This window comes from Emydura macquarii, unplaced genomic scaffold (assembly GCF_026122565.2).
Source record: "Emydura macquarii macquarii isolate MOO-44397 ecotype Brisbane River unplaced genomic scaffold, CSIRO-AGI_Emac_v2 contig_587, whole genome shotgun sequence".
Taxonomy (NCBI): domain Eukaryota; kingdom Metazoa; phylum Chordata; order Testudines; family Chelidae; genus Emydura; species Emydura macquarii.
The window spans coordinates 14,509,303-15,533,141 of record NW_027130724.1 but is presented as its reverse complement, the minus strand read 5'-3'; the positions used below and the strand labels follow the sequence as shown (position 1 = coordinate 15,533,141).

The 1,023,839-nt window shown below is 41.0% G+C and overlaps 9 protein-coding genes and 1 non-coding gene across 26 annotated transcripts; 3 read left to right on the top strand and 7 right to left on the bottom strand.

Annotated features, from left to right (window-relative positions):
* The first annotated feature begins 2,726 nt into the window (after positions 1 to 2,726).
* On the top strand, positions 2,727 to 15,636 carry LYVE1 (lymphatic vessel endothelial hyaluronan receptor 1). Its single transcript, XM_067540412.1, has 6 exons — positions 2,727 to 3,088; positions 6,213 to 6,375; positions 6,488 to 6,627; positions 12,824 to 13,093; positions 14,315 to 14,393; positions 14,507 to 15,636. The coding sequence occupies exons 1-6, from the start codon at positions 2,998 to 3,000 to the stop codon at positions 14,691 to 14,693; spliced, it is 930 nt and encodes a 309-aa protein (XP_067396513.1). The 5' UTR covers positions 2,727 to 2,997; the 3' UTR covers positions 14,694 to 15,636.
* A 9,300-nt stretch (positions 15,637 to 24,936) lies between these two features.
* Positions 24,937 to 46,668, top strand: RNF141 (ring finger protein 141). 7 transcript variants are annotated; one of them, XM_067540789.1, is made up of 6 exons: positions 24,937 to 24,955; positions 28,632 to 28,837; positions 29,410 to 29,518; positions 36,500 to 36,681; positions 42,591 to 42,698; positions 43,702 to 46,668. In XM_067540789.1, the coding sequence occupies exons 2-6, from the start codon at positions 28,650 to 28,652 to the stop codon at positions 43,850 to 43,852; spliced, it is 738 nt and encodes a 245-aa protein (XP_067396890.1). In that variant the 5' UTR covers positions 24,937 to 24,955; positions 28,632 to 28,649; the 3' UTR covers positions 43,853 to 46,668. The 7 variants fall into 7 exon arrangements, with proteins under 7 accessions (XP_067396890.1, XP_067396885.1, XP_067396888.1 ...); XM_067540784.1 differs by lacking the exon at positions 24,937 to 24,955 and adding an exon at positions 24,977 to 25,281 and having other exon boundaries at positions 28,635 to 28,837; XM_067540787.1 differs by lacking the exon at positions 24,937 to 24,955 and adding an exon at positions 24,977 to 25,281.
* A 9,089-nt stretch (positions 46,669 to 55,757) lies between these two features.
* Positions 55,758 to 102,467, bottom strand: AMPD3 (adenosine monophosphate deaminase 3). Of its 2 annotated transcripts, none has more exons than XM_067540782.1 (15): positions 102,450 to 102,467; positions 96,788 to 97,013; positions 94,098 to 94,293; positions 92,506 to 92,671; positions 90,302 to 90,521; positions 88,209 to 88,338; positions 72,112 to 72,306; positions 71,659 to 71,790; positions 70,425 to 70,588; positions 68,530 to 68,656; positions 67,470 to 67,633; positions 63,057 to 63,177; positions 61,008 to 61,181; positions 59,832 to 59,942; positions 55,758 to 57,927 (listed from the first exon to the last, which is right to left on the bottom strand). In XM_067540782.1, exons 2-15 carry the CDS (start codon positions 97,006 to 97,008, stop codon positions 57,745 to 57,747), a joined length of 2,304 nt encoding a protein of 767 aa, XP_067396883.1. In that variant the 5' UTR covers positions 97,009 to 97,013; positions 102,450 to 102,467; the 3' UTR covers positions 55,758 to 57,744. The 2 variants fall into 2 exon arrangements, with proteins under 2 accessions (XP_067396883.1, XP_067396882.1); XM_067540781.1 differs by lacking the exon at positions 102,450 to 102,467 and adding an exon at positions 101,574 to 101,595.
* A 45,089-nt stretch (positions 102,468 to 147,556) lies between these two features.
* ADM (adrenomedullin) lies at positions 147,557 to 150,473 on the bottom strand. 2 transcript variants are annotated; one of them, XM_067540779.1, is made up of 4 exons: positions 150,337 to 150,473; positions 149,669 to 149,782; positions 149,275 to 149,415; positions 147,557 to 148,794 (listed from the first exon to the last, which is right to left on the bottom strand). In XM_067540779.1, exons 2-4 carry the CDS (start codon positions 149,764 to 149,766, stop codon positions 148,446 to 148,448), a joined length of 588 nt encoding a protein of 195 aa, XP_067396880.1. In that variant the 5' UTR covers positions 149,767 to 149,782; positions 150,337 to 150,473; the 3' UTR covers positions 147,557 to 148,445. The 2 variants fall into 2 exon arrangements, with proteins under 2 accessions (XP_067396880.1, XP_067396881.1); XM_067540780.1 differs by having other exon boundaries at positions 149,669 to 149,779; positions 150,337 to 150,468.
* Positions 150,474 to 156,633: 6,160 nt separating this feature from the next.
* On the top strand, positions 156,634 to 703,675 carry SBF2 (SET binding factor 2). 7 transcript variants are annotated; one of them, XR_010918455.1, is made up of 42 exons: positions 156,634 to 156,915; positions 253,966 to 254,051; positions 382,855 to 382,992; positions 410,052 to 410,168; positions 411,699 to 411,809; positions 426,072 to 426,177; positions 465,201 to 465,333; positions 466,914 to 467,022; positions 467,781 to 467,894; positions 469,865 to 469,942; positions 472,484 to 472,597; positions 473,281 to 473,409; positions 474,321 to 474,419; positions 487,441 to 487,645; positions 489,799 to 489,908; positions 491,519 to 491,668; positions 531,048 to 531,116; positions 566,872 to 567,042; positions 569,142 to 569,404; positions 570,155 to 570,327; positions 570,611 to 570,684; positions 571,093 to 571,288; positions 572,703 to 572,830; positions 575,145 to 575,320; positions 580,497 to 580,642; positions 588,096 to 588,294; positions 590,359 to 590,555; positions 598,221 to 598,358; positions 599,629 to 599,724; positions 606,606 to 606,790; positions 614,265 to 614,441; positions 620,908 to 621,009; positions 622,273 to 622,458; positions 634,217 to 634,343; positions 635,727 to 635,854; positions 641,292 to 641,525; positions 647,813 to 647,917; positions 650,315 to 650,508; positions 651,445 to 651,532; positions 654,213 to 654,344; positions 661,503 to 661,637; positions 703,666 to 703,675. XR_010918455.1 is itself a non-coding variant. In XM_067540778.1 (42 exons), exons 1-42 carry the CDS (start codon positions 156,861 to 156,863, stop codon positions 654,747 to 654,749), a joined length of 5,709 nt encoding a protein of 1,902 aa, XP_067396879.1. In that variant the 5' UTR covers positions 156,634 to 156,860; the 3' UTR covers positions 654,750 to 655,401. The 7 variants fall into 7 exon arrangements, 6 of the variants coding, with proteins under 6 accessions (XP_067396879.1, XP_067396873.1, XP_067396874.1 ...); XM_067540778.1 differs by lacking the exons at positions 661,503 to 661,637; positions 703,666 to 703,675 and adding exons at positions 604,013 to 604,084; positions 654,651 to 655,401; XM_067540772.1 differs by lacking the exons at positions 661,503 to 661,637; positions 703,666 to 703,675 and adding an exon at positions 654,651 to 655,401.
* A 36,214-nt stretch (positions 703,676 to 739,889) lies between these two features.
* On the bottom strand, positions 739,890 to 795,599 carry SWAP70 (switching B cell complex subunit SWAP70). The gene is made up of 13 exons (XM_067540771.1): positions 794,922 to 795,599; positions 785,258 to 785,398; positions 777,394 to 777,567; positions 763,148 to 763,375; positions 758,508 to 758,654; positions 757,944 to 758,052; positions 756,105 to 756,286; positions 750,477 to 750,584; positions 748,262 to 748,428; positions 747,099 to 747,297; positions 744,084 to 744,180; positions 742,154 to 742,259; positions 739,890 to 741,054 (listed from the first exon to the last, which is right to left on the bottom strand). The coding sequence occupies exons 1-13, from the start codon at positions 795,270 to 795,272 to the stop codon at positions 740,982 to 740,984; spliced, it is 2,082 nt and encodes a 693-aa protein (XP_067396872.1). The 5' UTR covers positions 795,273 to 795,599; the 3' UTR covers positions 739,890 to 740,981.
* A 63,860-nt stretch (positions 795,600 to 859,459) lies between these two features.
* WEE1 (WEE1 G2 checkpoint kinase) lies at positions 859,460 to 881,140 on the bottom strand. The gene is made up of 11 exons (XM_067540411.1): positions 879,684 to 881,140; positions 876,283 to 876,491; positions 875,627 to 875,693; positions 875,371 to 875,543; positions 874,044 to 874,165; positions 871,996 to 872,142; positions 870,942 to 871,037; positions 870,767 to 870,852; positions 864,483 to 864,653; positions 864,251 to 864,396; positions 859,460 to 860,831 (listed from the first exon to the last, which is right to left on the bottom strand). The coding sequence occupies exons 1-11, from the start codon at positions 880,224 to 880,226 to the stop codon at positions 860,681 to 860,683; spliced, it is 1,911 nt and encodes a 636-aa protein (XP_067396512.1). The 5' UTR covers positions 880,227 to 881,140; the 3' UTR covers positions 859,460 to 860,680.
* Positions 881,141 to 894,837: 13,697 nt separating this feature from the next.
* On the bottom strand, positions 894,838 to 963,163 carry ZNF143 (zinc finger protein 143). 2 transcript variants are annotated; one of them, XM_067540769.1, is made up of 16 exons: positions 963,117 to 963,163; positions 948,069 to 948,183; positions 947,197 to 947,289; positions 946,636 to 946,719; positions 946,303 to 946,383; positions 942,648 to 942,844; positions 940,056 to 940,130; positions 924,348 to 924,467; positions 923,002 to 923,077; positions 920,611 to 920,736; positions 910,141 to 910,320; positions 908,651 to 908,878; positions 905,300 to 905,448; positions 901,924 to 902,085; positions 900,660 to 900,803; positions 894,838 to 896,112 (listed from the first exon to the last, which is right to left on the bottom strand). In XM_067540769.1, the coding sequence occupies exons 2-16, from the start codon at positions 948,178 to 948,180 to the stop codon at positions 896,029 to 896,031; spliced, it is 1,911 nt and encodes a 636-aa protein (XP_067396870.1). In that variant the 5' UTR covers positions 948,181 to 948,183; positions 963,117 to 963,163; the 3' UTR covers positions 894,838 to 896,028. The 2 variants fall into 2 exon arrangements, with proteins under 2 accessions (XP_067396870.1, XP_067396871.1); XM_067540770.1 differs by lacking the exon at positions 894,838 to 896,112 and having other exon boundaries at positions 900,694 to 900,829.
* A 9,694-nt stretch (positions 963,164 to 972,857) lies between these two features.
* On the bottom strand, positions 972,858 to 1,022,699 carry IPO7 (importin 7). 2 transcript variants are annotated; one of them, XM_067540767.1, is made up of 25 exons: positions 1,022,523 to 1,022,699; positions 1,010,208 to 1,010,289; positions 1,005,333 to 1,005,486; positions 1,004,713 to 1,004,871; positions 1,000,768 to 1,000,924; positions 999,805 to 999,894; positions 999,232 to 999,326; positions 999,045 to 999,129; positions 992,632 to 992,766; positions 991,653 to 991,752; positions 990,649 to 990,725; positions 990,107 to 990,223; positions 989,049 to 989,138; positions 988,359 to 988,524; positions 987,582 to 987,742; positions 986,439 to 986,567; positions 985,094 to 985,160; positions 984,891 to 985,016; positions 984,500 to 984,597; positions 982,873 to 982,968; positions 981,753 to 981,973; positions 981,440 to 981,645; positions 978,840 to 979,046; positions 978,324 to 978,440; positions 972,858 to 975,112 (listed from the first exon to the last, which is right to left on the bottom strand). In XM_067540767.1, the coding sequence occupies exons 1-25, from the start codon at positions 1,022,682 to 1,022,684 to the stop codon at positions 975,015 to 975,017; spliced, it is 3,195 nt and encodes a 1,064-aa protein (XP_067396868.1). In that variant the 5' UTR covers positions 1,022,685 to 1,022,699; the 3' UTR covers positions 972,858 to 975,014. The 2 variants fall into 2 exon arrangements, with proteins under 2 accessions (XP_067396868.1, XP_067396869.1); XM_067540768.1 differs by lacking the exons at positions 1,010,208 to 1,010,289; positions 1,022,523 to 1,022,699 and adding an exon at positions 1,008,368 to 1,008,650.
* LOC137148195 (small nucleolar RNA SNORA23) lies at positions 988,674 to 988,855 on the bottom strand. The gene has a single exon (XR_010918473.1). It is a non-coding gene; the product is annotated as a small nucleolar RNA SNORA23 (small nucleolar RNA).
* Positions 1,022,700 to 1,023,839: the final 1,140 nt, after the last annotated feature.

Sequence of the window (1,023,839 nt, the reverse complement as noted above, 5' to 3'; positions counted from 1 at the left end):
GAAACTGCTTGTTTCCATGTTCAGGACAGAATGAGTGGAATTCTAGGAGATTTACTTCCCAAGACTGATGAGAGATGTATGCTTTGCATCAATGCATGATGTGAAAGGGGGCATGGATATAAAGCACTCCCTTTTCCTCTGGGAAAGAAAGACCAGGGAAGGAGCAAGACCTGCTGTGGGTCTCCCTGCAGAGAGGGGGAGAGAAAGAGAGAGAAGGAAGGGGACAGGAAATCAGGGTCTCTAGTTCAAGGGCTTGGAAAACCTGGGTTGGACATTTTGAAGAAGCCAGTGAAAATTTACATGAAGTACCAAGGAAGCCCGGCATTTGTGGCAAAACAAAGGAAGTAGCTTTGAGAGGGAAGAGAAACAGATGTCGATTGGGGGTCAGACCTGATGAGAAGTTGGGGGGTGAGACCTGGGTGCCTCCTTCATTGTTGGAGGCCCAAGGCTGGTACTTGTTGAACAGGGGAGGCACAAACTCCCCTTTGACTCTGAGGGACTAGTGGGAGGGGTTGCTGTTGTACCCTAGAGAGGGGAGAAGAATGAAGATTTGTATATTTTAGGTGAGAGTTGAACTTGGAATCTCCAAGAGAGTGATGGGTGAAGGGCCACAGAGACGCAGGAGAGCTGTGATACAGAGAGAGGGGCTGGGTGAAGGGTTTGGACTTTTTATTTTACTGGGCTGGCCTTTTGTTACTCTAGAAACACCAATCTCTCCGGCAGGTGGTGTTGGCACCAGGAAACAAGGTCCTGAGATTTGTAAACAGATCGTATTGAGTTGAGAATCTCTACTGCGCCTCGCCCATGTGCATCCCATGTGGTCCCTTTACCAATCACCACAGAGCCCAGTTTGGAGTCATCTGACACGGCCCAATGACTTTTGTGAGAGTAACAGAATCCGAACAATCACAAACTCACTGAAATTAACAACGTTCATCAGCACTTCTAAATAGTTTTGTGAACATTAGCACTTCTAAAACTCTGGCACCAGATGCTGACAATCTTCCTGACCACATATTCTAATAAATTGTGTTTATTGTCCATTAATAAACATACATCTGTCATAACACTGATCCTAATGTCAGGCAAGTTACAATGAAGAACAAACTCTTATTTTGCTTCCCTGTCTGAAGGGCAGCTTCTTCCTCTCTAATTTCCATTTTAGCTGTTCCAAAAGCCTGTGAAAAATCACAGTTTAACTGCCCACTGTTACAAAGGTTCTTAAGCCTTCGGCAACTAAAAGGTCTTTGTTTAAAACCCTTTTGATCTCTCTGTTTGTTTAGGCAAAACTCTCTTTGAAGTCAACAAGTCCGGACAGAATTTGGCTAATCTAATTTGCCTAAGTGAAGACTGCAGGGTTTGGCACATAGTATTAGAGGTGAGAGTGGTAGTGACCATTCAGCTTTGAAACAAGCCTCTCCTCGGAAACCTACCTGAGTAACTTTGCTAACTCACATGGCAGTGGGAATTATTGCATATTAGCAGGTCCACCTAATCCAAATTAGAGACAGTGGGTCTTATTGACCATGGAATAACTTCAGTGGGAGTTAAGGGCACTCAGCCCCTCACAGGAGATCCTCAGCACCTTATTAAATCAGGCTTTTTATTTGCAGAACTAGCTGCTCAGGCCTATAGCCAGTGGGTGTGTTTGTGGCTCATTACTGTGAGAGCAAGATCATGCCTTTATGTTGCAAATGGCATAACTCTGCAGTAATCTGTAAGCACAAAAGAACACAACAACAGAAGACAAGATAGAGACCTGAGCAATGAAGCCCTCTTTAATTAGTCTTTCCACTTATCTAACAACTTCCCTAGAAAGCTCTCAAAGTGCATTACCAAGAGTCAGAATAAGGTCATACCCAAATGCACCCAATCTCTGCTCCCTCACATGTAACAGGGAGTCAGCTGTTTCAGCAGCAGCAGCTCCCATTCCCAGACCCCATGGCGGCCTTTCCCCATTATAAAAGGGGCTGGCTATGGGATGGGCCTGTGCTGGGGAGGATGGGTTGGGGAGATACCCTTGCTGCACAGAAAAACAGACAAAAATAGTAAGTCTTTCTGTAGGACCTTTCTGCAGTGGCAGCCCATCTCCAAAGGGCAGCTACCACTAGAGAGCAAGACAAGGTTATGGCAGGGATCTAGATTCAGCAGTGGAAGGCTGTGTAAGAAGGCTCTTGTCTGCTGTGACTCCTTTGAGCTCTTCAGGGTTTGGCAGCAGGACCCCCCTCTTTTCATGAGCCAGTTGATTTATTGGGACTTTTCATTTGAGAGCCAAAGGTCTTATCCATTAAAGTGTTCGACCTCCCTCAGCATCTCAGATGGAACGATCCGGGGAAATTCCCACAGAAATTCCTCTTATTCCCTTCACAAGGCAGGCCATCCCAAAATCCATCTCTTACTTAACTAAGCCTAAATCAATCTCTGCATTATTATACCCATTTTATATATTGGGCATGTTAGGCATGGAGAGGATAAGTGACTTGCCCAAGAGTCACATATCAAGTCAATACTAGCATAGCTGACATTGTAACCCAAGAATTCTGATTGCCAATATTCTGTACTAATGGCTAGAGATGCAAAATGAATGCACTACATGGGTGATGAGCTGACACTCGTTAAACAGGAACTGTTACAAAATGAATAGCAAGAAAAAAATAATTTTCAAACTGTTTATAAGACTGACAGACTAAAACTGCATCCTCTCCCTTCCTCAGCTGTATGTTGTCTTAGTCAGCATTTGCTGAATTTTCCAGGCAGCCAGCCGTGACATGTTTTGGGGACGTCATGTATTTCCAGCTAATGCCCTTGACCAGCAGATGCCTTTTGAGTTCAGCAACAAATATGTACTGGCATTCTTTCTGTGAATCAGTACGGTGGCATCTAAGTAGCTTTTAAGAAAGTCATCACAACGTCCACAACAGGGGGACTGGCAATACACCACTCTCTTTAACACAGGGAACAACGCAGCCTGAATTTTTAATTTGTTTATTGGTGTTAATGAGCATGGGAACTTATTCTGGTGTTTTCCTGGTTTTGTTTTCAATCTGGATTATGAAGTTCATAGCTCAAGGAGCTTTCGATGTGAAAGGTATGTTTTCTTACAATTTTTCTGTGTGTGCAACTTTTTCCCAATGTCCAAAAATATCTTCAAGGTAGATGGTTTACTTTATCTTTTTCCAGAAAAGATATTTGGCAAATCAGTGTGTTTGCAAATGAAATATGCAGGGGCAGTGTAATTACTTCTGAGAGTACATATAACTCTGTATGTGTATATATTTTAAAGTAGCCTATCATTTGTAGGCATATGAAACCATAGATTTCTCAGAAATTAGTTTAAAAGAGAATATTTCAGTAATAGTCTTGCTTATGAATATATTTAATTGAATATTTAAGTCCAGTTTAATTATTTGACTCATTTTTTAATGATGTCCAAATGTGTCACAAGACTTTGTTTAATTTTTCATGATTATTTTTTAGGAGTAAATGAAAATCTGGCCAGATGTCAAATTTTTGGAAGATGCCACAGCAAAAGCTTTTGAGTGGCTATCTAATAGCAAAATATGCATGAAACTGGTCTTTGGGTGCTTTAGAAAAAAATGTCATTTTAAAATGTGAACTGTTTGTTTTGATTTTGAAATATCATAACAGTGGATATGATTCTCCATAAAGTTCTCAGAGATACAGGCACGGTTCTTAGATGCTCAACTCCTGTTGAAATTCAATGGGATTTGTGCACCTACCACTCTTAGTTGCCTTTGAAAATCCCAGCTGGTAAAGATCCTTCTCACCATGGCCTAAGAATGTCCCTCTCTGCTACCAGCAGACAGAGGAACCCACCCAGCACCTCATGGACTGGACATTACAACTATGAACTAAGGATCTGGGGAAAAACGAAGCGGAGGCAGCATCAGTTTCCCAAAACAGCGAAGAAAATAGATCACATTAAAGCAGAGGCATCTCCCAAACTCAAGTCCCTTTATCCAATTCTGCAGCCACCAACTTTGTCATTTTCTGATACTGAAGCTTCCTTCTTCCCATTCATCAGGGTGAACATCTAGTTAACTGCTTTTCTCATATGAAAATGTTTCTTTTGTTGAGTATATTATCCATCAGTCATTCGTTTACAAGGATCCAGCCATCTTTTCACGTGTCAGGAAGTTCTATTCAATCAACAACTCAACTTTATTTGAAAAGCTGCATTGTATTTCATGATGTCCTTTTGAGGATTGGAAAATTAAGGCTGGTCATTAATATGACTGGTCATTAAGAAGCTTTCACGATTACTATTGCACTTAAAAAGGTCTATTTAGCCAGATTTTAACAGTAGCTGAGCAAATCCATTGACTGGACTGGGGACAGAAGAGACTGTGCCTGGACGTAGAAAGGGTGGGAAAGAATCGTGTAAATGGTATGAAAGGAGAAAGGTGTGGAGCAGGTCCTGGAGACAGGAAACGTGGGGATGGATTAGTCCTGAGAAGAAGAGAGGATAGTGAGATCTGCATTGATGCAGCTGGAACACGGAGACGCTCTGGAAGACACGATTGGGTCCGACCAGGAGGGAAAAAAAGAGACAGAACAGTCTAGAATAGGCTTGGTGTGACTTAGGTCTGGAGGCATTGACTGAAGTAGGAGGAGTCTGATCAAATGGAGGATGTATTGGCCACCAAGAAGGCACTGTAACGTAAATTGAGGTTCTCTTCACAATCAGATGGCGCTCATTGTCTGAGCTGAGCACCATGGTAGTTAGGCACACCTTCCCTCTGCCCAGTAGCACCACACTGGCCCCTGCCGAGCATGCCATTGGCTGGCATTGTATTCCAATAACTGCAATATTTCTTATTTCTGCTCTGCAAAGCATCATTTCTAGCATGGATAGAGAAGAAAAATATGTCCATGGATACCTCATTTCCCCCCCCGCCCCCCCCCCCCCCCAAGAATATATGGACAACCTGGTTATTGCATGATTTTTATGGACTATCCATGCATGGTGATGGATAGCACAGTCTGAAGGGACTAGCTGAGATGCAAGTATTGGATTATTTATTGGTTTTTTATGTTGCCATTCTATATTCATTCTGTTTGGTCTCTACGATGTTTCTTGTTGGTCCTACAGTGTATTGTTCCTTGTTCATTTAACATGGCTGCTCCTGTACCTAAAAACTTAGATTTTTGTTTCATGTGGCCCTGGGGGAATGTTACATGGAAATAAAGGGCCAGATCCTGCCCATCTCCCAGTCCATCCCTTTCAAGTTGCTCTGGGCACTAAAGCCAGCCCTGGAGAATCCCCATCTAGTGTAGGGCGGATATAACCAGCCCTAGGCCACCCCTTCCCAGCCCTGATGTAGAACGTGTGGCCAAAAAGCCACTGTGCTCCAGCAATTGTTGAGTGCCCATTGGGGGCTGCTGCAACTTGGTGCAATTTAATGCAGCTGGTGGGCCCCAGCATTGAGAGAGCACAAAAGGTGGGGTAAAGCCACCTTTGCCCGTCCCCCTCATCTGTGCCAAGCACTACCCCAGCACAGCTGGGTTTCTAGCCCAAAGTGTGTAAAAGATAGTAAGTAACTTAATTTGGCCCATGTTGAACCTTGTTACGTTTTAAACATGATATAAAAGATATCCATGAGCTCCCCACTGCCCTAAAAAGAGGAGTGGAGGTGACATCATTAATAATTACCAAATTCCTCTAACGAGCATCTTTTTGTGGGTGAACTGCGCATGTTTCCAAACATGTTTGACATTTGTGGCAGCCCTTTTAACCAGCTTGGGTCACTGTGTGAAGATCACTATGCTGAGGGCATTAGGGTTTTACCATAAGCATCAGTTTTGTTATTTTAAGACACTATCAATTAGGTGGGAAAACTGGTTTCCATCCCACCCATGGGCCTCTCATGCACTGTGTTACATATGACATTGTCGTTAGCAAGCTGGCTGCCCCCATACAAAGTCAAATTTGCCATCTCTAATTAAATACATTTTCACAGTCTAGCCATGGTGACAAATTCCTCTTACCCTCTGAGATATTAGACTGTTGGGTTGAGCAAAACAGATGATTTTCATATAAAAGGCCAAATTAACTCCCAGTGGAAGCTAACTCTATGCCCTAAAACCCATAACACTTAAAAAGGGAACGACACATGCACCACAGGTATTTGCTTAGAATAAAAGAATACATTCTACGGTAATAACCTTGAATATTTATGTTTAATTTACAGATCTCACTGCTCAGGACTGCAGGACCGCAGGCATAACCCTAATTTCTCATCCGAGCAAACTGAATTTCTCAGAAGCAGCAAGTGCATGTAGCCAGCTGGGGTTACAGCTGGCAAACAAAACCCAGGTTATGAAGGCCTGGTCTCATGGCTTTGAAACATGCAGGTACGTGAAATCTGTAAGTAGCTAGCAGCTTTTAACAGCACCATTTCCTTACATACACCAATCGGCTTGTGAACGCATCCAGCATTAAAGAGATTCATACTTTTTATTCTAGCTTCGGATGGGTGGCAGATAAATGGCTGGTCATTTCTCGGGTAAACCCAAATCCAAAATGTGGTCGGAACAAAACTGGAGTAGCCGATTGGAAAGTCTCTCTCCAGCACAAACATCATGGTTACTGCTTCAATTCTTCAGGTAAGCAGGCATGAGACTTTGAGTCTTTACATTTAGTTTTGTTATTTCAGATCTTTATAGAAAAATTGTACTTGTTTTTTTTTTTTAATTTATTTTTTTCTAATCTTAGATGTCAGATTATATCTTTCTCCCCTCTAGGAGAAAAAAGAGCTATTGCTAAATGCAGGATGTCAGATGGACAGAAGTTCCCTTTAGTTAACCTAAATTAATTAGGTGATGCTGTAATTAAAGTTCTTGAATAAGGGTTTCATCATTGCATTCAGTTATGTGGATTCAGCTATGTGAAGACCTTAGGTATGCTCAGCCATGCTTGTGCCAGTGAAAATGTTTGAAAGACATGCAAACACATAGCTGGTTTATACTCTATCAATAACAACAATGTAGTTTCATGATATATATTATTTTATTTGGGGGGAAAAAGGCAAAAACTGCTCCAACAAACTAAATTAAATATAAAAATATCTAAATTAAATTTGTTCTGACTAAAGTCCATAAAAGCTAGTAAACTCCAAAGCCACCACTGTCACACGTTCCCAGAATCCCCATTTATATAGCTTTGTATTTTACTTCATATTGTCCTATAACAAGGGGAGAAACTAGAGAGTCATGTTAGTGCAGCATTTCTCAAATGCGGCCATCGTGGGGGTTTTCCTGCGGCCACAGCAGCCTCCTGAGCAGAGATGGGGGAGGGGACAAAGCAGTGGCCCCTCCCTGCAGTCCAGGGCTCCAGGAAAAGGCTTCAGCCTTCCTCCTCTTCAGCCAGAGGCTCTGGGGGTGGGCTTCAGGCCTTCCCCTTCACCCCCCACCTCCAGCCGTGAGGCTCTGGCTCTGGGCTTCAGCCCAGGGCATCAGGGCTTCAGCAAGGCTGGCCTTACCAGGTGCTGGGGTCAAGAGGCAAGGAGTGGGGTGAGCCTGGCATGAAAGGCCACAGAAGGGGCTTGGGGCAATGGGGGGGGGAAGGATTGGGGCCTGAGGGGGCAATGGAGAACTGGGGATATGGTGGGGAACCAGGGAAGGCAGAGGGGGCCAGGGCGATCCATGCGGAGATGCAGTGGGAGCCAGAAGTGATGGATGGGATCCAGGGGAGGCAATGGGGACCAGGGGTACCAAAAAAAACCTGTACATTGTTTTTATTATTAAGTCTGCAAAAGAAACCTTACATAAATAAATTACAATGATTTGGACATGTACGTATTTATTTGTTTTTCCTAAAGTTAATTAAGTATTTTAGAAAAATTTGTCAGAGAAGCCACCAGCAAGAGTTGGTGGCCGCACTCTGAGGCCACCAAAAAAATTGTTGTGAGAACCCCTGCATTAGTGACTCCACCTAAGCTAAAGAAAAAGATCAGAGGGGACCTGATAAATCTTCAAATATAGTAAGGGCTGTTATGCAGAGATCAGTGATTGATGGCTCTACGTGTCCACTGAAGACAGGACAAGAAGTAATGGGCTTAATCTGCAGTAAGAGAGATTTACATTAGATATTAGGAAAAGATTTCTAACTGTAAAGGTAGTTAAACTCTGGAATAGGCTTCCAAGGAGGGTTGTGGAATCCCTATCATTGGAGAATTTTAAGAACAGGCTGGACAAACACCTGTCAGGGATGGTCAATGTTTACTTGGCCTTGCCCCATTGCAGGGGCTGGACTTGATTTATTTCTTGAGGTACCTTCCAACCCTACATTTCTATGATTCTGTGTCATACTGAATTATATGCTCTAGTTCAACCACAAGTTATTGGGCTTCATACAGGAATTACTGATGAAATTCTATGGCCTGTGTTATGTAGATCAGATTAGATGATCACAGTTGTTCCCTTTTGGCTTTAAAATGTATGTGTCTATGAAAACTAGACCTGGAAAAACTACTAGTGAATGGTGTATCCAGTGAATTTAGTCCCCTTTTGTATCACAAAGTATTACTTCTTTTTTTAAGTCAAAGTTAGAGGTGGATGGAAAACAACTTTCCTGTTCTGAGAAAAATTTTGAGATTTGGACAAATTTTGTCATCCCAAATTGGGGTGAAAAGTCGAAATCTTGAAAATTTTTCATAAACTAAAAATTAAAAAAATAATTTTGTTCAGGTCAACCAAAGCATCTCACTTTGAGTTTAACCTTTTTCAATTTATTTTTTACTACAGTTATCTTAAATGAAGACTTATTTCAAACCAGAAAATTGTACTTTTTTTTTTTTTTTTCCAAACATTTTTGGAGTCTAGAAATTTTTCAAATTGACCGTATCCTGTGAAAAGTATTGGTTTCAATTAATTGGTGTTTTCAGATGAAAAAGCCTTTTGTCAAAAAATTCCTGATGGGTCTAGGCAGTTATTTGATAGAGAATGTCTATGAATACATTTCGGCCTAGTGGTTGCTCATAAATAAGTTTACAATTTTTGCCACAGAAAATTTTAATAAATTTCATGGCAGAGGTGGGAGGGAAGGTCATAGAAAGGGGAGGGAGCCAGTGGGAGGAAGGAGGTTGGAGAGTGAGCCCACCATGCACTCATCCTGCTGCAGTGGCTCCAGTTCCGCAGGGCTGGGCCTGGCTCCTCACTTCAGAAGTTGTGACCTTGTGCACATGATCACAATGCCTTCAGGTTTGGTGCATCTGCCCCTCCATATGGAGGGCTGGAAGCCCAGATTTGATTAGCATTGAAACCTAGCGCAATGGGCCAGACCCCTAAATCGAATTGAGTTGCACTCAGCAGAGCACCCCAGGGTGGAATAGGGAAAGGTTGTTCTAAGCCACCTTTCAGCTCTGATTCTAGAGCCAAATGGGGGCCAACCCAGCCCTTGGCAATATTTAGAGTAGCCTAAGAGCTCTGGCTGAACCACTTTGAGCCCCTCCCACCTTAGCTTAATGCTTCATGTAAATTGTACCATTTTAACTATACTGTGTAATTAAGCGGAACAACCCCCGAGTGTGGACAACATAATAATGGTTAAATCAACATATTCATGCAGTAGACATTCCAATGATCCAATATAGCAATACAATAACTATACCAGTAACCAGATCATACACAGTATTCATGAATTATTACAGACCAGCCCCACATCCTTCACAATGTGTGTAGGGTGAGAAGACCAGAGGACCATGTATGGAACTCTGAAGGATTTCAGTGGAGAAAAGGAGACTAAATATGTGAAAGAGATGCTGAAAGAGTGGCTGAAAAGCCAGGGGGAAGCTAGGAGAGTAGCAAGCCATGGAAACCTAGGAAGGAGAGGCTATTATAACGGACAGAGAGATCATTCACATCAGAGATGGCAGAGAGACTGAAGTCATTAGAGAGAATGTTATTAGTCGTGGCCAGATGGAATTTGTTAATGACCTTCATGAGTGGCCTTTTTGGAGTAGAGTGATTGAAAAATCCAGAATGGAGGTGCCCATTGGCCATATCCATAGGAACAGCAGTGTCAGAAATGGATTAGCCATTTAAACAATCAAGTTAAAAAAACCACCACCATTGGGATAAACTTGATCCTTCTCTATAGTTCAGAACACCCGTGTAGGTTTGTGAACCTGTGTGGGAGGTTGCTAAGACTGTGTCTTGTTTAAACAGCTAACCTTTTCTAATATATCTGATTTTGTAAGTGCTGTATGATTGAACTATTCTTTTACAAGGTGGCTTTTTTAATCTATATAGTATTTTGAATTGTACTACACCTATAAATAATAGGATGAGCTGTGTAAAGATAAAGTAGCGATCTTAATTATGAATTCCTTACTTTTGCAGGTTTAATACAGAGAATTGTCACTTTTATATTGTTGTCATATTATTTAGTAGAACAAATTAAGTCTGTTAAATGGTATTAGGAAGCAATTAATATTTAACCTAGGGAACAAAAAATCACCATTTATCTTAATGGCCAAATTGCCACTGGCTGGAACTCTGACAACAAAAGTATTTGGCAAGAGCTCATTTCGCTGCACTTTGTCCTTCCAGCTGCAGTGTGTACAGTCGTTTAAAGACCATAATGAAAAACGTACAACATCATCTGTCATCTATCCTCTTACTTTGTAAATGAAAATGTGTCATCAGATTTCCTACCAGGGATTTATATTAAAAACTCTACATAAGTCATTTTCCCCCATTATTTTTTGAAATGTGTTCAGCTAGTTTCGATAGTGATAACTTTATAGTTTTCAGATGATGTAAGAGTACCAGCAACCATGAATGACCAATTCCTCCTTAGAGCCACATTTTCACTCCAGCTTTACCCAGAACTCCAGTTTTCCACTTACAATTTTAAAGATGCCGTTTTTAGAGGCATCACTTATGCAATTTGAATGTCTAAATTACTGGTTGTGCCTTCAGATCAGGTGCTTCTATAACCCACCCCCCATTATAATAACATAGGTCTTTGTCATTTCCCACCCCCTCAGCGGTTGGTTCACAGGCAACTTTTTGACTGCTTCTGCTTCTAACTCATGGATGTAGTCTTTAGCTCTCAAGCAATAGATGCTCATGGTTTTCTCTCTCACTCACTCATGTTTGCTAAAGGAACATTAAGGTCACAAAATCAAGCATCAAAAGTCAGGAAATGCCAATGTTAAGGTTGCCTGTCCAACTATTGTTCAGTCCCCTAGTCTATATGCATTATGATACAGTCTTTAAATATAGGATTACACAGTATACTTTTTTCCACAAGAACCCTGGCTCTCCTCCCACCCACAGGCTCCCAGGCCCCCTCCCTTCTTTTCCTCCCTGGTTCCCAGTCTACTCACCCAACCAGTCCCAATCTCCCCTTATCCCAGCTCTCAGTCCCAGTTTCCCTCTCACCCTCACCACCACAAGCCTCCAATTCCAATCTTTCCCCGCATTTCAGGTTTGGCTGTCGTCGTCGTCGTTCCCCCTCCTCCCCCCCATATTCAATTCAGGCAGCTTCCTCTTCTATGGTGCCTGCATGTCAACAGGGAGCTCACTCAGAACACAGGGGAGACAGTCTCCCTCCTCTCAGTTCTGATACCCAGACACAGCCTTGGTTCGCAGCAGCCCAGAGCTGCAATTGCTGGGAATATGCCTTCTCATCCCCCTGCATCCGTGGGCTGGAGCATGCCCAGTTTAGATGGAATCTTTAGGGAATTTAGCTGCAAAACTCTAGCAAGTCTCTACTGAGCATGTGTGCATGGCAGTTTTTCAAAGGTGTGTAACTTGGCCAAATTTTTACAGAAAAGACATATTCCTGACACAACTTAAAGTCCCTGTTCCAAAGCATGTGGGCACTAGAACATCTCAAAAAGAAGGTTGCCAGAATGTTTTGATGTGGACAAAATAACATATTTTCCCCTGATTTTGTTCTTGGAAAGAGCTAAACTGCTTTGGCTGGAAAAAAAAATCAACCTGAGGCAGATGCCAAGCATATAAAATTTAAGTTCAAATGGTTACAGTCTGGCAAAGTTATAAGCAGGTGAAATCAGGGTTTTATAATGGGAAGTGTTGGATAATCTTAATAATAGGCAAGGCTCAGCACCACTTGTAATGATGTAAATGAACCTCAAGATGCTGGGTAACCACATGACAATGTAACCTATGTACTGACTCAGCGCTTTCCTCCATTTTGTTTTGTTTCCTTGTTGTGTGTCACATAGGAAATTATATTGTAAGCTCTTTCTGGCAAGGAACTTGTTTTTTGTATGCCATCATAAAATGAGTGTTGTCAGACTTGTGGGCTTTATCGTCAGTACAGCGAGGTACTTAAGTATGTGCCTAATTTTAAGCAGGTGAGAAATCTGGAACTACTCACATGCTTAAAATTAGACACATGCTAAATCTAAGCCTTTGTGAATAAATAAATAATAATAAATAGTATCAATAGTTATCTGCAGTGTTGTTGTAGCCATGTTGGTCCCAAATATTAGATAGACAAGGCAATAACTTTTATTGGACCAACTTCTGTTGGTGCAAGAGACAAGCTTTCAAGCTTACGCAAAGACCTGAAGAAGAGCTCTGTGTAAGCATGACATTTTGTCTCTCACCACCAGAAGTTGGTCCAATAAAAGATATTACCACACCTACCTTGTCTCTCCAGGATCAATAGGTATTATCAGTGGTCATCTGATTACCACATTGTATACCCTCAGAAAGACTTCTGAAAATATCCACCATAGATCAATGTGTGTTTGGCCTCAGGTATGTGCAAAATTTTGCAATAGCATCCAGTACAACTCATTACACTTCCTTTTCACCTTTGCAGATATTTGGATTGATTCATGCATACCAGAAACAAATTCAACTCTGTTACCTGCAACAGTTACAGAAATAAACTCATCTTCAACAGCTTCATCTCAGGGCATCACAGAGATGCCTAAAGCTACTGAGTCACCAAAACCCCAAAATCCTCACATGATATGTGTAATGAAAACCATTTTAACAACAGTACAGACTACTGCGGAAGGTCAAGAGGAGATGGCTGTGCCTACAGGAAACAGATCTGCCTTTAGGAATGATGGTGTTGTATTTGGAGGTAAAGACTATATGTCTTTTGTTATATGTGCCTTAGTTATTTAATAGTGTTTTATAGTGGTTGGGTGTGCACAACTCCAACCAAAATCAAGGATGGTTACATATGAGTGTATGAGGGCAAAATAAGAACATAAGGGTTTACAAAACCAAAATTAGTAACATACATTCTTTTGAAGCTCCTTTCTTTTGAAAATTAATTGGTATATTTCCGGAGGATTAAGTGTAATCTCACTGCTTTTTAGTAGGAATTAGTGGAATTTATCACATAAATTCTCTTCCTAATTCTGAGGAAATCGATAGGAATTTTTACAATATAAACTACATGCTTGGTGCAACTGAAAAACCTAATTCTAACACCTGAAAAGATAGAGCAATCAAAAACCTAGTGTTAAACAAGGAAAGTAAAACTGCGACATTTTCTTACTTACCAGTAATCGCTACACTTTTCTGATCCTCAACTTTTACTGTACTATTTGGAAGATAAGATGCAAAATAATGTATGCATGTAAGAGACTGTGCAGATATATGGCTAACAGAGCAGTCGATACAAATCCTTGGTCCTTCACAGTAAACGTGTTTTCATGGGTAATGACTCTGAAATTTTCATCCAGCATTCATTATATGTCTGGAAAGTACAACAGCTCATGCCTTGTTTTCTATTTTATAATTCTGATGGCAATCCTTAACTGAAGTTAAAAGAAAAGGTTTTCTTTGACTATTTTGAATGCAATCACATAAAATATGTGTGGGATGTTTTCCTAAAGAACAAAAGAACATATATACCTGAACAAAATCATTGTAGTGATGCATTTCTATAAATTGCACTGCTTTAATAAACAGTAGAGATTATTTTGAGATAATAATTCAAATTCAACAGAGATAAAAATGATAGTGTAAATAACAAAACAGGCCTGAAATTGCTCCCTTTGAACTCAATGGCAAAACTACCATTGACTTTAATGAATGTAGTATTGGATGTAAATGGCAAAATAATGTAACTTGCACTCAGTGTGCAAAATGAGTATAATTGATGCCACTGTTTAGGTCAATGTAAATTTGAAATAGAGATTTCCATGTGGGCTGGACCCACTTACTCCAGGCTGCCTTTAGCATAATCTGACTTTAGGCACATGAATTTTCAGAAAGGCTGATTTAAGAACTAAGAATATATTTTAAAAAATCAAGATAAATACGTAAATTATCTATTTCCTTTTATCTTTAGATGTACCTACTGCACTCCTTGTACTGGCACTCATCTTCTTTATAGCATCCATTGTTCTTGCAGTCTGCTATGTCAAAAAGTAAGTTTTTTCTTTCATAATGTACTTACTCTTAGATTATGGTTGGTGCTCATAATATGTGTACTACATGGTAGTGTTTCCATTTTAATTTGCTTTCATATTTCTATTTAAAGGTACAAGGAAACCTTTCCATTTTCAAACACGAAGCAGCAAAAAGAAATGATTGAAACCAAAGTCATCAAAGAAGCTAACTCAAGTGACAAAGCTCCTGAGAAGGAACCAAAGAATAATGAAAAAAAAGCAGAAGAGCCTCAAACCAAGCCCGAGGCCACAGTAAACTGTATGGAAGCAGAAGTTTGAAAGGATAAATATGACAGAAAGTTTGACAGATTTAAAATGAAGAATGCATTATTAGCAAATCATTTATAAATTGTTTCAGTTTCCCCATCTGTAAAAAGGGGATAATGATACCTACCTCTCGTGTAAAGTGCTTTGAGATCAACTGATGCAAAAGCACTATGTAAGAGTTATGTATTATTATATTACTGTAAATGCTGGCAAGGTGAATGCATATTTCTTATTTCAAATGATTGTACAATCAGCATTCTATGACTATTAATTACACTTTGGTATAAAATGTTCTTTTGCGGAAATATGGTATCTTATTCGTATTAATATTAACAAAAAAATAAAACAACTATCTCACAACTCAACATTTTCCATTTAACAAGAAGTAACGAAGTCTAAGAATGCCTTGTTGAATGATACAGTGTATAATTGTTTGCATAAAATTCAGATCAACACATCTAAAATAAAATGTATGTTTCTTTCTATCCTGGAGGTTGGCTGCTAATGTAATAGTATTCACAATTAATACTGAATCCTGAAACCCTTACTCATGCAGACAATTCTTATTCGGGCAAATAGTCCCATTGAGTTCAAAAGGACTGCTGGCAAAAATGGGGATTACTCAGGTAAAGATTGCAGGATCAGCCCCCTAAACTGTAAGTTCCCAAACAAGGGTACTTTTAAAGATTTATTATAAAGATAAGTAAGGTATTTATACTGAGTATAATGTAATCAATCATGAGGTATTTTCTTGGGTATATCACTGTATCATAATTTACAATTTTATTTATTAAAAACAAGACTGCATCATTCTTCTTCAGGTATCTGACAGAAAAAACACCTTCAAAACTGTATCACAATCTGTACCATAAAGGTCTCTGATGTCTATTTCAATGTACTTTCAAAAGAAAAGGCTATCCAGTGGTATGGGAAGTTTTAATAAAAAAATAAAGTTCAGTAGATATATTCTTTGTTACATCTGTTTTATCTATTGTTCTCATGAAAACTACCATCCAGAAAAACCCAAACAGTACACATTGTCTCGATATTACACTTGTAAAAGTGACAGAAACATATGGCTGGTGTTACACTAATTTCATGAGTTGCATAATCTAAACAAGAATTTGCAGTAACAATAGCAATATACCATATCTGTATTAATAAACACTTTGGATAACATTTGCGTAGATGTTAAAAATGCCCTTCAGTAGGCAGATTAGTTTGAAAGACTTATCCCAAAATATCTTCTGCTATAGCAGTCATTTTAGCATAGGGTAGTTATAACCAGTTCCCAGATAAGTGCCATGTTGTCTGAAAGGAAATAATATGAGCCCTCTTAGTATTCCAAGTTGTTAACAGAATGAAAGATAGGAAATGAAATTAATTTTAAAAGTAGAGCAGCATTTAAAGTATGAGCTAATGTAACCCACTGGTGAGTGTTAAATGTCTCCCCTCTGTGCCCAATCCACAGAAGATATGAATCTGTTACAGCTTTAACGCATGTTTTCAGCTTTTGACATCTCCCAGTTCAATCCCCAGTGAGTTGGCCAAGCTGGCAACTGTCAAAATAAAAGACATGAGAATACATCTCTGTGAAAGCAGCAGGATATGACTTATTTAGTTCTGTAATGGAGTGATAATTCCTAAAAACACTGCTGCCATTCAGGATATCCTCTTCATTTTTTTAAGGATTTGCGTTCATCACATGGGGCTTTATCCTGTGAGGTGCTGAGTGAACACAACTGCCACTGGGGACTCAAATCACTCAGCGCTTAGCAAGTTCAGGCCCATTTCATTTGAGATTCTGGGCAGGCTCACCCCCCTTCCTGAGCTCACTCACTTTATATCTAAATGTGCCTAGATAAGCATCTAGACTGTTACATAAACTTTTAAAACAATAATATCATTATTCACTCAGAGCTGAAATTTACCCACATGGTGGTGCCAGCACAAGGACTATACACCACTTAAATTCCACTTAAGTCATTTGTGTTTAAGTGGCACATACGCTTTATGTCCTAAGCATGAATTTCACCCACATCTAATTACATTTATTTCTAATTTCCATCCCAGGTGGGTGATGACTTATTCCATGATTTTAATGAGGGAAGAGTTTCATGAAACGGAACCAAATTATGTGGCAGGTATTCTTTATTTTGCAGCAGGGAACACTCAAGTCCATGAGAGTGTTAATTAGGTTAATTTTTTAGAATATATTTCTGGGCTGCAGCATCATGCCCTCAACTTTTGGGGATATGTGATTACATCAGACTCTCCGCTTTCATTTTAAGAACATTGTGTTTCTAGCTCTCATGGTTGTGAAGAAAAGTTTGACACTGTGACCCAAGTGAAAACAGTAAAGCAATATTGGCCTGAGGCTGCAGAGAGTTTGAAGCAAAATATCTGAGAGGGGTGGAACACTCCATTTCCAGGCGGTGTTAACTCCAAAACCTACTGATCTGGGAAGTCCATCAACACAGAGGACAATGTGTGTATGGCAGGAACATAAGAATGCAGCCGAGCTGACCACCCAAGCAGACACAGCTTGACTTCTGGGGTAAGTACTGAGGGGAACCCTAGGCCATTGTCCCTACCTGTAAGGGGTGGTGGGGCTTTAACACCAGCACTCCGAATGTTCATATTTTCCCAGGCCATTAGCAGAGCTCAGTGCTCTGCAGAATTGGAGAAGCAGAGGGGAGGAGGGACAAGGCCCATCCTCCTCAGCTCAGAACAGCCCTCTCCATGAACAAATTCCAGAGAACACTCCATAGGATCCAGGTAAGGGAGAACAGTGTAGATTTGGCGGCAGAGTGGCACACATGGATATTGGGCTGACGATCAGGACTCAAATAACAAAAGACTTTCTTTGTTCATCATATGAAATACATCTAGAAATGTGAGGCCTGATTTCTCAGATGCAGCCGAAACACACAGAGCATGAGTCAAAGAGATGAGTGCAAAGATGGTTTAAAACACTCCTTTCCATTCCCCTAATCCTAGTTTTGCTCTCTGCATGGCTCTTTTGCCCTCGGCTTTATTAGAATAGCTAAAGAGTTGCTTTTAATAGAGCTGTAAAACCATTTGTGGTCATTGCAAACAGATTATGCCCAAATTGTGAAACAAAGTGGCCACATTGTATAGAAGCATCTGGCTCATTGCTTTCTGTGCTGTGAGTGTTCTACTTGTAAAAGAAAAGACTAGCATGATTTTATTCAGGGGGACAAGGCAATATGCCACATTTATTGTACATATAAGAATATCAAAAAGCACATTCACACACACATTCATGAAGTTCTGCAAGCTGGTGTGATATAATTACCAGTCCTTTGATGCGTTGCTCGAGCCAGTCTATTGACCAACTAGACTGAGCACGAGGAGGGAGCCAGGTCTCTGTCAGATGTGAATCCGATGCTCCAAGATGACAATTACAAAATGAGACCCAAAGTTTCCATGTTTTTACTTTTTACCCATCCACCTTTTGTACTTGTTGGCTCTCATGTAAGTCTATGGGCCTTGCTGTGGCATGCTGCCTCTGGGTTCAGTATATTGTTAATCGCCATCTAATTGAAAGCATGACTATTCTCTTATTTCTATACTTTGTTTGTTCCCAGGGTGGATCCTTCTGTACGTTAGGGTCCTTGATAGGTAGTCTTCAACCTTCAGGGTTAGGATGGCAGTTGATGTCTTTACTCCCCTTTCTGTTGTTAGAGCAGTTGAGGTTGCTGTCTTTTTATGCCCTACACATACATTCCTCACTCACACACAGGGAATTTATCAAGATATTTTTAAGTTCAATAGTACAAGTTGCAGGAAAGAGCTTACTTCAAGAAACTAACAAGATGGAGTCCACTTATGCCACACTAAACAGTACCATATCATTATCATAACAGTAAAGGAAAAATTTCTCTCTACATCTATCTCACTTATACAATAAAACAAGGAGTCTACATCTGATTTCTTTGCACAGCTCCTGGGGAGCGCTCACATCCCCCTTTTGATCCTTCAATTCAAATGTGTTGAATGGGTCACACCTTATATAATTGTATCAGCGACATAATGAGAGGCATTTTGAGCTTGTGGTTTCAATTTAAGATACATTTTTCTCATCCAACAGCACATACAGCACATTATTACAAGGCATAAACAGTTTAATAGTAAAACAATCAACAATGGGTGGAACATTATGGATAATATTCCTCTGGCTGTGGTTGACCATCCCATGAGGGCATTCATAAATAAGCTTATTGTTCTTTAAAAAAAAAACAACAACAAAAAAAACAAAAAACCCACAGATCACATCACGTCCACCAGAGCATCAGGGAAGGGTGCAGAGTCAGGCAAAGTTGAGCAAGTGGCTCCCCTCCCTTCCTGGCTTAATAATACCATAGGTGCACGGGCCTGCAGAAAGGCCTACTGATTTTGGCTGCTGTTAGTAACAACTATGATAATTAAGATTTCCCTATACAGTTCCTCTCCTTAAAAGGTCACTTTTTATAGGATGGGGCCTTATGTACCTGCCGTAACATTTATTCTGGATGCACCAGAGCTGTGATCCAACAAAAGCTCAAGGCTCTCACCTGAGACCAGGCGAATGATCTTCTTGTTGGCATCCCATACTCCGCACACAAGACCAGCAACTGACAAGCAGTCATCTCCCCTAACTCCCATTTGGGAGAGAGGGGTGACAAATTCAACATATTCCCATCCAGGACAGAGCAAGGGTGGCAGTAGCCACTGGCTCCTCTGTCAGGGAATATTGCCAAATTTTGCATCAGATCCCTCATACCATTATCTAGTAAAGAGGATCACTATTATTTGGAATCCCAAAAAACACTACAATAGGGCGCAAGGCCAAATTCAAGATTCCCATGCCAGTGGGGAGCCATTGCAACAATACCTCCCACCACTCATGTTTTAGATCCTGGCCAATTCTTACAAATACCCACTTTCACATTATAAGGCACTATAACCATGACTCTGTGCCCTTCCTGTTTGGCAGTGCAGCTGGTTCTACAAATTAGGATGTACAAGCAACATTTGTAAAACAGTCAAATTCATTCCAAGTGGTACAGGTTTCACAGCAGAATAAAAAGTATACATCACTTTTAACTGATTATATCTAAGTTCAGGCACTTACATCCCCTAATTGCTACAATACTACAAAAATATCTATTTTCATGAGGACTATAATCTATTTGATGTATACAGTTAACAAGCAGCCTAGAACACCAGATTCTGAGACACACACAGTGATCATCTACATACACAACCAGAGTTATTAGTGGAAAAAGGGTTAATAGCATAGTGGCGTTTGTCTAGGTGCTTCAAGATCTTCCAGCATTCACAGCTTGTTAATCTGAAACACAAAGCAGAACAACCGTCCCCCTCCCTATCTGGGAAGTATCACTAAAACATTTAAGCTAATTTAATTAACTTTTACTCTCAGACCCAGCCAGGCCTCAGTCCCTTTTCCTCTGGGAGGCGGGGGTGCTCTTGAGCTTTTAACTGTGCTTTGAGCAGCCGTGCCCCACCCACATGGGGCTCAGCAAATTCATCACAAGCCCTGGCTGATTTGCTTAGAGCTTACTGAAATTTTCAGAGGCTTCCAAGTTCCAGAATGTCACAGGAGGCATTTTTCATAGGACTCTGTTAGCAAAATTAACCAGCACTTTTACTTCTGCCAAGATATCTACTTTTAAAACTCCTTTTCCTTCCAAATTCATTGGACTTGATTGTCCTTTATTTCTCCCCTTTTCTACCTGATAGAGGATGTCTTTGTAAATACAGTTACAGTGCTCATTGATTCTTTTCTGCTTCATGCAGTACCATGCCTTTTTTTTTTAAACCCTATACCATACATAACAATGTTAGTAACAAGACAAACAACACAAAACACAATCTTTGTTTCAACAATAGATCCATGGTTTTGTTCTTTAGCTGTTTTGCTGGCACCAGCTTTTCCTAAAATTCTGAAAGATAAAAAGAACATTTTTCTACCTCCTTGGGGGGCGGTGGGGGTAGCAGATTATTGCTTAAAATAACCCTTTGTTTTACAAATTTCCTTTCTGATTACAGGCAAAACAGAGGAATTACCCTCATATTTTCCTGTGTTTTTGTTCTATAGGCAGGCCAGGTTTGTAATGGCTTCTACCTTTTAAGGTTTTATGGTGAATCTTTTTTTTTTTAAATTCATTAAATTCATGAGGTGGTGTACACTAAACAGTACTCTACCATTATCATAACAGTAAAGGAAAAATTTCTCTTTAACTCTATCTGACATACAATAAAACAAGGAGTCTACATCTGATTTGTTTGCACAGCTCCTGGGGAGGACACACATGAGAGCCTAGCTCTGCAATGATAACAGAGATTGAAACATTAATCAGCAAATGCCATATCCTAACAGTAAATGTGATAGTAATATAAAAATATAGTAGAACATGCAAATGTCCTTGGTCATTGTTTAATTGAATTCAACTAGGATTTCCACTAAAAAGCAAACACGAAAAGAAGCATTAAGATCAGGATATGAAGCTAATCTCAGCAACCAAACCCTCAACAAATTATTTCACTAAAAAAAAAAGAAAAAAAAATCGAATATAAACTATATTACTGTGTCCACCACTTTTTTAACGTTCTTTTTATTCTTTCTCTTACATTCTTATTTTCTATTAATGAGAAATTATTACTGAATTATTACTGAAACAAGTTTGAAAAAATCCACATGTTCTTATGTAACAACTTATTGCAATTAGCTGTTACCCCCAAGTAATTACCACAAGCTGAATTCAAAACTAAACACTTACTGAGCTGTATGTAGTTTTTTTCTTAAAAATATTTGCTTAACAAAATCATTACAGTACTGTTGTAACATTTGCATAATTTATTTATTGTAAAATTATTGTACAGCTCCCTAAAGGCTAGAATGTGAAAGCCTTACATTAAGTGGTATCTTACTCCACGTGTAGCCCCATTTGCTTCAACAAGACTACTCAGCGTAAGGTGCTATTCAACATCAGTGAAGCTATCACAATCTAACCTTAAGAGACTTCATGTGGAGAAGGGAGGGAACACTTTATCAATATTATTATTATATCAAGTATATTATATAATTATATATGTTATATTAGCTATAGTACCCCGTAAGAAAAAGCCCACCTGTTTTTGGAGGCATTTGCCTGATCCTGAAAACTTTTATTAATGTGAATAACAATTACTCAGGTGAACAGAACTAACTACTTCAGTGGGACTACTAGGATGAATTGAATCAGGTCCTAGGATTGCAGTCTGAAAGTTAACAAAGACTGGCTGTGTTACCGCCACTGATGTCATAATTCCAGCATCATCATGAGCTATTATATAACTGTCTAGAAATCAAAGTGTAAATGTTAAAAGCATATCTTTCCTGTTATATCAATTTCTAAAAACAGTATCTGACAAGAATAACCAAAAATACAAGATACAGAATGTTTTACGTGCAATTTTAATAAAATCATGTTCATCTTATAAAATGATCTATCAATGTCTTATACATGTGGTATCTCAAACATATATATATATAGAAAGCAACACAGGAGATCTATGAATAGGGCTACACCCACATAAGATCACAAATGTGAAAATGTATCCTTCCAATAACAATGCATGCATTCTGTATATATACTGACTAAATAGGTATGCATGTTAGAACACCTGCCAGCCAGTGGAGTTTTAAAAGCTATTTATTCTGGTAGGACTTGGTATGAGAATTATGAAAAAGAATGAAATCCTTACTATGCTCACAGCACTCTTCCCTTTAACCACCGTTGATTAGTATTGCTAGTCCTGGAGTTCTAAGAACAACTACAGGATAGAATCCATGGGCCAAATCCTAAGCTACTGTCTCAGGACCAGAATCTGCCAGCTGTTACACAGATGTGCTATGGTAGGATAGGCAAAAAGAGACTTTCACCACCCTTCTGCATCCCATATAAGGGCCAAGCAGAACTGCAGTTCTTAAACTCCCCTGACAGAAGTGACTTGCTCCCTTCCTATTCCTGTTGGAGTGCTCCCTGAATAGTGGAAAGCAGTTAGAAGGGAAGTGAGGATCTGGTCCACAGTTTCTGCTGCAAGGAACAGATGGTTTTACATCCACTGTAGGTTTATTAAGGTTTTACATCCACTGTAGGTTTCTAACCCACTGCAGAGCTTTTTGAACCCAATCAAAGGATCAAAATTTTATTCTCTGTTGAAGATAGTCAGGCTCAGTCACTGCATACTACGCCTTATTAATCATCACCTCCAGGAAGTCTCAGAAATGAGAGTGAGCTTGAGCTTCCTATAAGAACGATTGGTTCCATCTAAACAAATAATAATTTGTATTATTCACTCAAAAGTAACATGAGCTGGATTCTCACACTTAAGCGCCAGATGTTTGCTGACCTTACAGAAAGAGAGAGGTAGGTCTATGTACTGACTGCAGGAAATACGTAAAAGCTTCACACGTTCAAGCCAAGTCTTATTTGGAATACAGGGTTTTCTTTTCTTTAACAGAACATATTGTAGTGTGGCAGCAACTCCTTCTTTCTTTTCTTTAAGACAAAAACACTAGATGTGAAAGCTTTCTGGGCTATGATGTGGAAGATCTAGGATACTCTATAATTTCTAAATACCTGGAATTTCCTGTTGTAATTGTTGTTTTTCCCATAGTAAAAAGTAAATCTTAGTGTCTACTGGCATTTTCCACACGTCTAACATTCAGACCCAGACCTTTTGGTATAGCTGAAGAGGGCACATTTAGCTCAGCAGTGGTGCAGATGTGGCTTCTAATCTTCCCTGAAGCTGGACTGATTCTTTGCCCTGAACTTTGTTCTAGAATACACTGGCAGACAATGGTTCTAAGGAACCAGTACAGCACCTAGAGACTGTAGGGATTAGGGAAGTCCCACCCATGCTTCTTGCTCCAGCCACACTCCCTACGTCAGCACCAAGAATATTTTAAGAACAGGCCTGCCTGGCCTCTCTACTAAAGGATCTCCCTTCATTTTGGCTAGGCTCACACTGCCTGCTACAATAGCTTTATGGCCAAAATTCATCAGTGGTATGGCACTAAATAGCCATAACAGTGTAGATTCTAGGCCTTAGAAATGGATACAATGAAAGGTATGTTTTGGAAAGTAATGTCCCTTTTATTTTACTTTTTCAAATGATCATAGGCCTGGAATTCAGATTAAAAGGAAATAGAGCCCTGAGTGGATACAAAAATTTGGATCTGCATCCCTGAGAATCAATTTGTGGCTAACCCACAAACTGCACTCCATCTTTTATGTGTATCCACATCCCAGGGCACTGGTAGCAGCAGCCCTGAGGCCACCAATCAGCTGTTTGGTGACCAGTCCTTGCCACTAAACATCTGAGGCCAGTCGTCCTCACCCAGCCGTCTCTGACCAGTTTATCAGTAGCCAGCCTTCCCCTCTTACCCGGCGGAATAGCTGGCAGCCCCATGTCTGACAGGTGCTCAAGCCGTGCCCCAGAAGTCACAGAATCTGTAACTTCTGTGACCAAACGGTATCCTTAGCTATGAGCTTCAGACAACTACTTCTCCACCTTTGAGATCCACAATCTGCAACATATGGTCTGTGGATGTAAAACGGATCCCCACAGATTTGCAGAGCTCTAGAAGTTCTGCAGTATGTTGCCTCATGAAATCCTGACTCCCATAACCATTTGGGCAGGGATGAACAAATGGAGCCATTCCAACCAGTAACTTTTCTTAATCCTTTCTCGGATGCCAACCATGCCACTCTCTGGAGAGCGGCAATGTGCCAGCATTGCTTGAAGTGGCTGGATCCCACTGTAACGTCAGCATGGTGAAGGCGATGTATGCACCAGGCACGACGTGGTAGGTGACAAGGCCCCGGCAGCACAGGAGTGGTTCGGTGCGACTCGGAGCCACAGGCTGGAGGGACAAGCAGCTTTTCCATTGCTTCGTCCGGCCACCCCGTGCTTTGATGCAAACGTCTCCCAACAACAGACCAGCTCCCACGCTGACACCCCCGCCCGCCCCATCATGTAGGGTCACAGAGCCGAGCTGGGGCATCCTGGCCAGGCCTTCCCTGGGGCGCGGCCCTGGCCAAACGCGGGGGTAACGCCTCCGAGGAGGAGGTTCCCCTGCCAGCGGGCTTTTCACCCTCCCTCCACCCCCTTCTCCGAGTGTCTCCCCTGGCGACAGCCGGCCCGCTACGAGACAACCCCCCACAGGCCCCTGGGCCTGCGCCTCGGGACACCGCGAGGCGGTGAGCGGGCGGGACCGGCGCAGTGGCAGGCACAGGCAGGCCGGGCAGCGGCCCGAGTCGGTCCCGCGCGGTGGGCGTGGCCAGAAGCGGGCTGAGCAGAGGCACCAGGCCGCGGCCGGGGCCTGCAGGCGGCGGCGGCGGGCGCACGTGGAGCCGGAGCCCCACCCGGCCTGGCGGGAGCTTTCCTCCAGCGGCCCCTTCACCACGGCCAGGCGAGGAGGAGGAGGGGGGCGGGGCGGCTTCCTCGGTCTCCTAGCAGCGGCTGCGGGCTGCTCCGGAGAGCGCGCGCGCGCGCGCACGTGAACGACGAGGCGCGCCGGCGGCGGGTGCGTCCCTCCCCCTCCCATTCCTCGCGCGGGGGGGCGCGCGCGCGCGCGCGCGGTGGGGGTGGGGCCCCCCTGCCCGATCCCGTTACCCGCGCGTGGCGGGCGCGGCCGGCTGTCTGGGGATCGGGGTGAGGCTGCTGGGCCGGGCCGGGCCGGGGATGGGAGATCGGAGCCCGGCCCCTCTCCCGTAAACACGCTCCGACCCAGGGGCCAGCGCCGCTGCGGGGCGGGCGGGGAGCGGGCGCTGGGTCACCCTCCCCTCCCCTCCCCTCCCCCCACGGCGGTATTACCGAGCTGCCGCCTCTGTGACTTGGGCACGGGGCGTTAGTCGCGGGCAGCGTGTGCCCGGCTCCCCTCCCCCCCCCCCCATCCCCGGCCTAGCCGCGGGGCCGGCTGTGGTGGCGTCCAGGTAGCGAGCAGTGCGGGCCCGCCAGGTGTCGAGGGGAGGCGCCTTCCCTGAACCTCTTTAACCTTGGGGGGGGGAAAACCCAGGCAGACTTGGGCCGTGCCTGAGCGTTCAGCCCCGTGCCCGGCCCGCGCCGGGCTCCTTGGCTGTGGTGTTGGGACGAGGTCCCTGCGGGATGCACCTTATGTAACGGCACGAGTTATTGTATAGGCCGGGCCGTGAGTTGTGCCTCCGAGGTTCACTGGCGAGGCCTCAGCAGCCCCAGTCGGAAGCCCAGCCCCGTTATTTGAAGTGTGGAAATGCGGTGGAGGTCGGGGAGTTGTGCACAGCGGTGTGAATGACAGCTGTGAATGACGCGGCGGCTTTGCCCCTGCTTGCCATCTGCTGCGCTGGGTGGGCCCAGGGTGAAGCACAGGAGTAGTTCATGGTTACATTTCCGTTCATAACAACAGAGTGGAATAGAGATGCGTGCTTGTTTGTAAACGAAAGACTTTTGTGCATTGACAGTGTGGTGTTAAGGGCTAGGTTGCATAGCGGCTCTGAACCCGGGAACCTGTTCCTTCAGCTCTGGAGTTCTGAGGTCATACAGAAATAAATACTTAAATTAAGGGTGTTTAAAACAGGAATGGAAAACCAGTGATTCAGGTTTAGTTGCAGACTTGATTATAGTGGTTCTTGTTGTAACAGCTATATAATTTCAGAGTAACTGAAGAGGGAAAACACCTATTAGGTAACCTACTCTCTCCCCATAATGTTAGTCTTTCAGCTATTACATTATAAACCCTTATTTTCTGCCTGGTTTAACTTGGCTGTAAAATTGACTAGACTGGAAATTATTGACAATTTTAGCCTGGCTTTTAAATTAAGAGTACAAAACAATCCAAGCTGTGGCTTTGAAAGCAGTTCACCATTTGATAAATCAATGTTAATTTCTTTACTGAAATTTTTCTAACTAAATGTGGATTATGGTCTTTGATCTTTATGGAGAAAATATAAAAGCAAACAGTTGTTTGAGAAAGCAGTTTTTTGCACGAGTGACAGCTCTTTCTCTTCCAAACTTTATTTTGTTGTGATATTAGGTACTAATAAACCGATATATTTTTGTCATTTATGTAACCCCCTTAAAATGCATGGGCTCCAAGAAGTTCATAGTTTAAACTGGACACCATTTTACAAGGAAACAAATACACAGACGATGCAGGGGAAGATTGTTTGTGAGGGATAAAGGTTTTGTTGGTGAAAGATCCTGGGATGCTTACTGTGTTTACCAGTGGGTCTCAGTGTCTGTCTTTTCTCTTTGTTTTATTTTAAAAACTGAATTTCAGGGCAAGCCAGGGGGGAGTGGTGCTGGAGGTCAGTGGTAGAGTGATTTCAGTGAGAGTTCAGCATACGTACCTGAGGACAGAAGTTGGACTGAATTTGACAACTAAGTTTGAAATTTTTGTTAACTTGATGTATAGCATATTCTTGGATATTCCAAAGAAGTACACTCTAAGTGTTCTATTCACAACTGTAGCATACATTTTGTCTCTTCTTGTCCAAAATTTTAAGTGGTTGCAGTCAGCTGTTAACAGCTATAGGCCTTGTTCCTGTGAATGTTTATGCACAGATGTTTGCTGGATCAACGTCTTGTACAGTGTTGCTATAAATCTGTTTTTAATGTGCCTAGCACCAAACCTAGAGCACAATTGCAGATACAGAGTAAGACCTAGATCCTTCAGTTGGGTCTGCGAGCATGGACCTTGTTGCTTGTAGTGCCCCATTAAAATCTCTGGAGCTCTGTACTAGTGGTGCTGATTGGAGGATCTGAGCCTATGTCCCTACAGATTTAGTTTGTCTTCCTCTTGCCTGTTCCTCTTAAATAAATAAAAATAGCCAAATGTCTGTTTCTCTTTACTAACTTGAAATGAAGTTGAGATAAGGTGAGTGTATGATGGTTTTTCTGGACATTGGGATCAGAATGATCTTGCACCACCAGAGGGGAAAAAGTGTGGACGAATGTAGATGAAGCCTGTGCTGGATGAATGGAGGAAATGAGGAGAGGAGAAATTGGAACAAGTCTATACAGGGTTGTATAAATGAAGACAACTATGACTTGAAGCAAACAAATGGGTAGCCAGAGAGGTGTCTGAGGATGTTTGGGTAGTAAGGATAATGTGGCGGTGCTTAGTTTTTAATCCTTAATGTAATCATGAATTTTAACTTCTTGCTGTTCTGTAATATCATCTATGGCTTGTATTTTCTCTGGCTTGTGTTTAATATTCAAAAGCCTTGTGTGCATACAGAAATTTGACCAATTTAACTAAATGGTTCTAAGTTGACTCAGTGCAGCCCCATGGGGTGGATGCTTTGAAATCAATTTAAGGCTGCTTACCAATTTAAGACTGTCCACCCCGGAGAAATGCACTGATAAAACTAAGTCCACTTAGAAACCAGTTTAGATCTGTGTAACTTCTGTGTGGAGACAAGCATAGGGAAAAACACTTTTGTTCTGTAAAATCTGTTTAATTATACAGTTAAATATACAATTAGTTCATAGAGTTTCTGACTTGCAAAGAATGATCCTTTCTTAAATTGCCATATGTTAGCCTCACTTAATAATTTTCTCCCTCTTGTTGCATTCCTGTGCTTGAAAGCAGTGCATTGTGGAGCTTTTGCAACAGTACATTCTGTATATAATGGGAATAATTCTTTGTAAACTTATGAACAAAAGAATGCCTTTTCACAAGTTGCTAGTTTAAAACTTAACACCACAAGAAGTGCTTTGCTTTGTTCCTGGGTTATGTTATGGATGTGTGGGTTATCCAGGATTGTTTCTATAGTAATCAATGGGTGCTTCTTCCAAACTCCTCAGTGAGTAGGTTGCTATGCTTATAAGGGGAGGGAGAAAAGAAAGCAGTGACTCTCACATTTTTTTTAATATACCTTTTTAAAATGTATTTAGCAGAAGCTTCACAAAGGAATGAAACCTCCATTCTGCCTGGATGTTGAACTGAAGAATTTCATCATGGGTCAACAGATTTCAGACCAGACACATACTGTTATTAACAGGTTGCCAGAAAAAGTAGTAAAACATGCATCTTTGGTTCGAGAAAGTGGCGTTCTGACTTACGAAGAGTTTCTGGGGAGAGTAGCTGAACTTAATGATGTGTAAGGCTGCATGTTTTTTATTCCTTTCCTGTTGTCATGTTGTACAGAGACTGTAGAGAATAATATCTTGGATAGGCTAATTCATAATCTACCATCAAGTTTTCAGATATGTGCTTAAATTCTCAGTCCATATAGAGATTGCAATTATTTAGACTGGATCAACTAAATCTATTAATATTTCACAAAAATATCAGTGTATATTTTTATTATAACATGTTGGTCCTCATTTGTCCATTTAAAGTATTTGTGTATTAAAATTTTTTTTTAAAATGTGCATATAAGGTCTAAAATTGGAGGTTTATCTATTGATGTTTCATTTATTTGTGCTTGTGTGTGTATATATAATACTTAGCGATTACATAGCTATAGTCCTGATTCTGCAAGTATGCACATTAGTAATTTTAGGCACAGAAGCAGCCCCATTGATTTCTATGGCATTGATATAACTGCTGCTCCAGTTTAAAAGCACATGGGTAAATGATGCCAGTGTCCAAGTTTCCTTTCAAGGGTGACTTCACCAAGCATTGCCTGTTTAATATATAATGTTGGATTGATGCGACTGTTTGTTGCAGCACTGCAAAGTTGGCTTCTGGCCAGGACAAACATCTGTTGTTTGAAGTACTACCAGGTTCTGATTCCTCTGCTCTTTGGAAGGTTGTGGTTCGGATAGTCTGTACTAAGGTAAGATTGTTAAAACCTTCAACTCAGGGTTTTAATCTGCAGGTTACTGAGGACTAAATGGGACTTCAGTTGAAAAATCTAACTGTTGTTCAATACAATGCGTTTGGAAAAAATATTTTGATGTATTCCAATATTAAGTGCAGTTAGAGCTAAAATCTAGGTCTTCCTAAAAAGTCAGTATCAACAGTAATGTTTCCATGACTGATTTTTTAAAGGATTTGCAATTGAGTCATTGGAACATCTTTCTTATGTATAAGAAACAGAAAATGAAACAAACTGGAAACTAAATTAGTTTAGTTTTATAGTCCAAGCTTGACAGAGGTTGCATTTTAATAAAGGACATTCAGAATCAACCTGACTGGAAGATGAGATTCCTACACTCTTAAAAACAATTCGAGTTAATCTTCCTTTAATTTCAAACTTTGACCTTTAATGGTAATAGTTTAGGCCTAATTTTGCAAGCTGAACCATGTAGGTAAATCATTTTATCAGGTCTCCACATGGGTGTAGCAGTTCAAGTATGTAGATCATCTTGCAGGACTTCATTGTAACACTTCAGCTAGCAGTTAATTTTAGGAGCAAGATAGATGTTCCCTAGACACTGTTCAAAGTATATAATTGATAGCTGTATTAACGTGCAGCAATAAATGTGTGTGACTTCTTCATCTTGTCTTTCTGCCATACTGAAACTTATAATAAACACGCTTGTTCAATGATGCTTCATCCTAAGAAAGCAAATAGTGCTTCTTTAGAATATTGAATTATTAGTTTTGCAGTTGATAGTCATCCCATGAAACCAGAACTTAACACTGAAATTCAAAAAGTAACAGTATACAAAATCAATGTAGCAACTATTAAATGCATTAAAAACTGGATAACTGTTCTCAGTGTTAATGAGGAATCACAAATAAAGGTGGTTTCTAGTGAGGGTCCCACCGAGATCTGTTCTTGGCCTAATGATCTGGCAAGAAAAATAGTGATTACTGTTGAAGTTTGCAAATGACCAGAAAAATTGGTGGAGTGATAAATAAATGACAGGTCAGTTATACAGAGCGATCTTTGATCCCTTAGTCAAAGCTGGGCACAATCAAAAAATGCAATTTTAATAGTCAAATGCAAGGTTGTGCATTTAGGAACAAAAAATGTAGATAACACTTCCAGTCCCCTATCATTTATCCTGGATAGAGGTGACTTGGAAAAAGATTAAAAGGTATTGGTGAATAACTAACTTGGTGGTGTAATTCTGAGGCTGAGAGCGCTAACCTACTCCAGGGTAATGTTAAGTAGGATTAGGGAATGGTATTACCATTGTATATGGCATTGGTGAGACTATTACTTGTGTATCGTGTCCAGTTCTGGTGTCAATGGTTCAAGAAGAATAGTGGAAAAAATTGATCAGGGTCTAAAAAAGAGCTACAAGAATAATTTGAATTCTGAAAAATCTGCTTTACAGTGAGAGACTTAAGAATCTAATCCATTTATTTTATCATAGTTAAGAGGTGACTTTATTATGGTTTGTAAATACCTACAGGGGGAAGAGATTCCTGATATTAGAAGGCAGTTTAATTTGGCAAACAAAAGCTTAACTAATTCAAGGACTAGAAACTGAAGCTACACAAATTCAAATAATGCACTTTTTAAAATTACTTTTTCAAATCAAAATTGCATGTCTTTCTAAGGGAATGTCTGCACTGTGGAGTGAAATTGATTTAATTTAAATCGACCTTAACCCGCTGAACTGCAGAATTCAGAGCATGATCACACCATGCTCATTGCATCAGATTGCTTCCCCACCATCCGCACTTACGTTGACCATCAAAGCAGTGCGCAGTGGGTAGCTATCCCACAATGCAACCATTTGGGAAGGCTGTCGTCCTCCCATGATGCAGCGTATTCCCTCCCCCTCCCTCTCTTCTTGTCTCAGTCCAAACAACAGACAATCGCCTTTTCGCACCTTTTTTCAAACCATTCACTCTCTGCTGTGCGCACGCAATTGCCCGAGAGGAAGAGAGCCCACTCAGTTCTGCACTATTATTGTGAGCATCACAAACACCTCACAACTTATTCTGCAGTATTTTCAAATGCAAGACAGGAGCTGCAGTGCTGAAAATTTGGATGTTACAAAGGCCGCCTTGCTACAAGCCATAGAACAAAACAATTCCTGTTTGCTGCAGGCTGTCATGCACCATCTGCAGTTGGTGGAGTGTCACTTTTGGTCCCAGGAAACAAGCAGTGACTGGTGGGATCACATCATTCTGAAAGTGTGGGATGATGAGCAGTGGCTGCAGAACTTTCAAATGCGAAAGGCCACTTTTTTTTTTAACTTTGCGGAGAGCTCTCTCCAGCCCTGAAACACATGAATATTCACTTGAGACCAGCCCTGACTGTGGAGAAGAGAGTGGCCATCGCTCTGTGGAAGCTAGCAACACTAGACCGCTACTCGTCAGTTGGGAATCAATTTGGAGTTGGTAAATCCATCAGCTGTGATACAAGTGTGCTGGACCATTAATAAACTTCTGCTAAGAAGGGTAGTGACTTTGGGAAACGTGGAGGACATAGTGGAAGGCTTTTCTGCAATGGGGTTTCCAAACTGGGGAGGGGGGGCCATAGATGGCACGCACATCCCTATCTTAGCCCCGGACCACCTTGCCACAGAGTACATAAATCAAAAGGGATACTTCTCAGTGGTGTTGCAGGCGCTTGTGGATCACGGGACGCTTCACTGACATCAGTGTGGGGTGGTCTGGAAAGGTGCATGACGTGTATCTTTTAAGAACTCAGGTCTGTTAAAAAAGACACAGGTGGGCACTTTCTTCCCTGACCAAAAAATAAATATTGGCGATGTTGAAATGTCAATAGTGATCCTGGAGGATCCTGCCTATCCCTTGCTCCCCTGGCTAATGAAGTCGTACACCGGACACCTGGACAGTGACAAGAAGCATTTTAATAATAGGCTCAGCATATGCAGAAAGGTGGTGGAATGTGCATTTGGACGTTTAAAGGTGCAGTCTGCTCACTAGGTTAGACCTCAGTGGAAAAAAACATCCCAGTAGTTATCTCTGCCTGCTGTGTGCTCCATAATGTCTTTGACACAAAGGGGGAGAAGTTCCCATTGGATTGTGTTGTGGAGGCCGATAGGCTGGCTGCAAATTTTAAGCAGCCAGATGCCACTGCAACACTGAGAGCCAATCATGGAGTGCTGCGCCTCAGGGAAGCATTGAAAAAACGCTTTTGCAATGAGACACAACAGTAATGTGTGTTGCTTATCTGTGCATCCCCTACCCATTCCCCACTGATCCAGTTCCCCCCTCTTTCCCCTCCCTTTATTCCCTTCTTAACAATAAACAGTAATGAATTGTGAAGCAATATATTCCCCCTCAACCTTCCACCTTCCCCACTGATCCAGTTCCCCCCAACATTCCCTCTCCCCCACCAATACATTCCCCCCAACTTCCCCCTCCCTTTATTCCCTTGTTATCAGTAAATAATCAATAATGAATTGTAAATCAGTACTTTTTTTATTGGTGATCCTTAGCAGAGGGGGGAAAGAAGATAATTGAGTGTTCTGCATGCATTGTGTGGGGCCTGAGAAGGGATATACAGCCCATTTTGTCTGTGCACACACAAAATAATCACATATTCCTACTCCTTTAAAGGGACTGTTGCCTCTTTCTGCTCCCCTCAGTTGGTGAGGAGTGCAGCAAGTACTGCACCCTGTTCAGCCTCCTCCTAGACCGCTTGGTGTGGGGGCTAGGAAAGAGTATGTTAGCTCAGAGTTTTGCAGGGGCTGCAGAGGGAGTCTCTTTTGCTGCTGAGCTTCCTGAAGCTCAACCAGATGCCTCAACAGATCTGACTGATCACGTGTTATACGCAGCATCTTGTGTTGAACGCTCATACTTCTGCGCTGCCTTTTTGTTGTCCATATCCATGTTCAGCTTGTCAGATAATGCAATCCTCCACACTCTAAGCTCTGTGTCCGCAGCCACGGAGGCATTCATTATCTCTTTAAACATGTCATACCAAGTTGTTTGTTTTTTGCCTTCTTACCTGTGACAGGCGCTCTGCAGGAGTATGAGATGATATGTTGAAGGCCATGTTGTCCACTATAAAGGAAGCAAAACACCAGGTACCCATTGTTAACTCGTCCCATGGACGAAAAGTAATGTTACAATTTATAAATAATTCCCCTTAGCCTTCCCTTGAGAAGGCTAGCATCGCATACCATTGCCTAACTATTGCAGGGGTTGGAGTGCTGTTCCAACCATGGTAAGTAAGGGGCTAGTGCATCTAAGTTAGGGAAATCATCGGTGTTAATGCTGCACAAGTCCATGCTCCATAGAGCAACATGGATGTCGGGTTCCCATTGATCAAGCTTTTAACAGGTGGTAGAAAGGGTGGGGGTGTGTACGGGTTAATCATCTCTGGAGGGGAAAAAATGGGGAACCCATTTGCGGATGCTCAAGGCCCATAGCAACAACATCTTGCTTAGGGACTTGAGATGTGCTGAACCAAGAAACCATCCCCGGCTGTAGAATAACACACCCTTTTAAAACATTTTCTTGGGCGGGTAGTGTAAATGTGCGCCATCTTCCCTAGGTAACCATGAGTGATGTCAACCTGCTAAGGGTCACACAGGTGGAAAAGAGCATTTGCTGCAAACATCTGGCTACAGTACTGGCCCTTATGCTGCTATGCTGTGTTCTGTGATGATGCCTGCACAATTAATAACAGAGTGGCAGGGGAAAGTGTCCTATCGCGGTGGAAGAAATAAGGCTGCCCTCCCAAGAAACTTTCCGCAAAGGATTGCAGAGTAACTGAATAAAAGCTTCCTGGAGATATACTTGGAGGATTCTCAGAACATCCCTGTGCACATAAATAATCTTTTCTGGGGTGAACCCAATGCTTAAGCACACCAAGTACGATGAAGCACAGCCTCAACGCTACACACACCACTTTTTCCCACGGGTACAAGATTCTGGACTGGGGATATAATCAAAGACATGCAATTTGCAGTACATCCTGGTCAGTCACGGTTTCATGCATCCGGGTGGGCTGCTCCTGTGTTGCAAACAGCTCCTGGCTTTCAGGGAGAAGGGATACCCCACTCGCCTGCCCCTTGTTCTCTTCATCATCCTCATCCACACTCATCCTCATTCATCCTGGCCTTGGATTCACTCGAGGTGTTAAGGCTACGTGGTGGTAGAGTGGTGGGGTCTCCACCATATGCAACTCCTTGTAAAAGCGGTATATTTTGGGTGAGGAGCCAGAATGGCTGTTAGCTTCCCTAGTTTTCTGATAAGCCTGCCTCAGCTCTGATCTTAATGCAGCACTGCTGCGTATCTCTGTTGTGCCCCTTCTCCAACATGCCACGAGATATCTTTTCGTAGATATCTAAATTTCTTTTACTTGCTCGACGCTGAGCCAGAACAGACCCTTCACCTCACAGACCGATGAGATCCAAGACCGCAGATCAACTCCAGGCTGGAGCGCGTTTGGGGCATGCAATCGCCATTATCATTTGTGCTGGCAAAGCTCTCTCCACTCTGACCAAACAGGAAATGGGAATTCAAAATTTCCCATGGTTTGAGGGGAGGAGCTATTTCCTGTTTACGTGGCCACTGTGCAGCAGACTGCAAATGTGCAGAGCGGTCACAACAGAACATTATGGGATACCTCCTGGAGGCCAATGACGTTGATTTACGTTGCACTCTGCCGACACTGATGCTCATTCGACCCCAGAATTCGACTTCAGTGCTATGCCACTTTCAGAGATGGTTTTATTAAGTCAAATTTTACCACGATTTAGGTTGGCAGAACTGACATGTCAGTGGAGGTCGACGGAAACCGCATTCCGTTGACCTACATTATCAATGGAGATGAGGCCTAAAAGAGCTGCTCTAATTCAGTGATACTCAGACCTCAGTGGTTTAGGAGACAAAAATTAGCAATCAACATTACCCAAAAGAACCACAGTAGTGTGAATTCATTGTTTCATATGCTATTTATATATATAATTCTCACAGCAAAATGACTGACCAAGTATTCTACAATTGGTTAATAACATAGTAAAAGCATTTTGATTGGTTAATAATGAAATCAGTGTTTTAATATCATGTGTGGCAAAGAGCCACAGGAGACTCATTAAAGAGCCACTTGCAGTTCCCAAGCCTCAGTCAGAGGATCATTGTTCTAGTTCATCCAGGAGCTATTTGGCTTAAGATGGGACTCATTGGTTGAAATTCTGTGGCTTGTGTAGTGCAGGAGGTCAGACTAAATGATTATGGTCCCATCTGGCCATAAAATCTATTACTTTGTACCTTTAAATAAAGCATGTATTGCATTTTTAAATAGCTCGATTGATAATGTGTTTTTCATAATACTTTATATTTGTCCTTCTTAGTTTTTCTTAATTCTGTTTTTTCTTTAGCTTGTCAAATGACATCCAGATCCTTTCTAAAGCTCTTGAATTCCTTAATCTAGAGTTCAAATCCTGCATAGTTCACAAATCCACCATAGCTCATAAGACTATTCTGCTGGAGCTAGCAATTTTTAATATAGCTTTATTTTTTACTTTTAGCCTGTATTTAAAAGATTGGGGGGGAGGGAATACTTCGAAGAACAAGATTTTCATGATGATTTTCATCAAGACAGCCATCGTTGTAGTCTTGATAGTTGATACTATATAATGTAAATGCTGACTAGGCTACATTGAGCCCTAAAAAAATGAAATAATTGATTTCTGTCTAAGGTTTTGTTTATGCTTCAAGTTTCTAGACATAAACCCTTCTACTTAATTATAGCTTAATATAATTGAATACCATGATGATGGTCTAGTGTGGTGCAAATATCACACTTAATCTTGTATTTTCCAATGTATTTGATCATGATATTTACCTACCTACCTATGTTCAGAAATGATGGCAGATAAAGTTAGATTTTTATTATATAAGAAATATTATTTATAAACTTTTGTATCTTTAGATAAACAAAACAAGTGGCATTGTAGAAGCTTCAAGAATTATGAACTTATATCAGTTTATTCAACTTTATAAAGACATCACAAGTCAAGCAGCAGGAGTTCTTGCACAGAGTAGTGCCTCTGAAGGGACTGCTGCAAGTCTGTCATCTGTGTCATCTTGCCAGGCCAGCTTATGGATGGGAAGGTAGTTCAATATATTATAGGTTCTGTGTGTATGTTTGTTTTTAATGTAAATATACGCCCCCCCCCCCCCAAAAATCATATTAAATTTGAACTGTTACCATCTAATGCTCTGAAACATTTTACTAATAAATGTGGGTAGAGCAGTTTTTGTCTTCCAAACAGTGAGCATTTTACCAAAAATGGTGTGGTGTAAGTCCTTGTAATCATGTAATGGACTCTGTCAGTGTTTCTCAACCTTTTAGGAAGTACCCCCAACTTCTGAAAATTTTAATAAGTACCCCAACACTCAATTTTCCACAGGATTTTATATTTACAGACTAATGTGAGCCATATGTTGGAAGAAGGGCTGAGTATATAAGGCTGTGATATGGCAGATCTAGTGTGGGTAGGGTTACCACCTTTACACCAGAGGTGCACAACTCAAGTATGTACCTGGGCTAGAGGTGATGGCCAAAGCTAGGAGGCTTTGAGCAGCATGCCAATGCTGGGGAATATATATGCCAAATTTTTTGCCATAGATTTGAGAGGAGGAAGGGGTGAGAAAGAGACAGGGAAGGAGGGCGAGAGAGAGAGACAGGAAAAGAGGGTAACTGGTAAAATCTGGAGCTGTCATAAAGCAGTGAAATTGACAAGTTTTCTAGGAACTGAGCTTTGAGCCAGGGAGGGGAGCTGCCACCTGGACAAGTTGCAGGCGGCTGCCGCCTGGCTGCCAACCTGGGAAGTGGGTGACTGCCACCCAATCTGAGCTGGGGCAGAGGAGGCTTCCGCACTGGCTGGGACCCAGGGATGTGGGCAGGCAACTGCTGCCTGTCTTCAAGCTGGGGTGCGGAAGGCTGTCCCTTGGCTCGGACCCAGGACGTGGGTAGCTGCCACCCAGCTGCGAGCCCAGCTCATGAGACACAGGAGGCTGCCACCGGGCTCCCACCTGGGAGCTGGGAAGTGGGGGACTGCTGCCCGCCTCCCCCAGAAGCCAGTGGCTGCCGCCTGCCTCGGAGCTGGGACTAGGCAGGAAGCAGGGGGCTGCTGCGTGCCTTCCCCAAAAGCCGGCGGCTGCCACCTACCTCCCCGCTGGGACTGGGCGGGAAATTGGCGGCTGCAACCCGGCTTCCCGGGACTGTGGCAGCTGCCGCCTGCCTCCCAGCTGGGAAGCGGGAGGCTGCTGCCCGGCTCCCCCAGAAGCTGGTGCTACCGCCTGCCACCCAGCTGGGAGCTGTGACACGGTGGGAAGTGGGCGGCTGCTGCACGGCTTCCCCAGAAGTTGGCGGCTGCTGCCCGCCTCCCCTTCACTCTGTTTTTCCCCAGGTACCCCCTGCTTGTGTCTCGTGTACCCCCAGGGGTACGCGTACCACAGATTGAGAAACTATGCTCTAAGTTACTATTAGCACCAGTACACAATAGCTTTGGAACAGCCTTTTTAGTGATTGTACTCTAATATAAACCTAGTATATGTTGCCTCTTTTGAATGAGGAAACAGAAGGAAATGAAATCAGCGGTGGCTACAAAACTGTTTTCAGTGATGTTTAATGACTTTAATGTTATTGTTTCACTTAAACTTTCTTTTCCTCTTCCTACATTTTGGCATCTGAAAATTCCCATCTGTTGTCATTTGAAAGTCATCAATTCTAACCATAATTTAACCTGTAAGACTGGAAAAAATATGTTTTGACATCCTGCTTTGTTAGCTAGGAGGAAAAGCAATAGACTGAGATCAGCACATGCAGTACTTTTCAGCTTAAAATTTATAAGATGGTTAGTATATATGTGAATGTAATGGCAAGAATCTTTGAACCCTATCCTCGTGTTGAAACATTGCTATTGATAACTCTTTAAATGTAAAGCCTGTATTACCTTGAAAATTAAATGTGAAAGCTGAAGTAAGATAAGATGTTTTAAACAATGATTCATAAATGGAATCATTCATTATAAAACAATGCTATGTTTCTGAGTAATGGGCAAGGAGATAAAAACTATAGCAAAGCTGGCAATCAGGAACTTTGCAAATCATAAGCAAGTTACTAAATCAGTTAACTATCTTTAAAGATAGCAAGCTCTGATTGTTTGAGGGAGTGAGAAAGGGGGAGATTATTCACAATAAAGGTAGTACAGTGTCTTTAAACTAACATACAAATGGTGTCTTAGCAACTTAGAAGAGCTGTGCACTGAACTTGTGCCAAAAAAATGTGCCAAAAAAATCCCAAAACACTCTTGCACTTTCAAAACAAGTAATTGTTCTGGTCTTTTAAAGAAGGTAGAACACCTATTGCCTAGACATGGCTTCCTTAACAGAGATGCTGGAACTTTGGCTATGAACAGGGAAAATTTCCAAAGCAGACAGTGGAGTGGCTACCCTGATGAAACTCCTAATGTAGCTGGGAAGCACTCTGTGTTAGTGAAGTTTAACCTGATTTCAGGAAGAACTAAGCTACTATTGGGTAAATAGTGGCTTTGCCTGTCTACACTAGAGCATACACCAATGCAGCTATACCAATGCTTGGAAAAGGCCATCTTATTCTCTTGATAGCTGAGCATGGGGATATTTTGATCCTATCTCTTTGAGCTGTTAGTGTTATGTGGTTCCTTTAGTGTAGTTTGTATACTTTAAATTTAATATATTCTTTCTTAAACATGTGGCTTTTTCTTTGGGATTCTGTGGTTGTTACTTGTTCTGGCTACCAAAAATGGAGTGTCTGAAGTCTTATCCTGTTGGTTTGCTGTTCATTTCAATCTTTTAAATAGTTTTTGTAGAGGAAAATTTCTAGTGGTTTTTGGTATGGCTAGTACTAGTAGAAAAAATGACTTTTTTCAATTGACCTGTAATATAAAGTCATGACTATGAGGGTTCATTATACACTGCACCATGTTTTTAAAAAAGATAGCATTTAGCAACACTGAAGCTCTCAGATAAGTGCAGCATCCAAACATTGAGCCATGCAACATTGGATTTGTATGGATGTAACTGTGGGCAATATCTGCCAATCTGACCCAGGGGAAAATTCCTTCCCAACCCCAAATATGTCCCCTGTTTAAGATAGGTTTACAATGGTTGCTCCTCTTAATTTCCCTCAAAATTGAAGAAACTATCTAGTCCAGCAGTATTTCACATCTTAAATGTAAGGAATACTTTTGCAATGCTAAAATCTTTCAAAATGGAAAAATTCAAGAGTGACTACTGTATAGTAAATCTTTGTTTTGGTAACTTTTTCCATCTCTGATGATAGCTTATCCCCAAAAGCTTTCACTATCACTTTGGTACTCTTTATGAATTTTCTTAAATAGCAATGCTGAAAACAAAGATTAAGCCAAAATTTCAAGAGCAACTTCGTAGCTTAGGAGCAAAACTCCTATGATAATTCAATGGAACTTGAGGAAATCTCACCAGTTATGTTATTGTGCTATAAGCTGGAGCACAAAAAGAATTAAAAATAGCAGTATGCAGGGGAGGAGATGGGGGGTATTAGAACTGCATATGAAATTCCTGCTGATACTGCTTACCCAGTGTGAGGAGAGAGACTGCAACCTCATCTTACAAAGAATGATAAACTAAACTGGGATGGGACAGTTTTGCAAGCCATACTCTTCTGATTTAATTTCCTGTTTGTCTTGCATAGGAACACTCTCATGTTTTTGGCTGTACTGATTTATTGAAGTACTGTCTAACAAATATATTGTAGGCATATTTGGGAAAGAGGTATTTTCCTGCTTTTTAGTCACACTCAGACAGATGGACACTAATGCGTTCCAATTTGCGTAATTGCTGTAAGAGGCTTTTTTGGAAGCTTGATATACTGGGTACTAGAGTTCAAATATGCGAGGTGACAAGGATGGGGTATATGAAGAATCAGAGAATTTATTTTTTAAGCTTTTTTGGAAGGGAGAGATCAAGACTGAGGTCCTCTCTATTTAAATGAGCTGTTTGATGTAAATCAGATCACTTGTGACAATATACCTGCCAAATGGAAGTAAAGATTTTTGAAATGCTATTTGTAATGAGCTTGAGTCAACTTAGCTATCATCTTCTAATTTTTCATGTCCCTCTATATATTTAATGACCCTTAAAAACAAAGAGTGAAACCCCTTCAAGTATTGTTCTACCCAGTTAATCTGTTTTTCTTGTGTGAAATGTTCACTTGGCTAAACTCTGCTTCCTTTCAGATGTTTATTAGCTCTGCAAGAGCTTCAGTCACTGAGCAAACATAGCGAATATTATCTACTTAATTTTTCCTCTCATCTTAAATCCTTCCAGTTAAACAGTGTGGTGTCCCACTCTTATGTAACATCCACTTTTCTATCCAAAGTATATGAAAGTATCTTTAGCTACTTCTGCTACCTTTATTATCTAATATTGGTGAAAAATAAGTGCATGCTTATATCACCCTTATAATTTAACACTTTATCCAATACTCTACTCTCTGGCTCACTTATAGATTTTCTGCATGTATTTCAAGGGCTTGGGCCTAAGACTCTAAATACCAGCCCCTTGAATCTTGATGAAAATGTCAAGCAGATACATTAGTTTGCATGCATCAGCAATTCTCTCATACTTTGAAGTAGATCATAGGAAAGCACAGCTCTTATTAGAGAATGGAGTCCCATAATTTATATAGCAGTATATATGTTTTCAACCCTTTTGCCCCATCGTGGTGGAGGGGAGACTTTTTTCAAAGTTCCTTGGGTAGCAAACTAAAAAGGCAATCCTGGGCCCAACACGGTTTGTTTTTTTTGTTTTGTTTTGTTTTTTTTGGATGGAGGGAAGGTTTTTAGAATATCTAGGGTCAGTAACCATTTCCGCTTTTTTAATTAATTCAGATGCATTCTTTGGTTATCAATATATTTGGCAACAGGCCTTGCTATATCCTAACCACCACCTATATGTGTAAAGAATGTCTTCTCTATTGCCATCAGCATGAAATAAATTATAAAAATAAGAGAATCAGTAATTTGGAAAGGAAATCCCATATGCCTGGTCCTGACAGAAATGTTGAGGACCAGAACAAAAACACTTGAACTAGTAGCCATTACATTAGCTGGCATTCATTCTGTATTAAAATAATTCACAAAACATCTAATGAAATGACCATCCAAATTAGTCTGACCTTTGCCAAACAGTCACAAATCTGGACAGTCGCTCTAGAAATATAATGCCACTAATTAAACCCTCTCTGCAATGCTACCCCTAGTGTTCAGCACCACAGTCCAGTATTTTGAAGAGAGACTGCAACCTAGCTCCTAGGAGATCTTTAAACTGATGGTCTCTGATATCAGCATCAACTGCAATTTTATGGAAAAGGTATCCTGGCAGTGATCCTGGCAGTTGGCAAGGTTTTTTTTAAATATCAGCTGTTGATGGTGCCAGCCTAAAGTCAAAGTTTGTTTAATATTAAACTGTATCTGCTTTAGGGTGGCATTTTGGCTATTGAAGGCAGATTCTGTCCCTGCCCCTGTTGTAAAACTTAATGTCAGTTGCTTGGTCAAAAGATGCAATTTGCAGTAATTCAGAATAAGAACTTTGCAGACTTCACTTGTCAATATGGAAAGTGATGAGTATAACCCTTTGTGAGACAAAAAGAGGTTATTGTGATACAAAAGTAGACTGCATAATATTACTGAAGCCCCAGTTCCCTTGCAGTTTTTTTTTGATGACTGCGGGCCACAGTTGTTGCCACAGATAAGATCCATTATGCAATCTATGGATCCATTATGATCTTATCACCTCATCCACTAAATAGAAAAAGATACTCATTGGAAATATGTTCATAAGCTCTCTTCTGCTTTATCACTAATTAATCTAAATGTTTATATCTATAAACAAAATAACTAGTCTGCATGTGCACAGAAGGAATATTTTGAAATAGAAGAATAATAGTGTTAAATTTATGGTTTGACTGAATAATACTGTTTTGTATACTGCAGGGTAAAACAGCTGACTGATGAGGAGGAATGTTGCATCTGCATGGATGGACGTGCTGATTTGATCCTGCCATGTGCTCACAGCTTTTGTCAGAAATGCATTGATAAATGGTAAAATGTTTAACAAGGGTGCTCATTACTTTATATTATGAATTAGGCCTTTGACATGTTTGGTTTTGGTATGAAGGACTCTTCTATGCCAATATGCTCTAATGTACAAAGGTGTATTTTGAGTAATGTACATGGGATGGATAGGAACTTTGAACAAATACCAGGATTGCCGCAGAGCAATGAAGGGCCACTTCAAAATTTGAAAGCCTTTGTTTAACAACTTGTTTAAAAAAAAGCGATAATGTTTAATGATAACTAGCTGAGAATGCTTTCTTTGGTTATCAATGTATTTTGCAACGGGTCTTGCTATATCCTAACCACCACCTATATTTGTAAAGAATGTCTTCTCTATTGCCTGAAATAAACTATAAAAATAAGAGAATCAGTAATTTGGAAAGCAAATTGCAGGCGTATGCCTGGTCCTAAAAGAAGTATTGAGGACCAGAACAGTGAAAGTAAGTGATAAATGCATAACTAGATGGATAGCAAGTTAATTAAAAATTACAGGGAAACTGATTTATTAACTTTGAATTGATGAAGATTCAGAAATAGATTAAACTATTTTTTGTAGTTTGCTGCCCCTGTTATTCTTAATTCCTGTAAAACATTGTAGATATGTATATGAAGTGTTCAAGAGGAAAAGGGGAAATTTGATGTACGAGTCAAAACCTGAGAAATTATTCTGAATCAGTAAGAGACAATCTTTATACCATTTCTGTCACTTAAGAATATTGCTGCACTCCGAAATTGTTGACTATTGATTGCAAAGATTGAATACAAAGGCACAATTAATGTAATTGGGTTTTCAGTTGTTATGCTTGCAGTCACCTAATCTCATCCAGTTAATTTTCCCAGACTATTTTGATATACAGAGCATGCAAAGTCTAACACTGGAAGCAGGAGTTGTGAAATACTTGCATCTCAGAATTGTGTATGGTTTTTTTGTTTTTAACCAAGAAAAGATTGCAAATGAAAATTACTATTTCTTTGGCTTCCTAAACAGGAGTGATCGCCACAGGAACTGTCCTATCTGCCGTCTACAAGTGACTGGGGCAAATGATTCTTGGGTGGTATCAGATGCACCTACAGAAGATGATGTTGCTAGCTATATACTCAACATTGTAGATGAGGCAGGCCAGCCTCACAGACCATGATATTGGTGACTACTGATAAGTGCTTGAAGGTTTCACTGTTATGAACATCCGTTTTTCCTTCTTGCTCCCAGTCTTCCATACTTCATTTCATTTAGGTGTCCTTTTGGTTACTATAAGCTAAATCTATGCTATCCTTTTAAAACACAGGATATATGAGCCAATACATCTGGGTGCATTCTTAACTTTTAATATATTGCTTCATTAAATGCTGTAAACTGTTAGATCACTAACACTTGTGAAGGTTACATTAACAATTTTCTGACAAGATTAAGAGCCACTGGAATTGTTTTATTAGTATTTGAATTATAACAATAGCATTGCTGCCCCAGCTTTTTAAACACCACAAATTAACTTTATTATGGAAGATGCAGTGTTTTATTACTAAAGGGCCTGCCCTGCAGCCTTTTTCCTCATAAGTAGTCCTTACTCTCACAGCTAGTCCCACTGACTTCAGTGGGCTGACTCACAGGAATAAAGATTGTTAACCTGAGTTAGGATTACACAATTGTATCTAAACTGAAGTTTTATTGCTGAAATTTGAGAAGCATCTATTGTCCCTTCCCTCCCCAGCGGTCATTTATTGCTGTTTTTAGTATTTATATGTATTGAGTTAAAGCATTAGTGATTTTTAGCATAGAAAACTGTTTAAAATCTATTCATGGAGATACACAAACCAACAGTGTCAACATAGTGTGCACTTTCCTTTTTTCCTAGCAGAGTAATCCTTCTAGAAGATTCTTATCTGATATTCTAAAATTTCATAGCTAATGAAGCTATACTAAACCACTTCACACACTATCCCTAAGGGTAAAACAAATATATTTCCATACCTTTTGATGAGTGACAGCCAAAATTGTCTTACGCACTAAGCATATCTGAAAAGAACTCACTTTACTGAAAGGCATTGTACAGTAGTTGTCATGGTTTTGTTTAGGCCTGATACTTTTGGCTTTCTCCATTTTTCTTGAGTTTTCAAAGCCACAACACTTTGTATACTTAAAAAAAGGAGAGATTATAAACTAATAACTGGTGCTGTATTTTATTTCTACAAGTGCAATATGCATTTCTGTAGCAGGAAGAAACTTCTGCTTTATAACCATAGCTTCATTTTGCTTCCAATGGAATGTTCAATTCTGAAAATCTGTGAAAAAGGAAGGACAGGAATTCACCAGCATACTTCTGTTGTGTTTTTGCAGTGAAATTTATGTTTTGAATTTAATGTTTTTGAATGAATTTAATTATATTAAAATAGTTTGCCAGTGCATAGGGAACAAACTTTGAATTCTGCCATACATAAGACACATCTTGGTATCTACTAACATTCTGAAGATTGAGTTAATGAATATAGTTGTTCTTTTTTGCAATTAACAAATTGAACTGTTTTAACTTAATGCTTGGATTCACACAGATAATTACATGCAGCTTCTCCATTGAATAAAAATGGCTACAAATTCTTGAATATTAAATGGCAGGTTCATTTGCCATACCTGCTAAAACACAGTGATGTTTCTGGATAAAACTATCATGGATGGGTTCTGCACTTACCCAGTTTTACCAAAAAATGTGCATATATATATAGAAGAATAAATAATAAAAAATACCCAGGGGACCAAATGTTGGGAGTCTTACCTGTGTACCTGTCAAACTTTTATTACTTGGAAATTTGTACAGAATGACAAACATTTGTTTGATTTATGCAGAGGTGTCAGACTGAAAGCTAAGCTGAGCCAAGTAAGACTGACATCCTGTGCAAGTCACCCTCATAGCCATTATGGCTTATTGGGTAAATCTGTATTTAGGCAACTTTTAAAAATCTTTGAGTGTATCGATCTAAAACAACTAACTGGTTCCTCCTCTTAATCCTATCATGTCAGTGAGTCCTTGCAGACTCTTCAGAAAAACTGTGGATTACTCATTTGCATTAAATAGGGTGGAGATTTGGCTGCACTAAATATTAACAACACCTGTACTGAAAATGCAGTTTTTTTCCACTAAAATACTTAGTAACACATTTCTAAACACAATATGCCATTTTAATTCCCTTATTCCTTTCTACCCAGCATTAGTCCACATTCAAGAGGTTGAAATAACCATTAATTTTTTTAAGCTATTTTTATATTGGACCATAAACAAGCATCTGAAATCACCAAATCCTCAAATTGATTTAATTTTTTGTCAAACATTAAAAGAAATGAACTCCTGGAGTGAGCTTTTCATATGCTGATTCCCTGCTGAGGATTTATATATACTTATTAAAGTGTGACTTCTTAATGAATTAAGACAAGTTAACTACAACATAGTGACACAAAATTACAGCACTAACTAAAACAAAAACTGTAAATTTGTTTAAAAAGTGAAAATGTAAACTTTTATTCTGTACAGCTTTTTAAATTAAGCTCCTCTAATGCACACTGCTGTGATGTAAGTACTGTAATGTGTGCCTTGTAAAATGTATGTAGTGTATGTTATAAAAAGATAAGTATGTTACCACTGAAATAGTTCAGTAGTGGCAATATTTCATAGTCTGAAATACTATATTTAGATGAATACTAGAAAAGGAAGAAACTATAGTTAATTTGAAGACGGTAGAGGGTTTCAGAAGTCTGATGTTTGAATGTAAATTAGTGAAAATAACTGCTGGTGGCAGGCATATGAAATTGCAGTTTTATGCTCTGTAGTTTAGCATTGAAGTGAAGATTTCTTAAAGCTGTGCTATGATGATAGAACCCACACAATATTAATTGTATTGATAGCTAAAGGCATTCCACTGTATTTAACTTGTGTGAATTGTGCAATAAATACATTCTGGAAGAAAATGCTAAAGGAATTCCAAATTTGAGATTTCAAAGCTTCTCTGTGGTATGGGAAAAATAAAGCTTTAATTTCAATTAAATTCCCTCATACAGATGGTATGCTTAACAAGAACATATGCTATTCATGAGTAGGATGTGGTTTAAACTTTAAAAGTGTGATGTGAATAAGCAAATTACTGCCATGTCTGGGGAAGTTGTTGCTTATCCCATCTCTACTCCCCCCATAAAAGCAGCAGAGCAGTTCAAGTCTCTTGCACCAAAGTATGATTTGAAAAGCTCTTTGTTATAGGGACATGGTCAATTTAAAATTATGCTTTTCATAAAGCTTAGCCACTGGTGTTATAAAGTAATACCTGAAACTACTATACAGGAAAGATTAGAATGTTTTTCTTTCTTGTTCAGTTATGTCTGGTGTGTTTAACAAGATTTGCATTTATCAGTAGTGTCACTGTTTCCCTCTCTAATCACTTGGTTTGGGTTGATGAGGGTCTTTTGCACAGCAAGCAGCATGAGGGGGTGGAGGGAGAGGAGAGCAATATTAAGAGGAAAATGAGTGCACAGACACAGTGGCAGAGATGCTGAGGCAGCTGTAATATATGAACTTACATCTAATAACTTGCTACCTTGAAAGCGTCCCTGTAACGGTGCCAGCTCTCAGACTATGTGACTGCTTTTCATTATAGTGGGTGTTTGTATATTGATGCATCTGCCTCAGATTTCTCTAGATAATGATCCAGTTCCCCCCCCCCCCCCCCATACACAGCAATCAATAACATCCCTGATTGGTGTATAAGAGGCATGAACATCAGTGCTTCCCTCTGACAGGGGGCATTTTTAGGGAAATGGCGACATAGTTGGGGCCTCTCTCTGTTCTGACTGTCCCTGGCTGCTGGAACAATTGCTGGGGGCAGATGTGCCTAATTTGGAGAAGTGTGTTAAGGAGCCATAATGTTAACCTTACCTTTGACACATTTATCTACATTGCATATATATAATTAATAGGCTATTAAATATATAGAGTCTTTGCACTGAGGGCAAGTTAATATATTTGGACCCTTTTGTATTTCAGTGTATACTTTTATCCCTGCAGTAGTAGTTTTTCATTTTAACAAGGTGGTTGGGTTTTCAAGTTCCTAAATTCTTAAATTCACTACAAGCTTTTAGCTTGAACTGCTAGTTTGTAAGTGGAGGGGCTTTGGGAAGAAGATTATTTTCACACCTCTTATAAATTAGTAAAGAGGCAAGTTTAGAATTGTAATTCAGCTTTCCTTCCAGATATATTTTAATGTATGGAATTTAGCATGATGAGATAGGCTTTGTAGATTGAATACCATCTTTCCTATTACTATCTATAGCAGAGATTAATATTCCCAGTACTGTATCTTTCACCAGTTCAAATATTGTGGGCCACTTCCTCAACTGCTGTAAATCAGCATAGGTCCACAGAGGTCTCTTGGTGCCAAGTCTACTTCTATCAGTCAAGAATGTGGTCTTAGTTAATGTCTCTGCAGTCATATTGTATGGTACATCTACATGCACAAAAAAATCTCAGAACTGACTTGGGCTCAAGCTATGGGGCTAAAAATAGCAGTGAAGATGTTCAGCCTAGGGCTCAAGCCCAGGTTCTAAGACCCTCACCCTTCACCAGCTTTCAGAGATTGCTCCAGCCCCAGTGTCTACAGTGGTTAGGCTGAGCCTTGCAAGCCCACATCAGTTGACCCAGGCTCTGAGACTCACTGCATACTCCACGTGCACTTCATTTGCATGTTGTATGCACTTAAGGGCTTACTACTAAATTCTAATAGGTAATATATTGAACTGCCAGTTCTGCAGGGATGGAAGTATAAGTTGCCAGGTGAGGCCCTTAGATGGAGCTTTACCTTTTATTCTCCTGTGAGATATTACTGGCACTATAAGAAAACTGACTTACAGATATATAAGTACTTAGTGTTTGCCTCAAGTACCCATTATGAAATGTGAAATAAGACTTACCTGAAGGTTTATTTAATCTCTTAAGGGCCAATATGTTGCCTCATGGAGTTCTGTTGCACATGGCCCATTCCTGAGAAATAGGCAGGTACTTTGGGCCCAAAACCTGTATTTCCTGGTGCTTTACCACACCTTCCTGTCAACATGGCTCCAACCCACACTGCTGGAACTTGCACTTCCAACAAACCCTTGGACTCCCTCTCGGAGAGAGGGAAGTTGAAATCCATCTGTAGGAGTCTTCTTCATATTCAGATCACTAGGGAACTTGGAAAGGAGTGTTACATGGTGGTATGCCCTCCTTCCCCCCCAAGTACACTAGTATGTAGTGGGTAATTTTTGGGGAAGTTAGTATAGTGATGGGTATTGGCCAAATCCATACTAAAACCTCTCTCCACAACAAGCAAACATGAGGTAAGTAAAGGAACATTAAGATGTAAACAAAAGCTTCCCTACAGAACTTTTTATTGTTGTAATGTGTTCTATAAACCCTTGCCATGTTCCTACTGAAGTAAACAAAAGCCTTTTAAGCTAAAAAGTGTTCTTTACGTCAGGTAGAATGAGTTGTAGAAAGTAATTAGTTTGATAGTCACCTTAATTCGTTATTTTTCAACTTTTGTATGATTATCCAAGTTTGGGTCTTGAACAATCCTTTGAAAGATGTTTTAAATAGTAAGGCTAGATTGTCAGGTGGGGTAAATCAGCATATATGACTTCAGGGGCACCCAACCGAGAGAAGGTAGCCCTGGGCTAAGGCAACCTCTTCTGTCAAACAAAGCTTAGTACAGCCTGGAAAAGCTTTGCTAGAGATGTATGCTGTGGGTCTTAGGTACTCACCAAGCTTAGGTGAGAACCATCTTACAATTGATTTGAGTGTGATGTAGGAAGACCTCTTTTGATGTTACAATAGGATCATCAGCAACATGAGGGAAATAAGAAGTGGGAGGGGAAATATGCTTAGCATTGTAAGAGGACTACACAAATGCAAGGAGTATGGGGAACAAACAGGAAGAACTCAAAGAATTAGTACCTGAGCTAAATTGTGACACATGGTAGCAAACTTGGTGGGATAAGTTTCATGAGAGGAATATTAGACAAGAGGGATATATAGCTTGTTCAGAAATGACAGGCACCATAAGACAGGATGTGGTACATTATACATTTGTTCTGAGGTCCAGAAGGAGGGGGGAAGTAGACCAGTTGAGAGGCTCTGGCTAACAATAAAAGGGGTGAAAAATAGGGGTAACATCATGGTAGGGGTCTACTATGGACTACCAAATGAGGCAGAGGTGGCATTTCTAGAACAACCAACAAATATCCAAACTACACCACCTGGTAGTAATGGGGGACTAACTACCCACACATCTGTTAGAAAAATATGGCAAAACTTTTCTATTAAGTTGGACTGTATTGGGGACAACTTTTTGTTCCAGAAAGTGGAGGAAGTAGTCAGGTTTACAGCCATTTTAGACTTGATACTGACCAACAGGGAGGAATTGGTAATAAACTGAAGGTGGAAGGCAATTTGGGTGAAAATGATCATGAAGTGATGATTTCACTCCTTCCTTTTGATCGTGAAATGATGATTTCATTATCCTAAGAAACGGAAGGCATAAAAGCAGAAACAGCATAATGGACTTCAATAAAGCAGATGCAGAACGGGTAAGTGAAGTCTCATAGGAAGAAAAGCTAAGGGGAAAAAGATGTTCAGGAGAACTGACAGTTTCTCAGGGAGACAATGTTAAAGACAACTAAACAATCCTGATTTGAAGGAAAGCTAGGAAGACTAGTAAGAGGCCAATATGACTCCATCAGGAGCTCTTTAATCACCTGAAAGTCAAAAAGGGTTCCTACAAAAAGTGGAAACATGGATAAATTGCTAAAGAGGAGCACAAAGGAATAGCATAAGCATGAAGGAACAAATCAGAAAGGCTTTAGCACAAAATGAGTTATACAGGTATGGGACATAACAGGAAATAAGAGGTCTTTAAATACATTAGGAGACAGATGAAGAAAAGCATAAATCTACTCTGAGAAAGGCAAGCTAGTAACTGATGACAATAAGAGGATTGAGGTATTTAATGCCTATTTTGCTTCAATTGTTACTGAAGGTTAAGGGTGATAGATACGCAGTACAATATTAACAAGGGAGAAGAAATGCAAGCCAAAATAGGAAAAAACAGGTTCAAGAATATTTAAGGTTGATGTATTCAAGTCAGTAGGTCCTGATGAAGTTCAGCCTGGGTACTGTCTCACTGTGAGCAGCACCTGTTACCTGCACATTAGGGCACACCACTTTTACCCAATCCATAGGGCTCAAGGCATAGCCCTGTTAAGACATACCCACCCTTTCCCAATCACTAGGGTTCCAGGGAAAGGCACCTACCCGTACCCAATTCACACACACGGGCTCAGGGCCACCCATTCCCAGGCCATAGTGCTCCAGGAATAACCTGGTTAATTGAAGTACCCATGCTTCCAATTCATAGGGCTCCGGGCATAATTCTCTGCAGGCTTGTGGGATCTTTTACCAGTGAAGGAGCCTTACACAGTAATATCCTTATTTGCTATTTATTAGATACCAAAACAGATACATACGCTAAGCATACAATGCTCACCACTCCAATAAGGCAGACAGACAATCATCTCCTGATAGCCAATCAGGATTAAATCTGGGGACTCCAGCTTCTGCACAATACAGTTAGCAGGGTGTTGAGGTCTGGCAGCTCTGATTTTGTACTGTGTCCTGGAGTTAGGTTCCAAAGAATTTTCTTTTGGGCCTCAGTGTACATAGTTAAAACTTGGGTCCTGCTTAGCTATACTTTAACCAATCATTTTAAATTAAAGTACTATAAAATCTTACCTGACGTACTACCAATCTTAGCCCATTACAAAATAGTTCTTTAATCAATCATATCCCACCACCTTATTTGGTTTAAATTATGCAACAGAAACAATCAAATAACCAGACAGAAATAATTCCAATAAACAATAGAGAAGTGGGTATCACAGACAAAATAAGTAGATTTTAAAACCACCACTGTTGATAAGTGATTCCTTACCAGACAGAATGCTAACAAAGTTTTCTTTAAACATCTTATGGTTTGTTTCATTGTCTGGTGGTAGTAGGTACTATTAGGACAGTAGCACCCTCTTAACAGCCCAATAATACAGCATCGCTGTAATTTCAGGACTGTGAAAATGTAACTGCTTCTTACCTTAGGGCTCCTACTACTTAGCCAAAAACATGAAGCCTCAGACATTACAGTTAGATATATTCACATCAGTAGGGCCTGACGAAATTCATCCTGGGGTATTGTTACAGAGTCTGCACACTGAACAACGCCTGCTGCTGGCCATCCTGAGGATTAGCTCTGCCCGCTTACACTCTCCCGCCAGTGTTTTCTCTAGTCTTGTCTCACTTTGTTGCCCCACTCACTTCCAGGTAGGCGGACCAGATGTTCGGTTTTTGTAGGGGCAGTTCTAATATTTGGGATTGTGTTTTATATAGGCAGCTGTTTTCCCCATCCTAATTTTTCACTCACTGTCTGGTCACCTTACTCCTAGGTCAGCATCCTCTCTGTGTTTGGTCCTCCAGTCAGGTCACTAGAGTCCTCCCTTTTCAGGGAATTCACACTCTTTCCAAACCCGTTGTCTGTCTGGCACCTCCAACACCCTTGCTACTCCCCAGGAACTCAGGCCTGCTCTCTACACTGGGTTGTAGCCCAGAGACCCTATAACAAACAACTACAATGCCTGTGTACTCCTAGCGCTTACTACTATTTCTCTGGGCTTATTCCTCGATATCTGACACAGTCACATTCTAACATTCTCTACTCACAAAATGACTAGAGCCTTCCCCCAAAGTCACCTTTTTTTGTGGGTAGGGGGAACCCAGCTACCTGGCTTTATACAGGCCCTGACTGTTCCTGCACAGGTGAGCCTCTCCTTAATTAGCTGCCTCCAATATAAAGCTCCCCTGCTTAAAACCTAATTAGCTGTGGGCCCCCCTAGTTTAATTCAGCTTTTATAGAGTATGTGTGTGGCGTCCACCCCCTCACAGGTACTTAAAGACCTAACTGAAGCATTAGTAGAACTGTTAGGAATTATTTTTGAAAACTGAAGAGTAAGTGAGGGTCTAGACCACTGGAGAAGGGCAAATCTAGTACTTATCTTTAAAAAAGGAACAAGGAGGACCCAGGGAGTTATAAATCAGTCAGCCTAACTTTAATACATGGAAAGTTACTAGAACAAATTATTACACAATAAATTTGTAAGTACCCAGCGGTTAATAAGATTATAAGGAATAGCCAGCCTGGATTTGTCAAAAACAAATCATGCCAAACCAACCTAATTGCCTTCATTGAAAGAGTTACTAGCCTAAAGGCTTGGGGGGGGTGTAATAGATGTGAGATCCCTTGATTTTCAGTAAGGCTTTTAGTATAGTCCTACATGACATTCTCATAAACAAACTAGGGAAATGTGTCTAACTAAAATTACCAAATTGCTTGGACGATCACAATCAAAGAGTAGACATCAATCGTTTGCTGTTAAATTGGCAGGGTGTATCTAGTGCAGTCCCGCAGGGATCAATCCTGACTCTAGTGCTGTTCAATATTTTCATTAACAACTTGGAGAAATGCCTATAAAATTTGTGGGTGACACGAAACTTGGAGAGGTTGCAAGCACTTGGGAGGACAGGATTCAATGCAACATTGACAAATTGGAGAGAAATCAACATGATGACATTGAATAAAGACAAGTGCAAAGTACTTCATTTAGGAAGGAAAAAATCAAACGCACAACTACAAATAGAAATAACTGGTGATGTGGTAGTACTGCTAAAATAGTTCTAGGGGTTACAGTGGATCACAGAGTGAATAGGAGTCAACAATTCAATCAGCTGCAAAAATGGCTAACCTAATTCTGGGGTGTATTAATGGGGGGGGGGGGGAGGATAATTATCCCATTCTATGTGGCTCTGGTGAGGCCTCAACTATAGTACTGTGTCCAATTCTGGGTGATGCACTTTAGGAAATATGTGGACAAATTGAAGAAAAGTTCAGCTGAAAAAAAAGTCTTAAAGTTTAGAAAAGCAGACCTATGAGGAAACGTTAAAAAATGGGGCATGTTTGGTCTTGAGAAAAGACTGAGCAAAGACCTGATAACCGCTTTCAAATATGTTAAGGACTGCTATGAAGAGGATGATCAATTGTCCTCCATCTCCACTGAAGGTAGGACAAGACGTAACGGGCTTAATCTGCGGCAAAGGAAATTTCGATTAGATATTAGGAAAACCTTTCTAACTATAAGAGTAGTTAAGTGCTAGGATAGGCTTCCAAGGTAGGTTTTGAAATCCCTATCATTGGAGATTTTTAAGAACAGGATGGACAAACACCTGTCAGGGATGGTCTAGGTTTACTTTGTTCTTCCTCACTGCAGGGGCCTTGACCTGATGACTTCTCAAAGTCACTTCCAGCCCTACATGTCTACAATTCTATGACCTGTTTTGAGATTTATCAGTCAGTTGATAAAATAAATTACTTCTCTTAATTATTTTATTAAAAATAGCATTTGTAAGATGTAACCAGGCAAGATCTGCCCCCACTAACATCTGAATGAAATGCTAAGCAAAGATAAATTATATAGTCATGCAGATGAGTGGAGTGTGTCAACTTCTGCTCTGTCTCATATCAGGTATATACTAAAAGGGTCCTTTGAAACAAGGGAGATTCAGATTAGATATTAGGATGGACTTTCTACCTATAAGGTAAGCACTGGAACAGGTTAACAAAGGTGACTGTGGAATCCTCATCATTTGATGTTACTAAGAACAGGTTAGTCAAACATCTCTCAGGGATGGGCTAGGTATATTTAGTACTGTCTCGAGCTGGAGGGGATGGCCTAGATAACCTTGTGAGGTCCCTTTCAGCTCTATTTCTATTATTCTAAAATGGGAGGAGGTTCTTGTGAGGAACTGTAGTTCCATTTATGATAAAACCCAAGTCAGTACCTGCAGAAAAAGCACCCTTTCAGAACTGAACCTGAGAACCAACAGCCTCCAGGCACTTAAATAAGGGAGAGAGACAAAGACCATTAGTGGAAGTCTGAAAGGATGTGGATTTGATTTGTGGTGTAACACTTTGTATTAAATCAACTTGTCAGTCATTTATAGTAGAACCTATACAGGCACTGGAAGCAAAATTGGGTCTAAAATAAAGGATGTCCATTGCAATAACAAACAGTTAATGTATTATTACTGTCCAATAATAAGAGGAAAGCCATAATGAACCATTGAAATCAATTCTTATTAAGTGCCACATTTTGGTGCTATAGATCAGAACCTCACTGACGTGTTCAAAAGGAGAGGAGCTGAGAAGGTATTAGCCACTAATAGCGTTGACTAATTATAAAATGTTAGTTATTATTCAAATGATTTAGAAGACAGCAATAACAGCAACCTTTAAGAGAAAGGTAGATTTATTGCTTTTCTCAGATTCTATCATAGATAAATACATGAAGTGACAGGTTAGGTTCTCCAAAACAAGCATTTTGGTTGTTCAGCTCAGACAAATGATTACTTTTTTTTCAAAGTGTTTATACTTTTAACAAAACTCTTGCAGTAATCCTGTATTTGTAAACCAGGCTTCTTCACTTTGTGCAGTTAAAATGCTGCACAATTGCATGGATGATAGTGCAGAAATACACAGTTCTAACCATTTGTTCTATGTAAAGAACTAACTACATTGCACCCAAAGGCTTGGACACTCCAGACTCCTCGCAATGTGAATGAGAGTGTGTGAATCTTGGAGCAGAGCCTTTGTGCAATTTTCTTACCACACTTTCAAACACAGTATCAAGTCTCTATGTTGTTAGCTTAATAATATTGCCTTCAATGGGAGTTTTAAGAGTGCAAGATCTGGCCCAAAATGGGAGACTGTGAACTGTCTTTTTTTTTTTTTTTTTTTTTTTTTTTTGGGGGGGGGGGGGGGTATGAAACCACATACATTTTTTACACAGTGGTTGATCAGGTGCTACTGGTAGGTTTAATCATCTCAGTTTGATTGTCTGTGTTATGCCATAAAGAAGACAAAGCAGAAAAGAGGTGGAATCACAAATATTACAGTACCTACATTTTATTAATCCCCTTCTTTCATAAATAAAAGTTGTTTGCATAAAATGAAAAATTACCTATCGCAAAGTGAGATAATTTCTATATAAATGTACACAGTTGGCATTAACACCTCCCTCGTTAACTGATAAAAAAAATTAACAAAAATGTGTAAGAGGTGGTTAGAGATGAGACTTGAACTTCATAAGAACATAAGAATGGCCATACTGGGTCAGACCAATGGTCCATATAGCTCAGTATCCTGTCTCAAGGTAGTTAAGTCCAAAGCAGACTGCAAAGGGATCTTACAAAACTGGTGACTGGGCACAAAATGATAGATGAAATTCAATGTTGATAAATGCTCTTGGAACACATAATCCCAACTATACATATAAAATGATAGGAGTCTAAATTAGCTAGCTGTTACCACTCAAGAAAGAGATCTTGGAGTCATTGTGGATAGTTCTCTGAAAACATCCACTCAATGTGAAGCGCAGTCAAAAAGCTAACAATGTTCAGAATAATTAGAAAAGGCATAGATAATAAGACAGAAAATATCATATTGCCTTTTTATAAATCCATCGTATGCCCATATCTTGAATACTGCATGCAGATCTGGTCGCCCCATCTCAAAAAATATATATTGGAATTGGAAAAGGTACAGAAAAGGGCAACAAAAATTATTAGGGGAATGGAAAAGCTTCCATATGAGGAGAGATTAATAAAACTGGGACTTTTCAGCCTTGAAAAAAGACAACTAAGGGGGGATATGATAGAGGTTTTTAAAATCAAGACTGGTATGGAGAAAGTAAATAAGGAAGTGTTTTATTTACTCCTTCTTATAACACAAGAACTAGGGGTCACCAAATGAAATTAATAGACAGCAGGTTTAAAATGACCAAAAGGAAGTATTTCTTCACACAATGCACAGTAAACCCATGGAACTCCTTAGCAGAGGATGTTGTGATGGCCAAGACTATAACTAACTTCTACCGCTAATGATTAGGCACATTTTCTTTGTTCAGGTCAATTGCTTCTCCTTTACATTTGACCACAGTTGCTCACATGAATTTCCAAATAATTTAGTCTGGGCATATCCACCTACTCTCGCTAGTTATAAAGTAATCACAATCTGTTCTCCATTTTTAAGGCAGTGCTTTCATAATGAAGCTAAACCTTTTGAAAAAAGTCATTTAATGTATGTTTAAGATGTACAGTATTCATTTTCACATAATTATCTGTTTTCATTAGCAAGAAGATGTAAGCTTCTGTTTTTCACACTCACCCCCAGATACTGAGTGATAAGACTGACATGGTGGAAGTGTTTTAACCAATTCATAATCATGAAAAAGATATGCAATAATTATCTGGTAATGTAGGAGTTTGTTACTTCAGATCATTGCTGAATGTTTTATGTACAGGTTGGAAAGTGTCTCCAAATATTTTCCAGAATGAAAATGGGCTCTACTAAATTGTGTGCATCATGCAATCTGCTAAATAACCAAGGGCTAAATTTAAAAATGCTGTTTGCTATGACTGCCACTGACACCTGACATGATAAAGAACAGGTGCATGTGTACTACCAGCATCTGCTGTCTTTCTGCATCTTGTGTTTGCAGTAGAATACTATAGATCGCTGATGCAAGCATTATTAATACTATGACTGGTTTTAAAACTACAATGCAAAGCACAGTTAAAACACAACATACCGCATAAATGATGCAGTTCTGAGCTGACATCTGATGTTTGCTGCAGTCTTACATAGCCTAATGTATGTACAAACTGACATTACATTAAAGAGTGTAGTGCAACAGAAGATAACTTCATACACTGTTTAACTCCATCTCCCATAGATACTTTAGTTTTTCTCCATAATGTTCAAACAGTTGTATCTTGTCAGCTGTCAGTCACAGAAGATTCATTATTAAAAAGCAGATGGTAAATGCTCATTGTCAAGAGGAAGATTGGCTTGTTTCTAGGTGTTATGACTCTTTAGATAGAGCTGTAATCTCTTCTGATTTCATTGCATCAGACAGGAAGCTGAGCTCATTGCATAGTGTCTCATACCTGAAAGCCATTCGGATCTGTGCCACATTTGTCTTTCGAATTTCATTTCCTTCAGGCCCTTCTTTATAATAATTTACCCCTAAGAATTTTCGTTTTTCCTGTGGATAAAATAAAGTTTAAAACATTATGGAAAAGTCAGTTTTAAATTACTTTGATTTTTATTGCAAGTAAAAGCATCTTTTTTAAGTGAATGGCACTGGGGACAAATGAAAAGAAACCACAACAAGCTGGCCATGTAGTTAATGATGTTTAGCCATTCATCCTGTTTTTCTGTAGGTAGCTTGCCTTTATTAAGTTGCTTTGCCAATGTAGTTCAATGCTGGTTGGTTTAACCAAAATATGCTTTTTTCCTATCTGTTTTTCTATTTCTCCTGAATTACCTTTTACTTAAAGTTAGAATCATTTAAAAAGTTAATGCTAGTAGCCTGAGCAGAGTTCTTCTGTCTTACATGAGCTGGTTTGCAGGATAGCTTTCTATTGGAATGGAATGCATGGCATGCTCATGTGTGACTTTCTTTCTTCTACTGGCTGTGATAGTAAAGCTGTTCTTTTACAGCCTGACTCAAAACCCACTGAACCATTGATTTTGTTGGGCTTTGCATTACCACCTCTGGAGCTTAAGTCAGAGAGAGAGATTCCCTGGGCAAGTTGCCATTTCTTTATTTTTTGAGGAAAAATGGATGACACATCAGACCACCAGGAGAAGCAAGCCAGAATGGCAATGGAATATGCACCACAGAGACATGCCTGTGCCAGCTTCTCAAACGGATGATCCACAGAGATAGCAATACCTACTTAGAAAAGATGAAGTATCTTCTCTAAAATAGCTTTTATGTAGAAAAATTCATAGATTTTAAGGCTTGAAGGGACCATTAGATCATCTAGTCTGACTTCCTATATAATAAAGGACATAGAATTTCACACACTTACACCTGCTATTAACCCAATAGCTTTTGTTGATTATAGCAAGTCTTCCAGAGAGGAATCCAGTCTTGATTTACAGGGACAATTCCCACCTGATTCAACTACTTAGTTCATTTAGGATAGGCAACAGTAAAAAGAAAGGTTTAAGGGAGAAAAGTAAATGACTGAATATATATGGACATAATGTCTTTCTGTTTGCTTTGATAATCACAATATAAGACTGGTAAGCAAAAGATGCCAATTTAATATTTTTCTAGGATAATGACTGCATAGCAGATAACAAGTAAATAGTATCTGAGCCTATGCCTGGAAGTGGGGAGGATTTTAAGGTATGTCCTTTGCCCTTCAGATAATATGAACAGCTAAATGGCTATTGTCTGCACCTGGCAGTAGATAATCATCGGTTCTCCAAATGACCTGCTATTTATTGCTTTTGTCAATAGAACAGAAAATAATTATTAAGCTCAACATTCCACCAACCTCAATGTCCATGTCATATTCTAATAAGATTGCTCCATGGTCATCATATAGCTGGTTACGTACAATGATGGGTATTCACGTTTGAAATGGCTGGGTTTGTCTCTTCCAAACACTTTAAACTGGAACCATGATAAAACCCTGCTATCTTTTTGCAACATACAGTCTATTTCAAGAACAAACTGATGAATTTGTCATCTCCACAAAGTTAAGTCAATGGTCCACACGCTACTGTTTATTCTATTTAAATTTAGACAGCAGATTGACTTTTTATAGGATGTTTTATATCCCTGCTAATTTTTTTTAAAGAATGAAACAGGTCCTATGTAGGATTATTTTAAATTTAGCACCAAATTTTCAAGGGCCCAGCACACATAACTGGCATCAGGTTTTCTGAAGAGCTTAGTTCCCATATAGTCATCAAATTACCAACAAGGTTGCAAATTTCAGCAGTGATTTCTGCAGTGTGATGTTCACCTGTCTTATGAGGAATTGGACTGAGACCACAAATGTATTTCACATACACTACTAGACAATTCAGACTATAATGAGCTCAGCACAGGTTAGTAGGGCCAAAAGTCAAATCAGTGACCAAGTTTACCTTATCAGATAATCCACTTTGTATTACACTGTTTCTTGCTATTTCACATGAGTCACATGTGCTCAGTTTCCACACTTGAGCTGCTATGGCATATTCCTCCATAAGGGCTTCCTGTACAATCAAAAATATAATGTATTAGTCTATATCCTATTTAGTAATTGTTTCATATGTAATCATTTCCAGTTAAGGAAATTGTCATACTTATTAAACAATTTTGTTACTTGGATTTTCACAATTTTCAAGTTTTTAGGCTTTAAACTCAATTACTGGAGACTGAATCTATTTGTCTATTTCATGATACCTGAAAAGATTAACTAATTCAAATGAATAGGAATTGGGCATCCGAATCCCTTAGCCTGCTTTGCAAATTGCAGTCTAAATGCTTCATGAATAAACCCAGAAAGTTTCTCCCTTTTAATCTGGCATCTTTGCATGCAATAAGGAGACAGATACTGATCATCTGAGGATTCCTCCAGCAGTGGGTAGGTCTCAACTGGTGTGACGCCTATGCAGCAAGCTCCTGCACAAACTGCTCCCTACTGTAGGCAGGGAGATGGAGAGGGGAAGGGCAGAGTGGAGCAGACTAGAACACTGCTGATCCTCAGATGGCAAAAGCTTGAACTGCCCATAGGCTACTCTAATTCACACTGGGACTGAGGTAAGTGCAGACCAGCCTACAGAATCAGGGAGCTGTAACCAGTTTCCAGTCACTCCCTCCTCTTCTGCACTGAATGGAACTTAGAGGCAGAAGAGAATCACGCCCAATACATTGAATGAACAGTTTGTAATTTATCTTCAGAGACCTCAAATGACATTTTTTACGTATACTTCACCCACATTCATTAGAAAGGAAACAGGTCTTCCCTGGCACCCCACCTCTAAAACATTGCTTATCAAGGCATTACCATGGGAGCTCCCCATCCTCTTCCTCCCCTGTACCTGAGGAGCCAATGGCTGAAAGAGGCAGGAGTACAAACAAAATGTAATTTGGCAATTAGTCATTCTCCCATGAAATCTAACAATTTTCAGAGGAGCGGGAACTAGGGAGGACATTGAATGAGAGGTGTGTAAAGACATGAGGTGTCTTATACTATGCAATGAGAAAAATGTGTTTCAGGCCATTTTGGCACTGTTACCAAATTCACCTTAAAGACAAAAGTTCTCCCTTATGCTTACCTTTGTATAATGGAATTGCATAGGATCGTCTGTAGAAAGAGAAATGTGAAGTCCCTTATGTAGAAATTCCCGTAGTGGACTTTTTGAATACTCAAGGAATAGGCTGTTGTTGCTAAGTGGAGACATGGCAATGGGAATTTGTGCAAGATAATAAAGATACTGAAGAACTGGACTCTGTACAAAAACAATACAGATATTCATTATTTAATGGCTCTGTGAGATAACAGGAAAGGAGGTTTTTCAATGAGAGGAAATGGAAACAGCTTCATTGAACATGATTGTGGAAGGATCATGACCAGAAAAACTGAAGTCTGCACTGAACTGCCTTTTGTGGAGTGACTTTTTGCACAGCTTTTTTTTTTCAATATTTTCCAAACCAACTTTAAATGCCATTATTTCTTTTTTTTTTAAAGTAACAAACATTCACATTTTGGATACACTGAGGCCATATGCTTATTAAAACGCTACACAAGTATTAATTATTAACATAGCCTAGTGAATGCACATGATTCTGCAGGAGAGCTATGTTCCACATTAACAGAGTCCCTACCCAAAAGAGCTTACATTCAGATGCACTTCAGGGACATGAGAGAACATTGATTATATCCAAAACACTTCACAGAATAGGTCAGTTTCATGATGATAGTGAGAATGGGAGGCTGTTAAGAACAGAAGGAGCCTTCATTTATCTGAGGGCATAAATATGGGCGCACATGTAATGTATTCAGGCTCTAGCTGATGCATTCTCATCTGTATTCATGACTGTTTTTGACCTGTAATCCCACTAGGGCACATGACATGAGCCTGCACCACACTTATCAGCTCTGCCAGGTTTATTCCCCTCTTGGTTGTACAAGAACAGAGCTGACAGGATAAAGAGAAGAACAGCATAATGTTGTGGGTATGTACAAACCACAGCACACTGCCTGAGTCTAATTTTAGGATTATCAGTCTTAGAGATTTAAAGACATGACTTCAGGACAAAATTTTCAGTTTTGAGTGCCTAATATTAGACACCCAAATCCATATTTAGGCATCTAAGTTAGTGGGCTGATTTTCACGGGACCAAAGCACTGATTTCAACTGCGTTCTGAATTTTTTTTAAATAACTTGTTTCAGATGCTAAACTACAAGAGAACTAGACTGGGGAGAGGAGCCGCTTCCCATGAAAAGTGTCAATATTCAGCAGAAGTTCTAAAACAAAACTTTTGGCCAAAACTAAAAATTTTGTTTCAAATATTCCACCCTGGTGCCTCATGCCTACATTTTTCAATATGGTCCAGGCTCCTTGGCTGGACTATATCTCCCATGATGCATCACAGCTCCCATCTTGCTGAGCCATTACAGGGCATCACTGAAATCTCCAGCAGCCATGCATCATGGGAGATGTAGTTTTGGCTCAGGAACTCATATCAGAAGACAATGGGGGCCCGAGGCACCCAAAACACAACTCCCATGAAGCATTACGGTGGCATTTCCAAGTCAAAAGTTTTCAGCTTGGGGTTTTTCAACAAAAAGTTGAAATATCCATGGAAAGCATACACTTTTCACAAAAAAAGTGTGTTTTGTCAAAAATCCAATTTTCCATCAAAAAAGCCATTTCAATTGAAAATTTTCAGCCAGCCCTAAGGGAGATCAAAGCAGTTCTGCCTAATCTTAGAATAATCATAAGGGATTAATTTTTAATTCAAAGAATTTACACACAAACTATGGAGAGATTCTTATTTCAGTCTTCCTAAGTAAATCACCATTTATAAAGGAAGATGTATTTTTACTAGAATGACTATTGACCTGATACAAATCTGCCATCCAGTGGCCAATTATTTTCATGAAGATTTTCTTAACTGATGAAAGCCTGTCCCCTATTGAAGTCAGCTGGAATTTTTCTATTTACTTCAATGTAGCCAGAATTTCACCTTCTATATTTGCCTAGATTCTTCAGGAGGATGAGGGATCGTGTGGAGGTGTTTTTATTAATTGATAAATCTGATGTGTTTGAGTTCTTTTCAATAAACTAAGACTATGATAGGTGAACAACAAAAGCAATACCTTCTTCAGGAGTAATCCATGAGAAATGTTGTCAGCTGTTAGAAAGGCTGACACCAGGTGAGTGATAGACCCAGCTTCTCCACAATGAGGGCGAAATAGGAAGGTACTCATGCCTCTTTCCCTAAAGAAATTAAAAATAAATCCTACCACAAGAATAATTGATGTCTTTTCACCCATTTTGCATGTAAATTCCATTAATATCAATTGAAAAATATCCTGGAAAAAAATCATACACATCAATGGGAAAATAGATCCAAGAGTTGTTATTTATTTCACTAGACTCAGATGTGCTCAAATTACAATGACTTGTATCTTTACCTGGTACCATTTCTAATATTCCATAAACCATAACAAACCCTGCACAGACTGAAATTACCTGCTAATCTTTGTAGATGCTCAAAACAGGGAGAGGATTAAAAACGTACTCTTTTGAATTGCCTGAGTATAACGAGGTTCTGGGATGGAATCTTAATTACAATTCATGCAGATAGAATCATTTGAGGGTGTATTCCATCTTTGCTGATTTTGCATTTGCTACCAGATTACTCAAAAACATGAAATGGTTCTGCAATGGGGTGCCAATGTTTGCTTCAAACACCCCACCCATTTAACAGATATTGATCTTGCTGAGACAAGGTTAACAGCGTTCCACTGACTCATTGATGCAGGGTGGATCATTACCCCCACCAAGATACAAGGGAGATTAGCATGGCTCTCTAAAGGGAAAGACTCTAGGATGGTAACTAAGCAGAACTGTTAGATACAGGCAAGTTTGAGTTGAACTTTATTGTATTTTTGTTAATTACCGTGGTCATGGTAATAAAAGGAAACCGCAGTGAGAGGGCTATTTTGGAATCTACATCATATATGAATTGTGTTTCAGAGTGGGTTGGGAAATATACCTAGTCACTTGGGTGACCAGATAACAAGCATGCAAAATTGGGATGGGAGCGGGGGTTATAGGCTCCTATATAAGAAAAAACCCTGAATATCGGGACTGTCCCTATAAAACCAAGACATCCGGTCACCCTACTAGTCACAATCTTCCTAAACATCATAAATCCAAAAGATTATTCTCAATTATTAGAGGGTGTACACACACACATGCACACACCACTGGAGAGACACTATTTGTAATTTCTGAAGAGAAGCATTTCTAAATTCATAGTGGGAGGAAAGACTGGATTCAGGGCCCCCACATGGGGGTTTGGGGGGAGGTAAAGGTACACTCAGCTCCAGGAGGCAGGCAAGTGGGGAAAAGCATCCAATCAGAGCTGCTGTAGGAAGGGTTCCTCCCCAACAATGTGAAGCCATTCTCACAGAAGGGGAAGGAAAGTGCTCAGCAGCTCAGGGTGGCTGTGCTCCTTCCTCCCCATCCCCTTCTGTGAGCAATGGAGGTAGGCAGCTCCTCTGTGCTCCCTGCACCCCCACTCCCACATACTCACCCCAACAGCAGGGCTGTGAAGGTAGCAAGGAGGGTGGTAAGCCCATGGAGCCCCTTCAACCTGGAAAGGGGAGAAGGGACCCTGCTGCAGCCCACCCAGGCATCATAGGAGAAGGGGGTGAAGAAGAGCAAAGGTGAGGCTGGCTGGTGGCCGATCCAATGGGGATGTGTGGGGGACAGGATTGATATGGAGGCTGGGGGACAGAATTAACTGCTGGATAGGGAACAAGCAGATGTGGGGGTGAGAGTTACTGCAGCGGAGGCTGAAATCAGCTTTCCCAATAAATTAGGGAGAGTGGGCTACATGAATTGTCACACACCCTGTGGGAATAGGCAGGAGGAGTCCAAAAGTCAAAAGATAGACCAAAACCGCAATATAATATTTTACAAAAATAATTACTTTTGGGGGTTTGACCTGATTGATTTTTTAAGGTTGACAATATTGTTAACATCCAACTCCCTTTTGTGCCTTAAACTCCCCCTTAACATACAATTTAAAAAAATAAACAGGGTGGGGTGCGAGGGAAAGAGAGAAAATGGGATAGATATTCTGAATAGGGGCAGACAATTTAAAACTGAAAATATTTTCAAAAAGTATTTTCAATGTTTTCTAAAAGATTGGAGGGAGAAACTGGGAAAGCTGTGTGTGGTGATCAAACTCTACTCTGTAGGAGGCGGCATGCTAATGAACATCTAAAACAGTGGTTCCCAACCTTTGCAGACTACTGTACCCCTTTCAGGAGTCTGATTTGTCTTCAGTACCCCAAGTTTCACCTCACTTAAACTACTTGCTTACAAAATCAGACACAAAAATACAAAATGTTGCAGCAAACTATTATGGAAAAATTGCTTACTGTCTCATTTTGTCTGTATGAAATTTTAGTTTGTACTGACTTCGCTAGTGCTTTTTATGTCGCCTGTTGTAAAACTTGGCAAATATCTAGATGAGTTCATGTACCTGAAAGACCTCTTACCTACATGTGCCTTCTGACCAACATGTGTCTGTTGCAATGAGTGGCCCAAACAAGGATAACTTTAATAAAAACCTTTAAAATTAATTATAAACTGACTTCTAAAAATCAAGCCTAAACAGAGTTAAATTCTGACTTTTAGATCTGTGGCACAGTGGCAGATTGTTAGCCAATACATACATATTAAGTGTAGCATACACCACATTAATAGAGATGCACACAGTATAATATACATTATGTATATGGGTGCTGGGAAGCTGTTAACTGAATGGATTATGCTTTTCCCACAATTCTGTTCACCCATGTCACGTATTCCACTATCCTCTGCAAAGCTGAAGTCAGCTTTGGCATTAGAAAATAGAAAACCTGTCAAAGCCAAAGTACATGAATGGCAATTCCTACCACAGGTTGGGATGCACCTCTATGCCCAACTGATTTGGAATGTGGTATCCAAAACAGAGATAAGGAAAGGTATAGAATAACAAGTTAAGAAACTGGAGGGTTGGATCTTAGGTCATGTATAAAGTGTTTGTTTATTAACTGTTAAACAGCTATAATACACAAAGACGTAGTTTTGGGGTGTATCTTCAAAGTACACCTTCTGTGTAAGGTGAACACGCTGTGTGATAAGAATTGCTTCCTGGAAGGAGGGTATGTATGGCTCATTGTACTGTTTTGTCTTTAGACAATAAATTTGGCTAGGTTTGGCTAGTTTGGCTAATGTGGTTCATTAAGAATATTTTATAAATTGGCTACATATTAATTAACTATTAGGATTTCCTGTGTCTTTGATAAAGGGCTGTTGTTGAGTCAAGATTTCAATGTTTTTATTTTAATACTATACAGTATCTCTGAAATAATTGGTGGTAATAATTGACAATACTGGTAGAGTGTAAAATACATAGAGAACCATACTATAGAACAAGAAAGTGCTGACAAACTTGAATTACTGCTCCCAGAGGACGGAGCTGTCTGGAACACCCTAAACTCAGAAATACATCCTGACTAGAGGCAAGGTGAGCCACAGAGAGGCAGCTGTGTTTTAAAAACACATTTTTGGTTGAAAAAAATACTTACTTTTTTTTTGTTGGTCGAGGTAAATAAGTGTGTGTGTGTGTGTGATGGAGGTGACTACCCCACACTGGCAGAGAAGGGGAGGCAACACTGGAAGCAGCCAATAGGAGAGGGGCTGCAAGGAACAACCAATCGGGACCCAACAGATCCATACAAAAGGGAGATGCAGGGCAGAGTACATCAGTTGCTGCTGGGAGCCCAGGAAATAAGGAATGTGTTCCTGGAGGCCTGAGAGAACTGTAAGTACCTTGGACAGAGCAGCTGAGTGCCCGGAGGTGAGGGTGAAGAAGGTGCTGAGGCCATGTGGAAATGGCCCAGGGAAATAAAGCAGCCTTGACAGAGCTTACGGAGGAGCAGCAGGAGGTTGCTAATTACAGGGTCCCTGGGTTAGGGCCTGGACTAGTGGGGGGGCCAAGGTCTTCCCCAATGGTGAGTGGGACTGGACAACTGGACTGGGAAAGAGACACCTCCACCCCGATGGGGGAAACACAGATGATGATGCAGCCAGTGGGCTGAGTCAAGAAAAGGATGCTTCCTTTCTGGGAGCCGAGAAAGGAGCCGTAGGTGGGAATAGAGACAGAGTGCTGGTGTGCAGACCATGGGCGTTGGCCTTGAGCTAATCCCCGGCATGACCAGAAGGAAACATCAGTCTGGCAATGAGGATTGCACCCGTGACAGTGTGTCATAATTTAAATTTTGTAGTATTTATCTGTCACCTAAGCAATCCCAGTCACAATCCTGAATATTTCATTTGACTTCAAAACTGGACCTAAAAATGTTCTTAGTTTTAAAATAACAAAATCAAAACTGGGTATAAATTTAGACTGGGTCCAAGATGATCATTTTAATCCTCTCTACCACATCTTTCCACCAAAGATAAACACCTACAAACACAGAACTGTATGGAGGAAAATTACTACTTACTTTCTAAGATTGTTGAGTACCATGATGTTGGCGTACATGTAATACAAATAATAACTATATGGAGGATTCTTTTTACTGGTCCAGATGTCAGGATTTGGACTCCTGTTAGAGAACATGTGGTCTGTATGTTTGGACTCATCATCAACACTGTCAAAGCCAGTCACCTGGTAAGAGGGATTCACAGGAACCTTTTTTTTTTTTTTTAAATAAGCAAGTTTCAGAACTATCAGCTCTACTTTTAGGCTATGCTGCTATTAAATTATCCACCTCCACCTGTAAGTACTTGCCCTCCTTAAGTCAGCATTCCTGCCACTCCACTGTTCTAGAGTATCATTACAAAATGCACAGGATGCAGAAGGTAGTTTTTCCATGATCCGTGTCATAGCAACTGAATCAGCAAGACTACTCGGTGGCTAGAATTTTGGAATTGATCAGCTGAAGCTTTCAAAATTAAACTAACGTAATTATGTAGCTTTACATAATCCAAATTGGTGTTAACATTTCATGCATACTTTATTAAAGCTGAATCACCAATTTAATAGTCCTTTCTCTACATGAAGGCAACTGGCTCGATGATGTACGTCCATATCACCTCATGCTCTTAAATTAACAAACACAATTAATATTTTTCTTTGATTTTTTTGAAGGACCACTGTGGAGGTCCTTATTGTTTAAGGAACTGAGGTTTTTTTTCAAATAACACTTTATTCTACAGGGGGGCCAGCAAAAGGGACCTTTGTGGTGCTTATCAGGATTTGTTCTTGCTCTCTACACAAGCATGAATGTAGACTCACTGGTCACCTCTACAGGAAGGGCTATTGGGAGGAGCCCTATGCTGCTCTCAGGGTAAATAAAATATTGGTTGCTTGTCAACATGGTCTTGCCCATATTTTTACTGAGGCATATGAGTGTTAAAAAATACATTAATATCTATCTTTACAGGAGGGTTTTTAATAATATCTATGGCTTTCACCATCTCCCCCAATGCAGAAAACTAAAAATGTAATTGTGAAGAGAGGATCCATTTGGAGTAAGGCAAAAGAGAGCCATACATACTTACATATTTGAGGAAGAGGTGCAGCTCTCTGTGATCTTTGGGATTGATGGTTGCCTCAAACAGAGGTAAGAAGACATTCTCTAACATTTTCCCAAAATTGGGTAGAAGATTTTTTGACCTAAATATGTCACTGAAAGAAGCAGATATATAACTGTAACCACATTTCATTAGTCAGCCAACCTTTTTTCCTCCCTGACATCCTCAGAAACCACTTTAGGGTTGTGTTCTGTCTGGCTTCAGAAATCCAAAGCATCTATCACATGGTTCATGCCACACAAATATATATTTTGGGACAAGGACTGCGGTTTTTCTCTTTTTTTCTTTTTCTTTTTTGGTTCTGTTTTGTTCTGTATCTTTACAGCATCTAACACAATTGGGTCTTAGATGCTACTGCAATATAAATAAAAGTGTTGATAATACTAATAATTAATAATGTTAGTGCCATGTACCAATCCTGAGAAATGTACCAATCCTGAGAACAGTGACCCATTTCCTTAAAGCAGTGGTTCTCAAACTTATTTGCTCGTGCCCTCCCGCCACCCCATATATAAATCCATATACCGCCACTCAGGCAGAGCGGAGAACTGCGGCTGCTGGCCGGGCACCCAGCACCAAAGGCAGCACCTCCGCAGCAGCAGCGCGGATGTAAGGGTGGCAATGTGAAAAGTGATATTTGTCAATAACACTTTTCACAGCAGATGTAGTACCCCATTACCACCCTAACTTCTGCACGACTGGTGGCACCCAGGGGCTGACAACTGGAGCTCTGCTGCCACCTCCCAGTAAGGGATTAAGGGAAGAAGGAGAGCTTGGGGGACAGGGCTCCAGCTGTCAGCCCCAGGCAGGGGGCTCAGAAAAAGCACACAGCTCGCACCTCCCTTGACACATTCCCATGCCTCCCTTGGGAGGTCTGTCCCATAGTTTGAGAACCACTGCCTTAAAGTAATCCAAGCACTGCAGGTAGAGAGGAGAGATAATGGATTGTGTGATTCAGTTTTTCAAATGAAGCTATTCCAAATGAAAGCAAAATGTTCTGTTACTTGGTAATACTGAAGTTTCTCTCTTGATAATCTCAGTTTGCACGACTAATGCAATGGTCACCCCCTGGTTGATAATTCTGTGTGGGGAAGTTAAAGGAGAAGAACCCTCTCCTCAATGAGCAATATGCCCTACGGGTAGATGCACTATCCTGGCAACCCCTCATACTAATTTTCCAGCTGCTCAAATTCAAAACATGCAATTCAGCCACCATCTACTATGACAAACATCCATGGCAGACCACATTAGTTACAACACACTGCATTTAGTATAGTATTCTTCATCCCTGAGGTGCTAAAGGATTGGGTGAAAACTGATATTGATTTAACTTTGCAATTTATAGTTTGTTTTGGTTGAAGTACCATGTTAATTGAATCAATTAGTCATGATCCTGCAGAATATCCTCTGACACTAAAAGTTTGGAAAACATTTCCCCCTCCTTATGCAGCATTTCTGGAATCAGATTCTGATTCTGACTGTTTCAGTGATCAAAACTATAAATGGTATTTTGGCCTACTTTTTATGGTGTTCTTCTCCCCTCCCCTGCCCTAACATTTTAAAAAATAAAGTCATTTGAATTAGATGCTTGTAAATATTTTTGGATAAAGTCACTAGTTTAGAAAGGCTTGAAGGAGAACAAACTTTAGTTCCACAAAGGAAGCCTGCAGCATTGATGCAGTCATGCAATTCGCCACAAGGAAAACTCCCAGACTCTTTTTTCTTTTTAATTTTAAAAACAAACAAACAAACAAAACCTACAGGGCAGTTAGTAAAGCAGCTAAGGAGACAGCAGAAGAGAAAATAGATCCTTTTCCAAGATTTTAATCTGTTCTCATTATTAATAGCTCCTGTTTACTTACTAAATTCTGGGAACCTGAATTATCCAGCGCATGTTGGGTGAATAAACTTTGTGTTTAATGAACCATACTGCCAAGTTCTGCCATTCATCTGGAGACCGCCCATAAATGGATAGTCGAGGTTCCATATACTGGTATTTATTTTCTTCTAGTTCGCGGGCTACTTCCTATTAGAGAATAACTCATTTAATGTTTGCTTATGTAAGGATACAACAGATCATGCACAGTTAGTGTTGTTTTTGTCTACCACACTTCCCCCCCCCACACACCCCCCCAGTCCCGATGTACAATGGAATGCAGCTGAACTGTGTCTGGCAACTGTTAAACATAAAAAGAATCTCTTGTCCGTCCCACTAAACTATCACACTTAGCATACAACGAGGGCCTGAGTCTCCACTGCCTGCGTTTCGTGGAGCCACTTACACCAGTACAAACTGCATGTAAATGCTACTGAATTAGAATGATAGCATTTTGCACTCCTATCTACAGTGTGCAGGGCAATGGAGAATCAGGATCAGAATCTGTCAATTGCTTCCTGAAAAAATTGTTATTAGTTTTAGTCAAATACCTGTGTCAGTGTAGAAAGAAACTGAGTAATGCATAGGGCAGGAGGCCACTCCTTCACACTATTTTGTGCAAGAGGACTGCAGCAATTGTGTATGTATACAGTTCCTAGCTCCTCAGTCTTTCATGATTAGTGCTGAGAGCTCCCCATCATTTCCTAAATGCTAAGCCTGTGTTCTGAACCATGATGTTCTACCACTGGCTGCTTTCCATTAATTTGTAACTGCACAAGACTGAGGTTTGGAACAGCCCAAGCTCTCCTGTAGGTTAGGGCATGTACAATTAATTATACAGGAAACAGCAGGCAGTAACTAGCTCAGCAGAGGTCTCAGTCTGGTGACTTGGTACAGGAGCCTGAAGCCTCTGGGAATCTCTGAACCATTTTACATACTGTAAACATACTTGACACGACCGATTAATTACTTCTACAAAATACTGTGTCATTACAGTTGGAGAGACAAGGTAGGTAGTCTCTGTCCTCTTCCTCCCCCCACCCGCCCCGCCAACTTTTAATAAATATATGCTTTATTATGTCTTCCACCTCACTCACCCACACCCACACTCTCTGACTTTGCAGGATATATAATCACCCCTTATGTTTCTATATACTTACACAACTTTCCCTCCTCCAGAATTTTTCTGAAATGATATCCCTGGTACAAATCTTATTTACCTTGACCATACGAGCAAAGTATTCACCACCAAGGTAGTTCTCAGTCTTCAGGTACAAGTCTCTTAGCTCACTGGCACCAACTGGATTGTACTTGGAGTTAAATTTATCAAACCGATGAAATGTTTGACGACCCTGGAGGAAAAAACTATCTCAGTAGAGGTCACCAAATAGCAGTGATCAAGAACTACCTAATCATGTCACAAATCATATTCATATATTTGTTTTCTACTAAAATTATGTTCTAGCCACAAAACTGCTAGGAAAGAAACAGCCTAAGAAAATCCTGGTTCATAACATACTGACATAAACCCAAAAACCAGTGCTTGAATTATTTTTTTATTAGATATCATTCAACAGATGCAGCAAAAACCTTTCCTCCCCTCCCCCCCAAGCAGTTTGCACTAACTGAGTGCTGATTTTTCTCTATTTTATTTGTTGAGGAAATAGACTTACTGCATGAACATCTAAAGAGTCCACTGTGAGGTCATAAGGCTCCATATGAAGGTTCTCAAACACCTGCTTTAAAGTCATCTTCTTGCCTTTTTTCTCTGCAACAATCCTATTTGATTCTGTGTGGTAAGTGTGCTTAATAAACTTCAGCAAATGTTTCTGATTCATGCAGGCAGCAGCATGGATATGAGTATCAACCTGAAATAAAACAAATTATTGTTGTTTAACAGATGTCCTTTATCCAAGTACCTCTGTGTCAGAATAATTACAAAAATGTAACACAATAACTGTCTTTAGGAATCAGGATTTTAAGTCCCTCAAAATGTTTCCACTCCTGGGCCCCAAGGGGTAAGGGAAAGGGGGAAGGATTACATTAAATTAACATAGTGTTCAGTGAATATTTTTCCACAGTTTTAAACTAGAACATAAAAACCATTGATAGAAAACTAAAGAGCGCTAATAAAAAACCTGGAACTCTTAGGACAACATCCTGTCCCCAAGGGTTGAGAGAGGTTGAGTAACAGGGCTGTACATGGATGATCTCTTTCCAGGGCTAAATAGACTCCTTCCCCTCAGACTGCAAAGCGGAAGCATTGCTGCTCCACAGCCACTCCATTCAGTCTAGTGGCATAGCTATGGCTGGGCCTGAGTGGGCCACGGCCCACCCAGTTTGAAAGTAGGCCCACCCAATCGGTTTAAGAAGTTCTGCTGCTGATGATCCGCTTAAGCTATCTTGGCAACTGGAGTGTTGAGCAGCTTAATGATTCTTGGCTGGTCGCTTCCCGAACTTCTGACTTCTGGTCACATGGCCAGAAGCCCTAAATACAGGGAGTGCTTGTTTTTTGGCTGGTTGAACTTACGCCCACTCATGTCAACCACAGGCCCTGCCAAAAAATCAGTTCTGGCTATGCCCCTGGTTCAGTCTCAGCTGCCAGTAAAGTGCTGTATTCCTTCACTGTGGTGTAGAATAGCTGCTGGATCTGGGTAGTTGCGCACATCCTCCTTCCTCATCTGTTCCTCTCCTGCACAATCCCAGACTCTCTTGTGTGCTACGCTTGTGGGATCCCTTCCCTCCATGCGGTGGAATGATAGCTCTACTGTTGTCGGATCTTCCTAGTCATAGGAGAACTTGGTATGAGATGGAATTTGACCCGTAACTGATATTAAGAAATATTTCTTCATCTTCTGAGGACCCATTTTATAGTTATCTACTACAGTGTTATTGGATCCATTTAAGAATCACTGATGTCTTTGAGCAGACTGCTAGGGTGTTGTGGATTCTTTCTGACTTGAAGAGATTTATGGTCCTTAGCTGTTTGCTATTATGTGGCAAACAAATAGTAGCTCTGATAGGCCTCTTAGACACACAAATAGCTGAGACCATTTGAGTGAAAACACACAAGCCAAGCACCTTATTCAGAACTACTCAGTAGTTTTTTCAAGTTTCACTATAATGTAGTGATGCTGGCCTAACTGAAGGGGTTGGGGTTTAAAGCTTCTTTAACCTCCTCATACATGGAGAGAAAATACAGAGAGCTAGAGAGCTTGCTTCAAGGAGTGCTCCTTCCAGTTTGCGACCCTAACTCTGCCTAGGACTTTGTCAAAATGTCTTAATTTTGATTGCAGAAACAAATACACTCAAAGGGTTTGCTTTCCAGAGATGTTGAGCAGCCACAACTCCCTTTCACTTTGATGGGAACATCAGCTGCTCAGCCTCTCTGAAAATCAGACCCAAGGGCTTGACCCATGGCCATAAGAAGCCTGTAAAAATAATCTATGTGGGATTATTCTGTTGAGATGGAAAATAAATCAGCACTAAAATTAGCTCAGAAGTAAAATTGCAGGAAGGCCATCTATTTTACTCTTCATCATACATTCTAGGCAAAATGACAGTCCATTCAAAAATTGTGCAAATGAGGATGCACTAGTACTAGTGATTGCTGTGACAGACGGAGTGACTCCCAGTTAATGTTAGTGCCATTTATACCTTTCACACAATATGAATTATTCAGTAGGAGGTGGAACATAGGGGCATCTGGAAGCATTCTGATTTCCTAAGCTGTCTGACAAGCCCATCCTTTAGGAATCATAGGGACCTGATGTTCCTCTGTCCATAAGATCATAGTAGTACTGTACCTTCTATGAGGGTTACTTTGCAACATGTAATGTGACCTATTCAAAGTAACAACTGCATGTGCAATATGTGTGGGTGTATCGAAATTGTACACACAATGCTAGTGCTGATATAAGTGCCAAGAACTTGAAAGGGGTGGTGTAAGTGTGGGGTCATTGCTCTATTGAACCTGCCAGCAGAGCTGCATACCATTAATGGAGCAGCACAGTTGCTGTTCCAGAGTGCACTTGGGTGTGTGAACCTACATGAGAAGTTCTGGCTGATTCACTCCAAATTTCCCCTGAGGGCTTGTGATGAGGTGTCAACCCCACACCAGCCCTGATAGGATGAAGGTGGCTTGGAAGGTGCCAATTAACCCTACAGGCTGCAGCTCGGAGAGAGTCAGGTTTGCATGATAAGCACTAACTGAAGATGAAGCCCAGCTGGCCAGGAGCAGGCTGGGCTTGTATAAAGCCATGAGATTGAGAGAAGAAGGGGGTTGCAGGGAGAGAGTTTCCAGTTGTTCTCTGAGCACATGGCGGTGGAAAGGAAGAACCCAAGAAGACAGCAAAAGCCGTAGGATCCTGTCTCTGGCAGGAGGAGTTTACCCAGAGGAGTTGTAGGAATGAAAGCCTGTGGAAAGCAAACATACCTAGCTACCACCTCTTGGAGAGATGGATTACCTACAGCAGTGTGAGAACCCTCCTGTCAGTGTAGGCAATGTCTGCACTGAAGCACTATAGTGTCTTAACTGCAGCTGTGCCATGGTAGCATTTTAAGTGTACCCATGCCCTAAGTTACACTAGAGTTGTTGAGTGTCCATGCATATATTCTGGCAAGCATGATTATGTGATCAACAAAGCTATTTTTACTACTTTAAATACAGAGGTGTTTGTTGTGTGTTTAACCATGTATTCTAGACCTCTCAGCATAGGACCCATCTTTCTTGTCTTTAATTCTGCTGCATCACCTCAATTAGCCACATGAAGTAACCAACTAGTTAGTTGCATATTGATCTGTATGTTGGACACTTAGGGCCAATTTCCATCTAGCTTCTTTCGTTGCTCTATTAATATTTCCTGGCATATCCATTTGCAAGTAAAAACACTCACCTCTTCATGCACAAACTGAGCATTTACTTATGCAACTGCAACATCTGCATTTGCAGACTGCCTGCAGGAAGGCCAATCTGGTGTGTGTGCCACTACTCACGCTGGAGGGATTGCAGAAGAAATGTATTGCAATGGGAGCCCTGCCAGGGGGTTCACTCGCCCCATAGGACACCCCCTTGTGGCTGGGTCTGGGGATCAGTTCTCATGCCAGAGAGTGACCCTTTCTGTTGCTCACTTGCCCTGCAGCCCCTCTCATTCTCCAGGACTCAGGGTGCTCTCTCTTGGTGATTCAGCCTTTCGAGTAGGCCACTATATAGTTCCCCCCCTTCTGGGTATCAAAGTCCCTCTAGACCAAATGTCTGGCAGGTGTCTCCAACAAACCTATGATACTTCTCCCCCACCCCAGTACTCCAGGTTCCAGCCAGGGACCCTATAATCAGCAGCCAAGGTCTACATAGTCTCAACCCTCACTGCTCTTTCTGGGAGAAGTATTATCTATGGCAAGGGTTAGGTCAGCATAGCTATGTCTCTTAGGCTACATTTACACTGACGGCAGCAAAACCGCCGCTGCCACATTGATCTTTCAGGATCGATTGAGCGGTCAGTGAGACCCGCTCAATCGATCAGGAAGTTAACTGAGTAAGTCCACCCCCTCAAGTAGCGTAGCGCTGAGTCGACGGGAATGGCTCAGCGCAGTGTGAACAGCGCGCAGAAAGGAAGCTGAGCAGTTGACGTCAGTTACGCAAACTACTCTGCGTAGTTTGCATAACTCCCGTTGACTGCCGCCGAATTGCACCATCAGTGTGAACCAGCTCTCAGAGATATACATTCCTAGTGTAGATTAGCCCTTTACATATGCTCCGGGTGTTGAAAGCTTTTGATCCTGGACATAGGCACCATGTTCACGGTCAATATTCTGTTGACCAATGAAATACTAGAAACTGGTTGATTTGGCTAATTCTCTGAGAGCCTCAGGTACGGTCAATAGATACAGTATGTCACCTAACTTCCAAGAAAAACAGTTAATAAACATAAAATCCCAGCTTTAGGAAACCTGAGTAGAATACAACTCAGAAACTCCCAGATGCTATGGCGCTAGAGGGGACTCTTGTAATTCATAAACCTTGTGGATAACCAGTTCCTCCTTTTTAAGCCAAAATGAACATACCTTTGTTGAAGGAAAAGATTGCAAGCTTATTTACCTGCTGTCAAAGATCAAGTGACTGATCTGCAATTCTAGCTTCTTTAAAATCATCCTACATATAAAATAATTCTTTCTCTCAACAATAAATGATTCAAGAGGATCATGTAAACCCTCTAAGATATTTTCACTGCTCTGCCACAGATGCCACCATATCTGATCCAAGACCAGGAAGCTTATTCCCAGGGAAACATGATTCCACTAATTTTCTAAATCTATTAATTGCCCAATAGTATGATCATTTTCCTGGCACCTCTCTCACTGCTTTTGCCAGATTACTCCAGATTTTCTGGCTACCTCCCTGAATGTACCCAATAAATTTTGACTTCCATGAGCATGGCAAATTTACAACAACATTTATTTGAAGAGTATACTGCAGTCCTGCGCTTCTGAAATGTACTTGGAAAAGTGATCAGTGTATTTTCATACGTAATTGATTAGCACATATTTATGCACACTCATAATTCAAAGCCTGACAATGAAAATCTGCTTGAATAAACTAGCTAAACACAGTGTGGTTTTGAATGGAGTTATGCAAGAGTTTGTTTTGGTTTTTTGACTGCAGAACAAAAAATTGTTTTGTAGGGCTGAGTGATTATTAACCCATCCTTCCCACCTCCACAAATCTGGCTTTACTTGAAATTTCATCACAATGGCTATTTTAACATCATAAACCTATAAAAATGTGTGTGCATCACTTTTCCATTATGAAAGGCATCTTTGCTCAAAAACAGGAGCCCATTTTCATTCAGATAGTGTGTGTGTGTGTTACAAAAAATTGCAAAGCTAGGCCCCTTTTTGAGTTGTTCTTGATACAGTGCCCGAAGCGTGCTAAGGGTTTTATAGACAGATCTAGCAAGTCCCTGCCCTAAAGACCTTATTCGTTCTACCTTAATTAGATCAATTAGACTGTAGAGAGAGGGAGGGATAAAACCACAAGATTGAGGCTTTTTCTTCCTATGTTTTCCAGCCTTTCCTATTTGATCTTTTTTGGATCTGTTTCTTGTTATTTGCTCTTTGCGTCTCCAAACCTTTTTTCATGTCTCCTTTGTTATATCCTAAATGTTTTCCTTTTGGTGAAGAGAGTCAGAAAACTCTGCTATATGCCCATTTCAGAATTTCCTGATGATTTGTTCCGTGAGAGGGAGCATGTAGCCCATGGTATTTTTAATCTCTCACTGCTTTATTTAAAGAAACCAAACACGTCATGTGAACTAAATGTCTCACCCACTAAAACCCCACTGCCAACCCAAATATTTCCTCTAACCTTTCAATTCTTGTGTGCCGCTGATCAAAGAACTGCAGCACTCCTATTGCCCTACAGCCCTTCCTGTCACAGAGCCAGCTCTCCTGAACTTGACCTGAAGCTTCTCCTCACAGGCCTTCTCTCCTCCTCTTGTCACAGGCCTACCTCTAAACCCCTTTGACCACCCTCTGCCAGCCAGCACGGGTGAATGAAATAGCATTTCTTCCCACCAACCAGACAGACAGCTGCAGTTGTATATAGCCTGCAGCCTGCATGGGTCCCCATGCATACCATATCTTCCTGCTCCTCTGACACCTAAACTCCCATGTCCACTTCCCTCATTCCATTTCCCATTGCTCTTCTTCCCTTCCATCCTTACCCCTCTCGCAGCAAAGCATCTTCCTCAGCTGGCACACTATGCACCTCATGAGCCCTCCACCGTCCACTGATTTCTGTCCTACTCTCCCCATTCCTAATTTTTAAAAAGTTAGAAAGGAAAGGATTAACTGTTTCTCTTCATAATAAGCTTTTTCCCACACACTCTTCAACGTGAATCTGTCTCAACACCTTCTAAGTCATTAATAAAAGCAGAGCGTGATGGGGCAGTCTGCCCCCTTAAGGGTAGTGTGGCCTAGTGGTCAGCCCACCCCATCATTGCTCCTTAAGGTTTTGAAAGAAATTATATATATACCCTAGGACACAGAAGATAAGGATGGAGAGGAAGCAATGCTGGGAATAAGTGTGCTTGGGAGGAAATCCTATCACTGGGTCTTTAAGGGCCCAGGGCCAGGAGCCTGGCAGGGAGGGTGAGGCAAGGCTCCCCTCTCACCCAACCAAATGGGAATGAGCTAGGAGAACAGGACCAACATAAATGTTGCCTCATGCTCATAGTTGGGCAGACACCAGTAGGAGAGGCCTGTGTCAGTCAGTAAAATCCTCTGAGCCTGAGGATTAACTGGGGGCATTGAGCCACCTAAGAAGAAACTGGCTAAGGCCCTGCTGCTGGCTAAATTACAACCCTCCTCCAAGGAGGAGAGCTGGGCACACCTGGCTTAAGGAGAGAGTTAATGACTGCCTGAATTATCAGCTCTAGGAGGAGGGCTGGGCTGGGCTGCTGCCTTAAGGAAAGATGGTGACTGTTCAACTGAAATATACCCCATTCCGGGAGGTGAGCTGGGAACTCCTGTTTTGAGAGAGAGCTGCCCACGACTCTGACATGGACCCAGAGTGGGGTGACCTGGGGCAACTAACACAGTGATTTACACTTGGTAGAAAGACTTTAAAGAAGAAAACAACCCAGACCCCACACAGGGGTACATGTCTTAAACCAATTTAGTCTGGGTAACTGAGTGAAAGAACTTGAGGGGGCCAGGAGTGCAATGATCCTACAGGGCCATGAGGGGCTATGTTGAAGGGCAGTATCCCATACACAGATAGTCTTATGTGCACATGCCATATAAAAACTTTGTCACTGAGTTAAGTAGATGCTGTGCATTTAGAACAGTTAATGATAAATATAGTAACACAAGTGTCTTGAGCAGCCTGTTGACAGTGATATGTCTTTCCAATACTTAAGCAAGTGATATCCTCAGATGTAAACTACTTGGCTTTCTGGGTACATACATTTTCTCTTGTAAATGCTACTACCCTTACCAGTAAGGGCTTCAAACTATTTCCTGTGAAGCCAATGAGACATCTAACATTAACTTCAATTAAAGCAGCTGCAGGATGTTAGGGTAGGATCCCACAAGGTGCTTAGCATCTGCAACTCCCATTGAGGCCAGTGAAAGATGAGGATGGTGAGTACCTTATTCACCAATTGTCTTACACAACAGGAAATGTGGAGTTTAAATATATTAACAGAAGAATGCCACCCGATGCTCAAAAAACATAGTATTTGGAATGTATTTGGAATGTGAAAGAATGTGAAAGTATTTGGAATGTGAAACCCACAGTGGGTTATAGAATTAAATAAAACCTGGTTTACATGGCTCAGTCCACTAACCCTCTTAAGTGTGCTACAGCCTTATAACTGCTAAATAAGAAACTGGCAGCGGTGGAGACTTGAGAACTCAAGCAGAAGTAGCAGTGCAAGCTTCCTCCCTTCACCTCCCCAAACCCACTGCTGTGCACCAGCTCTAATTCGGAAAGACTTCTTCTATGAGTAGTTTCAGCTTCTGGGTTGACTCCTTCCTTGTATTTTCTGCTGAAATGGCCAAAAGAGGAACCCCCAATGAACAATAAATAGCACTCGTGTTGGCTGTCTTAGCTTTTGAGATGTGTACACTGATAAGCTAGAGGAGCAACAACAAACCTACCAACTTCTGGTCACTGCTAACCTCTAACACAATCAAACTAGCAATCCAGATATGAATGTCTCCACATCCCTTTAGTCATTCCCATAACCATTCACTTTGTCTTCCCTGCACATCTATGCCTTCTTTCAGAGGGTGCAGCAGGTTGAAGAATCATCTCTAGAGTCTTGCATTCAAATAGTTTTCATTACAGCCACATAATGTAAAAAGTTCTGCTTAAATGAGGCCAGTGCTACAATATGAGGTTTCTGGCAAGTAAGGTCAGTGTTATGTAAGCAAAGTTCTTAATAGGATTTGTATAACATTTTTAACACTATGCTTTTTTTCCTAGCCACTAGTATTAGTGTCTCCCTCCAGGAGTATCAAGTTGATATGCAAACTGTAAAATGAAAAAAAATGTTATTTAAGATTAGTAACTAATAGCAATATTGTTCATAATTAACAACTTGGTTGAATTTGCTTACATTCTGTAACCCCAGGGCCAGAATACTTAGGGATGAAGCATTCCCTCTATTGGTGAAAAGGGGGAAAAGCTAGCTGTGGCTAGCTTCATTAACACAAGTTACAATGTTGTTTACCCTTAATTCCACCTACTAAGTTTTGCTGCTTTGGTTGGGATTTCTTTTCATGAGTAAATGTGAGACTAGTGGATAGGGCGGAAGCTGTGGATGTGATATACCTTGATTTTAGTAAGGCTTTTGACACAATCCCACGTGACATTCTCGTAGGCAAACTAGGGAAATGTGGTGTAGATGAAACTGCTATAAGGTGGGTGCATTCTTACTTGAAAGATTATACTCAAAGAGGAGTTACCAATGGTTCACTGTCTAACTGGAAGGATGTATCTAGCGGTGTCCTGCATGACTATGTCTTAGATCTGTTACTATTCAATATTTTCATTGATGATTTAGATAATGGAATGGAGAGTCTGCTTATAAAATTTTCAAAGGACACCAATTTGAGAGGGGTTGCAAGCACTTTGGAGACAGGATTAGAATGAAAACAACCTTGGCAAATTGTTGATTTCAGACCAATTCTCCAAGATGAAATTCAACAAAGATAAGAGCAAAGTACTATGCTTACAAAGGACAAGTCAAATGCACAAATACAAAATGAGAAATAACTGGATAGGCAGTTACTGAAAAGTATCTGGGGGTTATAGTGGATAACACATTGAAAATAAGTCACCAATGTGGTGCAGTTGTGAAAAATGCTCATACTCTGGAATGTATTAACAGGAGAGTTGTATGTAAGACACAAGAGGTAATTGTCCCACTTACTCAATGCTGGTGAGGCCTCAGCAGGAGTACTGTGGCTAGTTTTTAAGAAAGATGTGGACAAATTGGAAAGAGTCCAGAGGAGAGCAACAAAAATGACAAAAGGTTGAGGAACTCTGACCTATGAGGAAAGGTTAAAAAAATATTGGATGTTAAGTCTTGAGAAAAAACTGAGCGGGGACCTGGTAACAGTCTTCAAATATGTTAAAGGCTTTTATAAAGAGGATGGTGATCAGTTGTTTTCCCTGTCCACTGAAGGTAGGATAAGAAGTAATAGGCTTAATCTGCAGCAAGGGAGATTTAGGTTCAATATCAGAAAAAGCTTTCTAACTATAAGTGTAATTAAATTCTGCAATATGTCCAAGGTAGACTGTGGAATCCTCATCAATGAAGATTTTTAAGAATAGGTTGGACAAACACTTGCCAAGGATTGGCTAGGTTTATTTGGTCCTGCCTCAGAGCAGGGGGGCTGGACTTGCTGACGTCTCCAGGTCCTTTCCAGCTCTACCCTTCTATAATTCTATTCTTCTAAGATTACTGTACTTATTAAAAGTCATAGGATTAGTAGGATATACCCAGGATGAGGGATGACCCTGAGTCTGAGTAATGGACTTGGATGGGATAACAAAGCTCAGACCCAGCAAAGAAAAAAGGGAAAAGGTTTTGTCTTGGAGGCAAGGTTCTCAGTCCTAGGAAGCAGAAACTCTCTTCAAGGGTCCTGTTCTATTACACCTGGAGCTTCTGCAGGTTTGGAGAAGCAGATGCAGACTTCTCAGCAAAACCTGAGTGGACTGGTGGTGGCAGTGCTGACCTAAACCCAGAGTGAGACTGGACTAGTAATAGTGGCAGTGCTGAGCTGAATTCATAGCACCCTGGGGCCCCCTGAGCTGGTGTATGGAGAGCTGAAATCATTGAACTTGTATGTGCCAGATAGCTGCACATTGGAGAAGAACCTGCCAGAACTCTTGTTTCAGGACTGCAGCAGACCAGTCATGGAGAGCCATGCCGAGCCTCCCCTTGGGTACCGCTGTGACTAACTCAACCTGTGTGTGGTGTTTTTTGGTGGGTGGTTTGCAGCGAGATATTGTTCTGGACACTTGTTATCTGGGACGGGGGTTGACCACACTCCTACTGCAGTGTTTGGGTTGTTCAGTTATTTACATACAAGTATATGTGCTGGGTTTTTCATTTTTTCTTTGCCTGTTTTCCCCCATATAAAAAGATACTTGTGCTCTATGTTTCTAAAAGACTGCTGAGTACTTGTGAGAGGGGGGAAAAACTGTCTGCAAAGGTGTTTTATTTTAATTTCTGGAGCCAGAAACAAAAGCAGAGCTCTGAGTGGTGGCTTGAGCCACAGTTCTATTTATTTTGGAAAGGACCCATAGGTGGATTGACCATGTTTATGCCAGTGGCACCTAACAGAAGGGTTATGTTTGCACGAATGCTAAGGGAATCTAAAGAGTTTACTAGACACTGGGACCATATTTTCAATTGCTTTTAAGTTCCACTGAGATGTATTTAAGTATGGGGGGAGTAGTCAGGGAGCTAGTTTTGTATCTTAAACAGCCAGTGCCCACGCCCAGTGGATCACCAGTGTGCCAGACGGCCAGTAACACTTTGCCCCAGGGTGCTATTGCTCTATATTAGCAGTCACTATATTGAACTTTACAGACATCTTGTTCTTCCTGAGAACCAGAAGTCTGGTCAATCACAGTGCTCTGGCTGGAGATGAAAAATGAAGTAGGCAGGCACCCTGGGCGGAAAGTGCTATGTGTAAAGTGACACACACACAATAATTTTGTAGAAATATACATGCATTTTCTCCAAAGACATTTTATTTAAGACAGGGTTATAAGCCCTGAAAGTTAGGGTTCATAATGGATGTGTAGACAAGTTTAATATGTATACTAATGTCACAGGAAAACACAGTCATCCTAACAGCTTAACTGGTGATGAATATTTATTAGTGTCCATGTACACTGCTCCTCTTCTGCTGTTGAATGTATCACCACAGTAGGTGCAGTGGACAGTCTGCAGTGAAACCCTTCAAAATAAAATGTTTGCCACATGCGCTCCCTTTGCACCCCAGTATCAGTTACAGTAACAGACTGACTTTTTAAAGGAATGTCTCTTCGGTTTGTTGCACAAAAGCTCACACACAAATCCCTCATGAACATATCTGTTAGGAGTATGAACAGGTGTAAAGATGATCGAGGGCCCTGGACTGGAGACGGGGGTTCAATTTCTGGCTTGGCCACAGACTTCATGTGATCTTGAGCAAATTATTTCATCTGCTCTGTGCCTTAGTTCCCCCTATGTAAAATGAGGATAATACATCCCTAGTGGATGACAAGGGGGGCAGCAGGCTGTGGCTCAAGAGTCTCAGGATGGCCTTACCAGGCAATCTGAAGACTTAGCAGCCAAGTTACGGCCCACCATCCCCTGGTGCTCCCCAGGTTCCCCTGCTTGGGTAGAGGAGCAGGGAATGGGTAGGGGGACCCGGGCCTCCCTCTCCACCAGGTCCAGGGCCGAAGGGGGACAGGGTGAGGAGAGTCTCAATCCTCTCTAGCTGGTACAATAGACCAACCTGCCCTTTGCCACTTCCTACCTCCCCCTGTTCTCTCCTCAGTTTGGGGTGTAGCCTTGGCACTTGGCTTCCCTCTCAGCAGAGGATTGGTCCCACAATCTCAACAGTTCAGTCAGTCAGTTGGGTCTTCCTTGCATACTTTCCAGCATCCTCTTACTCCCTCTTGTCGGAGAGAAGGGATGGGGGGGAGAAAAAGCCTCCCGCTGAATCTTATGCACAGTCCAGATTCTTCCCCTGTAGATCCCTCAGTCCCAGAAGCTGCAGCCAGTTTCCCTTGCACTCTTCCCCTGCTTGCCTGTCAGCATCTCCTTTTAAAAAGGCCCTCCATTTGGAGGAAGGCCTGCAGTTGCTGAGGGGCAGGGTCTTCTTGGCCCAATACTGCTCCATTACTCCTTTAGTCTTAGTGAGGGGTCTATGAACCCCATCACATTGACATAGAAATTGTGAGGATAAAATCCATTATGATTGTGAGGTGTTCAGATACTACAGTAATGGGGGCTAGATAAGTACCTACAGAGTATATCTGAGTACTGAGCTTGTACTTAACAGGACTCTGGAATTCTGAGGTCTTAACATGAAAGATGTTACTCTATTGCTTAGTACAAATCCATAACACTTCCTTACTACTCTACAGTAAACAGGCTATTCTGTAAATACATCCACGCTGTCTAAAAATACAACTGGCAATCTTTTAATTTAAAGGATGGGATTGATTTCCTTGCCTCTGAGAGAGATCATCCCCATTTTTGGTTACTGCTGATCCCTTATTCAAAGAGACTTCTGAATATCACATTTATCTTTGAAATGCACCCGATTATACAAAGTGGCTGAAATGCTTCTCTATAGGCAGAGTTCCCCAATAACAGTTCATTTAAGTGAATTCACCTGTAAATCCCAAACCACATCTCTGCATTTCAATGTGCTTTCCTTTCTCTTATGCCTTGCCAAGGCTAGCAACATTTGCTCTTCAGTTCACTAGGAGTGTTGTTCCATCAGTGGCATAGTATGAAACGTACATATTATGAAACTGAGCAATGTTACTAGTGTCTGTTCTTTTCAGGCTGGCTCATTTTCTTCTGCCTTTTGCAGTCCTACACAATTGTGGGGTGGGTGTGATCTGTCAATGGGGAAGATAAGAACTAGGACTGGATGTGCAAAGGAAGGTATTGGTGAAGTGATCTGTTCCAACCAAATAATAATTTCAGTTTATTCCAAGCCTTAAATTTGTTCCTAAACTACCAGAATTTTTCCGACTATCTATAATAACCCAGCCCTGTCCTATGGCAGAACCAAAGGAAGACCTGGGGGAATATGCTAAAACTAAACTGTTATGAAACTAGTGGCTTAACATGCGAGTAGAATAGTAAACAGAAGTCACAGAATTTAGAAAACCATAATGAAAAAATAACAAGTATTGTTAGCTGGTATGACAATGAAACCTGTTTAATACCTTGCAGTTTAAGTGTATATTCAATGGCTGCACTGAAATAACCTCTCATGGTGTTTTTAGGGCCAAAGCTCGTACATACATGTATGTGCCCACAAAGCACCCATTTAATTCATTAGATAAAACCCTCCAGTTCCTATTATGACAAGACTCCCATTAAAATCAGTGAGATCAATATCCTCATCTGAGGGCACAGGGCTTAATCCTTGGTCCTTATTCTACCTCCTTTGCATTGCTGAGGTTGTATCAAGCAACTGGAAAGCTGTCCTGAAGGAGCAGCCAAGGATTCCCTCTGACACAGGGGAATCCTCAGGACAGCAAAGCCAGCATAGTTAATTCAATGCCCCAGCCCCTCCTGTCCACAAAGGGCCATGTTAGGGGCAGAGAGTACTAGAGAGGAAGTGTGTCATGAGCAGAAGGAAATGGGGCAGAATGCACATGACTATCAGATTATTAGCGGACATAACTAAGAGTAGCCCTGAGGCTGCTCTAAGTTATACCAAGAGCTGTTTCAACTCTTGGCTGGCCCAGGATCAGGAGCTTAGAAAGATGGCATAGAACTCACTGCACCAAGTGGAAATTCAATGAAGTTGAGAACTGAGCCCAGAGAGTGGCCTTCAGAGAACACAGGGTTGAGATTTAAGAATTCTTTTGCCACATATTGAAAAAAACCTTCGGTAATGGGAAGAGAATGCTTCTGAATGATATTTTACTCTAATAGTATATATGTTTGTTAAACATGGGAGGCATTTCCTGCACTTTGCTGAATTTTTAGCTGTGAACAGGAAAGAGTTGTTCCTCTTTTTAAAATGAAAGGTCAAGACTTATTTTAACAGAACACACATATCCTGCATTTGCGAAGTATTTCTAGCCTTTGCCATAAATGTGGCTCACTGTAAACAGTGTTGCAGTGTTTAATGATTAGATAATAAATACAATAGGCATGGCACTGTCTTCCTGGCACTCTGTTTTTCCTAAATTTTTCATACTAAAAACAAAGGAGAGACTGTTTCCTTATTCTTTCTGTTTAGCTGTCTTTTCCCTTTATCTATTGTAGCAATTCATGTCTTAGTCACTTTCAGTAAATGCGGTTAGAGAGGGCTTATATTTCTTTCTAAGCACCAAAATGTGAATGAAATGAATATTTCAAAGATGGTTTGTTAGCCAGTTGCAGTCAATGAGAGTGTCAATGAGCCTGTTGACTTCACTGAGGATTGGATCAGACCCAAACTGCAGTTGTAGTCAGAACTTGTTTATGTAAAAGTAAAAAGTACCCCCATCTTCCTCAGATCTCCTTTCTGTGCATAATCACTCATGTCTAATGAATTCAGTGACTAAATACGCTTATTAAGTAAAGTACTTACTTTTTATTCCTGTAATTCTGCAGAACCAACCTAGTTATGAGAAACTGAGCTGGATTCTGTTGTAACTGTGCAACAGAGGGCAGAATTTGGCTTGCAAAATCTTTACTAATGGTGATGATACACTAGCCAAAAACAAACCAGTTTGACTTTCAAAGGTTAGGTCAAATTTGCAGGGCTGAAAATTAGAAAACTTTTTTTCTTACCACCCTACTACAAATACCCATGAAATATTGCTTCACAAAACACAATTTCAACATGTGAACCAGAAATTTATATTGCAGAGGGAAGGCCTACAGATTTAGGTCCTCTTCAATAGATAGTGCATTTAACAAGGCCGCCTGCTCTACTGTTACACTTCAGTTCGTTAGCATTGGTTATTATGGACCCTTTGTTATTAATACTTAGCATTTGTGTAGTATTTTACATGTTCAAAGCACTACACAGACATTAACTAATTAAATCATTGCAACACTCTTGTGAAAGAGGGATGGGAGATATTATTGTCCCCATTTTACAAGTAGGAAGTTTGAAACAAAGATGTTCTGACTACCTGAAAGCCACACAGCAAGACAGTGGCAGAGCCAAGATTAGAACTCCGAGCCTTCTGATTTCAGGCCATTTTGGGAACAAACTTCTGAGGCACATAATGTAATAGAGGATGATATACTGCAGTTTTATTTAAATTGCAATATGTATCATGAAAGTTATTTGTTTCTGTCCTCTGTATTAACTAAGAAGGGATGGGGGAAAGAATCCTACATTTCTAAACATACATATTGTTGTTTTCACATTATTTCAATGAAAACAATATAGGCCCTGACTATACTGCATTTCTCAGGAGGCACAGCCAAGCAGGTGAGTAATATCATCTTTGTAACTCCTGGATTCTGGACTGTTTCTAGGTCAAGTTTGGGTCTCAGCATAAGTTAGAGCACCCCCAGAGAATTCTCCTTGGCCCTGAAGGCCAACCCAGGCTGCCTGTAGGTTGCCCCATGCCTAGAAATGCCAGAATACTCTGCATCTCTTGCCCCCAGCACACCCCAACACCAGGGGCTACAAGGAAGGACACAGCCTCATGCCACTCCTACACTTGAGATATTCCCAGGGGCCATTCCATCCTCCTTGTAAAGCTAGGGCAACGCAAAGGGGTCAGAGTAAGGATCTGGAACCTGGCCTACAGAGTGGAATATATTCAGATATACAGATCTATTCAATGAAGAGTCACATTTATAAACATGTGTTCAGCTTTTTAAAAAAAATGCTCTATTGGAATATTAGCTTGTAATCTAAATGTTTAGTGTGTGGTATATATACAGCATCCCATTCATTCCATCTATATTGCACACAGAGGTTTTAGTGAATGATATAGACTAAAAGAAGACAGCTGAAAATTCCATCACAAAGACAGCAGCATGCTAATAAACCCTTTCATACTTACCTTTCTCACATTATAAAAGTCTCGATGGGGATTACTCTTCAGTTCTTTAAATTCAGACATTTCATTTAGCATCTCGTGCAAACTGAATTTAGATTCTAAAAAGTTAAGTCGTCTGTGGCAATATGTTTTTCTGCAGAAGAGAGATGCTTTAATTATGATCAAACTACTCAGATTTTAAGCTTTAAGATTGTAAATTACTTTCAGAGTGAAACAGTCATTAGATATATCCATATTTTAATAAGGCTCAGACATGTGATTTATCAGATCTATGGATGAAAAGGGCTAGGTATCATTATAAATTTTGATTTGGTGGTTACCAAATATTAGGCCCTAAATTTCATTTGATACCAAATATGAATCCAATTAATAAAACACTAATATAATGTGCCGGGACGTTCTTATTTATAGAGCAGAGAGAACTACAAGGACACTGAAGGAACGTATCTGGCCATGATTTACTCCCTTTTTGCATGTTATATTTTTCATTTTTAATATTTTATCTCAGCACTGTACTTCTGTGGAATTTCCAGTTTCAGTTTTGGCACATGATTGGAAAAAAGTACAAAAAATATGTAAAATGGCAGAGGAGCTAGAACTAGGGGTGCTGCTGAACCCCGTGGCTTGAAGTGGTTTCCATTATATACAGGGTTTACAGTTTGGTTCAATGGCTTTCAGCACCCACACTGTAAAAACTGTTGCAGCATCCCTGCAAAATGGGAGATGTATAAGCTAACAAATACTACCACTCAGATGCTAAATATCACCATCAAACAGAACAAACCATATTCTTACACAATAGACGCAATCTGTAAACAAGACTATTAGTACAATATGGAAACATAGGTTATTTTCAACTAGAATAGTTACTCCTCAGGATATGATCTACTGTAAATGTGACTTTAGATTTTGGTGCCTTATAAACGGTACATGAATTTGCCAGTATTTTATCACTACGTCTTTTGCTCCTTTTTGAGTCTTGTTCTTCTGTTTTTCACTCTCTCAAATTGTTTCACTTTCACCCTTTTTATTCTATGTTTACCACTGATTTTTTTTTCTCTGGAATGGATATAAGCGACAGCAAGGCAGGTGCTGGGAATACAGAGATAGTTTGGTGTGGTTAGGCTAAGGGAAAGTTTATGCTGACAAAGTTACTGAAAAGACTTTCTTGTGATTGGTTTCTGTTCATTCGGAGGTGGGTGGCAGTGTGGTAAAGACTAGTCTGAAGAAGTGAAAAAGCTCTGGAGAGCTTGTTCCTGTTTTCAGTCTCGCAAATGGGGTTTCAACATAATCTACAGAGAGGGTTTAGACTGTTTCTCTCTTTGGTTTGCTTAAAGTGACAACAGGTACCCTGCCAGAAGGAAGGGTTTAGAACTGGGTTTATTTCAATTTTTGCTACTCCATGAATATCTTACACTCTCTCTTAAAGAGAAAGTAGGCTAGCTTATCAGCTTGTGAATGATTTGGCCACCCTTAAAGGGAGAGGATCTAGGGCATGCGGTGGTTGTGAGGAAAACAAATGGCTTGATAGGATAACCCAGACTACTGCTTTTTTTTAGGATCCAAGACTGAGACTCCAAGGAGCAGGTCTCACTGGCATGCTCTTCTTCTTGATATTGGGGTACTGTGAGGCTAATGTGAGGAACTAACGTGCTGTTTTCCTGCCTCCTGACTGAAGATTTTTAAGTGCTGCATTCATTTCTTTTACATCAAATGCACAAATCTTCATTATTCAACAAAAACACTGACATTCGAATTATATAGTAGTGGTGACATGCAAAGTTCAGGTCCCACACTTCACAAGGTTCAGTCAGATTTGACTTGAAATGTGTTTTATATAAAACTAGTTCACGCTTCACCATGCATAGTATCAAGAGGCTAAATATGCACTTTTAAAATATATTGCAATATATCTTTAAGGTTTTTCTGTTCATTGTAAGGCATTAACATTTCACTGTATCTCCCACCCCTGGAGGGTTAGATACACAATGGATGTAATGCAAATTCTTTGGGCATGAGCAGTCTCATAAAAGAGATTGCTGCTGAACTGAAAAGTTATCAACTTTTTGGAAAAGCATGGTAGTAAACATACGTACGTTGGACCATCTGCAATGAGAGTAAGAACATGGCTGAGGTCAAGTGTGTAAGTCTCCAGGTCAGGATATGGCAGACTACGGGGCTCATTGAGTTCCATCATTTCTTTGTTGTCATAAACAAAGAGAATGCCTCCTTGCATTTTGACAATATAATCCAAATTGCCTGGAGCATCATCAAGGTTGTAAGGATCCTCTAGTTCTGTTGGGGGTGGATGGAAATCTGTGAAACAAGCTTGATGTCAGAACTATGTCAGAGAAGTAACCTATTTGAAAGGCAAAATAGTTACAGAAAGAAATAATATTTTTAGTTTCTGCTCTAGAAAGAAAAGATTTAACAAACTGATTTGAAATCGATCTATTAAAAGCATGTGGGTAGTTACTCTAAAGGACCTACAGTCACAGCACAGTTGGCATTATTTTGACCAGCTTCATTATATTTAACTGCAGTTCTGTTTTTTTATAAGCTATTAAACTTTATATTTTAATTCTAATACACTATTTTAAGTCTTCTGATCAGATGGACTTCAAATGCTACACATCACCCCCACCATAATATAGTTCAAGGTATACCTATGTCTCAATACAACTTCAGAAACTATTTCAAAAAAAGATTGGGGATGAAAGTACAGTTGGGATCTTTGAGTAATAATGTGCTTACTGACTGCCTTTCCATGACTAATAGTCCCCTTTCACTTTCTTGTTACGGTGCTTTGGACGTGTTCAAGCACTAGTGAATCAGCAGTTCCAATACTGATACATTGGTCAGAAAGAAATAAGATACACTCTCCTCCCTCCATGTCATGCAGTGAGATAAGTAAGTATGTACAATAAACTTTCACCCAATGATGAATATGCTCCATACTTGGCAAAAATAGGAAATAACCAAGACCCAAAGTGTTTCCTAAACTTTACAGCATAGACCAAACCTCTTCTGCATAGTCAAATAAATCTGCTTGTATTTTTATAAAACATTCCTTATTTTCATGCTCCTCTGCTTTTGGTCAGAACCAGGAAATGCAGAAGCCAAAGTGACAACAGTTTTCCCTGTAGTTATTCCAGTATAACTAAAATCAGGAATTACCAGAAAGGTAGTGAAAGGACCTGTTTTAATGAGATTTTTAGTCTTTAGAATTTACAATTCCTTAAGGTTTGAATAATTTGGATTCAAATCATCTAAGCAAACTTTTGGGTGCTTATCTAAACTGAATCTCCAAAGCCTTTGCCCATCACTAATTAGTGATTAGATCATATCCTCTCTTAGTGTGTCTCACTAGCGTAACTAGCATAAAGTGTATTGCAACCGCAGTTATAGCTGATCTAAGTCAATTAAACCGTGCCTGGACTTAATACTAAGTAGTCTGAATGATAACCAGATCATGCATTGAATCTTAGCTTAATAGACTAGGAAGGACAGGGAAGTTACACATACTTGCCATTCCTTTTTGAAGCTACAGCACCTGAAGATGTGTGTTGTGAATTGATACCAGAAGTGTCGCAATGGTAATTAAGTATTCAAATTCACAACCACCTGGATACAACTTACACAAACAAAAACTTTATTTTAAAGAGACATTGACAACTTAAATCACAACCTTAAAAACATCTTTTTACTTAATAATTACTAATACCTTAGAAATAGCCACTATAAGAGAGGACAACCATTTAAAGAATGTCTCTTTCCAGCCAGATTCATGGCAAGGATGTGGCTAGGTCCAACAAAGACTAAGCCTGTAATATGTTTGTGGCTGTTTAACAATATACTCTCTCATATTTCCAGGGATGCAAAATAAATGTGGTCCCTAAAATCAGGTCTGGCAGGTCCAAAGGACTGACCTGCTTCTTTACACCCCAACACAAATGGGGTCTTTCCCTCATTAATGTAAATTACATTTTAACTACTTTGTTTTCTGTTTGCTGCAAATATTAATGTCAAGAAATTTCAGTGTGTCTTCAGGTATTTCTTTAACTAGAGGTGCTCCAAATCAAAACCCCACATCCAAACCTGCCTAAACTTCAGGGAAGTTTAAATTCAGAATGCACTTTGCAGCTTGAGTCCCTAATCTAATGTTTGTTTATTCAGACTGGAAAATAAATTACAGAATGTAGCCTTTTTATTTTAAATAGAAACAATTACAGAAATCAAATTACACTATCTACAGTGTGATAGTGTGTTTTCTTTATTAAAAAAGGGAAACCTATTGTACCTGGACATACTTCATCTTCCATCTTCCATTTTTCATCTTGCATAGTGCATAAATACTGTGCTGTTGTTCTTGGAAAGCGATGGTAAGCAAGGCGCGAATACTTCTCTCGAATTAGCAGAGCTTTCACCAGGCCCTTCGCAGCCTGTTCGTAATCATCAACAGTAACCTGAAAAGAGAAGGTGTATAAATACTGATGGAAGAAAAACAGGAGAAGCTATAAAAAGTCATTTTTAGTCACTCATTTGAACATACTTGGGCAATAACAAGATTTTTATTTCCAGAAGTGTAAGCATTTGTAGGATTTGGATCTAAGGCCTGCATCCACAAAGTGACTTAGACATTGCAATGCTCAGCCTACTTCTAAGTGTCTAGAAAATCACAGGAACAACACTGTGATACATAAAGCCAAGTTAGGTGCCCAAACAATGAATGGAGAGTGATAGGAGTCTCAGAATGTGATTCACAAAAGGCAGTGGGAAGCTGCCTAAGCTAGCCGGTGGGAGATACCTATGAGAGGAATTCCAGAGGGGTAGCCGTGTTAGTCTGTATACAGCAAAAACAACGAGAGTCCTGTAGCACTTTAAAGACTAACAAATGTGGAATGTGTCCTAAGCCCTGCTACCCTACAGCGATAGGTGCCTAAACCCAATGCTGCAGAAAGGCACCTAGCTCTGCTAGCAATCCATGAATGGGAACTCACCACCTAGAGTCATGTGGCTAAGTCATTTCTTGTGGCAATGAATTAGGCACCTGCCCTTGTTCTATACAAAATGCTGCCATCCAGCTAGTAACTATTAGTCCAATGGTTAGAGCATTCATTTGGGATATGGGAGACCCAGGTCCAATTTTCCTTGCTCTGGCAGAGATAGAGAAAGAATTTGAATAAGAAAATTTCTCACCTCTCTGGAGAGTGTTCTAATCACTAGGTTTTGGGATATTCTGATATGAGGCTCCCTAAATCTCTCCTCCTGAAACTCTTCCACTGTGTATAAATAAGGAGTGAGTGGAGGAGGGTGACTGGACCCTGAGTCTCCCATCTCTGCAGTGGATGCCTTAACCACTGGACTACAGTCATTTTCTCTCTCTCCTGCCAAATGACTATGCAAATATTTATCCACAGGGAACAGTGGAGCCTAAACCCCAGACTTAGTTCCCAATCCACAAAGGTACTTAGGTGCCTAAGTGACTTCCCCAAGGTCACAAAAAAAATTGGTGAAAGAGCCAGAAGTTAAAACCAAGTGTTGTTAGTCCAAATCCAGTGCTTTAACCACAAGGGTATTCTTCCTTCCATGGACTTTCCTTCCTCCCATCTTGATATGCTAAAGCACATATTCAATGCCTTGTTACATGCTATATCTTTTTCTTACCAATTAATATACACAGCAATAAATAATCTGGGGCAAATTCTGCCTCATCACACCTATACAACCCTATTGACTTCAATGTGAGTTGTCAAAGTGTAACAAGAGGGCCATAACAGACAATCATTCCACACTGCATGAGTCATCTCTCTCTCTCTCTCTCTTCTCCTGTCCCCCCCCTCGCTTTCCCTCTCAGAATACTAAAGGGAAAAAAATGGATAGATTTCTTACCCCAGCACAGTAATCCCCACTGATTGTAACTCTCTGAAACTCCGGAACTGTATATGGCACTTGGACTGGCTGAACAACACCTGGAAGAATTGGAGTTGCGGGAGAGGAAACTGGACTGACTGATGGTGCTGTCCAATCTTGGGTTGGAATTTGTAATGACAAGGACTGGGACCGAATCATCTTGAAACTTTTCTTCCTAGGAATTCACGGTATAAATAGTTACATATCAGAAACCAGTCTATATAGCAAAGAAGTATTTCATTCTAGAAGGCTTTCTGTAGCATGACAAAGATTTCAAATGATTTGAAAATGTTGGTTTATTAAAAATAAGTTTTGAAATGTTTAGTCCGATGATATTTCTGACACTTGTAGTATGCTACATACAATTATATATACCCCTCTGCCTCCTTCCCCTCCACACACACACAATATGCCCAGATTATTCAGAAAATAGGTAATTGAAAGCTGATGTGCAGATTTTATTTTGTGTTGCAGCAACATCACTTCTCACAAGTGAGAGATCAATGTCATTGTAATCAGTGAAAATATATTCACTATACCTGTGCTTACTATAGCAGGAGTTCAGAAATTTCTGACTTTCTTAAAACACCGTTTTAACACCAGAATTTAATAACGTGGCAGATAGAAATGTGAGTTGGTGTGTACTGGGTAAGGCAAGTGGTTATGTACCATCAAAAGTTATCACATGGGCTTCTGATTCACAGTAAAAGCTGCAGGGTTTTAAAAAATATCTAGTTGACAGGGATGGTTTCATTTAAAAGAACAGGTGTTTCTTAGATGATGTATTGTAAATAGCAGTGGCATGTTCTGTCCATATGAGGAAAATTGCTTTAGTTTGCTGAATGTAAAGCATCCAATCCTGTTGAAATCATTGGGAATTTGGCCTTTTACTTCATTGAAAGCAGGAGTGATATAAGAAAAACAAATCCCTATTTTAAATTATTGTTTTAGTATATCACATGAGGTGTCCAATACAAAATTAAAGACCACCTCAACAGGCAAACTTTTTCCTGATCCCTTGCTAAAGACAAGTTTAATTGAATAATGGCTATACATAATATCCTGTGTGTGTTGTGCGTGCGCATCAACTGCTGAAATCCACTAATTAAACGCTTATGATTTACCTTCAAAATATCTCAGCCAATATCATCAGCATGTTGATAGTGGAATTAAATTGCTTTTCTGCCTTCCTTCCCTACTACATTATGGTAAAAAACACAGTCTATATTTAAGTAATTGTAGTAATTTTTTTCTTATAGATTAATAAAATGAATGTGTATTTTTAGAACATCATGTTTGTTGAATACATGGCAATCTAATATATTATTAAATCTAATATGGCATTTTTCTCTGAGTTAAGGGATCCCTAATAAAAACCCACTTGAGCCCTTGACACTTTTCAGTCTCTCCTTCAATGATAAATGTCAAGCATTTGTTGTCATCTATTTTTATAGGGCAAAAACAAAAACATTTAACACTGCTGTAAATTTCTAGATATGTTAAAATGCAACATTGTGAGACTGAAAATCATGTTTTCAAAAAACAAACACAACTTCCTTAAGTGTATTGTTGATTATTTATACTGAAAAAATCTTAAAGTTTATATTTGCCTCTCGCTAGCGATGCTGTTTGTTAAACTTGTGTATTAGAAATTCCTATGCTATTACTGGGAGTACATGTCATGGGATGATCTCACCAACCCAGGATCCTTCCACAACTCAGTAAAAGGCCACTCCCCAGGTCATCTGCAACAGGAGCCACAAAGGGTCCTTACAAGGGGATGTAAACCACATGTTAATGTGCGTACATTCCATGACCTTGAAATGGTCTCTATATAATCAATCCTGGGGCAGATTATTCCCTTGTTAATGGACCAGAACAAGCAGGTGCTACGTACCTGCAATTTCCCATTGATTTATTTTAAAGAGTATTGCAAGTGAAGAACAACTCTCAGGAGTTGATCTAATAACAATATATTTGTGAGGGGGGGTGATGTGTGTTGTGCTTGTCACAATCTGAATACAAGCAAACTCTAAAACTTGCAACTTTTCAAGGCAGTTTGTTGCAAGCCATGTGCCAGAGTTTGACCCTTTGTCTATATTAGTAATGCTACTTCTTTCTGTTCTGTAATATATATTTGTACAATAAAGAATCTTTTAAATCAGTGGTTCTTAACCTTTCCAAACTACTGTACCCCTGAAGCCTGAGTCCCACCCCCACGGGGCTGAGGCATGTAACTTAGGCAATTGCCTGGAGCCACAGGGGCACCATGAAACTTTCTTGCCACCCCCAATACCAGCTCTGCACTTGCGACCCCTCTAAACCCCCAGGTTGAGAAACACTGTTTTAAATGGTCATTGCTAGCACTACCATAATTACAGTGTCACCTTAACAACCTGACACCACTAGAGCCTGCAGAGGGCTTCAGAGCAACATATAATTTAAGAGCAGATGGAAAATAATATGGAGGAAATAAATATTCAGTATTACAACTTCAAGGAACAGATGTGTAGTAAAGCAGCACATTCTAAATCATACAGCACAGGTTGCTGACCTCTGCATTCAAGTATCATGGATGAGTATCACGCCATTTGTCATGTATTCCTGTATATAATTCTAAAATCCATTTTAAACAAATTTTCCATGAAAACAGTGGCTACTGAACAAACCTCTTAACTGTCTCCAGAGAATGCTGTTCTGCCAACTCCTTCTGCAGTTCCCTCTCTTTAGCCTCTTTCTGCCCAATAGGACAGTCTTCAGGCACAGTGAATAATGACAAGGCATCTTTGCTGTCTTCTTCTTGCAGAACTTTAGCAAATACCTTTTCTGCTAAAAGCCGCACCTGCTCATCAACCTCAGAAATGTTCAGCTTTGGAAATTGCCTAGGCATCTCGGCTAATAAGAAAAAACAAACCAGTTCACAGAATTGTAACTAAAAGTTTAATAAAACAATGTAATTATTTTTCATAGCATTTCTACTGAAACTAAGATAAGAGTTTAGAGAGTGAGAAAAAAGTGTGCATGCATATAATTTACAGCACACCGGCTATGAAGGGACTTAACAGCAGTCAATAGGACATAAAGCAACAATTAATCTTTCATAAGAATAAAGGGAATTCATTGAGCACATTTGTTTTGGAGAACAGGTTAATTTGTGAATTAGGATAAAAAAATTTTTTTTTTAAATTCAAGCAGAAGGTAAGTTGTTACTTTCTGATGGAAGTAACATTTCTAAGGTTCAAATTAATTTAGATATAAACACAACTGCCTTAAGGCTGGTTGACGAGAATGAGACTGAATGAAATGCCTGATTGAATGAATGCCATTTCTGTGGCAGCTGATCATGTGGAAGAGGTTAAGATGAGATTTCCACTGCTGAGAATAGTAGACCCTCGCTATGACGCCCTTCACAATAGCGAACCTTGGGCTATTGGGAATGTGGTGCCTGACCTCCAGCCCCACCTGCTGTGGTGGGAGGCAGAGTGCTCCTCCAGCCCTGGGGCCATGGTGGGGGCGGAGGGGCAGACTGCTCCTCTGGCACCAGGACTGCAGGCGGAGGGTCGGAGGAGCACTGTCAGCTCCTGCTGGGGGCAGAGGAGCATTCTGCCCCTCCCCACTGTGGCCCCAGGGCAGGAGGAGCGCTCTCTCCCACCATGCCCCTGGGGCCGGAAGAGCACTGTCAGCACCAGCTGTGGCCCAGGGCCAGAGGAGCTGTCCCCTCCCACCCCATAATGAACCCCTGAGTATACCGAACAAGTGGGTTGGATCCCCAGGGGTTTGTTATAGTGAGTGTGTACTGCAATGCTGCCTGGGCTGAAGGATTTATCCTTGTATTTATCTTCTGGATTGTTCGTAGGATATAGAGAAAGCAAGTATTATGATTGATAAGGATGTTCACTTGCACTAATCCTTTCATGTGATCCACTATCTTGTGTCACAATTCAGGGCAACTGCACCTGTATTTTCCCTCAGTGGTCCAGCAAAGGCACCCACTCTCAGGCTTCCAGCTTCCCAGCCATTGCCTTTCTTGGGCTGATACCCTGGTCAGAAGGGAGATATGGGTATTTCCAGGCTGCCCAGTCCCTAACTATACTGTGTTACTCCCAGCAGAGACAGGCTGTGAAGCACACCTGCTTGCTTTCACTTCAGAGACTGATGACAGAATGATTGTTAACAGGTATAAGTGACCACACCATTATTTTTATGCAAACCTATTTTATTTTTAAGGTAAAAGCATTACAAAGAAAACTTATTAAAACAGTAAAAGAACCTACACATATGCTAAGAAGCCTTCCAGACACCAACCCAGTTCTGACATGGGCTCTATCAGGAGCAGTCCTACCCCACCCTAGGGGTTTTCTTGTCACTACAAGTTCATCACAGCTTCAGCTCAGAACAAGCACACGGTCTTATGGAGCGTCAATAGATCCCATCCTTCCAGCCTTTCCCTAAGAATTAGGGCCTGCCGGGACTTGGAGGAGGGGGAAATGGGGAGGCAGAAAGAGTGAGCTCAGTGGGGGGGAGGCCAGAACATGCCCCTCCAAAAAGGGTCACATATAAATTTCTGTGCATGCCCCTGCTTGCCAGAATTTGTGCTTCTAAGGATTTGACTTACAGTTTTTAAAAGGATGACTTTTTGTCTCTAACTACCTCTTTTATTCTGTTTAACCATTTTGGTAGGGTTTTTTTGGTCCTTTTACTGATTTTTGTTTTTAATTTAGAGTATACATAGTTTGCACATCTATTTTGGAGTTTTTTAAAAGTTTCCATGGCTTGCAGCATTTTATGCTTGTGACTTGTAATTTCCATTGAATGAGCCACCTCATTTGTGTATTGTTCCCCTTTTTGAAATTAAATGCGGCTCTGGTGGGTTTCTTTGGTACTTTCCCCCATACAAAGATGTTAAATGGTCATTATTACCAAGTGGTTCAGCTATATTCATCTCTTGGGCCAGGTCCTGTGCACCATTTAGGATTAAATCAAGAACTGCCTCACTTTTTGTGGGTTCCAGGACTAGCTGTTCCAAGAAGCAGTCATTAAAGGTGGTCTACTGGATATCTTTATTCATATTTTGCACTCGATCCAAAGCCCAATGAAATCAATGGAAAGACTCCCATTGATTTCAGTTCTGGCCCTTATTAAACTTTTCTGTTTAGCAGCAATATGATAACACCTAATATTAAACTTTCACAAAATCAAGTATAATCATAAAACAACTTCTATATATATGGTTGGCCTAGTGATGCAGTGACAATGCAATATGTTTCATCAGAGATATCCAAATTAAGCTTCTAATTTCAGTTTCTCACTCTCAAGTTTCATTAAAGGCCTAGGAGTCTCTCTATTGACCTCAGTAGACATAGTTGTCAACAATAGTTACATTCATTGTTGTTGCAGCTGTGTCAGTCCCAGGATATTAGAGAGACAAAGTGGGTGAGGTAACATCTTTTATTGGACCAACTTCTGTTGGAGAGAGAAACAAGCTTTTGAGCCACACAGAACTTGTCTCTTGCACCAACAGAAGTTGGGTCAATAAAAAATGTTCTCACCTATCTTTTCTCTCTAGCAACAGTTACAAACACAAAAATAACTGCTGACAATAGTAACAGTAACAAGGACTTCCTAGGCTGCCTAAGTGAGCATTGGAAATAGTTCACAGCTAGTGAACATGGGACCAAATCAGCTCCATTAAAGACACTAGTCCTAGTCGAACATGGAGCTGAAAATGGTTTTGTCTCATCTATATTAGCAGTGACACTGTTTTCATCAATGGTTGAGCAGGGATCCACTGCGGAACAATCCTTGGATATGTATACTGACGCCATCAGATCGATCTATCTGGATTGATTGAGCGGAAGTGAAGACCCGCTCAATCGATCCATAAGTCGATTCAAATTAAACCACCTCCTCAAAAGGCGTAGCGCTGAGTCGATGGGAATGCATTTCCCGTTGGCGCAGCACAGTGGAGACAGTGCGCTAAAGGGAAGTTACGAAGGTGACACGAGTTATGCAAACTACAATGGCCTAGTCTACACTTACCCAGAAATTTGGCAACAGTCGACGGGAGTTACACAAGCTACGCAGAGTAGCTTGCATAACTCCTGTCGACTTCATAACTCCCCTTTATCATGCCATCTCCGCTGCACTGACGGGAAATGAGTTCCCTTCAACGCAGTGCTACACCTTTTGAGGAGGTGGTTTAATTGAATCGACTTCTGGATAGATTCAGTGGGTCTTCGCTTCCACTCAATCGTTCCAGATAGATCAATCTGAGGGTGGCAAATTTGAGAATACCCTCTGCGTAGCTTGTGTAACTCCAGTCAACTGCTGCAGAATTACAGGGGTAAGTGTAAACTAGGCCGTTGTCAGTGACTGATCGCTTTCCTAGCATAAAAATGGCCTTTGTTATAGAACTGTTAGAAACTGAAGTACAGTAGGAAACCTCTTGCATGATAAACTCTTGCTATACTTCAATATTTAGACCATTCTGATTAACAAAGTGAATTTTAAGACATTACAAAAAACAGTCAACTTTCCACTTTATGTGAATACATATATAAAATGAACTCCTATTTGCCTCTGACACTAAAATACTTTTCTTCATGCAGCACTTGATCCTGCACTCCCTGTTCAGGCAAATGAGAGATGCAGGCACTGTGTTTTTGAAGTAGGCTGCATTCTGTTTTACATTAATAGTTCAGTTCACATCACTGAAGAAAACTTAGTAAATCTAAAAATAGAGAAGTGACACTTCACACACTATTCATGCACATTCTAATCTCCCTGAACTGGGTTGGGGAGTGGATACATTTCAATATTTACTGCACCCTTAAAAATAAATAAATAAAATTGCTAGGTGGAGGATTCAATTTCCCATCGTGAAAGTGACTCACCCCCTAGTGATTTGGGAAAGAGGGAATGATGAAACATTTTATCCACCTTGGAAGGTGCGGCTGAACAGAAAACCCTGTGTCCTTTCCTGACACCTTTTTCTGTTAGCCCAAGATTTGCTGTTGTTGCCTTCATTAACTTGTTAGGGAGTGTTACTTCTCAAACGTGTAGAGTGATAGAGGGCTGCTCTAGACGCTGCCTGACGGGATGATTATTTAAAAGATAATTACTGATCAAGAGGCGAGAGGGCTTGAATATACACTGGACTCATAAGATGGTCAGAAAATCAGATCTGCACCAGCCAGCATGAGGACGCCCATTCTGCTCCTCCAAGCAGGGACCCAAGGAGCACGGAGGTGAGGGGCCGAGAGGGGGCAATTCGGCCCTGGCCAGCTCCCTGATAGACCAGACTTGAACCGGGACCCTGCCGCCGCTTTCTGCCGGGCGATGACAGCGCGGGGCGGATGCGGCTACTGTGTTGCAATGTGCTCTGCAGCGGCTCCAAGGTCACCGTCTCCCTGGGCCAGAAGCCTCCCGCCGCCCCGGGGAAGGAGTCGGACTCACCTAGCGCCCCGGGGAAAGCCATGCTGGAGGCAGCGCCGGGCACCGGCAGGACGCAAGCGGGGCTGGGAAGAAGCCTTCGACGCAGGGGAGGAGGAAGCGCCCCGGCCCGGCTGGGGCCTTAGTCAGCCCGCTCCCGCAGCCCGGGGCTCTGCCTGGCCGGGGACTCGCCCTGCCCCTCGCCCTACAAGGGGCGCCGCAGCCTCCAGCTCGGCGCCCGGGGGTTATATTTAGCCGCCGGGCGGGCAGCGCGCCCCACCGTCCCCTGCCCGCGGGCAGCGCGCCAGCCCCGCGGGGAGCAGGGAGGGAGGGAGCCGGGCCGCCCCCAGCGGCTTCTTCCGCAGGGCACCAGCGGGGCTCAGCCCTTGAGGGGAAGCAGCGCCCCGCTGGGGAGGGAGCCCGGCTGCAAATGGGCCGAGGCGGCGGAGCCACCGTCTGGCCTCTTCCCCGGGGCCGCCAGGTGCCACTAGAGCGGCGGGGGAGGGAGCGGAGACAGCCGCCGGGCTGCCCCGCTGCAGCGGCAGGGGGCGAGCCTTGCTCCTACCTCCTGGGGTGGGGGGCGCGGGGCTCCCGGCAGCCGAGTCACCGGAGGGCGGTCGGCGCGCGACGGGCAGCCTGGTGCTGCGCTCAGCCGCGGGGAACTTCTTACAAGACAACGAGGCGAGGGCTCGGGGACTCTGGGGGTGGGGAGGGAGAAGGGTAGTAACCGGAGCTGGCTCCACTTCAGTGCCCCGAGCAGAAAAGCACCGCCCTGAGCTCTGCCAATAGGCAGCGGCGGCTGTGGCAGGGCTGAAACCGAGCCGGCCTCATAAACAGCATCCTCCCCCTCCCCTATCCCTTCACTGCAGCCGGTGTGGCGCGGGCTATTTCTTTACATACCAAGGCTTCAGGGTTTCCTCTCCCGTCAAATGCCTCTTCGCCTCCCAGACTCTTGGGGGTGGGTCGGGGGGTGACATCTCCTGGACACCTCCCAGCCCAGTGCGTCACTAAACGCTGCCATCTCTCAGATCAACGCCCTGGGCGCCACGCCTTTTCAGGGCACTTGAAAGCGGAAAATGTAGGGCCTGATCCAAAGCCTACGGAGGTCACTGGCAAGATTTCCTTTGACATCCACGGCTTCTGCCTCAGGCCCCCCCAAGCTTTCACAGCTTTCACTGACGCCCGTGGGAAGTTCGTTCCCAACACGTGTGAATGGTCATATGTAAATGCCTCTGGTTTAGCCATGCCTGGGCTCCTCGCTGTGTGTAAAGCAGCAGTCTAAGTCATTGTTTAATCAGGGTGTAAACTTGTTAAAACTTTGAGTCAACAATTATAAAAATTACCCAGATACATTTATAGAAAGACGCCAGTGCAAACATCTGCATTGTCTCTAATATCATTGTGCTCATGGTCATGAGAGCGGAACACACAACTCCACATTTATGGAAAACAAGATTTTTTTTTAACGTATAGTCCAATACATATAATTCTTCTCTCTTGTGTTTCCTGCTAAGGGGGGAAACTAGCCTTGTTGATACAGCACATTGAAAGCTCAAATAACCATGGATCACCATTTATAAGCCCCCTAATATCTAAAATAATTCAGCATTATCTTTTGAGTTCAGACTTTATGGCTGAGCAAAATGGATAAAGTTTTCCTACACCAGATTGGCCCACATTATCATGTGCCCAATCCTGCAGCTACTGAACACACAGAACTTCCAATGAGAGCAAACAAGGGGGGAAATCTTTCCCAAAATGTAAGAGGGATTGGATATTTTAATGGCAAGCATTTTGTTATGCAGTAGCAATGAATAGCTTGGTAATAATGAGGCATTTCATTTATAAATCTCAAATCACTTGAAACAGAGGCAAAGAGAAGCTAGGTGACTTGTCCGATAGCACATCGAAGGTAGAGTTGGAAAGAGAACCCAAGTATCCTGACTTATAGAAAAGTGCTCTTTCAAACAACTACACTATTTCCCTAATGTATCATGGAAGGTATACCCTTTTGTAAAGTATTTTGAGGTCAATGGATGAAAAGTGCCAAGAATATTTGTTAAACTATTCTCCCTGCTAGCTTGTTCTTTGCCTCAATTGAAAAATGCATGTGTGAGACAGTATTGCAGCCCCAGGCATTCAAAAACTGTGATTCCTCCCTCAAAAAAATAAGAGATGGACATTAAAATCATGATATTTTTAAAATAATACATGGGGAGGGGGGTATTTTCCTTCTGGTTTGTGAACCTTTAGTGTTCAAGATTTTCTTTGCAACCATAAGGACTAGAAACGTACTGAAAGAAAGCTGAGATTCTCTCCTAACAACGACTCCTGGAGATGAGGCTTTAAGAAAATACCAAATATTACAAGACTCATGATAAAGTCATGAGAATTTGCACAGTGGGGAAAGGACAACATACTTACCAAAAATATTCCATTTTGGAAAAGTAACTATCACATTCAGAAGCAGGTCAGATCAGGTCAGTCCATCCAGTTCCATTTCCTGGCTCTGACACTTGCCAGTCCCAAATACATCAGAGGAAGGTGCAAGAAACCCAAAAACCAACAGTTATGGAATAACCTGTTTGTAGCCTCCTGCTGGCCATCCTGGGGATTAGCTATGACAGATGGTACACCCTCTTCCAGGGTCCTCTCCTCTAATCCTCTCACCCTGGGGACCCCCCTCACTCCAGGAACCCCAATGTCCTCTTCATGACTCAGCCCTCACCATCCATGTTTCCCCCTTCTGGCGTTACCCAAAGTCTTTCTATGCAAACAGTCCCAGGAAGTCTTCTCCTGTGCTGCCCTGATGGTGCCACTTCTCCAGTAGCCAGTAGGGGAACCTGGGTCTGACCTCTATTCCAGGTTCAAGTCCAGGGACCCTCAGCTCAGCTCAGCTCAGCGCAGCCCTCACTGCTCCTTTCCTGAACTGCTTCTTATCTTCCTAGTTTCCCCCCTCTCAGGGGGGTACCACCTTCAAACCAACTCCCTCTTTCCGGGGAGTGACTACCCTCTTCCCCAGCAGCCTTGTCTAGTCTCAGCTCCTGGGCTTTATAGGCCCCACTTATTCCTGCCCAGCTGAGCCTCCTTTTATCAGCTCCCAGCTCCCTGGCTACTCCTCCAGGTGCAGCTTGGGCAGTTGGCCTACCTGGCCACCTTAACCCTTTCTAATCCTGTGTGGATTTAACACCCCATCTCAGATACTAAGTATTCATCAGAGAAGGGACTGGAACCTGGGTCTCCCAGGTGAATGGACTAACCACCAGACTATACACAGTCATTCTCACTTTCTTTCTGGGCCAATGACTTTTTACGTATTCTACAAATTGGAACAGCTTCAACAGGAAAGACTGAGATCCCCATGCCAAAATACCCCACAACCATGTAGTTAGGGCACTCACCTTGTACATGTAAGATTAGGGTTCAAATGACAGCTCCAAATCAGGCAGCGAGGGGATTTGAACCTGCGTCTCCCACACCCTGGGTGAGTGCACCAACCACTAGACCCTTAGATTTAAGAGACATAGGTTCCTCCTCTACATTTTTTTATAAAGAAAGGGCTGACCTGGCTTAGGTGCTTACCTCCAGGAGAAGGTTCACAGCTGTGATCTCGAGTGCAGATAGGTGTCTCCCTCTGGCCTAGAATTAGGCACCTAGCCCCTTTGGGTACATCTACACTGCAGTTAAACACCTGCAGCTGGCTGGGTCAGCAGACTCAGGCTGACGGCGCTGGTGTACCAACTCTGTAAAATTGCTGTGTAGGCATTTGGACTTGGGCTGGATCCCAAGCTCTGGGATCCCGAGGGTGAGAGGGTAGTCCCAGAGCCCAGGCTCCAGCTCAAGCCCCAACATCTACCCTGCAATCTTTAGCCCTGCATCCCAAGCCCCAACATCTACCCTGCAATCTTTAGCCCTGCATCCCAAGCCCCACAAGCCTTAGTCAGTTGACCTGGGCCAGTCGTGTCCAGGTCGTGGGTCTTTTATTCCAATGGAGATGTTCTCTGTGAGGGGCGGGGCCTGAGCTCCACCCCTCTCCACAGCATTTCCTAGTGGCTAGTTCAGGTGGCTCCCTGACAGGTGTTTAACCAGAATTTTCCTAAGTAAGAGGTCCAGGTTACTTGCCAAATAGCAGAGGTCACACCATGCACTACATTCCCAATTTCCTCATAGGCAGGATCCTGGTTTATGCATGCATTGCATTCAGAAAAGCATGCGTGTGTGGGTATTCATATTGCTGCACATGTCCTCACCAAACCCCCATTTCCTCTTCCAGAGCAGGCCCAGAAGCAGAAGAGATGGAAAAGGCAGTGTTTGGAGATGGTGACCCAGAAAGCCAGGTCTGGGACCTTACCTCCTCCCCTCCACCCAGAGACACCTGGACCAGCTGGGAGCTCCCCGTCCATCATCTCCAGAGAGACTGGGTCTGGTCTGCCCCCCATCTTTGTTGCACCCCTGCTCCCTGTGCTAGTTTCTGTGAATCCTTTTTTCAAGTATCTGTCTCTCCCCATACATTGTATAGGGAGCCTGTGCATCTAAATCATGGCTGTGAATTCCACTGGGTGTCAGATCACCTAAATATTAGGCATTGCAATGCTGAGCCCAAGTCCCTTTTGTGGATCTAGCCCCTAGGCTCCTAAATCCCACTGACTTTCAATTAAACTTAGGTTGCTAAGTGCTTGAGTCACTTTTGAAAATGGGATTCAGGCTCTGAAGTCACTTAGGCACGTCTACAAAATTTATCCTAAATCTTCTAATAGCAATGTTGCAATAATTCAGTAACTTTCAGTGCAAGTAAAATTGTTATTCCATCATGAATGTGTTTCATGTTTTATATTTTTCACTTTATATCCATTTCCCATTTCAGAAACTTTCATTCCTAACCTATTTTTTAAAACCATCCTGATGGTGATGGAGGACAAATGAGGACTCAGAAAACTGGAGAAGGGCAAACATAGTGCTTATCTTTAAAAAGGAGAACAAAGAGGACCAGGTCAATTATAAAGTAGTCAGCCTAACTTCAATACCTAGAAATATACTGGAACACATTATTAAGCAATCAGTTTGTAAACACCTAGAAGATAATAGGATTGTTAGGAATAGCCAGCATGAATTTGTCAAGAACAAATCATGTCAAACCAACCTAATTTCCTTCTTTGACAGGAAATTGGTCTAGTGAATGGGGGAAGCAGTAGACTTGATATATCTTGATTTTAGTGTGACTTTTGACACAGTTCCACAGGACAGTCTCATAAGCAAACTAGGGGAATGCAGTCTAGATGAAAGTACTATAAAGTGTGTTGACAATTGGTTGAAAGACCATATTCAGAGTAGTTATAAAAGGTCAAACTGGGAGGATGTATCTAATGGGATCAGTCCAGGGTCTGGTATTAATCAACACTTTCATTAATGATGTGGATAATGGAGTGGAAAGTATGCTTATAAAATTTGAATTACAACACCAAGTTGGGAGGGGTTGCAAGCACTGTGGAGGACAGGATTAGAATTCAAAATGACCATGACAAATTAGAGACTTCGTCTGAAATTAACAAGATGAAATTAAATGAAGACAGGAGAAAAGGACTACACTCTAGGAAGGAAAAATCAAATGCACAACTACAAAACGGGGAATAATTGGCAATGTAGTTGTACTGCTAAAAAGATCTGAGAGGTTATAGTGGATCACAAATTGAGTATGAGCCAGTTGGAAAAAGACTAATATCACTCTCGGGTGTATTAACAAGAGCATTGTATGTAAGACATGGGACAGAATTGTCTATTCAGCCCTGGTGAGGCCTGAGCTAGAATCCAGTTTTGGGCTCCACTTTTTAGGAAAGATGTGGACAAATTGGAAAAAGTCCAGAGGAAAGCAACAGAAATTATAAAAGGTTTAGAAAACCTGACCTACAAGGAAAGGTTAAAAAAACTGGGCATGTTTACTATTGAGAAAAGAAGACTGAGGGGGGATCTGAAAACAGTCTTCAAATATGTTAAGGACTTTCATAAAGAAGGTGGTGATTGATTGTTTTCCATGTCCACTGAAATAATGGTCTTAATGTGTTGCAAGGTAAACTTAGGTTAGATATTAAGAAAAGCTTTCTAATTGTAAGGGTAGTTAAGCTCTGGAATAGGCTTCCAAAGGTGGTTGTGAAATCCCCATCAACTGGAGGTTTTTAAGAATTGATTGGACAAACAAATGTTGAGGATGATCTAGGTTTACTTGGTTCTTCCTCATCGCAGGGGGCTGGCCTTGATGACCTCTTGAGGTCCCTTCCAACCCTTCATTTCTATGATTCTATGAAATAGAGTTTAGGAAAACATGTCTTCTTGCTAATTAGATCTGAGACTTCAGTAAATTTTATAACAATAGACCCCATTTCTGCTCTCACATATGTCTGTGTAATTCTCAGTGACTGCACTGACAGTGGCACTGATTCAAGTGAAAATGAAAGTTAGCCCATAGTCATATGTTGCGAATGCTTTCAGGTGGTTCCCACCTAATATTTGAATTCATGCTCTTTTTAGTCAGATTGCCTTTGGTGAGACTGCCACCAAACAACACCCACAACACTGACAGGAAAATTTGACACAGAATCCTTGGATCAGAGTCTTCCTTGCATTAAAATTAGAACTGTTAGTAGGCTTGGTTCTCATTTATTTTGATCCTTTGGGTCTAGCCTTTCCAGAAAAGTCTCTACCAGGATATTTTCCCTGCAGTACATTACATAGTAAGTACATAGTATAAATTTAAATCTGATAAGTATTGTATGTGGAAAATTAAAATGGAAGTGAGAACACAGAAACCACATCAAGGGGCTGAGTGTTGAGTCACTCCTTAAAAACTAAAACCCAAAAGAATGTATTAATAATAATCTCAATCTCAGATTACTATAGCAATAACTCACTTTCAGTTTATAAATGGAAAAACCTGTAACACTTTAATGCACCAGGAAGCCTTTAAAGCCATGTGAAAGACTTTGGAGCTTTTAGTTTTGAAAGATATCAGTTAGATATTTGGAAAGCATTCTCTCCTAGCCACCTGGCAGTTTTCCAGATAGAATCTACCCATTGGCTTTGTTAGTGAAATTGCATTTGTAACAGCAGCTCTTGTGAAATATCATTTCGAAATCAGTTTATTTTAAATCTGTTTAGTTTGAACTTTACAAGCATTTACTCTCAATGGAAGATTATCTCTTTGAAGTTATAAATTATATATCTGAAATGCTGAATCTTTCCTAAACAGGAAAGATCTGGTCACGTTATTATACAAACCAATGGATACTCATGTTTAGAACTGAATCATCTTTTAATCTGATCAAACAGAGCAGGATTTCCAGAAAATTAAGTTTCACATCTGTTGTAGTAAAATCTCAAATCCATTTATAATCTTTTTAACCCACGCCTCCCAAATGTTGATGTATTATAACTCAATAGTCAGCATCATTTTATCAGTTATTCTGTTCACCCAGCATACACAATAGGCTGGAGTCTTTATAGACCCCAAAAGATCCTGCTGTCATTAGATGCATGACCTGGCCAGAGCACTGAACCACAAAAGGGACAGACTACCACAGGGCAGGAGTGGTTGTCAACGGGGCCAAGACAAAAGACAGCCCACAAACCTGGAGTCAGAGATCTCTGTCAGACCAATTTAGAACTTAGACAGTACGGCTGGGTTGAGTTCAGCTATAGAGGCATTTGACCTATCAATTTGTTATAGATATCAGCCCCAATTCTCTAATAGGACCAGAAAGGGCTCAGTGGAAGTCTGGCTTAGAGGCAAAGATGTGTCTGGTGTGATGTGTTGTACTTACCTTACCTGCTGAAAGTGCAAAAAGGAGTGTTTTGCTGCTGTTCCTGTTTGGGTGTATTGTATCATGAAAGAGGCCATATAGTGTTTCTTGATGAGAGGGCAAATGTCCTCAGTTGAAAGTGATGGAATGGTATTATCTAGCTGCCTTAAGTGTGTGTCTCGTCCCACTGACATCACTTCAACTTTCTTGGATTTAGCTTCAACCAGCTATTTCTCATCCAAAGGTCAGAGCTCTGCTTAAAGAGGTGAAGTTGCCCATGGTAACACTCTGACCAAGGTCTATGCAGAATGAGCAGAACCATCTAAGTGTGCTGCCACTATTAGTTCTCTTGGGAGAACCAGCAGCATCTCGATCCATAGTGTCAAACACCAGGTAGTGATCCATGAGCAGAATGAATGTTTTACCATTGTCCATGGCCAGGAGGAGATCATCCAGCAATGCAACCAATGCAGTTCCCATATTTAAAACCTGTTTGAGAAGAATCTAGGATAATGGAAGACATCAGGTAATGTTGGAGACATCTTGTGGTCATAATTACCTTCCTCAGGAAAGGGAGGCTGGACACTGGCAAGTAGTTTGCGAGATTAGTGGCACCTTGAGTACTGATTGGACAATTGTGTGTTTTAAGGTAGGTAGTTAGTAGAGGGTCTAGGTGTTCACTGCAGTCTTTCACCAGCCAGCAGTACCTATTAACTTTCTGGATACGCTGCTCCTTCTCATTACATCTGGACCCTTGAACAAAGCAATATGAACAAACATGAAGATGCAGCTGATATACATCTACTCATTCCAAGAATAAGTCTAAAGCTAAGAAAATGCAAAAATCTCCCCATCAACTGAACTCAAAGGGACAGATTCTCAACTACACCTGAGCAGAGCTCTGGCACAGAAAGTAAGGGGACCATCAGACAGCTACTCATGGCTCACTGATCCTACCCCACCCAGCCCCACAGTAAACTGGAAATACTAAATTAAGTGACAGCTACAATTTATGACACTAGCATAAGGTCTCTCAATAACCTATGGCAACTAAAGATTATCCGTAGCAAAGCTCTATTCCTCCTCACCACCAGAATGCTCCAATCTACTCTTCCCCCACCTCTCCCTCTTGCCAAGCTAGAGGTGTGGGGAGTGGCTAGTGCAGGAAGTGGCTCTGTCGTCTCCAATAGCAGAGAGTTCCACTACACAAGGGGATGCTAAGCATCTACTCACATGCAGAATAAGGAAGTAAGGTTCTGTCTTACTTCCTCAAAGCTTCCCTAAAATATTTGGAATGGGATCTGTATCCTGTCAATTCTCTCCGTATTATTTCCCATTATGTTAATAATGGAAATAAAGAAAAAACTGTTTTATACACTGTGAACACTCTTTGCCAGGAGGGAAAACTGAGTCTAATATTATTAAATATGCATGTGCTACCCACCTACATGCCAGGGACTGCTTCCGTTTTGCCAGATGTTCAATTTATTTTGTCAACAGGCTCCTTTTGTCACGACTAAAAGTTCTGTTGCACCATTTACTGTCCATACTGCACATAATTGTTTTAGTATCCCCTTATGTGCTGTGACCTTGTTGATATTATGTAAATAGTGGTTATGCAAGGTATGAAAGCTGATCAGTGCTTTGCAGATTTTAGATTATATAACACAGTTGATTGCTATTGGAGCTTTCTTTATTCCTACCAACACTCCACATAAATTAAAAAGGGAGAAAAGCACTCTTCACTTTATTAGAAGTATGTATCGCGGCTTCAAGACTGCCTGTAAGAGCTTTTTGCCATCACAGTATTTTTTACTTTTGAAATTTCATGGAACCCTATTCTCCCCCACAGAATGAATGAAATTCATTCCTGTGCAGAGGGCCAGCATGATGCCTACACACCACTTAAGCCCTCTTTTGAAGGAGTAAGTGAGACTTAAGTAAAACGTAGTTGTACTGACTTTCTGCACAGGGGTGAATTAATCCAATATGAGCAAATCCTGTTGAAGTCAATGGGACTATCCTGTGGCAGAGAATATAGGCCTTGATGTTTAAATATCTTCTATCTCAAGAGGGACTGACTGGCTCAGAGGGTTGGTACTAGCTTAGGATGTAGATTTTTATCTCTAGCTTGCCAGCTCAAATCCCTCCCAGGTCAGTTTAGGCTCCAAAAGTTTCTGTTGGTTGTTGGGGGTGGTATGTGAAATGAATTGTTGGCCTCAGTCCCTCATGTAGTAGCGGGCAAGTGTTCATTCTCGTTGACATCGTTTTTATTGGTCCCAGAAGACAGGCCAATATTGGATGGAGATAGAAAATGATTTACATGCGGTGCTGCAGAAGTGGTCTCTCCAAATCAAGGTTGAGGCATGCTATTGGGGAAGCTTGCATCACTGTTGCCTGTGCTGAAGTCATTCTGTAGACAAAGAGAAGGTCTGATTAAAATCCAACATCTTTCATGAACATTAGAATTCAAGGATATGTAAATTCTATGTACAATTGAGTGTGTATATGTACACAGTAGCTTCACATGGAACAATTCTGGTGATATCTATCAATTTTGTCTGACAGTTATAATGCAAAGATCTTTTTATTTCAAACGTGCCCATGCTTGTTCTCTCTCACAACCCCTTGTTTTTCATAACAACCATTGATGTTATCTGTAATGGTGGCACATATCTAGAAGAAGGGATTGTTATTTATGTTCCCTCTACTGGCTAGTTCTGCAGCAGCAGGTGAAAGTATTAAATTGTTATTCATGCTCTACCATCCCTCCCGCCCCCTCCATTCTTCTGACAGCAACTTCTGCACCAGTGTCAACCTCAAAGATCCATGAGATCCACACTGCAGGCTTTCCCTCTGTGACTTACGTAGGGCCCCTGCTCAGCCTCCATGGACCCAAAAAGCCTCCACCAGCACTAAGGCCTCTGTAAATCCCATTCTGATCAGCTGTCTGCCTGCAACTGTGCTCTGTGTATCTCCCCGACTCTAGTACCAATGCAGCTTCTATCCACAGAGGGCACAGTGGCTGTGCAAAGGAGCCCACAGCTGCAACCAGCCAGATGGTTCACCGTGGCAGCTGGGCTCCAAGATTCTGTGTTGCTGCCAGTGGTCCCAAACATCCCCTTACCACTCCCAGGAGCCAGTATCCCCTTGAGTGTGGCATATCAGAGGAGGCAATACTGAGATGAGAAGTCATCTCCCTCCCCCTCAGTGGAGTAGCCGAAGAGATGGAAGCCCAAAAGTTGCCCTTCTCTCCCTTGTTCCCAGTGTGCAAGTCAGCTGGGCAATGAGGGAGGATGAGCATAAATAAGAGGGGAAGAGAGAATGTCACAGTATTATTTGGGATGAGGGGCTTCCAAAGGCTACTTCAACTGGAAACCTCCAAAATCTGACTGCCCGCACTGAGGATGGAGCAGTGGGGGGGGGACGACACGACACGCCAAAGAACCGACACATAGGCCCTCCCCAAAATCCAGAAGATGCATAAAATTTTGACTTGGCTGCTATGTTCACCTGAATAAAGGGTGGTTCTCCAGATCACTTGGGTTTGTGACAGTGAAGCCAACTCTCTGAATTTTATCACAAGTAATGGGATTCTAGCGGCTGCTGCTGCTGCAGGCAGTCTATGATGACATGAAGAGCTCCAGCCTTCCTGCAATATTTAGATTTGCCCTGATTGGCTATCTCTCTCTCTCTCACACACACACACATACACACTTTCCTGCCTCCTGGAGAACAGCACCCAATCACAACTGCTGCAGGAGGCAGGCAGCACTCTTCCAATTCCTCCAACTCCGCCAGGAGCTGACAAGTTTTTGGATGGGGGAGGGGAGAGACCCCATGCAATTTTCACTGGAGAGGAGGGGGAAGTAGAAAGAGCCCAGCAGCTCAGGAAGGCTCTGCTCCCTCCTTCCTTCCCTCCTCCTCTTCCCCCCCCCCCATGCTTCTCCCTCTTTCCCCCACCCCTCACATTCTCTTTATCCCTGCAGGACCAGACCTAGGCATGGGGAATGGAGGATTTTCTTGCTGGAGATGTCCCTGCCCTGGCAAAGGGTGCAAAAAGCCACTAGAACTTCTGCTCCCCAACACACATTACTGCTATGGTAATGAAGATCCTCCATGGTTACAGGAAAAGTAGAGGTGTGCTGCTGGGAGTCAAGGGTCTGATATGGGCAGAGTTGATGTGGGTCTGGGGTAGACATGGGATCTGGGGGGCACAAAATTAATTGATATAGGGCTGGAGGGTGTGCATAATTAACTGATGTACAAACGAGTGTGTGACTGACTGATCCGAAAAAAGGTGGGATACCATTCCAAGATGCATTGTACCACTAGGAAAACATAAATGGAGGCCTGGGGGAAGAAGAATTTTGTGAATAATGTAGTTCCTTTACTGTTTGCAGGGGGTTAGAGAGGAGCAGCTTCCACAGACAGCCAGAAGCACAGAGGCAGTGCCTGGGAAAATAAAACTGAAATGGCCTGCTGAATCTGTTTGTTTGGGACCTTCACAGCCAGAGAAGGGTGAGGCAAAGGAGTTACTGGGACAGATGTCTTGCTGACCTGGCTGCACAAGCAACCCCATGCCCAGAATGAATTGCCCATGGCTGGCATCGCTCAAATATTCATCCTGCCCAAACATGGGTGTTGTTATTATGGAGACCTCTTCTCCCAGCAGAAGTTACTCTCTGCAGAACAGGACAGAGCTCCATTTTGTTTCTTGGCCAAAAGAACGCAGGCCACAGAAGCACTCAGCGTCTCTGGGGGTTCTCCCTCTGCTAGCTGCCTCTAAAACATCTCAGTTGCTAACAGCATTGGGCAGGGGGAGGAGCCAGCTCCTTCACCTAAGCAATCAACACGTTCTAGCCAGAACCATCAGGGAGAGAGGACAGGCAGCCTGGTCTGGACAAAGATGGGAGGAGAGAAGGAGCTGTCAGATGCCACTGTCCAGGGGAGGACCAGCCGCCATTCTCACCCGTTAGGCCTCCCTTGCACCAGAAGTCCAGGGAAGGCCAGGCCTTGAGCAAGCTAGAGAGTGATCTCTGTTACCTGGCATTGGGACACCTTAACAGTGTCCCAGATGCTTCACTTAGGTTATCAGGAATGGGCTCCTACATTAAAGTCCGTGCGTGTATTCGTAGGGTTGTAAGGGTCTGTCAGCACCACACCATGCACAAGTGATGGCCAGACCTGATACAGTAATTTAACATTAAAAAATTAGCCTTTCTAAAAGCTGCAGTGCAAGATACAATGTGTACATTCTTACCATTTAGAACCTGTGGATATGCTCTGGATTTGCAGACGTTTGCTTTTATGTTCAGTTTATGAAGGGGCTGGCTGTTCAGTATTTAATCATTTTGGGAGGCAGGATATTTAATTGTTGTTGTAAGATTGATTAATCATTCATTCATCAATTTTTACCTGTAATTCTCCTGCCTTTTTCTGTTGTGCCTGGTTCCTACCCTTATCCCTTCTTTTAATTTAAACCTATTCTTTACCCTATTAAAGTAGTCGTTTCTTCTGACAAGCAATTGGTACTTGAGACTCTAGGAACATATATCAATGTCATAAAGCTCAGAGGGGCTGTGTTCATTTATTCCTCTAGCCGCTAAGTGTTAGCACTGCCCATTCAGAAGACTGGTAAACTAAGTCCTGCCATCATTTTAGGAGCACAAAAAACCCAGAGTCCATTGGCCCTAACATGGTCCACAGTCACTGAGAGAGGAGCATGTGGACACTACTGGGGCTCTGTGTTGCTCTAGGAGGGGAAGACCTTGAAATAATGCATTGGCACTCAGGAGTTGTCCAGGTATGTATAATGCTTTTTATTTCCCCCACTGTATCATGTAAATCACAGATCCAAACAGACGGAATTAAATCCTCAGGATCATTCTGTGGACTTGTGACTCGTCCTGGGGACTGGAGGTTTATAATATAGCAAATGAACTATATGGAGATGTAACTATTGGATTTTTTTCTCTGTGGCAGTGTTCTTTTCCTGGGTTGTCTTCGTGTCAGCACTGGGTGTGTTTTAAACAATATCTTGATATAGCTGTTCTAATAATTAGTTCTTGTGAACGTTTTGTTCGCAAAACTAACTGAGGACTTTGGATTTATGGAGGTGGCAGTGGCAAATAAATTACAAGGAGGTTATTGTGTAGATAATATTTCTTTAACAATAATATTTTGTATCAATTTTGTCTCCCTTCATAACCAATATTATGTTGCACATTAATGAAACTTCATTTTGAAAAACTGAACAGATATATAGTATCCTATCAAACAAATAGGGAAAGAGCATATGCATGTGCACAAACACTCATTTACCAGTCCTGAACTGTATGTTCACCATTAGGCATATCCTTTTATCAAAGCAACAGTAACATTTGGCAAACATTCCATCTCTTTCTACATCCAGATATGCTTTAATAATTTATAAATTACTGAAAATGCTCATACAAAATGTAACGGTTACTGGAACAATCATCTGCAAGTAATATTCCAGTGATGCTTTCATAACTAAAAATGAGTCTCTTCTGGGGTGTACAAATCCCACACTGGGCAATAAGGGGTTAGGGATGATTTTGGCCCAGGCAGCCCTGCCCTGCCACAGCTGCAGCAAATGCTCCATCAGGTGAAGGAATTAAAAGATGAAAACAACTCATTTGAGGGGCAGAGCTGAAAGAGAACAGACCTGCAGCCCATAGCTCCAGCAGTGCAGCATGAAGCCTGGAGTCTGACACAGCTTCCCAAAAAGGCCCTCCCTGAGGAAAGAGAGGACCCACTCCAGAAATAATCAGAGAAGGGAAGTACCCCCTTTCCTCCCCCTGTGGACCCTGGACATTGGTAACCACCTCTTACTTATTTGATTTGGACTTCCTCAGCAGGGGAAATCCCTGGATTAAGCTGATGATGGGGGATAGGGGTGAGAGTGATGAGAGGAACTGGCCCAGGGGGGACAGCCTCAAGCAGCCTTGGTTGTCAAACCCCTAATAGCTCAAAGGGCCCTGGGTCAGAGCCTGGTGGAGTGAGAGGGCCTGTACTCCTATGCCCACAACCCCCCTGCTGGTCACGGGTTGTGGTCTTGACCACTAGGCCACGCTTCCCTACCAATCCCCAAGTGAGGACCATTACAGTGCCCCAAAGAAGCCTCTTATAAAGAAAGGTTTAAAGATCTAACATGTCAGCTCCTGGTGCCAATGAGTGGCTGTGGAGAGATCCACATCCAATCATCTTCCACCGGGATGAGGGTTGCTGCAGTGTAGAATCTTCTAGGGTTATTACGGGAGAAGTAGATAAAGGATCAGGGGAGAGAGGATCCTACATGCCTGACAGCATCAAAAAAAATCTAAACTATTTCTACAGTCCCAGATAGTTGCAGGGTAGTTAATTTTGCTGCTAGACAACATAGATCAGATTCTCTCCTACATTTCAGTTTTGTTGTGCCCATCAACCAGCACAAAGCTATCTCAAAGCCAGTTTAGCCAGCTCTGGGGGAATTGCCAGGGTAAGAAATCCTGCAGAGCCACCTACTGTTTAAACTGACAGGGCACTGTTTTATTTATTTATTTTTAAATGCATGGACAAGTTCATGATGGAATCATAGAAGTTAGAAAATAAAAAGGTCTATTCAGTCCTCTGGTCCAAATGCCTGACAATGCAAGATAGCTCCAGATTGTATATTTATAAGAGTTTTTGATAACTTTCAATTTTAAATGTTTCATTTGATGGGGTTTCTACCATTTCTCTTGGGACACAGTTCCAGAATCTGTCAAGAAGTTTTCTCTGATATTCAGCTTTTTTTATTGCATCCTATTGCACTTAATCATACCCCCTGCTCAAAACAAATTATCCTCTCCTCTCCAAGCTTGGTATTTAGACCCTTCAGATTGTACAGTACATTGATCGTTCCTTCCTTGCTTGATCATAGAATCATAGATTGGAAGGGACCTCAGGAGGTCATCTAGTCCAACCCCCTGCTCAAAGCAGGACTAACCTCAGCTAAATAATCCCAGCGAGGGTTTTGTCAAGCTGCATCTTAAAAACCCCTACAATGGAGATTCCACCACCTCCCTAGGTAACCCATTCCAGTGCTTCACCACCCTCCTAGTGAAAAAACTTTTTTTCCTAATGTCCAACCTAGACCTCCCCCACTGCAATTTGAGACCATTGCTTCTTGTTCTGTCATCTGCCACCACTGAGAACAGCCTAGCTCCATCTTCCCTGGAACCCCCTTTCAGCTAGTTAAAGGCTGCTATCAAATCCCCCCTCATTCTTCTCTTCTGCAAACTAAACAAGCCTAGTTCCCTCAACCTTTCCTCATAAGTCTTGTGCTCCAGCCCCCTAATAATTTTTGTTGCCCTCCGCTGGACTCTCTCCCACTTCTGCACATCCTTTTTGTAGTGGGGGGCCCAAAACTGGACACAATACTCCAAATGTGGCCTCACCAATGCCGAATAGAGGGGAATAATCACTTCCCGCAATCTGCTGGCAATGCTCCTACTAATGCATCCCAATATGCTCTTAGCCTTCTTGGCAACCAGGGCACACTGCTGACTCATATCCAGCTTCTTATCCACTGTAACCCGCAGGTCCTTTTCTGCAGAACTGCTGCCTAGCTCATCAGTCCCCAGTCTGTAGCTGTGCATGGGATTCTTCCATCCTAAGTGCAGGACTCTGCACTTGTCCTTGTTGAACCACATCCGATTTCTTTTGGCCCAATCCTCCAGTTTGTTTAGGGCCTTCTGTATCCTATCCCTACCTTCCAGGATATCTACCACTCCCCCTAGCCTAGTATCATCTGCAAACTTGCTGAGGGTGCAATCTACCCCGTCCTCCAGATCATTAATGAAGATGTTGAACAAAACCAATGTTTAACCAAGCTATACATATTTAGTTCTTCACTCAAAAAATAAGTTCCAACAACCCACAACCAATTTTGCAGCTATTCTGTGAACTTCCTCCAGTTTGTCACTATCTTTTTGGTAGTCTGGTACACTGAATTCAGTATTCTAGGTCTAATCACACCAGAGCTGTAGAGAAAATGACTAGTGGAGCTGGTCGGAATATAGGAAACATTTTAATAAAAAATGTGTCCCTATATTTTCTATTAAAAATACTTCAAAACTCAAAATTTCTCCACCACTTCAATAGCTATTATCTCCCTGCTCTGTGATATGGTGCCCACACATGTGCAACACAAAATTATATGGGCCTTCCCCATCCCCCCCCCTCTCTCCTGCGGTCACATTGCAAACTTCTCTAATTTCTTGGCAATTGTCACCAGTTTATTTCAGCATTACTGCTTTTGAGTATCTGTTCAGGATTGTTTTTGTAGAACAAGTTTTTCCAAGTTAAATATTTTCTTTCCATACTGATAGCCTCCAAAGGGAAGAAAAGATGATCTTGTAGTTAAAACACAGGTCAAGTAGCTAAGTTGCCTGTGCTCTATTCCTATCTCTGCCATAGTTCTTTCCTATGTGATCTTAGGCCAGTCACTTAACTTCTGTCTCAGTTTTCTTCTCAATAAAATTGAGTTGATGGTATTTTCTGCTTTACAGGAATGTTGTGAAGCTAAACTAATGTTTACAAAATGTACGGAAATCTTCTGATGGAAGGCACTAAAGAGGTGCAAAAGATTATTATTATTTCTTGATCTCACTCAGCAACTCCAAGTTTAGCATCCTCTGCAAATGTCTTTAACGTTGTTTACTACTCCCTCTTACAGTTCACTAACAAAGATGTTAAATAATGCCCTGGGTAGAAAAACATACTCTACTTTTAACACAAGTTTTTTTTTGTTTGTTTGTTTGTTTTTGAAATCGGGGGCTATTCATGTGCTTAAAGCTAAGCATGTGTGCAAATGTTTGCAGCATTAGAGCCTTAAGATATAGTACATGTTACCAATCCCTGCAGCAACACCTCCTAAGGCTTAATATGTCACTGTTTATAATCATCCTTCATTTATAGTCCTCTAATTTCTATCTAAACCAATCTGAATTAAATTTTAGAGTAAGACTTTTGTGACTCTGTATAAAGTGATTAAAATGGCGTGTATTAGGAATTTAGTCATACAGGATGTATATGTTCCAAATGCAATTTAGGCTTTATGTAACCACTTGGGACCAGTAAAAATCAGTTGCTTAGTAGAGGTAGCATCTAATAGGGGTGAAACAGAACTATATTTGCTACTTCTGAGGCTACTTTTGGATGATCCTTTAAGATAGGAGGTTGTTTAGTAAGATTGTCCTTTTGTAAAGGATTCACTGTTTTGCTTATAAGTCATTGTTCCACTGCCCCCTAGGTGTTCAATGGCTTTAAAGATGTTTAGTGATTTATACAGTTATGATTGTACTGCCAAAATTCTACATGAAGATTCTCATAATGTCATAACACATTGCAGTTTTAATGTAGCTGTTAATTAAATCCCTTCAAAGGGATTATAATTTTATCACTATAACCTAAAAAAAAATTGGTCTAGTTTTAGTGATTAGAGCAAAGGGCTGGAAGCCAAAAGGCTCATAGTACAGTAGTGAGAGATGAATAAGAGCCAGCAATGTAGTTCATAGAAGATAGAGATGGGGAAAAATCTATTTAAGTTGGTGGTGTCAACCATTTCCCCTTCCACCCCTCCCCCTACATCTGTGTATTTATGATGTATCCAGATTCTGCAGAATTTAAGCTTCTATTACCAAGGTCAGGTTCCTAGCCCTTATAGTTGCAAAGACCTTTTCTCCATGGGAAAATTGACTATCACCCTTATTCTGGAAGAGAGTGTCAACATGAAGAACTATTCCGTATGAGCATTTACAGAATCATTCATTCTGCAATACCTATGCCAGTCAACTTCCCAATGTAGACAAGGCCAGTGAAAACCTTCCAAATCTGTACTGCCTATAAATAGAGGTTATATTGTCTCACTGAGTTTGCTGACAGGCACCCTGATACAACAACTCCAAATAGTGATAATTGTCCTGACTTAATTCATGTCATTGGGGAATTGTCTAAAACCTAATGCTATCCCTTTAAAATTAATTGCTGATTATTTAATCAGATGGGCTGGAGGAATGGGGTTGGAATGAAACCCATGAGAAGCAGTGGGAGTTGCTGAAAGGAGGGATATGCCAAGGGAATAGAGGGTAGAGGGAGAAGAACAGCAAAAGTAGGATAGCGAAGGAATAAAAATAAAGGGCATAAATAACAGTTGGCACTAAAGATGGGAATATTATCCCACTTAAGAAATAACTATATTAACCCAGAGGTCAGTTACCATTGGGCAGAGGACCAGATTGTACCCTTGATCTTTGTGCCAACATCCCACTGACATCAGCAAGTAGCCAATTGTAGATTAAGGGTATCGTTTAGTCCTAAATTTAGATAGACAGTCATTAAAAATGAAATTTGGCCTTCACTGCAGAATGACTTTGCACATCCCTAGCATGTCAGATAGTTCATATCTCTGCCAGGGAAGTATTCTCCCCAGTGCATACAAATGTGTGATCAGTCAAAATTTTAACTTGCTGTTTCAATTATTCAAAGTAGGTGAAAATAAAATACTATGACTTCATTCTGAGTGGCTTTTGAAAGGGCTGTAATGTTCTTTTTGCCTTGATTGGGCAGCTTGAGGCCAGGTGCTGCTTGTTTCAGTCACAAATGGCAGACAACTGAACATTTTAACGTCCCTTAGGATTAAGTACTACTGGCAATGACAGGCTGAAGAAAAAGTATTTTATTTCTACCTTTGCATACATTGCACGGTGCAGAGAAGATGAAATGGGGAGTGCAAATAACAACAAAATCTAACCAATAAGCACAGAAGAAGGGAGCAGAGCCTACAGTATACCTGTCCCTACCCCAAGATGGTGGCTGGAGTGCTCTGACTCCAATCCTGCAAGCTGTGCCAATACAAGGCCCTGGTGAAGTCATGGGTGGTGCTTGCACATGCTTGTAGGATAGTGGTCTAAATGATTTCATGGAGTGAATTATGACGGAGGAGCTGGGGCTAGGAGGAAGTCGCAATAGAGTATGTGGCATTGCAATAGAGTATGTAAATCGGTGAATTTTCCATCAAGTTACTGCTGCACAGAATCACATCAGCTCCTGCACTACAACTCTGTAGAGGTAAATGCACAGGTCCAGCTAGTCCACTGCTGGCAGCATGATTGGTGAGTAAGTTACTCTGCTGATGTTGGGGCCACAGGAGCAGGGCAGGGGCTGGGTTTTTGAGTGGATTCATTGGGCTGGAGACATGTTGCTACTCAATGCAATGGAAGCATTTTTTTAATAACAAAGAAGCTCATGGACTGGACCAAAGCATAGTTCGTAAGAGAGAGGCTTGTTAAACATTTGTGTGTTGAGAAAAGCAGCAGCTCTGATAATAAATGGGTTCCTTGATGAAGGCGTCTCACCACTAATCTTATCCCTGGCAAAGTTCCAGAAAAACTCTTCATTAGAGTTTCTAAAAATTATACATGATTTTTCTAACACAAAAGGTGTTCACGCAACATGAGGTAATTATTCTGGCCCTCATTTTGATGGATAATGATGAATTAATCACTAGTTTGAAAGTTGGTAGTCGCTTAGGGACCAGTGATCATGATCCAATTACATTCACTATGGACAAACAGAAGACAGTCCCAACTAGTAATATATATAGTTGGCATTGCAAAAGTGCTAATTTCTTAAAGCTGTGGAAAATTAGAAGCAAAATTGCTTGGGAGGAAAAATTTAGATATAAAAATGTGAATGAAAATTGGGATTTCTGTAAGAAGAGTTTATATTAGATGGCCACAAATCAACAATTCCACAATCAAGGAAGAGGACAATTTGGGATAAAAGCTCATCTTGGTTCAGTGGCAAAGTTAAAGCAGCAATTAGAAATAAATAAATAATGAAAAAAGGGAAAATAGCTAGCAATTGATATAAATTAGTTATGACGTGCAGAAAATGTGTAAGAGAAGCTAAAGACATAAGGAGAAAATCCATAGTTGGCAAGGCTAAGGACAACAAGAAGGAACTTAGTTATATTAGGAGCAAAAGAACATCTAGTAATGCTATAGCCTTTTACTAGATGTAGATGGTAAAATTGTTAATGATGGAAAAGCACTGTTAATAAATATTCCTGTTCTGTCTTTGGAAAGAATAAGGTTGCACATGAGGATACTGAAGTACTTTCTAGTCCATTAGTAACTGGGAGGATGTTTAACATCTACTAGAGATAAATATTTTTAAATCAGCAGGCCTAGATAACTTGAGTGGGCTGAGGAGATCTCGAGCCCACTGATATTAACCTTTAAAAAATCTTGGAACACCAGGGAAATTCCAGAAGACTGGAAGAGTGCTAATGTTGTTCTAAAATTCAAAAAAGATAAGTGGCTATTCCTGGGAAACTATAGCCTGGGTAAACTAACAGTCCCAAGCAAAATAATGGAAAAGTTGATATAGGATTCAATTGATAAAGAAAGGATAGGAATATAATTAATGCCAACTCCCAGGGGAAATAGTGGATTCTCCATGTCTTGATGCCTTTATAGCAAGACTGGATGCCTTTTTGAAAGGTATGCTTTAGTCAACAACAAGTTGTTGGCCTGAATATAGAGGCAACTGGGTGAAATATAATGACCTATGATAGATAGGACCAGGATGATCTAATGGTCCTTTCTGTTTTATACTCTATGAATTCCCTTAGACGGCTTTGAAATTCTTAATCTAGATTCCAAACTTCTTTTTATTTCTGCATTTGTTTTTCTTCTGTTTTTAATTGCATGCCCAGAGGGAAGAATTTTTTTAAGCATTAACTACAGTCTGAAAACATTTGTTTGTCAAACTGTGGGAGGAAACAAAGTAGAACTATGTTTCCAAAAGAGGGGAAGGAATACTGTGTACACTACAAAACAGGGACAAGAATGTAAATATGTTACAAATTATTTTTATATCCAAAACTCTAATTAGTCTAAAAATGATGATTGATGGGCTGAAAATGAGTAAACCTTTATTTAAACACAAATACCTTCTGTAAATCATTAATAAGTGAAAAATTATGGAAAAAATTTATTTGGTTTAAATCTGGAAGCTTTCCCCTAGCATGAAAGTCTCTCTTCACTAGTAAAGAAGAATGTGCCATAGGGAATTCCTAGAAAAATGAACTTTATTAAGTGTTCATGAACTACCCACCCATCCAGTATAAATGTGTTCTGGCAAAATGAGTGTTTGTGTTACCATGGCCTGTCTCATGATGTTATTTTCTTAAGCAAAGGCATTTTTTTAACTGCAATCTGAACAAGGACATAGGCACGGTGCAATGATTTAGTCCTTGAAGGGGAAAATAATTGTTTGGAAGGAATGGTAAGAGGAAGATCCTCTGAGGAGGTCGGAAAACAGAGTTTGTCACATTGGCTCAATTCATCTGACCAATGGAAGTAGGGCAGAAGGTCCCCTCCACTTGGATTTTCCCTTCCCACATGAAGGGAGTCAGTCACTTCTGTAGCACCATCCCCAGCTTGGACTCTGTGGAGGCCTCTCCCTTGAGGTTAGTGATCTGTACAATGAGGGAGGGGCCAAGGATGGGGTTCAGTGGGAGATGTGCAGGCTCTCCAATTCCTGCAGCAAAGCTAGCACAGATTTAGTACACTTGGGGAACTTCCTGCAGTCCCTTCAGTGCTGGGGAAATTCCCATTAAAGGAGGGCCTAAAGCAGCAGGTGTAGACATCCCTAGCACCATAGCTGTATTGACAGAGAGAATCTAGAGCCAGTGCAGAAGAGGACTCTGATCTCTCTCTCCCCCAAGTTCCTCATGGTTCCCTGGGCATCTGCATGTGAGGAGAGTGGAATTGCTGCCCATACGGCCCTCCAATTAAATTAGTCAGGGAAACTTATATCAGAGCATCTTGCATAATTTTCCATTCTCAGATGGGTATCTCTGGAGGAAGGGATGATCTAGGTCTCAGTGTTGAAATTGATATTATTTCACTGATTTATATTGTACTTTCCAGAAGTATTGTATCAAAATGTTTTATAATAAAAATAGCCAGTCCAATGACATGTATAAACAATAATCCACACTACTAAACAGAAGGTGCATTACAGCAATTAAAACAAATTTAAAGCACATGGAAAATTGTTAGAAATCAATTTAAAACCACAAAGGGCTAAACTTAGATTTAACAAATTAGAGAGCCGGCTGTATAGAGTTTTCAAGGAGGAAACAATCCAATCACATCAGAGCAAAGGCAAAGCAGTTCTGTGAAATAACAGAAGACAGAACAGGAGGGTTAAAGGCTGGGACCTAACTCTCAGTGAATTTCAACAAGATTTGGGCATCTTACTTCCTTAGGTTCCTTCAAAAATCCCAGCCTAAAGTCCTATAGCCTGATTCTCCTTTCCCTTAAACTGCCCTCCTGATTTATGCCAGTGTAAGTGAGAAGAGAATTAGGCCTATTGATGTTAAAATATGGGTTCAAGTCTAGTGTAATAACTACTTGGAGGGAAGATGTGGCTACAGTAATCGAATCATAGAAATAAAAATAGAATAGGCCTTTTGAGTCACGTAATCCAGAAATCCTCAAGCTTTTTTATAATGTGAACCATATTTTAATGGGGGGCTCAGAAACCGCTTCCCCTTCTATTCATGATTGTGCAGTCTCCGTCTCCTCTGATTTGTCATCACATAACACCTCTGCAGCCACTACAACAATTGCTTTCATTGAACAGCAAATTAGGAAAGTATGTACTTTTTTTAAACCAGTGTTAACAAAATTAAGCATTTTTTAAACCTATCTTTTAACTAAATGAGAACCAAGGGAGGAGTGTCAACAGCCTGTGTGACAGGCCATCAGCAAATATTTCTGGGACCAGCGGTTGGGAATACTTTGGTCCCTATGATCAGAACTGTTCTCTATACTACACTATCTAGTGTCCTGTCCAGTCTACTTTTAAGTGTCTCTGGCGAAGCTTCGACCCATTCCCCTGGGAAATGATTCCACAGCCAAACCAATTTCATAGTAAGAAGTTTTTCCTGACATGCAGCCTAAAATTTCCCCTCTATAGTTTCATCCCATTGTTCTTTACACCTCTCTCATACTTCTATAATTTATAAGGTTCACATATTTTTAAAAATGATAATAGAGACTCAAACACAAGAAAGACATTTTGAGCTAAATCCAGCATGCCTTACTTATGCAACTAGTCCCAGTGAAAACAGGATTATTCATGAAAGGAAGGCTAACAGGATTTATACCTCTTACTATAGGAAAAAATAACTCCAATAACTCATATATTGCACTTCAAAAATGTAGAAAATTAGATTATAAAAAGAATGGTGAACTAAAATGGAATCAACTAAACCACTTCACTCCTGCACTTCCTTTAACATATGCCAGATACCATGAGGGAACACTGGAGCTGCATTATGTTCTGGAACTTTAGACCATGAAAAGACTTAGGTCTAGAGCCATAGAGGGGTTTAGGATTGCAATGCTTAACTCCTAGGCCCCTTGCTACCTGGTGAAATCCTCAGCTCTGATTTAGGTGCCCAGGCTCCCCATACAATACAAGGGAGAGTTAAGCACCTAAGAATGGGATCCTTAGAAGCCAGCAAACTAAGCAGCAAGTTACCTAAGCTAGCCAGGAGCCAAATGCAGAGGAAAGGGTTAGAGCTCAGATTCATAAAGGTACTTAGGCACCAACTCTCATTCATCTGAGACTTAGGCATCTGACTGATAAGATGGAGGGAGGTACCTCCTTCTGCTCTGGATTCTCAGCCGTAAACCCTCTACCAGAGTTAGGCACTTAAACCAGGTCATCCTTTTCTCACAAAGAGCAAGAGAACACATTCTAGCCAATACCCCAGGGTTAAGGCTCTCACTTGAGATGTAGAAGACCCAGATTCAGATCCCTGCTCTGTCTGATCTAGAGCAGGGACTTGAAACCAGATCTTCTACCTCAAAGAAGAGTGTTTTATCCACCAGGCTTTTGAGTATTGGGGCCTGGGGCTCTCAATCTCTCCTTCAGGAGCTGTTCCACATCTACAGGGTTAGGCTGCAACTGAGAAGTGGTTTTGAGGAGGCCTTTGGTGCCTGAATGTTAGACTTGTGCTACTAAAGAGGCAGTGAGACCCATAAGTACCTTTGTGGATCTAGCCCTTATTCACATGACTTCGGTAGGATTACTCATATGCTTAATTTTAAGCATATGCATAAGTTTTTGCACAATGGGGAGCTTAAAAAACACTGAGTTTTAAGCTACAGTTGGTGTTGGTCCTGCTTTGAGCAGGGGGTTGGACTAGATGACCTCTTGAGGTCCCTTCCAACCCTAATCTTCTATGATTCTACTATAGGAACACTAGAGACCTACAAAATTAATCATGAATAGTCAGTTAAGGAAAATGGGGTGAATGTAACCCATCCCTCAAGCATGGCTGCAGCCTTCTCCCTTTTCTCTTCAGGAACCTGGGTCCTTGGCTCACCTTTAAGGATGCCTGGTGCCTCCACCCAAGGAAACCCTCCTAGTGCAGAAAACACAGAAGGCCTGTTCTTTAGGAAAACATTAAACACCCAAACTCAATATCTCATACAGAGGAGTCTCAGTCAGAACACACAGAAATAAAATGGTTATTGCACCTCCCAGAGTAATAAAACAGTAGCTGGGGATTTTATTAGGTATGGGGAACTCAGAATAAGGGGCGATGGAAAAATGGAACAGGATAATAAAAGACAAAACAACAATACATAAACTCTATCCCTCCAGACACTTACAGCAAATAACGTACTACCCTGCGCTCTCTCCCAGCACCTGCCTAAGCAAATAATGAGTTTAGGCTCAGTCTTTGATGGGTGGTGCAGCACTGAAATCGGTGGCTGACTTAAAACGTAATATCAAAATAAATAAAAAGGGGTATTCTTTAAACGTATTCACACTAAGGAGGGTAAGATCATCTTGTGGTTCTCTGGTCTGGATTCAAATGGTCAGTTAGGCTGGATCTTGGTAGTTTGACCATGACTCTCTCCTTAGCCTCCAGGGTTTGTGGTCTCTGCTGAGATGACACTGTTCAATGCCCCAGAAACCCCAATTTTCCATTGGGTAGGAATGTGGAGAGTAGAAAGGTGCTCCGTGGCTTCTCTCTCTGCTCTGCTCCAAATGTAGCCAAAACTGAAAGTAAAACCAAACCCTTTTTATTTAAGTTCTGGTTTATGACTGATTCTGGAAGTGTTGCTAGATAGTTCTGTCTCTGCCCTGGACCCTAGGCAGTCTGGGAAATGGAATCCTGAGCCTCTGTAACCATTGCTGCTGTAGTGTAGGGTGAGTCTCAGCGGCTCAGTATGGTAATTAAGGAGCATCCCCTCTAAAGGAGTCACAGGAGCAAGTTTAATTAATTCATAGATAATATGACTTGCCAATTTATATTTAAAGTTGTTGGTTGCGTTCTTAACAATACAGTTAATGCACACTGAATTGCAGATTACACTGTTCTATTTCAATAAAGAATTAAGAATTTCTTGTATATTACAAAGATTCTTATTTCACAATTCTTATGTTAAAATATTTTCAGCTGGCTTATATATAAATTAATTTAAATTGTCCCAGTTTCTTTGATGAAATGTTATTTCTTACATGAAATGATTAAAAAATATTAAATGACTCGTGGCGTTTTGCTCTTTTTGATATTTTAGAATGCTGAATGACTATACAGACTTGACTAGAATTAAAACTAAGGGGAATTATTAACTTTTATCTACTATTTAATTTTATATTTGCTAGTTCTTAATATTTCTGTGAACAGTCAGGTCCCAGTTCTCTACAGCCTGTCAACTTTTACTCACTTTGCAAAGCTCTGAGATTCTACCACTCTGATTCAATAGTGTCTCAGATCCTTACATTTTAATTAACTGATGAATAGCTAGGGTAATTTTCTGCTTAAACTTCAGGAATAAATATTGGGTGACCTAGATCTTGCTATTCCAAGCTCTGCAACAGACTTCCTATATGATCTTAGGAAAGTCACCTTAGGACTACTCAGTGTTACAATGACTTGTCTGTTGATGAGGTAGCCATCCTTTAAGGACTAGACCATGGGTGGGCAAAATACAGCCCATGGGCCGGATCCAGCCCATCTAACTATTCTGTCCAGCCTACCATGCAAGAGTGCTATGCTGAAGTGTCAGGCAGCTTTCGGCCAGTCGCTACCCGAACTTCCTGCTTCTGGTCATGTGGCTGGAAGCAGGTGGTTTGGGTAGTGACTGGCCAAGAGTAACTAAGCTGCCTGATGCTCCAGTTGCTCATGTGACTAGAAGTGGCCCAGGCCTATGAGACTTCTCAGAGTTCATGGAGTGGCCCCTCTGCAAAAATTATTGCCCACCCCTGGACTAGACCATAACAAGCCCTACATAGCCATAGCAGTAAGGGAGCATAAAGTGCCCCCTACTTCCTTGAACAGATTACCCCTACCACAGTGTGCAGCTTGAGAAGGAAGCAGGCTCTGCAGAGCAATTACTTACCCCTCCCTCAGACAGGTGAGCAGGATGAGACCTTGGTTCTGCCCCCCACAATGCGTCAACCTGCGTAGCTGTGCTGACATACCAAGTGATTTAATTGAACCAAATATTGCACTAGTACAGATTGCTTCCTCCCTGGGTGGGGGGAGACCAAGAAGTAACTAACATTATGATCTACCCTTAACAAGAGACAAGTGGTGATCTAGCACTAAATGAGCACCTCCAGTCATTTCTGTAATATCCATTTAGGCCTTGTCTATCACAAAAGTTGCACTGGTTTAACTAGAATTGTTTTTGTTTATTTAAACTAGAGCAAAACCTACATTAATACATTGATTTAGAATTGGTTTATATTTAATTTGTTCAGATACTGAATTAAACAAAACCATTCACAGCAGCATGGGGCCCTAATCCCAGATGGGGCCTTTGGGTTCTGCCAGAATATAAATAATCATTGGGATTAGGGCCCCATGTGGCTAGACATGATATTAGCATAGTAAAGAGAGTCCCTGTCATGGTGCATTTAGAAGGAAAAACTTTCCGAGGAGACTTCTTTGGCCCAGTTTTGTGAGAGGGCTCACTGTTCTTGCAGTGATGTGTGAGATGAAAGGAGGGAGAAGGTGTTTAAGAGATTGATGTGCCATCATTTTGTGGATTTTGAAATATGTCCATGTTGGGCAATTACTAGCCCCAAACCTCCTCTTTACATAGCAAGGGTCAGGAATACACAACACTGTAAGAATACCAACTTGCAGCTGAAACTAAAGCAAAGCAAGCTGTTTGTAAAAGAGCCAACTTGCATCAGTCAACCGAGGGAGGGAGGACTTTTGGATTTAGTGGAAAATCTAGGGTATAAAGATATAATATCATAAAAGGAAAAGGAAAAACCAGCCTGAGATGGGTACTGCTGTCAACAGTTATCAGCTGGCTTATCTGATAAATTGGAAAAGAAGGTATTGAGGCTATGACCTTAAAACTGAACTGAGTGTTTTAGGATTATGAAAACCTTAGCCAGCATGGGTCATTGCCTATAAAACATCTTTAAAATTGCTGTTGGTTGAAATCTGGTACACTATGCAGGTTCCACACAAAAACATAACAAAAGATGGTTTACACAATCCATAAAGCAGGATTTATAATATACAAACTTTAGATTCAGACCAAATCTTTCCCAAATTTTGATATTCTTAGCATTAAGGTTTTGATTTGGTTCCGTCTCTAGTTAATGGGAACATAGGATGTGATGTGCTGGAATATAATAATGAATAAGCTATCTAGCCCAATATTCTGTCTCTGGTAATGTCTTAGTACCAGATGTTTGACGAATGGAAAAAAAGTTGGCCAGTTGTCTGTATTTATTTATGGTGAGGACAACGAATTCTTTCCTAACTCCTGTTGCCATCTACTCTGTGATCTGAGGCATGATGATCACTTTCCTCTATCATCAATTTATAACATGTAACAAAGCAAATGCTTGTCTGTTGCAATACATTTGGGGCTGCTGTAACTACTATGTTGATATTTGCTTTTGGTAACTTTAAAGTAACATTAATTAGAAACGACTTTTTTCACAGTATGTTGGCGAGAAAAGTGTTGTAGCATCCGGAGTTTCTGTGCAAATGAGGCAAGATCTTTGTCAAAAATCAAGCAAAAATTTGGATGGAGCCAGAGCCTTCATATGCCAGTGACTGAATATCCTTAGAGCCAAAAACAGAGGACTTCAGTTCCCAAAACACTTTCCATCTCCTCATCCTCTCAAACACACACCAGCAACCCAGCTATTAAAGGAAGAGAATCTTATTCAACTAGATAACAGTAATATACATCACAACCAACAATATTGACACCCAAAGCCATTTACCATCTCTATATAGAAAGGGATCACTTCCTACACCACTGAAATGCACCAGCTCTTTAACACTGCACAGCAACACCAAGAAGTGAGAGACAGGAAGTGAGGAATGCCATCCTACTGAAATAACAGTACAAATTAAGGTAGGTAGAATGCAGTTATCCAAGTTGGAGTTTGACAAGGACTGTACTTGTGCAAAAAGTTCTATGGTCTCTTTCATGAAGGCTGTAAGAAAGCTGTGAGGTTTTGGGTCCAGAAGTTGTGGCCACAGCTTGTTAAAGTAGTGGAAAGCTGCAGGCACAGTTTAAGTTGCAGTCAGTTCAGGTAACATAAAAAAACAAACAGGAGGAATAAAGACCCCTCTGCAAACGCCCACAAGGAGTACTCGCCTTGAATGCACACCCACACATAAGATCCAGCCAAACTTGAGTCAGTGGCCTTGCGACCTGTTACACAGGGTTGCAACACCATTCAAATTTGACCCAGCCTCCCTTCAGTCATGATGGTCAGGTGCAGAGTTGGTATAAAGGCACCCTCAAGACTGAGGTATGGTGGGATGGAAGAGTAAGGGGGCCTTCAGGACAGAGTTGGAAGCAGGGTTCTTTACCCTCCAACAAGATTTGGATTACTACACATACACAATTTCTCCAGTCCCCAGGAGAGACTTGTCAGACAGGGTTTAATTCACAGTTAGATCTGTAGAAACATTCAGTTGTCCTCTGGTACAAGTTAATCTTTGCTGAATTCAGCAGCTAATTTTCAGCCACTCCAATTAAAGGAACCTACGATAAAGTCATGGTGTGCCATGCAGTACTCCATTGTGTGCTGCTGTCATGGGACAAGATCTGCTTTTTTTGTGAACAACTCAGTTTCTCTTCTCCCATCCCTCCCCCACCATTCACCAATTCCCAGGGCTGGGAGTGGGGAGGTGAACCCTGCACCCTAGAGCCAGCCCCAGCTCAGAGACTCTTGAAGGCCTCTCTGTCCCAACCCTACAGGAAGCATATGCCCTAGCCCCTGACCAGCTCCACTCACTGGGGCCTTCCTGAGCCCATCCCCTGGCCCAGCCAGGCAGCCACGGAAGGTGAAGTCCTGAAGGTTATCCTCCTCGTCTGCCTCTACTATGACCCCCATCATATGTGCCAGATCACACCGCTCACTCAAATTTGGCTCAGCCACCCCTCCATCATGCCAGGGGATGGCTGGGCCAAATGTGGGTGAATGGCATTGCAAAAAAGTTGCCGTGTGTGTTTGAAAGTTGTATCAAAAGTTGTGATTTCTAGAACAAAATTTTGGTCCACAATTGTCTTACAGCCTTATTAATGACAAGTGGCAAAGACAGAACCTCCAGCGGCACATTGCCACCACCACCATATTGGGTAATATGGAATCGGAGGTAACTATTGAAACATTAGCACTGCTTCATAAAACATACCCAACCCCTTCTAGCCCTAAGTACTTCCCCAGACCTAAAGATCTCTGTGTAGCTTGAAATCTTGTCTCTGTCTCTTCCACCAACAGAAGCTTGTGCAATAAAAAATATCTCAACTAATTTACCCGCTGATTACCTTCTAACATTTGACAAGGCAATAGCACAAGGTTATACAGTCATACGCTCCAAAACAATGTCACACCCTTATTTTGTAATCTGTTTGTCAGCACAATGAGAAGGTTCATAAAGATTTTATTATCTTGACGTAAACTACAACAAAACAGTCTTTTAAGAGGACATCTTGCAGTTCTAAGACATTGTGGTTTCACTTACATAAAACTGAAGTTTTACACATATGTTTGCCAGCAAAACTAAGAGGGAAAACTTCAAAATCTCATTTAAACTGATGCCAAGGAATATTTCAGGACTCGGTCATGCTGTACTTCCCTGGCATTTTGATGTAAATACTTCTGCAATAAGGAGACTGACACCGATAAGAGAATAATGTTGTGATATTTGTGGCTTCTTGAGGTTTCAACTATGTCAGGTTATAACACTTAATTTAATAAAATAAACTAAGCCTGATAAAATAAAATTTCTATTTACCATACAGCATCCTTCTGAGAAAGAGCCACACTAATCTTGAACACAGGACAAGTTCCTATAGTAAAAAATAACTATAGATCAGTTGGCTGAGGTGTATTATTTAGCAGTATTATAGTAATGTATCTTTTATCATCTCTACCATCTAGTTTTAATGATGTTGTTTTTCCTTTTTCTGGCAAACATGGCATTTGTCAACTCTGATGTAAGTGAGAACTATAAAATCTTAGGTTTTAAAAAAACTGCAAGATGTCTTGGTTAACAATTTACATTTCTACCATAACTCATCATCATGGATTTAAGGATTTTTTTTTTTTTTTTGGTCATTGTACTACAATAAAGCAGTGCAAATAGAGAATATGCTCATTAAGTCGGTGTGTGAAGTTCTAACACTTTACCAGGATCAATGAGTTTCTGCTTTCCTCTATGCTGCATGGCATCATTGCCTACTGTACCATTTTAGCTTTTACGTAATTGTTCTCACTCTTCAGCATCCAAACAATAAGGTCAACTGGACCCATGTCAAGTAAATAGAGCAATTTCTACCTTAAACGGCTTCATATGTGTCAAGTTATATGATCATCAGATATTACTTTGTATGTGGATTTTCTGGAACCTACCAGAAGTGTGTTAGAATGTACAAAAAGCAACAGAGTTCAGTGGCTGGACAGACATCTTGGCTGTTATGAGCAACTGGTGAGCAGCTTGATCCAAATATTTTAGTCTGGTGCAGACAAAATTGGGGGAAATTACATAACTGTCAGTGACCCATTATATGGCCTCTTTAAACTCAGCTTTACAAGGTGAAAGCCTATTTGTTCCAGGAGAAAAATATTATACGAGTGAAAGTCTAATTTTATATTGCTTTTGAAAATTGGCTTTAATACCATTATATTCAGCAATGTTACATTGTGAAACCTTTTAGTTATCAAACATAACATCTGGGATATGGCATTCAACTGCTTGTTTTATCCAAACTGAGCACAGATACCAGCAAGTGTTGTTCTGCATTTATTAACTGGAACATATAGTAAAAGTCCACCAATTTTCCTTTTTCTCCTTCATGTTCTGGGAAATAGGAGGGAAAGAAGGAAAGCAGTAAAAACCACTATAAAAATCCTTAAATCAATAAGAATCCTGTAAATATATAAAATATGTGGGATACATAAAAATAAAGCATAAGCTTCTCATCACTTGCAATGGAGGTCAGCAAAAGAAAGAAAACAATAGTCATAAGCAGGGCAAATTAAAGCAAACCAGGGCCTGGGCCCACCAAAATTTTGGGGCCCCCTCAAAGACATTATCTCCAGACTGATCCTACATATCCCCTCCAAGAGACTCTTCCTCCCATTCCAACCATCTCTTCCTCCACAGTCTTGAATCACCTTCTTCTTCCTCATTACCCTCCCTTGTCTTCTCAGCCCTTTTCCTCAGCTCCTTCTTTGGCCTCACCCGAAGTAGTCCCTCTCAGCCCCATCATTGTTAGGCCCACTCTCCTGAGCCTTGAAGCACTCTTCTCTTTCTCCACCTCCTCAAGACTCCTACATGGTTTCTTCCTCTCACTCACAAGGTTTCCCAACCATATTTCTCAGTTGCTTTTCATTTGGAGGGATGGCCTTCTATTTAGCAGAAAGCTTTCCTGTCTTACACTGAACTTATGGCGTCTCATTTCTCATTGTGAATTCTACACAGATAATGTTACTTTTGCTAACAGTTAATCTTACAGCATTTAAACTTCTTGCACTATAATTTTTGGGTTCCTCATTTGAGTCTGTCTTTCATTGTCTCCTGCATTTGGGCATCAGTCGGTTGAGAGTGTTTTGTATTGTCTTCCCTCCCCCTTCAACCCTGAGGCCCTATTCATGATCTTAAAGGTCTCCTTCTCAACATCTCTTATGAGCCCTAAAACACCCCTTCTCTTAAAACACAAGGCTCATCTTGTTTTTGATAATCCCTTTCTCCATCACAGCTCTGAGGCTTCTATTTTCCCAGTCATACTAGATTATAATATATTGTGAGTTGCCAGAGCTAAAATTAAGCTACTCTCCAGCAGAATACAGTAAGTATTTCTAGGCTTCATGGTTCACAAGTTGTTGGACTTTAAACCTATCACAGATGCAGGACTGAACATTGTATGTAGGCAATTGAGAATTAAGTAATATTTTGGAGAAAGAAGGAAACACTTTTGAGGTGTTCATAAGTTTAGAAAGGCAGAACTAATTGCCAAAATCTAAACTACTTTTCCAGCACTTTTTACACTCCTTGACTTAAGGTGAGTCATGTTTTATATTATTGAAGTACTCCCTTTTCCAAGTAGGTGAAGCTAAGAACAGCTTTCCCCTCTGACTGGTACATCTGGTTCCATTTTGCAAAGTAGAACTCTGAGATAAGAGATCCAGGACCTCAAAGCTGCACTGCAATAACTAAAAACCTTTATTTGCTGATAAATAAGGTGGAGAGTTCATCTACAAGTATAACAGCAATAGACACTCTTCAGCTTTTAGGACTAATGTAGCTCTCTGTAATAAAGATGTAAGCTAAGAATCAAAGCCACCCTAAGAACCCTTACTGTCTGCCTGGCAAATGCTTTGGCTGTACAGCCTAAGCATGTGCCTCTAAGACCAGCATCTGCAAACAGCCTGTCATGCAGAAAGGCTGAACAAATCAAACATTTTAATAATGTTTAATGTGGAATACAGTCAAGTTATCTGGACAAAAGAGAGATTACTCAAGAGTATAGGATATCCTCTGAATATATTTAAGCACTTTCTAAAAAGAAAAAGCAGGTTTCTGAGCCTCAGCCATTTCTGTCAAGTGTTCTTATTTTATACTTTCCTGAGATTCTGATTTAGCTGATGAAAACTGGTGTCACCCCTTTGAAGTCAATGAAGCTATGCTGCTTTGCAACATGGGAAGATCCAACTATATTTTTGGTATAAAGAGCAATCATCTACACTAGTACAAAAATAGAGCCTCAGAACTATGCTTTTAGAAATAGTATATTACATTATTGCTTGACCTACTGTAAGTATTGCATCTCATGCTACATATGCACACACACCCTTTAAATATGAAGGGTCTGTTAAATGGTATAGGCCCCGATCATACCACCTCATGGTATGGCACTGTAATCACCCTGCCTCAGCTCCTCCCTCTTGGTTCTCCAGTCAACTCAGAAAATAAAACACTTCCTTTTGTTACTTCTAGCCTCAAACTCTTCCTTCCTCTGAGCAAGGGAGCTCTACCAGTTACACTCTGCACCCTAGGCCTCTCAAGGGATATCCACACATATTTCCCACAAGTCTCTTCCTTGCACTGGTCAGTAGTCTCAAATTCCTTCTTCCCTTGGGGCAGGGTCTCCTCAGCCTTCCTTGTGGCTGTGCTTCAGACCAGGCAGCGGTGGCAGCAGCAGCAACATACCACTTTATAGATTAATTTACACTTATCCTACCTGACTGAGCTAAGTATTCTCCTTTATGAGCCCCAGCAGGTAGTCACCTGATTTAAACACCTGACCTCCATTCCCAACATAGTCTGGTATCTTTCCTCAGAACAACCTGTTCTTAAAGGTGCCATGCCTTGGAACAGGGTTGGCTAGCCCCAGGTGCCACTACCCTAAAAGGCCAGTCCACTCTATTGCAAGGTCCTATCCAGCATTCCTTGTGGACCAAAAAGTTTCACTTACATCAATAGAAGTTTTAAATGTACTATTTATGTGAGACAGTGGAGATGTATAAAGAATTAGATGGGTAATTACAAGTACCTGAGTAAGTAGGAAAAGATAGACCAGAGATGTCTTCAAGTCACCGGGGCCTGATGCATTCTAGAATACTCAAGGAGCTGACTGAGGCGATATCTGAGCCATTCGCAATTATCTTTGAAAAGTCATGGAAGATGGGAGAGATTCCAGAGGACTGGAAAAGGGAAAATATCAACCAATTTATAAAAAGGGGAATAAGGACAACCCAGGGAATTACAGACCAGTCAGTTTATCTGCATTATCCTGAAAGATAATGGAGCAAATAATTAAGCAATGAATTTGCAAACACCTAGAAGATAATAAGATGATAAGTAACAATCAGCACGGATTTGTCAAGAAAAAATTGTGTCAAATCAACCTACTAGCTTTCTTTGACAGGGTAACAAGCCTTGTGGATGGGGGAAAGCAGTAGATGTGGTACATCTTGACTTTAGTAAGGCTTTTGATACTGTCTGACATGACCTTCTCATAAAAAAACTAGGGAAATATAACCTAGATGGAGCTACTATAAGGTGGGTGCATAACTACTCTCTGAGAACAGTTTTCCAACCAGTTATTAGTTGTTCACAGTCAAGCTGGAAGGGCATATCGAGTGGGTTCCTGCAGGGATATGTTCTGGGTCTGGTTCTGTTCAATATCTTCATCAATGATTTAGATAATGGCATAGAGAATACACTTATAAAATTTGCAGATGATATCAAGCTGGGAGGGATTGCGAGTTCTTTGGAGGATAAGATTAAAATTCAAAATGATCTTGACAAACTGGAGAAATGGTTTGAAATAAATAGGATGAAATTCAATAAGGACGAATGCAAAGTACTCCACTTAGGAAGGAACAATAAGTTGCACACATACAAAATGGGAAATGAATGCCTAGGAAGGAGTACTGCCGAAAGGAATCTGGGGGTCATAGTGGATCTCAAGTTAAATATGAGTCAACTGTGTAACACTGTTGCAATAAAAGCAAACATCATTCTGGGATGTATTAGCAGGAGTGTTGTAAGCAAGACACAAGAAGTAATTCTTCCGCTCTACTCCTCACTGATTAGGCCTCAACTGGAGCATTGTGTCCAGTTCTGGAGTGCCACATTTCAGGAAAGAGGTGGACAAATCAGAGAAAGTCCAGAGATCAGCAACAAAAATGATTAAAGGTCTAGAAAACATGACCTACAAGGGAAGACTGAAAAAATTAGGTTTGTTTAGTCTGGAGAAGAAAATATTGACGGGGGGCATGATAACAGTTTTCAAGTACATAAAAGATTGTTACAAGGAAGTGGGAGAAAAATTATTCTTGTTAACCTCTGAGACTAGGACAAGAAGCAATGGGCTTAAATTGTAGCAAGGGCAGTTTAGATTGGACATTAGGAAAAATGTATTTACTGTCAGAGTAGTTAAGTACTGGAATAAATTGCCTAGGGAGGTTGCGGAATACCCATCACTGGATATTTTTAAGAGCAGGTTAGACAAACACCTGTCAGGAATAGTCTAGGTAATGCTTGGTTCTGCCTTGAGTGGAGAGGACTGGACTAGAAGGCCCCTCAAGGTCCCTTCCAGTCCTATGATTCTATGATGTCTGTGGTTTAGAAATATAGCATCTAAAAATGAAAAAAAGGAATCCTACAAAAAGTAGAAACATGGATACATTACTTTTGAGTGCAAAAAAATAGCGCAAGTTGTATGGACAAAATCAGAAAGGCTAAGGCACAAAATTAGTTACACCTAGCAAGGGATATAAAAGGCAATAAGAAGAGATTCTATAAATACACTAGGAGCAAGAGAAAGATGAAGGAAAATGTAGTCCCTCTACTTGGCGAGGAAGGAGAGCTAGTAACAGATGATGTCAAGAAGGCTGAGATGCGTAATGTCTATTTTGCTAAAAAGGCTAAAAGTGACCAGATGCTTAACACAATTAATACTAACAGCAAGGGATCACTTGATGAATACCTGTTTTATTCATTCCCTCTGAAGCATCTAGCATTGGCCACTGTCGGAAGACAAAACACTGGGCTGACCATTGGTCTGACCCAGTATGGTCCTTCTTATATTCTGATGTTCTAAGGGGGAAGGAACTCAAGCCAAAACAGGGAAAGGCCTGGTTAAAAAATATATAGCTAAGTTAGATGTATTCAACTTGGCAGGTTTTTTAAAGAACTAGCTGAATTAATCTCAGAACTGTTAGTGATTATCTTGAAGAACTCATGGAGGACAGATTACTGGCCTAATGAATAGGAGGGAAGCAGTAGGTGTGATACAGGCATACCTTGATTTTAGTTACTGGCCTAATGAATATGATGGAAGCAATAGATGTGATATATCATGATTTTAGTGACGCAGTCCCACATGACATTCTCATAAGCAAACTAGGGAAATGTAGTCTAGATAAAATTACTTTAAATTAGATTGGGGGCAAAACTGGTTGCAAGACTGTACTCACAGAGGGTTATCAGTGGTTCACCTTCAAACTGGGAGGGCATCTGCCCTGTCCAGTACTACTCAATATTTTCATTATTGACTTGGATAATGGAATGGAGAGTATGCTTATAAAATTTGCAGTTGACACCAAATTGGGAACGGTTGCAAGCATTTTGAAAGACTGGATTAGGACTCAAAATGACCTTGACAAATTGGAGAATTGGTCTGAAATCAACAAGATAAAATTCCATAATGATAATGCAAAGTACTCCACTTAGGAAGGAAAAATCAAAGAGAGAGACTACAAAATGAGGAATAGCCAGCTAGGTGGTAGTACTGCTGAAAATGATCTGGGTTTTATAGTGGATTACAAATTGAATATGAGTCACCATTAGGATGCACTTGTGAAAAAGGCTAATATCATTCTGAGATGTATCAACAGGAGTGTCATGTATAAGACATGAGAGGTAATAGTTCCACCCTACTTGAAATTGGTGAGGCCTCAGATGGAGTGCTATGTCCAGTTCTGGACTCCATATTTTAAGAAAGAAGTGAACAAACTGTAGGAAGTCCAGAGGAAAGCAATAAAATCATCAATGGTTTAGAAAATCTGACCTGTGAGGAAAGGTTAAAAAAAAATAGATCTGTTTAATTTTGAGAAGAGAAGACTGAGGGGAGACCTGATAGCTCTAAAATATGTTAAGGACTGCTATAAAGAGGAAAGGGTGATCAATTGTTGTCCATGTCCATTAAAGGTAGACAAGAAGTAATCATCTTATTTTCTGCAGCAAAGGGGATTTAGGTTAGATTTTAGGAAAAGCTTTCTAACTATAAGGATAGTTAAACTCTGGAATAGGTTTCCAAAGGAGATTCTGGAATCCCCAGCATTGGAGATTTTTAAGAACAGGGAGACAAACACTCGTCTCAGATGATCTAAGTTTACTTGGTCCTGCCTTAGTGCAGGAGGCTGGACTAGACAACTTCCCATCCTTTCATATCTATGATTCTATTGCATTTAGTTATTGTTGGATTCTGAGTTGGAAGAGTAAAAATATATTTGAATAATTATGTTAAAAAAAGAATAACCTTTAATGACGATTTCAACCCAATAAAGTATTAAATTATAAAACATACTTCCCTTCACCCTTTCCAGATACTAGAAAACCTCACCCTGATATTATGGAGGCTGCTAACAGGCACCTAGATTCTACTTCAATAGCACATACATACTAGTCCATTGGCAATGCCTTAGATAGACAGAAAGATAGCTAATTCTACCCCCATTATATTGTTCTGATTTCTGCTTTTGTGTAATCTGTCATCCATCTGAAAAGGCAGAACATGCAAACTCTCCTTCTGGCTGCCATTAATGTTATTCCATTCATAGATGTGAGATAAGGGGACACATGGAGTGGCAGTCATGGCCATCCATAGTCCAGCCTCTTCCCTCATCAACCAAGTGTATCACTCCCATAATAAACGTAGGAGCCAGATTCTTCATTCCAACTCTTTTATGTCATATAGCAACTGAAACCGAATTTTGTGAGTACCCCTGGTGTGAAGGGGCACTCTGGGTAGCCTCAGAGTTCTGTGCTGCCTTTCTTGTAGCCCCAAGTACAGGGTGTGGGCCAGGAGAAGGAGGTGAGTGTGACCTGAGAGCTCTTTGGAGCTGTTGCAGCCAAATGTAAGCTGTGAGGTTGCTGTAATCTTCACAAAGGGCAGGGTCGTTCTCCCCCATCCCACCCCACATGGCCCCAGAATACAGAACGATATTGTAAAGCCCCTTCTGCTCCTCTACTTCGTAGAGCTCAGGAGGAATGGAGAATTGGATTCCCTGCCTTAAACAGCTGTGTGCGTAATCAGCCCAGTCCTGATTCAGAATTCTCTTCTAAATTCAGGTATCCCTGGGGGCAGGAGCAGCACTGCACTGTAGCCAGGAATAATTTTAAATTCAGAGTTAATGTTTTCTTCAATAGACAGCAGGTGGCAGCAAGGTTTTAAAGATGTACCATGTTGTTAGAAGAAGAAAAATCCTTTAATTTGTGAGTTCTAATAACATTCTATGGAAAAGCTATATAATTTGTTTCTAACAGTCTTGCAGTGCAGTGAACATAAGTCATTCTTAATGGCCATTATGCACTGGTAATATGAGTTATTTCCTGCATTGCCAGAAGATAGTCCAATCAGATTGGGGCGAGATGATGTGACTTGTTGCTCCCAAATGCCATTGTTTCTGTAGGATTTAGTCTATTGTGCAAATATACTTTAGTCACTTTAATAAACACTTGATTTTTTTATTATTAAATAGATAATAATTACCTTTATAAAAATATTACTTGGAATACTAGCATGTGTGTGCATGTGCACAGATTGATTCTAAGAGTTCTGACTCCTAGCATAGGTGCTGGAACTAGAGGTACTGGGGGTGCTGTTGCACCCCAGACTTGAAGTAGTTCCATTAAATACAGGGTTTACAGTTCAGTTCAATGGCTCTCAGCACTCCCACTACACAAATCGTTCCAGCACTCCTGACTCTCAGGCCCTGCTTGAATCACTAGAAAGCCCTCTTTCCTCCTTATTTGAGTTGTTTGCCTGGATACATCCTTGTGTCTAGGGCCTCAAAGTGGGTGCTGAGATTAAAAAAAAGAGAAGGGGCAGTATGCCTAAAACAAATGCCATAAAAAAAGTCAAAAACTCACTTCATGAAATACATAATAATGTGCTGGTTATGGACAGCACCACTGGAAGGTGAAGGGATTTGGTGCCTTCTGTTCAAAAGCCACTGAACTCTTTTAACATTTCACTTCACACACAGGTGTTTCTTACACTAGGGTTGCCAGCAGTAGTGCCTCTACTTAACCCTCTTGCACTATAACTACAGAGCAGGACAGCAGTAATCACACATTAAGGACCCCTGCTTGGATTCAATCCCACGGTTTGGATTAGCGTCACCTCCTTTTGGTAGAGTTAATGTCCATCATTTCCAGTTATTAGCAAACCTTTTAGTTTAGAAAACAGATGAAGTAGCAGGACTAATGCTGCTGTGGGATACCATGGTCAAGAGCAAAATCTTTTCCACTGTAAAGATATTTTTATAAATAATTTTCAAGAAGCCAGGGGTCTCACATTTTCTCCATTGAAGTCAATGGAAGTTTTCTCATTAACAAGTAGGAACAGGCTCAGACCCCAGATTTGGTAGGGAGATTCATATTCAGTTCATCCTATCACCATTATCATTTTTTGTAAACTCTGCTACCCATACATAGGTAATAAGGGGGACATAATGATCGTATCCTGTTACACGTTTTTTATTTTATCAAAAGGGCAGCCTATGAATTTACATCTCATCCTATATAAGGAGCAGTGCATAGTTGCACTGCCCCAGGAGCAGCCTAGGAAAAGGAATGATGACTCAGAAAGCCACGGTTCCTTCATTGGCTCCTGGAGAATAATTGGCTTTACAGGGTACAGATTTCTTCCTCCCCTACCATGCTGGTTCAGCTCTGCTCCACCCAGTCCCTGGCCCTCTGCAGCCATAGGTGCAGTGGGGAGAGGGGATAGTGGCCCCTCAGAGCCTACTGTCTGCTTTCCCCCAGCACAAAGCAGCAACACAACTAGGCTATTTAAGAGGATAGTGAGAGAGCTCTGACAACCCCTTGTCCACCTGCATAGTAGTGTTAGGGAAGTTCCAAACGGATCTCAACTTAGTCTTAAATTGTCTAGGCACCATGGTAATTTCAGTTACAGTAAAACTATTATTAAAAAGATAATAACATTTATTTTATTAGCCTCTGAGCCAGCATATAAACTAACAGATAAAGTCCCTCTTGTTTGTTCTCTTCTTCCCTGTTATACTATCAGTCGTCAAAAACTAAGCCACCTGTTGTTTGCCATCTTGGGAAAACACTAAAGAAAAAACTCCCACTTTTTAAATACAATTGCTAAACAATGATACACATATTGCAAACTGGCAGATGTGGGAAGCAATAATGAATTTGCAAAATGCAGTGAAAATGGGGGAGAAGTATTCACATTTCAAACATAGTTGGTGACGTTTCTGGAGCTTTGTTGTGAAACGTGTGAAAAAAAAGCCAAGCAGTTCTGCCAGTATCAAATCATGAGCATTATCTTGTTTTACACTAGCAGCATTTCTTTATAAACTGTTCAAAACTCTTGACACTCTCATAGTGTTATCGGATGAAGCAGAGTGTATTAAAAGGTCCTTTACATAACAAAGGTCTTCACCTCATGAACAAACTATGTTATTTTCCCTCACTGCAGGATATATGACCCTGTTCCAAGGAGCTAAGTGCTTAAAAGTTTAAAACTTCAAAGCTGAAACAAATTATTTGGTGAAATAAATAGTTCTTGAAACATATTTGAGTAATAAAAGCAACCTGTAAACCCTTTGAACACAGTAAACAAAGTCCATTTAGACTTAATTGTTTTTTGTTATTAGGTGCACTCATCCTGGTTGGAATTTATTTTTCTCTTGGTGCATGTATGCTCTGCACTACTTAACTATGATGTTAGATAATACAAAATGGTGTATTGACCACACAAGGAAAATATTTGGATAGTTGTCTGGAGTTGCCATTATAGGCTTTAATTATGATCTTTGGTCTCTTGGGTACTGAATGAGCCAGAAAATTCTACATATGTGCCAAAATATTCATTAGTATTCCCTTCTCTGTCATTGTGCTTGAAGAAAAAGTTATTTCTGGCATCATGTTACAGTTCTTATTAGTAGAGACTTAGATGCTTCACAGATTTTTGTGATCATCAGTTTGAGAATACACTGCTGGATATAACTTACATATACAGGTGCTTTAATAATCATCTGGTAAAAGTAAAAACACTTGTTTGATTTCCTTCTATTATATGTGAACTATAAATACCTTTTAGCCCTCCAGGTGATGTAGCTGCTAGAACTACATTTATATGCTACCCTACTAGAGAGAGAAATATAACTGCTAGCTTCTCTGGCAGGGTAGAAGTGATGCTCTGAGTTTTTATGGGGAAGGCACTGGGATATTGTCATTTTGCAGGTCCATAAAGCAGTAATAATGCAGTCTCAAATTTTTTCTTTGGTGAAATAAATGTATTTAGGTAATAAAAACAAGCTAGAACAATTTGATTTTCTTTGTCTTTGGCATATTACCCTGTCTAGGGTAGCCAGAGAGCATACTGAATGTAATAGCTCTGAAAGGAGATCCCATGAATGAAAGCAGAAATCTCCTGACACATCACCGCTCAAACTTTGTTCAGAAAGGTGATCACTTTTTGGGCATACATTCTTGGACTGGCTGGTGGACAGGATGAGCTCATATTCCAATACACCATTCTATCACAAAAATCATTTTGAACTTCAACCCTGGTCTATATGGAACTTGTAACAGTGTTTTAAGCTGCCTCTGCAGTGCTGGCCTACCAGGCTCCAAACTGTCCCTTGACATTGATACTTTAATTTTAATTGAGGCCCCATGTAAACAGCTGCTGCTGATTTTGGAGACGTGATGACAGTTTCACTTGTCACCTTTCACGCTGGACCACATGCTACCCTTGATATGCGCACACAACTCTTATTCAGTTTCTAGCACCTTAGGTACCATCTCACCTTCTTGGGGCAGATGGTTTGGGAGCAAATCAGAGCCTGTGACTTGTACCGGAAGATCTGGGTTGTGTGTTTGCCTCTGCAGTCTACGGATTTATAATACTCTCATTACTGATCTGTAGGAAGGTTACAGAATTGGTTTCCTAGACAGAGCTTTAAAGACTTTGTATTTCTCTGAGCTTTTGGCCTAGCCTGTGGATCAGGTTAAGTTTATCTGCTTGGTTTTAATTTTATTTGTACTTGATATTTTAATGTATAGCCTGTAATTATGCCTAGAATGTCCATAGTGAAGAGGTGACTTGACAGTAAGCAGCCAGTCATGCTCTCTGCATCAACAGGCAGAAGGGACCCTAATTGGGTTGATCTCGCCAAGGGAGGGATGCAAAAAAATAGGGAATGGAGGAATGCTACCTTCACAGCTTCATCCCCTGAAAAACCACTCCATGTGATATTTTGGAAGATGGATCCTGGGGCAGAAGGAAAATAAATTGCTACTGCCCCTGACATTTTCATCCACCCTTGCCCCAAAAGCAACAGAGAGCTGCACCATCCTCTCGAGTTCTTTGCATGCAACTTTGTCTCACCACTTCCCCTAACCCTCAGAGGGGGTTAGTATGTTGAGGATCTAACTAGGGCTGCAGCTCCCCTTCCTTGCAAATCTCTAAAATCTGTGGAGTTAGAAAGCTGCACTCTGCCCCTTCCACACATGCACCCCACATCCTTCCCACCTGAGAGGATAATCAATTGGGAACTCTAGAACGTGATTGTTATGGATGACAGGCCCCTCCATCCCATCCCATAAAATGAAATATTCTAATCCATGATTAATATATATGGCAGACATCAGCTGCCCTTAACATGACATTTCCTTCCCTCTGTCCCCTAAAATTAATTCCATGGCCTCAAGGAGGTTTACAGAAGAGATCTATTCACTTCAGGAGCCCAAACTACACTGGCTGGAGATGGGGAGCCAATCTTACTACTCAGTTTTAATATTTATATGATAGTACTGCCTACATGCTTCAATCAGTTCATGGACCCTGATGCTAGGGACTGAACAAAGTCATGTAGTAATCTCTAGCAAAGGCCCTTCCCAACATCTTCTGGCATGTAGGGCTCAGCGATGTTTCTCTTTATACATAATAGACCCCCTTCTTTTAAAAAACTAATAGGGAGGAAAAACAGATTTTTTTACTTTTCTTTAATTCCTGTTCAACCTTTATTGAACACAGACTGCAGTACTGTCCTGCTACTCAGAGCGGGGTTTGCTGCTCCCTCCATCTGCAGCAGATGGCACTCTTGATCCTTTTAACTTGAAACCTATTTATTAAACTCCTAGGAGATCAAGAAAGCGCCACCCAGCACCAGTTTGATGGCTTCGGTCATGCCCAAGTCGGCTATAGATCTTGCAGGCCTCATCTTTAGTATTTCCCTACAGAAAAAAAAAGTATGCTCTTTTAAACAAGGGACTGGTTTTTGGCAACAGATACAGGGGGGGGAAACACAGTAAAGAAGGTAGCTGGAATGTGCATGCTGTAGATTATTATCCATTAAAGCAAACATCAAACCTGCAACCTGCTATAGCCTAACCTTACAAGTTTGGGGTCACCCAGGGTGCACAGTTGTGTAACTGCAGAGAGTGTCTTCCATAAATTATTGCTCCCACAGAAAGAGAATATGAGCAATATCCTAGCCCTTCTGAAGTTAGTATGAATTATTCAGTTGACGTGAGTGCGCCAGGATTTCATCCTTTGTATTTTCTTTCTTTAAAACAAACAAACAAGTAAGGCATTATAGACTGCAGAAGCCAGCCTTATTTCAAGATCTTGATATCTGTAATTGTTTTTTACAGCAGCTACTTGTAGTTGGCAGCCACCAGCTGAAATTTGCATGTGAGACAACTCATTTCTGTGGAAAATGGAAGCCTGATAAGCATTTAAGGGACAATGTTTTAAGTATGTGCTTGAAAATCTTATTTTCACCCATCCTATCTCCATTTTCCACACAATCTGGATCAGAAAGGCCAACAGCAGGAACGGGAAAACTCTCTCTTGTAAGTTTTACTTGCCACCTGTTGCTAAATATATGTAAGTGCCACTTTGTAAAAATCAAAACCTCAGCCAAAAACTAACAGTATAAAACCCACACAGCACTAGACTATGGGAGTCTTAACACTAAAGGCATCTATGAAATATGCCTACAAAACTTGTGGGTGTACAAATCAACCCTGGCACATGCAGCTGATGGACACAACTGCAAGTTTTGTTTAAACAACTGGAGACCCCTTGTAGAGGTAGCTCTGGTAAAGGAGGCACTAATTGTTTCAATTTATTTTTCCTTTAAAAATGATTCCTCATTTCAAGTCTATAAGCAAGGATATGGTTCAAGTAGTGGGGTTCCACCTTCTTGGTGGTTGAATATTCAATCCGTGTCTGAGTTGATCTTTAGAGCATGGGTAATGGACACCGTTAGATGGTGCTGTAGCTCCATTAATAAACTCCATAGTCTCTCGAATTTATTTTCTGGTCCGTGGTTTTTGGAAGTTTTAAGTAACATTAAGCTGTCCTGCCCACATTGATCCGGACAGCATCTAATTTTAACCTGAACTGTGGCCCAGGAAATCCTTCACCATAAGTAACCTTGTAAACTTCCATGACCAGTTTTTGGAACAAGTTCCCTCAATAAATCTATTACTTTGTTGTGCAATGTTGGAAGTTTGCAGTTGTTTCTCTGATTAATTATGGCAAAAATAAACTTGCACGATCAATCCAGCCCCTGACACATTTCAGCCCGAGTTGAAACATGTGCTTAGGAAAGGCCTTGGAGCCTTCTAAATAGCCCTGCTCCGCGATTTGAAAGCGGGGGTTGTGCTTTTATAATGTTTACTTGCTAAAGGCTTTTGGTCCCTGCGTTGGCTGTTAACAAATTGCCTGTGATTAATGGCTTGATAGCCCTGTTATTGCACTGCCGTGCCAAGTTAGTTACGATAGGAGAGAATAGGGTCAGAAATTACTAATTTTGATCTTGTCCACCCTCTCCAGAGACACCATAACAGCACTGTTTTATGTAATAGTGTTTATTTTATTTCACACGTTACCCATGGAGAATAGCGGATAAATTCTCTACATCTGTCACCAGTCCGGAATGTAGGATAAAAGAGACTCAGAGAAAGTTAAACACCAAGATTTTACATTCACGCGATGAAAAATAGAGGGGATACACTGCTTTTAAAATGCCCTTATGCAAAATATATAACGTATAAAAATAACTCTTTTCCAAGATGCAAAAAGGACGGGAAACAGTAACAACTTAAATATTGATATTTATCTTATTATACACACACAGCACTTATAATTAAACCACATACAATTGCACTTTTCCTCTCGATTACATTCAAGTATAAGGCAGTCCCCGCAGGGACTAGTGAGTGTCCGATTCCCTGCCGGGTGCAGACAATGCAGAGGGTGCTTCGCTTCCCCCCCATCCCACCCCACCTCAGTGGCCGGGGGCAGGCAGGAAGAATAAGTCCCCGTATGTCCGAGATCCAGGGTTCACAACTTCACTTGTTGGCAGCCTCGTGTGATGGGACACCAGAGGGAAGGGGGGCCAGATTCGACACTGAGGGAGGCCAGCTGTGAGCTCTCCCCTTGTGCGCTCCAGCCCCTCGCCGCCCCACACAGCCCCTTCCTACCGGCGCTGAGCAGCTGGCGGGCCCGGCCCGGCCGGTGCCTCTGGGGGGCCGGCAGCTGCCGGAGCCCCAAGTCTCTGGGTTCAGGCCAAGCGGGTGCGCGTCCTGCTCCCCCGCCCCGGAGCGATTCTCTCCGCTGCTCGCAGCTTTTGCTCGGTCTCCGCGGCTGCTCGGCCCCACGAGCTCCCTGATGCTGCAGCGCCGGGGGAAGCCGCCCTCCGAGGCGGCGCCAGCGCGGTGCTTGCCTGCTCAGCGGCAGCTCTAAGTCCTGAGCGAGCGGGCGCGGAGCTGCGCCTGCAGCCGCCCGGGCTGGCCTGGGACTGCGGCGCTCCTGCTGTCCGAGGGGCTGGAGCGCAGGGCGAGCCGCTGGGAGCGCGTCCGGCGAGGGTCTGGCACCGAGCGCCGCCTGCGGCCGTATCCCTGGGGGCTGATCTTGCTTATGGGGGCGGCGTCGTCCTTGTCCTTGTCCGTCAGCTGGTAGATCTGGTGGGCCAGCTGCTGGATCGTGCAGGTCCCGAACCTGCAGCCCAGCCGCCGGGCCTGGAGGTGGGGGAAGCTGTTAATGCTCTGGCGGTAGCGCTTCACGCGGATGCGGGCATCCTCCGGGTGGCTGCAAGACACAGGGGAGAGGAAGCGGACGTGAGAGAGGAGCAATGGTGCTGCAGAGCAACGGGACCTTCCTGGAGGAGGAAGAGGGCTGGGGAACGCCAGGACTTAGCAGTGCGGGCCGGGAAAGGGGAGAGTACCCAGGATAAACACCGGCCATGGAGGAAAGGCTATAGCCCAAAGCTACCAGGCTGTCGGAGGAGGTGAGGGTGACCTCGCCATCTGACGGGGGCTGTTACTATTTCTGTGTATCCGGGGCTCAAGTTCCATTTGGAAAGCCAAATATAAATGGGAACTGGCTGGTTGGTCTCCCGCCAGCTAAAATGTGGGAGGCCGGAGACAGTTCCCAAGAGCTTTTACAGTCCACAGAGGACCTGTCCCCGGCTGGGGAAATCGAGGGTTCAAGCAGCCCAAACAAGGGAGACGGAAATCTTCCCACCGGCTTGCGCAAGTGCCGGCGCTACGTGTGTGACCGTGAAGTTACCTGGGATGCGAGACTCGGGGATCCTCCTTCACGTCCTGGGACCGTATGAGAGGCTGCACGTCCGCAGCCGCCACTTGCCCGCTGAACGTGCTGGGAGGTTTCGCGTCCCGCCTGACCCGGCTCTCGGCCCATTTGGTCCATCTGCAAGGCGCAGCAAAGGGAGGGAAGAAGGAAGGGGCTGTTAGCGCGAGCCCACAGTGCAGGAGCCAAACCAAACACAGGCGAGGGGCTGTAGCCAGCTTTCCCAAAGGGATGCTGTAGGGTTCAGGCACCCGGCTATCCCCCAGGTTGTTAAGAGCGTCTGGTCTAGGACGGAGTCCGGGCTCGGGCTTTTAAGCCCTTTCTAAGAGTTCATCATCTCAACCTCGGCAGAGAAGCCCATTTGGATACTCACTTTCTTTTGAATTCTGAAGTTGCGTCCAGCCTGGCAGCGTCCACCCCAAGGACGGTCAGGGACCCGAGACAGAGGAGGGCTAGGTGAACCAGTTTCATTCTGGCTGAAACCCTGCTGGAGGAAGGCGAGAAGAAATGTCACCGTGGGCATGTTTAACATAGATGTTGTATTCGGTTACAGTGAACTCTGCGCCTCGGGATGGTCCCCAGCCACTGGGGACTTTGTGTGTGTGCTAAGCGAAGCGCTAATATTGACTTAACAATTTATCGCAGAGTAAATAAGAGAGCCTCCAAAGTTTGCTTTTGCCAAACATGTTACTTGCTTGCATGGCTGAAGGCTACAATTGTTGTCAAAACACCCCCAGTGGGTTGAATGAGGATTTAATTAACTCGCGCGATTAGAAAAAAGCTTGCTACTGAGCTCGGGTTTTAAAAGCATGCAATGGATTCCCTTACCAGCCTACAGACTGCATTTGCTTTTAACCCTTGACAGCGCAGCTCTCTGACCTCGCATAGAAAAAACTACTCTGGGTTTACACTGTGAGCTGCAACGGATACCAAGAGCCAGTGCAAACTCAGCGGCATAACTTCATGCGTTTAAAAAAAACCAAACCAGATTTGGTAACGACTCCCCCCACCACCTGACTGCTCTCTTTAAAAGGTCCGTACCTGGTAATGATGATAATCCACTGAGAAAAATCTTTTTAGAATACCGATCCCAAGTAGCAGTTTCCGTCGGAGTCGCTCTGCCACGAGAAACCCTTCTCCGTGTCACTGAGGTAACAACCACTGGCTGTCCTGCCTTCCACTTCACACTTTTATAGAGCAGCGCCGCAGGGAAGGGGGAGGAGCTTCGTAGACTGGTCTGACATTGTCTGCCCTCCAGCCCCGCCTGCCCGGTGCATGTCTAGCATTAATCATACCGCTGTAAGGAGCGTGAATTGGGGGCAACCAATACTAGGGCAAAAGTAAGAAGATTAGCGAAAAATATCCCGTACAAGGCTCGCTGGCGTTGTGCTAATTATAAATTGGAATTTTTAAGTGTGGGTTCTTAGTCACTGCATGCTGCAACGTTCATTACAACTTCCAATATCTGCTGAATTGATAATTCTCTACTATACTCGGAGCACTCAATACCTCTGACCTATATAGATACAGTATACAATATATAGTTCCCATCATAGATATAAACAGTATAGATAGACATTAATAGATGTATTGTAGCTAGACCTGATGATCACTTTCAAAATCCATACAAGTGCAGCAAGGCAAAACTTTTACAAGCATTTATATTTGGAAAAGATGAAGTACAATGGATAATTTTAATAAAGAACAGGCTCTGTTACATAAGTAAAGAGACATTCCTATTTATTATACACTCTAGAGCGTTTTTGTCTGTTGTTGATCGTTTTAAAGTAAGCTGACGTTTAGATATTGTTAAAGTGTAGAAACTGGATTCAGACTCCCGAGACATTTAATTCACAGTCCTGCTAAGAGAAAAATTATTTAGGAAATCAGGTGTGTGATGCTGTCTTTTTTGGTAACTAGTGGCGTGTATCACTCTTGGAAAGGTATGTAGATGAACATGATAGAGACTTTCCTTTGGCTGCACAGCTGACTCATTCTAACGTGATCCCTCCCTCGCCAGCAGCATCCAGAAGCATTCATGTCTCATGGCAACCGCAGCGTACACACCTCCTTTTGGGATAGATAGATTACTAGGTTGCTAGATGACAGTAAGGTGATTAGGGTGTGTTGGGGGCGTTGTAGGTGAATTACAGAGACATTTTCCCGTTTAACTATTTTCCATCAAATTGCTGCTGTCGGGGAGGCAGACAGGGCGCTCACTTCGAAACACACTTTAGGTTTCTCCAGAAAAAGTAGGAAGTTTCCAAATTGGGATTTTAATACAACTTCAGGTCTTAATTCTACAAATCCTTAGGAATCTGGTGAGCTTTATTCAGTAGTTCCATTTCCTTTCATACAAACTGTTTCCCAAAACAAAGTTAATAATAATGCAGTGACTGTTAAAGGATCAGCAGAGGGAGGGAACAATTAAGAAGTAGATGAGGGAGAAAAGGAATTAAATCAACATATCACTAATATATAATTTTTTAAAATCACTCTTTCAAGAGTTTTATTTTATAGACAAAATCAATAATAAACAGCTAACAAATTAACATACTTTCAAATGGTCTTTTATGTAACTAAAACTCAAGTGACTCCTAGCCATCTGTTTAAAACCTTCCTTAACCAGCAAAAATGCATGATATTGACCCTACTTTTTCTCAGAAGGCAGGATTTAATGTAATGGGTATTGCTTTCCTTTCATATTATTATTTTATAATCTTCTGCATTTCCAGTAAGATGACACATTTCCTCAAATGTGGAAAATCCCCAATTAAAATCCCTAATTAAAAATTATTGGCCAAAGGAGAAATTGCATTCTTTATACTTTTAGAAAATATGATACAGGAAGAGTCCTACACTGACTTAAGATTTGTAATAAACCACTCACTACTTTTTGTCATTCAGCAGTGTCATGCTTAAAAGTTTGTTCATTACAAATACCATTTCAATTATTCAATCATTTTAACCTAACATGGGATTGAAATTTGGCACTGAAGGTATCAACTAGTGTTGATTTTGTGAAAAGGGCTGTGACAGGGAAAGCTGATTTTAGGTCTAACATGAAAACATTGCTTTCTGAATTCAGATGCTTGTTGTTCTAGCTAAGCATATACACACAGAGAGTTTAAAAATGAGGTCTAAGCACTGAGTTTGTACATAGCGGTAATAGTGCCTCTTTTATTTTGAAAATTATATCTTAAACAGACAAGTTATTTACACTTAAAAAAACAAACACAGAAATTTCCTTGTTAAGTATTATTCATAATATATTTTGATGCAATATAATTAAATATAATGGAAAATATTTCTCCTATGAGATGTCCATTCTCCCATAGATACTAACTCTCATTAATTGGGAAACTTGGTGGTCTGGAGGAAGGAGTGCTAGGCTAAATGTTATGAAGTATGTAGTTTTAATCTGTTACTGACTTGCTGTTGACCTTGGGCAAGTAACTTCAACCTCTCTGTATCTCAGTTTTCCCATATGTAAAATTGGATTAACAATATGTAACTTCTTTGCAGGAAGATAGTGAGGATTAGTTAGTGTTTGTACAGCACTTTGAATAGGTAAAGTGCTAAGTATTATTACTCTCATAAGAGTTTCTCTGAAATCTCTATGCATCAATGGGAAAATAGGCTTTGGGCCAAATTCCATATGACTTATGCAAGAAAATCTTTTCTTAAAGTCAGTGGGAAATTTTCTTGTGCAAGAAGTACAGAATTTAGCCCTTAAGTATGAACTGGTATTAATTTAATGAAATTTATATGCAATTTACTTTGTAATACTGAAGTTGGACTTAAAGATATGATTGTAAGCATTCTACAAGATGTAGTGTGTAAAATCCCAGTCAAAGTCGAAGTGTAGAACTCTTGCTTTTAGTTTTATTGCTTTTCAGTTAATCTGGGCCAACATATTCAAAAGTGACTAGTGAGACTAGGTGCCTTGATTTTTTGGGTGCCCAAAAAGAGAGGCTTTAAAGGTGTCTGATTTTGAGAAAGAGGTGAGCACCTACAAAATGAGGCACCCAAAAATCCCTAGAAACATTTGAAAATCTAGGCTATGGGACCAGTCAAATCCAATTTTGAATTTTCCATCTACAACATATAAGTTCACCCAATGTTCTGAGAGCCCTTTTTAATAGCCAGGCAGAACAGGATGAGTTCCTTTCCCTCCCAGGTAGGAAATATGATCTTGTTGAGGTATTGGACAGGGATTCAGGAAATTTAGTTTCATTTCTCCAGTTTACCATATACTTTCTCTTTGACCTTAGGCAAGTCACTGATCTATCTGTGCCCCTGTCCTCATTTGTAAAATGGGGGATATTATTACTAGATGATCCATTAATGTACAGAGAATAACTCCATAAATATTTAGGAGATGGTCAGATACTATGATGATGGTTCAAAGTGAGTTAAAGTTAAGAAGTGCTTTTTCTTTTGCATGACTGTTTTTAATCCATGCCACCCTGTTCTGTGATCTCAGTAGATTTTACAAACTAATTAAGGGTTAGCTATGTCTGTTTGGATGGAAGAGGCAGGAATGGTGAAGTATTGTTGGTAGCAGTGCTGGTGATACAGCAGGTGTATTTTTTCTCCTAAGTGCATACTGAATTAATACTCCAGCAACATCCTGTATAACATTGCCCTACTAAAGATGCTCTCTCAAATAAGATGCAAAAGTAGAGGTCCTGAGATTTGTTATGATAAAATAATTCCACATGGTACCTTTTGTAGAGTAGAGATGTTAATCTTAAACTTCAGGTCAAATTCCAAATGAGGTAATTACCTTCTGCCTATATGAACTCCCCCTGAAGATTCAGTTGTACACAACATTATTCAGTCCCTGCTGAAAACTTCTCTGTACTCTTGCTGTGTACGGTCAAACAGTTGGTGTGTTTCACCCTACTGGTGACTTCATAGAACCCTATCTGTAATCCACCTCACAGAGATGCTGTGTGGTTTAATTAATAAATGCATACCTTTTTGCTATTTCAGAAATGCTTTTCATCCAATGATCTCAAAGTAGTAAAATTATAGTGTTTTAAAGACTTTTTACCTCTACATTTTCAAAGCAACGCTCTTGGTTTCAGTCATTAAGGTTCATGAGAACCATGCTACTAAAATCCTGCACATCACTTTAAAAATGTAGCCCTTAAATTATTCTAGCTATTCTGTGGCTCAGGAGGAACCAAAATAATCTAAACAAAACCCCATACAGCTCCTCTTTTTCTCTAAAAAGATATGCAATGTTTTAGATGTATGTTATGCTCTTGTCTTTTCTACTTCTTACACTGAATTTTAGTAAGCCTAAATTTTGCTACTTTATAGGAAAGTTTGATTCCCTTAAAGGATTTGGTGGAGCTAATATAAGATGCTACCCTCTACTGGAAAATAACAAGCAAGAGGATTTAGTTATCCATATAATTTGTGTTCCACCCCATCTATACCGGGAAGGTATTGCTTCTAATTTCACATCTTCTGAATATAGGATGTAGTTACTCAGTATCTGAGCTAGGGACAGTAATGTTCCTATATAAAACATGTTTATTACTGTTTTCCATATCTAAAATTATGGCAGAGTAATTAGAAATACATTCAGTGGCAACTTAACATTAGAACTAAACAGTGATTCATATCACTGCTGGAGTTCTTACTATTGTGCTGTAGAACATGGCTGGGATATAAATGGCAGTTTTATCTTATTATACTATTTTTGGCATAGGCTCAACCAGAGTCTTGTCAGACACACTACATATCAGCATGATCTTTACAGCGGCTAGTAGGCCAATTAGGCTTTCAGGGGTAGGAGCAAAAGGTGTCAGTCCTATTTACACACTATAAATAGCAACTCAAAATCTTCCACTTAATTCTAAATGTGCTCTGCAGGCTCTTGAATAATAGCATTTTTCCTAGGTTGTCACACAAATGGGTAAGTAGAAAACCAAAAAAAAAAAATAAATGAAAGAGATACTTGCAGGTGAGTCACAATCCTCTTCTCAATGAGGATTTAAAGTGACACCGCCTGTGATTTTTTCCTCCTTGAGTGCCAGTGCCAAAGCTGTAGTTCACATGGAAAGTGACACCTAAATGTGCGAGAGAGGGAAGCACAGTTGGAAAACCTGTTAGTAAATATGTATGGGAAACCATTTCTGGGCACATCAAGATTTCAACTATTATGGTTTCCATGTCTCATTTTAGTACAGTATTTTAATCACAATTTGGACCAGAGGCATCCTGCCTCTCTCTCTCTCACACACACTCCTCCTCCCCCTCCCCCCCGATTTTCCTGATGACTTTATCTCCAGAGAAACTCAGTGCAAGCATAAAAACAGCCATTAGGTTATTACTTATGGGACTTGGTGAATGAAAAGCCTTCTACTTTATTACTGCTTTTTTTCAGGCTGTGCTTACGAACCAGTGACAACAGTTTATGGCAAGTTGCATGTGAACAATACATGCTGTGCCATGATAACTGCACTCAGTTTACGGAAGCCTGTTTCCCTCAGCACTATGGCATGTTCCTAACATCCACAAGAAAATGTAAACAGGAAACTTCCTGGAAATTCCTGGCCATGTGAATTCCATTCTTGAGAACCAAGTCAGGGAGGTTATTTTTAAGGCAATGTCCTGATTTATATCAAGGCATTTATTTTGCATGTATTGAACTATAAATGCACGAGCAAAATATTACATAAAACAAGAGGCTGATGTGTTTTACTGCAAATTTTGCAATAGAAAAAGTCCTAATCCCATATTCAGGCGCTAAATGAAGGCAAGGAGGATATTTTAGAAAGAGCCTTTTAGATACCGATGTCTTTTGTAGTTTCTATGCGTTCAATCTCAAAGTGCGTTCATAAACTATAAATGCAAGGAAAGAACAACGTATGTCTTATTGCAACCTTTGCAAGAGCAAAATGACCCCAAGTTGAATTTAAACAGAGCAAGGCTTTTGGGTGGGTATTTTCGTGACAGTATTTTTTTTAAAATCTCTTTTGCATACATTAAAAAGGCATGGATGCTGCCACCCTTGTAGCCAGAAGGGAAGCCCCAAGCTCAAGTCCAAGCGGAGAGTGAGAACAGGCACATTTATTTTGAAAGAAATCTTTGGATATTTATTTGTTTGGCCGTGCACTCACTGTGCATTGGCGAAAGGCAGATAAAGCGGAAGGACGCTGCCCTTCGCCGCAGCCCTTACACCTAAATGGAAGCCACTCCCGAACGTCGCGTGCCGCGCCGCGCCGTGCCGCTGGGCAAGGCTAGCCTGCGCGCGCAAGAGGGACAATAGCAACGTCTGCATCCAGCCGCCGCTCCGCGTGCCATCTGTAAAGCCCGCCGCAGCCCACGCCCAGCCCCGGCGGGGTCACAGCACCGCGGAGGCAGGGGGTGCGCAGGCGCAGAGCGTGCCTGGGTGTCCAACATGGCTGAGGTGCTACTGCTGCTGGTGCTGCTTCTGTGGCTGGAGCAGAGGGCAGGATGCTGAGTTCCCCAGCAGCAGCAGCCGCAGCCGCCGCCGCCTCAGCAGTGGCAGGGGTGGTGGGGACTGAGGCAGGCTCTTCTCAGCCATGGCTAGGCTGGCTGACTATTTCATTGTGGTGGGCTATGACCATGAGAAGCCAGGTAGGTGTGGCTGTTTGCAATGCTGCTGTGTGCTGTCTGGCCTCTCTCCCTGCCGCAGCCCCCTGGTGTCAGTCACACTCAGGCCTCCAGGAGCAGAGGCTGGGAACAGCGTGTGGCAGAGGCTGCTGGCTTGGTTGGGGGAGAGGGGAGAACTCAGCACCGGATGGGTTGGTGGGGGGGATGGGCTCACTGCCTCTCTCCAGTTTGAGCAGGTTGGAAGGAGAATCAGGGGTGGCTTTCATGAAGGGGACCAGTTCAGCGGGGTTCATTTCCTCCCCATGACGGTGGATAGGCTGGAAGGGGAAGTAGAGGATTCTCTTCCTCCGTTGAAGGCGGGCAGGTTGGCTGCAGGACCCTCTCAGAGCACGGGTATATGTGGAGTGGCTTTCAAAATCTGTCAGTGAACATAGAAAAACACTGGTAAAGGTCCCCCTCCCTCCCCCCAGCACCAAAGCCCTGTCACATCCTGAGCGAGTAAGGAATGACGCAGAGGGGAGGGGGCTGGGATGGTCATTCTCAGCAGAGGAAGAGGTGATATTCTGATCCTGTCACTGATAATTGGTGATTTCGCTTAGTGGCTTCAGGCTTTTGTGTTGCCCGGAGCCATTTTGGTCATTTGAAGGAGGGAAAATATGAAAACAAATGAGATTTTTAAATGTCTTGTAATTTACACTATAAAAATCCCTTCAGTGTACTTACTATAGCTTAAAATGAATCCCCAGGTGGGGATTCTTGTTTGTTATTTTATTAGGTGTTTTCTCTGTACGGAATAATATTTTTGTTATTCCTTTCTTCTACCTCTTTGTGTGAGTGTTTTTTTTCAAAATATTTTGTTGAGCAGAATAGTAAACTTGATCTACCTTTCTTTTAATATTAAGTAGGATCTCGCTGGAAACCAGTTGGGGTTATTGTCCTTTTTGTTTGGGGACAAACAATTGTTAAAGCACCGCCTGCGGTGGTGCCATTGATGATATAGTGTAGGTAGCAATATGGCATTTTGTAGGCTCTGTTAAGGTTGGCTCTGTTATGGAATTGACACAGTAAAGATGTTTTTGCTCCTTCTAGTTAGATGAAAGGTGGAGGCATTATTTATGTCTGTTGTGCCAGCTTGCAGGCAAAGAAAAACCCTCTTTCACTGTTTGATTTAAATATATCTTTTTTCCCCTCAAACAGCAATATTTGTCATCACTTGTTTATTGACATCATTTGTTTATGGATGTTGCTGAAGAAACTTTCAACCCACATACTGCTTTATTTTAATTTTAAATTGATTTGTTGTCAACTGGTACATAAATAAACACAGTTGCTTTTCAGTGGATATTTTAGGATGAGTGTTGTCACGTATTATCATTAAGCAAGATTTTAAATAATTAAATGCTTTTTATACCTGTAACAAACTATATTTAACTCTTGTACTTGAGTCTGTATTCCTGGACTCTCTGAATAGTTACGTCTTAGCTTCCTTTACACATTGTTAAAATATAGATAGTAAAGGATTAGTTTGTCATCTTTCTCTCTCTTTTTTTTTTTTTTTTAACAGAAAAATAAAATCTATTAAGTCTAAGTATTGTGTTTATAAGATTTGCATTGCTTGCAGAAAAATCTATCCATAAAAGATTTGGTGCCTCTTCTAGAATTCACACCATTATTTTGTCTATGCATTATAATATGCATTGTCTTTTCCAATTTTAGTGGCAAAATTATAGGAATTGTGAAGCACTGTGAAGTGGAAGTAGAGTGCAAGAAGCCAAGGTGCATTGAGCGGAAGATACAAGGCGTAGATTGCTATTTTTAAGGGTGTGCAGTCAGCTTTGACATCTTCACTATATGAAATAAATTGACAGATCAGAATTGGACAAATGTCTGTATTTGTAACGCTGATCCTGCAAGCACTGAAGTATGTGCTTGGCTTTATGCACATCTCATTGACTTCTGGACTACTCCCATGTGTGAAGTTACACACATGCATAAGAGCTTCCAGGATTGGGACCTTAATCTGAAGAGTCTCATGTCCGGAAATAGTTAGTTGAAACCTGACAGAATAATCAGAAGTTATTATTTAATTGGTTTACTGCTTCTTTAACACCTAGTGTTCAAAATGTTTGAGAGAAAACAACATTCTCCAGAAGACTAGGCACACACTGTATTCCAAATTCCTTCACCCCCACGTGCAATTCCATAATACACAGAGCACTGACCTTTTTTGTTTTGTAAAATTCCAGTTTCTTTGGTGTCTTTATTATACTTCCTCCCATATGAAATAGATGGGCCCAAAATATTTCTGTAAGATAAACTTATAATTATCCTTGATGGTTTTAAATAAATCTTTGTGTATAGATATTTTCTCTGCACTTTTTCTTTTTTAAAAAAAGGTACTTGCATTGGTATCTTAAATAAGATCAGTTTAACTTTTAACTGAAATAAAAATGTTTGTATTTAAGTTTATATGCAAAAAAACTTGTTACACTACCTTGTCTAAATGATTTCAGATTGACTCAGTATAAAACTTTAGAAATCATTTGTTAAACTACATGAAATATATTTCAAGATTTTAAAGTTCCTATTGGGAGAAAATACTCTCAACATCAGTGTTACAATTCCTGCTGCAATCGGTGTTTTTAAATGCTTTTGAAAAAGGGAGAAAGATGCTATTTATTATTGTCTGTCTATTTTTATATGGCCCTCATCAGTTTAATGTCTTGAGTGTCTCACAGACACTAACAAATTTATCCTCACAGCACTCTTATGAGGTGGGGAAGGATTATCCTCACTCCACAGATGAAGAACTCAGGCAAGGAGAGAGGAATGGATTTACTCACGGCTGAGAATTCAACCCAAATTTCCTCAGTCACAGTGCAGTGTTCTAATGACAAGACCATCCTTCTTATTACAAAGGCAAATCTCTTTCACCTGGCATTTTATCCATAGCAAACATGCTCACAATCTTCCCATTTAATTGATTATTTATATTTGATGTTTCAAAATTATGAATTTGAATATGTAATATTTAGGCACTGTCTCTGGCAAATTATAGTGAGCAGTTTACTGGTGTATTGATTCTTACCTCCTCATTGGATTTAGTTTAATTGTAATCCCAACATAAGAAGGAACGTAGAGTTTAACGTTAGTGCATCCTCTATTAATATTTTCATCTTTTAAAAGTATTTTAAACTTATAATGAAATGAATTTAGTTCTGGTGAAAGGTGCTGTGTTGACAATCCTGTTGGCTTAAATCCTATGCTTATACATGAAACAGATATAGCTGTGGCATTATAAGATTCCATATGCCATTCTTTTAGTGTGATCAGCTTTGTCTTGGAGCCACTATCATTGTTTCAGTCACACACAGTTGATGGATTAAGCTAACTCCTTTGGAGATTTGAATTTTCATCTTTTGTTAGTTGGAAGTATAGCAGACGTTCATTGACACAAATTGGCAGGTAGCATGTTCTAATATCTACATATCAGTTATATTCATATCTTGTCTGGCATCAGTTTTACAAATCCATTGCAAGTATTGAAGGATTTGGGTCTTGATCCTGCATTTGACTGTCTGTAGGTACACTCTTGGAATTTACACAGACACCCGCTGAAGTCAGTGGGACAATGTATCTTTGCAAGATCATAGGGAATTGGGGCTGTGGCTTTCATTTGGAGAGGGTGTCTGTACAGCTGCATATTATCCTGCTTTTTGTGGTTTGTGATGTTATACAATTTAGCAACCTTAAAAACTAACAATGTATTTTCTGTAGGCATTGTATACAACCCCATGCAAATTTTTCTGCTAACAAACTTGAGGTTTTTTTTGTGTGCATACTTACTAACTGTTGGAAATTTAAAGAAGGAAAATTATCTTTGTGGACTTGCTCCATGATTTGTATAACCATCAATAGACATACATGTGAACGATGCATGCACTGTTGAACCTCAGTCCTGCAATTAGGTTCACACATACAAACCCTTGCACCATGAAAAATCCCCATTTATCTTGGAGGGACTCTGTGTGGATATAAGAGCCCACATACACAGATTGGAGTCCTAATTACAATGGACTTGAGCCTACATTCCTGGTGCACTCAAAACTACTTTTGAAGTCACTGATAATTTGGGGTGTATTAGGGATGTAGCAGCAGCCCTCGTGGAAAGTGAAGTAAGCAAACATTTAATTTGACAAAAGTGAAGTAGCTTGATTTAATACATGTAAGCTCTATAATTGTTAGTGATTTCTCTCACTTTTTATTCTGAACTAACAGTGTATTAAATCTGACTTCTTCACTTTTGTCTAATTAAATGCTTGCTTACTTCACTTCCTATGAGGGCTGGTGCTACTGAATCCCTAATACACCCAAAATTATCAGTGATTTCAAAAGAAGTTTTGAGTGCACAAAGAATGCAAGCTCAGGTCCATTGTAACTAGGACTCCAATCTGCATATGTGGACTCTTACTGGGATGGAGAAAATGTTTATCTAACCCATCAGCCTAATGGAGAGTTGCCACAGAAATGGTCCAGAGGCCACGGATTGAGATTTCTTTGCAAAGAATGTAGCAGTTGGAAGATGTAGGCCCCTTGAATAAAAAAAAATACCATTGCATGTGCATTCTATGACTTTTTTTTTCCGTGGGTTTTGAAGTGTGTTTGATGTGCATTACAACAAGAATTCCCATATAATGTGTTTGCATAATGGAATGTAGATGGGATTTGGGGAAGTGCACAGATGTTTGCAAAGATCACATAAGGGCATGAGAACTCTCTTCTTGTTTTGTTTTTTTGTTTTTGCTGGTATAAGCCCTAATCATGAATTCATCATTGGAATTTACATGTGGTGTTACTCAAAAAGGTATGAAAGAGAGAGCCAAGATTTTGTTGCTTTCCGAAAGTAGAAACAAAATGGTAGTGTCAAAGTAAGAAACTAAATATTGGGCATATTTAATCTACCCATATATCCACCCTGGCTTTTCTTTAATAAAAACAGTAGAAAAAGAACTTAAGTGTAATTGAGATGCAGTAATGTATACAACAAAGTAAACTACTGCCAAAAGAGAAATTTTTTGTAAATATTTTTCTAAAACAAAGCAACAATTAATCTGTATTACTCTTGCTACTTAGATTCAATGGTACTGTGTATAATAAAGAGAACGGGAATTTGTATTGACTATTACAAATATTAGTAAAATCTAATGTGACTAGTGGTAGTTCATACTATAACTGCCTGTATCTGCACTTACCAAATTATCTAACCTTGCTTATTTTAAAGAAACCACTTTCTTTTACCTACTATCACATCTTACTAGATTGTGAAGCTAAATAAGAGAGCGTGCAATGAAGTGGGCAGAAGAAATTCCTAAGATGTGGTATTTTTATTTTGATTCGGTTAACTTTTCTGTGGTCAGAGCTTGCCTGTAAACAGAAGGATGATACTGTATCCTATTCAGTTAAAACCAAATAAACTGAGGATAGAATGATTTTTTTATAAGAAGTTTTTTTTGGAGATGATGCATCTGGTGTGTAACTTCAAAATACTAAATGCTAAGTAGTCTTTTTTATATATATATTTAAAGTAGTGTCACATATATTATCCAGGATAGACATTCTAACATATCAGGGGAAATCACTTTCTTCCTCTTTTAAATAATCCTCCCTCCTCCCCAAAGATTCTGAAGTAGGAGGAGTGTAGAAAATCAGGTTGTTACTTGACTCCATTTTTGCCACAACCCCATGATGGCTAGTTGCAGTCTAGTCCTAAAAGTACAATATCTAAAATAAAGAAAAAGACAAAACAAAACAAAAAAAACCCTATCCCTTTAGTGCTTCATCCAAACACACAATCTGCTCTCTTAGCTAAATCAGAATACAGCCACTCAATATTGTACATTGGAAAAGACATCAGTAATCACACGATTGACATCAGTCACTTGGTGTATAGGAAAAAATGAAGTTGTAACAGAAAGTTGTCACGAGTAGTGTAATCTTTGTCAAAGGATAATCCTCTACATTAAGGCAAAGCAGAAAAATGTTTTTAATGTTCTCTTCATTGATATTGTCTCTGGTCTCTGAAAACTAAGATTCAGAGATTTGTTACCAAAATAAGCATATTTATTTATTTAAGCAGTTCATTGTAATTGAAAGCGGTTACTCTGAATCACTAATTCATAATTTAAGAAAATGCTGCAACTCTGAATGTGAAGTTCTACCTTCTTTCAAAGTTCTGGTTCTGACACTTTTTCTTCAAAACTTGGATTATGAACTTTGTCCGCTGGGTTTCCCATTCATAGTGATAATGGCAAGAAAAATGTATTAATTTAACAGGGAAACATTTCATACAGCTATTTCAGTTTAAACTGTAATGTTTAGAAGGCACACATGTTTATTGTGCACGCATGTCCAAAAACTAGTTTAACTTTTTCTGGTGTGAGACAACAGTGAAACACTTCAGTATAGGGAAGATAATGAACATTTTATATCTTGAGGGATATTGTAAGACTAAATTGCAATAGAGAAATAATTGCTCTCTTATTCTGTGAAAGTCTTGAAATAATATATTGCAGTTTTATATCTAACCAAAGGACATTTCTGCTTGACCCATTCTTCTCTTCTTGGCTAGCACGTTATGTTGTGCCAAGTTTTGAACACCGCTAAGGCACTTTTATAACCACAAACATATTTTTCAATAGGAAACAGTAGTGGCTGGCATTTTAACTCCTACAACATCACAAACACAATAGCCTTATCTTATAACTCTAGGGAAGATAATTATACTGCTCTGGGTACTTCACTGACATGAATTTGAAATACCAGTATGATACCAACCCTCTCCCCAAACAGCTGCTGCTCATGAAGTGGGGAACTCAAATTGTGGCATAATTTTCTAGCAGGAAACAGTAAAGTTTTGAGAAATGCTGCTAAAAACTTTACTATGTAAACTGATAAATTGTGGGAAAGACTTGCTGATGATCTCCTTCTACTCCATCTTTGTAGAGTAAAGCAAGCTTTGCAAGGTGTTATTGCTAACCCAATGATATTTAGTCCTAACAATGATAACTGCCATTGATGACTAGATTAACGTGATTGTGGTGAAAGTATTTGTCTTCTGTTGTTTAGGGTTTTGGAACAACTTACTTCAATTTCTGTACTACTTGCTCTCTCTCTTTTTTTTTTTTTTTTTTTTAAAGAACAAATTGCACCTCTAGTGTTAGTCATATTCTGAAATCATGGACAATCTCTTTATTGTTAATTGGTATTTAAGTGCTAAATCCCTACACACTGGGCAGAGAGTCTGACCATTATTTATCTATTAATCAGTGACTTGGGGTACAGTGATTTTATTTGGTTTTTAAAATTGTTTCTAAGTTGACTTTCTATATCTTGTTCCTACAGTTTCAGTATGGTCAAACAATGGAGCCAATTTGTACAATAAACTATAATATTGTTTATAACATAATTTTCTTGGGAACATAGCAAATACAGTGAAGCATAAAAATACAAAATGTACCAAATGCTTTCTGAAGATGATCATAATCACAGGTATTAATTTAAGATGATTTTGCAAAACTATTTGGGACATTTGGTGATCTTAATGAATAATTACACACACAAATTACATTAAAAGAATATTATTAGGGTTCCAAAGTCAAGCACTCCGCATCAGGAAATGCTAGAATTAAAGTTGCCTATGCAGCCTTAATTAGACCTCCTGGGCAGATGCATTAAGATAGTCTTTAATTCCATGGTTATGTATTATTTTTTCTACAGGACTCTTGTCTCATTCAGTGCACCCAATGAACTCAATTAACGAGCAGCTATCAATATTTTGTTTTATACTCATGGTGCGATGTGTGGCCCAATGACCTATTTTCTGCACACTATTCATATCCTGCTCTGAAAATAGAATGATTAATTTCCTTGTGGGCTTTTTCTATGGTGTTCATCACCATAGTATCTGAGTGCTTTATAAAACATCAATTAATTTTTTCACAAGACCCCTGTAAGGAGAAGGGATGTTATAATCCCCATTTTACAGATGGGGAGCTGCGGCACAGCGAGCTTAAGATCAAAGGTATCCACCAACTTTGTGTGCCCAGTTTTAGATTGGTCTGACCTGATTTTATTTTTAAGAGCACTCAGCAGTATATAGAACTCTGTATATCCAAACATAGCTCCCATTGACGTCAGTTGCAGCTGAGAGTTCTTGAGACCCTGAGACCTGATTTGCAGAAGTGCTAGGCCCACAGAAAACAAGAAAAGTGATATTAGTGGCCACTTGCGAAAACTTTGGTTTCATTGTCTTCTCTAGCATCACGTAGGAACTCTGAGATAGACGAAGGGATAGAATCCACTTCCTTCAGAGCAGCATTCAACTGATTTAACCATGAGACCATCCTTTATCTTCCTGTAGTCCCGTCTCCTTCGTCCTGATACATCCCGGAACAGATCCATCCTATCTACTGAATGAGGCAAGGGCCCTGTGGAAAAAATAGTGAATAATCATGTAATTAAACACTATTACAATTCATACACCCAAAGAGGCTGAATTATAGTTTCACTGGCAACCTTGGTTCTGGTATTTCCTAGCTTGAATGCTTGACTTTGCAATCTTAATAATCGTTCAATTATTTCCTAGCTTTTGAAAAAAGCAAACTGAAATAAACAAATTTCATTATGTGGAATCATATTGACATCCACATCGGTCATCAGCAGGGTTAGAACCTTTAAATCTACTTTGCAGACCTTAGCCACTTGAGCCGCATGTGTTGGCAGGGAGCTGCAGGGTCCTGGCTCAGAGCTCCGGGCTCCCCCTGCCATGGCTTGGAGCTCAGGGCTCTTGCTGCTGCCAGCGGCAGGGAGCTGTGTGGTCACCCCACTGCCCCTGGTGGCTCGGAGCTCCAGGCTCTCCCAACCCCCAAGGTCCACCAGGGGCTGTTCAGAGCTACAGGGCTATGCTGCCCATGGTAGCTTGGAGCTCTAGGCTTCCTCCACCCACAGTGGTGGCAGGGAGCTGCGGGAGGCCCCTGCTGCCTAGGGCCACCCAGAGCTGGGCGTGGGGGAGCAGTCCGGGACCGCCTGGAGCTTGTGGGGGGCCTTGCCGCAGCTTGGAGCTCTGGGTCCCTGCTGCTCACAGTGGCTGACAGCTCCAGCCCCCCCTGTCAACTGCCCCCTCCCCTAAGGCGGAGGGTAAAATGTCACAGAGGTCTCTGAAAATCATGGAATCCGTGACTTTCATGACCTCCATGACAGACTTGCAGCCTTACTCATAAGAGCCTGGAATAGATGCATTTTTAATATATTTACTGATTGAATTAAAATATATAAAATAGAGAGAGCTAAATTTATGCTTTGAGGTAGCAGAGCAACAGATTTGTAGTTCCAATATGTTCATAACTTCTCATTGGTTTTAAAACACAACGAAAACCCTGCAGAACAATTATTTTTCAGTTATTAGATATAGTAGAAATATATTGATATATGTGGACTTATTGTAGACACAGTTGTTTATTTCAGAGGTAAGCTTCAGTGTTATGTAGCTATAGTATGTTTTATTACAGTTCACTGTGTCAGCCAAAATAAGAGTCATGTGTTTTCCAATTCTGTCGAATTGAAAAAGCAAACAAAATCATGTGGAACCATGTATTTGCTATTCTGAATTCAGCACTCTACAAGATGATGTTTCCTGTTGACTGTAATCTGGATAAATAATGATACTAACTCTGCTACTGAGTAAACAATGTTGATTCTAGTTATGGTACTTTGAAAAACTGGTATTTTGTTACCATGTTTACAAATACACTGTTGTGTTTTGTGAGGCTATAGACCACATTAATTCTACAAAATTAATGTTTTCTATACACCTGGCATTGGCCACTGCCAGAAGACAGGATATTGGTCTGACTCAGTATGGCCATTCTTATGTTCTTATAGGTCATTTATATAATATATGTATTCATCTTCTCTTTGTTTTTGGTGCTTGTGCCCCATAACAGCTATTTATGATAGGCAATATGATCACTGCTGAGTTTTTATTGTATGAGAGGAGTATTGTGTGTGAGTATTGTGTGTACTTCACCAGAAAACAGAATTACACCTTTCAGATTTTAATGCTTTTGAGATAATGATGTGGCTAAATCAAAAACTTGCCAATTGCTTCAGGAGTAATATTTTTCTAACAATAGAGGAGTAAAATTTTGCTGACCACGAGTCCAGAAATGAGCATTCTTAGTTGAATAAGAAATAGAATTATGTTTGACAGAAAGCGGAGGGCAGGAAGGCTTTTTTTATAAACTAAATTTCCATTTACATTCATGTTCAGTTGAAGCAAAACCAAAAAAACCCCCAGGATTTTTTAATGTCATGTGCTACTATGTCTTAGTTTTTGTCTGGGAGGCCTTTAAAACCATATTCCTTGTTGTCTCTCTTCAGTATCTGTTATCCTCTTTTTATTTTGACATCTCTGCTTATTTATGACTGTTAGGTACAAAAACTGAAAGAGGAGTGATTATTGATTTATGTTTAAAGGTCCCAGTGAAGAGTGCACGGTGAAGGGGGGGGTGTGATTTCACTAGGTCCTGTACAAATATATATTTAGACACTCCCTACCCTAAGAACTTACAATGTCTTGTGGCGAAAGGAGAGGGTTGGAAATCAGAAGATCTGTATTCTAGTTCTCTCTGCCACAGATTTGGAGTTCCTTTGGTCAAGTGACTTACTGTTGCTGTGACTTAGCTTCTTCATCTATAAAATCAGGATGGTAATACATCCCTGTCCCAAGGATGGTTGTGAGGCCTAATTCATTAATGTTAACAAAAATTTTTGGAGTCCTTCAATATATAAAAATGACCTGTGTCTGGGGTGTTTGATTTCAAAAGGGATAACTTTTTAAAAAATTATGGGAATGAGTTAGGGAAGTAGATCATGCCAGACCAATCTGATCTCCTTCTTTGAGAAGCTAACGGATTTTTTAGACAAAGGGAATGCAGTTTTGCACATGACACAAAGTTGGGAAGTATTGCTAATAATGAGAAGGGCCGGGATATCATACAAGAAGATCTTGATGACTTTGTAAATTGAAGTAATAGAAATAGGAATAGAAATAGGATGAAATTTAACAGTGGAATTTAACAGTGCAAAGTGCAAGTTCAGCACCAATGTGGATACAAGAACAAAGGCTATAAACTGGCCATCAGGAAGTTTAGACTTGAAATTAGACAAAGATTTCTAATCATCAGAGGAGTGAAGTTCTCAAACAGCCTTCCAAGGGGAATGGGGGAGGAGGGGCAAAAAACCTAGCTGGCTTCAAGACTGAGCTTGGTAAATTATGGAGAGGATGGTATGATGGGACAGCCTAATTTGGCAATTAATTGATCTTTGATTACTAGCAGTCAATATGCCCAGTGGCCTGTGATTGGATGTTAGATGTGGTAGTTCTGAGTTACTACAGAGAATTTTTTCCAGGTGTCTGGCTGGTGAATCTTGCCCACATGATCAGGGTTTAGCAGATTGCCACATTTGAGGTTGGGAAGGAATTTTCCTGCAGTGCAAATTGGCAGAGGCCCTGAGTGGTTTTCGCCTTCCTCTGCAGTGTGGGGCATGGGTCACTTGCCGGTGGATTCTCTGTACCTTGAAGTCTTTCAACCATGATATGAGGTCTTCAGTGACTCAGTCATAGGTTAGGGGTCTATTACCGGAGTGGGTGGGTGAGATTTATGGCCTGTGTTGTTCAGGAGGTCAGACTAGGTGATCATAATTGTCCCTTCTGATTTAGTCTACGAGTCTGAGTCTATGATGGAAGGATATCTCAAATAGCAAAATATTATGCTAAGTTGCAACTTGCTTCTCTTTTAACAACATATTTTAATCACCTAATATTTCTGGGTTGGAAAAATGGCGTGGTCTGAATATTGTCATATTTGTTCTGAAGGCAAAAAGTAAATGTTTCTGCAGTGTTGGGGAAAAAAAATTGGTTAGATGCACATTAATGAGTTTCAGATAAAAATCCTCATACTTACTTGTGTAACTTACCATCCATCAGCACCATTATATAATTTTCCTATTAAACTATATACTCATAATGCTAAGTAAGAATTATTTTTAAGCAGAAAACCCCACAAATCACCTAAATAAAAACACTTAGTTGTAAAGAGCAAAGGCTGAAAATGTGTCACTGTCTCCTCCAAAGAATATTTTCTTTAAATTTATTTTTTTTAACTTCAAAAATCTCCAAACGTTAAGTCTCTAGAAATGAATAGTTAAAGGACATAGCATATTCCTATTCCCATATAATCCCTATTTATTTATTGTCGTTGCGTGCAATACGCATTGCCAAAATTAACTTTTTAAGTGGAGAAAAGTATTTGAGGCTGTCTTCATATATCATAAAAGAGAGATTGGCATAAACCCATTTTTGCTCTGCACTGCACCTTTCACCATGTCTCTGAAGTCTTAATTTTTAATCTGTTGACCTTGTTCTTGATGGGATTTGCTCTATGAGATCTGAGGAGTGAACTTTATAAATGATTCAGAATCTTGCATTTGGGATATTTGGTTAATGACCCAACCTAGAGGTGAATTTTATTTCTCCAACAGTCTGCAACTATGACTCATTAACAGTTTTCCAAGACAAGCATAAGATTTTTTTATTTGTTAGATTAATACTACAATAACAAAGTTTAAAAGAGGCAGTTAAAGGAACTATTCACCTATGAAAATTGTTTGCTACTATGTGGAAAGCTCCTGGCAATTGTGACTTGTGGGACTGAAGTATTTTTAAAAATGTTGACAAACTATTTACATTATTTCACTCTATCCTTTGGTTAAGGGAAATGCAACTGAATTTTTGTGGTAAGATTGTTGAGGTGGAACAAATCTATTTATGCTAAATACCTCTCTTCTAGTGCCAGATCCGCTTGCTTTTGGTCTGTCTAATGTTTCTTGTCCCCCTTAGTACCACTCAAAATAACAAAAGCCTCGTAGCATTTGGTGCAAGAGGTTGACTGTTGGACAAAATAAAAATGCAAAAAAATCACTGTATCAAAAGTTTAACATTTTTCTTTGATTAACAATTAGTGAAGGTAACAACTTTCTTCATAAAGAAGAGGGAAACAACTTGTACATAAAATTATCCCCCTTTCTGCAGGACTTCCTGAAAGTTATTTTCTTTGAATACACTATACCAAGTTTAATATAGCATTTTCCACACAAATTGTTTCTCAAAGTGATCTAGGATTAAATTGCTGCAGTGTCAGCTGGTGCCAATCAGTGTAGTTCCATTAATTTAAATGGAGCTGTGATAACTTAAAGCAACTCAGTCTCACAGAATTAACAAGAGAAGACGAGAGAAATTAAGACATAAGTAAGGGAGGAAATAGGGTGTTGGATGAGATTTGGAAAGCGATGAAAATCCTGATTCATCATCATGTTACTCCTCATTTTTTTTACACAAGTGTAACTTTATTGAACCCCATTGAAGAGAAGAGTGCAGAGAGTTAGCTTTTGTGACACTCCAAAGAGAGTGGATCTTAGCCCATATTAGGAACCATCAAGGAGAGAGAGTGATTTGATGCAAAATGATTGAAAAGGATGTGCTTAATGTGTTAAGTTACAATAAGGAGTTCATCTTCTAGATACAGTACAAGAGGCATACATTCTTGTGGGATGATAGTTCAAGGCTACCTATGCATATCGTGTGTGTGTGTGTGTGTGTGTGTGTGTATATATATATATGCGTTTATATATATATATATAATATAGAGGTACTCAGTAATGTATATTTCTGTGGATGTGTATTAGTCTTTGAAGTGTCATCCTTCTCTGAAATAGAAATGACCAGCTAGATTTTTATATATTAATGTGTCTTGTTCAGCAAAAGGGTAAAAGTTTTTACTGACTACATGTGGACCATAAGAAATACTCAGACTTAGTGGAAAAGTTTGTTATACTGTTATGTGTTATTTTGCTGTTCTGTGTAATCAGTCCAGACAAAATATTTGTCCTAGCAAGACATGTGAATCATTCTTCTTTGTAAAATTTAGTTTATTATCTCTATACCCTGAAAATATTTTGTGTGTGTGTGTGTGTGTGTAAGAAATGGTGAATACCCAATGTAGGTTTACTGTTAATGTACGTTTTTACAGCTGTTCTGTAAAAATCTGATTTTTTTTGTAAGATCAAAATATTATTGAAATATTTTATCTTATTGGTACTGCAGGAAGGACACAGGGTGGGAAAACTCCCAGGTGGCCCTCCGCTCATCATCAGACCTGGGCTATCATTGGTATATTTATAACAATTCTTCTCAGCAGTTTAGTTCTGGGAAAACAGGAAAATTTTGTTATTTTATTGTGCACACTCTGCTGATCCTGAAATTGTGAAGAAAGAAGAAAATATTTAGTGTTATCCTTCATTATATCAGCATTTGTCATCCATCAGGCAAAAGATGACCCATCTATAACACTTGTAAATGAGATTAAAGGTTAAGTGAGTCAAGCACTTGACAGTACTTACCAGGTCTGTCTTGGATCTAAAGGTATGGGTTTTTTATTGAGGAGTACATAGATAAAAGTGTGGGGGGCAGGCATCAAATGTGCACCACCCGATGAGTGAATGAAGCAGCTACTACTACTAAGCAGAGAGGGAAATTGATGACCTCATATTGGCCAGTTGTGACTTACTTTATGAAGAGTGTAGTGACTGCTTTTTAGCTGTATGGTAAATATCTAAAAGGATTAAGATTGCAAGCATTTAACTTGAGTGTGTCATCAAAAAGCTTGATACTATGTTTCCTCAGTGAGATGATATGGCTTTTATGTTTGTGTAACAGTGTGTGTCTCACCATGAGCTTGAACAAAGCCATATTTCAATTCCTGTCACTAGAAAGTGTGACTCAAATGTTTACAGCCTGTAAAACATCATAGAGGTGGCATTTTAAAAGGGATGGGGAGTCAGCAAGACAGTAGGAAGAGTGTAGTTAGCTGATGCTGCAACAAGAAAGGATGCTCCTTCACCAGAGATGAGGGAAACTGGGGGATTCAGAGAACATAGGCAACACCTAAGAAGAAAATGAAAGTGTGTAGAGATGAAATCCCTCATAGATGGGGGTGTTGCTATAGAGGACTTGAAGATGGAGAGAGGTTTTTGCAGAGGATATGAAAATAGATGTGGCGGCACTAGAATTTTAATGCATTTTCAAAAAATCTTATGGAAACAGTATCCATTAAATTATGGATGTACAATATTTTCCTTAATGTTCTGTGGACAACCATGTTGGCTGGAGTATTCCTTTTAGAAATACCTATGCTTTCTCTGCTAGATATATCTGAATACGATCTATATCAGTGGTTCTCAACCTTTCCAGACTACTGTACCCCTTTCAGGAGTCTGATTTGTCTTGCGTACCCCAAGTTTCCCCTCATTTAAAAACTACTTGCTTACAAAATCAGACATAAAAATACAAAAGTGTCACAGCACACTATTACTGAAAAATTGCTTGCTTTTTCATTTTTACCATATAATTATAAAATAAATTGATTGGAATATAAATATTGTACTTACGTTTCAGTGTGATACTTGAGCCTGTTTTTCACTTGTGAGCCTTGCCTGATGCCCAGGTCCCCTGTGGCATAGCAGAAGCATGTAATTTAGCTTTATGGGGCCCTCTTGTGGTGTGGGTCTCTGGGCAGTTCCCCTGCTTACCACACCCTAATCCCATCCCTGCACTTGCGATCCCCCAAAACCTGTCCTGTAACCCCTTCACCTGGGATCTGCAACCCCTATCTTGAGAAACACTGATCTAGATGAGTTGTGTACCCCCCAGAAGACCCCATGCCCCTGGGTGAGAACCATTGATCTATATTACCGAGTTGTTGCAGCATCTAGTGATTAGTCATACTACACCATTAATATCGAACCAAACCTGTTTTTGTTATGGTGTGATTTTTTAAAAAAAATCTTTCACTGCTATATTTTGCTTAGAGCCAAGTCAAACAGAACCTTGTAAAAATTATCCATTAATCAGTTCCACTTAGATTCTTATAGTGTGCTCATGACTTCGGTATTGAAGTTTCTTTCAAAGTTAAAAATAAAAATGTGACCTATACCATTCAAGTAAAGTTTACACCATATGTTATGTGGGAAATCAAGGTCCAAGTACTAAGACTTAAATTTGGATGGGAAAGTGGTTAAATGTATAGTCATACTACCTTTACTTGGTAATCCTTGCAGAGGAGGTAATGTAAGCCTGCTTCCTGCCCCACCCCTTCCCAGTTCTGCCTAGCACACTTTCTGCCTCCTTGCACAAATCTTAGTTACCCTACATGGGATCCAGGAATGAGAGCAGAGCTGGTGAGATAATGGAAAACTCCTTTTCCACTGGGCAGAGCAGATCTACCTGCTTTTCTCATTGGAATGATCTGTCTCCAGATACAGAAATCCTCTTTAGATGAGCTGATAGAACTCAGTGCATAATTAAGAATAACAATTTTATGACCATACCCATAAGAAAGCATGGTCTAAAGGCAGGACCAGGTCTTGGGGTCTGACTACCAGCGTTTCCCTATGTGACCTTGGGCAACACATTTGAGCTTTCTGCCTCTGTTTCTTCATCTTTTACATCAGCGATATTTACCTACTTGCGTGAAGATCTTTGTGGTGTTTTTAATTAATATGTCAAGTGTCAAATTTTATGCAGTAGTTGTTTAAGAAGCTGGAGTTTCCATACATGAACATAGCTTTGACTTAAAGCTGTGTATACCAGAACAAGTAAGGACTAAATAAACCATAGGAAATGTTAGTGAACCAAAACCACTTCCTGTGGCTAACCAGCTACACTGTTGGGAACAGATACTAATGTGGTAATTAAATCTTAGCGACTATTCATCAGAGCCATAGTTGAGACCATTTCATTGAATATGTGCAATCCATCTTGAATTTCCAAATCATGAGCCAGTGATCTCTTGATGTGTGTATGGACAACTGTTGTTGAGGACATGCCTGCTGGGTTAGATTAATTTATTTCACAGCATTGGAGATAGTTTAGATTGAGTTTTATTGTTTTTCAGAGCTCCCTTGCAGAATTGCTGCAGCACTGTGCTCTGGCAGCAATATAATGACTCTGACTCTGTCTGAGAGAACATCTTTAGACTCGCTGCTCTCTGCCACAGAGAGCTTGGAAATGTGAGAATTTCTCTTTTCAAACTGCTGGGAACTCAAAATAAATGGGATTTTTAGTTTTTGGAATATATTGACTTTTATTCTATGCCCACCTTGGGATCCTGAATGCTGAATCAGCATTTCTTCCAACTCCCTCTGAGTATGAACACATAAGAGCTTAACCTGTCATTTTTACCGTACATATAACTAGTTTCCTTTAGCATAAAAACAGAAGTCTTCCTCAAACTGTAATGTCAGCAGACCGTCCAGATCGCTGGAATAGGACAAGAAAAAATTAAGCCTGAGAACTCTATGGTCTATCTTTTCATTCCAAGTACACATTAGAGTGGGCTAGGCTAGCCTCCACTTTAGTGTTTGGAAACTGTTCTTTATGCAGCAATGTAACAGTGTGTTCTATCAGGTCATAACACTCTCCTGCCAATATCAGTGGACCACCAAATGGTTGTAATCTTCAGGGAAAGGATAGCACTAAAGGAGAAAAGTGCTAAAAATGATGATGTAGCTCTAAAGTTACTGCAGCATGGCCTGTCTGTGCCCAGTGAATTTTTAAGTAAGAGAAGATTCCCAAACACCACTACTCCTACCCATGTCTCCTACTCTCCCACAAATTCAATCTGTTTTAGCAAAGGACATCCATCCCTGATTTTTCAAGATGGTCATTGAATGGGTTAGTAGACAATAACTATAGAGGCAAGTGAGTTCAAAACTCTGGTTCCAAGACCTGAGGTGGTACTTTGGTACCAGATAGAAAGACTAACTTCTTGTCCTTTTACGTTAGGACAACTAGGATTTTCTCTCAAGCTTCTCACGTCTCTCCAAGTAGAGGCCAGAAATTATATTAGTGTACTGAAAATCTCATCCAGAGCTGTCTTTATCATAGTCCAAATCATCTTCCTAATTTAGAAGGAGAAAGGTGTGAAGGAAATCTGAGGAAAAAATGGAGAAGTCCTGGTTTGAGGTACTATGTCCAGATACCACCATGAGTTCAGTATAATTACCTAAACAGGTCCTGCATTCAAACCCTTTTCCTTAGGATTAAATTATTTGGAGAATCTCTTAGATAAAGGAACCATCTTCCTCAGTCCAGCTCTTTAATAGGGGACAAAAGACTTTTCAACAGGAAATGCAGACATTCTCTCTCAGAACTTGTTGTGCCAGATCTAGCAGGCATTCCTTATGACCATCTAGTTTATTTGGGGATAGGAGGAAGCTTCCAACTTCTCAGAAAATAAATCACAAATCTTCTTTAAACAACTCGGTGTAAGAAAAGGTAATGTAAATATGCTGGTTCATGCACTCTTAAAATTAAGGAAAAATTAAATATTTTGCTTCTGTTTTGGACTGGTTCCACTTCAGATAGATGGGATTTATGAAAGGAGGAGTACCTCATGGAATTTAAAGAGATCTCAATCTTCTTCTTTCATTCAAGCCAGTGAGTTTTTTGTTTTAAAAACTGGGACAAAGAGACTTAGTCCATGTTGGGGAGTACCTCCCTATCCTTCCTCTGGGTGGTAGTAATCCCCTGGGGTTCTGCCTGCTACCCTCTTGGTTTATCTTGGTACTGACTACTTGGAACTCAGGTGAGTATTTAACAAATTCTTTATTAAAGGTGTGAGGCTACAGACACCGGAGCTCTGCTTCAAGCAGAGTCATGATGGGGTACACTGACAAGCAGATTGTTACCACCAGTTCTTTGGAGCTTATAGCAGTGGTTTTCAACCTTTCCAGATGACTGTACCTCTGAAGCCCAAGCTCTGCTGCCTAGGGCTGAAGCATGTAACTTAGCTTTGTGGGGCCCCCTGTGGTGTGGGGCCCCAGGCAATTGCCCCAGCCTTGCACCCTCTAATGCTGGTCCTGCCCCCATCCCCACCCCCAAGCTTGTCTCACAGCCCCCAGGTTGAGAAACACTGATCTAGATGAGTTGATGTACCCCGGAGGGGAAAAGAAATCTCTTGATCCTGCTCTTGAACAAGAATTGTTTTGGGTTTTTTTTCCAGTCAGTGATTTTGTTGTAAAGTTTCTCGCCCTTTTTTTCTGTTTAGGATACATGGATGGCGTGGTTTATATAACCATGCAGGATGTTGTGTTAATAATATAGTAAAGAGAGATATTCAACATTTTTTTTGTTGTAGATCATCGTCGATCAATGTTAGTTCATTATAAAATCCAGAAGTCCTGATTCTAGCCACAGTGCCTCTTTATAATAAGGTTAAATGAACTAGTTAATTTTGTCATGTTGCATTCATTCTGAGGTGGCCACTGAGGAATAGTCATCTGATTGAGCATTCTAATAAGCTAAAGCAGATGGATCTTGAATCCTGAATGTCTTAAGTTCTATGTTCTGTTCAGTCAAAGTACTTACATTGTCCTCATTAACATAGTATGTGAACATCTCATAATCACTAATGGGTTTTGTCCTCATATCACCCTTACGAGGTAGGGAACTCCATTTTACAGAGAGGAAACAAATACTATAGTAAGTTCACTACATAGCCGTGCTGTTCTTGCTTTCTTATTTCTTGTGTATTCTGTGGTATATTTATCATCCTAAAATTAAATTTCTCCTCTGTCATATTACACTAATAACACAGTTCTAGTTCCCTATTAAGTTACAAAAAATTAGGTTGCTGGATACAGAGAGCCCATTTTTTAGAATTTGTAATGCCATAAGCAGATTTTTAAAGATTAGATTACAAAACAGCAAACATTATTTTACATAACTCAAAACATAAGAATTCTTTTTGTAAACTAAGATATTATATACATTTATAAAAATTTGAAACAGACATTTTTACAAAAATTATGTGGATCTTCTTTAAATGGTGTTTGAATTGTATAAATGTTTGTTATGCTACTGGTAACAATTATTTTGAAAAGAGCTCCTTTCTCAGAGTGAAAAGAATGTCAATTCAGTGTAATGCTTACAATTGCAAACTGCAGTTGCAAAGAATGAGCAAATATCTTATAAAAGGGGAAAACTGGATTGCTCATCTTCATTGGCAGTAGAATGTAGAGTCTTTTGCTCTTGTGTTCAAATCTGATCCAGAGCAGTAGGGAGTGGAAGTTCCTATTGTGAACAGTGCTGTGCAGTGGCCTATAGAAAATGATTTGGTGGTTTCATTTTACTTCATTAGGGTTGCATGAGCCTGGAGATTTTGGTAAATAAGTAGAGACAGTAGGACAGCTTATTAAGAGCAGAGTTAGACTTTAATTAAATATAAATTCTTAGAACTTAATCCCTTATTCTTTATGCACTCAGAACTCTCATTTTGAAGTAATATTTGTATGTTTAATTTTTTTGTTAGTTTACGGCATTATTTTCTTATTATAGTATTTAAAATACTTAAGCTATATTTTATTTGACGCTTTATTATGTATATTTTTTTCATTTTCAACGCATAAACACAACAATCTAACACCATATTATGAGAGGAATTATAAAAGCCGTTCAGTTATTTTGTGGTTCAATAAATATGGAAAATGCCAAAATATTGAGGTATTTTGTGTAGGCTTTTTGTTTCTGTTTCAGATAAGTCACCAGGAAACATTCTGAATGAGAGAGAGCTCCACAGTATTATTAAAAGAAGGCAGGTTATTTTATTTTTCCTTCCTTCCAAGAGGAGGCTGTGCTAACATGTATGCCTCTGCTTCTCTGTGTCTGCTTGCTCTAAGTGAAATAGGGGTAGTACTTTACAAACAATCATTCTTAAAATATCTCTGAGGTAGGCAAAATATTTTGAAAATGTAAAGCACTATATAAGTGCTTGGTATTACTATTTTATTAGTGAATTAATTTATCCTTGTTACCAGGAGGAGCACTGGTAAATCCATTGCCAATTTCTGTCCTTTAGTCTTTTCAATTTGACTGTATATACATCTGCTGAAAATCATTGGATGACTGTGCATTTTCACCAAAATAGATGGGAATGTGTCCTCTTGCAAATTCCATTCTTGTCATTCCAGTTTTATGAATTTATTTTTGTTTTACTGATCTCTAATTTCATGGGTACAGCCCTTTATAAAGCAGTTCTTCTCCCACGGTAGTCAAATGGAACAGTTAGATACTTTTACAAGTTGAGTTATTTGATCTTGTAAAAACCATCATAAATTTTAAATTTGAAGGGAGTTAGTTGACAGTTTTGTTGAGACTGACTTGTAAAAAATAAAAATTTGTTTTTCTGGTACTTTGCAATGGGCCAAACAAGATGTTATTAAACAATAGATGTGCAGATCTTTTCTCTTCTTGTGAGAGAGTTTCTTTGTCTTAACCTGCTTTAACTTAGTAATTTTTTTTATAATGAACCATATAAGAAGTTGTCAACTCTTTATTTAAAATATTATGTCCTGTTATTAAAAACTGGGTACAGTATTAATACTGGAGTACAAAAGCTGGCTTACTTGTATGCCATCTAAAAAAAATTAAGTGCCAGATTTTGTGATACAGTGGAACTGTTGTCAGCACAGGACCTAGGAGAAGGGATAGGAGCAAAGTTGGCTTCATACTATCCTTACATCTCCCAAATTTTAGGGCCAGCTGGGCCCCGCTTTGGACCTTGGAATCAGATGAAGCATTTTAGGGGGTGTTCTAATCTATGCCCAGCTGCCCATGGCTCCAACAGTCTTTTTTGGCAGCTAGGAGCAGTTGGTGTGCAGAGACACTCTGGCCGCAAGCCCTCTGCTGTGTGATGCAAGCATGGTATAGATCTGCTGTGCCAGCTCTGTGTTGTCCTGCCCTTCACCTTATGCAGGGGGAGATGAAATTAGCTTCCAGGACTACAAATGTGGGTTGGATCACTTGATGATTACCTGTTCTATTCATTCTGTCTGAAGCACCTGGCATTGCCACTGTCAGAAAACAGGACATTGGGCTAGATGGACCATTGGTCTGACCCAGTATGCCCGTTTTTATGTTCTTGTATGCATGTGTATTAGCATGAACAAATTCCCCAGAGTTTGGTCAGCCCTATTTGTAAACTATTGTCATTTTATCCATTTTAGTTTCACAAATTTGTGAAATTCGCTTTGTCTTCTCTGGAAATAATCTTAGACATGTCTTGTCTTATAGCTACCTGCCTATGAATGGAGTATAGATGGATTTAAAATATTTGAGGCAACCGTTCTACAAGACACTTCATATAAAATAGCCAGCTGATGATATATTACCCCATATCCCCATCCTAGATGTGTTGCTGGATCTGTGCTCTTGTATTTACAATGCAAACAGAGGAGTCCTGCCTGGGTGGAACGGTTCACGGATTAATGCCTTTTGCCTCTTTATGCAGTCAGAAAATGTATTTAACTATTTGGATGCAGACTAGTACTCATTTCTCTCTGAAGAGCTGCATTACTAAATCTCATGGAACTGAAATGATGCTGTGCTCTTAGAGGAAAGTGGTGATTTTTGAGGCATGGTGGCCATATCTGAATTCTTTCTGTAGTTGTTACATATGGGCTAATGTTGCCAGACTTGTGCAGGAGCTCTCCTATAATTTATTTGAAATATAGTTGTGGGAGTTAGTAGATTTAATACAGAGAAACAGGTTGTTTATGGATGTGCAGAGAAGTGGATATATGTAGCGGTGGGATTTTTGTTTTGGGGCGGGAGGGCGGTGGGACTGAAAAAAAGTCAGGACTCAAACACTTGTTGTTGGGCTACAAGCTCTTAAGTTTTGTTTGTTGTTAATAGGATCTTTTACACATCTGGTATAACTCTTGCTATGGTTGTGCACCAGTAAAATTACTTTAAAAAATTGCGGTGCGTGATGAAGCCAGCAAAAGCTTCTCTTTAGACCCATAGGCAGCTACTTTCCAGGCTATATTTGTTCTGTAAATTCCACTCTTAAAGTGACCTCTCAACTCAATAGATGTGCAACATCTGCATTTCTATCTCCTAAAACATGGTATCTTTCTTTCCTTTCCTTCAAATTAAGGTAGCTGTTGGACTTTACAAATCTCATTATATTGAGTTTGTAGCTATCTTACAATTTCTAGTAATTTTACATATCCAAAAGTCAAATATTTTCCTATTACAGTACTTTTGTAACCAAATTCTTAGAGAAATATTTTCTAAACTGCTTGAGAAGTCATCTGCCACTACCATTGTTGTGAAGTCTTAGATCTTTTAACTCTTAAGCACAATATAAGTATATCAGTTTTGAAGTCTGAGTATTGTGCCTCATAAATTCTTCATCCACATCTGTCCCCTCAGAAGTAAAGTTAGTGGGCTAAATTATTCTACTCGGAACAATAGGTTTAAAAACCATGATCAGTCCAGGAATGTGGCAAGGATTGTGACAACTGACAATGTCCTGAAATGTCCTGAACAAACCTTGTGGAATTAAGATAATTTAATGTATTTAATTAAGTTAAACCTTATTGAATTAGAGTTAATACCTTTTGGGTACATTGTATTAAAAATGCAATTGTGTATGTGTTGTTGTGGCATTGTATGAACCCTCTGTATTAGGGAAGGGAGATGGTATTGTATTATAAGGGAAAGAGACATAGGTCTCCATCTGGAAGGGCAGTGGCTGGGGAACTGGAAGCCTGAGAATGGGTGCCCTTGCTGGACCACTGAGGGGATATACAGGTGCAGTTGCCCTGAATCGTGACAATGATGATACAATGTTAACTTGCTAACCAAATGGTACCCACAGATTTGTGTAAGCAGCTCCCTCAGTTGTCAGTGAAAACCCCTCACATGCACAAAAGGACTGATTTTAGTGCTAACAAAGCAGAAGAGCCACAAAAACCAAATGGCAAACGAGGAGAAACAGGTAACATTTGAAAATTGTAGCCAATCCCACAGAGTAGTGCAAATTCCTGGAAATGGTTATTCTTCTTCCACTGTGGCAAGATACAGATAGTGAGATTAGTCCTTGAGTACTGAGAGTCGTCCAGCTGTTGCTTTTGTCAGTTGCTTTCTGAAAGTAGCCTTTGACCAAAGGCTTGGAATAGTCACTGGGTCAAGGACTCTGTTGTTGTTTCATAGCCACCTGGCTAAGATAAGATAAATTGCTAACATTAGGCAGTAGGAAATCTGTATCCTCCTCCATCTCTTCACCTGCTCTTATTTAATTGTCTTAGGTTTTATTTTTCTTGGAAAGCATCAGGTCACTTGCAGAACATCCTGCTTCAATCAATGTATTTTTGTTATTTCCTGTTTTTTTCTTTTAAAAAAAGAGGATGGGAAAAACAGAAATTCCTCTATATGGAATCATTAGGAAGCAATCTCTCATGGGTTGTTAAAAAGTTTTTGAATACAGGACTTTCACATTTGTACCACAGACTTCTATCATATGAATTATTAGGGTAACTGGTAGAAGTAGTAGTCTGTTGTTCTGTATGTGGAACACATTTTGCCAGTGGGTTACGCAACTATTGCTGGACAGTAGTAAACTGTTGGGAAATCCTGATTCCCAGGTTCTATTCATAGGCCGGAGAGAGGAATATTGTTTACTGGTGCGAGCAGTGAAAACAAAGTGAGAAGCCAATTAAATGGCTTTTGTGCATTCATTATTAAAGGCACCATTCTGAAATGGATAAGACTTATTTCTGCCATATCAGAGACATGACAGAAATTCCTAGCTCAATTAAAAGTGAGCTTGTGCAATCTATCTACTGAATCATATGTAAAAGAGAAGGTTTTATTCTTGCATGCCTTGTGGATCAGGGGCTGAGGTCTTGTTGAATCATAGTTTTGAAATGTAGAAAATTACTAGCACTAGTCAGTGGAAGAGATGTGACCTGATCTAGTGGGCTCTTGGTTCCCAAACTCAGTGCACCTTTTCTTGGAATAAGGTGCATACACACGTGCTTGCTCTGTCTGCTTGTCTGTTTTCTCTGCTTCTGAGGAGCATTGCCTGAGCTGTGCAGCAGGAAAGGACGGATACAGCTTGAAACATACTGTTATACTCACTACTTTTGAGAGCTCTAGTCAGATGGTGGTAGAAGCTTACGGAACCTTCTCTAGTCTTAAGGAGAGTAGCCATGAATTCAAGCAGCTTCTTCCCTTCTCTAATTTCCATCTGCGCTGATGAATCCTCAAGCAAGTGCTTATTCACAAAAAGGTTTGTCTCTACAGTAACCGTTGGAAGAGTAGTCTGTTTTGTCATCGTTACTCATCATTAATTAATGTAATACTATTGCTGAGTTTCCTTTTCATGATGCTTCTTTTCTTAGGAAAGATTCTTGAAATCACAACTAAGGTCTGGTCTGCACTACAGAGTTAGGTTGACGTTAGGCAGCTTATGTCAACCTATGTCTCAAAGTATTTGCACTAAAATGTAGCTTCCACTGATGTAACTCGCCCACTACACTGACTTAACTCCACCTCCGTGAGAGGTGTAGCGCTTAGGTCGATGTAGTTAGGCTGATGTAGTGTCAATACTGCATTGCTTATATTGACTGTTGCTGCCTTTCAGAAGTGGTTCAACAATGCCCCACGCTGACAGTTAAATCAGTGCAAGTATTCCTGGTCAGGACGTGCACTGCTGACATAAGAAGCATAGTGTGGACTTGCAAAAGCGATTTAATTACTGTGGTGGCTTATGTTGACATAACTTGGGTCAACTTAATTTTGTAGGATAGACTTGTCCTTAGAAGGCTTCTGCAAGATAGATACCGTAGCACAACATGCTTCATCATGCAAGCTGGCTTATTGTAATGTAAGATAAGCTTATGGTTTACTTGGACTGCACCAGGAGGACTCAAAATTGTTCAGACAAACATTTGATTTAATAGAGAGACTTATCTGTGGCACATAAGTGTAGGGAGCAGAAGTGAATGGTGGCTTAATATCATAAATGTAATTGCATCTTACCATCTGACAATTCACATGTCAGACTGTCAAGGAGATGCTTTCACCAGACAAGGTCATGATCTTGGAGTTTGAACCTCTCACACTAACCATTGTGGGGAGGCCATTTGGAACCAACATCCATTATAATGCAGTAACCCAAATCCCTCTAACTCTGACTGAAAAATTACTCTGCCATGCCATATTCCAGATGTCTCTGCTTTGGTAGCTTACTCCTGTGTACTCTTTATTCCTGTTGCCTAACTATAAATACAGTTCTTCTGCTCTGTACCATTTTCTAAAGGTTGTCTCTTTGAGAGAATCTAAGCAAAAACCCAAGTTTGGGTGCTCGAGGAGCACAGACACTGCCAAAGCGTTAAAATGTAAATTTGGTATGTGGGTGGTAGAATCTCACCCCATAAGATTAGGCAGTTGAAGAAATTGATCTAGATCACTTCATACTTATGAGATTGCCATTAGAATGTTGCTAATCCATTCATTTGGTTTGCAATAGCCAAAGGTACTTGGGAGAGGACTTAACTTTTTCACTAAATGTGTGGTTGTGGTATTCATAAAAAGGTATGATGGTTTCTTACCTTCTCCAAAAGCTATAGGAGATGAGGCATGGGAAGCCATACTGGGTGACATCAGGTTCAAGGAAATTGTTGAAATAGTCAGGTGGTAAAGCTACATCCTTTTTCCTCCTGCCCCTTGTGGATATGCCAGCCTGGCCACTCCTGCCACTCCTAATTCTTTCCTGGCTGACGTTTGATTTGCTGCCTAGAGGGACTTGATACATATTCCCTGAATAGCCTCAGTATAGATAGATAAACTTGTTTTCACTGAACCCGGTCACTTGGCTAGTGACACTTGGTTTTCAAAAGGAATTGTAAAGGAGTTAAATGTGTTTGATGTACATGCTACATTAGTTACATAGAAAGGGACTTTCAATGCCATAATAATAATAATTTGAAATATTATCTGCCTTGTTTAGTTTTGTGTAATGAGAACTAAAGTTCAAGAATTTAAAGCATTTCTTGTCATTTCTTGAAACATAATTATTCAATAGGAGACATTGTCCTGATTGTGTCTCTTGGGATGGTTTTAAATATCCGGATGTGTTTCTGTTTTGTTTTATACTGATTCTACCTTTCTTAGCTTGATTAACCTGTCTATTGATTTAAGATAAAATGTATTATGACTGTGTTTGGTATAACATAAGATTAAATCAGTTACAATATGTGGACAACTAGTTCAGTTTGAGGGCAGATAGCCAGTCTTTCAAAGTACAATATTAGATTCTTGTTTGTCATAATAACTGTTATAGTATGATATATTCATTCTGTAGAGAACAGACTCAATAATGACCTATTATATTTTCTTAATTAAAAACAAGCTTGCATAATAAATCACTGATGGGTCTTTCCCTGTTTTCTTTCCTTTTGTCTGTTTCTATATATTTTATTTTTGAATAACTAATAGGTATGCAGATGGATTTAGAAACCATTCAGGCCAATTTCATGTCCATTCCGTGCTAGGTGTGTGTACGCCATGCACTGTTGCTAGAGACTTTTACCTCAATGGTGTCTGTTGGACCGGCTCTAGTACCCTCTGGAGCCACGCGCTTATGTGCCAGTATAAGGGATGTTGCTGCCCCCGCACCTTCTCAGTTCCTTCCTACTGCCCGTGACGCTTGCTGGAATGATCCTTCTTGCTGCAGCAAAGCTTTCTTCCCAGTGGTTTGGACTCTTCTTCATTTGTAGCTCTTGTAGTTTAGTGTGTATAATTCTTATAATTAGTCTTAGTGTATATAGTTGTGTGAATATTTAGTCCCTGTCACTGAGGGACTTCTTCACCCCAGAGGCTGGGCATGCCCCCGGTCCCTGGGCTTCAAGTTGTGTGCCAGTTGCGGCAAATCTGCCTGTCAGTGACCCACATTCCAGTTGCTTAAAGTGTTTGGGGGAATCTCATGTGAAGGACAAGTGCCATGTCTGCCGGAACTTCAGACCCCGCACTATAAAGAACAGGGACGTTTGGTTGAAGGCTATCCTCATGGAGGCTGCCCTCAGATCAGTCTTGAAATCGAGCTGCTCCGATTCGGTGCTAAACACGTTGATGGTGTGAAGCGCTCCCCTAGAAATAAGAGACGGCCCTTTGGCTCATGGACATTAGTTTTCTGCCATACTCTTCTATCAGTTTCACAAGTTTTCCCATTATAATCAATGTCAGCTAGCTTAATGACTGGGTCACTGTTCATTCCTTTAGAAAGCAGCACTTACACATAGTGCAGAATTTATTTTCACGTTATGGCTCTCTAACAGAAATAGGACATCAGTTAAGTAGTTTACAAAACTCATTATGGTTGTTCTAGTCATAAAATGCTGGTAAAGTAAAATCTTTGTTTCTTTGCTCTATAGTTTGTTCAGCAAAGTTCAAAGATTTTCAATTTAAAGAAAAGCTAAAGTTTAGTTGGCAGTGATTTATTCTAGCATGCTGTGATCTAAATGTTGAAAGTAGAAAAACATTTACCCTTTATAGAAGTTCTGTAAGATTTTTTTTTTTTTCAAGAATTTAAGAGATTGTACATATATGTTTCCAGTTACCACGAAAAAAAGCCTTAAAAACATAGTGAATTTTTTTATACTGGAGCACACCAATGGTTCATAGTCTGATAGCTTGTTTCTGAAGGGTGCCCATTCCAGATGCTCCAAAGGAGGAGACACACTGCCAGTAATTTAGTCTGTGTTATGGAGGGAGATTTTTTTTTCCTGGCCCCCAACTGATGATCCACTTACGTTTGGAAGGGAATTATGATGTTTTTTACCATCTGAAGTGTAGCAATAGAAATCTATGACAAGTTTTCTTCATTGTTTAGCTTATTAGTTCCTTTCTTAATGGGAAAACTAGATTTATAATGGTATCTCACAGGGCTGTTTGAGTTAAAGGTCTATTGGTACTTTTGGGGGTGTGTGTGTGTGTGTGTGTGTGTGTGTGTGTGAGAGTGGATGAGTGACAGGGGGACTCAATCTTTTATTTTACATCAGACTAAAACATGGCATAGAAAACATCATTTTCAATACTTCTGTTACTTTTTTCGTGAGAGACGGCAATCTTTCCATCATCCCCCCCAAAAATCTCTAACTTTAACTTTAAAAGGAAAATTTGCAAGCTGTTTGTTAACAATAATACAGGTTGGACCTCTTTGTTGTTTGGTAGCCATTACCAAGTAATGAGGTATAATACTTACTTTAGTTTTGCAGTGTGTAAAATACATAGGGCTGGATCCTGGCCCTTGCTTCAGTAGTTTTGTGCTGTTCTGGTGGTACAGTGCAGTCATAAAGCTGTTGAATCTTGCCTTGTGCAGATTTCCCCCTTTGTAAGGGGAATCTTTGCACGCTTTAGAGCTGTCATGGTGGAGTGGCCAGGGCGTTCCCATACCTTGGTGAACCTCAGCTGCTAGAACTGCCTCTTGCAGATCGCATTAGCTCTTTTGGCCACCATGTTGTACTGGGAGCTCACGTTCAGCTGATTATCCACTGTGATCTCCAAGTCTTTTTCAGAGTCCCCTATCCTGAAAGTATGGCATGCATTCTTTGTTCCTAGATGTATAACTTTACATTTAGTTGTGCTGTATTAAAATGCATATTGGTTGCTTGTGCCCAGCTGATCAAGCAATCCAGATCGTTCTGTATCAGTGACCTGTTCTCCATTATTTATCACTCCCACAATTTTTGTTTCCACTTCAAAAATTTTCAGTGATGACTTTTTTTTCCAGGGCATTGATAAGAATGTTAGATAGCAGAGCACCAAGAACCAGTCCCTGCAATACCCCACTTGAAACACATCTGCTTGAGGAGAATTCCCCATTTACAGTTACATGTAGAGTTCTGTTAGCCAGTTACTAATCCATTTAATGAGTGTATATTAAATTTTGTATCTTTCTAGTTTTTAATCAAAATGTCATGTGGTACCAAGTCAAATGTCTTACAGAAAGAAGTCTGTTACATCAACACCATTGCATTTTTGTAATCACACTTTGATTATTAACATGCATCATTTGGACTCTCACTGTTTTTAAAAAACATTCTGCTTTTAGTGCTTTGGGCAAATGCCTGAACTCCTCTCCAGAATATAATGAAACTTTGAAGTAATAACTTCTACATATAAGAGGAATGTATACTTTATCCATACATCCATAAAATAAATCACTAATATAAATCAAGCCAAATAAGACTTTTTTAAATATCAGTTCTTTTTCCCACTAAAAGATTCTCTCCATATTGTACAGTTTAGGACAAAAGGCTAAAATGAAGCCTTTATCATAGGTAAAGTTAAGATTCTGTCATGGGTATTTTTAGTAAAAGTCCGGGACAGGTTGTGGGTAATAAGCAAGAATTTATGGAAGCCAGAATCTGTCCCGGACTTTTACTAAAAATACCCTGTGGGAGGGGGAAAACAGAGTTGCTGGGGCTTACAGCTGGTCCAGTTTACTACTCCAGTGGGCTGGCCGCTGTCTGGTCAGCTGATCCATGGCGGCCCCCAGGGCTGGCTGCCTGTTGGTCAGCTTCTCCGCAGCGGTTCCCAGGGCTGGCTGGTCAGCTGGTCCACGGTGGCCCCTGGGCTGGCAGCTGCTCCAGTGCTGCCCCAGAACTCATGGAGGTCCCAGAAAGTCACAGAATCCTTGGCCAAATCGCATCCTTAATCACAGACCAAGTAGTATGCATAAAGGCATTCAGCAAGCTATTTTGCGTTGATGTGTGTCAGTTCTTCTTTTCAAGCCAGTTTACAATTAAAGCCTCTTTTCCATTGATGGTAGTACCAAATCTTACTATGTTAGATTGTTTTGAGATGGATATTGAAAGGGAATGATTGTCAGTCCAATCTACATATTTTAGACTTACTTTGGCTTGCTTTGGTGGTGGAATCTATCGGAGGGCAAACAAAAATAAGAAGTTCCATAAATAAAGAATTCTCACAGTTATTCTCATGCAGATCAAGTCATTTGAGTGATCTGATGGTGGGTACAGCACTTGCAGAACAAGATGACTTTCTGACACAGATAGTCAGTTGCACTATGTCATTGTAGTGATGTCTATTATAATTTGGGCAGGTATGGTAGAAATTCTTGAAGGGTAGATAAATAACTCCTAGCATCAACATTTAAATGTGGAGCCTCATACCCTGCAGAATCCACAAACCCAAGAACAGGTTGGAGACCCAGGTGCGGTATTTTTTAATTAAAAAATATTCGAAGTATTCAAAAATAATTGGTCTTGCCAAGTCCTTGGCACTGAACTTGGCCAACCAGATGAAGCCAGAGACCTAAATGCTATGTGCGCTCAGCATACTCAAACTAAGTAGCTTTTCACAGTAGTGCTGAATCTTTGACCCCAGACTTGGCAGAACTGAGTCCAAGGTCCTCAGTGTCTCCTATGCCAGTCATAGAGCCATGTTGGTAAGCACTCATCTGCAGATGATGGGGCTGATTCCTCAACCACGGGCTCAGTTGGCCTTGACTAGTCGCCGATATCAGGGTTGCTTATGCCAGGTACAAAATCATTTCATCAAGCAGCTCTTTGGTTTCTAGTTGGTGGTGGCAAATCCTTAACACTGGGCATGGTCAATCAAATGAGGCCAAGGATCCTGAATGCTATTAAGATGTGTATAGAACCACCCTGCTCGGTGGAGCTCCAAAGTCAATGCAGAACAAGTGGTACCAGCCTTGGATGAAAGGACCTGAATTGTCATTCTTCAGGAGGCAGCCTCTATCCCCAATGCATTTTTTCGGGTTTAGACAATGTCTGTAGTGCAGAAGCATAAATACCCTTTTCTTTCTTTTTGTTCAAAGAAAAAGCTATCCACCTGACTGCATAAACAAAAATAGCCCATAAATGGTAGGAAAAAAGGTAAAAACAAAGGGAAGCATCAAGGTCACAGAGTGTGTTTCAATCTTGCTGTAGCATCAGTTGTCTGGGCACTCCACTTTTTAAATGCTTGCAGCTCTGCAAGCAGGAGGGGTGAGTGGCTTCAAGGGACATTGCTTGTGTATTCATGAAATGCTTATCTTCAAAGGATGTGCAAAAGGCTTATTCAAAGAAGAATATTTCTTCTTCTCCCCCATACCATTCATCATTCACCATTATTCTGTCCTTGTGTCACCCCAAAAAAGTGGATTAGAGAAGAAGAGCTATTTTGTCCCTAGAAGTGACTTTTTGTAGGCCTGCTAAGTAGCTTCCACGGTGTACAAGATAATCTATATACTGGCTTCTTTGTGCCATTTTGAAGCTTCTTTTTAACTGTGTTGCTGATTTAGTTAGTTGTTGGTCCTCAGAACTACCACTTGTCACATGTTCACCTCTTGTAGGAATGGCATCAGCATAATATGTAAACTAAACATTTGTGCACCTGGCAAGATCGGTCTTGTTCTCAAGCAAAGAAATGAACTGGTTGTGGCAAAAATGTAACCTTATCAGTTATGATCTTATGAGTTGGTCTATCTTTATTTCAGCTCTTTTGGAATGTGTTTTGCAGCATCTGGTTTGTAGCAAATATATCTGTTCACTCCTTTCCTGCTCTAAGACCATAACCACTTCCCCAAGTATTATTTTCTGTGTTTATTGTTGATTTGGGGCTTTAACACACACAGTTCAGTCACACAAGATGGTATTTAATTTCTAAGATTCTTTGTCAGATTGAACACATCTGCCTTGATGCATTTTTTTCTTCTCTTTTATGCTCTTACTCGCAAAACTTTTTCGTGGTAGATCATGACACATCAACTTAGTAACTATTTTCAGGCATTTAACTACTTTTCCTCATCTGTGGGGTTTTTTTTTGTTTTGTTTTGTTTTTTTTATTTTGTTTTTTGTGTTATCTTCATGTTTGTAATGCACTTGTTGCTGAAACTTTCAGTCCTCTGGTTGCCTGAAATGACGTGGGGATTACAACTTTTTCTTGGAAATTGTACCACAATATTCTGAGGGTGGTGATGTCCTAATATTGTCATTTTGGAGGTATAAAGAGGATTCTGCATGTCATTTGAGGGTGACTCTTCAAGAACAACATTGAGCAGGTCATACTTGTAATAAGAGTGTAGTTTAGAATGAGGGAACTTTATCATGATATAAATGTCTCAAGGTTTCTCTTTTCAACTTTCTTCCCAAAAGTTGTGGGAAAAACTATTCAAAAGTGAAAAAGAACCTAATCAGATGTCTTAGAAAATGAATTATTTTGTATCTTTTAAAAATATCAGTTGTATATGTCTCCAGGCTTATTCGAGGAGTATGAAAATTCGCCATGCTGGATTGGGAAGTTCTTCTGGCATGTTTTCTCCCATTCGCCCATGCTTAAGGTGCTTGGAGGAAATAGGAGCCCCAATGATGACACTTTAAGTTAGTGTTTGTAACCAACTTCAACTAGTTTGACTCTTAGGGTATGGGGAACTTCCTTCCTATGGGAGGATCTAAGCTGATGTACCCATTCATGTAGGTGAGTACAGCTGCTCATTAGAAAATTACTAAGGAAAATCTGTATAATTTTTTTATTTTTGTGAGATTTAGAGGAAAATGATTTTAAGAGTGACTTGTAGTATGATGGCATTCATGCTCACATATTTACATGCTTAACCGATCTGTTTATGTGTAGACATGTTTATAAAGGTGGGATTTTTCTTTGGCTGTTGGGTAATTGGGATGGATGGCACTTCAAAAATGCAAAGTTATAGTAGTAGTGAGATTTTGCACTTAAGTAGAAATTTACATTAGCTAAACACTGTACAAAAGAGAGCCCAGGAATGGGAGTCAAGGAAACAGTTCTATTCCTGGCTTTGCCACAGACTTTCTGTGTGATCTTGGGTAAGTCATTTAACTTCCTGTGTGCAAACAGAAAATATTTCGTTCTCCTTCAAGTGATTGCTCATGTCCATTCCAATATAGGTGACTGCATGCCAGCGTGCACGGTTCCCGGAACTTTTTTCCCCTTAGCAGATCCCGTAGGGTAGGCTCTAGTGCCCCCTGGAGCCCCGCGCACGTGCCACGTTATATGAGGCACTGCCGACCCTACAGCCCCTCAGTCCCTTCTTTCCTCCTGTGACGGTTGCATGGAACTAGCCGTGCTCTCTGCAAGTGCCATTCCCCTTTGTTTTAACTCTTTGTTATTCAAAGGTAGTTAGTTTTATAGTTGTAAGTAGTTGTTAAGTTTAGTTACATAAGAAGTCCCTGAGGGACTTGGAGTGGCTGGGCCATGCCCGGGTCGCCTAGCTCACCCCCCCCCCCCACATGATCGGTGCTTTAAGTGCATGGGGGAAGGGCACAGGAAAAGACAACTGTAAGATCTGCAGGGCTTTTAAACTGTGGACTCAGAAGGACTGAGAGATCAGGTTAAAAGCCCTGCTCTTGGAAACAGTGCTCCGCCTGGCGTCTGAGCATCCCGCTCTGCCTCGACACCGAGTATCTCCTCAGTGCAGAGTGTGCCGCCAGCACCGGGCTCGACTTGGCACAGAGCAACATCCCCGGTGCCGAAGAAGAAGAGAGCGCGCAGAGCGCGGACACTCCCCTGCGCCGTCGGTATAGGCAGGGTGAGTGCGGAGATGCACCAGCCACAGTCTGTCGAGTCTTCTCTGGTGCCTGCATCTCCGAGCAGGGAGCCTCCTCTGACTCCTGGGAGTGGGAGAGTGCCCCTGCCGACGCTGTTGACACCGGAGGCTTTCTGATGGCAAGAGCCTTGCTGGCCTGCCTATGCTGCCTCCACGCACGCACGCACACACACACACACACACCCGGCCGAGGGAGACGGGGCCGGTGTCCCAGGGCAAGCCCGCATTGGGCCCCCCTGAAGGGCGGTGGAGATCCCCGGTACAGGGAGGAAGATCTCCCGCTGGACGGCCGAAATGGGTAGAGCTAGGGCGCTCCGCCAGCAGTCACTCTGGGTCCGGCCTGCTTCAACTCGGGATGCGGAGTCTCCCTCTTGGTGCCGACGTCGGTATCTGGCACCGGAGGCAGCGCAGACCAAGAGGTGGCACCGGTCAAGGTCCGCCAGGTGGCGCTTGGACAGCTCCTATCCTAGATCCCTGTTGCCGAGGAGTTCGCCCGCACCGAGGAGGCGCAGAGCCCAGTCACCGTCAGAGACCTTGGCACCGAGGGGCTCGCCCCACAGTGAGGCGGCGCGGAACCCAGTCGCCATTCGAGTACCCCGCACCGCGCAGTGCCTGACACGGAACCCGGTTGCCGGAGTGGAGTTTGGAGTGGCACTGGTCCCGAGCACCAAGGGGTAAGCGGCGCTGCTAGTCCTCGGTACCGAGGCTCCGGTACCAAGAGCTCTTCGGAGCGTTCCTCCGTCCATCAGCGCCGCTTGCAGCAATGGGGGTGGTCCTCCTCATCCTCCACGTCGGAGGTGGTGGGAAGACGGTCCCCGGCACGGCACCCGGGACCAAGGGCGGCTACAGCACTGCCGGTCTAGTGGTTCAGGGTCCCACAGGGGTGACAGTCATTGGGACAGCCGACGCCCCCACTAGGCGTTACAGCAGGTGGCACAGTCAGCCCCGGTTTGGCCCCAGATGATGGCATCCAGATGGGACCAAGGCCCCAATCCACCCTGTCATCAGGGGTGCAGTCCATGCCCCCGGCACAGGAGAAGACCCATTGTCACCGCTCCTCGGACGAGGAGTCAGACCCCATGGAGGGCCCCTCTACAGGTATATCCCTTCGGCAGGCAGGGGAGCACCCACATGACATACCTCGGCAGTCCTCTTCCCTCTCCCGGGACCATGTGGTGCCACTGGAGGGTTTCAGGACGCACCAGGAGCTGCTCAAGTGGGTGGCTTCTAACTCAGGACTGGAGGTCGAGGAGTTAGTGGAGGCTGCTGATACCTTCTTCAATGTGCTGGTGGCGGCTGCCCCAGCAAGAGTGGCCCTACCAGTCCACGATAAGGTCCTCAAAATTGTTAAGGCCCTGTGGCAAACCCCTTCCTTGGTCACCCCTACGTTGAGGTGGCCGAGAATAAGTGTTATGTCCGGTCGAAGGGTTCGAGTATCTGTTCACTCATCCAGCCCCAGGAACCCTGGGGGTGGATGCAGCCAATCGGTGGGACAGGCAAGGTCAGCCTGGTCCCATTCCCAAGAACAAAGACAACAAAAAAAGTTGTGGTTTTGTTTGGGAGAAAAATTTATTCCACGGCAGCCCTGCAACCATCAGGCCCTCCGGGGGACATATAATTTTAAAGTGTGAGACTCCCTCAGGTGATTTGCTGAGGCCCTGCCCCAAGACCAGGCCGCAGATTTCACCACCATCCTGGATGACGGAAGCACGGCGGCTAGGGCAGTGCTCCAAACATTCAGTGACGCTGCTGACTCGACGGGTAGGGCTGTGGCCTCCGCCATTTCCACGAGGAGGTGCTCGTGTCTGCAACCCCCAGGCCTGTCCCAGGAGGTGCAGCAATCAAGCTAGGACCTCCCCCTCATTGGGTTGGCCCTCTTCTCCAGTCAGACCGATGCGAAGCTGCCCAGTTGGAAGGACTCCCAGGCCACGTTCGCCCTGGGCCAGTACACGTCCCAGGCCAAAGCCTCCGCTTAAGCTCTTTCAACCCTACAGAAATAGGGACAGAAATAGGGAGTTTAGAAGATGGAATCAGCCCCCCAGCTCATCCTCAGCCCCCTAGCAGGGGCCCCCCAAGGGGTCAGGCAATCATAGGAGACAGTTTTGATGGTGCGCCCGAGGGTGGCGCCCTACTGCTCTCTTGGACCCGCCCCGCCCTGTCCTGAACAGGTTAAGGCCCTTCTATCCCGAATGGGCAAAGATTATGCCAGACGGTTGGGTCCTCAGAATAGTCTCTGAGGGCTACACCATACAGTTTATCTCTACCCTGCCCCCCGCAAACGGGCAACTCCTCTTGCAGGAGGTGGGCACCCTCCTCAATATAGGAGCGGTGGTTATGGTTCACCAAGGCAAAGGGGGGGTCTGAGACCCATACTATGCCTGCGTCGTCTAAACAAGTATGTCAAACGACTTGGGTCCATAATCCCTTCCCTAGCCTCCATAATCCCTTCCTGGGATCCAGGAGACTGGTATGCAGCCCTCAACCTCGAGGACACATACTTTCATGGGTCCATCCTCCACAGCCACAGGAGCTTCCTCTAATTCACAGTGGCTGGCTCCCACTACCAATTTACAGCGCTGCCCTTTGGCCTATCTTCAGCTTCAAGGGTATTCACATGCATGACGGTAGTGGCAGCCCACCAGAGGCGAGAGGGTGTGCAAATCTTCCCTTACCTGGACGATTGGCTGATCAGGGGCAGGTCCAGGTTCCAAGTGCAGGAGAGCGTGACCCTCACTCTCTCCATGTGCAGCAGGCTGGGACTGCTCATGAACAAGCAGAGGTCCACATTAACCCCTGTGCAACGCATAGAATCGCTTGTGGGCACCCTGGACGTTTCCCAGACCACAGCCTTCCTGCCTCAGCCAAATTTTGAGGCAATGGGCTCTATCATCTCCCAGCTACACCGATGCATCACGATAACAGCCAGGCGCTGTCTAGAGCTGGTAGGCCACATGGTGGCCTGCATGTAGTGGTTGGCCTCGGTGTACGTGCTGAGCAGACACCCACTGAATTGGGTGGTCACAGTTCCCCTGCCCATTCTAGCCTCCCGAGACTGGGGGAGATCTCCCAGGGCAATGTTGAGGGGCATCCCGTTCAGGGAGCTGGTCCCGTTGGTCACCCTAATCTCCGACGCCTCGGATGTGGGATGGGGAGCCCACATCAGCCAATCTGAGCACACAAGGGCTCTGGTCGGGAGAGGACAGATGCCTGCACATCAACGTGAAGGAGCTGAAGGCTATTCGCCTAGCGTGCAGGGTGTTCCTTCGATTCCTGACAGGCAGGGTGGTGCAGGTGCTGACGGACAATGCCACAGCTATGCTTATATAAACAGGCAGGGAAGGATGTGCCCCTCGGCTCTCTGCAAGCAAGCTACCCGTCTGTGGGACTTTGCCTTGAGGCACGACATCCACTTGACGGCCTCTTACCTCCCAGGAGTGAGGACCGATGAGGCGACTCGCCTCAGCAGGTCGTTTCTACCCCGCCACGACTGGTTGCGGCACCCGGAGGTAGTGACTATGATCCTCCAAAAGTGGGGTGTTTCCCAATGGGACCTATTCGCGTCAGCCTGGAACGTGAAGTGCCTGAGGTTCTGCTCGCTCCGGGGTCGTGAGACTGGGTCGATTTTTGACGCGTTGCTCACCAACTGGGCGGGGACCCTCATGTACACCTTCCCGCCCATTCCGCCCCTGCCCAAAGTCCTACTGGAAATGAAGCGGGACAGGGCGGAAGACACACTCATCGCTCCGGGCTGGCCGAGACAGCACTGGTTCAGCATACTGCTGGACCTTTCGATTGCCCCGCCCATGGAACTCCCTGGGTGGCACAACCTTCTCTCCCAGGACCATGGTTGCCTGATGCACCCAGACCTGGACTCCCTGCACCTCAAGGCCCAGAAGCCCGGTGGCTGACGGAGGGAGAGAGAGCCTGCTTGGTGTAGATTCAGCAACTCCTGCTGGACATCAGGAAACCTTCTACGCAGGTCGGGTATCGGCTTAAGTGGAGACGGTTTACCTCTTGAGCGGAGTCCTGGGGCATTCCGCCCAGCCTCTCGCCTCTGCAGGTGATCCTGGAGTATTTGCTCCAGTTAAGGCTTCAGGGTCTGGTGCTGACCTCATTGAAGGTTCACTTGGCGGCTATTTCGGCCTTCCATCTGCCGCTAGAGGGGAACTCCCTGTTCTCCCATTCCATGTCGGTCAGGTTCCTCAAGGGGGTGGAAAGGCTTTATCTGCAGGTCCATGACCCGGTGCCTTCCTGGGATCTCAATCTGGTCCTCTCGAGACTCGCGGGGCCCCCTTTGAACCCATGGCTTCATGTCTTCTGCTCATGCTTTCATGGAAGATAGCCTTCCTGGTGGACTCTTCCTCAGCCGGCAGGGTCTCTGAAATTGAGGCCCTGACCTCGGAGTCCCCTTATACAGTATTCTGTTAAGCTAAGGTGCAGTTGAGGTCGCACCCAGCCTTCCTGCCCAAGGTGGTTTCCCAATTTCATTGTAACCAAAATAATTTTCTCCTCATGTTTTTCCCAAACCACACAGTTTGGAGGAGGAGAGGAGATGGCATTGGCTGGACGTGAGACAAGCCCTGGCCTTCTACATTGAGCGTACAAAGCCGCTCTGGAAATCGATGCAGCTCTTCGTTGCAGTGGCGGACCAGATGAAAGGAGCACCTGTCTCCGCCCAGTGCATCTCCCCATGGATGACATCCTGCATCAAATGCTGCTATGAGCAAATGTGCCACTTCCAGGTGTCATCACAGCGCACTCAACCAGAGCTCAGGCTTCCTTGGCGGCCTTCTGGGACAGAGTGCCCCTGCAGGACATATGCAACACCGCCACCTGGTCGTCGGTGCACACCTTCACGTCCCACTGTGCCATTGTTCAGCAGGTGAGAGAGGATGCGAGTTTCGGCAGAGCCATGCCGAGGGCAGCTTACCGGTAACTCCTACCCACCTCCGAGGTATTGCTTTTTAATCACCTATATTGGAATGGACATAAGCAATCACTCAAAGGAGAAAACTTGGTTACTTACCAGTAACTGTTCGACGAGATGTGTTGCTCATATCCATTCCACGCACACCCTCCGTCCCGGCTGTCGGAGTTGGCAGAAAGAAGGGACTGAGGGGCCGTAGGGTCGGCAGTGCCTCATATACCGTGGCACGTGCGTGGGGCTCCAGGGGGCACCAGAGCCGACCCTACGGGATCTGCTAAGGGGAAAAAGGTTCCGGGAACCGTGCACGCTGGCATGCACTCACCTATATTGGAATGGACATGAGCAACACATCTCGAAGAACAACAGTTACTGGGAAGTAATCATGGTTTTTTTTGCACTTTAAATATCGTTTTTTCTTCTGCGAAATGGGTTATAGTCCTGGAACAAGATTGTTTTGTGAATAAACATTTCACAGTCTGTTAAACTCTTGGCGATCCTCTGATGGTGGGCTTTGTAGAAGTGCAAAATACTACTTAATATATATTAATCCTATGAAAGGTAGGTACACTTTATTATTTTACAGTCAAGGGGCAGGAACACAGACATGCAGAGGTTAACTGACTCTCCCCAGGCCACAGTCTGTTAATGGCAAAGCACACTTGCCTGGACCTCAGGAGTTTGTCTTCCAGATCTGTGCCCTCACCCATTTAAAAGGCAGCTTAAAAGGCTGACCAGGATCAACATCAAAGTTTGATCCAAGTGGAAAAGGCTCAGGAGAAGGTGAGCTACCAAACCTCTCTGAAGTTTTCTTTACAGTCAAAATGGATCCATTTTCTTTACTTTTGAAGTATTGATTCATGGAAGGGGTTTTGTGAAAAAGCTCTATCAACATAGACCTAATAATATATATATTATGTGTGTATGCACACGTTCTCTGACTTTGTATATCCATTTAAGCTCTATGACTGACCATTTGCCCTATGTCTTCCTTTTTAGACAAAATCTTGCAGGCAGTCAAAAAAAAACAAAAACTACAGTGTTTCCCTCAAAGTAAAATGAAAAGCAATCTGTACACCCATGTTAAAAATACCTTCTTTAATGAGACCTATTACTTATTCTAGCAATTTAAAATATTACTTTTATGCTAATTAAATTGCAATATTATACCTCTGAAATACACTCCAGGGTGTAAGAGGATATTGTAAAATCTTAATTTTAATCTGGTTTATTTAATACAAAGATTATCAAGTGTGTCATTGTGAGGGACTTTTTTTCCTGTTTTGGTGAGCTGAACTGAAAAATGACCTGACTTTTGTTGTTGTAGGACATGAAGACCTTTTTAAAAATAAATGTTACTGCTAGCCCTCTGGCAGCATTCCTCTAGGTTGTTAATTAACAGATTTACAAGAATGCAGAATTGTCTGCACTAGTGTTGGAGGCACATGATTCACCTGTTTAACCATGCTACCTGGAACTAATTGCTAATTTTTGAAGAGACACATTGAGGCATATTTAATTGTATCTAATTTGCGCATCAATGTAGTATAGTCACACATGCATCTGTCCAAATGCTACATCATAGCAATCTGTATTCACTTTATTAAGGATGTATATTTTTAAGCAAATTAGTAATTGAATTTTGTTTTTGAAGTGCTGTGAAAGAAAACACTGAGTGATAAATATATGAAGTGATAAGGATGTCTCTTGATTTTTCAACAGGTTACGTAGATTTTAGATACTGAGATTTAGAAATGTTAACTGATATCGATGGAATAGTTGTAATTGCATCAGTGCTTAATTTTTGCCTGGGCTTGGCAAGGCTGAGCCCTGCCACTTCTGGGCTTGCTGCATCAGTTATGAGAGTAAAAAAAAAATTGCTTCAGCCCCAGCACTTCTTTCGTTACAAATTAAGCACTGTAGTGCGTGCTGTGTCTTTAGGCCATGTGACCACCTGCGGCCACAACAGCGTTGCTCCTGGACGTGCCTCCTTGGTGTTGGTGGCTGAGGCTGCCAGCAGGAATTGGTGCCCTGCATGGCCTCTAGGGATACACAATGCTGCAGGAGCAAGGTGAGTTCCTCCCACCTTCCTGGGAGCTGTGGGGCTTGAGCTTTGTGCTTCTGCTGTGAAGTGGTGGAATTGCAGGCGGTGGGACTTTGGGCTTCAGGCTCCGGCCACCAGGATTTGGGCACCAGCTCTGGCTCCCCCATTACCCTTGGCCCTGCCTCCCCTGCCCTCCCATGCATGCCGCCATTGTCCTTGCCCCCCGCCCGCTGTCTTCCCTCCCCCCCCCTTCATTCAGGGCTTAATTTGCCCCGGAGCTTGCAGTGAAAAGTGATGATAATAAACATACAAGTATCACTTTTCTCAGAAGCAGACTTTAGCTAGCAAGTCTGCTGTGGTGAAAAGTGATACTTGTATGTTTGTTAATATCACTTTTCACAACAGACTTGCCAGCTAGCTGGGAGACTGTGAAAAGTGATAGTAACAAATATCACTTTTCACAGCAGCAGACTTACTAGCTAGAAAGTCTAAACAAAAAAAGCAACCTAAAAAGCAAAGAAACAGCAACAAGAAAGACAAAAATGTGCAAAGCACCTTATTTGTGTTTCTATTCTGTTTAGGTCCAGTAAAGAATAGAAACAATTATACATTTTTTTTTATTGTCTACAAAAAATCCCTCAACTCCTATATAAATAAATTACAATGATTTGGATATTTATGTGTGCATGTTTATTTGTTGTTTCTAAAGCTAATTAAGTATTTTATGAAAAAGTGTCAGTGCAACCACCAGCAAGAGTTGGTGGCTGCACTCTGAGGCCACTAAAAAAGTTGTGAGAACCCCTGCTTTAGGCAGCCTCTGATGTCCTCTCCTACTACTTGCCCTGGCTTCCATTAATGGAAGAATAAGCAACTCCCAGCATAGGGCTAGAGCTTTGCCTAGTAAATAGTAATTGATTCTTAGAGCCTTAAAAAAAAAACCAACAGAAACCCAAACCAAAATCAAGTTTGGTGTTTTCTGCGCCATAACGCTCTGTCCTCTAAAGAATGAGGTGATTCTAAATAATCTTTAATATAAATGATCATATCTGATGTTATTCATAGAAGAAGAAACAGGAGTAAATATTACTCAGATGATTAAAGAAAGAAGATATGGGTATTTTCATTTTAAGTGTGATAGCATCATAAAATGATTATTTTATGTTGTCACCTTGACTTAATAAAGCTGAAGATTTGTCTTGCATCTTCAAGAAGTTCTAGAACCTCTATTCACATTAGGGATCTCATTCAGCAGAAGTAAAATTTTCCTGATATTTATTTAGGCTACAACAATAATAGATATTGACACATGGAAAGTAATACTTGGTGTGTGACTTGGAAAAGTGATAATACAGGCATTGTTTGAATAAGATTAAAAAAAAACAAGTGCAGCATAGATTTTGGTACATAACTTTCTGGAAGTGTTTGGACAATAGCTAGATTAATCTTAAATTCAACAGGCTGCTAGGATATAAAATAAAAAAAGACTAAGTTAGACTTTGAAATTCTGTGTAAAGATCCTGCATCAAAAACTATATTCAGATTTTTTTGTAATTCAGCTGTAAGGAAGAATCAAGAAATTAATGACTATGAAAGTCGTCAGTAAAATATACATAGGGAGAGATTACACGACTACTGTGGAAAAGTAATTGTGATTGTAATGATTTTGTGTGTATCTTTTAAATGGTATACTAGTATCATCCCCAGCACTTGTTTTGGAGAACAAATTAAAAAAAACAATTTAGAACAAATCTTTGGAAATATGTTTCACTCTGACTAGTACAAATCTGTAAGGGAAACAAGTAGGAATTAGATTACATTGTACAGGACATGGAGTACTTAAGGCACAGACCACAGTGGAAAAAGTGATATTTACTCATCTCCAGAAAAGGTCTAATTTATCAGTTTGACCAAAAAAAGCATCACTGGCATGCAAATCTGTTGTAAAAATCTCTGCACAAAAAACCTTTATATTATAATACCTCTTACATAAAGTAAGATTGTGTAATTAAATCTTTTAAAATGTATTAACCTGAAATAATGAGGATTTATTCTTTAGTCAATAAATGTATTCTTTACTGCAAAATATATTTTATCTATTCGTCACAAATAGCCGTATTAAATTATTTCCTATCTGTTTGCTCCTTAACTCCCCGTTGCACAGAAGTCCATAATACTTAACTCATTTGCTGAGGTGATACATGGTGACTAAGTTATGACCAAACCAAAAATGTAAAAATAGTTTGTAAGGAGGTATTTTTCCTACTTTTTCTGGGATTGTCAGTAAAGTTATGTATTTACATTTGTAGGGTGTCATTATTATTCATTGCTAAATTAGTATTTTATAATTTTCAGCATGCATGGAACTGTGTACTTGTACAAAAAACTAAAGTTTTTTTAAATCTAGAAGATACATGCATAAGGAATATTATAATAGAATATAAACTCATCTTTTTATTCAGCTTCATATATATTGCTGGTAAAAGTTACTCTGCAGGATGTGGATACCATATAATTTGTAGTCAGATAGTACATCTTAAAAATGATTGTTTATCACCATTCCTATGTGCCTTTATGTTAGCTGTTGGACAAATTAGCCGTTTGTACAAAGTCAGGTTGTAATAAGATTAAACTGTATAGTAGATTTCTGATATGAGCAAGTCTTCATTAGGCATTCAGTTTTGGCAGTAAATACTGAGATTGGCCTCATTGGTATTCAGGACAATAATCCCTTGTGATCAGCTGACTAACATACTGCTGCTGTTTTGATTATATAAGAGTCAGGGAACATAGTTTAAAAATCAAATGTAGTATGTAGAAGATAACGTCCCTGTGGGGGCTTTTGTACAAAAGTGAAAGCTTTTGTAACTTTTGTGATTCTATATTAAGACAAAGTACTGTGTTAGAAAAATCTAATTACTTTGTGTCAGCACACTAGGAAAGTCTAGACAAGATAAGAATAAGCAAAATTTTTTGAGCTAGTCTATAAAGCACAAAGTTATTAGAACAGTACTTCCCCTCCCAAAAAGACTTAATGGTTTCCAGTAGGCTTAGGATATGTCTTCACTGACAGCGGCAAACTCGCCACCATCAGATCAACTTATCTGGATCAACTGAGTGGTCAGTGAAGACCTGCTCAGTCAATCCAGAAATCGACATATTAAGACTACCTTCTCAAGTGGCGCAGTGCAGTGAAGACGGCGCGCAGAACAGAAGCACAGAAGTCGATGGGAGTTGCGCAAGTTTTTTGCGTAGTTTGCATAACTCCAGTCGACTGCCGCCGAATCTCCGAGGCAAGTGTAGACAAGCCCTTAGTGTTAGATACTTATGCCTAATTACAAAAAAACCATGTTACTTAACTGAGTTATTTTAATTCAGAAGAAAAAAACCCCACAATTAAATGAAGTACTAAAATAAATTATTTGTATTCTCTTTCTTTTGTTAGGTGTTGCTTTCATTTAGATGGAAAGTATGGGCTGCAACTTTCCTCTTTTATGTTCTGGGGAGAGATTGAAGGACTGTGAACACTCTTTTGCCTCTCCCACTCACATCTGTATGTTTTATCCAGTCAGTTTAGATTGTAAGTTCTTCAGGGCAGGGAATCATGTCTTTTAACTTGTTTAATGTGCTTTGTAAACTGCCATGTATATTGAAGTCTGGTATACAAATAAAATTACACATACATACTTAATGTTTGTTCTGGAAGATTCCAGTCAATAGGATACTCAACTTTTGATTAGTTCATCTTTTCCCTAACAGGTGTCATTAGCCTATAAAAAAGTGAGTGATCAAGACATGTAAGTAGGCTTGTGGACAGATGGCACCATGGTGCAATCAATAAGGTAGACCAATGCCTACAGCAGGGCATTCTTGCTGTGTGTGTGTGTGTGTGTGTGTGTGTGTGTGTGTGTGTGTGTGTGTGTGTGTGTGTGTGTGTGTGTGTGTAAAATAGGAGGTCAGTTGACCAGTTTGCCAAGGCTAGGTCATAGTTGGTAGGGATAATATTGATGAATGTGATGTATGCTGCTACTTTTTGCTGCTAAATAGCATCAGATTTGGTCAAATGTTTGACTAGCTCGCTCTCTAATGGCTATTTTACAGAAGCTTGGTAAGTCCTTCTGACAGCTAATATAATATGATATAATAGGGGCGTGTATTTTTCAGAGTACAGGTTCCCGAGTCCCCCTCATTTGTTTTTGCACAACAGCAGGGAGGCCAGCATCTCCAGGCTCAGGTTTCTTTTGCATAGTTTCTTTTTTGGAAACAGCCCAGTTTAAAGTTTTCACTTTAAACCACGGTATCTTGTATGATTTGGGTACAACGGGAACATTCTGTGTGAAGAAAATGTCAATTTTCACTTCAGTACATTCACCTGTGTACAACAAACATGTCTAAAGCATGTATAAATACAGTAATAAAAACCTTGGAATTTAAGTTGGTACTACTTGCATTCAAAAGCATCAACAGAGAAGCCCTTCTGTTCCATTTGACATATAAAATCTTTTTTAGTGCCTCACTGAATTGTTCCACTATTAAAAATCCCATCAGAGTGTAGTACTTCGTATTGTATACAGTGAATGCTGAGTTTGGAAAAGGAACTTTGGTTTGACAGCTTTATGTAGGACTTACTTCAGTATTTTCATAGGCAAGTTACGTTTGCACAATGGAGTCTGTAACCTTGTACGGTCTGAGAGAGAGAAGAGGTCATTACTTGCTCTCTGAGCTAGCGTTAGCTGGGAGTGTTGTGCATGTGACAGTCCAGTGAAGTTTGGATGTTACAGGGTGGTACTCTGTTGCCAAAAAGAAGTGACTAGCTAGAAACGCAACAGTGCAAAACTCTTTCAGGATTTACACTGCTGTTTTAGTCAACTAAAATTGTATTGTCTAGTACTATGTTTTATTTTAGATATGTTCACCAAACTAGAGCAAAGTTTTAATTGATACTTTTTAAAGCTTTTCTCAGGGGAGTGGTGGCTGAGTTTGATTTGTTTTGCTAATAGCTTGTCTAACTTTTTAAGGTGTATTATTTCTTTACATGTTTGAGCAGAGAGCCCTCTGTGAGTGTTGTGTCATGTTTTCAGTGCTTGAATTAAATCCTGTAAGATTAGCTTACTTAGAACAATTTTTTGGCAGTGTAGTCTCTTCAAGGCTAATATAGTAATTAGCTCATTGGAAGAACCATACAAGTCTTCAGAAAGGCACAAATGCAGCTCTTCTGGTTCACTGAGACTCCACATGAGTAAAGAGTTTTCTGTCAGTAGTTCTGCCCAAATATCATGCTCCTTTCTCCAATAGCAACCAAATAGTGACATTTAAAGAATCTTGGATAAAGGACTGAGAATTGATGTCTCTTGTGGTAATGAGTTGCCAATATTAGCAGCAATAACAACAACTGATTCTTTGTTTGGTTATATGTTTTTGAGATGTTGGATTGGATTTTCAAAGGCACCTAAACGATTTAGGACTACAAATTCCTTTAGCAATTAAGGTTAAAATTAGAATCCCAGGTCCACCTCAATAATTAACTTGATTTTCAAAAAGAGCACAGCTGCTTCCATGGAAGTCTTTGGGAGCTGCTGGGTTCTCAGCTCCCTTCAGGCAATCAAGCTACTTATTTAGGTGCTTAATTTGAGTCAACTCTTCTTGAGCTATTCTTTATGTTAGGCATAAAGTTTTAACTTATCTTAAAAGTTTGATGTAAAACATTCTCCAAAATGTATAAACTGTTTAATTAAAGGCAATTAATATTTGGATACTTTTGAGGCTTAATATTTTTGTACAGAATGTCATATAAGTAACTGTAGACTATAATGGTGAGCAGTGAAATTCATTCATTCAAATTACTGTTGAAAAACAATCCAGGAAAAGACATGAGGCCATTCAGTTCTAGTGCAGAACTTGGAACTGGAATAATAATATAATAATTAATGACATTTTTAGGACAAGAAAATTCATGGATATAAAAGTTTTATTTAGTGCTTTTTTTGCTGGTGTAAACAGCATGGGTTTAGGGAAAAAAACTGACTGCAGGCTTGATGTTTGGTGTCTTCCTTTAGACATCTTGTGTAACTCTTTTGAAACATGTATGCTGATATCCTGTACACAAAAGCCTAGCAGTTTTTCTAGTCATTAATCATTATATATAAATTCTGTGACTTTATCTAGGCATCTTATATGTGCTTAAGCTAAGACTCTGGAATTTGGTTTTAATAAAAAGAGGATTCTAGCGCAAACAAACAGGTGGTATTCGTTCCCCGAAATATTTCACAGTGCAAATCTTTAATGGCTGATTTCCTTTTGACCTTAGATTATAGTCTGTAAATTCTGAGATGGCAAACAATTCTGATTCCTTTTCTTTTGGGACAACAGAGTGGAGAGTTGGCTGAGTTTCTTTCTTGTACTGTTTATTTAAAAGCTATTAAAAACTGTTCTGTCTGTTTAGTGATTACAGAATGTCACTGGCAGATGGGCAGTTCTCCTGACTTAAATGCTTTGGCCTCTCTGTTTAGTTGTGCATGGCAGATTTTGCCAGAATGTGTCTATCAGAAGCAGAAAAAAAGATAATAAACACTTAATATCTGAGCAGGTATCTCCTTCATTTACTTTGATGCCATCTGATTCTAGTTCATTATTAAGATTCTTGGAGGCATCCAGAATAAGAGCATGATCATGCAGGCAAAGGAGGACTCCAGCACAGTACAGAAAAATGCTCCCTGGAGCAAAAGGCAGACGGGCACAACCAGAGGTGTGAGAATCCTCCTGGGATCACTAGCAAGAAAGAATTTGCACAGAGCCTCAATGCTATGAGATATGGTACACTGCCATGTCCATGGACAGGAGAAGTTCTGCCTCATCCCCTCTGATACACTCCAGTGGGTGGAGGGTCACAGTGCTCTCTTCAGTACATTATTTATTGTTTTATTATAATAGCTGTTTAATGCACTGAGTATCTTTCTATGACACTTTTGGTTACAGTACTGCAAAATTCCTGTAGTTGATTATTTTACATTTTAATAAAATCTGGTAGTTGTCTTCCTTGTATTATTGGAGATGGAATATCTGTATAATAGCTATACCGCAATGCCAGAGAGAATTAGCCCCTCTTCTTTCTCTCAAGTTATTGAATTGTAGGGGTTTTTGTGAATTAGAACATGTTAGTTCATCCAGTTAAGTCCCTGACTGACTTGATAAGAACAAAGAATGTGTCTCTTTGGCTATATGATACAATTAATGTTTTCTCCAAAGCTATTGTATAGCCCCAAATCACCCTTGGAGAATAATTTTTTGGTTGTTTCATTAAACTGTTGATTCACTTTTCCACTGTTAATGGTGCAAGAAACTCCTCAACAAGAGTATGCAGAAGAAAAGGGAACAGTGCAGATGAGGACAAAGATGTCTCTTCTCGCAGTGGTGTGGTAGCATAATGAATGCTAAGAACCGTTTTTTAACTGGACAGTAGTGTTTTATAAAAATAGAATTGTCTGTATAAGGGTTTTTCTACAGAGGGACACTTAGGAAAGTTAAGACAATTAAAGGTGTGAAATTAAAATCCATTAAAACCTTGCGTGAATGATCTTATTTAAACTAAAGTGAAATATTTCTGAATGAGAATGTCGACACAGAGAATTAATGCATTGTATCTTTACACCTTTCGTTAATCTGAATTAACCTTCTGGAGTATACCCATGTAGACAAGTCCTCAGTCTTCAGCAAACTTAGAACAACCATGAACATAAGATGCACAAAGGAATAATTTCAGAAGTCCTTGAAGGTAGAAGAAAATAGACATGATTGCATGAGGACAATTCACTTCCAGTATGAATCTTTGTAGCCAAAGAGCAAAAATGCTTGTCAATAATTAACCCTTTAGCTATAATAAGTACTTACAGTTGAAGCTGCTTGAGATGTTCTGGGATTTGAAATTTCTAGCAATACATTTGCTGCTTCTGTGAAATCTGCAGCTTTATTTATTGCTCACCAACTAAGTGCCAGAATCCAGATTTTGACTTGATGTTCAAAGATGACTTACTGAATTACTGTTAAATTTCAGTCAATTTTTATAAAAATGTCAAATTTGCAAACCAAGTTAGTTACTCTCCTAACATAGATGAGAAGCAGTGTGATGTAATGGATGGGGCACTGGATGTCAGGAATGTTGGGTTTTATTTCTGGTTTTATCGCTGACTTCCTGTGGATTTAATCTCTGCTCTTCAGTTTTTCCATGTGTAAAATGGAAATTATCTATCTTTTAATAAGCTCCTCCATCACCATGTTATCTGAGCATCATATTCCCCCTTTGTAGAAGGTTTTAAGGTCTTGTGGTGAAAAGGATCTTAAGTGTTAAGTATTGATTATTTTTATTATGACATCTGTTGTAATAAAAATAAGCAAAACAGCCTTTCTAGTTTTAACAGTTCTGTACTTGTGCATAAATGAGTGGGCTTCAGTTTTTTATATGAACCTTTGAAAGCTAAAAACAAACAAACAAACAAAACCCCTCTGTTAAATGTAATAGCCCAGAATACTTACTTTATACTGTATCAGCAAAATGACTCAGCCAAAGTATTAGTCCCTACAGATTTATCTTCAAGTCACATTGATTAATGTTTGCACTGTTACCAGGGTGATGGAATCCATAGATGTACCTAGATAGACATTCTTCTTTTATATTGTAATTGTACACTTAGCTCATGAGAGATTGTGTAGCAAATTCAAATGATCAGTTTTAAATAAGGGTGTGTATGTCCCTTTCCTTTTGACTCGTGCACTTACTTGACTTTGACTCTGCCTGTTAAGTTCAATGAGCTCAGGTAGCTGCTTGGGAAAACTGCTTCTTTTATAGCACCTTCATCAGCCAGGAGGATGGAGGAACTTGGTGCTTTAGTTATAGTTCCTCCTTATTTGAGAATGTCTTAGGATGTATTTTATACTAAATCTGTCCTTTTTATTTTTAGAGAGAAAGGATGGGGGAGGTAATATCTTTTATTACATCCACTTCTGTTGATGAGAGAGACAAGTTTTCATGCTTACACAGAGCTTTTCTTCAGGTCTAGGAAATGTACAGTATGAGCTACAACAACACTGAATACCTTTTATTTTTACTTAATACTCTTTCTGTTCCCTGACAACTTTAAAACAAGACTTTTGTGGCTCCCTGTCCTGCAATAGTTTAGAATTCTGCACAGGCATTGTGATTATCATCCCCTTTGTGGGAAGGAAGGGAGTGTAATTTGTCTTTCAGCTGTGTTGATGGACTCTGAAGGGAATTCTGTGCAGTCCTCCATGTCCCAAGAGATAATGACTGTGACAGGTGCTGCAAGGATGATAGTTGAAGGGAGTATCCTCAGGTATGTGATAAGGATACAAAGGAATTTGGTCATGTTACTTCTGCTATTGTAGTAACCCCACTTGACTTTCTCAATTGTATTTTAAATTAACCTCATGCAAATAGAGATATTAGAAACTTCAGCTTGTCAAGGTCAATTTTATCAGCAGGGTGATCTACAGTTAAAATTTATCTCCAAGTAATTTCTTAGCTCCAATGAGGAAGTGGAGGAAATAAAGGGCACTTTGTTCCTGATACACCTGGAATACCTGTATACTGCAGAATGTTCAGTTAGCATACATTAAAATAAAGAGACCAATATAAGACAAAGTTCTTGGCTTAAAAATAGATACACATGCTCAGTTGATTTAAGAAAAAATGTGATCAGTAAGAAGAAACTTCTCTCATCACAAACTGCCTTTGATTTTAAAGATTAGATAGCTGTAAAAATGTTGACAACCAAACATTAAGTACTCAGAAGAACAATTTATCATGGTACACAATTTTTCTCTGCATAAATTTTTTTTTTGTTTGGGTCAAGGACACTAAAACATTAACAGTTACAATTTTGTGTCACTCAGTCTTGTCACAGCCAACCTTTTTATGCATGTCAGAATTTTCTATAAAGGGTACATACAGAATTTTTGCCTGGGAGAGATGGAAAATATATAATGTCAGAAAGCTAGAGAACATAAGTCTTACTAAAAACAGACACCAAACCATGTACTTTATCTGAATATTCTTAAGTTTGGTGTAGAAGAGCCTTGTTCCACTGAAGCATTTTTTCTCCTCCTGGTGGCATGACAAACTTGTGAGAATCCTGTAAGATTCATGCTATATCTAGTGCAAAAATGTACTTTTGCTCATTTATGATGTATCTGTTATATGTTGTTGATGAGCCCTGTGCTGAACTTATCAACAAACTGTGGGAAGATTTTTGCTTATTCTTGTGCAATACTGCATTCCCTGCTAATTAGATACATCCGACTCACTGGTGCCTTTGAAACCTCCCACAGCCTAAAAAAACACATTTGGTTTTACACTGGTTTTACAAACTGTCAGTTTTCACCAATAGTAGAATTCTCAGGTGATAGCTAGTTTTGTCAGTGTGAATTGCCTTACTTGAGGGTAGAATAAGGGGCCCAGATTCCCATACACTCCGTGCATTTTTACTCAACATCTCACAGTAGGGTCTTAAAGCATATTCTATGAAGCTTTGTACTTTTATTAACAAAAACAAATGATTGTATAATAAATGAGGAGAGAAAACAATATATTTTTAATCTGTGTGTTTATCATGGAAGCATTTTAATACAAAAATTGTGTTTATTATGGAGCTTCACAATATTCTTTGAGTGATTGTCCACATCGATTCTATTCTAGATGGCTCTCTCTCATCCCATAAGGCCAGGGCTGCCACTGGTGCTCCACCAGCACTACATTGCCAGCACTCCAGACACCCTACCATTTTGCTCAGCACCAACCCTCACTCTGGCACTGAAATCCCAGCACCAAAGCCCTTCATGGTGCCCCTCCCCCCACCCCCAAGAAGACTTACTCCTTCTCGTTGTCCTTACTGGAACACACAAAAGGCTCTCCTCCCTCCTGCTTTCAGTCTCCACCTTGGGTGGCCCAGTGGGAGCCCAGAGAAGAATACAAAAGAGAACACAGAAGGAGACTGGGAGACTTCAAAGGGCATCCATTGTGATGTCCACCATCCCTGTTTGCTTCCCAATCTTGGCTATACTGGTCTCCCTAGTCCTTGAATCTCTACTCCAGTGGACCCACCTCCACTGTCTCCTGCTCAAGATATTCTTCACTGAGGAAGCAACTACATTCTTCTCCAACCATTCAACTTCCTTAACCCCAGTGTGTAGAGAACAAGGAGTACGTCAGTGGGGAAGACCAACAACCCCCCTCCCCCCCCCAGCTCAGGAACCTTCAGCCCTCAGGGGACTTCCTCATTGTTTCCCGATAATCCACCTTCTTTGGTGTCTCAAAATGAGTTCAAAACCTTCCAGAACTGCCTTAAAGAGGATCACAGTGACCTTTGACATTCCTCCTAAGATTGTACAGGAGTAACCACACAGACTGTTGGGAATTTACTGCATTGCAATGCTGGGCAGAATCACAGTGCCCATTAATGAGGTTCTTCATGAGCCTACCAGGGTGATCTGACATACGCCCACCTCCCTTCTAAACACCTCAAAGAGAGGAGACAGAAAATACTGGTTCCCTGCAAAGGAATTAAAATATTTTTTCCAGCACCCAACCCCATCTTTCTAGCTGTCCAAGTATCTCAGGAAAAAAACGAACAGCAGGGAGCCCCTAGAAGAACCCCGATGCAAAGGATCAGAAAAGATCTTTGTCTGCAAGGTCTGTTCCTCTGTTAGTCTCAAAATAAGGGTGGCAAATTATCAAGCTTTGTTTTCAAAGTGTGATTTTTCTGCTTTGGGTGAGGCTCTCCAACATTATGGACAAATTGCCACAAGAGGAACTGAAGATCCTGATGGCAGAGAGTCAGCTGACTTCTAGGATCTCCTTCGCTATCTACTATTGACATCTAAACGGTGGTCAGGATCATGGAATCTGCTATCACCATGAGATCTGCTTCCTGGCTCCAGGCATATGCGATCCTGTAGGAGGTAGTGACTGCCATAGATGCCTCCTGCTTGAGGGGAATGACATATTTAATAATACATTCTGTTTACACACTCCACAGTGTCAAGGATGCTAAGGAAACGTTTTGGTCTTTTGGTCTATAGTCACCACATTGCAGAGAAGATAGCAGCCATACTAAAAGTGCAGACCTCAGCTGCAGTACTTCCTATGGCAGTGCTCCTTTGAGCTCCCATATAAGATGCAGAAGTTCCACAGACATGAAGTATCTGCTCCTTTCTCCTCCACACCATGCATTTTGTCCAAAGAACAGCTTTGACGTAAGTATCAAGAGCCTGACAGAACCTTCTATGGATCCTTCCTCATTCATCCACCCTTCTGTGAACAGCCTTCCTTTCTTTGTGGCAAATTGAATGAGGATAACCTCAGGCTGGTGGGTTCTAAATGGTTATCCAATTAAATTTCAGTTGGTGCCTGCTTTCCCTCTTCCCCATCTCTCTTCAAGAACCACTCTTATGAGAGCCTCTTAGAACAGGAAGTAAACTCCCTTATATAGTTTGGACTACTCTCTACCATTAGAGTTTACTTATTACCTTTTGGTCTCTCCATGCCCCCCTGGTTAGTCACCAGTGTCTTAACAGTAGTAGCTATCCAGGTACACAGAATGGGAATGCAGGTGTATCCCTATCTGGACGGTTGATTGGTTCAGGAGTGATCCCCACAGCAAGTTAATGACTCGATACACAAACCTTTGTCTCCATTTCCTTGGGCCTTAAGGTCAACAGGAACAAATCTTCTCTGACCCCAGTTCAGCCCATAGAGTTTATCGTGTCCCTGTTAGACACCAAATCAGTAAGAGCGTACCTGCCCCCAGTGCTTTCAGACCATGACAGACGTCACCAGTGAGTTCTGCAAGTGTCCAGATACCAGTGAAGGTATGTCTCAAACTCCTGGGGTACATGGCAGCATGCAAGACTTCAATTCCAGCTATTACAAGGCTGGTTCAAATCAGTATCTAACCAACAGACACAACATGAACTGTCTGGAAACTGTTCCTATGGAAGTCTTGTTCTCCAAGCCAGTGGTTAGATCTGCTTCAAGTGTTCAGTAGAGCCCCATTCTCTGTATTTCTTCCCATTAAGATGCTGGTAACAGTTGCCATTGCTCTAGGATGGGAAGCTCATTTTGACAACCTCAGAATTCAAGGATGATGGTCACTGGTGGGAGGCCCTTTTGTATGTAAACATATCGAAGCTCCGGGTGATAGCCTTTCATGTTAATTATATCCTACCTCTCTTTCAAGCCTTCTTGTGCATGAGCACTTGAACAACACCACTGTGGTGCACATGTCAACCGATAGGGGGAGGCAAGATCATCAGGATATGGTCTCCGGCAAAAGGAATACATTTGTCTCCGTGAAGGTTGGAATATATTTCCTTGTCATGCCTTCCTAACTTTGACTTCAGAAGTTCACACAAGCATAAACAGCACTGAGACTAAATATAAAATTAAACTATGAGTGAAATTTAAAATATGTGTTACTAACTAATATGCTGTTCGATGTTTGGGTTAAAGTAGTTTTGTTTTCAGTGTTTACGCACCCTAGACCACATTCATCTGTGGTGTAAATTAGTTTGGACTCAAATTCATTAATTTCAGTGGGATTTGAACACACTTTTTGCCAGGCCAGAATTTTGTTCAGGGTTACCATCTGCATGGTTGTATCATCCATAGATAAACTTACACATTTTCTTGCTTTGATCAGTCTTGGACTAAGTTTGAATAGGTACTTTTTTTTTTTTAATTTACATTTTTTTTTGCAAGTTAGAATTAAGGCATAGGCACAGTAGCCCCTTAATAAATAAACTCAGGAGCAGCCTTTCCCATTTAACTGCTCCCTTACACCCCCCAAAAGAGAGAGAATTTCAAAGCATTGCTCTGTTTGACTTCCAGAATCCTAAATTTTCAGTTTTAAAGCTGCAGTTTTAAAGTGGTTTGAATTTTCATTTAAAACCAAACAAACCCAGAAACAAAATATCATTGTTCCAAAATGCACACTTACAGAAGAAGGATTATTATAGAAACCTGGAGTTTTCCTCAGATATAATACTCCTACAAAGGTTTTCAGCCAAAACCTTATTTTCAGTTATATGAACAGACTTCTTTCTTTAAATGTATGAAAGCCTTTTGTAAAACTGTTTCCTACACTACTTTTCAGAGTATGAATAGTTTTTCTTCTGGCTCTGCAAAATTAGATCGTATAATTACAACTGCTAACAGCATTGGACTCTAAATAGCTGAATACTTATTGTAACCCCATAAAACATGTTTGTTTTTATAAAAACAAAACATGAACAAGGAGGTACAAGCTTATATTTATGGAACAGTTTATTTTATTGCGGTCTTCTTTGACTGTAGTGTACATTTTTATCCATGTGAATGCTGAAGTGATTTTTCAGCACTGATGGATTTGAAATAGATTGTTTTAGAATAATATAAACTTATAATTTCCTATTATGTCAAAGAGAATTTGTAAACAGCTTTGAATTGTAATTATTGGATTGGGCAGTTAGAATTGGGGTATCTTTTTAAATGGTGGTTTTGCTCCTGGTCAGGAAAAAAAAAACACTCAAAAAAACCTGAAGGTCAGGGCAAGTTAATGGCAAAACTTGGTTCTAAGCAAAAAGTTCCTACACTGCGTGAGCGAGTGGAAGTTGGAGGAATTTTCTGAGTAGGTGAGCTGGCTGATTCTTGGGCCAAGAAATCTGAGGAAGCGCACAAGGCACTCTAGTTTTCAGAGGACAGCTCTGACATCTTGGGCTTGTTCACACTTATCCGGAAATGCGACGGGAGTTATGCAAACCACGCAGAGTAGTTTGCGTAACTCCTATCGACTGCTTCTGCGCGCAGTTCCCGTCGGCTCAGCGCTATGCTAGTTGAGGGAGTGGACTTATTCAGTCGACTCCCTCTTCGATTGAGCGGGTGTATACTGACCACTCAATTGATCATGAAAGATTGATCTGGCGGCAGCGAATTTGCCGCTGCCGGTGTAAACGTAGCCCTTGATTTTGTTTTTACAAAGGAAACAAATCTAAAGAGCCCATGAAACGGTCAAAGAAGCACTGTTCAGTTCCATGTAAAAAGATGTCTGTGTTAATGACTTCCACCTGCTGTTTGGCAAAGGGTGAGTAGCATCCAATCCATTATTTCCTCTTAAGATTTCTGCAAACCACCTGACAGTCCACCTAGCAAAAATGGAAGAAGATACCTTTTTGGGGAAAAAAAAATGTTCCAAACTTCTGTTTGGAGGGAATAAGGCTTTGTTGGTCCAACCTGATATCTCAACTACTTTCACTATATCTGTAGTTTACCAAGATACAACCTTTTAGAATTTGGAATTTTGGCTATTGAAAGGTGAAGGATGGAATTGAACGGTTCCTTTCCAGCAATGGTTGACGCTACCATAGCCTCAAGGAAAGGATACGTTCAAAGAACATTCAGGCATATGGAACAATCTCTGACACTTGTTTTTGCTTACTGTCTCAAAATGCAAGAACAAGGACCATTCAATGAAATTAAGAAGGTGGCAAATTCAAAACTGATAAAAGGAAATCCTTTTTCATGTAACGTTTAATTAAAACATGGAACTGATTTGCCACAGGGTTTCACTGATGCCAAAAGCTTAGCAAGATAAAAAATGGGTTAGACATTTTTACCGATAGCGAATATCCTGTTAGTTATAAATGTAACACACATTGGGACCTCATCTTTCTGGGCTAAATACCATCTCTAACTGAAGTCATCATCGGGGGTCCTTTTGTGGGCTCATGTTGTCCCACATCTCCTTAATGTGGGATTTCTTGCACTTAATACATGCAACTGTTGGAGACAAAGTTTTGGACTAGTTGGACCATGGGTCTGATTCCTATGTCCCTACTTTTCCTGTTGTGCCTTTCATTGTGCACACACTTCCTTGCTTCTTACTTCTCTTTGTATCCTTCTCCCTCTGTCACCCTTGTATCTTCTTTTAGGTTGCCCTTTGTCTGTAGGGGTATCTATATTCCCTTCTCTATTGTGGTATTTGTTTTTACTTACTCCTTAATACTACTTCTCCATGCTTTTGATTTAATTTAGAGTGTAAGCTCCTTAGGACAACGATCATGTCTTTTTCTGTATCTGTAATGCTCCATACTCAGCTTTACACAATAAAAATAATGATCTTCAGATAAAGGACAGCTATCCAGGAAAACTGAAAATCATAGCTGACTTGCACAGTGGAATTTCTATAGCCATAGGAGAGGAAGGATGGTCTGGTGGGGTTAGGGCACTAGCCTAAGACCAGGGAGGTGTGGACCAAATCCCTGCTCCATCACAGATTTCCTTTGTGACCTCAGGCCAGTCATTTAGCCTCTCTCTGCCTCTGTTTCCCATCTGTAAAATGAGGGAAATAGCACTTCCCTACCTTACAGGGGTATTATGAGGCTAAATCTAGTTAAAGTTGTGTGGCAGTCAAGTATCATGTTAATTTGTGCTGTGTAAATACCTAATATAGATAGCCCTAACCAACACATCAACACATTTAGTGAAGATTAGCATGTATGTTTATTTGGGAAAAGGAAATAATGAATAAACCAAATGCTCCCTTTTTACAAAGAAAAGTGCCTAAGGATCTTCCTTATTTTCTGTTATTTGTTATATTTTTGATCATGTGAGTAGCCACCAGAAAGTTTGTAGTTTAAATTTCTATGATTGTTATATGCATGTCTTTGACTCCATTAAAATGAACCGAGCTTGAGACTTACCAGTTATATAAATGACTCTTAAAGCGAAATCACCATGGGAAGTGTTCAGACTGCCTTAATCCTTTGTGAAATTCTTATAAAGATGCTAAAAATACACCATTTTAAACACTTCTGCTTTTGGAATAGTTGATTATATAGTTTTTTCCACATGAAGACAACATAATAATAGAATTAAAATACTCTTAGGTATATAATCTAAAACCTGTTGTACAGCAGATGGAAAGTCCATAGTACAGGAAAGCCTGTACTGTGCTATAATGTGATGAAACAGACTGTAAGACCTTTTCTGCTCTGCATCTTTTAAACCCTATTAAGGAAAGTTAGTTTTAGGTGTCTAACATAGGTTGCATCCATGATGCAACTTTTAAAGACAATTTCAAACAATTTAAATCCATTAATAGTATCTGTTGAACACAGTTTAACAAAAAGTGGCATAACCAATTTTAACCTTGTCTAACTTTTTTCAGCAATATATACAATTGCAATATCCCCAGTGGCAATGAGGGTGTATACAATGCTCAGGTGTTTTTACTGCCGTGTCTTAGATTTTTCCTGAACAATACTGGATGACATAGTGGTAAAAACATGTAAGCACTCTGTATGCAACCATTTTCATCATTGCTTTGCATTGGTGATAGTGAGACAGAAGGAGACTAGCTGGAGATTGCTGGTATAAGCATTGCTTCACAAAGAACAATGTTAGTAGGACTATTCATTGCACTTTTCCTTGGTCTATCACTGGAAACTACATCTGACCTGCTTTTCAGGTGTAGCGTTGCATGCTATCAGACAGTGTATTAACATGGTTCAGTGTAACATGGTTTATGTAGTTTGAACTATGGTTAATTAAACCATTTCAACAAGCTCTTTATCTTTAGCTGGTGTAGACAAGGCTTTAAGTCTTCATCAAATCTTCTAACTTTCCTGCAGACAAAGTAATTCACAAAGAGCAGTTTTTAATGAGTGAACATGTTGAGCTGTTGCTTGTGGAGATAATAGTTGATGTGTGTTAGGATCTATTGAAAAGAAGCCTGCAGAAGAGTTAGTGATGCTTCTTCTATTATACTGTGTCACAAGCAATGAAGTAGGAACTAAAGCAATACATGTAGGAGGTTCCAAAATTCAAAAGTGATAAAACAAAATCCTGAGAAAATAGGATTTAAAAAATTGTTAACTGATGGCCAACTTTTCTCACAGCAAGTGTGCAAATGCCTGAAAGTGTTTTGTTTTTTGTTTTTTTCTTAGTTTCTGCAAAGTCTGTTAGTTGTTAACATAAGAGAGGTCTAGAAATATGCCATTTTATTACCTCAGATACTTACTGAATGTACTGTATGCAATTTCTCTCATTAAAATAATTTTCTATACCTAAGATAAGAAGATAACAAATGTGTAAATCTGTAATGGGGTCAGGCGCCTCCTGAGAACCCCTCTGTGGCTGGGGTGGCTCTGCAATACCCTGTGTCAGTTTCCATTCTTCAGAGCCCCTGAAGAGCACTACACAGCTTTGTGAACACCACCCCTGCCTGAATTCTCAAGCTTCCAAAATAGTTGATCATCACAACACAAAAGTTCATACTCAGCTTTGATACCTTCTACTGCACCCAGAGCTCTTCTTCAGTCCCAGTCTGCTCTTCTTAAATCCACCATTCCCAGTTTTTCATAGCTGGAGCTCTGCTTTCTGGATCTGGCTTCCAGGTCCTCCACCAACATTCCCCAGGCCACAATCCACATAAACAGGGAGGTTCTGGAGTACGTGGAGCACTTCCCGTATCTCGGCAGCCACCTCTCCCAACCAGCTACCATTGATGAAGTCTAGCACTGGGTTAACTGTGCCAGTGCCGCCGCCTTCAAGCTGCGACAATGTGTCTTTGAAAACAGAGACCTTCAGAAGTCGATGAAGGTCCTGGCTTATAAGGCTGTTGTGCTGACCACCCTCCTCTATTGCAGTGAAACCTGGAGCGTCTAACAATGTCACATTAAGACCCTTGAGAGCTTCCACTAGTTGTGCGTGCGTTGAATCCTGGGTATCAAATGGAAAGACCGCCAGACCAGTGTGAGCGTCCTCCATGAAGCTATATCCAGCAGCATCGAAGCCTTGCTCCTGAGAAATCAACTCCGATGGACAGGCCACTGTGTCCGGATGCCCGAGAACCGCCTCCCTCGCCAGGTTCTCTTCTTCCAGCTCTTTATTGGCCAAAGCTCAAAGGGCAGCCAAAGGAAGCCAAAGGTACAAGGACATGCTTAAGGTTGCCTTTAAGTATGGAAGCATCAACACCAATGAATGGGAGGAGCAAGCTGCTGACCACTCAGCATGGCACCACCTGGTCCATCAAGGTGTGTGCTACTTTGAGGCCCAACGGCTTGACACCGAGGCAGAATGGCGGAGGCGGAGGAAGGAGAAGGAGGCCAACCCAGGGCTGCGACTCCCACTTCCCCGTGTAACAGCATGCCCCCACTGCTGAAGAATGTGTGCATCCAGAATCGGGCTCCTCAGTCATGTGAAGACCCTCCAAGCCTGATGGATGTCATCCTCAGTACTGAGGGGCCGCTGCTGCCACCGCCAGCTCCATTCTGCCACAGCTTCCTCCTCTTATTTCTTGTTCCCCTCGGGCTCTTTATTGAAGCACCTGTCCTCTGTCAGGTCCCATTAAGGCTGTTAATATGGCACAGATGAGCTGGAGCAATTAATTCTTAAAGGGCCCAGGTCCCTCTCTGATACTAACCTTTAAGGATGATCATGAAAGGCACGTTAATCTGCAATTTTCTTCATTACCAGGAAAACTGGATGAAATGGTAATTAACAATAGAAGTATAAAAGCCCATAGATTAATGTGATATGAAAGGTAATATGAGCTCTATAAAGGAAAGTTCTCCCTTACAATAGAATTCTTTGAGTGCATCAACAGAATATTGGATAAAAGAGAGCCAATTAACAATTTATTGGGACTTTCAAAAAGCCTCTGACAGTCTCTTACAAGAGGCTGTTATGCAAACTCAGAGCTTTTCTCCTGTAGGAGGATTTTGTCAGTATTGTTATACCGGTATAGCTATACAAGCAAAACCTTCCAGTGTAGAAACAGTTACCAGTATAAGCACTTATACACATGTATAATTTATGCCAGTTCCCCCAGGCAGCATAAGCAAAGTTATACCAGTATAATTCTGTTTGCGCTAGGGCTTTTACTGGCATAACTATGTCCTGGTCTATCTTACAAAGTTTCCTTGCATTGACCTATTTATGCATGTGGCTAGACTCAAATTTGTCTCCAGCTGACATAAGCGCCCCATTATGTCAGTGCAGGAAAACCATCTGCTCGAATGGCATGGAGCCATGGTTGGCCTACTGAGTTTGACACAGTGTGAGTGTAGACACTGCATGACCTGTGACACAGTCCTCCAGCAGCTGTACCATAATACATCATTCCCTAGGACAGTGACTGCTCTGGTCACAGTTATAAACTCTGTAGCCCCTCCAACACTCTGGCGTATTTTTGAAATGCCTTTTTTTGATTGCCCACCTTGGCAAACACACGCAAAAGCTGTCCCTTGTTGTGTGCAACTGCCTAACAGACCATGCAGGCTCCATTCTGCCCATGCTCCTGTCTGGAATAGACAGGCAGTATTGGAACTCCTTGGCATGTGAGGAGCACAGCAATGGACCAGCTGTAAAAATGGGAACATCTATGGAAAGATTACACGGGAGTGCAGGCAAAGGGATATGGCAGGGATCAGCAGCAGTGCCGTGTGAAAGCAAAGGAACTACATCAGGCATAGTACAAGGCCAGGGAGGCCAAGGCTAACAATTGATCTGCTGCTGGGTTGCGAACCTGCTGCTTTTACAGTGAGCCCGATGAAGGGGAAGGGAATTCAGTTGGGTAAGTGTGTCCACATGTTTCCTTTCAGTGTTTAAAGGTAAAGATGGTGCCTGTCCCATCCCCAACTTAACTTTTTGTTGTTTTACTCATATCAGAAGAGGTAGAGGTACATCAAACAAAGGTAGAGTTGGCATATGCTTTTCATTCACCTGTTGGGTTAGCTGGCGGGAAATGGGGCCAAGGAACATGAGAAGCACTTTTTTTATGTAAGTAAGTATGTCCCTTTTATCCTTCTTGGCAATCTCGATGAAACTTCCATGGATATACTCTGCAATTGTCTCCTGAAAATTTCTAGAGATGGCTGCCTTATTTTCTCATGCTCTGTTTTCTCTTGCCATTCCACAATGAGTTTGGCTGGGACCATTGCAGTAAACAGGCCAGTAGCATATAGGCTTGGTTGGCTTTGGGATGCCAGTAGCAAAATATCCTAGACTCCTCACCCTTTACAGTCCTTGAAAAACACCATGGTAACAACTCCCTATGCCTCCCAGCATAACATATGGCATCATGTGCTGCATTCTTACCCCTACCACTCCATGCCAGAGGACAGCAAAGAACATCACAGCTTTGCATACCTGTGAGAATTAAAGTTGGTGTATGTGTAGCCACAATGGATTATATTGTGCATTGAAATGGACAGACGTGTTTGCTGCTGTTCCAATTTAAAAATTCAGTTCTGTTAATTTATGTTCAAAGTTTGTGTTGCATTGTGTGTTGTTTTTTAGGCATTGTCTTTCTGCACTGTTTCTGCCACTCAATACATTTCTACTCTGGAGAATAAAATTTTCTTAATTAATTCATAACACATATTGCAGAATACATAGTGATGGTTAAAGTGCTCTTTCAAAGCTCCCTCAACCACAAGAGCCCATCATGGAGCTTTGTAATGGCCCTTATGTCTGGCTGTTCATAGTCAGCAGACAGCCACTCCACCACCACCTTGGCTGCAGTTTTTCCCCACTTTGACACACAGGTGTTATGTGGGACACAACAGGCAAGCTATAACCATTGGGATATTCCAGTTTAGTGAGTAAACTTTGCCAACATCCCATCAATCTACCCAATGATCATTCAGTAGTCAGTCTTCATCTGCTGAGCTGGTAGCTGAATCTTTCCTTAGTGCGGCTGTGGTGGACAGTGTATGGTTTCATGGCTATATCACCAGTGGTAATCTGCTAGTTGGGAAAGAATGTCCCTGCTTGCAGCTTTCTGAACAGTTAAAGATGAAAGCATCATGCACTTTCACTTAGTAGCAACGCTGATACTCGTCCCTATTGATCCACCAGTGCTTGCATAACAATAGAAAAGTAGACCTTTCTGTTGATTTACTCTGTAGCAAGATGGGCTGCTGTCAAAATAGGAATGTCAGTGTTGTCTGTCACCCAAGCATAGTTTGGGAATCCCATTGCTGCAGATTCATTCACTATGTCCTGCACATTGTCGAGAGTCACAGTTCTGGGTTGGAGGACACAATGAATGGCCCTATGCTGTGTGTTTTCCAACTCCAAAATGATTTTCCACTCACTGGTAGCAATCCAGCATTGTAAGCTTTCAGAGTGCGATTGCAATTCGCTTCTGCACTGTCAGTGCAACTCTCATTCTTGTGTTCCTGTGCTGGAAGGCTGGGGTGAGCTCAACGCACAGATCCAGGAATGTGGCCTTTCACATCTGAAAGTTCTGCAGTCATTGCTTGTTGTTCCGAACATGCATTACGATGCAATCCCACCATTTAGTGCTTGTTTCTCGGGCCCAAAAGCAGCTCTCTGCTGTCTGCTGCTGCTCTGTGAATGCTGCCAGCACCCTTAAATTGTGTTTTGTGATGATCCTCAGCAAACTGTCCTAGAAGAAATAGTCATGCTCCCTGTTTTTGGGGTCTTTAGTGTGGATCTGCAAAGACAGGTGGAATCATGCCTCCTGTATTTGCAACAGTGATGAGAATAGTACAGAGTTCTGCAAGCTCCATGCTTTTGTCAGAGATGATGGACAGTGAAAAGTGCTGTGTGGTATTTTTAAAAAAGGCACAATAATTGAGATATGGATGATGTTATGGGATGCAGAAATTTGCATGTTGGGAGCTTGAGGCTAGCTCCTAAAGTTCCTGGGCAAGTTGTTTCTATCCCACAACACATTGTGAAAAATTCCGCAAAGGCATTGCAATAGATGGTGGTTCTTGGCACATGGTGATACCCATCCATGGTGCACCCCACTTTGCATTGACATAAGCTCTCCTGGTGAGTACTCACAGCACTGAGGCAAGCAGCCCAGTATGAATGTATCGAAACAATATACACACTTGAATGGCTGTATACCAACGTAACTTGCATCAACCCAAGTTTGTATTATAGACATGGCCTATGATGTTGTTGGTAATAATAATAATTAATCACACTTGTAACCAATTTAGTTATGCTAGTAAAACTTTTAAGTGTAGATCAGGCTTAAGTATTCTTGGAAGTGGTAAAGCACTGTCGTGGTTAAGCCTTGTCTACACACTTGTTCTACCACTTTTAAATATACCAGTATAACTGCATCCATATTAGGAGTTGTATAGTATAACTATTTCAGTTAAGGGGGTGATTTTGCATCAAAGTAGTTATACTGGTAAAAATCTGTGTTTAGACAAGGGCTTAGAGATAGGAACTAGCAAAAAGACAGAAAACAAAGGCCATGTCTACATTACAATTTTTGCTGGCATAGCTAGGTTTGTCTGGGATACAAAGAGGTGTGATCCCTGACCAACATACCTGTGTCAGCAAAAGTCCATAGAGTAGATGAAGTTGTTATACCAAGACAACTGCACTTTTGCTTTTATAGTTTATTTTGCTGGGGGTGAAGAGCGTTGGTATTAGCAGTGCTGGCAAAAGCATAGTTTTACCAGTATAAACTGCACCCATAATAGGAGCACTTTGTTGGTATAGTATGCATATACTGGCGAAGTACAGCTAGCATAGATATGGCCAAATAGTAAGAGTGGTGAATTTTTGATATGATAAAGGGTAACAAGTGAGATACCCAAGGCTCTGTTTTAAGTCAGATTAATGATCTGGAAAACCAAGTAGCAGTGAGATGTCAAAATCTATGGTTCATACAGTTGTTTAGGTTAGTCAAGATTGAATAGGTCTATGAGAAACGGATGTAAGTTACTTGAATGGGCAGCACAATGGCAGATGAGTCCATGTGCAAATACAAAGTAATGCACATTGGGAGGAGTAATTTTTAACACTTCATGTACATTACTAGGTTCTAAATTAAATATAATCACTGAAGAAAAACACATAATGAAACACATGTTCAATGTGCAGCAGCAGTCAAAAAAGCCAACACAATGTTATGATGTATAGAGAAAAAGTTGGAAATACAATGCCATTATATATAGCAAAGATTTACCCTTACGTTGAATACTGTATTAAATTATGGTCACTTTACCTTGTAAACATTATAGCAAGTAAGCAAAAGTAAATAGAAACATTGAGAGACTTATATATGAGGAGATTTGAAAGACTGGGATCATTAAGAGAACAGATGATTTAGACTTGGAAGGAACATGAGAGAGCAAGAGAGAAACTTTTAAATCTATAGACATGAAATGAAGCTTGATTTTAATTGAACCTGCACTGAGATCAGCTGTAACATTTATAATGTTGTTACCCAATTTAGTAGATAGATTGATATAAACTCTTCTAATCCAATGGTCTGCTACACAACACTAATGCATGCATGTACTCTGAAAACTTGAGTTCCAGTGGCCAAGTGGGCACTCAACTACATATGTGTGTATGGAAATTATATAGATTGATAAGTGGCTTCTTTGTTGGTTTTAAAAGGGGATAGGCGTTAGAAAAAATATTTTTTCTCAGTCCTTTAGTTTGTAATATTAAGAACTTTGTATCATTTTCTTTTTTCTCCCTCATTCAGGTATGGCCAAAGATGATAAAGCCCCAGGTCCATTCTTGTATTTTTTCCTCACAAGGTCAAAGTTCTTCTTTAACTGCAATTTTATTTTTCTAAAATGGTTGTAACATCTTAAGCCAAAAAGAGATTCTCTGTTGAAGCTGCTTAAAGTGTAATTTTTGTTGTGTTGCTACAGCAGTTCCTTGCTATTCAGTGATTTTCACTGTGAATTCTTTAAATGCACACCACCATTTATACAATCTTTCAGTGTGTTGCTTTAAAAATAGTCAAACAACTTGTACCCAAAGTGCAGCAGACAGAGTTAACAATACATTTGAAATGAGCTTATTGTTATTGGTGGTTTTCAAGTAAAAGACAAGAGTTTATCGCATGTCTCATTAATTTGGAATGTAAGTTGTATTAACAGCTCGCTTCTGGAATCTAAAGGGCAAGCAAGAGATGGCATGTGACCTTTAATGGGGAAAGATTTATACAAGAAGGGAGTTGACAGGACTAGGGTTCAGAAACTAGCACATTCTGCCAGGATTTTAATGTGGTGTGTGTTTGTTGTCTCAAGAAGAAGAGGGGTTTGTGAGACTGTTTAGGGGAGGTGAATTCTTCATTTTAAATTGCTTAAAATGTAAATTGTTGATTCCAAAATTCTTCTAATATGCTATCATTGTTAACTCTCAAGCAGCAACAAATATGCATATATATTGTAGAGGCACAAAAGTCTATTGGCGTTTCTTTACAAAATCAACAATAATTGTGGAGGAACAATCTACCTTATATATGTGTTTTGAAGACTTGAGAAGAAAGTGATATAGAAGGCAAATATGCTATTACAGTATTTCAGAACTGCTTGTTGTTTTAATTGAATTAAATAGTAATTCTCCAATGTAGATGTGCAATAATTGTTTTTCGAATGACTAGGATTTTTATAAGTAGGGTAAGAAAATTGTTTTTATTAAAAGTACTATATTCATCAAAGTAGGTATTTTCAGAAAAATAAGAGTGAGGTAAGAGCTTTTAGACTTTAAATATATAGTATAGGAACAGTCTTGAATTGGTGGATAATCTGTCTAATTTTACAGACACAGAAACAAATATGCAAATGTTAATAATACTAGAGACCATTGTTTCTGGCAATAATCGATTGTTTGAATTCTCACCATGTCCCAGCATGTTGTTGGATATGTTAGAAATGATAAATCTAACAGTGGTTTTAAGTAGAACACTTTCTGACCACTTAATGATTCACAGATTCCCTGTTTTATAAAGAAAAGGTGACTTGTAGAAAGAATGCTGTATACTGTGTGACTATTTGAGTTCTACCTGCTTGAAAGCTTCTAGTGATTCTAAAGGAATTCCCCATTTTAAAATTAGAAGGATTTGATTGAATCTTTCATACCCACAGAACTTTTGTTCTCTGTACCTACTGCTGTTATTCTAAGATATTAAAGTGATGGTTGCTTAGAAGTGTATAAGTTGCAATAGTTCAGTTTGATCTATTTGTTCAATGGTCGACTCTACAATGACAAACCATACAGATAAGTGTTTGCAAGATTTACACAATGCATGTGTGTATGAGATGGGTGCCTGTATTCACAGCAGATTACTGTTCTCCCTCTGGCATGTTAATTTTATTTAGATTTACTGAAAATGTGCCTATCCACAACACTGTAGACGTGTGCAGTCTTTTCTTTTTCTTTTTTTTAAATATATGTATATGTGATGTTGGCCTCCAGGGGAGCTATGCTGAGATAGTTAAAACGGCAAACTGCAAAGAATGGAGCAGGCAAAGCCCTAAAATACTGTGGTTTTTCTTCCATAAAATATGCCAACCGAGCAACAACCAGCTTCTGATCACCTAACTGGTCATTCAAAAGACAAAACACAGTTTCCTTAAAACTATCTAGCCCTTTGGCTAACACCCAGACAGCCAAGTCTAATATGATGGGGATTACTGAAAATCTTTATCCATCGTATGTAAAAAATAGTTCCACCAGTCTCAAATGGTTTGGTAGAAATGTCAGACACATTACCAAACAGGTCAATGAGTAGTTCAGATCTTACCCAAATACATGCTTAAAGGCAATGCTTATTAACTAAACTAATATTTATTTTAAAAAAGGAAAGAGAGTAATGGTTAAAACCTCAGTATATATACACAGAGGAAAATAAAATTATAAGTCAGTTTCTTAGTAGAGATAACTGAATTGCAAAGTTCTTAAATTGCAAAGTCTCTGAAATTACCCAAAGAGCTTGGGGGTCATCAGTCCTTGTTTAAAGCTTCTGTGTTAGAAATCCAGTCCAGAGAAATGAAGACTAGATAATCCATTTACAGGGTTTATTCATATTCTCCCATGAGAATTAGTAGGGCGATTCCAAGCTGGTGCTGGGATCCCAATCTTGCAATCCAGGCTTTCCCTGAAAAGCTTGGACAGATTTGAGATAAAAAGATCAGGCCTGAAGCTTCCTTTATAGTTGAAGCAAGGTGGGCGCTTGAAGGTCTGTGGGCTTTGATGAAAGCTTGCTGACAATTTGATTTTACTCAATGGGTCCTTCCTCAGACAATACAGTCAGCAATAGCCATTTAAACTATCAAGACAGTTCACAGATATTTTCTTGAGTGGAGAATAGTAATGTATATTGTCCTTTGAAGTAAAACCTTCATTTCCTAGAGGGGTAGCCGTGTTAGTCTGTATACAGCAAAAACAACGAGAGTTCTGTGGCACTTTAAAGACTGACAAATTTAATATTTGTAAACAAGCTTTCGAGAGACTTCAGCTCTCTTCTTCAGATGCAGTAATACAGAAAATAGGTAACACAGAGGCATTTTATAGATATCCAAGTACATTGAGAACAATGGGGAAGGTGAAGTCTGGTACTTAAGACCTAATGACGACCGTTGAGTAGGCACACATCGGTAATTAGCTTCATTAGCACAGTTAACAGACAGTTTACTTACATCTCAGAGAGTAATACAGGAAAATGATGTTATTACACAAAAGATCCATTTAGAAGTTAATATTCCCTTTTGACCTATCAATCAGTAGAACAATAGTAATAGAGAGGAAAGCAGTTCATTATTGTTAATCTCTAACTACCAACAAATACACAAAGAACTACCAACAAAGAACTACCAACAATACACTTGCATATCAAAGCTACTACCATTTGTATTTTCCTTTAATATGTCTTTAAAGGTCGGATTTGGCCATGCAACTTGCTTAGCCCTTTCTGGCCCAGTGTCACAGCATGTAACAGAAACATTATCCAAAAATTAGAACATCCAGAGCTAAAAATATTCTGCCACCTATTCTTCCTCCTTTCTGTCACCCACTTCTTAGGAAAAAGCCGGGGAAAGCAGGCCTTGCAGGATCAATAAATGAATGTGTTGGTGAATCAACTGAAGAAGCAAATTACACTGAAAATGCACTGCTTCTGTCCCCCTAGCAATTAAATTCAGGGACTGTGAGATTCAGTGCCTTAAGTAATTTCAGAAACCTCAGCTTCATATGAGAAGTGAGTTCTGGGGTAACCAGGATCCAACCCTGAAACTTCAGATCTCAGTGCACATCCTTTGGAAATGGGGTGAGTGGACAAATGCATAGCCTGCTCTAACCAGAACTCCTGTCCTATTTGACTTATAACTTTATTTTCCTGTGCGTGCGTGTGCGTACACTGAGTTTTTAACCATTACTCTCTCCTTTTAGTTGATGGGTAGGGGAAACTCCTCACATGTCTCTTGTCATTAGTGCTCAAATATTTTTGTGCTCCACATCTGAAGTTCTTAGGGTGAGGAGTAAATGTCCTGGGACCACCCTAAGGTTATGGCTACATGCCAAATTAAGGTGTAATTGTAGTGCAAGTAGGCATACCTGTGCTAGTTTTAATCTAGTTAGCACAGTTAAAAATAGTAATGAAGGTGTAGTGGTATGGGCTAGTCATCCCGGTACAAGCCTGCCAGGGACCCTGGGTATGTACTGGACAGTCTGTGGGTGCCAGGTTTACACTGCTGCTGTTACCCGTGCTAGCTAGATAAAACCTAGCGAAAGTATGCCTACTCATGGCCACAATCACAGCTTAATTTGCAGTATAGCCATATACTGAAACAATCTGTACTTGTTAATATTTTTGGACTCCCTAAATTATTTAAGCATGGAGGAGATTACTCCAAGAAGCCAGGTAGGGCAGCACCCATATCTGTGTCTTCTTGGTGCTGTGGTAATACAGTAATAATAATAGTAATAATCATAATATAGGGAAGCTGCTTACAATATATAATACATCAGGACAAACAGATCTAAAATACAGAACCACAACATCAAATTTGTTTACAGGTTCAATTTAAGGTGTTGGTTTTGGCTTATAAAGCTAATGGGTTAAGTCATAATTACTTGAGACACCACCTTTCTCTTTGGGCTTGTCTGCACAGTGCCATGGTGCGCTCTACAGGGGTGTGAATTGTAGCTCTCTAATGTGTTGCACTGTAACTGCCTCATTTCAAACAGGACTATATTAACATACACTAGGTATATTTTAGTTCATGCAAGCAGGGTCTACACAGGGCAGTTAGAGCGCAGCACATTAGCGTGCTCTACAATCCACACCCCTGTAGAGTGCACTGCGGTGATGTGTAGACAAGCTCATTGTGTATAACCACAGAGATAGAAATCAGCTGTGATGTTCAAGCCAAAAGTTTAAATGGGTGAAGGTTGCTTGCTGAATATTTGCAGTGGCTGAGCACTTTTTTCCCTCTTGGTCTTGAATTTAGCAAAGCAAAGATTATTGATTATTGTGCACAATGCAATGTCTGTTTGTTCCCTTAGGTTTCCAAGAAGAAATGTTGGAGTCTTAAGTCAAATGGATGAGGACCGATCTGTGATTTAATATTGGTTTATTTTGTTAAGATTTATGTGTGTTTATTTTGTATTTATCTGGAATTAAAACAATAAAACAATTGTAATTAAAATGTCTTTGGTCAGATATAAAAAAGGGACAGAATAGTTAGGGTTTTACACTAAAAGTATCCTGAGAAGTTCTCTTTGCTTATATAAATCTTAAAGCCTGTCATTGCCATCTTCTTGCATCTGAAGATTGCCCACATGACCACCTTTTCTTAATTGGTGCAAGGGAGAACTGTTGAGAAGCTTGATATGCTCCTTTTCCCACAGAGCTAAGCACACAATCTCCACAGTGTTCCCTGTCTTGTTTGCATTGAACTCTCAAAGCGAATGTCAGAATTTTCTATGTTGAAATGGTGCTTAACTTTCAGGACAATATAAATGGAAATATTTATTTTACTATAAATCTCTTATTACTGCTAACACTTGTCTCACTATTGAATTATAATCTGCACCAAAGAAATTTGAGTTTTTGAAGAAAAAACACTCAAGCAGACTGGAAAAAGTCATAATCGTAGAGTTTAAGGCCAGAAGGGCCACCAGATCATTTAGTCTGAGACTCTGACATCTTCTATATCACAGGCCACCAACACCACCCACCACCTGCATATTAAACCCAACAACCAAAATTAGATAAAAGTATTACCTCCCACAGGAGACTAAACTGCTGTGTGTCACAGACAGAGAATAAAAGGGACCAAGGTGCATCCAGGCCTGAGGCCCCTGCAATGGCATGGAATTGATTGTGAGATATATCCAGTTAATCCTGGCAAGTCACCCACATTCCATGTCTCATAGGAAATGAAAAACCTTCAAGATGACTGCCAGTCTGACCTGGGGGAAAATTCCTTCCCAATCTCTCATATGGCAATCAATTAGACCCTGAGCATGTGGCAAGAACCAGTCAGCTAAGCATGTGAGAGAGAGAATGGTCAGTGCTTCCTCAGGGTACTGGCCCAATCCATCCAGTGTTCCATATTCATGGCTGATGCTGCAGGAGGAGGACCAACCCCGCCCCCAGCCCCAAATACATTGGGGGAAGATCCCTTCCTGACCCCTGGAAGTGACTGAAGCCCTGAAGCATGAGTTTTAGGAACATAAGATATAAACTGTAAGGAATCCCCAAGGCTGCCGAGCATTTCTGCCCCGCCATCACAAGCAATCTCATCATACAGTCTGACTCATATATTGCCATACATTGCTCTCAAAATTAAGTTATTTTCCCTCACAACTTGTGTTGGGAGACTGCTCTAGAACTTCACTCCTCTGATGATTAGAAACCTTTTCTAGTCTTCAGCCTGAATTTGTTCATGCCCAGTTTATACCCATTTGTTCTTGTTCCAATACTGTGCTTAAGCCTGAAACAGATTTTCACCCTCCCTGATGTTTATCTCCCTGATGTATTTCTACAGAGTAATTATGTCCCCGCTCAGCCTCCTTTTTGGTAGGCTAAACAAGCCCAGCTCTTCCAGTCTCCTCTCATAAGAAAGGCCTTCCATTCCCCAGATCATTCTAGCAGCTCTTTTCTGCAGTCGTTCAAGCTGAATTCAATATTTTTTGAATATGGGTGAACAGAACTGTACATGGTATTGTAGATGAGGTCTTACCAGTGCCTTACACAATGACATTAATACTTCTCTATCTTGACTTGAAATTCCGTGCCTGATACATCTGATGATCGCATTTGCCTTTTTAATAGCCACATCACATCATTATCATTCTGTGATCAGCCAGCAAGTCCTAGTCTCTCTTCCTTTGTTGCTTCCAACTGACAAGCCTCCTGATTATAGCAGAAATTTTTATTGTTAGACCCTAAGTGTATGTGTGCTATTGAATTTAATTGTGTTTGTTACGCCATTTTTCAAGGTCATCCAGCTCTTCCTGTATAACATTCCAATTCTCCTCTGTATTGACAATGCCTCCCAACTTTGTAAATCAGCAAGTTTCATTAGCACACTCCTAGCTTTTGTGCCATGGTCCCTAATAAAAATATTGAATGGGGTTGGTCCCAAGAAAGACTGAAACTTGAGGATCTAATAATCTCCTTCCAGACCCAGTTCACCTTTCAGCACAACCTGTTGCCTTCTCCCCGTTAGCCACTTCCTTATCCACCTTCCAATTCCTGTACTAATCCCCATTTTCACTAATTTAACTAATAAATTTCTCATGTGGTACTGAGTCAAATGCTTTACTAAAGCCTAAGTATATTAAATCTACTTCATTTCCCTTATCTTCAAAATCAGTTATTTTCTCAAGGAAAGACATCAGGTTAGTAGGGCACATTATAATTTTGATAAACCCATGTTGTATTACATCTCCTTTTCTGTTTTCCTCCATGAATTTAATTATTCATTCCTTCACTGTTTTGTTCCAAAATCTTGCACGTTACTGAGATTAGACTAACAGGTCTAAAATTACCCGGATGACTTTTTTCCCCTTTCTTTTTTATAGGTATAACATTAGCTATTTTTCAGTCATTTGGTGCTATCCCAGGATAAATAGATTTATTAAAAATCCTTGTTACCAGACTAGCAATCTCATGTGCCAATTTTCAGTATTCTGGAATGGAAATTATCTGGTCCCCCTGATATGAGTGTATTAAGCTCTTTAGTGTTTTTTCTTTCTTCTCAGAGGTGTTAATTTCCATTTATCTACACTTATTTCTAACAGCCATCCTGCCTTCATGCGCATGTTGCATATTCTCAACCTTGTTGAAAACCAAGGCAAAGGATTCATTTAGTTTTTGGGCCATACTTAGATTAACTTTAATTTCTTCCCCATCAATGCTCTACAACAACCAAACATCATCCTTTCTTGTTTTCTTCTCATTTATATAACTAAAAAACCCTCTTATTTATTTTAATTTCTTTGGCAAGAACTAATCCAGTTTGACTTTTAGCAATTCTCACTTTATTCTTACATTTTCTAATCTCCAAAATGTAGCTTTCTTTGATGATCAATCCCTTTTTCCATTCCTTATAGGCTTTGTGCTTACTCCTAATAATCCTTGTGAGGTGGTTATTCATCCAGCTGGGTCTGGAGCCTTTTGCTACAAGTCTTTTCCCTTTGCTTGGGAAGCAAAGTGCAGCTAGTTTTTGTATAACTGATTTATAGAAATTCCAAGGCTCCTCCCTATTTAAGTCCTTGGACTCTTTGGTTCAGTTGACTTCTTTAAGACTCTGCTTTTTAAGTGAATTCTTATTAAAGTAAACAATTTATATTGACTGTTTGAACTAGGATGAGTTTTTAATGAAGGGCGCCTAAGGTCCTCAGGAAAATTCTGAATTATCTATACATTTATATATTATGTAAGCTGATTTTTTAATAAAAGTAGTTTTTAGAACATCTTAGCATATCTTTTCAAATTTTAATACAAATATAAAATTAGAAATAGTACAAAATGTTCTATTCAGAACAAAACAAGGTTCCACAATTCTTATGCTAGCATTTAAAGTTACACTTTCTAAAAGTTTGTTGTAGTAGTAGTTAAAGCTTAAAAGTTTACTTCAAAATATAATTTTGTTGTTTGGTGTTCATGTACTTTTTAACATATTCTACCAGTACAGAAACATTGCCATTCAATTTCCACATTTTTAGAGAGAAGGTGCAAACTTTATAAGAAACATTTTATTTTTGCTTTATGGTAAAGCCAAGATTTCCAGGGTTCCCCTTTGTTCTCTTTTTTTGTCACAAAAAACTGTTTTTGAGCAGAATTTTGTAACTAAATTTTAGAATCTTCAATTGGTTTTCGTAAACTTGTTTTGCTTATACAATTTTTTATAACTAAAATATCCAAGTTCTTAAAACCACATTAAAATATGCCATTTAATCTAGGGACAAATAAGTCTGTGAGTGCAAACTGATTTGACAGTGAATTACTGTTTGGAATGTGGCCTCTTGATAGTTTAGGAATGTTGTCATGAGTTGCCATCAGCATCTATTGAAACCAATTTTGCTTATCTTTTACATATTTTCATATGCTTTTAATAAAAGTTTTCTGCTAACACCTTTAGAGCTGCCATGTTTAGGAATGTGAAATCACATAGGTGTTTACAAAGCTTCTACCACTTTGTAAAGATGAATAATCTGATATTTCTAAATACAAGAGATCTGCAGATAATTGAAGGACTTCATAAAAGTCAGTTGAAGCCAGTTAGAGTCAATGACCCAATAAACTATGGGAAGTAGGGTTATTACAGTTTTAATGTTATTGGGCCAGATGGATCTGAAAAATAGAGTAATCAAGGGTCATCAGAAATTATACTGAAGAATTTGGCAAGTACACTGCATTCACGTTTTTTTTATTTAATGTGTATTCCAGTTTTTGATGGAAACACAGATATCGGGTCTGATTCTCCTCTCTCTTAAACAGTTTATACTCCTGTCTTGCTGCATAGTTTTAGTGGAGTTACTCCATGTTTACACACACAAATGAATGAGTCCAATTAGTTTGTGTTTGGAGAATTAAAAATAATTGTTTTCTTTCTGTTGGAAGAATGTGATTTCATGTGTAAAAGTCTAGATGAGAGCCACTATATAGATAGCAGGAGTCTTTTGTTGTTGTTGTTGTTGTGTATGGGCTACGCACAGTTCCCTATAGCATCAGCTTCTGCTTAGGATCCAAACCAAGTAATGTGCATATTCGTAGATGAGGGTGACAGTGAACATTATGTTGATGTCTAGTACTATAGCATCTGACAAAACTAAGATCTGATAGTTTTGAAAGATTTTGAGACTTGCGAGATTGTCAAAAAACAGGATTAATTTTTTGTGAAAATTTGCACAAAAAATTGTCCTTGTTCTTAAAAAAAAAATTTTTCAAGTTTTTTGCCCTGCTCTGAAGACTTATATGTAAACTGTGAAACTGGAAATTAGATAAAATTGACACTTTTAAACTGGATACATTTTTAAAAATATTGAGTACAAAACACATTTTAAAAAGTGAAATTTAAATTAAAAACTTTGAATATTCTGAGAGATAATTTGATGTAGATTTTTTCATTTTAAAGTATAAGATCCTCCTTTATGCAACTCAAAAATATGATTTACATTTTGAAACTGTTCATTTCTCATTTTATTATTTTGCTTTGCACACAACATTGTGGTAATCCTGCGTAGTATTTTACATGAAGTAGGCAAATCAGTTATGCTGATGTAAAATTATTAGGATAGTACATTTTTGCCTCTTTATAAGAGCTCTACACTAAAGCTTGTTGGGAGTTTTTCTAAAATTATTTTTATGCTAATTTGTCAAATCTGAAATGATTCATGTGAAAAGGTCAGTTTTAACTAATTTCCCATTTCAAAAAAATTTGAAATATTTTTTGAAATTGTCACATTTTTGACTCTTTTACATTTGTTTTTCTGGTTGAAACAACTTTCTGTTTAGAAATTTAAATTTATTATAAGTTAGTTTTTAAAAAAGGGTTGAAATGTTTAAAAAATATCAAAACAAAATATTTTGTTTGACCCCATCTGAATTTTTTTTTAATGTTGGTTCATGAAAAATTTTGAGATTTTGACTTTTCATTCCAATTTGAGAGGGGAAAAATATTCAAAAACTCAAATTCTCTTGGGATTGGAAAACTCTTTACCGATCAACTCTAGTCTACATTCTGTGAGTAGATATGCACATTTTGTATAGGGTATGTAGGCTTGTAAAACTTTCTCATGACCCATTTCTGTTGAAGAATTAACCATATTAAATCAGCTTATGTTGCATCTTCATCTGGTGGAAGAATATTTTCCAGTGCTCACATCTCCTAGATATCCTATAGGTCTGCTTTTTCTTTCCTTATAATTTAACAAACAGTATGTTTCTGCAAAAAAGGTACACTAATGTGAGGTATTTCCTTTGCCTCTGATCTTAATATACAGAAAGATTAATCTTCAAAAACTTTGAGTGTCAGTCATTGTAGGCCTTATGTTCCCAACTTTTACATTTGGAACATTCTTGAGAGTTCCCTGTCTTTTTGGATATTTTCTTGAAAGAGTTTTTAATGGATCTGCTGGACTCAAATCCTATATCACTCAAATCCTATGCACTTGAAATAAAGGCAGGTTGAATAGCTCTTCTTTTTCAAGACTGTATTTCAAAGAGGGACCTCTCTTAAGACAGAAAATGCTTTCACATGGAATTAGACATGGAAGAACAAATTGTTAATAAAGGGACCTTTACCTATGACCATGTGTTGTGCTGAGCCTAATAATAATGATTGAGGAAAATTATAAGATGAATCACTACTGAGGAGTATCTGGTAGTGTATAAGACCTCAAGGGGCTAGCAGTAAAATCTACTAGAAAAAAACAAGTTTCATTACATTATTTTAGAGAGAGATGAATTTCTGTTACCTAAATTCCCTGAGTATTTAGGAAAATCTGACACAGAAAGATACTTAATATTACATTGATACTTTATAATCTAATAGCTCTGATTTACCAGGGAGCTGACCTGATCTATGTTTTCAGTTATTCTGTGAACTTCTTTGTTTTGTGTAAGGCTCCCAGCAGCTAAAATTTGGTGTCCAGTTCCTCTCTCTCAATTCTATTGAGTGATCATGCAGTTGCTAAAGATCAATTTCTACTACTACTAAAGAAGGTGATAATGAAACAGTCATGAAATAAGAGCAACATATTACCTCAACAATGTAGGGATTTTTTTTTTGTGATGGCAAAGTTTATATTAACTCTCCTAATCCAGTTGGTCATTAGCTTGAAGATTTATCCCACATGCCTTTAGTGCTCACTACAAATCGAAGTCTGGGTAGTTGACTACAGCCCTGCTGTTCCCTGACCTGATTACAAAGCAGTTATATTCTGCAGTATGGACAGAAACAAAATATGTTTTTAGGATTGTTCTGTATCTTAGGGTATATCTACACTAAGAAGACTGTGCTGAAGTAGCTATGTCTTTTTTCCACATAGCTTTGTCTAACGGGGGTTAGGCTGGCATAGCTATGTCAGTTAGTGTGTTTTGTTCACACCCATGACTGACATAGCTATATTGACCAATCTTTTAAGTGTAGACCAGGTCTGGGACAAGCCCATGGATCTATCACAAATGCTGTTAGGCTTCATCCACACTGTAGTTGTCACTGTAATGTAACAGGGTCAAGGGACAATGATGTTGTAACCTTGGCAATTAATAACCAAATTGGTTATGTAGTTTTGACTGGCCCAGCAAGGACACATTGTTAGCATCTTGTTGATATGAATGGAAGTAGTTTCCTGCTCCAAAGGAAGAAATCCTTCGCTTTCCTCCATAGCTGTGTTAGGCAGGAGTTGGGAAGCATGGTTAGGGGATCTATACTATGGAGCCCAGCTCTGCAGTGCTTCCCTTTGTCCAGCTGCACAGCAGAGTTTGGGGTGTGGACCTGGTGAAATTGCAGATCCACTTGCCATCTTTCCCTTAGTGGAGTAGGCACAGTTGACCATTGAGTGTCATTTGGGGAAAGATTGCTACTCTAGCACACAGCCAAGCTACTTTGGGGCATATCTTTCTCACTTTAGGCTGTCTGTCTGAAGATCCAGGAAGATGACACAGCCTTGATTTTACCCAGGTCATATTCAGAAGTTCCCACATCTATTTATGACTGTTCCAAGGGCCAGGCTTATTTCATTGCAAATACTATCAAACTGGGTAATACATTGTGTATCTCACTGTGCTACCAAGCTGACTGATGTACCTCTTCCACCAATTATTATGGCTTTCTCCACTCGAGCCCAAGCAGCATCCTTGACTTGTTACTGAAACATGCTGATAACCAAAAACTGTCAGGCTGTTATGTGGAGCAATGTTTCTAGAGCACTATGCACTGGACTTAGCTGTTGGATCAGATGCCAGAGCTGAGAGAGCAATATTTCAGTCTGTTCAAGTGATGCAGCTGATACTCCTCATTCCTGCCATCCTGAAGTGCATGCTGCTTGCTGGTCACCTCCAGTGGGATCCACACTGACAAATACACTCAGAAAGAACGGTTACTTACCCTGTAGTAACTGTGATTCTTTGAGATATTGTAGTTAGTGTGGCTCCCACAGCCCATGCTCCATCACATCTTTTGGAGTCCTTAGCTAACGGAGGGTTTGAATTGCGAGAGAATTGAGGGATGGTCATGGTGGCTCTGCTCTTTATGCTCTTGCATAGGAACTTGAGAAGGAACAGGTGTGGTGCTGATGGATATGGTTATTCAGCAAATTCTGATCTTGCACACATGAGGTACATGTGCACCTACAGTGGGACCCACACTGACTATAACATCTTAAAGAACCACATTTACTGTATGGTAAGTAACGATTCTTTTCCTTGGAAACTGATATCTAGCCTCCCATTCACATGAGAAAGTTGCCTTTCTGCCACTGATGAATTGATGAATCAATTTGTCATCTCTGGCTTCAGGTTTTCCTAAGTGTCTGTTATCTTGAAAAGCACTGTACTGGTGGGATTTAAGAACTGTATGTTTTTACCCTGACTTAAGAGTTAAGTCTTTATCATAGTTTCTTGAAACATTTCAATTGAACTTTTTCTGTTTGCCTTAAAATTCAAAGTATTGAAGAATGCTGTTGTATTTTCCCATTTTCCCATTTGGTTGTCCTTTTGCTCCCTTTGTTTCCTTCTTCTAGATTGATTTAGGCATGTCTTTTACCAGGATGGAGAAGAACATTTATGTAGCAATTTGTTGTAGATTTGCTGATTTCTAAATCATTTTATTCTAGTGAATTGGGTAGTCTTTCCTGTAAATGATTCTATTTTCTTTTGGGAGTGGGTTGTGAAAGTATAACATACTTTGTTCTTTGAGTGCTTGCTCATGTCCATTCCATGCTAGGTGTGTGCGAACTGCATGCACAGTTGCTAGAGATTTTTCCCTCGGTGGTATCAGTTGGTCCGGCTCTTGTGCCCTCTGAAGTCACGCGCATATGTGCCAGTGTAAGGGGTGCCGCTATCCCCATACCCTCTCAATTCCTTCTTACTGCCTGTGACGGTTGCTGGAATGACCCTTCTTTCTGTGGCAACGCTTCTTTCCCAGTGGTTTGGACTTTTCTCTAGTAATATTTGTGTAGTTTTTGTAGTTAGTGTATATAGTTCTTAGTCTGAGTGTATATGGTAGTGTTAATAGTTGTCCTCCTCATTGAGGGACAATTCATCCCAGGGGCTGAGCATGCCCTGGTCCCTGGGCTTCAAGCTGTGTGCCTCTTGCGGCAAACCCCTGCCAGTGAGTGACCTGTACTCTAGCTGTTAGTGTCTGCGGGAAACTCATGTTAAAGATAAGTGCCAGATCTGCAGGGACTTCAGACCTTGCTCTAAGAAGGACTGGGACATTTGGCTGAAGGCAGTTCTCATGGATGTGGCCTTCAGACCAGTCTTGAGCTGAGCTACTTCAAATCAGCATCAAGCACCTTGGCGTCTGTGACTGTGCTCCTCTGGCATCGGGCTCTTCCCAGCACTGCTTACCATTTCTGGTGCCGAGGAAGAAACACAAAAAGCAGCACACTGAGAGAGGGTGCTTGCTGAGACAGAAGAGGGACAAGTGGGGAGAGGCCAGTATACTGAGACCTGTGTTAGGTCACTCCTCCTCCCCCAAGCCAGCGATGACACTGTTGATGCCAACTAGGGCATTGAGTGGTGTGGGACCCTCTGCCAACTCCTGGAAGCAGCCGTGGTGCCAGCGGTCTGGTGGACATCCCAGAGGCCTTCCAAGCAGCAAAGGACCTTTTCTCCCTTCTGGTGCCGCTGATGCTGAGAGGGCAGCCAGCCCAAACAATAGAATCTAGAAGGGAACAGGGAGTGAAGGGCCCCTTCACGGCATTGGCATCCATGGCTCTCTCTAGGGGCAAATCGGCCATGGTCCTGGCAGTCACTGACTCATCACTGGCCCCCAGATCTCCAGCACTGCGTGAAGGCAGAAGTCGGGATAGCTCCGCTGTGGTCCATGAGGGATGACTCCTATTTGGAGTCTGAGGGAGAAGTTGTTGCTCTGCCCAGGACACATCTCTGCTACCCAACCTACGTGCCACCAGACTTTGGCACTCAGTCCCTGGCCAGCAGGCTACTAGCTGATGCATTGGACGTACTGCAACCCTCTTCTAGGGCAAGCCTCCTCATCCCCAGATGAGGCTGTTTCAAGACCCAGTAACCTACTTCTGCAGGACGATTCAGGGCCCATCAGGATGTTCTGAAGCAGATCACAGCAAATCTGGGGCTGGAAATTGAGGAGCTCAAGGAGTCAATACACAGCCTAATAGACATCCTGGCTGCAGCAGCTCCCTCCAGTGTGGCCTTACTCATCAATGAGGCAGTGATGAGACCTGCCTGGGCCTATGGCAAATGCCTTCTTCTCTCTTCAAGTGATTGCTCATATGCATTCCAATTTAGGTGTGTGCGCGCCCCGTGCACAGATTCCCGGAACCTTTTTCCCTTAGCCTGCCCGCAGTGCCAGCTCAGGCGCCCCCTGGAGTGCCGCGCTCATGTCGCGGTATAAAGGGCACTGCTGGCCATGCGGGTCCCCAGTTCCTTCTTTCCGCCTCTGACGGTTGCTGGAACTTCTGCCCTTGCTAGTGCAAGCAGCAGTCCTTAGCCTTTATCTACTTTAGCTTCGAGCTTCAGTATTGTTATTTAGATTTAGTTAATTCGTCGACACTCCAATTTGAAGTTGCTTGCCCTTAGGGGCTTGCAAGTCGGAAACCATGCCGGGCTCGGCTGGTTTCAAGAGCTGTTCCATCTGCTCCAAGCAATTTGCGGTGAGTGACCCTCATGACCGCTGCCTCCGGTGCCTCGGAGAGCAGCACCGCAAAGAAAAGTGCAAGATTTGCAAGTCCTTCAAGCCCCGCACCCAAAAAGAAAGGGAAGCCAGGCTGAAGGTCTTGCTCATGGAGTCGGCGCTCCGTCCGGCTTCAGAGCCATCAAGATCACCGACACCAGCAGAGTGCACCGCCGGCACCCACAGCGGCACCGAAGGCCTCGGTGCCGAAGAAAGCCAAGCGGTCTGGCACCGCCTCCATGGACTCCTCCCTGCGACCACGCACGCAAGGAGAGCCTCAGGAGACACCCCAGCCACGTGCCATAGAGGTTCCTCCGGCACCGGTGTCTCCCCGCAGGGAGCCTCCCCCGACTCCTGGAAGTGGGGGAGCGCCCCTGCAAGGGCCGTCGTCGCCGGAGGCGTTCGTCGCGGCAAAGGCTCTCTTAGCTTTGCCAACGCCTCCGTCCCCCCTCGGCCGAGGGGTGCGGGACTAGCGTCCCGGGGCAAACCCGCGCTGGGTAGCCCCGGTGGGTGGAGGAAACATCGCTCCCCATCCTCACCCAGACGGCCACGGAGGGTGGAGAGTGCATCCCCTCTGGGCTCCGACTCTAAGTCGTCGAGCGCCTCGGCACCGCGGCACCGGGGGCGGTCAGGAGGCACCAAGAGCCAGCGCAGGAGCGCTAGTGAGGACTCAGACGCCTCCTACAGCTCGGGCTCGAGCTCTTCGGTACGGGGCAGGTCGAGGCACCGATCACTGAGTGGTGCCCATCCTGAGGCCCTCTTAACCCAGACAGCAGCGGCACCGTCTCCGCCGGCACCGTCTGCGGCGCAGACCAGGCCGGCACCGGTGGCGATGCCAGCTTCATCGACGGCGTCTTACGTCTCCGTTCCGTGGTCTACTTTAATGGGCCAGGCCATGGTACCTCCGGGGCTGCCGGCACCGGGGGGAGCGGTACCGTCGATACCACCGTACCCACCGGCACAGATGTATGCGGCCTACGCGGCACCGCTGACTTCGGCACCGTGTAAACCGGTGCGTTCCCGTTCGACTTCACCAGCACGCAGCAAGTCAAGCCGCCGCTCTCAGCCCCATAGTGGGAAGCGCCGCTTCAAACGGTCGGGTCGCTGGCGCAGGAGGTCCACTAGCTCCTCCAGCCGTTCCTCTTCGAGGGGTCATCGTAGACGTCGGCACCGATCCTACTATTCGTCCCAGAGCCGTTCCCCGCCGAGAGGTCGCAAGAGACGATCGGGGGGTTCCTCTCATAAGAGACAGTACGGGGACACCTAGCAGCCACCTGTGCCAGGGTGGCCGCAGAGACCGTGGCAATGGCCATATTGGGGACCTTGGTCTGCTCAGCCGGGTCAGGCCGCTGAGTCACTCCACTCTGGGGTGGCACAGCCCCCGCCTCCTCCTTCACAGCTGGCTCCTCAACTCCCCTCTGATAGGGAGTCAGACCCAGAGGAAGGTCCCTCTACAGGCCCTGTTCCCTTGTCCTCCTCTTCATCGCCTGACGAAGGGACGTCCAGGGATCATAGGGCGCCCCCGTTCGATTTCCGGGCGCATCAAGACCTCCTTAAGCGGGTAGCCTCCAATTTGGGGATACCGCTTAAGGAAATGTCAGAGGAGGAGGACCCCCTCTTCGGGCCTTCGGGCTCCTCAGGCCCCTCCCGGGTGGCCCTTCCGGTACACGAGAGGGTCATGAAAATTGTGAAGGCACTTTGGCAAACGCCCTCCTCTGTTCCCCCAACATCGAAGGGAACAGAGAGAAAATATTATGTGCCTAAGGAAAAATTTGAGTTCCTGTACAATCATCCCCTCCCAGGAACCCTAGTGGTGGATGTGGCGAACCAAAGAGACCGCCAGGGGGGTCAAGGCAGTACCCCCAAGGATAAGGAGGGGAGGAAATTAGATCTCTTTGGCCGCAAAGTTTATTCCACGGCGGCTCTACAATTAAGAGTGGCAAACCATCAGGCCCTCTTAGGAAGATATAATCAGAACCTATGGGGTTCGATGCAGCGCCTGATTTCAGCGCTTCCGGCTGATCAGGCGGCTGACCTGGCCACACTGGCTCAGGAAGGGGAGACGGTGGCCCGAGCAGCACTGCAATTTGCCAGCGATGCGGCAGATACCGCGGGCAGGGAAATGGCCTCCGCCATAGTAATGCGCCGATGTTCCTGGCTGCAGGCTTCAGGGTTGTCGGTTGAGGTCCAGCAGGCTATCCAAGACCTCCCATTTGAAGGTTCCGCACTCTTCTCTGAGAGGACAGACGAAAAATTACATGCCCTGAAAGATTCAAGGGCCACCCTGAGGTCGCTAGGGTTATACACCCCTCAGGCATCGAGACGCCAGTCTCGCCCACAGCCGCAAAGGCAGCCACCTCCCCCGCCAAGACAGGCCCCCAGGGCTACTCAGCAGAGACGGGGAAGGGAGCGCTTCAGGGGCCCCAACCGCCGTGGTCGGCAGGGCTCCTCTGCGCGGGCGCAGCATGGCGCAAAAACTGGGAGTGGAAACGGTAATAAACGTTTTTGACGGTGGCTGCGAGGGTGGCGCTCTTCCTTTTCCCCGGGAGCTTGACCCACCCTTTCGAAATAGGCTTCGGCCTTATTATCAGGCTTGGGAGTCCATTACTTCGGACCGTTGGGTCCTAGGGGTGGTCCTTAAGGGTTACGCCCTTCAGCTTACAGCTCGTCCCCCGGACTCCCCGCCCATTACAGCCCCTTTGAGAGATCCTGTGCATAAACAGCTTCTCATTCAAGAGGCACGTTCACTCCTGAACCTAGGTGCCATTGAGGAGGTCCCGGAGTCAGAGAAAGGAAAGGGGTTCTATTCCAGATATTTCTTGATCCCCAAGGCCAAGGGCGGCCTAAGACCGATCCTGGACCTCCGCCGTCTGAATAGATATATCAGACGTATCAAGTTCCATATGGTGTCCCTAGCCTCCATAATTCCGGCACTAGACCCAGGGGATTGGTATGCGGCCCTGGACCTAAAGGACGCCTACTTTCATATCTCCATTTTGCCAAGGCATAGGAGATTCTTGAGATTCATGATTGAAGGAGGCCACTATCAATTTACGGCCCTCCCGTTTGGTCTATCGTCAGCCCCGAGAGTCTTTACAAAGTGCATGGCTGTAGTGGCGGCCTACTTACGCCGTAAGGGAGTACAGCTCTTCCCATACCTGGATGACTGGCTCATTAAAGGCAGATCCAGGTCTCAGGTGCAAGACGGCCTGGAGTTGGTCTGCGCCACATGCACCAGACTGGGGCTTGTCGTCAATGAACTGAAATCCACGCTTACCCCAGTACAGCGCATTGACTTTATCGGAGCCATGCTTGATGCGCTTCAGGCTAGAGCTTTCCTGCCTCGATCGCGCTTCGAGACAATGGGTTCCATCATTGCAGAGTTGCATAGGTCCCCCATGACGACAGCTAGGCGCTGCCTACAGCTGTTGGGACATATGGCAGCCTCCACCTATGTAGTAAGGCTAGCTCGCCTCAAGCTAAGACCCTTACAGGCCTGGTTAGCTTCAGTCTATGTTCCCTCCACACATGTACTGACAAAGGTGGTCACGATTCCCCCACAGGTACTGTCCTCCCTTCGTTGGTGGATGATCCCGAGGGAGGTGCTAAAAGGAGTCCCATTCAGAGATCTGGCTCCGTCAGTAACCCTTATCACAGATGCCTCGGATGTGGGGTGGGGAGCTCACATCAGCGGCAATCTGGGTACCCAAGGGATATGGTCACCGATGGAGAAAGTCCTACACATCAACGTCCGAGAGCTAAGGGCGGTCCGTTTGGCCTGCAAAACCTTCCTCAGATTCCTGAAGGGCAGGGCAGTACGGATCCTCACAGACAATACAGCGGCCATGTTCTATATGAACAGGCAAGGGGGAGTGCGTTCTTCGGCCCTATGCCGGGAAGCCCCGCGTCTTTGGGAGTTTGCAGTGAGACACGATTTTCATTTGTTTGCCTATCACCTCCCGGGGAGCAGGAACGACGAGGCGGACCGCCTCAGTCGGTCGTTCTCCCCCAGGCACGAGTGGTCGCTGCACCAGGAGGTGGCAGCTTTAATCTTCCAAAGGTGGGGTGTTCCCCCACTGGACCTGTTCGCGTCGTCGCTGAACAGGAAATGTCCCAATTACTGCTCACTCCGAGGTTGAGAGCCAGACTCCCTTTCCGACGCGTTCCTACTGGAGTGGGGAGGGGCCCTGATGTATGCGTTTCCTCCCATTCCGCTCATCCCTCAGGTCCTCCTCAAAGTCAAGAGGGACAAAGCGAATGTCATATTGATTGCCCCAGCGTGGCCGAGGCAGTACTGGTACAGTACACTGCTTTACCTATCTATCGCCACTACGATTACACTCCCCAGGCGATACGACCTGCTCTCCCAGGACCAGGGGCGCCTGTTGCACCCGGACCTGGATTCCCTCCATCTAACAGCCTGGAGGCTCTCTGGTTGACGGAAAGTGAAAAAGTTTGTTCATTGCAGGTCCAGCAGATTCCGCTCGGTAGCAGAAAACCCTCCACTCAGGTTACATACCGGGCTAAGTGGAGGCGTTTTACGGGGTGGGCAGAGGCTAAAGGTATCGCACCAGCCTGCTCACCTATACAAGTAATCCTGGAGTATCTCCTATATCTAAAATCTCAGGGATTAGCCCTGGCATCCCTAAAGGTTCACCTGGCAGCCATTTCGGCTTTTCACCAGCCGCTGCATGGGAGGTCACTATTCTCCCACCCCATGTCGGTTAGATTCTTGAAAGGGGTGGAGAGGATGTTTCCTCAGGTGCGAGACCCTACCCCCCCCCCCCGGGACTTGAACCTGGTCCTCACCATGCTCACAGGACCTCCCTTTGAGCCCATGGCCACATGCTCCCTGTTACTCCTCTCCTGGAAGGTAGCGTTCTTGGTGGCCATCACTTCAGCTAGAAGGGTCTCGGAGATAAGAGCTCTTACTTCGGAGCCCCCCTATATGGTCTTTTACAAAGATAAGGTTAGGTTAAGGCCTCACCCAGCCTTCCTCCCTAAGGTGGTATCCCAATTCCACTGTAACCAAGACATTTTCCTCCCTGTGTTCTTCCCAAAACCCCATGGGTCGGAAGAGGAGCGGAGATGGCATTCGCTGGATGTCAGGAGGGCACTGGCTCACTACCTGGAGAGGACCAGACCCTTTCGTAAATCGTCACAGCTGTTCGTGGCTGTGGCGGACAGAATGAAGGGCTCTCCCGTCTCCGCCCAGCGAATCTCTTCTTGGATCACGTCTTGCATTAAGGCGTGTTATGAGCAAGCGAAAGTGCCTTTACCAGGAATGGTGACAGCACATTCGACTAGGGCTCAGGCCTCTTCTGCAGCCTTTCTAGAGAACGTGCCACTGCAGGACATCTGCAGGGCTGCCACCTGGTCATCGGTTCATACCTTTACAACCCATTATGCCATTGTCCAACAGGCTAGAGACGAGGCAGCTGTTGGCAGAGCCGTATTGAGTAGAGCTGCTCGTCAGTGACTCCTACCCGCCTCCATGGGTATGGCTACTCAATCACCTAAATTGGAATGCATATGAGCAATCACTCGAAGAGAGAAAACAAGGTTACTTACCAGTAACTGTTGTTCTTCGAGATGTGTTGCTCATATCCATTCCAAATCCACCCCCCGTCCCCGCTGTCGGAGTTGGCAGAAAGAAGGGACTGGGGACCCGCGTGGCCAGCAGTGCCCTTTATACCGCGACATGAGCGTGGCACTCCAGGGGGCGCCTGAGCTGGCCCTGCGGGCAGGCTAAGGGAAAAAGGTTCCGGGAATCTGTGCACGGGGCGCGCACACACCTAAATTGGAATGGATATGAGCAACACATCTCGAAGAACAACAGTTACTGGTAAGTAACCTTGTTTTCTCTGTCCTCCACCAAATTAGGCAGAGAAAAAGTCCTATGTACCAGCGAGTGGGTTTGAATACCTGTACTCGCATCTTCCCCCTCCCTGCTCCTATCCCTGGAGGTCCCTGGTGGTCACTGCAGCAAATGAGTGAGATAGACAGGGCCAGTCGAGCACTACCCTGAAGAATAAGGAAGCAAAGAGACTAGATCTTTTTGGGTGGAAAAAGTTTATTTTACAGGTAGCCTCCAGCTACACATCTCCAACCGGCAAGCATTGCTTGGGAGATATGATTTTAATCTTTGGGATTCCTTGTCTAAATTTAAGGAGGCTCTGCCATAAGAGGCGAGACAGGAGTTCGTGGCCTTCTTAGATAAGGATAAGAATGTGGTCAGGAGCTCTCTCCAGGGAGATCTGGAGGCCGTCAATTTGGCAGCCAGAGCAATGGCTTCGGCAGTCACCGTGAGGTGTTCTTGGCTCCAGCCCTCCGGCCTCCCTGAGGAGGTCCCGCAGTCTGTCCAGGCCCTCCCTTTTGAAGGCTCCTTTCTTTTTCTGAAGCAGACAGACATGCGGCTGCACGGCCTGAAGGATTTGAAGGCCACCTTGCATTCTTTGGGCCTTTACACCCCGTCAGCTGGCAGGAAGCACTTCAGGGCCCAGGAGCCTCCTTGCTTCTTTATGCCTCCTAGACAGGAGCCTTTCAAGAGAAAGGGGAGAAGTTATAAATGGTGCCAGCCTTTCCTGTCCACTTCAGCCTCCCGGTCGGGGTCTCAGAGATACTCCGGTGGGCCCAAGCAGGCCTTTCGAATGTGTGCCTGAGGGCATTGAACTGGTCACCATCTCAGATCCACCCCAATTTTTATTTTTTAATCTTTTCATAGAATCATAGAATATTAGAGTTGGAAGGGACCTCAGGAGGTCATCTAGTCCAACCCCCTGCTCAAAGCAGGACTAACCTCAGCTATATCATCCCAACCAGGGCTTTGTCAAGCCTCAGCTTAAAAACCTGTAAGGATTTTGTTGCTGTTCAGCCTGGCATGGGCATCCATAACGTCAGACCATTGGATATACCCTCCAGTTTCTATCCACCCCTCCCTCCCATTCCCATCCCTCTACAGGGACACTTCTCATGAGCAACTCCTCATCCAGGAGGTGCCATCCCTCCTATGTATGGGAGCAGTGGAGGACGTTCCTCAAGACTTGAGAGGGAAGGGGTTTTATTCTTGGTATTTCCTAATCCCAAAGGCCAAAGGGGGGTCTCTGGCCCATCTGGAACTGCGTCACCTCAACAGATATCTCAAGAATTTGAGGTTCTGCATGGTCTCCCTGGCCTCCATCATTCCCTCCTTGGATCCAGGAGACTGGTATGTTACCCTTGACGTAAAGGATGCATACTTTCCCATTTCTATTTTCTGTGGCCACAGAAGATTTCTCAGGTTTGTGGTGGGTCATTGCCACTTCCAATTCACTGCCCTTCCTTTCGTCCTATCGGCAGCCCCCCAGGTTTTCATGAAGTGCATGGCAGTTATAGAAGCCTTTCTCAGATGCTGAGGCATGCAAGTCTACCTGTACCTCAATGATTGGCCGATCAAAGATCAGTCACAGGCTCAGGTATGGTACAGCATTAGTACAGTTCACTATACCTTCGAGGTGCTGGGTCTGCTGATAAACGAGCAAAAGTCAACTGTGCTCCCAGTTCAGAGAATAGAGTTCATTGGGGCAATGTTTGACCCAAATCAGAGCCTTCCTGCCAAAGGCCCGATTCCAGACTATTGTCAGTCCTGATATCCAAGGTCATGGTCCACCCAATGATGACTGCTTAGATCTGCCTCAGGCTATTGGGTCAAAGGGTGGCATGTACTTTGGTGGTGCAGTATACAAGGCTGCGCCTCAGGCTCCTCCAGATGCACTGGCGTCAGTCTACTCCCCAAGCAGTACTCTAGACTCATTACTCACAGTTCCACCTCCAGTCCTTGCTTTCCTGACCCGATGGAAAGACCCAGGATTGGTAAACCAGAGGGTACCCTTTGCTGCTCCTCAACAATCAGTAGACTTAGTCTCAGACACATGAGACCTCGGGTGGGGAGCCTACTTGGTAATCTCAGGACCCAGGGCTTCTGGTCCCAAGAAGAACTTTCCCTACATATAAATGTCAGGGAACTCAGGGCAGTTTGCTTAGTTTGCCAAGTGTTCCTTCCCCAGACTCTGGCAAAAAGGTGCAGATCCTGACAGACAACATCGCATCCATGTTTTACATCAACGAGCAGGGAGGGGCTTGGTCTTTGACCTTGTACCAAGACCTCTGTGTGAGGCATGCCATTCACCTTGAGAGGACACACCTCCCAGGAGCCCGAAACATACTGACAGATCACCTCAGCAGAACTTTTTCCTCTCACCATGAGTGATCTCTTCTCCTAGATGTCATCAGTGTCTTTCTGGAGATAGAAGCCTCCTCAGGTGGAGCTCTTTGCCACCAGGTAGAACAGGAAGTGCCTTCAGTTCTGTTCACTGCGTGCACATAGTGAGGGTTCCCTCTCTGATGCCTTCCTGCTCTCATGGGTAGACCATCTATTGTATGCCTTTTCCCCCAATCCCCTTGGTTCACAAGGTCCTCCTAAAAATCAAACAGGACAAGGCAAAAGTTATCCTGATAGCACCAGCATGGGCATGCCAGCATTGGTTCAGCACGCTTCTGGACCTCGATGGCAGCGCCTCTCACTCTTCCACTCCACCTGGACTTGATCTCACAAGACCACAGCAGGTTGCTTCACCCGAATCTCGTCTCCCTGCACCTTACTGCAGGTTGCTGCATGGCTAAACTCTGATGAGCAGGCCAGCTTGGATCAGGTTTGAGGTGTCTTGCTAGGTAATAGAAAGCCTTCTACTAGGGCTACCTACCTGGCTAAGTGGAAATTTTTCACTTGTTGGGCTTCCGAACGGATTCTCCATCCCAGTCTTCTGTGCAGTCCATCTCCACCTAAAACATCAAGGTCTGGTGCTCTCATCTATTAAGGTTCAGTTGTCAGCCATCTCAGTCTTCCATCCTCCAGTAAATAGCAGATCAGTGTTCTCACACAAGATGATGGTCCGGTTTCTCAAGGGTCTGGAAAGACTCTACCCTCAGGTTTGTGAACTTATCCCCCCATGGGACTTGAACATGGTCCTGTTGACGGGTCAAGGGACCCCCCCTTCAAGTCATTGCATCATGCTCCCTGCTGATTCTCTCTTGGAAGGTCCCCTTCCTGGTGGTAATCAGCTTGGCTAGAAGGGTCTCTGAGATCAAAGCCCTTATGTTGGAACCCCCTTAAATGGACAAGGACAAGGTCCAGCTGCATCCCCATCTGACCTTCCTACCAAAGGTGGTGTCAAAATTCCTCAACAACCAGGATATCTTTCTACTGGTCTTCTTCCCAAAGCTGCACAAGACTGCTGAGGAACGTCTGCTCCAGACATTGGCTTTTAGGTGGGCCCTCGCCTTTTATTTTGAAAAAATTAAGCCCTTCCGTAAGTCCACGCAGCTCTTTGTAGTAGTAGCAGAAAGGATGAGAGGACTACCTCTGTCATCCTAAAGAATCTCGTCCTGGATAACTGCCTGTATCCAAACTTGCTATGACGAGGTGAAGGTTCTGCCTCCGGCCATCATGACTGCTCATTCCACAAGAGTCCAGGCTTTGTCAGCAGCGTTCCTCGTGCTGGTACCAATCCAGGACATCTGCAGAGCTGCAACATGGTCAGTTCATACCTTCGTGTCCCACTACGCCATTACCCAACAGGCCCGTGACGATGCTAGTTTTGGAAGAACAGTGTTGCAATCAGCACGTCCATGAATTCCAAGCCCATCTCTGGGGGTACTGCTTGTGAGTCAGCTAGCATGGAATGGACACGAGTAAGCATTCGAAGAAGAAAAATCAGTTGCTAACCTTCCGTAACTCTTGTTCTTCGAGATGTGTTGCTCATGTCCATTCCATGACCCACCCTGCTATCGCTCTGTCAGAGTTACTGGCAAGAAGGAACTGAGAGGGTGTGGGGCTGGTGGCTCCCCTTATACTGGCACATATGTGCACAGCTCCAGAGGGCACTAGAGCTGGCCTGATGGATCCCACTGAGGGGAAAAATCTCCGGAAAATGTGTTGCTCATATCCATTCCATGCTAGGTGTGCATGCTTCACGTGCACAGTTTCTCCAGTGCCCTCTGGAGTTGTGCACATATGTGCCAGTATAAGGGGCACCAACAGCCCCACACCCTCTCAGTTCCTTCTTGTCAGTAACTCTGACAGAGGGATGGATAGGAGCATGGGTCATGGAATGGACATGAGCAACACATCTCGAAGAACAATAGTTATGGAAGGTTAGTAACTGTTTTATTTGTAGGGAAGGCTGCTGATTGAATTGGAAGGTGTACACAACTTTAGATTCTTACCAGTTACATCTGTTCGTTAAATAGGAGGAGAAACAGTAGTTCAGATTTTAGCCTGGAGTATTATTTGTTGTTGTTCTAAATGTAATCCTTTTGTCTGGCAAAGATATTATGCTATTACTGTGGGAATGGGCATCAGAAGCAATGTTTATAAAATGTGCTAAATTGTTAAATGTTAGACTAAAATGGAGAACAAGAAACAAGTAGTCAGGAATCTTATCTGGTTACCCTTTTGTTCATTTTGTGGTCAGAGTTTAAAAATTTCTGGAAACACTGCATGGCTATTGCAACAAAAATGTTGAAATCTTTGAAGGCAAGTCAGTCTGCCAGATTTAATCCCTCTCTGCCAATTTTTTTTGAGATCATGGTGGTCTTAATTTTTGCCTTGTGAGATAGACTCCCCTTTTCAATCTGAGCTTTCCATAGTTATGAAAGAGTAGCTTTATTTGAGTAAGCTCTTCCAAACTGATCTTTCAATAGGAAATTAAATTTAGTTCTCTGAGGAACTTTTGACTTGCTCCGCTTTATTTGAGATACAAGCAAGTAGTAGTTGTGCAGATAAAAAGAAATACAAATTATTTTATTCTAAATACTAATATTTAAAATAAAAAAGTTACCACAGGATAAAATCAGATCTTCAGGTTGGGAACTTTTCATTTAGCTATAAGCTGCTTCTTTATTAGTACCTTTGAGCCCAGATTTGGATGAGAACATGAGGTTGTTTAAAGGTTCTATTAATTTCTCAACAAATGTGAAGGGTTGCCCAAAGGCCTTTTCCATGTGAGTTCCTATTTGGGTTCCTAATGATTTTCTATCTTATAGTTGCATGAATAAACTGTATTCAGTGCTCTTTGACTATGGCTAGAGGTTGTGCCAGGAAGATGACAGAAAAGGAGCTGTAATTTTTCAACACCAAGAATGTTGTAAACAAAAGTACATATCACAAGTCTTCACAAAAATAGCCTCAAATCCTACTTACACTTGAACTAAATGAGTCCATATACTGGAGAATACAAGAATATCTCTCTCTAGGAGCAGAATGAAAAGAGAGCCAGCGGGTGCTGGTAAACCTTAAAATGCATAAAGAAAGAGGGCAAGAAGTGTTCTGTTTGATGTGATTTTCTGGATTTCATTATTGCAGGACCAGTCTGTCTATATTGTGTGTTTATTGTCTGTCTATCTATCCTGTCCCAGTCTTCCCACAGATCTGTCTTTGAGAACTACAGTGGATCTGAGGGGCCATGAAGTTGGCAAATGCTATTTTGGGTCCTGAATGGTAGTATAAACAAAGGAGTGCTGCAATGTTTTGATCTGATAACTCCTTCCCAGTTGGTCTGAGTATCTGCTCCTCTGTCTTCATCTCAATCCTTTTGACCTCCTTTCCTATTCCTGTCTCATTAGAGGGCTTTATTCCATACCTGTGGTACCCAACAGGGCAGAGTCCTCACTGCTTTGCTTTATCTTTACAGTTCTCCCTCTTTCTGCTAGTAGTAAGAATCACATCTGAGGGATGGGGTGGGGCTTGAAGAAAAGGTAACTTGTAGGGCTTGTCCTGCATTCTACAAAGGGAGAGGCCCTGTTGTTTGTTTCATAGATGAGATTCTTACCAACCCCTTATGAGATACAGGGAGAAAATGTTGGAGGCTTGCAGCTAGCCCACTGTGTATGGAGATGAGAGGAGAAAGCAGACCTTCATCTCTCTCTCTCGCTCTGATGGGTGAAGAAGTGGAAAAAGAGAGCCCAACTAGTCTCCACTGGGAAGAGGGGAGGCTAGGCTCCTTATTCTTTAGTAGTTATAGATGGATGCCAGTTACTGCAATATGAAGAGGTAGCTATGCTGTGTGTGTATTTAGGTGGGAGAGGCAGTGAGAGCAGGGGTGGAAGTCACTTGAGAGACAGTGCTTCCACCAAGGAGAAGTGGAACAGAGACCACCTGCTAGATCTGAGGTAAGTTGAAAGGGTGATGGAAGCACCTCAATCACCTGCTCTCTTATCCAAGAAGGATGAGACAACAGGAGAGGAAAGGAGAGGCAGAGATAGAAAGAATCCTTTTTGAGAGTCAGGATATGTCTGCACTGCAATCCGGGAGGTGTGGTTGCAGCATGTGTAGACTAGCTAGAGATCAAATTTAGCTCACATAACACCAGCAATGAAGCTGTAGCAGTGCAGATGGTGGCACAGGCTTGCTGCTTAAGTATGTACTCAGGGTCCCAGACAGTCAGAGCTACTGTCACTCAAACTAGCTTTGATCTAGCTAGATCAAAACTACATTGGGTATGTCTACATGTGTTGCAGTTGTACTTCTTGATGGCAATGTAAACATAACCTCAGACAGAAGTTTCTGCCTTAAGAAGAGCTGATTCAGGCAACATCTGACTTAAGAAAGGGAAATTAATTAAATGAAATGTAAAAAGGACCTCCTCTTAACTCTTATTGACTTTAAGTAGTGGGTCTAGAGCTGTGTTTTTTACTAAATTACAATTATGCCACTGCCTCTACCTGCTTCTTGGTTTCTGCTACTTATCATCCTCTGGCCTAGTATACAGTTTTTTTCCTATACAGACAGATGCAGTTATAGCTTCTCACTAAACTTTGTGTTTCCTCAAGCCTGTAACTTGCCTTTATGGCTGCCACATCTTATCCCATTCCTCCTTCCTGGTTCTGCCCCAATCTGATTGCAGTTATCCAACATGCTGTCCTGTTTATGTGAATATTAATTAAAGTTGTGGGCTGAGAATAATAATCCATGTGCACTATTTTGGGGTGAGGCTGCTTTCTGTAGGCTCTGGATTCTCTGTAGGAAATTTATATAATTGCTGTACTAGAACATATTTTTTACCATGCAATTTTCAACAATTATTATAGATCACAGAAGGCCAGTGGTAGAACTAATTTTGTAAGTAAATATATTTAAATAGAACAAAGTAAACTGCCATACTGATTGCTTCAAAACAACTTTTAGCTGCTTTTATTATGGATTTCAAAGAACTAAAGCAAATTCAAACTATAAATTAGTCATTGGTGGTTTACCGGGCACATCTGCTTAGATTGCACAATAAAAGGTGAAACAATATTATTGTGAATTGATATATGCTAGTAGACATCTGCTGTATCAAATATTGTTTTTGTAGGAGTATAAACAAGTCAATCATTTATTCTGTGTTGCTGTTTGAGTATCTGCAGTCAATCAGACACAAAGAATATCACTCAACTCTCTCCAATGTTAAAACCTTTCTTATTATTTCTTAATGTTTAAATGTATTCTCTGAAAATTCTACAAGGAAATACTTTGATCTTCTCTCACTAGCATGATTTTAACAGTGTAAGTGGGTGTTAATTGTCTGGAGTATATTTTGGAAGTATAACTGAGCTAGCTAGTTAGTTTTAGATCCATAAAGATTTTAAATAGTTTTCAGTATTGGACCCCGTTGAATAAAGGATTCAAATGGTTATGCAGTTTGTCTCCCGTTGTAAAGCAAATATGTTAGGAATATTGGAAAGGTCTTCTGTGTGCATATGAAATACTTCGCAGTCGTACAGCATTTTCCTTCTGAAAATACAATACACTTCATAGAAATTAAAAAATTAATCCCCTTAATACCTTGCAAGATGTAAAATAGGGATAATATTTTCCTAAGTAAGGAAACAGAAGCACAGATGAGATAGGTTGGGGTTTTCAAAGGGACCTAAAAGAGGTTGGTGCTCGGTATTCATGGAAATTCAGTTCTCCTTCTTTTAGGTTCCTTTGAAAATTGCAGCCTTAATCTAAGTGACTTGTACAAAGAAGTAAGAGAGCCAGGAAAATCTTTTTAATCTGAGTCCTATGAATAAACTGCAGATGATTCTTTTTCTAACTGCAAAGTGATGGCACTGCTGTCTTCAAGTGTGAAGAGGTGTTAACTGGAGCAACTGACTGCACACTTAAAACTATAGTAGCTAACTCCAGAATAGTCCTAGCTGTTGTCAAGTAAGCATCCTAAACAGTAGAGATTTTATGTATGAATCATTTATTTAAAAAAAAAAAAAAAAAGGAGCCAGGTTTCGCTATATTATTTTCTGGTATATAGAGTTTCAGCAGAGAAGAGGCTTTGGTAATAGAGTTCTACATTACAGTAACAAATTATATTCTTAACTTTAAGGTTTAGCCATGTTGAATCAGCTGCTCCAAGACAAATGGGGGTGGGGGGGAGTGAGAGTGTGTTCGTGTGTGCATTTGTGTGTGGTGGGAGGGCACATGTGTATGCAAGAAAATGGGATAATACAGTCAATAGGTTCCATAGCTTGTGGTAGCTGAGGAGATTGAATCACATTTCTAAAGGGTCCCGTGAAGAATCCTAATAAAAAAGGTGATGGGATAAGGGTTACTAACACAATTAAATTAGCAGAATTAATTAAAAATTAAGTTATGTTTACCAATTGTGAACATTAATTCTTCTCTCCCGCCAGTCCCAAGCTAAGGCTCCACTGACACTGGTAAAGAAAAAAAAAATTGATTCTCCAGTTGAGAACTTTTTTCATTTGTACAGAATGCTTGGGGAATGGAATGTCTCTGGTGGCTAAGATGCTTCTGGAGTGTAGTAATGTGACCAGGCAAAAATAATTTTTAGGATTGAGAATAAGACATGGACATAACTATAATATTAACCTCCTCCTATTTCATTTTCATTATTCTTAAATCTAAGTAATACATATTCTGCTTCCTAAGGAGTCCCTAATCTCACTTGGTATACAAGGAAATGAAGTAAAGAGTTCTGGCAAGGAAGACTGGAGTACATTAGTAATTTATGCCCTTGATAAAGCAAAATGCCATTTTAACTCAAATCCAGTAAACTTTTGATCTACAAAGTTTAAAAAAGAATTTTATAATCCATAACATTTTAATGTCTATGACAAACATGGGGTCTCTATTGTATTTTGTTTAAATAAAAATAGAAAGCCACTTACAAGTCTCATTCAGACCATTGTAGGATTTCTCTGTCCTGATGTGTAAATGTAATAGTTTACACTATGATGTTTATCACTGCATAAGCTACAGAATTGATACTAGTAAATTTGTTGAATGGGGGAAAGTTTCATGCTTTGATTTTTGTGTCTTTCTACAGGCTCAGGAGAAGGTTTGGGGAAAATAATTCAGAGATTTCCTCAGAAGGATTGGGATGATACTCCTTTTCCACAGGGAATAGAGTTGGTAAGTTCATATTAACCTTATGTATTTTATAACCTCATGGAGATGAGCATGAAAATGTAGTTCTCTGGGTGCATTCATCTAGCCTGACATGGTGTTAGTGGGAAGTAGGTAATATCTTTGAAGATCATTTTGGCTAATAGAAGATACAGAAAAGAATATCCTCTATATTCAGAGAAGTAACTGAAATACAAGTAGAAAAATAATTTCTGAATATGGTTGCTAGAGAGTTAAAAACATTATTTTAAAAAATAGTTTGAAAGACGTAATAAGAAGTATCAGTCTTTTTTTGCAAAATGAATGTGTTTTTAATATATAGAAGAAAAATGAATACTTTTAGATTTCGTTATTTTCATCTTTAACCACTGCAGGACATTGTTTTTATGTATGAAAAAAAAGTTATGAAAAGACGTTCTTGAATAATGAAAATTCAAATTTAGGATGTACAATATAACTGTGCAGGGAGATCTTCTTAGCAAATTATTGCTAAAATGTAACATACGTAATAAAAATATATTAAGAAATTTACATGACGGTATTTCTATGGTGGTTAAACAAACACAGCATGCAGGTCTCCAGTATAACTGTATGAGTTGTCTTGTGATAGTGCTTATCTCTACAGACTTTTTTTACATTTTAATATCGTTGATATAAATTATTTGTTAATGTAAAATTCAGTACATACATGCAGTTGAAATGCAACATTAAACTATATTGTGTTGCTTTAGGAGTACAGATGGACAATTACACAAGTCTTTGTGTGGGTTTATTGGGGCTGGAAAAAAGGGGAGATGGAGAGTTAGATTACTTGCTAAATGCATCTTGATTTTATTGGAGCTAGAGCATACACTGAAGCAAGTTATCCATGGAATTCTATTGTGGAAGAAAAAAAATAATTTTTTGCAGTCATGATGGTATGAAACGTTATTTGTTAAATAAACTGCACCAGTCTTAAATGTTAACAGATCAACTATAGCTTGAGATAATATAATGGATATATTTGTCCAGCAAACAGTTTCTCTCTTCTTTCCTCCCCTCCCCAGCCTTTCACCAGAATAAAAAGTATACTATATCATGAGAAATTTTAGGAGAGTAAATTATAGGTTGAAGTATGAGCTTTCTAATAAATTTGAAATAGATATGAAAATGCTCAGTCATAGAAAAGCAAGACTGTAATGTTTCCATGTGTACAAAAGTTTAAAATTAATGGGTTTATGCTATTTTCATTGTTTTGAAAATTTCTCTGAAAAGCAATCCAAATAACATTCTGTGAATTGATTGTTAGAGAAGTAATATAATTGCTGTCTCTACTCTGATTCTTGGACTACAATCTCTGTTCTATTATTAGCATCATAGGTCCCCCAAATCATTCTCTCTTGGTCTCTCTGTGTATCTCCTGGAATATCAATAGCCTTTCCTTTCAACTCTGCATTAGTTATAAAATATCAATGAAGTAGTAATATGTCTGCTTAGAATTTGAACTTCTACCTTTATTAACATTGTTATAAGTCTGTTCTAGCCATTCACATGTTAAAAAAGTTTTAAGATTTTTTTCCCCATCAATTGGTTTGTTTAAATTATAACTTGAATGTGTTTCTTAAATAAAGTAACTGTATCCTGAATGAAAAAACTCTGAGACTGAAGGCCAAGGAAAGTTAATGGGAAGCATTCTCAGTTGTGGTTATAATGAAAATGTTAATTAAATACATCTAAATTTTAAATGAAAAAGAAAAACTACAAAAAATAAAATGAATGGTCAAAAGACTAAATTTTTTAATACAAGAAAGTTAAGTTTTAGATAGACATCAAGTCTTGATTTAAAGACTTCAAGTGATAGAAAATCCACCACATTCAAAGGTAAGTTGTTCCAATAGGTAATTATCCCTATGGGTTAAAAATGTGTGCCTTATTTTCATTCTGAATTTGTTTAGCTTCAGCTTCCAGTCATTGGATCTTGTTATGCCTTTGTTCATTAAAGATCACTCTGTAATCAGAAATCTTCTTCCCATGCAGGTACTTATAGACTGTGATCTACTCACCACCTAACTTTCTGTTTGATAAGGTATATAGGTTGAGCTTCTTAAATCTGTCTACCAGACCTCAAATCATTCTTGAATCCTTTTTAATTTTTTAACATTCTTTCAGAAATGTAGGTGCTGGAGTTAGATTCAGTAGTCCAATAATAGTTTCCCCAATGCTCCATACAGATGTTTTGCCACCTCCCTACTCTTGCTTGATACTTCCCAGATTATACATCCAAAGATTGTGTTCGCCCTGTGTGTGTTAACCATAGCATTGCACTGAGAGCTCATGTTTAGCTGGTTATCCACCATGATTACTAGATCCTTTTCAGAGCCACTGCTTTTCGCATATAGTCCTCAATCCTGAATGACCTGCTGTATAATCTTGCAGTTGGCTATATTAAAAAAATATGTTTAAATTTTCTTCCTCTTATTTTTCCATGTTACACTTTCTCTTTTCCAATGTGAGAGAAACTTTTTGCCTTTCTCCTCCTCCCCTTTCTCCTGTTCTGCCTCATATAAATTTAGGAGTTGACCTGCTTCAGCTGAAGAGAATGGAGAATTGTCTTTACTGATCTAGAACTTGAAATGTATGAATACAAATGGCAGAGGAGTGGGACTGTAGTCAATCCAAGCAGAGAGATTTGCATAATCACTTTACAGTTACTGAGAAATAACAGTACAGTGATTATGCAAGTAAGAGACTCATAGCTGAGTCTTACTTATCAGGGAGCTTAGCAGGGGACTTGCGAAGCTAAGAGAGCTGAACATATATATCCCTGAATTCTGGTTATTCGTTTAATTCCATTTCAGTATAATTCTCCATTGTCAGACACGGTGGCCCTCACACTTGTCAGTTTTACCTATGATAAAGAGAGAGGGTTACCTCGTTGTCTGCAATATTGCCGTGTACTTCACTATAGGAAATAGCTTCAATTCTGTAAATATTTATGTAATTTTCTAAGACAATTCACAAGTTTTTAAGAACCACCATTGAATATATCTTATTTTACCAATATAGCTACATCAGGCACCATTGTAAGATGATATTTTTGAGATCATGTTAATACAACTGAAAATGTTTTCCTTGGTTCATTGGTGATAGTCAAGAGCACTTAGCTTCTATGGTCTGTTTCTGCATTGTGTCAAATTTAAGTATCTTTCAGTGGTGTAACTATAACTCACTGATTTTGAATATAGTAGAGCATATTCTGAGAACATGTTTTCTGTGTCTTGTAAAAGTCACACAGTCAGAAAAATATTTTCATAGATGTGATCCAAGAATCTAGTCTAATGATTACTTGGCTTGAACATAAGGTGTATTAAATTCATGAGAATACAATACAGTAAAAACATAGTACATGTGAAAAAAGACTCCTTATGTAAATCAGATTTTCATAGTTGTCAACATCTGAAAATTTTCTAGGGACAATTCTGCAATCTGTCTTGGCCATTATTTAAATAGATAGCTGCTGGAGAGTCATGAGTGCTGCTGCTGATTTTGGGTTATTTTAATATTTATTCAGGACCTCAAAAGATATTTTGAGTTTAGATAAATGTCCAGAAGTTTGAAAACGTCTCCAAACCTTTGGGAGCTCTTTATGAGGCTCCGCATTCTTCTATCCTCCACAAAATGCCTTTTTTCAACTCTCTCTTTCTACCTGTAGTTGTCTTCTTGGGGTGAGGACTTCATTAGTGTATTCAGGGAGAAAAAACGAAGTCTGTTCCCCTTCACCAAGGTAACTTTTGAAAAGAATAGAGCACCTTCCCTTTTATCTGACTCATGAAGCGGGAAATGGTGTAGGGCTTTTCTCCTCTCCCTTTGTGGTGGGAATGTCCACTTTTTTCTTCCCTCTGTAGACTCCTTACTGTTTATCTGTTTCTGCTTTTTAATACTGTTCAGTCATTTTCATGCTCAGAGAATGTTGAGGCCTATGATGTGGCTGTGCTGACTCTGCTCCCCTCCTTCCTTCCCTACCTTGCTCCACTAATGTCTGGGTGTGGAGAATGGCTGAGGCAGGGAGGAATATGCATTCAACTATAGACTTTCTACTTGCTCTGCATAGTGACTTCTGGGTGCTGGGAGATCCAACTTTTTCCTTTTCTTATCTTTTTTTCCCCTTAAATAAATCCTTAGTCAATCTGAGATTCATGGGAATGAAACACCTAGGACTGAAAATATAATTTCAGGGAAGCCTTGGCCAATAGAGGTTAGATAGCAACTGTGGAATAGTGACAAAAATACATTTTCCTTTGCATTTATTACTGACTTAACTGTGACAGATGTGAGAAGTGTGGAAACTTCAGAAGTCTATTATTTTGAGATGTGCAGATGATATGGGCAAAGGGTTTATTCATAAGCATGTGTGTCTTTTAAATGTTGTGTGTATCGTTGTGAGCTAGAGATTGTATTCTAGCTCCGTAGATGGGAAGATTACCAAACTTCCCCCAACAGCTAAAATCATTGAGGGTAATTGCTGCTAATCCCTGGACAGGTAAACATTCCATAGAAGTACCATCCCTGGGAAGAATTGCATATAAGAGTTCAGACCGGGATCAAAAGGCTAAGAGACAAATAAAGGGTTTTTGGTATAAAGGGTCATCAAGAATTGACTCAGAGTCCCTCATCTTGATCCAGAAACTGACATGACATTGTACCTCAAGAAGCCAAAAATCCTGCTGGAAGGGAGGATCTCTGTGGAAGATGGGTTACACGTGGTAAGCTTAGTATACAGGTAGAATATAATAAAACAATAAGCACGTTTTCTTTGTAATGCTTTTGTATAAATAAATGTACTGTGCTTTGTGAAAGCTGGTAACTTTTGTCATAGCCCCTGGGAGAAAACAGAATAGTAGATTCTAGATGGAGGTTAAATGAAGCCTGTTGGGATAGTCACACTGAATTGCAGGGAGACTACAAGCCTAAATCTCTGCTCACAGAGAGGTGGATGGAGGGCTGAGACCTCTAAACAGACTATGGAAGGGGTCAGAGGTACATTTAGCTCTGGAACTATGGCAATAACTAGGAAAAAGTATAGGCTGGATGAATTAGGTAAATAGTTATGGTTTAGGAATGTTGTGTTTAGAGTAGAATGAAAAGTGTTTTGCCAGTAGGTACAAGACATAATAGCTTAATCTGTAATTTGAGAATTAGAATGTAGACTGATTTTACAGCAGTAAAACTCTTGAAAATGTCTTCTTGGGTTTGTCGCTTTTATAAATTTGTCTAATAGGGAAAATTTATGTCTCACAATGTGATATAATGTGGGTTCTGAAAGTTTAAGGATTTGTTGATATAACTATGATGGATGACAACTCTAATCTTTTCTAAGTGAGTATGCTTGAAACTAATTTTTTTGTATCTTTGGAAAAAAACTAAAAGAAAAGCTGTTATAAAATTATTTTTGTGAAATAATATAGTCCCCTCTTCACTAGCCTATTTAAATGAAGTAATGAAAAAAAGAGTGAGTAGAACATTGAGCATTGGTATAGAGGCTTGAGCAAAAAAGGCTACAAATCAGGGGAATTGAGTTCTTTTCCTAACTGTCCCATTAATTTGCTGTGTGATCTTTGGCAAGTTATTTAATCTTTTTGTGCATAAGTTTCCCCCATCAGAAAATTGTTTGCTGGCTTTTGTAAAGAATTTAAACATCTGTGTATGAAAAGTGCTGTATAAGCACAAAAAATTATATAAAGAAAACAAAAGTCAGACATATGACAATGACATATGAGAAGAACTAAACTGGAAAAAGATTACCTGTTCAGAAGGTTAAGGTAAATGAGAAGTATTTGGCTTTTTACTTGTACACCTGTTGCACAACCATTCTCAGGAGTCTTTTGAAAAAGAGAGGCAAGTTAACTCATATCTTGATTGTAACAGCCCTCTTCAGGCTTCTATCTTTTCATCTTATAAGTTGGCATATTTATGTTTTTATTATTTATTATTGCTGTAGCACCCAGAGGCCACAATCAGGATTGGGATACTTTGTGGTCAATACTAGACAAACTCATATAAAGAAACAGTTTCTACTCCAAAAAGCTTATACATTATGAGTTGTCATGGTATTTATTTTTTTTATGGAGGAAAATTAGTGAGACCTGTCAGGCTTTCAGAATAAAAAGACAAGTATTGCTAAAACACTTTAAAACACAGACACACATACAACCATAGAGACAGACACATCCAAAGCCCTACATACAGGGGAGAGAGAGAAGGCTGCATTTGTTACTCCTCTTCATATCTTAATAGAGGCTATGATTCAGGTGTATAAGTGCTCCTGTTTCTATTTGTGTGTTGGAGGAAGGGAAGGTTCCTTTCTTTCTCTTTTTTGTAGTGGGCTAGCCACTCCCAGTCTCTATTCAGACCTAGTCTGATAGTGTCAAGTTTGCATGAGAGTTCCAGTTCTGCAATTTCATGCTGGAGTTTTTAAGGTGCCACTGGACTCTCATTGTTTTGCTAAAAACAGACTAAGATGGCTACCCCTCTGTAACTCATAGTTATTTTTATCAGTTTTTTTTTAACATAATAGGCCAATGAGACCCACAGACAGCCACACAAATGAATCAGTGTTAATTTTAGTGACAGATGCACAAAGTACAAGAATAATATTGCAAAATCATTCTGTGGCTTTCTTTAATATTAAATGATGATAAACCTGGAGATGCATAAATACAGTACGTATAACTTTTTGTTTTCGTTACTCCATTGCTTTGATTTATATTTTATTATTTCCAGTTGTCACCTACTCGTTGAAAGGGAGAAAATATATGTGTTGCTTCTGGAAAAAATACATTTTGTTTGTGAGAAGTGACCAAGACTCTGCATTTTGTGAAATGATATGATATAGGTATGTTTTGTAGTGACATGTGGTTTTGAAAAATATATAGGTTTTAGTTTTTATTGTTTTTCAATACTGCCTTTCTCCTATGGCTATTCTTTAAGCGGTTGCTTTGAGTAACTTCTAATCCCAAATCACTGAAATGCAGTCCAGTTTCCTAACCAGTACTGTATGATACACTGAAATACAAGTGTAGACATTTAAGTTGAGTTTATTATAGTATAATATAAAGTTAGGGTACTGAAGAAAACGGGATATTTTTATTAGTTCTTTAAAGACTGTAAATAAATTTTAGGTTGAGTGGTACTAAAATATTTTGTTCTCCCAAAACCATTAATTGCTTGGAAATTTAAAGGCTTTGGGTTTTTGTTTTTGAATTGTAGTCTAAAGAAAAAATATCTTCTCTACCTGGACAGCAGTGACCATCTGAAAGCTAAGTTAAGAAGAAAAATTAAAGTAATCAGCCAATTTTCTTAAACATATTTACAAATAAATATTTTAGTATCAGTGTCTCTCCTGACCTTTATCTTGAATGCTGAACACATTGATGGATGATGGCTTTGATCCAAAAACACGTCAGAAATTTTGCACAAGGGATTCTACAGAGGCACTAAATTCACAAAAGCAATTGAAGGAGGAGGTTTCAAGGAAATTGCTAGATTACAGGCTGATAACTCTACTAATGCAGCATCAGAAGTTAAACATATAAACATATAAGTTAAAACAGTTTATCATAGTGTAATATAATGTTAAGGTACTGAAGAAAATGGGGGATATTAACAATAAAAAACTAGAACCATAAAGCCATCCTTCTGTTCAATACAAATTTGGGATAATTATGGTAGTCGATTGAAAATGTAGAGACAACGTTCTTGCGTCTTCAGTCAAGTATCTTTGAGGTTGATAATGGTTACGGAAGAATTATGAATTTCTACAATGCTCTTTCTACAATGCTACAATGTGATTGCTGTTTTGTCTTCCTTAACAAGGTTTAACTAGTATGCTGAACATCCATGCATCAATTTAGAATGATTGCACTGGAGGAGGGCTCATCTTCTTTTTCATTTTATTTTTTTTGTCTGAATAAATAGTAATGACTTTGTCATACTTTCATTTGCACTGGATATACCTTAATTATTCCAAAACCAATCCTGTCTTAAGTCACTCTCTTGCTTCAGTACAAGGAGAGGAAATAGACAACCTTTCCAGCTCAAATTATTCCATTACTGATTCCGAACTGTAGGGCTGTATCTAATCTTGTCTCAGGAAATGGAAATTGTAACACTTGGGTATTATTTATCATATCAAGTTTCCTTACTTTTTGGTAAATAAATATTTCAGACACAACAATGTAGCTATCTGATTTCTAATGATGATTTGAATTTTAGTTAAACCATTACAGTCAATGAGCCGATTTAAAGGCACGCTAGAATTCTCTACAAAATACATAGATTTCAGTTAAAATACACAATAATAATGGAGATATTTTCATATATTCATGCTACAAATGTTATTTTTCTGGAGGAAAGCCTGTTTTCTGGTTGAACAAAATGTTCTTTTTTTTTCAAATGATCCATTAAGCCAAACCATTTAAAGTTTGAACTTCCAAAATAAACTATGAAACCCAGCTATACAAAGGTTGAATTAAGGACAATTGTTTAAACAGTTTTAAAGATCAGCTGAGTTCTGATTGCCATCCAGACTTGGTAAATTAAAAATGTGAAACCCATTAGGATTGAAAAGTTAGAGCTATCATGTAGGTGACGTCTTTGGTTCATCATCCAGGAAACTCAGGTTTGGAAACAATATTGTTTTTCCAGTTCTTGGGCTAGTGTAACATGTCAGCAGTGAAGAAGCAACACTGACAGTTCTTTGAAAGGAAAGGATAAGATTGCACTGTTTGTTAACATCTTCTGGTAGCTATCTTGGGGGCAGCATTGATCTTGGAAGAAACTGTCAGTAACTACACAGCATAACATTCTATCACAATGCCAGCTTCTGTGATGAGAGAATTGATAAATGGATAAGACTATAGACAGGAAAACAGATAACTTAGTTTTATGTGTATTTTTTCCTTAGTACATAGTATAGATTAGACTGTTTGGTCAGAGGAGAGAGGATTATACCCATATTTCCCCTCTTGTCCATAATGTTTTCCTTACCGTAGTACTTCATTTTGTACATAAACTAAAGAGTAACTTCTTTCTTGGCTATATTAGAGCATTGTAATACACATGGACAATGTAAATAGGGACCCTGGCCACAGTGGTTATGTATGTTGTTTTTCATATTCTGATGATCGAAACTGATTGAACTGCATAATTGTGCTGCTTCTTTGAGTGCTTGCTCATGTCCATTCCACTATAGGTGTGTGCATGCCTCCGTGCACGGTTACCTGGAACTTTTTCCCCCTTAGCAGATCCTGTAGGGCCGGCTCCGGTGCCCCCTGGAGCCCTGTGCACATGCCGCGGTATATGAGGCGCTGCCGGCCCTACACCCCCTCAGTTCCTTCTTTCCGCCTGTGACGGTTGCTGGAACTACCCTTGCTCTCAGCAAGTACTATTCCCCTTGTTTGGACTTGTTTGATATTCTAAGTTAGTTTTAGTTAGGTAAGTAGTTGTTAAGTGTTGTTAAGAGTAGTTAGAGATAAGGCAAGTCCCTGTGGGGACTTAGAGCGGTCAGGCCATGCCCTGATCGCCGGGATTCAAGCCATGTTCCTCCTGCGGGAAGGTCTTCCCACTCAGCAACCCCCAGGACTGCTGCCTTAAGTGCTTGGGGGAAGCCCACAGAAAAGAGAAGTGCAAGATCTGCAGGGCTTTCAAACTGAGGACTCAAAAGGACCGAGAAATCCGGTTGAAAGCCCTGGTGATGGAGGCAGCACTCCGCCGGCGTCCGAGTACTAAGCGTGACCTAGGTACAGAGCGCACCGTTGGCACCGCCCTTGACTCAGCACCGTGAAACATCGCTGGCACCGAAGAAGAAAAAACAGTGTGCGGAGTGCAGACGCTCCCCTGCGCCATCGGTATGGGCAGGGTCAAGTATGGAGATGCACCAGAGCCGGCCCGTCGAGACTTCTCCGGTGCCTGCATCTCCAGTCAGGGAGCCTCCCCTGACTCCTGGGAGTAGGAGAGTGCCCCTACTGATGCTGTTGACACCGGAGGCTTTTCAGGCGGCAAGAGCCTTGTTGGCCTTGTCTACGCTACCTTCATCCCCCCCTCCGCCGAGGGAGAAGGGGCTGGTGTCACGGGGGAAACATGCATTGGGTGCCCCTGAATGGCGATGGAGATCCCCGGTATGGGGAGGAAGATTTCATGCCGGACGGTCTCCGAGGGTAGAGCAGAGCTGTTCCCCAAGTAGTCGCTCCAGGTTGGCATTGTCGAGCCGACCTACTCCGGCACAGGACGTGGAGTCTCCCTCTTGGCGCTGACATCGATCCCCGGCACCGGAGGCAGCTCATGCCAGGAGGCGGCACCAGTCGAGGTCTGCCAGGCGGCGCTCGGACAGCTCCTGTTCCAAATCCCCGGCATCGAGGAGTTCGCCCATACCTAGACAGTGCAGAGCCTGGTCACCAGAGGAACACCCAGCACCGCGCAGTCCGTGATGCGGAACCAGGTCAGCACCGAGGAGTTCGGAGCAGCGCCAACCTCAGGCACCGAAGGCGTCTGCAGGGCTGCAAGACAAGCGGCACCGGAAATCATCGGTACCGAGATGATGCTCCGGTACCTCTGTTCATCAGCACCGCTCGCAGCGATGGAGGCAGTCCTTATCATCCTCCAGGTTGGAGGCGTCAAGAGAGTAGTCCCCAGCATGGAAGGGTGCCCGGGACCGAGGACGTACACGGCACCGCCGGTCCAGGGCCTCTGAGTGTGAGGATGAGAATTGTGTGTAATAGGTTTACGCTTGACTGACCAAAAGGAACTACTACTAAAGATCATTTGGAGAGCCATTCACTTAGGAAAGTTGGTGACCCTAATTCATCTCTCATTTTCAGCTATTGCTGCAATCATAATTTTACTAATTGGCTCAAATCTGTTTGTTTACCATTGTATCTTCATTTGCAACCATTCATCATCCATGTCCTCGTCCACCAATATTGAAGCTTTATCACCACCTTGAGTGTGTTCCTTGTTTAAAGTATTTTACCAGTCTGTGCTAGAAAAGAGTTTGGACATTATACAATGTAATTATGGCTTTGAACTAGATATACATGTGATTGGAAAGTTTATTTAAATGTTTCTAATTTTATGTATACTTTGGTTTTGTTTAATATACATTTAGTACATTTATACAGCAGATATATTGGACCAAATTCAACCAGGATTTACACTTTGTGGAAACCTGTTGAAGTCAAAAGGGTTTGAGTTGAGCAGAATTTATTTCTCTCTTTACAGTAAACATTATATGCTTTCTGGGCCTGAAGAACACATGAAAAAGTCTATGAAGTTTCTGAGGAATGAACTTTACGGACATCTGCTAAAATGTCCTGTGAAATTAATATTTTTATATAGTAGATATACTGGACCAAATTCTACCCAAATTATGCATCTGAAAGTTCTCATGTTACTTATAAGGGAAATGAAGAAATTTCCCCTTCTTATTTACTTCCCCCCACACATCCACCTTAAGTGGTGCATGGAATTTAACCTCACACACAATTTGTAATTGAATACAGAAACTATAAAATGTGAGCCCCTGGCAAATGATTGGGAAATTATTTTAAAACCTCCTTCCTCCTTGCCTGAATAATATGTTTTGTGTACTTATTAAGAACGTTACTCACTACTGCTAGCATGATGGTTTCTCCATTTGGCAAACTATTTGTTTTGGCTTAACTGAAAACAAAGTATAGAATAAAAATCACCAATATTATACATCTGAGTTGACTTTCTTCATTATTTCAAAGAAGTTCAGAGTTCAGAAGTTCAAATTTTGCAGAGTTCATTTCAGGTTTGCCAAACCCTCGTTTGGACTGCTCATTAGGTAAAGTTGGAAATGTTTTTTATTTTAACAACTCAGCATCAGCAGATCATCAATGCATTGCCTAGCAAAATTGCAAAGTGCTTTGGCTTTGGCTCTGACTGTGACAAATGCATGTTTGTTGTCTGTGCTAAGAAACTTTATACCTTTTGAAGTAAAATGTAATACATAGAGACACTGTGCTAATCTTAAAAATACCACAAAATAGGAAATTTACATTGGTCCAGTAAAGACTCCAGTTCAGCAAATCACTTAAGCATGTGCTTAAGCTTCATGGACATGCAGCTGCTTTGTTGAATAGGGATGGATTTAAGCACATACTTAAGTGCTATGCAGAATCCAGGTCTCCAGTTTTGAAAAGGAGGATGAAGTCTGCACCCATGTAAACCGAAGTCAAAGAGAGCTTCATGCCATTGCAAAGGAATATATTGGGTTTTTACACTTCAAAATTTCTTTAAACTAAAATTACATTTTAATTTTTCTATGACAGAAGAATAATCTAAGAAGTAGAGAGTATTAGGAAATCTCATTCAACTCTCTCTGCTGATTTATTTTTTTAATTCTGGGTGATGAGGCATGTGTCCATATGTCTGTGTAACTTGTATTCAATTTCTTTCTTTAAAAAAAAAATTGACCACATGACTATCTTGCAGTGTAAAAAACAAAAATCTTAATTACATTTGTATTGGGGTACCTTTGACCAATTCTGCTGTTACACTAGCATAAACCTGTTATTAGCTTCAATAGAGTTACTCCCACAGGAGTGACTTGAATTAAAATTTGACTGTAAATCTGTGGGACTGGTATCTGTTATGTAAATAAATAAATAAATACTGAAGCAATATAAAGGAGTCTAATGTTAGAAAAGCTTCAAGACAACCCAACTGCCTGTTCTTGCTTGTAGAAAGAACTTTTAAAAGGAGAGTATGTAGGTAGGACAAGTTAGCTTTACACATCTCTGCAAATCTGTTTAATTTATAAGCAGATTTTAACTCTGCTGCACATTCTCCCAGACAGTGTTACTCGTTAGGGATCAGAGAAGGAGGCTTTGATGCCTAATGTTATGTTGGGTACTCATTTTTGTCGTTGGGCTAAATCAGCTGAATTGCATGGCATCTTCATGACTAATATTTGAGAAATGAATGAGAATTCACTTAATGAGACGGTCATGTAGAAATAGATGCTTATGTTAAATTTAATCTGGGTGCAGGTGTACATGTGCACTGTAGGAAAAATGAGTGGGTGTAACTAATATAGTCATGGACTTGTAATTTGCAGTTAGATCAAGTGTGTACAAGTACAAAAATGCACGTGTTTCTAGACAAGTTCAATAATTTAGGTGGTACGATTGTTTAATAAAAGCCTTAAAAGGCAACGCATAAATGTATTACGACACTAGGAAAAATGCTGCTGTGATTTTGTAGACAGAAGAAAGACGATTTAGTAGCATTTAACTTTCTAACTGGATTTATTTGAGCTAGGCCTTTATGAACAAATTTTTAAAGGTAGCTCTATGACAGACAAGTTTGTTTGACCTCTGAGAAAACACTTCAATTTTTATTCAGTTGTAAAAAATGGATATAATATATAGTTAAAACAGTTTTAAATAAATACTTTGGAGGAAAGACACAAACATTTAAGTCTTTTCTATATTTAAGTTGAAACCATATGAAAACAGTCATGTATCTTAAACATGCTTTAATACATTTGCTGCTACATAGTTTCTACTGGAGTGTGGAAAGAGCTTTTGGAAATAGAGGTTAAAATGGCACCTTTTTCATGAGGACAGTTCTTGTTTTATTTTTGTAGTTTATTTATCCTTGTATGTTTGTGTGTGTATATAATAAACATATAATCACATATGTGGAGGTGATTATCCATGAGATACATTTCAGAAACAACTGTTAAATCACAGAGCCATGTGGTAAATTCTTTATTGTGCACTTTTTAACTGCCTCACATGCTCCCTTTTTACTAATCCATCTCCCACACCAAGCCAGATTAAGGCAGTCCTGGGCTGTAGGCACACCACGACTCCCCCTCCACTCCCAGAGAAGCAGGGGAAGCAACATTGTGCTCTCTTTTCCTCTTCAGGTATAGCAGCAGTGGTCTCCCTCCATTTGAGAGCTGCAGAATTCCGTTATCCCTCTGAGATACCAGGGGTGGCGTCTGATGTGCCTCCCTCTACCTCTCATACATACCAAGCAATTGGAATGTATCTGCTTGGGTCAGTGTTGGCAGGAGTTTTACAGAGGAGAATTCTTGAAGTTAACATCTCATGAGATGTTAGGGCAGTTCACACCCTGAAAGCTATTGTTGTAGGTATTCTGTAGACCTAAGGCCATGTCTACAAAGTTGTTTATTTAAGTTGATATGCAGCCACCTCAGTAATTATTGCAGTTTTTCATGTCCGCTCTACTCTCCTTTTGTGGGTGGTACGTGTCCTCATCAGGGGCACTTGCACCAACTAAGAGGGCAGTAATTGGGGGGGAGTGGAGAGGTCAGGGCTGAGAGCCAGGGCTCTCAACTCAGCATAGAGGTGCATGCTCCCGACTCCCTGGGAGCCAGGCTCTATGTTAGCTGGTTACCTCCATGGGGAGTGGGGAAGTGAGAGCCCAGAGGGTAGCTGGGCTCACAGTTGGAGCCCCCATCTGCCTCGGGTTGACAGCCCGACCTGTGAGTCTGGCAATGGTGTTCACAGCATTGAGCCTACCAGCTTTTCTTGTCAATTTCATGGCAGCTCAGAGCAGCAGGGTGGCTCACATCTGAAGCTGTGAAATTGACAAGAAAGGCTGGTTGGCTCCCTGCTTTGAAATTGAGCCTACACCAGGCTCACAGCTGGGGCTGTCACCCAGGGTGGGGGTTCCAGCTGGGAGCCTGGCACCCAGCTGATGGCTAGTGGGGTGGGAAGGCAGCTGTGAGCCTGGTGCTAGCTCAGTTTCAAAGCAGGGAGCCTACCAGGCTTTCTTGTCAATTTCACAGCTTCTGATCTGAGCCCCCACTGCAGGGGGGAGCTGGGAAATTGACAATGGCAGCCAACAGCCAATGTAAGTAAGGCAGTGTCTACACAGACATTGCATCGCCCTAACTACACTGACCCAACCCCTATATCTCTTGTGCTGGTGGAGTTATGATGTTGGTGTAGGAGGGCACTTACGTTGGCTGGAGCAAGGCTGTAGTGTGTACGCTGATGTAATTAGGTCCATGTAAGTTGTTTTACGTTGATCCAACTCTGTAGTGCAGACCAGCCCTCAGACATCACGGTATCAGTTACTCAGCTCACAGTTATCTAGCTTTTCTTCTCAACTGTGAAGGTTAGAGTCTTTCTTACTTACATCAGCTACTGCCCCTCTGTACTTCATGCTCCTTACAGAGCTAAGCAGCTGGAGCCTGGCTGCTGGGGGGTCGAGAGCTGAAAGCCTGGACAGCAGCCAGGCTCCCAGTGGGAAGCTGAGAACTCAGGCGACATCCCTTCACACTGCCACTTTAAAGTCAGTGCAAGCAATCCTGGTAAGGACGTGCACCAGTGACAAAAGGAGGTAGTGTGGACACGAAAAACAGCGGTAATTACTGCGGTGGCTCTATGTCGATTTAAGTCAACTTAACTTTGTAGTGTAGACATGCCCTTACAAGCTTTTTAAAATGAAAGCTTGATATTGTAATTTAATTATATCACTCCTGCATTTGCAGCCCTTGACATGGGCCTGGAGTACCCATTGCCTTAATCCAGCTCTGTCCTCAGAATTTATTATAGCATTATGCACCTTCCGAGCAGGTTCAAACATCATTTTAAAAAATCAAATTTACGTGAAAAATGTTTCCTTCTCCACTACATATGGAATTCAGCCCCCAAATTGCACCTGCCGAAGACTTGGGCATACAAAATTAAGTCCAGCACTAGACAGCTTTTAAATAGCTAAATGTCTCAGTGTTAAAAACTAACATAACCCAGTTCTGCACACTAGAAACAGGAGATTTATGGCATTGGAAAGAGGAGATTCAAAGTTTATTAGAGATGACCTGCATAACTGCTGAGTTTATGCTTGTGGTGATAAAAACCTTTCTTTATTTCTGCCAATCCACACAGTGGACTCTGTGCTTTAACTGTGTGCACATTGCTATCAGTACTTCACAGTAGTGGGAGAAATGCTGTAAGAAATAAATGACTAATGCTAGTCAATTTGCATTGAGAATCAAAGTTGCTGTATACCAACTGGACAAATCTTAAAGGAGTCAGATTTTCAGAGGATGAGGTGTTCAACACCTTTTTGAATAACAGGTCCCTTTGTGGTGTCTCGAATTGAATCACCCTCCCTTTTTCCCCCCAAAAGAAAAGTTACCAAGGTTGTTCCACGGGCTAAAATAACACTTAGATAAACTGCATAAGAACAGCAATTATTTTAAAACATGAAAACAATTGTTGTAGTTCTAAATATTTTGTTACCATTATAGGTCTGCATCTTGCAAACCCTTGTGCACATACATAACTTCATGTACACAAGTAGTCCACTTGAGCTCAGTAGCACTACTTGTGTGTGTGTGTGTGTGTGTGTGTGTGTGTGTGTGTGTTAGTTAGTGTTTGCAGGATTAGGGCCAAAATTTGTACCTTTGGTTAATGTTACTGATATGTAAAATTCTCTCTCTTCTCCCCCCTCCCCCCACTTCTTCCCCTCTCTGACTCATAAATATATTTACAGACGCTTTCAATGAGTTCATCATTTATACATCTCTTAACTTCACGTTAAGTTGTCAGGAATGTATATATGAAAGACTTCATAATATGACTTGTGTACACACTATCATGTTGCTCAGAACCAAAAGAAACAATTTAATATGCTCAAAGTGTTCAGTTCATAAAGAACCCACCTGCAAAGTATAAAAACATATGAGCTACTTTAATTTATAATGGCAAAGTTTAATGGAAAGAAAAAGATGATGTGATTCATGTATCGTGCAAAAACAAACAGGCCTTGATCTTGCTAACACTTAGGCATATCTCCAAGTTTAGATAGGTTGGTACTGCCATTGGAGTCAATAGGACCACTCACCTGAGTAGATTTATGGATATATCTTTTTGCAGAATTGAAGCCTGTATATCTTTTTTCGTAAGATGGGATTTTCAGAAGCACGTAAGGTATTTAGGTCTCTAACTCTTGTTGAAAGTTAATAGGAGTTGGACATCTAACTCCCTTAGATGTTTTCAAAAACTGCTCCCTTAGTATAATAGTTTACCACTGTTCATCAGCTAGCTAGTTTCTCTCGGTGGTTCTGTCTATATTTAAATTTAATAATTACTTGTATTGTTTTTCTGTTCACAGTATATAAAATTCAAAGAGTGAGTCATTGGAAAATGTTGTTGTTATGCAGGAAATCAAAGAAATCCGCTATGCAATGTACTATTTCCTACAAAGAAGAACTACTTCTTAGTCATGTTATTGCAGTCAGAAGTGATACTGTAGCAATGATTAGTATGATCTCAGGTTGATTCAAAATGGATTATTGCCACTCAAAATGCAGAATTCATTGACTGTCAGTTTGCTTTCAAGATAAACTAATTTTCTAGCCTGATGATAGTTTATTCCTGTATTATAAGTGGATGAAAGCTCCTGTTAATGTATTTAATTTCTGAACATTTCTATGCTTTTTCTTTGAGTGTACCACTGTCAATGGAAGAAAAGGGGGAAAGCTTAGGAAAGCACTTGAAAATGTATATTTAATACTGTGGGATGGATTCAGGAAGATCTTGAAGTAAGGACTCTCCTGAGTCACCTAACTGTGGACATAATTGCTTTTTTTAAAAAACCCTCATTTTAGAGAGAACTACTTAAAAAAAAAAAAAAAAAAAAAAAAGTGAAAGAATGAATCAATTAGCAAGATAAGGCTTCTTATTCAACACTCTCACGTTCTTTGATGTAAAGTAGGTGCTTTAAAACTGATATAACATAGGTAGTAGCAAAGTTACATTAACCTCATATCAGAGTCACTAACAGTCTTTCACTTTATATTAATTTTATTTTACTTTAATATGGGAATTGTTTGTAAATTTATGTAACCACTATTGTGGTTTTTGCCAAATCATCTTTCTAATTCCTTCTGTGAAGTTTTTGCCATAGGAGAAACATCTTTTTACCCTCAGAGCTATTTTCTTTTGGGTAAAAAGTATGCAAGACCTTGCAAATCAAAGCCTAGAAAATATACAAAACAAAAACAAATGTTCTGATTGGCTCCGTGCTTACCTGAGTAGTGATCCATAACAACTTGTTGGCTGTGTACACATCAGACTCATTACTGGGCTTCTGGGGTGTCCTCCAGTATCCTTCCAGCAAGAAGACTGGACAGAATTGTAGAGTATAGTGCTCTGGTTTTTACTTGAAGTGGTTGTTTTTTTTTTTTTCTGTCAGAGCTGTAAATTTGGGAGTCTCTCTCTTACAGTCTGTTATTTATAAGAAATCTTGATGTATTGTGATTGTTAGTATAAATGCACCTAGAGTCTTAAGCAATGGCTGCATTTTAAAATAAAGATAAATAAAAATATGAAATGTGGATGTCACATAGCTTAATTTCATTTTGAAAGTTCTTTATTATTTTAGGGAGCTGTAGGGCACCCAGCAATAGAGAAGAAATGGATAGGGTTGGCACATCAACTAGTTCAGCTGGCTTATGTCAGTTGAATTTCCCCCCTGTTCTGGGGGAACTCTCAGCTTGTATTTTATGATCAAATTCCAGCTTCTCTGTACTGCCTGAGTGACACAAATGTTTGTGGTTTTCTTGAAATGTTCCTATTAACAAAAATTTTAGAATGCAAAGCAAAACCAGTGTCATGCCCAGCTCTATCTATTATTTTTGACTGTAGTTTATAAAACAAAATATACAAGTGGGAAATGTAATATATCTTTGGAAAAACAATCTGTTTGCTAGTGCTTTTGTTATTCTAGTCTACAGCTATATTAATATTTTTATTTATTACTTACTTGTTTGTAAGGTGTCTATCTTAACCCTAGACACTATTCTACAGCCTCATAAATGTGCATGTTATTTTACTCACAAACAAAATGTAAAGTCCCTGCCAGAAGGAGTTCATAATCTGGTTTTAGAACCTCACTGATTCACACTGAATGGGAGACCATTGTAAATTACTGAATTTTGTCAATTAGTGAGGGCAAATCCAAAGAGGCACTGAACACGTTCCATTTCCAAGGAAGTCAATAGGAGTTGCATGTGCTTAGCACTTCTCAAGACTTGGTCCTAAGTGACTAAACCATAAATAAAAATGTAATGCTCCATAACATGTACTTTGTTCCCTTATTTTGTCAATTGTGATTTAGTTTTAATTATTTAAGACACTTCATAATATACTATTAAATATAGTAAATAAATATATTGAAGTGTTTATAAAAACTCACTACAACATCTTTTAGACCTCTCCTGAGAGATGAGTGAGGAAAAAGCAGCTATGTTTTTGTACAGATTATATAAAGTGTGCATTTAAGCAAAGTACAGATCAAGAAGATTTTAGAGTGTAATTAAGTGGTATTTCCTATTGCATTCCTTTTTTCTTTTTGGTTCAATTTTGAAATATGAATAGACAATCCAAATTAGAAAAAGTCCCTTCACATCTTAATGGTTTGCTTGCTACTTATGGCATGTGTTCACCAGAAACAAGGTACCAAAAGCAGCCAGGATATTTGTTTTTAAAATGATGTAAAGGATTATAGTACTGTAAGAAACCAACATGATATTCTAAATGATGCAGTAGCTTTACGGTTGTTTTCTGATGCTGATATTCAATCTTTTGCTTTAATGGCAGGGATCCTGTGCTTCAAATCAGGCAATGAAATAAACAAGTCTTATAAACCATATTGAACTGTTAGGACCATATTTTCAGTATTATGCACTACATATTGGAAGACAATGTTAATCTCTCTCTTATGTACCATTATAGTAGTTTATATCTCAGACTATGAGAATTCAAATTTAAAGTGTATTAAGGATCTTAATACAACTGTTGCTACAGGTAACACCTAGCATTAAACCAACTTAAAGAAAATGACTTTCACCTCTGTAGATACCATAACGAATTGAATTGTTTCTCCTGAGTCTCTTTCCCTGCACAGAACAGGCTGGAACTTCCCTAGTTATCAAAGATTTTTGGCCATTTGAAATGTAGGCAGGCTAGCCCCCTTTGGCCCAGGTTCAGGAGATACCAACTCAAGTAGTATCTCCTAGAGCCTCCAATGAGACTCATATTAGTTTGCCCTGTATACTGGTCAGTAGTTGCTTTGAAGCAGACGCTTGATCCAGTATCTTAAGTGCAGCTTTGCATCTCTACCTTTAATGTCTTGAGGGCTTTAAAGAGAGAAACTCATTGAAGAAGGAACTTCAAAGTCTTGATGGCATTTTTAAAAAACAATATATTGCCTGTTCTACACTGTTTTGTGTCTAACAACTGCAGTGACTCACTACACATCTTTTTTTGGCTGCAGCAAATGGGAACAGTTTAATAGAGTATAATGTACATCCTCTGCATAGCCTTGTAGATTGACCTTGATTTTCTCACTTTATGGGAAAGTCATCTATCCCTGGACAAGTCCTCAAGATATTCTGTCCATTACGGATCACCAAGACCTGAAACTTTGAATCTTCGGTTTTGCTCAGTGAGTCTCATCTGAAAGCAAAGTAATCCATACATATTGGCAGAAATACTGGAAGTACATAGTGATTATATGATAGTAATTCATTTTAGTAATATTCTGATGCATGAAATCAGATTGGAATCAACAATTGACACACATCTACTGACGTCTTTCTGCATATCTGGGAGGAATGTTCTATATCCTTATCCCTCCGGACACATTTCCCTTTTGGCTCTTGACAGCTGCTCCAATATTTCTCCCAACTTTACATCTTCCTGTTGTCGGTAGGCACATCCCTGTTAAATAAAATTGCCTTGTTCAGTGTATGGTGTTATAGTTGTGACTGTTGAAAAAATCATACTATAGACCATGAATTTCTTCTTTTGAGATTAATTATCTTGCTACTTAAAATTAAATTGGTCTGAACTTTCATGTGTATTTGTCAGACTTGATGCAGATTTGTGTTTGATACAGAGTTCCCTGAAATGGCTTATGTCAATTAAACTTTAAATTGTACATTGACAAAAATATAAAATTCCTGTGGGTCTAAATCATGTTTTCTTCCAGGTAAAAGAATACACTTTATAATATGTTACACATAGGTAGTCCATAATTATGGTGAAAGATATACAATGTTATAGCTTACTTTGAAAATCAGTGCCTCGATGAGTTTCAATTCTGTGCACTTGCAGTATTGACATACAGTATTTATATACCATAATTAATAATTAACCTTGCTATAAAATTAGTATGAGGTAGACCAACAAAAGGCAGGAATTAAGTATAATTGGGAGCTTTTGGGCACATTCTTTGGTGTGTCCAGGTTGTCAAGCTTCTTGATTCTGTATCCTAGTCAAAGAACAGGTTTGAGCAGTATTGTATTCTGGCCCTTTCTCACCTCTGACATGTCCCTTGCAAGAATTTTACCTCCCTCTGTGCCACCTGAACAGTCCATTTACTGATTTCTTTTTGAATCAAAAGTAGATCTTAGTTATTGTACTACTTGTAAATACCAGGATTTGTGAATTTTTAATAAGGGCTTCTTTATCAGATATGAAAACTGTGAAGCAGCTACCTCTGATTGGAATAGCTATTGCCAAGCAGCAAAACTCTTGTCAGACCTGCTGAGTTTGTATTAAGCAGCCTTTGCCAAATCTTTTTCCTTGTCAGCTATCTCCTTATAAGAAGTTCTTACAGCATATTCTTGTTTTTTTATACAGAAGCCTCTACATACAGATGGAAAAGGAACTCTATGGGCTGGTCTAAACTAGAAGTGCACTACATTGGCGCACCTGCACTGCGTCTGGTGAAGATGCTGTATGCCAACGGGAGAGCACTCTCCTGTCAGCATAATTACTCCACCTGCACGAGAGGCAGGGGTGAGACACTCTCCTGCCGACATAGTGCTGTCCACGCTGGTGCTTAGGTCGCAGTAACTTGCATCGCTCAGGGTGGTAGCTTATTCATACCCTTGAGCAACATAACTTATACTGACATAAGCTGTAGTGTGTACACAACCTTATATGTAGATGTTATAAATGCCTGCAAGAGTGTAGTTTTTGTTTCAGAGACTCCATGGTAGGTGACACTAAAGGCTTGTCTGTGTGTTTTTTTTAAACCAGATCAAATCAAATTAATCTGGTTTGAAAATGTTGTGTACACATACTGCACAGTGATGGACTGTGGCATCTCCTCATTTATCATGAACTCTGAAATCTTCTTGCAAAGTAAAGAAAATTTGCTTCTAACTTAATTAGTTTGCTCTATTTGTGAGGATGCAGTTGCTGAGCACCACTTTTTGCATGTTTCCAATGGCTATCCCACAGTGTTTTGCAGCTTGACCATTTCTGATCTGTCTGTTGACTTGTGTGCCCTGCCATGCTGTGATGTCAAGTTCCTAGGATGCTGCCTCCCCCCTTTAAAAACAGTCACAGAGCCAGACTTTTTCTATTTGCTCCTGGATCACACTGTATCAGTATTCTTAAGATACAACCACAATAACATTCCAGAAACCCCACAACATGTCTCACGCAGGTGCTTGGGGCTGTACTGTGACCTTCCATTTTGTTTCCATCTGGAGAGAAGTATCGTTCAGGAAGCTTTTGTGGACAGCCACTGGAATAATGACCTTTTTTGAACATTGCTAAGCAGATGTCCATGAAGGATTATGACTGGGACGCTAAGTAGTACCAGATAAAAAGCAAGCAGCTGAGGAGAAAGTGCATTGACAAAAGGAGACAGTCTGGCAAGGGACATGTGACCAGTCCATTTTACGATGAACTGACAGGTTATGGCACAATAGCATAGCACAACCAATGCCAGACACCATTTGGAGCCTGCCACTCGCACTCTCCACTTCACCGAAGATGACTGGCAAGACCCATCGGAGGATTGGTGGAGAGGAGCAGTCCCCTGGGAACCAGGAGAAGTCAGGACTCTGCCTCCAGACAGCTGCAAAACCAACCCCAGCCTTGCCCTGCTGCAATCGACCCCAATTCCTGCCCTGCATCAGATGAAACTCAATGCCAGGACTGAATAGTCAGATCTCCTCGAGGGAACTTAGGTGTCTATGTACCTATCTTTACAATTCATCATCATCATGCTATACTGACATTCTGGCTTTCTGTGGCCAAAGCTGTTGTAGTCGGATGTGAGCTAGGAGCCCTTCCAAGTATCCAGCTCCCCACCTCTCTCCTTTCCTCGCTTGGTCCATGCTGTTGGTTGGCCCCTTGTATATTTGTTTTAAAAATGGCAGCTGCTCTACTTGGCCAGTTGGCCTCTCTAGCATGCTAAAGACATGATTGCTGGTTTTCAAAACTGTGGCATGGAGGGCATTTGCCCATCTGCATATTCCCCCCTCCTTCTCATATCGTCTTGACCAGGAAACCCCTCTTTCCCCTCTTTTTGCCATCTCAAAATAGCAGCCTCCAGCATAGTGCAGCTGGTGTCTCTACCTTGCGTTTTCTCCCGATGCAGTTTTGTATAACAATAGCATTTATTTCTGTGAAATTCTACAGTTTGAGACGGTGGTTATGGGAAAGGAAGTTGGATTGTATGGATATAAATGGTAAAGGTACAAACAATACTGCAAAACCAAAATGGGAACATAATTCCAGCCCAGTCCCCCACCCACCCCTGTAACCTTCCGAACAACACATACTGCAGACAGAAATCCCAATGCACTTAGCACTGTTCTCACACTCGGACCACTTAGCTTGGGTTCCCCTCAAGACTGGGAAAAGTCTCAGGGAGGTAAAGTCACATAATTTTTTTTATATGCATATATTTGCCTGTCTGGAATATGAACAATAAGTGACTTTTCCCCCATACTCCCATTGCTCATGCATCAACCAGCCCATCAGGGATGGGGCCTATGTGTGCTAGCCAACCATAGGGAGTGAAAAAGGAAGACCCGAGATGAAATGTTTGCAGAACTCATGGCAGAGTCCCAGAGAAAAATCAGACTGGGCTAAGAAGTAAAGGCAATATATGAAGATCCAGAGGGAGGAAGAAATGCGGTTCTCAAAGGAGATTGTGGCAATAGCCAAGGACAGTGTCTTAGTGGTCAGGGATAGCATGGCAGTGGCCAATGACTTTATCACTATGGCCAAGAAGAGCATGGAAAAAGAGAGAGAGATGCAGAGGCAATTTATGGACATTATCCTGAGCCAGACTGCTGTGTTCCAAAACATGCTTCTGCTAGGTCAGCAGACCCTGCACTCCTGTAATTTGGGACTTAGCCATATCCTTTTAGCCCCTGGACAATACTGGCTACTGGGACCAGTAGCAACTCCTCCAGCAGTACTACCAGTGACCATTCGCTCTCAGAAGCAACCTCCCTGGGAGCCCAGCACTGCAACAATTTTGAGCTGTGGAACTTAACTCCAGGGCCCACTCAGACCAGGAGACAGAGTGTACAGTTGCCTGGGACAATACGCCCCTTTCTTACAACCCCCCTGTCTTGTTCTGTTTGCACCTTTTGTACTCCACTGTTGCTTTATTAAAGGTTTGTTTATAGTTGATTAGGTAGTAAATTGTTCAGTTTAAATGTATTTTCAGATACAGAAACATTATTTTTCCATTGGTTCAATAAAACTTTTTTGGGTTTGTTCTTTCATAATAAAAACTGTTTATAATTCCTCTATTATGAATCATTATTGTAGTTAACTCAGAAAATCATTTAAACAAAGTTGAAATAATTCCTAGGGTTTTACAGAAGTATATAAGGAACTCTCCACTTCCACCACACATTACAAGCCCTGGGGTACTATGTATGGATCTATCCCAGCATACTCCTCCATAGGCTAACAGCTGCACATATTCAGGCATGAGACTCAAAATATGAACAATAGGCATCCTTGACAATATTTTTGTAGGTGTTAGCATTTTCAATGGGTGCCTTGCTGGCTGCTCGAATTGTCAAGCAAGTCTCTGAATCTCAACCTCCCACCCATTGTTAATGCTTTTCTTCCTTGTTCTGACAAGTTTTGTGTATATGGCCTATATATGGCTTCATTAACCAGGGCATCAGAGGATAAGTGGAGTCTCCCAGAATAACTGGACCAACCTCCACACCATTAATGTCCGCAATGGTCCTGGGGACAAACAGTCCTTTCTCCATTCATTTAAATAGAACTGAATTCCGAAAGATCCTTGCATCGTGGACCTTTGCAGATCATCCTGAATTTGTTTGTAAACCTGTCATGGGATTAAACACTACATGGACATATACCTCTTTCTATTGATAAATTCTGCATCCGGGCAGAAGTATGGAGTGGAGTCAGCAGAAACATGGGATTTAAAAAAAAATTGAACCCACCTGGTTTCCCACAATTCACAGCTAAAACAATCCCATGATGCATATTGCTCCTCCATGAAGAAAAGGACCATGAATTCCCCCTGAGAACACTTTGCCCTCAGTTAGCAGTAAACTGTTGTCATGTGTTCACATAATGTAAATTTAAAACAGAACAGGCATTCCATGTGAATGCTGTTGGTATGACATGACTCACATACTGCTAGTTACCTGACACACATCAAAAAGCTTTGGATTAACCCCCTGTATAGACTTATCCTAAACTAGATTTTAGAGGGAGTCTGTTTCTTGGCCCACTGAAATTCTTCACTTTTCAGATTTTGAATAAAAAACTAATTGTTTTAAACAATTCAGCTTTAAGCTCTTCACGGTCTCAGTGTTTCTGTATTGATGTTCCATGGTAGGTCTTTAGTTCCTCCTCTGTCAGAACTGCAATGGATCTTAATTTTGGAATGAAACTAAATAAACGCATTGAAAGGTTGATTCACAGCCAAGGTTCATTTAATACTACTTTACTGGAACTCCAGGCTCTAAATCACTTCCTATAATAGAATATGTCAAGCCTTTTTTCATGTGATGTAAATTGAACAAGAAGGATATTGATAAGATAGAACCTTGAGATTCATTTCATTTTCTCTTTGCAGATTAAAATGGCCTGAGCCCCAAACTTCCTTTCTGTTTTATTACCACATCTTTCACCCACATGTGGCCCTTTGTTTGTCTCATTGACCTGTTAAGTCTGCTCTCTTATACTGTAAACTCTTTGGGGCGGGGACTGTCACTTTTTATATGTTTGTACAGGCCTTGCACAATAAGGTCCAACCTGGTTGAGGCCCCTATGTTGCTACCACAGTATAAATGCTAAATAATTACTGTTGTATTTCAACAAAACTGGGGTGACCTCAGTGTTTGGCCTGCTCATCTCCCTCAACATTAAGAAACTCTTTCTGACTTGCTGAATGAAACCCATGAATCCATTGCTTCCAGAAGGAGACATAGCAGCTCATTTCAGTTATTGAAGACAGGTATATCACTAAGGGTAATAATCCAGAAAAACTCCAATGGCAGCACTGATATTAACTCAGAGAACTCGCAAGGTAGGTCCCCTGTATAATCTGATAGTCTATAGACAAGAATCATAATCCTACAAGTACAAAAATAACCTTCAGATATTTTAAAAAGGTCACGGCACCCTTTATATATTGCAAGCAACATGAAAATGTTCTCCCCTCACTTCATTTCTCATGAGGTTAAGCGATCAGAAACCCTGCAGAAAAAATTAATGTTAAAACAGGGCATGTATTGTCATTCAACTAAGTCTCAGTGATGTATGTCAAAATCAGATTTTGTGCAGCACTCATGAAAAGTCTAAGCCTTATTCACAACAAATCCGGAATCACCCAACCAAAAAACCTGAGCAGAAGGAATACGACAGACTTATTCTACCTTTTTGGATTTGCCAAATGAACCTAAGGGAAATGTGCCATCTGCCATCTCTGAAGCTAGTTTCCCCTGCAGAGTTCTTAAGGGTGTCTTCAAACCCATTTACCCATCTCACTCCATCATCCAATTCACCTGTCCCATAATCTTTCAGGCAAAGCCATCTTCCATTCATACCAGCAAAAGAAAATATGAAAAAGTGTGTTGTGTAATTGGTGTCAGTTCTGAGAGTAAGTGTTTTAGGATTAAAATGAGTACCAGAGCCATACATTTTTGCTCATGTGTCCATAGTTTGCTTGCAGATCAGGAATATGTACCCTAATGTGAAACATGCTCTGCCATAAATCTGTGTTAAAGGTGTGCGTAAAGTGAAATTTATGTTTCTCAGAGGCAGAACACCTGTTTCTATAAAACTACTCCAAAGGTTGTACGATGGCTACCTTTTAAAAAAAAAAAAAAAAAAACAACAAAAAACCCCACCAAATCAACAAACCTTTCCTTCAATTGTTTTTGCAATGTTGTCATCTTTGACACCTGCGTCATAATATATAGAAAAGGGAACCAGACACTCTCTAAGATGATGGAATGGAAGCTTAAGAATGGACAGTGAATTAAAGAACATATTCTTGCTATCAGAATAGTGGGTCAAGAAGTGGGTACTAGAGTTAAAAAGCATGTTTGTGGCTTCCGGTGTTTGTTTTAACATTCCTCAAATACGAGATTCGTCTAGTTCTCAGCATCACTTCATGAGTATTTGCTATAACTACATACCAGAAAAGCTTATTTCACAATGATTTTCCTTCATTTTGGCTGTAGTAATGTACTTGCAGGGACTTGCTGACATTTGTATGTTTCTAAGATCTGTGGTTGAGACCTTTTCATATCTGTTTCATGACCCTTGTATTAAATTTGACTTCCTCATCCCAAATAATAGTAAAATTGGCAAGCCATCTCAGGAGGTGGAGTGGGAGGTACATATTTTTTCCATATTTAGACCTCTTCCTTATGAGGGCAGTATTCTAACAGCAACAATTTCTATAGAAGAAGCTGTTGAATATCTCCAGTGTGATGTCATATTTGTAGTGAGTAACAAGGCCTGTTTGAAAATCATTTGTTTGGCTGCAGTTAAACCATTAGCAATAAATAATTCTTTGAAATTCAAGATATTTTTCTGTTTTTCTTGTAGCATTTCACTTTGAACAGTGGAACATTTTAAAATGACTGGTTTTCATTATTTCATGGTTATCTGAGTTGGGGGTAAACATCAGTTAAAAATGGTCAGCTGCACTTAAGTTTCAGTATAAACAGGAAACTTTTCTGGAACATATTGTAATAAAAATAGTTAATAAAATCTAGAATTTTCTATTTTCTTGGGCAATCTAATTGTGAAAACTAACATGAACTGGGAAACGACTTCCAGTTCCAAGTGACAACCACCTCTACCAAACACCCCCTCCCTCCCCCATAATCTAAATGAAGGTATTTCTGTATTTAATTTTTTGGTCTTGGCTACTACTAAAATACTTTCATTTTAGTTCCATGTGGTGAAGGATAGATGATTGGTTTGCATGCCAATTCTCAGCACTGAAGTCAATTATCCTCTCTACTTTTCCAAATGCTTCAATTATTCCCAAGGTGAACCATAATACAATTAAGGCAAATATAACATAAAACTCTTGTTTTTGTCAAGAGCCCGTTAGATATGGTACAGATTTGGCCTTAAGTAGTGCTCATATCTAAGAGTTTAACTAAAATAATTTAACTCTTGAGTCCCTGGTTAAATGGATTAAAAGGTTAGAGGCAATGGTGGAAGATGGTTGATTTTACAAATTCACATTATTGTTGTCCTGATAAGTAATAAAATGGGCACGGGAGAACGATCAAGCTGATGAACTGATTGACTGTTCTGCTTGTTCATTATTGGGCACACGTGAGAGTTTTTTAGCTATATCATCTTTGCCAAAAGCCACCTTTAAACTCACAAGTGTTTATAAATAATAATGAAAAAGAGATGATTTTCCCCCAATTTTTAAGTTAAATGTGAATAAGTGTTTGAAGTATTTGCAGGATCAGAGCCCAATTCTTAAACTTTTTTAGACTGTTTTCTCTAGACAAAACTTTTGCTTAATTAGGGAAGTTATTTCTTCATTTTAGAAGTATTGTTTCCTTTGTGAATTATACATTTTTCTAATCCCAGGAAGAATACCCTAAAGTATGTGTTCCAAACTGATAAAGATATGCCTCGTGGATTAGTAATGGCTGAGGTGTGTCTTTGTTAGAACATATACGTATATTAGAAGTATTTTTCTCATACTTTATGCCTTTTTAATTAATATTTTATATCCTGATAAGACACTCCACAGTGTGTTTATTATGGGCTAATAATGACACGCCTTGTGGATTATTAGCCACCAAGGTGTGTCATTATAATACCATATAATACCACACCTTATGTCTTATTGCTTAAATATGATGTATTTTTTAAAATAATTCCTTAAAAGGAAAGATTATTGTATGGTGACTTTGGTAACATAGCAGTCATAGCGTATGCATGATTTATAATTTATATTATCTGTTATGGACTATATTTTCCTAGACTGATAGTTACAAAAGGAACACTGCTGTTGCAGCCTTAATTAGATTTTAGGGATGACAGAGTACAGTTGTGGGTTCTCAAATCTATATACAAAAATATCTCTTTCCAAAAGCAAATAACATAATCTCCTCAATTTTAACAACGAGATTTCTGTGGCACTTTAAAGACTAACAAACTTAATTTTCATAGGCATAAGCTTTCGTGAGACTCTGCTCACTTCGTCAGATGCAGAGGTAGAATGATACAGTAAATAGGAAACATATATATACAAGTGCATAGAGAACAATGGGGGAGGTGGATGAAAGCTGGGTACTTGAGGGCTAATGACAGTCATTGATTAGGAGGTGAAAATGGGTGAGCAAAGCCATTTACCTCTTGTAATGAGAGAGCCATTCCAAATCGCTGTTTAAACCCAGTTTGAATGTGTCTAGTTTGCAGATCATTTATAACTCAGTTACCTAAAATTTGGATTTGATGCATTGAAAGTAGTGTGAATTAACTGTGCTGAATTGACTTGTAATCATCCAATATTTTGATTTCTTAAAGATAAGAAACCTGATATTTTCTCTCTCTCATTTGGGCCAGTTCTCCTGTGCAACCAGGGTAACTCCATTGACTTTAGGGGAATTTTTCTTGATTTACTCCACTGTGAGTGAGTGGATAATGAAACCCAGTGTTTTCCTTAAAGCCAATGTTCATCCCACTAGAACAAAGTATTTTGTATTAAATCAAGATATCTTCCCATTCTTAAGATTTCAGCAAAATGCAGGTGACCTGATTAAGGGCTGTGTAAGTACAACTTTAAAAAAAAAATTGGACTAACTTAGACATTTTAGGCATCTGCGGGATATGGACAGCAGAGAAGTCCATTTCGCTGTCCTAAAAAAATTAATATGATTTATTGTTTTAAATTAAGCTTTTTTTAGTATACAGTTTGTGCAAAGCAGAATTGTATTCTAATTTGAAATCATATTTGACCTTCTGTTGGTGCAACTTATTTACATTACTCTTTCAAATACTTCATAAACTGGAGGGGAAGAGAGGGGGGGAGTGTCACGGTCTCTAGTGCACTGAACACAAACTGTGAAATTCTATTCTTACATCTTTTCATAAACAATATAAAGGAATATGGTAGAAATCCAACACAAACTTGAAGTTCATAAGAACGTTATGCATGAGGCTGTTAATGTAAGAGGAAAAGGCTAAAGGTTATCAGCATCTTAGTCTGAAAATAAGCACAAATTGTTTCTGAGATAACACCTTTGTGTAGACCTCCAGAATAGCATGGGAGTAAACATAAAATAAGATTGTATCGCTACTTTTTTTGTAGGCCAGGATATAAAATTGAATTTTTCATATTAAATTTTTTGTAAAAGGAAAACTATATTAAGACTACACATGAAAAGTTTTAGCCTTTTCACTATTAAAATACTGCTGGCTCACAAGTGAGAAATATGTCAGATTTTGGGGTTATGAAACAAATTGACTACAAACTAATTCTCTTCATGTTTTGGAAAGCATAAATTAAACTCTTAAACAGTCTAATTTGGATTTTTTCCCCCAACTAGAATTATAGTTAGCAATTTACATTTTTCAAGTGCTGTATAGCTGTTAATTCTAATAACATGGGTGAGATAGTGAGGTCTAAGTATTAGTCTCCTATTACAAATGGGAAAACTGAAGTTAGGTGGCTTTCTCAAAGCCACCCAAGGATTCAGGGGAAGAGCTGGGAATAGAACTGTCTAAATTTCTGACTCTGTCCCATGCTCATTCCACAATATCATGTTCTAGTTTTTTGTATGTTAGTAAGTTTGTCATTGTCAGCTGTTTTCTTGTTATTTTTGCACCTAATAGTTGGAGCAAAGTTATTTAAAAAATTGTACAAACATTCAAAAGTATCTTGTCCTTGCTTCATATGTGCTGTGAGAGTGGGACTTTCAAAAGTGGTCATTATTGACCCAAATCTATTCCCATTGATCTATTCCCCCAGTAAAGTGGGGTTGTTGATACTGGACGCTTAGTGATCAGTGTGAATACTAGTGAGACATGGTATGCCCGATTTGCAGATCAATAAGGTTTAATGTGCAAGGTTTTCTATAGATATACTAGTTGAATACAAAGCCTAAAATTAACTATAATATATCATACTCACTAAACCTGGAGAGCTAAGCAGGCTGCATACAGAAGGCTGTATACAGGAAAGACTTACTTCAGGGACCCCGCCAGGTGTCAGTGTCCTCTGCTCCGACTGGCAGCACCTCCTGCAGAGTCAGGTGTTGATGGAGCATGCTCCTTTGTCCAAGTGATAACTTCTTATACCCTTCCATAAATAACTTTTATCTAATTACCTCTTTACTCATTATCTTATGTACTAATTACCTACATTGGGTTTTCACCCTTGACTACATTCCATTCTCACCATGATAAGTGGGTTTGTCAAAAAAACATCTGGGGATAGGAGGGGCGGTGTAAAATTATACCCCATGGCAATGAAAAAGTGTACCCTCAGACATTCAAGGATAACTTGTGGTTCCCATCACCATTCTATGTGCATTCCCATCACCCATCTATGTGCAGCTGCAAGCATACATGTTGTGTATTTTGTCTTATGTGCCGTGGTATGCAGAAACTGAGACATCTGCAAGGTTACTCAGTAGTCCTATTCATCTCTGCCAACTGGAAGTTGTCATGCTACAGGGGTCAGAATAGCCAAGCAGGCAACTGAAGCTATGCTAGGACAGTGGTCAGGCAACTCAGATTGCACTGGGCCTCCAACAGGGGTGTGATAACAGTAAGACCCATGATTTGAGGAAATTTTCCCCCAAAATGACATTTTCATCTTTAGTGAATAGGAAAGCAGTGGAGGGGCAGAAGAGCCAGTCAGTCAGCTGTGCTACAAATCTTTTTGTGGTTTTCAGACTGAATTCCTTAATGACATTCTCATTAAAAGTTGTTGCTGTCAAATGCTGTTTGCTTTCGCCTTCAGAACTATCTGCATGAACAATATAAACTACCTTTGGAAGTTATTGGAATAATGTATTGTTCTCATGTTACTGCTACAGATAGCAGCTCAATTCTAGGTGAGAGGGAGCACCGTGCAAATTTAAGTCATGTAGCAGCCCTGTTTAATGCACTGCTAAGAAACATGGGATATCACGGCATATGGATTAATACAGCACCATTGTGGAAATAGTTAAATGTGTCTGGCATAAGGAATGCCTCTTTGCCCCACTTTGCATTGGGAATGCTCCAGCAGTGTTTTGCTAGCCAGGGCTAACTGCAGTGAAGATGAACTCTAAAAAATTTAAAAAAGCTTGTAGTAGATTAGGTTTCTGATGCTACCCATTGTCTCTATACCACCAATGCCTTGATTTACTGGCCAGCATTGGGAATCATTTCATAGGAAAAGATTGTCCAGTTTTTTGCAGACTGTCATACACAAGTGCATCTATACTGGGAAAATGTGTAAGCATTTATCTAAACCGATGCACTTCCACCACTGCTACCAAAGGCGGAAGCTATAATGTAAACAGTGCAAGATGTTTTTTTAGCACTGCATCATTTAACCCTGCGTAGACAAGGTATTTTAAGGCTGTGTGGTCAGGAGGAATGAACACAGGATTGGAACTCAGGATGTCCTGAATCCTATCTTTGCTATTGTATGGCATAGGGCAGGTCCCTTCACCTTTTTGGCTCATCTGTAACTAATCAGTAGAGGGATCTATTATTCCTTTGATTTGCATGTGTGTGTGACTTTAGATTTTTGTTAGTGGGAAATCAAACGTATGCATCAAAGAGAACAGGGACCCCAATGTGTTATGTAGTCTGCCTGGGTACCTTATTTAAACTGCCTCACTAGATACTTGTTATGTTCTGTGCTGGGCCGTTTCTTGGGAAACAGTGTTTTTACAATAATATTTAAAAAAATACAGTAGTTTGTGCAAAGTTGTTGATTGATCATTAAAAGAGGTGGCTGATAAACTATCCTATTATAATCTACATAGTAAGAGATGATGAGATTCTACATTATTATAAGCTGTAACAATATTGCATCAAATGTCGGTTCATAATGAACACTAATGTGTGTACAACTCCGTTTGAAAGTACTGACACTCACATTCTACTTCATTCCTAAACCCTGTAGATTCTGCGGAATATGATCACTTACATGGAAGGTTTTCTGTTTCAGTAGGCAATGCTAATATTTAGTCTGCTCTGGAAAAAATCCAAATACTTTAGGGCATGAACCTGGTCCGAATGAAGTCTTTGGAAGTCAGTGGGAGTATGATGGGCCCCTATTTACTGAGTCAAATTCAGCTGATAACATATATGTATTAAATTGAAATCTAATATGGTCCCTGACTTGACCTGAATGTTTTAGGACTTTTGGACCGTGAAGGTGTGAGACTGATTTTTGGACAGCCCTATTGCTTCCTCAGAGTTATCCCCATTTAAAGCATATATAAACTAATGTTTGAATATTTTATTATAGTGATGATGGTTAGAGATGCACACTGAGATGCTTGCTATCTCTAGAGACTACTTCTTGTGCCAAACTTCTTGAGTTTCATTGAAGAGAAATAGTGAAGTTGACCTTTTATATAGATTTATGTAGTTTATTTTAAACATCTTGTCAATCAGTGTCTTATGTACAGACACACACCGTGATGGTGTGCATTGGTAAATAATTTGATATTTAGTTTGGGGATAAAAGATGGAAAATAAAAAGAAACTTATAATTTAAAAAAAATCTTTAACAGGCATCCAGGAATTCTCTTAGTTTTTTGATTTGAAGAAGTTCCTATTGTTTGTATGTTAACTAAATCAGTGATAACCTAAGGGAAAATTATACCATCAGCAGCACTTTATACATAGCTTCATGGATGTTTTCGACAATACCTGTTGCACAGAAACTAAGAAAATATTTTTGTTCCTAAGATTTTATTAATTACTTGAGATTATAGTCATTTGTTCATTTTTTGCTTTTATTTTGCCAATTCTCATTTCCAAAGTCTTTTTGTCAGTTTTTCCTTTTTCATAGTGAAAATATTTTGTCTCTGGAATTAATTATTTAAAGGTTAAAAAGTGCAAAACAGGACAGTAGAACCATGTAGAAATTTCAAAACTTAAAAAAATCATTAAACCCTCACACTTAACAAATATATAATTTCTTTTTTTGATGTACTATACAAAATTATTTCAGCAAAATATTAAACAGGATACTCTTGAGACTGGTAGGCCAAGGAGAGAATCAGTCATGGCTTTTAGTTGCACACTTGTACAGCATGTAATGAAAGCACACATGCAGGCAATAATAGAAATGTAGGGCTGGAAGGGACCCAAGAAGACATCAAGTCCAACCCCCTGCACTGAGGCAGGACCAAGTAAGCCTAGACTATCTCTGACAGGTGTTTGTCCAGGTGGTTTTAAAAACCTCCTATGATGGGAATTTCTCAACCTCTCTTGGAAGTCTATTCCAGAGTTTAACTACCTTTATAGTTAAGAAGTTTTTCCTTAGATCTAATCTCTAAATATCCCTTGCTTCAGATTAAAGCCATTGTGTTACCTCCATTGAACATGGAGACTATTTGATCACAGTCTTCCTTATAACAGCCCTTAGCATATCTGAAGACTGTTATCAGGTCCCCCCTCTGTCTTCATTTCTTAAGACTAAACATACCCAATTTTTTTACTTGGCCTCATTGGTCAAATTCGCCAAAACCTTTTATTATTTTTGTTGCTTTCCTTTGGACTCTTTCCAGTTTGCCCACATCTTTTTCAAATTGTGACACCCAGAAGTGGATACAGTATTCCAGCTGAGACCTCACCAATGCCAAGCAGAACAGGACAATTACCTCCCGCTTATTACGCACGACACTCCTGGTAATACACCTCAGAGTATTAGCCTTTTTCGCAACTGCATTACATTGTTGGAATTTATTCAATTTATGATCCACTGTAACCCCCAGATCCTTATCAGCAGTACCATCACCTAGCCAGTTATTCCTCATTTTGTAGCTGTACATTTGATTTTTCCTATGTGAAGTACTTTGCACTTGTCTTTACTAAATTTCATCTTGTTGACTTCAGACCAATTCTCCAATTTGTCAAGATGGTTTTGAATTCTAATCCTCTCCTCCAAGAGCTTGCAACTGCTCCCAGCTTGGTGTCATCCACAGATTTTACAAGCATATTCCATTATGTACTCCATTATCCAAGTCATTGACTGACCCCTGCGGGACTCCACTAGTTATGCCCTCCCAGTTTGACAGCAAACCATTTATAATGACTCTTGGAGTATGGTCTTTTAATCAGTTGTGCACCCACCTTCTAGACCACATTTTCCTAGATTGCTTATGGGAATGTCATTTGGGACTGTGTCAAAAGCCTTACTATAATAAAAATATCACGTCTATTGTTTTTTCCCTATCCACTTGGTCAATGACCCTGTCAAAGAACGACATTATATTGGTTTGGCATGATTTGTTCTTGACAAATCCATGCTGGCTATTCCTTATAACCCTGTTATGCTCTGGGTGCTTACAAATTGATTGATTAATAATAATCTTTCCAAGTATTGACATTTTTTCCCTGCTGTACTTGGCTGTTCTTACACCATCAGAATAGTGACATTTTAAAAGAATCCTGCTTACTGAGCTGCATTTTATGCTAAACTTCCTTGAAGTGAATTGATAGAAAAGAAAATCTCTGTACTATTGGGTAGATAACCAGTTAAAGTCATTTAGGTTAAGTTTTCTATTCTGTTCCAATATCCTTAGGTACAGGCCTGTGCCCAGCTAAGCCTGGACATTGCATAAGGAGTTTGATGCTGTAAAAATTTGCAAGAGAACCTTTTTCATAATGTCACAATGACAGTTTTCAAATCATTGGACAAATCTGTACTTAACTGAAAAAATATATGTATGGTTTATAAACTCAGGCGAGATCTCATCTTTAAAATGGGATGGTAATATTGACTTTGTCATAACTATCTTTAGTATGTGTAAGAGAGCACATTCCTCCAAAATTAATCTTATTTTAGAAAACAATCCCATCTATTTAACCCCCATACCACAAATTGGTATTTCTACAAAAATTGCAGGTCAAGAGTGGGTAAGTTAAGCTTTTTCTTATACTTTATTTTGAATTACACTGGTAATTATGGTGCTATTGTATATAGATACATTTTCTTACTAGCATCCATAGAAAGAAATCTTTTTATGCTCGCCTTCAAAACAAAGCACATCTAATATGCATGTTCTGATTGGACCTGCATACAAGATTATTTGCAGTGAATTCTGCTTAAAACTCACTAAAAATAACAGAATTGCTTTATTTCACATTACTGTCCTGTATATACATTTTTATAAAAACCCATTTATGAGCTCCTGTTCAGATATGCTGACTTACAGGTTTTAAAAAAAAAAAAAGAAAAACAAGTGGTTTAGGTTTTGTTTTTACAACTGAACTTTGCTGATATGGATAATGTTAAGATGTTTGTAATGAGTTCTATTCCCTCTGGGTCTTGCAGAAAACATAGCATCTGTCTATGTGACTTAAAAGGCTAGGATTTATGACAGAATTGTGCAAACATGTTTGATTAGATACAGATCTAGAACATTGTTTCAGAACCACAAAAATACCAGTGTGGCGGTATTGTAGATAACTTATTTTGTCAGGTGGATTACCCTTCAAAAACTAATTTTAAAAGATAGCATTCAGAAATCAGAGCCATTGTTAGTGGCAGATGCATTATTTTTAGCAAATTATATATTGTATTACATTTTGTGCAACTATATAATAACCTCTAATGTTTATAGAATCATTTAGATTCTCTATAATTTTAAAATAAATAATTTTCAAAAAAGTACATGCTGTATTAGAAGAGCATATTTGCAGGGTAACCAATTTAAATTAGTGAACTCAAAATGACTAGTTCCTTTTCCTTTTATTTTCTGAAATAAATTGTGCGCTGTTGTAAATTAAAAATACCTCACAGATTCTGAACCATGTAAGCAAACCCAGCACAACAGTAGGTAAAAATCTGTTCAGGAGAACAGTTGGCCTGCTGTAATGCGTACTCCCATGCTCTATATCCTTGGCCAGCTAGCTCTCCTCATACCTTCACTTCCAAAAAAAAAAAAAAAAAAAAAGGGAAATCACTTCCCTTGCTACAAATGACAGCCACTGGAAAGTGAGGAAGGCATGCATGTCCTATTAAATAATCTTACTTGTTAGTGCTTTTCATCTCTAAACATCCCAAGGGCTCAACAAATTACAGTATATACATACAGCACCACTAAAAATGCAGCCGCACCTCAACAAAGAAGCCAAAAGTAGAATAGACGTGTAAAATGAGCTACCCTCTCACTATTAGAGTCAAAGTGAAGGTACATCACTGGAAAGATAGAAGCTTGGCTTATTCATATTTGTTTTACTTTCAGCTCCCCCTTCTGGAATGGTTCAGTAATGTCACTGGGTGTCCAGTTTACTGTCTATCAGTGAAAGAGCATCTGTTTCCCATCTCTCTCTGAGATGAGCTTTTTAAAATTCTTCTCTCTCTCTCCCCTTTCCACTCTGTCTTCCAACTGTGTGAAATCAGAATCCTTCCTAATATTTGGCCTGGGAACTTCTTTAGTCCCAATTCACTCATTGCAGAATTGATTTTATCCATTGATCTATTTGGGTCTCTTTATGAGCGCAAGCATCTGACCATGTGGATCCCATTGCAGAATTAGAAATCTCATGTTTCAGTGTAATTTCCTTCAAGCAACTTAAGGAACGTAGCCTGTACCTGCACGTTCTGTTGATAAAAACACTTCTGGTCACCCACATTGCTAATCCAAAGGCTTCTTCCCACCTCAAAAAAATCCAGTGTACAAAGGATTAAATTTTTGTAACAGAAAATGCTAACTGTTTAAGGTTAATTTTACAGTGTCTTATAAGTTATAATGTATCTTTATTTTTCGAGATGCATCCAGTGGGAAAGTGCTCAACAGTGAGAACATTTATTCACCTACAGCCCCTAGCTAAAATCTCTCCAACACATCATTAAGGATCTACAGCCTATCATAGAAGATGGTCCCTCACTCGCTCAAGCCGTGGGAGGCAGGCCTATCCTTGCTTACAGACAGCCCCCCAACCTGAAGCAAATATTCACAGCAACTGTACACCATACAAGATCACTAACCCAGGAACATACCCCTGCAACAAACCCCGTTGCCAGTTCTGTCCACACATCGACTCTAGTGACACCATCACAGGTCCTAACCACATCAACCACACCATCAGGAGCTCATTCACCTGCACATCTACTAATGTAATATATGCCATCATGTGCCAGCAATGCCCCTCTGCCATGTACATTGGCCAAACCAGACTGTCACTATGCAAAAGAATAAATGGACACAAATCAGACATAAAAAATGGTAACATCCATAAGCCAGTTGGAGAGCACTTCAGTCTCCCAGGACACTCTGTAGCTGACTTGAAAGTTACCATACTTCAACAAAAAAACTTCAAAAACAGACTTCAGCGAGAAACTGCAGAGCTGGAACTCATATGCAAACTTGACACAATCAAACTGGGTCTAAATAGGGACTTGGAATGGTTATCTCATTACAAGAAGTAATTGTCACTGTTCACACATTCTCACCTTTTTAATTCAACGGTTGTGGATTGGCCTCATCTACCCTAACTGAATTGACTTAGTTAGCACTTGCCCTCTCGGAGACATTGTTATGTTTCTCACCCTTGGATGTATATATATACCTCGTATCTGTGGTTTCCACTTCTTGCATCTGATGAAGTGGATTGCAGCCCACAGAAATTTGTTAGTCTTTAAGGTGCTACAGGACTCTCATTGTTTTTGCTGTATACAGACTAACACGGCTACACCTCTGGAATGTTTATTCTGTAATTTATGTTCTTCTTTGTTTAGCTTTAAGGACAAAATTGCTGTGTGATTTTAGGCAAGTTACTTAAGTTTTCTGTCCCTCAATTTACTAGTCTGTAAAATGGTGGATAATCTCCGCCACACACATCAGGATAAATTATGTAAATATAACAATTCAAGATCTTGCAGAAAGTAGAAAACAATCACAGCTCTCCCATACCAAACTTTAGCCAGTCTCACAAAATGTAATTTTGCTGTGGATTTCTTAATGTCTAAAACAAAATGCTTGATCAAAATATAAGATATGTTGCAGCAGGTACTGCAAGTAGAGAAGATGGGAGGCTGCAGTTACTACAGAGATTGAATTAAAAGTAGTTTGGATTCCTTCAACAGTAAATTTATTTGCATTCAAGTGTTTGGATTTCCTTTAAATTAACTTTAATTATGAATTCAATTGGCTTTCTACTGGTCATTTGGGTAACCAAAATATTTCTGTATCTTTTTTCCATTGTACTGTGCGCGTTCTCAGTGTGCCATCTTAACATTTTTTGTTTTGTTTTTTGGTCTGGAAGATCAACATCTTCACCTCAGCAGATACAGCAATTGCTAAATTGTTGTTATAGAACATCTTGCCTAGTTCTTCTTCGAGAGATTATACACAAGTATTACACTTTTGATGCGTATGTGCCTCATGCATGCAAGATCAGAATTATTTTGAGTAGCAGTACCCAATGGGGCTATGCCTGTGCATTGCATGCTCTCTGATGCTCAGTAGCCAAGTGCATAAAAGACAGGGTGGGTGCAACCGCTTTCCAGTTTCTTCTTAACACCTTGTGGCTGAGAGACGGTACCCTGATAATATTGATAGCTCCAGCATGGCCCAGGCAGTACTGACCTCATGAACCTCGAATCATGTTTCTTACCTTCCCGGACATGATCACACAATCAGAAGGACAAGTCCTGCAACTGGACCCTGCTTCCCTCCATCTCACTGCATGGATGTTGGTTGGCTAACAACTGTTGATAGATCTTGCTCATTAGTAGTTCAGAACATTCTAGTTTCCAGCAGAAAGGACTCCACTAGACTCACCTATGCTACTAAATGGATTCTCTGTTTGAGGTTTTGAAGACCAGTTATTCTCTTTGACCACTCTACTTGCTGCCATCTTCGATAGGGTTGCCTAATCCTCCAGTGTGGCCTCCAGTGGAAGGTCACATAGTCTTCTTTCATCCAACCATGACTAGGTTATGCTTGTTCTTGCCTTTCCACCAGTCACAGGCCCATCTCCCTGGGGAACTCAGTGTTGTTTTTGCAGGTTTGATGGGTACTCCCTTCGAGACACTGGTATCCTGTTCTTTGTACTGCCTGTCTATAGTGGCCGCCTTTTTTAGCTGCCATTACCTTGGCCAGAACAATAAAGGAAATTCAAAACTTATGGCAGGACCTCCCTACACAGTATTCCATAAGGACAAAGTGACCCTGCGGCCTCACCTGAACTTCTTATCTAAAGGGGTTTCTGATTTTCATCTTAATCAGATGATTCAACTACCTGTCTTGTTCCCCAAGCCTTGAGAGAAGCCAAACTTCATACCTTGGATATTGTCAGGTGCCTATCTTACTATTTAGACTGAAGAAAATCATTCAGGAAATATCCTAGACTGGATTAGTGAAGAACCTGGAGAATGATTATGGCTGACTTGCCCTTTATGCACTCAGTTACAGAGTGCCAGAGGGTGTGTAGGGTGCAGACCACAGCCCCAATGGATGATGCTACTCCAAAAGATAATTCCTAGGGCATATTTCTTAGAAAAACATCCAAGGTTGATTTAAAAATTGTGAGTGTTGGAGAATTCACCATGACTCTTGGTAAGTTGTGCCAATTGTTAATTACTCACTATTAAAAATGTACACCTTATATCCAGTCTGAATTAGTCTAGCTTCAGTTTCCATCCACTGGATCATGATATAGCTTTCTCTTCTAGAATGACGAGCCCATTATTAAATATTTGTTCCCCACGTAAGTATGTAAAAATTGTTATCAGGAGAAGGTTAAGGGGTGAGCTTTAACTTTCTCTTTGTTAGGCTCATGGAGCTCAATCTATTTAGCTCATCACTAGAAGTCATGTTTTCTACTTCTTTACTCATTCTTGTGGCTCTTCTCTAAATACTCTCTAATTTATCAACATCCTTCTTGAATTGTGAATTCCAGAACCGGACTCAGTATTCCAGCAGCGGTTGCACTAGTGTTAAATAGAGAGGTAAAATGACCTTTCTACCCCTACTGGAGATTCCCCTGTTTGTGCATCCAAAGATTGCATTATCCCTTTTGTCCACAGCATCATACTGGGAGTGCATGTTCAGTTGATTATCCACCATGATCCCCAAGTCTTTTTCAGAGACACTGCTTCCCAGGTTGGAGTCACCTATCCTCTGATTATCGTCTACATTCTTTGTTCCTACACGTATACATTGACATTTACCTGTGTTAAAAAGCATATTGTTTACTTTGGCCCCACTTCCCAAGTGATCCAGAGATCTCTGTATCAGTGGCCTGTCCACTTCTTTATTTACCATCTCTGTTTTTGTGTCATCTGCAAACTTTGAGTGATCATGTTATGTGTTTTCCAGCTCATTGATAAGAATGTTAGAGTAGGGCCAAGAACTGATCCCTGCAGGATCTCACTAGAAATTATTATTCCCCATTTACAATTATGTTTTGAGATGAATAAATTAGCTAATTTTTAATCCATTTAACATGAGCCAAGTTGATTTTATATCATTCCAGTTTTTTAATCAAAATGTCTTGTGGTACCAAGTAAAATGCTTTAGAGAAGTTTAAGCATATTATATCAATACTATTATTTTTATCAACCAAACTTGTAATCTTATCAAAAAAAGATATCAATATAGTCTGACAGGCTCTATTTTTCATAAAGTCATATTGACTGGCATTAATTTTATTACCTTCCTTTAATGCTGTATTAATTGAGTCCGGTATCAGTCACTCCATTATGTTGCTCATGATCAATGTCAGACTGACAGGCCTATAATTATCCAGGTCATCCCATTTACCCTTTTAAAATATTATCACAATCTTAGCTTTCTCCCAGTCTTCTGGACTTTCCCCAGTGTTCCAAGACTTATTGAAAGTCAACTTAATGATCCAGCGAGCCATAGAACAGAAGTATTTATTGAATACTTCTGCCCTTTCTGCATAATTGTTGATAATCCTACCATTTCCATCTAGTAATGGACCAATGCCATTATTAGGATTCTTTTTGTTTCTAATATCTTTAAAAAACTCCTTATTGTCCTTAACTCTGCTGGCCATAGATTTTGCCTTGTGTCCCTTTCCTTCCCTTATCAATTTTCCTAGCCTCTGATTTATATTCATTACTGTCAACTTCCCTTTTCTTCCATGTATTACATGTTGTTCTATTTTTTTTATAGCTACCTTCACATCCCCTGTTTCGGTTGGTTTTTTAACCAATATAGCTTTCTTCCTCAATTGTGGATAATATTGTTTTTGGGGCATCCAGTAAATTATTCTTCAACAACTGCCAATTATCATTCTTATTTTTAAAAACATAAGAATGGGCATACTGGCTTAGATCAGTGGTCCATCTAACCCAGCATCCTGTCTTTCAACAAACAGTTGCCAGACTCAGATGCTTCAGAAGGAATGAACAGAACTGGGCAATTATGAAGCGATCCGTCCCTTGTCATCCAGTCCCAGCTTCTGGCAGTCAGGGATTTAAGGACACCCATAGCATGAGGTTGTATCCCTGACCATATTGGCTAATAACCATTGATGGTCCTATCCTCCATTAACTTATCTAATTATTTTTTGAACCCAGTAATACTCTTGGCCTTCACAACACTCCCTGGCAATGAGTTCCACAGGTTGACACTGTGTTGCATGAAGAAATATTTCCTGTTGTTTGTTTTAAATTTGTTTAATTTCATTGGGTGACCCCTACTTCTTGTGTTGTTTGAAGGGGTAAGTAACACTTCCTCCACATCGTTCATGATTTTATAGTCCTCTATCATATCTCTCTTTAGTCATCTCCTTTCTATGCTGAACATTCCAGTCTTTCTTACCTCTCCTCATATGGAAGCTATTCCATATCCCTAATCATTTTTGCCGTCCTTCTCGTTAGTTTTTCCAATCTAATACTGTCTTTTTTAAACTAGGGCAACCAGAATTGCAAACAATATTCAAGATATGGATGTACCATGGATTTAAATAGAACCATTGTGATAATTTTCCTGTCTTATTATCTATCCCTTTCTTAATGGTTCAGGTAGCTAACATTCAGTTATCTGCTCAGTGTGCAGCGGCAGACAAAAAACCCGTTTTCAGAGAACTAACCAGAATTTTCTGATTAAATTCTTCCTCCCATCTGATTTCTCATAATTGTTTTCAGCTTAGTGAAATTAGTCCTTTTAAAACACCAAGCATATATATCACTGGTCTGGCTTTAATTCTTTTTGCACATTATAAATCTGAACAAGTCATGGTCACTTGTATCTAAGTTACCATTAATTTTTAGTTCTGTGATTAGTGCCTCTTTATTTGTCAAGATGAGGTCTAATATAGACTTCCCCCATGTTGGATGCAACACTTCCTGAGTTAGGAAATTGTCATTTATAATATTTAGGAATTCTAAGAATGTTTTAATCCTGGAAGCATGAGACCTGTAGCATATGTCACTCAAATTGAAGTCCTCTATGATCTCACAATTTTTTCTATACTCATTATGGATAAGTGCATAAGGAGCTGGTCATTTGATTCCGTAGTGTGATTCAGTGGTCTGTAGAAGACACCAACTAATGATACCCCATCTTGTGCTTTATCTGTTATGACATAAGTATTCAAAATCATTTTCTTCTGAGTTATCGGTGGCTTGGAAATAGGTAATGCCATATGTGACATAGAGTGCCATTTCCCCTTTCCTTTTCTTTTGCCCACTTGATATTTCCTAGAGTGATTATAACCCCTGATTTTAACATTCCAATCAGGAAAATCGTCCCACCAGGTTTCAGTAATACCAACTAGATCAAATTTATGCTCATAAATATTCAATTCCAATTCCTCTTGTTAGTTACTCAGATTCCTAGCACTGAGGTGTAGGCAATTAAAGAATTTCTTCTCTTCATGTGCTTTGGCTCCTTGATTAATTTTGTTCTCAACATCCCTATTTCAGAGAAATACTTGAATTTCTTTTCAAGTCTCTGTTGCTAATATTTTGAATTAAAGAATACTTATTAACATTTATATAGTTAGATTACAAAGCTTAATGATACTATCATTTTGCAGAGGTCTTCCTCAGGGGTGCTCCTGAACCTAGACTTAGTGCCAAGATCTGGTCTACCTTCAGTTGCTAAGGTGAAAGGAATTTCTCCATCATTAGAGAATCTTTGACACAGAATTCTAAAAAAGGAAATTCACAGATAGATGAGAAGATATTTACTGCATATGTAACTATCAACAGTTAAGCCTTATGCTAGAAGTATATCAATAGGCAAGTAGCAGAATAAGTGAATGAGGTCCTAATCCTGGAAAAGCATCCTAGTAGTTGGACTTTTACACCAGTATCAACATGGAAGTCAGAGAGATTCAGTATGACTTTAAGTGTCCACCTGCTTATTGCACTGGCATCTTAGTTATGTTATTTATGTGGAAAAGATTCTAATACTAGCATAATTTATATTCTATACCGCTCCATGCAAACAAGCATATATTATTTTGAAAAGATTTAACGGTTAAAAATGAATGATGATCTATATTATACTTTGAGTTCTGGGTTTTCAGAGAAATAGCCAATGTTATGAATGGAATAAGATCACTAATTTGTGAGAATGTACTTTTTGGCACAAATGGAAAGTAAACACATTTAATTTTCTAAAACTTCCCTTCCCTTCCATCTCCTAAAAATGATCATTTTTGAAGAGAACACTGCTTTCCTGTTAAGGGCCTTATTCAACTTGCCTAACTCATAAGTGAGACAAGAAGAGCTATAACAGAGCATTTGCACTGGATCAGCTGACTCCCTAAAGTATTTTGGTTAGAAGTCCAAAATACCAACCTTGATTTTATACAGTTTAGCAATAGTCTGGATGGCTTTACATTGTATTCATTCAAAAACTATATAATCAAACTTAGACATGCTACCTTTTTACTTTTTTCCTGTATGTCTGCTTCTTCTAGCCCCTGATACTTTTTTATGCTTTTCTCTGAAGTCCCTCCAGTATGTGTTCCTATTTGATAATGAGATATCCAGAATTATGTGAAGTATTCCAGATTTGTATGTAAATATAAAGAGACTACTATCTGCATACTTTATGGCATATTTCTGAGTAGGAACAGCTTCAATTGGTGAGAGAGGCAAGCTTTCAAGTTCTCTCACTAACAGAAGTTGGTCCAATAAAAGATATTACCTCAGCCACCTTGTCTCTCTCTAATATCCTGGGACTGATATGGCTACAAAAACACTGCACAATTCTGAGTATACAGTGTCCCAAAATTGGCCTTTTTTAATGACAACTCCTATTTGATTTGCTGTCTGTAAGCATCAGTGGTCTTTTTCAAAAATCATTATTATCCAGATTTCTCCTCTTTACTGCATTATTTTTCCCTACGTTGGGCTTAATTTTTAGAAGTATTGTGTACCCAAAACAAAAATAGTGGAAAAAGAGCTGCAGGTGATCAGTACCTCTGAAAATAAGGCCCACTTATTTTCATTTCTTCTTTGAGTGATTGCCCCTGTATAGTGCACTTCAAATTGCACATATGACTAGGACTGGAGATTTTTTCCTAGCAGTGTCTTTCTGGTCTGCTCATGTGCCTGTAAAAATGTGCATGTGGCCATAAAAAATTGCATGAATTGACATAAACATTTCCCAGTCCAGGACCATAATGACTGTTTGGAGTTCCTGGGGGAAACCCACATCCCTTCCAGGTTCAGTAGCTGGAGGTCTTTTCTGAGCAGAAATAAGTAATCTAGTGAGTTTCAGTTCTAAAGGTTCCTCATAGAGGAAACCATGATGGCAGGAAGAACATCACACTGGGAAATACCCCATGTATGTCCATCTGAAGAAGTTAAGAGTAGCACTTCTTTTGGTCCCAGGTGGTTCCAAGATTTCCGTCCCTCCTCCAGCTCTGAGAGATTCAGGAAAGCAGAGTCAGGGAAGACAAGGACAAGAAGAGAGGTTCCTTGACTCAGCCCTCTAAAAAGAGACAGAAGTACATATCCTGTTTCAAGTCATCGAGGGCTTTGTGTTCCCAAGAGGGACTGTTTAGTACCAGGCAGGACCAGACCAGGACTTTCTTGAAGGACAAGGCTGCAGCACCATCTGGTATGGGACTGGTACTTTGGCACCAAAATCTACTACATTGGTACCACATATTTCTGAGTAGGAACAGCTTCTAGTGGTGCTCCCTAGCTCAGTGACTCAGGTTACATAAACACCTCTGTTGGCTCCAGTTTGTTTCTCAGCTTTGGGTGACCTCTTGATACTGCCAGTACTGGAGTCACCATTGCTTTCCAAACCCCAGCGCCCAGTACTGATCTCCCTGTAGTACCCTTCTCAGTCCCTGTCCTCCAGCAGAAGTTGAGCCAGACTGTTGCCAATACTGTCAATTAGTAGTAGAGGTAGATTACTGATGTCTCTTCTAGTATGGAGAACTCCATCTTTGGATCTGGGCTCTGAATTTTTAGTCAGGAGGAGGACTATGGCCAGCACCCATCCCTGGACTATAGATTCTGCCAAACAGAACATTGTGGGATAGTACCCTCAAACCATATGGCCCTGCCCTGGGGGGTTATGATATCCACAATAGCAATATTGTGGCCTGGAAGACCTCTGTGACTACTACCCTACCTACTCAGCTTATGAGAGAAGAGACCAAGGAGATCCAGGGCTCCCAGAGAAGAGGAAGACCATCCTCAGCCTCCTCCAGATATGCAACTACAGTAGCATGAGGCAGAGGAACAACAGGAACAGAGGATACTGTACTAGTGATCTTGTCATCCTCTTTCCCAGATGTGGTAGTGATCTCAGCTTTCCCTCCATGCCCTGATGATCCTAAGGCTTACTTAAAAATATCAGTCATTACAAACCTCCCTGGAAGAGGTCCACAGACTGCTGGACATCCTACATAGCTCAAGTCTGAGTAGGGTAGCACTCCCAATTAACAAAGCCATCCTTTAACTCTGCAAGATACTTTTGCAGCCACTTGCCAATTTTCCACCACTGCCTGAGAGGGTGAAAAGAGGTATTTCATATTTGCTAAAAGTTCAGAGTACATATTCTGTCATCCACCTCCCAACTCGCTGGTAATGTTGACGACCACAAAATGTATCAGACAGAGATAGGCCAGGTTGGTGCGACCGGAGAAAGAAGTGAAGAGTCTTGACCTCTTTGGGAGAAAGGTGTTGTCTTCTGCCTTACTCCACTTTTGCATTTCAGACCCCCCAAGCTTTGATGGCCAACTATGGTATACCATCTATGATAAGTTAGCTGACTTTTGCCAATATAGTGCCCCACGGCGTTAAAGACCAGTTTCAGGCCTTGATTGACAAGTACTTGTGAGCCCTTCTCAAGGCTTCATCTCAGATATCTACAAGTCCAGTTGTCTGCACTCTGGGCAGGTACAATCTCGATTTGCTACTCATGGCTCCTCAAAGGGTCTTAGCCTTGCTTGCTTGGTGGGAAGACAGGAAAGATATTTGAGGGAGTACAGTTCAACTCCCTGCTTTCAGCAAAGACTAACCACAGGCGCATCCCTCATAGTTTGGGGAGCACACATGGAAGGACTGGTCAACCAATGGACACGGTATCCTCAGTAGTCTATGCTTCACATCAGTGTGTTGGAGCTAAGAGTAGTCAGATGAGTCTGTAACAATTCCTTCCTCACATATGCAGCCAGTCAATCCAGATATTATCAGAAACATGTTGGCGGTCTATTATATCAACAAACAGAGAGGAACATTGTTCCTGACAGCTCTGCATGGAGGTCATTACCTTCTAGAACTGGTGCATTCCTGTACAGATTACTCTGACTTCTATCCATCTGCCAGGGATTCACAACACCCTGGCGAATTCTCTGAGCAGTCATGTTTCCACAGAATGCAAGTGGGAGCTACATGACCTGACTCTCTGGGAGGTGTTTCTGTTGTAGGGTCTCCCATTCATGGGTCTCTTTATGTTCCATGTGAATTAACAAGTCCAGGCCCTGTGGACGATGTGTTTCTCATATGATGATTGGGAGCTCTGTGATGCATGTACATCCTGATTCCCCTCTCACCTTGGGTGGTGAAGAAAATCAGACAAGACCAGGTGCAAGTCATCTTCACAGCGCCAGCTTGGGCCAGTCAGCTCTGGTACCCTACACTTCTACAATTATCCACCTGACCTCCTCTCCATCTTCCCCTGATACATCAGCTATTAACCCAGGACAAAGGATGGACTTGCCACCGAACCTAGCTATGCCTCACATGAGGGCAAGGTATCTGGGTGGATGTCAGAGTTAGAAAAGGCTTGTTTGGCTGATGCCCAAGCATCCTGAGTTGCAGTGGAAAGGACTTTACCAGGAAATGTTATGAAGCAAAGTGGAAATGGTTTATGTTTTGGTGTAACCGACATGGAATTCCCCCTTTATAGGCAAAGATTCCAGATATACTGGGCTACCTTTTTGTCCTTAACATCTTCAGGGCTGTTTGTTAGCTCTTTCAAGATACACCTTGTAGCTATCAGCATGTTTCATCCACTAGTAGACACCTATTCTGTTGTTCTCCACATAATAATTATTTGCTTCCTGCAGGCTATGATTCAAGTCTTCCCTCTGGTGGGAAAACCTTTACCAGCCTGATAAACTTGAACTTTGTTTTAACCCATATTAAGTCACCATGTGAGCCCCTGGCATCCTGTTCTGTACTACATCTTTCTTTGAAGGTAGCATTTTGGTAACTATCACATTGGCAAGAATTGACGAGGAGCTAAGGGTGTTTATGGCTGATCCCCTTCCCACGTAGAGTACTCCAGAAAGACAAAGTATCTAAGAGACTATACCTTAAGATCATCCCTAAGATGGTATTAGACTTCCACATCATTTCAAGCATTCATGTTGCCAGTGTTTTATCCTAAACCTCATGCTAGCAGGAAAGACATAGTGTGGCATGCATTGGACATGTGTAGGTCTCTTGCCTTTTACTGCAGGGACCAGAATCATTTAAATAATCCTCTACATTCTTTCTCATTTGTGGAACATGCACAAGGGTTGTCTGTCTCTTCTCAGAGGCCTGAAATGGATCTTAGGGTGCTTTCTACTTGGCTACACAGTGAACAATATTTCCCTTGAGGGCAGCATGAACACGCTCTCAAAATAGAGCTCAGGCATTATCAGTAGCTTCCCTTATCAATGTCTCTATTCCTGACATCTGTAGAGCAGCAACTTAGAGTTCTGTACACAACTTTGTTAGACACTATGCACTGAGCATGTGGGCAAGACTCATCAGCCAGACACCTGGAAAGAATTCTCTGTAGTACTTCAGAACCCACTGCATCTAACGTCCCATCACAGGCCACTAGGCATATTTACAGCTAGTAGTCAAAGATCAGTCAATTGCCAAATTAGGCTATCCCATCATACCATCCCCTCCATAAAATTAAGCTCAGTCTTGAAGCCAGTTAGGTTTCTTGCCCCCACTGCCTCTTCTCCCAACAAGCCCTTATACCATAATTGTCAGACATTTCTCATTCCAGCTTATCAAAGTCCAGGGCTTCCCCCCAAATAGCATGCCCCCAACCCGTTGCCTAATTCTCCATCCTTTTTCCCCACATCAATCCCTCCCTAAACAGGCTCCCAAATCCCTCTCCTAAACCTTCTTGATCCCTTGTACGACACAACCAGAACCTTTCATGTCCTAGGATAAAATGCCCTGAACGTTCTCCTCTCTAATTCCTAGACAACCATCATATACTCTAAGCTGTGTGCGTGGTGTATTTCTTTGTGTGTCTATGTATGTAATATATTTTTATTGTGCCTGTGGAGCTGGTGGCAATACTTAAAGCTAAGGTTGCCTGATGTTTTTCATTATAAGCAGCTAGTTTCCGTTGTTATAGAACTTTGCTAAGCTCTAACCATTTGGTTTGAAATTTTCCATGCTAGGTCTGTGTCTCTGGTTGAAATTTTTGGAAGTTTTTATCAAAAGTGATTTAGCCACTTCTGAGAACAAGGTTAAGGAGAAATAGGTTGTTTTACCAATGTTAAATAGTTCTTCAGGCCACTTCTTTGAAAAGTTCTGTTGCCTTTATCCTTTGAAGCAGGAACTTGAAATGTGGGAACAAGAATGTGACTTTTGCCTAGGGTTGGCACGTTTCTAATGGCTGGTAATGGACTGCCAAAGCCCCGCCCCGCCCCCTTACCTGCCTCTTCCCCGAGGCCCTGCCCCTGCCCCACCTCTTCACTCCAAAGCCCACTCCTGCTCCAGCTCTTCCTTGAGACCCTGTCCCTTCCCTGGCTCTTCCCTGAGGCAGTGCCCCCTACTCCACCTCTTCCTCCTAAGGCCCCGCTCCTGCACACAATGCACAGCCGTGAACTGCATGAACATCCTGTCTGTGGCTGCGGCTGCTATTGTGCTCCCTTCTTCCTTCCGCTTAGGGTTGCCAAAGATTTAAAAAAAAAAAAAGAAAGAAAGAAAGGACATCAGAGCTTGTCAAATGGCACCCTGTCACACAAGCCGAAAGCTGGACTGTCCAGGTGAAAACCAGACGGGTGGCAACTGTACTTTTGCTGTCTCTGTGAAAATCTATCCAGATTTGTTAATGTCTGTATAGTGCTTTGAATATATAAAGCTCTGTATAAATGCTTAGTGATTAAGCTCATAATAGCAACATTTAAGATTAAAATTTATGAATTGATGTGGGAAGTGCAAACACTTACTGAGCCTAGTTAGGGAAAACTCATGGTTGTAAATGCTATACTTGATAGTAAGTATTGAAAATAGATTTCTGAAGTTGAATTTGAAAATAGTGGATTTTCTGATTTTGTTTTGAACAAAACTGGGCTATGTACATATCTGTTCTATTAGCATATTTTAGGCATGAGATAACAAAGTAATTTAGCTAAGTGAAAAAGTATAAGCTTGCTCAGGAACTTGTAATTAATACTGTCTTATGCATGGCAAGTTTTCTAAATTGAACTCTTGCAATTTCCCCATAGTCTATAATAGAAGGATTCCTAAAATCAAATAAGTGTGAAAATGGATTTATTTTAACATTTGCTTGTTGGTTTTTATCTTAGAGTTTCCTACAGAACTACTAAAATATATTTCCTTTCTTATTAAATCATAGAAGTTAGTCAGTGAGGAACATGAAATTTTGACACATAACCATGTCAAGGTCTTAGACTGCCTGTGACTGTACATATGTTCCTATTCCAACCACAGGAGGGGACTTAATGGATGATGTCTACAATTTTCTTTAGTGAACTGAATTAATTAATCATACTAATCTCTATTAAATATATTAAGGTCTGTCAAATTCTATATTTTAATTTTACCCATTGTGTATATCAAACTGTGCGTTATCCAGAGCAATGAAAAAGACAACTGGCAGGATGTTAACTTGGAACTATAGGCTGTTCTATTTTTTTAGTAGCTTTTTTCTGCAAATGCTACTGTTAGAGAAAGGAGGATGCTGTTTTTTGCTTGTTTTTGTCACAATAGGTAACTCAGAGCTGAAAGGAAAATGCATCATTTAGCAAATGGTTCTTAATTATTCTTTTTTGGCAGTCTGGCTGTTCTCCAGTCTCCACCCAGGTTTGTAGTGTCTTTTCTCAACCCTGTAGCACCCTTTTTTTTTTCAGTGGGGTAGAGGGTGGAGAAAGATATTGACACCTCCCCCCTTGCAAAATGAATATCTTATGAAGTGAAACACGTAGCATATGTTACATGATTCACTTTATAAGCTTATTTATGTCTCGCACATAGAAAAGCACACATTTTCCAAAATAATAAGCTTGATATTCTGTCATATGAAATACAACAGAAATGGAGTCCTCAGTTTATTAACAAGTGATGCCTGACATTCTTTTGTATCTGCCATTAGTTAACAATACACTTTTCCCAGTTTTGTAGTATTTGCTTTTTCAGCACCTGGCCTTCACTCAATTTCAACAAGACCAACCAAGATATGATGAAAGCACACTTTGTTGATACAGGTACTTGCTGGAATGGAGTACATATCTTTTAAACATTAACAGAATTCTGAATTAAACTGTTCTGTCTTTGATGATTTCATTTCTATATTTTTCCAGCACATTGCTGCGACAAACTATAACATCCTGCTTCACAGACATACTTTGGATAGAAATCTGATTATTTAATTTTAAATGCTAGAAGACAAAGAAGGAGCTCAGGATTTCATTCCACTAGACACATTTTAGCCATTTCTTCCAGTTCTGGATTCATCCTATAACCTTTGTATTTGGGGTCAGTCGTGTTTGCTAAATAATGGAAAGAGTTCCTTAAGTACTCTAAATCATTCTTTAGTTTTGTTTAGTTTTGTCCATGTGTGGTTCTGGTTCCTTGTTTATTAGATCAAACAGCCTAATCTGAGCTGCAGTAATCTGCCAAGTTCCTTGCAAGCCTTCTATAATCGCTTTTGTAGTGTTAGTGTCCTCTAGATTTTCCTGTTTTAATCAGCTGTCCTCAGTGTTCAGTGCAGTTCAACATACTAATGGTAAATTGGATGCCAGTGTGGAGGTTCAGCCTTCCTGAAACTTCTGTACAAGTGTCAGTGAGGCTGTCGCAGAAGAATTTTTCAACATCAGCAATGTTCTTTAAGTGAATGTTAGGTGTTATTACTTTCTCAACAAGATTTAAATAGTGTGTTGTGAACACCCAGAGGTACATTTAGGATGACTGCATCTCATATGTTCTGTAATTGTTTGGTTTTTATTTTATTTTCATTGACTGAGCATATGGAAAAACCTCTTTGTCATATTTTCCTCTGCAGTCTAGGATATCATCCCCAACAATTTGGGCATGGTGTTCTGTAGCTTTCTTTTCAGATACCAAATCATTAGCACTAAGTAGGAATGTATTTTCCCCAGCATGAATGCTTGCAGCTATTATCAGGTCTTTTCTTCTGTTTGGTTAACCATCTTGTACTAATGTCATGAATCGTTCTTTTGGATATTCCTTTCATTTTTCCTTTGTTCTTCATTTACAACCTCTGGTAATAAATTTGAGTTTAAATTTGTTTGAGGTATGTCCAGTGTGAAATGCTTCAATTGTTTCTTTGTATTGTTCATTTTTTTGCTATACTGTGGATAATGTTAGTATAAATAAGAATGCAACTTGCTTGTCAAGCTCAAGTTTTTGCCTTTCATTAGTTTCTATGCCATGATCATTGATTCTTTGCCATTTTGGTTTGTTAAAGATGAGACTGCTTATCAGTGAAATTGATATTGAACAGCTGCTGGGAGACCGGAAACAAGAACTTAAATTATTATCTTGGCTACATTTCAGTAACAAAGATGTCCCTGAAAATGTCTCACTTTCAGAATAATTAAACTCGCTAGTGTTCTGCTCTTCCATTCTAGACAAAATTTCATTCATTGTAATGTTTGGTATTGAATGATATTAAGAGAAAGTAATTCTGCACTTTTAAAAAATAAGCATAAGTCCTTTCTATCCTCCTATTAATAACTAGTAAACCGTGTCTTTACATTGTATTTTAGAAGAACTATCTGTTTTCATTACTCCACTCCATTCAGTCCTACCACTTCTTTCAAGTTAAGAGAAGTGGCATCCAACACAGTGTTTTAGCAATTACTAGGAATCCAGTTGTAGTACTGATCAACAGTGTATGTTTTTATATTGATTTTAAGCACGTCTGTCCCCCAGACTGTGGTGTTAAGAGTGCATGGTTAATGAGTTTGCATAGTTTGGAAGCATAATTAGTGCTGAGGGCCAACTCCAAAAGGGGGTGGAAGCAAGAAGCAGGAAGGCAAGTGGGAAGCCAAAGATATACCATTGTGATACCCACATTGGTACCTGCTTCTGAAACTTGGCAACTGCTGGAAACCCACAACAGGAAATTTAATCCATTCCATCAGAGATGCATGTGAAGAATACTTGGTGTCCACTGCTGGAATAAAAGTAACTGATGCTGATGTGTTGCAAGCCACTGGCCAACAGACTGTAGAGACAATGATTCAAGAAGGAAGGCTGTAGTGGTTTGGATATACTGTATGAATGTCAAAAACCTGTATTTCCAGACAAGCCCTGATTGGATACCACTTGATGAAAATGGAGAAAAGGAGGACAACAGATGACATATAGGAAAACCATTGAGAAAGTTGTTGGTGTCATGGAAACAGATCATAACGAAGGAAGACTATGTCCTTAGACATATGGAGGTAGAAAGACTAGGTTGCCTTGTGTCACAAGGCACAAAAGCATTTAATTTAAAAAAAAATGTTTTAGTACTTCTTTAGTATATAAATTAGAAATGATAGCAATACTTCTGTCTTCCTTCTGTGATTGTAGAAGAAATAGTCTGATTAGTCTTTAGTCTGATTAGTCTGATGTTCTTGTAGAAGAAATAGTCTGATTAGTCTTTAGGTTACAAATATGTTTGTTTTCTTTGTATGTGTGAGTGCATTTATTTCTCGTCTCTTGGACATTGATATTCTATCTTTTTTTGTATGTTTACAAACAGGTTACAGAGGATCCAGGTGAATTATTGTAGTGAAGATTAAAATAATCAAGATGATAGAAAAAATTCAGAGGCATTTTAAGTATGAGGCTAATCTGCATTTTGTTTTCTCACACTTTTTGGTAATTTTGAATGGAAACAAGATACAAAACAATCTTTTCTATTACACAGAAAAAAATTGTTAGAAGCACTAAACAAAATCTAGACATTTCAGACACACACTCTGCATGTCAATGCTGATGTTTGCTCTTTCAGCCAAAGAAAAGGGAATGATTGAAGAAAACAGTTGTTTTGAAGTGGATATTTGAAAGGAATTGTTTTGGAGGACAGGAGCAGGGGTATAAAAGTTGTAAATGTGATGTAGACAAAAGTAAGGTATTAGAGGGTTAATTTGGAATCTATATAAAATATTTTTCAAAATTTATCAGATTGTGGTTTCCTTGTTTTGTGTGCGGATTGCTGAGGGCAAATGTGACCTCGGCTCATTTATAGATAGTTATGCATGGAGCTTTTGGCCTGTCGGACTGCTTGACTTTTTAAACTTTTCTCTTTGTTATATTGCAGTCCCAGTTGTAATGTGGAATGCAGTATGACCTTCCGGGAAGTGTTTAAATGTTAATTTAAAAAAATGCCTAAATAGGAAGAGTCATCACTCAGTGACTAAGGATAACTGAACTCAGCTTAGCAATTCTTTAATTTTCTTGTTTTCCTGTCTTGTGATGAGACAAGTTCTTGGCACTCAGTGGTGAGAATAGAGGAAAAGAAAGGTGAATGCTAATAATGAACCAAAGCAGGAACTACGAGCAGCTCTGTTTGTTTCTTTTAGTTGTTTTGTAATGAAATCTGTTGTTTCAGTGAATAAGCGAGCAGCAGTGACATGCAGAATTGCACGTTGCTAGTGAGGTGCTGACTGCCAAGATTCCTTTCATTTACAACATAATCCAGAAAGAGCTTTTTCACTAGAAGCAGCATATTACCTTTTAGTAAACTGTTCTAAGAGATTCCATCATTTCTGAAGCTGCAATTTGGCAGTCTAGTGGCTCAGTGTGACTGTAGACAGAAAAGTAACTCTGGAAAGGTAGTGATGTTGTAGGATTCAGTATATTACAGATTCTTTATCTTTTTTCCGTATGTAGCTGTTCAGATTATAACTCAGATAATTTTTCTAATTGTCAATCCTGCAAACTCCTCTTGAGTCTTTCACAGCTGTATTAACCCCTTAGTGTTAATGGAAGTAAGAATATTTTTTCAAGGTAAGGGGCTATGACTTGAAAACACAGGAACAAATATTTTTGACATGCATACTGAAAGCTGTCATCGTGGCAATTGAGAATAAAAAATTTTGTGGGGCATCTGTCATTAAAGAATAAAACTCTAGTAGGAAACCCATTTCATACATGAAAAAACAACGAGAGTTCTGTAGCACTTTAAAGACTAACAAATTTAATTTCTGCATGCATAAGCTTTCGTGGGCTGAAACCCACTTCATCAGATGTAAGGAATAAAAATCAGATTGGGGGTATACACATCTAAGGTTAAGAAACAACGATGGGGAAGTTAGGTATAAGCAAAGTCCATTCAGTTAGAGTAGTTAAGGCCTATTCATAACCATTGATTAGGAGGTGAGAATGTGTGAACAGTGACAATTACTTCTTGTAATGAGATAACCATTCCAAGTCCATATTTAGACCCAATTTGATTGTTTCAAATTTGCAGATGATTTCCAATTCTGCAGTTTCTCTTTGAAGTCTGTTTTTGAAGTTTTTTTGTAGAAGTATAGCACATGGGATGCCCGCATGGCCTAGTGGGGATACTGGGGCCTACTTTCACAGGAATGAAAAACTTTTCTCCACCGAAGATCAAAGTGCAGTGGGTAAGAGTTAGTGTGCATTAGCAGGATCCACATGGACATTAATTTGCGGCAGGAGCAGATTGCAGTGCAGCAGACTTTACTGGCACAGGTCAGTGTCAGTCCCAGTTTCAGGGGACTGAACAATGTCCATTCCTGAGATTATCTTCGGTACCAAAAGCAACTTAATTGTCTGCATTGCCCCTAGAGGAGATTTATTCTTCCTCACCATCTCCATGGCTAACCTTTTCTCCATCTTTCAGCAGCTTCCCAAGTGGTGCTAGACCATTAATGGTAGACTACAAATCCCTATGCACATGGGATGCCCGCATGGCCTAGTGGGGATACTGGGGCCTACTTTCACAGGAATGAAAAACTTTTCTCCACCGTCAATTAAAAGAGGGCCTCCTTTCCAGCAGCTTCCCTTGCTAGACCATTAATGGTAGACTACAAAGAGGATACGATTTAGGGGCACAATGGCACTGTCTCTCTTTTCTTAAGGATCTTTCCTCCTTGTTGTTGGATGAAGCAGTATCCTTGGCAGTGTACCAGCACCAGTCGAATTTAAGGCATTCCAGGAGCTCTGTGTCAATTGCTGATACTCTGGGAGTTGGGTCATCTCTGTAAAATCCCGCAAACTGTTTACCTTGTTGTCAGGTCCTGGGCCTACCAGGATCACCTTCCCCATTAATGCCAAATCTTCAGGAATCCCTAAGGAGGTACAAATTACAATTAAGGATCTTCCATATGAGGATGCTAACTTGTTAATGTAAACACTGATGAGGCTATCCTTTTTCTCTAAAAGGACTCTTGAGTGACATTGGGGATCGTAGGAGTCTATATTTCTGCACCAGTGAGAAGCCTTTAAACCCTACTGTATCAGATGCAGCCATACTGTATCTGTTATAGACAGTTTGAATCACCCAGGAAAAGCCAGAGATTTCAGAGGAGAAAACCACCAGGCACGACCGTGTCTTATCAATAGTCCTTATCGTCATCAAGGCAGTAGATTTGATTCCTTGGTCAGGAGCAGGGTATAACTTCTGTTGGATCTCCCTCTCATGTCCTCTCTATTTGGGAACAATTTATTCTACTTCGGAGTGATTGCTCATATCCATTCCCATATAGGTGAGTGCGCACCCCGTGCACTGGTTCCCGGAACTTTTTTGCCCTTAGCAAGCCCCGGAGGGCTGGCACAGGCGCCCCTTGGAGTGCCGTGCTCATGCTGCGGTGTATCAGGCGCTGCCGGCCCTGAGAGCCCTCAGTTTCTTCTTTCCGCCCATGGCGGTTGTTGGAATGTTTGCCTCTTGCTAACAGCAAGTAGCTTCCCCGTTCTTCATTGTTCATTGTTAATTAGTGTATAGTAGTTAAGTATAGCAGTTAAGTTTGAATAGTTAAGTGTTAGTTTTAGGCAATAGATAGATAGCCCTCAGGGGCTTAAGGTTGGGCCATGCCTGGCTTAACCGGTTTTAAGGCCTGTGCCGCTTGCGGCAAGGCTTTTCCAGTGAGCAACCCTCACGGCTGCTGCCTCCGTTGTCTCGGGGAGCAGCACCGAAAGGACAAATGTAAAATTTGCAAGGCCTTCAAGCCGCGGACTCAGAAGCAGAGAGACGCCTGCTTGAAGGACATCCTGATGGAGTCTGCGCTCAGGCCGGACTCCGAACCAGCGCGATCCCCTGCGGCACTGAGCGTCTCCTCGGTGCGGAGAGCCCCACCGGCACCGGAGCCGTCTTGTCAGCAACCTTCGGTGCCGAGGAAGAAGAAGCGGCAGAAAGCTGCCCACAAGGACTCCCCCGTGCCACCTGTCGGGCCGGGGGCCAGTCAGGAGATGCCCCAGCCACGTGCCGTGGAGAGTATTCCGGCACTGGCATCTCCCCGCAGGGAGCCTCCCCCGACTCCTGGGGGTGGGGGAGTGCCCCGGAAAGGGCCATCGACACCGGAGGTGTTCACTGCAGCATGCGCCCTGTTGGGCATGCCCACGTCTCCTTCACCCCCTCGGCCGAGGGCACCGAGGCAGGCCTCCCCCCAGACAGTCGCGGAGAGTAGAGAATGCGGGCTCCCCTACCAGCTCTGACTCATCGAGCTCCTCGACACTGCGGGTGGTTGAGAGGCTCACGCGCGAGGCGACGTTGCTACAGTTCCATCTTGTGCGGGGATCGCATTTTGGGATCTTGCACCCCGGCACTGAGTCCAGTACACCGCCAGTCTCGATCCCCAGCACGCAGCCTGGAGCGGCTTCCGGTGCCCGAAGACACCCAACACGCTTGGCACCGGTCCATATCCCTGGCAAGCAGCCCGGCATGGGTCCCGGTGCCTGACCAGACCCGACACGCTCGGCACCGGTCTCGATCCCCGGCACGCAGCCTGTCACGGATCCTGGTGCCTCACCTGACCCGACACGCTCAGCACCGGTCTCGATCCCCGGCACGCAGCCCGGCGTGGATCCCGGTGCCAGACGAAACCTGGCACCGGTCTCGATTCCCGGCACACAGCCCGGCGTGGATCCTGGCACCTGACTAAACCCGGCACCAGTCTCGATCCCTGGCATGCAGCCGAGCGTGGATCCCGGCACCTGACCTGACCCAATACGCTCTGCACCGGTCTCGATCCCCGGCACACAACCCGGCGCGGATCTCGGTGCCAGATTAAACCCAGCACTGATCACGATCCCGTGCCCGCAGCCCAGTGTGGATCCTGTCGCTTATGGAGACCAAACGTGCTCGGCACCAGTCCAGATCCCCGGCTCGCAGCCCGGCGCTGATCCTGGTGCCTGGCGACACTGGTCCAGATCCCCAGCGCATCTACTGGCACCGGCGGAGACTCAATGGCACTGGTCCCAATCCCCAGGCCGTAGCCCGGCGAGGATCCTGGTACCGAAGGACTCGGCACCGCGCCACTGGTCAAGATCCTCGGAGCCGGGGCGGAGATGTCACGGCTGGCACCGCTCCTGATCTCCTGGGTCAAGCGCCAGCGTAAGATCTTGGCGCTAAGGTGGAGATCCCATTCCAGCTCCTCCAGCCGCTCGCCCCCCGCCGGCATTGCAGGCATCGGCACTGACGTTCCTCCTCGTCGTCTCAGAGCAGGTCATCGTTGAGGGCTCGCTGGGGCCACAAGTATTGTTGGCACCGCTCCAGTGGCTCGGGGTCCCGCGCCCATCAGGATGCTTCCCAGGCGACACCATTGCTGGCACTGGCGCAGCCTCAAGGACCATGGCAGTGGCCCTACTGGGAGCCCTGGGGTACCCAGATGGGCCAGGGTACGGTTTCGGTCCAGTCCTTAGTGGCCCAACCAGCACCACCCCCTCCGAGCCAGCCGGACAAGGACCATTCCTTGGGGAAGGAATTGGACCCTCAGGAGGGTCCCCCCACGGGACCCTTCCCACAATCCTCCTCCTCTTCCCCTGACGATGCGGCTGCCAGGGACATAGGGCACCCCTGTCTGACTTCAAGGCATACCAGGAACTGCTTAAGAGGGTGGCCAGCAACTTGAACCTGGAGCTCAAGGAGCTTTCTGAGGAGAAGGACCCCCTCTTTGGTGTGCAGGGTCAGCGGGGCCATCCAGAGTCACCCTGCTGGTGCATGAGAAGGTTTTGAAGCTGGCCAAGGCCCTATGGCAAACCCCTGCCTCGGTTGCCTCTACGTCCAAGGGCACTGAGAGGAAATATTATGTTCCCGCGGAGGGGTTTAATTTCCTATACAACCACCCTGCTCCGGGAACTCTCATGGTTGATGCTACCAACCAATGAGATAGGCCAGGTGCCCAAGGCAATACCCCCCAAAACAAGGATAACAGAAAGCTAGACCTTTTCGGCCACAAGGTCTATTCCATGGGGGCCCTGCAGCTGAGGATTGCCAACCACCAGGCGCTCCTCGGCCATTACAATCTGAACCTCTGGTCCTCCTTGCAGAGGTTCATGCAGGGATTGCCACAGGACCAGGCAGCGGACTTCGCCACGGTCATTGAAGAAGGTGCTGCAGTGGCAGGGGTGGCCCTACAAACAGCCAGCGACGTGGCAGACGCTGCTAGCAGAGCCATGGCTTCGGGCATTGTGATGCGGCGGTGTTCCTGGCTACAATCATCGGGACTTTCACAAGAGGTTCAGTAGTCCATCCAGGACCTGCCTTTTGATGGCGCTGGCCTCTTCTCTGAAAAGGCCGATGACAAACTGCACGCCCTGAAAGACTCCAGGGCCACATTGAAATGGTTAGGGCTATACACCCCTCAGGCCTCGAGGCGTCAGTCTCGGCCGCAAGCCTGATGCCAGCCCCAGCCTGCCCCTAGGCCGCCTCCCAGGCCCGCCCAACCCCTGAAGGGTCGGGACAGACACAGGCCGCCTAACGGCCGCGACAGCCAGGGGCCCTCGACGGGCCCCCAGCAAGCCCCAGCCAATGGGAATAATAACAAGCGGCAGTTTTGATGGTGTGCCCGAGGGTGGCAGTTTCTCTGTCCCACTGGATCTGACCCTACCGTTCGCCCACAGACTCAGGCTGTACTACACCGAGTGGCAAAACATCACCTCAGTCTGCTGGGTCCTCGGTGTAGTTGTACACCCTTCAACTTACGGCCTTCCCCCCGGACCCTCCCCCCACCCTGTCCTTCTTCAGGGACCAGTCTCATGAGCAACTCCTCATACAGGAGGTGAACTCTCTTCTCCTCCTCAGAGCTGTGGAAGAGGTTCCTCCACAGGAAAGGGGAAAGGAGTTTTACTCACGATATTTCCTGAGGCCCATATTAGATTTCCACCGTCTGAACAAATTAATCAGACACCTTCGGTTCCGTATGGTTTCCTTAGCCTCCCTCATTCCCGCTCTAGATCCACGGGACTGGTTCACTGCCCTCGACATAAAGGATGCTTATTTTCATATTACTGTCCTTCCTGGCCACAGACGGTTCCTCCAGTTTGTGGTAGCTGGCTGCCACTACCAGTTCTTGGCCCTCCCCTTCAGCCTCTTGTCCGCCCCCAGGGTATTCACGAAGTGCATGGCAGTGGTGGCGGCACACCTGCGCCGCAGAGGGGTTCAGCTCTTCCCCTACCTGGATGACTGGCTGATCTGGGGCAAGTCCAGGGCCCACGTGAGGAACACCCTGGAACTTACCTGTGCGACATGCACCAGACTGAGGCTGCTCATCAATGAGCAGAAGTCTACTCTCACCCCAGTGCAGCGCATAGACTTCATCAGAGCCACCCTGGATGCCAACCGGGCCAGAGCCTTCCTCCCACAGCCTTGCTTCGAGGCGATGGCTGCTATAATAGACAATCTCCACAGGTTCCACATGACAACAGCCAGGCATTGCCTTCAGCTGTTGGGACACATGGCAGCCTATACGTATGTGGTAAGGCTGGCTCGCCTCAAACTCAGGTCTCCCAGGCATGGCTGGCCTCGGTATGTGCACCAGCCAGGCACTCGTTGAACAGAGTGTCACGGTTCCCACTCAGGTACTGACCTCCCTGGATTGGTGGAGGGACCCAGGGGAGGTACTGAAAGGTGTTCCTTTCAGGGACTTGGCACCATCAATAATCTTATCACAGATGCCTCGGATGCGGGCTGGGGGGCCCACATCAGCAGCGACCTCAGCACCCAGGGGCTCTGGTTGGCGCAGGAGAGGTGTCTCCATGTCAAAGTGCGGGAGCTCAGGGCGGTCCGTCCAGCCTGCAAGGTGTTCTGCAGATTCCTGAGGGGCAGGATGGTGCAGGTCCTCACAGACAACACAGCAGCCACAGCAGCCAGGAGGCGATTCGACTTTGGGACTTGGCGGTGAGGCACAACTTCCACATATCTGCTTTTCACCTCCCGGGGGGTCAGGAACGACGAGGCGGACCGCTTCAGCAGGTCGTTTCTATTCTGCCACAACTGGTCACTGCACCCGGAGATGGTGACTTCCATTTTCCATAAGTGGGGTGTTCCCCAACTGGACCGGTTCGCGTCGTCCTGGGACAGGAAGTGCCCGAGATTCCGCTCGCTCGCATTTCCCCCCATTCCGTTACTGCCCAAAGTCCTCTTGAAAATCAAGAGGGACAAAGCAGACATGATACTGATTGCCCGAGCCTGGCCGAGACAGCATTGGTTCAGTATACTGCTGGACCTGTCAATCGCCACGCCGATGCCGCTCCCAAGGCGTTACGACCTGCTCTCCCAGGACCAGGGTCGCCTGCTGCACCCGGACCTGGACTCCCTCCACTTGATAGCATGGAGACTCTGTTGCTGACGGAGGGAGAGAGAGCCTGCTCAGTGCAGGTCCTGCAGGTTCTGCTGGGTAACAGAAAACCTTCTACTCAGGTGGTGTACCGGGCCAAGTGGCAGCACTTTACCTGTTGGGCAGTGTTCCGGGGCATCCCACCGAGTTGTTTGCCTATACAGGCAATTTTGGAGTATCTGCTCCATCTGAAGCTGCAGGGTTTAGCTCTGGCCTCTCTGAAAGTGCACCTGGTGGCCATCTCGGCCTTCCACCAGCCGATGGAAGGGAGGTCATTATTTTCCCACCCCATGTCGGTCAGGTTCCTTAAAAGGGTGGAGAGGCTGTATCCGCAGGTCCGTGACCCGGTGCCTCCCTGGGATTTGAACCTGATCCTCGCCGCTCTGACGGGACCCCCCCCTTCGAGCCCATGGCTATATTCCGCTGCTCGTCCTCTCGTGGAAGGTGGCCTTGCTGGTGGCCATTATATTGGCTAGGAGGATCTCCAAGTTAAGAGCTTTGACCTTGGAGCCCCCTTTTATAAAGACAAGGTGCAGCTGAGACCCCACCCAGCCTTCCTGCCTAAGGTGGTGACCCAGTTTCATTATAACCAGGATATCTTCCTCCCTATGTTTTTTCGTTAACCTCATGGTTCGGAGGAGGAGCGGAGATGGCACTCGCTGCACGTAAGATGAGCCCTCGCCTACTACATCGAGTGGACGGGGCCGTTCCGGAAGTCAACGCAGCTGTTCATGTCAGTGATGGACTGGATGAAAGGATCACCTGTCTCCACCCAGCACATCTCCGCCTTCAGCAGGCGAAAGTGCCGCTTCCAGGAGCTCTGTCAGCGCACTCCACCAGAGCCGAGGCCTCGTCTGCGGCCTTCCTGGAAAGAGTGCCCCTGCAGGACATCTGCAAGGCAGCAACCTGGTCGTCGGTCCACACCTTCATGTCCCACTATGCCATCGTGCAGCAGGCGAGAGAGGGCGCAGGATTCGGCAGGGCCGTGCTGATGAGAGTAACTCGATGCTGACTCCTATCTACCTCCGAGGTCTGGCTATTTAATCACCTATATGGGAATGGATATGAGCAATCACTCGAAGTAGAAAACAGGGTTACTTACCAGTAACTGTTGTTCTTCGAGATGTGTTGCTCATATCCATTCCACACCCACCCTCCGTCCCCGCTGTTGGAGTCGGCAGAAAGAAGGGACTGAGGGCCCTCAGGGCCGGCGGTGCCTGATACACCGCGATAAGAGCGTGGCACTCCAGGGGGTGCCTGATCTGGCCCTACGGGGCTTGCTAAGGGCAAAAAAGTTCCGGGAACCAGTGCACGGGGCGCGCACTCACCTATATTGGAATAGATATGAGCAACACATCTCGAAGAACAATAGTTATGGGTAAGTAACCCTGTTTTTTATATTCATGGGGTCTAGATCATGATCACTACAGACAGTTGTGTCCCTGTACTGTACAGGTAAACTACTCCATCCAATTTCAGATCCTCCCCGACCCTCGCCCATTTTCCCTGTCCCTTTTCAGAGACCTTTCTTACAACACCTTCTTATCAATGACTTGAAAGGAAACATACAGTCATCACTAATAAAGTTTGCAGATGACCCAAAAATTGAGCAATGGTAAATAAAGGGAAGGACAGGTCACAAATAGAACATGATCTGGATTGATTGGTAAGCTGGGCAAAAGCAAACCAAAATATGTTTTAATATGTCTAAAGGTAATGTTATAAGTCTAGGGCAAAAGAATTTAGGGGATACTTACAGGATGGGGAGCCTCTATGCTGGGAAACAGTGACTCTGAAAAAAAGTGGAGGTCATGGTAGATGGTGAGCTGAGCATGAGCTCCCAATGTGGCCAAGAGGGCTAATATGATGCTTCGATGCATAAACAAGGGGGAGGCATAAACAAAAGTAGTAGGAGAGAGAGGTTATATTTCCTGTGTATTTGGCACTGGTGCAACTGCTGCTGGAATACCACATTCAGTTTTGGTCTCCATAGTTCAGGAAGGATGTTGATAAGAAAAAAGGCATGGAAAAGATTGAAGGATTGGAAAACCTGCCTTTTAGTGAAAGCATCAAAAAGCTCCATCTGTTTAGCTGATCAAGCAAAGGTTAAGAGGTGACTTGATCAGTCGGTCTATAAGTAGCTAGATGAGGAACAGATATTTGATAATTAGAGGGTTCTGCAGTGTAGCAGACAAAGGTATAACAAGATGCAGTGGCTGGAAGTTAAAGCTAAACAAATTCAGAAACAAGGCATGAATTTTAACAGTAAAGGTATTACTTCACATGTACTGTACACAGTAACCATTGGATCGACTTACCAAGTGGACTATTCATGAGTAGCAATTTTTAAATCAAGATTGGATATTTTTCTAAAAGATAAGCTGAATTATTTCTGGGAAGTTCTATGGCCTGTGTTATGCAGCATGTCAGACTAAATGATCACATTGGTCCCTTCTGGCCTTAGAATCTATGAAATCATGCTACTTCAGGAGGTGAAGTCGCTTCCAAATCTCAACAGGGGAAGAAGTGCCTCAAGAATACAGGGGAAAGGAGTTTTATTTCCATTACTTTTTTATACTTGAGAAAAAGGGGGCTGGTGCCCTTTTCTGGGCTTGAGACGGTTGAATGCCTTCAAGCACAAACTCAAGTTCTATATATTAACTTCTGGTTTTCATAATTTCAACCCTAGACCCAAGCAACTGAAACACAGTTTTCAACCTCCAGGCCACTTATTTTCATATAACAATTCATTTTGCCTATATAAAATATATAAGATTCCAGATAGGCAGTTCCCACTACCAGGACATGGTCCTGCCATTTGGTCTGTCAACAGTGTTGAGGGTAATCACACTATGCTTAGTGGTAGTGGCAGCTTAATGCTGGAGACAAGGTATGTCTACACTCCAGCAGGGGGGAAAGCTTTTGGTGGGGGGAGGCAATATAGAGAGGCTCTGACAGCTCCCTCCTGTGAAGCCTTTCCCGCTGCAGGGAGCTGCCCAAGCCTTCTGTCATTGCCTCCCTTCCCACCAGAACCTTTCACTGATATGTGTAGCTACACACCATAGTTTGGATGCTGCTTGCTTTTTGCTGCGGAGCATAACTATACATACTGTACATGCTGCCACCAATGTAATCTGCAGTGTAATCATACCCTTGGAGGACTGGATCATTCACAAGAAATCTCAGTTACAGTTGACAGATTCCATACAACAGACCCTGCAATGTTTTGCCTCTGTAGGGCAAAAGGGAGGTAAGTTACAGGGGCAATTCTGGACTCTATGATGGCAGTGGCCTATCTGCCCCAAGAAGGATTCCAAGCCATAGTAGATATGGCCAGCCACTTACAGATTCATCCCAAGACAGCTGTTACAACTTGTATGACTCTTATGGCACATGGCTTTCTATATGTGTATTTGTAACTGAGTATGCCAGATTTCACCTTCATTACATGCAAAGGTAGTTGAAGTGTGTATATCACCAGCGCTCACTTGGATATGAGAGTTCAGGGCCCCTCAGAAGTCCTGTTGTCATTAGAGTGGTGGAAGCATTCTCTAAAAGTATGCAAGGGAGCCCTTCTCTCCACCATTGCCATTGAAAAGATTGGTGACAGATGCCTCCACTGGGAAGCGCAGAGCCCATTTAGACAATCTTCAAACACAGGGGCTATGGACTCCTCAAAAAGCCCAGCAACACATAAATGTCGAGGAACTGAGGGCCATTTGTCAAGCATGCACAGTTTTCCTCTCAGTTCTGAAAGGTCTGACAATTCAGAGCGTCATTAACAACATTACAGCCATGTTTCATATCAACAAATAAGGAGGAGCAAGATCCTTGCCTATATGTCAGGAATCTCTAAGTCTGTGGAGCTACTGTATCCACCACAAGATTACTCCGATATCTGTACACCTACCAGGGTTGCAAAGTATTCTGTCAGATCATCTCAGCAAACAGTTTGCAAGTGACCCTTAGTGGTCAGTAAAGGATACTGTTATCCAAGACATATTCATCAAATAAGGTCATCCAATCATAGACCTCATTGCCACCAGAGAAAACAAATAGTGCCACAAGCTTTTGTTCAGAGAAGAGCAAAGCAAGTGGTTTCTGTCAGATGCATTCCTGATCCCTTATTCCTTGGGCCTTATGTATGCTCACCCTCCAATTCCGTTGAACCCAAGAGTTCTCAGGAAACTCAGGTAAGACTTAGCCAGGATGATCATAACAACACCAGCATGGCCAAGACTATTTTGGTTCTCAGACCTAATGAATCTCTCCAATGCAGTTGCCTCTTCAGCCAGATGTGGTATGCCAAAATTGAGGATAGATTCTCCATCCAGATCCATCTGCACTGTACCTCATAACATGGATGTTGCCTATTTAGCATCAGTAGAGAGTAGCTGACGTACAGAACATTCTAATCCACAGTAGAAAAGACTATGGGTTTGTCTACGCTGCAGTTAAACGCCTGCGGCTGGCCCATCCTAGCTGACTCAGGCTCATGTAGCTTGAGGCAAAAGGGCTGTTTAATTGTAGTGTAGATATTCAGATTTGGCCTGCAGCCCAAGCTCTGGAACCTCCAACCTCTTAGTGTCCTAGAGCCCGGGCTCCACCCCGAGCCCGAACATCTACATCGCAATTAAGCAGCCCCTTAGCCTGAACCTGAGTCCACTGGCACGGGCCAGCTACAGGTTTTTAATCGTAGTGTAGACATACCCTGTGAGGCTTACTTTACAAAATGAAAAGATTCACTGTCAGGACACAACTTTACTAGTTGTCTCTCTTTAAAACTAAGATACCAGATTTAGTTCATAATCTTCTATCATTAAAGAACTTTGGACTATTTATGAGCTCCCTGAGTGTCCACTTAGCAGCCATCTCAGCTTTCTGCCTTCCAGTTCAGGGGTATTCCACTTATTCACACCCTATGGTAGTTAGATTCCTGAACAGCTTTATGCTGGTTGTCATGACATTTCCCTTCCTCAGTGCACACCTTATTCACCACTGGTGTTTATGCAGTCTCTTTTAACCCTCTGCTTGTCTAGGCAGAGTGGCCTAGTGGCTAGAGTACTGAATTGGGAGTCAGGGGATCGGAGTTTTGTTCCTGGCTCAGCCACAAGGCTGCAGGGTGACCAGCTTGAGTAAGTCACTTCATCTCTGTGCTCACAGAAGCCAGCTGATGATACTTCACTCCCTCTAACCAGGAATCAACTGCCAATGCTTCAAATTCAAACCCCCAAATTCCAAACAAGCAGTCTGTATGGCACTTCCATCCAGGAGTCCAAGCCATTGTACCTTTATGCACCCAGAGGCATGTATTGTTTTTGGTCTTCATCCCATAATATACTCCATCATACAGTCTCGCTTAACATTTGTCCTATGACAACATCTCCTATCAAACTATTTTCAAATCAACATAGTTTCTTCTCCACACAAGTATGTTCCTCCAGCCAGAGTGTCTTCCCATCTTTGAAATCTCTATATTGCATTGATGAGTTTAATGGGTTCTCCCTTGAGCCCCTAGCTGCATGTTCCTTCTCCATTTATTCATCAAAACAGCCTTTTTAGTAGCAGTAATGTCTGCTAGAAGGATTGGGGAAATAGGAACTGTTATGGCACAACCTCCTTAGAGGTTTTTCATGAAGTCAAAGTAACTTTGAGACCTCACTCAAACTTCTTGCCTGAAGGTACTGACTGACTTTCATCTCAGCCAAGTAATGTATTTGCCTGTTTTCTTTCTGAAGTCACATTCCAGGCAAAGGGGAGGCTAAATTTTACATAGTAGATGTTCTATCTTCAAGTGATTGCTCATATGCATTCCAATTTAGATGTGTGCGCGCCCCGTGCACAGATTCCCGGAACTTTTTCCCTTAGCACACCTGCAGGGCCTGGTGCGGCGCCCCCTGGAGTGCCGCACTCATATCGCAGTATATAGGGCGCTCCTGGCCCCGCGGGTCCCCAGTTCCTTCTTACTGCCTTTGACAGTTGCTGAAACTTCTGCCCCTTGCTATTGCAAGCAGCGCTCCTTAGCTTTATCGCTCTTGTTAGAGCACCAAATTAGTTGTTAAGTTAGTTTTTGTCAGTTAGTTTTGTTTAGATTGTTAAGTGCCCTTAAGGGCTTCAGCGGAGCCATGCCTGGCTCCACTGGCTTTAAGAACTGTGCTCTCTGCACCAAGCAATTTCCCGTGAGTGACCCTCACGATCGCTGCCTTCGTTGCCTCAGAGAGCAGCACTGAAAAGATAAGTGCCGGATTTGTAAGTCATTCAAGCCCCGTGCCCAAAAAGAACGGGACGCGAGGCTGAAGGCCTTACTTATGGAGTCCGCGCTGCGCCCGGCCTCCGAGCCATCGAGATCTCCAGCACCGAGCGTATCCTCAATGCAGAGTGCACCTCTGGTACCAGCAGCGGCACCGAAGTCGTCGGTGCCATCTAAAAAGAAAAAGCAGTCTGAGACCAGCTCTGTGGACTCCTCCCTGGGACCGGCTAAGCAGGAGATGTTCAGGAGACATCCCAGCCACGTGCTGTGGAGGTTCCTCCGGCACCAGTGTCTCCTTGTAAGGAGCCTCCCCCCGACTCCTGGGGGTGGGGGAAGCGCCCCTACAAGGGCCATCGACGCCGGAGGCGTTTGCCGCGGCAAGGGCCCTCATGGCCTTGCCTATGCCTCCGTCCCCCCCTCGGCTGAGGGATCCGGGATTTGCGTCTCAGGGCAAACCTGCGCTGGGTGGCCCCGGTGGGTGGAGGAAGCATCGCTCCTGATCCTCACCCAGACGGTTGCAGAGGGTGGAGAGCCCATCCCCTCTGAGCTCTGACTCTCAGTCGTCGAGTGCCTCGGCACTGCGGCACCGGGGGCGGTCAAGAGGCCCCAAGAGCTGGCGCAGGAGTGTCAGTGCCGACTCTGGCACCAACCACAGCTCAGGCTCGAGCACTCCGGTGCGGGAAGCATCGTGGCACCGTACCGGCTTGCCTACTGGTATCCCGGGTCACCACCGTAGAGTGGCAACAGGCCAGGAGGTCCTGCTGGTCCCCTTCGACGCGGCACCGACCACAGCGGCATCGGCACCGCCACCTGCTACGGCACCGTCAGCTTCCCTGACAGGGAAAGCACCGATGCCCCCGGCTCTCCTGGGGACCCAGGCACCATCGGGCCAAATGACTATGCCTTCGGCGCATCCGGCACCGCCGTACCCAACACTGCATTACCCGACACCAGCGCACTCAGCACTGACACCGGCACTGGGATGACACCGGCACTGGCGCACTCGGCACTGATGACACCGGCACCGACACAGCCGGTACCAATGATGCCGGAGCACACTACGCTCGACCCTATCACGGCACCCGAGTGGCGTGGCGACGGCGGGAAAGGCATGCTCCCGCTCGGAGTCACCGGCACATAGCCACAGAAACTGCCGTTCCCGTTCCTGAGTTGGCAAGCGGCGCTATAAGAGGTCATGCCATAGACATAGGAGGTCGACCAGCTCCTCTAGCTGGTCTTCCTCCAGAAGGCACTGCAGGCGTTGACATTATTCGACCTCTTCTTCATCAAGCCGCTCCCTGCCTAAAAGCCGTAAGAAGCGGTCAACGGGATCGGGCCACCGGGGTCGGCATGTGGAGGGCCCGCAATTTCTTATGCCGGGTTGGCCTCAAAGGCCTTGGCAAGGGCCATACTGGGGTCCATGGAGTGCCCACCCAGCACAAGGGGTTGAGTCGCTCCATTCGGGGGTGGTTCAGCCTCCACTCCCCACAATTCAGCCATCTCCACATGTTCCCTCCGAAGCAGAGTCTGACCAGGAGGAGGGTCCCTCCACAGAGCCCACTCCATTATCCTCCTCTTCATCTCCAGATGAAGGGATCTCAAGAGATCACAAGTCGCCCCTTTTCGATTTTTGGGCACACCAAGACCTACTTAAGCGGGTGGCCAATAATTTGGGTCTGCCACTTAAGGAAATGTCTGAGGAGGACGACCCCCTGTTTGGGCCTTCAGGGTCCTCTGGGCTCTACCAGTTCATGAAAGGGTCATGAAAATAGTCAAGGCGGTTTGGCAGACACCTTCTTCTGTTCCCCCAACATCTAAGGGAACAGAGAGGAAATATTATGTGCCAAAGGAAAACTTTTGAGTTCCTTTATAATCACCCTGCCCCAGGAACTCTAGTGGTGGACGCGGCTAATCAAAGGGATCGCCAGGGGGGTCAGGGAAGCACCCCCAAGGACAAGGAAGGGAAAAAATTAGACCTCTTTGGCCGCAAGGTGTATTCCACCGCCGCATTACAATTGAGGGTAGCGAACCACCAGGTCCTCCTGGGGAAGTATAATCAAAACTTGTGGGCCTCCTTGCACCGTCTAGTTGCAGCGCTTCCCCCAGATCAAGCTGCAGACCTGGCCACGGTGGCACAGGAGGGAGAGGCTGTGGCCCAGGCAGCCTTACAGTCAGCGAGTGATGCGGCAGACACCACAGGCAGGGCAATGGCTTCTGCCATCGTCATGCGCCGCTGTTCATGGTTGCAAGCGTCTGGTTTATCTCCAGAGGTCCAGCAAACGATTCAGGACCTCCCATTTGAGGGTTCCGGCCTCTTTTCAGAGAGGACGGATGACAGGTTGCATGCCCTAAAAGACTCAAGGGCTACCCTGAGGTCCCTGGGGCTATCCCTTCAGACATCGAGACATCAGTCTCGCCCCCAGTCTCAATGACGCCCGCCTCCCCCGCCAAGGCCAACCCTAGGGCCCCTCAGCCAAGGAGGGGTCGGGAGCGGTTTAGAGGGCCCAGTCGCCGTGACAGGCAGGGTTCTTCGGCACGAGCACAGCAAGGTGGCAAGGCTGGATCAGGAAACAGTAATAAACGCTTTTGACAGCGACTTTGAGGGTGGCGCTCTTCCTTTCCCCCTGGATCTTAACCGACCCTTTGAAAACAGGCTTCGGCCATACTATCAGCCTTGGGAGACAATTACTATGGACCACTGGGTCCTGAGTATGGTCCTCAATGGATATGCCCTTCAGCTCACGGCCTTTCCCCCGAATTCTCCTCCTACCCCGTCCCCCTTCGGGGACCCGACCCAGGAGCAGCTTCTCATCCAGGAGGTTCATTCTCTTCTGAGGCTCGGCGTGGTAGAGGAGGTTCCGCATGTGGAAAGGGGAAGGGGATTTTACTCCAGGTATTTCCTGATCCCCTGAGCCCTATCCTGGACCTCCGTCGTCTGAATAGGTTTATCAGACGAATTAGATTTCGTATGGTCTCCCTAGCTTCTATAATTCCTTCCCTAGATCCAGGGGATTGGTACGCCGCTCTCAATTTAAAGGATGCGTATTTTCACATCTCCATTTTGCCAGGACACAGGAGGTTCCTGAGATTTATGATAAAAGGAGGCCACTACCAATTCACGGCCCTCCCGTTTGGCCTGTCCTCGGCCCCAAGGGTTTTTACTAAGTGTATGGCGGTAGTCGCGGCCCACTTGCGCCGCAACGGGGTACAAATCTTCCCCTACCTGGATGACTGGCTCATCAAGGGCAGATCCAGGATTCATGTACAGAACAGCCTGGAGCTGACTTGCGCCACATGCACCAGACTGGGATTGCTCATTAATGAGCAGAAGTCCACACTCACCCCGGTGCAGCGCATAGACTTCATAGGGGCCACCCTGGATGCCATTCAGGCAAAAGCCTTCCTGCCACAGCCCCGATTCCAGGCGATGGGTGCCATTATTGCAGAGCTTTACAGGTCCCCCACGACGACAGCCAGGCATTGCCTGCAGCTGTTGGGACATATGGCAGCCTCTACGTACATGGTTAGGCTGGCATGTCTCAAGCTAAGGCCTCTACAGGCTTGGTTAGCTTCAGTTTATGTACCTTCCAGACATTTACTGACCAAGGTGGTCACGGTTCCCCCACAGGGGCTGTCCTCCCTCGATTGGTGGGGGAACCCGAGGGAGGTGCTCAAGGGAGTCCTGTTCAGAGACCTGACTCCGTCAGTGGTTCTTATCACAGATGCCTCGGATGTGGGATGGGGAGCCCACATCAGCAGAGACCTAGGCACCCAAGGGTTATGGTCTCCGGAGGAGAGAGCCCTACATATCAACGTTCGCGAGCTCAAAGCAGTCCGGTTGGCCTGCAAGACCTTCCTCAGATTCCTAAGGGGCAGGGTGGTGCGGGTCCTCACGGACAATACCGCAGCCATGTTCTACATGAACAGGCAGGGGGGAGCACGTTCCTCGGCCCTGTGCCAGGAGGCTACATGTCTGTGGGAATTTGCAGTGAGGCACGACTTTCATTTATTTGCCTCTCACCTCCTGGGAAGCAGGAATGACGAGGTGGACCGCCTCAGCAGGTCGTTCTCACTCCGACACGAGTGGTCGCTACACCAGGAGGTAGCGCCTTCAATCTTCCGAGAGTGGGGTGTTCTCCAACTGGACCTGTTCGTGTCATTTTGGAACAGGAAATGCCCGAAATATTGCTCGCTCCGAGGTCGAGAGCCGGGCTCCCTGTCCGACGCATTCTTAATAGAATGGGTGGGGGGCCTGATGTATGCTTTTCCTCCCATTCCGCTCCTCCCTCAAGTCCATCTCAAGATCAAGAGGGACAGGGCGGATATCATACTGATTGCCCCAGCGTGGCCGAGACAGTACTGGTACAGTACGCTGCTCGACCTCTCCATTGCCACACCGATCACGCTCCCCAGGTGATACGACCTTCTCTCCCAGGAACAGGGGCGCCTGCTGCACCCAGACCTGGACTCCCTCCACTTGACAGCTTGGAGACTCTCTGGCTGACAGAGGGAGAAAGAGCCTGCTCCTTACAGGTCCAACAGGTTCTGTTGGGTAGCAGAAAACCCTCCACGCAAGTTACGTACCGGGCTAAGTGGCGGCGCTTTACTGGTTGGGCGGAGGCCAGGGGTATCACGCCAGGCTGCTCGCCCATACAGGTGATTCTGGAATACCTTCTACACCTTAATATCCAAGGCCTAGCTTTGGCCTCCCCGTGGCCATCTCCGCCTTCCACCAGCCGATGGAGGGGCGTTATCTGTTTTCCCAACCCATGTCGGTCAGATTCCTCAAGGAGGTGGAGAGGGTGTTTCCACAGGTTCGGGACCCAATCCCTCCCTGGGATTTAAACCTGGTCCTCACCATGCTGACAGGGCCTCCCTTCGAGCCCATGGCCACATGTTCCCTACTGGTCCTCTCTTGGAAAGTATCCTTCCTGGTGGCTATTACATCGGCCAGGAGGGTCTCCAAAATAAGAGCATTGACATTGGAGCCCCCATATACTGTTTTCTATAAAGACAAGGTCAGGCTGCAGCCCCACCCGCCCTTCCTGCCCAAGGTAGTGTCCCAGTTCCACTATAATCAAGACATCTTCCTCCCTGTGTTTTTCCCTAAACCTCATGGGTAGGAGGATGAATGAAGATGGCATTCACTGGATGTCAGATGGGCCCTGGCATACTACGTGGAGAGAACCAGGCCCTTCCGGAAATCGACGCAATTGTTCGTGGCAGTGGCAGACCGGATGAAGGACTTTCCTGTCTCCACCCAGCGAATCTCATCCTGGATCATAACCTGTATTAAGACCTGTTATGAGTGGGCGAAAGTGCCCCTGCCAGGACCGGTGAAGGCACATTCGACCAGAGCCCAGGCCTCATCCGCGGCCTTCCTAGAGAACGTGCCTCTGCAAGACATCTGCAGAGCAGCGACCTGGTCGTCGGTGCACACCTTTACGACCCACTATGCCATTGTGGAACAGGTGAGGGATGATGCAGCAGTCGGCAGAGCCGTGCTGAATAGAGCTGCTCGCCAGTGACTCCTACCTGCCACCAAAGGTATGGCTACTTAATCACCTAAATTGGAATGCATATGAGCAATCACTCGAAGATAGAAAACAAGGTTACTTACAAGTAACTGTTGTTCTTCAAGATGTGTTGCTCATATCCATTCCAAACCCACCTTCCGTCCCCGCTGCCGGAGTCAGCAGAAAGAAGGGACTGGGGACCTGTGGGGCCAGGAGCGCCCTATATACCGCGATATGAGCGCAGCACTCCAGGGGGCGCCACACCCGGCCCTGTGGGTGTGCTAAGGGGAAAAGTTCCGGGAATCTGTGCCCGGGGCGCGCACACACCTAAATTGGAATGGATATGAGCAACACATCTCAAAGAACAACAGTTACTGGTAAGTAACCTTGTTTTCTTAGATGCTTCATATACTTGATACTCTCCTTGTACTTGAATAAAACAAAACTATTTAGGGTATCCTGTAATGTATGGGTATAGGATGAAAGGTCAGGCCATATAAATGGAGAGACTTTCTAACTGGATTCTACATGAATTAAGTTGTGTTATGAAATTTAGCCAAAGTATACCAATCATTCAGAGTGATTGCCTACTCTGCAAGAACTCAAGCAGCTTCTGTGAGAAACATTCCAGTACTAGAGATATGTAGGACAGCTACTTGGGTAAGTTTATGCAGCATTACTATAGTAGAGGCATCAAGATCTGATGTCCATGTCAGGAAGGCTGTCTGGCAATTATCATTTTAGATAGACTACTAGAACCCACCTCCTGTGATCGAGATCACTGCTTGTGAGTTATTAGCAGTGGAATTTATATGGACAAGCACTTGAAGAAGAATAAACAGTTACTTACCTTCCACTAATTGTAGTTCTTCAAGATGTGTTACCAATATATATTCCATGACCTCCCCTCCTTGTCCACTGCTGCAGAATCTGATAATACGTGGAATCTGTGTTGACAAAGGAACTGGTGGCCAGTTGGTTTGTCCTTCTCTGTAAATGCTCGTTGGAGACCCAAGGACATGGGCCCAGGCCTGAACAGACACTGCTGGCTAAAAGAATCCAAATTTAAGTGCACAGGGCACATGTACACCAATGGTGGAATATATATATCAAGAACACATCTTGAAGAACTACATTAGATATAAGATAAGTAGGTTTTTTGTTTTTGTTTTCAAATTGAGCAATTAAAAAAATTGTTAAGTTTATAGCCAGAAGATGAATTGTGCCCGCTGGCTGCATGCAAGCACACTTTGACTTCAGTGGCAGTTACTTGTATGCAGCAAAAACAGACATTGTTTCCATGTTTTGAAAAGACTTCTGTATAAAAGTCAGACTTCAGCCATAAATACTTGCATACAGTTTAAGCCGTGCAGAGTATGTCAGCCTCTCTGTAGTCAGGGAATCCAAAATCCCTTAAGTTCCTTGTGTATTTTCAGATCACATTTTCCCTGGCAGAACTACACTGATGAGATTCATGTTTTTCTGACATAAGAATACTGATATTGTTGCACACTACAAAGGGTGAACCATTGTGTGCCTTCCTTTGAACACCTCTGGTATTTGTGTGTGTGTATGCAGAATTTGGTTGTAAGTCTTTGTAAAAGCTTGCAGTATTCCAGACTTCTAGAAAACCAAATTTTCTGTTCTGCATAACTAATTATATTAATATTGCTTGTCTGTAACACAGGAAATAAAGCAGTCTTCAGAAAGATAGTGTGATCTAGAAAATGAACATAGTTTAACAAAAACAGCCAAGCAAATTGGTAGAAAATCTTCCCTTACTAAATTTAAACTCATTTAAGGAAAAAAATTGTTCATATAAGGAAAACAGTTTGGCAATGTATTAGGAAATGGGAGGACTTCATCATTTATAAGAAATTGTAACCCCACCCTCCATTACTGATCCAAGTATGTTAACATTTGTTTAACTCCAATGTTTAACTGTTCATTAAAGATTGCAGTTAAATAAATGTTAACAAAAATAAAGTTTAAATCCTGATTAAAAATCTCCTCCCTTTCAGTGATTCAACTTGAAGTCTCTTGTCTTTTGTGACATTATCTTGTCTACATTACACTATAGATTCTTCCCACTTCTAGCCTAACTCTTCTGGTGCAAATCCCTGGTGTAGACATTTAAAGCTATTATTTGTGTGTGTGGCACTTATTCCATGGCTTATAGTGGTTTATCCTGCCTACACTAGCGGTTAGCACTGGTGCAGCTACATCAGTGTTTTTAAGTCAACGGCACTGCTTATGCTTATAATTTAAGTTTGAGCTTTAGTGCTTTGGTGAATTGGTTGCAGAATGATCAACATTTAGCAGAATTGCTAATCTTATTCATATGCTTCATTCATTAGAATTCGACAAAGTTCACCTTGCAGTTAGTACAGAACAACCCTTGTCATACAGTTCTAAATTTTAAAGTTAAAATTGTGAGTGCAACCTATTGTGCCCAGCTAAGTACTAGATTTAACACTGGTTAAATGTTTTAAATTGGTAGTGAAGAGACAGCTTCTGTAGTAAAGCAGTTAATTTTACTTTTTGTTTTTAATTTATTTTGTTTTTTAAGTATAACCACAGTTATTTCCCCACTGGAAGAGAAGAAACCTCAAGGGGAAAGCTAAAGATATGCTGGCAGAACATTAGAGCTGTACACTTTAAGATGTGTGGGTAAAAGATATACTGTACTATTGTACATGTTGGAATTCAGATAAGAACATTATTTTGTGAATTAAAAGATTGTGTACAGCATTTTTGTTTTTGCTGAAACTTGATCCATATATTTCTAAATACTTAGAGCTTCAAGCTTTGAAGATTTTCCACTGTAATTTAGAGGAAACTTTTGGATATTGTAGTACATCATTGCTAATGACAAGGTGTCAGGGAATCAGTGTCAGGTTTATGCCCCAGCCTGTAACTTGTTTTGTAGGTGTGACTCCTGTAGTGTGTTGAGTGCCAAGGACCCCACAGAGGTTGGCTCATGGTCTCCAGGACTCTGAGACTCACCTTTCCGCACCAACAATCCCTGTCTCTCTCTCTGGCTCCTTGCAGCAAATCCAGCCAAGCCAGAGTCTCACCAACCTCCTTTAGGGCACAGTGCTCTCCATGAGTATTTACAACACAGGTAGCCTTTTCAAAACAAGATAACCATTATTAGTCACCTGGCATATCAGTCATTTTATAGTCCTTAGGTTAGTGCAGATAGGCAGAAGTTAAATCATAGTCCATCTTGGTCAAACAAGTGCCATGATGAGCCACCCAAGCTATGATGGACTTTAACTATGGCTCCCTCTCTTTTCCCCCTGTTGTCTTTCCTGGTCTAGGTTCCTGAGTCCCTCAGAAAAGCCCCCTTCCTCCAATCACCTGACACTTTGTTTTCACATCAGTTATTCACAAGTCCTACTTTCTGGTGTTTATTGCTGTTAGGTGTTGATTGTTCAGTCCCTGGAGCATATCTTTGTCTTGCTGGACCCTCTGTTGATTTGAGTTGGTTTGAACCTGTTCTTTAATGACTGTATTCATTTCCCTCTCAGATAGCAAGATAACACACACTCCTCCTGCCTCATTTGCTGTTCCAGAAGCAGTATTTTGCACCCACTGGGTCGCTGTGCAATGTAGAGGGGGAAACTGAGGCATGCCTAGGGGTCATAAAAATGATTTGCCTTTTTTTAAACAGAGAAATCAATTTAAATTTTGAATGATCTGTTCCAGAAAGTATGGGAATATTTTCATAGAAGGAAAAAATATATATTAAATGCATTTTTGAATGATCTAACATATTATTTGCAGAGTTGTAGCCATGTTGATTCCTGGATATTAGCGAGACCAGGTGGATAAGCTTAAAGTCTCTTATTGGACCAACTTCAGTTGGTGAGAGAGACAAGCTATTGAGCTACACATCTTGTCTGTTTCACCAACAGAAATTGATCCAATAAAAGATATTACCTCACTCACCTTGTCTCTCTTATATCCTGTGATAGATATTGCTACAACTACACTGCATACAACAGTGGTGATGCCATTAGTGTTACTAATTCTGCTAAAACCTTAGCAGTGCATCAAATGTAATCAGAAGTGAGTTTTCAGTTGCTTTTATTATTCACTCATTTTTTATAATCTTAGCAAAGCATACACTGCATGTTGAGGCTTCTTTAGAGACCAAATTTGAAGCTTTAGATTTAGCCGCTTGAGTTATCTGCAGGAAGCAAAAACCTGTCCTAATTTTTTGCATTGGAAAAATGCTCAAAAGTAGTGATTTTGTTCATGCCTATATATATATTTATGATCTCTGTCCAATAACAATTATAAAATAATAATTTATTTATAATTGGGCAGACACCAAGCCTGGAAAATTTCACCACTGAAGTGAATGTTTCAAAATCCAAGTGTGAGAGGACAAGATATCAAAATGGAAACCGTCTTTCAGTTTTAAGAGGAAAAGAAGGATTGTCCAGTGGTTAGGGCACTGGCCTAGAGCTTTGGAGACCTGGGTTCAATTTTGTGATCTGCAACAGACTTCCCATGTTGTCTTGGGCCAAGTGTGACCTTGAGCCTCTATGTGTCTCAGTTCCCTATATATCGAATGGAGGTATCCCTATATATCACGGGGTGTGGTGATAGATGATAAATGCATTAAAGATTCAGGTGCTCAGATACTTTGTTTTTGGGCACTATAACTACCAAAAATAGAACTCTAATGGACTCTGGATCTTTTATTACACTTTTTATTAGAGGGAATGTGCAAAGCTGGATGTATTAATAATGAAAGGAGAACCATATTTTAATAATTTCCTGATTTCTGTTTTCAATTCTGCAGCTTTAATATTGTACTAGCTGGGTTTGGTTTTTTTTTTTTTTTTGTATTTAATAAGGCTGCCCAATAAAATCAGGAAACGATGAAGTTCCAAAAGAAACTTTAATTTGGCCATGTTGCACTTACATAATATTTTCTATTCCTGTTTTCTGGTTAAATGTGCAGCTTAGTATATTTACTTTTTAAATCAGCTGAGCTATTTGTGTTTGATGTTTTCATCAGTTTGAAGAGTTACATGTGTGAGGTAGCAATATAAAACTGGTAATATAGCATTAGAAATAGATTATTTTTAGCTTTCTTAAAGTTCTTCCTAAATTTCTGTATGCCCTGTACAATGGGTCAGGAATAGCTAGTGTATTGAGTCTTATCTGTCCGTTTGCTTGTTTGTAAGCATGAATATAAGCAGAATGAAGAGGATTTCTTTTTGTAGTCTGTTTTAGTGCATTTACAAGTGAAGAAAAAATCATTTTGTTCCCCTAAAACACACAAAATAAATCTGCTAGAATGAATCACATCTGGTTGGTGGATTTCCTTCATGGAAAAACTCCAGATTCAGTGTCAATACTAGTGTAAGCATTATGGGTTTTCAGGATTTTAATTGGAATTCAAAGTATTGTGTTTTGGAGCAGTGGAGAAATCTGTTGTCTCAAAGGTATTTTGTTCATGTCCTAATTTTGGAAGTTTTTTTTGTCTGTATTCTAATTTTAAAATATGTTTTATACTTCATTTTGTACCTTGGGATTTCAAAATGCACTCACTTAAACAGCGGAAGTACACACAAAACATCCTTTGGAGTGCCTCATGACAGAAGGTTCTCATCTGAAAGAGGTTGCCAAGTTAGTTGAGATCATCTCATCTATCAAAATGTTACTTATTAAGAATGGAATTTCAAAATTTGACTAGTATATTTCCAGTACTTAGTATATATCAACTATTTTTTTTGTTTGTACATATCTTGTATACTATTACCTCTTTCTTTATTTTATAATAATGGTTAACAAAAGCATTTGTATCTGAAAGAGGTATCTTGGGTAAGGTAAAGAAAAAAAATTGTGTGCCCAATAAAAGACATTTGCAAGCTCAAAATTGCTTATCTATCAAACTTTTATGAATCCCTTGTTTTTCACTTACACTAAATGCTAAATCACAAACTGCAACTAGCGCGACTTAAATGTGGCTTGCTGATGTAAAGTGATGCGGATTTATGAAAATCCAACATTGCAGAACATTCAAATCTCTACAGGTTTAGCAATATATTCTTGTCTCATTTTTTAGAGTCTTTTGTTCCTCTTTCTCTCTCTCCTCATGCAAATCTGTTTTAAAAACCTGCTTCTTTCAGGAAGCCTCTAACCCCCATTAAACTTAATTTTCATCCCTTAATTTTAAATAGGAAATACTTTTTTCCACTTGTTTAATTAATCCAAACTATGCCTATCCTAGATTTTCCAGTGCTTCTTGCTTTGTCGATCTGTTTTAAACTGTAATATCTTACTACAGTCCTTGCTTCATTTTCTGTGTCTTTTACAGTGCTGGGCACAAATATTTAATAAGTCTTGGCTATCATGTAGTGATATCACAGTCAAATTGACACAGTAAAAATCTTGGCTGAATTTATTTGTAGTTAGATTACAATAATTTAAGCCCTGTGGGTTTATAAACACAGCACAGACTTTCTTTGGAGGATTTCCTGTGGAAATTTCCTTCAGTATAAATAAAAAAGCATTACCGTATATGTTAAGAAATAACTAATAACAATTGGATACAGATTTTGTTAAAATACTTAATTATTTAGTTTACCAACAGTTTGTAATGTGAATGGTTACACCATAAGGTGGATCTCTAGAGTCAGATTCTATAAATGAATTAGTCATTTCAAAGAGATGTTGTTTATTTTTGGCTCAAGTAAAGGTTAAAACTGTAGATTTAACTTTGGTGTTCTAAATTCTCCTAGTTAAATGGCAACTATGCAGTGTTGTTGTAGCTCTGTTGGTCCCAGGATATTTGAGAGACAAGGTGGGTGAGGTAATACCTTTTGTTCGACCAAGTTCTGTAGGTGGAAGAGACAAGTTTATGAGCTTACATAGAGCTCGTCATAACGTCTGGGAAATGTACTCAGTGACACAGATGAATACAAGGTGGAACAATTGTTTAACATAAATAGTTCAGACATTTCAATGGACGATTCAAAATCAAGTGGTCCATTAATACTCTTCAGTCATGGGAGGGGCTAGTGGGTTATAGATTGTTGTAATAAGCCATATTGCAGTGTCTATGTTCAGTCCATGATTTTTAGTGTCTAGCAAAGTTATGAATTTAAGCTCCTAGGCTCATCTGTTGAAGATGTTGTGCAGGTTACCTTTGAGGATGAGGTTTGAACAGCCAGATATAAAGTGATTTCTTTGTGAAAATGGTGTTCTTGTTTTTTTTATCATTTTTATGTGAGGTCATTTGAGAGTGTAGAGATTGTCTTGTTTCACCCAATATCTGTGGGTAAATGCTTCTGACAAAAGAGAAAAGTGAGAGAGTGGAGAGTTTGCTACATACTAATAAAAAGAAAATAAATATACTTTTGTAACTGCTTAACAGCTCTATTTCTGGAGTTTCATATTTCTGCAATTCATTGTCCAGGTTACTTGGCTAGTTTTGTGACTGATATAACTGTAATGAATATAAATCAGAAACTAAGAATTGTAGAAAATTGATAAGAAAAGTGAAGGGATACAAGGTGAAATCTATGGCCAGCAAAGTTAAGGACATTAAGAAGGAGCTTTTAAAATACACTTGGAACAAAAATAATCCCAGCAATGGTATTGTTCCATTACTGGATTGAAATGATAGAATTACCAATAATAATGTAGAAAAAGCAGAAATGATGAATGACTATTTCTGTTTTATATTTGAGAAAAAGCAGATGATGTTGTCAATCATATGAGGACAATAACACTTTTCCCATTCCACTAGTATCTAGTATGAGGGTGTTAAACAGCAGCTACTAAAATTAGATATTTTTTTAAATCAGTAGTTCTAGATAACTTGATTAAGGTCATTCAGAGTACTAGCCGTAGCCTACAAGGGATCCCGATGGCTCAGTCCCTCCTTGGAGCCATCTTGTCGTCTTCTAGGGGGCTCACCACCACACCTCACTGGACTGGCTGGACCTCCATGCTCTCCAGGACATTACTCATTGTCTTTGACTGTGTGGGGAGAGGTACCAATACCATACGAACAGAGCCATGCTGGGATAGTAACAGAGTCTAACTGAATGGTATAAAGTCCTCTTCATTGGTGTTGTTGGTGGGCTCCCTCAGAACAGTGATTACATTAATAAATTTAATAATAAATTAATAATTAATTGAGATTGAGATGGTTCACATCTCTTAGAGTTTGTTTCAGGTTGTGTGCAGGCTCAGGAAGGTATCAGTGCATCTGTTACACTTGGCTCTTATTTTCAAAGTTTTCTGAGTTAGAAACACTTTTGTTTAAATGAAAGATGTTATTTTGATGTTGCTGTCATTATTGTTCTAGCTGGGGACCTAAGCACATGTCTATGCCTTAATCTGGTCCTGGAAATAATTGCTGTCACATCATAATAACTCTGTTTTAAGGACATTTTTCTGAAAAGGTGCATCAGTGAAATTCTGATTCTCTATTAATTACAAATTAATTTTCTCCTTAAACTGTGCTAGAGCATAAATACAGGAGCTAGAGGCCCAGTGGTGGTGCTAAGGGCTACAAAATACAGTTAAAAGTAATAGATTATTGAGCAAAGCTGATGCCTTTTCTTTATTACTTCCACTCCACCTTTGTTATAGGTAGGACTGATTGTACTTCCCATTAATTAAGGTTTCCAGACACTTGCCATTTTAATACCCTGTTTTCATTTGTTAATGGCTTTGCCAAATTGTAACTATTAGAGCTGAAATTTCCCATACTGGGTGTTTGCCACAGGCTGAATTTATCTGGAAACTTTCAACCAAAATGGGTGAGCCATTTCCAAGGATGAGAATAGGGTAAAATGCATATTTTGGCTGGGTTAAAAATATTTTCTGGTGACCTTTTTCTGAGACGTTCTAATGCTCCCATATTTTGGAGAAACAACTTGAAATTTGACATGGGTGTAACCTTTGTGTAAGGGATGAGCATTGTGCTTTCACTATGAAAATCTGCCCAAATTTAGCCAAGTTATAAATCTTTAAAAATTTAAAATTTGCACTTGTTCAGTAAAAACTTGCTAGAGCTTTGAGCTTAATTCACCAAAGATACTGTCCGCGCTGAGTATACTACATCTTAGGGATGAGTAAAATAAGCCTTTCAGTGCAATCGCAGTTCCCATTTGCTCCTGGGGATTGGAACTGAGAGCAGTAAAACTGTTTTTTCTGTGCTCTCAGTGCCCTCTCTGGTGTGCCCAGGCAGTGAAGAGGGGGAAGCCACCTGAACTGAATCCAGAGGGAAGGGACAAGAGCTGGATTGGGGTGGGAGGAGTAGATTGCAACAAGGAGCTGGGGTCTATGGGAGGGAAACTGGGACTGGTAGTTGGGATAACTGGGTACGGGGACTGGTTAAGCAAGGGGACTGGACCCAGATAAGGAGGACTGTGATGGAGGACTGGGAGCAAGGGAGTGACAGTTTGGGTGTCTGAGGAGGCAGGGGTGGGAGATGAGAAGCCAGTGGAGACAGGGAATGTGGGCCAGTGGGGGATTCATATCAGACAGGAGGTAGGAATTGGGACTGGTTGGCAAAGAGATTGAGGACAAGGAGTTTTTTTGGCGGGGGACGTGGGGGGAAACTGAGACTAGGCAAGGAGACAGTGACTGGGAGCTGGAGAAAGACTGGGAACGGGGCAGATTAAGACTGGGACATGGAGTCTGGAGGGGAAGACTAGAACTGGCTGGGCAAGGGGACTGTGACTGGGATAAGAAGCTTGAAAAGTGGAGAGTGGGACTAGGATGAGGAGCCAGGGATGGGGAAAAGCAAGGATAAGGACAGATTGGAGGGAAGGGAAAGAAGGAGGTAAGCTTAGAAGAAATGAGCAGAAGAGTCTGTGCATATTAGAGAACACTCCCTTCAGGAGACTGTAACGGAACCCAAGATTCCTAATACTCACCATTCCTCTGCTGTCAGCAAATATCTGTGAAACCCTATGGCAGAGTGTCTCATCCACCTCTCAAGTTGGTTCACAGAGGATAACAGCCTACTTCTGCGATCAGTTATTCCATTAGCTCAAATGGCAGGGGTCTTTGCAGTGATTCTAAAGATTGCAACTCTGCTAATGACTCATATGGTTATCATATGGCTACATTATGCGTTTTACTTTTTCGGTTTGCTCTTTTAAAAATATAGGAAATTATACAGCCCCCTCCCTTATGTTAAAGGAACATTATTAAGATTGCAAAAGTCAAACACAGAAAAGTTAGGAGGTGGCCATGCAACCTTAATTCAACTCTTTTGTGCTTATGCTTTTTGGGATACAGTCATTCATTATATGGTCACATACTATTTTTCCACAAGACTCCTGTCTCATTCAGTGCCTAGAAAGGACAGTACTTACTTAACAAGCAGCTGTTTAATATTTTGTTTTCTCATTGTGCAATATGTAACCCCATGGCTTATTTACTGCACACTATTCAAACCTTGTTCTGAATACAGAATTATTAATTTCCGCATTGGCTTTTCTATGGTGCTTATCACTGTAATACCAGAGTGCTTCTAAAACAAATTAATTTATCATCACCACACTCCTGTGAAATGTACAGGTGATAGTATCCCCATTTTACAGATTGGGAACTGAAGCACAGAGCAAATAATGTCAGAAGTTTTCATTAACTTTGGGTGCCGTTTTGAGATATCTAGGACCTGATTTTTCAGAGTACTTAGCATTATATAGCACCTCATATATTCAAAGCTCCCATTGATTTCAGTTGCTGAACTGAAATACTTAAAGGGTGAGTGCTCAGCATTTTTGCATCAGGCCCCAAGTCTCAAGTTGGGCACACAGAAAACGAGGAATACATGATTAGTGACCAGCTGTGAAAAGTTTGATTAAGTGACTGACTTGCCTAGCATCATATATGAACTCTGTGGCAGAAGCAGGGATAGAATCCTATTCTCCAGGCAGCATTAGACTTCCTGAACATGAGATCATCTTTTCTTTTCCTGAAATCCTGTGCCTCGTTCACTACACACGTATCAACTTCTGCAACAAATGAGTCACCGGTCCTACAAACAGCCTCCTTTACTACATAACCATGGTTCCTCAACAGAGTAGATCCATGATGTGTGCGGAGTGAGGCATGAGTCCTGTAGAATAGTATGTGATCATTAAATTAAAGACTATATTATAATGCATATGCACAAGGAGGCAAATGAAGGTTGTGCCGGCAACCTGAATTCTGGCATTTCCTAACTTTTGAGAGCTTGACTTTGCAACCTTAATGATGTTCTTTCAAGATTGATTGTGTGTAATTGTATTCATTTTGAGGAGATGGTTTTAATGTTCATGTGATCTATATTAAGATTCTAGCCCAAAGATTCTGGCAACAAAGGTATTGTCATAATTGTGAACATGTTCTTTAGTTGCCCTTCTGCTTAGAATCATCTTCCTCTTCAACTAGACCAAACCGTCTACCTATCTTTCAAATCCTGAATCTTCTTCAAAGCCTTTAAATAATGAAAACTAGAATGTAGAAGACATGACGACGACACCAAATGTAAGTTGTGTGTTTATCATCTCTGTTTTACAATTAGATCATAAATTCCTTAGCACAGAAATTGTTAGTGTGTCTTTGGGTTGTTGAAGGGGTGTGTGTGTGTGTGTGTGTGTGGGTGGGTGGGTGTTTTGCAGTACCAAACATACTTGTATTCCGTAAATAATAATATGGCCATTAATCTGTTCACTATCATGATAAGTTTAGCTGCATAATCTGAACCTATATTCTTAATGTGGCTCAGATCCTCCAATGGGCTATAGTGCTGCTTTACACAATTCTATGAGAGCAAAGCTGCCCAGAAGTCAGATCAGCTGGCCCACAGGAGGATCTGTCAAGCATAGGAAAACCTTTGGGTGTTCTCCAGAGCTTCCATAGCAGGTTGTACACCTGATTTTTAACATATAACAAGATCTAATGATTATAAATTGAAGGAAGATAAATTCATACTGCAAATAAGGTACGATTATTTTACAATGAGAGTAGTTAATAATTTATCAAGGGTTGTGGTGGATTCTCCATCACTGGCAATTTTTATATCAAGATTGGATGTTTTTCTGAAAAATATGCTGTAGTTCAAACAAATTATTTTGTTTCTGTGGCCTGTTACACGAAAGGTCAGACTAGAGGATCACAGTGGTCCCTTCTTATCTCAGAATCTGTGAATTTCCCTAGCTTGTCCCTGCTGCTCAAAAGTCCTTGGCTACCATACAGTTCCTTGGTTTAATAGGCATCTGGTACAAATTAGCAGAGCTTCATGTGGTACCAAGGGACAGGGTTGGCATGCAGGAGCTCCAGGACTGAGTTGCGCTGAACACTCCTTTAATGGCCTCCATGTAGTGTATGTGGAAAAGATCTGTGCAGATGTGTAGTCAAATCAGTTATTCAGAGAGATCCCAGTTTCCTCTCTTCGGATCCTGTTTCCTGTGTGAATTATGGAAAGCCGTCCCAATTTACATTGCTGCCTGTAACTGGGTTTTATTTTCTGAAATGTATTTCCAAATTAATTAAATTAATTTGGAAATATGGTTAGCTTTGTGATTATTCTTTGAAGGGTCTTTTGAAGTGTTGTAAAGATCATCTTGTACAATCCACACTTTGAGTGCTAGCAAAACACAATAGTAATAAAAGCATATTTTAGTGTTTTGCAGTTTTAAAAATAAGTTGGTGGAGATCTTAAGCAACATTTTGTTTTTCTAATAGTTTGGAATCCCCAATTTAAAAAGGCAGGATACTATTAAAAAACAACTTTAACCCCGCCCTCCCAAAACCCTCTGTCTTAATGGAATAGTATAATAGGTCCATGATGTTTTATATACAAAGTTCATTAGTGAAACAGTTATATTAAGGTGCAAATATTATGGCATACTTTCCTTCCTTCAACTCTTAACTCTCTATTTGGGAGTATCTTCACGTTATTAAAATTGTAGCTGTTACCTTTGTGATGACTAGACATTTTTCAGGGATAATGGCTAATTTGTTTATGAATTCTCTGCAAAGAACAATTCTAGAATTGCATTTGAAGACTTTTTTATACTGAGAACATTGGCACTGAATCACAGACAGCACATTATTAGATCTGCATTTCATTAATGTTCTCTATGTAGCAGGCCCTATAATTATAGATGTCTGATGTAAATGTTAACAGGTCATGCACTTAATAGAATCATAAGGATGTGATCCAGGATTTGTGCCTGCGGGATTTATTTGACATCTAGCAAGATGTATTGCAAAATGGAACTTGAGTTGCAAACTGTAGATTAATGTTGGTCATTTAATTGTCGTGGGCGTATCAAATACTCAGTATTAAACTGTGTAAATTTAAAATCAAACTGTGTATTTAAATTCTAAATAATTATCCTTTCTCCCAGTACATGACTTTTTCCTTACTGGAGGGCAATATACTAAACTACCTTTCCAAGTTCACATAAATATTAATTCCACATATGGGCTGCTATAGTCTATTATGTTATCATCTTCTATCTCTGGAAAATCAAAGGAGTCACTTCTGTGATTTGCTATTCTTCGCTAAACCAGAGAACAAGAATCTTCAGATAATTCCTGTTTCTTGCTTTTCACTGTACTTTCAGCTGTTCTTAAGCAAAGCTGTATTTTGTTGCATGCATTGTGTATGCTGCATTTGTGACTGTAATGAAGTGGATGAGGAGAGAGAGCCTAGGAATTTGTTGTATCTCACAAATTATGCAGGATCAGGTCCTCATCAGTATGTGGAAAGGAAACATCCAAAAAAACCTCAGGATGTTACAGGGGAAGTGTTGATGATTCTGTAGATGAATGAGTCAGAACTGAACCATTGCCTCAGTGTAGTTTTAGGTGTGCGCTGTATTTTAAGACGGCATCTTCCGATGAGACACAAAACCATGGCCTGACCATCTGTGATTATTAAAGCTCCTGCAGCACAGGAGTAGCAGTGTTAGCCGCCAGTGTTTTTGGAAATTCTAATTTTGAGTAATTCCATTCTGACATAAGCTTAAATAAGGTGACTTGGCCTAGTTTATGTAGGACTTTCAAAACTTTCTGGATGAAAAACACTTCACATTTAAAAAAAAAAAAAAAATAGGAACGTTATTCTTTACTAGTAGGAGAACCTAACTTATGGGTACTCTTCAGCACTGATTTCTTCGGTTACCATAATTAACATGTGTCTGTCAGAAAAAATTATTATATTTTGACAGAAATATGCTCAGTCATTTATTAGGAAAAATGCCATTAAATTTGTGAATCCTGAATGAGTTTTGTTGCCCTTGGAGATGCTTATAGTGCTGGACTTGGACAAGAGTTTCATGAGCTTGGACAAGAGTTTCATGAGCTTTTATTTTGAGGTAATGAGCAGTGATCAGAAGTAGGGAGGGATAAGAAAAACATGGTGAGATGGGAAAGACACTCTCCCATCCCCTCAGAGTTAATTGCCCAAAATGACACTATTACTGGTCCACCACACATTTTTGCCAAAGGGATGCCTCTGTGGAAGACAGAAAGTCCAATTTATAGTATCTAATAAAGGTGTTAACCGATGACTACATTGCTGCCTGGCAGATCTCTGTAGTGGAAGCACAAGCTCTTTCCACCCACACAGTCACCATAGATCTTGTGGAATGTGCTTTGATGATATCTGAACCAAGAGCAGCTGACACCTTGTATGACTCTATAATGCATAGCTTGAGCTATCTAGCTAGTGATAGTTCAGATATCCTGAGCCCTTGGCACTTCAGATGAAAGGAGGTAAACAAGGAACCTAATATTTTTGTTGATTCAGTATGCTTGATAATGATCTTTAGTGCTCTTTGAACGTCTAAAGTGTCCACAGCTTTTCTGTCAGGTTCAGTGTCTTTGGACAACCAAAAGGAGGTTGATCTTCTGTGAGGCATGGAAAGATGAATTCACCTTAACCTGGAATGATTCTGGGTTTTTTAGCACCACCTTGTCATCATGAAACACTCAGGGGAGTTTCTGCATGAATAAAGCTGCCAGTTCAGGAACATGTCTTGCTAACATGATGGCAATCAGAAAATAAGTTTTAATGGATAGGTGAAATTGAGAAATTGCTGTCAGTGTTTCAAAAAGGTGTGTGGTTAAGGATTTTACTTAAGTGGTTGGTTCCACTTAGGAGAGATTTGTCTAACCACAGGTTTAATCAATCTGATTCCTTTGCGAAATCTAGATACCTGATGGTTCTGTGTCAAGGATAGAGGATCTTGTGAATAGGATGCTACTTTTGCTGATACATGGTGCACTACAGTGCTGGGTTGAAGTTTCTTTTCTATGCCTTCCTGAAGTCCAGGATAACTGAAATACCAGGATCCTTGGGATTTTTGTTGTATTCTGGATGACAAGAGCTAAACCTAGTCCAAATGGAAGAGTAGAACTTTAGTGTTTGAAACTCAGCTGAAGGAGATTACAGTTCCAGTCACTTTGGGGGATAGTCCTAGTGCAGTTAATTCTTCTCTGTCAATAGCCAGGCTGTCAGTTGTAGATGGTCTGAGTCTGAATGAAGAAATGGGTCTTGGTAAAGGATGTCTGGCCTCGCTGGAAGCTGCAATGGTGATTCCAGTTTCAGTTCTATCATGTCAGAGAACTATGGTCTCCTTAGCCAATACAGAGCTAGCACTGTCACCTTTGCTGCTGCTTGTGCTGTCTTCTGGATCACCTTTCCTAGAAGTGGAAAGGGTCAGAATTCATATAGCAGGCCTTGTGTCCATCTGTGCAAAAGAACATCTGTGCCTCAGGATTTGGAGTCTGCTTTTCTGGTGAAGTACTTCAGCCATTCTTGTTCTTGTGACTGGTGATCTGGTCAACTGCCAGAAGGCCAAACTTCTGTGAAATCAGAGTGAAGACTTCCTGAGTTAGGCTGAGTTGTTGACTGTGCACCTGCTTGAGCCAGTCTGCTTTTTGATTCAGCTCTCCTTTTGTCTGTATTGCTCTTATGGATGGGAGAGTCCTCCTTGCCCATTCCATTATCTCCTTTGCTTCTGCTTGTAGAGTTATGTTCCTGCTTGATTATTGATATACACCACAGTGGTCGAGTTTACCTACTGGTCAAGAACATGTTTGCCCTTCAGATAGTTCTGGAACCTTTGTATGGCTAATTTGTCTGCCCTGAACTCCAACAGGTTGATGCTCTGATCCCTTCCCGTGAGGTTTCAGGCACTTTGCACTGTTCTGCGCCCCAAATGTACAGCCCATCAGGCTGGTATTGGTTGCAAGTGCCTAGGGGTCTGTAAGGCATGTGGGAAGTCTCTAGTGGACATTATGTGAGATTGTCCACAGTCTGAGAAAGCTCAGTGCCTGGTACAGAACTCAGTACCTGATCTTGCATGTGTTCAGATCAATGTGCTCCACTTTCAGGAGAAAGCTCCGGTAGAAGTACCTGATATGGGATGATTCTTACACACGAAACCAGTAACTGTAGGCATTGAGCTATGATTGGCCTTGCACACTTTACCAACATAAATATCAATTCTCTCTTTGAGTGATTGCTCATATCCATTCCACTATAGGTGTGTGCGCGCTCTGTGCACAGATTCCCGGAACTTTTTTCCCTTAGCAGCCCCGCAGGGTCGGCTCAGGTGCCCCCTGGAGTGCTGCGCTCATGGCGTGGTATATAGGACGCTGCCGACCCCGCGGGCCCTCAGTTCTTTCTTTCCGCCTGTGACAGTTGCTGGAACGTCTGCTCCTTGCATATCGCAAGTAGCCTCCTTTAGCGTTTAGTGTTTTTCTTTGCTTGTTGATTGTGGTATTTACAACTCGTTAGCAGTTAGTAGATAGTAAGCAAGTGCCCTTCGAGGCTACATTAGAGCCATGCCTGGCTCCACTGGCTTCAAAGCCTGCACCATGTGTGCTAAAGTTTTTCCCGTGAGGTCATTCTTACCCCGCCACAATTGGTCACTACAGCTGGAGGTGGTATCTTCAATCTTCCGAAAGTGGGAGGTTCCCCAACTGGACCTGTTCGCGTCGTCCTGGAACAGGAAGTGCCCAAAGTTCTGCTCACTCTGAGGTCGCGAGCCGGGCTCCCTCTCCGACGCATTCCTCCTGGACTGGACGTGGTCCCTCCTGTATGCGTTTCCCCCCATTCTGCTCCTGCCCAAAGTCCTTTTGAAAATAAAGAGGGACGGAGCGGACATGATACTGATTGCACCAACCTGGCCGTGGCAGCACTGGTACAGTATGCTGCTCGACCTCTCCATCGACACACCGATCTCGCTCCCGAGGAGTTACGACCTGCTGTCCCAGGACCAGGGTCGCCTGCTGCACCCGGACCTGGACTCCCTCCACCTGACGGCATGGAGGCTCCGTGGTTGACTGAGGGAGAGAGAGCCTGCTCCTTGCAGGTCCAGCAGGTTCTGCTCGGCAGCAGGAAACCTTCCACTCAGGTGGTGTACAGGGCCAGGTGGAAGCGTTTTACCTATTGGGATGAATCCCGGGGTATCCCGCCAAGCGGTTCACCCATACAGGCGATTTTGGAATACCTGCTCCATATAAAGCTCCAGGGCCTCACACTGGCCTCCCTGAAGGTGCACCTGGCGGCTCTTTCGGCCTTCCACCAGCCTATGGAAGGACGATCCCTGTTCTCTCACCCTATGTCAGTTAGGTTCCTCAAAGGGGTGGAGAGGCTGTACCCGCAGGTCCGTGACCCGGTGCCTCTTGGGATCTGAACCTGGTCCTCGCTATGTTAACAGGACCCCCTTTGAGCCCATGGCTACATGCCCGCTGCTCGTCCTCTCTTGGAAGGTAGCCTTCCTGGTGGCCATTACATCGGCTAGGAGGGTTTCCGAGATAAAAGCTTTGACCTTGGAGCACCCGTACACGGTCTTCTACAGAGATAAGGTCCAATTAAGATCCCACCCGGCCTTCCTGCCTAAGGTGGTGTCTCAGTTTCATTATAACCAGGATATCTTTCTCCCCGTGTTTTTTCCTAAACCGCACAGTTCGGAGGGGGAGCGGAGATGGCACTCCCTGGATGTCAGATGAGCCCTGGCCTACTACATCGAGCGGACCAGGCTGTTCCGGAAGTCAACACAGCTGTTCGTGGCAGTGGTGGACCGGATGAAAGGCTCACTTGTCTCCACCCAGTGCATCTCTACCTGGATCACTGCCTGTATCAGGACCTGCTACGAGCGGGCGAAGGTGCCACTTCCAGGAGCTGTGACAGCACACCCAACCAGAGCCCAGGCCTCATCTGCAGCCTTCCTGGGAAGAGTGCCTTTGCAGGACATCTGCAGAGCAGCGACCTGGTCGTCGGTCCACACCTTCACGTCCCACTACGCCATTGTACAACAGGCGAGAGAGGACGTGGGCTTTGGCAGAGCTGTACTGGTGAGGGTAGCTCAATGCTGACTCCTACCCACCTCCAAGGTATGGCTATTTAATCACCTATAATGGAATGGATATGAGCAATCACTCGAAGAGAGAAAACAGGGTTACTTACCAGTAACTGTTGTTCTTCGAGATGTGTTGCTCATATCCATTCCAAACCCACCCTCCGTCCCCACTGTTGGAGTCGGCAGAAAGAAGGGACTGAGGGCCCGCGGGGTTGGCAGCATCCTATATACTGCGCCATGAGCGCGGCACTCCAGGGGGCGCCTGAGCCGACTCTGCAGGGCTGCTAAGGGAAAAAAGTTCCGGGAATCTGTGCACAGAGCGCGCACACACCTATAATGGAATGGATATGAACAACACATCTTGAAGAACAACAGTTACTGGTAAGTAACCCTGTTGTTCTGATCTTGTATAATCTGTCCAGTGATTGATAGACCTTTGCTATAGAAGTGTCTGTTTCCACTCCCTGTCTTTGTGGAGTGAAGGAACTGCTCTTGGTGTTGTATCAAAAATCTCTGTGCTTGAAGCAGCTCTACCATCCTAGATATAGTTTGACTTCTATGGGGCGGGCAGCTCCAGTCAGGCCAATGAGACTGGAAGTGGCAAATTCCGCACCTGCCCGAGGCTTGCAGTTTGGGGGGAAGGGCAATGCTTCTCCTGCCCCCCTAAAACTAGGCTTATGTCTAACATCCAGATTGTGGCACTCGGTCAGAGTGGTTGGCTTGGAATTCTGATCAAAATGTTATTTAGGAAGGGGTACAGGTGAGTTCCCTGAGACCTGGGTCTGGCTATTAATACCCTCAGCATCTTAGTAAAGTCCCTGGGGGCTAATGAAAGGCCAAAAGGGAGTGTTTGGTACTGGTAGTGGGCCATGCTGTATGCAAATCTCAGCAGTCTGTTGTGGCACAGTCATGTGGGAATATGGAAATGTGTATCTGCTGGATCCACAGCAGGGAAGAAGTCCCCAGATAGGCATGCTACTATTGACACTAGTGTCTCCATCTGCGATCTTGTTTTCATCATCCATTTGTTGAGTCACTTGAGATCCGGGATGGCTCTGACATCAGAGACATTGGCTGTGAACATTACTGTGACAGAAGCAGAAGTCAGCTGTTGTAGGCAAGGATCCTTTCCTGGGTTGTGGTGAAAAGATAATAAACTGCATTTTAGACTTGAACTCTATTGTTAATGATTCAATTTCTGGTCTGCCAATCACTGTACATACATGGTTTATGTATCACCCTCTGGCGTATCTTTATATATTGTTAGTTTATTTTTTGAGTTAGCTCATATGAACTGAATTAGGTTGAAGTTGGAAAAAAAGTGTAATTAATGCATGACTGGTTTTGCAGCATAAAAATGCACGGTTTATATGGTGAATTGGTAATAATGGGACTTCACATTTTCTATTACTGTCAGGCATGCATATCACCTATCTGAAACAGTGATGGTGCCTGTTTGAAAACTCTCATTGTACATTTGGCTCATTATACAAAAAATACATTTGAGAGTGGTTGCTGTAACATGGAACCATTGTGGCTTGCAAAGTTAGTGCTCTAAGACAATGAGCACTTACGAAATTATGATATGAGAGGATTTATACATCAACATATCAGAACTGCTATTGCTAATTGGATGTGGTTCTGAATTGGGTATCAAAGTATATTCTCCTTCCTAGTGCATTTTGAGGATTTGCTTCAGTCCCTCTGCTCTCATGCTGGCTTGTTAAAGGGGAAGGCATATGAGACAGAGTGATATTACCACAAAGGGTGTAGTTTCACTAAGGAAAAAAAAAGGTGATTTTTACCATGTGTTGGTTATCACATGGTAACTTACAAATTAAAGTCCTAGTGAGGACAAGCAGTTTATAGTTTTCACATGTTCATGGGGTAAAATAAACAGTAGTGGGGAGCCAGTAAAACTGCCTTGTCTTCATTAGGATTTTACCTGGTTAGTTACCAAGTATTAGACAGTATGTGGTAGTGGTCATTTTCCTAATGAAGACAAGGCCATTGTGTCTTGGGGTATGTCTACACTACTGGGGCTGCACGGTTTGGTGCAGCGGGATTGACTGAGCAGGCTGTGGAGACCTGGTCAATCGATTCTGGAAGTGCTCTCCGGTCGATGCAATAATTCCACCACGTACCTGCCACGCTCCCCCCCGCCTTCCCTGAAAAGAGTAAGTCTGCGCCGACCCATCAACACAGTGCAGTGGAGATGTGTAAGTAAATCGATGAGAGACGCATAAGCTGCATCATGTAGCTTGCATATTTTCCGTTGACGGCTGGCGGCAGTGTAGACCAGGCCTAAGTATAACCTGTTCTGGGTCTGTTGTTGTTTTCCCTGGACTCATCTGTCCTCTACGCTCTATGTCATCAGAGCAGAGTCTGATGAAAAATAAAACAAAACAAACTTGTGAAATAAAGGACTAGTTATCATGTTAGAGGTTTAATAATAATACACTACTTAACGTTTATATAAATACTTTACATTTCTAAAGCATTTAATATGCAAAGCAGCATGTTATCTTGAAAGTTTAAACCTTTGCTTATTAAATAAATTTTAAGATACAATGATTTGTTAATGATGCTTAATTCAAAATATATTAGAAGCATATTATCCCTTATTTGATCTGTAATGCATAAGTAGTCTACTCTCTACTTTGGAAAAGCTTGAACAAATAGAACAAATTGTAGGAACCCTTCCTTCCTCCTTCCTTAAAAACTTGGAGGTCTCCTGATATGTTTCAGAATTTGTATAACTATTTATGTACAGAGGAAGTTCTGTGAAGTTAAACCAGTTTTGCTTTACAATAATTGAATACTTAGAAAAAGACAAGTGGCAACCAATAATAAAATTACCTTTAATTTCATTGTTTAATGAGTTCTTCACTTTCTGTAAAGAAAGTTCTGTGAATGTTTTTTATAAAGCAGCTTTTTCAGGACATTTTGTTTAAACATATATGACTGCTTTTTAAGTTTAGTAGCAAATAATACTAATGTAAAAAAATCATTGTGGTCTTCGCTTTGTTCTGTCTGACAAGATAATATGTCTGCTTCTCATCCCATGTAACTTTCCTCTAACTCTGATAATTGCCAAGCAAACAGGCTTATATATAAACTTATTACTTACATATTATTTGACTTTTTAAATCTTTTTTCTTATAACAAAGTACATCTATATGGTGCCACCTAAAATGTAATATATACAAAAATATTATACGTGAGAAATGAGAAAAGATCAAGATACGTACATAATGCTTGAATTCCCACATATTAACCATCATATTTCCAGCATATGGATTTTTATGAAATATCAGAACAAACAAAAAATTAAGGAAAACAAAGTTAAGTGGGGAAATGAGTGGGAGAGGAGACAGATAGAGGGGACAGGGAGGGATAATGTGGATTTTTCTCCTGCCTTTCATCCAAGCCTTCTGCAAGAAACTCAGTTGATCAGTTCTAGGAAAATGGACTCACATTTTTCCAGAGTTTGCTATTTATTGTATGTGATCATTTCTTTTGAAGCCAGGTCCACCAGTCCATTATACTAGCCTTCGTGTCTTAGAAGGATTTAATTTTCCACTGGAACAAAATTTAACATTGTAAAGCTGCATGTAGCCATCCCCTTTGGTATGGGCATAGCCTCCATTTGCTGGCTATATGATCCGGTATGCTGGTATCTGCTTTAAGGTCAAGTGACGTCTCTAGGATCATGTTAAATACCATCCCAGAAGTTTGAAAAAATAGGATCTGTACCAAAATACATGGATGGCTTCTTCACTTGCACACCTCCAACATTGATCACTGGCATCAGCTTTAATTTTGTAAAGTTTTTGGCTTGACCAGTGTATCCTAAAGATGACTTTTTTGTTGACTGCATCATGATCAAAGGTCCAAAGGTTGCTTCCTTAATCTTGCAAATTGCTCAGTTCCATGGGGGGTGAGATATTTATTGCCACTTCTTTGTTTAATTTTTGTCTCATTACAGTTGTATTAACTCTTTGGTGAGTCATTGGGTGCTCATATAGTCTAGGTACTGGTTTGGGGACGTAGTATAAATCTCTCTGAAATTTGAATAGTTCTGGAGCTTTGAACTGTACAGATGCTTCTGGATCGAATTCTGAGATGAGATTTGACTGTGTTGCCATATTGCAGTATTTTGTAGGTGGTATTGTACTTGGAGTGAAGTAAATGGTGTGATCTGGTCCTTGGTTGTTAATTGGGATATGTATAGTAGGTATAGTATGGCACATTCCATCAAGTATTTCTGTATTATCTTCCACCCCCAATTGTTAGCATGGGATTCTCCCAGAATGGGGCCTCCAAATGAGATGAAAGTTGGAATCTGGACAAGTTCCTGAATTTATTAATGAGTTCTAATAATCTGGGTATCAGCCTTTGTGGGTTAGAGAGTAGAATCGGTGCATATATAGTTTTTTGTTCTATATGACTAATCTTAATACCCATTATATCTGCACAGCCCTGGATTGTGCATGCCAGCAGTTCCAGAGCTCTGTCGAAGAGCTGAAGGTATAGCAAAACGTGTTGGTCTATTGAGTCCCATGATAAGAATTTGTTAATGTAGAACATGCCTTCTGCACCCTGTACTGTTTTGATTTGCCTGTGTCATACCATCCACATGACATTCCATAGTTGTGGGGTTAAAAGATCATTATTTGAAATCATGGCCTTTAAAAAAATTATTCTGAAACATTGGTAAATTGTTTCCATTAGAATATCTTTTAAAAAATGGTTTACCAGTGAGTGTTATATATAAAGATTAACTGGGTTTGACTAATGAAACTGTGATGACTAGTAGCATTATCTATTTGATAAGATGAATGTAGACGTACTCTAGGTGGTAACTTTAGTCTGAACCATCTCTGAATATAGTCTTCAGTCTTGCAGTACATTGATGCCAATCTTTAGTTTTCTTTCCCTGCTTAATTAACATCATTTAAGGTAAAATAAGAAACAGCCAATAGCTTGTCTGATGTATTTATTTGTTGGCTTTGCACTAGCTCATACAAACACTGAAGCAAATAGGACTTTAGATACTCATGAGTTCAGGTACAGGCCCTTGATTTGTATGAAGTGCTGGAAATGGGTAATATGTGCAAGTCTCAGGCTAAATTAAAAGAAAAGGCTGCTTCATGTGGAGACGATTCAGAAAGAGATGTGGTTTTATGAAGTATAATCCAATAATTTATTGACTAATAGAGTTTTCAACAATAACAGAAGTTTGCGTACTAAATTAGAAACCAGTTTAGTCAGGCGTGTAGAGCAGAAACCTACTTACGTTTACAATAGCAGTGCAGGATCTATTGCTATCATTGCCCCAGATTCAGGAAAGCACTCCTTTTCAGACAGCCCTCAATACATACCAAAATCCTGTTGAAGTCAGTGGTATTTAAGCACATGCTTAGGTGCTTTCCTGAACTGAGGCTATTATTTTTATTTATTTAGTACCATAAGTTCACTTTATAAAATACATAGTTAAAGAAGGAATTGACCAATTAAATTGGACAGATAGAGTAAAAATTAAAGGTGAGTTGGAGAGAGGAAGTTAAGAGATACAAGTAGGGATTGGCAAATTGGAAAACAGAGACTGATATGAAGGGAGCTGAGAACATCTGAAAGATCTTGAGATCGGGGAGAGAGTGTGGAAAACTGAGAAAAAAGGAGGAAAAAAACAGCCTGAAGCACTTCCGGGGATTGGAGGGAGAAATACAGTGCAATCTGGAAGGGGAAGATAATTTCAGAAATACTAATGGACCAGAGGGACTCAGAAATTCAGAGGATGGAGAAAAGTGGCGAGGAGTAGCAAAGAGATCTGCCTGAAGTGATTGAGGAAGGTGTGCAAATTAGAGCTGAATTAGTAGCTGAGGGAGGATTTTCTTGGCTAGAGAACAGCCTGTAATAGGAGGAGTAGAAAATGACAGTGTAAATACTTGTGAGCTGTTGAGAAAACAGTGTATGGGTAGTTAGGCTAGCTGAGGGAGAGTAATCTGGAAACAATATGATAGTTGAGTGGGAAAAATAGCCATTACCAAACAAGTATATGAGTATTGATATGATTCACTATAATAGTTTCTTCAATCAATTATTGTATGTTGTGGAAATAGAAAATGTATATAAATGTGTATAATTGATGTATATGATTTTACAATGTTTTGGGAGCTCATATAGGAAAACCTGTATGCCTGCTAAGAACTGTAGGCATTTTGTACAGTCTGTTGCACAAAACTTCAGAAAAAACTAATAAAATTGCATGTTGTCATTGGAAATGTTCTAGTTTCTGCATATTTACTAATGTGTTTAACATTTTTTCCAAATGCACTGCAAAAGCTGCTGCTCTTCCTTTGTGCTGTTGCGGATAGAGCTTGTAACGGTATTGTTAGTTTTTCAAATGTCATGGGTCAACACGTTTCCTGGTTTTTGACTTGAATGTTCCTTAAATGTAACCCCACACATGGTTTGTCAAAGCCTTTGTATTATTCTTTTCATGTTTTTCCAGTGTTACATGATTACTTTCAAATTTTCATTTAATTTGTTTTGGTTTTGTAGAGGATATCTTTCATTTGATTTTTGTCCAGCTTGATCTGTTTTATATTTAATTCCTAAAATCAGACATATTTAGACTGTTATCTTCTGAAAAATTTAAGAATCTGGGGAACATTGTTGCATCACAAATTGCTATATGCAGGAGAGTGTTTCATCTTGCACCATTATTCTGGAGACAGAATACCAAAGTGCTGGAATATTTTTGTAAGCAGCTTTGCAACCCTTGATACCTGGATTTGCTCAGACAAAACTGTTATGTCTGAATTTCAAAATAATGCATGACAAGTTATTCACGTTACATAGCTGGTGTTTTATGTATGCACATTTGATGAATTCAGGCAATGCTTTTTAAATTTAGCTCTTGTAAGTTTGTCCTAGGTTTACTGTCAGTTTGTACATAGATGGTATATTGTCATCTGCCTGAGAATATGTTTCCTGGCGAAGCTTTTACTGTCCAGAGGTTGCTTGTGGCATAGTATCAGTAAAAATTATGTAATATCTTTGTTTGTTAATTAAAACATTTAACTTTGGTTACTTTAGATATGAGCATTTTAAAACTTTGTTATAGAAAACAGGGTTTCCAGGTGATTTTCTGTTGTTTCATGGCAGAGGGGTAAGTAGTTATTTTAGTTAGAACATGTTGTCCCATTGGAGAGCTGTACTGAATAAATAACATGCAACACAAAAGATTTTCCTTTTCTCTTGACTTCTCACTTTTCCTGCAGATGGCTTCCTCTTGGGTATAATTTGGAAGATTTTTCAAGAGAACTTAGTGCTGTGTCTGCTTTATCATATTCAAAGTATGTAAGATGTTACAAATGTCCTGAAGTATTTCTATTTCCTCTGTATACTTAGGGGACAAAAGAAGAGAGCATCTCACTCCCCCCCCTCCATGGTGATTAATGTTGCTACTTTTTACAATTAGGCACTTCTCTAACATTTGAGACATTTTGAGACGGAATATGTTAATTATTTTCATTACTTTTAAACCAGAAAACAATGTGGAGTTATTATTTAAAATATACATGAATTAGTTGCTTTTTCATTAGTTGCTTCCATTCATTAGTAATTTGTATGGGAATATTATTATTATTTATCGTGTTTATATCACCATCAGCATACATTGTGCTTTATAAGACATAGAATACAATTTACAATCCAACTATCCTGTACGATAGACAAGGTGGGTAAGGAAATATCTTTTATTGGACCAACTTCTGTTAGTGAGACACACAAGTTTTCAGACTTACACAGCTTGTCTTCAGGTCTGAGAAATGTACTTAATGTCACAACTAATACAAGGTGGAACAGATTGTTTGGCATAAGTAATTCAGACATATTTCAAAGAACCATTCAAAGTGAAGTGGCCAGTTAAAGACCAAAGTATGCATTTTCTCCCGTGCTCTTCTCCTTCAATATACATACATAGCATTTATTATTTATAGCTTCTTAAGCACCCTGAAGATGAAAAGTACCATAAGTGCTATGTATTACTAATTTTATTTATTAATATATTAGGTCTTTGCGGATTATTCTGATACCTGAAAACCAGGTGAAAAACACTTGCTCTGCCATGCCTCCTTTCAGCAACTATGCTCCTGCAATATGAAGCATTAAAACACTTGCGATACTGTCTACTAGTAACACAGTCATTCAACTTTCATTTTAATACATTTTTAAAAAAAAATCTTTATTTTGTTGTCTTGATTGTTAAGACTTCCTGGCTTCATTCCACTTTTTTCTGTTTTCTTTCCCATCATAGTTCGTAGTTTTCTTCCTGATGTCTGTTTGTTCTCTATTTATTCTCATTCTCTCCATTCTTTTGTCTTTTTCGTACATTGTGTTCTCTACATGCTTCTCTGTTTTGGCCTTTCTGTCTTCTCTCGTTTCTCAGCATTCCCTAACTATCTCTTTTCCCATGATTTCCTCTGGTCTCTTTTTTGACTATCTACTCTTTCATTCAGGAACCTACATACTCTTACCCACATCACCTTATCGACAGGGTTTGAAAAATTCGCTAGACCTTTAGTAGTTAGATTGATATGCGATGAGGGTAAATCCATTCAGAGCTATCCCCAGATGTCAAGCCAATGCACTTCTGCTATTGGGAAAGGGGAAAATGCTGAAATTCCTACCCTGGTGTCATCCTGGGAACTCTATTTGGAGACTCCCATCCTTTATATTGGGCCTGGGCTAGTAAGAGGCCAGATACATGTAGTTCACTCTGGTTTCTGGATGAGAGCAGCATTCTCATTTGTCTTTTGTTTTCCTGTTCCTAATTGTGAACCTCTTGGCTGCTGCTATCACTACTGTTCCCCAGCCTCTGGCTTTTCCTTCTGCAGTGAACAGCTCCAGTGCCTGTCTCTGTTGCTGCTCATGCCTTTTCCAAGTAGCAGTATCAGACTGAAATTGACATGATTCCTGTCAGGTTCATGGCTGTCCGCTGGGTTCTGAATAATAGCAGTGAAAAATGTCTAGACTTCATTTAGCTTTCACTATGCTTAAGCATTTCATTGATTACTCCCGGGGCTTGTCTACACGGGAAGTTGGTGCGCAGCAAGCTAGGATATGAATTTACAGCATTCTAGCTCCTCTGCACTCCCTGTATGCACTCTTACTGAGCACTAAAAGTGTGCACTTTAAAATGTACTAAGTCGAACCACCTGAGGGCACTTTTGTTGCTCAGTAAGAATTTCTTCACAGGGAGTTGGTACGGAGCAGTTAGTGTGCTGTAAATTGACACCCTATTTGCTGTGCCCTAACTTTCCCATTTAGACAAGCCCTCTGTTCACATCAGACGATTTTCTTCATAGTAACTATAAAGACTTAATATTTGTTTTGGATGAAACCTTTGATTCTGCAGAATTTGATGATAGTCGCATACAGGATGCTTAATGACTAGGAATTAGCAATTTTAAAATGTTTTATTATAACGTATTTCCACATAATATGGTAGCAAATGGAGACTGTACAAGTTGCAGATCCTGGGAAATTATGCAGCGGTCTATTTTTAGAAGCTCTCCAAGTCCTCCTCTTCTCCTCTCTACCACCACACACACACAACAGAAGATTGGGGCACCAGGATGCATGGAAACTCAAAGGTTTAAACTCTCTCATTGCCGACTCTGTCTGCAATCTTAATCTTGATGGAGGTATCAGAAACTTAAAGGCCTTGTCTACACTATCAGCAGAGATACAACTTACACTAGTTCCTCAAATGAAGCAAGTTATACTGGCAAAAAGAACTTTTTGACAGTAGAACTGTCTACATATGATGACTTTTGCTGGCATAGCTATGTCAGTGAAGTGGTTTTTTCACACTCCCAACTGATATAGCTATGCTGACAAAACTTTTAAGTGTAGACCAGACCTAACACTCACCGTAGTCTGTAATGAAGAGCTCATAAAGTTTAGCGATAGAGGATAAGTGTGTCCTACAATGTTTCCTGCGGTTTTTTTGCCTGGAAGCTATAGAGCTTGGTGAAAAGCACTGTACTTTTCTGCTGTCTTTACAACATACGTTGTTTGTCCTTTGACACATAACCTAAGACATGTTTTAAAAATATAATTTCCTTGATAATTCTCCAGTTATCATGACTAGTTAAAACTGGGGAATACCAAATGGTGTATTTAATGCTGCTTTCTTTATAAACCACCAATCATAGATGTTCTAATGAAACATACAGGCTGCTATACCACATATTAAGTGTTCCTTTTCACTGGAACTTACTTTTCTTTCTGCATTTCTTTGTCACTTTTTCCCAGAAAATATGATACAATAAATGGCTTAAACAAACAGCAATCTTTTTTAATGGCTTTTTGCAATAATATTTAGCAGCCAGGGGTTATTCTGCAAGTGCATTTCTCAGAAAGGATGTGTTAAATAAACAAACAGTATTCTGAATGACTAATAAGTGGTAGAATTAAAATACAATGTCTGTCCATATCATGCTAAAACCAGTGTTTATACATTATCTACTCATCTTGGTTAGATAGTCTTATAAAAATATTAGCATTTCAGACCAAATGTTTTTTCATCAGGCTCATGAAATCTAAAACTAAGAAATCTGAAACAAAGTTGCCTGTAATCTTGTTTGAGTAGTTCATATTAGTTGTAATGTTTTAATGACTTTTCAGAAGAGGAGTAATATACCAGTCTTTTACAACAAACAATTGCTGTCAATATCACAGGCTTTCAAATCAGTATTTTTAAACAAAAAAGTTTTTGTACAGTTTTATGGATTATTCAGTGTTCCCCTTGCCAAGAAATATGAAGGCGATTTCTAACTGTCAACAATAGTTGATGGCTTTAGCAAACAGAGATAATGCTTCTGTTTGGCAAGGTCCAGTGTGGTTGAGAGCCTGACCTGATGAATCAGTTTTGGCACAAATCATTCCGCACCATTTATTTCTCTGGTGGGTTTCAACTGGACACCTTTGACAAAATGGGGAACAAAGACTGGAAACGTATCAACTAACATTCTGCTAATGCTCACTGGCAACCTACCTGATACATCTTATGGCACTAATATGAATTATGTACTATAGGAAACTGCTGTACTTCGATAAAGTGAAGCTGATTTTAAAACATCTTGTTCTTCAAAAGAAAGTCTTACAGACTCCAAGGTATATTTCAATTTTAATTGGAAACAGTTTGCAGGTTGTGACAGAGAAACCCAGACTTTGAGCAGTGAAAGTATTTAAATACTGAAATAAGCATTTTAATACTGAAATATTTATTCTGCTTTTGATCACAGATCCTTCAAATGGCTGTCTCTATTTATATACACTGCCCCACCATCACCCCGGTAGCAAGTGGATCACAACAGCCCTGGGAAGTTTAGTATGCCCATTATACACATTGGGAGTGGGGGCACAAAGAGATTAAGGCCTAAATTTGTTGCCGTTGTTTTTCAGGTACCCAATTTGTTATGTCTTTAAAAAGTCTTGATTTTCAGCAAGTAATGAGTGCTGAAAATTAGGCCCCCTTAAAATGCTTAAAGGTGAGGACCTAGAAGATGAGAATCCAAAAATTACTAGTAACTTTTAAAAAATTTAGATCTAAATGACTTGCCCAAGATCACAAAGGAGTTTTGTGGCAGGGCTGAAGAACGAACTCTCATTTCTTGGTTTTCAGTCTGATGCCTTCACCATAAGCCACTTTCTTCTCCATGCTGATTAGGCCTCAGCTGGAGTATTCTGTCCAGTTCTGTGTTCCACATTTCAGGAAAGATGTGGACAAATTTGAGACAGTCCAGAGAAGAGCAACAGAAATGATTAAACATCTAGAAAACATGAGGAATGAGGAAAGATTGAAACAATTGGGTTTGTTTAGTCTGGAGAAGAGAAGACTGAGGGAGGACATAAGTTTTCAAGTACATAAAAGGTTATTATAAGGAGGAGAGAGATAAATTGTTCTCCTTAACCTCTGAGGCTAGGACAAGAAACAATGAACTTAAATTGCAGCAAGGGTAGTTTAGGCTGGATATTAGGAAAAACTTCCTAACTGTCAGGATAGTTAAGCAGTGGAATAAATTGCCTATGGAGGTTGTAGAATCCGTGTCATTGGAGATTTTTAAGAGCAAATTAGAGAGACACCTTTCAGGGATGGTCTAGGTAGTGCTTGATCCTGCCATAAATGCAAGGGACTGGATTAGATGACCTCTCGGGTACGTTCCAATCCTACGATTCCAAGACATGATGCACCCTTATCTTTGTTCTGAGCATATGCATTCCAGGTGCTAAGGGATGTGAAGACACCTTCTTGGCCTGTACCTGGATAAATAGGTTAGTGAGGGTTACAGCCTTTCTGTTGCTATGAGGAAACAATTTTATGTCCTGATACTGACAGTTTTTCTGTCTACTTATGGCAGAGTTTACCTGGGCTAATGCAAGGTGTTGTGAGATTCTTATCATAAGTGAGCATGATTATAATAAAGTTACTGTCCAGTGTGGGAAACTAACAGCTATTTAATGCTTAATAATGTGTACCTTAATGCTAGTAATATATATATATATATATTGCAGATGATAATATTGGCATAATATATGCATATGCTAGCAGTGTATATTAGTCAACTGTAGAATGCATGAAACAGGTATCTTGTCATTTCAAAACCACTGGGTGCCAAAGTATTATTGATTTGTTCTGTAATGACACCAGGCAACAATACAATTATAATTATATAATTTTTATCTTTGTGCTCCCAGATTAAATTAAAATGATTTTTAAAGACACATTCAAAGTCCCCATCCCCTTATGGGTTTTTTTTTGTTTTTGTTTTTTTACCTTTTGGTGTTAGAGGGCAAAGTTTCTTTTGATACCTTAACTGCATTTCCATATCTAAACTAGTTTGGATTTCTTTCAAGTATAACTTTAAGTACAAATGTCCTTGGTTTGTAATGCATGGTTTTGAGATAATTACAACATGTCTGTAATATTTTTTTACCTTTAAATTACTGATATATACTCTCAACCTTAATATTTAGCCAAGAGGATTGATGTTAGATGAAAACATCTTAGTTTTGATGAGTAAATTGGCTGTGTTCTTTCAATGGAACAACATAACCTGAAATCCAGACTCATGTACACATAACACAGAGATTTTATCTCTACATATTGCACTTTATATATCTCTAGTATATCTTAATCTGTCTGAGGTCAGAGCTGAGGTTGTGCATTTGATTATGATCATGAATAATTAGATAGCTGTGGTTGGATATATGTTGTAATTGAAAAAAAGATTTGTTGCAGGGGTGAGGAATCTATGAGTGTATTTGATATTAAGATATTGGGGTGACAACACACACAAATGCAGGTTGATGTAGATGTTTATGTTGCCTTAAGTGGTGATTTACTTGATTCTTAGTGTTTGTGTTGAAAGGAAATGAACTTTGTTTTTCTAAATTTAGTAGTAGGGTTCAGTGTGTGGAAGTCTCTTGTTTTAAAGAGATACCATCAACTTGTAATTTAATGAATTAAAAAAAAAAAAGTAAAAGTAAATTCTGGTCCTATATCACACTCTGACAGCAGCTGCAAGTTTTTGTTTGTTCGTTACTAAAAATATTTTGCTATTTTAAAATATTTTCTTTTTCTTTGAAGAAAACCATGCAAACAAAAAGGGAAGGTAACTAAATGGGAAACAGTAGCACTCAAAATATTGTTAGATGCACAAAACTGATAAACAAAAAGAACAGAGAAAGAAAAATGTGACTTTTCTATTTTTTTTTCAGTTCTAACAAGCTTACATGTTACTTGTAACAATCTATATAATAAGATCCAGAGGGGTTGCCGTGTTAGTCTATATACAGCAAAAACAATGAGAGTCCTGTAGCATTTTAAATGCTAACAAATTTAATTTCTGCAGGCATAAGCTTTCGTGGGCTGCAACCCACTTCGTCAGATGCAAGAAATAGAAATCAGATAGGGTGTGCGTGCGTGCGTGTGTGTACACATACATCCAAATGTAAGGAACAACAGTGGGGAGAGTAGGTGTTAGCAAAGTCCATTCAGTTAGAGTAGATGAGGCCTATTCACAACCACTGATTAGAAGGTGAGAATATGTGAACAGTGACAATTACTTCTTGTAACGAGAGAACCATTTCAAGTCCCTATTCAGACCCAGTTTGATTGTGTCAAGTTTGCATATGAGTTCCAGCTCTGCAGTTTCTTGCTGAAGTCTGTCTCCCATCCTCAAGGCTTGTTATCCTGTCAAAGAAAGTTATTAGTTTTGTTCTTGACAAATTCATGCTGACTCTTGCTTATGACCTCATTATCTTCTAGGTGTTTGCAAATTGATTGCTTAATTATTTGAACATTCTTTTCAGTATACAGTTTATTAACATGTTCATATAATGTATGGATTTGTTGAGTACTCCTATAGGAGATAAGTCATAAGGAGTTTCAAGATTATGAACATACAGTGTACTACAGAACTATTGCATAGGTTTGTCCTTTATACTGACTAATTTTATATCTAGACACATACCCAACGTAACTTGCTTGAAAAGGATATTGAAAATGTAGCTTGACTGGATGTGGAGGTGTATGTTTTAGAAATCCCATAAATAAAGTCTATGAATTACAAAAGTATTTTATAAAAAATTTACCAGCTGCTCGGGAGGGATTCATAGGCATTAAAATGTTAAATCAAAATTTACTACTGAATACATAGTTTACTGTGTGCTAAATGTAAAAATTGAGTGATCTAGTTTAAATATTCCTACTGTTTATTTCTGCATTTATTTTTCTGATTTGATAAGTGTTTTTGAAAGATAACTTACCACCTTTTGTGCATAATAAATTTGAAATAAGCATTAGACTTAATAAGATAAATATGTTTATGACTGCTTTCATAATATGAGGTTATTATAGTAAAAAAAAAAAAAAAAGAAAAGAAAAAAGAGAGAGAGAGAGAAAGAGAGAGAACCAGTTAGATGAGTGTCTTCTACTCTGTTACAAAACAGAATGCTATCACAGGTAGTTGTATGTGTCTTTTCCATTTCATTTTTATTCACACATTGTTTGACAGTTCAGTAATTGATGTAATGTGTACAGAATGTAAGAAAGAGAGGTAAAAAGTAAACACGAGCTAATTACTGCCATCTAATGGGGGACAGTCACTGCCAAGAACTTGAGCTCTTATGTTAATTGTGTTTTGATTCGTAGGAACACTATTAGGTACCTGAAACACAGAGTGAGACCGTCTGCCATCTCTCCTCTTGTGAGGCCAGGGTAATTGGAATTTACAATAATCCTAATCTCTGAATGTTTATGCCCATAATCTTGATTACCCTAGCATGCTTTTGTATAGTCAGCCAGGATTATAATATAAACTGAACAGCAACTCTAGTTTTAGAAAACTATCCAGGAAACCACAGCAGGAATAAAAAATGGGTAAGTAGTGGGGGGAAGTGTATGGGGGAAAAATGTGCAGGATCACCTTCACTTGTAGTCCTTTAGAAATGGTCTATATTCATAGATGTTCCATGTGCAATGACATTTTGAAAAACCCATTAAAATTCAATAAGGTGATAGATACTATGAATGGAAAATAAAGCAAGTTAAGAAAAATGGAACTAGGTCATCAAAGCATCCACTTACATGTCTGCCATTCTTGTCACAAAACATAAGTGTTCCAATCCAAATTATTTAACAGATATAACATGAATATTTATGAGACTCATTCTTTTTCCCCAGATGTATTTGTCCCAAACACAAATAGTGTAATAAATAAGCACAGCTTAGAGGCCTCTGTCATGGATATGCTTGGTACTGGTGCAGATACTCATTACAGTGGTGTGTTTTTAAGCTGCATAGGAAAGTTTGTCCATCCCTTATACATCATTTTTATTGTATCTAGTCCTTAACTTTCAAGAACCTCTAATTCATGAACACTAACTTTACATAACATTTAAAAATTTCAAAACATCAGGCATGCATACATTTCGTGTCAGTGCAGTTACTCTTTCATTATAAACTCTGATCAATATCTGTCTCCTCATATGTTTCCAACTGTAAGTTGGCTGAACATTGGAGATGGTGGTGGTATTTCTTTGCTTGGTCATGTTTGCATCCAAGTTGCATTTGGAATTTTATTTCAGGTTCTAGATTTCTGGGTTTTTTTTGTTTTGTTTTTTTTTTTACATGGATGTCCAACCACCAAAAAGACCTGGATTTAAAAACTATCTATTCTGTTGTCACTCTAATTTAATAACTACCAGTACTCTGGTAATATGGAGCTAAAACTAAGAATGAATACATAACCTGCCTTGAAAATATTTCCTACTAAAAGTTCCTGCCTATTGATTTTAATTTATTTATAGTAAATATTTTATCTTTAATAGAGCCTGATTACATTTCTCAATCATTTATAGAATGGTGCATTTCATATCTGCCAAGTGTGTAAGAATGTGTTCTTATGAAGATTGGTGATAGAAGGAAGGGAAATTGGTGAAGAGCAAGATTCAATTTTTGCTTTAAAAATGTAGTTCAAGAAAATTTGTAACATTTAATATCAATTAAATGAAAATAACAAAAATGCTAATGCAAACAGTTGCAACATTTAGCATTGAACTTTCTATTTGTACTCAAAAGAGCTCATTTGAGAAAAGATCTACCCAATTAAATGCAGTTTGTGCAAATGCTTTATTTCTGTCCCCAAATTAGTGCAATTAATTGGCAATGGGATGTATTATCAACTACAATCAACTAGGAGTTGGACTTGACTTAAATTCATGTTATTCCAAATTGCATTTTGTTAGTATTTGTGGAATCTACAGTATATAACACTTCCCATTTTTTTCTGATTAAGATTAGTCCCCATCTTCAAGCTTTGGTAAATAGCAAAGAAGAGCTTTTTGATAAGACACATTTTGAAGGCAGGCTATATGTTCATGATTTTTAGTTGCATGTCTTTAATGTATTGAAACATCTTTTTGACTGTCTATGTTAAAGAAAATTTCTCCTACTTGAAATCTTATTCATAATGCCACAGATATCTCATTGAACATTTTTGAATTTGATTTGACATCTTGATGTGAGTTTTGTACTTTCTGGTTATTATATATAGAGGTTTCATTCCCTTTCCCTGAAGCTATACAGAGTTGTTTTTAAGATTCCTGGTCTCAGATTCTTAATGTTGCCATAAGATTATCTTTATACGTAGTGGAGGCAGTGGAGAAGAAAACTCATTACCCTAACAAGTACATTTAGTTCTTAAGTGCTTGCCCACATCCACTCTGATGTAGGTGTGTGTGCACCCTGAGCACAGTCGCCGGAAATTGTATCTGTCAGGTCAGCTCTGGCACCCTCTGGTGCTGCACGCTCATAGCGCCAGTATAAAGGGCCCAGGTAACCCTACACATCCTCAGTTCCTTCTTACTGCCCATGGCAGTCACTGGAACTGCTCTATTTGCTTCGGCAAACCTTCCCAGTCATTTTTATCTGTTCTTTGTAGTGTACACAGTTGAGTTAGTTGTAAATAGTTATTCAGTTTTAGTAAGCGTTTAGAATTTTCTCCATCAGTTAGCAGAGTTCGTTTGTCTCCCGGTGCCGAAGCATGCCTCAGTCACCAGGCTTCAAGCCTTGTGCCTCCTGCGGCAAGTCAATGCCCTTTAGCGACCTGCACTCCAGTTGTTTCAAGTGCTTGGGAGAGACTCACATAAGGGATTGCTGTCAGAGCTGCAAGATCTTCAGACCTCAAACATAAAAGGACCAAGAGGTGCGACTGAAGTCCTCCTTATGAGCACTGAGACCCACTTTGGAATTGAGCTGCTCAAACTCAGCACCGAGTACCTCAGCATCAGTGCAGAATGCCCCTTCCACCATGCGAGAGTCTCGGCACCGTTCCCCATCCCCAGTGCCTAAGAAGAAATACAGCCAACTGAGAGGGGTCAGTGCTTGCTGCTGAAGATGGATAGGCATGGAGACCAGGACAGACTGAGACTTTTGTCAGGTACTCATCTACCTCAGCATTGCAACAGTCGGTACTGGTGACCCTGATGCTCACACAGTCGCCTCCCAGAGGTGCCGTCTTTGGGCAGAAAGCACGGTACTAGTACATTTACAGTTCTGTAAACTCCGGAGGCATTTGCTGCAGCCAGGGACCTGCTCTTGTTGCTGTTGCCTGTATCTCCAGTGATGCTGGGGTCGGCGCTGCTGGTACCGTCTGGCAGGAAAGATCCATCTCCTCTCAGTTCCTGTCTAGTGCCAGGTCCAGTGGCACCATCCATCTCTCTCTCTCTCTGGATCCTGAAGATTGGTATACCTCACTCAATTTAAAGGATGCCTATTTCCACATATTGATTTTCTGAATCCACAGAAGGTTACTCAGATTCATCATGAACCATGCACATTACCAGTTCACAGTACTCCTGTTTGGCCTGTTGTCTGCTCCGTGGGTCTTCACCAAATGCATGGTGATAGTGGTGGCCTTCCTGAGGAGATGGAGTATAGGTCTTCCTGTATCTCATTGATGGGCTAGTCAAAGGCCGGTCCAGAGCTCAAGTGGAGTCAAGACTCCACCTCATCTAGTTGTCTTTCCTGTCCCTAGGCCTACTAATAAATTTACAAAATGCTCCTCATCCCAGTACAGATAACAGAGTTCACTGGAGCAGTACTCGACTCCACTCAGGCCAGAGCCTTCCTCCCAGGAGGCCAGTTTCAGGCGATCATGCCCCTGATAAAGTCCCTCAAATTCCACCTGATTACAGTAGCACAGAGCTGTGTGAAACTCGTGGACCACATGGCATCATACACTTATGCAGTGCAACACCATTTCAGACCACTTCAGGCATGGATGGCCATGGTATACTCGCCAAGCTGTCACCATCTAGATATTGTTCTCACTGTATCTCCCTGAGTCCTCATTTTTTCTGGATTGGTGACTAGACCAGCATGCTGTTTGTGCGGGAGTTCATTTTTCATGGCCCCAACCTTCAATGGCCCTGGTCTTGGACACGTTGGTGCCACTTGGGGTCCCTCAGCTCTCAAGAACTCTGGTCTCCAGAAGAGCTCTCTTCACATCAACATCAAAGAACTCAGGGCAGTTTGCCTGCCCTGTCAGGCAACTCAAGTTATGGGCAAGGAAGTGTTGGTTCTCACAGACAACATGACAACTATGTTTTACATCAACAGGCAAGGAAGGGTGCGTTCTTCCCCCCTATGCCAGGAAGCAGTTCAGCTGTGGGAGTTCAATCCACTTCAAGGCTTCTCACTTCCTGGGAGTGCAGAACCAGCTGGTGGATCACCTCAGCAGGTCTTTCTACAGTCGCCATGAGTGGTCCCTTCGGCCAGACGTCACAAACGACATTTTCCATTGATGGGGGACTCCCAAATAGATGTTTGCTATCCAGATCAACAGGAAGTGCCACCAGTTCTACTGCCTGCGAGGCCACAGTGTGGGGTCTCTCACAGATGCTTTCCTGCTACCGTGGATAGATCTGTATTATGCGTTTCCCCATATCCTGCTAGTACACGAGGTTCTGATGAAGATCAAATGGGACCAGGACAGAGTCATTCTCATAGCCACAGCATGGCCCAGGCAACACTCGTTCATCACTTTCTTAGGTCTCTCGGTGGCGGCCCTGCTCCCACTTTCTGTACATCCAGACCTGATCTCCCAGGATCCCAGTCAGTTGCTCCATCCAAATCTCAGCTCTCTCCTTCTGGTGGCCTGGAAGCTCCATGGCTGAATTCTGGAGAGCAGGCTTGTGCAGAACAGATTCGTCAGGTCCTGTTGGGTAATAGGAAGCCTTCCACCAGGGCTATTTACTTTGCAAAATGGAAGCAGTTCTCCATCTGGTATTCCCAGTGTGCAGTTTCACTATCTCGTTATTCACTGCAGGATATTTTGCAGTACCTCTTGCACCTGAAGCAGCAAGGCTTAGCTATCTCTTGTTTCAGTGTTCATCTTGCAATGATATCAACCTTCCATCCCTGGTTGACAACTGATCTGTCTTCTTCCGTGAGATACCTGTCCATTTCCTGAAGGACCTAGAGAGGTTATGTCCCCGGGTTAGAGAACCCCTTCCTTCTGGGACCTAAATCTCATCTTATCAAAGCTTATGGTCCCCCGTTCAAGCCGCTAGCAATGTGCTCATTAACACACCTTTCCTGGAAGGTGATCTTTTTAGTGGCCATCACTTCGAGCAGAAGAGTGTCGGAGATTTGTGCCCTCACATTGGAGCTGCCATACATGATTTTCTTTAAGGATAAGGTGCAGTTGCGTCCACACCCTGCTTTCTTCCAGAAGGTGGTTTCACAGTTCCATTTTAGTCAAACAATCTTCCTACCAGTTTTCTTCGTGAAACCACAAGTAAATAAAGAGGAGCAACATCTTCACTCTTTAGTTGTCAGATGGGCCCCAGTGTTCAACATAGAAAGGACCAAGCTGTTCTGTAGATCTACCCAGCTGTTTGTAGTGGTAGTTGATAGGATGAAGGGCCTCCCTATCTCTGTACAGAGAATTTTGTCCTGGATCATATGGATTCTCACATGTTAAGATCAGGCAGATGTTCCGCCTCCAGCTAACCTGACCACTCATTTCACAAGATCACAGGCCTCCTTGGCTACTTTCCTAGTGCAAGTCCCTATTCAGGACATCTGCAGGGCAGCAACTTGGTCATCATTGCACACGTTCTCAGCACAGTGTGCCATCACTCAGCAAGCCAGGGATAATACCAGCTTTGGCCAAGCGGTCTTGCAGCATGTCCATGAACTCCAAGCCTACCTTCTATACAACAGCTTGTGAGACTCCTACATTGGAATGAACATGGGCAAGTATTTGAAGACAAAAAAATGGTTCCTAACCTTCTGTAACTGTTGTTCTTGGAGATGGATTGCACATGTCCATTCCAAGACCTGCTCTCCTACCCCTCTTTCAGAGTTGGCCAGAAAGAAGAAACTGAGGGGTGCAGGGTCAACTGGGCGTTTTATCTCGGTGCTATGAGCACGAGGTACCAGAGCCGAACTGATAACACTGAGGGAAAAATTTCCAGTGACAGTGCTCAGAGGGTGGGCACACACCTACATCAGAATGGACATGTGCAACACATCTTGAAGAATCTCTCTTGAAGAATCTCTCTCTATGAGCTCAAGCTATATCTGTCAGCGGGCGAGAGCGCTGTTCTATCTATTTTTGAAGACACATGCTATGATAAGAGCTCCAAATTTTCATATCAAGTTTAAACTTTACAGAATCTTCAGTATATTTTATGTATATGCTGTAACTACTTCTCTTAATGTGACTGTAGTTCAGACTCTCAAAATGCTAACAATTGGTACAGATTAGTAAACAATAGTATTGCAATGAGTACATCTGACTTCTGAACACTTTCAGCTGTTTTTCATCAAATGTAGGGAAAAATCTACTTCTGTCATCCTCAGTGGGAGATGCTGTGCTAAGGGAAGGAGAATGGCAGTAGAGATTTAGGCCATACCTACATGGAGAATTTTACTGGTATAACAATACTAGTATAGTTGAACTACTATAGTAATGAAATGGCAAAAAACTTTGTTAATGCAGTGTTAACAAAGAACTGTGGCAAGAGCAACTGGGAATTACCTACATGCACTCCTGTTGCTTTTAGTGTTAGGTGTAGTTGTTCTGGAGGTAGTTGGTGGGGCAGGTTGGTAATGGTATGCTTGAGATATGAAGAGATCCAGAGATGAGTTTGAGGAGCGTCAGAGAGCTGTGATTGTGATATGAAGAGATCTAGGTCTGAATTTGCCCTTGTGTGTGATCAAAGGAAAGAGGTATATGTGTATCTTGAAGTTCCAGTCTGCATCATTTCATGACAGGATTGTGTAGATTGTGTCAGTAGCAGAGGATTGGGGTCTTCTTGCCATGGGCATTTTCAATAGTGAGATGAGATATGAAGCCATCTGTGGATTTAATGACGGATAGGGGAATGAATAAGTTTAGGTGGTATCCTACGTGTAAGTGTGAAGAGATTGTAAAAGGGTATGAAATGGTTTATTAAATTTTACAAGTGTGGTATTCTGTCAGGGTATTAGGCTCAGTATTTGAGCATAGAGCAGGTGTCGTGTGTGCAATCCTGTTTGGGAACAGAAGGAAACTCCATGTGGCTTCTGTCTGCAGTAGTGAATCTTGGGAAAAATTGTGTTCTGTGCTACATAAACATTTTTGTTATACCAAATTCTTGGTGTAAGCAAGGAATGTGCAAAACAATTATACTGATGAACACAGACATCTATAAATGTCATCTCATGTAAGCTATAATATATGAGAATGAAGTATTATTATTTGTATAGTGGTTGCACCTTGGAGCCCCCACTCATGGACCAAGATTCAATTGTGCTAGGTGCTGTATGTACACACACACACACAAACTTTTCCTAGAGAGCTTATACTAAACAGGAAGCTAGAAATGAAATATTTGTGCGATATGTTAGAACTGCAGCATTTTAAAAGTATCTTCTTGCAAAAATTTAGACTCTTCTAAATCCACGTTTTTGTTAAATGCTGCTGTGATGATTTTACAGTGCAATGCACATAAACATAAGTATAAAATATATTAGAGGTCTTTATTAAAAGACACAGAATTTGTCTTTAAATTTAGAGCATGTGAAACAGAAAAAACCTCCATCTTCCTTGCAATTTTTATCATGAGACATAGTTTTCATCACATTTAGAACAGAGGTAAGTTTTGAAATCCCAAGCAGTAAAACATGCTAGCTAGGGATTACATCTCCTAAAGCCTTTTTCAAAGTCTATAAAGTAGAGATGAGCACAAACCACAACCCCCAACACACCTCAACTTTTGGTTATATGTACATGTCAGAATCCAAATCTAGGTCCACATTTATTAGTTATTCCATCTAACAATAACCCCAACTTGTAGAGGGGCTCAGATCAATTTCTAATATAAATGAATAAAAATATAAAATGTTGGTCCTTTAAATGACCGTATCAAATCCTGAAACAGACAAGGTGGATGAGGTAATATCTTTTATTGGATCAACTTCTATTGGTGAAAGAGACAAGCTTTTGAGCTTCACAGAGCTCTTCTGGTCACCAACAGAAGTTGGTTTAATAAAAGGTATTACCTCAGCCACCTTGTCTCTCTTGTATGGCTACAACAATACTGCAAGTATTCAATATTGTAGTAATACATGGGAGATACTCTGTTCTTAACATAGAGTCAATATCTCAACATATTTAGAGTAGGGAACTACTTCTATGGAAGATGTGTGGTTAGAACATGGGACTAGGAGTCAGGATTGCCCAACTCTATTAATTGGTCTCCCAGTGACTTAATGAGTGACCTATAAATATTATTTTTGCAATGAAAAGAACTGTAAAGTACATTAGATCTACCAGTATGCTACGTCCTACAAATGTCAAGAATAACGTAACAAAGAACGAGAAACCCTTAAAAAATATCAAAATTGTTTGGCAATTTTTAGATAAACTTGCATGCAAACATAATTATAATTTCTTCTTCATTACTATTCATCAATTTTCTATGGAACTGGATGACAGAAACTTTTCTTACTCAGCCCCTTGCACACAGCACAGTTTGACCCCTGTGGAGCGTCTTCTGTGGCTTTGTGGGAGAGGAGTAATAATGCAGCAGAGGACTATCTTATCATAACTATAGGCCAGCATCACTGAAACCTAGCACTCTGGTTCTTTTGCTAATAACCAGATGTCAAATTTCCTGATATGATTTGAATTTCAAGATGTAGCCTTACAGGCATGAGTTTTCATCTTTGACTAATTGAATGTACCACTAAGACAAGAACCTCTCTACCTTCTGGGGCTTTTAATATACTTTACTAATGTATTATTGTGACATACCACAGTACAATCCAGACCAGTGGGGGACTGTATCACCCCTGCCCTGCAACTCTGAGGTGAATTAGCTGAATTAGCTCCCACCTGGGCCACTCATAAACAGCCTTCCAGCATGCAAGCCACACCCTCAGTGTCTGTGTGTAATTGTAGCCTTTCAGCCTCATTTGGGCATACACTCTTGCTCTCACCAGCCTGGGTTATACTGCAGGGTGATCCCAGTACACCCCCAGTTCTTGATTTTCCCCCCAGAAATGTATGTTTTGTATTGCCCAGGCCTCTCCTGGACAGGACATATATTTTAAATCCGTTATTCCCTTAAGGGAATGCTATGTCATCTTATTATTTAAAATAGATATTCAGATACTTCAATTTAAACACACTGGATTAGATAAAACAGTAAAAAGTTTATAAACAACAAAGAGAGAGCGAGATTTTAAGTACAAGTTATGAGGCATAAAAATCCAAAATAGTTACAAGTAAAACTAAGATAAAATGCTTATTAATGCCTAATTTAACAAACTATATCAGATTCAAGCAAAGTTTCTCACCACGTGCTTTCAGCAGCCTTACTGAACAAACTCTGTAGGTAAGGACCTCTCCCTCAGAGTCCAATTAATGTTTCCTTTGTCTCTTCAAGTGCAGCAAATAGGGCAGGCAGAGAGTGAGAGAGGAATGCCTTGGGGGTATTTGTCACTCCTTTTTATAGTTTGTCACCCTCTTGGAAAACATTTCCAGCTGAGAGCTAGGAGCCAAAGAGTCTACGTGAAAGGATATTTCCTGTTGGCTTTTTCAGCTGTTTGAACTTTCTTTGTCTTCTCTTCTGGCTTGATGACTCTGTTTACTACTTAAATGCAAATTAATCAGAGTGGTTTCTTGCCATTCAATCCTCTCTTCAATTATTATTATTATTATTATTATTAAGGTGAAAATCTGGTTGAGGCCTGATTTTCCAGGTCAAAACCCAGCCTGCTCTTTCCTTACCTTTGCCTCAACCACTACCATAATTCTGCTTGAGATGACATTGCAGAAGACTTTACCTATCACTGAAAGGAGTGTAACATCTTGCCAGTTGTTGCACAGAGTGTACACACTTGCTTAACCCTTAGATTGAAGAATCATAAAAATGTAGGGCTGGAGGGGAATTTTGGAAGTCATCTACTCCATCCACAATTGCTGAGGCAGGACCAAGTACACCAAACCATCCCTGATAGGTGTTTGTCTAACCTGTTCTTAAAACCCTCCAGTGATGGGGATTCCACAGCCTCCCTTGCTAACCTATTCCAATACTTAACTATGCTTATGGTTAGATAGTTTTTTGTAATATCTAACCTAAGTCTCCTTGCTGCAGATTAATTCCATTACTTCTCACCCTACCTTCTGTGCACATGGAGAACAATTGATCACCGGCCTGTTTATAACAGCTTTTAACATATTTGAAGATTTCTGTCCCCCGTCCTCCCCCAGTCTTCTTTTCTCAAGATTAAACATGCCCAATTCTTTTAAACTTTCCTCTTAGGTCAGGTTTTCTAAACCTTTTATCAGTTTTGCAGCTCTGCTCTGGACTCTCTCCAATTTGTCCAGATGTTCTGTAGTTGACTGGCCAGGTCTTCAGGTATGTTGTGGCCTAGCCAAGTCATCTCTCTAGGGTCCGATAGGAATTTTTCAACTGGACAAGACTGATAGATGTCTGGTGGGATTATTTTTCAATCTTCCCCACAGTATCTTGGAGTTTTAACAGTTAGCAGTAGATTAACAGGAGAATAGTTTTAAAGACATTTTGTTACATTGTGCAGCTGGTGATCAGTGCAGGCTAAATAGTATTAGGTGCCAGCTCCTGGGATAAACAAGAGCATAGGACTGAAGAGGCTACAGGCATCAACTCAGATTGGTTTAAGGGTAGCGAGTAGTCTTGAGATCTCACACAGATTAAACCACTCTTGTCTTCACTCTCATCCCTTGCACAAGGGGACAGTGCTTGGGAATCCAGCTCCAGAGCTAAATCTCTTTTTGAGGGCTATACGGGCATTAGGTTGGGGGTCACTCTTCCCTTCAGTCTGTTATTCAGTCAACTGGTCTTTCCCACAGTGGATCCAAATAATTGCCTGGTAATTTAAGGAGGTGGACGGAGGGATGGGGCCATTCTGTTTAATAAAGTTGTAGCCTGCTGCTCTGAGCCTATTTGTTGCATCTGTATAAATTTCTGTGTCCCCTGATCACTGTGGAAAGAGCAAAACAACTGTCTGCAACTTTATTAATGCTGCAGAACTTAACTACAATTCAATACAGAAATACAGAGATAAGGCAGATATATCTTGCAAAGTTATCACCCTATCTGGTTCATGTAGATCCAAAATTCTCCACTGATGCCCCAAAATCCACTACCAAGTTTCAAAGAGTATATTATACATTATGTGTAACTAAAACAATAAAAATAGGGTCGTAATCCTAGATATGGGCAGGTCAGAAGTAAAAGTGTGACTACATATGTAGGAGGGAAAAGAGGAGAGATGCCATGCATGTATAGTGTATGTTGAGGAGACTTTGCCAACATTTGACCTAACTAGTCATGGCCTCCAGTACAACCTGTCTCTCACAACAGGTTAACCCAAATGAGCTAGTTCCATCCCCACAGCAAGTCAATGTCAGCAAGATAAATTTCTGAATATATTCTCTTTGCCACTATCTTCATCAAGAAGAGACAAGCAAAACTCCAAAACAGTAGCATGACTACTAAGGTAACAAGTTTAATGGCAGTTCAATGGAGAAAGTGAGTGCATACATGCATGAATAGCTACATTTTCCATAGAGCAGCAAAACCCTGGAGTCTCTGCTTGAATAGAACTCAGTAAGTATGGCGTTCTGTATCTTAACAAGCTGAAGGCTTCCAGGAATAATTCTCAATTAGACAAAATTTACTTCTGTCACACTCTGGCCTGCTTAATCCCACTGTATATTAATATTATTGAAATTCATTGTAATAAGAAATCATTAATCTGCAAAAATGAGGTTACAGAAGGCACACACACTCTGTAATTATTCTCACATAATTTCTTACAGACTTTTCTTACCAAATATGAAGGCTGATGTCATACATTCAAGTGTTATATGCTTCTGGACCTTTAAAAGTAGAGCAACAACTTCGCTGAATATTTCTTCTGGAGACCAGGCCAAGAGTCATTTGCCTGTCTGATGAAACTCCTAAGTAGCTATTCAGATGTAATTAAAATTTTATGCACCATAAAATACTGTTTCTTTTTCATATATCAGTAACATTCCATCCTATGTAGCTTTAAGACATTTAATATCCATGCCAGTAATTTAGCAGCTTCATTGAAAAAAAACATTCAAATGAAAATAATTATTGAAGTTACAGTTAAGAGATGGTCAGTGGGCCTGCCTGACAAAAATACATTTATATTTAGATGTAGTGCATTAACACCATCATTCAGTAGCTTATAAATTCTAGCAGTCTAGTCGTAGGGTTCATAGACATCTTTGTTCTGCAGAAAGAGAAAGGTCAATTAAGACATTTTAATGGGAAAAAACAAAAAATACTATTCCTAACCTTCTGTAACTGTTGTTTTACTGATACTTGCTTTTCTACCCTGTGCTGCATCTATCCAGGCATATCAAAAGCTATAATGTTTAAGAACAAAATAAGCAGACTTTAGCTTTGGGAGAAGTGGGTCTGTCTTGGTAAGAAGAAAAAGAATATATAGTTGGGCCAGATATCAAGCACCATTTTTTCTACTAAGTTTTAAAAAAAACAAACAAACCATAAAGCTCATATAATGGCTTTCCAGTCTTTTACTTACTTCTGGGATCATAGTATAAGGGTAGTCCAACATCATACCAGAAACGAGCCTGGTATTCTCAGATCAATCTCTGTAGTTACAAAATCATAACATGTAATTCAGCTGAATTAGCTGTAATTAGCTGAATTAGCTGACCAAAAGATAGTCCCTTTCAGGCTGCAGCTTAGTCATAACTAAGTAGCCTATAGAAGGTTTGTCTTGATCAGGGTGCAGAGCAGGAGTGTAACAAATTTCAGTTACTGAATATTAGACTTGAATACCATATTAGTGTCAGTTAAGTGTAATAATAATTCACCCTTGGAAAGCAACCCCCCATACCCTTCTTCAGTACACATATTGACATTTGAATACAGCAACTTAAAATTCTGCATAATGTTTGAAAACACCCAAAATTTTAGGCCATTGAACAAGTTATAAAGTGACCTATAATAGGAAAATGGGTTTGATCACTTTTTGGCTGCCTTATGATGTACAAAATGGCTTTGGGGCAGGAGGAGTTTGACTTTTTTTTTTTTTTTTTTTTTTTTTTAACCATTAAAAATATAGCTCGTATGTACCTGGAAGACACATTTTCATGAGAGATGAATATTTATTGTGGATTCATAAAGTTTAAGGCCCGAAGGAATCATTAGATCTAGTCTGACTTTATATACATCACAGGCATTAAATTTCACCCAGTTATCCATGTACTAAGAACAATAACTTGTGTTTGGCTATAGCATATTTCCAGAAAAGTATCCAGTCTTGATTTGAAGGCATCTAGAGATGGAGAATCCACCACTTCCCTTGGTAGTTTATTTCAATGGTTAATCACCCTCACTGTTGAAATTTGTTTCTTTATTTCTAATTTGAATGTATCTTATCTTCAGCTTCCAGCCATTGGTTTTTATTATTCCTTTCTCCTCTAGAATCTACAGACTAGTTTGAAGAGCCATTCAGTTCCTTGCATTTTGTCCCTGTGAAGGTACTTATACACTCTAATAAGTTATCCCTCAGTCTTCTTTTTAATAAACTAAACTGGTTGAGCTGTTTAGGTTCCTCACTATGAGGCATTTTCTCCAGCCCTGGAATAATTTTTCTGACCCTTTCTGCACCCTCTCCAGTTTTTGAACATCCTTTTTGAAATGCAGACACCTGAACAGGATGTGGTATTCCAGTATTTGTCTCACCAATGCTGTATACAGAGGTAAATCACCTCCCTATTCCTGCTTACTACTCATGTTTATACATCCAAGGATTGCTCTGGAGCTCTTGTTCAATTGCTTGTCCACTCTGACCCCTAAATACTTCTCAGCATCCCTGCTTCCGAAGATACAGGCTCTCATTTTGCAGGTATGTTCCTAGATGTATAACGTGGCATTTGACTGTATTAAAATATACTTTGTTTGAATGTTTTCAGTTTACTGCATGAACCAGCTCGCTGTGTGCTACCACCCTATCCACATAATTATTTACCTCTCCACCAATCTTTGTTTCATCCACAAATTTTATCAGCAGTGATTTTATATTTACTTTTGCATCATTGATTAAAATGTTTAATAGTGTCCACCTAGCACTAATTCCTATGGAACCCTACTTGATAATGATTTCCCATTAGCAAATATTTTTTAGATCTGTCCATTAGCCAGTTCTCAATCCCTTTAATGTGTGCTTCATTGATATTGTATGGTGCTAATTTTTTTATCAGAATGTCATGCGGTCCTTAATCAAATGTCTTACAAAAGTCCCTGTGTTACATCTATGGACCTATCTTTAATCAGCCAAACTTGTAATCTCCTCAGAGAATTAAATATGGTTTGTTTGACTAGATCTAATGTCCATAAAACCATGTTGTGACTGGCATTAATTATATTTCTATCCTTTAATTCTTTTTCAGTTGAATACTGTATTGAATACTGTTCAATTCAGTTGAATACAGCTTTTGCGTTATTTTGTCCTGGATTGATATCAGACTCATCAGAGTGTAACTACCTGGGTTATCTTGCTTTCCCTTTTTGAATATTGGCACAACATTAACGCTTCTCTCATCTTTACGGATATTCAAAGGTTTATTAAAATTAACATTAGTAGGCCAAAGATCTCCTCATCCTCTTTTGGGAGTCTTCAGTGCAAGTTATCTGAGCCAGCTAATTTAAAACATGTTTATGCTTAGTAGCTGTTGTTTAACATCCTCCTTTGTTACTAGTGGAATGGAAGGAGGAGGAGGCAGTGTGATGCTATTAATAGGGCACAGGAGGAGGAGGAGGGAGAACCATTGTGGTCCTATTAATAGAGTACTGGACTGGAACTTGGGAGACATGGATTCTGTTCACTGATCTGCTCCTGATCTGCTGTGTGACTGTACAAATCACTTCAACTCTCTGTGCCTCTGTTTCCCATCACTACCTTCCTATGTCTTGTCTATTTGTATTGTGAGCTTCTTGTGGCAGGCGTTGTCCCTAAATAGGACAACATGGATCTTGTTTGGGGCTTCTTGGTGCTGCTGTAGTATAAATAATAACAATGGTGACCTGACCTGAAGAACTAGTAAAATTATGACCTGAAGAGTTCAGAAACTGAGAAGGGATATTATGCAGCCTGTTTAAAATTTGAGGGAGGGACGTTGTGTGTAATACCTACTTTACACCATTGCCTAATGACTTGCTAGAACGGATGGCTTTGGTAAAGTTTCAGCTTCCATTTAAGATGTGAGAGGTTACAGTCAGTACATGTTCTGAGACCCTCAAGACATTCCCTAGCAAAACCAGAGAGGATCAGATTTAGCTTTCCTGATATTTTCCTCTAAAACCCAAATTAGTACATGGGACTTCAAAACCCTCTTTAAGTATCTGGTTTGCCTTTGTGAAGACTACAAAAACAGGAGTTAGACTGCTGGTGTGGTAAGACCACAGCCTGCCATGTTGACCATATTGTCTCAGTTTCCTTCTACTGACTCTCCCATCTATCTGTATTCATCTGTTGATTCTCTTGTCTTATATTTAGATTATAAACTCTTTCGAACAGGGAACTGTCTTTTTGTTCCATGTTGATATACAGCACCTAGCACAACGGCGTCCTGTCCATTACTGGACCTCCTAGGTGCCATGATAATACAAATAATACATAAATAAATTAAAAAGCAGGGGGGAAAAAAAGACAGCAAACTCAGTTTTTTAAATATTCTTTCCAAGTTAACTTTAAACCTATAAATGTCCCCTGCAATATTTGCAGTCTATTTATTTAAGCATTGTGAATTTGAAAGTGACATTGCAAAAGGTAAATTAAATGTTTAAAATTCTTTTACTTGAATTATCTCAAGTGGTGTAACTCCTGGAAAAAAAATATGTGACAAAGCTTAATGTTCCTTCAAGATTTGGCGCTATGCGGAACTATGCAAGTAGATAAGCTTTCATAAAAAGGTACTGGGACAGAGTTGGGAAAATGGCTATGTTTGGAGTAGGAAAAAAGGTTATGTCTTAAAAAGCATGTCAGCAAACAAGTTTTAACTAGCAGGTTTATAAACATTAGTTTAGATGAGGTTTAACACCTTTAAAAACATGTTAGCTGGTCATGGTCAACCCTGGGAGGAATCTAGGGTTGGCCATGAACCGGTAATACATTTTTAGTAAATCCCATCTATGCTAGGCAATGTAGCAGCTAATATATTTTTAGGCACAATCTATTTTCCTAGTTTAGACCTGGCCTAAGAAAGCAGTTGTGAGTAATTAATGGAAACTTATTTGCTGCCTTGGATAAATGGAATGTAATTCCATAGCTTTAGAAATTATATGAGCCCCTTAATTTATGTGTTCTTTTAGCTCAACTGTTGGAGCATGCATGTTGGGTTGTTAGGATAAAGTTCTTTTCAATTTTATAAATTATAGGAGATGTGAAGCATTCACCTACCATTAGACTTAGAATGTTATAAATACTGAGCCAGACAAGATGGTTATGTATTTGATAGAAACTATGTTTTAATTCCAAAAATTCTGCAAATAAGTGAAACAATATGAAAATGTGTTTATTTTTAAAATGTCTGCTTCTCATTTGCTGTACAGAGGAACCCACATGACCTTTTGATTACATTCCTATTAATAGTGATTTTTGTCAGTTTGGTGTGGCATTTTAGTAAGGAAACATTTTTTCTACTCTTCTGACTTAACTAGACTGTTAATCATCCTCTCATTACTGTCTAATAAGTTATTTTTATTGACTTCTAAGGTTTCTTTCACTGTTGTTTTCATTGTTAAATATTAAGATTGTCTCATACTGTTTTTATGGAAACTGCATGTCATGTGATATTCTAATTCCTTTGATGCATGCTTTTTCCTCAATTTTGATCTTTTTTCTTCCTTTCCAGTTTATTTGAAAACACAGAATTTCCTTGTTAGCCAGTGAGGCTCAGACATTTTATCTGGGTTATGACGTTCTTTTAAATAAACAATGTATTTTTATTGCTAGTAAATAAGCAGATCTAGAAGGAATAAATTATATTCCTGATCTTCTAATCTTAACTCAGGCAAAGTTCCCATTGACATCAGTGGGAATTAAATAAGCATAAGGAATGAAATTGGCAGTGACAGCTCACTGTTCTCAGTTCACTACATACCTTTCATTATATTCTGAACCTAGCAGACTGTCATTCCTTTGCACTTGCCCGTGAAGCTCCCTTTTCCCCTTTACATTAATAATCTAGGTGTTATTTTCATCCATCAGTCATTTATAGTAGCCCCTCTAGTAATGGTTTATTCAAGTTAGACTAATATAATTAGCATATAAATGCTTCTTATTTTACTATACATACAAAAACTATGTTAAAAGAATATTAAGGTGGTAAACTCAAGCACTCAGATGTTGGGAAATGCCAGAATTAAGGTTGCCCATGCAATCTCCTTGGCCTTATTGGAGTCCTATGGGTTCATACATATGTCATACTGAATCCACCAGATCCCATTTGGAATCAAGGCAGTTTTTCACAGGCAGGGAAGAACCTCAGCTCATCCACGAACAAATGGTGGAGGAGAAGAAACTGGATCAGATAGGACTGCCTACATCAATAGAGTTCTCATCTTTGTCCCCAGATGATGCAGTCACACTAGCCTTGCCATCACCACCCAATTACTACAGGCAGTTCCAGGACCTCTTGAGGAGGATTGCAGATACACACCAGATCCCCATGGAACAAGTACAGGACTGGACCCATCCTCACAAGCTACTGGACATTCTTCAGAGTTCTGGTCTGACTAAGATGGCACTGCCAAGGACTGTCTGGCATACTCCAGCCACCTGTAAACCCACTCCAATGAGAATGGAGAAGAAATTCTTCAGACCATGTAAGGAAGTGGAATAATTACTCACACACCCCACTCCAAACTTGTTAGTAGTTCAGGCTATACCTAAAAAAAACAGACAACACCAACCTAAATCTACACCCTGTTATAAGGAGGTGAAATATTTAGATCTCTTTGGAAGAAAACTTTACTTTGGCATGGTTACAGTGCTGCATAGCACACTACCAAGTGTTAAAGTTGAAATATGATTTGATTAATTATAATACATTCTTGGATTTTACCAATAAATCTCACAAGAGGATAGGTTGCAGTCCCTGGCAATTATTGATGAAGGTAAATTGTTGGCTAGATCAGCCCTCAAGCCTCAGTAGATGTAGCAGATATTCAGGGGTGACTTCTGTAGTTGTGCATTGGGCGTAGTGGCTCCAATTGTCCAGATTTCCCAAGGAGGTCCAAACCACTATGGAGTTCTTGCCCTTTAGAGAGAAATAATCTGTTCAGCAAAAAGAGAGATGAGTCACTACTTTCCCTGAAAGACTCAAGAGCAGCTTTCTGTTCACTGGATATTTATACCTCCTCGCTGTGGAGGAAATACCCCAAGTCACAACCCTACAAGCAATGGTCAGCTGACCAGTCGTGCTACTAGAGGTCGTAAGAGCCACAATGGAAATGACAGAGACTGCAGCATTTTGTGCATTATCTTCCACCTTCATTCTCCTTCCAGTCCCAGACTCCTACAAAGAAATCTTTATCTTTATCTGAATGTCTTTATCTGCTGCTCCAGAGCAGCTCAAGGCTATGACTCCACAGGGCATTAGAGAGCTGATTCATTAATTTTCTCTCATCCTTCTCCTATCCCATGTTCTGAGGAAGATTGCTCACAGATGGCCCAGGTAATTCTTGTTTCTGAGTATTCTCCAAATGTCTGTGCACGCATGCATCTAGATTTAGCTCTTTCCTGACCTGTTGACCCAGGACAAAGGCAGGATCAAATACCCAAACCCAGCATCCTTCCATCTAGCAGCATAGTATTTGGCTGGATGACTGGCTTATTTAAAGTCATGCTCTGTGGAGGTACTGTGCATGTGTGAACTGTGATTTTTCAGAGGTTTATAACTTTGACAGATTTGGACAGATTTTCACAATGATTGTAAAGCATACATCCTTGACACCAGACCTGACCCTGGCTCTGCCATATTGCAGATCCCTTCTTCTAAGTATGGAGATGCTAAAGCTTTGCAATGAAACATTTATGTAAAACTTTTTTAACTTGTACTTTTGCTTCACCTCATTCTTGAAAACTGTTGGACCTGTTGTAGCTTAAATTAAAAAATAATTATCCTCCTCCTCCTGGAACAGGCATCCAGCATGGGATACTTCAGTCTAAATGTCTAGAACATAAGAATGGCCATATTGGGTCAGACAAGAAGGTGATTGTGTTACAGTCCTCAGATCCAAACATACCACTGTAATTTTTGGCTGAAAACTCAAGAGGATCTTAATTTCTGGTTTGGATGCAGCTGAAATCTTGTAAGAACAGGTCACAAGATGGTGGTTCCATTCCACCCAAATACTGGGTTAAAATCAATTCAAATCCAAAAACAATCTCCTCAGCCCATCTCACTTGAAAAGCTTTTCCAACTATTGCAGAGAGCTAATGTGCAAAAATATTTTGAAAATGATAATGTATGTTTAAGTTAAAAATGAGTTGCATATCAGAATTTTAACGATTAGGATTTCATAAGTAAGACTCATCTTGTGTCAATAAATACATGTGTATTCTGCTTAAATGAATTTGTTCAGATTTCTCAGTGTATAATGTTACATTGTAGTTCAGAAGATCAAATTGTGTGACTATTTCATGCATATCTAATGAGAGGACTGTTAAGGAATTATATAGAAAATAAGCTGTGACTGTTTAAAAGAGAAAATTCTGGTCAAAGTAACAATTAGAGTACCTGTTTTAGCAATTTGCATGTTATAAAGGCACTGTACCACTAACTTCTTGGGACTTGTTGGGAGCCGCCAAAATGTTACTCATTATGCAAGTGTCATATTTTTGGATTAGTCTGCCTGGATTTCTTTTGCTGAATAATCTTCAAAGGTACTTTCATGCTTCATAATAGGCAACAGGAAGGGAAACTTCTGGAGACACCTATATAGTTATATTAATAAGCACCAATCTGCAAAATGTTCTAAGTATTTTACTATAATACCAAGACATGTTTCATATTTCATATTATTGTAGTCTCAGTTTATTTTAAGAGATGTTGCAAGAGAAAATATAAATAATTTTAGAGTACATATTCTCTTGTAAGGCCACATCAGAATTTGGACTGAGATATTTTTCTTTCCCTACATGTGCACTAGTCCTGTTGTCATCAGTGTTTGATCAATGCATGTGGAAAGACCTGAATACTGAACTGAAGGGGGCAGATCCTCAGCTGGTGTAAATTGTCATGACTCCATTGAAGTCTATGAAGCTATGACAGTCTACACCAACTGATGATTAGTTACCAGGATCTGGTATGTAGCTCTGTCCTTGTTTTGCAGTCTGACTATATAGTGTTGGGCACAGATACTTAAATTTCTTTAATTTACTTTTTACTTTTCATGTTTCTAGAAAAGTTCTGCTATGTTGTTAGAAACTATTTTTGATACTTTCTAAAATAGTATTATTGCTGTTTAACTATATTTTGGCATTTTCTTCTTTTCTTTAATTAGTTTTGTCAGCCTGGAGGATGGCAGCTGTCCAGAGAGAGAAAGCAGCCTACATTCTTTGTGGTGGTTTTGACTGATATAGACTCAGAACGGCACTACTGTTCATGCTTAACTTTCTATGAAGCAGAGATCAACCTGCAGGTAAATCTCTTGGAACCAAAAATAAAGAGCAAGAAAAAAAGACATTTGAAAAACAATAAATACTCATTATAGAGTGTTGTGAAATATCTTTAGTATAGAAAATCTCCCTATATTCTTGATAGTCAGATGCGGGGATTTTTGTGTGTTGAGTCTGCATTTGGTTTGGGTTTTGTTTGTTTGTTTGTTTAATTTAAAGGACAACTCAAAGTGCTTGTTTGGGATCCTTTTGTTTTTACCCTCCACTATTTTAAAAAGTCACTTAGAAGATTCAGAATAAAAATGTTACTCGATACTGCTTTTTTCCTTTTTCCTTTTTTTTATCAATTATCTTTTGCATGTGTTTTTTACGCAGGGCAAGCCAAGTGGTAGGAGGGTGGTGGTGTTTCCATTTACTTTCTAATTTGTGTATTAGCATAGTCATTATGTTAACTCTGCTCTATGAATAGAGTTTGTTAACTTTTGCTCCCTCTGCTGGCTGTCTCTCTCAGAATAACACAAAATATTACAGATCTTGCGTTGTTTTAAATGTTAAATGTGTATCTATCTATGTACTGTAAATATATTTTGATGGTTATACACATTTAATTACATTTATTAGCAAGACTAATGGATTAATTCAACAATAGATTTTTAAAAGTGAGAGGATGGTCCTCCAGTTATACATGTTTTTTGGAAAAACAATGAGTCCTGTAGCACCTCAAAGACTATCAAATTCCTGCGGGCATAAGCTTTTGTGGGCTGCAACCCAGCTTATGCCCGCAAGAATTTGTTAGTCTTTAAGGTGCTACAGGACTCTCGTTGTTTTTCCTGTATACAGACTAACATGGCTATCCCTCTGGAACTTTTCAGTTTTTTGGGTATTAACTATTTGGCAGTTAAATAATACATTATTTTAAATGTGGTGTTAATTTCTGGACAATTTTAATCAATTAAAAAGAACACTTTATTTCCCATTTTGTGTAAATTACTTCAAATAGTGTATACTATGACATATTACTTGCAATCCTTAGTAGAAAGAACCTAAGGACAAAAATAATGCAATCCATAATTATGAAATTTAGTTACCATATCAGAAAACTTTCCCTTCCAACATATAGTATCACTGTAAATAATCACAAGCAAATAAAATCTTGCTATTAAGTTTGTTATTAATGTGTTTCTAAAATTTTGCATCTAGTATATGTGATCCAAAATTTTGTTCCTTAATAAGAGCAGATAGATTTATTTGAAAAAACTGCCATTATTTCACACTATAATTAACTTTTTTTAAATATATTTTCTATTTGTATGATTTCCACATTCCTGGAGTTGAAATATTACTGTATGCTGCTATCGAAAACCTCACTGAATAATTCTTTTTAAAAAAGTTTGCTGATCAGCAGTAATTTTATATTGTACCTTTTTAGACACAATTAGAATCTTAAGAATAATAGCAGTAATCTTGGGTGCACTCCATTTCTTTAACTCTATAGTTTCTTAAGTTGAGTTTCTGGCAAATAAACTAATGGAGTTGAATTGCAGAAATGTAGCCAAAAAACTAGATAGACTTTACTTCAGTACATTTCATTGAAGATCAACTGATATTTTTGTAGAAAAAATAGAAAAAGAAAAAAGGTCTTATGTTTGTCAACTTTAATTTATTTTAAAGTGAGGAAGGAAATATCATTCTATAGCAATTCTTCAATAGCTGATTAAAGCTTGCAAAAGTGTACTTGTCTTCCTCTTTATGGATTTCATAATCTCTATACTAGTTCTGGCTAGATCATTACTGATGCTGCAGTTAATAGCTGCTTTTAATTAGTTAACTTCTTGCATGAAATAGTCATTACACACCTGTCCCATATTAACTAAAAACTTTTTTAAAAAAATCTAATATTGCCTAATAATTAGACATGTAAAAAGAAGTAGCAGGATCTTGGTCCACAGAATGCTGTTCCTGGCTATCTTCTGAAGAATGCATATTTTTCAGATGAACTTGCTTTGGTGAAGCTTGTTCCATGACTGAATTGTTTATAGCCAAACTTCCTGTTTTTTTATGAAGCCCAAAGATAATAAGTGAACATGCCATATTATATGGTCATTAGACAAGAATTCACCACACATACAATTCTAACGAAAGATAATCTTGTTGAAACATTGAACTATGTGACTAAGTAATATAGGTTTGACCATTCAGCTGTATGCTTTATTAAACAAATAAGTCTATGAACCTCTGTGTTCAGGACCTAAAAGATAAACAATGAAATCTTGGGCAATAATTTTTAGTCTTGAGCACAATGAAGATTTGTATTTAGCATTCTAACTCATGTAAAGACTTCAAAAGGGTTGAGTTTCCAAAATTGTTACTTCAAGAAGCAAATAAAGTTTTTAAGTCTACATGGACTTAATGTTGATTCAGTGAGAAGTTGACTTAAGCACTAAAGCAGCAGTCTGTATTGTATTGTTTCATGATGTATTGTTTCCCTCTGAGGCAGAGAACAGTAACAAGAATTTTCTCAAAATACCTTGAAACTCACAGTCTTTGTAGAAACAGAACACTATACCTAAAATCCTAGCTGCAGCTGTAACACAGTAGGATCCTAGTATTAAGCAAATTCACACTTCACTTGTTAGCCTTTCAGTAACTCTAAAATAGACAATCTTGCATCAAGATATTGAGATAAATTAACTGAGAACCTTAAATTTAACCTTGTGAAGTAAGCTCCCACTGTCCACTTTCAGCCTTGTAACATTGTGTATGACCATATGTATTCAGTATAAAGCATATAAAAATAGATTGGATTTTAAATTACATGGCCACTTATCACAGAATATATCCACCAGATTATTTAGTTATATTGGATATATACATATATATATATATATATATATATATATATACACCACTTAAATGTTGTCACGCTTAGTGCATTAAAACTGGAGAGTTTTCTCTAGTAGTACCTGTTGAAGCATGAACCCTGTGCCTCCTTGTGCCCAGCGGGGGTTATAAAGGATGAAGCCTCCTTGACCCTCCCTCAGTTTTTTCTTACCACCCCCAGCTACAAGTCAGAGCTTTTTGTATACTGTTGCAGTTGGATGCTGGAATAAGGACTTCCACAGCATGCTACAAAAGCAATCTTAGCATCAGATTTCCCCTCAAATAAAACTCCTTATAGACTCATAGACATTCAGGTCAGAAGGGACCTTTATGATCATCTAGTCTGACCTCCTGCACAACTCAGGCCACAGAACCTCACCCACCCACTTCCTTTAGAGACTCCTAACCTATGACTGAGTTATTGAAGACGTCAAATTATGGTTTAAAGACTTCAGGGTACAGGGAATCCACCAGTGTCCTGTGCCCATGCTGTGGAGGAAGGTGAAAAAAACCCAGAGCCTATGCCAATCTGTCCTGGGGGGAAATTCTTTCCTGCCTCAAATATGACAGTCAGCTAAACCTTGAGCATGTGGGCAAGACTCACCAGTCAGACACCTGGAAAGAATTCTCTGTAGTAACTCAGTATTCACCCCACCTAACATCCCATAACAGGCCATTGGGCATATTTATCACTAGTAATCAAAGATCAGTTAATTGCCAAATTAGGCTGTCCCATCATACCATCCTCTCTATAAACTTATCAAGCTCAGTCTTGAAGCCAGCTAGGTTTTTTGCCCCCACTGCTCCCCTTGGAAGGCTGTTCCAGAACTTCGCTCCTCTGATGGTTGGAAATCTTTGTCTAATTTCAAGTCTAAACTTCCTGATGGCCAGTTTATATCCATTAGTTCTTGTATCCACATTGGAGCTGAACTTAAATAATTCCTCTCCCTCCCTTGTATTTATCCCTCTGATGTATTTATAGAGGGCAATCATATCTCCCCTCAGCCTTGTTTTGGTTAGGCTAAACAAGGCAAGCTCTTTGAGTCTCCTCTCAGAAGACAAATTTTCCATTCCTTGGATCAGCCTAGTAGCCCTTCTCTGCACCTTTTCTAGTTTGAATTAATCTTTATTAAACATGGGAGATCAGAACTGCACACAGTATTCCAGATTAGGTCTCACCAGCACCTTGTATAACGGTACTAACACTTCCCTATCTCTACTGGAAATACCTCACCTGATGCATCCGCCTTAGCTTTTTTTCACAGACACATTACATTGGCGGCTCATAGTCATCTTGTGATCAACCAATATGCCCGGGTTCTTCTCCCCCTCTGTCACTTCCTATTGATGTGTCCCTAGCTTATAGCATACAGTCTTGTACTTGCAGTTTCCACTATTAAATTTCATCCTATTTCTATCACTCCAGGTTACAAGGTCATGAAGAGCTTCTTGTATGATATCCTGGTCCTTCTCGTTAGTAGCAATACCTCCCAACTTTGCGTCATCCACAAACTTTATTAGCACACTCCCACTTTTTGTGCCAAGGTCAGTAATAAAAAGGTTAAATAAGATTGGTCCCAAAACCGATCCCTGAGGAACTCCACTAGTAACCTCCTTCCAGTCTGACAGTTCACTTTTCTATATGACCTGTTGTAGTCTCCCCTTTAACCAGTTCTTTATCCACCTTTCAATTTTCACATTAATCCCCATCTTTTCCAATTTAACTAATAATTCCCCGTGTGGAACTGTATCAAATGCCATACTGAAATCTAGGTACATTAAATTCACTGCATTCCCTTTGTCTAAGAAATCTGTTGTCTTCTCAAAGAAGGTCTGGCACGATCTATCTTTTGTAAAACCATCTTGTATTTTGTCCCGATTACTGTTAATCTTGATGTTCTTAACTATTTTCTCTTTCAAAATTTTTTCCAAGACTTTGCATACTATTGAGGTAAAACTAACAGGCCTGTAATTACTCAGATCACTTTTCTCCCCTTTCTTAAAATTAGAAACTATATTAGCAATTCTCCAATCATAAGATACAACCCCTGAGTTTACAGAGTCATTAAAAATCCTTGCTAATGGGCTTGCAATTTCATGTGCCTGTTCCTTTAATATTCTTGGATGAAGATTATCTGGGCTCCCCAATTCAGTCCCATTAAACTGTTTTGAGTTTGGCTTCTACCTCGGATGTGGTAATTTCTACCTCCATATCCTCATTCCCATTAGCCACCCTGTCACTATCTGTAAGCTCTTCATTAGCCTCATTAAAAACGGAGGCAAAGTATTTTCTTAGATATTGGGCCATGCCTACATTATTCTTAACCTCCAGCCCATTCTCAGTGCTTAGCGGTCCCACTTCTTCTTTCTTTGTTTTCTTCCTATTTATATGGCTATAGAATCTTTTACTAGTGGTTTTAATTCCCTTTGCAAGGTCCAACTCTACCTGGCTTTTGGCATTTCTCACTTTATCCCTGCATGTTCTGACCTCGAAGAGGTAGCTTTCCTTGCTGATCCCTCCCATTTTCCATCCTTTGTAGGCTTTCTGCTTTCTCTTAATCTGTCTGAGATGCTTACTCATCCAGCTTGGTCTGCAACTGTTGCCTATGATTCTTTTCTCTTTCCTTGGAATGCAGACTTCAGATAGTTTCTGCAACTCTGACTTGAAGTAATTCCAAGCCTCTTTCACCTTTAAATCCATGCATTCTTCAGTCCAGTCCACTTCTCTAATTTTTTTAAAGTTAGCCCTTTTGAAATCAAAGACCCTAGTCACAGATCTATTTTTGTTTATCCTTCCATTTAGTTTGAACTGAATTAGCCCATAGTTGTTTAAACTAAGGTTGTCCCCTACAACCAGTTAGCTCTTCTATGAAGTCCACACTACTCACCAGTACCAAATCTAAAATGGCATCCCCTGTTGTTGGTTCAGGAACTATTTGGTGAAGGAATCTGTGAGCTATCACATCCAGGAAAATCTGATCCCTATAATTATAACTAGCACTTGTCCTTCAGTCTATAGTTAGTCTTCCATAATCATGCAATTTCCAGTAGTATTTACTTCATTAAAAACATTAAAAACATTAAAGAGGTCTCTATCTATATCTAAACTGGATCCTGGTGGTCTGTAGCACACCCCAAGCACTCTCCCAGGGGAAGCTCTAGTAGCTTTCTTCCCCAGTGTGATTTTCGCCTAGACAGACTGTCTTATCCACTCCATCACTTCTAATTTCTTTATAGTCTACTCATCATTCATATGCAATGCTACTCCAGCACCTTTGCCTTTATTTCTGTCTTTTTGAAAGAGCCCTTCAATACCTGTACTCCGGTCATGTCTACTATTCCACCATGTTCCTGTTATCCCTATAATATCTGGTTGCACTTCCTGCACCAGTAGCTTTAGTTCCTCCATTTTGTTACCCAGGCGCCTCGTACTGGTGTACAAACATCTTAATTTTTGCTGTTTGGCTTTGCTCACATTCCTTACTGAATATGCCACAGTCGCCTATTAGACTGGTGTCTGCACCACTTTTCCTCTTAATGTCCATTCTCCTACCCCTACTGTATCCTTTCTTACTTCATTTTCCTCCTTCTCAATGCAAAAATCAGGTGTGGTGATTACCTGGGCATCTCCCAACCATCTCCCCCAACTTCCTAGTTTATAGCTCTCTTAGTCAATTGCACCAACCTCCACTAGAAGTCTATTTCCCTCCCTACTCAGGTAAAGTCCATCCCAGGAGAAAAGTCCTCTGTCCATGAATGCCTTCCAATGGCCATACATCCCAAAGTCCTCCTTATAGCATCTGAGCCATCTGTGGATCATCATAATCTTGTCATGCATTTGTTGTCCTCTTCTAGGCACAGGCAAAATCCCACTGAAGATCACCTGAGCCTTGATTTCCTTAAGCATCTTCCCCAGTCTGATTTAGTCTCCCTGGATACATTCCAGCAAGAATCTAGCCATATCATTTGTTCCCACATGAAGGACAATCAGTGGATTCTTTCCTGCTCCCATTAGGATCCTCATCAACCTCAGGTCCACATCCTGTATCTTAGCACCCAGCAGACAGCACACCCTTCTGTTCTCCAGATCAGCGCTGTTTACAGGCCTGTCTGTTGTTCTTCAAGTGCTTGCTCATGTCCATTCTGCATTAGGTGTGTGCACACCGCATGCACCAGTGCAGGAAATCTTTCCCCTAATGGTATCTGATGGGCCGGCTCTCGCGCCCCCTGTAGTGGCACGTGTATGCACTTGTGTATAGGGTGCTGCAGGCCCCCCTCCCTCTCAGTTCCTTCTTACTGCCCATGATGGTGCTGGAACACACTCTTGCTTCCGCAAGTACTAGTATTCCTAGTGATTCTTTGTGTTATAGTGTAACATAGTTATAGTTGTACTATAGTTTACTATATAGTTACAGGTATTGTTGTTCTTGAAGAGTTTATTAGCTGGTAGGTAGTTGTTTACCCAAGGTTGGGCCATGCCCCCGTGCCCGGGTTTTAAACCTGTGCTTTGTGCAAAAAGCCTATGCTGTTGAGTGACCTGCACCAGAGCTGTTTGAAGTGTCTGGGGGAAGCTCACTTTCATGAAAAGTGTAAGATCTGCAAAGGATTTTGCTTTTGGACTAAGAAGGACCAGGCCCTTCTCGTGGAATTAGCACTTAGACTGGTGTCGGAGCTGCAATTGGATTCGGCGCCCAGTACAGCGGCATCAAGAAGGAGCGCACCCCTGGCGTCGGCACCATCTTGGCACCATTTGTCATCGCCGGTACCAAAGAAGCGGAAGACGCACACAGAGAAAGAATTGAAGTCAGCTAAGAAGGGCTTGGGAAATGCTGGAAACCCCGATTTGGCTCCGAGAACACCTCCACTTGTGAGGGTGTTGAGTCTGACTCCCATGCCACCGCCAACTCTGGGGAGTGACAGAGGCCCATTTATTTGCTGGTCCTCTGTATGCCTGAGGCATTCCAGGCAATGAAGGACATGTTAGCCTTGCCGGTGCCACCTATACCATAGGCGGGTAGAGTAGGGCACCAAGGAACAGATACCCCAGCCAGGGGCCAGTCGAAGGGAAAGCTGGTGCCACAGCACTGCCTTTCCATGGGACCCCGTTCGCTGGCTCTGCAGCGGTTGCCAGAGTCCCAGCACTGCTTTCCAGACCAGGAAGACGCTCTATGAGTAGCCCGTTGGTGACCACCCTGACCTGGGAGGAAGAACCAGCTCCCCCTCAGATTCCTGCCTCCTCCTTGCTGGATGAGGCGGTAACAGGCTTCTCTCATGCCGCCTCACTGGATGATTACAGAGTACACCAGGAGCTGCCGAAGCAGGTAGCGGCTAACCTGGGCCTCAAGACAGAGGAACTCTCTGAGCCAGTGGATGAACTTTTTGGCATCCTGGCATCCACAGCATCTTCCAGAGTGGCCCTTCCAGTGCATGAAGGGGTGGTGAAACTTGCAAAGGCGCTTCCCTGGCCTCCCTGACCCCCCACATACAAGCAGACAGAAAATAAATATTATGTGCCCACCAAAAGATTTGAATATCTCTACACACACCTATCCCCAGGATTGCTAGTTGTGGCTACAGCTAATGAGCATGACCGACAGGGGCAAATAGGTTTGACGCCCAAGAATAAAGAGGCAAAAATATTAGATTTATTTGGTCACAAGGTGTACTCGACAGTGAGCCTACAGCTGAGAGTGTCCAATCAGCAAGCGCTACATGGGCAATACCATTATAATATCTGGCAGTTTCTGGAAAAATGTACCGACTCCCACCATCCTCCAAACAGGAATATGAGGCAATCCTGGAGGAGGGAAAAGCAGTGGCCAGAGCCACCCTGCAGATGGTGTCAGACACAGTGGATTCAGCGGCATGGGCAATAGCATCCATGGTTTCATTGTGGAGAACGTCTTGGCTCCAGTGGTCCCGTCTTTTAGCGGAAGTCCAGCAATTCATCTAGGACCTTCCGTTTGATGGCTCAGCCCTCTTTGCGGATGAGACCGACTCCAGGCTGCATGGGCTGAAAGATTCAAGGGCTACTCTGAGATCGTTGAGTCTTTACACCCTGTCCCTCTCAGCAACAGCAGCATTTTGGGGGTCAGGCCCTGGTGGAGCCCTACAGGCGAAGACATAAGAACTATAAACGCTGTCGGGGCAATTCACCAGCCTCTGCCTCAAAATCAGGGCCAAGCCGCCATCCCTCGAGGGGAGGCATGGCTTTTGAAGATTCCCATTTATTTTCTTTCCACTTAGCATCTTTCCTTCCTGCCTGGAGGGCCATAATGACAGACAGTTGGGTTCTAAGCATGGTGGCCTTTGGCTATACCATCCAGTTTATTTTGCTCCCGCTTTCCCACCCTCTTTCCCCATCCCTCTTCAGGGACCCCTCTCATGAGCAACTCCTCATTCAGGAGGTGCAGGCCCTGTTGCATGTGGACGCAGTGAAAGAGGCCCCTTAAGGATTGAGGGGAAGGGGTTTCTACTCCTGTTACTTTATTCTAAAAGCCAAGGGAGGTTGAGGCCCATTCTAGACCTAAGTGCGCTGAACAAATTCCTCAAAATGGTGAAATTCCATATGGTCACCCTGGCAGCTATCATTCCCTCTCTGGATCCGGGTGACTGGTATGCTGCTCTTGACTTAAAAGACACTTATTTTCATATTGCGATTTTTCCAGGTCACAGGAGATTCCTACGGTTTACTGTGGGCGCTCCACACTACCAATTCGCAGTCCTCCCATTTGACCTGTCCACCGCACCATGCGTGTTCACCAAATGCATGATGGTAGTGGTGGCCCACCTCAGGTGCAGAGGGGTACAGGTTTTTCCTTCTCTGGACAACTAGCTGATCTGAGGTCAGTTAAGGGCACAAGTCCAACACAGCACTGAGATTGTAAGGGATACCTGCCAGTTGCTGGGCCTGCTAATAAATGAGCAAAAAGCAATGCTTACACCAGTTCAAAGGATAGAGTTCATAGGGGCAGTCCTGGACTCTACTTGAGCCAAAGCACTTTTGCTCAAAGACAGGTTCCTAGAGATGTCAGAGCTCTTAGCCTGGCAAATGACATAGTCTGAGTATGTCTTAGCCTCCTGGGGCACATGGCAGCTTGTATGTACATGGTTCTACATGCCAGAATGAGACTTTGGCCTCTCCAAATGTGGTTTACCATGGTGTATTCCCCATCCAGACACTCCTTGGACAGAATACTCATGATCTCTCCCCATGTACTTATCTCCCTGTCATGGTGGATGAAATCTCATCATGTAATGGCAGGAGTGCTGTTCGTGGCCCCCAGGCCGGCACTGTTGTTAGTATCAGACGCTTCGTATGTGGGCTGGGGTGCTCACTTCCGTGCCCTAGGAATTCAAGGTCTTTGGTCCATGGAAGTGTCATCTCTCCATATCAGTATCAGAGAGCTCAGGGCGATTTGTCTGACCTGCAAGGTGTTCCTGCCACACCTACCGCTACCATGTACTACATCAACAGGCAAGGGGGAGCCAGGTCTTCAGCCTTCTATCATGAAGCCTTGCATCTGTGGGATCTCTGCGTAAGCCACAACATCTATCTAGAGGCAGTTCATCTGCTGGGACTGAAAAATACACTAGCGGATCATCTGAGCAGGTCCTTTTGCTCTCACCATGAGTGGTCTCTCCGACAGGAGGTAGAAGACCACATTTTCCAAAGGTGGGGGAACTCCCCAAGTGGACCTCTTTGTGACCAGAGAAAACAAGAAGTGTGCTCGATACTGCTCTCTCCTAGGGTCAGAGGATGCTTCCCTGATGGACGCCTTTCTCCTGTAATGGTCAAAAGGTCTCATGTATGCTTTTCCCCCAGTACTCCTCATACACAGAATCCACATGAAGATCAAGAAGGACAGATCACAGGTCATCCTGATAACCCCGGCATGGCCCAGACAGCATTGGTTTGGAATGTTGTTGGAACCCTCGGTGGCCCGGCCATGGTCATTCCTGTTGAGACCAGACCTCCTCTCTCAGGACCGGGAATAGCTGCTCCACCTAGATCTGGCCATTCTGCACCTGACAGCATGAATGCTTCATGCTTGAGCAGGAACGAGCACCACTGCTCGGCCCAAATTCAGAGGATCCTGTTGGAGAGCAGGAAGCTTTCTACTATAGCGTCTTATTTGACCAAATGGAAATGCTTCACCTGCTGGGTGATGAGTCAGAACATCTCGTTTTGACTAAATGTCATATCCAGGTGATCCTGGACTATCTGCTTCATCTGAAGCAGGAAGGCCTGGCCTTCTTGTCTATTAAAGTATACCTTATGGCTATTTTGGCCTCTCACCCTCTGATCCAAGACAGGTAGGTTTTCTCCCACGGGGTGGCATCCAGATTCTTCAAGGGCCTGGAGAGACTTTTTCTTCCACTATGAGTGAGTGAGTGAGACCTGAACCTCTTATCCTCTCAAGACTTACGGCACTGCCATTCAGACCTTTGGCTTCTTGCTCCCTCACTCACCTGTCCTGGAAGGTAACATTCCTGGTGGTGATCACTTCTGCGCGGAGGGTCTGTGAGTTAAAAGCTCTAACTTCAGAGTCACCATACATCGTTTTCTTCAAGGATAAGGTGCAGCTTTGTCCTCACCCAGGATTTCTGCCAAAGGTCATTTCTCACTTCCATGTTAACCAGGACATATTCCTGCCGGTGTTCTATCTGAAGCCTCACAGATCCAACGAGGAGAGCCGTCTCCACTCCCTCAATGTGAGGAGAGCACTGGCCTTCTATATTGACAGAATTAGACCCTTTCACAGCTCTTCGTTATGATTGCTGACCAAATGAAGGGTCGCCCAGTGTCATCCCAGCTAATTTCATCATGGATTACGGCCTACGTTCAGTCCTATTATGAACAGACGGGGTTGCGCCCCTGGCTTCCCTGTCAGCCCACTCCACAAGGGCGCAGGTGTTTTCAGTGGCTTCCTGGCGCACGTACCTATTCAGGACATAGGTAGAGTTGCTATGTGGTCCTTGATTTATAGGTTTACATCACACTATTTCATTACACAGCAAACTCGGGATGACTCCCGGTTTGGCAGAGTGGTTATACAATCATCACATCAATGAACTCCTGCCTGCCTCCACCTAACTCTGAATGGACATGAACAAGCACTTGAACAAAAAAAAACAGTTACTTACCTCACAACTGTTGTTCTTTGAGATGTGTTGCTCATGTCCATCCCATAACCCATCCTCCCTCTCATCAGTCAGAGTTCCGGCAAGAAGGAACTGAGAGGAAGGGGGGCTGGCAGCGCCTTATATACAGGCGCATACATGCATCACTGCAGGAGGCGCTAGAGCTGGCCCTATGGATACCACTAGGGTAAAAATTTCCGGCACCAGAGCATGCGGCGCACACACACACCTGACTCTGAATGGACATGAGCAACACATCTCGAAGAATAACAGTTAAGAGGTAAGTAACCGTTCTTTCTTCTCAGCAGGGAGTCCACAATCACATAGACCTGTCTTTTCCTGGTAACAGTGTGATTCTCCGGCCTATCCCCTGTTCTTTCTGGCTGTAAGTACTCTCATCTTCTATTCTCCATTGTAATCTTCTGCAACCCGTCCTGTATATTCCTGGGGCTCTTATTTAGTGGTCTCTCAATTGATTTATCCACTCTTTGTATAGGACTTAGTTGCTCTTCTCTTCTTCCTTGCCCTCCCACCTTCAGTTACCACCTGCTGTGCCCCTTCTTCATTTTCCAACTCCACAAACCTGTTCCTGAGCTCTATTTCTCCTTCACTAGCCCATCTTTTCCTTTGCCTGGCTCTCGTAGTCACATGCTTCTCTGGCCACTTTCCTCACCCAGCAGTCTCTCCTCAGTGTTCTTTGGTCCTGCTTCCATCTGAAAGTCTGGGCTTTTCCCCTTCAGCCTCCTCATGCCTTTGCTCCATCATCTGCTTGAACCCCCTTCTAAACTCAACCAGAGTTTCCACCTGCATCTCCAAGCCACGGATCTTCTCTTCCATAAGCTCTGTCAAGCGGCATTTCATAAAATCAAAGCTCTTTTGAGTTTCCCCCTCCAGAATCATGTACATCCCATAGCTTCTACTTCCAGTCATCTTCATTGTCTCTTCCACAGCTTTTGGTCACTACCACTGCTGCCTCTGTATCTGTCATACCCTTCCCACCTTCTTCCTGTCAGTGAGAGAAAAAAACAAAAGCCCCCCACCAAAACAAACCCCCAACGAGCACCACAACAATACCAGAACACCATGCACTCCGTCCCCAAAATCTCCTGTTTACAGCTCTGTTTGCTGGCTCCTTTGCCACTGCCTGTTTGAGTGGCTGCCCTATAGGCTCTCTAACCAGGCTCAGCTGTTCTCAGTATGCAGCCCAGTACCAGACCCTGAAACTGGGGCGGGCGGGTGGGTGAGAATGAAACAAAACACACAACTCCACAAAACTCACTCCCTGCCTTTAAGAACCGGGGGCTTGCCTCCTCCCTTCTCCGCCAACAAAACTCCCACTCAGGCACCACTGTTTACAGCTCTGTTTGCTGGCTCTTGAATTCCATCGGTTTCTCAACCCTGCAAGAAACTTAAGTTTCCCTTTGACAATCCACACACACGGGCAATTTCTCCCTCTATTACTGAGTTCCACTTGCAACAAAACAGAGAAAAAAATATTCAACTCATTCTTTCCCCTGACACTGGAATATGTTGATAAGCCCTGAGAGCAGTATTCAGAAGATTCAGAGAAATGTAGTGCTGGAAGGGACCTCAAGAAGTCATCAAGTCCAACTCCCTCTACTGTGGAAGGATCAAGTAAACCTAGAACACCCCTAGCAGTTTTGAAAAGCTTCCAATGATGGGGACTCCACAACCTCACTTGGAAGCCTATTTGAGAGCTTGTAGAATTTTTTTCCTAATAGCTAACCTAAATCTCCCTTGCTGAAAATTAAGCCCATTACTACTTGTCCTACCTTCAGTGGACATCAAGAATAATTGATCACCATCTTGTTTATAACAGCACTTAACATATAGGAAAATCATTATCAGGTCCCCACTCAGTCTTCTTTTCTCAAGACTAAACATGCCCAGTTTTTTAAACCTTTCCTCATAGTTCAGGTTTTTTAAACCTTTTATTATTATTATTGCTCTGCTCTGGATTCTTCCCATTTTGTCCACATCTTCCCTAATTTTTGGTGCCCAGAATTGGACACAGCATTCCAGCTGGGGCTCACCAGTGCTGAGTAGAGTGGGACAATTGCTTCCTTTTGTCTTTCATATGACACTCTTGTTAATATACCTTATTATATTAGCCTTTTTAGCAGCAGCAGCACATTAACAGCCTGTATTCAGTTTATAGTCTACTATAACCCCCAGATCCTTTTCAGTAATACTACCACCTTGACATATCCCAGGCCTGGAGGCCTAAGAGAAGAGACCCTGCCAGAAGGGAAAGATTGAACTGGACATATGGTTTGAGCACTTCCATGCCCAGTGGGGCTATCAAAGGTCATGAGCCTTCCCTGCCAAGGAGACCAGGAAGGACCCCTGTCCAGGCAGGATACAGACATTGTCAAGGAGCACGAGGAAGTAACCCAGGGAAGCTAACAGCTTTCCTGAAGCCACAGCGTGAGGCTGCTGCTTGTAGGATCCCTGGGTTGTGGCCCGGAGTTGAGTGTTGGATCAGGGCCGCTCAAGCCCCCACCGGCTATTCATTGGAGGGGCAAGAGCCCCAGCGAAGAGGCAAGGGCCTATGAGAACCACAGACAGGACTGGGAGCCAGCAGGGGGCAGCCCTTTTAGAGAGGCTGCATTACCCTCCCCCACCACTAGAAGGTGGAAGAACACTAAAGGGTGAAGCATTTCCCTGATGTACTACTAGAAGGAAGCACTGGACCCACTGAGGTAGAGGAAGAGTTTTGTCACAGTATATAACATTGTGGTGGTGTGTGCATGCATGCTTACTTACTCTTCTTAGTGGGAAAGCAAAATTGAATAAGTTGTACCGTTGCTCATGTGTTGTCCTAAATCAAATTCAATAGGTGCTAACAATCCCTTTAATGCCACCATAGATAACTTGGCATAGCCACTAAATTTTGTGTGCTGTATGAATGACCTCACTCTGTCCATTTGTTGAATTAGCCTACTTACATAATTTTCCAGGGAAGACATCATTGCCAGATGTGATATGTATGAAACATACATTATTGTAAATGCCAATCTCAAGAAAGTTTTTGTCTCTTGACCTACAAGTGCTCATTTGATTAAAAAGTATAACAAGGGTTAAAAATATCCTTTTATTTTTCTGAAATCTTTTCTACTCTAACCACAAATTGTCAGTACTAGTATCTCATTAAGATATTTGTTGCTTAATTAAAGTGGAGTAAAGTCTGCATAGTGGATTTTGCACATCATTATAGATTTATAGATTTTAAGGCCAAAAGGGACTCTGATGATCATCTAATCTGAACTCATGCAGAACACAGTCTATAGAACCTCACCCAATAATTTTTGCATCAAGCCCATTACTTCTGTTCTGGTTATAGCTATGTAAGATTTAGAGAAAGATATCTCATCTTGACTTAGACTGCAAGTGATAGAGAATCTAACCCATCTTTGGGTAAGCTGTTCCAATGATTCAGTATTCTCACAGTTAAAAATGTGTGCTTTATTTCTAGTCTGGATTTGTGTCGGTAGCTTCCAGTCACTGGATCTCATTATACCTTGTTTTTCTAGATTAAAGAGCGGTCTGCTATCAGAAATCTGTTCCCTGTGTAGCTGTTTGTAGACTCTTATCAAAGTTACCTCTTAACCTTCTCTTCAGTAAACTAAATAGATTGAGCTTCTTTAGTCCTCACTATAAAACATGTATTCCAGACCTCTAATCATTTTTGTTGCTCTTTTCTGAACCCTTTCCAATTTTTCAACGTTCTTTTTGAAGTGCAGACACAAGAGACGGATGCAGTTTTCCAATAATAGTCTCACTAATGCTGTATATAGGGGGTAAATACCACCTTCTATTCCTACTGGGTATTCCTGTGCTTATACATGTAAGGATTGCATTCACTGTCTTTAGTTAGCTACAGCATCAAACTAAGAGCTCATATTAAATTAATTATCTACAATGACGCTGGTTTACAGGATGCAGTCCCTTATCTTATAAATGTGACCTACATTCTTTTTTATAAATGTATGAATGATAATACATTTGGCTGAATTCAAGTGCATGATGTTCAAGTAATCCCACTTTACCAAGCAGTCCAGGCCAGTCTGTGTAACTGACCTGTTTCCATCATTATTTACCAGTCCACTGATATTTATTTCATTAGCAATTATAACCAGTGATGATTTTATATTTTTTCAGTATTGGGCTGAGACAGATCACTGCAGAATCCCATTGGATGATGCTTCCTCATTACGATTACTTATTTCAATCTATTACTTAACCAGGTTTTAATCCATTTAATATAGACTACATTGATTTTAGTATACTGCCCATTTTTATCAGGATATCATGTGTTAAATGCTTTACAGAAGTCTAAGTATATTATGTCAATAGAGTTATCTTTGTCAACCAAATTTGTAATCTCAACAATAAACTAACAGCTTTATTTACTACTTTTGTATGTGTGCTATATGTTTAGGGATTCTGGTTTTTGCTAACACAGAAGTATATAAAATAATGAAAAGTATTGAGAAAGATGTGTCTATTTACTTGTTCTCATATATGAGCAAAAGCAATCAGCTGAAAACTATAAAATGAAATATTATTTTAAATATGCATTATGAACCTACCAAACTCACTGCTACATAATATTAAAGCCAAGAATTGAGTATGTATTTTAAAAATGTATTCATTTATCTGTATTTCTAGTTAACATATTGTGTTAAACTGACATTTGAGAGACTGTTTTAGTAAAAAAAAAAAAACATTACAGAATGTTGTAAGTATCCCAGAAACATATATTACAAACTCAGGAAATTCAGAGTTCTGGTTAAAATTAAAAGAAATTCAGATTTGGAAATCCAACATAATGGTATGGAAAGGAACAGATAAGGTACCCAAAAAACCCTAAATCTGCCCTGTAGTGAAACCATGAGAGGAAAATATACAAAACTTAAAATGAAACTGATTTTAAAGATTTTCCGGAATCACAAGCATTAAAATAACTAAATTATATGGTTATTACATGACATCAGTGCAGACCAGAATTAAGGTTGTTTGGGTATGTTTGTTTATATATTTGAGCTGAACTCATTTGTTACCTTAGTCATGAAATAAACAAGTTACATTAAAAATTCTCATTAAAACTTTTGACAAGAGTCTCATTTATTGCTTGCATCCTGTGCTCCCATTCTGTGTGTAACCATGTTAAAAAGCCACTTAGGACACAGTAGCTATGAATAATCAGTTAGGGAAATAGGCACTATGATAATACAAATAATAATAATATGAAGATAATGAGCAAGAAATGATGCAGGCTGTGTGGTAATTTACAGCAGATAGCTTGAACAAGATATGAATTCCATTAAAAGTCCCTTTAAGGGAACTTAGCCATTTTTTGAGGGTTTTTCCACTCACAGTAAAATCAGATGTTTTAAAAATAAATAGTGTTACTAGGATTTTCAGTTTAACATGAAATATCCCCAATCTATATGCTGGTGGCCATTACTGATAACTAAAAAAATTAGTTTACTGTATTTTGAAATCTTGAGAATATAATTCTACATCTGCTTTTAAAACTGGTATCTTATTGAACACTTTTGAGAGCCCAGAATACAATAATGTATTACAATTACCGTCCCGTAACAGAGCTATGAGTTTAATTAAGCATATAGACTATACAGTTGAGAAAAGAAAGCCTTAATAAATATAGATTAATTATGTAGAATGTTGTAGTTCTTCGAGTGCTTGCTTATGTCCATTCCTAAGTAGCTGTATGCTTGCCCTGAGCACTGCTGCCGGAAGCTTTTTCCCTTGGTGGTATCTGTTGGGTTGACTCTGGTGCCCCCTGGAGTTGTGCATATATATCACAGATATAAAGGTCCTGCTGACCCATCACTGCTTCAGTTCCTTCTTACCGTCCGTGTTGGTCGCAGGAACTTCAGCTCATCCTTGCATTTTCCCACAAGTAATCCTCTCAGTGGACTTTGTCTTTTCTGCTTGTACATAGTTATAGTTATTTGTAGTAGTTAAGTTTCAGAGTTAGATTAGCAAACCCTGTTTAGCGGGGTTAGCCTCCCCCACACACACCCTCTGGCAACGGGTGCATGCCTGGTCTCCTGGATTTAAGCCTTGTACATCATGCCACAAACCTATGCCTGTTAGTGACCCCCCTTCCATCCGCCTCAAGTGTCTGGGGGAAACTCACATGCAGGAGCAGTGCAGAATATGTAGTGGGTTCAGGCACCATACAAAGAAAGACAGGGACACCAGGTGTGGGTTCCTCACATGGAGATGGCACTTTGTGCTCCCCAGAAGCCGGGTCACTCGTACTCGGCACCAAGTACTTCGGCCTCGATAAGAAGTGCCCTGGCTTCTCTTAGAGAGATGTAGTGCCATTCTGTTTCTCTGGTGCTGAGAAAGGACGTTTCTTCTTCTGCTTCCTGGTACTGCCTGCACCATCAGTCATCCCTGGTGCTAAAGAAGATTACTTTTGCAAGAGAATCTCAGTAGCCGCACTGGAAGCAAAAGCTTCTGCAGCCCCACATGCCATCAAAATGGAAACTGACCATCATGGTACAGCACTGATCTCCTCTCTCCCAGCTCCACTCACCAGCACCAGACAGCACTGCTCCACCTTGGTCTCCTGGAATGGATTCTTCAAAGATGGACTCGAAGGCAGAGTAGTACATCTCCCGCAGAATCTGGCACCTCTCCAGCCGGTATCACACAATGAAGGGCATTCTACTGGCATCTTGGCCATCAGTGCAGTGGCAGATGCCACTACAGTGGCCATTCTGGAACCCGTGGGCTTTTCCACCAGTCCAGGGGTCACCATCCAGGAGGTTGTACTGTGTCGTTTTAGAGTCTAGCACACACCCACTGCCTCTCTCTGAGCAGGATTCAGGTTCTGGTACCAAGCTCAGTGCCAAATATCAAGCCCCGGCACTGCAAGACCCATCTGGTGCCAAGAGTGAGGAGCAGTGCTTCTTGCATGTATAGGCGTCCTCTGCCTCCTTTCTTGATGAGGCGGTGGCAGGAACAGGCATAGCACCCAACCAGGATGATTAAAGGGCCCATCAGGAGCTCCTCAAAAGGGTAGCTCAAAACCTGGGGATCCAGCTAGAAGAGGTTAGTTCTCCCATGTCCTGGTGGACATTCTCACTGCATTGGGGCCCTCAGGAGTGACTTTGCCTTTAAATAAGGCCATTATGGACCCCATCAAGGCCTTATGGCAGATCCCAGCACCCCTGCAACCAGTGGCAAAAAGGATGGAGAAAAAGTACTTTGTTCCAGCCAAGGGGTTTGAATTCTTTTACACCCGTGCCCACCCAGCTCACTGGTGGTATCAGTGGCCAACAAGCAGGAGCAACATGGTCAGCAAGGTCCAACTCCCAGGGATACCAAAAAATTAGACCTTTTAGGTAGAAAGGTCTATTCAGCCATTCTATTCGATGGCAAAATTCAAATAATTATTGCCACAGGAGTCCAGAAGTGAATTCACAGTCCTAGTTAAGGAGGTGAAATCTATGGCTTCTGCAGTGATAATGAGGAGAAACTCTTGGCTTCAGTCCTTGGGCCTACCCAATGAGGTACTGCAGACCTTATAAAACCTCCCTTTTGAGGGCACGTCACTCTTTTCAGAGCAAACAGATGCCAAACTATACAGGACTCAAGCCACCCTGGAGTCCCTAGGGCTACATACACTGGCTCCTTCTAGGAACTATAAACCCCAATTGCCTGCTCACTTCTTCTCTCTGCCAGCCCAAAAGGACTATAGTAAGAGGAGGAGCAGGGGCTACCGGACAAGACCCCCACCTCAGTCTTTGTCTGCATCCATTCCTGCCTCCCCTAGACACTCAGTGGGGTCTAAGCAGGTCTTTTGATGGGGCACTTGGGGATGACATATCAGGACAATTTGTTGATTCTGATTTCCCCAGTTTTTATGGACTGGTTGTCCCACTTCTTTTGGGCATAGGCCTGTATTACCTTGGATCGGTGGGTGCTATGCATGATAGCACTGGGATACACCCTTCAGTTTAGTTGTTTCCCTCCTTCCATCCCCATTCCCTGTCTCTTTTCAGGGACCCTTCTCACGAGCAATGTCTAACCCAAGAAGTGCAGTCTCTCCTAAGGGTGGGAGCAGTGGAGAAGGTTAACCAAAATTAAAGGGAGGCGGTACTACTCCGATTATTTCCTAATCCCAAAAGTCAACAGTGTTCTCAGACCAATTTTGAACCTGCGAAATCGCAACAGATTCATGAAGAAACTGAATTTCCGCATGGTCTCCTTGTCCTCCATCGTCCTAGATTCAGAGGACTGGTACACTACCTTTGATTTGAAGGACATTTATTTTCATATTTCAGTCTTTCAGGAACACAGAAGTTTCCTCAGATTCATTGTGAACCACATGTACTACTAATTCACAGTACTCCCATTCAGCCTGTTAGCAACCTCTCAGGTGTTCACAAAGTGCATGGGGTTGTAGCAGTCTTCCTGAGGAAACGGGGTTCAGGTCTACCCTTATCTCAACGACTGGCTGATCAGAGGTCGGACCAAGGCCCAGGTGGAGGCAAATGTAAAGTTAATACAGTCAACTTTCCAGGACATAGATCTGTTAATAAATATGCAGAAATCTACTCTCTTATATAAGTTAAAATAGGCCATTGAAGAAAAATTAATCATAGAATATTAGAGTTGGAAGGGATCTCAGGAGGTCATCTAGTCCAACCCACTTCTCAAAGCAGGACTAACCTCAGCTATATCATCCCAGCCAGGGCTTTGTCAACCCTCAGCTTAAAAACCTCTAAGGATGGAGATTCCACCACCTCCCTAGGTAACCTATTCCAGTGCTTCACCACCCTCCTAGTGAAAAACGTTTTCCTAATGTCCAACCTAGACCTCCCGCCCTGCAACTTGAGACCGTTGCTCCTTGTTCTGTCATCTGCCACCACCGAGAACAGCCTAGCCCCATCCTCCCTGGAACCCCCTTTCAGGTAGTTGAAGGCCGCTATCAAATCCCCCCTCATTCTTCTCTTTTGCAGACTAAACAAGCCCAGTTCCCTCAGTCTCTCCTCATAAGTCCTTTGCTCCAGCCCCCTAATCGTTTTTGTTGCCCTCCGCTGAACTCTCTCCAATTTGTCCACATCCTTTTTGTAGTGGGGGGCCCAAAACTGGACTCAATATTCTAAATGCGGCCTCACCAATGCCGAATAGAGGGGAATAATCACTTCCCGTGACCTGCTGGCAATGCCCCTCCTAATGCAGCCCAATATGCTATTAGCCTTCTTGACAACCAGGGCACACTGCTGACTCATATCCAGCTTTTTATCCACTGTTACCCCCAGGTCCTTTTCTGCAGAGCTGCTGCCCAGCTCGTCGGTCCCCAGTCTATAGCTGTGCATTAAGACCTGCATTTTCTTTATTTTACTTTATGTTAATCCATACAAGCTTCCATGTTCCTTCTACCTTATGGCACTGTAAACACACATTTTAAGTGATCTTTTTTCTAATTGTGTCACAGAAAAAATCTCATAGGGTAGTCAGATTTTGGTGCTCTTAAACCTAAAACTTGTGATTGTTGATTAGATTAGTTGATAAAATAAGTTTTTGTTTGAAATAAACTAAATTTTAACGGTCAAACTATATATAAACAAGTCCTCTTGAAATTGAATTTTGTAACCTATTGTTGGTATAAAAATTAGAAAAGGTGAGAATAAATTTACCTTTACGGTATATGTGACTGATGATGAAAGGAAAGATCATAACGTGTCTTTTCGTCAAGTTGTGGATCATTACCTTTTTCACCCTGATATAAGATGCACAAATGGACTGCTAAAATAGAATTGTCTGCACTGCCAACATCTTTGTTCTTATTATGGTGAAAATCAATGTGCAGTAGTCCAGCAGATGGCAGTAGGTTTTTTTCTCTGTACCAGGTGTTTGTGCTGTGATATTAAAATATTTAATATAATTCTCTTTTATAGTAAATGAAATCAGATTAGATATCCAATAACACAGAACCAATTGCTTTTATACTGTTCTATTTTGATCTGCAGGCAGATTCTGAATAATTTAAATTATATGAGTACACTAACACTGTATTCTGGTTAGCTATCAAATGGTGTTGTTGCCTAACATTTCCACCATGAAGGGTCAAATAATAATTTTCCAGGATCTTCAGGGCTAAACCTAGCTGGCATATAAAAAACAATTTTCTGTTATTTGAGTCTTCTCTGATATAGAAATTGCTTGTTCTTCTGTTGTAAAAACCCAGAATTGATCAGCTTTTTCCCTGCAGTACTGAAAAAGAATTGCTATGGGTTTCATTTTATATCTCTACATATTAACTCTTGGTGCCTATTCCTTTTTTCAATGAGGACAATGGCAAAAATCCCATTGATTTCAATAGTAGCAGAATCATTAAAGTACAGCAATTTCCCCTTTTTATTGAATCCACGTTCAACAGCAGCTGCTGCTTTCCATTTATGAAATCCTCTGCCTGAAGTCACCACTAGTTTCCCACCTTGACATTTCATATCAAGAATAAGACACTTTTGCAAGGTAAACAACAAAAAATTATCACGGTGTTTAAAAATGGGACAGATAGCAATTCTATAGAAAGCCTTCTTTGCAGCATTTTTATTATTCCAAACATGGCAATTACTTAACAGACAAAATATCTTGGAAAAGTGAGATAAATAAATATTTTAAATAATCACAAGATTATTCAGAGCATAACCAATTTTCAAAATATAATATCTTCATCAAATGAATGATCTGAAATTAGAGATGTGCAATGAGCCTCTCCTCATCCCCTGAAATCTCTTGGCTTCTCTTCAAAATCACTGCAGTGCACCTGGAAGGGGGGAGAGGGGACATTGTCTGGCTTGCTGCGGGAAAGAGTATATTTCTTGAAGTGTGGGAGGTGAGGGAGACGCACAGAGACTGCTGCAAAAGGAGAGTGGGTCAGCATGGCGACACTGACTCATCCCCCAGGGACTGGAAGGGGTAGGGAGTTGATAAAGGGCAAGCCTGGTGGGAGAAGCCCCTTTTCCCCAGATCAGATGACGCAGCTCCCACCCTTGGAAGTGGCAAAATACCAGGTTTGGTTGGGACCCAGTGTGGTCATTGTGCTAGCCCCTCCTTTCTCAGGGGGCTGGGAAGGTAGAGTGAGGGGGGGTTCACTTTCCCCACAGCGGGTTTGGGGGGAGCTATGTTTACGGTGAGTAGGGAAGGGAATTAGGCTCTGATGTTGCAACTCATTATGTTAGTATGGGGGGGATGTCCAGTGCAGGCAGTTCATAGGGAAGGGATATAGTGATCAGATAAATGGTTTGGTAAAAGACTTAAAGGAGGCGTTTGTTAAAGGAGCGGAATGGGGGGTTACAGGGTGCCTATGACTGGCATGGCGGGGAGCCAACCCTCCTTCCTTTATAGCCCACCTTACCCCTCATTAAAAGGGGGGAAAGGGGATGGTAAGCTCCCAACAGTAGGTTGGCTGGGGACTAGGATGGAAAAAGCGGGGGATAGCAGAAGACCCCTGGTAGATATTGAGGTGATCATGGAGTTAACCTGCACTGTACACTTTTATCTGCCGGGCAGTCCCAGACATCTAATAATAAAGTTGCAGCCTGATTAAATCATATCCAGTGTCCCCTGTCCTTCCGATATAGCCGTACAATAGCCTGTAGTCTTTGTGTTCAGAAGGACCAGTACTAGTATGCAGAGACGAAATAGCAACAGAAAGTTCTATATTTAGATTGAAAATTAATGTAGTTCTAAAACAGTGATTTTGCTTATTGGGTGGAGATTTCTAAAGCAAAAGAAACTGGCCCTGTAGTTTGCTATGAGAGTCCATACTATTTTTAACTTTGGTTGAGAGGATCTGTAGGATTTCCAAAAGATGTTCCCAGGTGTTTTTACTGTGATAAATCATGTAACTGTTTTCAGCCTTAAGTTCTGTTGTTACATATTGAATCAAAGTTAATTACACCAGTTGTGGAACTTTGGCTACAATTAGAAAAAAACAGTTGTTTTCTGATACATGCATTTATAAAATTAGCCCTTGAGGTTAGCTTTTCCTTTTGTTGGCATTGTTATTTACTGTTTGTATTTGGGTGTGGGCTAGTTTAGAGAAGCCATACATTCTGAATTAAAGTAATAAAATGAAAGTGACTGCATTCCTGCCAACTAAGAGAATTTGTACCCAGACTCCTTCCTTGTAGGACAGTGATGAATGTATTACTGGAGTAGTGATATCTATATTTTTGAGATGCATGCCAGCAGTAAAAAGCTGCTGTTTCATGCTGTTAGATCTTAAGGAAGTAGTTCCCCCCTCCCCCCCGGTGCAATTCATAATTAAGGAGATCTTGTGATGTCTGCATAGACGAATGTTGGGTCAGAGGCACAAAGAAAGCAATTAGACGAGTGTTGTTGGGGGGGGGGGGGGGTACTCAAATATTAGAAAGACGGTGCATTTTTTTACAGTTTATAGTATGTCAGATAATTAATTTGTCAAAGAATGTGAGGAATGCCATCAACGAAAGAGTGCTTAGTGTTTTGTTTGTTATAATAGGTACGATCGAGACAAATCTTTGTGAATGAACGATACTTATTTTATATTACTATATAGGTTTTTTTTTAGTATGGTTACTTGTGAAATGTGCTGAGTAAGGTTATGAGGTTTATCTGAATGATCTATTTCTTCACCAGAAATTCAGCATTCCATAGGTTAATAAGGCTTTTTTTTTTTTTTTTTTACAAATCCCAGCTGGTTTCCTTGTGATGAAATTCCTGTAGTTCCAAGATTATCTGGAGACAGTGGTGAACAACCCTGTGGTTTTAAACTGCAAAAAGGATTGAAACTTTGTCTCAGATTATATTATCATTTTTGTTTGAATATGAAAAAGACTGCTAAAATTGCCTTAGTTAATGAGTACTAATACTACATAGTAATATTACTTTATATAGAAGATGTTTAATAGTAAATCCACACCAAACACTCAGATTATTTTAACTAATGAGCCATTTGATCAAATTCTAAAAGCTGCCTTTTGTACAGTCTGTCTTACTGTTTGTATCTACAGATGTACACAGGGAACATTTAATATGAAATACTGTCCTATTTAAATGAATGACTGACAGATTTTTAAAATCTGACTGATTTGTTAAAGCACAATACATTCCAATGTTATATATATTTTTTTAATATTTAATATATATATATTTTAATGATTTGTTTGGTAAAGTGATGGGTTGGACTGCATACCTTACATTACAGTTAAATGTTGTTTTGCAGTAGTACCTTCAACAGTGGAAGTTTATTTAAATAGTATTCCACATTAAATAATAAATGTTTTAGTTCATTTATTTTTCTGGTTTACAAAAATGCATCCACTTCTAATGTATCTGATGTGTGTATAATTTAAAAAAGCCACCAAATCAATCAATCAGTGCTAATGAAAAATGCATTATATTTCATCCCACAAATCTAGAGTAAATGTAATCCCAGTTAAATTCCTGCTTTAGCCTATTCAGGTAAAAGTCTGAGAAAACAGGTAGAATTGCATTGTGCTCTGAAGGTCAACAAATTTTTAGGTCAACGACACAAACAGGGATGTGGCTTCCACTGTCTCCAGATGATTAAATCAAGGGTCTGTTAAACTGCAGTACAATAGTTGGCTCCATTATGTTGGAAAGTGAGGAAGAGATGGTCTCTCGGGTAACTCAGATCCAAATGGCATGCCACCAAACTTTCAAACTCAATACCAGCGCCTTGAATTACACCTGGAGGCATGTAGGAAGCCCGTGCGGTCTTTGGATCTTTGGGTAGCCTCATTTAGTGGGTGAGCTGCCATGTTCAGCAGCCAGGTATAGCTTCCACATGCTCATCAGGTATAATGCCATGTAGAATGTATTACAGGACTCTCATCTAGATATAACAAACCATGGGTGACAATAGCAGTATACACATTCAAGAGAATAGTTCAGTTAAATAAGGATGAAGAAGTTACTCCAGCCACTAATAGATGTATGTGAGACCCCTCAGAGCAAATACAGTCATCCATCACCAGCTACTGGGATCTCACTGAAAGATATTAATTGAACCATGTGATCCCATCCACCTCTGCCCACTCCACAGTTAGTTCAAGAAAACTTTGTGATCAGACTTCTGACAGACTAAAAGGTGTCAAACATACTGCATTATGTGCATAATAGCACAGTAATGAAGCATTTACCAGTTATTTTAGTCTCCTTAAAGTGCTATAGCATAATTCTTGTAAAAGACTAAAGCAGACGACAAATGGTTAAAAAAAATGAGAGTTCTGTGGCACTTTAAAGACTAGCAAATTTAATTTTTGTAGGCATAAGCTTTCGTTAGACTCAGTTCACTTCATCAGATGCAGAGGTAGAATGATACAGTAAATAGGAAACATAGATATACAAGTGCATAGAGAACAATGGGGGAGGTGGATGAAAGCCGGGTACTTGAGAGCTAATGACAGTCATTGAGTAGGAGGTGAGAATGGGTGAGCAAAGCAAATGGGTGAGCAAAACAAAATAAATGGTTAGTTTGGCATCCTAATTGTCCATATTGGATAAACTAAGGCCCTGATCCTGCAAGTGACGGCAGTGGATCTCTGTATGTTTATGGGGTGTACCCATTTACAGTTTTAGGTTCAGGTCCTTTTTTCTTTTAAACAGAAACCAGTTATTAATTATTTTTCCTACAATTTGATGGCACTATACTTTTGATATGAAAATGAGGAAACAGTTATTCTTCTTCACGACAATGTTGGGTTTAAGTCAATATTTTGGTACTTTTTAGTAATTACATTGGTACAGTGTCTGTACACATAGTGTTTTCTCTAAAGCTGTTGGGATTTCCTTATAGGTAGCTAAAAATAATGTGTATTTGTGATTCTTTCAAAGGTTCTATGCAATATATAATTTTTTTCTTTCTAAGTTATCTTGGTCCTTAAACGTTCTAAAAATATTTCTTTGTAGGAATACTAACCTTATTTAGAAGAAGTGCTTCTTTCTGTTAATTAATTGAACTGTATCTGTTTTCAAGGGAACAAAAGAGACAGAAGGTGAAGAGGAGGAGAGTGGTTTAATTCAGCCTGCTGAAGTATTTTCTCCCAAAAGCCTGGTGTTGGTGTCCAGACTAGATTATCCAGAAATTTTCAGGGTAAAGAACTCCCAGCTGCCATTTGTAATATGTGTCAGTGTACAAATCTGTTTTTAATGAGCAGCAGTGACAAGTAGTTTTGATTTAAAACATCTCAGCATTGGTTTGGGAATTTACTAGCACAAGTAGAATTAGACTGTACTAAATAAAAATCAATGTCTAGGAGACGGAATGCCCCTATGGATTAATGCAATGCCCTTTTACGCACAGAGGCCTAGTTTTAAATCTACATAGACCATCAAATAAAGTCTTACTGGACTCAGCTAAAAGCCTAATGAAAAAAACCTTCATGACAAAACCACTGCTTATAGGTAAAATTAATCTCATCTGACACTATTTGTTTAAGAATATAAAGAATTAGATAAGTATTGAGGATTATAGTATATGGATTATCTTCCTACCTATAAAGTAATGAATTAGTGACTCTTCTAGATTAATTTAAGATATATAAAGAGATTTGGAATATAAGATTTTTTCCAGTTGGTATGGTGACTGACCTGAAGTAAACAGAAAACTTAATTTTTTATCAGGACTCTAGCACTTTCAGATGTTAAAAAATTAATTATGTTAACTGAAGCAAAAATAGTTCAGCTTAGTAATGCAGGAATAATTCATTTAATAGTAAGTTGCTGCCATACCGTTGAAACTATTTGTAACTGGATAACACCTAACAAATGATCCATTTTTCAGAATTTTCAATATTATAGCCAGCTAAAAATAGAAGGCTGCCAAAGTGCCATTATTAAGCAATGTAATTTACTCTCTCCCTTCTTTCTCTAAGACTTACTGGGAGCCAATGTTGTATCATCTAGTACTAAACAAATAGCTTTATCAGTTTTGTCAAACCTGTGATAATCCTTAATCAAAACTGAAGAGATGAAAAAATAAAATAGTAATGCTAAAATGTCAATGCTCTTTATTTTAAAATATTCTTTTTATTGAAATAACAAAAATACAAACTGTAAACAAAGAGAAGACATACAAATGGGGATCACTGATTCTCATAATAATACGGGGATAGTAGTGGTAAAATTTTAGGCATCAGCCCTGATTCAGGTTCTATGAGCATGGACCCTTGCACTGACATGAATTCCCATTGATTACAGTGGTAATTTACATAAACATGGCGGTTTATAGAAGGAGATCTCAGTGCAGGATCAGGTCTGTGGCCTGAAGAATACCAGTGAAATTATATTATCATAATATTGTAATTTTAAAATTTCATTTGAAAAAATAGTTTATTTTAGGATGCCTCAACAAGGGAACTCAGATTAAGCATTATATATTTTTTTAAATGTGTATACACACATTCTGTCGAGTTTGTGAAATCCAACAAGAATTCAGGGAGTTGGTGTGACATATCTTCAAGTGAATGAATTCTCCTGCTGCAAATTATTTTTTCGCCTATTGGAATATAGTTTACTATATTAAGATTGTCCTAGGACATGTTTATTGTATATTTTTCAGTAATTATCAGTGTTTGCCTTCCCCACATAACAGTTTTATATGTTTGTTGTTCAATCTTTTTAGGCTTGCCTTGGCTTGATCTACACTGTGCATGTGGAGAGCCTGAGTGTGTCCTTGGAGAATCTCATTGCAAATCTCTGTTCATGCCTTGTCCCTGCAGCCGGAGGCTCTCAGGTAAGTGGGGAAAAAAGAGTATTTTTCCAGTTAATTTAATTTATGAAGAAAACAAAAGAAAATTCTTTAAATATTTTCATTGAAATAAAGGATCATAGTTCAGCTGAGTGTTGTCCCTGTAGCCTGCCTTCTAAAGACAGCAAAAATTCCATTCCAGGTTAAGGTCAAAGGGTTAATTTTGTTACTGGATTTGCCTTTTACAAGGCATAGTTAACAAATCAAGCACTCTGTATAAATTTAACTTTTTTTAATACCATGTGTTCAGAAATAATTTTACTTTATGTAGTTTTTCTTGGGTGCTCTCCTTTTTCATTCACTTTTTGTCTGTGTGATGGTTATAGTTCAAGATTCCATTGCCCCTGCAGGCAGTCATTACTTCAGTGCTAACTGTTTTTGACTCTCATTTTTATGAAATACAAAAATGATGAAGTAACAATATAAAATGCAGCTAAAGATGCCCAAAATACTCGATAAATTAAAAGTGACAGAATAAACAGAGGTATTCATAAGTGTATCTGCCACAGCCCACTCTCCTCAGCAGTCTTAATGGAGAGAGTAAAAATTTACTTCCAATAAAAGTGTTGTCCAAACTGTAGGAATGTAATATGTGGTGATGCTCTCAGACAAAAGTATAAAATAACCATTACTTAATGAAGAAATAAGTTATTTGATATTCATTCTCACATGCAATTAAAATGGGAATAGCATATTGTGTCAAGATAATGAGTGCTCTAGATCTCTCTCTGTGAATGCACAATGCTACAGAATTATGAAAGTTAACTGGAAAAATAAATCTTGATGTGACTTGAACTACAAGTAACTCCTATTCTGATGAATGCAATTGGTGAGTAATATATTGTAGCTGGAAGTCAGGTTGCCATGAAGATTATAGGTTCTTGATAACTTACATTCTCAGGCATGGTTATCTACAGTATCTATTAACCGAAAAGTCTCTCATTATTTTTATAGAAATGTGATCTGTACACTATAAGCTAAACAGAGTAGTGGATAGTCCGTTTTTCTAGTTCTAGTTCCATCAACCATAATTGGGAGGATTTCTTTCAGGGTTTTTGGACTCTTCTGTGTGAGGAAAAATAGCATTCTAAAATTTTAACTATTTCAGAACTTCTTCAGGACCTAAAATTCTTTTGATGTTATACTAATTTCCTATAGATCTAACATAACCTCATTCAATAATATTTATTACATTCACTATAATATCTGAAACTATTGACAAAATTACAGAAAGCTAACAAGCCCTGATTCAAAGAATGTAACTTCCTTTGATCTCTTTTTTTAGCAACACATCTTTAAGACTTTTTCTTCCCTTTCAAATTTCCTTTTCTGTCACCTTGTCTCCCTATTCTTTACCTTCAACATCATCTGCTAGTTTAGTAGCTATTTGTAGATGGTAGTCTTGTTGGAAAATTGATATGTTTCTCAAATTTTGTCCTGAAATGGGAGACTCATGGTCATTCTAATTATCTCTAATCTTTATCATATGCTACTTGTCAAGAGTCACAGGTTGGCAGTAGGAAATAAAATTTCACATATATCACCAGAACAGTACAGAAGGAGCTTACAGCTGATCCTGGCTGTATTGTTGCTTCAGTTAGTGCTATTAGTCCCTAACTTTCATCAGCACCAAAATCACTCTCACAGAATAAAATCTACAAAAATAAGATCTTCAAATATAGATGTTCCATCTCTCTAATATGCAGAAATAGGGAGCAATTTTTTAATATTGGAGAACCTATAGCATCAATATGTGTTCCTTGGATGAGAAGCCAGGTCTTGGTTCATTAGTTTAAAAAGTGAGACATCCCTGAAAATTAGATTCTAAAACTATAATATCAAATTGCTAAATTGAATTTAATATGCACCATCTGTACACTTTGCCTCTCTGCTTTCCTATGGGTCCTCAATTGTCTTGAAGAAAACGTGCAGATTCCCAACACTTTCTTGTTTTAATTTCATGCCCAACTTTGTAGGCATCATCCATTTAATAGGAATTCCATCAGTCTGCCAGTTCCATTCCTTAATCAGGTGAAAGGGTCACTGTTGATGTAAGATGCTCCCTTCTCCTTTAACTCAAAACAAAAGAGATCTGCACTTGCACAGCACTCTACCCTTTCTTGATAGGGGCAAGTGACTAAGCCAAGGAATTCTCATGGAACCTAGGTTCTCACATGTCAGTGCAGACAACCAGCACTCTCTATATTGCTGGGGCTAAACCATAATTTGCCTATTTATTTTATTTTACTGTTTTGTTTTATTCATGCAGTGGGAGAAAAAGGTTTGGGAGAATATTAGGTACTTGCCTTAGTTTAAAAGGGAAAGGATGTAAGCTCTTTCCTCAGTACCTGTTCATAGCCCTTTTAACATTTGCTGAAACAGAAAACTACTAACAGTATCTGTGAGGATTACCCCACCACCGCCACTGCCATACAGATTTCTTTCACTTACAGTTTTCTTTCCTCATGCCTAGAAACCCTCATGCCTTCCTTTCAGATCTAGTAGGCTAATAATGTTTTCTTTGACAGGTTCACACATGTATTCCACTCAGGTGCATTCATGTCCAGCTCAAGCAGAGCCAGAAAGTTTTCCATAGCAACACCCATTGGGGCGGTGCACATGCCGCATGCCTCCTTGTGGCCCCTCCTGAGGCTATTTAAGGGTGGCACTACCCCAACCCTCCTCAGTTCCTTCTCATGCCTGAGGCCTGAGTCAGAGCTCCCCGTGTGGTTTACCTCACGGTTATTATGCAGTTAGCTGTTTTTCCCATTTGTGCTTTTGTTTTTAGTTTTCAGAAGTTAGTTGTAATTTAGCAGTACTACCTAGCAGTTAGTAATAATTTAGATAGTTTTAGTAGATTAGGATGGAGTCCGGAGGCATGCCATCACCAAACATGCCAATCATCAAACATTGTCCCTTGTGTGGGTTAGCGATCCCAAACAGTGATCCCCACACGTGCTACCTCTTATGCCTCAGTAAAGGGATCATCAAAGGGTAGTGTGGTATTTGTTGTTCTTTTAAAAAGAGAATACAAGTCTCTAAAGACTTATGCCTCAAACAGCACCTTATGGAACAGATATGGTGACCTGTTTTGCCCGACCCTCCAGCCCCCCAATCAGCCTCTGAGGTAACCACAATCTCAGGCAGGCTTCTGAACGCAAACTCTTGTCAACAGGTAAGAAGAGACTGATTCTCCTCTACAGGCCCACTATGAAAAAGAGCCCATAAAACAAACGAGCTATTCCAAGTCCAAAAGGAACTCCAAACCTATCTGGGGTTCATCCGGAGCGCAGTGTAGAGTCGACCTTCATCTTGTGTCTCCCTGGTACCAAAATGGGATTCTACTGCTATCATACTATCGACTTCAGCACCATGACAGGATGTACATTGAGTTTAGTGCCAACAGACACGACTCCAGCACCAGTCCTTTTGAACCCATCAATGCTGCAGGCTTTTCAAGTGGCATCTGACCTCCTTAGCCTTTCTGTCCCAAGTTCTTCAATGGCACAAGACTCTTTAATTGAAGATATGCCTTCAGCCATTCTGGATCTGAGGTCTCTGAATGGAATCCACTGATGGTACCATTCTGGTTTTGATTTGCAGATGCAATAAAGATGCTTCCCTGGCATCGACTTCAGTATTGTTATTTACTGGATTAGTATAGTCTTTGACTTTGAAATCTTTGTCAGTGGTTTGTCCTGCACTTCCAGTTTCAGCACCAAATTATTCATCTGTTATGACACTCAGCACCGGAAGAAAGGCCCCTTCCTGGCACCAACATTTGAGATGGGCCCTTCAACATATCGGGGTGTATCTTTGATACCGACCACTGTTCCAACCTTGAAACTGATGTTGCTGTCTTCCCTCTGGGCTGTGGACTCATCAGAACGCCTTTTCAGAAAGCCTTTGACAAGGTCGCTCACCAAAGGCTGTTAAGCAAAGTAAGTTGTCATGGGATAAGGGGGAAGGTCCTCTCCTGAATCAGTAGCTGTTTAAAAGATAAACAAAGAGGTAGGAATAAATTATTAATTTTCAGAATGGAGAGATTTAAATAGTGATGTTCTCTAGGAGTCGGTACTGGGAAGAGTACTGTTCAACATATTCATAAATGATCTGGAAAGTGCGTAAACAGAGAAGTGGCTAAATTTGCGGTTGGTACAAATTTTCAAGATAGTTAAGTCCAAAGCAGACTGTGAAGAGTTACAAAGGGATCTCACAAAATTGGGTGACTGGGCAACAAAATGGCAGATGAAATTCAATGTTGATAAACATTAAGTAATGCACATTGGAAAACATAATCCCAACTATGCATATAAAATGACTGGGCCTAAATTAGCAGTTACCACTCAAGAAAGAGATCTTGGAGTCATTGTGGATACTCTGAAAACATTCATTCAATGTGCAGCACAGTCAAAAAAGCGAACAGAATGTTAGGAATGATTAGGAAATGGATAGATGATAAGACAGAGAATATCATGTTGCCTCTTTACAAATCCATGGGATGCCCATGTCTTGACTACTGCGTGCAGAACTCATCGCCCCATCTCAAAAAAGATATATTGGTGTTGGAAAAGGTAGAGAAAAGGGCAACAAAAATGATTAGGCCTATGGAAAAGCTTCCATATGAGAAGAGATGAATAAGACTGGGACTTTTCAGCTTGGAAAAAAGGATGACTAAGGTGGGATATGACAGAGATCTATAAAATCATGACTGGTATGGAGAAGGTAAATAAATAAGTATTATTTATTCTTCTTTGAGTGATGTCACTGTGGGTGCTCCAATTCAGGTGTCAGTGCACCCCGGTGCCATCGATTGGAGATTTGTGCAGCAGTGTCTGTACAGGCTGTGCATGCGCGGAGGGTGTCTCGCAGCATTGTTGTCTCCCTAACCGCCACCCTGACTCCCTCAGTTCCTTCTCAACCATCCTTGGCCTGAGACGGAGCTCCGCAGCACTCCTTTAGTCCTAGGATAAAAGTTGAAAAATAGTTAGTTTAGGCATAATTTAGTCACATAATTTAGTCATAGAATAAGTTAGTTAGGTTACATAGTTTAAAAAAAAACAAAAACAACAACAAAAAACCTCCCCCCCCCCCCTTTTTTTTTGTTTAAATATAGCTAGTCTAACTAGACATACGGAGTATCATCTCCCCAAAAACTTAGAAATGCCAGGATCACCAGGATTTAAGAGATGTGAATCCTGTTGGGAGGCAATCCCGATAATGGATGGATACACTTTTTGTGTTGGGTGCCTGGGAGAGGGGCACATCCCTGCTCAGTGCATTCATTGTGCCAAGCTTAAAGCAAGAACCAGGCAAAATAGAGATCTCCACCTTAAGCTTATTCTTACAGAAAAGTCCCTATAGCCTACCTCCAAGTCTGACACCAGAAAAAAAGGCAACACTGTGGCTCAAACCTCCAATGTGAAAAGGAAAAGAGCCACGACCTCACCTGTTAGAGACACACCTAAACAAAAGCGGTGTCTGGCCAGGTCTCTATCTCCTATATTGTCCACCTCAAGGGAGAGTTCAGCTAAGGTGCCTACCACTTCCGGCACTGTTGGCACAAAAAACTCATCGACACCGAGCTGAAAACCAATGCCGGCTACCGCACTGCCAACACCAGTCAAATTGGTACTGAAGACGGCACCAACACGCATGCCACTGCCTTTGGCACTGTCATCGGTACTGTCGCCACCATCGGCACTGGTGACGGAAAGAATAAAACCCACAGTACTGACTACCACACCGAAAGAGCAACCAGCCTCGGTGCCAACAGTACCAGCAAAGCATTCACGGCATCATACATGGGAAGACACACCTGCATTGCATTCTGCTCTTTATGGTTCACATGGAGGAGTTTTCTCCCCCATACCAGTCTTCCCCACTATATCCTCACTGAGATCATTGGCTCAAATTGAAAGGACTATGAGGGAGTGGATTGAACAGATGAAACTGCTTTCTCAAAGATCTTCCCATTCACATAACATCTCAGAGAAGCCATGTACATCCCGTAATGTGCAACAGGGCACGCCTTCAACATCAGCCAAAGCCCTAGAAAAATCTGCTATGCCATCCCCTGGACAGGATGCAGACCTGGAGGAATCAGATGGTGGGATGCAAGGGGAAAACTCCCCAACTCACAATTCATCCTCATCTTTGGATGAGGCAGTAATGCCTCCCCCACCAACTATGGCTGATGATTTCAAACAATACCAAGAATTGTTCAAATGAGTAGCAATAAGTCAGGACATACTTCTACAAGAGGTTGAAGAGACCCAACATAAGCTACTTCAAATATTACACACATCGTCCTATACGAAAATAGCCCTACTGATTACCGATGCGATAGTGCAACCTGCTGATACCATCTGACAAACATCGGCATCAATTCTGCCAACCTGTAAAAGGGCTGATAGGAAATATTACGTTCCATCAAAGGGAATGGAGTTCCTATTCACTCACCCTCCTCCCAACTCCCTGGTGGTTAACGCAGCACATCACAGATCTAAGCAATCACAGTCTAAATCCACCACAGGTGATAAAGACAACAAATGCCTAGACCTGCATACTATTTCAAAAATGCATACCATCAATCATAATTACTACCAATGCCTCACTAATAGGCTGGGGTGCACACATGCAGGGTCTCACTGTCCAGGGACAATGGACTCCATTGGAGACCCAATTATACATCAACTTACGGGAACTGAGAGCGGTACGCAAAGCGTGCACTCATTTCCTTCCACAGGTAAGACACAAATCAATCCAAATCATGACGGACAATGCAGCCTGCATGTTTTACATAAATAGACAGGGAGGCGCCTGGTCTCACTATGCACCAAGGCAATAAAACTCTGGAACTGGTGCATAAGCCACAAAATAGACATATCTGCCTCATACCTCCCAGCATGCATGAATACAACAGCAGACATGCTGAGCAGGAAATTCGGGCTGGAGCAAGACTTGGAGATCAATGACAGGGTCCTATGCGACATTTTTCAACACTGGGGCACACCATCCATAGACCTATTTGCGACAAGAACAAACTGCAAATGCAATCAGTTTTACTCCAGAGTAAGACAGAGACACCAGTCTCTAGGATATGCCTTCCTACTCAAATGGAAAGGGCATTACTATATGCATTCCCTCTCCTATCACGAGTAGTAAACAAGATACAACAGGACCGTGCCTCCATCATAGCTCCAGCATGGCCCAGACAACCGTGGTGCCCATATCTAATGATAATGTCCATCTGCACCCCAGTAAGATTTCTGACAAAGAGAGATCTCTTATCACAGAACAGGGGAGAACGACCCACCCCAATCTGGCCACGCTCCATCTGATTGCCTGGAGGCTTCTTGGTTCCAACCAATAGAAAGAATGTGCTCCACACAGGTCTGAAATATATTACTTAACAGGAGGAAGCTGTCCACTCACAAAACATACCTGCAAAAATGGAAAAGATTTAGTATATGGTGCCACACCAAGACCATATCCACGATTTTGGCACCCCTGCTACAAACGTGAATACCACTGGAATTAAAAACCTCAGGATTATTCCTTAGTTCTGTTAAGGTACATTTAGCAGCCATTAGCACATTCCAGTAAAGTGGACCATCATCACCCATTTTCTCTCAGCCCATCATGAAACACTTTTCGACTGGCCTTCAAAACTTATACCAGAGATACACGAACCCACACCAGTCTGGGACCTTAATATGATGTTAAGGGTACTCACACGCTCCCCTTTCGACCGCCTAGCCACTTATTCCCTTCTTCATCTGTCTATGAAGGTAGCATTTCTAGTTGCCATAACCTCAGTGAAAAGAGTAGGTGAAATAGAGGGGCCCTTATGGCAACCTCCCCTATACCATTTTTTATGAAGACAGTGTCACTATGAGACCACCTCCTAAATTTTTACTAAAAATATCATTCTCTTTCCACATAAACTAGACCATATACCTACCAACATTTTATTCTAAGCCCCACAAGAATCAATCAGAGGCTAGATGGCACATGTAAGACGTATGAAGGGCACTACTATCGTGCCTTAACAGAACTAAAGCGTTTCGCAAATCACCGAGACTATTCATCTCTTCGACAGAATGCTCAAAGGGAAACACAATATCGACCCAAAGACTATTCAAATGGATATCAGGATGTATACAACTATGTTATGAACAATCAGGAACAAAACCTCCAGTACGTATTAAAACTCACTCTACTAGAGCGAAGGCAACCTCCATTGCCTTCCTCAATAACCTTCTTATATCCAAAATACGTAGGGTGACCACTTGGGCTTCTGAACACACGTTTATAAATCACTACACGATCACAAACTAACTTGAATCTGCACTCAATTAGGGTCAACAATACTGACATCAGTTATTGAGACTGCTCTGAAATTCCCATCGCCAGTAGCAGGACATTGCTCTTCAGTCACCTGAAGTGGAGCACCGACAAGGATGTCATTTGAAGAAGTGAAAGTTACTCACCTCGTGCAGTAACCAAGGTTCTTCAAGATGTGTGTCCCTGTGGGTGCTCCACTATCCACCCTCCTCCCCTCTGCTTTGGAGTATCTATAAGTCTCCATGGTAGAGAAGGAACTGAGGGGGTTGGACCGTGCGGGCAGTGGTTAGAGCACCAACAATGCCTCGAGACATCCTACGCGCATGCGTGGCTTATACAGGCACTGCTGCGCAAATCTCCAATCAACGGCGCCGGGACACACCGACACCTGAAATAAAGCACCCGCAGAGAGAGACATCTTGAAGAACTTCGGTTACTGCATGAGGTGAGTAACTTACTCTTCCTTCTCATAACACAAGAACCGGGGGTCACCAAATGAAATTAATAGGCAGCAAGTTTAAAATGAACAAAAGGAAGTATTTCTTCACACAACACACACTAAACCTGTGGAACTCCTTGCCAGAGATTGTTGTGAAAGCCAAGACTATAATGGGCTTCAAAAAAGAACTAGATAAGTTCATGGAAGATAAGTCCTTCAATGGCTATTAGCCAGGATGGGCAGGGATTGTTGTTTGGTAGAATCTGGGAATGGGTGATGGGATGGATCACTTGATGTTTACTTGATCTGTTCCTTCTCTCTGAAGCACCTGGCATTGGCCACTATCAGGAGACAGGATACTGGACTAGATGGACCATTGGTCTGACCCAATATGGCCATTCTTATGTTCTTATGATAGCCCTTCCAAGCATGGTTTCTCCACTATCCTCAGATTTTTTAAGGTTTCTTCCAATTCTGACTCAGAACCCTCCTCCTTTTTGCCTTCTCGTAGGTGGAAATTGATAAGAGTCTCTGAAATGTTTGTGGAAGGGGCACATCAGTACTAGAGCAGGACCGCCTTGGTACTGGAAACAGACTGCTTTGTCTGAGTTCATGCTGGCCTTCAGTTCCACACCCATTGCCTCAGTGGACCTATTGGCATCCTTGGGGAATTCCTTGATTATAGACCTGCCCCAGAGGAAAGCTCCACTAGTATGTCAACCTCCAGAGCTGCTGGTTTCAGAGCAGAACTCTCAGATACCTTCTACTGAGCCACCACAACATCAACCAGAATCTGTGGCCCAGGTTTCAGTTATGTTACATGAAGAGTCCATCCCACCTGTATCATTGTCATTGTCTTTACCTGAGAACACTTTAGAACCAGGTTCCTCCTTCCCAGTACTGGAGGATTTTTAATCATACCAGGACCTTTTGAGGAGGATGGCAACAGCATTTGGCATTCAGACTGAATATGTCCAAGAGAGCGCGCACAAACTTCTTGACATCTTGCAAATCATCAGCCCCTGGGAGGTTTGCTCACCCAATGAACAAAGCACTTTTGGCACCCACTAATATCTTGTGGAATACAGTGGCTTCACCAACTCCCACTGCTAAGCATACAGAAAAACACCACCGTGTTTCTATGCACAACTGTGAGTGTTTTTATTCCCTCCCAGCTCCCTTGTGGTCACTGATGTTGATGAAAGATCTCATCAGGGCAGGTACAGATCTATGCTCAAGAAAAAAAAGAATCTAAAAGACTTGAGATGTTGGGGAGAAAGATTTGTTTGATTTTGTCATTACAGATTCACATAGCTAATCAGCAAGCACTCCTGTTGAAATATGACTTTCTTAATTGGGATTCTTCAAAATTCATTGATAAGCTTCCTGAGGACTCATGAAATGAGTTTAAATGTCAACTGCAGTCAACAGTCAATATTGCAGATGTTTCCTCCAGATTTATAACATCTGCAATGAGAAGGGCCTCGTTGAATAGCTCTGTATAGTCCCAGGCATTTAGCAGGCTATAAAGGACCTGTCTTTTGATGGTGACACTCTGCCTTTTTTAAAAGACTGCAGTGCTGTGTTCTGATCATTAGGGGTCTCTGCTCCAGTCACTAAAAGGTGACAGTACATGCCACAACAACAACAACATCAACAGCAGCACAAACAGCTATTCTACTGGCAAACCACATACCCTCCTAGACAATACGACTTCTCTAAGAAGATACATAAGTCTCAGAGGAGGAGACCTTCCAGTTTTAGCTCCAAACCTTGTTGTCATTTGTTGCTAGGGAAACAGCCTGTTTGACTTCCCCCTCGAGGACACAATCACGAGTGATCTACCAGTCGTGTCCCCTCCATATGCGGACAGATTGTCCTGCTTTCTCAGTGCTTGGGACACTATAATCACCGACAAATGGGTGCTAAGCATAGTGAATCTGGAATATTCTGTCCAATTCATATCTATCCCCTGTCCCTTTTCAGGGACCAATCTCACAAGTCGCTGCTCCTCTAAGAAGTTCAGACTCTTCTTGCATCAGGGCCCATAGAGGTAGTTCCCTTACAACATAGAGGCACGGGGTTTTACTCTTGGTACTTTCTTGATCCCCAAGGGAAAAGGGGGTTGGACCATTCTGGACCTTTGTGATCTCAACAAGTTTATCAAGTATCTGAAGTTCTGCATGGTTACCCTGGCATTGCTCCTTCCCTTGCTAGATGACAACTAGTGTGCTGTCCTTGATCTTCATGACACCTATTTTTATGTGGCAGTGCTACCAAGCAACAGGAAGATCCTGAGATTTGGTGGTGGTGGCCACCATTATCAGTACAGGATGCTTCCCTTTGGACTGTCCTCATCCCACTGTGTATTTTCCAAGTGCATGGCAGTAGTGGCCACCAATTTGAGGAGGAAAGGTTCCCTTCCCTTCATCTTCCCTTACCTGGATGAATGGTTAGTTCAGGGCATATCTCCATCATGTCCATGTCATCACCTGTCTTTTTCATTGTCTCAACCTCAGGATGTACAGAGAAAAATTTATGGTACTTCCAACACAAAAAATTATCTTCATTGGGGCCGTATTCGATTCTATGAAATCAGTGGCTTTTCTCCCTGGAGAACTTTCAAATAATTTGCTTGATCTGCTTCTCCCTCAAATCCCACCCCCCAACCATGATCCAGATGTTTCAGACTCTTGGGCCACATGTCCTCATGTGCTTACATGTTCTTGTTGCAAAGCTATGTCTGCACACTCTTCAAGGTAGGGTAAAGTCTGTCTGCTGACCAAATTTCCACCCATTGACCAAATTGGCCAGAGTTCTCCCAAGGGTACTGAGGTCCCTGGGTTGTTGGATGGGTCACAACAATGTAGGCAGAGGCGTTCCCCTTTGCTTGTCCACCTCCAATAATGACCATAATTACAGACACTTTGAAAATAGGTTGGGGGGCACATTTACGGGCATTGTGAGCCGAGGAGTAGGACTGAGCAAGAGGTGTCTTTGCATATCAACATGCATGAACTTCAAGCAATTTTCCATGTCTGTTCATCATTCCTTTGGCCTTTCAATTCAGAGTTTCACAGACAATATGACTGTGATATATTATGTGAACAGGCAAAGGAGAGCATGGCCCAACCAGCTCTGTTGAAAGGTGATGAGCCTGTGATACTTTTGCATCAGGGAAAGTATTACCCTGTGGCTGCTCACGTACAGGGCTCTCGGAATCATTTGGTTGACCATCTCAACAGGTTCTTTTCCTACAGTCCTACAGGTGGTATCTGAACAACAGAGTGCTGAGGCTCATCTCCATCCTTAGAGGTTTTTAAGGTGTGGCTTTACAAAACCCTGGCTTGGATGATTTAGTTGGGGTTGGTCCTGCTTTGAGCAGGGGGTTGGATTAAATGACCTCATGAGGTCCCATCCAACTCTAATCTTATTTGATTTGGTGATCTCCGGAGTTTGGGGGACTCCATCTGTAGATCTGTTTGCTATGAGACACAAGTAGTAGAAAGCAATATACAAGGTCTAAGTACCTGGCTAAGTGGGAATATTTTTCTATCTGGTCAGCTGCTAGAGGTATCCAACTGTAGTTCGCTAAGATTCCGGACATTCTTGAATACTTATTGCACCCGTAGTCTCCAGGTCTTTCCCATAGTTCACTTTGGGTCCATTTAGCTATGATTTCAGCGGTTCATCCTGTAATTGAAGAAAAGTCAGTATTCTCTAATTTAATGTTGGGCAGATTTCTCAAAGGTATTATTCCTCTCTATCCCCCTATAAAGAATGCTGTTCCTATGTGGGACTTAAACATGGTGCTGGCAGCTTTTATGGGCCCTCCAGTTGAACCTCTAGCTAATTGCTCTCTAGCTCACCTTTCTCAGAAAAAGCTTTCTTCATTGCAACAACATGAGCCAGAGAAGTGGGAGAACTTTAGTACCCATCAATGGCAGGCCCTCTATTTACACAATTCTTTAAAGATAAAGATAAGGTGACCTTAAGGCCACATCCAAAGTTTTGTCCAAAGTTGTATTATGCCTTTCATCTAAATCAAACGATACCCGGAAGCCACGCTCCGGCAGGGATGAACACTGTCCTCAGACATTAGATGTGCAAAGAGAACTGGCATTTTATTTAGATAGAATAAAGCCATTTCAGGTATCTTTCCTTGTCTGTTTGTTTCTTATGACAATAGACTGAAACAGGTGGTTTCAATGCAGACTATCTCTAGATGGATTACAGCATGCATTACAGCAGCCTATGGAGTAGCAGATCTTTCTCACACTGAAAAAGACTCCTTGCTCATTCCACAAGAGCACAGGCTACGTCTGTGGCCATTTTACAAGACATTTCTATTCTGGACATAAGGGCTGCTATGTGGTCCTTTACTCAGCATCATGCTACCACAACTGCTTCCAGGTCTGATGCAAACTTTTTGCTGTTGCTATTCAGGTAAACTCCATGCCTCACCGCCTATCTGTACTGCTTGGGAGTGACCTGAGTGGAATACAGGTGTGAACCAGTCAAAGAAGAAAAAACGATTACTTACCTGTTCTGTAATTGTTATTCTTCAAGATGTAGGTTATACATGTATTCCATGGCTCTCTTTCTGTCCCCTTTGCATTGGAGTCTTGAGTCACATATTCTGGTACAAAGGAAATGTGGAAGGCTGAGGTAGTGCAGCCCTTAAATAGCCTCAGAAGGGGTGATGAGGAGGTGTGCAGCGCATGCGCTGTCCTGACAAGTACTGCTATGGAAAACTCTCTGGCTCCAGACGCACAGGGCATGTGCACGCACCTGAGTGGAATACACATGAGAACCACATCTTGAAGAACAGTTACAGAACAGATACCATTATTTCCTCCCTCAGACAGGTAAAATGTCAAATCAATCTCTCTGAAGTAAAATATCAAATTAGAAACTGGCAGAAATGTAGGCTATGTCTTCACTAATGGCGGCAAATTCGCTGCCATCAGATCGACTTATCTGGATCAACTGAGCGGTCAGTTAAGACCTGCTCAGTCGATCCAGAAATCAATGTTTTAAGACTACCTTCTCAAGTGGCATAGTGCAGTGAAGATGGTGTGCAGCACAGAAGTCGATGGGAGATATGCAAGTTTTTTACATAGTTTGCATTTTTTATATAGTTTTTTACATAGTTTGCATTTTTACATAGTTCGCTTAGATTGTATCCCTATGCATTGTTGAGTGGTGGTACTTCTGGAGATGCTTATGACCTAACTGCTGTCTCACTAAAGTCTCTGTCAGCCTATGCAGAGGACATTGATTTCCAACGTAGATTTAAACTTCAGTATGTAAAAGAAATAATAATGTCTTGAGATTGAAATATGTAAATAACAATATAACTTTTTATATTGTGTACTTGTTCTGAGTAAGAGATTAAATTATGTAGTAAATATGTACAAAAGAGATTAAAATGTGTATTGAAATATCTCTATCTATAGAAATTGTTTTCCTTGGGAGCAGGAGACAGACAACTGATACAAACCCCTTTATATGATAGTCTTCCTGTTACCAACACCAGTGTGGCTCTTCTCTTTCAGCAACTAGGTAAGGCTATTTTTAGTTTGTTATGATATTTTACAAAATGTTATAGAATGAGATATTATCATTTAATTCTGTCATGTTAGGTTATGGATCAAAAAAGACTGCATTAATGCTATGGTAGTGATTATTTGTTTTGAATGAAATAATGGGTATGAATGTTTTTTTGTTTTTGTTTATATCTGATTATATATAAACTTTCTTTCTCTGCATCCCATTCTTGGAATTTCTCTCTAGCATTATGCAGTACTTGCAAACCTATTGTACATGGAACTAAACCTGGATTCATTTCATTACAACTGCATCATATAAAGTATTTTCTCCTTGATCACCATAGCAGCCCTCTAGATAACCAAGGAGAATAATTTTGAAACTAGCATAATTTAAAATAAATTGAAAAGACACACTGAACTCCCATCAATAAGTTTAGTGGACTCCATAGTACTTGTTGCTAATATCTCTCTAACATAAGTGTCAGCAAAATACTGACTTGTTACAATAGTAATCGCAAAGAACAGCTGGCTCATTGTCTTTACTTTGGTTCCAAATTGAATGACAGAAAGCATGCATTCTAAACTATAATCCCACCTCACTCCACTGGTGACTCCTGACTCTGACCATTTTGTTTCTCCCTCCTCTGTTACTGAAGTATGAACTGCAAAACTCTGACCTGAAATTGGTGTGTGTTCGGGAGTCGAAAGGAATCAGTAAATCTGCTCTCTAAATATCTGAGCTGAGCGTGTCTTCAACAATAAAAGGGCCTAGAGATAAATGTGGGGCGGGAGGCAACAATATAAACATACAGTAAAAAGAGATACAAATAGAAAGATTTTTATGAAGGAGGAGGAGGAGGAAGAAAAACCTGAGAACTTGGGGAAATCACCCTGAGACACTCCACTTTGGAAAATACCACTGAAAAGGAAAAGTATGTATAGGGATACAATCTAAGCGAGATCCTTAAGGGAAATCCCCCATGCACAAAAAGTGTTAACTACTATCCCTTAAAAAAAGTACACTACAGCATTCTGTATCTATCTAGTACTCAGCTCCATTAAAATGTGTTGATTAATACTAACAAATTGAAGACATTCTATTATTTCTATTTCTGTTTTATTTCTCTCTCTCCTAGTAGTTCTATTCTACCGTTTGTGAGGGGAGAATGTTCCATTTCAGAGTCTTATTAGCATTCTGCCTCATATGTAGGTGCAAATTAAGAAATAGGACAACTGCAGAATTATTCATGAGATTTTGTGGCTGAACTTTCAACTCAAGGAGATTCTCATCTTACAAAATCAAAATGTGAAAAAATGCTTTCCATTCCCATTAATTGTCCTGAGTTGTTTGATGATAAAATTCAATGTGCTTTGGTTGGGGAAGGGCTGGTAAGAATAATATCCCTTGATATTCCAAGGACAGTGGTAATAGACAATTTAGTGTAATCTAAATAATTGTAAGCAGATCCCTTGTAATGGGAACCAAATTTAGAGAAGATATTGAGTTTACTTTATCATAGCTGACTCGCCATTCTGCTTCTGTTACATATCGTTTCCAAATGTTATAATAAACCTTACTTATGAAAGACTGGAAAAATATGAGACAAGTTCTCAGCCAGCATGAATGCTCCCCAAACCACAGAAAAATGCATGTAAGTGGTTGAAGTTGGAAAACTGGCTGTGCTAGGTCACAGTATTGTCAAAGAGAACCAAAAATTACTATTATACGGAGCCATTTTCTAAAGTGTTTGACAAGACTCTGGGCAGTAGTTCAGTTTTGCCAAATGAAACCTCTGGTAGTAGGGCTTCCCTACTTGCAAAACAAGCTTGGCAACTTTGTTCACCTAGTTCATCTAACTTCAAACATGACCTTGTAGTTTAAGAGCACAGGAAATGTGCTAGTTATTATGAGTTTTCAGATTATTATGCTGAGCAAAACATTCAAAAGGAATTAATAGAGTTTACGTCACAGAAAGTGAAATACAAAATATTGGCACTCATACATATACTTCTACTTACTATTGAATAATAATTAACTGTATCCCTTTCCTTCAGAAGGAGTAATTGTAACATACAATTTGTTGACAATGGAGAGCTGGTCTAAATTCAAAAACATATTTTGGATGACCTAAATATTGAGGACATCATTCATTAATGACCAAAGTCTCTGAAACTTTAGTGGGCAGTTCCTGTCAGCTTTCAATCCCTTTAAGATGACTACGAGCAGTGTAGAGGCCAAGGTTCAAATGTAAAAGGACAGAATGTGATATTCATCACCAAATATTGGGTATAAACTCAAGAATGTTTTCTGTTCAGTGTGAATTCGGTGTAAAGTAGCTACCTGTTTTGTTGAGTCAATATCTCTTTTGGAAACTGCAGTGATGGCATTTGAAGCTCTCACTTTCTAAAAAGTTACAGAAAACAGGGCTTCAATCAGTGGTTAAAATAGATAAAATATGTAGCATTCACCAATTCTGCTAGTGTTTGACCTCATGTGGCAAACTGACATTTATCTTCTTGTATCATATGGCACAATATGAAGAAGAGGAAGATGTCAAGTGAATACATGTTTCTGAAAGGAGTCTGTGTACCCAAATAGGGCTATAGCCAGAAAAGCAAGTCTATGTTTACAGGCACGTGCACATGCACAAAGGGCAGAGTTGTGTAGGGGAACAACCCTTGTCTCCCAGTTACTCTTTCCACTATAGAGTGCCAGGAGGGGAGAGGGAACTGATGGCTGTTTTTTCCCTGGATTCTGTCTTGTGGCGTAGTTGCCCAGTTCTAATGCTGTTTTATAGATGTGAACACATGAAATGAACAAGCAAGCTTTTCCTGGTTCAACCTGCCTTCCTGTATCTCTCAACAAATCAGTGATAATATTTGCATCTGAGGATCTTAAGGTTTGTGGTGCTTCCTGAGGGGACCTTGCTACCTCCTGCCCATTGCATTAAGAAGCCTTGTCTGTGCCTGCAGGTTAGCTTCCCAACTCCACTGGGAGCACAAGCACTCCCCTCCAGGCTTCTGCAGGCCCCACTCTCTCTTCACTGGTTAGTGATAGGCACACACTAACCCTCGAGTCCTCCAAGCATCCCAATGCTATGTCCAGGCCACAGTCTACGGGACACTCACAGAACTACCAAGCTCTCTGCTCCCAAAGGAACAGTGCACCACAGCTTACCAATTACACCTTAGACCACAGCTCAGCTTAACACACAGTGCTTAGATTTCCTTACAGAGAAAGCAAGTATAAGTTAATTTAACAAAGAACTGAGATTCAGATGGAAGCAGGCAGAAATACTGGAAACAAAGGGTTACATATAAAAATCATAACTTTCAAATTAGAGCCTAAATTTAACTAATTAGACATTATTATGTCATAAGAGCAAAGACTCACCTAAAGTCCCTCCAGCATATTACAGCCATACTTGCCTGTGATCTTCCGTTCATGAAGCAAGCCCACTATCAGCTTACTTCCTACGTGAAAGATATCATGTATCTTCTTGCATTCTCCTGATACACCAAACTAATTCTTTGATCATAGTCAGAAGCTGGTCACCCCTCTGGCTGTAAATGTTGTGATATCTTGTTGACTTCACAGTCTTGATTAGTTGGTGATTCGATATGCAAATAGACTTCCATATTATGAGACACAATACACAGTGGTGAGACAAGGAAGTAACTGTCCCCTATCCCTTGTCTGAACCAAAGTCTGTTTATCCTCTTCTAGTGAACTGTCTTACATTTCTTCAGGACTCAATTTTTAGCATATATACATAACTTCTTACATGTTATCAGTACATACATTTCACAATGATGATGAAGATCAATGTGACACAGACTTTCAGTAAAAAGTTTACATGACCCTGTTTGGTGAACTAGTATGTACCTTCAGACCCTGTAATTCTTACGCACCCCTGTGCCCTCTGCCAGTTAGCAGCAAGAGAACCCTGAGTCACAAGATGCTTTGACCCAATTGTGCAGTAGGACGTCATTATTATGATAACCTTCTTCCTTCCTTCCTTCCTTCCCGAACTAACATGAGGCTGATTTTCCGATAGGATGAAGAAAGCATATAATGGACTCACAATTTGCACAGTTTTCTCTTATCAGATGCTGGTGGGAAGGGTTGGAGCCCCAACTACTCCCCAGCCAGACATTGACTCCTTCTACTGTTCCTACCTTGGAGTGTACTCATCTTACCAGTCAGCAGAGACAGGAGGAGGTGGAGCTCTGGGGACATTCAGTTCCTCCACACCTAGGGAAGGGAAACAACAGTGAACTTTCTCTTTGGTTTTCGTAGGGGAGGAAGAGCTGTTCTGCCCCTTATTTTAATCCCTGACATCAATAATGTCAAGACTACAGCAAAATAATTAACTGTTATATGTCATCCTTGAGTTTCCAATAAGGGGCACAAGTAGGTGTGCACAACTAGGGGCACAACTCAGCCCTGAACAAACTCAGGGTAGTATGAATTGATCAGATGAATCCGTAGTGCTCATTTGAAGTTTTGCTGTAATATCTGTGGACTAAGAAGTGGTGGAAAGGGAGACTTGTTAGAGAAATGCAGAGATCTCGGACCTGTAATGTCTCAGACTGATTCCCTTGAAATTGACTGACATTGTTGAAGAATTGACTGGATTTGCTTTAATCTCCATTGAAAATGATATAGCTGATGAATTTGACTATAGAGAGATCATCGAGAGCTTCAGGCCAAATTCTTATTCTGTTTCTGTGAGTAGGTGGGAGCAAAAAGTTGTGTATCCATGCAAGAGACTTGTATACTCCTATGAAAACTCCTAGGCATGGTACAGGGTGCAGGGATGAGCCTGAAGAGCATGTCCATTCTCTGGAATATAGTCCCCCTATACACTCTCAGCCTATTCCCTTCTTCAGCTCCACTGAGATTTTCAGTTTAAATTACTGTTAACCAAGTTATTGTTGAATGATCCCCAGATGTAAGAGTTGAGAGCACTGTAGATATGTGGAGCTCCTGCAAGGGGAGGGGACCCTATTGCCAAAGAGGGTTTAGAGAGAATGATGGGAGGCCAAATTTTTTCGTTTTTCAGTTCCACAGGGAGAACCTCACCCATTAGATAACGATTAGTTGGAAATATGAGCTATAAAAGTGCAGAACTTGGAATCCCTTGTAGAAGAAGAGCCCTTATAAAGAAAAAATTGGCCTTTTGCCAGCAGGAAAAGTAGAAAAGAGAATATTTTATGACTTCTCAAAAGTTACAGTATTTCACTTCTTCCTGGAAAAGTGTGTTGAAACTTTTGTCACAGCTATGGACATCTTCTTTAATACTGAAATACTATCACACTTAGATGGAGCCACAAGATTTGGAAGTGTGAAACAGTAACAGATAATACGAAAAAGATTTTTTTTTAACATTAGAGAAATTCATTTCTGATATGGTTTGTTTTGGCAAAAGTTATGGGGTAAGTTCTTATTTTATCTTTAGTTTAAAATCTCCTGTTATGTGTAGAATATAAAATAATGTGCTTGTAATTCCATGGTCAAAATTTAAAAGTAATCGTTTTCCAACAATTTGTGGCATCTGTGATTACTGCCGTTTTCCATGATAATTGATCTATGGTAACTGTTGTAACATTTGGCATCTGTTCACTTCTGACAGTTTCTAAGAAGATACTGTCCAGTATAAAGCATAGTACAGCAAGGCTGTGCATATAAATTTCTTTAAATATGCTTGTATGGGAGAAATTGGTGTTATATAAGCCACAATAAATAATGGATTCAGAGATATTAATAATGAAAGAAAGCTACAAGATTGTTTCCTATACACCACTTCTAATAATTTGTCCAGTCTAATTTTAAAAGTTCTAACCAGTACATAGTTCTTCGAGTGATTGCTCATGTCCATTCCACTACAGGTGAGTGCACTCCACCGGTCACGGTTCCTGGAACTTTTTTCCCCTTAGCAGACCCCGTAGAGCTGGCTCTGATGCCCCCTGGAGACCGGCGGGCATGCTGCTGTATATGAGGAGGTGCTCATGGCTGCAATCCTCAGGCCTGTCCCAGGAGGTGCAGCAATCAATCCAGGACCTCCCCTTCGATGGGTCGGCCCTCTTCTCCGATCAGACTGATGCGAAGCTGCACGGTCTAAAGGACTCTAGGGCCATGCTTCACTCCCTGGGCTTGTACACGCCCCAGGCTTCCAGGCATCAGTCACGGCCCGAGGCACAGCAGCAACCTCCGCCTAGGCCCTTTCAACCCTACAGAAATAGGGGGTTTAGAAGATGGAATCAGCCCCCCAGCTCATCCTCAGCCACCCAGCACGGGCCCCCCAGGGCATCGGGCAATCATAGGAGACAGTTTTGATGGTGTGCCCAAGGGTAGCGCCCTAACTGCTCTCCTGGGTCCGCCCTGCCCCTTCCTAAATAGGTTAAGACCCTTCTATCCCAAATCGGCAAAGATCACTTTGGAACATTGGATCCTCAGGATAGTCTCTGGGGGCTACGCCATATAATTTATCTCTACTGCCCCCAACAACCCCATCCTCCGTCCCTCTTCAGGGACCCCTGTCATGAGCAACTCCTCTTGCTGGAGAGGGACACCCTCCTCAACATAAGAGCGGTGGTTATGCTTCCTCAAGGGGGAAGGGGTTCTATTCGAGGTTCTTCCTCATCCCCAAGGTGAAGAGGGGTCTGAGACCCATATTAGACATGCGTCGTCTAAACAAATATGTCAAACGACTCAGGTTTCGCATGGTTTCCCTAGCCTCCATAATCCCTTCCCTGGATCCAGGAGACTGGTATGCCTCCCTCGACCTCAAGGACACATACTTTCACGTGTCCATCCTCCCAGCCACAGGCGCTCCTCCACTTCACGGAGGCTAGCTCCCACTACCAATTTACAGCCCTATCCTTTGGCCTATCTTCGGCTCCAAGGGTGTTCACCAAATGCATGGCAGTAGTGGCAGCCCACCTGAGGTGAAAGGGTGTACAAATCTTCCCTTACCTGGAGGAGTGGCTGATTGGGGGCAGCTCCAGGTCCCAAGTGCAGGAGAGCGTGACCCTCACTTGCTCCACGTGCTGCAGGCTGGGACTGCTCATAAATGAGCAGAAGTCCACACTAACCCCAGTGCAATGCATAGAATTCATTGAGGCCACTCTGGATGCTTCCCAGGCCAGAGCCTTCCTGCCTCAGCCACGTTTCGAGGCGATGGTCTCTCTCATCTCCCAGCTGCACCGATACCCCATGACAATATCCAGATACTGCCTACAGCTGTTAGGCCACATGGCGGTCTGCACGTACGTAGTGAGACTAGCTCACCTGAGGCTCAGGCCGCTTCAGGTGTGGTTGGCCTCAATGTATGTGCTGAGCAGACACCCATTGAATTGGGTGGTCACAGTTCCCCCACCCGTGCAAGCCTCCCTAGATTGGTGGAGGTCTCACAGGGCAATGTTGAAGGGCAGTCCATTCAGGGAACTGGTCCTGTCGGTCACTGTAATCTCCAGTGCCTCGGATGGGGGATGGGGAGCCCACATCAGCACCAACCTGAGCACTCAAGGGCTCTGGTTGGGGGAGGAGAGGTACCTAAACATCAGTGGGAAGGAGCTGAGGGCTATTCACCTAGTGTGCAGGCTGTTCCTCTGATTCCTGACAGGCAGAGTGGTGCAGGTGCTGACGGACAACACCACAGCTATGTTTTATATAAACAGGCAGGGAGGGGCACGCTCCTCGGCTCTCTGTGAGGAAGCTACCCGTCTGTAGGACTTTGCCGTGAGGAACGACTTCCACTTGACTGCCTCTCACCTCCCGGGAGTGAGGAACGATGAGGCAGATCACCTCAGCAGGTCATTTCTACTCTGCCACGATTGGTCGCTGCACCCAGAGGTCGTGACTACGATCTTCCAAAAGTGGGGAGTTCCCCAACTGGACCTATTCGTGTCGGCCTGGAATGTGAAGTGCCCAAGGTTCTGCTCGCTCCGGAGTCATGAGACCGGGTCAATTTCTGACACAGTCCTCATCGACTGGACAGGGACCTTCATGTACGCGTTCCCGCCCATTCCGCTCCTGCCCAAGGTCTTACTGAAAATAAAGAGGGACAGGGCAGATGTCATACTCATCGCCCCAGCGTGGCCGAGACAGCACTGGTTCAGCATGCTTCTGGACCTTTCGATTGCTCCGCCCATGGAGCTCCCGAGACAGCACAACCTTCTCTCCCAGGACCATGGTCGCCTGTTGCACCTGGACCTGGACTCCCTGAACCTCACGGCCTGGAGGCTCTGTGGCTGACAGAGGGAGAGAGAGCCAGCTCAGTGCAGGTCCAGCAAGTCCTGCTTGGCAGCAGGAAACCTTCTACACAGGTTGTGTATCGGGCTGTGTGGAAACAGTTTACCTCTTTGGCAGAGTCCTGGGGCATTCCGCCCAGCCTCTCTTCTCTGCAGGCAATCCTGGAGTACCTGCTCCAGCTAAAGCTCCAGGGTCTGGTGCTGGCCTCGTTGAAGGTTCATTTGGCAGCCATTTCGGCCTTCCATCAGTCGCTAGAAGGGAGATCCCTGTTCTCCCATCCCATGTTGGTCAGGTTCCTCAAGGGGGTGGAGAGGCTGTATCTGCAGGTCTGTAACCCGGTGCCTCCCTGGGATCTCAGCCTGGTCCTCTTGAGACTCACGGGGCCCCCCTTTGAACCCATGGCATCATGCCCTCTGCTCATGCTTTCATGGAAGATAGCCTTCCTGGTGGCCATTACCTCAGCTAGGAGGGTCTCCGTAATTAGGACCTTGACCTCGGAGCCCACTTATACAGTATTCTATAAGGATAAGGTGCAGTTGAGGTCGCACCCAGCCTTCCTGCCCAAGGTGGTTTCCCAATTTCATTGTAACCAAGATATTTTTTTCCTTGTGTTTTTTCCCAAACCGCACAGTTTGGAAGAGGAGAGGAGATGGCATTCGCTGGATGTGAGACAAGCCATGGCCTTCTACATCGAGTGTACAAAGCTGTTCCAGAAATCGACGCAGCTCTTTGTTGCGGTGTCGGACCAGATAAAAGGCTCACTTGTCTCCACCCAGTGCATCGCCTCGTGGATTACATTATGCATCAAGTTGTACTACGAGCAGGCGAGGGTGCCGCTTCCGGGAACCATCACAGCGCACTCAGCTAGAGCTCAAGTCTCGTCTATAGCCTTCCTGGAGAGGGTGCCCCTGCAGGACATCTGCAAAGTTACCACCTGGTCGTCGGTGCATACCTTCACATCTCACTATGCCATGGTCCAGCAATCAAGAGAGGACGTGGGATTCGGCAGAGCCGTGCTGAGGGCAGCTCACTGGTAACTCCTACCCACCTCCAACGTATTGTTGGTTAGTCACCTCTAGTGGAATGGACATGAGCGATCACTTGAAGAAGAAAACAAGGTTACTTATCAGTAATTCATGTTCTTTGAGATGTGTTGCTCATGTCCATTCTGCAACCCATCCCCCGTCCCTGTTGCCGGAGTTGGCAGAAAGAAGGAACTGAGGGAGCGTAGGGCCAGCAGTGTCTCATATACTGCGGCATGCACGCAGGATTCCACGGAGCACCAGAGCTGGCCCTACGGGGTCTGCTAAGGGGGAAAAAGTTCCGGGAACCGTGCACTCACCTGTAGTGGAATGGACATGAGCAACACATCTCGAAGAACAGCAATTACTGGTAAGTAACCTTGCTTTTCCCCTCTCTTGCTCTTTCTTTCCATTCTTAGGTGTTGCCAAGGTCAGACAGCTGTTTTTTTAAATGAGAAGCTCCTACTGCTGCCTGCTTTAGGTGAGGAAGGAAGTAGACAAGGAGGTTGAAGAAGCTGTAGGTACATTCCCCAGCAAGGGCTGCAGCTCTTTGGAAAAGAAAAGTTCACTTTTTCCTCCCCTCCTGCCTCAGCCCAACACCCAATGAGAGCCATGGTAGATATGTATGATACTTTGTGTCTCAGCTGAGGCCTGTCCCAATTCTAAACATCAGAAGAGTTGTGGTGGGAGATAGTTGTGCCTTACATCATGTAAAGATGCACATTTTTTCTGTATTTCTGAGATCATATGGCATATTACTTTTTCTAAAATGAAGTAAACTAGTCCATTCAAATGTGGGTTGTATCTCTCATCGCAAGAACTGTTATCTTCTTTTTAAAGCCAAGGGAAAGATCTATGTTTCTGATGCCATTTTTACAGTAATAATCTATTTATACTAACATTAACTTTCAACTCTTGTTTACTTTTAATAAACCCCAGATGTTAATACAATCGCTATGTCTGTCTATTCACAAAGAATGTGAATGATAAAAGAGCACTGAAAAGATGAAACATAGGCTGTTTCCATACATTCTCTCCTTCTTGTTCCCTTTTTATGCAGTCTTGTGATGAGTCAAAGGCAGAGAAAGGGTTAGTCCAGGAAGAGGGAACATTTTCACTACGCTCATCCGTCAGTGCCTTTATTTTTCTAAGCTGAAATCTAATCCTTTCCTTGAATACGTAGTTGAGCTTGGCTGAACGCTTTTGTGGAGCTGGCAACAGTGCTCATAGAGTGGCGTGTTCTAGTCATATGCCCCTGTGCAAAGTCACACAGCCTCTCTTCCTCTCCCAACCTAGGGATAAGTCATCTGATATTGTTCAAGTAGTAGTCTCCAATGTGGTGGTTTGTTATTTCCCTGTTCAATGATTTGTGATCCCATCCAGTGTCAGTGGATAATAAATAAGAAATGTAACACAAATGCTGACTATCCTGGTCTTGTGAAATAGCATTTTTAGATTTTTCCCTTCCAACACAAGTCATTGTTTGATCATATTATCCTGCGGTATCTTTATGTATATACACACACATTAATTTCTAACGAAAAATAGATTATTAGAGAAATATTTTTAAGATGAAGTCACCTTTTAAAATAGCTTTTTATGTAGGAAGTATATGTGCAACTTTATACATCATTACAGCGTATGTACAAAAAATACAATACTAACAGTTACAAAAATAAATGTCATGTGTTTAGAGAAACGTTGTGCAATGCTATACTCATTACTTTTTCATTTTGGCCAAGTTAAAGGATGATCCTCCCTATGCCATCCAGGACATATTGTTTCTGAGTATAAAAATAACTTTTTTTAGTTGGGCATTAAGGTACATTGGGGAAAATAGTCCCAAAATTTTTGTTTAATAATAAACCATTAAACATTAAAGTGAAACATTTTAAAGAATAGACTAATTCTTTTTATTTAAAAAATGTATTAATACATCAAGTGATGATAAATTGAGAAGAGGCAGATTTGTAGCCGTTCTCCCTCACTCCCCTCCAAAAAAGTGATGTCAGCAGTAAGGTTTGGGCTGGAGCAGTAGCAGCCAAATAATGTATTTCAAAAGTTGAACTCAGCCAGCATGAGGACTTCTGACAATCTCTCATGTCCAGGAGCTTTTCCTGCTTCTCTTAGTCCTTTGCTCAGCTGATAGACATCCAAGGCATGTAGAGAAGTATTAACACATAGGAGAAACCTGTCCAGAGCTGCTAAATTCCATCCAGAGGCTTAAAGGAGATTTTGATTAGGTCTCTTCCTTTTCCTCTGGTGCAATTCCATTGTTGTTAATGAAGGTTCTCCAGTGATGATTTGGGACAGTGGTTTCAGATGTAATTTATAGTAGGATTTTAAATGCTAACTTTCTTTTAGCTGGAGCTCTACTCCTGTACAGACTTTCATTATTTTTATGCATGAACACAAACTCTGGAACCTTTCCATTTAGCATGGTAGCAGCATTACTTGAGCTTTCTTCATGTGGTTTCATATTAAGAATAGATTCATGTTTAACATGGTTTCCAAAGACTGAACATACTTGATAGATTGGGAGTCAAGAGACCTAGGCTATGCTGTTAAGTTGCTGCATGGACCTGAGGAAGTTGCTTAAGCTCACTTTGCGACTTATTTTTCTTATCTCTAAAGAAAAATACTTACACAGATACTTACAGATACTTACACAACCTATTTAAGTGCTTGGGTAACTATACATAAAAAGCACTGTATAAATCTTAAGTAATATAAGTAATAACTGACCTAAAACACAATATTTATACTGCTGGTGCCAAATATTGTCAGTTTTCTTACCATTCTTATAATAAGATTTTTGTTTTTAAAAATATAGGACCAGATTCTGCTCTTTTACATCAGTAGAACCCCATTGACAACTGAATTTGTGCAGTAGTTTGGTTATTTTCTGTTTCTGCAGATTGAATATATGAATATTCTGCAGAGACAATATTTGAGAGAATCTCACTTTTGTTACGATAAAAGTAATACATTGGTACACAATTTAGTTTTTCAACAAAACACGTAGGAACATACTTAAACCCATCCCTTTTCAACTCAACTCTTAGGGTCTGATTCCAAAGGCTATTGAAATCAACAGGAGTGTTTCCTTTGACTTTAGTGATCCTTGGATCAGGTACTTTTGCACATTCCTAAATGCTTTACTGAATGGGGGCCTTAATGGCTACCTGAGAAAAACCATTCTGTCCAAGGAAAAACATAATAGTCATAGTGACAGAGGAATGACAGAACAGGTCATACTTGTGGGGGAGTGGCACTATGAGTGAAAGAAAGCAGAGAGTCAAGTATAGTAAAAATCTTAAATGAATCAAACTGTACCATAGAATCTCTCTATGGATAGAAATTCCATGCCTGAATAATAATTGTATAGCAGTAGGAAATACTACTGACCACATGATCACGATGGTGACTGTGATTGTGAAAGGATCAGGGAGATTAGAGAAGTTGCAAAAACATCAAACCCCCCAAAATGGGAGGGGAGGAGGGATTTCAATTATCCACATATTGACTGTGAACGTATCACCTTAAGGATAGGATGCAGAGATAAAATTTCTAGACACCGTTAATGACTGCTTCTTAGAGTAGCGAGTCCTGGAATCTACAAGGGGAGAGGCCATTCTTGATTTAGTCCTAAGTGGAGGACAGAATCTGGTCTAAGAGGTGAATATAGCTGAACTGCTCAGTAATAGTGACCATAATGTAATTCAATTTAATGTCCTTGTAGAAGGAAAAATACCAAAGAAACCTACCACAGTAGCATTTAACATCAACAAGAGGAATTACACAAAAATGAAGAAGCTAGTTAAATGGAAATTAAAAGGAAGAGTCACCAGAGTGAAATGCCTGCAAGCTGCCTATAAACTATTTAAAAACACCGTAATAAAAACATTTAGCTCAAACTACATGTATACCCCAAATAAAAACAAACAGTAAAAGGACCCCCCAAAAAAGTAAAACAGAGTAAATGAGTAGATTTAGAGAGAAAAAACATCCTTTAAAAATTGGAGGTCAAATTCTACTAAGGAAAATAGAAAAGAACAACCTCTGGCATGTCAAATGTAATAATATAATTAGGTAGGCCAAAAAAGAATTTGAAGAACAAATAGCAAAAGACACACAAACTAACAGCAAAAAATTTTTTTAAATGCATCAGAAGTAGTTAACTTGCTTTAAAAAAAAAAATTTACTGTGGTCACTGGATGATGAAGGTGCTAAAAGAGCACTCAAGGAAGGACCAGGCCATTGCAGAGATGCTAAATTAATTCTTTGCATGAGTCTTCACTGCAGAGGATGTGAGAGAGATTTCCACACCTGAGTCATTCTTTTATGTGACAGATCTGAGGAACTGTCCCAGAGTGAGGTGTCAGTAGAGGAAATTCTGGAATAAATTGATAAATTAAACAGTAGTAAATCATGAGGACCAGATTGTATTCACCCAAGGGTTCTGAAGGAACTCAAATATGAAATTGCAGAACAACCAACTGTGGTATGTGACTCAGATGACTAGAGGATAGCTAAAGTAACACTGATTTTTTTTTTTTTAATTTCAAAAGGCTCCCAAGACAATCCTGGCAACTACAGGCTGGTAAGCCTAACTTCAGTATCAGGCAAATTGATTGAAACTATAGTAACTATAGAATTACTATAATAATTCTATAGAAATAGAATTATCAGACATTTAGATGAACGTGATTTGTTGGGAAGAGTAAAACACAGCTTTTGTAAAGAGACATCATGCCACCCCAATGTATTAGAATTTTTTGAGGTTATCATCAAACACTATGACAAGGATGATCTAGTGCATATAGTGTGCTTGGACTTTAAGAAATTTTTTGACAAGGTCTCAACAAAAGCTCTTAAGCAAAGTGGGCAGTCATGGGATAAGAGAGAAAGTCCTCTTATGGGTCAGTAACTGGTTAAAAGATAGAAAACAAAGGGTAGAAATAAATGGTCAGTTTTTCACAGAGGAGAAAGGTAAATAGCAGGGTCCTCCAAGGATCTGTACTGGGATCGGTGCTCTTCAACATATTAATAAATGATCTGGGAAAAAGGGGCAAAGTTTGCAGACAATACAAAATTACTCAAAACAGTTAAGTCCAATACTGACTGCAAAGAGTCACAAAAGAATCTCACAAAGCTGGGTAACTGGGCAATGAAATGGCAGATTAAATTCAATGTTGGTAAATGCAAAGAAATGTACATTGGAAAACATAATCCCAATTTATATATACAAAATGATAGGGTCTAATTTAGCTGTTACCACTCAAGAAAGAGATATTGGAGTCATTATGGATTGTTCTGTGTAAACATCTGCTCAGTGTGCAGTGGCAGTCAAAAAAGCTAACAGAATTTTAAGAGTCATTAGGAAAGGGATAGATAATAAGACAGAAAATATCATAATGACACTATATCGAACTGTGCTGTGCCCACACCTTGAATACTTGTAACCTCATCTAAAAATAATATATTAGAATTGGAAAAAGTACCTAGAAAGGCACCAAAAATGATTAGGGGTATGGAATAACTTCCATATGAGAAGAGTTTTTAAAAGACTGGGACAGCTCAGCTTAGAAAAGAGACAACCAAGGGTTGATATGATAGAGAAATGTAAAATCATGATTGGTGTGGAAAAAGTGAATAAAGAAGTGGTGTTTACCTCTTCACATAACACAGGAACCAAGGGTTACCCAATGAAATTAATAGGCAGCAGGTTTAAAACAAATGTAAGGAAGTACTTCTTCACACCATGCACAGTCAACCCTGTGGATTTCATTGCCAAGGGATGTTGTGAAGATCAAAACAATAACAGGATTAAAAAGAATTAGATAAATTCGTGGAGGTAAATTCAATTATAAGTTCAGTGGCTATTAGCCAAGATAGTCAGGAATGCAGCCCCATGCTCTGGGTGTCCCTAAACCTCTGACTGGGACTGGACGATGGGATAGATGACTTGATATTTGACCTTTTCTATTCATTCCCTCTGAAGCATCTGGTACCAGCCACTGTCGGAACACAGGATACCGACCTAGATGGACCAATGATCTCCAGTACAGTCCCTTGTGGGGATGCAGTTATATTGATATTGAAGTGCCTTATGCTGGTATGATTTAACTCCCCTTCCCATGTAAGAACAGCCATATTTGTATATAGCATCTTTTTCCTGCTACTGCATGCAGACTAGGTCAGTTGTACCACTTGATACTGGTATAGTTACAACTTTTGCATGTAGTTAAGCCATTAGAGTATTTTAGAACTTTTCCGGTTATTCTGCCATACTCTATTTGTACTGTAAACATATTTTGCACTTTTGATGACTTATAAAGAAGAAACAAAGACGATTTCTCTGATTTTTTTTTTTTTTTTTTTTTTTTTGGATGAGTGGGCTCTTACTAACAAACAGTAAGTTAGCACTGTTCAATTGTTCACATGCATTCTTCAATATTTGACACCTGGCAAACTTTGAAAACATTTTTCTTTGCATATCGTATGCTCTATATTTCCATTCAATACACTCCATTTTCAGTTATTTCCTGTAAAACATCAGACGAATCATAAGGAATCAATATCTGAGAACTGTGAAATACAGGCTATATACTAGATTTTCTAAAGGTTCATCCTTTGACCAGGATAAACTCTTGCCCTAGGGCCTGTATTTTATGATCCAGTTACTGTTGCCTCTGCATTTGAGAATTCTCAAGTTTATAGAAGAGAGGAAGGGCTGTTGTGGATGGATCAGTCTGATGTTGGGTCTGTCTTTATAGTGGAACATGGTCTAAAATAGAAGTAAAACAAATCTGGACATTATAAAAATTGCCATGGGAAACAGTATAAAACCTATATAAAATACTGGAACTGCATTGAACTATGCCAATTTAGACCAGCCTTTACTCTAAAACATATGATTTAAACATATTTATCATGAGAAGTGTTGTTTTTCAGGATTCTGAGGAAGGTGGACCTTAATTTTTCTGTTCCGTAAAAATATTTACTTACTTTTTGCATGGTAACACATGTCAGTGAAAGTGAATAAAGGCACTAGAATTTATACACGTCTATATTTCAAGGGGAAAACAAATGCAATCTATACTTTTTCTACACCAAAGTAAATAAAAGAAATTGTATTATAAGATAGGCCACAAGCCAGTAGCTATTTCTCAACCGGCTATTTAATTTGCATATACAAATGCTCATTAGAACTGTGCCAAACGTGACCATTTCACGTCATGAAACCTATGCAAAGTGGCAGGTTTTTTGGTAAACCTCAAAATTCCTTTTATTTTTGGTTTGTATAGAATCTCAGGTCCTTCTGTTTTTCCCAGCAATGGTTTAAGAGCTTTTGGAGCAAGTATATATATCCTCAAAAGAACTAGCGCCAACTTTGAGATCAGGAGTGTTATGTATTTGTACTGTGCTGCATACTTGCCAAGAAACCTTCTGCTTTGTTGAATTAGTTAAATATGTAGGAAAATATGTTTCACATACTCCAAAAGTTGTATGTTATAATCAGTTGCATAACTAAAACAGCTGAGAGTACTTTTGTATGTAGACTCATTGAGCTCCAGGTGCAGAATCTGGCTCTTAACACTGAACTAGTGAGGATATTTTAAATAAATAAATATTTGCTCTTGAGTATGTTTGTTGACACTTTGGGGAATGTGTTTATTAAAATATTCCTTTTTTCTTTGTTTTAATTCTGCTATAGAAGGGGAAATTATAATATACAAACTCCCAAATAACATATCCTATATTAAATTCTATTCTATATTCCAAAGTGTATATTAAATTATGGTATTAAAGGGAAAAGATATTCAACATAAATCCTGATGTGTATATACATTCTAGTATTACTGGAAAACATTATTTAAGGTTCACTGCACAGCGAGTGTGTTGCTGGCTTCAGCTTGCTGACTAAAATATTCTAATGTCTTTGACACAGATCAGAAGAATTACTTGTCCTTAATACTTTATTTTGTTTAGAAACAATTTATAGGAAATTAAACAGTGTGTATTTTAATCTGCAAACCATGTTATATGAAGTGGCCAACCACAGTGTTTTGAATGCAATAAAATGCATAGTTGCAGGATGCATTAAGTACACTCCTGGTGTGAGGCTTTGTGTCTCATCTGGAATTGCCCAACCTCAAGTTTGTCATGGATCTGCAGTGATACAAACCCTTCGGCAATTTTCATTCTGGTTTACCAGGATCTTTTCAACTGTTTATTAAATTGTTTGAAAACTTTTCACCACAAGTCACTCCTTTTCCCCTCAATCCAATAGACCTGTTTGAGTGGGCAAATTTTGTACTTGAAATTTGTTGAAGTTTAACGCCGTGCCCAGTGAAGTGAGATCAGGAGTGACAGTAATAGTGTGCTAGCTCAAGTCACCCCTTGTCAGTCTTTGATCCTGCCAAAGTATATCCTTTCTAATTATGGAACCTGACACTGCATATTGCATGAGTATAGCTGCAGGCATATATTGTACTTTTAAATTAAATCTCAGTGGCTAGTAAGCTGTGATGAGCTCTATAACTAAAGAGAGAGAGAATCTGCTATTTAAGCTTTCCAAATAGATTTGTGTTGACTGTCAAAAGAACTACTACAGATTCCCCAGAGATTTGATTTGGCATTTATTGCTAACTGGAGTTTGCTGCTAGAGCAGCAGAACGAAAAAGGGTTTTTGATGTCCTTTGAAGTAAGGGAAATAGTAAAGGGATATTGCAGCAACAAGTGTATTAGTAATGGAACAAGCTTCTTTGATACTGTAGTTTAGCTGTGTTGCAAAACAAGAGCACTTCGTGGACAGACTCACAATTGTTGCTGCTTGTGTTCAGTTTAGATTTAGAAGATCATTGACAAACTTATCTGGCACACACTTCTCTGTCATGTATGGCTACACTGTGAGAGATTTGATTTCAGTCCATATAAGACTGGTTGTGTCGTGTCATCTGTTAAAATGTTAGATTCTCAAATGTGTCAGGATTTTGTGATCAAGATTTCCGGTATTGTCACCCTTTGTATTATGACAGCCGCCAGGAAACGTGTGTAACAGGATGCTGATTTACCTATGACCTAATCTGAAGCTGCATTACCAACTGATGAGTTTGTTCTAGTAGAACAGAAGACACAATGATTCTGGAAGTGAAATACAAAGCATGCAAGGAAATGGTATCCGGAACAAGCAAATACTGACATTAAAGAAAATAAACTGGATGCTATGTACGTGATAAAGTACTGTACCTGTAAATAAGTTATTTTTCTGTTAAAAGGAAGATGACCTTTCAAATATGATGGGAAAGGCATAAAAATCTAAGCTGAGATTTACTTCCTGACCGTTACGTGAAAATCTTAGATAACAATTTCTTCTAAGCTAATTAACAATCAGCAGAGTCTGAAGACAGCACGCACTTTCTTAGCTAATGCTTACCATCTGTCTCAGGTGAATTCCAAATTGGAATGTTAAGGCTTTCCATTTTATAAATGGGCCTAGTAATATACCTGTCAGAATTACAATTAAGTACTGTTATCCAGTGGCGTAAATGGTTTAAGTCCCACAACAAGAAAACAGCTTGTAAAACGTCATAAGGTAAAGATTCTGGCCTTTAGTGGTACAACATACTAAAAAATACAACTTTATTTGAATTCATAACCTTCCTTTGTATTTTTATTAGGGGTGAATCCAGGGACAGGTTTGTGGGGGGTTTCTCCCTATTATATCTATGCGAGCTGTACTAGAATGTGTCCTTGCAAATCTTTAACCGTCAGAAATTCAGTGTTAATTGCTGTGCCAAAGACTATCAAAAACATCTGTCTTTTAACAGATATCCATATAATTAAAATCTTACTGATTGGTGCCTATCCTTCTCCTTCCCTATCTTTAGGTGATTATATCTGCTTTCACAGCTTTGAATATCATGTTTATGCTGATTACTCACAAATCTACATTTCCACTGCTGACATATCTTCCTCTATCCAATCCTATATCTGAGCCTGTCTTTCTGACATCAACTTGTGGCTATACTGCCAGTAGTTTAAAATAAATATGAGTATAACTCAGTTCCTTGTCTGCCTCTCAAGCCTTCCCCAGTGCTTCCATTTTGGTTACCATTGATAATGTTGTCATCCTCCCAGTTGCTCAGGCACATCATTTTTTTATTCTACCTTCTCCATGTAACCATACATTCAGGCTGTATCTAATATTTACCTCTTTTATCTTCATAACATCTCAAACATCATCTGGCTTTTTTCTCTGTCCAGATAGCCAAAATTCTCATCCAGGTCTTTATCATCTCATGTTTTGACTACTGTAATCAGCTCCCCTCTGTCATTGACTGTCATCTTGCCTCCCTGAAGCTCATTCAAAAAGCTACTTGCCAACATTATCTTCCTTTTTCATTGCTTTAATTGTGAGCTTCCCTTTGAGTCCCTCCACTGCCTCCTCCCTTCACTACCCCCATCAAATGTAAGCGTCTAGATCTCACCTTTAAGGCACTTCATGACTTAACCCTGCCCTTCCTGTGAGATTTATTACTACTTTGTATTGTCAACCACAGCCTTCGCTCTGCTGGTGTTCATAGCCTTTGCCACCCATTGGGTAACTTTTCCCTTAAGCACCTCAGTGCTTTCTCCCATGCTGTCAATTGTGCAAGACACAAACTCCCTGGAAATCTTGCAAAAGCCAGCATATTGTCCCTTCAAGTCCCCCCTCACTTCTGCCATAATGCGAGCAGAACAATTCTGGGTGACAATGGCTACACTGACATGAGAATATCCTTGGTATTATTGTTCCCTGGTCCTCTCCCCTCACCCAGTCTGTTTTATTTCAACCCCTTTTTGTGTCTTATCATTACCCTCGTTCAGCAGTTCTCAACCAATTTACCCTTGTGGGTTGCATATGCAGCTTTCTGTGTGTTACGTGGGCAACATCCACACAATATATATATATAATATATACACCTGTATGGCCCTGAGGATGTCACATGGGATGCAGCTGTGTGCTGATTGTGCCACAAGTGGCCTGCGAGCTGCAGATTGAGAACCACTGCCCTGATTAGTGACCTTTTTAGGTCAGGGACCGTCTCTTTACAGCACCAAACACAGGAATCTTTGAGTAAGGCCTGTTGGTGTTAATGTAATGCAAATATTTATAAATATTTTAACTCACAGGTGTTTCACTGTACTGAGTCACAGTAAACTGGTTGCATGAGAGCCTAAGACACAATCTTATGATTAAATTAAGAGTATTAATTAATAGTATTTTTCTTAATTTTATTTTTTTTCCTTTATATAACTATGCTACACAGGAACATTGACTGTGCCAAGGAGATAAAATTAGAATGACTGAATTGACACTTCAGATGATTTTGCTGTATGCCCAGTTTTCTAATTTTTCATTTTAATTAATTGTCTCTAGCCCTTAGATGGCAAAGATAGCCTTCATACTGTAGCTGAAATAAACACGGATAAGTATTAACATTTAAAAATTCTTTTTAAACATTGCATTTTAAAATTAGCCTTTCAAAATCACTTTGATAACTTATGGTTCGCTGAAGGTATCCCCAAATACAGCATTCTATAATGTCACAAATATAGATTGTATAGGTTGGATTTAGATTTCTTCATTTTTATTGCTCCTTCTGGGATATCATCAGTGAACCAGCCAGTGTCAAGAGGATTTCACAATGGGGGAAAAAGGTAACATGCATATCTGCACAGAACACCTCATGCAGTCTTATTTGAGGAAATATACAACACATAAAAATAGGCTTTTACTCAGTTTTCATTTTTATTTTAGCAGTTTTACATTTAATATAGACCTCTTTCTATAGAAGCAACTGTTTTTTTCATGTTTAACAAATATTAACTAAATATTGTTGTCCATCTGCTCAGTGATAATTTCATTATATCGCCCTGACTCAACAAAGCAATTAAGATTAACGACATGTTTAAGTAAGTACTTTGCAGAATTAGGGTTTGACTGAAGACAGTTTATCCAGGAGCATTGTGATAACTGTCTTTGTTGTTGTGTTCTTTGCTTGTGTTTGATTCCATTATTACACTCTTTCAGTAGTTAAGTACCTTAGGAAAAACTTCGTAGTCTGTAGACAGGAAACAGACAAGTTTGCAGTTTCTTGTGTATCCATACACTTTCCTGTATGCAATACAAGAGTAATACTATTCTCATTCTTTGATATTTTCTAAGGTGATGTCTGTTTTCTACTTCTGAGTTCTCTCAGAACTTAATTTTGTTAATTCTGAAGTTGTCTTCCCCAGGAATATTTTTTTTCATCTTAATCTTCCTTGCCACTTGTTCATTTTCTTGATTTTGTCTTTTTCTACCTCTTGGTGAATGTGGAATATTTGTGACTCTTTAGTATTATTTTTATGTAGTAGAAATAGTTTATGCTATTAATAACATTTTCTTGATTGAATTTCTGTTATTCAGGAGAGAGAACATAAATTGTATCCCAGTCTTATAACTGTATCCCAGTCTTAGATTGTCTTGTAACCCCATTGAAGTTTTTTTTTTTTTTTTTTTGCCTTTGGATATCCCAATCAAATAACCTAATTCTTTCTGACATTCTCTATGACTCTTTTTCAATGAGGATTTTGTTCAGTACAACATATGCAGGAATCTCTTCCATGCATTGATATGTGTTCACATTGGCATTATCTTACAAGTTGTTAGATATTTTACTTAGGTTTTTGCCAAATATCCCTTGACCATTCTTAGCTATGAGAAAAGATGGTACTCATACATAACATTTGATCCACATGTTGGGCCATATCCTCAGCTGGTGTAACTTGGTGTACTGTTGAAGTCAGTGAAGTTATGCTGGTTTACAGAGAGCTAAGGATATGGCTTATTATTTTCAAATTAACCATTACCAAAGTAATTAGTAATTAATTAAAAATTTTCCTATGACTTTTGTGCTATTGAAAGGTGCTAGATTTGTAACTTTGGGGCCAGACTTATAAAGGTATTTAGGCATCTAATGATACAGATAGACACCTGGTGGTGTTTTAATAGATTCAGAGATTATAATGACAGAAGGGATCATTGTCGTCATATAGTCTGACCTCCTGTATAACACTGTCCACACAGCTTCCCTGAATTAATTTGTTTGAACCAGAGCACATATTTTAGAAAAACATCCAGACTTGATTTTAAAATTGCCCATGATACAAAATCCACCACAGCCCTGGGTATATTGTTCCAAAGGTTAATTACCTTCACTGTTTAAAAAAAAAAAAAAAAAAATTTACTTACTTCTAACGTAAATTTGGGTAGCATCAACTTCCAGCCACTGAATCTTCATTATTTCTTTGTCTACTAAGTTGAAAAGGCCTCAGTTATCAAATTACTGTTCCCTCTGTGGATACTTATAGACTATGATCAAGTTATCCCTTAACCTTCTCATTATTAAACTAAACAGATTGAGCTCCTTAAGACTTTCTCTATTAGACATTTTTAAAAATTGTTTAACCATTCCTGTAGCTTTTCTCTGAAACCTCTGCAACTTATCAACATCCTTTTTGAATTGTGGACACTAGAACTGGACTCAGTTATTCTAATAGTGGTTCACTAGTGCCAAGTATGAAAATCTCCCTACTCCTATTCAATATTCCCTGTTTATACATCCAGAGATAGCATTTACTATCTTGAAGGACATGTTTCACTGAGAAGAACTGTTGAGTTGATTATCCACCATGATACACAAGTCCTTTTCAGTGTCATTGCTTCCCAGAAGTACTGGCCAGGCACAGTGCTATGTAGCTTCCAATATCAGGTGAGATTGGGTGCATTCATTTTGGTTTGGCTATAGGCACCTAACTCCTGTCTACATCTTTAGGCACCTAAAACCTTTAAAAATCTGGCCTCTGGAGACCTGTAGTTTTTATTTATGCATGTATTAAGTTCAGCACAAGCAGATGTTGTACCAGTTTCCTCCCACTGTTCTGCCATCGTGCCTTAGCTCTGATCTGGAAGAGGCTATCAATAGGTTGTGCAGTCTCTATGCCCATTCATTTCTTTGCCCATCTGCTGAGAATGCTAACAAGAATGCCAGCTGCGCTATTAGTTTTTGTGATGTGGACACTTTTGTACTAGGAGCCAGACCGAGTCCACAAAACTAATTTCCAGCAGGTCACAAACCAGTTACTTCATATCACTAGTGACCCAGTCTTGATTTGAATATATGACCTAGACAGGTTAATGTTTCCTGTGCTCTTGTCAATCTCCTGAGTCACTGAGTGCTATTTTCAAATAATAATGATTACTTTTGTAAAAAAGAATTGTAGTGGTTGAAAGGTTCTTAAAAGAACATTTCTGAAGTTATAAATATCAGTTGTTGTCTTGTGAATAGTTGTCTAATTCATACGTGCCAAACAGTCTGAAAGTATTTTGAAGTGCTGGCACACTGCAGTGTCTATTTTTGAGTTGCATGAACAGGTCAGCAGTCCCTTACGATTCCTCCTTCACATCAAATTAATATTTTTGATTTGCTAGGAGAATGAATAAAGAAACGTTTTGGCTGGTTAAACTTGTCATAAATAATTTTTATAGCATTTGTCCATTTTTCCTGAAGTTTTGACACTGTAGGACAAAATATTTGCCAAAACCAGTAATTTTGCATTGCTCAAAATGGCATTTTTTGACAGAGGGAACTCAAAGTTTCCAAAAATGTAGAAATGTTTTAATAAAGATTCCCTTCCTCCCTCTGAGGAATATAGACTTATTATGGGGAAATGGTCAGTCTGGTTAACTGACTGGTATCAGACCCTCAGGTTCTGGAACCCACATTCCTTATTGAAAAAAATAATCAACACACTAGTCAACTATCCCTCAAAAACAAAACATTTCTGTTCAGGCACCAGGTATGGGACGACTCTAGGGATGTTCTGTGGATTACCAGTAGGAGGGTCACAGAGTTGCACCTGATACATACCTTGGGGCTTCTCAGGTCTGGAACCCTGACATCTGGGAAGAAATATCCAAACTACAGACAGTTTCTATTTTATATATTTGTGATGCTTTGGGGTTCCACCCCAACCAGTAAGGGGTTGTGTGACTGCCCGCCCAGCAACCCTGGGTATATCTGTATTGTGGGGCCTTGGTTCAGAGCTTTGACACTAGTGTGCTCACAGCACCATAACACCACCATGGCTTCCACCAGCCTTGATTACTCCTTGAAAAGTGACCCCAACATCCTCCCAGTCCTGCATTTCCCCCTGCAGTGTCCATCCCTCATATTGAGCATTCACATAAATTATTAAGTTCACTTCTCTTTTAGAGTCAAAACACACTACAGCTTATTAACATAATTGAAGTAAACACACCCTTCCCTTCAGATACAGCACTGAGTTAATTTGTAGTAAAAATAAGATAAGTTCATTAACAAAAGCATGTAGGTTAAGTGACACCAATTAGCAGAAATAGAGAAAAAATTATTACAAACAAATAAAGTAAAACACGCTTCTAAGGCTTGTCTTCTCTTGGAATGCTACAGCAGCACAGCTACAGTGTTGCAGCTGCATCATTGGAGCACTTCAGTGTAGGCACTCACTACAGCAACAGGAAGGGTTCTCCCATCAATGTAGTTAATCTACCTTCCCAAGAGGCGGTTGCTAGGTCAATGGAATAATTCTTCCCTCAACCTATCACTCTACACCAGGGGTTACGCCGGCTTAACTATCTTGCTCAGCAGTGTGGTTTTTTCACACCTTTGAGCAATATAGTTGGATCAACTTAGCTTTTGAGTGTAAACCTGGCCGAAGACTAAAATTAAACTTAATCAGCTATAGTTCTTGTTCAAGATGGTTTCCCTACTTACAACAACTTCTCCAGTGTGTCTGGCTATTGCAGCCAGGATCCTCTCTTACAGCATCAAAATGCTGGTTTCTTTGATCACTTGAGATGGATGCCCCAAAGTCTTTGAGCAGTTCCCTATATCCCCATAGTTTCTTTGATTTAAAAGTCAGGAAGTCCTCCTATGAGCTCCGTTTGACTCTGCTTGGTGTGCCCCCCAAGAAGCTGAGACATGTTGATTTTGGAGTCTCCTGTGACTTTATCATGCAAATTATTTCCCTGTAATCGCGGATGCAAATGAATAGTAGTATCTCTGGTTACACCTTGCTCAGTTTGCCACTGAGCCAGATGTGTTTGCCTGCCCCTTTGTCTGGAAAAAAACCTGTTTTGTTTCTTTTATCTGTTTACAATCTCCAAAACATAATATCAGGGAATATCCATAATTTCATGTACAGTGTTGTTACAAACATTTCACAGTGATATTAATGACCAGTGTATTACTAGTTTTTCAAATGATATATTACATGACACCTTTTAAATAAATATCATGACAACAGTGTGTGAGTGTTTTGTGTTGGGCAAGCCAACTGAGTTTTATTCTTACATACAAAGGAGCCCTTTGCCATCTGGCACATTGTTGCTCTGAGGTCACAATATTTTATTAGTTTAATTAAAGTACAGTAAGGTAAGTAAAATCATAAAATACATAGAAACAAATCATACTACAATATACTAGGTTAATATCAAACTTCAAATTAGTCTAATTACCAGGTGATTAAAACTATATCAAAAAGACCAGCAATTCCTTATAAGCTCTGTATAATGCTTTGGGATGGCAGTAGTCTTGGCTAACTGTCAGCTCCAAAAATAACAGGGCACTATCAAACTCAGTGCCAATAGATTTATTTATATTCTAGCCAAATAGCTGATACAGTGAGGGTCAAATTACTTCCAGGTTGAGGCTAATGTTGAAATTACAGGTCCAATGTTAATTAAGGGAGTGTGACATTCCCTTCTGCATTCTGGACTGGTATATCACTGTCACCCCAGTCTCTCACTTCTGGAACCCGTCTTGCACTTGTCCCACTGCGTGAACCACCCACTTCTGGGTCAGCTCACTCTCAGTCTCCTGCAAGCAAACAGTTCCTACCTTAATGAGTGATTGCCTTTGGCCAACCACTAGTGGAATTCTGCGATAGAACGACACCCAGCCAATATCCTCAGTCCCAGATGCAACCCTAGGAACTGCTGTCTTACAGAGTTCAGTGCTGCCCACTGGACTCTGCAAGCTCATTGGTTAGTCAGTTTACCAAAGAAAATGATATGCACTAGCTCTGTCACTTTAAACAAAGTCTGTACACATACTCAAACCACATGTAGTGCTTTAGATAAACAAATAAGTTTATTAAGTACAGAAAGATTTTAAATGTTTATAAGCCACAATAATATGTCAGATTTGATCAGGAAGAAATAAAAAGGTAAATTGCATTCTAAACTAGACTTAACACTTCAGTAGCATTGCAGTCTTTGATGTTATCTTACCACAGGCTGGTTGATCAGCCTCCAACTAGGCTCCTCCCCCTGTGGTCATTTTTTCAGTTGCTTGATATTGCTTTGTAGATGGATTACAAGGGAAAGCTCTTGAGACCAAAACATCTCTGACTTTAACATGTTTCCTCATCACCCTCTGGGGTCAGGTGATCAGCAATGTCCAGCATGGTTTCCTCCACTTGAGTCAAATGAGCATCACCTTATCAGATGCTTAGGCCAGTCTCTTGTTCCTGTATGCATGCCTCAGCGAGGTGTGAACTCTCACTCTGAAATCAGTGTTTGCCTGGATCTGCTCCAACAATGCGAGACACGTATTTGGGAATATTACATGGCAGAACTTCATAACCATGCATGTGACAATGCAAGAAGCACACTATCATAACAATAATGTTCAGTATGTCATGAGCATTTCAAAAACAGCTTACATGACACACTTTGCATTAAACAATACACAGTTACACTATAAGGGTGAACATGAATGATACACCATCACACCATAAGGGTGCATATAGGGTGCATTGTGTCACAGGCAGCATGCCCAAATTATCAGTAGTTAGGTAATAACCAGTCTCTTACTCCCAATATGGAGTTACTTAAAACATTCTGATACAATTCAAGATGACACACCTTGTTACATTTAATATTCAAATGATAATTGAAGCGTAAATGCATGATTACTTAGGCTTAAAGATATAACTCCTAGCCCCAAAAATATATGCATGTGTGAATTCTAAGACAGTTGATTGTTTAACCTAGGGTCGTTTTATGTATTTTATGAACTATTCCATAACCATTGTTTTCAGAATCTGTGAGTTTTACACATACACACACACACACTCACTCTCTCTCTCTCTCTCTCTGCCAGCCATCTTCTAATCTTTTTTTTTTTAAAAAGAATGTTTAAATACAGGTTTGTCCATCAACTGATAAAAATTTGAAAAGAAAACAAAACACTGATCCTATGTAGGAAGGTTCTTGTGACTCTTGTGGTTTTATTCAGCTTCAGGAAGTTGACAGGGAATTGAAAAGATTAGCTGGTGGTCTTTTTGGTTTAGTTTTAGCATTGATGGACTTTTTGGTTGACTAAAGGTTACGTACTTGTAGATGTCAAATCTTAGATTTGCACTTTGGTAGACTCCTATCCCTCACTGGCCAGATGGGAGGATGAGGAAGGTACAGGTCTGTTGGTCAGGCATGGTCAGAGATCAGAAGCCAATGGCTGCAGCATCATGTAATGCAGACCAACAAGCCAGAATGCCAACACTTTATCTTTTTTTCCTTTAGTTTTTGAAGCGGGGGGGGGGGGGCAGCTTCAACTGTGTGAGCATCCTTTGTTTTCCCTTCCTTCCCATTTCTGCTTGAAGACTTTGTTTACTGCTTAAATGCAAATTAAGACAAGCATATATTCCATTGTTCAAGACAGACCTGTTTGATGATTTCTGCCTGGGCTGGGCTATGTGGGTTTTGAACGTAGGCTATGACATTATACAGGGGAATTTCATAACTGTATGTATAATGTTGCTACATGAATTTCACCATGACAATACTGACCAGCAATTCAATATCTCACAAGGCATACCTGTACAAAGATTGTTACAGTAGCGTGTAGGGTTGTGAACACAGGTGTATTCAGTCACTCCCTCTCAGTTACACCTTGATCCCTGGTTTTATGTTTGCATATGGCATGGAGATTGTACTCGTCTGATTGATCTCTTTCAGGCAATGGCTGAAGACCAATTTCTCTAATTATTTTATTATTGGTTGTCTTTAGCTGTACTTGCTGTAGCCTGGCCAAAATGTTGTGTTGATATTCCCTGTGGACTTTGACAGATGCACCTGAGTGTTTATTCTTTTCTGTATGAGGCTACAAGTAGTTTAGTATAGCTGGGCAATTGGTGGTGTGCTTGCAAAGGTGCTTTTATATAGCAGAACTGATGAGTTCAGTTCTTTCACATCTCCTTTTCTACTGGTTTATGAAGATGTTAGTGTGGAACCACTGGGGTTGCAGTGGCATCAGCATGAAGATTACAGAGCTATCTCTGTCTCTCTCTCTCTCTCTGTAATTGTGCGATATATATGATAGTTGATTCTGATTCCTAGTAACTAGACCAGTGTTTCTCAATCTTTTTGATACCAGGGACCGGCTTCCTATACTGTGTCAGGGAGAGCTCAGGGATCAGTGCCGGTCCATGTACCGGTCATTGAGAAACACTTCACTAGACAACATTGAATTTGGGTGAGAACTTCCTACCTGGAGCTCAACCTGGATAAAATATATGTAAGTAATGCTTATAGGTTATGAGGAAAGAACTATAGGAAATAGAGGTGATATTTGTCCCTTCAAATAAAGGTATTTTGCCCCTTTTGGTTATTCAGGTTCACAACCTGATGTCCTATTGGATGGACGCTCAGCTGCTGATGCATGCTTTTTGTCACTTCTATATTGGAATCCTGTAATCCATGCCAGTTGAGCTCATGCTTGAAGGTCTCTCTCGGAAACTTCAGTTAGTTCAAAAGGCAATGCCTCATTTACTGTATGGCGCTTCTTGTGGGAAATGCATTACACTTGTGCTCCAGAGACTAAACTGGCTTTATGTTAGTTTCTAGGTACAGTTCAAGTTTTGACTTCCATCTATAAAGCCCCTTTTGGTTTAGCTTCTATATATCTTGGATATTGCTTCTCTGTGCTTTATCCCAGCAATTGAAATCATCAGGGACATTTGATTCCTGAGATGTGTTTTGTTTGACTGGTCAGGATCATCTTAGTTGAAGCCTCTGGACTTTAAAGTTTGCTCATCTACTCTTTATTCTGGCAAAGCCCAAATAAATTGACCTCTGAAGGAGCTTGGTAATTTTGCATGTGTGAACTGATATTGGATTGGGTGATAGAGTTTAATTGGATTTTATTATAAAAGTGCCTAGAGTTGATGAGAACCATATCTTAAGATGATAGATGGGGGAAATAAATGAGATTTGGGAAGGCTTACCTGTTTGAGAGTTGGTGTTGAATAAAGTTGTTGCCTTTTATTTGTTAGTCAAGCATGTCTATCTTCTCATTAGCAGTACTTCAGCAAAGTGCCTCTGTAGTTATGGTCTGTAGCATCTAAAAATAAAAATGAAAGGCTTTCTGTTTTTCTCAACTCTTTTTGTTTCCGAATCGCTTTAAGATTTTGCACTGTATAAATCATGCCACCTTTGTAACAAACAGTGCTAACCTCCAGTGTTCTTTAGAGAAGCTTTCCAGTCATTGCTGCATTAGTTATGCCAAATTGTGGGTGATAGCTTCTACTAAGTTTTCTTATTGACCAGTATTCTAAGAAACAGAAACCTGTTGCAGCTTATTGGTTTGAGTCTGTTGAGCTAAGTAAATTTCCAAATCTTATGTTTAAAACTTTAACTATAAAAAGTTTTTTAAAAGTTAGCAGTAGTATTTTAGTCTCATGAAAGATTGCACCATGAAATACAGTTAACAATTTGACAAACTCAATGTGTGCACACATGCAGTGCTTAAATTGGTATTGTAGAACAACAGGAAGCAGACAGATTAATACATTTGTTAGGGTAGGATGTCAGATATTTTAGTACGTATTACAAATTCTTAAATACTTGAAAACAGCAAAGGTCAGGAAGCCTTGTTCAAAATTTTCCAGCATACATATAAGGTTCAACAGGATGTATGTCTGCCTGTGGACTGTTACAAGAGTAATCTGTAAAAAATCAACTTCGTTTTTTTCATGTTGTCCGTTTGTGCCCTGACAGTTTAACATCAGATGTACCTTGAAGTCTGAAGTCAGTAAACAGTTCAAGGTTACAAACAAATATGGTTATGCCTTATAGTACAAGGACTCCTCAAAGATTGTTATTCTGGAGTTTGCAATACTATCTCTCAGGGCTTGAAATGACTTTTTGGTTGTTTGTCTGATTAGTCAAATGATTTAAGAAAAGAAGAAAAGCAAGTAAACATATCTTATGGTTAGAACTATTGTACTAGATATGGATTGATTTCAAATACGTAATACTGAACCTGTGATATCCTTAAAAAAATACTGTAAAGATATACTGCAGTGTGTACGTGAAAACGTAAAATTTTGCACTAAACTGCTATTGTTCATCTCTTCTGAAAATCAGGCTGCATTTTGAGGTGTCTATACAAGGACTTAGAAATCTAACTTGAGACACCGAATTTTAAAATCTTGGTTTGTGTGTGTATGTATATAGGGTGTTTAACAAATAAATAAAATAATGCAATTTGAAGATCTCACAGCAGAACCACACAAGTTCCAAAATCAGTCTGTATTGAAGCGAAGAGAAAAGATTACTGATGCAGATTTATTAAACCTACCACATTCCTTTTAGGAAGTCGGGCTTAGACTGGGGACCAGTTTCTTAACTGGGACATAAGATAGCTTCAGGACCCTATCACTAACCAAAAAATGGAAGGTCCAAGAGATGCCTGGAGACTTTCCCCTCAGCCTGGGTATTGTTTGAAGAACCTGTTCCTAGGCATATATTCCAAATTTCCCAATCTCTGAAGGTCTTATTATGGAGTGCAAAGCCAAAGACCTGAGAAATGCTTTGAACCAGCTTTTGAAAGGTATGCACTGATTATGTCCGTACCACACCTTAAGCGGGGAGGTTGTCTGGCTTTCCAGGGAAAGAGGTATACCACTTTAAGGGCATAAAGGCATGGATGTTGCTGCAGATGCAGAGAATGTCAGTGTGGGAATGTTGACTCATATCCCCCAGGTGACTGGAAAGAGGAGAGTGCAAACTGGGAGGAGATGCCCTCTTTCTCCTGGACCAAGCAGAGCAGAACCCACCCTTGAAAGTGGCAAAATACCAGGAGCACTGTGTTAGCTGCTCCTTTCTTAGGGGGCTGGGAAGGAATTTTTCCCTTACGGCTAGACTGACCAAGGCAGAATGGGGGAGAAGGTTGCCTTCCACACAGAGGATTCAGAGGTGGGGGCTTAGTTGGGGCGAGCATGAAATGGGAATTAGGCTATGATGTCGCAACTCATTATGTAAGCATGGGGCAGATGTCCAGTACAGGTACTCCATGTGGAAGTGATACAGTGATCATATAAATGGTTAGGTAAAGGATTTAAAGGAGGAGCAGAGAGCCTCTCCTTTATAATCCACCTTCAACCTAATTTGCAAGTCAGGGGGTGGGGGGGTTCCAGCTGTGGTCTCAGCAGTGGGTTGTTTGAGGACCAGGATGGAAAGAGGGTGAGGAAGCCCCCCTGGGTAGATACTGAAATGATCTTGGAGTTACCTGCACTGTACATTTTTATCTACCAGGTAGCTCCAGACAGTTAATAATAAAGTTGGGGCCTAATTAAACCTAATCCAGTGTCTCATGTCCTTCTTCCGGTGTAGCATAGAATGCATACTTTACAATTTAAGGTATTTTTCAGTCTTTTTTTCCAATTTTAATAAAGCACAAAAGACACCTTGTTTAACTCTGTTTATGAGCCAAATTTCAAACTTAATTCATTTGTTATTGCTGTAGCCTGGTCAAAAAAATGTGGCTAGGTTTGCTTTTCCAAAGAGAAGTGGTGGTGATGGTTTGATGTTCATGTGCTCAGACCTCAAAAAAATGGCTGAATGATTTTAAAAATACAAAAAATTTAATTGGAAGAGACCAAGCATGGAAAATTCCAGATCAAAGTTGAATTTATGAGTGAGTGTAAAGAGTCAGTTGTCAGATATTACATAGTGCAATACACACATATACATATCGCAGTTATATATGTACTAATATAAATGTGTGCTTTTTATATACATGGTATGTATTTACACACGGACCACAACATTCAGATTCCATTGTGTGTGTATCAAACATATGCTTAGTTCCAGAGGGGTAGCCGTGTTAGTCTGTATACAGCAAAAACAACGAGAGTTCTGTGGCACTTTAAAGACTAACAAATTTAATATTTGTAGACATGAGCTTTCGAGAGACTTCAGCTCTCTTCTTCAGATGCAGTAATACAGAAAATAGGTAACACAGAGGCATCTTATAGATATCGAAGTGCATTGAGAACAATGGGGGAGGTGGAGTCCGGTACTTAAGACCTAATGATGACCATTGAGTAGGAGGTGAGAATGGGTGAGCAAAGTAATTTACCTTCGGTAGTGAGATAGCCACTCCAAGTCTGTTTAAACCCAGTTTGAATGTGTCAAGTTTGCAGATCATTTCTAACTCAGCCCATCCTGGCTTACAGACAGCCCCCCAACCTGATGCAAATATTCATCAGCAACCATACACCCTACAAAAAATCCTACCCAGGAACCTATCCCTGCAACAAACCCCGTTGTCAACTCTGCCCACACATCGTCTCTAATGACATCATCATTGGTCCTAACCACATCAATCACACCATAAGGGGCTCATTCACCTGCATATCCACTAATGTTATATATGCCATCATGTGCTAGCAATGCCCCTCTGCCATGTACATTGGCCAAACTGGACTGTCACTACGCACAAGGATAAATGGACACAAATCAGACATAAAAAATAACAACATCCATAAACCAGTGGGAGAACACTTTAATTCCCCAGGGCATTCTGTCTCTGACCTGAAAGTTGCTGTACTTCTCCAAAAAAACTCCAAAAACAGACTTCAAAGAGAGACTGCTGAGTTAGAAATGATCTGCAAACTTGACACATTCAAACTGGGTTTAAACAGAGACTTGGAGTGGCTATCTCACTACCGAAGGTAAATTACTTTGCTCACCCATTCTCACCTCCTACTCAATGGTCGTCATTAGGTCTTAAGTACCGGACTTCACCTCCTCCATTGTTCTCAATGCACTTTGATATCTACAAGATGCCTCTGTGTTACCTATTTTCTGTATTACTGCATCTGAAGAAGAGAGCTGAAGTCTCTCGAAAGCTCATGTCTACAAATATTAAATTTGTTAGTCTTTAAAGTGCCACAGAACTCTCGTTGTTTAAACATATGCTTGTTAGTTATTAAAAAAAACAATATAGTTTGAAGCTCTTGAGAGATTTTGCCCACTCTTTTAATTTACAGTGTTGCAAATAAATAATTAAACTTGTTCATACTTTTTTTCCATCTTATCCTACTGTATGTGGCCTTTTAAAAAGTAAGTATTGTTTTCTATGATAACACCTAGTTATGAAGACAGAATTGATGAACTCCAGACTCAGTGTAGCTGACTTCAAATGCCTAACCACTTATTCTACCATTTGTTTCAGAAGGGGGGTTTTTTGCAAATGAAAAAGTTATGGAACATTTTTGTTTGCATCAAAGATCAAATTTCAACAGGTAGAAAAGTGCTCTCTCATCTAAACTTTAGCATAGAGTTATAGTCCATTTAGTTTCCAGCACTGTACATGAAGTGAGATTCTTAAGAGCTAAGAGTCTCTAACAGAAAAACATTCAAGGAATGAAGAACACACTGACCCTAAGTCCAAAACTTCCTGTAGTCAGCCTTGGGCCCAGTATTTAAAAAAAAAAAAAAAAAAAAAAAAAAAAAAAAGGCATTTCTAATCTAATACCAGAAACCATCAGAAACAGGTTGAATGCTATATGTTGGCAAGCTGTGATTCTCAGCTGTAAAATAGTATACCAGTATGGTGTTTGTCCTAGCACACTGTGTAATACTTTACTGTGCAGCTACTTTGTTCTCACTGCTATGTTGTTCTCCCTCCCCCCATTCCCCCCCCCCCCACTTGATTTCTAGCATATTAATGACTGCTTTCTAGGCAGTTACTAGAACTAGAGGCTCAAGCTGCTGCTGTGTCTGTCAGATGGTTGGAATACAGCATTCAAATTACATAAAGTATTGGGTAGGACCAATTAAAAAAAAAATCTGGAGTTTCACATGCAGTTGTTGTGCTCCCTTGTGCATCTGCTTTTGTGTTCAGACTTCTACACAGGGCCCCCACATAGGGGGGCGGGAGGAGAAGGGTACGCTTTACCAGGGCCTGGCCCAGGCTGCAGCCCCCATTGCCATGATCTACAATTTAGCCTCAGGAGATTTATAGAAACTTATTTCCCTGTATCTATTGTCCAGATCTTGTGAGATTTGCTGGAGCCAATCAGAAGCAGTGTTAGAGCAGTCTCAAGCAACATTCTGAACAGTGAGTTGCTGGGCCTGCTGGCCAGCCCAGGCCCTTCTCTAGAATAGAGAGTGTGCGCTTGTGAAGTTAAACTAGGACTTATAGTTTGACATTTGTTTGACGTTCCGTTCAGTCCTAAAATATGTGACACTGGAACCTGGGGAACTGAAAGACGCTTCTAAATGTCTGCTTCACAAGTATCCTACAGATCTTTCTGAGAATTTTCCTTGTGAAATGTTGCACCTGAAAAAAATCTTCATGTCTACTTTTGGAAAAGAATCTGAACTACTCCCACTTATCTTATTAAATGAGATTTACAAAAAACAACTGCAACTAATTTTCAGTGAAGTGTGCATAGCCCTATGGATTTTTTGCACACTCCCAATGACTGTGGCAGAAGCTGAAGAATTTCAGCAAGCTACCATTCATCAAAACCTACAGGCATTCTACAATGGGGCAAGAGTGGTTAAGCCACCTAGCTATCTTGTTTATTGAGTGTGAACTTGCAAGAGAAATTGACTTCGGGGCTCTAATTCATAATTTTGCAATGAAAAAGACCAGAAAAATAAGGCTTTAAAGTTAATTGGCCTAATTATAAAATGTTTACAGTCACATTTGTCCATTAGAATAAAAAAATCAAGACCTCAACCGGATATAATACCTTCATAATGACCAAAAAGTTACAAAATACTCAGTAAACTTGTAGGACTCTCAGGCTGGGCGTTATGTTAAAAAAAAATAGCAAAGGGGGCATTTTTCAGAAATGTAGAATATGTAACAGTAATTTCAGAATTCAAACTTTTTTCCTGGTTCATGAGGTTATATGTATGGAATGAGGGATTGTGGTGTGTGTGGGAGGGGGCCTGTGTTACAAGTTTGCACTGGGCCAGAAAAGATTATGCTTGGGCCCTCCTTCTACAAATAGGGTATGTGGCACAAGTGGAGTTAAAACACCCAGGTTTTTTTGCAGTTTGTGTATACGTACAACATGTGGATGGGAGGGTGGGTATATATGTAAAAATATGTATCTGTGGGTGTGTATATACAATAGATACATTTTAAATTGGAACCATGATCTTTTTCTTTGAGTTGTGGCATAATGGTTGTTTGTAGGTAGGAAGGGAAAAGGGTGAAACAAATTTGTAATAAGAATGACCTGCCAGGGCTAGAAATAGTTTGACAGACAAATACAAATGTTTCAGAACATTATTTGTTTTATAAATTTCTTTTATAAATGTTGGTTCTGGACAAGTAATCTGTAAAAATATTTATCTGGTTGTTAAGATGGCCTGAACATTGGTTCTTTTAATCACTCATGCAACTTCCTAAAGCAACAGTAGAACTTGCTTCAGAATTGAAATCTTCCAAAATAACCCAGTTAATAAATAGTTTATTATATATTAAAATAAGATGCATGGATACATTGTCTAAATATTGAAAGACATATACTATTTATATTGAGACATGGCAATTCTTTATCAGTTAAATGGAACAACCTGTAATTTATTTGACAGCAAATTTTGTTGCTTATTAATGTTTATGTCAACAGTAGCTTAAATATCCTTGTACTTTTTAAAACTCTGTATTACTTTGATATGTGATTGTGAACATGTACTTAGAATGATTTCCAAAAAAAATTGATCCCAGATAATAGCTTACTGAGTATCCAAAGTATTTGAATTAAGATACTTTTTAGAGTTTTACATTCACCATAATCCACTGCATCCCCTTGTGTTACATAACTGGAAAAAAATAGAACTTTTTATCTCCCACAGTTTGATTTCAGCAGAGTACTTTGTTTAAAAAAAAACAACCAAAAACCTCTATTTATAAAGCACAGACAGCTATAGTCAATAATATCAGAAAAATCTTTGATCTATTGTGGTGTCTCTTATGTGAGAAGGCAAATATTGTGACATGGAGATGGGAGAGGGAAAATTACCTTTTTAATGAATCTTTTCAGATGTTGATAAGCATTGAGAAAATTTTGAAACACCAAAACTTTCTAATGATTACGGATGTTCCTGTCCTTCCTCTAGGTTTTATAGGAGTTGCCTTCCTTCTAGAAGATGTTGAGCGTAGTAGCCTTTTCTTTTGTTATAACATAGTTAGCAGAACTACACAAGCTCTTATAGGATGGTTTGTGAGTCAGATATACTTACAGGCAGCTGCTATTCAGATTCTTACAAGAATATGGTGACGCAATCTAAAATATATATTTCTAACCTTCATTGTAATAAAATTGTTTATGAAGTTTCAGGTCAGCTTGTTACCATCCACTTTAGGTTTGTTCCTAAAAGGTGGCATTTGCTAGAAGTTGTTTTAGGTAGATGAAAATACTTGATTTTTCTATAGAACCTTTCATGTTTAACATATCATAAAGCCATGGCCGAGACCCTGCTAGTGATTGTGCTGGTAAATGCAACCACAGATATATTTGCAGTAATATTTCACTCAGTCCTGAGCCTATAAGCAGTTTTAGAAGTGTGTAAATATTAGTCAGTACTTGCTTTCTCTGAAGCATTGTGTCCAAACTTTGATTTACATATGTAGAGCCACCTGAGAAGAGACATGGGTTTAGTAGCTTATTCAGATGTTTTGTGAGGTATACTGATTTCAAGGTCTGCTAAAGGTGCTGCATCATTAACAAATGGGTTCTTATTATTTTACAGTGGTATAGATTGTCATTAAAATATTTTGCCGACTTAAAGAAAACCGTATTTTGAATGCAGAATAGTTTATGCTTTTTGGAGCTCTTTGGAGAGTTGTATACCATACAAATAAGACTTATAGATTCATCACTTATTATTTCTTCAACTAGAACAATATGAAATACCAGCCAACCCAGTCATCTTTCTAATCTTTTCTTCTATCTGTCAGTGGGTGGGAGGATAGATTAACTTCCAAGAGGCAGATGGAAAAAGAGTACTAGATCCAACTCTTCAGAATATAAAAGTGACAGTGCAGTGCTCATTAGATACAAACAATTGGAGGGTCTCACCCACGTTTTAAAATAAACTATTCTGTATTCATATTTGTAACAAAGCTTACCACCCTTTCATTGCTTGGATCTCTCCATGTCTATAGTGGCTTATGCCAGTCCCTTGTTGGCACTATGGGAGTGGAGTTTGTAACAAGCCATTATGTTACTCTTGACTCAGCTTCTTAGAAGTCAGAATGAAGTTCTTTTTCTCCAAGACACTCCAATAGTGCTTAACCCCAAAGTAACAAGCTAATAGTCCCAGTTATTTTAAAGAGAAACAAATTTTTAAAGTCAGTACAGAAAATATAAACTGATTAAAGAAGCATTACATAAAAATGAGTTAGGCAAAACTATACTGTATTAGAAGGTCACTACAGAAAATTGCCTCAGACAACCTCCCATCTTTATTAGGAAAGTTATGTAAGGTAAAGCATGCCCTCTTGGTGACAACACGGTCTGTGTCCTCAGGAAATTATGTATTCTAGCATTTCTCCAGAAATTTCATTATTTCTATTATCTCTCAAAGATATGTCTATTAAAAAGTATGGGACTCTTTTTGCTATGAAGAAAATGCATTTTTGGTCTTCTTTAAAAGTGCATTACTTTGTAAGCTAGGCAACAGGTTATCCATTATATCATCTTACCAAAACCAGTTTAATTAGATTCATGTGTCTTGCTCTCAATCTTGCAGGGCTTGTTTAGACAGTCATCTCCTCTTTAACTCCTCCTTCCAATCACATGTATAGTGCATAGTACTTACTGGCTTTTGTTTAACCTACTGACTCCCAGAAAACACCTTTACAGATAAAAGTATGAATGTGTTTGCTAGACAAACCTCGTGAGCTCTTTGTCCATGGTCAGCAGAAAGCTTGACGCACAGAGTTATTACATAAAGGCTCAGAAATAAAGCCTGGCTCAACCCCCAATAATGGGCTCTAGATACATGTTTACCTTTGCATACTACCATTTGAAGTCATTGTTAAGCACTGTTTGGATTTGTTTTTAGAAGAGAAAATCTTTAGAAATGGGATAGAAAAGGAGATGTAATAAAAATATTTTAACTACTGAAAAATATTGAGTGTGTGTTATACAAACTTGGAAAATAGAAAACAAAACTGACAGTCAAAGAAAAGGCAGAAAAATCACAGGGTAAAGCATTATGCATACTTATTACAAATTTTCCTCCAGTGACTCCAAGAATTCTTAATAATTTTTCATTTTCATTCTTTGTTCTGTTTTGGTAATGGGTTCATACTTTGTAAAACACTCTTCTTTCTTTCTTTTTTTTTTCTTTTTTCTTTTTTTTTAAAGGAATCCAAAATGTACTGAGCTTGTTCTGTGCAGTCCTTACAGAAAATAAGGTTCTCTTTCACTCTGCAAGTTTTCAGAGGCTCAGTGATGCCTGTAGAGCACTGGAGTCTTTAATGTTTCCTCTGAAATATAGGTGAGTTTTGTTAGACAACTTTGATGCTTTGGACTTGATATTGAAAACCTTTATTTATTCAAGTTATCCTTACTCATGGGAGTTGTGCCATTGAATTGGACATTTGGTCTTACAGTTTGTATACTTCATCGATCAGAATCTCATTTAATCCATTTCAGTGTAAATTGGGTGTCATTTAATAAAAATACAGTGTAGACTCCTGGCCAGAAATACTATCTATTTGTAAATCTCTTTTTCTAATGCAGTAATGATCTGTGAACAGAAACTGATTCTTGTGTCAGTTTGTGCAATAGTTTTGTAACGTGGACAAATGTCCACTATGGACTACACTGCAATCAACGAATTAATTCTTTGTGAAGAAAGCCACATTTGAACTGAGTTTTCAGGGTGAAAAGCTAGTGCATCAGCCTCTTAGGGCAACAGTCAGAGGTGCCATCACAGATTGGGTAGGCATACCTGTGCTAGCTTTAATCTACCTAATGTGGCCAAAAATAGCAACGAAGATGCAGCAACGCAGGCTTCAGCACAGACTGTACAAGCCCATGGGGGACCGTTGGTATGTACTCGCATTACTAGCCAACTCCGGTGTCTGTGCCACTGTCTCTTCACTGCTATTTTTAGGTATGGTAGGTAGGTTGAAGGTAGTGCAGATATGCCTACATGAGCTGCAGATACACCTGCAGTTGCAGTGTAGATATATTGTTAGTTGCACAAATTGTAATTCTAACCCAAGTTTCTGCAAAAGATGCTTCTAACTTTGAGTGTGCACAGTTCTTGTATTTGTTCAAAATATTTCAGACAGGTTTGTATTTTATTATACAATAGAAAAACTTTATAACAGATTGAAAGTGAATTTTGAAATATTGTTCCTTAATGCTGAAATACTTGTGAAATTTCCCATGTGAAAATCAACCTTTAAGGAGACCAAGGTGTTAGTGATGTTACAATGTTTTTTTAATTTAGATTCATGTTTAAATGTGACTCAGGGCACAAGTAACATGAGTACAGTGTTCTTAGCTTAGTCCTAAGTAAACAGTGTCGGCATCACAAATCTCTACATTTGGGAATTTCATTATTAAGGACACTATACAAAAGCAGTAATTAGCACTATGTATTGTACTGCATGCTTTACTTCAAACATAGTATATTTTTAAAACTTACTGTGCACTCCATAACAGTCTAATGTCTCTAATGCAATAATAATCTTTGTGCACATGTACCACATTAATGGGCATCATAAAAGAACCTAGATAGACAGATTAATTTGAATATTCTTTTTTTATCTTCTTAGTTTATGTGCATATCCAAAATAGATAGTTTATCTAATTGTGATAGATTTTTATAAAGGAATTACAAGCTCCTTGTGATAATCTCTGGAGTTTTGATGAGCTTCTTTATATTTTCATGCCAGAATGTCCTCATAATTTTGAGTGTGGTAATTTATAATGGATGTACTGAATGCCCCAGAATCTTAATTGACAAATTATGAAAGTATAGCGTAATAAGTGGCAGGAAGGTGAAGAAAGACTTCATGTAATGGGGCAGACAAAAAGCATTAACTTTGTTAATTCTCTTCATAGTTATCCCTATATTCCAATTCTCCCTGCACAGCTGCTAGAAGTTCTCAGTTCACCAACGCCTTTCATTATTGGTGTACATTCTGTCTTTTGTGCTGACATTCATGAGCTTGTAAGTATGCCTAACAAGAATGTGGACAGTTATAATGTCATATGTAATATTTGTGTAGAGAATTTTTGTGTTTCAAGCATTGTTAGTTTAACCTATTCATATCCATACAAAGTACCAGTAGAAAAGCTGGACAATCAGTAATGGACAAAAACAAACAAAAATAAAACCCCACACACCAAGGAATTGAACTTGTCAGTTCTTCTACAAATACTAAAACAGGTTGTCAGAGGGAAATAGAGGGGGGGAGGGAAAGACTCACAAGGATGATTTTGAAATTAAGATGCAGGATGTGAAGTCAAGACAGGGATATATTTCCAACTTTTCTTCAGACTTCTTTTCTGACCTTGAGCAAATCAATTAGACCAACTTTTTCCAGGGTATACTTTGATTTTTGGAGGCCTCCAGTTTTGGAGTTGAGGTTGCTCAGCATTTCTAAAAATCAGACATAAACTATCTCAAGTGGAAGACCCAAAAACTGAGGCACCCAGAACTTAAGGCCACTCTTGAAAGTTTGGCCTTAAATCTCTCTCTCTCTCTCTCTCTCTCTCTGATTCACTTAGGTGTTTTGCGTCTAGATTCATTAATATGATTAGTGCCCAAATTCCTTCATTAATGGCACTATGAAAATGTGAAGTAATATTTTCTTAACTCATTTTAGGTTAAGTCATATATAAAATCTGAAACATAATCTGTTTGGTGTTTTAACTATGTTCACCACAGAACATACTATATATAAAGTATTTGTTTTTCTTTTTCAGTTGGATGTAATTATAGCAGACCTGGATGGAGGCACAATTAAAATTCCTGAATGTATTCATCTATCTCAGCTCCCAGAACCACTGCTACATCAAACTCAAACAGCTCTTTCTCTAGTACGTCTCATTTCCTGATCAGCTTGTCCAGCTTTTTTAAAAATGTGGAAAGAAGAAATAAAATTATTGAATATTTTGAAACATTTTGAAAATGACTAATGAAGATTTAAAAGCAAGATGAATTAATTCCTAAATGCATTGTATATGAATGCCATAAATACTTAGCATTTTAAAAATGGAGATTACACTGGGCCCTAGAGGTCCCTCAGTCTACTCTGGCATACAAATTTTGTTGTATGTAGGTATAACCAGTTATGGTATCGGATGTTTAAATATTTTTCTCTTAAACACCTTCTCAGACTTACAAATCTACCTTTGTGTAATTGGGTTCAACTCTGTTGAAGCCAGTGAAGCTTATGCCAGGGCTAAGTTGAACCCACCATGTTCAGTTCATTAAGCCTTTCCTCATAAGGATCTCTTTATTTCTTGTCTCTAAATACCTAATCCTACGCTTCTGAAATCAAAGGGAGCTCTGCTGTTGACATCAGGCCTTAAATGAGCCTTGTTGCCCTTCTCTGTGTTCTTTCTAGAATCAAAATGCCTTTTGCCTTTCTATGCCTAAAATTGCACACAGTACTCTGTTAACAAAACTCTTCTTAACAGGACTATCTGTCTTTATTGGTAACTAATTCCACTGATCACATATCCTAAGATTTCATTCATTTATAGCATGTGACTTCTTAACATCTGGAAAGTGGAGGGTGACCTTTTTTTCCCTAATAGTGCATTTGAAAATACATTTCAATCTTAATATTTTGCTTTAGTAATTATTATTGAAAATTTAGCTGCTTTATTATGATTTACATTGGTGGCTTTTTCAGTTGATTGCACAATTCCAAGAATCCATTTTAATTTTAAATTACCTTGAAGCCTGGCAAAAGAATTGGAAAAGAAGAGCTCACGAGTTGCAGTCTTGCTGAAAATATTTTTTATGCTTGATTATCATTCCACATTGAGGAATCACCACAAGTTTCCTGTTATCAAAGCAATTTTTGCTAGCACTGTCAAATACTGAAAAATGTTTATTTCTGTGTCAAACATTTCTGGTCTGACCAATGGGGCCAACCTTATACGGTGACTGATTTCCCAACAAAGCTTTTATAATGGTTGGGTCGTTTAACTTTTCTTTCTTCCTTCCTTCCATCTTTCCTTTCTCTTCTCTTTTGTGGGGTTGACCACACTGGACCATGGTCATTTCATGTGCATGCTTTGCTTTGTGGTTCAGGCAAAAGTTTTAACCCTAAGAAGAAAGGAGAACAAATGAAAGGAAATTGGATGGAGTTACAGAAAGAGAGAAAGTGTGTGTGTGTGTCTATTGACTAAACACCTGACAAATCTCTCAGAAAATGTAATCCATTTTCTAGATATAGCAGTGCAAACGTAATTTAAATGATTGTACATTCAGTTCTGTTCTGGCCCTACCAGCATATGTTGTTTATATAAAATTCCTGTTGATCTCTATGAAATAGAATGCTGTGCAGAAAGGAACAGCAAAATCAGGATTTACAGTTAAAAAAGCAAGATAAGCAAAAAACATTTTCCTCGCTACATTGTTCTTCAAAAAATTCCTTTCAGAGTTTAGAATTTTTTCAAATATTTCATCCCACAGATATTTACGTTGTGCAATTATAAGTCTCTACAGTATCGGAATTGCAAATCAAAACCAGAAAGAAATAATAGTGATGGCATGAACTTTAACAATGCTGCTTATGACATTTAAGGTGACAACCCTGGCTTTCAACACCTCCTAAAATCTACTGCAAACACCTCCTGTATTCCATCAATTGAAAAAGGACATTTTAATTCCTTATCTTTGTATAGTATTTAGGATTTATTTGTGTGTATCATTTTAAACTGTTTACAGTACACTGAGCATTAACAAAAAAAATAAGGAAAAATATTAAATTAATTTGTACTCACATTTTAAGAAGATCACTTAAAAATGTTATTAATTAAAAAAAATGTTGTAGGTTTTACACCCTGATTTGGAAACGGCAGATTATGCATTTCCTCCTCCACGAACAGCTTTATCACACTCAAAAATGCTGGTAAGATGTATTATTTCTAACTTTGTAACAAATAGAAAAATATTAAGTTTTTAGAATAAGCTTTTTTTAAGAAGCTAGATTTCTGTAGTTACTTCTCCCTATTCTTCTACAGTATGTATGAGGAGGAGCATGTTTTTTAGCAAGGAAATACTATAAGTATTCACTTCCTTCTCTTAAACAGAATTGATATGAAGTAGAAGTTAGAAAGGAATCTACAGATTTCTTATTTTCTATTAGTTCAGTCTGTTAAAGGAGAAATGATCTACTGGGCTATATTCTTTCCAGATATAAATTGGTGCAGTTTCATTGACTACAGTAGAGCTGCACCATTTTACAGTTTAGCAGAGAATTTGATCATTGCTTATAGATGTTAAAGTTTGTCTTAATAAGTGTCTGAAGTTTAGAAATATTAAAAGATCATGAAAAAGATATGATTTACAAAAAAGAAAAAGTAGGGAATGATTGGCCTGGTTGCTAAAGCCCACTGCTGAGAGTCAGAGGAGATTGGTTCTCTTTCTGGCTCATCTACAGGCTTCCTGTAAGACCTTGGACAAATCGATTAACCTGTCTGTGTGCCCTAGTTTTCCCATTTAAAGGATCAGGCTAAAAATATGTGCTTATCTCACAGGCAGACGGTGGAACTGTACATCAGTGTTGCCCAGATATTATTATTACTATTATTGAACTGAGCTATTTAAATATAGGCTTAGGAGGTAAAGAGTATTTTCCCCCCACTTGAAATTTGTTAAACCCACAAAAAACGGCTAGTTGTCAGTTATGTAGTTACTCTGTAGGCTAGAATTTTTTTTAGTGAAATCTGAAATTCCACAGACTATAAGGTGGTGGTGGGAGGCGTGTTCATGAGAGGACACTGTGTAGCCCCATAGACTCCTCACCACAGGTTTGGAAGCTTAAGCTGGAGACTGTGTAAAACCAGAGAGAGAGAATGTCAAGCCATAAATTACTATGTATCACTGAGATTTCCTTACTAATAGTTAACACAGAGAAAAACAAGGAAAGAAGAGCAAGAATCAATGCAGTTGGATGTGAATGAGAACTAAATATAGAGAAGAGAGAAGTAAGAGATTGAGAGTGCTCCAGAATGCAAGCTTCCAGTGACAGACTGAAAAAGTTGCAAACCTGGAAACGAATATACTAGCATTCACTTATCAAATTTGATACCACCATCTTAGGAAGCCATTACTTTATTGCAAGACTAAAACCCCATTAGAACAGTGAATAAAAGATCATTTCATTTGGAAAACATTGTCAGTCCAACTCCTTTAGCTGAAGTAATTCTGTGTCTGAAAGGAAAAGTGATGCCTTAGGTTATTTAGCAGCTACTAGCAATGGTTTGATAATATTAGAAATGGAGAGGGGACTGATCAGTTTTATAATAGAAAAAGGAAACTAGGAGTATATTTTATGTTTGCACATATACATGGTATATTTACACCCAATAAAGAGAATTCTAGCTGCTTAATGTTCCTTTGGGCTCTGGTGAACATAAATGTGGGGGGAGAAGTACGTTTTGCTATCTAAGACAAAATCTAAATCTTTAGTAAAGATAAAAATAGCATAACTTCACTTAAATGTTGTAGTATTTTTTCCTGTCTTTCTGTTTGTTTCTTTCTTTCTTCACCTTAAAAGATTTATTTTTCATCCCTGAAGTCAGGGTGAAATCCTGGCTCCATTCATGTCAAAGGCAAAATTCCCACTGACTTTATTGAAGTCAAGATTTTCACCAGTGTAGTCTTAAATTGGGATAGTGCATATTACAGTATTGATGCACTAAATCCTGAATAATTTTTGTCTAATATAAGAGAAACAGACCAATAATATTTTGTGTTGGACACTTGTGTATATATGGCTTCTATATTTTGTACAAGTTACTATAAACTACTTGGTGCTAACTATCGTGGGTAGTCTGGCCCTGAAACAACATAGTATATCTGCCAATAAGGGCAACTCTTATTGAATCCTAAATTTAAGTAGAGAGAACAATACTGAACACATTCTTAATGAAATTCAGGACAGATGTCTAAAAATAAAAGTTGTTCTTTATAGAATCTTTAGTGAAACACAAAGGTCTGCTTCCAAAACATTCTATTAAAAGATTAAATCTTGATGTCAGTTTAATAATTTGATTCACTGTGGCCTGGAATTCATTTGTGCTTGTATTTTTCAAATCAAAGGTGATATTTTAAAGTTCATTTGAGACTTATTGTAAAAATTGAAGTCCCTGAGCAACCTGCAAGTTGGCTTCAAGAAGAGTGATTGTACTGAGAGTTTGGTCTTAGCTGAGGAAAAATGTAGTAATCTGAAGTGGTAGTGATGAGCATAATGCTCAAACTAAATGGCTAACTAACTAGCTAACTAACACACATTTATGTAGTCAATCTACTGCTGCAGTGTTTGGATATAGTGTGAGACAACTGATTATTCTGTCTTGTAAATGTTTGTGACAAAGTTTTATTCTTGGGGGGAGGAAAAGTTATCAAAGAAAAGTTATTTACACCATATTTGATCCGTCATTTACAGGATAAAGAAGTGCGAGCAATCTTCCTTAGATTGTTTGCACAACTTTTCCAAGGATACAGGTCATGCCTTCAGCTGATAAGAATTCATGCTGAACCAGTAATACATTTCCACAAGGTAAAAGAGAAAAAAGGTTGTCTGTATTTAATGATCATTTCACATATGATTTGAATTCATATAAGTCTCATATACTTGCTTTCTGAACCAGCTTCAATATACAGTCTTGGAATTTAATTGTATGTCTGACATACAAAAGTTTTTTTATATAGGATATGATATAAAATCATTTCATTCTGACATTACTGAGGTGGTACTGTACAGTACAGTTTAACAGGCCCGTTTACTGTTGCATTTACAAACAGATTTGTCTAAGATGAAATGAGTAGCAAAGATTGCATGTCAATATTTAATGCTAAAAACAGAATACAATTTTGGAAGTAACTAATGGATTTCAAGAAATTGTTACCTATCATTAAAAGAATCAACTTAATATGTACTAGAATTATTTTGTATTTTCCTGCCTAGGAGTTTTATTGTTCAGAGAAAACAGATTTATGAATGCTTTTTAAAAGTGTGTTTGTGCGTATACATGCATGTATTTGTGTGAGAGAGAATGTTCCAGTTCCAATAACTTTTATTTTAGTTAACAAAGATAGTTTACACCTATTGTCTCTTAAAACACTTTGTACTTATTATAAGCAGAAGGTTTAAACTATTAATATCGCTGGAGTTGATTTAATTTTCTGTTTCCATAACTTTTCAATTATACAGTGATCATTTCCTCTTTACGTTCACTGCAGGCAGCCTTTTTGGGCCAGCGAGGTTTGATTGAGAATGACTTACTTACCAAAGTTCTCAATGGAATGGCATTTGCTGGTTTTGTGTCCGAGAGAGGTCCTCCCTACAGATCCTGTGATCTCTTTGATGAGGTAAAAATTGTGTTCTGTCTGATATATGTTATATTAAAAAGACAGTTAATATATAGATAAGATGCTTTTATATGTAGAAAAATGGTAATTGAAAATTCTGAATCTTACTGCATGAAATAAATATTACTACAAACATATTTTATAAATTATCTAGCAACATATGATCTTTTAAGCCCTGATCTTGTAATGATTATACACGTTCATAACTTTACACAAATGAAGTTTCTGGGACAACTCACTTACCTAAATTCAAGCATGTGTGTAAGTCATAGGGTTGGGGCCTAACATTGCTTTTGTGGTCACATTTGGAACTCTGCGTACTGATAACGTCTGCTAGTACAGAATTATTTTGAATAATTTAGTTATATTTTTAGAAATAATCTTGCAGAAGTAATATTTTTTGAGAAATGTTAATGAATACACACTTGGCAAAGGAAACTGAGGCAAACATCTTCTCTTGTAAAAAGTAGAGTGGAATCGTCAATATTGCCACAGCTAGAACTGTGTTTTTTAAATTCTTGTCTTAAAAGACCAGACACAGTAAATAACAGTAAAAAACAAACTTACTGTGCTGTTTAAACTTGAATTAATAGAGGTAAGATTACTTTTATGTGGTAGTACTGTAGGTTCATAAACACAGCATGCTGCATTACAGGAACACAGGTTTATGGCACCAGAGTGGATTTAAGCTCTATCAAGTCTCTGGAGCTGTGATTTGCCCTATGCCTTTAGCAAAGTGAATATCCCTGATAATTCACCTAGGAAATGGTGCACTGTTGCCCAGAAGCATAGGAGATTTTTCAGTGTCCAATTTTCTGTGCACCTTTCAGTTTAAGATGAATATTATGTATTTTGTGTATTAGCAAAGTTATTTTAAGTTGATTTTTAAACATTGATTTTTTTTTTTAAAGTTGGTAGCTTTTGAAGTGGAAAGAATTAAAGCTGAAGAAGGTAATCCACCAAAAATGATAAAGCACGTCAGAGAGCTTGCAGAACACCTGTTCAAAAATGTAAGTTCATTGTATGTACTGTACTATACTATAGAACGTTTCAGTAATACTTCACTAAACTAACATGATTTATTGCCTGAACAACTGAAACAAATGACTTTTTGCGGCGGTCATCTTTGTATTTTGGCTAAAGCCTTTGAAACATTAAATTTTATTATACTCCAGCAAATTACAATACATGCTGAAGTAGCTCAGTGTTTTTGTTAACTTTCCCTTCAGCCAATGTATTGTAGCACACTTCTTAGTTAAGGTATATCACTTAATGTTTTTAAGGTTATTTTTGTTATCTCCAGTATGGCCTCTCCACATCACCCCCTAAATCACTGCCTCCAAACAACTCTATTCCCCTCAAACCTGTTGCTCCAATTCAGCACAATCTCTGTCCCTGTGCATGCTTCCCCAGGGCAGCTTTGCTTCCCAATTTCCATCCAATTACCAATGCTTGTCTACTCCTTTTCTCATTCCCACCCCAAGCTGTCCCATGCACATTGTAAATTTTTCAGGTCACAATCCTCCATTGCCCTCCTGCCTCCCTAATACCAATTAATTAGGACCTCCTCCGGGCCTGGAGGCTGCTCGCGGTCTCCAGGCCCTTTGTGGCCACCGAGGGGATGGATCTCCTCGTGGAGCCCCTGCTACACAACCCCCACCTTCGTGTGCAGGCAGCGGAGACCCTCTCGGTGCACTAGAGGTTGGTCCTGGCAGGAGTCAACAAGATCGGCGATCTCCTGGACTACGACTGGGGCGACTGGGTGGACCCCCAGGTGCTGGCTCAGCGCATGGGGCTCTCCACACTTCGAACCCCCCGGCACGTACTCCAGGAGGTGAGGGCAACCTTGCCCCCTGCTGCTCGAGTTTACCTCGAGTGGGCCATGTGAGAGGGTGCTCCCCGCCCCCACCTCAGTCCTAGCCCTCCTGTGCTCTTCATCGGGCCCCGGCCCCGTGAGCTCCCCAGCCTTCCTCCCCCTTCGCCCTGAGCTGGCTGCATAAGTTGCAGCTGGTCCTCTTTCAAACCACACTGAGAGACCATCTTTACATGCTCGTGCTGCATACCCTTCATTTCCTTGCCCTCGGGTCCCGCCCTGACACCAAGTGGCGGGACCTGCTGCCACCTGCGGAGGGCAAGGACCCCCGGTGGGCCAGTCTATATTCTACTCTGACCCCGTGGCCCACTGGGGATATTAGTTGGCGGCTCCTTCATGGAGCCGTGGGCATGGGTGTGTACTTGGCGCGGTTCCTCCCTTGCCCTGACACCTGCCTCTATTGCGGTGTGAGGGAGACGCTGGCGCACATTTATCTTGAGTGCGCCAGGTTGCAGCCCCTCTTCCGGCTCCTCCAGAACCTCTTGCTGAGGTTCTGGCTGCACTTCTCCCCGTACCTGTTTCTTTATGCACACCCTATCCGTGGCCCCACAAAGTCACGGGAACTCCTGGTCAACCTCCTCCTAGCCCTGGCCAAACTGGCCATCTACAAGACCAGGGAGAGGAGGTTGGCTGGGGGGGCACTCTGCGACTGTGGGGCCTACTTCCGTTCCCTCGTGTGTTCACACATCTGGGCAGAGTTCCTCTGGGCAGCATCTGCTGGCTCCCTTGACACCTTCCGGGAGCAGTGGGCGCTGTCCGGGGTTCTCTGCTCGGTGTCCCGTTCCGGTTTCCTTTGTTTTGACTCTCTGACCCCCAAACTCCTCCCTGCTTTTTTCATTAGTTGTCCCCCGACATTAGTTGTATCCCGGGTGCAGTGACTCCTCCCCTTAGGCTGGGTGCCATTAGCAGTGGGTGGGCGCAAAGGTTACAAATAGGGCCAACTAATCCTTTTTCCACCTCCAAACTGCTGCTCTATCAACCCAAGCTTCCTGCTGGTCCTGTAAATTCTGTGCTCTCCCACCCTCTCCATTAGCCACCAGTGTTTCTGGCTTCCTCTGTGTTCCCCCATACCACCAACCACATGACAGCTTCTATTGTCTTCCCTGCGTCCAGCATGTTTTTTCCAACCAGCAACTCTACTGCTCCCATCTCCTCTACATCCCCCTTCCCATAACTACTGTCCATGCTAAAACACATGGAAATTCACACAAAGTAACTTAAAAGTAAAGGCTTTTTCCAAGTGAATTTCCTTTAAACCTTTAATCTCTAAATATCAAGGAAATCGCCAGTTAAAGTGAGATTAACGTCATGTGGTTAACCCAAAACTCTGTAATCTGTGACTTCAGGAATTGTTGACTTCAGTAGGGTTTGTCTGGTAACTTGCAGCACACAGGTCACAACTATAGCGTGCACAAATGATGCCTATTCCATTTTCAGTTCGCATTGTGTGAGCCAAGGCACTGATTTACTGTGAGCTGAGGGAGTAGTATTCTCGGCGGTATCCCTTGGTCCTTTATTTCGTAACCGAGCAGCAAACATCATTGGATTGTTCTTGCTGTAAAATGTGGGTTCAGTTTTTTTTTTAAAAGCCCATATTTCTGCTGTCTGCACCCCATGCTTCCTTTCTGGGCAGGCTAGCACCATTTTCAAATTACTGTCTGTCAGCATGGACCCAGAAATGACAGCTCCACTATGGTGGCAAGTGTGAATACGCTGAGGCTGCTTGGGCTGTATTACAGAATTCAAGCCCAGACACATTCAGCATTGGACTTTGCCTGCCACACCACCAAGCAGATGCTGCGGCAAAATATTCAATGACAACATCACCGGCTCCTCCAGTAACAGGACAACACTACATAACGGTTGCAATAGGATGAGGATACTGAGCTGTTTGAACCAGAGGATTGGGTCAAAGATCAGCTGCACAACATGGAGCATCATTTTGGGGCGCTGCAAGCCTATGTAGAATGCACAATATCTGTGAGACCAGGAAGATAGCCTGAGCAATGGGGGGCGGGATGGGGGGTAGGCAGAGGTGCAGAGAGACTTGTGCGGTGGTTCAAACAAGCAGCCAGGCATCTCATAGAGATCACTAACACCCAGTGGAATATTGTCAGAGTGGCCTGTTGTTCATATTTCAAGTCTCATGGCTGAACATGTGTAGCTGTACATTCAGCTGCTAAACTATGGAGGTGCGTTGGGATAGAGTGAGAAGTGCAGTATTGTTTATGGATGATCTACTTTTGTTAAACCAAATGAATTATTTTAGCTTTACTTAAAAGATTTTGTGTTACATGCCATGATGAGTCATAGTGGACCAAGATGCAAGAGACGGTGGGGTAGAGGCTGCGGATGCTCCATGCTGCCAGCTGCCATTTCGGGCAGGCGAATGGGGTGGGAGGCGCATTTGCTGGAAAGGACAGATGAGGGAATGGGGAAAGGAAAATAGGCAAATGAGAAAGCACCCTCTGAGCCACAGTCTTGAAAACTAACAATAGTCATGGCTTTAGCATGAGACAGAGGCTAGTTGCCCAGGTGGAGTGGCCACCATTTTGGAAACATCTACAGGAGATGCTGAACAGACAGAATAGTCTGATGAAGGGAGGTAATGAGGAGGGCACGAAGGCTGGATACTTGGAAGAGCACCTAGCTCACATTCATCTAAAATGGCTGTTTCCCTGGGGCACCTGGAACAGAATGTAGAACAGCAGTGTAACACAATAATAAAAAAAATTGCAACGATAGATACTTCCTTGCCAAAGTTCCCTCCAAAGGATCTGCCTCTTTGGTTCTGGCCTGGGTTTCTGGCTGGGACCTGAGCTCGACCAATGCAGGGCAAGAATTGGGGTACTTTGTAGCAGGGTATGATTGCGATTGGCTTTCCAACTGGCCATTGTCAGTGTCTTGGGTCCCAAAAAGATCATTGGCTCTCAGGGAACAGCTCCTCTTTGGCATCTTTCCCAGCTTGTCCTCCAGGGGGCCTTGCTGGTTGCCCTCAGTGAAGGAAAAGTGTCGTCAGCAGGCTCCCCATGGTGTCTTGTACCGGTTGTGCTATAATTGTGTAGGATCCTGTCAGTTCATCATAAAATAGACAGGTCACATGCCCTTGCTGAATTGTATCCCTTTGTTCCCCTTCTCAGTGTACTTACTCCTAAGTTGCTTGATCTTTATTTGGCCTTGGTTGGCATCCTAATCATGGCACCTCTCTGACATCTGCTTGGCAATGTCCATAAAAGGGTTTTTATTCATGTGGCTGGCCACAAGAGCTTCCTGCACCAACACTTCTCCCCAGATGGCAGTGAGATCCAGGGTCCCAGCACAACTTCAAGCAGCTGGGCAAGGCATGTTGTGGGACTTCTGGAGTGCTATTGTGGTTGCATCGCAATAATTTTGATACATTCGGATCCAGAAACAAATGGGCAAATTTTGGTTCCATGACAACCTTTAAAGGGGGAGAGAATGTCCTGGCAACTTCACCTCAGAGCCAAGGGAAGGCACACTGGTGAACAGCCAAGTCAGTAATGGTCGATCTGCAAAGCATGGGGAAAAAGTGGTATGCAGCAGTTGTGTCCACATGAACAGTAGACCACAGTAATTCAATTTGCAGCAAAACCTAATCCACTTGGCAAGAGGACTCCAGATTTCATGGCAAATGTGGAATTAGTGCAAAGTGACGGATTACATTGTGTGTATGCAAACCATTTTCAAACTGCATTAACTCAGTTTGATCCTCTTTTAAACCCCTGTGTAAACAAGTGAATATTTAGACAGTATTTTTAACATTTCTTAAAATGGAGTGTCAATATTCATCCAATTTAGTCTAATTTATGAGCATAAATATTTTTAAATCACTGATCTTCCAAATTTTGTTGAAAACAAAGTTACCACCAATGCCAATTAGTAGTTAACAATGAAGTCCTATTCCTCAGGTTGTCATGCATATGGACTCATATTTTAAAATCTGAATCTTTAAATAGAGAGCATCATGGTGCGCAACATACATTCCAAAAGTTACACAAAGGGTTCCCTGCTGAAATCACGGTGAACCTCCCAAGGCATTGAAGGGATTAATTTGACACCTTTTCCCCATGATTTTTATGTAGTGAGGTTGATCAGTTTAGACCTACATTCTTAATGATTTCACACCTGGAATGGCATAATACAGCCACTTATTCTGAGGAATTTGTGTAGCATAAGGCTAATTTTCTCCATAATTTAAAGGAGGTGGGGGGAAGTGTCGTAGTGTGAATCTTGATTATTTGATTTTTGATAGACAGGAAGATGAAAAAGTTTTTTACAAAATAAGTGCTGCATACCATCTACATTTATCAGCATGGAGATGCTATTCAGGACTTATTTTTTAGAAGCAGAGAATCAACATTAGTAATCACTGGCATTGACTTTCCACATTTCACAATATCAAAAACCCCTGGCTTGAAAAGCCTCCTCAGATGTAATTGTTAAAGGTGCACGCTAAAGGATTAAAGTACTAGCTCAGAGGACCTTCAATGATTTAGTCTGATACTGGATTAACAAACTTTACAGATAGAATTTCTCTACCCAGACAACAGCAGAACCTTCTTGTATCTTACATTAAATTAGATACATAAGCAGCCATCAGCTCATTTTGATTTTTGGTTACTACTTATCTGGTTACTACTTAAAACTAGTGACTAAGAGGTGAATGACTGCACTGGATATCACACTTCCCTTCTTCATAGCCATCTAGTTCCATTTCTTTGTTTTAAACTTTTTCCTGCAGCTTTTAACAGGACTTCCTCTGTCATGGTAATTGTAGAAGACTATGGGAATGAAAAACTAATGATACTATACTGGAACAATACTCTCAATGCAGCCAAGTTTGATAATACTGTTTTAATATGATATGAAATACACTGGCATTTTCTGAAAAAATGATATGGGGTATAATTTGTCTGTTGATTTTCCTGCTGGCATAGTAAGTATTAGTAATCTCCCATGGAAGTATCTGAAAGATTAGCATTTTGCAAAAATACCCCCACAGAATATATATATTCCATGTTACTGCTTACTACCTTATAAACATCTCAGGATTGCTCAGTACTCCATAGTTTGATTTCATTGAGTATTTGTCTTAGTTAAGCTAAGACTGAATTTTACTTTTTTCCATGCAAAGAGCCAAATAGTTTCCTCATGCACCATTCAACACCATTGTACTCAATGAGATCGCATAGCATAAATGAGAGTAGAATTTGGCTCTATCTTTTAAGGAATGTTAAAAAGTATTCTATATATGGAAGAGTGTTAACTCAGAATTTCTATTCATAATAACATAAAAATGGCTCTGTTAGGTCAGACCGAAAGTCCATCTAGCTGATGGTTCAGAGGGAATGAAGACAACAGGGCAATTTATCGAATGATCCATCCCCTGTTGTCCACTCCCAGCTTTTGGGAGTCAGAGGCTTTGGGACACCCAGAGCATGAGTGTGCGTCCATGGCCATCTTGGCTAATTGGCATTGATGGACCTATGCTTCATGAACTTAACTAATTATTTTTTGAACCCAGTTATACTTGTTGCCTTCACAACATTCTCTGGCAATAATATCCACAGGTAGACAATGTGGTGTGTGAAGAATTACTTTCCTATGTTTGTTTTAAACCTACTGAGTGACCCCTGGTTTGTATGTTATGTGGGCATTGTGGGATAGCTCCATGAGGTCACTTAGGATGACATAAGCAAAGTAGTGTTTACGTTGATACTGCATCGCTCTTACTATGTTTCCCTAAGCTCTACAGCTCTCGTCAAGGTGGCTTTATTAGGACAGTGTAGCAGGCGAGTTAAGCAGTAAGAGGAGCATTGCAGTATGTACACCTCCATAGATAGGTCAATGTAAGCTTCCTTATGTCAATATAACTGTGTAGTTTAGACAAGGCCTGCAATGACCACCAACAGTTGTGCAATAGACATTAACAGAGGCAGCACGAGCACCTCAGAATTAGGCAGTGGGGCTACTTCCAATTGCTCCTTGAGTGTTTCTTTCAGATAATTCTCCTCAACCACTCCAGTTTTCATTGTGGGTTCCACAGGGCTCTGCCGTTGGTCCCCTCTGCATCTTGTCTTTGGGTAGTCTCATGTGCAAATGTGACATTAATTATCATCCCTAGTCTGATGACTCAAGGAACTCCCTCTCCACTCCATGCTTCTCTTTCTGTCTGTACTGAAATCTTGGCATGACTTTCTGATGTTTCCTTGTGAATGTCTGGCTGTCAGCTTAAGCATTTTGTGGCCAAAACAAAGCTCTTCATCTTTCCTTTTTCTGTTACCACAGACATCACCATCATTCTCCTTGTCACTCAGGTCAATGACCTGTATTTCTTCTTCAGTTGGCCGCTGTCACTTGATCCTCTTATCTAAGCCTTGTCTAAACCTTTCTGCTTCTTCCTGCAAAACATCTAAGATCCAGATGTGACAGTTAGGGGAATATGTCTGGTCAACTTACAAATCCTTTTTGTTTTGTGAAATGTCATTTGTGATTGTAATAGTCTTTGTGAATTAGATCATCCATTTAATAGAAGGGACCTGACACTAAGTGAACAGACATCTGGAAAGGTCTGACAGGGCTGTCAAGGAGCCATCAGCAGTGAATGGCTCACACCAGCTTGAACAATGGAGTTTCTGCCAGCAGAGGACTTTACCTTTGAATGGACTATCTCTTCAAAGAAATATGTTTAGAGAAAAGGGGCAGTGTTGGCATTCTCCTTTGTCTGAGCATATGACTGCAAGAGCTGCATTTCTTCTCCTGTTGACCACCTAACAAGGTGTTACAGACAACTTTTCAAAGGAGATGTGTTCTTTGAGCAAGGGAGCCATACAACTACCAAAAGAGAAGGCATGCTGGAAGAGTGGGACAAGGAAAAGTTTGTCTTCCCTCCAGAACACTGACCAAAACCCCAAGGACCCTCGGGTGATGAGGACTCCAAGGGGTGAGGTGTTATCTATGTGCGCACATGCATGCATATATGCTGGCAGGTGGGGATGGTGAGGCAGATGTCATATTAGGTGTTTGTTGTTTTGCCTAGATCTTTCTCTCTCCTATGCTGTCTAAGAGTAAATGAGTAAGTGTGTGTGTTTGTGGTTTTGAAGTTTCTTTGCAAAGCCTGAGTATTTCTTACTTTACCAGGCAAGTGGTTCCTGAAAAATTAAACTGTAATGTGGCATGACCACAAGAGTGGATCTCTGGGAGTGTGTGCATAAGCTATTGGGGAGGCTTTATGTTTCAGCAATGGTCTCAGAGCTCAGAGCTGAGGGCAGCTGAGGGCAGCTGGACTGTGGATGTCAGACAGGGAGTCTACACCCCAGGAGTTGCCTGATGGTGACAATGTCTGGAGGCTACACAGACCCAAATGGCTTGAAAGCACAGGCAATCCAAGGGTGAGGCTTAATAAAGCAGACTGGTGACCATCCACTGAGAGAGGGACTCAGCCAGGGATGTATTCCTGGCCTTTCCTCTCTGTCCACATAGCTGAATCTCTCTCCAGACCTTCCTCATTTCTCATGTTGAGTATTACAACATCCTCCTCCCTGACCATGGGAAATGCAACCTTGTACCATTTGTATCCATTTAAAACACAGTTGTAAACTTAGTTTTCATGGTTCATCACTTCAACCATATCACACCTCTCTTACATCCTTCCACTAGCTCTGCCTTCTCAACCTCATGAAACACAAACTAGTCATCTTCCTTTTTAAGTCCTTCATGGCTTATTCCCCATACCACCTATTATTTTTCATACACTGTTGAGATGTCAGTCCCCACCTCTGTTCTGCTAATGATGCCAGCCTTCATTGGTAATTTCTTAAATTTTAAAACAAGCATTTTATACTCTCTCTTCTGCTCTTCCCTTGCATGGAAGGAGCTCCTCATAAAGTGACCTCATTGACCTCCTTCATATCCTGCCTTAAAACTTTCCTCTGCTGTGATGCCTACAAAGAACTTAACAGTAATTAGGCAGCTGGTTTGGTTTAACTGCTCTTCTCTTACTGAGCAATATTGTCTTGTTGCTACCTTGTGCTCCCATGTTTGTTTGGTGCATTCACCAGTTCTCTCTTCTCTTATTCGTAGTGTTCAATCTCTTTGTTTATACAGCACTTGGTACAATGGAGTTCTGATCTGTGACTGGGGCTCCTGCACAGAACCTCACTACACATAATGAGTAAAAATGTTCCTGTCATGATTAACCGTGAATCCCAGAAAGTAGCTACTGAAGAGTAAATCTCTTATCATTCTGATTATCATTCAAAACAAACAGACTAATGCTTTTTCAGTGATACTGGCTGACATTCACATCAGCCAGTATCAGTGAGATATAATGCTATTAATACCAACCATGGTAGAGGTCTTCCTGAAAAAAGTTGGCTTCTGCTACGTTTTTGGAGAGTAGAAACCTCACTCCAGAGGCAGAACACACAAGTCTGCATGTAAGAGAAGTACTGCATCGACAGTGGTACAGAGAGATCCCAACACAGCCTACAGAGCCATTGCAATGAACCAAATATCCTGAGTAGACAAGGCAGTTATAGAAACCCATTACATGATTCCATTGAAACACAGCACGAGTGTTGAGACTGAGGCCAGCTTCACAGTGATTACTTAGCAGTTAGTGTAGAGATTATTCTAATGGAACAGATAAATCAATGTCCTGCCATGCTCTGAACATAAGGTTGCACAGTTTGTTTGTTTTTTTACTTGGGGTATGTCTAGACTGCAGATTGAAGGCGATTTATTTTAAATCGACTTTCACCCACCAAATTTTAGAAGTCGCAGGAGCATGATCACACCACGCTCACTGCATCGGGGGGATTGCGTCCCCACTTGCCGTGCTTGGGTCAACAATCAAATCAGTGCACGGTGGGTAGCTATCCCACAGTGCAACTAGCCACAGAGGCTTTTGGGAAGGTTGTTATCGTCCCATGAGGCAACGTCCTCCCTCTCCCTCCCTTATTGCCCAAAACAAACAGACTAATGCTTTTTCACACCATTTTTCTAAACCCTTCAGTCTCTGCCACGCACATGCCATTGCTGGAGAGGCATGGAGCCCGCTCAGCTCTGCACTATCGTGAGCGTCACAAACATTTCACATCTTATCCTGCAGTATTTTCAAGGGCAAGACAGGGACTGCAGTGTTGAAAACTGTGATGTTTCTCAAGACGCCCTGCTACAAGCCATAGAACGAAAAAATTCCCATTTGCTACTGGCTGTCATGCACCATCTGCAGTGGGTGGAGTGCTGCTTCTGGTCCCGGGAAACAAGCAGTGACTGGTTGGATAGTATCGTTATGAAGGTGTAGGATGATGAGCAATGGTTGCAGAACTTTCATATGCAAAAGGCCACTTTCTTTGAACTCTGCACAGAGCTGTCCCCAGCCCTGAAATGCATGAACACTCACTTGAGACTGGCTCTGACAGTGGAGAAGCGGGTGGCCATCGCTCTGTGGAAGCTAGCAACACTAGACTGCTACCGGTCAGTTGGGAGTCAATTTGGAGTTGGTAAATCCACCATGGGAGCTGCTGTAATAAAAGTTTGCCGGGCCATTAACAGATTTCTGCTAAGAAGGGTAGTGACTTTGGGAAATGTGCAGGATATAGTGGATGAGTTTTCCATATCTCGGTCGCTCACAGTGTTCTCCATCCAGCTGGGCTGTTCTGAGGTTACAAACAGCTCCTGACTTTCAGGGAGAATGGATTCCCCAGTTGCCTGGCCCCTGTTCTCCTCATTCTCCTCCTCCTCATCCACAGAGTCCTCCTCATTCATCCTGGATTCCTCTGAGGTATCAGGTACACCACTGAGGCTGTACAGTGGTGGGGTCACTGCTGAGAATTGCATGCAGCTCCTCATAAAAGCAGCATGTCTTTGATGACGAGCCAGAATGACTGTTCCCCTCCCGAGTTCTCTAATACGCCTGCCTCAGCTCTTTGATTTTAACACGGCACTGCTGTGCGTCCGTCCTGTGCCCCTTTTCCAATATGCCACGTGATATCTTTTCGTAAATATCTAAATTCCTTTTGCTGGCTTGGAGCTGAGCGAAAACAGATTCTTCATCCCACAGACTGATGATATCCAAGACCTTAGGTCGACTCCAGGCTGGAGCGCGTCTGGGGCGTGCAGTTGCCATGATCAGTTCTGCTGGCAAGCTCTCTCCACGCTGACAACAGGAAATGGGAATTAAAAATTTCCCAGGGCTTGAGGGGGGGGGGGGGGGCTGTTTCCTGTGTACGTGGACACAGGCCAGAGTGCGAACGTGCAGAGTGGTCACAGCCACACATTGTGGGATAACTCATGGAAGCCAATTACAAAGTCGCCGCCGTCAGATCGACTTATCTGGATCGACTGAGCGGTCAGTGAAGACTCGATCAGTCGATCCAGAAGTCGACATACTAAAACCACCTCCTCAAGTAGCATAGCGCTGTGTCAACAGGAACACAGTTCCTGTCGGTGCAGTGCAATGAAGACGGCGTGCAGAAGAGAAGCACAGAAATCAACGGGAGTTACACAAGTTCTTTGCGTACTTTGCTTAACTCCCGTCGACTGCCGCCAAATCACTGAGCTAAGTGTAGACCAAGCCTTATTGGACCAACTTCTGTTGGTTAGAGACAAACTTGTCCAGATTGGTCTAATAAAAGAGATTACCTCACTCACTTTGTGTGTCTAATATTCTGGGACCGACATGGCTACAACTACACTGCATACAAGACGACCACTAAACTTTTCCATTTCTCTGATTCAAAGACCCTATATCCCAACTCCCCGTTACATATCTGTCTTGCTGTTGTGATTTTGGCCCTTCTTTTCCTCTTCAAGTTGATTTTTGTCCATCTCCTCCAGGTTGTGTCTAATACATACAGTGAGCTGTAGAGCCATATTGAGCCTCTCTGCAGGTGTAAGAGCCTAGTAGCTGCAGAGACATGTCCACAGATGGAAACCTGCTAAAGTGTGTTACACAAAACTGCATTTTCACTTTGTAAATTTTGTAAACTATATCATATTTTTTGTTTATATTGTGCTCTTGAAATACTCCTTCTTCTGATTATATGGAGAAACTATGCAAAGAAACAAGTAAAATCAAGTCTCTGCAGCTTAATGGCCAGAAATCATTTGCCACTATCATTTGCCCTTGCTAAAATGATGTAGACTTTATTGGACAAACAGAAAATCCCTTGGATTGCAGAAAGATTCAATATGCTATCACTGCTCTGCTGTTCTGCAATAGACCAGAGAAAATCTGAAATTTATACTGAGGGTGAAATTCTAATTGAATTCCTCCCAAGAATTATCTATCTGATAGTTAATAGAGCTAGAATAAGGTTTTGTGCGGCCTTACTTTCTGACTAAGAAACTATTCTATTAGATTCTTATTCTTGTGTTCATTATGATGATGCCTGGAGACATTTTATGTATTTCAACTACTCAACATAGTAAAATGATGATGTATCACACCACTCCTCTAATCCTTCCAACGGTAAAAAGGTTGGCTGTTTTGTTTACCTACATTTATATCAGTTATGCACTAAGTCAAGTTTAACTGGCTTCATTTAAGCAATCATTTACATTTTCTCCTTTTCTCCTCTGAATTGCTTTGGATGCCAACAAAACTCACTTTGTAAATCGTGCAGCTGAGGAGCATACTGTGACATTTCTCTGTAATTTCAACATCATGTGAGCTTAAAGTTCATAAAATCCGTTAAAATAATAAAAATGAAGTTGGGAAAGTTACATTTAAGGGGATTAGATTGACGAGAATTTGGAACATAACATTACTATATCATTTTGAGTATGTAGAGTTTCTATTCTTTAACCATAAGGGACACACAAAATTTCAATGAAATTCGGCTTAACACTTTTTCAACAAGCCAAACATTCAATGCCTGCAAAACGTAGAAGAATTTGTTGTGCTTGTGCAACGATTAATGTAATGCTAAAATGTTCTGGTGCTGTTACAAAGTCCAAGAAGGCCTTTTTCAATGGGGGGGGGGGGGGGGGGAAATCTGTCAACTTCACCTATTGAGTGACCACTCAGTGATTACTCTTTGTCTGTATTTCAAGATACTGTGCTACTTCTATACAAAGTGTTAATATAAAATAACTATTTTAGTGTAAAATGTTATGCTTTTTGGTTGCAGGAGAATCCAAATCCTCACATGGCATTCCAAAAAGTTCCACGGCCCACAGAGGGATCTCACTTACGAGTTCATATCCTTCCTTTCCCCAAAATTAATGACAGCCGGGTTCAGGAATTAATTCAAGAAGGCCTTGCTAAGAACCAAAGTGCCCCACCAGCTACTCGGATAGAAAAAAAGTGTGTGGTTCCTGCTGGTCCACCTGTTGGTATGTGGCATTGTTATCTGCCATATATTTATGAATCCATATTAGAATGAATGTAAACATCTACTTTAATTAAAATGTGTTTTTAATATGGTGTTTTATTGAGAGATGGGGGAAGGCAAAAAAGGAATTCCTAGTGTAATGAAGTAAAAATATAATTAACATATCAAATTTGTTGTTCCCAATTCAGCATTCACATAGTAGGTTGGTTTCAGAATTTATGTAAGATCCATGTGCCATTTCAGTACCTTTTTTATAAGAGCTAGGTATTATTATTAAACATTCTCAGGACAAATGCAGACAGAAACTTTCCTAAAAAAATGAGGAATTTGCCTTTATCTGATTGAACGGTAGATTTTCCACTCTATAGTTTTTTATATTAATTCCACTTCCTCGTGTTGGCTATGACAGCACATGTAGGTATTAGTATCTCATTTTATGTGAGATAAAATTTTATGGGAGAAAAAAAGGCTTATTCTGCTCTTATATCCATGGCATTCTCTCTCTCTTTTTGGTGGTGGGGGGGAGAGCGAGAGCAAGAGAATGCTATATCTTCTATTAAATAATCTCTAGAATTCAGCAAATTCTAATTTAGATAGGAGAACTGAGTTGTAAACTTGTGTTTCAAGTCATAGGCTTCTTTAAATGCTTGATTCATCTGAGGATTTTTGTTATGGAGGATCCAGTTTTGTGAATTCTTTGAAACAGACCAAGGTTCCTCTACCTTAAGGAACCATGTATTATTCAATCATGTTATCGAAAGGGATGGATATTAGCGCAATATACACAATATGCATTGTACTGTCAGCAGAAAAATCTGGCTTCCTGAAATTTGTCAGGGTTCATTCATTTGAACATTTTTAATGGAAGAATCCTCTTGTGAAAATGGGGAATACCCCCTTGTTTTAGTAGAAGGATGAAATACATCAGGTTGCATGCAAGACTTGAGTGTCTGCATTACACTTGTTTCAGTGTACACGACCACAGAAGTAATAGGTAGTGAACTATTTATTTAATAAATGCTTTGGGTTTTTTTATTTAAAAACCAGGCAAATATGGAACTATGCAGTTGCTTAACCTACAGCAGGCAAAAAATAAGACCTATTTTAATTATCCACTGTAGTTTGTTGGATTTAAAACTTAAAACAGATAACAGATGTGGTTGTACACTTTGCAGCAAAGCAAAACAAAGATGTAAAGCATGCATAACAAAGTGGTTGTCATAGAGAGATTATAGCCTTAGGAAAGGGAAATTACAAACAGAAATTTGAGGTGTTTCTGTATTACTGAGTTTGGTGAGTATAAAAAAAAATATGGTTAAAATTGTGAGATGGAGCCGAAGAAAGGTTCTACACTAATTCATTATCAACTGGCCTGGTAGCACCTTCAACATGAATCTGTGTGTATGGACAAGCGAAAGAAGAGAAATTGAGAAGAGGAGCCAGGAAGATCAGAACATTTAAAAGTTTAAACGTTGAAATAATTAAACTGTTATCCTCTGGAGGGCCAGAGTTCCAGCGCTTGTGCCTTAAATTGGCCAGGGCCCCTGGGCATGGACCCCGTTGGCCCGTGCGATAATCTGTCAGTGTTTAGGCGCCCTTAGGAAGCCGGCACCCCTAGGCATTTGTTTACAGTGCCTAACTGGAAATCCGGCCCTGGTTGTGCTCATGTAATTCTGTGATTTCCATCCCTGTACAGTAAGATAAAAATAAATGACATCATTATAGAATTCACTTTTTCGTGCCATATTGGTTAAGATAGTGATCTTAAAATCCAGACTCAATTAGTATGTCAGTGCCATTAATTTAGTTTTACAGGTTTGAGTCTGGTTGTCTATATGAAACAGACAAACAAAACAAGCAAATAAATACTCCACTTAAAATTCAGAGCATAACCACCAGCAAGCCAGCTGCAGGCTTTCCTGTATAAGGGTAACTGGAAAAAAAGCAAGACTGAGGAATAACTTGTTTTTAAAAGCTACTTGAGAGTTTGTAAATTCCTTCTCATATGAGCCTAATAATGATAAACAACTTAGCAAAATAAAATTTAGACTAGAAGCCATGTTAGGAATTTTCTAAAAGTACTGTCTAATTACTATTTGTGGCTTTTACAGAGAAATTGTTTCACATCTGTGTGTACTTCTCTTTCTTTGTTAGTTTCCATAATGGAAAAGGCCAGTACAGTTTTCAACAGTGCACAAAGATTGGAAGTTGTTAGAAACTGCATCTCCTTCATATTTGAAAATAAAATTTTGGAGACTGAAAAGGTAATATTAAAAAAAAAATTTTAACACTCCTAAATAAGCATTCACTGCCTCCAAGTTAAACTGACACATCGTAAGTAACTGAGTGACCATCTCACAGACCCTGTCACATTTCTTGTCATGCTTTTTTAATGTTCATTATCTGTTTCAGTCATTTTTTTCAATGAGTGATGGTTTTAAGCAGTATAACCACCAAATGGTCTAAATACAGTCCCGTATGTTGCAATTGCTTCCTCTGAAGACCTGTTTTTAATGTTCAGTATGCTGCTTGTTCATTTTTTTGGCTAACCATGCTGAGATTATTCATCACATGTTATTTTCCATATGCGTTTACAAAAAAGATCATTGAGAGTATCAACCTAATTGTTCTAGTTGTGAAGAATGTAAACAAAATAAGGCATAGTCATTTAATCCAATTGTTTGCCAACAGGTGCTCTATTGAACTTTTCAGCTAAATTAATTCATGTCTGTTTTAAAAGTGATAAAATAATATAGTGCAATGCATAAAACACAGGGTAGTACTTAAATATTTGAGTGGCTCATTTTTAGTAAAATCCACTAGTGACTTGACACAACTGTTATCCTTGATGGTCATATTACTTCTGCCTTTAAGATGTGGCCAGCTTTTGTGGATTCTGTCCATGGAGTTTTACAACTATTAATTCAACAGCATGTCATTTACTTATTTTTTTTACAACGAAAAACTCAGAACAGAAAGCCAAATGGATTGTAAACATGATCCAGAAAACAAATTAGAGCTGTAATTTTACTATTTTTTCAGTTTTCTACATATATCACATATGTAGTCGTGATACCCATGTGATAAAATGAATTCTTATGAGTCTTTTATTGTTTCACCTGCATTGCACCCACAAATCCAACTCTTTTGAGATTATTTCTAACATACCAAACCTCAGAGCAATTTCAAATGGCTGCATTTAAAGGGAGGGGGAAAATGTTGATCCAGAAATGTTATTTCTCTCCCACTCATTAGAGTTGGTGGAAGTTGCCTTTCAAATTTCACAGATCTGTGATTCATGCCAGACAATATTCAGTCCTGAAATAGGAACATGGTTTAAAGTCCACTATGTCAGAACTCATCAAGACTGTAAAATGACATATATTAGAAGTGAATTCTAGATATTATGTCTGGAAAAGTTGTTTTAGGAAATTTGTAGAGATTTCTAAAATATTTAGCTATAGATTTGTTCTCCTTGGAGACCTATACAGTTGAGTTCATGTAACTAAGTCACATGGCTTTAATAGTGGAGGGATATGAAGGAATCCCAATAAAATTTGTAATAATTTTTTCAAGTATTTTTAAAATAGTTTTTCAATAAAATATGTAATTCAGAATACATCATAGCATGGTATAAAGGCTTTATTGGCACTAGTTTGGGATGACCTGCATAACATACAGTAAGAGCTTGAAATTCAATGCCTGGTTTAGCTTGAAGTCAGTTATAATGAGAATTTGATGTTCTGGCTCTGGATTCATTTGGACTTTTAATTTACTATTCTTATTTGCAGTGTCTTGACAAAGAATTAATGACAGCCAATATTTCAGTGGCATTTCAGATCATTTTAATGATGTTAGAAATACTTGTCTGCAGACCCTGCCAGCTGCATTGAGGGCACTAAAAGGAAAGGCAGCTCGACAGTGCCTGACAAAGGAACTAAGCCTGCATGTTCAACAAAATCGGGCTATACTGGACCACCAGCAGTTTGACTACATAGTGCGGATGATGAACTGTACCTTACAGGTACTTTATGCTTGTTTTGTCTTCCTGTCCCATTCCTTGGTTATTTTAAAACAGCACTGATGATGATGGTGGAGAAACAAAATAGAGTCTGATCAGGGAGCAATGCACTGTAACAGATTTAAAAAGTGTTACCTGTCCAGGGAGTCCTGAGACCTTTAGTGTTGAAAAGATAACAAACCAAGACCCACATTACTCTAGCCAAGTATATCTATTCAGTATACAGAAAGTAGTCCATAGTGTTACATCTCCTTTCCGTTCATACAGTAATATGACATTCTGTTTTGTGGGTTTTTTTTTTTGAAAAATACTAATTAGTCAATTAAGCACATTACCATTCTTTATAGAAATTGCCTTTTAAAACTGTTTCAATTGATTTGGAGTTCAAGATCTACTTTATGCTTTTTCTGTTGAAAATCTTAGCTTGAGTATTCTTTACTGACACTTTCCATGGTGAAATCCAATGGTTCTGAGAAGTGCCACCAATGTATGGGCAAAAACACAGACCATCCATTATCCTGGGAGTGGTGCCAATTGATTGGTACAATATCAGTTAGAGAGTTCCCTTTCTTTATGGACCGCCAATCCAGAAATGGATTCACATATCTTATGTAACAAAGGCAATTTTAACAATAACAGTTTATTTTATCTAATTAATGATATAGTGTGACATAGCCTAAGTTTACTTATTGACTAGAGAGAGAAAATTGTGACTCCATTGTAAAGATGACGGCTTTAACTTGATTTCAGTTAACTAGTAAAAGTGATTGGGTGACTGGTGCTTATGTTTGTCAGTAGTGAGATTTTAATGTCAGAGGTGCTCTCTACAGCTATTTATAGCTTGCTTTTGAGATAATCCTAAAGTTTTTTTAAAAAAGGAATCATCAGCCAAAGTCTCAACAGCCATTTTTAGCCAAAATAACTTAAAATAAAAAATGTAGTTCATTTTGGCCTTCGTTTGAAAAATTCAGTCTGTCTAGATGCATTTAGTGGCATATACTTGTCAGAAATTACAGGTCTAATCTAAGTCTGTAAGGCTTCAGCCTAACATCTGAATATGTTAAAAGCATTTTATGTTTTTTGAGTATGATAATGTTTGCTGTGGGTAATTTGTATCTCTAAGCTTTTTTCCTTAAATCATTAAAGTTCTAAGAATTACATTGCAAAATGTAAAAGAAAGAAGAACTTTGAATAGCTGCTCTTTACAGATTTGAGTTCCTAAAACAAAGGGGCAAGTGAATTTGCTCATTTTAATTTACATGGCTGGTTGTTTTAAAGAAGTTTCTCCAGGTTTAATATTAGCTTTTTATGGTGTATATATATATATGGTGTATGTTATACGTTGTGGTGTAATGAGAAGAAATTTAGAAAGATAATGTTACCATCTGTATTGTCACACAGATTAAAAGAAAACAAAGGATACAGTCCAATAATTTAGGGCATGATACCATTTTGCAATGTTATATATAATGGTATGACTTTTATCTCCAATGTATAATAAATTTAAATAGCCATAAATGTCTATGTTGATTATTTGAATATAAACTGTGTATGACCATATGATGCACTGTATTTTTCATACTAAAAATTCACCACATCTCAGAGTCATGATAATATTGAATGTTACAAATCAATCCAAGGTGATAGCCTGGCTTTGAATTTATTATTTATGGTCAACTTGAGATTTATTAATATTTATATTTCTTCTTACAACTGTGTGCTTCTCAGGGTCTAAGTTAACATTCTGAACATTTTTATTAAAGCACTGAGAGTTCCATGGCAGAAAGTCCAAATATCTGTAATGTTATTTTAGGAAAGCAATATTGGGCAAAATGAACCAAATTCTAGATAAGTGATTTTATCAATAATGAATTAAATAATTATTATTGCTTTCCCTAAACTTGAGATGTTTGGTTTCTTATACATAAGATGGCAAGGCTTTTTGCCAGTATGCATAAGATTGTTTATTTCCTTTATCAAGCAGTTTTTATGCCAACGCAATAAAAAGTGGTTGGCAAAACACATAGCCTTCCTGTGCATTTGTCTGTCACTCAAAAGCAAAATCAGCTCATAAACCTGTCTAAATAGTTCCATTCGCTTGAAATATGGAAGTAATTATATGAAAATAGCTGTGTTTGAGAAATATGGCTTTTTCCAAATTTGAAGAACTTAAGATTGTTCAAGCAGTTATGAGTTGATGATATTCAAATGACAGGTCTGTGTGTAGGACTGTGCATATTCATGTTTTACATAAAATTTTGTATAAATAATTACTTAGAATTGTTTTTCTGTAATGCTGTCTTTATTAAAACTACTGTTAAGAGTGGTAAGAACACCCACTGTTTATTAATAATAATAAATAAGGGATTTTTAGACATCTTAGCCTCATGCAAATATGTTCTCAGGGGCAAATTCACCACAGTTCTGCTTCGTGAGGGGTACAGGATGTAGAAAGTTGCCTAGGAAAATCCATACCTCAGGTTCCTGGCTGAGCAAAGGGCAGAGGTGTAGCCAGTAGATTGACAAACCATGCAAATGATATGGGCCAGTGGCCTGTGTAGAAGAAATGTAGTATGCTGTGATCTTCATTATGACTCAGAGGCTTCAGCAGCAACCACAAAGTGGCTACAAAGCTGATTCATGCCCTATCTCTGGGATATGAAGAAGGATTCCTTTTCTTCCTACATCTCCCTGTATATCCCCCTTGCAACATTCATTTACCCAGCATTTGCATGGGGGAGATGAATTTGGCCCTTCAGAAGTATTCCTGGTCCAGTTATTTATGGGCTCGTCTAGAAATAAAAACAAAACTAGTAAAACTGGCCAGAACTGACAAAAACAAAGTGTTCCAAGGGGCACCCACTAAATTAGCTTTTTTTTTTTTTTTAAATGGACATACTATGTAAATAGTGAAATTATGTTATGCACATACTATGTTCTATGCTTGTACTTTACATTATTTGTCTTGCCTTCTGGAGAACAGCTTTTGAAGCTACCTTGGACATTTTAATAGCATTCTTAAACCTTTTCTGATTGGAGTCACTCAATTCCAATTTAAATTTTTTAAGTATTGTTGCTTTTGAGCTTATCCTGTGTAGTCTGTAGATGTTAAAAACCAGGCATTCACATGCAACCTTTGAATGTAAAATTTTTGCTGAAGTCTTCTGAACTAATTAAAAAATCTTTACATGTATTAAAATACTGTAAAGGTTTAACGAGATTTTCTTATTTAAGAATAACATAGTGAGAAAAGTTTTGACTGTATTTGCAGAACGTCTTAGTTTGGAGCTCTGATGTTCTGTCAGCAAAGGGAGGATTCAGATGTATGGTCTTCCAGTCCTGGGAGTAGGGCTTAATAGTCAGAAGAAGAGACTGGAGGAACGTTGTTGTAAATGCCCTTCTCTGAAATCCTCACAAGATGAGGTGGACTAAGGTCCACCATTTGAGATGAAAATCAAGTCAGGAAAATACAGTGTGTCTGAGACCAGAAGGGAGTTTGCACAAAAATTTGAGCTGATGACAGGAGTAGGAGTATGGGTTAAAGGAGCTTTCTGTGAGAAGTAGGGGGAGGAAGGGGATTATATGAGGCTCTCTGATTGTTCTTTGAGGAAAACAGTCTTAAATTTGGAGGAGAAGGCAAAGTTTTGGGGGATGTTAACCTTGGTTAGCCTTTATCTACTTACCTCGTCCATCAGTATAATTTAATAATACTTAGAGCATTTATAACCAACCTTTCATCTAAGAATTTTAAAGAGCTTTGCAACTTCTAATTAGTTAGTTAAACTTCATAACACCATTATGAAGGCTTAGCAAATGTGAATGTTTGTCTACACAGGGACATTTGGGAAAATTAATCTGAATTAACTAAAGGTGTGAATTTGAAGTGGATTAATTAAATTGCATTAAACCTTATGTGGATGCTATTATTCCTGCCTTTGCATTCTCTCTCTGCCTGCCTCCCCAAGCAGCAGAAGCTGTAGCAGAAGCACTTAAGAGGTCCTTAAGAGAACAGTAAGGGAGCTACTAACTAGAAAATGTCTTCCAGCAGCTAAGAATGGGAAATTAATATTAAGTAGAATCTGGCTTGTTGCATGTTGGGGCTTGTTTCCAGTTTGTAACAGGCTGAAAGGGCCATCTTTCGTAGGTAAATACTATTAGTCTGTAGGGAGAAGGGACCTTATGTCTTCACAGAATGACATACTCCTTGGATAGTACCTTCATTCCTCCTCACAGTGGGTGGGGTGAGAAGATAGTAAGAGATGGGCTGAGTGCTAGGGGTTGAATGGAGGCAACCTAGATTTATTGCTTATAAGGCCTTTGAGGCCATTTAACCCTTCATTGTATTCTGAGACTGAGCTCTGTGTGGGAAAACTTGCACAGCACATAACTGTACTGTGCCTGTCTCCAGATACTACTATATTAGCCCCTTCTGAGCTTTGTTTACCCACAAAATTTAAAAAAATGTTTAGATAACTTGGAGATTGCATTTCTCTGCCAAGATCATAGCCCATAAAAGACTGCTCCTCCTACATATTCCAAGTATTGAATAGCTATTTCTTTCTGCTCAGAACAGAGAACCAGCTGGATGGAGACCCAAACCTGGTTCTTACCCCATATTACTGTTTCCAAAAAATACCCTCCACAGTAGTTCTTATCCAAGACAGCTCCTTAAAGAATATGTACTAAAGAAGAAAGACTAGAGACAAAAGTCTCTCACAGGAAAAATTGTCAGTCTTCTTTATCTGATACATCTGAATTCATATTAACTTAACACTGTTGTTCCAACCTGTTGTAAATACTCCCATGGAATCCTGGGGGCAGAAGAAAATGTGGAGCAGGAGAGTCAAAACGTCACAACCTTTGACGTCACCTTTGATGTCACAAAGCGTCACAACCTGTGGCGCAGTCAGCCTTGGGTGGCCCCAGCGACAATGGCCGCAACAATGACCTTATTGGGCCCCATGGGGTATCCAGGTGGGGCCGGGGCCCCAATCCATTATGTCATCGGGGGTGCAGTCCATGCCTCTGGCACAGGAAAATGCCCATAGACACCACTTCTCGGGCGTGGAGTTGGACCCCATGGAAGGACCTTCAGCGGGTGCAACCCTTTGCCAGGAGGGGGTGCACCCACAGGACACACCTCGGCAGTCTTCTTCCTTCTCACTTGACGAGGCAGTCTCCCGGGACCACTCAGCACCACTAGAGGATTTCAGGGTGCACCGCGAGCTGCTCAGGAGGGTGGCCTCCAACTTGGGGCTGTAGGTGAAGGAGTAAAAAGAGGCCGAAGATAGCCTCTTCAATGTGCTGGCGGCATCTGCCCTAGCGAGAGTGGCCCTCCCAGTCCACAAAAGTGTCCTTAAGATTATAAAGGCCCTGTGGCAAACCCCTTCCTTGGTCGCCCCTACATCAAAAGTGGCCGAGAAAAAATATTGCATCCTGGCCGAGGGGTTTGACTATTTGTTCATTCACCCTGCCCTGGGAACCCTGGTAGTAGACGCAGCTAACCAGTGAGACAGGCAAGGTCAGCCAGGGTCCACTCCCAAGTACAAGGATAATAAGAAGATGGACTTGTTTGAAAGAGAGGTTTATTCCATGGCAAGCCTGCAGTTCAGGATTGACAACCATCAGGCCCTCTTGGGCAGATATAATTTCAACCTGTGGGACTCCCTCAGGCGGTTCGCTGAGGCTCTGCCCCAGGACCAGGCTGCAGACTTTAGCACTATCGTGGAGGAAGGAATCGCGATAGCTAGGGCAGTGCTCCAGACATCCTGTGACGCTGCTGACTCGGCAGGCAGGGCCATAGCCTCCGCCGTCTGTATGAGAAGTGCTCGTGGCTGCAATTCTCAGGCCTGTCCCAGAAGGTGCAGCAGTCTATTCAGGACCTCCCCTTTGATGGGTTGGCCCTATTCTCCGACCAGACTGATGCAAAGTTGCATGGTCTGAAGGATTCCAGGGCCACAATTCGCTCCCTGGGCCTTTACACCCCCCAGTTTTCCAGGCATCAGTCATGGCCCCAGGTGCAGCAGCAACCAAGGCCGCAGCCTAGGCTGTTCCAACCCTATAGGCATAGGGATAGAAATGGGGGGTTTAGAAGAAGAAATCAGCCCCCTAGCTCGTCCTCAGCTCCCCAGCAGGGGCCCCCCAGAAGGTCGGGAAACCAGAGCAGGCAATTTTGATGGTGTGCCCCAACTGCTCTCCTGGATTCTCCCCGCCCCTTCCTAAACAGGTTAAGGCCCTTCTATCCCGAATGGGCAAAAATCACTTCAGACCGTTGGGTCCTTGAGAGAGTCTCAGGGGGCTACGCCCTACAGTTTACATCTACCACCCCCCAGCAGCCCTCCCTCTACGTCCCTCTTCAGGGACCCCTCTCACGAGCAACTCCTCTTGCAGGAGGTGGACACCCTCCTCAACCTGGAAGTGGTGGAAATGGTCCCTCAAGGCAGGAGGGGTTCTATTCGAGGTACTTCCTCATCCCCAAGGCGAAGGGGGTCTGAGACCCATATTAGACATGTGTCGTCTAAACTAATAAATCAAATGACTCAGGTTTCGCATGGTCTCCCTAACCTCCATAATCCCTTCCCTGGATCTAGGAGACTGGTATGCCGCCCTCGACCTCAAGGACACATACTTTCATGTGTCTATCCTCCCCAGCCACAGGCATTTTCTCCGTTTCACGGTGGGTGGCTCCCACTACCAGTTTACAATCCTACCCTTTGGCCTATCTTCGGCTCCAAGGGTGTTCACCAAGTGCATGGCAGTAGTGGCTGCGCACCTGAGACGAAGGGCAAATTTTTCCTTACCTGGACAACTGGCTGATCAGGGGCAGGTCCAGGTCCAAAGCGCAGGAAAGTGGGACCCTCACTTGTTCCACGTGCAGCAGGCTGGGACTACTCATAAACAACCAGAAGTCCACACTAACCGCAGTGCAATGCATAGAGTTAATTGGGGCCACCCTGGACGCTTCCGAGGCCAGAGCCTTCCTGCCTCAGCCACGTTTCAAGGTGATGGTCTCTATCATCTCCCAGCTGCACCAATGTCCCATGACAACAGCCAGGCACTGCCTACAGCTGTTACGCCGCATAGCAGCCTGCACGTACGTAGTGAGACTAGCTTACCTGAAGCTCAGACCGTTTCAGGCGTGGTTGGCCTCGGTATATGTGCCGAGCAGATACCCATTGAATTGGTGGTCATAGTTCCCCCGTCCATCTTAGCCTCCCTAAACTGGTGGCGGACTCCCAGGGCAGTGATGCAGGATGTTCCGTTCAGCGAGCTGGTCCCGTCGGTCACTCTAATTTCCGAAGCATCGGATGTAGGATGGGGAGCCGACATCAACGCCAACCTAGGCACTCAGGGGCTCTGGTTGGGGGAGGAGAGGCACCTGCACATTAACATGAAGGAGCTGAGGGCCATTCGCCTAGCGTGCAAGGTGTTCCTCCGATTCCTGACAGGCAGAGTGGTGCAGGTGCTGACGGACAACACCGCAGCCATGTTTTACATAAACAGGCATGGGGGAGCGCGCTCCTCCGCCCTCTGCGAGGAAGCTATCCCTCTGTGGGACTTTATCATGAGGCATGTTTTCCACTTGACTGCCTCTCATTTCCCGGGAGTGAGGAACAACGAGGCGGATCGCCTCAGCAGGTTGTTTTTACCCCACCACGACTGGTCGTTGCACCCAGAGGTGGTGGCTATGATCTTCCAGAAGTGGGGCATTCCCCAACTGGACCTATTCACGTCGGTCTGGAACATGAAGTGTCAGGTTTTGCTTGCTACAGGGTCGTGAGACTCAGTCAATTTCCAACGTGTTCCTCATGGACTAGACGGGGGCCCTCATGTATGCGTTCCCGCCCATTCCGCTCCTACCCAAGGTCCTGCTGAAAATGAAGAGGGATAGGGCAAACATTATACTCATCGCTCCAGTGTGGCCGAAACAGCACTGGTTCAGCATGCTGCTGGACCTTTCGATCACCACACCCCTGGAGCTCCCGAGGTGGCACAACCTTCTATCCCAGGACCACTGTCGCCTGTTGCATCTGGACTTAGACTTCCTGCCCCTCATGGCCTTGGTACAGGTCCAGCAAGTCCTGCTTGGTAGCAGGAAACCTTCTACACAGGTCGTGTATCAGGCTAAGTGGAGGGGGTTTACCTGTTGGGCAGAGTCCTGGGGTATTCCACCCAGTTTCTCACCTATACAGGCGATCCTGGAGTACCTGCTCCAGCCAAAGCTCCAGAGTCTGGCGCTGGCCTCCTTGAAGGATCACCTGGCAGCCATTTTGGCCTTCCATTAGTCACTAGAGGGGAGATCCCTGTTCTCCCATTCCATGTTGGTCAGGTTCCTCAAGGGGGTGGAGAGGCTTTATCTGCAGGTCTGTGACATGGTGCCTCCCTGGGATCTCAACCTGGTCCTCTCAAGACTCACAGGGCCCCCCTTCAAACCCATGGCTTCATGCCCTCTGCTCCGCTTTCATGGAAGGTAGCCTTCCTGGTGGCCTCAGCCAGGAGGGTCTCCGAGATTAGGGCCTTGACCTTGGAACCTCTTATACAGTATTCTATAAGGACAAGGTTCAGCTGAGGCTGCATCCAGCCTTCCTACCCAAGGTGCTTTCCCAATTTCATCGTAACCAAGATATTTTTCTCCCCATGTTTTTTCCCAGACCTCACGGTTCAGAGGAGAAGAGGAGATGACATTCGCTGGATGTGAGACGAGCATTTGCCTTCTACATCGAGCATACAAAGCCATTCCGGAAATCGACTCAGCTTTTCGTCACAGTGGCCGATCGGATGAAAGGCTCACCTGTCTCCACCCAGCACATCTCCTCGTGGTTTACATCATGCATCAAGTTCTGCTATGAGCAGGCAAAGGTGCCACTTCCAGGAACCATCACAGCGCACTCAACCGGAGCTCAAGCCTCATCTACGGCCTTCTTGGAGAGAGTGCCCCTGCAGGACATTTGCAAAGCCGCCACCTGGTTGTCGGTGCATACCTTCATGTCCCACTATGCCATCGTCCAGCAGGCAAGAGAGGACAAGGGATTCAGCAGAGCGGTGCTGCGGGCAGCTCAGCGGTAACTCCTACCCACCTCCAGAGGTATTGCTTGTTAGTCACCTATAGTGGAATGGACATGAGCAAGCACTCGAAGAAGAAAACAAGGTTACTTACCAGTAACTGATGTTCTTCAAGATGTGTTGCTCATATCCATTCCACAACCCACCCCCCATCCCCGCTGCCAGAGTTGGCAGAAAGAAGGGACTGAGGGAGCGTAGGGCTGGCAGTGCCTCATATACCGCGGCATGTGTGTGGGGCTCCAGGGGGCGTTGGAGCTGGCCCTACAGGATCTGCTAAGGGGAAAAAGTTCTGGGTAACTGTGCATGGAGGCATGCACACACCTATAGTGGAATGGACATGAGCAACACATCTCGAAGAACATCAGTTACTGGTAAGTAACCTTGTTTTCAGAGTTACAAACATTTCAGAGTTGCGAACAGCTTCCATTCCTGAGGTGTTCGTATCTTTGAGGTTCTACTGTACTGCTGGACAGCAGCAATTCTAGGAAGTATTTAAAGATATTCTTTAAAGATAGAAGAGAGATTGTGGAAGTTTGCTGGGCACACTAACTATTCCAGTACCATTACTTGAGAAAATTTGTGAAATGAGAAAAAAATAATTAAATCAAGGCAAAATATTAGTTTCAGTATCATGGACTTTATATGAGGAAAATAATGTAATGCAAAGAGTATGAAAATCTTTTACTCAAGCAGAGCAATTTTGTATTCAATAGCTTGTTTGTCTTCACTAGTTTGAACTGTTTGTTTTAGGATTGCTCATGCTTTTAGATATGATCATGATTTGATCAGAGTAAGAGGACGGATGATCCAGTGATTAGAACATTAGCATAGGACTTTGGAAAACCCAGGTTCAATTTTCTGCTCTTCCACAGACTCTGGTCGAGTCATTTCATTTCTTTGGCTTAGCTTTTTAAAGGTACTTGGGCGTTGCTGTGCTCACCATTGCGACACCTAAGGATTTAGGAGCTTAAGTCCCATTGGCTTTTCACTTTTGAAATTGGGACATAGGGTTTGTCTGTGTGGCCCCACAGTTCAGACTACAGGAATGTGAACTGCAGCATGTACTAGCAAGCTGCACTGTAACTAGGGCACACAGCAATTCTCAAACTGCATGCTGTGTAGAAATAGCCTTAGGCGTGTAAATCAGGTAGGCTCTGTAAAGTTGAGCAGAGCAACAGCTACATACCTTTATAACTCTGGGCCTTTGTGCCTCTGTTCCTCATCTGTAAAATGGGGATAATAGTATTTCCCTACATCACCGGGGTGTTGTGAGGATAAATACATTAAAGATTGTGAGGTGCTCAAATATTATGGTCTGAGGACTATATAAATATCTTAGATAGGGAAATCAGAGAAGTTCGGGTTTTTTTTGGTCTCTGTCTATACCTACAATAAGAGACTGTCAAAAAATATAAAGTGGCAACAAAAGACTGCATCTCCAACTTCATTAATAAGGCACTCTTAACAAAGCTATCGTCTAATGGATTAAGCAGAGGATTGAGAGGCAGGACCTTCTCAATTTTAAACCTGGCTTTTCAATTCTCAATTCAATTCATTCTCACTGAAGTCAATGGGAGTTTTTGCATACAAAAGGTTGTTGGAGTGGACCTTTTGTTATATTTTACAGCACATGTTAATGTGCAGGTGCCTCTCCTCCCCCGACCAGAGCCCTTGAGTGCCTAGGTTGGCGTTGATGTCGGCTACCCATCCTACGTCTGACACGTCGGAAATTAGGGTGACCGACGGTACCAGCTCGCTGAACGAAACACCCTGCATCACTGCCCTGGGAGTCTGCCACCAGTTTAGGGAGGCTAAGATGGACGGGGGAACTATGACCACCAATTCAATGGGTATCTGCTCGGCACATATACCGAGGCCAACCACGCCTGAAGCGGTCTGAGCTTACTAGTTCTTGGATGTCTTACGGAGTTTATTTCAGAGCTAGGCACTTTACATCTTTTGATTTCTTTCTATGAAATGAAGTCCTTAGTTGTTTGTTTAATTTTAGGTTTAAAACTTATGGTTAGTTTATGCATTTTTTCTTTGTTATTTATTTTACTCACTATCCAGTTAAACTTTGTTGAATTCTTTCATAATTTCTTTGCAATTTGTTTTCTTTACAAATTGGACTAGTAAACTCACATCTGCATATGTTGTAACATCAGTAGGTCGCTTCATTCCATGTTTTTTTTCTTGCTTAGCTATTGCTGATGAACTATTCATTTCTCCTGATAGTAGATTAGTAGGATGTTGGGTTTCTTTTACAGTACTGTTACTAAGATAACTAGGGCTGTCTGTAATGAATCCTTGAGTCCAGTCAAGGTATGCTCAGTACAAGACCAGCAGGAGTGAAAACTAGATGTAAACCACCTTTCCTCTTTCTCAATCCTAAACCAGGCTGGGATCTGCTTTGACCCCAGTGTAACTAAAAGCAGACTAAATAGCTTCTGTAATGATGCCAGCAGGAATATTTCATTAAGGGCCATTTTGCTACCTCCTACTTCAAGGGGGCCAAGAGCATGTGACACAGAGTTTGCCGTGCCAACTTTATACCACCCAAAGATTCTCCTTGACTAGAGGAAATTCTAGCTGCCCTACATGAGCAGCTTTTTGGCCTGGTTTACATTGCCCCAAAAGCAGTAAAAGCATATATTTGTCATGACTGTGAGCAGATCTGTTGAATAAGAAAATACCATTTTTATATACGCACCTTTCAGAATAGACCTGCATCTCAGTCATGAGTTTTAGCCAGGAGTTGGTGGGTGTTCTCCACTTTTTTCAAAATAACGATCCTGCTTTTAGATATATTTAATGTTAAATTAATATGTAATAGAGATAATTCTTTGAGCTTGTTGCTTAACAAATCAAAAACTGAAAACCTTTCACGGGAAAACTCCAATGTTAGAACTTTATATTGTGTCTGCCCTTGTTATGCAATGTAGTGATTAATTATCTGATTTTCAGTGAGAGAGAACACGCATGATGTAAGGTTTGAAGAGTTTACACAACAGGATATTATATCCGTATATTTTAGTGATGCTAGTTAATTTGTTAAAATATTTCAAGCTTTGAGACTCCAGAGTCAAAATTTAAAAGATTCTAAGCCCGGTGTTTACTCTATAGTATATTGAATAAACATGTTAAATCATTGTGGTTCCAGTCCTAAATATACGTGCTCATGAAGCCCCATTTAAATCATGTAATTGCAGGATTGGGGCCTGAATCTCCTACTAAAGTATGTTGTTGCTTCCTCATTGACCCAGCTATAATATATATTTAATTGTAAAAGAAACAGGTGAGACATTTGAATGACCACATATCCTCTCTCACAATACATTTTGAACCTGAATGCTGCTCTTATGATGTCTTCCAGGTAAAAATACTTTAGCAAAAAGTCTATCTTAAAAGACTCTACTGCTGTTACCTTTTTCCTCTTCCTGTCCCTGCTGTTGAGGGAGATGCTGTTGCATCCATATTTTCAGCTGTTCATGAGTCCACACAACCAAGGAAAAATAAAAACAAAACAAAAAACCCACCCAATTTCCTTTGTATCAAAGAAGTGAAAATATAATTTATTTTAACAAAAGCAACTTTACCCCAAAATTTCCATTAATTCAAGTTCTTATCAATAAAACTGAACAGGATCAAAAATTGTTAGAAAAGATGCAAATGCATAAAAAATTGATAGTATCCCTCTTTCCTGCTCTCTCTGATGATTTGCATGTCATTTGTCTTATGTTGCAATGTCTTTGGAGTAGAAACCATGTCTTCATACATATTTGTACAGCACCTAGCACAGTGGATCCCCAATCTAGATTGGGGCATCTGGGCAATACCGTAATATAAATATAAGTGTTAAATAACAAGGTAGTGAGGATGTATCAGTACAAAAATGGACCATAGATCAAAGGCGCTCATAATGATTCTGTGCAAAGGGCTGGTGAGGTATCTGCTATGAAGCATGAGACATACCCAGGGTGTAATCCAGACTAATGAGTAGCCGTGTCACCCTTCCTGCTAACCTTGGGTGCCCTTTACAGTACTTTTCTGCTGTAGCATCCAGTCTGCACTGCTCATAAACAGCCTCCAGCTTGCAAGTCACTCTCAGTTATGTCTGTGTGTGTGTGTGCTGCAGCCAGCCACATCTTGGCTTTTAGTAGTCATGATTATATTGCAGGGTGACCTCCACACACTCCCAGTCCTAGATTTCCCCCCAGAAATGTATGTCCTGTACTGTCCAGCTCTCTCTTGGACAATGCAAATTATATAAAGTCCATTATTGTTTTAATAGAAACAATATGCATATAACTTGCCACCCCAAATAGAATTTCCCAGACACTTCAGTTCAAACACACTTGGATTAGATAAAACAATAATCAAATTTACTAACTACAAAGAGGGAGATTTTAAGTGAGTACAAGTAATGAGGCATAAAAGTCAGAAATGATTACAAAAAAATTAAGATAAAATGCAACTGGTGCAGAGCTTAATAAACTATCTTAAACTCAAAGCAAGGTTTTCTCACCACATGCTTTCAGTAATCTTTTTGATCAAACTTCTTGGGTCAGGACTTCTTCCCCAGTTCAGTGGCTGTTTTCTTTGTCCCTTTGGTGAACAGATGGGCAGAAGGAGAGAGGGAGGAGTGCCTTAGGGTCTCTGCCCCTTCTTTTTTTAGTCCTGTCCCATCCCATTTCCCCCCCCCCCTCTCCCTCCCCCTGCCCCACCCCTAGAGAAGTATTTCCTGCTGGGAGCAAGGCTGTATGGAAGGGAGCTCCATGCTGTTTCTTCGCTAAGATGTAGGTTTTTTTTCCCTCTGCCCCCTTTCCTGCCAAAGAATGGCCATTTAGCAGGTAATGGTCCATCAGCATTGTTTACACCTGGCTGAGGCGTCAGCTTGCCCTTTGTCTTTGAGGAACTGGTTTGGCCACTTTTCAGACTTCTCTGGAAAACATACTTTTAGGCTTTGTCTACACTACAAAGATAAGTCGACCCATGTTAGATTGACGTACAGCCATCGCATTAGTTTCTGCGGTGGCTGATGGCCACACTGTCCTCCTTGGGTCGGTGGCATGTGTCTTCACCAGGAGCATTTCCACTGACCTAAGAGGGGCAGGGTAGGGAGCTGAGACCCAGTCTGAGAGCTCTCAGCTCTGCTGGCAGTTTCCTGCTGGAAGGCCGGCTGCCCCACAGGCTCAAGGACTCCCAACGGGCTTCCCACCCCACTCCGTGTTCCTACCAGGAGGAGTCCAGCTGCCCGGGGTTTCTCCCCTCCCCACTCCCAGCCAGGAGCAGGGTCCAGCTGCCTGGGACTTCTCATTTGGCTCCAAGCTGGGAGCAGGGTCCAACTGCTGAGCTCTCGCTGCCTGGCTTGGAGCTGTGAAATCGGCTGTTGGCTGTCATTTTTGTCAATGTAAGGAACAGGGTCTACTCTGACGCTGCATGACCCTAACTACACCGACATAACCACTACACCTCTCGTTGAGGTGGTGTTTTTATGTCGGTACAGCAGGGGAGTTACGTCGGTGGGAGGAGCATTTCAGTGTGTACACCTCCAGTGTTTTGTCAACAAAAGCTGACTTTTGTTGACAAAACTCTGTAGTGTAGACCAACCTTTAGTCATGATCTCAGTTTATGTGTATAAATTCACATATAATGCTGCTATAGGCATTCTGCCATGATATTATTGATCAGCAAATTATGGGTTTTTAAATATCTCACAAAGGTGTCCTTTGTACAAAGATTATTATAATAGTGTATAGGGTGTGGACAGGAGTACGTTCTGCCACAGGATGCAAATAGAGAAAAGGTGTTGGGGGGATGGATGGAATACATGTACAAGATTATGACAAGGTAATGAGCTACAGGGATAATAGTGGTTGTGGAGGTCAGGAAAATGTAATTTCTAGTAATCAGAAAAGCAGAGGTCAAGGTGGAACATTACTGAAATAATTCAGATTCTTATATGAAGAATATAGGTGCCACAAACTATTCAAGATAAGCAATCAGACATAAATAAACTGAAAAAAAGAGGGAAAGCATAAGAGAATTTTAAAAAAATGTCTTCACACAGAGGGTTCTTAAAGTGTATTTGTAGCTTAGAATGAATATATCCACAAATAAGCTATATAAGTACTTTAGAAACAAAATGCATTACTGGATACAAACACTGAGAATTGCAGGTGATGGATAGTCATACTTGGATAGCATTGAGTTCAGTGGGTTAGTATGTTCCTTATAGAACCAAACTAATAAGATCATGTCTAAAAAGTATATAATTAGAGCATTAAAATGTCCAATTCATGTGGTATATTAAATTGCCTGGTAGCAGGAAATAATGTGCTTAGCACAAACATATTAGACTCACTGAAACCCCTTTAACATCTGTGCACAAGAACAGTCTTAACTTTGAATTTCTCCTTTTATTTTTTGGCCTCGTTTCAATCCTTAATATTGCAGTTAGCATATTGTTTTGTGTGTGTACATACAAACATCTCTTCTTGAAATTATAGGGCTTCATGGATCATTGACGGCATAGACTGTAAGTGCTCTGTAAGTGTCTATATCATTCATTGTGTCATTTTGGTGGTTGCCAAATATTCCTATTAACTCTGTGTACTATATGTTTTTGGCCATTTTGATGAAAAGCAGACATGCATGTACACTAATCACAGCTTCAAATAAAATAACTTGGGTTTAGGAACCATGTCATGTTGCTCTGCAGTTACTCCCTAGCTTATTCATTAAAGAACTGAGATGGCTGATAAAAGGAAAATAAAGTCAAAGCAAAATGTAATATCTTTGTGGTTTAGGAAACCAAAAAGCTATTTTAAAAATAGTGCAAAGATGCGTGAAACTAATAATTTCTGTTTCTACAAAACTCTTGCCATATCTTTATATTTATATATATGTATGTATATAGACAGGTATGTGGCAAACCAGTTAGTACCGTGTGTGTGATTCTACTATATTTGCTATATGTCAGGGGTGGCCAAACCGTGGTTCTTTTACAGTTAAAAGTGCGGCTCATGAAGCCCCATATGCCTCACACCATTCTCCACCTACCAGACTGGGGTGGGAAGCTCAGAGCTTCTGCCCTGTGGCAGGGTGGTGGGGCTAGAGGATTCTGACCAGCAGGGAGAAGGGTCTTGGGGGGTCAAAAAGTTTGGCCATCCCATTATATGTTATAGTGTGCTACAGTATTGATACACTGTAATATACCTAGTGAATGAAATAGCCATTGTGGCTACTTATGCGGCTTTTACCCCAGCTTCCCACCTGTACGGATCCACCTACTAGCAGCTGGCAAGTGTAATTCCCAGCTTGGGTAGAAAGACATACACATGAAGCTCTCTCTGCTCAAGATAGCACCTGAAAATAGCAGTGTGGCCACAGTAGCTTAGATTAGCTGCCCAAGTATGTACCTGGGGGGTTAGATAGGATAATGGTCAGGTGCCTAGCCCACGCCACTGCATGTGTAGCCACAGCTAGATTGTAATTTTAGGGCACTGATTTGATCTCAGCAACTGCATGTATGTCTATGTGAACTGGGAATTAAACTTCCCAGCTGCAGTGTAGACATATCCTGAAAGGGGATCTTCAACTACCTTTCTCTGACCCCAGGTCCTCCCCATTGCATGTTTCCAAGATCTATACCATTTGCATCCAAATCCTGACCCCTTTCTCTTTGCAGCAGAGCCACTCTAAGTCAGCTGCTTGGGGATACTGTACTTTTCTGCAATGAAGGTAAAGGCAGGGTTCGGTCCTATGATAATTGACTGACTGGCCAATATGCCAAAGGAATCTTGCCTTATAGCTTCATGAATTGTTGTTTCTTTGGATAAGAAATTTATAATGTTGACTCTGTGTTTTGAATGTTTTATTTCAGAGGGAGTTTGCATGAAAGATGTAGTAGGATGGCCATAAGAACATAAAGTATTTTATTAATCTTTCACATGCTGTCATCTCTAAAACAACAACAAAAAGCCCTGAAACAGAATCATAGTTGCTTAGTCATTTGGTCGCTGTAACATTTGGTTAACCTTTGGTTCAAACCACTGAAATCTTGGCAACAAAGTCTTTGAAGATAATAAAGTGTGGTGTTGGAATAAATGCTATAAAAATCAGCAAAGTTCTGGGTTTTGTCAACATTTTGTGTGGACCTGCACAAAGACATAAAGGTAGACAAATTTTTAAGGTAATGAGCCAAGAATAATTTTGATTAGAATGGCAGACTGATATTTATACTTTTCAGGGAAATAATGCAGTGCAAGAGGCATAAAACTTTTTATAACAAATTGTGGAAAATAAGGGCATAAACAACTCCCACTTGAAAATCTGCGTACATTGTGAAAATTTTATAGAACTCCTGGCATCAGTTTTTGCTGTTACAGCCCAGACTTAGAGTTATATGAATTGGTTGCTAGGACGCATGGGGAAAACATTTTGTATACCATATTGATGATTGATTTGCTAGTATTGTCAACCTTATCCACAATCCTTATCACAGTGGTAGGTTCTTGAATGTAGCTAATTCCCAACCTTTTTGGCTCCAGGGTCACAGGTATAATTTTTACAGCCCTGAAGGGCTACCAGCGTCTGCCAGAAGCCCCCCTCCCCTGTCCCCAACCACTGCAGCCAGATGGCAGGAGTTCAGAAAGGAGGCTGCCTCCCTTCTCGCTGATCTCCTGTCCCCCTGGCTGCAGTAGGAAAATCACATGTGTCCTGGAGCACTGTGTGCTCCACCTGGGTCCCTAGGCACTGGCTCTCTTCTGCAGCCAGGGAGACAAGAGATCAGTGCTCCCCTCATTCTGGCTCCAGCAGAGACCCTAGCACCTAGGGACTCAGAAAGAGTTCCCAGGTTGGGAACCACTGAGCTAATACAACAAAATATTAAAGAGCAACTTGATTTAATACTTCTTTATCCTTTCTTTATAGTTGGAAATGGACAATACACAATATATCAAGAACCTAATTCCTGATTTTTCTGTACTCAGCTGCTAGGTATTGATTTTTATCTGAACAGCAGTGTGTTTGTTGCTGTGACTCTAGCACAGCTGATTGTACATGTAACAAATTGAAATAGCTTAATCTCTAGCTTCTTTAATCTTTAGAACAGGCACAACCCATGTTGAAGGAGCTAATGGAAACCCCCTCCCCCCTCATTGGGCTTATTCCTGTGAGGTGCTGAGCACCCTCCATTCCTATTGCTTTCAGTGTCAGTTGAGGCACTCATCACCACAGAGAACTGGGCCCACTTTGGCCTATCAAAGTAAGTTGCATACAGCTAACTTTCTATCACCATATCCAGATGTATGGGTGGAGGCAAGTTGATAATATAGAAAGTTAATTAAAATGTGGTTAGGGTAACGGTTTTCCAAAGCCACATTTTTACTGGCTGGATGGCCTTTTTAGAGATATCACAACCATTGTCCAACAGAGCCAGCAACAGTATCACTGAGGGTGGGGGAGAGGAAAATGGTTAATTTATTTGTTTAAAAGGTTATAAAAATTAGAGAGAGGCTTGTTAGTATCTTTCCCAGGACTTTTTCCAGTATGTAATACTTACCACAATTGTTTAGGTGCTTTAAGGTGACAAAAATATAAAAATGTCACCAAACAATGACAATGCTCTTCCCCAGCCAAAATCCTTCAAGAAAAAGAAAAGAAACCCCCTCTTTTTCAACCTACATGCTTCAAAAAGATGTGTGTATATAAATAAGCTTTGCAGTATGCTGTGTAGGTCAAGAAATTGTATTTCTTTTGGTCCAACTGAGGAATCCAGTTCTAGAACTGATGATGGCCTGGCACAGCTGATGCTGTGTCCCCTCATACAAATTCTGAGGACAGTTACCTTCGATAGTCTGATTTCAGCTGTCAAGACGAAATACAGAGAGAGAGAGAGAGAGAGAGAGAGACTATGAAATCATTTCATACTAAGTTCAAAGATTTTCTTAAAATATTTAATGCCTACCACCTCCTGCCTATTACCTCGACTTCATGTAGGCTTCCCATCTGCCTTCCCTGTGGCTCTTATAAGTGTGTCCTTTTAAATTAAGAACCTAAACTGGGATGTCTAAATTAGATCCCCATTTACCATACTATGATAAAGTTACCCTTAAACTCATCCTAGTCACGTCCCTGCCCTGTTGAGTGCCATGACCAGGCTGCAGGGAGAAACCATCGTTTCCCTTTGAAATCCTGCTGGCGGAAGCATTCTGGTACTTTGGGAATACAATCATATGAATACATTTTGGCAGTTGATTACTGTTCATTTGCAAACAGCACTAAAGAGTCCCAGCATTTATAAACCTCAGGTTTGCACATGATGAGTTGTCCAAGTCTGGCTAGGACAGTCATCAGGAAAATATTGTTAGTGTGTCTTATTTTGTGACCAGGAGGAGATGCTTAATGGAGTACTGGAATAAACAGTTTTCTACCTCTGAAAGTGATTAGATTAAAAGTCACTCTAGGAAATTGCAAAAAATTAATTTACAAAATGTGAAAGTTCCACAAGACCTTTGATAAAATATTGTGTGATTATCTAGACATGAGTTAAATTAATTTAGAAAGTTTGACACTAGTGTAGCATAGTGACTGCTCCAGGCAAGGTGAAGTAATAAAAGGACTGTACAACCACTGTGTAATTGAGATGTGAATTCCATCTATTGTCTTGTCAAATATCTAAAATGAACGTGAGGTTAGTACTCACATATGAAATCAACATACCATCAAAACTGACTCACTGAAAACCATATTAGGTGCCAGCCATATCAGGTGATTCTTGAAGGATGATCCAGGAGGAGTGAAAGAACCTCCTTGAAGCTTATTCAGCATACTCTAAATGAAGAATTCCTTCCTGACTCCAAATATGGTCACTGGATCACACTATGCATTTGACCAAAGATTAGCTATACTAAATCATATGAAATATTCTGATTATCACTTGTATCAAAAGTCAGACTCAGCAACAATTAACTTGGCTTTTGTTCAATCTGAGGCCTCCTGATAGTTATGCAATAAGGTGGAGAGCTGTGGGGAGATCTCTGTGCTTTTGGTGGATATGCTTTTCCACAGACACCTGAGAGAAGGCCATTCCTGTGCACAGGCAGAGTTTGAATCTGCTATTGATGCCCACCACAATTATGTTTAAAAAAACCCACAAGTCATTCTGGAAATCTGGTGCTATCCGACGGGGTCATATTAATGATGATCCTCAGATACACTGAATTGGCACTATTAATTGGTGTGTGACAGTAGCAGTTGACTTATTTTCAGTTTTCACAACTCAGCTGGGTTATATTGTTAAACCTGATTTAAATCAACTCTGTTTTTATCTATAGATTGTTTCCTTGACATATTGAAAATTTTCAGGTTCAGTTACTGATTTTCAATTTTAAATAGATTCAAAGCTTCTGTGTTTATTTTCAAAGCTCAAGGCAAGACTGTATAATTAAGATGAGAAAAAGGAAAGCATGTACCTCAGCTCATAGTTTTTCAATCAGCAAAAGAGTCTGTCCTTAGCAGCAATAGCATAGGTTGAAATTCTGGCAGGGCCTTTAACCCTATTCAAGCAACTTGATCTGAAGGACAACATGAACAAATCAAGCCTGATAAAGTAAAAAATGAATGATTGGAGAGTTTTCAAAAAATTTAAGCCCAGTGGAAGAAGGTTTGGCTGAAGAGAAACGGGTTTGGGGAACTCTCAGAAAACATGGCTGGAATATTTGAGATTGAATTTGAATAGTGTACAAGAATTTGTTGCAAGCTGCTTACCGTTGTAAAATTTTGATCTATTACAAGTTGGTTTGAGTATGTAACCCTTTTTGAAATAATGAAAAGCTAAGTACTTGAACAGAAACTAGTTTTGGATCATGTAATGTGAAGAAAAAGCCTTTTAATGTTAGTGGTAACACATGAAAATCCTCACATTACTATCCAAGGTGTAGGTTTGATGGGGCCAGAAGCAGTAGACACACCTTTTGGGCCATGGTTGGGGTTTGAGATCTTAACTGAGAGCAACTATGCTCCTCTTCCTTTCTTTCTCTCTTGTTCCCCCCTCCCACTTTTTGTTATCATGTCATGCTGTTGTTTCTCTTTTCTCACACTCTTCCTCCTGCTTAGAGTATGGGAAAGGAAATGGGCAGGGGGTGGGGAGCAGGCTGTCACATACTGCATTTGGAACCAGGATCCCAGGAGAGGTATAGACATTGTTTCAGCCTCACCCTTAACCAAGTTCTGGATCTCTGTTTGTGCTGAGGACCAGTCTGATCACTAGTTTGGAGGTTTGAAAGGGATTTTTCCCACATGGCAAAATTGGCAAGCTGCCGTGTGTTTTTTCACCTTCCATCTGGCATCCAGAAAGTCAGATTTGGAAGGTTTAAATTATAATAGTTGCAATGTTGGCAGGTTCCAGTGCAGTTGGGGGTTACAAAGGTACAATTAAGGTCCCTGTAATCCAGGGGTCTGCCTGTGCATTCGTTTTGGGCAATGCATGGGCAGTAGCTATACCTCTGTGCTTCACTCTGCTTAATGTGAGCTGTTTCATTAGTGAGAGGGGAGACTGATCAGAAGATACTTTTTTCTCATGCCAGATTAATAAACGCATAAGCATTGCTGGTGTGAATGCTCAATATATGAATTAAAAATTGATTTCTATTATTATTCTCACATGAGGCCTTGAAATTTCCTCAAAGATGAGTGGAAGTACAACTCAGTTTTATGAATGTTCATGGGAAAGGAACTCAAAAGTGGCATGTGTATGGCTGAAGCAAATGCATTAAAAATTTCTAGTGAACATTCACAGAAAATGTTTTGCAATATTTCTCAAGCTATACTCCTTCTTTCTTAATCAAACAAACAGTCAACCCCTAATACTTAATCTTCGCAGTTTCCCAAAGCTCATTTATTCTCCCTGAAGATTTTCTGTTGTTTCCCCACCCACTATTTCCAGTTATGAAAAAACACATTAATATCTCATTTTAGAAGTTGTTTCCTTGTGAATTGAACCTAACTCCAGAAGTTGTGATGTTTGTCTGACCTGTGTTACCAGACATTTTTCCATCCACCTTGATATTTCTGGCTGTTCGTCTCACTGTCATGATTAGTGAGTTTCCATGATTTTTTCAGATAAGAAAAGAAGTCACAAATTCTCAATAATCCCATTCAGAGCTCCATAAACTTTTCATTTTTTAGAATGTTTCTAGCTGTTATGGTAATGAAGACAGTCTTTTATCTGAAGCCAAGATGTAAGTAGTTCTCAAGTGTCCATGCAGAATCATGAGTGGCTTTATTTCCCAGCACAGCTATATTAGGGCTAGTGTCAATCTTGGTGTATTTGAAAAAAATGTGATTTTGATTTTTTTCAACTAAGATGATGATTCTTGCTTTTTTTTTTTTTTTTTTGCCCTGACTAAACCATGATTTTTCAAATAGTTTTATCATGACAGACAACCAGCTTTACTGATCATCATTGCAAAATTCTGTTGCATCACTGTCTATGTTTGGGAAGTCAGCATTTGTTGTATAAGTCATATCTAGAAACTGGTGTTTGTGAAATTTCTTACTATCCCCAATTAACGTGAAATATCTGAGAATTGGAACACAGAGAGTTTGCTTAATTTAGGATAAATAGTTCTTCACTTACCTCTTTAGTGAGTTTCTCCAAATGCAGCAGGATTTTTATCTACTATTACTGTGGTTTTGTAAGGTACAACTCATTACTACTGTCATCCGGTGTTTACCAGTATTACTGCACAGCTTGCTTTTCCTCTTGCTTCCGTGGTCTTTGGTATACTAGTAAATTGCCAGGCAGTAGATTTTCCTGAAAAACTAGTTTCCTTTTACACTTTTTGCAAATGTGTTTTGTGCCTGGTTGAAGTGAGCACACAGTGGTTTATGTGATAACTTCTATTTCTCAATTTTCTTCCATAAGTACTAGTGTTATCTGGTGTTGTAGTGTAAGTAAACAAATTCCTATCATATAGTGCATTCATTAAAATGAAACCATTATCAACAATAATAAAACAAAAACCAAATAGTTTTTCTGCTCAGCTTGAAGATGATTGAGGGTGCATGTACTACATTCAGAGAGAAGCTTGTTTCCAGTGATTTTAAATAATTTGTGAGAGAGATCCAGTGTGGAATTAAAACCATGTTGGGTTTTGGCTGATACCTGACAAAGATGTGTATGGTCTCATTCACCACATCATTTATTGTTTCTTCTAAAGACAATTAGTGACCTTATAGGAATGCTTCTTGAAAATTATTTTCTGGGTGGCGTATTGTGTAGCAGTGCCAAATGGCTTTAGAAAAAAAAGATTTCAAGACCTGTATATTAATATAATATACAGTAATTTGCCAAGTTCAGTGCAAACATTTGTGAGTTAGCAATTACATATGGATTATTGGAAGGATATAATATAGTTCATCTCTCAAGGCATATGGTCTCCCAATAAGAGCTTTAGCCCTTTATCAATCTGATGGGATGGGAAAAGGAATATTCAAAATAAGATTGAAAATACATACCCTGGATTACATTACCGTAAAAAGATAATATGAATAGATCACATCATTGAAAATATTTGCAGCAATGGAATAAAATGCAATTATTTTGTTGATCTGAATTTGAGTGATATGCGTGAAAATATACCAATTTTTTGATGCCTTATTTATTATTATTTGTATTATCTTGGTTTTGAATGAACCAAAATGCCATGCAAGTTTAATATATGATTTCATTAGTGCATGTAGAAATATAAATGGATCCTGAGATAAATTTGGTGTAGAGCCCTGGACATCAGTGATGGAATAATATTTGTGTCAACCTGTGTATATAGTTGTGTGTAACACATCTTATAATCATAACTTAAATCCGATAAATTATTTTTTATATTTATTTGGATACCAGTAGACTCAAAAAGCAGGAATTTAAGAGTATTGGCACTGATAATTTTAACACAAAAATTGATGATTGTTTAATAAGATAGTATATATTTGTGATATGAAGTTCTGGGATAAAGTTACTGACCAGGGCTAGGATTTTCAAAGTGGCTTACAGGAGCTATGTGCGTAGCTCCCATTGAGTCTCAATAAGCTTCTTTGAAAATCCCAATCCAGGTCAATACAATTTTGGGTACTGGTAGAGATTTCAGCCTACACGACTCAAGGATTCTAATTCTAGGTCTTCCTATTTTATGTAGATGCGCTAGTCTGATAAACATATGAAAACTGAATTAACAGCTAGCCTAGATAGAAGTATTTTTCCAACCTATGTTACTAGTTGAACACTGTCTTGTCCATCTCCCAATAAATTTAGAATTTCAAATAATTGGTGCTGTTTTTAAAAATTATAATCTGAAGAAGGAAGTAAACTGTCTAAAAACTGTTCTCTGTCAGGTTTTTAAATACTAGCTAGACTTCTATTTTACTGAATGTTTAAGTGGTCAGCTTGATATTCTGTAAGACTAACTTGTATAAAATAATGTTTTACGAACTTTAAAAAGTGTTGATGGTGAAACTGACTTTTGAAACAAACATCTAGATTGCTCAAAATGAAAACCGATTAAATTTCTGCAATGGTAGAAATCTATGAAGAGCATATCCAAGTGACCTTCAACCATCAAGATTAATTTGACAGTCCAAGGAGTAACTATATAAGGGTCTGAATTATGAAAACTGAGTTACAAGAATATTGTTGAGACGTTACTATGGGCACACTTGGTACCATACCAAGACATTTCCACTAAGGGAGTTTTTGTTAGTAAGCATACTTATCAGTGATTACTGGTAAGATGCAAAAACCTTTCTGGTTGCCCAAGATACTTGTTTTTTGTGTTACATAGCTGAGATTTCAGAATGAGGTTGAGGAATTGTATCGTGTGATAATTTTGTGAGCCCAGTTTTTATTTATTCCCTAACTCACTTCTTTGTATTGAGTTGATGATTGTAAAAGAAGTGAATTAAATAGAAAAAATGCTATGTTCTAATTTGCTTCTTTTTCTCTCTCGGGTATATCAGTTTTCTATGCCTTCTTTCTGTTTAGCTTAAGTAGGCTTGGAGGGGGGTTGTTCGGTATTTTGGGGGGCGGGCATCAAACTCAGACAAAGGACATGTGATATGGCTGAAGTCATTCAGAGCAGTGGTTGTGCAAACTGTTATTTAGGGGGTTGAAAGTCTCATTCTTTAAGTTTTCTAAGCTTTGTTTTATATTTTTCTCTTTTTACATTTTAATTTAAATTCTTGCTGGTCATGATGAGAAAATCTCTAAGGTTGATCGTTTATCAGTATCATTGTCATTATTTAATGTTTATAAATATGAACTTTTCACTTAATTATGCTTAAAGGAAAACATTTATCTGTGATGATACCACAGCTTCAACGTGGGTATAATGCCATGTTGTCAGAGACCTGACTTTAGGAGGGCAAATTTATTCATAGGAGTGTTTCAGAGTGATCAAAAACTGGGCTTTTTGAATGAACCACTTTACTACTGCAACTCTGATAAAATTAATTCATAGGATGCATGGATGTGTGCGTGTGTGTGCGTGTGTGTACGTATGTACACACTCATTTCAAGTTACTGTTTATGCCTGTCTCACACATGGCCATTACAGGCAATACAAAACCAAATGCATCAATAACCTTAAAAACAGAATAAAAAACTTCCCCTATAGTATTATTTCTATCGTGGTCATCTTCCCCGTCCTCAATTAATATTGTTCTTGGACCTAAGAGAGCAGGTGAGTCCTGCAGAATGCCCTAAATATCAGCAATTCTGGACTCCAGTGAACCAAGACAGGAAGCAAATTCCTGAATAAAATAGTTCTCACTGAGAACATCCTGACGTCAGTTCCCTCAGTCCCCCCTAGTTACACCAATTCTCATAATTATAGGTGCTGTTGTGTTGCATGGAAAGAGAGAGAGTCTTCCAGGTAGATTGGACCCAAACTGTTTAGGTTATTATAAGTCAAACTGAACAACCTCTCACCTGAAAAATCAACTGTTAACCAATTGAGATAATTGCAAACAAGTGTTAATATGCGCTTTCTATGAAAGATCATTCATTAAGCAGGCTACCTCATTCTGTCCTAGTTGCCGTTCCTGGATCATTTGAAGGTGTAACCCCATGGAGAGTACATTGCAGTATGTAACTGCAGGATGATAAAGGCAGTGATAATATAAGTACAAAAATAGGACGCAACTTTTTTGCTAAGTGCATTTAAGAAGCATCTTGACAGCTACTGCTTCCTCGTATTCGGAAACTCTTTGTAATACAATATCCTCATGATGTGAGCTTTAAAGGCAAAGAGCATACAAATCCGTTTATCAGGAGTGCAAATATAGGAGTAGATTCTCCTCTGCACATGAGCTCTGCATATAACAGGAAATCAGTTGTGACTTGCTGATCTGTGCTGCCCAATCTCAGCATCTAATCAAGACTGAATGTATTTTAGAAGATGTGCTCTAGTTGAAACAGGAATTATCTCAGGGAAGTTTTGGCCTGTGTCATGCGGGAGATCAGATAGATGGAACACAGTGGTCCTTCTAGCCTTAGAATCTAGGAAATCAGAGCAGCTTCTCTAACTTACACCATTAGCACAAGATCCCTAAGTGACCATCCATCGGTGGAGGATGGGGTAGCAGAGTTTTACTTTCTATAGCCTGCCTTCAATATGCCTCCTCCCTTGTCTGATGCCTCGTGCACTAGAGGTGGAGGGACTACTGACACAGCTCTGCCAGCTGTACATCAACAGAGAAAAGTGGTAATAGCAGAGCTGAGAACATCAGCCATTATTTCCACCATTTCTTTTGGTTGTTTCTTCTATTCTAGAAACATTCTCCATTTTATCTGAGTTGAATTTAGGCCAGTTAGTCCTCTTCAAAGTTTCATTTTTCCCTGGGTAGATTGTTCCTCTGCACTAGGCAGATCTAACAAAATGGATTAAGTGCTACAATACAGCCATTGGGAGTTTGGAAGACATAGGATGGGGAGAGAAGTTAGTGGCTGAGAATGAGATAGAAAATGCAGGCAAAATTAACAAAAATAATTTTTAAAACATTAACTATGAAATTTTCCCTTCCTTACTCAGCTTCAATGATGAAAAAACATTCACTCTGAATCAGGGAGTCCAGAAATCTCATGTCTTTAAAAATATTAACTTCAAACATTTTGCCCAATCTTGTATATAGAAATGTCAGAAATGTGGGTTTTAATAGAAAATTTCGAGTTTTTCAGTGAAAAATAAAAAACCCTTCAACTGAAAACAAGATATTTTGATTTGGAAATGCTGCCCACAATGCATTATGGGATTGTAGCTAGTTGCACCATGCTCCATTCTTCTCTGTGGCCCAGTTCCCTACATCCCTGACTATATCTTTCATGATACACCACAATCTCCTCCTCTTGCTGAGCAGTTGTGGTTCATCATGGGAAATGTAGTCTGGGTGGGAACACTGGTTCATACAGGAGCAAGTGGGCATGAGGCACCATGGCAGCATTTTCAAATCAAAATGTTTCATTTTTTGACCAAAAACCCGGGGGGATTATTTCATGTGTTCCGTTTTTCAATAAAAAGTTGACCTTTTTTTTTCTTTGTGGAAAGCAGACACTGTTCACACAAAAAATATATTAGGTCAAAAACCAGTTTGCCATCAAAAACAGTTTTGATGGAAAATTTTTGACTAGCCTTGATTGTAGGCCAAACAATAACAGTGATGGCTTGAGCAGAGATTGCAGGATCAGGCCCACAATCTTTTGACGAGTTTCATTTCATATATATGCCAACCACTGATCTTTAAATATAAAATTGCTCCAATCTACTTTTGTTTTAAAATCTTTTGAAAAAGTAGAGAATCAACTTTTTAGTTAACCAAAATATAAACTGATGATGATCTGAAATTTAGTGAAAAGTAAGACCCTGAGGCAGGTTTTCTTAAAAACAAAAAAACACAGGAAATTCTAGTGTTGACTATGATGTACTATACAAATAAACAAAAATGAAGTGTGTGAAATATTAGTAGGAAATTAAGGTCAATTTCACTGAGAGAAAAGCAATGAAATATAAATTATTCAAGGAATTTCAATGTGTTATACTTTTTATGCTTTTGAAAGGTAGTAAATTCCTTGGGCTGTTGGGAACAGAGATGCTGCTGCACAGCAAAGGGACAGTGAGTACACATTGTGTATTTATGAACTGATTCCCTAATAGATAAAAACTGGACTATACTGGAATGTTTCAGCTATTTTAATAGCCTTCCATTATTCTAAGGATTTTTTCCATTGTTCCTTAATTCAATTAACTAGAATGGCTGTAAAGTGGTTTACAAAGTATTTTTTATTTATGTTTTGCAATCACTGCACCAGTGTTTTACTGGACCATAGATTTTAGACAAACTCTGCAGTTTATAAACATCTTGTAAATTAATAACTCTTCTTGTCTGAGTGTTTAATGACTATTGATCACTAGTTTGTCATGAATTGTAATGTATCCCATAGTTTAATTTAAAAAATATTTGTCAAATACTTTTAGAAATTATTATGCAGGACTTTGTATCACAGCTGGTGTAGTTTAAGGTTTGGACAGAGACACTGCGAATGAAGCCCTGCTGTGAAATAAAAGTCAAAAGGCATCTTGGCATCCCAACCATTTCCTTGGGAGAAGATTACAGCCTGAGTATGTTGAACTTTATTGCCATGGGCCTCATGACAGTATTCAGAAACATGCATGGCATTTTTGTTAAAGAAACTCAGATGTGCTCAGACACAAGGGATGGCATTCTTGTATTTATCAGTGTTTTAAGCAGAAAAATTAAAAACAACTTTTACACTCATTACAAAAGAACTGTAATGGGGTACATTAAAAATACAGAAGAATTTATTATTTCTGCATGTAGGAGTTGTTTCTTTGTTCCCTAAATATTTTTGTTATTAAAAAAGGGTAGAACAACAAATCTTAACCTTAGATTGTGAAAAATGTATGCATTGTGAGATAGACACCCAACAGCTCTCTTTCTAGTATAGTTCTGTTGCTTGTGTTGGCTGGCTGTGGGACCCAAAAGGGCTGTGGGACCCACAAGGGGAAACATTCTGCATTGTTAACTCATCATCCACGTACAGCTAGGTTAAACTTTTTAAAATGTAATAAAAATTAGGGGCTTGCATGCATCCATCCAAAATTGCATCCATGACATTCTCTTCCCTGCTCTCTCCCTCAACAAGTCCACACAAACCTATGAAAGGCCAGAAATTAGCATAGCAAAGTATGAAGAAAGCTAAAACAATCTTGGCAGAACTTCATTCACTCTGGGATGACATCCTGCAGCCTCTCACTCCACAGATCTGATTTGCTTGTTTTGTAGGCTTCCAGCTCTCCCGTTGTCTAGTGAAGTGATCAATACAGCCCGTTCCTGGTTCCACCCATGGCCCCTTTATACCATTTTGATGATGAAGAGGGGCCAGAAAGCCAACTTAACCAACCAGCTTTTGGGATTCCCCTGGGGTGAGGTAGACAGCTCTGTGTCTTACCCCCTAAGAATGCCTATTATGGGGCATGGATGGGGCATATTTTGTTCCACTGATCCCAGGATGATGTAATGTCCTGTTGAGGATGTAGCACCTGGTGCATCTTAGGGCAGAGCTGAGGTTGGTCTGATTTGCACCTTGCGTTGAATCATCCATAAATTCATGGAGTCACACAGGTTTCCTTCTTGTCTTGCACTGTACTGAGCACACACACCTGCAGCTTGAGCCCATAGTATCTTTCCAGCCAGCGGTCACTTTCGCAAGAGGTGATAGTAGAATGTAACCTCTTCACTTTTAGTTACTGAGGATAATTGGAGCTCTGTCCTGGCCAGAAGACTAGCTAGAGATATGTATCACTTGAGTAGGAGTAACTTCAAAATGTTCAAGGGGACTTGTGGAGGACATGACTTGGTGGATTGCCCCCTCTGCTCTCTTTCTCTTCATAAAGTTTCCATAAAGTGTAAGACATTTGGAGTTGTGGAGTTTGCACCTACACCAGATAAATTGGGGAGGGACTGCAGGCAGAAGTGGTAGTTTCAGTAGTGGGGAAAAACTGCCTTGCAATACTACCAAAAATCTGATGTGAAATGTCACACATGAAGTAAAAATGGCAGACAAAGCCAAATATGCATATTTCACATATGCCCTGATATGCAAATATTGAAACACATTAGTGAAGTCTTGTAGATGCATTTTGCTTGATCAGGGTTGTTACTTGATTTTGCACAATAAAAATCATCTTCTTATGTGTATCTTTGCCTTTGCCCATTTGTGAGATATATTCTGTCCCTGCATCATGTGTTGCTTCTGCCTAATCTAAACAAAAACACTATTTTATTTCCCATGTAAAGTGCAATGCACGCAGACAGTGCTGTGTACAGACATTATAAGGTAATTATACATTTGTTTATATGAAAAACAATCTTGAATTGTTTTAAACTTTTTTTAGAATAAAATGTACTCTTGTAAAATGGTGGATATCATGACCACACTCAAAGGTTTTAAAAACAACTCAAGGCAACTTTCCCCACAACAGTGAAAAAAGACAGCTCAACAGAGGCTTCACAACGACTCTGATAGCCGTGTAGTTAGAGAGGTGAGAGCATAGGTCCTGTATGTGGATCCGCTAGTCATTGTCTTCCTCTATGCCTCACAGAGGTAATCTGACCAGGCAGCTTCAGTGGAATGGCTGTCCAACATTACTCTTCACGTTGTGGAGCAGAGGAACACAGAGCCCGGTACTGACTTTGTAAGGTGAAACCTATCTGTATTCAGTGTGTGGAAACGGAGAGAAAAATTCTCTGATAGGTTCAGTTTGGGATACGGGGGGTTAAGCGAGACAGTGATGATTCTAGGGGTTTGCTTAACCAATAAACCCTTTATTTTATAATAAACAATTCTATCCTTATAATAAACAGTTCTATTTCTATAATAAACAGTTTCACAGCAAGCAATTGCACAGCAAACAGTGATAGCAAAGGGCAGGAGAACTCCGTGCACGAAAAGACAAAATGTGCCACCCAAGACTTTAGCGTTTTGTGATCTCTCCTGGATCACCACATGGCTGCCAGCATGTGACACTAGGGTGCCCAGTTTTGGAGTTCCCCAAAGAAGTTACAAGACAAACACAACAGAAAACAGTTAATCCATACTCACAAACATTATGTACAGGTATACTATTCTGGCCAAATTCAGTTGCCGTTTGCTTAAGATACTGCAGACGGGAGAGAGCCACTGTGAGTGATCAGTTCACAGTGAAGCGGGCTAGTGAAGATGTGTCAGCCCACTGAGCCGACACGACCAAGAGATACGGGGGTGCCGGGTAGATTCAATTCCTCTCTGCCTTCTGCCACCTGGGTTTGAACTTTTATAGTTTCCCCACGGTCAGCAGAGGCTAAGCCCCATTGGTTGCTATTTGCTGCATGACCTTCTAAGGTCATGGCTCAGAGTTTAGCCAACCAGGTGCTCCTGATTTCCCGGGCAGGTATGAACCAGCCAACCAGGTGATTACAATTATCCTGGGCAGTTGCTGACCACGCACCAGCGGGTGGGGTCACTTCATTTCCTTATAAGGAGACAGGTACATGCGGCTCGTGCTGCTGAGTCAACCCTCCCTAGGCTGCCTCTTTATCCACGGGGGGGGGGGGGCAGTGCATGTGGTGCTGCAGACGCCACTATGCAATTCAGTCTCCACACAGTGGTTTAAATTAAATAACCACAAAGTTAGCTTTCACTAAAAGACATAATGAATGAAAACTATGCCATCATTGAAATCAGTTGAAGTTTTTCTGGTGATTTCAATGGGGCTAGGATTTCATGCTAATTAATTTATGAAAAATTAGATTCCAAGCTTTATTTTGAAGTATATTATATGGTTTTGATTATAGGAATTAAAGAGTTTAATATCAATCATTATAGCAAGATAGCAGATTAGGTTATCTATAGGGCTAAAAACCTGCATTTAAGTGTTTTAAAAGGTTCTTATAAAATCCCATATAGGGACATATACTTTTACCTTTCATTAGAGGCAGCACCTAAATAGATCATATAACAGATATTATATGACTGTTAATATCACATAAAATGGTCATTTTATGTGAAATATATTTTTAACTCTGGGGAACTTTAGGTATGAAGGAGTCATAACTTGAATGTGTCCTCAAGTATTTCTATTTTAGATTATACTTGCTTCATGTAAAATAGATAACATACCTATCTATATTTCAAATAATTAAATCTTATAAATATTTTGTATTGCATGAGGATAGGAGAGTGTAGCGTAGTGTCATTTTTGTACTGTGACTAGAAGAGGTTCTAATAATTAAGAAAAGGGTAAATCTGCAGTACATTTTTCTAAGGTAACTGTTGACTGTTTTATATATTTTCATTGCTTGATGAAATTAAATTACATCTTACACTTATTTGCTTGTTGTATAAAAGAGGATGTTTCCACTTATTTACAAGACAAGAATATTGACTTATAGCTATATTACATTAACACTTTCATTGCCAATGAACATAGAAACTATATTCAACCAATCTCATGAAAGTAGGTGCAAATTTTAAAATTTGGAATATTAAAAAGGGTTACTGTGTTTTGAAATATTTTTCTAAAAATACTTTCTAAATTACATTTCAATAAAATTGTAGTCCCCTTGTTTTCCAGTAACAGATAACCAGTTAATAAAATAAAGCAATCTTTCTAATCCTCCTTGATGAGCTCTGTTACTGCTTTAGACAAAGAAAAAACAGAAAAGGCTGTTGTAATTTGAGTTGGACAATAAAAAGTAATCCCATAATGTAAACTGTACTGACAATATAAATGCTGTAAACCAGTAAGATGCTAAACAATATAAAGTATACAGAGTAATATAGGGTGAAATCCTGGCTCCATTGAAGTCAGTGAGAGGAGCTTTGCCATTTACTTGATTGGGACCAGGATTTCAGCCTTAATGTTTAGCCAGCGTTGCAGAAATGTATGTCATCACAGCTTGTGGTTTCACTACTCATGGTGAGTTATCAATTCTTTCCTCACTTCTTTGATAAAGATAGCTCACTTTAATCTTACGTGCATTTTTCTTTCTTTATGCATTAATGGCCTAATCCTGCAAAGTTCTAAACATTCTTGGCATTCATTAAAATCAAAAGGTATTCAAGGCACTCAGTACATCACAGAAGGTGATCAGCACCTTGCAGAATCTGATCCTCAACACTGTACCAGTATTTTGTATAGGTGCATACAGGGTACCATTGTGCACACACATTTTACCATATATCAACAACTGGCATGTAGCTCATTAGTGTGTGACTTTATACAATATATGTTATGTTTATTATATAACAATATACAATAGACTGCAGCTAATTGCATTTATTTAAACTGCTTCACAACTTGGAGCAAAATTGTGCTCAGCTCTGTACAGAATGTAGAAAACACATTTCCTGTTCAAGGAGCTTACAGTATAATACAGTTTACAGTTACACAAGACCCAAATTCCCTTCAGTGATAGGAAAATCTACACCACATGGAGATTTTCTATTTTTATAAAAACAGTACACTTTTTATGGTGGCTGGATAATGAGAAACTTCATAGAAGTAGTGATTTTAAGAAGACAGGAATAGCACTTATTAGTGGAAGATATTCCTCACAGATTTTATAGGGCATGTGACTGAGAGGGAACTGGCATCCCTAATCTGAGTTCACTGTGGCTTACTATAGCTCCAATTCTGGAAAACACTTAAGAATATGAGTAATCCTGTTGAAGTCAGTAGGATTATTCACAGGCTAAAGGGCTTTGCTGAATATGTGCCCTGGTCTATACTTTCCTGGAGATTCGGCGGCAGTCAATGGGAGTTATACAAACTACGCAGAGTAGCTTGCATTACTCACATTAGCTGCTCTGCTTCCCTTCTGCACGCTGTCTACACTGCGCTGTGCTGACAGGAACAGCGTTCTCGTCGACACAGTGCTATGCTACTTGAGGGGGTGGTTTACCACCGTCGACTTCCTGATCGATTGAGCGGGCCTACACTGACTGCTCAATTGATCCAGAAAGATCGATCTGGCGGCGGCGAATTTGCTGCTGTCAGTATAAACATGGCCCGTGTGTGTGTTTCCACAGAGCTCAAGCAGGAGCTTCTTCCATCATGTGGCTCTTCTCCACTGGGAATGGAAGTAGGATAGTAGGTTGTGATCATTGGTTGTTAAAGAGAGGAAGTAGCAGTTCAAGCCTCCCAAAAAATGGTCAGTTCTGAACCTGACTATAAAGGTGAGGGAAAGAAGAGATGCCTCCCCTTCCCAGCACCAAATGCCTAAAATACCCACTAGGTTCCAAAAACCAAAACAGTCTCCTGCCTTCTTCCAAATTCAGAATTTCCAACTGCCTATAGCAAGCTGCCAAAACCTCCAACTTCCCCTCCATAAATTCTACAAAACAGCTAGTGTCAATACAAAAATGTATTGCACATTGAAAAGCTGAGGACAGCATAAAATAAATTAAATTTAATATCAGAATAAGTCAATGGAAGAATACAGTACTGATTTTAAGTATTTTCATATATAATTCAATAAAGACTTCCATTTTTAATGTACTTGAAGCAGCCATTGAATTTCCAGTGTCTTTCATAGAATCATAGGGATAGAAGGGACTGCAAGAGTCATCTAGTATAACCCGCTGACAAGATACATCTTCAGAAATATCTGGTCCACAAAGCTTTTTGATCCTTACTAAACAGGACACGGAATCAAATCAGTTTTCTACAAGAGTTGGTATTTCATTATCAATTACCATTATTTATTGGAAGGCTATTTATGTGGTAGGAATAATTCTTGATTCACCCATGTCACTCATCTTCATTTTATGGGAATTAAAAAACAGATTTCATTACTTTGCAACATCTCGTCAGGAATTTTTGTCAGCCTCCTCTATAAGGGTATGGTAAGGGCTCTAGTCCATGATCAGTAAAATTGCATATATTATATAATTGATAAAACACATAGAGTGTTTTTTGCTGATGATATGGCCTTCAGAAGTCTGAATTCATTTCATGTAGTACTGGTAGTTATGTGACATTTACAGTACCTGCCTGTCTGTAATTAAGAGTGTCTAAGATTTCCACATATAATCTCCATTAATTGTGGCACTTTAGTGTGCTAATACAAAGCAAGGGAATAGTTAATGGATTTTACTGTACTTTGAGCAGCAGTGTTAGGGAGTTATCTTAGGGGAAATTGGTTCTGGGATAGGATAATTTTACTTGTACTGTCTAATGTTTTCAACACATGCTAGACAAGGAAATATATATTGATTATACCACTACATTAGAAGTCTAAAGGGTACTGCAGACATACCAAATGTGGGGAATTGCATATTTGTAAGTAAAAATGCAAAAATAAAGCACCATATGTTGTCTGTGCTGTAGTGATATATATCTTTCAGACATATGTTAGCTCTTGGAATACTGAATGCTCTCTAGGTGAGGGTTCTAAAATTGCTCAGTTTTAGAAAGATAGTTTTGTGTATATATTGAGTAAAAGCCAAAACTCCCACAAAATAATTTGAACCAAAAGATTAAATGGACAACTTGAAACAATCAGCATAGATCACTTTGCATCTAGACACACATCCACAAAATATACAAAAGGAAAATAAGTAAAGCATTGAGAAATAAGTAAAGCATTGAGAACTTTTAAATAATGTAAAGCCTTGCTTTAAATGTAGTCATTTTATTAATTTAAATGGAAAATGTTAAACATGTGACGAGTATTGTATACACATACTATATCATAAATGTGTCAAACCACAAAACGTTTTGATAAAGTAAGGTTATAGGTATGGTCAACAACACAACAGCAGCAAATAATTCAATTTGAGAATGAAAGACAAGCCAGGCTTTCCCTTCTGAACTCCATTATGTCTAGATACTGGAAGAGTGGGACTAATGTATAATTTTACAAACTATATAGCGTTCTCAGGCATATATATCAGTAATGAAAGACATCATCAGAGTATCATGCTTTTCAGCATCATTTTTTCTCAGGCTATAATGACCACCTTCTCAACTGGTATGAGATGCATGTGCAGAGTGCACACATTTACACACCTGTATTTCCATCGCACAGTTGCCACATTTACATTCACACAGGACACAGATCTAGACAACTGAAAGTCCATTTGCAAGCACAACTGGGGTAACTGTGTTCATAAATGTAGGCTTACAAGTGTCATGCTTTTATACACCACCTTTAAAATCTGTCTCTTAAATCTTTTGTTGCATTTTATTTTTTCTTGACTGTGTGCACATTGATATGTTACTCAGGAGGACTGGGCTACTTGAATTGAGAAGAGCACTGAAACATTTGTTATGAAAAAACTGTTAAAAAAATTCACATGGCTTTTTGAACAACTAGAAGAAATTGCTTGAAGTTTAGTTTTTTGGTCTACTAACTTTGGACCCACTCCTGTTGTTCTTAGCACTAGCTGGCCCACTGACTAAATTGTGACTTCTCATGTGAGAAAGAACTGAAATATCAGTCCCTTTAACAGTGTCCCAGTGGTCCTCTGTTGATGTGAGTGTATCAGATATTACAGTAAATTGCATAACTATTCACATGAGCTGTCACAATGAATTTAATGGGTTTATTGGGGATGAGGAGAATATTTTCCTAGTTGTAAGTACACATTTAGTACGGATTAAATTGCAAAAAAATTGATTTGAGAGAAAATTGTAAGGTAGGGAATGTATCAGGATGAAGGTATAAATAAAAATCTTGACAGAGGAACCGTTGATAGTTTTGGATTCAGGCAGTTTATCAAAGTTATAAATAGGTAAGCAGATCTGGGACCTGCTGATCTGAAGGCACTCAACAGTAAAGGTCAATGTGGACAGGAGTTGAAAAAGAGTGCTAATGGAAGTTATGCTGTTCGTCATCCAGTATATAATTGTGTTTGTCTTTTAAAAACAGTAGTATTATCATATTTCTGCAACCAGGGCAACAGGGAACAATGAAAAATATCCAGTCCATTTAAAATGAAAAAGAGAGAGAGAGAGAGAGAAGCCTTTCAGAAATAGATTGTGTCGGAGAAGCTGTTATGGACTGCATTCACATTATGTTTTCACTGAATGTTTTTTGTTAATGGTTAAAAAAATTAGTCTGAAAAAATCAAGTCATTTATTTTTTAAATCTTAAGCTACCTACCAATTCTTGTTTCCTGTAAATGATTTCCATAACAAGATCATTATTTCCTTCAGTCCTCTCACTGGCTGATTTATTTTAGCATGACATCTTTTGCTTTGTCCGTATTTTGGAAGACCTGAGTGACACATTTGACTGTTCATTTAACCATTCCCAGACTATATGCAGTTAGTGTTTTTTTCTCTTTTAAAATAAGCCATTTCAAAGCTTTTGGAAGGATCATGGAGGTGATCATTTCATATAGGTTAAAGCCAGTTTTTGCATATCTTAAAAGTAGAGATTATGAAAGAGAATTAATTCCTTAGTCCCAGTCTTGCTCACATTGAAATCATTGTGAGTATTGCCATTCACTTCAGTGGATAAGGTCCCCTTATATTGTTTCACATAAGAAGCATAAATTTAATTTTAATTGTATTATACAAAATAGGATTATTGACCTTTTCAATTTACAGGAATAAGGGTAATAAAGGAGTTAAGACTTTGTAACATATTTTTTACCATATGGCTCTATTCATTAGAAGTGTTTTGTGGCCATTCCATATTCAAAAGCCTGTGGTAGAATTGTCTACCTTTCCTGATCCACTGAAAGTTGAGGTTTTGGAGGTTGAAACAAATTCTGCTCACCCTACTCTTGTAAGTAAGTCTCTTTCACTTTGTTGGCACTGTTTGTTAAAGAAGTTAAAGAAGGAGAATTAGATTTGACACTTAGTTATAAAAACCCTTCTTCCCACCTTCCTCCCTATACATTACGATTGTGTCATTCATCTTCTAAGATCCTGTCATTGTGTGAAAGATGATGTTCCCTTATCACATACACTGTTTAGTCATTAATACAATATTCAAACCATCTGGGTTGTCTTCTTCTGCCGCCATAACTTATTGGTAACTAAAGAAATAAACTCAAACTCCATTACAAAACAAAAACCTTTGAGTTTCTTCCCGACCAAATACAATTAACTCTGTTTATTCTGTGAAATATCTTTGCAGTAGTCTTAAGCTTCTCTCAAATAAAGTGTCCTCGAAGCTTCATTTCTAATTTTATCTACTCATAATTCAGACTTTAAACTATTCTTCTCATAGCTTCTGTAAATGATCACTTTGGAATCAAGGCACCAAGAAATGTGAATATACAGACACACAGTTACTACTTTTCTTTGGTATTGTTTGTTTTTGGTACGTCAATGTATTTATCATTTTGACTCTTCATGATGGTAGTTAATGGAATGTCATAGATTTAAATATGACAGGCCTTATTCTTATCTCCCATGCTGATGTGTATCAGCTGTAACTGCACTGAAGCTTGCAAAATTATATTGGCATTAAACAGGTGTGAAATCAGAATCGGCCCCAGCAGGTTAAATGAATACTGGTTTAAATAGTGGTTTCTTGAAATAATATTTCAACTGTGTGAAAAATACTTAAATTGCAACAGAATAGTAATAACTCCCTGTATGCCTCACACTTTCATTCCATAAAAGTGATTATGAACAATGGGCCTGTTTATTTCCTTTGTGTAAATTTTGAATTATAAGTACATTGCATGCACCTATTTACTGTATTGGTACAATGTAACATTTCAGAATGATTGTATAAAATTAAGTTGAAATCAGAAGTTCATAGAAATGCTTTTCTGTGTGTTTTCAGTTATTGTTGCCAGACTTTGGTTGTGGTTTAGTTTGGTTTGGTTTGGTTGTGAAACTTAATGCTCCTGTGCTGTAGGCTCAGCATTGGTAGCCACCTGGCAACTTGTAACAGGAATGATATTCAGCCCCTAAGAAACAGATGTATGGACTACCCATCTCTGAGAGTACATTTTTGTGGCTGATCTATGGAGTAGAATTGGCTCACCATTATGACTGTTAGATAAGGTACTACTGCAAGAACAACAAGAGTAGAAAGGGACATATAGCAAAAAAGCTGAAATTAAGTGAAAATAATTATTTACCTCTCTTTCACCAGATTGATCAAAAGTTATATAATTGGAAAAGAATAATCTGAGGAAACTCCCCTCTCCCCAAACAAAAACAATCAATGTACCTATTATGTATTACACTGAGCTAGTCATCATGAGTTTGCTTATTTTCTGAATATGTTTTTCTTGAAGGATTGTTCAACTTCAGAAGAATACAGCATTGCTGCAGCATTACTGCCCCTGACAACTGCGTTCTACAGGGTAAGTTTGTATTGGTCTTAATTTAAGTTGATTACAGTTTTCTTATATATGTTTACATTATTTATATCACTAAAAGGAAGTGATGACAGAGGAAAGGTAGGAAAAGGTAGGAAGCCTGATGCCAAAGCCCACTGAAGTCAATGAGTGTCTTTCAATGAACTTCAGTGGGCTTTGCAGCAGACCCAAAATGAGGTGGGATGCTTGGCAATGGGGATTCTGACCAATCTGATTGCTTTCTATGAAGAAGTGACTGGCTTTGTGGATGTGGTGAAAGTGGTGGATGTGATATACCTTGACTTTAGCAAAGCTTTTGATATGGTCTCTCACAGTATTCTTAACAGCAAGTTAAAGAAGTATGGGTTGGATGAATGGACTATAAAATGGACAGAGAACTGACTCCAATGACTCCATGTCTAGCTGGCAGCCGGTCACAAGTGGAGTGCCCCTGGGGTCAGTCCTGGGGCCGGTTTTGTTCAACATCTTCATTAATGATCTGGAGGATGGGGTAGATTGCACCCTCAGCAAGTTTGCAGATGATACTAAGATGGGGGGAATGGTAGATACCCTGGAAGGTAGGGATAGGATACAGAAGGACCTAAACAAACTGGAAGATTGGGCCAAAAGAAATCTGATGAGGTTCAACAAGGACAAGTGCAGAGCCCTGCACTTTGGACGGAAGAATCCCATACACAGCTACAGACTGGGGACCGATGAGCTAGGCAACAGTTCTGCAGAAAAGGACCTGGGGGTTACAGTGGATAAGAAGCTGGATATGAGTCAGCAGCGTGCCCTGGTTGCCAAGAAGGCTAATAGCATATTGGGCTGCATTAGTGGGAGCATTGCCAGCAGACTGCAGGAAGTGATTGTTCCCCTCTATTCGGCATTGGTGAGACCGCATTTGGAGTATTGTGTCCAGTTTTGGGCCCCCCACTACAAAAAGGATGTGGAGAAGTTGGAGAGAGTCCAGCGGAGGGCAACAAAAATTATTAGGGGGCTGGAGCACAAGACTTATGAGGAAAGGCTGAGGGAACTAGGCTTGTTTAGTCTGCAGAAGAGAAGAATGAGGGGGGATTTGATAGCAGCCTTTAACTAGCTGAAAGGGAGTTCTAGGGAGGATGGAGCTAGGCTGTTCTCAGTGGTGGCAGATGACAGAACAAGGAGCAACAGACTCAAGTTACAGTGGGGGAGGTCTAGGTTGGACATTAGGAAAACGTTTTTCACTAGGAGGGTGGCGAAACACTGGAATGGGTTACCTAGGGAAGTGGTGGAATCTCCATCTTTAGAGGTTTTTAAGCTGTGGCTTGACAAAAAGCCCTGGTTGGGATTATTTATCTGAGGTTAGTCCTGCTTTGAGCAGGGGGTTGGACTAGATGACCTCCTGAGGTCCCTTCCAACTCTATGATTCTATGACTCTGAGGAGAACAGAACAAATAATGGATTTTTCAGTTCATCAGCAAACTGAAAAATCAGAAAAAATATTTAGTTCATTTCCAAAAATGTGCAGAATTTGTCAGCAAATCAGAAAAATCTATTTTGGTTTGTACAAAATTTTTATTCTGATCAGCTTCAGAAGTATGTATGTGTGTCTTCCTCTCCTAAACGTTTAACCTTGTGGTTAGGGTACTTGAACAGGGACTTGAACTCAGGTCTCGCTGCTCCCAACATCCTAATTACCAGGCAATAGGCTCTTATGGGGGTGGGTTGCTCTCAGTTTCTTTTGTTGAAGTTGTTTCACTTTGTATAAATACTTAAACATTCACTGGACTTGAACTCAGTTCTTCCCTCTGCCAAGTGGGTCTTCTAACTACCAGGCTATAGGCTATTCTGTTCTCAGTCTCTCTTGTCGTAGCTGTTCCATTTAGTATAAATCCATAAATATTCATTGGGCTTGAGAGATAGAGAGTGACTACCTGACTTTATAGCCTAGTGATTAAGGCACTCCACAAAAGAAGTGGATTTACTTCTCCTACCTATCAGGTAAGCGGCTTAATCACTAGGGTATAGAGTCGTTCTCACTGTCCTTCTCTTTGAGCCACTTGAGCAACAGCTCATCTATTCCTATGGCTCCTGGTTCCCTTTTTCTTACAAACTATTGGTGAACCTTCTGGTTTGCCTTGGATGTAAAAAGATCCAGAATCAGACTCAGAATTTTCGATGATTAGTCAGAAAGATTTATTGTGAAGGTTCCATTCTGCCTGTTCAATTTTCCTTCTGCTCAGCCATTCAGCCTTCACTTTGTTGGTGTCCTTGATATGCGAGGCCCTGATAGACAGTTTATATTTCCTTTGAAGCATATGGCACTGGCCACTGTCGTAAGACAGGATATTGGGCTTAATGGACCACTGGTCTGATCTAGTATTGCCATTCTTATGTATTCCCTCCTGTAAAAATAACCAAGGTGGTCTAAGTATCATCTTTATCTTAAATAATGAAGAGCAGATTTCTATGATCTCCATTGATTTCAGAAAGCTTTAAGTTCCTTGGCTAGTAAATTTTATTCAGCTGAACTTCTAGATCTTAGATGTGTTACGAAGGGCAGAAGATACTGACTAGTAATGAAAAAATACTTTGCTGAGCATACAGTATCATGAATGTTCAAATGATCTGCAACAAGCTTTTAACTTAATGAAGGAGGGAAAACAACTCAATTACAAGGTAGAAAATTTCAAATTAAATCCTTTATATTCTCAGCCTTCCAGTGGAATGTTTAAGAAATCGCAAAAGCTTTCTCATTTTTAAAAATTGCTCACTAGAGACTTTGGATGTGGACATGACAAAAGGCCCACAATTATATTGCCCAGGTCTACAATTATCCAGTAGAAACATTGTGAGATTATGGATGTTTAAAGGATAATGATCTTCCATGTTTCAGACCTGAACTGAAAAACTAAGTAACTTGACTGCCACTTGCAAAAAACAGATGTTGCTGCATAATAGAAAGATTTTTTTTTTTTTTTTTTGCAGATTTAACCCTCAGATTAAGTGACTGGTCCTGTTGTATGCCTCATAAGACCAAAAATTGTCAAAAATGCAGAAGCAGATTTTATTTTTATTTTGGTTATATTTTTTTTATATAAAATCAAGAGTTAATCTGTTTTTTAAAAATGTTGTTTAGTATGCCAGATCAGCAGGGGAACTTTTGAAGATTGTAAGAACAAGGATTCTATTTGGAGTTGGAAGATGAATGGAACTTTTAGAACATATTTCAGCTTCTCTAGAAGTCTTTCAAAAGTTATACTGGACTGGAACAAATAGGTCTCAGTCTCTTGTGGGTCTTTGTAGGGAGGGCTCTGTATAGGTATTTTTCCTAGGAAATTAATATCTGTGTTTTCTTTTTCTTTTTTTTTTAAACCCTCCTTATCCCCATTATTTATTTGGTACTACTTCTAGAGAGCTGCACAGAGTCAGGGCACCTGGTGGGTGTTCCTCCATTTCTGACTTTGGGGAGAAGACACCATCAAATACTGTCAGGCGCTGATTCCTAGTAGTCGTTCCTAGTGGTTGGAGCGGAGGCCAAAGCTGCATTTAGGATCGGGACTGGGCCAAGGATGGGACTGAAATGAAGATCTGGGGACAGGTCGGACTCAGAACCGAGATCAGAATCAGTATTGTAGCTGGAGTCCAGGTATAAGCCAGGGGTCAAAGCCAGGTGAGCAGAGTCCAGCGACAAGCCAAGTCAGAACTGTAGCTGCGGTCCAGCTATGGCCAAAGGTCAAAGCCAGAGTCCAAGGAGGGTCAGGAAGGAGAGGCATGGCTGTAGAGGGTCAGTAACAGGTCTGGAGCAAGGTCAGAGTGGAGCAAGTACAAAACTTGGGGTATGTCTTCACTGGTGGCGGCAAATTCACCACCATCAGATTGATTTATCCGAATCGATTGAATGGAAATGAAGACCCGCTCAATCGATCTGGAAGTCGATTCAATAAAACCACCTCCAAAAAAAGCACATCACTGCGTCAATGGGTACTCATTTTCCATTGGCACAGCATAGTGGATATGATGCACAGAACGGACTTTAGGAAGTTGACGTAAATAAATAGCTTGCATAACTCCCATCGACTGCCGCCGAATTTTCTCGTAAGTATAGACCAGGCCTGGAATGGGCATGGGCAAGGCTGGGGCAGAAACAGGCACAGGATCAAGAACAGACTGGGAGTCTTGAGAGTGAGGCACTGCAAGGCTGCAGGAGAGTTCCTGGCCAGATAGTGCTGTTGCACAAACTGATCTGCAGTTTTGGCGGAGGTGGGAAAATACCTGGGTCTAGAGGGTCATCTGACCCAGACTGTACTCCAGGAGAGGCTGCTGCTGCACACCTAAATACTCAGTCATTGTAGACTGAAGAGTAAGTTAGTACAGCTGAGGTGTTGCCGCATGGCTGAGTGCTGACTCTCCGCAGCTCTATTGGAGGGGCAAGTGAGCAAAGAGCCCCAGTTTGGCTGTGGGTTTACCTCACAAATACTGCCGTTCATTTTATGTCCTCACCTGTGTTTCTGTCAAGGACTTCATAGCTTATGAGATGATAGGCTGGAAAATTCTCATCTTTCTTCATCTGGGCTCCTCTTTATAGGAAGAAGCTGGAAGAATAAAAGCTTTCCAGTTTCTCTTTAGACAAGTTGCTATCTGTGATCAGGCCAGAGGGACATACAAACTGCAAACTAAGCTAGGGAAAATTGTTTGGGGGGTTATTTTTTCCTTATTAAAATGTATCCTGGTACACATATACTAGATTTGCTATCAGAACCAAATATATGTTATCGCTTTTCTTTCTATATTGCTTATCACTGTTATTAGCCATTTTTATAGTATAGATTTTTTTCTCATTATCTTATTTCTCTTTAGCAAAAAGCAATGTAGAGGCCATTGGCATTCTGATTCTGTTGCACCCATTTTGCTGAAAATCCATACCCTGAACTGTATGCTCACTGTTTAGTGTTAAGCACTATGATTATTTTCACATTTTTCATAAATGCAATTTTAGTAGTGCTTGTAATTATATGCTTCTTTTATTCATGTTTTTGTTATCACTACTCAGTATAAAATGTAATAAGTATTTTAAATACTCTTTGAAATTGTCCATCCAAGCACCACAATCTTAATGATAGTTAAAAAATCTGAGGCCATGAGTAAACAGGATCTTAGACGTCTAAAGGGTACTTTATGTCATTCTCCAGAGGTACCCCTTTGTGTCTTATGTGCAGTTTGTACTAGTTAACGAAGTGGTTGTATCCAAAAAAATTACCAGTGAGATAACCCCTACAATAAATCTAAGGATGCTGTAAAATTTAGTTTAAAAACATTATATTTACAAAACTGCTAAATATCTTCTCAGACTTATAACTAAAACTCAAATGTACTAGTTTAATATCTGGTTTATCCATGGGTCTGGGGATCATTGTACCAATATATCCTGAAATTTCAGTGGAATGGAATTTTCCATCTTTAACTATTATAATCTTATCATTATCATATTTCCTGTTGCTTCTAATCAAACAGCAAAAAGGAGTAATCCAATGTCTCAATTCCATATCTAAGGTACTGTGCATAAGGAAATATTAGGTTTCAGAATGTGCATCCAGTTGAATTAGCTGATAGGCTAAAATTATTATAGGAGAGGCATTTAGCTGGAAGTATACCAGAAGTTTACTTTACTATCTCTTCGTTTAATTCATAAAGCAGAAATGATGACAACTCAACAGTGGAACTGTTGTATTTACTTGTCAGGCATATTTACTGTATATGTATGAATGCTGTAAAGCTACAAGTACTTGAAGTATATAAATATTGCAGCAGAAGAAGTATTATTTAGGGTACTCCGAAGAGGCATAAAGAGGTTTTGGAATAATAGATGCAATCAAGAAGAGGAAAAATTAAGCTGAATAACTGGCAAAATTTACTTAATGATGAGGTTTGTTAGACTTTAAAATAATCTTCCAAAGGATGTGGTAAAAGTTCCATCCTTTGAGACGTTTAACAGTATATTGAAATATATTAAATTAAAAATACATTGTCGGGAACAAATTTGTCCTGGCATGGAGTGAACAGGGTAATCTAGTAGGTCTTTTCAATCTCCTAATGTCTCTGATTATGAGACATTTACTCTAGGGGATTACTACAGGTATTTAATTAAAATAACAAGACAGATCATTTCAACTTGCAGAGTGCTGTGGCTTTGGTCTTTGGGATGTCCAGTAAAATTCCAAAATTTCAATAGTTAATGCCCAAAGACAAGGCTGTTGTGAAACTTGATAGTACAGGATGTGATTGCAGAAGTATACTAACTCATAGCTGGCAGCATTACATTCATAGACAACAAGTCAGTACTAGATACATATTTGCGGGCTAGAAAAATGCTTTACAATTTTTCTACAAAAATCACAATGCTTTTTAAAAAACATTTAACATACTAGACATATGTTAACAGAATATGACTTATCTGTGACAGCAGTCCTCTTCACTGTGTACTGTAATGGCATATAAGCAAACAAATCCTTTGTCTCTGGGTCAGAAAAGGTTTTAGCTTACTGTTAGTAATTCTTATGGAATTTTGTTTAAATTTTAAGCAATATAAATAAATAAAACTTATTTATACATGGAGATAAAAATATATTGTCCAAGGTTTTAGTTGCAGATGTCCTCAGTTATCTGTTCTTTATTTGCTTTCTAATATAGTGTTGTATAAAATAAAAAAGTGTAGTATTCTCCTGGTAGATGTTTGTTGATAGACAAAGAAGTATTTCACTTAACTGACTTCCATGAAGAATGCTACAGTACGTGGGACATTTTCCTTTACTTTTTTTTTGTAATAACACCAAACATTTTGTGGTACCTTATATCTTCAAAGTTCTTTACAAACATAAAAAAGCCCAAAGCAGCTGCCACAGAAGTCAAGAGGAATGAGGCCCCAAATTCATTAAACCTGTAATTAACTCACTTCTGTTATATTTTTCCTCTTTGTATGGGGCTTCCTTCCTATGAATTAGGAACATCAATACTGCAAGCAGTTCCATGACAAATACAACTGTGTTGTCTTTGGCTGTTTAAAAGTAGGAGTAAGTTCAACAAGGGAGAAAGTCTTCTCCACAGAGACCTTTAATTATACTTCCTAAGTGTATATTTTAGCTTGACTTTTCTGGTGAGGAAGGCTAGCAAGCAGCTTTCTTCAGATCTGACAACTCTAAACTTTTCCATTAACTTTTGCCACTATGATGAATGAATCCAATAATTTCCTTTTGTAAAGATAAAAAACTTACACCTAGCTTCAGTGAACCGGAGGTTCAGAAACCCAAAACGATTTTGAGTAGCAGCACATAGTATTATGAATTTTTATCATCCTTTCTGGTACAATTCTAATTCTAATACAAACATGAATTTAATTTTGTGGCAGCAGACTGTGAAATGGCCTACAAAACATTAAAACTTCTATACATGTTTCAGTATTTTTAATTTTTCAATAAACCTTACAATGTATGCACTGAAAAAAAAATTAACGTTTTAAGACAAAATTTGTCTCTTATTACCTCTGTCCAATTCTGGGGTTGCCTTTTCAGTGAGTTTCATTTGGGGCCCACTATTTCTGGGGGCCAAATTCTGCTTTCACATATACATTCAGGTCTCGCATTGATTAATGTAATCTAGGAGTTCTTCATCCTTAAACAATGTGGATGAAATTCACACCTGTGTAGACAACCAATATAAGCCCTGTGCACCATTTAAATCTCATGTAAGCAATCAAAATAGTGCTTCAGTGGTGTACAGGACTTGTGGTAGGGTCTTCGCACTCTGGTGAATTTCACCCACATATATCAAAGTTATGCCTTTTAAAGTCTAAAGAAATGAATTTAGATAAACAAGAAATACTGATCAGGACACACAGAAGAATGAAATACATCTATGGAGATGCATTTTGAAGTGGACTTTACTAATTTTAACTTTAATGGAGGAGCTTATCTCACCTCCCCTAAAATACCATGCATTTACATTAGACCACTTCAGTGTTAAGTGATCTCATTCTAAATAGCCAATATTCTGGGTTTGCTCCTTCATCTGAACCCCTAGGCTTCAGACCAATTTGGAACTGTCTTACTCTTCCCCCAGAAAGAGGGTCCACTTCAAGATGTACCTCAAGCCAAGTCTATACTACAAATTTTTGCCACTATAGCGCTATCAGTTAGGAGTATGAAAAAAATCACACCTTTAACCAGCATAGCTATGCCGGCAAAAAAGGCCATGAAGATGCAGTTTATACTGGCAAAAGAGTTGCCAGTGTTGTTCTTGTCATTCAGGGAGGTGGTTAAACTACACCGGCAAATGAACACCTTTTGCCAGTGTATACAGTATGTCCACTAGGGGGTTTTACCAGTATAGTCATAGAATCATAGAAATGTAGGGCTGGAACAGGCCCTGAGAAGTCGTCTAGACCAGCTGCCCATGCTGAGGCAGGACCAAGTATACCTAGACCATCCCTGATAGGTGTTTTCCAACTTTTTCTTCAAAACCTACAGTGAAGGGAGTTCCACAACCTCCGTTGGTAACCTATTTCAGTGCTTTAATTATCCTTATTGTTAGAAAATTTTCATAATAGCTAACCTAAATCTCCCTTGCTCTAGAGATTAAGCCCATTATTTTTCTCCTACCTTCAGTTGACAGGGAGACCAATTGATCCCCATCCTCTTTATAACAGCTCCTTAACATATTTGAAGACTGTTACTGGGCCACTCCTCGGTCTTCTTTTCTCAAAACTAAACATGCCCAGGTTTTTTTTAACATTTTCCCACAGATCAGATTTTCTAAACCTTGTATCATTTTTGTTGCTGTCCTCTGGGCTCTCTCCAGTTCGTCCACATCTTTCTTAAAGTATGGCACCCAACACTCGTGTACTATATCAGTATATATGAGCAAAACCTTTGTAGTGTAGACTAGCCCTCTGTCTACAAAGATGTAAGGTGTCCTCTTCCTCCTAAATGATAATAGATTCCACCAGTTATTTTTTGAGTCTCTTACTCATGTTTACGTCTGGGAAACCCTTTGAGCCTCTCATCCACAAGTTGGCAAAATTCTGAATTCCACTTATAAAAGTACAACATTTAAATTCCTATTCCTACTTCGTATTAGCCTAAACCTGGCCTCCATGTTGCTCAAGGAAGGCAAAAAACCATGAAACAGCTTACCAATCTTGCTCCAAAGGAAAAAAATCCCTTCCTTATCACAAAAGCTGACAATTGATCAGACACAGAGTATCTTGGAAACACAGTTCCAAGTATACCTCTTTATAGGGCTAGGCAGCAACAGAATGGCTGCCGCATCCCTGAGAGCTTCATGTACAGAAAAGGGTGTTCCATGAGAGGCAGTTAACTACTGTTTCTCACCACCCCAGACTAGACAGTGGGCAACGGGGATAGGCAGGAAAATCTCTCCACCCTTCTCACCCAGAAATGATCTCCATGTGGGTTGATATTGAAGGAGGAAAGCTCCAGAGCAGTTGCCCCTCCCTCCCCCCCCCCCCCCCAACCGCTTCACTCAGGACCATAGGGTTTGTCTGTCACCTGGCAGTCTGATCAAACATTCTTCCTTCCCCCTGACCCCTGCTGAGGTGGGGATGGGGGGCATTTTGATGCTACATTCTGTTGATGAAGATCCTGATGCAGTAAGAATTTTCTAGTTTCCAAGAAATAGATTTCAATCCTGAAGCTTGATTTTTATGTTGGCTTGACTTCTGAGTTCAAATAATGTAACTTTGAATTATATATAGTAGCCTGTATAGCTACATCTCTGTATGGAAAATTACGTGACATGACAGATTATTGACCTAATTTTCAAGTTTTGTTATTCAGCATTCATAATAGTGAATATTTCATTCACCCATAAATAATTAAAGAAAATAACATAATGAAAAACATTCCCCTTTTGAAAGCCAAATTTATCTGTTTTGTATAGAAAATTTAGGGCTTTAAATTTTCCATAGTAATGAGCGTTCTTGTAAATTTTGATGACTAGGATGATCTTGCTATTCAGCATCCCAAGTGTATCATCTAGAATTCTGAATCAGTGAATGTTTTTAATGACTTGATTTAAAGCACTTGTCAGTGATTATCTTGTTTTGGCAAAAAAGTTATGTAGTAAGCTATCTCATGTCTTGGATATGTTACATAAAAATCAACATATACCATTTAAGGTAACACATTTAGATGCTTCAGTGACTAATTACTTCATAGATTGCAATACGTGACTAAATTATGCAATTGACCTCATTTGTTGTTCAAGATATTGTGTCACTCCTTGAACAAATGTTTGCTTGGCCAACAGAGCTACAAATTTGCTTGTAATGGATTCATCCAAATGTATCACTTGACGTTTTGTTGTTGTTTTTTTCCACTTGTGAGCCATCCAGTCTCCAGTAAAATTTAAATTGGACACTGATGACAATTTTGAATCTAAATCTCATAGTGAAACATTGGAAAAATATTTTGCAAAGATGGACCTTAGGATTAGCAGGTTAATTCATCCACCCACTCTTATTTTTATATTGAGTCCCCAGGCAAGGCATTTTGTCATGACATTGCTTACTTTAGTTGAAATAAAACATTTTGGTAATGGAATTGGGGAAAACAGACATCCTGTTTCACTCATACAATTTTTAAAAAATGTACAAAAAATTTATTCAGTTGCAATGTGCAGTACTTTTTATAGAACATGGACCCTTTTTTCCACAGCATTTGAGGAAGGGATTCACTGGTGGTTCATTATTGGATTAAGAGAGAGGGTCTATTAAAGTTCAGAGAAAACATTTTAAAGAAACACCTCTCTATCAAAAATCAGTCATGATATGAGAAGTAAAATGAGGGATGGGAAAAAGGGGTAGTGGTAGATTATTAAATATGGGGCAAACAGTATTCATACTGAGACACCATATAAATAATTATGATGGTTCTTCTTTGAGCTATTGCACATTTATTCCACTTTAGTCTCCAAAATCGAAGATTTTTCCCTCAGCAGTACCCGTTGGGGCATTAAATGCCCCCTCTGCTGCCTTGTGCTGCTGCATGATGGTATGAAGGGTGGAGCCATCTCACCCACTCTGCAGTTCCCTCTTACTGCCCATGATTGGTAATCAGAACACATCAGCTTGTTTCTGCAAATTTACAGGGAATTTATCCTGTCTTTCTGTGATTAGTTGGTTCTTGTTAGATGTTAGTTGTTTAGATTAGTATGTTTTATTTGTTATTTTTCTTCGTTATTTTGTTGGAGCATTGGTTCTTTCTTGTTATGGGATGTTGATGCTCAGAACCCAGATATGCTTCGATCTTGAGGGTTTAAGTCATGTGATGGCTGCAAAAGATCAATGCCATTAAGTCAACCTCATTCCACTTGCCTAAGCTGCCTCGGTGAGGGTCACATTAGGGACTGCTACCAAATTTATAGAGACTTTAAGCCTGAACAAAGAAAGAGAGGCAAGACTGTGCCACATCCCTATGGAGGCTTTCCTGGATCTGGCTTCTGAGCCATCCTGCTTAAGGAGTGCACGAGTGCTTTGGCATCACTGAGGAGTACCCCTCCAGACATTGCCTGGGAACATCAGCACTGATCCCCTGAGGCCAAGGAAGAAACACAAGAGATTGGAACAGTCCAGGGAGCCAAGACTTAGCTCCATTAGATGATTGAGGTTCCAGTAAGCACTCAGGAGGTCAGGGAAGAGGGTCTGACTTTGCTGGCAAGAAACGCTCTCCAATACCAACCTCATCACATAATGGATCATTATCTCTGGCATCAGTACCTGGGCTATTGAGACTGACCCCCACCATGGTACTGACTACTTCTGTGCAACAACATCAGCACCAGGAAAATCTCTCAGTACCAATGGTGCTGGAGACATATGTAGCAACGCAAGACTTGCACTGTTTTTCAGTTCCAGACTCCATGATAGTATAGGAGACAGCTCATTTAGTGTCACAGTTCAGGGCAACTGCACCTGTGTTTCCCCTTAGTGGTCCGGCAAGGACACCCACTCTTAGGTTTTTAGCTCCCCAGCCATTGCTTTCTTGAGTGCAGATCTGCATCTCACTCCCTTTTGACCAGGGTATTTCCAGACTGCACAGTTCCTTGCCTTCACTGTATTATTCCTAAAAGAAACAGAATGTCCAAGCTTGCTTTCTTTTCAAAGACTGAAAACAGAGTGATTATCAACAGTTACCACACAGCTCTTTTTATCCAAGCCTATTTTATTCTTAAAGTAATAGCACTACAGAGAAAACATATTTAAAACAATAAAGAACCTACATTCATGCTAACCAGCTTATCAGAGATCACCCCAACTCCAACACTGGGCTCTGGCAGGAGCTGTCCTTCAACACCCCACTGAAGGGTTTTTATTTGTGGTCGCAAGTTCATCACAGTCTCAGCTCAGAATAAGCACCCAGTCTGGTGGGTCTTCCGTAGGTCAAATCCTTCCAACCCTTCTTCAAGGATTGGGGCCCTCTGTAGAGCAGAAATCCTGTCCATTTGCCAGCTCAGGAAGAAGCCCTTGAGCCAGTTTAAAACCAGGTTATTTATCTAAAAATCCTTTGTCTGTAGGCCCCTGGAGAATCTGTTTTGAACTAGCATATGCATACTTCTCTCTTCGAGTGATTGCTCATATCGATTCCATTATAGGTGTGTGCGCGCCCCGTGCACAGATTCCCGGAACCTTTTTCCCCTAGCTAGCTCCGTAGGGTCGGCTCAGGAGCCCCCTGGAGTACCGCGCTCATGTAGCGGCACATAGGGCGCCGCCGACCCTGTGGCCCCTCAGTTCCTTCTTTCCGCCTGTGACGGTTACTGGAACATCTGCCTCTTGTATACCGCAAGTAGCATCCCTTAGTTTATAGCACGTTCTTTGTTATTCAAGTTTCTTGTTAATTGTTATTATAGTAATAGTAGTTAAGTTGAGTAGATAGTGCCCTTAAGGGCTAGAATTCAGCCATGCCTGGCTCCACCGGCTTTAAAGCCTGTACCGTGTGTGCAAAATCCTTCCCCATGAGTGACCCTCATGACCGTTGCCTCCGATGCCTCAGGGAGCAACATAGGAAGGATAAATGTTAGGATCTGTAGGTCCTTCAAGCCCCGGACCCAAAAGGAGAGGGACACAAGGCTGAAGGTGATCCTGATGGAGTCTGCACTTCGCCCGGACTCCGAGCCGTCGCGTTCTCCTGCGGCACCAAGCGTCTCCTCGGTGCGGAGCGCTCCACCGGCACCGGCGTGGTCGGTACCGAAGAAGAAGAAGCGGCCAGCGGCCGCACACATGGACTCCCCCCTGTTACCGGGACAGCAGGGGGTACAGCAGGAGATGCCCCAGCCATGTGCCGTGGAGAGTACTCGGGCACCGGCATCTCCCCGCAGGGAGCCTCCCCCGACTCCTGGGGGTGGGGGAGCGCCCCTGCAAGGGCCGTTGAAGCTGGAGGTGTTCGCTGCGGCATGCGCCCTCATGGGCCTGCCCATGCCTCCGTCCCCCCCTCAGCCGAGGGTTCCGGGACTGGCGTCTCAGGGTAAACCCGCGTTGGGTTGCCCCGGTGGGTGGAGGAGACGGGAGTCAAGGTCTCCCCCCAGATGGTCGAGGAGGGTCGAGAGTGCGGGCTCCCCTCCTCGGTCCGACTCCGAGTCGTTGAGCTCCTCGGCACCGCGGCACCGAGGGCGGTTGAGAGACAAGCGCCCGAGGCAACGATGTTCCAGTTCCGCCTCGAGCGAGGACTAGAACTCAGACTCTGATACTCCGGTGCGGAGCCCAGCTCGGCACCAATCCCCAACTCCGATGCCACCGAGCGCCTCGGCACCACGTGATAGGTCGCGCTCCTGGTCAACGTCACGAAGACTTAGGCATCACCGCTCCCATTCCAGATCTGGGAAGTGTCGCCGTAAATCATCTAGACGGAGGAGGCGTTCCATCTATAGCTCCTCCAGCAGCTCATCTCCCCATCGGCACCACAGACGCCAGCACCGGAGATCATCATCGTCCCGGAGCCACTCACCTTCCAGGACCCGCAAGCGCAGGTCAAGTGGCTCAGGTTCCAAGGGGCAACGTGCTGATGTGACACAGCAGGCTCCTACTCCCGCAGCGACGTGGCCTCAAGGCCCCTGGCAATGGCCATATTGGGGGCCGTGGGGTACCCAGATGGGTCAAGGGACCACCTCAGTCCGTTCCTTGGTGGCCTAGCTAGTACCCCCACCACTAACCTGCCCACAGGAGGGCCACCCGCGGCAGCACTGGTACAGCATGTTGCTCGACCTGTCCATGGACACGCCAATCCCGCTCCCGAGGCGCTACGACCTGCTCTCACAGGACCAGGGTCGCCTGCTGCATATGTGAAAATCGTGCCTGCCTGGACTCCCTCCACCTGATGGCATGGAGACTCTGTGGCTGACAGAGGGAGAGAGAGCCTGCTCGGCACAGGTCCAACAGATTCTGCTGGGCAGCAGAAAACCTTCCACTCAGGTTGTGTACTGGGCCAAGTGGAAGTGTTTTACCTGTTGGGCGGAGTCCCAGGGTATCTCACCGTCCAGCTCGCCCATACAGGCGATTTTGGAGTACCTGCTCCACCTGAAGCTCCAGGGATTAGCACTGGCTTCCCTGAAGGTGCACCTGGCAGCTATCTCGGCATTTCACCAGCCGATGGAAGGGCGTTCCCTGTTCTCCTACCCCATGTCAGTCAGGTTCCTCAAGGGGGTGGAGAGGCTATATCCCCAGGTCTGTGTCCCAGTGTCTCCCTGGGATCTAAATCTGGTACTCGCCATGTTGACAGGACCCCCCTTCGAGCCCATGGCTGCATGCCCACTTCTCGTCCTCTCTTGGAAAGCAGCCTTCCTGGTGGCCATTACATCAGCTAGGAGGGTCTCCGAGCTCAGAGCTTTAACCTTGGAGCCCCCCTACATGGTCTTTTATAAAGATACGGTCCAACTGAGGCCCCACCCAGCCTTCCTGCCTAAGGTGGTGTCTCAGTTCCACTATAACCAGGATATCTTCCTCCCCGTGTTCTTTCCCAGACCACATGGTTCGGAGGAGGAGCGGAGATGACACTCGCTGGACGTCAGACGAGCCTTGGCCTTCTACATCGAGTGGACCAGGCCGTTCCAGAAATCAACGCAGCTGTTCGTGGCAGTGGTGGACCGGATGAAGGGCTCAACTGTCTCCACCCAGCGCATCTCCACCTGGAATCACGCCTGTATTAAAACCTGTTACGAGCGGGCGAAGGTACCACTTCCAGGAGCTGTGACAGCGAACTCAACCAGAGCCCAGGCCTCATCTGCGGCCTTCCTGGGAAGAGTGCCCCTGCAGGACACCTGCAGAGCAGCAACCTGATTGTCGGTCCACACCTTCATGTCCCACTACGCCATCGTGCAGCAGGCGAGAGTGGACGTGGGATTCGGCAGAGCCGTGCTGATGAGAGCAGCTCACCATTGACTCCTCCCCACCTCCAAGGTATGGCTATTTAATCACCTATAATGGAATGGATATGAGCAATCACTCGAAGAGAGAAAACAGGGTTACTTACCAGTAACTGTTGTTCTTCAAGATGTGTTGCTCATATCCATTCCACACCCGCCCTCCGTCCCCTCTGTCGGAGTCGGCAGAAAGAAGGGACTGAGGGGCCGCAGGGTCGGCGGCGCCCTATGTGCCGCGGCATGAGCGCGGTATTCTAGGGCGCCTGAGCCAACCCTATGGAGCGAGCTAGAGGAAAAAGGTTCCGGGAATCTGTGCACGGGACGCGCACACACCTATAATGGAATGGACATGAGCAACACATCTCAAAGAACAACAGTTACTGGTAAGTAACCCTGTTTTCTCCAGAGGGGTTGTGGGGATGGCTTCAAAAGACTGATAATAGAGGAATAGATAATAGCATCCCCCTCTTACTAGAGAAGGAATGTACAATTCCACAGTAACATAAACACACAACTGCATTTTAATGCAATGGACCCCAAGAGGTATTATAGCTAATTCAGTAAAGTTTATCTTAATTCCATAAGATTTTTCCAGGATATTACAGGATGGAATTGTCTGTCACATTTGGTACCGGCCCATTCTCATGCCCCAGCTACAGAGTTACCTCAGGCTTATGATTAGCCCTCGGTACCAGTGGGGAATAAAGCTTCTGCACATCCAGCGTTTCTTAATCAGTGCAGTCTTGGGTTAAGTACATAGATGAGACTTTACAGGACACAAAGAGTGGTCACACCCACATCTGACAGCCTCTCTGCTGTTAAGAAGGATGAAAGAGAACATCAAGCTGGAGCAGAGGGAAACAATCCCATAACTCCGATCTTCCTTCCATATGATGTCTTGGTATCCTCTCGCATTAAGGAAACCCCTCCGAGAGAGGAACCCTGGTAACTAGGAAGAGCCAGCTAATATTATGGGGGATTCAGTTTATTAGAAATATAGATAGTTGGGTTTGTGATGAGTGAGAGAACCGCATGGTAAGTTTCCAGCCAGGTGCAAAGGTTGCAGATCTCACGAGACATCTGGACAGACTTATATGGAATTCTGGGGACAAGATGGTGGTCAGAATACATGTAGGTACCAATGACATAGAGAAGGTAGAAGTGAGGTCCTGGAGGCCAAATTTAGGCTGCTAGGTGAGAAATTAAAGTCCCGCGCCTCAATGGTAGCATTTTCTGAAATGCTTCTAGTTCCATGCACAGGACCAGGAAGAAGGCAGAACTTCAGGATGCTCAATGTATGGATGACACAGTGGTGTAAGGAGGTTTTTAGGTTTATTAGGAACAGGGGACCTTTTGGGAAAAGAACTATATACAGAAAGAATGGGCTTTATCTAAACAAAAATAGAACCAGACAGCTGGCATGTACAAATTTAAAAGGTTGTAGAGGATTTTTTAAACTAAGGGCTGGGGGAAAGCTGACAGCTGTGGAGGAGTACATGTTTTGGGCGGAGATATCCTTTAGAGATGAATCTGTTAAAGTGGGAGCTCTATATCCTAGTAAACGGACTGGAAAGAAATTGGTAAAGTACAGGTAGAAGCTAGTGAGAAAAAGCCAAACGCAAAGAGCCCCATTTAAATATAACACATGAAAGCAAGCAACTGAGTGTTGGCAAAATGTAAAAGTGGTTATGTACAAATGCTAGAAGCCTAATAATTAAGATGGATGAATCAGAGTGCCTGGCATTAAATGAGGATATTGATATAATAGACAACACAGATAATAGGTGGAATGAGGATAATCAATGGGACATGGTAATACCAGGGTACAAAATATATAGAAATGACAGAGAAGGTCATGTTGGTGGGGGAGTGGCACTATGTGTGAAAGAAAGCTGTAAGTCAAATAAAGTAAAAATCTTAAATGAATCAAACTGTACCATAGAATCTCTATGCTTGAACAATAAGAGTATAGCAGTTGAAATATATTACTGACCACCTGAGCAGGATGGTGATGGTGACCATGAATGCTCAGGGAGATTAGAGAGTCTACAGAGCCAGAAAATGTAATAATAATGGGGGATTTCAACTCTCCCTATATTGACTAGATATATTGTCACCTTAGGAAGGGTTGCAGAGATACAATTTCTAAACACATTAAATGACTGCTCCTTGGAGCAGCTTGTCCTGTAAACCCCAGGAAAAGAGACAATTCTTGATTTAGTCCTAAATGGAATGCAGGATCTGGTCCAAGAAGTGAAAAATAGCCGAACTCTTTGGTAATAGTGATTATAATGTAATTAAATTGAACATCCTTTGGGGGGGGGATATCAAACAGACCCACCACAGTAGCATTTAACTTTAAAAAGAGGAACTACATAAAAATGAGGAAGCTAATTAAAAGGAACAGTCACAAGAGTGAAATGCCTGTAAACTGCTTGAAGAGTATGTAAAAACACCGAAATAGAGGTAATAATATACAAATTAAATGTATATCCCCAAATTTAAAAAAAAAAAAAAAAAAAAGTAAGAGGACCAAAAAATGCCACCATAGTTAAACAGCAGAGTAAAAGATATGGTTAGAAGGATCCTAGATAATCCTGGCGATTACAGGCTGGTAAGCCTAACTTCAGCACCACGCAAATTGGTTGAAACTGTAGTAAAGAACAAAATTATTATACATATCAGATAAACAGGATATATTGAGAAAGAGTCAACATTGCTTTTGTAAGGGGAAATCATGCCTTACCATTCTATTACAATTCTTTGAGGGAGTCAACAAGCAAGTGGACAAAGGTGGTCTTGTGGATACAGTGTACTAAGACTTCTAGAAAGCTTTTGAGCAGATCCCTCACCAAAGACTCTTAAACAAACAAAACAGTCCTTGAATAAGAGGGAAGGTCTTCTCATGGATTTGTTGCTGGTTAAAAGAGAGGAAACAGAGTGTGGGAATAAATTATCAGTTTCACAATGGAGAGAGGTAAATGGCAGGGTCCCCTAGGGATCTGTACTGAGACCTGTACTGTTCTGATCTGGAAAAAAGGATGAACACTGAGGTGGCAAAATTTGTAGATGATACAAAATTACTTAAAATAGTTAAGTCTAAAACTGACTGCAAAGAGTTACAAAGAGATCTCACTAAATTGGGTGACTGGGCAGCAAAATGTCAAATGAAATTCAGTGTTGATAAATGCAAAGTAATGAACATGGATAAAATAATCCCAGTTCTATGTACAAAATGATAGGATCTAAATTAGCTGTTGCCACTCAAGAAAGAGATCTTGGAGACATCATGAATATTTCTCTGAAAACATCTGCTCAATGTGCAGCATCAGTCAAAAAAGCTAATAGGAACCATTAGGAAAGGGATAGATAGTAAAACAGAAAATATCATAATGCCATTATATAAATACATGGTACATGCATATCTTGAATACTGAGTGCAGTACCTTGTCTCAGAAAATATATATTAGAATTGGATAAGATGCAGAGGGCAACGAAAATGATTAGGGATATGGAACAGCGGCCCCACAATTCTGTCTCTCTACTGGCTTGATAAGACTTTTCCATCTGGGACAAGGTACTGAAGTTCTCAGAAACAATTTGCCAGAGTATGCTAGGACCCTAGACAGGAATTTCAAGCCATCTTAGAGGAGGACAAATTGATGGCTAGGATCTCTCTGCAAACAGATTTAAATGGGGCAGAATAAGTAGCTAGAGCAGTGTTTCTCAATTGGTGTTCCGCAGAACCCTTGGGTTCCGCAGGAACACTGTTAGGGTTCCGGGAGCAGCTGTTCTCCACGCCGCCGGAAAAGGGAAGATGTCTCAGATTTTCCGGCGGAGGGTATCCAGTGTAAGTGTAATTTAAGTGAGAAATGCTGACCTTTGCTTATTTCGACATTTGAAGACTGCTAAGAGTTTGGGGGGTTCCGCAATTATATATGGAGTTCAAAAGGGTTCCATGGCCAAATTTAACTGAGAAACACTGAGCTAGAGCCATGTCATCTGCAGTAACTATGACCAAATGTTCACGACTTCAGTCATCAGATCTCCTACAGTGGGTTCAGCAGACTATCCAGGATCATCACCCCTTTGAAGGTCCTACCATCTTCTCCCAAAAGACTCTCTGAAAAGCAGGCTAATGCTTCAGGAAGGTGCAGTGTTTGTAAAATGTGCAAAACATTCTCCTGAACAGCAGGATGCCATCTACTAGATACACTTACCTATATTCTCCTTATGGTCAAAGCAGGTGAGTGTTCGCCAATCCTGGACATTGTCCAACATGTTTTGGACTATTTATTTCACCTGAAACAACGGAGTCTATCAATTAGTTCCATCAGAGTTCACCTGGCAACTGTTTCTGCTTTCTAATTGTGGGCTGTTTAGGATCTTCTAGTCCTATGTCAATCAAATTCTTAAAGGGTCTGGATAGGTCACAGGTGCCTTTCCTCCCTGCAACTTATATCTGGTGCTGTTTCAGTTGATGGGTCCATTCTTTGAACCAATTGCCCCTTGCTCTTTACTGCATCTCTCTATGAAAGTAGCATTTTGGTAGCTATTACCTCTACAAGAAAGGGGCAGAGTTACGAGCTTTGGTGGCTGACTCTCCTTACTAGACTACCAATCTGATTTGGAAGGAGAGAGATTTTTTGTAGTTTTGGGCAGAGGCGATAAGATGACATAATATATCTGCTAAGCATTGCTTTTAATTTGTTATCCTTTCAGAGAATATTCAGTCTTTTCAGGAAAAAAAATCTCTTGGGTATTTGTTTATCCTTAAGACTTAGGTCAGTCCTTAGTCAGTCCTAACCACAAGCTCCACAATATGAGACATGTTTATCTACATCACAATTCCAATATTTTGGAAAATCACACTGGTTTTCTAAATGCCTTAATTAAAAATGCTTGTATATGTGTATAGGGTCTCAGGTAATAGCTTTCCATTTAGAGATTTTACTCATTTTAATCATGTTGAAATTGGCACACACAAAAATGATTACGTAATTTACATATATTCTGAAATATACATATTATTATGTTTATGTCTAGGAGCCCTAGCCATGCAGCAGCATATCATTTTGCTAGGCCTGTACAAACACAGAACAAAAAGACTGTTCCTCCCCCAAAAAGCTTACAATCTAAGTATAAGAAAAGAGACAGCAGATGGGTACAGACAGGAAAGTACAAAACAGCAATGAGATAGCATTGGTCAGTATGCTAGGTAGTAGTCTCAGCACACTAGGGGCCTAACCAGTATCTAGTTCTTTATAAGCATCATGGGAATAAAGGAGTATAAAACAATGACAACAGATGGGAGAGTACAAGGAAAACAATGAGACAATCTTGGTCAGCACAATAAGCAGCGGTCTCAGCATAGCAGCAGCCTAACCATTTTCAAGTTTATTGTAGACATTACAAAAAAGGAGAGTTTTAAGGAGGATTTTGAGGAAAATAACGTGAGGTAGCTTTGAAGATGTTTACGAGGAACTCTCCCACACGTGAGGGGCAGCATGGGAAAAGATAAAATATGATCATTGAAGTTTTGTCAGGTGTCCACTTTTTTTCCTTTTTTTAAGGGTTTATAGTACCATGGCCATAAAAAAACTGACTTGGAAAAAGGACTCAACCTGCAAATTATTTCTACAGATAGATGATGTAGTTCTGAGATTAGAGCATGAAACTAGGAATCCAGTCTCAGATGTTCAATAGTACTAGTAGGTATTTTGTGGTAGTACCTGCAGACTCCATTCAGACCCCAGTGTGCAAAAAACTAGATAGCAAAAAGACTATGTAATGTAATTTACCAACAACATTTTATATTTGAATGTAGTATGCAGAACATGTCAGTTTGGTTTCTATTTAATATGAAGGTGCAGTTCTGCTCACTTCTCCTTTTAAAATTATTCTTGACTGAGTCTAGGGTTGCTATATTAGATCACAGTAACAATATGAGTTTAATGGATGGGTTTGGTTGTGCACAGGTGGTGACATCATTACAGGAGAGCATCAGTTTTGCATTTTTGATTGCTATATGTTATAAAGTGAAAGGAGTCAAGGCCTAGTAAAGATGTAACCTATGTTTTTTCACACATCACTAGGAAAGACAAAAGGGAGGATTTCATTAACTTCTGCCTGTAAAGGGAGCTTTGGAGAAGGATTACTGTAATAACTTTTCTCTGAAGTAGCATGATTTCCCAGAATGATAGTGTTATGAGACACACAGAAAAGCCTGCATTCTGCAGTTCCAACCCTCAGAGGTTTGTGGAAGGAGGTGCTTGTTTGAAAAATAAATGTTAGGATAGGAAACAATGGTAAGATTTGCAGTAAATGGTTGGTTCTGTAACTAAGGACCCAATCTACTGTTTGTTTAGCTAAATAGAAAGATTCACATTTACTCCCATGGCATTGGATTACAGAAAAAGAATCTCTCTCTACATTGTTTTTATTCCAGGACAAAGCTGGGTTGTTGTTACATGCATATTATTTCCACCCCCCCTGAATTTTCGCCAAACATGCAGTTTTCTGTAAACATGAATATGAATAGTAACATTGAACTTTAAAGACACACTTTGTTATGTCCAGTAAATTGGGTATGGTATTCTTCATTTCCTGATCTAAACTGTTATGTAGTGTTGTAAGCATGCTGTTAAAACCGCAGAGGCAGCTACATTTCAATGGTGGCTGAAGCAAGTCAGAGAATTATGGAGGAGGGATTCCAAAAGGCATATTAGAGAAAGGCTGAGTGTTTTATCCATATTAAACTTTAAACGTATAAAGTTTGATATACAATTTTAAGCACCTGAAGTTTTCTATGTGGATAAGAGCCTCTCCCCTTCCACTACGCTATACTGACTACTACCACCTTATTCCACTCAGGTATAACTCCTTTCTCCTTCATTACCTCTCCCTTGGCCTCACTAAAGACTACAAGAGGGGAGCGCCACTTTGGTTTGCCTCATAAAATCTGTTGGCACAGATTATCATGATTTAATATAATAACATAGCACAGAGTATAATGCCTTAGCACTTCTTTTAAACCATGGCTTCTTTGAGACAGGAACCGTTATTGTCATTAATCATGTTTATTACAGTAGTGCCTGAAGGCCAGCTAGGAGTGAATCCCCATTGTGCTTGGCACTGTACTAACATCTTTAATAGTAGATGTCCATGCTCTGAAGAGTTAACAATCTAAATAGACAAGATAAACATGGGCTGGTGGAAAAGGTATAACACACAAGCAGAATGTGACACAGAGGTTCCGAGGCAAATGGTTCCCTGTACACCAAACATGTCTTCCATGTCTTACAGGAAATTTATTCATAAAGAGTAACACGTAAGTTGTCTATAGAAAGTTCATAACTTGTTCTCTTTAATCATTGCAAGGTATATGTATGGGTAATATTTAAGGAATAATGTATTTATATTTAAAGTATACTTTATGGACTTGGAGTAAAAATTTGTCACCAGGGAATAATATGTCTTGGTGAAGGCCCATTCAGGCAGGAGGGAGTTGTCACCTGCCCTGTTTAGCCAGTGATACGATGCAAGGCTCAGTCGTTTAGCCTTGCACAATCCCAAGACTTCCAAAGGAAAACCGTCAGAGTCAACTGCAAACAAGTGAAACTTCTCCTGGGTAAAAAATGAACATTACAAGAAGATAAGGGGTTTACCCTATCTATGAATAGAAACAGAAGACTCTTTCAATATAACACTAAGAAGGGAGGTATTTTAGATCCTTTCACAGACATGCCATCTTGAGAAATGAGCTGTTCTCATGAAAAATTGGATCCTGGTTCCTGTGAAGCCAGCCAGCTCTGCAACAGACTGAACTCTGGGGGGAAAACCTACTTTATTAGATTGGAAAGATAACTATTAGTAAGTGTAGCTCCAGATTCACATTTTACTATTTCTTTTTGTATTGTAACCATTTGTTTCCATTACTCTTTCTTGTTTTTAGTAGAATCTCTGTTCTTTCATAAGTAAACCTACTTTTATTATATTGATAAATACCCACAAGTGCTGTGTGATTTTACAGGAGCAGTGATTTAAAGTCAGACTGGGACATACCATTTCTTTTGGGGGCAGAGGATCTGGGATTTTTGTGAGTAGCCAGTGTTAGGGGCTGGATATGAAGGTGAATGATTCATAGGGATTTGGGGACGGAGTCACACTTATTGTAAACCTGCAAGGTGAAGACAGGATTGCCATACCCCAGAGGAGAGTGCTTGAGTGGCTGAAAGGCTGGTGGTGTTAGGCAACTGACACCCAGCCAGGCACAGGTAAGACCCTTTCACTGGAGGCAGTGTGACTCAGTCCTGGGTATACCAAGAACTATCACAGAGTGAACAATATGATGGCAGCAAACTTATGTTAGTTCCATGATTTTGGGGGGAAATGAATCTACTTAGGAGAGGATAAGCTAAATGGAAAGAAAAGGGATGTGAAGGGCGTGAGGGCAGTGGGGCAGGGGAGAAGGGGTGTGGAGTGAAGCAGAGGTGAAGAGACTATGCAGTAGTCCCTGCTTTGGCTGCTTCTGCTCCTACTAGCTAAATGCTTTCTGAACATGTTTTCTGGAGTCTCTGGCTGGCTCCATGCCTTCTCAGATTCAGAAGACATTTAGTGCTCCCTAGGAACTACCAGAAATAAATATTTTAATAATAATACAAAAGAACACCCTTACTGGACTGCCTCCTGTCTTAGGATGCCACCCCAAGGTATAATCAAATACACTCATTACAATTCTGCTCTTCTTTTATTTGAAGACTACCTATTTGAAGCCACCAGTTTTTCTTCATATCAGTAGTCTGTCCTCACAGGTTGCGTGATATGTTGAGAGTACAAAGAGAACTCCACCATCAAAGATGGAGGATGTTAGCATGGCAGAATACCAAAAAAGAAGAGTTATTTATACAGAGTCCTACTGTCACATTATCTAATATTTATTTTCATTCATTCATTTCCACACGTTCTTCTGGATTAACAACTAATTTTTGCACTCCTCACTTTGGATGCTGAATGCAATATTAACCAGGTTTTATGTTTCTTTTCTCAGAAGGAGGGACAAGCCTGAACCAGTAACTGGACACAAATCATTCTGAAGTTTGTGTTTCTAAAAGGAGATTTGGATCTGAATTTCATTGCTGACCTATTAAACAATCTCTACTTAGAATCCAGATTTGATGTTCAGACCACGAATAGTTTCAAATTTGCAGTATAACATCTCATTTTACTTATTTCAATGTGCTTTTGAAAATAGGGGGTGTTTTAGAGATAATGCTCCTAAAATATTTTGTGGTTTCACCCTATTATCAGTATTAAGATCAAAATTCACATTTCTTAAGGAATTAGTATTAAAACTAAAAGCATTTTTATTCCCCTCTGTAAGCAGCTGGGATTTCCCCAAAACTAACAGCAAATGCAGTAACTCAGGTACTATAGGTATCAGTGTTGGCTTTGTAAATCTTGACACTTGATACCAAATGGCTAAGATAAGAAAACTCTTTGAACGTAACAGTGTTAAAAACTCAGGAACTCACCAGAGGAGAGGAGGGGGTCAAATAATCTAAAATTTAAGGTCAGTGAAATATGTAACTGTTTGACTGGAGTTGGACACATGACCATCTGTGTTATGGAATTAGATTTTTTTAAAATTTTCCTTCATCTTTACCTTTTGTAATATAACCAAGCATATACATTTACTGTAGGTAGAGGAAAGAGACCATTGTGTTTCTTATGCGCTTCTTCAAGCCATCCTTCTTACCTTATTTTCATCAGCCATAATCTCTGTTCTCTTCTTTGTCCTGTGTTTTAGACATGCCAAACGCAAACCAACTTCATGTCTGTTCATTTCAGGTTCTGAACACCCTCATCTCTCATTGACTTTAGTGCATTTCAGGTGTATAGCCCATTGCAGGATCAGGCTCTTTGTGGAGGGAATGGATCATATTATTAATTATTATGCATTATTTAATAGCTTTGTCTACTGCTAGATATCTCAAAAAATAAATATTAAGACAATGTCCCTGCTCAGAGTTGTATCTTGCTCTCTAATTTTAAAGTATTCTATAAATGTTAGGTGCTACATGAGATTTTTAATATTATAATCCAAAATGGCCATAATTTTTCAGTTACTATTCTGGCCCTATCAGATTTCATGCCCGAAGGTAATTGCTGTTAATACACGTAACAACACAAGTAAAAACTGAATTGTAAGAATTTCATTTCTCTTTCCATAGTAGGGAAGGGAAGTGACATTTGTCATCAGCAGTTTTATGACTGAAGTAAACATCATTTTGTGGAGCCACAGTGCAATCTCATGTTTGGCAACACGTTTTGGGAATTCCTTACTTTCAGCTGGTGTTGCTCTCAGTATCCAGGAGAAGGCAGCATTCTTTATTAGGCATTAGCAATCTCTACCCCAGTGGGGAATGATGAATGCTGTTTAAATCTAAATGAAGATTACCTGTCATACCAGCAGTAATATAAGTTAATGGCTTGCAGCTGTTACTGAGGGGGCAAAATTTTAAGGGGAAATAGGGAACAAAAAAAGAAATTTTAAGATCCGGTGGTTAAGGTCTTTAGTCACTGCCTACTGCTTTTATGGTAAGTTCCTCCATGCAGGGACTATGTGTTTTTATATGTGCTTGTACAGCGCTAAGTATAACAGCCCCCACTCTTGCAAGGGGTCGATGGGAATTACTGCATTACAAAAAATAAAGTATAATAGAGTGCACGTTTTTTCAGTAATATTGGACAAAAGAAAATATATGCTTAGATGCTTGAGTTTCTTCTGCCAAAAAATGTATATGATAAATAAATCTCTGCCTACAAGAATTACATACCACTTCTGCAGAATTCTATTGCCCTCTACTGGTTCACTGTACACAGCTTTGATTTGGTAATGCTGACTAATATACGATGACCTTTTTTGGCTTTCATGGTAAAATAACAGTAGACAAACACTTTGAGGGCTCAGTGTACCACTCATATTTAAAAAGGAATAAGAATCTAAATATTGTTGATATACATTATTTAATATATATATATTATTTCATAATATAAAATATTTTATTTTTATTGTGTTTTTTATTTTGTATCCAATAGTAAACAAAAACTAAATAGTTGTCCTAACAGCCATGAGCCAATACAGCCATTTTTCTTTTGTGCGCTATATCCCTTTACATTTGTGGGTATAAATATCTGTGGCCCCAATTATACAGTGAATTCTAGATGGGAGGACTCCTATTGACCTCAACAAGCTTCCACAAGAACACAGGGCTTTGCCTCTACAGAGCCCACTATAGGATTGAAGACTATACCTTCATACCTACACAAGTAAATATGTATGTGATGTGATTTTTATACACACACACTATAATATAATATAATTAATAATATGCATGTGTACTCACACACTAAAGCTCTTGCAATCAGATATATATGGCAGGACTCTTATGCCTGTATATAGTCGCACTGAACTTAACGGAACTCTTTGTGGGCACAGTGCAGATCTTAGTTCAGAATTGGGGCCATACAATGAGAGTGTGTGTGTGCATGCGCGCACACCCAGAATATATTGGATGTGGAAGGTGATCTTGCATTTTCTTTTCTGTAATAGTAGCAGTGTTTTTAAAGTCTATTTTAAAATGCAAAGTTAATTATGTTAATTTTGAATAGAAGGATCTGTGAGAAGTAAATTCTGTGTATGCAGTGATATACATGAGAAAGCTAATGAATTTACAGTTGTTTCATAGTGATTTCAAAATCTGCCTTTATATTAATTTTTACAAATAAGCTAGTATCTTGTAAAACTAATTCTTACATAACTTACAGACTTCTTCGTAATATTAGTCTGCTGAGAGAGAACAGCAAAGCTTTCAGGAGAAGTTAGCTCATGATAGGAGTGTTCCTACTGCTCAGAGCTAATTTAAGAAATCAGACAAACCGCTTTAGATTAAAGACTTTATATTAGTTCAGAACAATTTTTTATTGTTTCCAGGTTTTTTTATTTAAGCTGTTATCCCTCATATCCTCCTATATAAGTAAGAAATTCCCTTATCTCCTCCTACATTCATCCCATGTGCTGGAGGAGAATTGTGGTGTTTAATTATAAATGTGTATAGTTTTACTCTTCTCATGTAAAAGTAGTTGAATATTTGCTGTATTTAGTACATTAACTCCTCAGTTGCTTCAACATAACTGCCTCCCACTGCTCTTCCTGTATGAAGGAAAAAATCTTTTTGATGTAGCAATTTAGATATTGCGGTTCTCTTGGTGTACATGAACAGCCTTCCTTTACTTGTAAGGAGTTCTTTACTCATTGGCTGAGTCTATACTGATGGCGGCAAATTCGCTGCCATCAGATCGATCTTTCTGAATCAGTGTAGACCCACTCAATCGATCAGGAAGTCAATGCTGGTAAACCACCCCCTCAAGTAGCGTAGCACTGCGTCAACGGGAACATTGTTCCAGTCAGCACAGCGCAGTGTAGACAATGCTCAGAAGAGAAGCAGAGCAGTCAACATGAGTTACTCTGCGTAGTTTGCGTAACTCCCGTCGACTGCCGCCTTATCTCCAGGTAAGTGTAGACCAACCCATAGAGTGGGGAATAGGCGATCGTAGTTGCAAGAAATTATGATACTTTCCACTAACATAGCACCTTTTATCCAAGGCTTTAGAAATGCTAATACCTTGTGAACTTGGTATTTGATCCCCATTTTACAGATAGGTAAACTAAGGCAGGTGAGATCCTTGAGTGGTTTGTCCAAGTTCATGAATGGTGGAGCTAAGAATAGAGCCAGAAGTCCTAACTCCCATTCCTCACTCTGACCACACCATATTATGCTGCCTCCCTTTTCAACATACATAGATGGAAGCCAGCATTCATAAGATATGCCTGAACTTTGCCACAGGTTGGCAAACAACATTGTTTTGGCAAATAAAGCTGTGTTTTAATCTAGATTTGAATAAACAAATTCACATTTAATCTAAATTTATCTAAATATTCCATATACCCATATTTTCTAGCAGATTTATCAGGAAGTTTTGGTGAAATTCTTCAGAATTGAATGAGCTTTACATCTCTCATGCTTATGTTAACATTAATCATGAGCATATGCTTGAATATGGTAAAATTTTGGCAAAACATTTATAAGTCATTTACTGAAGCATACCATTTCAAAATATCTATTCCGTGACTGTGCATAAGTACATGGCCGATGATCAGAAGATTTAGTTCATCATTACTTGTTCTTGGAAGAGAAAACAGTGTAAAAAACAGGATTGTTCAGAGGACTTCAAAACCGATCTCCCACACATTTGAATGATCATTTGCTACTTTTTGGTATGGAAGGTCCTTTATGTCTGGTATTGAAATAATTCATTGGCTGTTCTGCATGTTTTTATCGTTATAAAATATCAAATTGAGTATGAATGAAAGTAGTTTGCAACATATATTAGTTTATGTAAAATATTTTTCAGATACAGATTATCTTTTATGTGGTGTTTAACAATTGTTAGTGTGGTATGGTAGCTAAACTAGATATAAATTAGCATATCCTTCATCATTCAGACTTACTGGTGCCGTACCTATGACTTCTTCAAGTGCTGGTTCCTATATATATTCCACTGTGGGTATGCATGCACTCCATGCACCTGAAACCAGAGAATTCTAGTAAGTATTGTCCTTTGGTCCATGCCCGCACCCCTCCTCTCCTTGTGTGCCATGCTGAGGCTATAAGGGGCAGCATAGATTGACACCTTTCCAGTTCTTTCTTACCACCTCATGGCCTGAGTCAGAACCTCCAGTGTCTGGAACTGATCTTCTTAAATGTTTTTTCCTGTAACTATTATTCAGAGTTTTATGAAGTTAGTTGCTATTGTTAGTAGTTTATTAGTTTAGATTGTAGCTAGTTCAATCCTGTGCAATCCTCTGATCCCCTAGCTCAGGACTTAATTATGCCCAGGCTTCCAGGTGTGAAGAATTGCATCTCGTGCCCTCACTCCTGATCTGTCAGGATGACTGCCAGCACAACCGCTATTGCCTCAGAGAAGCTCATGTTTCTGCTAAGTGCAGCATCTGCTACTCCTTTCCCAACCAAATGTGGCAGGCATGAGCATTCCAGCTTTGGAAGCACCTAATGGAACACTTCATGAGCCCCAATCAAATCCAGATCAGGGAGATCTCCTTGCATATCAGCCTGAAACATGGATGAGTATGCCTTCTAGCTAAGTGTCTGACTCAGGAGTGGAAATAACTAGAGTGAAGGACCCGATGTCTGGGCATTCTCATGCGTGTAAGGGACATTCTCATAAGCATAAAAATAGATCCCATCCTAGATCTTCTAAGAGAAAGGACCCTCCCCAACCCTTTCCAGCTTGGACAAGTCCTTGCACCAGGATGCAAAGATTTAAGTTCTCCTAAGTTTCATGGCAGTTATCAGAAGGCGCATAGGAGCAAAGCTCTTTCAGCACTGCTCCACACGTCACCATTGACTCTGACTATGGTACCAACTAAGATTAAACACCAGGAGTTGAAGGACTGACAGTGACGACATGGTCAGAGGTTCATCACCGGCAGTACCTTCACAGCCCCAAAAGGAACCACCAATTACTAAGAATCCCTTTACACAAACTCTGGTGGCTTTCTAACACAACGAGCTGCAGCCTTCTAAAGCTCCAGTATCGTACACCATTCCAGAGAATATTTTCATCCTTCTGGACCCACAATCTCCCTCTTGTTAGAACCAACCCTTCTTTATCGGCAAGATTCTACTACCAGAGAGAAGCCTGTCTCCCATTCCATTCATTAGCTGCAGCTTCCCAACATCAGTACTGACAGCACCACCAATGGAACTATATCTGGCCTTCTCATCATCGGGAGAGTCGGACATACTGGTGGAATCATCTTTTCCACCACTGAGTGAGTGCAGCCCAGACGGGATCAAGAATCTTCTACTATCAGTCTCATCCATCAAAGTGGCAACCCTATCCTCAGAAACAATGCCTTAGGAACCATAACTTACTTTTGAGCCCTCAAATTTGCCTTACTGGAGTCGATGGGACCTGTATGAATTGCATCCAGAGTCTATGCGATGTGATAGAGAGTCTTTCCACTACTCTCCTCCAAGAGGCCAGTCAGAACCTCCTGAACTTATGGAAGAAGAGAAAGATGAACCAGATCCTCTGGTACACCAGTATCAGCAAATATTTGTCCTTCCTCCCCGAATGAGGCATTTCTTCCTGCTTTGCCATCTCCTTCAGATAAGCACAGACAGTTCCAAGAACTGCTTCAGAGAGTAGCAGAAGAGCTGCAAATCCCTTTAGCGGAGGTCTAAGACTCACAACACAAGTTCATGTAACATTCTACAACCTACAGGATCTAGCCGAATAGCACTCCCAGTCAACGAGGCCATACTGGAACCCGCAAGACTTGTATGGAATACATCAGCAACCTGTGCTTCTACCCCTAAGAAAGCAGAAAAGCGGTATTTTACCCCAGCTAAGGGAGTGGAGTTCTTGTTCTCCCACCATGTCCAAAACTCCCTAGTTATTCAACCAGCCACAAAAAAGTCCAGACAACAATACCCAAGAGCTCTCCCTGCAGATAAGGAGGCTAAGCATTTAGACTTTCTAGGGAGATAGGTATTTACTTGTACCAGCCTCCAATTTAGAATTTCCAACTACGAGGCCCTCCTGGCAAAATATGGTGTTTTAAATTATTCTTAAATTCTGGATTTTAAGGACAAGTTAAGGGACACTCACCTCTTGAGTGCCTCCAAGTGGCTAGATGTGGTATCACAGTCCTTTTCTTGACCCTTGTGTCACCCTGGGGGCTGCCAGCTGACCTTGGCAGGTCTTCAGTGGTTTGGCCTTCCAGCTAATTAAAAAGTCTGCTTGCCCTTGCTAGGATCTTTAGCCTTAGCTCTAGGCCCTTAAAATTGAGCCCTTTGTTCAGGCTCCCATATAAGCCCTTCCCCCTTCTTGGGGTTTATGCCATTTTACCCATGGCTGATAGAGGAACCAAGGCCCACCCACTACTCCGGGTTCCAAGCCAGGGATCCTATACACAGCACACCACGTACCACTTTCTTGAATCTTTCACTGCTATTTCTCTGGGCTTCTTTCTTCTTGGGCCTTTTAACTCCACCCCTATCTCAGGACCAGTATCCTCTGGTTCTTCTCTCCCTTCAATCCCAGCTATGTGAATTCAGCCAGCCATAAACTCTGTCTAATTGTTGTCTCCTTTGGCGAGAGAGGAGCACCTTTCTTCACTCCTCTGGTCCCACCCAGAAACTGAACTGCTAAGGCCCGGCAACTCCTTTTTTTAATGGGCCAGCAAAGCCTGATAGGCTGTTCTAGCCCTTGGAGGACCAGGTCTCTTGTGGTTTCCAAAATGGTTGCTCTAAAGAATCCTCTCTAGGCAAACCTGAAGGATCCATCTTCATTGCTCTTTTCCCCTCAGCCCGTTGCTTGTTGGGACATAATGTGGTAGCACTAGGGGGGCCCCAGAAAGGAGCCTCAAAGGCCAAATGCACTCCACCACAATATCCCAGGAGAGTAGGGTTCAATTTCAAACCATGGTTGATGAGGGCAGATTAGTGGCAAGAACCTCATTACAAGCCACTGTCAATGCAGCCAATACTATTTTGAGATCCATGGGAACAGCTATATTGCTACAATCTTCAGGATTCCCCAGGGAGATACAGAACACTTTGCAGTACTTGCCTTTCAGTTAAATCCTTTTTTCCATCAAAAGACAGACAATTTCTTCTATTCACCAAGAGATTCCAAGGCAACCCTTCACTTCACGTGTATATATACACGAGCCTCAAAGAGAAACTACCATAAGCAACCTTACAAGCCAAGGTCTTTGCCATATGCCCCCTACCACCAGCCCTCTTGTAAGCCACCTTGCAAATGGCAGAGGTTGCAAAAATCAAGATATTCTGCTCCATCCATCTCTATCACATATATCCAATCTCACCCCCAGCCAAAAGTATTTTGACAAGATGCTCGAGAGCTGCGAATGAACATTGATACCATTTCCACCAGACTCCAAGATCTGCTTTGGTGGACAATTTTCTAGCACAATTTTCTCGCAAATGGAGTGCAATAACAATGAACAAAGGGTGCTGATATCATCCATTCCAGCTACACCATCGAGTTTCTCTCCCCACCCTCTCCAAAACTCTCTTCCCCCTCCCTCTTCAGTGACCACTCTCACAAGGAGATCCTCTTTCAGGAGGTAAAATCCCTCCAGCAGGAAGCAATAGAGCAGTATCTCTGCAACAATAAGTAAGAGGATTTTATTCCAGATATTTTCTAGTCGTCAAGTCAAGTGGGTGGAAACCTATCCTTGACCTCCAGCAATTCAGTGTTTATATTCACAAGATAAAATTCCACATGGTTACATTGGCATCCATAATATCACCCCAAGAAAAAGACATGGTTCACAGCTCTCAATAGGAAATATGCATATTCTCACGTCGATATTCACCCTTCCCAAAGAAGATTTCTCAGATTTGTGGTGAGTCCCAACCACTATCAATACAGGGTACTCCTGTTTGGTCTAGCAACTGTGCCCAGGGTCTTCATGAAAATGTTTTCCGTAGTAGCATCACATCTTAGATGGAACAGTTCTACTATCTTTCCATATCTAGAAGACTGCTTCTGACAGTCATGACACATACAGAAGTCATAGTATCGACCTCATTGCTGTTCTGTCTCCTAGCTTCCCTAGGAATCTCTGTGAACATGGAAAAGTGTACTCTTGACTCCAGCCCTAACTATAGACTCCATAGGAGTGCCCTTAGACTCAGTCAAGGGAAAGGCTTATCTTCCAATGAACAGATTCCAAGTCATAGGCAGACTGATAAGTCAGACTATACACAACCCTTGGACACTGGTCCACATCTGCCTTACTCTCTTGGGTCACATGGCATGATGTACTTATGTAATACTGTTCTCTGGACTCCACTTGTGCTGCCTACAGGCTTTGCTTCAAAAAGTATATATACCAAGCAAATAGAGCATGAACACTATAGTGACAATCCCCATCAAGATAAGGATCTCTCTGACTTGATGGAAAGATCCTGCAGAAAGTGTACATGGGTGTTCCTTTCCTATCTCCCACACCTGACAGCACAATAATCACATAATCTTCTTCTGCTCTCTTACTCCCTTGAGCAGACCATTTGAATGATGCCCTTCTTCTTTCTCACTGCTTCCTCAAGTACTGCAGAAGACTCAAAAAGACTGATCATGAGTCATCCTCATTGTTCCCTTCTGGACCTCTTGACTCAAAGAACCACAAGGTCAGATATCCCAACCCAGAAGCTCTTCACCTCGCATCTTGGTATTTGGATGGGCATCAGACCTGGAACATTTCTGTTCTAAAACTGTTCAAGGCATTCTTAATAGTAGAAAGGACTCCACAAGAAAGTGTTATCTAATAAAGTGGAAGCATCTTTCTGTCTGGGCCCAATAGCAGCGTGTTCCTTGAGACAACAGATATTCCTGATATTTTGGGTTACCTCTACTTTCACGACGACCCTTAACTCGACATGAAGTCATCTTTTGGCAATCTGTGTGTGTCTGTCACCCTCCAATGGATGGCTATTCTGTCTTAGCTCACCCAGTCATCTCCAGGTTCTTCATGGGCTTAATCAGAACTTTCCCACTTGATCAGAAAGCCAACCCCTTATGGGACCTTAATTTACTATTTTCTCCCCCACATGGCACATGGGTTCACTCTATAAGACTACAGGAGCATCACTTCAAAAAGTACATCTGCTTGATATTTGCAAGGCAGCAATGTGGAGGTCTATCTGCACATTCACAAGACATTATGCCTTGGTGCAAGCCCCTTCCACTGACGCATCCTTTGAGGTGGAGGTTCAACAAGAAGTGATATTACCTGCATCCTTGCACCTTCCTCCTATTTTAATACTGCTTATTAGTCACCCACAGTGGAAAACACATAGGGGCCAGCACTCAAAGAAGTAAGGAAAGTTACTTACCCTTCATAGTTGGAGTTCTTTGAGATGTGTGGTCCCTGTTTGTATTCTACTTCCCATCATCCTTCTCTTTTGTGTCAGATCCTCTCTGATTCACAGTAGGAGGAGGAACTGGAGGTCTATACATCACCCCTTATGCCCTAGGCACGGAGCACAAGGAGAGCAGGGACACAGGAGTGGATCACTGGACACTCCAGGGTTAGGCGTGTGGAGCACATGCATACCCATAGTGGAATAGAGACAGGGACCATATGCCTTGAGGATCTCCAGTAATGAAGGGTAAATAACTTTCCTTTTAAGCAGATGCTGTAGAATACATGCTTCTTTGCTGTCTGACTCTAGAAATTCAGTAAGGCAGAAATACTGTTGTATCCTGTAGTGTTTTGTCATAAAGTAAGAATGCAAGGTCTTCAGAGCTGAACTTTAAGATTTCGGGTCATATTAAGTTAAGTTCCTTGTTCACGTTCAGTTACATTTCCACCACAACCACCACTACCAAGTAGTACCATTTAAATGCTTCAGACTCTGCATGAAGTAAGGTGTTACTCACTGTGAGTAAGGCTGCAACAGTTTAATCTTTGGTAGGGACCTTACCATGGTAATCCAAGTCTTTGTAACCTCAAGGAACTTGCTCTTTTTGGCAAGAGCTGGATTTTGGTGAAATGCAGGGTATAGTGTGGGTATATCTGTTCAGAAAAACTTCTAATTGATCCCTAGACTATTTAATGTTCTGTGACCATGATTTTTATTTGGAAATTAGATATTTTGCTAATATATTGGTTATTTGAAGTTACGTGATTGCATGTGTTACTCTTAAATACATAAAATGCAGAATAAACTTTACATGGATGAAGGAATATCCTAACACTTCTTTGATGATCCATTTTTCATTTTATATGGGTTTAGAGTATCAGTAATAAAAAGTGAAAGATTGCATACTGTTTGGCAACTATCGCTATATTTTATATTAAAAACTTATTCTTTAACGATACCATCATCACAGGATTTTCACTCATGAGTCTTGTGCCCCCAGTGCATCCCAAGCAGGCCCTGTCTTGCACTGGCAGATCAAGATTCCAGAGTGAGAATCAGCCTGTGAGATGATATCTTCAAAGAAGCAGAATTACAGGTAAGTAATTTTTCTTTTTCCCGTGTTACAGTAGATCTGAAGAGATACATTGCAGTGGATCTTATCTGATTACAGCTTTTAAAGTAAATAAAAGTTTAAAATAGATAAAGTATACTGAACCTGCATATTCCATTAACTGTCTGTTGTAAAAATATATCAATATACTCACTGATGGTTATTTTATCTGGTATTCCTATTTCTGTGCTTTCAGAAACTGGCACCTGGAGTTAGTCAGTTTGCTTACACCTGTGTACAAGACCACCCTATATGGGCTAATCAACAGTTTTGGGAAACCACATTTTATAGTGATGTGCAAAATCAGGTTCGTTCCCTCTATCTCACAGCCAAGGAAGACAATCATAAAATACATTTGAAGCAAAAGGTAAGAGAATATATCAAATAAATGAAGTGCAAAAAATGTATGTTACTGCAGCATAAGGCACATCTTCACTACCATGCTAAGTCGATCTAAGTTACATCAGTTAAGTTACGTAAGTAACATAACTTAAATCAATGTATCTTAGATCGACTTGCAGCGGTGTCCACACTACGCTATGTCAATGGGAGATGGTCTCCCATTGCCATAGCTTCCGCCTCTCATTGTGGTGGAATGGACGTTGACAGGAGAGCGCTCTCCCATCGACTTAACACATCTTCACCAGACCCTGACGTAGATGGCAGCAATACCGTTTTAGTGTGGTAGTGAAGATGTGCCCATAGTGGCTGACATTTTATGTGCAACAAAAGTCATGAAGATGTAAGGTTATGGCTCCTACCACTTCTGCTTACATAGTGTTTTCTTGTTACTATTTCCACATTAAATAGATACATTGTTAACTTTGTTTCCTAATCTACATCTGAAATGTATCTCAATTATGAAGAAGAGGGTGTGAAATGTAACTTGTGGATATACTCTGCAGTATATTACCCTTAATTTAGGTGCAAATTAATGATAAATAATAAAACTTTAATTTTTTTTAATCACCTGATACCTGAAGGTCTCCATCAAAGGGATTTATGTCTGGGCATGAAGGAGAGTTCTGAATTTCACTGCTGTTTTCCATCTAAAACCTCAATTTTAACTAGGGTAATCAGATGTCCCGATTTTATAGGGATAGTCCCGATATTCGGGTCTTTTTCTTATGTAGGTGCCCATTGCACTAAAATACATTTTCCTTTAATTTCCTAAGCAGAAAAATGTCCTTTTTAGTGAATATTATGCAATCTTTATATTGCATTCCAGAGACATTTTGCTAAGCAGAAAAACATCCTTTAGCCTTGCCAGTTGATCAGCACTCAGCTCCCTGTGCTTGAGATCATTTAGGTCTCCCAAACACCATACTTTACTGTCCCAGCTAGGAGAAAGCGTTTATGTAATACAAGAATGGATGAATTAAGTGAGTATTCAGAAAATACTGATATCATAATAGCAGAATGCCAGGTGTGGTCTATTGGGTCATCCCAATCCTCCTCTATCATATGATGAAGAACCACCAGCCCTAATCATGTTATTTGAGAGATAAGTACTACCAAGGACATATGATGAAAAGAGAGAGCTGCAGAGTGTAGTTCCACATAATCATATGGACATAGAAGAATGAGATGCAGAGAAGACACCTTCCATCATTTGGTTTATCAGGGGGTGGAGAAAGTTGCTGAATGAGGAAGCCCCCTGTCCACTTGAGTTGTGGGGGAAGCTGAAGAGGGAAGGAAGGTACTGTAGGGGACAAATAACAGGCAGACACTTGTATTCACATTCCCAAATAATGTAAAATTGTATTGAAAATTATTTGGAAAAAATTTTCCACATTGAATAGATCCTACTATTTTAATGATTTATCACCAGCTAAATGAGGATATGTGATATCAGCTACCTAGATGCCTGTATTTGAATTTCCTCAGGCTATCATATTATTTGCCTTCGTGCCATCTACTAATTTTTACACAGAGCAAAATGCTAGATTTGAAATCAAGCATGTGAAAACATGGACATTTAAGCTGTGCTGTAAATTATGTATATCTCCACAAGCCTCACCTCCTGAACACAATAGGAGTTTGGACAACATCATTTGCATCAGACAGTTAGCTGCATATTATTTCTCCATCCACTTCAAGCTTGATCTCTGCTTGAGTTAAGACTCTGCAAGTTGAAAGGAACAGCTATATAATAGACTGTTAAACCAAACTCGGCAAAAAATGAATACGCAAAGATGGTATGTGCTAGAAAACGCTAGAACCAAATCAAACTATTACATTGAACTTAGCTATACTATGCTTTTTGCATTGTTTCAGTACAATGTCACCATGGAAGGCAATCCTTAAATCCTATTCCAAGTGGGTACAATTGTTAGATTTGTTTTTACATTTTAAATAATGAAATGAAGAGTTCAGCGCTTTGGAATTAATGTTAACATCTCTTTTTGTAATGTTAGTAGTATAATACTCTCATCTATTCTTTTTATATGACAATATTTATTCTAGGAGAAAAATTTTGTAAATATGGATCAGGAGAAAACAGCCATGGACCTGGCTGCTGAACAGTTGCGTTTATGGCCAACACTCAATAAACAAACTCAGCAGGAGCTAGTACAGAACGAGGAAAGTACCGTTTTCAGTCAGGCAATTCATTTTGCTAACCTCATGGTCTACCTGCTAGTGCCACTGGACACAAGTAAAAACAAACTATTGAGAACATCAGCTACAGGAGACTGGGAGAGTGGAAGCAACAGCATTGTCACAAATAGGTGCGTAAATGAAAAGACATGGTTTGGCAGTAAGCAATTGTAGGATGTCACTTGGTCCTTTTATGAAAAATACTGTAATTAATTACAAAAATTAAACACTGGAGCACTTTATAATAATGAAAGTTCATGTCCTATGTTAACAACCTTTGTAACAATGTAAAAGTGAGAAACTTTGAAATTGTAATTCATGCTGATATTCTTTCTAACCTACTGTTCTGTTTGCAGTGCTTTGCATTCATAATACCAGTAATATTAACAAAGTGTTTTAATATCATCCAAAAAGTGCCATTTCTCCTTTGACACAATGCATAGAAATCCTTACTTCTCTATGCAGTTTTAGAGGATTGAGCTATTAAAAGTTTTATGCCAGGAAAGGAATATTTCCTTTAGTGGTAGTTAAGATTAAAAGGCATTTCAGTAGCAGAAGGCTATAAGGCATATAAAACTCTGCAAGAAATAAAGGGAATGTGATACAACAAGCACTCAAGTATCTAAAACATTGTTCTCAAATAATCTCAAAGGCATCAGAAAGATTCTACTGTGTGCACTTTTTCTTCCTGGGATAACTGGTTATTCTGTTAGTATCTGAAACTGTGCTTGCAGTGTAGAGGCAAAGTGGACTATATATATTTAGCTGCATTGAATATAGCAAACTCATCAGACAAAAATTATATGGTAGTTATTCTCTGTGTATTATGGTTACCTAACTGGATTTTTTACACTAGCAGTTTCTTTCCTTTACTTCTGTAGTATTGCAGGCAGTGTTGCAGAGAGCTATGATACTGAAAGTGGGTTTGAGGACTCTGAGAACAATGATATTGCCAATGCAGTTGTGCGCTTCATCACCAGGTTTATAGACAAAGTTTGTACAGAGAGTGGAGTTACACAGGATCACATCAAGAGCCTTCATTGCATGATACCAGGTAAGAACGGGTTTTAAAAAAATCTCAAAATTGCAGTTTTTCTCTGGGAATTGATATTTTCCAGTAGACGTGTATTTTTGGTTTCAGTTATTTTCAGTATAGTCTTAAGGGTTTGTTTCCTAGACTGTAATCATTGATGAATCCCTAATAGCCTTAATGACATCTACTCTGTATTTTCATGACAGTTTAACTCCAGGATTTCAAAGCAGTAGAATTATATTTAGTTTGTTTTACTCCTTCTTATATTGTGTGAGGTTTAATTTATGATGTTACTGATTCCCAGGCATTGTAGCGATGCACATTGAGACTCTGGAGGCTGTCCATCGAGAGAGTAGACGACTACCACCAATACAGAAGGCAAGTGTTATAAAATGTGTTTTTATTGGTTAAACATATTGGAATCGTACACAATTTGAAGTGGCTTCAGCCTTCCTTTTTCTAATTTTATGAGGAGACATCTGAACACTGAACAGTATAATCAAGACATTTTTCACCAATGATAAATACATTTTTTGGCTTTGGTCTCATGAAATATGAACTTGTGAAAGTAGCAAAGCCAGACCTCTGAGCATAAAGGAGTGATAGCATTCCAACTACTTATTAAGACCCATTTCACTGACTTGAGTCCAAATTCAGACTCTTCGTTGGAGTCAGTCTCATAACAATTCTGTGTTTACATTTTTTCATGTCAAATACCAATTTGGTAGATTCCAGTGTTGCACTGTACATTATATTTATGTTTTAAATTCTTGTATTGGGGCTCAGCCTAAGATTCTGCGACCAGCTTTGCTGCCAGGAGAAGAGTTTGTGTGTGAAGGTCTCCGTGTGCTGCTGGATCCTGACGGGAGAGAGGAAGCAACAGGAGGATTCCTCGGAGGCCCTCACATTCTACCTGCAGAAGGAGCCTTATTCCTGACCACGTACAGAATTATATTCAAAGGCACTCCTCATGATCAACTAGGTATAGTCTTTCTTACTAAGATCAACATAATGTGTGGTCTAACGGATATGTGAGACTTTGAACTGGACCTGCAGTTTACTTAAGCAACACCATCAAAACACATCTATCCAGCAAAAAACAATTCAGAATTCAATTAAGTATTAGTTTAATTCATGTTGATCATCAGTACTGGAATAGACTCTGCACCTGGATTATTGACTATCACTAGCTATAATGATACTTATTTTTGATGTTACATTTTAATTTTTCTGCAAGTCAAATATCACCTGAGTTCTTACTGAATTTCAGCATTGTTCCCGTGCCCTGGTAGGCCTTTTGGAGACTGATTTTCACCTGTTTAGTTAAAATAAAAATATACTTTGATCTTTCTTTTTATACTTGCATAAGGTGAAACAGTTCAGTAGTCTTCTCACAAGAGTGAGGGAGTGTTTTATAGTGGTTAAAGCTGAAGGCTGGCAGTCAGGACTCCTGAGTATAGTCTTAGCACTCCCACAGACTTGCTGTTTGATTTGGACAGATCAGTTAGTTTCTCTGTGCCTCACTTTGCTCATCTGTAAAATGCTACTTTATGGAGGATTGGAAGTACAAAAATATCATTAATGGCTAAAGATTAAAATTTGGTTTAGTGGATTCATGTGTCAAGTGATGAGCCATGTCAAAACAGGGACTTGCAGTTGAGAACTTGAACAGTGAGAGGGAGATAAATTCCTGAATTAAAAGGTCTGCATATGTTCAAACATTTTTAAAATTAACACAGACTAATAAAAACTGAGGAGTGACTGAATGGTAGAAATTGAAAAGGCAATTATCTTGGACATCTTGAAAACCCTGTGTAGTGGAATTAACTTTTCTCCTCAACAACCATTACTGGATTAATTATTGTGTTTAATTATGTCATGGGAAATGCAACAGTTCTAAATATCAGATTTTCTTGTTTTGAAATCTCTGCTTCAGAAAACAAATTTATTTATCAACCAAAAATGTAAATAAACAAACAAAGCGTATAGTTTTTATACAAAGAAGCTAATGCATATCAATTATGTATAAGCTTCAGAATGTAATATGGCAAATTATTAGTAGTTAGAGACTTATTTTTGGATTTGCACCAAATTTTCTGTAATATCCATCATTTAGAAAATATTTTTCCAATCCTCCTAATTAATTTCAAATAGGAAAACTGAATGTTAGTAAACTGAATGTTGGGTTGTGTGTCATATTCTGAGAATTAATCACCTGCTTTAAAGCCTTTTGTCTAAAGTGAATTCTGGATTGTTATTTCCCTTGTGCCCAAGATCATGTGCCTTATTTTCCATTGTTTTCAGCCATTCATTTACTCTTGTTCAAAGTAAAATATGACTAAATCAGATGTGACTCCATGACCTAATGTGTCTGTAAATGATTCTATGGTACTTAGCTGGAGAACAGACAGTGATCCGGAGCTTTCCCATTGCATCTATTATGAAAGAGAAGAAGATTACTATACAGAATCAACTGCAACAGAATATGCAGGAAGGACTGCAGATCACTTCAGCATCCTTTCAGGTAGAATTAAGTGCTTTATTCTTTAGCCTTTGTAAAACACTTGAAATAATGATCTGATCAAAATAACCTTCTGCAACTTACACCCTGGCTCCTGGGAGGGGCTGATGTCTTCAGTTCCTGGTGAAATTAGTGGTATTGGAGAGGTCTTAACATTTCACAGGACCCCTGGATTGCTTTCCCCCCCACACACACACTCAATATCTACAGTGGCATAAATGATTTTCACTGCCTGTTTCTCTCACATCTCCTCTCACCCCTCCTTTGAACCCTGTGGAGGACAATCTTTGGGTCCAAAGTCTCTGCTGAAGAGGAAGTTGAGTCTTGGCAGGTCAAAAGTCATATACACCAGCTCCTCTCCAGCCTTCTAGAATTTACTTGGAAAATATAAGCCCCCTGCCATTCACCAGTGTTTCTGGGGAGGTCCTTGGCAGAAGGAAATCCGTGATAGCACAGCTCAAATGGAGCTTGCACTCCCATGGAGCCATGGGCCACCACCAAGGACGAGAACTAATCTGGATACATGGGGCCTCTGAAAAGGTGATCCTGACCTTTGGAGCCCCAGGATCTGTACAGATACCTGAGAATTTGCCCACTGTAGGGACAAGCCCCACAACCTATTCTGTAGAGGCGTGTAGAACAAGACAGTTTGTAGGGATGGAAATCCTCTTGAGATTTTTCTCCCAGAGCCCCGTACTGTGAATTTAGTGTATGAGGTAATTGGGCCTAAATGAAAGGAAGAGGAATGCAAGGTGGAAATCTTCAATAAATGTAAATCAGTATAATTAAAATTATGTAATGTGGGACTTCAGAATGTGAAATTTTTAGTTAGATCTGGCTACTGATACAAGAGTTCATTTTTTTTGTCCTGAACAAAGTATTCACAACTTGATAAAATGGAGAATCTTTCATTTAGGAGTATGTCACTAATACCATTCTACTGGTGTCTTGAATAGACACTATATAACATAATTTTTCTCTCATATACATAATCCTATACAAATGTATGGATTTAATTAACAATTTAAGGAGTCGCTCTTATATGCCTTTCAAATAAAACAGTAACTGTGAGGCCTTTTGTTTTTCAAGGCTCTTTTTGGAAATTAAGAGTAACAATAAAATTTTTTTCATCCTTCAATTGTATGCTAAATGCAGACACAACTCAAAGTTTCTGGTGCTGGATTCTGGTCAAATATAATCTCTGCTTTTGTTTAACATGGTTTTGTCTTAGGTTATAAAAACAAAACCAACCAGCAAATGGTTTACTTTCTGTTCTTTTTCTAACAACCAGAGTTCAATATTATATGAAATAAACTCCTCTCAGCTTTGTGTATTAATTATGACTATTGAGGGAGATTGGCTACAGCTATATTATTTTAATGAATAATTATTAGAATTATTAGTCATTTGGAGAGAAAATACTAAAGTAAGTGAACTGAAAACAAAGGATGAGATGTGCCTTGTGTATCACAAATAAAAGACATATAAAAAGTAAATTAATTTTGGAACTTACAAAATAACAAATACCTCAGAAATGTTTATTTTGTTTACCCCATCATGGAAGTTCTCTTTGTCCCTTTTACAGACCCACATTTTCCCTCTTTTTTATTACTCATCCTCAAGACCAAAGAACTGGCCATCATCCCTCTGGCTAAGACTCATTGGGCAGGGCTTCTTTTGGACTATGTAAAATCCATATTTTGACTGGTCAGAGATATCAATGGTGGATAGTGCAAAACACTTCCTTTTCCAACGGTCAGATTTGGTTATCATGCTTTGCTATTAGCACAGTTTTCTAGGCTTTGCAAAGTGAGAAGTGAATTGAAATGAATGGGATATGGAAGGATAGCTCTGGTAATTTTTAAATGCTAGAATTGTTGTTATGGTTGGAATCTTTAAATAAGAGTACCAGCCTTTTTGCCAGTGTTGCTCTCTCTCACCTCAAGAACCTGGGCTACCATAACTCTTCCAGCTCCTGCCATCCCATGTAGCAAGAAAATATGGCTAGTGTTTTAACTAGTGTAGAAATGTTGTAAGCAAATCTAAAAAATAGTTTTTGCACCATGTTTTGTCTTAATTTTATGGGAATTACAAACACTGCAGAGTAGAAGTACTTTGTTATTAGACTATCAAATTTAAAAATAGAGTAAAAATGGACAGCTCTAATATGAATTGCCATAATCAGTAACATAAACATATTTCTGTATTTTATTAATATATTATTAATTTGTGGGATCTTTTTCATTTTCTTTGACCTCAAAAGTTGCCATATTGAATCATTTCTGGTCTCTGACATATTATGCCTTTTTATTTGCAGTTAATTAAAGTAGCATTTGATGAGGAAGTGAGTCCTGAAGTGGTAGAGATATTTAGGAAACAACTCATGAAGTTCCGTTATCCTCAGTCCATCTTCAGTACCTTTGCTTTTGCAGCTGGGCAAACTGCACCACAGATAATCTTGCCAAAGCAAAAAGAAAAGAATACTTCCTTTCGGTAAGGTATAATCTATTTTGTCTTTAATATGTATTTATTATTGATATTCATGTTTATTGTTAGTCCAGTGCATTGAATTCTGTGTGTCATGTTTGATGGCTTTCCAAAATTGCAGATCATTTAAGTAGTCCTTAGTAAGGCTGAATTGTCTAGCTTCTGTCAAGTATGTTACTAAAGCTACTTAATGTAAAAATATATATGAATTTGGAAATGTGTAACGAACCTATTGAACCACTTGCCTCAGGAAATTATGGAAGTAATTACCGTAATATGATTCAAAGCACACCATCAGGCATTTATATGAATAACATCTGCAGTTATACTAATTCTGTGGCAACATATAAAGAGGCTCCTCATACTTCTGAGTGTGGATTGGTCACCAATATAGGTAAAATAAATGTACATGCTTGCTATGGTATTGTGCAGTTGTCCTAGTGCTCTGTAATATAGAGTTTGGATTTTTTAATCTTCCTTTGAAGCAGGTCCAGATAACCTGCATTCAAGAATTTTGAGTGAGCTGGCTGAGGAGCAAATTGGACAATTAATGTTGATTTTCAATAAGCCTGAGAACACTATTGTATTTCCAGAACACTGGAAGAAAACTAATGTTGTGCCAATATTTAAAAAGGGTAAAAGGGTTGACCCAGATAATTATAGGCTGGTCAGTCTAACATTGATCCCAGGCAAAATAATGGAACAGCTGATACAGGACTCAATTAATAAAGAATTAAAGGAGTATAATATAAATAATGCCATGGGTTTATGGAAAGTAGATCTTGCCAAACTAACTTGAGATTACAAGTTTGGCTAATAAATGTAATAGTGCTAATGAATATACTTAGACTTCTGTAAGGCATTTGACTTGGTGCCATACAACATTATGGTTGAAAAGCCAGAATGATATAGAATTGACATGTCACAGAGTAAATGGATTAAAAACTGGCTAACTGATAAGTCTCAACATGTAAGTGTAAATGGGAAATTGTTGTCGAGTAGGTGGGTTTCCAGTGGTGTCTCACACAGATTGGTTTTTGACCCTACTCTATTTAACGTTTTTATCAATGACCTGGAAAAAAACATAAAATTATCACTGATGAAAACTGCAAGTGACACAAAAGTTGCGATAGTAATAAATAAAGAAGAGGACAGATCACTGATTACAGAGTGATCTGAATCACTTGGCAAGCTGGGTGCAAGCAAATAATATGCGTTTACTATAGCTATATATAAGCATATACATGTAGGAACAAAGAATGCAGGCCATATTTACAGGATGAGGGACTCTATCCTGGGAAGAAGTGACTCTAAAAAAGATTTGGGGGTCATGGTGGATAATCAGCTGAACATGAGCTCCTAGTACAATGCTGTGCCCAAAAAGGCTAATGCAGTCCATCCTTGGATGCATAAGCAGGGGAATCTCAAGAAAGGTAAAACATGATCTAGTGGCTGGAAGCTAAAGCTCAACAAATTCAGACTGGAAATAAGGTGCAAGGTTTTAACAGTGTGGGTAATTAATCACTGGAACAATTTACCAAGGATCCTGATGGTCCAGGTGATCTCCATCTCTGATAATTTTTAATCAAGACTGGATTTTTTCTAGAAGATACGCTGTAGGAATTATTTTGGGGAAGTTCTCTGACCTATATAAAACAGGAGATCAGACTAAATTATCACAGTGGTCCCTTCTGACCTTGGAATCTATGAATATGTTCTACACTGTTATCAGGCAGTTCTATCTTCGAGTGATTGCTCATATGCATTCCAATGTAGGTGTGTGCGCGCCCCGTGCACAGATTCCCGGAACTTTTTCCCTAGCAAGCCCCGCATGGCCAGCTCAGGCGCCCCCTGGAGTGCCGCGCTCATATCGCGGTATAAAGGGCGCTGCTGGCACCGCGGGTCCCCAGTTCCTTCTTTCCGCCTGTGACGATTGCTGGAACTATCGCCTCTTGCTGCGTGCAAGTAGCTCATTCCCTAGTTTTTTCTTACTGTTTCAGAGTTGTTGTTCAATTAGTTGTTATAGGAGGGACCCGAGGGAAGTGATGACGGGTGTTCCCTTCAGAGAGTTTACCCCATCTGTGACGCTCATCACAGATGCATCCGATCGGGGATGGGGAGCCCACATTTCTCACAACCAGGGCACCCAAGGGCTTTGGTCACCGGAGGAGAGAGCTCTGCACATCAACGTACGCGAGCTCAGAGCGGTCCGATTAGCCTGCAAGGCTTTCCTCCAATTCCAAAGGGTCAGGGTAGTCCAAGTCCTCACAGACAATACGGCAGCCATGTTCTATGTGAACAGGCAGGGAGGGGCACGCTCCTCGGCACTCTGCCAGGAAGCTATTCGCCTCTGGGACTTTGCGGTGAGACACGGGTTTCATTTATCTGCCTCTCACCTCCCGGGGGTGCGAAACAACAAGGCAGACCGCCTCAGCAGATCCTTTTCTCCCCGCCACGAATGGTCCTTACACCAGGACGTGGTGGCTTTCATCTTCCAGCGGTGGGGTACTCCCCGTCTGGACCTGTTCGCTACAGCGGAAAACAGGAAGTGCCCCAGGTTCTGCTCGCTCAGGGGTCGCGAGCCGGGCTCTCTGTCCGATGCCTTTTTGGTTCCCTGGACAGGGGAGTTAATGTATGCATTCCCCCCCGTCCCGCTCCTGCCCCAAGTTCTCCTCAAGATCAAGAGGGACAGGGCGAACATCATCCTGATTGCCCCAGCGTGGCCGAGACAGCACTGGTACAGCGTGCTGCTCGACCTCTCCACCACCGAACCGATTCCGCTACCCAGACAGTGCGACCTGATCTCCCAGGACCATGGGAGATTGTTGCACCCCGACCTGGACTCCCTCCACCTCACTGCCTGGAGACTTTGTGGCTGATGGAGGGAGAGAGAGCCTGTTCCATGCAGGTTCAACAGGTCCTCCTGGGCAGCAGGAAGCCGTCCACGCAACTCACATATAAAGCTAAGTGGCGGAGGTTCTCGGGGTGGGCAGAAGAGAGAGGGCTGCACCCAAGCCTATCCCCTATACAGGCTATCTTGGAGTACTTGCTGCAGCTTAAACTGCAGGGCCTGGCTTTGGCCTCCCTCAAGGTACACCTAGCAGCCATCTCGGCCTTCCACCAACCCATGGAGGGCCGCTCCCTATTCTCTCACCCCATGTCAGTAAGGTTCCTTAAGGGGGTGGAGAGGACTTTCCCTCAGGTGCGGGACCCGGTGCCACCCTGGGACCTTAACTTGGTCCTCAACGGGCTGATGGGCCACCCCTTCGAGCCCTTAGCTACATGCTCCCTTCTCCTTTTATCATGGAAGGTAGCCTTCCTGGTGGCTATCACCTCGGCTAGAAGGGTCTCCGAACTGAGGGCGTTAACATCGGAGCCCCCTTACACGGTTTTTTATAAGGATAAGGTCCGGCTGAGGCCTCACCCGGCTTTTATGCCTAAGGTGGTGTCTCAGTTCCACTGTAACCAGGACATTTTCCTTCCTGTGTTCTTTCCAAAACCCCATGGGTTGGAGGAGGAAAGGAGAGGACATTCGCTGGATGTCAGGCGAGCCTTGGCCTTCTATCTGGAGAGGACCAAGCCTTTCCGGAAGTCGACACAGCTCTTCGTAGCGGTGGCGGACAGGATGAAGGGCTCACCTGTCTCCACCCAGCGTATCTCCAAGTGGATTACTGCCTGCATTAAGGCATGCTATGAGCAGGCAGGGGTACCCCTCCCAGGTGCGGTAAGAGCACACTCCACTAGGGCCCAGGCCTCTTCCGCAGCCTTTTTGGAGCGGGTTCCCCTGCAGGACATCTGCAGGGCAGCGACCTGGTCGTCAGTCCATACGTTCATGTCGCATTACGCCATCGTGGAACAAGCAAGGGAGGACGCAGGGTTCGGCAGAGCCGTGCTGCAAAGAGCAGGTCACCGATAACTCCTACCCTCCTCCAAGGTACGGCTACGCAATCACCTACATTGGAATGCATATGAGCAATCACTCGAAGATAGAAAACAAGGTTACTTACCAGTAACTGTTGTTCTTCGAGATGTGTTGCTCATATCCATTCCAAACCCACCCCCCGTCCCCACTGTCGGAGTTGGCAGAAAGAAGGGACTGGGGACCCGCGGTGCCAGCAGCGCCCTTTATACCGCAATATGAGCGCGGCACTCCAGGGGGCGCCTGAGCTGGCCATGCGGGGCTTGCTAGGGAAAAAGTTCCGGGAATCTGTGCACGGGGCGCGCACACACCTACATTGGAATGGATATGAGCAACACATCTCGAAGAACAACAGTTACTGGTAAGTAACCTTGTTTTTCAGGGTGCTGGAACAATTTGTATAGTGGAGATGATGAGAGTCATTGAACCAAACTGTAAATTCTGTATATGATGGAAACCACTTCATGCCAGGGGTGCGGCAGCACCCCTAGTTCCTGCACCTATTGGCAGCTTACTAGACTAGGAAGTAATTGCCACCAATCACATATTCTCACCTCCTCAATGGTTGTGAATAGGCCTCAACTACTGTAACTGAATGGACTTTGCTTTCATCCACCTTCCCCATTGTTGTTACTTGCCTTGGATGTATATATATGCCTCCTCTGTGATTTCTTTTCCTTACATCTGACAAAGTGGGTTACAGCCCACGAAAGCTTATGCCTGCAGAAATTAAATTTGTTAGTCTTTAAAGTGCTACAGAACTCTCATTGTGTTTGTTACAGAGTGGCAATTCTTATGTTCCTCTATTGACTAATGCCTTGTTGGCCCAGTGGAATAGAATCCCAACATAGTTCTTGAAGACAGAGTGGTTTTTTTTTTTTTTTTCTTTCATGCCTTCAGTCTGTTAACCAGGAAGATTTATTTGTTATATTGCCAATAAAATTCAATAACTGCAAACAGAAGTTAGTTATTCTTTATTATTGGACATGGTTGGCATAATGTAGCCACAGCACATTCTCCCAAATTCCAGGGCTAGCAATTTAAAATTATTTTAGGAGCCCATTTTCTGAAGTGCTAGCATCACCTTCCTTTCTTGAAATTAAATGAAAAATTGTGAAGCATGCTTTGTGTGGGTGAGAAGATACATCCTAAAAGTGTATTTTGATACACTGACACAGATACTGAATAGTAGAGAGAGTTAAAGATAATTATTGTATTTTACCTACATTTTGACATCAGACGTTGTGTATTTCTGAATTGTAGCACCTTCTCAAAAACAATTGTGAAGGGAGCCAAACGTGCAGGGAAGATGACAATTGGTCGTCAATACTTATTAAAGAAGAAAACAGGCACTATAGTGGAAGAAAGAGGGAATCGTCCATGCTGGAATGAAGATGATGATATCTCTGGTAAAAGCGTGTGTGTGTGTGTGTGTGTGTGTGTTTTGTCAGATGAGCTTATGCATCCACTGAAATATTCAAATACATTGACCTGTCAAGAGATTCTCAAATAGTAATTAATCAGGAAAAGGATCTATTTCAGACATTAGACGCAAGGTTTCAAATGTTATGACTTGGTGAAGACTTTTGAACTTTTATTACTTTACCAGGTTTGTAGGAAAGATGGGGAAGCACAAGCTTTTAACTTAGTTTATTTGCAGTGGAAATTTTCAAATTTCAGATCCTATTTTTAATCACCAAATTGTGCTCAGTACTACTTTGCTTACTGCCCTGTACAACACTCTGGGCAGCCAAGGATAATGTAACTAACTACACTAAGACAAACTCAGCAGCATCTGTGTACTGTTAAATAGTTTGTCATGAGCCATTGATCTAGAATGGTTAAGTCTTATTCTAGAAAGAGATTTCTTGGCAAGTGTAAAAAGAAGCAAAAAGTGTAGGGTCTAATTACAGGTGTGAAGATATAAAATGAGGAAATTTCTTTGACGAGTATAAAATGTTACAAGTGAAAATATCACACTTCCAGACTTCAGTGGAAAGTATTTTGGGGCTGAAGGTAGAAAGTGTTTTTTGTTGTTTTGTTTTGCTTTTTTCCTCAATACCTCAGTTTCCAAAATGTGCTGCTGTCACTACAGTGATGAGGTGGATCAGGTAATTTTTTTGGACCAACTTCTATTGGTGAGAGAGACAAGCTTTAGAACTTGTCTCTCACCAACAGAAGTTGGTCCAATAAAAGATATTACCTCTCCCACCTTGTCTTTCTGATATCCTGGGACCGACACGGCTACAACACTGCATACAACTGCTGTCACTTCATCCATTTTTCCTAATCTCTATCAGTGCTACTATAAAACACGCCACTAGAGGGAACCAGATTCTCCTATACCTAAACAGATTTTGTCTCACCATTCTTTAATTTTTTTTATTTACTTTTTCAGATAATGAAGTGTATCAAAAATTAATTATTTCTCCAAGCCATCACAAAGCCAATTTTGTCCTATGTATTGCAGGGGTTGGGTATTTATAGGAAGGATTACAAATAGAAAAAGCAGACAAATCTTTTTTTTTTTCCTTTCTTCTGTTTTATTTTTAAAATACTTCTTTTCATTAACAAAATGATGGAACTGGTTGGTACATGTGAGAGGAACAGAATATGAGGCTGCATATGAAGCTCATTCCTACTGAACTCTTAAACTTGTTTGCACAGTCTCTGCAGTCAAAAAAAATGAACAAAACCTTCTAGGAAAAGGCTAAAAATAGCTGATGCTCTTCATTCATCTGAGGGAGAAGGGAAAGAAATCAGAGGAAAACTGTTCTCACATCAGTCAGAAATAACACTCCTCATATGAAAATCCAGATTCTTCTTTGATCTTTGCCCATATACATTCCATTTCTGGTGCAATTCCACTCCCTGCGCTTGATTTCAGACTCTTTTGGCTAGCAGTGTCCTCTGCTACACAACACAGGAAGGCCAGTTCTTAAAACCAGAAGACTTCAGTTCAGCCATAAGTGCTGGAACCCAGTACTGAGGAAGTCTCTCAAACTAAAGAATTAAAAAAATTTAAGGGGTGTGTGTGAAGCTAATAATTAACTCATTAAAACTAAACTCACTTACACTTCCTGCCTTTTATGCACTCAAGGATGGGGGGGGGGGGGGGGCAGATTGAAACAAAATTTCAAAATGTCAGAATTTCCAATGAACCAGAAATTCCAGATTTCAGCCAACTCACAGGCACCTTTAAGATCTTTAGGAAGTAACCATATCTGCACCAGACCACAGACCTACTCCAAGCAGAGCTACTATACTTGGCAGAGGTACCAAAAAAGAGAGACCCTTTGTCTCCTCTTCATCAGCCACTCACTGCAACAGCTTCAAAACAGCTGATTTGATGCCTTGGTCAGGAGCCATTTATAACACCTGGAGGATCTTTTTGCACTCCCCTTGTCCTTTTGGAAACCATTTACTTTATTTTCTCAACACCATTGACCATTCGGTCTTAGAAATCATCAGGGTGGTGTATTCCATACAATTTCAGACTCTTCCTTCCCCCTCTCTCTCTTCCCCATCCCTTTTCAGGGATCCCTCCCATGAGAGACTGTTACAGCAACAGGTGGAATCACTTCTAAGTCTTGAAGCAGTGGAAGAAGTGCCTGTAGAATACAGAGGGAATGGGGTTTACTCCCATTGTTTTCTAATTTCGAAGAAAAAAGGAGGTTGATGCCCATTTCTGGACTTGAAGCGAACAGATGAAGGTACTTTAGCTGTCTCAAATTCAGGATGGTAACACTAGCCTCTATAATCTTAACCTTAAAGCCACAAGAGTGGTTTGCAGCTCTAAGCATCCACGGATTGTTACCTGAAGTTCCAAGTGGGACATTCCTCTAATATCAATATAGAGTTCTTCCATTTGGACTACCAGCAACAACAAGGACCCTTACCAAATGTGTGACAATGGTGGTGGCTCACCCGGAGAACAAGGAATCCATGTGTACCCATACCTCAACAATTAATTTATTAAGAAGAAATCACACAGCACGTGACCAACTCCAGTCATCAAATACTTCAGCTTTTCACTGCCCACAGTCGCAAAGTCAACATATAAAAGTCAGTGTTAGCACCAACCCAGAGGATAGAATTCATAGGGATGGTATTAGAATCTACAGCAGCAAAGGTTTATCTGCCTCAGGACAGACTCCATACCATCATAGAACTTACCAACCATTTACAGGCTCATCGTCAAACTTCAGGATAAGCATACCTCAGACTTCAAGATCACATGTATCAATCAATGAAATCTGTGGGACAGCTATGTGGGATTGGGTTCATATGTTTACACAACATTACTCCCTTGTAGAGGCATCAAGAACTGACAACCACTTTAGCAGAGCATTCCATCAGTCATCATTCAAACAGACTCCAAGCACCCTTCTCCTGTTTGCCAAGTCACTGACTGTGAATTAGAGCTCTGCAATCTGACCCAGACCTGATGGGGCCCAACTACAAGTGTTGGGTCTGGGTTGGGCTGGGCTGAGTGCAAAAACAACCAGACCCACTCAGGCTCAGGGCAGGTTGGCCCACTTCCTCCTGCCCTTGGTATCAGTGCAGCTGCATGCCCCGCTCCTGCTCGCTGCTGCCACCTTGCTGATCTGTGTGTGGTCAACAGTGAATGTGCTGAGAAGTCTCAGCATTTCTCAGTCTGCAATGCACACAGACCTTATGGCGCTGGCCCCATGGCAGGAGAAAGAGAGCAGACCTCTTCTGTGAGTCACTAGAAGTGCGATACATTTTGCCAAGCATTTGAAGAAGAAAGAAATGATTACTTACCTGCGTTAAATGTGGTTCTTCAAGATATGTTGCCCACAGGTATTCCATGCCCAACATCCTTCCCCGCTACTGTGGAGTCCTGTAACAGCTAGATTCTGTATTGATGAAGGAACTGAGGGACAGTTGGGCCTGCTTCTCCCTTTATGCCCATGGGTGGCAGGCACTAGCATGCGTCAGGCACAGGTCTGGCCGCGGTGGACACTCTTGGCCAAAAGAATTTAAACTTGAACACATGAGGTGCACGTGCACCTGAAGTGGAACACATATGTACAATATATCTCGATGAACCTCAGTTACTATAGATAAGTAACCATTTATTTCCATTCAGAAATGTTAAATATTAAATTATTATAGTACAAAAATGGTGAAAATAATTTTTAAAGCTTAGATAGCTTGTGGCTTTTAAGAATAGCTTTTCTTATCACCTAGAAAAAGCCTATAGTGCTTTATCAGTTATTTGTCTTACTCTGACAAGCATATAAACATCCAAAGAGAAGTGAGAGATTCATAATGTTAACCTGTGTAGAGTTTGTCCAAGTATAGCCTTGGTTATTTTAGTTTGAGGTGCAGTAGAGGTCCTAATAAGACAATCCTTTTCAGACCATATTAGAACGAGTGCCTGAAGGAAAGGCTGTCCAGAGGCTAGTGCCATAAATACTTTTCTCTATACAGGAGGGTTGCACATTTCATAGCTTGTGTAAACTGAGCATATTGTATTCACAAAGGGCTCCTTGCATTCCTCCATTCCAGTCCACAAGCTCCCTGTATGCCATCCTTCTACCCTCCATCTACTTCATGGACTTCCTGCAACTCCCCTATTTCCATTCCAGGAGCTCTGTGTCCTCCCCCCCATTTACCGCTCCTCCCATGCTAGAGTTCTCCATTCTTCCCCCAGCAATGTCAGCGTCTCTTTGTACACCCCCATTCCCTCTCATGGCAGGGGCACTGTGTGCATCCCGTTCCCCACTCCCTTGCTATTCCTCCCAGTAGCAGAGACCCCCAGTCTCCCTCCCACAAGGGATTGTGCGTGGCCCCCATTCCACCCTCCACCCATTCCAGGGTCCCCAATTTTCTCCCATGGCTGGGGTTCTGTTTGTCCCCCACCCCCATATCAGGGTCCCCCACTGTGCTCCATCATGCCAGAGACTCTCTCATGCCCTCCATTCCCCTTTCCCTGTATTCCGACCTTCCCTCCATGCCAGAAGTGGTGGTGCCCCTTTTCCCTCCTCCTCCATATCAGGGTCCCCAATCTCTATCTCCACCTGGCATTCTGTGTACTCATTTCCCTCTTCCTCCCATGCCCGGGGCTATGTGCATGCCTCTATTCCTCCCTTTCCCTTTCTCTCCTGCCTCCCATCATTCTTTCTGTCTGGGGATGAGACATTCAGGGAGTCATTGGGAGGATGGGCAGAGATGAGATGGAGCATAGTTATGCTGGAAAGCATTAATGAGTGCCTCAACAGTTGTTTGGTCTGTAAATAATTACAGAGGTGCTTGAAGCAGTGGCTGTGCAGGTTAGATGGCAAGGGTACCATATGTCCCCAATTTTTCTCCTTTTAGTTTTCTAATTTTCCTCAGTGTTAATAAGATTCTGACCATTGATGCCTAGAACATTTCCTGAAATTCTTGAATTAATCAGAAGTTCTCACATTACAGACAGGCACATTAAGAGAGAAATGTTGTTAAATTGGGTATAAGCTTTGTACGGTACACAAAAAATTGAACTGTACTAAACTATTTTTAAGTTCAAAATATGCACTTGTCCCAGTGATTTTAGCCAAAAATTCATGCAGAAATAATTGCATTCTGTTCATCTGCACACGTTTTATAAAGGCCAAATAATGGGGGAGCAGGGAACAGACACACTAAGAACAGTAAATTTGCCTTCAGAAATACTTGAGAAGGACTGCAGCAAAGTGGTGATAGCAGGTAGGAGACAGGTTTTGTATGAAGGCTATGCCTTACTTGAATTTCACTGTAGCTTGAACTTGTGACATGCTTTTTATCTCTCATGACTAAAATTTTTTTCTGCTTTGGAAAGTGCAACTTACAGTAATACTCTGCTTAAGAAGGCTGTTTGACATTGATATTCAAGCACAAAGAAAACTCAGAAGGTTATACGTTCCTAACCTGTGACAGAAGAGACATTAGTTCTATGCATAAAAACTTTAGAATGAGGAACAAAACCTATTAAGGTAGTTAAAAAGAGAGTGTGGGGTCCATTTTCTTCTAGCTGTTTGAAGGATTTTTACATATATCTTCCATTATCAATAGATTATGTGCCGCTTTTATAAAATAGTTATGAATTTAAGAGTTTTTCACAAATGATTATGCTGGTAAAAGAAAGATTACCCCCAATTCAATTCAGCTGAGTACACAGGATAATTTTAAAGCCTGTAAAAAGGATGCCAATCATTTCACAAATTGTGAAAACAAGAATGGGTTATATCCAGGTTAAATTTTTGTTTCTTGTCATTTCACAGATTTGCAACTTTTGGAAGTGTCTGTCACAATTTCAGAAATAACTGCATCTTTGTCCTCTCTGATCTCCCTTGAGGGCACCCCCTAAATGTTACAGGCTCCCAGATATCACCTCTCTTGGTCAGAAACCTATCCCTCTCTCCCTGGAGACTGAGAGTTTAGACCTCTAAACCTCACTGTGATTTCTCCTGCTGTTTAAAGCATTACAGAGAAAATGTTTTTTTAAAAAGCAATAAAAGTTCCTATGCCCACACTAGAAGTGTACCAGAGGTACCCATCAGTCTTATGGGATCTAGTAAGCCAAAGTCCTTCCAACTCCTCCTCAAGGGTTGTGGCCCCCCCTTGGACAGAAGAAGGTCCTGTCCGTTTGCTGAGTCAAAAGAAGGCCCAGTGTTATCTTAAAACCAGATTTTTATACTGAAAGCTGTTATTGTCGTCTTTTGGTCTCCAGAAAACTCATTTGGAACCAGTATATGCAGCACCCTGCTCTCCTTCCCACCAAATGGGTGGTACGTCTCTGGAGGTGTCACAACCTTGGGTGATTCACCTTAATCAACCTCCATTGTTTTTGGCTCCTGGAGGAACTGTGGTAACCCTCCCCCTAGGAGTTGCATACAGTCTTCTCGACATTGTGATACATAAACCATGCATAAACTTAACACAGTATGGTCCCCAAAGATATTTCATGTGATTGCAATATCTGTGTCCTGTGCAACAACAGGATTCATTATTCTTGTGGGCAAGGCTTAAATTATTTTGGTGATGTGGCTGGAGAAGGGTTGGATTGGTCTCCCAACCCCTTGGTAGACTGTGGAGCTTACTGCCAAAGGAAGTTGAGACCAAGAATTTATAAAGAGTCAAAAATGGATTGGACATTTATATGGATAACAAGATATCCAGAATTACTGTAATTAATGATAAATTGTGTCGAAGAGATATTATACCTCGTGTCTCATGCTAAATGTTAGAGATCAGGATAATATCTAATGTGGGGCACAAATTATCCCATATCTGCCTACAATGGGGTTCTTATACCTTCCTCTGCAGCATCTGATTCTGGCTGCTTTAGGAGACAGGATACTAGACTAGATGAGCCTCAGATTTGATCCAGTGAGGTAATTCTGTTTCCATGGTGGGTGGGATGTGGAATGTTCATCATTCCAACTTCTTTGGGCCTTGGAGGTTAGATTCACAGGAGTAACTGAAGATCCCACATCAACTTTCCCCCTGCAGAAGATTATGTTGAACTACTATGAGGCTCATCTTTGCCTTAGGTTTAAGTAGAGCTGTTTAGGTCTTGGATAATATTTCAGCGCCACCGGGATACTAGTGACAGTTTTAGGGTGCTGCTGCTTCACATATGCTCCCTTCCATCAGTTTCAGGATATTGTAGCCTTTATCTTCAATTACTTTAATAAAATTTGTAGCCTGTTAGCTATAATTTATATAAATTGGTGTCTGTCCTCATTAGTCCCTGCCATCAGCAACTGCTGGATTTGGTAAATGTAATGTTCTGCTCAGAATGAAGCATCTCAGTCCACTTTAAATAACTATTGCATTTCTAAATACTAAGCTAGAAAAGTATTTTAACTTCAGTTTCAGATGACAGTGAACTGCACACAAGTGGTACTTTGAAAGCCTCAGAGAAGTCAACAATGGAGCAGTTAGTAGAGAGAGCCTGTTTTAGGGACTATCAGCGTTTGGGGCTGGGGACCATCAGTAGCAGCTCTTCTCGCTCAAAAACAGAATACTTCCGAATAACTGCATTGAACAGGATGTATTCACTTTGTAGAAGGTGAGTTAATCGATTCATTCTTAGGTTTAGAAATATATATCTGCTATATTACACATCATCCACAATATACATTACATATAACACATCTATTTAGAGAACAAAGTATTCTGAGAAAATGGTATTTGTCTAGAAGATCGTAACCCCATGGCCAATAACTCTGAATGTGCAGCAAACTTAGCAGTGCTGATTTTCTCTCTCTTGTTGTTGGTAACATTTGTTAGCATCTCTGCATATTTAGCTACTAAGACTTCTATTTTAGTTAGATCTGTGATGTCCTTCATGTTTGTTATTAAATCCTAATTTGTAAACTCTTAAAGATCTATTCTCCTATCAATGCATGGGAGATATATATACAATCAATTCATTTTAATGTCACTGGATGTTACATACATAAAACTTCTGTTTATGATTAGGAAAACAAGCCCCAGAAGTGCATGTTTATTAATACAGTTCAAACCAGAAACTGCAAATAAGAACTCATGAAAACTAGTTGGAGCACTTCCTTTAAAATGTTTCTCCTATACTATATGTAAGCTCCTGAACATCATTAACAAGTTTACGCATAAGCCCTTTTTTATTGTTAAAATTCACTAAGATTTATTATCAGGGCCTACAAAAATGCTATTTAACATAACAGCAAATCTTCAGAAGTTTCATCACTGGAGCACTCACATCCTACAAAGACACTGCAGGCTAAAAGTTGTTTTTGATACAGAAAAATGAAATTGCCATTGCTTTCATGGAAAGAGCACAAAAGAATATTAAATCCAGGCTGTTTGTCTCTTATCCAAAGCAGCAATGTGATAGCAATACATTTATTTAATCACTAGTGAATATTAGTTAAATTAAACCAAAGAAATCACTGCATTATATTAACTATGTTTTTAAATTGCTTGTAACAGCTATGTTTTAAAAATAATTTTCATGCTTTATCCTTACCCAAAAAATACCTCTTTGAATTTTTGTCATTATTTTGAGAAAAGTAATCAGTGTCCAATTGTTTTACAGATCTTGGGATGTGAGTGGCAATTTAATGTCATGTGGTTTGGTTTCAGGTATTTTAGTAAATATATCATAAAATGGATTAGGCATTCATTCCATAGTGATAAAGTTCATTAAATGTCAAAGAACTTCACTTACCCTGTGTCACAAACAGGCCTATGTTATGCATTATAGAAGAAGAGGGGTTCTTTAGTAAAATGTGAAACCTCCAATTGCTCTACTTACTTAGTTTTCTCTCAAATAAAACTGACGCTTTAGTTGAATCCACTTTGTAGGAGGTAGAAGAAATCTTTCAAAGTCCTTGAATCTGTCTGCCACTTATATAACCAGAGACAAAACTCTTGCCTGATTTTCTCTTTTCAAAACTATTATAGCATGAAAGTTCCCAAACTGTCTTTGTTTTGTTTTTTTTTTTTTTTAAAACATTATATAACCAACAGTTTGTAATGTGCTATTCCAAAACTGTTTTTTACTAAAATATTTAAATGCATTTTGACATGAGCCAGTTATGGTCAATGCCAAAGTACTGATTTTTGGTTTTAGTGTTTTAATTCAAAGCGTCTAAACATTCTTGCCTTTAAAATGTCAGCATCTGTACACAATCACTGGTGTCAAATATGAAAATAATGTCTGTTTCCTTTGAAGAGCTCCAGTGATCTGTTTTCTGTTTCTGATGTCATTATCATAAACATGATTTAGTTCAAATGACAGGTTAAGGATAGTATTAGGAATAAGTGGGGAGTAAGGAGACTATCAATAAATAAATTAAAACTGTAAATGAAAGAAGAAAGGAAGAAATAGTCATTTAAATTTTCTCCAATGAAAGTTGCTTTTTAGAAATTCTAATACTTATCCTTCTATCAAAATAATAATCAGGACTACACAGTATTAGAAAAATGAGCTCTGCTTTAAAGCTCTTTAATAAAAGTGCATATATTAGTAAAAACAACTGCAGATTTAGAAATACATACCCTGTTTTCAAATTTTAAAAATGAAAAGGAAGAATCCTTTTGAAAATAATTGTAATTATCTTTTTAATTTTCTCTCCATTGATTAATACAGCTATCCTGGTCTTTTGGTAGTACCTCAGTCTGTGCAGGACAGCAGTTTGCAGAGGGTAGCTCGTTGTTATCGTCACAATCGTCTGCCAGTTGTCTGTTGGAAAAACTCAAAAATCAGTACTCTGCTGCTTCGAGCTGGGGGCTTCCATGGGAAGGGAGTTGTGGGTCTCTTCAGATCTCAAAACACACACACTACAGGTGAGCTGATGTTGCTGGGCTTTCTGCATGTGTTGTTTCAGGGAAAGAAGTTCTTTTCCTTTAGAGTTATATAATGTTCCCATGAATAAATTATTTAATGTACAGCAACCCCAACTGCTACCCTTAAATAATATTTTTCTAGTTTGGTTTTGTTGTTGCACCTTATTTCCTTGCATCACACACAATGAATTCATGTTGTCATTATTTATGGATATAGAGAGTGTGATATATCAAGGGCAGAGGGCGGCAGGAGAGTATGCGAAGGAAGGTATATCAGCCCCAGGATGATCAGGGCTTTATTCCCTGCAGCCTAACTGGAGTCATGAGGGGGCAATTAGGAGCCAGCAGAGGCCAATTAGGGAATCAGCCAGGTGCTCCATAATAGGGCTCCGCCTCAAACACACAGTGCACAAGGTGGAGGAAGCAGAGGTGCTGTGCAGCGCAGCAGACTGAAGTAGCAAGTATGGGAGAGCGGAGGAACCCTGAAAGGAGATACTGAGCCCAGCAAGAGGCGGCAAGGACGTAGGGCTGGAGAGGCCAGAAAGACTGAGGGGGGAAAGTAGCCCAGGGGAAGAGACTGTGGCTTCAAAGTACAGAGCCAGCAGTATACCGCTGCGGTTCATAGGGCCCCTGGGCTGGGACCCGGAGGAGCGGGTGGGCCCGGGTCCCTACCTCCCTCCCCCAGGGAAGACGGGGTGACAGGCACGTTCCTGACCCCCAGCAGGAGCAAAGCACGAGATCCACTAAGAGGGAAGCTGGCCGTTGGCCACAAGAGAGAGAGTTAGAGCGAATTTTACCCATTTGACTCTCTGACAGCTTTAAGCATAATTTTATTTCGAGAGAGCTTTTTATAAAACCTAGGCCTGAGAAATTTCCAGAGTTCTGCTTGGGCTCTTTGAGTGAGATAAAAGTTCATCTTTCCCATGATCACCACTGGAACAGTGCAAGATCTGTCAGAATGGAGTATCTTTTAAGAGAATATTGGAGGGAAGTGAATGACATGTTTAGAGGGAAATGAATTGTGAAGAACACATTACTCTCAACTTTCCTCTCCCACATGAGTTGCATGGTGTATCTTTGATTCTTCTTCCCCATTCTCATAGTTGCTGTCTTGGTTTTTTGTTTTTGAGAGGGCCTGAATGAGTTGTATACAATGTTCCATTCTGAGAGTAAGATAATGACACTGAATAAAGTTAATACCTCAAAGATGCTAGCCAATAAAGAAAATCTAAGTACTTGGGATACTTGTGACTGTATGAAGAAAACAAGACTGGCATATCTCTTAGGCATATAGTATTAGAAGTAGAATTCAAGACAAAAGTGAACTTCTTATCTAAATAAGGAAGAATTAGTTTGTGATTAACTATCCAAACCCTACCCTGACCCACAGAAATTAGAGCAGAGTGAAAGGTCCTTCTACCTCTTTGAGATGAGTGGTGTCATGGCTGTTAGGAACTAGCCAGCCAATGGAATTTATTTCTAAGAAAAAATATCATTATAATGCCCAGAAAGCATATGAGGAAAATGGCAAAACAGATATTCATTCAATCAGCATAGAAATTTCTTGATCAATAAGTTCCTCCACTTCTGCAATTAAAGGCTAAATAATTATTTTAAAGAATTTGACATTACTGAATAGTTTGCCTTATGAAATTTCTCACTGTGAATAACATAATGTACAAATGTATGCAAGTTACATAAAAGGAATGAGTCACTCAAGGTACTCATGGTGAGGTTAGATTGCATGACTGAAATATTTTCTGCAAGTCCTTTCAATAAAGTACTGCTTCATAGGGTATCTTAATTTTTAACAAAAAGGATGCCAGGGGTCAAGCAACTAGGTGCCGAGGCTCAAGCAATTTTTTTACTTTCAAAACTGAGGCAGTAAGCCAAGAGGTGCCGGGGCTACGAACTGCCAAGCCTAGAGATGCAGGGGCTCAGTCCTGGCACACCCTGGCACAGATTAAGCATTAGGAATTTACCAGTGACCACCTGACCAGGATGGTGACAATGGTTGTGAAATGCTCAGGGAGATTAGAAGCTACAAAATCAGCAAACCCAATAATAATGGGGATTTAAACTATCCCCATATTGACTGGGTACATGTCACCTAAGGAATGGATGCAGAGATAAAATTTCTAGGCATATTAAATGACTGCTTCTTGGAGCAGCTTGCCCTGGAACCCCAAGGAGAAAGGCAATTCTTGATTTAGTCCGAAGTGGAACACAGGATCTGGTCAAAGAAGTGAATATAGTTGAATAGAGTGATAATAGCGACTATAATATAATTAAACATCTTTGTAGGAGCAAAAATACCAAAGAAACCCAACACAGTAACATAATTTCAAAGAGGGGAATGACACAAAAATGAGGAAACTAGTTAAAAGGAAATTAAGAGGAAGAGTCACAAGAGTGAAATGCCTATAAGCTGCATGCAGACTATTTAAAAATAAAAACAACAAGAGTCAAAAAAATAGAGGCTCAAACTAAATGTATACCATCACTAAAAACAAATTGCAAGAGGAATTAAAAATGCCATCATAGCTAAACAGCAGAGCAAAAGAGGCAGTTAGAGACAAATGGGCATCCTTTAAAAATTGGAAATCAAATCCTACTTAGAAAAATAGAAAGGAGTATAAACTCTGGCAACTCAAAAGTAAAATATAATTAGGAAAACCAAAAAAGAATTTGAAGAGCAACTAAAGAAAGACACAAAAACGAACAACAATTTTTAAGTACACCAGAAGCAGGAAACCTGCCAAACAATCAGTTGGGCTACTGGATGATCAAAGTGTTGAAGGAGCATTCAAAGACAAGGTTATTGTGAAGAAGCTAATTGAATTATTTGCATTGGTCTTTACTGCAGAGGATGTGAAGGAGATTCCTACATCTGAGCCATTCTTTTTAGGTGAGAAATCTGAGGAACTTTCCCAGATTGAGGTGTCAATAGAGGAGATTTTGAAACAAACAGATAAATTAAACAGTAATGAGTCACCATATGGTATTTACCCAAGAGTTCTGAAGGAACTCAAACATGAAACTGTAGAACTACTAACTGTTGTATTTAACCTATCGCTTAAATCAGCCTCTGTACCAAATGATTGGAGGATAGCTAATGTAATAGTGATTTTTTTTAAAAGGCACCAGAGACAATGCTGGCAATTGCAGGCTGGTAAACCTAATTTCATACAAGGCAAATTGGTTGAAACTACAGTAAAGAATAGAATTATCAGACATGTAGATGAACATGTTATGTTGGGGAAGAGTCAACACAGCTTTTGTAAAAGGAAATCATGCTTCACTAGTCTATTAGTATTCTTTGAGAGAGTCAACAAGGACAAGGGTGATCCAGTTATATAGTGAACTTGGACTTTCAGAAAGCCTTTGCCAAGTTCCCTAACCAAAGGCTCTTAAGCAAAGTAGGCAGTAATCTCATGAATGGTTAAAAGATAAGAAACAAAGCGTAGGAATAAATAGTCAGTTTTCACAATGGAGAGAGGTAAATAGCGGGGTCCCCCAAGGATGTGTACTGGGATCTGTGCTGATGAACTCGTAAATGCTCTGGAAAAGGGAATGAACAATTAGGTGGCAAAATTTACAGATGATACAAAATTACTCAAGAGAGTTAAGTCCAAAGTTGACTGCCAGGGGTTACAAAGGGATCTAACAAAACTGGGTCACTGGGAAACAAAACGGCTGATGAAATTTAATGTTAATAAATGGAAAGTCATGCACACTGGAAAACATGATCCCAACTATATATACAAAATGATGTGGTCTAAATTAACTCTGACCACTCAAGAAAGAGATTTTGGAGTCATCGTGGATAGTTTTCTGAAAACATCTTCTCTGTATAGCAGCAGTCAAAAAAGCTAACAATGTTAGGAACCATTAGGAAAGGGATAGATAATAAGACAGAAAATATCATAATGCCACTATATAAATACATTTTACTCCCATACCTTGAACACTGCATATAGTTCTGGTCACCCCATCTCAAAAAAGATACATTAGAATTGGAAAAGGTGCAGAGAAGGATCATTTTGCATCAAAAATGATTAGGAGTATGGAAAACCTTCCATATGAGGAGAAATTTAAAAAAGTGGAACTGTTCATCTTAGAAAAGAAACGACTAAGGGGGAGTGTGATAGCAGGCTATAAAATCATGAATGGTGTAGAGAAAGTGAGTAGGGGAAAATGATATTTATCCCTTCATATAACGCAAGAAGCAGGGGTTGCCCAGGAAAATTAATAGGCAGCAGATTTAAAACAAACATAAGAAAGTACTTCTTCATACAACACACAATCAACCTGTGGAACTTGTTGCCAGTGGATATTGTGAAGGCCAGAAGTATAACTGGGTTCAAAAAAGAATTACATAAGTTTGTGGAGGATAGATCCATCAGTGGCTATTAGCCAAGATGGTCATGGACACAACCCCATGCTCTGGGTATCCTAACCCTCTGACTGCTGGAAGCTGAGACTTAATGACAGGGGATGGATCAGTTGATAATTGCCATGTTCTGTTCATTCCCTCTGAAGCATATGACACTGGCCACTGTTGGAAGACAGAATACTGAGCTTGATGGACCATTTGTCTGACCCAGTATGGCTGTTTTTTATGTTCTTGAAAGGGCTCACACATGTTGTGAGGGAACCACTGCCTTCCTGGGTCCTTAATATAGTATTAATTGGGTCGATAGGTTCCCCCCTTTGAGCCCTAGGCTACCTGCTCCTTTTACCACCTATCAATGAAGATAGTGATTACATCAGCTAGAAAGATTAGGGAAGTTCCCCATATAGTTTTCAACAAGGGTTTAGTTACCCTCAGGCCTTGCCCCAAGTTTCTACCTAAGGAGGTTTTAGAATTTCATATTGATTAGTCTATTCCCCTCTGAGTTTTCTTCCCTAAGCCACACTCTATCTCAGGTGAAAGAAAACTTCATGCATTAGATGTGTCGAGAGCATTGTTCTTTCATTTAGACAGTACTAAATCATTCAGGTGTACACCTAAATTTGTTGTGTTTTCTGAAAGGTTAGGGAACAACCAATATCCACCTCAGAGATTGTCCAAGTGCATCTCAGGCTGTATAAGAACTTGTTACAGGTTAGCTAGAAAGATCCCCCTGGTCATATTCAGGCTCATTTCACTAGGACTCAGGCAGTTTTAGCTGCCTGATTAGGTAACATTCCTGAATTGGAGATATGAAAAGCAGAAGTCTGGATCTTGGGGCATGCATTTACCATTCAGTGTTCCTTAGTGTGGGACTCCAGATTGGATGCTAATTTTAGTAACATTGTCCTGCAATCCCTATTCAAGTAGGACTTTTCTTAAGGCAACTGCTTGTTAGTCACCAAATGTGGAATTTGTGTGGATAATCACTCAAAGACAAAAACTATTATTTACCTTATAGTAACTGGTGTTCTTCAAAATCTGTTGTCCACACAAACTCAATGACCCTCTTTCCCTGCTAATTCAGAGGCCTTTTGCTATGGAATTCTTACTGGTGAAGAAACTGAGGGTTTGTCTACACTTAAAATGCTGAGTGGCACAGCCTGCGCCATCGTAGCACTCAGTGAAGACACTATCTATGCCAATAGGAGGGATTTTCCTATTGGCATCGGTAATTCACCTCCCTGAGAGGCGGCAGCTAGATCGATTGGAGAATTCTCCCATCCACTAACACAGTTCCACACCGGAGGTTAGGTCAATTTAACTGCATTGCTTGGGGGTGCAGATGTTTCGCACCCATGAGCAACATAGTTTTACGGATCTAATTTCCTAGTGTAGATAATGCCTCAGTGGTGGTTGAGAACACTGCAGGGTGTGCTCGAGAGGGCACGCATGGTCATCACAGATACAGCTATTCAAAAAGAATCCAATCTCGTATCTGTGGGGTTGATTCGCACCAAGAGTGGAATCTGTGTGGATAACACATCTCAAAGAACCACAGTTACTTTAAAGTAAGTAACCATTCTTTTTTAGTTTTGTTTTAAATAGAATATGTTAAAAAAATCATTCTATACATTCAGTAAATCTCCAACAAAAATTCTTCTTCTTCAAAAAAAAAAGTTGAAATTTGCCAATAGGTACTGCAAAGTTACTGTGCTATTTCCCATTCTGAGGGTAGGGGAAAACTGATATTAGCCTGATGTTACTATTTGGGGACAACTGGCAGATGGGTTTTTTTTTTTTAAATGATCAGTGTACACTGTGCTGCTTTTTTAAGCTATTAATTTTTTTCTGCAGTGCAATACAGGCAAATTAACATGGGTTACGGAAAATAGATCTCTGTAAAACTGATTTGATCTCTTTTTTATGAGATTATCAGTTTGTTTGATAAAAGTAATAGTGTTGATGTGATACACATATCCTTCTATAAGGTATTAGACTTGGTAGTGCACAATATTTTGTGTAAAAAAAATCTGGGACAATACAACATTAACATGGCACACATTAAATTGCTTTAAAAACTAGTTAAGTGACAGGTCTCAAACTGTAATTGTAAATGGGGAATCAGCATTGAGCGAGTGTGTTTCTAAGATGCATCCCCTTGGGATCAGTTCTTGGCCTTATGCTATGTAACATTTTTATCAGTGACCTGGAAGAAAATATACAATCGTTAGTGATAAAGTTTTCAGATAATATAAAGACTGGGAGAGTAGTAGGTAATAAAGAGAGCAGATCACTGATACAGAACTATCTGGATTGCTTGGTAATCTGAGCACAAGCAGACAATATGTATTTTAATACAGACAAATGTAAAGTTATACATCTAGGAACCAAGAATGTATGCCATTCTTAGAGGTTGAGGGACTCTGTCCTGGGAAGCAGTGATACTGAAAAAGATAATCAACTGAGCATGAGCCCCCAGAGCAATGCTGTGACCAGAAGGGCTAATGTGAACTTTGAATATATAAACACAGGAATCTTGAGTAGTAGAGAGGTGTATTATCTCTGTATTTGGCACTGGTGCCAATGCTAGTGGAATACTGTGTCCAGTTCTGATGTCCACAATTCAAGAAAGATGTTGATAAACTGGAAAGGGTTCAGAGAAAAGCCACAAGAATTATTAAAGGAATGGAAAACATGCCTTATAGTGATAGACTCAAGAAGCTCAATCTGTTCAGTTTAACAAAGAGAAGGTTAAGTGGGTGACTTGATCACAGTCTGTAAGGACCTAGATGGGGAACAGAAATTTGATAATAGAGGGCTCTTCTGTCTTGCAACAAAGGCATAACAACATTGAATGTTAAATGAATTCAGACTGAAAATAAGGCATGCATTTTTAACAATGAGGCTAATGAACCATTGCAAGAACTTACCAGGAGTTGTGGTGGATTCTCCATTGCTGGCAGTTTTTAAATCTAGATAGGGTGTTTTTCTAAAGATATGCTTTAGTCAAACAAGAATAAATTTAGGGAAGTTCCATGTTATACAGGAGCTCAGACTTGATCACAGTGATCCCTTCTAGTTGGTAACCTATGAATCTAAGAAATGTTGAAAGTCAATTGATGTTCATTATAGGCAGAATTGGAAGTATTCTCTCTGCTCTCATTCTCAGTCATATTTTTTGCATCTTGTTGTTATCTATGTTGTTTTGATCTTATACATATATGTAAATAAAGAAATAATGTAATATATTTTGAACTTTATTTATTTAGTTCCTGCCAATTTAGAAACTTCAAGCAGTATAGAACAGGAGAAATATCTGCAAGCCTTACTGAATGCAATTTCCGTCCACTGCAAAATGAATGGCAGTAATACTCTCACTGTAAGGCCAACAATTGCTTTGTCTCCAGGTAAAAGTGTACTATACTATTCTTTTCTGTAACTAAGATGAAAAGTAAAACCATTGTGCTTTTGTGTGTGTTAGATTATCCAGTTTGATTTCTGTTATTCTTTCAGTGTGACTTCTTAGGTTATTTACTCCAATTTTTTGCAAATGAGTTTTCCATAGTGTCAAGAATGTGGAAATCTAAATTATTCTCCAGAAGAATTTCACTCAGGCCAAATTTGTAGCTAAATTGGACCATCATAATTTTTATTCTTTGACACTCTATTTCAGTGTTTCTCAACCAGGGTTGTACCAGAGGGGGTCACAAAAGGAAATCAGGGAAGTTTCAAGGCACTGAAAATGTTGTTACAGTTCTAAAGCAAAGCAAATAAAATTTCCAAAATAACTTCAAGGAGGCCAAAACTTTCAACGTTTTTGAGGTCCAAGGTAGTAACAGTAGTTGTATTATATAGGCTTATCATTGTTATCATTGATATATTTTTTACACTTTTTATATTAAATGTAAATGTAATGTATTTACATTATTAAATGTAATTTTTGCTTCAAATAAGTGCTCTCTAATTTCAAAAGGTTGAGAAACACTGTTCTATTTTATATTATGTGAAAATGTGCAAAGGTGTTGCAAGTTGATGCTACATGAACATATACAGTATTTATCTATAATAGTAGTGAAAGGTGCATAAGCAATGGTTATTTCCATATGTTTTACACAGTCAGAATGAATTTTTATTTCTTTTCCAGGTATAATTTTAGTTAAATAAACTGAAAATTCTTGCAGTACACTCTGGTTTAGCTAGATCTGAATGAAACCAAAAAAGAAATTTGTCAGCATTCTATTTCAGTTACCATGTGATGAAATCTGATAGGTTTCATGTTAATTCATATAATATCTTAGAAACAGGGCATGTGTCTTGAAAAGTTTGTCTACTTGGCTTAATCAGTTGGTGGAATTGATGTGGCGTATGCAAATGATGGCTTTTTTTTTTTTTTTTTTGCTAAGTAACACCAGCGCAAATTTGTGCCTGCTTTGCTTCATTTATCAATAAATACTTCGATTGCATTAGCCATACCTAACCTTCCATAATGTTGAAATTATTATTAACCCTCCATAATGTTGAAAGCATTATCTCTAAAAACAAATGTAAGGAACTTTGAAAGTACAAAATTACAAGCAATTAAATATATTAAGCATGAAAAGAACATTTTTGTCATTTGAATAATGTTAGTCTGAATGACATCGTTTTTAATCTTCTGTTCTTTTTGACTGACTTTAGGCTCTGAAAGGAGGGCTTCAAGAATATCCACTGTGGTTAAGCAGGTAGTGCCAGGACATTTGGATGTAAATCTATCCAATAGCTTTGCTCGAGGAGGTTAGTAAGACTAGCTCAAAGGCTAAGCATGGATATAATCTGAAATAAAATATATAGTAAAACATTAGTAGTGAAATAAAAACAATTAGTTCATACATTAATTAATTGCATAATAAAGCACATTAGAATTCTTTAATTTACCAGCCACACAAGGAGTTAAAACATGTATTTTGTATTGCCTAAACAAGTGAATGATTATTAATTGTTAACAGACTATGGTTAGCATCCAGGCAAATTCAGACTTGGATTAGAGTTGTGAACGAAGCATCCTAACATTACAGATAAACAAAAAGGTTGGATGAAAATTATTTGATGCCTCATGAACATACAATTGGAGGCATCTGAATGATGTTACTCCAAGGAAATTAAGGACAGACCAGGACAGCCAATAATGGATAGGGTTGTACAGATGGGCTTCTTAGAGTTGAGGGAGAGCTTACTGAGTCTGAAGTTACTCCAGCTGTCATTTTCACTTTGTGGGATGTGTGTATGAAGGGATGTATGTATGCCGAGAGCTGTGTTTAAAAAAATACTAATACAATAAAAAAGCCTTATTAATTTGGTACTTTGAGAGTCTGCATGTCTGGGAGTTGGTCTTGGGCTGCTGATAAGAGGCAGAGACAGGCTTTTTTATTTGTCAGGGGTGAAATCAGCTCTTTTGACTTTTCTACCTTGAGCCAGTTGTGATTTTATTTTGAACAGCAGCTGCATAAATCAGGGCATTGAAATTCATTTTTTGTTTTTAGGATAGGAGTAAGGATGCAAGGATATTTGCTAATAATCCCAATTGTATCCCAAGTACCTGGAAATGGGAAAATGATTGTGTTGCAGTTATATCTGTGGCCACTAAAGACTGGAGGCTGCTTTTCTTATATTATTATTCCTTGTATCTTCTACCAGTTTCCATAGCCACCCAGTCACCCACCTGAGAAACAGCCACTCAGCAGCTGCTTCAACTCAGGCTTGCAGGAGTGGGGGAGAGAGGAAGCACCAGATTGTGGTAGAGGAAAGACCTTCACAGGTGTAGGATAGGGAAAGAACTTTCTGTGGGGAAGGAAAAGAGAATTTGGTAGAGAAAGACACTGAAAAGTGGTAGAAGAAGCGATTAAAAGACGGAGTCTCAAAGTGTAGAGGTAAAAGGAAGGGGGAAACCTACATGGGGCAGAGAAGCTGTATAAGAGGAAGCGAAATGAGGGACACAGCAAAGAAAGGCAGAGAGAGAGACTAGAAAGAGAAACCTCACAGGGATGGGACAAAGATTAGGGAGAACCTCATAAAAAAGGTAGTTTTGTACAGCTCCATATGTAACAATTTATGTAAAATATATCTTGAGATAATTTGCATATTTTCAAATAATTTTCATATAATCATAAACTTCTGCTTCTGGTGACTACCCTGCCCCAAGTAGTAGTAGGAAGCTGTATGGAAGTATGAAGCTGCACAGAACCTGGCAGTTGAGACTAGCGTAGGTGGGAGAGTACCTAGAGGTACTGCAGTGGATGGGTGGGATGGTGTCTGTTTGAGGATGCTGTGGTAGCTGGGGGTGCTTGTTTGATGGTTGCATGAGATTCCTAAGGGGTGGAAACTGAGGTGTCTGAGATGGCAGTGCTGGGATAGCTGAGGGGGAGGTTTGCTGGTTATCTGGAGTTACTGGGATGCATGGAAGGTGGGAAGGTATTTGTGGGGGGTGAGAGGATTGCTGATATAACTGTGAGGGAGACTGTTTGCTGGTTGACAGGAGTAGGGGTGAGGCTGTATGCCTGGGGTTGCTCTCTAGGGGATACGGGAGCCTGGGGCCAGTATCGGGTCCCACTTTGTGCTGTTCCCTCTACTGGCTGTTGCTGTTTTCTGGCTGGGTTCCAGCACAGGGAACAGTGAGAGAGGAGGCAGAGAGGCTATCTGATTGTCTGCCCAACAGGCACAACAGCTGCCCCATGTGGTCTGAAGGTGTAACTGCAGGCCAATGTCTGCAATCTGCTCACAGCTCTGCAAGATAAATGGGAATCCAGTTGAAATGCAGGAATGTGTGACAAGTTTGTCAAATGATGACAGCTCTGGTTAAGGCAGGAAGCTCCAGAGAGAGCAGAGGAATATCTCCTAATAAGGGAGTAAACACCAGTCATACCAGATAGCATGCTACTGTGCTCCCACAAGATAACACAGACATCCAAATTATAAATCTATAAGGGTCTCCCATTAGTAATTTTATATGTAGTTTTGCTATTGCTAGATTTGTATGCTCTTTCATGGTTTGTTATGATTGCACCATTGTGAAACAATGTCACTATGCAATATGTGGGGCAGAGAATGTAAGATTCAATGGATTTCTGACTGACTACAAGAGTGGTATTTTAGGGATGCTAACAATTAAGACATTTAATTAAAAATAAATAAAACTAAGATTCACCATAATATGCACACAACTCTGAGGCAAATGTCAGCAAATATTTCTGTCCCTTTCTCTTCCCTTCATGTTTCACTGGGTAACCCAAAAGTAAATATCATATACTACTAGTCAACAGTGAGTCAGTCGGTCTCAGCCAACAGCCCAAGCACTGCAGCATCCAAATAATGACAGACAGGATTGTGCTGTACACTATCCAGAATTGTAGGTAAATACACTTCTGTTACTAGCAGCATTGCTGAGTTTCTGAGCTTGGTCCCCTCTTCCATTTCTTTATTTTTCCTGGACTCCATATATATGGGATCCAAAAGCTGAGATTATCCAGATGTGACCAGCAGAAAACGACATTTTCTGTATTCTATGTGAATGTGCACGCAATATTAATTATGTGTTGGGACGTATAGGCATCTTTTTATTACTTAAAATTAATAAATATTCCAGGGTTGGCCTAACATTCTGAACACTTTTTGAAATCAAAACGGTTCTGAATATGAATATCAGACCCTCCTGAATATATGCAAATTAGACCTATGCTCCTCCCTGTCTGTACAATATCATGTTCCTTAGAAGTATCATAGCAAAGTATTTAAATAAAATCCAGTCAGTCGTTTTGTTGTAAAGTAACTGACCAATTAGTTTTAGGGCTTTCTTGGCTTTTTTTTTTTAATACATATTTTTCAGAACAAACATCGTATTACTTAAAGTACCTACCTTCATGTCTAATACTGTCTTCATCTTCGTCTCAAATATAATGTGGTACATAATTGGTTATATGGAACAATGTTTGTCATCTGGCTTTATCCCAGACATTTAAACAATTAAGAGGTAATGTTAATGGAATAGAATGTTGTCACAGGATAGTGGTCTCTTGCTGCTAGATGGGTACTGGTGTATTTATGGAAAATAAATGTGGAGTCAAAGCTGAGACATTTATTGAAAAAGCAGGAGACATTGTTACTGTGGTTATGTTCTATTACAGTAGAAGCTCATTAATAGCAACAAGTGTCCCTTTGCAATAAGAGTCCCTTTGCTATGTTGCTCCTAAGAGACTGTTGCTGTTATGGGGAGTGTCAACTATTCACAGGAAGGAAAGTGTTCGCAGGGGAAATGTTGCTCTTAAGTGGCAGTTGCTGTTACAAGGTATTGCTGCAAACAAGCATCTACAGTATAATATGTATGTTATGGTTTATGTAGATTTAAGCACTTGGGGCCAAACCCTGCTCTTCGATACACATGCATGACTCCCCCTGGAAGTCAGGAGCGTGCACTTGAAGGAAGAATTTTACCCTTGATATAGTGGTTTAGAATGATAGTTTTCCTAAATAGCATTTGCCTTATACTGTGCTTTAGAAATGTAGGCAGGTAGGTAGGAAGGACTGCTGTCCTGTATTCTGATGGTTGTGGAGAACAAATAATTATGTGCTTAAGCCAGTCAGAGATGAACATATACAGCTTTACACAAATATGTTGTGGTTTTATGATTAGGCTTGCCTCTGACAGGGTAAAAGCTTTTTTTAACATTAATGTTCAATAAGGTATCCAGCAATCTGACTGAATGGCTCAGTTTCCATTTGATATTATTATCATATAAGGGCACATCTTCTTGGATGTGCTGCTTGTTTGGAATTATTGCAGTGCCTTTGAAAATTATTTATTTTGATAAGTAAATACTGCTTTTCCATTTTATATTAGTTTTCTGTCGTTTTATAATGACTAAGAATTCTACCTGTTATCTTGTACTTTTAAAAATTATTTCAGTATAATCCTGCATCAATGGAAATTGACAAGTAACCTTTTTCTTCTCTCCTATTCAATTTGCTATGACTGTCTCGCTGCAATGTGCATTCCATTCCTCCTCCTTCTGTCTGTACTGTTATCTACCAGTGCTTGGGTACAGAGATAAATGTTTCACTCATTCAAATTCCAAATCAGCAGCTAAGGGGAGAGTCCATCAAGGTATTGTATTCTCTATCCTGGCAGTATATTATATTCTACCATCTCCATAGTTGGTACTCTGTTTTCATATATGTTAAAGCGACAATGTTAGGTAACTTTAACTGTGTTAACATAGTTTTGTGACTGTGGTTAGCCACACAATTTAGCGTATTGTACATTAACATTTTTACTGTCTAGTACAGAATGGCCTCCAGATTTTAAATATCCCTTTTAAAATCTATTAGTCCTTGCCAAAACATTAAATAACAGAAAATCATCCACCAACATTGCATTTGCAACTTTTACTGCTCAATAGCAGAATAACTTAAGAAATATTGTTATCCAGGCTGTGAACTTTCCTGCCAACATGATCAATAATGTTGATGAACAGAGAAGTAATGTCTTCTACTGAACTAGAAACACACACAAATCATAATATATATTAAATAAAGAAATCCTTATCTTCTAAGATTCTATTACAAATTATAAGGTACAAAAATTAGACACTAAATAGAATGGAAAGTAATTAACTTTGTCTTTTTCATCACTGTTACCCATCACTGGTAAATGTACTAGTCTGCATGTATTTGTAATTGGCTCTGTGGCTTTCGATGTGCTACAAGCTATAATCATGGCCTGCTTTGACATTTGCAAAATAGGACTGATACCCTAAAAGATTTTTCTAGTACAAAGTTTCTGTGTCCATTATCTTTGTGGGAATATACAATCTTTTATACAAAAAAATGAACAACAGTTTATTTCTATTATTAAATGACTGCTGTGATTCTTTCTTGAGTAATGAAACATTTATTATTATTGCTTCAGTGATATATTCAATATGGAACAAAAGCTAACATTAAATATATTTTTATAAGTGAGCTGCTTCATACAGCTAGCTTTTTATGAAGGAGGAGCTGTTTAAAGGGTGACTGTTACCAACTTTAAGTTCCTAACAAACCCTTCTCATTTGTTCCTACCTGTTTGTTCACATGTAAAGCTGTGAGCCAGACAAGCAGACAGGCTATGCTGTACAAACAGGCAAGTCCCTGTCTGAGATTTCTCTACAGTATTATTGTTTGAGTAGAAATACTGTGCCATTTTTTTTTTTTAAATCTGACCTTGTTCAGATATCTCAATGGGATCTCACCACTATTTATAGTTTTTAACATTTATTTATACAGGAAGCCTCAGCTACTACATAGTATTGGGTTTTAGTGAGGACATTTTTTCATTCTTTTTTATTCTTTGTATGTCAGGGCCAAGATTTTAAAAAATGACTAGCTATTTTCAGTTCCTCAGTTTTTAGGTGCTTGGCTTCATAGATTTATAAGGAAGAATGATCATCTAGTCTGACCTACTGCATAACACAGGCCATACAATTCAGTCCGTAACTTGAATGCCAAACCTGAGACATATTAAGGGGATTTGATATTCAGAAAGTACTTAGTACCCACCTTCTGAAAATCAGTTGCATATGAATGATCTCAAACTGGGCATGGAAAAATTGAGGTATTCGAAATTGCTAGTCATTTTTTTAAAATCTTGTCCCAGATTTCTAGTTTGGTTGATTGAGGTACAGAATTATATACATTAGCATGAGAAATTATTAGGTTATCTAATCTATCTCTCTGCCAATGCAAGATTGATTGCTACAGTATATTTACTGCTGCTTTATCTTATGTGGTCACACAGTGAGCTAGAGAGAGAAATGAAATATGGTCCTGGGATCTTCTAGGCAACACCATCACCTTTGCTGAACCGCTAGACCATTTAAACTTCTGTCAAAATGTAATTATGGAGTGTATGTCCAAGACAAAGGACGTGCTTAAAATCAATATAGGCATTAATATTTAAAAACGAAGGTTCATAAGATAATTCATGTTTGTGCTTTAAATACTGTAATTTCTATTATAAATCAAACTCAAATATTGAATAACATCATGAAGTTTAATATTTGGATAAATTATGCTGATATTAATTTTAGTAATCGTAAGAAGTAATGGGGCACTGTTTTACTTCATATAAGGTAACAGGTAGTTTCAGTGGTTAAAGAAATACCTTCTTATGTAATAGCAGGCTATTACTAATAGATAAACTCCAAAAACAACTGGCTTGAAGCAAGGAAAGCTATAGAAATTTGTCCATAGTGCTGAAAAGATACTTATCACTTTCATTTCCATATAGTTGAATGGATATTAATTATTTGCAAATTGTTATTCATCTCAGAACCAAGTATAGATTTTATAGCAAATGTTTCAGTCAGTCTGTAGAGTATTAAATGTTCGACTAGTTTTGATCAGTATCTCACATTGTATTACTGTACTGTAGTTTAATTTGGGGAATTTTAATTGGGGAATTATCTCAATTTGGGATTATTTCTTTCCAATGCATGATATATGTTCCATCCTATAAATAATCCAAATTACATGTGTAAACACCTTACTTTCAAAAGTATACTTATGTATGCATGCTTCAGTGTGTATTCTACAGTACTTCATTATGATAGAAAGATTGTTTTATAACATTTTTAATCTTTGTGAAGGTGTATGGGCAAGTCTTCGTTCTAGCAATCGATTTATCAGCACTCAGACACCATTTGTTGATGTTGGTGCAAGACTAGCAGGGAAAGACAACACAGCATCATACAGTAACAGTTCGTTTTTGCAAAACCAGCTTCTGAAACGCCAAGCTGCCCTCTACATATTTGGAGAAAAATCTCAGTTAAGGGTAATGTCTATCTCCCTTATGCATTAAAAGAGCTTTTGCTTGGTTGGGTTTAATTTTTTTTAATATAAATAACAAAAGAATGTTCTAGATACAGCACATGGATAAGTTTTCTTAACATGTAAACTTTCATAAAGATTCTGAATATTATTAGCTATGCAGACATGCCTCCAGATTTGTATTGTCTTGTTATGTACTGGGTTGCAGTGTACAATATATTAATATTTAATGCAATATAATCCAGCACAAGATAATGTAATCCAACATGTATTGTCAATGATGCAGTGCATCACAAAGTCACATATTTCCCTACGTGTTCGTACATATTTTAAAGAACTATTAAGGGTCAGACTCAAACTCAGAAAAGCTAGGAGATTTTGAAATTCAGAGTAAAGCTGACATAGCGGAAAGTTGATAGATTCACTCCTATTTCCAAATAGCCTACATTGGGAGTATGTACAATGCTGGAAGAATGGAAAGCTTTGAGTATAAAAGCAGAAAATTCCACTACCATCCCCAGAAATCTGAGGCAGACAGTAATGTTTGGAAGATCTAGGTAGTGGTATCTTTCTTATAGCTACAAACCATCAGCTGCATATTTTTCATCCACACTTTTCATCATTAATGAAACTCAGACTCCCTCACTTAAACATATAGTGGTATGCCACTCTACATCTCTCACCTTGTTGACAATTCACTGCGCTTAGCATTGTCTCTGCTTTCCATTAATCTAAATTGTATACCAGCATGCAGCTAAAAGATTAATGCCAGTGAGAGAGCCTGTTTTTAGCTTTGGAAAAAAGTTTTGCTATTCTGATATTGCGAAAAATTAAATATTTGCATTGATTAAAATGCAAAATCATGAAATTTATATTCTGGCCATTAACCATAGTAAGCAGTGGTGATTAGTACTGCTAGATATAAGCAGATATAGTTATTATAAAAAGCAATATAGCATGATATAAAAGTAAATCTGAGGAGAACAAAAGTACATCCTATGGTACATTAAATCACTTAACTTAAAAGATTATTTATGTTGAATTATCATTTAGACTGTGAAGAAATATTGAGCTTATCAGATTTTGGATCTTTAGGACAGCCACTGTATGTTCTTTTAATATTGAAGCTCATAGAAGTTTGCCCTGATTCTAATATCCTCCAGTGATTAATAAATTAAATTGGGCCAACTGTCAGGTATCTGTATCCAAGAGTAGACAGCTGTTTGACTTTCACTTTTCGGTCTAAAAAAACATACTTTTACTTTTGGTCAAATTTAGCCTTAGCTTTGAAGTATTTTCCAAGCTTTTGTTGGTACCTAGAAAAAATGTTGTGGAAGCTGCCAGGTCCATAGTAAAGTTAACTGAGTACTTGATGCCAAATGAGAAAACAATGACCATTGTGTTCCATTTTCCCTGCTTTCCTCTCAGCATCATTATATTGTCATTATATTTAAACAGTGTAAAAACAAGCCAGATCCTCAGATGGTGTAAATTAGCCAAGCTCTATTGACTTTACGGTGGAGCTATACCAATTTACACCATCTGATGAGCTAGTCTAATGGATCTGAGGTTCTCATTTTCCCAACGTTTTTAGCCTGACACCCTGTTAGACCTCTCTATTTATCAAGTGTAGATAATTGCAGGCCCTGTTTTAAGTATGTCAGAGTAGCTTCTGAAGAAAATGAATCAGACTTTTCCTTTCAAGGGCTTCAGTAATGCCTATTAGATAAAAGATATTTCTTCTAGTTCAAGTTATTTCTTCCAGATCATCATGCTTTTTTCTTCATAATTCTTCAATCTGTTTTTCAGTGAGATAATTTCACCTATAAAGTCATTAGTTTCAGTACCACTTTTGGGTCATTCAAAGTATGGTGTGTGAAATTTAACATCAGACATCCCTCTAAAAAGGCCACAAATACCTTCTGAAATTGTATTAAGTCTGTCTGTCAGATATTCTCTCTGTTCTGCTGTGTGTTAAGCTAAGCTTTGTACAAATGCAGTTGCCTCAGCTTGTAATGAGTTGAATAAGTTGGCCTGTATCTTTTGTTAACTTTTTTTACCACAGGAATCCATCTTTAATTCTTTATATTTTATTCAGGAAGTTAGTTCTTCTTTGAGTGCTTGCTCATGTCCATTTCATTATAGGTGCGTGCGCGCCCTGTGCACGGTTACCAGAAATTTTTTCCCCTTAGCAGATCCTGTAGGGCTGGCATTGGCACCCCCTGGAGTCCCATACACATGGCTCAGTATATCAGGCACTGCCGGACCTATGCCCACTGACAGTTGCTGGAACTGTGTTCTTGCTTGCTTCGGCGAGTGCCTCTTAACTGTAGTCTTTGTTTCCACTTAAGTACTTATTAAGTAGTTGTTTAGTTAGTTGCTAGTAATTGTTCATAGTAGTAGATAAAGTAGTCCTGTTAGGGACCTCCACCTGGCATCGGGGTATGCCCTGATCTCCGGGCTTCAAACCCTGTAAATCCTGCGGGAAGGCCTTCCCAATTAGTGACCCCCCATGAAGACTGTTTGAAATGTCTTGGGGAGTCTCACAGAAAGGACAAGTGCTGCATCTGCAAAGCTTTCAGACCGAGGACTAAAAAAAGACTGAGAGATCTGTCTGAAGGCCCTCTTAATGGAGGCAGCTCTGAGACTGGCATCAGAGCCGTCCCGCTGCCTTTTGGCACCGAGTTGGTGCAGAGTGCTCCTCTGGCACCGGCTCCATTGCAGCACCAGGCTTCCTCTTCATCACAGAAGAAGAAGCCAAAAAGAAAACAACATCTGGCAGAAGACCACTCTTCCGCGTGAAAGAAGGCTAAGGATGTGGGGTCGAGCTCTGGGGTAGCTCAAAGCCAGGCTGCCAAGCAGCCCCTGCAGGGGCAGGTCTCACCCAGGGCGGTGAGCTCCTCCGCAGAGCGTCCTCCAACTCCAGAGAGCTGAAGAGGACTGCTACACCTTGCAGTTCAATCGACGCTGGAGGCATTTCAGGTGACAGCCGATCTGTTCATCCTGCCTGTTCCTCGCACCCCATTAGCCTGGACAGAAAGGGCAAAGGGTAGGGCACCAGCATCGAGGGGAAAACCTCCAATGGTCCCCTCCACCAGTGGCTGCATGGTTCACCAGACCCCAGGCATACTTCTCCACGAGACGGGTCACCGAGGCAGAAATTGATTCCACCGAGAGGCCGATCCCTTGGGGTGTGCATTCCCTGGCATCAAGCAGACGCTCCCCATCTGGAACTTGGCACCGCTCTCGGTCACCGGTACCAATGAGTTCGCCTGTGCATTTGCGACACAGAACCTGGTTGCCGGCATCACAGCGCTCACCCAGGGAGGAGTCCCACCAACCGAGAGGCTCCCGGTCGACCAGAAGTCGCCTCTGCTCCTCCTCTTACCGCAGGCGGTCCTCCTTGCTGAGTCAGTCCAGGCAGCAACACCGTGGGTCACCGGACTCGTACTCCCCGTCCCCAAGACATCGGTCAAGTGACTTACGTAAATACTGCTTGCCCTCCCTTTGGTACCGTGAGACACAGGGCGACACTGGTCACCAGCAGGAGGGTCTGGCAATTCCAGAGGGGGAAAGGATCTAGTGGCTCCCCCCACCCAGCCTCTTCGACCTGAGGGGCAGGGACAATGGCCACCCCAATGGTAGTACTGGAACCCCTGGGGATACAGGTGACCTCGGAACCTTACTCCCTTGTCTTTTCAGGGAAGCAATCGGGGGCCCCAGCACCACCGGTAGAGGCCCACGACTCTGAGTCAGGGGAAGAGTTGGACCCCATGAAGGGTACATCTGTGGGGGCTCCCGCACACTCGGCAGAAGTGCCAGCCCCTCCAGCACCAGGTCAGTCATCCTCCTCCTCCCCAGACAAGGCACTGGTGGCAGGCGCATTGGCCCCTCTGGACAACTTCCGGGCACACCAGGAGCGCCTTAAAAGGGTGGCCTCCAACCTTGGACTAGATGCTTAGGAGCTGCAGGAGCAGACAGACGACCTGTTAATGTAGTGGCAGCAGTGGCGCCATCCCGGGTCGCCCTGCCAGTGCATGAAGTTGTCCTAAAGTTAGCCAAGGGTGTCAGGCAAACTCCATCCTCCCTGCCCCTGACCTCGAAGAGGGCAGAGAAAAAGTATTACATTCCCACAAAAGGGTTGGAATACTTGTTCACCCACCCTGCGCCGAGCTCCCTCTTAGGGGCGGCAGCAAATGAAAGGGACAGGGAAGGAGAGCTTGGCTTAACCCCCAAAAACAAAGACAGCAAAAAACTGGACTTGTTTGGGAGGAACATACATTCTACTGCCAGCCTTCAGTTCTGCATCGCCAATCAACAGGCGTTATTAGGGAGGTATAACGATAACTTGTGGGACTCCCTTAAGCGTTTCAGGGAGGCCATACCTCTGGATCAGGCCCAAGACTTTTCCACAGTTTTGGAGGAGGGCCGGACAGTGGCCAGAGCAGCCTTACAGGCTGCCTCAGATGCAGCTGACTCAGGAGCAAAGGCAATGGCCTCAGGGATCTCCATGCACCATTGCTCGTGGCTCCAATCATCTGGTCTCTCCCAGGAGTTGCAGCAGTCCATATAGGACCTACTGTTCAATGGAACTGCACTCTCCTCAGACCAGAGAGATGCGAAGCTCCATGGGCTTAAGGACTCACAGCCAACTCTGCACTCGTTGGGTCTGTACACGCTGAAAGCTTCTCAGAGGCAATTTCAGCCCCAGAAAAGCCAGCAGCAGCAGCCCAGGTTCCAGGCACAGCACTTCAGGACCTACAGAAGGAGAGAGAGAGAGGAACGTTAGACAGTGCAGGCAGGGCCCGCCTTCTTCCTCAACCGCGCAGCTGCCCACCTCCCAACACTCAGTCGATTAGCATCACTCATTTTGATGGTGCACACGAGGACAGCATTCCAGTCTCGCACCTGGATCCTACATCCCCACCTTTCCTAAACCATCTCGCTTCTTTCCTCCCAGCCTGGGCCCATATAACATCAGATGACTGGGTCCTGGGCACCATTGGAATGGGTTCTACCCTCCAATTTTCCTTTCCACCTCCCCACACCTTCCCATCCCCACCCCTCTTCAGGGACCCCTCTCATGAGCAACTCCTCTTACAAGAGGTGCACAACCTTCTCATACTGGGAGCCATAGAGGAGGTCCTGCTGGATATGAGAGGATGAGGTTTCTACTCCCAATATTTCCTCATCCCAAAGGCCAAAGGGGGCCTCAGACCCATCCTGAACCTCTGGAACTTAAACAGGTACATTAGAAGGCAAAAATTCCACATGGTTTCCCTATCTTCTGTTATGGAGGGAATTATTATTCCTCTATTATGGTGATGTAAGGAATGCCCTTTACAGACAGGAGCCCATCAATAACTCTGGTGTCAGATGCTTTGGACCTGTGGTGGGGGGCGCACATCAGCTCCGGTCACAGTACCCAAGGGGACCTGGTCGGAAGAGGACCAGGGGCCTCACATAAATGTCTGGGAGCTTTAAATGATCTGGCTAGTATGTGCATGTTCTTTCCCTTCTTGAAGGGAAAGGTGGTTTGTATCCTGACGGACAACACCGCTGCAATGTACTATATCAACAGACAGGGCAGGGCTCGTTCCTCAGCCCTCTGTCTGGAGGCGGTGGGTATGTGGGATCTCGCAATAGGCCATGATTTTCACCTGGTGGCCTCTCACCTCTCTGGTATCAGGAATGCCACAGCAGACCAGCTCAGCAGGTCCTTTATACCTTCTCATGAGTGGTCTCTCCACCCGTCAGCTGCCGACAAGATATTCCAGAGGTGGGGGTTTCCCCAAGTGGATCTCTTTCCCTCCAAGGCCAACAAGAAGTGCAGTCAGTTCTGCTCCTTTCAGGGGCGGGACAAGGGAGTCGTTTTGGATGCTTTCCTCATTCCAAGGTCAGGGGGTCTGCTGTATGCCTTCCCTCCCATTCCGTTAACAAGGTCCTGTTAAAGATCAAGAAAGACAAGGCGAAGGTCATTCTTATTGCACCCACATGGCCCAGGCAGCACTGGTTCATGATGCTCCTGGAGCTGTTGGTTACCTATAGTGCAGCAGGCTAGGGATGACACCAGATTCGGCAGGGCGGTACTGCAGTCAACCAACCTATGAACTCCAAACCCATCTCTAAGGTACTGTTTGCGAGTCACCTGCAATGGAATAGACATGAGCAAGCACTCGAAGAAGAAAAGACTGTTACTTACCTTGTAACTGTCGTTCTTTGAGATGTGTTGCTCATGTCCATTCCATGACCTGCCCCCTATCCCCACTATCAGAGTTGGCGGCAAGAAGGAACTGAGGGGGCGTAGGGCCGGCGATGCCTGATATACCGCGCCATGTGCGTGGGACTCAGGTGGCACCAATGCCAACCCTATGGTATCTGCTAAGGGGAAAAAATTTCCAGTGACTATGCACAGGTCACGCACGCATCTATACTGGAATGGACGTGAGCAATACATCTCAAAGAACAACGTTTACAGGGTAAGTAACAGTCTCTTTTAGCTTGGTAGAAACTTTTTTTCCTGTTTGTTTAAAAAAAAAATGGTTTCAAATGAACTGGTATAGGAGATCAAAAATGAGGCAGCTTTCTTACCAATACGCCCCACTTCCCAACCCTAAGCTTTATTACTCACACATTTTAGATCATATTGGGATACAACTCTGTTAATATAGTAAGAGAGAAGTGTGGTGTGGGTGCAGGTGTAGGACCCAGGAACTTCAGAACACTAATTCTTGTTTGGATACTGATTCCCTTTGTAACTGTTGACAAATAATGTCTTTTTCTTCAAGTTCACCGTCAGTAATTTGAAGTTGGAAAGTGCTTTATAAGTACTAATTACTGTTATCACAAATGTGCCCTGTACCCAAACATTACATACCTTGGGCTTCTCTATCAGAACAGTCCAAGAAGAGTAGGTAATCTTGCATATCATCAGTTAGATTATCTAGACACACAACTTCTAACAGACAACCATCTACCATTAAATTCCCTTGTTTTTGATGATTTAAGTCAAAACCTTCAGTGTACCAATTGAACTTAATAAATAAAGTATTAGATTGCCCATTCAGATTGAAACAGCTACTTTATAATCAAGCATCAAACTCTTGAGTTTGTATTTATCAAATAATAATTTGATTTTTGAATGATACTGTACCTGTTCACAGAGGTCCAGTGTAATTTCCAAAGAGCTAGCAAGGTCTACTAAATGCCAACTTTATTTTACTATTAGAATAGAATAGAATAGAATAGAATAGTGTTTCATATTAGCTTTTATTGCGGGTGGTGGTTGGGGGAGTATATTTTGGTATCTTTTGTAAGGCAGTTGTCAGAATAATTTTGTACTATGTAAATGTAAAATGTGTTTGGAAATTCTTAGCATTAAAGTGATGTCTTTGAAAGCATCCCTTCTCGCATAGATAGTTTGGACGAAGAATACAATCTTCCAGTGAATAATGTGTCATGGTCTTCTTCATCCACAGGGCTTCAAACTTGATTTTGCTTTGAATTGTGAATTTGTTGCTGTTGAGTTCAGTGACATCCGACAGGTGAAAACTAGTTTTAAAAAGCTGATGAGAGCTTGTGTTCCCAGTACTATTCCTACGGATTCTGAAGTAACATTCCTTAAGGCACTTGGTGACTCAGAGTGGTTCCCACAGGTAATTCATATGGCAGATGCTTCTAAAAATCTATATGCAGTACTGTTTACCCGTGATAAATTCCAGCCTCTGTTGAAGAGGAGCATGTGTTGTTCTAACCAACAAACCTTTCTCTTTGTTCTTTATAATTACATTGCATGAAATCAGTTACATTATTATGCAGACACCAACTATTATTTTAATAAGGCATTAGGATTTACTTGGATGTAAGATGTATTTGACAACTAGATAGTATAATTCATTGTCCCTTATAATGTAGAACAGAATGCCAGAATACAGATTAGCTTTTTTACTCTCTATATTGATTTTTATGGCCTTGATTACACTCACTTTAATTCTTCTGTTTCCCACTAAAATCATATAAAAACATAAAAGTAGAACAATGATGTAACTGTTCAGGATAAATAATAAATTGGCAGTTTTATTTTAAAACTCATACACCATTCTTCACATCTCATCACTGTTTGCTAACTCTGCATTTCAGTATATACCTTCATTTAAGAGAGAAACTAGTCTATCTGTGAGCTATGAAGGATCAAACATGGAGAGGCTCTTATATAAAAGTCCTTCAATGCAATTGGTATTTTAAACAATTCTCTACTAATCTTTCCCTTTCCTTCCTTCTCCCACACACATTTACATAGAGTTTAATCAAATCAAAATATGGTTAGGAATGTCTTTTGCAGGATTCAAGTGAGTGGGGATGTGGAAAATTAAGCTCTTTGTAAATCATAAGAAATATGAACATTTTTGGACAATTAGATGTTATGCTGAGAAGCTATTGTTGAACAAATATAGGAATATAATAATAATAGTAAAATAATAATAGAAAATAATAATAAATAAATAGTTTAAAAAACCCAGCATAGATCCTTTTTGTTATGATAACCTCTCAAGGAGGACACTTGCAATAAACAGGCAAAGAGTGAATAATGCAGTAACTCTGGAAATTACTCACCAAGGACCATATTGTTGCCTGTTCAGTGCAGCAGTGCATGGGACATAGACTTCATAGAGCTGCTGTGTCCATCCCCTTGCTCAGAAGGGTGAGTATGGACGGGAGGGGGCGAAGCCTTGACTCCTCCACCCGACCCACTTGCTCAGTAGCATAGTTACACCTACATGTTGGGGTGTGTATCTAGTACACTGGGTATAGACTTGTCAGACCATGTTCCCTCCTAGAAGAAGCAGGGAGATAGGAAGGGAGATTGTGGGAGTCACAGTGTCCTACTGTGGTGCTCCAGAGGCATGTCAACAATGTGTTTCCCTTTCTTGGGAGTAGGTCATAATATCACACATTAGCCCTAATTCAGTACTAAGATATTTTCATAGTGCTAAACTAAAATCGTATACAGTATGGTTATAAATACAAACTGAAAAGATAATGTGAATTTATATTTAATTTCTATGAGAAAACTCAGATCTTCATCCTGGAGATTTGTTTTTAGTATATTGGATTTCCCTCTGCTGGAGAAGCGAGAAATAAATTACACAGTGTGTGGTTTAATACTGTTTAAAAAGATTGAATACTTCTTTAAATGGAAGGCATAAATTTAAAAAAATGAAGTATACCGCAGTATTTTATTAAGGTAGCATAATGCACATAAGGTTCAAATTAAGAAATTTAAACTAACAATGTTGTGCTTTCATTTCAATATATTAAATGTATTCAGCTTGCAGTGGGCTCCTTTTGAAAGATAATGTGGCTTCCAGATAGCAGAAAAGGTCTTTCTGCTACACTACTGCTTATTGTATGATGGGTTGTTCAGTTGTATATACCACAAGTTTCAGGGAAATGAGTTGCAATTATTTTCTAAATCAGTAATGACTATGTGAGCATTGAAAGAAGTTGTGCATTCATAATGAGGATGAAAATATTTTTTATTCCTCTTTGAGTGATTCCATACATCTACTCCCCTATAGGTATGTGCACTACTTGTACACTGGTGCTGGAGAGTTTTTCCTAGCGGTACCCATAGAGGTGGCCATGAACATACCTGGCCTTCCCTTGTTTCCAGAGCCGAGAGTATAAAGGGTAGAGCCACCCCCCTCAGTTCCTTCTTACTGTCCCCAATTGGAGCAAGTTGTTATGCGTTTAATACACCCTCTTGTCATAGAAAACAAAAACCTAGCATATACATTGTTGTATAGTTCATAGTCAGTGTTTAGTGGTACTCATTTATTCATTTGGACTTTTCTTTATTTGATTTGATTTGATTTCAATATTCTAATTGTGCTAGTTTATTCAAGCTTTGCTTAGTACTAGGAGACTTTATGCCAAGATCTCCTGGCTTCAGGCCTTGCTCCAGATGTCACTCTTCCTGAGGTGCTGAGATAAGGGCCATGTAAGAGACCAGTGTCTGGTCTCCCACAGATTTAAATCAAGGATGAAGAAGCAGAGAGAAGTGCACTTTAGACTTTACTTCATGACTTCACTCTTTGCCTGGCCTCAGATTTAATTTGGTCTGTGCAGGGGAGTTCATCCATCATTACTTCAATGAGTGCTCCCCTGAGTCTTGCCATATGTCAGAGACAGTAGATCTTTACCAGAGCCATCTTTAAGGAAGCATAAGTGCTCAGAGTACCCTTGACATCTGAAGCCTCAAGACTGCTTCACCTGCCTCTAAGTCCTCAGTACAGGACTCCTTTTTAGCAAGACTAAGCTACTCTGGTACCAAATATAGATTGTGCCCTCTGGCTAGCATCTGCCTGGGACCATCACATATTGACTGTCATAGACTAGAGGTGTTGGCTCTAGTGCCTACCCATGGGACTGTTGAGAGAGGCTGCTGCTTCAAGGACTATGAGAGATCCAGCACCGCTTCTTAGTGTCATGCAACCTCCTATCTTAGTATCAACAATGCCAGAGGCCTATGCAGCTGCGAAGGAGTTCTTGTGCCTTTCAGTATTGGATTCCCCATTTACTCTAGAGAGAGGTCCTCTGTCAGTACCAGTGCAGATTGTGCAGACTTTGGCACTCACGTTAGTGTCTGTTTCGGCGCCCTTGGGCTCAGGGCTGGTACCATCTTGTTCAGCATTGTCAACAATGATATCTGGGCCTCCAATACATATTCAACAACACTTGATACCAGCAGCTAGGAAAACACCAAGACTACCACCAGTTCTGTTTTCTTGGTGCAGGTCTTGGTACCAGTCTCCAGTGACTCTTCCTAGTACTGCTCCATCCTGGCTTCTGATACTCCATATCAGAGTCAGAAGTTTCAGTTTATCGTGCATAAACAGTTTATCGATAAACAGACTAGACAGCAGTTACTGCTCCTCCAGACAGTCTAGATGCAACCACAGAGCACAGAGGCAGAGGTTTCCATCTTCTGCTTCCTCAGTTGCTTTATCCAGGGAACCTCAGGCCTTGGAGCAGCCTGTTTGACTCCATTGTCCTACTATTCTTACAGTAGGAAGTTTTTCCTGAGATTTAATTTAAATTTGCTGTGCTGTAGTTTGAACCCATTGCCTCTTGTCCTGTTCTCTGTGGCAAGTGAGAGCAACTTTTCTCCATCTTTTTTATGGCAACCTTTCAAGTATTTGAAGATCGCTATCATGTCCCCCCTTAATCTCCTCTTTTCCAAACTAAACATAGTCAGTTCCTTCAGCCTTTGCTCATATGGCTTGCATTCCATCACTTTGATTATCTGTGTCACTCACCTCTGGATCCTTTCCAGTTTCTCCACATCCTTTCTATACATTGGTGACCAAAACTTGACACAGTACTCCAGCTGAGGCCTAACCAGTGCTGTGTAGAGCGATACTATCATCTTCTGTGACTTGCATGCTATGCCTCTGTTAATGCAGCCTAAAATTGCATTTGCTTTATTTTGCAACATTGCATTGCTGACTCATGTTGAGGTTGTGATCCACCACAACTCCCAGATCCTTCTCAACAGTGCTGCTGCCATGTCAGTTATTTCCCCATTCTGTATTTGTGCATTTGGTTTTTCTTCCCTGAGTGTGGCACCTTATATTTGTCTTTATTGAATTTCATTTTGTTGTCTATAGCCCAGTACTCCAATGTATCAAGATTCCTCTGAATTTTAACTCTATCCTCCAAAGTATTGGCAACCTCCACTCCCCCTCCCCCCAGCTTTGTGCCATCTGCTAATTTGAGGAGTATGCCTTCTATGCCTACATACAGGTAGTTAATAACAATATTAAACAACATCGGACCCAGAATAGAATCCCATGGAACCCCACTTAAGACCACCTCCCTCCAATCTGATATCATTCCATTAATAGTTTCTCTTTATTTGTGGCTGTTTAACCAATTATGTATCCACTTAATGGTAGTTCCGCTGAGCCTGCATTTCTCCATTTTACTTATTATGTGGGACTATGTCAAAAGCCTTGCTGAAGTCCAAGTATATTATATCCATTGCATTCCCTCTATCGACCAAACCAGTTACCCTGTCAGAGAAGGATATCAAGCTTGTTTGGCATGTTTTGTTATTAGTAAATCCATGGTGGCTGCTAGTGATTACCCCTTCATCCTCCAGGTATTCGCAAATTGAATGTTTTATACATTGTTCTAGTAGCTTCCCAGGTATCAAAGTCAGGCTGATTGGTCTGTAGTTCCCTGGCTTCTCCTTTTTCCCCCTTTGATAAATGTTCCTATTGTTGACATTGTAGAGCGGTGATGTGGTCCTCTGTACATACCTTTGCTAGCCATTATGTAATTACTACAGCATCATGGGATGATGTGACTATGGGGAAAGTAGTCCTACAGCCCCTCCTCAGAAGAGACTCCTAGCCCCACCTCCATTTGAGAAACAGCTTGGAGTTACTTACAATGGAATGGACATACACAATCACTCCAAGAAGAAAAATGGTTACTTATCTTCTTTTAACTTGTTCTCGAAATATGTTGTATATATTCATTCCATGATCCAACTCCCCAACTCATCAGACGCTTTCATCCAAGATTCTGGTATGAAAGAACTGAATGAGGGGTGGGGCAATTCCACTGTTATACCCTGCACTCCAAGTAGAGGGAAGGTGGGATGCATGTGTAGCTGTCCCTACAGGTACCACTAGGGAAAACTCTCTGGCACCTGTGCATGAGATGTATGCACTCTTACAGTGTAATAGACATATACAATGCATTTCAGACAACAACTACAAGCTGTAAGGCAGATTCTCTCTTTTTCTCCACCTTCCCTCTGTTCTCCCTGTGTCCTTTCTGACCTTTTTCAGTTTCTCCACCTTCCTTCTGTTCTCCCTGTGTCCTCTCTCTTGTATTCTCCTTTAACATCTGATCCTTTTTTTTTTTTTTTTTGACATCCATGAATCTAGATTTATCTTTTCTTGTATCTTTTCAACTACATTACTTTCTTCCCTATAACACACACTACATATTTTCCATTCCTCGCTTTCAAGCTTTCAGACTTCCCACTATTAATCTTAATCTTATTTGGGTTGTGTCCTCCTATTGTTGAAATAGCCATGTGCTGCTTACCCAAGTATGTTCTTCCGTGCCATTTGATCTTGGATTACCAACACCATATAAATGGTAGAAACCAAAACCAGAGACTTTCTCATTTTTAGGAATAAAATTGTGATGCATTACATAAATCAGGAAATTTTTCACAAAATATGAGCTTGATAATAAGAGATTCCAATTCTACAAACAGTTTTCAGAACATGTCTAATTATAACTCCAGGAGAAGTTACACTGAAGTCAATAGGACAGTTCATGGGGTAAATTTACAACTGTGCTTAAGTGTTTGTAGAATTAATACCATCAAGAATATTTGAGGATCTACCTCCCCACATCCCAGCCAGCCTGGCCAAAAACAAAGTACGAGAGAGAAAAGATTGCTCTATTTCCATAAGACAGAAACACGTTTTCTAAATGAATAAATTTAAAACTCTAAAGAGTTTGAGTAGTAGACATGTTCTCTGTAGTTATTGTTAAAGAAAAATTAACTCACCAGTTACATGCCCAGTGAAATAGACAAACAACAAATAGATACTTAGATATTTGGTTACAGTTTATTCAATACTCAAGCAAAGTACACTCACCTGCAGAAAAAACAGCACACCTGTGCAACTTTTTTGAATAGTAACAATTGATAGACATGTCTAATTTGTTAAAAATACGTGATCAGAAATTTCACTCAAAATCACTAGAAATAGCATATTATGGGTAGTGTAAAGATGCTCACTCAATAATATGGTAACACCCCATTAAATAGAAAAATAAAATTATTATATTAGTGTGTTTCACTGGTGTAATGATTATTGTTTTGTCTCTGATATTTACTTGGCAAGGATTTGTAAATCTTTTAAAATTTCCTAAATAAATAAATAAATTAATATAAATATAAAATCATGAATGGTATGGTATGAATCTATAAGCATTCAGCTATATTAACAGATAAATTCTGCACTCTAGTAAGTTACTTTTTATATTTTGTTATATATAATATACATAATATATATATATATTATGTAGCTTCACAGGATAATGCAGTTGGGAGTGGTCATATCAGAGCTCCTTGAAAATGGTTCTTCAGTCATGGTTTGTTTGGAAGATGGTTGGGATATTACTGCACAGGTAAGCCGCTATTACAAATTTCTGAATGACAAGAGCTAGTAAACACCAAACATTAGATTTTGGCCAAGTAGCTATAATTTTATTATAACTTGAAACAACAAACTCCTAAGGCAACCTGTCCTACCAGCAGGGAAAAGGCAAGGGCTACCTGAATCTGTCACCAGTCTTCATCCATTTTGATTTTCAAATCCAGAGCAAGCACTCAAAAGAACACTTTCACCAAAGGTCTTGAATGGGCCTGCATAATTCAAGGGCCTAACCAAGGTCTGCAGCCCTGTGCAGACTACTGGATGATGAAAGGCTAAAATTCACCACAAGAACTTTCTTATCTTTGTGACTGAAACACATTTTAGCATAGAAGCTGAGTTGATGGGCATTACACCCTTATCTCTACCACTGTATGTTTGAGACCCTTTCCCATAAACACACACATAATTCTGACCCTGCTAAGGTGATTATAACATCTGCTGCCAAGACAAATTACCAAAACATAGTTCTTGTGAAACAAACTATAGATTAAATGAAAAGCAACAGCTGTACTCATTCAGTGAGTAGATTGTGCCTCTGTAAATGCTTCATAATCCAAAAGATACATACAGGAAATCAATAATTCCATCAGATCATTTGAGAAGCTGACACACAACTCATAGCTCCACACAAACAAAGCACAAATGAAACTTAACACTGTCCATTCAACCATTATTAAATTATGTAGACAGAGCAGGAAGAGGCCCATTTCTGCCCAGTGCTGCCTTTTAGGCCCCACCACATGCTAGCCAATAAGGAAGGGCAACATGGCACCGCTCCAGAGGGTGTAGTCCATCACTCTCTGGGTCCTCTTCTGCAATCCTCTGCCAGCTGAGATGGTCAGCACCCATTTTCTAAATGTTTGTCCTACTTGTCTGTTGATAAAATGTTTTTAATTTAAATTTAATTTAAATTTGGCAAATGTTGTAGAGGCTTCCAAATTCTGCAATCACTCAGATTTGCTTTTTTTCCCGAAATTCAATAAAACCTCACTTTAGTTGAAGCTTTTTTTATATGAAGCTTGCTCTTATCCAAATTTGGATTATTTCTGCCATAGTAAATGACTTATCTATTAACTCTCCCCATTATTCATAGCTTAATTTATTGTAATGCTTTTGATGCCTTGCAGTATTTCACATAAACAGGTTTAAAACATTTTAGTTTGTTGAACAAAACTCTAGTTTTAAATGTGATACATCTAATGTTAACACAAAGACACTCTGTTTTGTGATCTAGGTGGTGTCTCTGGTGCAGTTACTCAGTGATCCATTCTACAGGACACTTGAAGGTTTCCGAATGTTAGTGGAAAAAGAATGGCTCTCTTTTGGTCATAAGTTCAATCAACGTAGTAATGTGACCCTCAATTGTCAGGGTAGTGGATTTGCTCCCATTTTCTTACAGTTCCTGGACTGTGTACATCAGGTAAGCATAACAAATCTATACCTATTCAGAGTTTAGAAAATGGATGCATAGGTGCCATCGTTGCAGATTTATTAATAGGTAATGCTTTGAAAAAGAAATAGGAACTTCCCTTTCACCTTTATGAGAGAGTACCCTTTTTGCAGGGAAAATAGTGAAGCTGTTGGTAGAAAGATAGAAGATAACCCGTCCCTGCTAAATAGTAGCAGTTGGTATTGTGGATCATGTAAGGTGATTTACAGAGGGATTTCAAATAGAAGTTTTGTGAGTTAAAAACAAGCTTCAGGTAGTACATGAAGAAGATTGAATCACAAGAAAGAATTTATATTTACTGAGCAGGAGCATACTGTACATTCACTTTCTGCAAAAAGAATGCCAGCTGTCCTATGTGGTAGTCAACTCTTCTCTTTGCAGGTAACTGTGGGTAGACTATTCACTCCATCTATTGTGGAAGCGGAAGAAGCTTCTACAATAATTATATTGTTGGTGGTGGTGGAGTTGGTGGTGTTTCAGAACTCTTCAGTAAAACTTCAGTCAATTACTTCATTTCTGCTTTGTGCGAAGGTCCACAGATCTGTTAAAATGGTACTTTAGCCAGCTTGCATCTTTGGGGTAGAACCAGACCTGTCAGTCACTGGCAGGAGGGGAATGCCCAACCTCCTGAAGTTCCCTCTCTTTCTTCTGCTTCAGGTTGCCGGCAGCTCAGACAGCCCACCCTGCAGCAGAGCTTTTCTGAGGGAAATTCCAATTTTTAGCCTAAATTTCAGATCACTATTGCATCTGTCTAATTCTCAGCTATGTCCCAGGGCTGTGTTTGATTTTAGGGAGATTGTCCCCTTAGCTCTACCGCCCATTCTGAGGCATTTATACTGACTGGTTCAGCTATAGGCTTCTGGCAGTGAGCTAGGCTGAGAAAAAGCCAGAGGCAAAAGGAAGGCTCTATGTCTCCAGTTCCTCCTTTATCAAGTGTCTCAGTGGGGAGCTCAACCAGCTCTGTGGGCAGGACTCATTTTCTACCTCTCAGCCCCATCTGGGTGGGATCACCTCCCCGCTTCCTCCAGCAGGAGAGAAGGCAAGAAAGATTGAAGAAGCTGGTTCTGCTGGACAAGATGCAGCTCTCCTCAGCCCCCTTCTCCACTCTGCAGCAAAGGAGATGAGGAGGAACGCAGGCTTGGAAAAGAACTTGGCTCTGAGGCAGGCCCCCCCTCTTCCCTCATCACAGCCCAGATACAGCCAATGCCAGAAAGTTTTATAATGGACGTTTGGGCCTAGCTTTCTCGTTATGCTGCCTCTCTGTAACAGCCCCTTCCTCTCAGGAACTTTGCTGATATCCCAAGCCAGTATATCCAGGGGAAACACAAACCTATCTGGCCCATGTGAATCCTATGCAGTAGAGTGAGGTAAAACTTCTAGGGAGCCCACCCTTGCGCCCCAGGCCAGTTTCTTCCTTGAGAAATTCAGAAGAGATGGCGTGGACTGATGCCCTCTTCAATTCCTTTCCACCACTCATGGTCTGAGACAGAACTGTTCCTGTTGTGTAGCCTTTCCAGTATTCCTGCTCAAAATTCAGCTCTGAAAATAGTTTTGTAAATAATTTTTCTTAGATAGTTAGCTTAGTTAAGTCTAGTTAGATAGTTTTCAGTGCCAGGGGATTCCTTCCCTTTGTTTTCCCACCATTTGGTACACCCCAAGTTTCAGGCTTCAAGCCTTGTCTGTCCTATCCCTGGTTCTTTCTGGTTAGTACCCTTGCTGGAGCTGCCTGTAGTGTCTTTGGGAATCATATTCCTTCAAAACGTGATATCTGTTGCTTCTTTCCCCTTATACTAGGCAGTCTCAAGAGTTCAGTCTCTGCAGACATTTAATGGGGATCTCCATAAAACCCCAATCTGATACTGCCCCATCCCACTCCCCATCTCACCGACGTGAGCCTCCTGGTAGTGTCCATCCAGGATCAGGGCTCTCCAGCTGGAAATCCACCAAGAGATCCAAGGACTCAACTAAATGGAGGCATGAGGATGGTAAAGTTAAACACCCTCATTAAAAGAGGGACAAATCACTCCATAAGTCCTCTAAGAAAAGGACTGCTTCTCCTCTTCCCTTATCACTGAGTGAGACTGTGCCCCAAGGTGGGTTCAACCTGGAGCTCACAGGGGGCATGGACCGACATCACCAGAACTGGGAGCTACAATCATTCCGAAGCCATCTACGAAAATGGCTGGGCCGATCCATGCACAACACAAGGACACAAGGTGCTTTCACTTTCCGTACCGACAGTACTACACTGTACAAAGACTGCAGCACCCAAACTCATGCTGATGGATCTGCCCATACCCAAGACGCCTGACAACTCTCCTCCTGCTAAGGCTTGAAATGCACTTCTCATGGACCTTGTGATTTACATACATCCCAAATCACCAATCTTTTCTGACCCAATTCTATCTTGCACCATCATTTGCTAATCCCGCACACCATTCAGGCCGTAAACGCTCCAACACCATTGGTACACTTTTTTGCTCATTCCTGCCTCTGTCCATATGATCTTAAGACACATGGTCCATCAGCTCCACCAACAGTCAGACAACCCTACTCCTTGAGCAAGCAGGAAGCTGTACTGACTCTTCTCCCAGTGGTTCAGAAACAAGACTCGATACCTGACTGGGCTTCCAGAGCCTCCCAGATGCCTTCAATTCCTCATGACCCAGACTATTGGGCTAAGGGTCAATGGTACCCCCACTGGTGCTTTGCCTCCTTATCGTTATGATCTCATTCACTGGCCATACTGGGGCTCCTGTGATCTATGCTTCTGGGCCCCAAACTATGTGTCGCTTTCAACAAAGGATCACTTCTCGAACAGGAGCAACTGATACAACCAAGAGGATTGAGGGTTAAGCAACCTCTCCTCAAACATTCTCTAAATGGATTTCCAGCTGCATCTTCCTATGCTATGTGTTTTTGGAGGCCCCATCCTCCTCAGACACACAGTGTTCACTCAACCAGAGCCCAAACTGTGTTGGTGACATCCCTACAAGGTATTCTTCTCTTGGAAATTTTCAGTGCAGCAACTTGGGGTGCCATTCACACTTTTACTAAACATTATATGCTGGTTCAAGTTTCTACCAAGGATGCTTCCTTTGGTTCAGTGGTCCTACGATCAGTGGTGCAGAACACTTTCTTGTGCCCTTCTCCTCAACGTACACTGCTTGGGAGTCATCAACAGTGAAAACTCATAGGGACATACACTTAAAGAAGAAAGAAAGTTACTTACCTTATAGTAACGAGATCTGTGGCCTCTTTAGGTATTGCATGACCCACCCTCCTTCCCGTCTACTGAGTTGCTCACCTGATTGGCAATAGATAGGAATTGGAGAGGCAGTTGGTCCACACTACCCATACACTACTCTCGGTTCAGAGCAGGTGTAGGGTGCAGGCACGGACCAACGAACACTGCTATTGAACAATCTTCCAGTCTCAGACACATGGTGTGCATCCCCATCCATAGTTAATACCCATAGGGAACACACCTCTCCTAGAACTCCAGTTACTATAAGGTAAGTAACCTTCCTTCCTCATAGGAGTGCTTTACTGTGGATATATTAGAATGTCCAAACAAGAAAGTCAAGTCTCTGTACTACACCATTCTCAGCATATTCAAGAAAATGAAGTTTTCTATGCATCTCAAATGCTTCCTTAAGACATCAACTTTATTCCAACCCCACAAGATCAGAGAATACCTTGGAATCTCATTTTGCCCCTTACTGGATTACCCAGTTTGAACCCCCACAGGAGGTGTCATTATATTTCCTATCTATTAGAGAAGGCTTCCAAATGGCTACAATCTGCAATCAGATGAAGTTTTTTAATTTATAGTTGGGAGTTTTCTCAAATGTCCCGCTACTGTACTATTAATTCAGATATATACTCCTTCCAACTGTGATAGCATTAATTCCCTAAGGAAATCCAAGAAATATTCCTCTTTTGATTAACCAGTCCTTAGGAGCACAACAATCTCAGGTCAGAGAAGTCAGGACTCCAGTACTGAAATCTGTTGGATGGCCATTTATTCACCAAATTCTGCATATTGGTCATCCAATCTTAGCCAATTCCATTTCCTTTCTTTTGGCAGTCATATTCTTCACACCTTAATGCCCAGGGGAAGATGCATATTGCAGGCAGGGCCAGTAACACTGGCTATTATTAAGAGAGTGTGTATATTTATTTATAAGTTTATGTAACTATAATCTGCTTTATTTTGAATGTCCATATTTAAAAGATGATTCTGCTTCCCACCTTGGAGACACATTGCTATGAAAATCCCAGTGTAAGGGATCTGTGGACCTTAGCACGAAGAATAGGAAAATGTATCCATGCTTATCTGAAAATTTCCTTTATTCAGAAAATAAGGTTCACAGCTCCATCTCACCCTGTGGAAAAATGGATCATCCAGAATAGAGATAGAAATTGATATCCAAGGGTTTGAGTTTGTAATCATTAATTAGAGTTTATTATGCTCTGCAGTAGGAGAAATTGTTCGTTTTCCTCCAAGTATATATAACACCATCTGTAATTTAAGAAATTAGATTTGAATTATCCTGGCCATGGAAGTTGTCTCAACTGGAGGGAACTTAAAGAAGTGGGGCATTCCCTTGCTGCCAGTGACTGAGGATATGTATACACTGACGGCAGCAAATTTGCTGCTGTGTCAGATCCATCTAGCCAAATCGATTGAGCGGAAGTGAAGACCCATTCAATCGATCCGGAAGTCGATTCAATTAAACCACCTCCTCAAAAGCCGTAGCGCTGCGTCGACGCGAACGTATTTCCTGTCGGCACATCACAGTGGAGACAGCACACTAAAGGGAAGTTACAAAGTTGATGGGAGTTACGCAAGCTACTCTGCGTAGCTTGCATAATTCCCGTCGACTGCCGCCGGATTTCCGGGTAAGTGTAGACTAGGTCTGACAAGTCTGGTTCTGCCCCTAAACTGCAAGTAGGCTGAGGTACCCATTGTAACAGATCTGTGGACCTTACTACTCAAAGAAAGGAAATTTTCAGGTAAGTGTGGATAAAGTTTCTTATTCTGCCCATCTTTTTTGGATGCAGTGTTGTTGAGCCATGTTGCTCCCAGGATATTAGAGACACAAGGTGACAGAGAGACAAGCTTTCAAGCTTACATAGAGCTGAAGAAGAGTTTGATGTAAGTTCAAAAGCTTGTTTCTCACCAACAGAAGCTGTTCCAATAAAAAATATTACCTCACCCACATTTTCTCTCTTTTCTTTTTGGCCCATTTAAATGTTTCTGTTAGACTCCAAACTACATTTTCTGTAAAATCAACTATTTATTTTTTCTAGGATAAGCCACTGAGTTACCAGAATTAATGTTTATATAGTGTGCTTTTAAAAAATAAAAGAAAATTATCTATTTATTTTTACATTGACTAGTAAGTATCATTTAGAAAAAACTGTCTTTATATATAATGTGAGGGTACTTTTAAAATACAGTAACAATATCCCATACATGGTACTGTGTATTTCATTCTTACCTATTTCTGTTTAATAAATTATACAAGTTATTAATTTTTGAATAAACAAACTTTACAGAATAAGCTGTATTTCTTGCCTTTTACCTTAGTGTTTAATCAATATATTATTATACCCCTCTTTGCTTCAGCTTAATAAAATGCTGTGGTCTAAGTATATGATATAATATTATAAGTATGAATAAATTATCTAGAAGTTCACAAAAACTTTCTGAAGATAGCCTTTTAGCCCATGATGATGTATTGATTTCACAAACTCTAACAGTATTTTTCCAGATTTCAAGGGTATGATTTTTGAAGGTTATTCAAATTAATATGTATGCTTACATAGAAATTTGTCATGGAGAATCTGATCCTAAATATTTGTACTATGATGTTGCTATGAGTGGTGCCCTATGTTAGTTTGTGTGCAGCTAGATATAATATATTATTATCAGACTAGAATTTGATCCTCAAATTTAAGATGTTACAGTCTGATATTCAAATTAAAGGAACACCACAAATAAACACTGTGGAGAAACATTTGGTTTGTCTTTAAATCTTTTTTTAACCATTCATTTCAGTTTTAACATCTTGAGTGCAATAAAAATGATAGAGCCAATGTACATAAATTTGTCAGTTTTCAATTAATGTTACAAAGAAAACATATGAAGCAGTGTTTCCTAAATTAAAACTGCATCATCTTTTAAAAAGTCATTGTTTATGCCAGTATCTCCAGGTGTCAGCTGAATTGTTAATGCTAAATCATTGTTTCACAATAGCAACATCTGGCACATATTCGCATTGCTTCTAAGAAGAGGGGTTGGTTAAAGTGATGTCATAACAGGAAGCTCCCCTTATTTTATACTTCAACTATATCTATTTGGTATTTTGTTAAATATAGCTCAACTGTATAGTCAATAAATGATGATTTAGAATTTAAATAAAATTCTCCATCAATTTTAGGGCCCAATCCTGCATACAGTTACATATGTGAAATACTTTATTTACATCAGTAGTCACTGTGAACTCAATATGACTACTCCCATGGGGAAAGTTACTCAGCTGTTCACATGTTTGCAGCAACAGTCTTAGTGATTGCTAGTTATTCTATAGGATATTTCAGAATTTTTTGGTTATTTATTTAAACCAAATTAATAATTTAATTTAAATCAAATTTGTATTGGGATTACAAAACTGAAAGATATAGAACTGGAAATCTACAAAAGGATATTCAGAAGAGAACTGAGTAAATGGGGACAACATGATTTGAAAAAGAATTCTGGAATGTCAGAGAGTCTTTATTTTAGTTACAGTATCAGAAACATCTGTATGTTTACTTATATAATGAATATCTATTTTTGCTATATATTAAGCATCTAGGGTGGGATTTTCAAAGGAGCCTAATGCATTTAAACACTCAATCCCCAATTTACGTTTTTGGGTTGCTTATGTGGAAATTGCATCATTATTAACCAGTACTTCAACCTTTTATACAAATTTAGGGTCTAATCTCTTTCAAATCAAGGAAGGCTTTTCCATTGATTCTAATGGGGGCAAAACCCAATAGATAACTGAATATACATAAACTTTTAAAAATTAAATGTGATTAGGTAACCTGCAATGACAAGTGACATCTTTTTTGTGTTTGTTTGTAATCAGTTACATAATCCCAACGCCTTTCTACTACATTCGATTTCCTGTGCACACAGTTCTCTCATTTCTGATTGTCTGAGCTACATTATATCAGGGACTTTTGACCCCAGTAGCTCACCACTGATTTAAACTTTGCAGATTGTACTGCAGTTGGAGAAATAAATGCTAACAGTGGTCACCTAAGCCAGTTCTGGCTTCTTTCTCATATCCAAGTATACAGAAATCAACTATTAAAACACATACAATAATAGCAACTGTGTCATTTGCCTTTGTTCTTTCATGCTGCAAGTATTTTAGATGATGATTGTTTTCCCAAAGAAGTAAACTGCATTATAATAATTACTACGGTTACTTAAGTTCCAGAAGTGTCAGAAAAGGGATTCAATTGCAAAATTATTTCATTCTCAACACCTAGATTCCTGCCAGGATTTGAACAACAGTTTATTTTTATTGCCCTTTAAATTTGGTAAACTACTTATGGGCACTTAGGCAGAATTAGAATCTTGTAAAATTCATGGCTAATAACAAAATACGTTGATCTATAAAAAAAAATTTAAAAAAAAAATCCATCCCTTGTGCAAAGCACTGAAAAAATCTTAACATGGAAAAAATGTACTAAACTACATATAAAATGCATATTAGTAAATATAGCTTTTGCGATCTGTCAGTTTATGATTGCATATGACATTGCTATTCAGAATTAATGTATTATTTGACCATTTTTAAATCTGCTCAGGCCAATAAAAGTGTTATAGTTCCACTATAATTCTGTCAGTCTTTTCCTTATCCTTTTCATAAAGAAAGATTAAAAGCTTTTTCCTTTATAAACAAACCTGATCTTCCACAGTTTTATTATGAAGAAAATTACATTTCTGAAAATTGTGTGTTGCGCTTCTGTATCGTTACAAAAGCCATGAGAGTTTAGCAATCTGCATCATAGAGGGGACAGAATAAGCAAATATGCACAGAACTGAAAGTTTCTAAAGTGGATTAATATTTTAGATATCTGTCTAGACGTGAACGTCCAAATCAGAATTCATTGTCTGAAATACTGTATATGCGCCTTTCTGTTTCTATATGGATTTTTTCTATATTGCTCCAATCCATCGTTGCTATAATTGGTACCTCATTTCTTTTTGATGGATTCAGATTCAGAAATGTGTTAAACTAACACATTTGACACTACGTTCCCAAATGAACTCACACAGAGAAATGTTAAAAGACAAACACATGTCCCCTGTGAACGAATGCTTTTCACAAAACATATCTGACCTCTTAATCCTTGTCCTCAAAGGAAACCTGCACAACACCTTAAAAAGACAAGTCTGGGAGTTTAAATTCATAGTTTTGCTAAACACTAAAAATCATAAAGACAGTGGCTGTATATTACAACAATCTATAGCCCACTAATACCCCTTTTTTGACCTATGACTTCAGAGGAGTTAATGGGCCACTTCACTTTGAATGGTCCCTTACAGCATGTGTTAACTACTTATGCTAAACAGTCTGTTCCACCTTGTATTTAGCTGTGACATTCTGAATACCTTTCCCAGACCTGAAGAACAACTGTGTTGCTCAAAGGCTTGTCTCTTTCACCAACAGGAGTTGGTCCAACAAAAGATATTACCTCATCCATCTTGTCACTCAAGACTGTTAGCATTTTCTGAAAATCTAAACCTGGACCACATAAAAGCAGAGTTTAGTATTTAATGCCAGTTGAGCACATTCCGAAGATCTTCAGGGGTTTCCAGTTAGTTTGTAACTGTAGTGATTAGTGATAAACATGTTTTTTCCTTGACTTGGGTAAAAGCAGGGAGATAGCTGAAATAATAGCAGAAGGAAAAGTTGAAAGGGAAAATGAAAAACTGAGGAAGGAAATGAGTGCGGGGGGGGGGGGGAAGCAAGGCTAATGGGAATATTGCAAGAATAAAATGAGTATGGAAGTGTTAGTGTTATGATAGACAAAGCCCCATGATCCTTGCAGCTGATAGCTTTGCTTGTATTCTTCAAATAATGTATTTATCTGCATTACATCTAAAGATTGACTTAAGGATTTCTTTATTTTGAAAATGAAATTAAAAAGTAGCAAATTGAAAATTGATAAAAGGATATTGCCATGTGAAGCTATTGAGGCCAAGAAGAGTTAAAAGGAGTAAGACATTTAAATGGGTAATAAGTATATCCAGAGTTGTTATAATTAATGCTAACACATTTTGGAAACTTCCTTACAAAACTTCATGGTTTATCCTTAAACCTCATGATTAAGGGTTTAAGCCAGTCTCTAAATATTAATAATCAGAATGAGACCTTATGTGGGGGCATATTATCCCACGTCTGTCTACTGAGGAATGAGGAATTCTTGCACCTTCCTCTTAAGCATCTGGTACTATTGGAGACAGGATACTTAACTAGATGGACCTCTAGACTGATCCATGATAACAAATCTTCTGTTCCTAATGGAGTATTATATATCTATAATTTTATAATCTATATCTATATTTTGTTCATTCATTTAAATATATAGAATTATATGTATGTAATGGCAAGGCAGTTTTCTAACATGTTTCTTTCTTAATGTGATTGTAACATCATTATTTTGAGTGCATCAGCCTACATTTTGGAAAACCTAAGTGGTATGTAGAATAGCAAGCAACCAAAATCCATCTGCTCTAGTAATGTGCACTAAAGCAAAGCATCTGTCTGTGTGCTCTCTGTGTATCTCTAGTAGAATAAGACTCAAAATTGGTGTGGTCTGAATAAAAGTAAGCAGCCTACTTTGAAAAGTAACTATGTTTGTATGTTTCCTTTCCAAAAAGGTGCATCTTCTGGATATTGTGTGTGACAAAGATATCACATATCCAGTGTGACATAATGACTAAGGGAGAGAGTTTAGCCCAGAGAGATCAACATAATTATTCATCAGATTTGTCCAATATCTCATGATTACCAATAGGTTTATGTCCAATTAGACTACTTTTAAGGGTCCTGTTGTCTCTACAAAGCAAAACATTCTCTATATATTAGTACTAGATGAATAACCTTGTTTTCAAATATTATGCATTCTAAACTCCAAGTTTCCAGGACAATATTAGAAAATGATCTAGCTCCAGAATACAAAGTCTTAAAATAGATAATATTTTAGTAGAAACATTTGAGAATCAAAATTCCTTTTCCTGACTGTAGTCCCCCAATGACCATAGGGCCTGACCTTGAGAGATGCTGAGCACCAAAATTCCTATTGCATACCTTGAGCTATTCTCTGTCAGATAAAAAGGAAACATGAAGAGGCAATTGTGATATTTTTAATTTGAAAATATTGCTTGTGTTAAGGATGCAGTGAGTTTTACTGGTGGTATTCTCCACTGTCATTCAAAAAACTGGGGTTTGATTCCTGATACCCATCTTTCACTCTTATCTGCTGTCACCTATCAAGTTGCTATAGGATGTGCATTCAACTTCTGAATGTGAGTGTCTGATATAATTGAATAGTGATTCTTTTAAATGATTTAAAGAGCTGGAGTGACATATTTCAGAGACAGTGTCATTCAGACATCAGCCAGAAGGATAACTGGCTTGGAAATGTGGAAGATAAAAGTAAAGGAAAATCAGGAGACGCTCGGGACTTTGGCAGGCGCAAGTGAAATTGACTCTTTCAAGACTGACAGGCCCCAAATTTGGAGCTTGAAATTTTTTTTCTTATGTCCATATAATTCTTTGTAAATTGTTAGTGTATTATTAGCTCATGGGCAATTCTAAATAACAAACCATGTGGGATAGAGAGGAAAAGAAACATTCCAGTTCAAGATTCACAGTGATCATAAACAATATGGGATGAGAAAGGGATTATTTTCAAAATTATGCAAAATAATTTGGCAATGTCCTTATAGCTTTAGTACTTTGAAGACCTATTTTCTTAACTAGAGATACAAGTTAGGTGAGGTAATATCTTTTATTGGAATTTCTGTTGGTAAAAGAAAAGCTTTCAAGCTACACAGGCTCTTCTTCAGGTCTGCTTGAACTATCCTAACTTATTTAACTATCATTCCAATATAAAGCAATGTCACATGTATCCAAGTTAACTTTGGCCTAGCATTAGTACAGCTGAATGTGGGATACTAGATGCTCATTGCAGGTGGACCAAATTTGATTTTAGGTGGAAATTTACCAAACTTCACAAATACTTTGGAAAATGGAGACTGAAAGCCTAATTTGAAATAGCTGTTGTGAAAGTGGCATCATTATTGATGCTCTGTTAAAGCAGCCAAAGATAGTTATACTATTTATGAAGAAAAACTGCTGTGCTTTTAAATCCAAAATTAGGATCACACTGTCTGTACAGTAGCATTTCATGGAGCACACATTTCATGATTTCACTCAATTGCAAAATGTCTTAAATGAAAATATCAGGAGAAGAAGCTTCATAGATGGATTCATCAGGAGTATTGGAGAGAGAATTGTTTTAAGTACATATTTGTTATTAGCACTCACAGGGTTATTATTGTGTCATTATATTTTACATTACTGTCCTTTAAACATTCTTGTTTTACTGTAGCCAATGTCTTTTTTCCCCTTTTGTATATATTTTGTAGATTCACAACCAGTATCCAGCAGAGTTTGAGTTCAATCAGTATTTCCTGAAATTCTTAGCTTTCCACTACGTTTCAAATCGATTTAAAACATTTCTTCTGGATTCAGACTATGAAAGATTAGAACATGGTATGTGTAGAAGAATGTGGTTGATGCTGCTTCTTTTTTTTTTTTTTTTTTCATTTCAGTATTATTTTACAGTTTCGCCTTTTATTAATATTTAGTTCATAGGAATCTTTCCATTGTGAGATGGTGCCATGACACTGTATTAATGATTACACTGCAGCAAACTAGAAATGTAGAAGAACTAACCATATGCTATGTAATGGAGTGTACTAGAATTAATTCTGTGTACTGAGTCATTGACAGTTATATTTGGTGAATGAATACTTCCTGAACCATGCTAAAAATGGAATGTAAGAGAAAAGGAAAGAATAGTTATCATTGCCAGAGCCTTGCTTCCCTTTGCAATTCACTCACTTAACACAATTTCCTCTTCCACCTGCGTGCTCTCTAAAGAACTTTTATTATTTGTTTTTTAATTGCAGAAAAGAGATCCTGGGAGTCATGAGACTGTATGGAATTTCCATAAAAGAGAGCCTTTTCCCCTTTCTCATGAACTCCTGTGTCGTCTTTTCCTTTCTTCCTCTATCTCTTGCACGCTAATTGGCTTCAGCCAATGCCCCATCTGCCTTCTGCATGCTCAGCCCTACCTCTCTGAGATTGATCACTCAATCATATCCACTTTTCTCAGGCTTGTCTTTGACCGTCTCCAAGAAGCAAAACTGAAGTGAAAACACTGAAGTTAACAGTTTTCACAGAAAATTCAAGTTTTTCATGGCAAGCAGTCAATGTAATGCTTTATAAAAAATCCATAATGACCATGAAAGTAATACAGGCACTGAGCAACCATTCTATTAAAATAGTGTCATTTTATCATAGTTACGAAACTCCCAAAAATGATGTTTTCAAATATCACCACACCATGAAGGAAATCCTGGCCTCAGTGAAGATAAAACTACCACTGACTTCAGTGGAGCTAGGATTTCACCTAAGTCTCTGCTTTCAGCCTTGTGCTTCCCAGTCCACATTTCAGGTGGTGATTTTCCACAGTAGCACAATTTATCACACATTACTGCATAATTTCAAAAATTGCAATGTGTATATATAGTACACTAAAGTGCAGCTAAAGTGCAAAAACAAAAGTAAATTTAGAACAAACCTAATTAACAACATCAAGTACTTCAGTAAACTTCAGAATAGGAATGGAAATGTCATACTGCAGAATGTTTATTTTCATCGCGAGTTGGTGTTCAGGCAGCAAGAATTGCAATTACACTGCATCGCATAAAATTCTTTACTGTTACTTTAATCAATTAAGACCTCTTAAGTATTGAGCATTTTTGCTGTTTTCATTTTTTGATACATTTCAGAAAACAAGATCCTCCTGATTACGCTTTACCATTTGTTACATGTCACAATAAATCAGTCTCTTCCCTTTTTTTTCTCTAGGGACATTGTTTGAAGATAAAGGAGACAGACATGCCAAAAAGGGAATCTGTATTTGGGAATGTATTGAAAAAATGCATAGAAGGAGCCCTATTTTCTTCAATTACCTCTATGCACCTGTTGAAACAGAGGTATGATATAGAAACTTTTGTTGTTTGTTATCTGAATGATTCTCTAAGTAAAGTTGGCACTTCTCGAATAGTTCTAGACTAGTTTCAGGAATTTATTATGCTAAGTAACCCTGCTAAAGAACTGTTAAGAAATATTAATAGATCATTGCAATGTCTCACTAGTTTATATCACTAGTCGTGCTAATTATTTAAGACTCATATTGGTTAATTGTAAAGGGGCAAGTCCTACTCATCCATGTGTGTACCACTGACATAAAAAAGGCTACTTGTGTGCCTTAAAATTAATCATTTGAGTAATGATTGCAAGGACAGTCTTAACATTTGCACATGACCATAAAAAAGTACATCTAAATAAAAATTATGAGGAAACAAGTTTCATAAGATCCTAACTGATATGTTATATTACATGTCATTTCATTGCCTGATATGATCATATATATTGATCAAATTTTGCAGTATCTTGAATAATTTTATAGTGTCAATATTTATCATGTACCACAACCCATATTCCTTCTAGTTAGACCTATTTTCTAAGCATTAAGTACTGTGTCTTGAACAGTACTGGTCCATTTTAAATTAAAACATTGAGTAAGATATTAAAGATGTGTATGGCAGCACATAGATTAATAGTATTGATGCATTGCTTTCCATATTTAATGCTATTTATAAATTAGTCTAATCTTTGATAAACAAAACATTTGTAAATATTTCAGTTAGGGGAACCATTTCTGTTTTATTTTCACTATGTTTGTATCATTATAAAATTAGCAGCTCTGATCAGTTAGTGTTGACAAAGGAAGATTTTCTCTGTTCAACTAGATTATTCATAGTCATGATGCAGAACCTGGAGTAATATAGATTGGTTTTAAAATAGGGAAAATGGGAGAGATTCTCAGAGTTCCAACTGAGACATGAAGAAAGTTGCGCACACGCGCGCACACACACACACACACCCCACCCCACTCCACTCCCAAAAACAGTTTGCCTCCATTTTATGATCTTGTTAGCTGAAAAGATGGACAGATAAAAATGGCTCGTTCTTCTCCATATGTATTCCACTTTTGGTGTGTATGTGTCCTATGCCCTCAAGTTCGGATTCGTTTGACCAGCAACATCTACTGGAGCTTCACCTGTACCCTGAGTGTCCTCGTATTTTCCACCTGAGGACATAAAAGGCAAGGTGACTCTAACTATCCCTCAAATCCTTCATCAGTAAAAAACCCAGGTATTAAAAGATTCTACAGTAGCGGGAAGGGCAGGTCATGGAATACATATAGATAACACGTCTTGAACAACCATAGTTATTGTAAGGTAAATAACCACTTCTTCTGTGAGTGCTTGTTCCTTCTCACAACCTGTGGCTACAAGTTTTACCTTGCAATGCTGGAGCTTCTCACACACTGTGCAGTCTACTCATTGTATTGTAAACAGATAGCTACTTAGCAGTTAGTTAATCATTAATGTTAGCTGTAAATATTTCGATAAGTTTCTTCTTCTAAAAAGAAGAAAGGAAACACTTTCTTTTTTGCCTATGAGACTGCCACAGTACTGGGACCAGTCATTATGACTGAACATAAATATTCAGGCTTGAAAAATTGCTCTTCGTGTGAAGCGGTAGTGCCTCTTACTGATCTTTTTCCTTGTGCGGGAGGGGCACATACCACATAGTCATGCCATTTGTAAATCTTTCACAGAGAGAACCCAGAGAGTTCTGGGGAGTGATCAGTGCATTCAGAGGTAGGAGTAGCTGGAGCCAAAATTCCTGAGTTTCCACTTGCTCCTCTGCTCAAAGACTTGAGGCAATCACTTCTAATATTCTCTACTTAGCTGATAAAACCTCAGAGGATAAGGGGAGAAAAGAGCACCAAGCCCACAAAGGAAAGAGATCCAAGTCTCCTTTATCAGATCCTTCCTTGAGAAACCAGAAACCCCTTCAAATTGCCTTGGAAAAAAGTAGCTCAAGGCCCAGTGAGGGTCCCTTGGTCCCTAACAGTGTGCATCAAGACCAGGTTCCTCAGTACCTCAAAAATTGCCCATTACCAATCCCTTTGGCCGAAGGGCCCCAGTGCCAATATCCCCAGTATCAACAGTGCCCGTACACCTACCTATGGCTGCAGCATACTCAGTTACAAAATCTTACACAGCCTCAAGGGACCTTGTGGTCTCTTCTATATTGGACTCAATGCTATTTTTAGTGCATTAACTTGGTCAGAATTAGCACAGATGTGTCTGCCTTACCTGGACATTATGCCTTCAGCTCCAGTGTAGACATACCCCAAATCTCAGAACATTGGAAAAAGTGCTTCAGGATTACAGAGGGTAAGGGGTTTTATTCCCATTACTTTCTAATCCTCAAGAAGAAGGGTGGCTGGCACCTTATTCTGGACTTGAGACAATTGAACACCTTCATTCACAAGCTCAAGTTCAGGATTGTAACTCTGACCTTGATAATTTCAACTCTAGAGCCACGTGATTGGTATTCAGCTCTCAACCTCCAGGATGCTTATTTTCGTATAGCAATTCATCCTACCCACAGAAAATATCTAAAGTTTCATACAGGCAATTCCCACTATTTATATAGATTCCTATCATGCAATCTATGGACAGCGCCAGAGGTATTCATAAAAGCCCAGATTTTAAAAAGTATTTAGATATTGTTCTTCTCAGCTTTGCAATGCCTACCTGATTCAGGAGCCTAAGTCTCATTGAAAGTCAATGAGACTTAAGGTCCTAAGTGCCTAAGTCACTTTTGAAAATGAGATTTAGGTTCCTAAGTCACACAGACGTAATGCCTAAAATACCTATAAAAATCTGGGCCAACATTCCTAGTGGTAGTGGCAGCTTACCTCAGGAAACAAAGACTTTAGGTTCATCCATACTTAAAGAAGTTGCTCATTTGCAGGAAGTCTCAAGAACAGATGACTGACTCCATACAACAAACCCTGCAACTTTTTGTCTGTTTAAGACTAAAAGTAAATAAAGAGGTACCAATATTAGTTCCTATTCAAAAGATAGCATTTATATGGGCAGTTGTGGACTCTGTGATGGCTATCTGCCCCAAGAAAGATTCCAAGCCATAGGAGATCTGGCCAACCACCTGCTAGCTCATCACAAGACATCGGTAAAAATTTGTCTCAGATTCCTAGGGCACATGACCTTTTGCACATATGTAGCTCAGCATGCCAGACTATACCTACATTGCATGTAAGGATGGTTAAAGTTGGTATATCAGCCCAACAAACATCACTTGGATATGAGAATGCAGGTCCCCCCAGGACTCCTGTAATAGGTCCCTCTCCATCATTACCATCAAATATTCTGGTGACAGACACCTCTACTGGTGGATTGGAAGCCCATTTAGACTGCCTTCAACCTATGGACTCCTCAAGAAACCCAACTTCACATAAACATCTAAGAATTAAGAGCTATTTGTTTAACATGCACAGTTTTCCCCTCTGTTCTGAAGAGTCTTATAATTCAGATCATGGCAAATAAAGCCACAGCAATGTATTATATAAACAAACAAGAGGGAGTAAGATCCACGCCTCTATGTCAAGAAACTGCAAATCCATGGAATTACAAGATTACTCCAATAGCTGTACACCAGCCAGGGTTGCAAAATATGCTGATGGATCACCTCAGCAGATAGTTTGCTAGTGGTCATGAGTGGTCAGTAAAGGATACTGTTATCCAAGACGTATTTATCAAGTGGGGTCATCCAACCATAGACCTCTTTGCCACCGATGAAAGAAAAAGTGTCACAAGTTCTTGTTCAGAGGAGGGCAAAGTCAGGGATCTCTGTCCAACACATTCCTGATCTGCTGGTTCTCAGGTCTCATATATGTTTACTCTCCAATTCCACTGATCCTAAGAGTTCTCAAGAAACTCAGGAAAGACTTAGCCAGGGTGATGATCATAATAACATGAGCATGGTGAAAGCAGTTCCAGTTCTCAGACCTAATGAATCTCTACATTGAAGTACCAAGTCAGTTGCCCCTGCATCCAGATGTGGTATGCCAAAAGTTGAGGATAGATTCTCCATCCAGATCCATCTTTCTTGCACCTTGTGGCATGAATGCTGGCTGTTTAATCTGTTCAACTGAGGCACATACCCATTCAACTGAGGTACAAAACAACCTTATCTGCAGTAGAAAGGACAATTATTTGCAGTAGAAATGACATCTCAGCTTTCCACTCTATAATTTAGTTATTTGACATAATCACACCCTATGGTAGCTAGGTTCCTGAATGACCTTATGCAGGTATATCCCTTTTTAAGTTGCAATAATATTTGCTAGAAGGATAGGGGAGATATAAACTCTCATGTCCTGACCTCCATACACAGTTTTTCATAAAGTCACCTCGAGACCTAACCCAAAATTCATGCTGAGGGTAATCTCTGACTTCTATCTCAGCCCAGTAATACATCTGCCCATTTTCTTTCCCAAGCTACATTTATGAAACAGGGAGGCTCAGCTTCACACCCTAGATGTACACAGAGCATTGTTCTTCTGCATGACTAGGATGAAGTCATTTAGGATATCCCCCAGATTATCTGTAGTTTATGATGATAAATCAGGCCATATCAATGCAGAGACTTTCTAATTCAATTTCTATATGTATATTAAGTTGTGCTATGAAATAGCCAACTTAGACCCACTCCATAAGAGCTCGAATAGCTTCTTTCAGAAACATTCCAATTCTAGAAATATGTAAAGCAGTTACTTGGGGTTTAGTAAATGGATTAGTGAAGCATTACCCATAATAGAAGCCCTGCTTGTCTTACAGTCATTGTTTAGGTAGATTTCTAGCATCCATCTCCTGTGGATTACTGCTTGTTAGTCACCAACAGTAGAATATATATGTGGACAAGCACTCAAAGAAGAAGAAATGGTTACTTATCCTACAGTAACTGTGGTTCTTTGATATGAGTTGTCCATATATATATATATCCACAATCAGCCCTCCTTTTCTGCCACTACATCATTCTATAACATCTAAATTGTGTTTTGGCAAAGAAACTCAGGGACAGTTGCATCACCACACCCTTCATTCCCTCAAGTGGGAGACAGTAGGACACTCAGAGTGCAGGGCTGGTCCCAATGGGCACAGCTGATCAGAAAAATCTGAACTCAAGAACACGGGGCATATACACATCACCGGTGGCATATATATGGACAAAATATTTTGAAGAACTATAATTATGATGAGGTAAGTAACCATTTCTTTTCCTTGATCTGCCGTCTTTTATTAAGCTGTATCCCACAGTCATGCACTGAAAATTATAATTCCAGCTCAGCAAACACAAATTGCAGTGCTGCATTAAATTTAGGAGAATAATCTGTAAAATGTAAAGTATTGGATGTTTGTTGGGGAAAACTCTGGAATTGAAAACTTCTTTGTGACACTATAATTTATTGGGCTTTGTTTCAAACAGGCATTAAAACCAAGTATAAATATGTCCAGCCTGAAAAAGTGGGATTACTATATGGAAGAGACCTTGGCCACAGGTCCTTCCTATGACTGGACCATGGGTACTGCAAAATGCAGCACTTCAGAGGAAATTGACCAAATGGATGGTTCATTTCCCCAGACTAAAAGGAAAATAGTGTGGCCATGCTATGATGATGTTAGCAAAGTGCAACCTGATGCAATCACCAGCCTCTTAAATGTAAGTATAGATGCTAACAAAGACAGAACACTGCTCTTGTCAAATTCACATCCATTCAACTCATTGCCTTGTAGTTGTGCTGTAAAAGCAAATGTTTGGTAAAAATAATTGGTTTGGTCTACAAAGAGATGTGGGGTCATGAAGTTATTCAAACATCTTACAAAAGGTTATGCTGTTCTGGATGAATTCAGTTCAGTAAATAGGGTTTTAATATTTACCTTTTTTACATTGCAAATTGCAGTCAATAAACAGGCAATTTAGGTAAATGTTACTTTTTATTACTTAAAGCAAGGTCTTCATACGTTTTTTCACTTTCCTTTTTATTTAAAAAGATAACTTGCATAATAGATTTTCTTGCTACCTTTTCCCAAAGTATTTAACATTGTAACCTCCTATTTTGTAAGGAATGTTATCTCATTTGCGGCAAACTGTGGATTCTTTCTGGACTGCAGCAGTATGTTTACCCTCCTGTTCTTGTCCTTGTTCACCCTATAGTTTAAAGCAAATGAAGTGTAAAGTGTTCAAATCTCTATGCCTAGCTCAAAGCATGTCCATTAGTCCCAGCTTCTGTATGTGTCTTCTCTTTACAGAATCAAGAGGCACCTAAAAGTGGTGTTTAGCAACTCTTTCCAGTAGGCCTCATCCCTTCCTTTTGGCTCCCAAAAAGTTGCTTCCAACAACATAGAAGAGAATAGATGCACAAGATCAGGTTCTCCAGAGTTTTCTTCCTGAAGTTTTTACCAGGTGTCAGAATGGGATGTGGGCAGAATGGTACTCCTCCAAGCTGCCTCCCCTGAGATACCAAAATGTAATGCCACTCAAAATGATTCTTGGGCGTGGCTCTTCCTTGCAGAGAGTTGGATGCCCTGTTGGGCTCCCATAGGATTATTGGGCTTGGCACCTTCTCAATTTGAAGAAAAAGAAGTGTTGGTATTCTCCCAAGAGCCAACCATTTGTGGCACTAAAATGAGATATCACTCTCAGTAAATTATGCAGATCTTTGTAATATGCTCATCCCTATGTTTTCTTAAATGCTTTGATCAACAGTAAAATTAATCAACCATGCTGACATTTACAATATCTTCACTGGAATTCTGAGTTAATACCTCATGGAAATGAACAGGGGCAGTTTGCACCTCTCAGAGCTGCTATTTCAGGCTCTCTATATACTCCGGCACACATCGCTACATCAGTTTACATATGGTTAACATTTTGAAAATTATCTTTGCAACTATAAAGGCTAGAGATTTATCTTTGTGTTAAATTAAAGCTGGAATTCTGAAGCGCACACTCAGAGCCCATGGAAGTGGGAATATGCCATGTGCCCATGAGCCACCACAGTTTAAGGTCTGGTTTTTATAATATTTTATGTAGTTTTTCCAGGATTTCTGAACAGAGTGAGCACTTGGGGAGCACTTGCTGAAAGAGGTTAACTTTATTCGGGAACTTTCCTGGGATCTTTGTTGGAGCATTCCTTCCAACAGAAAAAAATTATCCTTCTGTGAAGATTCCCTCTCCTCAGCAGAGAGTGAGTTATGTTAGGCCTATTCATAACCCCTGGAACTTCACAAAAGCAGAAAAAGAGCCTTAGAGAAACACACATTGCAGGGGATACTTCAGAGGTTCTTCAGCAGAAAGCAGAGAGATTTCATTCCAGGCATCTGAAAGGCCAGATCTATATCAGGAGTGCTGCAACAAGAATCTTTCTCCATTTCTGCCTCCAGTAAATACCAAACTTTACACATCTGGTTAGCCATGAGAAACTGCCATACAGTGTAGCTGGAGCCTGTGTTATACTCCAAAGAATAGTGGGTCAGGTTTTGCAAAGTTTATATGTTTTCTGCTATTTAGATAACATTAATAAAGGGTAGAAATACAGGTGAACATTTCAGTAACCTTGAAGACATTTTGAAAAGGTTACAAAAATATGGATCTAAAGTTAAGAAAGAAAAGCGAGTGTTCTTTCAGTACAAGTTGCTCATTTAGAGTGAGGACCCGTGCAAAAGGAAAACATATCTCAAAAATAAAAGCCCCACTCACTGAGAATGGGTCCATACACAAAAACTATTCAATCTGAGATTTTTTTTTAGCTACATTAAACTATTACGGAAGATTTATTCCAAATGTATTTATAATAGTAAGCCCAATGTTTTTGCTGTTAGAGTAAAATGCAAAATATTTTGGGACTGAAAAGCAAAATAAGACTTTTGAAGAAGCAAAACTGAACAGAATAGTTCCATTGTTTTGAACTTCAGAACTTCCCTTACTAGCATGCAGTGTTTCTCCAGTAGGAGAAGGAGCTGTAATTTCACAACAGAAAAGCTTGTGGTTTTAAAACCCGGGTTCTTACTGATCCACCTCTGACCAGGGGTTTATGCCAACTTTATATTCCCCAATATTCATCACATTTATCAGATTTAGGCACAAACACCATCTTTAGTGCATTCACTAAACTCAGAGTGCTAGAGTGGATTCTACCTAGCCAGGGCAAATAGGCATAAGCACCTTTTAAGAGTCTCAGGATGATAAAGTGGATTTAAAAAGAGAGATCCCCTGCATTATTTCTCAAGCAATCACTCCTCAGAGGCAGAGGAGGAAGGAGGGCTAAGTCATTCATACTGTAAATCTAAAAATATGTGCTCCCTTCATAAAAGTCAGTGGTTCCTCAAAAACCAAGAAAAAAAGAATCCAAAAGGAAGCTGCTCCTCAGGCACATCACTAAATGAAGGAGAATTTGGAGCAGGGTACCTGGAATTTTATTTTTTCCTCCACTGACTTCTGACACTATGTGGAAAACGGTAATAACCGCATTGGATATCCATCCATATAAAATGGAAGAGAGGAAAGGTAAATATCTATCTTGGAACAGCAAACCTGATATAGTCCTGCCTCTTTGCAATTCTTTCAGAGACAATTAGATCAGAATGAGAATTTCTCAATAAAAGAGAGAAGATTTCTCTAGAAAATTTCCAGTAGACAGGAAATTCAAAAGCACACTTGGCAAGGACTTTTGAGCCTTTTTCTTCCCTATTGTGGTGTGATGTTCTCAATAATGCAGAGCCAAAACCAATCAGGAGGAGTTTCAGTTCAATAAAATTTGAAAGCAACAGACAAATGAATTCTAATTCAATCAGACAGTACCACAGTGTTGATATGTCCAAGGGTTTGTCTTGACTCCTGGTTCATGCTCTTATTAAGGTGTTGCCCCAACCCAGTTTCCATTCTCACAACCCTCTGACCTTTGGTGATTTACACATGGCTGGCTCATCCTGAGGTATAGACTAAAGCCTGAGTATTGCTTGCATTCACTTACTTTGTAGTGACGATGTAGGCTAAACCACTCAGGTGCTTCCCATAATTGCCTCTGTGTGACCAGAAGGACAGACAAGTTCTCCCACAATTCATTGGGAAAGAATGGTAAAGTGGCTCAGCTTACTGTAGTGCTAAGGCATGGGATATGCCTCCAGAAGTTCTGGTGTCTCCAGTGAGTGCAGTATCATTGGACCTAGTAACTCTAGTAAGTATGCCTTTGCTGTGTGACTGCTCACACCCAAGCTAGGCGAAGCCAAGTGCTCATATCCTAAATGAGCAAAGAGAAAGACGCAGTCAGTCACTGAACAGAGAAGCAGTAGAAATAGTCCCATAGAGGGAAAAACATCTTCTATCCCCAAGTGTCACATCAGAGTAATATAGAACGAAAAGGAAGACTGGCTGAGCATCAAAGGGTAGACTCCTCAGAATGGTCTCTGAACAAAAATGTTTTCCAAATGATAACCAACAGATTGCCAGACCCTTGTGCAAATGGCCCAAACTCTTCTCTAGGCCCTTCCCTACTCCTGCACAGATAAGGAAGACAATACTAAAGGTAGAACAAGCAGAAGTAATAATGGCCAAGATGATCAAGAAAGAAACAAACCTTGATTTGATTGAGCTTGCATTTCAGCCACTTAACTCACATGCAAAATCTTCTTACCTGTTATCAGAGTCCCTGAACCTTCTAGGGTGGAGAATGAAAACAAAATACAAAGAAAGGGTTTTCAACCAGTCACTGCTGTAATCAAGATAACTCTCCACTTCACTTCCTCCAGGCTCCAGTCCGCATTCTTTTACTGATGTACAAATAGCACCCAGAAAGTCAGAATCTGAGCTGTTCTGGAGTATCTACCTCCCTATCTACATTAATTAAACACTACAAAGCAGATGCCTCCTTTGGAAGGAGCAGTGCTATTTAATTAAGCTCCTTAAAATTATTTATGTACTGAACCCCAAAATATCTGATTATGTTTTTGTTATAAACTTCCCTATTCTTATTGCTCACTGATTCCCAGTGAAGATCCTGTGAGCTAAAAAGGAAAATTTCATACCTGATTATTTTCCTTTTGGGAAATGGCATCGCAACTAGTCCTTCCCACCCACGGGGGTAAAATCTGAAGTCTACAATATAATTTAAAATTGAGGTAGGGAAAGTAAATCTTATGGAGATTTATAGTTATGTAAATGTTCCATACAGACTTCATAAACAGGTAATTTATTCCTAAATTAGCATGTAATATATTATTTGGATTAGTCAAGTTGATATGAAATAGAAAGGAAATTGTCAGGTAAAAAAATAACTATCTACATTTAAATACCCTGAATTATTTAGTTGAATACAGAACCCTATTTACATATCGAGACTTTGGTGTATTTTGACCTATATCTCTTTAGGGAACATCATGCACTCAACAGCCTGGAAATAGAAATGGGTAATCAAATGAAGACTAAGGCCATGTCTACATTATAGGGACTATACTGGCATAGCTACGGTGCTGTAGCTATGCTGGTATAACCCCATAGCATAGACATAGCCTACACCAATAGAGGGGGTTTTTCCATCAGTGTAGGAATACCACCTCCCCAAGCAATAGTTGTAGTTGACAGAAGCTTCTACACTGAAGGTCATGTTGTTATATCTGTGTTGCTAAGGGTTGTGGATTTTTCACACCCTGAGTGATATAGCTATGTCAACCAAAATTTTAAGTGTAAAATGCTTGGCCATGGCTCTGTTTGGTATCTCTGAATGAGAAAATCCAAGCCAGTAAAAATATTCTTGCTTTGGCAAGAAGAGAGTCTTATATCATTTAATGTATATGGGTTATAGTGCACATGGTGAGCGCTGATGTATATACTTCTATTTTGGTTCATACAGGTAAGTCGTATTTCTTGGGTTGACTGTACCTTCAAGTTTTTTTTATGTACCTTCTGTAAAGAGAAGTTGGGGAAAATAGTTTGTTCTCTTTTAGACTGCTTTATCAGTGGTTCTACATTTAATGAAAATACAAACCTTTTCATGGTCAGTTGCTCAGAGTTCAAAATTTAATTTAGCAACTGCTTCATGAATTTTTTCAAACCCAGAGGTAGCTGCTGATTTGTGAAGGCCATGTCTATTCAAAGTTAGCTGATTTTCTGGTCAAAATCTCTTTCTGCCTTCAGAAACTTCTGTCATTTGTGATTCCTTCCAGTGTTAATGATCTACTGAAAAACTGACATTCTAATGCACCAATATCCATTAGAGAATAGAGTTAAATCTACATTAACCATTTGGTATAATAGAAATTCATTGTAAGTGAACATTTTCAGAAAGTCTCTGCTTAGAAAATAAACATTTTGGTTTTAAGTAGGCTTTTATGTAGAACCTGGAGACCATTGTCCAGAAGCAATTTTCTGTTGCCTTGAGAGCTCTTAATTAGACATGTAGGGATAATACTTTAATATGATTCACTAGGAATCCAATTTCCTGATGGCAATGAAAATACAGAAAAAAAGAGTGCCAAGGAGATGAAGTTCAGTATGGAGAGCATATCCATGTTTGTTATATTTAGGCTGTTTCACAAATAACTATAAACCAAAAAAGTGGCCTTGCTTTACTTAATTTTCCATGTGTTATCTTATTCACAGGAAATAGTCCTAACGTAAAGCTACCAAGAAGGGTCATATTCCCAAATTTCACAACAAGAACATGTTATTATCGTTTGGAATCTAAGTCAAATAAGTCTTTGTTTCATTTCCTCCTTTTATTATTAGTTTGATACCACATCTTATAAACCACGTTTTTATGTTAATGTTGGCAATGCTTAATGCTAATGTCACAGCATTGGATTTGATCTTTGTAAATGGTTTTATCAAATGTATCCTATCCTTATTGTTATCGTATTTCCATTATGACAATTGAAAATGGATTTTGTGTGTTCAAGGTGCAACCAGTCTGAAATGTTTATCCTCAGGAAAACACTTTTTATTGATTTCAGGAAATTGAAAGACTGGAGAATAAATTAAATCAGAGCCCAGAAAGGTGGCAGCTGTTATGGGAGAGGGTCATGGTGAATCTTAAGGATGACACAAAACAAGACAATGTAAGTGGTGGAAGCATCCAGCGTTGAAATGCTGAGCGACCAATTGACTGCCATATTTGCCGTTGGGAAGGAATTTTCTCCCATGTCAGATTGGCAGAGACCCTGTGGTTTTTTTGCCTTCCTCTGCAGCATGGGGCATGGATCACTTGCAGCTTTAAACTAGAGTAAATGGTGGATTCTCAGTAACTTGAAGTCTTTAAATCATGATTTGAGGACTTCAGTGACTCAGCCAGAGATTGAGTCCTTTACAGGAGTGGGTGGGCGAGGTTCTATGGCCTGCAATGTGCAGGAGATCAGACTAGATGATCATGATGGTCTCTTCTGGCCTTAAAGGCTACGAGTCTAAAAATAATTCAATCTCAACTATAAAGGCTATCTGCTGCAGTGACAAAATCAATGTATTTGTTGGAGTAAAGTATGCTTTCTGAAAACAGAATAATTGTCCTAATGCATGCTACTGGTTTTGTATTGCAGCAAGCAGAAAATATATATTCATATGACATTTACTTCTTCTGTATCTTGAAAGTAGATTGATAAATACAGAGCTAGATAAGCATTTTAATAATACACAAAGGTGTAAAATTAGATATTTATAAAACTTTTGGGGCCCAATCCTGCAAACATTTACACATGCAATTACCTTTGCTTATGGAAATAGTTCCTTGGACCTCAATGGGACTATTTGCATGAATAAAATTCTGTGTAAATTCAGTTTTAGATCCATAGATTATATTCAGGATGGAAGACGTCAATATTCGGACCTGATCTTTTACACCAGCTGTTTATTTACACTAGATGAGGAACTGATCCTCTGTGTATTACATATTCCTGAGCACATTTTTAGGGTTTAGCAAATAATAAAACCAGATCAATCAGTAGAAAATATATTTTAGGTGGAAATGTTAAATATTTTGGTGGGAGTAATGAATATAAATGGTAGATAGTTAAGCATTTTATCCACCATACAAAACTTCATCTACTATAGGCCTACTATTACTTTCAATCACTGCTAATATTTCATGTTGTATGTTTGCTGTTCAAGAGCATAACAGAATCTGAAAATCAGGTTCTTTCTTGAGATAATGTTTAGCACAACACATTATAAACCTCTGCAGTGTAGCATAACCATTACAAAATCTTTCTCTGTAAAGACACTATCCACCAGATTCTCAGTTTTGATTCTTAGATCTTTGTTGCAAGATTAGTGTAACTCCCACAATTCCTAAAATATTTTCCCCCTGAAAGCAACTGGAGCAGAGCACAAGCCAAGCCCTCTGTTTGACATCACACCATGACTGGAGTATTTGGAAGGTAGCATTTATACCTTTCAGGGGCAGAACAAAACATCCAATAAGTGTCCTAGCAAGTGCTCTACTCTGCTACTATTATCCCCTTTGAGGGGTCAGTTCTTTAAGAGCTTCTGGCATTCTGCTAGTCATGCACGAAGGAGCTAAAACACAAAAATGAGAATCCTGTCAAATCAGAGAAGCAGAATTACAGGTCAGTAATTTTCTCTTCTTATCTCTTAAAGTATTTACTTGGAGATTGAGCAAAAACAATTAGTTCTTTTAGAAAGTAGTCAAATCTCTGAGAGCAAGTTCTTTATTTTAAATTATATACAGTGTCATCTCTATCGTGTAGTTTATGTGAGGTCAAAAACTTGAGTGACAAAAAGCTCCCTACCGTTTGTGGTCATTTTTATCTTTACCAGGAATCTCTGGATTAAAAAACAAATGTTTTAGCAAATCTTCATTTTTCAAATACTCAACTGTCTAGCTGCTGCTAGTGCTGCCATTTAAAAATTAGTCAAAACACACCAAATAAAATGAAAGGATCCATTATATCAGAGTACAATGATCTTTACATGTAGATGTGTGTAAAACTAAGTTATATTTATAAAATGATGCAATAATTAACACAATTTGCCTGTTAAAACCTGCAATCCGATTAGCACTATGAAATTAAAATTTAAATATCGAACTCTATACTGTTCAGACCACTTTTGAGTCACCACTGTGAGGAACATTTGGAAGGAATAAACAATAGATTTTCACTAATTTGGACTAATGACTTAATAGTATTTCACAATATGGATGTATAAGTAAATGTTCTCGGGTATATTTAGTAAAAATATAGGTCTTACTGATGAGACCAACTACCGTTCTCTAATATTAAAACTTTACATGCAAATTATGGACTATGTGGATTAGCAAGATGAGTTGTGGGTTTTGTGGTTTGGGGCTTTTTGTTTGTTTTGCTGTAATACTATTTATAATGTATTAATTGTGTCAGTTCTGCTAATCAATTCAGCAGGTAGTCACATTTTAGAAAATTTCTAAGTTCTAAAGTTGACTAAACTTCTCACTCAAACTTTTTCTCATTTATCTTCCTTTTTAGCCACGAAGACATCCTTCTGGCTCGTCAGGGATAGTGTCTGCTAATCCACATTCCTATCAGAAGAGGTCTTTGCTGCATCTCCCTGACAGTGGACTGGGTGAAGAACAGAGTTCCAGCATCTCTCCCTCTAATGGACTGGACAGACGAGCAACCACACTATACAATCAATTCACATCCAAGAATGATGAGAATAGGTAAACTGACTAATGGTTAGGTATTACTGAAACCTTATTTTTAGTAGAGAAGTGATTTACAACATTGCATCACTATTATGTGTCATACTCCAGGGAGTCAAACAGGTGATAGAATGGTGGTGAATGTAGTAGAATGGTGCATATATCTGCCCTACAAGTAAAAAGTAGAAGCTTCATAGACATGGAACTTTCTGCTGCCTTTTTACGGCTTCTTGCAAAGTTTTTAATTCTACTTAGTTGCTTTTTTCTTTCTTCTATCTTAAAAAATATAGTGGGTGAATTAAGTGTTCATACACATGAAGAATTAATAGTATGGCTGAGAGCCAGGGAGAAAGGGTGAAGATGTCACACAAGCTTTAGGTCTACTATCTCAGTCCTTACCTTCAGATCCTGAGTCTTTTTTGAGTGCAGACATTTCTAGTTGTATCAAATTGTGTGACAATTTAGTCACATGGTAAATGGGAAGTAGGATAAAATCATCAAGCTCTTTTTTTGTGCCTTAATCCAGGATTTGAAACCAGTTGTCCAGAGGGTATAGGTTAGTGCATTAGACCACTGTTCTATCTTGACAGTTATTGAATAATCTAGCATTTGGCCATTAAGAAACTATACTCTGTAGCGCACACAGTCAGAATAATCTTACTGTTTATACATAAAAGCAAAACAAAGCATTTGATGTGAGGCAGCCATCGCATCTTTAACTCCTCCCATTGTGTCTACTAGGCATTGAAGCAATTATGGTGCTCATAAGTGGGCCCACAGCTCTGAGCAATATATATTTTGTATTTAAAGTTGGTTTATAATAATGTAGTAAAAGCAATGCTAAATAATTATAGATCATTCTATGTCTTATGTGCCATGTGGTATTGATGCTGTGAAATCAAGATGTACATACTAAACCTTTTTGGTGATATACATATTCTCCTTCTGTTCAAGGTCTTTTGAAGGTACACTTTACAAAAGAGGAGCTTTGTTAAAAGGTTGGAAACCTCGCTGGTTTGTACTGGATGTGACTAAACACCAGGTGAAATATTTTTAGCAAACTGGATTTTTCTATGAATAACTTATTACAGTTTTACTTAATAAGCATATAGAAATAGTTTGATAAATAGTACAAGTAATGATAGAATAATAGAAATGTAGGGCTGGAAGGAACCATGAGAGGTCATCAAGGCCATCCCTCCACTCTGAGGCAAGACAAGTATGTCTAGACCATCCTGGACAGGCATTTGTATAATATGTTCTTAAAAACCTTCAATGACAGTGATTCCATAACTTCTCTTGGTAACCTATTCCAGTACTTAACTGTCCTTATAGTTAGAAATGATTAGTAATGATTATTTGCAAATGCAGATGTACATATTATTTAAATTCAGAGGTGTGTGAGGGGGTATACCTTGTAGTCTATGTGAAAGTAACAGTTTTATTTTTTTAAACAGAGATAACGATCTAGTATATAATTTTAAAGAAACTTCTTGAACTGTCTACTATTTGTTGAGCACAACCAGTCTTTGTTGCTTTACACTTCATAGAGAAAGACTGTCCCTGCTCCAAGAAGTTTACAGTTGAAGATGGCAGCATATTGGCCCACAAAGAAATAATATTATTTAAACTTGCTAACTCCAGAAGGGTATTAGCCTGTTAGTCAGTGTTGGGCATTGATCTAGCCTTTCCATGAGAACTTTTTGGCAGCTCAAGCAGTTTAAGAAACCCAACACTCTCCAAAATAGAAAGTCCAAAAAGCCAGAAGGTATTGTCTTGTATACAAGTAGAAATCTGAGGGATAATTTTAGTTAGTTCAATCATCCCTGTCCAAACTGTAGTAGTTACTAAACATTCCAACGATGCATTTTATGACTTGTTCATTTATGGAGCACTTTCCATTCATATTCCTTTTTCATGAGACCTATCCGACGCAGATAAATTGGAGTCCAGTATACATTGTTGGTTTATCTTAGTCTGTGTCACCCTAATACAGAGATCCATTAACCTATTATGGATGTTTATAATGCAGTAATAATTTTCGAATGATATAACGTCACTGGAATTTTTTTGCCTAAGTATCTTCAGCTCATGGAAACAGAGTGAAATCCTGGCCCCACTGAAGCTAATGGGAGTTTGTCACTGATTTCAGTGAAGCCAAGATTTCACCCATAAAGTTCATTTCTAAGGTCCCCAGAAGTTCCTGTTTCCTGATATATTAGCCATTTCAGACAGAAGTATGTGGGAAAGTCATTTGATCAGTCTTAGTGAAGTCTGTCTTTACTGGTTCCAGTAAATTGAGTAGCATGGTCATGTAAGTATATACCAATAAATTAATGTATAGGAGGTAAGCGCAGAAAATCTGTTTATTGATGTAAACAGAATTTTGGTCTTTATCACACAAGCCCTTACTCATGCAAATAGTCCTTATTTACATAAGTTACTTCAGGAGTGCATGACTAAGGACTAGCTGTTAAATAGTCACTAGGGCCTTATCCACAGAAGAGAATTGTGATAGAAAATGTTAACTAACAGGTTTTAATTAACACAATGTTAAACATTATTTTCTCCTGAGTGTTAAGGATAGTCTTTTTTTAAAAATGTTAATTAATTTTGATTAAACCTGGTGTCCCTCCATGCCCAAGAGGATAGATACTTTCTCCCAGTATATGACGGGCTTGCCTCTTTAATATTTTAGTTGTTTCTATAGCCAAATCTCCTAGGTTCATTGTTCATGAAAGGTAGACATATAAGCAACATGGGACATGCAGCAGATTTGTCTGCTTTGTCTGATTTGGAAAGACTCCATTTTCATTTTCCTTTGTTAAGGGGTTTGTCTTTACTTCTTGCATCCAGTGTGGAAGAATGGGTGGTTGTTTTGAACATGCAAATACCAGATTTTCTTTTGTGGAACTGTTTGAATAGTGAAAGTAGTTTAGTGGAGTGGTTATCATTGAAATCACAGTGTCTTTGTAGAAAAGCTACATTAAACCACTAAGTATAGCATAGTCTAGTATAGGAAAATGTCAGTTTTATATGTAGTTTATAATTACCTAAATTATACCTGAATTTTTGCTGATCACTTTCAATTCTTCAAAATACAGGAAATAAAAACTTGTGTTAACTCTTTCGTGCAACACATGTTGAATGATACTTCATTAGTTTCCAAGCAATGGACAGGAGAGTATTGTATCAGAAAAGCCTGAATCCTCACATCAGAGTTGCTTCCTGGAGTCTAAGGACAAGATGCTGCCCTGTCCTGGCACAGCTTAGCACTTGTCCCATAGTGCAAAGCTGCCATGAAGGCAGCAAGTCAGGCCACTTGAGGATTCCCCCAGTTTGGACAATCACAAGGTGGCATATTGCTACTGTAGAAGCTCCTTTGCCAACTCCAAAACTCACAACATAGGGTGTCGCGTGGACATCCCTGTTGCCTGGTGATGCCAGTTGTTAGACTCTGCATTGTAGTCATAAGCAGTTCGCTCAGATTATAGTAGATCTCATGCTTTTGCAGTTGGCTCCTGAGAACCAGCCCAACATCCAGTTCCCCATGAAGAGGACACCCAACGGAGGCTTAAAACCATCTTTTGTTCATCCTCATAACTCCAAAAGCTGTGCCAGGCACAAGAAAGGATAAGCACAAGGATCAGGCCCCAAGTAGTGCATTTGTCTGTGTATTAGTTTATATGCTGCATGTGTTTTTTTCCCCTTTTGTGTTCTAGCTGAGATATTATGACTCTGGTGAAGACACAAGCTGTAAGGGACACATTGATCTTGCAGAAGTCGAAACCGTGATTCCTGCATCTCCAACAATTGGAGCACCAAAGCATGCTAGTGAAAAAGCATTTTTTGACGTAAGTATACTTGTGCTTTGCTGACCTCCGTTAGAGATTTTTCTTCCCTTGTTGTGTTCTTCTTACCACAGCCATTCTTGCTGGAAGATACTTGAGAGATTTCAAGTCAACTCAGTATCAAATGCAGTTGCACAACTAACAAGTGATCCACAGTCTCAACCCAAAGTGAAAATTCAGAACGTTAGTATATTCAAGCAAAATGAAATGCTTCGGATCTCAAAGCTTAAGAGAAAGTTTGCACATTCCTGAGCTGTATCTTGTAAGTTTTTTTTTTCAATCTTAAACCCTTTTATTTTCATTTTGCAGCTGAAGACAAGTAAACGTGTATATAATTTCTGTGCCCAAGATGCACAGAGCGCACAGCAATGGATGGACAGGATCCAGAGCTGTATTTCAGATGCATAACAGAGAATATCATTCTACTACCAACTGCAGAAAAGAAATGCTTTCAGCACTTCCTGTTGTAAGAAGATACATTTTGAAATGCTATTACAGAACAAGCAATCTTCCTTTCATTTCAGTCATAAATATTCATTATATGCTGAAGCATCTTCTCTGTTTAAACATTATAACCACTATAACTACTACTCCTCTTCAGCTAGGAGAACTTTCCAAATTAATAACTTGTTTAGCCTGAAATATAGCTCTCTTCAATATAATTCCTAGCTAAATGAGCCTGCTGTACACACTGGAATATGCTACCATCTAATACTGCTTTTTTAATCACAAAATTCTATCAGAAAAAACTGTCCAGCTTGAATTGTGGAAATTTTTCCTCAGTGTTCTGTTTTTACCTAATTTAAGTATTTTTTTTAAATGGTTCAATTTTCAAGCTATTTGTGTATCAGGAAAAACATTTCTACAATTTCTAAGAAATCTTTAGGTTTGTGAATTCAGTGACATGCATAGCAGATTGGCAAATGTTTTAGTCACTTAATATTTTTAAAGACCAAAAGTGAAACCTAATATTAAAATTTAAAAAAAGATTTCTTCTCAAATCTGCTAGCTGTTCTCTAATCTCTTGCTCTAAATAAAGCTTCTGCAATTTTACTATTAATTTATGGCATTTCAAGTCCCATTGTTTAGCTAAAGAATACGCTATTTGGGGATTCTGTTTTCCCATTATAATAGGATAATGGAAAGAAAACTGGCTGTTAACAAGAAACTGGTCACAAACTAAGACTTTTATAGGAGAAAAATCTCTCAGTATGAAAAGTTGTGTGTGTGTGTTTATGTTCTATTTTGCTCACTGTAAAGTAAAAAAAAAAAAACCAACAAACAAGATAAATGCACTAAACAATAAAGCAAGCACTTGCACTGAAATGGTTGAAATGCAGACATTTTGAGAGACAGAGGTAAGTTATTTATAGGAGAACGTTAGTTAGATAACTGTAACAGATACTAAATATGTACATACTTCGATTTGATGTGATTTGATACTTTAAAAACATTTTTGCACATAAATTGGAAGACTGTTTTTAGATTTTTACATTGAGTAACATTGTGTTTGTTCATCTTAAAATCTTTGAGGAATGTTGTTGGGGGTTTTTACATAGCCCAAAATTAATAGAGGTTTTACTTGCTATAGTTTGTGATGATATGGAGTGGAGTCTTTAGGTAGCTAAACCATTGTGGGGGTTTTTGTATTTTTTTTAAATGTTAATATGTTAAATATCCAACTAATATTTCAAAGAGTTTGTATATATGATTTAGTATTTTCTGATTTTTCCAGACATTCTCCTTGTAATTGTTAATATCAAACTAACCTAACTGACTTCATGTATAGGATTTCGATTATTAAATAGTTTGTCCCCCCTCCCCCCCCCCCCTTTTTACCACTTTTCCTTTTTTTTTTTTGGCTAAATAAGATCTAAATTTCACAATGTACACAGAATAGGAAATGCAGCTGTTTTAATACATGTGGAATTTTTTAAAGGAATGAAGGATTTTTTTAGCATTTTCATTTGATAAAATCTCCACCTGTGAAAATGGTGATTGCACGTTTGTATTTTTCTGTGTATATGAAGTACTTTTATATGTACTTTGTAAAATACTGATCCCACTGTTATTTAGGTTATTTGACAATGTATACAACACTTCTTATTTTGTTACTAGGTTATTTTAACTATTTTATGTATGTTACATGACTTATGTATGCTAACCATCTTGTAATAAATACACTTCTTTAAAAAAAATCCTATTTTTACTGTGAAAGCTAGTATAGGTATAATGCAGTACCCACAGAATAAAAACATTATATCTTATACCATAAGAAAAAATCCCAAATTACCTTGTATTAAAATTACTGGGTTTTTATGTATACTTGTATATATTCTTACACAAAAAATGTTCACTTGAGCAACCTTAACTCAAAGTTAAATACCCTATCATCAGAAACACTAAAAACTAGAATTTAAATCAATATTATCATCCATAACTCAATTTACATACCTTTCCCAGAGACCAAATACAAAATTATTGCACTGACTAAATATTAATATTAGATATAAAGAAACCATAACTTTCTCTGCACAGTTTCTCAGCATAACTCTGCCATATGCCAAAGCCATATATCTTACTTATTTATACAACTTTATGTTTAAATTAACTAATAGATAACAAATTAAAAGGTCAGAATTGAAAATGTGCATCTGAATTTGGCCCCTATTTACTGCATGTGTCTGTATTTGTGCATGGGTTGGAATGGAAAGGGAATGTGTTATAGATGTGAGCAGTCTGTGACTGTAGTTTGGTATTGTGATGGTTGGGTGGTAAACTTTGTAAATGGAGCTTAGTGTGGATATTAATGTTTCTTAAAGTGTTGATCTCAATTTTTAGCATCTGTATCAATGGAAAATGCACTTGAGCAACCTTAACTTAAAAAAAATGCAAAATAAAAACACCCAAAAGTTTGAAGTGTAAAAAATCAAAGTTTCGTGTTGGATGTGGATAAAGAGGATGATAGGAAGAGATGGTGAGCATGGGGCCATAGAGGAGGCAGGGTCAACGTGAGGTGTTGGTTGGCGAGACATAGAATTTGTAGTGGCCGTGAGGTTGCAGCAAGTGTCAAGAAAGAGAGGAGATCTGGGGTGGGGGGAACATGGTAATATTGATAAAGCATAAGATTTGGGAGGTATGGAGCTGGTGGGGCACAGCAATAGAGATAGGTAGGTAAAAGGGAGTGTTGAGCCAAAATGAAACAGGCTATGGAAGCCTCTCCCCACAGTGGACAGAACTTCCTTGTTCTGAGGAAATCTCTGACTGCTCTGTGGGGATACTGAGCACAGAGAAACCCATCTGGGCAGGAGGGTTGTTCACAGAACTTTCTTATGGAAGAGCACCTCCTGTCATGCAACATTAGTACTCCCCTGCTATGAACCATAAGAACTCTGTCCATTGGAGAAGGGAAACGTATTGTCAAGTGCAGGTGACCGGTTGACCTCGCTTCTTCTCTGCTGACATCATCTCTACGTAACAAATGATAAGATGAATTACTTTTTGAAAAAAAAAGTTTAGAAAATGTGAACATTGATACTTGAATGTCATATTAGCAATGTCATGTTTTGGTCCAATAAAAGATAGTGCTGCACCCACCTTGTTTCTCTCGTATTACTTACTGCTCCTTCACATCCAAAAATTAATGGGAGCTGGGGGATGGAGTTATAGAAATCCTTAGTAATAAAAGTAAGCAGCCCCATGTTACGGTACTTTAGAATTAGAATTGATAAAATACTTTGGAATCCCGAACTTCTGGATCAGTACTTATGTAATAAAAATAGAAAAAATATCAGATGCAGTGTCAGATGTTCAAAACCTGACATCACATTCTGCACTCCTAATTGTTTGTGTCTGATACTTCAGTAACACACACAAATCTTGTGATCTTGTCCAAAAATGGTTCTCTCGTCTTTTCCTCTTGTAATGTCCCTGGACTCTGTGTAAGGGCTAGTCTACTGTAGCATGTCTGGTGAAGACATTGTATGCTAACGGGAGACTCTCTCCCATCGGCATAATTACTCCACCTCCCCAAGAGGCGGGAAAGCATCTCCCACCAACGTAGCACCGGTGTGGATAGTGCTTAAGTCGCTGTAAATTGCATCACTCAGGGGGGTCGCTTTTTCACATATCTGACGGATGTAAGTTTCATCGACTTAAGCGGTAATGTAGACCTGCCATAAGTAACTGAGCCACATCTTTCATTTTTCACGACCATGATCATCCAAATATTTGGCTGTTTATGATCACTCTGAGATTGCTTTCAAGAATCAGAATGCTCAAGTGTATGTATAAGTTCTTCAATTAATGCTAAGGTTCATGTTGAGTATCACTGTTGCACCTGCTTTCTGGCTTGTTGCCTGTATGATGCTAGTTACTTCCAGAATTTTGGCTACTGTATGAGCCAGAGTCTAACTTGGTGTCCATGTACCCATGCAGCACAATATTATCATTTTGTTCATGTGCTGAATTTCTTCCTTAACTCAACAGCCAAATGAAGACCCTCCAGAGTAACACAGTTTCCTCCTCTTAATTCCTTTCTATGGTTGACTTTCCAGGATGATAGAATGTTGGTATATACGTTGACCAGACATTAATATGTCTTCCTGTTTGATTTCATACAGTACAGAAACTTCAAGGATTCTGAACTTCCAACATTTCCATCTTTATTCTGATTTAACTAATCATTCTCCTTTACTTTGGATGCTACTTTGTACATAGTAGAGAAAGGTTTGGTGCCTTCATCCACCTTTGTGGATTGAACAAGAAGTCTTTGAAATGTTTTCCAGTAACTTAATATGAAAGGAACAAAATGCAATTAAGAATGGAGTATTCCCCTTTAGCATTAATTTTGATAATGTTTCTCAACAAACCATGGTTCTGCCTTCCCGCTGTTTTACTTCTCCCCTCCCCCACCCGCACCCCACAGAGACCCGTGGTGTTTTTACTTCCCTACCTCCAAAACCTTTCTGTCATAGCAATCATGTTGTTGTAATATAGTGTGATTAATGTCTATTTGTCCTACTGTAATTTAGTGGCTCACCACCAAAAAACAGAAGTCCTACTTACTACTGAAAGCTAAAGGCTTTGGAGCTAATGGAGCAAAGTTCTGACCTTGATGCCACATACCTGTGGTTTAGCTGGCAACCACAATGTATATGCAGCCATTAATATGTGAAAACTATCATTGCAGCTGATGGCCATGGCTCTCTACTGAGTCCTATTCCTGCCACTCCTGAGAAACCCAGAAGGGTCTGTCCAAAGCAGTGAGAGACTCTCTGACCTATGGGCTAAGTATGCTACCTCTGCACAGTTCCCAAACCCTGATAGGTTAGGAGTAAAGGACTAAAGCTGAGATTTAAACACAGGATCCCCCATGTAATAGCTCTTTTTTTTTTTTTTTTTTTTTTACTGCTAGAACTCCATGCAGACCCCACAACTTGACATTTACGCTATTAAGAACAGAAGTATTATTCCACATTTCTAGCCACTGCATTAATCTCACAAATGCATTTTTGTTTTAAAAGTGCTCTGACAGCAGCTTGATCTTTGCTTTAAAATATTAATTGCCAACAGTTTCTAATCTGAAGTCATGTTTTGTCCAGTCTGCTATCATAGTGCATGGATTAAGGCCCCTGCTTTCGTTTGGAGTTTGGCAATGTGTGAAGTATATTGAAAATGTTCTTGCATTGCGGGAAGCAGGTGATATGTTCCTTAAGCTATTTTCCAGTGCCTGATCTTTGATGCAGATATTTCTTGTTTGTGTGTCCTCCAGGAGACATTTTCAGTTCCTTTCCTTTTGTCAGTTTAATAAGCAATGACAAGAAAAAAATTGATGGTGATCAAAAGGCTACAAGATATCAGTTTGGAAAGAGATGAGATTTTATGGTATTTAGTTGTATTAGGCTATTCACAACATGGAGCTTTCAGTAGAATTCCCTCTTCTCACCCCATCAAAAAGCAGAGGGAATAGTCTTAAATAAAGTGAGATTTATGTAAAATAAAATGACTATTCCATATTGATACTCTATGGTTATTTAACAGATATTTCTTGTTGTTCAACTCAGTATTATCACAGCAAAAATTTTATTTAAAATCCACTTCTATTAACCCATTACCTTCCTTAAATGACCACCCCAACAGTATCCCTCAACATTTGTACTGTTATATAACCTGTATTAAGAAGCCACCTCTCCACCACAATTAAATTCCATCCAGTGTTGATTCTAGATGCAGCATCACCGTTTCATAAGGAAACTGAACTGCTTTGGATTTCAATGCCCATAAGGAACATGCAGTTAATACACATTGATTCTGCAAACGTTCACATACTAAAGGCCAGATTCTCAGGTGGTGTAAATAAGTGTAGTTCCATTGACTTCAATGAAGGCTATGCCAATTTATACCAGCTAAAGATTAGACGCTAAATAATTTCAGTCACAATGAGTTCAAAGTGATAATTTTCTAAATCCATGTATCCATATATATTAAACTGAATTCAATAGACTACTCACCCAAATAAAGTCACTCATATATTTAACAATTTACAGGTTCAGGCCATAGATTATTCATAAGGGGTTCTGCACTTATGTATGTTGCTTGGTTCTTATTCTGAAATACCAACACCCCAGTTAAATACAATAAACTTTCCAGTTTTATTTCTCTTATGTCTAGGCAATAACTTGCAGGCATTTCAGCCACAAGTAACTATTTATATCTGGCAAAATTCAATATCAGTATTTAAATGATAAGAAAAGCACTCGAGTTTGTATTTAAAATATTTTTAAACAATAAAATAATTATCAAATAAGAATGATTTAGGACTGAGATTTTCAAGGGAACCTTAAGGAAGTGAGGTACCCAACTCCCAATGAAATTTGAGCCCCAAACTCCCTTAGGCTCTTTTGAATATCTTAATCTTTATGGGATTCCCTTCAGTTTTTCAAGTAAAAATCTTTTATTAAATACCCACCTCACTTTTAGAGTCTCCTTAATTTAGGTGTTACTGCAGTTTTAAAAACAAAACAAAGTTGGAAAATTCAGAAATCTTTCTTGGTCTCTTATGTTTTAGTGCCATAAAAGCAGCTGACATCCCCTTCCTTATCTGAAATGTTGTTTGATAAAATTTGTCAAAATTAACTTGACTTTAATCTTCCACTTCAGACTCCTGACTCAAATTAAAGCCTCCAGTCTCTCTCCTTTTGTGGTATGAGTATGCAGCAATGCCTGAAAACCTGGAAAATATCCCGTTGAGAGATAATGAACCAGTGCCAAGAACAAACTGAAGAGTTAGTTGTGGTATGTAAAAGTCATGTCATTGACCACTGCGTGTGTAACATATATTAACAGTGTCAACATGGCCTATAGGTCATGTAACAATCTCAAAATGTAACGTGCGGTTGCTACAGTAGTCAAACATTTGGTTTAACTCTGAAATAACTTTTCCTTCCACTCACTCCCTCACTGACAGAAATATTTATTTGAAACTTGCTTATGTACTCAGCCTGTAATTGCCATAGAAAAATTAATTAAAAAAAGATATTAGATGACATCAGTGGCTATTTCAACTGTTGTTGGCTACCACATGGCTGATCATATATTGGTATATGGAACACATTTCTGTTGGCATAAGTTTAAGAAAAAAAAGCTGCAGCTATTTCCTATTATATTGAATGTGTTTTAATCCAGAGAATTCATGGACTCAGATTTTTGTCATGTGAGTGGATTTTTCCATTTTTGCTACCAAAATAAAGATAATGAACATTGTTACTGTCAATAAGGTAAACTATACCCTAGCAACTCATCTGTAGGCTACAAACAACAGACCTTTATTATGTGTTGTCAGAAAGGAGTCAGTTTGAAAACATGCACTTCCTCTGTCCTAAGGCATCAATCTTATGCTCCCTGTGTGCTGTTCAAACACTTCCTGAAAACACAATTCTTCTGCAAAGCCACTCCACTTTTCCCTCTTTCCTCATGAGATGTGCACTTCATGGTGAAATGTCTTCCAGTGTTGTGCATTCCTGAATTGTTTTGCCTGTCTGAATTAGACTTATAAGATCCTTGAGGTAGGATCAGTGTCGCCTTATCTGATTGTACAATGCCAGGAACACTTGGTGACCTTTTAAAAATAGTGATATATATATAATTTAATACATATAACCTGTCTCAGACACCATTTCTTTTCAGTTACTGAAGCTTGCAACAGGGCAGACAATGAACTTTCAATTTTTCAGATTTTAACTGCTCTCCTGATTTTTACTAATTTCAATTTAAATCACATGGGGAGGTTTTAATTTGTTGTTCCCACATATTGTGGTGATCCCAGTTATTCCATAGTAGAAATAACATTTAAATTCAATTTTTTATACCAGTTTTTCTTCTTACAAATAATGGTGAGTGAAAATTGATCTCCCTTGTCCAAGGCAGATAGATTCATGTACCCACAGACAGATTAAGCCTGCATCCTGATAATCAGAATCTAAACAGAGCAATGAGTCAGTGCTGGCATGAAGCAGGTGTCAGAACAGCACACCAGTGATTTTGAGCTGTCTCATCTCTTGGGAATATGATCAAAGGCTCAAGAGGGAGAAAGAGAGATGTCAGGGGTGGTGGAAAAAAGCTATCTTGGAGTGGATTGGAAGGAAGATTCTAGCCAGGTTTTGATGGATCTAGGTCCCATTTAGTCTTAATCTTCCCTGATTGTAGGTGGTGATGATTTCATGTATACATGCTTCACTCTGAGTAACCATATTATCTTGTTACTGTAATCCTTTCCCTTCCTTTCTCTGTCTGCACCATTTATTGTCTGTGACTTTTACTTGTTTTGCCATGTCTGAATTTAGATTCTAATTTTTTTGGAGGCAGGGACTGTCTTGGCTGGTTTCTGTGAGGTGCCTAAAACACTTTCAGATGCTCAGACTAATAAAAGCTGAAGGGGGACATTCTTCATTATTTTTTTTTAAGTTTTGTGAAATGAATGGACAGTCAAGCTGCAGATTGTAAATTGCACAAAGATCAGAGATATTTGGATTAAGGGCTTTGGTGTATCATAAGGATAAGGGGCTGTTTTGAAAAATTGGGATTTGAGTCTGGATTTCAAACACTCTCAGAGTTTGACATACTGTTATCTATATTTGAAACTAGATTAACAGTATAGAGGAAAGAGGTTAACATGAAGCCAACAGAAAGTAGGCTGAACTCCAATCACTGAAAATATCATTGCTAATATTACTATGAGTGTATTTCAAGTTGAATATCACAGCTCTCTTTATCAGACTCAACCAGATTATTTTCGGCTTCACACAGCCAAATTATTTTCAGCTTCCAAAGATAGGTACACTGTCAAGTTTCTACTTTAATTTCCAAATTTGGAGCTGCTATTTCCAAGATACTACACACTTCTCTGTTATAGGGATCTCCCTCGCCCTAAGGGTCAGCTAGGAATATGAAATTGAACCCATATACCAGAATAATGAATGCCTTAAAAATAAGTCTAGCAGTAATAGTATTGCCCTTCTCCAATAGCAGTTTCACAATGGGCTTTAATGTCAGCTTGTGTGGGGTACTGTCAGAGACAGGGATACTGGGCTAGATGTGTGTGACCATTTTTGGGGTACCTAGGACTCAGAATCACCTTGTTACTCCTTGCCTTTCTAGCGAGAGCTAGCCTTGCTCATGGTGGCTGAGTGTTAGCTGCCTAACCCCGCCAGCCTGTTACACACTCAAGCACTGTTCTCTGGGCTATGCCAGCCCTGTCTTGAACTTGCATCACAGTCCCTGAGTCCCTTTGAAGCATTCCCTTGTGATATCCAGCGCCTGATACTGGCTGCTTACAGAAATCCCAGATCTCTTGCCCCCAAAGGAGAAGTGTACCCCAGTTAACTAGTTTTACTTTAAATCACTGCTCCTATAAAATCACACAGCAATTGTGAGCACCTACAGTAAAAGAAGGTTTATTTAAGAAAGACTTTTTCTGCTAGAAAAAAGAGAGAGTGACGGGAACAAATGGTTCTTCTTTTTGAGGAGTGTCCCTGTGGGTGCTCCACTTTAGGTGAATCAGTATCCCTGTGTCCACAAGAGGAGAATTTCAATAGCAGTGCCTGCATGCCCATGCACTGTCCCCATCTCATGCTGCCTCTGGCAGTTACATAGTGCTGTGCAACTACACCCCTCTCAGTTCCTTCTCTACCACCCATCAGTAGTGCCTCCAAGTTTACAGTTATTTTAAGAATTAGATTAGATTAATAGTTTTTATACTGAAACAGTCTTTTGTTTCTGTTCATAAATAGGCAATCCCCTGTCTGTTGTTTTTTGTTTGTTTGTTTGTTTTGGTTTTTTTTAACCTCCAGGTGGTTTTAATTGTTTGCAGTTGTCTCTGCTGGTTTTCCAGTGATAGTCTTAGGATGGAGCAATGCTAAACAATTGAGCCTTGTGTCACATCACTGGCTAACCAGGGAAGAGAATGACAATGCCCCTCTGTTTTTAAGGACCATCTACAAGACATAGCGGATATGTCTACAAAGCAACGAGACATCCTCAGCTGATCCGGGATCACGGGGCTCGGGCTGCAGGGCTGCTTTATTGCTGTGTAGACCATCTAGGGTGGAAGAGTCCCAGAGCTTTCAATATAGTTATATTATTCCTTAAATATTACCTTAAATAAATATATTTCATATATCTCCACAGTGATTATGAATCTTGATAGTTGTGAGCTTTCTATGGATTCCTTACATGCTACTCCTTATAGATAAATACCCTGCAAGATTTATTTGGTGTAGTGAGTTTGTCAGGTCTGAGACGAGAGTTCTTTGTGCCGAACAGGGGACCCTGTGCCAAAGAGCCTTTTGTGTCACAATAGGTCTGACCTAGAATGGCAATGCCTATGTTACATCCTTGTGCACAATAATTATTACTGATCCTATCTGTAGTTATGAGGGAAATTCCAGTGCTGGGTTTGAAATGCATGGTCAAGTTTTCCCAGAACCAAACCCCTCCTACTGTGTATGTTGGATGTTTTTCAGACCACACACCAGGCAGCTAATAGACCTGTTCTGTTCACACAGGGAAGCAACAAAAACAAAAGAGAAACACCCATAACTTTAAAAAACAAACCTGCGCCCCAATCTCTCTGTTTCTCTTCTGCTTTAATCTCTCCACAAGAGTAGCAGTCCACAAAGATTTCACCTTTTTAATCTCTTGGAAGGAGTTCTTTATGTAAATTAACTACTTCATTCATTTTTACATACAATATTAACATGGTCAAAAACACTTGTGGTTCCTCCTACAACAAACAGTGAAACTGCTATTAAAGACTCTATTGGCTGGATTTATAATATTTGGAAGGAATATTAATATTTTACTCTGATATGGTTTTCTTTTGAAATGATCTGATTTTTCAGTGTTTGAGTTATATTACTGACCTCGCAGGAAGTTTAAGTAAGTATCATAGAATCATAGAATCATAGAATATTAGAGTTGGAAGGGACCTCAGGAGGTCATCTAGTCCAACCCCCTGCTCAAAGCAGGACTAACCTCTGCTATATCATCCCAACCAGGGCTTTGTCAAGCCGCAGCTTAAAAACCTCTAAGGATGGAGATTCCACCACCTCCCTAGGTAACCCATTCCAGTGCTTCACCACCCTCCTAGTAAAAAACTTTTTCCTAATGTCCAACCTAGACCTCCCTCCCTGCAACTTGAGACCGTTGCTCCTTGTTCTGTCATCTGCCACCACCGAGAACAGCCTAGCCCCATCCTCCCTAGAACCCCCTTTCAGGTAGTTAAAGGCCGCTATCAAATCCCCCCTCACTCTTCTCTTTTGCAGACTAAACAAGCCCAGTTCCCTCAGCCTCTCCTCATAAGTCCTGTGCTCCAGCCCCCTAATCATTTTTGTTGCCCTCCGCTGGACTCTCTCCAACTTGTCCACATCCTTTTTGTATTGGGGGGCCCAAAACTGGACACAATATTCTAAATGCGGCCTCACCAATGCCGAATAGAGGGGAATAATCACTTCCCGTGACCTGCTAGCAATGCCCCTCCTAATGCAGCCCAATATGCCATTGGCCTTCTTGCCAACCAGGGCACACTGCTGACTCATATCCAGCTTTTTATCCACTGTTACCCCCAGGTCCTTTTCTGCAGAGCTGCTGCCCAGCTCGTCGGTCCCCAGTCTATAGCTGTGCATGGGATTCTTTCTTCCTAAGTGGAGGACTCTGCACTTTTCTTTGTTGAACCTCATTAGATTTCTTTTGGCCCAATCCTCCAGTTTGTTTAGGTCACTCTGTATCCTATCCCTACCTTGCAGGGTATCTACCACTCCCCCCAGCTTAGTGTCGTCCGCAAACTTGCTGAGGGTGCAATCTACCCCATCCTCCAGATCATTAATAAAGATGTTGAACAAAACCGTATTAACACTGTATTTCAAAACAGCTCTCCTATTGTAATACCTCTTACAGCGTGTGTTTGTTTTGCTTTTACTATAAAAATATTTAGCCACTGGCATAATTGGGGGTAATTCTGTTGTAGCCAACTTGTGCCTGCTTTTGCCAACTGTAAACTTGGCCCATTTTATTACATTTATTTGCTTATTTAACTGGCTAGATTCTTTTTAACAATACTTCATTGATGTGCCATGGGGATATTTAGCAAAGCTATGGGCCGCATTCTAATTTACATGAAGACCCCTTCATACTGCTGATGTTAATGTAATTTACACCCACTTTAAGTCCCCTTTACACAGCCAGAGTAGTGTGAAGGGGCTCTAGTGGAAATGAAAATCAGTCCTTATGTTTTGCATACTTATATTATCCTTCACATATGCCTTCAGGGAATAAATAATGATAATTCATAGTTGAAAAAAAATAACAGTGAAGAAGTTCAACAATAGGTATTGAATTAAAGGGTATGTGAGGAAGGATGGTCTTGTGACTAACTCACAGAATTAGGAATCAGGAATGAAACCCTGCCTCTGCTGAAGTCAACAACAAAATGGTAATTGACTTCAGTGAAGCCAGGATTTCACCTCAGGTGATTTGAATTCTATTCCTGTCTCTGCTTCAGAAGTAGCCCTCAATTTGAGAGACCCAACTTTTAGATACCTCTGACCTGACTCTCAGAGTTTCCATGAGCACCCACACCTCTATTTAGTAAAAGGAACCTCGTTCAATGGCAATTGGATCAGGCCCTCAGAGGAGGGGGACTCTCAGGAGTTTCACATAACAAGGCCTTTTGGAAATTCAAAGTATAGCTTCACACCGAGCGATATAAAGCTTTGCTGGACCATTCGTGCTTTCTTCCCTTCTCTGTTCAAAGACAGCAGACACACGAGTTCTGTTCAGATTTTGCACTCCCACACGAGCATAGACAGAGAGACTATATTGGGTGTTTGAAGTTATAAATTATAGAAAATAATAAACTAGTTTCATCATTTAGTATGAACCCCTGCTGAGTAATTTTTCATTTTGAAGACTAATTATGTTGCTTTCAGTTTGCAGTTATTTAGCTCACAGATGGTTATACACATACAAGTTAATCAGAGAGTATGGGGGAGGGAACTGGGGTCATTTAATGAATCACATCTACATTACAGGAGTATTCCCTTTTAGAATCCAAGATCCTATCCTCTAAGGTCCTAGTACATCAAACCTACTTTTGATTGTTCTGAATCTGATCAAACACAGTATTCACGCACTGCAGAAAAGAGTCAGCCAGAGAATTAGGCTGGTAAGAATAGAAGCATCCAAAGCAGGGTCTGCTGCACTGTGGGGGGGAAGGAGGAGTGGATGTATGATGAGGCCCAGCGGGGGTTACCCCTGTCTCCAGCTCCTCCCTGGAGCCAGAGCTGTACAGAGGAGACTTTACCCACAAACTCTGCTTATCCTAAGACCCAGGTGACGCCTTCCTTTGTCCCCTCACCTTATGGCCTTGAGGGAAGACTGCGCAGAGGAACCAGCTAGAGAGTCCAGCCCTAGGAACAGAAGCAGCCAAAGCAGGGACCAGTGCAGCTAGAGGGAAGGAGCTAAAATGAGGCCCAGCCAGTGGCCGAGTCAGGTATTGCCACCAGGCGAACAATGGGTCATTGGTGGTGCCTCACTATTCAACAGGTGATGTAGACTCCACTGCCACCTCCTTGCCCTGCTGAGGTGGTAGTAGCACCCTCCACTCTGGCATGGCAACCCTAATCCCAATCTGGTGCAGCAGGGCGGATGGGGGGACTGGAGAGCATATCTGCCCTGCACATCCCTGGCAGCCACAGCTCATATGTTGCGGGACTAGGCTGGACTCCCCACTCCAAGTGTTGTGACCTGTCACGTGGTCACAGCACCATTCAGGTCTGGCCCAGCCACCTCTCTTATGACAGAGGGGCAGCCAGGCCACATTTCAGTGAGTGGCACTGGGAGTTGAGTTGGCAGGTGCTGTCATAGCATCTAGCCACACCTGTGACTGATTAGCAGCCTTCCATTTGAGATTCTGATGATGAGCACCTGGCTGCTGTAAGACCTCAGTTTACATGGAGTGTTGACTGCTAACAGAGCTAGGAAGGGAAGAATTGTAAGGCTCTTACAGCCCTTCTCTGTGTTAGCTTTGTGCGGGGAAGCTGGACTGAGGCTGAGTTCAGAGAGAGCAGCCCTGTGAGTCAGCCCTCTATAAAAGAGTGGGAGAGACTGAACACAGCCCTGGAGGGCGGTAGAAGACTCTTTTGAAAAAGAAGACAGCCACTCAGGCAGGGGCAGAAAAATCTTGAGGCTTTGAGGTTTGTTTGGACTTTGATGACCTAGAAAGGGTGGACTTCTCTCTTCTGACAAGCAGAGGACTAAGTCACTGCAGCAACCAAACAGGGCTAGAAGGCTGGAATATCCAACATATGTGAGGGGAAACTGAGGCAGCAGCTGGAGGCAGTCTGGGTGAGTGGTGTTGCTACACCAATTATATATAATTACATTGGTGCTATGAAGTATATTTTGTAAAAGTGATGGAACATTAGTGATGTGAAATCTTGTTGCATTTCTTGCCCGAGAAGCTGATAGAAACTGCCATTTTGTGAATGTGAATTTTTGCCTGTATATTATCCATTCTCTGACTGGTTTTAGCAAATAGCATATGGAAGGAAACACTGCAGAGGGTAGTACTTGAAGGTCTGATGCTGTGATATAACTTCCAGAATTACAGTCACCTGGACACCCTTATTAAAAATATTGTGTCATTCTGTGCTAATGGTTCAACACACTAATAGCTTGCAACGGTGATGGTATGGAGAACGGGGCATTACTGTAGCATTCTCTTGGAAGGTATAGTTGCTTTGTACTTTGGCTCTGATGCCAGCCAATTGTGTATTTGGAAAGAGTCACTGAAGGATTTGGTATTTCTGTTTTTAGCTTGCCTCTCTTCTCTGTAACTGTTGTAAATGAACGATCGAGTACAGTGGGAGCTGAGTGTACTGAGCTCCAATCAGGAGGCACTTGCAAGATTGAGCCCTACTGGCTGGAAACTAAGGGCTCACTTGAAGGCTTTCTTTTTTTATTTGCTCTTTAATACTTAATTTCTATTCTGCTCACTAAGGTGAAGGAAAGGGATAGATAGACAGCAGTGTATTGTGTGAAATAAGTTCAGAGTGTTCACTCAAAATAGAAGTTCTGGATCAGGCTTTTCTTGGGAGAGCAATTGGGGAGATCTTGAGTCTCCTTTATAAAGCCCAGTAAAGGAAGCTGGAAATTGTTATCATTTTATCTATACTGTGCTGTGTTTCACTTGTGCCCTAGGCAAGCTAATAACCGTTTCAGGAAGATCTCATGAATATATCTATAGGTCCTGCTTATTATTAAAAGGGCTGGTCAGATATCAGCCATGCAGCTGCATACGTCAAGTAACAATGGAAAGAAGCAATCTCTTAGTGCATTTATGAATGTTTGTTAGATAGCTCGTTGAGAACTGGCCCTGAATATCCAGCTTTGAAATAAAAGTGAAAGGCTTTTCTGCATTTTTTCTTCATAGTGACAACCAAGTCCCAGCAAAACTAAGTACAAAATCATATGCTATAGGAATAGAATCAACCTAAAAGCTCCTGCACCTGTTGTGTGCCACACTATTGCCCATTCAGATTCTGTGTGTGTGTCCAGACAAGAAATGCTTAAAACAAGCCTAGAGCAGAAATTATGTAAGTAGGGGAAAAGAAGTACAACTAAACCATTTTCTGCATCAAATCCTTGCATTGCAACAGTACTTCTCTTTTAATTTCAATCCCAAGTCTCCAAACAGTTTCGTGTAGACCTGAAGTACACTTGACTGTTCTCAGAGCATAGGAGCTTTTATACAGAAATATAAAACAGCCAAACTAGCACAGCAGCAGGTGCCAAGCAAGTTGAAATTGTTAAAGCAGAAGCAATTTCAGATATTGGAATGGGAATTGAGGGCATAGGCAGAAACCATAGTTAATAGAGCACTGGCCTAAGGCACATCTAAATCCTAGTTGCTATGTGAGATGCTAGCTAAGGGGAAAGGGCTGCTGACAGGTACTGTAAGTTTGAGTTTTTTCGCTATACTTCTCCCCTCCCTCAACAAACATCCCTCTATGTTGCATTAAAATGTATTCTCCCTCTTCCCCCCCCCCCCCCAAAAAAAAAAACAAAACAAACCAAAACAAAAAACCCAGTTCTTCATATGGCTAGTAAACCAAAGAACTGACTGTCTCATTTGGTCTCATGCTCCTGTCTTTGCAGAAACAATTTTTATTTGAGTGGTTACTTGAAAAATCTCATTCAGCTCTGAGTGATTAAAGTGCTCTGGCTCTCACACGGGAGAAGACTCTATGTTCTAGTAGGTTTTGTTCATCTCTAACTTCTACCATCCAAGGGTGGGTAACATATTAAATACATTCACATAGTGATGTCTTCATATTTGAAAGATTTTTGTATTTGGACCTTGTTGTTCTCAGATTACTCGTGCAATAAAACCATAATGTGCAGAATCTGTATTGTTTCCCAAAGTCTGTCTGTCTTGTATATGTTGCAGAAAAAAGGTACTATCAATTCTGCACTTCTTTTGATGGACATAGATTTACTGGAAAGCTGGCAACTTGTAAATGTACAATAAGGTCTTGCTGCCTTCTTCACTTAATTATTTATAAAAAAAAAAAAAGAGCTGGTGTTTTATGACCTCCAAAAAAGTGTCTTATTTTCCAACTTCATGCCAATAAATAGGACCATGGTATGCATATTAAGAGGTGGGCCCAACCACAAAGTTGAGCCAGTTAACTTCCAGAGATCCAAACTTCCCCAGAATGTGTCGGGGGGAAAAATATTCACAGCTGGAGATTTTGGGATATACTCATTTCTAATGTAGCTGAATTGGAAAGGCTGGTGTGACTTGCCACTCAGGTCACAATGCTGCCATTCAGCCACTAGCTGTTTATATGGCAGCAGCAGAACAAGAAAATGGGGGTGTGTCCTGCATAGAGGTAGAACACAGAGCTCAGTCCACTACTCCTTAATGTAGCAGGAGGATGTAACACTGTGGAAATCTCAGGGAGGGGTGAAATGTCGACCCTGTTGTAAATCTATCTTAGTAGATGCAGCAATCACTTAAAATGTGGTTGAGCCCTAAATAACAGCTGCATCTGAAAGTACTGCCATGAAGTGAGGGAACAGATCCCTAACTCCCAAATAATATAGGTCCCTCTAGACTGTGTCTTGGTGACTACATGCATGTGACCAACATACTTCATGTATTTGTCTTCAGATTATGTCAATGCTGAAAATGTTAGGGATTGCTCACTGCTTTCTTGGCATTCATTCCTTGAATCAGTCTCTGAATGTTGTTGGTAGCAAACCTAAGAAAGAGCTGCAGGAAGCTGAGTAATAACTTGCCAAATTACCAGTGGACAAGGAAATGTGCTATTCTCTCTGGAGCTATCATTTCTTCTATTAATTACTCTAAGTGAACTTTAAATTATTATATACATACCTGGGGTGAAATCCTAACATCACTGAAGTCCATGGTAAAACTCCCTTGACTTCAGTGGGGCCAGGATTTCATCCCAAGTCTCTCTGAAGATTACTGGAATATTATCTAAATCTAGTTATAAAAATCAATCGCACAAAACTAATGCCCAGTGGCTTTCCTTTTAGCAATATGCTTTGGAATTACTCCTCCATCCTTTTTAGTTTTACTATCAATGGCAGCAGAACACTGTTTTGGAAGAGCAGCCCCAACAGTTAAGCTGTTTTAAGGGCAACAGAGAGAAAGAAAATTAGTAAATTTTGGAAATTCATAACTTCCCCTCTTCCTGCTCCCAAAAGACAGGTAACATAGTTTTTAGCTGACTTTTTTTTTCTGACTATTGATTATCAATATTGGACCTGAAAGTTATCTAAAAAGGGACTTGATTGGTAGGTCAATATGAAATATTCTGCTGTGGGTGTATGTGATGATAAGAGTACATAGCTTTTACAGGAATGTGATTAGCAATTAGATTTTCAAAGGCATCTGGGCACCCAACCCCCTTTGTGCCTTTGGAAATCATCCCCCATTAAGGCTTTTGCTACCAGCATATGCATTACAATCTATTAGAAATTAAGTGATGATATTAATCTGACATCTAGAAGGAAAGATGGCTCCAAATTAACTACTTCTTCCAGGGAAGAGAAATGTTTACATTTTCTCTCATTAGAAACAATATATATTAACAGCAGTGCCATGATGGGAAAATTATATCTGGAAATGTAAGTGACCTCATAAACCACTCTTAATTTATTGGTTTATGATTTCACCAAAAACTTCATATTTCTTTGTATCTCACTTGTGCCCATCAGTTATACTCTATGAAGTAACTAAAAATTCATGCAAATGATGACTGTAGTATACTTGGAATTACTTGCAAGATTAATATCTCCCCTTAATATTTTACTTTCCTAATACTACAATACAATAGAAAACTGTTGTACTCACCTACCATGTTGTTATAGTCTAATGCAATAATAATTATGCATATAATGCTCTGCATCCCAAAGGTTTACAAACTTCACAAATCAAAGATCTAATTGTGCAGCCTTTACTTATGTGAGTTATGTTTACTTAATTGAGTAAGAGGGTCAGTTCTGCAAACCATGAGTGGGGCTATGTCTATGCTGCAATTAAAATCTCACAGCTGGCCTGTGCCAACTCTCAGAGGTAAGGCTAAGGGCTGTTTTATTGCATTGTAGACATTTGGGCTCGAGGACCCGGTGAGGTGGGAGGGTTCCCAGATCTTGGGTTGCAGCCTGAGCTGGAATATCGGTGCTGCAGCTAAACAGCCTGTTACCCTACACCTGAGTCAGCTGGCAGGCCAGCCACAGGTGTCTAATTACAGTGTAGACATTTAGATTATCTAGTGGTTCTTGTCTGACCTTCTGTATGTTACAGGCCTTAAATTGTCATCCAGTTAGCTCTGTATAAGCCCAGTAGCATATATTTGACTAACACACACCTTCCAGAAAGTCATGGAGTCCTGTGCTTTGAAAACATCTAGAGATGGAAACACTCTTACATAGTAGTTAGTTTGTTTCAATGGTTAATCACACTCACAGTTAAAAACTGTTGTTTCTAATTTGAATTTGACTGGCTTCAGCGTCCTTCCATTAATTCTTATTCTGCTTTTCTCCACTAGATTGAAGAGTCCCTTAGTACCTGGTATTTTTCTCCCAGTTATGGCAAATTATACACTGTAAACAAGTCACCTCCTGATTTTATTTTATTTTTTTAAGCTAAACAGATTGAGTTCTCACTGAGAGGCAATTTTCCAGTCCCCAAGTCAATTTGGTGGCTCTCTTCTGCACCCTCTCCAATTTTTCAATATTAAAGTGTGGGTACCAGAATCGGGTGCATTATTCTAGTATTGGTATCACAAAAGCAATATGCATTCTAATCAGATGGATAAACATCTGTGTATTAGTTAAAACCAGAGATTGGCCCAAGGCACAGAAAAATGGATCTAGGTTTGAATTCTTCACATATTTGATATGGGGGAGGGGTTCAGCTCTGTGCTTTTGGTTAACCAGTTAAAGAGAGGAATGGCCAATTGTGCAGTTTGGATCCTGTGCAGAGGAGTTCAATTCTAGGGTTCTGGTTCAGTCCTAATTCTAGTTAAAGCATCTGTGCCATAAAACACATTACATCAGAAAATAAGTATTCAACATATTGTAGTAAGCTACTTAGTGCTTACATAAATTTTGATATAGTCTGTACAATACATATCCTTATTCAGACTTTGACAATGTGGTTTGCCAATGGCATGTCAAGTATGGGAATAAAACCACAAATAACACTTCCCAAATAAAATTTGCCAATATTTAACTTAAACAAAGCACAAAAGGACAGAGATTCTTGTAGTCTGGCTCCCAGCTCTGGTCTTTAACTGTTTTGGATTTATTTTAGTCAGTTCTACAGTCCCACTAAAATCTAGTCTGTCTTCATAAATGTGTCATCGAGATAAAGTTGTGGTGATGAGGACAACGCAAAAATGCTCCTCTGTCCTTGGCTTCAATATTCTATGTCTGATGCATGTATTTAACTTCTACTTTTTCCTTTTGAATATCCATAGTTTGTTCAATAGAGATGATAAAACCACCTCCTTGAGTGACTGACTACACCTCCTGCTTTTAACCCAGGCTTTATTGAAGTTGAAATACATGTCCCCAGTGGATTTCAGGTTTTACCCATCAAAAAGAATTTTGCATGTAAAATCACTTTTGCATAAAATTACAAATTCTTACATAAAAGATGCACATGTTTTATAAACATTGGAAGAACTCTCAAACCTCTTGGATATACAGCAGTCCTTAGATTGCCTAAAACGCTAAAATTATATAGGCTGTCAGCATTCCCAGATGGGAAGCCTGCCATAGTAAAATGTAGAGCAGTGGTTCCCAACCCGTGGCCCGCGGGGGTTTTAAAAGTGGCCTGCTGCTCCCCTCCCACTGGCTGCATAGGGAGCTGCTGCCTAAGAACCCAGGCGGAGCGCGTTGCTGCAGGCCTAAAAGACCAGTGCAGGCTCTCTGCTGCAGCCAAGGGGATGGGAGATCAGCGCTCCCCTCCCTCTGGCTGTAGCAGGGAGCATGGCAAAGCGCTTCACCTGGGTCTCAAGGCACTGGGTTCCCTGGTCCTGCTGAAGACAGTGGGAAGGGAGAGCAACACACTCCCTGAGTCCCTTCCCTGCTGGCTGCAGCAGAGAGCAAAGCACTCTGCCTGAGTCCCTAGGCACTGGGGTCCCTGCTAGAGCCAGAGGGAAGGGAGCACTGATCTCCCATCCCTCTGGCAGTGGCTGCAGAAGGGAGCCACTGCCCAGGGACCCAGGAGGAGCACATGGGGCTACAGGATGCTGCGCTTTCCCTGCTGCAGCCAGGGAGATGGGAGATCAGAACTTTCCTTGGCTGTAGCAGAGAGCCACGGTGCAGTGCTCCCCCTGGATCCATAGGTGCTGGGGTCCCTGCTTGAGCCGGAGGGAGGGCAGATCAGTGCTCCCCTCTCCTGGCTCCAGCAGAGAGCAAAGTGCTCTGCCTGGATCCCTAGGCGGTGGGTCTGGTGCCAGAAGGTGAGTAGCACTGATCTCCCGTCCCCCTGGTTGCAAAAGGGAGCCACTGCCTTGGAACCCAGGTGGAGTGCACAGGGCTACAGGACGGGTGTGGTTTCTCTTCTGCAGCCAGGAGGACAGAATGAAGGAGGCAGCCTCCTCACTGAACTCCTTCTGACTGGCTGCAGTGGGGGGGAAGGGGCTGCTGGTGGAGGCTGGTGGCCCATCAGGGTTGTAAAAATGGTATCTGTGGCCCTTAAGCCAAAAAGGTTGGGAACCACTTGTGTAGAGAGTCTCAAACATGAGTCCATTACCCTGGCTGTACTGCCTCTGCCGGCAGCCGGGAGGGAGGATGGCATAAAACCCTCTATGCCACATTGTAATGTGGGTGATCCTCTGGGATTGGTTTGAATGGTTTTAGGGGGTGCTTTGTGCTAGAGGGTCAGTGCAAAGCATCTGTGGCACAACTGGGGGCTATGGGCAATTGTCTGTCATGTGAATGGGTATTCTGACATCTTTTACATCTTTGAGCCTGAAGACAATACTTCTTACAGATTTTCACAAAAAAATTCTGTTGATATGCACTAAAGACCAGTGATCACTCTCAGCTTATCTAGATCTGCCAACAGACCAAGATTCCATTGTCCCCTTCACCTAGTATTAAGGAGAGCTCCAGCTGCATCCCAAAAGGAGAATAAATCCATACACTTTTCTGGGTCCTGGGAGCAAGATTTGTGAAAAGAAAATTCAATGCACAGCTATAATAATTAGAACTTCTAGAAGAAATAAAACAGCTGTTTTAGGCTTCACTTCAAAGACTCAAACCCAAAAGCACCATGAGTCAACTAATATAGATATTTTTTTTTTATAAATAAAAAACCCAGAAACAAAAAAACCCAGACTTATAGGAACACAGGAAAACAACACCACATTAGGCTTCTATAAAGAATTCACTCTAACCCTGAGTATCCCTCTGCCAAGATTCAGCATAGAAAAAATTGTAAAATATTTGCTTATTTAACCTCTGAAAAGGAAGTAAATATGGAATTGCTGACTCACCCTTAACTGGAGTTTTTGCAAACAGTGCATACTCCATAATGCAATTTAAAGAAAAGACCTTATAAATCAAGAGGCATAAACAGCAGAGCATCCAAAATAGTCAAGTATCCTTCACCTTTTATCATAAGTCAGTTTTTTCTCTCAGTATGTTTACACAGTTACTGTTACCAACAACATGTGTATCTCAAGTTAAGATTCCAAGAACTTGAAACCACAATAGTACTTGCTTGTAAATAAGAGGGGTTTGCCATATATTACACATGCATCTGTAGCTGTCCATTGTCACACACAGTTCTTAGTAGGAAATGTCCGAAATGTATTGTTCAGGACATGCCTGTATGATGATAGATGCTTTAAGATGTATGTGCAAACTCCATACCTTTTGTTAAATACAAACAAAAATAATTGAAACCTCAGTTAACATAATTATATTGCATAGTTCTCATGGTTTGGGCAAGAGGTCCCTACTTCTCTGAGGGCAGGTCTATGCTTAAAATGCTGCATTGGCGCAGCTGCATTGTTGTAGCATTTATGCTGATGAGAGAACTTCTCCTGTCAGCGTAGTTAATCCAACTCCCTGATATAGCAATGTAGTGTTGTCTACATGGGCAGCAGCTGTGGTCGGTATAACTACATATTTCACACCCCTGAGCGACATAGTTATACCGATTTTTTGTCTGTAGTGTAGACCTGGCCTGCCTGACGATCATGGCAGTGTGAAATCCTATTATCCCAGGAGCTGACAGTTCCCTGACTTGACCATTTGGTCATCATTTCTCAGTAAAGTCCTCCATTTAACTGATGCGCAAAGATATTCTGTAGCCCTTTTATTTTTCTGTTGCACACAATGTGTGGATGTTTCCATAACTTTCAGACTTGACTTTACAACAAAATATTCCAGGAGTGCTTGAATGTGGGCCTTCTAATCCATACAATAATCCCAAGATATGGGAGAGCGTCGTGCACAACTGCATCTGAATGAAGATGGTTTCCTTCTTGTATACTTCAACTGTAAATGTGGAAAATTCAGCTGCTCTAGCACTCTTTGCTTTCTCCTCAAGGAGACTTTATATTTGTCTCCACCATCACCCCTTTTTTAAAAAAAAAAAAACAAAAAACCTGTGATTTCTTAAACTTTAGAAGGACACAGCTTAGAATTCTTTTTTTAATGCACTACCTTACCTTTGTTACTGACACCCCAGACTCAGACAATTAACAGTGAAAGAATTTTTTACATCTAGTGGTGTTTTGGGTTTGTTTTCTGTTGTTTGCCTTTAAATTTGGACAGCGAAAATAGACTGGTCAGTTTCACCTCTTAAAGAAACTTTCTATTGTTTTGGGGTCTCTGGTGAAATGTTTTCACTTTGTTAGACTACTGTAGAATCTTATTACTACAGTTCAAGCTTTGTTTGGTATTATGTCTGACAAATGTTTGTGTTTTTGCTTTTAATCTTTAAGGGAGTGGTTGGATTTTGGGGTTTCTCTAAATAGCTATGGAAACTAGAGGATATTTGCCAACAATTAAAATATTTTTAAGTAGGTCAAATTTGGGGAATAATCTATTTGGCAATATCATTTATGTTCTTTTGTGAAGTATCCAACAATAATACTAGTTATGCTGGAGAGTGAATTTTAATAAATGCCGCACACTGTTTATTGGACACTGATTTGAAAGATTTCCAGATTTGTCACGTTTAGAATTTCCAAAAACCCAGGTTTGAGAAATAGATACTGATCCTCAAGTTAAATAACTGAATTTCCCAGAATTTCTGTTCTTCATGATCATAACTATTTCTTCTCATGTTGTTGTCATTTTAATTTCTATTCTCAATTTTGATTTATACTCTAATCTACAAGAATCTTGTTTGTTTTCAAATGTCTTGCTTATATATACAGTCATTGATTTGGCTTAATTCCTGTTTTTGTGATTTCAGTAAATTAATCTAGCTCTCATCTGGACCAAGTAATGCTGGCATAACCCTCTTTAACCACATGTAAAGGCACTTGTTTCTGGGATTTGTGGCTTTTTATTCATATTTCATTGAAACATCCATTTTCTCCCAAAAATGCAAGGGATTGTTCTATAAATATCCAAACTCCGTATTATCTTGTGTAACAGTGCCTTATGAAAGTTTTTTTCCCAACATTGTCTGCTCTCAAATAAACTATTTGTGTCTAATACTATTTCTTGTTTTCAATGTATACAGGAATTATTATTTCGAACATTGAAGCATGAAAATAGTTCCTCATTTTCACAAGGTTCTAACCCCATACTTTTCCTTTTCACCTCCTTTCAATACACTTTTTGTTCAGTTAACTTTGTAGCTCTCTGGAATGTTTAAAATTGGTGAGTTTCCTTTTTCTTTGAGTGATTGTCCACAGATTCTATTCTTGGCGCATATGTGCCACATGTGACAGAGTGGATTCTTTTTGGCTAGCAATGTCTGTTGGGGCTGTGTCTTTGCCATGGATGCCCTCCCCCTCTCCCCACTGAGGGCATAAAGGGTAGAGTGGGACCCAACCATTCCTCAGTTCCTTCTTACAGTGTGTGCTGGCAAAACAAAATCCCTACAGTGTTGCTTGCTCTGCATGCTGAGTCATTTACTTGTGTATATAATGTAGAGATTTTTTTACACCTACTGGCAAAGACCTGGTTTCAGACCTTTCCCATTAATAATGAGCAATCCTGGTGCATGCTTTCTCTGACAAGGACTTGTCTGAGTGATGTTCCATCTGTCATTCTTACTCCAGGTGTACCCAGAGAGTGAGGGAGGCAAGACTGAAGCTTTCTCTGCTAGAGAGGTCAGTGCAAGCCTCCTCAGACTCTGAGAGCAGAGCTACACCAATGCTTCCAACATCTGGTACTTGCTCTATCAGTGCCCTGGTGAGCCATGTTTCCACTCCAAGCTCCTGGGCCATATCCACTAAGAGGCCCCAGTTATCAGCTACCACAGGCAGAAAGGAGCACTACTCCAATGAGCCCCGGCACAAGATTGCCATCTTTGGCATTGGGTGAAAGACAGAAGGACCATCACCTGCATGACTCCTCTCAGCTCCTACATCTAAGGGCACAAGCCTGAGATGACCCATTGCAGTGCCCCTGTACTGACTTCCAAAATAGTACATGCAAAACCCTCTATGCAGGCCTCCTCTTCTCTACTGGCCTTGTTGCTGTCACTATGTCTTCATTAGCTTCGGCATCTCCCTGACTGCTCAAATTTATTGCCTCTCCCAACTTTCAGGGACCTCTTTGGTCCAAAGATTTCTTCCTTGTCTTCTGTTTAAAGGCAAATCACCCAAACCAATCTACTTGCTTCCTGAGTCAGAACCTGTTGTGCACCCGCTCTGAGTACTGAATTGATGTGCTTGAATGGACACTCATCCCTTTTGACTTAAAGAATTTGGGGGGAAATGTGGAATACAGGGCGGGGAGCCAGGAACTCCTGAACTCTAATTTTATGCTGCCACCACTCCCTGTGTGACTGTGAACAAATAATTTAGGCCAAAATTTTGAAATGTGTGCCCCACTAGTTCTGGGTCCCTGCCCATTAGATTACTGCAGTGGTTCCCACCTTTTTGGCTTGAGGGCCACAGATGATATTGTTACAATCCTGAAGGGCCACTAGTCTCCTCCAACAGCCCTCCTTCCCCCTCCCCCCCCTTACTGCAGCCAGACAATAGGAGTTCAGTGGGGAGGCTGCCTCCCTCCTCACTGATCTCCCATCCCCCTGGCTGCAGTAGGGAAACCACGTATGTCCCGTAGCCCTGTGTGCTCCACCTGTGTCCCTAGGCAGCGGCTCCCTTCAGCAGCCAGGGAGACAGGGTATCAGTGCTCTCCTCCTCATGGCTTCAGCAGGAACACCAGTGCCTAGGGACCCAGGCGGAGCGCTTTGCCATACTCCCTGCTACAGCCAGGGGGCGTGGAGCACTGATCTCCCATCTCCTTGGCTTCAGCAAGGAGCCTGCACCAGTCTTTAGCCCCGCAGCAAAATGTTCCACCTGGGTCCTTAGACAGCAGCTCCCTTCTGCAGCCAGTGGGAGGGGAGTGGCTGGCCTCTTTGAAAGCCCCCACAGGCCAAAGGTTGGGAACCACTGGGTTACTGTACGTGAAACAGCCAATGCCTCATTTTTGGAGGTGGGGAACACCTACAATTTCAGTTTGAAGTCACTGGTATCTGCTGATGCTCACCCCCTGTGCAAATCAGAACCTAGCTCTCGCAAGTTGCACATCCAAATGCTTTGAGATGCTCAACATTTAAAAATGTTGGGCTTAAATTCTCTATTCCTCAGTTTACTCCTCTGCAAAGTGAGGGTAATGATACTTACCGTACCCTACATCATGGGTGTGCGGTGAGGATAACCCAGTGGATGTGTGTTCAATGGTTTTTTTGAAGAATCTCAATAAAAATTGTTAGTACTAAATGGTACTGTCTCCCACTGCTATAATAATAATTCTAAGGATAGCTTGCTCCAGCACAAGCTCAAATAACCATTTTGAATAGTTTTAAGACTGCTTTAATCAGTATGTAGTTTTGTGGGTTTGGGGTTTTTTTTAAATAAAGGGAGGAAGTAGTGGCTTTTTGCAACAGCTAATATTCAATATTGATGCCCTCTGATTTCAGAAGAAGTAGTATCTGTGGGGAAGGATTCTGTTTCACTCCCTGTGACTCTGACAATATAACAATGAACTACTGTTACCCCACTCTCCTGGCAAGGAGAATCCCCCACTCTGCCACATAATGAAACTTCACTTTTGTTGTTGATAAATATGGAAATAGCCCCTAAATAACGCATCAGAAATCTATGTATTAAACCACTATAGACACGCACTTAACAAGTTTTCTGGACAGCTTGCCTAGTGGCTTTCAGGAACTTACCTTTACTTCAGGTTCCAAGTAGTATTTCTGTGCTCCAGTTACCCATAAGAAAGGTGGCTTGTATTTCAGCACTTATTTGGACTTCTGTCCTTTAAGGAAAAACTCAGATAACATCCCATAGATCAGTGTTTCTCAACCTTTTTGATATCAGGGACCGACTTGTTGCCGTATTAAACTGTGTCAGGGAGATCTCCAAGGCTGGTGCCTGTCCACGGACCAGTCATTGAGAAATACTGCCATAGATAATCAAACACGAATGTCTTGATATATCAACATGGAGCAAATGTTTTGCTTTTCCACTGTCATTATTTGACTGTGTTTTTGAGTAGCATGCTTTTTAGAATTGTTTATTTCACAATATCCTGCAAACAATGGCTCTATTTCAGAAATACACAACAAGTCCTTCCCTGTTCAAAATAGCGTTTAAGCATGCACTTCACTCCCATTGAAGTTTGACTTTAAGCATGTGCTTCACATTAAGCACATGTATTGTGCTGTTCTGAATAGAGATGTTTCCTGAATTTGTGTCAATCACAGAAGCCATTATCACTATGGATTTTTTATTTTTTTTAAGTAGTCCAAATATGAGCTGCTGAACCTCAGATAAGTGAAAGAGGTTTTATGCCTCTCTTACTTCACTATGTTTAGCACCTAGAGAGTACATACTTGGTGCTAAAAGTACCTTAGAGAGAGAAGAATTTATAACCATCCTGTATGCACTATTTACAATAGCACTCAGAGTAAATAATAAAGGAAGACATCTGCTTGCAAAGATCTTTTTAAACAGGAATAACAGTTATATTAGTATCTTTCTCTTTAAGCTACTTACAACGAATGTATAAATGTACCCAATGTACAAAATGTACCCAAGCTGCAAACTTTGGATCCAGATTTAGACCCAAATTTTTTCGAAGTTCAGGAATGTTCATATGTAGACCTTCAAGCTTGGTCCATTGTCAAAAGGAGGCAGCTGCAAAGTTCGGATCCAGATCCAAACTTTTTGAAAGGTCAGGCCCATCTCATAGGAGCTATAATAAATACCATGATGCAGGATTGTTTCCTGGTAGAAGTCTTTTTTGGACTTCAATATTAATGACTGTGTAAGAAAAGCAAATGTTTTTACCTTGTTCCCTTTTTATTCTGTTTGTCATATGTATGATTAGAAGTCCCATATCTCCTCATAAATAAGACATTCTGTTTACTTTCAAAAAAAGAAACTGGAAAATCCACTCCTGTTTCATATGTTGTTTAACATCTTAGTACTCTGTGTCTAGCAGCCTTCTGACACAAGATCATCAGGGTGACAGTCCCTAGTTGCACAGTGATTTCAGAGTATGGTTTGGCTCATTCTTTTGACTAGGAAGGTGATTCTCTCATTCTTACTGTTTGTGTAGATGGGTCCAAGCTTCAAACTCAAGGGGTGGTATTTTCCTATTTGTTCATAGTTTAGCCCTGCATTTTTGGGTTGACTGTGAGGGCAGTCTCTGCTCAGCCAGCAGCTGTAATGGCAAGTTCAAGGAGTCACTAAAACGTTAATTTGTTTGTTCGTTCCTGTGTTACCAGGAACTTCCATTAATTTGACTTGGAAAATATGCCTAATCCCACTGAAACTTTCTCCAGTCAGTTTCTGATACAAAGGATCATATGGTGGTCATTGTGATCTGTGCACTGAGGGGAGGAGGGGGAAGGGGTTTAACTGAAGTTTCAGATGAGGTGATTAGAGGAAATAGACTTAATGCTTGGCAGGATCTTCATCTTTAACATTTTGTTGATGGTAGAATTTGTTCAATTTATACACCTGCTGGAGAAGTGCTTTTCTGGAAGTTGGATCAGTCTCTGAGGCTAATTTAAAGTGCTGGGTAATAGAGAGAATAATAAAAAGAAAAACAAAATCACAAGCATGTGTCTGTAATGATTTATGCACCTTTTCATCCACATTGAAAGCAAATGTTTTGATTAATTTGCTGCAAGTTTTCTCCTCTTGTTTACTTTAACTTTTCCTCTATCAGTAGACTTATATTTGAATACTAATAATCTGCCATGCATCTAACTTTACTGTTGTATCTTGCTTATGAAAATAAAACCAGTTAGAAACAATTATAGATGAAATAGAAGATAGTTACTGAAAAAAGTACATTCATCATTATTGAATTTGCCTTTGTATCCCTAGTGCCCTTTAGCTTTGAAAGGCAGCAACACCAGATTTCATCATAATCCTTTTTTGTTGTTCTAGACCGCACATTAACCATTTTGTAATCCTCTATTTTTAGTATGTGTGTTGCTGACAGGAGAGCTGACAAAAAGGCAATAGAGGGAAATCCTTAAAAGATTCCCTTAAGGTTTCTTAAATCAGAAAATATATATAGATGATCAAGCACCGCACTGTCTGGCCCATGCCCAAACATTCAGGGAGGAAGCATGGGAGGGGAAGGGGTTTCAGATGGAAGGTTTGGTCCTGTTTCTGTTTTTGTGAATTTTGGACTTTGAGTGAGCTAGGGTAGGAAAAACAAGAAAGTCCCCATCCCTCAAAATACTTTCATCCATTTCTACCACAAAACTTAAACCAACTTTTGGAAAAACCTGAAATGGAATTTCCTGTTCTCTCATGAGAGAGTCAGGTCTTGCAGGATTTCCATCCCAGTTTATACGTTCATAACTCTTACATGGCTCACATCAATTTTGGATAAGCGTGTAAATAGTTGGGTGCTTCTTTGAACCTTTTGCAGGTCTCCATCATTTCTTATGAGGGTCTTGGCAGTGGAGGATCATGAGAGGTACAGGGGGAGGCTTTGCCTAGACTGATTTGAGGCCAAAAATGGTCTTCCTCTGTTGCTCTAAATGAGTCTCTCAGTGTACCTTTGCATCAGTTTTGCCTGCTCGCTTCCAGATATCACCAGCCTCCACTTGATCTTGGAGCACACAGACATAGGAAGAAATCAGAGGCATCCACTCAGCAAACTGCAATCCAGTTTACCTCCCCTCTTAAGGACAAAATAAATCTTTCACTGACAGTTTAATCTACTGAAAGTCTCTGTCATTTATTTAAATTTATCTGTCTTGCATCAGACTCTTTTGTTCACGGTCTGAAAAGCAGCAACCTTCCACCCCTGCTCTCTGCTTGTCCCCCCGAAGGAGGAGAGCACTGCCGTAAGGAACTGAAGTGGCCAGTTTAGAGCAACTGAAATGGAATTCAAGCCATTACTGGAATTCTAATCTAACGGTTCTAGAAAATAACTTAACAGCTTTTTGCTTGTCCTCTTGAGTCTGATGCTTGACAGGAAATGAGTTTGAAGGGTTCAGAGGCAGGTCAGAGAGCTCACATCACTGCCAGCTGCTCTACCGACCCTAACTGTGTGTTTTCAGAAACCTGATACGCTTGCTTATTATTAAAGCTCTTTCTCCTCTCTGAGAAGTCATTCCTAAAGCCAGGTTCCACCAGACATACTGCTAGCATTTTACATCTTTTCCTCTCCACATTCTTCTCAGCTGACACTTCTTATGACCTAAGACTCTAACCATGTGAAAAATGCTGTTTTGTAATTCAAGGAAAAGTGAATAATCACAGTCTCCTTGTGCCGTTTGTTTGTTTTTAAGCATTTATTTTGCTTGTCCCTCAAGCACCCACATTGGCACCAAAAGGAAATATGGACATTCCTAAAGCCTGAACTCTTAATTATGCAAGATGTATTTCACAGAAAATGCACATCACACCTGGTTCATGAAAATTAATTTTGGTAGATGGAAGGATCACTCCCATGCAGGACTTGAAATTTATTCCCAGGGCAGTTTAAAAATAAAGCTTCCATATTCCCTGGAATTCTATCAGCAAGTGAGTGGAATTTAGGCAAGCAAAAAGTTCAAATAGGCCATGGAGACTGATTGCCAGACTCCATCTGCGTAGTGTATCTGGTGTGGAAATTGCAAGCTGACTACATCCAGAAACGTCGGATGGACTAGGTGTTACAAGTGGGAGCCTCGTAAGGGAACAGCAATAGTGGGCATGTCACAACTGACATGTAGCACATAACCTATGGCAAAAGTACCCTTTGTCACTCACTCTCTCAACTGCCCTCTTGGGAAGATGTAAATTGAGTGGCTTTCAAACCTCCCCATGTAGTGGAATGCCTGTTGAGAGAGAGCATCTCTCCTCACTCCTAACTCTGCTCCTAACTCTGCCTTGTAGTCACAACCTTGAAGTCACTGAAGTGCCCATAGAAAGGTAATTAAGGGCATTATGAAAGAGAATAGATGAAAATAAACGTGCTTTAATGCACTGTGCAAGCTGTTTGGTTATATTAGTGCGTCTTGTATCTGTTTCCTCTCTGGATGCAGGACTGCACATTCTATTAGTATGGAATTTGCATTCATTGTCTGCACCCCCAACTGCCCTAAATTGCTGTTCTAAACTCTATAGATCACTTTGCAATTTGGTTCAGTCATCTCATATGTTTGCTACCTCTCTGGTATTGATGTCATCTGCTAACTTGATCGTGTTTGAATTTACATCAGAAAAACACCTGACATTGTAACCTGTTGTCAGGTTACAATTTTGGGAGGTTTTGTGGGAAATTTGTCTGGTGCTGGAACTAGGTCATGATGAAACCTAAGTCTCCTGAGTTCAAGAACTGCCCCTCCTATGAAGTGCATATGCTGTTCAACAATGGACACCCTAGATGCCTTTATCTGGGGAAGGGGCACATCTCCAAAAGATGTTGTATACGTAAGTCCTTCTCAGAAAAGACAAATCTACAGAAAATCATTTCTTTGGACAAGTCTATGTGGCCTACATCAGATTCAGTTAAGAAAGACCTTGCTGGTCTAGGGATTCTGAGTCCAAAAGTGTGCTGATGAGCTCCATAGCAGCTAGCACCCAAGTCTCTCTCTTATGGCTAAGGGTATTCTGACTGATTCTGGTAGGACAGGGTAAGATTCCTCTAAGTCTGTGTGGAGTGAGGTAGAAAGAGCAGCACTCTGTGAAACACAGGGATAGAACCACCTCTCCTGAATGGTGCAAGAAAGGGCTAAATCACCTTATAAGTCTTGCTCTGAAGGGAGTCCACAGCCCAAATTTGAGTATCGCTGAAGCCCTCAGAACAAGGTACCAGATTTCTGCACCATCTCAGAGAGTGGTATTACTCCTAGTACTGAGGCTATGGTATCAGTACCAAGCTGCTCAGCAAAGTTCACTTGGTGCTGGCAACTCTGGCACAATCTACCCCTACCTTGCATTTCCTGGTGCCACGATAATACATGGTACCAGGAGACCTTTGTATTACAACAGAGCTAGAGCCTGTTACTATCCACGGTGCTGAAAACTTCAATAGTGGCACCAACTTCTTTAGCTTCATCAGTACTGAGATTATCTGCGTCTCTAGTAACGGCTCATACAACAGTGAATCCTATGAGGGCAGCACTCCATTACATGAGTGTTCTATCTCTTCATGTGACTCTAACTCCAGGGAGGGATCCCCTACCTTCGCTTCAAATCCCATTCCGATAAGCCCTTTGTATCAGATGGGAATCAAGAGCCTCCTATAGACTTCATACTAAGATTTCTAGGGATAGTCACACCTTGTAATATTTCCCACCTTGGCCTCCAGGTCCCTAGGCGTACTGTATGCCATCATGGCCCTTCTGCAACCTGTGGAGATATTTCATCATGCAAAAGAGCCTTTGCACCCTGTCCAGGGTTAGTAGCACCTCCCCTCCTCCCATCAGACTGAGCACACTGGGGAATCTTCAGATGAAGAACATCTTCCAGGGAGAAACAACTCCATGCCATCTTCCATCTCCCCATAAGCTTCTGATGAGGCAGTGATCCCATCCATGCCATCTCAGCTGGCACTTTCAAGATTTGCTCTGCTGTATAGCGGCGTATGTCAAAATCCCGATAGAGTTGGTGCAAGAGAGCCCTCACAAGCGCTTTCAAATATTTCACATATCTATGCCTGGTCACCTAGTGCCATTTATCAATGCAGCCTTGTTGGAGCCAGCTAAGAACATCTGACAAACCCCAGCATCGATTGTTCCAAACTCTAAGAAGGTAGATGAGGTACCAGCTACTGGGTTTGAATGCATGTACTACCCTCCCCTCGCATCCTGTACCTGGTTCCCTTGTGATAGCAGCAGCTCATGAGAAGGATAAAGAGCCAAAATGACTTGATTTATTTGCAGGAAGTGCTATTCCTTAGCTAGTTTGCAATTAAGGATTACTAACTAATAACTGCACTGTTAGCAAGCTACAATTATTTAAACTGGTAAAAATTTCAGTTAGTTGATAAGATGCCCCAAGAGTACAAGGCAGAATTCAAATCTCTGATTTCTAAGGGGCAGCTGGTGTCTCTTCAAGCTGTGTTTAGATTCTTCTGACACCGCAGTGCAGTCCATGGCAACCTCCGTCACCATAAGGAGTGTATCTTGGCTTCATTCATAGGGCATCCTGAGGGAGGTGCCTGATTCAAATGAAGGCCTCCCTTTGAGGGCTCTGAAGTCTAGTGCAAAGATGGATGATGCTAGCTGATGGACTTCCCAGCTATTCTGTTTGCTAGGAGTATACACCCCAGCTCCCAAAAGGAGGCAAGGAGAACCCATCATTTGTTCTACACAAAAAATATCACTTTTCTTGTACTACAAAAGGCCCTTGAAGCCTTCAAGGAAGAGAGAGTGTTTTGAAAAGAGAAGATTTTCAACCTCTGCACTGGCCTCCTCATACTGTGACAACATTGAACCAATCTTCTTAACCAACCCTTCAAAAGTCATGTTACAGTATTTGGGGTCTACAGGATCTTTATCCCTTCTCTTCTCTGTTTGGGTACCTCCTCTACTCTTTTGGGAAGCATGAAACCTCATAACATCAAACCATTTGGTTCTAGAGTCTCAATGGGGTCTTATTTTCAGTTCCATATCTTCCCTGTTCAGGGAGCCCTCTCATGAGAGACTATTGTTTTAAAAGGTGAGACCTTTCTCACTCTTGAGGCAATAGAGAAAGTCCTACTTCACTACAGAGGAAAGGGGTTTTTATTCCAAAGGGGCAGGGAGAAGGTAGTGCCCCATCCTGGAATTGAAGAGACTCATTGCTTTCATTCACAGCTTCAAATTCAGAAGGGTGTAAACCTTTTGTATTCATAATTCCATTGTTTAGATCTACAGAACTGGTTTGTGGCTTTTGACCCACAAGATATGTACTTCTATGTCTCTGTCACATGAAGTACCTGAAGTTTCAGGTAGGATATACCCACTATCAGTACAGAGTTCGGTCTTTTGGACTGTTTATCAAATGGCTTGTGATGGTTGTGGCTTATCTCAGAAAACAGGAAATGCTGTACTCATACCTTGAGCAGCTGATCTGTGGAAAGTCACCTCAGCAAGTGGAGAGTTTGATTAATAGAATTCTTAATTTTTTTTCCTTTTGAGCTGGGCCTAAGAAATCAACAAAGAAAAATCATTGACTCCAACAGGATCCACTGCAGCCAGAGTTTCTGCCCCAATACAGATTAGAATCCACAATCATTCTTCTCAACCACACACTTTGGTGAGAGTTTGCCTGAGTCTTCTAGGACATATGGCTTCCTGCATATTCATCATGCAGCATGCCAGATTTCACCTATGATGCATGCAGGGCTGGCTGAACCTGTACCTATCAAACAGGCATCCTTTAGACCAGTATTTCCCAGCTGGTGTGCCTTCAGACATGAACAGATGTGCCACAGAATTTTGGAAAAGTCACTTGTGTGGAGAAAAAAATCTTTTAATTACGGTCATTACCAAATTACATTTTGTGATGTTGCTCTTCGGGTATACATGTGTGAGACAGATGTTACACACACTACACTCAAATGACCTTGCCGTTCGCATGACATCATATGGTAGCTGTGTGTTCTTATCAACCATAAAGTTACAGTGGTGAATTTTTAATTGAAGACTTGAAAATGGACAAATATTTGAAGAAAAGAGTTCCTGGCACCTCCATATCTTCTTTCAGTGATGAAGCAGAATCTGAGCATAAAGTGAAAGTGATAAGCTGACACTACTGTGAGAGTTATTTGCAATTAGATTTTTTGTTTACAGGTGAATCATCTTGAGCTCTTCGATAATGTCTTGTGTGTGGAGAGAAACTCTCTAACCATACAGTGGCTCCAAGTAAGTTAAAACGACACTTTAAAGCAAACATCCATCCCTTGCCACCAAGGGCAAATATAATTTTGAGCGTTTGAAGGATCAAATTGAAAAACAAGTGCAAATAATAAAAGGCTGTGTAACAATTCCTGATAAACCACTGGAAGCAAGCTACTTGGTTGCTGAGCTAGTAGTGAAGGGAAAAAAGCTACATAGAGTCACAGAAACATTTATTTTACTAGCATGCAAAGAAATTGTGAAAGTAATGTTAGGTGCAAATGCGCCAATGAAATAACAAAAGTTCCCCTTTCAGATAATATGATAAGTTGTATTGATGATGTTAGCTAACATTGAGACTAGGCTCCAAGGAAAAAAATCAAGCAGAAAATTTGGACTGCAGCTTGATGAATCCACAGATATCAGTAGTCATGCTCAACTCTTGGGTAATGTCAAGTATGTTGATGGAGATAGTATAAAAGAAATCTTTTTATTTTGCAGACAACTTCCGGGTCACACAACTAAAGAGGAAACCTTCAGGGTGACAACTGTCTACCTTGAGGGAGAATTGCATTGGAAAAGTTGTCTGAGTTTGCACATGATGGACTGCCTCCATAACTGGCAAAGTGAAGGAGTTTGTAAGCAAGGTCAGAGAACAAAACTCAGGTGTGCTAGTGACCCACTGTTTCCTGCACTGTGCTGCTCTCATGGCCAAAACACTACCAGAAGAACTTTATTTACTGTTAGATGAAGCAGTAAAGATAGTGAACTTTAATAAAATCACAGTCCTTAAAATGTTGCCTCCTCTCACTGTTGTGTGAGGAAATGGGAGCAGAACACCAGAGTTTACTTTAGTCCACAGAAATACTCTGGCTTTTCCATGAAAAAATTCTCTTATGTTTGTATGAGCTGAGTGAGGTGTTTTAAAATGTGCTTATCTTTGGAGGAATCTACATACACTGATTTAATTGCTGATGTGGCATGGTGTGCAAAACTTGGCCAGGCTTATATATCCCACCTCCTCAATAAACTGAACAGGAAAATGCAAGGTAGAAATGAGAATCTTCTCTCCTGCATGGATAAAGTGCATGGGTTTAGATCTAAAGTTAGCCCTCTGATGTGAAAAAAGTAGTAAAAGTCACAATAGAAATGTTCCCGCTGGAATACATGACAGATCCTACTAGCAATATTTTTGGTCAATGTCACTTCTGAGCATATGAAAAGTCTGAAAGAAAAATTCAGCTCATATTTTTCTTCAATCTATATAGAAGATTTTGACTGGGTCTAGGATCTTTGGATTTCCTCTGCAATGGAAAGTGCTAAGAATCTTACAATAATGACTCGAGCAACTTGCCAAATTAAGGATGGACCAAATTTCAAAACTTAAGTTTGGCAACACACCTTTGTACTCATTCTGGTTGACAGTGGCAAACAAATACACAGTAATCTCAGACAATGCTATCTCCATTTTGTTGCCGTTTTCAACAAAAATACCTACAGTGAAGGTTTTGTTTTGTGGGGTTTTTTTTTTTCCAAGTCAGACTCTCAAAAAAACAAACCGAACATCTGAGATCGGTGGAGGCAGAGCTCCGAGTTGCACTGTCAACATTTCCTGCCAGGATTATATGAAAAGATTCAGGTAAAGTATGCACAGGAGTACTATTCTCCCCCATCAAGATACTGGTGATTAATGAAACCCTCTTAGGGTGGGGACCACAACTTGACCAGCATCCGGTTCAGGGTTTATGGACCTGCAAGTCCATATTAATGTGCCTGAGCTCAGTGCAATCAGTCAAACCTGTGCTGCTTACCTCCCAATGATTCAAGGGATGATAGTACGAATTATTTGTAAGAGACATGACTGTTTTTATATAAATAGGAGGTGTTCCCTTCCAACCCAATTCCAGGAGGCTGTTTGTTTCTGGAACTGGTGAATCTGTCATTGAGTCTGGCCATAGCACTATAGCTCTCAGGACTCCAAAATGCCCTGGCAGACTGCCTAACCAGACGAGAAATCTTCCAAGAATGGGGTCAACAGTCAGACCTCTGCAACAGACAGGAACAAGAAATGTCCCGTCTTCTGCTCCAGGTGAAGCCTAGTCCCAGGATCCCTATCAGATGTACTCCTCATCACGTGGTCTCCAGGCATGACTTACTCTCAAGATTAGGGGGATGGGAGGGAAAGTGTATTAAGGAAGGTCAGACAGGATTCTGCCACAGTCACCATATAACACCTGCTTTGCCAAGTCAATTTTGGTATACAGACCTCATGAAATTGTAATCCTCCATCATCTCATCCTCCAGAACACTTACCTCTTTGGTCAGATTTGATCTCCCAGAATGATGGAAACATCTTTCATCCACACTTCACAGCCTGGATGTTGGTTGGAAGACAGACTCTTGGACGTTTAAAACATTTGAATCCGAAGTAGAAATGACTCCAACTGGCTAACTTATGCTGCCAAATGGAAGAGTTTCTCAGTGTGCACTACACATTATCAGTTATCTCCTATGGTTACCAAATTCCCAGCTGTCCTAGATTACTTGCTAATACTAAAGAATTCTGGAATATCTCTTAGTTCTGCTCAGATGCGCTTAGCAGCTATATTGGCGTACTATCCCCACCAGTCAAGGGATACACAGTCTTCTGCCACCCAACTACTAGATTCCTAAATAGTTTTTCACATGGCTATCCCCGTTGAGGGAGCTGCCTCCCTAGGATCGTAACATGGTCCTAGTGGGCTTAATGGATCCACATCTGAGCTATTATCAACTTGCTCTTTGCTACATTTATACAGGAATCAGAATTTTTAGTAGCAATTATATCAGCCAGAAGAATTGAGTAAATTCATGCTCTGTATGATTTTTCCCTGAGGATACAGTAACTCTTAGGCCCCATCCCAAACTTTTGCTGAATGTAGTCACTGATTTCCATTTGAAATGTACCAGTCTTTCCCAAACCACAAATCAATCAGGAGAGGCTAGATTACCTATATTGGATGTCCTCAGAATACTATTCTATTTACATACAACTAGACTATGTAGAGTCTGAATCTTTTCATAGTGTATGCAGACAGATTGAAAGGGCAAGCTATTTCAACTCAGAGACTTTCAAAGTGGGTATCTAGGCATTCTGGATTCTGTTGAGAGATCTAATTTAATGAGCTACACCTGTGCAACATACAGTGTAGGAGTCTGGACAGAGCAACCTCAGTGGGAAACTGAGAGGGTCCTGTACTGCACAATGGCATAAGGGAGTGCTCTGGTAAGGATGTGTTATAACTTGGTTACTTACCTTACAGTAGCTCTGGTTCTGCGACGTGTGTTGTCAATGTATATTCCATGACCTGCCTTCTTCCCCAATTCTATGGACTTTAACACCCACATTTGTGAAGGAACTGAGGGGACATCTGGTCTGCTCCGTGCCTTATGCCTTTGGCAGTGGGCACAGACATAGGTGCAGCCCCAGCAGATGCTGCTGGGCAGTCTTGAGTGCATGAGGCATGCTTACTGTAAGATAAGTAACTGTTTCTTTGCGGGGCAGGGCAAGTGGAACGGGGAGGGTGAGCCTGAGCAGACGATAACTGCACAAGGTTTAAGATTCAAAAGGCAATAAAAGCTTTAGTGATAAGGTCTCTGTTTGACTTGCTGGAGCATGACTTGTCCAGCTGAGAGGCAGGAGATTGACTAAATGAACAGACCGTTCCTTCTCTCCATAAATGTCCATTTTTCTAAGAACAGGTTGTGAGTATATGTGTGGCTTAACCTTTACAACATAAGTCATTCATAACACGAAAGGATGAAGAAGATAATTTAACAGTCCTAGAAATATTGCAAAAATGGCCTAATAAATCACCTATACATTGGGGGTGGGGGGAGGAGAAAAGCAGCGTGGGGGGGGGGGGGGTCAGAGGAGGGGCAGGATGCCCCAGTCCCAAAAGGAATGAAAACAATTGGGATATGTTTCTCTTCCTCAAAATAACACAGCAACAAACAAAAATGTAAGTTATTTTATTTGACTGTGTGGGGCTCCCCAGGGGATGTTTTATTCCATTAATTGGCTGTGTTTCACTTCCTGGGGGATGTTGTTGTATTCCTCAGCATTTGGGCAACAGAAGTGGAAAAGTTGTTGTGTACTTATTTGTAGATATACTCAAGAATGAGATCAAAGCTTGACTTAGGAAGCACTAGGATGCAAATTGACTAGTTGGAGGATGTGCAGCTTAATGGTAAAGATACTGATTTCTGTTTCACATTTGTAAATCCACAGTACCACCATTTAACTCAGTGACATTACTCTGGGTTTCCATTAGTGTAATTGAGATAAAAGGACCAGCTTCAGCCCTTGCCTACATCATTGTAAATCAGGAGTAATGCCACTGAAGTTGGTAGGCTTACACTTACTGTGTAAGAAACAACCATTTGTTTTATTTAACTATTTTATATCCCTGAATAAAGGGAAGAGAGAAGCTTTTGGTGTTCTCCGACTTATTCCTCTCCACCTTCCTTTACTTTCTGTGTTGTGTTGTGGTTTTGTTTTGTTGGGTTTTTTTAGTGGGTGGTGAAGTGCACTGAAGAGCTTAACACCCATTAGGGAATGCTCATGAAAAGGGTTATAGATGAGGCTTTTGCAGAAGAGCCTCAGTGTATATGAGTAATGACCCAGTAAATACACTTGGGTGGAGTAGTCAAACACTTTCCCACTTCGTGTTAAAAAGAACAATTCTTCTAAGTGCAAGATTTTGATTGATTGATTTGATTGCAATGGGAGTTGAAGGCATTGTGCACACCTCATTGGATTGGGCCCTTCATCTTCAGAGACAGGCAAACCATGAACACTTTTTTAACACAAAAGGTTAATGTTTCCAAGAGTCCATTAAGAGCTGTGTTCTGGGTACAATTCTGCAAACACTTGCTTATATGTGTAAAATCATACAAGGAAAACTCAATTTATAGGGTGATCATCAACTTGAACATTCATTTTCTATAATTGACTAGATAGGAGCAGTTCCAGGTACCACACCTGCCTTTGAAGCTCCCTGCCAGTTTTTGTTGTTTTTCATGTCTTTTTTTTTTAAATGTTTTTCTCCTGCTGTTGTGCGAAAGACCTGCCCAAACAGGGGAAACACACTAAACAGTAGAACTAACTGTACACACTGTGCTGTCACACATGCAAAGTAAATAACCTTGGGGAAAAAAGAACATATTTTTCCTTTCTAGTCATCTGAGGTGTTACAAGTAATGGTAGGTGAAAAACATTATATAAATAAAACCATCACATTCTGTGTTCTAATAGAGGGTGTTCCTTTCATTCATCCTGGAGTGCTGTTGATTGGGTGCTCCAAATTATAATGTTGTCTTAGGCCCTGTGGGGACACTTTCCTTCCAGATAAACAATTTTTTTCTTGAATATTTTTGGTTTTCTTTGTGCAGCAGCTTTGTAATCATCTCTTGGGGCCTGATCCAAAGCCAGTTGAAGTCATAAGGGGTGTCTTTATATTAACTTCAATGAGCTTTGGATCAGACAGTTGGGGAATCAAACATGACTTTTCCCTTCTCTCTCCAGTTTTCCTTCTCCCTCCCTTTCCTCTCCAGTGGTTGCAAAACTGGCAACATGTAAGGAACATTCTCTTTGTAGTTTTTGTGCTCTTCATCCATCCCAGGGATTATTGTAGGCTATAAATCACAGTGATCGTGGGTGCGTGGTTTTTGTTTTTTGTTTTGTCTCAAGCTATTTAGCCACAGAACGCCAAGGTGCATATTTTCTGCCCTTGTGAAGCTGCTGCTGCTTGTTTGTTCACATGGTGCCTGTCTGCTGTAGCTTTCAAGACATTTCATAATCAGAAAAGTTCAAAACGCTAATGAAGATTTTTAAAAATAAGAGTTAGAAGTGAATTACAGTGTTTTTGAGAACTTGACCCACCTTTCCCCTTTTTGTAGAAGCACCTCTCAGGGCCAGGACACTAATGGCGTTTTTCTTTGGCCGTGCTGTTTTGCTCTGATGAATGTCGATTTACTGCACCACTATAAAGGAGGGCTTGCACTAGTGTGGCTTACCTCAAGTGATTTTACTGAGATTACTTGCATAGTAAGAGACTACACAGTGTGTGTCTAGGGGTCAGAAACCAGGTCCAGGATAAGCAAGGATTAATCATAAGTAGTGGTTACAGACCTGAGTGTTAGTTATTCCTAACTTTAGCTTTAGGGTTTGATTCTGAATTGATTCTAATTCACACAAGTAGTCTATGGTCATGTGCATTGTGTTGCTGAAGCCAAACTAAGTACACACTTCTATAAATTGCACCATTGCAAACTGCATTTTTGTAACAGTTGACTGACCCCTAGTGCTGATTGGAATTTCCTGTAATGCAAATTACAGTGGGCTGACTGATACAGATTGAAACTTTAAACTAAATTGGGAGATGCATGGAATGTGGAAGTGCAAAACACATTTATAACAAATAGCAGCACTGAATGAATGCTTAGTGGTTATTTTAGCTGGCATCACCTGGGTATTAAGCATTAGGGTTATTCCCTGATTTATTTTAGTGGGGTGGGTAGTTTGATGATAGGCCTAAGGAGGATCATACTGAGAAAAAGAAAGCTGCAAATAACTATGAGGAACTGAAAACCTGTTTGCAAATGATACATTGTAAATTGCAAAATGAATTAATCATATTACTTTTACTGGAAATGAAAGACATTCAGAAAATACTTTTTCCACTGATATTAATAAATGTGATTTCCATTAAATAAAAATCATCAACTGAAACAAACCAAAATTCTGTAAGACTTGGCAAATTAAGCATGGGCAGTTCTGCTTGAAAATTGGCATGGAAATTAAAAACTGATAGAGCTTGGCTAGAAATATATACATTATGTATATAGTATTTTAAATCATGCTGGGAAAAGCCAAGATACTTTATTATTTTAATCCACTATACAAAAATATTTAAAACTCTCTAAAATTTTCATTAAAAATGGTAAAAAGCCGTAAGAAATAGATTGAGGTGTGTTTTCTTCTTCTATTGCTCATTACACATACCATTCAACAATGTACAATTCTGTTTGCACACATTTTCTGAAAAACACTTAAGTTGGCAAATTTTGTCTAACACATTTTGGGGGATAATGTCAGAAAAGTTGGCCACATTTTGCAACAAGCAAAACCAAGCCTGTGTTTTGTCCTTGCATATATTGACACTTTCCAAATCAGAGTGAGGAGAGAGCTCCACTCTTGAGCTCAAAGATCACAGATTGCTACATTATCTAATAGTTTTGTCTGAAACCTGTGTGCATGTTCACTACATACAAAAGAATGTAGAAAGGAGAAACCTACCCAGGCATCAGTAGGAAACTATCGTTTTTTAAATTCCTCAGAAACAACTCACATTTATGTCCAGTGCTAGGTATTCTGTTGGCACTATATAAAAATGTTATCTGTAGAAACCCAAATAGAAAACCAAATAAGCTATGTTAATTTTTTAATGTTATGTAAAGGAGATCTCCAAAATCACTGTGCATTCCCTAAGGTGATTGCAAAGAGATGGTTAAGAAAGCAAAAGACCCTGCCCTAAGCGTCCATGGGGGGGGGAACCCAACCTCAATACCACTTGTGTGGGCTAAATTTCACTAATGGTAACAGACTAGGAGGGACACGGAGGGGTGAGTCTATTCACACATGATGAGCTCTCCACATGAGCAGATTTATCTAATTCTTCTATATAGGTCCAATTCTACTCTGCACTATGTAAAAATGGTATCTTTCTACTGAATAGATCTGCTCCATGTGTGTATTTTAGTGACACTTGTGTGCTTTTTTTTATGTCTGTTAGTTAGATTGTCTCTGCAGTGCTTAAGGGTCAGCTGCATTCTCCTCTTCCCTGTGAATCGTGGACAGATTTGATTACTGAATTCCAGGCACTGGTGCCTGTGCAAACCTTTTGAAGGCACTGACATGTCACTGAGGTCATAATTTGGCCTACTGAATCAGATGATGTTGCTCAAAAGGAAAGAACCCAGCTTGACTCTCCAATCCCAGGCTGATTTTGCAGGGCTGGTATTTAGGGGGGAAAAAATGCTACTTATAAACTGAAATGTAAATTGCTGAGACGCAATAAGCGTGGAACCACACAATGCCATTGTAATAGTATCTTTCCATGGTAGAACCATGATTTAAGGCCAATATTATGAGCTTAAACTCCAGTTAAGTGGCATGAAGGTCTTGTGCATGCCATGGGGAGAATTTCATTCAATGCTCTAGCTATGGGTCATGTATTTTGCCTTTGTGGGTGTCACTAATATTACACCTGCTCCATGCTTAAAACTACTGCTGAAGTACACCTACAGTTTGAGAAATAAAGCATACAAGCGTCAGGAGATACAAAAGTAAGGCTGAAAGTCCTTAATTCTGCTTCCCTTGTGCCACTTAAGTATGGTCTCTCTTCATATGATTATAAATGGAACTGGCTGAGAATTTTCTGTCAGTGTCTCTGTTTGAGAATGTGGAAACAAAACATTTCCAAAATATTTTGAATTAAAACTTTCCACTTGGCAAAAGAATTAGTTTTCATCCTAAATTGAGACAAAAGATTTAGATACTACATTTAAAATAATGGAATTTCCCACAGGATGGAAATTCCCTGTTTTTTGTTTTTGTTTTTACCAGCTGTAATTAGAAACCATTTGTCTTTAGAAATGAGACCAAACCCAAATCTAGATATAACCATTTTAAACCCCTAGATCATTTTTAAACTGAGACATTTTGAATTGATTTTTATCCTTGTAGCAGGCGTTTCTTATCTCTATAACTGATTGATTTTAAAACCCCTGATCTGAACACCCACAAACTTCGAGAAAGTTCTGATCTAAATCTGAATTTTCCAGTTTAGATCCATTTCTAGTTGTTGTTGTTTGCATCTGCTCTGCCATAGATACAAATAACTAAACCCCTGCAGCAATCACTACTGCAATCTAGAAAACAGGAAAACCAATTCGCTAATGGCTTTTGTCTCCCTTATGCAAGTGCCATGATTATAGAAGTCATTTTGATGCAATAAACAAATAGTTTTAAGGAAAAAAATCCAAACTATTAAACATCCCCCCCTCCCACCCCCCCGCCAAACAATGCTCTCAGTAATCAAGTGGTGACACTTTCTGATTTGGGCTCGTGAATTAACTGGACAATGTTTGTCATTTAACAAACTGTCAAGAATAGGTAGGCAGCTGTAATTAGTGCTTTAATACCTGTTGTGACATAAGAAGTTTGCAAGGTAAAAGTGGAATCAATAGCACAAAAAATGATGGGAGAAAGAATGCATCACTCTGCTATGCAACTGCAGCATGTGCATGCAGCCCTTCTTAACCAGCTCAAGGCCCTGAATGCTTCTCTTTCTACCTCTGTGTCAGCAGCTATCATCAGTATTGCTGCTCTCAGAGAATGAGCAGTTAGAGAAGTGAAGAAGAGCCCTAGTGTTAGCACAGGTGTGATGGAAAGTGACTGTAGGGGTAATATTCATGACATACCCTATTTATTCAGTAGATGGAATTAACAATGGGAAGGAGGATTCAAATGTCATCATCTATCAAGATATTTATTGCCTTAGGCAATATACATGCTTGAGCTAATTTTAGTTTGTGGTGGTGCTATGGTCCAGCTTATTTCTGTGTTTCGCTCACTTATTGATGCTGAAAATAAAAACAAAACCAACCCAGCCCTTTCCTCGAATACCCATGTGGATAGGTGAGGTCTCTGTTCCCATATTTATTTAATTGTTTTGTTTTTATTTCCCAATACCATTGACATCAACTGCAGCAGCTCTCGCTTCTGCAGCCAGGGTCATGTTTTTTTCCCTTCTATAGCTTCCCCGAGAGTTACATTATCCCACATCATCTTCTTTCTGCAGTAAGAGAGCTCATTCTGTATTTAGTTATAGTCCCTGACCTTCTCAAAGCAGTGCAAGGAGGGCGGAGGACTTTTGTCACAAAACGGGTATTTGTATTGCTGGATGGCCAAATCCTTAAGAACCTCTTTGACTTTGAGACTGTCAGATCATAAGACCAAGAAGATGGAATACCTATGCTCCACCCTTCTTAGGTTCTATCAACTCCAAACAGTTCTTGACCTGAGTAATTCCAGAACTACTTGGCTTTGAGTAACTTTCGGTCACTGCTGCATATGAATGATGAATTCTCTCCTTTCGTTTACTTCTGTCTCTTAGAGTTATGATGAAGTAGAAGATCAGTGGGTGAATCCTTGATTTCTGACCTCTCTGGTGTGTGCTCTCTCTAGTCTTAAGGTACTGATGATTACACTTCTTCCTGTGGATTTTCAAGTGTCTATGCACCCAAACTATTCCCTCTGTCAGCATCACAGGGTCAATCTCACTGTTCATAAGCTCCTTGCAGGTGGGTTCCTTTTATACTGCCCATCAAGGTCAAGTTTCCTCTAGCATAGCTTCCTCAGCAAATCCTCTTTTCCCCCAGTGCCACCTCTTTTCACCTCCAGCCTCTTCAACCACCTTCCAATTGCCTCCTCTCTGGCAGCTTCTCAGCCCCCTCCCTAGCTTGAGCTGCCCTCTCGTGGGCTGTCTCTCTTCCCAGCACTGTCTTCTGTGCTGCTGCATCACAACTGCAGACTCTAAGGGCTTGTCTATACTTACCTTGGAGGTAAAGCAGCAGTTGACCTGAGTTACGCAAACTACGCAAAAAACTTGCGTAACTCCCATCGACTTCTATGCTTCTGTTCTGTGCACCGTCGATGCAGCGCTACACCACTTGAGGAGGTGGTCTTTAATATGTCGATTTCTGGATCAACTGAGCAGGTCTTCACTGACTGCTCAGTCGATCCAGAGAAGTTGATCGAATTTGCCACCATTAGTGTAGACATAGCCTAACACTACTCCTCTTGCTCAAAACTGCAGTAGGTGTTAGTGCTAGGGCCAAGTTTACTACATAATCTCCAGCCTCTGTAGGAGAGGAACTAACAAAGGGAGGATCTGCTCCCACGTGCTGTTGATATTTAGCCAGGATGCTTGAGAGTCTGACCCTGACATTGCTATGGTACTAAAAGAGTGTGCTGTTCTTCCCAGAGTATTCATTCTCTATGACTCCATCTCTGAATGAGAAGCCTAAAATCTCTTCACCTTCCCCAAAGCTACCAAGGATTTTGGTGTCAGAGCCTGGTTGTGGCACATGATACAACCTGTCGGCCTTAGGTATGGCAGGTGTGGAGACTGTGTTTAAATTCCAGAGTCCTTTGTTTATTGCTAGAAGGATCTTTCCCTTTTCTCTCAAGCATAACTAGATTGATAGTATTTAATGGTAGTAGCAGTTACAAAACGGAAAAACGTCTTTCCTATAAACTGGTAATGGAGATGACCGGTTGAGTTTGGAGGTTTACCGTTCACTTCTACACTATGCTACTGGCTACCTCTTGTTTCTACAACCTTCCTCCCTGCTACACTACACAGCAAACACTAAAAGCCACTCTCTCATCTCCTAGTTCTCCTCACCCCTACCCACATTTCCCCTCACAACCTGAAAAGATCATGGTGGTGCTACTGTTGAATGTCAGGAGTAAGCATATGCTATTCTAAGCTCTACCTGTTAAGGAGCAACGTACATCCTGTAAGGAGACTCTCTCTTTAATTTGTGTGACTAAATATCCCCAGCTACTAGTCTATGATTCTTTAGGGTCTACTTAGACTTCCAGCCCTAGACTCATACAAAGACTGTCCAGTTCAGGAGGAGCTATCATTCTACAGGCATATGCTAATAATGAACCCTCCATAAGCAGTGCCTACCTCTGCTTTTACCCCAGTATCTAGACTGTTACTGCTTCAGGACACCCAAATAGTCAATGGCAGAGACACTGTCCTACCATATAAATAAGTACAGCAGGGCTGTGATTTGCTGGGCGCACACATTCTGCATGCAGGCAGTTATTTTAAATGTTTCATCAGGCTTGCCCTGGTCTTGCATGGTTTTTTAAACAGGCAGAAAGATCTTGTGATCGAGAAGAGAGTCACTCATTGAATTGTCAAGGTCACATAATGTGTCCGTGACAGAACTAGGAATATACATATCTTTGACTAGGCAGGTTTTTTTTACTGAGCTAGTAAAATTATACTGGTTTGTTTACTTCTCATGGGATCACAGACCTTGAGGTTAGCTTGGAGTTTTAGCTTTGTATTAAGCTGAAAATGCAGACTAGTGGGGAACATGGAGTTCTTGTCTCTAAACCCTGCCAGTGACTGTGACACCTTAGGCAAATCCCTCAATGTCTGTGTTTCAGTTTACCACTCTCTAAAATGGAGATAATACTGGTACTTCCCTGCCTCAAAGGGTTAATGCGAGGCTTGTTTCTGAAGCATCTTGAGATCCTTGAGTGAAAGTTGCTGTGTAAATGCAAACTCATACTGGTGATCCAGCCCACTTTTACTGAAGAATGCACACACTGAATGCTCAGGCATGTTAAGTCTTGTCTTCTCTGAACATGAGGAAGAAATGTTTTTTGATTTTTGTTTCGAATCTTGATCTTTATGTTCATATTTGCAGTGGTCGGAGGGGGACAGAGAAGGAGGGTTGGCAAGTACAATGCTGACAGAGATTAACCAGACTGAGACTGATTGACTGGAACAGCTGTGGGGGATCCCAGAGCTTTCCAGTCTGCACACACAATACGTAACACCTAGTCTAAGAACAAAAGCTGTGTCATGTCAAACCTGTCTCCAGTTGACAATAAATTATTGTCATGTTAAATTCCAGAGCTAAACAGAATCCTTATTGTTCCCTTTCTCTTAGACTTGACTATATTTTCTTCACCTTCCGATGTCTGCTTTCTTCCCTCTGCCTGAGTTTTCCTTCAGTACCTTGCTAACAAAGAACAGCTTTGGTAATGAGCTAGCAGTACACTTCACTCATGTAACAACACGCACCTGTTTTTTGGCATACCAAGGTGCAGAGGCTGCTTGACGCAGCTCAGGGTTTTTTATTTCATTTGTTCTGTCCTCTGATTTCAGCAGTTTGGAAACATGTAATGCACGAAGTATTTTGTTGCAACATCCACAGATAATACAAGTTTCCAACTGGCTTAATTTCATCACTTGCACTCTCCATCACCTATTGTGGATCTTCCTGAGCAAGTCATTACAAACACAGGTCCAAACCCAGAAGTCCTTATTCAAGCAAAATCTCTGTTGATGTCAATGAAAGTATTGCCTGAGAAGCACTGTAAAATTTGGCCCAGTCTTGGCAAACTGTCAAAACTTACTCTCAATGGTCTATGAAATAATTCAGAAAAGACACTTCTTTGGCCTGTCCTAGGTAAAATGGGTTTTAAGATCTGATCTACTAGTTCATTTAGAAACAGGTAAGCGTCCACTACACAATGTGAACTAAGCTGCGTGTATTCATTTGTAAATGTTCACTGTGGCTCTCTTTCAGGAAAGCATCTGTAAGCAGGAAGGGCACTTCAGCACATACTTAAAATGTAAGGATGTGCTTACGTGCTTTCTTGAATGAGGTGCTATATTCACAAATCTGGGGGAAAAAGTGAAATTTTATTTTGATAGCACTAAACAAGTGACAGCTGTCATCTGCAAAGATCAAGATAGAGCATTAAATATTTTCATGTCAACACATGGCCAGCCTTTTTCTCGCCGAAATGAACATCTGTACAGTCTTTTGGGTACTGTTGTGAGGAAAGAAATAGAAAAGTGTCCATTTCTCTTTCAGACTAATGGACTACGTGGATTTCATCTGCAGTGTTACTGTAGCCATGTCAGTCCCAGGATAATAGAGAGACAAGGTGGGTATCTTTTATTGGACCAACTTCTGTTGGTGAAAGAAGCAAGCTTTCGAACTACATGGATATTGTCATTCTGCCTCCAAGATTCTGTGGGTTGGCACTGATGTTCTCTCCAAGCGTGTTCAGAGAAGTAAGAGTAAGATCATTAGTATGGGCCATCTTCCAGCGATGTGCTGGAGCGGGGTGCCTAGGACGCCCATGTTAATCTTGGCAGAACATCAGAGGCACTTTCTATACTTTTGGCTTGGGGAAAGGCATTACTGTATTTCATGATCCACATTAGGTAGGAGAAAGGGGAAGGTTTCAAAACAAAGCCCAAAGTTCAACCTATGGAGGGAAATCTTTTTGCCTTCTAACTTACTCTGATTCTGGAGCATGCAATTCACAGGCACGTGTAGAAAGACACAGATAAACCATGAAAAAATTGTGGGTTGGTGGGAAGAGAGTTTTCTGCAGAAGGCTGACAAGTACCAACTCCTCCATTAAAGATTTGTTCTTTGCCAAATAGGAGAATGTTTGCAACCTCACGCGCACGCATCCCTAGTAAAGAGCAAAACTCCTGTTTCACTGAATTCACATGAATTTGAAAATAGAATGAACTCTTACTGAGAACCCCCGTCCAGTGCATGCAGAATTTACTTGTCAGGATTGTGAACAATAATGAAAACTTTTAGCCAAAAGTGAGAATCAATTAATGTTAAAATGGCCTCTGGAGCTATGCCATCCTGGCCTGGATGATCCGGGGAAACCAGGAGGTGGGCATGAAATTTACCCAAAATGGTGGTTGGGTCTCCAGAATGTGACTAGGTAGAGGGGAACATAAGTAGCAGCATTGTTTGCCACCTTTATGTTTAGGTGACAGAAGTACTAAAAATAAGTTCAATATGAAATTACTTATTAGGTATAGTAATGAACAAAAAAGTTGCACAGGAGTTCAGGGTGTCCTAACCAATCTTCTGCCTTACTTTTAATTCCATATTTACCCAGTCTCCTGTCTTCCTTCTTCCCCCATATTTAATCTGATTTTCCCTCACAATCTTGTACCCCTCACATTCTTCCACTAGTCCTGCTCAGAATCCCTCCTGCAGCCCCCTATATTCCTATGTATCCATTTATGCAGCCTCCTGACCCTCACATTGCCTTGTTCTGCCTTAAGACTCCTGTCTTTCCTCCCCTCACCTCCCCTCCCCCCCATATTTCCTGCCTCCACTATGTTCTTCCCTTTCTCCTTGTATTAATCTGCTTTGCCACACTGTCCTTTCTGGTCTGCCCATATTCACCTGATCCTTACAGTGGCCTTCTCAGCCAGCCACATGGATCTGCCATCTTCCCCGAGGGCAGCTTAACTTCACTTCCATTAGGAACAATAGGAGATGGTGGCTATCTTTACTAAGGATAGCCCAAACTTCCATCCATAAAGGCTGTAGCAAAATGACATTCATCTTAACTGAGGGCAGTTTGTAGCTTCATTCCCAGTGAGAACAATGGGTGTTGGTGGCCACCTTTATATAAAAGGTAAAACTTTGAGTTGTGCTACCTCTGCTGGCACACAGCAGTAACTAACAAGGGAATAATTTTGAGCAAAAGGTGGGAAGAAGGGGTGCAAGGAACTGGTTCCAAAAGTGAGCTCCGTTCTCTATCTTCAAAAAGCTCCCAGTAGTACCATGTCCTATAGCTGCCATATAGATGTGCATGCATGTATGTGCCTGTGTATATTGCTCTGTCTGCTTACATCCCCCCCTGCACTGTCTCCACACTCAGTGCTCTGTTCTCTTCTTTGGATCCTCTCTCCCAAGCTATGGTATCTGTCTCCTTGTGTTCCTAGCCGTACCTTCTGGCCCCTACCAAGACAGGGAATTGGTGGTGGGTGTCCTTTCTGCCTCCTTCAGTGTGACACCAGCTGGTGGGAAAGGGACTCTTCCTTCTCCTTCCTGTTTGTGCAGCCAGCGAAAAGGAAACTCCACGCTTCTCTTTGGCTGCCTCAGTCACTGTCTTTCTTGCTGGTGGAGCTCTTACTACCCCCTTTCTGCTGTAATGTATAGAACGTGGGAGGAAGGAGAGAGGCAAGAGAAATCAGTGGATAGAGGTGTTCAGGGTGAAGGTGGAATTATCAATGAGGGCAATTTTTACATATACAGCATATTAATAATAATAATAGTAATAACAAATGTGGATGCCTTACACATCCCAACACAGTTCAGATATTCTATGCAAAATATGTAACTAAAGGGACACCACTAACTGAAGAAATCAATCTGCATCTGAACAATGTGTACTTTCTATGGTCACAAAGCAAAATCTAAGATGATTAGAACAGAAAAAGAAATCGGGGAAGGGGAGGTATTATCCTCCATTATTACAGTGTCTTAAATGACTGCATTTGAAAGGACGTTGTGTGGTCACTTTCCCCTTGTAGTCAGTTGGTTTTCCTTGCAGTTTTGTGTGGGTCTGTCACAAAGCAATTCAAGGGGGAAGAGCAGGCAAGACTGGAAATAGCCAAGGAAACCTGATCACAACTTTGTGTCTGAGGAGGGACTCGGCAGACCAACGTCACCAAAATGACCTCCGTGCGTTTATCCTAACCGTTATCCTAGCTGTCACCTACCTGGAGGCCCCAGCGCTGGGAAGAGAGAGGTGGGAAGGTACCTCTTCAGCTACCCCTGTTGTCTCCCAAACAGCAGCAGCCACCACCAAAGCTCCAGGCTCCGACCTGCATTGCTCTCGGTACCCCCTAGCTACCACTGAGTCTTCCCCTCCCCAGTGACTGCCTGCAGCCCCAGTTCAAGGGGCAGGGCAGCAGGGTTCCACTCGCTGCCTCAGATGCATGCTACTTGATAGCTGAGAGTGCTGTGTTGCCTATGCCTGCCTGAGAGAGGGCAGCAGAGTCGGGACTGCAGCACAGTGCAGTGGGGAGCTATGTGCCTCGTTCAGGAGGATCCAATCTCATCAGATCCCAGGAGGCATTTATCAGAGCCAAGCAGATACTCTGAGATGACAACGCCTCATTGAGGAGGAGCTGAGCCAATAGCACCTATGCCGCCATGAGGCATCTGAGCCTTGCTGTATTAGAACACATTAGAACACTCACCACAAGGAATTTACCCCATTGCTTCATGTTCTTTCCTTTGGAAGAGAGATGGTCCTCTGCATTCTCTTCTTTTTCCCTTCCCTTTTAAAAAGCCCTATGTTGGGACATCCTATCCTTTTAGCCAAGCTGAGCTGGACTCTGCTTCTGGCGTGCTCAGCAGTGGTTGCTCAAGAGCAATGTGAAGCATTCCCTCCTGTCAGGCGCTGTGTGCGCAGCATCCAGAGTGCTCCTGGGGTCAGGGAACTAGGTCTTAGGTTCAGAGAGAGAGATCCTCTGCATGGCAGCACACTGCGTCACTGCCGAGCCAGCCAGTCCAATTGTGCATTCCAATATATAACAGCAGCCAGGTGTGTACAGCATTATGGGAATTTTAATGACCTCCCCATTAGGCTTGCTGTGTATAGCATAAATAATTCCATAGTGTCAGCCCATGACATCTGTTTTATGAAGCCAAATCACACACGTCTATATATTACTGCTAATACTGCTGCAGTTAAGGGTCTGTCAACATTTCCAGTTTTGGAGGAGTGATTTGGCTCTTTCACTTCATGTCAGGGCTGAAATTTGGCATTAAAATCTCCAACCTAGATGCAAGATTTTTGTTTTGACCATATATGATTTATATCCGTTTTGGCCATGTAATTCTTGGGTTTGAGGAGGAGTTTTAGACTGCTTTAGAGCAACAGGAGAATTAATCTTTAAACACACAACTTTGCAAGTGAACCAAAAGGAGACTAATCCCTTTGCTAGCTACAAAGTTGTTTGTTTGTTTTTTTAACACCCCAGTTTTTAAAGTTTAAAAGTAGCCACTGCACATGCAGAGCAAGACCCATCTGCTTTGTTCCATACTTGCATTCTATGACTAGTACAGAGAACAGTCAAACACGTTTCACTGAGTACTAAGATTTGAATTCAAACAAACAGTGTTAAATGAAACACATTTGGAAGAATCACACAAATGTACAATATTCTTTCTATGCCAAAACTCATCAAAACTTTGACTATTAAAGTTAGTTACTGCTTCTTTTTCCAGTACTGTAGATTGATATGCTGTCAATACTGTCACATTCTCAAGTTTCATATATGGAAGTCCAAGATGGAGTTAGAAACACAATGGATGAATTTGTCCCATATTGACTGAATTACATACTAGTAATGCCCTAGGAAATATTCTTCCTGCTACAAAAGTTTTGAAAACATGGTCATCCCTGTGATGTGGGCCATCTTTGTGACAAACTCTGGAAAAGAGACATTTCACATGTAAACACACTACTGTTGGTTCTTAACATTTTCAGCTGAACCCCTTTAACAATCAACAGCCTCTGAAAATGAGATACATGGGCCCTGACTATCTAGTGATTTAAGCATCATAAGTTGTATACTTCTGGTCACATTTCAACTTTGAAAGTTGCAAAAACTGTGAATTCTATGTGCAGCTAACCCCACTGAGGTTGGCAGTGGGTTCTGAAGGACATAGTCCTTTGTGCTGAAGATCGAATCAGTAATGGACCCATAAACTCTTGTGAACCCGACACCTCTAGAAAGGGATGTGTAACATGCACTGAATGTTGGGTTACATATTCACTAAATTACATGTGATCATTCTGTTTGCGGTGTTCTTTCTAATATACGGGGACCAACACGTCCACAAGATGGGTGAAGTAAAATTTTTTTTTTTTTTTATTGGAACAATTTCTGTTGCTGAAAGAAGCAAGCTATCAAGTTCCACAGAGCTCTTCTTCAGGTCTGGGAAAGATATTCCGTGTCACAGATAAATACAAGGTGGAACAGATTGTTACGCATAAGGAGTTAACACATGCTGCAAGAAACCATTCCATAGGATGTGGGCAGTTAACACCTCCTGCAGTCCTAAGACAAAGGAGAGTTAGGCCAGGTCTACACTATAGAGTTAGTCTGGCAGCTTATGTCAACCTGACTCTGTAAGCTTCTACACCAAAACGTTGCTTCTGCTGATGTAACATGCCCGCTACGCCAGCTTAATAACTCCACCTCTGTGAGAGGCATGGCACTTTGGTGCATGTACTTAGGTCACCGTAATGTCAATGTACAAACTGCATAACTTATGTCAACGTTAGTGGCCTCTAGGAGGTGTCCCACAATGCCCAACCGTGACTATGGTCACCATTTTGAACTCCACTGCCCAGTGGCCAGTTTCACAGGTATACCCCCCTACCGTCTAAATCCCCGTGAATTTTTGAAATTCCATTCCTTTTTCTTGGTATGGTGTGCTCACTTATTGCCCAGCTGCACGATGCAGATGCATTCCTGCCTGGAATACACAGGAGGTGGTGGATCTTCGGAGTCTGTGTGGAGAAGAGGCTGTGCAGGCACAGCTCCGATCCAGCCGTAAAAACATCAATTTCTATGAGCAGATTGCTCAGGGCCTGAGGGAGAAGGGCTACAAGAGGGACCCATAGCAGTGTCGGGTGACAGCCAAGGAGGCTGCGGCAAGCGTACTAGAAGGCAAGAGAGGCTAACAGTTACTCTGGTGCAGAGCACACGCCACTTTTACAAAGAGCTGCATACCATCCTTGGCGGAGATCCCACCACCATCCCCAACAGCCCCATGGGTACTTCAGAGGAATCAGTCACAGGTTCTCCAGAGTGAACAGTGAGAAGAAAGTGTTGGACAAGGAAGAGAAGGAGCAATACAGGGGACAGGTAACTGGGGGATCCAATGGAACAGCAAGCCATTTTTGCCTCCAGAGCAGTCGTCAGTCCCTACAGTCCAGCACAGGCGAGCCTGATGCAGGGGAAAGAACCTCCAGCAAGTATGCAGTTTGCTTTGATATTGCAGGGACACATCTGTTCATTTCCTCTCTTTAATAAGGCTAGAAGAGGTAGTGAAATAGCGACTCTACCTCTACTAGTTATCTGCATCTCATTGCCCTGTACAGTTCAGTGAAGGCAGCCCTGCAGAACAGTTTATGTGCACCAGTGTGTCCTGTGAATCCGCCAGAAAGTTCTCGAGGAAACTTTCCTGGAGGTAGTCTGCAATCCTCTGCTGAAGTTTTCTGGGGAGAGCTGCCTTATTTCTTCCATTGTGGTATGACACTTTCCCACGCCACTCAACAATTACTTCAGCAGACACCATTGCAGCACACAGGCTAGCAGCATACGGACCCGCATAGCAGCCTGATGCGTGCAAGAGCTGTTCCCTTTCAGCCTCCATTACCCTCAGGAGTCAGATCAGCTAAAATCCCCATCATCTGTGGAAAACAGTGCCAGTTTTCAGTTCTATTGCCCTATCCACACATGTTTATGCCCATGAGCTCCCCCCTTATTGTCCCATCTTGCCCCCTCACTCCCAGGCTGTACTGACCATAGCTGGGACTGCTGCCATGCTCTATGAATCCCAAGGAGAAGTGAGAATGTAGTGCTTGTAACTTGTGTGACTCAAGGGGAGTGAGTTTAGTATACCAAGTTTCCATTTACCTTGTGAATATTCTCTCAATAGTACCTCCAGTGCATTGTATCTTTTGCAGCTGGAAATGTGGCCTTTGAGGGTCTCTCCATCCACACCCACAGAGCGGCTCAACCAGATGAGGAGAAGGAGGAGGGAGGCAGGATGACCTGTTCCAAGAGATCCTGCAAGCCTCTGGTGCTTCGGATACTGAGCTCAAGGTTTGGAGGATCACCCTTGTGGAAAGAATGGACAGGGATAGAGTGCAGAAGATAAAAGCACAGGAAAAGGACATGGACATGGAGCGGGAGAGGCTAGCACTTCTTAAGCAGCAAACAGACGTGCTGGACACCCTTGTTGACCTTCAGGTTCACCAGACCCATGATGGCCTCCCTCTAAAGCCCATAGAAAACTGCATTCTGGGACCTCCCTACACGCACACTGCACATTCCACGTGGCATCTGGGGGCCACTGCGCTCCCACTCCGGCCCGGGGGAGAGCACAGACAATCCCAGCTGCACATACACTGACCTTTGAGAGACATGGTTGATGTGTGCTTGTGAAATGAAAATGACTGTTCTTTCCCCTTCAAAGGTTCTTTTCCATGTATTTCTAAAGTTTCATTCAGTTACAGATATGTCTGTCTGCATGGCTTTGGAATATGTCTGTTTATAGAACCTCAATTCATCTTTATTAGTTCACAGCATAGGCTGGCTGGGGCTGACATCATTCACAGATAATAGCAATAGGTGCATTTGTAATGTTCTAGTATTACACACACAGCACTCATAACAAGGTTCATACCAGGGTGAAAAAAAGCCATGTCCACCAAAGCATGCTACAGCAACACACATTACTGTGGCTCACTATTAAAATTGTCTTTCAAAGCCTCACTGAGACACGTAGCTCCCCATTGAGCTCTTCTTTTAGCCCTGACATCTGCCTGCTCAAAATCAGCAGCCAGCTGTTCCACCTCCTCTTTCCCCACTCCTCATAAAACTTCCCCCCATTTGCTTCATAGATATTATGAAGCACACGGCAGGCAGCTATAACAATTGGGGATTTTCTTCACTAAGATCTAATCTCATGAGTAAACAGCACCAGTGGTCTTTCAAACGGCCAAAGGAACATTCATCTGTCCTTTGCACCTTCTGAGCCTGTAGTTGAAGCGCTCCATGCTGTTGTTGAGGAGACCAGTGCATGGCTTCATGAGTTATGGAAGTATGGGGTAGGCTGAGTCCCCCAGGTTCACTATTGGCATTCCAACATCCCCAATGATAATCCTCTGGTCTGGAAAGGAAGTCCCTGCTTGCAGCTTTCTGAACAGGCCTGTATTCTTAAAGATGCATGTGTCATGCACTTTCCCAGACCAACCCACGTTGATGTTGGTAAAACTTCCCTGGTGATCCACCAGCACTTGCAATACCATGGAAAAATAGCCCTATCTGTTGATGTACTCTGAGGCAAGGTGGTTTGGTACCCAAATAGGGATATGAGTGCCATCTATCATCCCACAACAGTTCAGGAACCCATTTGCTGCAAAACCATCCACTATGTCTTGCATGTTGCCCAGAGTTACAGTTCTTTGTAGCAGGAGGAGGTTAATGGCCCTGCACACTTGCATCACAGCAACCCCCACAGTGGATTTCCCAATTCCAAATAGATTCCCAACTGACTGGTGGCAATCTGGTATTGCCAGCTTCCACACAGCAATCCTCACTCACTTCTGTCAGTGCAGCTCTCATTTTGGTGTCGCTGCATTGGAGGGCTGGGGCAAGCACCGTACACACATCCAGGAATATAGCCTTGTGCATCCAAAAGTTCTTTAGCCACTGCTCATCATCCCATATCTGCGTAATGATGTGATCCCACCAGTTAGCAGCTTGTTTCTTGGGCCCAGAACCAGCGCTCTCCCATCTGCAGCTGCTCTGTGAATGCTAACAACAACCTTGAATTGTTTTTCTATGTCCCACAGCAAGCTAGCCTCCAGGAAATCATCATGATCCCCAGGGCTCCCCTGGTGGCACTGCAAATGCTGCAGGATCAGGCACGCCATGCTCGCAAATCTCATCACAGTAGTGCGGAGCTGTGTAGGATCCATTCTTCTCACACAGATGATGGATCGTGGGTTTGCAGGGCTTTTGAAAAGAGGCACGACACATCATGGGATGCAGTTAAAATTATGGTATGGAGAAAACTGCCTCATGAGATGTTGAAACCATGTTCCCAGTCACCTCGTTTGCCTTCATGACATATTGCAAACCCTTCCCAAAACACCCTGCGCTAGATGGTGGCGAGTTGCACTGTGGGATAGCTACACGTGGTGCCCTGCTCTCTGCATTGATGCACACACTGCTAGTGCAGACTTGTCGTAAGTGGATTACAGATTGTTGTAATGGGACATAAAACCAGTGTTTCTACTGAGTCAACAATTTGTTGTCTACAGAGTTGTGAATTTAAGCTCCCAGTCTTGTCCTTTGTGTTCAGGTTTCCTCTGAGGACAAGGACTGAGAGATGAGATATGGAATGATTATTTTGTGGAAGTGTTCACATACTGGTGATAGGATGGCTTTTGTCTTTTATATTTTTCTGTGACTTCGTTTGAGAGCATAGTGATTGTCTAATGTCCACCCCTGTAGTTGTTGGGGCATTTGATGCCCTGAATGGTACACCACATGCTGTGATAGGCATGTGTAGGTCCTGTAGATCTTGAAAGGTGTGTTGTGGGGAGTAAGGGCTATTGTAACAGTGGAGATATGGCTGCAAGTTTTGCATCTGTTGTTTTGGCAGGATTTGGTGCCACTTTGAGTTGGTGTGTCCTAGTCTGTGTGGAGCTTGCTTCTGATGATGAGCTTGGCTGTGACACTCTGATTACCTTTCCCAAACCTGAAGGAGAACTCTGTGGAGTTCAAAAGCTTGTCCTCCCTCACCAATAGAAGTTGATCCAATAAAAGGTATATTACCTCGCCCACCTTGTCTCTCAGGTGACGATTCTTTTTTTTTCTTGATTGACTGACCTAGGATGAATTTGATCTATTATCTTCCTTGGGAGGAAGACAGTAGAGAGGGGATTTGGACTGTGTATCCTATCTTGAAGACATTATTTGAACAATTATTCCACTTTCTGGCAGTTGCCTTACTGTTCCTTGAGGCTAATTTAATCAAGATGAACTTCATTCTAAAACCATGATATCTTTTTTTCCGATTACTAATGAAACTATACTGACAGTAGAACAGAGACTTTTATGGGAGAGTTGGTCACTTAGCCTTAGTCATTAAGGACGGCAGAATTAATTCCTTACTCTATTTGAGTAGTACCTTATTCTGAGAGTCAGCCCATTGAAATAGCATAGCTAGCATCCAGAAACTGCAACACTACATGACTACACCACAAGGGATATCCCATCATCAAAGGCATCCACCAGTGATGCAGGGCTAGAAGAATGGGTCTATGTTGCAGGGCAATATCCTGCAGCCTCAGGGTGCGCTGGGGTATTTTCTAGAAGGGTTATGTATGTTAGGGAAGCAAGGTGGTGTGGTGAGAGCATCTTCTGCTCCAGTTAATCTGGACTATTGCACTGGCCTGCAGAGGAATCCTGAGGCTGCTGTAATTTATACTGGGGACTATGGTTGTCCCTAACCAGCCCCAGAATCCAGGAGGCTCAAAAGAGACATAAAGCTACCTTTGTCCTCTTCCCCACCCCTTGATTCCTATACTCAGCTCAACTCAGCTACAATAGAGAATCAGGTTCAACATGAGTAAGGGTGTCAGAATTGGGCACTAATTATTTATGAGGGAATTTCCTCGATGGAATGCTGCCTAATGGCCCAATCCTATATTCCTTGGGCACCTAAAATTCCCACCAACTTCAGTGGGCCCATTGGATGGGCAAGAAATGCAATATTAGGCTGTAAATTAGTTTAACAGCTAGCTAAAGACATCAAGTCTGTTAGTGGGATGCTCCCTAAGACCTAGTAATGCTGAAAGGCAACCTTTCAAGGACAGAGGCCTTGTACAAGCTGCCAATGCTCCATATGGATCATGTTTTTACAGCTGATCTTATAAATTATCAATACCAGAAAAATGAGGTTAATTGTCAGAGCCTGAATTAAATCAGTGTGAACAAGATTACTAACCTGTTTTGCTTTGTACTTCATAGGAGACAATGCCCTGGCAACAGATTATTCCTAGTCCTGTACTGCCAGTTCATTAGTTCGTCTCTGTAATTCTTTTTCAGTTTTCTGCTGTACTTTCCTTCTCAGCACTTTTCCTTTTCTAAAGCTCTCTTCCTGGTTTCAGAGGTCAGGCGTTCCTTTCTCTAACCCTTCTGATCTTGGATTTAACAACGAAGGGTAAACCTGCCGCCCTCACGCGAGGATGGATCTTGCAAGATGTTTAGTGACTTCCACTCCATTGAAGATAATTAACGTTTTGTATGACTGAGCCCACAGGCAAAACTTCAGTTAATTACAATTGGGAATTTTGTCTGTGAAAAGACTGTAGAACATAAAGGAAATGAAGGGCTAGATTCACAAAATGTGGAGGGAGATGGTGGGGCCAAAATTTATAACCTTTAGCCTAGTGATTAGGGCATTGTGTGGGAGTTCAAATGATGCTTGATGTGAAGAAGGGATTTGAACTTTGCAGGGAGATCCCTAATCACTGGGCTATTCAGGGGGGGGTTGTCTCTCAATATCTTCTGTTGAAACTCCACTGTGTATAAATAATACTTGTTAGAGGAACAACTGAACGTGGGTCTCGTTTCATAAGAGGAGAGTGCCCTAACAACCAGGGTAGAGAATCATTCTCTCCCTCTCGCCCAACGACTATTCAAATATTTTATACAACGTGGCACAGCTTCAACTGGAGAGATCCACATCATAATATCCAGGAGCCCAGTGATGAGGGCACTCTCCTGCAACATGGCAGACCCAGGGGCCTCTCCCTTCTCCACATCAGGCAGAGGTGGGGAATTGAACTCTGGTCTCCCGCATCCCAGCTGAGTAGCGTAACCACTGGACTAAAAGTTATAAGACAAATGCCAGCACTGTCTTCAATGGTGCCTAAGTGTCTCCCTCCCCCACGCCAAAAAAATTTAACCAAAACTGCATTTTGTCAGTGAATAACTCACCCAGCTCTAGTTAAGTCCCCTTTCTGATGATGGATCTGCACAGAGGGGGGCCTTAACCAGACTTCTGGGATCTGACCTGTAATCTCTTCTTCAGCTCAAGAATCAGCTTTTCCTTTCTCTCTCTGAACATCTTTTAGCTGCCTGTTTAAAAGCTTTATGTAACTTTCTGAAATAACAATAAACATACACACAATAACAAACCAGATAAACAAAAAGAGGAGCCAGGTTGTACATAACAAGCTGGAATACAACCACAGGATACTGAAAGGTTGTGAATCAATTCTATAGCGTACAGAGACTACCTAGTATCTAGGTTGTTTTATTCACCCTGTCTTTTTGCTGCTGACTTTTTTTTCCCCATATCCTTCATCAACCATCTAATTATCCTGCAATCACTTAGGGCCTGAGTGATCCTTTAAATCAGTGAAAATGTTGTCATTGTCTTTAGTGAGCACATGAGTTGACCCGTTAGGATGTTGAACTGAAAGTGCCATGTTCTAAAATCACACCACTTCTTGGTCAGAATGCAGATTATCTCATTGATTGACAGGGCTTCAAACAGAAAAATGGATTATACTGTAAAATGCGACGAGCTTTCATAAGTGACTACCAGAAAATTATAACAGTCTTCTTTCATTCTAGACATGTATCCTGAAATGACTTTTTCTTCCCTCTCCCTCCTTATTTTACAATGTAATCATCCCAGGGAGGAGATGAAAGGGATCTTTCTGTGTTTTAAAATTTCCTCAATGTCATCATGCATTGTTCTGTTTTCTCATCTGGATATATGATCCAAATACATCATCTGGATATATTACCGAGCAATTGTATTTTAGGGTTGTCTCTTTAAAAAACAACAATAAAGACCAAGACGTAGAGGACATTTCCTGGCAGCATATCATTGTTTTGCCTTGGGGCCCATAATTCCACTTACCTTTCTCTGCACTGAGTTCAGAGCCATGCTACCCACAAATGGATTTAAAGATAATCATTCCAAGCATGATGCTATCAGTTTCCTTGACCGGCTTGGAGAGAGATTTTGTATCTTATAGTCTTCTTATTAGAACCATGTTTTCCAGACAATAGCATGATTTTGGAACAAAGTGAAACAGAGAGGATAGACTGTTTCTGTTTCCTGTCATTTTTAATATTTATATTTTGGTTTTCATAAGAGCTGAGATGAGCCATTTAACTGCATTGAAGTGATAACTGGATCTTTTATTATCTCAAAGCTGAAGCTCATGAAAAGCATTTAACACAGTACCTCACAAAGGGGTGAACACATCACCCTCAACTTAAAGACCTTTTTCATTCTTAAGTGATACCCTTCCATCTGTGTCAGTCTGACAAAGGTGTGTATTCCAAGGTGAGTTGACTTTAATCTAACCATTCAGAAAAGCCTGATAGTCATCTGACTTGGATGGAGCTGCCTTGAGTACAGGCATTGGATATCAATAGCAAGGAAGCAACATGGTCAATTTCTATCTTGCTCTCACTTTCCCCAGGTGCCATGATCTTTAGAGCCAAGAGATCTCAAAGAGAGTAGCTTGAATTCTTTGCCTGGGGAAAATTCTCTAAGATCCCAGGAAAGTTAGGTGTCCAGTTCCCATTATTTCATGTATAATCTGTTTTCTGATAGCATTGCCATTCTATTAATCGGAGTAGTTTTGAAGTAATGTAATCATCAGAAAGAAAAAACTTGCTGTAGTGGCTAAAGCATGAGCCTGAAAGTTGAGGGTTCCAAGTTCTGTTACCTGTTTTACCATTGAATGAATGATGTTGGGCAAGTCATTTAACCTCTTTGCCTCAGTTTCCTGCTCTGTTAAACAGCAATAATACTTTCCTATCTCATAAGAAATTCATGGAACTTCATTAACTAATGTGGATGAAGAACTTGGAAATATCTTGAGGAAAGGTGCCATAGCATCTTTTTGTTTGTCTTTCTTTTAAATTAATGCCATAATTCATTTCCGTTGCACTGTTTCAAGAGAGTTTACTATTCACACACTCCTTGTAGGCATGTTACTAACACAGGCCCACCACAGGCATATCCTTATTAGCAGAGCCAAACAGGATGATGTTTGTTTGAACTGGATCCCCAATTTCTAAGATATCAACTTTTTAAGATGAAGATAAACGAGAGGATTTGCACAATGGTGGTATTTCAGACTGTATCAAATAACATGTTCATTTGCCACTGGGATGGGTATACTCTAAAATCCTTGAGAGACAGATCATAAGGGCAAACACAAAGTGCAGGACTCAGGCATATGGGAGAGAATTCTGGCAGAGTATTAAGATAAAACATCCACGTTGAGCCAAGCTGGGAAGCCACATCACAACTCTGCTGGCACAATTCTTATCCTAAGAGTAGACAGGGTCTTACTGGCAGGAAATGCCTTCCCCATTCAGTCAACATTAATTAGCAAATATGGTTTTCAGGCAGTTCACTCATAGAACGGAGGGCCCAGGCACTTGGTTAATTGAGATACTAGGAGGGAGGGAGGATATATGGGCTCACAGGGGCTTTATCCAAAGTCCTTTGAAGTCAAATAAGACTTCCATTCCCTTCAGTGGGTTTTGGATCAGGCTATATGATAGTTGCCCACTTCACCTGGCTGTCTTCATTAGGTATAATTGGAAATATTTTGGCATGGGAGTGATTCAAGATGGAGGCTTGTGTACCAGCTATCTCCAGGTGTCTGAATGAGAGAGAGGCATTCCCCCCACAATGCCACGCTCGTATCGTGCACTTATTGTGAAAGGTTATTTAGAAAGAAACACGTTGCGTGTGAAACTCTTCAACATCACAAACAAATTCTTCAATATAAAATGTTTGAGGGAAATCATGCTGTGACTGCCTAGTGCTGAAATGCATGGAATGAGATTAGATAAACCTTTTCTTAATTAAAAAATGAAACTGGATTCTGAACTTTATCTAAGGGTCACTTTGGGATGATTTCTAGACAGAAAAAATCTTGGCTTTCTGGCAGGACAGCTGTGAAGGGAGTGTTCTGTTCATTAGAATACAATTTGTCCAAGAAGTACATTCCAAATCCTAATCAATTTAGATGAAAACTTACTGGACAAGGTTCAAGCAGGCCAGTTATGGAGTTTAGAAAGCCAAACCCACATGTCTCAGTGGGCAAGAGGGAAGATAATCTTAGCTTACATTGGAATGTTAAAATTTTTACAGTTAAGACATTGTGACATAGGCATGATTTTTTAAAACAGAAACATGTGAAGAATCAGAAGGTTTAAAGTAATGGAGGGAATGTCCCTTTAAGAATAACTCATAATGAGTGGACTGCAGCCAGTCAAGAATCTGGAGTGAGGACTACATTAAGATTCTTATGAAATGATAGTTTTCAGCAAGAGCATTTAAAGGGATGTGTGTGTGCCCGCGTGTGCATGCGCGTCCCTTAAAATATGAGATCCTTGGGATTATAATCTGGTGCAACTAGAAGTTTGTTGGTAGGTTACTTTTGTAGTTCCTCATTGTATGATGAGCTGTAACACTGAGTTAACAGAAGAGTTCAATAATGTGGAGAAATTTTGCACAACATGGTCCTTGGAGGTTGACAGCACATCTAGTGCCCCGTACAGCCATATAAATTTGCTCACTAAACCATTGCGCAGCAGCAGTGGGCACAGAAAACCTTTAGATTCCGCATCCCCAGCCTCCTTTTAAATAGTACATTCCAGGGTGTTAATGGCAACTGATCTGGGTTTGGGGATTTCTTGTTTTACTTAAGAGGGATGCCACTTATCAGTGCTGTAGTTGAAGGCTGCGAGGGCAGTTATATTGTGAACTCCTATTTCCAGGATGTACAGCTCCACACATCCCAGATCCCTATTGGGATGAAACTTGATATGCACAATTCTTCGCCTGCGAGGAGCACTTTTCAAGGGAAATGTTTTAACTTACAGAGTTTTAGCAAAGACTAACCCCCTCCCAAACCTCAGTCCAGTGCACATTTAGCCATCTCACACCCATCTCTCAGTCTGCACTCGCTTTACCCTCCTGTATCCATGATGAATGCTCTCTGCAGCAGTTAAAACTCTTAAATTATATCAGCTAACAAGCCTTTTTTCTAGCTTCTAATAGTTTTCAACTGGATTATACAGTTGTCCCCCTATTTGGAAAACTCCTGCTCTTTTCAGACCCAAATCTGTCCTCTCTAATTGGTGTAGGGGTTGCCAGGTGTTTGGTTTTCGGGACCTGGTAACCTTAAATGGCACCCGAACCGGAAGTCCAGTTACCATGGGACGGGGGAGGCAAGACAATCCAGTGAATGCCTGGGGTGGCGGGGAAGAGAAGCAAGTGGTGAGGGTGGGGCCTCAAGGGAAGAGGTGGAGAATGGGCAGGGCCTGAAGAGAAGAGGCAGAGCAGGGGTGGGGCCTTGGGAGAAGAGGTGAGGAAAGGGGCAAGGTGTCTGGGATCTAGTCACCAGCATTTAGACGGGTGGCAACCCTAACACCAATATATGCCCTCCATCTCCCAAACTGTTATTTGCGAGCCCTCTCTCATCTAGTGATTTGGAGTTCTGACTTGGTATCTTCTTGTTTCTATTCCTGAGCTCTGGAACTTTGGGGCAGATCACTCAACTTTCCCGTTTCAGTTTCCTTCTCTATAAAATGGACGTCACAATATGTGAAAGACAAGCTGGGTGAGGTAAGATCTTTTTTACTGGACCAACTTCTGTTGGTGCAAGAGATAAGTTTTTGAGCTTACACAAAGCTCTTCTTCAGGCTACAACTGGGGTTCTCAAACTGGGAGTCGTGACTCCCCACGGTGTCGTGAGCTGTCAGCCCCCACATATGCCAGTAAGGGTGGCATGGCATGGAGGGGCATCAATCATAGCCTGAAATATTTTCAAAGGGGGTCCAAGCAAGAACTCCTGGGCTACAACAACACTGCATGTATATAATAATATGTATCCATCTCAGAGATGGTGTGAGGTCTAACTAATTATTATGCCTTACTCTGCCTTCAGTTATATACCTGAGCAACTCTTTTAATTTAAATGGAGTTATATAGATGTGGAAGAAGGCAGAATTTGGGTTTGCGAGCACTTTGCTATCCTAGGCTTTAGCAAATCCACCATTATTATAAATACCAACAGGAGCCCAGGAATATATATGTAGTAATATTTCTTTTAACCCTTGAAGGCTATTCTTTTTTTGCTCAAAATTTCCCTGGCTCTTTTTACTTGTTTGCTTCAAACCTTCTCTCTTCACCCCCATTTCCACTTGAAACTACTTTGAGGGTCATCTAAGAACATCCACTCTTCCCAGAACCTAATCAGAATTTCCAACCCACTAAGCTAACTCACAGCATTTTTTGCATATCTTAAAATGACTGTAAATATTTTGCTAAACACACTCCAACAGCTTTTAAATAAATCCTTATCTGATAGAAAGTCTTTAAAATAAAGCTTTTAAAGATTAAACTCTATAAAGATAAGGAGAGGCTATTCCAGAGACAGTGTGGTAACATGTTACCCATCAAAAGCAGCCTACATTTCATTGCAACTGCCTGCAAAATTTCACTTCCTGAGAGCACTCAAGACTAAAAACACCTGTGAAAATTCTAGCAGTCTTGCCCCCCACCTCTCCCCAGCCTATTTAGTAGGACCTAGTACAAAGTGTCCTATCAAAAGGCAGATTTTTCACCAAGCGAATGAATCAGCTTTTATGTGGCAGGCAGCTCATTGAGATGAACTCATTAAAACTTTGTACAACAAACTGCAGCGAAGAGACACAATATTTCATTATTTTAAAGCCAGAGAATAGACAGGCCTCCTATGGAAAAGTGAGTCATAGTCTCTGTAGTACATTCTGTTCATTCTGTTATAATAAATACAAGTGTTTGTTTGCTGATCCCATCAGAATCTAACTATAAACTCCAGTAACAGAAAAAGTCCCACATCCCACTGTTGAGACTTGTGTTTTCTTGGCATTATGTTTTGAATAGTATCAGTCCTTTCAGAAGGACGTAATGGCAATCTTTTTGTTTCTTTTCAAATCTATTTCAAATGTTCATTACACATGTCAGAGCTATGATCCTAACATTGTCCATGCTTGTCAAACGTTCTGTCCTCAAAGAAACTGCAGAGGCTGTTATCAATATTCCTTAATTTCAGGGTTTAAATAGTTGGGGAGGGAAAGGGGAAGTAAAAGTCTCATACATTTTTTCCATTACTTTGTATCATCATGTTAATCTCTGGGCTACTAGTATGAGTTGGTTTTACAAGACTAGGATGTCAGAAGGAGACTAGATCCTTTATTTCTCTGACTTCAAAATGGTCCTTTTACCTATTCAGTTCATGGCTCTGAGTTCCATAGAAAGTCAAATAATCATGCAAACAAACATACCCATTGTTGTTGGAAGGCAGCAGCTTTCAATAGGATAGTGATGCTAGGGCTGGGTTCTTTGTTATTTGTATTATTGTAGCACGTAGAAGCCCTAGTCATGGGCTAGGACCCCATTGTGTTAGGTGCTATACAAATGCAGAACAAAAAGACTATCACTGCCCCCAAAGAGTTTACAATCTAAGTATAAGAAAAGAGACAACAGATGGTACAGACAGATGGAGGACAAGAAAACAATGAGTCAGCATTGGTCAGCATGATAAGCTGTGGTCTCGGCACTCCAGTGGCATAATCATTGTCAATTTTTTCTGTAGGCATAGTGGAAAAGGTGTTTTAAGAAGGGTTTTAAAAGAGGCCAATGAGGTAACTTTGCAGATGTTCATAGGTGCTCCTCCCAAAAATGAGGTGTGGCATGGGAGAAAGCACTAAGGTGAAAATCTTTAGTACCCAGCCTGGAGTGGGTACTAAAAGGAAGCTACTCACACTCCTCAGGTTTATCATCTTGGGTCTGAAAGGCAGGAATGTTTGTGCTTGTTGGACATAATGGCGCTATATGATTTCATGCCTGTCACTTTATTGTAACTTCTTCCCCTTTTGACAAACATTGATGTAAAAAAGGCATGCTTCTGACAGAAGGACCCACTAACTGTACAGTTGTTGGATGTTTGCACATTTAATGCAAGTAGTGTGCCAGTAGGAAGATAGTTACTGGCTTGTCTTTTCAGAGAGAACCACATTTTGGGCACATAAAATAATAAACCTGTTTTCTGTTGAAGTTACGATGGCAGTAAAATAATTTAAGTTCCACAATTTACAATGTGGCACATACCTGGAGGTAGTTACATGGATACAAAGCACTCCTGCATGTCAGCTCTTCAGAGTGACCGGTACTGTTCAAAGTATCTAAATACTAAATAACCTCCTCTTGCTAAGCCCTGTATTAGGGATCTTCAGTAATCAAGGAAGGTCTAGATTGGACGCCCTCTGCAGCCTTCCTTGCTCAGCCACTAAGAAACATAAGGTGATTCCTCTGCAACGTTCTCAATTCTAGCTGGTCTGAGGAGCAACAAATCAGGTCCAGGAATTCTAAAGCAGGTCTCTCTCATCCAAGAAGGCCCTGGGACTCACCAGTGCTGCTTTAGTTCTCTTTTGTCAGTCATGTTATAGTACAGTAGTCCTTTTCAGTGTATTCTGTTTCCAATCACCCATTCAGATCATTCTGATCTGAGGTGATCAATAACGTACATAAATCGTTGGTGGGAGGTTGGTTAAATAGGCTTGTTAGTCTTTGTATGCATTAACTGCTCACCTAGTGGGGAGGGGAGGGAGTGCAAAGATAAAGCATATTGGAATGAACGAGCAACACAATGAAATGCAAAAGTGAAAAAGTATGTTAGACTTTCTACATTAGCAATAAGTTTTGAGTTATTGCCCAAGGACCCTGGGAAAGTCACCTGTCTTCTCTGGTAGGTGTGTTCTTCTCAGTAAAGCACATGGAACTTATATTTAACTACTGAATTATTTTTATTTAAGATGGTAGAATACAGTAATCAGGGCCTGCTGGCTAGAGCAGTGTGAAGTACTGTGATATCCCTGCAGATGGGAACCCCACCTTCCAAGATGATCTTTGGTCTCTGTAGCCCACCCCACAAGTTTTCATAATAGTGACAGCTGCTTCACATAGTGGGAAGATGATCAGAGGGTCCCAATTTCCAGAAAAACGCTAATTGCTCTCCAAGGAAATTAAGAAACTGCTCCTGGATGAGATCATCGAATCATAGGACTGGAAGGGTACTTGAGAAGTCATCTAGTCTAGTCCCTTGCACTCATAGCATGATTAAGTATTATCTAGACCAGCGGTACTCAACCTTTTTTTCCCCGAGTACCACTCAAGTCAGGTACAGTCAGGTCAAGAAGACCTGAGTACCACTTGGGGAAAAAAAAAAAAGGGGGGGGGGGACTTTCGGCGGCGGCGGGGTTTGGCGGCGGTGGGCCGGGACTTTCGGTGGCGGCGGGGTTTCGCAGCGGGCTCCATGGCAGGAACAATGCCCTCCGCCAAAACCCTTCCGCCGTTTCCCCTTTTCGGCAGCACTGTTTCACAACGGTGGATGGGAGGGCCTTTCCGGCGGTGGTGAATTCGGCGGTGCGATATGACTCGCGTAGCACCCAGCCTTTTTCCGCATACCACCAGTGGTACGCATACCACCTGTTGAGAACCGCTGATCTAGACCATCCCTGACAGGTGTTTGTCTAACCTGCTCTTAAAAATCTCCAGTGATGGAGATTCCACAACCTCCCTAGGAAATTTATTCCAGTGCTTAACTACTCTGACAGTTAGGAAGTTTTTCCTAATGTCCAACCTAAACCACCTTTGCTGCAATTTAAATCCATTCCGTCTTGTCCTATCCTCAGAGGTTAACAAGAACAATTTACCTCCCTCCTCCTTGTAACAACCTTTTATGTACTTGAAAACAGTTATCATGTTCCCCTTCAGTCTTTTCTTCTCCAGACTAAACAACTTTTTTCAATCTTTCCTCATAGGTCATGTTTTCTAGACCTTTAATCAGTTTTGTTGCTTTTATCTGGACTTTCTCCAATTTGTCCACATCTTTCCTGAAATGTGGCGCCCAGAACTGGACACAATGCACAGCTGAATCCTAATCAGTGTAGAAGAATTACTTCTTGTCTTGCTTACAACACTCCTGCTAATACATCCCAGATGGTTGAGCTTATGCTTAACCCAGGTTACTGTAGATTGGCAGACCTAGATTCTAGTTCTGGCCCTGTGACCACAAACCTGATTTTCCTGAACGTGTGTGTTGTGTTGCAATTGCATGTCCAGATGGACATGCAAGTGATAGATAATTTGCCAGAATAACTATATATGTACATTTTGAAAATAGGCCTTTATTCTCTTTCAGCCTCAGTTTCCTTTCCTATAAAATAGGACCTACCTGTCTCGGAGGTTGTGAAGCTAAATTATGAATGTATGTAAAGTACTTGGAGACTTATAACACTTCAAAGACCATGTTCTTAGGCATGCAAACAGGTATATAGTTTAAGAATGGGGAGCTGTTTCCTGCACTTCCTATGGCAAAATATGATTGTACCAAATCCTTGGGCTTAACAACTGCATTGATTAGGCTCAAGGACTCCTGTTCCATCCACAGTCCTGAGTGAATCTAACCCACTGTCAGCACCAGACACCCTCTTGTCATTTGCTGTTGGAGCTGGGATGCAGCATGTTGTGTATCCTGTGAAAGAGGTATCGAGAGCAGGGGCCAATCAGACCCATGCTCCACCACTAAGCTCCAGAAGGCACAGGGAGTGGCTGCTGTTGCTCAGTGTCTCTAGACCAACCCCTCTCCAATACAGGCACTGGTTTAAATTAAAATCTTTCCTGAAGCTTGTGACTGTAGTGTGTGTCAAAGCATGTCTGCCTGTGAAGTTACGGGAATACACAGTGAGTAGGGATAAGGAATCAGACAATCTGTGCACACTTAATCTGCACATTCCCCTGTATGTTGGTAACTTGCTCTGGTGTTTCACTGTCTACTCCTGAGAGACTCTGATGCAGACGTTCAAGTTTATACTGGCTGCCCCAAACCATGAAGGTCAAGCAAATTGAAACACTTTTCAAATTAATTACATGCAGTGTTGATCAGTGTCCATTTGAGATCCTTAGTGTCTCTGCTGCAAAAGTCTGAGCCACATCCCAGTCACCGTCTCAAGCCAGGAAAGGAGTGATGCCATTTTGATAAGTGCATGTGCTACTTATGTTTTTTTTTTTTCTTTCTTTTTCTTTTTCCCTTTTAAAAAAAAAACAAAACAAAACCTTTTTCAGTGGACTAGAATGATCTCAGAGCTTCACTGGGCCTGTCCTTTACAAATGTTAATCCTTAACCATTACCCTTACAAGTTCCAACAGGATAGTATAATGCTCTGAAAAGGGATATGTTTAATTTAAGCAATGAGATTACCATGCTGTGAATAAAGCCACTTTTATTAATAATTACCTCTGTGCCATGACTTAAATTTAAACAGATGGGAATTTTACAACCTCTGCTCTTCATTAATTTTCTTGGACCCTTCGGAGTAAAGCCCTCAATTCCTGTGATGTAATGGTATAAAAAGTTGGCTCCCTGCTTAGCTTCCACCCACAAGTTCTAAATTTGGAGCATGGCAAATTTTTGCAGATTCCAGAGACAGGCTATGCTCAAGACGTGCTGCTTCCTTGAGTCCCATTCGATTGCACCAAACAACAAAATTGTGTGCTTTTTTTTTATAACTGGGATAATAAATATGACTCAGATGCACATGTTGTCTATGTAAGCATTTGGGTTGGCTATCACTTTATGGCACTGGGAAGAAGCCAAGCCAAATAAAAATTGTTTTGAGTAAATATTACATTTCTAAAGCATGAATAATTTTTCTCCACAGCCAGCGTGTCGCTAATGGGAATAAGAAAGAAGTTGGGTGGGGAAAAGCAGTAACTAAATCATCGCACTAAATGTAGACAGTCAGCACTGAGATATGTTGTTTCGACTCGTCAGGGGTGTAATATCACAGCTAATTCTTAACAGGTCTCAGCAAGGCCCCAAAGGATGGAAATAAAAATAGCAAGTATAGGTCAAGTACCTTGGCCTCCCTTATACACTTTGCTTCCTTGAATGGAAACTCAGCTAGTGACATGTAAAGGAGACCAATTAAGACCCTCCAAACATACAAAGACTATACATGTGCTTAAGATGAAGCACGCAAATGGCTCCATTAAGATCAATGGTATTACCCATATGCTTAATGATGATCATGGGCATGTTTTTTCAGGATCTGGACCTAAAGGAATTCTCACTAAGGGTGGGATTTTCAATAATGCCAATATGACACACAAACACAGTGCCATTGAAAGTCAGTGGAGATGAAATAAGGGACTAGTAGTCGTCCAGAATCATGGGTTTCACTACTGCTCTCCCATTGGCTTTTTGTGTGACCTAACTTGTCTGTTTCTGCGCCTTTAAGGTAGATATAACAACAATTTTCGCTGTTTGACGGAGGTGTGAGGGTACTTACTTAACATTTCACCATTTAAGAACCTTGAATGGAAGGTGTTATGTTCACCTAGTACCACCACCACCATTTTGTGCGTGTATATCAGAAGGTACCATACCAGTGGGATCTGCAAAAATAGATCAAATGGGTCACTTAATATACCGATAATGAAATAAGCTTATTTAAAAAAATAATTTGCTATCCCAAAAGGTAAAATCCATTTACAAATTATGGGATAAAATATTAGATTATTAAACCAAAATACATTTTCTGTGTCCCTGACCAAAATGTATGTCTGAAAACAGCAAAGGCATCTCATGTTGCAAGCTTTCGACCTGTTCAAATTGAATTAACACTTTTTGGGGTGCAAGAATGTTCTTTTCATAGACTTCTTCGGTGAAATGTAGGAAAAAGTCGGAGTTGGGTTTTAAAAGAAAGTGCAGCTCCCCAAGGAGAGATCTGAGTCACAGAGCAAGACAGATGTATGTTTGAGAGATTCTATGAAATAATCATTCGGAAGGTTAGAACATGTTAGTAAGGTGCGGTCAAAGGAATTCCATGCTCTAGTGGTTCAAGCATCTTTATCAGATCAATTTAAGGAACTTCTTAACACTGCAGGCTAGAATTTAATTTACAGATGAAATTGCTCCAATTCTGTGAGCTGTTCTGTAGAACAGGTGGTAAACCCTATGACCTAGCTACTAAAGGAAAGACCAGTGAAAAGTAATACTGCAAGGAACAAGAGAACTAATGTGCCAGACATTAAGCCAGTTTTCCAAACTGGGCACATTTGGAGGCTCACATTTGCATTTCTGTGCCTAAAATAGATAGCTGGGCATCTAACTACTGATTTTAATGCTCCGTGGCAGAACTGGTTGCCCTGACTTAGCAGCCAACTTTGAAAACTGAGTCCAGAGAACTCACCTCTATAGTTTGTAATATTTTATCTGCACTCCCACTCTATCTCACTCACTAGTCCTGATCTCTGATATGGCCAAGGAGGACTCAGCATCACCTCAACAGGGTGAGGTGTGCATACATGACTTTAAGCTATCTTTTGCAACCCACTGCTTCTGGGACTGTCTGAAGACTTCGACCATGTAGTGTTATTTAGAGCAGACTGCTGTAATTTAAGATGGTTGCCAAACAGATCTCAGAGGTTTTCTGGCAGCCATGGATCTACTGGGTGTAATTGAGCACTGGCATAATCCCTATAATGGGGGCTGGTGTGGGGTGATGGGGATATAGGAGCATTTAGGGCACCCAAGGATTTCTCTAGGCAGGGGAACCTTCCAGCAGCCAGACGAATCAATTGCAAGGCTGGTCTGTATACCACAGTGCTATGGTAGCTGCTGATAGCATTCTTCTTCCAAGGCTGTTGAAATATTTAAACATTAACTAAACCTCACAACCCCCCTGTGAGATTGGTAAGAATCTTCATCCCCATTTCACTGACAGACAAACTGAGACATAGAGAAGTTAAGTGACTTAACCAAGGTGACAGAGTGATTCTGTATCTGTACTACTAATATATGGCCAGAACCATTTGGAACACTGATTCTCAATGCGCGGCCCAATCAGCACACCTCTGCAGCCCATGTGACATCCCCAGGGCCATACAGGTAGTGTGTGTATATATATTGTGTGGATGCTGCCTGTGTAACACAGAGAGAGCTGCGTATGCAGCCCACAATGGTAAATAGGTTGAGAACCTCTGCCCTGGAATTATACAGCTGTTCAACAAATAGATAACAGTTTTCTAAATCAAAAACAGCTCAAACCCACTGATCTTTGGACAGCAGTTCAAACCCAAACAAAAAAGAGAAGAAAGTGGCAAATGTAAAAGCCCAGTATGTTGGGTCTCTTTTAAACTATACTAGTAGGTTTACATTTCTGCACAGGAATAAATGCTTTGCAGACATCACAGTGGCTTTCTTTTGATAACTCTGCTTTTTTGGGTGCTGGACTAAAATGAGCATGGAGCTTGGTGTGCCAGCAAGGGGATGCTGGGGAGAGATCTCATAAAGTAAACAGAAACATGAGCTAATCTCATGTACTGCAAGATTATCCTCAGTCACTTCTGAAAATGGGATTAGGCATTTTAAAAATATTACCCTATAAGGATATTATAACGTTCAAAGTTTGGTGGACCTTAGCAGCCATGTATAGGTTTGGGGGTAGTATCTACAGTCACCTGGACAGACCATGGTAATTTATACACGTTACCTGCAGATACAGCTAGCCATAATGGTATTTGACAGCTGAGATGCCTAGTTTTCAGGTACAGATGGGCCAGCTGTTTTTAGTATTTAAAACCCATCAACAATGTTCATTAGTCTATATTTTCCATGGGGGATTTTTGAATGTTTGAGTGTCCAGGTAGTTGTACATAAACATCCATGCTCTTGGGATATTAAGGTTTCAGCTTTAACACAATGAAAGTGAATTTTCCCTAGATTTGCAGTGGCTTTTACCTATGGTCTTAATATCATGACACATTGGTCATGCTTACCTGTTCCTTGCTATATTATTATTCTGTACCAAAATGAAAACCTTGATGTAAAGTATAGAACATGTTTCCTAGTTGCTTAATAAGTGATTTTTTGTAAAGAGAAAACAGGCTGTACACATAGCAAACAAAAATCTGCTCAAATGCAGCCTTAAAAATAAAGTGGGAACTATTAAAAGTGTTCATTAGTTTTCCTTTCAAAACCTGAACTACAGATCTGCTGAGGAAAAGTCCACAAAACCCACACTTCACTTTGAAATCTGTTTTCAAAGCATTGCTGGGCTGGGGCTTGTCCCACAGTGCCAGCCTGCCATCTAGAGTATGTTAATAGCAAAGCATTGTTTAAATTCTTGGTAAGGTAAGTTTGATTTAAATCACTCTTTTTTTTTTTTTATTGTGTCACTTCCATGACACCAGATAGTGGTTCAGGAATGATGGGGAGGAAGAAGATAATGGGCAGGAAGAAAACAGAAAACTAGGAGGAGAGTAGTCACATTGTGGTTTAGATGGGATGACCCATCAAAAATGAGTGTACGTACTCCCCTATAAGTTGAGTGGGCGTGCACCTTATGATGCCCGTGGAAGAGGATGTCGCTAAGAATGGGGATGCTAGTGCTTTAAAGCCAGATTTTTTGACACTGTGATACTATTGCCCACATGCAGGGTACCATTTCTGTCTGTCTATCTGAATACTTACATGGCCTCAATCATTATAGCATTTATGTGGATGTGTTTTTAATACCTTCCTTTGTGTGGGGGTGCACCACTACCATGTGTTTTTGTGACAGTCTGATCTGGATCAAGTCAACGGATAACACGAAGTTACTGGAGTGGCAAATCATGAGATAGATGCACATCTCATATCCAGCTGTCATCAAGAAAGGAAAGACAGTGGCACCTACACATCGCCACATTCACTAGCACAGTACTAAACATAGAACATCGCCAATAGTTCTCATTTGAAGGAAGACTACTTTCATTATTCTCAATTCCCCTTTCCCAAGAGCTAATATTAAAATAGCTTCCTAGGTGAGCATTATAGATACTAAGGCCAGAAGGAATAAGTGTAGTGATCTAATCTGACCACCTGTTTAACACAGGCCCATAGAACTTCCCCAAAGTAATTCCTGGAGCAGATCCTCTAGAAAAACATCCAAACTTGATTTTTAAAATTGTCAGTGATGGAGAATCCACCATGACCGCTGGTAAATTGTCCTCTGGTTAATTGCGCTCACCATTAAAAATTTACCTTATTTCCAGTCTGAATTTGTGTAACTTCAACTTCCAGCCATTAGATGGTGCTATACCTTTCTCTGCTAGACTGAAGAGCCCATTATTACCTATTTGTTCCCCATCTATGTACTTATAGATTGTAATCAAGTCACCCCTTAACCTTCTTTTTGTTAAACTCAGAGCTCAATCTGTCAAGCAGGTTTCTAATCCTTAAATCGTTCTTGTGGCTCTTTTCTGAACTCTGTTCAATTTCTCAACATCTTTCTTGAATTGTGAGTGCTACAAGAGGACACAATATTCCAGCAGCGGTCATATCAGTGTCGGTGTTTGGGGGCAGGGAGTGTTAACTTGATGTTCATTACAGATGTGGCTTGATTAATTCACGGTTACGCTTTCAATGCTTTCCAGACCATTACTCATTGAAGAGGAGTCCTGGCTGGCAAATCACCTTTTTGATGACCTATGCACACCTGCTTCTATGTTCCATGCCCATGACCTGAGACCAACACTTGGAAGCACCTTCATCTGAAATATTCCAGGGAACACGTGCTCCATTTTGCTCCGCACAGGAAAGTTTCCCGCTGTGAGCAGCAGACAGACAGACAGACATTCTGAGGCTCACCGTGGCAGTGGCCACCTGGATCAATAGTGACATCACACATGAAGGCTGCAGCACAAGAGCCCAGGGTGGATGACGGGGGAGGAAAGATGAGCTATTGGCTAAAGTACAGGAATGACAGTCGGGAGATTCTGCAGTCGCAGCTGTGCCGCGGACTCATCGTGAGACCAGGGGCAAGTGACTTATCCGTTGTGTCCTTTGGTTTCCCATCTGCAAAATGGGGCTAATACCACTTACCTACCTCCCAGGCATGTTGAGAAGCCCAGCTCATTAAGATTTGTAAAGCACTTTGAGATCATCAAGTTGCTATAGATGTGGTAAGTGTTATTTCCTTCCTTGTTTAACAGTATGACAGCCTTTCAGGGCCAGGTTTTCCATTCCTTCAGTTCTGCGCTGAACACAAAGCAGGCAAGGGAGGGTCCCTTGCTGCCAGCTCCAAGCCTGCTCTGTGCTGCACTGGGAAGACCCCCTATGAGCCACTCTGCTGGTGTAGAATACCTGAGCACACCGTACACCAGTGATGGTCCCTCCCACTCCTGACATGATTCTATGACAGAGCCTCAGGGGGAATTTAGCATAGAGCTACTATATTGGCTTTGTGCTGGAGGGGGACTCTATAGTGGTCCCTTTCATCCCTTTTACCCCACAGAAGCAATGTAAAAGGACAGCAGCATGGGCGGAGTCCAGTGTTTACTCTGTATGTTTCATGGTTAGACATGAAGTTCTCTCCCTGACTGTTCTTTCGGCTGCATAGAGATGCACGAGAGAGAGCTTTGTGGTTGCGCGTCTGAGAGTGTTATCTACTGAGTCATCCTAATGGCTTGGGGCAGAAGAACATGACTTGAAAACATGTTTTTATTAGACTCCTCCGAAGAAACATGCCAAAGGTGTTAGCTCTGCTGCCCTTTTACCCAGATCAGCTCTGCAGCCAGAGCATGGGAGTCAATCCCGCCAGCTCCTAAACGTAACTTCATAATTAACTGCCGCTGAGGATCGCTGATCTGGAAGACTTTGCTGCTGTTTGTGTTTGACTAGAGAGTGCCATTTTTTACACAGGGAAGCTACTAATCACAGAAGGGTAAATATAGCCCTGCATGTAGGGATAAAGTGGAAGAGAGAGCTAAAGTAGTCTGCTATGCGGGAGCCATCTTTAAAGTAAAACAGAAAACATAGAGATGCTGTCCTAGTCTCAGTTAAGGAGATTTACAGGCTCTCTCCTGGGGCCCATTTTCATAAAGGGAGGTTTGGTAAGCATGACTCCTTGTGTTATAATCCCGCTGGGAAACAAACACGCTTTGATTTATGGGCCCCGACCGATACGTCTTTGGGACACTGCTCAGCTTTCAAGGTAAAAGAAACACATTCATCATCAGTCCGTACTCAGGCACACCGACTCTTTTCCTAGCCTCCTCCTATTTTCCACTTGGGAGTAGCGATGCACACAGCAAAGCCTCTACATTCCTGAGTGTGTGACAAGCTCTCAAGGAAAGGTTATGGTCCTTCCTCTAGTTCAAGTGCCTGTTTCCATTGCCTTGTATATTGAAAAAGATATTAATGAAATTCTCCATTTGACAGGTTTTAGTCCAAACACTTCTTAACCTGAATATTCAGCTTGGCTCCTTTAGGGTAGGGCTAGAATTTTCAAAAGCACTAAAGAGACTATGAGCATAAACCCTATTTTCAAGAGTGACTTATGGTCTTAGGGATGAGATTCACCAAGGTTTTGAGGCACCTAATTCTCATCAATGTCAATGGGAGTTAAGCATCTAAATACCATTGGAAATCCTACCCGTAGGAGCCTAAATTCCATTGACTTTCAGTGCAATTTAGGCTCCCTAATGCCAGATTTTTAAAGATATTTAGGCCCCTAGTAGGATTTTCCAAAATACTTGCATTCCTAATTCCTAATGCGTAGGATCCCAGTAGGAGCCTATCGACCTCTTTATGAATACCTTTAAAAATCTGGCCCTTATTGCCTAAACTACTTTTAAATAGGAGATTAAGCTGTTGAAAATTTTGCCCTAAGTGATATAAAAGTGTCTGTCTATATTTGAATTTTAATCATGTTTGAACAATGCTAATTAATACACTGACTAACGTGATTTATAATGTCTAATATAGACAGGACATAAATGTATGTTACTAGTCATGTCAGTCATGATTAAGTATAACTAGCAAAAAGCGTATCCTATCTACGTTAGAGCTTATCATAGTGTGTCCAAAGATTGCTAAAAATTCAAGTGTAGATCCACCTTAATGGAGTCTATTTTATGAGCACATCTACTTTGCATGCACACAGGAAGCAAATGTGGAAACTGTATGTGCAGGCTGGCATTTGCATGCTTGGTTAGGTCCTGATCCTGGCAAAGAGTTACGTGTGTTTAACTTTATACACTGGGAGTAGACTTTATTTGAGGACTTCAGTAACTCAGTCATAGGTTAGGGATCTATTACAGGAGTGAGTGGGTGAGATTCTGTGGCCTGTGTTGTGCAGTTCAGACTAGATGATCATAATGGTCTCCTCTAACCTTAAAGTCTATGAGTCTAGACCCATTGCCATCGATAGGACTATGCAAAGTGCATAAAGTTAAGTATTTGTGAAAGTCTCTTTGTAAGATCACAGCCTTATCTGTTTTGCACAGGCAAAATATATGCACCTTTAGTAAATAGTGGGCATCTTGAAAAAGGCAGGCTCAATTTTTGTCACACACCTAAAACTTTGATTTAATGGCTAGTAGAAGTGGCAATTCTGGGGTGTGTGTGACACTCTTTTGGGTTGAACCAAAAATGAAACTTTTCCAAAATTTTCAGCAAATCAAAAAAGTTAAATATATATTTATTTCAGGTCAAACAAAACATTTCATTCAACCTGAAACAACTGTTTCATTTTGATTTAGGCATTTTTAATGTTTAATTTATAATGGAAAAAAATAAAGGAAAACTTGAAACAAAAAGTCATTTTGTATTGAAACATTTCATTTAAAAATGTGGAAACAAAATGTTTTGAGCTTTTGGAATTCAGTGAAATTGACGCAATTTCACAAAAAGTTTGTCTCTCTGAGTCTGCATTTTTTGCCAAAAAAAGTTGTTGGTCAAAAAATGTTGCCCATCCCTAATTGAGAGAAGTTTTGCTTCTGTCACTGAAACTCTTGATTTTTTTATTTTTTTTTTAATGCGTTCCCTGCAGTATCTGGATTTTTGGAAATCATTTCTGCCTTTTTATCAACATGCTGCTGTGGCTGTCATGGGACTTCATTTTTACCAGCTGCCATTAACATAAATTCTTTTTCCTTACCTCTGTGGATCAGGCCAAGTCCTTGTATCTATTTCCAGAGACAATATTGGGGAAAGGCGGTCATGGTTTAATGAGGCCTGTTGGAAGAGCATATAGATGTGAAGACCTATCCCATTGAATCCCACTTTCTATTGTCTTTAGAAAGAGGTGTTGTTAGCCTTTTGATTTTTGTATTAGACCATAGTGTTCCAAGTTCAATTTTCTTTTGGAGATGGGAGGTATCTGCTGGGCTCCACCTCATTCTTCCTTCTCCAGCCTCACATCCTGTGTTCGTAACAACACCCGCCCTGCTCATTTTAAATTAGTCTGCTGTAATCAGAATTACTCCACGCTGGCTCGATATTCCATGCACGGTGAGATGTCGTCCTTCCACCTCAGCAGTTGTGTTATCTGTGTCATTTCTTCTCATCCCTTCACAAAATAGCTAAAGCTCACAGCCACCTATAGCTAAAAACCTCAACTGTAAACTACCCAAATCCAAAAGGTTAAAATTCTTTCTTCCTGCCATTGAGGGGAGAGTGGCAAATCGGGGCTGAGTGTTGGAACCAGAGAGGTTTGGGAGGATGTTGTTATGGAGAGAAGAGCCACTTGCACAGTTAGGTTCTGGATGCAGGTTTGGATTTGCTCACATCATGGGGGTTAGTTCTGGGCGCTCTTCATTAAAATGATCCTGTTAAGGTATCATGCACAATCTCAAAAATTATGTAACCCACAATCAATAGATTATTGGTATTATCTTCAAACCTGGTCCCGATTTGTACTTTTTTGTCTAGCACAGACAAACCATGCTTAGTGTCTTTTTGGAAACTGTGCTAAAAGCCTGCTCTGAAGTGCTGTATATGATTTGCCCTCAGCTACCACTGCGATTCCCATTGCTGACACCATTCTAGCTCACCACTAGATGGCAGCATAAGGCCAAACATAGCCTGTGCCCAAGACAGAATGGAACTCATACTCCACATTTAACATTGTCATCCTGCTACCATGCCACAGATCTCAGAGGAAGGAGACCTTTCATGATATAAAGTCTGAATTGATGGCAGAAAGTAGTTTTGCTGCTGTGGATTTTGGATGCAAGGCTGCAACTATCTGTTGCAAATAATAAACAAATGGGCTATTTAGGAAACAAGAGACTCGTCTGTGTATGTAAGATCAGCAGGAGCCTGAGTTAAAATCTATTCCCAAGTGGCAGGTAGAAATGATGTGCATGGCTGAAGCACTAAAGGTGGATTATGGGTTTAAAGATGAGAAATAAGGGCTAGGTCTGACATTTGCCTATTACGGATTGGGAGACATTAAGTCCTACTTTTGGGACTGCTTTCAGGGAAGACAGTTTATTTATTTTAAAGAAACCTTATCAAGGGTGCAGGAACAAACCATCCCAATGTGCAGAAAGAATAGCAAATGTGGCAGGCGCCCAGCTTGGTTTAACAAAGATGTCTTTGGTGAGCTTAAGCACAAAAAAGACGCTAACAAGAAGTGGAAGCTTGGTCAGATGACTAGGGAGGATCATAAAAATACTACTTGCACATGCAGGAATGAAATTAGGAAGGCCAAAGCGCAATTGGAGTTGCAGCTAATAAGGAATGTAAAAGGGAACAAGAAGGGTTTCTACAGGGTATGTTACCAACAAGAGGAAGATTAGGGAAAGTGTGGGCCCCTTAAAGAATGAGGGAGTTGGCTGATGTGATTTCAGAGCCATTGGCTATTATCTTTGAAAGCTTGTGGCAATGGGGGGAGGTCCCTGATGATTGGAAAAAGGCAAATAATAGTGCTCATCTTCAAGAAGAGGATCAAGGGAACTAGAGATCAGTCAGCCTCACCTCAATTCCTGGAATAATCATGGAGCAGGTCCTCAAGGAATCCATTTTAAGGCACTTGGAAGAGAGGAAAGGTGATCAGGAACAGTCAACATGGATTCACCAAGGGCAAGTCATGCCTGACCAACCTGATTGCCTTCTATGAAGAGGTGACTGGCTCTGTGGATGTGGGGAAAGTGGTGGACGCGATATACTTTGACTTTAGCAAAGCTTTTAATACAGTCTCCCACAGTATTCTTATCAGCAAGTTAAAGAAATATGGGTTGGATGAATGGACTATAGAATGGATAGAGAGCTGGCTAGATCATCGGGCTCAATGGGTAGTGATCAATGGCTCCATGTCTAGCTGGCAGCCGGTCACAAGCGGAGTGCCCCAGGGGTCGGTCCTGGGGCCGATTTTGTTCAACAGCTTCATTAATGATCTGGAGGATAGGGTAGATTGCACCCTCAGCAAGTTTACAGATGACACTAAGCTTGGGGAAGTAGATACCCTGGAAGGTAGGGATAGGACACAGAGTGGTCTAGACAAATTGGAGGATTGGGCCAAAAGAAATCTGAAGAGGTTCAACAAGGACAAATGCAGAGTCCTGCACCTAGGACGGAAGAATCCCATGCACAGCTACAGACTGGGGACTGACAGGCTAGGCAGCAGTTCTGCAGAAAAGGACCTTGGGGTTACAGTGGATCGGAAGCTGAATATGAGTCAGCATTGTGCCCTCGTTGCCAAGAAGGCTAATTGCACATAGGGCTGCATTAATAGGAGCATTGCCAGCAGGTCGAGGGAGGTGATTATTCCCCTCTATTCGGCATTGGTGAGGCTGCATTTGGAGTATTGTGTCCAGTTTTTGTGCCCCCCCTCCCCCGCCCCACAAAAAGGATGTGGACAAATTGGAGCGAGTCCAGCGGAGGGCAACAAAAATTATTAGGGGGCTACATCACAAGACTTATATGGAGAGGCTGATGGAACTAAGTTTTAGTCTGCATAAGAATGAGGGGGGATTTGATAGCAGCCTTTAACTAGCTGAAAGGGAGTTCCAGGGAGGATGGAGCTAGGCTGTTCTCAGTGGTGGTAGATGACAGAACAAGGGGCAACGGTCTCAAGTTGCAGTGGGAGAGGTCTAAGTTGGATATTAGGAAAAAGTTTTTCACTAGGAGGGGGTGAAGCACTGGAATAGGTTACCTAGGGAGGTGGTGGAATCTCCATCTTTGGAGGTTTTTAAGCTGTGGTTTGACAAAGCCCTGGGTGGGATGATTTAGCTGAGGTTAGTCCTGCTTTGAGCAGGGGGTTGGACTAGATGACCTCCTGAGGTCCCTTCCAACTCTAATGTTCTATGTTCGATTGCAGTGAGAGTACTTTTCCGTGACTGGCTGCCTTTTGAGTGCTTCTTGCCCTGCCAAACCAGCTCTGAGGAGAGAGAGACTCCTGGTAGATGCCCACAAGGCTGATGTATGACATTTGTGTATCATAGACTGGGAGAAGGTGGCTGAGGTTCTAATGTGCCTAACTCCCTGGCTAATTGTGCTGTGGCAGGCTAGCTGGATCAAGGAGACAACAGTGAATAAGCTCCTCCTGCATCTTATTGACACTTGAAAAGGCATACACTCAGCTGTCCCTCAGGGTGATCTGGAGTGCGGCCTGTAAGGGCAGCAATCCAGCTTCTTCTGAAGGGAACAGGCATTTTGCTATTGACTTCAGTGGGAGCAGGGCTTTACTTTACTTAGTGTTTGAACTGAGAGCTCCAGAACAGACCGTTGGCCAGTATAGTATTTCACTGAGAACTTCCTTATCAACATTTCATATCTTCTGTAAGTCTGGGGCTTGCCAGCAACAGCAGAGTTGTTGGTTGGTGTGGTTTTTCTAGGCTGCAATGTTTTATGAGCCAAAACACTGACTCAGAAGTATTGTATATTTATTATTTTGCAGCTTCAATGGACTTGCTTCAAATTGCAGCTGCTTGAAATGGGAGGGAGGAGATGTTTTTAAAATATGCGGCATCTTTCACGAGATTTAACATTTCAAATCAGACAATGCCAATGAAGCAATGTACTAACTACTTATCAACTGAGAAAGCAAAACAGAAATATGCTAGTCAACAACCCAAAAATGACGCAAAATGACTCCCTAGGAAAGAGTACTGCAGAAAGGGAGCTGGGGGGGGTCACAAGGTAACTATGAGTCACACGGTTGCAAAAAAAAGCAATGTCATTCTGGCATGTATTAGCAGGTGTGTTGTAAGCAAGCCCAGAGACATAATTTTTCTGCTCTACTCCACAGGGGTTAGGCCTGAACTGAAGTAGGGTGTTGGGTTCTGAGTGCCACATTTCAGGAAAGATGTGGACAAATTGGAGAAAGTTCAGAGCAACAAAAATTATTCCAGGTTTAGGAGGGAAGATTAAAAAAATTGTTTGTTTAGTTTGGAGAAGAGAAGATTGAGGGGGAGCATGACAGTTTTCAAGCACATAAAAAGCTGTTATAAAGAGGAGGGAGAAAAATTGTTGTGCTTAACCTAAGAAGCAATGGGCTAAAAATATAGCAAGGGCGGTTTAGGGTGGACAGTAGGAAAAACTCCCCAACTCTGCGGGTAGTTAAGCACAGGAATAAATTGCCTAGGGAGGCTGTGGAATTACCATCATTGGAGATTGCTAAGATGTCAGGGATGGTCTTTGATAATGCTTGGTCGTGCTGCAAGTGCAGGGGCCTGGACTAGATGACTTCATGAGGTCCCTTCCATCCTATGATTATTGCTATCAGTGGTGGAGCTGCATTTGTGTCTGCAACAGTAAAATAAATAAAATTGTGCCAAATCCACAGTAGTGGACTTCTTGCAAGGAAAATGACATATCTCCACCCCAGTGTCTGAAATGGGCATTAGACTCCATGTGGCTGTACGAGCAGCCAAACTGTTTTCAACTTTCACCACAGGGAGACTGGAGGTCTTATGAAAAAAAAAAACAAAAAACACCCAGGTCAGAGACACTGTGCTACATGCAGGCAGCACCAACTCACTTATAAAAGATTTGTCACTAATCTACTTTCAATCATAGCATAGAAAAGGCCACTGGGAGATAGTGGTGCTGCCTGTGCCAGACAAAGCAGCTGTGCAATGGAGGGATGGGTAGAATGCTTTGAGATTACCTTGTATCCTCTGTGCAGCCTGCCCTGGAGTCTTAAGTGTGGGTTGCACTGGATGTTTACAGCACCAGGCTTCACTTCCACCACAGCTCAATTTCTCTACAGCAATTTTTTTCACCAGCTGGCTGGGAAGCCACAAGTAACACAGCTGCCCTGATCCACCTTGCCTCAACTTCATGCTAAACTGCTGCACCTTGTATTTGGAAGTTAAGAAGCGGGCCCTATTCCTAGCAAGACTGCTGGGCATTCTCGGAGAGTTGTTCTTGCAATCTTAAATTATGTTGGTATCACCAGTGTTGTAAAGAGCACTTTGACAGACATGCTAAGTAGAGTTGATTGACAAGTTAAACTACTTCAAAGAGAAGGGCTATAACGAATAGGTTCATATAAGCAATGAGGCCTAAAATTGTTTTGTTGCTTAGTGTAGCTAGTCACTGAATGTAGCTTACAGCAATGTAGCTACTAGTTTGATGAGTAAATTGGTTTTTCTAGGTGGTGTGAGCATTTTCACATTTCACAGAAAAGACAACCATTTCCAAGCAGCCAAAGAAAGGTGAACAAGTTCATCAAGAAGTGAAATAACATTTTTGCACTATTTTATTAAAAAGCCACTTCTAAAGAACAGTAAAAATATGAAAAAGTCTGCATCATTTGGAGTTTCCTTAAAATATTTTGGGTGAGTTTTTTTTTTTTTTTTTAAGACAGCAGCAAATTTAAATTAGTTTAACCCAATACACCTTCCACTGTTCAGGCAAAAAATAAGGGAGGGAGGCGTGAGAGAAGAAAGGTTTTATAAATTATAAATACTATTCCATCTCTTTCTTCCCATGTAACAATGTATGGGTATGATAGTATTACTCCTATTAGTTTTTGCACATGACTCTTATATAAACAATTAGCCCAGTAAATAAAAAAGCTTATTAGCAAACTAAAAGAAATACTGGTTCACTGTACAGTAATTACAAATGTGAAACTCTAGGAGTTGCTAGCACTCAAATATATCTCCATTTATTGACACATTAGTTCAATTAGTTAGTATAAAAATATAACCATCCATACAAAATGTCTGTTTCAGATTGCCTTGATGTTCGATTCTCCAACAACGAAAAACAGGTGAGTGCCACTTCCGAAGGATTTTTTGTTCAACAGTGTTCAGTGTCTACTCCTATGTCATCTTACTGAAATTAGTCAGTAATACTGTTCTGTACACAAACATTTGTTAAATCTAAAACGTTCATGTTCATATTTAACTACACAATAATTTAACATTTAACCGCACTAAAAATGAAAAGTTAAGAGAATTGTACATTTCCTAGAAGTGCAAGGCAAAAGTTGACTAGCAAGCCCCATCCATGAGTTGCTACTCATGTGGGGCAATATTTCTCAGGAATAAGTTGACTTCTTGCCCTTATGTGGGGAATGTCTACAAAGCAAAATCAAGTATTATTACTTTTAGAAATAAATGGCTTCCCTTGCTGGGAGATTCATCATACATTAGAGTTCTTTGGAATGTTTTAATATAATTTGTCACTAACAGTCTCATTTTAAAAAAACAACTTTGATATATTAATAAGGTAATACTACTAGGTTGGAGGGGGGGACCTCTAAATGCTGGATTAATGAAGTTCTCATCTCAAATCTAGGATTAAAAGAAAAAAAAATCAAATTAAAATTTTCTCTTGCTTTGATTAGGGGAATTTGGTCCTTAAACAGTTTTTAGCATCTCAACTGTCAGAGTAGGTCTACACTTCACACTGGGGTGGATATTGCCACCTCAGAGAGAGAGAGAGGTACTCCCCCACCCTGTATACTAAAAACAGAATGTGGCTGTACCAGTGTGAGAGACTAGCTGCCCTGAGTACATGCATGTCTGTGGTAGTAGGTACACAGCTGGGAGCATCTCGTCTCAAGCTGGGAGTTGTACCTCCCAAGCAGCTTTTAAGGCTTAAAAGGCCCATTATGCTCAGCTAGGCTGACTTCCAGTATAAGGCAGCCTACACCATCTCAGCCAGTAATTTCTGAATCACACCCATGAGTTGTTCCACCCCAGGGCTCCAGCATGAACACTTCATGCTGTGAACTAAACTCCAATCACCCATATCCCAGACTTCCTATCGCCCTAACATACAGCTGCTCTGGCCCTTTGTTCATGGTGCAGTGTAGGAATACTTGACTGACCAATTCCTAGAGCACAAATCCACTGGGACTATGTCTGCACTGCAAAGTAATAAGGCTTGATTCAAGCTGGGACCATGGGGTAGCATGATTTGGGTACAGATGGTTAAATTGAGTCCAAGCCTCTTGCAGTGTAGACATACCCCATGTGTCCAGTGGAAAAGATGAAATGGAGACTGAGTGGCAATGGGAGGAGAGGTGAGGGTTGCTCAAGATACCCAATCCCACTTCCTGTTTTAGGGCAGCAATGTCATTTAAATATATAGGCAAACAATTCCCTCACTTTAGAAATAGCAGTACTTTACTTATCAAAGGCTGTCTCATAACCTGTTAACTTTATGCCCCATAACATTTTTATTATTTAATTAAAAATCTGCATATAAATAAAGCAATTTAGGGAAGCTAAATGTTTGAGGGAAAATTACAGACCGCATTTGCTATGAGCATGTTCAAAGCAAAAAGTTCTACAATCATTATAAGCAGTAAGCCCTATTTGAAGTGTAAAACAAAATGAGCAAATATTTTATTGCTGTTCAGGAAGATATTTCAGCTGCCTTCATTACTCAGAAGTGGTCTTTTTCCCCTTCCAGCTCTTTTCTCTTTGCTCAAGTTCAGCTTCAGTGAAGGCTGCTGGGCCCCAGTTAGTTATTAAGTGAGGATTCTTAGAACCTGGAAGACATTATGATACTTAACATAAAATAGACATTTTTCCATAGGTACAATTACTGTTGGCTACCCCAGGCTAGATGGAGCAAGTCTAGAATCAGTGCCACTATCTGTGTAATAACAAACATATATCGGCTATTAGAAGGTAAGTAAAGTTTTAAAAAAATAAAATCCATGGTTACCGTCCATAGGCACTGCTTGCAGAGATGCACTATATAATCCCATTCCAGTCACCAAGTTTCATTTTTCACATACATGGCATGTCTTAAAGGCAATTTGTAAGTCTATAAGCAGCAGCACATCTACATACTTGTCTAATTCATGTAACTCAATCACTTTTTTTGTCAGCTTTTCCAAAACCTTTTTCCTTCCTTTAGGGCACCACCTACCACTGTGTAATTGTCCCCATCTGTGGCTCAACTGACTAAGCTCTTTAGGGGTAGGGACAGTCTTTTTGTTCTGTAGCTGTACCATGCCTAGCACAAGAAAGTGCTGGACTAGGTCTTCCAGGTAGTTGGGTAATATAATCACCCCATTACCTTCTTTGGATTTCCTGAACAACAGAGGCTTTTTCTAGACTTACAGACCCCTTCTCTGTTTTTGTGGAAACCTGGGGCCAAATCCTTAGCCCCACCAAGGATTCTTGGCAACCCACAGGCATTGCACAATGACCTTAATCTACCTCCTGATTCTGGGAAATCTCCATGGGGCTACTCTACACTATACCTCACTATCAGCAATGGCCCCAGGAGAAAGGGACCTGGTTGGGCAGCCTCCATGTTCCAGCAATCCCCAGCTGACAGAACAGTCCTGGGGTTACACAGTACAAATGAGAGCAGCCTGACAGCTGTACTAAATTGCTCCATGGCCAAACCAGTCCCCTGCTGGTCCCAGGAGTGAGAAGCCTTTTTTCTACTCCTTGGTCATGCACTGAATACATGGATTTAGAGCATCTTGGCTCAGCTTGTTAATGTAAACAAGGAAGTGTTTTTTTCAGTGATTTAATTTATTTCCTGTAACACTCACCCTAAATAACTAAACACCATGAGCTGACACTAGAAGTAATTTTTCACACAAAAAATCTGTTTTCAACCTTGTTCACATTCTTATATATTGTAAAGGCTTAATCTAAAAAAGCTCCTTAACAATAATTTTTGTTGGTTTGTTTAATACCCATCTAAGGGTAGCAAAGTCTTAAGAATTTCCACACTGTTGAATTTCTAGCATCTAGCTAAATTAACAAGCCCTTGGCATTGCGTTTCCCTTCTCCTGGCTGACTGTTCTTAGGAGGAGGAGGAGGAAAGGTGTCAAAGCATCAGGAGCCTTATTTTTTAATAGCTCAGACTCACTCCTGCTCCAGCCAATGGCATTGTTTCTGCTAGAGAAGGAATAGGCCCTCAAAGGAGGAATGTTAACTGACTTGTTTTGGTTCTACAAGGAAGGAGTTGGCAAGGGAGAGCAGATGGCTCTAAGGCTGTCAGTACCCTTCTAATACTTCAGATTGACACTGTTTACTTGGCTCCAAAGCAAAGCAATGGAGGATAATGTGAAACTGATGTTTTGCACAATCCGTTCCCCAGTGCATTATATATTGAATTGGCAAAATCACAGCTCCCAGACTCTGCACAGACTTTTTTGGTAGCAGAGTCCCTCTTTATTCAGTGCTTATTTTAAAACGTAGTATTTGCAGGCTGCAGTGATACCTGGTGGGCTAAAGGGAAAAGGCTGCCCTGGATAAGTGAGGCAGGAATGCCAAGTCCTTTCTTGGACACAACATAAAGGCACAATTCATTCTGTTAATTTGTGTTTTCTGTCCTGATTACATACCTGGTTCTATTAATCGAATTAATCCTTCATGATGTGCTACTTTATCTTTCCAGCTCTTGGTCTTGTTAGCTGCCACTTCCAACTTCTTTATGACCCCCTGAAACAAGATGCAGCACACTTAAAAAAATAAAGGCTCTGGCCTATTCCAGATACAAAACACGGACTATACAGGAAGATGAAACACTCCCTCAAACCTCCTTAGTGTACCCTCCCACAAAAACCAGTAAAGCACCCTTGTCGTCAAGACAGCTAGGACCACTAACTTTTTTATAACAGTCCTTTATCAATCAACTAATTTAGTCTCAAATCAAAGTCTCAAATGATGTCTCTCTTCCTAGCCAAAGCTCAAATAGTACTCCATGCGCATCCTCCTTGACTTGTCAGCTGACTTTGACCCAGTCAACCAGGCTCATCTCAAAAATTTTCCTTTAACGACTTCCATGACTCTGTCCTGCTTCTCCTTCTACCTTGCTAATTACTCTTGCAATTTGTCCTTTGCTTCTGGGGATCCTCCCCAACTTTCTGAGGATTTCACGGGGCTCTGTCTTTGGCCCCCTTCTATGCTCCCGCTACACCATCTCTCTGCATAAGCTTATCTGAAAACAAATTCAACTATCATCTCTATGCAGACAACTCACAGATCTACCTCTCTGCTCCAGCCCAGTCTCCTCTCCAAACTAAAATTTTAGCCTGTCTCTCTGACATCTCCTCATGGATTGAGCATGAGCTGATAACTAAACATGACTAAAACAGAGTTCTTAATATTCCCCACTCCCTGCTACCTCTTTTCTCGATCTCTGTGGAGACAACAGCATCATCCTGCATGCCCAAAACCAGGACATTATCTTCAACTCATACCTGTCTATGTCTAAATCTTGCTGATTTTTTTCCTGCCTGACATTGCTATCTTATCCTATCCATCCACACAGCTAAAACTTTGATCTAAGATATCATCTCATGTCTGGATTACCACAACATCCTTCTCTCTAGTCTTGACAAATACAATTTTGCCCCGCTCACATCCATTCAGAATGTTGCAACAAAAATCATTTTCCTAACCTGTTGTTCTGCCCATATCACCCTTTTCTTTGCATACCTCCCATGGCTCCCTGCTCGCTATCACATCAAACATAAGCTGCTTGTCTTTACTGCCCAGGTGCTTCCCCATACTACCTATCATTGCATTTGCTATCGAGATGTCAGCACCTGCCTCTGGTCAGCCCATGTTACCTGCCTCCACTGCCTACCTGTTGAATTTCCAAACAAGCACCTTTGTGCTTTTCTCCCATGCTTGGGAGGAGGTCAAGCATGAAGCCTATATAGAAACATTACAACGGTTAGGCTGCTAATGTGCTAAGATCACTACTTAGCATGCTGACCAAGTATACCTCATTATTTCCTTGTAATGGGTCTGTTTCTCCATTTTTAATCCTTAGATTGGAAGCTCCTTAGGGGATGGACCATCTTTTTGTTTGTTGTACGGTAGGTACAGCACAATGAGGTCCTGGTCCCTGACCAGGGCTCATAGTGAAGTACATCAGAACATAAAACACCACAATGCTTTAGGCTAGCCTATAATGCTGTCAGCTGGGAGAACAGAGTTTAGAAAGGCATGCTACACTGGTAGAGGTATGGCTGAAGTGACACTTGCAGGCTCCCAGGAGAACAATTTCAACATAACAAGAGGTTTCTGTTTGTGGGCTAAGACCATTAGTAGACAGCCAAGCCACTTAAAGTCAATCAGACACCATCGGCAACTTCACACAGCAATGCTCTATGAGGAGCGAGTTCCTCTTTGGCACATGCAAAGCAGCTCAAGCATCCTGGACCGTTTGTGAGGGGAACATGGACAAATTGAGAGCACCAGAACGAATGGGTGTAATGGAAGCGTAAAGACCAAGCCTTCCTCTAATCTCAGCTGGCCTTTTAAGTCAATGCCAGGCAATTCCTAGTGGCCCTGTTTATAAAAGAACGGTCACAATGTTATAAGAAACCTGAATATTTTACTCAACTGCAACCCTCCAGAACAATCAGATGTTCTGTAACATTCCCAGGCACAACAGGGTATGGATGAGGTATGATCACAATAAGGGGATCAGAACCACTGCATATTTGCCTCTGAATTTCCTGGCTTGCAGGGATTAATGTTAACATGTTTCCTGCAGCACTATCAAGAAAGCAAGTTGGTCTGACAATCAAGCCCTTGTCCTTCACCCAACTATGCACAGAACTAACCTTATGGGGACTGACATAGCACAATCTCTGCTTACCTACTAAATACATTTCTAAGCTAAACAAGAATTTGTGTGTGTTTGTTTCTCAAACATGTTCATGGCTGGGGGAGAGAGGCATGATAAGCAATCTTGTGGACCAAAACCCTCCATCCACACAACAAGTACAGAGTGGACAATGACTGTGCACCCCTTTCTACAGTGCCCCATCAATAGGTCTCACCCACAATGTGGAAAGGCCATTCTAGGGGTCAGAGGATTATCCAGTCCCCGCAATCTGTACTTGTCATCCTCTGACTGCCGACAGGGCTCTCAATGAGAGCTAGCTGTGCTGGTGGTTTGTGTGATAGCGACATGTATCCATACGGAACTGGACTGAAGCTCTTGCATGAGAGGCAAGATGATTCTAGTCAGCCTGGGATTGACTCAGGAGACACGGGTTCAATTCCTTGCTCTGTGTGACCGTGGGCCTCAGTTCCCCATTTGTACAATGGGAGTAAAAGCAGTTCCCTACTTCACACGGATGCTGGGAGGATAAACACACCAAAGATTGTGAAGTACTCTGATACAACAGTGACAGAGGCCATCACATGTACCTGAGAGGACACTGAAAAAGCTGGAGATAACTTCTTGTCCTGGGCTGGATTCAAATGCATACAAATGAATTTAAAAAGGCATGATATCACTATTACCAACCCCTAAACTTGTTTTAATTCAGATATCATTGAACACCTGGCGTAGGTAATAGGCAAATTAGGAACACAGCTGGCACGAAGTAGTTTACCTCATACTGTTCAAGTGCCTGCTTCCTTTCCAGTTCAAGCTGTTCCAGTTGTTGCATAGCAACCTGAAGAGCACGTTCCTTTATGATCCTCTGGGTCTCTAACTCTTGCTTCTCTGCTTCTGTCATCTGAATGGTCTGCTGCTGCTGCAAGTGCCACTTTTCCAATTCAGCTCTCTTCGCTGACTCTTCCTCCAGTAACCTAGAGAGGAGATGGTGATGACTGCAGCACTGTATTTGAAAACTAAGTCTAATGCATGATTTAGCATATGTGTGCTAACAAGCAAGGGGATCCAGCAAATTATTTTTGATGACTAACGTGGGAAGCATGGAAAGGAAGGAGTTTTTACAACACTAGAAACCATACCAGTCACTCAAGAGTGAAACAATGCAATCACAAGAAGTATTGCTCAAGCAGTTATTTCAGCCTGTAGTGTAACTGCACAGCAGTGAGAAACCACACGAAAAACAGGCATGTAAAGTTGTCACTAGACGGGAGAACTGAAATCCACAGTAGAAAGGGCAGCCCGTTATCAGTATGAAATTATTTTGCGATAAAATACAAGCTGATGTGAAAATTGGATAATGACAGCTTTGTGAAAACATGTAAGAGCAAAATAGTACACATTTGGGCCTTCATTTTCTGAAGTGACTGGGCACTGTTGATGCCAAACTTGACACACACTAAAAGGACCTCATTTTCTGAAAGTGCAGAGCACTGAACTGAAAATCACATCCCTGTATGGTGTCATGTTAGGAACCCAAAAACTGAGAGCCAAAATCATTAGTCACTTTTAGGCTTTAGAGACAAGTCTCCCATACTTAAACATCCAAATCTATTCTGTATCCCCCAGGTGTCTAGTGCATTAATCCTTTGATGTCTTAAAGAGGAATGCTATACTAATCATTACATGTATCTGTAAGCTCCTCACCCTTATAGTATCTGAGAGAGCCCAATGAATAGCAGCACCTCAGTCCCTCATCTCACCTCTAAGCCTCCTCTCAGATATCCTAGGATCAGAGAAATGTAGAGTTTGAAGGGACTTCAAGAGGTCATCAAGTCCAGTCCCCTTCACTGAGGCAGGACAAAGTAGATCTAGACCCATCCCTAATAGAGATGATAGTGAACTAAATCAATAAAACCATCCTAAGACTAAAAACCACACCTGGCTTGAAGTTTCCTTACGGTCTCTTCATCTTGACGCGCCTGTTTTTCATCCTCCAAGGCGTCCTGTAACTGTTTATACATTTCTTCGAGTTCACATACTCTCTGCAAATACTGTTTAAGTTCAGATGATTTCTGGGCAACCTGTTGTTCCATTTTCTGTCTTACCTGACAAAATAAAGTCAAGACACACCTTAGTTCATCATCTCCATGATAGGAGCGGAAGTAGCGGGGCTTTTCTTTGTCCAGAATGGAGCCCTCAAGGATATTCAATCCCTTTTCACTGTACTTGCCAAGTTTCCCACCTTAAGCAGGAGTCTCACATAAAGCTCACTTCCCCTGCTCCTCTGTTTATACTATTCCCAGGATGCTTAATTTCTCTACCCTTTGTGTTGTTTGCAAAGCAGGACTCATAGTTTAACTTGGGCCTGCTCTAGACACACAGTTGTAGCTGTATAACTAAAGCTGTGGTTTCATAATGGTTCAGTTAAATTGATACAACTTTGTGTGGGGCCATGCTCTTCAGAGTGGTTTAAACCTGGCTTAGATCAGTTTGGCTCATGTCAGGCAATTTATATACACAAGCTAAACTACCAGAACCAGTTTTTTGGTTTTTTTTTGTCTGACTAAAAGAGTCCACACACAAGTTTAGACTGGTTCAACAGCTGTGTTTGGACAACCCCTTAGTAAATGCTAGTAAAAGTTACACTTTGAAGTCCAAGGTGGTAAGGTAGTGAGTAATGGCGGAATGTCAGTAGTGCACATGGGGGCAGATATGGGGCTGGAAAAAGCAGAGGAAGAAAAGGAGCAGAGAGAAAGCCACAGCAAAGGGGGCTGGTTGTGGTAAAAGAAAGAAAAGAAAGTGGAAGAACAATGGAAATCAAGGGACAAATATGACAACTGCCTGCCACTCCTTCAGCCATGCCAGACTCTCTTTCAGATCATTCGGTTCCTCTGTGCGCCTCACTTTGTGCCTTTTAATACATGGCCAAAGCAGGGAACCAAGCACAGCTGACAGAACTGCAGTACAGCTGATCCTCTGCTGGGCTCCCCATTCTCACCAAATGTGTCAGGCAGAGCAGGAAGCAATAGTTGTTGGAGTGACGGGAAAGAAGAAAGTACCAGTTGTAGAAGGCTCTCTCACACCATTGGCAAGGTAAAAGAATAAGGGAAGGGAGAAATGAAGGTAAAGCAGAGGACAAAAATTTAAGTCTCTCTCCAGGCATTGTTTGAAACTTAGCAGCTGTCTTTACTCAACCTCACTGGCAGACCAGATTCAGCGCTCATTGCTGCCCTTCTTTAGCCAGCTAGGGTGCTTGATTATGAGTGCCCTAAAGGCATTTGCTCTCCTGCAGCTATTGTGCATGCTACTTCCACAGCTCTCTCAAGCCTGTGTTGCTCCAGAGAATGAGATCATTTTCAGGAACAGAGCTCCCACCTGCACAGCCATCCCATCTTTGGATTAGCACAGTAACTTTATGTGCCAAGATTTTATGCAACTGAGTGACAATCAACACTTGTCCTTTATTTTCAGTAGATGAGCTTTGCCTTGAATAAAATGTTATATTACAAAAGTTATGTTGAAAAATTATGATAAAACTCATCCTTTGATTTGATTTACTAACTGCAAGTCAACATTACAAGGCTACAATGTAAGACATATTGCTTCTTAAGTTTAATAGGTAGATTAAGGGCTTTAGGGACAGCAGACGTATTTTAAGAAAAGCAGCATGCGAATCAGGAGAGCTGGATTGTATACTGAGCTCTGCCACTGAGTCATTTTGTGATCTTGGACAAACCTCCGTCAGCTATTGGTTCCTCATCTTTGTTAAGATTTTGAGATCCACAGATTAAAAACTACAACGTAAGTGCTGAACACTTATCTTTATAATCAATCAATGCACACACAAAGCTCTTAAATTCAGTTTTCATAAAATTATTAGGAATTAAGAATAGAATTGAAAAGAAACACTCGTTCTTCTTCTCTTAGCTACTACCCAGGTTTAATTCATGTTGTCACAGAATTGTACAAATAGCATCAATCCATAGAGGATTATTCAAAATGAATGCACCACAAATGAGGACATAGTACATCACTCTTGTATGCCACCATTCAAAAACTGTTTGGAATCCATTCAGCAAATGCTTGAGTAAATGTCATGGTGGAAACACTTATTGTGTAAACTCAAAATGTTTTTGGCTAGCTTAATACTCACCATTTTCTCTCTCTCTAGCTCCATACTGAACCGGTCTTGCAGATCCATTTGAGTCTGAAGACGTTTCTTCTCTTCTTCTGCAGCTCGAGCAGCTGCTTCTTCAAGTTGCTGTGCAAAGACAAACACCATGTTGTGAGAGAGAGTCATCTCATACCTGCATGTGTGACATTCAAACCGAAGGCTAACCACAAGTGGTTCAATGACCTTCAAATCAGTCTGTGTACCTGGTACCATCCAGGAAACCACCTCCTTCCATCCAGCCTCACATACTAGATTGAAAAAACATTCTCAGCTCTCATTCATATAAATGGACATCTCACTGAAAAAAAACTGTGGGTGGAACTACAGCTAGTCAGGAATTTTTCTATTACATTTTGTTTGTAAATGCCAATTCATCAGTCCCAAAATTGTTTGCGTTAAAAGGTCAGTTTTGATGAATTTCCTATTTCTAATTTTTTTTTAATTTTTATTTATTTATTTATTTTTTACAGTTTCAAAATTGTTCAAATGCCTTGTTTCAACAATTTTCTAAATAAAAAAGTTGTTTTTCACTTCAAAATGACTTCTCATCTTTACATTTAATTTTAGTACAAAAATTTAGATCAAAATTGAAATGAATCATCTCTATTAATCCAATCCAAAAATATTTCCAATTTTTGGTTCATAAAAAATTGAGATTTTTTGTCCCTATTCTGATTTTGGGGGGAGAGCAGAAGGAGGTATATTCTTGAAAATTCTCACAGGACGGGAAACTCATTTCCTGCACAGCTCTGAGCAAAGCTACAGAGATTCCTGCAATAGGAACTAAACAGCCAGCAGTGAGTGAAAGATTAAATCACCACTGGACAACAGCGTACAACACAATTCTTGTGATTTTACAAATATTAACAGGGATGTCTAATCAATCAATTTTCCAATAAATATAAACTAGCAGAGAATCATCTTTGGGCCCATGTGCATTCCCCAAAATACCACCTTGATATAAAATTCCACATGCTTGAATGAGTTTGCCCTGCAATTTGGCCTGTGGGCCAGATAAAAGAGACCAAGAGAGAGTCAGTGACAACAGAGCAAATGAGAGGGAAAAAGCCAAAATCTAGATTTCTGAATTGAGTGAATGATGTCAGGAGACTGTGAGGACAGCTCCTCCTGGCTGCTGCAATACCCAGGCATAGCAGAAGACGACAGCAGGCCACTGGACTTTGTGCAGGACAGGAAGCCCCCAACTCACTCCCCTGTATCCTTGACTGCAGTGGATGCTGTGTGGGAGGAGATGGACACCTACCTCTTCTACTGCCTTCTGAAAATCCCAAATTTAAACTGCTATTCTACTTCCTCTTTCTTCCCCACAGCTTAACTAGTCCAACACCTGCTCTGTTCAGGGTGCCAAGAAACGCATTTTAAATAGCTTTCATTTATTTATGAGCCAGCAGTAAACACGAGCAACTGACAAAAACTATCATGCTGACCAACCCCAAAGCAATAAGGGGGGGGAGGGGGGAATGACTTCTGTATTAAATGGTACATGAGAAGTTTTGAAAAACACCTACGTTTGGGGACTAAGACCACAGTGTCTTTGAAAAAAGTGTACTATGGAATGGGAGCAACATTTTAAAAATATCCAAATCCTATAAGCTAATTGAAGGACACTTAACATATTCACTGTTCTCCCCCCCCTTTTTTAACAAAATGAACACACAGCATCATCTATTAATGTAGGGGCCAAATACAAATCAGATTTATAAAAATTGGAATCTCAGGCCATGATCTTTCAAGTGTCAGCACCAGCTGAGCCATACATCTCTGTGGATCCCTGTAAACATCAAGGGGGCACCAGATGGACAAGGTCCACCCATACTGAGTCACTTGAAGAATTGGATCTATTCTTGCTGCTGTAGATTGACGATAGACATTTTTACATTGAGCTTTCTGTCACTGCTGCCTGGCTGTTCCTCGTGTCAAAGAACACCCCCACACCAGACACTCGCTTCAAAACAGGAAATATATCCACAAATATTCAGGTTTGGGTTTGTTCTAGAAGGAACCAGAAAAGTTACTGAGGCAAACAAAGTATAGTGGGTGCTCTGGGAGAAACTTATGCCATGTGACCCAGACCACATGCTGGCCTTCTGTATCCCTTAAGTCCCACTTCTGACCCCAAAACACAGACTTAACAGCTTCATAGGCCTTGTGCTTGGCCTCACTATGGGATAGCTTTCATACTTTGATTAAGGGGGAATCTCAAAATTCCATAAGAAAATGGAATTTTAAACTAATTTCAGCAACTCACCCACATTTCTAAAGATTTGCTCTGTGGTATTTACTGGAGCATAGGCCATTCTCAGACTGCACATTAGCTCCCGCTGGCTCACAGCCTGACACAAACTTAGTTCTAAGCTTTCCGGCGCAATTCAGTTTCCTGGAACGTTTACGTAGCCTTTTCCCTTAGGCATATTTTCCTAACTAATAAAAAGTTGCTAATTCTCTTATCACAGATATACACAACTTTCATTGGGTGCAAATGCAGGAGTTCATTTTTTAAGACTAATTTGTTCTCTTTCCACCCTCTAAGATTAAGGAATCATCCAGACCTATTTGAAAGGAGTTTCTTGCATCAACACTCTTGCCAGTGGCCATCTCTGCTACAAGACTCATAGGAGTCTGTTACAATTCAGTAAACATACTGCTTCTGTGAGAACAATCCCAGGTTTCTTTCTCTTGCCCACCTGCTCAAGTAATAGCAAACAGAAATCAAAGCCCAGTATTTTTGGTGCTTGGTAAATTACACAAATGATATTAGTAGATAGTATTAGATCTGAGCTAATGCAGGCATTGCATTTTGGCATATTACGACGTTTAAAATTATGGGGTTAGAATCAAATCAGAACAAAAGCTTCTATTATCAGTTTCAGAGCAAAGCAAGAAAACTAATGCCCCATATCCCAGAATTACCAGCCTGAGGTGTTCAAATATCATGAATCAGACTCACAAGAATTATAGGATTTTAAAAGGAATACATTTGAGGTTTTTTTCATTTGCCTTTCAGTTTTCTGTGCCTTTAGCATGCACTCAGGGTCACATTTTTAGGCTTCTCTCCACAACCATGAGAGGTAGAAACTTACTATTTCTTTTTTTTTTTTTTTTTTTTTTTAAATGAAAGCTAGGATTCTAAAATATTCACATGACTCTAGGAGCTGGGACTTCAAAAACTCCAAATATGAGACTTATGATAATGTCACAAGAATTGACAACAATACTATTCTACTAACACAGACAAGTTTAACTTTAAACATGTTACTTAATGGGACTACTCATGTTTACAATTAAAATTCTCTACGTATTTGCAGGATCAGAGCCTCAGATTGCATACATGTCATGGATTCAAAGTCTGAGTGACTGCTTTGCAGTCTACATCCAGTCATTCTAGTTTACTTTATAATTGGATCTGATCTGGCTGTAAGAATAGGTAATAAATCTGGTATTTTCTATTTATGGAGGTGCATGGGAAACAAGGCAAGTATGCTCTAACTGGAAATACAAAACCAACTGAAATTTAGGACAAGATTATGAACAGAACAGTTCTGCTTTTCATGTTACATGACTAAAGAATGTCATTTTAATAGCTTGCAACAACAGTGGAGCAAGGACTAAGTCTCCTTCCACGCACTGTAGGTCATGCAACATACTGACAGTACTATTACTAACAAATAATAAAATTAAAAGTATATGTAGTGGGAAATGGTATGAGCAAAGGGAGAGGATGAATTAATAGGAGCATGGAAGTGGAGGAATAATGTAGAGGGAGGGAAGAAAAGACAGCACAGAAGATGGAGAGTCAAGAGTTTTTAACTACTCATGAGTTGCAAATCCACAAGTGAGTTTGTTTGATACATACAGATCTTCCCAAAGAAGTGCCAATAAAATTATATCACACCCCACATTTTCTCCGTACTACACATCTTCTAGAAGACTACTTAGAAATACTTTGTTTTTTTTTAATTGATACTATTTTTTAATCTCTGCCTGTAAAACCCAGATTTCAGAGGGAGAGGCAGTTATGGCTAACACATTTTCAGAGATTTCAAAAGTGACCTAAAGTGGTGTTTACATACATGGTATCATCATGATTTTAAGTTCTGTTGTCTCTGAATTGACCAAGGCTAGAGGAAAATACTGTATCCCAAAAAAAAAAAAAAGATGGCAATTTCCCCTTCCTATTGGTATAAGACACCTATTCAGCACTGACAGCTCATGGATAATCAGACGGTAGGCCTATCACTAGTCCAGAAATGGCCAGTGTAATTTTGAGCTAGAAATTCCTTCTTTTCTGAGGAAATGAAGAACACATTTTTCTGGCTTTTTTTGAGTGGGGGGGGGGGGTTAATTATTAGAAAAATGCAGCTGTCTCCATTTTACAGCAAAGGGGTCTGGATGTAAGGAAGTGATGCTGGCTGCTAACAGGAAGAACTCAAGGTAGCAATTGAGATGTGGTATTGCAATTGGGGGGGTTGAAAATCCAAGAATAACCCAAGATATTTAAGGGGAAAGTTCATTGGGTTTGTAAGTTTCGTCCAAGAACATTACATTTTAAAAAAATTCTACAATGAAAACAGCTAGAGGTTACTGTTTTGATACACAAAAGCTTAAATTAGGTAGAATATATTTTTTAACATTCACCAAGCCTTGCAGGGGAGCAATCACACAGCGGAAGCCAATTCTAATATCTACAGAGATCAGCAAGTTTATAGCAAATAGTAATAGCAAATACACAACACTACTTGGTGCTGTTCATAACCTTCGGCCAACCTTCTTTAATTTAAGTTTAAACATCTTTAGAGCTTTTCAAATAAATAAAGCTCTCCCCCAATAGTCACACTCAAGCGGTCTGAATCTCTTGCTCCACAAAGTCTATCGAAATTTTATGAGAAAACATGAGTTTGAGTAAAGTATATGTGGTCAATATGTTTCTCTCACCTGTGAATCTGCCCAAAACTGCTCCAATGGGATTACAAACACACACAAAGATTCTGCAGCATATTTCAGTGCGTCTCTGGAAACTGACCTTTACACATATTGTTGGATGTGTGCTAGGGCAGGATTTTTCCTCTCTCTCAATCCCTGCCAGCCCAAGCCTATATAACTTCAGTAACCCATTAAAACTAAGAAAACCCAAATGGAAACCATTAAACTCTATGAAAGCGGTCAGCCCCACCTTGCTCCTTAAAAAATAAATAATAATAATAATAATAATAATTAATTAAAGGGGCTAGATCCCCAGCCCATGGTGCAGCCTCTCTGAGCCGCATCTACAGCACAAAGGGCTGTAAAGCTACCCTATGTGGACAGCTGGGGATTTCCCTTGCATAGAGACTACATTGGCTCTACTCCACCTTTTCCCAGGCATAGGGGATGCTCTCAGCTGCTCCGTCAGCAGTCACTGGCCACCAGAACGGCCTCTAGAGAGCTGCTGCAGGCATCATAAATTTAACCGGGGGCTAGCTCACACCTCAGTAACCCCAGGCTGAAACAGCTTCACGTCACCTTTTCCATCCCTTCTGCGCTAAGCATAGCTCAACCCGACTCAAGTCTCTCACTGAGTGTGTCTTTACCCCTGCACAGAAAGCACACCTTTCTCACGGTCTCCAATTCCTGCTGTTTGTTCTCATTGGCTATTTGGAGTTCTTTCATCTGCCGCTCCAATTCCTCTTGCTCAGCTTGCAGTTTCTGACGCAACTCTTTCCGTTTCTGGCGCGCTTCTTTGTGAGGTGGAGGGCAGCCTGTCCTCAGCAGGTTTACAGCGGTCTGAATGGCTGTAAAGAGGGAGTCCACACAAAATTACAAGGAAAAGCAAGATAACTTCAGTTAGGAGAAATGCTAAACTCTCTGGATAGCCTTGGTGAAAAAACAGCTATGCTCTTATCACACAAGTGTCTCTTTATCTCTACTCTCTCTTATTAAGTTAATAACATGAAAAAAGTAAGTGTGCTGGCTTTCTACATATTGCAATATTATCTGTATCCCAAAGAGAGAGGAATATCCAGTAGGTCCAATACACTGAGCAATTATTCTATACTCACACTCAATTTCTAATGGGGCATCGGCAAGATTAAGATGTTGTGAATGTAAATTATTCTAAGAGACAAGGCCTTATGTAACAACAAATAGCAAATTTCTGTCCACATTCTTAATTTTCTCAGTGTTTCTAATCCAGGTATGAAACAGAAGGTTTATTGGGTGCATATGGACTGATGGTACTATTTTTGAAGTCCTCTCACATTTCATTTCCTAGGACCAGCATTTTATCTGGACTGCACTTCTTACTATTCTTTCAGCAAGAAAATGGTTTTGATCTAATTATGTTCAGAGTGACGCACACAGAAAGAAAAGCAGTCACGTGCTAGTTTATTTCTGTATTTTGATCATTTGTCTATCTACAAGAGTGAAACAATGTCTTGTTTTAGCATTGGGTAATTGCTAAACATACGCTGTGTGCAGCCTTAATTACGTACATACTATATATAAGGAGGGAAGTTTGGACAACACCACCACTTAGCAGTTTGCATTTTCAAGGTGCTATGCAGATGTTAATTGCATCCGTGGATGTGGATATCCACAGACCATGTTTACGGGTAGCAGACAGATGTGGATCCAAATTTTGTATCTTGAGCCCTGCAAGCCTGCAAATATCCACTGACAATGTTTGCAGATTGTGGATCAGAGGCAGATACAAATGTTGTATCCGCGCAGGGCTCTATTAATTGGCTTTTCTGCCTTCTGTGGGATAAAGGTCCTTAGTGAGGATCCAGGCTAAAATCCTAGAGATGCTGGGCACCTGCCACTCACTGAAATCAACTCAAGGCTACACAGCAGGGCAGTGGCAAACCAAATTTAGAGAACAAGATGTCTTGGGTCCCCTGTGCTATGTCCACTAGACAGTATTACCTCAAATGTAAAACCAGTTTTAAGATGAACAAGCTCTCCCCTCCCACTACAAAACCAGACCCACTGAACAATTTATTTTCCTCCTAAAAACAAGTTTGTATGTGAACAGAAAGAAAGAAAGTACACAAATAAATAAAAGTCATCTGTTTCATTTGGTTTTTACATTAGCCATCCCACAACATGCAGCTGCAGCTAAGCAGTTATTGAAAGTAAATGGCCAATACTCAGAGTTCCACATGAGCTGTTCCTACAGGACAAGATTCATGAAAGCACTTCGGCCCAGATTTTCAAAAGTGACTAGTGATTTTAGGTGCCCCAATTTCTGATTGTCCAATTTGACACCTTGAAGCAGTCAGATTTTCAGGGTTTGGGTGATTAGCACTTCCTGAAAATCAGGCCTCTTTGTAAAGTCTCAGAAATCAGAAAATCAAAGGGGAACCACCTAAAAATCACTACTCACTTTTGAAAATCTTGTTCTTATGCACATGCTTTGCGCCCACATCACTAAGATTTAAGACACCTTACCTTGAATCCACTCCTGCTTCTTCTTTTTATCAGAGGCACTAATCTCAAAGCTTTTATCTAAACATTTGATAAGAAAAAGGCATTTCTTTCCATCTTTGTCAGGCAAGGACTGGAATAGAATACAAAGTATTAGTTTCCTGTGAACCTAAAAAACACACTGCAGTATTGCATCCCACCTAAATACCAACAAGTCACATGTGCAGGCTATAAAGATGTACAACTATAATGTAACATTTCATTTGCATATTTTATATATTGGGATATAATTGCCATTTTACACAGAGGTGTAAAACGGCTGGTCATGGAAAACAGAAATATTATAAAATTGTTACATTTTTACTGTTGCTACTTTTCACTCACACACTTATTTGTACAAATGCCAATTGTTTCATAAATGATCTTCGTAAAAGTAAAACCTAGGAACACAGCCCAACAGAGTGAGCTGCTGACGCAAAATGGAAAAAAAGCGAACAAGTACCCCCGCATCACTAAATAGATACCAGGATCCACCACACAGAAAGATTACAAAAATTCCTAGTTAGAGAGAGTTGAATTTATTTTTACCTCTACACAACAGTTTTCATTCAACATGATGTCTCCTTTTTTGTCTTTTAAATCTTCACCCACGTAATAGGAAATAATATTTGGTTTTAGCACAAACCAACGTTCTGTCCAATTTTTCCTTCTGTGACCTTTTTTCAACATATAACCCTGTAAAAAGGAATTATGCATTGAATTGCATCCCCACATTTGTACTGCTCTGCCTTTTAATTGTCCCCCATAAGGTTCTGATCCAAGGCAGATGAAGTTAGACCTGGCCCTAAATGCTGATTTGTACACATTTCCATTTCTCGTAAATCATAATTCCACCAGCTGTCACTTAGTTCATGAAAGTAATTTTATGATTCCTTTTTCCTTATTTGCAAATGGTAAACCCATCTTGTAATATTATTTCAGTTATTTTAAAATTTCTCTGGATTCTATTTGACAATATTTTACTACCATCTCTTCCCCTCCCCCTCCCTTTTGTTATTAATGCTAGCATATTACTCTGGTGGAAATATCATCCACAATGTCTAATGACAGAGATTTTATTAATTTAATCATATTGTGAAATGTCACCAACCAAAGATCACCCAGGTGATATATGTAGGGCCTGGAGCCGGCTAGATATTGTAAATCCATACCCTACTGTACATGTAACACTGGGGATAAGAAAAATTCCACCTCCATATTTTCTCCTAAAATACTTTATGCTGCCTTGCTCATCTAGCTGAAACCAGAAAACGACAAAAGCCTTTTTTAAAGGAATGATCCCGAAGAGAGAATGCCAATTAGTGGGACTAAGAAAGGGAGAATTAAAACTATACTTCTGGCTAGTATACTGTATTTGGGGAACCACAGCATAAAATCCTGACCCCACTGAAGTCAACAGGCGGTTTCCCATTGATTTCAGGATTTCATGCATAGCATTTTAGTTTTCCTGAAAATTTACTCAATCCGCCTTACATTTAACAAAAACAAAAAAACAAAAAAAAACAGTGCATCTCTAAGGGCTTGTTTCTACGGACAGTTAGCTCACAGCAAGTTGAGTGTAAATCTATCCTGCTCTGGCCAGCCATACACTAAATGGCTGGGAGAATGCTGCTACCACACATTAAAAAGTTCTGTAACGTGCTTTGATCTACCGTGGTTTGTAACAAGTAAATCAAAGCCCATTATGACACTTTTGCACTTGATAGCAGTTCCACATGGCCAGTTAGTGAGCAGGGTAGATTTACACAGAAGCTTACCACCACGCACTAACTGTCCATGCAGGCAAGCCCTAATACCCAATGTTAAACATTATGAAGATTTCAAACTCCCCTCTCCTTCCTTTTACAGCCCACGCTTTTTACAATCTACACACTGCAGGTGGATTTAACAAAGAACAAGACTGACTAGTCTGATAAAATTGTGAGTGATTTGTCCTCAGCTGAACTGGAAGTGGAACTATTAGTGGAATCTTAGACCTATTTATTTATATTTACTGCAGACCTAATATCATCTTGGACTCCCTTAGGAAGGCCAGCAGTAAGGAAGTACTATTTGTGATGTAATATTAGAATTTCTTACATATTTTCCCCCTATTAGATAACTAGTTAGCTCTCTTTGGAAATGTATTTATGTCCTTTGTCTCTTGGTAAGCAGGAGGAGGAGCCAGCTCTTTGCTTAAATTGTGCTCAGTTTATGTGGAAAATAAATAAAACTGAGAAAATAAAAGAAATACCACATTTCTCTTTGCTCTGAAGCAGAATGAGGTCAGGATCACTTCCCTTTTCTTTTCTGTGGGGGAAGGTGGTTTAAACGTACCCAGTCCAAAAGAGAGGAAATACTAAAATGCCACCATGACGTAAAAACACAGTTATTCTAGCTATGTATCTTTGGTGGTGGAGTCCAGTAGACTGGTCTCAGGATCCTAAGCACATATATTTCACCTTCACACAGAACGGACTCACCACAGTTGTCTTTCATCCAACCCTTCATTCTGGGCCATCAGTTCCCTCTCTCATCACTTCCAAATGTACACTCACCCTATACTTGGGAAGATTAGTAACCTTCACCTAAGTTTCAATAATGCATAATTAACCAACCAGGTACTTTTCTGGTACTATATATATTATTTTTAACAACTACTCTGCCATTAGCAAATGGGAAAGACCAATTCAAGCTCCTTATTGCCCAAGAACCCCATAAGCAAGAGGCATCAGCAGAAGCATGAGATAGTTAGTTACACAGCTGCATAGTGCATTCATCTCAGGTCGTGGGGAGAATTCCATCTCTCTCAATTTCCTATTAGTCCCCCATACAGACCCTATTTACTCCTGCACAAGGGATGAGAATTTGGCTCCAAGTAAAGTGATGTGCCCCATTCATCTCAATTAGTTGTTTACGTTGAAGTCTAATGATGAAAGCATAACTGTTATATTAACTACTGCATTAACAATAATTTTAATAAAAGCACCCACCTACTGTGCTTTATCCCGTGTGGTTAGAGCTAGTCAAAAGGATGTTCCACAGGAAAAAGGATGCATGTTGAAAGATGTAAATGATTGAATGTTCTATCAGACATTTGAATTTATTGGCTAGTCAATTTAAAACAAAACAAAAACCCAGTTTCAAAAGTTATTTCAGGTACTTCTTCCCCCGTGCCCCCTGCTAATTTCTGTCATCTCATTCTCCCAACTCGTGTGTGTTTTAGTGGGATTTTTTTTTGTCCTGTTGCCATCCTGCCAAGCAGTAGCCATTCATTTGTGGGGTGGTCTCCCCCATAGCTGGGGGCTCTTCCTCTTCTCCCTCACCGTCCTGGCCAAGGGTCTGTGCTCTGCCACAGCAGGACTGCAGCCTCCCCCACACCCTGTGCAGCAGGGATCGAGTATCGTCTGCCCCACAGCCAGGTAGGTGGCACTCTGCAGCTCTGATGTAGTGGCCCCACTCATGCACTCACTAGCCAGGAGTGTGTGGACAGTTTCTGGACAGGAACTGTTCAACAGTGGGATGGCCTCCCCTGCAGTTGGGGGACTTGTCCTCCTTGCAGCCCTGGCCAGGGGTCTCTGCTCCGCTGGCCCAGGACCGCGCTCTTCCACACACGTCTTGGGCCCCTCAGGCATGCAGGCAGCACCCTGCAGTCCTCAGTGCCCCAAGGTTAACCCCAGCCCTACCCCACCCATACATTCCCACAACTGTAAAAATAAAGTTAATAGCAAATAAAAATAATGGGTATTGTCAAAATTGGGGAAAAAAAAAATTAAAAATACGAATTGAATTCCACAAAGCCTAGTCAAGTGAACTCCATTTTCCAAGAGACTGGTGATTTTCAAGAAAGGAGAGTGGGCCAGTTTGTAACAGAAACTGTTTTAAAAAGTTTTTTTTTTAAAGCAGGGAGACATCCCTGAACAAAGTCACAGTCACCAAGGGAGAAGACAATCAAGATACTGCAGCAATCCTTTTATCAGAGGCAACATCAAATTGAAAACATTTTTAAAACCATCTAAAGAGATCAGATTTCCTTTCAAATCTCAAGTGGATGGACTGAGCTGATGCCAATTATTTTGGTTCAATCATATTAGCAAAATGGCTTAATTTTGTCCTCATCAGGTCATCCCGCCAATGGACTAAGGAGTTAACAAAAACAGATGCTTTGCATTGTTCTTTGGCCATTTTGAAAGAACTTCCTGTGCCAAGATTTTCTGATAAATTCTTCTGAATGGACTTGGAAGGGCTGCCTTTGTTTGATTTCTTCATAAGGAGAAACAATCGAAGACCACTAAAATTTCCCCCATAGAGTATATGTGAGCTTGAATTAGAACCCTAGGCAAATGCAATTTGCCTGAATAAAAATGCTTCACTGGGTTTTTAAGGATTTATTAAAAATATACAGTTCTTTAAAGCCATTCTGGGACTTTCTTAAACATCTAGGAGGTCTGAAGAGTCCTCTGACCAAATGGTAATCCCTCTACAACAGCAATTCCAAAAGAGCAGAAGGTTGAGAGAAATATTCTATAAATATTAAGACGGAGTTATTACTTTTTGGCTTTGACTTCAGTTTAATAAATCACTAATGCTCTATAGTCTGCTATGCAGAGTTAAATAGCCTTTATGTCATTTTAATTGTATCAATTTAGAAACAGATACACTTAAATCAGCGCATTGCCTGTGTGTGGACACACTTACACAGACATAAGTAGTACTTATCAGAGCTTATTTCTGTAAATTAACTGCAAATTTCCTGCAGTTTTAAATAATATTTTAACATATTAAAGACTTACCACAAATTTAGCAATCAATAAACAACATTTTGTAGATATTCTATTAGCTAATGAATAACTGATACTGGTATAAAGAGGTCATATTTTAAGTCAGAAACACTTCTCCTTCAGTTCATAAATACAACTCATCAAGGACAAGTGTCTCCTTCGCAGAAATAAGGGTTAAACGGATCTTTTTATGTAGCACAGCTTCCCCTTTATGAAATATATTCTTTTAAAAATAAACCACATTCACATACTCTTAACAGTAACCAACTCTCAGAGCGCTGAGCAGACCCCTCAAGCTTGTTCATTGCCATCTGCTCATGGCAGCATGAATTCATGGGCAAATGATCTCATTATCTAGTAACTCATACATCCTATTATTTTCAAACATTCATTCCATGTAATTCTTACCTGCTTCAATTCATCTAATATGAGCTCATTAAAGACCTCATTAATTGCCATTGATACTGTCTGTCGGTCCATCCCTTTGCTGAAATGTCCACTTCCAATAAGCTCAATCAGTTCCCATGCAGAAAGACCTTCTTGATTAGTACCAAGGCTCATCTTGTTATGTTCAAACTGTTCTTGCTGCGAGCCTACCCCCATCGCTTCAGTGAGTTTTTTAAGCAAGTACTCAATCTGTACAGAAATATAAGCAAAAATTGCATCATTTTTAACAAAGAATTTACTCAAGTGCTTAAAAGCTCCAGGCCAAAATTTGAGTGCTTAAAGTTAGGGTCTTAAATCCACATTTAGGCACCTAAAGATAAATGGCTTCATCTTCAAAGATTCCAAGCTCCCATAGCCCTCCTTTGCTTCAACGAGCTTTGTAGGTGCTCATCATCCCTGAAAATCTGACCACTCATATTTAGATGCCTAAATATAGATTTAGGCTTCTAACTTCAGACACTCAGTTTTGAGATTTCTGACCATGAGCAAGACACATGGAAGTTATTCTTCAATAGCATCAAGATTATGCAGAATTAAATGTGAGAAAGAGGAAAGCTTCAAAAGCATTACAATTGTACAAAAGTAAACCAATAAAATGCACCATGAAGAGTAAAGGAAATAGCTTCATTAAGGAATGACATTAGCAATGGTCACATACTAGTCACATGTCTCAGCCTTGACACCTTCCTCCCAAATCTGATAGGATATAAGGAACTTTTGGAGGGGGTGGGGGTTAGAGGCACAAAAGAAATGAAAGCGAAGATAAGAAAAATTAATTCCTAAAATAAATTCCTCTTTTCCTCATACTTTCCATATCATGTGTCAGAAAACTAAACATTTCTACTGAGGTTAGTCGAGACTTAAATCTTGCTATCTTACACGACTAATTGCACTTAATACGAGGTTTATTCAAACTTGAATCCATCCAGTGCTTTGAGCACAAGTATAATAAAAACCTACAAATATTTAACCAATGCCAATTTGTGAGCTCCTACTTCCACAATCACATCTATACATTAAAAATAAATAAATAAATCAGCATTCTTAGCTTCCTGTGACTGAAGATACACAACACTTTGATGTAATGTAATTAGACTTTAAGGATGGTTTGGTCTAGTCCTGAAGATGGACCAGGTTTACCCAAGACAGCAGAGAAAGGCACAAAGGGAACAGTGGTTTACTGTGTTTTTCCACCAGTTTCATTTCAAGGTCACTGTGTGTCACAGCCTGCCTTCTTGCCCCCCCAATTGATTGGTGCCATGAAGACAGAAAAAGCAAGGCATTTCCCTGACAGTAAACCTGAGTAAAGGGAGCAAGGCCACAGTAGTGCCCCATGGCCTGCCAGCTCCTAACAAGAGGTTACTATGGAGACAAGGCAAATCAACCTCTCAAATAGGTGGCCCATCTCTCCAGTGACTATAAAAGCAGGCATATGGATCCTGCCTCTTGCTGCCATCCTTTGTCAAATGTCACATCAGCCCTCCCACACAAGGGCTCCTAGCAGTGGTTCCTCTTAATCACTGAATGTGTGTGTGCGCGAAGATGATGTGCACTGAAAGGGCACATGATGGTCACAAGCTACAGGAATGGTTTGGGGTGGACACCATTGGACTAAGTCTTACGAAGTACCTTTCAGATTCCCCTATCTGTACATGCAGGATCAGTGATTTTTTTAGGCCTGCTCTCCCTAGTAGACAATCCTGCTGGAGGGTTGGAATGCAGACCAATTGTAGGTACAATTTTCAAAAAGCACCTAAGTGACTTACAACATCTCATGTTCAAAACTGTCAGGGTCCTCAGTGCCTCAAAGTCTCAATGAAAGTCAATGGGACATGGGCTTCCAAGTCATTTGGGAATTTGTGAAAATCTCTCCCTCCATCTCATTGATGCTGTGCAACCTGCCAGTGCTGCTGAGAATCCAGGAAGTAGGTCATTTCTTCCATGGATTACAGAAAAGTCAATCAGTGGAGACCAAATGAGGCTTCACTGTAGGCCAGCTTAACCTTTCAGCATAAGTACTGGGCCATATTTGATTGGTGTATATAAGGGATCGAACTGGTAGGCTCTTGAGTGGCCCAGCACAATCTCTCATCAGAGCTTTGGGAGAAGGGGGATGAGGAAGTGCTCTTCCATACATTCATCCTGCAAAGACTACTGCCTCAAGAATCTGATGTTAGCCATAGTATGTATGTTAATGCTTTGGCCAACATGGCTTCTCTGACTTCTATTTGGTGTGAGCAAGGACCCTCCTTTCACCCAAGTCTGTAAAAACGAAAGAAATATGAAACAAGTGCAAGTCTGTGACAGAATATAACATGTCTGGCAAAGCAATGAATTACTGAACCTGAACTCAACCTTAGAGAGGGGGAATTTTTACTGCTATTTCTGGAAGACTGAGATTAGTTATTAGTCTCCATTTCAGGAGAACTATATGGGAATTAATGCTAAAGGAAAAATGAGGAAGTCAACGATAATCACTATCTCAAAAAGAAAACATTTACATGCTTCTGAGCTAGTTCTACATTCCTGTGGTTTGCTTTTTGTAAGGACTTATTGTCCTCTTAAAGTTTATTGTAAGGAAAGATGTATTTAGCCTTGCATGGGAGGTGTCTCTAAAAAAAAGATAAGTAAAGTATTTTTACCTCTGTTTCCCTACAAATAATTGTACACTGTATTTAGTTGTGATGTGTTCATACATGAATGGCACTAATAGCCAACCAACTTTAAGAAAATATTTAGGTAGATAGCATTTTAAGGAGTGTCATTCCAATTTTATAACACTGGGTATTGTGCTTATTTCTGAGAGTACACCTATTGATCTCAGTAAAATAACTGTAGTTCTGAAATGCTACACTTAAAGGCCTAGTCCTGCAAAGCATTTATTGCCAATCATAGTAAATACTACTGTGAGTAGCCCTGCTGATTTCAGTGCAGTAATTTCAATACGACTACTCACAGTAGCAAGCTATACAGCCAATAGTAGTAGGCTGTCGCAAGAATGGGCCCTCAGACTTCGCATTTCAGAAGTTCATTGCACGGCTCTGAATTGTTCACTTTACGGTCATTCAGGTAAAAGCACTCTTATGGTAATAAGTGTCTCAACTCTTAGCACTTCATAAAGATTAATTTATAGTCACTTAAAATTCATGTTGAATAAATATAAATACTTCCCAAAAAAATTAAGTTTGTTATTTCCGGTTTTCAAACTCTTATTATACTAAGAAATAACTTCTGTGCAGCCAGGGCTTTCCAACAACAGATATCATAAATCCTCAGCATTCAGTCAGATTCAGGAAGCAGCTTACTTCCCACCTTCAGGCAAGTTTCATCAAGAACAACAAAGAACGCCATTTCAGTTACATGAAGTGCAGTCTTAGTTGAGAAACAAATTTTCAGAAGACCTCATCTTAATTAACAGAAATAAGCATTGGCTTTTAAAGACAGGCTATCCTTTCTTGAATGAAAAGTAAGGGTTGAAATGAAATGGTCTCTCATTTCAGGATTAATACACAATTGTGCCCATCAATTCAATTCCCCTGAACAGAGCTCACTCGCTGTACTTCTCTTAGCAGGATGGGAAACTAAAATAACCAGAACAGAATGCTACCCTTCTACAATATTCTGCACTTAACATAAATCAAATCATCCACTTCATTTCATTTGTGATGTGTCATCTCAGTCTACCAAAGTGTAAGATGCCAATAAGAATTTTTAATTCTTTTACTACTTAATTTTGGCCTTTTTCTTTATTGTCCATAGATTTTACCACCATTTACAGGAAGGTGTAAGCATCCTCAAATCCCTTTTGCTAATCATCTCACATGACTGCCCTCACAGAGAGAGGGACTAAAAATAATATTTTAACGGTTGCCCACAGCATGCAATCAAGAACTTACATCAAACTAATGGGCTGAGAAGGGAATGCATCAAAACTGTTAATGATGTTTTAATAAAATAGACACTAAACAAAAGGATTTACATTCATTAGTGCCATACAAACCAAGTTTTACTGTGTGAGATTAAAATTATATGAATATTTAATCTCAAGGAGACAAGCCCAAAAGTACACTAATCTCCATGAGTCACACTCACTCACTAAAAGCCCATTCAAGTGTATGGGAACCAATATTTAGATATTTTCTTACAAGAAAAGCAGCTTATGTATTAGTTTAATTTTTTTAAACATTGGATTTTACAGGATTTACTCTTCTTACTCTGGCATGTCTACACAAATATTCTCTACAGTAGCTGCATTACAGTTGTGGAGATGGAGGAAATTATCAGCATAAACCAAGGAGTGATCAATGTAATACAGTAGCTTCATCTGGTCTAAGATGGATGTAAACACCAGATGCAATTCATTTGCATGCTCAAATGAGGAACTTTTGATACTTCTGAAAACAGAGTACTTCCCCTCTCCGCCACAGGGAGGGACACAGGTTAACACATCAAAATAAATGACCAATTAAATCATCTGGTTTAAACAGTCTATGCCTGTGGTTAATAAGTGAAAAGAGATAAGCAGCAAGTATGGTGTAATGTTTGCTGCTACTTTGAATGCAATTACTCTCTGTGATCAAGTTGTAAGTTTTTCTTTTAAAGGATTGTTTGTTTTGTTTTAAACAATGATCAATTCTGTACTGAGATGGTGAAATCGTGGCTCCACTGAAGTCAGTGGAACGACTCCTATTGACTTTGGTGGAGCCAGGATTTCACCAATAGTCACTAATAAGAACTTATGGGTATTAAAGAGTTTTTTTTGTTTTAATACACGACAAAGCGTCTTTAGTGTCTTCGTTCAATGGAAGTGTTCTCTCTTCCCATTGCAATGCCCTTTTCTTCCCTGTATTGGTTCCCAAGCTTTTGGATGTTCTCACATTCTGTACAGAAGTATTTATGGATATCAATTTTACATGGCCTTTTGCCAAACAACTGGATGAATCCATCTGTGTAAAGGATGAAAAAAATTAACCAAAATAGCAAAGTAGCCATAATGCCCACTAGATGGCTCCTCTTTCGTCTCAGACAGTCAAGGCTGTTCTGCCAAGTTCACTCTATCTGAACAGTGGTTGCAGTGGGCCACCATTATATATGTGGAAGATTTGAAGTGTAATCATTTTATATACAGTAGGTGTGATGTCTATGCCAACTGGTAAGGTATGCAAGAGCCACTATGACCCATGACAAACCTCATCCTTTCCCCAAGTGATTCAACCTTGTCTGGGAGGGATCACCAAGGTTTAGGTGGTTAGTTCACTCTTCATTTCCATTAGACCCTGGACCGCTCTGCTGAGACTGATAACAAGGGTTTCATGGGAAGTGTGGTTTTTGTGGAATCTGATCATTGGACTCATTTCACAAATGCTACCAAAAATGCTACCTGAAATGATGTCTGCCAGTCTGCTACAGACCTGGGCAGAATTTAAACAGGTAAAAAGCTCTAAATTCCATTACATATATCCTAAGCAATCCAGTCGCCTTATGGTCAAATATTCATAATGCAAGTATTTTCCTTCCTTCCCACCAAAAAAAAAAAAAAAAAAAATTTCCACACAAATATTTGTGTAACTTTAGCTCATACAATTATGGTGGGTAAACAGAGTATGAAGACTGTTTTTCATACAATGCACACCATTATTTACTCTTCAAAATTAAACTAGTTTAATTAATAATTCAGTACAAGTTGCGAGGATGCACCACAGAATGGAACCTGTAAGCTTTTGAATGTAAGCTACCTGAATCTTATCCTTGTTCTTGTCAATGAGCAAGAAGTCTGTTGTTTCTAAATAAAATGGAAGAATTAATGTAACCGACTAGTGAGCATGTGATACAAGTGCCCCTCTGTTCCCAATGTGCAGGTGATGTGAGTCTGTTACAGCCCCCACTAAATAGCCGTGCATCTTTAATTCAAGCTGTAGAAGCTCAAGCTTTTAGCTCTGGAGACCCCTGGTTCAATCCCTGACATATCAAGGCCATAACAACAGCCATAACATCAACAGCTAGTGCAAGTCAGGTAGTCAAAAATGCTTTCTGCAAGCAGTTTCTTAGAGTCACTAACATGCAACTCCATTTACACTCCTAATTCAGTCTTGAAAATATATCATTTTTACAAGAAAAGTGAGGCTTGGACACACAAAGAAGTAGCCATTTCTGTTTACCTAAATAGTTTGTCAAAGAAGAGTTGCCATAGAACAGACTTTGTCAATGCAGCTGGTCTTGATTTGACAGAGCATAGCACAGTGCTATAGTGTATGATTCGCCACACTGCATGCAACACCACCACCCCACTTTTGGTCTCCAGCAAAGCAGATTTAGAAAAATTTTAGCTTAAAATAGTGTCATTACTTACAGAATTTGTCCCTAACAGGATATGGGAACATTTAAACAAATAAAAAGGCAATATATGTTTGCTTTATTTTTAAAATTTTCAAGTGTTCAGTGAACATAATACAAGGCACCATAATATACTGACTTGCACTACACAGTTCTACACATTTCATTGTTAAGGATGGCTCAAGAATATGGCTGTTTACTAACCACACCATCACAGATTTAGATGATAAAGCATTTCCAAGATAATGGCCACATATGCTGAAACAGAAGAAAGGGGAAATGCTTGGGAATCTTTTAAAGAGATTTTAAAAAGATTGACACACTTCAGTTAAAGAACGGTGAGGCAGACTATCACGTCTGTATCAGATAAGAAGGCCAGTGAAAGCAAAATTCAAATTAAAGATGCAGCTAAATACAATTTTTTACTGGTGGCTACAATTCTCTCCACCACCACCCTTTTTCCTATTTCAATTCTTCCCCCCCCCGTGGGTCAGGTGCATAATAAAAGCTAGGATGACATCTGAGAGCACTGGAGAGAGCGCTATTTATTGGGTGCCAGACTGGAATGAAGTAGGGAAGGAGATAATATGCCATACAACATGGCTAGACCACTTTCAGAGCACCCTGCAATACCTACCTACTTGTCAAAACTTTCCTACCATAAGAGAAGACAAGGCTATTTTTGGCTAATTAATTCACTAATCCAGAGGGCTGCGCTTTTCAATTTCTCACTTTAACAGGCTGAGACAACAACAGCAAGACAGTTTGGCACAACCATTCTTCTCAGATTTATCATTTCCCTTCCAGGAAAAGCTCACATGTTAGTAACAGGATCATTTGTTTTCTGTACTACAAAGATGCTTACTTTCAAGTGAGAGTATGCTTACTTTCCCAGAATTAGTATCTCCCTCCAACCTCCTCAGTCATCAGGAGAATACATTAGGGAAATGATTCTTCAATAGACTTATTCAGCTAATCCCTTTGTAAGAGATCCTTTCATGGGACCATGTCCCCTCCCATCCTCCAACAGAAGTCCATTAAAACCATATTAGCTTTCTATTATCATGTGGTCAACCCAGCAGCATAAATACAAATGTACAAAACATCAACAAGCAAGAAGAAGCTAGTAGTCCCGATTCTTCATTTGGGCTGGTGAAACTAAGGTGCAACTCCATTTAAATCAAAGGAGTTACATAGGTGTAAAATTAGTGAGTACAGAAACAGGTTCAATCACCCTTGTGAGAAAATTTCAGACTCAAATCCTAGGCCTACAGGGCAATCCATCAGAAAAAAGGAGAGGAAACGTACCCTGGAGTGCCAGTGGCTTTCAAGCTACACAAAACCCAAAACACATTCTCCTTGCCGGGAGGAGAAGTTTGTGGAGGTGACAGAGGGCAGAACCCTTTAAACAGCACTATGCTCAAGGTTCAGTGGGAAAATATGCTTCATCCCTGTGAATTCTGTGTCCTCTACAAATGCACATCTTTCCTATTGCATTCCCCAAACCCCCACTCCCAGCAGACATATTGCTGCTTTCCATCTACCCATCCATTCTCTCTCAGTGGGAGGGGGGCTAAAAAAAAATCTTGCAGAAAAAAAAAAAATCATTCTTTTAGCAGCATTACCCCACAGAAATCCACTGGTTGTGGAGGGGAGTATGCCATACTGAACAGTTCCATCCCATGAATACCCAATATTCCCCTCCTGACCCAGAAAGGAGAAAGCGCATCAGATACACTTGCCACTTACTCCTTGGACTACTTTTGGAGCATTTCTGTCTTTCTTTATTTTAACTTGCTTCTCTCCACATTTCTGAAGAGAAGGCGACCTCAGATTAGATTAACTGAGAGGGCATCCATCCAAACCAGAGAATGGAACATCAATATTCAGTCCGCTAGCTCACCTGGGACTCTGCAAATATTTTGGACAAAAACTGGTCCACTGCAGTCAGAGATCCAAGAAGCTCCTTTCTGTTCCTTTCTAATAGTCATATCTTCTGACCTCCAACAATTTAGAAAGATCTAAAATGCTGTGTGATGAACAGCAGGAATTTTGAAGTGACCAGCATTCTAATCTATAGGCATTGGGCCAAATTTCCCCACCAATTTATGAAATTCCTGTGGGAGTTGGAATGTGGAAAGAGGGCTGGAGGCTACACAAAGGTTTCAGAGGTAGACCCTGGTAGACAGAGTGTGCTGCACTATACTTAAATGATAATGTAATGGAAGCCATAAAAACAGAGAGGTAGGGAAAACCACATTTCTTGCCTGGGAAATTATAATGAATGATTACAGTGGTAATCACCCTTCTTACAAATAAATCACTGGCAGGCTGAAACGAAATGCTGTGAAGGTTCAAGACAATCTATCCATTTTATTGCAAAACTGCACTGTATCTTATCAACAAGCACTTTGTGTGTCACAGTACACATAAGCAAACCTTTTCTTATACTCATCAGCAGAAAACAGTGTTATGGGGAAATAATGTAACTTTGATGGATTGATCATTCTTCTCCATTATGAAGTGGAATCTAAAACAAAGTGAGGTGGTATTTGTTTCAGAAAGAGCTTGATTAGCAGTCATGTTAACTACTACGACAGAAGTAAGAGGAGCTAATTAAAATAGCTAGAGATTTTCCAACTCCAAAAAAAGCTTCCCTTCCTAAAGAGACATCAAAAGATTTGTATTAAAGAATGCTTAGAAGAACTCATCAGGATTTTAGAATTGATATTAAAAAGTTAGACACCGAAGTATTTAAAAAGGTATCAAAGTATCAAAAGTCCATAGGCGAAGACTATGTCTACACTGATGGCAGCAAATTCGACACCGTCAGATCTATTTATCTGGATCAATTGAGCGGAAGTGGAGACCCGCTCAATCGACCCAGAAATTGATGGAGTAACGCTGCGTCGACGGGAGGACATTTCCTGTCGGTGCAGCAAACTGAAGACACCGCAGTAAGTAGAGGTTAGGAAGTCGGTGGGAGATACGCAAGCTACTTTACATAGCTTGCGTATCTTCCACTGACTGCCACCGAATTTGGCGGCAAGTGTAGACAGTCTAAAACCAAACGAATTTAAGTTGAAAGTTGTTTCATTTTAGTTCTTAGATTTCTGGGTTTAGGAGACATTTGTTTTTAAAAACCAGTCTTCTAGGAAGACAGAACTCTACACTGATAGATGCAACACAAACAAAGAATAGTGTCAAATAGGAGACAGTGCTTCTATCACACTGGTTATATTACTTGTATGGACCTAAAGTGAAGTGAATGGTTAAAGAATGAATACATGTATTGTGCAAGATAAGAACAGAGTAGTCCAAATGACTTCATGAAGAGAAGGTGAGTGAAGTAATACCTTTCACGGGATCAGCTTCTATTGGTGAAAGAGACGATTTTGAACTTATACAGAGCTCTTACCTAAGCCACCTTGTCTCTCTAATAACAACATTGCAAAGGACTTTATAAACTTTCTTTAGACCATATGTAACAAACACTTTGCAATAACAAAGAAGATGCAGACAGAAGTTTGCTTTAAAAGATGGTAAATTAAATTACACTGAAACGATAGAGATACTAACTCACATGTCTCACTTTTTCCGGAACAAAGCCTACGACTATGTGGAAAGGAAATGAACAAAAAGACTATCTATGAAACAGACCCAAAATCAGGAGTATGTAGATTGCAATTTAGCTTTGGCATTAATGATGCATCCTGTCTGGCAGCCTAATGGAATATTGTGGTTATGCACCCAGCAACAGATGTTTGTAGCAGTACAAGATTTCAGAGGAGAGGAAATAGTCTACACCTTAGCATGGGATGGGGGCTCTGATGCTTCTAAAGAACATAAGAATGGCCATACTTGGTCAGTCCATCTAGCCCAGTAGCCTGTCTTCTGACATTGGCCAATGCCAGGTGCTTCAGAGGGAATGAACAGAACAGGTAATCAAGTAATCCATCCCCCGTCACTCATTCCTAACTTCTGGCAAGGGACTTCAGAGCATGGTTTTGCATCCCTGTCCATCCTGGCTAATACCCATTGATGTACCTTCCTTTATGAACTTGTCTAATTCTTTTTTAACTCTTTTATAGTCTTGGCCTTCACAACATCCTCCGGCAAAGAGTTCTTTAGGGTCACTGTTTGTTGTATGAAGAAATACTTCCCTTTGTTAGTTTTAAATCTGCTGCCCACTAATTTCATTTGGTGACCCCTAGTTCTTGTGTTATGAGTAAATAACATTTCCTGATTTACTTTCTCCAGACCAGTCATGATTTTATAGACCTCTATCTCCTCTTAGTCGCCTCTTTTCCAAGCTGAAAAGTCCCAGTTTTATTAATCTCTCCTCACATGGAAACTGTTCCACATCCCTAATCATTTTTGTTGCTCTTTTCAGTACCTTTTCCAATTCCAATGTATCTTTTTTGAGATGGGGTGATCATGGATTTATAAAGAGGCAATATAATATTTTCTGTCTTATTGTCTATCATTTCCCTAATGATTCCTAACATTCTGTTAGCTTTTTTGACTGCGCTGCACATTGTGGATAGTTCTCTAAAAACATCTACTCAACAACTCCAAGATCTCTTCCTTGAATGATAATGGTTAGTTTAGACCCCATCATTTTACATGCATAGTTGAGATTGTTTTCCAATATGCATTGCTTTGCATTTATCAACATTGAAATTCATCTGCCATTTTGTTGTCCAGTCACCCAGTTTTGTGAGATCCCTTTGTAACTCTTTGCAATCTGCTTTAGACTTAACTATATCTTGAGCAGTTTTGTATTATCTGCAAATTTTGCCCCTCACTGTTACCCATTTTTCTAGATGATTTATGACTATGTTATGTTGAACAGTACTGGTCCCATTACAGACCCCTGGGTGATACCACTATTTACCAATCTCCATCTGAAAACTTACCATTTATTCCTAACCTTTGTTTACTATCTTTTAACCTGTTACTGATCCAGGAGAGGACCTTCCTGCTCATCCTATGACAACTTAAGAGCCTTTAGCGAGGGACCTTTTCAAACCAGGGCTTTCTGAAAACCTAAGTATTCTATATCCACTGGATCACCCTTGTCCACATGCCTGTTGACCCCCTCAAAGAATTCTACTAGATTAGTTAGGCATGATGTCCCTTTATTAAAAACCATGTCGACTCTTCCCCAACAAATTGTGTTCATCTAGGTGTTTGATAATTCTGTCCTTTACTATAGTTTCAACCTATCTGCCTGGTACTGAAGGTAGGCTTATGGTCTGTAACTGCCAGGATTGCCTCGAGAGCCTTTATTAAAAATTGGCGTCACATTAGCTATCCTCCAGTCATCTGGCACAGAAGCTGATTTAAATGATAGGTTACATACCATAGTTAGTAGTTCTGCAATTTCATATTTGAATTCCTTCAGAACTCTTGGGTAAATACCATCTGGTCCTGGTGACTTATTACTGTTTAATAAGAGAGCATCAGATAGCAAAATGCCAAATATTTACTCTAAGGCCAGCCAGGCTGTCTAGCAGCCTCCATAATCAAGCACTTGATAAGGGATCTGAGTCTGTGTCCCAGGTGCTACAGTTCATTAGGGCTCGTAGCACCTTGGTGGGGGAGGAAGAATCACGCATTGCTCTTGAGTGGCCCTAGCCAATAATGACTCCCTCCTTGGCTTACAGGAGAATCACTGCTCCATACTCCAAACCTTGAGAGAAAACAGGAACGAGGAGGGAATCCCATGAGTTGTGACCCCAACAGCATCAAGTCCTAGCATAGTTAAAAGATTGTCACAGGCTGAAAGTCTCCTGTGGTTAAATAAATTGTCAAGGCAAAGCAGAGAGGCTTATTTTATGTTGATGGAGGAGACATTTATGCAGGGAGAATATTCATAAAGACTCATGTACTACACCAAATGAGAGTTATTAGCATCATCATTTTGCTTATTGTACCATCACCATTTGAATCTTCCTGTTTTGATCCTTGAGTCTAAGCATTTATTGGCAAAGCCCAAAAGTGCTGAAGAGTCATACTGACAGCAGCACATGCTACTGGATTTTATATAGTGTCATACAGGATCATCCACATTATGGCTTTCCTCTTCTCCATGGAATAAGCTAGTTTTTCCCTTTTAAAAATTATTTTCTAGTTTTAAAGACACCTGCCTATAGTTATTCAAGTTCTCACATTACAGGCAGCTCATCTCTAGTGCTTCATTCACACCACAGCTCTTTGCTTATACAGCGACCACCCACAGCTTCAAGCAGAAATTTTCTCTCTAAAGAAAGCAGGTTAGTGAACATCTTCAAACTTTTCCTTTCTGACAGGAAGGCAGTGAGAGAGAGAAAACAGTCTTCTAAATCATGACAACACTGGGGTAGAAAGAAGAGAAGTTTTTTTTTTTTTTTTTTCCAGAACTACCCACACACTCACATTCTGAGGAATTCAACTTAACCACATGTGAAAAGGTGCAGTGGTTAAACACCACACACAAAAATCAGTCAGCAAGGTCTGATCCTCAAGAGTTAATTTTTTTAGTGTTAGAGTGTATTTGCAAGAAGAAAATAAAAAAAGAGTTAAACAGAAAAAAAAAAACTTCACAGTTAGGTGTTCAGTCTACTACCATGAGCCCACCTTTCCAAAAAATCAATCTTTCCTCTCTGTCCAGAGTCAGAGAGCCATTCTTATAACATGTCCCTTAGCACATGTGCAACAAGAAAAGAAAATTAAGCTGAAGTTAACCTCTTGTTTACCAGGGACCAGCCAGCACTCCTGCCACACCACAATTCCTCACAACGGATACTATTTTAAAGATAGACATCATGGTTTGTTTCTGAAACAAATCTGTCATTAAAAGAAGGAAACAATTTTATTCACTTCAAAAGATACTTTTTTTCTTCCAGAGGCTCTAAAGACTTTACTTAACTATTTCAAAAGAGCACCAAATACCAGCAACCGAGGTCAATTTGGACACTCAAGGAACTAGTGTTGTAGGAATAAAATTGTAATTGTAACCCTGTAGATTAATTCATAGCTTTTAATTCATACCCTTATTTGTGTCAACCTCTATATGGTTATTATTGATATCATGTAACATTTGAACTTCTCTCAGTCATACTCCATATTGTGAATGTAAAACCCCATTTTGACCCTATGTACTCCATCTTGTGTCAAACCCTTTCTAAACCTTTAGATGAATAAGATAGTTATCTGAACAAAGTATGAATGGAGGGTGTATGTGTGTGTGAGTCAGACCCAAACTGCCAGCCTGTCCTGATGAAGTGTGAAGTCCATCCTAGGCTGAAGAGTGTGAACATAGCCCCAAAAAGCAAAGAAGGATCCACCCCAGAAAAACTTAATCAAACTTAATCAAAGACATCAAAGAACAAGCTGAAAGTCACGTCTGCTATTGTACCAGCAATCAAGGGTCACAGAGAAGACGTGACACAGCAGAACTGAAAAACCTATAAAAGACTGGGTGAGATTTCAAGGCTTTGGGGGGAAAAACAGCGTTCTACACATCATCTAAAGAAGAGCGTCGGTGCACGCCCGACAAGGACCCTGCTCTCCTCGTGCCCAGCTTCCCTGGCCAGGTAGCTGCCACGAGCCACGAATTCCAGCAAGGAACCCTAGCTACGATCTCAAGCCACAATCAGGACTGGTAGCTATATATAACTATAGAACGCTTTCTGGTATGTTTGGGCGCGTGAATGTGTGTGTGTGTGTGTGTGTGTGTGTGTGTGTGTGTGTGTATACGTGTAGGTTTAAGTTAGTTATTACTTTAGTTTCTGTCAATAAATGCGGCATACTGCCTTTTCCCCTTGAAAAAGTCCCGAGCGCTTAATTTTGCACAACAGTGTTAAGTAGTTTAAATCATGGTTTCTTACCTCCTCAGGTACAATGGCTAATGGATATTTGTCCTCCGATAAAAAATTGAAAATAACCCACACTTTAAAGGCATCTTCATCGCTAATGAGCAAAGGACTTTTAGTGAGGTTCTTTCTGGCACAGAGAGTCCAGCACATCCTGTTGAACTCAACTTTGTCAAAGTTCCCTTGAACCTAAAAAGAAAGAAATGAAAAAAAGAAATTAACCTACATGAAATAGCACGTTGTACATGTAAACACAAATGAGAATGTACTGATCAAATGACACTAAAGCACCAAGAAAATTTTAATTCACAAATTGAGAAATTTTTAAGGCCCAAAGAAACCGCCAGTATGGTCATATACTCTGAGCTCCTGCATGACACTGGTCATGGAATTTTGAACAGTAAAACTAGCTTCAAGCCCATAATTTCTGGTTGAACTAGAGCAGGGGTTCTCAAACTGGGGGGGTCGTGATCCCTCCAGGGGTCACAAGGCTATTATGGTGGGAAAGGGGAGTCATGAGCTGTCAGCCCTCGTGTATGCCAATAAGGATGGCGTGGGGAAGAGTAATCACTTTTTTGGGGGGGAGGGGGAGGTCATCACAGCCTGAAATATTTTCAAAGGGGGTGTCAGCAAAAAAAGTTTGAGAACCCCTGAATTAGAACATATTTTTTCAGAAAGACATCAAATCTTGATTTAAAAACTTCAGTGAAGGAGAATCCACCATATTCCACATTTACTTTCGTGTCCTAGTTTAAAACACACATCTGAACTTATATATGTATCACTTTCTTAACTGCAACTATCCTTATGTTACGCTGAGTTCTCAGATGGATGGAGTGAATCCAGACATCATAGGAAAAAATCCTAAAAGCTATATACAGAAAAGTAGCTGTGAAAGGTTTGTAATATATTTTACTACTTTATTAAGTTAAATGTGCTGCTATTGTAATAAAAGTAGTCAATCACATAATCATTCATAAACACATGTAATCACTTATTTTTTGAACACATAACCCTCACAAAACCCTTTAATTCTCTCCTAAACTTAGGTTTTTCCTTATTTTGAAATAACTTCAAAAACTTCCATTCAGTTTCTTTTTCATCTTGTCTTTTTCATCTTTGTCTTTACTATGTGTATATAATTTGTGAATGATTTCCAGATTTCAGAGTCTTGTTTCCCATACTAGAATAATTTTTATTCACTCAATTGTTAGATTTAAAATCTGTTCCATCATTCATAATTCTACAACTCTGTAATGCTGTTTCTTTGCCTACACAGATGTTAAAGACACATTTAGCATTATAATGGGATTTCTTTTGTTTTTTGGTACACATGTACAGAACATGAATGTGGGGACCTTAGTCACGGCATCAATTAAGTGCAACACATCATTCCAAAATGTCCTTATGATTGGACACAGCATACATGTCCAAACTGCTCAATGTTTTATGGGTGTCACCAGTAAACTGTATAACATCTTACTTGGAGTAAAGGGTCCAGCATATTCGTGGGTGACCTACAATGACTATGAACAGTGGATAGCTAAGGATTATGAACAGTGGCTAGCTAACAAGTGAGTGAGTTAACTGGATAAGGTGAAGAATCAGGAATTAAGCAAAAATATAAAACCCCAACATACCAAAAAGTATATATATTGGACTAATGCTTCCAGGATGGAAGGAGACTATGAAAGGTCACAGCTGTCAGGTCTATTACACTACCTCCAGCAACAGTGTGAATGGGCATGTGAAGGTGGAAGGGGTCAAAGGACAGGTTAAAGAACATTTAGAAAATAAATATCTAAAATCTATATAACTCATGACCCTAAGACATATGCTTGATCTGTTTGCTTGTACGTTTGCTCCCATCCTCCCATTCCTCATTTGTTTTTGCTCTTTGTGGTAGGGACTTGCCTAATTCTGTTGTGTAAAGTGCCTAGCACCCTTCAGGGCACTAGTTAAATACATAATGCACAAGCTATGCCACAGGATGCAAGTACACTGCCATTATAATACACATATCTAGTTAGTGATTCCCAAACAAGTGATTTAGCACAGATGATGTTTGCCACTACTTTGTCTTGCAACAAGGCTTTCTTTTTCAGCCAGATTCTTCAAACAACAGTTGGGATGTTGAAGCTAATTGATCAGGAAAGTACTTTCCCTTAGTTCACCAACCTACTACAGCACTTTCTAAAATGTCTACTTCCCTAGCAGCTGTATATCCAGGTCTCATTTTCTTTTTCCTGTTTTCAAACAGCTGGCTTTTTGCTTATTTTATTTAATTTTATAAAATCCAAAACAAATAAGTGTGGGAAACCTAACATTTTTACCAGGCAAATGGTCAAGTACAAATAGTTTAGAAAATAAATTTCTCAATTTGTTAACTATTCTAAGTTCTATTTATTTTCAATTGAAAATGGTTACCAAGGCCCTGATCTTGCAATGAGCTCCATGCAGAGTTTATTACAGGACTGGGCCCTAAAATAGGCCCTCTTTTGGTAATTCTATATAGCTTCAAGTAGATAATGTTAAGGTGCATGGACAAAAGAAAGTAATCTTGATTCACTTCAGGAATTTTTAAACCATTAAACCTATTGTTAAAAAGGGATAAAGAGCTTAAGAGATATGTAATCTCCCCATATTGTACCAAACACAATGATGTTGAAATCTAAGGGAAAGAGAAACTAAATAGCTCACTACCAAAGAATAAAGTAAATACCCAATTTCTTGCAAGTTTTCTATAGCTGATGCCAAAATCCTTTCCTGATACGTACATTCTTCAAATAAAACTGCAAAGAAAAAAAAATCCATGCCCCCAAATCATAAACTAATTGTTTCTAAAACTAAATCCACAATATGGAAATCTTGGCTGCTTCAATTTGGGATGCACAGTTGACCAAGCTTCATTCCAGGTGGCTAAGTAATAAACAAGCAATTGCCATTAACATATTTTAGCCCTCTGAATAATTTTTACATTTATATTGTAAATGTCAAGACAGTTGAATGGGTTCTCATGTTACAATTATAGGCATGTACATAAGATGAGTTTAAAATGATTAAGGGGCATTTGTAAAATTTTCAAAACTAACTTTCTGGATAGGAATAACTGCTGGCAAATGGACAGAAACTCAGGAATAAACACACACAAGTTGCTTGTTGTGACATGAACAAATGTGTGTTTATAAAATTAGATGCAGCAGAGGCCTTCCTGGAGTTTTAATATAAAAGAAGTTCCAAAATTAGCTTTAAAAATACTAATAGTGAATCTGACTAGATTGGACTCTAAAATATTGTAAGATTTTTAAACCCAGACAGAATCTGATCTTTAATTTTGTTCAAATTTTATAGAATTCTCACCCTGCTCGCAACCTGCCTGAATAATGTAAAATCCTAAAAAACATGTTCCTAAAGATTGACTTTAGCTTTAGTTTTAATAACAAATTTAAACAATACACCAGTATATGCTTTTTACTATACTCTCTATGGAGCATGTGCAATCTATTTCAAGTCACCATTTTGATTGGAAACTTTTGTAGTAATCTATACTACTAACTGTAAATAAACTATAAGATTATTAATTTGTGTTTTTGCCCAATGGAAGATACAAGATGAACAAAAAAAATTAAAAAGCATTCTTACTTAAAAAAATTGAAGTATAATAAAAGATCAATACCACCTTCGCCTCCCAAAGACATTTCACACTGTAACTGCAAAAATTAAGTCTCTGAATCCAATATGATTTTTGTTTATTTTCTTGATATACAAAAGCAAAAAAGAAAAACTAAACACACAATTTATCACTAGCAGCATTTGACCATGCAACTAAGTACAGAAATTATTCAGGTTAAACTTCAACAGCATGCCTGGAGCTTCTTCACAAGACATGAAACAAGCACAGTCGCCAAGGAGTTGATCATCTAAAAAGCAACATGTAATCTGAAACTCAGAGGAAGAAAAACTCCAAATTCTATGGGTCTGATTCTTCACTGGCTTGTACCTTGTATAGTTCTTTAGATACATGCAAAGTGGGGTTTAAATGCTACCACCACCAGCAGAAATGAAATGAAGTGGGATTTGGTAGAATTGTATATAATTTATATTATAATTTTGGCTAATATCCATGACACATATTACTGACAATTCAATATAAAAGAGCACCAGAAAGCAGAGGAATAAAACACAGCATGAAAAGATCAGACTGGCAAGACACATTTCTCTCTCTCTGTGTTTTTATTTTTAGGGCAACAAATAGGTATTATTCAAGAGAAAGAATGTTGTGTTTGGCATCTGAAAGGCATAAGCATCAAAACACCTGCCAGGGAACTAGAAGAGGGGTATAATGAAAATATTATAAATGGGGTTATTAGAAATACTAATTCCATATACCAATAAAGGAAGTGTGTTGCTTCCTTCATCAAACTGCCACCCTGGGCATTTCTCCATGCTTCCCTGGTTCAACAATGGAGGCTTTGTGGCAGGGCAACTCATTCCCTAGTACTCGATATAAATAATTCATTAGCATTCAGGGGTATAAGAAGAAAGATTTTTAAAAGCTTGAACAGTTTTCTCAATGAGCTTTACTTTAGAAGTAAGGCAGGATGAGTCGTTGCTCTGGCACTTCAGTGGTTTCTCTGTACAGATTAGCATATTTGCAGATAATAAAATGATTTGGATAGTTTGTAAACCTTGAAAAACAATGCAAAGCCTGACAAAATAAATGCAAAATCTTCTTTCTGATTTCCAATAAAAACAAGCTAATAACTTTAGACTCAAAGGCCTTCTAAAACAACAACAATCTCTATGCCATATACTAACCCAATGTTTACTTTCTAAGAAATTATGAATCTTATTAAAATCCAAATGCAATAATTATTTTAAACAAAAGGGGAGAGTTTGGCTAATGTTCAAAAAGCCAAATACTCTGTGACTTGAAAAAATCCCACACAATGAGGCTGCTTCTGCTCACATTTAAGACAATAGGAGGACAGTTATACTACCACCCAACTGGAAGAATCCATAGGAAACTGCATGTCTGGAAACCAATAGTGTTCTGTGGAATAAGTGGGAATACCATAAGGAATGATAAGAGTGCTAAGGCCTTGATCATGTACTGTTTAATATTTTTGTTTAGGAATACAAATTTGGAGGGAAATACTAGAGGGGTATTTGCTCACTTGTTCTAAGATCTCCAAACTAAGAGGCACAAACTACTGAAATGAAGGAAAGCAACCATTAATTATTCCAAGGAAAAAATGGCATGCATCAGTGCCTTTACTCTGGGCAGCACTCTTCGCTCCTGACACTTGCTCATAAATACCTCTTAAACTGCCAAAGAAAACAGGCTACAAAGAAGTTTTTTATTGTCCACAAAGACTGCTTTGTATATGCAGCAGTGTATAATTCAGATCTTAAAAAGGAATAAAAAAAAGTTTCTTGAGAAGTGTGACCCTTCCTTGCCCAGAATAGCCACCTGAAAATGCCAAGGTCAGGGCAGGCTGCAAAAGGAGAGCAGATTCTCCCAGCACTGGTGGGTGGCACTGAAGTCAGACTCCCCAACCAGCCACAAACTGCTTCTGATTCCCCACACAGGTTATCAAGAAGCCAATATACAAATATACACAGCCTCCTTTACTGCATTTCAGTCGCCAGCTCCCAATCAGCCAATAGGTCCAGGAAAGAGACCAGTTATTTAAAACTCTATGCTCTTTACCCAAAAGGTTCCCTCGACCCCAAAGGGTCAGCCACATTACCAGATCAATATAAGTTTGGATCTTACCCAAAATACCATGCTGCCAGCCAATCCTTTAGTAACTAAAACTAAAGGATTATTATAAAAAGAAAGGAACAAACAATAAAAGAGAAATGTTAAAGGATTAAAGCAATCAGATACATACAAAGGATTTGAAAGTCCATATATATCAGGTTTCTAAAAGAATCGTGGAGCTGGTGCACATCCAGTACCTGGATGGGTCTCAGTCCTTTGTTTCACAGCTTCAGTTCAGTTGTAGATTAATTGGTCCAGAGGCAGGCTGGAAGACTGAATGACTGAAAGACAGACTGAAGACAAAATGGATCCCAGGCTTCTGCCTTTTATGTCCTCTGGCCCTTGCCATGCTGCTTGTGGAATTTCACAGGAACCAAAATGGAGTCCAGAGTCACATGAGCAAGTCCTGGTTCTCCCCTTAGGCCCCTTGCACCTGTGAATGTCTTAATGGGCCATTAAGCAGGCTATTGTTATAGCCAACCTGTCTGAGGTGTTACCCAGGCACAGCAAAATTTGAAATACAGATATAGCAACCATATCCACAACTTCCATTACACATATAACACATGAACATAATCATTATCATCTTACTTAGCACATTATAGCCTAACAGTACCTGACATGGCATATCTTACATGAATTATTATGATTTTGACATACCGATGTTGAACAATATAATAAATGCCTTCCCCTTCCCCAATCCAGCCAGCATGACAAGGAGCATCAAAAATCTTTTTTTCTTCATTTGTATCTAAGATACAAGCAGCTCAGATATCTGATCTGTAACTAGCCTTACAAAGCAAGAGATTCTAGGCAATTTAACCCTGGTTTTTTAACTCTCTCCACTAAAGATGAAAATGTTTTGCAAATTTAAATGCTATTAAGTGGCAGTAGTGCAGTTGCTCCTCATTCCCCTCCACAAACATGCACAGAGTGCCCACTCCTCCTATGCACACTTTCTTAAATGAAAGCATATTTGTACCTCAGCACTTAGTCCCATTCCCCTTTTCTATTCTCTGTGTCAGTGCATTACAGACTATGACTGGCTTCACGGCTTGATACTGCCTATGAAAGGCATTTGTAAAAAGTTGTGACTTCAGTTCACGCTCTCCACCCATACGCGTTCATTTTGGGAAAAACAAGGTCCTTTCTTTCTTTGGAAGATTCGGTGGGAAAAAAATTGCTGGATTTTTTGTATTACAGAATAAACAGGTCTCTTTAAATTAAACTAAAATGCTTCCTTGTTTATGAGCTTAACACTGCAGAATGCTTCACCACTTTCTTGGCCATTCTATAACCGGGTATATCAGCATCATTATGGAGCCAGATATGCTTTAATGGCTTATGCACCAAAAAGGCATGGACGAAGGAACTCATTAACACTATAAAAAAGGCGGCCACTCTCTGTATAGCTACTGTCACCCCTGCTACTGTCAGCAGGATTTTGGAGGCTTGCAGGTCAGCTTCTCATTGGAGGAGAAATCAGTGATGTGGAATTAGAAATAATCTTACTGAAGTTTATTGTACACTTTCATACACCATTCCTTGAATAGAGGTGGTCACAAACAGCACACAGAAAACTCCCTCTAAGAATTTCAGCCAAAACACTAATATCCAGTTCCCAGAGGGCAACTCTGCCTCAAGAATTGCCTCTAGTTAAATAGAGTAAGGTAGAAAGCAAATGCCTGTTGCCATTAGCCCCAGTTCTCCAAAAAAGTATAATACAGGTCAATTTACAGTTCTAAAAGTTTTAAAATAATTTTAATCAAGGTCCAGCATGTACATGAATACAGCTCTGCACACGCGGCCTAGGTAGTGGCCAGACATAACAGGAAACAGTGGAAAACCAAGGAGGTAAAAAAAACAAAAAACCGTAATACTGCATTTTGCAATTTTAAGGTTCACAACTCTGCACAGCACATTTCTCCATTATGTCCCAATGAATAGAATCAGGGTCAGCATTTCTTCTCTTCACTTCCCTTCCCTCCCTGTCCTCTCTCTCCCCTGCTCCCCTCTGCAGGAATTTATCATTGCAGTAGAACATTTAAGTTTATGACATTACCTAATCCTAAAACTGCTTATGTTAAGAGAAAACAAGAACTACAAACTTACCTTTTCCAAGATGAATTTGTTTAAATAAGGCATGTAGCCCTGATTGGAAACTGGTCCTTCATCATCATCTCGAAAATGCTCTTCCAAGGCCACTGGGTCATGTGGAACATTTAGCACTGTGCACAAGTTGTGAGAAAGGACCTGAAAATAGAACACAAATCAGTGAGATCATAGCTCAGTTTCCTTAATGGCAGTGCTGTGATTCACTAAAGTCTGCACAGAATGTGACACATTCATGTCAGGGTGAGTTGTAAACTAGGGATTTTTGTTGCAGGAAAAATACAGTTCTAGTAATAGAGTTACAGGGATTTAAACACTTCAAATGGTAACACTATTACAGAGACAAGGTTGTTACCAAACAAAAACACAAAAAACAGCTACACAAAGAATTCAAATAATGTACATGAAAGTAAGGGGAGGTCTGTAGAAATACGGAACTCATGTTTCTACGAGGAAATTAGTTAACAGGGGGAAATGATAAGTAATAACCAGCTCCTAGGATTATAAAAATTTAGCAATGTGACTAAGATGACTCATGAAAAGTATTTCAATATACATCTTTGAGTTTATAGGAAAGGCTAACTTGTCAAATAAAGGTATTAACTTTGAATTTCTCTCATCTGTTTATTTTTCAGTTACTTTTCTATATTTACCATATGTTTCAACTGGTAAGAGGCAAGTAATGTTATAGAAGGGTCAGGAAGGTAAAATTTCAGAAGCATTTCTTGATATTTCATTTTGAAGTAACATATTTGCATGTGTTACTTCATCCGTTTCAGCCCCCTCATAACCAATCTAGAGAAATGACCTTCAACCAGAGGCTACATGCTTCATTAGTTTTAAGGAAGTGCAGAGTGGTAATAAATGCATCTAAAAAGACTATTCTATGCAGCGTTTTACAAGCAAACCATGTGCCTCTTTACCAACTATGGAACAAAGAACCCAGATTATTTTTACTTTTGTGCCATGAAACTAGCAGCATTAAGGCTACATCTACACTACAAATTAGGGGTGAGAGACTCAGCTTGTGTACACCTTCTAGCACAAGCATAAATAGTAATGTAGCCATGATAGCATGAGCAATGGCAGCATGGCTTAGCCATGCCAAGAACACATGGAGGTCTGAGGGGTTGTACTCAGCACAGCTCAGTCATGCCACTGCTGCCTAAGCTACCACGGCTATGTTGCTATTTATACTCGCACTAGCATGTGTATGCTGGGTATCCTAAGAGTCCTGGTAAAAGGTACCACACCTCCCAGCCACAAAAAGAGTGTGGTTCCTTCTCTCTCTTCTCTCTTCCATACCTTTGGCAAGGATCACACAGCTGGTTGCTCAGCCAGTCTAACATGGCTTACTAGGGCTTGATCCTGCACCCATTAAAGACAGGGAAAACTCCCATTGATTTATATGGTACAAGATCAAGCTCTTATGGATTATGTACCCCATACAGCTACAGAAATTGGGTTAAGGACTTAGCCTTACTTATCTATAAATGGATTGCAACTGTAAACTTCTTTTCCCAGTGAGAAACAATAAAATAAAGACGACATACAGAAAGAAGAGGAATTAAACAGAAAAAAAATAGCTTGCATTTTTTAAAAATGCATCCTGCCTACGTAAAAGAAAGCTAACCAGCCAGTTGTGAGAAAATGCCGCAACTGAAATTATTTGGTCATATATATATTATATATATAAAAATGAATAAGATGTTCCTTTGTTCAATGTGGAAGTACGACATCTAAAAAATAGAACAGAGAGGGGCAAGGGAAAAAATCTGCAAATTTGTTTACAGCTACTTATAGTCAGCTAAATATATCTGCATTAGTGATAGAGCAGTTGAAAATAGGGTAGCTGCAAAACCAGAGTAAGTGGAAATAAGTTTGAAATCTTCAGAGTTCTGAGCTAAGAAGAACATATCTAGGTTGCAGATTCAATGGAGAGTCATTCTATTTTCTTTCCCACCACATGACATTACAATTTTCTCCATTGCTCTTATTTTTGATAAAAGACTAGCAAAGTATCAACATTAACATGAAATCCTACCAAGGCCACCTTTTATTTTACAAAAGCGCGCGCGCATGTGCGCGCACGCACGCACGCACCCCCATGAAAAAAAGTCTTCACACGTGTACATCAAAATTAAACAAAGTAATTTAATCTGATCTAGCCAGGTAACAAAGTAGTCTAAAGAGAACAGAAACTGGTACTGCTCACTACTGCCTGCCATTTTACATTAACTGCTAAGTTTTCCAAAGCAGATAATAAAATTGTATCCACAGCATTTTGTATTCAGACTTTGACTTGCACAATTTTCATGCAAAAGCTGCAAATACACATACAAAGCCCAGTCTCGCACTACACACAAGAACTCAGGTGAATGAATCTTGCCAGTGTAGTTTTAGATGCCAGATTGAGGTCCCATTGAAAATTTGATCCTAAGAATGATGTCTCACACTGGCTATATTGTACTGAAGTATAGTATGTTGGACGAAGATGATATGGCCCTCTGGGGCTCTCCTAAAATACACACCCATCCCAGTGATGAGAAGTTTTAAAACAAACACCCCCCTTCAGTCTACCCTTTTCACCACACTCTTTGAATGGGCATCATGATGTTAAAAAAATTGAGACACAACCAAACACACTGCCATTCTCAACAAGAGGTTTCCCTCCAATTTAAAATCATCAACGACTGTTCAATTATCAAAACAATTATCCCAAAAACTAAAGCCCCAGTCTCCTGTTAATTCAGTAAAAGAGTCCAGTGCCCCTTCCTCTTTGATTAAGACTTCCTTCCTGTTACCTATGTATTTCTGAGAGATTAAGGGAAAGGAATAAATTGATCTGAATTTTTCAACTAAAAGGCACCTAATCTGAATATTCCAAAAAATGTATCATTAAGAACAATTAAGGAATATTCAATAAAAGCAGCACTTGGTCACATATGCCTAGCTCTCGCATATCTTTCTGCTCTTTCCTTGTGGGTTTACTGCTGCCCAAAAGCTGAAGGAAACTCTGGATAGTTTCAACAACCAGGAACCAGATACCAGGAAAGGATTCTACTTTCAATCATTTTTGAAAATCTGTTTTATTTGAGACTCTATTAAGTTCAGTGCCTTCTTTTCATAGTTCAGGAAATGCCTTGCTACCTTTCAAAGTCTTCCATTCAAAGAAGTGGCAGAGATCCAACTGCCTTTCTTAGTACCCAGATTAAATTTAGACAACTCTGCAATGTGTTCTTTTTTTTTTTTTTTTTAAATGCCTATCATCTACAGCATCATATAATCTACTCTGACGATCAATGGTAAAAAAAAATTAGTTGAACACAAATTTAAGGTACTAAAAAGAAGCCCTTTGTAATGCAGAATCTCAGTCACACTGTGAAGAAAATTTCCACCAGTAAGGATCATTCTTCTAGCGCCCACATGGTTGCTAAGCAATTTTTCCTTTCAGCATTTATTATGCTCTTGTTGCCACAATTAACAATCCAAATTCATGCCAGAACCAGTCTCTCGCTCTATGCCAAAAACTCATCTTTCTGCTATGCTGTGTAGCAAGCTGCAAACCCCTGCAGTACCTAACACTAGCCAAAGGCTGGATCGCTAAAGTTCTGAAAGCCTCATGAGACTTTGCTAAACGCTTCTGAATCATGTTTTTATTTAAAAAACTTGCTTTACCTGGCATTTGTCTCTCTAATGCAGCTCTATCTGTGCTACGGTGCCTACTCCTAGAACTACTTAGCCCCTGATCCTTACATGTACGCTAAGCTGCAAGCACAAGAGTGGCCTCATAGGTGATCTTGTCCCCCAAAAAGAGAAAGTATCTAATGCTAAAGTTGTCTGAGGATTCTAACTGCTCCACATAAGAGTATTTCAGCCAAAATAATAATGGGACCATTAAGAGTAACGGCCTCGCACTGCACGGGAAATTGATAATGTATTCAGTACTGGTTTCGTCTTTTGGGAAAGGGTACAGTTGAGGGGGGTTTTTTCCTTTAAGAGTTTAAAACATGGGAGTTATGGAACTGTATAGTTCCATTTCCTAGCTTTGTACAAATTCATTTCAAGGTATTCTTGGCCTGTCTTTCTGCCACCTCCTAACGCAGGGGTTCTCAAACTAGGGGTCTGGACCCCTCAAGGGGTCACGAGGTTATTATGGGGGATGGGGGGGAGTTCACAAGCTGTCAGCCCCTGCACATGCCGCTGGCCAGGTGCTCTGATGGCAGTGCCACTCCCAGCAGCAGTGCAGAAGCAAGGGTGGCATGACATGAGGGAGGGTGGCATCATTTTGGGGGGGAAGGGAGTCGTCACAGCCTGAGGTATTTTCAAAGGGGGTCCCAGCAAAGAAAGTTTGAGAAGCCCTGTCCTAATGAATGTCTAGCCATCAGCTCAAACTCAACATGCTCCCACCCCTTTCTCAATCACTGACAACACCAGCATCCTGGCCATCACTCAGGCCCATAATCTGGGCATCATCTTCAATTCAGATCTCTCTAGGTCCTCCCATCCCATCCACCCTATATATAAATCTTGCCGATTCTTTTTGCATAACATCTCTAAGATATGGCCTCTCTCATCCACACAGCTAAAACTCTTGTCCAAACTCTTATCTTGCGTCTCACTTACTGCAACATCCTTTCTCTGGCCTTGACAAATGCAACCTTGCCCCACCTCACATCCATTCAGAATGCTGCTGCAAAGATCACTTTCCTTGCCATCGCTTTAACCATGTCACCCCTCTCTTTTAATACCTCCACTAGCTCCTCTTTCAGTATCGCATCAAACATAAGCTATTTGTCTTCACTTTCAAAGCCCTTACCAGGCTAACCCTACTCTACTTATCTGTCATTTACTATCAAAATGTCAACTCTCACCTCCAATCGGCCCATGATGACAGCCTCCACTGCCCACTTGCTAAATTTTCAAACAAGCACCTTTGTGCTTTCTCTCAAGCTGCTTCTCACATTTGGGAGGAGCACTCCATAAACATCCACAACTAAACCCCTCTCTGATGCCTACAAAAAAACTGACAACAGTTAGGTCATTGTTGTGCCAAGACCACTGCCATTCATGCAGACCAATAGTGTCTCATTGTTTCCTTGTATTTTGCCATCAGTCTGCGTCTCCATCAGTTGTCTCATCTTGCAATCTAACTTTAGCTCTTTGATGAAGGGACTGTCTTTCTGTTCTGGTTTTGTACAGCACTCAATGGGGTCTTGGTCCAGATCCAGGACTCAAAGGCACTATGCTAATACAAATAACATATTATAACAAAGTGTTTGGAAGTCGGGAGACGAGTTTAGAAGGGTATTCTGTACTGGGAGAGGTATGGCTGAAGCGATGTTTTCAGTCTCAAGAGAATAATATAAATAATAATTCATTCCAGTAAATACCATAAAGTAACAATTTCTCATAATAGTGAGTCAATGTCTAGTTTCTTACTATCTTTAAACATTGTATGAAGTCAATTGTCTTATTGTCAAGTTGCAGTGGGGGAGGTCTAGGTTGGATATTAGGAAAAAAATTTTCACTAAGAGGGTGGTGAAGCACTGGAATGTGTTACCTAGGGAGGTGGTGGAATCTCCATCTTTAGAGGTTTTTAAGCTGTGGTTTGACAAAGCCCTGGCTGGGATGATTTAGCTGAAGTTAGTCCTGCTTTGAGCAGGGGGTTGGACTAGATGACCTCCTCAGAGCCCTTCCAACTCTAATATTCTATGATTATGGCCCTGCCAATATGTCACACAGTCCACACCTTTCTACTTCTTTACTATGGTGTCCAGTAACAACTCTCTTGCTTCTAATTACACCATTTTTCCTCTTTATATTGACTACAAACTGATCAATTTTTTTCTGGATGACCCACCTTTTACCTTCTCCACTTAGATATTATACCAATGTTCTAGAATTTATATCTCCCTATTTTGTTCCTACCATTATCCTAATCCTGTATTACTCTGCAGTCTTCTCTAGATCACACTGGCCTAAATTTTCAAAAGTGACTAGGGACTTTGATGGCTTCACTTTTTGGGCACCCAACTTGACACTCTTGAGAAAGGTCTGATTTTCCAAGAGCGTTGGTGACCCCACCTTCTGAAAATCAGGTCTCATTAAGGAGTCAAGTGGGGGACCCAAAAATTGAGACACCCCAAACCATTTTTTGAAAATGTAGGCCATAAGGAACAAACAAGGAAGGACAGCAAGACAGTGAATAGTCAACAATTAAGTGAGCCCACTACCAAACAGAGAAAATGAGGAAGAAACACAAGAAAGTTTTCATATATTGTATAAAAAATTGGTTTGGCTTGTGTCATCTCTAAGGTTCCAGTCTCTCAAACTTACCACCAAATCTAATGCTTGCTATTGTAAGCAGTCTCATAGAAATCCAGTAGTAAGCATTTGCAAGATTTGTCCAAAGGCTAGATTACACTTTTAGAAAGTATCTTTACTTTTCAAACAACCAAGACAACATTTTAAATAAAAAAATATTTAGAAAGTGAAGACTGCAAAAGAGGTGAAACCAACAGATTTAAAAATAGTACAACATGTGCATGCACGTAGCTCATACTAAAACCACAATAGCAAACTAAAGCTACAATTGCTTCCACAAAAATTATACTGTGATTTTGCTATATTGGCATTTGAAAGGACATTGCAATATATGAACAAAACAAGAGCGATGTTTATATTTAACATGTGTACTTTATGAACAGATAAGCATCATAAGTGTTTACAATTTTTGCTGATGTGTAAAAGAATGGGGTAATCAATGTAAAAGCAGAACTACTAAAAATATTGGTTAAATAAAGTCCTCTTTTGTATTTTAAAGTTTTGTGCGTTATTTATTTAACCAATATATTTAGTAGTTCTGCAGTTACATTGATTTTGCTTAAAATTAGTCAGTAATGCCCATATTTGCACTTTTTTAAAAAGACTCACAGAGGAACAAGTTAGCTCAAGAACTATGTCATATAATGTGGCTGTTTCCCATATCATACCCACTCACTCCTAGGGTCTTTACCTGTTGGCTGTGCAGGTATCATGTACAAAGGAATTAAGTGATTAAGAGAAAAAGAATGAGACACATCTCACACAATTGCCTTTGTCCTGATGGGTCCCAGTTTTTCGCATGGGCTTGGCTCCTCCCCAAATGTTGCAGAGGGGGGAGGAAGGACTGACCTACCTGTCTCCATCACTTTCTATTTCAACTAAATTAAGACCAGTGCAGAAAGTAAATCCTTTTGGAATGGGGCCTCTGCTTCATTAAACACATTCATATAATTGTGGGTACTGCCTTTCTGCTAAGAGTCAGTGTCCCACAGTGTCTTCACTCTCCCTGGTGATCACTAACTCATGCAAACAGTCCAGTTGACTTCAGGGGGCCTACTCACATGAGTAACTGCTCACCAGTAGGAAGTAAGGGATTCACATACTGGCTCTTGGAGATGAGTGCCACGCAGTGGAAGGTATGCTTTAACTAGTCAGGATAGTGTGTTTTTAATTTAAAACAATAAATAAAAAATTCCTGTAGAGTGATTCTAGGGGTCAGCTGCTGAGGGGAGGCATTTTACATTAAAGTTATGATAATGCTTTTAATGTTACTATATTCCAGGACTTGGTGCCCAGATATCATAGTGATGAATGTGTTGGAAATTCCTAGGCTGATAGATGTGTACAGCACCAGGAAAAAAGTTTAGTCAACATTGGGTGAAATTTTGGTTGCCAATAAGTGGTATGGTAATCTGGTGAAAATAAATCTGTTTATCCAAGAACAGACTTTATTTTATATATATTAATTATATTATATTACCAGGAGCATTGCAAAGACTAAAATTATAATTTAAAAATAATATTGATTCCAGAAGTATTACAAATACCATAAAGGTTTCGGAAAATCTTGGTGTGGTTGTGGGTAACACAGCAGAGAATCAAAGTTAATTTAAACCAGCGCAAACAACTATGGGGACTATCGAAGTTGACCAACCAATTCTTTCATAAGCCTCTCCTCATAGCCTCAAGGCAGGGTAATTATAGTAATGGGGAACAATTACTGCAAAACCCAACTAGACAGAGACTGCAAAGGACATGCAAATCAATACAGGACATAGCAGTGAGTGGTAGGGTGGGAGGAAAACAAGCAAGATTACTTTTTAAAAAAATGATAGCCTCAATAAATTTGAACATCAGTCTCCCCAGCCTACTCAAGCTAACTCTGGGTTTTCCTCTGTAATAAGGACAGAGGCTCGTCCTTTAAAGTGACAGTCCTGAAGCTTCCTCCAATGACTACAGAGGCTATCGTTGACCTGGCCATCAATACAAAGATTACTGGCTGAAACATCAACAGGTGTACAGTTCTATCTGAAACGTGTTATTTAGCCACATTCTTCCCATTATTCCTAGCCCAAGACAGTTGTTTGAAACATGGCCAGGATCCATGAGCTGTGTGAGGTCTATTAAGAACACACATCATTTCACAACATGAGCTGGAAAAAAATCACACAGTTGGAGGCTCTTGACTACTTCTCCTGTTTATGCTCAAGTAAGAGAGCAGTGTAAAACCCCATTCTCCCTTTGGCAGACTCTAAATTCCACTTGAATGGGGTCAATTCCTTTGTTTTGAGACCTTACATTTAGTGTACAAGAGAACCATGCAGAAAAGGGTACTCGAGACAAATAAATGGGGGGGAGGGGGACTGGCTTGTACATGGGCATCTACAGGTCAGGGAGTGTGAAATATTTGGTGGTTCAGAAATGAAATAAGTTTTATCATCATCCATGATAAGGGAACTGCTTTAACTTCAGGACACATACGCACATATACTAACAGCAGCTCAAGATCCAGGACATTGCACATCAGACTAGGGAAAAACATTGGAGAAAAATGAATCTGTGGCCTACATACCACTTCAAACAAGCTGGAAAGGGCACTATTCCACCCACTGAACATGATGGGACCTGGATGGCTCACAGAGAAGAGGATGGCATATGGTGTGCACATTCTTCACCACTGGCTTTATTCTCATGTGTCTCCAGTGCCTTTACACAGGTACATGGTGGCAAAGACAGACACCAGGCTATTGTGGCCAAGATAGTCCAGGCCTGCGTCCAGACAGGAGGTTTCCAGACCCTCCCGACGTTTAAAGTCAGCCTCGGCATTTTTGGTGCCATCCCAAGAGAGCCTCAATGTGTCTGACGCTGTCCTGACTAGCGGATCCAGCAGTGCAGCAATGGATCCAAAGAACCAAGCCTCCCTGGGGCAGCTGGCCCAGAGCTTTCCACGAGGCTGGCAGGATCCTGCTCTCCGCCCCCACCCCTGTGAAGAGCAGGACTCAGGAGCAAGCTGGCGAGGCGGCTGATTTTGCTTCCCCAGCAGCAGCAGCAGCAGCAGGAGCAGGCCGCCCTGGGGTGGTCACAAGCTGCTTCCTTCCTCTCTCTCGCGCTCTCGGCGGGCAGGAGAGAGGAGGAAGGAATCACAGCCCGGAGGGCCCGGGGCGAGAGCCTGCAAAGCCGCTACTGCTGCCCCAGACCCCTCGCCAGCAGCGCTGCCTGAAGGGGCAAGGAGAAGGACGACAGCCCGGGGTGGCGGTGCCTGGCCCGGACCCCGGGGGGCGGAGGACGCGCCCCCCACCCACCTACCTGGCGCCGCCAGGCTCCCTCCCTCACTTGCCTTGAGCTGGGACTTGGAGACCTTGCCGCTCCGGTCCAGGTCCAGGGCGGTGAAGGCGTGCCAGATGGCCTTGAGCAGCGACTCCCTCAGCCCCGCCATGGTCAGCCTGGCCCGGGCCGCTGCGCGCGCCTCAGCCGCACGCTCCGCTGCGCTGCGCTGCGCTGCGCTCCCCTCCCCAGCAGCGCCCCGCGAGTCCCACCCGTGCGCTGGCCCGGCTGCTGCTGCGGCGGCTCGCATCACCCCACCCCTCTCCGCCGCCGGCAGCCAACCAGGCGCAGCTGCGCCCTCCCGGGGCAGTAGAGACGGAAGTTCGTGAGCCGTAGGCAGCTGAGTCAGGCGAGAGCCGTGCATTCGGCTCTCCCTGGCCGCCCCCCTGTCCCTAAAATAGCCACAGCGGAGCCGGCGCCGGCCCCTGCTCCCAGCCCCGCCAAGGCAAAAGTCCCCCTGGCCCCGGGGTGGTGGAACAGTTTGTATGGAGGGAGGGGGTGCGGAGAGTCCTTTAACTAAACTGTAAACCCTGTGTAGAATGGAAACCACTTCAAGCCACGCACCCTACACCCCACGTTTCAACCCCTAGGTGCTGGCCCTCACCCTGCTCTCTCACCCTGAGCTGCCCCGGGGGGCCAGATAGCAGGATCAGGCCCCACCTGTGGAGCCTAGCTTGGCAGTTTGGCCAGTCAGTAATAATCGCGATATAATGTTAGGCTCTGCTCCTGCCACCAATCCCAGCCGACGCTGAGCGCAGGGGAATGGTGCAGGGAGTAGCTGTGAGCGGAAGGATCAGGGCCTTGTTTTCTGTAATGTCTTTCAAATGAAACAGGAGTTCCTTCCTATAGCAGACTTGTCCCCTAGGACTAGTGGTCAACAGTTTTTTTCAAAGGGGTAGAGGAAAGCGTTATCTGATTTCTATTAACTCACTTATGCATTAGGTTTATCTATTTGTTACATTAAAAAAATAAACACTTAGGCTACATGTGGGTGTCTTTAAGGAACCACCTTTAATGGCACTTTGTCTATGCCACACATGTACATAATGAATCACTCTCTTTGCTGGAAATTTATATACATAGCAGAAAACTCACCCCCAACAACTTGCAGAGATATAGTTTATTTCACCCCAAAGGATCTAAAGCCATTTTATAAACAAATACAAACTGTAAATAAGGGTCATGTCATTGCTTCACCCACAGCTGAAATGAAGCTACTTCTGGGTCAAAAATTATATGGAATTGTCTCCCACTGAAGTCAATGGAAAGATCTCACCAGCTACAATGGGGGCAGTTTTGTTTTTGTAAAAAAAAGCTCATTGTGCTAAAGAAATTGACTCCATGTCTCATAAAACAAGGAGTGTATGGATCACAGCAGAGATGGCATTCTACTATGTAGCAATCTGCCACTTCAATAATGTAACCTGCTGACAAATGGACACTACATCAAACCTGTAGCAGTAAGTAGCCCTAACAATGACAGTTCTAATTTACTTCTGACAGATACTTGAGAAAAACGGTCTCTTTTTTTTCCCTGCCAATCAAGTAGAATTGAATTTGAAGATATAGAAGCTGGAGATAGGTGGGCACACCGATGTACATCTTTTCTACTTCATCTGCAAATGATATGAGACATATCAAACTGAAAATGTACTTGCTTTGACAAAAAGTAACCTGAACTTGTGTAACATGTAAATGTAATAAGGAGCAAAGCTATAGAGGAATATGTATCCTGTCCAGTCTGATATGAAGATATTTATAGTGCTAATCCTGTCATCACCACTATGAAAAAACAATGGGAGATGACAAAACATGCAAGTTCTGCAATGTCGTTATTTCTGCAGTGTAATATGAGGAACTAATTCTAATCTAATTAAAGTTAATGCCAACACTCCCATTGACTTTCATGGAGCAGGCTTCCCCTCCCCCCTTAATGCTTTTTTTCAATCAGTTTAACACTGTGTAAGCAAAAAAGGTACAGCTACGGCGGTGTTGTTTTGCCATCAGGAGGCAAAACATTAAATTCATACTTGTTTTGCTGATCATTTCACATAGCTCATCAAAATAATGTTTTTGATTTTGTTTGTGCAAAATAATTTTCCAGGGAAAGAAGAAAAGTCATGTGTATCATCAGCACAGATGAAAGCAATGACACAACAATACCGAGAGCTGCATAATTAATGTGTATATTTTTTTAGAAGGCAAGAGCTATAAGAAGTGATCTTCTGAATTGAGAGGGAGAATGGTTTTTTGGTTAAGACATTGCACGGGGACTAAGCATATCTAGGTTAAACTTCCACGTCTGCCAAAAACTCACTGGGTGACCTTGGGCTAGTCAGTTAATCTTTGTGTCCCAATTTTCCTCTCTATAAAATGGGGATTGGGGGGAAAAAAAAAACTTCCTTTCTGCCACATTTTGTCATCTCTCTTTAGACTGTAAACTCTTTGGGACAAGGACTGTCCCTTACTATATGGGTACAATGCCTAACATAATAAAATAATGTCTGAGTGTAACACTGCAAATGCTGGAAGCCACCCAATACAGTTTTCAATAACCACAAACTCTATTGCAAAATAGTGAGATTTTTTCTAACTCAGTGAATGTGATGGTGTGATTGTGATGGCTGAGTAGTACAATGTATGTGCAGAAGGTCAGACTAAATGACCGTGAGGGTTCCTCTGACCTTAAAGTCAGTGAGCCTTTGAATGCTGTAATCAGCAAGATAAAAGAAATATCAGTCATGGAGTACAATTTTCTATTCTGAAGTTTAGTCTGTTATCAGAGCCCATAGATAACTTTTGGTTGACACATTATACCCGTGGTAGAACAAAGTGAAAGGACTGTCACAGTTTAGCTGGAAGAATATTGCAAAACAGCTCTTTTTTGTGCGCTAGCCCAATCAGAGCTAACGTGTACGTCTATCTACATCTAAGCTGGGAATTACACCTCCCAGCTGTAGCTTAGACATATCCAAAGGGACAGGATTCCCAAAAGCCCATGCAACACTTAGCGCAAAGACAATGAAATGGGATAGATGAAGATCTGCCCAAACCCTTTCCAACTAGCTCCATACCTGCCCATGCAACTACTGTGAGTTGATATGTAATTTTCTGTTACCAACACCAGCAATATCAGTAAATGCAATAATCTACTTGTCACATTGCATATGGGATGAGCATTGCTTATCAATACAAAGAACAGAGCTCCCCACACTAGTCATCAGAGCCCTGGAACATTTAAAATGTACTAAAATTTCCTAAATTGTTAACCTGATCTCTCTCTCTCAACTGTACTCTCTCCCCAGGAGATTTAGAGCTGCCATGGCTTCTCCAAAGTATCTTTCTTATTATGTTAATAGAGTGACTCTCCTCCAGCCAAGACACAGAAACAGCAACATGTGACTTATATGGTGTGACCAGCTTTGAATACAGAGTGCTGAATAAACTGTGTGACTATACAGTAAACATTTATTGATCAATCCATAGATTTAAAGATGGAGGGGGGAAACGGGTGTAGCTGTGCACCACCACAGCTGCTGCTGCTGCTGCTAACCACTGCCACCGCCTTGCTCACAAACCACTCAGAGACTCTCTAGGTCAGCAATCAGCAGTGCAGTTTATTTACAGGGTTCAGTCCCACCGCCTTCTTACTATACACAGCTTGAGCAAATGGCCTTGGAGAGGCTTCAGCAGGCAGAGCCTCTACTTACCATTTACTCCCTGGCTTTCCCCCTTATGTCTTTAGCCTGGACCTGTACATAGCCCCTGGCTAATTAGGCTGACAGCTGCTTCCTACTCACCAATCAGGCACAGGTGTCTCTAGCCAGCTCCAGTTAACTTGCTGGCCTGACAGAGGGCTGGCTAAGGAATTGCTGCCCAGCACTCTTTCACAGGGGAGAATCATTTTTAATAATAGGAGAATTCTAGGAAATCAACAGCTGCATGAAGACATTCTGCAAGCAGAAAAACTGTCTGAATTCTAAAATTATTCACTATTAAACCTCCATTCAGCTTTCATTGTCAGGACCAACAATACTGCGATGCAGATGAAATATCTTTTGTCAGATATAGTGAAACTATGTGGCTAGATCATTGAAAGATACAATAATCTGTCACAGCCACTTTGCTTATTTTAGTAAACTCTCAGATCTCAACTTCCACTTTTCTGCTCTACATGTACAAATCTCACAATAGAGAGCAAACTGTCAGAGCCTAAATACACCATTGAGAAGTTGTCCTTCAATATTGTCTTTGCAGTTAAAATGCAAGGTAGAATTTAGTGTTTTGCTGTTTTATTTTCTAAATAGAGATGAAACGGTCTTCTCTCTTTTTATAACATGTTGATCCAGGGGTAAACATGTATTGCTTATTGAAGGTATTCTAACAAATCGTTTGTTTGTTTGCAATACCTTTTTTGCATACTGTATCTAAGGGCCTCAGAAACCACAAAATCTGGTGATTAGTCTCTCCCCACAGAATGGATGGGATCAGTAATGTGAATTTCTTTACTAATCTCAATAGGTGTTAACTCTAAAGTTTAATTTAATTATGAAAATTTAATTATCAACACTTAATTGCTGATTATATCAGAAGCATCTAGTTAATGTATTTCTCCAGTGTGGCTGACCATAGCAGTTCTACTTATTTAAACAGGAATCAAGCTGCAAATTTTGTATATGCAAATAGTCTACTGAATTGGATAGCTGAGAATGCACAAAGTTAAATATGAGGTTTACAGTGCAATGACCCATGAGAAGCAGCCAAGCCAGATCAATTAATAATCTAACAAATATATCTACTGAATACTCTACTTCAACCTTACTGTCACACCTGGTATTAAAATATCAAAATGGCTCTAAGTTATTCTGAACATAGTTCTGCTTTTCTTTTTCCCAAGATCTCTTGCCCTTTGCAACCTTTCCCTTCATCTAATCTGTATGTATAGTACTGTACCATATATTTCATTTGAAGTTTGGGTTGGCCAGCCTAGGGACTTGTCTACACTACAAAGATAAGTCAACCTATGTTAGGTTGACATACAGCCACTGCATTAATTACTGCAGTGGCTGATGTCCACACTGCCCTCCTTGGGTCAGTGGTGTGTCTCCGACTCCTCACCAGAAGCACTTCCACATACCTAAGAGGGGCGGTGTGGGGAGCAGAGAGCCCAGTCTCTCAGCTCCACTGGCAGCTCCCTGCCAGAAGCCCGGCTGCCCCAAAAGCTCCCAGCGTGCCTCCCCATCCCCCACCAGGCGCTGGGGGAAGCTCAGCCATAAAATTGACAAGGATGCCCCTGCTCCCAGCGGGGAGTGGGTGGAGAAGCCATCCAGGCTTCTCCCATCCCTGTTCCCCACTGGGAGCGGGAGAAAGCCACCCAGGGCTCCTCCCTTCCCCATTCCCTGCTGGGAGCCAGGGGAAGCCACCCGAGGCTTTTCACCCTGCTCCCAAATGGGAATGGGGTCCAGACGCTCAGCTCTCTGGGGAGCAGGGGGCTGCTGGAGCCATAAAATTGGCAAGAATGAGAGCCAACAGCTGATGTAAGGAACTCAGCATCTACACTGACACTGTGTCACCCTAACTACACTAAGGCCTGGTCTACACTAGAGAGTTTTGTCCATAAAAGTCAGCGTTTATCGACAAAACAGTGCTAGTGTACACACTACAGTCACCTCCCCGCCGACAAAACTGCCCTGTTTTTTTTGACAAAAGAAAACCACCTCAAGGAGAGGTTTAGGGCTTTTGTTGGCAGAGCTAGGGCGACGCAGTGTCAGTGTAAACACTGCGTCCCCTTAGAGCAGTGGAGGGGCTGTCATACATCACACTGCACCCCTCAGAGCCTCCTGCACTCCCCGCTTCCTGCACGTGGTGAAGGGCTGGCCCAGCGCCCCCTCGCAGGCTGGCTCCCGGGGGCCTGGCCCTCCCTGCCCACTCCTCGGCATGCCACTGCGGCTGCAAGCCATGGTGCGGGCGACTGCCTCCCACCTCCCAGCTGCAATCTGGGACCAGGCAAACCATGGGGGGCTGCAGCTTACTTTAGCTCAGAGTCCAGGACTGGGCAGGACATGGGAGACTGCAGCCAACTCCTGGCCTGGGAGGGGAGGGGGGCAGCCCACAGGGAGCCCGGGAGCCTGTTGGCTTCTGGCAAGGAGTTCTCAGCTCCCCCACACTGTCCCTTAGGTTGGTGGAAGTGGTCCTGGTGAGGATGCACTCCACCGACCCAAGGAGAGCAGTGTGGACATCACTGAAAGTCGACATATGTCAACAATTTTTTGTAGTGTAGACAAGGCCTGACATAAGCCCTACACCTCTTGTTGAGGTAGTTTTAGCAAGGGAATTATATGGGTGGGAGGAACATTTCAGTGTGAACACCTCCACTGTTTTGTCAACAAAACTCTGTAGTGTAGACCAGCCTTAAATTATTCCAAAATCTCATCATGGCATGACCTCCTTTTTCCATGTTTTTCACAAACCCTAGTGAGTCTTTGGCAGCTTATATATAATAAACAATAGAACAGAAAATGAAATCATAATAAAATCCCCAGAGAAAGTCAATTTAGAGAAAATCATTGCATGTTGTATCAAAATTTTGTACTGGCTTCTTTGCTCCTGGTAACCTACAGAGGCCCTGATTCAGCAAAGCATTTGAGCAAGCGTTTAGCATTAAGAACACAAATAGTCCCATTACTTCTCACATGATTACATTTGATTTAAGTACATGTTTAAGTACTTTGCTGAACTGGGCCAGTTTACTGGACACAATACTTTCAACTTGAGTGGTTTATTTCAATTTAACTTAATCACTTTTGTACAGGTTTAAGTTAACTGATCTAAGACATTCTTAAAATTAAATTAGTGTGTCTTGACACAATCTTGCACCAGTTTTATAAAACAAATTTAGTTAAAACAGTGTAAGTTTGTGTGTAGAGAAAGTCTTATTTACACATTATCAAAAGAGGACTCAACACCAGATGGGTCCTTTTCTTCATTTAAATCTTTGTCACACTAAAACCCCAATTTGTGAGCAAATATATTACTTAAGTTTGGCTTATACAAATTCAATTTGAGATCACTGGTCAGAGTTGGTGCACCCAAAAAATCTAAATGTGAAAATTTTAGAGGTAAGATTGAAACCCATTTGACAAAGTCTGTAAAGTGCCTGTGCAAATATAATTAACAACAATAATAATAAATTTGACTGATAAACTAATCAGCTGTAATAATGTTTTGTATGTAATAAGCTCTGTGAACTTTTGCCATGGCTGACAGTACACAGAAATAAATTCACTTGCAACATACCTTCCTAGAAAGGCAAAAGTATGTTGTCTGAATTCTAAGGATTTTTTTTTTAAAATCTGTGTTTATTCTGTACATGCTTGCTCATGTGGTTAAAAATAGGATGGGGGGAGGGAGGGAAAATTGGTTCATGGTCTCTTACAGTGACTCAGACTTTCAGGATAAGCTCTGACTAGACCCTGCTGAGCTCAGTCATAGGAAGTCACAATCACTTTGTTTTTAGAAGCTTAATTACTCTTTGTTTTACCAAATAATACATATTTGTCAGGCAGCTCCCAGCCGGAAGACAGGATATACATTTTAAAATGTCACTGTTTGTTTATTGGCATTGGCTGCTTAGATTGCCATCAAGGAAAGAATTCAGACAGAGTCCCAGACCACTATCACCCCATACACAACCTTCTCAAACTTTAACTGCCTAAACTCTACTTCCTCTCTCCACAACAGAAATAAAATGAAATATGCAAGACTGGAAGATTAGCTGACATTCTAGCCTTCATTTGACTCAGGAAACAAATGTATGTTTTTAATTAAAATTATAATTTCAGAGGAATATGATATTAAAGTCATTAAAGTCAAAGAGGCAAAATTTCCCCCATAAATTTAGGGGAATAAGCTACATTGGCACAAGCCACCCTTATACTGGTATAATTGTATCTGCACTAGGTACAGTATTGATTTAATTATTTCAGTAAAAAAAAATTACCCCCTTAACTGAAAAAAACAAATCAGTACAAAACCAGTGTGTTGCCCAGGCCCCCCAGACATGCTACTGACATGAGAGAGGCTAGTGTGTAAAGGTAAGCATGTGTGTATATCCTTGCAAGATCAGTCTCATAGTGATTAACATTACTCTAGGTGGAATAAAAAAAGGCATTAAACAGACACTAAGTTATAGCTGTCTCCCTCCAAAATCTCATAAAGAACCAGTTATATCAAAATCAAACCGTTTTAAAAAATATACCAATAATCTATTTTTAATTGGAGATTCCAGAAAACCCTTCCCATAATCATAATAAAAATATACATATTGCTTTTGATCTTTCATCTCAGCTTGAAAGGCAAACAGAATGTAGATGGAAAAATCAAGAGAACTAAGTTCTCTCTTAAGTAAGAAGTAGCTTCTTGATCTAGCATGGGTAAGGCTGGAAATATAAACAAACATGCTTTAATTGTTGTACCTGCTCGGGGTGGTTCTTCCCCCACAAACAAGCTGCATAATCATTCTAGATCATAGGGGAATGCAAATACTACAATTACCATACACCCACTCTCAAGCAGAAGTATGGGCATCTGGTGTCATCCTCTGGCAAACAGGTCTGTTGTTTCATCCTGACTGGTGAAATATCAGCACTTTGATGGATTTCTGCAGTGAACACTTGTGGATATTTAGTGTGTCCTTGCTTAAGAAGTCTGCCACATCATTGCTAATACCAAAAAGATGTAGATACAGTGGGGCTACTCCATAGCGATGACACTAAATCCACAATCTGATGGTGTCCTGGAAAAGAGGTGATGAACTAATGCCTCCTTGCTTGTTTGTATGGTACAAAATGGATGTGTTATCCATCAAGATCTGCACGGTAGAGTTCTGCAGAACAGGCATAAACACTGTGCAGGGTAGCCAGATGGGCCTGAGCTCCAGGATATTTATACATAGTTTTAAAATGTTCTGAGACCAGGCCCCTTTCATCTGCAGACAGTTCAGGCAGGATCCACAGCTAGTCCCTGAAGCTTCTGTGATTAGTGCCATCATCAAGGAGGAAACAGAGAAAGGAATCCCTTTTCTCTGACTCCAGCCACCAAACAAGCTCTCATAGGATGTGGGGCGGAAGAGTGAGCATCATGTTCATATGATGCTTGGATGGGAAGTACCTGGACCTCAGCCACAGTTGTAGGGGCTGCAGGTGAAGTCTAGCAAGCAGCATCAGGTATGTACATGCAGACTTGTGGCTGTAGCCCCAGACAGGTAGGCACTGTTGTCATTAGATTTAATTTTATGTTTTGTCATCAACTGGGGACACTGAAATCAATCAGTCCTCCGGTAGGTAGGCTCTTGCTGATCTAGAGTCAAGCACAGCTCCTACGAACTCTGTCATCTGTATGGTGTGAGAGATGATTTCTCATATTGCACAAGGAGTCCTGTCTGGGAGAACACCGAGGGGATTTGCTATGTCCTAGGCCTGTTGCAGTCCTGCCTCTGCTCAGCAAGTTGTCCAGACACAGATAGATGTGAATTCCCTGTCTCCTTACATGCACCAACATCACTGCCATGCCTTTGGTGGATACTCAGTGCCAATGAGAACCCAAAGGGCAGAACCCTGTGCTGCTATTGGTGGTCTGCACAGTGATTCAACGTAGGGTATATCTATACTGCAGCTGGGAGTATGCTGTGCTCCAGCTATCTCATTAAAAATAGCTGTGTGGCCATAACAGCTCAGGCTAGCCACCCAAGTATGTAGCCAAGGGGTCAGGTGTGATTGTATTTGGGCAGCTAGTCCAAGCCACCCTCTGTGCCCACACTGCTATTTTTAGCGTGCTAGTTTAAGCAGAGCTAGCATGTGTATGTCTACCTGTGCTGGGAAGCATGCTACCACTGCAGTGTGGACATACTCTTAGGTATTTCCTGGGGGACAGATGGATAGCTATATGAAAATATACATTCTGCAAGCTGAGAGCCATGAAGCAACCTTGAGCTTGAAGAGGTGGCAAGATGGAGGCAAGCATTAACATGATGAACTTGCGGTAACGTATGCATTTGTTGAGTCTCCTCGGGTCTAGAGGAGGACAAAGACTGAGTCCCCTTTTCTTCTTGGAGATAAGGAAATATTGGGAGTAGAAGCCTCTGAATACTGGCAGCACTTCCTTTACGACTCCTAGAAAGTGGCCATAGGGCCACTTCTGCTTGTAACAGACTTTCAAGAGAAAGATCCCTGAAGAGGGATGGGGAACTGGGGCAGGCAGGGGGTAAAGAGTGAAACTGGATGGTGTAGTCATGGAAAATGATCACTAACACTCATCTATGGCAGACCACACCCAATGAAATGGGGGTGAAATGGTTTCTGAAAGTCATGGTCTCTGGACTGATTGTTCTGTGTCTTCTGACCATTCTGTCAAATTTGCTGCCATGCTACAGGAGCAGGGTGCATCGCTGAGGAGGAGGAAGGCTAGTGCCCTTCGTGGTACCTGGGTTTTTTCTTGGCATGACAATCAGACTTTCTGATTTGCAGCATTAGGTTTGGGTGTAGATCCCTGGGGATTGGAAGGTAGCTGGGGAATTTTTTAAGGAGTATAGGGCACTGTCTGTCTGCTTGCTGAATAATTCTGTAACTTCAAAAGGCAGACTTTCAGTTGTGGCTTATACTTCCCTGGGAATGCGTGATGCTCTGCTCATTGTGACTGTTGTGAGAGAAATAGCCCAAATGTGAATCAGGCTTGGTATAAATTTTAATCTTCTTCATCTTAAATGGGATTTTTATTAACAAGATCTAAAGAACTGTGCCTCTAGGTTTCAGTTGCTAAGAGCAAGACAACCCTTCACTCAGTTAAAGTCCAAAGAGATCCCCAATGCTTTGTTGATAAAGGCATGATGTGATAATTAATAAGAGGCTTCTAATTTATTTTCAGAAATACTAAGAGGCTGTATGTAGATGTATGAGTGAGGGCACAGGACAATGACTTTCATTGGGCCATTAGTTATATTCATGTATGTGTCAAGGGCTTCTAACAAATGTTGGTGCGATCTGCATCATCCAACCAATATCACAAAGGAGAGGTCTGAGACTGCTTTTTTAAATTCACCTCTTGTTTATCCCACTCCTTTTATATTCTTGGAGCACACATTGCTTGCAGTTGTAACAGCGAATCAGCCCAGACAATGCTCATCATAAGAGGGAATTTCCAGAATGACCTCAGGCCTGAAGCCTACCCACCTCAATGACTATTGGGCCATGCTGACCATAACCAGAGTGTACAGACCACCTAGTTGGCCCCAAATCTATGAAGATGGCACCTGAAGTAGAGTAAGTGAGATTTATCCCCTATAAAGATCAAGACCAAGCAGAAAAGCTATGGCTGTACAGAGCCTGCAGAGTGGCTAAAAGACTTGTTCTTCAGTAATGGAAATCAAAATCCTGTCCCAGGATTGAAGAATGGTATACAGATATGGCTGCACTGGCAGGGATGGAAAGGATCTCCTTCCATAATAAAAATGATATAGATAAGTTTACTCAGATACGGGCACGCTTCATAGAAATTAATGGTTCAGGCTATGACTCTTTCTGATGCCTTCTCCCATTCCTCCTCCCTTTCTTCTCTGTTGTTTTTTTCCCCCTTCTGTTTGTCTCCTCTCTAGTTTTATTGACTTTTATGTGATTTGTATTTCATTTTGTGTGCAAAAGCTCATATGATTGACAGTTTTATTCTCTGCATGGTAACATGCTGTAGTAGAGGGTTTTTTTGTTTTTTTTAAATTATTACATTGGCATATAAAAATTCAATAAAAAGACCATGCAGAATTGTGCTCTCTGTCCGCCAACAACATCTACAAGAAGTGCCCCTTTCCATCCAGGGTAAGACCATCCAAACCATCCAGGGTAAGAAGAATTGGAGACTCTGGTCATCAGCTATGTCAGTTTAACCAGTCTGCTCCTCTCTGAGAGACCCCTGCCAGCGTCAAGTGCTCTGAGCTACTCCATCAATTGGTTCCACGTGAGTTAAAGATCACAAGACCACAAAGCAGAAAAAGTTCAAACCCTTTTTGTCTTAAGGGAGAGATAGCTCTTTCTTTGTATTAGGGTGTGGACGTGTAGATGGAGAGTGTATGTATATGTTTTTTGGAAATGGCACCTGTGACCCCTCCATGCCCAGGGCTGCCACCTGATAATGCCAAGGTCAGGGCAGGCTATAAAAGGAGAGCAGATTCTCCCAACACTGGTGGGTGACACTGAAGTCAGACTTCCCAACCAGCCACAAACTGTGCTTCTGAATTCTCACAGAAGTCAGTATACAAATACACACAGCCCCCTTTACTGCATTTCAGATTCTGGCTCCCAATTAGCCACTGGGTCCAGTAAAGAGATCAGTTATTTAAACTCTATGCTCTTTACTAAAAAGGTTCCTCCTGACCCCAAAGGGTCAGCCTCAGTGCCAGATCAATATAAGTTTGGATCTTACCCAAAATACTATGCTGCCAACCAATCCTTTAGTAACTAAAACTAAAGGTTTATTGTAAAAAGAAAGAAAGAAACCATGAGAGAAATGTTAAAGGGTCAAAGTAAGTCAGATACATACAAATGATTGAAAGTCCATATCAGGTTTCTAGAAGAATTGTGGAATTGCAGGCTTGTATAGTTCCTCTGGTGTGCACCCAATCTCTGGGTGGGTCTCAGTCCTTTGTTTCACAGCTTCAATTCAGTTGTAGATGAGATGATCCAGAGGTAAGTTGGTACCTGAAGCTGAGTCCTGGCTGAAGACTAGTGACTAAAGACAAAATGGATTTCCAAGGCCTCTGCCTTATATATCCTCTGGCTGTGGCCATGCGGTTTGTAGAGTTTTACAGGAACTAACATGGAGTCCAGAGCCACATGGCCAGTCCTGGTGCCTTATCAGGCATGCTGCTCGCGGAATTTTACAGGAACCAAAATGGAGTTCAGGGTCACATGGGCAAGTCCTGGTGCTCATCAGGTGTATCTCCGGCTTCTCCCCCTGGGCCCTTTGCACCTGGGAATGTCACTAAGCAGCCACTAAGCAGGCCACTAAGCAGGCTGTTGTTCTGAAGCCATCCTGTCTGAGTTGTTACTCAGACAGCACCATTTCAAATACAGATATATCAAATGTATCTATAACTTTCATTTCACACATCACACATGAACATAAGTATTATCATCTTACTTAGCATATTATACCCTTCCTAACAGTACCTGACATGGCATATCTCACATGAATTATGATTTTGACATACTGATGTTAACCCATACGTTAAATGCCCCCCCCACAATCTAGCCAGCGTGACAGCACCATTAATGAAACCCTCCAAATTAAACCCCAAGTCAGCCACCTAAGTATTAGCTGAAGCTACTATTGTAAACCGCAAAAATTGTTCAGTAATCCCCTGTTGTAAATCACATGGTATACTCACATGCCCTGTGGTGGCGTGGGGATGGAGATATAAGAGTAAAATTATAGCTACTATAACAGTGAAGTTTAAGGAGGAAGCATGTAGTACCAGTGAAGTTGTGGTTAAAGAAACCAATTTAGTTTCTGTTCTTCCTTAAGACCAGCGCTCTATGCAGTAGCACTTGGTCAGAGTCCAAGACCAAAAAGAACAGTCATGTCTTAAACTGATTTAATCAAGGCAGGATCTAGGGTGACCAGATAGCAAGTTTGAAAAATCGGGATGGGGTGGAGGGATAATAGGTGCCTTTATAAGACAAAGCCCCAAATATCAGGACTGTCCCTATAAAATCGGGACATCTTGTCACTCTAGCAGGATCTCTTAGTTGGGGGGCTTTAGATTAAAGCAGTATCACTACTACCTTCAGTCTCTTGAAGGAAAATTAACGAAAAGCAATTCTTACAGGTATCAACCTCATTATTTGATTCCCTGCTGTATTAATTTGATGATCTAAGCCAACATAATTGTTAACTCATTGATCTACCGTTCCAATCTCAATTGTGACCTTGATTTAAATTTGGATCATTGTATTGTTTCATTTTTAGTTTAGTTAAGTTACAATAGTTTTAGCCTTACTGACCTGTTCATTTATAATATCTGCTTATTCTTTTAACAAAACCCATAAAAAGTCCACAGAACTGGTTTATTTTTTCAAATTGTAACATGGGACCCGAACTACAAGGAATAAGGTAAATTAACTGAGTTATCTTGACACTTATGTGGCCTTCTACTTAAACTAAAACCTTCATCACCCATATCACCATGGCCATAGATCTGACACAGCGTTAGAGGCATCCATTGGCACTTGCAGGGCTAATTGGCTACCAACTAGCCTCCTTGATTATTTCTTTGAGCTTCTCCTTGTTCTCAAGCAGGAATTATGTTAGAAAAGGGTGTCAATTCTGTCCTTTTCTGTATGTTTTATCAACCATCCTATAAATATAATAGATTATAGAATTCCTGTCCATATATTATAGAATTCCACAGAAAGATAAAAAACCTATAAAAAGGATATAATTTTCTTTACAGTTCTGAGTTTTTAAGAGTAATTTCTATCACACTATATTAAATTTCTATCCAGCCCTATTGGTTTAATACCTATTAAGTTTTATAGAATATAAGAGTGTTGTGACACTTTGTGTCTAAAAGCAACACCCTAAAAACACCATATTCACCAATATCATATAATTATGATACATTCTGTACAAAGTACGCCTTATGTGGTATTATTTTAAAAGTCTTGATCTGCTAAACATTAATATCCTGGCGAATTGTATGTGCTACTCTTGTATGTGAAGTTATAAAATATTATTGAATATGCTACTAAAACATGCGGAGAATTGGAAAATCCCCACAAACCAGCTTTTCAAGTACAACAATGAAGTGGCCAGACGTGCTAATGGCCCATCAAGGAAAGAATCCTTTATCCCAGAAAAGCTATACACCAGGGACTTTACTGAGGAAGCATGTAGGCAATGGACTTTGACTGATGAATGAGGATCCCCCAGGGCACAAGCATCCCTTGTTCCAGCAAGCTGGAACAAACTATAAAAGAAGGGGAGTGACATCATCACTTGGCTCCTCTCTCCCCACAGCTCAACACCTGAAGGAAGACGAAGAACTTTGGACTTAGGGAGGGGTGGTCTCTGGCAGGGAAAGCAGTTTCAGGCTGTGTACTGAAGATTTGTAGCTTGCTTGTACCGTCTCTCAGGGTGAGACATTTCTAGATTCAAATCCTGTTAGTGTGAAGAATTTAGACTGCAATCTTATTATTATTTATTTGATAACTATTTCCAGTCACTTTATGTTTACCATTTATAATCACTTAAAATATATTTTTCTGGAGTTAATAAACTTGTTTAATGTTTTATCTTAACCAGTATGTTTTTGAGTGAAGTATTTAGGCACTCTCAACTCAGGTTAACAGGGGCGCATGCATATTCTCCCCACATCGAGGGTAGGGGCGGACTTATTAATGAACTTGTACTGAACAAGTCTTTGTCCACCACAAGACAGTATAATCTCAGGGTGCACTCCTGTAGTGAAGAGCTTGGGGACTGAGGGGGATTTATTGGCTAACGCCTTGCTCTACCTTGAGTACGAGTGGCTCAGGCACAGTATTTATGTCTCAGTTGGGTGTGTGGCGGCACCTGCTGGGTGATAACAGGGCCCAAAGGGGCTAGCTGTGTATCATCCGCAGAAGCATGGTTGGAGGTCAGCCCAGGCTGGAAGGGTAAGGAGGCTAAGCCGTACCCCACATTCAAGCTGCATCAGAGTGCAGACCATGATAAGTTGGAAAAATTGGGATTTTCTCTCTGTAGGGCTCCTATCCCACACTGACATAGTGTTACTATTTGTTTATAGTGTTGTTTTGTTATTTTGCTTGCATGGAGATACATATAATACTATTTACTTTTGGGATGTATACATGCAAACACACACACATCAAAAGTAAAAAACAGCAATAAATATGATTTCAGTACAAAGCTTTATAAAATAGGTTGTTAAATACAGTATCCATAAAGCTTTAAAATGGTCATAAAAGTAGACACAGCTTTTCCAGTCATATCTCCTTATAAAGGAGTAGCAGGTTTTTATGAAATGTAGTATGTTGTTTGTGACAAACAACTACATTATAGCACTTTTTGAAAAGTATAGTTATTACTCTGTTGTACATTAAGTATATTCCATAGCTGTCATCTACATGTGGGATGCGCACATGTGTGCCAGGAGCCTGAGTCTGCAAGTGATTTTAGCGGTATCCATTGACCCACGTGTGTAGTGTGTCTCCTCGTGTTCCCAGCCGAGGACACGAGAGAAAGTGCAGGTCAATGCCTCTCCAGTCTCCCTCTTACCGTAATGGAATCCAGTCAAATCAGAGGATACGGAGAGCAGGTAGTGGTATACAGATAGGGACCACAGATCTCAAAGAATATCCAGTTACATTTAGGTAACCTCTTCTTCTTCTTCGAGTGATGGTCCCTATGTGTATTCCACTCATAGGTGACTCCAAGCAGTGATCAGCGCAGAGGTAGGTACAAGGATGCCAATGGAAGTGTGGTCTGCTGTATGGCCATGGCAGCGTCTGTAGCTGCTGTTTGTGTGATGGTGCAGCATGTCATGAACGTATGGATGGAGTGCCACATCACTGCACAACAGATGTCTTGCCAGGACATGTCCGCCAGCAAGGCTGATGTGGAGGCCTGTGCTTGTGTAGAGTGCGCCGTGATTCTATCAGGCAGGGGTATGTTGGATTGGTTGTAGCATACACGGATGTACCCATCTGGAGATTTGTTGGGATGAGAGGTCTTGAACCTTGGGCTGTTTGGCGATGATCACAAATAGTTTCAGTGATGAGCAAAAGTGTCGAGACCTGTGGAGATAGTATGTCAGTACATGACAGATGTCGACAGAGTGCAAGGCTCTGTCAGTAGGGGAGGCATGTGGTTGGGAGCAGAAAACCATCATGTGTATGCACTGATTTAGGTAGAACTCAGACTTCACTTTTGGGAAAATTTAGGGTGCAGTCGTAAGGACACCTTGTCCTTATGGAATATCATGGGGGGGGAGTGTGCCATCATGGCCATGAGTTCACAGACTCGTCTGGCTGAGGTAATGGCTACCAAGAAAGTCACTTTCATCAGGAGGTGGGAGAGGGAGCATGTTGCTAGCGGCTCAAAGGGTGGTTTTGTGAGGGCGGAGAGAATGAAATTAAGATCACACAGCAGCATGGGCTTCAGAATTGGTGGACAGGTGTTGAGTAAACCTTTCATGAAGCGGATAGTGAAGGGGTGTGTAAACACCAAGGTGCCGTCCACAGCAGGCAAAAAGGCACTGAGTGCTGCCATGGGCACTTGAATAGAATTGAGGGCCAGCCTTGATGTCGTGAGAGCAAGGAAGTAGTCAAGGACGACTGGAATTGAAGCATCTCCATTTAGCTCAGTAGCAGGCTCTGGTGGATTCTCTCCTGCTTTGGGTAAGGATTTGTTGAACTGGAATAGAGTATGCACAGTCTATTCTACACGACCATCCAAACACAGGCTGAGGTGAAGAGAGCCCAGACTGGGATGATGGAGCCTCCCCAAACTTGTGTGAACAGGTCCAGCAGTGTGTGGAGGCAGAGAGTCTGAGGAGGTCCATGAACCAAGAACTGACAGGGCCAGAACGGGGCTATGAGTGACAGTGGCTCTGTCCCAGCGAATCTTGGGTAGCACCTGTGGCAGGAGGAGAAGGGAGGGAAAGGTGTAGTGGAGGTCACCTGTCCACAGGACGAGGAAACCATAGCCCTGAGAGTCCTCCCCTAGTGCACCTCAGCACAGGGGGCAGCTTTCAGTTCTCATGAGTATCAAAGAGGTTCCATCAGGAGGTGCTCCACTTCACGAAAAGGAACAGGAGTGTAGTGACATCATGTAGCTCTCACTCGTGATTGAGGTAAAGAGTCCTGCTGACATGTCAGCCAGGAAATTCTGGGTTCCCGGTAGGTATGCAGCTTGAAGCATCAAGTGGTTCTTGATGGACCAGTTTCAAAGCTGGACCGACTCAGAGTAGAGGGAGGGAGACCTGGCACTACCCTGCTTGTTGATGTATACTACTGCTGTGATGTTGTCAGAGAGCAGTTGAACGTGGAGGGACTGAGTGAGTGGGAGGAAGGCCTGGCATGCTAAATGAACTGCCTACAGTTCTAGCATGTTTATGTGCATCCTGGTTTCCCCTGGCATCCACACCCCTTAAGCTGTGTGGCCACCCCAAGCCATGAGGGAGGTGTCTGTTGTGATGGTGGCCTGTAGTGTACATGGGGCAAAGAGGGTGTCACGTTGGCTGGATAAGGGGGGCCCTTGAGGTGTATTCAGGAGCTCTGATTACTCCCTTCTACACCAGTCTCGCGTTGGGAGTGGCACACTGGCTGGATTGGGGGGTGGGAGGAGCATTTATGATATTGTTTGGCATCAGTATGTCAAAATCATAATAATTCATGTGAGATATGCCATGTCAGGCACTGTTAGAAAGACTATAATGTGATAAGTCAGATGAGGATGTTTATGTTCATGTGTGATGTGTGTAATGGAAGTTATAGATATGTTTGGTATATCAGTATTTCAAATTGTGCTATCTGAGTGGCACCTCAGACAAGATGGCTGCAGAACAATAGCCTGCTTAATAGCCCATTAAGACATTCCCAGGAGCCCCGGAGGAGAAGCCAGGGATATACCTGATGAGTCACCAGGACTTGCTCATCTGACTCTGGACTCCATTTTGGTTCTTGTAAAATTCCACTAGTGGCATGGCAAGGGTCAGAGGATATATAAGGCAGAGGCCTTGGAATCCATTTTGTCTTCAGTCGGGATTCAGCTTCAGCTACCAACCTACCTCTGGATCAGCTCATCTACAACTGAAATGAAGCTGTGAAACAAAGGACTGAGACCCATCCAGTTACTGGATGTATACTAGAGGAACTATACAAGCCTGCAAATTCCACAATTCTTCTAGAAATCTGATATATATGGACTTTCAAATCATTTGTATGTATCTGATTGCATTAATCCTTTAACATTTCTCTTATTGTTTGTTCCTTTCTTTTTATAATAAACCTTTAGTTCTAGTTATTAAAGGATTGGCTGGCAGTGTAGTATTTTGGGTAATATCCAAACTTATATTGATCTGGTACTGTGGTTGACCCCTTGGGGTCAGGAGGAACCTTTTTAGTAAAGAGCATAGCATTTAAATAACTGGTCTCTTTACTGGACTTCGAGACTGATTGGGAACCAGAGACTGAAATGCAGTAAAGGGGGCTGTGTGTATTTGTATTTTGGGCTTCTTGATAACCAGTGTGGGAAATCAGGAGCACTGTTTGTGGCTGGTTGGGAAGTCTGACTTCAGTGTCACCCACCAGTGCTGGGAGAGTCTGCTCTCCTTTTACAGCCTGCTCTGACCTTGGCATTTTCAGGTGGCTGCCCTAGGCTCGGAAGGGTCACAGAGGGTCAAGATCATGATCTTGGAGGGGCCGGATCTCCATGTAAGGGAGGACAGCATGGCCCCGGGAACAGTGACCCTGCCCTCTGTATGGTTTCTGTGGTTTCTGTAATTGGAGAGGAACCAAGCTTGAACACAATGCATATAGAAACATGCATTTCATGTCATGTAGGTGCAGGCTGCCATATGACCAAGGAGGGAGCATAACAGTGGACTGCAGTGCGTGGTTAGCAATGCATGTCCGCAATGAGGACTGTCAGTGCTGTGAAGCAGTCTGTCGAGAGAAAAGCCCTTGCCACACTGCGGTCAAGTCGCACCCCAATGAAGTGTATCATCTGTGTAGGTATCAGCACTGACGTTTCCTTGTTGACAAAGATACCTAACGATGCCATGAGACTGCAAAGACAAAGGATCATGGAGATTGCTTCCTGTCATGATAGCGCCACCTGGAGCCAGTTGTTGAGGTAGGGGAATACCAAATAGCCTAGGCAGCGCATCTTTTACCACAGCAAAGACTTTTCTGAACACTCTTGGCACTGGCGCTGTGCCCAATGGGAGAACCTGAAATTCGTAATGCTGGTGCCCTACCCAAAATTGGAACAACTTGTGGCGGGCCAGGTGAATGTCCATGTGGAAATAACCATCTTTCATGTCAAGCGCTGTGAACCAGGCTCCCTGGGGTAGGGTGTGGATAATCAATGCCAGCGTGACCATATGGAATTTGGACTGTCTGATATTAACATGTTGAGCACCCAAAGATCTAGAATGGGATGGCGCCCTCCACCCTTCTTCTGGATGAGGAAGTAAGGTGAGTAGAAGCCTCACCCCCTGTAGTGAAGTGGGAGAGGCTCTATTATCCCCTTGAGGAGCAGAGCGTCCACTTTTTGTTGGAGGATCAATTGATTGGATGGGTACCAGGGGGAGGAGGGGTTGGGCAGGGGGCAATACAGTGGGAATGAGAAGAACTCTATGAATTATCCATGGTGGATGATCTCCAGTACCGAACTGTTCATGGTGATCTTGTCCCAATTGTGGATGAATAGGGCAAGACAACCCCCATAGATGATATGGGGATCCGCAGGTGGCTTCAGTGGAGGTTCATGGTTCTCAACCTGCATGTCAAAACTGAGACCATTGCGATCGGTGTCATCAACGTAGGGGCTCCTGCTGGCGCAGGCTGTTTATGTTGCCTGAGTCTAAGGGCTGCAGTATATATACCATGAGACCACAGTGTGGCTCTGGAGTCCTTCAGCAAGTGGAGGGATTTGTCCATCTTATCATTGAACTGTGTGCTTGTCAAAAGGGAGGTCCTCGATCGTATTTTAGATCTCCCTGGGGAAGCCAGATGATTGTAGCCACGAGTCTATTCAATAACAATCCCAGTCGCTAGAGAGTGAGAGAATCCTGGCAACCAGTTGCCCTTTGCCTTCCAGCACCTGGAATTGCTGCTGGTACTCCGGTGGCAGCTTGTCCTTGAACTCTGCTAGCCTATGGTAGTTGTTAAAGTCATACTTGGCTAGCAAAGTCCTTCCTGCCCAACAGGTCCAGTCTCTTAGCTGTCTTGTCCAGAGGAATAGACTATTGTAGTTGCTGCTGTGCTCATTCTGCAGCTGCTTGAACAACCAGGGAGCTGGGGGGCTGGATGGGTGAAAAGAAAATCCACCCCTTTAGCACAAAATATCTCCTTTCCAGACAAATAGGTGTGGGGGCACATGAGGCAGAGGTGTACCACACTGCTCATGCTGGTTGGAGGATGTTCTCATTGATGGGTAGCACTACCTTAGATGGCTCCTGGGGTTGGAGGATGTCCAGGGAGTTGATGTTATGGGTCCTGAACCTCCTCATATGGGATTCCGAGGTCTACTGCTACCCATGGCAGCAAGTTGTGGTATTGGCAGTGGTTGTCTGGGCAGAGAGGGCAGGAGAGGGATGATCACCTCATCTGATGAGGAGGATGCTCCAGCTGGGAATAGTGGTACTGGTTCAATGTCTCACTTTTTTTTGTACACTGAAAGCACCGGTGGGTGCGCAGGGGACGGCCGCTGGGACGCCTGAGATGGTGCGTGTGGTAGGGATGGGAACCCAGGGTCCCTTGGATGTGGTGGGCCTCATGGGAAACAGTGCTAGGTCTCTGTTGTTGGGTCATGTGTCAGAAAGTAGGGCAGCCTGGGCTGTACATCTGGACTCCAGCATGATGTCGGAGAGGAGGGTTCCAGCTCTGAGAACTCCTTGGATTCTGAAAACAGTTCTGTGATTCTATGATATACGTGTAACTTCTCACCCAACCTGGAATAGCTCAGGGAGGAAATGCTGCACTCTGGAGCAGTTCGTGGCGGGGATCTGCTCTTGTGCCTGTGAGAGTATTTTTTGCTCTTATGCCAGGATTTATCCTTGGTCTTTGATATCACTAGTTCCAGGAAATGCGCAGTGCTCAGAGGAGCACTCACTGCTGGTGATGGCTGCTGAACAGGGGAGTCTCCTGGGCCTAATTCCAAGTGTGCATTGGGTCTCATTGTTTTCTCCATCAGATATTTACAAAGGCGGAGCTCATGAGCTTCTCAGGTCTGGGGCAGAAAAGATTTGCAAATGGCACAGCGAGCAGAAGCACCACTGGTGTTCATCATTCACAGAGAAGGAGTGTGGGCAGGAAACACAGGAAACATGTCTGGAATCTGGGGCATAATACAGTCCCTGATTGGGGGGAAGAAGAACAACACAAACTAAGTTACAATTATCTAACTAACACAATAAAAACTATTTACAAGTATTTACAACAAAACAGAAGTTAATCACTTTCTTAGAAAACTAAGAGCATGAAGGAACAAGGGGTTCTGACTCAGGCCATGCAACAGTAAGAGGGAACTGGAAAGGCATCAACCCACACTGCCTTTTATACCTTCAGCTGGGAGCATGAGAAGACACACTACACACATGTGGGTCAACGGACATTGCTAAGAAACACTTCTGGACTCAGGACCATGGTATGCATGTGCACCCCACATGTGGAATACACATAGGGACCATCAATCAAAGAACTTTATATTATATTTTAGATGCCTCTTTTACAATCCTTTATGACACCCTCTGGATTATTGACCATAGCTAAAATATTCAAAAGCATCTAATCTAAGTAATTTAGGAGCCTAAGCCCCTTTTTCAAAAGTGCCTAAATCAAGTAGGAGTTTAAATCCCAGTCAATGGAAGTCTCCTACGTGATTTAGCAGCCTAAGTCACTTAGGCTTGGTCTAATCTTAAAACTTACACTGGCATAGCTATGTTGGTCGGGGTGTGAAAAACCACCCCTCTGATTAACATAGCTATGCCGACAAAAACCCTGCTGTAGAGACAGCTATGCTGACAGAAGAGTGCTTCTGTTAACATAGCTAATGTCGTTCGGAGAGGTGGTATTCCTACATGGCAGAAAAAAACAAGGTTACTTACCAGTAATTGCTGTTCTTCGAGATGTGTTGCTCATGTCCATTCCACTATAGGTGCGTGCACGCCTCCATGCACAGTTACCTGGAACTATTTTCCCCTCAGCAGATCCCGTAAGGCCGGTTCCAGCGCCCCCTGGAGCCCCGTGCACATGCTGCAATATATGAGGCGCTGCCAGCCCTACGCCCCCTCAGTCTCTTCTTTCTGCCAACTCCGGCAGTGGGGATGGGTGGTGGGTTGTGGAATGGACATGAACAACACATCTCGAAGAACATCAGTTACTGGTAAGTAACCTTGTTTTCTTCTTCGAGTGCTTGCTCATGTCCATTCCAATATAGGTGACTAACAAGCAATACCTTTGGAAGTGGGTAGGAGTTACTGGTGAGCTGTCCTCAGCACTGCTCTGCCAAATCCTGCATCCTCTCTTGCCTGCTGGACGATTGCGTAGTGGGATGTGAAGGTATGCACTGACGACCAAGTGGTGGCTTTTCAGATGTCCTGCAGGGGCACTCTCTCCAGGAAGGCTGCAGACAAGGCTTGAGCTCTGGTTGAGTGCGCTGTGATGGTTCCTGGAAGCGGCATCTTCGCCTGCTCGTAGCAGAACTTGATGCATGATGTAATCCACAAGGAGATGCGCTGGGTGGAGACAGGTGAGCCTTTCATCTGGTCAACCACTGCGACGAAGAGCTGCATTGATTTCTGGAACAGCTTTGTACGATCGATGTAGAAGGCCAGCGAATGCTATCTCCTCTCCTCCTCTGAACTATGTGGTTTGGGAAAAAACATGGGGAGAAAAATACCTTGATTACAATGAAATTGGGAAACCACCTTGGGCAGGAAGGCTGGATGCGGCCTCAAATGCACCTTATCCTTATAGAATAATGTATAAGGGGGCTCTGAGGCCCTAATCTCGGAGACCCTCCTAGCTGAAGTAATGGTCACCAGGAAGACTACCTTCCATGAAAGCATGAGCAGAGGGCATGAAGCCATGGGTTCAAAGGGGGGCCCCGTGAGTCTCGAGAGGACCAGGTTGAGATCCCAGGGAGGCACCGGGTCACAGACCTGCGGATAAAGCCTCTCCACCCCCTTGAGGAACCTGACCGACATGGGATGGAAGAACAGCGATCTCCCCTCTAGCGGCTGATGGAAGGCTGAAATGGCTGCCAGGTGAACCTTCAGCGAGGCCAGCACCAGACCCTGGAGCTTTAGCTGGAGCAGGTACTCCAGGATCGCCTGTATAGGCGAGAGGCTGGGCAGAATACCCTGGGACTCCGCCCAACAGGTAAACTGTCTCCACTTAGCCTGATACACAACCTGTGTAGAAGGCTTCCTGCTGCCAGGCTCTCTCTCCCTCTGTCAGCCACAGAGCCTCCAGGCCATGAGGTGCAGGGAGTCCAGGTGCAACAGGTGACCCTGGTCCTGGGAGAGAAGGTCGTGCTGCCTCAGGAGCTCCATGGGTGGGGCGATAGAAAGGTCCAGCAGCATGCTGAACCAGTGCTGTCTCGACCAGGCTGGGGCGATAAGTATAATGTCCGCTCTGTTCCACTTTATTTTCACCAGGATCTTGAGCAGGAGCGGAATGGGCGGGAATGCGTACATGAAGGTCCCCGTCCGGTCGATGAGGAACGCGTCAGAAATCGACCCGGTCTCACGACCTCGGAGTGAGCAGAACCTCAGACTCTTCATGTTCCGGGCCGATGCGAACAGGTCCAGTTGGGGAACTCCCCACTTCCAGAAGATCATGGCCGCCACCTCTGGGTGCAACGACCAGTCGTGGCGGGGTAGAAATGACCTGCTGAGGCGATCCGCCTCGTCGTTCCTCACTCCCAGGAGATGAGAGGCCGTCAGTTGGAAATCGTGCCTCACGGCAAGGTCCCACAGATGGATAGCTTCCTCACAGAGGGCTGAGGAGCGTGCCCCCCACCTATTTATGTAAAACATGGCTGTGATGTTGTCCATCAGCACCTGCACACTCTGCCTGTCAGGAATATGAGGAACACCTTGCACGCTAGGCAAATGGCCCTCAACTCCTTCACGTTGATGTGCAGGCACCTCTCCTCCCCCGACCAGAGCCCCTGAGTGCTAGGTTGGCGCTGATGTGGGCTCCCCATCCTACGTCCGAAGCATCGGAAATTAGGGTGACCGACGGGACCAATTCCCTGAACGGAATGCTCTTCATCAGTGCCATGGGGGTCCAGCACCAGTTTAGGGAGGCTAAGATGGGTGGGGGAACTGTGACCACCCGGTCCAATGGGTGTCTGCTTGGAACATATACCAAGGCCTGAAGCGGTCTGAGCCTCAGGCAAGCTAGTCTCACTACGTACGTGCAGGCTGTCATGTGGCCTAACAGCTATAGGCAGTGCCTGGCTGTTGTCGTGGCGCATTGGTGCAGCTGGGAGATGATAAAGACCATTGCCTCGAAACGTGGCCGAGGAAGGCTCTGGCTTAGGAAGCGTCAAGGGTAGCCCCAATGAATTTTATGCGTTGCACGGGGGTCAATGTGGGCTTCTGTTTGTTTACGAGTAGCCCCAACCTGTGGCACAGAGAGCAAGTGAGGGTCACGCTGTCCTGCACTTGGGACCTGGACCTGCCTCTGATCAGCCAATCGTCCAGGTAAGGAAAAATTTGCACACCTCTTCATCTCAGGTGGGCAGCCACTATCGCCATGCACTTCGTAAACACCTGTGGAGCTGAAGATAGGCCAAAGGGTTGTAAATTGGTAGTGGGAGCCAGCCACCATGAAACGGAGAAAACGCCTGTGGCTGGGGAGGATAGATGCATGAAAGCATGCATCCTTGAGGTCAAGGGCGGCATACCAGTCTCCTGGATCTGGGGAAGGGATTATGGAAGCTAGGGAGACCATGCGAAATCTGAGCAGTTTGACATATATGTTTAGACAACGCAAGTCTAATATGGGTCTCAGACCCCCCTTAGCCTTGGGGATGAGGAAGTACCTCGAATAGAACCCTTTCCCCCTTTTGCCTTGAGGGACCATTTCCACCGCCCCAGGTTGAGGAGGGTGTCCACCGCCTGCAAGAGGAATTGCTCGTGAGAGGGGTCCCTGAAGAGGCATGGAGGGGGAGAGTTTTTTTGGGGGATAGATGTAAACTGCAGGGCATAGCCCCCCGAGACTATCCCAATGGTCCAAAGTGATTTTTGCCCATTCGGGGTAGAAGGGCCTTAACCTGTTTAGGAAGGGGCAGGGTGGATCCAGGAGAGCAGTCGGGGTGTCACCCTCAGGCGCACCATCAAAATTGTCTCCTTTGATTGCCCGACTTCCTGGGGGGCCTTTGCTGGGGAGCTGAGGACGAGCTAGAGGGCTGATTTCTTCTTCTAAACCCCCTATTTCTATCCCTATGACTATAGGATTGGAACAGCCTGGGCTATGGCCTTGGTTGCTGCTGCACCTGCGGCCGTGATTGATGTCTGGAAAACTGGGGTGTATAAAGGCCCAGGGAGTGAAGCGTGGCCCTGGAGTCCTTCAGACCATGCAACTTCGCATAGGTCTGGTCTGAGAATAGGGCCGACCCATCAAAGGGGAGGTCCTGGATAGACTGTTGCACCTCCTGGGACAGGCCCAAGGATTGCAGCCACGAGCACCTTCGCACACAGATAGCGGAGGCTATGGCCCTGCCCGCCAAGTCAGCAGCGTCACAGGACATCTGGAGCGCTGCTCTAGCTACCGTGGTTCCCTCCTCCACAATAGCATTAAAGTCTGCAGTCTGGTCCTGGGGCAGGGCCTCAGCAAATCGCCTGAGGGAGTTCCACAGGTTGAAATTATATCTGCCCAGGAAGGCCTGATGGTTGGCAATCCTAAACTGAAGGCTTGCTGTGGAATAAATCTTTCTCCCAAACAAGTCCAGTTTCTTATTGTCCTTGTTCTTGGGAGTGACCCAGGCTGACCTTGCCTGTCTCGCTGGTTAGCCGTGTCTACTACCAGGGTTCCCGGGGTAGGGTGTGTGGACAAATACTCAAACCCCTCGGCCGGGACGTAATATTTCTTCTCGGCCACCTTTGACGTAGGGGCGACCGAGGAAGGGATTTGCCACAGTGCCTTCACAATCATGGACTAGGAGGGCCACTCGCACTGGGGCAGCTGCCACCAGCGCATTAAAGAGGCTATCTGCAGCCTCTTTTAGCTCCTCCACCTCCAGTCCCAGGTTAGAGGCCACCCTCTTGAGCAGCTCCTGGTGCGCCCTGAAATCCTCCAGTGGCGCAGAGTGATCCCGGGAGACTGCCTCGTCAGATGAGGAGGAAAAGGACTTCATAGGTGCAGCCTGCAGGCATGCCCCCTCCTGGTGAAGAGTTGTACCCGCTGAGGTTCCCTCCATGGGGTCTGATTCCTCATCCGAGGAGTAGTGTCGATGGGCCTTCTCCTGTGCTGGAGGCATGGACTGCACCCCTGATGATTTAATGGATTGGGGCCTTGGCCCCACCTACATACCCCATGGGGTCCAATAAGGCCATTGTTGCGGCCACTGTCCCTGGGCCCATCCCGGGGATAACTGCGCCACAGGCTGTGATGCTTTGTGGGGGCGTCGACTTGCCCGACGACTGTCCCCCCCGGGAGACCCCGAAGCATCATTGGAGTCAACCTGGACCGGTGATGCCATGTTCGTCCTCGGTCCCGGGCGCCCTTCCGTGCCAGGAACCATCTTCTCGACACCTCCGACCTGGAGGACGACGAGAACTGCCTCCGTCGATGTGAGCAGTGCCGACAAGCGGGGGCACGCTCTGAAGAGCTAGAGGTACCGGAGCATCATCTTAGTACCGATGATTTCCACTGCCACTTGCCCTGCGGCTCTGCAGACACCTTCGGTGACTGAGGTCGGCGCCGTCCCGAACTCCTTGATACCGAGCCAGACTCCGGCGACCGGGTTCCATGCCGCGAACTCTGCGGTGCCAGGTTTTCCAACGACGACCAGGTTCTGTGCCACCTCGGTGTGGGCGAACTCATTGGTGCCAGGTCCTCTGGCGGTGACCGGGTTCTGTGCCATCTGGGTACGGGCGAACTCTTTGGTGCCGGGGATCTGGAACGGGAGCTGTCCGAGCACCGCCTGGCAGACCTCGACCAGTGCCGCCTCCTGGCATGCGCTGCCTTCAATGCTGGGGAATGACGTCAGTGCTGAGAGGGAGACTCCATTTCCCGTGCCAGGGCCGGTTGGCTCGATGCCGCCGACCTGGAGAAAAACAAGGTTACTTACCAGTAACTGTTGTTCTTCGAGATGTGTTGCTCATATCCATTCCAATGTAGGTGTGTGTGCACCCCGTGCACAGATTCCCGGAACTTTTTTCCCTAGCAAGCCCCGCAGGGCCAGCTTAGGCGCCCCCTGGAGTGCCGCGCTCATGTCGCAGTATAAAGGGCGCTGCTGGCCCCGCGGGTCCCCAGTCCCTTCTTTCTGCCAACTCCGACAGTGGGGATGGGAGGTGGGTTTGGAATGGATATGAGAAACACATCTCGAAGAACAACAGTTACTGGTAAGTAACCTTGTTTTCTATCTTCGAGTGATTGTTCGTATGCATTCCAATATAGGTGATTAATTAGCCATACCTTGGAGGTGGGTAGGAGTTATCGGTAACCTGCTCTTGTCAGCATGGCTCTGCTGAAACCTGCATCTTCTCTCGCCTGCTCCACGATGGCGTAGTGAGACGTGAACGTATGGACCAACGACCAGGTCGCTGCTCTGCAGATGTCCTGCAGGGGCACTCGTTCCAGGAAAGCCGCGGATGAGGCCTGGGCTCTGGTTGAGTGCGCCTTCACAGCACCCGGAAGGGGCACCCCTGCCTGCTCATAACAGGCTTTGATGCAGGTGGTAATCCAGTTGGAGATTCGCTGGGTGGAGACCGGTGAGCTTTTCATCCGGTCCGCCACTGCCACAAACAGTTGTGATGACTTCCGGAAGGGTTTGGTCCGCTCGATGTAGTAGGCCAAGGCTCGTCTGACATCCAGCGAATGCCCCCTCCGCTCTTCCTCCGAACTGTGTGGTTTAGGAAAGAACACGGGAAGGAAGATATCTTGATTACAGTGGAACTGAGACACTACCTTAGGCAGGAATGCCGGGTGGGGCCTCAGCCAAACCTTATCTTTATAGAAAACCGTGTAGGCGGGCTCTGAGGTCAAAGCCCTTATCTCGGAGACCCTCCTAGCCGATGTAATGGCCACCAGGAAGGCTACCTTCCAAGACAGGAGGAGTAGGGAGCATGTGGCCATGGGCTCGAAGGGGTGTCTCATCAACATGGTAAGGACCAAGTTGAGATCCCAGGGTGGTACCGGGTCCCGGACCTGAGGGAAGGTCCTCTCCACCCCCTTAAGGAACCTAACTGACATGGGGTGGGAAAACAGGGACCGTCCCTCCATCGGCTGGTGGAAGGCCAAAATGGCTGCCAGGTGCACCTTCAGGGAAGCCAGAGCTAGGCCCTGAAGCTTAAGGTGCAGCAGGTATTCCAAGATCGCCTGATTAGGCAAGAAACTTGGCGGTATACCCCTAGACTCCGCCCAACAGGAAAACCGCCTCCACTTGGCCCTGTATGTAACCTGTGTGGACGATTTCCTGCTACCCAGCAGAACCTGTTGGACCCGTAAGGAGCAGGCTCTTTCTCCCTCCGTCAGCCACAGAGTCTCCATGCCGTCAGGTGGAAGGAGTCCAGGTCCGGGTGCAGCAGGCGCCCCTGGTCCTGGGAGAGCAAGTCGTAGCGCCTGGGTAGCGGAATCGGCTCAGTGATAGAGAGGTCGAGCAGCATGCTGTACCAATGCTGTCTCGGCCACGCTGGGGCAATCAGAATGATGTCCGCTGTGTCCCTCTTGATTTTGAGAAGGACTTGGGGCAGGAGCGGGATGGGGGGAAATGCATACATCAGAACCCCCACCCAGTCTATAAGGAACGCGTCAGACAGAGAGCCCGGCTCGCGACCCCGGAGCAAGCAAAACCTCGGGCATTTCCTGTTCCAGGCCGACGCGAACAGGTCTAGTTGGGGAACACCCCACTCTTGGAAAATTGAAGTCACTATATCCTGGTGCAGTGACCAGTCGTGACGGGGTGAAAACGATCTGCTGAGGCGGTCCGCCTCGTCGTTCCTGACCCCGGGGAGGTGAGAGGCCGATAAATGAAAATCGTGCCTCACAGCAAAGTCCCAGAGTCGAATAGCCTCCTGGCAAAGGGCCAAGGAGCGCGCTCCCCCCTGCCTGTTCACATAAAACATGGCCGCCGTATTGTCCGTGAGGACCTGGACTACCCTGCCCCTCAGGAATCTGAGGAAGGCCTTGCAGGCCAATCGGACTTCTCTGAGCTCGCGTACATTGATGTGCAGAGCTCTCTCCTCAGGTAACCATAGCCCTTGGGTGCCCAGGTCACAACTGATGTGGGATCCCCATCCCACATCGGATGCATCTGTGATGAGAGTCACTGATGGGGCCAAGTCTCTGAACGGGACTCCCTTCATCACTTCCCTCGGGTCCCTCCACCAACTGAGGGATGACAGCAGCTGTGGGGGAACCATGACCACTCTAGTCAGAAAATGTCTGTTTGGCGCATACACTGAGGCCAACCACGCCTGTAGAGGCCTAAGCCTGAGGCAAGCCAGCCTCACCACATACGTGGAGGCTGCCATGTGTCCCAACAGCTGCAGACAGCGTCTGGCCGTCATCGTGGGGGACCTGTGGAGATCGGATATAATAGCCGCCATTGCCTCGAACCGAGGCTGTGGGAGGAAGGCTCTGGCCTGTACAGCGTCCAGTGTGGCCCCAATAAAATCTATACGCTGCACTGGGGTAAGCGTGGATTTCTGCTCATTGATGAGCAGCCCCAGTCTGGTGCATGTTGCGCAAGTAAGCCATAGGCTGTTCCCTACATGGGCTCTGGACTTGCCCCGGATCAGCCAGTCGTCCAGGTAGGGGAAAATTTGTACCCCTCTGCAGCGCAGGTGGGCTGCCACCACCACCATGCATTTTGTAAAGACCCTTGGTGCTGAGGAAAGACCAAAGGGCAGGGCCCGAAACTGGTAGTGGCGCCTCGCTACCATGAATCTTAGGAACCTCCTATGGGCAGGTAATATAGAGATATGGAAGTACGCATCTTTTAGATCAAGGGCAGTGTACCAGTCCCCTGGATCTAGGACCGGAATGATGGAGGCGAGGGAGACCATGTGGAACCTGATGCGTCTGATATACTTATTCAGACGGCGTAGGTCTAAGATGGGCCTAAGCCCCCACTTGGCCTTGGGGATCAGGAAATACCCTGAATAGAATCCCCTCCCCTTCTCAGTCACTGGGACTTCTTCCACCGCCCCAAGCTCTAAGAGGGAATCAACCTCCTGCACCAGGAGCTGTTCGTGGGCAGAGTCCCCGAGGGGGAATATCCTAGGGAAGGAATCGGGGGGGAGGCCGTAAGTTGGAGGGTATAGCCCTTGCAAATCACCTCCAGGACCCAACGGTCCGTAGTAATGGCTTCCTATTCTGCATAGAAAGGTCGAAGCCTTTCTGCAAATGGTCGGTTAAGATCCAGGGGAAAAGGAAGAGTGCCACCCTCGTGCACACCATCAAAACCGTTTATTGGAATTAACCCCTTTAGGAGGCCCTTGCTGGGCCCCAGCAGAGGACCCTTGCCGGCCTCCTCTGCTTGGCCCCCGGTAGCACTCCTGACCTCTCCTCGGTTGGGCAGGTCGGGGAGCCGGTCTCGGTGGGGGAGCGGCTGCCTCTGGGCTTGAGGCCGGGACTGCCGTCTCGAGGCCTGGGGCGTATACAGCCCTAGGGACTTCAAGGTAGCCCGCAAGTCTTTTGGGGCATGGAGTTTCTCATCTGTCTTTTCTGAGAATAGGCCGGAGCCGTCAAAGGGGAGGTCCTGTATGGCCTGCTGGACCTCCTGTGACAGGCCTGATGCTTGGAGCCAGGAGCAGCGGCGCATGACGACAGCTGAAGCCATAGCCCTGCTAGCTGTGTCCGCCGCGTCACTGGCGGATTGCAGGGCCGCAGTCGCCACAGCCTCTCCCTCTTGTGTCACTGTGGCAAAATCCACCGCTTGGTCGGGTAGTAACGTCGACGCAAACCTCCGCAGCGATGACCAGAGGTTAAGATTGTACTTCCCCAACAAGGCCTGGTGATTTGCTACTCTAAACTGCAGGGCTGCAGTAGAGTAGATTTTCCTCCCAAAGAGATCTAGTTTCCTCCCATCCTTATCCTTGGCAGTATTCCCTTGGTTCCCCTGGTGGTCTCTCTGATTGGCTGCATCAACCACTAGAGAGCCCGGCGTAGGGTGGTTGTAAAGGAACTCAAAGGGCTCCTTGGGCACATAGTACTTCCTTTCTACCCCTTTCGACGTAGGAGGTACCGAGGACGGGGTTTGCCAGAGGTTTCTGGCAATTTTCATGACCCTGTCATGTACGGGGAGAGTCGCTCGTGAAGGGCCCGCCGACCCTGATGGCCCAAAAAGGGGGTCCTCTTCCTCGGACATGAGTTTGAATTCCATGCCCAAGTTCTCAGCAGCCCTCTTTAGAAGGTCCTGATGGGCCCGGAAATCGAACAGGGGAGCCCTGTGATCCCTGGCCGCAACATCGTCTGGAGACGAGGAGGAGGATTGAGGAATGGGCCCTGGAGAGGGTCCCTCCTCAGGGTCTGAGTCTCCCTCTGAATCATGCCCCTGGGTTGGCTTGGGCAACAGGGGCGCTGGCGGGGCCACCGCGGAATGCAGCGACGCAGAGCCTTGAGCCACTGGGAGCATCGCCACGGTCCTTGGTCCCATCCCAGTACCTGTACGGGTTGCGGTTGATGCGCCGCAGCATGCCGGCCACCTGAACCCCCAGAGCGTTGCTTGCCACCCCGGTATGGAGAGCAGCTTCGCGACAAGGACGTCGACCGGCGCTGATGCCTTCAGTGCCGGCGGGAGGACGAGGCTGGAGAAGAAGACGAAGAAGTCGTGGACCTGCCCCTGCGCCGAGATGACTTGTGATGCCGTTTGCCCCCTCGAGAGCAGGAGCAGCGTCAGTGATGGCTGCATGGAGCAGATCCGGACCGCACTAGTGCCGGGCCCATTGGTACCGATACTGTCGGTGCCGATACTGTCGGTACTGAGATGGGCAGCGGGACTGCGAAAGACATCGGTGCTGAAATTTCTGGGACCGGTGCAGAGGACGGTCCCCGGATCCCCGGTGCCATCGGTGCCAATGGTCATGGACTGCTGTCCCTGGATCGGCTACGGCTGCAGGACAGGGATCTGGACCGGTGCCGCAACGGGCTGCGCACCGGAGTCTGCGAGCCCGAACTGCGGTCCTTGCCGGAGCCGGAGCTGGATCTCTGACGACCCCGGTGCCCGCCTCGCGACCGCCCACGGTGCCGCTGTGCCGAGGCGCTCGACGACCTAGAGTCAGAGCTCGGAGGAGAGCCGACACTCTCCACCCTCCGTGACCATCTGGGGGGAGACTTGGATTGTGGACGTCTCCACCCACCGGGGCCACCCAGCGCAAGTTTGCCCTGAGATGCAGGTCCCTGAGCCCTCGGCCGAGGGCGGGACAGAGGCGTGGGTATGGCTATAAGGGCGCGTGCCGCAGTAAACGCCTCCAGCGTCGACGGCCTTTGCAGGGGCGCTCCCCCACCCCCAGGAGTCGGGGGAGGGTCCCTGCGTGGAGACACCGGTGCCGGAGTAATCTCCATGGCACGTGGCTGGGGCATCTCTTTGCTCGCTCCTTGCTGTCCCGGTAGCAGAGAGGAGTCCATGGGTGCAGCCTCAGGCCGTGTCTTTTTCTTAGGCACTTTCGTCTTCGGTGCCGGTGCCAGAGGAGCGCTCCGCACCGACGATACACTCGTGCCGTCGGGGACCACGATGGTTCAGACGCTGGCCGAAGCGCGGACTCCATCAAGATGGCCTTCAGCCTGGTGTCTCTCTCTTTTTGCGTCCGGAGCTTGAAGGCCTTACAGATCCGGCACTTGTCTCTTCTATGCTGCTCTCTGAGGCATCGGAGGCAGCGGTCATGGGGATCACTTATAGGGAAGGCTTTAGCGCAGAGGTCGCAGCTTTTAAAGCCTGTAGAGCCAGGCATGGCTCTGGAAAAAACCCCTTCCGGGGTACTTACTCTAAACTATTTAACAACTATTAACTGCTACTTAACACTAGATTACTTCAAAGAAGAGTCAACAACAGCTAGGGTACGAATGCTACTTGCAGACAGCAAGAGGCAGTAGTTCCAGCAACCGTCACAGGCGGAAAGAAGGAACTGGGGACCCGCGGGGCCAGCAGCGCCCTTTATACCGCAACATGATCGTGGCACTCCAGGGGGCGCCTAAGCTGGCCCTGCGGGGCTTGCTAGGGAAAAAAGTTCCGGGAATCTGTGCACGGGGCATGCACACACCTATATTGGAATGCATATGAGCAATCACTCGAAGATAGAACTACTACTCCGGTTTTCTTTTGGGTGAGGAAATAATGGGAATAGAAGCCTCTGCCTCTGCGTTGGTAGGGGACATACTCTATGGCACCTATCTGGAGTAAATGTTCTACCTCCTGTTGTAGAAGGTGCTCGTGAAATGGGTCCCTGAAGCAGGACAGGGAAGGGGTTTGGACTGTAGGGAGGGAGGTAAAAAGGATAGTATACCCAAAGCGGATAATTTCTAGTACCCATTTGTCTGTTGTTATGCTCACCCAGTGATGGTAAAAGGGGCGTAGGCGGTGTCTGAACAAGATGGTGGATGTTATGGGCTTTGGCTGTGGCGAATAGGGGTGGTCGTGCAGACCCTCAACCAAATTTTCAAAATTGTTGTTTAGAGGGGGTAGCTTGAGATGTCAATAGCTGTTGGTTTGTCTGCCGACGGTGCTGCAGCCTTTGTCTGGAGTGTGATTACGCATACCATCTGTTGTGCTGGTCATGTTGATACCTAGAGTTGTATGGTTGGTATCTGAAGGTTCTCTTTGTTGCAGGTGTATAGATCCCGAGTGTGCGGAGCATGGCCCTAAAATCCTTTATGGTATGCATAACCTCATCGGTCTTATCTGAGAAGAGTTTTGCTTTATCAAAGGGAAGATCCTCCGTCGTCACCTGGAGTTCTTTAGGAAGGGCCATGGAGTGGAGCCATGACATCCTGTGCATGACAACTTCAGTTGCCACTCTTCTAGCTGCTGTGTCCATGATGTCGAGGGAAGTCTGCAGTGCGGTTCTTGCAACCAATTGTCCTTCTTTTAAGAGGGACTGAAACTGTTATTTGCTGTCCTCAGGGATGCAGTCAATAAATTGGGATATCTTGACATAATTGTCGTGATCATAATATGACAACAACACGGCGTAATTTGCTATCCTCAATTCTAGTGTGGCCGAGGTGTAGATCTTTTGACCAAGTAAATCTAGTCATTTGTCCTCTTTATTGTGTGATGTTGATCTGTTATGTTGTTGTTTGTTCCTCTGGTTAGCAGCTTCTATGACCAGTGAGTTAGGAGCTTGGCGAGTGAAGAAGAACTTGGTATCTTTAGCTGGGACATAATACTTTTTATCTGCCCTTTTACAAGTAGGAGGGATAGTGGCAGACGTTTGCCAGATGTGATTGGCGTGCTCCATCAGGGCACTGTCCATGGGAAAGGCGATTTTAGAAGAAGTTGAGGTATGCAGTATTCTCAGTAGTCTGTGTTGTGAAGTGCAACCTCCTGGAGTGGAATCTTCAAGCTGTCAGCTCCCCTCTTAAACAACTCCTGAAACTGCTTAAAATCATCTGCAGTCGTAGGAGGTGGGGGAACTATAGCCTCGTCTGGTGAAGATGAGTTGTGAGCTGATGGAGTTCTCTCTTGGTCTGCGATGTCCTCCCGTTCTTGTGTAGGACTGGTTGTTTCGGGTCCAGTTGGAGGAGGTCAATAGGGTGACTTTTCCCTGTATCTCTGGGAGGTTGATGATCTACTGTGTGGTGTGGAATAAGCAGACCAGGTGTCCCATCCCAGCCAGTGCATGTGGTATGGGACTGGTGGAGCAAACCAGGGGGGTCCAGGCCATGGGTATGATGGACATCCAGAATGTGGACAGTGTTTAGTTGGGTGTCTCCTATGTGATGGTTGTTGAGGGGAAAGGGTGGCCTATTCGCCTTCATAGTCCTCATCACTGGAGGAGGAGATGGGGGAAATGGGGTCCTCCTGACTGAACTGTACTGGGGAGGTGTCGGTCCTGTATAGTGGTGATAGTGGGGAGGATGCTAAGAATTCCTCCTCCTTGTCATGGTGCCTGCACTTTTTGGTATGCTTTCGTGGGGCTGGCGTCGTCAGCTCCGTCGTTAGTATCGGTGCTGCCGTCTGCTCCGTGGCAATTCTCGATGCAGATGTTTGTGTTGGCGCCATCAGCACCATTGTTGTTGTTGGCGCCATCGATGCCTCAGACATTGTCAGTGTCAAAGGCACCACGGGTACAATCGGTGCCGATGTCGTGGACTCGGTATGTATCAGTACTGTGCCGGTCGTCAGCACCTAGATTTGTGTCGGTACACCCATTGTGGCAGTTAGCGTCGTTTTGCGGACCTTTACTTTCGACGGTGCCGTATCAGATCAGAGTTGTTTTATTTTCTCTCTCAGATCTCTCAGATCTTATTGTGGAAGTCAGTGTACGAGAGGAACCTAAAGCCGCTTTGGTACCAACTCCTTTATTCTTTCCCGGTGACTCCCTTCTCTTACTCTGCTGCATCACAGGTGGGGTAGACTTTCTGGACTTGTCTGGCGAGCTGTTACCCTGTCCAGGATATGAGGCAGGTCTCAGAGACCTTTCCAGAAGTATTAGTTTCAGGCGGCGATCCCTGTCATGCCTGGTTCTAGCTTTTAGGTTCTTGCAGTGGATGCATTATTGGGCGATATGCCCTTTGCCTAGGCATCTAATGCATTCTGAGTGCCCGTTTGAAGCCGGCACAGCATCCCTGTGTGATGCACACCACTTGAAGCCAGGAGAGCCTGGCATGATATTCCTATTAACCATTAACTACAGGATAAGTGTTAACTGCTACTGTAAACAGGATAAAACCATTTTAACATGCTATAGAAAGCCTCCTTTCTGAAGCCCATAAATTCTGTTTAGTGTTTCTTTTGAAGAGAAAAAGAAAAATCTTATTCTTGTTCAGCCCAAATCCTCTCCAGTCTTTTGTTAACCAATTTACAGCTTTGACCAGCAGGTGTTGCTGCAAGCTACCTAATGTGTGTGTGTGTGTTGCCTTCCTGCTTATTGCTTCCTGTCCTTTCCTGGTTACAGCTCGTATGTGTAGATAGCATTGGGTGTGTGCAGTTACTCAGGGCCTGCTGCTTACATAGTTGCCATTTGGACTGTTATGTTTTGTTCAGACTGTGCTGACTTAACTGGTTCATGGTTATTACATGTTTTGATTGACCACCTTTCTGCATGTCTTGTTTGATTTCCTTGTATTTTGGGATTGCTGTTCTGGGGTGCAACAGAACATAAAATGGTCATATTGGTCTCTGGTTCTTTTGTGATGTGTCCCACATACCATATTTGCTGTTTTAGTTTCATGGGAGGCTTAAAGTGATAGTCGATTTAAAAAACATTCTTATCTGAAAAACGTTTACTTGCTGTTGTCACAGGTAACACCTACAATGATTATAATGAAGATATAGAATGTTTTCTTCTCTGATTTTTCAGTTTGTTACATTAGGCAGCAACTTGTGGCCTTGGCTCCATTGAGAATTTTCCGAAATTCCAGACTGTTGATCTAGCACCAGTGGGAGTGCTAGTACTGACAGCAGAGTTGTTTTTAAATGACTGAATCATCTAACCTTAACCCTACAGGTTAGATCACACAAATAACAATCAGTGAAATCATGGGGGATTTCAATCTTGCGGACATATTCTGGAGGTTTTACACTGCAATTAATGAAACATCCTAGGAGTTTCCAAAAATATAAATACTTTTCTAACAAAAAATTACAACTGCCTCACAGTAATTCGAATATTAGATTTTATATTGTGGTGGGGCAGGTAGCCCACCCCAGTGGAGAAGGGGTTTAATAGAGCCCTGGAGAGGCTGTGTGGGTAGCAGCCAATTGGAAGGGTCAAGGGGAAAGCAGCCAATCAGGGCCAGGCAGGCCCATATAAGAAGTCACCTGCAGGAGCTCAGAGGGAGAAGGCTGGCCAGCTGGCCTGCAGGGTGAGGCAGGCCAGCACCCTGGATAGAGCAATGGCTGGCTCCAGGGAAGGAGCCATGAGCAGCCATGAGCCCTAAAGCGAGGGCAGGGGTGGACTGCAAGGCTAGATGCAGGGAAGAAGCAGATGCTGGGTCCTGGAGTAAGAGCTGGACAGAGACAGCAGGGCTGACTTCAGACAAGGAGCAGCCAAGCACTGAAGTAAGGGCCCGAATCTGGACTGCCGTGGCCACTGATATAAGTGGCTAAGGACTACTGAATTCATACACACACACCCCGTGGAAGGGGGAAGAGCAGAGACTGAGACACAGCCAGAGGGCTGTGCCGTGAAGCGGATGCTGGGACTGCAGTGAGATGCGGGTCTGGGAGTAGAGAAAGGACAGGCGACACACCATCGGAGAGGGCACAGTGGCCACCAGAGTGATTCCCCAGGATGGCCAGCAGCAGGCACTATGGTGGTGAGTGGGGACCCGTTACAATACACACACCCACATATGCTGTTTAAAAAGGACCAGTTTCACAAAGCTGAAAATATTATGGGAATAAATTTTCTCAGAATCAGTTTAACAAGACAATGTGAATGGTAATAGGGAATTGTTCCAGAACACTTTACTAGTTGCCCCTCCCAAAACCTACAATTCTGCAATCACAAAAGAAGGCTTCTTCAGTTTAAAAAAAAAATGCTGGTTAAGAAGGGAAATGAAATCTAAAATAACTAATTTTTATGTATAACAAATAGAAAAGGGGAAAGTTGGTAGCAATAACTTGGAATTGCAGACAATTCATAAGGGAAATTAAAGGTATTGAAAAAATATATGGTCAGTTGGATAAGGATTATATATAAGAAGGAATTTTTTTAAATATATCCGAACAAAACAAATCCACACAATGATATAGGTCCATTCATAGACAGCGATGATAAAGTTGTCAATAATAATGCAGAAAAGGGAGAAGTGTTCAATAAATATTTCTATCCTGCATTTAGGAAGAACCTGGATGATTTCTTCAAATTTTATAATGATAATGAAATACTTTTTATTCCAGCAATAGATAGGCACAGTGTTAAACAGTGACTACTAAATTTAAATATTTTAAAATATGCAAGAGCAGATAGCTTGCACCAAGAGTCGTTTTTTAAAAATTGGTTGAGGAACAATCTGAACCATTGATGTTCATAGTTAATAAATCCTGGGATAGGTGGGAACTCCAGAGAACTGAAAAAAAGCTAATATATCAATATTTTAAAAGGGTAAATGGGATGATCCACAACTATAGAGGGAAGAGTGTGATATACTGATCCTGGGCAAAATGAGGATGGCAGAATAATTAATACCATTGAGCACAGTGTCATGGAAAATTGGTCTCATCAAACAAACTTGATTTTTTTTAATGAGATTACATGTATGGCTGATAAAGGCAACTTGATATAGTATAAGGGACTTAAATTTCTGTAAGACATTTAACTTGGTACCTCACAACATTAAAATTTAGCAGTATGCAAAAATCAGTGCCACACATATTAAATGGTTTTAAAACTTTCTGATAGATCTCAAAACTTACTTGGTAAATGAGGAATCACCAAATGGGGGTGTTTCTAGTGGCATTCAACAGGGATCCATTCTTAGCTCAAGGCTATTCAATATCTTTATCGACAAACTAAAAAAAAAAAAAAGATATAATTGTCCGTAAAGTTTGCAGATGACAAAAAATTGGTGGAAGGGTGAATAACGATAAGGACAGTTTCTACAGAGTGACTGCATTATTTGTTAAGCTCAGCTCATTTGAACAACATGAATTTTAATACAGTCAAATGCAAAGTCATGTATCCCGGAACCAAGAATGTAGGTCACACAGAATGAGGTACTCTATTTTGGAAGCAGTAATGCTGACAGTGATTTAGGCATCATGGTTGATAACCAACTGAACACGAGCTCCTAGTGCAAAATGAAGGCAAAGAGCAAATACAATCCTTGAATATAAAAGCAGGAAAACACTGAATAGAGAGGTGGTTTGTTACCAATGTATGAAGCACTAGTGAGACCATTATTGTATATTGTGTCCAACTCTGGTGTCTACACTTTTAAAAGGAAATGGATAAACTGGAAAAGAGTTACAAGAATTATTTGAGGTATAGAAAAAGCAATTACTAACCTTCAGTAACTGTTGTTCTTCAAGTTGTGTTGCTCCTGTCCATTCCAGTGTAGGTGTGTGCTTGCCCCGAGCACCACCACCAGAAAGCTTTCCCTCAGTGGTATCCATAGGGTCGGCTCTAGTGCCCCCTGAAGTGACATGCTCATAGCGCCGGTAGAAAGGGCCCCACCACCCCCTCAGTTCCTTCTTGTTGGCTAACTCTGACAGAGGGGTTGAGGAAGGTGGGGCGATTGGAATGGACATGAGCAAGACATCTCAAAGAACAACTGTTACGGAAGGTTGGTAACCATTTTTTCTTCTTTGAATGCTTGCTCATGTCCTTTCCAAAGTAGGTGACTCCCAAGCAGTAGTGCAAGTGAAGGGTTAGAGTTCATTGACAAGCTGAATGTAACACCGCTTGGCCAAATCTATCACACTCTCTAACCTGTTGAGTGATGGCATAATGAGACGCGAAGATGTGAACTGACGACCATGTTGCTGCTCTGCTAATGTCTGGCTAGGGACCTGTGCCATGAATGCCGCCAGAGGTGCTTGGGCCCTTGTAGAATGAGCCATCAGGGCAGGAGCAAGGACCTTTGCCAGGCCGTAGCATGTGCAGATATTGGAAGAGATCCACAATGAAGGGACTCTGGGCTGAGACTGGAAGACCTTTCATCCTGTCTGCAACAGCCACAAAAAGTTGAGTAGATTTCTGAAATGATTTAGTCCTCTCTGTGTAGAAGGTTAGCGTGTGTCTGACATCTCATGAGTGAAGCCTCTGCTCCTCTCTGTTGGCATATGGTTTCTGATAAAACTCTGGTATGAAGATGTCCTGGTTACCATGGAATTGTGAAACCACCTTTGGGAGGAAGGCTGGATGAGGACGCAGTTGGACCTCATCCTTGAAGAAAAGATGGTTACTCACCTTGTAACTGTTCTTCAAAATGTGTTGCTCATGGCCATTCCATTGTAGGTGCGTGCACGCCTCTGTGCACAGTTACCGGAATATTTTTCCCCTTAGCAGTTCCTGTAGGGCTGGCTTCGGCACCTCCTGGAGTGCCACACACATGGCGTGATGTATTAGGTGCTGCCAGCCCTATGCCCCCTCAGTTCCTTCTTGCCGTCAACTCCGACAGTGGGGATGGGGTGCGGGTCATGGAATGGACATGAGCAACACATCTCGAAGAACAGCAGTTACAAGGTGAGTAGCTGTCTTTTCTTCTTCAAGTGCTTGCTCCATGTCGATTCCATTGTAGGTGACTCGCAAGCAGTAACTCGGAGGCAGGTTTGGAGTTTATAGGTTGGTTGACCGCAGCACCGCCCTGCCAAATATGGCATCACCCCTTGCCTGCTGAACAATAGTGTAGTGGGAGATAAAGGTGTGCACCGACGACCATGTAGCGGCTTTGCATAGGTCCTGAATAGGCACTCACGCTAAGAACACCGCAGAAGAAGCCTGTGCTCTAGTCGAATGATCTGTGATGTTGCCCGGGAGGGGTACCTTTGCCTGCTCGTAACAGAAGAGAATGAAGCAGGTTATCCAGGAAGAGATCTGCTGCTATGAGACAGATAAGCCCTTCATCGTATCAGCCACTGCGATGAACAGCTGCATGGACTTACGAAATTGTTTTGTCCTTTTTATGCAAAAGGTGAGGGCTCTGTATACATCCAATGTGTGCCACCTCTGTTCATCTTCTGAAGTGCGCGGCTTCAGAAAGAATGCCATCAGGAAAATGTCCTGGCTGGTATGGAATTGCGACATTACTTTGAGCAGGAAGGCCAAGTGGGGCCTCAGCTGGACCTTGTCCTTATAAAAAATCGTATAAGGCAGCTCCAAGGTAAGTGCCCTGACCTCAGACACCCTCCTAGCCGAGGTGGCCACTAGGAAGGCTACCTTCCATGATAATAGCAGAAGGGGGCAGATAGCCAAAGGCCCGAACGATACCCCTGTGAGTAAATTTAGGTCTGAGAGGGATAATGGATCTCTGATCTGGGGGTAGAGTCTTTCTATACCCTTCAGGAACCTAGATGTCATGGCGTGAGAAAAAAATGACCTCCCAGTGTAAGAAGGTTCTCCACCTCCTGTATAAGAAGTTGCTCGTGAGAGGGGTTCCTGAAGAGGGATGGGGACGGGAACATATGTGGAGGCGGGAAGAAAATTACGTGGTATACCCTGCTGCAATGGTGCCCAGGACCCAGCGATCCGATGTTATATGGGCCCATGCTGGAAGGAAGGGGGCAAGTCGGTTCCAGAAAAGTGGTCGGGACGTTGGATCCTGTCTTGAGACTGGAATGCTGTACTCGGGCACACCATAAAAACGACTGGTGCTGTCTGCCCAAGCGCCGGGAGGGAGCTGGCTGGTTAACCGAGGAAGATGGCATGCCCGGCTAGCACCACCTAAGACTCCTGTCTCTATTCCTCCTTCTGTAGGTCCCAAAGCACTTCATGTGGAACCTTGGTTGCTGCTGCTGTTGATGCTGCAGATGGAAAGAACAGTTACTTACCTCATAATTGTTGTTTTTTGAGATGTGTTGCTCACGTCCATTCTGAATTAGCTGTATGTATGCCGCATGCACCAGTGCTGGAAATTTTTCCCCTAGTGGGGCCGGCTCTAGCGTCCTCTGCAGTAGCACGCATAGGCGCTCCTATATAGGGCGCTGCTGGCCCCCTCCCCCCCCAGTTCCTTCTTGCCAGAACTCTGACAGAGGAGATAGGTGAAAGGTTATGAGCAACACATCTTGAAGAACAACAGTTACAAGGTAAGTAACTGTTCTTTCTTCTTTGAGTGCTTGCTCATGTCCTTTCTGAATTAGGTGACTTACCAGCAGTACCTCTTTTTTTCCATGCATTTGGATGTGGGGGGCAGCAAAGCTGGAGTCTGTCACAGTGCCTTGGCCAACTTCATAACCTCTTCATGTACTGGGAGGGCTATCCTGGAGGGAGCAGCTGATGCTAGCACACCAAAGAGGTCATCGGCTGGCTCCTTGAGTTCCTCGATTTTGAGCCCCAGCTTACTCGCCACTCATTTCAGTAAGACCTGGTGGGCCCTGAAGTCATCCAATGGGGCCAACGTGGAGGGACCTGCCACTCCCTCGTCCAGGGAGGAAGAAGAGGCGGCTTGTCCTGGCAGGAGGGCACTCTCTCCCGTTCTTTAGGCAGGGGAGTCCCTGAGCAGCCCATTAACGAAGCTTCTTCTTGTTCCAAGTCCACATATGATCCCGGTGCCACTCCCTGGGTTTCTGAAGGACACGGCACCAAGGCACTGGTGGTTGAGCAAGGCTGCGGTGCCGTAGGCTGAGGGAACCCCCAGGGGTTCCACAACTGCCAGGGCCCTTGCCAATGCCCCTGAGGCCAGGAACCCATCTGCAGCAGCATAGTAAAACCCATTGGATGTGGGGCGGGATGGGCTCTCGGTGGGCAACCATCTCTCCCACCGAGTCCAAGGAGTGACCCTGGGTGACCATGGCAAGGCTAATGGTGCCGGTCTGCCCCCGTCTTCCCTTGACTGCCAGTACTCCGGTGTCATGGAGCAGTGCCGGGATTCTTTCCACTGGGTCTCCCACCACCACGACTTATCCCTTGGCTTTCTGTATGGGTCCAGTAATCAGTGCTGGGGTCCCGGGGACTTGGCCCTTAAGTGCGATCGGTGCCACTGTCTGGGTGAGTGGGAGACTTCCTGCAAGCAATGCCTGTTCTCCGGGGACCAGTGCTGGCTCTCTGGGGAATGACAGCAATGTTCTAATGAACGGGCTGGAGACGGAGTGCGAGATAACAGGGTTACTTACCAGTAACTGTTGTTCTTCGAGATGTGTTGCTCATATCCATTCCATGTAGGTGAGTGCGCGCCCCGTGCACGAGCCTGCGGAAAACTTTTCTGCCCTAGCAACCCAGCGATCGGTCTCGGCGCCCCCTGGAGTGGCGCGCGTATAGCGCGGTATATAGGACGCCACCGACCGCGCGGGTCCCCAGTCCCTTCTTTCTGCCAACTCCGACAGCGGGGACGGAGGGTGGGTTTGGAATGGATATGAGCAACACATCTCGAAGAACAACAGTTACTGGTAAGTAACCCTGTTTTCTCTCTTCGAGAGTTGCTCATATGCATTCCATGTAGGTGATTACATAGCCATACCTTTGGCGGCGGGAAGGAGTCAGTGGCGTGAAGCCCTTCTCAGCACGGCTCTGCCAACTGCTGCATCCTCTCTTGCTTGTTGCACGATGGCATAATGAGATGTGAAGGTATGGACCGATGACCAGGTTGCAGCTCTGCAGATATCCTGTAGGGGCACTCGTTCCAGGAAAGCCGCCGAGGTGGCTTGGGCCCTGGTAGAGTGCGCTGTAATCGGTCCCGGGAGTGGTACCTTCGCCATCTCGTAACAGGTGCGGATGCAGGTGGTGATCCAGGAGGAGATGCACTGGGTGGAGACCGGTGAGCCTTTCATGCGGTCCGCCACTGCGACGAAGAGCTGCGTGGACTTCCGGAACGGCTTGGTCCGGTCTATATAGAAGGCTAAGGCTCGCCTGACATCCAGTGAGTGCCATCTCCGCTCCTCCTCCGATCCGTGTGGTTTGGGAAAGAACACGGGGAGGAAAATATCCTGATTATAATGAAACTGGGACACCACCTTAGGGAGGAAGGCCGGGTGGGGTCTCAGTCGCACTTTATCTTTGAAAAATACTGTGTAAGGAGGGTCTGAGGTTAGGGCTCTTAGCTCGGAGACCCTCCTAGCCGATGTAATGGCTACGAGGAAGGCTACCTTCCATGATAGGACTAGAAGAGGGCATGTAGCCATAGGCTCAAAGGGGGGACCTGTGAGGATAGTGAGAACTAGGTTTAAGTCCCAGAGAGGCAAGGGATCACGAACTTGGGGGAACAGCCTCTCTATTCCCTTGAGAAACCTAATGGACATCGGGTGGGAGAATATCGACCTCCCCTCCACTGGGCAATGGAAGGCCGAGATGGCCGCCAGATGCACTCGTAAGGAGGCCAGGGCAAGGCCCTGCATCTTCAGATGGAGGAGGTAGTCTAATATAGCCTGGATAGTTGAGTCCAGAGGCAAAATACCACGTGACTGTGCCCAGTAAGTGAAGCGTTTCCACTTTGCCCGATAAACCACCTGGGTGGAAGGTTTCCTGCTCCCCAGCAGGACGCTTTGGACTTGTGCGGAACAAGCCCTCTCTCCTTCTGTCAACCATGGAGCCTCCATGCCGTCAGGTGGAGGGAGTCCAAGTCTGGGTGGAGCAGGCGACCCTGTTCCTGGGAGAGGAGATCGTATCGTCTCGGGAGCGGGATCGGTGTGGCGATGGAAAGGTCGAGCAGCATACTGTACCAGTGCTGTCTCGGCCATGCCGGTGCGATCAGGATGATGTCCGCTCTGTCCCTCTTGACTTTCAAGAGCACCCTGGGGAGCAGTGGGGTCGGTGGAAAAGCATAGAGAAGTGGCCCCGACCAGTCTATCAGGAACGCATCCGAGATTGAGTTCTGTTCTCGCCCACGCAGGGAGCAGAATAATGGGCATTTCGCGTTCTGTCGCGTGGCAAAGAGGTCCAGATGGGGAACTCCCCACTTGCGGAAGAGAAACGTTGTAATCTCCCCATGAAGTGACCATTCGTGGCGGGGAAAAAACAACCTGCTGAGGCGGTCTGCCTCGTCGTTCCTCACCCCTGGAAGGTGAGATGCCACCAAGTGGAAGTCGTTTCTCACCGCAAGGTCCCATAGTTGTAGCGCCTCGCGACACAGGGTCGAGGAACGCGCCCCGCCTTGTCTGTTGATGTAAAACATCGTGGCGGTGTTGTCCGTAAGGACTTGTATCACCCGCCCCCTGAGAAAGCGGAGAAAAACCTTGCAAGCGAGAAGGACTGCTCGGAGTTCCCGAATGTTTATGTGGAGCAGTCTGTCTTGCATTGACCACTGACCTTGAGTACTCAGGCTGTGGGTAATGTGAGCCCCCCACCCGATATCGGAGGCATCTGTGATCAATGTTACGGAGGGAATCAGATCCGCAAATGGGACTCCTTCCATTACTTGTCTCTGGTCTGTCCACCAGTTCAGTGACGTTAGGACCTGGGGTGGGACGGTGACTACCCTGCCCAGAGAGTGTCTGGCTGGGGCATATACTGATGCTAACCAGCCCTGCAGAGGCCTGAGTCTGAGGCGAGCCAGCCTGACCACGTATGTGCATGCCGCCATGTGCCCCAACAGCTGCAGGCAGCGCCTGGCTGTTGTTGTAGGAAATGTCTGTAACTCGAGTATGATGGCAGTCATGGCTTGGAAGCGAGCTAGTGGAAGGAAGGCCCTGGCCTGTACTGCGTCTAGAGTGGCCCCAATAAATTCTATGCGCTGTACTGGGGTCAGCGTGGATTTCTGCTCGTTTATGAGCAGCCCCAGTCTGTTGCATGTTGCGCACGTTAGAGCTAAACTGTTTGTTACATGGAGTCTGGATCTTCCCCGGAGTAACCAATCGTCCAGGTAGGGGAAGATCTGGACCCCTTTGCGCCTCAGGTAGGCCGCCACCACCGCTATACACTTGGTGAAGACCCTGGGCGCTGAAGAAAGGCCAAAGGGGAGGGCTGTAAACTGGTAGTGGCCACCAGCTACCATAAACCGTAGGAAACGTCTGTGGCCAGGGAGGATAGACACGTGGAAATATGCGTCTTTCAAGTCGAGAGCGGCATACCAATCTCCAGGATCTAATGTGGGAATGATGGAGGCGAGGGAGACCATGTGGAACTTGAGCCGCCTGATGAACCTGTTGAGGCGGCGGAGGTCCAGAATGGGCCAGAGGCCCCCCTTTGCCTTGGGAATAAGGAAATACCGGGAAGAAAACCCCCTGCCCCTTTCCATAGGTGGGACTTCCTCTACTGCCCCTAGGCGGAGCAGGGAGCGGACCTCCTGAAGGAGGAGTTGCTCGTGAGAGGGGTCCCTGAAGAGGGACGGGGTAGGGGGAGAGTCCGGTGGGAAGGCCGAGAGCTGTAAGGCGTAACCCCTCCGCACCACACTTAACACCCAGCGGTCCGAGGTTATGCCTCGCCACTCTCGGAGGAAGGGGCGAAGTCTGTCTTTGAAGGGTAGGGTGAGATCCTGGTCGACCCCTGGGGTCGTTAGAATGGCAGAGGTGCCGCTCCCGAGCGTCCCATCAAAAAGGGCGCTTGCCATTCTTGCGCGGCCCGGATTGGGAGCTCTTGGCCGGCCCGGAGCGATTCCGGCGGTTGTTCTGCCGGAAACGGTCCCCGGTTCGTCTAGGCTGGGTCTGGCGGGGGGGCAGCCTAGGAGCGGGCTGTTGTTGTTGCTGCCTCTGGGGCTGCTGTCTGCCCTGGCGCCTCGTCGTCTGCGGCACATAAAGCCCTAAGGATCGCAGGGTGGCACGAGAGTCTTTTAGGGCGTGCAGTTTGTCATCTGTTTTGGCGGAGAACAGGCCTGTGCCCTCAAAGGGCAGATCTTGAATGGCCTGTTGCGCCTCGGTGGAGAGTCCAGATGACTGTAACCAGGACGACCGGCGCATAACTATGCCGGACGCCATGGCCCTACCCGCCGCGTCTGTCGCATCACTGGCAGACTGGATTGTAGCGCCCCCTACCGTTGACCCTTCCTGGAGGACGGTGGTGAAGTCCTGTGCTAGATCTGGGGGAAGGGCCGACGTAAATCTCTGGAGAGAAGCCCAGAGATTCAAATTATAGCGCCCCAAAAGTGCTTGGTGGTTCGCTATACGGAGCTGAAGGGCCGCGGTGGAGTACACCTTCCTCCCAAAAAGATCTAATTTCTTATAGTCTTTATTTTTGGGAGTATTAGCCTGGGCACCTTGGCGCTCCCTCTGATTAACAGCGTCCACCACTAAGGTGCCCGGGGCTGGGTGGTTGTAGAGGTACTCAAACCCCTGCTGCGGTACATAGTACTTTCGCTCCGCGGTCTTAGAGGTTGGAGCTACCGAAGCAGGGGTCTCCCATATGGGCTTGACCAGTCTGAGTACCCGGTCGTGCACCGGGAGTGCCACCCTAGAGGGCCCCGCCGAGGCTGGGAGACCAAATATAGGGTCCTCCTCCTCCGAGAGCTCCCTAAGGTCTATTTTGAGGTTCTCCGCCAGACGCTTAAGGAGCTCTTGGTGTGCCTTGAAATCAGGCAAAGGAGTCCTCCGATCCCTAGATGTTGTATCAGGGGGAGAGGAGGAGGAAGACTGCAACAATGGGCCTGTAGAGGGCCCTTCCAGAGGATCAGACTCGTAGTCCGACGAATGATCCCCTTCTTGGGGCGGCTCCTCCTGCTGTGCCCCCTGTGATGGGGGGGCGGTTGAGGTTTGGAGGAGGAGGGGAGTGACCCTGTGCCCTGAATTGTTTGAGGCGGCCAGGGACCCCAATAAGGCCACTGCCAGGGGCCTTGCCCCCACGCCGGTACCGGTCCCGGTGCCGGGTAGGTAGGCCCAGATGGATGGGCCGGGCTCGGAGATCTCCGGCTCCTCTTGCGGTGCCCTTTAACAGGAGAAGGGCTGTGGGATGCAGGAGAGCGGTGACGACGCTTGGATCGCCGGGGAGATGAGCTGGACAAGGAGGAGTACCTCCGTGACTTATGATGGCGCTTGGCGTGAACCCTAGGGCTCCTGGAGCGCCGATTCCCCGTGGGCGGGTGCGGCACCGTAGAGGTGTGCGGTGCCGAGGCATCCGGTACCGAGGCTCGTTTGGGAGTACGGGAGCGAGATGTAGATCGCTCCCGGTGCCGATGGCTTTGCGCCGGGCTGCGGGAGCGGGCCCGCGCAGCTTGATGGTACCGGCTTTCCCTCGGTACCGAGCTCCCCGAACGCCTTTGTCTCGACGCCGGACGCTGCGGTGGAGAGGGAGCTGGCGACCTCGATCGAGTTCGGTGCCGTGTAGTATCTCTCGGTACCGGGGATCGAGAGGTGCGGTGAGGGCAAGATGTATGCCCTGAAGCTTTCGGGTGTACCGGGCTGGGAGAGCACCGGTACCGCTCTTGAGCCCTCGGTGCCTTTGTGGGAGCGTCCGGGAATGGGCTCGGAGTCCGGGTGCGCGAGTGAGCCCGGCGTGATGGAGTGTCCCGTTGCCTCTCCGCACGTGATGCCGGGGATCGAGACCGGTGCCATGGTGAGGGCGCCGGGATCCGCACCGGACTGCGTTCCGATGATCGGGAACGATCTGTAGCATGTCTCGGCACCGTAGCCGGTAGAGAGCGGTGCCGAGAGCCCGAAGACGAACGGGAGCGGTGCCGTGGCTCCGACGTCCGGGTCTTTCCCCGCCGTGCTGAGCGGCGCCGGGGCTCCGAAGGTCTTAGATCCGAAGCGGAGCTTTCCCGGGAACCTCCAGAACAGCTACGGTGCCGTTCTCTGGAGGAGCTCAACGACTCGCGGTCGGAGCTGGGGGGGGAGGATGTTGCTCTCCCTCTCCCCGACCGTCTGGGGGGAGACACCGAGTCCTGTCTCGACCTCCCACCGGAGTAGCCCAGCGCGGGCTTACCCCGAGACGCTATCCCCGATGCCCTCGGCCGAGGGGGGGATGGAGGCGTAGGCAGGGCCATGAGGGCTCGTGCCGCTGTGAACGCCTCCGGCGTCGACGGCCCTTGTAGAGGCGCTCCCCCACCCCTCGGGGTCGGGGGAGGCTCTCTACGAGGAGATGCCGGTGCCGGGACAGATTCAACGGCACGTGGCTGGGGCATCTCCTGTATCACTCCCTGCTGTACCGGTCGCAGGGAGGAGTCCATAGGTGCGGCCGCTGGCCGTTTCTTTTTCTTCGGTACCGGTTTAGACGGTACCGATGGTGTTGGTGTCGGTACCGGTGGTGCGCTGCGGATCGACGAGACGCTCGGTGCCGTGGGTGATCTGGACGGCTCGGAGTCGGGACGAAGTGCCGTCTCCATCAAGATCGCCCGGAGGCGAGCGTCTCTGTCCTTTTGGGTACGCGGCTTGAAAGCCTTACATATGCGGCACTTGTCCTTGCGGTGTTGTTCTCCGAGGCACCGAAGGCAGCGGTCATGGGGGTCGCTGACGGAGAACACCTTACCGCAAGCCGCACAAGGTTTAAACCCGGTGGAGCCAGGCATGGCTCCTAAGGGAGCCCCTTAGGGGCTAACTATATACACTATACTACACTAACTATTCACACTATAAAAACAATAAAAAACTTATATACACGAGTAAAATAGGTTGCTACTTGCTAAAGAGGCAAGGGGCAGACGTTCCACTGACCGTCACGGGCGGAAAGAAGGAACTGGGGACCCGCGCGGTCGGTGGCGTCCTATATACCGCGCTATACGCGCGCCACTCCAGGGGGCGCCGAGACCGACCGCTGGGTTGCTAGGGCAGAAAAGTTTTCCGCAGGCTCGTGCACGGGGCGCGCACTCACCTACATGGAATGCATATGAGCAACTCTCGAAGAGAGAACCCAACCTCCCATGGTGCCATTCCAGAGACTGGTACCGTTGGCTTGGTGACCACCTTCCTGCAGGGGACCGTTGAGGTCACTCTAATGAGGGCTTTAAAAAAGCAAGTCGACAAGCCACCTAAAGGGATTAATGGCTTGTGGTGCACTTGCCTCCCCCTTCCCTAGGTGTAGGTGGCACTGGAGTTGCAAGCAAGTCCTTCATTGCCTGGAAGACTTCAGGCATGGTGGGAATCATCAGGTACCGCAGACCTCAACCGCTACTTGGGGCGGGGGGGGGGGGGAGGGAGGTGGCACGGGCACTGGACTCAACGCCCTTACAGGTAAAGCTTCCCTCTGTGCCGATAGGGGTGAGGGGCCCAGAGTGGGTCTCACTAGCACCCCCGCCTTCTTGGCTGGCTTCAGTACCGGTGATCACGACGGTGAGCAGGAGGGCTCCAAAGTTAGTCTCAGAGCCGCCTCCATCAACAAAGCCTTCAGACAGATTTCCCACTCCTTTTGGGTTCGTGGTCTGAACACCTGAAAGATCTGACACTTGTCCTTCCTGTGCAACTCCACAAGGGACTTTAGACAACTGTCATGGGGGTCGCTAATCAGGAAGGGTTTTCCACAGGACTTGTAAGGCTTAAAGCCCGGATCGGGGCACGCCCTGCTGCCGGGTGGAGATCCCTAAAAGGACTACCTTATCTATGAAACTATTCACACTAACAATTACAACACTAACTACTTAACAACTACTTAAGGGAACACTTAACAATAAATTGCTAAGAGGCACTTGCAGAAGTAGCAAGAAAAGTACAGTTCCAGTAACTGTCAGTGGCAGAAAGAAGGAACTGAGGGGGCATAGGGCTGGTGGCACCTAATATACCATGCCATGTGCGCGAGAGTCAGGGGACACCAAAGCCAGCCCTACGGGAACTGCTAAGAGGAAAAAATTTCCAGTAACCATGCACAGAGATGCACACACACAAACAATGAAATCGATATGAGCAACACTCGAAGAATACTGTGTATGGAGGTTCTGAAGTGAGGGTCCTAATCTCTGAAACCCTTCTGGCTAAAGTAATGGCCACCAGAAAGCCACCTTCCAGGACAAGTAGAGCAGAGAGCATGTTGTCAACGTTTAAATGGGGGACCCATGAACCTTGACAATACCAGGTTGAAATCCCAAGAAGAGATCTGTTGTCAAACCTGGAGGTAGGGTATCAAGTCCCTTGAGAAAACAACCACAGATGGTGTTTGAGAACACGGACCAGATGTTCACCCACAGCTGAAATACTGAGATTGTAGTGAGGTGAACCCTAATAGATGATACAGATTGCCTCTGTTTCAGATGCAGTAAGTAGTCTAGAATGAATGGCATTGATGGCATTGTGTAGGTAAGACACCCATCTGCGCAGACCAGATTGAGAACCTTTCCCACTTTGCCAGGTAAGTAGCTCTAGTGGATGGCTTTCTGCTATGTAAAATAACTTCACAAACCAGTCCTGAGCTCTGAGTAGTTCAGCCATGGAGTTTCAAGGCTGTGAGATGAAAGGACTCAAGGTTCATATGGTGCAGGCCACCATGGTCCTGGGAATTGGAGGCAGGGGGGTTGGTGTTTCTACTGAGAGATTCAGAAGCATGGTGAACCAATGCTGTTGTGGCCAGGCAGGGCTATCAGGATCACGCGCTTTCTGTCCCTTTTGATCTTCAGCAAGACCTTGTATATGAGAGAATGGGTGGAAATGCGTAGAAAAGATGACCTGTCCAAGGGAGGAGGAAGGCGTCCTGTGAGAGACCTCAGACGGTGGCCCAGGAGAGAGCAGAATTGGAGACATTTCCTATTGTGCTTCATTACAATCAGATCTATCTGGGGCGTTCCCCACTTCTGGAAGATGATTTTGACGATATCTGGGCAAATGGGACTACTCGTGGTGGTTGGAGAAGAGTGCTGAGGTGATCCGCTAGCTCGTTCTGAGGACCCAGCAGATAGGAGGCCTCAAGGTGGATAGAGTGGGCTATGCAGAATTCCCACAAGCAAAGTGCTTCCTGGCACAGGTGAGAAGAGTGCGCTCCACCGTGCCTGTTGATATAGAACATCTCTGTCGTGTTGTCTGTGAGAACTGACGTACTTGCCCCCCATGTGGGATTGGAATGCCTGGCATGCCAGGCAAATCGCCTTGAGCCCTCTGACGTTGATATGTAGCAAGAAATCCCCTGAGAAGCAGAGGCCCTGAGTTCTGAGGGACTCCAAGTGAGCTCCCCATCCCATCGCTGAAGCATCTGTGACAAGAAACATGGGGCCTTGAGAAAGGGACTCCTGCACACACCGCTAGCGGTCTAGTCAGTAATCACTGATAGGGGAATTTTAACAATTGCAGTCTACATGGTGTTGGCTTGTCAAGTATACTGATGGCAGACACGCTTGAAGAAGTCTGAGCTGAAGTCTCACATGCTGAGTCACATAGGTACATGATGCCATGTGGCCCAGGAGTATCAAGCAGTTTCTCACCGTGGAAGCTTTCTATAAGTATTGTTGTTACTTGCAACCGTGCTTCTGGGAGGGAAGCTCTGGTCTGTACTGAGTTGAGGATTGCCCTGATTAATTCTATCTCTGAACCAGAGAGAAAGTAGACTTCTGCGCATTTATTAGCACACCTAAGTCCTGGAAGGTCAACTGTATCAGCCACACATTGGACTCCACTTGAAGCTTGGACCAACCTCTGACCAGCCAATCATCGAGGTATGGGTAAACCTGAACCACTTTCCTCCTCAGGAAGGCTGCGATGACTGCCATACATTTCATGAACACCCAAGGGGCTGCTGACAGGTGGAACGGGAGCACCATAAATTGGTAGTTCATGTGATTCACAATGAATCTAAGGACCCTTCTGTGCCCCTGAAAGATTGTAATATAAAAATAAGCATTCTTCAAATCAAGGGTGATGTACCAGTCCCCTGGATTCAAGGGGGATGATGGAGGTCAAGGAGACTATGTGGAACTTCATGAATTTGTTGAGGTTTCACAGGTACAGAATCGCTCTGAGACCACCATTGGCTTTCAGGGTATTAGGAAATAATGGGAGTAGAAGGTGAATTGAGCAAAACGGCCCCCGAAGATGATCAGAGGGAGCGCATGAGAAGGGGAGAATGGTTCATGGGTCTCGAGGGAGGAGTCAAAATGGTGTTTGGACAGGTGTTGCTGGAAATAAAAGAAGTGGACGAGGTACTAGCAGCAGATTATCGAGGCCACTGCGAGCATTGATGGCGATGAGGTTGATCCTACTGGCGTGGAGGGTAAGGTTGGTAGGTAGGGCAGGCAGGGTACCAGGGGCAGAAAGAGGACTGGTGCTGGCAGTGAGTTGGGTGTGTAAGGGCTCAAGGACTACAGAGTGGCACAAGTATAGACTCTCATCAGTTTTATCACTAAAAGTATTTGGTTATCAAAGAGGAGGTCCTCAAGCGTATTCTGGACCTCCTTTGGGAACCCCGACATTTGTAACCATGAGTCTCTGGGTAGTACCATCCCTGAGGCCAAGGAGCAAGATGCTGTGTCTGCCATATCTACCGCAGCCTGGAGTGTGACTTTGGCCACCAGCTTGCCATCCTCAACCAGAGATTGAAACTCAGTCAGTTTATCTTCCAGAAGAGAGGCCTGAAAATCTGACAGTTTGGTATATGTTCGGAAGTCGTATTTCACAGGTATTAGCTTGTAACTGGCAATGCGGAATTACAGGCCTGCCGAAGTATAGACCTTACAGCAAATCAGATCAAGTTTCTTGGCCACTCGATCCAGAGGGGTGGACTTGAGGTGCTGTTGTCTAGCATACTCTATTGATGCCTGGACCACTAATGAATTGGGTGGTGCAAACAGAAAGTCCATATCTTTTGCAGGGACAAAGTATCTGCAGTTTGCTCTTTTAGGTATAGGCACACATGATGCAGGGGATGCCAGACTGCTCGAGCTGGTTAAAGAAGCACACTGTGTATGGGAAAAGCAGTACACAAGGGTCCTGCCAGCTACAGGATGTCCAGGAATTCATCCTGGGTGTCCTTTATGTCCTCTGCCACTAGGTTAAGGTCCCTCGCCATGCACCAGAGCAGGTCTTGGTATTGACCATGATTGTCTGGGAGAGAAAGGGAAGGTGGGATAAGTGCTTCATGCAGGAAGGAAGACGCTCCTGTGGGGAGTGGTGGCTCCATCAGTTCTGTTGCAGCATCTCAGGGTTCATCATAAACCAGTGGAGGAGCCATACAGACCAGATGGTATCCGAACCAAACATTGGTGGGAGGTCCATATGCTGGTGCATAGGGCAGGTGTCACTGTTCCAGACTGTAGTGCTGGTGAAAAGGTGGGCTCCTGTTCTGAAGACCATTCTGAGTTGGAGGGCTGGTTTGGAAATGGCGGTGCCGTTGGAACAGCTGGAGCCAGCATGGAGCAGCTCTGCAAGGATGTGCTCACTTGCTGTTCCGACAGTGCAAAAAAGAGCAACTCGGGGCTGCAGCTTAACAGGAGCAGCTCATCTGCTGGTGATGATGGAGAACATATGGTTGCTGGTAATCTGGGATGTGGTGGGGAACCCACATACAGCAGAAGAAGCTCGGCCATAGATGTCAGAAGAGACAGGCGGCCAGGTGTGCATGGCACGGAGAATGGGATTCCCGATGGTCCCAGCAGTGTGGATGGAGCCGGGCTGGAGGCAGTGGTTCCACAACAGAAGTCAAAGACCACACTGGTTGGTCTCGACGGTGTTTAGACTTGTGCTCCATCTGAGACTTCTTGGGTGGAGGAGCAGCCAAATCTTCATGTGACTTCTCCCCCAATCTGGCATGGCTCAGGGAGGCAACACTGCATTTTGATGTGGTCCCTTTCGGAGAGCCACCCTTGTGACCATGTGCGTGCTGCTTATGAGCACAGTGCTGCTTTGACAATGCCGCCGGTACCAAGGGTGGCACCGGAGCTGAGGATGCCGCTCTGGACACAGTCAGGGAAGCCTTGCCCGGCAGTGAGGCTGAACGCTCCAGTGGATCCGCCGGCAAGCCAGCCAAGAGCACACACAGGAACATTTTTTCCTCCATGAGGTGTTTTCAGAGACAGAGCTCTCGAGCCTCATGAGTCTGCGGTGGGGAGGAGCATAAGGTGGTACATAACTTATCTTAGTCTATAAATGTCGTGATACTTCACCTTAATCCTTTGTGTAGCCAAAAAGACAGCAGAGATTCCCACTGCTGCCTGAACTGCTCCTTGCCACGGGGCACTCACATTAATGTACTTGTGCAAGTCATTAGGGCTGTGCCTTGAGGGCAATAAACCTGGTCGAGTGCCTTTGTCACCGAAGTGTGTCTGTAGTCTCTTTGAGTAACATCAAGGTCTGCAGAATTAGCAGGCTGCACTCTCTGTTAGTGCTGGTAACACAAGGACAGAAACACTGAGCAGCCTTGAAGAGTGTGCTGCAGTGAAAACATTCTTTAGCACCTAACTACAAGACAAAGCCTGTGATTAGTCAATTTCACTGTTTCCTCTGGATAGGTCATTCACACAGCAACAGTGAATCAAAAAATACGTTTTAAAAATAGGAAAGTTTTCTTAAATGCCACAAAATTTGGCATAGGGACTCAAGGCCAGTGGAAATACCTGACATTTCATAATTAATGTTTTGAAGTAGTCTAGACTGAGGGTGTCCCTTTTAAGGCAGGACCCTGTGAAGAAGAACCGCTGTGATTAGTGGTGGCTACCCATGGCAGCAAACACCAAGACATGGTGCACAGCTGATAGGTGCCAGCTGGCACCTATCTATTGACGTCACAGGACCCATTGAGAGATCCATGTAAGGACCAGGCCACTCCCTACTCCATTTTAGAACATTCAACAAAACAAGGCAACTATCGTGAGAGGGTTCCATCATTTCTGTAGGGGATAGAGGATTTACAAAGGTTTGGTTGATTCCAACCCAGTATAGTCTTTTGTATGAAAATTCTGTTTACTTAATTTACAATTGTTTACATGTAAATTTTTTTTTGGGGAGGCTCACATCTAGTGTAATGAAATTCTATTTTTGAAGTAAAGATATAACAAGATCTTGGTTCTCCTCACCTGTAAATTACAAGCCCCCTCTCTAAAACATAATCTCCTCCACACAGTCAAGACAAGACAGGCACAATTCCTCCACAAAAACGTAAGAGGCCAAAGTGTATATAGCAGCCCTCTGCTATGGACTCGAGATTTTTTGGCTGAATAATTTAGTTATTAAAAAAAATGTAGTTTTGGTCAATTTGAAACTATTTATATATTTGACATGAAGTCACCAAACAGTCTTGTCCAGCAAAAAGAAGTTTGAGGCAAGATTTACAAAGCAGTCTGTAAGTCTGAGGCCTTGTTTTTGGCTAAGCTTAGGCCTTGTTCTTAGGCTAAGCAGTAGTAGCCATATCAGGAACAGCAGCAGCCATAAGCTAAGTGGCATGTAGTCACATCTTCACATTCCTGAAATTACTTCAAAACAACATAGTATCAGGCTGTTAAAAAGGTGCCACTGTCTTAATAGTACCTACCACCACCAGATAAAGAAACAGAGCCTGAGAAAACTTTGTTTGATAGCATTCTGTCTGGAAAGGAATCACTTATCAACAGTTGTGGTTGTAAAACTACACTTATTTTGTCTTTATGGCACCCAATTCTCTATTGCTTATCTGAATTGTTTCTGTCTGTTGCATAATTAAGATAACTAAGTGTGATTGGTTAAAGAGTTGTTTTGCAATATGTTAGGATTGGTTAAAGAATTATTTTGTAATATGATTGGATAAGGAAGGTATAGTTAAGCAGGACTCAAGTTTCACTATAAAAACTGGGGTCTGAGAGGGAAGAGGAACAAGACAAATAAGGAAGAAAGACCTGAAGGCAGAAGAAGGATCCACCTCCAAGACACCGCCCAAGATCAGAGCTGCTAAAATCCTCTGCACAACTGTGACGTGCAGCAACCAGAATCCAGACGAGACTGACCTTGTCTGGTCAACAGGGGAAGTCCACCTGTGCCTGCCTGATCAGGATTGGTGAGCATAGTCTTGTATACTTAGCATGTGTATTATGTTTGGTAATTGTTAATAAATAGAGGTTAAGGTTATTACTGTGTAAGACTCTCTCACTAGTAAAAGATCCTGCAAACCCACAGTAGTATACACCGGGAGCCCTACGAATTTGGGAAAGGGTGTGGGTACTTACATTAACCAGGTTAGTTTTACCCAAAGTCCTATGGACTGGTAATGGGTGACCCTGAGCCCTAAAGTGTGAATTGAGTAAGGGTAGATGCCTTCCCCCCCTCCTGGAGCCCTAAGTTGGAAAGAGGGCAGGGGATGCCTTCCAGCCCTAAATTGTGAATTGGGAAAGGGTGGGAGTGCCTAAATTAACTGGGTTACACCTGGAACCCTATGGATTAGGAAAAGGTGGGGTGCCCTAGTGTGCGCATAACAAGTCAGTGGTACACTCCTCCAATAACTGTACTATTTAATGAGAGGCACTCAATGGCATTATTACAGACAATCATTGTTTACATTTAGATAGACGTTAGTTAGAGAAGTGCTAGTAGCTAGTTGTAGTGCAATGCTTTGGCAACTGTGCATGATGTTACCAGTGACCTTTTTCCTTCCCTAACTCTGAATGAATCATTGTGAAGAGTGAACTGTTGCCAGCAACATATTCCAAATACACTCAAAACAAAAAAATAAACATTACATTGTGTCAACACATTATATATTCCAGGATCTGACTGAGATGAGAGAAGTTATTCACTCTGTGCAATAACAATGGTTTTTTGAGATGGGTCCTTCTAGGGGTGCTCCACTGTAGGTATGCTTGCGTCCCTGTACTGCTGATTGGAGAACTTTGGTAGCAGTGTCCATTAGGTCTACTCATACATGGTCTCTTCCTTGTACTGTGCCATGAGGCTAGTCAGCATGCACGGGCTAATTCCCCTCAATTCCTTCTCTACCACAGTCACTGAAGGAACGCCCAAATAGAGGGGAGGAGGGTGGACTGCAGAGCACCCATAGGGGGACATATCTCAAAGAATCATCATTGCACAAGATGAGTAACTTCTTCTTTGAGTAGTGTCCCTATGGTGCTCCACTGTAGGTGACTTTGAGCAGTATCCCTTTGGGAGGACTGTGACTTTGGAGTCAGGTCAGTTACAGATGACAGTACTCCAGAGCCAAAAATGGCATCAGAGGTGGAATCCCCAGTGATCGCATAACGTTCCGCAAAACAGTGGACTGATGCCTATATCGCTGCTCTACAGATCTCTGAGATAAGGACATTCTTGAAGATGGCAACAGATGGGGAGATCAACCCTGTGAAGTGTGTACGAATAGTAGCTGGAGGGGTTATATGACAAACTAGGTTACATGACAAACTTGCTTGATGCAGTTTAAGATCCCCTTGAAGAGTCTTTGGGCTGATATCACTGCACTCTTGGATTTTTCCACAATGGAGAGGAAAAGTCTAGAAACTTTCTGAAGGCCTTTGTCCTGTTCGCGTAGAAGGCCAGGGCTCTCTTGACATCTAGGGTTTGCAATATAACCTCCCTGTTGTCTCGGTGAGGCTTGGGATAGAAGGTCGGAAGGTGAATTAGTTGGTTCATGTGAAATGGGGAGGTTACCTTAGGGATGAACTTTGGGTGAGGCCCGAGTGTAACTTTGTCTATCGTGTGTGGGGGATGTGCCCTGAGTATCTCCTCTATTCTCTTAGTTTAGGTAACTGCTATCAGGAAGGCCCTCTTCATTGAGAGGTATGTAAGTCAACAGGTAGCCACATGGTTGGAGGAAGGCTGAATCAGTCCTTTCAATACCAGGTTTAGGTCCCCTCTGGGAGTAGGAAGTCAAGGTTGGGGGAAGAGGTTTACTGTACCTTTGAGGAACCTTTTAGTGGTCAGGTGTGACAGCACTGAGTATCCCTCTATTGCTTGATGGAAAGCCATTAGAGCTGCTAGATGAACTCAAAGCTGACTGATAGCCCCACTCTTTTTAGGGTCAATGCATAGTCTAAGATATGTGGAAGAGTTGCAGACGTTAGGGAGATTTGTTGGGAAGTACACAAAATGTGAAACCTGGACTATTTTTGCAGGTAAGTACATTATGTTGAGGACTTTCTACTTGTAACAGTACCTCTTGTACCTTCTTCGAACAGGAGCTTTCTAGCTGTTGCAATCACGAAAGAGCCATGCCTTGAGGCAGATCCCAATTTGGGACATAGGTACATCTTCTGTTCTGCTAGAGGAGGTACAGAGTGGTTGGGAGAGGGATCAGCAGTCACATCACTAGCTATGACAGGTAAGGGTACCAGGTCTGTCTCCGTCAAATAGGCACAAATGAGAATGACGTGCGCCATCTCTTTTTATTTTCAGCAGGACTTTCAACAGTAGGAGGAAAGAGGTAGAGAAGGTCCCTGGTCCAGGGAAGGAGGAAAGCATGTATACAGGGAGTGTTGTCCCATATGCTCTCTGAAGCAGTAGCATGACCATTTCTTGTTTAGATGAGTGGCGAACAGGTCTGTGGCTGGTGCCCCCCATCATCTGAAGAGGTCATGAAAGACTCTTGGGTTTATCTCACATGTGTGGTAGTGTTGGAATTTGCAGCTGAGACCCAATGCTATCAAGTTTTGGGTGCCTGACCTATAAGCTGCAGCCAGTAAGACACCATAGGAGATACACTAGATCCATAGCCTCAGCACCTTGGGGTGGAGGGAGGGTGACCTAGTTTCCCCTTGTTGATTAACGTAGTACAAACAGGCTATATTGTCTGTTAAGATTCTCAGGTGTGATCCTTGGTCAGCGGGAGGAAATGGGTGCAGGCATACCTGAGTGCTCTTAGCTCAAGGATATTGATCTGAAGGGATACCTTGGTGGGCGACCCCCTGCCTTGCGTCATGAGACCAGTTAGATACATGCCATGGCCCATGAGTGATGAGTTGGGGGTGAGGAGAAATGGGATCCCTTTGCAAACAGTAGCTGAGTCCTTTCACCAGTCTAAGGAGTTTTTGATCCTGGTGGGCACGGACAGAGGTTTGACTAGTCTGGCCCTATTTGGTCTGCAAATTGAGCTGATCCACAGCTGGGGGCATCACCTATGGAGCCTGGCAGATGATATCACAGTTGTGCCCATGGCCCTATGCCCCAAGAGTTGGAAGCAACATTGGGGCTGATCGTTGTGGGCTGTTTTAAATGATCTCTCTGAATGTGACCAAAGACAGGAACCTATGTTGAGGCAGGAGAGTTCTAGTTTGTAATACGGCAAGGTTGGCACCGCTGAACACCAGGCGTTGCATTGGAATGAGGGTTGATTTCTGAGCACGGAGCTGTAGGCCCAAGTCTGTATACAAGTGCAGTGCAGCTATGGTAACTCAGTGAACCTCTAGGAGAGGTCGGGCTCTGAGGAGACAATCATCTAGGTAAGGCTAAATCAATCTTTTGGGAGCGTTAAGCATGCAGCCACTACTGTGAGAACCTTGGAAAATACTCTTGGCTGATGACAGTCCAAGAGGGAGTACCCTGTACTGGTAGTGGTCTTGTTCTAAAGTGAATCTGAGAACTTGTCTGAGTCAGTAGGACTGATATGAAAGTAAGTGTCCTGAAGACCGAGGGCCAAAATCCAGGCTCCCTGTTCTACTGCTAGAGTGACCATCTTGAACTTTTTAGCTTTGACAAGCTGAAGCTTGAAAGATTGAAAGCTCTGAGGTCGAGGATGGGTTTCCAACCTTTCTTGCTGTTGGGTATTAGAAAACAACAAGTGGCACCCTTTGCCTCAGATGGTGAGGTACTGGTTCTAATGCTCTTAACTGGAGGACAGAATCTACCTCATCATAGTAAACTCTCATGAGAAGCATCCCTGAAGAGGGACGGGGGTTGTGAAGGAGGTAGGGAGATAAAATGGATAGAGTACCTATTACGAACGATCTCTAAGACTCACAGGCTGCAGAATACTGCCAACCAGTGGCCAAATGGTTGGGTAGCAGTGGTCAACTGTAGCAGTTGGGGAGTAGTCTAACGATACTTCAAACACCTCAAAAGTGGTGTTTCGATGTAGATGGCTGGGACAAGGAAGGTTGCGGGCCAGATGGTTTATCCCCAAAATTTTTTCTTCCTCTGTGCCTTCTAATAGTGTTGAGCCAGGTATTGGGAGGTGTGTGGCTTGTGCTGGGGCTGCGGACTGAAGTTTCTCTTGTCTTGGGTGTAGATGCCCAGCAAACAGGGAGTGTCCCAAGAATCCTTCAAGATATGAAGAGAGGCATTGCTCTTTTCTGCTAAGAGCTTCTTGCTCTCAAAAAGGAAGATCTTTGTACCTCCTTCAGGAAGCCCAACAGCTGGGGCCATCACACACCATTGCCATGGAGATAGATTTGGCCATGGTATCAGTTCCATCAAGGGCAGACTATAGCATTGTCTTTGCTACTAATTGTCCCTCCTCAATAATGGCCTCAAAATTGGTCATGCTGTGACTCAGGCAGCTGATCAATAAAATCATTCAGCTGCAAATAATTGACAGGGTTATTTTGCCATGTCTTGGTAGTTCATGATTCGAATCTGAAGTGTGGCCTAAGAATACACCTTCCTCCCACCCAAACAAGTCCAAAACACTTCCAGTGGAGTCATAGGGAGTGGACCTCAGTTGGTGTTGATGACCACAGGAATTAATGGCTTCCACCACGATGGAATTGGGTGGAGGGTGACAAAATAAGTCTGCCATACTGGAACATAATATTTTTTGTCCATCTGCTTGCAGGTAGGTGTCAACACTACAGAGATCTGCCAGATGGTTTTTGCCAGGTCCAGAATAGCTTTGTCAACAGGTAGGGTGAGCTTAAAGGAAGAGGATGAGAGAAGTACGTCAAGGAGACTATGGTAAGTGTCCTTGACTTTTTCCTACCACTATTTAGAGTGTCCACCACTCTCTTTGCTAGGTCTTGGAAGAGGTGAAAATTGTCTGCTAGAGATGGTGGAGGAGGCATGACTGCCTTATGTGGGGAGGAGAATATGTTCCTCAGAGTCACTCCTTCCTCATCACCCCCTTCCTGCTCTTCCACGATTTCTTCTGAAGCCTCAGAAGCCCCGCATGCTGTGGCAGAAGGGGTGTACCTCAACAGTTCTTGGGTGGAGCTCAAAGGGTGCCAGTATGGCCACTGGGGTGGTGGTGGTGCCCATGGGTGGCCATACCGAGACAGTGATGGTGAGGCCATCTGAGGATATGCTTGAGGGTTGCTGCTATTGAGCAATGTAAGGCACTTGTGAGGAGTACGGTGATGTCACCGCCTCAGGTTCACTCTCTGATCCCTCACTGGAGAGCAGGGTAGCATGGCAGGGCAGCAGGGAAGACTCCTGTCCTAAGCCAAGACTCAGTGCATAAGTCCCAGCCCTGAGGAGACAAAACTCCAATACATTAGTTATATGGAGGACCCTAGAGTGTTAGAATTCTGGTGGTGTGTACTGACTTGGTGCTGTTGGTGGTGCCAGGGAGGACACAGACCTTGTGCATACTGGTGCTGAGTCATTGATGTCTGTATCAATGGAAAAGCACATACTGGTAATGCCTTCTTAAACAGAGTGCTTGCCTCTGTCCTTGTCCCTCAGTGGCACTGACTTGGTGCCTGTGCCCATTGCATCTGTAGGCTTGTTAACGGTACCTGCCACCGAAGACTTCTGTGAGCCCTAGGTACCAGACTGAGGTCTCAATGCCGACGGTACTGAGGATTCCGAGCATGCCAGAGAACATTTGTGGTTATCTCACAGTGAGGTCTACCCGTTCCCTTTTTTGACAGATTTGCAAGGGGGTCAGCAGTTTGTTTCTTTAACCCACAGCCTTTAGATGTGGAGGGCTGTGGGGAAGACTCACATCTGCCAGGTAACTCATGGTGCAGATCTGGAAAGGATCAGAGAGCCGCCTCCATGAAAGTAGGCGCCAGTTTCGTTAGGATAGAGAGCTCAGACAGAAGCTTGAGTTGCTGGAAAAGACCAGGCTTTTTTTTTTTTTTTTTTTTAAATTTGGCCATCCCTGAGGCAGTGAATGCACTGGGGGTGCTTTGCAGAAGTTCTTGAAGCACGGTGAGCCAGGCATGCCCCATTGGGGGAAAAGGATCCCAATGAGGGAAAAAAAGCAGGGGAAAACTATAACTAAGAGGCTAACTATAGAAATGCAAATAGGAAGTAATGATCCTAAAGGACTGAAAATAGCTCCGCCTAAAGCCAAGGGTGGTTGAGAAGGAACTGAAGACTGTTAGCACACATACACGAACTAGCCTCAGGGTGCAGCATGAGGAGAAAGAGCGCCTGAGCAGGCATGAGCATGGACACTGCTACCAAAGTTCTGACACAAGCACACCTACAGTGGAGCACCCACAGGGACACTACTCAAAAAATAATTTTTATACGGATTAAAGAACTTTCTTGTTAATACCCATTTAACTCAAACACTTAGACAAAAGATCCTGGATAACTGTCACCCATAGCTCCTTAAAATTAAGGCAGTTTCACAGAGTTGTCCAGAAAGGCTTACCATCCCATGCTTAAAAAGTCTATTACCGTACCCTTTTCTTTCCCCTCCTCACCCCACACACACCTTGGATTAAGACACCCGTTTCAAACAGACTCCTATCCTACCTTTCATTCAACTACTCCCTCACCATTCCTTCATCCTTCTCCCCACCCAATGAACCTGAATGATCAATTCTCCTTCATTCATCAATTCTCTTCCTTACCCCACTAGAGCTACTGCTTAAGAGACAGCTCTTTATAACTGAAATAATTATCTCAGTGCTTGTTGCTTGGACCAGCTTCACAGCTGCAAAAGCCACCTCAGTCTTTCTTCAACATGACTCACCTTCTCCATCCATCCTGGCTGCACTGCTTGCAATGCCATTTCTCAAACAACAATGGGTGGCATACAGGTGGATAGCACCGCTCTACTCCTCCCCTGTGGTAAGCATCCATTGCCATAGGCCCTCCTTAAGTGAGAAAGGACCATTGGAGTAGGCAGGCCACGTCAGGACCAGCCACGAGATATATTATTTCCACAACTATAAAGCCAAACAAATATTAGATTCTGTATTAAGCTCAACCTTTGACTTTTAATATTCCAATTAAATACTAATACAAATAAGTGAAACACAAATGGGGAAACATTGTTTAAATCAAAGTTAATGAGTAGAGACATGCCTGTAATAAACAAATTCCATTTTTGGCAATATCTGTCAGCATTTAACTACTATCAGAAAAAGTAATTAGACAGCCAAATTGTATTCAGTTCAGAATTTACACTGGAATAGATTCAATTCAATCTTCTGGCATCCCAGAGTGCAGTTTAGTATAGTATATTATTAGCAAGATCAAACAGTTATATACATGAACATTGAAGAACAGCCAAAATACTTACACTAAACAGCACAATTATGTACAGGTACTCCAACAAAAATATGCAATAGCCATACAAACATGAAACTGAAGGGAGGGAGAAGAGGAAAAACCCAACATTTGGAGAACTTTATTAGAAAAGTACAAAAACATTAATAGCTGAGACATTAACAATTGCACTACACTAATACTAAGTTCAAATATAAAATTGGTGCATTTAGTTCACAATGCACTAGCTTCAAAGAAAAATGCTGCTTTCACTAAAAGGCAGCTTAGATATTTTTCACATAATTGTTTTAACAGAAAGCCTATTAACACAATGATTGTTTTAATGCTACAGTTTACAGCAAGGACAAAAAACTAAAATAGCAGCAGTTTCACATGGCATATAAGCCTGAGGAAGTATTTATCCATGCTTAAGTAATGCCTACAAAGTGCTCCCAGTTGAATAGACAAGTAAAATTCACAATAAAAGTTTACCTGACACCAGGTATTTTGAATGGCCTTAAACCAGTCTCCTCAGCATTTCTTCCCTATTCCAAATTCAGTCTAATTTCAAATTAGCCCTTTTAAGATTACGAGGGAAGATACCTTTGTTACAATGTAGTAACACTAAAAAGCAGCACGCCACTATAGTGGTTAACCCTGGGACGGTGTAACATTTAACAGTGTAACTGAAAGGCTTCTGGATTAACATCCAACGTTTTCAATAGACGAGATATTCGAGTCCAATATCTCAATTGTTAATACAGCCAATTAGCTGTATTTTGCAATTAAAAATCTTCAAAGCGATTTCTGTAAAACTAGAGACACTGATTGAAGACTGGGCAAGAAACCAGAAATGGAGTTCTTCCTTCAACTCCTCAAATTCAATCCACCAAGAAGATTTTATAGTCTCTCCCCAGTTTTTTTGGAATAGGTATTTCAGTATATAGTAAGACTAACTGAGCGGTTCATTTTCTTTCCAATGAGTCGAGATGTTCTATTCTGTGTTGTAGATCTAGTTGCCATTCGGTCAGTGAACAGTGCCCTCTCTTCTGCTGCAGCTTTTGCCATTTGTGCCTTCTTCAGTTCTCTGAAAGAGATTTAAGAATCAAGATTTTTCCATCTAATATAGCAAGGAGGACTTCATGCAAACCCCACTGAATGTGATGAAAGAATCACAAGCAATTCAGAATTTAAGACTCTTGATCAGTCGCAAGACACCCTATCAGGATTTGCACAGGCAGCATTAAAGCAGTTTGCAGAACCACCTTGTTGCTATCCCCTGAAATGAGTGTAGACAACAGGCAAAGTTCAGGATCTAGTTTTTGCATTATGTCTGAATTTCCTTACTTGGAGGAAGAAATAGGAAGGACTTTCCAGAACCACATATATTGTTAATTCTCAAATAAAATACCCAGAGATTTTTTCAATTTATATGCAAGTGTAAATCGGTAGCTATTAAAACACATTTTAATAAATGCCAGCACTCCCAAATATAGTTATGATAGCAAGTGCCACTAGATGCATTAGCTGTACTATTTAATTTCTGTGTAAGGGCCTTTTACTAACCTAATGAGGTGTCTCAGTTCAACTAAGAGTTTGTCACCAGTGACAACAAACAGATGTAAAAAATTGCAAAAGAAACTCGTAATACTGATGGTTAATTGGATTGGTAGAATAAAGAGTATCTCATTCCTCCTTGGGCCCCAGTTAAAATAGTACACATTAGTAATTAATTCAGTTAATTGCTAGTAGGAGCTAACCTTAAGATGTCCACACCTAGCCAACTTTTAGAGTGCTAAGTATAAAGACTTCATCCTCAAGACTAGCTACCCTTGTTAAGACATCTTTGAAACCGCTGCAGAAAAATTCAGACCACAAAAAAAGGGTTCTCTTTTCAACAGACTGCTCTCCAAAAGAATGATATCAGTGACTAACAGCCAAGAATGCCAACAAAGTCCTTTTCCTTCTATATGCCAATATAGGTACTATGCCCAAAACTTTTAGGTTGCTTAACGTGCCCAACTTGAGCCAGGCTGCAAGACTGAGTTGATGAGAAAGCAGAAACTGCCATGCTGGATAAGACCAGTATTCCATCTCATATCCTATGTTCTTGATGCACATAGTTCTAATTACACAGATCACACTAGATGATTGTAATGATCCGTAACAACTCTGAAGTCTAAGTAACTGAACACATTATTCCAGGAGAGGGCTGATTCCACCAATATGTAATTGCACCATTATTCTCCATCCATTCTTTACACATCTTGATTTCTTTTCTTTATATTGTCTACCAAGCCTCAAATGTTGTACTTAATCTAATCCAGTATTGTGTACAAGCAGTTCAAACTATTACTTCCACATGCATTACCTTGTGTTTGTCAAAATTACATTCCTATTGCCATTATGTTATCCATCCACTTTGTTTTGTTAAGTCCGTTTAAAAACTTCAGTGCCTTCTTGGTATCAACTACCCTAAATTATGAGATTTGCAAATTTTGGCATCTCAGTGCTTACACATTGTTTTACACACATATTTAATATACTAGTTGCTACTCATCAGTCCTAATATGGAACTTTAGCTAACTCTTACCATAGTGAAATGTCAACAGTTGGGAACGCTATTTACTCCTACTCTGTTTTGTTTCTGTTCCATGACAATATTTTACCTCTGACTCCATGAATATTTAATTTTTTGAAATAAACTCGTGAAGGGCTCAAAGGCTTTTTCAAAAGTCCAAGTAAATTATGTCAACTGGCTCTTCTTATCTACTTAGAGACACAAAAAGCTGTAAACAGATCACTGAAAACATTCAGCAACCAGATCCCTTTGACTGCTGGTGTAGACATGTACCTTTGATCCAATATATCTTAAAGGACAATGTTAGCATTTAGGGGATAGATAGGTTCTTACATGCAGTTGAAGGAGCAGCAACTATGTACAGTGTATTAAGGAACAGCCAGCCATACACAGACCTCATGATAATATTTCAATAGCTATTAGTTATTCTGTCAAGCCTAGGTTAACACTGAGAGAAATCTATTTTATTTTTAAAGAATACCAAGGACACCATGAGTCTTTTTTTTTTTAAATAAATTGCATCCAGGAAGGGTAAAAGTGTGAAAGACAACTAGTATTTCCCATTACTGATAATACTTAGAGAAGTTCTGTAATGTAACATGCTTCAACTGCTCCACGGAAGCCATGCTTTGAATTTGGAGAAGTGAACCCTTCCCGCTCCTTTAAGCAGATGACATGGATGGAGAGAGCTGGGTTTGTCCCTCAAATGGGTTCCTTCCACTCAAATCTGCTTTTGTACAGTACAAAATAGTATCCACAAGGTCATGAGTGAGAGTTTGAGATATGGAAGAAGTAACTGAGAAAGTGGTGGACTACAAATATTTTACAAAGTATTTCTCTATCAGATTTCATAGGTTGTCTTGTGAGGCAATTCATCTAAAGTAGTCATCTATGTTCTAGTTAATCTTCCCTCCATTTCAGAATGATGGACCTAAGGGTAGATGCTTCTTCCTAGATCCAGAAATCCTTCCCAGAAACCGCTTACTCAGTGAAAGCTACCTCCTCTTTCATGTACACAGGCAAGTGGAGAGTCTCAGTCCTCAGAATCGGTCTTTCAACAAAAGTCTGTAGAGTGCTAGATTTACTTCCTCCTTCTGCAGTCAGTGTCACTCATCAGGAGACTGTATGAGTGTAACCAACCAAAACAGCAAGTCTGCCTCTGGCTGTACTAACTATAGCAAAAGCTAGAGGAAAAGCTGTAACCGGAACAGTGGAAGGCATTTAAAAATGACTATGGGCAAGGGCATCTATATTAATAGGAATAGAAAACGAGGCACAGAAACTCAGCAACACCCCACACCTTATAACCAGTAGGCACAAGATATGTAAAGTAACAGAAATGAGAGGTTCAAAAGTTGAAGGTCACCATAATTCTTCCATTTCCTGCCTAAAATTTAAAGAATGACCTATTAGACAGCTCAGAGGAATTAAGGATGTTAATACTCTTCCTAAAGGGAATCTCAGTTTCTAAATCACATGTATTCACACACCCACAAAGCCTTTGATTATTACAACTGAAAACTTGTCCAAACTTGTACTGTTCACTATTTATGCTGTTCACATTTACATCAGAGAAAAACCAAAACAATGAAGTGTTTTACTTCGATTCCTAATGCAATAATAACATTAAAATATTTCAAAGGAAATGTTTCTTTAAGAACAATTACTTTTTTTTAAAATGTTATGCAAACACTTCCATTGCTCTTAGGTTTCTATGATATATTTGGCCCCCAACTTAATTTAATCTCCTTTTAAAACTCTAAGAATAGACTTGGGTTTAGTACAAGTACAATTACTGTGCTCTTATGTCTTATCTTTAATAGTCTTAAGATTTGAAATAAGGGTATAAATTTCATTTATCACCCTTAAACACAAATTATTACAAATGGAATTATATCTGATCATCAAGGAACTTTTGCACTCACTTTTGCAAGAGTGAATTTTTGAACTTTTCAGCATTCAGCTCTATTCGAAGTTGCTCTGCACTCTTTTTGGCAGCAGACAGCAGCAATGAATGCTTGCCCAGAGCCACTGCTGTAGGTCTTCTCTCGGGATCTGGACTAATCATAACCTTAAAGAAAAGAGATTCATGTTTAAAAACTAACTAATTACAGTATTAGAGCAAGCAAGGAAGCATTTGCGTACAACAATTCTTACTTTTAATAACTCCAATAATTCTTGAGAAAGCACTTGTGGTATTCTAGGCAGTTTTCCTTGTCGAATTTCATGCCATTGATCCCCATTAGTCGGAAGTGGTTCAGCACCAGCAGCACACACAACGGTTAGAGCAAGAGCAAAAATATCAGCTTTTGGCAAGTGAGTATAGTTCTGCAAAGAAAGCAAAAAGTTAAACTTTCTGTGAATACCTCCACCAGAATAGAAACCTAACATACAACTGACCTTTTTGGAAATGGATACATCCAAAATATCTATATTTTTTCATTCAGCATTACCCATATTCCAAAAGGTCAGCAGTTTAAGAAAAACTCATGTTTTACAAAACTGAAAAGAATGGTTACTTACCTTGTAACTGTTATTTTTCGAGATGTGTTGCTCCCATCCATACTGAATTAGGTGTGTGTGCACTGCATGCAACGGTGCCGGAATTTTTTCCCTAGTGGTATCCATAGGGCTGGCTCTAGCGCCTTCTGCAGTGGCGGGTTTACGCGCTCGTATATAGGGCGCTGCCAGCCCCCTCCCTTCCAGTTCCTTCTTGCCAGAACTCCGACAGAGGGGAAAGGAGGGTCAGTTGTGGAATGGACATAAGCAACACATCTCAAAGAACAACAATTATGAGGTAAGTAACCGTTCTTTCTTCGAGTGCTTGCTCATGTCCATTCTGAATTAGGTGACTTACCAGCAGTATCTCTGGAGGCAGGAAGGAGTTCTGGCTGAGATGGTTGCAACACCGCCCTTCCAAATCCCGCATCATCCCAAGCTTGCTGTGTGATGGCATAGTGGGACACGAATGTATGGACTGAAGTCCGAGTAGCGGCTCTGCAAGTATCTTCAATGGGCACATGAGCCAGAAAAGCCGCCGAAGACACTCGCGCTTTTGTGGAGTAGGTGGACAGCGATGCTGGGGGCATTGCCCCTGCATGTTCGTAGCAGGCTTGGATGCAAGCCGTGATCCATGACAAGATATGCTATGAGGAAACTGGGCAGCCTTTCATACGTTCAGCAATTGTGACAAAGAGCTGCGTCAAGTGATGGAAGGGCTTGGTCCTTTCAATGTAGAATGCTAGAGCCTTCTTTCATCGAGAGAATGGAGATGTCTCTCCTCACTGGAGTCGTGCGGCTTTGGCTAGAAAACTGGCAGAAAAATGTCCTGTTTGACCTGGAAGTAAGAGTTTACTTTTGGCAGGAATATTCGGTGCAGGTGTAACTGGACCTTATCTTTGTAAAAAACCATGTAGGGAGGTTCTGATGTTAGGCGCCTAATCTCTGATACCCTCCTTGCTGAGGTGATGGCCACCAGAAACGCTACCTTCCATGACAAGTACGTAAGCAAGCACGAAGCCGAGGGCTCAAAGGGGGGCATCCAGTGAGCTAGGAGAGGACAAGGTTCATATCCCATTGGGGAATTGGGTCTCTGATCAGAGGGAAGAGCTTCTCTAGTTCCCATAAGAACCTTGCTGCCATCTCATATGAGATGATCGTCCTACTTTGGACAGATAGGTGGAAGGCCGAAACTGCCGCCAGGTGTACCTTAATTGACGAAAAGGCAGGGCTTTCCTGTTTTAGGTGGAGTAAATAGTCCAAGATTATTTGGACAGGCAGTTTCGTTAGAGAGATGTTTCGATTCGCTGCCAAGCAGGTAAAACACTTCCATTTAGCCTGGTAGGACGCCCTGGTGGGTGGCTTTCTACTTTCCAATAGAAGCTTTTGAACCTGAGCCAAGCAGAGCTGCTTTTCTGTATTCAACCATGCAGTTTCCACGCCGACAGGTGCAAGGAAGCCAGGTCCAGGCACAACAGTTGACCCCAGTCCTGGGAAAGGAGGTCTGGCCATAGCAGGAGCTTCAAAGGGCGAACCACTGATAGTTCAGGCAGCGTGCTGAACTAATGTTGACGAGGCCATGCTGGGGCTACCAGGATGACCCAAGCCCTGTCCCTCTTGAGCTTTATGAGGACATTGTGCAACAATGGGATCGGAAGAAAGGTGTACATGAGGTTGCCCGACAATGAGAGGAGAAACGCGTCAGTCAGAGAACCGTTGCCGATCCCCTGGAAGGAGCAAAAGCAATTACACTTCCTGTTCTTGAAGGTCACAAAACAGTCCACCTGGGGATTGCCCCACCTTTGGAAGATAGAGTTCGTCACCTCCAGCTGTAGTGACCACTTGTGGTGAGAGCAAAAGAACCTGCTTAGGCAATACGCTAAAGCATTTCTGGCCCGAGGAAGGTGTGTTGCCTCCAACTGAACACTGTGGCTTAAAGGCAACAGGCCTCCCAGCATAGGGTCAAGGATTTGGCTCCCCTTTGCCTGTTGATGTAGTACATTGCTGTTATGTTGTCCGTGAGGACCCGCACAGTCCTATTGCAGAGGTGAGGGAGGAACACCTCGCACACCAGTTGCACTGCTCCAAGTTCTTTTACATTGGTGTGGAGAGCTGCCTCATCCTTGGACCAGAGACCTTGAGTTTGAAGAGCTCCCAGGTGAGCTCCCCACCCTAGATCGCGATAGTGTGAGCCTCGGAGCCGCGAATGAACTCCATTAAATGCTGGGGTTTTGTCCACCAGGACAGAGAGGTGAGTATTCATGGAGGAATGCGGAGTATCCTGTCCAGCTGATGTCTGGATGGGGAGTATACTGATGCTAGCCACATCTGCAACGGTCTGAGATGTAGTCAGGTGTTCTGAACCAAAGTGCAGGCTGCCATGTGTCCCAAGAGGCTGAAGCATACCCTCACCTTAGTAAGGGGATGGGCTGACAGACTGGCTATTAGATCTGAAATAGCCCGAAATCTGGCCACTAGTAGGAATGCTTTGGCTTGCGTAGTGTCTAGGACTGCCCCAATAAACTCTCTGCTCATTTATCAGTAGACCAAGAGCTCCACAGGTGTCTTGCACGATCTCTATCCTGTGCTAGACTTGCAACCTTGACTGACCCCGGATAAGCCAGTTGTCCAGGTACGGGAAGACCTGTATCCGTTGACGCCTGAGGTGGGCGCCACCATGCATTTGGTGAATACGCATGGCGCCGTGGATAGGCCGAATGGGAGCACCATAAATTGGAAGTGCTGATTGCCCACTGTGAAGCGCAGGAATCTTGCATGCCCCGGGAAAATGGAAAAAAGCATCTTGAAAGTCGAGAGCAAAGTACCAGTCACCCGGAGCCAGAGAGGGAATAATGGCAGCCAGCGAGACCATGTGGAACTTGAATTTTCTGAGATATTTGTTGAGGTTTTGCACGTCCAAAATGGGTCTGAGCCCACCTTTTTCCTTTGGAATTAAAAAAAAATAACGGGAATAGAAGACTCTCCCTTCTAACTCTTGAGAAACCTTTTCCACTGCACCCACCCGCAAGAGGGTGTGAACCTCGAGTGAGTAGTTGCTCGTGAGAGGGATCCCTGAAGAGGGACGGGGAAGGTGGGTGATGGGAATAGGGTGTAGCCCATAGCCACCATGCTCAATACCCACCAGTCCGATGTTATGACCGACCAGGGTGGGAGGAACAGAGTGAGGCAGGAGGAAAAAAATTTGGAATCTGGATCTGCAATGATGGGGCGTACCCCTCAAAGTTATGTTTACCTCCTGAGGGGTGATGACTTGAGCCCGATTGGTGGGCGGAGGCTGGCGAGTGGCCCTGGTGGTGTTTAAAACCTTTGTTCTTCTTCCTATAGGGTTCTCGATGATGCCCTCCAAACCGTTGCAGTGTGTCCCATGAGTCCTTCAGCCCATCTGGTCAGCAAACGGGGCTAATCCATCAAAGGAGAGGTAGTGGATGGACTGCTGGCCCTCTGTCGAGAGGCCTGACGATGGAGCCAGGATGCCCTCCTCAGAGACTGGAGAGGCCATAGCCCTCACCGCTGAGTCTGCTGCATCCAACGCTGCTCGTAAGGAAGCCCTGGGCTACTGATTCTCTCTCCTCCAGGACTGCCTCAAACTCCTGTCTGGAGGTCTGTGACAGGGAGTCCATGAACTTTTTGAGGGACTGCCAGATATTAAAATGGTATCACCCCAACAACGCCTGCTGGGTGGACGCTCTCAGCATAGGCTTGCTGTTAAATAAACTTTACAGCCAAAGAAATGTAATTTCATAGCCTCTTTATTTTTAGGCTAGAACTCATTTGGCCCTGTCTGTTGCACTCATTAGCGGCCACAAACACCAGCAATCTCAGTGAGGGGTGGGTGTATAAGTACTCTAAGCCATTGGCCGGCACTTAATACTTTTTTTCTGCCTGTTTAGACATGGGGGGCAGCGAGGCTGGGGTCTGCCACAGTGCCTTGGCCAGTTTTAACACCCCATTGTGCACTGGGAGAGCTATCCTAGATGGGGCTGCAGATGCCAGAACGCTAAAAAGCTCATCAACCGGTTTGAGCGCCTCTATCTTGAGGCCTAAGTTGCTCGCCACCCCCTTTAACAAGTCCTGGTGAGCCCTGAAGTTGTCCAGTGGGACCAATGTGGAGGGCACCGCTACCGCCTCACCCGGAGAGGAGGAAGAGGACGCTTCTACCTGAGGGGGTACCGGATCCTCTTTCCTGCACAGGGTAGCCTCTGATTGACTGGCTGACAGTGCCCCTTCCTGCTCCGAGTCCACATCTAAGTCCAGTGCCGCTCCCTGGGCTACCAAAGAACATGGTACCGAGGTTCCAGTCGTTGAGTAAGTCTCTGGTACCACAGACTGTGGGAACCCCCATGGGTCCCAAAACTGCCAGGGAACTAGCCATTGCTCCTGAGGCCAGGAACCCATCTAAGGCAGCATGGGGAAATCTGACCAGTTGGCAGGCAGGTTGATCCTTTGGAGGGCTACTACTTCTCCTTCCAAGTCCAAGGAAGTGTCCCTGGGTGACCATGGAGGAGCAAACGCTGCTTGCCTATCCCCACATTCTCTTGTACTCCAGCATCAGGGAGCAGTGCCAGGAGCCTTCACAATGGGGAGTCCCACGACCGTGTTTTGTCCTTAGGCTTCCTATAAAGACTTGGCGAGAAGTGCCAGGGCTCCGAGGACTTGTCTCGGGAGCTGGATCTGTGCCGCGGACTTGGAGAACAATGGCGCTCTGGTTATCAGTGCCAGCGTTCCAGGGATTGGTGCCAACACTCCAGAGATTGGTACCGATGCTCTGTGGAATGGTCTAGAGACCGGAGTCGGGATCCCAACGTCTCGCGACATGGCTCCGGGGACTGGTACTGTTGGCCCGCTGACGGTCTGACAATTGGCATATTGCTAAGAGGGAGTGCTGTGCCCGGCCTTCCCCTTGACGAACTCCCTGAAGGGCTAGTCAGCTCATGGTGTGCAGGGCTCCCTTCCTTAGGGATAGGCGGCACTGGATCTGCTAGGAGGTCCTTCATCGCCTGGAATGCTTCAGGGGTGGTGGGAACCACCATGTGACAGGGCCCTCTGACGTGACCCAGGGTTGGTGGCGGTATGGGTGCCAGACAATGCCCGTACAGGTGGAGATCCTCCCAGTGCCGATGGAGACAAATGGCCAGACGCCTTATTAACTGGTTTCGGTACCGGCAAGCGTCCCCTCTCGGTGTGACCCTTATTTGAGCGCTTCTTCGGCACTGGAGACACTGATCGGTGCCAGGCAGATGCCAGTTCCAAAGGAGCACTTCTTGTCGACAGCATAATGCTCAGCGCCGAGTCTGACCTTGGTTCTGATGCTGGTCGGAATGCCAATTCCATCAAAATGGAATTAAGCCTAATGCCTGTCTTTCCTTGCTCGGGGACGAAAACTTGTGCACTTTTCCAGCACGTGTGCTTCTCTTAGACACTTCAAACAACTTTGGTGCGGGTCACTAAGAGGCATCAGTTTCTTATATTCAGTGCAGGGTTTAAACCCCAGGGACTGGGGCATGTCCCGACCCTGGGATAGAGTCCACTAAACTATTGAGAGAACAACAACTATTAACACTCGATTAAACAACAAACCACTAAGACTATGAATACTTGCAAGAGCAAGAGTATTCCAGCACCGTTATGGGTGGTAAGAAGGAACTCGAAGGGAAGTGGGCTGGCAGTGCTCTATATACGAGCGTATATGCGCGCCACTGCAGAGGGCGCTAGAGCCAGCCCTACAGATACCACTAGGGGAAAGATTTCTGGCACCGGTGCATGCAGCAGGCACAAACCTAATTCAGAATGGACATGAGCAAGCACTCAAAGAAGAATAGTTATTTCAACTTGGGGGTAGGGATGGTTAAAAATAAAACTGCAAAAATAGCATGCAGACATAAACCTTATTTTAGCTTCGGTTACCAAAACAATGCTGTTACCTCTTGTAAAACTTCATTTGCAAGAAAACGGCTATCACCTTCCTCCACTTGTGGACTAGATACTCTAGTTACATGACCGAGGTCACCTACAAGAAATAGTGAAGGGGAAAAGTTATTTTCCAGAAACCAAATTAATTATATCATCTGATCTTCAAGCATGCAGAATGTTCCTTACCTATTTTAAATACAACTTTTTCAGAAGACCAGTCATCATCATCACCCTCCTCTGACGTCATACTTGGAACTGCTGTCCTAGATATGAAGATATTACCTGCAAAAAAGAAGAACCATAAGGAACACAAATCCTGATCAAAGCTTCACCTTGTTGGGTTTCACAGACAATTGTATTTATACAGAAACTGATTTCATTATATACCCATTCCCTAGAGCAATGGTTCCCATCCTGGGGTGCAGGACCCTCTTGGGGGCTGCCAAAGATTACAGGGGATCCATGAGACTTCAGAAATATTAAGATCATTTAGCCCCCCCATTCTCTGCAATGGGCACCAGCCCCCCACGAGCTCCAAGCCGGCTGGAGCAAAGAAGCAGGCCCCAAGGGAGCAGCAGCCCCAACCTCCACTCCGGCCAGAGCAAAGGAACAGCCCCCCTCAGCCCCGCACCTGCCGGGCACTCAACCAGCCAGAGAGCAGCAGCCCCATGCTGGTGGGGCCCTGGAGCAGCCCCAGCCAACCCGCCAGGTCCCACTTCCATTACCCTCAGTACATTAGGAAGAGGAAAAGGCGGGGCCACATGGGGCATGTGGTGGTAGCTCTGCCAAAGAAGGCTCAGCTTCTTACTCACATAAAAGTAATTTATTATTATTTATGTAATTTAGTGTTATTATTGTGTTTATAGAGGTTGTGTGTGTTTATGGCCTGTGAGGAGGAAAGGGGGGGGTTGCGAGACATGTTTTACCAAGTATTAACTAGTGGGACTTTAACTCAAAACGGTTGGGAACCACTGCCCTTGAGTAAGACAAACTAGGGTAGAAACCGCCTAATGGGACAGAGGCAAGTCAACAAACTTAGTTCCACAAAAATGATGCAAGATAAACTTAATAGCACTTCAATTATGCTAGCCAATTCTAATATTTCTCTCTGATGGTCTGAGTAGCAACACAAAGAATTTACAGTTATTGAGGTGTGGCTAACTGCTTTTTCCTGCAACAGGAACCATCTATAGAAATTGTAAATATCACTTCAATAGAGTATAGTATTTTATATACTTACTAGGCTTTATATCCATGTGTACCAGTGACATTGAATGAATATACTTTAAGCCACGAGCAACCTGAAGTAGTAGATCTTTCAGCTCGGGTTCAGTAAAATAGTGCATATTTCTGTAGTTTTCACTTATGGCATCAGCTAAACTGCCACCTAAAATAAAGCCATAATATGTCAGCTACCTTCTTGCTCAAGTGTTTTATGTGAAACAAATAAGCAGAGATTCCATGTATTTCAATGTAGAAGCTGGGAATAAGGGGAAGGAGGTATACCACATGACCATCTCTGTAGACCACCAGCAATGCGTGGTGGTGCACAAACCACATTTTGGGAAAGTAATATAAGCAATAGCTGTAGCTGCTAAGAGATCCCAAATGTAAGGAAACTGTTCCAAAGAGCCATGAATTGGAGACCATGTCATCCATATAATCAGTACTGGAATGTTTTACACAGTGTAAGAATTTGGGACGCCACAGCCAAGTTAATATTGTGGTGAAAGTCTTAAATTTTTTGAATATCCTGCCTTGGTATTAGGATGTAGGCTACAGAGAGGGCAAAAGAAAGGAAAACCACCAGGTGCTGAATATTTAACCCTAAACCACAAAGGTGTTGATTTAGTCTGTACTGGTGAGACTACCCACACAAGAACAGTATTACAATCAAATAAGGAGAACTGAGCATGTCCTTAACCATAACTCAGGTTAAGATTTTGTCATGGTTAGGCAATAAAAAAATTTATGAAAGCCCACAACCAGCCCGACTTTTCCTAAAAATAATTGTGACAAAATGGGGTTGATGGGAGGAGGACTGAAGCCCAAGCTTGGGCAGGGAGGGATGAACCCGAGTCCCATAGCAGAAGGTGGTGGGGTGGGGTTCCAGCACCCGCTGGCTGACAGTTCTGCCTGTCACCCCAAGGCTTAAGTGGAAAATGTCACAGAGGTCTATGAAAGTCACAAAATCCATGACTTCTATGACAATCTTATCCTTAACCATGACCTTTCTTGGATGCCTATCTATTGTCTCTGTGCATGAAGTCATTTAACCTAATTTTTGTTTTAAACCCATCTAAGGGACTTTGGTAAGAAACCACAGAATTTTCCTGATCAAGTTCTTTAAGTTGGCTTTTTCACATTTAGTAGGTCAACTCATGGCAGGGAGCCAATTAAAAAAGGAGCTATACCTACTGCTTTTGTAAGGAAAAAATTAATATATTTTGCACTAACAGCACCTTTCAGACAAGTGATTTACTCATGGTTCCAAAACAATTCAGCACAGAATATACTTCAAAGCTTCATACACAAAGTAATATTTCATAGTCATTTTCCGATATTAACATGAAAAACAATACAGAAAGTTATTATTGTTGTAAGATTGGTTTATAAAATTAGAAGCCAAAGTTGATAGTCTGATGTGGGCAATGTGTAAAACATTGAAATCAAAGTCACTTCTAGTTTATGACTTAGCCCCAGCTGCTTATCCTGATGAAGGTTGAGTTAATTCAATTAAAAAGCTAGAAGACAGAAAAAACAGAAAAAAAAAAACAAAAAAAAAAAAAACCTTTTCTCTCCCCTGCCCCATAAATATAAGGTGACTGGAATTTTGATACAGGAAGAGGGATTTCCTTTTTTAGTTTAGTAGCAACATATTGTTTTATTGTGCTTTAGTATATACGAGACTAATGGTACAATACTAATGTATGTTTTTTTCCCCACTTTGAACAAAGAAGACTTCCACCCATAAGGAATGCATTAATTTGCGTAGGAAAAAAAGGTTTGTAAACCCTGCAACATTTACTTAGCCAGTCTGGGAGCAGTCAGCAGCCCCGTCTCACCAATCTGTGAATTTGATCAAATGCATTCTCCTACAAAAGGGACTGCATGTACATGTAACTCCATCTCTTTCACATTAGGAAAGAGTATCTCCTACAACCAACCAGTGCTATCCACCCCAGGCTAATGCCTAAGAGACCTATCTACCTTCCAGTTGAAAGCCTGCAGGCAACTTTAGAAGACCTATGATTCATAGCAAGGTGACTGATAACAGGTTTTTCTTACCATTACAATACTCATTCTGTATAAGCATGTGATCATCTTCTGCCCAGGCAGAGTAGTATCTGACTACATGAGAATGCTGCCCCAAAACTGCATGCGCATAGACCTCTCTTAAAGCATTCTGCCTATTATAAACAAATAAAACAAATATTTAGTAATAGTCTATTTCAGAATATTTAAATTTAGGTCTGCTGGAAGTTGATATCATATACCTATATGATCTTTATATAGTAGTTACAGATCAGTAAGGCAGTAGCCCTGCTAACATTGAGCCTGAAAAACAGGTATTCATCAGTCAATACCAGCTTTGTTATCGAACAACTGATCTATCCCTTACCAGTGAAAAGAAGAAACTACTCATCTTGGCATAATAAGTAAAGGCTCATGTCTTTTACTGAATGTAGCAATTTCACTGGGCAGTATCTTACATTTGTGTTGATGATATCAGTGATTGGTAAGTGACTGAGTAAGTTTTTAAATAATTCATTTATATTATGCTATAAAAAGATTAACCATTAGGAATATGCTAAAATACAAGATCAGGCTGTATGGGACCACTTCAAGAACAATTGAGCCTTCACCACCAGAAGAGACTATATAGATGCTGGAAGAAGGGGCTGCAAGTTCACTATACTTTCAAAGTACCATTAATATCATTTCAAAAGGCCTTCTATTAAACAGTTTCAGAAAAGGCCCCTGAGGATACAGTTGTAGATCTCGTCTTTTGGTCCAGAGGGTACAAATTTTAAAAAGGGAACCAAATAATTATGATTTATATATGATTTAAATATTCCTTGGAGTACTGTAAACTCCATAGCACTGTGCTAGGGCATAAGAACCAGAAAAAGAAACTGGCCTACTTAACTACTTTATCCTTCACTCAAATTGGATATGGTGCAATACTTAATTTAACATTCTGTATTTCTGTGGAGCCTTCCCAGCAGGAATCACAAATGGCTTTACAGACATCAGTGTAACATACTTCCCTCCATTAATGGTACATATTATCCCTACTTTACAGATGACTAGTACAATTTACTTAAGTTCATACAGGATGTCTGTGGCAGAGATGCGATTACAACCCAAATCTCTGTTACTAGTTCACATAAACCACAATACTACCCTTAACTCCAGCAAAACTGATGAAAAGTTATAGATTTCTATTTCAAGGTGTTAGTTGTAAAACTGGAATACTTGCTAACTTATATTCATCTTGAAAGTATAATTTTAAGGTGTACACAGAAATGCTTCATGTGGGAGAAGCAAAAAAGTAAAAAGGCAACCAAGGGTTAGTATCTAGCTTTTAATAAAAAAAAACACACATACTCACTCATCAACTGAGCCAGCCAAGGGCTTCTTGGACCTTTTTATAGCATAGATACAGCCATCAAGCCTTTTCACACATTTAAACACGGAACCAAATTCTCCAGACCCAATCTTCTCCAATTCATGAAATTCTGTTTCATACCGTGACTTCATATTACTTTCTGTTATTGTGATCCGCTGCAGTGATTAAAATGGGAAAAATAAGACTTAGGTTTGCAAATACACACTACTAATTAAAAGAAAAGTTGTAAGTGTATTACCTTGGCAGGTCTGATAGTTTCATCTTCAAGCTCTCCATCACTTGCTTCCATGTCCTCCCCACAAGAGCTGAAAATTACATTCATAGTATATTCATTTATTAAAAACTTATTTGTTCAAGACCATCAAGAGCCACACAATAATTCCCATTTTTATCTTCTACCCAGGGCAAAGCTAATGGAAAACTAAAACCCAAAGTCTGGAATGTGAAATCATACAGCAATGTAATACCAAATTTTGCTCTCCTGCATAGATTGTTCTATTATTTCTAGGGGTTTAATTGCTGCAGCTCACACCTACTGCCACCTGCCTAGCCTATCACATCCCCTTTCTGGTTCCCATCTAGCAGAATCAAGACAACCATTACTACCTGACGCATCATCCAGTTGCTGATTTCACACACCAACTAAAATCCAAGTCTGGATAATATTGTTCAACTGCTCATTCTCCTCTTTATCCAGGGCTTGTTTGAATCAATTTTACCTTCTATCTGGCAAAAATCCCACTGCAGATTATGGTCATGCACATCCCAGTGTACCTCAGTACAACCCACAATATATGTCTGGGTGTCATTCACCTTCAAGATAACTATTGCAAAATGTAGCTTCTGGATTTAATAGCATCTGTTGATTTTAGGGAAATAATCTGAGCTACTCACTCATTCCAGTGCGTTCTCTTTCTCCTACGACACTGTCCAGTTGAAGTCTGAAGGAACAGAGAGTCTGGAGTAAAGGGATTAATGTTCACATGAGGTGTCTGTCTCATAACGGCATCCTGTTTTTCTGACTTCCCAACATTCATGAAGAGGGATCCTCCCCGAAGTTTAACTGAGCTGGAGCCCATTCCTTGGGCTTTGGAAAGCAAACTCTACAAAAACACAAAGGCTCATCAGTACTATAGATACTCATAACTGGGCACACTTGGCTGTGTTTTCCAGAAAGTTGTTATCCTGATGACTGCTGTTTAATCAGCACAAACTTAGCATAAGAGCTGCTTAATAGGGATGAATTTGTCCACTGTAAAGCACTTTGGTATGAATTTTTAAGCTTTAGTAATGATAAAACAATTACCAGAATAAACATTAATATTTTAATCATTTTTTAAAAGTCTGGGGAGGAAAAAGTGACCACTTTTTAGTCAGGATAAGGCCATACATAAGGATGAAACAATTAACATGATTCTCTCTTTCAACAGAAAAACCCCGAAGCATGACTACATAAACATGCTGTACTCTGAACCATTGAATTACACACATTATTGGCTCAGCTACACAGCAACACAATAAAGTCTTGTTATGACTTCCCTATAAAATTCTCATGTTCTTCTGCAGAAAAAAATTAGTCCTTATAAAGATAAGACTAGCAGTACTAGTGCCTCCATTGTACACTGACGGGGCATTAGAAATACACAAGATATATAGGTGTCCTCTCAATATTGAGAAATTGAAAAGCTCCTATTATACACAAATATTGTAACTGAGTTTACGTCAATCGAAGAGAGGTTTTCACAGTGAAGAAAGTTCACCTACTGAAAATGAAGTAGGACCAATTTCTCTCTATAATGTCAACCCTACTATTTCTAGAAGGTGACAATCAAATATGTTCATCAAGCCTGCTTTGGAGGGGAGAAGTGGGAAGATGAAAGACCGGAGAATGGATTATATAACCAGATTACCAAGGCTTCACCCATCACCTGTCACGACCTGCAATCCCTAGTATTGGCCTGGGCAGGTGCGTGCTCGCTCTCTCTGTTTTCAGATGCAACAGAGTTTGATGGCACATACCACCCACTAGGCATGTTTCCTGTTGTATATGATACAAGCATTTTCACTTAAGTCACACTTGCATGCTATGTAACTGCATTCATTACATCCTGTTTTGATTGCTCAATCTATTGTTACAATTAGAGATCCACATTTCATTTAAAGGGACATTTTCAGATTAAAAGTATTTTTTCAAGTGTTTATCACTAATTAATAAATGAAGTAAGACTATTTAATTTTAACTACTTGAAAAATATTGTACACAACACAGAAAGTTAAGAGACTAGCCAATTTCATACTTATATAATATGTTTTCAAATAAATACAGTTTTCAGATTTCCAAGTACTCAAATTGAAACAGCTGGTTTGAAAGTCTTGCAGGAGAATAATTGTTTTAAAACAGTTTGAAACAGTTTAGATATTGTTTTGACACTGATCAGATTTCAGCAGTCCCAAGTCACTCTACCAATTTGTAGTTTAAATTCTCTCTCCCCCCCCCCAAACAGGAAGTTTAATTAAAGTGTCAAATACCCACAAAACAAAAACAATAGAAACTACAGTGATGTCAAACATGCAGACAAGTTGACAGAATATTTTTCTACTGTTAGAGAGCTTATATATTTAAAGCACAACAGATAAAATTCAGACAACCGCAAATGAAAAGTTGATAGTGTCACTTCAAAAATGTGTCCATTGTAGAGTTTAGAAAAAACTTGTTTACAAAAATCTTTTTTTTTTTTTTAAATCCACACTGGATCAGACATGGTCCATTTAACAACTGGTAAATATGTATAATGAGAAAGTAATCAAATAAGTTGACTAAACTCCGTTACTGTATTAGAATGTTAAGATCAATCCAAAAGTGAGACTAGAAAAACTCTTCTGTTTAGTAAAAATAGTGACAAACCAACAGGCTTATCATCTACTTTAAAATATGAATAAAAATAGTTCCAAACAGACCAAATTCAGCTGTTACATAATTTTAACGGACAATTTGTGGGCAGGACTTGCAAAAGATGCCAACTTTTTTCTGTTACTGGCAAACCAATCACATTATGTAATGATTGCTCTAGAGTGGGCAGTGGCACTGGACATGTAATTTAGAATTTATTTTTTAATCCCAGCACAGAAGAATGAAGTATGACATTATGCTTTGTTTTTTAAGTTCCCTGTCACTGCACTAGCTATCCTCTGCTGGTGCAGTTTCATAGTTAAAACGTCAGATGCTTTGTAAAATACTGTTTTCCATTCAAATTCCCTTCTTACACTTAAAACCTATCATTACCCTTACACCACCTGGAATGAGTATTATGAAGTGTGGTTCTAGCCATGTCAGTCCCAGAATATTAGAAAGACAAAGTGGGTGAGGTATCTTTTATTCCATCAAGTTCTGTTGGTCAGATGAGCTTTCCAGCCACAAAGAACAATCTTCTTCAGGTCTGGAAAAGGTACTCTGAGCATCTTATATCCAAGGTGGAACGGATTATTTAGCTTTAAGATAGAAAGCATGTATTCTGAGGAATCCTTCTACCTTGAATACGTGCTAACTGCGTAAAGCTAAAAAATCTGTTCCACCTTGGATTTAGCTGTGATGCTTTCATAGTACCTTTCCCAGACCTGAAAAAGAGCTGTGGGGCTGCCAAAAGCTCATCTCTCTCACCAACAAAAGTTGGTCCAACAAATATTACCTCACCCACCGTGTCTCTGTAATGAGCACTATAAGTCCTTATTGCAAATCTACCCAACAAGACCAACACGTTTCAAGTAAGTGAAAGCACATGTATTAATTAATGTATTAATATTAATATGCAGATGTATTAATACTCCCAACCCACCATCCTCCTGATGTCCAACATTTTGCGCCTGCCAATAACACACTCTTCCAGTAAAGGGCTCTAGCTCCCCGGAGCATTTCCTAGCGGGCAGGTAGGCTGATTCTAGCCCACAAAGGGCAGGGATACTTACTGTAATATATTAAATAAGAGACAAAGCCAGGCCTCTATCTGCCCTTCCCCCCGTGTGCCATACCACAAGCGATAGGATGGATACTGCAGACCTTCCACACAGCACGGGGCGGACAGCCCCTCCCCCACACCGTGCGTATAGACGAGCTGGGGTCACTCTGGGGAACCAGGAGAGCACTGCGGGCAGCTCCTCGTTCTCCCGGGATGGGAGGCCGCGCTACGCCCTGTGCTGGCGCAAGGGGCACACACGTGCTGCGACCCGCCCGCCCCCCTCCTTGGGAACAAGAATCAGCGACCCCCACCCCCCAGGGTTGCTTCTGCCCGGCCCCTCACCTTGGGCGTGTGCGGCGTGTCGAAGAGGCGCAGCTTGCGGAAAGTCTTGTGGGGCGGGGTGCCAGGGCACTCGGGCAGGGAGGACCGGAGCTCCTCGCCGCGGACCCGGTACCCGCCCACAGCGAAATGCGTCGGCGACTCTCCGCAGTAGCTGCGGTCCTTGAGCGGTGGCGAGGGCGAGCCGGCCATGAAGTAGGCTCCGGGCGACTTGACCGGGGACGATCCGAAGCCCTCCTCCTCCCACGAGTCCCCCTCGTCCCCGGGCAGCGCAGTCGCCGCCGGTTCCATCTCCTCCTCCTCCTCCTCCAGGGGCGGCGGCTCGCCCCGCGCCGGGGTGCGGGCTGCCGAGAGCGGCGAGTCCGCCTCCTGGAAGGCCGAGTCCTCGCCGGTGCTGTTGCCGCTGCTGCCCCCTTCCTCCTCCTCGTCATCCTCCTCGCAGTCGCTATTGCCGGCCGAGAACAGCAGCTTCTGCCGGATAGGGGCGGCCGCCCGCCGGACAGAGAGGCGCCGCGGCGCGGCCTGTTGCAGGCTCAAGAAGCTCATGGCGGGACCGCGGCTGCGGGCCGCTCCAAGCTCCGCACGGGCCCCGCTCACTAGCAGACGCGCCCCTCGGCCTCCTGGCTCCCTGCCCGCCGCTCCCACGCCGCAGGCCCCTCGCTGGCCGCTCCGCGCTTCCGCCACTATCGGGTCTGGTCGGCTCGGGTCAGGCTCCGCTCCGCTCTCCTCCTAGCCGCGCAGCGCGGCAGGCTCCGCGCGGATCCACCACTCACTCCTCGCTAGAGCGCCGCGGCTGCTCCCCAGGGTTAGGAGTAACCCGGCTCTCGCTCCTGCCGTTCGGACTCCGCGGCTTTCCCGCGACCGTTAGTCTCGTGGCCACCACGCCAGCCAATCACACACGCCCACTCAGTTTGAAAACAAGGAGGACGGGGGGCGGGGCCCCGCGGGACATACGTCATACGCTCGTTTGGCGCGAATGGGGAGCTGGAAGTTGTGGGGGCCGCTGGAGAGGAGAGACGAGACGAGACACTGACAGACAGATGTCTGTCTGTCCTCTTCCGTGGGGCAGGGGCAGGCACGAGAGCGCTGGCTGCCCAGTGGCCGCGCGGGTGCGGAGGGGCTGCGGGCGGCAGCATGCGTGCCGGAGGAGGCCACGGCATGGGAGGGGGTCCCGCAGGGGCGGCGATGGCCCTGGGGCAGAGCGAACGTCGGACTGACCCTGACGGGCGCGATGACGCGTGAGAGCCGGGACTGAGTCACCAGAGCGGCGCCTCCGCCTGCGCCACCCCCGTTCGATCGCTGTTGGAGGAAGGGGCGGCCCCCGTGCCCCTGGGGGCGGGAGAGTTCTCGCCAGGCTGCTGGGAGGAGCAATGGAGAGTGGGTGGCTGGGCTGCTCTGCTCTGCTCCTCCCGCGCCGGGGGGACACGTCTCCGTCTCACAGCCCCACGCATGAAGCGGGAACTGGGCCTTTAACGGGTTAACTTTAAAACAGGCAGAGGAAGAGGCTCTCTGCTCCTGTGCAGGTGGTGTGGGAGCAATTTTGTATAGTGGGATGCTGTGAGCCACTGAACCAAACTCTAAATCGTGTATAGACTGAAAACCACTTCAAGCCAGGGGTGCAGGAGCACCCCTAGTTCCAGCACCTAGTCTCTTGCACTGGAGGCTGGGCCGGCCGGCAGCGTCCCCACTACCCGGGCTGCACACACAGTAGTGCTTCTGCGTGTAGCAGTCTGCAGAGGCGTTACATGCAGTTGGTCAATGGCCCTCCTCCTCCCTTAACGGCCTTGTTTAAAGGAGTCTGTTTGAACTATCGGGAGTTGAGCCCGCTGCAGTTGCAAGGTGGAAACTAGAGAGAGGCACACCCTGGCATGACTCGCTTGGGGCGAGTCAAAGCTGCTGCATGTCTCACGCAAGGGGGAAAAAAACCCCACAACATTATTATTTACTCCCTTTTTCTAGAGATAGATTCCAAGTAAACTTTTCAGCGCTATGCACACGTGGCGTGATTGAAAGTAAAAGTAGATCGATAGATCCCTAAAGTAAAATGCTGCTTTGCTGATAGCCGTTAGGGGAAGGGAGTTTCATCTCTGCCTCCTTAAGAACAAAGAATGTCTGAACCCCTTTAATTCTGTATCAATACAAGATTGCTTGTAAAGATTGGCAGGTTAGGAAGGCTAAAAACTAAACTTTTTTTTTTAATTGCTTCTATCCTGAGAAATTTGGTAATACCAGAAGAAGAAATGGAACACTGATAACTAAACCATCTTTTCTGATACTCAAAATCAGCAAACCCACTCTATTAGAATTTTCCCTCCAAGATACATATATTTGGATGGCATATACATTGCCATCTTTTTGTGATAGTGATTTCAGGTCCTGAGGTCAAATTATATTTAACAATCTTAGTTTTCATTAAAAAAATAGGTTTTAGGGTTCTGGTTTGCAGTAAAAATAGCACACTTTTTAATGAACAATTCGTAAATTATCTCATGATAGTGGGAGTTTGATTCATGAATTTTGAACATTTGAGGTTGGCAATATAGCAGAACCACTCAACCCATTTCCACTTATGCCATAAGTAAAGCTTTGAATTAAAGGAGTGTCTACCCGGGGGGAAAAAGCTAGGCTTGTGTCCTCTTATGCTTTTTTGGGATGCATAATGGAGGACTAGTGGCTCTTAGCCCAATTTTAAAAAATCCATTTTTTTCATTAGAATTTAGTTTAACCATTTAAAGAAATGCAAATTATTTTGATTTATAAAGCTTTCAAACTTCTCAGACTACTGGGACATCAAACATAGTGTTCTGACTGGTTGACTGACAGCCTTTGTTTTGGAAGGACTTTTTACTCTTAAACCAAAAAGTCATCTCACAATGAATGTGTTATATACACTGCTTTCTATTTGATAGACACTGACCTCTCAGCACCCCCATTCTGCTTTGACTTTGGCTTGCCACGTCATCTCAGGTTATCTATCTATCTCTACTAGTCCTTGCTGGATTGATAATGCCATCAGTATCTGTCCTTCATCAAATTATGTTAACTAAAACTAATCTTTTGACCAAAGCTGTACTGACCAATTTTGTTTTCCCAGCCAGAGGAAGCCAGGGTAATCAAGAGCTGACTCAGTCTAGGGCTCATGACCTCTAGATCATCAATGTCTCCTGATTCTCAAGACAATATACATTTCTTCCCCCATCTCTCTTACAGGTTGAAGAGTCATTCTGTGGCTGACGTAATGGCTACAGTAGCTGTCAGTCCTACTAGCCCTGCATTCTCCTGGTAAAATGAAAAACACAGAATTTATCTAGCAGCAGATCTTCTGGCTTCTCCAGTTCCACATGACAGCATGTAGACAGCCCCCTCAGAGCTAATGTCTGTGCTTTTTACTCCCTGAGTGACATCTGCAAATCCTGCTTCCTCGAGCCCTGTAGGAGCAAATCAAACCTATTCTGCTACATGAGGGACCTCTGCACCCAGAGAAATGGAGGCAGGATTTGCTTCTAAAAGTTTAGGAGACAATGAATTAAACACACCAGACTCAGCCTATAGAGAAAAGAAAAAATAAAATTTGTACTTATCCAGGTGCTCCAGTTGTTTGCTGCTTGGTGTGATTCCAGGCAATGGTGGATCCTAGTAACAGAAACCTGAATTTAAAACAATAAACTTAACACTTTTCTACCTCTTGTTTTTACTTTTCTATAAGCCTAACTGAATACTATCCTTAGCCTCTTCCTCCCAAAGAGCTATTTCACTCGTGAATTGGAGCCTGCTCCTTTAACAAAAGTTTGTGACACTTCCATTGCACTGTAACTGTATTATTTCATAAAGCCTGCCAGGGCACAACTCTTCTTCACCCTGTCTCCCTCTGCTACAACAACTGGGAGTGCCACTGCTGGCTTTGCTGTGTAATTGGTGACATGACAGAGCAATGGAGGGCTTTGCCTCTGCCATCTCCCCTCCTCCCCATCCAAAAGCCACCACCATTTCTCCTGGCTACCCCTGTGAAAGAAGAGTGAACAGCTGCCTAGTCTGCTGGGCAAGAACCATGGCCTCTGTAAGAAGTGGCTCATCTGCAGGCTGAGTGGCCTCCCAAGGTCTCAAAAGCCTGATAATACTTACCACCTTTACTTGGTTCCTTCAAAGAAATGGGACAGCCATTGTCACTCTAGGTACCCCCTTCACACACACACACACACACACACACACACAGGAATATCCTAAATCCACTCTCACCACCACTCTTCAGCAATTAAGGAATTCAGCTACATTGCTTGAAAGCAGTTTTCTATTTTACCAATTATAATCATTTCGCTTTTCATTGTTAGTTGCTAGTGATACAAACTGAGGTGATATGAGGAGGATGTCGTGGGATGTTAGTTCCTTCATGTGTACATGAACTTCTTCTGTTACTTTCAGCACTATGTGCTCTCCCCATCACTAAGAGACCTTCACCATAGACCAACCAGCTTCCCTTCCTCCTTCCTGATGCACGCTCTTGCTCTCTCTTGTGTAGTCTAGTCCCACACATTTCAGTTTCACCTCAGTTGGGTCCTCTATCAGACTCCTGCCCTTGCTCTGCTTGTCCTCCCACTTTTGGGTGGACACCTCTGCATTGCCTGACATTTCCCTTCTGCAGGTCTCAGGTCCCTCTCCCATTGCACCCCCTCCTGGTTTGGCCTGACCCGAGGATCTAGGCTTGATAAGAAGCCACTGTTGTGGATTATCTCTAATCTCTATGCAGCAAGTGTTGCTGTCCTTCCTGCAGCTTCCCTCACAACAGAGACAGCTGGCAAGTGGGAGAAGGGAAGATTTGCTATTGCACCAACTACTGGTTGGAGGGGAGTGGGGCTTTGCAGGAAGCAGCTTCAGGAGTAGAGAGAAGGCCAAGAGGCACCATATACAAGCAGAACTTTTGAATGTCTCTATGATGCCTCTACCTACAGTGAAAAATTTAAAAACACTGATATTTCCATGTTGGCTGCACCTGGGGTTCTGCCTCCAAGGCTTTCTTTTGCTATGACCAAACAAAAAAGTTTGAAGAAAATGTATCCTTTTAAAATCTGGAACACAGACTTTAAATGATCGGACAACAGCCCATCTCCAAGGCTCAAGCACTCTTTTTTTCTAAACAGGACCTGTCCATCTATATCATGTATCTATCCATATCCAGGTTCTCGTTGGGAGACCACCAGCAAAGGGTCTGAGCCCCTAATTCCTCCTCCTATTCAGTATCACCTGTGGTTTTGGAGCCTGAGATCCCACAAAAGTTGGTGAGGCCAGTGTATTCTACAGCCAATGCTGCTCAATGTACAAGGCTTCTTTCTTCTTTCTAGTGCTTGCGCCTTTCTTCTGTTTCTCTTTTTCCTTTAATTACTGTTTTTACTCTCTAGAGATTTTCTGAACCTCTCTCTCCTTTGAGCCAGGACAACTGACACCAACTGCCAACGCCAAGAACAGAGGCTTCCCATTGGAGCATCAGTTTGTCAATCAACCAACTCAGGAAGTGGGACTCTTTCTTTCCCATGCCTGGTTTTACACACACAGCTGTACAGGTCAAATTAAAGGTTTTTTTTAAACCCACTTAGGTAAACTGGTGCAACTTTGGGTGGGCACCATTATATCAGTTTAAGGGCTTCATAAATCAGTTTATCTTATGTCATTTTGTAATTGACATAAACTGAATCAATTTAAGACACTTAAACCAATTTAAGGGTGTCCTTAATGGGGAGGAGAGTTACTCCAATTTAATTAAATAGGTTTATACACTGATTTAGTTAAATTGCTGAACAAAATGTGTGTAGACAAGGTCTCCTTTGCCAGCAGAGCAGATAAATCCACTAGGATATCAGAGAGTAATTATTCCTTTTGTTAGTCATAAACACTTCCATAAGATATCAAACTATTATATACTTCTCATGTTCTTTAGTGTGCTGAGAGCCAAAGTCCTCCTTTTATTTATGAAAAGGTACAGTACAGGTGGTGGCAAACCACAGAGAGCCTCCAGCGGACAATCTTTGGTATATGAAAACTTTGGGCTAATATGAAGGTAAACTACAAACAACAACAAAAGAACACAAATGTAAAGTACTATTAAAAGGGCAAATCCTGTGCTGGAAAGTGAGGTAACATTGTCTCAATTCATCAGGTCATTAGTTTAATCTGTTCTTGATAGCTAGGTGGTATACAGTGTGCTCATATCTATGTTTAAAGATCCATCACTCCCGGAGGTGTCGAGGGTCCAGGTTTGGGCACCGCATGTGACCGTGATCCTGGGAGTTGGGATCGGGCTGTCTCAGAGGCTCCTGAGGCTGCGATCAAGAAATCCAGCAGTATTCTGAACCCGTGCTGGCATAACCAGGCCAGAACAATCGAGATGGTATCTGTTAGGCCCTCCTCATCTTTAGCAGGACTGTATCCTACCTACAGCTCCTATGTCACCCTCTTCTATAGACAGCATAAGGGGCCCAATGATCCCTGGCTGCTGGAGTGTCGTTTTTGGGGCAGCTGCAGCTGGTGTAAATTGGAGCATGCTAATGGTCCTAACATTGGAGGAGTTCAAAGGTGGTTTATAGCATCCCCCATTCCTAACTTGTATCAAGTGCTCTCAGCCAGATCCTAGGATCCAACCTAATATATTTACACTCCTTTATGACTGTAGATCACGGAATGATTTTATTTTTTTGGAAAGCAATCATACTTATTAATTTGTTTCTTTGCCAACCAAAAATCCCATCTTCTCATTTTCACTGACAATAGTTTGGGGTTTTTTGGTGTAAATTGTGCGAAATGCAACCATTTTCCAAAGTCCTGTTTTACTAAAGCAAGAATAATTTGATTACATTAAAAATACACTGCAAATCAACACATTTCTTCTCCCTCCTTCATTTCCCATCCTGTTTCTGTCAATCCTGTTGGTATCACCTATTCAAAGTAAAAGGAGGTTTTAAAAGAATCTATATTAACTGCTAAGAAACAATTAACAGTATTGGATTATACAGACGCTTTTAAACCATCACAATACTGGATAAAACAAAGATTGATATAAACAGTAATATCTTGGTAAATTGTGCTCAACGTGCTTCCTAGATTATGGGTTTGCTGTCATTACTGCTCATCCACTTTAACAGGTCAGGCCACAAGTGTGATCCTATACTCGAAGATTTTCCCCATAGAGAATGCAGAAAAAATAAAGTTAAGAGTTCATCAAATGGGTGTAAAACACAAGCTCTTTGGATTTTTGGATGTCAGAGTGAAAAAAAAATTACTATATGCTTTAATAAAACAGCATTGTTTCTCCATGATGCCTTCGATAAATTGAAGAATCTAATAAAATCTCTTGTATTTTAGTTTTCCATTCTTTATTCATGCTCCAGTCAAAGACTGCTCTTGCCAGAAATTGCCAGTGCATTTAGTGTTAGAATACTGTGAAATTACATTATACAGTAACAGATTTGTACAAGATATTCAAATTCACATTACAGAAAAGGTCTGATCATGACTCAAGTGGCAAAGGAAAAAGTAAGTCATTACATAGGGCTCTTTTTTTTGAGGGAGAAATAAGATTAGTGGTGTATAAAATAGGAAGCTCAGTGCAAAAGCTCAGTGCAGGGGCCAAACATCTAGCTCATATGCCAGATCTTACTTGACTGATGAATGTATTGTAGACTACGTGACATTTTCAAATTCTGCAGAATTTAAGCTTTTGATTAAAATTTATGGCCCCAGTCCTGCAAATAGTTACACTAATGTTGACCCTTATGTTCATGCAGTGTCCACTGAAGTTCACGGGACTCCAAGTAGTGTAAGGATCTGCACCAATCCATCTATTTGTAGGATAAGCCTATATTTTTGCATATAAAGTTTAAATAAATTTTAAAACATAAAAAATAAATGCACACAGTATGGAGCACAGAAGCCTTTATAACCAGACATGCTTCTCTTGGCCTGCACAGACTTGCTGGCAAATGACTGCTTATAATTTAGTAACCTAATAAAATTAACTTAATAAAGGTTTTGAAGCTCAAAGGGAAAATATTGTTACTTCCTTTTGTGGGTAGAAGAGGAATCTTGATGCCAAAATGGAGGAGAAATAAGTGAAAAGATTGTTTTTGTTTGTTGTTTAGCTGTTGGGGGAAACTGACACAGAAGTGGGTACAGTGCCATCTTGTTAAGGTTTTCTGCATTTACAAGATCAGTCATTGTCTCTAAAACCAATTGTGGCTAAATTAGAGGAGCTCAATCAAGGTTTGGATGGTGTCCAGTCCACAGCAGCCAACATGGACTTAAAACTGGTTAAATGGTGAGAAAAATAGAACAGCTGGATAGCCAAATTGCACAAGTCAGAATCAGAAGCAACTAGAGTAAAGCAGGAACCCTGATGACTAATGTAATGAAAGAAAATCAAACAAAATGCTATGCTTTTACAGTGGTTAAGCTTGGAAAGCAAGTTAAGATGCATAATCTAAACTGCTGCCTGACATTTTACACACTGATATAAGCAATGACCCTGTTTTCATTGAGCAATAGACTGTCCTGTCATAACCACACAGCCTTGACTAAGAGTGTTATTGCTAGAATTAGTGATGTTTAAGATAAAAGCTGCACCCTACAAACTGTGCAGAAAAGCACATGCTCTGTAATAGCAGCAAAATTCTTATTTTTCCAGATCTTGATCATAGACTGCTCTAATTTACTTCAGGTACTGGCCCAACCTTATAATCATAACTATTAAGATAGTTTAAAGCAATCCTCACCTCTCCCTCTGTCTTGCGCCAAGCACAGTTAATTTGGACAAGAGGATCTGGCCCTCTGATTCAGAAGTTCTTGGTGTTGAAACTTAAAAAACTTTAGACAGAATTCCACCCATTTGGAACATGCTGAGTACAGAGAAGGCTTCTAACTTTCACATAAATCCTTAATATTACTCAGTAGTATAAAATAGTTATATAGTGGTTGAGATATTCTAGTAGTTTTATAAAGCCCTTATTTCTTACCTTTTGGCATCTTAGGATCTGATCCTGTAACTCTTACTCATATGAGGAATCAACTTGAAGTCAAAATAAAAGTTAATGAGTCAGAATAATTTAAAAGAATTATTACTGTGACTAACATCAACAGATACTGTGACTAATATAGAGTTAAGATGTTCTATTCCTTTTTTAAATGGATGGCTACAATGATTTAGCATAAAATGGAAATCAGCATTTTGTATCAGTAATTAAAAATTATTAATCAATTTCCCAACACAAACTAAACAAATCTAAGTAATCACTGCTAACTGACCAGTAATTATTTCACTAGCTGTTCATAATAATTTATTTTAGTGTATGTAAAACCCTAAATAATTCCTCTACTTTCTTAGGGTTTTCACTGTTATTATGTTTGTCCCTCTTTAGCCATCTTTTTATACAAACTATGCAGATTGAGGGCCAGATTTTTAAAGGTATAGGTACAGATAGGTATCTAGAAGGATTTTCAAAAGTGCCTAGGAACCTAACTCCCATTGAAATCAATAGGATTTGAAAATCCCTCAGGCACATCTGTATCATTACAAATGTGGCCTTTAGGTCTTGTAATCGGCTCATAAATCAGTCCCTTTCCCAATAACTTTATTGCAATTCTCTGAACTCCCTCCAATTTGTCAATACCTTTCTGTTAAGGAGGAGGCCAGAAATGAATGCAATAGTCAGGTGCAGTCACACCAAAAAGGGGCCTCTCTCTTCCTTCCTTCATGACATAATGCTTCTGCATATGCAGCTCAGAACTGCATTAGTCTTTTAGGCTGCCACATCACATGCAAACTCATTACATTGCCTGGTCATTGTCACTTCTAGATTTTTGTTTTTAACATTACTGTTTCAAGTCTCTTCTTCCCATTGAATAAATGTGTTTCAGATTATTTTTCCTTAGATGTATTAATCTGAACATTTTATTTTCTGGGTATGTTTCTAACATAAGTACCTTTATAGTATATGTCCACATCCTGAGTGGTATTTGCAACTCTTCCCATTTTAGTATCTGTGAATTTTGTTAGGTTGTTTACCATCTATTCTAAGATCTTTAATCCTGGGTCATGCTGTTCTGGGCAGTTCAAAACAAGGAACAAAACTCATTGTCCTGTGTAGTAAAGAAAATACAAATTATATTTTTAAAATTCTAAGTTGTAGGGGGATGAAATCCAAAATATATACTACAGAGGGCCATATTATATGATTTATTAAATATTTATTTATAAAGGCCCAAAAGAGTTCATGGTTCCCTTATACTAGGCATAGTACACATAGGAAAATATAGTCCAGATCCTCAACTGGTATAAATTGTCATAGCTCCATTGACTTCAACTGAGCTAAGACAATTTACAGAAGCTGAGAATCTGAATCATAGTCCCTACTCCAAAGACCTTAAAATCTTAGGCTATGTGTCTACACACAAAAGTTGTACCACATTAACTATACCAGTGCAGTTAACACAGTACAACCCCACTATTGTGGACGCAGTTATACCAGTATTAAAGTGCTTATACTGGTATAGCATATTTCTGTAGAGGAGGATGCACCTTATAACGGCGTACACACTAGAAGTTTTACTGGTGTAACTATTTTGGTAACAAATCACACACTGAAACAACAGTTATACCAGTACAAAAAAGATGTGTAGTCTAGGCCTTAGTCCTTCTACTTCTGCAAACGCTTATGCATGTATGTACCTTTACACATGTGAGTAGTCCCAATTAATTTAGTGGGACTATTCACGTGGATAAAGATGCATATTACTCAAGTGTGTAAGAGTTTGCATGATTGGGGCCTAAGAAGGCAAGCAATATATAAAGAGTTGGGGCTAGGGTGATACAACCAAATATATACATTTTATATACATTTTGATATTTTAAAAACAACTATACATGAAGTAAATGCCAGCTAATTCCATCTGCCCCTCAATTCATCTTACTTGGCTGATTTCTCACAGGCATCACAGCATATAGTCAAATCATATGATAATGACCACGAGGCTAAACTGTCTGTCTAAATAACCTCTATACCAAAGGGAGAAAAAAATAATTTTGTAATGTCGCTATTTCTTGTGCAGTTTCCAACCGCTTAATATGAACACTCTGCTAACAGGAGACCAGGTAGGCCTCAGGCCATCAGGGGCTAGGACTGCTGTCGTTGCCTTGAATTACTCAACTATATACTGAGAGCCCATTCAGCCAAGTATCACAGACTATTAGAACTTAAATACTGTGGTGATGAGAGGGCCATAACATTACCTAGACTGACAAATAAGATTAGGTAGCCAATAAGAGAAGCTTGATGGACTCTTAAATCTCAAACATTCCTTCTCAGCCAGAAGGTCAGTGGGGAATTTAAAGGAAAGAAATAGTGAAATCCTCATGGTTCTCATAGAGATGCAAAAGACTCTTTTCCTCAGGGTAAAAAGCATTCAATTATGACAGATGACCTGTAAATATTTTGTCATTCCTGTGAGCAAAATATTTAAATAATCTCAATAGAACAGAAGCAAATCAATACATAAAACTCTCTTTTCACTTCAGAACTTGAAATGGGATTTAAGATAGTCATTCGAGGGAACATACACAGAATTTAGGACCAAATGCTTATAGAAAGGTATGTTGCAGATACATGCTTGTAGGTTTATTGGGCTAATGAAAGTGTCTTCTGAATATACCTTTTGGTTGAAGAAGTCTTGTATCATGCTCCTGATGAGTGTGTCAGCCAGTTATCATTTTTAAAGTGTAATTGCATTAATGTCAGATGCTCCCTTCCCTTTGAAAAAGTGATCTCTGCTGGCAGAATCAAGAACAAGAAGCAATGTCACAGCTGGGGGCAATGCCTTATATAAATTCTTAAATCAAGACACAAGAGGAAATGCTTGTTTGTATTGCTTAAGTGCAATGTAATTTACTGTAATAAAAGGTGTGACACATCAGAGTTCTGGTAAGATACTGCTCTTTATTTCTGGCTCCTGTTTTATGACATGGGGCAGAGTTACAAAAGATTATATCCTTGTCACATTGCAGGGGTTACTACCCATTGACTTCTGTAACATTTACCACCACCTTTAAACATGTGGAACTGCAGGAAATGTAAAATTTGTCAACATTTTGCAAATCATTTTCTGGCAACCATATTTTAAATTTGCGGACAACTATATTTTAAATCTTAAATCACTATATAAATCAACCTGCGAACAGCTTCATCTAAACAAACATACACAGTATTGGAAATTTCAACTTAAAATCTAAAGGCAGATCCTCAACTGCCATAAACTGGCATATCTCCATTGAAATCAATGGAGCTATGCAATTTACACCATCTGCAGATCTGCCTTTAGAGATTATACCACGTTACAAAAAATTACTGTACTTCATTATTATTTGTGCTAACTTGGACATCAGGTTTTACACATTTGTAAACCCAATGTAAATAATTATCTAACTGCATTTAGTTTATGAATTTATTTTATACATTTTTCCAAGACGGTGAAGAAGCAAATGGAGTACATTTTTTTAAAATGCTCCTAACAATTGACAAGTAGTATCTGAACCAGACATACGGGTCAGTTACAACCCACCACTTACTTACCTTTTGTCTGATAACTATTTCCATTCCCTAACCAGGTAAATAACAATTCTCGTCTCTTCCCAACTACCAATGAAATATTTCAGATTTGTATTTTTTTAAATAGCTTTAGGATTTTATAAAATATTTCAGTCTTGTCACCCACTGACACACTGGGGCGAAGTCTAACCATACTGGAGCAACTGGAGTACAATTCTATCACAGAGCTCTCCTGCATCAAGAACAATGTATTATCTGGCTGAAATAGGATAACCTCTGTAACCTACAGGCCAAATCCCAGAGCTAGCATGAGTGAGCTCCATGGCTGTTGAAGCTGCCAGACTCTAAGGAAGAACCTCACCTCTCCTTACCAGTGGCTACATAGTGATCCACCTATGGCAAACTATGGGTCAGGACAAAGTGGGTCATGACTCCATTTTAAGGGGAGGGGTCTCTAGGGTGTTAGACTTGCTGGGTCCTAGGGCTGAAGTCGAAGTCCGAGCCTCACCACCCAGGGTGGAAGTCAAAGCCTGAGGGATTCAGCCCAAGGCTGCGGGCTCAGGCTTTGGCTTCAGCCCTGGGTGGTGGGGCTCAGGTTACAGGCCCTCAAGGCTTCAGCCGCGTCCCGTCCCCCCCTCAGTTTGATGGGGATGGGGCTTGGGCTCAGGCTTTGCCCCCCCCCCCCCCCAGGGTCATGTAGTAATTGGGGGTCGTGATGAAGTTTGACCCACTCCACCCCACCTGTGTCTTTGAAGATGTGGTTGGGGAAGCACTGGGCACGCTCAGTGCCTCAACACTCACTGCCAAAAGGCATCAGTCTCTGGCCCATGGGCATCATTAGTGGAATGTGCCTGTGGACAAGGTATAGATTCTTCCATGTTGTCGGACAAGTAGCCCCCGAGGAACTTTAAATGCTGTTTCACATCCCTTATGGGTTTCCAAATCAGAGGAGTCAGCCATTAAAGAACACAGGGGCATTAAATCAAAGAACCCCTCCCTCCAATGCAGTTGGGGAATGAGGCACAACAACTACCTTCCAGGGTGAACCATTTCCTTTTTTTTCAGTCAATCCCCAGCCCTTTCTTTCCCCACATTTTTACAAAAGCAGTTAAGGGCTGCAGCAGCCACTGTGGCCTCCGTGGGATTCAGAGTATCCCGGAGCCACAGAGCATTGCTCAGCTCCCAAAAAGCTGGCCTCTGGCTGTTCACAAACTGTCTCCCTCTCCTAGATGGTACTCAAGAGTTCACTTCATTAGGAGGAAGGGATCTCCAAGTGAACGGAATGAGACATAAGGGGCAGAGCAAGATACTCCTACTCTCAACTGCCCAATTTTCAAACGCCACTCCTACCTCCCCAGTCTGCTGACTTCCTCACTCACACGTCTCATTGCTTCTCACTGCTTCAGATGCAATTCCCACTCCCTCCTACTGATTTTCTTTTTCCTTATCCCTCCTCCAGCAACCCAATACCCTATCTAACCTGACCAATACCAGTACCAAAGAATCTTCCACTTCCAACATCTTATTCTTTCTCCTAGAAAAGACAGTTTACCAAAACCATTCTTCTGGCTGTTAAGAGTAGAAGCAGCAATTAAAAGAACATTTATCTGTCTCTTCACTAGGAACTGAATATCATCTCATTACATCTGCACACTTGATTCCCATTCAGGTCCCATATGTAAATTGTATTTAAACACCATTTCTCCTTCCCTCTCTAACTTGTATAGGCAGCCTCGTCTTTCCATCTCCAGTTTATTCCGTATACTGAACCATTTTTAAATGCTTGTGAAAAACTAGGATATTTGGCAGGCTGCTTTATCACTCCATGCCAGATCATATTTACTTCTGTGGGATAGTAGGAGATACACAGCACACTGAGGGAAGACTGGGGATAAATTTTTCAAAAGCAGCTAAGTAACATGGGTGCCTAAATCCCATTAAAAGTCAATGGGACTCAGGCACTTTAGAGATTTTTTCCCTAATCTCAAAAATATGCTAGCTCACGGAGAATATTCTTGTACTGTATTCCCAAATTTCTCCATATTACTGTACTTGTTCATTACGATTGTTTTTGGTCATTTGTATGAGCAACCTGAAAAGATACAACCAGTTTAGAACCAGTAACCCAGAATAACACCAACACTAAATAATCGCTAATTTGACTATTTGCACCTGGGTTCTTTGAGGTCAAATTCCATAGTGAATAGTGAGGCACAAGATTTTTATGTAACTTTTTTGTCACAATACTTACTAGGGACTGACTATTTTTTACAGCTTTATCGTGCAAGTGCTGACTTCCTTTATGAGAGAAGTTGAGGGCATTCAGAACCTTATATGACCGGTTCTTAGAAGAGAATATTCATCTAAAACTAGCACTAATTTTGTCTTAAGACAAAGGTTCTTCTCCTTAGCAAGTCTACTAACCAGACCAAATTAAAGGCACTTTTTACTGTATACAAAATTTAAAGGTTCCTTTTACTATCTCTCTCCAGATTCAACTACAATGAATCCTCTTTATTTTTCAGAATGGTGTATGATAAATAGTGTTGTACTTACAATGCCAGGATTTAAACCTATTTCTAGTGACTTCTGGCCTGATTTTCTGAAGTTCTAAGCATCCATAAATCCCATATAAATCAATAGGAGAAGCAGTGCTCAGCACCTTTGAAAAATCAGACCATTAATACTTGTCTCTGTATTATAACAAACATTTTAAAATTTGAAAATGTTTTATTTTGGTCAGAGTTTACATTTTTGGTAGAATGTGTTAGCTAACCCTGCCATCATAATCATTCTTGTAGTGTCTCAAATTTTTTTTAAATTAAAAATGTATACTAAATGTTCAATACACTATGGTAGCTGCTGGTTAACATTAGTCTGCCACAGAATAAAGTTTATGATAAACCAACTTTGGAACAATTTATACAAAGCAGTAAATAAATAATTTGCATTTCAGTCTTGTTAAAAAGTAAAACAGTACTTCACACCACAGTATCATCCTATCTAGATAATATAAATTTGTTATCCTTTATTGCATCATAATTTGAAGATAACATTTTAAGATTAAGTAAAATATGTAAAGAAACAGAATAATTAGATTTACTTCCTTTAATATTGAACAACCAAAGTTTCTCTTTTGTACATAATCCATTTTTAAGATAATATACTTAGCACTTCCAGCATTAACAGTCTATATTTACAATGAATGAGATGGGCTGGGAATTTTATTAAGAAGAATCTTCAAATCTGTATGAAACGCAAATCAAAATGTAAAGATTTACCGTAGGCTCAAAATTCAAGAGGAAAACAATGGGAAACAATTTAAAAGTCTTTATTTTCTTTATTACCTGTAAGGGTTCCTGAAATGATGATTTTGCTATAATGTTTTAAACATTTGAAATCTTCAATAATGCCTTCATTATTTTGCACATTATGTTAAAAATTCATTCCAATACTTCTACATCAGCTTTTGCTTTTTTGTAGACTGGATTGAAATCTGACAAAAGGATAACAAGGAAATTTACTATGTAATCCTAATTTCACATTTCTGGACATACGATGGATTGAGAAGGTGGTGCTGGTCTATTCCATGGGTCATGTACACAGAAGTTACACACAGGTAAAATGTTCTTCACTCTTGCATAAAATGTGTACGCAGTGTCAATTAGTGGGAAAACTTCAAAGTTTTTATGGATTGCAACTGGCATGGACCTTTGTTGATTGAAAATAAAATATTCTTTCTATTGTTCTTGTAGCAGTGTTAGAAGTTAATCATCAACCCCTGGTGTTTCACCCTGTTGTATTCTGGAAGCTATTCTAATGGCTTCTTCCAAAGACTGCTGCTCTCCAAGCTGAAACAATGGTATGTGAAAAACATAAATTGATCAAAAACGTTGCATAAAAGATAGATAATTGTTTTCTTATGATAGAAAGGGGAAAAATAAAAAACTACACCAGTCAATACTCCTTTCTGCAGCCAGTATTGTCACCTCTTTTCTGAATAATATGTACTAGCAGTTATCTAATCAGTTTTTGCTGAATGGCCTTTCTTCAAAGCACTGGTGCAGTGCAAACAAATTTCACCGCATGCATTAGAGATAATCTTTTAATTTGGCAGATATAAAAAGAAACTGCTAAGATAACGTTTTCAGCATGCCAGGCAGGTGCTAAATGATGACCTATTAATACTCACAAGCCAAAATTTATGATACCACTTTTCTTTTAAGTTTTCTGCATATAAACAACACTTTGGGAAAAGCAGCAAATAATTTTTTTTTAAAATAAAAGTGTCATAATTCTAGTTGATGGAACCAAAGAGTTGGAAAGTAGGGATGACAGTGCTCAACACTACTGCAGTTTAAAGAAAGAAGATGCTTTTGGCAGCAGCTACAAGACCTTCAGTATACCTGTATCATTGTTAGAAGCCATTCCATCAAATGCTGATTTTTTGTTGTTGGAAATGGTTCTCAAAGTATTCTGTATCACATACATGCAGTGAACTCAGTGCTGAAAAAGTCATCTTTAAATTTAACCTGCCATTAGCCATTACCAAGTTGAGAGGGGGAAGACAAAGTGAACAGACAAAACAAACTACATAACAGATAACTAGATCTGGCAGGATAGTTCCAGAGTCCAAATAAATGTCATTTTATAGTCATTGGAAGTGAAATTCTGGCCCTACTGCAATCAGAGAGAGGTTTGCCATTGAGTCCAACAGGACCAGGATTTCTCCCTGGACGTGTATCATTCTACTGGTCTCATTAATATTTAGAAATCAATGGAACACATTTATCAGTATAGAGGGATGGTGGAGGAATTCTTAAGTGGTAAATACAGAATTTTATATATCTGCTATTTTGATATATATTTGAAATTTTTATTAATATAGATTTTCCCCTGCATCTAAAGACTATCTGAAATTATGTATTACTGATAAAGGCTATGAAATATAGTGAAAGTAAAATGTTCAAAAAGAACCTGATATAAAAGAAAAAATAAATGGATTTGCCTGTAAAAAGGCCAGTAAATAAATACTATTAGAAGCTTGCAAACCTGATACTTTTGCCTCATAATGTTAAACATTTTCTTCTTCTCTAACAGCGCATGGTCAGTGTGTTACTTCGTGCGAGCTAACAAATGTATACACTCCTGCATTTTAATTAACTTCTGAATACTGCAGATTCAGAATATTTATTCCATCCAGTAAACATGGCATTCAGAATGATTTTCACTGTATCCCAAATACTGGCAGTCTGGAATATCTGATGGACTATGTTGCTATTTATTCACTTTAATGTTCTTGATAAGCAGTCAAGGAAATCAGTAAGCGTAGGCATTGTTTTAAGTTTCTGAGCAGAAAGAAATAATACTTATTCAAGTATGAAAGTGTTCAGTTAATCCTACTTTCTGCACGCCTTCCCAGTATTAGAAATAGAAAAACAAACAAAATTTAGGAGCTCATAGTACTATTATTCTCCATTAAGTATTTAAGAGTAATTTTTCAAAACTAATTTACAGCATATGATAGACATACTGTATAGAGTACATTTTCAACATGGTATGTGGGAATTTAGACGTGCAAATCCTATTATTTTATTCCTTGTTGGGATTTTTTTTTGTTATACCTTAAATTTAAACTAGTTCTCACAAGAAGAGTCTAACTAATATTACTGGAAATGGGAGTCTAGTAACCATGAAACAGGCTTTCCTAGGCTGACTTGCCAGTGTACTTCAATTTTGACTTGCCAGAGTGATAAGTTCTGTGAGTGAAAGGGCCATTTGTTTTCCTTGCCCATTCAATAACTGGACGCTCTGTTGAGGGTACCAAGTGCTAATTACACTACTGCTTTTTGTTATTCGGATAACTAATTTCAGAGGAACTATTAAAATGCCCTCACATAGTATCCAATTTTAATCACTACCAATATAGGCTAAATTAGAACCAATCTCCCAGAGCTGAAAGGCTCTGTAATTCAACTTTTGTTTCTTTCCTTATGACCAGTCCTCTCATGCTCAGACCTCCAACAACATCAAGGTTATATAAAAAAAAAAAAAAAAAAGGAACCTGTAATAAGAGCTCTTTGAAAGCTGTATGCATTTGAGAACACAGAATTTAGTTCTCATGGGTGTGTCAGTTCTAGATTAATAGTGAGTTTGGAAGCTTTTAATCTCTCTGTTAGCTTTATCAAATATGTATGGCTTTGAGTGGTCAAAACACTTCGAAACAGTTATTTATTGTGACCCAAGGAGCCCCTCAAATACCAATTGGCAGAGGACACATCATATCATAAAACTCTTATCAGGCCTGACACACTCACTGCCCCCAACTCACTCTTCTCATAATCTGTATCTAAAAGGTATCATGTAAAATGTCATATGAAAATTAGTAACATGCTGGTCATTAATATTATTGCAGGATGTATGTACAGACAGTGTATAAAGAATTATAGACAGGTGCTGGAAATTTGTTCCTAAAATGTGTTTGGCTGCAGTGTCTGAGCCCAGCCCGTCTTCGACAAAAGAATCTTGTTTTGCCCAGCTGGACTGTCTCTCCAATGTAAATTAAGTAAGGTGAGACCATAGACAATGAAAAGGGCATTTATATGTAAGGTAAACAAGTCACCAGGTGAGCAACTGGTGGAAGGTGACCACTTAATCATGATAGCGAATTGTGGCTGTATCCCTCGGAAGCCTTTCTGCCTCTTGAAACAGGGTCAATGAACTTTGGGAAGATATAAGCAGAAGAAAAAGCCATTTTGTTATCCATTATAGGACAGTAGACAAAGGGCCAGAGCTCTTGTAATCTGAGAAAGTTAGATCCTTCAACCAAAGTGGCTGAAGTATCTGAGAACTGATGATAGGTGAGGAACCTGCTTAAACAAAGATTATAAGTTTTAGTTACTACAAAGCATGTTTTGTTTTACTTGTAACCATATCTGTGCCTTCTATTCTTACTTATTATCATTTAAATATCTGTTCTTTGTTAATAAATGTATTCTTATTTATTATAAACTATCTCAGTGCTATATATTAAACTGAAGGGTAAAGTCCTTAGCCAGACTACCAGACTGGTGTGTCTTCTGTCTCTTTGGAGGCAATGACCATAATAACTTCTGTGAGGGTCGAGAGAGAGGGACTGGACACCGCAGGGGCATAGGCGTGTGCACGAGGTGTGCCAGGTGTGCCCAGGCACACCCTAATGCAGGGCTTGAGAAACCTGCCGAAAATAAGGACGCCAGCAGTTTTTCCGGCGGCGGGTAAAACGTTGGGCACCAGGTCGCCATAGCCGAAAAATATAGACGCAGGTAAAATTCCTTAGGTAATATGTGCACACCCTAATGAAATGTGCTGCGCACGCCTATGTGCAGGGGAAATGATTTTGGAGAGACTCAGGACTGGAAGGGATGTTGGTGTCACCCTGCAAGGAGTAACCAGGCTGGTGGATGCCAGGATAAGGCCATTGTGCTGCGAGTAGGCTGCTGATGTCAGGGCTCAGAGCCAAAGCTGCGCAGCATGGAAGCACCCAGAATTAAAGGCAGGTGGTGACTGTTACTGGTCTGGGTGAATCTCCAAAACATCCCACTGATACACTCTGGTAAATATCACATAATATATTCTGTCCATTCAGTATTCTCTTTCCATTCATTACTAATTACTAATATATTTTTACTGATATTTATCTTAATCTGGAAATTTCCAGGTACTTTCTCTTCCTTTTAAATCATCTGCTTTGTGATACCTTTTGCTGTTGAGCACCTCAATAATGTTGCTTTATGTTCTTTGCACAGCCACACTGTTGTTCTATATGGCATATTTGCTTGAGTTAGGGTCCAGTCCCACCATCCTTTACTCCCAAGAGTAGTCCTTTCTCAGTTAGGGCTTGTTATGTGGATAAACAGAAGATGCCCATTTCTGGGAATGTCAAATCCTGCACCTAACTAAATAACTGATCTCACTTAGCGGTTTCACTATGGTATTTCAAGCCATAAATAACACAGAATCAGTCTGCCAGAGGAATCATTTCAATCCCTTTATCTAGTCCTGGCAATATAAACTGCAGAGTTTGGAATATCTGACCATCCCAATGTATAATCTTGAAGGATGGATGACAGGGCTTCTCACTGAAGGCCTGTGCCTCTGGAATATTCTCTCCCTCTCTACATGAAAATATATAAATATGGCACTTTTCCAGGTATAGCTCAATATGCCTCTGTATTTTTTTTAATTTTACAATTTGATGGTTGCTAGTTTTATGTTTGGAAAAAAGGAAATAATGGTGTTTCTTATTTCTGCATCCAAGCTAGTATTGTAAGATAAGCTTGTGAGTTATATTTCATTAGGTGCCCCAAAACCTTTGGACACAGAGCACACTCTAAATAAAAATGCATTATTTTCTTACCTGCACTGCAATTTGTGTTCCGTTGGATGTAGCCAACAATGTAACAGGCCTGGTTTCTGTAGTCACTAAGTGATGCCCATGTTGCTGATGTCCCATTTCTGATGAGGCACTATGGAATGCTAAGTCTTGAGCCACTATAGCAACCTTCAAGGCAAAAGAAAAAACCCAACCTAACTGAAATATAAAATCTGTTTCCATAATCTCATTTGAATGTTAACTTCAGAGCCAAGCTAGGATCATTTACTATTATAACTTTATTCAGCAAGGCAATCTAAGAGACAGACAAATAAGATCAACATTTTTTAAAAAACACCACCACCATGCTGTGCTCTTCCTCAGACTTATATCTGTGGTGACCTCTCAAAAGATGAATATCCTCAAAGAGCAGAAGCCAGGACTAAAAGAGATGCTATGAGCTAGTCATCAGATGTTCTCTCGTTCAGTCCTGAGATATAGGAGCCTGAATTCACATTTAAATTTGAATCTCTCCGTTGGCATCCTAACAGGGTATCACAGAATAGCTTCCATGACTTTATAGTTTCAAAATGTAAATAGACAAGATGATATTATTTGCACATTGGTTTAAATATATTTGCTTAATTTGTGTTTATTTATAGATTCACAATTCTATAATAAGTAACAAATATTCTCATTTGCAAGCACACCTTTAAAATACTTACAACAGTGGATCATTCTTTACAACATTTGAATATATTTTTATTCTGAAAAAAGGGATTAGGGAATTTCGTAACTAAACTCCTATGCATCTTTCTGGGGAAAAAAAATTGAATGTTTTGCAGATTAAAGGCAAACAAGTACAGCAAAATTTGCCAAAAAATAAGTACTTTTTCCTCTGCTTAAGAAAATGCTGTCCCTTAATGGAATTTGCAGGAGACTAAGAGCCAGGACTAATTCTGGATGCTATTTCCAGCTTTGTCACTGGTTTGCAATATGACTTAGGCAAGTCACTTAACCTTTCTGTGCCTTATTTTACCCATCTGTAAATTGGTTATATCTAAATCACTGGTCATCACTAAATCACAGGTTGTTTTGAGGTTCAATTAATTAATGTATATAAAACACTCTGAGATCCTTCCATGTAAGACACTACAGAACAGCACACTATCATATTATTAAGAGAGGAATGATATGATCATCTATAGAAAACTTTGAATGAAGCAGATAATACTTCAAGTGTCTTTATGTATATATTTAAAAATATTTTTTTGGAAAAGAGATACAAGCAAGCAGAAAAACATTTTACCTGCTGTCCTTCAGTGCCCTCTGCAGTTACCATTGCAACAGAATGTGTTCCCGCAGAAGAAATGACTGCATCATGGGCAGGGACTGTAATGGTGGTGCCATCTTGTGTTACCATAGTGATAGTATTTCCAATGGCCTGCATGTCAGCTTGAGATATGTTGACCTGAAACACAACATCATTTTTCAATTAAAACAAGTTTTATTTTAAACTGCTGATTGAACCCCTTAAATGAGTTTTAACTTTGGGTCATATGGCAATGTGTTTTCAGACAACAATCCAAGATTTGTAAATGTTTCCAAGTAAGAGTTTAAATAAAGACAACACAAATATAAGTGTTTGTAAAATAAACTGCCATCTGGTAACACAATTTCTTTGTCAATGAATAACAAGACAGAACTATCTTTAAGAAGGCAGTTTGTTCTCAATAGCACTGAAGAATTTACTTTATCCAGTCATCACATTTAAGTTAAACTGGCTATAGATTCTAGAAACAATCACCCCTCTTCCTGCTGAGCTTGTTCCTGCATTTCCTCCAAATCACTTTCACTTTTCTTTCCCAAGCCTTCTTGGACAAAGTGTCACCATCCCAGCTATTTTACTGGTTGGAATCCTTTATCCCACCATCTTTCATGTATTTCCTAATTCATAATGCATGTTTACAAAAATAAAACTAAAGTACAATGGACAGGTAACAGCAGCACGTATTTTCGTTCAGTCAGAGAACTGTCTAGTAGGTCTGTTTTAATTAGATCATGTCCAAATTAACCGCAGACATAACAGACTGTCCAAGGAAGCATCTTGCATAAGGAACAGCATAACTAAAAGTTTCACTAAAAGTGTTGGAGATGTGAACTCAACATTTGACATTTGTTTTGTCTTAGCAGAAGTATCAAATACGCTTGCATTCTGATTTGACTTGGAAGATGCTGGTAAAACATCAATGTAATTTTCCTTAAAAACCTCAATAATGTAAGTATTTATTTTATGTTTTCAGTCTTACATGCATTACCAAGCAGAAAATAAATCAAAAAACAAAAGTCACAAAAGAACAAGGGAAAAGAATTTCTGTATTAAGGCTGCCATAGTCCTTCACTTTAGGGGATAAAAATACACTACAGTTATGGTTTCAAATATTACAATAGTGTTACTGCTGTGTTTTGGGCCCTTAAGGCAGAACTGTATATTTCATCTTTGATTCAGATTTGGGAGGTATTTTTCAGATCTAAATAGATGTATCAATTGCTTGCCTTGCTGAAATATAAAAAGCAAGGATTTTCCCAGATATATCTGTTTTGCAGGCCCCAAACAAGAAATGAAACAAATGAACCTTATGGTGAGAGGTCCCATCTCAACTAAGTTCCTTATTTACCACTTAAATGAAAACAAACTTTCTGCAGAAATCTTTATGCTGAGGTAGTGTCAGTGCAATCCTCTTCTTGTTTCTCTCTTGCCAGTGACTGAAGCCTGCCCTAGTAGGGTTGGGAACTGTACAGCCGCACTAGAGCTGGCAAGACCCTGCATTCAGAAGGTCTGGACAGACATAGGAGAGTAAAGCCTGGACCTATGAGATCCTAGTAGGCATTAGGGAATTTCAGGAAGCCTCAGACACTAGGCTATATGCAAAGAAGTTCTTATTATGGGGTGTGTCAATGGCAGTGGTTATGAGCAAAATGAGCCTGCAAAGCTTCTAAGGCCTTCTAGCCTGTGAGAGAAGGCACTGATAAATTAAAAGTAATAAGTCACCAGGACCAGATGGTGTTCACCCAAGGTTCTGAAGGAACTCAAATATGAAATTGCAGAATTAATAACTGTGGCATGTAACCTCTCTCTTAAGTCAGCCTCTGTATCAGATGACTGGTGGGTAGCGAACGTAACATCTATTTTTAAAAAAGACTACAGAGGCAATCCTGGAAATTACAGGCCAGGGAGCCTACCTTCAGTACCAGGCACATTGGCTGAAACTGTAGTAAAGAACAGAATTGTCACACACTTAGATGAACACAATTTGCTGGGAAAGAGTCAACAAGGCTTTTGAAAAGGGAAATCATGCCTCACCAATCTATTTGAATTGTTTCAAGGAGTCAAAAAGCATGTGCATCAGGGTGATCCAGTCAATACAGTGTACTTGGACTTTCAGAAAGCCTTTGATAAAAGTCCCTCACCAAAGGCTTGTGAGAAGTCATGGGATAAGACAGAAGATCCTTTCATGGATCAATAACTGGCTAAAAGACAGGAAACAAAGGGTAGGAATAAATGGTCAGTTTTCACAGTGGAGAGAGGTAAATAGTGGGGTCCCTCAAGGATCTGTACTGGCACCTGTGCTGTTCAACAGATTCATAAGTGATCTGGAAAAAGGGATGAACAGTGAAGTGGCAACATTTTCAGATGATACAAAATTACTCAAGATAGTTAAGTCCAAAGCTGATTGCGAAGAGTTACAAAGGGACCTCACTAAAAACTCAGTCACTGGGCAACAAAATGCAGATGAAATATAACATAGATAACTGTGAAGTAATGCACACTAGAAAACGTAATCCCAACTATACATAAAAAATGATGGGTTCTAAATTAGCTGTTGCCACACAAGAAAGAGACCTTGGAGTCACTTCAGATAGTTCTCTGAACCATCTGCTCAACGTGCAGTGGCAGTCAAAAAAACCAACAGTGTGTTAGGAACCATCAGGAAGGGGATTTATAATAAGACAGTAAATATCATAATGCCACTATATAAATCCATGGTACACACAAACTTTGAATACTGTGTGTAGCTCTGGTTGCCCCATCTCAAAAAAGATATATTAGAATTGGAAAGGTGCAGAGAAGGGCAACAAAAATGATAAGAGCTATGGAACAGCTTCCATATGAGGAAAGATTAAAAAGAGTGGGAATGTTCATCTTAGGAAAAAGATGACTAAGGGTGGATATGATAGAGGCATGGAGAAAGTGAATACGGAAGTGTTATTTTTTACCCCTTCACATAACACAAGAATTAAGGGTCACCTGGTGCAATTAACAAGCAGCAGGTTTAAAACAGATGTAAGGAAGTACTTCACACAATGCACATTCAACCTACAGAACTTAATGCTAGGGGATGTTGTGAAGGCCAAAATGGCTCCATATTCATATTGTACTCAGATCTCAGAACAAACAGGGCCTAACCTGTGTATTTCAGAGGAAGCCCATTCCTAAACTTATTTTTATTCTGACCCAGTTATGAAACCTGTCCCTAACACATACAAATATCAATTAATTAGGAATTCTAACTCTAACATTATGCTTAATATAAGTAAGTATAATGGAATATCTGAAGATAAACAGCAGCCTTAATTCTGAATGTCCTCTTGTTAGCAAATTCTTTACCATGGTGAATACTTACATGCTGGGTCCCATCCTGGGAAATTAGTGCTACTTGTTGACCCAGCCCTGACTGTGTAACTGTAGCAACTTGTGCAGAAACGACATCGTCCTCTTCTACACCTGTCACATAGGTTATCTGGGAGCCTTTTAGAACATCTTCACCTTGACCTATTTCATAAAAGGAAAGCAGGAGGATATTTTACATACTGCAAATACTAAAAGTAATAAGAGTAAAGCTAATAAGAAAAAAAACAACTTTCTGGTTAAAACGTTTTAAATTCTGGGCTGTAAAAAGGGGAGGGGAGGGAGAGAGAGAAGAAAATGGAAATTAATATTGAAATCAAATCAAAATACCCCAAATGACTGTTTCACTAGCCATGGGGCATAATTTTTCAGTGGGGAATAATGCATATAAATTCTGTGCATTGAAAAGAAAATAGACATTTTGGTATTTATAGCATATTTACTTAGTTTATAGGCAAGAGAATATTTAAAAGGGTGACAAACAATACTGTGATTCATTTAATTAAACATTAACCTCTGCATATGAAGGGTTTGATGTAAACACAATCGGCAGCCCATTAAAAGAATTATTCATTAACGAACACACTGACCCTCACAGGAGTAGAGTAACATCATTGTGTGAGGACTGTTGCAGCTGTATATTATCTTAATAAATGTTTATCCTTGGCAAATAGAAATCTTCCATTCTAATCTTTCCTTTGTAAGTGGCAATCAGAATATGGCAATTTACTTAAGAGGAGTTTCACTGCAGTCTCCCATATACAAATAGTAAAACCGCTTTTCCAGTCAGGATAGATCACTTATTTACATGTACCCTATATCCAACCCCAACACCAGTTAAAATAAGAATGTAACAAATTACATTTGTTTTCTTTAATAAGAAAATGCATTTTCTTCATACTCCAGTCGGTCTGACTCTTTACACTCACTGGATTTAGTATCTAAAGTACCATAAATAACGTTGTCTATGTATTGCTCCTACGTACAGAAAAATTGTTTGCAAACAGTAAATGGACATTTTGTATGGGCTGTGCTGGGGGCAGATCCATAGAGCACAGCACTGTGGGCCTTCTCAACAGCCCCACTACCCATAGGGCAGCCTGGGAAAGCTTCTGTAACTTTAAGGCAGCCCATTTTGGTCTCAGGAGTAGCTCAAAATCAGAAGGGTGCAAAGATAGTGTACAAATACTTTTCCCTGGCTGCACCTTTAAGATCACAGCATAGATTTTCACACATGGTGTTTTATATACTTACAAGAATCCTTTAGGATGTAAAATAAACATTTTGGCCTGCTTCAATACTGATATTCATAGAGGGTGTGATCTAGCAGTTAGAGCACTGGAAGGCTGTTTGTTTTATTCTCAGCTCTGCCACTGATTGCTTTATGACCAAGTCAATTACTCTCTCAGTGCCTGTTTACTCATCTATAAGTAGCAATAGCAATATCTACCTACTATGGCTCTCACAAGGGTATTTTGAGGTTTACTTAGTGTTTGTAAAGCAATTTAGGACTCTCAGATAAAAAGTGCTTGTTAGTGCAAAGTATTACATAAGAAAATATCACACCCGTCCTTAAGTTTCCCTGGCTATGAGGAATACTGATATTCATAGTGGGTGTGATGGATCTTTTGTTTTGCTACTATGGGAGGAAGATCAGAGACTGGGATGTTACCTGGCAGCTCTGTGTTCTTGGGGAACAAGGGCACAAAACCCTGACTCTCTCTGGCTCACCTGAATCTTCCCCCCCCCCCGCCTCTGCTTGAACCAGAAACCAAAAGCAATGAAAAGGCAGTGGAGGATGCATCTAAAATTCTCCAAACAAGGGTAACAATAGGATTAAGACAACTCCCCTAGCCTCATCTACATCAAAGATGTAAAAAGGGGGCATCTCAATTAACACATTGAATGGAGAACAGAAGCCTCATCTACAAGATGGAACAAGAATTAGCATAGCAAATGGAAAACCAAGCTCCAAAGTAGGGACTGCACTGAACTCTGGGATTGGCAAAGCAGGGATGCACTGCATGATGGGAAATCTCTGCTCCTGATGTAAATGAACTTACACCTGCACACATCCATCTCCGCAGTTTTCAGACCATTCTAGTTATTGATATGCAAAACACTGAATCTGCCTGGTTGCATTGTGAGCTCCCTCAAGGAACACTGCCCATAGCCAGGAATGATCAGCTCCTATTGTCCAGCATAAAGAAAACCACTCTGGGATACTTCCTTGAGACATTGTTTACCCATAAACAAACCTGGTGGTCTACAAAAACCCCTACCCAAGTTCAAACCCCTGTTCTGATGCCCGGATCCAAATTCTGCATCAGTTCCACTGGAACTTCCCCTCTTCCTGACTGATCGAGTTGGGGGCTCTGCCTGTCTCAAGCGCTCCAGACCCTAAGCTGAACAGCCTATCTCCTGGGAACCTTTGAGCTGCACTGAGTGGTGAGACCCGACCCGCTTCTTCCCGCAACACATTCTCTCTTTCTCCCCCCTCTCCCCCCAGTACAGGTATAACTTCCTATTTTTGTAATCAAACCTGTAATCAAATCTTTCTCCAATACCCCAGCTGTAATTGTGTAGTATTGTAAGCGTTTGATTGTTTTTCCTCTCCTTGTATGGTATTACTATTAGTATCTAAGTTTTATATACCTGGCTGCCTCTCTCTCTCTCTCTCTCCATACTGCATTTACTCCTTTGTGTTCTTGGCTTCCCTATCTTGCTCTGCAACAACGCTTATTTTACCTAAGACAAAGATCCCTGGAGTGCCCAAAAATCCTATGGGGATTTGCTCATCAAGGAGGTTACTGCTAGAATAATTGTACAGTGAGAAGGGAGGCAGCTGAGAAGTGCTGCTCTGCCTAGCCTGCAGAGTCCAGAGGCATATAAGGGTGGCAGCTGAAAGTGCTGTTTGACCCAGCCTGCTCAGAAGTGTGCTCTATTCTGGTGCGGTGCAAAGGGGCCTATAAGGGTGGCTGCTGAAAGTACTGTGTCATCCAGCCTGCTGAGTTCAGGGACATATAAGGGGTCAGCTGAGAATGCTGATAGCCCGGTCTGCTCAGACGCACTCGGTTAATCTGGAATGTGTGTGTGTATCTGTGGGAGATTTATTTGAATCTGGGGCTGGAGGAACCCAGCTCTGAAAACCTTAGGTCCTGCAGAATAGCTCCATTGGGAGGGGACTTGTAGCCATATGAACACACAAACAACACAAGCAGTACATTAATAGAATCTCACACACACACACACACACACACACACCCTTCCAGGAAGGTAGCCCTAATAAATGAGCATACCCCAAGGTGACGGGCAACTCTGGTAACAGGGAACACCAAACACAAACCTGGAGGTGGCTCAAAGAAAGCTTCCTGCTCTTCTTCGATCGGCTCTGTGTCGTTGTGTGCTGTCCGCTTGTGCATAGCAAGTGTGGAAATCTGCTTGTATGTTTTCCCACAGTGATTACAGTTATATGGTTTGGAATGAGTATGTACAACATGGTGTTTGTATAAACTGGAATATTCTGTGAAACGTTTGTCACAGCCAGGAACTGTGCAGACATAGGGCTTCTCACCTGGGGAAAAGACAAAAGGGATGAAGAAAATTGTAACCTTACTCAGGAAAACCCTGACAACAAATATCTTACCACTTACACAGACATTTAATGACACAGTTTTACTACCACCCAATCAGTCAGGCATTCTCCAGCTTCCTTCTCTCAGGCAGCAGTGGCCACAATGCAACCCATGGCTGTCCTCTTCTTTAATACCGAGGTGCTGCCATGATAGGCTAGACCTACCATACTATCTAAGGAGGCCATTCAGATCAAGATGGAACATGCATTCTGCAACTTCTAGTTTTCATATGCCAGACATTCATACTAAAGATGATGGCAGCTGCAATCGGCTCCACTCTAAGAAAATAACATGTGGCCCCTCCAAGCTCCTGGGAAGATGCCAGCAAAGCCATCAGTTTGGCACACTATTGACAATTCTACTGTAACACTTTACATTAGCTGCCATGGAGACTTTATAGGAAGACCTTCATTTCTCCTCAAAGATGAAATGTTATTTCTACAACATAACTTTGGCTCTGGTAAAACTCAGTCTCTTTAGGTCTATAGGAATTTTATGGATTTATATATTAAAATGATTAAGGCTAAATAGAAATGATATTCTTCACTTAAAATCAATATAACAACTCAAACCAAAAAAACAGTTTGAGAGGTATACAAAATCTTGAACTCCAGGAGATTTATTCATCCCTGTTAACAATGAAACACAGGAGGATATAAAAATCATGGCTACAGGATCCCACACATGGATGCAGAGTTATTTTTGCTGATTCATTCTAACAACCAAACGTGGATCCTAATAAGTCCAGAACAGAAGGTTTTGATTCTTTCCACAAGGGAAGCGGAAATAGGGGCAGGGACAGAGGGGCCAGAAAAAAGAAAAAGAAAAATTGTCGGAACAGCCAACCTCAGGCTGAGATTTGTGCTTTAGTGTTACTTAAGGTAACAATAAAGGCAAACCTCAGGAGGAGATTAAAAGTTTGATCCAAAACTCTTTGAAATCAATGGAAGTCTTTCCACTGTCTTCAACTGGCTTTGGATTAGGCCTTAGGTATAAGAGTGTTAAGAGCAGGATGAGAAAGCCACCTGCTTACAACAGTCAAAGGAGAGAAAAGGGTAAACAAAAGTAACAAAAACATGATACGTCACTATAAGAAACTTTCTAGCCCAGCTTTAATGTGCAGCAATAATCTCTCCACCAAGGAGAAAATCACAGCAGCTAACGAGCGAATTGCTCTTCAAACAAAATGTCACTCAAGTACCTGTATGTATTCTCACATGGTTCTTGTAATTGGTTGCACTGGCAAACGCTCTCCCACATCCTGGTTCTGTACAGTAATAGGGTCTCTCACCAGTATGTGTCCTGATGTGTACTTTTCTAATATTGGATGTTGTGAATGACCTTCCACAGCCTTCAAAGGGACATTTGAAGGGTCTTTCACCTGGAAAAAGTTACAGAAAAGTATATAAGTAAAGTTATAAGCTACTACAAAAACAAATAACTGGATTTAGATTAATTTTGGGATTCTAAAGCTGCCTGTTTAATTATTTGTCATGTTTCATGTATTTCTTATATATTATGTCATATTCCAGCGCAGTCTTACTGTGAAAGAAAACCTCACACAGAAAATGTTTCAAGATAGATCATGTGGTGCAAGAAAAGAATGGTTACTTCCCCTACACTAACTGTGGTTCTACCTGGAGTCTTTGTCTCTGCATTCAGAGTGGGCCCTTTAGCTGTCAGACATTGATGATGGAGGTATTAGTGCCCATTTCACTGCAAGGGATGTTGGGATTGGCTTCAGTGCCTGTACTTGGCCCTTTCTGAGCTCCATCTTCTCTGCACTAATATTCAGTGTAGCTTGTCTGCTAGACGGGATGCTGGATAACATTGGCTTGTCCACTAGCAGGATACCCTGGAGCTGATCTACTCAAGGTTCAAGGAGACCTTCATGGATTGTTCCTGAAGACAGAGTTTGTCTCACGTCTTGTGACTTATGCATCCCAAGAGAGAATGACAAGCACATTGAGCATCTGTCAATACGAGTGACTCTCCTACACAGATGAGGCACTTATTCACTTATTTTGTCCATCTTTTAAGGGAATTAGTCCATTGCAGGATGGACAGGTCTTAAAGTCATCAGTTTTTGCGACTGCCATGTTAAGAAGTGCTGCACAGAGAGTGCTGAGAAAGAGGGGGAGGGAATCTAGCCATTAGTCCAGATGGGCCTAAATTACCAGAGCAGTTGAAAAAAATTGAGGTAATCAGAAGACTTCTGAAGACATTAGATATTATATTTAGAGGATCTTTCAGAAAGTTTAGCCACAGCTAAGAATTACCAGGTCAGACACTGCCAAGATCCATCTCTTTGCAATGACTGGTAAGAAGGAACTGAGGGATGATTGCAGCCATGTTGCCCTTTATGCCCTCATACGGGGGCATGAGGAGGCACAGAGTGTGTGAGTGACCCCCGACGGACACTATATTCATAGAAACTCTGGTCTCACCCCCACTCAGCGCATGAACACATACAGTGAGATCCACACTGATATATACTTGAAGAATACAATTTTTCTACTATTAAGGACTCTATAAATGCATTATGACACAATGAGGTGCAAATATTGTGGAAGACACATAGAAGAACAGAATTCTATAGAACTAAATTCATCAATAGTGCTCACTTTATTTCACAAAATTATTTTAAACTTCTAATATGTGGCTTTTACATGCAGCATGATTTTGAATGGTTGTAGCATAAGTAATTCATTCTCTTAGTCCAGGGGTGGCCAACCAGTCAGAGATGAAGAGACAAAAAATAGCTATTGATAATGCTAAGAGCCACATTTTCCTTACCCTCCGCCGACAATTCGCACTGATCCCTCATTTTCGGGGGCAGCTTGGCAATTTCACATTCCCCTCTGCAGCTGCTTGTCAAATTTCAGAGCAATGAGCTGCTGCGAGTGCCGCTGGCAAGCTGCATTCAGAGGAGCAAAGAGCTGCATGCGGCTCACGAGCCGCGGGTTGGCCACCCCTGTCTTACTCCATCATACTTAAAGCATTTAAAATTGTATTTCTTTTTTTATAATTATTTGGCATTTAAGAACTAAAACTGTGTCCTAAATACTACAGGAAGGAAAAAAAGAAATTTACATTGAAATACATAACAGGCCGGCAGTCTTTTCCTGAAACGCCCCACCCAGTCAGCAGGCATTGGTCTTGCTAGGAAAATGGTTAAGTTGGTGCTGCTGAATTACTGAGGGAGGTGACTTGTTACCCCACCTATATTAAGAAAGAGAGGATTTAGAATCTGGGCTGAACCAGTCCTAATCCATGGAAGAAGCCAACCCTGGGAGAAGGCTTGAGCAGAGTTTTAGTCTTATTTTTATGGTCTTTGGTCCTGATCCTGTAATCATATTTGCTTGGGTGGATCCACATGACCACTAGGAATTCCAATGAAATCAGTAGGGCTCGACATGGGCCCAGGGTTCCCTACATGAATGAAAAACGCAGGACCAGGGCCTTCGTTAATAAAGTTAACATCACATGAAGGGGTTAGGGTTTGATTGTACACATTAATTTTTAACCAATATGGACCAATAAAAATTAACTATTTTAATTTATTTTGTTGTTATGAAGCTTCACTGGTGTGCCCAATGGAACCACATAAGCCTGCAAGAAAGCATCAAACATTTTAGGGCTTGATCCTGCCATCTAAGTGTTGTGTGTTTCCAAGAAAATGATCTTAAATTTTTATGAAACCCTTCATCATGAATCAACCAAAATGCTTCATAAATTTATCACCAAATCCTGCCAACCTTACTCAATTAGTGGGACTATTTGTGTGAAAAGGGACTTCTCACATAAGGATTGCAGATCTGGATTCTTAAAGTAAGTATACAAACTATAAGCATGGGTAGTCCATCACTAATATGTAGCCACCTCTATGGTTAAATGTGGTAGCTACATAACTACACACAGCATTACTATACATCAATTTAGAACAGGAAGTCAATACTATTCCACTGAACATCAGGGGAGTTTAAGTATGCAGAATTAAATTACTCTAACATGAACCTGCACAACAGAGAATGGAGTTGTCTTTCATTTGGAATAAACTATTTTTATGTTTAATTAGACACTTATTGCTGACTGCTTACAAGTATTTTACAAAATTTGTTAGTACTTCCAATTGCTCTGCCTATAATTTTCTCCATTTTGCAAAGTGATGTTTATAATACAAAAATAATATTTAGAATCTTTGGCCCTTAAAACACAAGAAGTCTGTTCCATGGCTCATGATCACATTACGAAAATGCATTTCATGTAAATCCATTGTGTGGCTCAAACACAAATATCAGGAACATACTGTATTAACAAGTTTTCTGCTCAGAGTAGCTGAATCATTGTTACTAAATACTCAGCTGAAACTGGGGAAATCATATTCCTTTCAGCAAAATTCTCAAAAATTCTGAAATATATTAGGTTAAAGGCGCTTACAAATTTGTATAATTTATTCAATAACTTTTAATTACTCCTACCCAGTCCATGCTCTTTAACATGTAAATATGCATTTCGACAACTGTAAACGTATCATACAATTTGTACGTTTATAAGCTGAAATTCACAAAATGCCAAATTTCTTTTTAGGGATTTGGCATTTAACTGGATTTTTTTTTTTTTTTTTTTTAAATTTAAAGCTTTTTCTCAGTTAAAACTCTTTAATAAAAGAGATTACTCTGCATGGGCAGAAGCAACTTTTTCCAAGATAAGTATCCCTGACATTTTAGTTTATTTCTTCAAAATATCAAATGCAAATCCATTAAAGATATGGCTGGCTTTTTTTTTTTTTTTTTTTTAAACAAATCTATTTTTGTGTAACAGAATTTAAACACAGCACCTTAGAACAATAAACTTATAGTGTCACATTCATCCATGGTATAACTGCACCAAAAATTACACAGGAAAGATAAATTCGACACCCCTCTCTGGAATTTCTTAATTTACTCATCTATTTTAAAAACAGCCACACTTATTTTTTTAAACCCTGTAATAAATTATATTATATTGGTAGCCTCCCCACATGCTTGGGAAAGGCGGAGGGCGGGCTTGGGGTGAGGATCATCATTATAAGACAGAAATTAAAAAAAAAAGTCCTGAGAAAGATAACATTAACTCCCAGGAAACTCCAGAGCAGTTAGCTCCTTGACAGAGGAAAATGTAAATGATCCTTTAAAGCAGCAGTTCTAGAAAAATTTGTCAGTCTCCTGCCAAAAGGATGGATGTGTGTGTTTTAAGTGTGCATGCCGCAACGTAGTGTTGCCATGGTTTCTATAATTCTTCCTTGAACACTGAACATCAGATTACAGGTAGAAAAGAGAAGCGTTGGAGCCAGACCTGCCCAGCAACGTTTTCTTAGTCAGTTTTTTTAGTTTAAGTGTAAAGAATGCCTGCAGGAATGTCATACAACCTGTTTGTGAACCTACCCAGCCCTTTGTGTTTCAAATTTAACTGTTAGAAAACAGATAAGTTTCCAGGTCACAGGAAGATGGCTATTTTAAAGGCAGAGAGCAGGGTCTGCTGGGTTAGCTAGTCTAGGTTAGTCTAGTCTAACGATGGTTACAGTGAATAACAGAAACACAAAGCAGGTCTGAACTGTTTCCTAGAGCAAGTTCTGCTCTCCTCCCCACTACCAGAAGCCATTATTAATTCCTGGAGATGCGCGCCCCTCCATCTGACCATCTCCCAGCTACTAGTTTCCAACTAGACCAGGGAGGTCAGGGAAGGCCGCTGTGCAAGTGGGAAAACCAGTCTGCCAGCAATAGGTGGGCCTGGGGGAGAACTGGCAATAAGAAAGAGGGATAACTAGGTTGAGGTACTTTGGGGAGTTGCAGTAGGACTTCAGTAACTCAGGCTATGTACACACTGACAGTGGCAAATTCACCACCGTCAAAGCGATTTTTCCGGATCAATTGAGCAGCAGTGAAAACACATCTGTCACGCTGGCTGGATTGATGGGGGGGCATTTAGTATATTGTTTGACATCAGTATGTCAAACTCATAATAATTCGCATGAGATATGCCATGTCAGGTACTGTTAGAAAGGCTATCGTGCTAAGTAAGATGATGATGTTCATGCGTTCTATGTGAGATGGAAGTTATGGATATATTTGATATATCAGCATATCAAATTGAGCTGTCTGGGTAACAACTCAGACAGGATGGCTGCAAAACAATAGCCTACTTCATGGCCCATTAAGACATTCCCAGGTGCAAGGGGCCTAGGGGGAGAAGCTAGGGATATACCTGATAAGTCACCAGGACTTGCCCATGTGACTCTGGACTCCATCTTAGTTCCTGTGAAATTCCACAAAACAGCATGGCCAGGGCCAGGGGGTATATAAGGCGGTGGCCTGGGAAACCATTTTGTCTTTTGTTCCTGTTCAGCTACAGACGCATACCTGCTTCTGGATCAATTCACTTGCAACTGAACCAAAGGACTAAGACCCATCCAGATACTGGATGTATGCCAGAGGAACGTACAAGCCTGCAACTCCACAATTCTCCCAGAAACCTGATGTATATGGACTTTTAATCATTTGTATGTATCTAATTACTTTAAGACTTTCACGTTTCTCTTATGGTTTGTTTCTTTCTTTTATAATAAACCTTTAGTTTTAGTTACTAAAGGATTGGCTGGCAGCGTGGTATTTTGGGTAAGAGCCAAACTTATATTGATCTGGTGCTGTGGCTGACCCTGTGGTGTCAGGAGGAACATTTTAGTAAAGAGCATAGGGTTTAAATAACTGGTCTCTCTACTGGACCTAGTGGCTGATTGGGAGCCAGAGATTGGAATGCAGTAAAGGGGGCTGTGTGTATTAGTGGACCAGCTTCTTGATAACCAGTGTGGGAAGTCAGAAGCACAGTTTGTGGCTGGTTGGGAAGTCTGGCTTCAGTGCCACCCACCAGTGCTGGGAGAATCTGCTCCCTTTTTATAGCCTGCCCTGACCTTGACATTCTCAGGCAGCTGCCCTAGGCACGGAAGGGTCACAACACCCAATCGATCTGGAAGTCGATCTATTAAAACCACCTCCAAAAAACGCATAGCGCTGCATCGATGAGAACGCATTTCCTGTCGGCGCAGCACAATGGAGACAGTGTGCTAAAAGGAAGTTACGAAGTTGACAGGAGTTACACAAGCTACGCAGAGTAGCTTGCGTAACTCCCGTTGACTGCTGCCGAATTTTGCCGGCAGTGTAGACCTGCCCTCAGCCAGAGGTTATGGGTGTGTTACAGCAGAGGGTGAGTGAGGTTCTGTGGACTGTGATGTGCAGGGGGTCAGAATGGATGATCACAAGGGTCCCTTCTGGCATTACAGTCTATGACTCTTATCAAGGAGAAGGAAAGAAAAAGGCTTAGTATTTATAGGGAGGGTTTCTTGGTATTTACGTTTTTATACTGAGCTCATCACCATAGTATCAGAACACCTTCCAGTTGTGCATTAAGCCACGACTACACATCTGCACCATGTCGTTTGCTCTCTCCTCTCCCCAGAGGAAGAAGCACCTGCAGTGAAATGTCTTGTTTAGAGATAGTGTGTGTTTTTATTTATTTTTTTAAATATAAATATATTTGGTGCTACATGTTTATATTAGTGAAGGCAAGGTCAAAGAAATGAGCCTTGGACTTGGAGTGGAAAGTGGTGAGGTTTGTAATCATCCTTGGTTCCTGGGGAGTTCATTCCACAATTTTGGATCATCCCTGTAGAAAGTTCTGTCTCACACACAGATGAGTTTTACTCTTACTGTTGAAAGAGGAGCATAGTTGTCATCATGGTCTTCGTCCCAGAGCTTTAGGAGATCTTTTAGCTAATGTGGACCCAGGCCATGAAGCACTTTGAAGACCTTGAACTTGATTCAAGAGTTTATGTGAAGCCCGTGTAAAGAATGAAGATCAGGTCTGATATGTTTGCTGTAGCTTGTGTTTTTGAGAAGATGCACTGCAGCATTCTGTACTAACTGGAGTGTCCTAAGTGTTGAAGGCTTTATGCCAGATATACAGCATTGCTGTAATCCAAACGAGAGATGATGAAGGCATGAATAACTGAGGCCAGGTCTTAGTCGGCCAGGATAGGATGGAGTGTCCTAGCCAGATGGAGATGGTAGAAAGCATTACTTTCAGATGTTGCTATATCAGAATTCAGCATCAGTGAGGGATCCAATAGGGATCCTAGATTATGGACTAAACTGACCAATTGTGGGTGTGCATCTTCAACCAACGGAGACTACATCGTGGTTGCAAGCTCTTCAAAGTTCTCTCTTCTGCCCACCGGCATCACTTCGGTCTTGCTCAGATTCAGCACCAGCTAGCTGTTCTTCATCCAAGAACTGATCTCATCCAAGAACTGGGCTATCTTGGTAGTAGTAGTGTGATTGTATGTAGTAAAGGATAGGTAGCGCTGGCTATCACCTGCATATTGCTGGCACTTGAGTCCGTGTCATCTGACCAGTTCACCTACTGGTTGCATGTAGATGTTGAAAAGTACCGGAGAAATAATTAATTCTTGTGGAACTCCACAAGTGAAGGGTTTAGTGGTGGAGCTGCAGTTTCCTATCACTACCCACTGGGAACGTCCTTCCAGAAAGAACTCAAACATTTTAGTGCCTTATCCTGGATCCACATCACCCTTCTCAAACAGCAGAATCTCATGGTCAACAGTGTTAAATATTGCAGAGAGGTCCAGCAGGATGAGAATGGAGGTCTGTTCTCTATCCATGACAGAAGGAGATCATCCATCAGTGCAGCTAAAGCAGTTTAGGTTCTGTATCCTGCCCTGAATACAGACTGTGCTGGGTCTAGATGTTATAGTCAGTTAGATGAGCTTCTAAGTCAGCCTTTTGCTAGCTTCTCCCTGCGCTTGTTTAAGAATGGGAGGTTTGATGCGGGGTGATAATTGGTTAAGACTGAAGTATCCAGGATGAGTTTCTTCAGGTTTTGGTCAAACAATTGGGTGTTTGAAGGAGCGAGGGAAAATTCCTTCTCTGTATGAGGCATTAGCTATTTCAGTCAGGAGCAGTACCAGTTGTTCACAGCTCTCTTTCACAAGCAAGGAAGGGAATGGGTCAGATTCACAAGTCTTGGGTCGAGTCTTCTTTTAGGGTGTACAAAACTTCTTGATGAGTTAATGTACTGAATTTTGGGAACACAGGTCGCTGTTGGTTGGTGAGCAGAGGCGGAGCAGATTCATGCTGTTTGAGAAGGCTTCTCAGATGTAAATGATCTTTTCAGCAAAGTAGTGTTCTTTGCAGCACTTGGTGCTTGACTCTGTTGTAGGCATTCAGAATTGATGAAGAGGTTTGCCACCATAGATAGCTCCTACATGGGATTTGGTAGCCTCAACAGAGGCTGACAGGAAGGTTTTTTTGGCCTGTAACAGCCTCAGTATAGGGTTTCATCATCATCTCTGACATGGTATCAGTGAGCTCCTTTGTGAATCCTTTAGTCTGTGGTGGTCTGTAAGTGAGCATAACATCTAATTTAGTTTTGGCCCTGATTTCTATTGTGAGATGAATGAATTCAAATAAAGTGGTCTTACCTGAAGCACCTCTCTTGCATTTCAGGTCTGCAGAAAAGATAAATGCAGGGCTACCTGCCTTCTTATGCTGTCTACTCAGTGACATATTGAGAATCCTGGGGGGATGAAGCATCAACACAGGGCTGGCGGAGTCATCCATCCAGGTTTTGGAGATGCAGGTGATGTTAGGTGCTTCATCACCGATGAGGGCATGTGTTTTTTGTTGTTAGCAGATCTTGCTAGATCAATACCAGCTTTAGTTTGTAACGCCAATCACAGCTGAGGGACTCTGGCATTGTCTACAGAAGAGAACTGCAGTGTTGCAACTTGCACTGGTTCAGTGTATCCACATTAGTCATCCTGTTTGGGTGCATCACTCTGTTTATCCAGAGACAGAACTCACTGCAACTACTGCTGAGCCTGTTGCATCTATCCGTAATTCCTGGTGCAGCATTCAATGTCTGTGGCAGGGGTTCCCAAACGATGGTTGATGGACCATTGCTGGTCTGTGAAAGACTTGCTTGTTGTCTGTGAAGAGCTGGCTGTTCACATGATGCTGGCTCAACTCCTTAGTTGCAGCTGCTAAATTGCATTAAAATACATAACATTCCTTACTAATATGACATATCTATGTTCGCAATTGCTGTAATTGACAAATGTATGTGATTGCAAAAACGAGAGGAGAGGCAGTCAGTCCATAGGACAATTTTTCTATTAAGATGAGGTCCATCCTATGATAAAGTTAGAGAGCCTTAGTGTTTGGTATCTAAATGTGTATTTGTCTGCATGTGCAATGGCTACATTAATATGGTTCAATTCTCAACAAAGATCTGCATATGAGCTGGGAGTAGAAGGCGAACATTGGTATGCCCTTATGCAGATAGTGTACTGAAGAATCACAAGTGTCCCCTGGCCCACTGGAAGATTGACTTTGGGTCTGGAAACCAAGGAAGGTGGAATGATTTTCATTCATTCATTCAATAATTTTGATAATTGTCATTTACCTGTGGTTTTTGTTCTCTTTTCTGAATCTGAAATACAACTAAGGGTTTCCTTTTCGCTTTCTTTTAACCTCTAAAATCCAGAGATGTGAGTGGTCAAAGCAAGGGTCTGGAGGAAGGACATCCTACATGTGGTCCAACAAGTTCCCCATTATTCCACCCCATCTAATAAACTGGGGGCCCACTCTTCAAAGGTACTTGGTTGGGGGAAGAAGAACGAAGAGGTGCTAGAGCTCTATCATGAAGTATTTAGTGGCATTAGGAGCTGAGCAGGGGTTAGGTGGCAATTCTTGCTGTGTATTTTTAAATGAATGTCCCTTTTTCAGATCTCAGGAGTAAAGGGAACATTGTATAGATGCACAGACTGTCAATACAACTCCTATTACAGTAAGTAGATGGTGTGTGCATGTAGTGCTTCCATGCATATAGCTGCTGCTAATAAGTGGTTTTTGTTCTTTTTATTTTTCAAGTGATCCCTCATTCCATGGGACAAACCAAAAGATTTTATTTTTTACATGACTGAAAAATATTATTAAAAAAAAAATTTTTTTTTTGCATGATCTTTTTTGCATCCTTCCCAGCTGCTTTGAGGGTGTGGGGAAAACAGGCAGAGCCAAGACAAGCTGAGTACCACCTCAGCAGTTCTTAGACCTACACATCTAGGCAAGGTATCCGATAGCTCTGAAATGGCAAAACTGGGTGAGTAGCAGCATTGAGAGACGTCACTGGGAGGAGTAATTGCTCTGTTGCCACTGCAGGTCTAGTGGCACAGCAAAGGTGAAGACTGACCCAGCATAGGATGCAATGGTGATGCACCTGGCTCAAAGATAGTGCAACTGCAACAGTGGTGCGAAGGCCTATGAACTGTTCCAAAAAATGTGTATGTTGAGATAAGGAACATTATTATTATGCCAGGGACTTGCAACAGTGTTTGCAACACTAAATCGCTGTTGTGTCACATAGGCTTCAAAGGGGATTTTTGAGAGCAATTATGCGCTAAGGCAGAGTATACTTATTCTGATTTCACCAGTACAAGTCACTCAATAAAGTAAGAGTTAAATTCCCCTCTATAATGTCTCTTTAGCAAAATTAAAATCTATTTAAAACAAAGAACTAAGAAAGCAAAGAGAGTGACTGTTGTAAAGACTTCTTGTACCTGTGTGGGTTCTGATGTGTTTCTGCAGGTCTCCAGAAGTCTTGAATGACTTGGTGCAGTTCTCTTCTGTACACCGATAGGGCTTCTCTCCAGTATGGGTTCGAACGTGGCTTTTTAATCCATAACCTTGAAGACAGTTTTAAAAGTCTAAAAAGGCGTGGGGGGACAACCCCAAAATCTTAGATGTTACAATATTGCAAATAGAAATGTATCTAATACTCCGAATGTATCCGATCACAAAAGCTGCGCTTGCCAGTCCAGTTATGAAGTTCTCTGATCAATCAGTAACAAAAATCAGTTCTTCCATTAATCTCACCCTCCAACACATCATCTGTCACATAAACAATGCAGCAGAGAACTGCTTGCATTTTTGAAATCCTCCATTTTATTTGTGGAAAAAATACTCTTGTTATAATTTTTCTCTTTTTTCTTACAGTGGGACAAATTCTGGAGACTTATGCCAAAGTGGTCAAACCTTTGCTCATGCTTCTGTAAAAAAAGTCCAGAACAATGTGTGCGCTTTCTGTCTCTTAGCAGCTACTCTCATCATAACAGTTTCAGACAGAGCCCAATCCTGCTCCCACTGAATTCACATCTACAGCTGGCACATGGCTCCCATTTATTGGCTTTTTATTTTACAAATGACTATTTAGTTATAAAATTGCACCCAGCAGTCAAGCCTCCAGGCGCTATTTCATTTTTTAGAAACACATTAACTTGTTCGTGCACACTGGCTATAACAAGCAATAGCCAAAGACAGTCTCCCCTTCTAAGACAAATACCAGTAGCAACAATCCTGTGGTAAGCAGCAATACCCAGAAATTTAAAGATCTGATCCAGAGTCCACTGAACTCAATAGGAAGACTCCCATTCATTTCATGGGCTTTGGATTAGGCTCTAAGTGGACTGCCTTGCACTCTGCCCTGAAGGGACAAAAAAGTTGAGGTTCCAGTGAATTGACAAGGTGGGGGTTAGTTTCTGAGCTGAGGACCCTTCACTGAAAACATCCTATCTCCAGTACCCTAGAAAAATGCTGATCCAGAGAACTCAGAAAGAGTTGCTGAACACATAAACTAACATGCATCTTCCTTAGTCCCTGAGTGATGAACACATTTCTATTGCACAAAGGCCAAGGATGCTCAGAATGTGTCTCCTGCCTTAACTTTACAATGTGCTGTTGCTACATCTCCACGACAGTTGAAATTTTGATTTAAAAAAAAACTATTTGAAAACATGAAGTGAGTCTACCAAGTCAGCCAATCCCTTAACTTGCATTCTTTCTTACTTCTACAACACAAACACAGCCTCAGGATCCAACTCAGAAAAGATGCTACTGGTCAATCCATGTAATTTAATCCTTAAAGATGCACTGAAACATCTGCAGGGTTTGCCAGGCTCACTTGGTACAATAACAGACCAAAAATACGCTTAGACATTAAAAGGAAAAAAGGTAATATATTTGCCCCTCTGCCTGTTGCAATGGTATACAGTTTCTCATTCTATAATCTTAAAATTGTTTTACAAACATTGTGCAACTAAATTTACATGCAGCCATTGAAGTGCAGTTGTTTCTGTGTTGGTCTTTCAGGCCAGTATTGCTTATATTAGTAAGCCTACAAAGAAATCGGGTTTTATATATTACAATAGAAGGAGTTCTTCATGAAACCTTCTTAATATTTCAAGTTTCAAAGGTTTTTTTTAAACCCCATTTCTGTTTCTATGTATTACAATCAATTGTGTTCAAAACCCAAGAAAAGAAAAGATAATTTTTAAACAACTGATTGTTTTACTACCCTCCATATTTTACTTACTTGTCTCAGCACTCTATTTTACAGGATCAAATGAAATGTCATGCACTAATGGACTAGTTTGTATGAGCTGTAAAGTTCATTTACTTTATGAGAAATATTACTGCTTGATGTGACTGTGTTAAAGAACCAGATCAATCACACTACTTGAAACAGAATATCTCCAGTCAAAATTATTTTCAAGAAGGAATCAAAGGCTCAGATATCCTTAGCTGCAGCCAGCAAGTTGAGCCTTTTTATTTGCACCTCATTTAACTCATGAAACTTATTCCACATTAAAAAAAAACTCTGTCTATAATGTAGAAACTGATAATAGGATGCTAGATTACACATTGTCTTCTTTTTTCCTGTTTCATTACATTTCTGCTTCAATAACACTCAAAGTATTCTTTTCCATATACCACATTTCACCTTTACTAAGCTGTATTAGCTGAAAATATGCCCACTTCTATAAAAATCTCATAAATGGATTGAAATCTAGCCTTTTTACATAGCAGTTTAAAAACTGCATTAACAAAATCATGTCTTATATGAAAACAGACAGGCCTTAGCAAACAGGAGAAGACACCCCCAAAAACATTACCTGTTGCAAATGCTTTGCCACAACCAGGATGTTCACACTGATAAGGTCGATCTCCTGTGTGTGACCTTTCATGCACCTGTTAAAAGACATCCACCACACTGATATAATGCAATATTTTGTTTGCTTTCTCAAATATAAAAAACACTTCATTGTCAAAAATTACATGTTTAATCTCTCTTCTTGGAAGTCAATGCATTTTTAAAATAGAAATAAAGATTTTTAAAAATAGGATACTAATGTGTTCTGGAAAAGTAGTAATATGTCTGTGTTTTCAGGATCTGACTTGATGTCCTGATCAGTTTATTGAAACAAGTGATTAGCCCTAGTTTTTGTAAACATGCAGAATAGCCATCTGAAAGAGCCACCAAACCGAACTGGCAAAACTGACAGTAGTCTGGCTGTGTGCATGTGTGCCTCATGGGCCATACTCCACTCCAATCTTCCCTCAATCCCCTATGGGCCTCCCAGGGATCCTCCCCCTGCTGCATGAGACATCTAGCCAGTACTCCACCACAGGATTAGACCCAAGTAGAGTGAAAGACTGACTCTAGACTGAACTATCACTGGCAAGATTGCAGTGGGAGGGAGTTTAACTGCACCCTCCCCCATCTGCAGGTGATTAACCTATTTTAGGCTAGCATCTGTACTTCTGTACATGTTCTCTGCATCAGAGCTAAACATGGGTTTAAGAAAGGGAACCAGGGAGCAAGTAGAGAAACAAGAGCTGTTCCAACTTTTCAACTGAGAATATTTGATCACTCTAAAGAATTAAACATCATAATACAGCAATATGAGAATTCACACGATAGAGCAGAGCTTCCCATCATATATAATATAATTAAAATCTAATTGTAGCATTTCTAGGCTACTGCTGATGGTGGCTATCTTGATGAAAAAAGGGACATCCTTTCTGATACTTGTAATATAGGAACCTTACATGAGACTGCATCTGCATCCATCCTGCTTTGACAATCAGAAGAATGACAACCTTTACATTTAATCTTTTTTCCTGCTGTTCTTCCCAGTTCTCAGCTGTGATGCGTTTGTTTAATTCATGTTTTCTGGCAGTGCTTCCCAAAGTGTGGGGTGTATTTTGCTGGCCCACTGATTACAGGCCATTACCTGTACAACTTTCTAAAAAGAGCTTCATGTCAGAACACTAAGCATGAGAGTTTGGAGAAAATGGGGCACCTAAAACATCCTGCTGGTGGAGATTTCAATGTACTCAGATTAGGATAAAAGAATGCCATTGTGTTTGATTTCTTGTACGTTTCTATTACTTTTGTCCAAAGTAATTTTGTAATCAAAGAATGCCTGCAAGCCACTGATCCTCATTCTGCAATTACCTTAAGATGGTGAGCTGTTGTGTACAGTTTTCCACAGCCATCATATTCACAACGAAAAGCCTTTTCTCCACTCTGCTGAGATTTAGCTGTCACTCTTGTTCCATGTCCTTGCAAGACAATCTAGGATAAAACAAATATGACAACATGAAAATCATTTAAGACATTTATAACCAATTAGACAAAAATCAGATTTTCAAAATAAGAAATAAACAGGAGTTAATCCTAGTTGATTTCTTTTGACTCTGTGTCCTACCATTTATTGTGTTTGCTGATTCTCCTCCTGAAGCCTGCCTTCCTTCCAAGCTAGTCTCCCTAATTCCCCTTAAATTTCATTTTCTTCTTGCATTCTTGTCTTCATATCTTCTTCAATGAAGCTCCTGCAACTGGAATTTTCTCTAAGACTGGTCTACCAAGCAACTTTATGTCTCTTTATTAAAATATTTCTTCTATGAGGCTTTTAAATAATAACCAACAAAAAAATTAAGATTGTTTTTAAGACTAACTATTTTTAAAAAAGAATGTCTGGCTTGAAGTTTAGGACCTTGAGCCTCTATGCATGCATATTTTGATTGTGTAATCTATGTTTAAATTACTCTAAATTAAAAGGTACACAGTGCCAAAAGTGAAATCCCTGAAAGCTGCATGGAAACTTTTTAAAGACACCTTAATAAAGGCTCAGTTTAAACGTATACTCCAAACTAAAAAAAAACATGAGGACCAAAAAAATGGCACTGTGGCTAAACAAAGTAAAAGAAGCAATTAGAGGTAAAAAGGCATCCTTTAAAAAGTGGAAGTTAAATCTTATTGAGGAAAACAGAAAGGAGCATAAAATCTGGCAAGTAAAGTGTAAAAATATAATTAGGAAGGCTAAAAATGGAATTTGAAGAACAGTTAGCCAAAGACACAAAGAGTAACAGCAAAACATTTTTTAAATACATCAGAAGCAGGAAAGCCTGCTAAACAACCAGTGGGGCCACTGGACAATCGAGATGCTGAAAAATTGAGGTCGTTGAGAAACACTGGGTTAGATTATTTGTCCACAACTAATGGGAAGGCTGCTAAAAGGAAGTGCTTTTCTGAACGTGTTCAGATGCCGTGCTTTCTTCCTTCTACTCTGAAACTGCCAGCTATCTCTAAATTACAATACAATGTATATGCAACTACAGATACTCTTTAACTTTTATTTTAAGTATTAATCAGTATCAGAAACAACTCCCAATTTACATTTTTAAAATAAAATATTAAATATCAGGTCATGTCAGTCCAATTGGGATTTACTTTAAAAATATTTACATGACCAAATATTAACTAATACGGTTTATTTTTTAAATTATTAGTATTTCAGTGAAAAACACTGGATCTAAATATTCCCCAGCAGTATTTGCAACCCAACAGAACAATGCACTTCATTGGTGCATAAGAACTAGAACATAAAACTGATTTGAAATAGATTATAAAGAAAACCAAAACTAACTAGTTTGTTTTCCTTGTCCAATCTGAAAGTGCAAAAAGTAAACAAATGAGGTTAACTGGAAAAAGTAAATTATATTGTTAAAATTATTTCATTGTAATAATTTATGGTATTACTATTAATTAATGTAAGAGAATTTTTTTTGTTATATATTATTCATATCCTGACAATGTTCTTTTAAAGTCTAAAGCCAGTGTGCCCTTGGGGAAAAGTATTACTGAAATACACAGCTCGGTTTAAGAGTTCCAGAGGAGTAGCCGTGTTAGTCTGTATACAGCAAAAACAACGAAGAGTTTTGTAGCACAAATTTGTTAGTCTTTAAAGTGCTACAGAACTCTTGTCGTTTTAGCTCGGTTTAAGTTTCCTTTTTCAAAATGCTGGTGATAATGGGCTATTTTATCTTTAAACACATGAAATAAGAGTCTCCATTTGCAACACAGATTACAAGTAACAGAACCCACCTGACATAAAAATTAATCCAATCTTTTGAGCCAATAATTCACTAATTCTAAGTACTAAACTTGCTATCACCAGAAAAATAGCTATAAAATAACCAATGTAATGGCTCAAAAAAGTGCCTCATTGGACAAGTAATGCCCAGGATTATTTTGCACACTTTTATTGTTTAGCTAAGAATTGCATCGTTCCGCTCATAAACCTTATTAAGGGTCTGCTCCTAGGAGTCCTGCCACTGACTTCAGTGGGTACTGGATCAAACCCTAAAGGAGATGAGTCATAAAAGACCATCACTTTCTAACACAAGTTCATGCAAAGGCTAACAATGGTTAAATGTACTGCCTGAAACCTAGACAGAGAGGGAAAGGACTCTAAGCAGTTTTTCAGAATAAGTGCACTACAGATCACACTAGCTATTGGCTCACATCAGACAGTAAACCTCCTGCCTGCAAATCATCTGACATGCCTGTATTAGAACAATTTTATAAAGCACACATGAGGCACTGAAACAGCATCTCAAGCATTAAGATAGCAATAGCCATTCACACCTTGATTAAAAAAAAAAAGACAAGTAGAGTCCAGAATTAATTGTCAACATGTTAGCAGAAGAGTCTGCAAAGTAACAAACTTTTTTTTGAGTGCTTCATTCTCTTTTAGATGGATCTGATTACATTTTGAATTGTCAATTAGGGGTTCTTTGATTAGGATGTCCCTATTAGTCTAAAACTGCTCTGAAAACTCAAGCTTCAGAATTGTGTAGGGTATGAGAGACGGAGCTGATATGCTCTGACTAGAGTTTCTAATCCAAGAAAGTTTCTCCTGAATTAACAAACCAACAGAACGTCATGTACCAGGAAAAACAATAACTATCATTGTCTGACCTGCAGCCTGTATATCACTTATCAACAGCCACAAAAATATACAGTAAATATTTGAATACAACATATGAGATACATGAAGAAAATGAGCCTCCAGTGCCACTACCTTACTAGACAACCAACATTCCAATGGAACATCAGCACTTAAAAGAACACTTTTGGATTTGGCTGACCTCCACACCAACAACAAAGGTAATTCTTCTACCTATTAGAAACTAGCAGTGTATTGGTATACCCAATAACATTTCATTGTTATTTCAGCATATACAAATATGCACATTTGTTGCCAACTATTGATGTCACATAAATAAAGCATGTAACACCTAAGGAACGCCCTCAATCAGGTACATGAACGATAATGCAGCTACATGTAGTGCACTGTATTTTACAAACACAGAATCAGACTTATACATTTTTCAAACATTTAGATGGAAATAGATGAGAAAGAACCTATAAGAAAATTAAAAATTCAGGAGGAACACCCCTAGACTGTGAGAGTCAGTTAGAAACTGTGTATGTTTGTCTCTTCAAATAATGGTCAGGGACCCAGAGTACATGCATAGATGTGCACACAAAATGATTAACTTAAAGGCTATCAGGAATTCACCTCTCACTATCATATACAAAAGATGTGACTCTGAAGTACATACCTTTAGAAGGTGACTCTCTCTAAATAAAGTCAGAAACCTAGACATTAGAACCAGAATCAGAGGGGCAGTGAACATAAAGACTATTTTATAATATGAAACTTCTGGATAGTAATCTTCTTCCTTCAAAATACTCTTAAGTGGATAAAATAAATTTGTAAAGTAAATGGATAAATGTAATTTCAAGAGAGAACATAATATTGAAAAGCTGTCATACATACATCCTAACACAGCTCATAATGGTGACCCAGTAAAGAACAACAGAGGCGAGAAAGATCTTCATATTATTTTCTTTTCAGGCATGTTATACTGTCTTTACTATGAGAATAGGGGCATGTTCTGCTTGAAAAGAAACTATAGCATTTTAGATCTATTTGCTCATATCTATTCTTTTGTTCCCAAATGTACAATTCATGTTAGAATTTACAAAGAGGCTTTGTGTTTTTCTATGGTGCGAAACCTAACCTTATGCAAGGGAACAGAATGACTATTCAGCAATAGGACATCTGTTCTGTTCTTGCATTGCATAAGAAAGAAAAAGCTGTATAAACATACACTTATTTAACACTATGGTAAAGCAGAAGATAAAGACAGGACTCCTATGAATTCTTTAAATCTGTAGTTTATATTGTTATCCACAAGGAGTTACATGCAGACATCAATCTTAATCTACATGATATCATGGTCAAGTGACTAATGATTATTGGGTGCCTCAACTAGACACACCTCAAAATCAGGCCTTATTATGTGTAGGAGTATGCTGCGCCCTGATTCTCCTCAGCTGGCATATATTCCTTTGGGGACCACAGCCAACCTGTGCAAGTTACAGCAGACCCCAAGTTGCTCTAACCTGCACTGAGGCTGCAGCGGAGAATCAATTTTCTTCTTAACATAGTTCCTTTGAGGGCCACAGGTTGGACATTACACTCATAGACCATTTGAAACTACTGGTGCCAAGAAACTACCAGGCTGAGCACTTTCAAAATTTTACTACTACTAAGTACAACTAAAATTAATAAGGGAACTTCAGAGACAGAAAAATATATTGTTTTTGGCATTTTGCTTCTCGAGCAAGTTTGCTATTGGAAGCCTGCTACTCTGCTATGGTCTCCTCTCTGAAGGAATTCTGGTGATGAAATGTGAGAGTATCATTCGACTGACTGCACTCCTGGTGATCAAAAAGAAGTGTAGCATATTAATTTGTCCTTACAAACAGAGCGCCCAAACAGAAACAGAGGGCCCATACCTGCCCTCACTTGGACATCCATTCCCATAAGTCAGCACAGTTTACAGATAACCTGTGACAGATGAAGCAAGAGAGAAGACTAGAGCATTGCTCTTGGATGTCTCATGCCAAGTCTGATCAGCTACAATAAAGACTTTTTGAGATCTTATGCTACGGGCATATCAGATGAATAGAAAAGGTTCTTTTCTTTGATTACTGTTCAGGAGTTCATGGATGCTATTAAGTTTAGAGCGATTGATAACCTGATTTAATCTAGGCTGTCGCCACTAAATAACAGAGTCATGTTTCTTTATGTGAAGGAATTTTCATACTTATGGGATAAAATTACTCAAGATTTGGTCTCTGACATCATTGTGACAGATGAGATGTGAGCTTCTGGTGCCTTTGATATGCAGACAAAGGGAGGTTACTTACTGTAATTGATAGCTCTTCGAGATGCGTGGTCCCTAGCTGGATTCCAGATTGGGGGGTGTATGTCAGAACTGTTCAGAGCCGTGTCCATTGACCCACATGCACACCTCACATCATCCACATGGCACGTCCAAGGTCTTATGTGGCTATGCGGGTTGATGCTCCCTCAGTTTCCTCTTACTGACAGGCATCAAACCCACAGCAGAGGGGATGGGGAGGTGGGATTGGAATCTAGACAGGGATCACACATTTCGAAGAACCCATCAATTACAGTAAGTAACTTCCTTTCCTTCTTCGAGTGCTGGTCCCTTAGTGGATTCCAGATGTAGGTAGTGTAGTGAGCAGTAACCAGCATGGAGGTGGGCACTAGGGCTCAGCAGATGCGAGTATGCAGTACTGCGCGGCCTATTGGTGCATCAGTTGATGACGAGTTAGCTATGGCATAATGTGCAGTGAAGTTGTGAATAGAAGCCCACATTGCAGCTCTGCAAATGTCTTGCCATGGGATGTCTGTGAGGAAGGCAGACGTAGCAGCCTGTGCCTGTGTAGAGTGAGCCTTGATGCTCAGTGTTAGCAGAAATTGGCAAATGGAGTAACACTCCATGATACTGCAGGAGATCCATCTGAGATATGCTGGGAAGAGAGAGTGCGGCCCTGGCAGTGCTCCGCTATTGCAAGAAAGAGTCTTGGTCAGGTTCAGAAAGTGCAGGTAGAAGACTAGCGCACAACGGACATTGAGAGAGTGTAGAGTACGGTCTCTGTTGGAGGAGTGTGGTGTGGGGTAAGAAACAGGGAGATGCATGACATGGCTGAGGCGGAATGGTGAGGCCACCTTGGGAAGAAACTTGGGGTGAAGTTGTAGGGAGACTTTGTCCCTGTGGAAAACTGTGAAAGGAGGATGTGCCATCATGGCCGCTAGCTCGCTGACTCAAGGTGATGGCCATCAAGAAGATTAACTTCATGGACAGGTAGGTAAGTGAGCAGGTAGGCAAGGGTTCGAATGGTGGCTTTGTAAGAGCTGAAAGGATTAGTTTGAGGTCGCAGGTAGGGTGGTTTCCCTTACAAAAAGGAATGTGTTCAGGAGGCCCTGTGGGAATCGAGTAGAGGTTGGATGGCTAAATATGGAAGTCCCATCTACTGGTAGAAGAAAGGTGCTAGCAGTGCCAGGTATACTCTTATAGAGAAATGGGCGAGGTCTAAAAGATGAAGGTGGAGTAGATAATCCAGGACGGATGGTATGGATATAGTTGATAAGGTGTGCTGGTTGTTGGAGACCCATTTCATGAATCACTGCCATTTGGCTTGGTAGCAAGCTCTTAGTCTCAGGGCGTCAACTATGCATGTGTATGTCCTTTACCGGTGTGGAGCATGCATTTTCTATTTGCGAGCCCCATCAAACATCAGGCCGTGAGGTGGAGAGATTGGGGGCTGGGATGTTGGATCTTGTCGCTGGGTGAGTAGGTTCGGCAGGGGAGGAAAAGGGATTGGAGGGCAGATTGAGAAGTGGAGAAGGTCTGTGAACCAATAAAAGCAGAGCCAGGATGGGCTATGAGTAGGACTGTTGCCTGGTCCCATTTCTCTTTGTGGAGTACCTGTGGGATGAGCGGAATGGGCGAATAGGCGTAGCGGAGGCCCAGTGTCCATGGGAGGAAAAAAGCATCTCCTTGGTATCCCCATCCAAGAGCTCCTCTGGAGCAGAAGGGAGGAAGTTTCCTTTTCTCGGCTGTGGCGAAGAGGTTCCATCGGGGTGTACCCCACTGCTAGAAAATGTTGCAAAGAGTGGGGTCATGGAGTTGCCATTCGTGGTTGTAGTGGAAGGAACAACTGAGTGTATCTGCCAGGGCATTGTCCATACTTGGTATGTGGGTTGCATGTAGTGTATTATTGTGTCGTAGGCACCAGATCCATAGTCAGATTGCTTCTTGACAAAGGGATAGAGATCTGGCTCAGCCTTGTTTGTTTATATAAACCACCACTGTCATGTTGTCTGCAAGGAGATGTACATGTTTGCCTTGAAGGAGTGGAAGGAGCGCGTGACAGGCTCATTGGACCACCCTCAGATCTAGGATGTTGATATGCATCCTTGCCTCTCTGGGGAACCATAGTCCTTGCGCCGTGTGGCCTTGTACGTGGGAGCCCCAGCCTGTGAGCAAGGCATCTGTTGTGAGGGTAATGTCTGGCGTGGGCTGGTGGAAGAGGATGCGCATTGTAACCTTAGATGGGTTGCGCCACTATGATAGGGACATCACCGCCAGAGGGGAAAGGAAGACTTGTTTGTTTAGATGGCTTTTCTGTGGATCATACACTGTTCTCAGCCATTGCTGGAGGCATCTCATATAGAGTCAGGTGTACGGGGTAACTGAGGTGGATGCCGCCATGTGCCCTGGTAATGAAAGGCAGTGGCGGACACATGGACATGGACAGTTTTGCAGTCATGTAATGATGGTTGTGAGTGTGGCAAACCGGTCCCTTGGTAGAAAGGCCTGTGCTGCTCGAGAATCCAACCTGGCTCCAATGAACGTGAGCTCTCTGGTAGGGACGAGGATAGACTTGTCCTCGTTGATGCATATACTGAGGTTGGCAAGAAGATCCTGCAATGTTTGAATGATGTCGAGCAAGTGTTTGTGGGATGATGCCACTAGGAGCCAGTTGTCCAGGTAGGGGAATAAGGAGTGGCCCAGGTGGCACATGTGTGCTGCAATGACCATGAAGACCTTCGTGAACATTCAAGGTGAAGTAGCTATCACGAATGGGAGGACATGGAACTGATAATCGAATTTTTCCAATGTAAAATGAAGGAATTTGTGGTGGGCGAGATGGATGTCCTTCATATCGAGAGCTGCAAACCAGGCCCCGCATTGGAGGGAAGGGATAATTTGAGGAAGTGAGAGGGAATGTGACTATGCGGAAACTGAATTTGTGAACGCACCGGTTTAGGGCCCGGAGGTCCAGTATAGGGAAAGGCCCCCCCTTTCTTCAGTATGAGGAAGTATGGGGAGTAGAATTCATGGTTCCAGTATTGAAGGAACTTGTTCTATGGCCCCTTTCTGGAGGAGTGTGTGTGTTCCCTTGTGTAGGAGGCATATTTGGTTTGGATCCGCAAGGTTATCCCAAGGTGGGTGATGGGATGGGAAGGTGTGGAATTTTATCATCAGGTAACCCTGGCGGACAATATCCAGTACCCATTGGTCGATGGTAATCTTGCTCCAGTTGTGGACAAAGAGAGCTAAGACAGCCCCCGAACACAATCTGGGGAGCTGAGGACAGAGTGGGGAAGGGTTCGCAGTTCTCCTATGGAGAGTCAAAAGGGTTGCCTCAGAGGGCATTAGTGAAAGGTGGAGGTAGCAAAGATAGAGACAGTGGGATGTCGAGGGCGTTGGGAGCGTTGGCAACAGCAGGTTTGCTCCTATTGGTGTGGAGGGTAAGGTTGGTAGGCAGATCAAGGCGAGTATCGAGGTCTATATGCCTGGCGATTCTGAAATCACGTGGGGGCTGGAGTGTACAGGCTGAGGGACCGAAGTGTGGCTCTAGAATTTTTCAATGAATGAAGGCTCTCGTCAGTTTTATTGATAAAAAGCTTCTGATTATCAAAACGGAGGTCCTCTAAAGTGGTCTGGACCTCCTTTGGAAAACCAGAAGTTTGTAGCCAGGAGTCCCTTCTGAACATCACCCCAGATGCAAGGGAGCAAGCTGCCATGTCTGCTGTGTGCCTCCTGGAGGGAGACTTTGGATACTAGTTTGCCTTCCTCAATGAGAGCTTGGAACTCTGCTTGTTTGTCCTGCAGGAGGGAGACTTCGAATTCCACCAGGCTCGAGTATGACCAGAAGTCATACTTTGCCAGTATGGTATGGTAGTTGGCTATGCAAAATTGGAGGCCAGCAGACAAGTATACCTTGCGGCCAATAAGGTCCAGTTTTGCGGCTCAATCAGGAGGAATGGTCCTGGGATGTTGTTGTGTGGCCCACTGAAAGGCTGCTTGTACCACTTGCGAGTTTGGTGGCACAAAGAGAAAAATCTGTGTTCTTAGCAAGAACAAAGTACTGTCTCTCTGCATGTTTAGGCATTGGATGCAGGAAGCCAGGGCATGCCAAATTGCCTGGGCCAATTCTAGAATGGCCTTATGAATGGGCAACCGAGATGGACCTGTTGGTTGGAGGATGTAAAGGAACTCATCTTAAGAGTCCTTGACATCTTCTGCTGGTAAATTCAGGGCTGTTGCCATATGCCTCAGAAGGTCTTGGTACTGACCATGGTCATCGAGTGGAGATAGTGTCAAAAGGATGATCACTTTGTCCAGTGATGATGATGCACCAGTTGGAATAGGTGGCTCCGGTGATTCCATCGATATTGGTGGTCCCGTGGTGCTGAATAGTTCATCGTACACTGATGGAGGTGCGGTGTAGTCCAACAAAGGGGGTGATGGAGCTCCCAGCTCATAGTAGGGGTCCCACCTATGCCAGTAGGGCATCTGATCTGGTCTTGCTGGAAGGCCTGATAGGTACCTGAACCATTGTTCCTGCGGTGGTACCTGCATTGGTGCATATCACTGCAGGCGCAGACTATATGGGTGCTCCAAGGAGAACAGTGGTTCAGGCTCTGAGGACCAGTCGGACTCTGAATGGTCTGGTAAGGGTGGTGCCATCAGAGCAGGCGGAGTGGGCAGGTGTCGTGGTGGTTCTGCTGGTTGCACCGTGGAAGGATGACATAATAGCAGCGGCTCGTTGGCTAGGGATGGGGGTTGCATGGTGCTTCATAGAGGTGCAAGGGTCCCTCCAGTGGCTGAAGAAGTTCTGCCGTAGGAGTTAGGGGCGAGAGAGCCCAGTATGCACGCCACTGGTAAGTGGTTTGTTGGCAACTGCAGCAGTATTGCTGGTTCTGGTGGTGTTGATGGTTGCTGGGGCTCTAGTGGGGCATCTTAGTGGCTGGAGTCTTGGGCTTGTCTAGGTGTTTGGTCTTCTTATCCATCTTCGCCCATTTGGGAGCAGGAGCCGCTATGTGTGCATGCGACTTCTCGCCTGGCTGATCATGGCTAGGGGAGGAACACGGCACTTAGAGGTAGTCCCACTCGGGGATCAGCCCTTGTTCCTATGACCATGCTTCCTGTGAGCATGATGGGTCTTGACTGGTGCCACCGGTGCCGCCGATGTTGCTGTAGTCAGAGATGCTGTCACCCCAGGCATTCCAGTGGGTCCGTCAGTGCCATGTCAGGGTGTGCACGCAGATGCATTGCCTCCTCCATAAGATGTTTCTTGAGCAGGAGAAGAGGAAACTTGGGGGGCGTTGACTCACACAATCACATAAGACTTCGTATGTGCCACGTGAACGACACAAGGTGTGCATGCAGATCGATGGACACTGCTCTGACCAGTTCTGGTTCTGGCACATGGTGGGCATGCACACCCATGTCTGGAATCCACATAGGGACCAGCATTTGAAGAACAACATCAAGTTCTAAATATCTTGTTTGACTTGGCTTTCCAAGGAACTTATAAGCAGACTGTTTGGAGCGCATCATTAAATATTAGTTTTCCTGTCTTTCATGGGTGGAGTCACAAATTTCACTGTATTAGGAAATTTTCCACCCCATCTAAATCATGTCCTCATAAGCCAAGTGAGAAGGAATTACAGAGACCTTCTGTGATGTAGCAAGAAAGACTTTTTTGATAATTTTTTTTTTTTTAGGTTTTTGAAGTTTTTTAATTGCCTTTTTTGTTTGTGACCTTTTAAAGTAACAAAGCAACTCTTTTCTTTCCTTGTCTTATTCTATTTCTTTAACAAAAGATCCTGTGAAGAGAAAGATCATTATCCCCACTTAGGGTTACAGAATCAAGAATCAGACTCTTTCTCTGGGCCCAGCTTCAGAAATTGTACCCACTATGCTTAGAATCTTTATGGGAAGACTTCCCTTTTGGAAAGGTTTTCAAACATTAAGTGGCACTATGAACACAATGAAATCGTCTTATTTTCAAAAGGAATAGAAATTTTGTACCGCTCCTTAAAGGGTGGATTGGGATCAAGGCCTCCTTTACTGCTCCCTTGCCCAAATCTGTGAGATAAGTGGGGGGCACTTGGTAGAAGGATGAAATACTACCAAGGAGACTGAAGAGTGTGTCTGAAGATATATATGCCCAGTATGTCTCCCTAAGGAAAAGAACAGCCACTTCATCATCTTTTGTGAGATAACTGGAGGCTGAAAAACTAGAAGATATAGGTTCATTCGCTAGGAAAGGGGTACTGAATTGCTTAACCCCTTGCTTCTGAGTCCTTCAGCCAACTGAGAGTCAGTTTATAAACCCAACTCAGAAACTGAAGAGTATTATTTTCTTTTAATCTAGTAGCTTTTAGAAGACATTTTTTTAAGACAATGGGTGGGGAGGAAATGAGGTTACTTACTGGTAACTGGAGGATCGTCGAGATGCATAGCCCCTATTTGTATTCCACATGTAAGTACACATATTCACCATGCTCCTGAGTCTGGAGATTTTTAGTAAGCAGTGTCCGTTGGTTCCCACACGCACCCTTGTTCTTCTTGTGCTCTGAACCGAAGGCATAAGGGGCGGTGCAAACTGGTGCCTTTTCAGTTTCTTCTTCTTCCACAAATCCAGTAATATACACAGAAGGGAAGAAAGGTGGGTAATGGAATACAAATACGGACTCACATCTCAAAAAACCTCGAGTTACAGGTATGTAACTACTTTTCTTCTTCAAGTCATGGTCCCTATGTATACTCCACATATGAGAGATGAGCAAACAGTAGTCAAACAGGAAGTGGGTGTGAAGTTGCAGAAGTGATGGCTGAGTGTAATATTGCTCTCTCCATAGCTGTATCTGTAGATGGAGACTGGCCAAGCATGATGTCTTGTGAAGGTGTGTACAGAGTTTCAGGTCACTGCCCTACATATCTCTAATAGAGGTATGTCTCTTAAATATAAAAAAAAAAAGGTTGCTTGTAATCTGGTGGAATGACCCTCACCGCTCTGGGGGAGGGATGTGAGCTAGTTTGTAGCAATGGGTAATGCAGCCAGAGAGCCATTTAGGAAGTCTCTGAGCACGTATACCTTAACCTCTCTGCTATGGTAACAAAAAGCCTAGGTGTCTTTCTATGTGCTTTTGTTCTTTGTAGATAAAAGGCCAGTGCTCTTTGGACGTCTAGAAAATGAAGCCATCTCTCCTTATCAGAGGCATGCAGTTTTTGAAAAAAAGCAGTAAAGGGATGTTTTGACTCATGTGAAACTCTGAAATTACTTTAGTGATGAATTTCAGGTGGGGGTGAAAAGAGACCTTTTCTTTATGAAAGGTAATATGGGAGGTCTGCCATGAGTCCTCCCAGCTCACTGACCCTTCTGGCTGATACGATGGCAACTATGACAACTTTCATCAAGAGATGGGACATGGAGCATATGGCTAAAGGTTCACAGAGAGGTCTGGTGAGAGATGAAAGAATGAAGCTGAGGACCCGGCTTCACCAATAGTGGGAAAGATCTAAAAATCTCTTAAGTAACCTATTCATCGTGAGATGAGCAAAGATGATACAGTTGTTGACTGGAGGATGAAAAGCACTGATTGCTGTTAAACGAACCCATAAGGAGCTAACAGAGAGACCCAATGCCTTAAGGATAAGTAGATACGCTAGAATAGCAAGAATCCCAGTGGACTCTGAAGATAACTGGTGATGGTGTGCCCAAGAGAAGAAACACTTCCGCTTAGCTGAATGGCATCTCCTGGTAGAATCCTTCCTGCTTTGTTTGAGAATGGATTGAACTGCCCTGGAACATAAATGCTCTACATATGATGACCATCCAAATACCAGGCTTTGAGTGCAGTGATCCCGATTGTGTTGCGTTAGCAGGTTTGGAAATGGTGATGGGCAGATGGGTTGAAAGTTCCATGGCAGTCTGCTAAGACTGTCTGCTAGTGAATTCTGCACACTTGATAAGTATTCCGCAGAAAGGGTTACTTGATGTCTGCTACATCAATTCCAGAGGCTGACTGTCTCTACATATGGAGGAAAGTATCTTGTTCTTCCCTGCTTGTTTATATAGAAGACAGTTATCATACTGTCAAGCATTATCTGAATATGCCATGACTGGATGAGTGAGAGGAAAGCGTTGCAGACCTGACATACCAATGTTAGTTCCAGTAAACTGATATACATCCTGGACTCCTGAATGGTCCAGATGCCTGGTGCAGTATGAACTCCCAGATGATCTCCCCCCATGTAAGAGGGAGGTATCTGTAATGATCGTCACCTCAGGTGTAGGTGTAAGAAAAGGAGTCCCCCACCTGAACTTTTTCCAGCTTTGTCCACCAGACAAGAGAAGCTAGAACCTTGGACGGAACTGTCTATTTGGGACTGATGTTGACTTTTTCTGGTGATTAGATGGACTGAAGCAATTTATGCAGGTAACGGAGATGGAGCCTGGCAAATGGCTTCAGGTGCACACATGAGGTCATGTGGCTGAACAGCGAAAGGGGCAAGTCTCATTGAAGTCTGAGGGTGACCTGTTTTAATGAGATCGCCCACTGCATGCAATCTTTCAATAGGTAGCTAGGTTCTTGCTGCAGTTGAGTCCAAGGTTACTCCTATGAAGTTTAAGGACCTTGTAGGGGATCAAAGTGGACTTTTTGTGGTTGGTACAAATTCCCAGGGAAGGTAGTAGACAGAAGAGGAATTAGGTTGGAAACTGGACTTCCTTGTATGATCTGCCTGTCAAAAGCCACTTGTTGAAGTATGGGAAGATGGTAAATCCTTTTCTTCTCATCCAAGTTGCCAACATTGAAAAGATCTTTGTAAAGACCCTGGGTGCTGTAGCTGGCCCAAATGGAAGGACCCTGAATTGGTAAAAATCTTGACCAAGGAGGAACCTTCTGTGGGTCGGGTGAATGTCTATATGAAAGTATGTGTCCTTCATATTGAAAGCTGTGAACCACATGCTCTCTTCCAAAGAAGAAATGATTGATGCCAATGTGACCATGTGGAATTTTATTTTTCAGATTAATAAATTTCGTTAGTGTAGCCCAAGAATCAGTCTCCGTACCCCGTTCATTTTAGGGACCAAGAAGTAACCGGAGTAGAATCCTTTCTCTTGAGGTTGTTGTGGAACTCTTTCTATGGCTCTCTGGTGTAGAAGGGAGTCCACTTCTTGACACACAGACTTTCCTCATGGGACATTAAATGGGGAGTGCTTTGAGTTACTACAGAGAATTCTTTCCCAGGTATCTGGCTGCTGGGTCTTGCCTACATGCTCAGAGTCTAACTGATCATCATATTTGGGATCAGGAAGGAATTTTACCCCAGGTTAGACAGGTAGAGACAGGGGGTGGGAGGGTGAGGAGGACTGGGTTGGTTCCACCTTCCTCTGCAGCATGGGAAACAGGTCACTTGCAGGTTTAAACTAGTGTAAATGATCGATTCTCTGTAACTTGAAGTCTTTAAATCATGGTTTGAGGACTTCAGTAACTCAGCCAGAGGTTATAGATCTATTACAGGAGCGGGTAAGTGAGATTCTGTGACCTGCAAGGTGCAGGTCAGCCTAGATTAGGGGTTCCCAAACTGTGGGCTATGGTCCAAAAGTGGGCCGCAATGGTCTCAGGTGGTCTACCATGGACAGAGTTCGGTGGTGGGGCAATGCCCCCCTCCCAAACTGCATATGTTGGTGAAGTGGCGACTGGTGATGGCCCCCACCCAGGGCTGGAAGAGTCCAGCGCCCCCGACAGGTGGCAGAATATGAAGTGGAACCGCTAGCTCCAAGGTTGGCTAGAGGAGGCTGCAGGGTTTACGGCTGTTCCCGCTTTGAGCTGCTGCACCCCATGATCCACGGCTATTGGCTCCACAGCCTCTCCAGGGATTGGGGATGGGTGATCGGGACCAACAAAGTAACACCGGGCCCAGCCTGAGCATCTGCCAGGCACTGGCGGCCCCCAAGCCGTTCCCTTGTTTCTGGGCAGGGGGTGCTTGTGAGGCATGCCAGGGTGCTAGGTAGGCAGGACTGCCAGGTGACCAGCTCAAGGCTCTCAGCAGACTGTTGAGGTGGAGGGTGTTGGTGGGGGCTGGCTGTGACACCTGTCTGGTCCCTTTGCCCTCTAGCTGGCCCTCTTCCCTGCTGAGGCGAGAGGCTGTGCACACCCCATGGGACCTCTCTGCCTGATGGAAGCATGTTAATAGTGGTTCGCAGTGCCTATTGCAGCTCCATAGGTGGGCCTCAGGGAAAAAAATTTGGGAACCCCTGGTCTAGAAGATCATGATAATGATCTGGCATTAAAGTCTGTGAGTCTATAGTTTGCATGCGTACTCATATGTGGAATATACATAAGGACCATCACTCAAAGAAGACTCAGATAAATTTGAATGAAAATGTTTTTTAAATCCTGTGAATGGTTCTTTTACAAAGGGAGAAACAGAGACCGTCATCTGCACAGGTTTGGAGTCAGAGAACTTCTGACAGGCAGCTCAATGACCTGGCTCAGAGCTAAATATTTGATTTGCTTCCAGCTGTTATGAGGGAGGTCAACACTTAACCTGTAAGGACTTTTGGCATAGAAGAGACAGAGAAAGTAAAAATCCAGGGGATCGAATTTTATTGTACAGTGTTACATACCTGCATTTTTTTCTCTTGTTCATTTTCACCTATCATTCCTGTGCTACTAATACTTTCATTTCCATCAATAGACACCTGAAAATAATATGAAAGAAAAAAAAATTAAAATTATTAACCAGTTGCTTTTCTTCAGTGGATAATGCAAAAGGGAAAAGATTCAGCTTCTGAGGGAGCACAATGCACACTCATTTATAGCTCTGTTACTCCATCATTTTGAAACATGGCTACCATATGGTATGTTAGCTCTTAAAAAATGTAAAATCCCACTGAAGTCACCCATGTTATAACAAAAGCCCTGAAAACAACCAAAGTACTGAACTTCTTAAGGTTGTATTAAAATAAGAAGGGAGAGCAAGGACCAAATTTGTCCCTGATTTAACTACATTGACTTCAAGAGCTAGTTCTGTCACCAATTACTTCAATGAAGCTAAATCAGGGATGAATCTGGTTCTAAATCTTTCTTATAACCAAACAATTTCTAGCATAGTTATATGCATGAAGTTCCTGAAATTATTAATAAAAAGGACATGATGGCAAATTTAAAAGTACAGTGCCAGGTCATGTCCTTACAATGGCCCCTTTGAGCTGTTCCAATGGCACAAAGAGATAGTAAAGCCAGCTTAACCAGACAGCAAAGAATTCCTCCAATATCGGAGGATCCTTGAGTGGCACAAAGCCACTATAACCATTTCTACCCAAAGCTCTTGGTACAGAAGTATGCCAGGGCATGATCAGAATGCTACAGACTGTTGGGGACAAGTGCAGATATTTGCTCCTGCTTAGCTGTGCTAAACATCTCTCAGTCTTGACTAAATTTCTAAAAACAGTTTTCCAGAATAATTCTTAGAATTCAGAATTCTTAGAAGAAATTCTAAGAATAGTTAAACTACAAGTGTTATTTCCAGTGTAATTTAATATTACTTTTACACACAGACAGACACAGACACAGACATGCCATAATTAAGGTTGCTTTGCTTTACTGTCTCTTTGCCAGAGCAGTACAAATACCGATAGTTATCAGCCAGGACCTGGAAGACTGAAAATGTAAGAAAATTGCCACTCCTATGATTAATTTGTCCCTCATGTTTTACAGTTTTCTGTTTAATGTGAGGTTTTATGTAAGCAGAATCTCTGAACTGCTATGCTCCACTGCAGTTTCTGTGCATTATGAAGTGTCAACATTACATCTTTATGATTAAAAAGCACCTCTTCAAAGGATCTCCTGCCAAACTCAGTAGCTATCTCGTTACCTCTTACACTTTTGTGTCTTACATCATGCTACCATGATCAACCTATACACTAGGTCCTTCTTTCTCTTTCAGACTCAAAACAGGATCACCAAAACTACACACCTCATCATCATCTCTTCTGAAAACAGTCATTTTAATTCCCCCTATTTTCAAACTACTGTCCTGTCATGAGCCTCCCTTCTCTTACTTGTTTAATCACCTCTCAAGTCAGCCTGGCTTTCACTCAGTTCATCTGGAGTGTGCCTTACATCCTGGAGTCAATGTCTACTTTCTGATTCTGACAATGGCTCCCTCATTCTTCTTATCCTGCCTGATATCAGTACCATTATTTCCAATACTATTAATACTCTCTTCCTTCTTGAATGCTTTGAGTAAAAAGATGGTGTCTCTAATACTCTCCCTTTTTGCTTGGAATCCTACTTTCCATCTACTCTTTCCTCATTTTTGTTGGAGGCTGTTCATCTTCCTCTCATCCTTTCTACTACAGATAGTCAAATTGTTGGTCCATTTCCTCATACGACTCATTCAGGGACATTTCACTAGAATCTTCAACTTTGGACAAAACTCCTATGATGACAACAGCCAGCTCTTTATCTCCTTCAGCTCACTCTCCAATCATCCTATTTCCCATCTAATTGCCTGCCTGGACTCTGACTACTACAGATTATTACATCTTAATTTCTTATCCGAAATACACTTCTTTGTCCCATCTCTCTGCTGTTACTCTACTTAACTTAACCTCAATGATAGAAAAGTTGAATCATCCTTGAACTCATGCTTTCTCTTTCATTCCATAAATCCCTTGTCTGTAATGTCTCATCATCATCTCTGGAACTTTAGCAGATTTCATCCTTACCCTAATCCTTCCAACAGCAAGCTCATGCCTTAATTATCTCTTGTCTCAACCACTGCAATTTCTTTTTCTATAGTCATCCTACATCCAATGCTTTGTAAACTTCAGGAAGTTCCTACTCTCCATTACTTTCACTGGTTTTCAAACCACCTTTTAAATTATTCAAAACCACCTTTATGGTTTTCCATATATTTTCTTCCGCTGTATTCCTCTAATTTTCTATCCACTCACACATTTGCTAGCTCACTCTGCACCTTCAGCATTTAACTTCATGATCCCTACTTGCAAATCTACACAGTTTGAAGCTGGATCTTTTATTTGTGCTGCCTTTTCTATCAGGAATTCTCTCTTTTCCATCTCCCAAGCTTCTGAATAATTCCTCTAATTAATTCTCATCATATTTCTTAGTTTAATATATAACATCACAAGACATTTTACATAGAGATCTCGTAAAGAAATTATGTACAGGTAAAATGTACTCTAACGTACCTTGGCTGCATACTGCTCCAAAGCACTGATGGTATCTGGATCAATTGTAGCATCTCCTGTATGAAGGCCTGCTACTGTGCCATCAGCTTGAATAGCTAAGATAGTATCTGACTGTGGCATTTGAACTGTATGGTGAATGTAAGCAGTGGTTCCATCTTCCAGTTGGACTGCCTGTAATGCACTCTGATCATAACTGTCTGAGAAATAATATTAAAAACACTGTTAAGACATGGAATGAATATCAGAGTCTGCATTTCTCCAACATAAAGGCAACACATACGAAACTATCACATTAATATACACTGATGAGTACAATAGTTTAGACAATCAATACCACACGTTGAATTTGTTGTAAATGATTACTTACTCCAAAATACACAATATTACACCGCACATTTTGAAATTTCTACTCTCTAGTGATAAACTAATTGTTGATATGATCATTTTAAGGATTTGTATATCTGCTTCCTGTACACTAAGAACCCAAGCATCCTTTCAATGGCTAAAGCAATGTTTTGCCATTACTTTAATTTTACATAAAAATGTAAAATACTTTGCAGCATATGGCATAGTTTACAAAAACTGGAATAATCTGTGGGAAACTGAAATTATGATTGCTTATTAATGTTAAAATCATATAAACATGCAGGGATTGAAACATTTACCCAACATCTACTAGCCTGAGTAGTAAGTCTTCCAACCAGGGTGATAATACCTATGCTGTCACTCCCTTCAAAGCCACTGTGACACACAGTCCCATTGGTGGTTCATTACTCTATGTCAGTAACTCTTGTTAGACCTGACATACTCACTACACTTAACATTGCTGTGATGATATATACCCAAACAGCATCATGTAATACATCATTATAAAACTAATAACTCACTGATTATTAATATTCTTGTGTGATGTACAGAGTATAAATATGTGTTAGAATTATGTCCTTAAAATGTGTTTGGCAACCAATGCATAGCACTGTCTGCCTTAGACAAAGGAATATGTATTTGCTTGTCTAACAAGCCAGGTTGTCAGGCAGAGACAATGAAGGTATCCTTATATAAAAGGTAAACAAAGTCATTAAACTAGCGAATGGGAGAGATAGCCTGTTAACTATAAAGACAGCAGTGATTGAACCTCAAATAATAAGTAGTTGAATCAGCTTATTGTACACATATTACTGTATTATAAAACTGTATCAAGTAAGGTCTTTTATGAAAGTCTGTGATACACTGCTGATTAATATCATTATAAAATGTGTGCATTAGCATTATATAAGGAATCATAGATACTCATTGTTCTTATGCTTTAAAGACTGTGACCACACACAGGCAGAAACAAGTTTTCTCCCAGACAGGAGAGAAGGCAGCTATCTACCTGTCTCCAATGTAAATTAAGCAGTGTAGAATAAAAACAATGGAAGCCCAATTTACATACAAATCAGCAGGGGCATGGAGATTGCACCCCTAGAAAGTCTTCCTGCTTTGTGAAACAGGATCAACGAACTTGGAAAGATAGCATAGTGTCTAAACCCCAGCTGGAGAGAGCAGCTTTATTTGGGCTTACTTTCCAAACAATACATTTCAAAGGTTTACTGAACTATAAAAAGAAAGCGGTAGAGAACCCCATAGCAGTCCATCACCTGGCAGATTCAAGGGGCAAAGCTCTTGAAATCACAGAATCTTGGGTCCTTCAACCAAGGGGCATGCAGTCTCTGGGAACTGAATATAGGTGACAAACCTGCTTAGGCAACGATTAAAACTTAACTGTAGCAGGTTAATCTTTGAAGCATATTTTTACTTGTTTGTTTGTTTGTAACTATTTCAGTCTTTATTCCTTGTACTTGGTATCACTTAAACCTATGACTTTTTGTTTAATAAACTTGTTATACTTATGTGCTGTGACTGAAATAAGATTTTGTCAAACTGCAGTGAAATTAATAAACTGCTGTTTATTCTCTCTTTGCAGGAGCAACAAATTTAATAACTTTTATGAGTGTTCTAGGAGAAACCAGAACACTGCCAGAAGATGTCTCTGGGGAATTCAGGAATTAGGGTTCACTGCTTGTTACTTGTAAGGCCAAGTTTGGAGTGGCAGAATCCTGAGTAGTTTGCTGGCAAGACAGATAAATTGGTGTATCAGGGAGTTGTCACACAGCTTAACAGTAACAAAACTCTCACTTGCTGAGGCTGAAAAGGATAACATAGTAACTCACAATTCTGGGTGCTTCAGCAGACTGTCAAACAGAGAGACAGTTTTGGGTAAATTTGGGATTGGGAGGGCGCTATGGTCACTCTGAAAGCATAACTGGATGATGGCAACCACGGTGTAATCTGCATGGCTTGTAAGGCTTGCTATTGGTGTCACGGCTGTGAGCCACAGCAGCATAGCATTAAAGGCACCCAGAGTTGCAGGGCAGGTTGTGACACAACCTCTTATTGGTCTGGGTTGAACCGCAAAATGTCACAGCCACACTGTAATTTAAAGGACTGAAAGTACTGGATAGTATGTACAGTATATAAATCACACAGTTAACTAACTTTCAACTTAATAAAATTTACAGATTCAGGAATTTTAGTAGCACAGTGAAACTAGCAATATCCTGGTCAGTTTTCACTCTGATGTATAAGCAGTAGCAGAGGCACAGCTGTCTTCCTCTCAGCACGCTTAAGATGCCAGCACAACATCAGTTTATACTCAGTTCATACTTTTGTTCTTCACAGACATAAGATCTAGAAATAGTCACTCTCTTCTGTGTCAGATTTGGAAATTATACTGATACAGGACAGGGGAACTATTAATGTGATAATGAAAGAGAAGGAAGATCGTACACTGTCCAAGTCCTCTGGTGAAGTAAACCAGTATCGGTGTGACATATTATTTATTTTTCCCTTCTTTCCAAGACCACACGCACACAAGGAACTTCTAAAAGGTGGATCCCCAATATGACATGAGATTACTTTTGAGGAAATAATTCCTCCAAAATTATCTACTTTACGTTCTGTCTTTTTACTTTTGCTCATCTTTACAATTTCGGACCAATGCAAGTTTAATTGGATTGGAAAAGCCTGCTTGCCAAGGGCAAGTAGCAATATTTCCTAGATCTGTGACATCAACTTCTGCAGAATCTAAGGCTTCATTTAAAATAAAATAAATGTGCATACTTGACTGCCAATTGTGGCATTCTTTGTGTGTTACATTGATAATTGATAAGTCTTCCAAATAAGTATCAAATCTCATTCACAGGCTATTTAAAATATCCCTAGAGCTCTAAAATCTAATTCAAGTGATGTCTCCTTCTTTCTTGTTTCCTTTCTTCATTTTCAGGTCCAGTCTTCATTTAAATTCATACAAGGGATTACATTCTCTAGAAGTAGCAAGTCTGTTTCTTTGTTAAGATTCTGGAATAGCAAATACAAATGCTCAGCAATCTTTTGAGACCCAGCTGGTCACCACTACGTTCTGCATGGGGAATCGAACCATTCTCAACTTAGCTGTTTCGAGATGTTCTTATTTTAAATGCACCAAGTCATTTCTAATAAGAATCCTTGTAAATAAAGTCATAATCTAAACATAGTGTCAGGCACGGTATTCATGAAGAGAAAATACAATTAAATTGTTTCATAACAATGAATCACACTTCAAAATGCAGTTTACCTTTTGAAGTATGATGAATAAAAGCAGTAGTTCCATCTTCCAGCTGAACTGCCTGTCCATCTTCCAGGCGCAGACTGTCCCCTGTTCAGGGGGGTGGGGGGAAAAGCATAACTTTAGGCATCACAAGACATAAATGTATTTATTTGGTTTAATGTTTTAAAAACAGACTGGAAACAACATTCACTAAAAATATTAACCTTCAAATGACAGAAGTACTGTATATGTATTAGACATCTGTAATTATTGTAACAATGCTTTATTGATTCTAACAATACTATACTATATCAATGTAGTAAATATTTTATAATATATTCGTGGTTGTAATACACTTACTACTTTTTGGCATGGATACATGTTGAACATAGGCAGCAGAGCCATCTTCTAGTTGAATCACCTGGCCATCCATTAATTTACCATCTGGAATATATCATTATATTTTTATATAAAGTATCCTATATGACAGATCACATTTGAAACCATACTTTTGAAACTCTCTGGAATAAAATATTTCATAAAACAAAAATATTGTTCAACAAATATGAAGCACAGTATTAGATCGTGTAAAGTGCTATGAGAGCCTAGGATAAAAACACTGAATAAAGGGCAAAGTGTTGTTATCACAAATACACCAAGTTTAGAAAACTAAACTCTGCAGGCTTTTCAATGTCACTATTTAGTTTTGAACTTTAAAGAAAGACCATCTCTCTTTCAGTTGACTTCTCTGTTCTGTACTTAGTATTGGCCTTTGTATTAGTCTGAGTATAAATAGTAAATAATTATTTTATAGTAACACTCAAAGAACCCAATTGGGATCGGAGCCCCATTGTACTGGGTGCTATACAAACAAGCAAATGAATACAGTGAAGAATTACTGATTTTTAGTCATGCACATACCTTTAGAATTGTGCTGTATGTAAGCAGTGGAGCCATCAGCAAGTGTAACTGCCTGCAAACTTACGCCTTCCATGTTTTCTAAATTGTCACCATCTATTAGGGAAAAAAGTTAATTTACAGTATTGCCAACTCCATGTGCTCTAAAATCGTGAGCCAAGCCCCAAAATACCATGAGATTGACTTAAAATATTTTTATTTGCCCTTGGTTTTGAACCTTTAGGATACACTGAGGTCACATTGTTAAGTTTTTATCCATAAGCATGAGAATTAAACATTTATTTTAAATAAACTCTGAAAATCTCATACAATAAAATGGCTTAAGAACTGGGGCTTTAAGGACACCTAATATCAAAGACTCACAATAAATTCATGAGAGATGGCAATATTACGTGCACATTATGTTAATCATTGTTCTGTGCACCATCAGTCATTGGTAAATACAAGACCATTTCAAATAAAATATAATAATTAGGAAAAAACGTTTATTCTTTTTATATATATATCAATCCTAAAGCACCATTCTTTTTATAAAGCTGAATTTATACACATTTTGTACATCCATTACATATTGGAATTACATAGTCCAAAATAGTAATACTGTATTTTAATTTCATTGGAATCAGATCTTATACTGCAAACACAATTCTTATTTTAATTAAGCAATAGTTTCATTTCAGAATTAAATGAAAATTTCGATTAATCAAACACGCTATCTAAAAACAATTTGGTCTTTCTATTATATTCTACATTTGCAATACAATAACTATATCACCCCAAAGTTTAGAAATTCAACAGGGTACATACTTTGCTTTTTCTGAATGCTAAACTGCAAAGACACGATGATGTGGAGATATTTTAATCTGAATGCTCACCTTGCACAGCTACTGCTTCCGTCAAACAGAGAGTTACATGCTGAGCCTCCATCCCTCCTCCAGAAAACTCAGTCATTCCCTGAGAGTCTCGATTTATCTGGGCTAATAACATTGTCTATGTAGAAAAAAATAGCAAGTTTACAAAACATAAAGACTCAAAACAATAAGAAGTAACGTCAAGAAATTATGTGCAATCTTATACAATTGGATGGTAAACAAATCCTAGAGGTTAAAAACAATCCTACTTTAATCAGAATTTTATATAGCATATTATGGATATTTTGTCTGACCTACTTCATATAGATGATGCAATGATTGATTAATGTCTGGAAAGTGCTTAGAAGATTAAAAAAAGTGCTATACGAAATGGCCAACTATCATTTTCATGAACTTCATCACAGAATAATTGCTAGATTTTAGGTGATGCTGACTCTGTTTATACTTCAGTTAAACTTTAGGAATTATACAGTAGTTAAGGCTTACTAAAAGTATTTGGGATAGTTTACATTGCACTGTAATTCTTTTCAGAATTAAAAACAATAATTTTAACAAATCACATATGGCCAGATGGAGAACCTTTTGTAAGTCCTATTAAAATCAAACTACCCATGTAAGTAACTGCTCAACAGTAAAAATAAGAGGTTCACAGTCTGGCCCATACTGAAGAAAGACCTGAATATTGCGAAGTCAGACTGAATGATCCATCTGTTTATTTTCTGGCTCTACTACTAAGGATTCTATTAAAAGAATTACCAGTTCAAAAGTAACTATATGTTTTATGTTATAAAATTGTCACTATGAAAAGAGGATTGACTGGCAAATGGAGACTGCAATGACCACTTACCTGATAAAACCACATAACCTTATTCCTACAGAAATGTGAAATTTATTTTATTTTAATCAGTTTCAACACGTGAGACTACAGAACACTGTTGGAGCCTAAGGTCTGTAAGTACTGTTTAAAAATCATACATTCCACACTTAGCCAGCAGTTACAGATTAAATGGACAAGTGACTTCTAACAGCTCTGATGTTGGCTCCATCACCACAGAAATCCAAGCTGGACTGCATAAACCATACATTTCACTTGCATCTGCTAGCTGAGCTCTGCAGTACTCTTTTGGTAACATCACATACAGACTCAACTAGGAATTCTTGAAATTGATTTGTATGGCCACTGCAGAAGCTCATTCCTCTCTTCTGACACATTGCACATAGAGCTGCAGATTTAGGAAAAATCATATAGAAAACCTACATGAATGTATTAAGCCTATGAAGCGCTTAGCTAGCTGGCTTTAAAGTGATATTTCTATTTCATCTCTTCCAATCAGGCAGCATTTCTTAAAGTGACAGAAACATAGATCATTTAGAAAAACCTGCACAAGGGATACATTTGAACATAATCAACAGGCAGATTGCTCATCTCATTTGGTTCTTTCATCAAGAAAAACTCCAATGCAGATAAATTACCAGGATCAGATATTATTCATACCAGGTTTCTGAAGGGAAAAAAAAATTGAAATAGCAGACATCTATAGTGGTAGTATCATGGATAAGGACTGGGACACTGGAGATGTAGGTTCAACTCCTAGCTCTGCCACTGGCCTGGTAGGTGACCATGGACAAGTCACTTCCCCCCCATGCTTCAGTTTCTTCATTTGTACAGGATGGATGGTGTTCAATTAAAGATTAGCTATTCAATATTTTGGTTTATCCTCCTCATTCAATGTGAGGCCTTAGGCCTTACTTATTACATAATATGCTTGGAACACAGAATTAATTTTCTCATGGGCGCTTTTGGGCTTTCTTCATTTAATAACAGGCAACATGTCTACACAGCAAACAAAAAAACCCTGCAGCAGCAAGTCTCAGAGCCCTGGTCAACTGACTCAGGCTCGCTGGGCTAAAAATAGCTGTATAGATATTTGGGTTCGGTCTGGAACCCGGACTCTGAGACCCTCCTCCCTCGCTGGGTTTCAGAACCCAGGCTCCAGCCCAAAGACAAAAAACTATGCTATTTTTAGCCCAGCAGTGTGAGCCTGAGTCAGTAGACCCAGGCTCCGACACTCACTACTGGAGAGGTGTGGAGGTGTTTGTTTTGTTTTTTGCTGTATAGACACACCCTCAGAGCAATTCACAACACACCCATCAGGAGCGTATTACAGATGGGTGACTGAGGCACAGAGGGATTAAGGTCAAAAGTATCCACTAATTTTGAGTGAACAGACAGATGTCTAGGACCGGATTTTCCAGAGTACTCAGCATTACATAGACTTTATTTGGTCAAAGCACAGCTCCAACTGAATTCATTTACAGCCATGAGTGCTCAACACTTCCATAAATCACACCCCAGGTCTCAAGCTGGGAACCCAAAAAATGAGGATCACACAATTAGCGACCACTTGTGAAAAGTTTAGTTTAAGCAAGCTGATTAGCATTGCACCAAGAGGCAGAGATAAAATCCACTTATTCAAGGCAGCATTCAACTTGCCATGGCCTTAACCATGAGACCATTCTTTCTCTTCCTGCAACTCCCTGCCTCATTCACTACACACCTTCCAGTTTCTGAAACAAATGAGGCAAGGGGCCTACAGTTAACAGCCTCCTTCACTGTACAACCCTGATTCATCCCCAGAGTACCATCTATCCTGTGCATTGAATGAGGTAGGAATCCTGTGGAAAAAAATAGTATGTGATCATGTAATTAAAGAATTGATGCATATGCACAAGTGGGCCAAATGAAGGTGGCAAAGGCAACCTTAATTCTGGCATTTCCTAACTTTTGTTTGCTGGACTTTGTACCCTTAATAATGGTCTTTTAACATAGCTTTGTGTGTGTAATTACCTAGGTTTCTACAAAGCAAGTTGGGGGAAAAAAAAACAAAAAAAACTCCAGAAATTTCATCATGTGGCATCATACTGACACCCACATGGGTCATGAGCAGGGTTGGAATCTTTAGATTCACCACACAGACCTCTGTTACTTGAGCCAATGGAGTAACTGATAGCAGTAGTAGATTCTCATCCTCTATGTGGACCAACATTAGATGCAGATGAAATATACACTTTGCCAGTGGGTTTCACAGACATTTGTTGAGAGCAGAGGATTGGGGAGACTGAGGAATCTTAAGCACCATTCCACACTCTGGAGGAAGTTGTATTCTAGTGAACACATGCTCGTTTCCCCCCAATCTTAAGGCTTTCTGCCTAATCCCCTCCAACCTGCCCTGATCCTGTTTCTTCCCCACTCCTGGCTCCCTGTCCCAGTCTCAGATTCCCTGCCTACCCATTCCCACTCTCCACTCCTCAGGCTTCTCCTTCCAGTCTCCTTGCCCAGCCAGTCTTAGTCTTCCTCTCAGTCCTCATCTTCCCTCACAACTCCTAGTCTCTCAGTCCCAGTCCCCCATGCCCGGCTCCTTGCCTGAACTGTCTCTTCCCCAACCCAATGGCTTCACACTATAGACTCCCTCACTGGGTTCCTCATCCACTCTCATTCTCCTCATCCCCTCCTTTGTTCCTTGTCTCAGCCGCTGCCCAGCCAATCCCAGTTCTCCCCACCACTCTCCCGGGTCCATTTCAGAGATGTCTCTCTTCCCCTCCCCCCACCTCCCGCCCCACTGGTTCCTAGTACAGCCAGTCCCAGTCTCCTCCCCTCACCCCAGCTGCATATCCAATCTCAATTTTGTCCCCATCAGCTGACCATTGCCCACTTCCTGGTTCCCTCACTGCTTTCCAGTCCTAGTCTCCCTTGCTCCAATGCCCAGTCTCACCCCAGCCCAGAGCCTGTGAGAAAGCCATTATAGGGCAAGTCCTTCTGAGATCTTACAGCCTGCATGCCTAGTCGCTGTGGGGGCAGTGAACATGCAGTCCATTCACATGTAGTCATTAGGGAATGGAGCATGCTCAGGTGCTCTGTGGGGCTGGCACATATGCAGTTTGGTCAGTTCTAGGAGATGTGAGAGGCTTGAATATGCTCAGTGAGGACAAAATCTTCAGAGATTTTCGCTGTTAAGCTCTAGTTACTAGAGTCTAGTAAGTCTTCACTGAGCATGTTTGAACTAAATTGTCCAAAGGCTTATAACTTAGCCAAATTTGGGTTTACTCTTATGGGGACAGCAAAAGACACACTCCTCTCACAAAGGCCACCCCTTCCAAATGTCAAGTTCCTGCTACACTGCATGCTACTTGATCATTTTAAAGAAAAGGCCTCAAGAATTTTTTAATAGGAGCAAAACAATGTATTTTTCCCTTCACTTATTTTTTGAAACAGCTGACCCATTTTGGCTGAAATTTTCCCAAAAATTCAGCCTGAGAGAGGCACCTTACATGGAAAATATTGGTTCAAGTTTGGCTCAACAACTGAAAACAAGGTCTTATAATACGATGTATCAGGAAACCTTAGTAAGAGGCAGTAATACCAGCCCCGACTATAATTATTTAGGAGCAGAACTGAATAGTGGATTAGTGAAGTCTGCTACTGGCACTATGGGGATTCAGTGCAGAAAACCCATAGAGAAATGTAAAATTCAAGTGGATTTTAAGCACTGGCAACTGGTAACAGACAAAATTTGCCTTCCACAAATGTAGAGCAATACACATTTTATAAAAAACAAAATGAGCTTTGAATTTGCAGAAGCCTTGGAGGAAAAACTTATTGGATTTATCATGCAGCAGTAGTCAAAGAAGATGCCTACGTATTCAAACAAGCAGCAGAATATTTTGAGTTCTTTTCCTTTAGTTGGAGAAGGGATAAATCAGAAAGTTCTATGGGAATTGGAAGCAACAGCTGGAACTGGGAGTGTCAGCTGAGTATTAAGCAGCTGAGATCAGGAGTAGCAGCTGGAATTTAGGCAGTTGGGAGTGTTAGTTAGGAAAGGGGTATCTGAGAATGGGAGTGGCAATTGGGTTGTGTGCTGGGAAATCAGCAGCTAGGAACATGGCAGGAGGGACTTAAGCAGTTGAGAACTGGACGAGTGGAAATGGCAGCTGGCAAAGGGGCAGCTGGGAATGGGAAGGTCAGTTGAGAAATAAGAAGTTGGAATGTGGCATTTGACGTTACCACAGGGAAGTCAGACAAACAAAACTGAAAAAAATGTAATGACAGTAGCAGGATCCCCACAGAGAGAGGAGAAACAAGGCAGTCACTGAGGAGAAGCTAACAGGAAGCACAGTAAAGTTTGTAATAACAGCAGTGTGGGGAAGGATAGAGCAAGAGGAAACTAAAAGACCAAGGAAGAAACTTAGGGTAGAGGTGGAAAAAAAGCCTGAGAAAAAACTACCCGGGAAAGTAAGTTAGCTGCTAGTTATTCTCTATCCTTGTAGATGGCATTGTGAAGGTTCTGAAACAATACCGGATTTGTCATGTTTTTAAATAAATATTAATTTATTTAAAACACATCTTGGTGCTGTACAATAATTTAATTTTAAAAAAATCTTACAAAAACACAACAAAAAACACTATTATAAAACTACAACCAGAATGATGAGACATATAGCCCTATAATAGAATAGAAATAAAGAAACAATATCAGCTTTCTCTGATGAGGCTTATGAAACAGATCCTGTATTTGGGAAAACTGTGGATCACGTGTTAAAGGGTCACTGCACGTATTTCAGGACACTAAAGACCCAGATCCTCAGAAGTATTTAGGCTCCTAATTTGCCTAAATACCTTTGATGATCTGTCCCTGTCAGACATATTTAGCTTTGTCTTGGCTAGTTTTTGGTCATGTTGTAACACTTCTATACAACTGTAAACACCAAAGTAGACACTTCACAAAATGAGCTGTGCCCTGGAATAAAGATTTAAGTGTCTACATTAGCATTTACAGTTATGATGGTTAACATGTTGGTTACAAATTAATTGGCAACTAACATGGATTAGTGATGGCCCACAACTTTGCTGCTCAAATTCATGGGTTTTTTTTGGTTAAGTATGAGTGAGGGTAGAGAGTTTGTGTGTTGTTGATTTATGCGGGCAGCTAGTAAGATGTGTATGCTGGGTTGAGGGGCTGTTTGTGTGGTGGTTGTGTTGATTTGTGTCTGGTTGGTTGTGCTGGAAAATTGTGTTGATTTGTGGGAGTGCAGAATGAGCGGTGCATGTCACTGTGAGGGGCTGGGTGTTTTGGGGGTTATTCTGTATGCCGTGTGTTTTGTGCTTCAAGGTTTGCACTAATGGCATCTGAGCACACAAGAGTGGCAGTTGGACCAAATAATTGTGTGCAGTCTCCCTGATACATCCAATGAAACTGCTGAATGCAAATTAGCTGCACAATAAGGGCAGTGATTGGTTGAATTACCTCTGCTATTACAATGGTCTCGGATTCTTGGCATGACACAGCTATATGCCTTACTGTAGCTGTGCACCACACAGGTGTAATTTGTAAAGCTAAAATGGCTAAGAACTTAAAAATTGGATGGTAACAGACCAGTAATGATTTCATCTGGTGACATTCTGAATAAAAGAAGCTCTCAGACATGCGTGTGGCTGTTTCTATTGCTTCAAATTGACTCTACAGACATAAAATAAGCTTCAGAGTGACACACACAGTGCTAATCCTGAAATCTTATTATACGGATCATAAGACTCCCAACCTTAATGCAGAAGGTAAGGACTGACGATCGTTTGGAGAACTCAATGACACATAAGAGTTTGGAATAGAAAGTGCCTGAACATAGGTTATAAATTATACAAAATATGTCAAAATAACAGTACAGTTACACATTGAAAAATTAAGAAATGCCAGAATTAAGGTTGTCTGTGAAATCTTAGTTCTGCTCCCTTGTATGTATATATTTATGATAGCCTTGTCTAACATCGCATAGGAAGTCTGTGGCAGAGCAAGGAATAGAATCCAGCTCTCATGGGTCCCAATCTAGTACCCTGAACACAAGAAAATATTCCTTTCTCTTCTTGCAGCACTTTGCCTCATTAGATGTCTCACCTGTGCACTAAATGTGGCACGGGTCCTGTAGAATAGACAGAATATGATCATGTAAAGACTACATAGTACATATGCACAATGAAGACAAATGAAGGTTGCATATGCATCCTTAATACTGGTATTTCCTCATTTCTGAGTCCTTGACTTTGCAACATTAATTTTCTTTCAACATAATTTATGTATGTAATTTTCTAGGGTTTTATAAAAGCAAACTGAAAAGACTTAGAAGTTTTCATCACATGAAACCAGACTGACCCCTTGCATGGATCATTAACAGGATTGTAATCCGTAATTTTCAAATTCACAGCACAGACCTCCACCACTTGAATTAAAAGAGAAACTGGTAGCAGTACTTGGCTTACTAACTCTATGTAGACCAGCTATTTAAGTGAAGTGAGACATGCATTTTGAAAGTGGCTTACACAACTATTTGCTAGACAGCAATGGAATGTGGAGAATCATGGATATCTTTTCCTGGCTCTGGAGGGCACTGTGGTTACAGACAATACTGCCAACCATATATATATGGTACATTAATTCTGAAAGTCAGTGTAGCTAAGTGGATGAGACTTGGGTCTGCCATGTTAGAGACTCTGGCCAAATTCTAGACCATATTGTGGCCTCTGTATGGCACTTCATTTTTGCACCAGAAGTTGTTGCAAAGGACTTCTTAATTATAATGCAGTTCTTCTCTGGGGTAATACATTGTTGCTAGTTTTGCGATCACCCTGCAAATAAGATATAAGTACAAGACAAAAGTTATCATTGCCATAAGAAGGTGCACCTTTATTAACTTCAATGTAGTTACACCTGCTTATGAGAGCAGTGATGACTCATACTCCTTTGTGCCTTCTTACCATTCAAGCATTCATACTTTTAACCCCAAACAGAAGTGGAGAAAAACATGGTCATCTTACATTTCATTTAATGTGTGAATCATCTTTAATAATGAACTTGAATATATGAGCATTGCCAATACTTGAATTTTATACACAAGAATCTTATTAACCAGTTTGGTTAGACAACAATTGACATTTTAAAAGCTTTTTCTCCCTGATAATATAGCTATAGATTGTAAACTGTCTGGGCATGAAACATCTTACTGTCCTGGGTTTGTACAGCATCTAGCACAGTGGGATCCTAGTCCATGACTAGGACTCCTGGGTGCCACAGTAATACAAATAATAATAAGACATACTGGTGTTGCCTAGAATACACCACATACTTCATAGTGTGTGACATTTAAAATAGATTGTGGGAGGGTTAGAAAAGAATGCTGGGAATATGCAGAAAATTAAGGATGATCCAGGTTAAGATGGCCAACTCAGCACTGTTCCTGAATTTATACACTTAACTTAGCCAAGGATGGTTAAAGACCTAAGTGAAATTATTCTTGTGGTCTTGACCCAGTTCAAAATAGGTAAGCTGCTAGCTCACAAAAACCACCATCCTAACTTGCATTGACTGGCAACCTACTAAGCAGAAAAGTGTACTGTTGTTAATTCAACTGGTAGGACAACACTGAAGAACTAAAAATGCAGCATGTCCACAAAAGCAATGCTGTTTAGTCAGCACAGTTAGTACTCTTGCGCTGTACTTCACGATTACAGATGCACTATCCCACAGATCCCAACATAGGTTCCTGAAGCAGTGGCTTCTGGGAGATTTTGAAAGGCTTTCTGAAAGAGGTTAGATTCAAAAACCTCCTGGGGAAACAACATGTTGTTGAGGTCCATGGAGAGCGCAGTTTCCAGCATCCTTGACCCTTCTGCTGCACAGTTCAGAAGATATAATAGATACCTACATTCTGGACTGTGTTATAGTTAATAAGACTATTTTCATAGTTAAGATAATTATGCCAGTGATCCTATACAAACTGCACTGCACTGGTGGATTTGGCATAAGGGATGACCACTCCTTGGTCAGCCCAGCTCAAAACCAGTACAGTTCAAAAGGTGGAACAAGCATCTGTGGACCACTGGGAATACATGTGTGAATACAAGATATGTTACAGACATATTAAGGGTGATTAGAAAGTCACATTTCTTCAGCATAGACAAGGCCAACAAGAACAGACTCAGAGGGACCATCTCTAGAGTTAAAAGCTAAGAGAAACTGGTGAGACAGGGAGGGAAGCTTATACTGCCGCAGCATAGTGCACCTGTCCTGGGAAAAGGATTGTCTCCGGATCTGTCAGCTGGCCAATAAATTCACACATATTTTAAACATACTCAAATAAGTCCGTAGGAAAAATACTATAAATGCATGTAGAATAAATAAGAAATTAAAGAATTAGAGTTAGCTTAAGTGTGGTTAAAGAAATGTGTGTTGTAAAGAAAAGTCCTGACTAGCAAGTAGAAGGAAGGCCTTGAAAGTAATGTTAAAAAGCCAGAAGGAATGAAGTTGGGAGGATGTCTGGTCTAAAGAATAACTGACGAGGTAAGGAAAAGTTTCTAAAATGAGGGCCTCGGGCCAAAAGGGGTGACTGCAGATGGTTTTGAATAAGACAAAGAAAATCTGACTTAGAAGGAGCCAAGATGGACTTCCCACCCCACATACCAGTGTCATCTTAAAAGTAAGGCCTGTGCGAATCCAGGTGCAATGTAAAAGCTGTTGGTCTGCAACAAGGAGAGGCTCTGGAGAGAAAGGAGGTTGTAAATCTTTTTTGGACTAAGACTGGAAATAAGGGTGAACGGTCTCAAATTGGTTGTTAGCTACAGTAGTAATTGGCTATGATATTATTTGTTGAAGGGTATGAAAGTTATGAATGTGAGGGTCCTTTATCAGTCCCGACCTGCTCATGCTGAAATGTGCCAGGATAAAATGGTTTTCCATAGGTCTGGCCTGAATACTGATCAAAGACTTATGAATATTTTGTTACTGTATTGGGTATAGTAACTGCTTTTTTTTTTTTTGGGCTGTTAGGCATGTTTAGAGCAATTGTGTAAGATACTATTTGGCCTTTGGACTAAATAAAGGAATTCACATTTAAATTAGTGTTTGGTAATCTCCCATATTAATAATTCCAAATAATAATTCCAACAATGCCTATTAGATCATTTTCATTTCACACATGTTCGTAAGGTTATTTCAAAATCAAAGTTTTCAAACTTAGCAAAAACTATTCCTCATTATGGGATGAAGTATATGTTAAACTTGAGCCTTGGAAATAAAGTTGTTTTGAGTTATATAAGTCCAAAAATGGCTGACTACTTTGTAACAATAGAAAGCAACTGTTGTTTTTGCAACTGCATTATTCAAACATAGCCAACAAATAAACATCTTGTTCAAATATTCAGAAAAAATTGTTTTTGTGATGAGATCAGGCATGACAAGTTTCATTCCAGAAGGAATTTTTTTCAGAAAGTTATGAAGTGAAAAAGAGACTGAATAGAGTATACTATTAAATATAATTACAGTGTCACTATAAATGCCATATTTTACCACTGATTTTAACATTAAAACAGCTGAGTATGTATGTGAAAAAATTCATGTTATATAAAGGAGCTATGTATAAGGAGTGGGATGCTTGTTAACATTATTTCTAAAAATGAGTGGAAACCTCTGCCTCTTTCCTTTTATAGTACTGAAAATACTCTCCGAAGTGCTAAAATACTTCAGAATGCTAATTTCTGAGGCAAAGAAAGAACTCTGGTTTTACTGATGAGCTTTTTCAATTAAACAAAAGGCAACTGAAGGAATACTTGAAGATGTGAGGGAAAGAGAAGAAATGTCACGAGAATGAATAATCTTTTATACTCTATTATCAATGTCAAAGGTCTGTCAAGCATACTTTTCCATGACTGTTTAGCATTGCAGAGTTTGTGAAAGGTGCCAAATTAAAATCACTAGAAACATAATTCCCTGCCATTACACCCATTCAATCCTTGAAGTCTTCTGAAACTGCCAATAAGATCGTCAGTATGGATGTAATTATTGTGATGTGGACACTTATCCACTAATAACCTGATAACTAAATCACTAAATGTAAAGACATTTTGTCAGCATTGACCACGTAAAAGTTTAAGTTAATATCTTATGCAAGGATCTGTATCTCATAATTAGTTCTTTGAATTATTCAGTCAACCCTATACACCTATCTTTTAATTTACAATGATATGTCTTAAATTAAACAGCAGAAAAGCCACCATGGCTAAATGTTCTTAAACAGTGAGGAAATTATTGCAAATTCTCATTTTAGTTTACTGACATAAGAATATGAACTATGGCTATTTTATTCAGGCCTGCTCTAAGAGGCAGGTATACCATTTCACATGCCTAAATATAGGATGCTTTCATGTTCTCTGCAATCAACTGTAAAGCAAGTGTGCATTGAACAGAAACTAGAATTCTTAGGTCAAGAAGTGTCTTGGGGGAAGAAGGGGGAAAACAACAACAAATTAAAAAAATACCAGGCGGTGAAAACTGACAAGGGTTTTAAATGCAATTCTGAGGTCAATCTAGAATTCTGTAGCATTTGTGGCAGCCACAAAATCCCCCAAAATGGAGAACCTTGGGTATATTGCAAGTATTAAATGTGGGCACCTTACAACTAACCCACAATAACTACCAGGTTTAAAGTAAGTAGTGAAAAATCAGGCACCTTTTGGCATGAATTGCTGTTTCACTACTCACACAACTCTAACAGGTCAAATTATTGAAAATGTTCACTAATTTAGTGTACCTCAGTTTTGGGTAATCAACTGAAGACTCCTTGTTCCATGGAGCTGAGTCTTCAGCATCTCAAGTTAGACAAACAAAAACTGAGACAGACAATTAGTGAACACTTCTGAAACTATGGCTCCATGAATAACTGCAACTCTAAGGAGGTTGACGAGGACTCCAACTCGTGTGGGGTTAACTGTCTCTCCTATGCCCAACCCGCAAGGGGGGAGGGGCGGAAAGAGGTTGGGGAGAATCTGAGAGAGAGGGGGACAGAAGCTGGTGGGAGGCCAATAGGAGTGGAGGGAAAGAGAGGTGGCTTCGTGGGGCCACGGATGGGGTGTGCATAAGACTGGCAGTAGCTGGGCAGAGATATTAGACTGGAAGGTGGGAGAGGCTGAGAGCAGGGGTTAGATTGGGATTGGTTAGACAGACTGAGATTGGGTGCCTGCAGGGGGTGAGGTGGGAGAGAAGAGACTAGGACTGGCTGGGGAGAGAAGCTAGGACTGGCTGGACAAGAGAAACTGAGAGGCCAATGATAACTAATGCTGGGAAAGTCACCTACATTGAACTTTTCACAGATGATCACTAATTGTGTGTCCCTCCTTTTCTGGGTGTCCAATCTGAAACCCTAGAGTCTGATGTGCAGAAGTGCTGAGTAACCACAACTACAACCCAAGGCAATGAGGGTATGTCTACAATGCAATTAAAGGTATGGCTGACCCATACCAGCTGATTTAGGCTCATGAGGCTCACACTAGGGGACTGCTTAAGTGCAGTGTAGATGTTTGGACTCAGGCTAGAGCATAGACATACTCGGAGAGCTGTACTTCGGACAAATAAAGTGCTATGTAATACTAAATACTCTGAAAAAATCAGGCCTGAGACATCTCAATTTTAACATACACAATTAGTGAATGATTTTGACCTTAATCTCTTTGAACCTCAGTTCACCATCTGTAAAACAGAAATAATACCACTACTTTATCTCACCAGGGTATTGTGAAAATAAATTATTATGAAGCATTTAGGTACCTCAGATACACACTCACAATAAATCAAACATGAGTAGACCCAATGAAGCCTACGTGATATATTATACACATGGTTAAGTGTTCACTGGATTGAGGCTTTATAAACTAAACCAGAATAATTCTTTAGATAGTTGTGGAATAACAATTTACTTTTAATCATCAGAAAGGTAACTTATGTGGACTATGCAATAAACTCTGGGTATGGCTCTCATCAGTAAAATAATTTGAATATGTTTATTTTACTTAGTTTATAGTATCCTGTAGTTAACAAGAATATATAGTATTTCACTGCATCTTAAGTAAATAGTTTTATTTTCTTTACTGATTAAGTTGAAAAACTTTGCTGTGAAAATAATTCTCAAATTATTCTTCTTCTAGGAAATGTGAAGGTCTTGGAGGATCAAGCCCTCACACAATTGAATGATAAAATGAAATCTAAAAAGCTAAGCCATTGAAGTATGCTGGTTATAGTGTACCTTAGAAATTCTAAAAATATATTTTGATAACAAAAGGTGCATTTATGCAGATATGCCAAATGCATATTCCTTACCTCCAAGGAGGCAAACCATTAAGGATAAATACATTTAACTGTCTATTATCTACCTGAAATGACATGACATTTTATTTCTAGTACAGAAAAAACATCCTCTAATTCAATGGGAGATTTATAATGCTTGAACCAAAATTTTGAGAAGTCTTAGAAAAACAGATTTACAATATTTAAAAAGAAACCAAATTCCTACAAAAGGAAAAATTTGTGAAGAAAATATTAGTCACACTTTACAAGTTAATGCATATTTTAAAGCTTTAGAAGCTTAAAATTTAAACCAAATAGATTTTGTATATAAAACACTGGTAACTGCTATTAAAAAAAAAGCCTTAATTTTCACTAGATAAGCCATATTAACAGTCAAAAAACAATTTGTGAAAATATACTGTAAACTACTGCAAAAGTAATGTGTTTTTTCTATAGTTGGTTCTTCTAACTGTATATATTCTATTCCAAGTTCTGAACAGAAGACATTTAAGAAAATGCTAAGAAAAGAGAGAATGCTATTTTTTAAAAAAAGCTGTATGTTATTTTTATGAGCTGAGAAAGTTAAACTAAAATAGACTGACAGTGCAGGGACCTCATCTTGTGAAGCAGCACGTACGCTTAGGACACTAGAAAAACTAGTGATAGGACAGCATCTTCTTCTCGAATGAACTGCTTCCCAAGTCTCTTCAATTTGGGAGGGGGACCCCTTCACTGGATTCCTTTTAATGATGTTAGACATGGAGTGCTGTTTCGTTGACAGATTTAACTCCTTATTCATTGCCACTGCAGCACACCTCCAAAAAGGGACTTACAGCTACTAAACTGGCTCCAGGTGCAAGTCTTTTTTAAGAGGGGGAAACTGCACCACGCTGGATAAATCCCCTGTCGATGTGGTAGCACTAAACACACGCACGTCCCCACTAAACCTGCCAAAGTCTACTTGCTGAGGGTAACTTTTGCAAGAAGCAATGAAAAGGTCGGCCGGGGGGAGAGCAGGGAGACTCCATCCCTTCGAAACGGCAACAGCAAAACAAGCAAGTAAACAAGGTGTTTGCAACGCGCTCTTTAGCATCAGACCCCCACCCCCACACGCTGCATGGCAGCGACACAAACACACCCCGGGGCGCGCGCGAGGGGCGCCCCCAGTCTGCCCCCGCATCTCCCGCTGGAGGCGGCGCTGGCGGGAAGCCTGTCCCCAGGGGCAGAGCAGCGCGCAAGGGACACACCGCCGCGCGCGGCGCTGGCGGCAATGGAAAGTTGCTTCTGCGTGCGCCGCCCGGGTGCCGCCGCCGCCACGAGAACAGCGCGCGGCGGGGCAGGGGCCGGGGAGGAGGCAGCGACCCCGTTCCGTGACGCGGCGCTGCCGAGGCGCGCGCCCTCCCTTCGCAAAGGCGGGGGGGGGGGAAGAGCAGGGCAGAGACCCCCCCCCCCGGGGGGGCAGCCGAGCGCGGCCTTCTTCAGCACCCTGCCCGCAGCAGGTGCGCGGGCGGATGTGGGGAGCCGCTCCGGCTCAGCCACCTCCCCGCGCGCCCCGGCCGCGCGTTCGTCACGGAGCTGGGGAGCCGCATCGGCCCAGGGGCAGCAGCGCCCGCGCGGAGCTGGGACTGCCGCAGGCGGCCGGGAAGCAGGACGGGCGGGGGGAGGGGGAAGGAAAACGCACAAGGCGGGCGGGCAGGCGGCAGAACCGCGGCTTTATTAATGTCAGTCGGCGCTGCCCCTCTGCCCCCGCTCGCTGGCTGCCCAGCTCCGCTCCCCCGCGGGCGGCGCGGAGGGGCCGGGCCGGGCCCGGCGGGTTGGCGCGGCGGCCCCAGCCGGAGATGGCGGTGGGTAGAATAAGGCACACTGGGTAAAAACACATTTATATACTAACCTCGCCGAGAAATTTTCCAACAATTCCTCCGTCCGACCACCATGCACCAGGACAGGAAACGGCCGCCTCAGCGCCCGCCCGCTCTAGCGCCGCCCACAGCCGTGCGGGCGGGCCCCGCAACCAGCACTCGCCGAGGCGCCATTGGGCGGCCGGCGGCCCAAACCACCGCCTGCGCATTCCATTGGTCGCCGGAGGCCCAGCGCCAGCTCTGATTGGCTACGTGCCCGCGGGCCCTGCTCCCCGCGCCACGGCCTCTCAGCTATGCTGGGTTCGGGGCCGCCACGGCCGCCATTTTGTGCCGCGGCCAGCGAGTAGGGCGCCTTGTTGTACGTCAGCGGCAGAGAAGGAGCCAGCTGGGCCGCGGGCGCCATTTCCCCGCACGGGCTGGGAAGGAAGACGGTAGATAGCCCCGCTCAGGGACTCCAAGCGCTGGGCTCGCTCCGGCGTCGGCGTCGTGCTGGCGAGCGGAACCGGAGGTTCCTCTGATTTTAACAGCCGTGGCGGACGCGCTCGCAGGGAGGAGGCTGGTTTTCCTCGGCCGGGCCCGCCTGCCACCTGCTGTAATGGGGGGGACGAGCCTGCTTCGCACCGGGGGCCGAGGCTGCGCCACCTTCGGAGCCGATCCCTGCTCCATGCAGCGTAGAGCCCCAGCACCCCCCACACACACACACCGGGGAGAGCCCCAGCGTGGTTCCCCCTCCATAGGCTCAGCACCGCACTGACACAGCGAGGGGAGCCTGGCCCTGGCTTGTCTCAGCTGCAGCTCCTTGTTAGGGCCAGCTCTTTTCTCAACAGCCAGGGAAGAGGTGCTGCTCTCCCCCCCTTCCCCCGCTTATTGGGTCATGGCCCCTACCTGCCTGGGGCCTTCACCGTGGCTGATTCTCACCTACCCCCGGATAGGAGCCAGGTCCAGACTTTATCGTCCCTTGGCATTAACAACAGTGACAGGGACGGTGAGACTCACAGCAAGAGCTGTTCTGCAAAGGGACCCTTGTCTGGGAACGGGAGCTGTTCTGTCCCCCCCATCCTAGCTGCTGGCACTTGTAGATTCAGTGTCAGCACAGGACAGACTTGGAGATGGAAACTGACTAACCTGATGAAAGGGGAAGGCCCTAGTCAAAGGTTTTAGAAATCTAGAGAGAAGGATCCCATTTTCACTGTCAACATTCAGACACTAGCACTTATTAGTTTATTAGGTTGTTTTTACTAACTGTCAGGCAAACATTTCTCTTCAGTTATGAATATACAGTTGTTTTAAATACATAAACATTTCCATTTTAAAAGATTGAGAGATCCAAAACTGAGTTTTAAAACAAATAAGAGGGACTACTTTTTAATTATTTGTAATTTTAAAATATTTAATAAAATACTCAATTAGGGAAAATAACTGATATTAACCTTAAGATTTTGAGATAAGTATTTCCCCTACTGTCAGAAGCCTTACCTATAAAATCTATAATACATTATGGATATTAAACATTTGGACTGGCTCCCACATCCCCCCCCCCCACTTCCAAAAAGATTTAGCTAAAATAAGCTTTCAGAAATACTAAGTGGTTTTCCCTAGCTGCCATCATTCAAGCATAATTGTTTCTGAATAACTTCACCTTCAGAAAAGTCCTGATTGTGAATATGACAATTGAATAAGTGGATCTATGTTTTTACTGTTCAACTAAAGAGTTGTCCTTTTTCATTTCTCATTTAGAAAAATAGTACTTGATTCTAGATTTATAAACTGTTGTATTTTATTATACACAAACAATTAGTAGTACATGTAGGGTGTTGTTCCTAGGCAATTTCATATCCCTCACCCATTAATGTGGCTAAAAAATAATTCAGATAGGGATTATTCACCTATAACGCCATCAAATCCTGGAGCATGGTCTTTGTATTTGTCCAATTGTGGATAGCTGTCCTTGTCTCTCCTCACTGTTCTTTCATTAATTTTCTTAGAGCCAGGGTGGGCCAGGTAATACCTTTTATGGAACCAGCTTCTCTTGGTGAAAGACAAGCTTTCATGGTCCACAGAGCTCTTCATCAGGTCTTGATATTACCTCACCTACTGTTCCGTCTCCTGGAACCAATGCAGCTAAAACAACACTGCAAATGTTTTTCCTCATGTAGTTGTGTTAAAAAAGATCAAAAAACCCACCTTCATTTTCAACATGAGTTAAGATACATGTTAGTTCCTACACTCAATATTTTTGCAAATCAACATCCAGTTCACAGTGGTTTGTTTTTTTTTATTTTCCCATTCTACATACTCTTTTTCCATAGGTTGGTTTAATGTATTTTATGTAATTAGTTACATAAGACATTCATCTTGAAAAATTCTCAACTATCAACGTATGTGTACAGAAACAGAGAAAAGCATCTGTTTTTGGGGTGGAAGTTGATAACTGATGTATTACACCAGGGGAAGAAGGGAAATTTTAGTTTAGGCCAGCCAACTAAACTCCTCATGTTTGTACTTTAGGACCCTTAACACCACACAGAACTGGCAGACCCTGATTAAGACCTCATTCACAACATATTTTACCCAAGTTATTGCAGTATCAAATCCTTTTTTTTATAGTGCTTCCTCTCTACCAAACATACATAATTAACTGGGCTGAAAATTACTTAGACAAATTAGGCTCTATTGACTTGAAGTCATCTAATGAAATACATCATAGAATACTTAGGGACTGGCCAGAGAGATCTGGGCAATTAGCTATTATTTTTGAGAACTCATGGAGACAGGAGAGATTCCAGAGGACTAGAAAAGGACTAATATAGTACCTATATATAAAGGGAATAAGGACTACCCAGGGAAGTACAGACCAGTCAGCTTAATTTCAGTACTCAGAAAGATAATGGAGCAAATCAAACAATGTGTTAGCACCTAAACGATAATAAGGTGATAAATACGAGTCAATAGGGATTTGTTAAGAAATTTCAAACCAACATACTATCTTTTGATAGGGTAACAGGCTTTGTGAGAAGTAGTAGGCTGGAAGGGCATACCAAGTGGGATTCTGCAGGTATCTATCCTGGCTCCAGTTCTATTTAATATCTTCATAAATTATTTGACTAAAGGCATAGAGAATACACACACAAAGCTTGTGGATGATAGATGCCAAGCAGTGAGGGATTGCAAGTGCTTTGGAGGGCAGGATTAGAATTCAAATTATCTTGATTAACTGGCGAAATGGTCTGAAGTAAATATGATGAAATTCAATAAGGACAAATCACTTAGGAAGGAATAATCAATTGCACAGGTACAATATGGGAAATGATTACCTAGGAAGGAGTACTGCAGAAAAGAATCAGGATTACAGTGGCTCACAGACTAAATGAGTCAATAATGTAATACTGTTGCAAAAAAGTGAACATTCTTGGATGTAAATCAGCAGGAGTATTTTAAGCAGGACAAGAAGCAATTCTTCCACTCTTCTCAGCCCTGGTAAGACCTCAACTGGAGTACTGTGTCCAGATCTGAGTACCACACTTTGGGAAAGAGATAGACAAACTGGAGAAAGTCCAAAGGAAAGCAACAAAAATGATTCAAGATCTAGACAACATGACGTACAAGGAAAGAATGAAAAATTGGGTTTATTTAGTATGGAGAAGAGAGGAGTGAGGCGCCATGATAGCTGTCTTCAAGCATGTAAAAGGTTGTTATAAAGAGTGAGGTGATAAATTGTTCCTATCCACTGAGGACAGGACAAGAAGTAATGGGCTTAAATTGCAGCAAGGGAGATTTATGTTAGATATTAGAAAATCTTTCCTAAGGGTAGTTAAGCAGTGGAACAAATTACCTAGGTTGTGGAATCTCTGCCATGAGAGGTTTTTAAGAACAGGTTAGACAAACATCTGTCAAATGATGGTCTAGAATAGGGCATCTGTCCTCATGGATCTGGTATCTGCCTTTGAGAAGTTTTTGGCGTCTTCAATTGACCTGTTTGTGATTTGTACAAATGTGAAGGGAGGCCAAATGTCTGAATGATGAGATTGAAAACCTGAATCAGGCACTGCTTAGAGTTGTTGATCCTATGCCTGCTGAGCCAGTCTGCCTTTTGAGTCAGGTCTCCTTTGATGTGGATCACTCTGAGGGATTGAAGGAACTTTTCTGCTCACCTCGTTATTTCCACTGCTTCCATGTATAGTGCTGGACTCCTTGTTCCCCCTTGGTTGTTTCAATATGTGACCATAGTCACATTGTCTGATTGAACCAGGACATGGTTCCCCTTTAGGGTGGGCTGGGACCTTTGCAGTTAGCTTGACTGCTCTCAGAGTCTTGACTTACGTTGTGAGCCTTTTCCTCCTCATTCCAGAGGCCCTGGGCTGTTTGGGTCTCCAAATGAGCTCCCCAGCCCTCCAGGCTAGTATCAGTTGTGAGAACTAAAGGATCTGGAAGGCAGCTGGGCATGCCTTTGCAGACATTACCATGTGCTGACCATGATTGTAAGGAGCTGAACACCTGTGTTGGACCCTGTATTTGATCTTTCATGTGTTCTGGGGAGTGGTCCCACACCTTTAACATGAAGGCTTGAAAATTTCTGGTGTGTGATTGTGCCCACAGAGTGATCTCTATGCAGGACCCCAGGAGTCCTAACATTTAGAGGCATAGTGCTTTGGCAGGCCTTCTATGGTGTTGGAGCAAGAAAATAAATGCCTGGTTGGAACTAGGGAACTTTTCTTGGCACTGATGATGGGCACCTGCAGGAGATTCCAACATACGAGTTGTGGTCCTGGGTGCTGCTGACTGCAGTGGAGCTCTGATCAAGCTCTGATCCAGGAATGGATACACTTGAGTTCCCTGAAACGTAAGTCTGGCTATTCTCATCACCACCATCTTTGCAAAACCACTGGGGACCAAGAACAGCCCAAATAGGAGTGTTTTGTAGATATTTCCTGCCATAGGTGAACCTCAGGAGTCTGGGGAGGCATGGTTTGATGAGGATATAGAAATGTGCATCTGCTAGATCTACTCAAGTCAAGAAGTCTTCCCAAGCCGGGGTGACAGAGTCTCCATCAGAAACTGTTTTCATCCACTTGTTGAGCCTTTTGAAATTAAGAATGGTTCTAATACCCCTGTGCGCTTCTGTACAAAGAAGAAGAAAGGTACTCTAGGTTCTACTCTTTCTTCTGAGGGAACACTTGCTGTCACTCCCATATCTAGAAGATGAGCTATTTCATTTGGGATCAGATTGTGTTTTACCAGGGATCACTGAAGCTGGGTGACCAGATGAAGAACAGATAGGTGGAACCTGCAGCTCAAGGGAGTATTTCTGACTCAGTATTTCCCTGACCCACTTGTCTGTGGGGAGTCAAAACCATTCCTCTAGAGAAAATAGGAAATCCTGCCCCCTAGCTTCAACTCTGACTGGAGTCTTTGTCAAAGTGGATTTGGGGGTGACAGAGATCCCTCTGGAGTTTCCCCCAGGTTCTCAATTCCACTATTTTCCTTTGGGAAATTTGTTGTCCTTTAGCCGATACCTTTGTGAGGATGAGGAGCAAAAAGAAAATGTCTCTCTGAAGGTCAGTCTATATTCTCTTGAGGGTCCTTAGAGGGAAGGGAGACACTGTTTGAATTTTTCTGCACTGTCAGCCTCCACCTTATCCAGCTTTTCTCCAAAAAGGAGAGAATCTGTAAACTTGGCATAGCATAGAACCTACTTAGAATGAGCATCCACCTTCCAGGATTGGAACCATATAGGGGCACGTGGCTACTGAGCTTGGAAGCCATGGCTTGGGCCGAGAACTTCGTCTCAATGGATACAATATCAGCTACCAATGCAGTTTTTAGGGTGACTTTCTTTAAAGTGAAGCCAAAGTCAGGGTGATCTCCGTCCTTAAAGGTTTTGAGATTTTCAGCTAGGAAAGATGCTCCTGCAAAGCAGGTAGCTTCCAAAGATACTTGGAAGGTGTCAGAAGAGGCTTCAAAAGTCCTTTTTGAGAGTAGCATCCATCTTTGTATCAGTGGGTTCTTTTGGGTAGAACTCCCCTTCTGATCCCTACATGAGCATCAAACTTTAGGTTCTCAGCAAGAGCCCTTGAATGTTAGAGAGCCTGATGTCACTCTTGCTAATGTGCCAGCCCTTACTAGTCTTGTTCCATTCATTGATAATCACTTCCTCAAAGTATCAAACTTCAGGGGAGGGATTTTTGATGGGAGAAATTTATTCTGAGGTTTACTCTCAGGAGCCTTCTCAAGTTTGAGAGAGAGACAGTTCACCTGCCTTAGTGGCAGGAGGGAGAAGGGGGGGATTCATACCACCTAGATTTTTTGTACTTTTTCCTTTCAATTTTTAGATATTTTAACATTTTCAGAGCACTTTGGGAGCATAGAAGATCAGCTGCAGTTCAGTGAGGCCTTCTGTGGCTTGCCAGAGCCTGATGCACTCTCAAGAGGTCATCTCAGAATCCATCCCCACCGCGTCCCAAGGAACTTAGAGCCCTTGGGTTCAGTTTGTGATGAAGAATAGCTGATTAGAAGCCATGCTTCTTTCCCAAGAGTGCTTAGGACCCACTTTAGAATTGGGGGTCAGGACTTGTAGCCCTGCAAGCCTCCCTTTTTCTGCATGGTCTTCTGGGAATTACTCCTGAGCTGAATGGTCCTTCTCACTTCTGGAACCTCTCAATGCTTTGCACTGGGGTTCTTGGTCCATTTTTCCACCACTGGAGTCACAGGTGCCTTGGTGGGTAAAGGATGTCACCTGCCTGTCTGACTTGTAATCCTGGAACCTAACAGAGTTAGTGAAGGAAGGTTGGGTATAACTTGCCATCCACTGAGCCTGGGAAGGCTGCTTCACCTATAAAGTACCTCTTGAATTTGATCTGGTGCTTTCTTGTATGCTCTGCCATACCTGTAAAGGGCAGAAGAGCCAGAAGGAGATCTTGAGCCTCTGCTGCAGCAAGGGGTAACTCCTTGAAGTTAACCAACCCAGTGAGGAGGAATGGCAAGGAGGAAGAACACTGCTCGCCTATGACCCAAAATAAGGGCAAAAAAGTTAAAACAGGAATGAAGGTGACAGCAAAAAAAACACCATTACCTGGTGCTGCAGAAGCAGAGAATCTGGCAGCAAGCAGGAGCAGAGGGGGCATGGCTGGACTATGCAGTGCTAAAACACTGATCCACCTCTGTGAGCTGTAGAGGAGAGCAACCCAGAGATTCACATTATGGGAGACACTGGGCTGCAGAATAGTCCAGTTGCTGAGCCTCAAAAGCTGAAGAGAAGTGATTAGTCCTTGTAGAGATGTCTCTGGAGGAGTCTTGAGTGAGAGGGATGTAGAAAACAAAAAGCCATCTCTTCTTGTGGTGATCGGGGTCAAATTAATGTTATGTCCTCACTTGGTGCTGCGTACAGTTCTGAACACTCTCAAAAGATAGAAGGGGTTCACACAGGAAATGAAAGTGATTAGAGAAAGATTTTGTATGAGGAAGGACTGAAAAAATATTTAGTTGAGAGAGAGAGGACGATACAAGTACCAAAATAAAAACACAAGGAACACAGTTCAGGCACTCCGACTTACAACGGGAGAGTCAAAAAACAGCATCATTTTTTAAAAAAAGTTATCTGTTGAACCTGTAGAACTCCTTACCAGGTATCAGAAGTCAAGTATTAGCAGGATTAAAAAAAAAAAAAAGACATGTATGTCTAAAGAACATAAATTTATACTTTGAATGTGTTTGTGATATAAACACTCATACTTTAGGATATAAATAGGGCTTCTGTTTTAAGGGTTTGTTTTTGGGTGTTTAATTTTGGCAAATTGTTAGTTTGATGTAATGTCCAAAAATCAGGTGTTTTCAGGGCTTCCTCTGGATGTACTGTAATGAACAATTTCATTGTAATGTTTCCTAGTGTGCTTTAACATAGTAGTTTCAAAGAGAACTGTGAACACACAGTAGGAACCTTTAGTGCACACCAGCAGGGTTCACATGGACCATGTTAATGTGCATTAGAAATCACCCTCCCCCCAAAGTCCACGTTACTACTCTATACACAAGGCTTAGATACAGGTAATCATGGGTTCCCGCCCCCCCCCCCCCAGTATTTACTGGATAAACTAATACAAATGAAAATTATATATAAAATTTTCATTTGTATCATTTAAAACCAGAAGCCCTAGATATAAGCCAACCACTAACAAGTGTGCGTTCACAAGAAACTTCCCCATGGGCACATTATTCCATAATTATCCATTGGAGGTTCTTCTTCAACCTTCCTCTGAAGCATCTAATACTGGACCAATGTCAACCTAAACAGGGCTCTACATTTGAACAGGAATGGTAATTTCTGTTTAAAAAACAACTTTGCTTTCTTTCACCTGCATTGGACAAATATCCATGAATACGGTTAAGATTCTGTCATAGGTATTTTTAGTAAAAGTCAGGGAGAAGTCACAGCAATAAACAAAAATTCATAGAAGCCCACAACCTGTCCCTGACTTTTATTAAAAATACCCTGGGGGAGCAAAGAAAAGAACTGTTGAGGACTGGCTGCCGATCAGCTGTTGACCAGCCCCAAGGTTGGCCAACAATCAGCTGTTTGGCAGCAACACCAGAGCTGACAGGTTCTTCAACTCTGCCCCCGAAGTCTCAGAGATCCCTGAAAGTCATGGGATCTGTGACCGAATCCTATCCTTAATTGTGAAATATGACTTCTGTCCACGGCAGAAAGAGTTGTAAGAAAATGGTTTCTAAAATGGGCATTTGAAATTTTCCCTAAGGTAAGTTATTTGGGACTAGAGCAAGTCAAACTTACACAGGGTTTCACAAATTTTTTAAGATATCTTGACAGCCAGCATTGCCTGCCTTTTACCTTAAACTCAGATTAAATGTTTGTGAGGGGAATGTGAGGCACTGTATCTATGAATGTCTGCTTGAAAATAGTATAGTGAGGGGGATAAGCAAACTTTAATAAGGAGTGATATAACTAGAACAGAATTCCAAGATGTTCTAAGGATAAAGCCATGTGTTTGGAATTACACAGTGAGATAAGTGGTGAAGATGTAGTTTAGATATATTAATCCAAATGGAAGATGTCAATATTAGAAAAACAAAGTTCCCCAACTCCCTTCTTTTAGCACCAATCATTATTCATAAAGAATGGGATAGGATGAGTGAAAGGATATCACTAAAATTAAGAGATGGACATGATTTGTTAAGTAATCTAGCACATCACCTTGCCCATGCAAAATAGTTCCTTTGGACTGTTTACTAATGTACCTGTTTATGAAGACAAAAAACAAATCCCAGTTCCACCCAGAAAAGTGATGTCCCTGCTACCAGGCTTGTGATACATATGAAATCATCTGAAATAAGACTGCATTATCTCATACCGATACAGAAATTTTCCACAGACTCAAGAAACTGAACTATTCAAGCTCTAACTATGAAACTAACTGAATTCATTAGCTTTCCCTCAATTTCCCCTCCCCACAACCCAAATTCTGTCATATCCACCTACCCAAAACTTACACGCTTTTTTTTAATCTATTCTGGGAAGAGATTGTTACTTCAGTTTTTAAATACTTGGGAAGCATAAGTAGATAAATTATTGCCCCACAAGTGGAAGTTTAGAATTAAAAGTTTATTTTTAACATGTTGAATCAGGGAAGCTTTCCCATCCATTCCTGAACTTTGAAAATAAATGCTTTAATAATGTCTTGTATCTCCTTCCCACAAAAGCAAAATCAAGTTTTGAGATTCCCACCTCAACAGCAGAATACATTCTGAGGCCTGCAATGAGAACACATTTTCAAAACAGTTTTATTTTTAAGTATGTACTTTACCAGTCAACCTTTTAGGAATCAGCAAGTGATAAAGGGGCTATCATACCACATTTCTATACAGGATACCCAGGCTCAAGGCTAATCTTAGGCCTTTTCTATACCAGGTACAATATTCATTCTTTCCTACTCCTTCATTCCACAAACGGCTTATACATATCCCCTTAGTGTTCAGATTTGGGCAACAGTCCATCACAGCCTTGGACTAGTCTTTCACATTAGAACTGGTTTTTGTGCACATGGAAAGATAGATTTGTGAGAGAAAGGCAATCCAAAATGAAGGCATAAGTGAAACATCCATTATCCCTGCTCAGAATAGTCCTAGTAGTTGTGTGACAAGCCAAAAAGGTAGTAACTATTACTGGTCAAACTCAACGAAAATTCAAATTCTGGATACCTATTAACTCTGTTGATTCAAAAAATAAACACACCACACAAACCAATTTTCTGAAGACTGCATTTTGAGTATCATAATATATATATATATATATATGTGCATTTCAGTTTCATTTTTACAGATATAAACTCAGTTCATTTTAACCTGTATTTAAGTTTTGGAGGCTTACATTTAAATTAAGGTAGCTTGTTTAATATCAGTTGTAACAGCAGGTGACATTTAATATAAAAACAGCCAAAAGAAAGAATGTTTGCTTTAAAAGATTTGACACCAATGATCTCAAGACAGGATCAAACTATTAATGTAGATTTTTCAGAGAAGGGGGCACTAAACCAGCCCATTCACAGCATCTTATTGCTGGTTTCTAGAGTGGTTTTGATAGTGGTCCCAGAGGGAGCTTTATTTTGTCTTTCTAGCTAAAATATTAGGTACTATAACAGCTAGAGGTGCTGGAGGTGAAGAGGGGAAAATTATGGCTTCAAAAATGAAAGCTTGGTGAAACCTCAAAATGTCCTATCTGGATCAGGCAAACAAGAGCACATATTAATGCTGGGAGTGCAAAAACAGGGAAGTAAATGTAGTGGTTAAAGCCACTACCAGTTGCTAGAAAAAAACCAGGATGAATTATTTTTCAAAATTAGGAATAAACTGCAATCATAGATCAAGCCCAAGTTAGCCGAATTAAGTTTTTAATAGATTGCATATATAGATGTTTCATCCACACACTTCAATCAACTCTTTAAGAGCAGAATTTCATGTCCAATTTACATGCTTCAGAGAAAAGAATGTTTCTCAGTGCTTACATTAAGTTTGTCTCCAAATTTTCACTTGTACATTGAGAGCTTTAAGAAAAACAAAGGACACAGAGGGTTTTGCCTTTTTTTTTTTTTTTTTTTTTTTTTTTAGCAGCAATGAAATATCACTAACCCCTTTTTACAGAACCGAATTCAAGTCACAACCAGAGGTGACTGCACCACAAAGTCACCAGGTACAAAACTGCTAGTTCATTTTAAATTAATAACTTGAAATTATTTTCCCCATTACATTCCCCACTCCTCCCCACCCCCTTTTTTTTTTTTTTTTAATAAACAGCAAACATTTTGCTATTTTTGTACATAGGCTAGCAGGCTTGTTTCAATATGAAAGTGCTAATTTCATTTACAGATTTACCAGTTATGTAGTGCTACAATAAGTGTCCAATATTCTACATATGAACAATCTTGATAAATGGAAATGATGAAGATTAAGTAAGGCTATCCGATTACCTTATCTTATTTACATTAAAAGAATAAACACCCAATAGAAAGGAGGGACAGGGAAGGAAACTGGGCAAATACTCATACTGCCACAAGTGTAAAAATTAAATCAGCCTTCTAGCTTGTACTGTAAATGAGACATTTTAAATAGTCCTGCAGCCCATGCCTATTTTTTCCTCAGAAAAAGAAAAGCTGCCTTCATGGCATCCCCTCTTGATTTCAGGTTTCCACAGTGTGTCATTTGAAGCTTTAAAGTCAGGTTCTTCCTATCATCAAAAAACCTCTGGTTTGCTTTCCAGTATTAGGTTGCATGATCAGGTCCCACTTCCTGGGTTTTTGTTTTGTCTAATCTGTTTATCAATTGTTTAGAGTGAGCTGTAGATAACATGAACCAGTTCTGGAACCACTATTGGGAGGAACACAAGCTCTTCACTACAATCACACAGTAGCAGGAAAAATGATCATTCAATTCATTCCTGAGGCTGGGCCTCCGAAATTGAACGAACTTGGCACAACTGGAGCATTGAATTTGTATCCTCCATGCTTTTCAATCATTTTGGATTCTGAAAGACAAAAATATTTTAGTAAAATATTAGATATCAAAAAATGTAAGATATCACAATCTTGATCTGTGAGTAGCTAATGTTTCTGAATGCCTCAAATTTTTGGGGCTTAACTTGAAACACCTATAAGAGCAACCCTCTAAAAATTAGGCTCCTTTAACGTGTCTACATTGGGCACCCAAAGATCGCTCGTCTCTTCTGAAAATCTTGGCAATAGGTTCTACTATGATTAAAACACACTAAGAATATTAAAAGTAAAAATTCAAATTTACATTTTATAAATGAAGCACTTCCTGCATGAAGTGTTCTAGATATAGGAATCAAACGCAGCTGAAAGTCTGGCCACCGGACTGTACTGAACTTCTGGTGCTTTTTGTTTAACAAGAGACTCTCTAGGAACTAGTCAGTCAAGTCACTTAAAAAAAAAAAAAAAAAAAAAAGAACTTGTACTAAATAAGCACCATTTGAACTTCAATGAACAATTCAATGTTCATGCCAAGAAGGGGAAATATAAATGGAAGAATGAGGAGGGGGAAGTTGTTCTCTATGCAAATGTGCACACACAAAATAGACTGTCCACTTTCAATTAATGTCATTACACTGCATAGGCCAGTGCAAACTATAAAAAACAAAAAGTACTTAAATTATTCATCATTCTCTCACATTCCACTCATCCAGTTCCAATTCTCAAGCTCAACTAGCTACCACAACAGAATCCATGTCTCTATCCTCATCTTGAAGGGACCAACAGTTACATTTGAACTCTGACCATCTTGACTGGTTTTATATTTTCCATGTGTTTTAAAAATTAATATAGGTTTGGTGTGACTTTTCACAAGTTACAATGCACACACAGATCAAGATCTAGTACAGTAAAAGGCACAACATACAGTTCTATCTACCTTTCCTGCAACCAAAGGATTATAGTGGCCATCAAGATATATTGTCTCCAACTCCAACAAGAAACAAGTTCCAACAAGGAATGTGTTGTCTTATTATTTCCTCTCTGAGACAGACATCTCCTCCAATCTGAGTCATTTGAATTGTGTCTCTCTCCCTGCAAATACCAGGGCAATTCAGACCTGTCTTTGGAGGGACAGGGCTGGTTTGTGCCTCTTCTGCATTCAGACCAAATACTTCTCCCAGAGCAGCAAGGAAACACAGAGAACCAGAACCGTATGCATACCATGAGCCCTGATCACTGCTCCAGGGCTGCGATGGGGCTGAAAAGCTGTTCTGTTAGGGAAATCCTTGCGTGGATACAGCCAGTGATAGCTATAGCTGACTACGTCCTAACCTTCTCCAGCATAGGGCATGTCAGAAGTATGCTCAGTGGCAGAGAGCCCAGACAGACGACCACTGTGCTCTGGGCGATCCCTGGCAAACAGCATGCAAACACATTACCAGCTGATGTAAATGAGCCTCAAAGTTGCTTTAATTTGCGGTACAGACCAATAGCTGAAAAATTTAAAGTGATCCGTTTCATAAGATGCACACTTAGTATGTGGAGCCCACTCCCCCACGGTATCATTAAGACCAAGAGTTTTCAGCAGGAATCAAAGCAGGGCTGGACATATTTATGTATGAATAAAAACAACCAAAGTTACAATAGTAGATATTTAAAAAAACCAAGTCTTTTGAAAACATGTTTCAGAGCATAAACTAACTTCTGGTAAGGATTAGGAAGAAATTTTCCCTCTGGGTAAATATTCTCTCTTCTCTAATTTTAATAGTTTTAATCTATTATGCTTGTAATGAAGAATGATGGTTAATACTGTAGTATTTTATAAACCTGTTAATGAATGGCCATGTGGCAGCTTTACAGATATCCTTTGGCAACTGATGCCCTTTCTGCCCAGGCTAACATGAACCATAGTCAGTGGACTTCAGCACTTGATCCACCTAGCTATGAATGGTCTGGATACTTTCAGGCCCAGGCATTTAGGAAGACAGGAAATAAATAATGCTTTCCAGATAGTCAGTTCTACTAAGTTATTTGCACCACTGCTCACATTTACAATGTGCCAGACTGTTTGTCATGTATTGAGGTTTTGTGTTATCTAAAGGAAGACTGATTTCTTGTCAGGCATTGGAGATGTGGGGTGCAGGGTGGAAAAGGTAAATGTTGGTTACAAAGACTCTGGAGTATAAAATTATACACTCCTCATGGATGATAGAGTAAGGTACAAGTTCTTCAAGAGCAGAAATTTTGTGGATTCTTCTTGCCAACATGATTGCAGCTAGGAAATATGTCCAGGACTGTCAAGAGGATGCTAGATCCCTTGCCATGTGACTTGATTATCCACTTTGGAATGAACCTGGAATGGGACATCCTTTCCCCTTAAGTGGACTGGAGGCTGGGGACTTCTGGACTTGCCCCTAAAGAGTTCTTGGTCATGGAAAAGATATTTCATCTTGCTGAGTCCCAAGAGATGAAGAGGACTGATCCATACTTGCTGAAGTGACTCTAAAAAAAGAGTCTCTGCTGTTATGGGGCGCACGTGCGTGTGTATGTGGTATGCAGACCCAAACAAGCCACACAGACTGAGGCCTGTCCCCTAGCAGAATGAGGTTTTACTAGCTGAGAGCAACTGTGGCAGAGGTTTGCTCCTCCAGCTCCTGAGAGGTCTCCTTGTATTTTGAGCACCTCTTCGTCTTCAACTTGTTGTATTTGGTCTGCTCTGTTGTGATGGAGAGAAGGGAACAAACAGAACAAAGGAGCTTGGCAGGTAGTACCTGTTTGGGGAGCAAAGCTGTGGAAGTTCTGCTCACTACCGTCTACTCTCCCAATCAGCTTTAGAAGTTAGGACTACAATGGTGGAAACACAGACACATTACTCTGCATCACCAGAGGCAAAGAAATAGGCAAGAGCACAGAATGGCCTAGAGCTTTGTGGGCAAATCTGAACCACCTCCAACATGTTTTGGGAGAGATCATTATTCAGTAAACAATGTTAAGCAGAAATATTGACTGTTACATTATCAAAAGCTGAAATATTACGCGTAAGTTAATGGTGAATTATTCAAAACACACTAATTATCCTCTCTCCTTTGGGCTTCTCAATGCAACCCACACACTCTGTTTATGTCTTAACATGTAAGCTTTTTTTTGCATGGGGACTGTCTGTAGTGCATGTCTTGTGAAACGCTAAACATCAACATTTAAATAGTAAAAAATTATCAATGCTATAAAATATGAATGGGAAGGTACCATGGGCTGCCCGCCTTTGATCTGCTAGAGTTGCTATGTCCTGTAACTGTTTTCTTTGTTCTTCATTAAGACCATGTGTCAAAGCTTGGTACCACACGGGGTTACGACTCTGAATTGCTGCAAAGAAAAAAAGGACAACTCATCTCATTAGAACATTCCATCATTCAATACTTGTTCTCACTGCCACCTTAATCAGAAGGCAGCCTTTTGATTTGAGTCCCCCTAAGAAGATATAGTACTAATACAAGAAATATTTCAGAAACAAATATCAGTGTTCTAAAAAGCCATGAAAATGCCTCAAAAATGTTAATCTAATCCCCCTTCTTTAAATATATTTTACCTTCCTTTCTCCCGCCCTGGAAGCCACATTGACTTCTCTCTCCGAAGAGGGAACTAACTGTAAAGGATAATTTGTCCCCAAATGGCAATCCATTCAGTACTTAATTCTCCAAAAACAAATTAAAATTGAATTAAAAATATGTAATTGTCATCTAGCAGATGAAATACAGTTCTTACTCTGAAAAATTGCTTTAAATATCTGATATTCGTCAATAGGATTATCTTCATCATCAATAATTGTTGAATAGCCTTCCAGAGCAGTCTCTTCAGCATCATCTTCTTCCCAATCCTCATCGTCTCCATCTTCTCCTGCCTGTTTTGCCAGAATCTCTAGGTATTCTTGTCCATCTTCATCAATATCATCTTCATCACTCCCTAATTCCTCTGTAAGGCGAAAGATACAGAAGATTCTTTTACATATAAAGCAATGAGATTTTTATCTTCAGAATCAAACTGTTATCTTCAGATAGGTTTTTGGTTATACTGATCAGTGATGGAATCAATAAAATTGTGGTTCACACATAAAAGGGCCCACTCCTCTCCATTGTTACCAGTGTCACACTTTCCTCAGCTGTCCCTTTCCTCATCTCCTGAGCAGTAGGAAAGGAACATGTTGCTGCCACAAGAAAACAGTTATTAATAAAAACAATTGTGACACTAAGCCAGAAAGAGTTAAGCCCTAGCAAGCTGAATGACCCAAACTCAACCTTCAAAAACATACTGAAAGGAAATACTAATTAATGGTAATTAGAGCAATTCATTATAAATAGCTAGAACTCTGAAGTTTAAACTTGTATTGTTAAGAGTTTGAAAGTAAATAATGGCTGTGTATGTCTGTATTTACCTATAATCTTGTTAGTGATTATTGATGCAACCAAATAGTTCCCGTCTGTCAATACAGACATCAAAAGGAGATTTTAGCATGTAGATGAAATGTGAATGTAGTATTGTAATTGTTTTAATTTTCTCTGAAGTCTGTAATAACTATCTGTAAATGGCTACAGATAGACAATTACCTTATGCTAATGTAGCTAGTCATCAGTATGCATAGGAAATAGGGGGTGTTTGCTTCCAAGCCAGGAGTAATTACCTATTAATCACTCAAGGAAACCCCTGCTTGCAAGAAGATATCAATAACCAGTGAAGAGTCTACAAATGACTCTAGGGTCCTGATTCTGTTTATCCTAGACCTGCTTAAGCGGTGACAGGGAAGGTTTAAGTTGTAAGACTAAGAGCCCAGTTCCAAATCTGAATATACCCTGATATTTCTCATGGAAGAAATTATACAGACTTTACATGGACTACTCCTGAAGCACCTTTTGCAATGCAGCTTACCATTTCTACTATGAAACTGACCTATGGACTTTATTCTCATCTGTATGTATAATGATCTTTGAACCAATACTCTCTCTTTTCTTTTTAAATAAATATTTAGTTTAGTTAATAAGATTTGGCTACAAGTGTGTATTTGGGTAAGATCTGAAATACTCATTGACCTGGCTGGTATCCGGTCCTTTTGATTGGTAGAACTTTTCATATGACGGATAACATTTTCATTAATCCCCATCATATTTGACTTGGCTGTCTGGGTGGAAGCCAGAGGGCTGACTGGCTTTAAGGGAACTGTGGTTTTGGCATCTGGATAACAGTGAGCTAATGAGAAGCTGTTTGTTGCTGGCCTGGTGAATTTTTAGAAAAACTCCAGTTTTGGGAATTGCCTGAAAAAATTCTTTGCATTTTTGTCCTAATTTAGCTATCTCAGTGTGCTACCCTAGAGGCCAACATCATAACAATTATATGGCAAATTTTGCGTAGCACTTTACAGAAATTTAAGCAACACATGGTCCCTGGCCCCAAGGAGTTTAGCATCTAAAAATACAAGTCATTACAAATATTTTAAGTTCTAATGTTTTCAAATAGCTACTGAAGTATAGCAAGAGTAGGACAGACAGCATAGGAATAGTCAGTGGCAGAAAGAAAGGGGAACGTGGGTTTTGAAGAAGGATATGAAAGAAGATAGCAAGGATTCTTGGCATACAGGAAGCTATTCCAAGGAGAAGCACTCACAAAGGCATGAAGGTGAGAGTGAAAGGAGGAGACACAGGAACAACAAAGTGAGAAGAGTAGGCAGAAGCATGGGGAGAGGTACAGAGGGATGGAGATGATAGCTGTAGACAGGCAAAAGTTGTGCAGAAGTTTGAACTTCATGCAGAGAGACAAAGAAGCTGTAAAGAGATCTGAAGAGGAGGAATACTGATCAGAGAGATGGGAAAGGACTATTATTGTTGGATAGACTGGAGAGGGATGATGAGGTGGAAGTTACTTTACTCTAGAACAGTCTCTAAGGTGCAGTTTCAGATATAGATTCAAAGCACCAGAACATGGGGCACTCTGCAGCACAGCTGGAGTGCAGAGGAATAAGAGGTCCACCTGCAGCTCTTTCTGTGCCCCTCACCCCTGGCCCAAATGGATTGAAGGGGAGAGAGGTCTGTCCCAGCAATAACCTCCTGGGAAAGCAGGGGATTGTCTAAAAAAAGAGCTGGCCCAAGACAACCCTAGAGAGAAGCAGCCCAGGAATCTCAGCCTTTAAAAAAAAAAAAGTTGATTTCTGCTCCAGTCAGGAAAATTGCCAAACGGATCTGTAAAAGGGTTAAAAAGAAGCACCAAAGCCCAAGCATAAGCTTTATCTGTGAAGACAGAGGACTGTGGAGAATTATGGAAGGGTTCAGACATGGAGGGGACATTGAAATTTAATTGTACTGTTTCAGTTTCCTTACCCGTTTCCTCGTCATCTTCACCTTCATCATCATCATCACTGTCATTTTCATGCTCTGCATGGCAAGCATATGCTCTTTTCAATCCATTAAATAAAAGGATAAAAGCTGGCAGGATCTGTCCTGAAACTTGATTTAAAACCTGTGGTATTTGCTCCAGATCAATCAGAGCGCACAAGCCCAGCACACACATCTTTCTATCATGAAGTCTAAAATACAAAACAACGATATTTTATATCTACTTATTTCCAATTTCTAAAAACAGAAAATAGGTGGTAGACTACACATGGCAATCTTTAAAATTAGAGCATCTTACCCCAAGAAACAGTCTACATCATTAAGCCACTGTGTAATGAAGTGATTAGTGACAGGCTCCACATTATTGGGGAAACGAAGATTTTCCAAGGTATTTAACAACAGATGAGGGTTGTAATACAAAGCAGCTATGGCAACCTGGAGGCACATTGTTCGCAGTTCACTTGTTTTCACCTCTCTGGTCAATCTCTCCAAAGCTGCTTCCACAAACAAGGGTATACACTGGAAATGATACAACCATTGTAAGCTCAATATTTTAATAGATTAAAACCCCACCACTCAGAAGCAAGAGTAAACCGTATACATCTAATTTTTCCGTGTTATGTAATTTTAACAACTGTATTTCATAAGTATAGTTGCAGAATGGTACATAACACTGGAGAACAGCATTGCTGGACATAACTCAAGATATCTAACAAGAAGTAGGAGAGTAGTTTCCCTGCTTACCTAAGCAGAGGGTTAGTGGTATTATTTCAACACAGATTAAGTTTATCTTCAGATAAATTAAGAACTAGAATCTTCAGGAAAAGTCTCCACAATTACTACATTGTTCTTGTACCTTTTTATTTTCTAACAGCCATATCATGTTTGTCAAGTGTATATATGAGGGAGGAATAATTTCTCTCATTGATTCCAGTAAGATACAATCTGAAGAAATTCTTGCCTACCTACAGATTATGCTTTTTTGCCAGTACAAGTGGGGATTCAGTGGGCTTCACCCCCCTTTCTTCATTCTCAGCTGCCATGTGGCCCATTAAATCTTTCTCCTGTGTATGCACTATAATTTAGTGCACAATTTAATCCAACAGCTAAAAGAGATAGTCCGCTCTTAAACTGTACTCCCTCACTTATGGACGTGTCTTAGATTGTCAGATGCATTCTACCTCTGGAGGTATAGTATAAAACATGCATTTCTTTAGATCCACCAGTGCTGATAAATATTGCCTAGTAATACTCCCTGGCACTGCAGTATGATATGTCAGCAGAGACTGTTAGTTTCACTAAAATATGATGGATTTCATAACATGAACACCACATCTTATTTTAATATGCAATCAAAGCACATTTGAGAATGTCTTTTCATTACAGTGTTTTTAAGATAGCAAGCAGACATTACTAACCTGATCAATACCACGACCTTTGCACTGTAGAATGACAACTTCCAACAGCTTTGCTGCATGACATTCTGCATCTTCTCCTGCAACTCCGGTAAGGACCTGAAAAACATTAGACTACGGTTGGTTTTATGCTTATGGGTAAAAGGTGTTTTCTATATTCTATTTTTCTCTGAGAAATTAATCTACAACTAAGATCTCTATTAAAATACTAGTGTCATATAAAAATGGAATGCCATTTCCAGCTTTCATCGGTGAAGAAGAGAAACAAAAAGAAATAAACTACAACAAAGGTTCAGGATCATAACCAGAGATATGCAAATAGAGCAAAAAAGTGGTTGAAGCTAACAACCATCTACTTGTTCTGTAAAAATGTCCACTGTTAGTATAGATACAAATGTATAGGAGAACTTGCATCAGAAGCACTCATAGCCATTTTGTAAACATTTATTTGCACAAAAGATGCATCAATAATTCACATAGAATTTTATAAAGCTTGTTTAATAAAATGTTTATTGTCCAATTAGGGACCAGAAATTACTATACAATCTAGGACTGGCCACATGGCACTAACTGCAAATATCAGGGAGTAAATACTGACAATGACTAACTAGGTCACAAATAATTAAGATATAGTTTGTTTGCAAAAACTACTCAACTGCAAAATAAACAAATGGATGAAAATCAATATGTTTGCTGCTAATTCACAAACACAGATAGGGCTATACACTTCACATAAGTTACACACAACAAAATTCAAACATTTCCAGTCATAGAATTAACCAAAGAAAATAATGTGGGCACTTCAATCTAGAGAGCAAGCTTGGTGTAGAGTTCAGACAACAAAATTTACATATACAATACACAAGTTCTGAAGAGAAAACTAATTGAATTTGAGAAGGTTTTCATTCCCCTAGGCTAACTAGAGCTAAGGTTCCAAGGAACTCCGTACCCCTACATACTGATAGGATTAAAATGACAACCAGTATAGTCAACTAGCTATACTGACAAAATTGAAGTGAGAATGCAAAAGATGAAAAATGTTAAAAGGCAGTGTAGTCCACTGGAAAAGATAGTGACCTGGGAGTCAGGAGAACTGGGTTCTAGCCTCAGCTCTTCCATAAATCTGCTGTGTGGCTTTGGGCAAGTCATTTAATCTCTCTGTCCCTGTTTTCCTTCCTACGTTATTTATCTTGTCTATTTAGATTTAAGATCTTTGGGACACTGATTATATCCTATTACATGTTTGCATAATGAAGCTCCAATATCAGATGGGTACTCTAGGCACTGCTGTAATACAAATACAATAATAATAAGTAAGACTGACTCCAGCCACTGCCTGTGCATGTTTCTAATATTTTTATGTCATGTACAATTTATTTTGGGGGCCTTACTTAATTAAACCCCTGAGACAGTGACTTGGTAATTTTCTTTTTTGAGCTGCTGTTCCTTACAAAATCACAGCAAATACCAAACAGTACCATACATCACAAAAGAACAAGTTAAAAGTCTGCAGTTTGGGAGTCTATTGTTGTAAAAGAAAATACATTTTCACAAAATATATATGTATTTTTTGGTACACAGGCAAGTACGTCAAACATTTTAGACAGGATTATCATAGGAGTCTACCTACCTTTTTGCACATACTGTAGATCATTTCAAGATATTTTGTGTCAGACAGAAGCGTGTCTGTATCAACAGTTACATAATTATGCAGGAGAGGCATCATATCTGTTAAACAAGAATAATTAGCCATTCTGTGCATTTTTTTACAACACTAGCTGTTAATATGTAGCTTTCACCATAAGTTAGTTAAACATGATGGTTATTGTAATAGGAAGTCACCTGACAAAACTAGTTATAGATGGCTTAAGCAAAACAATTTTGATCAAAATAATGTATAGCAAATATAGCTCTCTTTTAAACATTCTTTAAATTACAACATTTATTTCATTCATTTATGCCTCAAAACAAATATATAAAACCCACTAATCTTGGGACAATTTTTAATTAGGATTTCTTACCCGTAAAGTAATCAAAGCCATCCTGTTGAAAAACTTCAAAAACAAGAGGCAAAAGCTGCCACATCTGTGCAGAGACTTGCTGACATGTCAGACTGTGAGCCAAGGAAAAGATCTCCTCATAGAATTCTAAAATATAAGTAGCACTTTATTAGATTTAATGCTAACCACAGACAAATGATTAACACAAACAAGGAGATATATACCTAAAACATGCTGCTGTAAAACTGTTCCAATAACTTGCAAACAGATCCCTTCCAACTGTTGGGTAATCTGAAAGAGAAGTTTCAAGCACATGTAAAAACTGGTTTTTAATATGTTTTAAAAATTGCTTACTCTCTCATTTTTATCGTATAATTATAAAATAAATCAATTGGAATATAAATACTGTACTAAAACTAGGCAAATATCTACATGAGTTAGTATGCCCACTGGAAGACCTCTGCGTATCTCCAGGGCATACGTACCCCTGGTTGAGAACCACTGGTATACAGCACAATTAAACACCCCCTTAGCTCAAAGCCAAGTCAGCTGGCACGGACCAGCTGTGGGTTTTTAATTGCAATATAGACATACCCGTAGTATGTTTCCTTAACCAAGACCTTTGGAACTTTAAGAGCCTATACCAAGCAGCATAGGCACTATGGAGCTAAAACATTTATCAGAAATCAGTAGCTGTAGTAGCATAAAGCTCAGTAATCTAAATTCATCAATCTTTGGTGGAGTATTTTACAACACAGACTAAAGCTGTGTCTACACTACAGAGCCTATACTGGCATAGTTATGCCATCAGAGCCCCCTAATGTAGATGCAGCATATGTCTACACTAGAAACACCAGAGTGGCACAAATGCAGCTGCACCACTGTGGTACTTCAGGGTACACCTACATTCCCCGAGGGGCTGTAGCTAGGTCAGTGCTGTCTACACTGGGGTTAGGTCAGCATAGCTATGTCTCTCAGGGGTGTAAGATTTTTCACACCCTTGACCATTACAGCTATGCCAGTGTAAGTTTTAAGTGCCCATCATGCTGCAGTAGAAAAAAAACCCCACACTGAGTTTTCCGCAGGATTTCCCATTACTTTGTTATAGGGCAGACAGCAAACTGATACATCAACAGCGAGTGGACTCAATACTGTAAGTTAATTATGAATACATCTATTTTCCACCAAGGGTAGACTGCACCAAGTCAGATCTTTCTCAGTACAACTGGCAAGACAAACTGAGCAAGTGACATCATTCAGTTCTAGTGGTTATTGCATCCATCAGCTGGTACACAAGAATTACATCCAAGTATCTGGACTGCTACTGAAATCTGTAATATGTTCAGGATCTTAAATGGCAAATGCTTATGCTCCGAGATTGTACATGCAACATAGTTATGATTTTATATATTTGTGTGCTGATGTAAATAAGCTTAACAGATTTTTAACTGAAAGGATCTTAAAACATTGGTATAAAGTGTACTGTTGGATTTTTATTCAATGCACAATAACTATCATACTTCCCAGCATCTTAAGGCATTTAATTTCTTTGAAAGAGTTTTTCCTTACCTCTTTGTGATCTTCAACTACACTGAGGAGTGTATCAATGGTATTCAAGATTCCCATTGCTGTCACTGCTTTGTCATCACTGCCTTCTTCATCTGGTCCAGTCTGAATGACCTGGTTAAATGTCATTGCCTGCACAAGAACAGTAAAATCCCAGTTAAGTGTGTCACTCAGGTAGTTAAAGAGGGTATGTTTGGGGATAGACTATTATACAAGTCTGAGACCCTGCACACTGAACTTTTGAGATATCGTGTGTTAAAAATACCAATACAGGTGAATGCTAGTTACTTGAAATATCCCTGAGGATCAGTATTTTGTTTTCCTAACTTCCCGTTTTCCAAAAGTCCCAAAATTCTCAATTTTGAAACGGCTAAAGTCATTTGAATAGTTAGGGTTTATTTGTGTATGAATCAAGTGGATTTGTAATTGTATATAAAGACGTATCATTTACAATACAGACCACAGGGAATAACAGTTTAACAAAAACAGAGATGACTTGATTCTAAAACAGAACAGAATTAGTAGTTTTGTATCACACAACTAAAGTGGATTATTGTACATGTATTACTAACAGAGAGGAAACAGAAAAGTGAAGTTCATTATAAACCATTAAGCCTACACAATAAGGGACTGATTTTGACATCAGCATCAACCTGGCCTTCAATTTATGAAACTGCAGGTACAACTTATGCCATGTGGCTATCCAAGAACACAACAGGTATTTTCAGGTGCAATTAATTTAGCCTAAAACATCTAACTATTGGCACCCACACTTTGCTACCAAAAACTACTCCTAAATTTCTGTTTTAAAGTAGGAAAAAATAACTTTAGTAATGAGGCCAGTAAGACACTTTACTCTAATCTGATTCTAAAGTGTGCTATGAAAGTTATTTGCTTCTAGGGCTTATTATGGCTAAAATCAGGATTACTGTCTCTCTATGGAACACATCTGCTTATTATGTGAGATTACCTCCCCCCAGCCATACAGCAGCTTCTGAACCCAGGACATGCAAAACATCTGTATTAATATGTTTAAATGGGTTGGTATAAAATCAGCTGGCAAATGACAAACCATATTGAATCTAAGGAACAAAATCCCACATGTTTGGCCACTTCACACTTGGGAAATTTGTTAAACGGGCTTACCAAATGCTGGGTCATTTCTACTGCAATGGGGGTAACCTCTTCACTATATTCACAGATCATTTTCTGAATCACATTGGTAAGATCATCATTTTCAGTCTCTCTTATAATATGAAGCAGAGCTTGCATTACAGGTCTAATGAATGGTGTAATATATTCCTTAGCTGCAAAGTAGTTGGAAATAAAAACACCAGTTACATTGATTCTTACACTAATCTAGTAATTTTGTAACAAGAATGTACGAAAACCAGAAATACACACTTTAATAATACTGATGTCTTTGACATGTAATAGCCTAAATATATATTTTTCATATAACTAAAGCCAAAGAGAGACACAAAGTGTATCAACAAAGCATTCTGATAATATTAAAAGTTCAATATGAAAAATTTCATACTAAATTAAGTTTATATAGCCAAAAAGTGTTAATAGTAAATAACTATTACAAGACTCCTAACAGTAGGTGGGAATTCAGCAATTGAGTGATTATATATTACAGGTTATGTTTCTTTCTAAGTTTGTTGAACCAACACAAAAGTTTCCTTGTCCCAAAATTACTTATGTCAAGCACTCCCCCTGTTCTAACCAGAGCTGGCAAGTTAACCAAATGGCAAATTACCATCAATGGACAATAAAACAAATCTCCCAGAAGGTAATTACGATACTGGTACATTAGTGCTTAGCTCATGAAAATAATAGTGCATTGTATCTTTTCTGCTTCAATTATGTCTTCTTTAGAAATGTTAGAGATGTTTTCTTCATTTAAAAAAAAAAGTTTACCTTTCTCTTGATTACTAATTAAAACCTGAAGTGCTATAGCAGCTTCCACTTTCACAGGCATTTCCCGATCATCAATCAGACATCGTCTTGTGAGTTCTAGGGCTGTCTGGAGGTTCTGGTCACTCTTAAATTTAACTTCACAGAAATAATGAAGGACCCAGCAAGCCTGAAAAAAAAAATGCAACAAACAATTTCAGAAAATGATCATTTTAATGACATCTGTGGATTGTCAGTTCTCTAATAAAATAATGAATAATTAATTAGTACTATAGATGTTATTTATTAACTAAAATACTACAGAGCTTTTAAAAATAAAGATGTTTGAGAGTTTGGAGGCTGGCCAGTGGTAGGTTTGTCTTTTAGACATCACTAGACCAGTACTATGATCTCAACTTCATCTTTGGCCACAGGTTTTGTGTGAGCAGTACAGTCTAAATGCAAAACACAAATGGACCATACCACCAGACACAGAGGAGAAACTATGCACACAGTACTGCAGCCATTTTGAATTTATATATTGCTACACCTTAAGAAACTAACATTTTTATAATTAAAAACTTGAATGTACTTTATTATAGGAAAGATGCAAATAGCATCTATCAATTTAGGGCAAGATACAATTCAGGAAAAATTCTGAGATATTCAAATGTAGATCAACAAATGAATAAAGTAAACCTTAAACATTCTTACCCGTGCTCTCATATAGCCCAGTTCACTGCTAAAAAGAGGGAACACATGATTCTGCAACATGTACTCCATCTGATCTTTGTATATCTTCTTCTGTGAGAATATTAAGACAATTACATCAGGTGGTATTTTTACATAAAAGCCAGAAGTGGGAGAAAAATTTTAGTTCTTGTTAATCCAACACCTTATTTTATACAGAAAAGCAAAATAAAGAGATGATAGGAAGTTGTAACACACCACAAAGGAAAGACTTTTTACCCTTCTTAGTAAACCATTCCATAAAGTGACAGATAGCCTATCTATTCACTACCACAACCAACAAGCTAGGAGGATCCTATATGTTCAAGACCAATTAGGACCAATGATTCATGGTGTAATTTTTTTAATCATCTTTGGATCACTAAGGCTTCTTTATTTTGCCGTTTCTATCTCAGTTTGATACCAAAGACACTACTTATGACAAGGAAGAAAAGGCCACCACCTCAAATCGTGGTTATAACTGATCCATCTTAAGAGAAATCAGCTTCTTCCAAGTCATCCTCTGCCACCGTAAACAATTTTACAAGGTTACTAAATCTGCGACACAACTAGTTTTCTATAAGAAAATGAACTACCTAAATCAGCAGGGCTCTCTCTGATCAAACAAATTTTCTGATGTTAACAACCAGGAATTTGGTTACAAGTGGAACCAAAGAACCTATATAGCAATTTATTGCTTATCAAAAGGAAGCACAGCAGTTCCTATAACCAAAATAAGTCATATAAAATAATTTATAATCAACATTGTCAAAAAGTCAACATTGTTATCTGCATTCCTCTGTTGTCAACATACCAGAAATATATGTGCATGTTTCTGCAGTCTAGCTTCTTGCAAGAGTGGGAGATTGTTTAGGAAATCTGCTCCACTATGGAAAAGTTGTACCGTGACATCTATATCAAAAGTTGCAAATTCAGGGAGCTGATCTTGATTATTCTAAAAATTGGATTGTATGTGGAGGTGATGGGTAGAAAAGCAGAGGGAAACAGAAAACCAGAAGACCCTTAGAAATCAGTATATTTACTTTTAGGAGAATTTCAGCCAGAGAACCAATCATATGTAAAGCACCATCTTTCTTACGAGGATCAGCATTTGGCTCTGTGAGGATCTGATAACAAAAGCCCATGGTCTTCTGTAGGACCTAATTTGATAACAAGGGTTTTGTGTTAGTTAAAATACTTCAGCCAGTCTTCTAAAGTACCATTGTCAGTTCTCTAAAATGCCCAAATTGTTAAAAAAGGTATTTCATTTTTTCTTCAAAAGGCTGGAATTAGGCAATGTTTTATGCCATTGCTAAAACACCATGTTGATTTATAGCTTCTGGGTGCATTATCCAGCCTCAAAGAGTAAACTCATACCAATAGATGAATACCAAAAAAAACCAAACTTCTAAAATGATGGGATTATGTGAACATTATTGTTCCTATGTATTAAGCAGGAAGATTTACAACCACTTTAATGATAAGAATCTATCTTTTGTTTCAAATATTTCAGCAAGTTGCACAGAAAATATCAAATAAGACGATTTGATTTGTTCAGTCCAAACCTAATCCATAAATAGCTTACCTCTTTTCTTTTACTACATGCTGTAAACAACAAAGTCTGAGCAGCAGTTGTAGGAGAAATGAAGTCTTCAAACACATCTATTAAATAAATATAATAGACTATAAACTTTTGTCCTTTAATACAGTTCATAATGTTAAAATAATTTAAGGGTCTAATATAAAATAAGAGCACCAGTATTCAGACTTACGTTACCAGCTGTGCCTTGATATTACAAGCATTTCAACACAGAGCTCACATAAAAATAAACTTGAAATAAGACGAGACATGTATTGAGTTTTTTGGCACAAACATTCTACCCTTTGTCAGCATTATCTCAAAATTTGTGTCTAAGATCCCTGGGGCAAGGACCTTCTCTTATACTTGCAGAAGGTCTAACACCCTACTTACACTATGAAAATTTTTTTTAGCTGTTGTAATAAATAGACAAAAAAGAGAGCTGAAAACAAACTAGGTCTTTCACTCTCTTTTTGTTCAACCTTCTTCAGAGGCTTTATAGCTACATGGTTTGTATTTTGGGGTTTAGTCTGTACAGGCAAAGAATATTCCATCAGGATCCTAAACAGCCTGAAGTCCTAAGTGTACCAAAAGGCCTTCAGGAAGGTCCAATTCCTTCACTTTTATGCCAATCCTAAACAGGCCACAAAGACTTTTAGAATACTTCAAAAGACAAAATAAAGAGCCAGTGGAAATTAACATAAAAATGAACAGAACATCCAAAACTTCCATGGCTATTTTAGTCTACACCGCCATATAAACATCTTGCATTCACACACGTCCATTGTTCACCTACACTAAGAATCAAGATAGCTGAATTTAAGGTATCTGTAGCTCTACTGATAAGCACTGATCTATTACCTCACTTAAGAAAAAAACTGCACTGCACACTTCAAAAAAAAAAAAAAAAAAAAAATCTAATTATCTCAATTTCCACAATGCACTTTTTAAAATACTGGCTTTGTTTGGCATTAGATTTTTAATGTATATATATATTTTAAAATTCTCACCAAACTTCATACGTATATATTCATATGGATCTTCTTGCCACAGCTCCTCATCAGCATCTGTATAGCACATCAATGGAAATATAACATCTTGTATAATTCCCTGCAATTAAAAAGTTACAAAATAGGACTTAAACTATTGTATCAATCATTTGTTTTCTTCGTTTAAAAACAATTTAAATTTTCTCTTACATCAATTTTAAATTTGGGATAGAAACCTTTTAAAATTATACTGTTGTAACAGGTTTAATGGCCTATTTTAAACAGAGAAAAGCCAACTGCTTCAAATTAAAAGTAGACCTGCAAATGCAATGCAATCCATTATATTTGCTTTGGGCAACGGAATATGGAACTGGTACAATAAGGTGGCATAAATTTAGCTGCTGACAGTAACTCTGAATTTGTGTGGTGTTGCATTATATGTACAATTCTTGATCCATTAAGAATACAATAGTGTAACTACGGGCTCAGTGTGCCAAAGAAAGGGCCCATCATGAAACTGCATGACTGTTTTGGGACCCTATTTGTACTGTGAGGGCTTATTTAAAACAGCTTCCATTTGGATGCCTCAGTTCACACCATTGTACTAAGTAATTATGATACTAATATAAATGCATTTTACATTTTAAAAGATAGACCAAGTCCACGATAAGAAACATTACCAATCTGGGTTTTAGCCTTTAATGGGGCTCCAATTCTGCAAAGACACATGCTTGAAATCAATGGGACTAATTCAATGCCTAAAGTTAAGCATGTGTATAAGTCTTTGCAAGATAGGGGCCTAAATATTGCAATTTTTTTTGTTTCATCCAGAGAAAATTAATATTTCAACTATGTTAATGTAACAAGATATGTTTCCCCAGAGCAGACCTGAATTCTTGATAAACAATTTATAATAGAAGCTCACACAACTTAAATTCAACAAACTGATTAATACATAATGACTCAGTCATTTAGAGACTATTCCCAGAAAATGTTTTACTTGAATATGGGGTTTCAGATTCTTCCAGGTCACAGCATGTGACACTCCTTGATTGATGTAGTTCAGTGTTTGCTGAAGAACTCTAGGAGCCATGTACTGCTTTTCCTTGTACTGATACAGCACCTTCAGCAACACCTATGAAAATCAAAGTTTCATTAACAGCTTATAGAAACCAAAGCATCTTGCTAGTAACCAAGAAGCCATTTAATTTGCAGAAGTGCCCCCACAAAGCCACTCTCAGTCTTGCAAATGTGAACAGATTTTTACTATCCTAAAATGGTGTTTACTAAGTTAACATGTGATGGATTCCTCTGATTTGTGCTACATCCAGTTCTCCAAGACAAGTTTAGTTAATTTACTCAGGTAATTTTTAGTGTTCATGGAGAGGTGGTGAACTGACAGCCCTGGAGACTGAAATCATCTACTTATATGTATGGCTACCAAATAGTCTACTTATAGGTAGCAGTACTGCAAGTTCTCCACACTCCACCATCAGCAAATGCCTCCTGGGAAAGAAGAGATGATGAACTGCAGTGTTGTTTGGGTAACAGTGACTCATGCTAACTCTACCTATCACCACGGCAGCAAAAGATGACGGTCCTTTCTGCCCTCAGATAAGGGAGTTAATAAGCACCACCAACATTTCATCTTACAATTATTTTTGCAGACCCAATTGCCACAGAGCTTGGCCTGCCAAACTGCTTGGCCTCCTTGGCTAGTGTTTTCTACGTGTTTGCTGCTTCATGTTTGAATTTAGTATGGCATTATGGAGGTTTCTCAGATCACCCCTATAACATACAGGTGTAATAAAACCCTTAATTCAAAAACACAAGATGCAACAGAGGGAAAACAGAGCCAGCCCTCTACCCCTTCTCCTGTGCCTCCTGGCCCTACCCTTTTCCAGTGACAGGGCTCTCCCAGATAAATCTAGCAATTTAAATGTTGTCAAGCTCTGAGCTCACTGCAAGCTGGATCTACGATTAGTATTTAATCTCACAATGACTGGAGGAGTATGGGGACCAATCTCCAGCAAAATTTCCCTGCAGTTCAGCCCAAGCCTGTAACACCACAATTGTTCTGACAGGAGCAGCTGGAGGGGGCTAAAGGGAGAGGGCAAGTTCAGTCTCTGTGCTTATTTGATTATTTGTCTCTTTGCTAAAACAGAAAATGGTCAAAACTGATTAAAAGAAAGAATCCACTGGGAAAAAGTCATTCACATCTACCAATCCCTTAGATTTCACTTACCAACAGTGAAATATTGATGGAGAAGTTGAGATCCAATTCTTTTGGGAAATAATTAAGTTTTAAAAATCTATACGTGAGATTACAAAATTGCCTTAGACTGTCACAGGAGTTTGAATGGCGATCTAGCCACACATTCACCATGGACATCACTGCTTTATAAATTGCTCCATGATTTTTGCCTATGTATTAGCCTTTACTGAAGTTGATTGAACTCTGATACATTAAGGTATTTTAGCAGACCTTGGAGATCCAGCATCTTACCTACCTCACTACAGATGGCTTATATATTGCCTTAGATAGCAGGGTGGCACATAGACAAAGATGTGAATTGCTCTAGGTTTTATAATGGCACACAAAGAATGTCAGAAAAGCAATTCTTATTTGTACCAAAACTGCTTTTTACCCTCTTGTAAGCTAAATGAAAAGAAATAGGATACAAAGTTTTGAGTGTTGAGACTTGCAGAAGATGAAGTTTGTCTTATGGATGAAAGTTTGGTTTGCCCACAACATCCCTTTCTTGAAAGTGTTGAAATTCAATTGTCATAACTTAAGAAATGTTCCTTTAAGAAGTCAGAGTCAATAAAGAGACTACAATAATGATTAGAAAAACATTCCATGCAAAAAAAAAAAAAAAAAAAAAACCCAACAACAAACAAAACACCCCCACAAAAAAACCTCTAACATTTCTGCATCAAGACTGAGAAAACAAGTATTCAAGAATCAGGTTCTCTATGGTCTGTTCTTATGCCTTAAAATATGGTCTTTCTACTAAATAATTTGTCAAACAATACAGGGTTGGAATGTCATATGTACAGTAAATTACAGTACTTTCAGAATTGGCTTGATTTTTAATGCCTAATGTAAAAGCTACAAAACAAGCCAAGTTGCGGAGGGAGAAGGGGAGAATCACTTAAATAGTTGAAGTTAATATTTTATGCTTAATGTTATTTAACCTATAAGTGTGAAATGGGCTCCAACATTCAAAATCATTCTACCTTTGTGGTGATCGAAAACATTCCAAGCTGCAGACTTTGAGCATTACTAAGACTAGACAATTTGAAATCATTCAGATATAAGCCAAGTCAAGATTGCATATACTATAATGTAACTTCCTGAATGTAAGGTTGCATAAGAAATTCCAGTTTCTATTATATATTGTATTTGATAATCAGTAGATGTCAAGAGATACAGTAGAAGGCAAAGCATAAAGGGCTAGTGTTAAAATTGAACTTTCAACCTTCTACATTCCTGACTTCAAAAGAGCTTGATTTTTCAGTGTTCGTGAAGCGCTAATTATACAATTATGCATTGAATTCCCTTAAGGGTTACCAGTACTGCTTTTAAGTTTCTTTATCTGGCTACTGAATTCTGTTACTTTTGGCTAGGGGCTCATGTACCCAGCTTTTTCAAAAATTTAAATAGTCAAAAAAAACTTAAGTAGTACTTGACATATAAAATTCCCCACTTTAACTACTTGTAACTACTGAATCACAGTTTCTTTATACTTGATTTGAACTTGTTTTGTAGATACTTAAATGTAAGGAATATAACAAGTCAATTCAGCCATTTAAGTTTGAGTACACAGTATATGGAGAAAAGGTTTTTTTAAATAAATCACACAACACACATGCAGAACTCAGAAGCAGCTGAATAAATTTTACTCAAACTCTCCACAAATCACCACTTTTGGTCTGAGATCAAGTGTGCACATTTTTAATTCAAATTAAATTTAAATTACCAGCAACCAAAAAAAGGGAATAAAATCAAAGTCAGAATTCCATCATAATTATATTGTGTGCTGTGTATGTAGGATGATGGCTTGTTAAACCAGTTTAAGTTCTATGTTGGATAACTGTATCTGAGGATTCCTTGAAACTGCTGTCTTCAGAAACTTTGGTATATACAGATAAGAAATCAGATCTCCCTTGCTGCTCTTATCAAACAAGCAATAGCTGTAACTTGGACTCTAAGGATTCTATTTTTTTTTTAGTTGAGGGAAAGACCATCCAGTATAAGTCTTGGACATGATTTAGTTTCACATCTTTACAATAATTCCTTTGTTATTCCCTCAGTGTTTGAATTTGAACAATAAAGTACAATAAACTGTTAAGGATTTTCTAACAGCCAGAATACCGTGGAAATACTCTTGATCACTCCTTTCCTCATTCTCCTCAGAGTAAAACTAAATTTATCCGGGTATAACAAGATGACACACTCCTAGTTCATCAAGTCATGGGCAGAGCAGTCTGTTTTTGTGAAGTCCAAGAGTCACAGGTGTCTCAGCTAGTGAAAGTAACTCAGACTAACTGATTTTGTCTTGCCAAATGTTCGAGATTATTTTTGTTAGAAGTGGAAATAGGCATAGTATTATAAATGGCTTTTTTGACCAGGCTTAAGAAAGTTCATCCAAATCTTATTAGTCATTTTTCTTCTGTGTCAACACCTATAACTAAAGCCCTACTTGAATTGCAAGATGACTGTCAAAAAATTGTGGCTGAGTTGCGAACAAGCTATGGAAAATTGTAGAAAAGTAATAATGGACCTTATTATTTACAGTAATAAAGTCCATTATTTGCCAGCCTCGCACATGGCGAAGCTCCTGCTGTCAGAATTGCAGTGGAAGCCTAATATTGCAGAATCTGTAATTTCCACAATATTGCTAGTTAAGAAAAGGCCTTATCTATAACCAAGTTCCTGAATTTTCTAGTTATGGTAGCTCCATTTCCCCACTCTATTTCAGCACAATATAATCAGTTAGCTCTGGTATTCATTTGTTCTTTGATATAGTGTATTGAGATAAAAGTTTTGTTCTGCTCTGCCCATTTGAATATAGACTGTTCTACCTTGACAGCTCAAATGACACCAATACCATTATTAAAAAACTGTTTGCCTTTGATATCACTTATTGTACTTTCCAAAGCTAATCAAACTGGTCTCAGCATCATCAGCCAGTGGATAAAACTGTTTAGACCACTTGTCTTGTGCTACCCTGGTTCTGGAGTGTATTCGCCAAATAAGTAATCTGTTTCAGTTCTTCCCAGTTCAGCATTTTCTGAAAGAAGCTATACTTTGTTCTCCACCACCCTAGTGGTATGATGACCTCTTACTGCCTGCTGTACATTCACTGTGTTGTTTAAGCTGTTCAGAAAAAAAGAGTGCAAAAACTTTGTTTCTGTATGAAACTAGTACAACTAGTAGCTTTACCAAGCAGTCAAAGTGACATGAGGTGTCCAAAAATTCAGAGATTGATAACCTTCAGATTACTTTTCAGATAAAATCTCTTTATATCCTGGGTCTATGATCACATCCAGATATGGATTCTTGGTGCTGGAGCTACATGAGTCTTCTAATTTATCATCATTCGTTTCTTGAGCTGCCTTCTTTCTTTTGGGAAACCCATCAGGAGATAGCGAAGGAAGGAGCAGACATGTACTAATTACTGTTTAGTAATTAGGACCTTTCTGAAAACTCATGGAGATATGACTAAGGGAGTCTTGTACTGGCAATCAGTGATGTTTTGTGACCCAAACAGAAATACAGAAGATGGCTTTTGGGGGAAGGAGGAGGAGGAAAGTAGGCCTACAGTCACCAAGATCAACTTCAGTGAGTTTGTCCCAATTTGGCACTTGAACAATTTGTAATCCAACCGTGCATACTTACTTCCTATTTCTCTATGATAAAAACAGAGTGCGCAATACACACAGCGTCAGTGGAACTCTTCAGCCTGTCTTCAAAAGTCAGAAATTGCTTTTTTCATTTTCTTCTGTTTCAGAGGGTCTGTTGATTTTTGCAATTAAATAAATGCTGTGTACGAATCTTTTCCCATGTGTATTTGAAGGATAATTCCCTTGCACACATGCCCAACGCTGACCTCCACAGCTGTGCAAAAAGTCAAAGTTTTAGACAGTGTGGACTCCGTGTCATGTTGGGTTTGATGCAGTTGATCTTTCCTATTACATAATATAATATCATATATTAATGTGTATGTATGTAGTACACACACACACACACACACACACACACACCTTCCAAAACTTGGGTCCTTCCTGGAAATCTAATCAAAATAACTCCCTGTTTCTATGTAAATTCATGTTGTTAAGACATTAGAAGTTTCTATGGATTCAAAAATCCTGCCCCTCAATAATTTTCCTTTAAAGACCTTAACCACAGTTGTTCTCTGTCTGTCGTGTTATCCCAGAGACAAGCTGTGAGTCCAGGAAAGAAGTATGCCTGAAAAATCTTCTGTCAAGCAGCATGAATGTATTACTTTTGAAGACATTTTTCCATGTGATCATTTCCCCAAACTAAAATTAGTTGGAAAAAATAAAGAAGCCATCAAAGCTCCATAACTCCTCCTTAGGGTGGGCCATCTTGATACTTGGCTCCTTAGGTAATATTCATCTTCAGGTATCATATTAGCACCTCTAAATGAATTACTACCAAAGCTACTTTAAGGAGAGAATTACATCTTGCCTTTCTACACTGCATTGAATATTGGGAGACAAGGTGGGTGAGGTAATATCTTTTATTGGACCATCTTCTGTTGGTGAGAGAGACAAGCTTTCAAGTTTACACAGAGTTCTTCTTCAGTTCCAGAAAAGGTACTTGCACAGCAAAATACAAGGTAGAACAAGCCATTTAGCATATGTAGTTTGCACATACTGCATGGGACCATTCAAGGTGGTGGCATGTTAACACCTCTGCAGTCACAGGACAAAAACAGGAGGTTAATGAATTACATATTGTTGTAATAAGCCATAAACCCAGAGTCCCTGTTCAGTCCCGGGAGCCCAGGCTCTAGGACTCCGAGTTGGGAAGGTTCCAGAGCTAGCTCGACGGTCTACACTACAATTAAACAGCCCTTTAGCCCAAGCCTCACAAGCCCGTGTCAGCTGGCATGGGCCAGCCATGAGTGTCTAACTGCAGTATAGACATATCCATAGTGGACTTTAAGAGATTACACAAGCAGCATACCTATTTCTTAAGATGCTAACACTGGATTGTTCAGTCGATAAATAATTGTAAGGATTTCCTGCATACCCCCTGTTAGCATCAGGGTAATACAAGATATTTTGAAAGGAGACATATCCTGGGGAAAGACGCGGGAAGAAGGGTATTATTGTTAATATCACATTTACTCTAATATCCCAAGTTCAAGCATTTCTTACCTGCTGAACACCAACAGCAAATGCCTTTAGAAACACTTCAGCAAATTCATTGTACTCCTTGGAAACGTTACCAGGGCTTCCATACCTAGAATTAAAAATGAAAAATTAAAGTACGCAGAAATATTTTGCTGAATTTCATATTAGAAGTTAGGTTTTTTCAATGTGATGGCATGGGAAGAACAACTACCTCTCAAAAAGTCTAGCCAAGATGTGCAACGCCCATTTCTTGCATTTCCACCACGGCAATTCAGGTCTATCATCTTCATCAACTTGAAGGGTTTCCTTTAGGAAGAAAGAATTAATTTACTGACTAATGCTGAAATGTCAGATTAAAAAAATTGTTTTTTTGCTTTTATTTTTTTCACTATTAGCTATGTAGCATTCTTCCAGCTCAACAGAAATGAGATATAAAGATATTAGAGTTAAAAAAAAACGAAAGCCCATAATGTAAAGAACATATAAACGTTCAGATACAACTTTCCTTTGCAAAAAGCCAACATAAATTACAATACAATTTGAAAGTTGCTGTTTTGTCTATAAGTAACAGGTTATACTTGAAACTTTCTCCACTTAGTCTCTGATTAAACTACATTAGCCTTACAAAACCTTATTTGTCCTGTCACACACTTAGGAGATGTCTTGTGGAAAGAATAAAAAAACCAGTACTATTAACTTTTTAAACCAACTTTTAAATATAGGAAACTGAATTCAGAAGCCATTTTATAAGCCCAAAGAGAAATACACACAAAAAAGTACTTACCGCAGGTACATCTCTGTCCACAACAGTCTTTAGAATTTCTATCCATTCCGTCAGATTTTGCTGATTTATCAGCTCCAGAGGTAACGTATACTATTTAAAAAGCAATGAACGTAAAATAAGTTCAGTATAAAGCCATTTAAAACAACCTGATCCACTGCTCGAATTATGTATGTTTGAATGCTTCTCTAAAAAACCTTACTGAATGTCTGCTATATACTTGGATACTATGAGCAGTCAGCAAAGAAGTGAGAGTGGTATTAGATGGTGTTAGAGAGAGAGATCTTTAGCAGCCTATTCTACATCCTCAAAAACATTCTCCTTCATTTCAATTCTGCTTTACTTAGAATTTTGCTAAAAGATGATATCACAATATCTAAGTTATTATATCTTCCTGAATCAAAGACAATTGTTTTCTTCACAAAGTTTGATAGAGGGATCAGCACAGATCTGGTTTTAAATTTCATAGCCAAACAACCCGCCCCATCTAATATCAATATTGTTTCCTTTTTAAAGGAATATTTGCACTGAATAGCATGTTACTCCAGTTTCCTTCCGTTAGATAAGCACAATATATTAACACTCTACAAAACTATGATACAGGGTTGTTTCCATGGTTAGAAAACGGCTCTTGTTCTGTCATGACCACTCTGGCTTACTCAGGGGTAGCACTGGCAGGTTCCAAATACTTCAAAGACAGTAGGCTCCAAAGATTTGTAACCTAATTTTAAACTAACAGCAAATGACTTGAAAAAATCTGTATTGTTGGGTTTATGTACACCAAATCATGCCAAAAGCTTGTTACTCATACCGTAGTTGAGCACTGGTGAAAAATGACTCAAATGAAATCTAATTGGTAATGTTGTTCCAAGCACATTACTACTAAGGGTGTAATTTATTTTATGAGGAGAAAAGTAAATCTGCAGATTAAATCATTGCTCAAGAATATGGAAAATTTGCTTCCACCTGAACAAGAGCATAGAAGATTTTGAAGATCTGTTTCTGGATGAGGACAGACTGATCAGATGGATCAGACAGAAGCTGAATGAAACGATCCTTCAGAACCGGTAGGAAGTGCTGCATTGCTGCTATCAAGGGACTCCGCTCCTCTGGTTTCTTGTACCTTTAGGCAAGAATAAAATGCTTTATAAAGATTTTACAACTAACTTTACTGATATGAAAAGTAAGTTGTGCCTGCACAAAGGAGAGTCAGATAGGCCACTGCAGCGCCTAAGGATAGATTATTTTTAAAACTGAGTAATATCTTACTGTGGCATTCATGGGTTCATATTAAAAAATGAAGCTATATTTACGCAAACAGCCAAACCTGAATGAAGTTAGAAAACAGCTTAGCTTCCATTACTTTACTATAGTTCAACATTTCAGTAATGTTCTCCTGCTGACTCACTTACTTTGAATGCCACATCACATATATGCCACACAATTTTCTATGGTAAAACAAGGTCAGAGCAGCAGGAAAACAGTGAGCAAAACCCATAATTTTATAGGCAAGAATGTTATAAGTAGAGCTGGTCAGAAAATATCCAAACACAACACTTTTTCACTGGAATTTGCTAATTTGTCAAAATTAAACATTCTGTGGAGGCTTCTAGATTTCAACAAAATTCTGATGGAACCGAGACAATGGAGGAAGTCATCTCCTGTCATATTGCCCATCCAACTCCACGGGGTTCTTGGGGAGCCTTGCCTTATAGGCTTGCAGTTCCTTGCTAGCTGGAGCATTCACAGGCTGTGGCTGTAGGGTAATGATTCTCAAACAGGGGTACGCATACACTTTGGGGTACACAGAGGTCTTCCAGGGGGTACATCAACTCATCTAGATATTTGCCGAGTTTTACAACAGGCTCCATAAAAAGCACTAATGAAGTCAATACAAACTAAAATTTCATACAGACCAAATGAAAAAGTATGCAATTTCTCAGGAAAAGTGACAATTTTCTATTTTTATGTCTGGAACTGGAACAAAACCAAAAATCAAAATATCAAAATCCTGGACTGTGATGGGGTGTACAAACCCCCACACTGGAGAGCAAAAGAGCAGCTCTGGGCCCAGGTGGCTCTGCCCAACCACACCTGTGATGCCTGTACAAGCTGCAGGCGGGGAGTAAAAGGGGAAGCAGAGCAGCTCAGAGGAAGGTAGGCAAAAGGGAGCACACCGCTGCTCTGAACTCTTGTGCAAGTGCTGCCCAGAAGCTTATTGCCTGAGCAAACCTACAAAGGAGAGGCAGGTGATTGATTGTGCAGGTCAGAGGCTTCATTTGAGATTCTTTGATTTACTCTGTGGGGAAAAGACCACTTGGTAGGAAGTGGTCCGGGGGGCATCTACTTAGTACCCCAAGGTGCAAAGTGTCACTGCCTACTATTGGGCCCTGGACTGGAACCTGGTAGAAAGGGTGTTCCTGAGCTCCTCTATCCACTCCAAAATGACATGACAACAATAGGAGCCTTTATCTTGGAGGAAGAGTCTAGGAAAGACTTTGACCATTCAAGGGCCAGACCCAAAAGTCCCCATACAAAAGGGAAGGACTAGAAATCCAGGGGGCAAGGAGGGGGACTGAAAGACAGGATTGTATTTGCAATGGGGAGGTGACCTGCCACATCCCCACCTGATCATTAAGCAGCACTGTTGGTGGTTGTTCTCCTTCTACATCCACAAAATGTTATTACTTTTTTCAAACCAGCTCTAGTTATAATAAAGAAAAGATCCTATTAATTGAACAATTGTCAGATTAAAGTATTATCTGATGCTGCCAGTGATGTTCTAAACTAAGAACTTAAGAACGAAGTTTTACACTATTGTACTTCGGAATTCACAGCTTTACTTAAAGTATCCTCATTCTTATGCCAACACATTTGTGGACTTAATACAGTTGAACTTAAATACACAAATTAATCTTCTAATAGTGTCAGTTCATAAAAACAATGAAAACCTATGTGATCGGATACTAAATGCACGTCTTATAAGAACTATAACAACTAAACAGCAAGAGTCCAATCAAAAAATCATAAATATAGTCCTACAGATTAACTTCATCAGAAGCCTAAGAAAAATCAGGTAGCAAAAATATTGCTCGAGAAAAGTTCATTACCAACTTGCTTAAACATACAATGAAAAAGAACATGGTAATATCAGAACAGGAAAGATGAGAGAAAACAATTTAACCTATGTAAAGGCCTGCCAATTAAAATACTATCTGACTTTGAAACAACAATGCAGAAGGGCCCAAGTGATTTGCTTTCCATCTGAAAAGTCAATGCAGTTCTTAAATTGGTCTAAAGTTTGTTAATATTTTTAGATTAATTTAAAACTGAAAGACCCACAGGCTGCAACAGTGTAGTCTAAGCCATAACACTTCACAGTGAAGGACAGATTTTCAAAGTTAACACATGGAATTGCATGAACTGAATTTATGCTTAGATACACCTGGTTTATAGCCAAACATCAGGTATTCATAAACAAATTAAGCATGCACAAGTGTAATCAACATCTAACTTGAAATTCTGGCCCCCATTGATTTAGCTGTAAAACCAATCATGCACTGGTAAGCAATGATCATAAGGTAAAGCTCTTGAGTACCTGGACTAAGAACAAGCCTATTAACTGCTTGCTTATTCTGTATTTATAGCAAAATTCTTTTAAAGCACCACAGTATAAGGTAAACTAATACAAATCCCTACATACCAGAGAATCTTATTTTATATCTTATAGTGAAGCTTGCTAGACACAATAAGACATGTCTCCCATTTATACAAGTTCATCATCCCTCATCTTCCTCATGCACAGCCCAAATTCTTTCACCTCCTTCCATGACAGGTCTCTTCCTTAGAATGATTTTTAAGTTTTAGTGAAAACAGGTTAACCATTAGGATCAGGAACTTTGGCAGGGGGAATAATCCAGAATCACAGATTTTCATGAGGTCAGCAAACATCTACCACAATTCGGTTGAGTTATAAATTTCTGAAAATTGCTATTTGCATATGCTCAGTAGTGCCCATTATAAATGTCTCAATAAAAACTCTGAACATTCTATCTGCAGTGAGCATGCTCCCTACCTGCCAACTACACTGAGCATCCTCCAGTCCACCCCCAGCATCATGCATGTCAGCTGCACTGAACATGCTCCCAGCAACACTGAACCTTTCACATGATAGGTTCAGATCTCTAACTCTGGAATGGGAAGAGGCTGCAGAGCAGAAAATGTTCTCCTGTATTTAAGGCATTAGATTGGGATACTAAAGAAGATTTTATCTGTGGCTCTGCTACAGACTTCCTATGTGAGGATGAACAACACTATCATAATGCATACGCACAAGGGGCCCAAACTAAGGTTACACAGACAACCTTCATTCTGGCATTTCGTAACTTTTGAGTTTTTGGACTTCACAACCTTCACATATTTTTCACATCTTTTTTAACATGTAATGCAATCTCTAGATTACAAATTGTCTAGATATCTAATAAACATTGCTTCTTCTGAGTAAGCTGTGCTTCTGTCCCCTTTTCCCTATCTCTAAGAGACTTGTGCTACCATGCCCATCTTTAACCCTTAGAAAGCGACTGCCAAATTAATGCTTTAAAGAAACCCTAGTATTCTGATCTCAAATCTCAAAGCTTTAAAATGAAGGAAGATTGTTATGTACTATATTTATGGAACTAGTTAGGAAAGACATGTGTCACTACCTCGAGAGGGTGAAATATTATCAAGGGTTGTTATTAAATTCAGCGGTTTATATTAATTACCTCCAATATCAGTGTTCAGTGCAACATGCAATTCAATACTTTATACACTAAGATCCAGTGTATATTCAGCAGTATATGTACAACTTACAGAAAATATATTGCTACAGATGGATAGATATTCAATGATTTTTGTTTGGGGAAAACTCACTCATAGTTTTTCACGAGTTGATAAAGACAGAGGAGAATTCCAAGCCAACAAGCGCTGTTATCAGACTGAAGATAAAAACCAATTTTCTCCACAACTGCAGTCCAGCGATTGGGGTAATCATGCTTGATAATATGGTGAATGCAAGTAGTAAGCTGTACTCTGAAAGTCAAACAAACATATGGTTAAACAAATAACTATCTTCATTATTTTAAGAGGGTTTTTTTGTGGTGAGGAAACAGCTCATTTTTGGCTGAACAAATAAGACTCAACATGAGTTCAGATTAAGTCTTGTTTACACATAGAGGCATCTATCTGGTCTTCTACTTCCCTCCTGCTTGGCATTTACTACCTTCTGAAATTTTGTAAAGGGTTATATTTTGGAATCCATTCTTCTCTAAGTACAAAAGATGTGTACGCAAATAAATCCCCTACATGTTGTACAATGTACACATGAAGAACAAAAAGCCATTTTCTCTAACAGCATTAATTCTATGCTCTCCAATACAAAATCTGTGTTTTACAATACAAGTCACAATGAAATTTAGTATGCAAGTGCTCTTAGTTTCAAGAGAACAATATCAAAACTATAACTAATTTATAAGCAAATTAAAACTGTATACCTAATCAGCTCAGGTGAATGAATAATGGCTTCTACAATATTTTCACGAATACAATGCCTGTCTTCTTCTGGGATGGAATAAGGTGGGATTTCCCCTGGTGTAGTTTCACGATCAGGCCAATACTGGGTTATCATATTCTTCAAGTAGATAACACCTGTCATATAATGGCAAGACATCACTTGATATCAAAACAAAAGTCAGTCAATATGCTGACATATGTATTTTTCCATTTAAAAAATGCACTCCATAAATGAACTCTAATTGAATGGACAATATTTAACATATCAAAGAACCACCCTACACACAAATAAAACCCACTAATTTCCCCATTTCCAAAATTTTGCCTTCTACAGTTATCAAGTGTGGCATCTGTAATATTTTTAAGATTGCTATACACAACACTATTATTTTTTCAGATAATGTTTTTGAAAAGAAAAGTATTGAAAGATATATTTCCACTTCTTATAAATAAGAGTTGCAGTGACTTTTATTAAACGTATCTCTGAAGAATCTTCCTTTGTAATTATTTTTAGATCAATTTTTCGGTATTTTAAAACAAGGCTAGTCAATATTAAAGCTATAGTCAAAAATTGCTTTGTATTTTAAAAGTCTAATTTTGTTATATAATGTGATGATGTTTGGGTTACGTGGTCTGCTTTACATCCAAGTGAATTCTGAAGGGAAACTGAGTTTCTCTGTACAAAGATTATATGTTATGACTCTTTATAGCAGACATTAGGTTCCTGACATAGATGCATGTTTTTGCTAACTGATGAAAATTCAAACGGTTTATGTAGCAGAATCCAGATTACAGTGCTTTATGAATCTTTTTTCTTTACAAGTGCAAAAGAAAGTTCAGAATTACAAATGAAGTTACAACGAAGTTGATATTAATTGAATTCTGATTCTACACCTGTAGGCTGTACCATAGGCTCTCTATTGGTTTTCAATTAAATGTTTAGGTGGATCAGTATCAGGAAGGATTCAGAAAACATGTCTTGTAAACCTGTTATTTTGAATGTGATAATGATGTAGATCTTGATCTTGCCAGCTGATTTATACTAGCAGACTCTTGTGCCTGTATAGGTCAGCTAACAAGATCATGGTTTGAGTTCAGATTATTTCTTCTGCTGTCCTTTTCCTCATTTTCTGTAATTAGAAGTTATCCTACTTACCCCAAAAAGGTAAATGAACTAAACTACTGAAATATATGAGCAATTTTCAAAGAAATAGCAAAGGATGGTGGGATGATTAGTTCCAACTCAGTCAGCTTTGACACAATGTAAAAGTAACAAGTTCAAAAGAGCCAAGAACCTCCACACACTGCTTAGTTTTTCCTTGTTTTACTATGAGACCTTGTGTTGCCAAGTAGAATAAGCTACTAGAGCTGGAAGACTCAACCAAGTGATCAAGATCTGGCCTTACTACGTGTACTGCCAAAAATAGGCCGTGTATTACTCTCCAACACTCTCCTCCAATTGACCAGAGTGACTTTAGTATCTCAGTGGCAGTTGTCAATATTCTTGATCACAACACATTCATTACAGTACAAGCAGATTGGAAGGAAAGAGGGAAGCAAAAGAACAGGATCCAATTCTGAATAGGGTAAACAAAGGAGTCAGGATAAAAAGTTAATCTTTCAAGTCATTCTGTCGCAGAAGACAAAACACTCTTCATCCAAACTGAGGTTATTTCTACAAAAAAGCTGGGACAGTGCATTCCAGTGCAGGCAGACAGACACGTGGTAGCTCTGTTCAAGCTAGCATGCCAAAATACAGTGTGGCCACCGCCAGAGGTCAGGTGGGATTGTAGGCAGGCAGTTTTTAGTCTGCTAGCCCAAGCAGTGCTAGCATGGGTCTGTCTACCCATACTGGGAAGCACCCTCCTAGCTCCTGTGTAGGCATGCACTCAGAGCTAGTCTATACTAGAATTTCTAGAAGGGCACAGCTATACCGACGCAGCTGTGCTGCTGTAGAACTGCTAGTGCAGACACTCTATGCTGACAGGAGAAAGCTCTCCCATCAGCATAATTACTCCACCTTCCCGAGAAACAGTAGCTATGTTGGCGAAATAGCTCTGTCCACACCAGTGCTTAGCTCAGTGTAACTTATGTTGCTCAGGGAGGTGGCTTATTCACATCCACCTGACAAATTATACCGAACTAAGTGCTAGTGTACATAAGCCCTCAGCGAATAAAAAACAACAAAACAGTGATTGAGTCCTCTTCTGCAAAACAGTCAGCAATTACTTCTGATCATCTTAAAAGTTTAACTCTTACTTTTTTCCATATATAATTCTGGAATTAAAAAATAAATTACTAGTGAAGAGAAACTGACTGTTTGATTTCAATAAAAAGATTGCTAAATGTAACATTATATCAAGCTTTTATAATTAGAGATGTCCTATAATTTTTCATAGGCTACAGCACTGATAACCAAAGCCTTGAAAAGTCTATGGCGGTCACTATGACAGATATGGTAATTTTCTTCCAATATCCTTGAAAGACCACTCTGCATTAAGTTTATGTATTATTGTGGGCCAGGATTATATTTAACCTTTCTAGGGTGAAACGTGACAGATATTGCAACCCTATGCAGTATCTTTGAGATCCATTGATTTAAACAAATTATTTATATATAGATATATTCTCCTCACTGGGGGAGGGCTACCACAGCACCCTACCCTAAGGGAGGCTTGCATATCTAAGGCTATGCCTACACTACAGCTTATGTCAGCATAATTTATGTCGCTCAGGGGTGTGAATAAACCACCCCGCTGAGCAATGTAAGTTACAACCACATAAGCGCTCGTGTGCACAACTCTATCCTCAGCTGAAATAGCTTCTGCTGTTTGTTGAGGGGGGTTTATTATGCTGAAGGGAGAGCTTTCTCCCATCGGTATGGAGCGTCTTCTTCAGATGCACTGCAGCAGCACAGCTGCATTAGTACAGCAGCACGAGTAGACTTGCCCCTAGTTTAAATTAGATTCTCCAGAGACCAACAGACAGATAAATACCCGAGTTTAAACTGACTCACAGTCTTGTTTCTATTTCAGCAAATAGACAGGATCTTCTGTCCAAAGGGCATCCTTCCAGAAGGGCTGAAAGGACTTGACCTAGTAGAGCCCCTTCCGACTGATGAATGACCTCTGGTAAGCCTTCTACCATGCATATAGGAACTTTGATTTTTATGTTTTCTCTGTAATGGTTTTACCTTAAGAATAAATATGATTGCTTAGAAGGAGCTTTGTGATAACTCATAACTGCAGGCAATACTCCCATCATAGTCTTCAAAGAGAAAGCAAAGCACAGGCACAAGCACAGTTTATGCATTCTGGAGATATTGCCGTGTAATCTTGCTGGAGATATTGCAGTGTAATATAGGGAGCTGTGCAGCCTTAAAACTGCAGTCAGAAGGGAGTGAGACGCAGATTTCTGCCCAGGAGAGGTGACGGGTAGGAATCAGGATCTAAAGTGGGTGCCCTTGGTGGAACATGGAAGGGGAAAATTGGTGCAGATATCCTGACACTGTGACAGTTACTTTAGCACAACTCAAATCATAGGAAAACCACAGCATATAGGCTCGCCGTACACCTCCACTGGCAAGTTCAAAATTATAGCTATAACTAGTAGTTCCAACTAAAATTAAAGTTGCCCAACAATTTATATTATGAAACCCAATTTTCAACAACATATAATTGTGCCAAAATGTTTAGGCTGAGATTTTCCAATGGTAAGTGTCTCCCTCTCATTGACTTAAGTTTTTAGCAAAAAATATCAGTTGTTTTTGAGAATGAGGTCAGGGGAAAATATATTTACCAATGTTAAAATATTTTTACACTGTTTTGTTGAGAAGTTCTAGCGCCTCCAGGCTTTAGAACAGGGACTAAAAATGAGGCTGATGGGGAGGGGGTTTCTCTGGGTCCAGAGATGCACCTTTGCTGTCCCTGTGAACATTCACTCAAGTGTGGCCATGTGATAAGCTTCTGAAAATCACCATTTGCACATGCACAGTACAGGCTTGTTACAGTTCAGCAAAAAACTTTTCTGAGTCAGTACTGAGCATGCTCTACTCTGGGATTGGGTAATAACTTTTCCTAAAATTGCTCTTCCTGACTGTGATGAACTACTGTGGTGGCACACACCAGAACTGAGAGCAAGAAACAGGGTGGAGAGATTGAAATCACCAAGTGGAAAGCCTCAATTTAAATCCTTGATTTTAATCAATTTTTCCATTTGTACTTCAGTTATTTTCTAAAAAAAATGTGTATTATCACTGAGTGATATAACGATTAAAAATGTTGATTTATAATTAATAGAGCCTTGATCCTAGATTTGGTACATATTTTTGCTACCTATAAGAATACATTATAATTATATATATTTAAGCAATTGTATAGCTTAACATTTGCAGATTCTTATTAATTGTATATATTTAGTATGTTATAAAGTGGTGAATGAAATTACTTTAAAAAGAATGTTACTGTTACAAAGGCAAGCACTCAAAATTTCAGAAAAGCAAAAGTTATGGTTGCCCGTGCCACCTTAGTTTGGCCTCCTTGTATGCATATGCATGATAGTCTTCCATTATTATAATGCAATTCAGTATAATTGCGTACTATTTTTTCCACAGGACATTCATTCATTGCACAGAACAGATTGGGCTCACTAAACTGGTAGCTTATTCAATTTTTCTTTTTATCCTCATCATTCAACATGTGATTACAGGTCTTATTTACTGGACAGGCAACCTTCATTCTGGCATTTCCTAGCTTTTCAATGCTTGACTTTGCAACCTTAATGTTGTTTTAAGTTTTTTGTATGTAATGTTTATAGAGTACGTAAACATTTTGAGTATAAAGAAAAAGAAAACTTGCCTGCCTGCCTCACTGGTAAATCCAGTTGCTCTGACATAGTGATCTGAAGCAAAGTTGAAACAAAGTTCACGGACTTATGAGCCTGCAAAGCAGAAGACAAAAAACCAAGTAAGTCAGTATTAAAAAAAAAAAAAATTTTTTTTGGAAATCAAATCCCATCTTGCAAATAAAACTTTGAAGCTTCAGGATACTCCAAGTAACTAATTTTCAAAAATATTTGTGAGTACCATGTGATGCAATCAGCATGACATCAGCAATTCAAATTACCAGCAATTGAAACAATGTTGTAATATTCAAGTGACAAATGAAAGCTTTTCAAACCCCTTGAGTTTGTTGTAGTCAGAAGATCACATGGTGGGGAAAAAATTCCTATTTCTTACTGAAGACTAATTTTTCACCCCTCTAGTGTCTGAAACAGATTTCTGTAACCAGATTTCTTTACCACACAGTAAATTCAGTCCCAGTTTAAGACAAACATATTACAGCATGACAACATGGTTACGACTACACTGCATAATTAAATAACTTGGCATTCTGAATTAAGACAGCATGGAATGGTGATGTTATGTTTTTAGCATTGGAGATGCCAGGCTCTACATATTTTCTAACACCATCATATTCTCAGATTTCATCTAATATCTGTCATTTAGTGGTCTGCTGCTAAACGTGACCTGAGGCTTGACTACATAAAAATTTGAACCACTCTATAAACATATCTTTAAAAAAAGTTACGTTTGTGTTTAGACTAAGCTTTTGCTTATAGACCTATATTTAAAACTAATTTGCTGCCATGTTTAAAGAAAAATTTGAATATCTAAAATGTTATATAAATCACCTCCCATTATGATATTTTTTAAATGATACACTTTATATAAACAGTTAGGATGTCAACGTCTACAGCTCAAATAGAGAACCATCAAACTCTAGTCTATTAATATCAGACTGTGAGAGCTATAATTGCTCTCAACAAAAGGAAACTGATAAGTTAACTCTTTTCTAAGTAAAGGAGATGATTAATATAATTTAAGATACACTCAAGGAGAAATAAAGGCAATTTTCTTGTCTTACTGCATGTAAACGTAGTTGGGCAAAGTCCATTTTGCTGTTAACATTCATTTCAAACACGGAACCATTTTTTCCAATAAGCCCAAAGTTTTATTTTCTTAAGCAATGCTGATAGGGGGCATTGGATGTCAAATGACTTCCGTTTACATTGAGATATGGATGATTCATCAAGGCATGAATTCATGAGAGACTAATCTTAACATTTTGCAACTCTATTATTAAATAAGCACTAAAACGATTTCTTAGTACAACTGACTGGTGATTCGCGTTTACCTCATTACCAAGCATAAATATGACTTTCTGTAACATAAAAATTGTATTCTCAACATCAGTGTATATTGCACAATGGCAAACTTATGGAACCTTGGCTTCTGCAAGGAAGCCAAAACGCAGTTACATCAGCAATGTAACAACATTTAGCAGGATATGCACAATGAGTCTCGTTTAAAGGAGCAGATTTCTTCACTACACTGATTAACATTACCTACAAGAAAAGTGTTGTATGCCTTCTCAATATTATTAGCCAAGTTTAAAAACTATGATAGTGTCCTATATGTCCCTAACTCCAGCATGAAAAACTAGAAAAAAGACTAAACATGAAGAAAAGTTTCTGGGAGGAAGTGAACTTGACCTTAAGCCTATACAATTAATGCTTAAAGGCTTTTTTTTTTTTTTTTTAAACACACAACACAAAAGCTACATTTCTTCCTCCATTTTGTCCTTTATCCACTTGTAAAATGTTGCTTTCTCTCGTCTTTGGATAATGTAAGTCAATATAGTGGTTATACCTGCTTTTCAGCATATGGGTATCTATCAATGATGTGCACCTGGGACCAAGTAATGAAAAACTTACATTTTATTTAAAAAAAAGTTTGTTACCTACACATTATCTGCTTTGCTACTTCCTATATGAAATTAAAAAATTAACATCTTCCAGACTATTACAAGGGCATTACCTAGGACATTAAAAATGTAAGAATGTCTCTGTTACAATATAAAATTATGATAAAACAATATTTTATAGTTCCTCTACAAGATAATCAAGCCATCAGGAAAACGTATTTTTATCAGGACCAAGTGCTCTTTGTACGCAATCAAGTATCAGTAACAGCATGAATGCTTCTTATAAGCATTTACAACATCAACAGATTGGTTTATCCAGTTGTGAGTCTCTCTAGACAAGTTTCATAAAGCAACATCTATCTCCTAAATGCTCTAGATACAAATTCATTTGGAATGGACAATGTGATAATTTACACTTGTGCATGAATATTCATCTAACTTGCCTTTCCCTAGTCAGTTCCATACTTTTTAATGGTTTGGTTGTGATTTTTTTTTTTTAAACTTGAAACATCTTCATTTTAAACAACATTAAGAAGCAAACTTAACTGGAAGTTAACAAGATTTTTTGCTGCAGATTTTTTTTTTTTTTTTAAAAAGCACATTTATGCAGGCACATTCTAAGCATTGGATCACAAAATCTACATGTGATATATATAGCAGACTGTGGAAGTCCACAGAAATAGTGCCTCCACTATTTTTATTTTTTAAACAGAGTATGCACTGGGGTAATTATTCCTGCATCATCCCAGGGTTCGAGAGACAAGAGCAGAGAAAAGCAAAGATATGGGCAAGTAATTGGAAAAATGCTTCAATGGCAGTGACTCGTGCATTAGGCCCCAATTCAGCCAAGTAATTCAGCACACAACTGATGTTGAAGTCAATGGACTACTCACATGCTTAAAATTGGGTATATGATTAAGTATTTTGCTAACCGGGATTTCCATTAGAAATTTTTTTTTAATCTGAAAGCTTGCTTATGCACAAATTTATGATGCCATCTATCTAAAATAGTGGACCCCAAATTGTGGGATGTGCCCCTCCCCCAGGGGTGCACGGAAGAACATTTGGAAGTGCAGCAGGGCCTGGGCCAGCCCCCACGTGGAGCAGGGAGGGAGCACCACCCAGACTCGCTCTGCCCCAGGCTGCAAGCTGCTGGGCCCCAGCTCCTGGGAGAGTGCAGATCGGGTAAGGAAGGGGCACAGGCCAACAAAGTTTGGGGACCACTGATCTAAAAGGTGACTTGAGTTTCCTAAGTAGCTTGCTATGGATACAAAGAAACAAATTACACAAAAATCTGAAATCATTTTAATGTTCTTCAGAATTACCCGGGAGGCAGGGGGTAACGAGGTGACTTTCGGTCCTGGGTACCAGAAAATCATCACAGCCACCTTATCACTTTTACAGACTGTCAGGAGAAGGAAAGACATTCCAAAAGTTAATCTGAATTAACTAACTGAATTAAATTCACATCTTTAAACTGAATTAAACCAGTTTGGACGCTCTTATTCAGAACGGACGTGACCTTAATTCAAATACAGAGGTGTATTCCCTTTAGCAAAGAAAAGGCTCATTCTTGAAGTAGTTTGCACTGTCACCCACTAGCTACTAGCATCACAGTAGTGAGATAGGCTCTGTATGAAAGGTGCAAGATGTTCTCCTAATCTATGCAATTAATGAGCATTAAATTCACACAGTTACACATCACATCTTTACATTTTATATCAAATATGGGTTCTCAAGATGTGGTTCACAACAACCCAATCTTTCCCATACTCCTAAATTGAAGGTAGGTGTTGAGAATAAATGTCTCATTATCATCACTACACATGCAACTAAGCCTTAAAAGACTCAGTTTGATAAGTCCAATGCAAGTTCAGGCCTCAGAGAAGTCAGATTAATAGTAACAGAAAGCAAGGTGAAAATTTAAGAAACGGCCTTCAAACATTCAAACATTTAAGATGCTGACTGAAATTCCACTGAAATCCTTCAATTGGCTGCAACAAGAGCTGGGCCTGTTTCAATGCGTGACATTGACTCTATTGAACTCAATGGGAATTTTGCCATTGACATCAACAGAGACAGGATTTCACCCTAAGGGTATGACTACACTGGGGATGTGACTCCCAGCTCCAGGAGACATACCCTAATTGTCTGAGACAAACCAACAAAACCAAACAAAACTCATAATTCCAATGGCTCATTGTGTTGCACCTGAGTACTTCATTTTCATAAAATGGGTGACCTTACATACTCTAACTAAGGCCTCATCTACACTAGCACATATGTCAGCAAAACTTATGTACCGATACAGCTGTGCCATTGTAAGTTTTATGTGGAGACTAGCCCTAAGACGAGAACCATACACTGCGGGTAGTCATTGTGACCACAAGTTTTTGATACAATTGCCTGTTTCAGCCATCTAAACTCCTGCCATATTTTTATTCTCTAATAGATGGCTGTGTCCCAGCATTCCAGGTTCCTGTTCACTGACACAGAACAAAAAAAAATAAATAAATAAATAAAAGCTCTATGTTTTAGGCACTTGTTTTATACAGCCATTGACTACTTTTGTTCTGAATGGCCAGGATGAGCTGGAATATCTAAGAACATAAGTGAGTTGGGAATGAAGACTTACTTCATGCCCAAATTTCCTCTCATTATTTTAAACCTGACTTTCAGAATATTTCACATTTAATCAGGAATAACCTGAATGCATAAAAGCTTATTTATTCCTCCTTATGCAACTGTTTGAATTTAGAAGATTTTATTTGTGTAGATTTCCACTTATCACAGCCTTCAGATATACCAGATATGGTGCAAATAAAATATCCCACAAGTGGTTACCATCACCAACGCAGGAATGAAAAGCAACAGACTGCAGTCTTGCAAAAGTGCTTCTACCTAATGCTCAAATTCTGTAGAGAACAGTAGAAATTCTTAAGACTAAGGTTTTGGAATCAGTAAAATTTAGACAAATTAGTATTATCTTGCTCTAATCTTCCTTGTTTACATATATCATTAGTTTTGTACATATAAAAATAAAGTTAGAACTACAATTATGTTTAATTGCAACAGAATTTCGGTCCTGGAAGCCTGTCCTTTTCTACCATGTAATTCAGCACTTTATAGCAAGGCTGATCTACTGCTCTTTCCCCACCCTAACACACTGTCACCGGTAGGTATGACTTTTTTGTTGTCTAAGAGTCAAAGAATTCAGGGACTTTTCCCCTGAGCAATCTTTGCTATTCAGCTTTACTATCTGAGGAATGTTTTCTATCAGATCACAAATGTTACCCTACTGTTTGATAGCATCAGTTTTCCAAACCCTACACATCTTCATGCACATTTCATAGCAGTATTTCCTAGCAAAGTTAATTCACTAGGTATGTACCTGCCTATCTGATATATTTATAGATGTACAATTATATTACAAACAGAAAAGTGTAATGTGCTACATAATCTCAAATATAAAATTCAATCTGAAATTAACAGGAGAGCAAGCAAATCACACTATATGGAACTTCAGATAGTTAATTAGAACAGAGGAAAGACATTCTTTTCCCAGATAAAGATAAATGTAACTTTAATGGATAATAGTTAATACCAAAATATAATATTTTGTGAAAAACTATACTCAGTGATAAACCTCAGCAACTTCATTTCATTTTTGCTAGACAGGTAACAAACTTTCTTGTTCTCCTCTGGAGTATGAAAATTTTAGGCTATCATAAAAGCCTATTATAGCTTTTCAAAATTGTTAGAGTCAAAGCAGCAAACCAAAGGACTGTTTTTAAAAATAAAAAAATATTTACTATAGTTTGCTAGACTGGAACCACAAGTTATGTAAACCAAATACAAATATTCTTCCAAGGTAGCACACATTTTAATAAAGATCAGATTAATAATTTACATAATAGGTCAGAATAAAGTAAATATAAACTGCTAAAAATGTCTGTTTATTTCATATCTATATGGTCTCTGCCACTATTTGAGCAAGTAACTATTTTACAACAAGATGTAAGAGTTTTTTAAATGTTCAGCATAGCTTTACAAAGTACATTATCAATTAATTCTTTATTTATCTTTTCCTGGCAAGATAAACACATCACTGAACATTGAGGTTTTTTAAAAAATGTCTAATACTTTAAAGCTTTCATAGGTGGTTTATTTTCACTAATCCAAAAAATGGTAGCCTTAAACAGCAAGACATTATTACATTAGGATGAAGAATTCAGTTGGCCATTAAAAAGACGCTGAAGCCATTCTGATTTCATCTTTTCACAAGTTGGTTGTATCTAGCTCCTCTCTCTTGTGGAATTACTGTTTGCTCCATACAAAAAGTATAAGATATGTAATATTACTAAGCAATAGTGTTAGGACACCTATTCAAGCATGAGGTGAGTGAGGTAATATCTTTTACTGGTGAGAGAGAAGATGGTCCAATAAAAGATATTACCTCACCCATCTTGTCTCCCTAATATATTCGGACCGACAGCTACAACAACACTGCATATTAAAGCATGAGGTGCTTTTTCATCTCCTTAGAGCTATTATTTTATTACTGTAAAGAGAGCATACATTCACATAAGATCTTGCCAGGCAAGCCATTGCAATCTTAACTCATCAGAATAGTCTGCAGGTACAGAAGCCTGTTTTGACAAGAAAAAAAGTGCAGCTTGAACTAGAGTTAGCTAACTCTACTGGCTTGTACTCGACCTGACAACTCATGTGGAAACTACAAGATGCCTTGTCTTCACACGGATTTTACCTAATATTAGTTAATCTGAGTTTGCTACTTCAAGTTAAGAACACAACTCTCTTCCTCCAGAGTGAAGAGACAGCCTCCGGGGATTGCAGGTTTGCCTGGGTATCTGCAACATTATTTTCAAACTTTCTTTTTCACAGGCTAATCTTTCTCCCTCATCTTAAGCTAAGTTTACACTACAGAGCCAATACCAGCATAGTCTTCTAGTGTAGATGCAGCATACTCATAGTTTTTTCAGCCAGTGTAGAAACATAACATCTATGAAGCACCGTGTCAGCACAGCTGTGTCTACACTGGAGGTTTTGTTGGGATAGCTATTTCAGTCAGGGAAGTGTTTTTTTACACCCCTGACCAACACAATTTTGTCAATACGAGTTTTAAGTACAGAAAACATCTTAGACAAGAGTATAAACGTTTGGGGTTTTTCCTCTTAAATTAATTGTATACAGAAATGCATAGAAGGAAAAGGGAAACATGATTAAGTTCTTTTAGAAGGATGTCATGTACCAACACTGTCAGTTTTTGAGTAGTGGGGAAATGTGATGGTTACTGAGAAGCAAGCATACCTTATTAAAGTAACCTACTTGAAAAAGCATGACTTAGTGGTTTGAAAAAATGCCACAGAGCCAGGACATCTATGCTTTCTTCTTGGCTTTACCACTGATTTGCTGCATGATCATGGACAAGTCACTTAAGTTCATCTTAGTTTACCCATCTGAAAAATGGGGATACTACTATACTTACCCTACTTTAAAATGCCAAAAAAAAATATTAATTTTTGTTCAGTATTTGCAGATTTTTGGATTAAAGGCAGGATTGTATGTGCAAATTATGCATTTTACTCCAAAGCTTTCACTAGTTAGTCCAGGTTCAAGAATTTTATTAAATCAATTATTTCAGCATCAAGGCATTTACGTGTGTGTAAAACAGGAGATGAACACTACTGAACTGAATTACACTGATGTATTTGGTCAGACGAAGGGTATGCTTCTGTCATCAATATAACATGTTATTCCACATATATTTCAGACCAACAAGATGTCAGATTAAGACTGATTTTTTAAAGGAACGGCTTCAGCACAGCTTCACAAAGATTAATAATTTATCCCAACAAACTTGATTCGTTTTCCGCCAAAAAAATTATAGGTTACTGAGTCAAGTAGCATTATGTAGAATTGCAATCAATTTTTCAAACTTCTCATACTAGAAAGTTGTGTGATTATTATTTGAATGGATCATCTTAATGGTAATTCATCTGCATTTGGGTTATTCTTGTGCCTTAATATTACAAGTTAATCTTGTTAGGTTGTAATGTTATGCCAGACAGAGTTGAGTAGTAAATCATCACCATTCTGTGAAATCACAATGAAGAAACATGGCAGGGAACACCAACTACCAAAACAGTGACTGTTCTGAAGTTTAGACAGTGTGGGAATACTATATTTTATTTTCAACTCTCTCCCATAGCTGCTTTCTTAAACACTTTATGCATTTCTGAAGTACTGATCACTCTAGTATCTGAGCTCTCTTTACATACCATTTTCAACGCACAAAGATTTCCCCGTTGGGAACATATATCAGAAAGGAGGGGTAAGAGCTACTTACTTGAAGGGTCAGATTCCAAGTAGAAACTAAGTGTCTCTGTAGAATATAGCTATTATATGCAACCTCCCATCCAGCCAAAAACAAAAAGAATGTTTTAGCAGTGGTAGCCATCTGGAAGTCAAGGAGCAAAGATAAGTCCATTGGGACCCACCCAGGTTGCACACCATCTTGATAACTTGGGACAGACAGATGCCCTCTAATGAAGAGGTAATAAGAGACTCTGCCTGTTTGACTAAGTCTTTCCTCTCTATCAACCACCACTACCTCTGTTTTGCCCATACTGAACCTCAGACAGCTGGTTTAGATGTAGGTTTCTATTTTGCCCCGGGGGGGAGGGACTACAGCAGTGGTTCCCAACGTGGGGCACAGGACCCCTTTGGGGAGGGAGTGCGCCAAAGATTACAGGGGGCCCATGAGGCTTCAGTAATATTGTGGTCATTTAGCCCCCCTGAGCTCTGTGTCGGGTGCAGCAGCCTCCTGCTCCATGCTGGCTGCAGCAGAGGAGCAGCCCCCCTCCAGCCCCATACGGGCCAGACGCTTGGCTGGAGAGGAGCAGCTCCGGCCAACCCACCAGAGCCTGCCTTCATTACCCTCAGTCCATGAGGGATGGGAAGAGGCAGGGCCACACGGGGCATACAGTGGCAGCTGCGCCAGGGAAGGCTTCGCTTCTTACTCAGGTAAGAGTAATTTATTATTATTATTATAATAATGTAATTCAGTATTATCATCATTGTGTGCATTTATAAGGGTTATATGTATTTATGGCCGGTGAGGGGGAGAGCATGTTTTACCTAGTGTTAACTAGTGGGGCTTTCACTCAATAAGGTTGGGGACCACAGGACATTGGTGGATCATAGCTAATAGTCTCCCCTAATGGTGTCACAGATACTGACTAAGAAAGAGCAACAGATTAGAGCCCTCAGAGATCTCTGTATTTACATAATATCTTTCAAACTCTGCAGATCTCAAAGCACTTTACAATCAATCAATTTCTGAATTGGAAAAAAAAAATGAAGTAAATGGTATTAAAGTCAAGCAGAGATTGACTTATCCAAGGTCAGACAATCAGTACCAGAGCCTGGAAAATCCAGACATGTGCCTCTCAGTCCCCTACTTTCTGAAGGAGGGAGTGTCATCAGAGAAGTCTCAAAATATTTGTTACATCGAATTCAAATAATGTATTTGCTGGTTATGCAATTATGCACATACACCTTGTTATATATTACATATCAAGAGTAGAATAAGCACTGGTAAAAACATTTGGTTCTCACAATAATTATGACTGTCAATTCATTCTTTAATCTCTTGATGAAAACTGTTTCCCTTTGTCAGAAGGTAAAATCAGAAGAAGCCAATTAAGGGAAAGAGGAAGAGCAATTCTCAAGTCTTCTATTCAAAATAAGTCTCATATCAGACCATCAGAACCATTTCAGCTAAAGCACAATAAAGAGATACGACAGCTAGGAGGAATTAAACTAAAAAGGCATGTGAGCTACTGGCCACCTGCATTATATCATTCAAGTGCTAGAAGCAGTTTAATCTTTATAGCAGAAAGAGACATTTTAGAGAAGAAAACATCAATTTGAATTAAAGGATACAAATTAAGGCCCTAATCCTGCAAACAAATGCATAATTGACTATTCAGATAAGAAAGACTATTCATATAAGTAAAGTTATACAAACGCAGAAGTGTTTGTAGAATCAGGACCTAACAATGATATTTAACCATGAAAGTTCTCTTGGTTGTCAATGAGCCTGCATTTAAAAAGAACTCAGCATTTTTATATGTTGGAACAGTAATGACCTGGGATTTCAAAATAGTTGGGATATTTAGATTTTACATGGAGTGCCTGTACATAGATGGTAGGCCATCATGCTTCACTTCAAAAGTAGTGAACAAAATAAGGCAGCTGAGGGTCAGCATGATTTCTCAATCAACAGTATTTATCTGCTATCTGGAGTCCTCCACTACCAGAGGATCTAAAAGTTTCCTGAATACTCAACAATTTGAACCCTGCAGTAAATATCAGTACAGGTACTGAACTGAATTACCATGAATGGTGATTTATTTGTGTATAATATATTAATTTTTGGCCAAACTGCGTGTGTGCTTCTGTATTACTTTTACTCAAAGACAAATGAAAGATTACATTTGAATTGAGGATTAAAATACATCAAATACATTTTCTGCAAGTGTATAGAACGGACAGTCAATCAGATGAATAAATTACATAAGTAATTGATTAAATATAACCATAAAGTGATCTCTCTTTACATAGGGAAAAGTATTTAAAATATACTACTTACAATACATTTCATTACACCTTTTAGCAAATAGAAAAATCGTTTGGTTTTCAAATGTTCATATTGTTGATGGTCCAATATTTGGTCCAATCTTATCAGTACTATGGTTTTCTTGTGGTATTAAGCAGCATACTGCTACATTAGTGGCAGTTTATAAGCATAATTTTCCAAGAAGAAAAATTATCTACTTGGAGGAAAGCTCTACTCAAAGTAACTTATAAGTAGCCAAGCAGCCCTGTATCTCACAGAGTCTATCCTGCTGATGCCAGGTCCTTCTTCACATCAATCCTTAAAACACAACTCTTCTAAAAGGTCTACAAGTCCTAGTTTCCATCCCTCCAGCACAGAAGTGTGTTAGCCAATTAGATGGACTGAAACAAGTCACCAAAACTTTTTTTTTTTTTTTAAATCAAGCAAGTCATGGAACTAAGAAGGCATGCTATTTTCATTGCATCCCAACCTCCATCTGATATATATGTAGAGAATGTAAGCTTTTGGAGCAGAAACCTTGCTTTCATAAATTTACACTGTTGACACTATGTAAAGAAGCTATAAATATTCCAAACGTAAGAAAAACAAAAAGAGTTGCATCTATTGGATATGAAGGTCAAAAACGACAGATGAAATACTATTAAAAAGTTTCGAGCTGTTAGAATCTTATCTAAAACGTAATTATTTTTAAATAAATGCTAGCCATGGCATTTAAACCACAAAGCAATGGAGCTCCACCTTGTAATCTTCCTCACTAGTTCTCAAATTTAGAGGGAGAAAGAGGCTGCCTTTTAACATTCATACAAATGGCCACAAACTAGGTCCCAAATGCAGTCCCTCCGAGCCACAAAGATCGCCAACCTACACTACCGAACAAATTGTTCACTGATGGACAGAAAAGTCAATGGAGATAATTTACTGCTGTGCGTTTCTTAGCTTCCAGAATGGGGTGCTTTCTGCCACGCCAGCTGAGCAGTGAATGTGTTACACCCCTTCCTCCCGCTCTCCCGAAACTACAACTCAACACATGGCTCTGTGGGGATGAACTACACCCCAGAGCGACACCAAAGACGATTTTAATTCGGAAATGACCCAACGTGGTTTTCCTTTCCCCAGACCCACGAGCAACACCTGACAGAAGCTCCTGGAAATCGGACGCGTGGCCTGGGTCCCAATGTCATCGCCGCTAACGGGACCAGCACGGGCTGACCCGGGCACCCAGAGCCAGCGGCGGCTGCCCAGACCCACGTCGGGGGCTGCCAGGTAGCGGAGGACAATGCTGACGGAGCAGGAAAGCTGCACACCCAGCGGAGCGCTGCACTGCCGGGGCCTTCCCCCGGCTCACCGCCTCCAGCACAGACAGACAGAGATAGACAGACAGACCTCTCTCCCTGCCACCGCCGTCTCCCACCCGCAGGGCTCCTCAGCGGGCCCGCCACGCCGCCGCTCCCCTCGGGCTGCTCCCCACCTGCCCCGGCTGAGCGCAGGCGAGTCCCCAGCCATTTATCCCGCCTGCCTCCAGCCTCCCCTGCCCCCTACTCTCCCCGGGCTCTTCCCCATCCGCGAGGATCCCGCCAGCGCTCCTCGGCCCACGCCTGCCCCGCCGGCGGCTCCTCAGGCCTCCCCGCTGCGGCCCCGGGGGCTGAGGGCTGCTCCTCCTCCTCCTCCTCCCGGCCGGGCCCCGCGCCCGTCCTGCCGGCGGCCGGGCCCCTGCTCCAGCCCAGGCCCCGCTGCGCCCTCACCTCATTGAGCTGCCTCTCGGCGGCTTCCCGCAGGGCCGGGTCCATGGTGCCCCGCAGGGCCTCGATGATGGTGTTGGGGTCCATGGCCGGGCCGGGGCCTGGGCCGGGGCGAGCGGCGCGCGGGCAGGCGGAGGGCAGGGCAGCGCCGTTCGATGCGCACATGGACCCGCCGCTCCACAGCGGCAGCCGGCGCGAAAGGAAGAGAAGCGCCAAGGCCCCGGATAGAGCAGCTACCCCCGCGCCGCGGCCAGCAGGGCCCTTCCGCTCCGCCGCGGGGCACCACGGGAGCTGTAGTCTCAGCCAGCGGCCTCCTCCCCTCCGAGGGCCGGGGCTCGGACCCACCAGCGACCTGGGCGCCTACAAAGCGGGCGGCCTTGACACAGAGGCCCATATAGAGAGAGCGCCTTTCCCAGCCTTACACCCGGGGGGAGATCCCTGCTCCCCTCACCCACGGCTTCTTCCCACCCTGCCCCCTGCAGGCAGCCCCACCCCGTTGACCTTATACAAGTTATTCTCTCGCTGTACCTAGTTCCTCCTCTGTAAAATGGGGGGAATCATTTTTCCTGTTTCGTAAGACTATGGAGAGGATACATTCATTAATATTTTTGAGGGGCTGGTATGTCACAGAACCGAGGGCCATGTAACTATCCGGACTGATAGATAGTAAGACCTTCATTCAGCACTGCTGCCTCCAAATAGAGTGAATCTTTATTTGGGGAGTAAGGAAACACTTTGGTTATACCTCAAAGCCTCACACTCACTTGGGGGGAGGAATGTTTCGTCAGGTCTATTTCTTTCTGTGGTTTATCATAGGGAATAGAATAATGCTGTACCTGAGAGGTGGTGAGCACCCACAACTCCCAGTGCAGATGCTCAGGACTCATATCACATGAGAATGATGAAGTATATTCCAGTCCATTAGCAACTTAGATGGACGTTAGACCACATCTGCTAGGGATAAATATTTTTTAATCAGCAGGCCCAGATAACTTGCACCTAAGAGACCTGAACTTGGTTGAGCAGATTGCTGGCCCACCTATGTTAATTTGTAATAAATCTTAGAATATAGGGGAATATCACAAGACTGGAAGAGTGTTAATACTGTGCCAATATTCAAGAAGGGTAAACAAGACAACCCAGATAGCTAACCTGACATCACTCCCAGGCAAACTAATGAAAGGTAATACAGGATTCATTTGATAAAGAATTAAAGGATAGGAATACAATTAATGCCAGTCATATGATTTCATGGAAAATATGGCTTGTCAAACAAACATGATTTAATTCTTTAATTAGATTATATATTTTGTTGATAAA

Excerpts from the sequence above, each read along its gene's own strand:
- ZNF143 (XM_067540769.1), bottom strand. The coding sequence starts at position 948,180 with ATGTTATTAGCCCAGATAAATCGAGACTCTCAGGGAATGACTGAGTTT. Across the intron at positions 920,737-923,001 it reads TGGCAAAGCATTTGCAACAG|GTTATGGATTAAAAAGCCAC; the intron begins GTAATGTTTTTG and ends ACTGTCTTCAAG. Across the intron at positions 896,113-900,659 it reads GAACACAAATTGCAGTGCAG|CTTGGAGAGCAGCAGTCTTT; the intron begins GTAAGAAAATAA and ends CCATTGTTTCAG.
- ADM (XM_067540779.1), bottom strand. The coding sequence starts at position 149,766 with ATGAAACTGGTTCACCTAGCCCTCCTCTGTCTCGGGTCCCTGACCGTC. Across the intron at positions 149,416-149,668 it reads ACTTCAGAATTCAAAAGAAA|ATGGACCAAATGGGCCGAGA; the intron begins GTGAGTATCCAA and ends TGCGCCTTGCAG. Across the intron at positions 148,795-149,274 it reads CCCCGAGTCTCGCATCCCAG|CCACCCGGAGGATGCCCGCA; the intron begins GTAACTTCACGG and ends TGTGTCTTGCAG.
- SWAP70 (XM_067540771.1), bottom strand. The coding sequence starts at position 795,272 with ATGCACGGCTCTCGCCTGACTCAGCTGCCTACGGCTCACGAACTTCCG. Across the intron at positions 758,053-758,507 it reads ATGAAAACTGTTGTGTAGAG|TCCTTGCCTGACAAAGATGG; the intron begins GTAAAAATAAAT and ends ATTCTATTCCAG. Across the intron at positions 741,055-742,153 it reads GGGAAAAAGACCACTTCTGA|ATTTGAGATGAGAACTTCAT; the intron begins GTAATGAAGGCA and ends TTTTAATCCTAG.
- RNF141 (XM_067540789.1), top strand. The coding sequence starts at position 28,650 with ATGAAACCTCCATTCTGCCTGGATGTTGAACTGAAGAATTTCATCATG. Across the intron at positions 28,838-29,409 it reads GTAGCTGAACTTAATGATGT|CACTGCAAAGTTGGCTTCTG; the intron begins GTAAGGCTGCAT and ends TGTTTGTTGCAG. Across the intron at positions 36,682-42,590 it reads GCCAGCTTATGGATGGGAAG|GGTAAAACAGCTGACTGATG; the intron begins GTAGTTCAATAT and ends TGTATACTGCAG.
- WEE1 (XM_067540411.1), bottom strand. The coding sequence starts at position 880,226 with ATGAGCTTCTTGAGCCTGCAACAGGCCGCGCCGCGGCGCCTCTCTGTC. Across the intron at positions 876,492-879,683 it reads ACACGCCGCACACGCCCAAG|AGTTTGCTTTCCAAAGCCCA; the intron begins GTGAGGGGCCGG and ends GTGTTTTTGTAG. Across the intron at positions 870,853-870,941 it reads AAAAGTTGTATTTAAAATAG|GTGACCTCGGTCATGTAACT; the intron begins GTAAGGAACATT and ends TATTTCTTGTAG.
- SBF2 (XM_067540778.1), top strand. The coding sequence starts at position 156,861 with ATGGCTAGGCTGGCTGACTATTTCATTGTGGTGGGCTATGACCATGAG. Across the intron at positions 465,334-466,913 it reads ATGTTTCCTCTGAAATATAG|TTATCCCTATATTCCAATTC; the intron begins GTGAGTTTTGTT and ends TTCTCTTCATAG. Across the intron at positions 650,509-651,444 it reads TCCAAGAATGATGAGAATAG|GTCTTTTGAAGGTACACTTT; the intron begins GTAAACTGACTA and ends CTTCTGTTCAAG.
- LYVE1 (XM_067540412.1), top strand. The coding sequence starts at position 2,998 with ATGAGCATGGGAACTTATTCTGGTGTTTTCCTGGTTTTGTTTTCAATC. Across the intron at positions 3,089-6,212 it reads AGGAGCTTTCGATGTGAAAG|ATCTCACTGCTCAGGACTGC; the intron begins GTATGTTTTCTT and ends TTTAATTTACAG. Across the intron at positions 6,376-6,487 it reads CATGGCTTTGAAACATGCAG|CTTCGGATGGGTGGCAGATA; the intron begins GTACGTGAAATC and ends TTTTTATTCTAG.
- AMPD3 (XM_067540781.1), bottom strand. The coding sequence starts at position 101,595 with ATGGCTTTCCCCGGGGCGCTAG. Across the intron at positions 72,307-88,208 it reads ACTTTTATAATGTGAGAAAG|GTTGATACTCATATCCATGC; the intron begins GTAAGTATGAAA and ends GTTTTATTTCAG. Across the intron at positions 61,182-63,056 it reads ATGGATTACTCCTGAAGAAG|AGTCCAGTTCTTCAGTATCT; the intron begins GTATTGCTTTTG and ends GTTTTTGTACAG.
- IPO7 (XM_067540767.1), bottom strand. The coding sequence starts at position 1,022,684 with ATGTGCGCATCGAACGGCGCTGCCCTGCCCTCCGCCTGCCCGCGCGCC. Across the intron at positions 987,743-988,358 it reads AATTAGTAATCAAGAGAAAG|CTAAGGAATATATTACACCA; the intron begins GTAAACTTTTTT and ends ACTACTTTGCAG. Across the intron at positions 981,974-982,872 it reads AAGGTCGTGGTATTGATCAG|TGTATACCCTTGTTTGTGGA; the intron begins GTTAGTAATGTC and ends TATCATTTCCAG.